This window comes from Ambystoma mexicanum, chromosome 2p (genome assembly GCF_040938575.1).
Source record: "Ambystoma mexicanum isolate Mex_15411 chromosome 2p, UKY_AmexF1_1, whole genome shotgun sequence".
Classification (NCBI taxonomy): Eukaryota; Metazoa; Chordata; class Amphibia; order Caudata; family Ambystomatidae; genus Ambystoma; species Ambystoma mexicanum.
The window spans coordinates 451,860,956-453,014,388 of record NC_090923.1 but is presented as its reverse complement, the minus strand read 5'-3'; the positions used below and the strand labels follow the sequence as shown (position 1 = coordinate 453,014,388).

At 44.9% G+C, this 1,153,433-nt stretch overlaps 1 protein-coding gene across 7 annotated transcripts; it reads right to left on the bottom strand.

Annotated features, from left to right (window-relative positions):
- Window positions 1–191,282: 191,282 nt before the first annotated feature.
- On the bottom strand, window positions 191,283–1,128,472 carry MITF (melanocyte inducing transcription factor). Of its 7 annotated transcripts, none has more exons than XM_069643815.1 (10): window positions 1,128,229–1,128,472; window positions 582,136–582,373; window positions 234,757–234,984; window positions 231,276–231,371; window positions 228,034–228,151; window positions 213,495–213,551; window positions 212,564–212,639; window positions 203,541–203,630; window positions 202,837–202,984; window positions 191,283–199,221 (listed from the first exon to the last, which is right to left on the bottom strand). In XM_069643815.1, the coding sequence occupies exons 1-10, from the start codon at window positions 1,128,330–1,128,332 to the stop codon at window positions 198,823–198,825; spliced, it is 1,554 nt and encodes a 517-aa protein (XP_069499916.1). In that variant the 5' UTR covers window positions 1,128,333–1,128,472; the 3' UTR covers window positions 191,283–198,822. The 7 variants fall into 7 exon arrangements, with proteins under 7 accessions (XP_069499916.1, XP_069499920.1, XP_069499917.1 ...); XM_069643819.1 differs by lacking the exon at window positions 228,034–228,151 and adding an exon at window positions 227,942–227,975 and having other exon boundaries at window positions 1,128,229–1,128,470; XM_069643816.1 differs by lacking the exon at window positions 1,128,229–1,128,472 and adding an exon at window positions 651,456–651,718.
- Between the last annotated feature and the right edge of the window lie 24,961 nt (window positions 1,128,473–1,153,433).

The following is a 1,153,433-nucleotide window of genomic DNA, read 5'->3' as shown; positions in this document are numbered from 1 at the left end:
AACATCCACATGCCTTAACAGAGTGGGACGTTCAACTACAAGAGGGATTGCCTTTTGTTCAAGGAAAACTATTTCTCCCAACCAGCGATGTACGCAATTAGGCACTCGCTTGGTCTCATGATGCTGCAATCAATGGGCACCCGGGGCAAAAACACACTCTAGAACTCCTACAGCGGTGGTGCTGGTGGCCTTCAATGAGGAGGGACATAGAGAATTACGTCAACACCTGTTCAATTTGCGCTCAGTGCAAGTCATCCAGGGGACGGCCTCCGGGGTTGCTCCAACCACTACCAGTCCCACCCAGGCCCTGGCACACGGTCTCTATGGACTTTATCACAGACCTACCCCGCAGACGAGGCTACGACACGATCTGGGTTATCGTTGACTCTTACACAAAAATGGCCCGCTTTATACCTTGTACGGGAATACCCTCAGCACCCACATTGGCCCGTTTGTTCTTTCAGTCAGTTTTCTGTCTGTTTGGTCTCCCGCAGGTCATTGTTTCAGACCGAGGGTCCCAGTTCACGTCTTGTTTCTGGCGTGCCCTCACTGGCCTCTTAGGTATCGACTCCCGCTTCTCCTCTGCCTATCATCCAGAAAGTGACGGGCAGACCGAGAGAGTGAACCAGGCCGTGGAGCAGTATCTGCGCTGTCTTACCCTCCAGTACCAGGATTCTTGGTTTAACCTGCTCCACCTGGCTGAGTTTTCCTACAACAATTCCTGGCACTCGTCTACTGGTTTGTCCCCTTTCTATTCCTTGTACGGCCAGCATCCTCATGCCCTTCCTCTTCCTGATTTTCCCTCCGCCACTCCTGCTGCTGACGCCTGCGCTAGTGACTTGGTCGCGATCCATGCCCAGACCCTGACCCACTTGCGCGAGGCCCAGGTGGTAATGAAAACGAAGGCGGACAGGAGGTGGCTGGCGGCTCCTGAGTATTCAGTGGGTGACCGGGTTTGGCTCTCGACCCGCCATTTGCATATTCCTGGCTATCGCAAGCTGCTGCCCCGCTTTGTTGGTCCCTACAAAATCACTAAGGTCCTGAACCCTGTGGCCTTGCGCCTTTCCGTTCCACCTACCTGGCGGATTCACCCTGTTTTCCACACCTTCCTCCTCAAGCCTTGTCCTGCTCCTACCCGACTCAGTGCCCCTCCTGCCCCTGTTTCTGTGTCCTCTCCTGATGAATATGAGGTCAGTGCCATTTTGGGTTCTTGTTTCCTTAGGGGTCGTCTTCAGTATCTTGTGGACTGGGTGGGTTATGGCCCTGAAGACCGCTCCTGGGTCCCTTCCCGAGATGTGCACGCCCCGACCCTAGTTGCCTGTTTTCATAGGGACTACCCCTCTAGCCCACGGGGTCGTGGGCCTTTGAGGGGGGGCTCTGTCACGTTTTCCCCTGCACACCCTCTCCCTGCTCCCTCCGCACAACCGGCCTCTGCCAAAAACCATCAGGGGATTCCAAACATGCACTCTGGCAGTCGGAGACTGCATCCTCCTACCCGCCATACCAAGACACTGTTTGGACCAGGAGTATACCGGCCATCCCAGCGCTGGAGATTACAATGGAGACTCCCACCGGCAGCCCGCAACAATCCACATCGTTTGCCATGATCACGCATCACGTGAGGGGGCTAGCACCGCCAGGAGTCACGTGGCGACAACGCTTCCGCATCACGTGACACGCATCATGTGATTTCTTTCAAGGATTCAAAAGCGCCCAGGAACACGGAAGCGTTGCTTCACTGCTGAACTCTTTCAGTACTGTACGGCTCTTGTTCCTTGTTTTGAACCTTGCTCCTACGACCTGTCACGACCTCTGATTTTGTCTACTCGATTGCGTTGTCTAACCCTTGGCATTTTGAACTTCGGATTGATCTCCGTCACAACCTCGGAATTGTCTACTAGATTGCTTTGTCTAAACCCCTGGCACTTTTGAACCTTTGCTTGCATTGTTTTACGACCTCGGACTTGGATTTGGACTGCCTCATGGATTTCGTTTTGTTTTGGTACTTTGGCCACCGGCCTCTGCAAGGCGTTCGCCTGGCTGCATAACCTGGATTGCCTCAACCCACGGTGTGCACCCATCCAGAGTATCGCACACCAACCCCTAACCCTCTGCTATCGGAAGTTCACGCCCCGTCCAGGGCCCCGTTATCCTTCAGGGTGACACTTCCTATACACTAGGTAAGCGGTGCTCTCTTTTCTTGCTGGGTATTCTTGTACAAACACGCACATTGTTTGATAACCACTTATTGCCTTACAGTGCCCAGGGGTCCTTCTGGCTGTTCCCGGTTCCAGACCTGATGGCTCACAAAACAACCTGTGGCCTCAAAGACTGCACAGGCACTGAATATCTCGTTGTCTGTGTGGTACTTGGGGACGGAGGCATTACTAATCTACACGACCATCAAGACCAAGTCCATAACAGAATGAGGCAAAGGGGAAACCCAAGACCTCCAGGAAAAAGTCAGACAGCACCCCTTTGATACCAACAAGGACATCACCAAGATTGTCCAAGGTCACTCCTGTGACTACTCCACCTGCTGAGGCAGAGTGTGAGATGCAATCTTGTGTGGTTGAACCAATATCTGAAGAGTCAGATATAGAAGAGGACACTGTCTTAGTTGAAGATCTTGACCCTATTGAACCCCCTGAGCTGCAGTCTTTACTGGCAGAAGGTGGACCCTACAGGGCAGACTTTAGCAAAGGACAGAGAGAGTGTCCTACTTTTGAAGGTCTTCGACAACATGCTGCTAACCAACTTGATGGGCAAGAAGTTGGAAAGCACAGGTTAAGCTGGGAAGATGGCCTCTTCTACAGCAAACCGACTGAGTCTACCCCTGGGGACTGCAAAAGACTTCTAGTGCCCCTTGATAACAGACTGCAGTTCCCTGAGTTAGCCCAAGAGATACCTTTGGCTGGTCACTTGAGTTTCAAGAAGACCAAGGAAAGGCTCTCTCTCTACTTCTATTGGCCTAAAATGGGTTCAGAAGTGCACAAATTCTGTAGGAGCTGTCACACTTGCCAAACCTCTGGCAAGAGTGGAGCCAAGAATGTGGCACCCCTGGTGCCTCTCCCAGTGGTGGGAGTTCCTTTTTAGAGGGTGGGCATTGACATTGTCAGTCCCCTTGACCCTCCCACATCTTCAGGAAACAGTTTTATCCTGGTTATAGTAGATCATGCTACACGATACCCAGAAGCCATACCTGTGAGAACTATTACGGCTCAGGCTGTGGCTAAGGCTCTACTTGGTGTTTTTACCAGAGTAGGGTTTCCTAACGAAGTGATATCCGACAAGAGATCCAACTTTATGTCCCAGTACATGCAAGCCATGTGAAAAAACTGTGGTGTCACTTAAACATTCTCTACAGCCTACCATCTACAGACAAATGGACTGGTAGAGAGGTTTAATCATACTATGAAGAGCATGATAGGTGCTTTAGAGGAACCCCTTAAGAAAAAGTGACACCTTCTGCTGCCATGCCTTCTCTTTGCATATAGAGAGGTTCCTCAGGAGGGAATTGGATACAATCCTTTTGAACTTCACTACGGCCATCCAGTCAGAGGCCCATTGGCCCTGATCAAGGAGGGGTTGGATAGTGCTCCTTCCCGCAAGCCAGTCTGAGTGACTGACTATGTGATAGGTCTCCAGAGGAGATTGTAACACATGATGGCAAAAGAAAGTGATAACTTGAAAGCAGGTCAGGCTCTGGTCAAACATTGGCATGACCAGAAGGCCAACATGGTTGAGTTCTCTCAAGACCAGCTTGTACTAGTTATGGTCCCCACAAGGAGGAGGGCCTAGCAGGACAAATGGATAGAACCCTTCAAGGTTGTGGGCAAACTTGGAGAGGTGAACTATTTGGTGGATTTAGGCAGACCTAAGGAGGCTCCCAGAGTCTTTCACACCAACCTTTTAAAGGATTATGTCTCGAGACCAGAAGTGGGATCTCTGCTTCTAGCTTCAGTCAAAAGGAAGAGGAGAGTGAACCCCTACCAGACCTTGTCAGAGGCCAACCTTTAGATGAACAAATAGAAGGAGTTAATCTCTCTTCTCAGCTGCCTTCTGAACAACAGGAGGAGTGCAAAGTTTTGTTGAATCAGTTTGCCTCCCTGTTTTCACTATCACCAGGCTTGACCCCTTGGGGCAAGCATGATATCCTCACTGGTGACTGTTTACCTGTCAAAAGCAGCGGGTACAGAATGTCAGAACATGTGAGATCCCACATCAAAGGAGAGGTCAACAAGATGCTGGATCTCGGGGTTATAGAGCCCTCTACAATTCCATGGTCTAGTCCAGTTGTTCTAGTACCAAAGGCAGGATCCAAGGAGTTGAGATTATGTGTGGACAGTAGAGCTCTAAATGCAGTCACTAAGACTGATGCCCATCCTTTACCAAGGACTGATGAACTGGTGGATAGACTTGGTTCAGCCAAGTACATCAGTACATTTGACCTAACCTCATGCTATTGTCAAATAGCACTGACAGACTATGCCAAGGAGAAAACTGCATTTTCTACCCCAGCAGGCCTCTACCAGCTTAAGGTAATGCCTTTTGGACTAAAGACTGCACCTGCTACATTTCAAAGGATGGTTAATCAAGTTCTGAATGGAATGGAGGACTTCTGCATGGCATACTTGGATGACATTGCAGTGTTCAGCCCTACATGGAAAGAACATATTGATCACCTGGGATATGTTTTGCAGGCGCTTGCCCAGGCCCATCTGACCATAAAGGCAAGTAAATGTCAAATTGGACAGAGTAAAGTGGTCTACCTTGGTCATGAGGTAGGAGGAGGTGAGATAAGGCCATTGCCCAGCAAAGTACAAACTGTGCAAAACTGGGCCACCCCTACTACTCAAACCCAGGTGAGAGCTTTCATAGGCCTCACTCGGTACTACAGGAACTTCACTGAAAACTATGGGACCATAGCTTCTCCCTTGAATGTGATCTCCTCTCCAAAATTTCCTAAAAAGGTTCGATGGAATGAGGAGTCTCACTCAAGCCTTTGAAAGCCTGAAGAAAGCCCTTTGTCAAGCTCCAGTCCTAAGAGCTCCTGATTATCACCAACCCTTCATTGTGCAGACAGATGCCTCCAATATAGGTATAGGTGCAGTCTTTGGTCAACTGGATGAGAAAGGTAGGGAGCACCCCATTTGCTTCACCAGTAGGAAACTGAAGGAACCAGAAACAAGGTGGGCAACCATAGAGCGTGAATGCTTTGCCATTGTGTGGAGTTTGAAGAAGTTTAGACCATACTTGTATGGATCTACTTTTGTGATTCAAACTGACCACCAGATCTTGAGAGGGTAATGCAAATGAAAGGGGAAAACCCAAAACTTTTGAGATGGTCAATCTGCCTGCAAGGGTTTGATTTTACCATTGAGCACAGAGCAGGATGTCACCACCAAAATGCTGATGGTCTCTCTAGGATGTTTTTAACCGACTAGAGGTAGAGATTCATCCAGGAGTGGATTAAATGAAGAGTCCACCAGCAGCTTTGCTGGATTTCTAGGATTCCTTTCTTTCACCTGGTAAGAGTGTGAGCCTTTTTCCCACTCTTACATGTGTTTTTCGGTGTGTATTTGTACTGTTTGTGTGATCTTGGGCAGTGGAGCCTCACCTACTCCATGTGCACCACGTTTTGTGTGTGTTACACAGCACCTTCAGTGCAGTGACACAGGGTTGTCTTTAAGACTTCCCACTGACTCCATTTTTCTGGGGCTGACTCCTGTCCCCCAGAAACATGTAAAGTTGCCATTAACTTTATATAGTCAATTTAAACTGCAGATCCAGTACACTTACACCCCATCTTACATGGAGTACTGGAAAGGGTTAATTCGTATCCCTTTTTGTCTGTGCCTCTTGGAGCCTTGTTTCGCTCCCTTAACACTAAGACTTGGCTGGTGGCAGTGGTAACTACCCTAACTTTCCTACCGTGATTATATTATATAAACGTGGTATTGTTTTAGGCTATTATATTAGCCTCGAACAAAAACCCGCTTGACCAAATACATTTTATTTTTGCTCCGGCTGGGTTTTTTCACCATTTCTTTTTGTTAAAGTCTTTCTCGTGTTTTACTCTGTGCGCCAAACTGGGGAGGATTCCTTTGTTCGCTGTCTTTCGCAGGCTTCAGAACAGAAGCCCTCCTTAAGGCACCTGATAGTCTAGAGGGGTAGGATGTGAGGGGGGTTCTTTGGACCCCTGCCATGGGTTGCCTTAGAAAACCGAGTCGCACTCTTGTCTGATTGGCTAAGGGGACTGGCCTTGCCAGGCCAGCCACCCTGCTGTGCGATTGACAGCCAAGCTGTATGAATGGGGGAAAACTGCATAATAAGCAGGTCTCTGGGACTGGAAGAGCAGAGTCACCACTGGAAGGAAAGAACCAACGAGGAACCGAATCTCCAAATTCGACGACATAGAAGATCCTCCAGGAAACTTCTTCCCTTGAGCTGGTGGGACCAACCAGTTCGCCCAAACTGCAAGCCAGGACCCCTCCTCTGGTCGAATTTGCTGTACAGAGCTACAGTGGGCTGGATAGCCAGGAAGGTCGGACCCTGCTTGGGTTTTAAGGAGCACACCTTTTATTTGTTGATTTGCTCCGCTGCTGGTTTCTTCCCTGGGTGGCGCAGGACCCTCCAGTCTTCCTACTTCGTGTCAGTCCGACAGTCACTTCAGGAACCGTGAGCCTGCAGGAACCACCTGGAACGTCCGCCTCAACTACAGCTCCCTCTCCGTTTTAAGGTACTGTGCAAATCCGGTTGTCAGTTTCGGTCAGCCGCAGTGAAAGTGTTTGAAATATTTCTCCAATCCGAGGCTTGTCCTTCTCTTCTCTTTGAACTAACTTTTCTACCAACCAACCTCGTCCGGAATCTGTGCCACTAACGTTACCGCAAACTACGTTGAACATATTATCTTGAGCAAAAGACTTTTGAACCATTGACTTTGGCCCTAAGCCTTTTCTATCTGATTTTAACCTTGTAGTCTCTCTTGTTCTACTGCTCTGATTACTTGCCTGTTGGGGTTAACTCATTTCTAATAACTTTATCTTTCCCTCCCTTTTAAATTGCTGGAGTGCCATTTTGCTCCCACTTCATTTGTGAGCTTAACTTGTCTGGAATTTAAGGGAAGTGGTGTGGTGTATTGGTGATTGTGATTTTTGACTTGCTTGGACTAGTGAAATTTTAAACTGTTGAGTAAATAAATATATAGGGCCTCATTACGAGAAGCGCGGTAAAAACAGGTCAATTACCGGCATGGAGGAACTAGCGGGTCCGTGCTCGTATGACGCCGCTAATAGCGGGTGATTACGAGTGCGCGAGCACACGCGAACCCCAATGCCGGTAGTGGCCATACCGCCATGGCGCTAAAGGCTTTCCAACCCCCCCATAGCACCATCACGGGTCCCGCCGATACCGCCTCCACCTAGGAGGCACCCCTTATTACCGACCCGGTAACAACAGCATGCTAATAACGGGCTCTTAATACCGGACCCGGTAGTAACGTCATTGCGTCAGAACGGGAAATGCGCCGGCGGCCATCTTTAAAAACACAATCCATTGCAATCCTCCCAAACCTCCAGTTGTGTTCAGGAGAGACCAGTGCCAATCCCTTCACCATCTCAAAGGCTACCCGGAAAACAACCCCCCGCCTGCGCAAAAAGCGTTTTTTAGATGAAGAACTGAACATGCTGGCAGACACCCTTGCCGCACCTGCAGATGAGATCAACCTGCAGAAGCTGAAGAGGGAGGTGCAGTAGCACAAAAAAGAGATCTGGGAGGAGGTAGCCCACAAGGTCTCGGCAGTCGGCACCACCCCACGGACAGTGAAGGACTACAAAAAGAGGTGGGATGACCTCTGCCTCAGGGTTTGGAATATCCTGGCCAGCAACAGGATTGAGGCCATGGCTACATGTGGGGGTCACCACTCACCTGCCAAACTGTCACGCTGGGAGGAGACAGCAAGCACGTTTATTCAGATGGAGTCCATCGAGATATTTGGGGAGATGGAGACGGGTGCTGCAACATCTACAGACGGAGTTCAATGACCCTGCAAATCCCTGTAGGGGAAACCATGATGATGCACAAGTGATGTGGAAGAGAGTCTAGGCAAGGCAATGCATGTCCCATCACACACATGAACATATCCTTGTTTAGATGGAAGGCCAAACCCTGCCACAGTGAAATGCATGCTGAGTGCCAATCCCATTACACCACACAGCCAACACACACGGACCGTGCGCATGTAATACATCACACAAACCCCAACACAACGGCATGCCACCTGCCATGCACCAAATGCCAAAATACCCCCTTCAAACTTCCCTGTGTGACACACCTGTAAGATATGAATGCATGATAAATGAAATACTCCACAGCACCATATAATGCATCTAGTATGCAACACCATCAATGATGCCCTGCATCTCTTCTACCCCCCAGGCACCGATGGAGAAGATGCCAGCGAGGATCCAACCGCAAGGGCATCCACGTCCCGGCCAAAGACAACGGCCACCAACAACACCACCTCTGGGGCAGCCTCGCAGCCCACACCAACACCCAGGGTGCCTGACACCGTGGACACTGAGCTGGCTACACCAGTGGAAGGCGAGGCGGTAGACCCTCTGACCAACACTGATACCGCAGTGGAGGAGTATGTGGACCAGGATGGACTGACCCATGTGCCATGTCCACACTCCCCAAGCCCCTTGTCCACCCCCCAACCCCACACTCAGCCCTCACCCACCTGCTGCAAGATTCTGACCTCAGCAGCCTCCCTGAGGACAGCACCGCCAATGCAGGCCCGGTCACAGTACCCTCGACCACTACTGCTTCCACCAACAACCTTGAGGCACGGCTAGCGAGGGTGGAGGCCAGACAGGACTCTATGTTGGACCTGCTCAGACAATATGTCACCGATGGGGAGGACAGGAGGCTTGAGATAGCCCAGGCGATAGCGGGGACCACAGCCACCATAGCGGCGAACACTGCCACCGTCAATGCATCGGCATTGTTGATGAGGGACAGTCTGGGGGCCATCACACAAGTCCTCACCTCCATCCTGCTGCACCTGCAGCAGCCACAACACACACCAGCTGTGCAAATCCCCACGGCTCAAACTCCATCCACCACACCCGCTTCCTCTGCCCCCACTTCCTTTGCACCCTCCAGCCCTGTGCGTCTAACAAGACGGAGTGCGAGGCACTCTGAAATGCTATCCCCGGACATCAAGAAGTCCAGGAAATAGTGTTGGAGAACTATGGGAGTGGCTCAGATGGTGTTGGCGGTGAATGGGAGTATTAGGGGGACTTCATTGGAGGGTTTTGGGAGTTCACTGGGGGTTTTGGGAGTTCACTGGGGGTTGGGGAGGGTTGCACTTTCTTCAGTTGATATCAATACACCCGTTGTGTTAAAAAACATTCAATGGCTGGACATTGTTCATTTTGTGTGTATCCATTTAATAAATGATGGTGTACGGTGCCCAAGTCCCCACATTCCCTGTGTGCATGTCCACATGGACACAGTGTACAATGTGTCACTGACACATATCTCTCAACGTCCCTGTGGGTCAGAAGTATTCGTCAATCAGTGATTGGCGTACTTCATGGCCATCCTGTGCATCACGTACTGGCAGGGGTGATGCTTCTCCTCCGTCTTCATCCTCATCATCCTCACCCGGTGCATGCATGTCAATGTCAGGTGGCAGTGGTACATTTCTATGGATGCACATGTTGTGCAGCATGACACAGGCCATGGTGATCTTTGCCACCTTCTCAGGCGCATAAAGGAGAGCTCCACCAGACCTGCTTAGGCAGCGGAACCGCACCTTCAATAGGCCAAAGGTCTGCTCAATTACAACACGGGTACGGGCATGTACCCGGTTGTACTCCTCTCCATGGCTGTTCAGCGGGTTCCGCATAGGGGTAAGTAGCCACGGCTTTAAGGGATATCCTCCATCACCTGCAAGCGAATACAGATAGGTCTATGTGAGTAACTGTGAGCTGACAACTTCAGGATTCACAGTCATGGCCACAGCTATTTGCTGTCGACTTACACATGTCCCTGTACGTATGAACAAATCTTGTTTAGATGCATTCTATACTGCAATATGGTGTGGTAGTCTGGATGGCGTTGTACAGATGATGCAGGGTGAATTAATGAATGCTGATGCGGATGTACTGTGGTTGTAGGACTATGTTTTGCCTCCCATTTTTGCTGTGCATACTACACTGTGCATGGTCACACTAGCCACATTGGCACAGTTGCAATCATGTTTAGTAATGCATTGCTTGACATACCCATGGTGGCCAGGTTGTGCATTTTACATGTTGTCATTGATATACGTAATTGGTCAAATGTGTGCCAGTGATGTGTTATGTTGGGGTTGGGAGGTTCAGGTCAGGAGTGTTTAGCTCTGCGTGCATTCTCCACTGACCGTCCATTCCCACCCAGGTGGAGTATGCATCCTCCCCCCATTCCCACCCAGGTGGAGTATGCATCCTCCCCCCATTCCCACCCAGGTGGGGTATTCATCCCAACACATCACTACCCCGATGCACTGACATGAGCCAGTCAGTCAACTCACCAGGCAGCCAGGCACGTCGTCCAGCATGTCGCTCCATGTGACGGGGTAGCGTGGAGTTACGCAGCACCATGGCATCATGTGTTGATCTGGGAAATCGGGCGCAGCAATGTGTGATGATCTTGCTGGAGTCACATATCATCTGCACATTGATGGAGTGGTATTGCTTGGGATTGCGGTACACCGCCTCTACGGCATGGGGGACTACCAATTCTACATGGGTGCAGTCCAGGGCACCAACACAATTGGGCATGCCTGCCAGTGCATGGAAGCCTACTTTGGGGTCGGCTATCTCCTGGGCAGTCCGTGGTAGGGGTATGTGGGTGCTAGCGTGCTTCAGGAGGGCATCCAGCACTTGTTGCAGCATACGTGAAAATAGTGGTTGTGAAATGCCATGCAGCTGCCCCACTGTGTGCTGGTAGGTGCCTGTGGCCAGGAAGTGGGGCACAGACACCACCTTTAGTAGCGGGGGGATGGCAGTGCGTATTTCTATGAGGCTGGCAATGTTGTTGTCTATCATGTCCACTATGGTGGTGATGGCGTCCCGGTCCAACTGGTACAGGGTGTGGATCTGGTCAGGAGTTAGATTGAATGGACTGGGTCTGATGCGAGGGATTGGTGGCTGCCTACGAGGTACTACTGGCTGCACTGGTGGTAATTGCTGGGCCTGTCTCACCCTCCTTCTCCTCCTGCATCTCCTCTATGCTGCCAGTTGTTGGTGCTGTAGTTGTTGTTGTAGTTGCTGTTGTTGCTGTAGTTGTAGCAGTATAGGCATGTCCTCCAGTGCCATTATTGCAACAGCTAGTGGTATTATTTTGGGGTAGGAAAGGGTGTGGTGTGTGGGTGTACTCTTTTTATACTGGCCCAGGCTCCATTGACTCCACCTGTGGTGATTTTGTGCACATGTGGAAGTTGGCTTGATTGCTGATTGCTGTTTATGGGTGGTCCGCAATGCCTGTATGGCCGCCATCGTGCAGGCCCTAATTACTGCCTTCAGGAAGCCGGTATTTGCATGCCCGCGTGGGTTGTGATGTCCTCCTATTACCGGCATCCCGGGATTTACTCCATGAAGGTGTGCGTGTACGCACACATGCCGGTATGAGGGGGCACGGTACGGGCGGTGGCGGTATTGGCGGATTGTCGGGTCGTAATGCCCCGGACCTGTTAGCAATGCCGGTATTACCATTCCGCCTTCCTTTTTTCATTACCTCCATTCTCGTAATGAGGCCCCTTGAGTCAGTGTTTGCCTGAACCATAGTAATTGCTGTCCCTTTGTGTAACTCCTTGTACTGCTCACTTACTATTGAGATAAGTCTGGCTGCTCCGCTACTGCTACCACTATAACAGTGTAGTACAGGCTTGTACCAAAGGTGAAATTGTACTGTCACTTGTAGTCTTGTGTGTAGTATTCCCAAAGGGTACTGCATATAATTCTGCCTAACAAGAGTGTATCGCCTGATTGAAATACTTAACACACCCTTAGGGCCGACATCTTCTCACTAACATCTGGCGGCCTGCTGCGAAGTAGGAGAACATTGACTGAACTTAACTATGTGCCGTGTTTTTTCCCCATTTGTATGCAACAAGGGTTCTTTTCCCTTAAACTCCTGTTGGACTATGTTTAAAATCCAGATAGCACTGCCGCGCTGGATTGTTCACATCCAGGGCGAATAGCGCTGTCGCCGTGGTTAGAGGGTCTTGGTGACCAACGTCGGTTTTCGTAGGATGCACACATCTTAAACAGTAAGTAGGTCAGCTAGAGTGAGGAGGGAGCATCCGTTTTTGTCAGGGCACCGATAATGGGTGCTGGATGGGGCGCGCACAGATATCTAAAGGCACGCTGCCATGCATTGCATAGTTTATCTGTTTGCAAAAGGCTAAGGATTCTTAGAGCTCCATTAAGCGATTTTAGTCTGGCCCAAAAAACTCACTACTCCCAGCACATATTAGTAACTTGCAGGCATACTGTATGTTGCTTTGCAGACACGCCCACCGAGTGGTGCAGTGCGCAATGAAACCCAACCTTCCATGGCAGCACACATCCACATTGGCAATGGCGTTTTTCAGTAGCGCCTTTTCTTTGCACGCTCATGAACTCCTTTGTGGGTACATATCTGTGTCCGGCGGCCCATGTGTGATGCGCCCTCCTGCAGACAAACAATGCAGGATATTCAAAAGTATTCTGGACACTTCTGATTATTAAAAAAAATACCAGAATTCCCCAAGATACCCAGAAGGCACATGAAAGCACATACCGCCAGAGCAGAGGGTTTCATATTTGACAACTCCAATGCTCAATAAATTGGACGAGCTGGCTCTCTCTCCTCAAGCCCAATACTTGGCTGCGTTTTCCAGCTCTTGCTTCAATGCACCTTTTAACTATCAGCTCCTGTGCAAAATTCTCATTAAATTACTCTGTGTCCATTTTTCGAGCCAGTGCCTTTCATTATGTCGCTCCTCTCGCGTCCCTGTTGTCATGTGAAGGCATGATGCGACATACTCTCATACTCACTCTGCTGGGAACGGTCTGCAGGTGATGCCTGCATGACGGCCTTGTGATTTACCATACACTAATCCTCCCGTTACAGAATGAGCAAGGTTTTAATCCCACTGGGCATCCAATGTTCAAGGAAGCCTCCTGTGAATTGTTAGAAGATTATTAACGTGTTCAAATATACACTCGAGAAAAATTGCTTACCAAAAGATATGTCAAGATAGGTCCAACTAAGCAGACCAGGCTAACTTCAGACAGGATTCGTATCAGAGTTTAAGGTCCAGCAGCCCCCCGTACTGCGCTCTTTGCACTGGCTCTCGGGTGCCAGGCGCGTCCAGTTCAAGTCTCTGTGCATCGTGCACCGCGCTCTCTATGACCAGGGAGCGGAATATTTGCGCACTAAGTTTGTGCGCTATGTTCCCAATTGCCCCCTGTGGTCCGCAGCCTCTGGGCTGCTCTCTGTGCTGTCTTTCCAGCTCACTCGTGTGGTGGGTCAGGCGTTTTCCATTGCTGCCGCCCAGCTCTGGAATACTCTCCCTCACTGAAGTTTTTAACTAACCACCTGTCTTTTTGAAAGGCTCTAAAAACGCTTCTGTTCTGATCCCCGATTTGCTTGTTGTGCTTCTTCTCTGCCTGGTCCTTGGGCTCCTCTTTCTCTAGCGCCATGATGCCTTTGGGCGACCGCGTGCTCTATAAAATTATGTAACATAACATAACATAACAAACAGCAGTTGTTAATATAAAAAAAGAGAAGTGCAGTATGCAGTATATTTTGCCAATGGTTGAAACCTCCTTTTTTTGTTTAAAAACGTTTTATTAGTTTGGTAGAGGTGCGACAGCTAGTTGCAGAACAATATTAGCAGCAGCAGAGATCTCAAACACAGGAGACAGCCCCTCCCAACCTCCTCCCTACTTCTTTAAGGATCGGCAAAGAGACATTTCGCATTAAGACTTACTGATGCATCGAGATGGATAGAGCGCGATCAAACCGAATGCCCTGCACATTTGGAAGCGCCTACATATCCAAAGGTTTCTAATGTTCACATGCATACATCCCTAGTCTGCATTCAATGACCCTGAAATGTCTTTAATAATCCAGCTGTCCGATTGCCCGTAGTATTGTAAAGCATCACAGAATCAAAAGAATTGCTCCATGTAACAAAGAACTTTGAAAGTTCACCACGTAAGGAGAATATCATTTTTGGGGTTTTGGCACTTTGGTGGCATAAGCCATCTAATCACTAAAAAAAGCCATCTAATCACTAAAACATCAGTTCTGTAAATGTAAAAAAAAAACAAAAAAAAGGAGAAAGGGAAGTACAGATGCAGTGTATGGCATTACCACGGCAACACATAGCTCCCAAGTGAAATGACCACCCAGTCCTATTTTTCGCCCTTTCGATTAAGGGCTTGTTTTTTACACCATTTATTCCCCCACCCATCTTATACCACTCTGCCCCCTCTATTCCTCCATCCACATCATCCCTCTCCCTATACACGCTCATCCTACCTCTCACACTCACACTTTATTTTTTGCTCTCTCACCCTTTTCCTCTTGCTCATCATCAATTGAACCCTCTATCAATGGCTTCCTCGCTAACTCTATTCCCCTTCTCATTCTGCAACCCTTATCATATCATCCTTTAAAATAACCTCAGTAAACCCCAAAACTATTAACATTGCCAATACTTGTTTGACCTGGTGTAAAGCGCTATGCAGTATGGTCTCGGGTGACCAATAGATGGCAGTGTGTGAGCAGCGTTCACGGGTGGTTTCACTTAAATTATTGCATGGGCTTGCTCACTTAAACTGACGTAACTGTCCTGTTGCGGTACCTATTGTTCGCGTGAAAGATTTTATATTTCGGCCCAACTTATGGAGACTCGGTAACAGTCAAAAACATACATTTAGGTTGATCAAGAAATTTAGCGCGGTTTCCCACATAACCAGCCGCTTTTGAAAAAGGTCATGGAAATTAGCTCAGACAATGTAATTTTCACAGTATCAACGCAAATACACATATTGAACACTAGAGGGAAGCACCGAATCAGCTAATAGCCAATTGTTTAACCAGAAGAGTTTGCAAAGAACACGGTTGGTATATTTCTGCAATTGGAATAGCTGTGCGCTTTCAGAACGTGCTTTTGTGGAATATCTACTTAACTTTTTAGAAATGTCATTTTTTAATCGAAAATATATTTCATAAACCCGGTACATCGATAATACCTGAGAGAAAAAAAATATACATACAAAGAGGAATCCTCTTCTTTGAGGAAGAGAGTGCTATTCCGCTGATTTAAAGTTATCGATTTTAATTGTTTTAAGTATACATTGCAATTGCCTTTTGAATCAATTGCAGCCCAGCTCAGCACCGCTGACCCTGCTAACATATTTCAACAGCAAGAACCAAAGACCGAGTGATAATGTTGTAATGTATATTCACAGCACATCCAGCGTCTAAACGATGCAGGCTTTATAATCCTCTGAAGTAGTGGTAGTCTAGAAACAAAGGAATCTCTTTTTCACTTCAATACGTTTATCTGCTACAGTTTTGAGCAAATGAAATGATAGAACAGTCCGAAGAGCTGGACATGAGAATAATCCTGCACGTTAGTGGGGCATTTCTTTAGAGTAACGTTGGCGTTCCTTGACCCCACAGAGACGCAAGGCCACTATGCCTTCATAAGGCACTACACTCTGAGGGGCTTTGGAACATCCTTTTAATGTACAGTAGCAGGTACTTGATTCCATATAACACAGGGGCCCCATCCTGCTCCCTACCCAGACGCCTGCTGCCATTTTATTTCCCTTGACTTTTTTCATTTTCTGCAGTGCTCTTTCCTATTTTTTTTTTTTGTTGTTTTTATTGGTTTCATCATAAACAAAAAGGAAACAAGACAAAAAACCAAGGCACGTGTTAAGTGATGCACCATTCATACATAACCTTCAATCGCATAACGAAAAAAGAAAGTCTCAATGTGAGCTCACAGTGTTAAACAATTATCTCAGTTCCCAGGTGAGGTGCATTTCAAGAAACTCAAAAGGAAAAATGTCTCTCTCCCCCCTCACCCCCTCACTTGATTTAGCTCCAATCCATTGATCGTTACTGAAGCGCAGAAAATGTTGATAGGGCAATGTTCAATACTCCGAAGTCTGGTCGCACAGTGATCACTTGTTTCGAGAGTTATTCAGTTACTGTCGCCTGGGTATTGGTTTTTCATTAGGACTCCTCGAGCTCGTCGGATAGGGACTCATCATCCGTTGTTAAGTGTTGACTTTTAAAGTCCATCCATAGAGTTTCACATTGGGCAGCTCTTCCGTTTAGGGCGGCTGTTATGGTTTCCATCAAGTAGATATTCGTGGCTAGAGCAATCCATTCATCCTTTCCAGGCACCGCTCCGGATTTCCATTTAATCGCCAGAAGGGCCCTGGTGGCAAGGAGTAGGTGGGGGGTTACGCCTTTCACTCTGGTCCAGTCGTCTGTGTCCCTTTCTAAGGCAAAAAGCACAAGGTAGGGGTCAGCGTCTCTTTGAATGCTATCAATTTCCTTGATCCACCCCAGCACTTTGTTCCAGAATACTTTGATGCACGGGCAACCCCACCACATGTGCCAGTAATTAGCCGTTTGGCCACATTTCCTCCAGCATGTCGGGCTCATTGTCTGAGACATTTTGGATAGTCTGAGGGGGTCACATTGCCACCTGTGCAGGAGTTTGATGGCATGTAATTTATACTGACAAGATGCTCTTTCCTCTTTTGAGTGTAATTTTGATTCTTTTTCAGACACTCTAACTTTTAGCTATTTTGTCTTTTCTCGTAGCTGTTTTTTGCTAGCTTTTTCATCTTTCACTGCAGTTTTAGTTCTCCAATCCTTTTCTTGTCCTCGCTTTGTAATCTCTCTTTTTGCTCACCTTTTCTGTCTATATGTGCTGTTCATGAATTTTGTGTCTGTAAAGTCCACCATAGAAATTCCAGATTCCGGAAACCGCTTGGAACCAACACCAGACTTCGCGCCAATCCACCCATACTGTGCACTCCCCCTCCTGACGGAATGTGGCGTCTGTCAGGGAAGGGTGCCCCAAAGAGGGTTGATGGCTTGAGTTTATGGTTGACTCTGCTGTGTAATGGGGACACCCCCTGTGTGTTCCTTGGCCTGTGTCCGGTGGACTCCACCCTCGCTCCCTTGCTGACCAGCTCTGCACACAAAATAAAGAGAATCACCACTTGGTACTCCCCAGAGGCCGCCCTGCTACTACCTCCCTGTGAAAACGCTCAAAACCCGGTGTGAGTGTGCTGAATGAAGGGAGAACTGCTCCGCCTCTTTCCATTCTTGACCTGCAACAAATAACTGGGCCCAGAGCAGCAGTGTGCTCTAGAGCCCTCTGCCATTTCTTGATGGAAGTAGCTGAAAGTTATTTTCCTTTCTGAAAGGTTTTTGCACAGGGCCCCTTTGATGTCTTTTTCCTTTGTGTAAATGTGTCTCACTTTGCTCCTTGCTACTGGTTCATATTATAACCGTCTTTCTTTGTGACTTAAAGATCTTTTGTTTCATCTCTCACTTTTCTCCACCAGGTGCGCCCCAAACAAAGTAGGCTACCTTGCCAGGTCAGGTTCAGAGGGTTTGTCAACTAAGTGCACTGACCTGATCTTTTTCTTTTGTGCAGATGCCGATCCAATGCGGCGACCCGCACTGAGGAGTGTGCGGAGCCAGAGCAGAGATTTAGAGTCTTCACAGTAAGTGGCCATTTTCCTAGTATTTCTTTTCCACTGTTTTCTTCTGCCCCTTCCCTACTTCTGGTTTTCTGATTTCTTCTGTTACCTTTCTATGAATCTTCTGTTTGTGTTCCTACTTCTGGATTTCTTGCGTCTTCTTTGGGCTAGAGTCCTGGAGTGTCCGGCACTTGATGCCAGTGAGTGGGGACTTAAATAGGCTTCCCTTCTGTGATCCCACGAGATTTAGAATTCTCACAGGATTTCGCCTCCTAGTACCACAGGGCTCCAGCCCCCCGTCCAGTCTGCCCCTATTTCCCTGCACTTACCTGCAGTCCCTTGCGCTCGGGCCTCCCCTTAGCACTTGCACCTCACCATATCAACCTTCTTCCCTTCCTATCTTATCACTGCGTTTTTGCAACCAGCACATCCCCGCCCGTCACACCTTTATTCTTCAATTGCATGATCCGAATGTCACTAAACCTAGTAGTACCGTTATTGTCTCTTTCTCCCTTGTTCCCCCCCACTTTCTTGTCTTGTGGTGCCTCGAAACACTATGGGACTCATTACAAGTATGGCGGAGCAGAAAAAAATGTCCTGTAACGGAATTACTGCCACTTTTGTTGCACCGCCATACTACGAGTATAGCCCTGGAGGGGGGCTTTACATCCAGCATTATACTGGAGGTAAATCCTCCTGTTTTATGGCAAAAATTGGCAAAATTAGTGGAATTACTGCAGCGGCAATTCAGTCGCTGGTAATTCCACCAGAAATGGGGATTAACTCCATCATTGCCACTTGTAATCCAGCAGTAATTCCACCGAACCAAGTGGCGGTAACAGTAATTCAGTTTGGTGGTATCTGGGTAGATTTACCACCTAGATGCCACCAAACTCGTAATGAGGCCCTATTTGTTGTATAGGCACCTCACAAATATCCAATAAATAAAAAAATGTCAGAATGCATACATAATCCCAGGATAAAAGTATGCTGGGCACAAGCAGCCATTCCACACTAATGCCCATAAATAGTTAATAAGTGGAAGAGTCACTGAGAGGCTATTTGGATACAAATTAGCAACCTCCCGGTGCAGAATGCTATCAAGAGCCCTCATAAATGCCTGACAAATAAGATATATGACAGAGATATTATACAGAGATATTATACAACCATATCCTCTTCATCCTAAAATGCTGCCACCAATTCCATGCTCAGCGGGAAAAGGCAAAGAATAACCAAACAGCCTCACTTTTTCAAATAAAGGGAGACAATGTATTTAAAGGAGTGTACTTTAAATATGGAACTAGGCCGTTGGGTATTAGGGCTGCCTCCCTGCAACACAGGAACAGTATCCCAACCTCCGAACGATGGAGGCATCAAATCGTGCTTATCGCACCAGATTTGAGTACCTAAAAGTATCCCCACACCTTAGAAAGCTCGATCAATATGGAGTGTACTCGGTGGATGCGCCAAGCAGAAATGCCAATAGTTCCTGTTAGGATGATTTAATTTTTATTTTCTATTATTTTTAACGAAAAGGTCATAGATCAGTGTGGTCTCATCAAACAGATAATGGTTAAATTGTTTCTGCCTCCAAGGCCTTTCTCAAAAACCAGGAAATGCCTTGGAGGCAGAAACACGTGTCAAACCTGGAAGGTTGCAACAATTTAGCCGTTATCTGTTTGATGAGACCACACTGATCTATGACTATTCTTTTAAAAGTTCGAAAACATTGAAAATAAAAATTAAATCATCCAAACAGGAACTATTGGCTTTTCTGCTTGGCACATCCACCGCGTACACTCCATATGCATTTAAAAGAGCAGTCTGAATAGATCAGGCCTCCTCTACCTCATCCACCTCTCGTTTTGATGAAGCACAATCTTCTTTGGATCCTGAGAATGAGAAGGTTAACCTCTTAGGGAAATAGCTCACCAAAGGGGAGCTAGACGCAGTCTTCCCCCACAGGCCTCTTGCATATATGTGAATGCAGTGCCTACCCCATAAAAAAACGGTGAGCACAAAGTGAGACAATATGAAATAATGATACGAAAGGAGCCCCATAATCTCCTCCATTGATATGAAAATTCTGAAGCAATGGAGACAGCTGGAGCAAACTACATTCCAATTGTAAATGGATAGAATCTACCCACTAACTAAAGAAGAATGTAAAGACTGGGACGGGGTGTCTGTGGTACTACCCATTTTATGGTTGGGGTATAGGCACAGAGGCATCCCAGCCCAGGCTCTCAAATGGTAGCAATGGACAAGCAACCAAGGCTGAGACACAAGGGGGGTGATGCGGGCTAGTTCTTAGGTACAGTGAATCCCAAAGCCTCCACATTGGAAGGTCCATACACTATGTTATGTGCTAGCACAGTTCTGTTATTAACTAGCTAAGGCTAGGTGAATATTTACAAATAAATAAGACTCACTTTGTTCTATAAAAATCTACTCACATAGTTAGCACAATATATACAGTACTATGGGGATACTAATCAAACTAAGGGTGGAGGATTAGCTTTCATATTTAAGAGCTCGCTTAATCTCAGAGCTGTCAACAGCCTGCGGCTGATATCAGCGGAACTACTCTCTATTAAACTGCCAATCTCACCCAATCACATTATACTTGGCGAACTTAATTTATGCTACCAGGACACGAACAATGCCAAAGCCATCGATTTAGCAAGTGTTCTAGCTGACTTTGTCCTCACCCAACATATCAGAGACGCTACCCATATCAAGTGTCGCACTCTTGACTGGGTCTCAGACATGAACAGTGCGCTCAACGTAACCTCTGTGTCAACTTGCGCTTGGTCTGATTACCACAAAATATTATTTTCCTTTAACTCCAGTCCACCCACGGATAAACCCAACATTGCCCCTCCCACGTACACACGCAACAAGAAGGATATTACGGCGGAGAAACTACTCCCACTTATCCTCCCTCTACTGAACACGGCGACCTTCACTTGCTCGGACCCCACAGTCCTAGTAGATACTTACAACCACGTCATGTTAAAAGCTCTCAATACCATCACCCTTCTCAAATTGCGCAAACAAAAACCTCGCCTCCACCTTAACTCCGGGTTCACCCCTCACTTACGCGATCTGCGTAAAGAAAAAAGAAAAGCTGTGGCCCAGTGGAAAAGCTTACCATCCCGAGCCAACAAAAATAACCTTACCACAACCTCCCTTACCTACAAAGAAGCCATCCTAGCAGCGAAAAAGTGTAGAACAAAAGGATTATACAAGCACAATCCAACACTAAAGAACTCTTTAAGATCCTTAAAGAACTAGAGTCTCCAGTTGCCCCGCTTGATACGTGCACCCCTGACACTCAGTGGTGTTCTAATATCCAAAAGGCTCTGCTAGACAAAATTGTCTTACTCCAAGACAAAATTAATACGAAAAAAAGCCACCTCTGTGACTCAGCGGGTTACCCCCCGTCTTATAAAACCCCCTCACCTAAGCACTCCTTCACACCTTTCAGCTTCACACCCCTTACCATCAAGGAAGTTGAAAATATCATCATGACCTCGCCCCTTTCATTACCTCTTTCATTAATGCTTCCTTCAAATCGGGCACCGTACCAGACAACCTTATGGATGCTTGGGTCATCCCATTAATCAAAAAAACGAATCTCGATCCCAGTAATCCTTCCAACTACAGGCCCATCAGCACAGTGCCTTACCTACTCAAAATTCTGGATCGAGCGGCTTACCTCCAAATCCAGGAATACCTTGATACCAACAACTTATTAGGGCTCAGACAATCTGGTTTCCATCCCAGACATGGCACGGAGACAGCCTTGATTGATCTGAAAAACCAAATCGAGGACCTGAAAGACAAGGGCAAACAAGCACTCCTGCTCATTCTTGATCTTTCAGCAGCCTTTGATTTGGTCAATCATCAAATCCTCTGCCACCACCTCAGGATTGCTGCTCACTTCTCTGACGCAGCTACATCCTGGATTAGCTCCTTCCTGGCGAACAGAACCATGAGGGTCTTCTCCACATTAGCTGCAGCTGACCCAGCACACGTACCGTGCGGTGTCCCACAAGGATCATGTGTATCTCCCACGCTTTACAATGTGTTTACTGAACTGCTCTTTGATAAACTTGACTATCTGGGTGTCTCCTATACTAACTATGCGGATTACACCCAGATACTCATCCCTATCACGCGGGACCATGTAACCGATGTCAAAGCACATAATGCAGTCTACACTGTCATCCAGGCCTGGATGGCTCATCATGGGCTCTGCCTTAATGACAAAAAAACAGAGTTACTCATACTAGGCTCGCATTCCAAACTCACCAAACTGGACCCCAAGTACAAATACTTTATTATCGATGGGAATGGTATTAAAGTCACTAACGTCACTAAAACACTTGGAATCTACCTAGACTCTACTCATTCCCTTAACAGACAAACCAATGCAGTAGTTTCAGCGTCATCCTACACCTGTAAACTTATTACAGTGTGCCGTCCTTTCTTGACAACGAGCAATTGTTTGATCCTCGCCAGAACCCTCATCATGTCCAAAATCGACTATTGCAATGCCCTCTACTTAGGGACCAGTCAAAGAAACATTGATAAACTCCAGGTCACCCAGAACAATGCCATAAGGGCAGCTCTCAACGTTCCCAGGCGTTCTCACATCTCCTCCACTAGACGCAACCTGCACTGGTTACCCATCACATATCGCATATCTCTCAAAGCACTCGTCCTAACTCATATGGCCCAGAACAATGCAGCCCCCGCTTACCTGTCCAAGCGCTTCACACAACATACAGCTACCAGACCTTTGAGATCTGCACAAGCTCACACATCGACTATTCCTAGCTTCAAGCTTCAGACAGCCAGAGGCTCAAGCTTCCCAGTCCTTGCGGCTAAGCTCTGGAACTCCCTTCCCAATGCTCTCAGAAACGTTCCATACATCCACTCCTTCAAAAACAAAAATAAACTGTGGCTACATGAACGGGATGCCCTGGCCACCTCACTTTAATCCATGCAGCTGTCTAATCCAATCATCTGCGAAATGGTTGTACTTTGTCTTATTCTGTATATTTAGGTCTACTCTTCTGTATGCAAATCTTTAACTATGTTGTACATTTTTGTAAATTGTAAATGCATCTATGTCTGTAACCTGTAACTACATTTCTAAACATGCGCCCAGATGCCCCGGGGCAAGGTGCGCACTAAATGCATTGGAATTACTAAAACACTGGTAAACCCCACAGTCATAAATGTAGAAATGCAGGTGATCCTTTAGAACACTGGCAGAATATTTTTCAGAGTAAAAATGCAATTCTGTGTGGAGATCCCCCACCTGGGCAGCCTGTAAGAAAGGGTAAGTTATACTTTGTTTTTAGGTCAATGTCCAGTCCTTATGTGTTCATTAATTGTCTGCTTTTGTTTCTACAGGTCCCATCATCCCAGAGTACCTGAGAAGCAACAGGGGAGCTAGGCCCAAGACGAATCTAAGGCCCTTAAATTGACCCTAATGTAGGAAGGCCATCTTCCTCGTCACAGTACCTTTGGTGCCTTGGAAGGAGAAGTGGTGGAGTCTCTCAGCTTTACTTGACAATGCCCCATGAGGATGAACCCACTCTGGAAGAAGAAGTCACTGGGTTGTTGCTGTCGAATAGGAGAAGGGAAGCAAGCAGTGTCGTAAAGGCATCATTGAAGGTCTGTCGTCGTCGTCTCCTTGCTCGGGTTGTTAGATCGGCTGTGGATGCCCATGAAGATGAACTCAGGTGTTGGTATTTCAGGGTTAGCCCCCACTCTGTTATTTGGTGCAACAGCCACATCATGGATGACAGGATGGCTTCTGGGTGAGTGGACTCAAGCACGGGCCTTCTCTGTCGGCCACCGCCAAATTTGGACTCTTTGGACTCATTCTTCTGTTTGAAATGGCAGGAAACCCACCGGCAAGTACTTCTCTGCAGGCAGCGACACTTTGAACCTGGCAAGCACGGGGCATCAAGCAGCACTATGCCAGGGTACGCCCTCTTCTGGGCGATACACAGCAATCTGGCTTTTTTCTGATTAGAGACAGCCTCCGGACACAGGACAATGCTGGAGCACTTCTTGGGCTCAAGATGTCTAGTCACTCTTTACTGGACCCACAAAGATACCTCTGCAGGACGGCAGACACTCAGGGCTGGCTTCCAGGACACTTCAGTTATGAACAACAGTTGCATGATGTCCCCTCATAGCTAGGTGCCTGTCCAGGTCCTCTCTTGATCAGTCCTTAAATCAGAACAGCAGCCTTTAGATCTTGTGAAGAGTTGCAGCAGCAAAACCTCTTCCTCCACTTGAATTCAGGATATGCCTCCAGGAAACTCCAATTCAATTCCAAGATTCTGACACAGAGGTAAGTGAGGGCCCTTCTGTTATACACAAATCCCCCCATTCACTCAGGCTGAGCTAGGCTCAGTCAGCCAATCACAAACAAGGGCCTTCATCATGCAGCACCCAATCAGGCTTCCCGGAATTCGGGCCATTCACCCAAAACCGGACACTCAAAACAGTGGGTGTGTATTGGGGGCAACGTACAGCTTTTCAGAGCACAAACTGTATTCACTCCAGTTTCAGACAGGGCTGGCTCAGGCAGACCACAGGCATTGTGACACACTACCAAAATAAGAAAACCACAATACAGAATGTGAATTGACTTCCCTTTCCATTCGTTCAGGGCCCACCTCTTGTACCCAAAACAAGAAGTCTCTGGGAAGGCTCCTACCAGTATAGCATGGGAAGTCCCAGAGTCATATATGTTCCTTCAAACCAACATACAATCAGGGGGAGGGAGTCAGAGCCAGCGCTTCTCAGCACTTTGAGAAACACAAAGGCAAAGGCAGGAAACCATCTTGTATTTGTTCAGGAATCCATTGATTCCTGTGGCAGGGCCTTGGTGACCCAAAATGGGGAGACCCAGAGCCACTGCAAAATCATCCTGTAACTGCCACCAGCCCATGCCCTACTCTGCGGGCAACACACAGGTGCACAGAAACACATTCTAGGGTTACCAAGGTTTACCCATACCCATGGTTGCATTAGGGGTATCCCATGGTTCTTGTTCACCAACAATACAAATGAAGAACCCCTCTGGAAGAAAAAAAACAACATGGAAGAAGTGGGACGAGGAAACCCTATGCTCCAAAGCATTTCCAGCATCACATTTGCCCCCTTAGGGTGGACTAATCTCCCACAAGATGGTCACCCTCATGTAGATGGTCAACATACCATTTGGAAAGGAAATCTGCATTATCATGACTCTTCCCTGGTCTATGCTCAATAGTGAAGTCTAGTCCTTGCAGGCTAATGGACCACCTGGGCAGTTTGGGGATTCCATGTTCATCTGCATAAGCCACTTTAAGGGCTGATGGACAGTTTGGTTCTTGAAGGATGCCCCGGTAAGCTCTAAAATGCCTAAAACTCCCATTCCTTTTCAAGAGAGGCCCACCTAGGTTCTCAACTTTTCAGTCACCTACTGATGAAGATTATGGGATGTTCTCTCCCTTTGTCGTCTAAACAAGACATCTCCCATTCCAGTGTCACTGGCATCAGTGTGCACAATAAAGTGTCTACTGTAGTCAGGGGCACAAAACAGAGGTGCCCTACACAGACTTTCCTTCAGGCCATTAAAGGCCCTCTGACAGTCTTCAGTCTACTGAACCTTCCTAGGCTGCTTGGGTGATGTCAGAGCTGTCAGAGGGGCCGCTATGGTGCCATAGTGTGCAATGTGGTTTCTGTAGTACCCAGTGAGGCCCAGAAAAGCTCTCACATGGGTTTCAGTAGTGGGAGTCTCCAGTCCTGTAGAGCATGTACCTTGCTAGGGAGAGGGTGGATTTGACCCCCTCTGACCTCATGACCAAGGTAAGTGACCCTCGCCTGGGCTACCTGGCACTTGGTGGCCTAGATATTGAAGTTGGACTTTTTCATGGCCTGCAACACCTGATCCAAGTGAGTCAAATACTCTTCCCAAGTGGAACTGTAGACAGCAATGTTGTCCAGGTAGGGCACACAGAAGGCCTCCAGTCCAATGAGGCATGATTGACCAACCCTTGGAAGGAGGCAGGGGCCTTCTTGAACCCAAAAGGCATAACCCTATCTAGTAGAGCCCATTAGGGGGACGAGAAAGCAGTTTTCTCCTTGGCCTGGAAAGTCAGAGCCAGTTGCCAATAGCCTGATGTGAGGTCAAAGGTGCTCACAAACTTGGCAGCCTCTATCTTGTCTAAATTGATGTGGCTTAAAAATTGTGTGTCCATAGCAGTCACCATGCCACAACCAGGAGCTGCTTATTTGTGTTGCTTTTACTTTAAGTTGTATACTTACAGTTTATACTATGGTGAGAATGACAGCCTGTCTACTGTCTTTCATGCAATATTCAGGATTTAGATCAGAGATGCAGACAGTTAAAATGCTGCTACCGCCTGCAGGGATTTTGTGTCCTAGCAGCTGTCAGGAATGCAATATGACATTTGAACCTGTTCTCTGCCACAGCATTGCAGGCACTGTAGATGTCAGTAGACTGGCTACAGCAAGGCATATATGTGGACAATCTTTTTGGCATGGCACATTTTAAAATGGGTGTCCGATTAGAAACAGAATTTCCTGTATTATTCCTTGTCAATAAAAATTAAAATCCTCACTAGAAGGCATTCTGTCACAAGTAGTTCCACCAGTAGAAAAGGTAGCGTTGCGTACGGTGTGGGAAAAGGAGGAAGTAGAAGAGCAAAACCTGCACAGCCTGCTCAGTCACTTCTCGACACAGAACCTATGGACCCCTCCCCGGCATGAGTGAAAATGTCTGAGGAGGTTCTGAAGAATATCCCATCAGAGGAACGGCAGCCACTGGATATTGTGGGGGAAAGGTTAGTTGAAGACATAGGCACTTAGGAGGCGTGTGACAAAGCAGGAACTTCTGGATGCTACGCATCACCATTCTAATGACACTGATAGCGATTATGAATATCATCCAGCGGGTATAGCAGAATGAAGTGCAATACCTTGCCATCCACTAGGGTGACTGGGAGAGACGAAGTCAAAGGCCTGGAAAACCTACGTGATGGAGAACATGAGCAAATACTCAAGTACGTCTGGGACATGGAGGATCATCAGGACAAGCAGTAGGAACCTTTTAGTATCTAAAGTCATGAGCCAGTCAGAGATGGCACATTAGGCTTCCTGTTGCAAAGTAGCATGGGCTTTATGCATAAGTATTATACATCAGGCAACCTCTTAAGTTACAAGTACACTGAAGACAGGAGAAGACCAATGGCCACCAAATTCAGTCTATCTCAGCCCAACTGACAAAAGAGCAGTCATTCGAAAGCCACACACCCAACATTCCCTGAGCTCGCATTCACAGTGCAGAAACCAACATTCCATCTCATATTCATATCAACTAGCAGGACAAGTGACAAGACCACAACACACCTCGACATGCAAAGCATCCATCGACACATACACATACAAAAAAGAACGAATGGACAGGATCAACCGATAAAGAACATGCTAGTGCAAAAATGTCAGTTTTTAGTGGCCAAACACAGACCCATCATGTAGAGACTACCCAGAAACACACCAGCTACTTGGCACTAAAGGCTTGTTGAGCTCATGTCATAGACAGACATGTGCCAGGAATAATCTGTTGCAAAAGGTGTCTGAGATACCTCTTGATGGAAAGTACTCAAACAAACAAACCTTGGACGGCCCCACACTACCGAGTGTTAGGGAGAATTCTCCATAATGGCTAATTTCCCTTACCTACTTTGTTCACCGTCGTTTGGCGGGCTTCTGCTCAGAAGCCCTCCTTAGGCGCCTGAGAGTCTAGGTGGGCTGAATGTGAGGGAGGGGAAGGTTTAGGCCCCCTGCACAGGGTCTCCTTGGAGACCCAAGTCGCACTATGGTTTAATTGGCTAGGCGACTGTCCGGCAAGGACAGCCACCCTGCGGTGTGTTTGACAGCCAGGCTGTGTGAATGGGGGAAAACTGCATAAAAAGCACTCTGGGACTGAGAAGGCAGAGTCGCCACTGGATCGAGAGAACTGAAGAGAAGCTGACAGAAGAGGGCCTATACCAAGACTGAACCTCTGGTGAAGCCCTGCTGCGTGTCCGAATCTCCAAACTTCGACGACAGGGAAGATCTGCAAGGAATCTTCTCCCCTTGAGCTGGTGGGACCAACCAGTTTGCCAAACTGCAAGCCAAGCCTACTTCCTCTGGTCGAATTTGCTGTGCACAGCTACAGTGAACCGGGTAGCCAGGAGGACGGGACCCTATTTGGGTTTTAAGGAGCACACCTTTTATTTGTTGCTTTGCTCTGCCGCTGGTTTCTTCCCTGGGCAGTGCAGGACCCTCCAGTCTTCTTACTTCGTGTCAGTCCGACAGTCGCTTCAGGAACTGTGAGCCTGCAGGACCTGCTAGGAACATCTGCCTCAACTACAGCCTTCTTCTTCGTTTAAGGTACTGTTCAAACCCGGTTGTTCGTTCTGTCCGACTTTGGTGAAAGTATTTCAAACCTTTTGCCAATCCGAGGGCTTGTCCTTCTCTATTCTTTAAAGCAACATTTCATCTGATCAACTTTGTTCTGAACTCTTGGCAAAGACTTAACCGTGAACTACTCTGGACTGTGTGGTCCTCTGCAAAGACTTTGGTCTTGATTTGATGTCCTCACTGTAGTTACTTTTCCTAGATTGCCATGCTTACTTACTTGTTGGTGCTGCTCAGCTTTTGTCTAATCTTGTCTTCCCTCCCTTTTAAATTGCTGGGTGCCATTTTGCTCACACTTCATTTTGAGCTTAACTTGTCCAGAATCTATTGGGTAGGGTATAGTATATTAAGAGTGTGATTTTTCTACTGCTTTACTTTGGTGAATTGTTCTACAACTGATGCTGATGTGTAAATAAATATGTTTTCTTTTACTCAGAAACCTTGAGTCAGTGTTGGTTTGAATCATAGCAATTGCTGTCCTTTGTGTAACTATTGATACTGCTCACTTACTCTTGAGATAGGTCTGGCTGCTCACCCATCACTACCACTTTACTGTGTAGTACAGGCTTGTACCAAAGGTGAATTTGTATTGTCACTTGTAGTATTAATAGTGTGTGGTCTTCCCAAAGGGTACTGCATATGATTCTGCCTAACACTGAGACAAGCTGGTACTCACATGTCCATCTATGAGCCTGCCACTCTCAGACCAGGGCCGTCACAGGCCCACAAGACCGGGCTAGACAACCGAGCAACACACATGCTGAGAAGAGGTAATCATCAGAAAGTCCTGTAATATATGGTATGTCTCCTTGCTGTCCACAACTTCAGGACACACCATTGCACCTGAACAATGTCCAAGCCTACCACACCCTAACCAGACTTGCCACACCTGCACCTAATAGTCCCACAGCCCCGAGAGAAGAAGCAAGACAGTAATCTACACCCTGAAGTGAAAGGAAAGATGAGCCATATGCGAAAGTTCCAAAGTTTTAAACTACACACTCACACACTCACACACTTATGACTCAACTGCTTATACATACACTCTCCCACACATAGAGGCCAAAAACCCAACAACATTCTCACCTTAGTATAAACGGTAAGTACACCACTTAAAGTAATAGGTACAACAACATTTCAAGGGAAGCAAAACCCCCACAAATAACAAGAACATAGATTCAAGTGAATTGAAGACAGACCTCATAGTTCTCCCATGCAAACATTTACATATCTCATAACCTATACCGGATGACACTTATGAGGGCAGGAACTCCATGCTGCTGCCAAATGACACCTAAACATGTGCATACATTATATAGCACAAGCGTACAATATGTTGAGACAGGGGTGTTGCTAAGTCTGGAAAAGATCCGGGGCTATGCTAATTCTGGGACTGTCAGGACTGGGGGCTAGATAGCCTTTTTGGTTGTAACCCCTGAGCTTCTAACCGTGGGCTACAACCAAAAGACCCGGGACTATAGCCCCCTCAGGCCCCCTAGCAATGCCTCTGAATTGTGAGAAGCTAATAGGAAAACAGCATTTAACACAAAATGGCATAGTAATGGCATTGTGATGGCCACGTCAGAAAACCAATGGCAGCAATGACAATATACATTTAAATGGAGTCATGAAAACCATTCACCTTCCTAACCTGAAGCGGTTACAGCCATAGCCACAAATATAATCTCAACATCATTTAAACAGTCTAAGCATTGAGGGGCCACAACATAAACACAGAAAAGAAAAAATTGCACAAATTCTTCAACTTCAGCAAAAATGTAGTGTTATCTTAAGGCACAGTGGATTGCACAAACTATTTTATAGGATGGGATGATTAAAAAACAGGTAACCACGAAACAAAGTGGGCCTCATTACGACTTTGGAGGCAGCCATGCCCTTAATAAGGGCAAGGCTGCCTCAAAAATCGTGTCTGGGTCTGGGTTCCCTGAAAGGGGGAATACCGGGCCATTCCGACTTTGGAGTGCAGTCCTCCTTCAGGGAACCCGGACCCGGTCCTTCCCCATTACCATTCGAGCCCCCATAGGGCTCAATGGGAATGGGGAGGGAGCTAACAACGGGCCCGTTAATGACGGGCCCGTTGTTAGCTCCCTGGTCCCCTCGCGGGACCTGCTATGGACGTCTGGTAAAACCAGTGGTAAAACCAGACGTCCAGAGCAGGTCCCGCGAGGGAACCTCGCAATAGGGCGGAATGGGATTAACGGCGCTGTTGATCTGATTCCGCCCACCTCATAATGAGGCCCTGTGACTTAATTATACACAACCGACCACAAATCACACCTCCCAATGTCATAACCTTGTTAACCTAAGCTGCAGCTAAGAGATAACAGGATTCTGCAGGAAAAAGAGCAAAGCAAGATAAGATTGCAAGTAGTTAGGGAATTAAATATACTCGCTCCAACAGACAACGGGCTTCATTACGAGTTTGGAGGTAGTCATGGTACTATTAGCACCATGGCTGCCTCCAAACTCGGTCCGGGTCCGGGTTCCTTGAATGAGGAATTACCGGGCCATTCCAACCTTGGAGGAACCGGTAATTCCTCATTCAAAATACCCATCCCCATTCCCATTGAGCCCCCAATCGGGAGGGAGCTAATAACGGGCCTGTTAATAACGTGCCCGTTATTAGCTCCCTGCTCCTTTAGCGGCTCCCGCTAATGGACCTCATAATGCGGCGGTAACAGGTTAACGGCAACGGCATCCTTACCGGCGCCAGTAACCCCTTACCGCCACACTCGTAATGAGCCCCAATGTTTTTTTTTTTTTTATTAGCAGCATTTGGTTATTTAATAAGCCAACACACCTATGGTTACTCAGAAGTCTCAGACGCAGTGCTTAGTCACTTTAAAATGTTAGCAGCTCCCAGACACGATGTACCTTGTAAATATAATCATGGTTAACCTAATCTTTCTAGTCCAGACTGACTGATGCAGCAACAAATGAGGGTATCAGCAGATTTACATCCCCAATCTACTAATAATCATTGCTTGGAGAGATCATCACAAGACACGAATCTTGTACCATAAAAAAGGAGGAAGACCGTCTTCACGGTGCATGTACAGCCCCTTAGGGTGTAAAAGACGCATGAACATTCAGTCAGACACCCGCCAGAATCCCAGTAACGTCAATTGGTGCAGGCTCCCCAGTCATGCTGAAACGTCATCGTTCAATTGAGTCCGTCAAGGGGAGCGGAGGTCCATGCTCCTCCAACATTGCTTCCAAGGCTCCTTGGGCCAGAGGTTCTCATACTGGTGAAAGCTTCTCTTAAACTTTGATTTTTCCAATTAGAGAACACAATTGCTTGTTCAACTAAGGGGTAGCGTCATTAAATGCAGCTATGGAGCCACAGGACTGCACTGGCTCACTAGAAAATGAGTAAAGGCCATAGGTATGAGTTCCCCAGTCATGCTGAAACGTCATCGTTCAATTGAGTCCGTCAAGGGAAGCGGAGGTCCATGCTCCTCCAACATTGCCTCCAAGGCTCCTTGGGCCAGAGGTTCTCACACTGGTGAAAGCTTCTCTTAAACTTTGATTTTTCCAATTAGAGAACACAATTGCTTGTTCAACTAAGGGGTAGTGTCATTAAATGCAACTATGGGGCCACAGGACTGCACTGGCTCACTAGAAAATGAGTAAAGGCCATAGGTATGAGTTCCAACTTTGGAGGCAGTTTGAACTTCAACTTGGGTCACCTAGGGAGACACTGTGGGCCGGTGGGTTTCTCCTCTCACTGTTTCAGAAGGTTTCTCCTGTCCTCCAAAACTGCGCACATCAGGGTGCCTTTGAAGAAAAACCTGTTACCAAATGGTTGCATCTAAAGTCAGGTGCCTGACAGAGATGGGGTGGGAGACTTTCTAGTACAAGCTAACTTGGTCTTTATTCACAAGTACTGTAAATCTTTTAACTTCCTAATCCGCCGGTGTATACAATACAGGAGACACCGACCAGCCACCTTGCTCAGACTAGCTCACTCCCAACTGGCACACATATAATACATTATTTAAAAAGTCAAAAACCCTTCTTTCTGCAGATACCAACATTCCATTCCACATTCATGATGGCCACCCACCAAGATAAGGGTCAAGCCCACAAACGTGGCCATGGAAGACCATCATGACAAGCAGACAGAACTTGCTACAGGCCTGTTAGTAGTCCTGGAGAGGGCATTGTGAAGGCCATCACAGGCATCAAGAGAAAGATGACCAGCATAGTGATCTGCTCTGCTATTCCAGTTACTACATGGCCAAGGATGTCACTCTGCAGAGCCAAAGAGCCAGGGAGGACATGGAGGTTACAGGTGTTATCTGGAATACGTGAGAATGGAACAATGGTAAACATTTGGCAGCTTGCCGGGGCCAACCCCATCCATATCATAAATGTTCATCGAGAAATCTATGGTCAGTAGCCCTCCATGGTGGTATCACTACTTCCCTTGCCAACTTGGTAGGGGGAACAGGGATCATTGACTGTGATTACTTAAGACCCCTTGTGGCGGAATGACTACTGTTCTGCAGAAATACAAGTATGAGTAGAGGCTAAACTGCCTACTCAGCCCTCGCGCTTCTACAAACCAACAGTGATCAAAATCGTAAAGGTGAAAGAGGCACAGTCAAGAGATATACTTCCTTAACCTTTTGAGGTAATGTGGGCGTAGACAAGGCTGTACTCTTAAGAGGCGTTTCAATGTGATAACACTAGCAGCCCAAACAAAAACAGTAAACAGTCCAATATAAAGAAATGTCCTATCAAGGTTGTACATATATATATATAGAGTATGCATAATGTAAATGTACCAAGCAGTCTGGGTGCTGTAGCAGGGGTGAAACGAACGAATTGACAACAAAGTCACTCAAAAAGGACGTCTTTGTAGGAAAAGGTGCAAAGGTTTTGCTTATCAGTCTCTAGGGTCCCAAAAGTGGACCATGGGAGCTGGACCCCGTAAACGTACCTGAATCTGTTCTTAGGTGATTGGACAGTGTTAAACCAGGCACTATCATGCTGTCATTGCGGGTTGAAACAGATCCAGATGTGTTCAGTTACAATGATGAGCTCGGCATAGACTCGTTTTTAAGTGGAACCTTATGCAATTTGAAGGCGACATTCATGCAATGCAGTTCGGATAATTTACCAGGGTCGGTTGGAAGGTCAAGCCGGTTTGAGGCATTGGTAAATGCTATGTAGGGTCAAAGAGTGACATAATTCTTCCAGTGGTTTGATTTGAGGTCCAGGCCATTTGAAGCTGTGACCTTGATGGTACAAGACGATGTCCGAATGGGAGGCAGTTCTCAATCGTCTGCAGTGGCGAGGTTGAGTTTCGAGTTGAACAGGTAGCATGCTCTACTTGGTACGATGCAGCATAAGGCCGGTTTGATGAATACAGCCACAGAGGTTCAAAGAAGTTCAAAGAAGTGCCAGAAGCAGCACCACAGGTCCTGGTGGATTGAAGGAGTTTGAACACTGCTGACGTGTGCAAAGACGCTTGGAAACTGTAGAATGCAACAATCCAGCTGTTTGGCATCATATGATATTGCATGTCCAAACCAAATAGCTCCAGGACAAGAGTGGTCCTTTTAGAGGCTAGCAGGTACCTGTAGGAGTCTTTTACTGATAGTGAGGAGCCTGGGTACCGGTGCAGCTGGCAGAGAGTGCAGGATTTGGCCTAACAGCAGGTCACCACCAATGTGTTCTGGGGATGGACAGGGAGTAGAACTTGACTCTACCTTGGAACACCTATCTTCACCTCTGGCAGAGGGCTGTGGAAAAGACTGCTCTCTTAACAGGGGCAAAACGAACCCTTCAGTCTTTATGAGTCCAAGATGAATCCAAACGTTCTTTGAAATATCATATCTAAAAAAAGGCATTGCAGACACATTTTCAATACGTACCTGTTAGGAAGCTTACACCCTTTATCCCAGAGCCCATATTATCTGGTGTTCTGCAGGCACTAGTTGTCTCCCAAATTAGAAATTAAGAATGGCATTTATAGGGGAGTTTTTTTAAGTGCTCCTTGGCTCCTTATGTCACCCTGCATTCTGCAGCTGAGTTGATTCTGGGTAGAAGAAAATGTGAGCATATTTCCCCAATTCTGACCAAACTGCACTGGCTCCCTTTCTAAACACACATTAAATGTAGACCTGCATTGCCTATAAGGCTGTAGTGCTTTGCAAACCTCCAAGCTAATTGCCTGATCATCTGAGGTGGCTCTGGAGCTACCCATAGTAAGGACGTTTTTTGGTCTTTCAATCCCAAACGTGAGAAAATTGCTTACATCTTAGGAGGCACTTTCTGTTACTCTGACCCATCTGTGGAACTCATTGCTTGTTTCACTTCGGATTGCTCCCTCCCTGCTTCCTTTTTGCAAAGAGGTGCTAACAACTTTCCGTTTCCAAACATATTTTTTCAGCTTAAAATCATTCATCCTTTTTTGCTTTCGTACACCCTTTTATTCTATTCTGTGTTCCCATGTCTTTTGGTTATGCCTGCTCATTACAAAATTAAACAATAATCAACATTATATTAATAATACAAATAATAATAAATAAGGAAGGAGTGTGCAATACCTTCCTTAGAAGGACAAAAGGCCACCAAGGATAGGAAAAAAGCAAGCCTAGCGTAACAGGTCCAATTCTTGTTAAGATAACAAGTGACATTTAGCTTCTTGCAACATAAACAAAGTGCTTGGTTTTGCAAGAAGTTTCAGAGACAGGAAGGATAGAGAAGCTTCAAAGGCCCTTCGTATGCAACAGCCTGGTGTGAGGCTTGCCCTTTTCCATTTTAAAGCTTGGATACTAGGAAAGCTCCTACTGGGAGCGTCCTGGGCTGGAGAAGTGTTATCCAACCTCCTAAGGGATCACAGGAGACATGGAACCTCATTACCAGATCAGCCGTAACCCTGCCCGTGCTACCGGTGGGTTGCCGCCAGAGCCATAATAATTTCCTGGTGCCTAATTTCCCAATGCCACCGGGCTATTACAATTCCGGGAGCCGGGAAGTCAGGCGTCGGTACATTTGTTAATCCCCAATCCCATAGAGTCCTATTGGACTCTATGGGAGACGGGACATGGGAGCACCGGCACCATTAACAATGGCAGGGTCAGACCTGTCGGGCACAGTGCCTCTGGCAGGCAGACTTGTAGTTTGCCGGTCCGGAAAACGAGGATGCCGGTGAGCTTACCGAGCCTACCGGCACCCTTGTTTCCAGACCGGAAAACATGTAATGAAGCCCATGGTCTTCCTGCCTATTGTCCTTATGGCAAGACAGAGACAGGCAGTCTGGCTAGAATCCACATAGCCTTCCGATGTCTGGCCTAGGCTCACTTGTGTTTGAAACAAAACTGAGGTGGCTTCAATAATTGTTTGACCTACCAGTCACCATACCAAAACCTGGTCATGGCATATTAGTACAGATTACCTGGCCACCAAATCAATAGTCCATCATAATTATTATGGTGTTGGATCAGAGCTGCCGATTTAAATGCAACCTCAGTCTGCAGTAACTTTTCTGTCAAAGCAGCTGTCAAATGGGGCACCTGTCTCCTTTGTAGCCATTCTATGCCTCTGAAGAGCATGTGCTGCAGATCAAGAGACTGGTGCAGCAGGGCACAGGTGTACACTATGTTCTTAGCATGGAGCTGATCAGCAGACCACTCTTTCTGAGATGGGTTACCCACATAATTGTATTAATGATAAAAAATAAATACACCAGCCCCCGTGCCAAATAGCAATCTTTCACACCTCTCTTATGGGGTGTTGGGGCAAATGGCTTTGTGGTGCTTGTTTCCTTTCATTGGGTAGATTGTGGGGAATAGAGAAGTGTTTTATTTTTTTGCTGTGGCTGTCCACTGGCTGTTTGGTCTCTTTTGGGTCACTGGTAGAGGCGGGAAAAAGAGGGCCATGTTGGAGTTGTGTCAGAGGGTGGGGTTGAGAGCTAGATGGTCGTGTTAGGGTTTTTTCAGTGGGTGGCATAATGGGGTGGATCCAGTTAAGTGGTATACATAGATCCTGATACCATGTGCACCAAGAAATGTATTAAAAAAGAAATGTGCAGTCCTCAGTGAATACATTGTTGTTTGCCTCTATTGCATGGCAATCCCGGTATAGTAGGCAACCCATTTCATTTCCAGGACCTGGTCTTTCACATTGGCTGAATATGGACAGAAATAGGTACCCCAATATTGCCTAGACAGGTAAATCACCAATTTGTAGTTTTAGTTGAGGGAGAATCATAAGGTCGCTACAATGTTCACAATGTTCACCCAACCATTCCCTCTCGGTTCAAGCTGGTGTAGGTCCTACACATCTGTGGCTCTTGAACAGCACTCAGCCAGAGTGTTGAATGGCATGTTACTGACCACATTCTCATGTCTGCTTGCGCAGCTATTTTGCTTTATCTTTAGGGTACCTGAGAGATCAGTCAGGAGGCAGCAAGTTGACATGAGCCTCGGCTTTATTCTTCACTTTCAGTATCGGGTGGTCCTGCAAGCTGTAAGTCACTTTGAAAAGAGAGGACCTCCACCGACCACCTCACTTACATCAGCCAAGCCCCCAAACACATGGAACATTAATTGAACACTCACCCAACATTCTCTGAGCTGCACATGCATCACCTCACATCAACATGCTAAACCTCACTCAGAGTGTCCAGTAGGACAATCAGAACTATATAGCACACATTCACCTTAGACTCATTCCCAGTCATACACTCAAGCACAGTCAGCGGTCACTCATACATTCAGTCACAACACATTGCATGCCACTGTCCACATAACAATCCCCATCACCCCAAATGTCACAAATACCATCAAAGGGTGTTTTAGTGAAATTGCCACATTCTCCAACATCATGATTGCCTCAGCCTGCACACATGTCGCACTGATGCAATCTCAGGCGTTAGAGCAGGTGGGCATGACACAGTGCCAACAACACACCTTTGACGTCCAGATGGCCTGTGTGCCCCTGGTGATGCCACTGATCTGCCCTTGCAAGAAGGAGTCTGAAAGAATTGTCCACCAGCTGCAGCCCTGTGATCTGCCCATCGCGCTCTTCCCATTGGGGACCACCTGTATGTATCTCGTCTTCTTCATCCTTGCCTGGAGGCATTTTGACAGGGGTTGGCATGGGTCCATTTCGCTGGATGCACATGTCGTGCATCATGCAGCACACTATTACAACGTGGCCAGCCTTTAATGGCACATACATAAGGCCTATTCATTGTGGACATTGGAATCCAGCCCTCTGAAGTCCAATATTCCTCTCTATGGTATGGGCTTCATTAGAGCACTGCAGCACCTCTGCTCTGGCCTGTGAGGATTGCAGCGTGGCATCAGAAGGCATGGCAGGCGGAGATTCTCTGTATCACCTATTGGAATTAAGTAAAGAATTTAAGTTAGTGGATACATACATTTTCCATTGACATTCAGTTATGGATGGGGTTTTCAGACCAAGGGGAGGTAGGAGGGAGTGAAGGCAGATGTGCAATCTACACCTTCCTTCTGGACAAACCCCTTCCATATCCCTTGACATCTCCCTGAACAACTCCCCTTCCCTTTCATTACACCAGACAGCGCCCCACTTTCCATCTTCCATAGCTCCTTAAATCCTTTTACACTGCCCCCACCCTTCCATATCTCTTTACATTCCTCTGAACAACCCCCTTCCATATCTATTAACTTCCCTTTAGGCACCCCACTTCCATATCCTCCAGATTCCAATTTCCCAATCCCCAAATCCTCCATAAGAGGTTTTGTGACCTACCTCATTGACACATTTCCTACCCATTTGGGTGACCGGGTAGGCTAGCATGGCGCTTTGTGAAGCATAATCACACCATGGGTTGAACCAAAAAACTGGGCACGACCGTGGGTTATGTTGCTCCACCATTTGAGGACTGCTGCAACATGGAATATTATAGGGGGTGCAGTGATGGCTTACTGGAATGCAACTGGAAGGCTTGCATCTCCTTCTTGACTTTAGTATATGCAGTACATGCTAGCCAGTGTTCCCACTGTTCTATGCCCCACTTTCACCAAGTTGCCAACTAAGTGCAAATGTTGGCAGTTCCCTATATCTGGGCACCGGGGAAATTCATAATTGGCTCACCTGACACGTACATTTGTCAAAATGAGTTTAAACACTTGCAGTGGTACTTTCACGAAAGACATGCATCTTTAAATGGCCTCTGACATGGTCCACTAGAGAAAACACTTTCGCAACTAGAAATCTGCACATCAGCAAATGGACATTTGCTGTTGGGATTCTGGACCTAGGGGAGGTAGAAACTTTGAACTAGTACAAGTGCCATTAGAACTAGAACAGAAACAGCATTAAACATATTGTGACGAATCACAAGAATTCATCCCTTCTCCCCAAGGAGTAGCCCCCGTGAGACTAGGGAGGTGAGCCCACTCCGCAACACCCTCCAGAGGGGTAGAGGCAAGCAGGACCTCACTGGGGGAGACTCCACCTTTGGAGACAAGGACTTCAGTTCCTATGGGGAACTCCCTAAACAACTGCCCAACATTACCTCTTTAGGTATACCCTGCAAATACTTATATGAAGAAAGAACAAGAATGTGTTATTGTCTGCAAGAAACTGTGAATATCCTTTTAAATGGAAAATTCAATTCAACTGAGACAAGAATGATGGAGCAATGAGAAGAGAGGCTGCAGCAGGAGGAGAGAGAGAGAGAGAGAGAGAGAGAGAGAGAGAGAGAGAGAGAGAGAGAGAGAGAGAGAGGCACGGAGGTACCCCATGGAAGGCCCATGGCTATGTAACCGTGAGAGGGGAGGAGACTGTGAATTTGGAAAACCTTGCAAGTTGTAAAATTGCTCTTATACCAAAACCTGAGAGCTGGACGTGCAGCGCTCTGTAAATTGGAGAGAGAGGGGAATGAAGAATGGTGGCGTGACCATAAAGATGTCATGGTGGACTGGTGGTCTCAGAAACTATGCTGAAACCACTAAGTTGTTGGAACCGCGTAATGTCCTGGTACATAGTACGAAGCATTGACGGGATAAAGGAAGCCAGACAGGTGGAGAAGACTGATCCTGAATGGAGAGAAAACCCAGTGACGTTATCCCTGAGAGTATCAGGTAACAGGGAAAACAGGAAACCCGGAGGGAGTTAGAGAATCGTTATGGGACTAATCATACTTGTCCCATTCAAGATAACGATATTATGATATGATATGATAGGTTATTTATAACGCGCTTAATACCCAGAGGTTTCTAAGCGCAGACCTAGAGATTGGACCTGTGTTGCTCCGTGTCATCTTGCTTCCAAGGTGAACACATTGTCCCTGAGCTATCCTCCAAAGATTATAACATTGAAAGTAAGAGAAGCGAATGAGAATCGCTATGGGACTACTCATACTCGTCCCAGTCAATATAATATGAGTATAACCCTAAAAGCGAGAGAAGTGAGTGGTGCATCATTATGGGAATACTCCTACTCATCTCAGTCAAATTCAAGAAAGCATAATTCAGAAAGAAAGCAAAGCTATAAGAGAAAAGCCTGAAGAGAAGGAAAAACTGACTTATAGTAATTGGGTTGGATTTGGGTGTCTCCTGCTCTGCCTCCCTTAAATGGGTATTCAGGTAATTAGTATGAAAACAGTTCAAAGGGGTCCTCAAAATGATTCTTCCAATGGATTATTTATTTCCATAGGGTCAGCCAACACGTGTTTCGACCTTAGTCGTCCTCAAGGCTGACAAAGAAATCATAGTACCATTTGTAAATTCATAAAAGTAAAAGAGGTGTGAACCAGTGACATAAGACATTTGTGAAAATATGTGTTACATGACATGGATTTATATAAAGAGCTGGTATTTAGAACAGTTAGCGAGTATTTAGGTCAGATGGTTACAAACCCATGATTATATCATCGTTGGAGGGTGGTGCAGAAGCAAGAAAAACCAAACAAAGACACATTTTCAAAAACATGATTCATTCACTATACTCTTATGGAACATTAGTTGCTAAAATCCTAAATGTTTGATGCACCTCACCTTCATCCAGCCATTGCGTGTCTGAAAAACGTGTGTTGGTCCTACTAAGAACGTGCTCACTATGTATGCCATAATGCCCATTGATTGGTGGTAAAAAGTATTATTCTTTTTTGTATGGTGCTGTATGTCGCCTGGTGCCATGTGGGGTTATCGATATCTGGTCCCTATACTTTATCTTAATTAAATCAGAAATGTTAGCAAACATCACACTGTGTGATCACCCATCAGTATTACTGTGGATCAAAATCAGATGGTAGCTCACCCTTGCACACATGAGCTCGAAATATGAACCTAGTGGAATAGAATAAGTAAATATGTGGAAAACGTTTGCCGCCATTTCATCTTATTATACTGTAAAGATCACATATGCTTGAAATTACAGGATAGTTGTATGGCCTGTATGAACTATGTTATAAGCCTAAGAAAGGTTGGGGAAGGGAGACGTCCTCACAGAAATGAATGATGTGTACCAGAAGCCTGAGGAATGCTGGGGAACATAGAGGATCCTCCAACACTTGAGCTTGAACTTTAAAATTTTATAAACAAGAACTGCCTTCTTGTCCGGGGGAAGGAAGCCATGCCTCACAACTAGGAAGACATCTTTGGTTTAATTTTGTTTTTGTTAGGAACAGAGTTAGGATTCTGACATAGGACTGTGAACTCTCGTGTTTGACATCCTGACTGTGAAACTAGTAATGTTGGTTGTGGCAGGGAAACCCCTCCTAGAATTACAACAAGGTAGGGTTTTCTTTTCATTTTTACCATTGGAATACAAGTTTATACCAACCACAATGACCACTCAGTGTCAGTGTCTTACTTCTGCGCCCTTACACAAGGGAGAAGATATCAATCTAAGGTCAAAGGGAGCTCCTTTTGAGAAGGATAATAAAGTCTTAAAAGAACTGTACAAACTGATCAAATAAGTCACAAGAGAATATTTGAAAATCAGCTATTGAACAGAGGTTTGCCAGGAGCAAAACCCAGGAAAAGGGAGTCATTCCCCTGTCTTTAGTTGTTAAGATAATGGTAGGATCAGGTAGGCTTAGTTTGGACAGTGGACAGATTCTTTTCAGATATTCACTAATGACTGATGAGCACATTATCTAGTTTGTTTGGAAGGGAATACTCCATAGAACTAGGCAGACTAAGGCATTATCCTTTCCTTTAATAAATATACACTTGAAATGTTTTATAAGAGACTGCATCCTTCTTCTGGCCTGTCACAATATTCTTTAAATGTGTTTTTGCATCCAACCAAAGGAATAGGACTAGAGAAAACATTGCCCTGGTGAGGAAAATGCATTTCAAAGAATATGTTTTTAGCATTAGGATAATATATGCCCTAGTGCTAATTGCACTTGCAGCAGTGCAAAGATTCCGTAATACCAGAAAAGGAGAGACACTTATAAAAGTAAGCTGTCTTCATTCCCTGAATGTCACCAACTGGAATGCACATTCTCAAACCAAATTGCTTTGCTTATGTACAATGAGAGCCCTGCCTCTGCTTCAAAGAACCGCCCGGTTGATTGCTACCTTTTCAGTGAAAAAAGCCTTGATTAAGAGTTATGGTAATAAGATTTAACGCAGCAAACCCCCTGAAACTCAGCAATTGCATTTCTAGCAAGTACATACCAGTTGCGCAGGGTATGACCGCAGAGATAACATCAAAGATGATATCACTGATGACATCCCTAATTACATCATACATGAGATCTACATACATGACACTCAAATTTGGCAAATGTGGATCATTTACCGAAGTAGCCATGAAGTAAACATAAACAGTCAGTTGCTGTCATCACCAATTCCTTCTTCTTCTTCCATTTGCAATGTCGATTGGGTCATCTGCTGGATAGCTATGGGGTCCTGAAGCACTATAAGCCAGAGTGCTATGAGTACTTTGCTTGTGGCGTTGAGTCCAGGTTCAGATCCTTTTATAAGTTCCATCAAGTCTCGGCTGAGTCACTGAAGCAATTTGAAGTTGGTGGCTGCCGGCATTACAGGATTGAGCATTGAGACAAAGATCGCCTCGGTTATGGTCATCAAAATAAAATTGAGGTGGCATCTTCTCCAGTGCCTCATCAGCTTCCATTGGATAATATACAATCTTTTCCTTTCTATTCACCCTAGGGGAGTCCAAATGTCCTATATTTGTTGGGGGATGTTCAGGGGCTGTCCACAACCTTGTGGAGCTCTCCCATCCCCTGAACACCCAGTTGCATTGAATAAACAACCAATTTTTCAATAATTGATAAAGCGTATTCGATAATGTAATTTCTGACTAAATTTGTGTTAAAAAAGGATAATTTTACTTCAGTTGTATGTATTCATATGAATTTCAATTTGTTTTCCAAAAAATCATAATATCATATTTGATAAATCATAATCAGTTCCAGATTGCAAATTGGGTCATGTTTTTCTTTTTCTTCAAATAAGCAAACCTTAGTTTCAAGCAACTACTCTTAATGTCTTTTAGTCTGAATTGATCACAGGTAAACAATTCTACCCAAAGGATTCTCATAAATTTTCACATATGGTAAAGTTAACAATCATGTTTTCATATGTGATCTGGCTGATCCTTATGTATTTCACTCTACACATTTCAGGGTGATGAATCCCCTTCTTTGGGAGTTGTTTACCCACTTCTCTGTGTCTTGAATGTATCTACAAGTCATAATTAATAATACAATGTTAGTGCTACAATTCATTTTTAGTAATATTCTGTCATGATTAGATCAGTAACCAATAATTACCTGGATGTAGTGTCCTTCGAGTGTTTCTTCCTTTTAAATAATACATTTCAAATTTACTTGTCCTATCTGATTCCCATGCTCTAAGATGTAGATTTTCCTAAAAAAAAACATACGTAAAAAGCGAATCAACCTCAATAAAAAGCCAATAATCACTTTGTGTCTGTCCCCTGTTAGTTGTCTCAATTGGAGCACATGGTAAGTAAGGTGGGATTCAGAGACCCCTAGCTGGTGGGTGGAAGCCATAACCTGTTTATGGTGCTTCACATCAATTGTTTAGTCCATGCCAAATAGTGATGATAAACAGTTCCAGACTTTATATAGAGGTTAACTTCCTCTTGCGCTGTATCTGTAGATAGAGATGGAACATATTGGCTATAGAGCTCATCCTCAGTTTGAGTGTGTTCCAAATATATTTATAATGAAACAATCTCTCTCCATGGTGAAGTGATCTTACCCCATAGTTTGTAGGTGGAGCTTACGTGGTTCAGCTGGGTTCTAGCATATCCATATGCCTGGGTGGAGTTAAATTAGAGCTCTGTCTGAAAATAGAGCGCTGTATGTAGTGGACCCATTGTCACAATCCCGTTACAGGCCCAGGGGTGGAGGGCTAATAGGAGGAGGGAACACCCCCTCTCATACAATAGGGAAAAGGTGGACAGGGATGGTAGCTGGCTGCCGCGAGTGTGTGGATGGGCGCGATCTGGTTGCGGCCCACAGGAAAGAGTGGAAGATAAGGGCATCGCCCATCACCAGCCAAGAAGCACGGAGCACGTGTGAACCCCGGCACGTGCAGCGGTTCACCTGGCACGTGCATGAAGCCAACGCCCCTACGCATCTGGCACCGGCAGGGTGTGGCACAGGACTATAAATCCTGGCCCCTTCATTACTTGCGCCTGGAACATCTGGAACATTTGAGGAATACCTTACAGACAATTTTTACGACTCAAGAGAATAATTTCATCAACGGATATGTTGAGAGAAGAAAACCTGTTGATGGCTGAGAAATTCAGAAAGAGAGGCTATCTGCAGGAGATCATAGAAAAAGCCAAAGAGAAAGCATAAAAACTGGACAGAAAGGAACTTTCCAGAAACAAATCAAAAGAAATTCTGTTTTTACATGCATTAAGATACTCGGCACAGAGCCATCATATAACAATAATAATAAAGAAGAATTGGCGTATCATCAAACTGGACCCACAACTGAACAAGCTTTTTCCCAAACCCCCTATTACTGCATATAAAAGGTGCCGCAACTTCAAGGACCAGCTAGTCAAGGCAGAGAGATCACACATTGACAAACAACAGACATTTAAAAAGAAGAAAACAAGCACATTTGCTTGCCTAAATTGTTGTAATTGTAACAACATCATGAAAGCGGGATATGTGAGACATCCCAACAACGGAAACAAAATTAAGCTGCATGACTGTGCTACATGTGACTCAAAGTCGGTCATGTATGGGCTCAGTTGCCCTTGCAGTATTTTTTACGTCTGACAAACCCGTAGGAAGGAAAAAGAACGCTGAAACGAACACAAGAGCAACCTCAGGACAAACCATGTGAGATCACCAGTAGCACAGCATTTCACTCAGAGCAAGCATAACATTGCCCAATTGAAAGTTGTGATATTGGAAATAGTTAGAAAATCTATGAGGGGTGGGAACAATCCTAAGCATATGGACCAAAGGGAATTCTTTTGGGTTGAAAAATTGAATCACTTGACACCCAATGGGATGAATGAGGAATACCTCTTGGGGTCCTTCATATGAGCAAATACAAGAAACAACTATACACATTCATTGTTTATGATTCGATTAGTTTGAATTTCTTCCTATTTACTGTACATCATTTGAGTCTTGTTTTGAGTCTTGGGTATTTCAGAACTGCACGTTTTCTAGTACTAAACAGGAGACAGTTATTTATGGTCTTCATAGGGCATAAGACTGTGAGCATGATTTTGACTAGATAAACATCTGGATGTACCTCTGTAGATCACACCTGCGCTTCTGGATTTACCAAATTAAAATCATCAGATTACTGCTAAAGACATATGGTATATTACGTTATTTAAACTGATGTAGAGAGGTATTCTCTGCACAGTATGGGATCCCACGTGTCAACGGGAAATCTTATTTTATCAGATTTCACCATATATTGGGATGATCCGTTATGCGTTTACAATGTTCCACAGGTCTTCTTACTTTTAACAATGAATGCTAAACTCCTAAAGCACAGGGAAATAGCACAGCCTGCGAACTGTTAAGATAATGAGGTTTATATGTACAATGAGAATCATATGCGTGGTATGTATCAATATGTCAGAACCTCAGATTTTCCATACGGAAACTAACACTGTTCTAAATAAGATATTTACATTGAATATTCCTATTGAATCTGGAAGATAAAGTGATCTGGGAGAGTACACAGTGATTGAAAGTTGATATTTTCTCAGTCCAATGAGAGTTGTTTAAATATGATATTTACATTAAATACTCAAATTGAATTTGGAAGATAAAGTGATATGGGACTGTACGCAGTGATTGAAAGTAGATATCTTCTCAGTCCCGCGGGATGACTAAAACTACAACATGACATCATCACGCGGCTGCGTGATGATGTATGTCAACAATATGATGTCATCACTCTACGGCGAGATGACACGCTTCAATAAATGACCACCATTTTGTATAGTCATGTTTTTTGCGGCGAGGAGGGCACAATATCATTACTAATCCTACTACTCAAGGTAAGAACCATCTTTAGTACAAACATATGTTACTAGGGATTAACATTTATTGAGTGAGTGACACATTTTGTCAAATTTTGTTTAATATGGGTGTCACGCTTACCTCTGGTGCCCTGCAGGAGTGCCAGGTCCGGACGGTGTTGCAGAGTGGTCCCCTTGTTGATCCCCTTTTCACCTGGTCGTACGTCCAAATCACGCCTTCCCCCACCTGCCCTGGGAGGAAAAACCTCCAAAGTGGCAGTGAGGGTGGGAGGGGTCTGGATGTTTTTGGGACTTGCATTCCGGTGTCCTGGGGGTTGTGGTGGAACCTAAGGGGCAAAACAAGGGGTAAGTGTACTGTGGGAAAATGCCTGTAGTGTTCACCCACTCCCTCCTCTCTTCCTCTAATTCCCCTTAAACTGCAAGACTGGCTGGCGCATGTGGATGCGGCTCACCTGTGGTTTTGTGTCTGCAATCGTAGCTCTAGAGATGGGTCCCGAAGAGGGGCTGAAGCAAGCAGTAGTCTCTGTCCCAGATGGGCTATCTTTGTTAATTGTCTTATTTTCTTTCTCTCCCTCCAGGTGTGGGAACGTGGTGTTGAACCGGTGGTGGAACCCTACAGGAGACTCGCTCGTTCTGGAATGCAGGTAAATTCTCAAAGTCTGAAGTGGTTCTGATGGGTGACAGACGGAAGGTGAGCGCTAATCCTGTTGTTTGCTTTCAAACAGGGCGTCGGACACCAAGGGGCCAAGGGACCTGGAAGGCCAATGGCGAATAGCAGGTCCATGCATTTGCGAGGAGGTTAGAGCTTGCCGTGCAGCGGCGGTAAACAGGATGCTGAAGGTCGAGATAACGACGGAAGACTAAAGTCCTGAAGATTGCTGAAAAATGCTGAGGCACCTACGGATGCCGAGGACCGAAGGATGCTGAAGAACCGAAGGATGCTGAAGAACCGAAGGATGCCGAAGGACCGTAGGATGTCGAAGGACCGTAGAATGCTGAGGGACCAAAGGATGCTGAAGGTCCGAAGGATGCTGAAGGAGTCCCAACTGGATGCAGAAGAATGTTCATGATTGAGGGGCTCAATGCAAGAATATGCTTGAGCACAGGAGCGGTAAGCGAAACACTGTTCTTGTTAGGAGCAGAAACAACACTAAGCACAGGGTGTTGGTAAGATAAGCAACCATAACTTGCACCACCACCGTGCACTGCTAAGACTAACACCCAGGACATCAAAGATGACATCACTAATGTCATTGATGACATCACTATTGACATCACATGTGAAATTAATGTTGATGAAAAGTCCCTACCTACAAGCTGTTGTTTTTATTATGTTGGTAACAAGATGTCAGGGATGATTGTGTAATGTTAAACATGTAATAACTAGCTAACAATTCAAAACTTACTACACACTTGTGCTAGTACAAACAATACATATGAAGACCCACATGCATATAAATCAGAGGCACATACAGGGAACGTAAAGTACGGAAGAAAGAAACAGCATCATCAGAAAATGTTAATAGCATTAAAGTTTATCTTCCTGTATACAAATTAATTGTGTGTTTGAGGCCTGCTATTGCCCCATGCATGTGCACCATGAGCTGAGACCAAACCCGAAGGAAAGTACTTTAAGAACATACGACAAGGTTAATGTTTTCATATACAGCACCTTTTGAATTTTAATATTCTGATTGTCAGTGAATAAAACCACCTGGCCTAGATTTTTCAGTGAACCAAAATAAGTGAGCCAGATATGTGAAGTCATCAGTGATGTCATTAATGACATTTGTGATGTCACCTTTGATGTCCTGGGTGTTAGTCTTAGCAGTGCACGGTGGTGGTGTGAGTTATGGTTGCTTAGCTTACCATAACTGGCTAATTTCTGGTTTTACCTATAACCATAACATCCCTGTAACAATGTTTTTCCATTGAATTTCATAGGTTTTTATTAGTGCAAATTAAACATAGCGTCCCTTTAACTAAGTTTTTCATTGAATTTCATAGGTTTTTATTAGTGCAACTTAACCATAACGTCCCTTTAACAAAGTTTCATTGAATTTCATAGGTTTTTAGTTGTGCAACTTAACCAGAACGTCCCTTGAACAAAGTTTATTCAGTGACTTTCATGGGTTTTTACCAGTGCATGCTATTCTCTTACAACTTACTAATATCACACTTAGCCAATAAGCAATATTTGTTTCCAATTTACGAAGTTTCACCTTAAAACTCTGCCATTTCCCACCTTGTAGCATCATTTTTAACACATCTATACACCTTTTGCAACTTTTTGAAATAATTTTGCATCCGTAGATGTCCGGGAACGTCTGACTTAATCACAGACCTTCTGGACAGTGCCACGTGACCATACAGTTGCGTGTGGCATGGTGACATGTTTGCGAAGGCGTCTGCAATTTGTGATCGGATCCGTGCTTCGAAGACCGTCCAGAACTGCATTTTCTACTGATCTAGGAACTTTCAACTTCACAATTTCACTTGCACACCTCCTACACCTTTTCGTACTCATTATCCATTACCAATCTAGTACACAGTACATACTTGGAAGAATTTTAGCAAAACTGCTATTTATCTTAAAAATGGCATCAGTTATTGCCATCTCTCCTCCCAAAAAGCCACCACCACCACCAGCTGGAGGACCCACACAACAAAAAAAGCGCAGTACTTTCAAAGACAATGACGAGGAACAAGAAGATGAGGTAGAGGAAGTGCCTACTTCTAGTACCAAGATCGAAGCATAGGTGTTGCAGTTCTTTGATACTGTTGGGAGTGTACCAAAGGCTAAACCTACCAAAGTGAAATGCACTGAGTGTACTCAGTCGCAGACTACCTGGAAAGTACTCCTACCGGACCACTTCATGCACCACCACACCAAATCCAATTACCGCAATGCTCTCAGAAAGGTTGTTCCTTTCTCAGCTAGTAGTAAGCTGTCTTCCTCCACCTCATCTTCCTCAACAAATACTGTAACCACACAGCCTGATGTCTGTGGGCTTTGGCGTGTTATAAATAAATAAATACATAACTGAATAAATAAATGAGGGCTACAGACCATTATTGTGCATTGCAGCCCCAGAAATGGGGGATAAAGGCCATTAGCACCCCTGGTTCCCAAAGCGGGAACCCAGGGTGCTAAAACATAGATTTTTCTTCCTATAGCGGGACACATGCGGCGTCCAGCTGTAAGAAGGAAAATCCTTTTCCAAGACAGCCAACATGGAAAGAGAAGGCGGGGCTCCGTACACAGCCACTCTTCCCTTGCCATGGCAGCCTGCAAAACCCTATGAACATATTACCACAATCACTTTTTTCCCTTTCAATCCTATCCTACCTTCGAATAACTTTACAACATAGCCGGTCCCAGGTAGACATAGCCACTTTAACACCATTTTTCGTCCCTAGAATGTCATGACCAGTAGCCAGATTATACGCATCATAACCTTATGCCATGACCCAGACAATCAGGCTACTGCCCACGGCCACAGGCTGTGCCTCAGTCACCAAAGGTATATGACTATTTTTTGTACCTACATTATGACACTTGTAAAAAATAAAACACTGGCACATTTGCAAAACCATGCTCTAATGTCCTTGCCAGTGATTTTCTTGAAATCCGCCCATGTTTTATTTTTTTAAAAGTATCAAAATGTATGTACATACAATAGTCATATAACTTAGCCCCCACTTGACAAAATCCATTCAGTCTTTACACAAACATTCAAGGTTGGGTTTATAATCTTTCTCAAAACTTTTGTCCACATTCGTCAAATAGCAACAAAGTTATAAGCCATCTTAAAATGTTGAGACCCCCCTGTAATTTCACCCCCTCTTGAGAAAATCCCACCAAACTTTAGAAAAACATTTATATCTAGATCCAAAACAGTTATGCCAAATGTTGTGCAGATTCGTCAAATGACACCACATTTATATGCCTTTACAATATTTTGGGACCCACCCTATAATTTTGCCCCCTCTTGACAGAATCCCACAAAACTTGCAAAACCATTCAGGATTGGTTCTAGAATAAAATTGCGAAATTGCATGCAGTTTCATTGAGTGGCGCAAAAGTTATAAGCCATTCAAAAACTGCTTTTCCCCATCCCTGTAATGCAGAAAAAGAAGTGCCCGCGAAAACCACAGGACTGCCCCAGGACATCTGGGGTGTGCGCGGACTTTCGGGGGGTGAAATAACCATTTTTTTGGCTTATTATGGCCATATGCAATCCAATCCTCATCCCCCCACATCCCACTCACCCCTAATGTAGTACATGTAAAGTCCGCAGACAGTGCGGTAGTCTGGGGACAGAAGGTAGCATCCACAAAGTCCAGATGCACAGGGGACAACAGAAAATGTTTACTTAAACATGTAATTTTTATTTTATTTTTAACACAATATAGTGGAATGCGCCAAGCATGAAGCATAAATGTACACCTCATATTATCAGTTCAGTACAACTGTTTATTGAGACTCACATACACAAAGTGCTTATTCAAAAACAATCTCTCATCAAACAGTAAGTACACTGTATTTAGTTCTTTGTTATTACCATTCATTATGTAGATATTTCTTATAAGCAAATATTACTATTTTTTTTAATTTTAACAGAAATGGTAAACAAACTTGAGAGGTAGGAAAAACACTTTCCAACAGAAGAAATGATTGATGATAACATCTCTAATGATAAACAATACCTCTTTTAATATAAACAAATAATGTAATTTGTAATTTGTACAGACATCAGTGAAATAATAATTTCTTTTTTCTTATAGGTCACAGTTTACATGAAGAAACAACACCCCGATATAATTATGTACAATCCCAACAATCATAAATAGAAGCCCTATCCCCTATCCATAATGAAATCATGATATTGTCTGCAAAACTGGATAAACTTAGTAATGACTTTAAGGAACTTTTAAATTATGGTAAAAGTCATGTTATTAAGCATGTTCGTTATTACGGTCCAACCCCCCCTTGTCCCCAGCAATCATCCCCATCAAATTTCCAAAATTGAAATGAAAGACGCTTTGATGAAACTTCACTCCCTTTCTCCCCTTATAATTATTGTACAGAAATTCCAAATTCTCCCATTTAAGTTTCCCATTCCGATACCCCATCCCTTTCATAAATACATTTATTTTTTACACTGTAAAGATCTTGTATATTGTTCTTTCATATTTCTTTTTAAAGCACCAATTAATAGTCTGCGGGTATACAACTGTCTGGGGTGTCTGTTTGCAAAATGCAGGTGCCCGCGGGCAGCATGTGGTGTTCCAAGATGTCCGTTATCGCATGACGCATTTTAATTAGTCTGCAGACAGTGCGCCAGTTCTATGGACACCTACACGTATGCGCCTTGCATTCCCGCCCAATGGGTGTCCACGGACGGCCATCAGCTCTGTGGACGTCTCGGACGTCATGATGTGACTGCACCTTTGCGGCGTGATGGCCTGACTGCACACACAGACCGTGCTCTTCGGACAGTTTAAAACTGAATTTCTCACCAATCTAGGGTTCTTCAAGTCAAAAGTTCACCCTTCTACAGCTCCTAGACCCATTCATAGTTGATCTGGCAACTTTTGACAATTTTCCAAGGCCTATTTTTGCCTCAGTAGTCCGCGGACAGTTGCGCAGTCTATGGACAATTTCTCTGAAGCGACCCACCCATTACTTTCAGTCAATCTCAATCTGGCTATCCAGGAGAGAGCATCTTCCAGCATCAGTTTTTGAAAAAACTCAATCCAACTCAATCCAATGGCATCTGTCATTGCCATCCCAAGGGCCACCACCACCCCCACCATCACCATCTGGATGGCCTGGAAAAGAAGAACAGGCACGAGAATGTAGTAGAGGATGAAGAGGGAAATGAAGATGAGGTAGAGGAAGTGCCTACCTCCAGCGCCCGGAGTGAGTCCAGAGTGTGGCGGTTTTTCACTACTGTTGGGGGTGTAACAAATGCTAGAACAGCAAAGGTTAGATGCACTGAGTGCAAAATTGTACTCAGTCATGGAAAACCTGGCTTGTACTCCTATGGGACCACCTCCATGTGCTGCCACACCAGATCCAACCCCCCGGGTGCTCTGAAAAAGGCTGTACATTTTCTAGGGAGAAGCAGGTTGACGCCCTCCACCCCATCTTCCTCGACTGCTCCTGTTACCAGACAGACTACTTCTGTGGGGCTGAGGATCCAATTCTGTTGAACCTTAACTTTCGAGGGTCCTAGTATTATGTTTGTACTGGGATGCACCAATCTGCAGGGGGCAGCAGTTTTGTAGTGCTTTTGAGGCCACGGTCAAGGAGCATACATTTAAGGCCGCCCAACATTTGCCTCTGTCCACCTGCCCCTCCATGTCTGTGTTTGGTGCCCCTTCCTTCCCTTATCTCCCTTACCTAACCTCTACTGGAAAAAAAACAGAAAAAAGCAGTTCCAGTAGGAACCACATTTCATGGTTAAAGAATCAAACTGATAAAAAAAAAAATCACAAGCCCCTTTGCGGACAGCACGGTAGTCCGTGGACACCTGGAAAATTCTAGGCATGGGGTGGGAGAAATAAAATCATTTAAATTGTTTTTTGTTAAAAAATGGTAGTTCTTAAAAGAACCTTTTGTTAAGGGCTCTGGGGAGGCCAGGCCCAGCTCAGTCACACAGCACAATGAATGGACACAGAGCCAGCAATGGAGTTCAGGCAACTAGTGCTTGCCCCTTTTGTTAGCCCAACATATGTGATCAAAGCCATCCTCCCAAGCGACATGCTGTGATCATTGAAACCACATCAGATGACTGCACGGTAGTGTGCTTAGTCACAACACCTTTTCTATCTCTTTTTAGCTTCCATATTTATTTTAATTCTTTGGTTTTATGTACTCAACTAACAATTATTCTACTGTACTTAATTATTTATTCTAACTTTCTCAAAAAGTGCTTCTAATTATTTGTTCTGTTTTTCTTTTTCTTTACTTCAACTACTGAAGGATGTTTCAGTGCTTATTCTGTATGTTCACAAAAATTACTTCAATGCATTTAGAATGTTTCCAAGAAAAATAAGATTGACCACATCAGTGAGATCACTCCATCTCTTCAAAAACTTTTGGCAATATCAAATTTAATATTTCCAATATGAAATGATATCATCCCAACATCCTGCAAAAAAGCACATACACATGTATTCACATTGTGCCTTGCTTATTTAATGTGTGGATAAAATAAATTCAAACACATCCACATTGGTCTCTGTTCCATCAACTTTCCAAATGTATCCTTCATTGCAAATTGTAATGAAATTCCGGTAACATAGCCCAAACTGTTGCCTCTTCCGTGGACTACAATAATGTCTGGATGCTTCAAACAAAGCATATTCTCAAAGAACGGGAGAAATTCCGTTCACTTCATTTCTCAAATTCCATACCATGACACTTGAAATTCATCCAATCCAAGACCGTCAGACAAACCAGAGGGCTCACAACACACCTTCAGACAATGGATCCACGAGTCTCCCATAATCCAGACAGTCTGCTTCCTCAAAGCAATTGTCATCTTCACTGCACACAAGAAAGATAACTCTTGCTACCCAGTCTTCCTGCATACCACACCAAGGAAACAGTTTTTTCCACAGAAAAATAACCAGACATTCCAGCTTTATTACTGTATGCAACTAAATAACCATACCAAGTGTAAACAAATACATATTCCACAAGCACTATCCTCAATTTTACTACAATCATAAATACCATATACATTTCAATTAAATATTTCCACCATATGACAAATACTGTATTCTCCCCCTACAGTACCTATAATTACTATACACATATTACTATGGTGTGTGTGGCCAGTGCCATGCCCCCAAGAATCAGCCGACCGGCCACAACCACCACAATATAATTTAACCATACAACAAGTATGTACAAAACACCTTCAAATAACAAAACTTGCCCTGAACCCCATGCAATTCAAATGATGCCCACAGACTCCAAAATTGACAGCAGAGTCAGCGGCACCTGCATGCTCTTTTTCCACCTAAAACAGCATCATATAATCTTTATTACAGCCCCTCATTCGGCCACCAAATAACCACCAAATGTTTTTTTTTCTGTATTTTCCTCGACCCCGCTATTCGTGGACACCGGCGGCTGACATCACGCCGGACCCTAATTGATCCAGGGGGGTGTCCGCAGGGTGAATAGGGAAGTGAGTCCGCAGACCAGACCCGGACATCAAATATGTATCTACTTTTTGGCCATTTAAAAAGAACTACTGGACGGATTTACACCAAATTTAGAAAAGCATGCTATTGGGACCAAGCCGCAGGTCCTGGCATATATTTGGCAGAAATCAGTTGAGTGGTTTGGGCTGTAGGCATCAATGAGAATTTCCGCAGGGCGGCATTTACTTTATTTGCAAAGTTTGGTGTGGATTCGACCATGTGGGGGTTATAAGTCACCTAAAAAGTGCTCTGCCTATGGGTTGTGCAACTTAACCATAACTACAGGGCCGCTACCGCAGATTCTGTAATATATATGTTGTGGGTCCCTTGAATGTGCAAATTACTAAATGTGCTAAGGAATGTGCCTCTAAAGTTGATGCTTCCTGTCATAAGAATACTTTGCGGGTGCCAACCTCATGTAGGATTAACCCATAGGTATAGCAGAATTTGTTTTCCTATGTCCAATTAAACACTTTCATCCCTTGTACCATGTGTTTACATTTTCAGAATAATGCCTATTCAACACTTCACTTGCTCCTGCATTAACTTGTTTTCCAATCATAGCATTATTCCTAGATACACATACAGTTCCTACTTGTATATTATTTTGCTTAGTGCCTTTGCGTTCTAACCTCACTAGTTCTACTTAAAAAATAGAAACAAGAAGAAAGAGAAAGACAGACAGCTTATTCCGAAAACCACATTTCTAACACCTTTTCTTGTACTTTCTCCATGTTGACAGTAGCCCTTTCTTAGTTAAGTTAATAAAGTCTCACTTTCATCGGCTAATACTTTGGTTGTACTCCGCTTCCGCTGCTTATTGCGATGTTAGAGACGGTAGTACATCCAAGTTGAGGTGTTATGATTGTCTTTCCTTGTCGCTGTGTTGTAGCAGACGTGGTACTATGCCGGGCACTTCCTCTGGGAGTACTCTTTAAATGTAAAGAAAGTAACTGTGCACAGATTGACATGCCCTTGTCATACATATCACATTAATTCCCTATTTCTTTATTGCTTTGGCTTCGGGCAATTTTGGTGGGTGATGGAAACAAACCCTCTCTTTTAACATACACATTTTTCCCTTGCTTGGGTTCTTTTCCTCAAATGCAATTATATATTATTTTAATAATTCACTTCTATGCTTTTAGTAACTGTCTCTGTTGGCCTGTAATAAATGGTACTTTTATTTTCTTTCAGAAAGGGCATACAAGCTGTCTGTTTTGTGGCTACGCAGGCAGCTATATTTTCACACAACACTAAGTCTGCTGAGCACTTTTATGATTGTTACATGGGAAGGGCCTTTTAATGCTTCAATTAATCTTGTTAATAAAATTGCATACCAAACTGGGGACTCATCTGCTCTACAATATCCCTTTTTCTTTAATCTCGCTAGACCTAAACGTTTTGTATATTTCATGTATGTAAAATCGCTATATAAGGTAAGATCTTCATATGCTGGCGTATCAACTGCTTCAAAGAGCACAATGAGTTATGATGTTTGTGCTGGATAAGGTGAGGGCGATTTCTACTGTAAGGCGATCTGAACTCCTTCCTCCTGGTCCTTCATAGATTTCACTACTGCTGCGCCCATGTCCCTTTGTTCACTTTCCTTGTCGATGACCCACCTCCATAGACTGCATCTCCTGTATCATCTGTGTCTTCACTAATCCTGCTGAATTCATCTGGCTTTCCAGCATATAGTGCACAATCATGACCTTTGTCATCTGGTCCTATTGGCTTGGCAGTGTGGGTTGCTGAGTTAACTGTGTGGTGTCTCACTATGATGATACCTGTGTGTATTAATACAAACGCCATGCCTCATGTCTACTTACTCTCTGTATGGTGAGTATGGAGTTGTCTCTCTTCATGTTGGAAAATACATCATGCTTTATGTACAACATGAGTGGCCATCCCATGTTAATTGTGGCAGAGTTCTGTACTGTGAATGTTGTTGCTACTACTGCTTGTTCACTTATAAGGTGTTCTTGCAGTAGGGGGCCATATAAATGCTCAACATGTGTTTCTGTGATGATCTTTGTGTCAGTCTGCTATCATTACTTGGCCATTTGTGTGTAAAAGTAGGAGATATTTCTTTCTATAAGCTGATGTTGCTAATACAGTTGTAGTAATGACTGATAATTTTTGAAATCTTCAAAGCTTTCTACTATTTTCTCAGTCTATACAATTGTATCCTTAATCTTCTACATGTCCTTATGTGTCTGCAATAGGGATCTAACATGTGGCAAACAAATGAACCCCTCTTTGCGCAATTATTGTGTACTCCTATGAATTGATGTATCTCTCTCATTGCGTTGCACAGTGGTGTGTTTTCTCATTGCTGTGGCTCTGTCTGTACTTATATTGCTTCCTGTTGCATGTATCATATGTCCTATGCATACAATTCTTTCTGGCAATATTGTAACTTGTCTCTGTCAACCTTCTATCATTGGACTGTTACTATTGTCAGGAGTTGTATTATGTCCTTTCTGCACTGTCCGTCTGTGGTGATGTATGCTAATTAGTCATCTACATATTGCAATAGTGTACTGTCCATGTTGATATTCCCTGGGTACATCTGGAAGATCCTGTTGAGGATACTGGGGGAATCGCAGTACTCCTGGGGTATTCTAGTGTGTTGAAATCTCTTTTCTATGATAGGAAAATGCTGTCAAGCATTCTGAGTCTGGATGTACTAGTATGGTGAAGAATGCATTATTGAAGTCTACTACAGGTAAGTAGACTGCATTTGCATGTATATTTGCTTAGTATTGCTGCAGCGTTTTGGACTACTGTATATTCTGCTTCAACTATGTTTAGAGGGTGGCGATCTGAATTAATCTCCATAATCCCCCCTTCGATGCTTCAATGGGTATATAACTGTGCTGCAATGTGCGTCTGAAGACGCAGTGATGCTTTGATCAAGTAATGCTTTGATAGTGTCATAAAGTCCCTCATCTGCTTCTTTGGAGAATGGGTATTGCTTTTCTGTAGGGAGTATGGCACCTGGCTTGAGTTTTATCATTACTGCACATAAGCTGGTCAGTCACCCTTTATCATGTGGATTGTTTGTACTCAGTCTACTAGGCAGTTGTGCCAAGTCCACATGTGATTGTGTCGATGGAGTGGTTGCTGTCATTACTATCTGTGGGACTTCCTTGTATTGTATTACCAAATGACAAGGTATTCCAATTTCGAAAACTATTTCATCATCTGTGTCCAAATTTGCATATAGCTGTTCATTAATACTTTTCTTTCAGTGGTAGTGTATGGTCTATGCATGATACATTGCTTCACTCCATCCCTTCATCATCTGTGCTTATTACAATGATTGTGATTTTCCACAAAAAAAGATTGTTCCTAGGGCTTCCTTGTGTTGTACTGTTTGTCTAAATAGCAATTTTACTGGCAAGCCAAATATCACAACCAATCAAAATGGTAATGGCATATGCAAATAGATCCTCACATAATTGTAGTGCGCTAATTGTGTTAGCGCTGCAAAGGGCCTGTAGCACCGCGGCTACTCTGTTGTAATGCATGCCTGATGCTAAAAGCACAATTCCTTTGTCAGTGAATGAAGTGTTCTTAGTGAGCTTTTTAAGGAGATCCCCCTAATATATTCACTGGTGTATCAGTAATGTACAATGATGGTGCAACTATTTCCTTATTTCCTATACTGTGGGGTTTATCTTCTGTGAAAGGAACCCTTATAATTTCCCGAGGACTGAGCACATCAATGCCTGCACATCATTGCCTATTGTGTATAGGTGTTGTTTCTTAAAAGAGGGAAATTATCGCTGCTTGTAATACTGCCTCTAATGTAGTGTCCAAGTGTTCCTTGTGGTAGGGTATTCTATTACTATGGTACTGAAGTTGCCTAGCTAGATATTGCTGTTTAATGTCCTGAATTGCAATAAGTGTGGGGTACCAAAACACACACCAACACCTCGCACAATTTAGTTTCCACCCCAATCGTATCCCACATTCAAGGTTCTTAACATCAATTTGTCAATCAGCATTCAACACTTCGTACAAAATTTACAATGCAAAAATTAAGACATAAAAAAAATCACAGTTCTAAAAAATGTCTATTGCTACCTGCCCCACACCTTTTGCCTTAGGTGGAGAGTAATATCCTTGCTCACCACAGCAGGACCTCCCAATTTTTTTTACTATCTGCCTCAGACCCATGAACTCTAGTTGGAGGGTATGGCCATTGTGCACCACTGCAAGAACTCCCATTTTTATTATTACCTGCCTCACATTCTATAGGTGGAGGGTACAGCCCTCGCTCACTACTGCATGATCTCCCACTCATTTCTAAAGCACAGCTGGTGCACACCCTCCTTTAATAAGGGATGTGTACTCTTCACTTACCAATTATTTACTGTGGTACCATGGCTCCCCGCTACAGGAGCCCTCCTCTTATTCTTCTGCTTAAAATAAAAAGAAGAGAAAACTTTGGCCAAACAAACCACATCACACACATCGGCATCCGCTCTTCTTCCCCAATTATACTCCCTCTCTCTCTGCAGTTCTTGTATCCGGTGCACTGGCTTGCTGGGGTTAGCTGAAATCTCCCTGACTGCCTCTCCCCTAAAGAAGACTTACACTCTGCGGGACAGGCCATGGTCCTGGAGTGGACAGGCAGGCCTTTTGCTAAAACCAATGCCTTCTCAAGAACTGTGCAGACTTCTGTCATCTCCAGGTGGGCTTAACTTGTCCCCAAAGTATGGCGGGGGAGTCCGCAGATTTTCCAGGAGGACCTGGTTCCCCGTACAGGCCACCAAAATGTATGGTAACTCCCTTCTTCTGCCAATAAAGGTACTCCAGGAGCCAAACAATGCATTGCATAGGATAGAAGAAAAATAAAGAAAAATGTATTGCAAACTGCTTAAGCAGGGAAATATTCACAGACATTCCACTTGTAATGTTGTGAGTACAGGCTTACATTAAGTTTTACAGAGAGCAAAAAAGCAACAATTTTGAGCACTGTGTCTTCCTGATTGGCTGGTGTAAGTAATAATATACATAATATACATTCTACTCATTATGCATTTTCATTGTCCTATTATAAACACATGGAACAATATCAAATGTACAGGGTAGCTCATCTCTAATGAAGTCATTTTGTTTCACCCAAGTTAGGATTGGTCGAAAAACATTAAACACATTTTGCCCAGTAGATTGCAATTTCCATTGGTTGCCTCAGTGGGCATGAGAGTGAAGTGGTATGAGTGCAGTTGTTAGAAACAATTATCTCTGTGGATGGAATCCATGTGACACATAAAATATAACCTTTTAGTTCCTCTTCGGTTTGGCACCAAAACACTATTCTTCGACATTAAGATCTATGTTACATTTTGTAACTCTGCTCGGTGGAAACTTACTTGCACGTCATTTTCCTATTCCATAAGTCATCTTTTTCCTGTCTCTGACCTTACATGCAGGGCTTAGCTGCCAGTGAATCTAGCTCATTTATACACATACAAATGTGTTAGTGCAGTGGACATAATCACAAAATAGCCTTTATTTCCCTAATACATTCAAGCAATGTGACTTAAATGTGACTTACTGTATTTACCTTAGGCGCCTGATTAATGCTATGGCATACATAATGTTAATTTTGTATGGTGTGACATCACAGGTGGTGTTTTGTTAATTTGGCATTCATGTGGAGATGTCTGTGTCTCCCACTATCTCTTGAAAGCCTGTGCTGTATGCAATGGTTTCTGCATAACAATTTGTTAGGAAAGGAGCTCTTGCACATGCTTATTGAGTCCAGAGAGGGCAGTGTGGCACTGTGCTCATTCTATCTCTATGAACATGTCTGTCTGCTCTCTTTGCCAGTATAAACTAAAGGGTTCCTGGCAATCCCCTCAAATGCCCAGGTTGAAGGGTGAGTATTAAACACAAAATGATCAGGGCAGGCCCGAATACATGAAGACTCCAGAAGAAGAATATTGAATGGGGTTTACTAGTAGATTAGTAAGTGAATAGAAAGACAATCTCATATGTCAAAATGTGTAGGACATATGTTAACAATGCTGTAAACCAATTGTGTCAAAGGGCAAAAGAAATTGATACTAAAAACAGAAATACATTGTGAACATAATACAGTTAAGCATGTAAAGAAAAAAGTTAATCTTATAAACCTATGTTAATATAGGAGGGTCCCATTTCATTCATTGGGAGCCATGGGTCATTGCATTTGCTGAAAAAAAACTTTTTAATGGACAGTATGAAGATTCAATACTGTGTAGAAATGTCAACACGGTTGTGTTTCAGCCACAAAAGGCAGTTGGAAGATGCTGTTGGTAGGGCGGCCTTCATCAGGACAGGTGGACATTGATAGAAGTTCAATTAATTGGGGTTCCTGTGTGTGTCATGCTCGTGTGGCAGGGCACGGTTGTCAGGGGTGTGCCAGTACTTGTTTATAGGAGACCTTTTTCGGTAAGTCTTTGTAGTGGGAGCGTACGCTGTTGAGCTCCCTTATATCAGAGCTGGAATTCGGAGATCACTGGCACACACCCTTAGCCCGAGCGCACACTGTGGTGTTTTGTTTTCTTAATAACATTTCAAATATATAATATATTGGTCCCAAAATATGTAGTTTTAAGGGACCCTTTATAAACTTTATGTTTTGAAAATGTCATCCACATCCATCCTGCAAGTCAAAAGTTAGTAGCCATAGAATTTTGGGGAAAAATTGCTGAGTCCAAGTATATGTAGTCATAGTACCTTGCACTTAGAAAGCGCAAATAGATCTAAAGAAAGATTGCACAAAGTATTTAAGTTGTCTTCTGTGCTTTTCATTGCAATGCATTATAATAAGTACCTTAAATGCCAAAAATTGAAAAAGCCAATTATTTAAATTCTTGTATAGACATTTGAAAAGGAAAGTGTGGTTGAGGTGGTTGTTGTAATGCACTTTCTTCCCGCCTTGTTTGCTTGCCATGAATGTTATTTCACATCAGTTTTGAGAGTCCAATGTAGTGTGAGTGCTGCCTGATGAATGTTCTATATGTGAGAGTTGGAGTGTGAAGATGCAGCAGTCGAAGGAGTATGCCAGGTGAATGGGTCATGAGGTTGTAGTGCTCACACATTAATTGTGTGAGGTTGTAGGAATGCCTTGGAGGTATGTTGTGGCGTCCCCGCAGTTGGTGTTTAAACTGAGGTGCATGGTCAGAGTTAGTGAGTATGGTTCCTGTTGTATGTGAGTTGCTTGCTGTCTTTAGAGTGCTTACGTGACAATGGGCCTCATTACGAGGTGGGTGGTAAGGGTTAACGGGCACCAGTAAGGAGACCGGTGCCGGTAAACCCTTACCCCCCTATTCCGAGGTCCCTTAACGGGCTCCCTGGTGGGGAGGCGCCCTTAGCGGGAGCCGCTAAGGGACCAGGGAGCTCCCTGGTCCCTTATTATGATTATTATTATTATTATTATTATTATTATTATTTATTATTATTATTAGCTCCATCCCCATTCCCATTGAGCCTTATGTGGGCTCGAATGGGAATGGGGAATGGTTCTCGGAAAGGGGATTTACCGCGTCCTCCAAGGTTGGAATGACCCAGTAAGTCCCTATTTTGAGAACCCGGACCCGGAATGCGGTAAGGGGGTAGCCATGGTGCTAATAGCACCATGGCTACCTCCTACCTCGTAATGAGGCCCAGTGAGTTGCATGTTAGGTGGTCCAGGTATGCTTAGAGAGGTGTATGATGTTATCCTTTTTCACAGTTTGGGTGTTGTCACCCTCTCATATTATGATAATTTGAGGGATGGCTGGGTTTGGAGTTGTTGTCCGGCTGTCATATCGACGTGTGCTCCCTGTGACATGCGAGGACGTCCGGAGGGTGATAGTCTTTGGATGGTGTTGCGCCCAGGTTGTGTAGGGCCTCACCCAGAGACAGAGCGATTTGAGAATACCCCTGGTGTAAGTAGTGGTGACCAGTCCACACAATGGAGATAACGTGGGGCCTAGTGTAGTGTGAGTCATAGTTTAATTTTCTAGAGTAATAAACTTTGTTTCTATTTGCTAAATACTTTAGTTTGTCCTAGTCACAGAATGTGGTCCATCTAAAGTAGTACATTCATTCGTGCATTTGAGGGTGGAGTGAACACTGGTGCTTTTCTTATTTGCATTTAAACCTTCAAACATAGAAGACGGACTGCTTATGCCATCACCATAGCTTATAAATGGCGGACATAGGCAATCTATGTGAGATGAAGATAGCTGATGGTTGTTTGTACGACAGGTTGGGCGACATGATCCACTTTACTGCAAAGCTTGACCTTCTATGACACGGCTTCAAATGTCGAATTTTTTACTGGAGCCCTTTACCCTGCACCACACACAGAACTACAAATGGGCACTTCAGTGGCAGAGGACACAGAGCACTACAGTAATGTAAATCGTCGAAGACCTCAGAGTAGCAATAGAGAAAAAGGCAGGGTCTTCAATGGCCGGATCCATGGTGGTAACCCTAAACTAGCATTAGAACATTCATTTAAGGACATCGAAGGCCAGGAAGACTGCGCAATGAGCATACGTGAGCAAGAAAACAATTGGTTAGATTAGGAGCCATGAAGCAGTCCATGTGCAAGGATGGAATGACCCTGTAGCACAACACACATCTATAGGATTGCACACATACTGTTAAGGCACTACTTGTGTGCTGCAACACTGTCTTTTGTTCCTAGGTGTTGCCCACTGTAACCTGCTCCTTTGTGCTCACCACTGGGGGTTGGACCTAGGTACTTTTTTTACTGCGATGGTCTCTGTGGAGTTTCCTGACGTCACTTTGCTCCCAGGAGTGCACTTGATGAGATACTGCAAATGCTCTTCAGGCATCTGCAGACCACCAAATTTTCCCCAAATTTAAGGACACCAAGATAACCACAGATGGCAATTGAACACTCTCTCCCAATACACACATGAAAAGCAGCAGCACTCTAGCTCTCAACCAGCAACCTGTATCAGAACTCCCAAATAGCTCACCATCAGACTATGGGGCTCCCTTTTGGATATAGGTACCTCAAGTGCTGGTGGCTCAAATCACCCAAAAAGCATACCCTCATTCAAACCCCGTCTAACACAATGGCAACACTATCCTGATCTTCCTCTGACTATGCCAACCAAACCCAGCCTGCCTCTCTTGCAGACCCCTTAGTGCCAAGAAACGTGGCAAAGGCAGCAGAGCGCAGTATACAGCCCAGTAATGTAACATAACATTGTTATGCTGATTTAAACTATCAACCGTCAGGAAGCCCCTATCTATCTACCTCGGGGTTGATCTAAGTATAAAGACAGGTATAATAAAACATTGATTTCGCATTTGCTTGAATCGAATATTCGATTACATGCAATCGATTTTAGGATATTGAGTTGTTACATTTAACAGGACGCCATTGGTAGTGCATGTAGGGAGGTTTCTGGTGCTCCTTCCCTGCTAGATGCACAATGGTAGGTTACTGTCTATTTCTTTTTGTGTGTGTCATGACTATAGATTTTCCCAAAATACGGTGTCCAGTCAAATGGTCGACAGACAAATGGTCGACACAATTTGGTCGACAGGTCAAATGGTCGAATTTTTTTTTTATTTATATATATATATATTTTTAGGTATTCGTTTAGGGAAAAAAGGGGGTTTTAGTAAAAAAAAAAGGGGTTGAGGGGGACCCCCCAAAAAAAAAAGTGAAAAAACAAAAAAAAAAAATTCGACCATTTGACCTGTCGACCATTTATTTTCGACCAAATGACCTAGAACCCCAAAATACGATACAGTATGTCACAGTGAGAACCTGGCCAGGTTTTCTGTAGATCCTGCAGTTTAGATGATCCTGTGAAGGCACACAGGCTCACACCTGGCTGCTGTCCTGTGGATCAGAGTTACTGCTGCTCATTCTTCTGAAAGGTACGCCCGCGCTTCCAGCTGCAGCTTAGGTCCTCACAGACTAATTACACATGTCTGCACATGTCTTGTCTAATTATCTTCATCCAGTGCTTCTTTGATGCCCTTTCCAGCTGTGTGTGAAGATGTCCGTGCGCGTTTTCCTCAAACCTGTTCTTTGTTTTGGAGTTTGACCTCCATCCTAGCCTAAACCACGTCTTTCCATTCATGACACGAATGGTCTATTTCTTCATGTATTTAGGGTTACAATATTTCAAACAATGTGCAATACAAAATAAAAGAACGCCAACATGCCTCATAAGAAAGAATATTAAAAAATGAAAATACTATTCAAATTGCATACAATAACCGAAGTTCGATGAAGAGTTCAGAGTAGAGAAACTTGACAATTGAGGACTAAGATCACAATCTACTGAATGAGAGCATGTCCTGTGACAGTAGTGACTGACCATTGCAAATGGTTATGAAACAACTGTTCGGATTTGTTGGTGTGCAATGACAATTAAAATATATTGTTGTTGTTATTGTATTCCTTAGACATACCATCGTTGAGCAGGGTTCTATCGTTTTTTGTTGTTACCAATGATTATCTCACAATGTTAAAATGAACATGTTGGCTTTTTTTAAAGACGCTTCTGAGGCCAATGCAGGTTAGTCTCACTCATATATGCTCCATATTGGACAGTCCACACCATAACCACCACTAGGGCACTGTATCAAGATAGACCAAGGATATCCATTACAGGCAGGTGTAGGCTGCACCGGCTGGTCCCATTCGATATGGTCAGACTCAAAAACTGTCTTCAATGGAAATAGAACCCAAGCTCTTCCCCTCTAAAGCAATGACGCTGTCATGCTCACCTGCTGGACTGACCTCTCAATCAAATCAATCTCCACCACGGAACTGGTACATCATGATCTCTCAACAAGCCCTTGCAAGAGTCAAGGAAAATCTTAACACACACAAACCCCTCCCCAATATCATCATAGGAATAAAACATGGGGGCATCATTGAGTATTATAGCATGAGGACGTAGACAATTCGGCTCCAATAGATCCTGTAAAGAAAATAGGTTTTGCTGTGATTAGATGATGCTTACCAGTGAAGTGTTGTATAATATTCTATGGCACTGGGTGCCTTTTGGCTTGATTCGTGTTGCAGATTGACTTGTGATCGTGGAGATACGGGCAATCTGCTTGGAGGTGTGGCACTTCCAAAATGGTGACGTAAGAACAAACAGAGACTGAGTTGTGCCACACGGCTATAGATAACCCTCTTCGAGCCTCTGGACGTGATCACTGACTACCTGGTGGTGTTATGATACCTTGGGAGAGCTATAACAACAAGGAGGGTGAGGAGAGAGACTCTGCTCAGCGAATCACTGATTGCAGAGACAGCAGTTGGGCAGACTAGCCCGTGAGATGGTGAGCATTGGCAGCATTAGAGGTTAAATCCAGTGGTGTAACTGCACTGCCTTGAGGCGGGATACACCATAAGAAAGATGCCTGGGACAATTCAGACACAGTCTATAACCTAAAGCCAGGGGCGGATAGTGCATTGCCTGCCCAGACTGTATAGGTTGGTCTCCCCTTATTTTTGGGGGGATCTGCATGGCTCCCCGAGCCCCGGAACTGTGCATATGATGGATGTCAGTGCATATTATGGTCCGCTAGGTAGTGAGACCGGGGCCACCCATGGGGGCACTGTGGTTATCTAATTGCCAAAACAAAGAGGTGATGGCTGGAAAGTTTAGAATGAATCTTAACCACTGGCGTTGCTCTGGGCAACCCTCCAGACCATCGTTCTTCGCCTGCCAAGCCATTACAGAAGGGGAAAGACCAAGACCATCAGAGGTGAGGCCTCCCTCACCACCTTCCGCAAAACTCTGAAAACTATCCTCTTCACATAAGGCCCGCCACACCAGCACGAATACCTATCATATTAGTTGTAGTATATGACCAAATGCTATATCTGTAACAACAGTATGAAGTTTTGTAGTAGTCATAATGTGTTTATCATGCCTGTACCCTGTAACCAAGTTATTGCAAGTAACAGCGCCTCCATGCCCCTGGGCTGCTTGCGCACTATATAAATATAAATAAATAAATGAATAAATAAATAAATATGCATGCAAATCAGGCTTGGTCCCACCCCAAAAGGGGCAGTCCAGCCCGAACTGCTAGGTCACATACCTTCTGCACGAGACCACAAACATCCTTGGGGTTGCTTGTGTTTCCGTGCAGAGGTGACCTGGCCTAGCAGTTTGGGCTGGGCTCTTACGATTGGTGGCAGTACCTGATTGATTTGCATATGGCTGGACCCCTTTCTCAATGGCGCAGACGGGCTAAAAAACAGTGGTGTGGAAGGTGGCCCAGAGCAATGCCAGTGGTTCAGATTCATTTAGAACCTTCCACCCATCACTTTTGTGCTTATTGTTTGTCTCACTATGTGAGAGAGGGTATGCCCAGACATGGGTCCCTTGCTCGCTGCGCCATAGGGAACCAAGCTGCAGCTCACTGAGGAGGCCCAACAAGGCCAAAACATGTCTGGGGTTGCTTGTGTTTCCGTGCAGAGGTGACCTGGCCTAGCAGTTCGGGCTGGGCTGCTACCATTGGTGGCAGTACCTGATTGATTTGCATATGGCTGGACCCCTTTTGCAATGGCGCAGACGGGCTAAAGACGGTGGTGTGGAAGGTGGCTCAGAGCAATGCCAGTGGTTCAGATTCATTCAGAACCTTCCACCCATCACTTTTGTGCTTATTGTTTGTCTCACTATGTGAGAGAGGGTATGCCCAGACGTGGGTCCCTTGCTCGCTGCGCCATAGGGAACCAAGCTGCACCTCACTGAGGAGGCCCAACAAGGCCGAAACATGTCTGGGGTTGCTTGTGTTTCCGTGCAGAGGGGACCTGACCTGGCCTAGCAGTTTGGGCTGTGCTGCTACCATTGGTGGCAGTACCTGATTGATTTGCATATGGCTGGACCCTTTTTGCAATGGCGCAGACGGGCTAAAGACGGTGGTGTGGAAGGTGGCTCAGAGCAATGCCAGTGGTTCAGATTCATTCAGAACCTTCCACCCATCACTTTTGTGCTTGTTATCTAATTGCCTACGTTTGGCTACCTGACCACTGTTGGTTGAGAATAGGCGGTGCATAATGCTGACCCATGCCCGACCCAAACCTCACTGGGCCAACAGACTAAAATGAAGGCCTTCATTAACATACAACTGCCAAATCATATGTACCTACCTTAATGGAGCTGACGCAGATGGTGTTGTCTCTAACTATACAGAAGGGAGAACATCAAATCCTGGAGGCTATAGTGGCACAGAGGTATTCTGAGGAATCTAAAATCGATGAAGTTACAATAGAGGTCAACCTTCTCCAACAGGAGGTTACATTGTTTGCTGAAAGGGTGTCACCACTGAAAACAATATATCGGACACCATGACTGCCACAAAATACTGAAAAGCACTGGTGGACGACTTAACCATAAAATCTAAGATACTTGAATTTAAAGTTGAAGACGCCAAAGGAAGATCATGGACAATTAATACCAGAATTGTGAGCCTACCGGAAGTAGAGGGGGAGCCATGGTCTGACTAATTACTTAGAAAATCATCTGCTACAGGAAATTGTACCATGGAAGCTATGACAGGGTTTCACGATTGAGAGCGTGCATAAATCCTTGATGAAGACCTCTGCCTGGTGCCCCTCCAAGACTGCTTATAGTGCAAGTCATTCATTTTAAAGACAGAGAACAGGTTTTCTAATTCTCTTGTAAAGGAGGACATATTGTGAGGAACCTGAGGGCATCCTCCCATCTACTCACCTAGGATCTTCCTCTCAGGTAGCCAGGGAAGGGCCATCGCTTTTGGATCGCAACCCTGGGGGTGGATGTGCGGGGGAGGATCACCTGAGTGGAGGGACCTCAGCGAGTGGACGGAAGGTACCTTTAGGTGAGGCATGGTATCCCTCTTTCCCATGTCAAAATATGTCCTACCATTCCCCAACCTTCATAGGTTATTATCACTCTTCCCCTCTGTTACACATTCCACATATATCCCAATCAGGTCCCTTTAAGACTGGGATGAGGAAGAGGTGACTAGGAGGAATGTACACTTCCACCTATACAAACCACTTTGGTACTGGGACAAGGAGGAGGACTGTAGAATACCATTCTGAAAGTCAGGCATGTCCCAATGAGAGAGATAATTGTGGTCAGGCAATTGACTTATACCTGCAACCCCTTAAGAAGCTGCAGGTGCATATGAAAGGAAGTCACCCACATGAAAGGCGGGAACTGCTTGGGAGTCAGGGCACCGTGGAGCAGGCTGGAGAGGAGAAGCCAGTGAAAAGGATGCCAGTGGCTGCTATTAGAGCAGAAAGGTCGCTGAGGCTGGAGAGAGCCTCAGGAGAGATCAGAGCGCCGCAGAGCTCTGAGCCGTGTGCCCCAGCTGGAGCAGAGGTTCATAGAAGCTTCCACTTCGCTGCAGAAGGCAACATGATCACCAGGAAGAAGAGAGCACAGCACGCCAGTGTAACGAATGTGAGACGGGGCAGCGAGCGAAAGTAGAACAAAATCGCGCAAGCACCCAGACGAGCTGCCACATACCACTGACTGGCTGGGAAGAAAGCACTTGAACCGGTGTGCTCCGAGGGCTATATCTGGGCCAAAGAGAGGGCACAACAAACAAATGAATGTAATGAATGGGTCTGGAGACCTGATGGACATTGTTAAGTGCCGAGAGAATTATCAAGTGTTGAATACCAAACTAAAGAAAAGTTATGCACAAGTGAATTGAAAATACTGCACAGATGGAGAGAAAGTGACGTGTATTTACGAGCAGAGTGAAATTGAGGAAAAAGCATTTTATGAACAATGTGAAAGCAAAGCCAACTGAAAATCAGTAATGAGAATTGCTGAAAAACATGAAAGGCAATTAAGAAGCAGTGCTGATTAGTGTAAAAGCAAGGTGATAACAAGGAGTGAACACAGCGAAGTGAAGTGTGTGAAAGGCATGTGTTGGCAGAGTCAAGAGACTGCCTAGAAGAAACAAGAGTGCAAATGGACTGTCATCAGTGCAGAAAGGAAACATATGGTGGCAAGTAGTCCAATGAGACCGTGTGGTCTAACAACTGTGACTAGACCAATGGAGCCCTCTGAAACACTTGAGTATGAGCGTGATAGAAATAAAATATCAATTCAATTAAATTCTACTTGGATTGAGAAAACCTAACAAAGAGATTGAAGTTGTTCCGTTTCATCAGCCTGCAAGTAACTAAAAGAGAAAGAAGAACCAAGCGAATGCTTAGGATACCTAAAGAATAGCATTCGTACTGAAAGCTAACAAAGTTGAATTGACTGTGAACTGTGTTAAACTTGGGGAAAGGAACCCCAAAGTTGTTTGGAAATTTTTTGGACTTGGGGAAGGTAACTCCAAGACCTTTTTGTAGAACTGTTGTGAGTCTAAGGAAGAAAAAGATGAAAACCTACCAAGACAGGCTCTGGTTGCGCCTTACAAATAAATAAAGAAAAGTACTCTTCCTCCAACTTAAGTTCTTCTCTTTTCTTTGGTGCCTATATGGCCCTGGGCCTCTCTGGTTGCATCTTACAACTAAATAAAGAAGCTCCACACTTGTTTCTTTGGTTGCTGACATCCCTACACAGTGTATAGATTTAGTTGTGAGGGCAAGCATAGGTTTTGGACACAGACTGGCTTATAAGTTGAACTTTACGACACAATCATTTGTTTCTTTAGGTAGGGAAATCACACCTTGTCATAGGGCAAGTTAGGCCTTACTCCATCCCGATATTTGAGAAATAAATATTTTAGAAAAGTGAATCTGTTGTCTGTGCCTTACTTCATGAAACACATTTCTGTTGTATAATGCTCAATAAAATATATAAAGCCTTCACAATACACGGAGAACATCCTCCTCATTGGCTATCTATCCAAACTATAACATGCTGGTCCAGAAGAATAGGAATAGGTTTGTCTCGCCTAAAGAAATGCTGCGCCAACAAGGTCTGAAGTACATTTTGATACTCTCGGCCAAACTGAAGGTGCTTTACAATGGGAAGTCCATTTCTTTGATACACTAGGCGCTTTAAATTAATGGATGGATAGCAACAAAATGAAGGCACTGAATGACCAGAACAAAAGCAAATGTTGAATGGTGTGGTTAATGAAATGCGACCTCAGTGACACAATGTGATATTCGAGAAGAGATTTAAACCCTGGAATAGATGGAAAACCTTGAGCACGATATTTGTTCTCTGGACTGGAATAGCAAGAGCTCATTTGTAGATGTGAGTGTCCTTATGCTTTTGTGTACTATACTACATTTGGACATGTACCACTCGGATGTTCTTCATCGTCTGAGTGTACACTGGACTTCAGTCCGCCAGCACCTGCTGCTTACGTTGTGGGCGCGATGGGACTGGCAGTTTGCTCAAATAGCATTGTACTATTGAGTGTTATGTTAATCATGCTTGGCTTTTTGATACAACTCCTCCCTTGTACGAGCAGGATGTATACTTGTCTGCACTTTTGGAATCAGCATGCGGTTAGATCGCACTGCCGCATGGAAGGGAGAGGGAGTGTACACACATTTAGGAGAGGTGCGAGAGAGCTGATCTTGGCCCATTTGTTTGACTTTTCTCACTTGTATGTGGATGTTCTGATGGTGAATGACAGGAGGATGGCGAGGGAGTTATGTGCAATTGGCAATGGTGAATAACTGGATGTGGTAACGTGGAGTTGCAGGAGGCTGAAAACTGTAGTTTGGACCCCTCACTAGATAGACCAGATAATAAATACACATGAACGCTCCCTCCCGCCCCCCCCCCGGCCCCCCGCAAAGACTCCAGGTACTGTGTCGGTTGATTTAGCTCCTGTGGATGTGTGGAATGTGAATAATTTAAGATGTAAGGAATACTCATATTATTATTTGGTACCAGATAAGGTTCACAATCGCATAGATTATCTGTTAACTGGTACGAAGCACATACACACGTTTTTCAATACAGATTATGTGTGAAGGTCACTATCGGATCAGGCTCAATTGCTTACCACTGGGATGTTATGGGATAGTCTGTCTCCCATACAGATGAGGAAATTGAGAGTGGAGACCTTGATAAATGAGCTGTTTAAAGAACACCTGGACAAGTGATTGATGAATCATTGAGATAAATTAAGGAAGTGTGGATGTTTATGGTACATTGTGGAAATCTTTAAAGGTTTTGGTTAGAGGAGAGGCAATCGTTAAGGCTGGAGTAGTTGGTTGGTAGCTGTTGGAAGAAATGTCTAAAATTGAAATGAAACTGACAGATCAATGAAGAGCTCACCGGGACTGGATAGTATGATGGAAAAGGACCTCACCGTTCTCAGACAACAGTGTATCAGGGCCTGGGAAAGGTTGGGTAAATTTGAATTTGCGGCAGACATGGAGAAGCTTCATGAAAAGGGAGATAAGACAGGTAGGTTGCTTGCCTGGCTATATCAGAAGGAATACCCACAACATATGATCTGCTTGATAATGGACGAATGCAGGGAGGCATGGCGATCGCAGATCATGGTATTTTCCAGAGATTCTTCAAGAGGTTATATGGCGATGGTAGGAAGTGTGATATAAAGGAGATTGAAGATACTCTATCCCAAATCTCATTACCAAGACTGATACAGGAACAGGTGGACTTACCCTTGCTGGACATGGAGCTGTGGACGGATGTGAATTCTGTACAGTCTGGATAAACGCTGGGTGGAGATGGCCTTCCGGGTGAATTTTATAAGACATACATTGGGAATTGTGGCGACAAGTAATGGAGAGATAGACCAAGTGGTACCATAATGGTTGTTATAGAATTTTAATAAGTAATAAACCAAGCCTATCTATCTCTAACTCTTAGGGGATTTCCCTACCTATACTAAATAACAACTCAGGTGCTCGTCAAGAAGGTTATGTGAGTCAAAACAAAAAGGCACTGTCCCAGTTACAAAGGCTCCAGAACTGTACAAAATGAAGAACGGTCTCACATGTGGCCCTACAGGCCAAGCATTCAGTACAATTTTGATTAGTCCAGTTTCTCTTAAAATAGGCCACTTGCAGGGTTCCTGTGCTCAAGTCATAAAATAGCGACCGTGCATAACTGGGAGTAATGACATCCAGGTAACGCTCATAGCCAAAAACGTCCTCAACCTGCAGATACTGCTAGTTACAGGAAAGCCTTGCACATGCTACCTCAAATCATCTTCTGCTGTTCAATCTGAAGGCTATTTCGATCGCTCACTTAGAGTAGAGGGGCATGCTAGATGGATGGTCCCAGTAATGCTCAAGACTAAATTAGTCCATATTTAATATCCATCAACCAAGGAGTTGATCAACTCCCTTCCAGGGCTAGAAAATTAATCAAGATTTCCTTAAACATATGTATCCCAAGTACAGCACATATACGGGCCCAAAAAAGAAGTGGCTTGACTGCTACCGAGTACTCAATTGGGCATAGGTCACATTCAAGATGTTGTATGGCATTAGGCACACTGTTGGGTTGCATCAAAAGGGATTTAAGGAATTTGTTTTTGGCCACTCCTATAGCTACCGATTTAGCAAAGCCCCACATCTCTGCTCCATACACTGTTCCCAGTGTAGCCTGTAGTCTGTACAATTCAAGGGCAGTCGCCAGAGCACCTCTCCTATGTGAATGGTGGAATTTCCTAATACCCCAACTATATCTGCTCAAGATTGTGGTGGCTTTTAATACTTGTTAAGACCAAAAGCCGTTTTCACCAAAGCACAGGCCTAAATAGTTGTAGGTGGTGACCTGCTCCTGTACTACATCTTCTACCTCTATACTGTGTAAGGGACCCACGATGGCAACAGTAAAGACATACCCAAGTGATTACAGTTCAAGAGTGTGTATTGAACTTTATACTGGGTGAGATAAACGCCTAATCAAAACCTAAATATAAAATGGGAGAAAGCTACAACCATCAAATAATAATAAGGCAGTCCTATTGGCGTGTTGTCAATAAAAAAGGGCCTAAACAGCAAAATAAACTATTGGCAATCCTTACCACTAAGTTACAAAAAAAGGGTGGGGTAATGTTCACCAGAAAAGAAAGAAGTGTTCACAAAATGATAAGTCAGGATGGTATGGCTTGGTCTCCCTTCCCCGCGGGACTTCGAGCACAGCACACTCCTGGGCCTCTCCACCACGAGGCTCACAATTCCAATTCAACGACACCAGAACCTTCAGGGGCCAAGTCCCTTCTCTGCAAAGTCTCTTGCCTCCGAAGCCCTGACCGATCAAAACAACAAACAAACAAAAAGTTTATTCTGTAATCTTGTACTTTGGACGATTGCTCTTCGCTGCTTGGATCTCCCTCCGCCAGGCTTGAATCCATTTTGCAACTTGGGCCTCACTCTGTGGGGTTCACTACAGCCTCTCAAATGCAGCTTGCAACTTCCCACTGAGGACAACCCTCGGCCGGGTTCACTCTTGTCTACATAGGTGTATTACTCTTCACCCCAACTCACAGGCATCCCTCAAACCGGGTTCACTTGTGCCAAATATACAGTTCACTTTATGTAATCGCAATGCAGGATTCACTCTCATGAGATTTCCCCTTGGCATCCCTTCATTGGGTTCACGTAGCCAGCTTTACCACAGTTCATGAGTTTCTATCACAGTTCATGGTTTGTCTCAAGTTATCAGAAAGCGTGGGTTCTCTTTCCTTGGCTTTCTTTCAGCATCCCTCTGTTTGGTTCGCACTTGCCTTATTCTTCAATATTCACAATCTTCCCAAAGAGCGGGGGTTTTGCTTCCGCTAGCTTTCCTTTGGCTCACTCGTCAGAGACTTTTGATTTTATAAGGGGTTTGTCGTAACCCTTGTAGGACCACTCTGAAACCTCACATCACCCTTTCCTAGGGCCTTCTGGTCCTTGCCGTTTCAAAGCAAAAGGGGACAGGGAGAGTCCTTCGAATGAGCACTCCTCCAGCACCTGACCACTCTGCAGCTGGCCCTTCTTTGGGCTTCCACCAAAAGTTCAAACACACACAAGTTCTTTGTTCTCGAGTTCTTGTGTTCATCTAATGTTGCCACTTGCAACCTTGGGCTCAATACGATTTAGTTCGCTATCAGCTCCCTCCGACTCACCGATTGTGTCGGGTCTGCTGGCTTGGCGTGCTTCTGGAGTTAAAGACGGTACAATGGTAGCCAACATGCCTCCCCGCCTGTATTATCAATGTGGGAGGCCCCTGTGCACCGTTGACATTTGTCACGCCACATGTCAGCTGTGTTTCCGGTCTTGTAATTCCCTTTTCGGTGGCATTGCAGGACTGAGGTGAAAAGGGTAAGGGCAGTCCCCCTTCACTGTCCCCACAGGTCTCGCTGCCTTTCTTCTCCGTTTAAACTGCTGGTTTGGTGTAGCTGTTTCCTCGTGCGTTTGGCCTCGCTCGTAGTGTACTCTCATGCTCCCCCTTTTATCCCCGTGGGGAATGTAAAGGGCCATCAGGTTTGTGTGATTATTGTCAATTGCCTGACTTTGACTGACCCTTGTGTTGGGACATATCAGATAAACGGGTCTGGTGTTAGTCGGTTGTCTGTTACAGGGTGAGACAGAGGTTGTGTGTGAACAGGGAGGTGTATGGGGTTGGTGAAATGAATAGGGAGGCTGTGGGAACGGTAGAGATTTGTTGCGGCAGACTGGGATTTTGGGGATTAATAACCTGGGAGACGTGGAGAGCAATGGCCAGGAGAAAACAGGAAAGTAGGGATTCTGGGAGATGTGGTCTCTGAATGCAACAGGGTTTGGACTTCTGCGAGATGTATCAGGTGGGGAAGGGCCGTTGGATATAGGTAAGCAAGATCCTTTGGGTGGAAGGTAGGAGGCTGTAGAACAAGCTAAAATGGCCTCAGAGACTTTGTCATCTGCTCTTTCTTCCTCACCTCCATCCTTGTCCCCACCTGGGGTATTCCCTTGAGCATAACCCCAGGCTCCCCTACCCAGGTGATCCTCCCTCGTTCGTCCGCACGGAGGGTTGTGGGTCTGAGGGTGCTAGCCCTTCCCTGGCCACCTCAATAAGGGATTCTCATGGTCTACTTGGGTGAATACCTTCAGGTATCTCCCAACTGACATTGACATGTCTAGCTGTTCTGCTTCTGAAAACAAGAGTTTTGGGTTTTCTTTTATTGATTTCCAGATGACGATCGCCACATAACAGCAATAGTGTGCCATATGCCCATTGGGGTAGACGATAGCATCACAGCATCACCTCAGAAAAAAACTGTGCTGGTAAGCGTAAGCTACACAGCCTTGGGGGGTCCATGCCCTTGGCCACCAGCCCCTCTATTAAGCTGCTGATGTAAATGCAGAAAAGGAGTGGCATCAACACACATACCTGCCTAACCCGATGCTGTAGCTATACTTTTCTGTGCTTTCTCCACTCAACCGCCAGTGAATGGAGGCACTGTTATTTGAGTATAGGGTGTGTATAATGGACAATAGGACTGCAGGAATATTATAGTTATGCAAAAACTGCCACAGCTGGTTCTCAGAAACGGAGTCAAAAGCTGGATTTTAAATCTGCAAACACAGCATACAATTGGTTATTGTTCAAGCTAGTGTATTTTGTTACTATAAGATCTAGCTTCAGGCACTGCTGGAAGGTCCCCATTCCCTTCTGGAATCCCACATGTACGGGGTTTATAGTTCCTCTCAGCTCAACCCATTCTTGAGTCAGCACAGAATAACCTTTCAGTATAATGTCTCTGTCCCATCTGACAAAGAGATGGGGCAGTTGTTTTCTGGAGAGTCTTTTGAGCCCTTCTTGAATGAAGGGATAATCACAGCCTCCCGCTAAGTTTGGGGGGAGGTGGGTAGAGCCCAACTTTTTAAAGATGTCCCATATTACCAGTTAATATTTAAAGAGATCTACATGTATCCAGTCTTGGCCAGGCACTTTCCCACTCCCAAGGGCAGCGATAACTTTTTCAACCTCCTCCACACGTACTGCAAGGTCTAGGACATGCCCAGGAAAGTCCTCATTTTATTCACCCCAGATTGGTGAGTTTCTAAGTTCTTACACAAGTTCTAGAAGTGGGCATGCCAGGTGTCCAGTGTAATACTGCATTGCAAGTCGCAGGAGACATGTGGAGCCATGCCTAATACATGCTTCCAGAAGGTACGCATTTCATTGACTTTGCACACCTCCTGAATGGTTTCCCATCTTTCCTCGGGGAACATGTTTTACTTGTTCCCAATGGTAGATTTGTAGATGGATCTAAGATACCTCAGGTTCCTTACATCTATTTAAGACATGTAAGGATATTCTCCTTGTATAACCGACACTCATCTTCATGCCAGCCTTGGCTGTTTTGTGCATATTTTTCACCTTAGTCCCCGGTTTTGTAAACGACTGGTGTAAGGTAGTGACCATATCAAAATAGCCATCCAGAACTTCTTGCATTCCCTTAGACAAATTACAAATAGTTCCTACAATATAGTCAATGATTGTACAATAAATGCCCTGTAACTAATCTTTATTCAGCACCTCTGCCCACTTCACGACCCTTCTCGAGTGACCACCAATATCTATAGAGGTTGCTCTATGGGATTCATCAGTCCTGGCATAATTTCCAAGTAGCAATGAAATGCCATACAGAATGGGCCTATGATCACTCTCTCTACGGTCCAAAATCCAGAATAACGTGATCAAATCCCAATCTTTGGCTCCAATCATAACATAATCTATTTGGCTTGAGCTGTTATGTCCATAGAAAGTGTTCTTTGGAGGCTGGTCCATTACACAGCGAGCATTAAATGCCCTGAAGTTGAGATCGTTCAGGAGTCGTGCCACATCAACAGCCAAAGAGTGAGATTTTTTGGGATAATCCGCCAATAATGGCGGAATTCCCATGCAGCATCCCGATCGTCCCACATATTGTCTACAAGTCTGTGTGGCTCATACTAGATGTTTAAATCGCCAACTGACAAGGTTACTGTCATGGATCTATCTATTGGCTCCCATCATACAATGAGCTCACTCATCCTTATTAGACTGTGTAGCGGAGCCCCCATAGTTCAATTGTAGATATTAGAAAGTTGTACCCTGATTCCTATTCATTGTGGAATTGATAAATTGTAAATCAGGTGAGTCTGTAGGAACTTGGTCAATAGTGCATTTAAAAAATGTACTTATGCAGGTCAACAGGGCCCCGCATGGGCGGCCTCTTGCACCCTTGGCTGCTGGTATCATATAAGCAGAGTACCCTTGTAGGTCGATGGGCTCAGACGCCCACATCTCCGACAGGCAGATTAGGCTGAATTCCTAAATGAAGTCTCTCCAGCCCGGGTCTACCATATGTTTGGTCACTCCCGCAATGTACTTTGATGTCCTTAAGTGATTAAGTGCTGGTGCTTCTAGTGCTTCTAGTGCATACTCGGGTGATGAGCCTTTTTTTTCCAATATTTATGCTATTGAGGTGGTTGATCGTATTATGAGTTTTGAGCCATTGGGAGGATACGGGCATGTTTCAATAGGTAGGAGCCCATCAGCCATAAATGTGCTCCTCAAGGTTAGCGGGATGTAATCTGGATGCCCTCCGGCATCTGTGCTCTGGTGCATAGAACAATATTGTCTCTAATTAGTGAGACACATCCCTGATTACTTCTGACCCAGTGTATTACTTTGTTGACAAGCAAATTATTGTTTTCAAATTGCCCCTGGATAGTCTGGGGACATTATACAGAAATACCCTACAATCATTGTACATAAATATACTCTTGTCCCTGGTATGCATGTGCGCTAAACTTGCCCCAGCTCTCTCAGGACACATATACAGGGTGGTATGAGATGTTTTGGGCTGTAGAGGTTTCCTGAATGGATTGACTTGCATAAATGTGTTTATTGCTGCAGTTATTGCATGGTCAATCCTGTTCGTTAGGGTCATTTTGTAAGTCTGCTTCTGTTGATTGGGACAATAAGGGCTCTCTATTCATGACACATTATCCTCCCCATTGATTATTCAATGTATCGAAGCAGAAATCTGAGGAACAGAATCTCCCCGGATTGTGCTGGGGCGTGAGCTACATTCTTCTGTGCCTGAGATGACCAAATCAGCTCTCGTTTTACTGTTGGTAGCTGTGGCGGGTTCATGCCCTTCCGCAATAGTTCTTGATGCAGCATTGTAAAAACTGGAGGGGGGTATCTGTACTCCTGCTCCTATATGGCAGAGTCGCGGCATAGAGCACCCCAGAGAAGATTCTCTATTGTTGGTAGCAATGGACGAGCAAGTAAGGCTTAAGCTCCCAGGAGGTGATGCAGGCTGGTTCTTAAGTACAGTATAGTCCCCAAGCAGCCACAAAGGAATGTCCACACACTATGTTAGTGAAAACACAGTCTTTATATAAAAAAGTTGTGAACAGGAACGTGGATTCGCAACTAGATATCTGTGCGCTAGTGATCACTTATGGTAATGTAATCGAATATTATTTAGTAAAGTAGTGCACGCAGCAGGCCCACCCACGCCAGTCAGTCCACCCTGGCTGGTACTGTAAACTAATTAAATGGGAGATGGGGTAGAAATGCGCTTACACCATTACATTAAGGCACAACAAAATTAGTTTGATGCTTTAATTGAATCACCAACAGCCGACACGTGTTTCGACACACAGGTCGTCCTCAAGGCTGGATGATTGGTACAGAATAGTGAACACAAACCATCATTTTTTAAGAAACAGAACAGTAAGCGAAAAAAGTAGAGATGTAAAATTACACATTAGACATAATAAATTATGTAACATGACAATTTCGGAAACAAAAGACAAAGTAATTTAACACATGATAGCAAGTAAACCAGAAATGATTAATACATCCATAAAAAGGCCCAAATATAAGAATGCATTGCATACCACATGTCAGGTTGGGAGGGAAGAACAGGAGTTGCGAAGATGGTAAAAAATAAAAAAGAACAAGCAGAAAACACAATAAGTCCTGGTAAAATAGATGATATGTGCTGTAAAAAATCAAAGAATTATTTATAAAGTAATACCACTTGTGTAATGTGTGCCCTATGTAGGCCACTAAACACCAGAGTCACCTTACATGCAGTACAAGCACCAGTCACCATTAAGAAAATACGGGTTTGCATTATTGCCAAGAAAAAAGTCAAAAGTCAAAAGTAGGACTGAATAGAATGTCAAAAATTAAGAGCTATGTTGACACTGCACCAATTAAGTAAAAAGAAATGTGAAAGATGTGGCTACCCAATAGTTGTGGAGAAAGAGCACACGGGGTGAATAGAAATCAAGAAAAAAAGAGAAAGTATACTAAAATACCTTACCGTGCAACACTAATATTGGTAGAATCCTGAAAATCTTGTGATAAATAAATGAGCAACGTCAGACATCAAAGAAAGGCTGACTGGACAATAAAGCGAGTGAAAAACAGGTAGACACATATCTAAAGGAGAGTTGTGTGATTGCACAAATCACAAAGTTACAGAAGTATCAAGCTGATAGAAAAAACAAGCCATGAAAAGCCGTGTTTGGCCGAAATATATCACCTAAAAATCACAGTAAAAGCAGGGGGACATTTGAGAAACTAACAGCTTGTTATCGTGTGTGTATAGAAAGTTAAGTTGGAAAAAGTAAAAGGATACTTACTCATCAATCGAGTAGGGTGCTAAATTAGAAAGGGAAATCCCAGAAAACATGAACTTGAAATGGCGTGCACATGTTAAATGAAGCCGAAACCGTCACGGAAGTGACATGGGCCGTGTCGCGGCCGGAAACCGTCACTTGAGTGACGCAAAAGGTAAACAAATTGTCATCGAGAAAAACTACAACGGCTGATGCTCGCAAAATAGTGTAAGTAACCAAAAGAAAATGCAAATCCTGCCACATTAGTAAAGAATGTGTATTGAAGAAGGATCAAATCAGTAAAGGAACTGAAATAAGTGGTGCACTAATATACGATGGATGAAATGAAAAATGCGTGAACATAGAAATAAGCTGCAACCACAACGGGCATCAATAAGGAATCCCAGATGTAGATCCACTACCGTGTGGGCCCCCACTGTGTGGGCCCCCACTGGGTAACGTAATATGAATACGCGAGTCCCCAGGTAGGCATAACAAGTTGAGTGTAAGTACTAAGGTAAATTAAGGCTAGCACTAAATGAAATGACCGTGGAGAATGATACTAATCCAATGGCTAATAATGATTGAATAATAAAACAATCAATTACAAGAATGAAGTAACTAGAACCGAAAAGGAAGGAAATGACAAATTGTTAATAAGATATGGAAGTAACCAAGTGCAATTACAAATCCTGCCGTATACGTGGAATGTGTATTAAAAGGAGAATCGCATAGGACGGGGAACTGGAATACGTGGTGCACTTTAGCATATATCAAAAAAGTGTAGAATGCGCAACAATAAAACCGAACTGCAACCAAAACCAGGCTGCGAATGAAGAATCCCAGATGTAAAATCCACTAAGGTGTGTACCAAAATGGGTAAAGTAATGTTGATACGCAAGTACCCAGGTGGGCATAACAAATAGAGTGCAATTACATTGGTGCAAATAAGATGGCACAAACAGAATATCCAGGTGAAATGGAGCTATTCCAGTGGCTGATACTGTTTAAATACTTGGAAAAAAACAATCAATTGAAAGAATGAGATCACTAGAACCGAAAAGGAAAAAGAAAAAAATAACAAAATGGTAAAGAATAAAGAAATTAATGAAATAAAGTCAAAAGTGCTCACAAAGGAAGGATACAAAGATCCAAGGGAGTAGGTGCTGGTGCTTGCATGCATAAAGGGAAAAGCCCTGTTTTATGCCAAACAGTTCCCTACTATACCTAGATCTAAATTGAAGACACAAGACATTGTAGTTGATGTTTGGTATTGCAGGGAGCCGGCACTAAGGTGATAAGTCAAGAAAATGTGCCCTGATATTACAAGAAAACATACATTTAATTATCGGAATTGAGACCTCGAGTTGTACATCTTAGAAGGCAAATAAGTTTAGCTTCCATTTGCCGCAATTTCAATTGGAGATGCCACCCATTTTCCCCTGATGCGCTCTCATTAGTCCAATGAAGCGCAGATCGGAAGTATGATCTAACTGGTGTTCAAGTTGCCAAAGAACGGCTAACGGAGATTTGGGTTCACACATCCTGAGACTGGTCAAGGGCTCCCTTATTTGAACTCTTAGCTGCTGAACAGTACTACCCACGTAGAGTTTGCCACAGATACAAATAATGGCGTACACCACGTAGGTGGTCTTGCAATTAATGAAATCACGAATGAACACTCTCGAGCTGAATTTATCAATGATAGCTTTGCATTTTGAGTGAGCCCAAGGGCATTGGTTACAGTTGCCGCATTTATGAAAAACATCTGGTTGCTGTAGCCATACAGAATTGGCCAATTTGTTTTCAAAGAAAGAGGGACTTACCATAGTTTAAATAGTAGGTACTCTTATGAAAGTGAATTTGGGTTTGGGTGTCAGATATGGTTCAAGGTCCTTATCAAGTCTCAGGATGTGCCAATGTTTTACAACCATTTTATACAATAATGAGGAATCATTGGTAAATGGTGTAACAAGCAAAATGAAATGTGGGGATTCCTTAGGCCTGGTCACATTGGCCAAGAGGTCAAGTTGGGTAACATTGATGAATTTGGTATATGCTTTATTGATGACTGAGCCTTGGTACCCTCTGTCGAGAAACTGCTGATTCAGTATGTTACATTCTTTGTCATAGTCCTTAGAGTGAGAACAATTACATCTGGCTCTATGGAATTCACCCATTGGTATGTTCTCTATAGTAGTACGCTGGTGATTACTCTGAGCAGCCAATATAGAATTAACCTCTGTCGGTTTACTGTAGGTGCTAGTATGGAGGTGTTTACCTTCAGAGAAAATAGGTAGATCCAAAAAATCAATTCGCTAAGAATCACATTTACCTGGGAGACTAATACCAAACATATTGATATTTGCAAAGGTTAAGAAATCCAAAAAGGAATCTTCAGAGCCTCTCCAAATCAGGAAAATATCATCAATGAAACATCGCCACATTACAATATTGGAGATAAATTGAGATTGATTAAGAATGTGGGTTTCTTCATAGAAGGCCATGAGAGGTTAGCCAAGGCGGGTGCAAACTTCGCCCCCATGGCTACTCCCTTCAGTTGGAGATAATACTGGTCATTGAAAATGAACACATTATTGGCTAGTACAAATTGCAGAAAATGTTTTAGCATGAGCACATGATTTAAGTATGATGCTGAGGTGTTCCTGAAGACATACAGGGTAATTCATAGAATTTCGCAGAAAAGTGTCGCAAGCGGCTGGCGCAGAGTGTCCGCGTGCGATTGTCTGCGCCAGGCACGTGCGCTAAAACCGATTTCCGCGCACAGCGTATTCATGGATTTTAGGCTCCCAAACCAGCCGTGGCGCAGAGTATCGCAGCGACCCTGCAGCAGCGCCAGTAACGCCCCCAAGAACGCCCTCGCGCAAGGAAAAGCCATCAAAATCGCTAAATCATCGCAAAGGGCTGCGCTAACCCTGGACCAGTTTACAGGGCTGCCAAACAAGGAACGCAAAGCGGGTAACGTGCATATCAGGGGTACACGTGAAGTTATACACGCGATTAGCCAGGGTGCCAGGGTACGTGTATTTCAGGGGTGCGCGGGAAGTTCAACACGCGATAGTCCAGGGAACGTGTATTACAGGGGTACGCGGGAAGTTCAACACGCGATTGTCCAGGGAACGTGTATTACAGGGGTACGCGGGAAGTTCAACACGAGATTGTCCAGGGAACGTGTATTACAGGGGTACGCGGGAAGTCTTACATGCGATTAGCCAGGGCACGTGTAATACAGGGGTACGCGGGAATTATCACACGCGATTTGGCAGGGTACGTGAATTACAGGGTTGCGTGGGAATTATCACACGCCATTTTGCTGGGTACGTGTATTACAGGGGTGCGTGGGAATTATCACACGCGATTAGGCTGGGTGGGTCCTCACAGGTGTTCCCTGTACACCCTCCACGGCCCCTGCAGGCAGCCCACAAAACAGGGGACTACCCTGGACACCTGCTCATGTCCCCCTGCACCCCCACCCCCCAGCCACCAGGGGCACCCACCACCAGGCCCCCACCCATGTCTCCTACCACCCCCACCCCCCAGCAGTGCAGGGGCAGCCTCCACCAGGCCCCCACTCATGTCTCCCACCACCCCCACCCCCCAGCCACCAGGGGCAGCCTCCACCAGGCCCCCACTCATGCCCGACTCATGTCTCCCACCACCCCCACCCCCCAGCACTGTGGGGCACCTGCCAGCAGGCCCCAACCCATGTCACCCACCACCCCCACCCCCCAGCAGTGCAGGGGCATCCTCCACCAGGCCCACACTCATGTCCCCTATCACCCCCACCCCCCAGCAGTGCAGGGGCAGCCTCCACCAGGCCCCCACTCATGTCTCCCAGCGTGCTACGTGTATTCCAGGGGTGCGTGGGAAGTTCCACTCGCGAATAGCCTGGGCGCGTGTATTTCAGGGGTGCGCGGGAAGTTCCACACGCGAATAGCCTGGGCGCGTGTATTTCAGGGGTGCGCGGGAAGTTCCACACGTGAATAGCCTGGGCGCATGCATTTCAGGGGTGCGCGGGAAGTTTCACACGCGATTTCAGCAGGGTACGTGTATTTCAGGGGTGCGCGGGAATTCTCACACGCGATTTGGCTTGGTACGTGTATTACAGGGGTGCGTGGGAAGTTACACACGCGATTAGGCTGGGTGGGTCCTCACAGGTGTTCCCTGTACACCCTCCACGGCCCCTGCAGGCAGCCCACAAAACAGGGGACTAGCCTGCACACCTGCTCATGTCTCCCACCACCCCCACCCCCCAGCAGTGCAGGGGCAGCCTCCACCAGGCACCCACTCATGTCCCCTATCACCCCCACCCCCCCGCCACCAGGGGCACCCTCCACCAGGCCCCCACTCATGTCTCCCACCACCCCCAGCAGTGCAGGGGCACCCTCCACCAGGCCCCCACTCATGTCCCCTATCACCCCCACCCCCCAGTCACCAGGGGCACCCTCCACCAGGCCCCCACTCATGTCTCCCACCACCCCCACCCCCCAGCAGTGCAGGGGCAGCCCCCACCAGGCCCCCACTCATGTCCCCTATCACTCCCACCCCCCCAGTCACCAGGGGCACCCTCCACCAGGCCCCCACTCATGTCTCCCACCACCCCCACCCCCCCAGTCACCAGGGGCACCCTCCACCAGGCCCCCACCCATGTCTCCCACCACCCCCCCAGTCACCAGGGGCACCCTCCACCAGGCCCCCACTCATGTCTCCCACCACCCCCACCCCCCCAGTCACCAGGAGCACCCTCCACCAGGCCCCCACTCATGTCTCCCACCACCCCCACCCCCCCAGTCACCAGGGGCACCCTCCACCAGGCCCCCACTCATGTCTCCCACCACCCCCACCCCCCCAGTCACCAGGGGCACCCTCCACCAGGCCCCCACCCATGTCTCCCACCACCCCCACCCCCCCAGTCACCAGGGGCACCCTCCACCAGGCCCCCACTCATGTCTCCCACCACCCCCACCCCCCCAGTCACCAGGGGCACCCTCCACCAGGCCCCCACCCATGTCTCCCACCACCCCCACCCCCCCAGTCACCAGGGGCACCCTCCACCAGGCCCCCACTCATGTCTCCCACCACCCCCACCCCCCCAAGTCACCAGGGGCACCCTCCACCAGGCCCCCACCCATGTCTCCCACCACCCCCACCCCCCAGTCACCAGGGGCACCCTCCACCAGGCCCCCACTCATGTCTCCCACCACCCCCACCCCCCCAGTCACCAGGGGCACCCTCCACCAGGCCCCCACCCATGTCTCCCACCACCCCCACCCCCCCAGTCACCAGGGGCACCCTCCACCAGGACCCCACTCATGTCTCCCACCACCCCCACCCCCCAGTCACCAGGGGCACCCTCCACCAGGCCCCCACCCATGTCTCCCACGCCCCCACCCCCCCAGTCACCAGGGGCACCCTCCACCAGGCCCCCACTCATGTCTCCCACCACCCCCACCCCCCAGCAGTGCAGGGGCAGCCTCCACCAGGCACCCACTCATGTCCCCTATCACCCCCACCACCAGGGGCACCCTCCACCAGGCCCCCACTCATGTCTCCCACCACCCCCACCCCCCAGCAGTGCAGGGGCACCCTCCGCCAGGCCCCCACTCATGTCCCCTATCACCCCCACCGCCCCAGTCACCAGGGGCACCCTCCACCAGGCCCCCACTCATGTCTCCCACCACCCCCACCCCCCAGCAGTGCAGGGGCAGCCCCCACCAGGCCCCCACTCATGTCCCCTATCACCCCCACCCCCCAGTCACCAGGGGCACCCTCCACCAGGCCCCCACTCATGTCTCCCACCACCCCCACCCCCCCAGTCACCAGGGGCACCCTCCACCAGGCCCCCACCCATGTCTCCCACCACCCCCACCCCCCCAGTCACCAGGGGCACCCTCCACCAGGCCCCCACTCATGTCTCCCACCACCCCCACCCCCCAAGTCACCAGGGGCACCCTCCACCAGGCCCCCACTCATGTCTCCCACCGCCCCCACCCCCCCAGTCACCAGGGGCACCCTCCACCAGGCCCCCACCCATGTCTCCCACCACCCCCCCAGTCACCAGGGGCACCCTCCACCAGGCCCCCACTCATGTCTCCCACCACCCCCACCCCCCCAGTCACCAGGGGCACCCTCTACCAGGCCCCCACCCATGTCTCCCACCACCCCCACCCCCCAGCAGTGCAGGGGCAGCCTCCACCAGGCACCCACCCATGTCCCCTATCACCCCCACCCCCCCGCCACCAGGGGCACCCTCCACCAGGCCCCCACCCATGTCTCCCACCACCCCCCCCAGTCACCAGGGGCACCCTCCACCAGGCCCCCACCCATGTCTCCCACCACCCCCACCCCCCAGCAGTGCAGGGGCACCCTCCACCAGGCCCCCACTCATGTCCCCTATCACCCCCACCCCCCCAGTCACCAGGGGCACCCTCCACCAGGCCCCCACTCATGTCTCCCACCACCCCCACCACCCCAGTCACCAGGGGCACCCTCCACCAGGCCCCCACTCATGTCTCCCACCACCCCCACCCCCCCAGTCACCAGGGGCACCCTTCACCAGGCCCCCACTCATGTCTCCCACCACCCCCACCCCCCCAGTCACCAGGGGCACCCTCCACCAGGCCCCCACTCATGTCTCCCACCACCCCCACCCCCCAGCAGTGCAGGGGCAGCCTCCACCAGGCACCCACTCATGTCCCCTATCACCCCCACCCCCCTGCCACCAGGGGCACCCTCCACCAGGCCCCCACTCATGTCTCCCACCACCCCCACCCCCCAGCAGTGCAGGGGCACCCTCCACCAGGCCCCCACTCATGTCCCCTATCACCCCCACCCCCCCAGTCACCAGGGGCACCCTCCACCAGGCCCCCACTCATGTCTCCCACCACCCCCACCCCCCCCAGTCAACAGGGGCACCCTCCACCAGGCCCCCACCCATGTCTCCCACCACCCCCACCCCCCCAGTCACCAGGGGCACCCTCCACCAGGCCCCCACTCATGTCTCCCACTACCCCCACCCCCCAGCAGTGCAGGGGCAGCCTCCACCAGGCACCCACCCATGTCACCCACCACCCCCACCCCCCAGCAGTGCAGGGGCAGCAGGCAGTCAGGCAGCAGCAGGTGGGAGCGTGCTCGGGCTCTGGGGGGCAGTAGTTCGGCCTTCCGGGCAGGAGCTTGGTATTCCGTGTGCGTACGCGTGGCCAGCTTGGTACGGAGTGATTTGGCACGTGAAAATCCTGCATGTCAGCGTGAAAACTGAGGAAAGGCCCTCAGCGCGTAAGCGCATCTGTGACGTGACCCGCACAGGTGTTTCCCACACAGCACGTGATGACAGAGCACACGTGGAAAGACTGCACGTCAGAGTGTAGTCGCGTGTGATTGGTGGAAATGGCCCTACACGCAGAAGTGACAAAGCATGTAATTGGTGGAAATGGCCCTAGCGCGTACACGCCGCGTAAGTGACGCTGGACGTGTCGGCCTGTATAAAAGGTACGTGTAGAACACGTTTTCCTTGTACGTGCTTTTCGTGGAGAGCGAGTGGGTGAATTCTGTACTTCTTGTCGTTTCACACGCGATTTACTTCACGGCGTTTCAAGTTCGTATTCCCTGTTACCTATGACAGCTTTTTCTCTTTTTCTCTTTTACTGGTTTACCTGGGCCTGTTCCCTCAAACAGTGTTCCCTTCTACTGTTGTCCTGTCTCCTCAGACAGCGTACAAATCTTCTTTTGGCAGGGGTGTTGCCAACCAAACGTGCTCCTTTTACACGCTCGTTTACCAGGCAGACGGTGAGTCACGCACGTATCTAACATCTGTGCTTGCCCCGTGTGTAGCCTACCCCTTCAGAGGTCATTCTAGGCTGCGTGTGACACGCATACATTCATTCTTGTGTTACTGGGTGCCACAGCGTAGTGCAGGTTTTTCTTTCTGCACACGTGGTCTAGGAGGGGTTGCGTGCACGTCATCTCCCTTTTTTGGGCCTCCTGTGCGTTGCGTGACCCGTCATCTTTCCCCAGGGGTTACAATCAGCCTTGCTAGAGCACTAGGGTACAATTACCATCTGGTACCCAACCCCTTTGACCCCCAATTGCCCAGGACAATAGTCTACATCCACTCCCATACGCACATTAACATCAGTGCCATGGCTGGGAGGCGAGGATTCCGTAAGGGTGGCAAAGGTGGAAGAGCCACAAGTGGTGGCCGTGGTGGATCCGGTAGGGGACGTGGTCTTAACTTGCAGGGTGAGCCTGTCCCCCCATGTGTGGAGGACCAGTCACGGGCACCCATAATCCCCCCCCTCCCCCCCTCCCGTTGAGGCTGATGTGGCTGACACCATCCATGCTCAGCCCTTGTTGGACCAGCCCATTGTGGCACCAGACCTGGCTGACTCCATGGCTGACTTCCAGGTCAGCAGGGCTACGACACGTGCGCTGGTGCACGTTGATGCCAACATGCCACGTGGATCTGGGGCAGCAAGGTCATCTGCTGCACCAAGGAGGCAGGGCGGAGAGGCTGCAGGGGCAGCTGCGGCTCCATCCACCCCAGCCCTCACACACCCAGCCAGGACAGTGTCGGTCCTAGTCCATGCTGCTGACATTCCCCCTGACACCATCACACTAGACCCAATGCCTGCACCAACTCCCATGCTGAGTGTGCAATCCCACACTCCTGATACAGAGTCCACCAGGGCTCCTGCCCCTAGTGTCCAGAGCGGCGCAGGACACTCAGGATCACCACCACCTTCCAAGCGGAAGAGGAAGAGTGCTCGTCCGGCACAGGCTGATGCCCCAGACACGGCTACACAGTCCGGCCCGTCCAGGAAGCCCAGCTTCACGGATGACGAACTGAATGCACTTGTCGAGTATGTGTCCGGACATGACAACGAGATGGTCATTGTTGCAGGATCCAAGACCACACCTGCACAACGCCAGGCACACTGGCAGACCGTTGCGGACATCGTAAGTGCCCTTGGAATCGTGAGGCGCACAGCCAATGATTGCTATAAGCGCTGGAATGACCTAAAGCGCAGGGCAAAGAGTAAGCTGGCCTCAAGTCATGCCGCAACTCTAGTGACTGGAGGTGGGTCTCCAGTAGTAGACATGGAACTCACTCCACATGAGTCAGTCGCTGGGACCTACGTCACGGAGGAACAGATCCAAGGCGTGGGAGATCTGGCTGATTACGAGGCATTGTCCGGTGAGTGCACATGCATGTGTGTGTCATCCATGTGCATGGTGTGTGTGTGAGGGCTTCTGTTTGTGTGCCAGGTGAGAGTGTGTGCGCCTGAGTCGTATGGGTCAGCCATGTGCTTCATGCAATACTTCCTGCGCAGCTGCATTTGGCCATAGCAGTATCCCTTCTGCCAATAGTAGACATCTAGCCCAACTGCACGCCAGTTGCCCTTGAAGTGTCACCTTGCCACAACATTGTTGCTTATTTTTCACTGTTCATTCAGTCAGATTGTTTGCATTCCCCCACTTTTACTAGCCATGTCGCTGTCCACTAGTCACATGTCTGACATGGCAATGGTGAAGTGGAGTGACTTTGTTACCTGGATATCATTTGTACACACATGTCCCTGTGCAATTGGACCATTTCAGACTGGCAGCTCCAGGTGAAAAATCTGACCTGTTAGAATTAGAAAAGCAATTACATGCGGGAACTGGACTGAATGAATAGGTGCTGCCCTCCTCTCCATCTTCACTCAATAGCAATGGTACATGCCATCTGTGTGATGGCATGTGTGTTTCACCTGGCAATCACAGGCCAATGTGTGATGCCACTGCCAGGCAGCATGCAGAAAATGTGTTCATTTTCCATCTTGGTGTCATCAGTGTGTGCCATTTGCCTGCACTTCATACGCAGTGAGGGTGCATGCATGGGAGGGTTTTAGTCATGTGGGACATGTGTCAATCAAGTACTGGTTCTCTTGCTTCTCAGCCCGCATTGTGTGCCATGGTGCTAATGCCTGTTTCCATTTCTTTGTTTTCATGTCTTTGCAGGGGAAGACGCACCTGATACTGCTGGGGTTGTGGAGATGGTGCAGACCCACGAGGGGTCCGAGGGCCGACCAAACACCAGTGAGGGACGTGGTGTGGTGGTGGGGGAGAACCCACAAGTGCTGCAGGTCGTGCTCTCAAGGGGTGTCTCTGGCTGCACCTCCCCCGAGCTGTACTCAGGTGTTGATTCGGATGAGACCTACGTGCTGTCGCAGGTGAGTGTTCCAGGGAGGGATTCTGTTCTGTCTCACCCACCTGCACCAGGGTCAGAACCCTCCATGGGGATGTCAGTGTTGGCAGCTACGCCTTCGGTGGTTACGGATGCAGGGTCACACTCCGCGACATCTGATCCTGTTCCTGGGCCAGCAGATCAGAGGGGGAATGCAGTTCTGCAGCCTCAGGCAGTGCCGGCACAGCAAGGCGCAGTTCGCCTTGCCCCAGACAGGTGTGGTGCCCGCCGACGTGGTGGCCGTACGCCACCCGGCAATACCGCATGGGAGCAATCCATTTACGGTATGGCAACCCAACAGGCTGCATCATCCGAGATGATGGCTCAGGCCATGGATAGGGTGGCCACTTCCATTGTCCCCCCAGAAAGGCTGATGGAGCGACTAGAGCAGGCAACCGACTCCATCTGCCAGTCACACAGGGAGGACATGTTGGGGTCCAACAGGGACAGGCGGGCGGCACTGGCGACTCTGCAGGAGGCCATCTCCATTGAGTCCCAGGGCCACAGGGAAGCCCTGAGGCAGGAGCTCCTTCACCTCAGGACGACTCTTGTTGAGCTTGAGGCTTCAACACACCAAAGGACAGAACAGCAGCTGGAGCGTCTCACCCGTACGCTCTCAGCTGAGATGCAGGCAACGAGGGCGGAGGTCCGGGCATCCCGTGAGTTGTTGCATGGGGACCTCCGCACACTCATCCTCCAGAACCAGACCTACCACACCCGCATGCTTGCAGCCATGGAGGAGCAGACTAGGGCCTTGCGTGGGCTGCCTCCCATAGTGCAACCACCTCCGGATGCAGCTGCACAGGGTGATAATAGCGACAGCAGTGATACTCCCACAACAGGGTAGCCGTGTGGGCCATGAGCCCATGGAGGTGTTTTATTTTCCCAGGATCCACGCAGGTGGGTTCTGGTGTGCATCCTGTCCTCGGACCTCCTGGGTGGCCTCCCCAACCCCCCCGGGCCCATCAATGGCCATTTTTGATTGTTTCTTATTTTTATTTTTATTGTTATTTCTTTTATTCCCTATTTTTTTGGGACGATTTGTTGGCTTCCGTGGTTCCTGTGGGCATACGCTGCATTGTGGCTGGGCACATGCAGGCTTGTAATGTATTTGGTTCAGATGCTTGGGTTTGAGTCACACACACCCCTCCTGCTTCCCGTTTCCATGGGCTTGCAAAGGGTGTGCCCAAGTGACAGTGAATTACACAGTGACGTTGGACTCCCATGAGCTGTGTGGGCAGTCTGTAGTCAATACTGTGTATACATTCCTAGTGAATATTGCTGTTGTGTTGTACACTGCATGTTGCATTGATGTGTAACTCATCTTCTGTGTCTACCTCCCAATTTGCAGGTCCCTTCCTCATGTCTACACAAGGACCTCTAGTCTGGAGATGGGGTCCATGTTGGCAGCAGTGCACCTACAACTCTACATGGCGCCAACACTGCACAGTTGGTAGTGGTGGGAGTGCAGGCATTTCCAGGTGGTGAGACTACTAATATGTAAAATTTGTGATGTCATGTTAATGGTACTACGTGCTCAAGTATGTTGTTGGTCCGGCATTGCTGTGAGCATTTCAGGTGTTGCAGGTTTCTAATAGGGACACTGTACATAGTGAGACTAGTGTCATGTTGTGGGGATTACTTTGTTTACCTGCAATTAGCATGACATGGCATGGTGTGTCGTGTGGCGGTGCTGGGGTTGGGTTGGCTGACATGGCACTGTCCTCTTGTTGCATTTTGCAAGTGGGTAATCATTTTAGCTGCTTGAATGTGTAACTTCACAAAACTGCATTGGTGGTGTCTGTGTGGGTAGGGATGCACACATTGTGACACTTCCAGGTGAACAATCTCAGGCTGGTATGGTATTCACGGTTCATTCTCCAGACATTCAGGATCAGTGTCAGGTTGAGTCATCATTGATTGTCAGATGGAATGTGCCAGGGCAGTGTGCACTCCACAGGGGTGTGATTTCTATGTGAAGTAATTAGCCACTAGCTGTGTACGGGCTGCCTCCCCCCGTGCCCTTTCCCCTCCCATGCGCAGCGGCTGTGCATGTGGTTGGGGATGTGGGGCCACCACCATGTCCACGGCCAGGCCCCGGCGTGTTGCAACGTTGTGCAGGACACATGCTGCCACTATGATCCTGCACACTACTGGGGGAGCGTATAACAGCTGCCCGCCAGAACGGTCAAGGGAGCGAAAGCGTGACTTTAGCACTCCGAATGTGCGCTCCACTATGCCCCGGGTCGTAATGTGGGCTGTGTTATATCTTACCTCGGGTGGCGTGGTGGGGTTCCGAATTGGCGTCATCATGTGGGGGCTGAGAGGGTAGGCACTGTCCCCTGTGGAGGTGGTGATTGGTATCATTGGTGGGGTTGTGACCTTGCTCAGTATCCAACATGCATGCATGTGCAGTGGCATACATACTCACCAAGCAGCCATGTATCGCCATGCCGCCCAGCTTCTAGGTCCCGGCTTAGGGTGGACATTCGGTAAATGAAGCTGTCGTGGGTGGACCCGGGATAGTTGGCATATACTGAGGTGATGATTCCCTTGGCATTACATGCTACCTGCACGTTGATGGAATGCCAGTGCTTGCGGTTCCTATAGATGTGCTCAGATGCCCTGGGGGGACGTAGAGCCACATGGGTGCAGTCGATGGCACCTAGCACTTTGGGGAATCGTGCCACACCGTAAAAATCCAGGGCGGCAGCATGCCTTTCTGCAGGTGTTCTGGGCAGGTATATGTGCCTGCGGACTGATGGGCGTGCAGTCATGATGTTCAAGACCTGGTGTAGGCAGCGTGACTGGGTGGCCTGTGACACCCCACCCACTATGGCACTTGTCCGCTGAAATGATCCAGTGGCTAAGAAGTGCAGTACATTGATGACCTTCTCCAGGGGGCTGAGTGCTTGGGAGCACAGGGTGGGTGATGTGAGGTCATCCTCCCACTCACTCACCAGGTCCAGTATAATGTGTGGTGGAAACCTGTACCTCCCATACACCTGGTCATCAGGCATCCTGAAAAGGCTGGTTCTGGGTGTGAATATTCTGGCCCTGACTATCCTCCTCCTCCTCCTTTGGTAGCCCACTGCCACTGCTGCTAGGAACGGTATGTTCATCCTGGCGTCTGAGCTTGTTATTGTTAAAGAGCGCAAATTTATGCTTTGCGCGTGTTCTAGGTGAGCGTGTGACCCGCGCACCCCTGGAATCCAGTTCCCAGTCCAATAGCGTGTGGAAATTCACACGCACCACGGGATACAGCGTGTGACCCGCGCACCCCTGGAATCCAGTTCCCAGTCCAATAGCGTGTGGAAATTCACACGCACCACGGGATACAGCGTGTGACCCGCGCACCCCTGGAATCCAGTTCCCAGTCCAATAGCGTGTGGAAATTCACACGCACCACGGGATACAGCGTGTGACCCGTGCACCCCTGGAATCCAGTTCCCAGTCCAATAGCGTGTGGAAATTCACACGCACCACGGGATACAGCGTGTGACCCGCGCACCCCTGGAATCCAGTTCCCAGTCCAATAGCGTGTGGAAATTCACACGCACCACGGGATACAGGTTCGCTGACGTACTTGCGTGTGTAAGTGGCTGCGCAGCCATTAAATACACGTACATAGGCCAATCGCATGTACGCGCACTTTTGTCCAATTACACACGATGACACTCTGACGTGCAGTATTTCCACGTGTGCCCCGTCATCACGTGCTGAGTGGGGAACACCCGTGCGGGTCACGTCACAGACGCGCTTACGCGCTGAGGGACTCTGGTCCAATAGAATCGCGTATGCGTGCTGACGCGCTTACGCGCTAAGGGCCTTTCCTCGGATTTCACGCTGACGTGCAGGATTTTCACGTGCCAAATCACTCCGTATCAAGCTGGCCACGCGAAAACAAACGGAAGACCACGCTCCTGCCCAGAAGGCCGAGTTACTGCCCCCCAGTGCCCCGAGCAGCCTCCCACGTGCCATCTGCTGCTGCCTGCCTGCCTGCCTGCCTGCTGCCACCGTGCCCTGCCATTTGGTGCCTGCACATCAGCCATCTGCAGGGGTACAGTTGCTGTGTCCACCCCTGCTGGAACTGAAGACTCCCGACTGGGATTACATCGCTCCACAGCCCAGCCCCAGGACCCAGTTGCCCACCCACACCTGCCTCTGGGGTTGCCATGTCGGGCACTTCCACATCTGGCACCAGTGGCAACCCCAGGCCAGAGGGGCACCAGCTTCACTGACACCGAAGTTGGTGTCCTGGTGGAGCATGTCCTGGGGCAGTATGATGCCCTCTTTGGATCGTCCCGCGCCAGCAAGGAAGGACAGCAGAGGATCTGGGCTGACTGTGTGGTTGCCATCAACGCGGAGGGGGTGGCAACCCGCGACGTCCTGAAGATCAAGAAGCGCTGGGAGGACTTGAGGTCCAGGACCCTTGTGAAGGCCCGGCGCCTCGTGGAGGGGGGCCGGGGCCGCATGAGTTCCATCCAGATGAGGGTCCTGGAACGCGTACGCCCAGCGCTCCACGCCCAGATCCTTGAGAGGGAGGCCCGTCTGGAGTTGAGCGGTAAGTGTCCAAGCATTACTGTGTGAGACAGGGCATGTTGCGGTGTGCTGGTTCTATGATACTTGCCTGTATGTGTGCCATAGGCCATGTATGCATGTATGTGTGCAGGGACATCATGGTAATGCATGTGCGACCAGTGATGTGTGACCCACATGGTTGTTGCATGTGTTCAAATGCCGCATGGGGAGCCCTATGCAGATTTTGAACATGAGAGCATGCCAGTCTCTGTACCTGGACATGGGTGGGGGTGAGGGATGGGTGCTGATGCCAGGTACATATATGGTAGCCATGTCTGTGTGCCTGACCTGCGTGTCTGTGACTTGTGCATGCCATGGATGCATGACACATGTGTGTGACAATGCACAGATTCAGTGAAGCAGCCAAATTACCCTTGTATCCGCTGTGTTTGGTGTGTTTGGGGCCAGATGGATGTGACTGAGGTGAAGTGCGTGCATGTGATAGGCATGAGCCATGATGCATGTGAGTTACATATCATTGAATGTTTCAAGAGTCCATTGGACATGCATGGAAATGTCCATGGCATGCACCATGCCTGTTACTGTGTGTGTTTTGCCTGGACTGACCCATGTGTTGTGGAGGGACATGATGGAAGTGTACTTTGACAGTGGTGCTCATCTGCTATTGCTTCCTGTCTAGGGGACCATTGTACAGTGCCCTGATGCTTGTGTTCTTTGTCTCCCTCTACGCAGCGGCTAGTGAAGAAGAGGGCGGAGACGGCGCTGTGGAGCAAGGCTGCGGGGATGCCCCCACGGCTGCAGCGGAAGGGGTGGGTGAGCCCCCACAGGGGCCTGCTACGGTGGGAGACGGTGAGGAGCCATCCAGGTTGGTGGTTTGCACAGAGGAGGAGGAGGCCGCCACTGGGGCACACATGGGGCCTGGTGGGGGCATCCCTGCTGGTGCAAGTGGTGCAGTCCAGGGCCAGGGGCAGGAGGCAGCACAGGTCACCATGGAGGGGCCTGTGCATGTCGCTGTCCCTGACCCTGTGAGTGCACCACCATGCACCAGCAGGGATGCCCCGTCCCAGGCCCGTCCGCAGGTAGAGGGGATGTCCATGTCACCTGACTCCCCTCCACCTGCGGACGTGGGAACCCCTGGCCGTGCGGAGAAGGTCCTGATTGGGGTCGCGATGCGCACGGCTGTGATTCGTGATGCTGTGCGTGCTTCCCGGGAGGAGCACGCACGTCATCACGAAGTGCACCGTGCCGACGTGGCCCAATTGGGATCGGCCATGTTCGGGGGTTTCCTGCATGTGTTGGCCAATGTGGCGGCCCTCTCCTCCTCTGTGCAGGCTATCCACCAGTCGTTCTCCTTGCCGTCTTCCAGCCCAGATGCCACCAGGGCCCCCTGTGGACCTGCCCCGACCAATGCAGCCAGCTCGGTGGGGATCCCATCCCTGCCACAGTTGGGAGTCGGAGGTCCAGCAGGGGTGGACAACACAGCAACTGGACCCCAGCAGATGGAAGATGTGACAGCATCATCAGGCAGGGCACGTGCACGACGGCGTCGGTGGTTTCCATCAGCCTGGATGCCGTCGTGCTGGCAGAGGCAGTGGCGTCGGAGGCAGCAGCGGGCTCGACGTGGGAGGCATCATGGCTCGGGGCCATCAAGATCAGAGGGGCAGGCATCGGCCGGAGGGCAGGGCAACCCTGGGATGGTGGTGTCTTCCGTGTGGGAGCAGTTGGTCCAGCGGATAGGTGCGGAGCGGCAGGGGGCGGAAGAGGAGCGGCTCGCCATGGTCAGGGCGGAGTTCTCCATGCGTCGGGCGTTGAGGCGGGCTGAGTGCCTCGAGGAAGCTCGCAGGGAGTTTGAGCTGAACATGGGGTTATCCCTGCGAGACCTCGGGGCCAGGACAGAGTCCCGCCTCCAGGACATCGACATGGAGTTCGATGATGCCCTGGCCAGCAACATCAACAAGTGAGCCGCAAGCCTTGCCCGCTGCCTTTGTATATAGTTATATAGTTAGTTAGTGTTAGGTTTCCTTTATTTGTTTTTATTATTTTGGACCGCTCGGACAATGGCCACTTTTTTGTATATATTTATTTCATTAGGTAGTAGTAGGTTTCCTTTATGGTGTTGGGCTCATGGACCCTGGTACATTCCTGTATTTAGTTTGTTTTTTAAGGAACATTTTCTTTTTTTCATTATTGTGTTCACCATGTGGAAATGGTTTTTCATTCTTTTGCTTCTACTTGATATTGCTTTGGTCAACATTTGTTTTTGTATTCCTTTTTCGTTTTTTGATTTTTACTTTGGTTCTCCAACATGGACCATTTATTTTGTTATCCACATAGTTGTATGTTTGATTTGTTTACTTATTTTTAATCTTTAATACATTTTTTATTTTTACTTCCACTTGTGTTATTTTGTCTTTGGTTTCATACATGTCATGATATGGGTTTTGACATTCACTTGCAGCCATTGTGTATGTGTGTGTGACGGACATGTGTTCATTTACATACTTGCCATTGGGGTTGTGTCATGTAATTGCATTCACTATGTGGGTGGATGCAATCCTTGCCTGGGTGTTTGTGCTGGGTATGCTGCCCATTACTGCCATGATTGTGTATCGTCAGGACCTGGGGGCAGGGGGACATGGGTGGGGGCCTGGTGGAGGCTGCCCCTGGTGACTGGGGGGGTGGGGGTGGTGGGAGACATGAGTGGGGGCCTGGTGGAGGGTGCCCCTGGTGACTGGGGGGGTGGGGTGATAGGGGACATGAGTGGGGGCCTGGTGGAGGGTGCCCATGCACTGCTGGGGGGTGGGGGTGGTGGGAGACATGAGTGGGGGCCTGGTGGAGGGTGCCCCTGGTGGCGGGGGGGTGGGGGTGATAGGGGACATGAGTGGGGGCCTGGTGGAGGGTGCCCCTGCACTGCTGGGGGGTGGGGGTGGTGGGAGACATGAGTGGGGGCCTGGTGGAGGGTGCCCCTGGTGACTGGGGGGGTGGGGGTGATAGGGGACATGAGTGGGTGCCTGGTGGAGGCTGCCCCTGCACTGCTGGGGTGTGGGGGTGGTGGGAGACATGAGTGGGGGCCTGGTGGAGGGTGCCCCTGGTGGCGGGGGGGTGGCGGTGATAGGGGACATGGGTGGGGGCCTGGTGGAGGGTGCCCCTGCACTGCTGGGTGGTGGGGGTGGTGGGAGACATGAGTGGGGGCCTGGTGGAGGGTGCCCCTGGTGACTGGGGGGGTGGGGGTGGTGGGAGACATGAGTGGGGGCCTGGTGGAGGGTGCCCCTGGTGACTGGGGGGGTGGGGGTGATAGGGGACATGAGTGGGTGCCTGGTGGAGGCTGCCCCTGCACTGCTGGGGGGTGGGGGTGGTGGGAGACATGAGTGGGGGCCTGGTGGAGGGTGCCCCTGGTGGCGGGGGGGTGGCGGTGATAGGGGACATGAGTGGGGGCCTGGTGGAGGGTGCCCCTGCACTGCTGGGGGGTGGGGGTGGTGGGAGACATGAGTGGGGGCCTGGTGGAGGGTGCCCCTGGTGACTGGGGGGGTGGGGGTGGTGGGAGACATGAGTGGGGGCCTGGTGGAGGGTGGCCCTGGTGACTGGGGGGGTGGGGGTGATAGGGGACATGGGTGGGGGCCTGGTGGAGGGAGCCCCTGGTGATTGGGGGGGTGGGGGTGGTGGGAGACATGAGTGGGGGCCTGGTGGAGGGTGCCCCTGGTGACTGGGGGGGTGGGGGTGATAGGGGACATGCGTGGGGGCCTGGTGGGGGCTGCCCCTGCACTGCTGGGGGGTGGGGGTGGTGGGAGACATGAGTGGGGGCCTGGTGGAGGGTGCCCCTGGTGGCGGGGGGGTGGGGGTGATAGGGGACATGAGTGGGGGCCTGGTGGAGGGTGCCCCTGCACTGCTGGGGGGTGGGGGTGGTGGGAGACATGAGTGGGGGCCTGGTGGAGGGTGCCCCTGGTGACTGGGGGGGGGGGTGATAGGGGACATGAGTGGGTGCCTGGTGGAGGTTGCCCCTGCACTGCTGGGGGGTGGGGGTGGTGGGAGACATGAGTGGGGGCCTGGTGGAGGGTGCCCCTGGTGGTGGGGGGGTGGGGGTGATAGGGGACATGAGTGGGTGCCTGGTGGAGGGTGCCCCTGCACTGCTGCGGGGTGGGGGTGGTGGGAGACATGAGTGGGGGCCTGGTGGAGGGTGCCCCTGGTGACTGGGGGGGTGGGGGTGGTGGGAGACATGAGTGGGGGCCTGGTGGAGGGTGCCCCTGGTGACTGGGGGGGTGGGGGTGATAGGGGACATGAGTGGGTGCCTGGTGGAGGCTGCCCCTGGTGACTGGGGGGTGGGGGGTGGTGGGAGACATGAGTGGGGGCCTGGTGGAGGGTGCCCCTGGTGACTGGGGGGTGGGGGGTGGTGGGAGACATGAGTGGGGGCCTGGTGGAGGGTGCCCCAGGTGACTGGGGGGTGGGGGTGATAGGGGACATGAGTGGGTGCCTGGTGGAGGCTGCCCCTGGTGACTGGGGGGTGGGGGTGGTGGGAGACATGAGTGGGGGCCTGGTGGAGGGTGCCCCTGGTGACTGGGGGGGTGGGGGTGATAGGGGACATGAGTGGGTGCCTGGTGGAGGCTGCCCCTGCACTGCTGGGGGGTGGGGGTGGTGGGAGACATGAGTGGGGGCCTGGTGGAGGGTGCCCCTGGTGACTGGGGGGTGGGGGTGGTGGGAGACATGAGTGGGGGCCTGGTGGAGGGTGCCCCTGGTGGCGGGGGGGTGGCGGTGATAGGGGACATGAGTGGGGGCCTGGTGGAGGGTGCCCCTGCACTGCTGGGGGGTGGGGGTGGTGGGAGACATGAGTGGGGGCCTGGTGGAGGGTGCCCCTGGTGACTGGGGGGTGGGGGTGGTGGGAGACATGAGTGGGGGCCTGGTGGAGGGTGCCCCTGGTGACTGGGGGGGTGGGGGTGATAGGGGACATGAGTGGGTGCCTGGTGGAGGCTGCCCCTGGTGACTGGGGGGTGGGGGTGGTGGGAGACATGAGTGGGGGCCTGGTGGAGGGTGCCCCTGGTGACTGGGGGGGGTGGGGGTGGTGGGAGACATGAGTGGGGGCCTGGTGGAGGGTGCCCCAGGTGACTGGGGGGTGGGGGTGATAGGGGACATGAGTGGGTGCCTGGTGGAGGCTGCCCCTGGTGACTGGGGGGTGGGGGTGGTGGGAGACATGAGTGGGGGCCTGGTGGAGGCTGCCCCTGGTGGCTGGGGGGGTGGGGGTGGTGGGAGACATGAGTGGGGGCCTGGTGGAGGGTGCCCTTGGTGACTGGGGGGGTGGGGGTGGTGGGAAACATGAGTGGGGGCTTGGTGGAGGGTGCCCCTGGTGACTGGGGGGTGGGGGTGATAGGGGACATGAGTGGGTGCCTGGTGGAGGCTGCCCCTGGTGACTGGGGGGTGGGAGACATGAGTGGGGGCCTGGTGGAGGGTGCCCCTGGTGGCGGGGGGGTGGCGGTGATAGGGGACATGAGTGGGTGCCTGGTGGAGGCTGCCCCTGCACTGCTGGGGGGTGGGGGTGGTGGGAGACATGAGCAGGTGTGCAGGGTAGTCCCCTGTATTGTGGGCTGCCTGCAGGGGCCGTGGAGGGTGTACAGGGAACACCTGTGAGGACCCACCCAGCCTAATCGCGTGTGTAACTTCCCACGCACCCCTGTAATACACGTACCAAGCCAAATCGCGTGTGATAATTCCCGCGCACCCCTGAAATACACGCGCCCAGGCTATTCGCGTGTGGAAATTCCCGCGCACCCCTGAAATACACGTACCCTGCTGTAATCGCGTGTGGGACTTCCCGCGCACCCTTGAAATACACGCGCCCAGGCTATTCGCGTGTGGAAATTCCCGCGCACCCCTGAAATACACGTACCCTGCTGTAATCGCGTGTGGGACTTCCCGCGCACCCCTGAAATACACGCGCCCAGGCTATTCCCGTGTGGAACTTCCCGCGCACCCCTGAAATACACGCGCCCAGGCTATTCGCGTGTGGAACTTCCCGCGCACCCCTGAAATACACGCGCCCAGGCTATTCGCGTGTGGAACTTACCGCGCACCCCTGAAATACACGCGCCCAGGCTATTCGCGTGTGGAACTTCCCGCACACCCCTGAAATACACGTACCCTGATGGAATCGCGTGTGGAACTTCCCGCGCACCCCTGAAATACACCTACCCTGATGGAATCGCGTGTGGAAGTTCCCGCGCACCCCTGAAATACACGCGCCCAGTATATTCGCGTGTGGAACTTCCCGCGCACCCCTGAAATACACGTACCCTGGCTAATCGCGTGAAAAACTTCACGCGAACCCCTGAAATACACGTAGCCCGCTCCCCCAGGCCCGATCGCGTGAGAAACTTCACGCGAACCCCTGTAATACACGTAGCCCGCTCCCCCAGGGACGATCGCGTGTAAAACTTCACGCGAACCCCTGTAATACACGTAGCCCGCTCCCCCAGGCCCGATCGCGTGAAAAACTTCACGCGAACCCCTGTAATACACGTAGCCCCCTCCCCCAGGCCCGATCGCGTGAAAAACTTCACGCGAACCCCTGAAATACACGTAGCCTGATCCCCCAGGCCCGATCGCGTGAATTTGTACCCTGCTGAAATCGCGTCTGAGACTTCCCGCGCACCCCGGTATACACGCACACGTATTTTTTGTCAGCGGGTGTCCGTGTTTGTGGGTACCCCTTTGCACGTCATTTGTCCTGGAGGGCCACAGTATAGGACATTCATCATGGCAGTATATAGGTGCTATTTGTTGGCGCACCTTTTGGCGCACATTTCTTACAGCCACAGAGACGCTACCGCCTGCTTTCTTGTGGCGGTCGTGTTTGTGCCTGTGCGCTGGTTTGAGCGTGCGCTTTTTTGCCCTATTCTATTCCATGAATACGTGTTGTAGGCGAGCGTGTGGGCGTTCCGCGCACTTGTGCCCTGTACTTCCCCCGTGACGCCCACGTTTTTGCAAGTTGTTCCCCATTCCGCGTGTTACGCCCGTGTTCCGCCTACTTTTGTTGCGTGCGCCGCGCTATGTGCGAATTTCGCTGTGGCCTGTGCGATTTTCGCTGTGACCTGGCGCACGCTGTTAGATGGCCTGTGCGCCAACGTGCGCGGCGCACTTTTTTATCGCACATCCGCTGGTTTTCTCGCGCACGGCCTTCCATGAATCGACGTGCGCTGCTTTTCGTGCGATTTTCGCACTTGCACTGCGATTTTCGCTATTCCACTGCGATTCGCACGTTTTTGGCCACTTGCGCCGCGCTAATTATTCCATGAATCGGCCTGATAATCTATAGTCTGCAGCGCTAGGTCATGGTTGATATTGGTGTAGAGAGCAACAATATCAATTGTTGCTAGCAAATAATCTGATTCCCAAATGATGGATTGCAGCCCTTGAAGTATATGCCTACTATCTCTGATATATGATGGCATTTGCAGGATGAAAGGTTTGAGTGCCTCATCTAAGTATTTTGACAGGCCTTCTGTGGCCCAATTAATTCCACTCATAATAGGCTGTACTTCAGGCAATACATCAAAAGGTTTGTGAATCTTTGGGAGACAATACAAAGTAGGTAAGGTTGGGTCAGTAATCAATAGAAAATGTTTTTTATCATCAGTTAAGTAACCCTTGCTGTACCAAGTATCAATCAGCTCTATGAGATCTTTTACTATATGTTTGGTTGGATTGGATTTAAATACCTGATGGCAGCCAGGGGTATTAACATGGTTTGAACCCATGGTGATGTAGTCTGATGTATTGAGAATGACAATGTTGCCCCCCTTGTCTGACTCTTTAATGACAATGTCATTCGCTAAACTCAATAAAGCTTTCTTTTGATTGATAGTGAGATTGGATTTCGTGTGGGGTCTGGTCTGCCTGTCTTTCTTGGCAATAATGCAAACCCGTATTTTCTTCATGGTGACTGGTGCTTGTACTGCATGCAAGATGACTCTGGTGTTTAGTGGCCTACACAGGGCACACATTACACAAGTGGTATTACTTTATAAATAATTCTTTGATTATTTACAGCACATATCATCTATTTTAGCAGGACTTATTGTGTTTTCTGCTTGTTCTTTTTTATTTTTTACCACCTTCGCAACTCCTGTTCTTCCCTCCCACCCTGACATGTGGTATGCAATACATTCTTATATTTGGGCCTTTTTATGGATGTTTTAATAATTTCTGGTTTACTTGCTATCATGTGTTAAATTAATTTGTCTTTTGTTTCCGAAATTGTCATGTTACATAATTTATTATGTCTAATGTGCAATTTTACATCTCTACTTTTTTCACTTACTGTTCTGTTTCCTAAAACATTATGGTTTGTGTTCACTATTTTGTACCAGTCATCCAGCCTTGAGGACGACCTGTGTGTCGAAACACGTGTCGGCTGTTGGTGATTCAATTAAAGCATCAAACTAATTTTTTTGTGCCTTAGTGTAATGCTGCTAAGCGCATTTCTACCCCATCTCCCATTCAATTTATATAAAAAAGGTTAATGTTATATACACAATCACAATAACACACTTTGTACTCCGATAATTCTAAAATGGTAAATATATACAGTTTATATATTGCATTTATATATGCATCAACTGTACTCAGTCAAATAGCATACAAATCAATATAGCTAAAGGTATTAACAATAGACATAGGAGGAAAGCAAGGGGTTAGATAATTGGCAGAATACTGGGCTCCTACCATCAGGCACAGTTCTGTGTGAGGATCCCACCTACTGTGCAACCTGTAAATAAGGTATACTACAAACCCAGTCCATATGTTGTCTAACAGAGTCTTATCTCCTTCTATAAAAGTTCTACCGCCCCAAAGTACCTGGTTTAGCAGAGTTCGACAGATCATTCTTGAGGGGCTCCCTTTAAGGCAGGAGCCACGGATCATCGAGATCCCTTGAAGAAATGATGAACAAAGATGTCGAGGCAGCAGCTTCTGTCCTGGCGGTGCTCATCGACGATCAATCGGGGACGTCCTGTGAGGATGAGGCATGCAGTGCACCTCGACGATGAGAGTTTTTTGCAGCAAAGAGTCACTGAAGAACTTTGGCCCAGCAAGGGCATTGAGTCATCGGTGTCTCTGCGGTCTTCGGGTAGCAGAAAACCCATCAGCGGATGCTCCTCAGCGCGTCAGCGGCCTCGACTTTCTCCGGTGGGACAAAGTGGTTGGCGGTGCTGGGGAGAGCATCCTTGAGTTAAAAGTATCTTAATCAATGGAGTGGCACAGCATCAGGAGGTCCCCGCTTCTGGGCAACACGGCTTTGACGGGCTTCCAGCGGTTATAGCAAGCCTGCAAACCCCAGTCGACAATGGCGGATGGCTGTCCGGTGCTTCTCTTCATTCTCCTCGGCGGTCCCCGTCTCCGGTTGACAGTCTTTTGTTTCGAAGGCAAACACTCTGCCATTCAGCACTCCATAGTGCATTCATCCCAGTTTCGGGCGGGGCTGTCTCAGTCATTGTGTCAAATACCAGATACTAGACACCCATAAAATGAAATGCGTATTTGTCAAACACTCTATTCACCCAGGTCCCACCCCACAGGCGTACCCACAAAACACCGTCTTTAGAAAGGCTCCAGCCAGTGTGGCCTGGACTTACCCACACTACCATATATGGAACTTCCACCCAACAGCTAGTCAGGGGGAACAGACAGAGTCAGGGCTTCCCAGGACTTTGGGAATACAATGTTACAGGCAATAGAAAGCAAGAGGCCACAGGGGCTATCTTGTTTCCTATCAGGAAGCAACTGATTCCAATGGCAGGGCCTGGGTATCCCAAAATGGAGGATACTCAGAGCACCTGTCAAATTCAGCATGGAGCTGCCACCAACCCATACCCTGCAGGTGCCCAAAAACATACACTAGGGGTACAGGGGTGTACCCCCACCCATGGGTGCCATAAGGGTATCCTAAGGGTCTGTTCACCACAACCAAAAAGAGGAAGAGCCACACCACTAGGAGCACCGCATGAACTCCTGCGCGGAAAACAAGACAGAACACACATGATAAAGCAATAAAGGACAAGGATATGGAGGCCCTGTCCCTCCAATGCATTTCCAGCATCACAGTTGCCCCCCCCAGACTGAGGTTAGAGTGTCTAATCTACCACGAGATTGACACCCTCATCCAGACGGTCAACATACCTTCTGGAAAGGCCATCTGCATTATCATGACTCTTCCTTGGCCCATGCTCTATGGTGAAGTCTAGCCCTTGCAAGCTAATGGACCACCTGAGCAGTTTCGGGTTTTCACCCCTCATCTGCATAAGCCACTTTAAGGGCTTATGTCCTGTTTGAACCTTGAAGGTAGACCCTTAAGGTGGGGCCTAAAATGCATAAGGCTCCAAACTATACTGAAACATTCCTCTACCCTTGAGTTGTCTACTGATGAATATGATCAGACGTTCCCTCCTTTTGTCATCTAACTGGGACAAGACACCTCCAATTCGGGTGTCGCAGGCATACATCTGGACGATAAAGGGCTTGCTGTAATCAGGTGCACACAACACAGGTGCCCTACAAAGACTTTCTTTCAAGCCAACAAAGGCCCTCTGACAGTCTTCTGTCCAATTAACCTTCCTTGGTTGGTTGGGCGAAGACAGAGCTGTCAGAGGTGCAGCTATGGTTCCATAGTCCGCCATGAAGTTGCGATGATAACCAGTGAGGCCCAAAATATCTCTCACCTGAGTTTGAGTAGTGGGAGTCTCCCAGTCATGTACATCCTGTACTTTACTGGGGAGATGTTGGATTCAACCCCCTCCTACCTCATGACCAAGATACGTGACTTTGCCGTGATCTATCTGGCACTTGGTGGTCTTGATAGTGAGGTTAGCCCTCTTCAAGGTATGCAACACCTTATCTAGGTGAGTCAAATGCTCTACCCAGGTGGTACTGTAGACAGCAATGTTGTCTAAGTAGGCCACACAAAAGACCACCAGCCCACTGAGTGCATGATTGACCAATCTCTGGAAGGTGGCAGGTGCATTTTATAACCCAAAAGGCATGACTCTAAAATGGTAGAGCCCCTCAGAGGTTGAGAATGCAGTCTTTTCCTTGGCATGGTCCGTCAGAGCTATTTGACAATAGCTTGAGGTAAGGTCAAAGGTGCTCAGAAATTTGGCAGCACCTATGGTGTCCACAAGCTCATCAGCCCTGGGAAATGGGTGCGTGTCAGTTTTGGTGATGGCATTGACCCCTCTGTAGTGCACACAAAACCGCCAATCCTTGGTACCTGTCTGGGAACTTGCCTTGGGGACTGGACTATGGACTGGTTGAGGGTTCAATAACACCCAGATCCAACATCTTGGCGACCTCAGCCTGGATGTGGTTTCTAGCAGTGTCTCACATCCTGTAGCATCTGCTTTTGACAGGTACGATGTCATCAGTGTTTTTTTCATGCCTGACCCACGGGGTGAGGCCTGGTGTCAGTGAGCACAGTGGTGAATACTGCTGGAGCAAAACCCTGCAGGCCCTCTGCTGCTCTGGTATCAGATCTGGAGAGAGATGCACTCCCTCCACTGAGCCATCTTGGGGGGTTGCTATGCAGCAAATGAGGAAGGGGCTCACTCTCATCCTCTTCTTCCTCTGACGCCAGCAAGAGACATGAGACTTCTGCTCGCCTATGGAAAGGCTTGAGCCTGTTGACGTGGAATACCTAATGGCTACCCCAGGGACTCCCATGACAACCAGATAATTGACTTCACCCATCTTGGAGATGATCCTGAAGGGTCCAGTCCACTTATCTGCCAGATTTCTAGGCTTGTTAGACTCCATCAAAAGGATCTCCTGTCCTGGAGTCCAATCCACTTGTGATGCTTTAAGGTCATGCCAGTATTTGTCCAATTCCTGGCTTGCCTTAAGGTTCGCTGTTGCCTGACCCATCATCTGTGTCATCCTCCGTCTGAGGCCTAACACATAGTCCCCCACTTGCTTGGCAGGACCTGGAGTGGTGGCTTCAAAACCTTCTCTGATCAAGGCAAAGGGCCCCCTCACGGGATTGGCAAAAAGTAACTTAAAGGGGCTGAAACCAGAACCCTCTTATGGTACCTCTCTGTAAGCAAACAGCAGGCATAGCAGGAGGCATTCCCATTTCCTCCTTAGGGACTCTTCCAAAGCACCCAGCATGCCTTTGACAGTTTTGTTAAATCTCTCAACCAGACCATTGCTCTGGAGGTGGTAAGAGGTGGAGAACTTGTAGGTTACTCTGCACTCTTTCCACATCGTTTTCATGTAAATCGACATGAAGTTGGATTCTCTGTCAGAGACAACATTCTTAGGGTATCCAACTCTGGTAAAAATGCCCAGGAGAGCGCTAGCAATCACCTTGGCAGTAACAGTCCGAAGGGGTATAGCATCAGGGTACCTGGTGGCATGATCTACCAAGACCAGGATGAACCAATGTCCACCTGAAGTGGGAGGGTCAAGGGGACCGACAATGTCAATGCCCACCCTCTCAAATGGTGTGCCAACTACTGGAAACAGATGCAGTGGGGCAATGACACTGCCTCCAGTCTTTGCAGACAACTGACAAGTCGGGCAGGTCCTGCAGTGGGACTCCACTTATACTGCCATCCAGGGTCAGTAGAAATGGGCAGAGTGCCTCTGCATAGTCTTCTTGGTACAAAGATGACCAGCTAAGGGCAGCTCATGCGCCAACTGCAGTAGGAAGGGCCTGTAAACCTGGGGTACCACCAACCTCTTGAGGGAACCAGGTTCAGGCTTAGTGGGCTCACTAACAAGGAGCTCACACTCTCAATATATCCAAAATGACCTAGGCACTTTTCCTTGTGCCTGGGACGGGGCTTGTTTCCTGAGACCCTCGAGAGGGTGGCACTCCCTCTGACCCCTAACAAAGTCACCCCTAGAGGGCCCCTCTTCAGCCAGCAGGCATTGAAGGTCGGGGTGATCTTCTGGGTTGAGCACATCTCCCGCAGGAGGGTCTTCTGCCTCTTCTCCCTAAGGACTTGATTTTGGGTTCACCACTGGACCCAGCCTATCCGGAGCATGAATCCCAGTGGGTGCTGCTGAAGCAGCAGGAAGAGAAGGAGTCCACTTTGCAGAGGTGGCCTTCTTACTCTTCCGTCTTCTTGCCTCGGGTTTCCCCATCGGCGGGGATACCGGACTCACAGCTGGACCCGGTGTCACTGTGATCGGGTGACCGCCGCAGCAGCCATGGTTGGACCACCCGTGATCATCCCCATTTCCACCAAATCATTGCCTAACAAAATGTTAGCAGGCTCGTTGTCCTGAACCAGGACCGGAATCTTTGCTGTCTTGTCTCCAATTGTAATGTTGACTAAGGCTACAGGTGATAATTTGGGAGGCCCACCAGCTAACCTGGTGGTTCTCAGAGAAGCACCTACATAGTCCTCTGGCTTGAGCAGGTTCCTGTCCACCACTGTCATGCTCACCCCAGTGTCTCTCAAACCAGTAGAAGGCAGGCCATTTGGGAGGACACTTCTCAAAAACCTATGGGTGTTCTGTGTGATTGTCGCCAGTACTTCTGCGTACTTGTCCCAGGCCCCAAGGGATACTAGGGAAAGCTCTACAAGAGCACCGAAAATGATCCCTCTAGAGAAGGGGAGGACAGTGGCCTCCACCTTGGGCATGGGGTAAGGGTAGGTCAGGCTGACAGCCTGGACTCCAAGTGCCTTACCTTTACCCTTGGGGTCACCCTTCTTGTTGTCCAGAGCCCCACAGTCCTAACAACTGCCAGGAATGTGGGGTACTGTACTGGAACCCTGCTTTGCAGCAGGTGGACCACTATTCTTACTCCCACCCATGTAGGATTTATCCCCAATAAATTTTGGGGTCTTAGGAGAGGAGGGTTTTGGTTTACCCAACTGTAATTTCTTCTGGGACTCTCAGCCTTCTGAGAGGTCCCGTTTTCTTTGTCCTTGTCCTTCCCACTGCAGCCCTTAGTCAGCCAGCCTGGCAAGCTTAAAGGGATCTAAAATGTTCTGGTCAGCAACTCTGATGAACAGGCTTAAGAAAAATTCAATAAAGGTTTTCACGTGGTATCTATCAATCCACCCCATCATGTTCATATGTGCAGCACTCACCCAGTCAACCCAAGACACATTCTCTCTTTTCTTAAATTCCCTGGACCTTCTAAGGTATTGGGTGGGTGTCTTGCCAAACTTTGCAATCAAAGCAGACTTCATGCACTCATACTGACCCCTTTCTTCCACACTCATATCCAGTCTGAGGCACTCTGCTTAACAAACATTCAGCCCAATCTCTTTCATCGAATATCATGGATTCCACAAACCATCTCAAACGCTTCAATCCATTGGAGGATATCAGAACCCTCCACATACACACCAACTAAATCTTTTATAAACTTGGTGGCAGGTGACCTGACACTCTCAACTGGTTTTGCTGAAGTCTCCACTCTAGCTATCTCTAGCTGGATTTTCTGACATTCAGTGTCCTTGTTTTTGAGTTCAAGATCCTTATCTTTGAGTATCACTTGTTGTGCCAACTACTCATTCTTAAGTTCATCTTCAGTTTCCAACTTTCTATATTCAAATGCCAATTTCATCCTTAATAATTCAAGTTCCAAGGAATTCTCTGAAGAAACATTGCTGGAGGTCGGAACAGAGGCAGCATGAGTGCTGGCATTCCCAGAATCAGATTCAATAACAGCCTCAGGGGCAGGGTCCTCATTGGTTGCATCCCCCCTTTCAGGAGCTTCACCATCAGTTTGGAAGTCCACCAGGGCAGCCATCAGCTCAGCCCTAGACAATAACACACTTTGTGCTCCGATAATTCTAACATTTTAAATATATACAGTTTCTATGTGGTACCACTAGTACTCTGATTCCATTAAAATGCATCAACTGTACTCAGTTCAAATAGCATACAAATCAATACAGCAAAAGGTATTAACCCTAGACATAGGAGGAAAGCAAGGCTTTAGACAATTGGCATAATACTGGGCCCCTACCATCAGGCACAGTTCTGTGTGAGGATCCCCCCACCTGGGCAACCTGTAAATAAATTATACCACAAGCCCAGTCCATATGTTGTCCAACAGAGTCTTATCTCCTTCTATAAAAGTTCTATTGCCCCAAAGTACCTGGTTTAGCATAGTTCGACACATCGAGTCATCAACAATCCTTCTTGAGGGGCTCCCTTTCAGGCAGGAGCCATGGATCGTCGAGATCTCCTGAAGAAATGATGTACAAAGACATTGAGGCAGCAGCTTTGGTCCTGGCGGTGCTCGTCGACGATCAATAGGGGACGACCTGCGAGGATGAGGCATGCGGTGCAGCTCGAAGACGATAGTCAGTTGCCGCAAAGAGTCACTGAAGAACTTTGGCCCAGCAAAGGCATTGAGTCGTCTGCGTCTCTGCTGTCTTCAGGTGGCGGGAAACCCACCAGCGGATGCTCCTCAGTGTGTCGGTGGCCTCGACTTTCTCCGGCAGGACAAAGCAGTTGGCGGTGCTGGCGAGGGCGTCCTTGAATTAAAAGTGTCTTAAACAATGGAGTCTTGCGGCTCCAGTCATCAATGGCACAGCATAAGGAGGTCCCCGCTTCTGGGCAGCACAGCTTCGACGGGCCTCCAGCAGTTATAGCAAACTGAACCCCGGTCGATGACGGTGGATGGCTGTCCGGTGCTTCTCTTCGTTCATTCATTTTGGATGGCACAGCAGCTTTCGGATTGCGGTGAAGGTAACAGCAGTGAACCTTCTTCTTCTGGCTCGGCTTCAAGATTAAGGATCAGTTTCGACTTCAGATTCTGAACAATTTCCATCAGTGAGAGGCCCCCAGATATACTGTTGATCTCCCATTCACTCTGCTGAGTCACACTCAGGCAACCAATCATTCAGAAGGGCATTCAGGCAGTCAGGCAGCCAATCAGGCTCACAGTGCATTCAGGCCATTCTTCTCCATCCAGACACTCACAGCATGGAATGTGGATTTAGACAAGCACTCTGCCATTCAGCACTCCACGCTGCATTCATTCCAGTTTCAGACAGGGTTGTCTCAGTCATTGTGCCAAACACCAGACCCTAGACAACCACACAATGGAATGCGTATTCGTCACACACTCCATTCGCCCAGGTCCCACCCCACAGGCGTTCCCACAACATACAGTCATTGGGAAGGCTCCAGCCAGTCTGGCCTGGACTTGCCCACACTACCATACATGGAACTTCTACCCAACAGCCAGTCAGGGGGAAGGGACAGAGTCAGGGCTTCCCAGGACTTCGGGAATACAAGGTAACGGGCAATAGAAAGCATCTCGACTCTCTCCACCTCAGGGTATTGTGGACTGTCTCGGCATAGCTGTTGGACCCCTTGGTCCCACTGTGACAGGTTATGCCTCCTCCACATTCTCTTGGTCACTCCTGATAGTCACCTAGGTGGCTCTTCTGTAGGCTACGATAGTCCCTGCACCATTGTTGGACCGCACCATCCACTCAGTACCGGTCATGCCACCACATCTGAGTCTCTGCAGGTTTATTGCAGCAGTCTCCAGAATCCCTCTGTCAGCTTTCCAAGCTTGGATGACGTCTCCTCGGTTGCCTGGTTCTCCATCTGGTTGTATCACAGCTTCCAGAACCACACGGGACATTGCCGGATGGGTCAGTGGATGACGAAGAACACAGTCCATCTTTGGTGCTCAGTTTAAATAGCAGGGATTGTCCCAGTGTAACGTCCATCCAATTTACAGCAGAGGTTCCAGCTTTTGACCCCGCTCAAATGTAGCATTTTGGAGCGCTTTTTCGTCTCAGTTCTTTTGTCATCAGATGGTTTCGATATTTCACAATAACACATAGTTTTGGAGATGATCTTATGTCGATAAGATTTGGCTGTTTTTGTCAGCCCATGTGGTGGGATTTCATAGTGTTTGCACCTCCCAGTTGCGTCTTTATCCACAGGAGAGATGTCCTTCACCTTGAGATCCTCTCACATGTTACGACCCAATAAGGGAACTATTGGTTAGTGGCCTCACATCCCTAGCCTCATGGGAAGGCCTTCTCCACTGTGGAGAAGTGACGCCATCTGAAAGATCATCACAGAACATAGCACCGAAATTGTTAAAGGCATACCAATCAGCCTTTGATAGTGGGATCTTGCCCTTGAGTACGCGTAAATCAGTTCAGGTTCTACATTTTAGGGAAGCTGTGACATCTGTGTGATTCGTATAGACCTCTCTCTATGTAATCAATATATCACAATTCATACTGTTTTACCTTCGGGTAATAGGTTCACTTATACATAGAGATCAAATTGGATTTGTACCAGGCAGGAGCACCTCCCGGAACTTGAAATAAGTTATTGATAGGACTACGGCACTAGTATGTGGTTACCTTATTGGATGCGGTTAACGCTTTCAACTCAGTGTGTTGGTATTTGATGTATGCTGCACTACTCTTTAGAATCGCAGAATGTTTCATACGCTGGGTGAAGCTGATTTATATCATGCCTAAAGCTAGAGTGAGAACTGGGTGATTCATATCAGAGCCATGGGAATAGACCAACATCTAGCTGGAGAAGCAATGTACTCATGTAGTTATCAAGCCATAGCTCTATATCCAAGCACCTGACATCTGAACTACTGTGTAGGAAGATCATGTGGAATAGTCTACCCTTCCTGATCTGTTTCCACTGCATCCCTTGTTTATCTAACATCTCTTAAAAAATGCAACTTATATTTATGTGAACCTGAGCCTAGGGTTGGAGGTAACCCGTCTCCAATCATTAGTTGTATGTTTTACAGTCTTCCCTTCCAAATGTGTCATCTGTCCCACTAATGGGTCTGCCAAACGTGTCACTATCACTTTATATGGGCTATCAGGGGGTCTCCATATTACGTAGAACATCAAGATGTTGACTTCCATCTAGGAGAGACCGAAGTCCCCCACTAAATGTGGGCCCAAGGCTTGCCTTGGCTGGAGTCATTTATACCTGCTGCACTTCTTACCTGAAAATGACAACAAGTATCCAAAAGCCCAGATAAAGGGGAAGGGCAACTGCTCATACAGATACAGCACACTCCCAAAATGAGAATCAATGGTGCAAATACCAGAGGTTGACTGAAAGGGCAACTCTGGGGGAGTGGAGGGGTGTGGCAAGTGGGAGAGGGAATGATGATGATGGAAATGGTTGCCATCCACTGTGAATATGAGTTATCCTCTTATGGCTCAATGAGACAGAAACATGAATACCTCTATCCAACAGACACCTTTGCCCTCCTGAGACCTACGCCAAAGGGTGATCAAATTTCCAGAGTCAAGAGGCAATTGAGATGTTTCATTGTATACCTGAGAAAAAAGAACTTAATTTATCAGAGAATTGAAATGGTGCATCGAACCATATGGGAAGACAATCACACCTGCCATGGAAGATTTGGGCAATTTTTAGCACATCCAGGAGTATCTATTCTTCTATCATGGGAGGAAATTGTGCTTATTGATGGAGTATAAACCAGTCAGCTAGCCCCGCTTTGCCCATGTAGCACTAATGAATGCTGATGAGGTGGATGTCAAAGCAGTGTAGATCTAATCAGCAAGAGGAAGGATCTTCTAGCATTCTGTCAGTTTTGTCTCAATCTAATACTTCTTCTATAACACCCAAGAAACCGGTCTCACTCTGCTGGCTGCACTTGCACACGTTGCACCTATTAGCTCTTTAGACAAGCATCGATATCAAGACTCAAAGATGTAAAGATGTATTAAAATAAAGGTCTTCCTTCAATAAGAATAACATTCTACTTGTTCCTGTAATATTCAGCCTCAGGGCTGGGCGATTTCTCCATACGTGGGTGTTCTGTACTTGGATAGCATCCTGACTCCATCTGTTATCTGCAGATATCCCTGACTACTCCAATCTGCCACATAGATTTAACAAAATTGGCTGGATTGGAAGTAGCTCAAAGCCAAACTGACAGATGTACGTGATACCCAAATCCTAATAATCACTAATATTTCTAGTAATCTAACAAAGGCGCACAAGAGGGAAGATGCTGAATGTTTTTCCAATAGGAATCCATCCAGAAACGATGCTAATCAGCTTATCTAAACCAGGAGCCTTCACACTTGCAGCATCTACGTATAGCCCTCTTGCTGGGAGCTTATAAACACTTCTTCCATATCGCCATTCCCCAGCATATGTCCTTGCAGCCTGTGGGTGTGCAGCTGCAGTGCTAGAGGTGGTGGTGTAAGGAGAGGTCATGCTAACCTTACAAACAAGCCATCTGCCCCTTTCAACAAGTAGCAAGTGAAAGAAACCAAGACTGCATCGCCCAGAATTTACTGGCCTAGCAAATGTAAACCAGGCATGGCAATACTTTAATTTCATTTAGAGCTTTACATATGCCTATTACTGTTGTCCAATAACCGATACATACACCCTGTAGGGAATCATCTTGTACAAATGAAAAAAAACTAGACCTCACCCACAATAGTGTTTTGGTAAGTGAAAACAAGGACTGGAACATAGGGCCCTGGTATCAGTTTAGGTATGCCAGCCAAAATCATGTATGTTAATACTTGTACATTCAGACCATGCCCAGGGAAACAAAGTGGATGATACACCTAAATGCTTGATTTGACTCTGAGTACATCCTGCATCCGTTAGGTTCCTGTAATCTGGTCTATGAAGGGAAACCAGCAGCCTATACAAAAACCAAGCCCAGAATTGGCGAGGGCGAGGAGGAAATGTTGCATTTTTAAGCATGCCACAAATTGAAAGGATCCCTGCTTGCCCGACATACAGGGAAGCAAGGCTGCATAGGAACTCGAGCTCAACAGGACCTCCCTACTAAATTGAAACAGAAGAAGCAGTCTATAGCAGGAGACGGTAAATAATTCCCAAGGTTTCCACTGAATGCAGCTACAATTTGAACTTGCATGGGATGGGTGGTGTTGGAACTGAAATAGGTTGAACAATATTTAAAACTGGACAAAGCTCCACGTGTGTCCCAGATGTGACTCTGAACCCTTTGGTGGAATATTTGCTCGTATGTGAATCACCCATGTACAAGTGTATATGCATTTAATCATAGCCTGTGCAATCATCCACATTGATCAGCAAAGTGTCTACTCCCCACCCCCAACATGCTGGCATGTAGTCAAAGAGGTAACAGTAAGTCTCAAAGCTAGAATTTATCAAATGAAGGCAAATTCGCGAACTCTTGTTGGTCATTGCTGCTGCTTCAGGAGTGGGTAAATTGAACCGAAATAGTCATTTTTTTGTGGGCCAAACCAGCGATTCTCATTTAAGCTTTGACTTGATAGTTCTACAAATGATTCGTCAGCAGGTACTCGGGCCACTGAGCAACATAAAAAGAAACCCAGTTTCCACTTTGTGACTTTACCTTTGTTAAAATAAATACATGTTACTAGTGGTGGCTTGCCTATCTGATTGGTGTACGGCTCAAACAGAGGAGAGGGTTCGAAAATCAAATCATTTTGTATTCAGTCAGGCATAGCAACTCTGACCCTTAGAATGGTTCTGGGTAACAGCAAGCCACATGGGGATTTAACACGAGTCTGGCGGTAAATCTGCGCAATTACCGATGGGTGCAAATAGCATTACCGCTGTGTCGTGCAGTGGTATCTGCGCTGCATCATGACCTGCCGTGCACACGCCCCCAACACGACGGTAACACTATTAGTGCCTGGTGGTAATTGTGTCCAAATAAGGGCTACTGCCATAAAACTGGCACTAATAGAGCTACCATCAGAGAAGCAGCGCTAATAGCCCGGGTGCTATCGGCGCCAGTGAAAATTGCATCACCCCCGGAACGTGGAAACATCGCGGTGGCCATTGTGGAAAACATAATCCATTCAAAATCTCAACTTCCAGCAGCCATCCAGCAGAACTGAGAGCAGAAAATGTCACAGGAAAGGCTGAAAGGCAAGGGGCCAGAACATCAGCTCAGAAAGCCCAAGTTCAGCGAGAGTGAGCTTGTGATACTGGCTGAGGAGGTATCTGCTTTGTGTCTAATGCGTCTAGATATGCCAGTTTTCGCAGTGACATCATTTGCTGTTGTCTTTTGGTTCCAACATGTCCATACCTGCCAGAGGTTGCAGATTCATCTCCTCTTTGATCTCTCTGGTGTAAGGTCGATAGGGTTGACTTAATGAGTAACGTCTCTCATATGTGCAGCATAGCAGCGGAGAGGAGGCAGATGCCATGAACGATGCACTCCTCTCATTTCTATAACATCGAGACAGGGTGGGGCCAACAAAATCAATGGCACATTACATTCATTTGCCTCTCAACATTCCCCCTCTGTGTTTTTATTATTATAGTTTTTATTAAAATTCATACAAACCAGTACAGTGAATCTTATTACTCAGTCCTTTGACAAACCATAAAACAATCCATTACTCCCATGTATTAGCATAATTCATTAACACGCAGTTCATTAACATAGTTCATTTACATCCCGGCTCCACTCCAAGTACCCTCCCAGCAGTGGTTCCTAACCCACTGATTCTGCAACAAACAGCCTTGTGTAATCTTTATTCCTTATTCTTGCAATCATCCTCTAAATCCTTCTTCTCCTTATACTCCTATTCCCAGCTCTAAGCCATCAACAAATGGAGTGAAGCATGACAAGCATGACAAGGGGGAACTAAAAAAAATAAACCTGCCCAGCAGTGGGACAGTGTTCCATTAGTATGTTATATATATAATTCTTTGCCAGTAACAATCCCTTACATGTGCCCACCGCCTTCCTCATTGTCCTCCTTCCTCTCCACTGTCACATAATATTGAGACCACCCTTAATCATGGAAGTTCCTTCCCACCCCCCCCAGTCAAGGAGCCCTGCAATACTCGCTTAAGGTTTTTAGCACTGGCCTTACCGAAGACTCAAATAGAGTCACACAAATCCCCCTCTCACCACCTTGTGCCCACAGTGCACCAAGAGCCAGGCCGGGTATAGGAAATATATTTGTATTTATTTTAATAATAGGTCATAGAAATCACACCAAACTACTCACGTCACCTTCTTTGTGGCTCACAATTAACTTCATGTTACACAAGTGAATCACACCAATCGGTTAGGAAAAACACAAATTACAATACATTTCTTTTTACAAATTTCACTTCAAGAAATAATTAAACTGATCAATGAACAAAAAGAAAGCAATTTCTTATGCAATGCTGAGCAATTTGGTTTTCTGGCGCCCTTAATAAACAGTTTCGTTTTAAAAATGTGTGCAAATGCATATGGCAATTCTTATTTCACACACACTTCTGCTTTAAAATAAATCCAGGGGTATTTAGCAGTTTGTTTTGGTCTGTGTTGAGGAAGTCTGACAGAAAAATTAGGCTGATTGAAGAATTTAGGAATTTCAGATCCCCTCCACTTAAAGGTCTGTGGTGGGGAAGCTGGCAGTAAAGGGATTATTTTTAGTTTGGGGAAAAAGACAACCCTCGCGATCAACTGGACAAATAGGAACAGCCAATTAAATTACAGTCTATAGATTTCAGCGCACGACGGGAATGCGCTTTGTTAATTTCAAATTATAACAAAAAACACATGTGGTGTTCCACCAAGGGGAATTAATTAAATGATTATTTTTAGTTAATTAGGCTAAGGATCTACACCGTTAACACCCCCCCACACACTATAAATGGAAAGGATTTAAGGCAAGAAGACTCCCGCACCATTTGGTTTCCCAGTGCTAGGTTCTACTAGCATAGAAAGCCCATCTCTAAAGTTCAGGAAAGCCATCCTCATTTCAGGTCCCTCTTGGAGGATAGGGGAGGGTTCTAATCACTTCACTCTCAAGGATGCCCCCCAGTGCTCCACCATAGGGCACAGTCAGTTTGTAGGCTTTCCCAGAGATATACAGCTCCACCCAAAGTCAATCTCTGAAAAATCTCCTTTTGGTATTTCCTTGCAGCTGTCACATGGTAACTTGCAGGAGCTTTCCCCCTCCTCATAGTGCATTCCACTTTATATAGCAGCGATGGCCCCATCAAGTTTTGATTCTTGAGGGAGTACCCTGCATGAGTTCTCACAAATAGGATTGGACAGTTATCCTTCTCTCTCCTCCCAACACCAGCCCATCTCTAAGGATTGGTTCAGAAGTATGGAGCAGAAATATGGCATCTTTCATCTGCAATCCCCATTTTTTCTCATGTCAGATTTTTGGCAAAAACAAGTTATGTGGCCAAACCTCATAATTGTACAAAAAATATACATATTTTCCGATTCAGCTAATCATGGGGAATTAAATAAGATGACAGCCAGGTCTGCACCATCTTGCATGGCCATGTTGCAATTTTCTGCCATTTTTACAAGAAGCATAATAGTTAGGAACAGGCAATTTAGTATCCATATTACTAATTCTACCCTCCGCCCGTTCACCAACTCTCAACTTTGGAACATTTTCAGATTAACCAGAAACCCATTTTAGGTGGCCATTACAGTTCCCTGAGTCACAGATGAATGGATTGTATATCACCAAAATCTCCTGGAAATTACCTAAAAATGACAAGTCAATCAAGAAAGTATGACCTATGGTTTCTGAGAAAAAGACCAAAGTTATAATAGTCCTTTTAAAATAATAGTAAATCTTCATATTGGACAAATGGTACCACTCCTGCCTCCAGGCCATTTGTCTCTCAGGTCCAGCCTGTAATCAGAGTTTTTTATTGCAGGGCACATTTTATTGCAGTTGTAAACAGTTGGGATACCAGCCAGGCTTTCAGTGGGAGAGTTCTTTGTGAATTTTGCCCAGAGCCCCACCATTTGTCCTGGGCTGAAATGGACTCACAAATAACAGCCTTGATTCTGACATACAATGTGTTTTCATGGTCTACTTTTTTGTTGAAAGTACAGGGCTGTTCTTTCAGTTAGTAATAAAATACACTTTTAATTAGCTGCTGTTCATTTTCCTGCTGAAAAGTGAGTCTGAATTGTCACAGTGTTCGCCCTTTTGATGGGTGACAGTTTTATTAAAAAATTATGCATTTATTTCTCAGAATGCAATGTGATGTTCTTTTCCAATCTGCACTTGGATTACATTTTAGTTTTCTCTGGATTTCCCTTGCAGAAAGAAACCCATATAGTCTGCCTAAATAGGCCCGATTTTGCCTGCAGGTTTCTGAATGCTGGCAGCTCATTTCCCATGGGCCCTTCAGTTCAGCGTGTAAGGACCTTTGATTACACCCCACATGCCCCCCCACCCCAGTTCTTACATAATTCTTTTGTGGGGGAGAGCAGTGCAGAGTGGGATTTTATTCGATGTCCGCATTTTCTTTTTCTTATATTTTTCTTTTTGGTGGAGCCCATCCGGCTCAACTTATTTCACAAGGGAGTGGGCACTCCAGTTTCCCCTTGCATCTCTATGTTGAGGGTGTGGCACAGCACCCCCTTTCTTCCTTCCTTATGGAGTGGGCACTCCAGCCTCCTCTTCCATCTTTGGGTTGGTGGTGTAGCAGGGCACCCTCTTTATTATTTCCTCCCTGGGCCCCTGGGGTTCTCACAGGACTCCCCTCTTGCCTTGAAGTGAATGAAGTTAGTTTCTATCAAATAGAAAGAAAAAGATGTTCAGTACTTTTACACACATATTTCTCTGGAAGATTTACAAAGAATTGACAAAATTAACCTTAGCATAAAATTCTAACACACGACATGTTCACCATTTCACAAAACCTTGTTTATGTATTTTCTTTCTCTTTACAATGAGCACTAAGTAAATTACTCCATATATATATGCGATAGCGGGCGTGTAGTTATGGGTAAGTTGCTCAACTGGGCGACTCCTCACCAAAGTTTGCAAAAAATGTATATCGGTCTCTCTGAATTTATTTGGCAAGTTTTGTGAGGTTTCATCAAGGGGGGACAAAATCATAGGGTGGGTCCTAACATTTCTTTTTTCCTTAGGTGCAATGGAGAAAACATTTTGCTCACGTCTACAGCACAAACCGCTGGACGGATTTTCACCAAATTTGCGGCAGGAGTGGAGGCTTGGTCCCGAAAGCATGCTTTTGTTAATTTGGCATATATTTCTCCAGTAGTTTTCTTTAAAACAGGCAAAATGTAGGTCCCAGAAAATGTGTGGTCTCCGTGGACCCATTTCCCTGTTCGCTCCACAGACAGGACTCCGATTGGTTTGGAGGGCTGTGTGATGTCTGTGGATACTCAACGCACAGGCATGCTTCCTTAGGGAGGGGGAGTGGAATGTAGATGATATGAGGATGTTTGTATAGGCTATATCATGCTGTAGTGGTTGTGGCAAGCCCCTAGACTCTTGGGTGTATTGCCAGTGGCTATGCACCTAAGAGTCTGCCCACTGGTTGCAAGTACTTTAATAGTATGTGTACAGAAATGGACAGGGCCTCTGGCAGCTGGATTTTGTGTGTGAGTTGTGGCCACTGGCCAAAATCTTGGGTGCATGGCTGTATTATGCTGTGGTGGTTGTGGCCAGCCACTAGACTCTTGGGTGCATGACCGGAGCCCATGCACCCAAGAGTCTTCCCACTGACTACAAGTATTGTAATAGTATGTGTATCAAAGTGCACATGGCCTTGGGTGGATGGTCTTATGTGTGTATGGTTGTGGTCTCAGAAGGATAGCTCAGCTGCAACATGTTCGCCATGGAAGCAAGCCGAAGCGGAGCAACACAGGTTCGATCCCCAGGTCTGCGCTCAGAAACCTCTGGGTATTAAGCGTGTTATAAATAACCTATCATAACATATCATAACATAACACTGGCTAGAATGTCAGGTCGATGGCTATATTATGCTGTGGCGGTTGTGGCCAGCCACTGGACTCTTCGGTGCATGGTCAGAGGCCAGGCACCCAAGAGTCTGCCCACTGACTGTAAATACTGTAATAGTATGTGTACAGGTTTTCCGTGGGTGGCTTATCTGTTGAATGCAGGCAGGCTTCATTAGGATAGGGGAGTGGAATGTAGATGACATGATCATGTTTGTATAGGCTGAATTATGCTGTGATGGTTGTGGAAAGCCCCTACACTCTTGGGTGCCTAATCATTGGGTCTGTGGGAAAAATAATCCATGCAGGAACCTATTACATTTATTTAACGGTACATCTCACACTATGTTTGATTGAGGTGTGCAGAATGTTTAAGCTGCACAACTACGTGGTTTTGCTGTCACAATAACTGTTTAAGTAGGAGGAATTGAAATGGTGTATATGTTTTCCTTTTTGGAAGTGGTGGTGGTATGGTTGTAGTTAGATACCACTTGGCGTATTCTAACTGTTTTCCATTTTCAGTTTTTAACACTATTCCTTCATGCACTTTGATTGCTGTTGGTGTATTGCAAGTACTGTACTATTGAAAAGTAATATTGCAGTTTTGTGGGGGCAGTTAGATACCTGTTAGTGTATTCTATTGTTGCTAGTCTCACAGTGCTCAAGGTTATCTTCTGAAGCACTTCCATTCTTGAAGGTGGATTTTAGCAGTTTGAGCACTGGAAGTAATATTGTAGTACTGTGGGTGTACTGAGATACCAGTTGGCGTAGTCAGACTGTGGATACTTTACGAGGGGATGTCTGCAAGAACTTTCATTTTTGCTGGTGGAATTTAACTTTTGTACTAATGGAAAGTAATAGTGCGGTATTATGGGTGCAGTTAGATGCCAGTTGCTGTATTGATTGCAGTGATATGGGTACAGTTATACAGCAGTTTCAAATAGTTGGAGGATTTACAAGTTAGTGAGGATAGTTTGTTGTCACTCATGCTCAGCACTTTTTAATTACTATGAGTGAAATAATATTAGTGCGTGTTTTCCACAGTTGTTCTTCTGTGTCTATAATCATTGGGTTATTGGGGGAGAAGATTTATAGCAACGCAAAAAAATGTATAACAGCGCAACTGATGTACTCATGGGCCATTTGCTGTATGCGAAGTTTGTGCAGTATCACAGGGATGAAGGGTATTTTTCGTTTGCAGTTAGATACCTGTTGGTGGCTATCAGGCAGTAAGTTATGCTACTTTTACAGGTCAGTGACTAAATTTAGGTTTCATGAACATTAAGTCGGCATTTGCTAGATTTGCTGGTAATCTATGTTTCAGAGTAACGGAAGTATCATTGCATTCAAACCACCCACATTTCTTTTTAATGTATGCAGTATAGTGACCAGCACTGGTTGTGGCACCCGTGTGGTATATTATGCCTACTGTTGCGAAGATTTTCTTGCTAAGTGATACTCGCCCGTGTGTGAAGCTAGTAAACTTGCAGTTGTTTTTGGTACCATCTGCGTTGTACCTTAAAAGCATGACTATTACGTACTGGCTATGTAGTTTATGTGTAAGGTGGAACGATTGTCTGAACTGCAAACAGCACATAATATGCCATGATTTGCATTTTGCACCAGCTGCTGAAATGGAATGGATTCACAATTAGGTATAGATATATAGACAAAGTGCTCATTGGGCACTTGATACTGCAGCACATGGTTGCAGAGAGCGCATGTATGTTTCCACATATATGAAATTTGGAAGATTTCATTTATAGGTATGTTTTTGCTTTCGAGAACTTTCAGTAAGTATATTAGAAATTCTTGTGGATATTCGTGTGTGTTTATGGTGAATCTCACCATTCCTGCACAGTAGTCCAATTCCTGCCTTATTCCTGCGACACTGTAAGTGTTGTCAGGATTGGTTGTTGCATTTCTATGAAGGAGGAGCATTTGCAAACACAACTGGTCTCCGCCATTCAAGTAAATGTTTTCAACAATTGGTGGCAATTGGAACAGAACATTTATTGCTACATTTGCATAGCAATTTACACCAGTTGTGTTGGAAAATTTGAATGGACCAGACAGTTCTGTGTTTATGTCATTTGCTGGAGCTCCACTTCTTTTTTTAGAAGACATACTTCTCTTTCTTTGTGCTGTTGGATGTGCATTTCTGTTTGCACTCCATCCTTTTGTTGTTGTGTTACTTGATGGAGTAGCAGCTGCTTTCAATTTCTTTGGTTTTACTGTTGGGAGATCTCTTATAAGTTCTGGTTGCATTACTTTTTTTTCGCAAGTTTACCCTTTTGAGGAACAGTGTACATATCGAGATGGGGTGTGAAGAGTGCACATAGTCTGGTGTAGCCTACAATGCAAGGAATGTCAGCATTGACTTTATTTTATCAAAATTGACTAGAAATACTCCTTCAACTGTACGTAGCCATGACAGTGCTACGTAACTCATACCTTCTTTAAACATTGTGCTGCTAATGTCAATCAATGCCTGACCTTGTGATTTATGAATAGTGACTGCAAATGCAAGAGACAGAGAAAACTCTTCTCTGCGTACATAGATGTCTTTAAAAAGAAGGAATTGGGCTGTTAAGTGTCCTATCATTTTAACTTCTGAAAGATTGTCAAAGTGGATGTTGACAAACTGAATGTTGTTGTCACATGGATATGTCTGGAAGCCAACAACTGTGCCAAGTGCTCCATTAACTAAACATTGTTCCACGTCAAGGTTACGTTTTATGTTTCTCTACAGTTTAAACACAATGTTAACATTTTCTCCAAACCAGCTGTGTTGAACATACAGTTTTCTAAGCTATTTGGTCGTGTTGACACACAGGAAGTGTCATACCGTGCACTTCCAGTGTGCCCATGGAGTTAATTTGTAATATGGGTTGCATTTCTTTTCTTAACATTGTTTCATTGAATTCTGCACAGCTTGCTAGGGTTGGAGTGTGGACATTAAGTAAAGTTCTCTATGTTGAGGATTTTTAAAGGATAGCTTCATATGATTAATCAGGCTGGGTTTGGTAAGTTTAACTAGGCTGCCTTCACAGGTTTTGACTATGTATTTACCTTTTTTTCAACTGGTTTAATATTATTCTTGCATGAGACATTTTGGGCTATGTGGTATAGACACATGGTTTCCAAAGCAGTACTCCTTTTTGGGTGGTATGTATCCAATAAATTGTTTTTCAAAATGTCCTGGTTGTTGGGATCATTTTTGGCTATTGTTTCTATGTCTTGGTACGATTGCAGCACTTTTTTTTTCAGGATGTAGCAGGACTAAGGCTTAGCCAGACTGTTTCCAGATTTCCCATATAAGGCTGTGCCTGGTAAATGGTATGCAATTTCATAGAAACCACATTCTCTATGGGAGAGCATTTTTATGCCAAAACTGCATAATATTTGTGACAGTGTTTTGTCAGATGATATGTCATCCCAGAGGTATTTGAGCTCCGTTTTCTAAGCTTTGGTTAGGTAGGCTGTGACATATCGTGCAACAGCAGTGGAATGGTCTGCAATGTACTGTATATCTATGTTTGCATTCCACAAGAGAGCAATGATTCCATTGTAATTATTGATGTACTTTGAAGCTTTGTTTCTTTTAATGCAGTATGTGTTTTAGGCGATTTGCCTTTCACACTGTGTCTAACAGAAGACATGAAGCTGTTTATTTGTCCTTTTGCTGAAACTGGTCTAGGGAAACCAAAGCGGCATTTGATGTAGTATTTGCCTTTGTTTTTATATCTGCATCGACAGTACTTGCCACATTTATGTATTTGGAACCATAAAAGTAGTATCTTTTATCCACAAAAGCATGTGGATATGTGGTGCTCCTCTGGATTGATATTCTTTTCCCCGAAAGAAGTGTTGCACTTCTCTGAGGGGGGAATTGTTTTATTACAGAGGAAGTGCAGCATGGCAATAAAGCGGTGGTGAAATTACCTTGATACATTTACATGGTCAAGAGAGCAGAATTCTCCTGGTGTTTTTATGTCTATCCCTTCTTTGTTTTGGTTTGCTATGCGTAGGAAATCATGTAAGTCTTCCCATGCACACTTTGCACAACTCAAAGTGACAAACCATGTGGGTGGGCCAAGGGTCTGTAGCATACACCGTACATCTGCATGACGTCAGAACTAGTATTCTTTTGTACCATGCATGTTTGCCAAGAAATTTGTGATAGTTGACTGCAGAACTTCATCTTCGTCTTGTACCTTTTGGAGTAGTTACATAGCAGACATATTAAAAAATTAGAACCTGTTTTCAATATATGTGCAACTCTGTAAGATAGAGTGGCTAGTTCACTTTCAAACAGGAGGTGGAATATGTATTCAACATTTTGTCTGAATGTGGGGTCTTCAGAATACATTCGCAAAGAGCGGTATTCTGATGCTGTTATTTGTGCGAATCTTTCACCATACATTCCCCCTTTCCCAGTAGCAAAGAGCAGAGGAAAGGGTTGTGCTTCTACACTTTTTTCCCCATATGCTGATTGGAGATCCTTTTGCTTGCCACATTTGATATGTTTCTAGTGCATTGTCTATGCTGTCTTTGGAGTGTAGTGGGTGAATTGTGTACTGGTCTAAAATATTGGATGCTTTAATAGGATCTACATGATCAAATTGGAAAGTTGATGAGGAATCCTGAATTATTTCGGTGGTGTCCCTTAGGTTTTATTCAACTCTAACTTTATTTAAGTCTACTAGTTGTTGCCAAATTAGTTTGTCTTTTGTAGGTACACCATTTACTTGGATAATCAAAGACTGATCTATTGGCTGTTTCACTCCCAGATTGTCTACATTTTCTTTAAGATCTAATGGCAAATAAACTACTTTGCCACAAATGCCTTTTAGTAATTCAGAAGGAGGCAACTTGGCTGTTTTAGGCTGAAGGCATATTAAAGCTTGAAATGGGTGTACTGTTTGAATTATAATGCTCTCATGCAAATTGAGCTGTTGGAGTGGTTTTGGAAGTGTGAATATTTCCAAGGTATAAGTGAAAGCCTGTAACGTAACCATATGGTAGTGGAAAATGTCTGAAAAGCTAGTCCCAGATATACCTGTGGGGTTTTGAATGAGTCTCTTGTTTGTTTCTATGCCCACCACGAGGTGGGGGAGGGGAATGGAATAAAGGAGTGTCTAAAATGTAAACAAGATCATGTGACCAAGCTACAAGGCGTAGCGAAACGCGACATCTCTGGAGCGCCTTTGTCAGCCGGGGCATGGGATGGAGGATTTTTGAATGAAATTGTTTTTAAACTGAATTTCTGATAAATAAAGCTCAACATTTTTTACTCCATTTGGATATTGGTGCAGTCTGTGGTTTTGAGCTGGGGGCCTGCATTGGAATCCCACTCTGTGAGTGTGGCTCAATATCACCCCGTGCAGTTGGAGTGAAAGAATTGGAAATATATATATATATATATCTCTTGACTTCCATCTGATTTTTCATCCTTCCGTTTTGTTCCTTAGATGGTTCCTCGTCTTTCATTTGGTTCCTCAATCAGTCGTAAAGCTGGTCTGGGATGACTGCTTTTCAACTGATTCAACTGATTCATGTGGACCAATTTTTCTTCTTTCTGTTCTCCTTTTGGGATGCAGCTCTTGTAGACAACAGTTGATATTTTATGTACAATTTCAAAGGCACCACGCCAAGGTGGGAGAAACATCTCCTTAGTCTGAATTCTTTGAAAATTGTACAAGTGAACTTTTTACCCTACTATATACTCTTTCTTGGTGGTCTTTAGATTATAATAGGTCTTTATTCCTTCAGCTAACATTTCTACATTGTGCTGAGTTTAAGAAAAAGCATGCTGGATGTGCTTCCTTAATTTTCAGTGTACTCATGAGCAGTGGAAACATTTATCAGTGTCTGCTCCCGAGTTCTATAGAGCAGATGCATGGGTGTCATTCAACATCAGGCCTCGGAATGAGATAGGTACCACCCACTGGTCACAGCCAGATAGGGCTCTCCTTACCAACAAACCATATTGGATGCAGAACATCTTGGAACATCTTGGAAAACTTCTTCAACACCCGGAGATCCTTTTGCCAGTATAATCCGACTTTGTTAAAGGAAAGCTCATGGGGTCTTTAATGTGTTGATAACGTTTCCCAATGATCGGGTCCTGTTTCTGTGCAGTGATGAAATCTGCATCTGGGTATCTTTACTCCACTGGGCTGTCGGCAGTTCGCTGTTAGCACCAGTTTGCAACCAATTTGGATTTCACCCAGCAGGGTTTCTGTTTCTATGAAATCCGCCTGCAGAGCACCGCTTTTAGCCAGCTGGTTAGCCAGGCAATACCTAGTGTTTCTTGGCCCCTCTATTTTGGAATGACCTCTTATCTTCTTCCAATAGATGGTCATCCCTTTGGAGGTCACCAGATCAGATTGGGATGGGTCAGAGGGGCTCCTCTAAACAAAGAGTTGTCTGGTGAAGATTTCCCCAGAAATAAAGACGCCAAGGGTGTAGTAAATACTACTGCAAAGTTTATTAATTTGATGCAATCTTGTTGATTACAAATATGATGCTATGAGAGCAAAGAAAATCAAAGTCTTCTTGTTAATAAAAAGTAGATTAATCTCTTTTATTTCTCATTTTTCAGTACTTGTTATGCAGAAGCCCATGCCGATGCATTTCAGACCACTGTCTTTCTTCAGGGCTGGTTCTATAAATATAATATGGTACATTTATTTAGAAGTTGTATACTGTGAATAATCAGCGTAAATGAAGGTTCTAAACAAATGTGTTATAAACATTTGTGTAAATACCTGGTTAAATAGGGGAAACAAAGAGATTCTTATATCTGGTCAACTCAATGCCAATAATGCCAAAATGTAGCTTCTAAAGAAAAAGTTCTGAACTGTCCCCTGTAAGAAAAATATGTGCATAACCTAATGTGCTATACAAATCATGGTGAGAGTCAGTGTAATAAACTGGTCAATTGGTCCTCAGATATACAAATGCATAAAGGCTTACCCTTTCTTCAGTAGTTATGCTGAGCTGTGCAGACGCAAAAAGTTATACACAGTATGTTGCAGTGACAAGCAATTTGATATTGATAGCTCCTCTGCCTTTCATTCAGCTTGTTTGGGCCCCCCTGACTCCACATGCAATGGAGGGGTAGTTTTCACCTCTGCCACATTTGCAGCAGCTGGGGTGTTGAATGCTTTGGGGCTTTTGAGGGTGTTTTTACTCTCATAGGGCTTCTGAACCTCATAGATTCTGGTGGTCTGTTCAATCACCCAATCCAGGGTCCGTTCTCATACAAATCCTGCACCAGCTAACTCATAATGTATTTGGGTGGTGCATGGAAGTAGGTAGTCACAAACTCCCTACTGTTGATGTTCACACGTCAGGAAGTCTGCACAAATGCTCATTTTAAATCCTGTACAAACTCCCGACGCACCTGGTCTTCCCCACATCAGAAGTTATATGCTGCCTTATGGGCCTCTTGTGGGTTTCGGTGGGTGGACATTTTTTTCAATATGGACATCTTATAGGTGGACCATTTGTAGTGATCCTGATCCTCCAGCCCTGCAAAGAAGCTGGAGTATTCAGGGGAGAATGTCCACTTGACAAACTACATAAAATTCACATCATTTTGATTCCAAATGAGGTCATAATTTGCTCATAAAGTTCTAAGTGCTCCCATACCAAATATTTTGCAATCTTGTGGTATGAGTCAAAAAGGCTCTTTCTGGCCTTTTTCTGTCGAAACGGGTCTTTAACAAAACCTTTCTTCTGTGTCCCTGTCTTTTTCTTCTTCTGTACTGGAGTCCATTCCCCTTCTGACTCAGAACGACTACTGGTACTCCCTTCCCTATCGTCCAGGTGTTCCCTTTCTCTATGAGACTGGGAATATCTCCCAGAACCACGGGCTCTGGACTCCTCTCGACTGGGCTAAAGGTCACTTTCCCAGTAGTAACTTTCAGGCCAAGGATTATACTCAGTCTCTTCTTACCTCCTTTCAGGTAGTCTGGGAAAATCCCCCCAAATCCCTGAATGGATGGAGGTTTTTAATATGCTCTTCCTAGGTTGAATTTCTGTATTTTCTCTTCCAGCGAAGCGAGCCAGGTGGTCTCTTTATATCCACTTCTTCTGCAAGTCTAACTCTCTGATCTTGTCATCATAGGAGTTTTCTGGGTCAGAATGACTCACAAGATTCCTTTTCGCCTCCCAGGGTACACTGATCTGACCACCTCCCCTTCCATGTGGTAGAGATGACTAGTCATCAATATCAGACAGGGACTGGCCTTCTGGATCAGTTGTGCTAGTCCTGGGTAAGTCTAATTGCTTCATGTCACCCCGTTTTTGATAGGTGGAATGCATCAGGCTGGACATGGTCACCTCCTCGTCCTGTTGCTCTCTTTTTCTGCATGTGACATGGACATCTAGGTACCCGATTGCCAGATGTGACATAGTTGACGATGATTGCACTGTGACAGGAAGTAGAGATGGCCAGATGCATGTCTGTCTGGTGATGTGTGTGCATGTGAATGGCATGCTCAATGATGCTTGTGATGTCATGCCACCCTTAGGATGTTCATGCAGTTCTATGTGAATGGATGCAGATGCCTGTTGCACGTTCCCTGCTTGTTTGTGCATGTGTGTGGGTTCAATTGACCTGAGTGATGGGGAGTGTGATGCCGTCTGTGAAGTTTGATACTGCCACTCATGTACAATAGTTATGTGTGTAGCAGACCATTGTACGGTGTCCTGATGCCTGTGTTCTGTCTCTTCTGTCTGCAGCGTTGACTGATGAAGAGGGCGGAGACGGCGCTGTGGAGTCCAGCGGCAGGGATGCCACCGCCAGCTGGAGGCGCAAGGCCCTGCCCCCTCCCAGGTAATAATATCTTCTGTGAGAGAGTGGACTGGTGCCAAGTCCATGGCCACAGCTGCTGAAGGGAAGGTCCAAGAGGCCAAGGTTGGATGTGGACTCCTCGGCAGCAGAAAAGGCAGGTGAGCTCACACAGGGGCATACTAGCATGGATGTCTCTGTCCGGGCATGTTCACATGTAGGGGAAGCGTCTATGTCAACTGACCTTCCTCTACCTGCGGACGTGGCAATCATGACAGGTTTGAACCTGTCCTAGTCGGTGTCGTGTTGCGCACACGGGGGATTCGGGATGATGTGCGTTGTTCGAGGAAGGACAACACACATCATTTCAAACACCTGTGTGCCCGCGTTGACTTGCTAGGACAGGTCCGTGGCACAGGGTTGCTCCGTGTGCTGGACGCTCTTGCAACCCCCTCCTCATCTGCACACCCTATGCACCAGTCGTCCTCTGTGCCATCTTGCCGCCCATGTGTCAGGGCTGGAGCTATTGGCAGTGTTGTGGGCGGCCTGGGAGGAGATAGGAAGGCTTTTTGTAGTGCCAACAGCTTGTCCAGGCGTGTTCTCCATCCTTTTTGCAGCAAGAAGGCCCAAGGATGGAGAACCGCCCGGAAACTACATCTCCCAGCAGGCCGTGTGCTTCACGGCCCTGCTGGGAGCAACAGGACCACACGCGCGCTACTGCACATGCGCGAGCCGCGCCCAAGAAGCACCGCTCGCAATCCTGGTCACCGGCAAGAGAGGACGTGTTCTTCCCGAGCTCCAGGAGGAACGCCTACGCGGGGCACCGCCCACTTGCTACATCCCCGGCCCCGCGTACATGAAAAGCTAAGTACACGTTTTATCTAGAGCAAGCTGATTCATTCTGTTGAAGGGAGATGCGCTACTCGCTACAAGACTTAAGTTCCTAGGCTGATTTGAAGCATGAGAAAACCTGATTGCTAGTTGCATGCAGAGCATGAATACTAACCCTAAGTTGGAGTAGGCTAGGCGGTGAAGTAACCGCACCACTTAACAATCTTAAACCCCGCAGGGAACGTTCTTAAGGAACGACTTCTTCGCACGCACGTGCACTGACTTTGTTTTGCTATTCACAGCCTGTTGTTGAATCGGATCCGGTGAGACGTATCACAGCCCGTCAACACAAAAAGGCCAAAGGACCTCAAACTCACGCAGAAGCCAGAGCTAAGTGTTTTAGCACTTTGAGTGCATGTTATTTGTTTGCTGCCTGCACATGGGTTAATGTGGGGTACTTGTGATTTGCATACCATTCACAATTTATTAGGCAAGCATTGTGAAACCAAACATAACACCAGAGCAAATGGTGATTATTGGTTAGAGGCTCCAATACAAAAGCCTTCCAAAAGAATAATCTCTGAGTGTGTGACACTAGGATGTGAATGTGTGAGAGGGCGGTGTACCTTCAAACGATTACCTGTAGATCGGCACAGGAGTCGAGGAGTACGTTACCCTAATTTCCCCCTACCCATCCACTGTTATTTCGTGAACCTCTTTCCGGTCATCCTGAACTCCCTCTACCCATCCACTCAACGGACCCTAACCCTCTTTCCCCAGAGGGTTGCGGAGGCCTGCGGTGTCTATTACCCAGGTGCCAAGACTCAATGGGGAGGGAGGTGTTTGTGCTGCTTCTGCGCCTGTCAAGAGGAGTGAGGACCTGACAGAATTGCGAGCCCACGTATCTTCTGGCGCCCAGGCAGCACAATAATGGCAGACGTAGTAGCCCTTCTCCAAGACTTGAAAGCCGAATTAGCGGCAACCAGGCAGGATTACCAGAATCTAGCAGGCCAAGTTCATACCCTGACTATCCAGACCCAGGCCCAAGCAACGCCTTTGCCTAGACAACCCCCACCAACTCCAGTACAAGTACAGGTAGCCACAGAGCCATCTTTGCCACTTGCTGCCCCTGAGAGGTATCATGGGGACCCAGAGAACTTTGACCAGTTCATCATGCAGTGCCAATTACATTTTTTGACCAAACCCGTAGTGTTCAGAACTGCTCAATCTCGTACCGCATTTGTGATATCCTACCTGACGGGAGATGCAGCTTCATGGGCAACACCTTTGGTTCGCAAGGATGATGCCTTGTTGTACAGCTGGGATACATTTTTAGAAGAGTTTGGTAAAATATTCAACCGCAGGGCTGCGACATTGCTTAAGGATCGGGAGTTGTTGCAGCTTAGACAAGGAAGCAAGGACTTGGTGACGTATGTGACAGCCTTTAATCGGTTAGCAGTAGAGACCGATTGGCCTCAGGAGAAAAGAATGGCCCTGTTCTATCAGGGTCTAAGAGAGGAGCTGAAGGATTTAGTGGCACAAGTCGACCCCCAGCCTGAAGACTGTTCTACCATGATTGATCTGGCAGTACGATTAGACCAGAGACAAAGTGAACGTCGCCAGGACCGTCGTAAATGGGACAATAAACCTATGGTCCGGCTAGATCAACAAAAGCCCAACAAGGTGTCAGAAAAAGGAACCGAAGAACCGATGCAGATCGGAACTGTACGAGGCCCTTTAACTAAAGAGGAGGAGAGAAGAAGAAGAGACAAATTATGTCTCTATTGTGGTAAATCGGGCCACTTTGTCCGAGAATGTACAAATAAACCACCCACCAAAGGAATCTCGTCGGGAAACGTGGCAGCTCGTCTATGAAGGGGGTGAGGGCGAGCAAATCTGAAGATACCCCAAAGATGCTAGCAAACGTACATCACACTCCGTCTGTTCACATAATGCTGGCCGGTCATCTAAATATGCAAGGAAAACGTATACCAGTGTCGCTAATGGTCGACTCCGGGGCCACGGGTAACTTCGTGGATGACCAAGTAGCGAGAAGACTAGGACTTCCATTGAGATCTAAGAAACAGCCAGAACCAGTAAAGTCAGTGGACGGGTCGCCATTGGTTTCAGGCCCAATCACCCAACACACGCAACCCATGGAGCTCGAGTGCGGAAAAAGACATCGAGAGATCATCAAGTTCGATTTGATCACGGCACCTCAATTTGGATTCATCATGGGCTTAGCGTGGCTACGACTCCATAATCCAGTCGTGGATTGGGTCACAGGAACGCTACAGTTCTCCTCGAAGTATTGCCAGGCTAATTGTAGCATGGAGGAAAGTTGTCCCCATTTCATAGGAGGCAGTACTGATGCAGTTCTACCTGAAGAATATGAGGAGTATCGGGATGTCTTCAGTAAGGTGGCCGCCGAGACCCTACCACAACACAGGCCTTTTGACTGTCGCATAGACTTGGAAGCGGGTGCGGTGCTACCTTGTAGTAGGATTTATGCACTCACCGAAGCCGAGAACGAACACCTGAAGGAGTACATAGAAACCAACCTGGCAAACGGTTTCATACGGCATTCAATATCCCCTGTATCCTCTCCTTTGTTCTTCATACCAAAAAGAACCGGAGACCTAAGAACTTGCATTGATTATAGGGCGATCAACCGCATCACCATCAAGAACCGTTACTCGCTGCCTCTGATTCCCGTGTTATTAGACCATGTACGGGGATCCACTAAATACACAAAGTTAGATCTGCAAGGCGCGTATCATTTAGTGCGCGTCAGAGAGGGCGACGAATGGAAAACGGCCTTTCGGACCAAGTTAGGCCTGTACGAATATCAGGTCATGCCCTTTGGGCTGTGTAATGCCCCCGCAGCATTTCAACACTTCTTAGATGAGGTGTTACGGGGTTATCTAGATGTTTTTTTGCCATCGTATACATCGACGACATCCTAATCTATTCTCACAATGCTGCGGAACATCAGGGTCATGTGAAGGCTGTTTTACAGAGGTTACGTGAACATAAGCTGTATGCGAAACTTGAGAAATGCCAATTTCACCAAACCAGTCGAGTTTTTAGGATTTATCTTATCACCTCAAGGTATCACCATGGATCAAAAGAAAGTGCAGGCCATTGCCAACTGGCCCTCCCCAAGTTCCGTGAAAGATGTGCAAACAGTATTGGGATTTGCCAATTTCTACCGCCGGTTTATCAAAGGTTTCGGTAAGAAGGTACAACCCATCACTCAATTGTTGCGAAAAGGTGTTCCTTTCCAGTGGAACGAAAAGGGCGAAGCTAGTTTCCAAGCCTTGAAAGAAGCATTTGTGACAGCGCCTGTCCTGCAGCATCCAGACGCTGCTAAGCCTTATATCATAGAAACTGACGCATCTAGTTATGCGGTGGGTGCTATCCTGTCGCAGCGAGACAGTACTGGACAATTACATCCAGTTGCTTATTATTCACGAACATTACTACCAGCTGAACAAAATTACGTAATTCCAGATAAGGAGTTGTTAGCTATTAAAGTAGCCTTCGACGAGTGGCGTCATTACCTCATGGGAGCTCGTCATCCAATCACCATCTATACTGATCATCGAAATTTACAATTCTTGAAATCCGCCAGAGCCCTTAGTCCGAGACAACTTAGATGGGCTATGCAGTTCTCAGAATATGACTTTGTCGTCACATATCAACCTGGAGTGGAAAATCGGAAGGCGGATATACTATCTCGGTATCCAGAGTCAAATGCAATTCTGTCAAAAAACTTAGAAGAGCCAAAAACAATTGTGGACCCAATCCGCGTAGTGGGAATTGTGGTGGTAGACATCATAGTTGAAAAAATTCGGAAAGCTATGTCTGCACAGGATCTGGTACGATGGGCTAGTGGAGGTCAAGAGCAGACCATCAAGGAAGGATTGCCATTTTACAAGTCTGCACTATACTTGCCTACTATACCACTCCGACAACAAGCTATTAAGTGGTGCCATGACTCCCCTTTCGTGGGTCATCCTGGAACACTGAAAACCAAGGAGCTACTCATGCGCCATTTCTGGTGGCCTAGTTTACAAAAGGACGTGCAATGATACATATCAGGATGTGAAACTTGTTTAAGAAACAAGACCGAACACAGGAAACCTGCGGGTACATTGCAACCCCTTCTTACTCCTCCAGCGCCATGGCATACAGTGTCTTTGGATTTAATTGTTGATCTGCCACCTAGTCAGGAATTTTCAGATATCCTGGTTGTGGTGGACTATTTAACCAAGATGGCTCATTTTATACCATGCAAGGGCACTCCAACCGCCAGCACAATAGCGAACTTATTTCTACAACATGTGGTACAACTCCACGGCCTACCTTATGGGATAGTTTCAGATCGGGGACCCCAGTTCACTTCACGATTCTGGCAAGCGTTTTGCAAATCTGTAGGAATAGAGATTCGGTTGTCTACCAGCTACCACCCAGAAACCGATGGTCAAACCGAGAGACTAAACCAAACTTTGGAACAGTATTTGCGGTGCCTAACACAAGGAAAAGAAAACGAATGGGCAGAAGTGATTTGGCTGGCCGAACTAGCTTACAACAACGCAGTACATGCATCAACCAAGGTTACCCCATTTTATTGTGCCTACGGCTATCATGCCCGATTTCAGCCTGTGCCTCAGGGATCAATACCCGAGGTACCCGCAGTCTGTGAGAGGCAGAAACAGTTGGAGTACGTCTGGCGAACTGCACAGCACAACTTAAATCTCGCCAAAGCAGCTTATAAACATCATGCTGACAAGAAAAGAAGATCGGGTCCACAATATCAGGTGGGGGATCGGGTGTGGCTTTTGACACGCAATTTACATCTACAAGGTTCTCGCAAGTTCTGCCCCCGTTTCATTGGTCCATTCCCAATTGAGGCTCTGGTTGGTCCTGTGGCAGTAAAACTAATCCTACCCTCATCCATGAAGATACACCCAGTGTTTCACATCTCTTTGTTAAAACCAGCCCCAGCCTCCATAAGATCCAAAAGACCCCCACCTGTCTTAATAGATGGCGTCCCAGAATACGAAGTGCACAATATCCTGGATTCACGCCGGAGGCATGGGTCTCTATGGTATTTGGTGGACTGGAAAGGGTACAGCCCAGAAGATCGCTCTTGGGAGCCCGCAGGTAACATTCATGCTCCTCGACTCCTCCGCCAGATTTATCTGTTAAACCCTGCTAAACCAGGGCCTGCTGGAGGGAGGGGGGAGTACTGTCAGGGCTGGAACTATTGGCAGTGTTGTGGGGGCCTGGGAGGAGATAGGAAGGCTTTTTGTAGTGCCAACAGCTTGTCCAGGCGTGTTCTCCATCCTTTTTGCAGGAAGAAGGCCCAAGGATGGAGAACCGCCCGGAAACTACATCTCCCAGCAGGCCGTGTGCTTCACAGCCCTGCTGGGAGCAACAGGAACACACGCGCGCTACTTTGCATGCGCGAGCCGCGCCCAAGAAGCACCGCTCGCAATCCTGGTCACCGGCAAGAGAGGACGTGTTCTTCCCGAGCTCCAGGAGGCACGCCTACGCGGGGCACCGCCCACCTGCTACATCCCCGGCCCCGCGTACATGAAAAGCTAAGTACACGTTTTATCTAGAGCAAGCTGATTCATTCTGTTGGAGGGAGATGCGCTACGCGCTACAAGACTTAAGTTCCTAGGCTGATTTGAAGCACGAGAAAACCTGATTGCTAGTTGCATGCAGAGCATTAATACTAACCCTAAGTTGGAGTAGGCTTGGCGGTGAAGTAACCGCACCACTTAACAATCTTAAACCCCGCAGGGAACATTCTTAAGGAACGACTTTTTAGCACGCACGTGCACTGACTTTGTTTTGCTATTCACAGCCTGTTGTTGAATCGGATCCAGTGAGACGTATCACAGCCCGTCAACACGAAAAGGCCAAAGGACCTCGAACTCACGCAGAAGCCAGAGCTAAGTGTTTTAGCACTGTGAGTGCATGTTATTTGTTTGCTGCCTGCACATGGGTTAATGTGGGGTACTTGTGATTTGCATACCATTCATGATTTATTAGGCAAGCATTGTGAAACCAAACGTAACACCAGAGGAAATGGTGATTATTGGTTAGAGGCTCCAATACAAAAGCCTTCCAAAAGAATAATCTCTGAGTGTGTGACACTAGGATGTGAATGTGTGAGAGGGCGGTGTACCTTCAAACGATTACCTGCAAGATCGGCACAGGAGTCGAGGAGTACGTTACCCTAATTTCCCCCTACCCATCCACTGTTATTTCCTGAACCTCTTTCCGGTCATCCTGAACTCCCTCTACCCATCCACTCAACGGACCCTAACCCTCTTTCCCCAGAGGGTTGCGGAGGCCTGCGGTGTCTATTTCCCAGGTGCCAAGACTCAATGGGGAGGGAGGTGTTTGTGCTGCTTCTGCGCCTGTCAAGAGGAGTGAGGACCTGACACCATGTCTCACATGGGCACCCGGTGGACCTGCGCCATCCACCGCGGCCAGGCTGGTGGAGATCACATCCCTGCCACAGTCTGGAGTCGGAGGACCAGCAGAGGTGGTCACCACAACAACTTGATCCCTGCCAATGGAGGATGTCCAGGCACCTCCGAGCAGTGCACGTGCACGGCAGCACCGGGGATTCCATCGTCCCGGAGGCCGTTGTGGTGGCACAAGCAGATGGCATTGGGGAGCAGCAGGCTCGACGTAGGAGGTGTCAGCACTTGGGCCAACAACATTCCAGGGGCAGGCATCGGCCGACGGGCAGGAGGAGCCGGGACTGAGTGTGTCTTCCGCGTGGCAGTGGTTGGGCCAGCGTATAGATGCAGAGCGGCATCACTGGTGGGGGGACATGAGTCAGGGCCTGCTGGCAGGTTGCCATCACTGATGGTGGTGGTGGGGCTCTGTTGTGGTGTGGGCTGCCTGCTGGCATGCTCACAGGTGTGGGGGCTCCTTTGTGGTGTGGGCTGCTTTCTGGCATGATCACGGGTGATGGGGGCTCCATTGTGGTGTGGGCTACCCGCTGGCATGGTCACGGGTGATGGGGAGCTCCGTTGTGGTGTGGGCTGCATGCTGGCATGCTCACGGGTGTTGGGGGGGCTCCGTTGTGGTGTGGGTTGCCTGCTGGCATGCTCATGGGTGATGGGGTGCTCTGTTGTGGTGTGGGCTGCCTGCTGGCATGCTCACTGGTGATGGGGGCTCTGTTGTGCTGTGGGCTGCCTGCTAGCATACTCACGGGTGATGGGGGCTCTGTTGCGGTGTGGGCTGCCTGCTGGCATGCACACGGGTGATGGGGGGGCTCTGTTGCAGTATGAGCTGCCTGCTGGGATGCTCACGGGTGTTGGGGGGCTCTGTTGCGGTGTGGGCTGCCTGCTGGCATGCACACAGGTGTTGGGGGCTCTGTTGCGGTGTTGGCCGCCTGCTGGCATGCTCACGGGTGATGGGGGCTCCATTGTGGTGTGGGCTGCCTGCTGGCATGCTCACGGGTGTTGGGGGGGCTCTGTTGCGGTGTGGGCTGCCTGCTGGCATGCTCATGGGTGATGGGGGGTCCGTTGTGGTGTGGGCTGCTTGCGAAAAGCGTTTGTGGGTAATCCGAGCACGCGCTGCCTTTTTCACGTGATTTGGCTGGCGCAAGCGGGGTATGCATATCTGAAGGGTGCACAAGGTCTTTTACATGTGATTTGGCTGGCACGAGGGGGGTATGTGTATTTTGAGGGGTGCGTTAGAAGTTTTACCTTCGATTCGGCTGCTGCGAGTGGGATTTGCGTATTCCGAGGGGTGCGCAAGGAGTTTTACAAGCGATTTGGCTGGCGTGAGCAGGGCATGCATAATCCGATTGGTGCACGAGGATTTTTACACGAAAATTGGCTGGCGCTAGCGGGGTATGCATATTCCGATGGGTGCGCGAGGAGTTTTACATGAGATTTTGTAGGCGCGAGTGGGGTATGCATATTCCGAGGGGTGCGCAAGGAGTTTTAAACGTGATTTGTCTGGCACGAGCGGGGTACGCGTATTCCGAGGGGTGCGCAAGGAGTTTTACAAGCGATTTGGCTGGCGCGAGCGGGGTACGCAAGCATTTTTAACGCGATTTTGTTGGTGGGGGCTGTATGCTGGTCCACTGGCCTTTGCGCCATATTGTGGATTTGTGCAGCTGTTTTTGCCACACTGGCAGTGTTAGGGGCATAACTAGCACTGCTGGATGGTTGCTGCGCCACGGCTGGATATGGATGGGAAAATCCATGAATACGCAGTGCATGGAAATGGGATTTAGCGCACGCAGCAGGTGCACGCTGGCGCACGCTCCCTCTCTGCGCCAGCCGCGTGTGCTACTTCTGCACGGGAATCTATGAATTACCCCCAAGAGGCTTTAAGACTCCTTCACAAAGTCTTATCAACAATATTTTTTTCAATTACCAATACTTTCAACACCTCTTCCCAAGCCTCTTGGCTTCAACAACACCAGTTTGAGTGTGCACCACAACCTCTACCCACTTTCTGGGCTCTGCCCCTTGAGTCAAAACCAAAATTCCACATGCTCCTATGATATAAACCAATACTCATCGTCACACTTTAAACCAGCTTCTCACCCTTCCGCTGTTACCCCCCACACCGCTGATAAACCAAACTTCTCATGTAAATTCTCACCAATCTCGTGGCCAGCAGCTGGAGCATGAGCACGTAGCACTCTGAAGCTCCTGGGCCACCTGTCAAGATCCTGCTAATATCCTGCTTCGTTGTGGAGGAAACATGGCCCCGGACCGAGCCTCAGCTGGGGGAACTTTGGAGGAGCAGTTTGCTGGGCTGGGAAAGAGAAATTTGCTGATATAAATTCTCTGCACCAAGTCTTCACTGCTGATGAGATTTGGTACACCAAAATGGGTGCCGGAGCTGACCGAGATTGCCAGGGCTGAGCTGAGGAGCTTGAGCCGTTGACGGCGTGCCCATGAAGAGAAAAGAGATAGGTGCTCTATGCTGGGAATATAAGAGCCGTGGAGTTGGCACCAGCTGAGGTACAAAGTGACGCAGCATCCCAAGGGATGGAAAGAGAGTGCTGAGCACCAAAGGAGTGCAGAAGTGATTACCAACCTGGAGTCACTAGTGGAGGGACACCAGTCAGCAAGACACAGAGACGCAAGACCCGAGTGGAATTCAAAGATATACATCCTTAACTCTAGGGACAAAGTGTGAAAAAGCAGGGTAACCTGCACTGGAGCAGCGTTATAACCTGGACTGAGGCACAGGAGGGGGGAGCTGCCATGATACACACCACACAAAAAGGCATCTACGGATTGAAAGCCCGGACTTAGATGAATGGTGTTGAGCAGATCCTGCAGTGCCCCCCTTCACAACAGTGATTACCAGTGGCCTGGGAGCAGAGACCCCACAAATAGACTTGGCTCATGGCAGGGGTGTTGCTAGGCCTGGAAAAGAAACAAGGCTATTCTCATTTTGGCACAGTCGGGACCGGGGGCTAGCTAGCCTTTTTGGTTGTAGCCTCTGAGCTTCTATCCGGGGCTCCAACCAAAAGACCTGGGGCTATAGCCCCCTCAGCCCCCCCAGCAATGCCTCTGGCTCATGGACAGCATGATTATGTAAGTGTGGTCTGAGCAGCATCTTAATGGGGGTCCCATTCTAGGGGTCAGGGGCCCAGAAGATGACATCAGGCTGTGGGCCATAATCTATCACCCTGATTTCTGACCCCAGTAGTCACTCAATGGAGTTCAGAGGGGTGGTTGAAAATGCAGCCGGAGGCACGGCAATAAGGCATCCCTGAATTCAGAGTCACAGCAAGAGAGCCAAGCCTTCCACCCCATACACTGGAATGGGTAGCCGGAGCAATAGAGGAGGAGCTGCAGCAACTGAGATCATGGGATCCCCAGGGGTGAAATGACTGATCACTCCGAGTGGAGGGAATGGTGGAGGACTTTGCATCTGACACGATCAAGGCAAGATCTTAGCGACATGGAGTGTTACAGTGGAGTGAAGGTCCTTCAGAAGGAGACCGGGGGGAAGGGCTAAAAGCAGCAAAATGATACAGTTCATTAGTGATGGAAACCCTATTGGGGAAAAAAAGTCACCTTGATCCGGTACTGCATAGGGGTTGGGGGACCCTGAGTGAGCATAGATGTAAGCTTTGGGCTGATTTGCTTACTAAGAGCGACAATGGTGAAGGGCCAGCAGAAGATGGGCAAAAATATGGATCCAAAAAATAAACAGAAACATGAGGAGGCATGCCAGGAAAGGGAAGGCGCGGATGTGGGAGGCTCTGGAGGGGTGATCCTGGGAGCCCTGATGGAGGCAATTCAATCTACTAGACCTTCCCTTGAGGAAAGTATTAGGGAGGTGGGGGTGGATGCGTCCCTGGTGAGAGCGGACCTCTGAAAGGCATGCGAGAGAGTCACAGAAGTGGAGCATAAAGTGAGTAATGTGGAGGACGGCCAGTAACATCTCAACAACCAGGTAGTTGGCCTGGTGGTGGCGAGGAGGACATTGGAGTCTAGAGCAGAGGACGGAGAAGGGCGATCTAGACGGTGCAACATCCGCCTGCTGGGAGTCCCAGAGAGAGAGGGGGGACCTAGTGTGGAACTTTTTGTGGAACATCTCATCCTGGACACCTTGGGTGGGAAGGGATGAATGGGTCCACAGGGTGCCAGGCAGGGCTGCACCCCCTGGGGGACCAACAACAGTATTAGTGTCAAATATTTGGAACTTCAGAGACAGAGATACTATTCTACAGGAGTCCAGAAGGGTAGGTTGCTATGAAGTGGGGAATATGAAGCTGCACATTTTCCCAGATTTCACATTGGAGGTGCAACGTCAGCGAAGAACCTATGATGCAGTGAGGCAATGCCTCAGAGACCTTCACATTAAATACATTATGGGCCTCATTACAGGTCTGGCAGTAACTGTGCTGGTAAAACCAGCAGGTTGCCTCCAGACCTGTAATGAATTACGGGCGCCTGACTTCCTGGTAACGCAGGGGTATTCCGACCCCGGCGGCCAGGAAGTCAGGTGCCGGTAATTGTGTCAGTCCCCATTCCCATGAAGTCCCATAGAACTCCATGGGAATGGAGACCACAAAAGCATCGGCACTGTTGCCACTTACAAAATATCTACACTTTGTTAAACTGAGGTTTAGTTGTGTACCAGATAACTACATTACAAGCAATGGAATTTATTGCAAATGGTAAATTAACTAGGATGAGCTTGGAGGCTCTCCAGAGTGCTTGTGAAGCTAGGGAGTTAGACTTTGAGGAGAAGTCTAGGGCTGAGCTGATAGCTGCCCTGGTGGACTACCAGACTGATTGTGGAGCTCTTGAAGGGGGCAATGCAACTAAGTAGGACTCTGCCCCTGGGGTTGTTACTGAATCTGATTCTGGGAATGCCACCACTCCTGCTGCCTCTGTTCCAAACCCCAGCACTGCTCTTCATGGGAAAGCCATCTCTCATCATCCATGCGATCTGTCATGGAGATTGCCTTTGAACTTGGCCTTGCAATGTATTCTCACTCCTGGGAATATATGGGAGTGTGAGCACACAAAATCTTAAGTCTAGAGCTGCATGCCCAACTTCTATTTCCATCCATAGCCTACGTGACCGGAGACTGCAATTTGGCTAATTTTCTAGCTTTAATTGCATTAAATGAATAAAACTTGACACTCAGTGTTCTTTCCTGCACCTTAACAAGTGATGACTCAGTTTCTCAAGTTCACTGTTCTTCAAGAATAGATAACCAGTTATTGGCTGCTCCAGTCTTTGGCACCAGGGCACAAAGCCTTTCTCTGTCCTTCATCGATTCCAGCTGATTTCTTGCTGTGACACAACATTCAGCCATCTTCTCCATGGGCTTCAGCTTACTAAAAGTGTGACACTGAAGTCCATATTCTATATAATGGTGGCACTGTCTGTAGTCCATTCACTACATATAGCCAGCTTCTAAGATTACTTGTTCTACTTGTGTTGATGCATCTGTACTGTTATTAAACGGCTTGCATTTTATGCAGTGCTCTTCACATGTGCAATCTTCACTTTGCACATGAAAGTTTACTTGATTCTTTACTTTGTTTAAGATTCCATAAGGTATATACACCCTCTTCATCAGCCACTCTTTTCAGTGCATCACATTCATTTTGTGTGACATCCCCTACTTCTCTTTCTTTCGTCTTCATATTCCTTTGGGGACCTCTTCCAAAAGATTGTCACCTCTACCAGGATATATCAGATTGGGTTTTCTTAGTGGATACCTTTTCTCAAAGACTCTCCACGGAATAGTCAGAACCACTGGTGTCGTGCATGGCACGGTTTCTGGCTTGCAGCATATAGGTAGGAGGGGGCGGGACTTCCTGCAGAGGCATTCGGCTGCTCCTCTACAGTGCCCCCTCTGATTGATTAATCAACCACACCTTCATTAACCTCCACATTCTGATTTCTTCTCTTGAATAAGTGCTTCTTCAGTGTCCAAATCTGCACTACTCCCTTCAGGGATCCTGCTGACTTTACGTGTTCATCTACACTCCAGGTCATGTAGCTGCACTGTCCTTTCGGATTACAATAGATCCATCATCCTACATACTTCTTGTGATTCCTTGGATGCAGGAACTTTCTTCCCTCGGGTGCTGATATCTTCACCTGTCAACTCCTTGGGCCCAAACCCTGATTCAACATTGATCATGATCTTCATTCCTACTGCCTTCTTTGCTGTGTTCTTGCACTGTGTAATTATTATCTTGATCACACAGAATACAAACATTATCATCACTAATACTGCTCCAAGAAACTTGAAGCTGTTCGCCATCCACTGTGGAACCCATTAGAAAAAGGACGCAAACCAACCGTTATCTGCAATGGCCTCTGTTTCATCGTCCATCTGATTGTGCAGTTTCGTCAGCCACATTATGGCCTCTGTCAATGTCCCATTCTCGCTGTTGTGCAAAGGTGTGAACGTGCAACATGATGGCCCAATTTTGGCACAAACTCCTCCATCCATCGCTGTGATCATGTCAAGGACATACCTATTCTGAAGGGTCGTCAGTCATATGGCTCTCAATTCTTCTTTGATCGCATTGACTCCCTTTATCGTAGTGTTGATCATTTGGAATAGCATCAAAAGCTTCAATTGATTTCACTGAGAAATAGTTCTCACTTTTTGTTCGATTTGAGAAATTCGAGTGCTCTTATCCTGGGCATCCACTTTGGAAATTTACCAATGTTCAGATCAGTCTGTGGAATCACAAATGCTGGAACATGGATAAGCACTATGGAACTCGTTCCTCCCCAATCTGCGGCAGCTTCATGTAGGCTTTGGACCCACAAGCCCAATATCGATCCATCAGGACGGTTGTCCCTGCTCCAATCTTAGTAACATCAACTGTAGTTTTTCAGCCTATTTATTTTCCACATGATTCTTTCCTTCTTTTCTAAAGCATAACATCACATTTGCTAATGGAATCTCAACCACTGAAATTGATTCATCTTTTACACATGTTAGCAGATTGGCATGCTTCGCCCACGACTTCAAACAGTCATCGTTCACTTTCTGTACTTCTCGTATATTCTTCAGTGAGATGTACAGGACATCAGCCCTTCTTCCCATCCCTTCTTGGATTTCACTTGTCCATAGACTAGCAGCTGAGATAATTCCTAGTATCCAGGCATCCAAGCTATTTCTGTTTTATCAGGGCAGTTCAGTCTCTTCATCTCTGCAATTACCTCTTCTTGTCCTGTCGCCGGATATGTAAGCATCTTGCTTCTCCATGCAGGTTCTTTTTCCATCTCTGTAGTCTTAATATAACTATCCTGAAATGGAAATGACCATTTCGCTCCCCATCGCAGAGCGGCCCAACTTCCTCAAAACAGCCCTCTGGTCATACATGCTGCAAGATGAACAAGACATCTGGCATTGTGCTCTGCAATTTATCTAGAGATGAAATTGTGTGTGGTATTCATGACATAGGGCATGAGAGTGCAGACATAGCAACTCTCCTTAAATGTTCACTCTCCCACCTTTTTCATGTGCTGGTACCACATAGTATTACCCCGGTGTGCTGCACTATCTAGATAAGAGTTTATCCCACCATTGTCTTCCTCCATGCTCCTCCTTTGTCTCCCTAACAAAATGGTTGCAGCACATGGAAACAACTCTAAAACAGCTTTCCTACAGGAAGACAACACACAGGGTTTTGGCTCAGTGGTAATGGGCAAATCAACAATACTTCCTGGAGTGGGGAGGATCAAGGGACATCTGTCTTATTTGGACCAATGAAATAGAGAGTGTGAACCAAGAGAAACAGGAAGACAAAGATAGAAATTGAACATGCATATGTTATACACCAGAATATTAACCCACACTGTTTGTGGCATTCTGGACTTTGTTGGGCTTGCTCATTCCCCAAAATCATACCAGCTTCAACATTCCTCATTTCTACTTCAATTGTTAAGGAATAAACACTTCCACTCCGGCATCTGCAATAAATCTGGCAACTGCAGTATTGCTTCTACTATTGCTACAAGCAGCCTTCTGATTACAGGACCATTCTTAGGATCTTTTAAAAAAAAGCAAATATCAACATCTCTTCTGACAAGAGTAGGACAGGTTTGAAGGATAAATATAAAAACAGCAAGAATGAGTCCCTGAACATAGATTCAACCAAATAGAAACTCAGTGAGAAACAAGTCTAGAAATTGTTCGCGTTTCCAATCGGCAAATTCAAATTCTAGATTAGGCATATTTATGACACATCAATAACTTTCTAAAGTTCAATTTGCAAACAATTCCTGTAACTCTTGGCATGGGTTGCACGCCTGATAGAATATCTATAAGGAGTGTTCAAACAAGATACGGTCCAAATGCAAAATGTGCATTTATCAGCTCGTAGTTTTATCGTCCTTCTTCTTTGTGAACGATCGAGTCTGCACACCCTGAAATTCTTCTTCTTTTCTTGCTTCTGGATCGACAGCTGGGGGGGTGCTGGGTCTTGCCGGTGTATAGCTTCACGTCGTTTAAGTGAATCCAGGCTAGTCTGCCTTGGAATTTTACTGCTGAGGGAGTGACATTTTCAATGCAAGAAGGGCCATTAAATCTCTGCTTGTGCCACTTACTAGTGAAGTTTCTGATTAGCACGGTATTGCCAACAAATAGTCTCAGTGATGATAGTAATTCAAGAGCTCCGGGTTGCTGAATGGTTTTCATCTGTGTTCTGAGACCGATCCCCTTGACGCTTGAGTTTATCCAAAATGAGAGAGATGCTAGAGGTCATACATGTCAAATAATTGTGCGGCTCATCACAGAGCAATTTTGCAGTGCTCTGGACATCACTTCTACTCCTCGATGGAGGTGTAAGAGGCATTCTCATTTGCCTCCCTGTTACTAGTTCGTGGAGTGCGAGGTGGGATCCGTCCCAGGCTAATTCCTTAGGGCATGTAAGGGCATATAAAGCTAAGTGCAAGCAATATAGCCAGCCATTTTTCAACGTTATCTTAAGCTAGGCAATCCTTTCTTTAAGGAGGCCATTGAGTCTCTCACATATTCTGTTCACTTGCAGGTGATAAGCAGAAGAAAGCGTATGCTTAATGCTTAACAATAGTCCCATCTGTTTGAACACTTCATTGAAAATGTGGCACATTATCGGATCGCAGCACTTCACACACCCCATCTTGGAAAGACTTTGCGTACTAAAAACTTCACTGTGCAATTGGCATTAGGGTGTGTACACGGACCTGCCTCGATCCACCTAGAGAAGGGACACACCACCACTATCAGATACCTGTATCCATTACACACCTGCAGCATATAAACATAATCGATATGTAAATGCTGAAAAGGACCATTCGGTCTAGGAATAACTCCCCTCATTGTTCTTAGTGTATGCCCAGCTGTACATTTCTGACATACGATGCAACTCACTACATATAATGCAATGTGTTCTAACAGATTTGGAACAAATCAGTATTCCGCAATTGTTCCAGCAAGACTCTCCCGAGTCACGTGCACGGGATAATGCAGTTGATCTAGCGCAATCTTTAATAATGCTACTGGCATTACTGGCTTTAGAGTGCTATCCTTTCACCATAATGCTTATGTGGGGAATAAAGAACACCCCCTTTGTTTCCATAATTCCTGCTCTTCCTACGGTGCGCTTCCCTGAATCTCTATTAATTCGGTCTTTGACAAATGATTAAACCCTCCTTTTCCAATGTGCTAGCCCTGCGTATATGGTTGATGTCACATAGGCGGAGTCACTGTACACCGTCACTTCCTGCCCTTCGTGTTTCCCGAGCGTGACAATGAGCGTCACTTATTCTGCTGCTTGTGCTGAAAAGTTAGCCTTATACTCACTACAACCTCAAATTCCCCATTCGATTAATGCCTCACTACAGATGCACCAGAATATCTTTTTCCACTTGTCTGATCAATTTTCAAAGAACCATCAATAAAGACAATTCCCCCCCACTGTCAATAAGTTCTCTTTTACGTGTGGTATATCATCATAAAAGTCAATATAATTCGCACAGTCATACACATGATCACTCTATGCCACTGGCTCAGCTACAAATGTGACTGGATTCGCTATTTTATAGATGACAATTTTGATTGTTGGATTCAAAATGATTACTTCATAAACTGAAGCTCTTGGCAAACAAAGCATGCTCCACAAAAAGTGTCATAGAGCAACCCATTGCAATACTTCTAGACTTCTCAATTGCGAATGCGGCAGCTGCCAATGACTATTTGCATGGAAAGTGTCCCTTCATAATGGGATCTAAAATCCACCTGTAATACGCTAAAGGTTTGTACCCTAATGTAGTCCTCTGTACAAGCACTGCTGTCATGACTGTCCCATTCGTGTGTGAGAATGAATCAAATTCCTCAGCATAATTGGGAATCCACAAAACAGGAGCTGTGCAAATTGGTTTCTTCAACTCCTCAAATCCTTCCTCCATTTCCTCAATCAATTCTATTGTAACACCATTCACCTGTGCTTTCTTTAAAGCCTGCAAAAGAGGTCTTGTGTATGAACTGTAATCGAACACCCAGGCTCTAACATTATTTCATAGCCCCAAAAATGGTTGCATCTGTTTCACTGTGTGTGGTTTGGTGGTTTTCATAATGGCCTCAGCCCTTTCAGGTGTCACCTTTTTTTATGTAATCTGAAATCAATTGCCCTATGTATAACATTTCTTCGTGACAATACTGTAGCTTCTCTTTTTCTAACTTGTATCCCTTGTCTGCTAGAATAGTCATCAACTGAATCGAGTCCTGTCTGCACTCATCTTCTGTAGTGCTACAAATTAAAATGTCATCTACCTACTGTATCATGGCACATTTCAAATCAATATTGCCTAAGTCCATTAGTAGGACCCCGCCAAAGATCGATGGAGACTCACGGTACCATTGGGACAAACGAGTATGTTTCAGACGAGTCTGGAGGAATGTAAATGAAGCCAATTCTTGTGAGTCCTTGTGCAACGGGATTGAGAAAAACGCATGCTTCAAATCAGTCTCCATGAAATAGCATGCTTCCACTGGGATACTGCATAGTATCATCGCCGGATTAGGAACTAAAGGAAACTCTGTGTCTACAATCCTGTTAATCAGTCTCATGTCCTGTATGAATCTCCACGACCCTCGCTTTGATTTGTTTTCACAGGATACACAGCATTATCGCACGATGATACTGATGGCACCAGAATACCTTGTTTCATCAGAGCTGAAATAGCTTAAATATACCCTCATCGGCCTCTGGAGACATGGGGTACTGTTTTGCTGGAGGTAAAATTGCTCTTGGCTTCAGCTTTATTTTAACTTCCCCAATTCCCTTCAATAGTCCTACATCATAAAGGCCTGAGGTCCATAGGACACTTAGCATCTTCTCCAAGTCTTTGTCAAAAAATGCTGGATGTTCCCGAATGATTGCCATTTGTTGTGGGATTTCCCTTTTCTCTATTCTTATCCAGTATGTGATGCTAATAAATAACACTACTTCGTCTGTTGGGTTATTTCTAAACATATCATCATCAGTAATGTCCGTCAAACTGCATCCTTCTTCGAGAGCTAATACTGTTCTCCATGGTCTACCCTCATCTGCCCCTTCAAACATTGTCATTTCCCTTCGTACTATGGCTGGTTATAATTATAGAGGTATAGTTTGTCCCCCATGTCAGTGGAATGTTCATCCCATAAAGAAAAATCTCTGGCTCTACTGGTACACCTCGCAGAGCTCCTTTCATGTGTATGACAATATCAAATCACCCATATTCATGTAGTGTATTCCAAGAATGGAACACACTATCCCTTTGTCAGTAAAAGAAATCATCATGTTAAGTTTTATCATTAAATCTCTTCCTAAAATGTTAACCGGTGTCTGTAGTGAATACAGTAATGCAACAGACATATCACACTCTCCTATTGAGACTGGTAATTCATCAGTAAAAGGAACTCGACTCGTAGCTCCAGAGAACCCTTGAGCACTCATGGCAATTCCCGACAATAGATATTTTCCCTCTCTTATACATGAATGAGTAGCCACAGTGTCTACTAAAAAAGAAAAAAAAGATTTGCCTCTTATTGTCACATCAACCCTTGGTTCCTCTTGGGGGTCTGGTGTCACTGATAGTACTTACCACATCAAGTCGCCCTGTGAACTGTCCTATTGTGGGTATATACATACCCCTGTGCCTGTGAACGGATTCCCTCCCAAGACAGGGGCACCTCCTATTCTGGGTGTCAGTAATTGTCCCATGTTTGCATACCATTGTGTCTGCATGGGGGTGTGTTGCAACTGACTTTGTGTTGGATTCATTTGCACTTTCTGTGGTTGCTGTGTCTGTTGCATTTGCAGCGCTTGTATCTGATACTGTTAAGACGGATTTCTGAACTCTGTCCTGGTGGCGCAGAAGTTCAGAAGGCCAACCTAATTACTTGGAACAGGGTAACCTCTGGACAAGCCAGACCAATCAGGGTAGCAATCACGGCGGTCAAGACTAGGTATCAAGAGGGGTGAGGGTGACTGAAAGCCCGCAATGAGCACACAAAGCAAGGACACTTACATACTACTCCAAACAGGTGTTATATTAAAAATATATACACATTTATTCCAAGGCCTTTAAAACAATGACCGTAGCGAGAAATCACAATACAACTCTAGTAAACCAACACATACCATACCAATACAATATATATACAAATACAAACAAGTCTGAAGCGTTAGATGCACGAAATGTGTAGTCCACCTAAAAGGGAAGGAAAACAGACAGTGCGAAATAATGCTTAGACCCAGTCCGCCTTCAGAGGCACCTAACTAAAAGGAAGTCTGAGCCCTACGAAGAGTGGAGCCTTGTGTTCAAAAGTACCTGCACACGCTGGTGCCAACAGGCAAAAGGGGGAGTCTCTTCGAGGGAATCAGGCAGTTCAGTTTAGTGCACAAATGAAGAAGAACAGAGTTCCGCGACTCAAGCGCAGCCTCCACTGTGGGCAGAAGCAGAGCGCGAGTACGGAATGGCGTGCTGTTTTGACACAGCGGGGAAAAGCTATGGGCTCCTGCAGGAGGGCGACCAGTTCCTAGCTATGCTACTCACCGGTCCCTGATGCAAGCAGACCCAGGCTTCTCCGCGTCAGTTTCAGTCGCTGGCAGGTTCAGGAGAGCAGCGGACGTCTCGTCGTCGTGTTGATTCTGCAGCAGCAGTGTTGAATAAAAGATGTCCCAAACGAAGTGAACCCGCACAGTTTGTTAACACAGCAGGGCAACGGAGCGGCAGTGTGTATCTCAGTCAAATATACACTACTCACTTCAGACCTGGGAACGCCAAGTGTATGAATTGTGTGAGAGTGACAAGGACTCAAAATACTACACAACCTGGCAGCGATTACAGAGCAAGACTCCTGTGTAGGCTGGTCAGTCTGCTGGATGGTCCAGAGACGCTTCCGAAGGCTTACGAGCAGGAGATGGTGAAGATGCCGAGAATAGCTGTTCCCGCTATTCCAAGGGTCGAAGTACCAGTACAGGCCTTCTGGTTCAATCAAAGGTAAAAAGGGTTTCATAAGGCGACAGCAGTGCAGAGGAGCAGTCCTTCAGTGGGTCACCAGCGATTCCTCGGTTCAGCCTCGTGGTTGCAGGATACTTGGCTCCTGTATTCCTTCGTTCGTGAGAACTCAGGAGATCGACATGGTAGTGGTGTTTCCAGCCCCCTCTTATCCACGGTTCCCTTTGCGCCAAAATGGAGGGGACCCAATGGGAGATCCGCTCATCAACACTCACACCATACATGGACCTATCACGGACCACGGTGGTCCCAGGCATTCACACCACCCTAGACTCTCTGGCACCCAGGATGTGTATTGGGACCAGACATCCCAGCCCACATCCTGGAGGCACACACAAGGCCTGTAGAAGCCTGCGAAAGCATCCGTGTTTCGCGGGAAAGTACATGCCCAAATAAGGAAGGCCCCGGGTCGGCTCGGCCTGGGGAAGGTGAAGGGAGCAAGACGGTCAGCGGACAGGACAAAGGAGCCTCGTGGTCTGGCCATTTTGGGAGCCAGGCCACCATTTTGGGCTAAGCGCGAGAAACGCGCTTAAAACGCCAAAAGGAGCTCAAAACACAAGAAACGATCGCTGCCACCATTACCGTCCGTGAATCACTTGCACCGATCAGTTACAATCCCAAAAGAGTATCTAGGGCCTGTAGAAGGCTAGAGACCCAAGAGAGCAGTAACTTACAGTGCCCTCTTGTGTCATGTTGCACGAAAGCCGCAACATGATAAAAGAAACTACGGAAAACAGCGTTTCCCAGTACTGACTGTCTTAAGGGCATGTCAGTTTCCCTGTAAGAATGGAGCGAAAGCCCAGAGGAGTGCGGCAGAAGGCTGCACTTCTCTGGCAAAGTCGAGAACAAGGTGAAAAACAACAGCAAAAAGTTTAGGGGTTGCCACATGAAAGGAAAATTACCCACAATTACGAAATCTTTCCTAACAGATACACTGTCTGATCTTGGGTAAACCCTTTCCTAGCTTGCGTGGTATATGGTGGAGGATAAGTTGTCCCCCTCTTCAGATTGGCCATTCTGTACATTCCCTAGGCTCCCAGATATGCGTGCAATGGTCCTTATCATCCCATCCCACAGGTCCAACATACAGGGAGAGGCTGCCTGACTTGTCCCCCTTGGTTAAATCCTTCTTGTGCATTCTAATTCTCATTCTGTGCATTGTGAAACCCTTGATTGTTTTGGAATCCACCCCTTCCTCTATAGCCCATGCCTCTGACTCGTGACATGAACCCATTCCCTCCTTGGTCCATTGGGCGCTGATTATTCACCTGCGATTTACCCACTACTTGCTATATTCCCAGCCCTTCTCCACTTGTCAGTAGCGCCCCTTACATGGCATACTTTGACAATTTCTTCTGAACTAATTTAGCTTCCTCAATTTTCCTTGCATCATCTTTCTTCTTGTTTTCCTCCTGCGATAGCCGGCAGTGATGCACTATTATCAGCTGTGTTTCAGCCCATGGCTTCGCTTCCATCCCCACTTGCTTCTTCATTTGCCTCTGTACTTGCTCGGGCAACCCATGACATAAAATATGGTAAAATAATGCATAATTTCTTCCCATGGGTCCCTCGTTTCAAGAGTCCAACACTCTTGAATGTCCTGAATGTAAGCAATAGGGTCTTCATCTTCTTTCATTTTATGTGTCATAATTGCACCCATCTCTGATGTGTCAGGATACTGCACCCTGAGAACCCTGCAAACATCTGCTCTGCAATTATTAAACAGCGCTCCATTGTGCGCTGTGTTCTGTGCTGTCACACTTGAATAGCCTGCTCTCCTTCATATGTCATCAGCTATTACCCCAGGAATGGCTGCCAAGAGACTCTTAATGTCTCCAATGGCCAACGTATTTCCTCCTGTCATTTTTTCTAAATTATAAATCCATTTTCCCGCACCGGATGTCAAACCTGGGAGTTTGCATCTTAAATTATCCTTATCCATCTGTGGCTATGGAATATACTACGGTCGTGCTACCCCTTATTTGAATAAGGGAAACTGCGTGAACCCTAACCCGCAATCGGCTCCTATCATCTGCCTATCCCCGGCAGGGACAATGGACCCTGACTGTCTCCTCACTGGCAGCAACCTTAACCGGCTCACATATGGCGGCGATTCTCCTTTCTCACTAAAAAATCGTCCTCTGGCGTCCTTTCCTTAGCCTGCTCTAGATTGGACCATCTTGCTTCCTTGCCTGCTAGCAGGCTTTCATTATGGGGCACATGTGCTTCTTCCCTCTTCCCCACGGAAGGATTCTCTTTCCTCGTCTGACATGTCTAGTTCCCCAACTAGTGTGACTCTCGTACCCTTCACGCTTATCTAAGTTCAGTCTGCTTAAGGATAAGGCTCTGTGTTCGAGGATGAAAGGATTTTCTCCTTTGTCTCATAATTGAAATACTAGGGATTGATCTCCCTTTTCTCGGCTGATCCGATTTGCTAATTTCCTTAAGTTCTTGATAGGCCTTATCAATCCTGTCCCCGATACTCCCTATAATCAAAGTTCTCTTCGTCTAGCACTACTCTAAATTCCCCGGACCTTGCTCCCTTTAACGGAAGGAACTCTTCCATTCTGTCCCATCGTATTGATGGACTTGGCCCCATTAGCTCCTTTTGAATGAGATTAATATCAAGCTCCTGTTGTCTCCTCTTACATTCTAACTCTTCATCTAATTCTTTTTGCTTTCTTGCCTCACTTCTAATTCTCTCCTCCTCTTGTCTTTGTTCTTCGCTCCCTGCTTCTGCTCTCCTTTCTTACTCTTCTCTTAGTCTCTGGATTCTTTCGTCCCTTAATTCCTGCACTTCCTCCTTTTCTCTTTCTTTCTTCTGCATCTGTATATTCTATTGCTCTTTGCCTGTTGTCCTACTTTCTTTGCTCCTCTGCCATTCTTGTTTATTCTATTGCTCTTCCTGATACATCTGTTCTCGTCGCTCCTTGCTCTCTTATGCTTGTCTTCCTTCAATCTTTTTTCTCGTTCCTTGTCTTTTCTATCCCGTTAGTCCTGATCTTCTCTTTGCCTTTCTTCCTTGATGCTTTTCCCATCTAGCTTGAGTAATATCTGTCCTCCCACCCATCCATTCTGCATGAGCGTTACCTTGTCAGCTTTATCTTTCTCTCCTTTCCATCTCTTAATTTCTCGTTCTATTTATGTCGAGACATTCGATCGCTCACTTTTCTCTTCCTTGTTTTGTATGATCTTAAAGATATCCTCTTTTCTTTTACTCTCCTCTGCACTATCATCACTGCTATAAGCGGGCGGTTCATATATCAGGTTACTATAACCAGTCACCGCTTTCTGTTCCTTTAAAGGATACAACCCTACTTCTTCGGTACTAGTGTATTTTACTTTGGGTGAGGGAAGGGGAGCTGAGGGCTCAACACCTTCCTTCTTACACTGGTTAAGCATCCATTCCTCAAGTGGCGGATCTTCCCTCTCTTCCTGGTACATTTTCCAAAGCTCTAAAATAGCTAGATATTTCTCCAATTTCTTCCCTGTGTACACAGCGTACAAGTATGTGATCATGTGTTGCAGTACTCCTTTTGACAATGATCCCCCTTGCGGCTATGGCATGAACATCTTATCTACTGTGCCTTTCACCCATTCTGCACCATACTGTTTGAGCTTGGGCAGTGTCTTACATAAATGCATCAGAGGAGTGTCTCCCACTGTGATGAGTCTCAATTGACTGCCAATTCTTACCAGACTATATAAAAAATACCTTCACCAAAAACAACAAATATGAGCGCACTCCAACAATCACCACTCAAACCTCAATTTTTTCAATATTCTCTGTCTACTTCTGGATTAGTACCAACCACCTCCCTAGATAGACAATATAACTCCTCGACTTATCTCAATTCTTTCACAATATACGTCACCTTTAGACATCTTTCCTTTACACAAATACACAGACAGACTAGTTGACTTTGCACATAAAAACCTTGGTGGTCACCCTTTTTCCTCTTTGCCTCTAATCAATATTCGGATCACAGAGTTTAGCTCATCCCCTTATATGAACATTTTCATACGTAGCCTAGGGACCCCCACTGGGATGTGATGTGAGATGACCTCTTCCGGAAAACTTGGTTCAGGATTCTCAGGCGCTATAGCTCTCTCTTTACTTTTACACAATATTTCCCATTACTCCCGTTACTTTTAAAATTACCACAACCCTGTTCCCTTAGTTTGCCATTTCCCTCGGTCTACTCACCATTCGTCAGTTTGACACAAGGCATTCGATATAATCTCCTCCTCCAACCGACCACTTTAGCATTCAGTCCGCAAAGCGCATGTGGAAACCACGTAGGGATTTCGTCAAAGAGGGACCCTGCCCACCATCTTGATTCATCTTGCAAGATTTCTATTCAGATGCCCACCACAGGAAACCCAGTGATCTTCTGGCTAAATGGCGGAGGATGTCCGATCGTCCGAAATACTGAAGTTACTTAATCGATGGGTCTAACCATTCTACCACTGCTACCAAGTGATCACTTGGCCCTTAAATAGGTAGCATATTGTGCGGTAGATGGGATTCAGAGTTACTCTTACACCAAATAATGAAACCAACTCAAGAAGGCAAAGTCGTTTCACTGTTTTAGTATCAATTGTCTAAAACATAGAGTTTCAAGGGACATCAATGGATGTCGCGCAGCCTAATCTCATTAAAAGCATTTCATAACAAATTACATTTATTTAGTAAAAACTCATCATACGTGATGTCATACTACATGCCAAATAAGAAAAACCTACACGGAGTTGTAAAGGACTCAAGCTGAACATCTAAGTATACTTTCTATAAGGGATCGGGTTGTGAATGGGTTTCTACAGTTAGGTGGACAGCGTATGCCCACCCCTAGTGCAAGTGATCTTCAGCAGTTATTTGATACACAGCTCATCATTGACTATCAAACTATAAGGCTCTTCCTTATATGGCCTCCTATAATTGGTTTGCACGATCGTACCCTTCCAGAACATTCGGCTCACTAGCAGCACATAAGCTGGTACCCCAGGTGTCAGTGGGTGGACTTTGACCGTGTCTCCCCACCCAATTAACCCAACATCTCTCTTCGCCCATGCCTTCTGCCATGGAGATTGCCTTTGAACTTGGACTTGCAATGTATTCTCGCTCCTGGGAATACATGGGAGTGTGGGCACATGCTATCTTAAGTCTGGGACTGCATGCCCAACTTCTATTTCCATCCGTAGCCCACATGACAGGAGATCGCACTTCAGCTCATTTTCTAACTTTAATTGTATTATATGATATGACATTTATAACGCACCTATAAACAAGTGTTTCAAGGTGCGACGAGGCAAGGTAGGGAGAACAGAGGGAAGACAGAGACAACGATCTTACTAGGCCAGGTGACATTGAGATTGTGCAAGTGCAGGGGAGGGGGCAAAGGGGAAAGTGTGGGGGGAAGGGTGAGGGTACAGTGCAGTACATAGGATCAACAGTAATAAATAAATTGAATAAATAAACAATAGGTAAAAAGTGCAGCAGGCCAAGTTGTGGCAAGTGCAGGGGTAAGTGCAGACATCAAGTGTCAAGAGCTGAATAAAACTTGGCACTCACAGTGTTCTTTCTTGCACCTTAACAAGGGAGGACTCACCTTCTCACATTCACTGTTCTTCTATGATAGATAACCAGTTCTTGGCTGCTCCAGTCGTTGACACCAGGTCAGACAGACTTTCTCAGTCCTACCTCGATTCCAGCTGCTTTTTTGTTGTGACAAAACTTTCAGCCATCTTCTCCATGGGCTTAAGCTTACTAAAATTTTGACACCAAAGTCCAGATTCTATATAATAACGGCCCCGCCTGCAGTCTATTCACTACATATAGCCAGTTTCTAAGATCACTTAGTCTACTTGCACTGTGCATCTGCAGTTACTAAACAGCTTGAATTTTCTGCAGTGCTCTTCACATGTGCAATCTTCACTTCGCATATGAAAGTTTGCTCAGTTCTTTACTTCATCATCATGTTCCATAAGGTCTATACATCCTCTTCTTCAGACACTCTTCTCAGTGTGTCACATTCATTTCTTGTGACATCACCTACTTCTCTTTCTTTCATCTTCATATTCCTTCTGGGACCTCTTCCAAGAGATTGTCATCTCTACGGGGATACATCAGATAATTTTTTTTTAGTTTTAGTGGACAACTTTTCTCAAAGACTCTCCACGGAATGTTCATAACCACTGGTGTTGTGCATGGCACGATTTCTGGCTTCCAGCATATAGGAAGGATGGGGCGGGACTTCCTGCAGAGGCATTCAGCTGCTCCTCTACACTTTTGTTGCTGTATGAACTGGAAGATGGTGGGAAGGGAAACAGGTGCTAAGGTGCGCAGGAGAGTGTTATCCAGTGTACATAGAGGGCCACTCTAGATAAAAGTTATGTGGGGAAAAGATTTAAACTCTTCTATAGAAGATATAGATTGGGATAGTGCATTGACATGTCTACGAAAGGTGTCTAGAAATTCGAAATATAAATGTATTAAATTGAACATTTTTCATAGGACATACTTGACCCCATACAAGATATCTAGATGTTCCTTATCAACATATTCCTGTTGCCCACGCTGCAGTGATGAAATGGCTGATATCTATTTAATACACATATTTGGGTTTTCTTCATTTATACAGCATTTCTGGAGGGCTATCCACCAGAGGTTTGAGGCTGTGAGAATGACTAAATGTAAATGGATACTGTAAGGGTGTAGAAGCAAGAGACCGACACGAGGGAGGCATTTTACTTGTTATAAACTTGTATACAATTTATGGGTTGGGGAAATGCCTCACTAGCCCTAACACTAAAAGGGGTTTCCCTGCCTCAAACGAAACTTGAATGGCTTGGACAGGATGTCCAAAAGCAAATAAGTCCACTGTTGTGTTAAAACCCTCGTCTAACCCTCAAACTAATAAATCAAACTTAAGTGCAGGGGGTTGTTGTTCTTCTTAACAGTTCAATAGTTCCACTGTAGATCAACACACAAAAGTTCTCAAAAGGTGCTAAACAACTCCAGAAAGATAGACAACCTTGGTCCTATAGGCTGTCAGCTCCTGGTGTTGCCAATAATGGGTTTCTTTCCTCTTGGCGGCTGACAATGTCCACTTGCCTTCAAGGGCCTTTTTTTAACAGCACAGTCCAATGGGCTATGTGTCCGTTCCCCTTCCTTCTTCTATTCTCACAGTCAATCCGGTACAATAACATGCCAGACACGGTTTGAGAAGATTAGCATTGGTGCAGGTATTACTGCACAACTCTCCTTACTCAGGATTAGTTTAAATATTCTTGGTTTTATGTGTCTTGCAGTGCCATCCAACATGGTACACTAACCTGCCAATTACTGTGACTAGGAAGATTGTGTTGGATGAAATCTTCATATGGGTGTTGTTCCCAGACTCGCTTTTCTTCTGTCACCCACGTTTCTGGACTACTACTTTGTCCACCATGGTCCCTGACCCTGTATTCGGAGTCTCTCCCCTTCAGGCAATTTTTGCTACTACTTCTCAGTGCCCCATGCATCTATCCAATAGCCTCTGTACTTTGTTTCTTGGTCCGCCATGGCTCTGAGTCTGTCATGATTCCAGCAATCTGCTATGAGGGTTTGTCTGCGCTCCCCGTCCTCCAGCGCTCTTATGCGGACCACCAGAGGTAAGTGAGGTTTTGGGGGCACGGATTCGTTTTCTTGTGCCGCCCATGGCTGGGCACAGTTGGAGCTTCTGCTTTCTGCTCGGAGAGCAGTCTCTCTCCTTAAGGCCGGCTTCTCCCCTTCTCACTCCCTTCACAGTGTGCTGCTCTGCCTGCTTTCCAAACTTCCTCGCACACCACTTGTGACTGCAGTTCTTCCAGGGAGGGATTGACCTTGTGTCAAGTCCTCCTTCCATCTTTATACTGCTATGTATTCACAATCGTCCATATTGACTAGACCGTGCTGGTAGTGCTTGCGCAGTATTCATCATTCTTCCACGCTTCTTCGTCTCAGTAGTTTTGCTTCTTATTTAATGTTCTTCTTCATCTCAGTACATGTTGTGACATTCATGTTGTCTACCCTGCAACATAACATGGGTGAGGTAACTATTACATAACCCTGTGGAGTGTGTAAGGGTATGGGAGTTTGATAAGGGGTATCTACATACTGTGTTCTCCCCTCTTTGCCATTTTTCGTCACATGAGGGACGTCTCTCTCCAGGTGATCCTCACACTGCATTCCACCCCCTGGGGGATTATTGGACTGTGGCCACGCCACCCTGCCACATGAGAAGGCTTCTCTCACATGACATCCATGGATTTGTCACGATGCCTGAGATGTGCTTACTGGGTACGTACCCTCACCCAAAGAATTCGAGACATGTGACTAAACTGCTTGATTTAGCTTGCATACTGGCAAAACATACGATTGCTATGACCTGAAAGAAGGCCTCAGGCCCAAAGTTGGCTGTATGCTGGGCAGATATGAAAAGGTGGCCCATAGCTGAGACTAAGTTGTGGTTTAGGAATGCATGTAGGGGATTGCAAGCTGTGAATGACAATATATTGGCCTGGAATACTCTTGTACATTCTCTGTACCATCCCTCAGATGACATGCCACCCAGAATACTACGTTCATTTGTGTAGAATGCTATTGTTTGTTACCTTTGATAAAGAATGTCAATCCCTCCTCTGGAGTTATCACGATGGGGTGGGGTTCACATATTAAGGTTGGACTGTCAATATGTCACATGGATCTCATATTGTGGAAGGTCGGACAGCATATGTGGTAAATGATGAAGGCAAGCAGTTGGGTTATATGTATGGTTTCTTTTGTGGTTGGTGGCAAAATGTCATTAATTCTGTTCATTGCAATGTTATGTTTGAATTGTTAATAAAAGCAGATCTAAACAAAAAAAGGAATAAAACAATAACGGCGAGGACACCCTGGCCTGATTAGTATCTTGAGCCCGATCCCCCTTCTCCTCTGATCTACTGACCTTCCTTTCTTGTCACTTTACACAATACACAAGTCTTAGTATGCACACTGCAGTCGCACGCCTGCCCATACCCCTTACCCTGATCACACGAAACACAGGAAAACTGTGCATAACTTACTCTGCATACCTCCACAAAACCTCTACCTTACCATTGCACATACACCCCACATCAGCCAGGCCAATTGCACTCAGGGTACACATTTACTGGTAGCAAACTATAAAGTGACAAGCACCGTCGGTCTGCTGCGGGAAACGCACACAAACACACCAAACGCGTTAGCACTAGGAGCCACTTATTAACTCTGCATAGAGGCAATGGGTAATTGCAGGACACACCCATCCCTGCCTCGCCTTCTCCTTCCACCAACCTTCCCAGTTGTCGTCAGGAACCAGCGGCATGAGGCCGAAGAAAATGGCAGCTGTTGCAGCACATAAAACCACTTAACATTTTATTTACATATTTTGCATACTTCATAGATCGGAATGCGTCACAAACACGTATATGTGCCCACCAGACAGCAAGGATGACTGATACCTAAAAAAGGTCACGCTTCCGGTCACGTGATACGAGATCAATGTCAAAAGGGTGCCAGTTTCTCGGTAAAGATACGAAGGCATTCTCAGCCCGACCACAAGAGGTGGAAAGTATGTATTCCACCCACAACCGTATTTACTAAAGTGCATCCCCGAGCAGACAGAACTTGATGTTTCCTCCGAAGGGGGTCTCACTTTTATTTTAGGGGGGACAATACTCCTCTCGAACAGTGAACGTCCACCTGTTGGTGCTGCACATTCAAATCAGTACATTTCCTTCCAGATGTCAGATCACTGAAGCACGTGCCCAGCGAAACAGGCTGCTTGGGAATTTGGCAAGGCACGTTTCACCCAACATCTTGGAAGTGACTCAGAGTGCACCACAGGGCACTCCTTAAGTGGGGGTCCAAGTAAATTGGAGAATGTAATAATGAACTGCACAGGGAGGTCATTTGGGGATTGCGGCCACGACCCCTGCGGTCCCGGCCGCCATCCCTGAGTTCTCTTTTGCGACCTATATATATATATATATATATATATATATATATATAGATAGATAGATAGATAGATAGATAGATAGATAGATAGTCAAAAACAAGCCCCAGTGGACTTACCATTTCAGAAATGATCCAGCACACATCTGGCCGGTCCAATAGCACAGCGCGCAGAGCGCTCGCTTTGACGTCTGTGCAGAACATGCAGGTTCGAATCCTGGCAGGGCCAAACGCAGTCTTTCATCCTTCTGAGGTCGATAAATGAGCAGCGCTCACATACCTGAGGGTTCGTAGCTATTATTATGATTCGGCTAACAGTGCATCTTAGATGGCCTCACCATGAAATGATAAACAAAGCACACTTTTCCATTCCAAGATGACGTCCGTTGAAGCAAGTTTCCCTTTCTAATTTGGTTTCAAGGTCCGGCCTTTCATTCTAGTATTTCTGCCTGTTCGTGGAGCAGGATAGGCTTTGCTCACAAGTCAGCATGTGCATTTAAACTTCCCTTTGCTTTGCAGTACTCTGTGTGCAAGACCGCAAGCATGAGGTTGGAGCTGGGCTGCCTACAAATGCTCGTACTCATGGTAAGTGACCTGTGTTAATGAAGTACCAGGTCATCGCTGTACAATAATCCACATTAGACCTCGCTACACAGAACTGCAACTCTGCAGGCGTAACCCCAGCCCAGGCCAGAAAAAAGGACCAGCGTTTCACCCCCCAGGTCTCTTTCTCTGTGTTTGTTCTCATAGACGCCTCTCTTTCTGCCAATGCACTCTCCCCGGGTCTCTGTATTCTCTCAATGTGCCCCACGATCCCACGTGCTTATATGCACCTTCTCCCATCTCTTGCTCGGAAGCTCTGAGAGCTAAGGGGTCTACCAGAGGACATTCCAGAGGGGTTGGCTGTTGGACAGGTATTTTCCAGATGGTCCAATGAGCATTTTAATATGGGGATAGAAAAGGTCTTGCTCTTTCTTTAGACCTTGTTCCTACAGAACAATTTATGAATTCCCCAGTGCAACTAGTCAGTGCCTGCTGCTGCGGGAAACACTTGCACTGACACCTGTATGTTATAGTGCTGCAAGGTAGGCACGCAGCACTTGGCACGCAGTTTGCCCTACTGCCAATGCTTCCGTACGCCCTCTGTGCCCTGATTATGTTGGTTACTGTGGCTACACACAGCTGTTCACAGTATCTGCGCGGGCACAGTGAAGTCTAGGCATGGTGTGCACAGGCATATTAAATGCATGATTCCGTGCCATGCCAGTGCACTCTCCTCTGCAGGCTGCCAGTGGCTGGTCACCGTCCAGGCCTTGGAGCACAGCTTTGTCCTCGTCACCGAGCATAGGAATGGTGGCCCTGTTACAAAGTGACTAGAGGCCTTTTTTTATTTTGCCGAGACGCTATACAAGTATAGCCAGTCACCAATTCACTGTCTCAAAAACTGCCCAGAAGCAGAGATCAAAAGAGTAGGGGAAAGGTGTAAATCATTCTGCGAACACCAGAGGCTGGTGGTGGTTTGAATCCATTCACTTAAACAGAAAAGACAGGTAGGTTGGGGCGGCAGAAACAATATGCACACATAAAGCAGTGAGAGCGACACCGCGGAAAATCCTCTCCTACTGCCGCACAGCCAATGAAACATGTACGCAGAGTGGCCTCGAAGAAGACGCCTGATGTGCTGCGGGCATATCTGATGTCTGACTGGCACATACCCAGCTCTCCCGGCATTTCTGGGACGTCAGGCTGTAGAAGGAGGCTGCTGTTTCTGGGAGGCTTGTCCGCAGCTCGCGAAGCGATAGGTCTCAACGTTTGGGCACCGTTTACATATGATTATTGGGGAGGTGTATAAGGAGGGCTCCCACCCGGGCTATAGTGGGGGGGCCACACTGTTCCTGTCTCCGGGATACCCTCGCTCAATATCCTCCCGCTTGCAACCTCAGTCTGATCTTACCCACCCTCTCTCTTCTTTTTGCTTGGCTCTTCTTCCACTTGCACCCTCAGTCTCATGCTCACTCTCTTACAGTTGTCCTCTCTTCCAATCCATTATTCGCTTCTTTCGCCACCCCTACCCCAACCCGCACCTTCTTCCACTCTCACCCTTGCTGTCACTCACTCTTAAATGCAACCTGTGTAAAAGGCCAACTACTGCCACTATGCCCCACTCCTGGCTACCTGCAGTCGCTGCTGGCACTGTCTGAGCTGGTAATATGTTTCCAGAGTGCAGACAGCCATGTAAGAACTCGTGGTGGGCAGAGGTGGATACACCACAGGCCCCATCCCTGCAGTTGTGCCCAACTGTGGCACTAGTCCAGTCTATCTACCATATGGGCGCAAGGTGCTTAGTAGTACTCGGGGGTGCACTGCCTTTCCTTGGCACATACATTGGATAGCTCCAGAGGGCCTTACAGAGAAATAGGGTGCTTGCAGTGGGTCCTTATTTACCTAGCTTTTTCATGTCAAGTCTCATTTATGCTGAGAATGTTTTAAGTGCTATAAAATGTGTTTGGCCAGGGGAGGGCTATGGTGGTCACTTGCTTATATTCAGTGCGGAGGTATGGGTATTTCCACCGCTGTAGTTCAAATCAAAAGTTGGCACCCATGCACCCACAACTTAATTTCCTAATATTTGCTGTCAGCACAACAGAAGCATTTATTTTGTGATTAAGCAGTTTGACAAGTATATAACATCTTTATAAATATAACCTGCAATAAAACACAAAGGGAGGGGCACACACTGTGGTGTTGAAGGGGGGGGGGGTACTGGAGACTTACATTGCTAGTTTCCTTGAGGTCGATGATGTTGGAGAATGCTGGAGATTTAAGTTGTTGGAGGGTGGCAATGGGTAAACCTGAAGGTGTTGGAGAAAGGCATTGAAGGTGTAAGATGTTGGAGGGTGGGAGTGGATGCCAGACATATCAAGCTGTTGATGGAGGGCCCTTAGCGACTCACAGTGGATGGTGGGGCCCTGTGGTGAAAATAGTTGGGGGATATTCAGGCTCTGGGTGACTGGCAGGAGTGGGTTGCTGTGCAATGGTTTAAAGTGCACTATTGATAAGAAAATCACTGTGCTTATTGCCCAAGAGTAAATGCATGAAGTGGTACAGCCTCCTATTGCCTTCTGGTTGGACTTGTGTTGGTCAGTTGCTGTTTCCAGTCTGTGGCCAGACACTTGGCAGGCACTGGATGTCTGCGCTTTGGGGTTTGGGCCTCTTCGAGATGCTCTGTCTCTTTTACAGTTTAACTTGAGTGATGTACAATAGTCCAGGTTGCTGTTTTCGATGTCTGCTTACATTCACAGTAATTTGGTAATATGGGCCTATAGACACTGATATTAATGCTACATATGGTGATCCATTCTTGTATGAAATGTATATCATATTACAGTGATATCGTAACCATATGTTCTCAGTGTACTGAGGAACAATGCTATGTGAATCCACTTCTTGTTGTGAAAGGTTTAGTGCCAACGTTTCCCATGATGAGTTATGGGGCAGAGTCAAATGACACCACTTCCTATGATATCATCAGAGGTCAAAGGTGAAATGACATCCCTGGAATTGCACTCTCCCACTTTTTACGGTAGGCCAGACTGTTGACTTGTCCAAATGCTGTCTTTCTGCCTCATTACACGTTTAGCAGTAATTTATTAGTCACTCGGTCCAGGTGGGCTTAGCACAGGATTAAGAGTGATTGGTGTTGTGGTGTAGTTACCCATTTCTGGAGGCATGAGTACTCCATGGGGTATTTGGCAGATTTCTTGTAAGCAGTAATTTGCTGCGGTAAATCCACCAAATTATGGTGGAAAAGTGGATGATTTGCAGTTTTTTGCTGGAGGGGAATCCACCACTTTTCATCCAAACACAGAATTTGGCAGTGTTGTAAAAAATGGCAGTAATTCAGTTACCACCAAAAAAAGGTCGTAACTAAACTGGTCACTTTTTTTTGCCCCACTGACTCGTAATAAGGCCTATTAAGTAGTAACAGTGCTGACTGTGCATGTGTATGCCGTCAGCCTCTTGACACACAGACGTGGCACTCTTGTGCCCTGCCCCTCCCCCAGCATGGGCATGGAGACATGAAAACACAGAGTTGCAGTTTTACTTGCCATTCTGTCAGAGGCGCATCCGCCTAACTTTTTGAATTACACTATACTGCACGTTCGCATTGCTCTGACACTTTTCTGCCTCAGTGAAATATAGCGGTGTTCCATTACATTTTATTGTGCCGCTCATTTAGAAATTGAATTTGCATTTCTAGCATTTTAAATTACTTAAATTGTCACTACCTGCTGATCTATCTAGATTTAAAACATCTTGGTGCCTAATTTCCATTGAGACATGTGCAGCGTTCTTGAAAACGCTGCACATGTTCTGATTACAGCAGATTAATCGAACTACAACTCCCAAGGGCATTGTAGTTCATGTGCATATTTCTTTTCCCACCAGGCGCCACTGCGCTGGCGCAACAGAGACCAGCACGTCTGTGGCATACATAGATTATGCCCTAACCTTTTCTCCTGATACTTCTTGCCGGTAAGCATTTGTATGATAATATGGTTTGGGCCTATTTGACCTAAAACATTTGACCTAATCACATTTGATCTAATTTATTTGACCTTTTCTTCAGTCTAAAATGCGGCGGGAGACCCCCCTCCCACTTCCCCTCAACCTAATCTATACCCTTACCCCACCCCATATGTATATTTAATTAAATTTGACTGAAAACCCCCCCCAAAAAAAACAATCACATGTTTAAGGTCAAATGTTATTAGGTCAATTCCTGTCACTGTGGCTCCATGGTCAGTCCTTACATTTCATTTTAATGATGATATTTTACTCTATTGAGTCCTTGCTCTCTTTTAGAGATACATAGCACGGTACACTCCCACTACATACATTGAACAAAATTAGATTATCTAATATTACTTGTGACAGACCGGTGGGTCAGGTCTTTACTACCACACCCCCACTGACACTAGCCTTGATTAATGCAAGATCTGCTATTAAGAATGTTGTCGCTATAAATGAATCTATTTTCTCAACTAACCTGGATATCCTCTTTATAACTGAATCATGGTTCACTTCAACTTGTGACTTTTTCATCATTTAGTACCAGATAATTCTCAAATTAAATGGCTCAATAGAGAGACACAGAGGGGGCGGGGGGTTCCCATTTTTGCCAGATCCTCTTTAACTTCCACTGCTTGATCTGGGATAGAACACCCCAGATATTTCCATGCACCTATCATTTGTACCCCAATCAATCTTGGCAATTGATTTCATGTTATAGACCCCCAGATCCAGCCAGTTCCTTTTTAGATACTCTTGATGCCTATTTGGGTACAGAGGAACTGTGTCACCCAAAATGATTATTTTAGGCAATTTTACTATATGGTGCAACAAACGTGAACAAGTGCAAATAGCTCAATGATTTTATGCAATCACTTGATCTTCAATTACTATCCAATTTTCCAACCCACACTGGCGGCCACTGTGTGGACCCTATATTGTTCAGATGCATATGTTTATGCCATCATGAAAACATTCCAGTCAGTTGGTCTGACCACTTTATGGGGAGTCTCACTATGTCTATCAATGACATCGCCATGCAGAAAGAATTCGAGAATCAGTTCAGAACTGCTCTGTCGGGTAAAAGGACCTTGACTGTATCCCAGTAAAGAACTACTAGGTCATTTAACTGCAGCACAATCTGACATGAATTGTACAGCATTAGATACTAAATTCATGTAACAGCTGCAAGCTAATTGTGACATCACTACCCCTAACAAAGCTGGTATAAAATGCTCTAAAAGAAATAATCAATGGTCCAGTGACCAATTGAAAACTCTTAAGAGAATTTACCGAAATAAGGAAAAACAGTGGCTCAAGACCAGAAATAAAACCAATCGCCATGAAGTTAAATTAGCTTTCGAGATAGATAAGAAAGAAATTGATTGCAAATCTTTATGTCTTCAAAAGCAAATTAATCTTGCTGGTAATCGACCTAAAGCTTTGTTCAAAGCAATTAGAAATTGTACCAGTCCCACATGCGCTAATGTTAGCCTATCAGCATCACAAAAAATGGTTGATGAATTCAATGTTTTCTTTTTCGAAAAAATGGACCCGATTCCGACCAATATCGATTCTCATTCCATTATTCCACAATCAAATTTGATCAGTGAGGCAGCACTTTTTTGACACAGTCTACATCTCCTAAATTCGTTTTTTTACTGGTAGACCGAGAAAATGTTGCTAAATTGATGGGTAAACTCAAATCTACCAGCTATAGCTACAACACCATTCCTGCCTACTTGGCTAAAAAGCATGCACATGCTCTCAGCTGGATTATTGAGGATTTGGAAAATGCCTCTCTAACCCAGGGCATTGTCCCATTGCAATTGAGAACATCCTATCTTACCCACTTTGTGAAGAAACCAACATTGGATCAAAAAAATACTGTCCAGATATCGTCCAATTGCTGGTCTTCTGTGGCCTGTAAAAACCTCAGAAAGAATTAGGACCATACACCTGCAGAATTTCCTGGTGGAACAAAACATCCTGGACTTATATCATTCAGGATTTACACCCTGCCAAAGCAACGAAACGGCACTTATGGCCATCTGGAATTATCTGCCCAAGGCTGCAGGCGATGGGGATATCAGCATGCTCGTCATGATAGATTTATTAGCGGCTTTCGACACAGTAGATTTTGATATTCTTAAGTCAAAATTATCGCTACTGTCACAGGTGTCCGATGACACCCGTAAATGATTTTCCTCGTTTTTTACAGACAGTTTTCGGCTGGTCAAAGGAGGCTCATTTCTGTCCGGCCCATTACCTGTATGGAGTGCCCCACGGCTCCTCTTTGTCTCCACTGTTGTTTAACTTTTATATCCACCTGTTGCTTAACATCTTCTCCAAGTTGGCTTAGGCTATCATTCATATGCCGATAACACCTGGATCTATGTCCAGCTAAAGCAACCAAAGTAGGCAATGGAGCAAGATCTAACATGTGCAGACAGAATACGAAGGTGAATCCTGGAAAATAAGCTCCAGCTTAATTTATCTAAAACTGAGATTATAGTTTTTGGTTACAAAATAAATTAGCAAATATTTTACACTCTGTGCCTTGTCCAACCTTGTTTGGGATACCAACCAAATATACCCAGACAGTGACAAATCTCACCTGCATTTGGCAGTGCAGCATGAGCTGTAGTTTTCACATTAATCAAACTGTCAGGTCTGTATATTATCAGCTAAAACGTCTTAAACCTCTACAACCTCTTATCTCTGAGAAGGACCGTCCAATTATAGTTGGCACACATTCTAAACTGGAATAATGCCCTTTTGATGGGTATACCAAAATAGCAGCTGGAGCGACTGCAGTTCGCCCAGAACTCTGCAGTGAGGCGGATGTTTGCACTACCTAAGAAATCAGCCATCTCAGTGACAAAAAAGCCTTCATTGGCTCAAAGAACAACAGAGGATTCTGTTTAAAACGTTATGCCTGGTTTTTAAATGTATCCATGGCCTATTTGTCATCAAGGATCGTAACTCATTGCCCTAACCAAACTTTACAATCTACAGGACAAGGTCTGTTGGTGGTCCCCTTTTCCTCAACCTGGGGGGTAGGTAGATGTTTTGATCTTGGAACTCCCTTCCACTGAATCTCTGGAAAACTCAATCATTGCCTCTCTTCAGAAATAAATTGAAAACACACCTTTTTCAGTAATTTTGTAACTCTGTAATTCCTCCTATCTCTCTAAAGCATTTAGTCCATGTCTGTGTGATGCTGGAAATGCATCGGAGGGACAGGGCCTCCGTATCCTTGTCCTTTACTGCTTTTTATCGTGTGTTCTGTCGTGTTTTCCACGCAGGAGTTCATGTGGGACTCCTGGCCGTGCAGCTCTCTTTCTTTTGGTTTGGTGAACGGACCCGTGGGATACCCTTATGGCACCCATGGGTGGGGGGTACAACCCTGTGCCCCTAGTGTATGTTTTTGGGCACCTGTGGGTGGCCCACAGAGCAGGGTATGGGCTGGTGGCAGCTCCATGCTGAATTTGACAGGTGCGCGGAGTATCCTCCATTTTGGGATACCCCGGCCCTGCCATTGGGATCAGTTGATCCCTGATGGAAAAAAAATGGCCCCGGTGGCCTCTTGCTTTCTATTACCCATTACCTTGTTTTCCCAAAGTCCTGGGAAGCCCTGACTCTGTCCCTTCCCCCCGACTGGCTGTTGGATGGAAGTGCCATATATGGTGTTGTTGAGAAGGCCCAGTCAGACTAGCTGGAGCCTTCCCGGTGATGTATGTTGTGGGTACCTCCTGTGGGTGGGACCTGGGTGAATAGAGTGTGTGACGAATATGCATTCTGTGTTGTGGGTGTCTAGTATCTGGTGGTTGACACAATGACTGAGACAACCCTGCCCGAAACCGGTATGAATGCAGCTTGGAGTGTTGAATGGCTCGGAACTTGTCCCAATACACATAAGTTGTTGTGAGTGTCTGGAGAGAAGTGAATGTCCTGAATACCTTGTGTGCCTGATTGGCTGCCTGCCTGCATGAATGCCCGTAGTCGTGATTGGATGCTTGACTGTGACCCAGCGGAATGAATGGGAGATCAACAGTATATCTGGGGACCTCTCACTGCTAGGAATCGTGTTCAGAAGCTGAAGTCCACTACGACGAGTAACTGGATTAACTGACGCTTCACCTTGAAGCCCTGCTGGACGAGAAGAAGTGCTGTTGCTCTCCTTCACAATCTGAAAGCTGCTGTGCCTCCAAAGACTGACCCAGAGAGGACCTGGTAAGGCGCCCTCTTCCCGAGCTACGAGGGACCATCGTGCACAGCTGATCGTTGCCAACGCTCCCTGGTAGACAGACCTACGACAGGCTGCCGACCCGATACGGGGACTGCTGCGGAACTCCAAGGAGAAGCACTCGGACTGTTGTCCGCCACTGTCGACGACCGCCGTCGCCGCCCGGAGCCGCCGTGCTCCCGTTTGCCTAAGAACTTCCATTGATCATCGGACGCTCTCGTCTGCATCGTCACCCGCTTGTCTCCCGCTGGAGAAGGCCCAACCGTCGACGCGCCGAGGAGCATCCACCGGTGGGTTTCCTGCCACCTAAAGACCGCAGAGACGCCGACGACTCGACGCCCTTGCTGGGCCACAGTTCTTCATCATCTCTTTGCGGTCCAGAACTATTGTCACCGAGGTGCCCCGCACGCCTCTTCCTTGCAGGACGCCAACGCTCTGTCGTCGACGAGCACCGCTAGGAACGAAGCGGCCACTTCCCTGCCATAGTTCACCCTGTTCACCGTCAGACGTTCCACGACCCGTGACTCCCACCTGAAAGGGAGGGCACTCAAGAAGGGCCGTCGATTCCCCGACACCGAACGCCAAGTTCCCTGACACCTCTCGACGATCCGTGGCTCCCGCCTGAAAGGGAGGCACTCAAGAAGGATCGGTCGGTGCATCGTAGGAGAACTCTACTCCACCAGGTACATTGGGGGGTAAAACCTTAATAGGAAGAAGTAAGACTATCGAACAATATATGGACTGGGCTTGTGCTATATATCTTTATTTACAGGTTGCCCAGGTGGGGGGATCTCCACTCAGATCTGTGCCTAGCGGTAGGGGTCAGCCATCTGCCTATTGTTTCAACCATCCTACATTCCTTCCTATCTCTATTGCTGGTTTACTCGTTATTGATCTGTGTGACATTTTAACCGTACAGTTGATGCTCTTTAATGAGATTTGATAACATTAGTGGTACCACTCTAGACGTGTATATATTTATCATTATTGACTTCCAAGTACAAAGTGCGTTATTGTGATCGTGTACATATCTTTGAATATTAATTATATAAAGACTGTGTTTTCTGTAATACAGTGTGTGGACATTCCTTTGTGGGGGTTCGGGGACTACACTGTACTTAAGAACCAGCCCGCATCACCTCCTGAGAAGCTAGGCCTTGATTGCTCGTCCATTGCTACCCTATAGAGAATCTTGGCTGGGGTCTTCTGTGCCTCCCCTCTACCATATAGTGAGCGGAAGTACAGACACCCCTACCTGTCTTTACAGTCTGCATGGCTTATGATCTTGACCATCTTTTTTCACCTGTGCCAGTTGCAGTTTCCATCCGCATCCTTCGGTATATGGGCGTTATAAGTTTTAAAATCAAATCAAATCGAGGCTCTCACCCTGTTCACAACCGCTTTTTATTTTAATCCACATTTTCTTTGGTAATGGTGTTCACTGGCCCAGTGTATCCATAACATAATCCATGCAGTGTGTGACTTAATTATACATACGTCATCATTCACAGCACGCATAAAGAAGTTATAAGGGGCAGAGATCAGCTATCTAATCGCGTTCACTATTGATCAAGAGAAAAAAATGAATGGCCTTTCTCTCTGGTTGTGATCAAAATGCATAAGTCTGAATTGATATGAATGGTGTCACTTTTGGTGCAAACCTCTATGCTGCCTCGGACTAAAAGGCCTTTTGTGCTTCAACCATAGCCTCCAATGGAGCAAAATGTGTGTTGGCTGGTGCTAACCTTGAGGTGGTACCTTAGGCTGCAACATGGAATTGCCTTGCTCTAGAAGAGACTGCTTCTCACCCATTATGAGGAGCTTTATTTTAGAAAACATGAGCGACCAGGTTACCACTTAGCTTTTCCTTCCTTCAAGGTCAGTTTACAAGCAATATTTATTGTTTATAACCCACTGTTTACGTTTGCCCACTCTTAAGAAATATTTACACTGCATTAGATGATTCTCTACTATTTAATTTACATTTCCACAATGACATCTTACAGAATGTGAAAGAGGAACACTTGCAATGATCCATAGAAGATCATTTTCCATACCATCTACCATTACAAATACCCTCTTACAGTGTTTGAATTGTAAACCAAAATTCAATTTTGTCTGAGCAACCACTGTATTACCACAGTTAAGGGAACACCTGGTCTGATCAGACAGGGCTTTTACCAATAATTTTAAATGATTAATTGCTGAGAGTGCAATAATGGCAGTTCACTGATCTTATCCTGGAATATTACTGGGATGAATTCTCCAATTAAGAGAAAAAATACCATTTCCAGAATTAGGAGAAAAGAAGCAGAAATTGTCTTGTGAGAGATGCATCCGCTTGATAGATATGAGATTATATTCTAAATAAGACCTCCATTGAGTATCTTGTATATATGTATCTTAGGGATAAAATACTTCTAATTGTTAGAATCAAGGATTTTATTCGAAATAAGAGCTGTATTGAGCATCTTGCAAACAGATGAATAATTGCAAACCTAAATTTGAAGCACTACTAGAGTGCTGTGCATAGGGAATGCACCCAGGAGGTTACACGCAAGGGTGCAAGGGTAGCATAGGTGCTATAGATAGATAGAGAGGGCAGGGGTAATTTTGGATGAGTGAAGCGATCAGAGATTACAGAGACTCTCTTTGAAGTTTAGCATCCAGGTGGAATTGTTATATTGGCAGAGTTTGTATTAGAGGAGATAGTAGCCAATATGTATGCCCCAAACTCTGAGCAGGGGAAATGTATCCAGAATCTGAATTCCAATCTCCACTCAGAGGGAACAATATTATACTAGGGTTGACTTTAATCTGCTACAATAAAACAAGTTCGGTAGATCTATTGGAAGAGAAACCCTCTTTGGCAAAGGTTCCAAAAGAGCAGTGACTACCTTGTAAGAATCCTAGGATTTATTGACCTTTGGAGAGGTCTGCTCCCCTTTACCTTTTATTCCAAATTCTCCTTCAAGTCTTGATGTTTTTCTCTTGTGAAAGCCCCTTTCATATGATCTGTTAAGCAATGAAAATTGTGGAATTATTTCCGATCATGCAGTGACCATGATTGTACTGGACTTCTCTACTAGGACAGGAATGGAAGATGGGGAGACTCAATACTCTTTATTGACAAAAACGGCATGTATCTCGTACTTCCGGGAAGAGATCTGGTAATTCATGGAGGATGATGAGGTTTATGCATCAGATTTATTTTTAGAGGAATTCCTACTGGTTATTGTGTGTTAATATCCCCTGGTTATTCCTACTATGATAATACATTTAGGCAAATGGATCTGACCTTGGGGAGACCGAGTCAAACAATATTAAGAATCAGTCTGAAGAAGGAAATTGAGGTCTGTTGCTTGAATAAGATAAACACATCATCATTTTTGACCCAAGGGTAAGGTGGTATGCATTCTGCAAAATGTATTCCTCTGGCGGTCTCTTAATTTATAGATATAAAGAGTGTTCTGTGTGTACATCGGTACTGAGAGAGGAAGGCTGCATTCTGCAATAGCGAGTCCTCAACAGCCCTTTTGGTGAGTGACTAGAAATAGAACAAAGGGACACACTGGCTCTGTGCTGAGCTAATGTGGATTCTGTGGTAGGTATCTCTTTGTGGTGATAAACCACAGAGAGAACATTCTGCAACATATAGCCAAATGCAGAAATGTAATGAGTCAGCCAATATGCATTTTGTGACATCACAGGTTTTTCGCAGGTATCAATGCTGTAATGGTAATGACCTGCATTATTTAGCGCCATGTAGGCTCACTAATTGTACACCACTTTAAAGTCCCAATGAACTCTATTGTGACGTGTGGTATTACCTCATGTGCTAATACCACATGGGACATACCACCACCATTGCCACGTCTGTATTGCGATCCTTACGTTCACACACACGCAGATGGCTACACTGGGTTTTGGTAATGCCTACACAGTCTTGAGCCGTTGGCAATTTTCAGTCACTTGCTTCCTTTTCTGCCTACCAGTCTTCATTGTGTTTCTAAAACTGTGCCTCCTTAGCATGGTTGCTTGTGGGTCTTTTCTTAGAATGGTGCACTCTTTACTGCTTTTTTCTGTTGTGCTTCTTGTTCCACTGCTCAGTCTATGTGGCTGGCACTTCTCACTTTTGAGAGTATTGCTCCATTTTAAGTCGTGTTAATGTTATCTGTCGTTTGCTTGTGTTCTGCTTTGTAGGGTCTTCAACTTCTACTGTCTAGGTTTTTATTGCTTGTTGTTTATGCTAGTGCTGGTAAACTTTCCAGTCAGTTCTCTAGTGATTTGCCAGTCACCTGCATGGCTTCCTAATACCTTCTTTCATTCATATAGCATTGGTTTGCCTGCTGCCATGCCTGCCTGCTCTCTGCAACGCACTTCGTGGTCTGCTAAGCATACTAATGTGTCTTTATATGTAGATTGGCTTCTCTATACCAGTGGGCAATAGCTGCCCGTATCATTCTTGTGCATGCATTCTAGATGGGCATTCGTTGTGACTGAGACTAATATTGTAGTTTTCTCCAGGATCATGCACGGTTTCCTGCTATGGACCTCTAAGGAGTCCCTGGAGTAAGTAGCTCCTCCAGTCATGTGTCCTTGGATGCTTGGACTTCTAGTTTTTCTTGAATGCAGAGAGTAAGACAGGGCTAGCCATGCCTGAAATAGAACAATGTGGAAGTTCAGATGCTGGACATGAATCCACTACAGTGATGCCCTTTGAACTGGCTTGCAGAGTGGGAAGCCATAAGAGTGTCAATCAGAGTGGTTTTAAGGTTTCTTGTTCTACCCGCATGCACCGAGTGAGGGGAACCTGTAGCGTTACCTATGTGTCTGATGTTATGGCTGCCTTTTTCGCCAGTTAACCAGTCTACTTAATTTCATCCCTTACTTTGTCCTATGCTTTACATTTCTTCTATACTTTCCTGCTGCACGCCAATGCTTTTGTAATCACATCACTTACAAAAGGGATCACATTCTCAACCACCCAGTTCTTTTTTTTTACCTTCACTTGATGCTCTTCTCTAAGCCCTCTGTGAAGTGTAGTCAAAGACGGGTAGTTCTCCACGGATGCCCTCATTGAGATAGACAAAGCGCATTCATGGGAATGTCTTCTGTTTGGACGCCTATAGCGAGTTCCAAAGAGCACATTCTGGATCTAAAAGTCCATTACATGAGAACACATCCGGACAATGCCTAATTTGTGGGGGTGTTTGCCAGGGCTCTTATTTCTCTGGCACAGTTTGATTGCAGTGTGGTGTTTTGGCAACTTTATTATTTTAACTGCCAGTCACGTAATAAACGCCTATAGAATTAGAGCAAAATGTAAATAATGATTGTGTTTAAATACAAACTTAAACATATATTTCATGTCAAGACACAAAGAGTATGTTATTTTATGTGTATGTTGATTGGCATTTGTAAATCACACATCTGCAGTATTGAGTACATCCGTAAACCACAATAAGCCGGGGGGAGTTGCAACTTTAAACCCATATATGTTGACCGCATGGGGCCCATCCGTGGGTGATGGTAACAGTAGGCAGGGAGCTGCCCATCCTGATGTGTCATGGGAATGTTAGAAAATATTTGAGCCTCAGCACTCACTTTTTTCAAATTAAGAACTGCATACAGAGTTCGATACTAATTTGTGTGATATGTCGCCATATTGGAGTATCTCTACTGAGAGCGAATTTTGGAAAATTTAGTATTGCGAGGGCATCTGCAATGGGCTGGACAGAGAGCTCTGATAAACATGCATTTCTTTTGGGGACAACTGTATGAGGTGGTGCCAATTTGATGGGACATGCGTTTTAGCTGGCATGTGGTGCAGTACCAGAGCATAAAAGGATTTTAAAAAAAACACGTGCCCTGGTAATAATTAGGCATTTGAGGCTACACCTGGCCTACGTTGGAGTAGCTGCCAAAATAGTTGTGCCTGTGCATACGATTGTAGTAGCAGGTCATATCAAGGTTCGTCTGACAAATGTGTTGGTTCCTGGCTCTATCAGGCTGCAATTGACATAGGATGGCAGTAATTGGCATGAAATGCTGTACAAAGGCATACGATTTCGGTGGCTATAAATATTAGCCTTACAAAGGCATTACCTATCAGCAATGCTTATTTAAATATGTTAAATGAATTCCACTGACAAATGTGAACTGCAGACAAAATTATGGTGTTTGCCTTTAGGTGAGGCAGTGGGAAGCAATGGCATTTTGAAACCAACTCTGAAAATGCATACTAAACTTAACCAAACGGTGAAGGAAAATAAGTATGTTGTTCTATATTGCTCAGGGTCTATGTAAATAACTTACATGTCATTATTTCGCTCTGTGTTGTTGCATCCTAGCCTTGCCTGCAGTAGGTTTGAGGGTACAAATGGCATCCAAATAGCCTGGGGTTCTCAATCCAAGGAGTAACGCTGCAAACAAAATAGGGGGACAGCTGACACCTACACGTGCCTGGGTTCGTTTAATAATCCAAGGTAGTTGTGATTTGATTGGCTACGGGATGATGGTATGACCAGTTGTGTGACAGGTAAGGGTGATGTGATGTTTACGCTGTCTCTGCCAAACGCGGCCAACATTGACCTAAGTGGAGGGGAATTTGCCACAACGTACCTAAATATAAATGTTGATGAGACATTGCAGCTCAGAGATATCTTTTAGAACTGTGTGCAAGCCCCGCAAAATGTCCTCTGCAACACATTTTCTTGGTGGTCCTAACCAAGGTTAAGGTTTGAGCTATATTATGTTTACAGGCTTTCTCCAAGTTCTTGCCAAGGGTCCATCTTTGTGTGTGGCCTTCAGGAGCTGGTGGCGGAAGCATTCGCATTATACTTTTTCTATGCTGTGTGATGAGTCCTAAGGGTGAAAGCATGTTAAGGATTGAGTATGGTCTCAGGTGAGAGCCAAAGGACCTGGTGAATTAACGTGGTCTGCAGTCTGTAGTTGTGTTAGGCCTGTGTTGGGCAACATTTTCCAATGTTGCTCTACCTCAGAGTTTACACAGTGTTGACTGTAATTCAAGAAGAGGACTACAGAATGGGCAGCCTATGTGACTGGAACAGGGATTTCTAACAGTGGTCAAAGGATCAAACCAATAGGTAGGGTGTCATGCCTCGCCTGCTGAACGTGGAGAGCCTCTGATGAATGAAAGACATGAAGGTTGGTTTGGAGGCAGCATGAAGATTTGGTTGATTGGACTGGATAGTCAAGTCTCTCATGAGGCTTTTATTCATATAGGACGTATGATGTGTTCTTTTTAGTCTCTCACAAGGCTTTGATTTATAGTGGGCATACAGTTCTCTGTTGCCTCCCAGCTATGTTTGCACTTTAAAAATACCATACATACATAAAAAGACACGTTATTTTCAGGAATATTCCATACCACCAAATCCTGATTCATAGTAATTGATCAGTAGGGGTTTGTAGGCAGTAGAATCATAACAGCTATCATCAAGACAAAGTTATTGGTAAGCAGCTTTTACACATATTGTGATCCCTAAGGTGTAGAACAAAGTTATGTAGGTCATTAATGATCGAGCTGGTGTTTACTAGCTAACAGATATGGGCGATTGGATTACATGGCGCAAACTGCGACCTTCGGCAGGTGGAAAGAGGAGCATTGGAGTTCCTGAGCACTCGACAAGGAATGGATTTTGACCAGTATTAAGCACTGTGCAGGGGCGATGCATTTTACTGAGCTGATTGAGCAAGAATGATCCTTCGGGCAGATGTGGCATATTGGTACCCGGCAAGGTAAAGTACTTCGGAACCCAGGCGTTACCAGACGGTAATCCCGTCGCCCTGAGCTACCTCAGGGCTGGCAGCCATCATCTCCCCTCGCAGGGGCATCAGGTAAGTCTTTCCCTCCCTCCTCCCCATTCACAGAATTCCCTCCCACTTACCTTCTTTTCTGTCCATATTAGGAACACTTCTGTCCCCAGCGCATCCACTCCCAATCTGCGACAGGCAGCCTTTTTTGATCCTTTTTTTCCTTTTTTTTTGAATGACCGCCATGGAGATACGGCTATGTGTAGTCCCTTCTCCCTTTCCATGGCAGCCATTTTGTCCATTTACTTTTTTTCACTTATTTTCAATGGCCGCCATGGCAACAGAAAAAACAGAATTTGGTTTCCCTTCCCCGTCAGCCATTATTTAAATATACTTTTTTTCTGTTCCGAAACGCTGGAGCATTTTGGAACAGAAAAAAATGCTTTTAGTATCCCCGTCTTGCGGGCCGGGGTACTAATTGCAATAAGCACCAAGCGCGGGGGGGGGAGTTATTACCACTTCAGTTAATGCCCCGGGTCCTTCGTTAAGGATCTCACTTCACTCGGGCCAGTCTGTTATTAGTGCCTCAGGATCAAAGAGGACTTCATGCTTCGTCTATGAACTACTAAGTGAGGAGGTGGCTGCACAGATGGTCCACCCAATGTAATGATATGCTATACAATTTGTAGGTTTGTGCATTTGTTGTTACCCACTCCATTTTCATGCAGTTCTGTAGAATGTGCTTGACCTACTTTGAGGAGTCCTCCAATTTCATTTTTGATTAACGAGTAGTCCATAAAAGAGTCAAGAATGGACCATGCTAGGAATGGTCTCCTTGATATTCCTTGTTGCAGTACAGCTCTTTTATAGATTTTATTTTCTTGGCTTATCATGTGCAAAGAAGGTTCAATGCTTTGTTACTCTTATTTAAAATGAAAGAAATTCAAGTATTGATACCTTGTTTACACTAACTGAATACAATATGGTAAAATGGTATAGGCATCCATTTTTGAAGTTGGATAGAGTTCATTAGATATTGGTGAGAACATATGATCAAATCTATGGGGCTAAAAGCTAATATCTTTAACCAGTTTACAATATTATTTGGTTTATTTTTGCTTATATAGCACGTCACACTGAACCGCTTTACAATAATTGAGATGGTACATAGAACGATATGTTGAAATAATTTAACAGAACAAGAAAGAATCTAGAAAAACTATACAAAATTAAGGCCTGGCAAAAATGTTAAATTGCTGTACACAGTCAAAAACAACCCATCCCCTAAACTAGAATGCAGTTAGGCAGAACGATAGAGCCTAAACATATTCAATGTCTCCTTAATCCTTCCACACAGAGGAGGTGCTGCTGTTCCTGTGATTTAAATGTAGATCTTATACTACTAGGTCTTTCATCAATTCCATTGGTAACTATTTTATCCCTCAGGTCAATAATGTAAACTAAATGAAAAATGAATGAAAGGAAAGTTTCTATAGCAGCCATTGATTGAAACAAATGGGATCACTATTATATGTGGCAATGTGGCTGCACCAGGAGAGTCATACTGGGGCTGCCATTTAAAGTTAGGCTGTCAGCTGCTTCCCTTAAGTGGTCATCTCCTCCAATTACACTGCACCTTCCATACGTCTCCAAATGGTTTCATATTTTTTTCTTATCGTTCTTCCTGCTTCCAGAATAGACAGTGGCAGACTGTTCTTGCAATACATTCCTGTTACATTAGACCGTTGTCCTTTACCTGAGGCTAACGTCAGAACTTCTGCAGTTCTGAGCTTCATCACTTCACAGATACTATCCCCTGTACATTAAGTAGCAATGACTTTTCACATTCATGATCACCTAGATATGGGGCATGCAGGCCCAGGCAAAATGAACTTTGAATGGAAGAGGGCCACTTTAATGCAGAAATGTTTCTGCCTTAAAAGATTTTGCTTCATGATTTTTTAAAAATTGGGGGGGTCATGGAAGTGTCCTCCAAACAATGGGAGGGGGACAAGTGACTGGTGCCTGGAAGTAAAGGGAGAGGTGGGAGAATGGCAGCATAAAAAAGGGACACATAATGATGACCTGCAAAATAGTGACTACTCCTAACAGTGCACCTCACCTACAAGCAAGCCCTCATAGCACCCTTGGTGAATCTTGGAGGTGTTTAAAAGGTATTACCTGGTTCATGTTGGGCTTCTATAAAACCCGTGAGTTAATACAGTACAGACATGCACAATTTCAGTACAGCAGGACATGTGGCTAATAGTCTAGGAAGTCAGAATTGATGGTTTGGGGTTTGTTTTAATTGTCATACTCTGAGGTTGCTGTTCTGAGTATTTATTCATAAAGCTCTCCTCACCCGCAGGTATCTGGGCTCATTACAAGAATATGCGGTTACTTAGTTACAATACAAAAAATTACAAGTTATAATACAATACAGTATAATGCATAATACGAATGTGAAATATGCAAGTATTGGCATAGTAGGACAAATGGTGAATATACATAAATAATATACATAGATATAGCGATGGCACAATCGTTGTTGGCTGGTCTTTGTTGAGGTTATCTAACTTGGTGGGAGGTCATTAGAGATGAGCCAAAGTTTGGTGTGCTTTCTGAATTTGTAGAAGGATTGGTCAGATCTTAAGGTAATGGGTAGGGAATTACAAAGTTGGGCGGCTATGACAGGAAAGCTACTACCACCTGCTTTTTTCAATTTGAATCTGGGGACTCTTTGGCCATCAGCATTGGTAGTCCTAGTGGGGCGTGAGGAGTTATTCTTAGTGAATTAGGTATTGAGGGGCTGAATTGTTGAGACATTTGTAAGTGAGGGAGGCTGATTTAAGTTGTATTCTGTCCTTAATAGATAATCCATTGTTGTCTCGTCTGAACCCGGAAATGTGTTGTCTTCTGGAGATGCCTAGGGCTGTTCTAAATGCATTATTCTGGAGGATCTGAAGTTTATTAATGGTACATCTCCTGGCACCTAGGTATAGTGCATTGCAGTAGACGATTCTTGAAAAAATTAACGCTCTAGCCAGCGTAATGCAACTTTGGATCCGCCTGCAGTTGTAGGCTGTCGCCGACGCCGTGGCCCTCACTTGTTTGTGCATGCTCAGAGAGGAGTCTAAATAGAAACCCAAGGTTTTGACCTCTTTAGTCACCTTGATGTCATTGCCATCGATTTTGAGAGAGAGATTCTGATTTATCAATTTCTTCTGATTGGAAGGAGTGGCTAAGAGTAGCAGATCAGTCTTCTCATCATTCAGGCACAGACAATGTGTGGCCATCCAGGCCTGAATGATGAGATATATTTTGTTGACCAGGGCTAGATCTTTCTCATAGTCGTCTGTCAGAGGTTAGATGATCTGGGTATCATCTGCATAATTATTGTAGATGACACCCAGATGATGAAGGTCATCAAACAATGGTTTGGTGAACACATTATACATAGTGGGCGATACACAAAAGCCTTGCAGGACTCCACAAGTTATGGGGATAGGATCGGCAGCTGCCGATGATGAGAAAACTCTCATTGATCTGTTTTTTAAGAAAGATTGGATCCATGCTGTTGCTTCTGCCGAGAAATGGGCCACTGATGACAGATGTTTGCAGAGCTCCTTATGGTCGACCATGTCAAAAGCGGCTGACAGATCCAGCAGAAGCAGGAGGGCAGATTTTCCTTTGTCATTTAGGTTGTCAATCTGGATCTTCAGGTCAATCAGGGCTGTTTCTATACCATGTTGGGGTATGAAGCTAGATTATCCAAATAGGTTGTTGGTCCCTAGGCATGATTGTTTCAGGATATAGGCTGCTTTATCGATGATCTTTAATAGGAAGGGGACTGTTGTACGAGGTCTGACGTTTGTTGGGATATTCGGGTCAAGAGAGGGTTTCTTTAGAAGCGGGAGTACCCATGTGTTTTTAAGATCAGTGGAGACGGTACATGTGCGGAAGGATGCGTTGAGAAGCGTGGTGATAAAAGGTGATAGTTCATGGGCAGCTTCTTTAATGGTTGATGCGGGGCAAGAATCTCCTTGACAATTGGAAGGTTTGAGTGAAGCTATGATGTTTTTCACTTTGAGCGTGGAAAGTTCGGTACATTTAAATCGTTGAGGCGTTTTAGGAAGGTTAGGACAGGAATTCGAGCTATTTGCTTGAGTTGGTAGGTTACTTTTTTTGGCAGCTATTTTATGTTGGAGTAGAGCGATCTAATTAGCTAGCGTATCTTGGATCTTGGTGCACCAAGTTTTGTCCTCGATGCAGCTATCTTTTGTAGGTGTGGGAGATTCCAGTTCTTTTAGTATGGTAAAGAATTCCCTGGTACTCGAGGTAGCTTTATCAATCCTAGCGTTGTAGGTATTGCATTTGGCTAGGAGAATTTCTGTTTTATAGTTACCTGTGCTTTTGAGTAGGCTATCTTTGTTGGCTGGGGTGGGATTATTTTTCCAAGTCGATTCCCATTTCCTCTTTTCATTATGTAGGATTTTGGAGATTAGGTGTAATCCAGGTGTTCAGATGTGCTTTCAGTTTGCCATTGCACAATTTAAGGGGTGCAATTTTGGCTAGGGTGATAGTATTATTATAGAGTTCCACTAATTCTGCCGGATCGGAGGAGGCCAGTAGATGATTTAGTAGAGGTTGGAGAAAAGGCTTGAGATTGTCCACTGGGATATTTCTTTCGTTTTTAGTCGGGATAGGTGGAGCAATGAGGTTTTGTTTATTCAGAAGTTTGCAGTCTTGGATAGTAAAGGTGAGTAGGGAGTGGTCGGTCCAGGGGTATGGTTCAATGGATCTTATTGTGGTTTCACAATTAAGGTCAGCTACCCAGTGTAGGGTTCTTCCTTGTTCGTGCATAGGTAGGATTACTCTTTGTGTAAGGCCTAGCTAAGCCAAGGAATTTGCTAGAGTAATGGCAGATTGGTCATTGGGGTCATAAAGACCAAGGTTGAAGTCACCTAATATCAAGATTTGTGAGGAGGGTTTGGTGTTAGTGAAGAGAAGAGTGATGATATCTTCCTCAAAGGAGTCGATGGGTCCAGGGGGTCTGTAAATCAGGTGCATCGTTATGGTGCGCGAGTTGGTAAGAAGACGTTTAATTGTCATCAACTCACATGACTTGGTAGGAGAGTGTGAGACTATTCTAAGACCCAGGGCAGACTTGGCGATGAAGGCAATACCACCGCCTCTAGATGATTCTCTATCGTATTTTAGGACTGTGTAGTTGCATGGAGTGGCAATAAGGAGGGGGGGCACTGGCTGCATGTAACCAGGTCTCCGTTATGGCTAGGAAATCCAACTTTTTATCAATAATTAGGTCAGAAATTTCAGCTGCATGTGCTACCAGGGATCTGGCATTGATCAGTGGGCCACTAATAGTTGTGGAACTGTTGCTTAAGTCATTGATGGCAGGTGTAGAGATAGACGGTCTAGTTTTTCCAGTATTATATTATGTAAGTGATAGTGCATGTTTTTGTTAGCTGAATCACAGAACAGAAGAATCCAGTACTTTAAGTGGGTGGTAATGCCATTGAGGATGCATACTGCCATCCCAAAGAGTGGATCGTAGATCTTTGAAAAGACTAATATAACTAGGGATGATGTACAAGCAAATCATTTAATCAAACACTAATTTCCAGTGGAATCCAATTTGAAGCGTTGCACCAATTTGTAACTTATGAAGACATGTGCCATTAGACCTTACAAGGCAAAGGGAGTTATATGTCACTTTACGATATCCAAGACGTGTAGAACATGCTCTGGCGTCGGTCCACAGCATCAGGTCTTTCAAGGAGTTCAGGGCCATCCAGGCCAGACAAGTGGCTTAGGATATTTGGTGCAGAGTCACTCCATGTGCTCTAGGGTCAACATGAAGCTTGAGTCAGGAGTCCTTGTTGCCAGTCCAGCAGTGACTGGGATATAATTGGGGCACTGCACTGGTGAAGAGTGACTTGCATGTACCAAACGGTCTGTGGTTTGAAGTGGCAGTATGGGAATTGTGGTATGCCTACAGGCTGCTTGGGTACCCCCATGTCAACATGGAATCTATATTAATTGCTTCTCACCTGTCATTGTCTGACAGTTACTATTTAAGTAGGCCGTGACAGGCATAGGATGGGTTACACCTCTCCTGCTCTTGTCATGCTTTTTTCTCCCTAGGAGTTCCTTTGCCATTATGCTTTACCTCCCAGTGATCATATTTATTGTTGAACATGTGTTCATTTCTATTTGTTAACAAGGGGAGATGGGCTGGGTTCAGGCTAGTGGGGTCCTTTTCCACAAAGATGTACGGAAATGAAGAAATCAGAGAACTACAATAGATGGCCCCCACTAAATTAGAGAACTGAAGGCACATTAACGTGTTATCGTGTCTTCAACAATACGAAGAGCAAAGACTGTAGCCATGTCCCAGTAATCAACAACAACTACTCAATGCAGCTTTCCCCAGGTGGCTGTGCTCCCCCTCACCACTGCCTCTGTTCACTGTAGGGTCGAAATGTGGATACCAATTATTGTTTTCTTATACAAATAGAAGACCTATATGCTGTCATGCTTGAGGTTTCTTACGGCTTTCTAATAAACACTAAACATGGCAGACTACCCTGAACCAGCAAGAGAAAGATCTACACAAATTAGGACAAGGTATTTTCTTTTTTAAAGAACCTGTATTCACACCCCTTTTTTCCCTCATGTACGCTAATAATAGTAAGTATGTAGCAGGACTGCGTATGACCTAACAGCACCAGCCACACTGTGTTAAGCACCATTGCTTGTATGTGCCATTACCTTCGCTGGCAGACCAGTCAGCATGCTAGGTTCTTTTTGACTAAGTGACAAATCTTTTTTTTAGGAAATAATGATATCTAAATACGATCCCCTTATTAATACTTGTTGGATCACAATCCATCACCTAGTGCCTTTCTAGTTCCACTATTCCTTCAGAGCATCTTTTCCATTTCAGTTGTGATTTCACTTGTCTTTGAGGTCTGTGCTGAGTATCCAAGGTAGTTGTGGGGAAAAAGTGAACTGGGGCGTGTAGTTAAATCTGACTGTGTAGATTGGGCCCTTGCAGCCATTCCGTCGCTCTAGGAGTAGCTCTTGCAGGGTTAAGATAATGACTTAATCTAGTGGCACTTATGCATCTGTTTCTTTTACTTGAGTGAAAAAATAAATATCTGGTTAGTACTGCGCTGCAAACATGGTGGCACTAGCTTGGTGATGAAAGACTTGCATGTTGGAGATTGACATGGTGATCATTTTCAGAGTTCATGGGCATAAACCCTGAATGTCCTGTTACTGTGTGATACAGTAAACAAGCCCTAATATGACAAATGTGGTCTATTCTTCCCTTCTGCCCAGAGTAGAGCCACCCCCTTTGAAGCTGGGGAGGTGATCTCACTCAGCAAGACCCTCCCTAGGGGTCTGGGCAAGTGGAATCTCACTGGGAGTGAGTCCCCTCTTGGTGACAAGGACTCCCATTATGGTAGGGAACACCCGGTCCAGAACAGGCTGCCTACATGGGAATTGGCAAGACTGTTGAACACATTTTGGATTCACTTAACAGTGGCATTTTTTCCGGTTTATAGTGATAAAATCGAAAAATAAAATCTCGAAAAAAAAGGTCGAAAAAAAGGTAGCATTTTTTTTATGCCGTTTTTTATTCGAAATGGGTATTTCTTTTTTTTGTTAGCCAATTTTTTTCAAAAATCCCAGACCCCAAAATAAATATGTAATTAAAAAAAGAGTAATTCGACTTTATTTGTTTGGAGATTTTTTTTCGACCTTATTGTCATTCGAGATTTTTTTTTCGAGATTTTGACTGACCACCATTTCTTCCATCTCTGGTGTACAGGCGTCGTCCAGCATTACCTGGAGCCACAGTCCAAGAAGAAAGGCGCAACCATTTTGTTTGTGATGACGTACATAAAATCACAACAAACCTTGGAGGAGAGTGAATCCTACACAGAAGCAAGTATCTGACGAGGAGACGTCCTGGAGGGGTGCAGCCACACTCGACTGCAGAACTAGCAGTAACATGGAGAACGAATGAGGTGTTCACAAGATCCCAGAAGGCTGGCGTCCTGACTGGCAGGGAAGCCTGGGTCAAGAAGGAGACAGGGATGGTAAAGTAATCATCTCACCTGGTTGGTATGACCGTACGGAAGCCGTGGTGGGCCTGGGGCCTGTTAACTAACGCATAGATCACACTGTAGCAGAAAGTCCCAGATCTCCTAGAACCGGACAAGAAGTGAATTGACTGCCGAGCAGAGCAGCAGAAGGGAAGCAAACACTCCAGAGGAGGTAACGTTGTGGAGAGGGGCAAATAGTGACATTAAAAGCTGGGAAAGCCAAAAGCTCAAATGGACAGACGCTCAACAAGACCAAGATAAGGTAAGCCTGTCAGAGAGCCAGCGGACTTTGGGAAGTCCAAGGAATATGAATTATAACAAACAGAGGTGGAGAAGTAGATCCTGGAGGGTTCCCGTCATTACATTTTGAAGTGGGAGAATGGGACAACACCCTCCCCGCAATCTCATCCAGACCATGGCCAAGAGGATCATGACCCAGACACCCCCCACAAGACAAGTTTGTCTCTTTACCAGATGACAAAATACCCTGGTTCAGAAACGTACACATAAGAGGAGTATGCCCACCAGCATGCCCCGCACCAGCCCGCCCGGCTCAAGCCGACGCCTGCGACATGGATGAGCTTGACTAAGAACAACAGCCACAAGTATCCACATCGTTAGAGATGCCATAACGACATAGCCAACTGCCAAGAACACATGTGCCACCATGCACAATGGTTACTCACACACCAACCTACACAAAGAACATACACAGTGCTATGACGTAGGTGACTGACACTCCCACTGACGTGCATCGTTGTTATTTTTCACATAGGCCTTTTCACAATACCGCAGAAAGGCAAGACGCCTAAAGAGCTTGTGTATATGCTTGCTGACGCTTCTCCCACCACCCACCCATATGACGACACCATCATGTATATCTAATACTGCTTGTGACGCCCTGTCAACCCGAGACCCCCATACCATGGATTATGTACCGCCACCCATGTACTAGGCCCTGTAAGAGGATTCAATTCAACACTACAGCTAAGTCAATGCCTAGTCTGGGATACTGAATGGAAACCCTTATTGATATATCTTTATGTCCAGTTCATGCGTTCTGGATGACTACCCCTATATAACACCCCTATCTTGGAATCCCCCTGACCCCACTGAGCCAAGAAGTAGTTCTGTTTTGCAAGTTAAAAGGTTTATTTGATAATTTAAACAATAGATATATATATCACACTTTATAATAATGAATAATTGAATATCACACTTAATCTGAGCAGTAATCAATAATGGATAGTCTGGCACTGGCACACTTGTGAATAGGAACAGAAGAATAAGGTGGTAGAGAATGCTTTATATAAGTTCAGATGGATGCAATGTTGAATGAAAATGCAGTACAGAAAATACTCAATATGATTTCACCAAAACAATGTAATCACTTTTCTCTGGCAATCCACTCCCCCCCTTTATGCAATGCAAGGAAATGGAAGGAAAGCACACAGTTCTCAGAAATGCAATCAAATGTAATTCAGTTCACCCCAGCAAGCTTAGACCACAGAAGTTGGAAACACAGGCCCAAAATGCTTTTATATGTGCTGGCAATGAAGTGAAAAATATGCTAAAATGCTTTTAATTCCCTCTAGAGGTTCAGGGGGAGTGGTATCTAGTTAATATTAGTCCAGGCTCACTCTAGCAATGATTCAGGGATGGTTCTTAAGAGGCAAACAAATTTTTAGCAAGGAAAGCAAGGAAGCTGCTGTTTTCACACGTGGAGAAATTTGCAAATCGCGGTAAAATTCGCGAGTGCGTTTTTTGCGATTGCGGCAAAAGTGTAGGGAATAGGAATGCGGTTCTAGGTTCGTTGAAAGGCCAAGATTCCCAGCTTTCAGAGGAAAGTTACTGCAAGTCTCTAAGACAAACGGTCACGGAGATATGAGCGATATGGTAAAGGTCGTTTTTCAGATTTGAAATTTTAAAAGTTCAAAGTGACAAGTGACAGCTTTGCAAATGACAGGTGACAACTTCTAGGAGGCAGTTCTGGTTAGATTAAAATAGATTGAATTATATTATTTTAACCAAGAGATTGGTTCTGCACAGTTCTGCTAAGTACTCACAATATATTTAGAAATAGGCCTCGCCACGGATCTGGTCAGGTTTTCTTCACTCGCCACGGACGGTCTATGCGCACAGCGTCGGGGTCAGCTCTACTCTGCTGGTCTGGTCTGGGTCTCTGGTTCTGATCAGGTCTGTGGGTCCGGATACAGCGGTCTCCGGTTCAGCTGGTCTCTCTCTGGCAAATGGCAAGAGTTCTTGCAAAGAATTCAAACAGCTCGCCTGGCTGTGATAATGGCAATGATTTGAGGCCTGCTAAAGAGGGATTTAGCTTGTAGTTGACCTCTCTGCTACAAATTCTGAAGTAAAGTCTTGGTCTCTGAAGGTGGATAGATTGAAGTCTCTATGTTGGCTCTCTGGAGGTTGATGGAGGTAAAGTATGGATTTTCCCGGCAGAGCGTCCCGCAGCAGATGGAATTGAATGTCCCTATCTGTCCTGACTGTCTGCTTTTATGTGTTTTGAAAGTGGGTGTGTGTGCAGCATCACTAGCCAGCCCCTCTCTCAACTGCCCATTGGCCCAATTCTCCCCTCTCCCATGATTGGGGAAGGAACTGTGAGTCAGAGTGATGCTGTAGGTTTTATGGGTCAGAGGATCCTCCCCTGGTCAGTTTGCCCACAAAATCTATATTTGATCAAAATGCACACTTCATAGATACACAGTGGTTTGAAATTACATGCATCCATCATGCATTTACTGATGGTAGCCCCTGTTCAAACTCTGCTCTTCCTGGGGGCTTGCATTCAGAAATGGCAATATTTTGTGCTTTTGAGTGGTTTTGCAACATCAGATTTTTCTCCAGATTTGTACACATGTAAACGGCCTGTCCATACATACTCCAGTAAATGAACATGTCTCTAGCTTAAACACAGAGTCTGTAGTATACATAAATAGCAGGGTTTTGCCCCAGAACATCACACAAATTGGAGTTTGGGCTTGAATTGAAGGTACATTTTTTAAATTAAGGCTCTCAAAGTTATACATTTCTGTCATTTGATTACAAAGAGTTATCAGTGTTTCTGTAAAATATATATTTTGCTTTCAATTCAGTTCTCAGAGTGTTGGAGTCCGCCTCCAAGACTTGGGTGGGTCAGTCACATGTGTCTTCTGGCAGGCAGGCCTTTGTTGACAGGAAACAGTCAAAATCAACATATCCTATTCAATTGCAAGAGCCTATTGTGTGGTCTCCAGGAGGCTCCCAGCCAGTCTGCCTTCTATCAATCAAGAGGTCATGTGAGATTCTAACTCCTGGTGTGAATCTCTGGAGGTGAGAGGGTTTCCCAGGCTTCAGGCCTCTGGGAACAGCAGGTGGCTAATTTTTAATTAAAATGCAGCCTTTGAAGTCAGCTGAGTCAAATCCCTTTGTCAGCAACTGCACTCAGTTCTCCTGTCAGAGTTTACACCGCTAGCGCCGCCTTGAGGATTTTGTTGGTACTGCATGTAATTTTGGGATCTTTCTTGGATTAATGCATTCCAAACAGGAATGGTTCTTACATGGTAATAAATAATCCTTGCTTAACATTGTTTTGATGGGGCTCCTTACAGTAAGATGGTTATGTGGAACCCCACAAAAGGGTTGAATCTTTAAAGTGGTCCAATGAGTCACGATTTCAGCAACTTTTTGGCATCAGTAACAGTGGATTTTGTTAACAAAGATCTTTCTTTACACTGGTGGGTGGCAAGTTAGGTAACCATTGTGGTGTGCGCACAAACTGCGTGGTTCTCCTGGATTCTGGCGCACTTGTGGGCTTTTTGGCCATCTTGGATTTTCTAAGCCCACAGCACCAAATGTTGCACCATGATAGCTCAAACGTGGGTCAGGACACCCAACAGCCCGGGTAGGCCGCAAGCAAGAGTCACCCAGGCAAGAGCCTCGCCATGAAAATCCTCTCAGAACAAGAGTACAAGTGCTGACCATGCAGAACGAGCCCCCAGCAAGAGCTCACAGCCAAGGCCACGATGTTGCAACTGGCATGCCGTGAGCCCAGCGCCAAGGTTATACCTGTAAAATGCCAAGCCCACAGAAGCGAAATACAAATCTAATGCTCATAATTCTGCTCCAGCTACGGTCTCTCCACACGTGACCAAGCCGAACTGACAAGGTGCCAGGCTCACGAGGCGGGAAGCCGCCTGGGTCCCACGTCTGGGACACAGGTTGCAACAACGAAGCGGCAAGATGGACACCTGCAACGATGGGAACGACCCGTTCACAAGCCTATGAGCAGACATGTCCGTTGCCTGCACAAACACATAGTTGCACATTGTTGCTTATGACAGGTACACCGCGAGCTGGGAACGACGATGGTCCCAGGCTTGGGGGCTCGCGGGAGAACCAATCAGAACACAGGGGGGCTCATCACTAACGCCATTAGTGTTAGCCAATCACCAGGGGTCCCCTTGTAACGATTCTAAAGCAACAACTATTAGGGACAACCCAAGTGTACCACCTGACCCATCCTTACCCACTAATATCCTTCTCCATATGCTACCTATACTAACCCTACCACTCGGGGAACCAATCCACAGTGGCGATAGGTTTTTTGCCAACTTTCCCAGGTGACGTGGATAGCGCGTCATACTGCTGTAAAAAGGGCCTGCGAGCCCCACTAAGAGTGAGAATCTCAGCGGACGCGTACGATCCGAGACCCATCCCTGCCGTTGTTATAATAAACAGCAGAACCACCTTGCTCCTTGTGTGTGTCTCATTCTCCTTTTGGGGACACGGGAGGAGTTGGGGCCTCCCCAGCCCTGAGGCCTGTGGACGGCTCTGCCGGCCCCGGGAAAATCACCCCGACAATTTAAAACAAGAACATTGTCAAACACCAAGTCGGAAATGGTGGAACTGTATCAGGAAAACATTTTCTTCCTTGAAAGAGATCATATGGAATTGAAATTTGACATACAGAACCTGCAGATAAGTTGTCAACTGTCTTTGGCGACATAGATCTATTTTCAAAGGTTTTAAAAGTGTGTCAAAGTGATTGAGCCAGGCAGAAGCCAAAGACAGAGGTAATTGCTCCAGCCTCCATTCCTTTGTTATTGTTTTCTTAAGTGGTAAGGCCAGTTACATGAATAGGATTTGGATGAAGGAATATTTCTTTTAGACCTTGCCGAGCGCCCTTACTTTTAGTTGTTTAGGCAGGGAACTTCCCTCATAGATGTATGGCTAGATAGGCTTTTTATTTTTATTTAAATAAATTTGCCATTAATATGTTCCACTATGTAACCAAAAGCGTGAAACCATACCCAAATTCAGGAAACAATCAAGTGCCTTGGGGAGAGGTGTCTAAACCGAGGCAATGCATAATTTACTCAAGCAGCCCCTCCCTCGTAAAGCCAGAAGAACGTGCTTAAGACTTCCTGCTACTTTCTACTATGCAAGTTAAGTACTGCATGGGATAACGTCTTCTTTGTATCTGGAATGATTGCCATTAACAGATTCCTGGAGGATTCAGGATGTTGAACCCATTTACTGGATTTAGTTTGTGAGAGATTGTCTGGTGATCTGATACTGGAAATTAAAGAGGAGAGGTAAGTGACGTGGTACTGAATGTAAACTCTACAGAGATCAGTCAGCAGACCAGTACTCTTGCTGTAGCCTTGCTCTTTGAGGACAAGTCATTGTGGCTCATACAGACTTCAGACGTACGGCACTGTTTTAGTCGCATGGTAAATTAAAAGCCCTTTTAAGTAGAACCTTGTGCGAGATTGCGGTGCACAAAACTCCAAACATATACATACAGACTTAAACAGAAATGAACTCTTAAAACAAACGGGCACTCAACTACCAATTAACAAATTAAGAAAAAGAGAGACTACAGTGGAAAATGCAAGTGCCACTTCCCACTCTCTCCCTCCATTCCTTATCTATGTCTTAGCTCTTGCACTATCTGAAATGTCGTCAGGCAGAGTACGATAGTTAATTTCACATCCTTACTGTTCATGGCCTGTAAGAATGTCATTGTATTTTATCTTGTTCCCTCCCTTGCCTTGAAGCGCTTTGAAACACATTGTGTATAGGCGCTATATAAATAAACTATCATATCATATCATATATCATATGTGTGGAATTCTAGTGCTAGCAATAAGGTGGAGCTGTTCGCACATGTTAGCATTGGAAGAAGCTAGACCATAGGTTCAGTACATCACATACAGGCTGTTAATGGTCTCTGTAGCAATCCTTCGACTGCTATTGAAAGGTGCAGAAATGTGTCTATAATTTAATATGCACATTTCCTAAATCCTGTAAAATGTATGCACTGCCTAAATGCATGTAAAATGCTGCAACATTAACATCCACAAAGGTTACCTAGGGAAAGGCACACTCTTCAGCTCAGAATTGAAAAACATTTTTATAAGGACAAATTCCAAATACAATTAATAGGCACAAGCTGGTGGAAGCAGATGGAGAGTCGAAAGCCGTGTGGGTGAGGGTGTAGGCTGATCCAGCTATGTCCAATCTTTCTTTCCAGCTGTATGCTGGTGTATTATGCCAAGAATGAAGTTACTGGAATCTGATTCCTATGCCTTCATATGCGGCACAGAAACGAGACAATTGTTTCAGATGCAGCCATGTAGAAACACGTGCCCCTTTTCAAACGAGGTGCATATTTGCAAAAATATAATCAATGAGTCTGCAAAGTTGCGTTTGGCATGCAGGAAAATAGGTTGCAACCAACCCTCTTGCAGAAAAGACAAACCCCTATATACTCTCCACCCCAATACAATGGTATACACCGAACATTTGAAAAACCACAAAGTTTAATCAGTCTATCAAGAGCCACAATTCAAAGTATGTCATGTCATACAACATTATTGATCCATATGCTACAGTTCTACGGACCATGTACACATTATTGCTGTAGGTAGCAGCAAGTGAATACCAAGAGCATTACAGCACCAAGCATCATAGCAAGAGGAAGTATTTTATGTCATCACTAATTCAAGAAATATATGATCATTTAGTATAAACAACATGAACATTTCCTAAGTGCACCAAGTAAAAAAGAAAACAAACAGGTAAGTGCATTACTTTGTGCTTGTCTAGGCTCTCATAAGGTCATTTTAGCGCAGATCGTTGCCACATTTAATGGAAGACAACCTACAATAAATCACTCAAGTACGTAGAACAAATTTTACTTCACAAATTGAAAATACTAAGGTAACATCTCGTCGCACAACAGGTTGCTTGATTTTGGCAAAGTGAGAAAGCTTGGTATTCCATTCCCTTTTCATCGAGGTTTTAAAATTCACCTATCCAAAAGTGACTTAGGAATATCAAGGCCTTTTTGCAAAGCATAACGAAACCTAAAATATGTTTTCTACACCATTACGTTTTTATCAGCAGGTTGGCAAGTGTCTAAACCTGCACATTGTGCAAGACGCCCGGGAAAGAAAGAACTTTGTGAATGAGATACCTAAACCAGAAGTCTAAAGCAGGCATCTACTCTGCAAATTCTAAAGGGGGACAGAGAAGAGGAAGAAACCCACATTTCAGCACTATTGCACTTTCTCTGAGACTGACTAAATCCCATTTTGCGCTTTGCTTTAGAAATTCACCAGTATAATCGTTTTGTTTTATTTTTAAAAAAACACTGTTGAACTATGGTTGTGGAGGAGTGGGAGTGTTTCTATGACGATGATGAAAACACTGTAAGGACTCCTAAGCATGTTTACAAGAGAACAAATACCTCCCATTTTAGAAACATCTTAATATGAGTTGAGACTGCATCAGATATTTATGGCGTAGGGCAAAGATAAGGTACTGCATGGGTTAATTTAGCAGCCCATATTTACTCCACCTGTACTTTCTAGGTGCATCATGCTGTAAGTATCCCATGTCATTTCGACCATAATTCGGTTTCCTTTTAAAAACAAATGCTCTTTAGCATAGCCCATATTTTTACAATTTGCAGCATACTTGAAGCACTAGGAGTGTAAAACTGTGACTTAGTGATCTATAGGTTTTTGAGTTTAGAAGGATAAAGCAAAGGAAAAACGAAATGCATGTTTCCCAGTCTCATCTGGTTCCTTTCAGCGACTAGAGAGGATTACAGGCATAGTTTCTAAAATATGCCCCTTCAGGAAAATGTTCTGCAGCCAGATTCCTGATCAGTGAATTCATTTGAGGATTGCTTATAGTGAATAGCACTTGATACTAATTCCATATCTTGTAATCCTAAACCCCACTGTGAACAATTCATATGTAAAAGGAAGGTCTGATCTAACTGGATATGTGCTAGTTCCCAGTAAGCACTTCAACCTTGAAAGTGGTCGCTGGTCTGGATGTGGGGCCCTTTACTATCCCTCTAGCTTCTTATTGTGTTTGTGGGCAACCAGCTTTATAATGAACATCCATACAAGGCTGCTCCAATCACATTATTGCAAGAGCATGTTCTTTTATTTCATCAGCATATTTGGGGACGCATTTTAAATAGGTTGCGCAGCACGACGACATCTACAATATGACTTTCAGTAATGCTGATCGATTGGCAGAGCGTTTCCTGAAACTCAACATCAAAGAATTTAGAGGGCAAATAGAATAGGGTATTTTTCCAATAGTTTAAAAAAGTACGTTTTATGCAGAAGAGGCACCCAATCAATCAAAGAAAGTACAGTCTGCAATGAACCCAGTAGGGAGACGATTTACAATAGTTGGTTCAGCAAGATCTTCTGCATGTATCATTTGATAACCTGTGTATGAATTACCCTTTGCCACTGCATATCAACTGCGTGGAAAGTTGGGCTATGCGCATACGCCAAGGTTAGGATCTGCCTGAATCACTTAAAAACCAATGTGTGCTAATGAAGGCATACTACACTCCCCCCATCCCATCACAACACCGGAAAAGACAGAACTCCTCCTCTAACTGCCACCTGATGCTTTCCTAGCGTAAACATATTCAGAGAACTTCTAGGCAATGCTTGCAGTGTGTTTATATGTTTACAGATTGTTTTTATATAAGAGGTCCTAGACCAGTTTCAATGAAAGGCATAGCTTCGGTCCTGAATGTGTGGCATATTATTTACGTTTTCAATGATTAGTAAACACATTCTAAATAAGGACTGTACCAACCCATCATGTGTGAATGCCACTACTTGGTTTTTGAATGGCTCAGTTACATTTTCTCTACTTCTTTATGAAAAGGGAATGCTGCAGTGGTCATGCTTCAGCTGGCAAATTTAAGCAAGATAGTAAAACCTTAGTTTTAAACTCTTACGAACACCAGTTAGAAACAATAAAGAGCATGGAAAACATTTTTTTGGGCTGAGTATTTACACTTGAGTTCCAAACCCTAAGACTCAATTGACAACTTCTGAATCTTGAGTTTCAAGTCATCACTATTCTGTTCCAAACCCTCACCCTCGAGATTTCGCCCCTAGAGTTCTAAGACCTTAGCCTCCAGGTCCAAACATCACCTTTCAAATACTAAACCATGATTTTGCAATCCTGACCTAGGCTCTAGATTTAATCCCATATTTGAAGCCCTCAAAGTTGAGTTGAAACACCACAACCCTTAAAAGGCGAACCACAGAATTCAGCGATTAAGCACTCGCCTCGGACATTTGTGTGCAACATGCAAACCGGTTCAGATCCTGGCCATCAGGTCAGATAACACATATAATGGAACCTAGAAGAGGTAGCAATCTATCAAGAAACACTACATAAAAAAATATTTTAATATCTTGGCTGCACAGAACTCAAACCCAAGAAGAAATCAAGCAAACTGATGTAACCCTCAAATTAACATGTAATGTTCATGTATTTTAAACAGATGGAAGAACATGTAACCTCATGTCTGAGCCTGAAGCATAAAACCTGAATGATAATCGAGGAGCAAGGATACTGATAACATGAAACACCCATGGTGAAAATGTGGCAAACGGTGAAAAGGTCTTTGGATTCAAAATATTTTAGTCTTTAATGACCAAAGGCAAACACTCAGATTGATATATTAACGTAAAGATAGGAGCATGTTAAATATCAAAAGTGGGATTTACCTCCAAAATGTGCAACTTCAAGGTGCATTGTGCGTCTATAGGAACACCACATAGGAAAGTCCTGAAATGATTTTTGCAGTTGCATTTTTCTCAGTGATGCATATGCAATCTGAATGTAAATGTTGATCGACAGTACGAGGAAGAGGGCATCTCTTGAGAGTAAAAACGTACTTCAATGATATGAGGCAAAATATGAAAACCCATCCACTATAACAAAAATGTATAAATTGTGCTTTTCCTTCAAAAGTTCATATCTTCACCAGACTGCACTCTGATTCTGATTCTGGGATGAAAACAATAAGAAGGGTTTCATGGGCTCGCATTGGGCAGAAGAATAGTTGAAATGTTTGCTTTTCACTTTAAAATATAGCTTTTTTTCTTATGTGTATCTCACAAAACATGTGTCTACCACACACATGGTTATTCCTGAAAGGATAATTATTGTGGCGAACAGCCACAAGTAGTCGTATATCAATTAAGTGTTTACCCCAGCAGGTGAAATGTGTGAGCTAAACTAGCCACAGAATTCGTCATTTTCCTTCTTAAAATGGTGACTGTTTATGCCAGGTCCACCTCATTAGTATCCATTTCTATTCACCATTTATATTCTTGTAATCAGTTTTGACATCCTGGACAAAACAAAGTGCCCAAGATATCAGGGCTGTCCTTCAATCTCGAAATGCGAGACTACCGACAGTGAGAAGGCAATAGGCTGACATACCTGGAAACACCCATTCCACACGTTGACTTGATCTTGTAATTGGAACTGGTTAAGAGTTTTTCATTGTTCCTGTTTGAAGGGGGACAGTGGGTGGAAAATGGAGGGTGGTGCCACCACGGTTTGGTTTAGGATTTCCATATAGTCAATTGAATTTATACATGTGGGAGGGACTCTCGCAATCTACTATTTTTTATGGATTTGCAGAATTCACTAAATTGCTCTGCTTAGAAGTGACTGTTTCTTTCCATATCTAAAAGCTGCTTGGCGAATTTCTTCTTTCAATACAAATATATCAGATATTTTCTTTAAGGTATTAGCAAAGTTCACTGTGGTCTACTTGTGGAAATGTAGGTTATTATAATAATGCAGACAATGTCAACATAAGAGTCGTCAAACTTCAGCATTGCCATTTTTGGAGGTCTGTTTTTTAGCAGTCGAACTTTATATGCAAACAAAAAAAACAATTGCCACTTCTGCACTAAAATACAGAGAAATTGGTGATTTAAGCATAGGAGTTTGAAAACTGGAAGCTCTTGCTTTTTTCTAATGAGGCACAATGCTACAATCCTGTGCAATAAATACAACCCAAACAGTGTCCTACGTCACACTTCAGTCAGTGCTAGTCTTAAGAAGGCTACTAATAAAGTTTAAGGCACTTCATTCTGAATGAAATCTATATGCACACCCGTCACATACCAGTTAAATGCAGATAGCTACTGGGTACTCCATTCACCTAGCTTGTAACACCATAAAACATCCCTGTAAAGACACCTAGGAATATCATATAATGACTACTTTTTGTTGTTGCATAGGTCTACATTGGATTAGATATTACACTGTAACTAGTTCCACGATACTATACTATAACTACACAGTTATTTGGTTTCCAAGCATATTGCAGTCCTTAATGTACTGCCACACATCAAAATAAATATTAACGAATTCTAAAAAGCGTATAATATTTTTTTATCATATGTAGGTCAACTATATCTTTAAAATAGTTTAAAAACATGTCCAAGTAATATTGCGACAATATACAAAATATTTCATTTTCTTTCCTAAAATAAATCCCAGTTATGCACCTGCTATATTCTGTATCGCTTATTTGACCATTAATCATTTTCAAGTACGTTATAGAATTACTGAAGCATGTGGTTACAAAGTTTAAACATTCCTTACATATTGCCAATCTTCACATTGTGAGGTGAAATATGCAGACTGTCGCACATTAATTCACACAGGCTGTACCCAATACTTTCCATACTCCCAAGAGACGTCAAATATCAGAGTTTTTACCTCAAAGACCTATCAGAAGCACACTGAATGTTGTAATTTGTGATGCACATGTTGATAAAAATATAACCAAAATGGCCAGACATATAGCATGGCAGCTTCTCAAATAGTCTCTGAAAAATTGTCTGAAACGTACTTTAAAATCAATACAGGGTAAGGAACGGTTGCAATTGTTAATCTTCAAATATGCACCTTAGGTCCGGGTTTTATACATTGTTGTGGTTTATAAGCAGATTCGATTACATTCCTACTTCTATTCAAATCAAAATCATTAATATCCCCTGGGGTTTCAGAAGCCAGTCTCTGCAGCCTTTTGGTTCACTGGAAGGCCTTAAAGGGCATTACCTTTTTGGAATGCAAATGAGCGTAGCGTCGTTCCAATAAATATTACATAATTGAATGCCCTTCAAAGTTAGCAGAAGTCACTTCTATGAAAATATAAAAGTGGAGTACTTCTATAAAATGAACAAATTGAATAATCATCTTCACCTGAATATTTAGAAACTGTGCATAGGTCTCCTGTAATTTTAGTTGCAGTTGTTTAATGCTGTGACTGAAATATAAATGCCAATGAAATACATCAACATAAAAGAAATAAAAATGTACCATACAACAATTAAATATAAACAAACAGATACCAAATTTACAAAACAATGGGGCAAGAATGCACAGCATGTTGAGTTTTATGTCTTCAGAACATACACATGCCGAGTTAGGATATATTGACCTATGTGAACATAACCCCATGTCTTTCTACGGATTTAGGTTTTTTTTTAAATAAAAATAGTTGAAATAACAAAGGGTCAAACAATTTAGGACAAAGAATATGTTTGAAAATGTGCCTTTCACCATATGTATTTTTAATCCAACTATTTGTTGGGAAATGAATTCATCAATCTTGCCTCCACAATAGTCTGTGTCTAAATAAAATATCTTACTTTAACTTCAGTCCTCAAAGTTTTGGCTAAGATTATGGCACAAATCCTAGGTTTAGGACCCTTTGCCAGTCATATAACTAAAAATAAGTGTTTATACTTTTTACAACAAACAGTTTTCAAAATAAATACCCAATAGGGTTACAGTATCAGGAGTGACTTCCTTGTGACCTAGAAGTTGTTTGCACTTTTCCGTTTAAATAATTAATTTTTCACCAAAAGCTTTCAAACTGGAAATCGATTTGTAATATTATAAAGACTATCATAATCGTTCACACTAACCTGCGTACGATGGTCCAATTTAGTATGGGAGACAACTAAAACACTGTGTTTCTATTTGGTACTCTGCATACGAAGTACCAAACTAACTAAAGGAATTGCGATGTTTGTATCTTACTACAAAATACTGAAGCCTTTTAGGTTTAATTATCCCATATGTTAGTGGTCCTGCTTTCTTATAGATCCAACAACGTGTCAAACCATTTCTCCTAAAACAAAGCCAAGGGTCAGCTTTGGGATGCTGTGATCGTCTTCCCAAATTCTGCACCCTCAACATAGCGTCTTTGTGCCAAGGTCACCATGTGAACAGCTTTAATGTAAGCAAACCTGCAAGGAGTTGACAAAAAACGTTTCCCCCTTTCGCATCTCATTGATGTTATATTAGGCTCTGAATTGGAAACCACATGGCTCTTTGCAGCAAGTTCATTAATCACGCCAACAATGACGATGCAACAGCCCCATTGCCCAGAGAGATTACCATATAGCTGTGCATATAGTTTGCTAGTTTGGGTTGGGGAAAATAGCAAAATAATCATTACAGATAGCTAAAACATAGAGGTGAAAAATTGCACAACCGCTTTTATCCTGTATCGATTAAGAACTGCGCTTTCCGAGAAGCATCCAGAACACTAGTTGCCAGCTTTTTCTGCATCTTGAAGACAGCGTGTGAATTTAACACATTTTTCCAAGTCAATAGTTTTTTTGGTTTCTTTACATTCACTTCCAAGGATATAACAGTAGGCAACACATCAAGCAGATCTTGCACAGAAGCAAACACCTCGTTTGATTTGCGATGTCATTTCTTCCAACCAACTGTGCTGGATGCTCAAGTTCATCATGAAAGAATTTCACATGTTCACGTTTTATGAAAAATGCTTTGGAGGTACAGAGAGTCCAAAATAGAATACCTGCATCTGTTCATAGCATTTTCATAGATGTATGAACACTGGGCTACAGATGAAAGAAGAGACTTTTCAAGAGATCTGTGAAGTAATTTCATCTACTGATCAAAATATATAGCAGTCTGTACATGGCCATGCCAATATGCCTTTGCTAACACGTATGATCCGTGTCCTCCATGCTCATACTGCTTCTCCTGCTGCTTGCTTTCGAAGCACCAGGGGACAGGGAAGAGAGGAGTGGGTCAGCCACTGTAGGGGAGTGTGTATCGTCCATCAACATGTCTTCCAGTTTAGACCTCATCTTTGCAGGTATGCTGTAGACATTAGTAGAGTCAGTCATGTGCCGGAGGTTGTTACTGAAAGTGATGGTTCCATCTGTGAGATCAAGGGTTGTGGTGCAGGAAAGGTCTGGATGGTGCTGCAAAACCTCTTGGCTGCAACTGTCTAAGATGGACTCCTGCTTAATGACACGGTTCACGAGATCCGAAGATGAAAGGCCGGCGGAAGGCATAACTGAAATCCCGTGTGCTCTGGCTTGCATTTCAAGCTCCTATAAAAAGAAACCAAAGAGACACATGTCAGAATAATAGAATAAGCAAGTTGAATACTTATTAAAAGACTTTGAGGTTTTATTTGAATGTAGATTGAAATGTAATGCCATATCACTGAAGTTGATGTTCTATTGAGGTCTGGAAGATTTAAGATTCACAGACAGTGTCGGTTTCGCTGTACATTTGTCAGATACGAACAGCCGGTCCTTGACACCTGCCATCTTCGTGGCTTGGTAGAAATTGCTGGTTACAGATAGGGTCGACCAATGTAATCCATATACTTTGGGAAGATGTACAGGGGTCTCGGAATTACAACTTCCCTCACCCCATGAGAATGCAAGAACGTGGCCAAATGGCAATTCATAATCACAACATGTTGTGTACATTTACACAATTCGGTGTTACACAAAATAAAAGGTTCTTGGAGTAGTGTTCAGAGCTTTAAAAACACAATGAAAATACATGTGTATTACTTTAAATTGGATGACAGATTAGGTTTATGATAGTTGATCAATATATGATTAGATTAACTGATCTGCTGAACAACAAACTCTTAAGGGCAAGGGTGTGGCAAAAAAGAGGGATGCATATATCAGACTGAATCCACTCTGAATCCCAGTCTATGGTGTGTGCTCTGCTCAATTAACAGGCTTCTAATGAATCAAAGGCAATCAACACTCGTTCCAAAAAAGGAACTGAGGACATTCTGGATGCTGCTTTGTTTGAGTGAGCACAGCCACGGCAGTGCCTATACATGTGTTAACCTCTTCATTTCCCAACATGTTTTAATTAGAACTTGGTGGTCAAGTTGAATCGGCTAATCATATCAGCTATATCCTGGCTATGCTGCCTACTTATGAATAAAGGTGTATTCATAAAGTACAAGACTCTGGGGTATGAAGCAGGGATGCACACTCCTGGGTCAGGCTGAGATGGTGCATCGAAGGTGGTTGTGTAGAATGCAAGTTGGTCCGGTAAGAGCAGTTGTTGATATAATGGTGATGACTCGAGCATGGCCCTAGCAGCTTGGAAGGACACCATGTCTAGATTGTCCCGCTCCTCGGACGCTAAACCCCCCTGAACAAGTCACCCAGCTGACGATTCGACCCACTAAGATGCCGACACCTAGACCACAACACCCCAGATGGGGGCCAGAGAAGAACTCGCCCACTCCCACCAGCCGCCCAACCGCCTGTCTTTTCCAGAAACCTGACAACTGTTACCCCCCCTTTACTATGGAGACAGTTACTGTTAATTTGTTGTTTGTATGTTGTTGTTTGTTTAAGAAGGCACAACTTCTGCGTAAGAGTCGGATAATCTGAGCAAGGATTCCGGCCAATATACTGTATGATGTTGGAAAACGTTAAATGCCAATAAACAAATTTTAAAATAAATAAAATAATGGTGTGGAGGGAGCATGTATACTGTTGCTACTGATGTGGAAAAACGTCCTATATATTGGATGTATTGTTTCATGGCTACAATAAGAGGATTGAATGATGAAGGAAGAATTCAAATTGTATTTACGTATCAAAGTACAGCTGTAATGAGACATTGTTTTCTATTGGTGTTCAAGACACTAAACCATACCAGCACTGGTACTCCATTAAAACACTTCTTGTTTAACTATTGTGCCCTTCTGTTTATTATGCACAATATCTGCTGAAATAGTGTTAAATTCTGGAATGTGGTCCAGCAAAAGGTTGCTGTGCAAGTGTTGGAAGTGTCAAAAGAAGATACCAATTACCAATGCTTGTGGATTCACTGAAGACTGAATGGCAAAGATGAACTGCCATGTTTTATAAAAAAAAAAAAAAAAGAAAGCCTTCTGCACATTTGGGTGGTACTATCAAACCTCCATCTTACCCAGAGGCCCATTAACAGGAATGACGATCCAGGGGAAAGTCTTCAGTCTGTATTTTTAACAGTAATGGTGATATTACATAAACCTTGCACTGGTGGGAGTGTAAATAGCACCAGGGCAGACATTATGCACCAAGACGCAGGACTGGGACAAGGTTCAAAACATTGCCCTGTTGCATAAAATGCATTGAAAGATTTTATTTTGCACTTTGGCACTTTTTTGCCACAGGGCTAATTGACCTTGCATTGATGCAACGTTTTTTGTAATGCTGCCCTCAGGGTTTATTCTGATAGAAAAGCAGACTGAGGAAAGGGTTATACTATGTTTGAAATTGCATAGTGTGATTTTCAGAGCCAACTTAAATTATTGCACAGAAAGATAGTTTATGCGCTGTAAGTACTTTTAATTGACAAAATCATAACTATCGCTGAATCGCTTTTCTTTTCACGATGTGGAATCGCTAAATATAGAAGGACGACTTAACACAATTTCACCTGCTTACCCTCTCAAGCACTTTTAACGTCTTTGGGTGTGCAGGTTTCTCACGAGAAAAACAGTAGGGCCAAATTACAACGGGTCGGGGAAAAGCGAGACAGCAGCACGAATATTTTCCTTTGTGAATCAGACATAATTTACTCGTGTGTAAATTTAAAAAACGTATGTGGCTGCGGGTGGTTTCGGCAACCAACTATTTTTGGATTAGCCCCTTTAATGAGTTGGACACATGCACTCGAGAACACAAACACAGGGGTCAAAGTGTACAAAAAACGTAGTGGAACTATTGTCCTTTCTTCGGTGCCCTCACCCGCCTTTGCCTCCCACCGACCCCATATCCACCCTTACACTCCCCTTCCCCAATACAACCCCATACCTAGGTCCTGCCTCCCCTACACTCCATCCCCAACACTTTGTTTTACAACTGTACTAACAAGACTGAGAGAAACACATTGAAAGAAAATCTATCTTAGACCACATCCATCCCTTTCAGCCATTGTCCACCACAGCATGCAGTTGTATGGACCCTCTCTCATCTAATCGCCCACCATTTGCAACTTTTAAAGGGCACGCCAAGGAGTATACCAACGCCGACACCCACCCACTACATGCGCAAACACATCTCTGCCTGCAGCAAATCCATGTTAATTATGCTTTAACCCAGACGCTGAACGCTGATCACTTGGTGCAGGACTATGTGACGGCTTGGGAATTCGTGCTATGTCCCAAGCAGGTTATTGAAATAAACGTAAATTAGAGCCTGCAAGGTAACTCAGCAAGATGGGACTCTCTCCCAGAAGGGTCCAGGTTACAATCCCCACTAGGGGTAAGCAAAAAACAAATATGCCCTATGCCAGTGTCCCGGGAACAAAGCTCCGGATGACAAAGAAAATGAGGGAACAGTGGCGGATTTTCACTTCGAACTCTTCAAGGCAAATTTATCATGAAAAGTGAGCTAAAATCACAATTATATTATTAGCTTCAGAATCTCTGAAAAGAAACTCCACAGCGGAACCTTTTGTGAAGGCACGCTGTGACTACCATTGGGATGCCACAGAGATTGCGCAATGCCTACCGGCACCAGCTGTGGCCACCGGATACAATCACACCTCTGCACGATGCACACCATATCTCCACCAGGCATGGAAGCTTTATGAACAAATTAACACCCTTTCACTTGGCTTTATTACTAGCAGCAGAAGAGTTATTTATATCACTGCATTTCACACAAAAAAAAATGGATGCATCAGCAAACCTGTATTCGAAGCAGCAGATGCCGGTTTGCGTGCTCCAGTTTCTTCTGTTTGTTCTCAAGCTCTCGTGTGCGTTGCTGTTCTCTTTGCAGTTTACGGATGTAGTCTACGGAAGCCTTCAAAATAGTCCCTTTGTTCCAGCGCATGTCACTGCAAAATTTGAAGAGCGTGCTTAGGTGCCATAGTGCAAAGAACTACACAAACTGAAACAGTCGTATCAACAGCAGATTTCCTGCGATTAAGAAGCGAGTATCACACAATACTTCATGTCCCGGATTAGGGATGCGAGGGGGTCTACGCCGTATCAATTACTACTGTGTAACCAAACGCCCTCATTTACTTGTATTACATCCCCACTTCCTGTGTATACATCTCACAGGTCACACTACCAGTGGTCTTTACGTGTCTTAAAAGATTTTGAGCACTGTTTGGGGTCCCCATGAAACATAAACCAGGAACAAGAGAACTGTATCCTGCTCTACAATGTAGAGGGATTGCCTACCTATTAATTCATTTATCCATACACGTAACTTGCTAGGGCAAGAAATGGATTAAAAGTCTACCTTACCATCACGCTATGACCCTGTACATTGTAGATTAAATGTTTCCCACCCCATGACTTTTCCAAGGTCCCAGCCAGCCATTAGGACATAAACGCCTCTCTCATCCAGTTATGCCTACAATTATCTGAAATCACTGTACTCACTCTCTGCTGTAGGGAATGCCCATGGAGCGGTATGGGCCGGGTCCCACATTCCCCCCATTCTCCCAGTCTGTGGAAGCTGGCTCCACAGTCCTGACGGATAGGAGAATTGAAATCAGTCTTTCATTCCAACAACATGTACAAGCTTAATTTCAAAATATAAATCAATGTATTAACTCTGCAAAACATATCAAATAAAATGCCTTAGTACATTAAAACACTGCATGCATTATCCCTGTGAGCTGACCTTTCAGGATTAGTCGGACCGTGGTCCCCTGCCTTTATATTGTTTAGCTCCCAGTTTTACTCCCTCTTTTCTACTAAAACGGTGGAGATCTGGAGGGGTCACAAGCAAGATATTTTATGGGGGATCAGCAGGGAATTCAGCAGCAATTGCTTTGATTACCAAAACCACTCAACGTGCAGATGCCTTCTCCAGCAATCAGTCCATACAGAGAGGGTGTGTGTCTGTCTGTCGGGGATGTGTGTCTGTCTGTCGTGTGTGCCTGCTGTGTGTGCCTGCTGTGTGTACCTGCTGTGTGTCTGCTGTGCCTCACAAGTAAGGTGATCAGGTGGATTTATGTTACAGGAGGCACTTTATTCCAGTCCTGGTCGTTGATTGTACTTTAATCTTGATTTAGTCAATTTAATTTGATTGAAGGGACCCAAGACTACTACACTCACAGAGCAGAAATAAATGCTCAGGAATAAGACATGATGTTCCCAATGAAACAAGGGAGGGGACCCTACACAGAACAGTATTGACTGTAGGTTTACACATCAGCATCAGGTCACCACTAGCATACCCTTTTCCTCTGGGGAAGGCAGACTGTTCAGGAATCTAACAGAGGACAATTATTCAAAAGGTTGCTAAATAATCTGGTGACAGAACAATTAAAATAACAATAGTGCAAACCAAGGCTTTCTTTGGTGTTTGCACACAATACACAGTGTATTTACCAGTGCCTCATGTCTATGGCATAGAGGGCACTGAGCAAGGTAGGTTTGTGTAAAGGACTACCACCAGGCAGCTCTTCTTTTCAAAGATCCATATTGTAGCATGACACAACTGTATGTAAAGGAACAGTGTCCCCTTCAGAATAAAAAGGCATGCTGGCAGATATAAATAAAAGACTGCTCTATCAGGCAAGAGTGCCATGGCAGTTATCTAATATAAATGAAGGCAGACCGCATCATGCCACAAACTGAGCCACAAACTTAATAACATCAGTTAATAGATAAGTGTTTCTAACTTTGAAAAGTTTTGTTTTGATGAGCAGTCAAATTCGGCTATTAAAGGCCAACTCCACTTTAAGGAAAAACACAAAACTTGTACTCAGAAGCTAGCTTCATATATAGTGGTGTAGGAGGATTGGGAGGTTGTAAGGAACCATTGTGCCTACTGTGCATATGTTGAAATAGCAGGACTTTACTTTCTCCACATTTCAGCTGGCAATGTGTTATTTACCTACTCCACTAGGTTTTCTCTCATGGAATTAGGAACTGAAGAAATCTCTTGCCCCATTTAGCATTTTATTTCCCCTACCGGTCAGTTTATTGCTCCCCAAGCCAATTATTTATCCAGATTCAACAAATCATTGGTGGTTGTTTTAGGAGTGTGAACAGACATATGCCCAGTTAGGCATAACATGGCTACTGGGTATAGGGCTTGGGCCGATTTCACGTAGCTCTCATACATGTTACAGGCCAATATTGAGATTCTGACAAGTAGAACTCCAGATGAAAGGCTTTTAGCATTTTGCCAATTCGCGCTGAGCCACTCCATTTACACTATATAGCAATTCACTGTATGTGGGACCAAAACCATGTCATACGTTATCATTTTTAGACAGATTCTAGGCAATGGATGAGCCAGGCTTCATTGTAACAAATTTGAAGGGAAAATGATGCTTCTTAAGACAGGGCAGAGTGAAGGAAGGGTGAGAGGGATGGGGTTCCTTGCCTTTAAAGGCCCAGGGCCTTGACCTACAAAAGAGCAGCCATTTCATCTTGAAATCAGTCAACCCAATAACATTAGATGGTGGGTCTGGAGCTGTACGTGTGTGTGTGGGTGTTGATTTGCTATGTGCTTGCACTTAGCTATATGCACTGCCCTGTTTTGAAGTGCTGCAATGAATTAGGTTTGGTATGATACACTGTGTTATGTTATGCTACGCCATGTCCTTTTATAAGCTGTAGAAACATGTGTTTTTTTTACCCCCAAAGCTACATGCACATTACCTAGAATGTACCCGAGTGCTACTGCATGTACAGGTGGAGAATATGTCGTCAGTTTCATTTTATACTAGCTGGTTCGGTCATAGAGGTTTCTTTAGAATGTTTTTCTTTAAATGTTTCAAGAACTTTTGAGCAAAAACAAAGAGGTGATGGCTGGAAGGTTTAGATTGAATCTTAACCACTGGCATTGCTCGGGGCAACCCTCCAGACCATCGTTCTTCGCCTGCCAAGCCATTACAGAAGGGGAAAAACCATATGCAAATCAGGCTTGGCCCCACCCCAAAAGGGGAAGTCCAGCCCGAACTGCTAGGTCACATCCCTTCTGCAAGAGACCAAAAGCATCCCCAAACATGTTTCACCCTTGTTGGGGCTCATCAGTGAGGAGTAGCTTGGGTCTCTAGGCCCAGCAGGCACGGGACCCACGTCTGGGCATACCCGTCCCACTCGGGGTGACAAAGCAAAAACAAAGAGGTGATGGCTGGAAGGTTTAGATTGAATCTTAACCACTGGCATTGCTCGGGGCAACCCTCCAGACCATCGTTCTTCGCCTGCCAAGCCATTACAGAAGGGGAAAAACCATATGCAAATCAGGCTTGGCCCCACCCCAAAAGGGGAAGTCCAGCCCGAACTGCTAGGTCACATCCCTTCTGCACGAGACCAAAAGCATCCCCAAACATGTTTCACCCTTGTTGGGGCTCATCAGTGAGGAGTAGCTTGGGTCTCTAGGCCCAGCAGGCACGGGACCCACGTCTGGGCATACCCATCCCACTAGGGGTGACAAAGCAAAAACAAAGAGGTGATGGCTGGAAGGTTTAGATTGAATCTTAACCACTGGCATTGCTCGGGGCAACCCTCCAGACCATCGTTCTTTGCCTGCCAAGCCATTACAGAAGGGGAAAAACCATATGCAAATCAGGCTTGGCCCCACCCCAAAAGGGGAAGTCCAGCCCGAACTGCTAGGTCACATCCCTTCTGCACGAGACCAAAAGCATCCCCAAACATGTTTCACCCTTGTTGGGGTTCATCAGTGAGGAGTAGCTTGGGTCTCTAGGCCCAGCAGGCACGGGACCCACGTCTGGGCATACCCGTCCCACTCGGGGTGACAAAGCAAAAACAAAGAGGTGATGGCTGGAAGGTTTAGATTGAATCTTAACCACTGGCATTGCTCGGGGCAACCCTCCAGACCATCGTTCTTCGCCTGCCAAGCCATTACAGAAGGGGAAAAACCATATGCAAATCAGGCTTGGCCCAACCCCAAAAGGGGAAGTCCAGCCCGAACTGCTAGGTCACATCCCTTCTGCACGAGACCAAAAGCATCCCCAAACATGTTTCACCCTTGTTGGGGCTCATCAGTGAGGAGTAGCTTGGGTCTCTAGGCCCAGCAGGCACGGGACCCACGTCTGGGCATACCCGTCCCACTCGGGTGACAAAGCAAAAACAAAGAGGTGATGGCTGGAAGGTTTAGATTGAATCTTAACCACTGGCATTGCTCGGGGCAACCCTCCAGACCATCGTTCTTCACCTGCCAAGCCATTACAGAAGGGGAAAAACCATATGCAAATCAGGCTTGGCCCCACCCCAAAAGGGGAAGTCCAGCCCGAACTGCTAGGTCACATCCCTTCTGCACGAGACCAAAAGCATCCCCAAACATGATTCACCCTTGTTGGGGCTCATCAGTGAGGAGTAGCTTGGGTCTCTAGGCCCAGCAGGCACGGGACCCACGTCTGGGCATACCCGTCCCACTCGGGGTGACAAAGCAAAAACAAAGAGGTGATGGCTGGAAGGTTTAGATTGAATCTTAACCACTGGCATTGCTCGGGGCAACCCTCCAGACCATCGTCAAGAACTTTTGAAGCAGTCATAAGACAGCAGGTAGCAACCCCTAAAAAACACACACACATACAAAGAAAGTAAACCTGGAAATCTAATCTGGTAACTAGACCATACAACCCTGTTTTTTCCTAACATTCGCATCATGGCCTCTATTAACAGTACAAAGTAACTGCAGCCAAGGTTGAAAAAGCTTGTTAAAGGCTGGATTATGTACATTAACGCCCAAAAGCACCCAGTCTCAGCCCAAAAGGATTTCTGCGTCGCACACCAATATAACCATTACCTTAAAGGAATAGTGAGGTCGAAATGTTTATGGTCTTAAAATATTGGCAATAATAAAAAATATATAATAAAGATCTTTTTAATAACATTTCCTATGTAAAATGTTACACAAATAATGTTTAAACCCCTTTAATACCAAGTACTAGGAGGTGTCAATTTTGTGAAATGGACGAGCCTCTTGTGCTTGAGTTAATCTCTGCCCTCGTGGCACTAATAAAGCAAAAGCCACCTGCTGGTAACTTTTATTACAGCAGCGTGTGCTTCATTAGTGTCAGAGACGCAGAGAGCAGAGAACGACGGCAGGAAGTGCTTCTTTTTTTTACTTTTTCTCTGCAATCCACTGCAATCATAAATAGCACTGTATGTTCTGTTTTCTTTCTAAGTGTCTAACAAGGCGAAGAGGTCTGCCCAGAGACAGGATTTGTGTCCTTCAGCACAAACCTAGGCTTTTGGTAACCATGAGACAAACGAGCAAACCCAAAAAGATGAGCTTATTTTTTTGCTACCTGTGTTTTCCTGGGAATGGCTTCAACATGTCCAGACTCATCATGCAGCGAGTACATTCCAGACGTACCCTCCCACCCCCGGTGCAGCAAACACCTTTTCAAGCCATCTCTACTCTTGGCACTGTCCCCCATAGAATAAAGTCGAGTCCCATGATATATTCGGTACAGTTGTAAACGTGGCTCCATCTCTTCATTCTCATGCCTTGCTGTGCATTTTAACTATCCCTCAGCCGCATCTCAGCTATCTACCCGACTTTGCTTCTCCCTATCACTTCTGCATGGTCCACAATACTCCACATTTGCTTCTCTGACAAGCAAAGCACTTTAACGCCATAAACTTTGGCAGGAGATGCTATACAAAAGCAAGATAACATAACATGCACAGTGATGCTACAGGGACCTGGCACAACCATGCAGACCCTTAGAGCTGAAGTGAGAAATTGTTTCAATCTTAAAATGACTTGTTCAACATTACGTGGTCACAGTATGTAATGGATGCCTGCTCCATATGCAAGAGGGACAAGTGAATGCATAACTCCATTAAGGATAAGAAGAACCCATATTGTCTCTACCACTAGAAAGGCTACAGTGCTATGTGAAAGAATTCCATCCAGCTTCAAGTATTCACAATGATCTTGTGTTTAATAATATAGCCTTGTAAATTCGAATAATTGGTCCAGAAATGTCACTTGCTGGAAGGTAAGTATATTTTTGTTAATTTGCACTGGAAGTCACAAAATCATTAGGCCCTTACCATAGGGTTTCGATTGGTTCACTTTCAGTCAAGCCACCTGAACCAAACCTGACTCCGCATTGCTTTATAAACGAAAAAGCCTGAATGCTGAAAATTAATCTCTCACAGTAATGTTTCTACTTTGGCAACGATGGCCTGACAACAGCACATTAATCAGATAATTGACCAGGATGAGACTAGTACAACTGAAAACTGTGCTGAGGAGGCCGAGCCATATCTAAAGGCAGCCTTGGCAGAACCCTGGAACTGGTCTAATTTAGTAGGTTCTCCAAAAACCAACAATTATTAGTACCTGGCGAGGGACAATCATGTCTCATGCAGCGATATGATTGGCCTTTGCCAGGTTGTTACCTGAAAAAGAAAGACTTTTGCGATGTGGTGCTTGACTCACGTGCAGCACAAATGAGCTATGAGGTTCTTTGATTATGGTCCCCATCCACCATTTTAGGTTTGCAGCATTCTGGAAATATACAGCGCGTTTATTGCTTACGGTTTACCTAACAACCCGCTGTAATTTAATCATGGCTGCTCCCCATATTCCTTCCTTGAAATCCTTTTCTGACCAGAGACAGCTCTGCGCTGCCTGTCAGCTTTCAACCCACAGGGGACTCTTCCGCAGGCTCCAGCGCACTTACTCATAAACCTTTCCATGTAACGCTCCTGATGCCATCAACTAAACCAATCCATAATGGAGGCGGAGTCTATGCCAAGTGACACGACCACAAGCCATTTAAACGAAAGTCTAGAATTTCCCAAAGTCAATTTGCAGCTCATTGGAGCAACGAGTGTAAAGGAGTGGCTTGAAGACAGCCCAGTGAACACAGAAGAAAGAACTTCCTGTGCATCTACAGTTCCAGGTTATAATGAGCAGGGCGCATATTTAAATTCAGCAGACAAGCTAATGTCAATGCAAGTGAATTGGACAAAATAGAATTAAATAAAGCTGAATTAAAAACACAATCTGACACTGAACGGTCTACTGATACTTTTGAAGGTTGGCAAATCCAGAAAAGTTATTCTACATTTTTTGAAAATGGTTCTCTCACAATTCTAGCCACTTATTTGCATCATTTTATGCTGAAGTCCTTTCTGGTGCAGAATATCGGCTCCAAACCTCAATCTCTCTTTGCTCTGGAATACATTGTCAGTTGAATAACTCTCCATACACACGTAAATTCAACATGTGCAATTAACACTTTATCAGCACCTATAATGTTTTCATCAGTATTATCAAACGTCTCTGGCTTGAAGGTAAAGGCTTATTTGCTCATAAATCACATATTACCCCCAATGATACGCACCAACTTAAAATATCTGGTGTTTTCAATATCAATAACCCTATCACTTTGCAGTTCAAACTGTGGTTGGTTTGACATTTAACTTCACTTTGCCCAACTTGGAAGAGAAGGTCAAACTTTATGCCTATAATCTCTCACCCCAAGCAGCCCCATGCAACTTGGTATTCAATTTGATAACAAACCTAGGCACAACATAACATGTGTGTGCCATTATTTAGTAACTACTCAAAATGGATTGTGGGTCGGGTCATGAAAGGAAATGCCCACTTTACACACAACGCATTCTGAATGCAATATGTTCAGCCTTTTTAGAGAACATTAGCATAGAGACTGTGTAAACTGACAGGAAGAGGCCATTATCAATTCAATCATCTGTGCAACTGCCTTAGTTCCTTCTACAAGGAAGCCTTAAAATACAAATAATTTAAACTTGCAGTAATTTCATTATGAACAGGATTTTGATTTCTGGTGCTCACCTCTGCCCACCCAACATATTTTAAATGTCTTGCCTTTGGAATTAGCTGTTTATCACTATCTGAGGGATTTTCACGTTTTTATGTATGGAGCTACATTGGCAACACACTGTCTATTGGACATATTAACAGTGGTTCCTTTTTTAAACGCTACCACATATGATCATCGGGTATACATACCTGCAGTAATGTCTAAGGGTAAGGTTACATACAATTACATTTCTCACACAACACAATGAATTGTGTTTAGCCACATGATGTATCCAAACTCAATGGTACTCCATTTGATTGACCATGAAAAGGATGAAAGGCAGAACAAGACATTTCTGGAGTTAAACCCTGGACTATTCTTCTGACAGGTATGTGTGAATTTAGCTATCTTCCCACCTATAAATATGTGAAGGCATATATTATAGGAATCTTAGAAATATACATGTAACATGCTCTTCCGGCATTTCTGAGAGGGAACGCCTTCTGCTGCCATGGCAGGATCCAACGACAGGAGAATCGGAGGATGCCTCCACATTAGGGAACATTCTGAGCTCTCAATCAGTTGTGTACTATTTGAGGTAGTGTTTTCAGGATATATAATAACATTGAACTTGCTTGTGGACAATATCCTTTCCAACAACCAATCCAAACTTTCTAGAACTTCTACAAAATAACATTGTTAAAATGTTGGCAGGGTTTGTGAAAAACAAACTGAACTTTTGAATTGTTCCCAAATAATAAAACCTTAAACACATGTACACTTTTTTTAATTGTTTTTCGTAAAATAAATTACATTTTCACAAAAAATAATATTTACAATGCTCTAAAAGAATTTTGAAAACTATGGGATTGTTTAGGAACAGTTAGAGATAACATGTATAACCTTTTAACAATCTTCACTTTTAAAGTGCTGTTTATATTCATTTGTAAACAAATTAAAATGTCTTAACAATCCTAAATAAATGCTGTAAATTTGCATTGGAGTAAATGGGGATGCGTCTGTGAGAAACTCCAATGTTCTCCTCGTCACATTATACCGGACTCCCAAAGCCTAAAACTGCAGCAACTCTATGGAGGCCAGACCATCGTTGAGAAGCTCACATGCTAATGTGGTTCACAAGGATTAGCTCAAAGGACATCTCCGAGATGCAGCAGGATTCTAAAGAATTGCTTGTATTTTAGGGTTTGCAAAAGTGATATAAGGTAGCACGTGCACATCAAAGACGCTACTCACTGCACCAGTGCAAAACGTTACGAAACCGGTCTTGTACAACAACAACAAAAAAAAACAGAAAGAATCCCGATTTATGAAAATGGCCAACGTTCATAATTACTGTTACCAGATGGAAATTCTGGGCTACTCCCAGAATTAACTATTGAACAGTTACAAGTAAATGGGTAAAGAGTCATTGTCCAAGAAGGTTGTGAAGGATAGTAAGATAGGGCATCTGAGAGTGATGATGAAGTGCTCTACTCAAATATTGTCAGTGCCATCCTGAGAAAAGATAGATGCATATTTTTTGCAATACTGTGCCCGAATGTGGCAATCAGGATATTCAATCTGCGGGCAGTTAATCATCGACATTATATTTATATGTATATATACAGATCTATTTGGATATGCGTATATAGCTTTTAAAAATGTACTTACGGGTCATTCGATTTAGGTATCAAAGTACCCAATTCTTTAATACGATCATTGATATTAAACCTCCTCCTTCGTTCAACTGGAATAGAGCCAGACAATGACAGATCACATATAAAATCCTGACATTTAATTAAATGTGCAAACACTTAAATACATTAGAAAGCAAACAAAAAAGATTTCAGATACCTAATCAAATGAAATAATACATTTCTCTGTGTGTGATATTCACTGCAGATTATCCACTGAATTAGGAGAACATTAAGCAGCACTGAGGGACAAGGAAATACTTGCAATGTACGCAGAGACATGTACTTGGAATTTGCCACAGCAGTTTTAAATTCATTAAGGCCAATTTCCAAACTCTTAAGGCAGATACTGAGACTGGCCATACCCAAACCCATTGCTGCAAAAGTGTAATATGGTTGCGTGTTTTGATGCTCCCCCACATGCTCCAATCTTACAATATTGAACTAGCATCTTAATCCAACTTTTCATGATATGTGGTGTGTCCCCCAATACAGAATAGAGAACATACGGTACAATTCGACTAAACAAAAAAAGTCCATGTGAATTATTTGAGGATACCTACAATAGTAAACTACTTAACTTTTGGTAGGATTTAATTTCATAAAATGTGATAATCTAGGAGAAAATGGCAATTCACTGGTCAGAATGCATCCATTCAACTCAAGTCCACCACAAAATGCCTCCTGATGCACCATCTCTAAGAGCTCTACGTGTGGGTCGCTTGCCAAATGCCGCTGGAATGAAGGATTTACATGGCTATATAATGAAGACTAAACCAACTTTCACCAGGTCCTTGTACTCATGCATCTTCCTCACAGCACTGTGAACTTAGCAAAGGTACCTAACCTACTGTCGCAGCAAAGATGCACTCATTGTATAGCTGTGAAAACCAACAAAAAACACATACTCAAATTGTGGTTGTCCTTCTTTTGTCGTTCTTTGGCCAGAGCTCGAGCTTCAGACTCTAAAAACAAATGAAGACAGTAATGAAGAAAACTGAAAAGTCAATTTGTTATACAATAAGATTTGTATTTGTCTGTGATTTGAAGTGTTGGATTTGACGCCAACAGCATTTTGTCCAATATGTAGAGCTTTTAAAAGCCCTAGCTGCCCATTGTGCCACCCAATACATTCTCACAAAGACATTAACAGGTTACACCTTAATGCAATGCAGATCAGTGCTGAACTTTACCAAAATGAGTGTCCAATCAGGTTCAAACATACATCCCAGCAATCAACTAGAGAACAAATTAAAGCACACAGTTTGCACATTTCAATCTACACACAATCAAAATTCACAGCCTTTACAAGGGGGGCAGCTTCAGTCTAGTACCGTACAAGTCAGAATTTCAGGTTTCTGTCAACAAATGCACACCCATCCTCTGCCAAATAACGACTAACGATGCTGTCTAAATATTATTCAGGGAAGGTTTTAACAATTTTGTGGTGCAGGTTTGATATTTATCTGAGGCTTTTATCACTTGTAGTAATACTATTTCTTGTGAAGTGTTGTAATGGCCAACAGTGCTATACAATAAGGGATGTGTTGACTTGTAGAGTAGATCTGGAATGCATCAGACACTTCAAAATTGCCAACACTAAGGGCCTGATTCATGGAAGTGTTTTATAATGACGCAATCCCATAGGAAAATGCTCCATGAATCAGGCCCTAAATGTTAACACAGAGTTCAACATAGCACTTTCCCTTCCCCCCTTCCCATGTACTTGCGCGATCTGAATGACACCTGGCCTAGTAAGATCGTTGTCTGTCTTCTCTATGTCCCCCCCCTCCCTGCCTCGTCGCGCCTTGAAACACTTGTGTATAGGCGCGTTATAAATGCCATATCATATCATATCATATCATATCAACATAGCTAAGATTTAAGTGGAATAAAATAAATATGTACATTTCAAATGATCCCCGAAATTTGGTGCCCGTTTTTGAAAACAAATACAGTAGTACTGAGAATGAAAAGTATGCCTGTGCTGCGAGAGCAGAAACCAGTCAAGAACCTGAATATAAGTCAGCAGAGCACAAGGAAAGCTTGGTTGGCAAATTTAAAAAGAAAATACAGAATGGAACACACTGCAATCTTTAACCACACATTCTACATTCATCCCCAGCTTCATTTCTTTCTGATCTATACTGCTGCCCACTTGCAAGCCATGGGATGTGGTCTAGGGTTGATCCTTCCTTATCTGGACTCTATTATATGTAGTTAAATATGGTTGGCAGATGAGTAGCTGTGTCGTTCATTTTAGGGCTATGTTACGAATACTCTACACCCAATCAGAGAATTTGTTTTTTTTGTGTAGCTCCATGCCTCCCTTTTTATGTTTAAATAACTACAGCGCCAACTTAAATATAAACATGCCAGAAGTTGAGCAATCCAATCGAAGGCTCCAAAAAGCAAGAGGGAAAAATTGAAGCCCACACACTGTACAGATCTCAAAAATAAAGTCAATGATAAATGGAGTGCTCCAAGGCATATTTAATAGTGTACTCATAAGAATTAGGACCCGGCCCGAGTTACAACATAGTCAGTGTTTATGCAGTATTGATACAGCACGGACATATAATGCTAGATTAACAGTGAAGCAAATAGTAGGTAGTTTAGGAATCATGAAAGCAAACTAATATCCTGTTTTATTCCTTGATGATTTTGGCAATCATGGAGTTTGATGTCATAAGACTGTTTACCAGGTTTCGGATGTGGCAAATCCTTGGTTTCCCTCTAGGATAAGGAGTAATATGCACCAACACTTTATTTGCTGCTCCATAAAACAGATAGGGAAGAGGTTTCCTGGGACTGGTTGTATTTTGTAGAGTCAATATTGTTATGACTGATGTATCCTATTTTGGTACGTTTTTGGTTTTGCTGCAAGCATTTTAGAATGTATTTACATAGGTGTTTAGATTTCGTCCCAGAAACAGCAGTAATCAAGGTTCATCTGGCCTGATATATATTTCTTGATGGTCTTAGATACATTTTGGGGTCCAGGTAGAAAGGGATAGTTTTATCTCTGAAGTCAACTTCAAAAATGGTTTCCATAGAGATGCCTCGGTCCTAGAGCACCATATCATGCCGTATAGGTGAGAAATAGGCGGCCACAATCCTAACTCCCTGTAAAGTTATTGCTTCATTCAGATTGCTTTCCTTTTGTTGTTTTATTTAACTGAATTGGTTTATATAAAATAAACCTTACATCATTCCATTACAACTGGCAGTCTCTCCTTGAATTAAAAGCTATTTCACAATTCTAACCCAAAATTACATAATAGGATTGATAACAGATACTACTCAGCCAAAATAGCTTATACAATGAGTATGTAAATCCAGGAGCATAGTTACGGCAGTCTGCAAAATACCACCCCAAATTCTAGTAGAAGCAATTTTGCCAAACAGACCAATAACTGATGCGAACATACAATGCAAAGGTAGTACTGAAAGGCATTGTCTGTACCCTTCGATGATTCTCATATACATATTACATTTTTACAGCGAATTTATTTTTAAAATGTGCTTTTACAAAACTCACAAAATGCTGCAGTAAAAAAATGCCTTTTTATGGCATAGTGAAAAACATGTTTTAAAGTAAGGGAGATCAGTGACTGGGGTGTGGTTCCTTCATCTAGACTGTAAAATGAAATAAAAGGTACTGCACTACAAGCTGTAAACTGAACACAAGTAACGCCAGTAGACGTGGTGTTGTGTTACAATGAGGCTTACCCAAAACAATGTCATACTGGCATGTCTGAGGCACATTCCACGTGATTTACAATGGGAACACTGACACATAATGAAGAGGGCTGTTGTAACATCCCTTCGTGGAATATGTTTCCCTTTACAAATAAAGCTGCATGTTAAGTTGTGTTGAGTGGGACCATTGTATTCCGGCCTCATGACTTTTACACCATATCTTTAGAAGGGTACGGTCTAGCTTGGTGCCACGTGACCTGGTTCAACACAATGGCCCCACTCAGAGGCTCTTCTCTGCAAGGCGTTTTTGTACTGCATTTCAGCAGATGTTATCGGTCTTCAAAGACATGTATTTTTCCGGATGAATAACATATGGTTCAGCCAAGAACCATTTCAATAGCTAGTCATGTTTTCTGATTAGTTAAGCTAAGCGGCTCTTATGTTATTTTTGCACAGATGTAGAAAAAAAGATATCTTAATAGGGTTTTTATTAGATTGTTTAGAACAAAATGATGCGTTGTCGCTCAAGTTTAAATCATTGTTTGTAGTAAAGGGAAGATACAGAGTGAAGGCACTACTGTGTCTTGATGGACATTACCCACAGAAATGTGAATTTCTGTGTGACACTGCCCTAGTACCACCGCTAACGACGAGATACGGCAGAGCATAGCAAGGGGACCTTTGTACCTTACAAGAACATCTTGAGGAAACAGAAGAATATGCAGTGACAGCTCTGCCTATGGTTGACTTCCAACCATGACACACCCATGTGGCTCAGTATTCAACGCATTGAGATCACTCTAGGAGAGGTGATTAGACATGTATGTATAGCAATACTCAGGATCTGATAGTAGACAAGAAGCTTCTGCGAAGGCAATGCTGTTCTGGGGGACGGCAACGGTGGGGAAATGGACATCTCAAATAAATTTGTATTACCTTTAAGGGCTGCACACAAAAATGATTTCCTCCCTGGAGCCACATTGCATCTGCTCAGGCGGAAGAAGAACATCGAGACTAGTTCTATGCTGGACCAATAGCCAGCTCAAACCATGTCCTTCCCATTGAAGTTTCTCTCAAGGGCCTGATGCTGGCCAGACACTTGACGCCATTGCCCCGTCAGCCATTTTAAAGGTGAAGAGGAGGCATCACTCGGCTCAAGAACAATCAATGACAAGAGAATTTTAGGGTGCCCAAGGTTGGAACATGGAAGATGCCCACTGCCACACCCAAGATGGCAGAGATTGGGATGCAGTTTTTTTCATGACTGAATTTTAATGAATGTAATCTCAATGAACATGCTTCTGAAAAAGTCCATTTGGGAACAATAATATTTCTGGGAATAGCAGGAGTTTGTCAGGAAAGAGCAAAGGAGGGGGGGGGGGAATGTTGAAAACCTAAAAACGGTAAATTTAATGGATCTACGTGAATTCGTCGCATATAAGTAAATAAGTTGAATAAAAACTCTCTTAAGTCCATTTGCGCAGAAGGAAGACACAGTTTATATCCGCATTCTTGAGATTCCGACCATAATCTCAAGAGAAGTGGACATAATATTGTTCAGAATTTTTATAGAAGCGGGGGACAGCCTTGCAACCCCCAATCCGCTTGATTGCGCCCTGCTAAACCATGGAAAATCCAACTATCAAACGTTAAAATAAATGCTATTATCGCATGTAAACTGCATGGAACTCAGTGTTTTTTGATCATCTGAATTCATTAACCCAGGGTTTGCCTTTACCACCCTGACACTAAACAGATACAAATGAAGATACCTCTTTTTTGGCCATCTAAATTCATTAGCACAGAGCTTGATTTAATCAGCCTGGTCGATAAACAGCCGCAAAGTATATGCAGCTTAATATGGAAATAAATGTGGAGGAGTGACCGGAGCCCGGTCGAAATCAAGAACGAGTGCGAGTAAACGAGGCTGCCTACGGTGCCAAGGCAGTAAAATAGTTTTACAGCTTATTTGCCTAAGATTACGCAGTGATAGTGCATTTGACAAATAACATGCAACTAAGTCTACCTATACCAGTTTCATTCCTTCAGGAATCAAAAAGAAACTGTGGAATCAAGATACACTTTAATAGTTGGTTGCTAGCCTGTTGAAGGAAAATCAAGCCACTTTTTGTTGTGGAAAAAGAATATGTTGTTCCAATTTCCACTCCTGCAATTACATCTTGAAGTGTTGCCCTAGATTCGAGTTTGAAACATTGGTTTCTTATTTAATTCCACAAAAGCTACTTGCTCTGGACAATACAGACATGCAAATCGCCCATCTGCATGGAAAAAGACAACTAGAAGACCAACATAGCTGGCGGACATGAAGAACGCTGCTTTTGCTGGGGTTCTTTGTGCTCCTGTTTTGAGGAGCTTCCATTTTTTTTTAACACACCCCTGTCCTATCCAAGAGATGCTAGTTAACCCCCAAAATAGTTTGAATTAGGTCATTGTTTCTTCTAATTGGAAGAAAGGGAAGGAGGGAAAACCTATACGCTGGTTGTGGGTAAATCTGATTAAGACGGCATGCTGGAGATTTAGATTTCCTACAGATCAGGAGGTTTGTTCTAGTGGACCTGGAGCTCAGGCCCTCATTGATTCATTAAGAGGCTGAGGGAAATCATGATCGGATGGGCGTTTCCATCGGCTTCTGGAAGTAGGGGCCAGGCAGTGTCTGAAAGTTTATTTTGAAAAGCATATAATTGTGGTGATGGGTTTTTCACACAGGAATTTTCCGAGTAGCGATATTAGCCTCTTATTCCAATTTCAAAACTCGAAACCAAAAAGTCTCTGAAAAGAAGGTCAACGTTGCATTAGTGGGCTTCATGAAGAATCAACTATCGAACATGGAGTTGAGATCTATCCAAATTGGAGAGCAATTACCGCCCTCCTACATAGGCCTGCAATGCTCTTGTTAATTCATTTTCAATAATATGTACATCATTTATCCGACCTTTGGCGATTGGCCACTGTCCTTCTACTGGGTGATGTTTCAACCAAGAATGGGGTAAAAAAAGCTGCTTCAGATTCCTAATAGTAAAAGAAGGAAATGCAACCCTATAAAAAGGAAAAATTACCATTCCTTAAACACTGAAACAAATGGACATTTTAATAAGGCATTCATTGTTGGAAAGAACATGATTCCAACTGAAACAGTGAACAGTTGGAGAGGAAGGGACACTGACAAATTGAGAGCTGAAAGACGGACCACAGACCGTTGGTGCGGAAGTTAGCTGGAGATGGCTGGGCCAAAGGGTTGCCCAGAATATCAAAATGGGTGTTAGGATTACAAATCTATGACTTTCAGATGTATTATGTTCCTGACAAGGAGAATGTAGTGGCAGATTGTCTCTCGGGGCTTCCAGTGGAGGGTGACAGGGAAATTGTAGAGAAGGTACAGGAAGAGGGGATGGTTGTTGACAATATTGAGCCAATATTGAGCAAGGTGCCTTGAATGAAGAGGCTTGGTTGGGTAGCGGCGAGGGATGACACAATACTCAGTAAGGTGAAGGAATGGACTGTGGAAGGTTGGCCTTGTAGGAACGAAGTAGAGAAGACTTTTGATCGATTATATGAGTTGAGGAATGAGATGTGTTTTGGTGCCTGGAGGAAGGCACAGTAGGGGGCATAAGGTAATCCCCCCTCACATTATCAGGGACAAACTAATTGATATTGCTCATCAAGGACATGGTGGAATAAATAGTAGCAAAAGGATGTTAAGACAAAGTTACTGGTGACCAGCTATGGATAGCAGAGGGGATAGGAAAATAAGAGAATATAATGTTTGTCTAGCGAGTGATAAGAGCAAAGAAGTTCGGAAGATGCCACTTTGTCCAGTGCAAGTACCTGAAGAGCCATGGCAGAAGGTGGCAGTGGACTTGATGGGTCCCATCAAGTTGGGCTCTATTTGAGGCCCTTTGTCCTGTTAAGGAATCGTACGCTCCAGCAGGGGTTGTGTTTGTACCATGCCTCTTCAAACCATTTGGTTCAGAATTGTCCTGTTGCTCCTCCTCGACGGGCGGGAAATGCCAGCTCTCATTCCTGAATGGAGCAAGGAAGCGGGGAGATGTACCGGACTCCAGTTCAATCCTAACACAATTGCTATCATGGAAATCTCTGGTCATACGTATGGTGGAGGTCCTATTGCAGGACGTTGATCCCATTCCAGTCTTGACTGTAGTGGATTGTAGAGCAATGGGCCTTTTAATGGACACTGATTGGGCAGCCAAAAACTTGGTACCCTGTCAGGCCAAGTCTTCAAAGCAGACACTAGAAGGCAAAGAAGACCAGCCTTTGTCCTCAGGACCCAAAATTGAGGAAACTAAATCCATAGGTTGAAAATTGATCACCATCTTGAACCTTTGTATTTCAACATAAGCAAGGCAGCCCATTACCCACATGTTCCATATATGCCCTGGTTACAATGCCAAACAAAAGAGGCGATGGTTGGAAGGTTTAGAATAAATCTTAACCTCTGCCATTGCTCTGGGCAACCCTTCAGACCATCATTCCATCCCTTCTGCACGAGACCACAAGCACACCCAGACATGTTTCAGCCTTGTTGGGCATCATCAGTGAGGAGTAGCTTGGGCCTTTAGGCCCCGCAGGCACGGGACCCACGTCTGGGCATACCTGTCCCACTCGGGGTGACAAAAGCAAAACAAAAGAAGTGATGGTTGGAAGGTTTAGAATAAATCTTAACCTCTGGCATTGCTCTGGGCAACCCTCCAGACCATCGTTCTTCGCCTGCCAAGGCATTACAAAAGGGGAAAGACCATATGTAAAACAGGCTTGGACCCACCCCCAAAATGCCACCATCCATACATTAATTGGGCTGCTGTGACTTTATTTTTGGGATCAGAATTTTGCATTTCTGACTTCCTGGGAAACTCCACAGCTATAGTGATTAGCACTCCTGTTGATTCCGAAGGACACTCCACAAAGTCTCGATACCATGTACATCAAGTACCTGCAGAATATCTTGATTATCTTGATATGATTTCCTCATCCATAAGAAAAAGTGTTACTGCTGCACCGCCCTGAGGATTGAGCTATCCAGACCAATCCAGATGGCATCATTCGTTTTGGGAGAATGTTTATTTTGTCAGCACCCGAGAAGGCCGCTTTATGGGAATATTTAGACCTCGGCCTTATTACATCATGTCACCTGCCGGGGCTTCTCTATTTTTTGTACCGAAGAAAGAGACCACTGCACTTCTTACCTGCCTAGATTATCATGGATTGAACCAGGTTACTCAAAAGGACAAGTAAATTGGAAGAATATATTTAAATTCAGAGATGAAATAAACTGCAAAAGCACTTTTTAAAATTTCTATACCCTTTTGCCCTGGTGGTTAAAAGCCACTGCCGATTGCCCCTCTCAAACCTATGCATCATCCTCTGAAGCACTGCTCCTTCTACCCTCCAACCACACACGTGCCAGCTTCTCTGCTAAACATGGCCCTACATTCAACCTCCCGGGTGCAGCCCCCATGCCCAGAACCCCATTGGTTCCAGCTTCGGAAATCACATACATAAATGCAACAACTGAGTGTTATAAAATGCAAGGATAACAATTTCCCTGGGGCAGTACACTATAAAGAATCAAATGGTGGCAATTATGAATTTCTGAGACTTGGGAGCAGTGGCGGCTGCTATCATGGGGCGGCCGGGCGCCGCCCCCCCCAGAAAAGAAAAAGGAAGCTAAAAGAGATTCAATCAGAGAACTTCTCCGATTGAATCTCTTTTAGCTTAGAAAATGCCTGCATTTCCTTTGCCAACAGCGCGGGGGCGCTGTGGCAAGGTAATCATGTATCAGGGCCGGGCCCGGCTTTAACAGCGGGGCGCGTCCCAATTTAGTTTATTTTTTTCCATAGTAGAGTGCGTGGAGCTCCTAGCCCCACGCACTCTACGTAGCCCCTTTAATTGGAAGCCTGGCGGGGCGCGTCAGGGCTGGCCCCGCCAGTATAAAATGTGCGTAAACAGCGCACTTAAATTCAGATTCCCTCCCCTGCCATGGATACAGTAATGTCATTGGCTGGCAAACAGCCAATGACATTACTGTATGATGACTCACTGGCGGCGCAGGGTGTGTACGTGCGCCTGCGCCGCCTTCACACGTCTGTTTCTCTTTCTTTTCTTCACGGTGCAGTGGGTGCACATCAAACACGACTACGAGTGCTGCTGCAGCGGCGCCGCGGTAAGTACCATGATCCGGCCGGGCCATCCCCATGTTTGTTTTACTTTTTCTTTCTGTTTGGGACCGGGGACTCGGGAGTGTTACTTACACTCCCCTCCCCGGGCCCAAACTATGTGGTCCACCTCGGCCCCAGGCCCAGTCAACACTGAACGACGTGTAGGCCTTGGCCTACACGTCGTTCAGTGTTGCTGCCGAGCTGCGAGCCTTGGTGGTAGCGGGCCGCCCGGCCCGCTACCACCAAGGCGAGGGCCGCTGCCCTGGGCCTATTTGTTTTAACCCCGGTCCGTGCCCCATGCCGGACCGGTGCGCAAGGCCCAGGGCAGGCACTGGCCGTGCGCTGCTGCTGCCCACTCAGGCAGCCGCGGCCTGCGACCATGCATCTGCTAATTGTGCCGTTTTATATTTTCGCCATTTTCCGAAAATAAATGCTGAAAATATAAAACGGCACAAATAGCAGATACGTGGTGGCGGGCCGCGGCTGGCTACAACACAACTTCCAAGAGAGTCTGGAGAGCAGAGCATTACGTGCCGAGGTTATTTGGTGCATTTAAATGCGATGCTGTACAAGCACCTGGACCTAAGTTACCCCCCTAAGAGCAGTGACCACCGAATTCATGTTACTGTAATGCACAGGTTACCCGACGCACACGATTTTGGATTGTGGTAGTTGTCTTTTAGGCAAGATGGGAGAGAGAGAAGTTACTATAATACTCAGTTTGCTCAACCTATTTCTATGAGGGCTTATAGATATGTCAAATTTGTTTATGATTTGTGTACTTTTTAAGTCATTTCTTTGAAACAGAGTGTATTGCTAAGCCAAACATTACACCACTTCACCATTTAACTAAAGTTTGTTATCCTGGATAAATTGTTTTTATCTCACTGTGACATCACTTATAAGTTTTCACATTTTTCACAGCTTTAAAACATTTTTTATCCCTTTACAAAGGGGGCAGATGTAATTAGCACTTTGGGCCTGTTTCTGTATCCCTACAGTCCCCCCCCCAGCTCTTGACCTCTTATGTCTGCACTCACCCCTGCACTTGCCACTTTTACCTACTGTTTTATTTATCTAATTTATTTTTTACTGTTGATCCTATATGTATCGCACTGCCCCCTACCCCACCACCCCGCACTTTCCCTATCCCACCTCCCCTGCAACTGCGCGATCTTAATGTCACCTGGCCTAGTAAGATCGTTGTCTGTCTTCCCTCTGTTCCCCCTCCCTTGCCTCGTCGCGCTTTGAAACACTTGTGTATAGGCATGTTATAAATGCCATATCATATCATAGGGACAAAATGGTCTGTGAGACCGCCGCTTAGAATTGCGTTATTGTGGCACTGCCACTCCCTCAGTGTCACATCACTTGATTTGATAGGCAGATATAGACCCGCCAGTCGGTGTGCCGCAGATGCTCGTATAGCAGACTGACTGCAGCAGAACTAACATTCACATCCCTTGTTGCTGCCAGTCACAGAAGTTGCTCGGACCCCCCAGAGTCCTGCCACCCAGAAGAATGAGGGAATCACTGTACCATGTCATGCTATGCTATTGAGTCTTCTATAGCACTGCTGCTGTTTATACGGTTTCTTGGAGCTTATGGCTCTGCAATAGGCGGGGTAACCGACTAACATTGGAACATATGTAGCAGATCAAGGTTGCTGTTGCAACGTTGACATGTGCAGAGCTGAAAAGATAGGGCACTCTGTGTTGTGCAGGTGTTAGATATTTTGTGAGTTGTCTGGAGCAGCGGTTTATGCATGCTCCGGGCTGCTAATGTAAATCGTTGGTGTGATTATCTGTCGTATGTCAGTGTGGTGTTTAAGGAGTGTGAACCACCATTAGAATGTAAAACCTAATGCTTTTGTCATATCTCGGTGGGTTTTTGGACAGTAAATTGCACATTTTGGAGCCCATTTTCCCAAAAATGTCCCCCCCTTGGGTGTTGTGGCCTCACGCGCTGCGCGTGCTCGCTCAAAAATTCGCCCAGGGAAATGTACGCCCCACCAGCTTTCAAACTCACCAGCCGCCACTGCTTGGGAGTATGTTGAAGGTTCAGTGCAATCATCCAAGGAGGTTTCGAGGGCATGGGGGAGAGTCTTGTAACAATGGAAGACAACATTATAATCATTTTAGTGTTCAACCAAAGGGCCCGAGTTTGACTGGGGGATCGCCATCTTTTCTTGGCATAACATACAACTGTTCATGCATCAATGGTGCCGGGATAGGGTGGATTTTATTGGTCCATTAGTGAGGATTGATTCACGACTTGGAACAACTGATCTTAACAATGCCAGCATCAAATTCTTACTCTCTGATGCCAAGACTCTTAGGTAGTTTAAGAGAATGCCAGCGTTTTTATAAACACTTACGCCCACTTTGACATTTACCATGCATTACACTGTCATTAAAGATGGAACGTTGAGGCTTCTCTTACTACAAGTTGAATTACAGGTCCATTTCACACCCGTTTTTAAAAAATAAGGAGGTTAAAACACAAGATGTTTTTATGGGCGATTATGTAGAGGTGGTGAACCTTCATCTGCTAGAGGCAAGTTATTGCTTCATGGAATGGCAATAGTGTGTTGAAAGAGCCACCACTAAGTGGTGACTGAATGATGTGCGTGATTGTGCTACAAAGTTCAGTGACTTTCCAACCATACAGCTTCCATCTGTAGTAGCAGACAGCAGCACGGATGGCTACCGCACACCCCTATCATCATACTGGTAATTGATCAATGCTAATACATTGACAATCTGCTTTATAAAGAGAAACATTTGTCAATATGGCAGAAAAGCCAATACTATAAGCATAAGCTTCAAATGTTTCAGAAAATAGTTAGGTCTTTGTATTAAGGAAAAGGGAAATGTGGTTTGTTTCATAAGAAGAGGAATACAACATTCAAAGCAGTGATCTAACCATTTTGCACCACAAAACCTCTGCAGTCCACAATGTATTGAAACGCCCACTAACACACAATCTATGTTTTACCTGGAACCAGCTCCAAAACACCCATGCACGCACATTCAATGATATTTGGCACTGATGGTAAATGCCTGTTGTTGGTGAAGGTCTTCCGGAGGCGAGCCAGGAATAACCGGATGAATGATCACTGGACTGACTTACTGCTGGTTTTTTCTGCACCTGGATTAATTAATTGATGTTTTGAACCCCGCCACATGCAAGACGTTCTCCTCAAGAGATGAGTGGGATTGCAGGTGGTGGGGCGATTTCATGATACATGATAGGACTATGAGGTATGAAAGTACTCTGGTAAATTAAAATAATTGTGTGCCACAGGGTTAGGGCCATGACCCTGTCAATGGAGGGGGGGGGCTTAGGAACAACTCCCAACATGTGGCAGGAGGTTCATCAGGATAAAAGCCAAAGCCAACCTGTCACAGATGTGGAGAGTGGGAGTTGAGTGGGGAGCTTAGTCCCTGAAAACCCCCATGTGTGCCAAAAATGTTGTCACTGGTGCCTCTCAATCATTTAATGGCTCAGAGTACATTTTCGGAGCAGTGGTCTCTCGTCCATTTCAAAACGCCTCCTCTGACAGTGCACCTGGACGGCAGCCAGGTGAACAGAACCAAGAACAAGTAGGAAATGCACTGGGAGTTCCCATGCCAAACAGAAAGGAGACACGTAACACCCGACCTGCCAACACCGAATGGATCCTAGGCAAATGGGGGGGGCACAAAAAACAAGCAAGAACTGAGGAGTGATTGCAGGTGGACAGGAGAGACACAAACCCTTCCCAAACCCAATTGGCAACATAGCTCACTTGCACCTAAGGAAAGCCACAGGGAGAGTGAGCTCCCTGAGCCCTCGACTTCTACCACACTGCAAACTGGAGACAGCAAACGTAAGCATGCTTGAAAAGGGAGAGGGGCTTGCAGTGGGGTTTAAAGACTTTCGCCTGTGTAACTCAGCCCCTGTAGGAAAGACAGGCACAGCGCCTAGAGTTAAGGGGAGTGCTGCACCTAATGATGGGGGTGGGGGAAAAACAGACCCAGTAGGATTACTGTATAAATGGAGACAGCCGTAAAGGCAGAGTGTGGGTTGCAGGGGTGAGGTCAAAAGGCGTGACGGTGGGCCAAGAGACTAGACAGAGGAAGGATGGAGGAGCGGAATGCTGGAGAGTTGGTGGCAGAAGTTGAGTAGAGTGCAGGTGAGGTATTTGTGAGAGAGAGTGGTACCAGTTGTGTGTGTTTGTAGCGTAGTGTAGTGTAAGGAGGGGGGTGGTGTAAAGGTGAGAGAAAGAAAGATAGGGCTAGAGAGGGACTAGTGTATGAGGAATTAGAGAGTGAAAATGAGAGAAGGCGTGCGTCTTGTGTGTGGTGGCGGAGAGTGTGCAAGGCCCTATTGGGGGTAGGCCATAGTGGGTGGTGTGAAACGAGGTTTAGGAAGAGGTAAGAGATAGGCAGAGAGAGTGTACTAAGGCTTGGGTTGAGAAGAGTGGTGTAGTGGGGTTGAGAGAGGAGTGTAGTGACAGGGGCGGATAAGGGTGAGGGAAGGATAGATAGACAATGGGTGAAAAGCAAGTAAGGCGATAGTAAGATCAGGGAGAGGAGTGAAAGGGAGCAACTGAAGGGGAGACTGAACCAGAGCAGATTAGCACTTTTCCCATCAATCCACATTGACAATCCTGGGTAATGTTAGGATGGGGCTTCTCTAGAAAGCCCCCAAAGGGAGTCAGATGGAGAAGGTGGTTGCCTTTAAGCCCTCATTACCAACTAGCCATAGACAGTAGGTGTCATTGATCGCTAGTGGCCAAGTGTAGGATTTAGGCATGACCTCGGCTAGGGAGGAAAAGCCAACAGGAGGAACGGCGGGACAGCCATACCCCCCGCCCCTTACAGCCTGGTGTCCTCCAGACAACAGAGATGCCCGTCTAAAAATGAAACCATCTGCCTGCCTTAGTACTTAACAATCCATCGACACACCTTAAGCAATTTTTTTTAAAAATCAAACCTTTGCATCTTCCTCGAGACTCTGCATATTATTAAGGCCATCTGTGACACGTGCCAGAAAATGTTGGAATGATTTTAGATCATCTAATATTTGAATGTATATATATTGGTGTTGCTAAAAGAAAGATGCATAACATTGTAATATTGTATTGCCGGCTGACTGGACTATCTATTCTCTTAAACTTCATTGTTTTCAACAAACAACTGTACGACATAAATTATGTACAGCCTGTAGTGCAAAGAATGACCCGAGCAGCAGTGCAACTACGCACTGGAGTGTGGGCACTGGGGGAGCTATACGATATGGAACAGAGTGAACCCATCTTTTTGGGAGGAGCTTCATTTTAAAGTATGGAGCTCATCTTTACACCTGAGATAACACAATGTGCTGATTGCTCCTCTTCCACAACAGTCATTCACATAGACACACTAAGCTACCATGTAACATACAACAATGTAATCAAGAAATGTAGGACATACCGTAGTATACCGTAGCGTCCAGGTTATCCTCGTTCTAAATGAAGCAAAAAAGCATTGTCAACACACAGTAAGCAGAGTTCCAAAAGATTTACCTGTGAGCTCCTTTTTTATATTGGGGAGATTAGCTGGACAAGAGTTGCTGACGCTAAGGCCTGAGGGAGGCATGCCTTGGTTGCCATATATATCAATCAAATTACCAGATACAGGTAACTGGAGAGAATAAAAAGAGAGAGAATGACCTCAGCTAGTGCAGCAGGTAACTCCTTTCTTTCCAGCCAGCACTGGAGCAATAGCAACTCTGTATTTCACAATCGATTTGTCAATTTTATGAAACACATTGCAAGTACCCGCCTCACCCTTAGTGTCCCTCAAAGCCAGTGAACATGTATTAACATACGAAATCTAGGCATGCCAGCAGTAAGATCTCAGATCTGAAATTATTATTGAAACATAACGTGCCCATATTTAGGTAAAGCAGAAACGAATCAAATAAGGAGACATATTATAGTGCACCAATTGCCTAGTGCAATAAACACCTTCTTTCAATGCACTGTTTGCACTATAGCAAAGGACTAGGATTATCTTGCCTTGAAACGCTTGTGTATAGGTGCATTATAAATGCCTTATATCATATATCATATCATGGCTAACATTGCCTTGATGGTAGAATGCACTGGAGTTACTTCTTTTGCACTAGTGTTAATTGCAGTTGCACCATTGTAAAGTTTGCGTTTTCCCATCCATTCCGTTAAAAACATGTCTGTGGTTAACATTTTCCAGAGAAATGACTTCAAGGCACTAAACTTTTGGGGCGTGTACAATTCTGAAACTTAGGTCTCCGGCTAATGTCTTTTTTTTATGTTTTTTTTTATTCAAAGCGTGTCTTTTTGGGATCAGGGAATACAACACCCAAGAAGTACAGAGTGGGTGGCATTAAAGTGTACACTCTTAAATTCCCCAAGAAGGCTTTGAAAGCAAAGATCGCTGCTGCATTGAACCAACTGAACACATACAGCACAGGGGCAGTGAGGATAGGCACTAGACACCGACATGCTCAGGCTAGATAGGGTAGCATTGATCCTGCAAAAATAGCATGACTAGTACCCCCGGCCTAGGTGTGGTAGGACTGGCGCGTGTTGGAAACAAAATGGGGCACAAGGAGGAAAGGACCAGGAGACAAAGCATCATGGCGCATCTCAGGGTCAAGAGAAATCAAAGGCATATTAATCACGGGGTACGCTAGATTGCTCAGCTACTCCGTACCCTGCAGCCAGCCTATCACGGGGTACGCTAGATTGCTCAGCTACTCTATACCCTGCAGCCAGCCTATCACTGGGTACGCTAGATTGCTCAGCTACTCTATACCCTGCAGCCAGCCTATCACGGGGTACGCTAGATTGCTCAGCTACTCTGTACCCTGCAGCCAGCCTATCACAGGGTACGCTAGATTGCTCAGCTACTCCGTACCCTGCAGCCAGCCTATCACGGGGTACGCTAGATTGCTCAGCTACTCTGTACCCTGCAGCCAGCCTATCACGGGGTACGCTAGATTGCTCAGCTACTCCGTACCCTGCAGCCAGCCTATCACGGGGTACGCTAGATTGCTCAGCTACTCTGTACCCTGCAGCCAGCCTACATAGTGTCATTTGCTTTTTGTTACTTTGTAACTCTTTTGTGCTGTTCTCATTATCCCTTTTGTGCGGTGCCCTCAATACCTTTCGGCAAGGCTTGCCTTCTATAAAATGCTTTCAATAAAAATATAATATTAGCCTGGAAACTTGAAAGAAACCCCTTTATCACTTACTATATCAGAACCTAAACTTTTTCTTGACTTAGTCACACAGAAGGTCTGGATTTCTTCTATAGGTCATCTAATGAATACATACACATACGTAAGCTTCGATTTAACTAACATTGTTTTCTAGTGTTTATGAAAATGAACACTCGCAACAAGCGGATACTCCTATCACCCCAAATGCTGCTTTTAACTAAAAGACTCCTCATTTGATCTCAAAGGGTAAACCAGATGGGTAGTCTCGAGATAAAAACGGTTTATACAATGAAATCATGAACGGCGCATGCTTGTCTGGTGTCATCTGGAATTCCTTTGATTGTAGCCTTTTTTTAACCTTCCTTATGAACAATTTGCTACTGTCCTCAACTATTTTGTGGCTCTAATTTCCTTCAGGGATTGAATTTAAAGCCTTGATATTTTAGGTTTTCTTTCTTCAATTACAATTATAATTATTTATTTTTTATTATTTCCACCCATCCATCCATCCATCTTAAAACCATAGAAACTCCCTCTGTAAACTACAGATCGAACTTAATTTCGTATTGAGTACATAGGTAACCGCAGCTCTGCCCTCATACACTGTGTTCCTGTCTCCTCCTCAGTACTTAACCCAGCCATCTGGCCTGTCTTAATGCCCAGTATATTTGTATAAACAATGGCAGAAATATTGATTTAGCCCAGTAAATGTACAGCTATAATAGCTGACAATATACACTGAAGGCATTACTATGAGTACAATTATAACAGCACTATTTATCATATTTCAATAATGCTAGGACATCATAAAAGTCTCCTCGTTGCACATTCCTCCCTAATGCAGTGTAATCGAACCTGCGGATACAAAATACATTTTGAGATACACAATTATTTTGTGAATGGAAACGTGCCCCTCTTATTTCATTTTAAAAATGTAGGCAGAAAAATAAGATGGGCGTTTTTGTATTGCCATTGTGTTCTACGCCAACTGATGGTCAGATACACAACGGGAAATGCCAGGTGTCCGTGTGAAAGGTTGGCAGTGCTTTTATTTACAAGCAGGGGTTTGGGGGTGCATGGAGCTGCTTTTAGGCATTAGTCGGACTACTACTATTTAAGTAAGGTCAGGGACGCTCACCCATTACTAGACAATGGACCAAAGACAAAATAAAAATAAAAAAACTTCCTTGTGCTAAATAATGAACAGTCCATTAAAAAAAGAATACACTTGCAAGAGAAAAACAACTGCAAGAAAGATGGACATCAACTCAATAAACTGTGCATGTTATAAAGCTTGGATTGTACAGGGGAGACTAATGATGCAGTGGCTCAGAGTCGCCCACCATCACGTAGGAGCCGTGCTGGGGCTGCTTCTTTCTAGGTTTTGTTCTCACTAATAGGTCGAACGCGATGCCAGGACATGCACACATGTCGCAAATGCCATGTGCTTGTTGGGCCAAGTATACAATTATTTAAGTGCCATGAAATGGTCTATTGTGGTTGTACATTCTTTTAAGTACTATGGCTAGAGCGTAAAAGGAAAACAAGAAAATTGAACTGTACCGTGTTTGCCATGTGCAATCCGGGATCCATCAGGCCTAGGATTTCTTCATTGTAACTGGACTCCAGGCTAATTATGTCATCAATGACATCATCCATCTGTACGGGAAAAAAAACCACACGAAACGCAATGTAAACTTACATTCGATATGATTTTGGATAGACAGAAACGTGAGTCACAGAACTGAGATAAATATGAAAGGACGGGGATTTGGGGAACTTGGTGTCTTTAATTCCATCTGCAGGGCAAGGTTGGGATTCAGGAATGCTGCTCTTGGTAACACTCAGACGCTGCACGATTCGGAACCCCATTTTAGAAAAGCTATTTTATGACAGTGGTTTATGGGAGTGTATTAAAAACTGGCAGTCTGCAACCTGGTCACTAAAGATCAAGCCACAAGCTGCTTCACCCTTTATTCTGCCATTTGACCCGCAGTCCCTGCTGGCTGCAGATGCACTTCACACTAAGGCCGCAGAAGGCTGAATGCCCAACAATTATGCAGAATTGCATTGGGGCGCAGCCATGAAAGAGAAAAATTGTCTATTACTGAGGAGGATAGCTCAGGGGTAAAGTGCTCGCCTTGGAAGCAAGACGACACGGACCAGCACAGGTTCGATCCCTGGGTCTGCGCTTAGAAACCCTTGGCTATTAAGCGCGTTATAAATAACCTATCATATACGACCATGTGAACCACTTCTGAAGCTTGAAAAATAACTAATTTGGAATTGCTCGCGAGACTAACGGGGAATTTCAGAGGGTATTTCCTTAAAATGATACGGTTACCCTTGGTTTTTCCGAAACTCTTTGCAGCCGCCTTTTAGGGCTCACTTTAAAAATGGGCTGATAATGTGGGCATGTTAATGGCCCACTTTTGAAAAGAATTGTGCAAAACCAAACAATAGACGGATCTTTTCACTGCATAGGGCGTGGTGGTGAATGCTTCACCTGTTCATGTGTGCTTTAAATGTTTGCATGCATGAAGAAATTGTTGGGTGGGGGACAGGCACCCATCTACTGCAAATCATGGACCCTCAAAACCTCACACAAACGCTCATGAAGAAATTTTCCGAACATTACAGTAGGACGTATCATCATAGGATGCCATGATTTAAAAGAAGCCCGGCGCACATTGACACGTAGTGTGGGCCATACACATTTTACTGTTCAATGCCCATTCGGAAAATGGCCTCTCTTCTGCGAATGCAAGCTACGGTGTCAATACAGAGATTTGCAACTTCTGCTTTATTTAGGAATACTGGATCAGGATGGACACGAAGCTGTACTAGCCAAGAAAAGTCCAATTGTATAGAGACTAATGCAGGACATAGGCTGCTTAGTTTATCTGCTCCAAAGGAAAACGGCGGAGTTGTGCACAACAAGGCAAAATAGCGTGTAGAGGGGGGGGGGGGCTTATTTCTCAAAGGCCCATTTCCCTCCACGCTTGAAGCCGAGACGAAGATGAAGCGAGTTAAACGCACATCTCGCGAAACGGAACCTTGCAGCGTGACGCCGTTTCCCTGCGTCATCTCGATGCGTGACGCGCCGGAAATGATCACGCCACATTATCACGCTATTCCTAAAATCCGAATCACTGCTTTTTACCGTGTCCCTGATATGCCCATTTACTTCGACATCACTGGCAGCGCATCTTATTATTCCAAAGGAAGGCACCTCCCCCTCACCCCTCAAAAAAAAGTATGTGTGCATGTTTCATCAAGCTTCGCCCCATTTGCGAAGCTGCACACGCACTTTGAAATCACAACTTCCTTGGCACTTTGTTAATGACGAGGTTACAGAACAGATATATAAAGGTTTCACAGATTGTCAAGATCTGTTTTAGCTCTCGCGAATCAAGCCGGTGTATTTTTACTGGTGATATTAACCTCGCAGCCGCACTCCGCCTGCCCGTGGTTCTCCCTTCCGCCGGCTGATCGGCGGGCCCAGAGCCTACTGCTTGCACGCCCTCAGCTGCGGAAAGGAGCAGGAGTGCAAGGCACGCCAAAAGGCTTCCCTCGGAAGCACTGGATTTGGGGTGGCATAATCGAAGAACACTCTGCTGGGTCCGTGCCAATGGTAAAAATCTGGTATGTCAACCTAGGTGGCTAATCAGCATTTGACCCCAGTGGCTCAGGTCAGGGGGACCCCTCTTCCTGCTCAGCACTCTCATTGTCCTAGCAGCAGGACACCTTTCCTGTTCTGCACCTTCATTGTCAATGAGAGTACCCAAAGAGGAAGGTGTCCCTCTGCCAGGACATTGTCAACAGAGCATTACAATATGAGCCATTAGGCATTGATGGGACTGAGGGGGGATATTAGCAGGGACTTGAGAAATGTGAAAGGGGGGACCAAAATGAGAAGGGTGCAAAATACTGCATGCTTTCGGAAATAATGACAATGGCTTTAAAACCCAAGTGGGATTTGCTAGGCTCACAATAATCTGCATGATTCTATTGTGACTTCACATGCAGGATGGGGAGAATACAACTAATGCTCTTATTGCTCAACATATTTCTATAGCAATGTCTCGGGAGGGTAGCTCAGCAGCAACGTGCTCGCCTTGGAAGCATATGCAACTAAGACAACAAAAAAAAGAAAACTATTAGCAACTGAAAATCAAAAACAAAACAATTCCCGTAACAGCGCCTCAATGCCCGCGGGCTGTGTCAGCGCTTTAAAAATACAAATAATAATGCATGTTGCGTAAAGCATATGCATATTAGTAGGTTGCATGTATTTTGTCCCACAAAGCCTGGACGAAACTGTAATCGACGAGTCTATACATCTGTAATAGACCTGCAGTTTTCTTTTTTTGTTATGCCTATTTATTTATTTATTTATAAAGCGCCTATACACAATTTGTTTCAAGGTGCAACAAGACGGGGAGAGGAGGGACAAGGATGACAAACAAAATGGTCCTATTAGGCCTTGTGACATTGAGATAGTGTATGTGCAGTAAACAGAAGTGCTGGGGAGGTGGGGGTGGGGAGTGCCAGGTTGACAGAGCCCATGGAGAAGGCAATGCAGGGGCAGGTGCCAAGTGCGGGGAGGCCAAAAGGGCAAGGCAAGTATGTGTTAAAATGCCATCAGCCACTAATGTTACCAAAAAAGATGATGGGTGGAGAGGGGCGTTTGGGGGTGCAAATGAGACGTATGGAATCGTGCACACTGCATTTGGGGGAAAAGTAGCAGGACTTTTTTCGTGCCCCCCCACCCCCACACTCTTGCAATGCCGGGTACTCCCCTGATGTGACCCAACCTTTCGGCTTGACTTTGGCCACAAGCCGACCTGTAGCACTCTACAGGAGACCTAAAGGAACACAAACTATCACCCCACGGGCTTCATACTAAAGCAGAGAGATGTTAGGCCTTTCTTCAGTTAACAGCCAATCTGGAGCTTTTGATCACAACACGAGTAAATGGAACGGTTCCTGCCAGGTGCAATGACTAAGCCAGTGCAGGGCGCGGGGCGCGTGCTAAGCTTACCTCTTTTTCACAGTGGGAGCTGAGGGTCAGGAGGGCCATGGGGCTGTTGGGGGCGCTGCTTCCTAGCCCCGGTTGCATCATGTGATCGCCGGGCTGGTTGGGACATGGCAGGCTCAGTACCTGGTTGGCGTGCTTGCTCCCTAGCGTGGTGGAGAGGTACTGCTTCACCTGCTGCCGCTGGGCCTGCTGGATGTGGTACTTGGTTGGGTTCTCGAGGTGAGTCTGCACCTGGCGACACAAGAGGGAAAAGGCTCTAATCAGCAGAGCTTCACAGAGGTACACACACACACACACACACACAGCCAGGCTCCTGTCAGAAGTCTGACACTCCACCGGTGGGTCCAATTTACTCCCCCAGTCCTAAAGAAAGATCCGGGGGCACGGACAGTCAGTATATCGAGGTGTGTTAACGCAGGCTCACCCCGGCTGTGTTGTTGCGATTATGCACGGCTATGAACGTCTACATCGAAGTTCCATGATAACTTCTTATACAAGTTACAAGCGCACAGCAAATTACGTGTTAACCCATTGCTACTGTAGAAGGTACACGTATATAAAACTTATAAAATACATTGCCTGCATTCATTTACTCAAAGCGAATTAGTGGTTGTCGCTCAAATACGGACACAGCGTCAGCACCTTGAATCCACAGCTTTGGGCAATTGTTTTACAATAACTAAAACGCCACCATCTTACTGTATTTTAGCATTACATTGGAACGGCATGCAAAACAAAAAGCAAACATTGTAAGGATTAGTACATGAAAATACAAGCACATTCAAGATGCAAAAATGGATAGGGAAATCTCTGTATAAATGCAAGATTTAGCGGAAGAGTCCATTTACTGCAACAGAATGAAACACATTAGCGTCGGTCGCTTTGTCGTGTGCTGCTTAATATTGTGCCCCTTCCTCCTCGCAATGTGTCTTATTAATCAATTAAGTGGTATGAACTGCATCGACCTCGGAAGGTTGTGCAGCTAGGTTTCCCGAGCAAAGAGTCTAAGGCGAGCGCTAAACCCTCTGAGCTATCTTTCCGAGAACACTTGATCAGACAATTCCATTGAAAAGTCCTTTAACTCGCGCGACTATTGTCAAGCCAATGCTTAATGAAGCAGCAAGCCCCACTGCAGGCAAACACCGCAAGGAATTGCTCGATTCGGAGACCGCGGACAGGACATTGTTCCTGCACCCTGCTACAACTGCCCGGGAGAGGGGCAGAAGGTCGCACCGGTCGCGTGTGCATGCCACGGGAAAACCACGGTGCGTGCAGGTTCCTAGGCATTGCTAATAGTTGGCTCAGTGAAGCCAGAGAGCTGTTCGCCGCCGCCTCTGTTGCGGAGGCCCTTCGTGGCTTCTCTCTGCAAGGAGTGAAGTCCACTTTCGGAGCAGTGCCGGCGCCACAGCCGAAGAACAGCCTACCTGGTAGTGATTATAGTCCAGCATCTCCAGCATGGCTCTTGGGGACAGGACCCGGCACTTCCGTTCTCCAAGCCGCACTGGAGAGGAGCGACCCTTCTAAGCTGTGCCGTTCTCAAGATCCGCCCGGGTGACCATCAAGTTGTCTTAACACTGCAAAGGAAACTTTGTCGGCAAGGCTTATAATAACCTAGGCTAATTAGTTACGCGCGTGTAATGAAACGCATCACACAAACAGCCTCCAGGAAAGCATGCAAACTTGGCTCCACGTTTTGATACTGTGTTTTTTTTCTCCCTGCTTTGACGTCAACATTTTTGATAAACATAAAAGGACCCTTTTAGTGATGGGCCATCAAAGTCCCATTGACAGTTCGCTGGAGGCGAAAGGGCCGCTCATCTTTAGTTCCAGTCAGACCGCTGGACAATGCCATGCCTCTTTCACTGTAAGGCTCCGCGCCCTGCACGCCCCTTTAAAAAACAGGCCTTGCACTGAAGTTGCTACTTTTGTACACGTGAAACATGGCACGTCTTGCTTATAATGCTCAATACGTGCACACATTACACGAGCACTGTCTCCGTGCACTATTGTGTCGTTATGGGTAGAGATCACGCAGGGCAATTCGGGGTAAGCAGGTTCATACTTTGACCACGATAATAAAGTAAAAATGATAGGAAAATAATGCATTCACTTCTCTATTGATACATAGCATCATTAAAATAAAAAATAAAAACTAGAATTTCAGGAATGTGAAGAATTGGATTATGGGGTCAATTTGTCACTGAAGCAGTAGAGTGCTGTTGAACAACGGTTTACAGCAGGGGTCTGCAACCTATGGCTCTCCAGATCTTTTGGACTACAAATCCCATTATCCCTTGCCGTAGACCATGCTGGCTGTGGATGATTGGACTTGTAGTCCACAGCATAACAGGGTTGCAAGTATGTGGACACTTTTAGATAGGCTTTTAAGGGTAGTCGCCTTCGCGCCACCAGAAGCCAGAACACATACAGACTAGAAATCTGCCGCTGCAAAAAGTAAAGGACCAGGAAACAAGTTTCCTCTGCCCATCCAAGACTATGGGACCACCTCCCTGACAGCATCAGACACCCCCCCCCACGCTCCCACAATTCAGAAAATAACTCAAGACCCAACTCTTCAAGGAGTCTCTCCTCAACACCTAGGCCATCATGTCGCCCTTCCCGCCATCTGAATAGCTAGTTGCTCCTCTTCTCCCAGCCCCCGGTTCAGCTGTACCCCTCCTCTGCCTCAACCCCCCCCACCCCGCTGTATATCCTTTCTGTTACCTCTGAAAAGTACTCCGTTATGCATCAGTACTGTTGTATACCTCTGTAGAGCCCTCTGTTGCTTCTCAAAGTTAGGTTCACGGTCAATAAATACCATAATGATGGACTTGGTGGAACTGGCTCGTCTGTGCTCGGGAAGCCTGGCTTCATCCAGTCACTGATCTAACCTCAATGTCGAAGATGCAGAAGCTCATGCACAGAGATGGGCAGCCATTAACGGGGCACACAGCCTAAAGTTACAGAGCACAGACATTAGGAGGGGTGGCCACATCTACTCTACAACACACAGCGTGTGACATGTGCTGCTTCTGCCATACTAGCCCACACCTCCAGAGTGTTTGCATGATGGATCATCAACGCAACGGCATCTTACACACAGCCCACCTTTCACCACAATGGAAAGGGATGCACCACAGACGAACACTCATTTGTGAATCTGGGTTCCTTGGTACTTTGCACTACACAATAGCTTTGCATTACCTTTAGGTAGACGAGAGCACACAAAACACCCTCTCTCCCGCAACACCACACAAGGCAGTTCACTTTTAGTGACCTGAGGTAAAATAAGTGGCGACTACCGTCGAACATAAAAGTAGGTTTGAGTGAGTTGGACATGTCGTGTGATCGACAGCCGCATGACACGGCACACCTACAAGAACTGGCATGTATGTATGAGCCATGCCGGCCAGCAAGTGATATGGAGAGACCCCTCGAACGTAAGACCAGGGTTACCAAAGTGAACACGGCAGCCTTGCCTGCGTAACCTTCACGGGCTGAAACGCTATTCACAAACTACAAGTGACAAGATACAGTAACATCTCTTCACGCCACACTGTCGGTAAAGGGTTAGCCACAGTTTACGCTTTAACGCCCATTTCAAATGAGATGTTTTTAACTCACTAAAGCCTCCCTGCCGATGACAGTGGGGTGCTTTGTTAAAGCATGCCCTGTCTAATTGATCCATTAGTAAATACTGCTGGGCCTTTTCCAAGTGTGCAGCGGAGTTAAATGTTATCTTGCACTAATTCAACCTTCCCCAAAGAATGCCGTATGGCAAGAACGTACCATTCATGGAAGGGTTGTAAACCAGACTTCAAATCGTAGCTTAGTATACCCGCAACTAACCCAATTATCCAGCAGCGCAACAATGAGCGTTTACATGACACACTGCTGCTTGATAACATTTGAGCTAGGACATTTCTAGTGTCCAATGAACGCCCTGCCTCCTCACTGCTGCGCCCCCTTCCCATGTCACGTAATGGAAAGTGGGCATATGTGAAAATGCCTTGTCGACAGAATAAGCCATTTCTTTAAATTGTCGGTTTTTTACTATTTCAATATGAGGATCTTCTGCCAATGAAACCCCCGACCCACCCCCGCTCTTATTTACCATCCGTTCTTAAAGTTTATATCTTCTGTTTAACCTTTTACCTCCTAGCCTTTGCTCTATTTGTTTTTAGGTCAATCTTTTTAAAGTCAATATTAGTGGAAAGGATCTTATTGGAAAGGCAGTGTTCTTGTTTGATTCTAAGAGGTCATGGGATTGCCTGGGACACCTACATCCCAGTGGCTGCTCTGGTGCCCAGAAGACTGATGGTGTGACACAACACACGTCACACAAGAAGAAGAGAGCCTATTAGCACCCTGGATCACACTTAAATGACGGATTTCTGTCCTTCCCACATATAAAACAAGAACTCATCTAGAATTGGGATGACCGGCCCATGATGGTGGGAGTTAGGCCCAAACTGTACAGCCTTGATAGGGCACTTAACTTTATTTTCCAGGCCTCTCACCCCTTAACTCGCGTACCTTAAGAATGTTTTCAAGCACATGGAACTTGCACTTTTCCAAGTGTTCATATGTTGGCAAAGGACAGTTTAATTTGTATATGCTAGTACATTACATTTCCCGAAAAACGTGCCTGGCACTGTGTAATGGAGTTGTGAATTTACATAATCACTATTATAAGTCTAAAAGGTTTAAAGAACAACTATAGGTTACATTATGATGTAAAGAGTGCGCCTTAGAATTTTTTGGTGCTTGTTTGCCAATTTTTTCCACACAGTACTTCCAGAAGGAACATAATTAAGATTTGTCAAAGGCAATCTAAGTAACAAGCCGTTCCCGGCATAACCTAGGCAGTTCTAGCATATCTTAATGGTCAATATAGGTTGGTAATTCATAGGGTCACTTCTGTCCCCCTTCTTAAATATCGGAATTACCAAAATCGCTTCCAGGAAGGGGGCGTAGGTCCCTGTGACTTATTAATGATCATTGAAAAGGCTAAACGTAGAACTGTCTTTTGAATTTGAAAGGCATATTTGTATCAGATGGAATGAGAGGTATGTGCAGTTTATAAGTTCCATCGATCACAGAGGCCTCTATGATATGTCTTTGTAGACATGTAATTGTCAACCTTGTTCCATTGCAAAGTCCCTGTGATGGCATAAGATTGCATCGTTACATAACCGTAGCACCTACTTTCAGTTTTAGCTTGTGAGGAGGCATTCGTCCTACAGCGTTTCGCTCTTTAGAGACAAACGTTGAGCCGGAACTTAACTGCTCATTGACACTGGACACACTGTTCCCTGTGTGAAGAGCAGTGGGGGTGGAAATAAGTAACTTAACATTATTTGGAATGTTATTAGGTCAAGATGACCACGTAGAACCATGCTCATTCTGTTTGTTAAAATGACAGCTGTTGTTGAAGAGGAAGACGGAGGTGCACTTTGCAATGTGGACCGCAGTGGGCAACTTATCACTGATAAATTGCATCAACAGAGTAAGGAAACTTACCCAAGTGTTTTGTATATATAGATAGATGTTACGTAAATTGATTGGAAAACATACAGTTATTTTAGGGAGGACTAATACCAAGTTGAGCTAACTAACAACAATATTTAACTTAAAATACTTATTTATAAACAACTTGTTTAATAACGTAGGCAGGCAAACATGGGCCAGAATCTAAGTGCAACAAAAAGCCAAAGGTCATAAGAGAGAAGATCAATTCAACAAAACTGACCACCTGCGCCAAACCTTGCCACACTTATTGAACGTCAAACCAATAAACCAACTGGATTAATAATAAAATGATCAACACTTAGATAGAATAGTGTTTAATGGACAGCCAACAAGCGTTTCGTCGTATATATGGTCTTCCTAAGGGCTGTAACACCATGTGTTTGGTAAGAACATATACCTACAACTGTTGCCTCATGTGGGATGAAATAGCCATGAATGCCATAACTAAAGGCACATGCCCCTCAGTAAAAGGCCTGCACTGGAGTAATGTACAAAATGAAGCCCTTGCCAAACAAAAAAAGAGTGAATTTGGGCCTCAAAACTTGGAGAGGCATAAATATGTAAATTGCCCGGGAAAAGGGAATAACCAAAGAGAAGGGGAAAGAGCCAATAGTCTATTGTGGGCTATATAAAAGGTAGCAGTATGAACGAAAACACTGCTAAAGTTCTGAGGAGACCATGGTCCAGGAAGGCAATGGGTGGCGGGTGAGTAACAATAACAGTTACAATAAAACCTAAAGTTGCAAACTTACAAGCTGGTATCGTCATAGTTCGGGAACCCCAATGGAGATCGGTATTCCATAAGTAGGCCTTGGTAACACATTGCGTTAACCCATCCATGCATCTTTGTCGGAATATCCTTTATCCAGTAACTCCCAGATAGTGCCTGTAGAAATTATCCCAACTGATTGTGTTCAATTTACTTCAAAGCCTTGACATTTTCAGTGTGTTCTGGCGATCCTTCCTCACAACAACTAGAGACTTTCTGGGATTATTCTCATCAACAATTAATGCTTCGCAAGCGAGCCTAACTCCAACTTTTTTAAAACCCAATTCAAATGTTTTACATCCATTGGAGTATTCACATGGGCCCCCATTACATCAACAAAAATATTATATCTTTTTTGTTTCTATAGAATTATCCTGGGAATTACCTTTTTCTTCAAACGTTCTAGAGTGTAGGGAGATGACATTGCTACACTACACTAGTCTGCCTGGGAATGAGGCATCATCTAAATTGCATTTTCTTCCTGTCAAATATGATGTCTTTGCCAGGGTGAAGTCAGCAAGAAAGTCACACCCAATGATTCTTTCCGATATCCTCAAAAACAGAGATTCAGCTGATGTGTGTGCTGATTCCCAAAAGCGTCAGATCTCTATGGATAATGTTTAAACGCCAATCTTTTTTTTAACCAGAGTGGTGCAAAATGCCTTGTTATATTCCACAATGTCACAGTTTTACACAAGTACATAGTCACGTGTAGTTTTGTGTACCTGCCCCTTTCAATTTGTGAGTTTGCAAAAACGTGAAGGTATTTTCTACAAGTTACAGCTTTTTCTGGCGCAAGAGACTCCATTAAGTTCATCATTGTTGGCATGCACAGCATAGCAAGGAGCCATAACTGCATTAGCAGAACATGAAATTGTGAATTGCCAGATAAAACAGAAGATTGAAGCTTTATTTTAAGATAGTATGAACATAAAAGGGGACATCAAAGGTTTGTAATATGCAAAAACACATAGGAGGACACCAAATTCACTCACATAAACAAGGTGTAGTGATACAATTCACAAGTTATTTTGAAGGTTGTCTGCAGATGTCATGAACTTTCAGTCACCAGACGTATTAAAAACGCACAAAAAGAATAAAATGAAGATATGGCTGTCAAAGCGAGTATCAGACTAATTTGATGGCCACTCATGCATTGTGAGCAAAACTGCTCCGTAGACAGAGCTTTGATATAATGAACAAGTTACTTACCCCTGGTAACGTTCTTTCGACTGGACGTTCCTCCAGTGTATTCCTCATCTTTGACATGCAGTGTCTACAACTCGGCTGCTTTGGAAATTTTTCAGCAGAGGGCCCCTTGCGTCAAAGGCGTCGGGTCGATGTCCCTCAAAGGCCTCCATCAAGGGTGATGTCATCGGATGTTATAAGTAGCACGCATGGCGCCCGTAGCCTCAGTTCTTGTTTTTTCCCCCTCCTCGTGTAGCAGATGTGGCCACAAATCAGGACTGACCGTACTCAGCCTTGTTGATACGAACACTGCAATAGCATGGGGAATTCTACAGAGGGATAGATTGGGAGGGCGATGAGGAATATGTTGGAGGTACATCCAGTCGAAAGAAGGTTACCAGGGGTTAAGTAACTTGTTCCTCGAATGGATTGTGTCCTCCAATGTATTCCTCGCTTTGACAGACTCCCAAAGCAGCATCCATAATTGGAGGAGGGTGAAGAATTTAGTAAGATTTGAAATTGAAGGGCAGAACAAAGGACTGCCTTATCAAGCGCCACATCTTGTGCATGGGAAGTATCCAGGGAATAATGCTTGGTAAACGTGTGTATCGAAGACCACGTTGCAGCATCACATATGTTCTTTATATGGACACCCCTTTACAGGGCTGTCGACATAGCCATGCCTCTAGTTGAATGAGCACACAAGCCCTCAGGAGGGAACTTGCCCGCCAAAGTATAGCATTCCGAATTAATGAGGATGTTCCACCTAGACAAGGTCTGTTTAGACACAGCCTGGCATGGTTTTTGCCCGGTATACCCCACAAAGAGCTGGTCATCCACTCTTGCCATGGACATTTGGAAATATAAAAGCTCCAAGTTCTCCTAGGGTCCAACCTATCAAGCCTTTCTTCTTCCTTACTAGGATGCAGAGGAGGTTAGAAGGCAGGTGGCACAATTTTCTGACTCAAATGAAAGTCCGAAACTACCTTAGGTAGAAAGGAGGGTTTGACTCTCAACACAACCCTGTCCTTGTGGAATATAGTAAAGGATTGCTTGGAAGAAAGTGCCTGCAACTCGCTCACTCTACGAGCAGATGTAAGAGCAACCAACATAATGGTCTTAAAGGTTAACAGCCTCAATGGGCATGAGTGCAATGGTTCAAATGGAACACCCATCAGAAACTTTAAAACCAAGTTAAGGTCCCAAACCGGAACCTGAAATGGTGAAGGCGGGAACACATTTGTGAGCCCTTTTAGAAACGGAGTAATCCTAGGAATCTTAAAATAAGAGCATTCCTCGGATGAGCGCTGAAAGATTGAGAGCGCTGCTAGGTAACGTTTAATGTTCCCCACCTGAAGTCCCTTGTGGGCTAAAGAAAGCAAAAAGGATAGAACATCCAGAGTTGAAAACTGAAAAGGATTAACATTCTTTTCTCTGCACCAGTCGCAGAACTTATTCCAAAGGCAACAGTACAGAGACTTTGTTGTCAGCCGCCTGGCCGAAAGCAACACCTCCATTACGTCATCCAAGAGGGCCCAATCCATGTATCTCAACCTTTCTGAAACCATGCGTGAAGGTTGAGAGTCTTGACCTGTGTGGAGAACCAGACTTCCCTCTCATGAGAGAAGATCCTCTCTTTGGAGAAGACACATCAGAGGACAGATGGACATTTTCAGAAGATCCGGGTACCATGATCTTCTAGGCCAGGGGTGCACAACTGATTTTGACAGAGGGCCGAAAGTACCTTACATGAGGGCTATAGTGGGCCGAAAAGTAAAAGTGGGCGGGGCGGTAGGCGGGACATGTCAGGAGGCTTTTTCAACCCCCAATTTGTATTAAACACATGGAAAAAGATGTTTTTGAGGGGTAACGATTTTTATTGCATTTCAAACTCACATTTTGTACTACACATTTTCCATTGCTATCATTTATTTCGATTTAGTTATTGTATATCGTCTGTTTAATTAAATTATATATATTTTATTGACCCTTGATTGGACATTCCGTTATTTTGGACTGCTATAGTTTGCTGTTTGGGTTACCCAAGAGGAGTATGGCCTTCGTTGAGTCAGGTTTCCTCAAAAAAGCAAAGGATGTACATCTCCTAACTGTGCCTGTTTTAGCTTTATTATTGAGTTCACTCTTGGAGTGCAACACTATGCTCCATGGCTCCCATCCCCAACCAAACACTATGCCCCATGGTCCCCTCACCCCCAACCAAACACTATGCCCCATGGCTCCCATCCCCAACCAAACACTATGCCCCATGGGCCCCCTCACCCCCAACCAAACACTATGCCCCATGGGCCCCCTCACCCCCAACCAAACACTATGCCCCATGGGCCCCCTCACCCCCAACCAAACACTATGCCCCATGGCCCCCACCCCCAACCAAACACTATGCCCCCTGCCCCTCACCCCCCAAGCAAACACTATGCCCCCTGTCCCTCACCCCCAACCAAACACTATGCCCCATGGCCCCCTCACCCCCCTAACCCCCAACCAAACACTATGCCCCATGGGCCCCTCACCCCCAACCAAACACTATGCCCCATGGGCCCCTCACCCCCAACCAAACACTATGCCCCATGGCCCCCACCCCAACCAAACACTATGCCCCATGGCCCCCACCCCCAACCAAACACTATGCCCCATGGGCCCCTCACCCCCAACCAAACACTATGCCCCATGGCCCCCACCCCAACCAAACACTATGCCCCATGGCCCCCTCACCCCCAACCAAACACTATGCCCCATGGCTCCCACCCCCAACTTAACACTATGCCCCCTGTCCCTCACCCACCAAACAAACACTATGCCCCCTGTCCCTCACCCACCAAGCAAACACTATGCCCCGTCCCTCACTCACCAAGCAAACACTATGCCCCCTGTCCCTCACCCACCAAGCAAACACTATGCCCCCTGTCCCTCACCCACCAAGCAAACACTATGCCCCCGTCCCTCACCCCCAACCAAACACTATGCCCCCTGTCCCTCACCCCCCAACCAAACACTATGCCCCCTATCCCTCACCCCCAACCAAACACTATGCCCCATGGCCCCCTCACCCAAACCAAACACTATGCCCCATGGGCCCCTCACCCCCAACCAAACACTATGCCCCATGGCCCCCACCCCAACCAAACACTATGCCCCATGGCCCCCACCCCCAACCAAACACTATGCCCCCTGTCCCTCACCCCCAACCAAACACTATGCCCCATGGCCCCTCACCCCCAACCAAACACTATACCCCAAACACACTCTCAAGCATGCACCCATACAGACCCGAACCCCCGCCCCCAACGCAGCACACACATTCTCAAGCATGAACCCATACAGACCCGAACCCCCCGCCCCCAACGCAGCACACACATTCTCAAGCATGCACCCATACAGACCCGAACCCCCCGCCCCCAACGCAGCACACACATTCTCAAGCATGCACCCATACAGACCCGAACCCCCAACTCAGCACACACACATGCACCCTTACAGACCCGAACCCCCCACCCCCCAACTCAGCACACACACATGCACCCATACAGACCCGAACCCCCCACCCCCCAACTCAGCACACACACATGCACCCATACAGACCTGAACCCCCCACCCCCCAACTCAGCACACACACATGCACCCATACAGACCTGAACCCCCCACCCCCCAACTCAGCACACACACATGCACCCTTACAGACCCGAACCCCCCACCCCCAACACAGCGCACACACATGTACCCTTACAGACCCGAACCCCCACCCCCCAACTCAGCACACACACATGCACCCATACAGACCCGAACCCCCCACCCCCCAACTCAGCACACACACATGCACCCATACAGACCTGAACCCCCCACCCCCCAACTCAGCACACACACATGCACCCTTACAGACCCGAACCCCCCACCCCCCAACACAGCGCACACACATGTACCCTTACAGACCCGAACCCCCACCCCCCAACTCAGCACACACACATGCACCCATACAGACCCGAACCCCCACCCCCCAACTCAGCACACACACATGCACCCATACAGACCTGAACCCCCACCCCCCAAATCAGCACACACACAGACCCGAACCCCCCCAACCCCAACTCAGCACACACACAAACATACACCCATACAGACCCGAACCCCCACCCCCCCCAACTCAGCACACAAAAAACATTCAAATCAAAACATTCATACACATCCGACACCCACCCCCACCCCCGCATCTCAACATACACACAAAATACATTCAAATACAAACATTCACACACATCAGACACACCCCCCACCCCCGCATCTCAACATACACATAAAATGCATTCAAATTCCAACATTCATACACATCCGACACCCACCCCCGCATCTCAACACACACACAAAATACATTCAAATTCCAACATTCATACACATCCGACACCCACCCCCGCATCTCAACACGCACACAAAATACATTCAAATTCCAACATTCATACACATCCGACACCCCCCCACCCCCGCATCTCAACATACACATAAAATGCATTCAAATTCCAACATTCATACACATCCGACACCCACCCCCGCATCTCAACACACACACAAAATACATTCAAATTCCAACATTCATACACATCCGACACCCCCCCACCCCCGCATCTCAACATACACATAAAATGCATTAAAATTCCAACATTCATACACATCCGACACCCCCCCACCCCCGCATCTCAACATACACATAAAATGCATTCAAATTCCAACATTCATACACATCCGACACCCACCCCCGCATCTCAACATACACATAAAATGCATTCAAATTCCAACATTCATACACATCCGACACCCACCCCCGCATCTCAACACACACACAAAATACATTCAAATTCCAACATTCATACACATCCGACACCCCCCCACCCCCGCATCTCAACATACACATAAAATGCATTCAAATTCCAACATTCATACACATCCGACACCCACCCCCGCATCTCAACACACACACAAAATACATTCAAATTCCAACATTCATACACATCCGACACCCCCCCACCCCCGCATCTCAACATACACATAAAATGCATTCAAATTCCAACATTCATACACATCCGACACCCCCCACCCCCGCATCTCAACATACACATAAAATGCATTCAAATTCCAACATTCATACACATCCGACACCCACCCCCGCATCTCAGCACACACACAAAATACATTCAAATTCCAACATTCATACACATCCGACACCCCCCCACCCCCGCATCTCAACATACACATAAAATGCATTCAAATTCCAACATTCATACACATCCGACACCCCCCATCCCCCCCATCGCAACATACACACACAAACATAAAGTAAAACAGACCCGACACACAAACGCAAACAGACCACTTACCGGAGACGTGCTGGAAGGCAGGTAAGCGGCAGGTAAGCAGGAACGCTGGAATCGTACTACGGCTGGCGTGGTCCAAGGCTGAAATGCCTTCCGGCATCAAGCCTTATGGACCACGCCAGCCGTAGTGCTGGCCCTCCATTGGGTCAGCACACACACACTACGTGGCTCGTAGGAGCAACGTGGTGCATGTGTGCTGAGCCAATGACGGCCAGTGTTTTGTCCGGCCCGGAAGACAACAAAGACTTTCCTAATGGAGGGCGGCCGCGGGCCGCCCTCCATTAGGAAAGTCTTTGTGCCTCGCGGGCCGGACAAAAGAGCATGGCGGGCCGCAACTGGCCCGCGGGCCGTATGTTGTGCACCCATGTTCTAGGCCAATCCGAAGCAACTAGGATCATGCAGAACCCGCACCGTCTTAACCTCCTGAGAACTTGAGGAATGACAGGGACTAGAGGAAACGTGTACAGTAGCGGGAATACCCAATCCACCACAAAGGTGTCTCCTAGAGCTCCTCTCGGAGGAAATTCCCTTGAGCAGTACCGCTTGCACTTCCAGTTGGCACTGGTCGCAAACAGATTCACCTGCGGGGTTCCCCAAAGGGCGAAGACCTCTTGAAGGACTTCCTGAGCTATTTCCCACTCGTGGAAGACTGCACCCTGCCTGCTCAGAGCGCCCGCTGCCATGTTCTCCTCTCCGGCCAGATTAGCTGCTGCTACGGAGATCCCTTCTTGAATTGCCCTGAACCAGAGCTGCATCGCCTCTCTTCACAGTGGTAGTGACCCTAAACCTCCTCTCTTGTTGAGGTAATGCATGGCCACTGTGTTATCCGTCATTATCAGGACATTCTTCTTCCATACAGACGACAGGAAAGCCTTCAATGCTAGCCTGATTGCTCTCAGCTCCAAAAGACTGATGTGTAGTTTGGACTCCGATGGAGACCAACGACCGCTGATGGACAGATCATTAGCACGAGCACCCCACCCTGTGAGGGAAGCATCTGTCACTACGGTCACCTCTGGCCATGGTTGCCAAACAAAAATGTTCTCCCTTCATTATGTTTTCCTCGCAGGCCCACCACAGAAGATCGTGTGATACCCTGACCGGAACCTGAAGGTGATCGGACATCCTGCCTGAGAATTGGGACCTTTGAGTCCAGAGTGCCCATTGCATGGACCTCATTCTCCGATGGGCCTCTGGCACCAGAAAAATGTAGAATGCCATGAGGCTGAGCAACCTCAAGAATTCGAAGGCCGGAAGACTCTGGGCAGTCTGAAATTTGGTTACCATCTGGAGAATGCTGTGAGCCCTCACCTTGGGTGGCGAGCACTTCCAAGGACATATCTAAGACAGCCCCGGTGTATTGGAGCTGTTGGGAAGGTGTCATATGTGACTTCTTGAAATTGAAGGAGAAGCCCAGTCTGTGAAGGGAGTGACAGGTAATGTCGAGATGATCCAAGGCTTGTTCGGGAGAACGCGCCCTGATCAGCCAATCGTCCATGTAGGGGTAGACGTGAACCCCCCCCTCTCCTGAGATATGCTGCCACTACCACCATCAGTTTGGTGAATACCCTCAGGGCGGAGGTCAACCCGAATGGCAGGACTCAAAACTGATAATGCGAGCTGCCAACGGCGAACCTCGGGTATTTCCTGTGCTTCAGATGAATTGGCACATGAAAATAAGCATCCTGAAGGTCCAATGACACCAACCAATCCTGAAGTTGGATGGCCTGAAGGATCTGAGAAAGAGTGACCATCTTAAATTTGTCCTTCCTGAGGAACTTGTTCAAGTATGTCTAATCCAAGATGGGTCTCAGTCACCCGTCCTTTTTGGGAATAAAAAAATAAGGGGAAAACCCGACTTGCACAACCACACAAATCTGCGTATTACGGTGCTCGTAGCCATGGACCTGCTGACAGTGTCAGAAACATCCAACCCAGACTGAAGGGATTCATACATGGCTTCCTTGCCATCCTTAACAAGAGCTAGGAAGCCCTCCCTTTCTTCCCCTTCAGGAATATGCTCAGCCGCCATAGATATGCAATCCCACAGAGTGTACGAAAATCTTGCCAAGGCACAAGAGGAGTTGGCCGACTTCAACGCCATACTCCCAGCTGAAAACACCTTGCGCGCCCAACCATCCACGCTCTTATCGTCCCTAGCCAAAGGGATGGTAGAGTACGCAGCCTGCTTCGAGGTAGCCGTGGCTGCCTGGATCACCAGACTCTCAGGAGTGCAGTGAGATGACAGATAGCCGGGGTGCTAGTGGAGGCGCGGTATTTTCTTGTAAGAGACTTGTTCACCACAGGATTAGTCTCCGGGGTTTCCAAATTTTTAGCCACCCGGTTCTGCAGAGCCACATGAAATGGCAATATGGGATCTGCAGAAGGAACCTGATCCAAAATGTCCGTAAGATCATCCTGATCATAGTGGGCAGCAGGCCTGGCCCAGCCCAAATACTCCACCACTCTCGACATAAGGCCTCGGTTAGAGGAGCAGACATGCTCACCAGGGTCTGGTCTGCCGAACTCCAGCACAGGAGAAGTGTCTATACCACTTGCAAGGTATCACAAATATCCTGCATCCTACTCTCCTCCGAGATTAGGCATTCTAGCACATTAGGGGTCCCAAACTGATGACCAAAAGGAGCCTCACCTTCATAAGAATGTTCCTCCTCCTCAAAAATGGAGGCGAGGGACTTAGAAAAGTCTTTCTTTGGCAGAGGAGTATACCTTTTCTCAGGAATCACAGCCAGAGGCTTCAAAGTCGACGACTTGGCCTTAGACACTGGGCCTCATTCCAAGTATGGCGGTAGGGGGTTAACGGCACCGGCAAGGAGGCCAGTGCCGTTAACCCCCTACCGCCACATTCCGAGGTACCTTAGCGGGTCCCACAAGGAACGGCTCGTCTAACCAGCCGTTCTTAGCGGGACCTGTTAAGGGACCAGGGAGCAAATAACGGGCCCGTTATTTGCCCCTTCCCCATTCCCATTGAGCCCTATGGGGGCTTGAATGGGAATGGTTTTCTGAATGGGGACTTACCGGGTCCTCCAAGGTCGTTATGACCCGGTAAGTCCCCATTCAGAGAACCGGGACCCGGGTTTGGAGGCAGCCATGGTGCTAATAGCACCATGGCTACCCCCAAACTCGGAATGACTTCCACTGTCTTTTTAGGTGGTTCCGCCGTTGCCAGGGGCTGCGCTGGTAAATTTGGCACCGATGGCTCCGATGATGTCAACAACGGCTACAAAGGCATGAGGGCCTGATCAGGGTGGAAGACCCGACAGGCACTATTGACTGGCGTGGCTTCGATGGCATTGAGGGTTTGCACGGTCTCGATGGAAACGAAGACTGTGACCTCGCTTCACGTCTCGAGCGGTCCTTATGTACCTTGTCTAAACGAGGCCTCGAAGGCTCCCGATGAGGATTTCTCCATTTACCGGGGCTCGAGGGCACGCAAGTATCCGGCCGAGACCGTTCCCTGCCAGCTTCAACAGAAGGCGTGGATGGGGCCTTCCCCTGCTTTTCGAAAATGTCAAGCATTTTCATCCGGAAAGCTTACCACTCAGCGGGCGTCAGATGTTTGGACCCTGTCGTGGGTGCCGCCTGAACAAGACCAAGGGGACCGGTGGTGCCTTCTCCTCGAGCGCTTCGATGAGGACGACGAGTGGCGGGAACCACTCCTGGACCTTGAACGCTTGGCCTTCTTCCTCTGAGGAGAGTCACCTCTCGACTCATCGTTCGAAGGCCCAGCAGGTCGGGACTTAAGGGGCTTGGACTCCTTGCCTACCTTGAGTTTCCCCTTTCGTTCCTGCATGGCTTTTCCAGTCATGGAGCACATATCCGTGTCATGGCCCCCGCTGAGGCATCATAGGCAGACACAATGCATATCTGTGATGGACATCTTGTATCCGCAGTCCCAGCATTTCTTGAACCCAGATCGAGGTGTCGTCAGAGTGGAAGACGAAGCCATATCGAAGAAAATCTTCACAGCAAATACTAGAAAGTATGAGGCGCGCAGAGTTTCACAAAGAAAAAACATTTGCGTAAAAAATGGAACTGAGGCTACGGGTGCCGTGTGTGCTACTTATAACATCAAATGACGTCACCCTCGACAGAGGCCTTTGAGGGACATCGACCCAACGCCATCTACACAGGACCCCCTCTGCTGAAAAATTTCCGAAGCAGCTGAGCTGTGGACACTACATGTCAAAGATGAGGAATACGTTGGAGGACACAATCCATTCGAAAGAGATTTTTTAAATGCTACAATCCCATCTTCTTTCTTGGTAATGCAGAAACTAATGTTTCAAGGTTTCCATTTTTGTATTTCCTGCAAAACCTCTTTAGTTTTGGTATACCCAATCGTGGACCCACAATCTCCAGGCTGTATTAACATACGTAGGCAAAACATTAAAAAATGTATACATTTTTTGTGAGGGAAGTGTAATAGGTATTTTTGTCTTATTCCAAACCGTGGAAGAACATGTTTTATTTTTGTAAAATACGCCTGCTGATCATGGGGGACCAGTTGTTAATCCAGTCCCATTGGGTTGCTATAACCTTTAAGCTATTTACATTAAACTCTAATACAAGTTCACCATTATAAACAAAATCGATGGCTTTGAAGAACATCTTATTTATTTTCTTTAATTTCTTTAGGATGCTTATGTTTCATTTGTATTATAGACATTATACCACCTTCTAAGTTATGCATGGTCTTGATAAAAAAAATCCTTTTGTAATTTCAAGTATCTTGCTCAAAGCCACAAGCCTCATTTCAAGTTGTATTTTAGATATTGAAGTGTTATTACAGCACGTCACCTTAGTTTTTGTTAATGCCTTATCAATATTAGGAGGTCAGAGCCGGTAAGCTGTATGTGATAGCAGGAACACATTTTTGCTTGTACAAAGTAAGCAAAGGCATAAGAGCATAGGGCAGGACAAAGACTGATATGTGGGGATATTTCTTCTCTGTGAAAAGAACAGTGAGCTAAAGACTTGGTTGAGACTCTCCCAGGGGCCATCCAACCAAGAACAAGTTAATGGGCTGTGTTCGTGCTGGTAGAGAGTTTCCCAGACCCCCCCTGGTTTTGCATACCAAGTAACTTTGGGTATCACCCGAAGTTACTACGGGACTCCAGACGTGGACCCCTTGCTCACTGCTTTTAGAGAGACACAGCTTCACCTCACTGAAGATGCTCAACAAGGTTGAAACACGTGTATGGGGTTGCTGTGGTAGTCTTGTTCAGAGGAGAATTGCCTAGCATTTCGGTGCTGGACTGCACCTGGGCAGGACAAAGACTGATATGTGGGGATATTTCTTCTCTGTGAAAAGAACAGTGAGCTAAAGACTTGGTTGAGACTCTCCCAGGGGCCATCCACCCAAGAACAAGTCAATGGGCTGTGTTTGTGCTGTTGGAGAGTTTCCCAGACCCCCCCTGTTTTGCATAAGAGAATAGGCCCCGATTTTGAATCACAAGCTCGCAGATAAGCGCCCAGGGCAATAGCATTTTTTTGTATGTTGGGACAACAGTTTACTGTGTGGTTTTCCTGGGAAGATCACCAAGCCTAAATATTTAAATTTGGTCACAACTTCAAGAGGGGCTTTCTGAAGAAATCATGTATTATTGCTTCCACTATCAATAGTTTTCTTTGGGGTAAATATCAGTCGTTTGGTTTTAGGCTCATTCATCAATAAGCGGTTTCCTGTGGCATATCGATGGAGAGCATTTAATCACTGTAGCCTGATTGGGGTTTGATCATGTAAGACAATGTCATCCGCATAGGAAGAATAGCATAGTTTATCAGACGCCATCTTAGAAGGAAACATGATTCACCCTGCAAGGCCCCCCAAATATTTGCTTAATTAATGGTAAGAAGCATGGGGCCCAGAACACAGCCTTGCTTTAAGACAACATTGGTATTTCGTTTTTTTGTGAAATTCCCTTCAGCATTTAACCAAATTATTACAGTAGTGTTTGAATGTAGGCCTTCAATACACCTCTACAACTGTAGGGGAAGTCAGCCTTTCTGTAATTTAACAAACAGTTGTGACAAACAGTATGAAAGGCCTGCGAAAAGTTAACAAAAATGACACGATTTGTTTTTTTAGTACCTATCCTTAGCAAATACTTTTATTATTATTAAATAGTGTGTCAAGCACATTTTGCGCAAAAGTCTTTTTGTTCCTCATTGAGAATGGGGTAGGTCTTTAACCAGTCCAGAACTCTTTGCAGGATCAGGCTGACTGATCAGTTTACAATCTTTTTTGTAAATTAATTGAAACCAGGACAGCCTCCTCCTTCCAGGATGATGGTATGATGCCAGTTTCAATCATGTTATTTAAAAGTTGGCTAACAAATGTAGCCCATTCTTCTGGTTGCTTAACTAGGGCAACATTGGCAAGCCCATCTTGCCCTGGCACTCGGGATATTTTTTTAATTGCAAAGATTTCGATGTACGCAGAGGAAAACGAAAAGACAAAAGAAGGCTCAATTTTGTCAGTTTCAGCAAGCCTATCTTTTGGAGATAAATTCTTCGGCATAAAGGGTCCATAAAGTTGGCCTTACCAAAAGTGCACAAGATTCTTCTGATATAGGCATATTTGGTTTCTTACTTGCAGTATGATTTAAATTGTTGGTAAGGTGCCAGAAAGCCTGCATATCCTTTAGTAGGAATTTCGATAGCTTGTATCCATTGGTTCTTCGTGCAATTCTGTAATAGCGGAGGCCATTTTTATATTGTTTTGCAATGTTTTTCTTTCTAAATAAGTACTCATCTGACCCAGCACCATGTAATATTGTCTTTATATAATTCTTATGCTATGTGGTTCTGTGTTTAAAGACCGAGTCACAATCTTTAGTGCCCTCTGAGCATATGGGTCTCACTGTTTCTATCACAGTTCTGAAAAAGCTTTGTGTTCTGCTTGAAATTTGGATAGCATAATTTTGGATTGCTCTTGTAGGAGGGGCATCCTCAGGTAAATAGGTAAACTGGAACTTGTGTTGTATCATTTCCATAGAGCAAGAGAAGGCGTTGATGTTATCAGACAGAGTTCTAATGTTAGCCAGGGTATTTAAATTAGTCTTACCCACAACAGGATAAAATCAACATAAGAGTACTTTCAACCCATGAAGATCCACACTTAGTGGTGAAACACGTGTAGAGGTTTTCCTTGAATAACTCACCCTCAAACTTGTGGATGAACTCATTGTACAGAGCATCATACAATCCGCAGAAAATAAAGATATCAATAAATTAATGAATCCTCTTTCTTTGGCGCATGAAATCTAAACATTGAATTCAAATATGTACTGCTTCTGTTTGGCAAACACAGCAGATAATCTTTAGTCAAGCGACAAGAGAACCCTAATCGAGAATCGGGATACTCACCAAGAAAGGGACCAAGAATCAGGATACTCGCCAAGAAACTGAGTGATTGTTTGCAAACCCATTAACACTAAATTACTGCAGTTGCATTATAATTCAGTAATACAAAAATAATCAATTGTGGATTGTGTTTGGTTGCTCAATCGTGTATATTTCCAGAAGATGTCCTGCGTGTTCCTCCATTCAAACTAATCATATTACATTTTCAAAAAAAACTTCCCAATCTATTCCCGAGTTGTTCCCCTTTTTTGTAGCATGATTGATTCAGGTATCGAACCAGCAGTGTCTTCCTACCAGTCACATTTGAGAATGATGCTCCCCGTGCACTTAGCATAATATTAAGGAACTGGGATCTCTCAATGCCCAATCTTCTATAAACCTGTCCACTACATTCATTTGGTTTATTTCATTCATGGTGGTAGGGACATGAATATTAAGAACGAGTCTGCACTACAAACTAAAATTCATATTGTGATATTCGAGCACAATGACCATCAAGTTATTGTCCATAAAAGTTTACGATTTAGGCATATTATTTACACCAGTAACCAGACCCACTTTGGGAAGCTTTAAAAGCCTTTTTATTATGATGTTGGAGTATTTAGTGTAATGATCTAACCTAACCTCAGCGGTGAGCCAAGATCCATGTATAAAAAAATGTCATGATGCAACATAAATCTTAAGGACGTTTTACATAGACGATGGCAGTTGCCTCTTGATTTCCACAATAGGAACATTATGTTTCCACCTCCTGCATCAGGAAGGTTTTGACGCAAAGTAAGGATCTCCAGCAGCCAGCTCCAATACAACGTTGCAATAATGTTTTTCAACGGACAATCCCGTTTCGTTCTCAAAGTAATTTTTCTTTATGTAGGTAGGACAGGTAGTTTGCAGATGTGCAATGCGAAGATATTTGCTTGATGTTTTCTATTCTTTTGGTTATTTTGCTGGCACCAGGTCAAAACCCATCATCCATAAACTATCCAAATTCTCCGTTAGCATGATCATAATGAGAGTGGAAAAATAATTAATTTTGACAATATGCAAGTCACCAGGATATACAAACGACTAAAGTAATGTCTTATGATGATTCATTCGCAGGATATGTATGCATTTTAAAAAAAGCCCAAATACAATGTGTTAATTTCTCCTCAAAAGTGTCCTCCAAGAGCTATTATAGTTTGTTATAATTCTAACAATAAAATTTCCGCTGAGTCTTAGGTTCAAAGTTCCTTGGCAGAGGCATCGCTGTTTGTTTTACCGTTGTTCTAGAAAGATTTTCCATCAATGTAGTTATAGATAATGTGCACAACGATTTTAAGGGCCTTTCATCAAGAGACCTGTCTAATGTGGATAGGTTCTGCAATCGTATCGGCAAGAGACAAAACTGATGGCGCCTTATCCATCGTTTCTTTTGCCTTTCTTCTTATACCCTAAATAGTTCCAAGAACGCCATTCTTGCAGGCCAGGTGTCTTTTTTTTGCTATTTCTCTTTGGGATCAATGTTACAACAGTGACCTCATCAGAGGCTATGTCATTCAAGTTGTCAGAACCGTTGACCGCTAGGATTGCCAGCAGGTTATCTTGCAAAACCAATATTTCGGATTGTTTTATTATTTTTTTGTGTTTTCTCGCTCTTTCTTTTCACACCGATTGCTTGTTATGTCGGGGTTTGCCCTTCTGTTTGTGCTGATAAGCCAGTATTTCTGAGCTATTACTGCACTTGCACTCTGCCAAAGAAGAGGGCAGGTTTGTAGAACTGATCACCTCGTTCAGTGACACCACCATACTTGTGATGGGACTAGAGGATTTACTTCAATAAAAATGGACGGTTTTTATTTTTCTTGGCCATCTTGTATAGGTTTCACTTGGGCTGCGAGAATCGGATTGCAGAGGGCGGTGACAGCATCCTGAGTAACTCTGTGTTATTGTATTTGATGCTTTAGTTACTTGAAAAGCTTTACCAGCGATTTAAGTACTAGTTGTAAGGCCTTTTGAGTCAAAGACACAGGTTTGTTTAGGATAAATGGACTGGTATGGTCATGCGAGTAAGGCAAATACGGTATCCAGAGATGATATTGCATAAAGAAACAAATACATGTTGGGCGATTGTGAAATACTAAAAACGTCATCCATGCGATCAATTTCATCGTGATGCATTCCAGTTGTGAAGTAGTAAGAGTGAGAACATATGCTAGGGCCAGGGACTGTAAGGCATACAAATAATTGTTTAACATTGACAGCCTGAGGCCAGAATTTACAGAATTACAAATTACAACGAGTGGGCCTAGGGCAGAACACAGTAGAGATGGGTTAGGGGACCCGCTTGGCTAGGAGGGTGAAAGAATTTTGAGGGCTTCTTCCATCCCTACTTTGCAAAGTTTAAGGAGTGTTTGTTAGGCAAAGTTTGAATGCAGTACCCTCTGAGAACACTACAAACAACTATGATTACAGGTACAGGCAACCCAACCTTTGGTATAAAGCTTGTACTAAACAGTTTTGGTAGCGTGTTGAGCAGCCTGGCTTAGCTCAAGAGGGGAAATGTGAGCTGTAGTGGAGTTACACAAAGATTCACAGTTACAGGTATTCAAATAGACTCTTACAATAAAGGTTTCTTGCATAAACAATAATTTATCAGTCAGTTATAAAGCCTTCTTCAGAAGGGAGCATTAGGATAGTAACACACAAATATACCTCAATACTGTACACTCTGAGTTTCTGGATCAGACAAGGCCCTTTTGGGATGGCCCACAGACACAACCTACACCCACAGGTGACTTCAGTAACAAGGGTGCTGGGGACATTAATACCTTACTGTTGGCATACAGAATACTCTCAATAGTTTGTAAAAGGCCACTACACAAGAAATTACAAATATTCTTAAGCAGGGCAAATACTTTCAGCTAGCAAGAGAAGAGTCATTCAATTCAATAGGCTAAGCCAAAGTCAATGGGCAGCAGTCTTTGTATAGGATGCAACACTTCAGGTAAGTACATGGAAAAGTCTCAAGTCTCTGCACAAGTTCTTATAAAAAGTCTGATAAAAAGAAAAAACAAATGTAGGGGCCACAAGCTGATTAGACTTGTGAGTTGCAGAAGTTACAAGCACTTCCACAGTAAGAGGTAAGTTCTCTTAGGCTAGTTTTACAGTACCTTAGTAAAGAAGAAACAGATGCAGCTGAAGACTTCTGTTCCTGTACAGCTCTGCAGATCTCTCTGTGCCTGTGCCTCAGTCGTGGGGACAAGAGGGAGGATGTCGGGGGGAATCCTGCACTGTATTGGCACCGTCAAAGCTGGCAACCGGCAAACTTTACTTTCAGTGGCTGTTTCGAGTTTCAGCTCCTTGCAGTACAGTTCCTGGCTGTCAAGGTGGACTTTCCTCACATCTGAGGTCCCGCACTCAGCTGAGGGGGGTCAGGCTTGGTCAGTCCTGCTTTGTGGGAGTGCGGAGGATCTTCCACAATCTTTAGGCCAGCTTACAAGTAACGCACACAATCTGGTGGCCCTCTCCCTGGCTCTACGGTTTCCTGCAGCAACTCTGAGGAAATTCAACCAGCTCTGAGATGGGTGTCCAGGTGGCTTACTTGGGAGTTGATTGGCCTCACCAACTCAAAGGGAGATGTCATCCTTGCAGGGCTTCTCTGTCGATGTGAACTTGGCGATTCAGACCTGCAGCAGGGCTTCACCGGGCAAACCAATGGTCCAGGAGTTACAGTAGCCGTCCTCTTCAAGCTCTTCTTTGGTTCCTTCGTCCAGTGGTCGTCTCTGCCTTCCAAGCCAAGAGACTTGCCTTTTATACAGTTCTCTCCCATTCATTCCAGCCTAGCTGCCACTCAACCAGCAGGGTGGCTGTCCTTGCTGGACATTAAGCCAGCCAATCGTCACAGAGTGCATTTGGGTCTCCTAGGAGACTAAGCACAGGGAGTTTCGGGCACCTTCCTTACTTCCTGCCTACCCCAGACACTCTGGAGTCAGAGGCGGGTTTCACTCCTGAAGCCCGCCAAAGGCGAATGAACAAAGACCAAACCTGGTTTGGCATGCAGAGAAAAACTCTAGAAGGACCTTTCCACAAAGACCTGGCAACAAAAGAAGAACGGGCACCATTTTAACAAGGATGGCTGGATGCCATTTTGAAAAAGATGGCTCCGGCGGTTAACGTTACCGGGTCCGCGAAAGTCATGGTAAATGCAAACCTTGGTAGTTCAAAACGAAACCACTGCCACCTGTCAGTCAATTGAGGAAAGGGTAACATAAAAGATGTTACATGAGCATTTAGACACAGGGGATACGAAGTAACCCCTCCAGCACTCTATTGTAAGCAGGATAAAGGCAAAAAGTGTGAGGAGGGACGTGGCGAGGCACTTCTAGTCTGTGAAGAGCTGAGGAGCGAAGAGCTTGAGAGGGAGGGATCATGGTGATGGTAGGTAGCTGAGAAGGTTGAAAGGGTGTGTGTGTCAAAAAGGTTGGACTTTGTTGAATGGATCATACAAGTAGAGGGGTAGATGAAGAGGTAGGCTTGTACAGTAGTTCAGTTTGCTGAGCTCAAGTGGAAATACAAGTGTTTTAGGTGATTGGTGCGGCAAAAAGCCGCTGATTTTTATATTATTTCGGAGGTTGAGTACTGTTGTGGGTGCAGCTGCCATGATGAAGTGGATGAGTTTAATATCACTGTAAAAGAGTACCCCCCAAAGTTGCGAGCATCAGTGAGGGACTCAGAAAGTCTGATGGGAAAGGGGAAGTGTGGTGTTGGAATTGAAGGAAGGGAAGACAGATTTCCATCTTTGAGGAGTTCAGCATGAGGCACCATAGAGCTATCCAGAAGTGGATGATGGTAAGGCAGTTGGTTATGCAATCAGAGAACAGTGTCCTGGATGGCTGCTCCAAAACAGAGGCTGCATGTACGAGGGGGGCGCAGGCGCAGGCAGGGCAGTGATCGTGGAAGGGAGTGAACAGTGCAGAGATAAAATTCAGTAAAGGCAAGATAATTAGAGTGAGCAAGTGGAGTATAGAAAACTTTGAGCAAGATGTTGACCTGGTAAAGGCATGCAACCATGAATTGTGGCTAGACTTTAGATTTGGTGATAGTTGAGGAAGGATGATAAGAGAGTAAGGGAGCCAAAGAAATTACAAATTGAGTTAAAGTGTTGCCAATTGTGGGAATAGAGGAGACAAGGGTGACAGATTGGAATATGAAATCAAGAGAGTTGCCATAGGTGTGTGTTGAAGGTTATATAGGTTAGTAAGTTGATAGGAAGAGTGGAATCAGGTTGGAGCTCTTGGGCTTTAGACATTTGGAAGAGGTTGAGTTTGCCCATTGTGATGGCAGACACAACAGCTGGAGTGTGGTGAATAACAAGTAAAGATCAGAGAGAGGCTACAGGTGCTTGGTGGGTGGTATATGAGGGTATTACGAGGGGTGGGAGTAAGGCGGTAGAGCAAAATGTGCTCAAAGGAGGTGGGAGTGAAACCAGAGTGGGAAGGTGTGTCAGTGGTGTGCTGTTGCTAATCATGAGCCAGACCCCATCACCTTTTTGGAGAGATTAGGTAAGTGAAAGATATTTGGAGTGAAGGGATGCCATGGTGGAGATGTTGATGGGGGAAATCCAGGTTTCCATGACAGTTATCTCCAAGACTTTGATGTGATAGGAATCACAATGATTAGTGAGAGTGGAGGAAATTGCCACGAAATTGGGAAATTCAAAGGCTCAGTGCAAGGTCGCTAGGGGTCCAGAGGTAGAGGAGGTAAATGCTTTGAATGAGTAGATGGCGGCTAGGGTAGATGAGGTTGGAGATGATGGTATGTGTGAGAGAGGAGTGGCCTAAGTGGCGTTTTGGAAGAAAGTGAAGAATGAGGATGGCAAAACAGATCGAGAGGGGGGCGGGGTTAAAGGGAAAAGAAAGGTTTGTGGGGTGGGGTGAAGCCATGTGAGAGAGAGGGAAAGAACAACAAGGAGAAAAATCTGAATCAGCAGAAGCATTGTGGTTCCAGGGAGGACTACAGTTTCCTAGGAGACCACTAAGGTAATTAAAAAACAAAAGACAAGGGTCTCAGGCAACCACACATGCAATAAACAAATCCCAGAGAACTAAGTGGCCGAAAATTCAATTTAAAAATGTTGATATGTTGACTGTACCACTTTTTAAATCAACCACCGTATTCTTGATCCACCTTAAAACAGTGACTTTGAGAAAACAAGTAGTGCTAATGTAATAAACCAGAGGCACAATAACTGTATCACACTGCTATTACTAGGAAGTCTGAAGTAATAATAGTCAGGCAACAATGACTGCAGTGGCATGCTGTACCTGGTGGTAATAGCCCACCACCTAAGTTAATAGACCTACATGGAGTGAGGGAACTTTAACTCGGGCAGTGCGTCATAACCAGCCAGTATGGCCTATAACTCCAAGCGTTATAATATGAATTCCCCTTTTTTATAAGGGAAAAAAAGGACCACATTACTAGTTTGTGATTTATCGTTATCCACAATGGGCGCTGTAAATTTACAGAAGTGGCTTTAGTACCCATTTTGGGAGTCCATTTTTTTTGAAAAACACATTTTATTGGCATTTGGTTAGGTACACGTTGCAGGTTGTATTTAATAGCAGTTCGTGTTGGCCATATAAAATAACATATAACAAAAAAAAAACAAGATAACAACGACAATGAACTGCACAGTCTTCTTCTATAGTAGTATCGTCCTTCAGCTTGGGTTCCGAAGCAGAAAAGTATAGAGGTAAGAACTCGATGTCCCCTTAGGAGTTCAAGTCGAGGTCCCGAATTGTCTCTTGCCTTATTTTAGGTTAGGTGAGGCGTGTTCTTCAGGGGGGCTTGTGATCTGCAGAAAATGGAATGTCGCGGAGGAGAGCCCTCCATGCTTCAAGGGTGTTGTTCGTGTCGCCCATTCCAGTGACCATTTTGGGAGTCCATAGGACTCAATGGAAATTTCATAGGATAAATCCGCTGTGGTAAATCTCACAATGTTTGGCCTTGGAGTGGTTTAACCTCCAGCATATTACCGGAGATGCATCTTCCACCCCAAAGCCAAAACTGTAATTTGCCGTGCCGGTTTGGTGCACCGCCAAACTTGTAATAAGGCCCTGCATGATCGCACATTAAGTTGTTTCAAAAGTATACTACTGCAAGGTGTCTGCCAAGAAAACGGCAAAGGGAGTTCTTAGAACAACACCTAATACTTCAATGCAGATGTGGATGAGCAGTGGATTAAGCAGCAAACACTTTATTGTGACATTTTAATTTAATTATCAGGAAAGGAAATTGGAATTTGGTGAATCTGTTGTAACCAAGAGCTTGCCCAGGATGCAGGTTTATCCTGCATCTCATACCCCTGCGGCTGCAAATGACATAGTAATCTAGTGATGATTTTCTGCAAGTGTGAGATCACTCGGCCGTCAAATGTATGGCATTAGGTTATTCGAGTCCATGGTGCATAACTTCTCTTCCACAAAAGAGGTCTTCTACTAAGACTCGCATGAAAGAACAAGTACTTTTACACTCCTGATAAAAGGGGGTCTATGAGGCGAGTAAGAAACAGGGGACAGGACCATGCAGATTAGAGCCCAGCATGAATGTATTCTTCCAAGAATTAAAAGGAGAGTAAGAGGCAGCTGTGCAATGAGGGAACAAACACACGAAGTGAAAGAAATCATGCAGTGCCACAAAGGAAACACTGTCATTTTTCATATAAAAAGAGAAAACGAGATAGAGAGATCTGCAACAATGTTAGAGGTTAACAGCCGTGTCCTGGTTTATAACGGAGCCACGATATTTGTGAAGAATGCAGCACACGGGACGATATGCTGCAGCAAACTAAGTGGCTGAAAACGGGTTGACCCCAGGGCCAAATCTTCATAGAAACACGAGGCCACGTGAAACCGCACAGCTCTCATGCGCACGTTCAGCTGTGTTCTGTCAGTGTGCAATTATCAAATTAATCAATGCTGCGCACAATAACTGCGTGGAAGTTAGCACATGACATGGCTAGTGTCAGTCTACACTAGCGGTACCAGTTATGCAAACGTCAGGGAACATAGCGAAATATCGATAACCTTTAAACTGGATGCCCATGAGACAACACGTATCCCTGGCTGACGGAACAGACCCGAGGCTCCGTCGACTTTCATAAGGAGGACAGTTCAAGTGGACATTTGTTCCAAGTTAACAGCCCCAGGACTTCGGAGTTTATCATTTTAAAACAGCTATTTTTCTAGCCCACTTTGCATTTTGAATGGAAACTATTGTTGATTACAATCTGTCTGTGTGTCATGGGATTCTTGAAAAGGGCAGCAATGTAACATCCTTTTCTAAGTTAATTGAAACAAAATCCAGTCATCCACGCACCAATGAAAGCATTGTTTAGGCAGCCGGCACATCTTCAAAATGCACTTGAACCAACAGCAAACGCACAAGTGGATCTCCGAACATAGTGCATTTATTCACAGTGCATTTAAATATGTAATGTAATTATTACACGGTTTGGTACCATATGTGACACCTCCACGCTCCATTTATTTCCCATGAGTGGCTCCGAAAATAACAAAATGGAAGCCACAAATCAATACTGAAAATATAACACCTTAACGTAGAAAGATTGCATGCAGTGTGCAGTGTGCTGGCCGAAAGGTGCGGATGGCAATCATCTGATCAGTTGTATGGTTGACCATTCGCATTATGACCTTTGGAGGTACAAAAACGAGTTTAAAATATGTCAAGTGCTAACAAAACTGTGCTGATACCCTGAAGAGTGCACGTTATGAGCACAGTTGTCAATACTGACAATTTGCTCATGAATGGATCAGCAAATACACACATATATTACATACAGGGAGCAAAATGTGCACGTTGGCTAGTGATATTTGACTCTTGGCGAGTAAGATCTAGTGTGCTGCGTGCATGTATAGAATGGAGGTGGCAATTGACTTTTTTATGGCTGGTTAGTAGCTTGAACCTTACATGTTTGCTCCATGATATATGCACAAAAGGCTACAAACCACCTAGAAATTAAGTCAGTAAGTCTTCACTTAGGTCACTCGCAATGTTGTGCCTTTTAGTGCAGATTATATATTACATTTTAAATTTAAGATCCTATTCTTGAACTGTTCGAACGGCATAGGAGCGGTGTATTTCTCAGCATATATAAGATTCCACCAGAAATCAGACTGCTTTCAGCATATCAAAACATATATTTGCACTTTGCTCGACAGGTTCAGCAGGTGATGGGGTGGAGATTTTACCGTTACTTCAGAAAAACATCGACGTTGCCACTGGGCTCGCTATACTTACCAAAAGATGCCCATACTGGTCTATACACGTATGTTCTTATTTGCTTACTCCGGGTGATATTTGCACGGCATGCAGCTCACTTCACAAGATGCAGTGTCACTAAGGCGACCTTGGTTAGGTGTCCATACATGGAAGGCAGCAGGGCATGCGCAGGCATTTAGAGCACTTACAGTGAAATTCTAGCTAATTCGTAACTTGGTCAAGTTCCTCAACTTAATGTTACTAAAAACGCATTAGAAGAAAGTTTCTACTTTTTGTGGGATATTTTTACCCATGCATCCGAGCCCTACCAAAAAAAAACTGTGCATTTCTGGCATTGAAAACATCATGATGGCCAGAGCTTCCCAGAAAATGCACAGGGAAATGCATGAAGAATAGGCTGCCACCCATTTTTGCCGATGTTATGGACACAGAAGGGCACTGCCTAAAACCACCATGGGCTACCCACACAGTAGCCTGAAACCATAGGGAATGGCAATGCCGATTGCCAAAAGCAACCTAGAACTGTGGGGAATTCATTTTCTTAAATCCCAAAAATGGTTGCATTACCAGTACTCACCACTATCAGAAAGCCGGCGTTTTAAAACAACACCAGACTTTTGTGTAAAACTGAATAAATGAACCCAAAGCAGGCCAAAGAAAGACTTACTGAGAGGTGGATACAATGTAAAGTTATATTCTGAAGTGACTTGAATGTTCATAACAAGACTGGCTGAGCTCTGCAGGTCTGCAGCAGCCTAACTGAAACTGGATTTAAAACTACCAAAAATCGAAAATGTTTAAATTAACTGAGTAACCTACTTTTGAGTGTCACATAGTTTGTCACTGTTGAAATGTCATAGTTTTGAACTTAGAATCAGCATTCTAGCTGCATATGTAAAAATTGTCTCGACTTGAACTGGGGAACAAAAAGTGACATTTTATCTGAAACCTTGCTTAATGAAACTGAATTCTGCCTGACATCTACTCCCACAGGAGTTAAAACCTGCTCAGCCACTCTTCCCCTTGCCAAAAGGAGTTGTCACCTCTCTGATTAGATTAGGGGTGGAGCAGCTACGGGGAGTTGAAACAAAGGCCTGTCCTGGGCCCAGGCAGATGGTTTATTAGGGTGGCCGTAAAATAGCTTCCTCTTGGCAGAAGCTGGGAGGGGCAGGGTCTCTGAGCTTGGCAGAAACTGGATAAACTGGTTTCTACACCATGTGACCTGAAAAGACACACCCCTGTTGGCCAGAATATGATTCTAAGAAAGATGTATAACTCACAGTGCGGACTTGTCAAAATTATTTAAATGATACCATAATTCTTGTGAATTTTCTGTGCACGTTTTAAGACGCGTTGGGAATTTGTGTGATGTTCTGGGGCAAAACCCCGCTATTTATGGATACTACAGACTCTGTGTTTAAGCTAGAGACATGGGAATTTACTGGAGTATGTATGGACAGGCCGTCTATATGTGTATAATTTTTAATGAAGAACCAAGGTTGCATAACCCACTTAAATCGAAAATGTTGCCGTTTCTGAATGCAAGCCCTCAGGAAGAGCAGATTTGGGACAGAGACTACCTCATGTGATATGTGATGGGTGCATGTAATTTCAAACCACTGTGTATCTATGAAATATGTCTTTAGGTCAAATATAGATTGTGTGTAATTTGACAGGGGAGTGTCCTTTCTGCAAGCCATTAAATGACATCGCTCTGACACTCCACTTCTTTTCCCCAATCAAGAGAGAAAGGAAAGCTTGACCAATGGGCAGTTGAGAGAGGGGCTGGCTAGTGATGCTGCACACACACCCACTTTCAAAACACATAAAAAGAGCCACTGGAAGCTAGGGAGGACATTCAAATCCAGTTGCCGCAACGCGCTCTGCCGGACCATACAACATCCAGAAGATCCCAGATTCAACACTTAGACTTTAAAACTCCAAAGAACTTGATTCAGAACTCAAAGCAAGGGCCTAAACCCACAAACTGAGAACTCTCCTCAGTAGGCCTCAGCATCCAGCAAACCTAACAGCGGTAGCAGCATCCAGGAGCCGTGCAGATCAGCGCTGGGTCCAGAGAAAGCTGTGCAGAAAGATCCAGAAGCAGTGCTGTACCCAGAGAAAGCAGAGCAGTATCCAGAACCAGAGGCCAGAGATCCAGAGTGACCCAGACCGCTGTTCGCAGAACCAGAGAGCTGACCCAGATCACTGTGAAGTGCCGAGACCAGAACCAGAGTCCAGTCCAAAACCTGACCAGATCCGTGGGGAGGCCTAATTCAAAAATATATTGTGAGTACCTAGCAGAACTGTGCAGAACCAATCTCTTAGTTAAAATAATATAATTCAATCTATTTTAAATCTAACCAGAACTGCCTCCTAACTGTCACCTGTCATTTGCAAAGCTGTCACCTGTCATTTTCTAGCTGCAAGCTGTAACCTGTCGCTTTGAACTTTTAAAATTTCAAATCCGAAAAACTACCTTTATTTAATCGTCCGTATCTCTGGAACCGACTTGCTACTCCTCATACTTTTGCCGTAATCGTGATTCACGCATTCGCGAATTTTTCCGCGATTCGCGATTTGGTTAAAAATCCAGCCACGTGTGAAAACAGCAGCTTCCTTGCTTTCCTTTGCCAAAAATTCATTTAACCTGCTAGTTACTCCTAGATCCTTGCTAAAGTGAGCCTGAACCCATCCCAAGTATATTTCACTCACCCTGAATCTCCTAAAGGGAATTAAAACCATTTTCAGCATATTCCTCACTTCATTGCCAGCACATATAAAAGCATTTTGGACCTGTTTTTCAAACTTCTGTAGTCTAAGCTTGCTGGGGTGAACTGAATTACATTTGATTGCATTTCTGAGAACTGTGTGCTTTCCTTCCATCTCCTTGCATTGCATAAAGGGGGGGAGTGAATTGCCAGAGAAAAGTGATTACATTGGGCCTCATTCCGAGTATGGCGGTAAGGGATAGCGGCCACCGGTAACGAGACCGGTGGCGGTGATCCCTTACCGCCATACTCCGAGTTCCCTTTGCGCCCTCGCCCTTAACGCCTGCTTTGAGCAGGTGTTAAAGTCGAGGGCGCAAAGGGGCCTCCAAGCCAATAACGGTGACCGTAATGAACGGTCACCGTTATTTGCATCTTCCCCATTCCCATTGAGCCTTATGGGGGCTCATTTGGGAATGGGGAAGAGCCTTGGTGAATGGGGAATTACCGCCCGCCAACCTTGGAATGGGGCGGTAATTCCACCATCCACCAAGGCGCTGCCGGTCCGGGTACGGCGTCAACCAAGGCGTTAATAGCGCCATTGGTTAGCGCCGTACTCGGAATGAGGCCCATTGTCTTTTGCTGAAATCCTATCAAGTTTTTTTTCTGTACTGCATTGTCATTCTACCTTGCATCCATTTGAAACCATAAAAGTATTGTTGCTATCTTATCCATCCTATAACCACTCATCATTGATTATAAAGAAGTGTGCTAGTGCCAGACTATCCATTATTGATTACTGCTCAGATTAAGTGTGATATTCAATTATTAATTTATTATAAAGTGTGATATATATATATTGTTTAAATTCTCAAATAAACCTTTTAACTTGCAAAACAGAACTACTTCTTGGCTCAGTGGGGTCAGGGGGATTCCAAGAGAGGGGTGTTATATAGGGGTAGTCATCCAGAACTCATGAACTGGACATAAAGATATATCAATAAGGGTTTCCATTCAGTATCCCAGACTAGGCATTGACTTAGCTGTAGTGCTGGATTGAATCCTCTTACAAATTTCATATGCTCCAACTAAAGTCTATAGAAATTTTTGTGGCCAATATTTTTTTAAGTTTATTGTGTAAAGCATGGACCTAGCTCGAGAGCAGCAGAGTGCTGTACAAGGTAGGGGTAGCCAGCATTTGGGCTACAATCTTTTAACAGTACCACTGTACTGTGAGTTGCAGTCTTTATGCCAGTATGTGCGTCCATTGGGATTAGCCCTTGGTCAGGTGTTGTTGCAAAGGCCACATGTCAATGCCTGACATAATCTGAAAACACTGTCATTTAATGCGAATCGGCCAACTGAGCCATTTAAATTAAAAGTTATTTCTTAAGGGTGCGGTTGGCAGTGCCTATGCGACGAAATGCTGTCTGCACAGGTGTGCAAACTAAAACATTTTCGATTTGTACTATGTCAAATGATGCTTGTTTTTCTCTCCCAGAAAGTGATCTCTGTTAATCTGGCCTCACTGTCCTAATGCTCCATGATGAAAAAGCATAGTATGTGTTTTCTTTGCTTGACTCGGTCTACGGACATCCCAGCAGCTGGCATGTACTTGGGAAATATGGTAGTGACAGAGTATCATGTTCACTCCTGACAAACAGCCATGAGCTGCCTCAAACAATGGGCTCCTGTGATACAAATTATATATATCACGGTATCACCCGCAGGCATGGTGGCAGTTTAGTTATATATCAATATTAATCTACATCTGATCAGAAATAGTGGCATATGAGGAAATGGTCCTATCTTGTCAAAACCATCTCATGTCATTTGATTATCAACTAGAGTCCTGTGACTCCTGCAGCTTTTAGATCATTGGGGTCTGCCAACATTGAGCTGTGGTTCACAGAGCCCTAGACATTCAGAGCAAGCATAGCCCTGGTGGCTCGTTTATCTGCCTGTGAAGCTTGTAACCTTCTCAGTGGAACAGGGCGTTCCCCCTTCAAAGGAAGTCCTGCCGGCTCAATGGGCGCAGTCATATATGGGGATATTTACTGGCGTCTCATTGATCAGGCAGACACGAGAGGGGGAGGATTATACCTGGGCTTAGGAGTGGACGGTCCCCAAAGCAAGGGTCCCACCATCTTCAGTAAAGCCACTGTGGGAACGGCCATCAGGTCACAAACTCATGTAAAAATAGTAGAGATTGGCCCCTTGCAGAAGGCTTGAAATAGAACAATTTGCTGTGTTTAAATGACTATATAATGCAGTATGAGATGCCTTTAGTAGAATCATCTTTGGACGCAAGAAGGCGGCTTGACTGGACCCTTATAAGGGTATCAGTCTTCACAAAGTTCCATGCCATTGGGGGGAAGAGGAGTATTTTCAAGTAAGGCGTAAGACCTTCCCCCAGCCACCTCAAGGGAACATTTGGAGTGACATGCTGCTGGACAAGGCCTGACTGACTCTAGAAGTTGCATACCTCCAAACCTTCTCTGGCAACCTTCCTGTCTAGGAAGGGAAGAAGAAACAACATTTCTTTCCTTGACGGTGGTTGAGCCACTTTTTGAGCAGCAACACGACTCCCACAGAACTGCCTTTGGAATTCTGCACTTTCATTCAGCTACACATTCCAATTGAGCCACTGGCACGATCTTTAATTTCATCGAGCCAATCACAGCTGCAGAACCACATTGCATTGTTATACCAAATCGAACCGACTCACCAGTGCAGTTGAATTAATGCATTCAAATCACCTGTTTCCAATCTTCGTGCGAGTCTCCAACCAACTGACACTTATTGAAGATCCCCATTTTTTACTCCCGTTGTGCTGACTCAACTGTCTCAACACCAACTTGACCCAAATGAAAGTGCCCGGACGCTCGACTCGGTCAAGCCCAAAGAAGATGAGAAAGGTTTACACCGTAATTCAATTCCCCTGGCCTGGCTTTAAGGGCCAAAGGGAAAATTAAGACCCCATTGCGTACCTTTTCAAAAGATATACTTAAACTGAACAACGCTGCAGAGACTATTGCCTGCACACAGTTGTAATACTGTTTAGACTGTCTCTTTCAACCAAACGTCTGAACATCCTGTGTATTTCATTACAGGGTTAGGTAGGGTAGCAGTTTTATTAGTTGTCCGTCTTTTTAGTTCGGTTAATCATTTTTAAAGACTTATAGATTGAACATTGCTTTTATTTTTGTATTTCAGTTCTACTGTTTTGGAAACATCCTTCTTGGCGCACACCTTTTGTGAAGGTTACAGCTTGCCCTTCGCCCATGCTACCTTAAAAAGGCAAATGAGGTGTACCATTCATGGTGTGTTGGTTTCACCCTTATGATTGAGATCACTGCTGGTTTATTATTTCTGTGGCATGAAGAAAAAGCATAGAAACCACTACTCATCTCTGTTCTCCAGCCGAGTGGTTGTCATTTCCTATCAGCCTAACATTGCACTTTGGTCACCTATAACCTTGCATAATGAGTTTAATTCCATTCCGATTACACAAAGCTCTGCATAACCTTTCGGATTTCATTTTGGGCACCTATGGCTAAGCATAACCTGTATGACTGCATATTATTTACCTAAGGTCCTGCATATTCGATTGCATTGTTGACAAATATGGCCCTACATAACATAATGGCACTTGGGTCACCGTTGGCCATGCATAACCTGCTATACGGACTCCTGGTAGCTTTTAAGCTCTATTGAACCATGGTCCTGTTAGCTTATAGTTAGTTCGACCTGTTGGTAACTACATGTCTCAATCAACTCCCCTCCCTATTGCCAACAGCCTGTCTCTCCACCACCCACTCCTCCCTTCCCCCCTTGTACTCCTCTTCAGATACATTTGCCAACTTTGCAACCCTTACGCTCCATCATGCGATTACTCTTTCTCTCAATCCCTTCTCTCACTCTCTGCATTTAACTCTGGACCATCCATCTCAACCCCTGCACCATACTCTTCTTCAAAGCCCATCATATCCGTGTTTGTCGATCCACATTCAAAAGGCCCACAGACGAACCAGTCTATCTACTATAACACCATATACCGCTCTGTAATCCTACCAGTGCTCCATTTTCCCACCCTCACTTGCAACTACTCCTTTATTCGCGTTCTGTAATGCCCATTCTATCCGGCAAGAAAACCAACTTCTTTCCGATTCCTTTGACTCTACAATAATACTGAGGCATGGATCACAACCAGGACTCTGCCACCACCTGTGCCATGCAAACTGGCTCAGCAACATTTGTGCTCTCCTTACAAAGTTTCAAATGAGGTGGTGAAATAGGCCCAATGAACAATAAAGCTCATCCCTCTGCAGGCTTCAAAAACCTTAAGAATTCTGCTACACCTGCAGGTCGAGTAATATAGTTTATCTACTTAACCTAAGAGAAATTAACTCGACCTATTAACTGGGTGGTATCATATTTTCTGTATTGAAAAACATGGTCGCCCATGAAGAGCATTACTATGTAAGTGAGCCTTTTCAGTATTCTCCTCCTGGACAGCTTGGAATACAACTTCCTATTGACTGCAGTGAGCATGAGATTCCCCACGTACGAAGTACCATTAGATGAGGCTCACATGAGGGTTTGAAGACATGTGGGTGAAAAGCTTTAGAGTTTGCCATAGCTTGTTGGTTCGAGTTAGGGTTAAAGTAAGGCATAAAGTCAGCTTTGAATGTATGGGTTAGCATATGTAATGTAATTATATTTATAAAGCACTGACTACAGCCGTAGGCATCTAGGCATAAATAGTCCCATACACAATTGCCCATCATCTGAGGCCCAGGATAGGTTTAGAGTGCAAATTAGTGTTTGGACTTAATAAACAAAATGAGAAGTAAATAATGCATGTTACCATTAAGAATATGGGTGGCTGCAAATTGATGCAGAATGATATCAATATAAACAACAGTTCAGGCGCTCATTTAAATGGTCACTCCATTGTACCATACAATGCAGCCGCTCACTGATGATGTGTGCCTTATTGCACAACATTATTGGCTTAGGCGAGCAGAAAGGGCTACAGGCTGCTGCCTACTGTTGGCTCAAAATACACTCATGAAAAGGGATGAGAAGTCTGTGGTTTCCAAATTAACTGCACTTGAAGGGCAACAATTTACTTATTGATATTGAGCCTTGACATTTGTTAACTTGACTGGGTGAATTTGGAAACAACAGCCAGGAATAGCACCAGACTCCGCATTTGGCCCCTCTCCCCAGCCTGTAACTTCTCTATCCTGTGAGCAATGTACAAAAAAGAGCACCTATGTCGTCTGAAGTCGGTATCTATGTTGCAATGCCCTTGCCACTTTTTCAGATTTCCTACAATACTTCTATAGAGCAGTACGTCTTGTTGATGCACAGCCAAAGACTGCCCTGGGTCCTCACTGCCCACAATGAACCTGTAGTCCCTGGTCCGGTGCTTGCTGCTGAAGCCATTGAGTTAGGAGAACAGTGAGCTGAGATTGTCACCAGGTCTCACTCAGGATCTGGCAGGTACCATCTATACTGCTGCCAATGGCTGTGTTCAGCAAGCCTTCGCGCTCCATGGACTCATCCAGCCCTACCACCCAGGCCCCTTCTGAGCTTCGCCTCTCCCAGTTCCAAGCCTCACCATAAGAAGGCCAATAAACAACTCTTATGGGCAATATGTTTATTTTTCAAAGCCCTTGCAATGCTTCACTTCCTCTACATCATATAATCGGTAACCAAGCCTGTAACACTCTGGGGCAAGCTTATAAACTCAAAATATACATAAAGTGATAGAGAATCATTTGTCTGAGTATTTAGCAGTGCTATAACGAGATACATTTACACAATCAAATTGATCCCGTGTAGGCCTAAATAGCATAGCTAAAACCTTCATCCAGCCAGGAAATTCCAGTGTGGACATTGGGCGTCAGATTTGGAGTTTATCTTGATGAAATGCAATATCTTAATGAACCACACCTGTTCTAGGCCACATGGATACCTTTTTTCTGCTCATTATTTACAGGTCTCTGTGAACACTCTGCTGTGACCTCTTCTTGGAGAAGGAAAAGCACACCAAGCCCCATGTAGGCTAATTCCTTGGTTCACCTCAGATCTGCTTCAGAGCTCACCCCACCCCCCGCCCAGACTGCCTCAATGCTGGGTAGCAGACTGACACAGATTGTCCTCTACATAATTGGGATTAACTTGGTGCTCTACTGACATCTACAGGGCAGCTGGGAACAATGCAATTAATGAATACAAACATCGCTGAAAGGTCACTCGACCACAGGCTCATTAACCATGAAAATGGGACGCGACCCATAAAAAGTACTCAACTATGCTAGTGGTTCAGTGGATTTCGTGAGCCCTGCTCTGCCACTTTCACCTTCTGACCTATTATTTGAATGCACTGCTTCCCAATTGCTCCCACCCAGCCCCGCACACTATGCACCAGATCTACAAATCCCCAATTCTTCTCAACTCCTTTTCTGACCTTGACCTTCACCTTGACTCCATTCCCACCAAAGTCCTTGTTGTGCTCATCTTTGACCTCCACAAATTATCTCCCATCCCCTTATTTCCCAATCACCTCCATCTCTAAACCAAAATTCAAGCTAGATTTACTGGCCCCTTACCTAGTCCAGGTAATGCCGTCCCTTCTCTTTCTTGCTCCTCCCCAAGCATCTCTTATTGAACAAGCCTTCTACAACTTCAAACTGTCTCTCTGCACACCACCATCTCTCTCGTACCTGCACTCCTACCTCTTTCTACCAAATCTGTATCACTGTTTGCCACCTTAAGATGGACATTTAATGCCACTCCCACAGGTGGCAGGAGGACCATTCCCCTTCTATTGGGTGCCTTCCTCTATATGTCCTTCAAGTCTGCTAAATCCTCCTACGTTGATAATCTATGTTTATGAGTGTATAAAGTCATACATTTATTAAATATATGCTTAAAAGAAGACATATCAATTTCTACTCTTCTTCCCCACCGCTGCAAACTCGTGTCCACACTACAAGCCATGCCGACTCCCCCACACGTGTTATCCCCTCCTACATACCCACTGTTCACTTTGCTAAGTGCTTCTCATCCTTGTTTGCTAAAATCTATGACACCCATATCACTGTCCTTTCCTTTCCCTGTCTATTTCTCCCACTTCATCTATCCCACTTCTTCCCTTCCGCTCCAATAACCTGTAGAGGAGCAGATGTATACATCCGCATGAGATCCCACCCCCCTTCCTCATATGAATTGGAGACACGAGACTGTGCCTTGCCTGACATCAGCTATCGTACCAACACTGCTGCGAGTATTTGGAAGGAGATACCCATTGAGACAACCCTATCATATTAACCTTGAAGTGATGACAATCTCCAGGAGGAACTCCCTGAAGGAATATGAGCGAGAGCAAAGAAAATCAACTGACGTCATAAGACAGAGTAAAGAATCGAGTGTACTATTAACGTGGAAAAGAAGATTAAATGTTCACAAAGTGCTGCAGAAAACTGGAGTCCAATAAATGTACAGACACGGAAACGCAAGGTAGATCAAGTCATCGTATAAGCTAGCTATAAGTAGTGAATAGAATGCAGGTGAAGCCACTATTGTACAGAAACTGGACATTGGTATCATGAAATAAATAGGCCAGAATCCATGAGGGCGGAATAGAAAGCCGTGGTGTTGCAGCAGAACAGCAGGATAGTGAAGCAGCGTGCCAAGGCAGTCTGGCTTGAAGTCAATATCTTAGAAATCGAGGTCAGCCATCTACTCTGAAGAAGAACACGTGTGCAGAGGAAGAATCTTCTCATGTTAAGGTGCAAGAAAGAACACAAAGGATGCCAAGTTTGAAATCATTTAGAGCATTTAAACACTGCAAAATGGACCAGATCCTGGTCTCTTGTCATGTGAGCCAAGCATGGAAATAGAGCTTGAACTTGGAGATCCAGACACAATAGCGAGTTCCCTCACTCCTGTGCATTCCCAAGACAAGAATACTCTGCAAGGCCAAGTACATAGACAATTTCTTGGCAGACGGCATGTGTGATCAGATGCTGGTCTAATTGGGTGGTGAGGTAGCTTCATGTCCCATCTCTCTGCAGCTGGGTTTGGGCTTATGCACTGCTAAATTAACCGAATGTCCAGACATGCCACAAGTGTGCCAACCAATTCTATTAGTCCATATAACAAAGGACCTTATAGTTTTGAAGACCACTGAAACACGATGTCATTAGTGTTTTTGAAATTACATGTTTGAAGAGCTAGGCATACGTTGTCCACCTGATAAAGGACAGCCAATAACACTCCTAGCTCCAATATGATTGTAGATCTAGATGTTTCCCTTAACCATTCCCGACCCTTGATAGGTTTTTCACTATTGCCACGTAGTATGACGGAGAGACTGAGCGTCCGTCCGTTGATATTCGTTGTAACCTCCCTGTTTTAGATAATTGTTAATAAAACAGTAACTTGCCATCGTCTTGAGTTTGTCCGGTTATTTGTTTATCAAACCTACAAACCATCAATCTGTTTCTACCCATTCTCAATTCTAAAATACTTTAAAGACAATTTATTTTTTAAGATCCCCACCTACATTGCATCAATGACCTTTGTAGCCATCTTTAGTCCAGATTCCATAGCCATCATTCGACAAACAGCCATACCCACTTCTCTAACTATATGACCCCCAAACACTTGTAAACTCTCCTTTACGCTAATCTCATCTGCCTTAAATACAGTTGACACCCCTCTCTCCTACAGACTCTTGCTGATCTTAGAATCCAGGACACTGCTTTTAGAATGGGTTGGTGCTTACATTATTATATCTCTCATCACCCCTCCTCCATTGTAAGGAAATCCAACATATTAGACTTGACCATCCTTCCTGTCAAATCTACCAAGTCTCCATCCATAGCCCCTTACCATTCACCTTCTATGCCTCATTCCTTGGGAATCTGGTCACCTCTAAGCAAAGGACACAGGAATCACCTTCTTCTCTATCATCACACCATATCACTCTAGAAGTATTACTGCTGGAATCTCTTACAATCCTCCAATGGGTGACACTTCATTGACTAATGCATAACAAGTATCTCCTTTTTGTCTCTAATGGCCCCACATTCCTCTCACCTATCCCCTTCAAGACGGACATGCTCTTCCCTACAACCAAGGCAGACACCTTTGGTGTCCCTTTTTTAACAGCTATTTCAACCTACATCACTTTATTACAACCTCTACTGTGGCCAGGATTAACTTGCTGAGTGTCCGAAAACTCCACCCACTCCTCACTTACCACTTCATACTATCTCTGGTGCTCAGTCACCTTCACTACTGTGCCAGCCTAAGACTGAGTCCACCCATTACCCTTTCACCCAACTTGAGGAAATACTCTCTTTACCACCAAAACTGTCTATTATAGTGTTCACTCTGTTCCTACTTCATAGCACTGCCTCCATGCTGGCTGGATTTGTGTGAAACTGATTCCTATTCAAATTCCTACAAATACTCTTCAGATCTTTGCATGGGCTTGCACTCCCTCTTACTTGGCTGACACCATCTTCCGCTACCCCTCTCCTAGCTTCCTCGCTCAGAGCCTTCCCCAATCAATCACCACTAATTTCTGCTCATTCTCCCTTTCTTGGCCCACTATACTGGGACTCCTCCCACCCCCTCATCCCCCAGGTCGGTTCCATGTCATTTTATCGCCTGCCTTTTCATCCCCAGGCTTTTAAATGTGCACATTCCATCAAATGTGCTCATTTATTATTATTTTTTTTTGGGGGGTTACCCCCCGAATCCTCCCTCTTACACTGATTTTTTGACATTGCCCACCCGCCCAAACACTTATCTGCCCTTTCCCACCCCCCACCCCTAAAAAATTCAATGAGCACATTCGATGGAATGTGCACTTTGAAAAGCCTTGGGATCAAAAGGCAGACGGTGAAAGGACGTCGTACCCCCCAGGTCATAGACTCCACTACTATCCACTCCTAAAAATAATTGTTGAACATCAACTTCCCGAGATGAGAAGGTGACATCTCTACTTACTTTCACATTACACCTCTCCTCAACAACCCCATAAGATCTTTTTTGTATACAGAATCTGTATATATTCAGGACCTCTCATGACACCGTCTATCGCGTGTCTCGTCTCTCCCCTGGTCTATAACATGTACTCACCTCAACCATAGGTCAATCACCTTTCCCTGTAATGTATGGTACCGGATTAAGGATTGCATCAGTTAATGTTTTGTTTCTTAAAAGTGTTTCTGGGTGAATTCAATTACTCATGTAATAAATACAAATGCAGCATTCAAAAGGTATCTAAGACATAGCAGTATTTGCCCACGCATGAAAAATTCAGTTTGTGAAAGGAAAAGAATTGGTAATAATCAGCACAGACATAATTGAAATGATTTTAGTCACAAATGACTTAGACATTTTGAAATAAATTATTTCGAAAATGAATACGTGATTGAGGTTTGTGGAAATGATTAGTGTATAGAAAGGTTAACGTGTGTAGTAATAGTGGATTATCAATGAACATTTTGTGATGGATTTTGCTGTTCATGAATGCTGTGAATTTTTATCATTTGAATAATAGAGTTTTCAACTGTGTTTACATCTTTGTTGAGTGGGGTATTTAGCCACCTAGACAATAGTTACAAAAAATGCCTGTCGGTTTATCACAATGGGGAGACAAAACATTTTACTTTTTTTTTTATTTAGACATCCATCGACAGACTGTTCCCCAATGAAGAAGCAAGGTGATGCAAAACGTATTGGATGTTATTGTTTGTCTCCGATTGCTTTTAAATAGATGACTACATATTAAAGCTAAAATAGCTGTATACAAGAAACCCACTGACTGGAATAAATACCTGCACAGAGCAAGTTTCAACGCAAGCCACACAAAATGGTCCATTATCTACAGCTAGGCCCACCATCTCTCAATAGTTCTAATCTACATCTGATATACAAACCCTAAAAATAACCTGGGACAAATTGCTATTTCCTAACACAACACTGATTTTGAACATCTATTGGAATCCCGATAAAATCAGAGAAAAGCTTTTATTCAAACAAACAACTATAATTCTTTCTAGCTGGTTTCTGAGCCATCCCTCTGACAGACCGATTGTCTCTGGTGATCTGAATTGTATATATTTCCTGTTGGAGATACTAGGGACAAAGTACATTTTGTTAAGGTTACAATCCTGCAAGAGGGGAAAACATTGCCTAGATTTGATGAATAGCTTGGGTTTGCACTTAATAAACAGAATGTGAGAGCTGATATACCACCCCATACTACATGCTCCAATAAGAAATCAAGTTCCACCATTGACTACTACTTTATGCTCGTACATTAATGGTCAATACACCACTTACAGGCTTTTGCCACTTCTGACCTATGCAGACGATACACTCTTGCTGGCCCATACTCCCGGGCCTTGTAGTGTCTCATTGAGGATTATTCTTCATTCATGGACAAACTGGACCAAATGGTCAATACCAAAAAGCAGCCATCATGGTCTTTAGTAGGGGGGGGGCGTCCACCCAAATTCCAGGCCATGTTTAGCAAGGGTGTGCCGATTTCTGGAGTGTATTTTTTTTAATGCATGTTTGATTGGTTTTACAGCAAATGTGACAAAGACCAAATACGCATATTAAATTCCCTACATTAATCACATGGTATGTCAAACAAAGGATGCTAAGCAGTGACAAAAAACAGATTTTCATTTAACTTTCCACTTCCCTCTTCTTCCCCCTCCACTTCCCTCCCCAAATCATCACGAGGAAGAATAACATAACATGTGGCAATAACTAAAAAGATCCACTTTTATTAACACTTGTATTTTCCATGTATCCACCACATGCTGTTGAAACCTAGTACAGGACCAGCCACTTTCGTTTGACCCCTCATTCACGCCTGAGTGGGTGACATGCGTAAGGACTTGACAAAAACTCGATGCGGCCGGCTCTGAACCCCAGACTGACACTCGCTAAATTGCTTCTTGCAAAGATTCTCGGTATGTTGTATAATGGTCTGTGAAGGGAAACCATATCAGGTCAATGTGTTTACATGACTCATGTAGGGCAGCGGTGAGACTTTCTATCTCATATATGGCATGCGCTTTAGTGAGCCATTCCCTTTTTGATGGTAGGGCATCACACTTCCACTTCATTGTCAGACATATCCTTGCTGCTAAGAATAGGTTGTGGGGCATGTGTGATAGCAGTGTGTACGAATCTTCCCCGTCTGATTCAATGACAAACAGTAACAGTAATGGATCAAGCATCCTGGAGACACACTCCATTACTCGAATCCACCCAAAAACCTACTCCAATAAGTCTGGACATGCACACAGTTTCACCATTGGTGCCAGTAATCACACACCTCACTGCATCTCCTTCAACCGTATGGAGAGGTCCCCGGGATACATCTTAGAGAGCCGCTGGGGAGTGTAGTGCCATCTCAACTACTATTTTACATTATGCATTTTGTATTGCATGGAAATTGACAAACCCCATACTCTGTTGTGTATGGCCTGCTACGCGTTTGGGGAGTCATGGAGCGCAAGGTCTGTGTCCCATTTGGCTTCGGAAGTGGGAAGCGCTAGCTGCCCCTGGTGAGGAGTGCGTTATACAAATCGGCGATCAGTCCCCTCGAGCCTCGATTCATTGCTAGGACTTGCTCAAATGTTGTAAGGGAGTCACCCCATCGAGGGTCACTCCTCAGTTGCAAGTAGAGTAAGGGAGTTCTTGTGATGCCGTGCAGCGCATTTTCTAGCTCCTCTTTCGAGAGGTAAGTCCCCTTCTTCCACATTTGCCCGGCTCGAACTAAATCCTCTTCATATAATGGCTGGAAACGGAGGACTTCACTAAGGTGATTGCGTATAGGGGGGTCCAAATACAGCTCAGGGGGAGGGCCATGTCGTTATTCCCTTCATGGATTGTCAGGGACGCCAAATGGTCCATAGCACAGTCAGTACTGGGTGTTCTCGGATCCTGCGGGGCATAGAGGTGCGCGGCACACACAACCATTCACCCAAGGTGACCGGGTCAAAGAGTGTTTTCTAGGGAGACCCATTGTTTTTCTGGGTTTTCCCAGAGGTGGTCAGAGAGAAATCTAAGTTGGGCGGCTCTGTAATATTCAGAGAAATCTGCAAACCCGTGCTTCCCCTGTACTTTGGTTGGATTAGTGGCTTGTAAGGAATTCTGGGCTTTGTTTACACCCATGAGAAAGCCAATAATGTTCCCTTGACTTCCACTAAGAATGTGTCAGCGACCACGACTGGTAGAGACTGGAAGAGGAATCTGGGGAGAACGTTCATTTTAATTAATACTGCCAGATCGTTCCACTGAATTTGTTCATTAAGACCAATGTTATGGGTACCCAGTGTAAAGATCCAGTCCTGTTCTCTTCTGAGTAACATGTTGTGAAAATTACCACCTTGTCTGGGTGGTTGTATTTTCTCTATTACTGTCCAGTGAAATTCGTCCTTTGGTCTCATGCAGATGACGATGTTCAACTCAATACATGTGCCTGTAGACGTGCTTTATTTGGAGGCCTATATGATTCCTGTACAGAATACTACTGTTAGGCGGAAACCTGTGCAGTTCCCTCTGGGACCACTGCAAAAGATTTAGGACTACAGGTGTTTGGCAGTAAACCCACTTGGTAGCAGTCTGCACCACACAGATTCACTTGGTAGCTGTGGCTGAGCAGTCAGACTTCCCACAAGAACAGTTAAGCAGTATGTGGAGTATACAATATAGGGCAATTCTTCACAGTAAGACAAGCAAACACGCAACGAGGCTCAGTGTAAAGATATTAAGGTATTTATTTATAACGGAACATCTATGGAAAACACTATGGCACTATCATGGCAAACACTTCAATCACAATTATTCTACGAAGAAGAAAATGATCAGTCCCCCTAACAATATTTCGACAAGTCTAGGTTCTACCGGTATCACTTATTTTCAGACAGAGGTGTATACCTCAACCTAGATGGCACTCTAATATCAGTTAGGATGGGAGAGAAAAATAGGCAGGTTACGAAGTCAACACAGTTCAATACTTTACGGGAAAAAATATGCAAGGCAAGAAGACAAGAACCACAATAGATCATAAAGTTCAGAGGCCAGGCCCACTCGGAGAGAGGCAAGGCGATTTGTCCCAAAAAGTCTCTTTGTGGAAATGCGTTCGAGCCCGTATAGCAAATTGTTATTGGAAAGTTTGGAACCAGTTCAGAACCATACGTTAAAGAAAGCTTGGAGGCGACCCAATGGAAAGGCGAGGATTAAGACACCTCACTCGATCCGGCAGAAAGGGAAGCCAGGCGGACACGGTACCTTGTTTGTGGAGAGACAGCTCCGGCGGGGGAAGTTGTTCCTGGTGGTGGATGCAAGTCGGGTCTTTGCCAAGAGTAGAGGTGATCTCGTCATCGAAGAAAAGTGAAGTCCGGTGCACCACCAGTGAAGAGACCAGCCGCGGAAGAGACCAGCCGCGGAGTGCTCTGTCACAAGGCACCACCTTTTGGTCGCGGTACAGGGGTAGTGGCTATCCGGTTGCCAAGGTGCTCTGCACGGGCAATTCGACCACTGCGTCCTGAGGCGAAGAAAAAGGAAAAGGGGACTGGTTGTTCCCACCAGTCAGGGAAAGAGACTCTCCGGCAGGGAGATCTCCTCTGTCGTCCGGAAGTGGTGAGTCAGTTCCGCAGGGCTCCACCGGGAGTGTCGTCGTGCAGGTCGGCTCAGCGTTACCCTCGTCGGATTCTTAGGTCCTGTGGCGACTTCTGAAGATCCAGTCCCAAAAGCCCTGCTTTTATGCAGAAAACCCCCATTCATTCAGCCTAACTGTCAATCAACACACGCTAAGTGGTGAGCGGGGAGGCTCACCACTTGGGCCAATCACACCAGAGTGCGACCGGAGTTGGCAAGGCAACTCGGTCCAGGGTGCCTAAACCCCCTCCCACACCCCTCTGGTAACCCAGACAGAATGGCACCACTTTGGAGGGTCTCTGTCCAGAGGCCCGCCAAAAGTGGAACAAAGGGCTCAACCTTTGGTTTAGGAGTCACAGAGACGAACACAGATGCCATTTTAAAAACCGAGTTCTGGCAGAAAATACCATCCGATAAACTTATTTAAGATAAGTAGACCGGTGGTACGTTAGAGATTAACGAGGAAAAGTATCAATCTCCAACAATGGGACGAATCCCATAGGGTTATGTTCGGGGTCAAGCATAACAAGTAGTTTCCACTGCCACCAGCCAAAACTCGACGAGGGGGGGCGGGACAGTGCCCCCTCGAGTAACAGATCTAGGAGTAATCGAATTACCCCTACTAGCACGTCCATAATAAGATGGTTCGTACTAGTTCTGTTAGTAAATTTAGGTCTAGTAAAGCCAATGGTGACTTTACATGCCCGGGGAGACAGTAGTCAGTCCCCGGGTATGGAGTCTATGGTGGAGGTCCGCTAGGACGCCCCGGTGTTACGGCATGTAGGGTGCGGTGTAACACACATAGAAAAACATATGAGACCCTATGGAGTAAAAGACCCCATAGCCCATAGAACACATTGATATTCAAAGGAATTACACACATTCATGTCCAAGAGTGGGAGAAAAAGAGTCTCACTCTTGGCAGGGTGGAAAAAAACAAACTCCAGAAATCCAGCAAAGCTGCTGGGGGACTCACTAGGTTAGGAAATTCAGCCTAAACAGAGAATTCTCCCTAACACTCGGCCCCCTCCCCCCAGACTAAGGGACAGGAGGATTTAATCCACTCCTGGATGAATCTCATACCTCTAGTCGATGACATACATCCTAGAGAGACCATCAGCATTTTGGTGGTGACATCCTGACCTGTGCTCAATCGTGAAATCAAACCCTTGCAGGCAGATTGACAATCTCAATAGTTTTGGATTTTCCCCTTTCATTTGCATTAACCATCTCAAGGGTTGGTGGTCAGTCTGAATGACAAAAGTAGAACCATACAAGTACGGCCTAAACTTCTTCAGAGCCCACACGATAGCAAAGCACTCTCTTTCGATTGTTGCCCACCTTGTTTCAGGATCCTTCAGCTTGCGGCTGATGAAGCAAACGGGGTGCTCCCTACCTTTCCCATCCAGTTGACTGAGTACGGCACCTATCCCTACATTTGAAGCATCTGTCTGCACAATGAAGTGTTGGCGGTAATCAGGAGCTCTGAGTACTGGGGCTTGGCAAAGAGCCTTTTTCAGGTTTTCAAAAGCCTGATTGCACTCCTCGTTCCATTTAACCTTTTTAGGAAATTTGGGCGAGGAGATGACATTCAGTGGAGAAGCTATGGTCCCATAGTTCTCTATGAAATTCCTGTAATACCCAGTGAGGCCTAGGAAGGCTCTCACTTGGGTTTGAGTAGTAGGTGTTGTCCAATTTTGCACAGCTTCAATCTTACTGAGCAAAGGCCTTATTTCTCCACCTCCTACCTCATGTCCAAGGTAGACTACCTTACTCTGTCCAATTTGGCATTTACTCGCCTTTATGGTCAGATTGGCTCATCCAAGAGCCTGCAAAACATCTCTCAGGTGGGTTACATGTTCTTCCCAGGAATTGCTGAACACTGCGATGTCATCCAAGTATGCCATGCAGAAGTCCTCCATCCCATTCAGAACCTGGTTTACCATCCGTTGAAACTTAGCAGGTGCATTCTTCAATCCGAAAGGCATTACCTTAAACTGGTATAAGCCAAAGGGGGTAGAAAATGCAGTTTTCTCCTTGGCATGGTCTGTCAGGGCTATTTGCCAATAGCCTGACGTCAAGTCAAATGTGCTGAGGAACTTGGCGGCGCCAAGTTTATCCACCAACTCATCTGTTCTTGGCAAAAGGTGGGCATCAGTCTTGGTCACTGCATTCAGAGCTCTATAATCCACGCAGAATCTAAGCTCTTTAGATCCGGCCTTTGGTACTAACACAACTGGGCTAGACCATGGACTAGTAGAGGGCTCTATTACCCCGAGATCAAGCATCTTGCTGACCTCACCTTTGATGTGGGTTTGTACGTTTTCCGACATTCTGTATCCTCTGCTTTTGACTGGCAGACAGTCACCAGTGAGTATGTCGTGCTGGCCCCAAGGGGTCAAGCCTGGCGAAAGCGAGAATAGAGAGGCAAACTGATTCAACATGGATTTGCACTCTTCTTGTTGCTCGGGTGTCAGATTGGAGGAGAGATTTACTCCTTCAATTTTTTTGTCTAAAGGTAAGCCTCTGAGGAGATCCGGAAGAGCTTCACTCTCTTCTTCTTCCTCGGATGATGCTAGAAGCAATGCCCCTACATCGGGTCTTGAGACATACGCTTTGAGTCGGTTGGTGTGAAAGACTGTCGGAGCCTCCTTGGGATTGCCCAAGTCCACCAGATAGTTGACCTCTCCGAGTTTACCCACAACTCTGAAGGGTCCCATCCACTTATCTTGCAAGGCCCTCTGCCTTGTTGGGATCATAACGAGAACGAGCTGGTCTTGAGCGAACTCAACCATGTTAGCCTTTTGATCGTGCCAGTGCTTGACCAATGCTTGTCCAGCTTTCAAGTTATCGCTTGCTTCCGTCATCATGTGCGACATTGTCCTCCGGAGACCTATCACGTAGTCAGTCACTCTGCCTGGCTTGGGGGAAGGAGCACTCTCCAACCCCTCCTTAATCAGGGCCAATGGATCTCTGACGGGATGACCATAGAGAAGTTCGAAGGGAGAATAACCTACTCCCTCCTGAGGGACTTCTCTATAAGCAAAGAGAAGGCATGGCAGTAGAAGGTCCCACTTACGCTTAAGGGGTTCTTCTAAAGCACCTATCATGCTCTTCATGGTTCGGTTGAACCGTTCTACCAACCCATTGGTTTGTGGGTGGTAAGCTGTTGAGAACTTGTAAGTAACTCCACAGGTTTTCCACATGGCTTTCATGTAGTGGGACATAAAGTTTGACCCCCTATCAGAGATTACTTCCTTAGGAAACCCGACCTTAGTAAAAATACCAAGGAGGGCCTTAGCCACAGCCGGAGCTGTAACAGTCCTCATAGGAATTGCCTCAGGATACCTAGTAGCATGGTCTACTACAACAAGTATAAACCTGTTGCCTGAGGAGGTTGGAGGATCAAGGGGACCAACAATGTCAATCCCTACTCTCTCAAACGGGACTCCCACAACTGGGAGAGGCACTAAAGGTGCCACATTCTTGGAGCCAACCTTACCAGAGGTCTGGCAGGTGTGGCAGCTCCTGCAGTGTTTTTCTACTTCGGCCCCCATCTTCGGCCAATAGAAGTAAAGAGAGAGCCTTTCCTTAGTCTTCTTGACACTCAAGTGACCAGCCAAAGGAATCTCGTGGGCTAACTGCAAGAACTGTGGTCTGTTCTCTTGGGGTACTACAAGTCGTTTGTAGTCTCCAGGTGCAGACTCGGTCGGTTCACTGTAGAAGAGGCCATCTTCCCAGAGCAACCTCTATTTCCCAGGCTCTTCCCCTTCAGCCTGAGCTTCTGCCTGGTGGCGAAGACTTTCCAGAGTTGGACATTCTCTCTGTCCCTTACTGAAGTCTGCCCTGCTGGGTCCACCTTCTGCCAGTAAAGACTGCAGCTCAGGATGGTCAACAGGATCCAAATCTCCAATGAGTTCCTGGCCTTCCATTAGCTCTTCCTCAGAGTCTAATTCTACCACACAGGGTTGTACCTCCCTCTCAGCCTCAGCTGGAGGTGGAGTTACGGGTGTAACTTTGGACAACCGCTGGGAAGTCCGTGTTGGCTGCACTGAAATGCTGGCTGCTGGCTTCGGGATCGAAGTCTTAGGTTTCCCTTTCGCTTCTGATTTCTTCGAGACAGCTGCCGACAATTCCAGTGGAGCAGGAGTGATCTCTTTCTTCATCATCTCCTGGAGAGTACCGCACATGGTCCTCTCTCTTGCGGGTCTGGTTAGCTCCTGTAACCGTTTACTAGGAGGTCTGGGAGTATGCGATACAACTCCGAGAGGTTTCAAATCGTTACCCAACAGTACGCGTCCTGGTACCTCACTCTGTATGCTGACAGGTATCTTCACAGTCATGTCGTTACACTGGATGAGAACTGGTAATTGGGGAAGCATCTGCACAGGCCCTCCAGCTAACTTGGTGAGGCGTTTGGGTGCCTTAGCAACATCCTCAGCCTGAAAAAACGATTTATCCACCACAGTTATGCTGGCCCCAGTGTCCCTAATGGCAGGAGTCTCCTGACCATTCACCTGGACACTGTCCTTATAATACTCTTTAGTATTATCGGGGATAGAATTATAGACATCTAAATTTTGTTGTTCCCACAACCCCAGAGATACTAAAGAAACGCTGGCTGAGACTCCAATGGGTTCGTCAGCTAGCAGTAGAAAGTTTCCACTTGCCATTTGGACTTCCTCCTCTGGAGCGAAGGCTAAGGAGACAAGCTGGACCCCTGAAGGTTTACCCTTACATCTGGGATCTCCTTTCACGTGGTCAGTCGAGCCACAAACAAAGCATTTACCGAATGCTTTTTGGAATGGTGGCTTGTTCTGACCTCCTTCCGGTTTGGCACCAGAAGACACACTATGCTGCTGTGGTTTTCCCGGTGGCTTACCCTTCTGGTTTTGTTTGGGGCCCTCTTTGGAATTTGAGTTATTCGAATTCTCTTTTGAGTCTTTTTTAGGCTGTTTTCCCTCATCCTTCTTCTGAGTTACCCCAGAATCCTTGTGAGTAGCCCTGTTGGCAACCCTTAAGTCAGCAGCCTTAGCTAGCGTCCGGGAATCCAATTCCTTCGAATCAGCCAAGTGCTGTCTGAGCTCGGGAGAACAGGCATCATAAATAGACTCCAACATAAAAAGATTCTTCATACCCTCATAAGTGTTCACTTTGTAACCCTTAATCCATCCCTCTAAGTTTTTCAACCCTTCACTCACCCAGGTAGCCCAAGGGGTACCATGATGCTTTTTGAGGGTTCTAAACCTCTTAAGATACTGGGAAGGGGTCTTCCCGAATCCAGCTATCAAAGCTACTTTCACACTTTCGTAATCGGTCTTATCCGCCTCCCCCAACTCCATTACCACATCAGTCGCAACAGGAGGGAGCCTAGAGAACAACCAGGGAAGTAAATCATTCCCGGTGATGTCCTGGAGCCCATGATTGTACTCAAACAGTTTTAACCAATCCAACACATCCAATCTCGGTTCATACATACCCACTAATTCCTTTGGCATCCGGGGTCTTTTGGGACTGGAGCTCCTAGAGGAACATGAGGAGAGAGAAGCATTTTCTATAGACAACTTTTTCATCTCTAACTCGTGATTAAGTTCTATTTCTCTGAGTCTTAACTCAGCTTGCTTCTGCTCAGCCTGGGCATTCATTCGTCTGAACTCGAGCTCTTGGTTTCGTTCAGATTGAGCCAAGAACCGTTTGTATTCTAATTCGAGCTTCATTTTTTCAAGTTGAAAATAAGCAGGGTTACTTGTGGGACCTGGTATGGGCCCCGTAGGCACAGCTGGTAAGGCAGGTAGAGGAGCAGGGGAGACAGTTTCGTTAGTCTCTCCGTCCTCGTCAGCCTCTTCATCGCTATCATCAGAATTACGATTCAGATCAACACCATCACTGTTATCTACAGTTGCTGGAGAAATTGGCTCCCCTGAACCAGTACCCAGACTTTGGTTCGCCAGCAATCTCTCTATTAGTTCTAACTTCTTGCCTCTTACAGAAAGATTCTCTTGCCTACAGAGAGCTCGCAAACTCTCGGTATTTTCACCTGACAAGGATTCTTGACTGTAAGTTTCCATCGTAGACATGTTTTTGAAAGTTGTTTTTTAGTGCTAAGCTTCGTGGTTAGTTATCCTAAAGTGTCGAAAAGCACTCTAAACTGTATACTCGATACAAATCCCACCGCTGTACACCAGTGTTAGGCGGAAACCTGTGCAGTTCCCTCTGGGACCACTGCAAAAGATTTAGTACTACATGTGTTTGGCAGTAAACCCACTTGGTAGCAGTCTGCACCACACAGATTCACTTGGTAGCTGTGGCTGAGCAGTCAGACTTCCCTCAAGAAGAGTTAAGCAGTATGTGGAGTATACAATATAGGGCAATTCTTCACAGTAAGACAAGCAAACACGCAACGAGGCTCAGTGTAAAGATATTAAGGTATTTATTTATAACGGAACATCTATGGAAAACACTATGGCACTATCACGGCAAACACTTCAATCACAATTACTCTACGAAGAAGAAAACGATCAGTCCCCCTAACAATATTTCGACAAGTCTAGGTTCTACCGGTATCACTTATTTTCAGACAGAGGTGTATACCTCAACCTAGATGGCACTCTAATATCAGTTAGGATGTGAGAGAAAAATAGGCAGGTTACGAAGTCAACACAGTTCAATACTTTACGGGAAAAAATATGCAAGGCAAGAAGACAAGAACCACAATAGATCATAAAGTTCAGAGGCCAGGCCCACTCGGAGAGAGGCAAGGCGATTTGTCCCAAAAAGTCTCTTTTTGGAAATGCGTTCGAGCCCGTATAGCAAATTGTTATTGGAAAGTTTGGAACCAGTTCAGAACCATACGTTAAAGAAAGCTTGGAGGCGACCCAATGGAAAGGCGAGGATTAAGACACCTTACTCGATCCGGCAGAAAGGGAAGCCAGGCGGACACGGTACCTTGTTTGTGGAGAGACAGCTCCGGCGGGGGCAGTTGTTCCTGGTGGTGGATGCACGTTGGGTCTTTGCCAAGAGTAGAGGTGATCTCGTCGTCGAAGAAAAGTGAAGTCCGGTGCACCACCAGGGAAGAGACCAGCCGCGGAGTGCTCCGTCACAAGGCACCACCTTTTGGTCGCGGTACAGGGGTATTGGCTATCCGGTTGCCGAGGTGCTCTGCACGGGCAATTCGACCACTGCGTCCTGAGGCGAAGAAAAAGGAAAAGGGGACTGGTTGTTCCCACCAGTCAGGGGAAAAGACTCTCCGGCAGGGAGATCTCCTCTGTCGTCGGGAAGTGGTGAGTCGGTTCCGCAGGGCTCCACCGGGAGTGTCGTCGTGCAGGTCGGCTCAGCGTTACCCTCGTCGGATTCTTAGGTCCTGTGGCGACTTCTGAAGATCTAGTCCCAAAAGCCCTGCTTTTATGCAGAAAACCCCCATTCATTCAACCTAGCTGTCAATCAACACACACTAAGTGGTGAGCGGGGAGGCTCACCACTTGGGCCAATCACACCAGAGTGCGACCGGAGTTGGCAAGGCAACTCGGTTCAGGGTGCCTAAACCCCCTCCCACACCCCTGTGGTAACCCAGACAGAATGGCACCACTTTGGAGGGTCTCTGTCCAGAGGCCCGCCAAAAGTGGAACAAAGGGCTCAACCTTTGGTTTAGGAGTCACAGAGACGAACACAGACGCCATTTTAAAAACCGAGTTCTGGCAGAAAATACCATCCAATAAACTTATTTAAGATAAGTAGACCGGTGGTACGTTAGAGATTAACGAGGAAAAGTATCAATCTCCAACAATGGGACGAATCCCATAGGGTTATGTTCGGGGTCGAGCATAACAAGTAGTTTCCACAGCCACCAGCCAAAACTCGACGAGGGGGGACGGGACAGTGCCCCCTCGAGTAACATATCTAGGAGTAATCGAATTACCCCAACTAGCACGTCCATAATAAGATGGTTTGTACTAGTTCTGTTAGTAAATTTAGGTCTAGTAAAGCCAATGGTGACTTTACATGCCCGGGGAGACAGTAGTCAGTCCCCGGGTATGGAGTCTATGGTGGAGGTCCGCTAGGACGCCCCAGTGTTACGACCCCATAGCCCATAGAACACATTGATATTCAAAGGAATTACACACATTCATGTCCAAGAGTGGGAGAAAAAGAGTCTCACTCTTGGCAGGGTGGAAAAAAACAAACTCCAGAAATCCAGCAAAGCTGCTGGGGGACTCACTAGGTTAGGAAATTCAGCCTAAAGCCCTTTCTTTGTGGTTCCCGAGGCCCATATAGTGTCTCTGATGTCCCTTTCTAGTATCTTGTGCTCTTCCCCTATCCCTCCCCCCCCCAGAGTGTATTTAGTTTCTTGGACGAACAGAATGTCCGACAGTTTGAATTGTCGTGCTAGCATTGAACGTTTGTGGGGTGAATTGAGGCCCTTAACATTGAGGGACCCAATTGATATGCCGTCAAGTCGAGCCATTTTGAAATGTGCGTCGCCCTACTAAGAGAGAGCGCTTGAGGATTTATGGTAGATCTACAGGTGATTAGCCACTGGACTAGTGGTAGGGTGAGCGTGGTGGTGCTAAAATGTGGAGTTGAAAATTCACTTCCTCTCGACAAGAGTCCCCCCCCGTCTGGAAAAGACCAAGTCTGGCATTTTCTGATAACAGAGACACCCTAAAAGTTGAACAAAAGCGCCACGCTACAAGGGCCCCTCCCCAGGCAAACATTTTAAGTAACTAACACCTCAAAAACTTTACGGCAAAGAACATCAAGCAGTAAAATCCTATAACTGTAGCCTACGCCATCTCTCATAGCTCCGGAAGAACCATGATGGCGTGTCTCGAAACACATGTTCAACATCTCTGACAGTCCAACTACTGGTGTGAATCACCTCACACCCTGAGGCGATTGCTCCACGGTATTATTGTGATCTCGCAAGTTTTTTCAAGAAACAGTAGCGCAGCCTTTTACAGGGGGTGTTGAGCCTCTTGTATTTCCACATTCCGGGGGCCCGACCTCTCCTTGGGGACACCGGAAAGTTTCTCGGCAGCGGGTCCGTGACTTTTCTGGATGCTTCCACATTAGAGTTAATTGTGCTTGCATGCAAGTCTTCCAGGGCTCTTCTGGCTTCATCCTCTGAGGTCATCCTAAAATGTTCTCCATCATACTCAAAGCTCAGCGAGAAGGGGTGGCTCCACCGATAATAAATCCCTTGTTCTTGCAGCCAAGCTGCTAAGGCCTGGCAACCCCTTCTTAGGTTTAGTGTGGTGGCGGAGAGATCCTGAAATAGTTTTTATACTATACCCCTCAAAGTCCATGGGTTCCTGTTCACTTGCTCTTTGCACAATCTCCTGTTTATGTTTGTAGTAATGGCATTTCACCAGGATGGACCGCAGGCCTTTCGAACTCCAAGTTGGTGGGTGACATGGCATGAAGAGGGAGGATATCAGTGCTTTTTCTTTGTTCTCCAGGCCTGCTGGTCTCTCTCCCTGTTTCTCTATTAGGCCTATGATGCAAATGTTTGTCCGTCTTTCCCGATTCTCCAAGTCGTCGAGTTTGAGTGCACTCCTTCTGCTCCAGATCTTGGAACCTGGCCTCGTAGGTCATTGCCATTACGCCACTGTACTGTTGGTTGTGCTCCACGGCTTCCATTCGGTCTTCAATCTTGGCCATCCTTGTCTGTAGGTCTGCGACTGTCTGTTAGCCTCATTTAGATGGAAGGAATTTCCCCCAGCAGAAGGCGGATGTCTGATTTGGTGGCACTATCATGATCATTTCCTGGGATTTCGGTGGAGCTTTGAACCTCTTCTTGTTCCATGGTTCCAGGTACGTGGCTGAACGTATGCAGCCTGCTAAGGGTGCGCGGATCCAGGTTCACTCAGAGAGGGGCAGGAACCAGCGTTAGTGCCGGGCTAGAGTTCTTATTGGAAGCGGTAACGCTCGGGAGTGAGGCCACCAAGTCCCGTCCAAGTCTGTTTCACTGTGTCCTGCAGAATGTTCTGGTGTTAACTGTTGCTCATGGGACTTCACAGGTTGTGGATCCTCCGTGTGACACTCCACCTTTTTTGTCCTCCTCTGCTACTTTGAGATTGTCTTCCTCCTTTGGGCTTCCTGTATTTGCACAATTTTCAATCCTGTGTCTGGGCCCACCCACGTAGTTCCTGTAAGGCACTTTTACTTGTGGTGACGTTCTGGTCAAGGCCGCCGGAGCGCGAGGTAGCGTGCTGATCCCAAGTAACCCATTTGCAGTGCTGATGTTTGGTGGTATGCACTCTGTCCCCTTGTGTCCCCTTGTGGTGTTTTGGTGCAACCTGTAACTATGGCTTCACCAGTTCCCAGTGCTCGCAGAGTTTTAGTGACTTAGGCTCCTGGGGTGTAGATCGATTGTGCAGGTTCAGTTGCGCTGATAAGCAAGTAGGGGACAGTAGTATTACTGCTTCCCCCGTGAGTGTCACTAGTGGGGGGGAGGCTGTTCGTATCCACGTTCTTAGTGCAATCAGAAAGCGGGGATAGAGAACAGATGAGTTTGTAAGGGGCCGCTGTTTTGCTGTTCCCACTGTGAGAGTGACCGTTGGAATGACGCTTTTTATGTCTGCGTTCCTGATGAGGTCAGAGAGCAGGGGAGGGATGTTTATACATCCTGTGCAGGCTTAGCACCTACGCCACACCACGCCAAGCGCACCTCTTGCCGCACCGGCACCGCTGTGCAGGCCGCCTCACCGTGCAACCACGTTTTTCGAGCAGAGGTGCAGACCTGCCCGCGGGTCAGAGGAGCGCATATCTTTTACTGTTTGGGGTGGCTGTCAGAGAAGTGCGTCACAGGTTTCCCTCGGAGGGGTTTCAAAAAGGCAGAGCTGTGCGTTGTTGTGCGCCGGTGCTGGAGGGTTCCGGTAGGGAGATTGTGCAATGCGCCTCGGTGCTCAATGCACGCCCTCCTGGAGGTGGTTCCAGACCCATGCCCGCTTCTCACTGTACTCGCTCCCCACGTCCCCGCTGGCCTCTTACCGAGTATGCTGAGCGAGTCAGGTGAAGAACGCCTGCTCCAGCCTGAAGGTCTGCGGAGTACTCGCTCCCTCTGATGCGTTCAGGGTAGATGTTAATGACAAGCTTCTCGGTCACAGCAGTCTCGGCCGGCGTCCACCATTTCGAATGCGCTGCAGCTGCATCTCACGATTTCCCCAGCCAGTCTCGTACGCCCAGTTCAGGACTCCGGTTTCACTCTGCACTTTGCCGCAAGGTGCCTGGTTCTTCTGAAGCAATCACAAGTTGTTTTTATGACATCAAATTATCTTTAAGTGGTGTAATCTGCCGTAATCTTATGCCTGGAGAGAGAGAGAAGACGAAGGCCCAGGAAGTCTCCAGAGTGTATTGTTTTGACTATCTGGGGGTTGGATTCTCTTCGAACTTTAGTGCTGAAACCCGTGTTAATAAGCAGACTGCAAGAATTAAGCAGGCCACCGGGTGGGGGTGGGGGGGTATGGGCAGAGCAATCATGTTTAAAGCAAAACCAATTGAGCTGGTGGTCAACATTTTACAATGGGAAAGCTACCGCTGTTGCTATGTATGGCATGGAGCTGTGGGGCTATAGTAATGCTGAACCCATTCAGGTGGTGGTGAACACCTTCCTTTAAAAGAGTGTTGGGGCTTTTTCAATCAGCCCCAATATTTTCTGTACACCTGAAATTGCACTGTAGGGTTATCAGTGATCTCATTGCAGTTCAGCCTGCCAGTCATTGGCTTAGAGTTTGGAGGAAGAGCAAAGCTTTTCTGAGGTAATTAAATATCTGGTTTCCAGGAACCCTCATCTGAAGATTCCCTGGCTCAGGCATGTAAAAGCTATGCTGGTGGAAGTGGACATGGCTCAATGATTTTATACAACAGATGTTATTCCTGTCTGTGTAAGCCAGGGTACTCCAGTATATCCTGGACAAAAGGGCGTCATCTAAGATCAATGGGCATGCCAATAGGAAGCATACGATCATTGCAGGCTCAGGTCTTCAGAAATATTTGCAATGGCTCAGAATCCTTCTCAGCGCATTGTTATTAAAAGGGCCCATCCCATCGAAAGAACGTTACCAGGTAAGAGAGTAACTTGTTCCTCGAGGGGATTGGGTCTTCCGACGTATTCCACATCTTTGACAGACTCCCAAAGCAGTACCAAAGCAAGGAGGTGGGAAAAGAATTTAGAACACAAATTTAGCATGCCCAATCAAATTGCGGAATAAAGGACTGCTTTGCCAAAGGCCAGATCATGTCCTTGGATGGAATCGAGGGAGTAGTGACGTACAAAAGTATGTACAGAAGCCCAGGTGGCTGTATCACAAATGTTACGAATAGGAACACCCCTCTGTAGGGCAGTAGATGCAGCCATATCCCTGGTAGAATGGGCCCGCAAGCCAGCCGGTGGGTTCTTACCAGCCAAGCGGTAACACTCGGAGATAGCCAAAATAATCGAACGAGACAAAGTCTGTTTCGTCACAGCTTCTCCCAAACGCTTTCCAGCGTAACCAATGAAGAGTTGATCGTCCACTCTGACCCAGGACATGCGTGAAATAGAAAAGCTCAACGCTCTCCTAGGATCAAGCCTATGGAGCCTCTCCTCTTCCTTACCAGGATGCGGAGGAGGATAGAATGCCGGAAGAACAACATTCTGGCCCAAATGAAATTCCGAAACCACCTTCGGAAGAAAGGAAGGATGAACTCAAAGGACAACCCTGTCCTTATGAAACACAGTGAAGGGTGGCTTAACTGAAAGTGCCTGTAACTCACTCACTCTGCGAGCGGAAGTAACCGCAACCAAAAACATAGTTTTAAGAGTTAACAGTCTCATAGGTCAAGAATGCAAAGGCTCAAACGGAGCACCCATAAGAAACTTAAGAACAAGATTCAAATCCCAACCGGGCACCAGAAAAGGTGATGGAGGGAACACATTAGTGAGCCCTTTCAAAAACTGAGAAATTAAAGGAATCTTAAAATAGGAACATTCTTCAGACGAGCGCTTAAATATGGACAGCGCCGCCAGGTAACCTTTAATGGTACCCACTTGCAAGCCTCTGTGGGCCAAAGAAAGCAAAAAAGACAGAACCATGGGAATGTCACATTCAAAAGGATCCACATTCTTAACTCTGCACCAGTCGCAGAATTTACGCCAACGGCAACCGTACAGAGACTTTGTTGCCGGCCATCTGGCCGAGAGCAACACCTCCAACACGTCTTCAGGGAGGTCCCAATCATTACACCTCAACCTTTCAGAAGCCAAGCGTGAAGGTTGAGGGATCTGACCTCTGGATGGAGAACCTGACCCCCCTCCCGTGAGAGCAGATCGTCTCGGTAGGGAAGACGACGTGGAGGGCAGATGGACAAGTCGAGAAGGTCCGGGTACCACGTCCTTCGGGCCCACGCCGGAGCAATGAGGATCATCCGGGAACCGAACCTCCGTAACCTCCGCAGTACTTGCGGGATGACGGGAACTGGAGGAAACGCGTACAGCAGTGGGAATGACCACTCCACCACGAACGCGTCTCCTAAGGCTCCTTTTGGAGGAAATACCCGCGAGCAGAACCTTTCGCACGTCCGGTTGACACTGGAGGCGAAGAGATCCACTTGAGGGGTCCCCCAAAGGGCTAAGATCTCCAGGAGAATCTCCTGAGCCAGCTCCCACTCGTGAGAGATCGTGCTCTGCCTGCTCAGAGCATCCGCTGTCTCGTTATCGTCTCCGGCCAGATAAACAGCCGAGATCGAAACTTCCTGCTGGATGGCCCAGAACTCGGGCTGCATTGCTTCCCTGCACAGAGGAAGTGACCCTGCCCCCCCCCCTTTGTTGAGGTAGTGCATGGCCACCGCGTTGTCCGTCAGGATCAGGACACTCTTTCCTCGCACAGTCGGCAGAAAAGCCTTCAGGGCTAGCCTGACGGCCCTCAGCTCCAACAGATTGATATGGAGCCTGGACTCCGACGGAGACCAACTACTGCTGACTGTCAACTCGTTGGCATGAGCTCCCCATCCCGTGAGGGATGCGTCCGTCATGATCGTCACCTCCAGCCAGGGAAGCCAAAACGGAGCCTCCTTCATCAGATTGCCTTCGACGGCCCACCACAGAAGGACCTGGGCGACCGAGGGCGGCACCTGAACAGGGTCCGACATCCTACCGGAAGGTTGCGACCACTCATCTTGAGTGCAAAGATCTCATCCGCAGACGAGCCTCTGGCACCAGAAGAATGCAGGATGCCATGAGGCCGAGCAACCTCAAGAACTCGAATGCCGGGAGTGTCTGGGCAAGTTGAAACTTGTGCACCATCTGCTGAATGTGAAGAGCCCTCACCTGGGGAGGAAAACACAGCCCCAGGGATGTGTCGAGCACTGCTCCGATGTACTGGAGCCGCTGTGTTGGCGTCAAATGGGACTTCTTTAAATTGAGGGAGAAGCCCAGCCTGTGAAGGGAGTGGCAGGTGACGTACAGATGATCGAGGACTTGCTCGGGAGAGCTCCCCCTGATCAACCAATCGTCCAGGTAGGGGTAGACGTGAATCCCCCCTTTCCTGAGATGCGCTGCCACCACCACCATAAGCTTGGTGAAAACCCTTGGGGCGGAGGTCAATCCGAACGGCAGGATCCGAAACTGAAAGTGCGAGTCGCCAAACGCAAACCTCAGGTACTTCTTGTGCTTGGGATGGATCGGCACATGGAAGTAAGCGTCCTTGAGGTCGAGAGACACCAACCAGTCCTGAAGTTGAAGGGCCTGGCGGACTTGAGAGAGAGTGACCATCTTGAACTTGTCCTTCCGTAGGAGTTTGTTCAAACCGCGCAAGTCCATGATGGGTCTCAATCCCCCGTCTTTCTTCAAAATCAAAAAATAAGGGGAATACATTCCTTGTTCCTCTCCGCTACAGGCACCAGTTCTATGGCGCCTTTCTTCAGCAGGGCTTGAATTTCCTGCGGAAGGAGCGGATCTGGACACTTCAAAGAGAGGTTCCCAGGTGGATTGACAGTAGCCGCGGGTTATGATCTCCAGAACCCACACATCTGAAGTAATGGCACGCCACTCTACAAGATGCTGCGCCAGCCTTCCCCCAGCTGGCGAACCATGGGACATGGCCTCATGACTGAGCTGAAGCGGCTGCAGCTTTGCCATAGGGCAAAGAGGCAACGGCCCGAGCAGCTTTGGAACCTTGAGTACCCTGTTTTCCACCTCTGGTACTCCTACGGTGGCCTCTTTGACTGACAGCTCCTCTCGCTTTACTGAAGGATGAGTAATAACGAAAGGAACCTCCCCTCCAATGTTGTCCCCTAGGACGAAAAGGCGGAGGTTGTCGAACTACAGCACCCAACGACTTTGCTGCAGCTTTGGAGGTCTGCAACCTCTCAAGGCTCTCGTCAGCCTTGCTGCCAAAAAGATGTTCACTGTCAAGGGCATGTTGAGGAGCCGGGACTGTACATCAGGAGCGAACCCAGACTTCTGCAACCACGCAAACCTGCGTATTACGGTGCTCGCCGCCATGGACCGGCTGACACAATCTGCCATGTCCAAACCTGACTGAACGGCCTCACACATGGCATCCTTGCCATCCTGGACCATAGCAAGGAAACCATCCCGTTCGTCCCCTTCTGGAATATGTTCAGCCGCTAATGCAACACAGTTCCACAGAGTGTGTGTGAAATGAGACAAGGCACATATGGAGTTGGCCGCCTGAAGCGCCATACCCCCTGAAGAAAACACTTTCTTCGCCCAGCCATCAAAACGTTTGTCGTCCCTATCCGGAGGGATGGTAGGATACGACGCCTGCTTTGCCGAGTCGTAGCCGCCTGCACCACCAAACTCTCTGGAGTTGGGTGCCTGGACAAGTAGCAGGGGTCGCTACTGGCTGGACGGTATTTTCGCGACAAAGACTTGCCCACTGCCAGGAGACTCTCCGGAGCAGTGTAAGCCACCGCCACCCTTCTCTGCAGAGCCATATGAAACGGCAGTACCTGGTCAGTGGGGGGACCAAGATCGAGGATGTCCGTAAGATCATCCTGAACAAACCACCCTGGGGGAGCCGACCATCCCAAGTACTCGGTGACCCGAGACATAAGGCGCCGGTACGAAGAATCAGCATGAGTGCCAGGCTGAGGCCTACAAAACTCCACCTCCGGAGAGGTGTCCAGTCCACTGGCATCATTCAGTGACTGCCTCAGGTCTTCAAATTGGCTATGGCCCGAGATAAGCTCATCTGGCACCAAGCCCTCATCAGAGCCCTCATCAACCTCTGAAATGTACTCCAGGCAGTGAGAGGAAGGCACCTGGGGACCAAAGCTATGCCTGACCTTAGCCAGAGCCTTTCTAGGGGCTTCCCCTGTGCCACGGGGCCCCTCCGACACCACCGCCTCGAAAGGCGTCGAGGGCGCCGAACGAATCGGCGTCGGCGTCGAGAGAATCGGCATTGACGTTGAGTGAATCGGCATCGACGACAGCCGCAGCGCCGCCAGCATCGACGGCGTCGACACAGGCCTCGAAGCCAAAGCTCTGAGCGTGTCCTTCGACGACCTAGGCGCTGACAGCGTCGACCACCCCCTCGGAGGCAGAGCCTCGAGAGATGCCGTCGACGACCTCGGCGCCACAGGCGTCGACGTCTTCTTCGAAGACTGCACAGGATCACGCGGTCTCGAGCGCGTCGAGGACCAGGTCCTGGAACGGGCATGGCGAGAACGGTTACCCTTGTCCGAGCAGGACCTCTCCCGCAAACCGTGCCGACCACCCAAGCCCAAAGGCGTGCGAGCGGTGTCTCTCGACCGATCACGACCGACCCCACTCGGAGGCGCGGACGGACCGGTGCCCTGCGATTTGAGAATCGCTAACATATTCTTCCCAAAGGAAGCCCATTCCTCCGGTGTCACTTGCATGGTGGGATAAGCGACCCGCCAACGGGCAGAGTCCTCGGAAGAGGACGGGGAAGGCGACCGATGCCGGCGCTTCCGGGAATGCCTCAAAGAGGCAGAGGAGTGGCGAGACAGACTCCTGGAAGGAGACCCACTGGACTTCCGACGATGACGCGGAGAGTCGCCTCTGGAATCATCTGTCGAAAGCCTCGACTTCCGGGGCTTAGACACCCTACCTACCGACAACAACTTCTTGCGCTCCCGCAAGGCCTTGGCCGTGAGCGACTGGCAGTCGACACAGTCGTCCGTGTTATGGGCCTCCCGGAGGCACCAGAGGCAGGCGTCGTGCGAGTCAGTTAACGACATCTTGGACCCACAGTCCCCGCATTTTTTGAAGCACGGACGCGGGGTTGAAGATGAGGTAGACATCGGCACGAACAGGCTTTTCACAAAACCAAACAGGTTAAAAGAACCGAGAAGATAACAACAGAAAACTCCAAAGAGTCAAGGCGTACCGAGATTCACGAAGCGAACACGTTCGCGGAAAAAACGGAATTGAGGCTACGGGCGTCGTACGTCCTACTTATCACATCGGGTGACGTCAGTCGTCGGAGGAGGTCCTCGAGGACGGCGCATCAACGTCATCGACGCAGGACGCAGACGCCGAAAATTTTCCAAAGCAGCACAGCTGTGGTGATTACTGTCAAAGATATGGAATACGTCGGAGGACCCAATCCCCTCGAATGTGTATTTTCTGTGATGCACCCAAGGAAGACCACTATTGCAGGTCAGGGATTCCATCAGTATTAACCTGCTTATCTGTTATGGATGGATTCACCATGTGTGGGCTGGGCTTTACTATTGTTTTTAAAAGATTGTTTTATCTGTCAGGACATTTTTATTTAAATCTGTCTGAACGTTTTTTCTTGCATCTGCAAAATGTTTTATGTGTGTTGACTTGTAATTATGCTGTGTATTGTTTTTATGGAAACGATTTGTGTTCCTGAACTAAGCTTTTTACTACTACTTTGCATCTTTATCAGCATTTGAACATTTTTCTTTACAAATCATTATGAATACTCGGTGATCAGGCCACCCTTCTTCTTACTTGGGAAATTACCAAGACATTTAAACATGAACCTGGTAGGTGGTGATCAATGGTCACCTGAATAGAATTGGCTGAAGGTAAACATGTTCAATGATAATTTAATAATTCACAATGACATTATGCCTTTAAAGAATTGCAATCTGGATGAGTAAAGTAATATACTTTTATAAGTGGGGCAAGGTACAACCAAATATAACATTGGGGCTAATGTCAAAATAAATCTGACCTGAAAGTATGCATTCAATCCAAACTTCCAAAATAAGAAATGGAAGTTAAGGAGAAACGTAAGAGTCTGTAAGAATATATCTACACCCATTTCATTAAAAAAATGACAGGCTCCTCAGCCAACCCTATAAAAATTAGATAGCCTATAAAAGTCACCGTGTGCAAATCTACTCTGAGAGGATGCTGCACTGTCTGTCCACCAAGAAACTCACTATTTTGGACTATAATAATGAGGTGAACCCACAAATAATACACAAGTGTAACCCAATCAATGAATGGAGCACTTTACCGAACTTTACAGTCCTTCGGCAAAAAACAATACCATGCCCAATTACCTCCAACAAGCAGCACAGTGCATATCTTCATAGGGAATTGATTTGTGAAATCATCTTTAAAAGAAAACCTAGTCATGCCCTGGACCGGATGGCCTCTCAAATCCTACCCTAAAGGGAAATCCCCCAAACTGGCCAAATATTCTACAAAATCTCTTTGAAACAATTATAAATACTCAGACCATTCCATCTGCGTAAAAAAAAATCTGATCATGTGGCAGTATTTAAAAAGGGTTACATGCTCTTCCCGGACAACTATTGCCCAATAGCATTACTGGATGTCACTAGCAAAACATTTTCTGCTCCAATCCTTCGTGAACTAGAGCAATGGTCCTATGAGTTGGAGCACATCGACATTTATCAATCAGGATTCTGAAAATCTTTGGGATGATGCTCAATCATGCAATTATTTGTATAATACAGAAGATAGTCCAGTTAAATTTGCACCCAATTTTCCTGGACATTATCAACCTGACCAGTGCGTTTGACAAAGTAAATAGATATATATATTGTGGGCCAAATTAGTTAAATGGGGCTGTCCACTCTCCTTACTTAGCATTTTGGTGTTTTTACACACTAACGAGGATGCAGGTTAGGCTTGCATTAACGTCGAAATGTCAAGGCCAGTTCTTGATTCTAGGGGCCTACGCCAGGGGTGTGTTTTAGCTCCAGCCATTTTCAACATATTTATTTACGATTTGAAGAAAGCATTTCTGAATATTATATAATTTCCCCTGAATCTTGAGTCAAAGAAACTGTAGTACTTTATATGTGCAGACAACCTGGTGCTCCAAGATCAGACCCCCACAGGCCTCCAACAATCTTTGGATGCCTTGTTGACTTACTTACATAAAAATGAACTTGAAAAAACACAGCAAAATCCAATATTTTGACTCTCTGCTTGTATTCCATTGGACAATGAATAAAGGGAAACCTGATGTCCTAAAATTCTTCACCCACCTCGGGTACCCGAATGAGACAGAAATTTCTATTGTTAGAACTTCTAGAAGATTAAAGGCTAAGATGGCAGCATAAGCTGTGAAAGGAAGGTCCATGCAAAATACGGACGCTTCTCGGTTCTTCCAGTATTTAAGTTTTACAAGCAGATGATGGTCCCACGCATTACTTATGGGTCTGAGCTTTTTTGGCTGTTTAATAAACCTGTTTGCAATACAATGTGATCATGTATTCTGTGAAGTCCCTCAAATCTGTGTATTTTAACTAGTCTGATTCAAACATCAAGCATGCATACTATTTTGAAAAATAAGTTTATTGCGAAAGCTATAAGCGTTTTTGCTTGATACTTTTTACATTCAGAACGGCTTGAGTGTCTCTAACATTATATAGTCACACAGCAGCACTCTTCCCTTTTATATCCCAAACATTATTTGCATGTATTTTATTTTTATATATGCACTTGGTTTATTATAAAACCTTACACAATTGTACAAATACAAGTTCATTAAACACAATGCATATAAATTCCCTCAATACAATAAGTAATACTTTTTGAATAAAAATCTTAATTTTCCCAAAAACTTAGTTAAGTACATTAAATATGTCATCTCAATAACGAAGCAATGCTTAAACGAGCAAACCTGAGAGCCCACCAATAAACAAGACCAAAGTAAGTCTACTAAAAACATATGTACAAAATGTTACAAAAAATGCATTCTTATATGCCGCACAAATTAAGCATATAGTACATACATGTCATAATGTTTCAATCTCTATATTGATCTACAAAATTTGCAAGTGTGAGTCATTCCTAAAATTCCTGTTCCAGCTCCTAGAATTTCTTTTCTCAGGTATAAATTTAAATTAAAATCTATATAAAATCTTACATAATGCCGAGCCGGAAGATATTTCATAAATATGGTTGTGTACTAAAAGGTTTTGGATAATAATTAGCATACTTCAAAAACAAATGATTACCTATTAAAGGTGTTAAGTTACAATTCCAAAGACAAAAATGAGTGGGCACCACTTCTTAAAAATCCACTTGGATAAAATAATGCACAATTGTAATGGTAAGCCTTGTTCAAAAAATTGTACAGGAGCTGGCTGTGATGAGTCTGGAGACATCCTGACTCGAAATACATAAGTTACAATTCCAAACCCATCTAAAAACCGTTTTCCTTAAATCACTGAACACAAAGTTCTTGAGATTTTGAAAAGGATGTTCTATAATGAACTCCAAACGGCTGTATGAAACTCTACAATGTATATATTACTATCTGTCTCCGATAAACCATTAATCTGTGTCTGGGTTCGCTGAACAGATCTTAAAAAAACAAAAAGAATCTCAATCTGCAGAGCATAAGCCTCGAATACTGAGACAGTATCCATACTTCCGGTCTAAATGCCTGGATCTGGGGTGACTCGAGTAACCCTAGTAAAGCTTACCATAAACTCAAAATCTGCAGCAAGACTTGATCTCTGTGCCATAAGGTAATATTGGCAATATTGGCATTTATGGCACAAACATGCAGCCTGGAATATTCCTGGTGGCTTACGAGCTATGATCATCCATTTACATTCAAATGAACGGGGTAGGGTCCGACTAGACTCTATGGCTCGAGTAAACAAATGTCTACCCACATCCAGGGTTGTAAATCAAGGCTGTATATTAGCCCCTATGCTTTTTTTATCTATATTTGGTGGTTTCAAAATCAACACTTGCCTTAGCAGCATCACATACCCCTAAATTGGGCACTGACTCAGTGGCTTGGCTTGGGTATGCTGATGATCTGCTTCTTCTTGATTACACTCCTAGAGGTCTTGAGGCGCAGCTGGATGCGCTTAGTGAATCTTCAGTCCAAAATGGCAACAAAATAAACATTGAGAAAACTAACATTATGGTTTTTTACCCTAGCTGAGCAAAGCTTAACAATTATTGCTGGACACTGAATAAAAATAAAATGGAGCAGGTGACGACATAAAAATATTTAGGAGTCATTATTGACAAATTGAAGTGGCCTGCACACCAGGAGGCAGTATGGGCAAAGACTGCACAAAAAATTGGGGCACTTAATATTTTGCGAGAAAGAATGCAGGCATTTGTTAGGTGCAATTAGAACTATATATTGTGAAAATAAAAGTACCCTGCATTTTATATGATCCAGAAATTTGGGTGCAAATTTATAGCTTAGATTTTAATAAGCTTGAAGGTAAATCACTCTGAAAAATTGCTGCACTTACTCAAATCAATATCAATTGATTATATTCGGCTAGAATTCGATCTACAGAATATAAATACCCCAATAACATACAAGAAAATATGTTATATTGGACATGTATCGGGTCCGAATAACCAGGGTAACTGTTCCAAGCTTTCATGAATACAAAAGGAACCAATACAGAATAGCTGGCATTGTGAAAAAGAGTTCCTAAATATTTATGATGAGAATGCTGTCAATTTAGCAATGACAATTAATAGTAGCCTTTTTATAGAATATATACAATTGAGAACCCAAATTCCTGCCTACATACGTGCTGTTCCTACTAGTTATATTACACAAGGGTCTCAAAAAAATAAATGTAACCTTGGGAACTCCCTTGAGATCGTCTGAGTGAGACTGGGTATACCCTATGTTAGTAGGCTATGTAGATTGTGTGGTGAGGAGATGCTTGAAACTACAAAGCATTTTATAGTTGAATGCTTTGAAGTACCTTTTTGAGGGCCTATAACACTAAGGCAGAATTGTTATTGAAAAAATGATCTATTGTAATGGTTCATGAATGTCAATGATGCTAATTTAATTAATTATATATAAAAATGTTGACAATGTGTTGGAGATTTTAAATGTACTCTTCCATTAGCACGATGTATGGTATTTTTAGGTAAGGATGTATATAGACTGATGGCAATTTTAGACTATACTACTTCCGCTCTTATTTTGTTTTGTTTTACATGTATATGTTAAGTATAAAGTTTATTTTATTTAGACTATACATAAATTAAAATAAATAAAAAGACATTGTGAATAAATAAATGTAAATCCCAAACATTGTGATTGGTAATACAAAGCTGTACACCATGTATAAGCGAAGAAAACAACTTAATTGAAGCATGTTTCAAAAATTGCATCATGAAACATGTCTCAGTATTTTTTTGTAACTCATTTTCAACTGCATATCCCATATGCAGTCACACAGAATTCCTATTTGTGTCCAAACCAATAATATTAAATCGTCAGCATAAGCTAACCACAAATATTCTAAGTAGCCCAATCCAGGTGGAAAGTTACAAACTCTTCACAAACGCAATCCCACTTCAGCTAAATAGAAGTTAAAGAAGCGGGGGGCAAGAAAAAAGTCTGTTTAAAAATCAAGAAATGCTACATACATTAGGTCACCAGTATGTGGTGCTGCTTGATACTTACATGTGTTCATAAGAAAACCATTAATCAAGGTGCTGGAACCTTAAATAGAACCATTTTGTTAAATTGGGACAATCTTATTTTCTTTTGACCATTGCTGTCATTTAGTCAACAGTAGGTAGTAAAACCATATGTTGGTAGCATCTAATAAGGCAATTGGTCTAAAATTAGCTGGTGTACTATGAACACCTATTTTGTAGACTGGGATAATGCACAATATAATCATAATCATCCGCATTGTCGGAAATCGAGAAGTTCTTAAAATGTATATAAACACTAAGACTATATATGTGACCAAATTGGTATTTCTGCTTTAAATATCACATTTGATAATCCTTCTGTTCCAGAAGCTCATGTTTTCAATATTCGAACAGCTATAGTAATGTTCTCATGATAGAAGTATCCCTCCAAGTTCATCAATAAAGGGAATTTAACTGTTGGTTACTACCAATTATACCACCAGAATTGCTATGAGAATTGCCCCCTACAAAGCTACTTTCATGTGCAAAAGACCTATCATTCCATTATCACATAACCTACAATGTTGCAATAATGTATTTTCAGAAATAGGATTAGTTTGCAATGCAGACTACAAAGTACCATTATCTGTTAATAAGGTACAAAAACCCTCAAATCCTGCATTGCAATAATATGCAGCATGTTTTGCCATGCATTCAGACTTTTAGTATGTTTATGTGCTATTAACCAGAATTCGCACTGTTAACTTTAAAAGTTGTTTCATATTTAGTTTTCCTTCTAACTGTATCTTTATGATAGATACATTTCTCTAAATGGAGAGATCAATAAACAAGGCTTTTTAGCATCAGTTAAATTCTTCACTATATCATGAAGATTATCAACAGTGAATCTATTTGAAAACGGAATGACTGGATTATACAACTAATTCATGTAGTTGTGTAGTCATAACAAGTACGTTGTTAAGAGTCCAACATATTCTATTACTGACACTATTTCCTGTTACTCATTCGAACAATGATTGCTGTGATTGCAAAACAGTCCTCTTAAAAAATGACAGGAAGGCATGATAATTAATCCAATTGATCAGGATATTAATTTCCATAATAAGAGACACCAGACCACAAGCCAGAAATCTCCCCAACCTTGCTCCCTTTTCATTGATCTTGACCTAAGGGAAAGAGACACTGTGGGATATGAATACAATTATTCATTAAGGAACCATTGAAATCTCCCAAAATAAATATATTAAAATGTTTACTGATATACACGCACTTTGTAAAGATTTCTATTTTCACAGCTTATAATTGATTTATCCAATAGGAACTAGGTGGCCTGTAAACATATACAAGTAAACAATCCTTATGAGAAGAAAGCATCCATTCAATTTGAATACATTCTACATAAACTTCCATGCAATCAATGCTCAAAGAGACAGATGAGGCCTCCCAATGGACCACATCGGACTCTGTTGCAGGTTTAACTAATACTGACTGGTGATTGAAGCCAGATCTCCTGCAGAGCAATTATATAGAAATAGTTCATGTCATTTAAATCTGAGCGACAATACGAAAACCTCTGCACCCACAGGATTTCAATGACAAAAGTTTAAATCCATTTGTAAAGTTGTCAAAAACTGGACTTCGATTCAGACTGCAATGCTAAAAGTAACCAAGCCGATTCATTAAACAAACATTTTTTATAAGACTTATAAGTTCTTACCTTTCAAGTCTGATGCCCATTCATAGTAGAACTACACTCCACTATTCATTTTTCTTTATACACCAAATTCCTCAAGGCAGAAGTTAATCTAGCATTCTGAACTGATAGATGTTGCTCTGTCATTTGAATATTGAAAACCAGACATAGACTTATCATATACCATGACTTGTAAGGAGTCATTATGGGACATTAGTTAAACTACTAGACTAGTTTGCAAAATGTAATATAGCCAAAGATAACTCCTTCTCAAATTCAATCAAATCATTATCTCTGGAGCTGATCCCCTTCAAAGGGGATTTTGTTAAGCATTGATAATACACACTGCCTATTTAGAGGAGAACACACTTCTTAAAATAAATCCTTCATACCAATGGTCAATGGAATAAAACCTGTAACACATTCATGCAATCCTTGTGATACAGAATGCATTTGAACATCATTATTTATTTGACCGGATACCATAAGCGGTTTAACAGGAGATTCACTAAACAAATTCTTTGAAAAGTCTAAATCAACTAGTTATTTGTAGTTCATTGTACATCAATTCCAGCCTTTTCACATATAACCAAATCATTAATATTAAAATATTCCACTAAATATTTGCTATTCCCAATATTGAACTGGCATCATGCCTTTTGTGTTCTGCATTTTTTGGGTAAAATTAAAATCATTTTATTGGAGAATATCATTTGCCCACTTATGAGGCAATGCACTGTTTTTCTTCCCCATTTTAGATTGCCTGGTTAGTCATCACCTCATAATGAGAATTGTAATTTACTACATGGGGGACAGGCTGCTTTACTGAATATATAGCCTTTAGGCTTCCTCTTTAAAAAACCTAGATTGTTTTGCTTAATAATGCTTAGATTTTCTGCTAATAGAGTTTTTCAGTACAACTTTTCCCTTGATAGTTGAATTTTATGCTATATTTCAACCCGGGATCTCCAGAACATCAGGTGTTAAATTTAACCTGGATTTGTCCCCAGAAGAGGTAATGCTGGGGTCACCATTCAAGTTATTAACACTTGATTTTTGACATCCCTCAGTATCTACACCCAAGTGGCTGGCCACCAATACAGATTTCACTGTTAAATCCAAGATAGGATGAGCTATAGATTATATTGGAATCATCTTTTTTATATCAAGTAAAATAGTTGTAAATTCACCAATTATATTATATGGCATTTATAACGCCTTATAGAAGTATCAGTATGAACATCTGATAATAACCCATCATAGAGCATGAACACTGAAGCGTTATGTGTAATGCTTGTAAGGGTGGTGGAACCGGCGTAGAGAAAGGTGACGCAGAACCACCTCGGCCCACATTAGAATAATTAAGATGCAATTAAGGGGCAATGCCAAATTCAGAAGATTCAATGATAGTCTCAATAACGCGATAACGTCAGACTGCGCATCCCTTTGCAAACTCAAAAATGAATCTTTAAAGGCTAAAATCTTCACCATGATCTGTTTTTTCGTTTTTTTATCATATAGGAAGCAGTTGTGGGGACTGGTTATGTGAACACCTTGCGTCTGCATTACAGCAAATGGATGCATCAGAATAATTTTATCTCCGGAAATATGCTGTAATTTTCCTCAGAGAGGTTTGTGACGGACTGTGAAAAACCTGAGGTTTCTCCCAGATTATTCCCGGGGATCCTTTGTTCAGGTAGCCAGGTGAGGGCCATCGCACTTGGATCCCAACCCTGCGGTTGGACGAGCAGGTTAGGATCACCTGGGCAGGGGTCCTTGGAGACTGCAGGAGGAGCACACTTGGGCGAGACGCAGTATCCCATTTTTTCCAATGCACACTTTCCTGATATCCCGGCAGTCTTTATGGGATGTTGTCACCAAAATCCCATCCCCCCAGCACTTTCCCTCACAGAAAAAAACAGGGGAACTACAAATTATCTCTAAACCCCAATATGAATTTTACCTCTCCACAACACTACCATAATCCCAGTCCCCTATTGAAATCGACAATGACTCCGATGAGTAAGAGGCAGATGGGAGTCACAGGGATTACCCATTGGAATCAATGGGAAATCGAATCCTATGGGCAGTCTCCATGTTGTCCCGATAACGAGATCAGGCAGAGTCGCGCAGGGAGGGACAACTATTCACACCTGACTCCAATGAACTCTAGCTGGGAGTGTGAAAGCAGCAACCAAGAACAGCATTGGGAGCAGGTCAGGGATGCTGGAAGGTACCGGAGACCAGGAGAGAGCCCTAGTGAGATGAAGAGACACTGAGCAGTATGGAGGAGGAGAAGAAAACCGCCCAAACACTGGCCCTGCTACCAGAGAGGAGATTGCAGTGTGGAGGAGGAAACTGGCCCTCCAGAAGGCAAGACCAGGGGCAGCTGGGATTGCCTGGTGGTACTGACAGTTAAACTCCTTCCCTGGGCCAAGCAGGCAAATCCAGGTCTCTGGAGAGGCAGAGGGAGAGACCCAGACCTCCTACAGATATCTCCTTTAGGCTCCTGCAGCTCCCAAAGAAATAAAGTGCCATTTCGGAGAGAAAAAATGTGGGAGCAAAATAAGCCCAATGCATTCTGTGACTAGAAGTACCAAAACCTTTTTACATTTTTTTAATTTTTTTTAATAGGGACTTTTGGAAAAGGGGTCCGAGCCCGGCAGAGGGAAAACCTTGAACTTCAAGAAGGTTCCGAACCCGGTAGAGGGAGACCCAGTGGTGAAACTCCCAGACGCAAATAAAACCTTCAAGTCCAGCTACAGAGTGTTCCAGCGCCATGTGGGTGCTCGTGTGAAAGACTGTGGCTGATCCCCCTTTGTTTTGCGTTGAAACCACAAGAACCAGAAGGCTGTGCGAGAGCCGCAAGAAGGTGTTCAAAGTGGTGCTACATAGGTTGAGCAACATCTGCCGTACAGTTAAAACTCTTTGACCAGCAAGTAATTGACAGCTAAAGGAAACAAATCCTCTATGGTGAGAAAGAAGATTGGCAAGAGTGAACACGGCAGAGGGGTGCCATCGAGAGGGGTCTGCGTCCAGAAGAGGGGAACCCAGGGGTGAAGAACCACACCCCAAAATTGGGTAAAAAAAGGGGCAGGGTCTGATGCCTCAATGAATAATAGTGCTGACAAAGGTGAACCCAAGAAAAGGAGGCTTCCCATGAACTGGTTGAAAGGACATTACAAATTGTGAATGTAACAGAGAAGATTGGTTACAGAGCTATCTGGGAATACAAGCCAGACTGAATCCGGTGGAGAGAGGCTGACATCCAAGATGAGTCTAAGCCCAGAAGAGGGAGACCCAGGGGTGACAAAGTACCACCCAGAGTGTAATCGAGATAGGACTTTTTATTTTGTTTTATCAGACCCACAGAACCACAAGATACGTAAACCTCGAAGGTCCTGATACTGTTAGAAACCTTGTGCCCAGAAGAGGGGGACCCAGCGGTGAAGGCATCAACCACCGAACATTGGAAAGGAACTTTTGTTTGTTATTTTTGGAACTCATCAGGTCCCTGGAGGCAAGAGACTTTTTATAGAATATAGACTTACCCTAGGAAGAACCTGATACATGCTGTACACACAAATGCCACCTTATCGTGTGCTCACACTATGGGGAAGGGAGACCCCTGGCTCTAGCCCATCCTGACATATTTGAGAACACTTCTTTCTTTATTGTAAACCCTATCCCGCACTCTTTCTATATTAGTTGTAAGGACTTGAAATGTATATTTTTTTTAGTATAGGACCTTTTACTTTGACCAGACGCCACAAGGACTGCTCTATTTTTCATTTGATGGTCGAAGCTTGCTCCATCTTAGATTTAGGTTAGATTAGGCGTTTTTCCAACCTGCATATTGTTTAAATAAACACCATTGAATCGTGATCACTTGTGTCTGTCTTATGAGTTCCTTACAGGACTCAAATGGTCATTTTGTGAAGATAAAAGTAAAAGCTATTTAGTGTTATTCAAAGATATAGGTGCATTATTTTCCAGCCTTGAAGGTTTTGTTCAAGTCTCTGCTTGATTTACTACGGGGATTATATGGCCTTCAACACTTATAAGGCAGTGAGCCTCTGGGTATTGGTATATTAATAATAAAGTATATGGGTTAAATGACTCTTGACTTTTACGACATGCTGACCTTTTAGTATGTGTTGCATGTTGTGATTGTAGCAGCGTGTATTACTGGTTTTGGTGGTTGAATGAGTTTGCTCGTCTTTTTGGACCACTTGCTCGAGTTTGTGATTGGAGCAATGGTGAATAGTAACCGTTAGGGAGAATTCTCCAGAATGGCTCATTTTTATCTTACATATTGAGTCCCTCAGCAGCTTTGCTGGATTTCTAGGATTTCTTTTTTTCACCTAAGCGTGTGAGCCTTTTTTCCTACTCTTACATGTGTTTTGCTGTGTGTTTTACATTTGTGTGTGCATAGACTGTGGAGTCTCACCTACTCCATAGGCATCATCTTTTTACTGTATCACACAGCACCTTTAGTGCAGTGACACAGGGTTGTCTTTTTCAGACTTCCCACTTTAAACTCCATTTTGAGTTCTGTCTCCCAGAACATGACAATAGCCTTGGTACTGTTTAAGGCTAACTTAGTAGCATCAAACTTTAATCCGCTGGACCCCTTTTAATTTTATTTGGTTCCGGCTGGGTTTATTTGCCATTTCATTTTGTAAAGGTCTTTCCCGTGTTTTACTCTGCGCGCCAAACCAGGTTTGGTTCCTTTGTTCGCTGTCCATTGGTGGGCTTCTGCACAGAAGCCCTCCTTAGGCACCTGGGAGTCTAGGTAGACAGGATGTGAGGGAGGGGTTTTAGGCCCCCTGCACAGGGTCTCCTTGGAGACCCAAGTCACACTCTTGTTTGATTGACTAGGTGACTGTCCTGCCAGGACAGCCACCCTGCTGTGCGATTGACAGCCAGGCTGTGTGAATGGGGGAAAACTGCATAAAAAGCAGGTCTCTGGGACTTGGCAGGCAGAGTCGCCACTGGATCGAGAGAACTGAAGAGAAGCTGAAGGAAGAGGACTACTGCAACTACTGAACCTCCCGGTGAAGCCCTGCTGCGGGTCCGAATCTCCTACACTTCGATGACAGAAGATCTGCAAGGAATCTTCTTCCCTTGAGCTGGTGGGACCAACCAGTTTGCCAAACACCAAGCAAGGCTTCCCTCCCCTGGTCGAGTTTGCTGTGCATCACTGCAGTGAACCGGATAGCCAGGAGGACAGGACCCTATTTGGGTTTTAAGGAGCGCACCTTTTATTCGTCGCTTTGCTCTGCTGCTGGTTTCTTTCCTGGGCAGTGCAGGACCCTCCAGTCTTCCTCCTTCTTGTTAGTCAGACAGTCGCTTCAGGAACCGTGAGCCTGCAGGACCTGCCAGGAATTTCTGCCTCAGCTACAGCATTCTTCTTCTACTAAGGTACTGTTCAAATCCGGTCGTTCGTTCCGTCCAACCGCGGTGATAGTGTTTGAAATCTTTCGCTAATCCGAGGGCTTGTCCTTCTCTACTCTTTTAAATAACTTTTCTTCCGACCAACTTAGTTTCGAACTCTTGCCAAAGACTTAACAGCAAACTTCTCTAACTGTGTGATCCTCTGCAAAGACTCTGAACCTTTGACATCGGCCCAGGCCTATTGATTTGAATCCTAGTGGTTTTAAGTCTTTTCTAGATTGCCCTGCCTACTTACTTGTTGGTGCTGCTTGATTTTGAATAACCTTGTCTTTTAAATTGCTGGTGTGGCATTTTGCTTGCACTTCATTTTGAGCTTAACTTGTCCAGAATTCATCGGGTGGTGTGTAGTGTATTAAGATTGTGATTTTTCGCTGCTTTACATTAGTGAACTGTTTTACAAATGATTGCGTAAATAAATGTATATTCTTTTACTCAGAAACCGTGAGTCAGTGTTTGTTTGAACCATAGCAATTGCTGTCCTTTGTGTAACTTCTGATACTGCTCACTTCACTCTTGAGATATGTCTGGCTGCTCAGCCATCGCTTCCACTTTACTGTGTAGTACAGGCTTGTACCAAAGGTGAATTTGTACTTGCACTTGTAGTCTTAACTGTGTGTGGTGTTCCCAAAGGGTACTGCATATGTTTCTGCCTAACATGAGCTTTTGTGAATAGGATTTCTGGAGCATTTGGTGCCCACTTTCGCTGGCCATTCCCCTCTTGCATGCCTAATTTACTAGGCTTACAGGCTTATTGCCCATGCTTCCATGCACCTTTTGCGCGCTTGAGCATCTGCCCAATTCACAGAAATATGCATCTGTTTTGTGTATATTTATTATGCACATTGAAGTTTGTAGCCAATATGTTCCAACAGGGCAATAAGCTAAAATGTGCCCCTGCCAACAGCCCATCACTCATTCCATATCTCCTCTTGTTTAATTTTAGATGAGCCTATTCCACCTTCATGCTTTCCATGATGTACATAATCCCTTCCCTTCACTTCCTCTTCTTTGTCTGCTTACTGCCTTCTCTTTTCTGGTCCCCCCTACCCTTTATCTCTTATCCTATTCTCTGTCAATTGGCCACTTTTTCTGGCTGCCCCTCTACTTCTGCTCTCCCTCTTTCTTACATCATTTGGATTTCTTTATTACATTCTATTTTCCTTTTCGCGCAATAACCTGATTTCATAGGCTTGTTACCCCCTGCCCCCTTTCTACATGCTCCCTTATGTGACACTTGGTTCAGAATTCCTCGTTATTTGTCTTTTTTCCCCACACACGTTTCTCTTTCTTTGCTTTTGCCCATCTGATCTCATCCCATCCCATTTTATTTGCCCTCTGATTTACAATTACCTCCTCTTGCACTTCAACCCTTACCACTCACACCCGCCCGGCCTCACACTTTCAACTTATTTGGCTACTACCTCTATTGACTACAGCCTCAGTTCCCTTTGCATCTCCGCAGTGCTCCTCACATAGAGGTTAGGAGCTAAGGCCCACACCTTACCCAAGGCTGGCAACTTCCTGAGATAATTAGGCTATTTAGGGTGGCAAAAAGGAGCTAATGTTTGGGATGGTTGAGGAGACCTTCCCCAACAAAGTTAATTCTGCCTGCGGAATAGAGAGGTGAGGCAACATTGCAGGTCAGAGCAGGCTACCGTCCTCTTCCTGCTGTTCGTATAGCGCTGATGTGGATATTAATTGGACAAAGCATCAGTCCTTCTCTGTCTTTTCCGGTTAGTAGGGATTGATTAGCATCTAACCCTGCAGAACCCTATTCCCACGTTGAGCCCTGGGCAGCTGCCCACTTTGCCACCCCTAGTAATGGCCCAGATTTGTGAGAACGCTTTTTTTGGGAGAATCTGCCCTATTGTTTTTTTAGTCATTGGCTTTCACTTAAACTAAAACATCTGGTTAGTAGTAATAGTCACTCAGTTTAACTGTCAATACTAATCAAGTATTGGACTACAAAGCTGTGCAAAAAGCAAAGCCCGGGCCTGGAGTATGGCTCCCCAGCGAGGAGGAATGAAAAGGAAGACGGAAGAAAGAAACAGGGCGGGTTGGGGGGCGTGGAGGTGGGAGGTCTGTTCTACACCCTTATCATTTGTCAGGTACACGAGGGCCCGAATCTTGAAACATCGACGTTGAATTCCCATTGCAAATTGCGATGTACCCAGAATTTACGCCATTTTAATTACTGTGTGGGATTTCCTTTACAGTTGCTGTGAAAATGCACGTTTTACAATATTGTTCACTGATCCATTGTCTTACACAAATGTCAGACTAATGATGTTATGTTACAGGTTCTTGTACCACGCACTTTCGCCGCTTGCATGGTCGCTTGGTACTATGGCGGGTCTGCAATGGGAGGGGGTTGGGGGTTTGGTAGTGGGGCTGAGAGGGGGAAGAGCATGATAGCTTTGATGGGCTCTTGGCAGCTTCAGTTCAGAGAAACCGGTCACGGAGCATTGGCACGTTTTTGGTTGGTAGCTGTCATGCAGTGTTGAGGTCTGGTTCTGTATGATTTAGTTTCATGTTCGGTGTTGTGAAGTATGTGCGGTTTGTGGTGCGGTAGAGGTATGGTTGTGTTTAGTTCAGAGTTTGAGGGTGAGTATACAGTAAGGTGAGCTTTTAGTATGGTTGGGTAGTAACAATAACATTTCCTACCCCCAACCTTCCATCTAAGTGTGACATATTAGTGTTCACAGCAATTAATCCAAGTGAGATGAATTATCCCCAACAATCCATTTAAGTGTGGCACATTAACTCCCACCAACAATCCATCTAAACAAAATAAAATGCAGATGCCCCTTTTCCACCAGGTAGTGACATTTTATAATTCTGTGCCTTAGGGCCAGCTGGTTCCTACCAATAATATGGATGAAGAGCAAAATCTCTAATTTTTCATTAGAATGACATGAGTATAAACAACGAGAACTCAGGGTGGATCTAAATTAAAACAAATATGGTTTAACCTATTTTGAAAGAAAGCTGAATTTGCAATTATTGGGTAGATAAATTACAACAGAAAAGACAAGTTTGTAAGGCAACAAAATGCAGTTGTTAAAAGAAGGTGCCCACCGAGTTTTGGGATTGTTGTTAAACAATGCAGATTGCAATGCAAGAGTGGGTAGCCATCCTGACTGCCAGCGGCAGGGAGCTCTAGATTTTCTTTACATGGGCTGGCGAGGGAGGAAGTAAAATGTCACTTCAACAAGGACATTACACCTCTTTGCCTAAATCTGGTTTTAAAGCACGATCGTGGCTACCAAACTATGACATCACTGTAGCAGAGAAACTCATTTGAATGGTGTATATAATTATCAATTCTCATTTTCAGGCTCTATATGCAAATAGCGATCAACATTCTATTGGAGCAGTAACCTTGTATGACTGAAGGCATGATTTAGCAGAATTAAGCTTGTGTAAATTAGTATCGCATTCACTTCGACTTTTTTAGTTTCTAGTTGAAATAGTTCATTTTGGCCCGGCTGCCAACACATTCCAATTGCCCTTCTAGGATTCTTTTAAAACGCAATGCTCCCACTTAGTGTACTACTGTAATAGCATTGTAACACATTGTAAATTGTAATCGCCCTCTAATCGAAATGTTTATGTTCTTTTTAGAATCGAGTTGGCACATCATATCAATAAGACATCACTCTACAGATCATCGTTCACACTTAGGTCAAATTGTGGTGCCACCATGCCTTCTGGCAACAAAGGCAGCCGGGCAAAGCTATCTTTCACCGAGTGATGGTCAGAGATGAGGCTGTGTTGTCATAAATTTCAACTGCAGAAGGTAAGCTATGGACCTGTGTGTGCGCTCTACACGCCTCAATGTTTCTAATAGTGGTAGAGCTTGAGCTGTGTTGCTTAGGTCAAGTTCTGTGAGTGCCTACCCATAGACAGTAAAATAGAACAAAATGATAATTGATGACCAGCAAATCACGCTCCTCCCTAGTAATAGTACAAATCTTCAGTATTGTAAGAAATACATTAGGACTTTTTTTAATAAAATTCAAGAGCAGTCCATGTGTTAATAATGTTTAATAGCACACTAAATCAGCCGACACGTGTTTCGACAGCAGCGTCATTCTCAAGGCTTTACAATAGCTCTATTGCCAAAGAAAACTGCCGCAGGGATTTAACACGGATATATCGTCACCCAAAATAATGAGACACTATTGAGCATGGAAGCTATTGTACTCAGATCACCTCTACTAATTAACAGCCTGGACATTATAATCGCCAATTGACAATTATCAGGTGAAACAATCCTTTCGGATAAATCACATCAGAAAGCATATTCAGTCAGATTTTGTTTTGGAATTTAGTCCACAGTGACAAACTTGTAAAGCCTAGAGAACGACGCTGCTGTCGAAACACGTGTCGGCTTATTCAGTGTGCTATTAAACATTATAAACACATGGACTGCTCTTGAATTTTATAAAAAAAAGTCCTAATGTATTTCTTACAATACTGAATATTTGTACTATTACTAGGGAGGAGCGCGATTTGCTGGTCATCAATTATCATTTTGTGTTGTCATAAAGGCTTGTTTTTACAGGAGCAGGATAATTAGTAGCTTGGATAAAATATTTTAAAAAAACAAAGACCAGGAAGAAACTAAAACAGAGGATATATTATATAAAATAGTAATGTACGAGAACACAATTAGTAATAAAGATGCACATAAATGGCATTAAAATGAATGAACCAGAAAAGCACACCTGGTGTAGAAAATGAAAAAATAAGTGAAAAGGGACAGCATGATGAAAAAAATATTCAGGAAGATGAATAGGAATGTAGGGAACAAGAAAAATTGCATGGTGCAAGAAATCAAAGCTTGAGGAAAATATCAGAAAATGCAGACAACTAATAAAGTGGAAATACAAAACGGAAAAAGAGGTTGTGGGACTGATGGTCAATTATAGGGAATAAAATATCCTCAGCTGTACCTAAAAGAAAAGAATATTTGAAGGCATGTCCGAGTTTGCTGAACTTATAAAGGCACTTGGGTATGTTCACAGATTTCCTTGGTGGCTTGTCTACAATGTAGTGCTTGGATGAATAATGATCCTCTGCACCATCGGAGGGTCCTTCCTCAAAAACAAAGCTCCCTAGGTCTACAATACCCAGAATCCTGCCTGCATTATAGCTGGAAGTCTGAAAGCTATCTTGACACACTGGCTCCCAGAGGGTCATTTGACAGGCTGCCTCTGGCTATTGACTCTCCCCTGGGTGACAAGTCTGGGCGACTGCTGCTAAGGACCAAAAGTAGCAACGGGCAGCTCACTAGTTGGACCTGTTGAGGCCAGAAAGGACCTAGTGCTAAAGATCCTGGTCATGCCTAGTCTTTCTTTGACCCAGCAACTCTAAATTTACCGTATAATTACTGTTACCTCACAGGCCAGTGGAGAATACCTATTTTGGGGCTATTAACTGCCTTTTGGTTATCTATAGCCCAACTTCGAACCTGCACATGCATGTTCCCAGAAAACATTTCCGCCCCACCTTTCCTCTCACCCTCACTCTCTTAGCTGCACTCTTCCTTCACTTACATATGTCTTCTGCCCTCCATGATGCACCTTGACTTCATTCCATTTATCCTTGCATTCACTCTTCTCCACCTTTTCCTTTGTAACCTTCAGCCCCGCTTTGGTCTAGCTTCTAGCTCATTGCCACCCTGCCCCACACCACTCAATCAAGAGATCCTCCTGTTCTCCCAGGATCTACAACCTCATCTATCCCCCCTCTGTTAGGCCAGTTTTTCTAAAGTCCACGTATGGTAGGACTTTATAACACTATCCACTTGGTGTACAGAGCCCCAACCTCTAGTATTCGTCTCTACTACTCAAGGTTTTGGTAATATGGCAGAGCAGCCAGGCTTATTTTAGGAGGGAGATGTGAGTTGTAAGTAAGTACAACTAATTAAGTAAACACATAGGCCCAAACAAACACTTATACACTTGTAGTTATAGCAAAATAGTTATTTATTTTATATATACAAGGCAAAGATAACTCTTCATATAGGTGTGTACTAGTTTAAAGCTAATAGATAACCAATGCAATAATTCAGGTGCGTAAACCACAATGTAAAGACTTATTGCTGAATGAAATTCACAAGTCAGTAAAACCACTGTTATAGCAACTTAGATTGTTATGTTGTAGAAATAAAAATAGGGATGCAGGCAACTCTGGTCATCTTCTTTGGTTCTTCTGTTCCAGTGGTCGACTAATCTTTTGCCTTAGGATCCTCATCATATATCCAAGAACCCAGCCAATCAACAGTCATCCAATATTCAAACTTTGGGCGGTGGCTGTCCTTTCCCGATAGCTACCCTCCCTGTTGGAACTGGTTCCAGGTATGGATCCCAGGAGACAAAGAACAACAGAGTTTGACTCCTCCCCTGCTTCCTGTCCTCGCAGACACACTGGAGTCTTGGCAGGATCCACAAAGTATTCCTGCAGAAGACAAAAGTCAAACCATGACCTTCTCCACCCAAGATTAAAAACGACAAGCAACACAAGACATGGTGAAAAACTGAAGGGGCCACCATTTTGGGTCAATGGTGATCATTCTACGCATTAACGCGACTGTGAACGAAGCCAGGGTAGGAAAAATGCACAAAAGTCGGTAGAGCACTTCCACTGCCACCAGTCATTCAGGTATGCTTGTCACTGTAACAGAAATGTTACATGAGCAGTGAGAAAGGGGATACTATGTAACCCCTCAGCACTCCACTTAAGGTGATGTGTGCTGATCTCAAAAAAGAAAAAGGTAAGAAGGATAACAACTATCCCTCTATCCTTGGGAACAGTATTTCTCACAAGGAAGATAAGAGAGGATAAAAAGGAAATCCCAAAGGGCTCCCAGCAACACTGCATAAAAGTGAGTGTTTTGCATGTGGGGGTTTATGTGGGAAGCCTTGTATGTTGTAACCGTATGGTTACAAGATTCAGTGCCTCAGGTGTGTGGTAGTGTTTTGAGTTGGTGTTAGTGCGTTGTGTGGGGTTGTGGTGGGTTTGGTTGTGCGCACTGGTTAGATAGTCTCCATAAGGGATACCGAGTCATGGGTGGCTGTAGCTGTAAGATTAAATGGTGTCTTGGTGTGCAAGTGCATTGTTGATGGTTTTATGGACTAAGTGGGTGGTTCACTCTAGGTGTACTTCAGCATCTAGAGATGCTGGGTGTGAACATAGGATTGATTCTTGGTTCATGTGTAGTGTGGCTAGCCCAATGTCTGGTATGGCGCCAGTTATGTTGGAGGAGCAGGAAAGGGAGAATGGATTAGTAAATAAGTGGGTTTGCTGGAGCCTCTGGTGCGGCTATTTGGTTGCTGCTTGATGGTATCTAGCCCGGTTCTTGATTGTGGTTCTTTGCCTAATCTCATCTCCACTCTAGTAGTTTGTCTGTGGAGTTACTGTTGCTGGTGTCTTTTGAGGTTGTCACTGTCTGTTGAACAGCGAGTTCTTCAGCCGTTTCCTAAAGGTGATGTGGTCTTCTGTGGTTCTAATTTCTGTGGGCATGGTATTCCAGATGTTTACAATTAGACATGAGAAGGCTGGGCGATACCGGCTAATCTTGTCTTGGAGGAATTCGGCTCCTAGTCTGTGCAGGGCTTTCTGGGCGATGCAGTGTGCTTTGAATTTGATGCGCTTTTTTACTGGTTACCAGAGTAGGTATTTCAGTGCTGGGGTGATGTGGTCTCTTCCGTTTAGTCTTAATCGGATCCTGGTTGCAGTACTTTGCATCCTTTGAAGTTTCTTCTGGAGTCTTTGCATCATTCCTAGGTAGAGGCGGTTTGCGTAGTCAATTCTTGTGAGTATCAGGGATATGATTGTGATATGATTGGGAGGCTTCTGTGAGGGAATGAAAGGAAAGGTAGGGGAGTAATCCTCTTAGGATGAAGCATTTTTTGGCGATTGCGTGGACTAGCGGTTCCAGGGATAGTCCATTGCCCATGAGTATTCCTAGGTTATTTACTACATCGGTAGTCTCTGGTTGCATTCCCATGCCAGTCGGCCAGTCCAGTTGTGGGCTCCCTCTGTCGGCTCCTGCGGGTGAGAGCATTATTTCTGGGTTCAGTTTAAGGTTGTTGTCATCCAGTTGTAGATGTCTGTGAGGCAGTTGTTGAGGCTGTTATTTTGTTCCGGTGTTCTGTTTGTTTTCGCAATCAGTTGTGTGGTGTGTGCATAATTGTAGGTGGTCGGTCTGTGGGTTCGATGATTTTCATCAGTGGGCGCATGCAGATGTTGAAGAGCAGAGAAGAGAGGCTGAATCCCTTTTGGACTCCACAGGATATACTTTTTGTATTTGGGGTGAAAGGTGGTAGGTATTTTGGTTCGGTTGGTTAGAAATGAGGCAAGCCAATTTAGTGCAGATTCCTGTATGCCACATTGCGTCAATCTTTTTATTAGTGTTGTGTGGCTGATTGTGTCAAATGCTGCTGATATGTCAAATATTATGTGAACTGATTGGGCATCATTGTCTGCATTTATTTTCGGGTTGTCCCATATCGATAGTAGTGTTGATTCTGTTCTTCTCATTGGTCTGAAGCCATCTCTCGAACAGTTGAGAGTTCTGTTTGTTTTGACTCATTTAAGAAAGACTTTGTACAAGTGGTTCTCCAGGATCTTTGTTGGGTAGGACAGGTTGGATATTGGTCTGTAGTTGCTCGGGTCTTCTGAGACGATTCTTTTTTATCAGTGGTTTAATGTATGCAGATTTAAAGGAGGATGGTACTATTCCGCTTTTGAGTAATAGATTGATTAGGTCCCGGAAGTGTGTCGCTGGGGTTCTGTGCTTTACGATTCCTTTGAAGATGTCAGGAGAGTAGGGGTCCGATGGGGATCCCGCAAGGTTGGTGTCCTTGATCTGTGTGGCAAAGATTTCTTCAGTGATTGGTTCCAGGCAGGTGAGTTTTGCCGATGTCTGTGTTTCGCCCGGTGTCTGTGGTCCGGCAGTCATGGTTCTATTTGCCCAGGCTAGGTTGATGGTCTCCTGGATTCTATCTATTTTTGATCTCAGGTGGTTGGTGATGTTTTCAAAGTGCTTGTGGCGGGATGATGGAATTCTTGCAGGAAGAAGTTTTTTTAATCAAATGATTTTGAAGAGTACTTTCTGAGGATTGTTTGCCAATTCTATTCTTGTGGCATTATAGTACTTTTTGCTTTGAGGACTGTTTTGTATAGTATGAGTTGTCTGTATTTTATTTTCTCTTGTCGGGTGTATAGTTCACTCCATTTCTTTTCCATTTTGTGGTTGTTTGTTTGGAGTTCTTTCAGATCTTCTGTGTACCATTTTGCTGCCAGTTTTTTGGTATTGCTTTGAATGGTTTTGCTGGTGCCAGTTGGTCAAGGGCCTTGGTTATCCAACTGTTGAGTGTGTCTTCTGTTGTTTCGGTGGGTTGTGTTTCACTTGGGTGGGTTAAGTCTAGAAGATTTGTTAGAGCCTCCAAGTCTAGTTTCTTCCAGTTTCCTTTCTTGATGATACAGAGAATCTCCTTTCCGGCAGCAGGCACGTTTTGGATGTGATATAGAATGGTATCAAGTAGTGGTTACTCCATATCATTGGGGTAGGTGCCACGGATGCGCATAGTCCTTCCCTATAGAAAATTGCATCCAGGGTGTGTCCTGCGTCATGGGTTGATCCATTTACTATGTGCTTGAAATGCAAAGTTTCCAGGAGTGCGCAGAGTGATTACTGACATCACCATTGTGTTGCTGGGGACTTCAATCGTCCCTTGCCCTCTGCAGCTGCCAGCCTTGATCCCAACTCCCTCCTATCTGACCACCCACTACTCCTTCCATGACCAGCCTACCAACTCTGGTGGGAACTCTCTTGACCTGGTCTTTCTCCCTACTTAGCTCACCTCCTCCGGCCTCTCCATGGAACCCTCTACCTCTGATCATAGCATTGTTAACTTTAACATCTCAATCCCTTCACCCTATAGAACAAGTGGAAATACAAACATACTCTCTTGCCATTTACCCGTTACTCTCCCCTATTCATACCGCTTCCATTTAAGTTTTTTCAGACTTTCACTCTGCACTAATGGCTACCTTTCACTGACACTTTCCTGCTCGCACATTTACACCTTCCCATCCGTGCCCTCATTCTTGGTTCACCTCCAGAATTCAGATACTCAGAACTAACATGAATCATGACCTATGATGCTGGTACAATTCAAGAGTCACACCCTACTCCCAACCTTCAAAAATTCCCTTGTTGACCTCACCTGTGCATTTGACTCTGCCAAAACCTAATCTCCTCAGTTCACAGTCATCACCACAAACTGCTAATGACTTTGCTTACTACTTTTCCTCTAAAATATCAACATTATTCGACAATCTCAGTCTTCCACTCTCTCCTTCGCCTTCTCCTCCTGCCCACTACCTCACCCCTACCCATTCAACTCTCCTCTACTTCTCTCCTACCAAATTAGCAACCATACTTGCAGCCCCAACCCATCAGTTTGATTACCAAATGGACAAAGACGTATTCTCAATCAACTGCTCTCATCTTTCTGTGCTCTGTAATGTTCTCTCTGCCCATTGGACTCATACCAGACTCCTTCAAATCTGAAACTGTACTACCCATTTTGAAGAACTCCTGTGCTGACCCAAACTTCTTGGTGAAATATCACAAAGTGTGCCTCATTCCCAATTATTCAAAGGACCTTTATGGACGCGATCCTCAACTGGAACACTAAGTACCTTGGGGATAATAGACTTGGAGATCAATTTCCATCTGGCTACCATAATAAGCACTCCACTGAGACTACAATCCTTCATTCCTCCAACTCTCTCAGAGATGCCCACAAATTCTTACTCTCTTGTATACTCATCCTATTGGACCACTCTGCCACTTTCAAAACGGTTCTCTCTTCCTCACTCCCCAGGAGCTTGAGTTTGGCAAAGGAGCCATCACTTGGGTCACCTCCTACTTGGAACAAAACTCTCCTGAAACTCGCAAACCTCTGACACCACCCCTCTCCATTTGGGCATCCCTCAAGGATCAGTCCTTGGACCTCTGCCCTTCACCCTCTACACCTCTGCCCTAGAAGATTTCTTATCCTTTGATCTTCACTATTGCTGATGACATTCACCTTTTTCTTCTTTCTACTCTTCACCCCAGCCTTCTTGGAATAGATACCCAACTATCAGACCACTATCTTTACAAATGTACGTTATCTTTCTCCCAGCATCCAATGCCATCCCTACCCCACTCATCTCCTTCCCATCCAAACTTTTTACTCCCTCACCAAAGGCTCACAAACTTGAGGTGCTCTTTGATAGCAACATCTGAATGCACCAATTCATCATTACCACCACTGCTCTGCTGCACTTATGAACCATCTCAACATTCACAAGATGCGTCAATCTTTTACTTCACCACACTATGAAAACTTCAATCTATACCCTCATTCTCAACAAACTGCTACTTGTGCCTACTGCTTGTCCTCTAGTTAAAATCCTCATCTTTGCTTCCTGCATCCTCTACAACCTACCCAGATCCTCCCGTCACATCTACCTACGGACACAATGCTGGTTGGCTCCTCATGCCAAGCTCCTCCCTTTTTTCCACCCCCAAGTTCGTTATCCTACTTTACAAAGCCATCAATAGTCATGCACTTCAGTATCGATCTGATTTTATCTGTCTACTCACCATCTCGTTACTGCCTCTCTCTCCCCCCTCAACCTCACTATCCTATGTCCCTTGGGCCTCCTTTCGCTTCCACTCTTTCTTCCTAATTACCCTGCTCCATTAGAACCTGCTGCCCATCACAATCAAAGCCGGCCCAACTGAGGATCTCTTCTAAAATCAGCATAAAATGTACTTACTTGCCAAAGAAGGAGCTCCCCCTCTTTTCTCTCCCATCCTCACTAATTGACCCTACCACTCCCTCCAGTGTCATGTAATAATGTAATTTTGTTTTGATTGTTTTGTCCCTGGTCTATGCATATTATGTGGAATTATCTACCCTGTAACTTTATCAACGCAGATTGTCACATTTGTTAAAGGTTTCAAAACGCTCCTCATTCTTGAAATGTCTGACCTAAACCCATCGTAATCGTTCATTGATGATCACCCCCTCTCAATGGGACTCTGGCTCTGCCAGGTTGATTGCGCAAGCAAAGCATGCAGGGTTTGGGAACAGGGGGCGACGCCATGAGATACGAGTTCAATATCCTGACTTGTCCCTGCATTCGCCCAATAGATCTATATTGAATTCTGTGAGAGGATAATAACGTGGCTTCTGCCCTGAAGCAATTGTCGGACTGCATGCACAGTCTGAAAAAAACAAGTAAAATACAATCACCTTAAGCACATGCCGCGAGTTTAGGTTGCATGTGTCCCTGTGTTGTGTACTTGATCACTATATACCTAGATTTAGAACAAAAAGCAGCAAGAAGAATAAACAGCATGCAAAGTGCAATTATCTCCATGATGGACACTTGAACTATAAGATGTTGCAACATGAACTGTTATTTTAAAGTTAAAGTAACCTCAATGAAATGGTTCCTATTAAATAATGCACTTCATGAACATTTCGTTTTTATGTTAGGCTCCCTGCACAGACTTGAATGCCTTGAAGCTGCTGTAGTTGTGTTAGCTTAAAAAGTAACTTTATTTTATGTTTCCATTACTCCTCTTTTTTTTTACAATGTATAAAGATTCAGGACCATGAGGATTCATCATCAAGCATGCAGGAAAATGTGGAAGGAAGTTCTTAATGACTTGCAACCTTTAGGGAGCTGGCACCGACCATGGCAGGAAAAATGTGGGGCGAGTTGCTTAATGACAGACCATCTTGGAGGCCTTCTTGGAGGATAAAAGGACCTTTTGCTTGCCTTTCCCTTAGCAGAAGTCAAGGGAGGGAATAGCTAATGCGGACAAAAGGGCTCAACAGTAAAATTAGGAAGCGTGGATTGCATGAAACTAGGAATATAGGTCAAAGGGACCCCGCTTCAAAGCCACCCAAAAAACTCGGTCTGCCTTCAGACGACCTAAACTTGTACCCTTAAGAATACATCCTAACTGTAGCTACATTATTATACCCTATCACTATATGCAGTTTTTTCACAGCGTTTTGTTGGCGGCAGAGCTAGGTTCGGACTATTTAATTACAGCACATACATACATCCACAATGAGACACCAGACGAAAAAAAAAGGGAGCAGACCTCGAATTTGCAGAAACGGACACTGTGAATCCAACCATGCAGGAACTAGAATAACGGCATGCTTCTTAATACGATAACCTTGCCATATTTCTACAGATCACATAAGGCAAAGTTAAGCCATGTTCCTCTAAATGCACACACTTGAGGATTGACTTTTTTCTTTCGTTTTGAGAATTTCAACTATTTCACTGTCTACGTCAGCCAAATTGTTTTTTTTCTCATTTGCAGCTCAATCATTCCAAAAGGTCTTTGTTAAAATTGCGTTTCTTAAAATATACTTAATATTTGCCCTGGGCACCACATCACAAACTGCCCATTGAGAATTAATGCCTTGCTCTTAAGCATTTATCACTAGGGTTGCAACTTGCCTCAGACCACAGCTAGAGAAACGCAAGAGACTTCTGGTCATGGGATCGTCTATAGAGGCAATGTTATCGGCAACAGTTCATTTGAGGTTCCTTCTTTTTTTCCAGAACTCAGACTTTTGCAAAATATTCCAGTTTTTATGCGTACGTGATTATTAATAACAGACAAAGTTCAAGAGTGAGCAAGTTTTTAATTTGACTTCTAAAGTTCAGAGAAATTGTCAGTATGGTTATGCTTAAGTTGTCAAAGTAAATGGAAAATGTGTTGATGTAAATAGATGCAATATTGAAAGTAAACTGCGAACCACTGATGAGCCGAGGATGCAAGCAGCTCTTTTACCAAAATAAGTTACACTTTGCATAGAAATCTACACAGGTAGAGCCAGCAGCCCCTACAGCGTTATTGGTATTATCAACGGTTTATAGTCATTTGGTCCCCCTCCACCCCCCTTTTTTTCTATTTTTTATATTTTACCCCTTTTTTTTACTTACCGAACCCAAAAAATACATATAAATAAAAAAAGAATACATTTGACTTTTTTTTCGATATTTTTTTTTCTACATTTTTGTCATTCAACTTTTTTTTCGACATTTTGACTGACCACCATTATCAACATGTTGCAGTAGTCCTTACAGATCGATTCCCAGAGCACTTTTATTCTGTGGACGGTCATAAATGGGTGTTCCCTGCGTGCCCCTACCAAGTTGGCTTCACCACAATTGGTTTCTACATCGGAATACAGCAATACTGTATTCGTCTGAGACGTAGCAACGAATTTTGAAAATGCATCATATCTGCATAATTAACAAGGGGAAAAGCTGTCTCGAGTTTGGAGTTTGTAGTCTGTATTTCTTATCAGTGCTCTATGAATGTTTCTTCTTGACACATTGTGCAAAGTATGCAGGGCAGTAAACAATACTGTTACTTTGTTCTTTGCTGCATGGTTGAGATAGGTGGCATCCCTGCCCAACCCACCTGCCACTGGACTGTACAGATACTGGAGCCGCACGCGAACCAAGTTGCATTTTCCAGTCCGTGGGTACGTAGGAGGTAGGAGGGGGAGTTTCTTTTTTTGTTACTCTGTCTTAGGTTTATGTCTTAGGTTTGACTTGCGTTGAGGTAAAAATGGAAATCTTACAAACAGTGGCGTATTTAGGCTTCCTGCTGCCGTAGGCCCAACTATGTGCATGCACCCCCCCTCTCCAACTTTGCTCCCCCTCTGCCGGAATCTCTGCACCGTCACCAGGTTCCGACCATTCAACAGACTGTTTGCCTTGGGCAAACTACGTCCCTTCACCGCCATTTTTGCCCCCATTTTGGCCCCATAAACATAAGGACGCTTTTAAGGTTGCAGGGATTGGAAAGTTATTGCTTCCACTCTATTCATTCAAGCCTGTTATCTTCCATGTTATATTAGAGGAGTGTTTTCAGATCTCTGCTGGCCAAGATTTAGAGAAGACTGTGTGATATACAGTTGAGTGCAGTAGTGCTACTTGTGGAGGACAATTGTCTAATTTTTGTTACTTTAGGAATCAATCTTTTTAGAGGCAGCTATCAGAGCATAGCTGTCTACAAACTGGACACAAGTGAGAAAAGGATGGAACGAGGAATTTTAATGTGAATATCTGGTTACTCACAAGTTGCCTGCTGTCACCCCACCAGAAGCACTTATATTGGTTGGTAACTTGAATGTTTAAGGTAACACGAGTACATTTCTGCATGCAGTCTTTTCAAACGTTAAAGTGTTACATGAAACATGTGCAAGTGGTGCAGGCTCATCTTATACACATGTTGAATAAAAATACCTCAACCTCCTTCTCATGGTTACAGCTCTGGTGTTAGCAAGGGGCAAAAAGGAAAAAAAAGGCCAGTAGCCATCTGCTGATGCCCATGTACCTCCACAATCCTTTGGGCTGGGACGCCAGTAAAAGATGGCAAAATCCCTAGGGACATTTCAAAACTCTGCAATGGCATAAGCCACTCAGTAAAGACAGTTGGAGAAGGTTCTTGGAGCCTTTAGCTGCGCACAGTGGAGAAATGGATAAGGGCGATCCCAAACATTCATGGCTGGGAGGCAACAGCATTCCCTGGAGCTGCGCAGTGCAGGCAGCTTTTATAACAAATGAAGTGGTACATGCTCTTTACATCATTGCTGTTTGTGCCATTGTCCAAAATACCCAACACTCCAAGAGTAAAACTGAGGAATGGGTGGGGCATTCCGGCATAACATTACCTTTGCAGGTGAGGTTTAAGCTACGTTCTTGCCAGCTTGCATTTATGGTGATTTAAAATGTTTGCTAAATCCTTACAGTTGGTTGGACTGTACAATACATAGACATTTTGAGATTGTGGGTTACAGATATAGATTTCCTGCTGGCTCTCATTCGAAGTACTGTTTCACAGTAAAAGTCCAACCTTGTATTTAAAAGCTAATTAATGTAAAGGTTACTTATAAACATAACTGTTGTGTGGCATACTTTGCAGTTGGTTCTCCTGGTAGTGCTGAGCATGCAGCTGAATGTCAAAGGCACATGATAAACCGAGCAGGGATGCCATTTGCCTGCTTAGCCCTGGGCAGCTTCTGTAAAGAAGGCTTAATGGACATCTTGATGGGACACAAGAAGCCTTTCTACTTTACAGCTGTGAAACAGTGTTCACCTTTGACACAGTGTTTGCTCTCTCTCATCCTCCTGTAGCTATGGGTATCCTTTCACAGGTTTCTTAATGCTTTTGTGAATTTAGATTTACTTTTTGCCTTTTTATCTTCTGTACAATCTCTTTATGCTTGCACGTTTTGTGGGCCGAGGGAGCGAAAGAAGTGCTTGCTTCTGTTGCTCCTGAACATCATTTTAGTGTTCCCCTGTGGGAACTATGTGCTCCACGTAAGCATAAGCATGCGTTTAATGTTGTAAAATGATGCACCTTTTTTAACCTTTACTTTTCTGGAGGGAAAAGCCTCATTTTTGCAGCAGTTTAAAAATGCATGTGATGTAAGAGATGGCTTAACATAGTGCATTGTGTGTTGATTAGAAATAACTCAAATGATAATGGGGAGTTGCACGAATAAAACCAATGAGGTTCTGGCTGTTTTGCATATTAAAGAGCATTGACAAGAATGACAAAAGAGATTTACATCTGTCATTTATGCCTGTGAGAGTTGTATGACTGAATCACTAAATATCTAATGCAGGCTGGAATTTGGTACACCACATTTTTTTTTTTTTTTTAAAGTCAGCCAAACAATACAGCTTTTGTAAATATCAAGCATGTGTACACGTTGGCAAGCAAAGACTTTAGCTGCCCGAGTAGAATGACGGTCACAGCTCAAAATAACTCACGCATTGTTGTGGCTCAGCCAGACTTTGCGATACAATACGAATGTTATATTTTAAAAATGACTTTGAAAATAAACTGCTATAAAATGCTGCTCCTGTGATAATCTGCCACCCTAGACCAGCCTTATTGTAAACACGCCTCTGCTTATAATTTGCACAGCAAAATGCCTCCCGTGGCTGAAAGTATTAATACCGAGCTATGTATCTCCAAACCGGCTACTCTAAAAGACAAAATGACGGACTATTTTGGCCCGTCAACTACGGTCAATGATAACAATGGAAAGGTGGAGTGTAACAAGGCGCTATCCCGATCTCTTGCAATTGATAACCGACTGTTTGATTTAGGTTATAATCCGCAGATGGAGGCCAACGCCCTGAAAGTGAGATTGCTCACCTTGCATAGTAACAGTATTGTTGATCATCCAATTGGAAGCCAGGTTACGGATAATTTAGAGAATCTTCGTACTTCACCCACCTGAACATTAATGAGAATACCATTAATGCTTCTATTAGAGTTACTCCCACTAACCATGCAACCTCTGGTGATTTGATATCTTAATTTTCATACAATGTAAAAAGAAAGCTCCCAGGAAAAACAAACGTAAGAAAACACAACAACAAAAAAGTAATGCCATTTACAAAAGACGAACATTTAAGCTTAAGGAGACATCCCATGGATATACACTTAAGAAAACGAATAGTAATAAAAAAAAAAAAAAATCAAGCACCTTTTTGAAGTACAAGAATAATTTACTTCTAGGGGTAGTCGACCGATGAATCGATCCTTTATTTTGTCTCAGTTTGCATTGCTATGATACCATGTCTGTAAGTCATTAATAATGAAGATACTGTCTGGGTTGAAGTATAAGGATCCGACTCGCACAGCAGAACTCTAGTTCATTGTGAATTAATGCTTATATTTAGTGAAATCATGCCATTTGTGTCTGGATTTTTGAGAATGGGATTTAACTTTACTACTCATGCAAGTGACAGACGCTTTGATTTGGTTGAACTAAACAATGTAAAGATTGCATGTAATGAGCAGCGAAGGCAGGTCATATGTAAAGAATTTAAAAAAGCTAACTTGTACTTTGATGACATACGTTCAAACTGGGCATGGTTTTACGGTGCACTACAATCCACTTTACTAAGAGAGCCTACCAGAGGGTCTGATGAACTAATTGTCTTCCCATGGAACACTAGAGATCATCTGCACTTTAACACTAACAAGAAGTACATTTAAGCAATAATCCTGTGTCCTGCAGGCTTCACTGGCCGGTAACAGCCTGGGGCCAAAGTTGACGCGGTGCCTGGTGTCGTTACCGTGCGAGTACAGCTTGCAGAACGCCGTTTTATTGCTATTAGCACCCTGAGGCAAACCCTCGAGGTACTAATAGCAATTTAAAAACGAAGAAAACATGGCTGCACTGCTTCTTTCGCAGCAGCAGCCGGGGAAGAGTTTGCCATGGAAATGCAAAACGGGACTCTGCTCAGAGTCCCTCTTCCATTTCCAGGGCAATGACCAGGAAGTTAGGATGACTGATGGCACAGCCCAGATGGAGGAACCAATTTAAGGTAAGAAGATGGTGGGGGCTGGGCGGTGTTGAGGGGATGGATTTGGGGGGGGGACAAAACAGCAGCACCGGGTGCAGCGGGCACTCTAGTTTCTCTGAAACCGGGCTTGCATCCGTAGATTCGTCACAGGTTGGGTGCAACCCGATTGGCTGCTGCACCCATCAAGGGTGGCAATAAGCTTTTTGAGGGATGTGATTTTTTCTAGTCAAGAACGCTGGCTGGTATCCAATTTTCATTTAGAAGGATATTCCATATTTTTCTGCTCTGCCAATAAGGGAAATTGGGTGGTGCCACTTGGGTGACTCATTATTAGGATCACTTGCCATATTGAGACCAATGAGGTAATAATTGTAGCTCTCCCCATGTACTAGCTGTTCAGGTTATTCCTACTACAAGGGAAACTCCCCTGCTGATAAATGTTTATGACCCTCCAGGATTACGTCTCACCATGGAAATAATGGAGGGCATTGATGACATGTTTAATTAATACCAACATGGGACACATATGAACAACTATTGTAGGTGGATATTTCAAATGCACACTGTAGAGCTATCAAGAGGTCATGATAATTTAATAGAAGCAGTTACGAATATATTTTCTAAAGCCATCATGATTTGCCTTGATTGGAATCATCAAGGGCACAGATGGCTGAAATACAGGTCTATCAATGTATTATGCATGTATTATGCATGTTAAATGGTTGCAACAGGGTAATAACCCAGGGGAATCCACTTGAGCAATGGACCCAAAATAGCTATGTTAGGCAACTTTTCCATTGGATTTAAAGATTTTGCATGTTACGTTTGTGTACATTATATATAATGGCCTCAGCAATCTCTCCACGGTCTTGCTTACTTTATTTAGGTTAATATATACATAAATAGGCAACATGTAGAGTATGGGCTCCGACATCCAACACTAAAGGACACAGAATATGTTGGATTAAATCAAAAAATGTAATAACTGCTTTAATGTTAGGATTTATGACATACATAATGTTATTAATAAGAAATCTATTTCTGAAAGGATTTACGATTTTACTAATTTATTTGGTCACTTGGGGGAAACTATTTCCGGCTTGACAAGAAAGCACATTTCATTTAGGATACTGCAATCAGAAGGCATGAAGGAAATTTTACTAAGGACCCTTCCCTTTCCAGAGAAAGGATATTAACTGCAAGAAATACAAAAGGTAATTGCACAAATTGGCTATGAAACTACAAAAAATCTAAGTGGCAGCTCATGATTAGAACTCTGGCTACCAATGACGCAAACCATTTTTGGCACCTGGTTCAAACAAACTTGGCATCACAAAAACAGGTTCTTCCTACTAATGTAGCAGAGTCCACGTGGTGTAGATTCATGACAAAAACATTCTGTGGTGAAAATCGGGAAGCTCCTAGATCAGGCATTGGCTGTGCCACTTTTGATATAAGTAGGTACCACAGAGGAGGATATTTATAACCCTATTCGTAAACTGAATAGTTCCCGTCACCCAGGTCCTGAAGTACTGGCCTAATGTGGTAATAAGAGAACCCCCCATGTGCGGGCTAAGCTTCTCTTTTGTTACTACACCTAGAATAACAAAATTCCTGTTTCTTGCAAATCATCTCTTTTGGTACCTGTGTTCAACGAAAGAGATGGATGATGATCCTTTAAACATCGCCTCCATGACCTTTTAGACGAGCCTAGTAAAGGTTTAAAACAAATCTAATTTTCTTTTTAATTGGGCCAAACAAAACACGCTGCTCTATCATTTACAAACTGTATTCCATAAGGGTGGTAGTACTGTTTTAAACATATTAACAAAGCATGCTTTGCGCAGAGAAGACCACCCATTGTGTGTCTCGTTTATCAACTATAATACAGGATTTGACAGTGTAAATAGAGAAATGGTATGGAATAAGTTGCATGGCTGGGGTATCCCTGTGGGCCTACTCAACATGTCAGTTCAATTATATAGTGACACCAGAGTCTCTGTCACTTGACAAAGTTGGTAATGTCTCCCACTGGATTATCACCAATCATGGCCTTAAACAAGAATGCACCCTAACACCTTTATCATTCAATCTTTATACATCGGATATGCTAATAGTATTAACAATTTTCCACCAAACACGGTTGGCACTCACATTGTAGGAAGGGGTATGCAGGTGATATTATTTTGTTGGTCCATACTCCTATTGGTCTCAAGTGATCTTTAAATGACATTGTAGACTATTCTAAGCACCACAGTCTGAGCATAAACGTTAAAGACCAACATTCTGTACGTGTTTTTCCTTTTATTGGGTTATGGTTTATAGTAATCTTTTCACATATACATACAATTGAACTATGTAAAATCATAAAATCACAAAATCATTGCAAAAAAGAACTAAATGAAGTCAGAAAAGTCGTTGTATACATATAAAAAACAGTTCAATATTTGTACAGTAATAGGGTAGATTTCATTAATAGCAGAAATGAAGGGGATGGAACACAAATACAAGGGTGATACAGTATAGAGGGAAAACCGGTAAGAAATCATGTTACAGCAATTATCCTTGTATTAATCTCCATTATTCAATCAGGTTTCAATGTTTCAGGAAGCGTAGAGCAGCAATTAAAGTCACCCCTCCCCTAAAGAACTTAAGACCAAAATGAATCTATTTCACCGAAAGCAAGATGACAAAAGAATTTCCCAAAACACAGAGTACGAGTTCCCAACAGCAAAGGGCACTCTACAAAGAGATGGGTTCAATCCAGTGTACAATAATGACATGAGGGGTATGTTTAGGATTTATTTCGTTAGCAATTAATCAGGTTAAGATTTAACTTAATGTTATCTCCATTTAGCATTAGAGAACTTAAGTAAATAAGAGGGGAGGGTTCCCTTTTTTTATGTTCCTGTGCCAGATTATAAAAAAGCTTGTACTTGCTCATTTCGGCACATGTGTTTATCCAGTCTTGGTCCCCAATTCTCTACTTTGGAAAGAGGAAAACATGTAATTATGGTATTTATTGAGCGCAAACCTAGCTTCAAGAAGCAAATGAACGCTTTGCACAGGTGTACAACAATACAGATACACAACAGAGCGCTTAACAGAGGTATACAACAGTACAGATGCGTAACAAAGCACTTTTCAGAGGTAAGAACAGATATACAGCAGGGGTGGGATAGAGAGAGGCACAGAAGAGGGATACAGCTATACAGGGTTGCAGAGAGGGGTGGACGGCATCTAGCGAGTCTGGTGGCGCAGGGGTTTGTTTTGGCCTAGATGTTGAGGCGGAGAGACTCATTTAAGAGGTGGGTCTTGAGTTCTTTTCTGAAATGTGGAAGCATTGGGGCGAGTCCGATGCCTATCGGGGAGAGGTTCCATAGTCTTGGGGCATAGGAAGAGGTGGTTAGTTTTCTGTTCTTTTCCTTTTTGCAGCAGTGGATTACAAGTATGCATGTGTCCTGGCTTATGGTGGTGTGCTGTCTGCCGGAGATGCTGAGTTTTTCCACAAGGTACCTGGGTGACTTGAGGTCGACTGCCTTACAGATGATGCAGCAAGACTTGAAGGTAAGTCGTCTGTGCAGTGGGAGCCAGCGAAGGTTGATGAGGGCTGGGGTGATACGCTCATATCTGCACAGACCCTTGACGAGATGTGCGACCGCGTGTAGGACACTTCTCAGGGGCACAAAGGAGGACAACGGGAGGGCTTCGAGGAGTGCATTGTCCCCCATCCATTTGGGACAGGACCAGTGATTTAATGGTGGATCTAAAGCTGTCTGGAGGGAGGAAGGGCTTGAATTTCCAGAGGAAGGAGAGCTGATACCAAGTGGGCTGATATTTCTTAGCTATGTGTGTCTTGAAGGAGAGGTGTTTGTCGATGTGGAATCCGAGGGACTTGGCGCAGGAGGTGAGTGAAGCCCTCAGAGTTCATGGCTGATAGCCAGTTCTGTATGTCTGGGTATTCAGTGTTGTTGATGAGGAGTAGGAATTCGGTCTTGGAGGGGTTGAGCTTCAAGTGTCCACTGGACATCCAAGACTTGTCATGTCCTTGCACTATGTGGGTTATATGTAACATTGTCTTAGAATTAGATTCTTATGTGTATCTTGGTGTTTTGTTCACTAAATGTTATAACAATTTGGCATTCAGAGAGAGATGTGGTAACAAGGCCATGACAACATTAGCTATAACAAGTAATTTTACTAAATCAGATGGAAGATATAGCATTAAGAGTACTGCCAAGGTGGATATATGATATGATATGATACAGCATTTATAACGCGCCTAGACACAAGTGCAAGGGCGGGGGAACAGAGGGAAGACAGACAACGATCTTACTAGGCCAAGTGTCAATCAGATCGCGCAAGTGCATGGGAAGGGGGAGAGGAAAAAGTGTGATGGGGTAGGGAGAATGGAAAGTGCAGTACATGCGAGAGGGGAAAGTGCAGTACATGGGATAGTAGAATAAATAAGATAAATAAACGGCATGATGATGGCAAGTGCAAGGTAATAGCAGACATAAGTGCTGGTGGGGGATTGTAGGGATACAGAATACAGTCCTCAGGTGCGGGGTTGCCAGGGAGGCAGTGCAGGTGTGCAAATGGCAGGGCCTGGGCCCAAGGCCACAAAGGGTGGCCATGTAGCCAGTGCAGTTTAGCATGGAATTCAGCAGGGGAGAGGGGGAGAGAAAGAGGAAGGTTTTGAGGTGCTTCTGGAACCGGAGATGGTTCTCCTCAAGTTTCAGGGAGGCAGGAAGGCTGTTCCAGAGGGAGGCCCCTGCCGAGGCGAGAGATCTACCACCAACTCGTTGCTTGGAGAAGCGACTGCCCTGAGGGAGTTGGAGGCAGATGAGCGAAGAGCTCGAGAAGAAAGATATTTGGGAAGAGAGAGTTGAAGGTATTGCGGCCCCAGGCCCCAGAAGGCCTTGTGGACAATGCAGAGGGTTTTGAACTTAATCCTTGCAGCCACTGGGAGCCAGTGCAGAGATTTCAGTCCTGGAGAGATACGATCCCTTGGCTTGAGGCCAAGGACAAGTCTTGCAGTCATGTTCTGGATAAGTTGCAGAGGGTGAAGAGTAGAGGCAGGCAGATTGAGATAGAGGCTGTTGCAATAGTCCAGCCTAGAGAGAACAAGGGCCCTGGAGACGGTGAGCTTCTGGAGGAAGTAGAGGAAATGAAGAATACCTCTGAGGAGGTGCAGATGGTAGTGTGACTTCTTAGAGACATCAGAGATGTGATTAGAGAAGGAGAGTGTGGAGTCGAAGATGACCCCAAGGGTTTTAACCTTGCAGGTGGGTGTAGGAAGAGGGCCAAGAGAGGCTGGCCAGAGAGCTGCAGGGAAGAAGGGAGTGGGTGTGCCAATGAGTAAAATCTCAGTCTTACTGGCATTAAGGCAGAGGACATTGGTGGCACACCACTCCTGGATAGCAGACAGACAGTCAGATATGAGGAAAGGAGAGGAGGAGGCAGAGGGTAGCCTGAAAATGAGCTGGGTATCATCCTAATAGCACTGAAAGTTGGAACAGAGAGCAGCGATGTGGTGGGCAAGGAGTGCCAGGTATTGGTTGAACAGCCAGGGAGAGAGGTTAGATCCCTGGGGGACACCACAGGAACACAAAAAGATAATCGGAGAGGAAGGACCTGAGTTGGACCTGGGGGGTCGGTTGGAGAGGAAAGAGGTCAGCCACGCCAGAGCCTGACCAGTGATACCCAGGTTATCACGGAGACGGTGAGCAGGATGGCGTGGTTGACAGTGTCAAAGGCAGAAGAGAGATCAAGCAAGATTAGGACACACAGGGTGTTGGAATCGAGGTTAGAGAGCAGGTCTTCACGGATGTTCAGGAGAGCAGTTTCTGTGCCTCTGGCAGCTCTGAAGCCAGACTGATGGTCATGAAGACAACCAACAGATTCCGTGTGGAGATTAAGCTGGGTGATGGCCAGTTTCTCCAGGAGCTTGCCCAGGAAGGGGGTGATGGAGATTGGGCGATAGTTATCCGGGCAGGAGGGGTCGGCAGAGGGTTTCTTAAGAAGAGGATAAACAAGGGAGTGCTTCAGGGGGGATGGGAAGAATCCAGTGGTGAAGTAGTGATTACAGAAATCAGCCAGGGCAGGATCCAGGGAGTCAATGTGGTTCTTGATAGTTTTGGAGGAACAGGGGTGAACCTGTTTCAACGAGACTTTCATAGATAGGACTTGTCTAGAAACCTAGACTGCAGAGAAAAGGGGAAAGGCAGAGAAGGGGGGGGGCTGCACGAGGCTCATAGGAGGAGCAGGGAATGCAGGGAGGGAGGCGATAGGCAATAGGAGGAGAGTGATGTCCTGAGTTTTAGAAATGAAGTGAGAAGCCAGTGCCGTGCAGAGGGCCTGGGAAGGTACATGAGAGGTAGAGACTGTGGCAGGATTTGCCAGTTCCTTGCAGATTTTAAAGAGATCAGCCGAGTTGTTAGATGCCGCAGAGATGCGGGCTTGGATATGAGCTCTCTTCTTGGTGAGGAGGGAGAGCCGCTATTGCCTTTTCAGCAGGCGACAGGCCAGTTTATCAGAGGATGAACATGAAGCACGCCATTTCCTCTCGGCCGCCCCACACATGCGTTTTAGGGTGACGAGATCTGAGTCATACCAGAGGTTACACTTGGCTTTGGGCTTCATGTGGATTCTCATGACAGGGGCAAGGATATCAAGAGTATCAGATATAGAAGAGTGGAGCATGGAAAGGGCTGTGTCCGGGTGAGAGTCTGCCAAAGAGGGAGGAGGGGGTGAGAAGGTGGTGGCGAAAGCCTCAATTGACATGCGCTCCATGGGTCGGATGACTGAGAAGGTGGGTGGCAGTGATGGAGGTGGCTCTGCCTGAGGGGTAGGGAGGGTGAGGTGGGAGGATAGGAGAAAGTGATCACTCCAGGAGAGCGGAGTAGAGAGGGGGACAGAGAGTGGAAAGTCAGAGGAGATCAGAACATCTATAATATATTGACTTGAAACCAGTTTAACATTATCCTTGTCTTTTGTCAATAAGATTGAAGCAAAGATGTAGTGTCGAATACGAGGTCTTGCATGTTTTGTCCCGGTTAAAAGCATTAGGTCGCAACTCAGACCGACAACGCTTAGCACTCGGGCACTTATTTCTAAATCAATGAAACACAGGAGTTGTGAGATTTTGAACGGGTTTTGCTTCAAGGTTGAATGTGTTTATACAACATTTGATTCAATGATCGACTGGCAGTTGGATATTGTTATCCTAAGATCCATGCTGATCAAAAAAGCTAACAATTGGGCTAACAGAAAATATCCAGTGAGGTCCTGTTTCCACCCTCCTAGCCATCTGTTGTTTTCCTGCACATGTGGCGTTTGTGCCTGGCTGCTGACCATTCCATTAGGTAGGTGCACTTTCTGTGCATTACTGCACCTCCAGGGGAATTATTGAACCTGAAATATCGAAATTGGAAAAAAAATAGAAGAAAGAAAAAACGAAATTTGCATGAAATTGTTGGAAAGGACTGTTTTATTTGGCATTTTCATTGTGCTGCCATTTTTGAGCTTTTTAATACCTGGAGCTGCCTTGCTATTTTGAAAGGAGAAGTTTTTCCCACTATTGCCTGCTTATTTGACTGTTTTTTGGCCCTTCCAAGATGGCCACCGTGGTTTTCTTTTTTGTGTGGGCAGGCTCTGCTGAACCACCTTTCCCTGTGCTGCACTCCCATTGGTTGCTGAGTGTTTTCTTCCATCCATTCAGGTACCGGCAGGCTTTAACCGGCCCTCTCAGCTAAGGCCCACTTCTAAGGCCCCTGTCTGTTCCCTGTCCGCTTCCGGAAAGCTGATTGGGGTCCTCCCTGCGCCATAACCACAATGATGCTGCCACTTCACTCCTCTAAGAAATCCGGACTGCCTTGACTTTGCCTCCTCCAGAACTATGGGTTAGTTCCCTCCTTACGGACTCACTCCTACCACCTTTGACTATAACTCTTCTTTCTGCTTGTTACTCCCATGTTGTCATCCTGATGCGCAGTGCTTCCTAAAACCCTTTGCTAACATCTGATTCCAAGATTGAAAAGTCAAATCTTCCTTTTTTTGCTTTGTGCTAAAAAGACAAATCTTGGTGTTTTTGCTTTGTTCTAAAAAGTCAAATCTTGCTGTTTTTTGCTTTGTGCTAAAAAGTCAAATCTTGCTGCCCATTGCAAAATTCTCTGTATTTAGTTTGTATACTGTCGCTTCTCTGTAACATGACAGCCCAGTGACCTCACCATTCTCTTTTGTCCCACACCTACCTGCCTTAGCTCCCCCCAGTATCTCCATACTCTTCTCGCTTCCACCCCCATGGCGCTTTCTGTTTCTCCTATCTTTTCCAACTGCTTCTCCATTGACTATCCTTCCCTTCTCACTAAGTCTGGTAGGAAGAAGCTCAAAAAGGATATCTTGGCCTTTAACCCTGGTCTTCCTATCGCTGACACCTACTTCAATGCTTCCTCCAGACAGACCCTCACTGACATCCTCAAAGTGGTTCCTTTGCCAGATCTATGGACTCATCATATGGTCTCTGTGCTCTGCCCTATCTCCCCTCTTCCATAAATGGTGGCACTAGCTGGGAAGTTCTCAAGGCGTCCTTCGACTCCTCTAAAGTCATCATTAATGTCTACCTAAATGGCACTGTCATGGTCTAAGGCCCTCCGGCCAATTTCCTCCTCTTTGATAGGTGCTTCCCTCACCTCATCAATTTCCTCTCATCTCCTGCTGTGCCCTCCTCTCCCCCCTTGGCTACCTTGCCCTCTCTCTCCTCCTCCTCTGCACCTCCTAGGGGTCTTTCTCCTCCACAGGACGTACCTCTGATCTACACCCCTCCCCGGAAGGTCTTTAATCCTGGCAACCTTCTTCATATTGCCACTCTCAACTCTCGCTCTGCTGTCAAACACTCTTCTGACATCTGCCACCTCCTTGAAGAACTAGACCTTGATGCCCTTGGTCTTACTGAGACATGGTTCATGGCCAGCTCTGTCACGAGCTTCAACACTCTCCTCCCTGATGGCTACAAGATCCTCTCAGCACCCAGATACTCCCAGTAGCCCTGATCTTTCCTGAGTGGATTCCTGCCTCTGTCATTCCCACTCAAACCTACTCCTCTTTTGAATGCCTTGTCTGTAGGCTTTCTCTCTCGCCTACCCATTCTCTTACTGTGGCTACCATCTACTGGCCTCCTGGTCAAACCACCTCATTTCTCTCTTGAGTGGGCGGACCTCTCCTCCTCCCTCCTGGCCTCTACCACTGAACTCCTCCTTCTCGGTGACCTCAAAATACATTTAGACTCTCCTTGCTCCTCCTCTGTACTCTTCCGTGACCTCTGCGGCTCCCTCTCCCTGTCCATCCTCTCTTCTGGCGTGACTCACTCTGCTGGGCACACACTCGATCTCTTCATCTCCTCTGACCTCCCCCTCTCCATCCCTCTAACCACTCATCTCTCCTGGAGCGATCACTCCCGCTCCTCTCCCTCTCTTCCCCACAAGCCAAGCCTATCCAACACTGCCACCTACCTTCTCGGACATCCGGCCCATGAAGCGTGTGTCACTTGAGGCTTTTGCTGCCACTTTCTCTACCCCCCGTCCCAGCTTTGGCTGTCTCACATCCTGACACAGCCCTGTCTCTGCTCTATTCTTCAATTTCTGATACTCTTGATGTCATGAGGATCCGTTTGAAGTCCAAAGCCAAGTGCAATTCCTGGTATGACTCTGACCTAGCTACACTTAAACGTAAGTGTAGGGCGGCTGAGAGGAAATGGAGGACTTCCTGTTCATCCTCTGACAAACTGGCCTGTCGCCTGCTACAAAGGCAATACCGACTCTCTGTCCTCACCAAGAAGAGAGTCCACATTCAAGCTTGTGTCTCTGCGGAATCTAACAACTCGGCTGAACTCTTAAAATCTGCAAGGAGCTGACCAACCCTGTTGCAGACTCTACCCCTCCTGTTGCCTCCCAGGCTCTTTGCAATGCCCTTGCCTCTCACTTCATTTTGAAAACCCAGGACATCCTGCCCACCCTCTCCACCCAGACCCCTCCTCTCCCCTCTCCATCTATGATTGCTGACCCTCCTTTAGCCACCCCCCACCATCCTTCTCGCCCTTTCCTCTTTTCTCCCCTGAAGAGGTCGCTAGACAAGTCTGATCTATGAAAGCCTTGTCAAAACAGGTTCACCCCTGTTCCTCTAAAACCATCAAGGACCACATTTACACCCTTGCTCTGGCCTTTGCTGATTTTTGCAACCACTCCTTTGCCTCAGAATCCCTCCTCTCCCCTCTGAAGCACTCCCTTGTGCATCCTCTTCTCAAGAAACCCACAGCTGATCCTTCTTGTCTAGCTAGCTATCGCCCAATTTCAATTACTCCCTTTCTGGGCAAACTCCTGGAAAAGTTAGCCATATCTGAGCTTAACCTTCATTCCAATTCTGTTGGCTGTCTCCATGACCGCCAGTCAGGCTTCAGAGCTGCCAGAAGCATGGAAACTGCTCTCCTGAACATCTGTGAAGATCTGCTCTCCAAACTTGACTCTAACATTCCCTTTGTCCTCATCCTCCTCGATCTCTCTTCTGCCTTCAACACTGTCAACCATACCCTCCTGCTCAACCGTCTCTGTGAAAACCTGGGTATCATAGATCAGGCTCTGGCCTGGCTGACCTCTTTCCTCTCAGATCGACCCTCTCAGGTCCAACTTGGGACCTTCCTTTCATCTATCTTCCTATCTACCTGTGGTGTTCCCCAGGGGTCTAACTTCTCGCCCTGGCTTTTCAACCAATACCTGGCAACTCTCGCCCACTGCATTTCCACTTTCTGCTCAAATGCCCAGTGCTACGCTGACGACACTCAACTCATTTTCAGGCTGCCCTCTGCCACCTCCTCTCCCTCTCTCATCTCTGATTGCCTAACTGCCATTCAAGATTGGTGTGCCGCCAATGATCTTTGTCTGAATGCCAGCAAGACAGAGATCCTCCTCATCGGCACAACTTCACCATCCTTTTCCCTCACTCTCTGGCCGGCCTCCCTTAGCCCTCCTACAGAACTGACGTAATTTAAATTGTGACAAATAGTGGAATGATGGCTACCACCGTAATAAATAACAGATATTTGATCACCATCAGAGAGCACTACACGACTGGATTAGCTGCAAGCTGGCGACGTATATCTTGAATTCACCTGTATGTAAATGTTGCATTATGGCAACCGCAGTTTCATGCTTGTATATGGCCCGTAACACACAGATATTTCTAGATGTTCGCATCATACACACATATATCTTTACAGAATAGTTACTAATAACATTTGTTAACAATATATAAGAACAGAGGCACCTCTACACTACATTTCCCATTAATCCCTCTAACGAACTACAGACGTTCTATCAGATAATGTGCCGTTCATCACACGGCCGTTTCCTAGCAACCGCTTTACTTTCTCACACTGCCGCGGCAGCAATGTCGGATTTGTTTGTTCTTTGAACACGAACGCTGGATTTCTCTTGCCACACGCAGATGGTGTACTCAGATACTGAGAGGTGGTCCTCTACATCATGAGCTACGAACATCTACAGCACCACAATCAACTAAGGTGTGCATGGCCATGGTTTATTCAATCACCATGTAAGCAATCGCTATAGAGAAGGTCTCCAGCAATAAGCTAATATACACAGCGCAGTATTGAGTTACGCTAATCAGTAAACATTACTAGCACATCTTTAAAGCTAATTCCCAGCATTACAGATTTTTGTCTGCATCCACAGACTACGTCACCATTTTGAAGTACAGCTCCATCTATCTCAGATATTTACCCTATCGCGCTACAGGTAACCTGCTTGAATACACTTCACAAGTATATGTGCACCAACTAATCTCTCCCCCCAAAACTAATATTACATTATCTATATTCATTGCAGGATTCTGCATTTACAACTCGGTAACCATCACTTCACAAGGTGAATGAATGTGACCTGAGAGGCCAAATGTTGATATTAAGATGCTTAAAAGAAATGGTTGTATAAAAGAATTTTAAATGTTCTTCTCTGATCAAGAGATTTAAGCTACAATGCTCCTGAAGAGTTATTCTCTTGAAACGCGTTGAGCTCCCTGTCCAATGTTGCACATTTTATGTTAATTTGAAAATTGAATATGCTGATCAATGGTTACAATCTGCATCCTCGGTATATAATTTTTTTTTATTATTTTTTGAAAAATCTTTCTGAATTTCTAAATCTGTAATCGTGTAGAAATGAGATATGTTTGAACCCTTAAGTTTGCACTTCAATATTGTGCACCCAATACTTTTTTATTTTTCCAAAAGCATAAAAAGACTTGTATGAAATCAATATAACCATTATGCAGAAAAAGCACTGTTTAAAGATGCTTCCTTGAAAATTTCTTGAACATTTCCTATACATTTATACGAAAAGCTATGCAATATGTTCTTATTTTGAAAATCACTAATTTGTATCTAACTAGCAGAAGTACATTAATATTGATTGGTATTATTTACCAGTATAGATAGGTGTGCAGGGGATGGGAGGACTCATGATCTAGGAGTTCACCATTTTTTCTAGTTACCTTTCTCTGACATTTGATACCAGAGTCATCTTTTTCTTCCCCGCACCCTTTACCTTCACTCCCTATTAGGGAGCATTATGTGCTCCAAATGTCAACAGAGTTCACTGATTCTGAAGAGGTTCTAAACATATGGTGTGCATGTACTCTATTACTCAAAAGTTTGTTTGCCGCCTCCTACCCCCACCTGCGAGGCTAAGAACCTCAGGGTCATCTTTGACTCCACCCTTTCCTTCTCTGCCCACATCTCTGAGGTCTCTAAAAAGAGACATTTCCTATTGCACCTCTTTAGAGTGCCTTTCCTCTCCTTCCCCTAGAAGTTCATGGTATCCCAAGCTCTGGTTCTCTCTAGGTTGGACTATTGTAACAGCCTCTTTCTAAATCTACCTGCCTCTACACTCCGCCCTCTGCAACTAATCCGGAACAGGACTGCAAGACTTGTCCTTGGCCTCAAGCCCTGGTATCGTATCTCTCCAGCTCTGAAATCTCTCCACAGGCTCCCAGTGGATGCAAGGATTAAATTCCAAACCCTCTGCATTGTCCACAAGGCTTTCTGGGGCCTGGGTCCAAAATACCTTCAGCTATCCCTCTGCAAATACCTCTCCTCTCAAGCTCTTCACTTCTCTACCTCCAACTCCCTCAGGGTCAGTCGTTTTTCAAAGAAACAAGCCTGAGGTACATCTCTGTCTTCGGCTGGGGCCTCCCTCTGGAACAGCCTCCCTGCCACTCTAAAACTTGAGGAGAACTATCTCCGGTTCCGGAAGCACCTGAAGACCTTCCTCTTTTCTTCTGCCTTTGCTCCCCCTCGCCCCTCCTGATCTGTTCTCTCTTGGCACCGTGCACCTAGCTACCCTATGTCCTGCGGGCCCAGGTACCTGCTCACCCCACCGCCCTCACACACTGCCTACGTGCCACCCCTTGCACTGGGGTCTGTATCTGTACCCATACAGCCCCCCTTTTTCTTACTGCACTTATCAGACCAACCCTGTCTGCTGTCTTAAACCTAGCACTTGCAAATTGCTGGCTGCACTACCACTGTTTGTTGCCTCTATTATTTATTTATTGTTATTTATCTGTTTCTCTTCTGCTTCGCACTTTCCACTTCTCTCCCCTTCCATGCACTTTTCCCCTCCCACTCTCCCATGCACTTGCGCGTTCTCAATGTCACTGGGCCTAGTAAGATCGCTGTTTTGTTCTCCCCTGTTCCCCTCCCTTGCCTTGTCGTGCTCTGAAACACTTGTGTATGAGCGCAATCGAAATAAAATATCAATATCCAGATGATTTTGGGGAAAAAAAATGACACAAGAAGATATGGCATACACATATATTCCTTTATGTCCACAATCATACATTATAAAATGTAATCTCAGTACATGAGGTGGTTGTTTCTATTTTGATTTAACCAACTTTCCTGTCTGCCAGTAACAGAACCATGGAAAGGAGTGCCTTCTAATAAAAGATATTGTTTATTATGCAAATAAAACCAAATGGAAACAGTGAGACATTTGTTAACTCAATGTACAGTATCAGCAAGAGAGCGGTTCTTATTTTTAGGTAAATGTGTATATTCTTCTGATACCTAGAGAACTGATGACTTATGGATTTGCCGTCTTACGGGAAATCAGCAATCATTTGTTTAGCAATAATTAAAGATTTGCTTGTTATCGAATGTAAGATTAAATGCTTATAAATTAGCGAGTTTACATTTTACAAAGATTATGGAATTATTGTTCTTATTAGCTGTGTGTTAACTTTGTGCAAAACCATATCACACTTATAATAAAAACATTGTTAATATCAGTATTATTTAACTATGCACTTCGAATTGTAAACACTAAAAATATGTGATCTGAACTTAAAATCAACTGTAAATAGATATTTTACTCACAATTAAGCAAGTTGAAATCATTACTGATAGGTGTTATGACTCATAGGCTGGCATTGTATGTAGAAATATATGTAGCTCATGCAAAATCAATTGCAACTAAAATACATTATCTGCTAACATTTGTTATTACACCAGATTGACTTCTTGGTATACAGATAGTACTTATCGGATTTAACTCAACCCTTGCTGGCAAGCAATAGAGCACTGTACATACGGAACACACTGAGATAGGGTTAAAAGTAATGATGGGAGTAGCAGAGGAGTTGGAAAGGATACATTGGGAAGGGGGGGGGAGCAGTTCAGGACTACACCTCTCACTAAACTACCCTCCTTTCCCTTCACACCTATCACAACATACACTGATACTCAACCACACTTCAATATACAGCCTGTGTTATGGAGAATGCTCAAACGTGAAGGTTCTGCTTTGGAACCCCATTGGTGTGAGATTCAGAACGTGGCAGTTGGAATAAAATTTGAGCAAGGAGGGTGAGCGGATGGTTCATGAAATAAAGGCATCTGATTTACTTACCAGGCATGCACTTCTAAACAATTTTACAAGTGCTGCTAACTAGATTTCTCCTTGACCATTGCATTCTGCAGATGCCTTGTAACAAAATGTTGTCACAGGTTCCCCCCCTTCTCACCTGTCTGTATTGCTTGTTCGTGATCTTCGAAGATGTCTTCTTTCGCACTGTTCGGGTTTTATATAACCCTGTGCGTGGATCCTCGGGTTCCAGCGTGCGGTTCTTGACCTGACTCCAGGAAGCGTTCACATGTCCAGGAAAAAGTCCAGGAAATGGCGAGGAGTGCACTCGGAGATACAAATGCGCTGGCAATCTAGGAAATGCAAGGTGAGGAAAAAGGGGAAGGATGAAAGAAGAGGAGATTCAGGGGACCGGGAACCAGGAATCAGAAGTAATCGCTGTACGAACTCCAGCCGCACACGTCTGACTACTGCAAGCGGTAGCGTTGAGAAGCGCAGGGCCGCGAGGGCGTGTCTGCTTTGTAGAATGTAGAGCGTACAACGCGAAGACTGGCAAACAGCGTTCAGCGGCCATGTTGGGAGTACTGCTAAATTCAGTCCCATATGGGTCAGGCACTACGAAGTCCAGAAGGGACGCGTACGGTGGTTCATGACAGTTGTGCCCTTGGATGTGGGTCCTTTGTTGGTAATGCATTGGGGATGGGGTTCTTTACTACCACTCTTCACTATAAGCATAGTGAGCAGTCTTTAAGACTCCAATGGCTCTAATAGTATATAATTCAGATGTTGTCACATCACTACTTGATTGTGCTGCTCTAGATTGCAGTTAACGAAGAGCCAGCATTTCTCACAGATACAGGGCCTGATTCATGGAAGTGTTTTATAATGGCACACTCCCATAGGAAAACGTTCCATGAATCAGGCCCACAGTGTTTCTGACTGGCTGCTGGATTTTTTGCGTGCAGTGCGCAGTACAAAACTGTGCTTTTTGAGTTTGGCCCATTGATGCACACAATCGCTGCTTGTTTAAGCATGTGTCTCTCTCATGAAGGTGGTATTCTATCGGAGTAGATTAATTGCTAGGCACATACAATCCATGCTACCTTTTCTTCAATCTGAACCATGAGTTTTTTTAACGCAGTTATCCCTGGGTGATGATGGAATGCATACCCTTTCCGGGGTGCCAGGTATTACTTGCCTCAGGGCTATACATCTACACTGACCACATTATTCACTCTGTATATAAATAACACTACACGTGAAGTTGCAGGAGCTGGGGGTAGAGGTTATCAGCACCATTTCTATGATTTGGGTATACTCTGGTTGCTGATAGTTTTTGCCTTGTATCTATTGTTGTCCTTACATTTGGGGCAGAGATGTGTCATGTGGAACTAGCTGCATTTGAGGGTTCGCCTTTGGAACCTTGTGGGTGGGAGATTGTATGTGACAGAATGCACAGAGTTTGCACACAGAGGCTGAGCGATGGTGTCATGATGTGGCCTGCAGTGCTTAGCAGAATTGTGTGGGGTTTTTAGAACACCAAAGGTGATGCCTGGAAAGTAAGGTTTCGAATCAGCACATAGTTGGTGGTGAGCTGGCTGCTCAGTGAGCTGTCAACAAATAAACCACCCTAACCTTAATGTATTGTTTGAACTGTATTCATAAAAGATGGTTGATGAATTACCTGACTGACTAATCCATTGTCCATACGAAAATAATCTAACCATTCTTAAGAACATCCTGACCAATTTACAACACTTGAATTCAGGAAGTTGCGAACGCTGCGACTTGCTTGTGTTATTCCCAACCAGCAGGTGGAATGGTAATTTTTTTGTTTATTCACACATTTCTATTGGAGTAACATAGTGCATAAACACAACAAGCCTATAGTCAGGAATTAGGTCCGTCCTTGGTAGGGCATGTACCGACTCTTGCGACACTCACCCAAGGGGTTAGCTAGACAGCCTACTATTGCTTTTTGTCTTTAAGCCCGTTTCATCTGATCCTGATGCACACCCTCCTTTACAAGAAGCGAAGTGCAATCCTGGACATCATAATTAGCAAAACCGTCATTAAGGAGGTGTCACACAATGCGTTTAAAAGACAGAGCTAACATTGCTCCTAAAAAGCATTATCATCCTTCTCATAGCTTGTATGCTCAGGTCTATATTTAACAATGTTGAGGGATTCGCATGAACCTTAAGGCCAACTATTAGCTAGGACTTCACCTCATAACTCATGGCATCCAGGATACATGCGCGTAGGAGAGCCATGTGCCGAACCCCACTATTGATCATTTTTCCATGTGTGGTGTCCTGTCATAAGACACATGCACCTTATTGGTTTTTCTTGAATACATTATACTATGTTATATCTCCCCGGCAGCTGTCCTGTCTGTGTCCTTTGATCACCACCTTCACATCAAAATGTTCCAAGGTCACCTTGGGACGGAAGAGTTCTTTGTTATGACAGTGGGTTGGTGACAGTAGCTTGATTATGTCCAAGTCGCACCTGCTGTGTGTGGGGGTCCTTATGTTACTTGTAACCTTTGTGTTTAACACAGATTACCTCTTGTTCACTTAATTCTATGAGTAGTGATGTACAACACCATGACTCAATTATGACATTAGCAAAATACTGTTCAAAAGGCAATGTCCCGTTTTTTTAAAATCTTACCTGTGAGTAATGGCGACTGATTCTCCGTCACTGGTAAAAATGCAACATTAGATTACTGAAGCAGGAACAGCAGTGTCCTCGTGCTTTGAAGTTAACGAAGAAAGACAAACCAGACTTACTGGTGCTGGGTAAAAAATACCCTTTCCACTAAATGCATTTTCCCTAATCTAAAACACCACTGTGGGGCCACTATTTGAAACCGGGCCACTATTTGAAACCGTAGTCAAACCAGATCTTAAAGAAAGCTATGTTTTGAAAACCTATTATTATACACAGTTGAAAGAGCATTGTGTGTTTTAAGCCATGAGGCTTCAGTAATCAAAAGACACTGTGCACTGCTCAATAGGTAATTGGGTAAGGATGGGCGGAAGTGGTTCACTGCTGAAGGACGGGAGTCGATTCCCCCACCAGATGGCTTAACTCTAGGCTCAAAATGACCGACTTGAAAAACCATCAATGAAAAAAAACAGCCAGAGAAAACCTGTCCACAATGAATAGTGTCTAAGGCAGTGGTAGCGCCATCTCATGGATGGAACGTTTTCTTCTCTATCAAACTATTAACTTCACCATCCATCAAATGAGTCCAAGGGCACGGAATTCCCACCTGACCCCCTCTGCAACCTGCTCCCACTTTGGTAGACTGCTTTCCAGAAAAGCTGCCAAGTCTGACAGTAACTTTCAACACTGGGTCCAATTGCCTCGACACACTCACCTTTGTCTTTTGGTAGGCCTGCAAGACCCTTGTCCTCAGGTTAACCAAAAAGAACCATGAAGACACTTTGAAATGTTCTGAACATGTTTTCCCCCTGATACTGTTTAATAAGCATTAGTATAAACCATAATGGGTAGAGGTAGAAGTGTGACAAAAAACGTAGCATTAATAGGAAACAGGGTTAGAGGGGACATATGGCAACACCTTTTAAGAGATTGTGGAGCAGTGGGTAGATGTCCAGGTGGGTTGTAATGGCAAACTACGATCCCCCCGCCCCTTTCCTCCCCGGATTGTTTTGATCATGTTCTCTTTGGTCAAAACACATTTCAGTTTAGTTTTACCAATGATGGGGGCTTTGGAGGTTGTTCTGCTGGCAATTGTAGAACTTCTGGAAAAATTGCATGGAGGAGCCAATTTTAATTTTCTTTTGTAGTGAACAACGATAACATTCTACATTGTTGTTTGGCCATTATACTCGCTTTCAATTTATAATAGTTCTTACAAAGAAAACTAGGGCTACAGTGACAAGTTGAGTCAAAGAAATGAAGAGGAATGTTTTGCCTGTAAAAAGGAAGAGCATTGGAAGTGTGATAATGGTTGTAAAATCTAGTAGAACTACAAAAAACGTAAACAAGCTCACTTAAACGTCTAATATATGACCCTCTTCTAATTCTCTATTAGAAGATGGGCATATAATATATCCTGCCTTTTCCTGTTTTCAGTTCATTGTTTTAGTTGTTTCAAATCGATAGATTTTTAATATTCATTTTAATCTCTTAGTCTGGACTTCAATTCTTTCTTAACTAATCTGTAACCATTGTTCTTGTTGGATTGTCTGCCCCAAGCATAATGTGCATGGCCAAGGCATGATCTGACCACTACTACTTAAAGGTATGCCGTAAGAAACCAAGAGAAACTTTGGCTCACAACTGATTAGACTTAGCAGAGTTTAGGTGTTTTAGATGGTGCACAGTGTAGTATTGATTTATTGGTGATTTGTTGGCACAGACACGTTGCAGCGCATCTTAGGTAAGAAATAAAAAGGTACAGGACGGCTGATATTTCACAATCTTAGAAGAAAATTCTTATCAGGAAAGTGCAGTAATTAGAACATGTACCTAAATGAGTTTTCTCAAATTCATGTGCGAACATAGTATGAAACAAGTGCTTACTAGACATGGCAACTGAATTATCAATTGAGTACTGGGAATAAAAAGTTATTGGTACAGAAAATCGTTTCTTCTGATCTGTGGGCATTATGTCACATCAGGAGATCTGAATGAGGGTGTTAAGGTGAGGAATTGGCCTTTTTCCACAGATAGAGACTGTATTCTTCTGCTCTCAGAGGTTGAGGGAGGTCTACCCAGATGGAATTTCCAATGGAGTACAGTCCTTTCCCTCCAGGTTTTATTATCTGTAAGGGGCATTGAGAGACATGGATAAAGAGCATCTGAGATTACTAAAATGGCTGTTTTTTTTAGTCTGGGAAATCAGGTAATTTGGGTCACAGACACTATGAAATGCAGAGAGTTTTGAATACCACGTGGGAAGTGCCAGTGAAGGGCAATGAGGGCTTCAATGATTTGACTCTGTGGTTGCAGACCTACGTCCATTGTGACAGTCCTGGTTTGGATTATCTGTAGTTGGTGAATTAGGCATTTACGAAGAGCAAAGTAGAGGCTGCTATAGTAACGTCAATGTGAAATGACCATTGCCCTTAAAACTTGTACTCTGCAACATGTTAAAGAGAGGGAGGAAGCATCTGAGAACAAGCTGTTAACTTGCCTTTGTTGAGCCAGAAAAAAAGAGGTGGGACTAAGAGGCAGGTCATGTAAAAGGAAGAGGTGTGATGGAGACTTCAAAATTGAGGATTTCTGTTTTTGAAGTGTTCAAAAGCACAGGCTATTATAAATCATCTAATCTAGAATTCACAGAGGAGAGCTGGAGATGCTACTGGAATTGAAGGATGAGCCAGGAGAGATTGAATGTAGTTTCGGTATTATCTGTGCATGTTTGAAAAGTGGCAGGGAAAGGGGAGATCATGTCAGCTGAAGGTTTCAGGTAGACATTATAGATTCAAGGTGGAAGCAAGAGAAATGAGGTACCACACACTTGAGGATTGTGGCTTCCGTGTGAATGGCTCCTGCACGGGCTTGTGATTCTCTGTCAGCCAAATGTTAGGTAATCCAATTTAGAGCCACACCAATAATGCAAAAAGTGTGCTTGAGGTGATTAAGTAGAATTGTGTGATGAGTGGTGTCGGAAACTGCTGATGAGAAGAGGATGAGGAGGATGGGGGAGGAAATGTTATCCAAACCATGCAAGAGTTCTTCTCTCATGAGGAGAAGTCTTGATTCAGTAAATCTGGAAGGATGGAATCCCAATTGGAAATCATGAAGGATGTTTTTATATTCTTTGCAGTCTTTCAAATCTTGGATGGCTGTTTTTTCTAAGATCTATCCAATGAAGATACATTTACAATTGGGCAGTGATCACCCATGTAACTGGAATCCTTAGCTTTTTTTAGGATCGGGAAATGGTGAAGGTCTCCTTTCGATAGGGAGCCATTAACCAGAGACGTTGAATGGAGTGAACATTTTCTCTTTTGTGGTTATGTTGGTGCAAGGATGGACGCGCTCAGGAGGCTTTTATTTTTTTGGGTAATCTTTGAGATTGCAAGGTGGGACCCAACAGGGAAGGACAGGAAGGAGAACGTTTTTTCCATAATCCATTAACCGGTTGCTTTGAAAAATCCTGAGATTGTGTGATGGATGTCTTTAATCTTTTTGTCTGTTCAAGAAATGCCTGTAAAGGGGGTGCATAGGAAGAACATAGGAGAGAGTATTTGAATAGCTCCACAGAAGGGTTGTTTGAGAGATGCAGTCATGCAGAAAGGCTTTTATTATTGCAGATGATCACTGCAGGTTAGTCTTTGGATGACAAAGCCTATACAACTTGTCATCAGAGTTTGTTTTCTTTCGGTTCCGTTCAAGTGCCCATTTTCTCTTTTTTTAGTAAAACCACTTCTGGGTCCAAGCCAAAAATGTCTCTGGCAGATGGCTTGCGTTTTTTGTAGAAAGCGGGGGCAAGGAGGGACATGTTTTGGATACAGATTTATGAAGGCTGCCTTGGTATAGTGGAATCTCTGAAAGTGATCTCAGGGGACCCGTTTCATAAGGTGTAATTGGATGGCACACAGATCACTAGAGTGAGAAAGAGTTGCAGTGCCTTTTACCAAAGTTAACTAAGAGCAGTTCGTGGAGTTGTGATGTTGTAGTCCAACCCAGAAACCGCGTTTACCTGTCTAGTGCAGAGCTGTGTATGAGAGTAGCGGTTTAAGATCAAAGCTGTGAGCCCTTCTATGGTTGGAAATAGAAGGCTGGACTATTGCAGTGAGTGAGGAAAGCTTTTTGACTCTTTTTAGAAGGACTGTAAAGCCAGTCTAAAATCAACCCAGATAAAAATAGCATTAGCCGTCGGTTGGAGGTTAGAAATATAATCAGCCCACTCAAGCTTGAAAATGGCAGAATCCCAATAATTCTACATGGCAATTACGCATGTTAGGGCAGAGAATGCACTTGCACACAATGCTTTTAACAGACGTTGTGTTGGCATAGAGATTGCGATAATAGTTAAGTGAGCTGCCTAGATTAGTGCTACCTCCACGCCAGAGATTGAATGAAATATTTTATCAAATGGCATACAACTTACACTATATTTTCGCTACAATATTGGAAATTCTCTAAGATCATTTTTCACATGTGCAAAAACAAGAACATGTACATGCCATCGGGAATGGAGATCTGTGATATCCCTTGGCACAGCAATGGAACATTGTCCATGCAGCAATCTGCCAAGAACTTGATAAATGCATGGGATATTCACAGGCCCCCCTGCTTCCTTTTTTCCCCCACTAACTTTTAAATCATTTTTACACTTGGAAAGCGCCACAATTATGCATGCTTTGCAGTGGCGCATCTACAACCGAATGATATGTCTTTTCAATATCTTATTCATCTTTTCCACTGACTTATTTGTACGATATATTGTTTCAAAAGGTCTCCCCTTGCTTTGTGCAAAGAGAAATTAATATGTTTAGAGTAAATAGTCAGCCCTGAAGATCGCCGAACTTCACAGCTTCAAAACACGTGCGGGCCGAGAAAATATGGGAAGATAAAAATAGGTTTGAACTTTATTATGTATTTTGCTTGACACCATTTTATGACTACATTTGCCTATTTGAAAGCATGTTTAGTTTAGTTTCTTTATTTATACCGTGCACTGAACCCTGAGGTAACTGGGTGCCGGAGACTTAGAGGAGGTTACAGCAGAGTATATACATACAAGAGTATAGACATACAGGATAATAACAGTAAGTGCAGTTGACCGGGTTACATGGTGGTCGACGAAGGAAAAGAGTAGATTAATAAGTGTGTCAGACAGTGGTGTAATTCTTGTTGGCGAGCCAGGACTTTGTTTTTGCTCTAAAGGTCCAAAAGAAAGGTTCTGCTCCAAGGTTCAGCAGTATACCGTTCCATTGTTTGGCTGCTAGGACCGGGAAGCTGGATCTGCTTGCTTTTTTAGGGAGAATTTGGGGAAAGATGGGCAGTGTGAGTACAATCTTCTGGTTGGTCTGGTTCAAGTGTGTTTGAAGAACTTGTCTGCCAGGTATTTGGGGGCATCATTGAGGACGATGATGAGGGATCTGAGGGTTATTCTGACTCGAACAGGGAGCCAATGGGCATCTTGTCTGAAGCTGGAGATGTGAGAGTGTAGCGGGGTACTCAAAGCGGCTCTGAGGGCATTATTCTGAAGCACCTGCAGTTTGTTTGAATTGCGTTCTGAGGAGCCGAGAAAGAGTATTGCAGTAGTCCATTTTTGAAAGCACTAGCGCTCTGGCTAGTGTAACGCAGCTGGAGGGCGAAAGGAAGGGTTTGCAGGCATTGATGAGCTTATTTGTATAAGCTGTGGCAGAGGCTGTGGCGTTCACTTGTTTTTTGAGCGATAGTGTGGAATCTAGACAGACCCCTATAGTTTTAATTTCTTTGGCCACAGTGATTAGGTTTCCGTCTATGTTGATAGAAGCATAACAGGGGTCCAGTTTGCTTAGCCGTGGTTGGAAGCCAACAAGAAGGAGCTCAGTTTTCTCGTCGTTGAGGCATAAGTCGTGTTTTGCCATCCAGGCTTGGATCTCCAGGTAAAGGTTGTTAATCTGTGTGGAGTCCTCTTCATAGCAGAGAACCTGAGTATCGTCAGCATAATTTGTGTATGTGATATCCAGGTTATCAAGGCGGTCGAACAATAGCTTTGTGAAGATATTGTATAAGGTCGACGAGACGCACAAGCCTTGTGGAACGCCACAGAGGATGGGGTGGGCTGAAGCCCCCGGAGAGAAGACCGGGTGGTTTGGTCAGCTAGGAAGGATTGTACCATATGTGTTTTGGAGGTTGTATTGGAGCAACGATAGGATACCTGGTTATTGAATTGATATTTTATTTCTATCGTGCACATACACAAGTGTTTCAGAGCACAACAAGGCAAGGGAGTTACATTTATGCAGGTGCCCACACTGTTAGTGCAAACACAGGAGTGACTCATTTATAGCTAATAATTATATTGCCTGAACTTTCGTCCACACCAGCTCGGAAATAGATGTCTTCAAAACATATTGCAATTATAAAATACAGAAGGAAGAAGGATAAGTGTGTGAGGGGCGATTGAAGAAACGCTTAAATTAGACAGCTGAAAGAGGTTTGGGAGAAGAAATATGAACAATTGTAGGGAGACTACAAAGAAACAGGTGTGGGGAATGGGTGGGTGAGAGACCGGTGTACCAACTTTTTCCTTAGAGAAGATAGGCAGCACCTGCTCTCTGAACTGAACCTCCCATTCTCAGAGTACCCCTAAGTTTCAGATTCATGCACCAAGTGAGGCTGCCAGAAATTTGCTGGTCTCCATATGCAAACGTGTTCAATCCTAGACCACAATTTGGTGAAATAAATCGAGCTTTCTTTGGCAAAGAGAAGACAAAATCTGTTTTTAAAAATATGCGAGTATGGTGATGGTGGGCAGCATGGAACAGTTTGTAATGTATTTGATTTTCTAAGACAACAGTAAGCTTCACAAGAATCAAGGGTCAGCAGAGGCAGATCTGGAGACACAGCAGGACCTCAAGGCACAAAGATGAAGAGCAGAGTGCATGGGGCCGGTTCTCTTTACTGATGTTACTTTCAATTAATCTTTGTGAATCAGCAATGCATCTCATTAAAAAAGTTGCACCCCAAAGATAAACTGTTCTCCAAACACTTCTCATGCATGATGCACACAGTTTGAAGTCAGTATCAGTATTTTCGATTTATTTACAAACTTATTTGCAATTGTGCATGTTGTTTTACGATATCTCAAATTGGTCGGAAGCACATTAAATGTAGCATGAACACCTGAATTAAGTGCATATTGGCATACCAATAGGTTGTGGTTACGTATGCTATGTTGGTCTTTTGAAACTTGTGTTCCAGAAATGGGCGGAAATGTAAGGCTTGGAAATATGAATGCACTGATTTACACAATCTTCATAAATAACTAGGTTCATCCACAGACGTAGAAATATGTAAATTCGGTCATTTACTGCACAACCTCTACCACAACCTCTACCATTCTGTGGGCCTCTTAGCGCCATTGTGGGTAGAGTTATAGGTTTTGCTACTGAAACAATGGTGGCACAATGGCCTTTGCAAGCAAAAAGACTACACGTTAATTATGAACATTTTATTTTGTTCAAAGTGACAAAAGATTCAATAAAAAATTATCTGCAAAAAACAAACTCACAGTACTCGTCATCAACATTTAAAATAAATCCCACCCCACATGCAATGAGCCGTTTGCCGCACTGATTCACCTTAAAGAAAACAAACAGCACCTCTCCATACTTTCCCCAATGAGGCACTAGTCACACACTGGACTGCCCACGCACAAGATTTAGACATACCCAAAATGCCACATTGTCTCCACATAATGACGTACCATGCTCTGTTTGAGGTTATACATGTATGTATGAGCTACATAGCCAAAGTACTGGTACTGCAGAAGAATGTAGAAGGAATTTTTTCACATCCTCAAACGCAGCCTGCTCAAGGGGTCCCCACTGCAATGTAGCATCCTTCCTGGTTAACGCCCGCAAAGGTCTGACCGGGACGCAAGATTCCTGATGAACCGGCCACAGTATGTGACTATTCCCAAGAAGCTTCGGACCTCTGATACGTTCTCCGGGTGCTGTGCATCCATGATGTCCTTCACCTTACGAGGATCTGGTGACACACAACCTTCTTTGAACACAAACCCTTAGAGTTTGATGGTCTTCTTGAGGAACTCTCACTTGTCCCTATGCAGCATTACCCCTAGTGCCTGGAGCCATCCAAGGTCTTGACCAGTCTGGCCAGGTGCTCCGCCTCCGTTCTTGCAAACACCAGGATTTCGTCGCTGATGTTCAACATGCCATCCAAGTCAGCGAGGGCCCCACGGATGATGTTGTGAAAGACCTCCGCCACAGACGACACCCCAAAACACAGGTGCTTGTACCTGTAGAGGCCTCATGCATGATGAAAGCTGTGATATATCGAGAGTCTGGGTGTAACACCACCTGATGGTATCTGGCCCGAAAATCAGGTTTGGAGAAGAAGTGCGTCTCTTGTAGTTCTGTGATGATGTCATTAATGGTGGGGGTGATACGACGTTCGCGCTTGATCGCCTTATTTGGGAGCCTCATGTCCACATAGATTCGTACAGTGTCTGGTTGCTTGGGCTTCCTAGCAATGATACGATATGATATTTTATTTGTATCGCGCATGTACACAAGTGTTTCAGAGCACAAAAATGACGATCGGAGACACCGAGGGGGTCAGGCCATCCACCTTCTCGATTATGTCCAACTCTACTAGACTATCCTGCTCCTTGTCCACTAGGTCCCGCAGATGAAAAGGGACACAGCGGTTTTTCAGGGCAATGGGTTGGATCGACTCATCGATATGGAGCCTCACCAGGTCACCCGCCATGCGGCCAATTCCCTCAAAAAGCTGGCTGTATCTGGCCAGCAGCCCCTGCACATACTCAACGTACACTGCCTATGCGAAGCTCACAATGCTGAGTGCCTACGCACAACTCAGAAGGGAGTTGCTGCTGACAAATGTGACGTAGAACTGGGCCTTGATGGACGACCCTCCGTGCTCCACATTGGCTACAAATGCCCAGCCAGCAGGATCGGTTGTTCACCGCCAAATGAAAAGATGCGGCCCTTTGTCTTCTGCAGCTTGGGCGGCACCACCATGGCGTCATGATGCACCCTCGCCATGACGTTGACAGACGCACCTGTGACCACCGGCACCGTGGATTCATTCACCTTCAGATACTGGTTGTCTCCTGTTGGTGGTCCTCAGCGCACTGACACTTGACATGAGGAATAGGTTTTCATCCTTCTCATGAGGGGCTCCGTCGTACCCTTGGTCTAGCTGGGCGACATTGGGTGGGTGCTGTGACCTGAAGAATCCCACTCTCACTGGCCCCCTAGGTAGCACCACCTGCACTGGAGCTCTGCACATACGGGCGTTGTGATCCAACGCCCCACAACGCCCGCACAATGTTCCTTGTGCTGGGCATTCAGTGGGGCGTGGGAGGTCGTACCAACATTTTGTGTACAAATCCAGGGCTCTTGCACCCCTGTCCCGCTGAACTCCCCTTGGACATCTTGCTCCTCTGCCACCTTGCCAATGGCCCACAGCAAACACATCTTCCACTTTCCCTGGGCGCACAGCCGCCTCCATCCATGACGCCCTCACCTCAGACACCTCTTGGCAGTGTGCAAGTTCCAGTATGCGAGGCAGTGTGATTCCAGACTCACGCAGCATCTGCCTGTGCAGTTTGCCAGATGAACATCCCTTTATTAGTTGGTTTATTATCGGATCAGGGTCATCCCAGACAAACGGCAGGGACATGTGGCGCAGCCATCCATAGAAATTGTCCAGGGACTCATCATCCTTTTGCCTGGTGCTGCACATTACAAACCGTTCTTAGTCCCCATTGGCAAGCGGCATGAAATGCTCCCTCAGGGCGTCTTTCACTGCAGCATAGGTCGCATTCGCAGGTTGCAGGGACTGAAGACCTCATGTACCGCTTGTACTGCCGAGGACAGGAGCATAGGCACCTTCCTGTCTTCATCCATTTCCCCAGTGGCCCTGAAGTACATATCAAGCCTATCGATCCACATCCTCCATCTCGGTCCCAGGCTGGATGGGGCCGCCGAGATGTCAAACTCGGGCATTGGTGTAAGTGTCCCTTGCTGTCTCGGCACATGTGCTGCTTGGGCGGCAGTGGCCGCTGCATCAGCCTGGGCAGCGGCATCCATGGCAGTGAGCGCAGGCACCCCACAAAAAAAAAAATAATGGGGCCGCAAATCATTGACGTGCTGCTCCGGGCACAGCTGCGCACAGATGTTGAGTGTGATAATGTTGGTCAAACACCCCTTCGCAGCTACTTCTGATGATCTTCCTCCACCACCACACCGCCAGCACAAAATGCCCTTGAAGGCACTGTCTTCAACTGTCCAAAAATTCATGCATAGATTAACACCCTAGGGCACTAACATGTCAGCCTCCTTCCACCAACATCCAAACAGCCAGGATTAACAGAGAAGGAATTCCTATGTCACAACTAGTGGCTCCAGAAATGTTGTGGGGTAGTCCCAGGGGACAAACAACAAAAGCTAGTAGGCCTCACCCAGCTCCTCACCTCACACTTGATGTGCTAAAAATGTCCAAAACACTTCAAAAGCAAGAAATGCACAGCATCAGCTGTCTCCTCAGCAGGGAATCCAAAAATGTTGCATGGATGGGTGCACAAGCACTCTTAAAAAGAGCTGTGACCCTCTCCAGCACGTGTGTAAAGTGGCGGCCAACCCGGGTGGTCACCGCCGACTCTGCAGCATGCAGGAGACGGAGAACAGAGAAGAAAATTCACTGTTCCCTCACCGCCTATGCCCGGGTTGGTGTCCTGCTTCCTCGCCACTGTTACAACTTTCAGCACGTTTTGTTATAGACATAACACTGCCCATCGCAAACAGAAGCATCACAAACCACACCATGGGCATTTGAACATGAACATATACGAAAGTGAGTATTTGATGTTGGTTGTGGGTTTGTGCCCTCGAAACCCAGCAACCAAAAACTTCTCATGCCAAAAAGGGGTAAAATGCAGGATTCAAATACTGGCAAGTAAAAAAAATATATGAAGTTGTCTTTGACCGACTGAATGCCATGTCGGTCAACCTAAAGATTTTAAAAAGTCGTATGTGAACACCTTCAGCTACATCAATTCAAGCATAATCTATTCATTATATGTTCTGTGAAAAGGAAGGTGTTACGCTCACCTGGCTCCCACAGAGGTGTCGATCTGGACTGGACTGCTGCGGTCTCCACCAATGTGACGCGTAGGGCCGAGATAACTGACTGGACTGGCCCACCTAGCTTCGTTTGCTTGGCCCGTAGGAATATTCTTCTGCAAGTGGAGAAAGGGAATTAACCACCCGTGGAGATGAGCGTAAATCCCCCCACCCCGCTGTTCTCCCCACTGATCACCTTGGATGTTCCCTCTTATGGTTCGTAAGAGTACAAATGCCTGACTTTCACTCTTGTCCGATTCCTTGCAGGTTGCAGCTTGATCCTACTGAAGAGTTCCTCGTGGCAACCGGTAATGTTCTGGTAAGGATTTGTATTATCCAACACAGTTCGATAAAATAATGTCCATATGTAACCTGTTGCCTTCTCCCTTATTCAGGCGCTGAGAGAAAGTATGAAGTCTCGGGGAATAATGCCTCCGGCGGTAAAATCAGGTAAGTCTTTTGTGGTGAGGAGGGTTCCCCTTGTTAGTCCCTTGTTTCACCTTACTGTCCTTTGTTACCCCTTAGGGGCCGGGGTTCGGCTAGGATGCAGTGGAAGCTGCGCCGACCCGTGAAGAAGAATAATATCCCCGGTGGTAAAATCAGATAAGTCTATGGGGGGTATTCCTCTGTGTATTCCCTTGGCTCACTTTGCTGTTCTTGTCTTCTCCTTAGGTGCCGGAGTGCGGCGGTAACATGCAGGAGGATGCAGTGAAATGTGAAGATGCTGCAAAGGCCGGTAAGTTCAGTGCGGCGCTGCAGCAGGCGAGGCGACGCGCATATAATAACTTCTTTCTTCCAGCTCGAAGGTGTGATGGATCGGGAATTCAGGTAAGGATCAAAGGTATTGCTCTTGTTCTAACCTTTTCTCCTTCTTTCTCCCTTTTTCTAGGAGCTCCAAACTCGAGGCGGGCGTGGCAGAAGACTGGATGCAGATTTGCAGGCACGGTGAGCGTTACGCTGCTGAATGCAGAATAACGTGAAGCGTGTGCTGCTCTTCGGGCGTGGTTTAAATAGCCTCCAAAGTAGTCCCAGGTAAGTATTCCTCCCCAGCCCCACCCGAGTAAAAAATAGTCCCTAGGTAAAATAGTCCCTTCCAAGCCTCGTTTGGCTTGGAGCTCTTGCAGCATGGTCTGCATCAGGTAAGTTTGCGGCATGGTCTGCATCAGGTAAGTTTTAATCTATGAGCCTGGCACCTATGGCGCCAGGACTGACTCTCCATATGAGCCTGGCGCCATAGGCGCCAGGACTGCACCCAAATAGCCCCTAGCGGGTGTTGTTGGGCTTGCTTGGACTAACTTGATGCCTGCTTCCGGGGTTGCTGGTCTTGGTCTGGGTCCCCGGGGGTAGGCATCATGACAGAAGGCCAATGTTTGACCTTTTATTTTCATCACGTGTTAGGAATAGGTTTATGCAGGTTTGTTTGGTACAAGATGTACTATTTTTACACATTTCTCTTATAGGTCAACTGGGTACATAATCTCCTGAGTGCTATCAACACAAGTAATGTAATGCTTGTTGTTTGCACTAGTGCTAATATTTGAGCACATGTATTTTGCATGCAGTTTGCCATGGGAGTATGAATCATACTAAATGCTGTTCTTCACTGGAGAAAACAAATGAGCAGACTAATTTTCCACTTCATATTTCTTGCAAAAATGTGGCAAGACATGAGGTTCCTGTTCAACCTTCATGTCATCATTTGAAAACATCTTGTTTTGCAAATTCCTCTATGAGGCGTTCAGTTCATTTTAAGCAGGCTTCCAAGGTGGATGCGGGCCCTCCTGATTGGTCTTGGCTTTTGTCAGCTCAATCAACTACCCAGGTTTCCTCGAGGCCTCAGTTCCGTTCTCTTCAGAAGGCAGTCTCTACTTATTTTATCATGGAGCTCAAGGAGTCACAATAAGCTTGTTTCCAATAATCTTTGCCCTGATCTTACCTCCATCAGTATAATTCTACTCCAAGATGTTTGGTAAACTACCTATCCTCACTATGTGGCTATGCAGCCTCTTTATTGCCTGCGTTAACAGGCCAGAATGGCAGACCTGCTGGAGGACATTTCATTTTAACTAAAAAGAATCTTGTTTCAGAGTCTCCAAAGATTGCAATCCAACAACCCTGTTATTTTGGCTCTTGGTTTCAAATCTACTGCCATTGGTCCATTCCGGGATTTTTCATTAATCAATATCTATTGAAACCCTGCTTGTCAGGAACTGGACTGCTTCTTTCTTAGATGATCTATCCTGTGTCTTGACACTTTGGTTTGAATAGGGAAATCCTGACCAGATTATCTTGGGTGGCGACCTCAATAGAGTATGTCTAAGAGATCAGAAACTCTATGCCCTTTCTATCAAAATGGCAACGGGCGCCTCCAAGATAGCTACTAGGAGAGGACAAAATGGTCTCTCTTCTTGGATTCTTTGGGGCCTATCCAGGCTGATTGGAAACATTCAGGGCGATATCCCACCTGCGCCTACATGGCACAGTTAAAATTCATCATCATATATTGACTATATATGGGCTTCGCCCAGCATTTCTAAACTCTCCTCTTATTTTAAGGTAAATTCCACATCGCTGAGTAATCGCAACTGGCTGTGTGCTTCGATGAACCTGGATTTAGGCCTCATACAGCACCCCTAACTAACCTGGCATCTTCTCTGGGTAATAGGCTGCCATGGAATAATAGGAATGTCAATTTTAATTTTGAGGTGCATTATGCTTTAAAATGTGATCTTGTACCGGTTTTGAAAGCATTGTCACAAGCTTCCCAATTTCACAGTCGCCTTAATGCGATTATTACTTCACAGGCTGGTAACTCACAAAGAAGGGGGGACTGTACATAACTGCAGGAACTAGGAAGCCTCTCTTATGTTTCGGTCTTTGACAACCTAAAATCACTCATGGCACGGATGGCCCCGGCTTTTTTTGTCGCTAAAACTTGCCTGAAACACCAATATAGAAACTGGTTCAAAAGACATTGATACCATCTTTACAACCAAGATAGTCAATGCATGCTCAGTTCATTAAGGATGAATCAGCCATCATAATTCTGAGCCCAAACAAATCTTGAAAGAAACTTGGTGTGAGCACTTTACAGAGCTCTATGGGTCTCCCAGGGGTAATGTGATCATGCTTGAAATTCCACACTGTACGCTTTAGTCTCTGCCATTGGGTGTGGACCTGAGCAAACTTAATTTAAAAAGCTAAAAACTCTCATGCAATTGGACTGATGGAATCCCTAACTGTGTAACGAAGGCTCATTTCTCCATGTGGTCTGATATTTGTTATCACCTATTTAATATTCTCTTAACTAAATAATTCCCTCCATCTTGGGCGGAAGCAGACATTGTGCCTATTTTTTAAAAAGGGAATAGGCTTTCGCCAGTTAATTAGCACTCAGTTGCGCTTTTTAGGCTCCTGCAGTAAGATATTTGCTTCAATAATGTTGTTTGAGTTAGAGGAATGGACAATCAAGCAATATCACACAGGGTTGAGGAAGGCAGTTGGGAGAAAGCTTAATGGATATTTCCTAGCTTGTTTGCAACTTAAAGCTTGAAAGAAGTATAGTACCAACGTATTTCTCACAACAGTAGATCTTTCTGCTGCTTTCAGTTTTGTGAACCGGATAAAGCTTTGGAAAAAATGTGGCTGCGTGGAAGCTACCGTTGGGAACTACATTCCAATTTAGCAGTTGGAGTTAGATTGGAGGGTCTGGGGATCTTGACAAACAGGGTTCCGTCTTTACGAGAAGTCAAACAATGTTGCATATTGGCTCCCTGTCTCTTCGACTCGTATATCTCTTATTTATGACTGGCATTTGCTAACACCAGCACATTTCCTCCTAAAGTAGGAAAGCAGCATATTCAGTGGGTAGCTTACGACGTTGATATTTTATTGTTAGACCCAACTGTCGTTGGTCGCCAAAGAGCTCTTAACTCTTTCCAGGAATACTTGCTTGAAAATGATCTCTTGCTAGATACAGAAAAAACGAAAATAGTGCATTTTCCAAGCAATAGAAAGCATCTGCATTTTAATGCTTCATTCAAAGAAAATAAATTGGAAAAAGTGAACCATTTTAAATATTTGGGTTTGTGAATATTTGCTTATACAAACACCGTTTTACTATTTTCATTGCTTAATAAGGAGCATTAAGTGAGTAGAGACCCAGGTGGTTAGGGAGGCTGACCCAAAGGCAGTGGTTGAATTCTTCGATATGGTTCCAGAGGGAGGGTTTCCCCAGTACGTTACTGATGGATAATGGGGTCCAATTAACATCAAAGGTTGTAGAGGGTTTTCTAAATGGCGTGGGGGTGCCACATCACAAGACCACCTTATACCATTGAGAAACGAATGGTGAAAATTAAAGCTTTGATCTTAAGCTGACTGTCACTTTTCATTATACTGAAATGACATTGCACAGCAGCAGTTGGTTTTCAGGCCTTCACATGTTCTCCCCTTTTGAACTTTGTGATGAAGTCGCATATAGAATGGTCATGGTAAAGGATATGGAGTCTGTGGACCAGCCAACTCCACCCCATATGTTGTGAAACTCCTAGAGAGGTGGTATATGGGGAATCTACAAGATGTCACCTAGACTTGTTCACCCCAAACCCACCATTAACTGGATGCCTCCCCTTAGAGGCAACCACTATATGTGTTGTGTGTGTGTCAAATTTGGGTCTTCTGCACAGCAGTACCAGCTAGAGCACCGTAGCCAGAATAGGCTTGGTTAGAGGAAGACTTTCTCTCTATGAGTTAGAGTTTGGGGAGTTCAGGAAAAAATAACAGATGGGGTAGAAACAGAGGAGTGGTCTTCCAACTTCGCTGGAGAAAGAGCAAGTGGGTCGCAGAGCATGGATATACAGTAATAGTAAAGGAGTATATTTACCGGTAGAGAAGAAAATCGGTCCATGCAGCAGCTCTGCTGTCATGAAAGTTACTCCCAATTACAAAATAGAGGCCAGCAAATTTCGGCCCTCCACCCGTACAGCTTCAATCAAAACATATGTGAACGTGGCAAACAGTGAGATCCACAACACAAAAGTAATGAAGAGGGAGGATGTAAACACATGAAGGGACGTGGGACTACAAAACCCTGACCAATCCTGTAGCCTAGAATTATGATGGAAAATGTCCAACCAACCAGACCATAATCAGGCACTTGACTTTATGGAATAAATGTAAAAGGAGGCAGACAAAGCAGAAGGGGTTAGGACAGAATTCCTGACAGTTGGTGTGCTAGCAAAGACAGTCAGAGAAGTGATTAGCAGGTGGCTGAGTATATAACAGTCACTGAGGTAATCAAGAAGAACTTGGTGCAAGGGGCCTGCTACAGCCTATAGCCGAGAAACTGGCAAGGGCCATAAACCATTAAGGAGAATGAGTGTGAGAAGCTTTTTGAGGGCTCTAACCCAGATGTTGGTGGGGTCTTGTGGCCACCCGAACTTGAAAAAGAGCATCAAAGACCCACTAGTGCTGGATCTTGACAGAACCAATAAAATTAGAAGCAGAAAGCAGTCTGCAGAGGTTCAGGCTAGGATGGCACCCTTGGCTGGTGAGTGACAATAACTTCATTTTCATTTTGAAAAGCATTCAAAATGAAGGAGGCACATTCCTGTCGCTAATTGTTCTCGGTCGCCTCTAAGGCAAGTGGTAATCATAAGTTCTCTCTGGTCATTGTGTTCTTTGTCTACATCTCCAGTTGTCAAGGGTGACTTAGGATCAGAGGACAAGCATATCTGCATGTGGAGCAAACATCCAGGTCAAGAAAGGAGGTGGTCAGGGCACTGTAAAGACCTGCAGGCTGTGAGCGAATGGAAGCCCGGAGTGTGTGGCAACCCTGTGCTTTTGTTTGTACAGAGTAGAAATTTGAACTTGGAATTGCACTCTGCTTTGTTAATCCCCTATCCTGAACCTGTTATGCATAGTTGTAGGGGTTTTATTTTAGGTGCCACCCCTCAATGACCATTTAAGCACTTCCTGAACTCCCTGCCTTTGAATGCAAAATCCAGAGGATTAAGTACACCCACAAGGGACACATTGAGCACCTTGCTAGAGAGGGCCACGTCCAGTCCAGTGAAACGTTCCTGCACTGTTTTGCTCATTACTCTGCGGTTCACAGTGTGTACTCCATGTGTTTTCCTGATAAGCATTAATTCAACGCCTTCAGTTCTAAGATCAAAGCTGTGGAACCCCCTTCTCGTGGTGTGTTGAATGCTCTGCTCCTCCACTGTGACAACTCTTTGAAAATGTGTAACTAATGATTCTGAAAATAAAAGAGGGACTTCAAAGAAACGGGATTGGGTGAATTGATTGTTCTTCTCTTCAAGGTTTTATAGGATAAAGCTGTGTTGAGTATGTTCAGAGGGGATATTCAACGCTCAGGGGTCCCTTCATATGTTGTGGTTGTGCTGAATTGCAATGCAGTTTTATTTTTGGACAGACAGTGCACTCTCCTTGTGAATGGCCGTGTCTTCGCCCATGCAGTGCACGCAATGCTGACACCAAGTGACAGTGGACTAACTAACATTTTGAATTTTACTCCTTTACTCGTACTGCAGTTTCGCTTTCACTGCACATGCCATTATGTTTAAATTGAAACTTTTATCCCAGACTTTTGGTACAAAGTTCCAGAAATTCAGCTCTATGCGGTATGATTTCATATGCTTTTTGTCACTTCTAAAAAGCAAAAATAAACTGAGAAAGGAGCGGTTTGGGAACATTTCTTTGCAGTTCAGTATGGTAGGAAATGCATCACTGCAGGGCCAAATAAGGCACCGTGCTCAAACGTGCCTCCAGCTGGAATTTCACACTGAAACGGAGTTTGCAGCATGTTGCAGCACTTGTGAAATATATAGTGCAGATGTAACACCTTCGGATGGAAATGGGGCATAAAACACGCCACACTATAAAAAGGATCAACATTGCAACTGAAAAGGGCACAATTTCATGGCAGCAGGCTTCAACTAAACTACTCGACAGGACAGGTGAGGGAGGGTCGTAAGATGAGCAGCACAGCTGACAAGAGACACAGCGTGACTTAGACAAGAAGTGTGTAGGTACACTGGGACAGATAATGTTTCTGAAGCAGTGCTATACCAAGCGCTGAAATATTACAACAAAACAGTGTGCGCTGATGAATCCAATGGAGTCATCACAGATTCCCCTGTTGGAACCTCCTCCCATGGAGAAGGCAGCCGCTACCTGATCCTGACCTTGGGGGTGGTTATATGAGGGAGGATCACATGGGAGGAGACAACAACCAGGGAGATGTCGTGACTTAATTTCCCCCTTCCCATGAGGAAAACCCTATGACCTTCAAGACCTTAGTGGCATATTAACTAATGATTGCCCACTGTAGAGGAGATCAAGATATCTTTTCTTTACACTTTTCTCGCCAGGCCTGCACTTTTGAGTCTGACACTCACCCCTCATACACAACCCCTTTTGTTTCTAATATGTCTTCAGGTGAAACCTCTGAGAAAAACCATCCCATGACATCCATGGACTTCAACTCCCATAACCACTCAGATACTGGAACGAGGAGGAGGATGAGGGAGTTTGTGCAAAATGACAGGAGCTTGATGAACAACATTCAGACTAGTTGTGTTCCCAATCCCTCTGTGCGCGGGACATTTAAAAATGGCAACCACACTGTTGGAAGGAGAAGTGCAGGAGAGGACATCAAATCTCATGCTGACGCTCCCGAATGCTGTATGCTGTAAAGCTGCTAGGACAAGGAGAGAGAAGTCATATGCGAACAAGGTGAGCCGTGAAGATGCAGGGAGCCGAATAAGCACTCCTGGAGGGGAAGTCATTCGCAGAAGTAGCGCTCGGCAATCCAGACTGAGCCAGATAGCTGGCGTTTGACTGCGGAGCCGCGTAAGATGATGGGGGAGCACCTGTACACTCGGAAGTGGAAAGTGGCTGCAGGAGCCACAGCTCTAAGGTGCGAGCAGAGTCAGAGACGTTGAACACCAAAAGTCTACCCAAAGCAGCTGGGGTGCCCGAAGTATTCAGACAAGCATGCCACCAAGTACTTGAACAATATGAGATTGCTGGTGTAGGAAATACCAAAGCCTATTTAAATGCAATCAAGACAAAGTACAAAAACAAACTCCAAACAATATAGATGCATGAGATGACAGTGTGGGGGATGTGAGAAACCCAAACGTGTCTCACTTGCTAGTGCCCCCGGGGAGCTGTCATCCAGGTGGCCAGGAATGGCCATCGCCTTTGGATCCAGTTCCTGGGGTTGGACCAGTGCGGTAGGATCACCTGGATGAGGGGTCCTCAGGAAGTTGAAGTGGGACACTGCAGGGTGAGATGCAGTATCCCCTTCCCAATAACACATTTTCCCCATCCTACCAGGTAGGATACCTAGCAACTCAACCACCCCACCTTTCCCAACACAAACACTTTTTCATGGACAGCTCACTGTGAGAGAAAACGGACTAACACCCGAGCTGTCTACCCGAGATGTCCCAACATAAGGGTCAGGCAATTACTGATAACTACACACACCTGACTTCCATCACACTTCCCCACACGGATAAAATGCGGAGCACAAAAGCACACTCTGAGTGAGGAAAAACACCAGAGGAAGCAGCAGTTCTGAGATGACTGTTTAATACGAGGAAAAAGAAGGCGAGACCGGAAAGGGTTGCAAGGAGGGAATTTCCCTGGCCTTTTCAGAGGAAGGAAAACGTTACTTTCACAAGTCCTCGAGGATAAGAAACACAAGACCGGAAATTAAAACTGCAGAAAGGTGCAGTGTATGTTCAAGGTACTTGGGGCTTTCCCGCAGCGATTGCCGCCATGGCAAACTGTCCTTTGCTCCAACAACGAAGCTGCTCCAGTAAAGTCAGCACAACCAGTGAGTCGGGGAGACTGATAGCAGACCGTTCTGTGCTAGACCCAAAGTTGCAAGCTGCAACAATGTATGAATAAATCTGCAAAGGACAGAGTTTATGGCGTATGTGATGAGCAACACTAATATAACTGAATATCCAAGAAGTTAATGAACTTTTGAAATCAAGGTAGATGTCATATACAGACTTGTCCAGCACCACGTGGGTGCTCATTCGAAGGTCTCTGTTAGGTATCCAAGTGAGAATGTAAAATTGTGAACTGAGATTACAAAGGCAAGTGTGAACCCAACAGAGGGATGTCGAGAGAAAGCTAAGGGAAGGGAACCCCCGCTTTCTGATGAGTGTATAATTGTAAACTATGACATTGGATTGGTCCTGCAACGGGTCAAGCCAAATCCTGTGCACATTCGATAGTCTTCGATAGCAAATAAGAACCTTAATTGGTCTGAGCCTGGCTGAGGGAGACTAATTGTCAAAAGGGGATCTGAGCCAGACTGAGGGGGGTCCAGGGTGAAGAGTGAATAACCCTATTTGAATACTTGCAAACAAACTTTGTTTGTTTGATACATCAAGCCCTCTGGATCAACAGACTTTTGATAATTTAAGAGACTTGAGCATAGAAGAGACCTGGGCATAAAAGGCCCTGATGCTTGTAATAGAACTATGCCCTGGTGCCGAAGAAGCCCAAGAGTGTGCTATGCTCGAGTGAACCGCCTTATCCCATGCTGAAAACTTGGGGAACGGAGGCCAACGGCTTGAACATCCTGACTTATTTTGTGAACACTTAACATTTCCCCACACTATTTGGAAATTAGCAGTAAGGACTGGCAATGGGTTTTTTAGTATAGGTCCTTTTTATTTTGACGAGACTACACCAGGACTGCGTTATTATTTGATGGTCGTAGCTTGCTCCCATCTTTAGATTTAGGTTTAGATAGACAGTTATCACACCCTTGATAAAGTTCAATAAACACCCTTGAACTGTGGTCACTTGTGTCCGTCTTACTTTGATACCATGCCTTCCTTACAATATACCAGCGAGACAGCATTGTCCACAGCTTAGATTTTATTACGCTGTCAAATGCTGCTGAATAATCAGAAAACAGAGGTAGAGTGTCATCCCTAGATAACTCGGAGTGTCAGAGATCAGAGTAAGAAGAGTTCAAATCGAATGGGTGGTCACAAAGCCCTTCCTAAAATCCGTCTGCTGATAATTTAACAGGCCCCTTTCCTCAGACCAAGCGGATAGCAGCTCCAACAATAAGTTTGCGAATATCTTGGAGATACAATCCAGCATTGCCAGAAGTCTGTAAATAGCAGGCACATTACGTGGTCCTTTCCTGAAGATGGGGTATAAGGATTGAAGCGTTCCACAGGTCAAGAATACAACCAGATTTGCAAATCTGGTGGTATAGTTGATAAAGAAGATGAGCCCATATTAAGGGGTCTCCTTTTAATACCAGATTACAAAGGCCATCGGGGCCGGTTGCACCGGAGGCCTTAGATTTGACTATACTAGATATAAGGTCTGCCTCTTCTATGATATGATATGTTTATTTACATAGCGCCTATACACAATGTGTTTCAAATCGCTTCACGGCAAGGGAGGGAACAAGGGAAACTACAATGACATTCTTACAGGCCATGAACAACAAGAATGTGAAATTAACTATTGTACTCGGCCTGACTACATTTCAGATTGTGTTTTAGCTCTTGCACTGATAGGAAGAAAATGGGAAACAGACAGGCAACTACAGTACTGGGCCTGACGACAAGCCAGAGATTAGGTCTTGGTAGAGCCGGAGATTAACAAGAGGTGAGGGAGGTGGGGAGGAGAAAGTAGGGAGAGGAACAAGACAAGCGACTATCGTACTAGGGCTGACAACATTTCAGATAGTTCTGGAGGGGTGGGGGGACAAGTAAAGGAAAGGAGGGAGGAGACAAACATTTGTTGCTATCATACTAGGTCCAGGGACAATTCTGATAGAGTAAGTGCATAGAAAAAAGTAAAGGAGGGTGGGAAGAGAGAGGGAGAATGGAGAGGAGGAGAAAACGGAGAATAAAACAGTAAGGAAAAACAAATATATATAAAAATATATATTGCAGGTGCCAACCTTGAAGCTGTATTTCTGTGAGGTTCCAATACATCTGAAATTCAAAACTGCAATGTTCAGCCAGTGGGTCTGCGTCACTGTTCTCATCTGAGGCTTTTCCTGGTATGGGTATTGTGGAAGAAGTGCCCGCCTTTTTGTCTCTTGAATGGCCCTCAATGCACCAAGCCATTAAGTAGCTCCTCCCACATTTTTCCTGCTCTTTTCTGAGGTTGTCCAATAAAGATTTTGAAAGCAGAGCGGTGGTTTACTAGTCAACGTATTGCTTATGGGCTTAAATTATGGAGCCAGGTCAAATTCATACCCTCTATAAAATACTCCAGCTATATGTCGGCCCCATTGTGCCTCTGATATGCCTACAATCGCCTTAGCGTGACTGCTCATCCCATGACCTCTTAAACAGTGCCAACATTTCTTTGAATCATTTGTCCCAATTAGTTGGTTTATGACTTTCCATCCTGCATCTTTCACTGAGAATATATGTCCCTTCAACAAATACCTTACTCTGGACCGGGATATCATCAGCATTTTTTCCATCATAGTTAACCGCCCATCTCTTTGTATTCTGCGGATATCCGCAACTAGATCTTTCTTCTGTTTAGCTATGAAGAGATCACAACAATGGCCGGAATTGGGAATATAGTTCTTTTTAAAGTTATGCCTAGGGTCCAGGGGTCCCAGTAACGCTTGCAACTTACTTAAGTCCCCCTTACAATAATTCATAATTTGGACCTCACTCAAGCCACAGTTTCCCAACAAGGTATTGAATTTTGCAATACTACCCACGGTCCAGCGAAGCCTATTTCCCTGCAGATTCACTGTGGGGTTACAAACCAGTCTCTCTCTGTTTAGATTGGCCCTCGTAAATCATCAGAAGCGTTGCATGATCGCTAGTCTTAGTGGGCTTTATTTCAAATCTCTGGATTGTATCTGGTTAGTCTAGCATTGGTGAAAATAAAATCTATGTGACTACTGTATTGGCCATTGGACCATGTGGGTTGCTTTTTCCCTTCATTGGCATTAGAGGGCTAAGCTCAAACTCGACCAAGGGCCCCCTCCATTCTTTACCCCAGGACTCCTATCATGCCTTTCTTACCACACACATCTTTACTTTGGATTTTTTGGGTGCAGTCAACATTAAAATCTCCCGCTAAAATGATGATACCCTCAGGAACCTCAATGTGCCAACTTGTAAAGGTCTCTATAACAATGTCTATTAACTCGGCCATTAGGGCACCCCCTGATGGGTCGTACAGAGTAGCCAATAAGACCACTTCCTTACCCTTTCCTAAGTTCTTACTGTGGGCCACCAGCCCTATTTGGACAGTACTCAGAAACGTTAATCTTCACCTTCGCTCCAATGCACAGCCCGCCCTTAGGTCGACCCCTTAATGGGCAGAGAGATGGACAAAAAAGAAGCATGTACCCATTCAGCTCAAACATTGAGCTTAGCCAGGTCTCCTGCAGGACATTTCTCATGATTGCCATAGGCCCAGGGTTATTAAAAAAGGAACCATGTCCCCTGGTGTTGCAGGACAGCAATCGGATCGTGCCTAACTCGCCCAAAATAGGAGGTCAATGCTGAAATTGAGTCACCCAGGACCATTGTCCCTTTTGCCTTAGGAATCCATGATCGTCAGACTTTCTTGTCCCCAACCTGGCATTTATAAAATGAGTGGAGGAATTGGGCATTGTGTTTTGAACAGATGGACAAAAGACAGAAATCTCAAACCACAGATCATATAGGGCCCCGACATTGTTACAAATGCGCTCCGCCAGTATAGGGGATATGAAGGTAGCAAAGGCACAATTGACCGCGCTGTCAAACATGGCCAGCTCAACCTTAGAGATGTCCTTGGAAGAAATGGTACAAAGGTCTGGGATTAGGTGCATAAATTCTAGTAGCCCTGTTCGATTCAGGAAAGGGCTGTAGTTCGTTGTGTTTGTCTCCACAAACTTGATATGTAGAAAAACTATGTACCACGTAGAATCAGATTTCACCCACTGATGGTCAACTGATTTGGGCCTTAACTAATCCACCTTATCAAGCCAGGTAACTTGTTTAAGTGGCTCTTGTATGTTTTCCCTCCATTCGGTGTACATACATGTTGGCCCCTCTGAGTCTATCAGTTCCCGGTCTCCACTCGGGCCATCAGGGTCCCTCTGGAAAACCGTTTTGACAACAGCAATGGGCCCTTTGTGACCGCAAATTTCACGGCACTCCCATAACTGTGGGAGAGACAGTAGGGACGAGGGCGATATACTCTTGGTTGTCTGTTGGGGTTAAGGCCTTATGTTTAGAGGGAGGTTTAGGTGTAGGCGGGGTGGGTTTGATCACCTCGTCCAAGATGTCGAAACGAGCGGACAAGTGTTTCCTTAGCTGGAATAATGAATTGACAAGTGCTCTGCCCACCCATACCTCAATGGGGCCCTTGAGGAACGCAAGCCTCACCTCTCCATCCCGGATAGATTGGTCACAATCATCCCCCCTGTTCTTGTTAGGTGTGCCTTGCAATTACCCACTTCTACTTGTTTGGGGTTCCGTTTTTCCGGCTGCTGCCCCATCGTAGCTGAAACCCTTTTCTTACATAGTTTATATTTTTGTGGACAAGGGGAAGAGTTTGCCTCATTCAGAATGGATTGTTCGGCACAAATAGCCTCCAGTTCTGCACTCTCAGATTCGGCCACCACGTAAGCAGAGACTTCCAATGATGCGCTCTGTCTTGAAGAAGACGCAGCCCTTGTAACGTCAATGTCAACGGTTTAGCCTGGTATTTGAGGCGTACAAGGTGTTGGGGTCAGTGGGCTGTCTTCTCCACTTAAAGCAGATATGCGCCCTCTAATCAGATTCGAGGCCATACAGCAATTGCCCAACAGACCCTGCTCCCATCTAGGTCTCTGAATAGATAACATGTTCCAGACCCTCCTTTATACCATGCTGCTCCTCAGCCATATTCGCACACAGTGCAAAGAGTGCATCAATCTTTGCTTCTAGCTCCCCTCTGCTTCTTTCGGCCTTAAGAGAGGGGTTAAAGGTCCCATAGGGAGACCTATCCTCTTCATCGACTGAGTTCTCCTCAGAGTCACTTTCACTAACAAGGGACGCCGATGTAGTTAACAGGTCTTCCAAAATCGAGAATCGGGAAAGATTAGAAGGCAAGATGTTATGAAACTCAAAATCAGCTGGGGCCTTCAAGATCCCTTTTAATGGATGACAAAGTTTCAAGTGAGCCACTATGGTCAATCGATGTATCAAGATATATGGCACCACACTCCATTTCCAACGTTCGTGTCTGATAAAGGGATCCCTTGTGCACCCGTGCTAGAAGTTGGCACTGATTCAAAGAAAGTCTGTATTTCTGTTTGGGACGTGCCAGTGCTGGTCATTAGATGTGATATCTACTTTTTCCTCTGAGGCGCATCCTTATGCGCTACCTTATTCGTTTGGGGGCTGCAAATACGTTTTCCCCTAATTCTCATGTTGCCACGTTAGGACAGGCCTAAAAGGCCTGTGGGTGCGCTTATCCTGCAGCCCAGTGCCCTTTTTGTACAACAAGCTTTCTTGTTGTGATTGGCACTGGGACTACAGGTAACATGAGAGGTCAGTAAGGGCAGGGAGGGGCTACTTGGGGAGTGCAAAGGCTCCAGATGGCTGGCTCTGACCACCAGCCGCTGAATAACACCCCATGCCTTACAATGATACCGGGCTACAATATTTGAGCCCTTAGGTTCTCTCCAAAAGGTGATTAAATGGGAGGACTTTATCGAAAAGCAGTCACTCCTGCCCCTGTTTCCTTTGTTATACGGGGTGAGGTACTGATATATCTAAGTTTCTTCCAACTCTGTGATGCAGCATCCGCAGTCACCCTTATCTCAGTCACACAAGTAGCAAAGATTATCCCAGGATTTGTCACCAAATGCAGCGGGAAGGAACCTTAAGCCTCAATGAGAAGCCATCTTTTATACAGTGCCTCAGTCCTATGGCTCCACGGACCACAGACCACTTTGCCTCACTTCCGCGGGCACTCCGTGCCAGAAGTGCTGTTATTACACTTGCTGGTCCTTGCATGTAGCTTGTCTCTCTTCCGACACAACCTTTAATGGGGCAGTGTTCCCAGTCAAGTTTCCGCCGATAGCCACAGTTGAAACACCAAAAATTACTTCCAAATCAGAAGCTGCCACAGTCAACACAGACCACTTTGTCTCACTTCCATCATGCATCTTTAGTAGGTAGCCTGAGATGTTAAAGTCTAAGAGGATGCAGATGTTGAAGACTATTTGCGTGCCGTCACTGTATGTATGAAAGGCGTTGGTGAACAAAGAAATATTGTTGCCAAGAGGTTTCCAGGGGGCAAGAACACAGTCCTGTGGAACCCCAAGACAGAGAGGAAGGCCTGAGAGGAAAGGGCCCATGCACATCTGGGTCAGTCTGTTGGTAAGAAATGAAAAATATCCAGTGGAGGGTCATGCTGTTAATGCCAAAGGAACGTGGTATGCGATTAAGGAGGACAGGGTGGTTCACTGTATAAAAGGACAACAGGTCAAGGATGAGAACTGCAGGTGAGTTGGTATCAAGGGCGTTCAGGAGTTCTTCCCGCATGAATAGCAAGTAAGGTCGATTCAGCACCTTTCAGGGGCGGGAACCATACTGGTGATGATGGAGGATTTTGTGGGTATTCGTATAAACCATCAGTTAGAGTGCAGCTGATTTATCCACAATCTTGGCTATGAAGGGAATGTTAACAATGGAACGATAGTTTGCCAGGATGTTTGGGTCAGCATTCAAGATTTTGAGTTGAGGTGTTCTGTGGGATGCCTTAAGAGGTGAGGGGAGGGATGCAGAGGAAAGAGGTTGAGATGACTAATAGTTTAACTGGACAAATGGCAACTTGTTTGGCTGCCGCTGTTATGGGTTGTGATAACAGTTATTTTGCAAATACAGAGAGGTTTGAAGGCAGGAAAGGAGACACCCACCTTGGACTGAGAAAGTCAGAGAGATAGATGTGGTCATGATGAGATGTATATTTCCATTTTATATATTTATATAGCGGCGGAGCCCGCAGGCAGGCATCAGGGTGCTTTATATAGACACAAAGACTTTGGAGACGGGACAACAACAAAAATGGTGGAGCTATGGTGTCAGAGTAATGAAGAACAAGGTGTGAATCAAGTGCTTGATGAGCTATTTAAAAAGGAAAGTTTTAAGTTTCTTTCTAAAACTTGAAAAGTTTGATTCTACTCTAAGGTGGCCAGGCAACTCGTTCCATCTAGTGATTGCTTTGGATTAGAATGATACGCCTAGACCCTTGGCTCTTTTAGACTGGCCAACTTTCAGAAGGCCTTGGTTTCTAGATCTGGGGGTGCGACCTGGCTCATACAAAGTGAATTCTTTCATTAGGTATGAGGGAGCGACCTCATACATGTATAGTCTGTCTTTTCAGGGGGAAAAAGGGAAGTAATCTGCAAAGGACTGAAGGAAAACCTGCAGCTCGTAAATCCTGGAATTTTCAGCTGCTGGGTTTTTAGCCTGAGAAATGCAGTGATGTAAGAAAGCTTTTTTTTTTAATGAAAGCTCATAGCTTGGTATCAATTTTAATGTAAAATGCACACATTTGTTATCATCAGGTTCTTTGAATGTTCTCGCTCATGGGTATGGAATCTTTTTTGTAGAACCTGACCCATATCAAACCGCCTGGGACTTGCATTTTTAGCAAGGTGTGCACTAGCACCTGGAGAATTCCAAGTGCCAGATGGGATTACCACAATAATGATCTCAAGCCCAAATAACTGAACAGAGTCAAAGAATATGGCAAATACTACTTTATTATCAGTTCAATAAAAGAGGGAAACCTGGCGAGCAAACAAATCGAAAAACTCACACACTCTCAAATACATTTTGGTTACACAAAGGCTCTCAATGTACGTCGGCTATGATTTAGGGGTGTCACGGTATTGGTTTTATGGCGGTACGATAACCTTCTTGCCAAATGACGGTATATCATGGTTATCGCGGTATAGCAGGTGGAATTAACTAACTCAACAAATATTTTCTTAAAAGGTCATAAATTGCCAGATTTATCATCACAAACAAAAAATCAGGCACCCAGGGCCAGAATTGGGCTTTTCAACATACTTTACACTGAAATGCCACCCCTTGCTTCTACCATACAACACAAACACACGTGTGGCGAGGAGGGGGGGAGGGGCCTGCTGCGACTGGCAAAGCAAACTAAAGAAAAGCTGTCATTTAGGCTTTTAGCTCCCCCACTGGCTACTGGTGAAGATGAGCATGTTGCCATCTTGATAATCTGCATGCCACAGATCAATGGAGGCCGATGGTAGTATGTGCTTGTGCGCGCGCACACACACACACACACATGCATATGCACTCTCTCTTTACGTTGCAGCCTTTAGTTTACTTGCGGGCCAAAAGGTGTTCAGTAATCACGGACATGTTACCCTTTGGTATGGCAGCAGGGAATACCCGCAGAGATTAGTTAATTTCACTGTGTGACTTATGATATGTAAATTCAATGATAGAACCAAGGAATCCCCCAATTTTCATAAGTTTAGAAAACATTATCCTTTGTAAATATATAAACCCCAAAGCCGCCAACCCAAAGTAAATCCTTTTCCTTCTTGGCACTGTATTTACTCTTCCTATTGCTAACATATTGATTTTGTGTGAGGCACGTGTGGTTTACGGAATGGTATTAAAAACTGCTCCAACTGAAACTACTTCTACCAAAAAGAAAATGTTTTTACATTGCCTTTTTGCATTTGAAGTTCTTTAATTTACAGTCAATGCTTTTTAGTTAACTTACGAATACGCAGGCAGGATTTTCCAGCTATAGCAAGGTAGCAATTTGAAACTTGTCTCTGCACATATTTAGCTGATCCTCCAGGAATCTAAGGCAGCTGCGGAATTGGTATTTCATGGCGCTCACTCGTTGATCGCCTTGAATGAAAGAGTGACTAGTGGAAGTGTTATAATGCACATTTTTAGCAATGAGCTTGCTGCTCAGTCACAGGTCATCGCTTTGAAACTTGGCCTCGACTTTCATTTTTTTGGAACCACATGGCATGGGCATCGGTTACAGGTCATTTGGTGGTAAAAAAAAGGTCGACAGGACAAATGGTCGACGCAATTTGGTCGAAAGACAAATTGGCGAATTTTTTTTTTTTCTATTTTCCCTTTTTTTTTGGGGGGGGTCCCCCCCAACCCCCTTTTTTTGCTAAAAAACCCTTTTTTTTCCTAAACGAAAACCTGAAAAATATATATAAAAATAAAAAAAAAATTCGACCATATGTCTTTCGACCAAATTGCGTCAACCATTTGTCCTGTCGACCTTTTTTTTACGACCAAATAACTGGACAGCATGGGCATCATGACCCCTCACTGTGAGAAAAAGTTTGCTTTGACAACTCTTTATCCCATTAAAGGCAGAAAATTCACTCATGTGCGGTCTGAAAGCCCATGTCATTGTTTTTCTTTCGTCAAAATGTCATAGTCAACATAGACACACCGAAACGTTGCATAGTGATCTACCTATTGCTTGTTTACCATCTGCCTGGTGTATTATGAAGGTCTGATGTCTGAGTCGCCACTGACCATGTAATCCTAAAGGTACAGCGTTCAGTGGGCACTGTTGATATCTTTCTCGATTCTTGCAATACATGTTCATTTACCTTCTTAAAGGTAAATGAACACTTTGAAAATGACAAAGTTAAAATATGGCCCAGACCACCACCTCACCACAGCCCCATCATTACCGTTTTCCACAGGAGTGCATCAGGACCCTTGTGATGCGAGTTCAGAGGGAGGAATGCTTTCATGGGTGGTGTCACTAATTGAGAATAGACCTAAGAAATATTGCACCCCCATTGCTCTGGATACTTCAAATTGAATGTAAAATCTGTCCTGCCTGCTTGAGTCCAGTGCCATATGCAGAAGGCAGGTAGGTGAAGGATCAAGCGAAGCAATAACTCTAGTGCCAATGTGCAAATCTACACAGAGGACAGTGGGGGGGGGGGGATTTTATTTACTAGCAGAAAGCATTGATAGGCCCAGTGTTCACACAGTCTACAGCAGGGTAGGACTGGGGCATAAAATTGTCTCGGCCACCAAACATAAAAGTGGCCACAGTAGTAAATGGGAATTCATTCCTTTTGGAACACTGTTTGAATAGAACCCAAGGGAGAGATTTTTGATAAAATGTGATGCATATTGTACATTTAAAAGAATATTCAGCAACAGTGGTCAAAACTATAAGCCGCATAGTGAAGTCACTCATCAAACTGGCCCACTTTGGCCAAAAATGTGCCACACTTTGACCCAAAAAACAGGCCCACACAAGCATTTCACGTTTTGGGTTGGCCATGGGCCTATTGCCCTAAAAGCCAGTCCATGCCTGGTCTACAGTGCTAAAGTTGTTTGTGGACATGCATCAGAAGGGCATCCAGTTCATTTCCCCTTTGAATTCTGGGATGTGTAGTTCCCCATCCTTCAAATTGGTGGGAAAACTACAAATCCCAGAATTCGAAGCTAAAACAGAACTGGATGGCTATCCGATCCATGACCGCTTATGCTCCTTGAATCTAAACATTTGGGAGAGTAATTGGATATGCATGAATTCACTGTCCGTCTTTTTTTTTTTTTTACAATTCGTACAGCCAGAGCAAGAGCTGTTCCAATGTGTGTTTGCTCAGTGCAGTATGAACTAATGGCACATGATGCCGGGCCAGGCTGCATCGATACATTTCTGCTCCTGCTGGCTGAGTGGTTGTTAAGCAAAGTATTCCTGGCTCCACTGTTTTGCAAGTCACTGAACGTTTTATTACATTTGTTTACATACAAACAAAAGGAAAAATAAAATGCTCACTTTCAGTTCAGGCACGTGATGTCCCTGTGGTCTTGCTAATTTGCAAATTGAAAAGCGGGACAATCACCATAGAAAATCTGACCTATAGCGCGGAACAGCATGACTGTGTGAAAACTTTTAAAATATGTATGCTGCCTTTCAAATAAATAATGCCTGAAACAAATAACTTTTTTCTAGTTTGCCCATGAAATCCAGGTCTGGCGGAGTCTATGAACTAGAGTCTCCGGTATGCTTATAGAGCCAGTCAGCTCATAGTTACGAGCTTTGCTTGGGGAACACAAAGGTTCAGGCACTGGGCAGCTTTCAACACAATTTGTGCCAGGTCGGCTGATCTTTGACCTGACTCTACTGATCACAGAGAAAGAGCGGTCACAGCAGCAAAGCTGCATTTACTAATGAGGCCTCACTTTCCCTATGCTCTTGCCTGCCAAACAAGACTCCCTTGGCAGACGGCACATCCAACAGTACAAGACCAAGACTGTGCAGCACTTGCTTACTGCAGTCTTTCCAAATCAGATTGAAAAGCATACTTAACGGTATATCGGTATAAACAATGTGGCGGTTATTATTGTTCAATTAAGTTGTTCACGGTATCTTTGACGGTATACCGTTATAGCCCTAGATGTCATCCTAAATGGCAAATAGTAAAAACCTATCAAGCGGAGGAATTGGTTAGGGGAACATATATACCTATAATTCTTTTAAGTGTTAGTAACATCATTGGCTGCCCTTCATCGAGTAAACACGCTTTGAACTACCGCTAACTACGTATAATATAGGTAACAGCAGAGTAAAACAGCAGCGGATAGGTGTACGCAACCTTGCATTGTCCATCATTACATAGGACCTCCTGATTGGTTGGCATTGCCTTCTGACCATGGTCATTCGACTCGCTAGCAGCACGTAAGCATAACAAAACCCAGGTGTGGAGAGCAACGTCACACAACTGCCCACTTGGCCAATTAGCCTACCATCTCATCAGTTAGGCCATAATCCAATGCCTCTTCTTTGTAGTTGACCTTGCTGACTATTCTCTTCTCCGGACCTTTAAAGGGAGCCAAGGTACATTGCTATCTTCGCCTGGAGCCTTATGAATAGGCCTTGTTTTCTGGTTTGGCACCACGTGTGAGGAGACCATGATTTCCATTTGCCCTTCGATTTAGTGTAATTGGATTCAATTACAACATAGCACAGCAGGTGTATTTGTAAAGCACACATTCACCCCCGAAAGGGCATTTTGGTGCTGATAACCGATGTTTATTGTTACTCAACTTAAATGGTACTCATTTTATTGACCTCTGAAGGATAAAAGGCTGAGTGAACCTGCCGGGATTCGAACCTTTGACCATGAGGTCAAACATAAGCCCCTGTAGTGGATGCATTAGTCCACTGAGCGACAGATCTGGCCCAATTATGTGGGTGCTATTACTCCTCTTGGCCTCTGGCGAGTTGGTTACTCTGTCTTACGTGTGCTTTTCAAGTATTTCATTGTACAATACTTGGCATCCTCAAATGTTCACTCCTCTACTTGATCTAAAAGAAATACCTGCATACATGGCTTATCTTTGACTCCTTTCGTGCCTTGCAGTTGCTTCTTGTTGTGGCATCCTTGATTCTCAGCCAAACAAATATTCTTTCTTCTTGCACACACTTGTATTCCAGCGCCTGTCAGCTCTACAGCCTTGGTTTCACTCCTTCAGGCTTCTCACTTACTATTATACAGAGTCGATGTCCAGTTTCAGCTTCTATATCTCTCATCTACCTTGTGTTTCTGCATATATAAATCGATCACATCTCTTCTTACTTATCTTCTTAGTGTATATTTATTTAAATTCTTGTTATGTGCTGCAAGCCCATGGGCCTCAAAGCACAAAGAAGGAAGAGGTGACAGAATCAGAGGGGTTTTTACTGATTGTTTAAAAGTCATCAGATATGTGGATGCTCTTATGTTCAGTGGGAATGAATTTCATTCCCTGGGTGCCTGAACTTCAAAGTTTCGACCACCAAATGTCTACAAGATGTAGTGTGGTAGGATCTATGAGCGAGTATCATTAGATCGCAAAGACCTAGCAGGTTGTTTCGCGTATATCCTGTCTAAAAGGTACTGGGAAGCCACTCTATGTATACATTTGTATGTCAGGCATATCTTGTGCCTGATTCTCTGTTTTCACAGGGTGCCAATGTAAGGCTTTCCTGAATGAGGATATATGTTCGGTTGAGTCAGAAAATGGCCTTGATGGCACCGTTGTGAGAGGTCTGCATGTGTTGAATGTTAGTCTCGGAAGTGCCGGCAAGAAGGCTGTTGCAATAGTCTAGATGGGAATTGACCAGTGCTGTTGCCAGCAATAACCTATTTTTGATGGACAGATAGGGGTGTATATAATTGATGGGTTTGGTAATATGGCCACACGAGGAGCTAACCTGTGAGACATGTTGCTTCATAGAGACCTTGTGGTCCAGGACAACACCCAATGTTTTTACTGACAGGGATTTTAATTCCAGAGATGACAAAGTGGTCATAAAGGTTGTCAAGATTTTTTCTGCGTTGTTGGAGGCTATTATCAGTAGCTCAGTTTTTTCATTATTTAATGCAAGGAGTTCTGTGCCATCCCCGATTGAATCTCCCGATAAACTTCATTCCGGATTTCGGAGTCTTGTGCATATACCCCATTGAGTTGATCAAAAGCTGCAGAGCAGTCCAATAGAGACAGAATGTCTTTGTATTCGCATATGTTTAATTTGCTTCTTCATTTATCTCTTCAGTATTTAAGTATTCGTATTTCGTTTTAGTGCGTAATTGCGTCTTCACTTCATGATGTCACCTTGCAACTGACAGATTTCAATTACAACTCTTCGATATTCAGTGGTGTCTGCAGACTTCGTTCTACCACTTCAGTTTGAGGGTACATTCAATACAGTTGTCTGGTTGCATAATGTCCCTCATACCTTCGATGCAATATTAGGATGATACCTGGTGTCAGGCTCAGTGTCTTCTTGCTATTATTTCAATATGACAGAGGTGATAGCGCTAACTCTATAGATGACATTTACATCCGCCTCTCTACAAAGGACTGGTGCAATGCTGTCCAGAGTTTTAAACAAATCATCTGAGAGATTAGAGTAAGACTTCCAGGTCACTGCCAGATCCAGTCGAGTTAGAGTAAGTGTTGCAAAACAATTCGTGGGGACTAGTTACATGGGGCATACTCAGATGAAGGCCAATTATCAACTTTGTGAGGAGGAACATTCCTTCAAAAGATGCATGCGAGTGGTTAGCAGTAAGAAGTGGTCTGGCCAAGACAGTGTGGTAATGCCTTTAGTGGCAGTTGGATGTGGCAAGATGAGATGATAGCATCCAGCGTGTGCCCGCCAATGTGAATGGTGCCTGCTAGCCACATCATCAGTGTAATAGAGTCATACAAAGAGAGGAAGTTGTTTGTGCTCTTATTGGTAGGGCAGTCCAATGATAGGTTTCTGTCTCATAAGATCAGAATGGAGTCAGTTGAAGATTGAAGAGAGGAGATGAAGTCAGTCCCATTAAGCATTGAAGAGGATTTCCAGGTGGCCTATATAACTGCATTACAGTTATGTATTTACTGAGACCTATCATACATTAACATGCAATGCTTTTCAAAGAGGTGGAGTACCCATAGAGATCAGTTTTTACAAAAGTGGTTAGGATAGATGAGCGCAATCCCAACACCACGTTTGTTTTGTCAATTTGTTGGTAATCATTTTATAATTAAAGGGGAGGGGTGATTCAAACATATTGTGCGAGGACAGGCCATGTTTCAGATATGACTACGAACACAATCTTCAATTATTCCAGGTCATGAATATTACAGTGGGTTTAATTGTAGAGCAGGTATTTCGAGTTCAAATTGAGCAGAAAGGTTTTAATTCAGGGAGCATGGAAGCAAAGCATCAAAGGCTTCAGAGAAAGGAAGCAGCAGAACTATATCAAGATCTGCAATGGATGGCAGGTTAAAGGAGGGCAGAGGGACAGTGTTGAGAGAAGTAGGATGTGGGAAGGGGAGTAATTGAAGGCAGGCACATTTGATTGACTGGTGTGCATCATTAAGTGCCATCTCCTATATCCATTAATGCCAACAAAGCCTAGAAGAGAGAGGATGGTATGGATAGGTGGTTCACAAGAGTCCAAATTGGAGAACAATTATTATGAAGGAGTGTATTCTTGGTATGCATAGCTTGCATTGCAGGAGTAACATTTGTAACTTTTTTGCAGAAGTAGATTGAGGAAAGGCAATATAGGAGCCGTTTGAAGAAAGTGAATAATGACCATAGTAGGAGATTGAAGAATAGGGAAAGTGAGTGTGAAGGGAGAGTACCAGAAAAAGGTTTTCAGTGGGAGGAAAGAAGAGGGGGAGGGCGGAGAAGTAGCATATGAGGAACAAGAGGAAGTAAATCCCCTAGGGAGAAGGAAGAGGCAATGGGGGAGAAGGGAGAAAATTAAGTTAAAAGAACAAGGGGCAGCACGATAGTGAACAGCAGTGGGGTAGTGGTGAATGTCACCCACAGAAGGGAAGGAAGAGCAAGCTGGGAAGGCCTGACATGAGCAGTAAGAAAGGGGAGTTAAAGAGGTCTAACTAGGAGGAAAAGGAAGATATAGTAAAGGAGGGGAGTGGCTGGTAGAGGCGACCAAGGCAGAGGCAAAGTCATCACGAAGGGAGAGGAGGTGGGAACAAGAGTAACAATACTTTGAGGATGGAGGATGGGGTTATGCAGTTATGAGCTAGAAGTGCTGACCGAGAGGAAAAGCAGGAAAATGGGATAGAGAGGGCGGGTGTAGAGATGATCACAACAGAAGGGAACTAGGGAGCTGGAGGAAGAGAGGCAGAAGATGTAAGAGGGAGCTAAGGGGGAGGGATATTTCCCCAGGTGGGGAAGAATGAAGAGTTAATAATTAGGCTAGTGAATGAGAGAGGTGCAAAAGCAACAGCAGAGTAAGGAGGACAAACTCCACAGAGGTCCCACATGATATGAGGTACAGGAGAGGAAAGGTAAGGGACGTGATGGTGGATCAAGATGGGGGAACGGCAATAGTGAGACTACACAGCTAGGTACTCAAAGGACCTGCTGTGTGGAAACCAAGGGCTACAGGATGCAGTTGAGAAAGGAACAAACAGCAATACCAGCAGCATGGAGGTAGGAGGGGGAAAGATGGGCAGGAAAAGAATACTTAATGGAAAGCAGGAATGAGGGAGATACACAAAAGGCTCAAGAAGGGAGAAGTACAGGGTGCTGATGGGAGGAAGTGGAGTGAGGACCTTTAAGGGAGAGGAGCTGAGAAGGGGACAAGCAGGGAGAGAATGGAACTGGAGCAGTCATTAGGGGAGAGGGAAGGGGCCAAGAGATGGCCAATATACCAATAAAGAGAGGCGGGCACACAGGAAAGGCTAGAAAGCTAGAGGGAACAGAGAAATGTGATGGAGAGGGAGAAGCAAGAAGCAGAAAGATAAACAGTGGAAATACAAAGTATTGAGTGCTGGTACTAAGGTAAAATAGTAATGCCAAGGAGCTTCCGCAGAGGGTCATGTTATCAATAGGGTGAGCTTGGCCAGGAGGCATTACTCTTAGCCAAGCCTTCCTTTACCAAGTAAGCCAGGGTGAGTGTCCTTTGATGCTGAGGATTCCAGCAGAAGTGAGGTCTACCAACATGACCGCCAAAGGCCAATAATTGACTGGATGATCTGGGGAGCAAACAAACCATCCACCACTACTTCTGGCATCAGATGGAGCAGGAGACCACCATTCTTAGAAGGTTCCAGCGACCAAAGGCACAAGCCTAAGATCGGAGATGGTGGTGCATGGGCTTCAAGCGCTGTGTCCCTGCAAATGAAAAAGGTGGGCTAACCAGGCAGAAATGTCAGAGGAACCTTTGCAGAAGGAGTCGCCAAGCTTTTGTTGAATGGTGAGGGCCAAAGGGTCTTTGTCCCACACCCATGAGACCTGAAGTGTGCCACTCACCCGCCATCTTTGTGTAGGGAGCAGGGAATCCATGCACCAAATATCTGCGCCTCAGATGGAGTGGGAGGTTGCCTTGTTGGAAGGTTACCCAGAGGCACAAGCCACAGATAAAAGATAGAAATGCAAGGCCTCTGTGGGGCACATTGACCTACTCAGCAGAATTCCCATACATGATCAAGCTGCACTTCAGCAGTCAGCAGCAAAATGGCTGTGCTGGCTCTTTGGAGCATCATTGCATCAAAACTGCATTTTGCAGCTGCAAAAGGATGGCTGCACCATCTTGCCAAACATCTATTGGGCAAGTTGGAACAGGGAGCACCCCGAGAAAGGTGCCAGTGTGTGTTCTTGTGTGCACCAAAAGAAGTGAATTGGAAAGCAGCGCTGCTCTGCTGCTTACTTCCCATTGAAAAGGGAATATTTTACATGAAAAAGGATGCTGCCCTGATGCTATTTTCATCTGTTCATCATCACACTACTTTTATCAGCGAGGCCCTGCCATGCCCACCCATATGCAGATTGTGCTTCAGCAAAAGAGAGCCTTATCCCTTTATGACAGGCCATGTCAGGCCAAATCTGAGAAATCAAAAGAAGCTTACTTTCAGCCGCACAGGAAAACGCTTGACATTTGAGTTACAAAATGTCAAAAATCAATGCTGCAAGAGACCCTGGCTCTCTGGGCCTATGTCAATTTCAGTGGATCTGTGTCTTAAACAGATTGCTGCAAATAAGAAACTGACTGGGGCTGCAGAACAACGTGGGAAATTCAGATGGAACCTTTTGAAAAGAACATGCCAGCAGGCTTAATTACTTGTTTAAATGTACTTTTGCAAATAAGAAAAATACCTGTTTTAAAAGTGTATGTTGGATAAAGCCCTGTCCTGGCCTAGCAAAGTAAAAGGGATTGTGATGGGAAACACATATGGGATATTTTATTCAACAGGCTTGCTTCTGATGCAACACAAAATAAAATAAAATCAAGCAATAAAGCATTGGCTACAGTGTGGAAATCTGCCCAAACAGGTTTTTCTGCCATGGCTCAAGGGACATTTGGCTGACAACAGGAGTGGCCTAACCCCTGAAAGAAGGAGCCACAATAGATTTTAGGATATATGCATGTGGTTTATAGTCATTCCATCGACAGCCAAAACATCCAATGCCATACCATCGAAAAAAAAACATCGAAGAAAAATCTAATGCATTATTTTCATTTTTTTTTATAATGGGGTCTCCCCCAACCCTACTTTTATAACCTTTAAAACTCATTTTTATTAAACTAAACCTTTTACCATCTAAGAAAATGCATTAGATGCTTTTTTTCGATGCATTTATTTAGATGTTATGGCTGTCGTTGCTTTGGTTGTTGATGTAATGAACGGATACCATGCATGTTAATTGCTACCTTTGGAAAACTTTGAATGGGCCAGAAGGCTGCATATCACAGGCTCATCAGACTTTTGTCTGTGCTCCAGGCTGAGACCATAGATTCTGGGACACCTGTTAAGTGGGGAAGTTGCAATAAACATTCAATCAAACTGGGAAACCCCCGTGGCCACCCTGGACTGAATTGACAGTTGGTGGTAGCTGAGAAAATAACATGGACCGAGTTGAAGAACAAAGGCCAGCCCCATTTGGCTCAAGATACTATTTGATGAATAAACCTTTTACGACTCATAATGCTGTAACCGGACAGCTCAGAAATGTAAAAGTGGTACAGTTTAAATGTGATTTTCATGGCTTTCAAACAAGATATTGTGGCTTTCCATAGCATGTATGGGACACAAACGCCAGAAGAATGTGAATCATGGGGAACATATGATGGAACATTAAAAATTAATGCAAAGATGCCTTATGATAATCTATACACATGTCTAAAGTTGTAGAATTTTAGGTCGAATATTTCTCACAAAAAATTGCGAAAAATTATTAGACAAGCGACACAAAGTCCTACAAACCTGAGAATTGGACTGCCATGCTCTGCGTAAAATATGTAATCTGCCTATGTAATTTGCTAGGTTGTATACTAATTGACCTTTTCACAATTGACCTCGGGAGAATTGACCTAATTTAGAAGGTCAATTAGGACATATATGCGGGGGCAACCCCCTGCAACTCCCCCACCCAATCCAAAAATCCCTGCAACCCCCACCCAATCCCCTTATATTATTTATAATCCAAAACCAACCCAATACATATGTAAAATAACTTATATAATATAAAGGTCAATTGTGCAGAAGGTCAATTAGGACCACTATAATTAGGTCAATTGTGCAAAAGGTCAATTGTAAAAGGTCAATTTGGGTAATACCAATTTGTTAAGATGCCACAACTGTAAAGATGTGCCATTTATGTCAAAACTGGGTTGGGTCAATATTTACTGTGAGAGGTTCTGGACATAATAAACCCACATAATAAAGCTGATGTCATGTCTCTAAAAGTCCAACAAGCTGACAGGAAGGTGGTAACGATCACCGCTGTACAATCCAGTTGCTAGAGGCGTGCCTAGCTTAAGCCTCACCCACCATATAATCCTACGATGTCACATGCATTATAACTAAGGGAGCCTGACAGAACTCGGGACACACTCTTCTGAATTTTCCAGCACCTGCATATACAGATATTCCACCTTCACTCTGCAAGATCCAGACCTCACTGTCAGAAAAGGGATAGTTGACCCAGGCCTTCCTATCCAGGCAGAACCACCCTTCAGCACTTAAACGCATAACAAAATCCCACTAACTTCAGGGAGAAAGGGGAAAGGTGGCTTAGCCCACTTTGGGATTCTCCAGTTCCGCCTGCTTGCCCTGCTTACCTACTCCATCCAGCTGAGGTGTCGCTGTGCCGTGACCAGACCTTTGCCCAGCTGTCTTTTGCCAGGACAGCCCGCTATCTGGTGACCAGAACCTTTTGAGTCCAGAATTCAGTTGGCTGTCCCAAGTTCCAAACTCCAGTGCTGATTGTGAGTATTTCCCCATCCCATAACACATAGCATACCCCATCTTGACCCCTTTGTCTTTGCCCTATTTTCTAAGTAATCCTATCGATACCCTGATAACTTGTCTAAACTGTTCTAATTCTCTGTGCACCCTGTCCTTGTTTTTCTAATGTTAGCGCTATTCTTTCATTCACCCCATCTTGTAACTCCTTAGCAATATTTTGAATAAATAAGTTTTTCCCTAAAGAAAAGGGGTACACTGCGTGAAGGGTTATAACTGCAGCGTAACTTTTATATTCACAGGCGCGTTCCTCTTTTCTAGCCATTACATCTCATGTAAGTTAATCTTTTCCTTTCCTTCCAAACCGATTTTCGTTTTTAACTGCTTTATTTTCCTAAAATCGAACCTCATTCCACCTTGAAAATCTCATTCAGTTCTCCATCTATAGTCATCCTTCCATCCTTTCACTTCTATACTATCCCTGTGATGTGCCTCTATCACCCAGCCCAAAAACTGCATTCCAATTCAGAGTATTACACCCGTTTTTCTGAAAAATCTTTTTTGACATTTAAAACGGCAAACTAGAAAAAATGCAACTTTTCCATGTGTGATTTGACTGCAATGTGTTTTCAATTTCAACCTGCTTTGTGAACTGTATGCCTTTGGTGATACCTTAATTTATAGTTGCTAGTGATATGACATCCCTGAGACCGTGATAAAACATATGTACATCATTATTTAATTACACATATAATTAATTAGTTGATAAAATCTGAGTGTCATTTTAGGCCATTGCAAAGGGTTTTGCCTCTTATTTTGTGTTTGGATTTTGATTCTGTTTGCTGCCACATATCCCCGACTACCTGCTGCTTCTTTCTATCCACTCAGAATTAGATTAATTGTGGGTTGAGAGAACATTGCTGGGGGAAATTGTAACTCTGGTGCTATCTATCCTAATTAAAAAAGTGCTCTTTTTCATTTGTGCTTTTGATATGTTCTTGTAGAAGGTTACCCAAGAGTTTTTCAGTGGTTTTCAATGTAATTATCACCCCATTGGTGATTTCTGCCCAACATAAAAATGGTGTGATTTTCTTTGAAATTAAATATTGTGTTACCACCCACTGGCCTGGTTCATGGTCCATTGTGACCCGGGGTATTTGTAAAAGGGGGCGTGAGACTCAATTCGAATTTGTTGAAATTAAAGAAAAAGCATTCTAATTGCGCGCTACATCTAAGGCTGAGGCCAAAAGTCCTGGTCCGGTGTGTGACACCCGGTTAGAATCCTTCACACCTCGAGTGCATATCACCACGGATGAAGGCAGCCTAATAAGTAGGTGCAGGTGGTCTGGGGAACCTCTGCAGCAGGGAACATCCAAGAGTTTGTGGAGAGGTGCACGCCATAAAAAAGGATCTAGCTCTGGTAGCCGCTCGACTCATGCACGTGACCCATTATGGGACCATCATGGTATTCACATATGGATGGACAGATTCTGTAATCACGCAGATGGGCTAATGAAAGAATGGAATATTATCTGAGCAAAGGGAGTGGTTATGATATTCAAAACTTTGCATCCATCACTTGGTTGGTTTATATCCTCAAATCCCCATCGAATCAGATGCATCAGACTCTACCACTGTCGAGGAACTACAGCTCTTTGAACATGCTTGTGCTAGTCTCAATACCACTCTGTGCTAGAGAGTAGGACATACACTACCTAAAATCTGTGCTGAATCACATGAATCTATCTGTAAACCCTTCATTCATGGGTCTCTTTCTTATGTCATTCTATCATAACACTTAGCAGGGTATCCTGATCGATGCTGCACCATGACCCATCACCTTACATCAAATGGCTGCCAAAATACCTTACCGGGCATAGAACCACCAAAAAACATTACAAGTCTCAGATGGTGTACCAAACCTTCAATCAGCATGTCAATGTATGCTAAGTGGACAGACTCGCAGTGCCTGCATACAGGGCACCAGCAAACAATCTTGCTATATTTCTTGCAATTTGTAGATGGGTGCCCTCACTGGCGTAACAGGGGCCCCCGCAGCCCCCGCGGTGCGGGGGGGGCCCTCTAGGACATGTCCTGGGAAGGGGCCCCACATGAAAAAAAAATGAAAAATATTTTTTCAAAATATTTTTTTTTTACATTTTTGTTTTAAATTACTTTGACCTCATAAAGACATTATTTCTGTAACAGAAATAATGTCTTTATGAAGACACAGGGGCTACAAAAAGAAACTTTATTTTTGAAGTCTGAGGGCTCCCCCTACCCCATGACATGGAAGACCCCAGGCTGGAGCCCTCCATGTCATGGGGTGGGGGAGCCCTATGACTTCAAAAAGAAATAGTTTATTTTTTAAGTCACTCTGCCTTCATAAATAAATGATTTCCGTTATGGTTCAGTCCTTAACAGAAATAATTTCTTTATGAAGTCAGAGTGAATTAAAAAAGAAACAATCAGCCTCATTACAAGTTTGGCAGTAGCCTTGTCGGTAAAACCGGCAGGCTGCCGCCAAACTTGCGCTTTTTTCCAGCACCCACGAATGGGCAATTACCGTGTCATTATGGCCCCGCCGGACCCGGTAACTGCCCATTCACAGGCGCCAGGATAAAATGCTCCCCATTCCCATTTGATCCCCTATAGGGTTCAATAGGAATGGGGAGCTCGGGTGCACTGGCAATATTCAGAATGGTGCCGGTGCATCCAACATGCACTGCTCGCGGGTGCCGGTACGCCCGCCAGGTCAGACCTGGCGGGAGGTAAGGCACCCATGAGCAGAACTCATAGTTTGCCGGTCTGGTAACAACGGTACCGGCAAGCTTACCGATACTGTTGTTACCGGACCAGCAAACTTGTACTGAGGGCCAATTTCTTTTTGAAGTAATAGGCCTCCCCTCAACCCCATGACGTGTGCGTGTGTGAGTGTATTGTGAAAGGGTGTACACTTAAATGTGGAGGTGGCTGCCTGTGTGAGTGTATGGTGAAAGGGTGCACACAAATGTATGGGTGATTGGGTGTGCGTGAACAGTGAAAGGATGCACACTTAAATGTATGGGTGGCTGCCTGGGTATGCCTGTATGGTGAAAGAGTGCACCGTTAAATGTAAGGATGGCTGGGTGGGCATACGTGTATATTGTGAATGGTGTTTGTGCTTGTGTTCAGGGGTGCAACAAAACCAACATTTCGGGGGGGCTGATCCTTCAAATGTCAGGAGAGGCGCTAACTTCACGGCTGGTGGGGGAGGCAAACTTATTTGTGTGGGGGCAACTAACTTCTTTACGCATTTTAATGAGACTATTCTAGTGCAGCTTCAATGTTACAAGCATTTAACTCTCCTTTAAGTGTGAAAGCACCCACTTATGAAATGATGTGAGCATGAACGGTCTCCTGTTTCCTTTCTACCCTTCCAATGACTTCCCTGGCATGAAGGTACCAAAGACACATCACAATTTCAATTGCCTAAAAAATGTGGCATTTGAATGCAGGTACTAACAGTGAAATGCTTTACGTTAATAACTGCAGGGCCCTTGTAACAGCGAAAACCAGGTGCCGTTTAACATCTGTCTCCTGTTCTGTCTGGCAACTGCTCTGAAGGTCAGCCAGGTTGAGTCAACATAGTCCAAAATGTCTGGGGGTGAGTGCTGCAGCCCAGTCAACTGAATATTGTTAAGCCCCTACTTGTGTTTAATGCCTTAATTACTTATTGGTAATCATCATTACTCCTAGCCCTATTCTTCCTTGTCCCTGTACTTGTGTATGGGGCAGAACATGAGGTAGAGGAACTTGGAGGTAATGCCTGACTTAGCTACCTGTATCTTCATTACTCCTAATGTCACTCTTCCTAATCCCAATACTTACCTAGGAAGAAGGGCGTGAAGGTAATTCTGGGCCAAGGAGCTGATTTTCGAGGTTGGGGTAGGGCATAAGAGGGAGAGGGCATGTGTGGGCGGTGGGATTGTGCGATAAATCATAATGGTTGTCCATGTCCAGGCTAGGCAGACATGATATGTGGCATTAGTGGCCAGAGAGACATTTTGGTGCAGCCAGTCTAGTTATTCCTCAGTTTGGTATGACTTTTTTTTAACAGCGCATTTCTGATAAAGCAGTCCTGCTAAGTGTAATTACTTGGCTAGATTGGCATTTGGCTGCTGCCAGTCTAGCCATTTCTTACTGCAGCATTGTATATTTTCTGGAGCATCTGTGATAAAATGATATGATATAAGTCTATTATAACACGCCTGTACATAAGTGTTTCTTGGCGCGACAAGCAATGGAGTGAAGATAGAGGGTGGACAAGACAAATGATCTTACTAGGCCTTGTGTCATTCAAATCGTGCAAGTGCGAGAATGAGAAATGCAAGGGGAAAGGGAGGGGGGACGTGCAAGGAAGAAGGGAGAGGAAAACAAGGCTGTAATGCTCTGAGTAAGTGCAGCCAGGACAGTGCGGCTCTGGGTAGTGCAAGGTGAACAGGGGACTGTAGGATTACAGTTACAGTCCCTAAGTGCGTGGTAGGCTGGAGGCAGTGCAAGGGTGACTGGACTCAGTGAGACTCTGAGGGTAGCCAAGCAACCAGTCGGTACAGCAGATAGGTAGGTCAGGTAGGTCAGCAGGGGAGGGAGAGAGCGAAAGCAGAGGAGAAGAGAAACATTTTGAGCTGCTTCCAGAACATCAGGTGGTCCGCTAAAGTTTGACAGGGGCAGGGAGGCCATTCCAGAGGGAGGCATCTGCAGAGGAGAGGGATCTATCCCCACTCACCCCTTGCCTGAAGAAGCATCTTGCCCTTAGAGAGTTGGAGGTAGCTGGCGGAAGGGCTCGAGAAAAAAGGTATTTTGGAAGAGCGTGTTGGATGTAGTGTGGGCCCGACCCCAGAAAGCCTTGTGGACAATGGAAAAGGTCTTGAACTCGATTCTTGCAACCACCGGGAGCCAGTGGAGAGATTTCAGGGCTGTAGAGATATGATCCCTGGGCTTGTGGCCAAGGATAAGTCTCGCTGTCCTGTTCTGGATTAGTTGCAGAGGGCTGAGAGTAGAGGAAGGCAGCGAGAGAAATAGGATGTTGCAGTAGGCATGCCTAGAGAGAAACAGGGCTCTGGAGACAGTGAGCTTCTGGGGGAAAGTGAGAAATGGAAGAGTCCCTTTGAGGAGGAGCAGCTGGTAGGTAGTGGGACTTCTTGGCGACATCCGAAATGTGAGGAGAGAAAGAGAGAGTGGAGTCGAAGATGACAAAAGGTTTTTTGCCTTGCAGGATGGCGAAGGAAGAGGGCCCAAGGTGGGCGGCCAGAGTGAGAGAGAGAAAGCAGGGGCAGGGGTCCCAAAGAGAAGGATCTCCATCTAAATGGCACTAATGTAGATATCGTTGAAGGCGCACCAATCCTGAATCACGGATAGACAGTCAGGAATGAGCAAGAGATGAGGAGCCTGAAGGAAAGGTTAACACTGAAAGTTAGAGGAGAAGGTAGACATTGTGTGGGCCAAAGGGGCCAAGTAGAGGTTGCAAAACCAGGGTGAGAGGATAGAGCCCTGGGGAATTGCACAGGTAGAGAGAGAGGTGGCAGAGAGAAAGGGACCAAGTTGAACCTGGGAGGGGCAGTCCAAGAGGAAGGAGGTCAGCCACTCCAGGGCCTGATCTGTGATGTCGAGGTTCTCACGTAGTGGATTCATCAGGATGGCGTGGTTGACTGTGTCGAAAGTAGAGGAAAGATCAAGGAGGATTAGGACAGAAGGAATGCTGGAATCAAGGTTAGAGAGCAGATCTTTACTGGTGTTCAGGAGACAAGTTTCTGTGTCTCTGGCAGCTCTGAAGCCTGACTGTCATGGAGACAACCAACAGATTCAATGTGGAGAGTAAGCTGGGAGATGGCCAGCTTTTTTCCAAGAGTTTGCCCAGGAAAGGTGTGATGGCGATTGGCCGATAGTTTGCCGGACAGGTAGGATCGGCAGACGGCTTCTTGAGGAGTGGGTGCATAAGGGAGTGCTTAAGGGGAGAGGGGAACGTTCCATTGGTGAAAGAGTGATTACAGAAATCGGCCAAGGTGCAGCAAAGGTGTCAATATGGTCCTTGATGGTTCTGGAGGAGCAGGGGAGCAGCTGTTTGGACGACACTTTCATGGTTCAGACTTGTCTAGAAACCTTGTCAGGTGTTGTCAGAGAGAAAGAGGAGAAAGGAGGAGGAGAGGTAGAGATGGCCAAAGGGGGGCAGAGAGAGGAAGAGGGAGAGGAAGAGGAGATAGTCAACAGGATGTCCTGAGTTTTAGCGGAGAAGCGAGAGGCCAGAGCCATGCAGAAGGCCTGGGAGGGAACCAGAGAGGTGGAGACCACAATAGGATTGACCAGTTCTGTGCAGATTTTAAATAGTTTGGCCATGTTTTTAGAGGCAGCAGAGACCCGGGCTATAGTGTGTGCTCTCTTCTTGATGAGTGTTATTGCTTCTACTGGCATTTTTGTGCAACCAGTCTAGGTATGTCTAAATGTGGCCTGGCATTCTTTACTGTAATTTTACAACGTGTCTACACTGGTCTCCATTGTGCAGCCAGTGGGACATGTTTTCAATGTGGCATGACAATTTTAATAGCAAAGCATTAATGTTCCTGTGCACTGTTGGTGACTAGCATGTATTGGATTGGTGTTACCCTACAAAACAATTTCAAACACTCTGGCTTTTTAACCAATTATTCTCAGAAAGTGTTCTGTATATTGCATTAAAACACATATTTATATCTTTCTCTTAGTAAAGTGTGCGGCATACCCCTTCAGCAGCACATTCATGCGTATTGTGCAAGCGTGATAATGTAGGCCTACCCAGAGTGTAGCACGACCCGTGATTTGTTGCCGAGTTGGGGGGGGGCCCCCTCAGAATGGCTCGCACGGGGGCCCGCACATTTTGTGTTACGCCACTGGGCGACCTGGCTGTTTATCCTGACCTTTTTATTCATAATGGGTGTAATAAAGTCTCTTGATATAATATGGCAGCCTGCGTATCAACGTTTTATTTAAAAAGCACTTCTCTGCCCCTACTTGCCACCAGTTTTTGTTTTGACTCCATAGGAACAACGGAATGCTCTTTAGATCGTATTGCCGATTTTCATCATTACTACTTGATATACCTCAAACATCTACATGTTCTAGTGCTTAAAACAATGTAAATGTAAATAAATATGTTTTATTCCTAGAGGAATTAGAGTTTCAACATAGGATATGTAGCCTCATATAAATCATATGCTCTTATCAACCTCCCCTAATTGTGTGGTCTGACCCTTTCAAGAGTAAATATTCTGAAGCATTCTATTCATCATAAACTGATCACCTTAGCCTCCTGCACATACACGTTTAAACACTCTCAGGTAGCGATGCAAAGTTCTCAATCAGGGTAATTAATTGCGGTACAAGACCATCTTCAGGAGCTTTCAGGTAAAGGAACAATCAACTTGCATAATCTGTAAAATTGCCATGATCGATGGACAGTCTAGCCTCATTCCGGAAAAACAAGGGCATTTGAAACTAGAGACAACCTTTTATTGTGGAGCTAAACCACATCTGTGAAATCTACTGGAACAATTCTGTACATAATTGTTTTAGATCCCCTATAGGCATCACCATCTATTTTGTCAACCAATATCTGTTCAAACAATATACCAACTTACAAATTATGAGGCATCCGCCTCGGGTACTACCTTGTCACTATGTTCTTTGTACAGAAGCTCTTCGGCAATAAATACAAAAAACACAAAAACAGTACAGAAGAGATGTAGAAAGATGGGTTAAACAAGAAAACATGGGCTAGATCACTATGTTTAAGTCTTACATAAAAATAATAAAAAATGGACTGGTAATTAGCAAAAACTTTATTTTGAGGGGGTCAGACTTACGACATTCTCTTTGTGGCATTCAAAACATAATGATATTGCTTCCATATCTTTCACTCAAGGTGATGCAGGAATCGCCTTGAGTTCAGCAGCTTGTGAAGAACAAAACGCCCCTTTGAAATACAGCAGCATGAATAAAGAGACAAGGAAGCTTGAATGGAGGAAAATGAGGGGGAACGCTAGAATGCAGAGCCAGTGGTAGCGTGAAAGAGCAGAGGAGATGGAGAGAGACACTAATGGCCAGCGCTGAGCGCAGTGATACTGCCGTGAAGGAGATGGGCACAGACTAACTGGCTCACCTGATGTCGTGGCCACGCTGAAGCCATGATGGGCTTGGGGCCTGCACATAAATGCTGAGACCAGAAGAATGAATCCTCTATTCCAGTACGAGGCCCGACTAAGCGGCTGTGACAGGCAGAATCCGAGAAGCGAATGCTTCTATAGCAGAGACATTGAAAAGAGGAATGAGCAGTAACGTCCATACTGTAACACCATCCAGCTAGAGCACACCGGAGCCAAGAAGGTACTAGGATTGCCCCAGGAGGAAGGAGGCTAGTGGGACACAACAAGAAGAAGCCCAATGAGGAGGGTCATGGGAGCCAGAGAATCCTGAGCTATGAATATTGGCAGAGGCCAACAATCGCACCACACACACTAACACAGCCTAAAACCCAGAGGGTATGGAGGGCCCTGGGGAAACAAGGAATCTTATACAACTGATACAGAGAAGAAAACCTGGAAGGTACAATTAGTCTGGTCAAGACTACGACATAGGCAAAGAGGGAAACGTGCCAAATTGGTGGATAACAAGGAAGGGAATCCTCCCTCACCTTAAAGGACAAGAGACCTTTGGTTTATACAGAGAATTGCAACTCTTTATGATGAGCCTAAAGAAAGAGCTAAGGAGTTTGCTTTGGTGAAGGGTCAAGAATATTTCTTTCAGAACCGTGAACACTGCCCTGGGAGAGATCCGGGAGGATAGCTCTGGGGCAACGTGCTTGCCTTGGAAGCAAGATGACACAGAGCAACAAAGGTTCGATCCCCTGGTCCGCGCTTAGAAACCTCTGGGTATTAAGCCTGTTATGAATAACCTATCATATCATATCACATCTCAACAACATTGGCAGGATAAAGCCTAAACTTAGAGACTGGCATAAGTTTTGTTAAAGTTGTAGGGCCAGATATTGGATAGGTTTTGGATTGCGGACTATCTTGTCTTATTTTGAAATTAGAGAAGCAACCTTAGTTTTAGTTCAAAGGTAGGGAAATCCTCCTTAGCAGTAGGGATAAGCAGGCATTTTTGTGTTAAATATAACTGTCTAAATATGACATAAATATGACATCCCTGAGTCTGCCGCCTCCTGGTCGCCATAGACGTTATTAACCCTATTTCACAAATCCTCAATCAGTTTTGAGAAAACAAAGTCATCTTTTCTGCATTATCAATGAGTTCTACTCACTTGCATACCGGGCAAGATGTTTTCACTGGAGGCTTTCAATTTCTTTTCTATGGCAATGTCCACAGTAATTGGGACAACATTTCCTTCTTCAGCACTATCCCACTGCCTGCCTTTCTCCACCTACTTGGGTTCTTTTTTTCCATTCCTATCTCCTTTAAATCCTTATGCACTGATTTATTAAAACTTAAATTTGAATGCTCTTTGGACCAATGCACGTTCGGCTACTAAATAAGATTACTCGATTATTCTTTGCCTCACAACTTATCCATCCACTCTCCTACAGAATGTTAATGGTCTCCTTCAAGAGCGGGAGCAGTGGTACTTGTCAAGAATAGACTGATGAAAGCTTTGGATCTAGCAGGTCCCACTTCCCAGATCCTAAAAATGGTCTAGAGAAATGTGTTACCAGTCAGCTTCAAACCGTTATTAAACCTTCTAGCTGCCTAGATGTACACTAGGCTAAACAGTGCATTATGATTTTTGATTTTGGCAGGTTTTGCCATTCATTGCAAGCTGCACATCTAGAATAAGATGGCCGTCACACTCGGACCATTCCCCACCATACACCCAACTGTTTAGCAAGGTTGCTAAGCAACCGTCGTGACAACGCCTACAATTGCCTATCGCGTCCTCCGGCAGGCGGAGGCCTGCCCCCACCGTTGAAGGCCTGCCCCCACCGTTGAAGGCCCGCCTTTAAAGGCCCTGTACCGAGCCTGTCAGGAGCTGGGCGACCGTGGACCTGTGCTGCACAGCATCTCTGCATTTACACTCCCATTCACAGTGGACGCCCGAGTCATTGGTAAGCTCCCCTACCTATAACAGAACCAACGTGCTGAAACTAGCGACCATCGTCTCAATCATCGCTAAACCTGCGCCCACGAATTACATTCAGCGGTCTGAGCTCGAGCCCCGCCACCCGCAGTGAAAGCACGGCTATTTCACAGCCCACTGAACAGCTCTAATTATGCAAACAGGTGCTCCCACCACGCCCAGCACACCTACCACTCCAGCCTCTTGAACACCAGCATCTGTTATTATCTGGCTCAAGCCTCACGCCGCAGAAAACCAGCACCCGTTCCCCTGATAGATCAGCAAACATTCACGAAACAATCATGCCAAACACCAGCCGACTCGCCCCTGTGCGCAACGGCTCTGCAGTGCTTGCTGGCGAACACGGACTGAATCATTTTGTAATAAGTGCCTCATATAACGCACTGTGCACCGATTTTAAAATGTTGGCTCTATACTGCCACAGTTGTCTGCTCCATAGCCCATGCTACCTAGATTAACACTGCCCAAAACATATCGACATAAATGTCTCCTATTGCATATTGCGCATTTACTGAACAATGTTTGTATTGTACACTGCACGCTACCATTGAAGCCCGTTCCATAATCTATACTGCCTACACCGCCTAACAGACGCTGTTTAAAATACCTGCCTTTAACGTCCCCCAAGGCACATTGCTTGCGACTATCAATGCTAGCATTATACTGCCCGAGAGGTTTGTTACATAATCTTTGCTGCCTAGTTAACTCTACCTAAACACATTAGTGTATCCAATTACACACTGTACGCTGATGTGACAATGTGGATAATACACCGCTCAGGGGCTACACAGTCTATGATGTCTAGCTCTACAATACCTGAATTGTACTGTTTTAAGTGTTACCTATCCTTTTAGGGCCCTGACTAGCTCTGGTCAAAATATATGACTGCAGGCACTGCACACTATGTGCTGGCCCGCACACCACTGCTCGCTGTGTACCTCTAGCTAGCCTTATACCCAAAGCACCTCCCTTAGATGTTATTGAACACCTTCTACACATTAGCATAAAGAGTTCAGCGACCATTAATTCTAACTATCTGGAAATACATAGCCTAGCTCAACTATTCTACTAGATCTGTCAGAGGCCTTCGACACTGTTGACCACCCCATCCTGTTGTCCCGTCTTGCCCAGATGGGTATAACTAGTCAAGTACTGGCATGGTTCACCTCGTTCCTGGCGGATCGCACTCTCACTCTCTCCATGCCTCCTTTTCTATCTACTCCTTGCGTTCTTAGCTGTGGAGTGCCGCAGGGCTCCTCCTTATCCCGGATTCTTTTTAACATCTATATTTGGGCATTAGTCGATCTCATCTGCTCCTTCGGCGTCGGGTGTTATTCGTATGCCGACACTCAGATTCTGATTCGTTTAGATCTAGATCAGGCTGAGATGGCGTTGTGCTTGCGAGAATGCCTGACGGTCGTGGGTAAGTGAATGAACCACAACTGGCTCAAATTGAATGGAGATAAGACTGAGGTTCTGGTGGTGGGTGTCCCCCTGACCCGTCACTTTTGGTGTCCTCTTTCTGACCTGCATCCTTGGGTAACCTTCCCACTCCTACTGGGAAGGTAAAGAACCTAGGTGTTACACTAACAGCTTCTCTTTCTATTGAGAGTCAGGTTGCTACTGTATGTCAAACCGGTCAGCTACAGCTGAAAGTTCTAAAAAAAAGTGCTGCCTTTAATCTCTGAACATCTTCGTTCCCTGGTTGTAGCTGCCCTTATTCTATCGTGGTTGGATTATTGTAATTCTCTATATTTAGCCTAACCGAGTGGCCTTATCCAGAGACTTCAGCGTCTACAAAATCTGGCAACCCGAGTAGCTACTGGCTCTCCCCATGGAGCACATATCTCCCCTGTTTTGCGCTCCCTCCACTGGCTGCCAGTGTATCAGCATATTAGATTCAAAGCTCTGTGCATCGTCCATCGGCACCCAAGCCACAGCCCTAGCCAACACCATAGAACCGAAATGTTTCACCCTTCACACAGTAGGGCCCACTCACACCAAATGCCACACTTTGGACTGCCTGGTCGATCACAACTGCATCACTAATATCACCAATAATGACCCCTGCCTGTGGTCATATCACAACACAATACTGTTCTCCATCAACACGTCCTCACAATCAAGTGCATCTACTATCATTGCACTTGCAACACAAGCCTGCAATCACCGCAATATCACACCAGCCAACATGCTTCCTCTGCTCTCAACGCACACAATGAAAAGATCACCAACCCTACTTCCCCAGTAGCCACCTATAATCAGACCATGGAGACAGCCATTAATGTAGTGACACCCCTTGGCAAAGCTAAACCCAAAGCTTACATCACCACTGGTTCACTTCTGATCTAAAGACTTACGCAATAGGAAAAGAAATGCAGAAAGCAACTGGAAAGAAACCCTGAGCCACAGCAACAAACTTCAATTTACTACCCTAGCTTCAGAATACAAAGAAGCCACTCTCCAAGCCAAAAGCAATGCGTACAACATATGTATCAAGAACGCCAATTCTGGCACCAAAGAGCTCTTTTCGGTCCTTCGGGAACTAGAATCACGTTCCCAGACGCCTGATAATTGTATTAAAGACCAAGCTGGTGCGAAAGCATGCGAAAAGCACTCATGGACAAGATTGCATCCTTACAACACAAAATGAACCTAAAAAAACTAAAGCTCACCTCACACATCCAGCCTACTACCGCAAAATCTAACTCTCCAAAACACACCCTAGATTTGAATTCTCACCTATCATTATAGATGAAAATATCAAAATCATCAAGGGGCTAAAACTCTCAAAATGTCAACGGAGACATCTGCCCTGCCACTCTGATCAAAGAATGCACCAACAACCTAGCCCCTATTATCAAATCATTCTTTAATAACTCCTTTGCCTCCAACAAGGTACCAGAAAATCTGAAGGAATCGTGGGTACTTCCCCTACTGAAGAAACCCACATTGGACCCCAAAGTGCCAACCAACTAAATGCCCATTACTGCAGTAGCCTATGTACAAATCCAGAACTATCTCGAAACTCGGCAGCACCCCTCACCCCAGTCACTAGCGGAGTCCCACAAGGATCTTGTATCTCCCCTACCTTATACAATGCGTTCACAAAACTGCTCTTTGACCGGCAAGACAAATTGGGTGTCACATATACAAATTATGCTGGCGACACCCAAATACTCATACCTATCACGAACGACTATGTCATAGACTCCAAAGCCCTGAATTCCATCTGCCTCGCTATCCAACCAACACGAACTCTGCCTTAAAGATGATGAAACAAAGATCCTGATCATAGGCAGCCCTACCTGGACCAAAAACCTCTCACCCACCTAGAAATCCTTTGACATCAATGGAAACAGTATCTTGGTAGCCAAAGAAATCAAAACACTAGGCGTATACCTAGATTCAGCATTAACAATTCACCCGACAAGTTAATAGTTGATGCCATCACCTCAGCCTCTGCATACAAAGCAAAACTCATCACTGCATGCAGACATCTCTTAACCGTAGAGAATCGCATCACATTGGCCAGAGAGCTGATCCTCTCCAGGATCGACTACTGTAACGCCGTCTTCGCAGGCTCCTTGGAAAAAAAACATCAAGTCCAGATCGTCCAAAATAATATGATCAGAGCGGCACCTCAGCAACCCCAAGTCAGACCACATAATCCCAACCAGAAGAAATATCCACTGGCTCCCAGTCAGGGACTGCATTAAATTCAAAACACTCTCACTCACACACAAATGCCTGTCCAACACCGCCCCACGCTACCACTCCAAGCAAATCTCCAAAGCCCAACCATCCAGACCAACCAGATATGCCTATCTTGGGCAGATAACCACACAGAGATACAAAAGACAAAAAGCAGGAGGCTCCAACTCCCCTGTTATTGCTGCCAAGTATTGGAGCACCATGCCCCCGGAGCTAAGGAGCGACCCGTCACTCTGGTCCTTCTGCAGAAAACTCAAAACCTGGCTCTTCAACCAAAATATCAAGAATCACCCCTACTCCACCACCAAACTCTAGTCCCTGCTGACAAGGCACACTCAACGGAACTAAGAAAAGTATTACGCAAAATGTATAACTGCAATGACATGGACTAAAAGACTGAAACTTAACTGTAGTACAATGCAACTGTATTTGCATGCCAGCATTTGTATTTCCATGTATGAACTATCAAGTGAAATGATAGGACAATGACTAAGCCGGAAAATTAATTGTATGTAACCATTATCCTAAGCACAAGTTATAACTTGGACTATGCCTGAAATGTAACTGGTTGTAACCGTAGTCCTAAGCACAAGTGACCAGATGCCCAAGGGTTAGGTGCGCTATATAAACGTACAAAATAAATAAATGGTGGCTCTCATTATGATTGGCTTGTCTGATCACAAGTGTGAAGCAAGCATCACCTGCACAGTGCTCAAATGGCTGTAATCTTTTCTTGCACACCTCCTTCAACCTGACGGTGGATATTTAGTTTTGTGATTCCATCCCTTGTAGGTTTCTGTAGGTCCATGGGTGTCCCCAGTTGCTTTTGACATTTGTGTTTGCCTGCCAAACTCATACAACCTAATGGCTTGCTTAATACCTGTGAGGAAATCAACCATCCACATTGTAGGTGTGCACTTACCTGGGTGTTTTTGAAAGTTTTTATGAAATTGAATGGTAGATCAACCTCTGGAAAATGTGTGGGGCTAATCTGCACACATTTTCCTATGCTCACCGCATGACATACACACAGATCTGTGTACTCTGGGTGGACACAGCCTAGAGGTGCAGTCCTCTTGTCATATTTAGTCCGGATCTGACAGGTGAAATACAAAATGCATCTCTGAAGGGGGATGGCTAAAATCTTCTTTGTGCCATGGCCTACCTAATTAACTATCAAAGGCTCCATCGATCTGCTCTGTCCGTTTGTTTACCCTCTGCAGATCGTGGCAGCAATTAACATAATTAACATTCTAGTAGTTTATACTTCAGACAGGCCCACATGGGGCCTTGTTTCAGAGGCTAAAACAAAGGAGACAGGAAACCGCAGCACCCCTTTGATATGCACTGTGCCTCCTGAAGCCAGCTCCCACCTCTCAGTATCAAGGGCAGTTCCTGTCATGTCTGGGACTATGTATTTACAGCTGTCACCCCGGCAGGGGGACCCAATTTTATGTGGATTGATGGTGACAAAGTCTGTTCTTGCTGCAGCTTCACGGGAGGCTTGCCGCTTTAATCAGGAACCGTAAAGAGCCCAATTGACCAGAGAGACCCTTTGATCCACAATAGCCAAGAAGATGGGTGGGACTTAGTATTACTTGTTTTCACGCCTTTACCTTTTCTGTTGCAAAGCACTCTGGTTATGACGTCATGCATACGGGAGATTGGTGGTGGGGACCCAGTTTGGCTTACACCAATCACTGTGGGCCATTTGGCTTTAATAGAGGACCGAGCCCCTCTTTTGGGCCAATCACCTGAAGGCTTTGCAAGGAGTAACAAGAACAACTCATTTGGATCCTGGCTGAAGGTACAGTCTGCCTTACAGCTTCCGCCAGTGAAGGAAGGCTAGGATTGCCGAAGGGGGGAGCAAAATCCCTCCCCTAAACAACTCTCGGGGAACAGAGGGAGATCCTGAATCCAGAGGAACCTGCAGCCGCTCCAGAAGCGGTACCCAGCCAAATCACAGCATGTCATGCTAGGCTCTGCAAGCAAGCTTCCTAGGCGGCAAGTGCCAGAAAGTTGATGAACCAAACCCAGGGCAAGGCTGGTGCCAGCAACACACTACTCAGTTTTGGGATGTCCGTCTTAAAGGACAAGATCAGTGAAGAAGCTAGGTGGAGTGCATAAACAAGCGCCCGCCTTAAAGTTACATTTTCGAGCCAGTCTACCTGCAATCGACTGCACCACTGACTGTTGTCATACCGCAGTCACTAACGTCGGCCGAGATGCCTCGACCAGTGCTTCATACCCGCCAGCCAGCACTGCTAAAATGATTCCTGACCCTGAGACGCCGTGTAGGCCAGTCTGCAGACGTCCATCCAGCCTCGCTCGCCGCACTGCCTGCCGCCTGATACCCGCAACGGTCTACCATGTTGCAGAAGCTGCAAAGTGCCCTGAAACCAACTTGACCCTGTCGAGCAACAAGTACTTCTACAAGCACAAGGTACATTGTGGTTCTGTCTCCCTGGTCCTTCACTGAAGGCCCTTAGTGACATTTTACAACCCATTGCTCTCTTTGTGCTAAAACCAATTATCATTTAACAATTGCCATTAATTACTTTATCAACTACCCCGCTGCCAGTATCCAGAGTGCACCCCCTTTCCTTATTGAAACGGTTTGTCCTCTGCATTCCTTTACAGGGTGGGTTGTATGTTGTAGTGTGCTAGAACTGCCTGTTGTGATCATAATAAAGTAGATACTTGCATACAACCTTGACTGGACAATCCCTTTTATCATTGGGAAATAATTGCATTTTCGCTATTTAGCAACTAACCAACGATCCACGATCTTGCAGAAACAAGCCTACAATTCCGTCCACCTTACCAAAATTGGACAAGGAGGTTTATAATTTGATTGTGTTTCCAATCTGTTCAGATCCCTTCTGATGTACGGTGTGGGGCTGATTGCTGGTTTAGAAAACGATATTCATCCCTGGACCACTGGTGGCCCGGAAGTTGATTCATCACAGTACCATTAATGCCTTTGCCACAAACATGTTGCACTGTAGTGGGGAGGGGCATGCTAGTATATTTCCTATTTAAGCCTATATTGGATCAAAATACACTGCTTTTGAATCAATACAGATACTCCTTTGAGCCCTGGAGATTGAAGCAGTGGCCACGGGTCAGATTTTCACCTTAAGGTTCTTATGATTACTGTTTGCCATATGGATTACAGCAACTAAATCCATTACCTAGCCCCATCTAGCTTAAAGGAAAGACCTTCATCTGGGGTTACCCTGATTATTCAACTCGAATTGCGGTATCCCTCAAAGAGCTAGTCTCTCGCCACTTCTCTTTAATCTAGATCTACGCCTCCTTTGCCAACTACGCTGATGACACTCAGCTGGTTGTGGAATTGAGTGGGGACTACACGAAAGACAACAAAATCGTAAATGAACTCTATAACATCATTGAACAGTGGATGGATCATAACTGGGTGTGTTTGAACGGAAAAAAAATGAGCTGATGGTTTTCGGGTCCAAGCAAGCCAGGGCAAAACTTCCATCCAGTTACGAGTCATTCACGATAAAAGATTCTTATATCCAAGTGGTGAGCAACGTCAAAACCTTGGGCATGACTCTGGAACCTTCCTTGAGCTCAGATGCTCAAGCCTCTTATGTTAGTAAAAATTGCTCTTACTTCCTAAGATTGTTAAAAGCTATCGGCTCAATGAATCAAACTGCGCTACCATAGCCAGAGCGACTATACTCTCTCGACTGGACTATGGCAATGCCCTGTTATTGGGTGCCAGTAAACAATGCCTGACAAAATACCAGCATATTCAGAACCATGCTGTTTGAATAATCAAGCAAAAGGCAAAATCTGATCATATCAGTGAGGCAACGAGGGAACTACACTGGCTAAGGGTTGAAGACTGTGTGATGTTGAAATCCATGACACTCACACACAAGTGTTTATATGGAAAAGCTCCTGCCTACCTTAAGTCCGAAATTATGGGCTACATTCCAACCCGCACTCCAAGATCTGAGGCTCAAGGGCTCATTGCAACTAACCTCCACAGGAAGGCAAATGGTTTGGGCAGAGCCTTCCCAAATCAGTCTGCCTCCCACTGGAATAAACTGCCACTGAACCTGAGAACTGAGTCCAACCTCCTTAGATTCAGAAAGCAATTGAAAACTCTCTTATTTAAATGATCAACGCAATCCAGAGTAGTATCTGTTCCTCTCTGTGACTTGGCATGCCAAGCGTCCTGTGCCTCTGTGCCTGTTAGTCCATGTGTTTTGTACGAGTGTCTGTCTTCATGTGGTGCTCTGATGGCTGCGGGCATTCGGTGCCTTATAAACAAATAAATAATTTATTATAAATTAAGCAACTGGGCTATTTTGTAATTCCTCCATGGGTGGTCCACGTGGGGTGGAAATATACTCTCCCCAATTTAAAACATCTCAGCATTTTGTCTAATCCGGCTCCCTAACCTAACGAAGTAAACTAAAGTTGCAGTCTGCAGTTTTTCAATTTTTAGGCTCTACATGTAGACATTTCGCAAATGGATGAATTCTTAACATCATATACTCTGTTGCACATGTGTAAAGGGTTTGGTGTGCACTTCAGTGCTTCACCAACAGTGATACAGTACAGCGCATTAGGCCATGGAGCCTGGGGTTGCTGACTGTCCTACTACCTGCCTCTCAGTGCCTAATCAGGGAATGGAGTTCCATTTCAACTCAATGACTCCATCCCGATCCTGAGACAAATGAATGGAGATGGCGGGGTCAAGGATGGTTCTTAGTCCCGAGTGCCAAGGAGTAGAGTTGTTCAGTAGGGTATGACCGCCCCACCCTATCTAAAAGGGGATGAGGGCAGTGTTCTGTTGACAATATGGAAGTGCAAAGAGGTGGCATTCTGGAGACACTCAAAGTGGTATGGGGTAATATTCTAGGAGCGGATTGAAAGTGGCATTGGGCAATATGAAAATGTTAATGCACAATGTTCTTGAACAATTTAATAGTTCAATTGGACAATTCTAGGGCAATGTGAACGATGCATGTAGAAATGTTCTTGTGCCTATGCGAAGGGTGGAAAGGCGTTCTTGAAACTGGCATGGCAGTTTTCTTAAGGCAAGATGAAAATGGCATGGCAATGTGTTATGGTTTGAAGAAGCGCCACTCTTTCATCCTAGCGGGGCCAGATAGAGTTCTTCTTCTTTTCTCCCTTGAGAATATTCAGCGCAGGTGCATATCCCCCTCATGTTGGCAAGTTCACCAGCTTCCATTGATTGCTTTGTCCTCCTGTGCTCTCGATACAGCCGACTCGAGTGCCCACTGTAAACTGCTCTAAATCAAGTACACTGGGTCTTTTACAAGACTGTCCTAAACATCCTTAATTCGAACATCATTTTCTTCTCACCGGAAGAAACTGAGCCCACACTTTCTCCATGAGGCTCTAGGTCTTAAAGCAAACAAGCATTAGAGAATCAATAATTATGTTGTGCTGGTATTCTTTACCTTTTCCCAGTGGTAGAAGTGTACCGAAAAAAGTAGTGGAACTGTGATCTCAGCCAGGAAGAGGGTAGGCAGAAGCATTGTACAACATGTAGCAAGGTGGTGCGGCCGGGGCATTGAAATAGTCTAAGGGACTAGTAACCAAGGCTCCTATCACAACTTTACACTTGCACAGGGACATGAATGGACAAATCCTGTATATAGAATGGTGGGAATGGTCATTAAAAGTAGAGGAATGGTAAACAGAAAAAAAGAAAGTAGTGGAACACCGTTCCCGACTGTTCCTGCTCACTTCAATCACTGCTTTTACCCCTTTGCAATACAGATAGGAGGCCATTTTTAAGTCCCTGTAATTATACTGAAGGACAGGCTGCCCTGCCCTTCCACACAGCGTGGCAGGATACCAAGCTACAACCAAAACAGAGTATAAATTCCCCCCTATGTATGATCAGTAATCAATCCAATTCATTAAAACAAAATGTATTCACAATTGATATCAAACAAAACATATTCCAAATGTCAACATGTCTAAAATAACGCATGATAATCCATATAATAACACAGCTCATACTCTGGGTATGGATCTCAGACTCTGACATATTCATATTTACAGGAAAAATCAGTGCACTACGTTATTTTAGACATGTTGGCATTTGGAATATATGTTTTGTTTGATATCAATTGTGAATACATTTTATTTTAGTGAATTAGACATACGGGTGAAATTATACTACGTTTTGGTTGTAGCTTGGTATCCAGCCACTCTGTGTGGAACGGCGGGGTAGCCTGTGCTTTATTGTACATATGTGATAATTCTGTGGACCCTCATGAGCAAGGCCCCCACAGTAACAAACAAGAGGACTCTACCCAAGACTTTTTGACGAATTATGTTGAGGGTACAGCAAACAGGTTCTCCTCTGTGAACACAGCCCCATATATGCAATTTTAATTGCAGCGTGGAGTGCATACAAACAGTGCACGCTGTACACATGTCTCTGTGCATTTTTATTCCGTGTAATGCAAACAAGACTTGCAAATGCACGGTGGGAAGCATCTGCCTGGATTCCTATGAGCAGCTGTGGAAAGCAGGTGCATTCTACAGGATCCAAAGCACCTTTGCTTGGATACCACCACAAGGGGGCAGAGATGCTGTCGGATTTGTATCGCTGATCGAGGAGGAGTAACGTCAGAGATTTGGATACACGCCACCTGCGCTGCCAAACCATTCAAAATCATATGGTATTTTAAAAAGCATGCGTAAAACCTTTATTCATGCTTGTTACAACATATTTCACAGATCTGGATTAAAGACAACGACCCAAATAATCTTAGTATTTAATATCAATTGTACTTTTTTCCTCCCAGTGCCAAAACATAATGGAGAAAGGCCGCATCTCCCCAGGAATTTCCAATATTTAGCACCCCACCCCCCATTTTTTTTTTATTTAAAATAGATTCCCAGCCAATGTACTGTTGTATGCATGTTATACCACCCTGTATCTGTAGGTAGCTCAGGAGTCTGAATTCTCCCAGCCCATAGTTGGATGTCGACTGACACCCAAGTCTGGACACTGCCCCGCTGTCTTCAGCTAAAGGCTGTGCAAACCGTTTAGCCACAGTTTGACAATTAAAAGTGTGTTGGTCTAACGCACGTACGTGTGGTGCCAAAACGTTTAGTCCGTTAACTACTCATCACCAGTAAGAATGCTAGGCATTTCAAGATCAGTTTCAGTGGGCCCTATTTAGGAGATGCATGACTATGCCTAGTGTTCAACGTGGATTACTGCAGTCCTCTATATTGTGGGTTTCCAGCCAAATCCATTTTTAAAGTACAGATGTCCTGAAATCCGGAAGTTGTGAGTATTAACGCTGTAAGATTTTGTTACTCAAACACTCAAAGCATTTCACGAGCAATGAAAGGAAGCAAAGTTTAAAATGTAGCTATGGCATCTGTACTGTAGAATCAGCAGAACACAATAGAGAACCAGTTAATGTACAGCAGGGGTCTGAAACATTTGCTTCTCCAGATGTTTGGGACTATAGCTACCATGAGCCCTACCATAGTCAATGTCGAGGGATCTTGTAAGGCACAGTCCAAATGTATTGATATTTTTTATTTGTTTGCATTTTTAAAGTGCTCACACAGCCCGGGGGCATCGAGGCGCTTTTACGGGTATATATGTCTCTTAGTTGCCTATTTATAACACGCTTAATACCCGGAGGTTTCTAAGCATGGACCCGGGGATAGAACCTGTGTTGCTTCGTGTTGTCTTGTTTCCAAAGCTGGCATGTTGTCCCTGCCTATCTGTCCAGGACGCCAGAGGTTACAGAACACTGATCTACAGAATAAAATAAATCCCCTACAATCCACCAAGATCAATGTAGTTGATTCATGGCCGTGTGAATGTTATTCCAGAACAAACTAAAGTCACGATCCCCATGCATTTTATTATAAAAATGCTGTGACAAAGTCACATTATGGGACCATCTGGTAGGACCAAGGTGGGTTCTGGGGACCAAGGATGGCTACCCACCATGTGCAATGCTACTCTGAGGAGATTCTCTAGAGCCACTCCTGGGGCCATGGACTGCTAATATCAGGGGTGAATACTTTGCCGACTATACTACACAGCTGAGGGGTGATGCAAAAAAGGAATATTTCCATCATTGTTACTCTGGTCAAATTCACCATTTGGCAGCCCAACACCCACCTCTGACCTGGATAACATCCTAGCATAAACCCTAACTGAGCAGGTTGCCATAATGGTACTACATTAGTTAAAATTATTTTGGAGTGGTAGCAGTGACCATTATATGCACTCACTAGCATAGCCAAATTGCCTTCCCTGCGCCTCCGCTTCTGTTATCTCCCACTCCCTTGTATTGATCCCTTGCAATCTGCTTCCCTCGTCGTGCACTTCTCCTAAGACTTGTAAAGCACTACGTTGCTTCCCAAAGCCAGCCCCTTGCTCAAATATAATTATTACAATAATAGGTGATACTCTCTATGCCAAATCTGTACCTTAAGTAAAGGGGATGGGAAAGAAATTGCGGCTAAGTTTCAGAGATGGCACAAGAATCACTTAGTTTTGAGTATGGGTCAATGCTTTTTTATTCTAAGTGTTGTGGGCCCTAGGTCAGTCCTCCTCTCTTGTCTCCCTTGGTACCTCCTTCCTAAACCAGACATCCATAAGCCCTGATTAGTGCTACCGAACAGTAAACCCTACAGTCAAAACACTGTCTTTGGCTAGACGTTTCTCCCTAAATCCCTAAAGGCAAGCTATTTAAATTCCCTCAGTTAATTCCTAACTGTCCCTACACCAACCAGTTGCTAGTGTTCTTAGAGACATGAATAATGCCTTTCACTTGCTCAGTTGAATTCTGGCTGGTTCAGTCGTGCCCATGCTCACCTCTCTGTCTCCCTCTAATAAACCCCCTCCTCTTGCTCCTCCCAACACTCCGCTGCCCCTCAGATGTTTCACTCCTTGCTTGCCCCTACCCTTGAATCTTACCTCTCCTCTCGCACCACTATAATAACACCATCCTTTCACTTGGCACCATTTGATTCACAAACACTCCTTACACTAATCCTCCTACCACACTCGACACACAATCATGCACACTCACACTGCAGTACCCCTACACTCACTAAGCCAATACCTCACCTCCAATAAATGCATCCACACTCTGTCGCTCCCGTTACTTCCTCCTGTTGGTCTCTTGGTCCACCTCCTCGGACCGCACCCAGACAACCCACCCTTCCTATTTACTGCCCTCTACTTAAATCTCCCTCCCAATCTGGCTTCTTCCTGGCCAATCTGGCCGTAGATCATCTCCCTGGGGTATGTGGGAGGAATAGACATCAAAAGGGTGCTAAACCCTACCCACTTTATCCACGTGGGCTCACCTTGCATCATTGAGGGTGGTCAGATGGTCAAAGCTTGTAGTGGAGTTCTGGGGCCCTTTGCAAGGTCCTTCACAGTAAGTATGTCGAGGGAGAGTGGATGTCGATCCCATGCCATTTCCTGGTGGTCTCTGGGCTTTTTTGGTTGCATTTTAGGCGAGCGGTGTTGCTCGCTGGCTCTGCAAATTTACTGAGTCTGCCACATATTGGGCAGATTCCCTGTGTGTCATTCTCCCTTCTCTTTGCCAAATCTTACAGCTACTGATGGCGACTTCTCTGCATGGCTCTCCCAGTCTCTACTGCAGCGAACCACAGTTACTGGAGGGTATTTCATTGTGCGGCTCTGTTCCACTGATTATTGCTGGATATCTGACAATTTGGTCGCAGTCTGGGTTTGTCCTTCAGTTAATCTGTGTACTGGTTTCACACAGTGTTCTAATTTGGAGGTTTTATTCCTGCAGTCAACAAAAAGACACTGGCGAGTTTTGCCTTTTGAAGTAAGGCTGGAGATAAAAGTATGCATAGATAGATATCGGCACAAGGGAAGGAGCTAGGATTTTGCACCTTTTCTTTCTTTCCGTGGGTAAACATGGAGGGGTCTCACCCTCTCTTCACAAGTCCAGGGTATAGTCCTTAACACATACCTCCACTCTTATTTTGATGGCTGTCCCAGAAGGCTACCTGTCTTTTTCCCCTGAATGGGTTGAGTGTTACGGCCCCTCGAATTGTCCGGAAGCATTGATCAAAAAGGTGAAGTCTGAGCCAAGTAGGACTTTTTCCCGGGATTCGGGGCATTACACTCATTGGCATCTGCGCTGTGTGATCAATTATTCGCTTGGTTAGAGTGGCTTGGTGATATAGAGCGACATCTCCATATACAGAGACGATCTGGATGGAATTGCTGGTGTTCAGTTCGTCCAGAGTATTTATACTGGCTCGTACTGCCGTCATTTTTCTTACGCAATCTATAACAGAGCTCTGTTTCGACTCATTTCTGTGACAATTTGTCAGAAGTAGTCTGGGGTTGCCCTTCAGTTCGTCAATGAGCTGGTTTCCCCAATCTTCTGCTTTGAATGCTGTATTCCTGTTGGCAACAAAAAGACACGGGCAAGCATTTGGCTTCTGAGGTAAAGCTGGGGAGATGAGGGTCTCTGCCGACTCATTTCTGCACAGGGGAGGGGGTTAGGATTTTGCACCTTCTCTTCCTGTCTCACCAGCCTTTCTTCCCTGCTTAATAGGGTGGGGCTCTCGCCCCCTCTTAGTAAGGGGCCAGGGAACTGTCCTTGTCAGAAAGGTGTGCAGAAATGCCATCACCATCAGCCCAGAAGGATAAACCACAGATAGCTCTATGCCAGATGAGTACCCTAAATACCCTAAAGGAAGAGGGGAGGCAAGTGTCATTGTCCCTGGTTCATGCTTCTACCTCCCCTGCATCATCTGGTCTTATATTCACATTCTCTCATCCAGTGTTAAGGACACTGATCCTAGGCTCTGTAAGTCAATGTAAAAAGGATTTCCTTGTAATTTTCATTAAATGAATAAATACGTGCTGGTAGGGGAGGTAAAGAGGCAAACTCAGCGATATAAGGCAGAGATTGATTGAAGAAGCTTGCATGGCGCTATATTTCTGCGACTGCAAGTTGTAAACAAGAAACATACTGGGTGTTTGTAGCATTGTGCTCATGCAAGAACAAAGTGAGAACTGGAATGTGTCCCCCTGACCATTCTCTTTACTTGAGGGCGAGCTGTGGATTGATACAACATCATATGGAAGTTGGAACGCGAGTTGAAGAAAAACATCTGTGGAGCTGGGAAGGCTGTTTGACACTGCTCCCTCCTATTTCATGTATATATATACTTATTGTTAATTAATAAATATAAGTGTTAACTCCACATAGAGATTCCGTAATGACTTTCTGCTCTTTGAGCCCATACATTAAATGTTGGCGACGAGGATGGGATCTACCTGATACGGCGCCGTGTCCACTGTTCATCGGCCGTTGAGGCCGCTCCGCTCATGCCCGAGCGTTTTAGCGGCCCCATGTCCTGTGAATCCTGAAGGTACGTGGATAAGACCGCTATGCTCTGACCGGAGCGTTGCAGCGGCCCCGGACGCGGTGCATGTGGGAGAAGTACTTCTTCTGCTGCAGTGGACCGCCGTTACACATGGCTGATATTCATCCTCCATTTCTCCGTGTGCGCACATGCGCATTTCATTTTATTTCTCAAACGAGCACTTCCCTGTCTGCAGCAAGTGACTCCCATTAAAGCCACACGCACGTTATTTACATTACGTCCTGGTCAACGTTTCAGTGATGGCCAATATTAACCATTGACTGTCATTGAAGTGAACGCATGGATCCCCATTAAAGTTATCACTCATGTTGACATTACGCCTCAAAGTGAACGCATGCATTCATCATTGAAGTTATCACATATGTTGACGTTGTGCCTCAATCTATGCTTCGGCGACAGGCAGATTTAATTATAAAGCCACTGCCACTGAAGTTAACACGTGCATTCCAAGCAATAGTCTCTGGACTTCTGTTAGACTACTGCGTTATATGTTCAGAGGAAATTACATACAGGCCATATTAACACATATTGCTTTCACTGAATGAACTTTTCCTTTTCGAAGAAAGTGAAAGTAAAGAGAAGTAAGAAAAGTGAAAGTAAGGAGAATTGTGTATAAAAATGTTCTGTCATTACAATAATGACATTCAGCAGTGTTCCTCCACCGATGTTTTTCATGTCTGATACCAATGAGCCCAGCATACCATGGAAGAGGTGGATCAGGTCTTTTGAACACTACACAGGTGTGGTTTGTGGCCCGAATTGCAGCGCAGAGAAGAGGAAATTGTTATTGTTGCACTGTTTAGGTCGTGCTGGTCAGGAAAAGTATGAAACCTTACCAGAACTTCCGGCTGACGAAGATGTTGATATTAATGAATATGAACGCGCTGTCAGAAAAATTGATAAGCATTACGAGAAGAAACTGAGCATAATATTAGAAAGATAAATTTGGCAAGAGAACACAATAGGAGGAGGAGAGTGTTGAGAAATGTATCACTGCACTAAGAAAACTTGCTAAGACACACAACTTTAATGAACAACTGGATGAAAGGTTGAGAGACCAGTTTATGTTTGAGTGCAGGAGTGCGAAAAAAAGGGAGAAACTGTGGTCAGAAAATGATCCATCATTGGACACTGTACTGTGAGTGGCAAAGGAAGTTGAACACACGGAAGAGTGTGCGAAGGAAATGGAAAACAAGTTTAAATCAATTCAAGTTGTCAATAATAAAATGAAACCCACAAAGATTCCGTGCAACTCTGCAGATGATAATGCGTCAGTGTCCATGGTAAGCAATGTTTCTGTCAGGCGGAATGTTTCCGTTAGACCATACAAGTCATCGCAGAGTGATAAAGGAAGGTATAGAAGTAATCAAAAAGGAAATTCCAATAATTACTCCAGGAGAAACAGTCCAGATAAGCAAACTGGGAATTCAAGGAAGAAATGTCAAGGGAAGTGCTATAGGTGTGATAGCAGCAGTCATTGGGCGGATGACCCAGATTGCCCTGCTTTGAAGATTATATGCAACAGATGTAAAGGAAATGGTCACTACTCCAAGTGCTGTAGATTTCGCAGAACGTCTACTAATTGGATAGGGGACAACGATGACGGCACTCACAGTGATGAAGAAGAAGGTGAAGAATGTGTGTTTGTCATAATGGATGACAAAGACGAAAAAGTTCTGGAAAGTCCCAAAGCTGCAGTTTATATTGATGGAGTTGAGATGAATATGATGATAGACTCTGGTGCTAAATACAAGCTGATACCACGACAATTGTGGAATGAAGAGAAGCATGAATACTTACATGAAACAGACATCAACCCCAGGGCATATGGTGGTGTGAAGATTGACACAATAGGATGTTTCTGGGGCAAGTTAAAATTCAAGGACAGAAAGGCTAAAGGAAAGTTATATGTCACCAGTTCGGGCAGAACGCCTCTATAAGTTGGATGCATCAGAGTAAATTGCAAGTAAAACTAGACTCTACTGCAGAAGGTTCTGTCCTGGCCATTAACAATAATACATATCAGCCTAATGACACTAGCGATGTTGTAAAAGGTAACACAAGTAATGTCATGGAAGCTGTATTTCGTGAAGGGATAGGATGTCTTCGTGGTTATGTACATGAGATACAATTAAAGTCTGTTCATAATCCAGTGGCACAGACGTTGAGGAATATACCGTTATCAATGCGTGATGAAGTGAGGAAGGAAATCAAGATGATGGAAGAACAGGGAATCATCGAAAGCATTGAGGCCAGTGAGTAGTTCTTAGAAAAAAGTTGGGAAAACTTTGCATATGTGTCGACATGCGGAAATTAAACATGTGTGTTGTTCCTGATAGACATCCTCTCCCTAACATTCAAGAGTTGATTTCCACAATTGGGCCATCAAGTTTCTTTTCCACACTTGACTTAACGTCGGCGTATCGCCAGGTGAAATTACACAAGCGTTCCAGCCATCTCACCGCTTTTGTCACACCGGATGGCTTATATCAATTCAAGAGGATGCCATTCGGACTCCTGTCCGCTGCATCGGTAGTCCAGAAAATAATGCACTCCAGTACCTGGAGTGTTATGTTTTCAAGATGACATCCTGTTATATGCTGACAATCAAGAGACACATGATAAAAGACTCAGGTTTGTGTGCAGGAGACTATATGAAGCTGGAATGACCCTCAGCAAGGACAAATGCAAAATTAATTGTCCAGAAATTGAATATTTAGGACACAAAATATATGCAGATGGTATATCGCCTAAGACACAGTTAGTGGACATTATAAAAAGAATGCCAAGACCATCCAGCAAAGATGATGTACTTACATTCATCGGAATGGCGGAATACTATTCCAAATTTGTTAAGGATTTCGCTGTGCACACAGTGCCCATGAGAGAATTGCTCAAAAAGAAAACATTTGAATGGGACAATGAATGCGAGGAAGAATAAGAATTTATAAAATCTGCGATAGACCGAGCTCCTGCGCTAAAAAATTTCAGTTGTGATAGGAAAACCATCATTACCACTGATGCTAGCAATGTAGGCTTGGGAGCTGTTGTAACACAAGAACATGAAGGCCGAGAAGTATTAATTGCATTTGCCTCACGTCTCCTCAAGGGTGCTGAAAAATCGTATTCCGCCATTGAGAAGGAAGCGCTAGTGATAAAGTGGACAGCAGAGAAATTTAGAAGTTTCATCTGGGGTGGTGAAGTAGAGTTCCATATGGATCACAAGCCCTTGGTTCATGTTATCATGTCTAAAGGGTTGGAAAAGGTGTCCAATCGAATCAGGAGGTGGGTGATGCTTCTACAAGAATACAATTGCACTGTACGTTATGTACCTGGAGTCAAGAACGTCTCTGCTGATTGTTTGTCTCGCCACACCAATATTTCAGAAGTGGTAGATGAGGATGAAGATATGGAAGTTGTTTTGAACTGTGAATCGGCATCCATCTCACGGAAAGAATGGTTTGATGCCGAAAAGGAAGACAAAATACTAGGAAGTTTGAAGGAACAAATTAGCAGTCAAACTCCATGGGGGAAAGTTAAATTTGAAGAAGCAGGCCTCGTAGACTATTGGTCTATTGCAGACGAATTACATGTATACAACAATATCGTCATGAGAGGAGATAAAATGATTCCGCCCTCAGGATTACGTCGAAGAGTGATTGAACTGGGTCATGAAGGTCACCAGGGAATAGTAAAAACTAAACAGAGGATAAGGAATGACTTCTGGTGGCCTGGGTGCGATCTACAGCTTGAACGTTGCATTTGAGATTGTATCCTTTGCAATAGTAGTGAAAAGGGCTGTGTGGGTGTCAAACAACCTATGGTAGTTACAGAGATTCCCAATAAAGCGGGGAAAGATTTGGGTATGGATGTATTAGGCCCCGTGAATAGTAATGGTGTACAAAAATGTTGTTTATTGTAATTGATCTCTTGACCAGATGGGTAGCAGTATTAGTTGCACCAAGTATAAGTACCGAGAATTGTAGTTGATTTCCTGACAGAAATGTATGCCAGAGAAGGGTTTCCAGGCAGCATCATGACAGACAATGGTACACAATTTAGATCTAAGGAGATGGTAGATTTCTGCTGCAGGTATTCCATAGTACACAAAAAGAGCTCCATATACATCCACAAACCAATGGGACAGTAGAACGCTTTAACAAGGTATTGAAAGACACCATTAGATGGGCATGGTCCAATGGAATTGACTGGGAGCAAGCTATAAGGGAGAAGATTATAGCTCATAGTTTCACCCCCCATTCCACCACAGGTCTTTCTCCCTTTGAATTAAGCAGAGGGAAAAAAGCAAACACTAAATTGGTACCATCATGGTTACACAACAAAAGTGATAGAGTAGGAAAGGATTTTAGTTCAGTATGTGGTAAGATTAGGAAAGTTCAATTGAGAAATTAGTCTGCTTATGATAAGAGACTACCTGTGAACAGGCACGATAAAAATATTGCTGTAGGCAATAGGGTGAGAATCAATCTTCCTCCTGCTCTTGGGGAAGGTCTGTGTAAATGGTCTAGGCCAGTCAGAGTTGTGGAAACATTCAAGCATGCTGTCAAAATGGAGGACGGAAGGATATGGAATGTTGAAAGAGTTTGGGTTGTGACTTCACAAGATAAGTATGTCTGTGGTGACAGCAGAGGTGAGAATGAGGGTAGATGTTTCAGAGGAGTTAATGTGGGCACAAGTCATCAGAGTGGGGTTTTGAGAGTGTAGGATGTGCAAAGAGTTTGTCCCAACAAGTCTCAAGTTTGTTTCTTGCCATCTTCTATCAGTAATACGTCATGCAAGTCCAGGTGGGGAAGAGTCTACCGCAAGCCAAAACACATGGCGGATTATGTGTGAATTCTTCTACCGCAAGCCATAAAATATTATGGCTGTATATGAGCGTATCAGAAGACTAGAGTTTTCTTTTTTGTTTTTATTTATTTTTCTTTGTTTCATTTCTTTTGCTAACAGTTTTATAGTTCTTTTAGTTATGTAGTTTCTTCTGGTTGGACATTATAAAGGAAGGGAGATGTGTAGCATTGTGCTCATGCAAGAACACAGTGAGAACTGGAATGTGTCCCCCTGACCATTCTCTTTACTTGAGGGCGAGCTGTGGATTGATACGACATCATATGGAAGTTGGAACGCGAGTTGAAGAAAAACATCTGTGAAGCTGGGAAGACTGTATGACCCTGCTCCCTCCTATTTCATGTATATATATATATATATATATATATATATATATATAAGTGTTAACTCCACATAGAGATCCCGTTATTACTTTCTCCTCTTTGAGCCCATACATTACAGTGTTTTATACACGGGGGACTGTGTGTTACGGAATATTAGGGGAAACCAGCGTCGCCATTGAAAGGTCGTTGATTCGCATACAGTTAATGATTGCAGACAATTTGCCCCACTATAGTTCATTGATTCAAGACTGCGAGCCCTGCCCTGATAAGAGCTAACCTGATGCATCCTATTTTAATCCCGTTACGCCTCGCTAACGTATTCAGTGTTCCCTGGATCCTTTGGGCCAGTCCCCCATAGTATAGTGTGCAATCCCGAGAAGAGATATGGTAGTAGTGTGTTTCTGTGATTAGTATTAGACAACACTTGAAGGCGAGGCGTTTTTAAAATGGAAGATTTTGCAATTCCCAGAAGGACTGGAAATGTGTAAAATATTAAGTAAGCAAACGTGTATTGATATAACTATTCAAGTAACGAATCACTGATCTAAAGAAACACAAACACTGTAACTGTACATCTAGAAGGCTCGGTTGTTGTTATATGGAGCATCAAGGACACACGTATTGTGCCCCGCAGTGCCACAAGCTTGAATAGGTGGTGTAGCTCTATCTGTCAGAGGAACAACCCTGTGGCACACAATCTCTTTTGCCAACCTGCTTTTGACTTATTCTGTAGATTTTGTTATAACCATTGGGCATACCCGTGCTTTCTTACATTGGAATGGTGAGGATTTGGAATAATCGTTAGGAGAATACCCAAGGTGCAGGTACACATCCTAAAAATGTTTATGCATTTGAGGATGTCTGCTGTTTTGCAGTGTATAAGCAACATTAATTTTAATGTAATTATAGAAGTGATACACTTATACCCGTACAATTTTAAAATATTAGCTCCGGTTATATCTGCCAACCTTGACCATCTGCAATCAGGTGTAATATTTGTCAAAGAAAAAGAAGTCTATCAAAGACATAAGCGGGGAACAGATGACAATGACAATGTTGATCCCAGAAATGAAACCACATGGCCTTTGAGCCTTTAGGGGTGGGCAGATACTCGGCTACATGCGAGGCCCACTGGCCAAAAGGACAATTGCAGGCACAAGCCTTGTGTCCTTGTGATGGGTGACAGAACATGGCGCAGACAAAGGGCACGGATCATTTGCAGTTTCTCTCTTCATGTCATTGCTAGGCTGATGTTCTCTTGAAAATAGTCCTTGTTACAACACATGTGCAAATTAGATCGGGAATTGACAGATTACTACAGGTACAAATAACAAGACGAAATGCACACTTTTATATTATGGGCCTGTTTCACAGAGCTTTTTGCTATGTGTTTGCCCCATTATAAAATGCTTCTGTGAATCGGGCCCTATATGTACCAGGCCCTGCCGAAGAGGTATTGTTTTAGCTAGAAGTGTAAAGGAGTATTAATCTGTGCTATGTAGTTGGCTGGATATTCCTAGGACCAGACGGGCACACATTTAAAACAATTCGGGAATTCTCTGTGTGTTGACCTCTGAGTGGCACATTCCCTTTCTATGTTCCTATGTAGTTACAAACCTTTCAATGCAATTAAGTACCCAGGATTTAAATGGTGAGTAAATGGGGGGAGCATGAAACTGACAGGGGTGTACTAGATTTTATAAATGAACACTCCTCTGACTTGGGTCTAGGTTTGAGCTTTAATTAATGTTTTAAAAATAATAATTGGAATGCATGATGCTAGGGGAGATCGAGGAGAACCAAGGACAGTCCCTTTGGAGCAGATTTCAGCAGCAAAGGAGCAGCGCAGTTCAGGGCTTCCCAATAAGCAACTAGTGGAGGGTCCTAGTTTGCAAGTGATGTGATGGCCAGCACGAGTATGCCCAAAGTGGGGCTGATGGATGGAAGCATACGTTTCTGGGAGTGCTGTTTGTGCTAGTAGTTCATGAATTGTGGGACTGAGTGAGTGAGTGATCAGCAGGAATTGCTCCATAGTCTGGGGAAGGAGCAAATCAGATGGTTTTTCTATTGATAACATTTTTGAATCCCAAGTCTAGCCAGGATTTGGGTCTGAATGAAGTCAGACCCTCCAAAGAGGCCTACTTTCCAAACACAAATGCATTGGAATCAAAGAGATGTCCAAGTAACTTAATGGCCTAAGTCAAACTGGTCGCACTGAGTAATAACGGAGTAATAAAAAGCGGAATCGTACAAGAATGTCTACCTGGGAATTGCGATGGCCGAAAATGCCGACTTTTTTTAAAACCCCCGTACACCACATATATATGTGGGGGGCGGTTTAGAGTATAATAATTATTATATGGGGGTGCTGCGGGGTTCTCCCCCCGCATATATATGTGGTGAAAAGGATTTTTAAAAAGTCGGCATTTTCGGCCATCGCAATATCACAGATCCATAAAAAGCATGCATTCCATTGTTAAATGTACATCAAAGATTGTAGGATCCTTAAAGCTAATTGTAGCGTGGAGAAATGGGGCGAGAATGTAATTAAGGAACACTAAACTACAGAGTGAAATGATTGCATTTTACATAGCTAGCTGGAAATGATCTTAGATGTGCGAAATGGCACTTTTCTATACGTTAACAGTGGTTCAAAGTGTTACATTTGATGGCTTAGCAATTTGCAAGTTTTCACAAACCCTCTGACTGAATACCTTGCTTGGCAATAACTCAAGAGACCATTTTATGCAGGTAAAGCTGTGGTCAGTGCTGGAAATGTAAATTATTAACTGTTGGAACCCACACCCCTTGAGCGGTGTGCGGGGGGGGGGGTAGCTCGAGGGAGGGGATCGCACTAGATTTTTCTCAGACATCCCCACCCTCCATAAACATTTAAATTTCAGGATATTCATTAGTAAATTAATAAAAACCCAAGAAACAAATAGCGTTTTATACGATGTTGCAAGAAAACTATAAAAAAGGTGCACACCCTTGAAGACCACAACTCTTTTCTTCGGAGTACAAGCCTAACAAGTATTTTCACAAGTACCCTGATCAGATTGGTTTAGTAGGCAAGTCTCTCGACTTTGCTCCGGACGACCTGGGTTCGAATCCCGGCCGCAACCAAAGATCAAAAACATGAAAGCACTGGCAGGGTGCAAAAGGATTTCCCGGATTGGTGCAGAAATGACCAGCGGTGGCTGTGCGCGCATGCGCAACATGATGCAATCGGTCACTACAAATGAAGCATGTCTGTACACCCTCCAAAAATCAACAGAAACTCCTCCCCTAGTTTTTCGTTCACAGCCTCTACCACATCCTATGCATTTTAAGTGGCTGAATGGCGGGAGCGCCCAAGAAGCTGTGAACAACATCAAACACTCACTACAAAAGAACTGCAAACTCCCCGGCTGCCCAAGGACAGCAGTAAAAGTGACTCTGACCAATTTGTAACAATTATTAGTCTGCGTGTCCCTTTGTTCGCCAGACCTCTATAATCAGGGGTACACATACTCCCTGGCTTTCTTGGGAATCTTGTGTTTGTCACGGGTCAAAGGTTAACAAGATACCTTTTCAGCAACCGATACCGCACTCCCTTAGGGCTGCTGTAATGGGTTTGAAAAGCGGGGACCCTAAATCCTCGACACACACGGCTACAGAAAAGCTCTTCTCTGGGTGCCCCCCTTAAACACGCGCAGCCCTCGGAAGCAAGGGGCATCGTTTTAGGTTTGTAAGCATTGATAAAGCACTCGGCGTAGTGCCCGCAAGTTGCACCAGAGCATCGCAAACATTAGTGCTGCCCACGGAACAATATGGTGCAAGAGCTTGGTTCGATACCGATTTAAAGAAACAAGGATGCATTTATTTGTGTATGTATTTATTTGCATTTGTAAAGCGCACAACTGCCCTCGGGCATCGCGGCGGTATTAAGAAGGCTTACTTAGTTGCATAAGGTCAGTATGGGTGGCATTAACATGAAGGCCAGCCCCAGGTGGCAAAAGGCGGCAGCAGCATACAATGCAAAAAGTCAGTATAGGATGCATTTGGAAAGGGTGGTGCTGAGACGGTACTAGGCAAGACAGTGAACAATTCTTAGTGTTCTTGTCCAAATTGACGTTATGCATATATTATGTTTTCTTACGAAGCACAAGGCGATGCAGCGATTTGACAAAATCACTCATGTGCCAAAGCCAGGAAAAGAAACTGGAGCAAAGTTCAGCAGTTGGACCAAATATCCGTCTAGTGTGTACTTGCACACACATGAGAACGTGTGGCGCGTGCCGTAGAACCCAACACAGGTGGCAACAGCATCGCCATACTAATCTCTTCATTCCAACATTTACCTTTGTTTGGAAACTCGAACGTTTAGATCAATAAATAAAATCATGCCATGTATTTAAAACATGATTTCCATGTAACAATGTTAGGCCCTTTTCCAGAGTGCTACTTCGGCTTTGAAGCCACTTCAGATAGGTTTAGTGGACACGCGATGGCCAGGGAGTGCTCCCACAGGCATGGAGGGGTCCAGAACAGAGACCATTCTTCTATTAACAAAACCACTAGAAACTGGGTTCACTTGCTTGCTTCAGAATGTAGTGCTCGCTGGGATTCAGTAGAGATCTTGGCATTAAACAAGTCTAAATATAGTTTGGCATTACATCCAGGCTTTTTTCCTTGGCTGAATACATACACTACCTTACAAGAGAACAAGTCCTTCTGCCTCTTTCTCAAGATAGATGTTTGTGTTCTCAAGTTTGTAAAATATGATATTTTAGAAAATCTATATGCAAAGAAGTGGCTGTCGTTTTGGTCATGAATCTAAACCTCGTGCATAGGCTAGTCTTTTGGACCAAGAGAAAGGAAACATTCAGATTATTATGTACTGTAGATCCCACACCTTCCGATGTCACTGAGAGTGCCACAGGAGAGAGGCCCGAGGCAAGGTTTTACACTTGCGCTTCATGGACTTCTACCTCGACCGCGGCCAGGATTAACCCATTTAAGATAAATCCTCCACCTTCTCACTCACCGCTCCTCCAGGAATCTTACTATGACCCTGCTGTGAGAGCCTTTTCGTCGGCCTTCTTCTCTCAGATTTCTCTCCATTTGACACAGAACTCAACTTCATCAGATGTACATGTTGGTTGGATTTCCATGAAGAATCGGTGCCGCTTCAAGTTTCCACTGCTCGTTTCCCAATCCCTGCATGAGCTTGCACCCCTCTTCCCAGCTAACACGATTTCCTGCTACTCTTATCCTCACATTCCCTGCTCTCGTACAGTTCTGCATCTCTCCATGCCCTGTTCCTGCGCTTCTTCCCTAGTCTTGCACCAGAGCACTGGCCCTCCCTGGCTTCCCATGTTGATAATGCTACTAACCATACACCTTTTTTGAAATCCACACTAAAGCTTCACTTCTAAAACCAAAGAGCATCCCCTACGTATTCTCACATCACTCCCTCTGTGTCTCACCGTGTCCTGCCATGTCCTAATGTGTCCTTCTCACTTATCCACGGTTTATGTACCAGATATTCCCCATCACTCACCGGTCTGTTGCTCACGACACTTCCCGCTAACGTACAGCACCCGAGCCAGGATGCTCTGTTGATCATGGTTAATCTTTGTGTTTCTGGGAGAAGCTCCCTACTTCCCTAAATAAATACTAATACAAATAAAAGACATATAAAAATTAAATGCGACCACAAATTAAATAATACAATTTGAAAGGGTTGACGGAATTAATAACAGCGGGTTTATTGATAGCAACTTCTTTTCAATTCAATTTATCTTTATTTTCGCAACAAAGCTTCCATAAAAGTAAATATTTTAACTGCAGAGCACAAATGTTTGCCATTCAGCAACAATAAAAACATAAGTGCCAGATGACATAAGGTAAACAGATAATTTTTTAACAGAGGTGGGGAAACAGATCTATCAAGGTAGGATTGCAAGTACACAACTGGTCCTCAATTCGGTTACCATGCCAGCTGCATGCAACAGCATTGGGTAGGGAGTTCAATCTAAATGTGCTCGAAAGTGTGCGTGAACAAGTAGGTCTGACTCAATGCAGAGCTCCATACGCCAAGACGTTTTCAGAGGGTAATACCTTCTCACCATCTGCTTCTGTACTTCTAGGGCTTCCCCACCAACAGTCCATTCATCCAAGCAACGTGATTGAATGATGTGTTTAGAATTTCCGTGCAGACTTTCCAGATTTGTGAAATATGATTCCAAGGCCATTCTATCAAACTCTTTAACATAGTTTGCACAAGCAATACTACCAAAGATATTGCACTTGAGTTGCTCCTCCAGAAGTGCCCTTCAGCGATTGGAGCCTTAACAATGACTCTACTCTACGTAGGGCACAACCTGCTTTTGAATGCAGCATAAAAGTCGGTGTTGAATGGGGAACCTACAACATTTTCCAGAGAAGGTCATTTTATCAATGGTGCCCTAGTGCTGCAGGTTTATATCGCCCCAGACCTGCATTTAAACCTACCCTTTATCTAGTTAATGACCAGGTGTAATCTAGCTCCGGATTCGCTCATCCCTTAATCTACACTTGCAACAGAAGCGCCACACAGTGTTTTTTTTAAAAGTTGTTTTTACTTTTCTTCACAGTTTTCTTTTTGATTCTGTACCTCTATGTCATGTATTGATTCATTGTTTACTATGTATGACTTTATGTAATAGCGCCATGTGCTACTACAGAATAAACAGATTTGCTTGTAAAAACTAAAAAAAAACTTTATGTACAACATCTTGATGAACAAGAATGCGTTCCCCGATATATTGAAAAAAGAAAAAACCAAACAAACAAAAAACAAAATACTGCTCTCTTGTTTATGGTTCTCTTTATGCATCTTGAGTTTTTGGAAATTATGTTTTGTTTACATATGCCAATTCATGTTGGGAACCCACCCATGTTATTTGTATCGCCCCAAATGCCTGCACCATAAGGTGTCCTGCCCATTGTTTTGGCGGGATAGGCCTAAATAGCCACCTCTACCGGCACGCCTCCTGTAGTTCCGGCCAAATGAAAAATGCCTCCGTTTATCTGGTTTACGCGTACAGTTACTTTTGTAAACCTGTCTTGCCCATCTCAGATTATTGGTGAAGGCGATACTGAAATATTTCTAGGTTCCTGCCCAAACCTATGTATCCCACTTGCAGGTGAATGATCTACATGGCAGTTTAAGGCCAACTGCCCTCACTTTTGATTCTGCTTAATTTATTGATGAGCCCCATCTATATATACATTGAAAAATCGCCAATCATGGCTTGTAGAGCCCTGAGCATACAGGCCAGCAACACAGCGTCATCTGCATAGAGCAGTCGTTGTATGCATGCCTTTCCCCCTCTTGCCCTCCTCCTCCTTCACTCCACCCCCAACCTGTCCCTTCTCCCTTTTCCCCCCTCCCCTTTCAGTTAATTGCTCTTTCCATTGTTTGGTTGTTTGTTTGATTCATATTGTTATGCTTCAACAGTTTATCGTTCATGTTTTATGTATCATGTTGTTCTTTGTACAGCGCTTTGGCGTAAGGTGCTTTATAAATCAATAAAATACAAATACAAATACACGGGATTGCTCACAGCACAAAAGAAAACATGATGGGTGGGGTATAAGTGCCCTTTAGTCGGTGGGAGGGAGGAGACACATCTGAAGAGGACTTCTCATTCAATATGGTAACCAGAGGAGTAACTGTGAATGAAAGGATGATTGTATTGGCAGGAGGTGGGATGCTTCTGCTGGAAGGCCTAGTGACAATTTCCAGAATGTTCTTAGGTTTCTAATCTGTCTAGTAACTAGTGACCTATAAATGTGAGTGGTCTGCTGGGAGGTTCAGGGGAGAGAGAAACGTCAGTTCCCCATAGCTATAGAATGATGTTTACTTGTCTTGCAAGACAAAGATGTCTCTGCTTGTCATCTCCCTAGAATTGATGTGCAGGTCTGGTTTCCGATACAGAGACATCCAGCATGGAGATTGGTCAATAGCATGATGGATTCTGTGTGCCCCACTTTATGAAAATTGGCATTGGTATAGCAGACTTCCAGGTGGAAATTAAAACAAAGTACTTCCTATAGGAGACTACATCCACAGGCTCAAGACCTGCCTCACATTGATCCAGGCCTGGATGTCCAATGCTTAACTGAAGCCAAACCCCTCCAAGACTGAATTCCTACTGCTGATCAACAACAACGAACACCCCGACATATGATCCCCAAGCGCTTCACACCCCAGCTAACCACCTGTGCCAAGTCCCTAACGTTCAGATCGACAGACACCTCTCCTTTAAGCAGCATAATGCAACATTCTCTCCTGCAGATCATCAAGCCCTTCATACCAGAAAAGAAATACAGATCTGCTTTTTAAGGCTTGGTCCTCTCTCAACTAGGTGCTGGCAATGCCCTTCTGGAAGATGTTCCGGCGACTAACCTTTCACCCCAGAGATGTGTCAGACATTTATTCAATTATTGAGCGTTTGTTAGGTGCCTCTACAACTAATAGTGTTTCAAGGCACCACAAGGCAAGGTGGGGTGGGAACAAGGGTAGGAAAATACATAATAGCAAAAGACAGAAAATATACAATCATGGTCCTACTCGGCCTTGTGGCATTTGGACATGCAAGTGCTGTGAAAATAAGTGCAGGGGAAGGGAGGAAGGTATGGGCAAGTGCAGGTGGCACCCAGGAGGGAACTGCTGAGGGTGCCATGGGAGGTACCACCACCTAAGTGTTAGGGTGGGGGAATCCCATGGGTGGGATGCACAGTCACCAGTTAGGGGTCCCACAGGGGCAGTGCTGGCGGGAGGCGGTTGTAATCGACTGGGTAGGGGCCTGGTTACTTGTGAGATTTACGAAGGTCCAGGATGTCAGTCTCGGAGGCAGTGGGGCGATTAGTAGGGAAGGTAAAGAGGTAAGAAGGTAGAAAAAAAGCAGGTTTTTAAGAAGGTCCGGCTCAAGTCTGAGAGGGGCAGGGAGGCTGTTCCAAAGATGGACCAGCCCAATAGAGAGACATGATTCCCACTCTCTGCTGAGACAAGCGTTTGACAAGCAGAAAGTTAGAGGAGCGGAGGGCTCTAGCAGGGAACTATTTAGGCTGAGAAAGTTGGAGATGGTGTGGTCCCAGGTCCCAGAGAGCCTTGTGAATGATGCAGAGGGTCTTGAATTTGATCCGTGCAGCCAGTGGAGAGATTTTTAGGGCTGGAGAGATATGGTCCTTGGGCTTGAAGCCAACAATAACTCTGGCAGCCCTATTCTGGATTAGCTGCAGGGGGCGTAGGGATGAAGGGGGGGTAATAGGGGAAGATGCTATTGCAGAAGTCCAGCCTTGAGACAACCATAGCCCTGAAAATAGTGAGCCTCTGGGGGAAGGTGATGAAAGGGAGAATGCCTCCAAGGAGGTGAAGCTGGAAGTGTGCCTTCTTGGCAAGGTCTGAGATGTGAGGGATGAAGGAGAGGGAGGAGTCTAAGATGGCCGAGGTTTTTTGCCTCAAGGGAAGGTAAAGGTCAAGGGCCAAAGGAAGGCAGCCAGAGGGTAGGAGGTTAACAGGGTGCAAGTGTCCCAATAAGAAGGATCTCTGTCTTACTGGCATTAAGAAATAGGTTGTTAGCCACACACCATGCCTGCATAGTGGTCAGACAATCTGGGATGAGGGAGGAGGAAGAGGAAGTGGGAGAGGGAAGTTTGAAGGAAATCTGTGTTTCATCAGCGTAACACTGGAAATGAGGAGACAAGAGAGAGATCAGGTGAGCAAGAGGGGCAAGATAGATATTGCGGAGCCATGGTAATAAGATAAGAGCCCTCCGGACACCACAGGTAGAGAGTGAAGTGGTAAAGGATTAAGGGCCCAGCAGCAACTGGGAGGGTCGGTTGGTGAGCAAAGGGGTCAGCCAGTCCAGTGCCCAATCAGTGATGCCGAGAGTATCACAGAGCTGTTTTACGAGGATAGAATGGTTGACCGTGTCAAAGGCAGAGGAGAGATCAAGGAGAATGAGAACAGCAGGGAAGCTAGTGTCAAGATTTGGGAGCATGTCTTCACAGGTGTTCAGGAGAGCAGTTTCTGTGCCTCTGGATGCCTGGAATCCATATTGATTGGCATGGAGGCAAGCAGTGAATTCAGTATGAAGGATCAGTTGGGGAGGACTAACTTCTCCAGGAGTTTACCCAGGAAGGGGGTAGTAGCCAGGTAGGAAGACTTGGCAGACAGCTTTTTTAGGAGAGGGTGCACAAAGGAGTGCTTAAGGGATAGAGGGAAAGAGCCAGTGGCGAAGGAATGGTTACAGAAATCAGCATGCTGCAGCATGACTCAAAGAGTTCTGCAAATACAAACACATTACACCATTTCTGATGAAACTGAACTGGCTCCTGGTTCAAGCACATATCTTAAAATCCTACTGCATTATCTAGGAGGCTGTCGCCCTGAGTTCCCCAAGCTACCTTGCTGAGGAAGTCAGCATCTCCGGAGGTCTATGATCCACCACAAGACAAGCAAGCACAAGTGCAGACTAGAACTATTTCCTTTCAGGATGGAAAGAACCAGAAGACGGGCCTTCCACTTCTACGCTCTCACAATCTGGAACCTCCTCCAACACCAAACTTGCCTCTTTGCTTCTACATTTCAGCAATGAGCTCAGAACCCTCCTCTTCAAGGAATGGTTCCTCCGTAACAACTAGGCCCACACACCCTCCACTTCAAGTTGAAACTGTGATCTTCTCCCCACCCCCATTTCCTCCACTGGTTACTTGTAGATCCCTTGCTGCCAAATTGCTTGCCATCCCTGTGAGGAATTGTCATCTGGCAAGGGTTCAAAGCCCTGGCTTTAAAAAATACATGTTTAGTACATAAAATGATACGGGTGATTCCTTCTCCAAAGGGGTATTCTGCTAACCAGACCCCTTTTTGTCGCAACTCCATACCAAAAGCATAGTGCACTTGTGCCCTGCTGCAACAGTAGCCTGATCTGCAGCACCGGCTCTGCTTGTGACGCAGAGAGGGTTCAAAGATCACAAGATGACCATTTGAAGCTACAGTGACAACAAAGTCACTGCAGCACAGGGGCTACATTTAAGATATGCCCCCTGCGCCCAAACTATGATAAACAGGAGTACCCCATGCTGGTGGCAGGGTAATCTCTTAGAATAAGCTATGCCTGAGTTAAGGCATAGTGCATGGCAATACTTATGATCATGGTCGCCACATCGCAATTGGCACTGCACATGTCTCAGCTCTGCTGTGGAAGGGAATGTGTGTTCGGGCCAGATGGGCCAATACTGCCACATGGCAGGACAGAAACCCAGAGGACCGATCCTCTTTGGTTCTCTTTGGGATTGCTGGTTATCCCTACACACCCCCTGGCCCCCCACCCAGAGACAGCCACGCAGCAGGTAGCTGTCCTGGGCCCAAGTATCAAAAGGAGCACACCCATCTGGAGTAGCCGCCTCACACCCGGGTGCTGCATATACAGCAGTCTTCGTTTTCCATAAGAGGGAAGGGGGCAGGAGTAGGATAAGCAGGAGTTGTCTGGACACTGGAAGAGGCATGCCACCATCTTGTTTCTCATGGTCTCTTTCCCTTTCCAGTCTGCTCCACTTCTTCTGGAGTGAAGCACTTTGGGTGCAATGTCCACAAGGCAAAGTGCACTCCAGCCAGAAGCTGGGTTTGGTCCCCTAAAGTAGGTTAGCTTCAGGCCAATCACCAGAGGACGTTTGCCCTTAAAAGAAGCAGTCTTGCGCCCCTTCAGGAGGATTCCCTCAATTCATCAAGGCTCCTTTAAGGCCAAAGTGATGTTCTGAACATTCTTAGCTGGACTTCCTTTAAAACAGTTGCACTGTCCGCGGAGGTGAAGGAGGAGCCATCCAATACAAAAGGAAGATCTGTCCCCTAATCACTCCCAGGAAACATTGAAAGAGAGCAGTGCTGTGGACCAGGACTAACTATTCTGCAGTGGACCACCGGTGCCAGCATAGCAGACTCTAAACTGGAGTATCCTGTCCTTGAGTCCTTTGCGAATGCCTCACAGCAACCGGAGGGCCCGACCAACCAAAGATCCCCGTTCTCTCACACAGAACCAGTTGCTCTGTGTTCCCGGCACCCTGAACAATAGAGAAGGCACTGGTGCTGTTGTCTGCAATGCTCCAACAACCCAAACTATTGCACTACATCTAAACCAGCTCAACACTGCATCGTGTCCTAGCGAAGTACGTCACTTGCTAGGCCTGAAGTGTTTGCTCAAGGCCAGAACCTGAAACGAATCTCTGGAGGCTCACTCGCTGACTCTAACCGGGGATCACAACCATGGCTCAGCCCAGCTAGCCCGAGAACCGCCACCTCATTGACTGCACATTGACGCACCCTTGATCGCCACTTCAATGATCGTCACCTGACTCGAATCATTGGAGCGTCATTAGCTGACCTCTCCCAGCAGCCAAAGCCAAACTCAGACTGGCCAAATGAAGGATTCTTGGGACCACCCAGACCTGCATCATTGAACTGCTGCCGTTCAACCACAGAGAGCACTCGCATTCAACCCTACTCAATGCTTGCTTGCCATCAGGGGCTCCACAAATCTACATCCCCAATTGAGATGCATCACTGCACTAAGAACTGAATCTAGGTACTGTGACACTGATCTGCCTCCATTGTCCACTTGGGCCCTAAACACTGGCTAGGCCACGATCGTTCCTGTTTTCAACCCAATATCCTTTTAACGGTAGTACCTTACCTACCACCCCTGGAACTACGCTCACATCGCTACTTTCTCAGGTCTGCTGCACCTTCCTTGTTCTTTCCTTTGTGGTGGGTTTTGTATAGTAATCCCTTTTTCGATCTACTTGCAAATGGTTTTATTAAAGTATTCATATTTTATAGAAACCTTGATTGGACATTTCCTTTATTTTGGACTGTGATACTGTGTTGTTTGGGTCACTACTGCTTCACCTTCACACCACTCTTATAAGCACAGCCTTCCTTCAGCCTGCATTACCACAAAAGACAAAGGAGGTATAGCTCTTGATTGTTCCCATTTTACCTTTATAATTGCATTGTGTTTTGGTTTGTAGAAGTGTGAGGGCTGAGTGGGCCATTTTACCCCACTCATCCTTGTACTCTGGCGAGGCAGCATCCAATTCATCACATTCCCCTTCTTTTGTTAGCTCCTACTCCCTTGTACCTCTGCTTCGCTCACCGTGTTCTACCTCCTATGACTTGTAAAGCACTCCATTGCTTCCTTAACCCTTGTCACTCTCAACAAAAAATAAATATTGTTTAAAGTGCTAACCTAGCTCAAGAGCAGTAGAGAGCTATATGGAGTGTGGGTAGCCTGCATTTGGGCTGCCATCTTTTAAACTTAGCACAGTACTGAGAGGTCTGTGTGTCAGTATGTGAATCCATTGGAATTAGGTATTGGTCAGGTGTTATTGAAAGAGTCATGTTTTGTGAGATATGCGAAATTGGAAAAATGTGGGGGCATTCTGAGCCAACACCGTGATCAGGTTCCAGAGGGAGGGTGCATGACAAGAGAATGATTGTTTACTCTCTCTTTGCGGACGAGTTGTGAACCAAGCCGGTTGGTCGATTTTCTGCAGGAGGAGCGTGTGCCACCAGATATGTGGGGCTTAGCTGCCAGGTACGTTGGTACATTACTGCTTTGTAGATGATACATGCAGTCTTGAAGACAAAGCCAATGTAGTTTGTGTATGATGGGGGTCATTTGGTCAAATCTCTGTGCTCCTGTAATAAGACGTACTGTAGCGTGGTTGACTGTGTTTAGGGGAGCCAAGTGAGCAGCTGGGAGCCCTTTCATGAGAGAATTTCCACCATTGATGCCCAAGACCATAAAGGGCCTGCACTATGGTCCGGAAGTCCTGAGGGTAGAGATTCTGAGCCAGGCTATTTGGGCCTTCTTGGGTATGCGTTTCTGGAAGGACAGGCTGCTGTGAATGGTGAAGCCCAAGGATGCTGCCGAGTCAGAGTTGTGGATCAAATCCTTCAAAGCGCATATCATTGAACCATTCTTGAACACGTTTTTTTAGCTGGAGGACCGATGAGGATTCAGTCTTGGTTGAGTTTAATTTGACAACATCCAGGACTGGATGATGGCTAGGTAATCGCGGAGATGAATGATGTCCTACGCGCTATTCACTCATTTACAACCTACTATCATCCGTGTATTGGTGGATGGTTCTATTGATATCTTTGTGGCGAGTGCCTAAAGGCTCCATGTACAGGTTAAAAGGGATTGGTGAGAGGATGGACCATTGGGGGACTCCACGGTTAGAACGCAACCCATTCATTTGAACAGCCTGTCTACCTGCCTGAAAGGTAGGCAGTAAACCAATTCAGGACCGTGCCATAGAATCCCATCCTGTCAGCAAAGAGGGAGAGAAGGATGCAGTGGTCTATGGTTTTGAATGCAGCCAAGAGGTCAAGGAGGACTAGAAGGTATGAGGAGCCCTTGTCTATGATTTGGAGGGCATCATCCACAAACTGAATGGTGGCTGTCTCAATGCTACACTTGGGGCGGATCACTACATGGTAGTCATTTACAAAGTGGAATTTTTCAATTCTGGCGAGTAGTTGTGTAGCAACTACTTTTTCCAAGATTTTGCCAATAAACGGGAGGCTCGTAATGGGCCAGTAGTTGACTAGGTCGTCTGGATCTAGGGTTGTTTTTGTCACATGAGGTTGTATGAGAACAGTTTTAAGGGTGTCCGAGAATGATCCTTCTGCAAGGGAGGTATTTATGAAGTTGTGGAGCACCTCGAGCGCCGGGCCCGATAATTGTTTAATGATGGAGGCCGGAATGATATCAGAGTAAGAAGTAGGTTTGAGGGAGGCAATCATTTTTAGGAGATCTGGGGAAAGAGGAGAGAATTCTGTCTAGAGGGGCAGTGTGTGTGCCAGGGTGCAGGGGATGCTAATGCTGTGAGAGGTTGATTTGATGGTCTCTTGGAGTTTGTCTATTTTTTCAATAACAAATGTGTTGCTTCCATTGCATTTTTCATGAGTTGCTGATTCCTCTGGGTCGGGGGAGGGTTTGGTACAATGCTTTACTACTACAAAAGGGCTTTGCTCCTGTTGAAGGCTGCCACAATGGTGGTGGAGTAGTAAGCAGCTTTGGCCTCGGTTATCAGAATCCTACAGTTTACGATGAAAGATTTAAGGTTGTTGAGGTCTCTAGAGCTGTGGCTTTTGTGCCAACATTTCTCTAGGGCTCTTATTGAGTGTTTGTTGGTGGCTAGCTCAGGGGTGTACCGTGTAGCGGATGGATTGGTCTTTGGCCGGCTGGATTTTAGGAGGGCATGAGTGTCCACCAGTTCCATAGCAGAGTTGCTGAATAATTCCAGGAGGCCTGAGGCATTACCTGTGGTGGGGAATTCTGCAAAGTTTGCTTCCATCTCATTGACACAGAAGGCTTTGAATGAGCAGCATTTAGTGAGGGGCATTTAGCCTGATCTTTGTGAGCCATAGCTAAGTGGGTGACTGATAATGGAATGGCGGCATAGTCAGACCAGTCATGTGGGATATGGCCTGCACAGGTGATGCAAGGGGATGATGGGAAGACCAAGTCTAGGTTGTTGCCTTTTTTGTGTGTGGGGAGAGCACAATTTGCTTAAGGTCCATGGAAGCGGTCAGTGTGAAAAGCATGCTTTGAGTGTGGTTATCAGCCTGTGACTCAGGGACATTAAAATCACCAAAGACATTCCTAGAATGTGCTAATTTGGCTGGGGAGAGTAAGCTGGAGATGTCTACAATGAAAGAGTCACTCCTTTGAGGTGGTCTGTAGATGAGGGCGATGGTGATGGGTTCCTTGTGGGATAGAGGGAACCGGCTAGCGAGTGATTCAAATGAGCTTGTTCTGGGATGATGGAGCATGGCCAATCGCTTCTGTGAATGATTGCCAGTCCACCTCCTGCCCTTCCTTGCTGGTCAGCATTTCAGATGCAGTAGCCTTGGGGTAGCACAACATCGGAAACATGTCGGGAGGATGGGGTAAACCATGTTTCAGTGATGAATAGGGCATCAAGGTTGTTGTACGAGATGAGGTCAGTGATCTCTGCAGGGTGAGCAACTGCTGAGCGAGCACTGATCAACATTAGAGGGTGTGTGCATGTGGTCCATGGGTGTTGGATGGGGGCAAGCACAATATTGATGAGGTTCACTAGGGTAGCTTGCCAGGGCTACCCAGGGCACTTGGCCATTCAAACCCTAGTGAGAGTGGGGATTAGCCGTGGAGGGAGGAGACACATTGTGATGTATTTTGGTAAGTTGCAGTAGTAGCGATTAGTTTGTATGTGTAATGCAGTCTAGCAGGGCAGGACCTTGGCCCTATCAGGCCTGAAAAGGCACAAACAGGTGAGGTCCTTGTCTTTTCCCACCCTTTGATGAGGACGCTTAAGGCAGACTGATCTTGGTAGTGGGTGGAGCAACTGACTGGCAGGGCCTGGTCACGTGACCAGCAGCCTACTCAATGCGGTCTGCCTGCAGCTCCATATAGTCTTTAAGTCAGAGCTTGGAAGGCACAAAAACTGGAGGTGGGTGGAGCAATTCAGTGGCAGGGCCTGGTCAAGGTAGCAGCAGCCTACTCAATACCCTAGTAATAATAACATAATGCAAGGAAGATGGTGATTCAAAAGTGACCATACTTGAATATCTACCATGCAGTAGTCTGGCCTGAATTTTTACCACGCACTGCTTCCTCAATAGATGTTTTTACCGCTATTGCACTGAAAACTGGGTTTCCCCTCCCAGTTGGTTCTTTTCCACATATTCCTATATCAGCTGGGTCTAAAAGATGAAGCTTGGTGCCATACAATGCAGAAACCTGTTTCACCCACGTGTACTCTAGAATATTTTCAGCAAGGCCCTTTACAGCATTAAGTTCCCTGCATCTGTCCGCTATCATTGCCCAGGATATTCCAGTGTCTTTTTCACAAATGACTTCGTTTAGACCCTCCCATGAACTCGACTTCACATTATGATTAGTGTGACGAATCTGGCTATGTTGTCACTACTTTCCCGGGGAAACTCTTCCCTCATGTGGCCAGGGTGAGGCAGCTGCTACCTGATCCTCGGCCTGGGGGCGGCTATATGAGGGAGAATAACATGAGGGGAGGTGATCCTGGTGGGAGTGGGGTAGACTCGCCAGATGAGACATGGCATCCCCATTCAGTTTCACCTCCTTGTTCTCCCTCTTCGCTTATGACCAAGAATCCTCCTCCTCCTGCTATTCATATACATTTTCTCAAACCTTCCCCTTCCTCGTTTCTAAAATGTACTGGTACAAAGAAGGTGATTACCTACCATCAAGAGGAGTACCTTCATTCCAGTGACACAAGGAAGACGACGACCTGCCTTCATGAAGATTACCTTGTAAATACTGACACGAGGGAATAACAGAGGTATGAAGATTACCTCCAGGAACCACTCCAAGCATTCTAGTGGTTGCCGGCTTCCTATTGGTTGCCTCCAAAAGGAAATAGAGGGAGGGAACCAGGAAGTGTAGTCAGTCACTCCCTAGAGGAGTCTGGCGCACGAGGGACATGCTGCTAATTATGCTTGAGGGGAAACCCTGAAGCAGAAAACAGGAGAACCCTTAAAGGACCAACAGGGGTCCTTACCTCCTTGGGAGCTCCAGGAAAGACTGCACCGACACCCAGCTAAGAAGGAAAGCTGGGGCCCTCGGTCCACAGCAGAGGGCAGACCCAGGGAGAGTCAGTCCCTCCCCAGAGGAATTGCAAGGAAGCTGCTGACCAGGGACACCCGCAGTGAGCGGTTGTGTGGTTCCTTAGTGTCCTCAAGTCGGCTTGGCACTCACACGGCAGAGACCTGCTGGGCCGTGTGGAAGATTGCTGCTTCCTACTGCAGAGACTGAAAGATCAGTGTGACGAGGCTGCGGCAAAAAGAAGAGAAGCAGGGCTGAATGCTGCCACCAAGGGTCAGGGACCCACCATTACCCAGGGAAAGCTTGGGAGCAAGGGAAACGGGGCAGAGTACCCCCCAAAAAGGGTCTGGAATCCACCATTACCACAGCAAAGCCGGAAACTGAGGAAATCAGGGAAAAGGCCACCACCTACCCAAGGAAGACGGGGACAGATTAAACCAAGGATCTGGGACCCATAATTATCCCCAGAAGGCCCGGGCAACCAGAATTGAAGAAACTGAGAAAGGGAAAACCCAGGGCAAGAGAGCCCAACCCAGTAGAAAGTGATCTGGGAGATAGAACCTGTGAGATTGATGCAGAAGAACACACTAGGGGAAGAGAGGCCCCAGTGTGGGTGAGCGAACAAGTAGGAATACAACCCCTTGTGGAGATGCTTCTGGAATACACCAGGGGAAAGGGATCAACCTGGGTTCCACACAAGGTAACACCCTGCCAAGTTCTCTTTCCATCTGCAGTTAAACATTCTAGAGGAAGGGACCACTCTAGACTCTTACAAATTCGTAGAACCGTGTCAAGTATTCCTTTGAACTGTTTGTAAACATTCTAGGGAAAGGGAAGACAGACTTGGAATATACGAGCCAGTTGAACTGTAACATTACTATTTTTAACATTTGTTGGTATACTGTTTGGACTTTTCTGTTTAACATTGCAACAGTCGAAAGAAGACAAAACCCTATGCTACTTTTGTTTCTTCTTATAAAGGGGCTCTATAAATAACACATCATTATCATAAGGGACAGAGATATGTTAGACAAGACGGTGGACTTTCATGTTGGACTTCCGACCATCCTTAGTTTTTAGTTTTGGCAGGTAGGGTAAACCCTCTTAGTGGTTAGGTACAGTACAGCCTTTCCCCAACCCCTTTTCCTTTCATTGTTGTCTAAATAAAAGTCATTAGCCCAAACAAATATTCCACCCTTGTCTCGTCTCACTGCTACAGAAGCCTCAGAAATATTTTTTTATATAACCACATAGAATGTTTACAACACCCCTACACGGAATATCGTGTTTTACCTTTGCCAGTAAGTTTGCTTCGCTTCTTCTTCAATCATAATTGTCAACTTTGTCACCAAGTTAAATATATAGTCTAAATCTACTCTGTCAGCGAGGTGGTGATAGCATGAAATGAATGGGGTAGGTGGATTTAGCTGGTGATTTGTGCAAGCCTAAACAGTTGGATACATATTGGAGAGTATATTTTTGTTGGGTTTTTAGGTATTGTTATCAATGGAATGGATAGCTAAGTTTAAATTAGCACCCAAGGCAGAGCATCTGGTGGCGGGTAACACGGCTGGAATCCTGCAGTATTCATCCATGTTCCATGCATGCCTCCTGCTCCTCTTCCCAGGGTACCATCTCTTGGACATCTCGCTGGTGCCGGTGCTACTCACATGTCCTCCTCAACCCCCAAAAATGTTAGTGCTCTCATGGACACCACACGCCAACCGTGCTCCCTCTGACTGGTGAGTCCTTGTCATGGAAACAGTAAAGGGACAGTGTCACTTAACTATTTCCATTCATGGCATCTTGGTTTGTAGTTTGGTTTAAGGGAAGTAGGCATGCACAAGTCGAGTGAAGCTGGCTTCTATCAAAAACAAACATTTGGTCAAAAAATCTATTAGCCCACCCTCCCCCAAGGCTGCCTCAATACTGACCACGTTTGGGGGCTACGAGGGCCTGTAACATCCCCGTGCCCTGCATTTGGCTTGAGCTGCGCCATTATCACCCCCACTAAGCTACTGAACACGGGGGATATCGCTGTATTGAATTGTGATCAATTGAATGCATGTATTTTGTTTCTTCCAATACATAAAGAACTTTGATTTGGAACATGTGTCCTTCCCTTCCACCACCCCGTGCCACTATTTTTTGAAAGTTATGCTTTTCCATTGTGACTTTCTGCTACCATATTCTTTATATATCAACCACCTCACCCACGTATTGGCAAAGTACCGAGTTTAGATTTTTGCATAGAGAAAATATTTGCTGTGTTGCCAGGTATTGCCATTAGATGACCAGGCATGCATGTTATTTGTGACATATGCCCATAAACTGCAAAGTGCTGAGGTGGTCACAGTATATGCAGACACTGCCTATAGACAGGTATTCGCATCATTTGTAGATCAAGAACAACAGGTAGTCGCACCATAGAACCAGGTTCTCACACCTCAGAGCAGGTACTGAAATGTATTCCCAGAGTAGCAGCTGACTGCCTGGCACATGTATGGGGACTGCTTCTATTGCAATTAATAAAACGTTCTGAATTAAGTAATACATTATCATGATCTTCCCTTGGGACTAGCAACATTGTGTGTCTTGATTTCCGGTGGATGGAGTTGGAGCTTCAACCTGGCCTGGTTATAGAACTTCAGTTACTTTGTAGTTCACCTTTCGGTTGTGTGTTGCAATGTCACTGTGAAACATGAGTGGAATTAAAAGAACGCCAACAAGTTTGGATTTTATCCAGACTGGGTTGTTGGTTATTGAACTTGTGAGGAGTGGTTTCAAAATCGTTCCATTAAAACTGAAGACTTGAGTAAACAAAATATACCTATTGCTTATCCTTCCCTGGACAATCTGATTAGCATACTAGAAGTTACTACCAAACCATGGCGAGATAACTCACGCCTTTCTTCATGATATAACTTATTCACAGACCCTGGCAGCTGACCTTCACAAGAACAACTATGAAAGGGAGACTGGAGCACAATCAATTTTGGAAGCCGTCATAATGAGCAGGCATGGGTTTATTTTGACATTAGGCTATTAATATTTTAGACTCTTTTCCCAATGTTTTGCAAAGCGTCTTACTCCTTGTATTATGTATTCTCTTCTAGTTAAGACAGGAAACATTAACCTTACACCTCGCATACGTGTGGAAGGACCACTAATATAGGAAGCAAGAGTCCCACTGTAGCTCTATAGGTTAATTATGCTGGGGAGCGGTCTAACACTAGTTGGAGTGTTGAATTCTTTTACAGTAGTGACCTTCATACCAGGCTGTGATGCAAAGGTTTTGGTTGCATTGCGGGACTGGCTTATGTGGTGGGGGGATATGATGGAAGTGGTGGTAGTATGGCTATCAGGCCGATATGGAGCTGGGAAGGAATCAGGCTAAAGTGTAGGTTGAAGGGAAGCTGGCAGAAGATATGGTTGGGCCATCTGGTTAAAGTGGTGGTGTGGGGGAGGAGATCAGCTTGAAGTGATCTGGCTGAAGTTATAGTGGTCTTGGGATCTGGCTGGAATGCGTGTGTGTGGGGAATGGCCAGGCTATGATTTTAGAGTGTGGGTGTGCATGTCATTGACCATTGTGTGCACTGGCTGTTATTGGGGGATTTGGGGATCCTACCAGGTGTAATGGTCTGGCATCTTTTAGAGCAGTGGGCTTTACCCCATGGGTGGGTGTCATTCTGCCATATCGGATGGTGTGGTTCTGCCTGTGGTCAGGGCGTAGGGACATATATATGGTTGCAGTTGATGAAGGCTGCAACTATACCTAATGCATCATTCATGCCTCCATCTCTTGCTGCTCTAGGTTTCTATTTATGTCACTTTAAAGAGCACTGACCTCGCCCTGAAGACGTACGATCCTTGCGTATGAGTTGTCCGATTTAAATTTACAGTGAAGACAGGAGACCTATGAACAAACAGACAAAAAATGCATACCGTGTGAGCAATAATACTCACACTCATGTGAGATAAGGAGTTCAGGTATTACAATTTCAGATGGGTTAAAAGGTGAGGAGACGTCACAAATCATTTTTGGGCTTAAGGGAAGGTGAAAGGGACATTGTTCACAGTAAATTCAGGAGTTGGAGAGTGGAATGAAGAACACGGAAAATGATGGAGGGAGATGGTGCCAGAGAGGAGTCGTCACGTAAGCAGAGAAGTTAACAGAAGCGTTGGCAGGGTGGAGTTAGAAGTGATCACGGAAAAATAGAGGAGTGGAGGCAATTGCTAGAAGAGCCGTGTGGTAGCTATGACTGAAGCGCTGACCATCGAACATTTACTGCAACCAGAGGTAAGCCCTCAAGTCTTCAGCCATCTTAGAGGGGTGAACATTCTCAATCCATTAGTATCCAGCGTGACGGAACACTGGCTAGTGAGCGAGAGGCGGATGTACGCTTCCTTCTATGGTTGATATGGTAGAAGGAAAGAAGGCTGGCAGGAGAAGACGTGGAAGTGAATCCAAGGGAGAAAAGGGGTCAATAGTTTGGTGAAACAGAGATCATGTCATCTGAAGATGGTCAGCGGTAAAGGCGAGCTCTGCAGATTTTATTAAAAACGGATTTGTCCGAACAAGTGAGTGAGATAGTTCTTGAGCAGCTAGGTAGGTCTTCGGTTCTTTCCAGAAGAGGACCAGGGCTGATTTGGGACAGAAGAAGCTGAACCCTGTGGAAAACAGTCGAGGAGCGAGCACCAAAGAACGTGCAGCAAACTGCCTTCACCATAATGCACTGCTCACTGAAAGGTCTTGCAGTCCCTTTGTGGAGCCTCTGATCACACTGGAAGCTGACAGATGGGGACGGGATGTAGACGTCTTAGTTCATTAAATAGGAAGCAAACCTAAACTTGTATTGCTGAGGATATCGGTTTTGGCTTTTATCTCATGACTCTTCCCTTGTCCCAAGCACAATGAATGAGAACGTGGTCTTAAACAAAACACAAAATTGTTGCAAGCTACGGGACAGCAATGGAATTTATCTGCATTCCCTGGCTCTGCCACCTGCCCGGACCTTCTGAGGTGCCCAACGTCCAAGCCTTGCTGAGTATGGCAGCAGGAAGGAGGGTGGTGGGTGGATGGACGGCGTGACAAAGCCACAAGCATGTGGTGGGATCCAAAGAATCCAACCAGCAGCCAACCTCAACCAGTCCACCGCCCTGAATACGTTGTTAAGGACTACTGCACGGGTGGAAACCTAGGTCCTCTGCACCGGATCTCTGGTGAATACACTGCCCCAGGGATCAGAGAAACAGACAAGAGGTCAAGAGGTGCAAAGTTCAGCAGGCACAATGTTATTCAGACAGCAAAGATTTTGCGAGCCTGCTTGAATAGTGAGGAATACTTCCATTGTAACAGAGGCCAGGAATTCAGGGGGCCGCCACAGACACGTAGTTAGATGGGACAGGTTTCCAGCGGGAGTGGAAGATAGAGTGGGTGGCCTGTGAACCACATGAATATAGAGAAACTGTGGGGATATATGGTACTAGCAGGAAGGGGAGCCGACCCATGGAGCTGCACTGACATGATAACACTTTGACCTGATTCCAAGACTGTTGCTAGACTATTTAAGCCGGTAGCCTGTGGTACCTATATCAATCAAGCAGTTACTGATCACAGGGAGCAAAGAGATCTACAACACCACAAAGCAATGAGTAGACGATAGAAAAAAAAGTGTGGAGGTGGAGCAATTAAGTCCTGACCAATCCTCTACCCCAGAGTTAAGGTGGAATGGGTTCAACTGATCCAGGACCCTATCAAGGTACTTAAAACAGCTGAAGCGCTGTCAAAGGAGGCAGAAGAGCATGAGCAATGAGAGATTTCAGACAGCATTCCAGAGAGTTGCTGTGGTGGGACAATGTGGTGGGAAAATGAGGAGACTGGCAGATTTCCCAGTTTAAGGTCAAATAGACAGCAATGGGAAATTGTTTCAATTACCCTGCTGGTAGCTACAGCCCACAGCGTGGCAGTGGAACGCATTAATAAGGAGGACTTCTGCTATTGGGCTACTAGCCTGCTTGGGGCTGTAGCCTAGAACGAGGCAGAAGCTGGAAACCACCACACCTTAAGTATTGTTAGAGCGAATTGTTATAGTTTCCACTCATTCGGCGCGTGTGCAATTTCTTATGCTGGGATTTACCCCATTGTCTTTTGCTGCGTTTGAAAAATGTAGTTCCACAAGGGTTCAGTCCGCCCAGTGCCTGGTTTAGCAGAGGTCAATACCTCTCGTGTTGCATCTTTTCTGACTCCGGGTTCAGGTAAGTATTGTTAGCCTGCTGGGACTCATACTCAGACCCTGGTGGAAGCCAGTACCCTCAGAAAATTAGTACCACCATCATTCGCGTGCTTTGAGCTGGAACCTACTGTGAGGTAGGAGCCAGAGAACTAGAATGCAGATTTGGTACTATAGTGGGCTCAGGCCGAGGAACAGGCCCGGCGGGTGCCATTTTGCTGCTGTGTGAGAATAACTTCAGTCTGACAAGAATCCAACAGATGGGGGAAATTCAGGCTGGGAATAGTCATGTATATCCCGTAAGGGCAGGGGGAGTCATACGTTCTGACTGGTAGACATTTGAGGTTTCTATATCTAAGGAGCGGAGTATGGTGACAACACAAGACCATAGAACCGCCACATCCGCACCCGGCAACAACCACAGAATCAAAAGGTTGCAAATAAACGTGCTCAGGTACATTAAACACCCTGTAACTGAGTGAACGGAAGGAAGCCTGCAAGACGTGGCAACCCAGGACTTGTTTGTTACTAGAGAGAAATGGACTCTGATTGGGACACTAGGTCCTATTACTATAGACCCTTGCACTTATTTTGGAAACCCTTAACCAGATCTCTCCTTGCGTTATCGGTTGCCGGTCCTGTAGGAGGTCACCCAGCTCCTATACCTAAGTGTTGGAATAGCCTATAGAGGGGAGCATTCGACTTCCAGGTAGGTAGAACTGGGTTCAGTTCAAGAAACATTCCCCAATAATAGTACTTTGTTTTATCACCACTTGGCTTGACATAGAAGGCAGTTATATTTTGGTACAGCCCTTTACTTCCCTCGCCCTGTAGGCCTTCAGACACTATCCCCAAAAGAAAACTAGAAGTGTTGCACTAAATTCCTGTGTCTCCGGTCTTCTGTTGTTCCAACATTGTGCCAGAAGGCCCCAGGGGCGCCATATGACTGTGCAGGGGCCTCGCGCATTGGTCGTTGCATCTGGCCTGGCTCACTCTGCTGAACTATTCTGCTCGGCGAGGCCGTTCTTGTTCTCACTGCCCTCATCAGGTCACGTGGCAAACAGAAAGCGTGTGAAAAAGCAAGCGGAACGACATAAACACAAAGTAAAGATTGCCCTGCCCTTCATTGTGCTAACCTTTAAAGTGCTTGCCAGAGGCCAAAACTAAAAATTGCCTCGTGAGAACGTATCCATGGTAAAATGCGCACGCATGTATATAATGTGCTCAAACATCGACCGCATGCCAGATTATCTGAAACATATACATGCATGTAGCGCTGTTTCGTGAGCCAGCTCTTGTATAGCACTACTGATCATCAAGCATTCAAGTTCTTAGAAAGGAGGTGACAAAACGACATCAGCTCCTGGATACGCCATTCCAGACGGGACCCTCCACATTGTAGCGTATTCCTCCATAGTAGGACACCTGCGTGCGATGAGCCCTTACATCAAGAAATAGATTTACAAACGATTCCATTTCTCGCAAGCACGTGGAATGTAGGTAACAGCATGCCACGTAGCCCAGCAGCATTTGGGAGCCAAGTGTAACTTCACTAATAACGAAATACTTCAGAAGTAGGCTCAAATGCGCCCAGCTCTCGGCTGACCTCTGATCTTGGCAAGCTTGCCGCCTTCACATTGACAAGCATCAAAGAGTCAGCAGGGGTCCGAGAATTATAAACTCTCCGAAGAAAAGAGCCGATTTCAAATGAATTCATGTCAGTTGAATGGTCCCTGTACAAGACAGTATAATTAAAGAAGCAAAAGTATGAAGAAATATAAGCGTGTTTCTTTAACTACATATAACCGAGTCTAAAATACAGACGAAAATGACCGGCTTAATAAGGACAACCTCACGACGGGACCGAGTAGACTTGCAAGAAGCGACCTATTGCACACAAGGTAACCCGTGAAAATGGGCATTTATGCTGCATAGGATACCATGAAAAACAGTTGTTTTATTAAAACAATGTATATTGAAAATCAACTAAATTTTCTCCATCATTCAGGCATGGATGGCCACAAATGGCTTTGCCTTAATAATGAGAAAACTGAGCTTCTCCTTGTTGGCACACCTAATAAAATGCTGAAACGTAGCCCCAACTACAACAGCTTCATAATCGATGGTAACATCATCCCTATTGTGAAAAGTGTGAAAACCCTTGGTTTCTACCTTGACGCCAACACTAACCTTTCCAAACAAATTAACATGAATGCCTCTGCCACTGCCTACACGGGTAAGCTGATCAGGGCATGCAGACCGTTCCTGTCCACTAATAGCTGCCTTACGTTTGCCACGGCTCTTATACAATCCAAACTGGACTACTGTAACAGTCTATACCTAGGCGCAAACCAATCCATTATCAATAAACGTCAGGTGCTCCAAAATAACACGCTGCGAGCAACCCTAAACATATCCAGGCGTGAGCATATCTCCACCCCCAGAAAATCATGCAAATGGATTTCTATCCAAAATAACACCGTAGATCCCTTACTGCTATGTATCAAAATCAACATGATTAAATTGTTCAAAAAAGTACCAAACTCTGGTATCATGCATTTTTATGAAATTCTCTGAAAACAAAAAGGGCAAATTTCTAGAAAGTTATTTGAAAAGTTTATTATTTAGACAAAAAAAATCCTGATGAGCATAAAGGTTGTAATAACAAAGAAGTATAACAGAAATTGTTAAAACACTCACAGTTGTAATTCACAATTTTGTTTAAAGAACAGAAAACAATCAATTATTCTTTTTTTGAGAAGCAGAAAAAAATATTTTTTAAAATAGGTTCTTCTTTGTTGTAAAGTGACAAAGAAGAAGTAAAAAAGGAATGGAGTACTAGTGGAGAGAAGATATATGGACGGTTCTTAAGGTAAACAGTTCTTCCTTCTCTACACAGAACAACCGTATCCTCTCAAACTCTAACTCCAATATTCCTAATGACAGGTCTGCCTACGTGTAGGTGTCAAAAAAATATTTCAAGAAAAATCAAGGTTGACATCATCACAACAACGTTTCGGCTGAAATGCCGCCTGTCTGGCCATAGTTTCTTTACATAGTTGAAAGTTGCCTTCCTCAGGGCGAAAGAACCTCACAACAGTTTAACCCTCAATTTTGTAGGCTGTGGATAAGTTAGAAAAACAGGCGTGAAAACGGGCTCAGGGGCCCACAACAGTAATGCCTGAAGAGTGGAACCAACAGGGCCCTTGGTGTAACTGCATCGAGTTAGGACTCACATTGGAAAAAAAACAACAAATGTGGATTAAATCCTGTAACTAGATAGCATGCACAGTTGAAAGGTGCAGTCTGTGGAGTATATAGTGCGGAGAGCACATGCGTCGGGTAGCCTAGTGTGGTCCCATATCACTGGCATAGAAGGTGTACAGCCTCTCAATTTTGTAGGCTGTGGATAAGTTAGAAAAACAGGCGTGAAAACGGGCTCAGGGGCCCACAACAGTAATGCCTGAAGAGTGGAACCAACAGGGCCCTTGGTGTAACTGCATCGAGTTAGGACTCACATTGGAAAAAAACAACAAATGTGGATTAAATCCTGTAACTAGATAGCATGCACAGTTGAAAGGTGCAGTCTGTGGAGTATATAGTGCGGAGAGCACATGCGTCGGGTAGCCTAGTGTGGTCCCATATCACTGGCATAGAAGGTGTACAGCCTCAGTCGCGTTAGTTACGAAGCCGGGTGTTGCAGGCAGCTACGTGGGCTGTGCATCCGTTCCCCAGGCTTGGTCCCAGCAATATTCATGTCAGTCAGGCCGCATTTTGGGATTTTTCTTGGACATATTTCAGTTCGGTCAGCTCTTCAGACCACCCTAGGTCACTTAAGGCCACAAGCAGAGTCCCTCAGCAGTCGGCTGACTGGCAATCGACTGGGCTCGGCTTGGGTCTCTGCGCTAGAGCTGGGACCAAGCCTGGGGAACGGATGCACAGCCCACGTAGCTGCCTGCAACACCCGGCTTCGTAACTAACGCGACTGAGGCTGTACACCTTCTATGCCAGTGATATGGGACCACACTAGGCTACCCGACGCATGTGCTCTCCGCACTATATACTCCACAGACTGCACCTTTCAACTGTGCATGCTATCTAGTTACAGGATTTAATCCACATTTGTTGTTTTTTTCCAATGTGAGTCCTAACTCGATGCAGTTACACCAAGGGCCCTGTTGGTTCCACTCTTCAGGCATTACTGTTGTGGGCCCCTGAGCCCGTTTTCACGCCTGTTTTTCTAACTTATCCACAGCCTACAAAATTGAGAGGCTGTACACCTTCTATGCCAGTGATATGGGACCACACTAGGCTACCCGACGCATGTGCTCTCCGCACTATATACTCCACAGACTGCACCTTTCAACTGTGCATGCTATCTAGTTACAGGATTTAATCCACATTTGTTGTTTTTTTCCAATGTGAGTCCTAACTCGATGCAGTTACACCAAGGGCCCTGTTGGTTCCACTCTTCAGGCATTACTGTTGTGGGCCCCTGAGCCCGTTTTCACGCCTGTTTTTCTAACTTATCCACAGCCTACAAAATTGAGGGTTAAACTGTTGTGAGGTTCTTTCGCCCTGAGGAAGGCAACTTTCAACTATGTAAAGAAACTATGGCCAGACAGGCGGCATTTCAGCCGAAACGTTGTTGTGATGATGTCAACCTTGATTTTTCTTGAAATATTTTTTTGACACCTACACGTAGGCAGACCTGTCATTAGGAATATTGGAGTTAGAGTTTGAGAGGATACGGTTGTTCTGTGTAGAGAAGGAAGAACTGTTTACCTTAAGAACCGTCCATATATCTTCTCTCCACTAGTACTCCATTCCTTTTTTACTTCTTCTTTGTGACTTTACAACAAAGAAGAACCTATTTTAAAAAAAATTTTTTCTGCTTCTCAAAAAAAGAATAATTGATTGTTTTCTGTTCTTTAAACAAAATTGTGAATTACAACTGTGAGTGTTTTAACAATTTCTGTTATACTTCTTTGTTATTACAACCTTTATGCTCATCAGGATTTTTTTTGTCTAAATAATAAACTTTTCAAATAACTTTCTAGAAATTTGCCCTTTTTGTTTTCAGAGAATTTCATAAAAATGCATGATACCAGAGTTTGGTACTTTTTTGAACAATTTAATCATGTTGATTTTGATACATAGCAGTAAGGGATCTACGGTGTTATTTTGGTCTTTTGTCCCCTCCTTTTCTGCTCATGGGGCAAACCCCCCCCCTCTTTCTTTGTTTGTAATGGATTTCTATCCAACAAAAAATTAACTTAAAGACCATCTGTCTTACATACAAAGCCTTAAACCACCTAGCCCCACCCTATCTCACCAACAAATTCACCTTGAACTCCACTACCAGAATCACTAGATGCACTCACACATTGTGCCTAACAGTGCCCAGATTCTCCCTAAAAAGAGCTGGAGGATCCAGCTTCACGGTCCTTGCCTCCCTACTCTGGAACACCTTACCATTCATCATCAAGTCCATCGAATAATTACAATCCTTCAGAAAACAGGTTATTAGTTGGTTACTGGATAAAAACTAGCATTTTCCATCCCTCTTCCCATGCCTGACACAGCCTTTTCTTTAATGATGCTCCTTACCTGTATACCATAGAACGTATATCTGTAATCTGTAAATTGTATATATTGTACTATGTAAACTGCATATAATGTACTATGTAAACTGCATATAATGTACTTGTAACCGTGCCTTTAAGCACCCTTTTACCTCTGGGTCTGGAGCGTTATATAAGTAAATGAAACAAACAAACAAAATAATGGCCAGTAGGTATAACTGCAATATGAACCTTTCAAGGAATTTTCGTGCTCCTCGTCCTGGTTTCTTTGCAGTTCATCCGCGAGAGCCTGTGCCAACAGACGACAAACAGAATGCTACACCTCTAAAACAAGCATACAGATCACAGTCCTGGCCAATGTATTCCAGCGCCCTAGGCATGCACTCTTTCCCTCTGGACACATGTGTCCCTATGCTCTGAAAACTGGACACCTAGAAACAGATCTGCAGACATAGCTCAGGGTACTTCCGATCTGCACAAATCAACGCAAAAGCAAAGCTCAGTGCATGTTCCCTCACGGGCCACTAACCTTACCACCACTAACCTTTCCACAGTCTTTCAGATCCCTCAAAGCACATTTAGACCATGCAAATGGTAGAAGTATGGGGTATAAATCCCAGTTACGATTAGAGTCGTGCGAGCCCTGCGGCTCGGACAGGTGGGTAAAAAATGGGGCACTGGCCTGACCAGACTCTCGGACCAGCCCCTGACCAAAACAGGGGCCAGCCACGAGCCCCAGAGGCTACCCGCAAGAACATGGAAAAGCAACAGGTTTTTTTTAAACCGCTTCCCTGATGTGGTTGGAATGTACAGTTGTTCAACCTCTGTCCAACTTCCTGGACAAGGAGTATATCTTGCTTTCCACTACCCCCAAGCCTGACCCAAACAGAGCTGTCAACACCCATCTTCCTCCATTACCCATGTACCACCATGAATAATTCCCCCACCACACTGAGCGTGCTGCCAGACCCATTTCTCTTCTGGGCCACCATCCCCAATTCCAACTCCCACCTCGCCTGAATGCTTAAATGTATGTGGGTAATTCCACCTCAAACAGCGACCTGCAAATGAGGTTTCCCTTTCCCAAAGCTCCATGCCAAAAGCATAGTGTACACCTGTTTCTGTGGTGCCTGTTCTCCAATGGCACAGAGCAGGTTCGGGGTTCACAGGTGCTCTCTGGACAGCTGAACTAACAGGCAAGTATTTGAAACACTAGGGCTGAATTTAAGACATGCAGCCCTATTTCAAAAACTACATAACTATGAGAATGCTGTCCAGATGGCACACTAAAATATAAATATAAGCCATATGAGAGTTTAGGGTATGGTAGCAAGCATCTCTCATACTTATCCAAGCAACATCAATTTGATATCACACGTGCCAGCCTGTGAGCCAGTTCAGCTGTGTAAGGGAGAGGTGCATTCTCCCCAGACAGGCTGTCCTTGTTTCTGCTAGCAATATTGTAGCCATGGGGGCTGCTTCTATGTGTTCCTTTGTGACAGCAGGTAACACCCCTCCCAAGACAGACAAACACTCCAGAGGAAGCAGCCCTGGGAACAGGAATCAAAGGGCACACTGAGTAACAAAAGGTGTAGCCTCACACCAGTGTGCTGCATACCAAAAGGCCTTTGATTCTATTGAGAAGTGAAGGGGACGGGGTTAGTGTACAGAGAGGGAGATCTTTACAACTGGAGGATGGTTGCACCATCTTGTTTCTCTCTGCCTTTATCTTTTCTCCTGTCCCCTTCACATGCTGTAGCTCAAAGCACTTTGAGTGTGATGTCAAAAGGCAAAGTCCACTTATTCCAAGATAAGGGATTGGACCCTGAATCAGGCTTGCTTCCAATCAATCACCTATACACTTTTGCCTTTCAAAGAAGTGGTCTCCCACCAATTATTGGAGTAATCTCTGGTCAAAAAGATTTTGTTAGACCCTGTTGGGAAAGCAGTCATTTCCAAGGTGCTCCTGTGGCGAGGTGAAAGCAGGTGTTCCAAGGCAGAGGCAAGCTCTCTGCCCTAACAATCCCCAGGGATTATTTTGGCTGAATCTGCTGTCAGTTTAAGACCTGCATCCAGGACCTCACCGCGCTGAAGGATCGCAGAAAGTATGTGCCAGTCTTCTCTGTTTGGGATAGCGAGAAAATGCCCCATCTGGTCTTGAAGTGGAACTCGAGCCAAGACAGACAGGATTCCTGCCATTTCGCAGTTAAACCACTGCAAGACAGGGTGCAGGCATATTTGACCCCGTTAGACTGTCCAGAGATGCCTTTGGCACATTCGTACAACATTTCCTCAGTTTCTAAACAGTTTGTTGCTGCACACTCGGCTCAAACCAATAAGTACCACTCGTGAGAAACCTGAAGGTGTCTCACCTGTTAGTCCCCAGGGATCTGCAGGGTCAGATTGGCCCATCTGCCACGCGGCCCGTGGCCGGGCCAAAATAGTCCCTGGGGGCTGGTTTCTGCCCACACCTGGGCCGGTTTGAAGAAAGAAAAAAAAAATGTTTACTTTTTTTTTTTTTAAAACAAAAAGCCCTCGCAACGGCATAATTCATCAAAGCAAGGTAACAGGTGTTACCTTGCTTTGCTGATTGATTGCATGCATGATGTGTGCATCATAAATTATGATGCATGCATCATTCACATGCTGCTGCAGCATGCGGCCAGCTTTGCACCAGACCTGCAGATGAACTTAACTGGTCTGTTATATCTCAGTTACCAATTTAATAGTATCCACTACAGAGTAATTGCTCATTTTACTATAGCCGATATGATAGCTCAGTGGGTTGAGCGTTCGCTGCTGTGATGTGCGTGTGATCTGCAGGTTCGAATCCCAGCAAGGCCATTCAGCCTTTCATCCTTCTGAGGTTGATAAATGAGTACCAACACAGGTTGGCTGATATTGTGTGGATATTTGTTCTATAAAAAAGAGCTTAAGCATAAGTGCTATACAATAACATATCATTTGGTCTTGGACGTCTGCTTGCATTCACAGTAATTAGACAATATGGATCTATACACAGACATTAATGATACATATGGTGATACATTCTTATATGAAATTTAGATCACATTAGTGAAATCATAACCATATTTTTCGTAGTGTACTTCGAAACAATGCTATTTGATGTTACTTCCTATTTTGTCAAGGGGTGAAAGGTCGTGTTTCATCGCTTCCTGGGATGTCATTTTCGGGTGGGGTCAAACGACATCACTTCCAGAGATGTCAGAGGTCAAGGGTCGTGAGGCGATGGGTGGGCCACTTTTTTGAGGTGAGGGGTGTGCCACATTTTCTTGGGTGTCCGGGCCTATTTCTTGTCCCATTCCAACCCTGGGGATCTGTCATCCAGGTGGCCAGTACATGGCCATCGCTATTGGAGAATGGAAGTGGGACATCGAAGGGTGAGACACGGTATCCCCTTCCCTGTAACACCTTTACCCCACAATCTACCACTCACCCCACTTTCCCAACACAAACACTTTCCCATGGGCAGTTCATCATGAGCAACAACCGACTAACACCAGAGCCACATACCCAACATGTCCCAACACAAGGGTCAGGTAAAGTCAGGTAATTACTGATAATTACACACACCTGACTCTCATCAGACTTCCCCACACGGATGAAAGGCAGAGCATGAAAGCACACTCTGAGCAAGGCAAAACACACGAGGAAGCAGCAATTCTGAGGTGGCAGTTTAAACTGAGGAGTAAGGTGGCGAGACCAGAGATGTCTGCAAGGAGGGAACTACCCATGACCTTTTCAGAGAAGAACCGCCACTTTCAAGAGGCCTCTAGGAAAAGAAACATAAGACTGTGAATTGCAGCTGAAGAACAGTGCAGTGTTTGTCAAAGGGACACAGGGCTCTCCCACATGGATAGTCAAGGTGCGGAGAAGCGTTTGCTGCCGTGGTACTGTCCTTGGCTCCGACAACAAAGCAGTGCCAGTGCATTCAGCACAGCCGGTGAGTCGGAGAAACTGATAGCAGTCCGGACTGGGTTGCGATCAAGGTTGCAACATTGTACGAAGAAAGGTACCATATACAGAGTGGTCTGGTGCCACGTGGGTCCTCACTCGAAGGTCCCTGTTTGGTATCCAACCGAGCATGTGAGAATTACTGAACTGTGAAATCGAAGTAGTCGTGGAAACGGGTCAAGCTAAATCCTGTGCTCATTTGAAAGTCTTTGATAGCCAATATGAAGTGAAATTGGTCTGCGCCCGGCTGAAAGAGACTAATTGTATAACAGGGGATCTGAGCCAAGAAGGGGTGAAACGGGGTGAACTGTGAGTCACCCGAGAGGATGTTGCTGTAACAAATGTGAACCCGACTGAGGGATGTGTATGAACTAAAATTGTTCTGAGCCCGGCTGAGAGATGCAAATAGCATAAAAAGGATTTGAGCCCAGCTGAGAGGGATCCAGGGTGAAGAGTGACCCAGCTGACCTGAATATATGGAAAGTACATTTTTTGTTGTTTTTGGTACATCACACCCTCTGAATGAAGAGACTTTGAATGTAAGAGACCTGGGCACAGAAGGCCCTGATGTTGGTAAAAGGAACTCTGTCTTTGTGCCGAAGAAGCCCAAGAGTGTGCTATGCTCGAGTGAACCGCCTTGTCCCGTGCTAAAAAACATGGAGAAGGGTAACACACGGCCTGAATATCCTGGCTTATTTTTTTTAACGCTTTTTTTCATGAACATTTCCCCACACTATTTTCAGACCTTTGCGTCTCTGTGACTCTTATTACCATAGCTCATCTAGGTGGAAAACAAGCATCATGTGGAGACTGTCTGTAGATTCACTTTACACCAAGATGTGTCCAAAACTGTTAAGGTGGCATACATTTGTTTAGCTAAGCTGTATCCCTCTTTAAATGCCATAATGTATACATGCGAGTCAAAGTCTAAGTGCTGTGTCAGTACAATGTGTCCCACTTCATAAGGTTCCATGTATGGTGATAGTTGGTCTGAAAATAATGAAAAGCAATTTGAAACTTTGCTCTGGATCATTAATTGAATTAACTTATGACACATGACGTGTTTTTCTCTACCTGTATGTTACTGCTTGTTGGTCTGTCTACTGTGGGCGCCCTGCAATTAATTTGAATTCATAAATGTGCATCTATGATTGTGATGATGCTTACGTTACAATTGTTTGCAAACATGTCGTTAAAAATTGCTCGTTTCTAAACAGCGTTCAAGGATAGAGATTGTTTTTGATAAAAGAGCCAGGACATGTGGCCCCGAAGAAGAACGGCTGTCCGAAATGCATACGCCAAATGCACGACCCTTTTGCCTCGGATGTACGCACCAAGGATTTGGTGTACTGTGACCAAGTTAATTAAAAAGAATCTATACTTTCACAGCAAAGAACTTGCAAGAAAAATTGTATTCAACTTTACCTTGAGAAGTGTGTAAATAGTAAACACGTTGACAAACAGTTTGACCCTCCTTGGGCAAAAAGGGTGTGCGGTCCACACTGATGGCTCATAAGCCTTGGTCTTCTCTCTGCACTTAAGTACCCAGCACGACAGTGCCTACTCACCACCATAGACAATACCTCTTAACTGTGCCAGTTTTACCTTTATTATTGGGTTCACTCTTGGTTTGTGTAAGTGTGACGGTTGAGTCGGAGCTTTAACCTCTGCTCATCCTTGTACTGCTGCAGGGCAGAAGTCCATTCATTACATGCCCTCAGCACTTTTGTGTTTCCCTTTTAGCCTCGTTTCCTGCCCCAGGATCCTTTTTTTGTCCCCTTTAGCCCATGTTCTCACTCTAGCCACTTTTAGAACCTTTTGTTGCTGCAGTCCCTTTTAACCCCTTTTCTTGCCCCAATCCGCTTTAGCCCCTTTTTGTTCCCAGACCCTTTTGGTCCTTGTTCCTGCCCCCCGTAGCCCTTTTTGTTGCCCTAGTACCTTTTAGCCCCATTATTTGCCCCATTTAGCCATTATTCTTGCCCCTCACTCATTTTGAACTGTCACTTTGGCGGATCAGCGTGTGCTGGCGCTGAGAGTGAGGCTAGACCCCAGGCTCGGCCCTACTGCCCACCCATCCACTTGCTAGCCTAGCCACGATCAGAGGTGGTTCATTAGGGTGGTGTCCTATTTACCTATGGTTGTGCATCGCAGTTATGCCCAAGCAGCAAGGCCCCTAGTTGCGAATGCCTGCGGATCAAAAAGACAACGTTGTAATTATTATGAATAGCAGAACATCTAACTGGGCTATTACACAATGTTGTAAGAAGTGTTGCTCGCGAGACTAAAGAACTTTGTAACTAATTATTATTAAATACTATGCCAGTGGTGCACTGACGGCCCCAACGCCGGGAAAAGGGGCATTTCAATGGTTATGCATCGTTGCACAGCAATTACATCGGGAGGATAGCTCAGGGGCTACGTGCTCGCCTGGAAGCAATACAACACGGAGCAACACAGGTTCTATCCCCGGGGTCCGTGCTTAGAAACCTCTGGGTATTAAGCACGTTGACCTATCATATCATATCATGAGGAACGTCCCACCAAATACGGCTGCTTTACGCATCTGTCAAATGCACGTACAGCGTATGTATGAGTTCCAGCATGGTGTCCTGAGGAAGACAATTCTATTTCGACATAACGATTTGAAGATTTGCAGTGGATGGCACGCAGACTGCTAATTATTGCATTTCATTTGCTCAGGATTAATTATTGGTCTCGTGTTTATTGGGGGGGGCTGAATGGGGGCACGGAGCACAACGTGAAATGCATATTTCTGTGAGCGGGCACATGATTGTCGGAGAAGAGGCGTCCACAGACTCCTGGGAAATTTTAACAAAGAATGGAGATTGTGTTAATTCGGGCAAAGGGGCGTGCTGGAGAAGTCCCGCGAGCTACAGACGTCACAGGCAATAAAAGAGTAATCGGAATGTTCACTAGTTGCCTAAAGGCTATGGTTGCTTTAATGGCATTCTGGATAGAGAAAGGTTGAGAAACCGCAACGCAACCACACATACAAGTAAAAGACATGTCCTTTTTTTAATCATCACACTGTTAACATGAAGATAAGACCGAGCACGTGGCTAGACCGTGGCATGACGCCGTTCGCTTGAGGAGTTTGATTTTCGCTTTCTGAAGTTTAATGGCGTGTGTTGTCCGTCCTTTAGGTCTATGTCGGGGCCTTCACGTCTGGTGCTCGAGAGCGGTTTTCGGGATAACCACTGAGTAAATACTGGCAATCTCGACGCACTATATATAAATGCTTTTTGTTTGGCTGTTCTGAAGACATATAGTGGATTCCATTCACCCAGTGTGCGGGGATCCAATATAATAGGCTGAGTGGGTCAGTGTAGGAGAATTATCAGGCGTCTCCAGTCTACACAAGCCCCCTTGAGCTCCCAGCATGCAGGCTGGAAAGTCTGCCCTCAAGACATTGGGCGCTGGGAATATACACGTTGGGCAAAGGAAGGCAGGGCAGGGTTTAATATCGGCTCCGCGGATCAATGAGAACACTCACACTCTTGCTTTGAGTTGCGAAATTATTACGTTGGTAACGTTTTTAATTAACGGATGAAAAGCAAGTCGCCCCAAGGTCTCGGGGTGTGAAGACGAGTGCTATCTAGGCCACTTAAATATGAATGCCTCAGACATCCTGTGCTGCGATGCCGCGACGGCTTCGCCTGGGCTGCTCCGGGTTCCCGCTGGTCCTGTGATCCCAGGAGTGCAGCGGTCATTTTTGCAGATCAAGTTATAAATAGATGGTCTACAGAGAGGGCATTTACTCTGGGAACAAAGGCTGCTATTTTCGAAACGCAGGGAGTGGTCGACACGCAGGGGCCATCTTAAGAGTGTGCACTTTAACAAGGGTGAATAATGAGATGTTTTTAGCACCAGAGTCCACTCTGCCCCAAATTGCCCTGCCCATCTTCCCAGGGAGTTCATGTTCAAACTGGAAGGCGTGGCCCGCTTTCATACCATCAACTACTTATTAGGTCAAAATAGCACATTTCTAGAGGCCTTCTTCACATTTCTAGAGTTCGATTGGTCATACTGGTATTTTGTCGGCCACACTCTCTGTATACTTATTCACCAAAGTGTGAACAATTATACCGGGATAGCCTAGGACCAAACATTACATTTAGAAGGAAGTATCTAACCGCATCACCCCTTTCCCAAAATGCGTGAGGGGGGGGGGGTCAAAACCAGTAACGCATTCAAAGAATTTGCAGCTAGCAACATTGTGGCATGCATGCTAGTAAAGGTGTCAGTCGTGTGTGGCGACTTATTCAGAGACGACTTTTGCACGTCAGTGACACCAAGTCACAGTGCACCTGAATGGCAGCCGACTTGAATAGATTTGTCAATTAAAAACGGAGCAGTTCTGAATTGACTGGGTTAGCAGCTGTCTTGCTGACCGGAAAAAGGGCTCCACAACATACACAGAGCACAAGTTAAAAATAAATAAAATATACGGGCCGGAGGACTTCTCAGCGACTCTGTGTCCGCATCTTGCCTACCTCACCCATGATGCTCACTGGCACTCTGTGCAGTTTTAAGATGACTGGTGCATCCAATCTGCTAGATATGGAGGTATTGTTCACCTCACTTCACTTGGTTGTGGAAGACTCCGATTTTTTTCCCCAAAACAATGACTTCCAGGTATACGGGAAATCGTGAAAAAACATTCCTCTCCATACCACATAATCTATTCAAATGTAGGCTTAAGGGTCCAATGGTAGTGCTCGATGATATGAGGGCATTTAATTCCTTCTGGATGTCTGTAAACAATACAATCCGGTCGATAGAAGAGACAAACAAATTACTGACCCCTCGTAATGCTCTTTCGACTGGATGTTCCTCCTACGTATTCCTCATCTTGATATATTCCATCCAGCGTCAGCTTCTTTGGAAATGTTTTCACAGCATAGAGTGCTGTGCATCATCGTGCTGTGGTTATGTCCCTCAACGGCCTCAGTCCACTCTCGAGTATGACGTCAGTATATATAGCACGTACCATGCCTGTTACCTCAGTTCTTAGTTTTTCCGATATGACATATGATAGTTTATTTATATAGCACCTATACACAATGTGTTTCAAAGCGCTTCAAGGCAAGGGAGGGAACAAGGGAAAATGCAGCCACATTCTTACAGGCCATGAACAGTAAGGATGTGAAACTATCGTACTCGGCCTGATGACATTTCAGATAGTGCAAGAGGTAAGACATAGATAAGGAAGGGAGGGGAAGAGTGGGATGGAAATGGAAACCGACAGGCGACTACCGTACTAGGCCTGATGACATTTCTGGTAGAGCCGGAGAAAAACAAAAGGTGAGGGAGAGGGGTGCAGAAACGGAGGGGAGGAACAAAACAAGCAACTATCATACTAGGCCTGACGACATTTCAGATAGTGCTGAAGGGGTGGTGGGGAGGAAAAAAACAGTAATGGGAGGGTGCACAGACGTCTCAAAGGCCAGAATATGACCCGACATTGGAAAAGAGGAAGGTGTAAAAACACATAAATTCTCCCAAATGTAGAAGGGCAGGTTGGTAGTGCAATGAGGAATACGTGGGAGGAACATCCTACCATGGGCAAGTAGTTCTTCGAATGGACTGTGTCCTCCCACTTATTTCTCATCTTTGATAGACTCCCATAGTCGTGTGTTGTAGGAGGTGGGAACAGAGATTTTACCTTTCATTAATACTGTGCAAAACAGCATTCCCAAACTTTGCCTCCTGACCCAATGCAGAATCCAGACAATAATGCTTTGTGCAGGTATGAAGAGAAGACCAAGTTGCAGCACTACATAGGTCCTGCACTGGTACCCCCTGTTGCAAAGCCAAAGAAGTAGCCACACCCCTGGGAGAGTGAACCTTTAGGCCAACAGGGACATCCATGCCCACAATGTTTTAGCATTCATATAAAATAATCAAACAGAATACCATTTGCTTGGTTACAGCTTGACCCAGCTTGTGCCCAGCATATCCCACACAAAGCTGATCATCCTGTCTGAGTTTGGCCAGCCTATTGATGTAGAAACATAATGCCCTCTTTGGAAGGATGCATACTCAGGTAAAAAGTAGGAAGCACAATCTTTTGTGCCAAATGAAATTCAGTAAGCACCTTCCGTAAAAAGGCAGGGTGTACCCTCAATACAACCCTTACCTTGTAAGAGGTGGCAAGCTGAGGATTACAAGATAAGGCTTGCAACTCGCTGACTCTACGAGCTGAGGTAATAGCTGACAAAAAGACAGTCTTGAAGGTCAGCATCCTTAAAGGACATGAATGGAGATACTCAAATGGAGCTCCCATAAAATTTAGCACCAGGTTTAGATCCCAGACTGGTACAATGAATGGGACCAGGGGGGAAACATTTTAGTGAACCCCTTTAGAAACAGAATCACGGTACAATCCCTACTCTGGTGAGTGCTTAAAGATAGACAACGCTGCCTAATATCCACTGATGGGCAAAATGAAGCAAAAAGGACAATACCACCGGTGTGTCACAAGAGAAAGGGTCAATATTCTTAGCTCTGCACCACCTGCAAAACGTATTCCAATGGCAGCGGTAAAGAGACTTTGTAGCTGGTTTTCTGGCTGAAAGCAGCACCTCCATTACGTGTTCCAGGAGGTCCCAATCTTTGTATCTTAACCTCTCAGAAAACAGGCGTGAAGAGTCAGGATCCTGTTTTCTGGGTGAAGAATGAACCTCCCTCTTACGAGAGCAGATACTCTCTTTGAGGAAGACGAATTGGAGAACAGATAGACATGTCCAGAAAGTCCAGGTACCACATTCTTCTCGACCAATCCGGGGCAATGAGGATCATGGGCTTCCCAAACTCTGCCTGTTCAGTGCATCCGCTGCCGTGTTCTTCTCTCTGGCAAGGTTAACAGCTGATGGAGAGATTCCTTCTTGCAGTGCCCAAAACCAGAGCTGCATTGCCTCTCTGCACAGTGGTAGTGACCCTAAACCTCCTCTCTTGTTGAGGTAATGCATGGCCCCTATGCTGTACGTCATTAACAGGACATTCCTTCCCCGTACATGGGGTATAAAGGCCATCAGCACTAGTCTGATTACCCTCAGCTCCAATAGATTGATGTGTAGTTTGGACTCCGATGACGACCATCGACCGCTGATTGCCAGATGTTAGCATGAGCCCCCAAAACCTTTGAGGGAGGCGTCCATAACTGCAGTTATCTCCGGCAATGGTCAACACATTCTCCTTATTTGCCCAACGCAGGAGATCCTGAGCGACCTTGCTCGGGACCTGAAGTAGACCCATCATTCTGCTGGATAATTGTGACCACGGGGTTGCTGAGGGCCCACTAAAGGGATCTCATCCTGAGATGGGCCTTTGGCACCAGAAAAATGCAGTATGCCATGTGACCGAGCAACCTCAGAAAATCGAAGGCTGGTAGACATTGGGCATTTTGAAACTTGATGACAATCTTCTGAATATGTTGAGGCCTCACCTCGAGTTGCGAGGCTTTCTCAGAGGACAGCTCCAATGAATTGAGGCTTCTGAGAAGGTATTATGCAGAACTTCCTGAAATTGAGGGAAAAGCCCAGTTTGTAGAGAGAGTGGCAGGTGATGCTGAGATGCTGCAGGGCCTGTTCGCGAGAACAGGCCCTGATCAGTCAATCGTGCAAGTAGGGGTGGATGTGAATCCCCTTCCGCCCCCAGATTTGCTGCCACCTCCACCATCAACTTGGTGAAACTCTCAGAGCCGAGGTGAGTCTGAAAGGCAGAAACCGAAATTGAAAAGTACCAATGACAAACTTCAGCTACTTCCTGTGCTTGTGATGAATAGGCACATGAAAGTAAGTATCCTGAAGGTCCAATGATAACATCCAATCCTGGAGCTGGAGGGCCTTTAGGAACTGAGAAAGAGTGACCATCTTTAACTTGCCTTTCTTGAGGAACTTGTTCAAGCATCTTGAGTCCAAGATGGGTCTCAATCCTCTGTCTGTCCTTTGGTACTAAGAAATAAGGGGAAAACCATCCCTGGTTTCTCTCCACTACAGGCACTACCTCAATGGTGACATTCTCCAGCAGGGTGCGAATCTCCTGCAAAAGGAGTAGATCTGGTACCCTGAAGGACTGACTCCCTGGTGAACAATAGGGAGGCCTTATAAAAAATGGGAGACAGTAACCTTGGGCTACAGTCTGTAGGGTCAAGCATGGGAAGTAATCCCCCGCCATTCTTCCAGATGCTGAGACAGCCTACCCCCCCCACCACAGTTGTGTGGACTAAGCCTCAGAGAGGTTTTGGTGTCGCAAGGGCAGTTGACGATGGCAAGGAAGTTGCAGCAGCCTGGGTGTACTTTCCACCACAAGGAAATATCCTCTGACCCCTTTGTGTGCACTCTGACCCCTTGTCTTTCCAACTGATGAAAAATAGCAAAAAGGACCGGCCCTTCCAGCCTTGAGAAACTGCATGGGTCTGTTGAGGCTGTCGAATTGCAGTGCGCCCAGTGAATTCGTAGCTGCTTTTGAGGACTGATGTTATTCCAAACTTTCATCAGTCTTGGAGCCAAACAAATGGGAGCCGTCAAAAGGTATGTTCAAAAGCCTTCCTTGGACATCTGGTGCAAAACCAGACTTATACTGCAAGGCAAACCTGCACGGCAGACACTTTACATCTGTGTCTCGAAGGTGAGTCTAGTGCTTTTCCAGGCCTCTAGTTGCTTTAAAAATGTAATTTGCCATTTTTAGAATTCACCACGCTCTTCTGTGCCTTGGTTTCAGGGTTTTGAACCCTGTTTCGGGCTCTGTTCCAGTTTCCTGGTCCTCCCCCTCCTCCCAGCATCCCTCAACCCCTGACTGGCCTCCCAATCCAGCCTCCCAAGCTCGCCATTTCCATCCAGGCTTGAGCAGGTGAGTCTGGCGTGTTCCTGCCCCGCCCCACCCCCCAAGACTTGACCAGTGCTTTTGCAGCCTTTCTGGTGCCCCCATGCCATTGTGTTCTCATTCCTCCAGTGCTCCTCCCACCTCCTGCCTCTCAGCCTGCCCTCTACCCTGATTGGTCCCATCTTGGTCTTCACGGATCCTCTCAGGGCAGCCCTCTGCCCGACAGCCCCTGCAGCAAAGAGCCCCGAGGCAAAGGGCGGCTCGAACAAAGGCAGCTCCAGAAAGTGTCAGCAGGTGTCTGCAGGGGAAGCCAGTAAAGCCAGCGACAAACCGTCAACCAGCAGCAACAAAAAGTAAGTTTGGCATGGGCGGGGAGTAGAGCAATTATTCTACTCTGGAAAACCCTACACCTCAACATTACCCTAACTCAGAATTGTGAATGTTAACAGTGCAGCACTCAGTTAGAATTGTGAATATTAGCCTGTGCCAGACCCAGACAGGATTGTGAATGTTAGCAATACCATGCCTAGTTAGAATTGTGAGCATTAGCCTTCGCCAGACCCTGACAGGATTGTGAATGTTAGTAGTGCCGCAATTAGCTACAATTGTAAACATTAGCTTGCCCCAGACCCTGACATTCACTATATATTATCTCATCAAGACCAATACTGAGATGAGCTTCCTGAGTCATGCTTCTACTACTGTGGGACAGTCTGCATCTGATCTAATATCTTCCTTTCCAGGTGCTTGAGCCATTGCACTTCATTCACACTTAGATGAAATCATGAGCCCGAGTCACATCTGGATAGAAATGTGAATGTTAGCATGTCCCACACCTAGACGGAATTGTGAATGTCGGCATGCCCCACACATGGATGGAATTGTGTGTGTCAGCATGCACTACACCTAGATGAAATCGCGAACATTAACCTGAATCGCATCTAGACAGAAATGCGAAAGTAAATGTTAACATGCCCCACACGTGTATCACTGTGTACCTTTTTTCCTGTTTCCCATGCTGTTGATATATATCCGCATCCACCTCTCCCGTCGCTGTAAACCCAGCCCCTGTCTATGTGTCAGTGTGTCCCCTGCCATCCTGTTCACGTGCCTGGTCTCGGGCGCTTTAAAGATAACCATCCTATCACAACACTACGCTTACTCTCTACTATACACCATCATACAACTAGAACACAGCTATACCCCTGATAAACTCGGGCTAGCTGTTTACATACAAATACGACCCCATGAACATCATCACCCTAATAAAACACAGCTAGCCAAGCACATTCCGGCCTAGTTGCAAACATATGCGTCATTCAGGCCTAACGCAGCCACAGCCCAGTCTGGGTGTCCACCCACCAGACTGCACATATCCAACTGATATCTTCAGCACCACACCTAACGCTGAGATGCAGCTACCATCCAGCAATTACATCAGCTGCACACACCTGGTGCGCCCACGCACCCTACGACATTATCTCTCTCGAATGACCAGAACTACGGTTCCTGAGGGCGTTCAACCTACCAGTGCTTTGAGGTCATACCAATGATATATAGAGCGCTATATAAAAATGCCAAGTAACATAACATTGCTCCACTACTGCTGTCAGCTGAATCTTACTCTAACTGAAGTGACTGACGCATTGCATCCTTGCTATCATGTGTGATGCTTAAACATGCTTCCCTTCCTCCCCTTCTCTGGGATGTGGTCAGCATCCATAGCCACCACTTACAACTAAGTGTGAGAAAATTCGGCCAATGCACACGTGACATTGATGGGTTTTAATGCCATACTGCTGGCTGAGAAAACCCTCTTAGCTAGGGAATAAAACTTCCTATTGTCCCCATACTGGGGAATTGTAGGGTATGCAGCTGCTCTCGAAGAAGTGGCAACCTGTACCAGCAGACAGATGTCTGGATTTGAACTAAGAATCTATACTGGAAGGCCTGCTTTTTCTAGTGAATTCTTTATTCACTGCCAGATTGGTTATCCAGGCTTTCCCAATTAGCCATTACCCTGCTCTTCAAAGCAGTGTGGAAAGGGAGAACAGGGTCCCACGGGGGGGGGGGCATTTGTCAAGAATATCTGTGAGATCATCTTGTTCAAAAACAGCACCTGGCCTTCCCAAACCCAGATAACTCAACCACTTTCTTCATGAAGGCCCTATATGAGGCATCTGCATGTGCAGAATGTTCTGATCTGATAAATTCCACCTCTGGAGAGGTATCCAATTCACTGGCATCTCTCAACTTGTCAAACAGATGCAGCATCCTGCACTCTTCACAAATGAATGCCTCTGGAACATTAGGAGCTCCAAATTCTAGGCCAAAAGGAGAGTGTCCCGATCAGCGACCTCTTCTTCCTCAAATAGATGACAGCCCTAAAGAAGTCTCTTTTAACCAAAGGTTTGAAAACCTTTGCCACTTCCCTCAAAGATTTTGATGGTGTCAACATCAACGTCGATGTTTTTGACATCGAGGAACTTGAAGCAAATCCTGTCGAGGGAGTGGAGGTTTGAGGCAAAGGCTTGAGTTTGTCTCGAGACTTCAAAGTCTGACGCTTCCTGAGGAAGCTTTGAATGTTTCACCAGACTCTCTGGAGACGGATGTTTCGGTTGGAACTCTGAAATTATACTGGAAGGCCTGTATTTTCTAGTGAATTCTTTATTCACCGCTAGATTAGTCTCCAAGCTTCCCCAATTAGCCATTACCCTGCTCTTAAAAGCAGTGTGGAAAGGGAGAACAGGGTCCTTAGGGGGGACTTTATCATTGGCTGCCTCTTCTCTAGTAGGCACGCCTTAAACTATCTCTAATTATTTTAATACAGATTATAACAGAATGCAGTCACGGATTAGCCTGTGCAACTTTGTATAGCAGGTTGCTACATGGACACATATGATTGGTTGGCATTCTCTCCCAACCTTGGACTTTTTTCTTGTTAGCAGCACGTAAGCAAAAATGAAACCCAGGTGCAGAGAACAACGTCAGACAAGTACCCACTTGATCCAATTAGTCCATCTCTCATCGGTCAGTCCCTTAGCCAAAGGTTCTCCTTTTTAGTTAACCCTGCAGCCGGTTCTTTGCCCTGGGATTTTGTAGGGAGTGTGGGTACACCCTTATCTTCATCCGGAGCTTAATGAATGGCACTTGTTTTCACCCTCTGAGTCACGTGTGAGGAGACCATGAATTTGTCCATTTTGACCTTGTATTATCTATGTAAGCCTTTTGATTTCATAAATGCTGGACCAAATCCCTTTCTTAGCAGTCCCAAACATGTATGCTTCCTCGTATTTTCTGCAACGTACCCCGTTCACGAAAAAACAAACTGTTTTTATCGGACAAATATAATACACTAATGAGTCTTCTCTAATTTTAGATGAGAAGCGCGTCTAACATCTTCAGTCTTTGTTTAGAAGACTAATTGGGCTGTAGTTCCCACATTGTGTTGGTGATTTGTGGTAGTTGACGAGTATACTTTGATCAGGAGGTGGGCACAATGAAGGGGTACCACTACTGAATGATTCTTGAAACATCTATGGAATTATGTCAAAGGGCATAGAATTCCTCTGAAGTCTGTCAATCCCAGGAGTCATTTTTGAGTAAAAGAAAAAAGCCTTTTTTGAGGCTGCAGATAGGTCATCTTCTGAGAGGGCAGAATCCAGCTTCTACAATGCAACTCACGTCAGCTACCGAAAGTTCACTTGGTCAAAAAAATCCTCGACATGGCTCTTAATGTGGAGTTCTCAGAAGTAAAATAATTAATAAGATATTATCATTTTCTAACTGTTGAATTCATCTGGGACAATTGTAATCATGTTTAAAGTCACTTTTCAGCATAGTGATGACTCTGTCACTGTGTAAGTGTCTGTGTCAGAAGTCGCTGCTCTTATCGCCTTTTTCAAAGAAGTTCTGGGTCATATGAAGATGGACTATTCGACCTTTCCGATAGCAGTGTGATGTTTATATTTTCTTTTCTTCATTTCGGACCACACACTAGGTGTCTATTGTTTCAGCATATTGAGTTTCAGTGCTCTTGCTCTGCATGTACAGTCTACTTACTTGTTTGTGTTGTATTGGTTTGCATAGGAATGGCTTTGTAAGTGTGTTCAAGCGCCAATGACAGTCTGGATAGCATATTCTGACTGATCAAAAATAAAAATGTTCCAAAATTGGGGTTGTAGTTCGAGAGTATAGCAACCAGATAAGACTTATTTGGGTGTTCTTAACTCCAGACATCGGCCAACTGGAACTCTCTGATCAGGGCCAGAAGAGACACCAACAGGATTCTGGCAGACTGGAACTGCTCAGCATTGGGTCATGGACATAATATTTAATCCTGCTAATAATTCCCAGGTCAGTATTCCTCATGTGCAGCCTGTTAATCTCTTCCTTCACCTCTGTGATATAATCAGTTGGTCATTTTGGTGGGCGGTAGTACCCAGGTCAAACTGTTGCTCTGTGGGTGGACAAGCTGGAATGTCAGGAGACTTAGGTCCAACTGGAATCACTTTAAACTAATGGTATATCCAAGTAGTTAAGATGGCAGATGTGTGCATTTATTGCTGGAGCAAGAGGACCCCCTTGCATGGACCCACAGCGTGGGCCTACTCCACCCAAGGGAAATGCAAACACGTGCAGTGTGCAGCCTCAAAAAGGCCACTGGAGTGAGCATGTGCCCCTTGCAAAGCATTTAGCATTGCTGAAGACCTGTAGCCTGATGCTACTTACATCACCTTCACGGCAGTCGCTCCTAGCATATTCGGCCTCTGCTTACGCATTGACTGGCCCCTCTTATCCTCATCTCAGTGCTTAGAGTAATGACAGCCACTCCTGGCATATGTGGCCGCAACTCAATTTTTTAATTGTTCGCTTCCTCACCCACCTGTTATGCTAAAGTGGCGTCACTCCTGGTGTACACAGTCATTCTCTGATTTCTCTTTTGTGTCACCCCTCCACTTACCAATGGCTGATACTGGCATATGCAGACACCACTTTTCTTTCCTTTTGGTTCCTTTCTTATCCAGCTTTGTGGGCTTATTGCCTGCTGCCTAATGGGGTGCTAGGACATCTAATTAAAATTGGCTAACAAGCCACTAGCGTCTTGTCTGATTAATCGATTTCAAAGTCTCTTTCAAACAGGGCATTTCTCTAAAATCTAAGGTTCATTTAAAATTAACTGTGTACATCCCAATTCTGTAGGTAAATTGGATGCCTGGATCCACAAGCTTTGACAAAGAGCTAATTTACTATCACACAAAAAACACAAAAAAAATCAAAATCATTCCAGAGCACCTGGACCTGATGATGTGTCTAACAGTGTAATCGGGACTTCACGAGAATCCTGGATGGAGATATAGAACTTGTTCTCACAATTCTTGGAGATCCATACCTTTCTCGCAAATTTGCACGTGGCACACATTGTGCCTTTTTTAAAAAAAGGCAACGTCAGCTACCTGCTACTTACCACCCAATAGCACTAATTGATGCAAATAGCAAGAGTTTTGCTTCTATTGTATTGAGCGAATTGAAGAATTGGATTAGGGAAACAGGCCGTATCTCCCAGTACCAAACTGGTTTTAGGAAGAGGTTGGGCACATGCCTCAATGGTTATATCTTGTCCTGCATACTGTGAAGAATCCTGCAGATCCCTCACTGAAACCCTGCCTACAGTCTCCTCATAGGTGGCCACGGGAAGGCAGAGGTTTCCTGATCCCAACCCCAGGGCGTGGTGTATTGCAGGAGGATCACCTAGGAGGAGGCAAGACCTGGGCTAGTGAGGAGATTCCGTGGGATGAGAGAGAGTATTTTTCCTCCGACAGGAAGATTCTTCACAATGTACCTAAAGAAGTTAAGGCATATTGTCATTTTAATATCTCTCAACCTCATATTAAATCTAAGGCTGTAAACTCTAAGGTTATAAAATGAAAGCATGCTATACCCAGTGAAAGATTATTTTTGGCATCCTAAACTAAATACCCTCCTCAATCCCAAGGGTGTAATGGAAAGGATTATGGAAAGGTCTTATTTAACCAGATCTATGTGGGTATTGTGATGGCCGAAAATGCATACTTTTTTTTAACCCTTTACACCACATATATATGCGGGGGGAGACCCCCCACAACCCCTCATATTAATATTAGACTCTAACCCCCCCCTCATATATATGTGTTATAAGGGGGAAAAAAAATCGTAATTTTCTGCCGTCACAATTTCTAGGTCGACATTTTTGTACCCATTTAAACCAACTTCCTCTGAAAAAGATGAATTGTACATCCCCTCCGTTAAAAACCTTAGGGGAATTAAATCTACCCTTCCAAGTAATTCAGAATTAGAAAATACTAACTTTGTTATAAAAGAAGTACATGTTCCAGAAACCTAGAAGTACTGAGACGAGGAAGAAGGCGGAAGAGGCATGCAGATGAAGTAGTCGGGCATTTAAGCCCTGTAGCCATTGTAGCAGTCAGGCAATTAAGGCTAACAAGCTGCACCTGAAGCCTGTTGACAAACCAGTGAGGCATAAAAGGTCCCAGCATGAAAGCAGGAGTAGGAGGAGCTGGAACAGGAGTTGAAGGCTGGCAGTAGGAGTAGCAGAGGAAAAGCACAGGGATGGCAAGTCACGAGGTAGTGGGAGTACAGAAGGGATGCCAGAATGTGAAGACAGCAGATTTCACCTCCAAGTTCTGAGAGGGTCATGTTCTCCCAAAACCTGTATTGAAGAGGCTTTGCAGCCAAAGACGTGCTGAAAGCTGAATTTTCCTTATGTGAGCTGAGTTGCTGTGATTGTAGAGCCGTGACCGTGCCGAAGCCCAAGGCCAGAAGTAGAAGGCAAGCCAAAGGTTTAGGTAGAAAAGGAAATGCCCAATTGAAGCAGCCGGACGGAAACACCTGCGTCGGAGAAGGGTGTGGGTCCCAAGTGAGCCAGAAGTAGTAACATTGCTCAATGAAGTTGGGAAAGCAGAGCAACCTGCAAAAGCAGTGAAGCTGGTGAGTGAAGCACAGCAGATACACTTCACAAGCTTTACTCGTAACTGTAGCCAGCTCCTAATGGACTTGCGTTATGTTTAAAACGAGCAAAAGCTGTTCGATATACTTGAAGTTTGGTTAACAATGGAATTGTAACACTCGTGATTTTAGTGAAAACCTTAACACTCGGGGGGGAAACCAAGTGTTTAAACCCATTACTGAACCTTGTAAAATCTGTTGCAGACTAAATGAGTGGTCGTGTGTCCTTAATGAAGAGGGAGGAATGCTTGTCAGATCATTACCGAATACCGAACATTGAAGTTTTACATATTACAAGTAACTAAGAGTGAAAGCTACGTCAAAGGAAGGTTGCAAGTGCCCAATTGTGTTTCCCGAAGAAAGTCAGAGCTGCATCCTTTAACGTTGCATGGGAATACTATTCTCTTCACATCTTTAAACTTACAAATCTACCTTAAAGAGTGGTTGCATCTGCCCAATTGTACTTTCACTCAGAAGACTGAATCCTATACTGTATCCAGAATTGGCATTCTTTCTAAATCCAAGAATTAAAGAGTATAAAATACTGATGAGAAGAACAAGCATTACAACTGTGGCATTGTTACCTGAAGCTGAAAGAGTGGCACTATGTCTCTGGGTAACTACTTGGGCAGAAATGGTGTCAGTAAAGCAGGGGAAGGGGACCTAAATGCTTGTGTTGTATACTTGGAAGTAGATTACAACCTGTGGTGCAAAAGACGGCTGAAGCTGAAAAGTAGTGAGTCTTGTGGGCAGAAGCCGGTTGTACTTGTAGCAGTTAGACGGAAGAGGCAAAGAGGCTGCCCTTTTTTAGGAAGTCATTAAATGGAAGAGTGTGTTGCTTACCGGAAGAGGTCGGAGAGTCTTGTCAATACCTGTATATTAACGTAAAAGTATGAAGCAGTGGTAATAGTACCTGAACTGTGGTGGTATACTAAGTTGCCAGCGGATGTCACACTGAAGTGATTTGAAGTAGCAGTGTGCTGTGGGAAAAAGGTGACTGCTTGCATTGTGGAAAGGGACGCAGCATCCCAAATGAAAATCATCAGGACAAATGTACCAAATGTACTGAAGAAGTCCTACCAAATGTAAAGTTGTAGCAGAAGAAATCCTAAAGAATGGCGAATTATTGCTGAAATTAGTGAGGAAATATTGCACTTTCTTTTGGAACCGTGACAAACTATCTTTAAGAAGAGACAGTTTATTAGTATAACCAGGATTACCATTGGTGGTATTTTCTTTGCTGGACATTGAAAGGGGATCTTTTCATTCAGGAACAAAGAATTGATAATAGTGGATTTTTGTTTGATGAACATTTTGCTTTAATTTGGAACTGACAAGAACTGGTTCAACACTTTTCTTTTCCTTTGAACATGTGAGATTTGAAGACCTGGGGAATTGAACTCACCCAGGGCAGGTGAAGGACAATCAGATATTGTTTAATATTGTTGATTGCATTATGTTGTTACATCATTTCCTTTGAATGCTTTGTTTATTATAGGGAGGGCCAGTGTACCCATGCCAGAGATTGCTCCCTTAGTCTTTAGACTAAGGCAGAGTAGTGCATTATTGACCACTCACAATACAAAGTCAGGCATGGACCAAGACAGCCCTGAATAGCTTTGCCGCGAGTATCGATGCATCCTCAGTGTTTGTCAACCGCGGCAGGCTGTGTTCCAAATTGGCTGCATGGGGAATTCCAATTGGTTTGTCAAAGATCCTACTCCATCTTCATTCGAATACTGTTCGAAAAATCAAGTTAAATCAACAGGGCTGACTCACAATGAAGATTCCAACATCAACAGGCTTGAGGCAGGATTGTGTGTTAGCACTCTGCCTTTTTAACCTCTATGTCTCTGACTTACAGCAGGCTTCTGATAGCCCCTGCCAATTTCCACCAGAAATTGGCCAATTATTTATTGGTCATTTGTTAGGCGAATAAATAGGTGTCCAGTTTTTGGTGGAAAGAGACATAGAGGTTAAAAAGGGTACAGTGACTTCTCCAGCAAATATTGTTATATTTGACTATACCCCAATTGGCCCCCAGAGAGCTGCACAAGACTTAAAGACAAATGAGTTGGAATTAAACGTATCCAAAACTAAGATAATACACTTTGCTAGTGTGACTAAACCAAATCAATTCAAATAGTATGTAGAGGTACTACAGATTTCCCAAATTACTTGTCTAACCTACCTAGGCTTTCCCATTCTGTGTACTAAGAAAAAGCACCATCTTGCTTTGGAATTCAAAAAGAAGATGCACATTTTAGGTACTCAAATGAATAGTTAGAAAGAGATTTTGGCACCACTGAATCTTACGTTTCGTGATGTTCTAGAACAGCAAAGTTGTGCCAAGCTTAATATATGGTCTTGATCTATGGCACGAGCCAGACTGGAAGGTCCGCTATGTCAGTTGGCCCCACATCTGTCCATTTGTGTCCCAATTTCGGCTATATGCTTTGAATTAGGCCAGTCCTCCTTAATGGCACGCAGTTAGTGGAACATGATTTTGTTACTTAGATGATGATACCAAAAGAAAAACGTTATATTGTGATTTAAATACTTGTTGGAAATCTGGAAATAAAGTGTGGTTGAACGCACTAGTGACCCAAGTTCTTGCCATGCTTAATGATATAAACACTGACTGTCAGAATGTTATTGACAGACCCCAATCCGTTAAAAGTAAGCTTTGTGACACAAAAGAAAGGCTAACAAAATCTAAGCTATACAAACTATTAAATGAGGAAGAGATGGACTATATCTCACTATATTTAAGGGAATTCCCCAGCCAACATCACAGATTTATTTTTAAGAGCCCACTTAACATTTAAAAAAATAAGGAAATAAAAAATATATGGGTAGGCCTTCATAGCTCAAGATCAATATGCTCTTTTTCTAAGGAAGAGAAAGTTGAATTATGGTTTTGTTAAATGAAAGAATGTGTGGGTACTCTTTTCTCTCTCCTTACATTAATTCAGTAGACTCCTTACAATGTGCTTGGTTTTAGCAAAGAATTGCGTCTGGTGAAAATACTCTATTGACGCAATTGGTTGCCAGATTCAGATAAAGAATTTTCGACTAAACTATCATATTGAAAAACAACTGAAGGTGGCTTGAGCACAATAATACTGTTGTCTCCCTATCTGTAAATGAAATGTTTGGTTTACTTTAATATTGTCAGAAAGTGAATCGAATGTATGTGAATAACTGTATTATTTCCGTGTTCTTTCAATCTATCCTTTCATTAAAACCTTTTTTAATGCATTTTATAAAGGTTTATTTTAAACCATATAAACAAATACAATAAACATTCCAGGGTTGTAGGACTGTTGCACGCATTCATGAACCATTGGATAACTTATCTTTATTTCTGCTAGCCTAATCCTGCTCTAGTACTTGCCTGACTCTACGCCATCCCGTGGCTCTAGAACCTCTGTGCTACTCCTCCTTAGGACCCTTGTGCCTTCTTTCTGTTCCCCTTCCTGGATTCCAGGCTTTTCAGTTTTCCTACTCCTGGAAGGAACCCCTTCTAGAATGCAATTAGCAATCTGCCTGTAAACTTGCTCATCTCTCAGTTAGTGGTGCCGCCCTGTGGAATTTTCCTATCTAGGCAGATGCTGGGGTTTAGGGATCCTCCGGGTCCGGGGAGAAAGAGGGCATTGCACTGGTTTAGGACTCTATACTAAGAGTGTTCGCTTTCCACCACAGTGTCATGTGTGACTTCTGCCACTGCTAGCTGCATAAACTCCTGTTCAAAGACAATTCTGGACCTTTGGTAAGAATCCCTCCTCTTCAGCAGCAAACCCCATGTGACTGCTGGCGAGTCTGCTTGTAACTCTTAGTGCATGCCAGTGAGATTAAAGGTTAAAGACTGTTTGACATCTAGTTTTTCAGTGAACGCATTAGCCTAGGGGATCTGTAATCAACCCAGAAATACAGTTCTGTTCCTAACACCCTAGTAAAAAGCAACACAGGGTAAGTTAAGAGATTGAGGAGCCCTCCATGACTCTTTAATTCTGAAGTTGGCTAATACATCGTCATCATTGTCTGTGCTACCTCATGGGTACTCCAATCTACAGGATCTGAATTCATGAAGTAAAAGCCAGCGTTCATCTGGAATAATCTCCAGCACACATTGTGATGTTAAGGTGCAAGTGCACGGGTGAGTTCACTGCCTTGTACTTTGAAAACATTGTCTTAATTTCTGGGAAAGCAATGGGAGAGATGCAAATTCTCAATTTATTCATATATTGCCAAGAGATTAATTCCACATTAGCATAACTACAGATGATTGCACCTACTTTTTCAAAACCAAAAAAGTTATTTCTCTGGATGCAATCAGGTGATGAACACATAGTGACAATTTTAAAAATGATTCTGTAAGGTGTTTTCTCTGTCTCCTTGTAAGAAGTCGGTTTTTCACAGGAATGCCAATCTAGACCTCCAGGCCAGAGGTGTTTCCAATCTCAATGGCTGTGACAAATTGTCTTCTGCCCTGCACGAGTACAAACCAAGAACCAACACAATCATCAAAGGTACAACAGGGACACCTCCTTCATCTTTTGTGGTAACGTGGGCCGAGGCAAGGCTATAGCTATACTCTCACATGGGTGTGAATGTGGGTCAGTAACAACAACCCAAACAGCAACGAATAACTTAAAATAAAGGAATGTCCAAACAAGGTTCTATAAAAATATATACTTTAATTAGACATCCCATGTACAATATTAACCAGCTATGAATCCTTGTAAAAAATCTCCCCTGTAGAAGAAAACACAGAATATGCACAGATAGAATAGATGCAGCACTATGTGTGATGAGACAAGTGGAGACAGTAGTTCAAAAGACCACAATGTTCAAAAGGATATTTCTTCAAGTTGCAAGAAGGGATATAAATGACCTAGCCAGTCTCTAAGCCCGAAAGATGAAGCAGTGGAGCAGATATTAGTAAAATACCTTCCACGAATGTCTTATGTCTTGGGGGTTCAACAGCGTCAAACTAACTTTTTTTCATGTCTGCCACATTATTGTGCAGGTTTCAAGACGTGGCAGTTGTGATGGTCCAGTGGCAAGCTGGTGTCAACGCGTGGTCGAACAGAAGGGACTCTGTGGCCTCGAAGCGTTTACTTGAGCTTTGCAGATCCGGCGGTTACCAGTCCAGGTTAAGCGGATGAGGATCAACGGTGGTCGAGCTGGTACCAAGATGCATAGTTGATCAGTTCGATGCAACAGCTCAGAGGTAGCGGTTCAGGGAACACCCGGGTCGGTCAACTCACAGGAGTGGCAATGAAGAAGTTAGTGTTTTTCAGTCAGCGACACGAGCAAGGCAAAGCAGCAGTACTTTGTAGTTTGAGCCGAGGCAACCACGCACTTGTGGGGGTGCAGAAGTCGAACAGCGGGCATCGGATTGTAGAACAATGGAAGCATGTGAGCAGGATCGACAGGTCCTGGGTCACTCTGCATCGAGTCATGGTCGAATCATGGCTCGGTGCAGGTGGTTGTCGACAACAGGGATCTTGGCTGTTCTGACTTCCAGGTTCTGCAAGTCCCACTTCAGGGGCTCGAGGACTAAGGTCAGTCCGTTCTTGGGCCCCAAATACAGGGAAGGCTGGCACACACTTTCAGAGGGGACCTGCAGCACAGTGAGGTCCTAGGCACGGTGTGGCACGTAGAGAGTCAGGTTTATGGTCCAGCAGCAGTGATCACCCCCAATGGTCCCTGGGGATGTTTAGAGAGCAGATCTTGCGTCTTCCTTTGGAACCTCTGCCTTCACTCCACAACTGGGAGGACTTTAAAAGGATTGCCCTCCCTCCCAATAGGGTCCAGCGATATCTTCAGGATGTGTCCATATGATTCAAAGACGTGGTGGGGAACGCCTTATTTGATAAGCAAACATCCCAAGGCTGCTTCAGGGGTCCAATCTGTGCTCTTGAAATGAGTGAACGTTTGCTCTTATGATGTCAGACCCAAAATGCTTTTCGCCAGGTGAAGTGGAGGGGACAAGAAAGAGCAAACTTCGAAATACTGTTCCAAACCCTCTGGCTATCCGAGCTTCGCCTAGCCCTTTCTCAATAGAATCAAAGGGCCTTTAGAAATTCAGCACCCTGACTCTCTGTGAATGAGTGTGCCTCTTTCTTTCAGCTCGCAGTCCAGCGTCCTGTGGAGTGGCTGTCCTGGGGGAAAGGGTGTTACCTACCTTTACAAAAGAACAAAGATAAGCAATCACCCCAAGGCTATTCCTGTCAGTGGACATGGGTGGGCCTTGTCTGGGAGGAATGCACATTATCCTTCCACAGCTGAACCGGGTCAACAGGGCTGACAAATGTGTGAAATCAATTTAATGGGGCTCGGATAACTGACAGTTTTATGTCCCACCAGGACAGCATCTTCACGATTATGTTGTTTTATTTGTACCAGGGGTGCATAGTTTAAAGGTAGCCTCTTTGCTGCAGAGACCTGGGTGTTACTGCAGCTGTCAAGAGGGCACCTGTGGTCTCTGAACCTCTTCTGTGCCAATGGTAGCGCAAGCGCTGCGAATCAGGTTACTGGTCAGGAAGGCATAAGTACACACTGTGCTTATGGCATGGAGCTTATGAAGGGAGAATCCGATTAGCAGATTTCCCTTTCAGAGACGGAATTACCAGCATCATTTTTACAGGGCTTTCACACCCTTGCTAGATGGCAATTCATCACAACGGCTTTGGAATTATAAAAGTACTTCATGAACTCTTGCCTTTTGTTAGGCAGAATCCTGTGCAGTACCGTTGGGGAACACTGCAAGAAGATTAAGACTACAGGAGTAAGCAGTAAACCCAACTGGTAGCAGTCTGCACCACCCAGATTTGCCTGGTAGCTGTGGCTGAGCAGTCAGACTTCTCTCAAGATGAGTAGGGCAGTGTACAGAGGATACACAATACGGCTAAAAACACAGTAGCACAAGCAAACACTGACCAGAGCTTGGTATCAAAAGTATATAATTATTTATTTACCACACACTTTAGGCAATACACTAAGCACTCTACATCAAAGCAAGTTCAAACACAGTCCGATAAAGCAAACACACCTCCCTTAATAATTATTAGACAAGTCTAGGTTAAAACACTACTATTTGTAAAAACAGATGTGAGCGTGTAACTTAGATGGCACTCCAATAATTAAGTTAAAGGGAGAGAAAAAGGCAGGTCATGAAAATAAAACAGTTCCCAACACTTTTATTTGACCACAGCAAGTTAGTGAAGGCAGAGTCTAGTGTAGAGCCAAAGTTCATAGGCCAGATCCACTTTAAATGGAGCAAGGCGAAATGTGCCCAAGATCACACAGTTTAAAAAGCATTCAAGTCTTTGCAGAAATGTTCAAAGGAGGTTGTCTTGATGCAAAAGGTAACGTTAGAAGTTCTGGGGCCAACCCAGTTGGAAAGCAAAGGATTTAAGGGTCACCTTTAGCAATCCGCAGAAAGGGAGGCCAGGCGGAACACAGTACCTTAAAAAGTGAGGAAGCTCCAGCGGTGGCAGTTGTTCCTGGCAGCGGGTGGAGTTCATGGTTTCGACCAGGGGAAGAGAAGATCTCGTCGAGGAGGAAACTTGGAGTTGTTGCACTGCCCAGGGAAGAGACCAGCCGCAGAGTTCATCGGTTAAAAGGCGCGTTCCTTTTATTCGCTGTCACAGTGGTGCAGCTTGGCTATCCGGCCGCCGGGGTGCTTGGCTATTGTAATTCCAGGCCTGTCCCTTCCTCAAGTTCACACATATCCCTTATCCCTGGAAGCTATGAATTGAGCTGATTATGCAAGCATCCAAGGAAGATAGGTGGAGAAGGAATGACGGTCCTTCAGGATCTCTGCAAGTTGAAATTACCCACTCTCACTTGAAGGGCCACATCAAGACTAAACAAAAGATCTGCCAGAGTCAAAAATCACTTCTCAAATTTCAGATGCCTATCTGAAACCAGAGGGCAAATGGAGGCAAATGCTCTGGACTTTCATGCCAAAGCAGAGTGCATTCTACTAGGAACATACTTGTTTGGCCATTTCCCAATTCCCATCTATGTGCATAAACCGGGTACACCCAATAAAAACACTCTTGTTGTGCAATGACCTAATACTGAAAGTTGTGCCACTTATTTGTGACACACGATACTTGCAAATAAAGAAATCACATCACACTACACGGAGGGTGAGGCTATAGTCGCGATTTGGGAGCAGACTAAAGTGTTTATTGTAGAAAAAAGTCTCAGTCTCCCAGGAAGTGTCTGTAACTACATCCTACCTTTCTTGTACTCCTTGACCCCGTTGGTTGCTGTTTAATCTGGTCTGTGACCTGTACCAATCCGTTTTCCCTCACAGCAATGAAGTCAGGGTAAAGAGGAAGGGTGACAGGCAGAAAAAGAGATACAAGTAGTTCAGAAAGGATGGAGGATAAAGAACATGTATTTTCTTTCAATGTTCAGTTATATGCTGCTTTAAGTGAAAGAAAGAGTTTCTCTTTTTAAAACAAATCATTTGTACAATGTATGCACCTGTAATATAGTACGTTAAATAAAAATGCCTATTGTTAAACATGCCTTTTGAATCAGAATGTTGAACTTTCAATTGCTAGTCTGTAAATATGGAGAATGGTTATCACATCTTGTTGATTTGTAGCTATGGTGCACATAGGAACTGGAAATATTGCTCAATGAGCCAAGCAACGCCTGCAAGATGTGTGCAACCTGCAAGAAACAAGTGTGAATGTTGGCAGATCCGCACAGCTGTTCATTCTTCCGAGGCTGATAGATTGAAAAGCACCCACTTGGTGAATCACAGTGCCTTTTATCAGTTTGAAAAGCAGGCAATGCTCAAGGTATTATTAAACTAATTATTATTAATGTTACACATATTTAATTATATCATATCTTAGTGCTATTATTCAAGTATCCTTACTAATGATTGCAGGTGTTGGGACATTCAGTCTGTGTTTAAGAAGAATTCCATCTTGTGGTGGGTTTTTAGAACTGTGCATATTGCCCGAGGGCATTTTGGCACCGAGTGGTGAAAATTGATGGCGATGTGACAATCACTCCTGGCAAAACATCGTTTTCAACCTGTTGCTTAAGGAAGGAAATCCTGTTCCTTCACGTTAGTAGATCTGCAGTTAACTTTCTTGGAAGCCACGACAGAAAAGCATCAATGCTCCTTCCTGGCTCTACGGAATATAAGCACTACCAGCGATGGATTCTGTTGGGAACAAAGTGTTCTGGCGGGCCTGTGTACTTTCGATCTGCTATTAAGAATGGAGGGTATGCAAATGTTAAAAGTTGGGTGAATGAGGTACAATGATTTGAATGTCACTCATTCAGATACTGGAAGCCAGAGAGGTGAGGTAAAAACGATGAAGGCCAGGCAGCAGTCTGGCAGATGAAACTTGAATACTCTGCAGACCGGTCATTAATTACATGGGCAGCCCTAAGTATTTGTCCAGTCTATAAGTGAGAAAAGTGTTCACCGCTATTACCTTATGAGGGAAGGATAACAGAGATAGAACGCATATAAGATATAACAACTGTTGAGACCTGAGGTGATCGATGGATCCGAATGCATGAAGATTCAGACATTGCAAACTAAACCTAGCAGGGCTGGACAGGACCTGAAAGAATCTGGCCAGAAAGTACAATTCCACAGAGCAGAGATCTGGTATTGCATTTATTTCAGCCTTATTCTATATTATTTTGAATGCATTTGTCAACATCCCACTTGTATAGAGGACAGACAGTCCCTTGACTTGCTTGATACTTCCTCTTGTTTCACCACAAAAACTATCGGCAGCACAGTCCATCGGATCAGGTCAGCCAAGCAATGTAAAAGATTGAACACGAGAGGTGACAAGGAAAGAGGCCTGCAACACCCCACGACCCAGTGGCTTGGGGACAGAACTAAATGCATACATTTCTACTTGTTCCATACCTGAGAGGAAGGTCAGTCTTTAGACAATACCTCCCAGTCCCAGCTAGTTAAGATGAGGCGGGTGGTCCACAGTGTGGAACGCCACCGACAAGTCAAGAATAAACAGAGCACTGACCTGTGTAAGATACAGTTTGGCTAAGGCATGGCTTCTTCATTAACCAGGCACCCCTGGTCGAATGCCTCCCAATATACTGTCCCAACCCACAACTCTGTGCTAGAAACAGGTGGTTTCATCAGAACTCGCATTTATTTAAAGAAATGAATTAAAGAATTATTTAAAGAAAAACATTATGTAGGGTGAAGTCACCACAATATTACACAAGAACAGGCAACTTGACCACAAAAACCGAAAATAATCTATTTCTCACACACAATCAAATCTATATAGGTTGAATTCTGAATAACAACAGGCATGCTGGTTGTAATTCTGCTGCGTATCGGCCAGTAAGTTAACATTCTTTCAATTCAAAACATTTCCATGAAGTGATATTTACAAATGATACAAATGTTGGGAGGGATCGAGTCTTCCCACCACCCTCGGCGATACCGAATGAGAAGCAAACGATAGAGGGCACATCCAGGGAGCAGGGGGGGGTGCACATGGAGGAGTGTGCATGATGACCTTGGTGCATGCATTAGAGGCAATGTTGTAGATGCAGATGTGAATGCCATCTTAGCTAATGGCAGCCATCTTGGAATTTAGGCCCAAGCGCAGCGAACAGCATTATGTGTGTTAGTATTAGATCCCTTGCACGAGTGCAGACATCACCCCCACCCTGGCCAAGTGTCAGGGCCCCATAAAATCATCCATTGGCCAAGAGGTTACAGGCCCTCACGCTCTGGGAAGGATGCGCTTTGCAAAGTCATGAGAGGGAGAAGAGCCCTCTTGGCAGTACCATCCCATGGAATAGATAGCAAAGCCCTCCTGCCCCCAACGATCCCCATATGAGAAATACGGCTTCGCAATTCTTTCATCCTGAGACCCCCGCATGCCACATTACCATCCAAAGCCAGACCACCGACCATAGAACGTTTACACCCCTCGATCGATCACTAAGATCAGAAGGCAAGGCTATTGCACCTAAAGAAATTGGCCATTTGATTTGTGCTGCGAGGTGCAGGGTGGCGTCAAAATATAGCCTAAAACTGAGGTTGCGGACCTTTGGAGTTGCTAATGTGTCTGGGAATGACTGGAGCATTTCAGTTAGTGTGACCTTGGCTCTCCCCCATATCCGCCATGTGCATTGTTACAACAATAAAATAAAATTGTTTTTGCAAAGCAGCTTGTTAGGCCAGCCTCACTGTGGATGATGAGTCCAGTAAGGCCCGCGTGGATCAAGCTTGACAGATGAAACCGGACCAATGGCCTGGTCTTCCATATGGAGCAGGCACTACATGTATAGGACTCCTCCAATTAGTATTGTAGAATTGTACTGTGTATGATCAAGTCATCAGTGACGTTGTTTGTGCTTATAATATGCCGCACATGTCAACGGAGCTCAGAACGTTCGGCGGCAGCAGAGGTCTTTGCTGATGCATCCCTCTTTTGTAGAAATACTTTTTATCCTTGCAAGCGGTGTCTTGGGCCTTGTTCCCTAGCAGGTTGCATTTTTCTGGTGTGAGCATGCATGGGAGTGCCTTGACAAAATAACTTTGCTTTCCCTAATAACACCAACAATTTATGGAATCGGAAAACTGTTACAGGTCTCTGATTTCCTAGGTTAATATTGTGCTGTGAGTTATGTATGTGGACTTTATAGGGAGTGTATTATGAGTTGTGTCAAAAGTCTGCAAGTTTTGACGAGGGAAGCAATATTATTGTTTCAGAATGCACCAAGATTTTGTTAAACAGTAGACGTTTCTGTCCCCTCTCACTTTGCTAAGAGTGCCACTGTGCAGTTTCAAGAATGAGAGGTATATGTGATTTACATTTGCATAATTTTATTTGTATGGGAGTAGAAATTAAAGTTGCTCTCATTTCCCATTCCTTATTAAATAGCTATGGCCTTCACAGTAACACATTATCAACCAGATCTTCATTTGGCTATGTTATGCACATCCTGTTACAGCTTAATGTTAACTATTTCCGTGAAAACACTTTGGGTATAATTTTATGAGATTATCATTTAAAAAGAACTGTATGCAAACTACATACAATATCTGTAATATTGAAAACACAGATCAGAAATGTCTTTTGGGCTTGAGTGAAAGGACATCTCACTTGTTTTAAATGCAGTGACATTGCTCTGTACATTTCCATTTAATCAATGTATTTTGGTATCACCTTCCCAAATACCTCCTGCCCTTTTGTGGTATTTAACAGGAAAAATATAAATGGTGGCTAGAGAGCAGATATTTCATTTGGGGAATTCTCATTCTCATATTGGACTAAACATTAAAGGTGCTGAGTCAGTAGAAACCATCAAGTGTTCCAGCACACCATCTTGGTCTGCTTCCATGAAGTTAGGACTGCCTCAGGTTACGTTCTCTTCCGATACCTGTGTGGACAGGAAGCATCTCCTTGAAACAGCAATCCTCCCTTCTGCAACCTTAAGTTGGTCTCCCTATAGGGAGAGGTGGTTTTACTTCCTGCAGCTTTTTCCAGAGTCCAAACCCTATCCCCTGGGTGCTTCCACGTTTTAAAGTGTAAAATATTCCTATGCTTGGGTCATAATTATGTCACACTACGCAACTGGCCATATTGTTCCATTGGTCTGCCTCATAGTCAGACATCCCTAGTGAATACACCCCCCCCCAGAAGTTATTGGATATTCATAATTCTACATTTTTGATTAAATACAAGAAATGGGGCCATATCGTCTCCTCATACTTTTTACAGCAAATGTTTTATTCCATAATTGCCTAAAGTAACCTGCCACCTCAATGAGAAAGATTACTGTAATCTTATTGCAAATGCACACCTGCAAGATTCATTTTTATGATAAATATTAAAAGCACTATGATTAACCATTTTACTAATTTGTAATCGTAGGAAATGCAAATTTGTCAGATTGGAGAGAATACACTCCGCTTTGAAATGCACCCCTGTTTGTAACTGGTATGGTTTCAGAGATAGGAGTCAAATTCTTTTTTATGCATAATGTAATATTTTAATCATGCTCTGCATTTGCCCTATGGACACCATCTTGTGCTTGAGCACAAAAGAATATAAAAACAATCCCATGTAACAGGTTCAGTAAATGACTGATTCGAAAGAAGATGACAGGCTCGCCTTCATCTCCTGCATTAAATTAACAGAAGAACAGTTTCATTGCTATGTAGAGTCCAAGGTTCCACTGTTAAATAAAAGAATGTCCCTTTGAAGTTATGTTATGTTAAAGTTTCTTATACCACACACTGTTGCAACCGTGGGGTTTCTTGGCCCTCTGGCAGATCTGTAAAGCAAGGGAGGAGATTGAGTAAGTTAGAAAGACTGAGCGGGAGAAAAGAGCAAGAGGACTGTGATGTGCTGTTGGCAGCTTCCATTCAGTTGACACCGTTCACTGAGCATAGGTGTGTTTTGGCTGGTAGATGGCATGTGCTGATGGGCGAGGCTATGCATGGTTTGTTTCGTTGTTGTGGTGCAGTGAAGTGTGTGTGGGTTGTTTTGCTGCAGAGTTATCGGTTGTGTTTAGCTCAGAGTTTTAGAGGTACGTTTTTAGTAGGGTTGGTTAATAAAACAGAAATGTTCAGACCAACAGATGCATATCTCTATCCACACTGCAAACCTCGAAGTATAGGTATTGTACGTTATTTTTTAAGAATCTGTTGGAAAACACTCCCAAATATGGGGGCCAATTTGCTTTTAGGAGAAACTCTGGTCCACTTTAAGTCAGCACAATATTGAGTTGCATTTAACAAAAGTATTATTCAAACCAATACAAAAGAAAAAATGTTTTTCCACATATGTACACTAGAAGAGATGTACAATCCATCATGTTTGTATACACTTTGAAAAATAATCCTAAAGTGGGTGGGAAAATAAATAAAACCATTAGAAAGACTGTGAATTAAAGGATTAAGTCATTTATTTTCTTCACTTGATGTGCAGTAGGGAAACTGCATTAGTGTGTCATTCAGAACACTTTACAACATGCAACCACTTGACTTTTACCATTTTAAAACATATTTCTGTAACAGTCTGTGTTCCCAAGTTGGCAGATTAACATTCTTTTGCACATTTGGGACCTTTATATTTCCCCATTTATAGTTCCATTGCGGCAGGCACAGTTCTAAATGTATACATAGAGTATTTTATCTTGGAGCTTTTCAGCATTTCCTACTGTCAACTTAGTTATTCAGGCAGTCTTCATTTGCCTTTGATTCTCCCCACATCCCGCCCTAAGCCCCCACCTCTCAAAGTTGGCTAAAGATAGACATGGTGACCAGTTTGTTGTGTCTGCTCGACCTAACACACATCTGGTCATGATCCAGAATATTGTGCTGAATAATTGCCCAGCGACTCTTGTTCAGATTTAGGCCTTTTGAGCAAACAGTATTCTTCCAATCCAGAATTATTAATCTGGAGACAGTTGTTAAATAAAGGTAGGGTTCTTTTAGTAAATACAAACTGAAGCAATTTACATGTAATTATTGTGAAGTTATTCATTTCCATACTATATTATTAAAGTGAGCATGATGGAAGGATGCAGTGCCTTGCACTTTTTGCCACACACTGAACAACTGAGTTCTAGTTACAAATTCATTAAGAAAAGCTGTAAGAGCAATTTATTTTATGAGGTTAAAGGCTGAGTGCAGGGGTATTAAAACAAATGATCAATTCATTTCATGTTGAGGTTTGCCTATAGGGGACATCATGCCTAGCTAGTACCAATCATTACGAGTCCAGAAAGGGACATTGATCCAAAGTGGCTATAAGCCAACACGTAGGCCCTTTCTTAAACAGAAAAAAGGATATAGTAACATATTCTTGTATATGTGCACTGAAAGTACTTTTGAATGTTAATGTGCATGAAATCATTTCATTATTGTGCATTTCATAATTTGGTTGAAAAACTGATTAGACAATGGCAGTTTACATTTCTGATGTAGCGTTCTAATGATAAATACTTGAAGAAGGACCTAAGCAACATTAGCACCTGTGTGGGCCACCTTGGCCAAACAGACTTCTTGGAATGTGCACAATGAATACTGGTATTGGATTGTGGTGGGTTTGGCACAACTCACATTTATTTGGTTACCTTTCCGCCTTGGCAGTACTGCTTCTTCGATACCTGCCATCACAGGCTTGGATGACGCCACTGTTGCACGCCTCTGCCGCAATGTGTCTGGCATTTTATAGAAAAACATGAGGCCTAACATGAGAAAGGTCTTCCTGGCAAGAGCAAGAGAAATAAGATGTACTGACTTTGACGCTTATTAGGGACTTCTGCCTCTTGCTTGCTGTCACATTGCAGAGTGCACTGACATATTGGAAAATGACAGTTGAAGTAATTTTTTGTTCAAAGCCAGACTTCATAATACCAATGTACAATGACAATTTCTTTCAGCCATTGTGCAACCCACAGCAATTGTATAAAACATGTATTTCTATCAATGCCCATCATCAAAACGTGTTGTGGAGTACCCAAACTGTTATCTTAGAACTGAACTGCCTTTTATTTCCAAGAAGGAACTATGCTACATGTGAAAGGAAGGCGCACAACTAAAGTAGCCATTTAATTAAAAGCATATCATTGGATTTCCTCATGTGTCTTTACAATGTGAATAGCACATGTAAAGAGGATTACAGCAAAAGATGGATATGTATTTTCACATTAGTAATTTATTTCAAACTATATTGTTTGAAACTCAAGGAAGATGAAATGAAAGAACAGAATCAAAATCCGTTTTAAGTTCTGTTCCCACTTGTAGGCATACTGAATAGAAAATAGATTACCAGTCTAGTGGATATTAGATAGAAAATAATTACAGCTTATGGTCAGGATGAATGATTTGTAAAACCACCCTCAGATGTTCCCTCATTGTATTCAATGGAGACTTTAAAAGCATGTACACACTATACATTTTCTTCAGGTATTGACTCATGACACCAGGCTTTGCCTTCAAAGATTCTATTTCACATCAACTCATAGAACAACTGTATTAGCCCATGAAAGGTTAACAGATAGGGTACTGGCATTTAGATGCATGGCACCACCCGTCTGCCTTGGATTAGTCAAGGTTAAAGGTCACTGAATGTATGCACAGCTAGAGAAAAAAATCACTTTGGATAGGATAGGAAATATTTAGGTGCAATGTCGTCTCTGCCCTAAGGCTGGGAACTGCTGTAGCAGAACATCAAAGAAATACCAATGCCTTTTATAAAAACTACAATCTCACTTAAAATAATTAAGCCTCGCATCGCCATGCAAGCTCCGATTATATGTTTTAGATCAGAGCAGTCTCGGAATATTGGAAATTGCTTAAAAAAGGTAAAGTAGCAGAAAGTTCAAGTATCACTCTCTCCTTTTTCATCATGTGAAAAACAAACCACTGCTCTGTGACAAATCTGGGGTAGGATTCAAGGGTGATATGATGGGATGCCAGTAGAACAGAAAGATGGATTATTGAATATTGGGTGTGGAAGGGACAGGAAGCGAACAAATTGGAGATGGCAGAGCAAGAAAACAGACTCTTAGCAGATGGCAAACCAGTTCATGAGACCCATCTATTCAGAGAAGGAAACAAGAGCAGCCATAAAGGGATGACCAGTCAGCGCATGCGATGGATTCCAAAAAGACCACCCAGACTGAGGGTTTGCTCAGGATGATGTATGGCTGACTGGGTCCCCAGTGGGCTATCCCCAAACCTAAAGTTAACACTAACAAGGTAAATCGCCTCAACCTCCACATTGTCCAATTTGAAAACTTTGTAGAATCTGGGAAGATAAAAATGACTAGGAATGCAAATGGGGTACACTTTAATAAACAGGAATATAGAGGATAGATATGCGTTCCCTGTGTTTCCCCATGTATCTATTGAATACAAAATGAGAGCTTGTCATTTAAAGGACTAATTGAATTTGTATTGAAACACGAAATTCAAAACTGAATACATTGTGGTTGCCACTTTAAAGCAGGACTGTCTGTTTAAAGTTAAGTATTATTTGCAAATGTATATAGTGGTTTGAATCAGTGCAGAGCCACATCGGATAATACTATAAATGCATGGTACTATTGCACGGAGTGACATCACGCAGTTAATGCCACCAAGGAGAGCCATAGCATAGTCTGGATGTTTGCACAGTAAAAAACATGTTGCAAGAATGAATTCTTTTCATTAAGAAATGTGCAGAGTGCAAATCCTCTACATTCTCCTGTCATTCAATGCCTAGGCAAAGTCAGGGGTAATGGGCGAGGGATGGGAATTTGCAACCAAGTATCTGTTACTGGAGAACAGTACATCGCCAGCCCCAAAATGTAAACACATTGAAAGCCTTAAATGTAGGCCCTTTTAAAACTGTGCCTTTATCTGGACAAAAAGGAATACATTCATGAAAGAGCAAAACCACGTTCAAAAGTAGTTGCATACACATGTCTATAAAGAACTGCAACCACACATGCAGGAAACATGGTGTACATGTGGGCCCAGAACAGAAAAGGTTCCTGAGGACAGTATCGGTAAATGCAAACTTAAATGAGCCAATGCAATACATGTGCCTTTTTCATATAAATGGCATAACACACAGCCCTATGTTTTCCGGCCCTTGCCTATTTGTTAAGGGGCCTCTACATAGTTAAAACATTCACTACCATCCACCATAGTAAGGGAGTTGGTGCATAGATATATTTGAATGTAAGTGATGTCAATTTCTTCAGCAACATTCTTGTCTTGTTTTCTCTGAGAAAATCAAATGCTTTGACCATACTTGCATTATGTGAAATGTTCAATTGCAATGTTATTAATTTACATAGAGAAGCCCATGTTATGTAGAATGGTAGTGTGTTTATTATAATACAGCATATTTATACGGACATGGATGGAATTGAAAGTGAATGCCTTTGTGGACTTAAAGTGAGATTTATGTAGGAAGGTACAATTTCGGTTTGTATAGTTTTATATAAATATCATATTGTAGTGGGCTCCAACGTAAAGGTGGAGATTGACTTGGTTTAAGTTGCTTCCATTTATTTAAATACATTTTGATATTTGACTACCGCACTGTCTGTTCTTTGCCTTAAATTATGGGGTGGAATTGTTAATGGGGAGCGTGAGAAAGACATGCCACATGTATGTGAACCACTAGCCATAATTAAATAAAATACACTAAAAATGGAATTGGGGCACTAACTTAAGAATATGTTAGCAGTATTTATAAAGTGCAGTATTTACCCGGAGGCATCTTGGCACTAAAAAGGAACAAGTTACTTACCTGTAACTGTTGTTCTCCAGCATGGGTCTGGCATGGATTCACATGCTCATGGATTCACATGCTCATGAATATTCCCCGTCGTCAGGCTGGGAATCCTCGGTAAAGAAAAAACCAGTATCAGTTTCGTTTCTGATCTGTCTTTCGTAGTAATAACCAATCACTGGTCTCTGCATCATACTGACCACAGCCAATGACTGCCCTCTACCTAAGCACCGCCTCTGGCAGCCATCTTCAGATTTGGAAGCACGTGAAGTGGCAGTATGACCAAGTGAAGAGCCGCAGAGGGGTAGGCGGGAGGGTTCGCATGTGAATCCATGCCAGACCTATGCTGGAGAACAACAGTTACAGGTAAGTAACTTGTTCCTTCTCCAGCATGGGGTCTGGCATGGATTCACATGCTCATGAATAAAGAATACATAGCAGTACACACATGCACAACCACGGGAGGTGGCAACGGCTCAACATTAAGCAGTACATCAAACTCAACATTAAGCATCTTACCTCCTCACCAGGCTCACCTCAGGCGAACAGGTTGCGCAGCACTGCTTGGCCGACCCTGGACTCCTCCCTGGAATCCCGATCGACGCAGTAGAATTTCGTGAAGGTGTGCGTCGACCTCCACGTAGCAGCCCTGCATATGTCCAGCAGGAGCACACCAGAAAGGAACGCCGTGGTAGCTGCGATCGCTCTGGTGGAATGGGCTCTCGGACGGCCAGGCAGCGGTCGGTTTGCCAACCGATGACAGTACATGATACAGCCGGAGAGCCATCTGGAAATGGAAGCCTTCGAGAGAGCCTTCCCCTGATTGACAGGTCCAAAGTTCACAAAGAGTTGTGACGTCTTCCGAAAACACTTTGTGCGGTCCACGTAGAACTTCAGCACTCTAGCTACATCCAGCGAGTGCAAAGTCCGCTCAGCCGGCGACGAAGGCGACAGGAAGAACACAGGCAACACCAAGGGTTCGTTGAGATGGAAGTCCAACGGTACCTTGGGCATGAAGGAGGGGTGCGTCCTGAGCACTACCCTCGTGTCGTGAAAAGTCAAGTACGGGGCCTTGCATGAAAGGGCCTGGATCTCTCCCACCCGTCGTGCGGAGGTGATGGCCACAAGAAACGCTGTTTTCCACGACAGAAACTTCAACGGGGCCGAGTGCAGAGGCTCGAACGGAGGTCCCATGAGCTTGGTCAGCACCACGTTGAGCTCCCACGCCGGGGCCGGAGCCTTCACCGGCGGGAACAATCTGAACAGTCCCTTCATGAACTCTTTCACCAGACGATGAGACCACAGGGACGACCGGCCCGTGGTTCTGGTGTATCGGGAGATCGCAGCAAGATGAATCTTGATGGACGCGTGTGCCAGTCCAGCTTTGGCCAGCGTCAGCAGGTACGGCAGTACCTGGGGAGCCGTAATCCCTAGAGAGTTAATCTTCTGTGCGTGGCACCAGACAGAGAACCTCTTCCATTTGTGTCCGTAGCATTTAAGAGTCGAGGACGCCCTGGCCTTTGCAAGAACCTCTCTGCAGTCGGCCGGTATGTCGTATCCTCCAAACTCTAGCGCTGCAGGAGCCAGGCCTGCAAGTTCAGCGATTTCGGGTCGTGGTGGAGGATGGCGCCTCCTTCCCTGGAGAGTAGATCCGCGTCCACCGGCAGCTTGATTGGCGGGGACGCTGACAAGTCCAGAAGGTCCGGGAAGCATATCTGCCTCGGCCAAGCAGGTGCGACGAGGATCATCCTGCACCGTGACCTCTTGAGCTGGTTGACGAGCCGGATTAGCAGTGGCAAAGGAGGGAACGCGTAGAGGAACAGGCCCTCCCAGGGGAACGAGAAGGCATCGCCCATGCTCCTCGCCTGGGGAAACCTGCTGGCGAACCTCCGGCACTTGGAGTTCGTCGCCGTCGCGAACAGGTCGATCTGGGGTGTGCCCCACCGTCGGAAGAGGCGATCCACTAGATCCTGCCGTAGTTCCCACTCGTGGCACGAGCGCAGCTCCCTGCTGAGTGAGTCGGCGATGGTGTTTTTTATCCCTGCCAGATGAAACGGCACCAGAAACATCCTTTGGGCGACGGCCCAATGCCACAGGTCCTGCGCCTCCTTGGACAGCGCTGGGGACCTGGTTCCGCCCTGTTTCCTGATGTAAAACATGGTGGTGGTGTTGTCGGTGAAGATCCTCACCACCTTGCCCTTGAGGGACGGAAGGAAGGACCTGAGGGCCCAGAACACTGCACGGAGCTCCAGGACGTTGATATGGAGGGACTTCTCCGTCGGGAGCCAAAGGCCTCTCGCGTGCAGATTTTCGGTGTGCGCTCCCCACCCTTCCAGGGAGGCATCGGTGGTCACTGTCTCCTGGTGGTCTGGGGTCTGGAAGTCCATGCCCGCCGTCAGATGCGTGCGGTTGCCCCACCACCGGACCGCTCGGCGGAAACTCTCGTCGAGTGTGATCCTCTACTCGAAGCTGCCCGTCGTTTGGATCCAGCGCGCGTCCAGGAACTCCTGCAACGGGCGCATCCGGAGCCTGCACATGGGAATGAGGTAGATGCAGGAAGACATCATTCCGAGGAGGGACTTGATGGACCTCACCTTGGCCGCGTCGGAAACCAACATCCGCTGTACCTTGCCCAGGATGGACCTGGTCCTTTCCTCCGACGGGGAGGCCAGAAGAGACACTGTGTCGAGCTTCGCTCCCAGAAACAGTGCGTTTTGCGCGGGTACCAGGTGAGACTTGGCGTAGTTCACGGAGAATCCCAGGTCCGTGAGAAGTCGGACGGTCCTTGCCGTGTGATCCACGGCGAGCTCCCTCGTCTTGGCTCGGATGAGCCAGTCGTCCAGGTAGGGGTAGACGTGGATCCCCTCGCGGCGCAGCTGCGCCGCCACCGGTGCAAGGCACTTGGTGAATACCCTGGGTGCCGACCGTAGTCCGAAGGGGAGGGCTTTGAACTGGTAGTGACGCCCTTGGACCACAAACCTGAGGAATTTTCGGTGCCCCTTTAGGATGGGAATATGGAAGTAGGCATCCTCCAGATCCAACGACGACAGGAAGTCTCCTTCCTCCAGCTGACCCAGGACGTGCTGGAGGGTGACCATCCGGAACTTTTGCGCCTTGATGAACTTGTTCAGACGTCGCAGGTCCAGGATGGGGCGCCATCCCCCCGTCTTCTTCTTCACGAGGAAGTATCTCGAGTAAACTCCGGAGCCCCGAAGCCTCTTTGGGACGAGTTCGATGGCGCCCTTCCTGAGCATCGCCTTTACCTCCAGGAGAAGTTGAGGGACGTGAAGTTCTTTCCTGGCCACGGGGGGGACGCGCGGACACCTTCTTTGAAACTCGAGCGCGTGGCCCCGGGCCAAGGCGTCCAGCACCCAACGGTTGGTGGAGATGGACTCCCACACGCTGACGAAGCTCGCCCGCCGGCCTCCCACCGAGGTGCTTCGTTGGGGGCCCGACCCCACGGTCGGTTCAATCCTGCTTCGACGAGGCTTTGCCGCCTTGACCTCCTTGGCGACGACGGCGGGGTCCGCCAGACTTGCCTCGTCCTCTGTAGGCCTCCTGAGCCGACGAGCGGGCCGCTTGACGGTAGGTGGAGAAACCGCCGCCGGAACCTTTGGAGGCGCCCTTGCCTCCGCTGCTCCGAAAGGGCGTCCGTCGTTGTTGCAGAACTCCAAGGGCCCGGGCCGTCTCGGTGTCCGCTTTAATGGCCTGAAGGGAATCGTCCACTGTTTTCCCAAACAGGTTGTTCCCATCGAAGGGCATGTCCAGGACTCTGGTCTGAACGTCTTGACGGAAGTCCGTAGCCTTGAGCCATCCATGCCGCCTAAGGCAAACGCCGTTGCCCAACTGGCGGAACCCAGTGTCGGCGATGTCCGTCGCAACGGTAATGGCGTGGTCCGAAGCCACCTCACCTTCCTGCAGGATCTCCAGGGCCTCTGCCCTCTTGTCGTCCGGCAAGAAGTCCAGTAGGGGAGCCAGTTTGTACCAGAGCTCCCTGTCGTAGCGGGCCACGATAGCCAAGGCGTTGGCCGCTTTAATCGTCGTCGCCGCAGACGAGATGACTCTGCGTCCCATAGCGTCCAATTTCTTTCCCTCGCCGTCCGGTGGGGAAGTCGAACGGAGGCCGCACCCCCCCCGCTTTTTTCCTGGCCGCCGCGGAGATGACGGAATCCGGGGTAGGCTGCGCCCGGAGGCACAGGGGGGCCGTGTCCGGGACCCGGTACTTCTTCTCGTACCGGTCTCTTCTAGCTGGCGTCGTGGAAGGGTTCTTGAGGAGGGTGAGGCCCTCATCCCAAATGTCGTCCAATAGAGGCACTGAGAGGACCGTCTTCCTCTTGGCCTCGCGCCGCTGATAAAGGAAACCTTCCTTCTTCTTCTCCTCAGGGCAGAGTTGGAAAAGCTCGGATGCCCTGTTGATCATGGAGTGGAACGATCCAATCTCGTCGGGCGGAGAAGCCCTGGTGGGAGGCGACAACGGTACATCCTCGTCGTATACCTCGTCGTCCGTACCCGTCGCTGCCGTGTCAGTCCCCGTATCATCCCCTCGGGTGGACGGGGAGGAGGGCTGGAAGGGGCGCGACGGCTGAAAAGGAGGCGGAGGGTGGATCCTTCTTTTCTTGGTAGGGGGAACACCAGAAGGTCCCGGTTCTGCGTCCGCCGACGGGAGAGGTTCCGTCGGCAACGGTAGTCTCGTCCTTATCTCTGAGCATAAGGACTGTATAGCCAACAAAATGGCCGCCGAGTTGTCTCGCGGCGCTGGCAGAGGGGAATCCGACGGGCGATCAGGGGCCCCGTCGATACCCTCGACGATGTTGTCGTCACCTGCGTCGGGATCCATCCCGACGGGCCGGTCTTCTTCCACACCGAGGCCGTGGCTTAAGACTTCGACCAGCTCCTCCTCCGAGGTTGAGGCCGAATCTACGAAGACGCCCTGCCCCCCCTTTTTCTTCCCCACGGGGGATTTCACGGGGGTCCTATCGATGGGCACAAAAGAGGACTCCCTCCGAGGTGGCAGGGAGACTCTGAGCCCCGAGGACGCCACCACTGGTGTAGCCTCCACAGGCTGAGCCAGGGCCGCTGCGACAGTATCGATAGAGGGCTTGGCCGGATGGATTAAGGCCTTCACCACCCTAGGTGCGCTCACCGCCTTATCCTTGAGGGGGGGGACACTGCCTCGCTCCCCCTCCGCCTTCGAGCTCGACCGGGGCCTCTCCAGGAGCTTCGCCGGGTGCTCGGCCTTCCTCTTACCCGACCCAGAGCGTTGGCTCGTGGATGATGGTGCCGGGGAGGGTGCGCCCTGCCTGGCGCCCGTAGAGCCCGACCGTTCGGCGCTCCCGGTGCCAGCGGACTCGCGGTGCTTGGCCTTATGTTGGACCCCTGTCGCCGGGGCGTCCTCAAAGGTCTTAGAAGACCGCTCGGCCTTCCTCTTCTTCTCGCCGGACGGGCTCTTCCCTTCCAGCCAGTTGGCGAGACGTTGATGGCGGTCCTTCATGGTCCGCTCCGACATGTTGCCGCAAAACGCACAGTCCTTCTCCACGTGCGTCTTGTCCTCATGTAGGCAGTAAAGACAAAAGGAGTGTTCGTCCTCCTTGAAGACGTTCTGCAGCTGGCATCCAGGGCAGACCCTGAACAGCTTTCCGGGCGTCGAGCTTCCCTTCTCCTGGGCCATGACCGGGCCTGAGAAACTTCTGGAGTCCTCCAAAAGCGTAGCTCGACGAAATCTTCACCCTTGAGGGGCGCAGACGAATCCGACACGGGTCCCCGTTGATCGGATGGAGAATCGGTGGAGCTCGAGGCTCTTTTGACCGAAAAAACGAAGTTTTTGAGAAAAAACGTGAAAAAATAGCACTAACGCTCGAGAGCAATAGCACGAGGATCCCAACACATGAACGTGCGGTAAAAATCTGAAGATGGCTGCCAGAGGCGGTGCTTAGGTAGAGGGCAGTCATTGGCTGTGGTCAGTATGACGCAGAGACCAGTGATTGGTTATTACTACGAAAGACAGATCAGAAACGAAACTGATACTGGTTTTTTCTTTACCGAGGATTCCCAGCCTGACGACGGGGAATATTCATGAGCATGTGAATCCATGAGCATGTGAATCCATGCCAGACCCCATGCTGGAGAACCCCTCAGACAGCAGGCCGTGCAGCCCGAAATCACTAAAAAAGATAGATGTTGAGAGAACATCTAAACCCAAGATGGTTCTCAGTATCCCTAAGTGAAGGGGGCAGTGAATTCCAAAGCCTGATAACAGCCACTGAAAAAGCTCGGCCTCCAGACCTAGACAGTCTAAAACATGGAACTGGAATGAGAAAAGCTTCCTGAGAGCACAGTACGCGCCCACGGATGTAAAGTCGAAACTTGGATTGCAGATATTCTGTACCATGGCCATAGAAGGCTCGATGAACTATACAAAGGAAGTTGCATTCAATTTGCTTTGACACAGCGAGCAAATTCAGGGAGCAGGGAACAAGGGAAACATGAGATCCAAAATGGGGCCAGTAGCAACTGGAGCTGCTAAATTCTGAACAAGTTGTAAGCGGCAGGTAAGTTACAGAGGCTGAGCTAAGAAGAGAGAATTTCAGTAGTCAATGCTACTCGAAACAAGTGAGGCAACAACAGGGGCACATACTGAAGGGAGAAAATGCAGAGCCCTACCAAGCATCTTCAGTTGGAAGTGAGCGGTTTAGCAGATTGCACTAACCTGACCTTCTGTAGACAAGGTAGAGGACATTTTATCAACCCTGATCATTCACAACAGACTTGTTTCAGAAAAGGGCCAAGAACATGGGGCCAGAACATAGGGGTCCACAAGGCAGTGGGGGGCAACCACCAGCACCTCTGTCTTGTCTCCATGCAGCTTGAGCCACTCACCACTCGTTCCAACAGCCCACAGCCTCCATGCAGTCCCTAAACTGAGATGCCGTCTCAGGCTGGATCAAATTAAGCCGAATTATGACCTGGATATCGTCAGCATAAGAGTAGCACTGGAGGCCATGGAGCGGATGAGCTCGACAAGTGGCTGGATATAGATGTTTAATAAAGTAGGGGACAAGGCAGAGCCCGCAGGGATCCCACAAGAAAAAGGCACAGGCTGAGAATGAAAAGAAGAGAGTGAAAGATTGCTCTCCATCAGGGAGGAAAGACTTGAACTAGGCCAGTATCAGAACAGAATGGCCAGCCCCGGCCAAACAATCCAACAGGAGTGAGTGGTTGACAGTGTCAAACACCGCTGAGAGATCCAACACGATAAGCCCATCCAATCTGCCCTGGCCAGACATTAGCTCCATTTCAACTTCCATGTCAGAGATTAGTTTATCTGAATAAGGGGATGTTGCTTGTTTTCTGAGTATGTTGTGTTAAGTGCACATATAACTTTCCGTCATTTAGAAAAGAAGCACCTGGGTTTACGGCCCAGACCCTACAAAGTTTTGAGCGAACATAGTCTTTGGACCTTTATGGTTTGGAATGGCCTGCTACAAGGCTGTATTAAAAGCTAGATGACATGCCATCTCTTTAAAGTAAATCTTTACTTTTGAGCCAATGCAGTATCCTCCCTCTACAATTCATGATAGGATGACCCAAAGAAGCTTGGAATTGATCAAACCTAAATTGTTTCTCAAAAATGCTGAAACCGAGACAAGTAAAATACCCCAAGTGAACCTGGCAGCTATTGTCCTTTCTGATGTCATTCCTCATTCTGTTAAGGTCATTTGTGTTATGTGCTGCAAACATGAGGCAAAATCATTCACCACTTGGGGGGTTCAATTCACCAAATAGAGAGGCACCCAGGTCCAGACACTGTATAAACTGCAGCACTGACACACGAGCACTCTGCAAGTTGTGTGTTCAGCACTCCTGCTTACAGCAGCCCAAGCCCAATATGTTATCTGTTCTGGAGAAGGTAAGTGAAACAGTGTCCTGTTTTTCTATTCCCAAAAAACACTACTTTGATAGTTGGGCTATTACATACAGAATGAGCAGTTCAAAGTAGAAGTCAAAACTATTTAAATTTTAGTTCCTTTAAAAGCAAATACCTGCACGTGATGCAACGGTGTGCATTCACTGTGTAATATTGGCTTTGCCCGACAGCCCGAGTGTAGCAGTTAAACTGGCTGATAATGAAGCACACGCATTATTGTAGATAAACCGTGTTTTATAAATTGGGCCAAGAAAGAAAAGTAGTCCGACTAATTACCAGCATTCCTCGATGAATTACCTAGTGGTGTGTGGTTAATCTGTGCGCGCTTTTGTCTTGATCTCTAAATGTATCCTTTACTTGTTTTTCCAAAGGTTAAAGTTCATTCTGCTAATTAAGAGCCCAATGAGCCTACAGAAAGAACCATTCAATGTTTTTGTAACTTTCACGGTTTGCATCTCAGCCTGGTACATTTTAATCTAATTGTACTACGGAAGGGAGCCGCTAACGAGAATCTAAACTTGTCACAGTCAGACAAGTTGAAAATACTATGCAGGGCTGAACAAAAAAAAACGAAATATTTGCAACGTAGCCAATAAGAAATTCCTTAATCCTCTAACGAATGGCAGGAATGCTGGTTGCTTGTCACGTTCAATTTAGTCACTTCCTAGGCGCAGCTTTTAAGAAATTCCATGCAAATAAATCAGTCCACAACCCGTTTTAAAGGCGATACGTGGATGATAGATAGCTCTATGCTAGCGCTATTCATTACATGCTCAGAAAAAAGACTAGCAAAACTGCAGTATGTATAACGCAACTCTTTGAGAGAAATGTAATGGCCCCAAGGCAGTCTGGATGCAAGACTCCTTTTTTTGTGTTTGGTGCATTTTGTAATTTATAGATTGATTCGTTATTTGCATCAACGTTTCTGAACTCTATCAGCTTCAGGCACACAAGGTGTCTGGGACTCAATCCGCAAACGCTTCCTATACAATCAAGGAACACTGCCAAAGTATGCAAGCCTGTAAATGTTACATGGGTGTTACAAGGTGCCATTTACTGAGGATTCAGCAATCCCACAAAACTGTCTAACGATGTGGACAATAGATGGAGGTGACCAAAGATGACGGAAGGAGCACCTGAAGAGGAGTGTGAGAAGTGGTAGCCCACCATAGGCAAAGCCAGGTCTTACACGCAGCAGCCCATCTTCGAAGCAATCCTACAACAATTCAGGAAAGAATCTGAGGAATAGACAGGAATGGAATGAACAGTGCCTCCCCAGATATGCACATCTACTCAGGGGCTAGACCAAGCCAGCTCTTCAATCATACACCAGGTAGACAAAGGTAGACAAAGGTTTTGTCGGCCGTTCAAATAGGCTGACTCTAAAACCACCAAACACTCAGGCCCGCGGACACAGGACTGGCTGGAGCAGAAACCCAGGGTAACCTAGTTTAAACCCCTTTAGAGGGGTCCACACAGACAAATGAATAGGCCAAAACAAAATGGCAGAGAGTAGAAAATGTCATTAGTACACCAAATGGCTACCATATTGATGCATTGGTCTACTAATGCATTAAAAGAAGACTGCACTCCTGTTGAAGCCAAAAACTAATTTACAGCTGCTGCCATCTTTTTCCACATCAGAATGGCAGGGTGATAGGATCATACTGGGACCAAAATGGCAACCTTAGCGGTTGTTAGGGCAACAAAAAGGGTTGCACTGTAAGACGTCTGAAGGCAGAACAAAAGTAATGGCAAAAACAGTAAAACCTGCAAAAAGGAAGCAAAAGGTTTAGGGGACCCACTAAGTGGGTCCAAAGAATTCCAAAAATTATATTTTGCTTTGTGAATGAAGTTTCCCTGATAACTATGACCAGATTTGAAATCTTAGAGCGCCCATACTTTCCTCTGTTGTGTACTTGATAAAGATGTGTATTACTAAATCCTTCAGATCTGTCACAATGGCATTGTATGTTCTCTCTTTAGACAGCTTGATTCATAGATCACAGCAACTTCAGACGCGTGTGGCTTTAAATGCGATTCCATTTTTAAGGGTGATCGGAAATGGTGCTTCATTCCGGGGAAATGTCAAGGGTCTTATATTCTGGCTCTTGGCCACCTGAGGTGTCAATTGATGTAGAGTGGACGCGGACAGTGACCTGATGGAGCGCGCAGCACTCTGCAAGCACCCATGGCTTCCACAGGGCCATTCCCACTGTGGAAGCAGCTTATGCGCCAAATCTTTTTATTTTTCAAGAAATTGTTGAAGCTCCTTTTTGGCACCTGGATATCGAGCTCATGTATAGTTGCTTCTTCGTCCCAAGTTACACACTATTTTTCGGCCGCTTTTGGTCTATAGGATTATCACCATGTGTGCTCTTAGTACACACCCCTTGATGAAACATGTGCTGGCTTGTTGTTATTCAACAAGAGTTCTTTGAGTAAGTCTCGAGTCCCAGTAATGAAACAATATTTGGTTAATAAACTATGACAACAGATGACCTCCTTATTTGCTAGAAGGGAAAGGAGCGCTGATGGCTGTGCACGGGTGAGCAAGAGATAACCTGTGACGTATACTTCCAGCTCATTTGAACACTACCAGGTTTACAATATTTGTTAATGCAACATGGTGTCTGCGTGGTAGAGAGCTGGCCATTGCTTCACAGAGATTATGCTATAGTTAAGAGATGTAATCCAAAAACCTATCATACATGTAATTGGGTAGACGGTAGGAGGAGGTTTTTGTGCATCCTGGCAAAAATAGCTACAGGCCTTTAACACCTGATCTGCAATTCAATTCTGATCCATGGCATATAGGTCTACAGCATGTCAATGTTTTTTTTTCCACCGATTAATTTTGATGGTCATGCATACCGGTATACCTGCAGGTCTACTGGTGCAAGCCCAGTAAATTCATATACCATACAAGTATTGGTCTGCACATCAGTCCTCTTGATATATGCCAAAAAGTGCAAAAGATGTTTGATATGCAAGGAGTGTGGCAGGATATGCTGATGGAATAGCGGGTCATACGTTCCAAACATTGTAATTGATTGTATGAATGCATTCATCAAGTGTGCAGTTACATCCAGGAGTTAATTTGGTCTAAAATGAGTAGCCATTTCCTCCAATACATCATTGTAATCTAGTGTCCTAAATGTGAAACCAAAGAACTAAGGAATGACAAAGGAAAACATACCAAAGCTGTAAAAAGGAAAAGAAAAAAGGAGACTGCAAGAGGCAGATGGGCTGCTTAGGGAAGCAGAAAGATAGGCAAAAAGAAACCTTGGAATGGTAGCCGAAGAGCGAAACAGAATAGCAGTAAGGTTTAAGTCTATGGTAAAGAATACAAGGAGGGACAAAATAAAAATAAAATAAACGGATGGGTAGAATCCAATGAAATACTCAATACTGGCATTGTTCTGGGAAGCCGCCAATATCATTACGTTTACCCTACCTTCCCCAGTGCAGAAGACAAGCCAAATGCAAATCAGTCTTGGTCCCGCCAAAGGGACTAGACCAGCCTTAACTGCTAGTTCTTATCTACTGGACACGTGACCTCAAGTAATCTGATATATGTAGCAATAAATGGATGCACCAGTATGCAAGCAGAGGCTACTCCAAGGAGGCATTCATGAAAGGCTGTTCAAGAGGGCTTGACGTCACATTGTTGTGACACCATCACACCGAAATAATAATATATCTTCAAATAGATCATATTGGAAAATAAGCCACACACACATTCACCAGAGCCTTTTAGGACTGTATCGAAAAAGGCAAAACTAAGACGAACCTATTTTTCACATCTGCTATAATGACATGGAGTGAAACCTCTGAAACCTATCTTGCAAAAGGCAGGACCATAGTGAATATAAGAAATGCACAATAAACAGCGAACAATACAGTACGACTGGTCCCGGAAAGTGACAGAAATCTTTGAAGAGTTTTCACAAACGTCACAAGGATAAAGATAAAAATTAAGTGCATTCACCCCAAAACCTCCCTGCTACAGCACAAGAAATCCTTGATGTCCCCTAATCACTTAAGGACTGAGGAACCTAGTAAGCAAGGAGAGTACCTGTGCATAGTGTAATACAAAGGTATTCAGGGTTAGTCATTCGATGGAAAGACAAGTAGACAAACCTAGCCAAGGGGAATCGCATAGGGTCCTACATCCTTAGTGCAGGGCAGGCTGGAGGTAACCAGTGGAATAATAGTAAAACCACATCAGCACACAGTGAGCAGCATCGTACTAAAATATAGACTCTTTCTGAATGATAGGTAACTGTCAAAACCAGGTACATTGTCTCATCAATAATCACATGGGGATACGAATCCCACAAACACAGATGGACCAATCACAGACCCCAGATCTATTACCCAAGTTGTTGAAATGCAGTGCCCCCAAAAGACAATATCCAAAAATGCCTTGGGTGGTCCAAGTCTAGCACATGCCACACACACTCAACCAAGAACCAACACCATTCAAGTGAGCACCCCCTTTCAACAACCGGAGCAGAACCGAGCACAGAATCTCTAATGCATCACCCCCTATTCATGAGGAGCCACGAGCTGAAGCACAACTTCTCTTTACATGTGTTTGATGTACAGCCATTCGGCACACACTAGTGACACCCACAATAAAATGATTACAATAAAGTCATATGCTCTAACTAAAAGAAGTATTTGCTGATAATTCAACTACAGTGTCCAATAACATGCTCAAGGGAGGAGAAAGCGTATTGCTAGTTCATCCTATAATCCTACGTATGAGACAACAGCTACTTTATCTAAAATACAATATTAGTCAATGCAACAGCATTCGATACCTATGGGAGCTAAGTGTGTCCTCCTTGTTGCTTAGAATTGATTTACTTAAGACCGGCTCCTGGGGCTCATTTTGACTCCAGGACCCCTGTGTTGGCCATTTGGGATTCTTGAAAAGGAATAGGCTACTTAGCTGTAACTCCTGTTCTCCAGTATTGGTATCTTTCATAGATTCACATGCTGTTTGAATATTCCCTGTTGACAGGCTGGGAAACCTCCAACATTAAAGTAGTTTACCATTAAATGTTAAACTGCTTGTCACTCTCGATTAGAGTCATCTCGGGTCATAGTGTCCAACAGCCAATATGCAGGCTTCCCTTACCTCCACCCCTGGAGGGTATCTTCATATTTGGCACAGCGCACATACAGTATCAATATGAGCCAAGAAGAGCCATGCAGGGTGGGTGGGAGGGTCGCATGTCAATCTATGAAAGATATCAGTTACAGGCAAACAACTTATTCCTTCTCCAGCATTGGATCTTTCATAGATTTATATGCCGTTTGAATAATATTGTAAAGAGGTGCATGCATTAAAACCACAGGGGCAGAGTTTAGCTCAACTGAAGGAAAGGATGTATACAAATTGCTCTAATCAAAATTGATTGCGAGTGAACTGCTTGTGGGAAAACGGATCTAATTTATTAGGTCAATTAGGACATATATGCGGGTGAAACCCCCTTCAACCCTCCAACCAATCCAAAAAACCCCAGTCTCCTTACATTATTTATTATCCCAACCCTACCCCACACATATATAAAAGAACTAAGATACAGGTAAAGGTCAATTGTGCAGAAGGTTAATTAGAACCATTTTTAGGTGAATTAGGACAAAAGGTCTATTTGGGTAATACTGAAGGAAACATTCCCCTCAGAAAACACTCCCCTCACCCAAACATGTTGCGTAGCACTGTCGGGCCAACCCGGGACTCCTCCCTCGAATCCCTATCGACAAAGTAGAACCTCAAAGGTATGAACAAACCTCCACGTTGCTGCTGTGCAAATATCCATCAGAGGAACAGTTGAGAGGAAACCTATAGTAGCAGCAACAGCTGACACCGAGTGTGCCCAAGACCAGTCAGGAAGGAGCCTTTTAGCCAGCTGATGACAGTGTGAAATAAACACAATCATCTTGAGATAGATTTCAAAAAGGTGGTGCATTCGCCGGATGGACCAAAAACCACAAACTGGGATAACTTGCAAAGTCCTTCGAGCAAGCCACATGAAACTCTAGGGCCCAGACCGCATCTAGTGAATGCAGGGAGAATTCTGCTGTATGATATCATATGGCATTTATAACGTGCCTATATACAAGAGTTTCAAGGCGCGAAAGATCAAATGAAATAAAAAAAACCACAGGCAAATTACAGCGGCTCATTAAGGTGGAAAAAAGATGGGACCTTAGGCATGAAAAAAGGGTTAATGCGAAGAAACACCTTGGATTGACGAAAAGTCAAGTAGGGAGGCATACAGCAAACCTGGGTTTCTCCCACCCACCTGGCAGAAGGGACGGCAACCAGAAAGACGATTTTCCAGGACATACATCTCAAAAATGCTTTGTGTAGAGGCTTCAGCTTGGAGAGGACCACATTCAACTCCGAGGCTGGAGCAGGGGCTCTGAAGGAAGCAAAGAAGTCTCTTGAGGAATTCCTTGACCAATATGTGAGACCACAGTAAAGGCATACCTGGGCAAGGTGTCACAAGGTGCACTGATGGAAAAATGCGCCAACCCGGATCGGGCCAAAGACAAGAGGTACGGACTTGTGGGGGCCTGTAAGCGGAAGGGGGTCAAGGTGTTGATCAGCACACCAGATTTTGAAATGCTTCCACTTGCTTTTGTAACCGGACACCATAGAGGACGCGTGGGCCATTGCTAGGACATCCCGGCAGTCCGGAGGGATAGGCACATTCCCAAACTCTAACAATGCCAGAGCCAGGCCAGATCGTGGTGTTGGATGGACCCACCGTCTCTGAAGAGAAGGTTAAGAGTGAAGGCAGCATGATGGAAGGGGCCGTCTAGAGATGAACGAGATCAGAGTACACGATTTGCTTGGGCTAGGCAGGTGCCACCAGGATGATCATGCACTGATGCGGTCTCAACACAATGAGCACTTGAGGGTCAAGCGGGATCGGAAGAAAGGTGTAGAGGAACATTCCTTCTCATTGGAATGAGAAGGAGTCTCAAGACTCCCCTTCTGATGAAATCCGTTCGCAAAGGCCTTGCACTTATTGTTCTCTGCGGTTGTGAAGAAATCGATGTCCGGAAACCCCCACTTAAAGAAGATGCAGAGAACCTGGAATTGGAGATGTACCCACTTGTGGCAGGATCGAGTTAGCCGCTGAGGGAATCTGCCATTGTTGTGGATCCCCAGTAGGTGAAAGGGGATAAGGAACATTTTGTGTGTCGGAGCTCATGACCAAATGCCTGGGCCTCTGTTGACAGAACAGGTGAGCCGGTGCCACTCTGTTTGCAGATATAAAACATGGTGGTTGTGTTGTCGGTAAAGGCCCAAACCACCCAGCCCTGCAGTTGAGGCCTGTAGGACTTCAGGGACCAGAACAAAGGATGTAGCTCCAGGACATTGGTTATCTGACGAGAAGAAGCTTCGCATCAGAGACCTCTGGCATGAAACAGATCCATGTAAGCTCCCCAGCCCTCTAGCGAAGTGTCGGTTATGACAGTGATTTGGTGGTGTGGAAGGTGAAAAAGGCACTCCTTGAGTGAGATGGAGACGAAGGCTCTACCAATGTAGAGAGTCACAGAAGGGAAAGGGTCCAACTAATCTGATCGTCGCAGGACTCTGATATTTTTTGCCAATGGACATCCACACATTCTTGGAGGAGACTCATTTGGCGCCTGCAGTGTGGAATCAACAAGATGCAAGAGGACATCATCCTAGCATGGAGTGAGACTGAAGCAACAGACAGCTGTGAAAACAGGAGGACTTCGCTAGAATGGGCTTCATTCCGTTTTCGGATGGAGTGACGACACAAGACATTGTGTTCAGACCGGACCCTACGAACAGACGTTGTGAGATGGAGTCAAGCAAGACTTTGCATAGTTCAACAAGAATCCTAGTGATGCCGAGCAAGGGATAACTGCCTCGGTAAGCTGAACTGCCAGTGGAAGCAACGTAGCCCTCACCACCAGTCATCGTGGTAAGGACCGATGTGGATCCCTGAACGACGGAAGTGATTTTAGGCCAAAGGGCAAATATTTGACTTGGAGTCTCTTCCCGTCGCTATGAAGCGAAAAATTCCTGTGTCGCTGATGTATTGGATATGAACTTTTGCATCCTCCAGGTTCAGTGAGGAGCAGAAGTTTACTTCCTGCAGCTGGCTCAGGATGTGCTGGACCTCACCATGCAGAAGGTCTGGGAACGAAGGAAGAGGAATACCCCTGTGCCTGCAGATGAACTGGAACGGGCTCCATCACTCATTTGGTAAGGATGGCGTGTGCTTCGTGCAGGAGCAACGGTAGATGTTTTTCGACCTTTGGAACAGGATGAATAGAGGACTAATGGCCGTGCAGAATGAGGGACAACACCGGTTTGTCTGTGGTGATGGAATTCCACTGTCTGACAAAGCTGGAAAGTCACCCTCCCACTGGGGTGTGGAATTAAGGGGCTGAGGCCTGGTCAGGCTTGTTTTGGTACCTGGGTTTTGGTGGAGGAACCGCAGTGACACGGATTGCCCAGATAGGTCTGGGATCTCGCTTTGCACCCTCTAGGGTGGTGCCAGAACAAGATGCCTGGGATTTATAGAAGGATCTGTAGTCCCACAAGGTCGTGAGAAAGTGGGCCTTGCTGGATGGAGCGAAAGGACTGGTGCTGTTGCTATGGAGTCCCAAGAGAACTAGCAGTGTTTGTGCCAGCCTTGGAGTGTCTCATCCACCTTGTTGCCAAACAGGTCTACACTGTCGAACGGCATGTCCACTATCTAAGTTGGTCAATTTAGGCCAGTGGTATTCAAACTTTTCTACCCCAAGCCCTCCCTAGCGGAAACGTTTTCAAGCTTGGGCCTCCCCCGTCCACAGGGGCATTGAGGTCATTGGCAGCATAACATTTCTTTTTTACCTATTATGGGTGGGAATCGCACAGTATAACTTAGCAGCAGACTCCCTACCATCCTTATCACTTTTTAAAAATTCCTTGTTACTACCTCCTTCTCTGTTAATCCCTTCTGCAACACACTTCTTCCTTACGGTTTCTCCCATCGTTAACTCTCTGATGTTTTCTCGTTCTTTCTTTACTGCACCTGTTCTGTCTCCCTTCTTTGGGCTTGACTGCTATTCTTTTGTTCTCTCACCTTAGCACTCTCAATATCACTTCGCACTCCCCATTCTAGCCCCCCTTAAACCCTTATTCAGTCTTTCCTCTTCCTCTAGATATGTCTCTTATTTCTCTAGCCCTGCACCGATTTGGTCTGCTGCCTCTCTAAACCTCTAAAACTGGCTTCATATCATTTTTGATTTGTGTCCTCTTTCTCCCCTTCTGCTGTTTCTGTTCCCTACCAAATCTCTTTTCCCCCCACTGTCTGTCTCTTGGTTTTATTTTGCTAGTTTATTTTCCTGTTCGGTCCCTTCTCTTACTGTTCCATCTTCAGTTCTCATTTACATATTCTCTGATCTTTCAATCCTCTACCCGCTATCATTACTTTTAGTTATCTCTCCGTTCTCTCTCGCTCTCCTCCTCTTTCAGTCTTTCCCCTTCAATCTGCATTCTTTCCTTTGCCATTCTAGCACATTGCCTCCTCCCTCTACTGTTCTCTCTCACTCTGTCTCCCTCATCTACTCCTGCTCCGTCTTCCTCCTCCACTCCTGCTCCATCTCCCTCCCTTCACACCAAAGGACTGCCTTGTGGCAAACACTTCCTTTGCATTCTGCCTTTCAATCAGGTGCTTCTTTCTTGATGTGAACACAGCATGGGAAAGTCCACGCAGACTTTTCTTCTTGAAAGTAGCATCTTACTACCGAAGCAGCTGTGTTGTGGCTAGCGCTGACTCTGCATTTTGCCTTTCAATCAGGTGCTCCTTTCATGAAGCAAATAGCACGGAAGTGTCTACACAGAGATTACTTCTTGAAAGTAACACCCTCACTGAAAGGTAGCGCTTCCCACAACAGTCGCTTAAAAGGCGATCAGTGTTTATTGGCTGCGTTGTGGCAAGTGCTGCCTTTGCATTCTGCCTTTGTCAGATGATCCATTCAAGAAGTGAACACAACATACTGCTGTGTATACTTCTTGAAAGAAGCATCTTACTGAAAGGCTGAATGCAAAGGCAGCACCGACCTTTGTATTGCGGCGCCACTCGCGATAAACTGTGATCAACTCGTAATTGCTCTTCAAGCTGTGGGATTTGCACTGCCCACTAGACAAGGTGCCATGACGCATTAGGTGGACGCGCCCCACAGGTCGAACGACACAGTTTTAAGCCAACCCTGACAGCGCAACACAGCCCCATTGCCCATCTGCCTGTGTATTAGATATCCACAGCCACAGAAATAGCATGCTCCAATGGCGCTTGCCTTCAGCAAGAGAAGCAGCTCCTCATCCCACTTGCATCAGGCAGAAAGCCCAGGATAGGGCCCAACTTATACCAGAGCTCAAGGTGATATTGGGCAAGGATAGCCATGGAGATGGCTGCCTTGACACTGCTAGCAGCAGTGGACATGACACCCTTTCCGAATGCAAAGCATGTTTGGGCGGATGCAGAGAGACGACTGAATCCGGGCTAGGTTGTGTACAGACACATTTGGGAGCAGACTCAGGAGGTTTATACTTTCTCTAAACTGTAGTTTTTGGGTGGTGCAATCAGATTTCTCATAACCAGAAGTCTGTCCTCCAAAATGTCTTCCTGGACTGGTATGGCCACCACTGACTTTCTAGTGGAATTTCGTCATTGATAAAGGAAACCTTCCTTTTTGTGCTCTTCAAGATGCAGAGTAAATTGTTTCACTGCCCGAGACATGAAGGCATGTAAAGAGACAATTTCATCAGGGGGGAATCCCTGGAGGGCAGATGCACTGGTGAGCCATCCCCTGGAACCAGGTCAAAGTCAGCATCCATATCAGTGTGAGGAGAGCCATCAGTAGGAGAGGCGTCCTCCGTGACAGTATCTGTGAGGTTGGCTGGTGGAGGAAGAAGCAGAAGCAGAACACAGGAGGGGTGTGGGGATGGTGGCAGTGGAACCAGTAGGAGTAGGGGATTGCCAAGAACTTAAAGGGGCTCCAAATGATCAAAAGCCTGTTGTAGCGAAGGTGTGGAACTTGCAAGACTAGGAACAGGTTTGTACATTAGCCCTGTTCATGCAAAGTGTGCACATGGGGGCAGCATGACAATTGTCGGTAATACCCAGTTGTCGATTCCTTCCTGACCACTCAAGTCTGAGTCGAACCCATGTTGCAAAAGGTCCTCAGGGGCACCCATAGATGGACATGAAACAGCAGGTGGCACATACATGCTAGTGAGAAGAGCAGCTGTTTACTAGTTAGCCTGGGAAGGAACGATCGTGCATACGGGTCTTAAGCCTGAGCAACCCCTCTCAAAGACATTGATGGCGAGACATAAGCCTTGGTGTCAGACAAGGTATTTGGGGTAGAAAATGCAGACTTCTGCACCATTGGCAGTGTCGACATGGTAGTCGTCGGCTTGGTCGTTGACAAGGTTGCGGTCAGATGCGGTAGTGGTTGTCGACAATGTGGATTGGCTCGTCCGTGGGTCATGTATGAGGAGGGCATGGATGGAGGAGCCATCGTTGTCATGAACAAGCATTGTTTTTCTGAAGCAGAGTGTTTTTGTCGAGGACGACTTGGTTGATGGAGCCATCACTGATGGGACTGTAGCCGATGGAGTCATAGACGAGGATGTCAACACAGCATTCGACGATTGAGCAACCCAAGAATGCAAACTATCTACCTTCTTGGCTCTCTTCCTTCAGGGAGAATCATCATGGGACCTCAACCTCTTTGACGAGGGAGTACGCTCAAGGGATCTGCTCTGCCATTCACAAGCAGGACATTTTTCAACCATAATCTATACAAGCAGGACAGAGAACATTACGGCCAATACAAGGACACCACCCCTGCGGTAATTGTGTGGCATGCCAATTCACAAGTAAAATGAAAACCTTTAAAATTGGCAATAGGGAATGGGTCTTGAAAGACTTTACAAACTGCAAGAGCTCTCAAGTCATTTACTGCATAGAATGCCCATGCGGTTTGAGGTACGTAGGGCAGACAATGAGATCAATACACCTAAGGATCTCGGAACAAAGATCTAAAATTCGTTGCAAAACATTGTCAGCACCTCTGGTGTCGCATTTTGTGGAAGCGAGACACTCACCTAATGATATTAAATGGTGGGTACTAGAAAAAGTTAAGGGTGGTGCTGATTTAACACATAGTCTACTACACAAAGAATCCAGGTGGATTCACTGATTAGACTCCTACCATCAGGGATTAAACGACATTTTTCAGCCAGTAGTGCACTAAAATGTCCTCCTCTCCAACAGGGTACGGATTTCACAGTGCAGTATACGTACTCCAGTTTCTACCGACTGAGAGGAGGTTTGTCGACACAGGCACGAGATATACCCGCATGAGACTGACATGTAACACATTGACAAGGGAGTGCGCACACCCCAGATGCACGCCTCACAGGCAGCAATTGTTTTGAGACCCCCTGCACGGGGTTAGCACATCATGACCCTTCCTTTCTGTCTCCCTTTTCTTCTTTCTCCCCGTTCTTCATTACAGACAGGCACTAGCCAGCGCTAATCTATTCAGTTGCACACATATGCGAACTGAACTGAGAGGTGGCGTGTAGATACGGGGGCGAGAGAGAGAGATATTAATACCTAGATGAGACTGGCAGGTAACACATTGATAAGGGAATGCAGACTCCAGATGCATGGCTAACATGCAGCATCTGCTTTGAGACCCTCTGCACGGGATAGCACATCACGACCCTGCCTCTTTGTTTGTCTTTCTTTCTAGCAGCCAGCGCTGACCAAATAAGCTGCACACATATGCCCACGGCGTGTAATAGGGCATCTCACAACCCACATGACAAGTGTATACATTTGTGCATGCTCGACACACAGGTGGTACCTCTTTATAACCTCATAGTGTTTACATTTTAATAAATTGTCAGAACGTTACTTCTTTTACTAATTACATTTCTTGACTCACGAACGCATATACTCTATGTGGCTGGTTACAGATATGTCCTCTAACACAAACAGAGGGTTCCATTGCTTACGAGAAAACTCGAAGTAAATGGACAAACGGCAGCAGTCTTGTCGGCATGACAACAATAAACAGGGCACGTAGACCTTCCCGTCACAAGTCTTCTGGGGTCACGTGCTCCAATCAGGTCGCAGCACACAAGCGGGCAACTCCATAGTAACGAGTCACTCGACTCGGAGAGGACCCCGCAATAATTTAACACAGACACACAGACGAGTGCATCTGCATTGAAGGGCTGAACAAGGTAAGCGGAGCATAAGCACACAGCCCCTCATAGCCCATAACGGGATACACCCTGAGTCACCAGCTGTGGAAAACACTCATATTCACACACAGCAAACGTTTAAAGTAGTATTCTGCACTTTTTAGAACAAGGTAAGCAGAGCGTAATCACATAGCCCCTCACAGCCCATAACGGGATACACCTTGAGTCATCTGCCGTGGTAAACACTTGTATCCACACACAGCAAATGTATAGAGTAGCATTCTGCACTTTTTAGATAAAACATGCGTGGCTTTACACACGCACCAAATGTACTTCCAACAAATTGTCAGTAATGAGGGTCATATATTTTATAGGCTCGCAGACTGCAGGGGACCACACCAGAACGACCACGACAGTGCGGAGGTAACGTGCCCAGACAGCTATTCATAGGCAGGTACAGTTTTGACCTGCCTTTTTGCTTACCTCGGAAATATGCTCTATACTAGCAGCTGTATGTAACACAATGACACATGGGTTTTCTTGTAGACCTGCAGGAGTACACCTCTGGACCTTTTTCCAAGTAGGAGACGACACCTTGCAATACCTGGGACATCTTTCCAGCAACCTCTCCTGACCTCTACCCGGGAGGGTCTTTTGAAGCCGGGAGCCACTGCCAGGTAACTCACCAGGGCCCACAATTTCCAAAATGGCGCCACCTCTTTTCCTAAACCCCTTCGTTATCACTAACCAGAGCCCTTTCTGTCTCACCACTATAGGGATAGGAGTCACAAGAATTAGGACAAGGGACTCTGGATCACCCATTTGAGAACTTTGGGAGCACAAAAGTGTAACGGCAGCCGCATACTAGGCAGCCGCATACTAGGCTGAGGGACGGCCCAGGACGCCAGACCAGATACGACCCAAGACTTGGGTTTAAGCTATCGGCAGGTAAAAAGACACTACCGATACATTAGAGGTTCTTTATTTTTATTTTTACATCATGGAGTCAGACATACACTGACTTACGTTGAGAGAGGGAATCTCAAAATCTTTTTTCTTTTATATCCATACAGGGTCTTCAAATAAGACTCCCTGATGAAGGCGGACGAACAATAAAGTAGATTGACTGCCGAAACGTGGAAGGTTTGGTTGAAAACCAAGCCCCACGTAGGCAAAGAATTCTTTTACCAGATAAGACCCAGATACGTGGCTAAATCAAAGCCCCAGAACAATTCTTAGAACCCTCACTAACCCCTGCCTCGTCTTCCACAACAGAATAATTATAAGGAAATGAAATAGGGAGCTCTTTTTCGAGATATCTACTACAGGGGGTCAAATTAGGGAACTAAATTCAAGTTTTTTCCCTTTCTAAACTCACTCTGAATGTCAAATTCTGAAATTTTAATTTTGTTTGTCAGATTGTGTAATGTTTTTTTAGTGATGAATCATGAAGATAAATGTTTTTTTCTTTTTGATCAAGATATGTCCACTATAGAATTCATCAAGGATATCTATGTTGAGCACTAAGTATTTTTGTATTAATGTTCGCTATTTTTATTTACATGAATTAAAAAAGCACGTTATTTAAAATGTTTTCTCTCTCCAACCAGCTCAATTATTCTAAAATGTTTATAAACAATTCTACTAGATGATTGATGCAACCTTAAGGTCACCTGTAAAGCAATAATTGAGGGATCACCTCAAATTTGCTTTTTCTACTGAGACAATAGGGTGGGATATATCTTTATGTATATATTTGGGACATTGGACAGAGGTCAAGATTCAGAGGCACCAGCACAGTTGTCCAACGATGCGACTAACCTCCCGTAGCGATCCTTACAAGTCTTGGAGGAAAACGACTGGCAAATGGATCATCCATTTAGGTCATGGTCCAGATACGGCAGTACAGACATCTGTTGTGAAGATCCTCAACGTCCACTATTTTTATGGAAGTCGAGCAGTCCCTAAATATGCTTTTTTTCCGTGCATCTGCCATGGTGCCTCAGTCAACTGACTAACAAGGGCCTCCATGGTAAGAAGCAAGAGAGCAACCCCGGAGGCAATGGAATGGACCAGAATTCCACAAGAGCAGACAAAGGAACAATCTGGTACCAAACAGTGAAGATGTTGATCACAAAAAAGAATATATGCAAAATCATTTAAAGATTGAAGAGATTTTTCGAGGACTACCAACACTGAACTAACTGTGAAAAATATGAAGATGGCCTCCAGGGGTGGAGCTAAGGGAGGCCTGTCTATAGGCTGTGGGGCAATTCGACCAAAAATGACTAATAGAGCACTAAAGTGACAAGCAGTGGTAAACGGCTTGAATGTTACTGAGGATTTCAAGCCTGTCGATGGGGAATATTCAGAGACCATGTGATATTTGAACGATTCAATGCTGGTGAATTTGTCACGTTGTTTAATTTTTGTCTGCGTGTGTACATGTTTCAGCGCCCAGATGCCTGCAGGCTTTCGGCGCTCTAGAAATAATACATAATACATAAATAAAGATACATCTTTGTCCCATTACTAATTGTGACTTCAATTATGATTAAAAAATCAGTTTGTGTACTTTCTGAAACTTACAATATCTAAAGTCAATTAAATCAACTTTATTTTGGATAAAAATACATTTATCCATAAAAACTTAAATGAACAATAAATAAATAAACACGTGCTGGCAGCAGCTGTAAAGCAAATAGCAATGTTTCATTAACCAACTTTGGTTGAAAAAATAAAAAGTTATTTGTGAGAGGATTATAGATCTGGTGTTTGGCGCATTGGGAAGATATATATATTTGAATGATGTGGCAGATAACCCTACTCCCCAGAAATCAAAAGCAGAAATGGACCCCCTGGAACCAATGATATCTATGCCCTTTTGCTGAAGGTAGCACAGGATGTTGGAGAAATGAAGTCTACGCTGGCAGACCGCTCTTTCAAAGTATCTACTCTGGAAGGCAGAGTGGACAAGGTTCAGCTGGAGACAAGGGGTCTGGTCTCTGAGCTTTTGGGCAGTTAGCGCACCTATAACGACATGAAGCTGGAGCTGGGGAAGTTACAAGCCAAAGGTCTGGATTTAGATCTGAAGGCCAGATCTCACATTTTGCAGCTGGTGGGCCTGGAAGAAAAGTCAATCTGACAAGTCTCTGGTGATTTATGTTGTTAATGTCTGGCTGGAGGTATATGGCCCAGGGACATTGCATATTAAAGATGTAGGCTATGCCTATTGTGAAATAATCATGAATTAAGACACAGACAACATATTCAAAGTTTAAAGCAAAACGGTTCATTAAATTAAATGTCAGAATGGTTGAAGTCCTAACTTGCCCTATGCCGAGGTGGGATTTTCCTACCTGAACCAAACTAAGGAAAGTCTGAGTCCAAATATTCAACGTAAAAGTCTGTGTCCAAAACCTAGCCTTGCCCTCACAACTACAGCTAAAAAATGCATAGGTATGTTAATCTAACATATGCGCCCCCAGTTTATAACAGCAAGGATAATGCAGAAGAGAGCAAGAAAAGAGAACGCAAAAATATAGTAACACGCGATGAAAGCAAATAGCGTAATAAGAGAATTGACAGACAGGACATATAGATGAAGAAGCGAAGAAGCAGAAAGAAATAAAGGCTAAAGCTAAACGTTAGTACAGAATGAATGGAGGGAAGGACAAATATTACTTAAGTTAGAGGATAAAGGCCTTGACGGGGTTCGAGAAAGAGGAAAGAGAAGAGCGGGAAAAGAAGAAGGAAGAGGAAAGAGCATACAAAGAAGAAAGGGATAAAGAATGCAAGCGAAGAAGATATGAGGCATGGAAAGAAAAGGAGTGGTTAGAAGAGACGAGAAGGAAGCCCAAAGAATGAAAGTACATAGGTTGCAAAGAAGGCGAGAGTAAGATGAATTGAGGGAAATGAGGAGAAAATAAGAAATGAGCAGGAGTAGGGGATTTAATGCTGCAAGATAGAATATGTATGTCCTAGGATCATAATGCCGAATGATGCATGAGAAAGATTAAAGAAAGAGAGGGTCACAACAGCCCCATAGGGAGCTAAAGTAATTGTGACTACAAAGAAGATGAAGTTACTTATTGATCAATAACTGTAAATACGCAGTAATGCAAGGTAGAAAGGAAACATACAGAAGCATGCTATCATTGCATACATTTTAAACAAAAATGTAAGCAGCTAAAATAGTTCCTTTTGAGATTATAAACAGTGATTACTGGTGCTTGCTCCAATTGATAAACATAGTTTATTTGATAAAATAAAGAACCGGATAAAACATCGGGTAAGTATCGGGAGTCGAGATCGACTCGCCCTTATAGGGAACACTCCTCTTTTACATGTGTGTAGGCCACTGCCAAGATATACAGCGACGATAACGAAGTATCATTCGGAATGGGTTTGAGGCCCAACTAATAAGACACTCATGCCATGCCCTCAGGGGTCATTGTCGAAAACCATATTGCAGCATATGACAACTTATCTACATTAGCGGTAGTTCAAGGGTTGTCTTACAGATGGGAGACAGCCAATGAAGTACTAACCTGCACACCTTCTATAAGTAGATCTGTTCTCCTATTCCAATCCCTACCGCTAATAGGTTTTATGGTTTTGCCAAGTATTATGAAGTCACAGAGGACGCATATTGGGGTATAAGACCCCTGTGTAATCAAGAGTGTGCAAACATATGTCTGATGGTTGTCAGTTGACCCAGCTTTATCAACCTGGGAATAAAGTAGTACTTTGCCATACTCCTTGAGTCTGTCCAGTTATTTGATCCGAGTTCTGTAATTCCATCTAGCACAAAGAGACGCTAAAGGTGTTAAGAGCACACTTTACATCACTGATCATGAGGCTTTATTTTGGAGATGGTGCTGATGCAGGCAGCCGCCTCATGGCACACCACCACCAACTGCAGGTGCAGAAGGAACACCTCATGGTACAGCTGGGGGCCTTGACCCCTATTGCTAACCTCAATCACAGTTGGAGAGGATCTGCATTATAGAAACTCAAGGGATTCAGGCCTTTGACAGTGGCAGAGATCTAGGTCCTCTGAAAGGTAGTAGGGTACACTTAAAGAAAGCAGGGACAGGCAGTAGCTAAACAGTGCATGGCACAGTGAGAAGCAACAGTGACGCAAACCCTGTGCCAGAGCATGGGTAAAATTTAGAAGCTATACAAAATGGATTTTCTGACACTGGTATCTTGTAGAGGCTGGAACAGTCCCATACTAAGCAGGCCCTGCTAATGTACACTCCCTCATTGCCCAGCACAGGCTACAATCATCAATCCCATCACCTCACAATATCCTTGCAGACTGAAGGTCCATGCCAAACTCCTCCTGTTGGAGATAAACGGCCACAAAGGCAACACTTTTGTAACAACTTGAGACATGTTCGACTCTTGGGTACAGGGTACAGGGTGGGTGGTGTTCTTTGAAGAATTATTTTGTAGATTAGTAGTGTGTTGGGGATTGGAGAGGTGGGAGATATTTGTTGGCGTTTGGGACAATGGGAGGTGTGTGTGTTGGAGAGACAGAAGGTAGTGTGGTGGGCCAGAAGAACGCCAACTCTGTATTTCCATCTTCTTGAAGATTTTATTAACAAAGCCTTTCCCTATACTAAGGGGTTTGCATACCTAACAAAACTAAAGGTGCTCTTTCATCGTCAGTGGGAGTTTACATCAGAATCTGTCCAGTGTCCAAACTAACCTATTATAAAGCTTACCTCTATTAGAACCAACAAAAGCACCCTCCTCATGAAGAATGTTTTTTCACCACAATCAGTTCAGTAAACTGTCCCTAAATAGTTCCTGGTGGGTGATTGATCAATCATACAGTTCTGTTACAGGATTGTTCAATTCCTGGTTCTTCTTTCTTAGTTAATTATTCTCTATTTCTTTCTTGTTCTTTTTTGTTATTCTTCGCTTTGTCCAAAGTAGTTTTGTCCAACACTTTGAACTTTCTCCTGGGCTACTCTGGTGGCCGCCAATACATAACTCATGGTCTGTGGTTTCTCTTTAGCTTTTGCCCTTGTTCTCCATTTCCACACATTGTTCAGGCTTTCTTTTTCCATGATATTCATTTTTTCTGGTTATCAATCTCAATCTGAACATTCCAATCTTGAGGTTTGTTCCTTCTATTATTTTTAGTACATCAAGACTTTCCCCTTGACTGGGACGAATACAAACACTTCCGTAATAATCCTCATTCACTTCATAAGTACGAGAGTTCCAGGAATAATTATTTTTCACTGCACTCAATGTCAATGCTTTATCTCAACTGGAACGAGTACGAGCGTTCCAGTAATGATTCTCTTTCACTTCACTCAATTTCAATGCTTTATCTCGACTTGGAGCATTCCAATAATCACTGCACTCAATGTCAGTGCTTTATCTCAACTGGAACGAGTACGAGCGTTCCAGTAATGATTCTCTTTCACCTCACTCAATTTCAATGCTTTATCTCGACTTGGAGCATTCCAATAATGATTCTCGTCTGTCCCCCTCACGGGTCTCCTGTTTTCCCTGTTACCTGCCATATTCAGGGATAGCGTCACTGCATCTGCTCTTCGACTGGACCTTCTCTCCAGTTTGTAAGAGTGGCCTCTTGTGACTCCTGTGTTGTTCCTCCATGTCGCTGTACAGACGGAGTCCCTGGTTACTCATCTGCAGGTAGCTTCTGCATCGGATATGGCAGAGTGGCATCAGCGTCGTTCAAGGGACCTCTGGTCCACCAGGACTCGGTTGTGCTCATACCACCACTCAACCCTCGTTTAGGGTAAGGACGCCTTGCGTACGCTTTGGCTTCTCTCTTCCTTTTGGTTTCTCAATGCTGTACATCAAACGTTATAGTTAGCTTCCTTTCAATCACTGGACGCTGTCCATCCAGTCTTGTCTTCACATAAGCCGGTAAGCAAGTTTGTAACTTGTGGGCTTCGTCACTCCTTTCTCTCCAATCTCCTCCCCTTCTCTCCAATCTCCTCCCCTTTCTTTTGTTCTGTTCCCTGGCAGAATTTTGTATTCCTTTATTTGTGTTTGTTCTGTCTTCTTTATTCCATCACTGATCTTCTTTGTCTCAGTAGTAGATTATTCTTGCAAATGAGTTACTTGATGGCAATAACACATGTTAGCGTTTTCTTCATTCCTTTCTTTGCTGGAGGTATTTGAAGAGCAATGGTTGGAAGGTGTATTAGGGAGTTCCTCACAGGAACAGGAGTCCTTATCCCCAAAGGGGAGTCTCCCCTTGAAACAGGCTGCTATTTGTAAACTCCACTGATTGCAATATCTCCCAAGCAAGAAGACAGAACCAGATTGACCAGGCCCAGTAATCCAACAGAGAAGACGGGTAAGGATAAGAGGGGCAACAGGAAACAGCAAGGTGTGGGTTTGAATGAGTTCAGAGGAAGAGGTAGCAGACCAACAGACGCGAAGGAGGAAGAACAGTGGGTTGGAGTGTGTAGGCAACTTCTGGAACATGTGAGGTATTGATTAGTGAGAGTAAGTGAGGTGAAGTGCATTTAAGGTGGTTGAGTGAGTATATTAGAAGGAGCATAGAGGAAGAGCCTAGAGGAGAGTGAAAGAAGGGTAACTGGATAGAAGGTGGGTTGGAGTGGTTGTAATAGTACAAAGTTGTAACAGTAGTATGGAGGAGTGGGTAGAATTGTGGAGGAGGGAGTAGCAATAGCAAAGGGTGGAGGCAGGTAGAAGGAGAAAGAAATTGGAGGGACAGAGGAGGAAGATGTAGGAAGAAGTAGAGAAGGTGGCTGGGGTAGATGCTCGAGAGTAGTGAGAAGAGAATAGCAGTCAGAGATAGGGAGAGGAATAGCAGGCCATGAGAGAAAAGAGATAGGGGTTGGCAGTGTTTCTGGAAGGTATAACCCTATAATCTCTTTCGTTACTAACATCAATAGTTTAGGACCAGCTACGAAAGTCCCAGAGGGAGCTTAGATAAAGAAGGCGATTGCCTCAAGGTCTTTCTTGACAGCTATTTATAGATTAGGCAGTAGGATTAATTAGATATATAGACTAATTTAGAGGGCGAAGGATGCCTGGGCTCGAGTGGAAAACGCTGCATTTTTAAAATAATGTGAGGGAAGGCCCTAGCGCCTTGCCAAATAACTTGTTAAAAACCCTTGAAACCTTATCTGGGAGTTAGAGTATTTTCTAGGCCATATTTGACACCTCATATATGCAAACGTAACAAAAGACACAGTACAGAGTTGAAGTTTCTAAAAAATAGGAAAGGGAAACGAGGAAGAATGTTACTTACAAAATAAAATTAGCCATCCTGAAATTCAATCATCAATGGTAATGATCCACGGCTGAGAAAGACATCAAGACATCAAAACCACCATCAACATATAGTCGACCCCAAAACTCCATTCATTACACTTTGAACTGAACCATACCCTTTCCCAGCAACATATTTGTAAATACTCTTCTTTGGTATCACATTCATATGTCCTCTATATCCATTTTATGTCGTACCCTTCAACTACCATCACCCAATTCACTGTCCATTGATTACCTTTCGATTGGAAGGCATCCGGTTTTGGGATTGCTCTGGTCACTGTAACTCTGCAGGTATATCTTGTTCAAATACCATATATACAAATAAAAAAGCATTTTGTATTCCAATGCAGATTTGTATTATTTTTAATACGATCGACAAATAAGACACCAGTGAAAACCTCAGCATTTTCCATGCGGTTATGAAAACAGTCCTCTAAATAAACACCCCTTAGTATAAACATTGTGAGGATTTCTTAGGAGACTTTCTTTGTAGAAAAATTGCGAAAATCAGAGTAGCCACAGTGAGCAAATTAAACACCCCCATTATGTTTATAGTTCGATCCCAGCCTAGTAAACACCATCACTGCTAAAACTATTAGCAGAAGAAATAAGGCTAGCTTACATGACCATAGCATCCAATCTATCACTTGACCCTTTTCCAGATCCAGGTTGTGATGAAATGACTACTGCTGTGCTATAAAAGAAGAAGGAGTAGTTGTGAATCCGCCTGCCCAGCCCCATACTAATAAACCAACAGTGATCCTATTCATAAAGCTAAAACAGGCACAGTCTAACGGGTATACCTCCCTCGCCTTTTTTGGTAATTAGGGCAGGCTATATTCTCAGGAGGGGTGTGAGATGATAACAGTAGCAACCCAAAAACTAATATTACAAAGACTTTAAAAAGAAAGAAAGTCGAATCAAGGTTTTATAACATATACATATACTTTAAATAAACAATCACAATCCACCCCTGTAAGGAAAAGCAGAGAAGATTCCTAATTGGTATAGAATAGCACTCTGGGTACTTGAGCAAGGGTGATCAGGTAAGCAATTTAATCGACATCACTGTTCAAAGAATAATGTCTTTCAAGAAAACAATATAAACGTGGGCTTATAAGACATAATGGTCCCACAGTGAATGAGGGGGGACAGGGACTATTGAAATTACTGTTTTCTCGGTCTTAAATGGTTCAACAGCAAACTGGCGTACCTGAGCTTTTCATGATGTTGAACCAGGTGTGAGATGTAGATATCCAGGTTGATCCAGCGGCTAATCGCCCTTGAGGTGGGGAGCTGCATGGTTAAGGATGGTGTTCGAGGCGAGGTGCTTTAAGGGTCTAACAGGTCCAGATAAGAGGTCAAGCTGGTTTGAGACGATGTTACCACTTATTTAAGTCAGCGTGTGACACAATGGCTTCTAGCAGTAAGTAGGTGTTAGAGTCAAGTCAAGGTGAGGTCCTGTTGGTCCGATGAAGTGCTTGAAGATGCGGCTTCTGCAGTGTGAGTCAGTGCTTTCCAACAAGGCGGGAAAGCACTACTGGCGCAAAATGGTGTCGAGGTGGTTCAAAGATGCAGGCGAGCAGTTCAAAGTCGTAAAATGTCAAAAGCCGAATCATGGGAGCTGTGTCGGCACAAAGGGTGTTGGGCACTGTTTGAATTTGGTTACAAAAGCACTGCAAACAGGTTTCTGTTGCTCTTGTGCTTTCTGGGAGTCCCAATCCAGGGTTCCAGGAAGGGATAGTCCTTTTGCAATTCGCTCTCCCTCCTGGGACATTGACCGACACCTACAGGGGAACATTCACCTCCAGTGAAGAGCCTTGTTACAATGCAGCTGGCAGGACTTTGATCCAAACAGAAGTCACTTCCACTGTTCCCTGGGAATGGTAAGGGGACAAGATCTCTTCTCCCTGGGATGCCTTCAATCTTTACCTCACTGTTTGCAATTGACTGCCCTCCAAATAGGTGTCCAGTATAATCTTCTTAAAAATCCAGAAATTAGTGGGAGATCCTGTTTTATAGAAGGCTTTGGATTGGACAAAAGTAAGCCTACTGTACGGGATCCATCCCTGATGCTGCAACAAGTGATCCTTTCCCTATTACAGCATACCATAGGTGCTTTGTCCTGCAGGAAATGGAGGGGAAAAGGAGGAAAAGAGCTCCAAAGGAAACGCAAGATTGTGGAAACCCTGCTCAGGTCTATGCTTGGTTTTCAGGCTACTCCAATTGTGTCCATTCCCCATGCTAGTGGACCTTAAAGGCCACCTGTAGTACAGCACCCTGGTCTGAGGCTGGCCTTTGTAATGCCAGTGAGAGCTCATGCGTCTGAAGGGAGGCGTTACTGTTCCTCTCATGTATCATGGGAAGGAGGCATCCGGTCTACGGTCTCACTGGGATCAAAGGAGACAACCAGGCTAGCCATGAATATACATTGCCTTGTCATCACTGACCTGGGCTCAAAGGGTAGATACTTGCAAAATCAAATTGGTGTGGCTTTAATAATAGTGTACCCTTATCAGTCACCATATGATAACCAGGGATGGCTTATTTTTAAGAGGGTACCCTGCAATCAGACTGATAAGGAAACCACAATTATGATATTTTGAAGTAGTGGTTGAAAGGTTAAAATGCCACCTATGGCTTTGGGTCACAGCAACTATGAGTAATGCATCTATGACCTTTGGAACTGCCCTTTGTCACTGAAGTGTAGGAGTTGCACCTTGAAGATCCTGGTGCAGCAAGGGAACATGTATGCAATGCTTATGGTATGGAGCTTTCTTATGAAAGTGTGTGTGGGGGTCTGTTCAGCAGTCCTCGCTTTCAGAAATATTAACAGCATCTTATTTAGTTTTTTTCATGTGTAAAGCACACGTGAGCACGCAGGCAACTGGGTGCTAGTTACATGAGGTACAGTTGATAAACACGAGGGTAGCAAGTATCAATGAAATATCAAGTTGTGACGTTGTGCAGAGTCATCGAAGTGTCATGGCAAGTGGAGGAATAGTCAGTTGAAAAGCCACGTCTTAAATTGTTTCCCGAAGGATTTTTAAGATGATTCTGCTCTGAGAGCATGTGGTAGGGTGTTCCAGAGGAGGGGGGCAGTGCCAGGGAAGGTTGATCTACAAGCTCTTGCTCTTTTGAATTTGAGGACAAGCAGGTTGTGACTGTTGCAGGAGTGTGGGCCAGATATGTTTAGTCAAGGCCAGTCTTTGTGAGAGGTAGGAAGGTGCAGATTTGGTGTGGCACTGATGGCCAGAATCTTGAATTTAATATGGTCTCGAATTGGAAGCCAGTGGATGTTTTTCCTGTGAGCAGTGATGTAAATCATATTTTGAAAGGTCAAGGGCAACGTGAGGGCATTGTTCTGGTTAACCTGTAATTTGTTCAGGTTACGTTCACTGGTGCCAGCAGGAAGAGTGTTGCAATAAACCAGTTTGCACTGCTGATGGCTCGTGCAATAGCAAGACGGTTTTCAGAAGTGAGGAAGGATTTGCCAGCATTCAAGAGTTTTGGGGTGTGGGCAGCATAAGCGGCTATGGCATTTACATGTTGTGTCATGCGGGAGGTAGTAATGAGGTAGACAACTAGTGTGTTGATGACTGGGGATAGAGGGATAGTGTTCCTGTCAATCAGGAATGAGTGGTAGGCTGGGTAGAGTTTGGAGAGGGTGGTTTGACCGCGGACGAACAGGATTTCTTCTTTAGCGTCGTTCAAGCAGAGACTGTGGGATGTCATCCAAGTCGGTATCATCTGGTAAATGCGATGGAGATCGGTCGTTATCTTCTATATAGGTACCAGAAAGGGGTTTAAGGATCTGGGTATCATCAGCATTTTGTTATTTACTAAATTCTTTTTTTTATTTTTTAAACAGGGCTTTCACAACCTCACTTGATGGCATCCCATCACATATACATATACACATTCTGTCTCATATTTTTCTACAATATTGAAGTCATAGTAAAGGCATGGTATCACAAGTACGACACAGACACAATGGATACAATTTGTAAAAACTTTATTGAAAATGTGGGGACGGAGAAACTCCTACTTTACCCTATAAGTAGATGGGAGTAGTCTCGACCATCAAACGATACACAAAACAGTCCTAGTGGAGTCCGTAAAATCAAAATGGCCTATGCTAACAATAAGCTAATGCCTGCTCCATCTCTTGTACAAAAAAGTGTAAAAAGGAGAAATGTATGCAAAGGAAAAATGAGTGTTCAAAAGACTAAGGGGGTAATTCATAGAATTCAGCGCACAAGTGGCGCATGCAGCTGGCGCACAGTGTGCGCGTGCGAATCCCTGCGCCAGCCGCGTGCGCAAGAATCCATTTCCGCGCACAGCGTATTCATGGATTCCAGCCACCAAAACCAGCCGTGGCGCACAGTGGCGCAGCGACCCTGCAGCAGCGCCAGTTACACCCCCAAGAACGCCTCTCGTGCAGGGAAAAGCCATCAATATACCCAATCCAGCGCAAAGGGCTGCGCTAACCCTGTACCAGCACAGCAAGCGGGCTACATGTATCACTGGGGTGCGCGGGAAGTACCTCACGCGATTGGCCCCGTGCGAGCAGGGTACGCGTATTTCAGGGGTGCGCGGGAAGTTCCACATGCGATTTCATCATGGTACGTGTATTTCAGGGGTGCGCGGGAATTTCCACACGCGATTGGGCCCGTGCGAGCAGGGTACGCGTATATCAGGGGTGCGCGGGAAGTTCCACACGCGATTCCATCAGGGTACGTGTATTTCGGGGTGTGCGTGAAGTTCCACATGCGATATCAGCAGGGTACTTGTATTTCAGGGTGCAGGGGAAGTTACACACGCGATTCCAGCAGGGTACGTGTATTTCAGGGGTGTGCAGGAATTTCCACACGCGATTGGGCCCGTGCGAGCAGGGTACGCGTATCTCAGGGGTGCGTGGGAAGTTCCACACGCGATTCCATCAGGGTACGTGTATTTCAGGGTGCAGGGGAAGTTGCACACGCAATTTCAGCAGGGTACGTGTATTCCAGGGGTGCGCGGGAAGTTCCACACGCGATTCCATCAGGGTACCTGTATTTCAGGGTGCAGGGGAAGTTCCACACACGATTTCAGCAGGGTACGTGTATTTCAGGGGTGCGCGTGAAGTTACACACGCGATATCAGCAGGGTACATGTATTTCAGGGTGCAGGGGAAGTTCCACACGCGATTCCAGCAGGGTACGTGTATTCCAGGGGTGCGCGGGAAGTTCCACACGCGATTCCATCAGGGTACGTGTATTTCAGGGTGCAGGGGAAGTTGCACACGCGATTTCAGCAGGGTACGTGTATTCCAGGGGTGCGCGGGAAGTTCCACACGCGATTCCATCAGGGTACTTGTATTTCAGGGTGCAGGGGAAGTTCCACATGCGATTTCAGCAGGGTACGTGTATTCCAGGGGTGCGCGGGAAGTTCCACACACGATTCCATCAGGGTACGTGTATTTCAGGGTGCAGGGGAAGTTCCACACGCGATTTCAGCAGGGTACGTGTATTTCAGGGGTGCGCGTGAAGTTACACACGCGATATCAGCAGGGTACGTGTATTTCAGGGTGCAGGGGAAGTTCCACACGCAATTTCAGCAGGGTACGTGTATTCCAGGGGTGCGCGGAAGTTCCACACACGATTCCATCAGGGTACGTGTACTTCAGGGTGCAGGGGAAGTTCCAGACGCGATTTCAGCAGGGTACGTGTATTTCAGGGGTGCGCGTGAAGTTCCACACGCGATATCAGCAGGGTACGTGTATTTCAGGGTGCAGGGGAAGTTACACACGCGAAATCAGCAGGGTACGTGTATTCCAGGGGTGCGCAGGAATTTCCACACGCGATTGGGCCCGTGCGAGCAGGGTACGCGTATCTCAGGGGTGCGTGGGAAGTTCCACACGCGATTCCATCAGGGTACGTGTATTTCAGGGTGCATTGGAAGTTGCACACGCGATTTCAGCAGGCTGCGTGTATTCCAGGGGTGCGCAGGAAGTTCCACACGCGATTCCATCAGGGTATGTGTATTTCGGGGTGCGGGGGAAGTTCGACACGTGATTCCATCAGGGTACGTGTATTACAGGGGTGCGCGGGGAGCACCACACGTGAATTGCACGTGTGGGCCCTCCCAGGTGTTCCCTCTACACCCTCCACGGCACCTGCAGGTGGCTCACACCACAGGGGCCTACCCTGCACATGTCCTGCAGGCACCCCATCCACCATGGCCATGCCCCCCAGCCAACCCACATGTCAACTTGCACTACTGCCCACCAACGCATGTCCCCCTGCACCCCCAGCCACCAGGGGCACCAACCACCAGGCCCCCACCCATGTCTCCCACCACCCCCACCCCCCCAGTCACCAGGGGCAGCCTCCACCAGGCCCCCACCCATGTCTCACACCACCCCACCCCCCAGCCTACCAGGGGCAGCCTCCACCAGGCCCCCACTCATGTCCCCTATCACCCCCACCCCCAGCCACCATGGGCAGCCTCCACCAGGTCCTCACAATCCCCAATCATGTGCGTTATGGTCAGCCTCCACAGCCAAAAAGCCCTCCCAAGTAACCCATTCACCCACATGGAAATGGAAATTACATGTTACACCCCCAATGTTCATAAAGCTAATGAACCCATGTCCGTCACACACAATGGTTGCAATTGAATGGGAAAACACCCAACATGACATGCATGAAACCAATGAGATGATACCACACAGTGAAGTATGAAAACAAAATTGTATTAAAAAAAAAAGAATGCAAAAGAAATGAAACAAACTACAATGGCAATGAAAAAAAGATAAGCTGCATGTCCGTTTAAAAAAATAAAAACACCAAATCCTAATCCAAAAAAATGTTGTCCAAAGTCAAATGAAAAATAAAATCAATCCAATGAAGAACTATATACAAAACATCCAAGGGTCCATGAGCCCAACTGAACAAAGGAAACCTACAAAAAACCCTAACTAAAATGCAACTATATACAAAAAGTGGAGCAGTGTCCGTCGACTCCAAATCATAAGAACAAACAAAGGAAACCTAAAACTAAAGAACTATAAACAAAGGCGGCGGGCAAGTCCAGCGGCTCACTCCGTGGTCTTCCGGGCCAGGGCATCATCGAACTCCTGTTCGATGTCCCGGAGGCGGTCCTGTTCCATGGCCCCGAGGGTCCGCAGGGACGACGCCGTGTCCTCCTCCAACCCCCTGCGGATTGCCTCGAGGCACTCGGCCCGCCTCAGGGCCCTCCGCATGGAGTTCTCCGCCCTGACCATTGTGAGCCGCGCCTCTTCCGCCCGCCGCCGCTCCGCACCTATCTGCTGGCCCAACCGCTGCCACACAGAAGACACACCCTGTCCTGGGTCAACCTGCCCTCCTGCCGATGCCTGCCCCTCCGATGTTAAAGGCCCCGAGCCTTCATGGCTCCCACCACGTTGCTGCTGCTGCTGTGCCTCTGCCCGTGCACTGCCTCCTGCTGCCTGCACATCCTCCGCCGGCTGGGGTGCAGTTGTTGATGTGGCCACCCCTGCTGGACGTCCGACTCCCGACTGTGGCAGGGATGCCTCCTCCACCAGCCTGGCCTCACCGTCAGAGGCAGCTCCACAGGGCACCCAGGTGACTGATAGGTGGGAAGATGGCACAGAGGACGACTGGCGCGTAGGGGGTCCAGTTGAGGAGGGGGTCGGAGCAAGCCCCATCAGACGGAGGAATCCGGCCTGGGTGACCTGTCCCAGCAGGCTGACGTGGTCAACGAGCCATTCGAGATGACGTGCAGTCTCTCCATGAAAAGACTGCAGGTCACCTCGCATGGCCCGTTGACGCAACGCCACACCAGCCAGGACAGGCTCAACCCGGACCTGGATAGCCACGTCCGCAGGCAGAGGAAGGCCAGTTGACGTCAGCTCATCCCCTGCCTGAAAACGGGTCTGGACGTAGGCATCCCTGCTGGTGCAAGATGATGCAGGGACAGGATCGGGGACAGGATTGCACACAGGCACCTCCGCGGCGGCCTGTGCTGCCTCCTGTCCCTGGTCCTGCACTGCACCACTAGCACCAGTGGGATCCCCACCTCCAGACCCCGTATCTGGTGCTTGCACGGCCTCCTCCTCCACCAAACCCCCCACCAACCTGGATGACTCCGTGCCATCTTCCCCTGTTGGGCCCTGTGGGGTCCCAGCTGCCCCTTCTGCTGCCGAGGAGTCCAACTCCAACCTCCGCCTCTTGGACCTCCCCCCGGCAGCTGCGGCCTGGGACGCGGCACCAGACTCCTCACTCCCCGACGAGATGACAACAATGGAGGGGAGCCGGGCCTTGCGTCTCCGGCTGGTGGTGGGATCCACGCCGCTGTGCTCCACAGCACCTTCTCCGCCCTCTTCATCAGTTGACGCTGCAGACAGGGAGAAACAAAACACAGGCATCAGGGCACTGTACAATGGACACATACACACATGACAGTTGCACATGAGTGGCATTGGCAAACCTCAGACATGTCATCACAATCCCCAACACACATGTCATTACAACTCGCACACATGAGCCATACCACAGCCATATCGCAACTGCCACCACCATCCATACACATACAACAGCATGAGCAGCCAAAGGTGAGCCAGACATCACATGCAACACAGGAAGTGCACCACACATGTACACACACCACCACACTTGCATGCATGTGTACACCTCTGCCAAGTGTCGCACTGTTCAGACGGGCATCCATGTCACATCTGCCAATCAGGCTTCCACATACCGCTGTCACATGCACCCATGTTGCATCACTGTTGCACCCTTGTCAAATACACACACATGCACATGTACACAGTGCTGATACATGCAGCCGAAAACAACATACATGCGTGACATCACGGACATGTCTACTTACATACACATTCATCCAAACATGTGTGCCCACACAACTGCATTTGGCATGCAAGCCTACACACACAAGCACCATCCATGTCTCACACATTACAGCCCTCGCATGTGTCAGCCCCACGGCCCTGTACACCCCCACCCATACTCGACCCCATACAAACAGGTGTGCAACCTGCACACTACCGAATAATCACCACACGCACTGCTCACAATCAGGATGCATGTACACTCACCGCTCGACTCCAGACGGGTCTGCTTCTCTAGGACCTGGACGTGGAGCGCTGGGGATATGCGTTCCAGGACCCTCATCTGTTCTTCCGACAAGTGGCCCCGGCGCCCCTTGGCATCCGCTGCCTTCAAGAGGCGCCGGGCCTTTTTCAGGGTCCTGGACCTGAAGTCCTCCCAGCGCTTCCTGACATGTTGTAAGTCGCGGACTGCCACCCCCTCCGCGTTGATGGCAGTCACAATGTCAGTCCAGATCCGAGTCCGTCCTTCCTTGTCGGCGCGGGAACTTCCGAAGAGGGCATCATACTGCCCTAGGACTTGCTCCACCAGGACACCAACTTCGGTGGCACTGAAGCTGGTGCCCCTCTGCCTCTCTGGCCGGGGGTTGTCAGTGGTCACAGATGGTGTTTGTCCCGACATGACAACCCCAGAGGCAGGAGTGGGTGGGCAACTGGGTCCTGGGGCTGGGCTGTGGAGCGATGGAATCCCAGTCGGGAGTCTTCGTTTCCAGCAGGGGATGTCACAGCAACAGCACCCCTGGCTGATGTGCAGGCAGCAAATGGCAGTGCACGTGGGCAGCAGGCAGTCAGGCAGCAGCAGATGGCAGGTGGGAGCGTGCTCGGGGCTCTGGGGGGCAGTAGTTCGGCCTTCTGGGCAGGAGCGTGGTCTTCCGTGTGCTTACGCGTGGCCAGCTTGATACGGAGTGATTTGGCACGTGAAAAATCTGCACGTCAGCGTGTAATTCGAGGAAAGGCCCTTAGCGCGTAAGCGCGTCTGCACGCATATGCATTTTCATTGGACAGAAGGCCCCTCAAACGCAAGCGCCCCTGTGACGTGACGTGTACAGACGTGTATGGGCATTTCAGCGCGCGTGAAAAACTGCACGTCCGCGTGTAATACGAGGAAAGGGCCCATGCGCGTAAGCGTGTGTGGAAACTGCACATCCGCGTGTAATACGTGGAAAGGGCCCATGCGCGTCTGTACGCGTCACGTCACAGGGGCGCTTGCGCTTGAGGGGCCTTCTGTCCAATGAAAATGCGTATGCGTGCAGACGCGCTTACGCGCTAAGGGCCTTTCCTCGAATTACACGCTGACGAAGCACACGGAAGACCACGCTCCTGCCCAGAAGGCCGAACTACTGCCCCCCAGAGCCCCGAGCACGCTCCCACCTGCCATCTGCTGCTGCCTGACTGCCTGCTGCCCACGTGCACTGCCATTTGCTGCCTGCACATCAGCCAGGGGTGCTGTTGCTGTGACCACCCCTGCTGGAACCGAAGACTCCCGACTGGGATTCCATCGCTCCACAGCCCAGCCCCAGGACCCAGTTGCCCACCCACTCCTGCCTCTGGGGTTGTCATGTCGGGGCAAACACCATCTGTGACCACTGACAACCCCCGGCCAGAGAGGCAGAGGGGCACCAGCTTCAGTGCCACCGAAGTTGGTGTCCTGGTGGAGCAAGTCCTGGGGCAGTATGATGCCCTCTTCAGAAGTTCCCGCGCCGACAAGGAAGGACGGACTCGGATCTGGACTGACATCGGGACTGCCATCAACACGGAGGGGGTGGCAGTCCGCGACTTACAACATGTCAGGAAGTGCTGGGAGGACTTCAGGTCTAGGACCCTGAACAAGGCCCGGCGCCTCTTGAAGGCAGCGGATGCCAAGGGGCACAGGGGCCACTTGTCGGAAGAACAGATGAGGGTCCTGGAACGCATATCCCCAGCGCTCCACGTCCAGGTCCTAGAGAAGCAGACCCGTCTGGAGTCGAGCGGTGAGTGTACATGCATCCTGATTGTGAGCAGTGCGTGTGGTGATTATTCGGTAGTGTGCAGGTTGCACATCTGTTTGTATGGGGTCGAGTATGGGTGGGGGTGTACAGGGCCGTGGGGCTGACACATGCGAGGGTTGTAATGTGTGAGACATGGATGGTGCTTGTGTGTGTAGGCTTGCATGCCAAATGCAGTTGTGTGGGCACACATGTTTGGATGAATGTGTATGTAAGTAGACATGTCCGTGATGTCACGCATGTATGTTGTTTTCGGCTGCATGTATCAGCACTGTGTACATGTGCATGTGTGTGTATTTGACAAGGGTGCAACAGTGATGCTACATGGATGCATGTGACAGCGGTATGTGGAAGCCTGATTGGCAGATGTGACATGGATGCCCGTCTGAACAGTGCGACACTTGGCAGAGGTGTACACATGCATGCAATTGTGGTGGTGTGTGTACATGTGTAGTGCACTTCCTGTGTTGCATGTGATGTCTGGCTCACCTTTGGCTGCTCATGCTGTTGTATGTGTATGGATGGCGGTGGCAGTTGCGATATGGCTGTGGTATGGCTCATGTGTGCGAGTTGTAATGACATGTGTGTTGGGGATTGTGATGACATGTCTGAGGTTTGCCAATGCCTCTCATGTGCAACTGTCATGTGTGTATGTGTCCATTGTACAGTGCCCTGATGCCTGTGTTTTGTTTCTCCCTGTCTGCAGCGTCAACTGATGAAGAGGGCGGAGAAGGTGCTGTGGAGCACAGCGGCGGGGATCCCACCGCCAGCCGGAGACGCAAGGCCCGGCTCCCCTCCCGTGTTGTCATCTCGTCGGGGAGTGAGGAGTCCGGTGCCGTGTCCCAGGCCGCAGCTGCCGGGGGGAGGTCCAAGAGGCGGAGGATGGAGTTGGACTCCTCGGCAGCAGAAGGGGCAGCTGGGACCCCACAGGACCCAACAGGGGAAGATGGCACGGAGTCATCCATGTTGGTGGGGGGTTTGGTGGAGGAGGAGGCCGTGCAAGCACCAGAGACGGGGTCTGGAGGTGGGGATCCCACTGGTGCTAGTGGTGCAGTGCAGGACCAGGGACAGGAGGCAGCACAGGCTGCCGCGGAGGTGCCTGTGTGCAATCCTGTCCCCGATCCTGTCCCTGCATCATCTTGCACCAGCAGGGATGCCTACGTCCAGACCCGTTTTCAGGCAGGGGATGAGCTGACGTCAACTGGCCTTCCTCTGCCTGCGGACGTGGCTATCCAGGTCCGGGTTGAGCCTGTCCTGGCTGGTGTGGCGTTGCGTCAACGGGCCATGCGAGGTGATCTGCAGTCCTTTCATGGAGAGACTGCATGTCATCTCGAATGGCTCGCTGACCACGTCAGCCTGCTGGGACAGGTCACCCAGGCCGGATTCCTCCGTCTGATGGGGCTTGCTCCGACCCCCTCCTCAACTGGACCCCCTACGCGCCAGTCGTCCTCTGTGCCATCTTCCCACCCATCAGTCACCTGGGTGCCCTGTGGAGCTGCCTCTGACGGTGCGGCCAGGCTGGTGGAGGAGGCATCCCTGCCACAGTCGGGAGTCGGACGTCCAGCAGGGGTGGCCACATCAACAACTGCACCCCAGCCGGCGGAGGATGTGCAGGCAGCAGGAGGCAGTGCACGGGCAGAGGCACAGCAGCAGCAGCAACGTGGTGGGAGCCATGAAGGCTCGGGGCCTTCAACATTGGAGGGGCAGGCATCGGCCGGAGGGCAGGTTGACCCAGGATGGGATGTGTCTTCTGTGTGGCAGCGGTTGGGCCAGCAGATAGGTGCGGAGCGGCGGCGGGCGGAAGAGGCGCGGCTCACAATGGTCAGGGCGGAGAACTCCATGCGGAGGGCCCTGAGGCGGGCCGAGTGCCTCGAGGCAATCCGCAGGGGGTTGGAGGAGGACACGGCGTCGTCTCTGCAGACCCTCGGGGCCATGGAACAGGACCGCCTCTGGGACATCGAACAGGAGTTCGATGATGCCCTGGCCCGGAACACCACGGAGTGAGCCGCTGGACTTGCCCGCCGCCTTTGTATATAGTTCTTTAGTTTTAGGTTTCCTTTGTTTGTTCTTATGATTTGGAGTCGACGGACACTGCTCCACTTTTTGTATATAGTTGCATTTTAGTTAGGGTTTTTTGTAGGTTTCCTTTGTTCAGTTGGGCTCATGGACCCTTGGATGTTTTGTACATAGTTCTTCATTGGATTGATTTTATTTTTCATTTGACTTTGGACAACATTTTTTTGGATTAGGATTTGGTGTTTTTATTTTTTTAAACGGACATGCAGCTTATCTTTTTTTCATTGCCATTGTAGTTTGTTTCATTTCTTTTGCATTCTTTTTTTTTTAATACAATTTTGTTTTCATACTTCACTGTGTGGTATCATCTCATTGGTTTCATGCATGTCATGTTGGGTGTTTTCCCATTCAATTGCAACCATTGTGTGTGACGGACATGGGTTCATTAGCTTTATGAACATTGGGGGTGTAACATGTAATTTCCATTTCCATGTGGGTGAATGGGTTACTTGGTAGGGTTTTTTGGCTGTGGAGGCTGACCATAACGCACATGATTGGGGATTGTGAGGACCTGGTGGAGGCTGCCCCTGGTGGCTGGGGGGTGGGGGTGCTGGGAGACATGGGTGGGGGCCTGGTGGAGGCTGCCCCTGGTGACTGGGGTGGTGGGGGTGGTGGGAGACATGGGTGGGGGCCTGGTGGTTGGTGCCCCTGGTGGCTGGGGGGTGGGGGTGGTGGGAGACATGGGTGGGGGCCTGGTGGTGGGTGCCCCTGCACTGCTGGGGGGTGGGGGTGGTGGGAGACATGGGTGGGGACCTGGTGGAGGCTGCCCCTGGTGACTGGGGGGGTGGGGGTGGTGGGAGACATGGGTGGGGGCCTGGTGGAGGGTGCCCCTGGTGGCTGGGGGGTGGGGGTGCTGGGAGACATGGGTGGGGGCCTGGTGGTGGGTGCCCCTGCACTGCTGGGGGGTGGGGGTGCTGGGAGACATGGGTGGGGGCCTGGTGGAGGCTGCCCCTGGTGACTGGGGGGGTGGGTGTGGTGGGAGACATGGGTGGGGGCCTGGTGGAGGCTGCCTCTGGTGACTGGGGGGTTGGGGTGGTGGGAGACATGGGTGGGGGCCTGGTGGTTGGTGCCCCTGGTGGCTGGGGGGTGGGGGTGCTGGGAGACATGGGTGGTGGCCTGGTGGTGGGTGCCCCTGCACTTCTGGGGGGTAGGGGTGGTGGGAGACATGAGTGGGGGCCTGGTGGAGGCTGCCCCTGGTGACTGGGGGGGTGGGGGTGGTGGGAGACATGGGTGGGGGCCTGGTGGAGGCTGCCCCTGGTGACTGGGGGGTGGGGGTGGTGGGAGACATGGGTGGGGGCCTGGTGGTTGGTGCCCCTGGTGGCTGGGGGGTGGGGGTGCTGGGAGACATGGGTGGGGGCCTGGTGGTGGGTGCCCCTGCACTGCTGGGGGGTGGGGTAGTGGGAGACATGGGTGGGGGCCTGGTGGAGGCTGCCCCTGGTGACTGGGGGGGTGGGGGTGGTGGGAGACATGGGTGGGGGCCTGCTGGCAGGTGCCCCACAGTGCTGGGGGGTCGGGGTGGTGGGGAACATGAGTTGGACATGGGTGGGGGCCTGCTGGCAGGTGCCCCACAGTGGTGGGGGGTGGGGGTGGTGGGGAACATGAGTTGGACATGGGTGGGGGCCTGCTGGCAGGTGCCCCACAGTGCTGGGGGGTGGGTGTGCAGGGGTACATGAGTTGCACATGGGTGGGGGCCTGCTGGCAGGTGCCCCACAGTGCTGGGGGGTGGGGGTGGTGGGGAACATGAGTTGGACATGGGTGGGGGCCTGCTGGCAGGTGCCCCACAGTGCTGGGGGGTGGGGGTGCAGGGGTACATGAGTTGCACATGGGTGGGGGCCTGCTGGCAGGTGCCCCACAGTGCTGGGGGGTGGGGGTGCTGGGAGACATGGGTGGGGGCCTGGTGGAGGCTGCCCCTGGTGACTGGGGGGGTGGGGGTGGTGGGAGACATGGGTGGGGGCCTGGTGGTTGGTGCCCCTGGTGGCTGGGGGGTGGGGGTTCTGGGAGACATGGGTGGGGGCCTGGTGGTGGGTGCCCCTGCACTGCTGGGGATGGGGGTGGTGGGAGACATGGGTGGGGGCCTGGTGGAGGCTGCCCCTGGTGACTGGGGGGGTGGGGGTGGTGGGAGACATGGGTGGGGGCCTGGTGGAGGGTGCCCCTGGTGGCTGGGGGGTGGGGGTGCTGGGAGACATGGGTGGGGGCCTGGTGGAGGCTGCCCCTGGTGACTGGGGGGGTGGGGGTGGTGGGAGACATGGGTGGGGGCCTGGTGGTTGGTGCCCCTGGTGGCTGGGGGGTGGGGGGAGACATGGGTGGGGGCCTGGTGGTGGGTGCCCCTGCACTGCTGGGGGGTGGGGGTGGTGGGAGACATGGGTGGGGGCCTGGTGGAGGCTGCCCCTGGTGACTGGGGGGTGGTGGGAGACATGGGTGGGGGCCTGGTGGAGGGTGCCCCTGGTGGCTGGGGGGTGGGGGTGCTGGGAGACATGGGTGGGGGCCTGGTGGTGGGTGTCCCTGCACTGCTGGGGGGTTGGGGTGGTGGGAGACATGGGTGGGGGCCTGGTGGAGGCTGCCCCTGGTGACTGGGGGGGGTGGGGGTGGTGGGAGACATGGGTGGGGGCTTGGTGGAGGCTGCCCCTGGTGACTGGGGGGGTGGGGGTGGTGGGAGACGTGGGTGGGGGCCTGGTGGTTAGTGCCCCTGGTGGCTGGGGGGTGGGGGTGCTGGGAGACATGGGTGGGGGCCTGGTGGTGGGTGCCCCTGCACTGCTGGGGGGTGGGGGTGGTGGGAGACATGGGTGGGGGCCTGGTGGAGGCTGCCCCTGGTGACTGAGGGGGTGGGGTGGTGGGAGACATGGGTGGGGGCCTGGTGGAGGGTGCCCCTGGTGGCTGGGGGGTGGGGGTGCTGGGAGACATGGGTGGGGGCCTGGTGGTGGGTGCCCCTGCACTGCTGGGGGGTGGGGGTGGTGGGAGACATGGGTGGGGGCCTGGTGGAGGCTGCCCCTGGTGACTGGGGGGGGTGGGGGTGGTGGGAGACATGGGTGGGGGCCTGGTGGAGGCAGCCCCTGGTGACTGGGGGGGTGGGGGTGGTGGGAGACATGGGTGGGGGCCTGGTGGTTGGTGCCCCTGGTGGCTGGGGGTGCTGGGAGACATGGGTGGGGGCCTGGTGGTGGGTGCCCCTGCACTGCTGGGGGGTGGGGGTGGTGGGAGACATGGGTGGGGGCCTGGTGGAGGCTGCCCCTGGTGACTGGGGGGGTGGGGGTGGTGGGTGACATGGGTGGGGGCCTGGTGGAGGCTGCCCCTGGTGACTGGGGGGTAGGGGTGGTGGGAGACATGGGTGGGGGCCTGGTGGCTGGTGCCCCTGGTGGGTGGGGGGTGGGGGTGCTGGGAGACATGGGTGGGGGCCTGGTGGTGGGTGCCCCTGCACTGCTGGGGGGTGGGGTTGTGGGAGACATGGGTGGGGGCCTGGTGGAGGCTGCCCCTGGTGACTGGGGGGGTGAGGGTGGTGGGAGACATGGGTGGGGGCCTGCTGGCAGGTGCCCCACAGTGCTGGGGGGTGGATGTGGTGGGGAACATGAGTTGGACATGGGTGGGGACCTGCTGGCAGGTGCCCCCACAGTGCTGGGGGGTGGGAGTGGTGGGGAACATGAGTTGGACATGGGTGGGGGCCTGCTGGCAGGTGCCCCACAGTGCTGGGGGTTGGGGGTGCAGGGGTACATGAGTTGCACATGGGTGGGGGCCTGCTGGCAGGTGCCCCACAGTGCTGGGGGGTTTGGGTGGTGGGGAACATGAGTTGGACATGGGTGGGGGCCTGCTGGCAGGTGCCCCACAGTGCTGGGGGGTGGGGGTGCAGGGGTACATGAGTTGCACATGGGTGGGGGCCTGCTGGCAGGTGCCCCACAGTGCTGGGGGATGGGGGTGCTGGGAGACATGGGTGGGGGCCTGGTGGTGGCTGCCCCTGGTGACTGGGGGGGTGGGGGTGGTGGGAGACATGGGTGGGGGCCTGGTGGTTGGTGCCCCTGGTGACTGGGGGGGTGGGGGTGGTGGGAGACATGGTTGGGGGCCTGGTGGTTGGTGCCCCTGGTGGCTGGGGGGTGGGGTGGTGGGAGACATGGGTGGGGGCCTGGTGGAGGCTGCCCCTGGTGGCTGGGGGGTGGGGGTGGTGGGAGACATGGGTGTGGGCCTGGTGGAGGCTGCCCCTGGTGACTGGGGGGTGGGGGTGGTGGGAGACATGGGTGGGGGCCTGGTGGAGGGTGCCCCTGGTGGCTGGGGGGTGGGGGTGCTGGGAGACATGGGTGGGGGCCTGGTGGAGGCTGCCCCTGGTGACTGGGGGGGTGGGGGTGGTGGGAGACATGGGTGGGGGCCTGGTGGTTGGTGCCCCTGGTGGCTGGGGGGTGCGGGTGCTGGGAGACATGGGTGGGGGCCTGGTGGTGGGTGCCCCTGCACTGCTGGGGGGTGGGGGTGGTGGGAGACATGGGTGGGGGCCTGGTGGAGGCTGCCCCTGGTGACTGGGGGGGTGGGGGTGGTGGGAACATGGGTGGGGCCTGGTGGAGGCTGCCCCTGGTGACTGGGGGGGGGGTGACACAACACTTCTCAACATTTAAAATCTTGCTTTGTACTAAAATCATGTAATCTTATGAAGCATTGCGAACATACAAAGTCCTAAATGTGAAGAGCAAAACATTTCTTCAGAAAAACTGATTGTCTGTAAACTGACAGCCCCTGTCAAAATCTGTGTGCAGTACCCTGGGCTACCTTTGAATGACAGCTGTCAGATGAGCTCCTGATGAAACTTAAAAAGTATTTATACTAAAAGTCTCCAGGATTAGCAAACATAAAAGGATTATTGCTAAAAGGAATATAGGTCTTTGTTGTGTTTTTTATCCCACAGATTTAAAGCTAAAAGAGTAATGCATTTATGTGATTTGATGCAACAAGTTTGGTTTTTGCTGGATTTTTAATTAAGAAGAAATTAGCCTGGCTGAGCTACAACCCTTTGGAAGTGGAAAAACAGCTCTCTTCCAAGGGGAGGGGAAATCCTCTCAGTAGAAACTCACAGGTAGATGATAATTGTGGGTTAGACCAGACTCTGGTCTACAGAAAGAGAATGAACAATAGCAGAGCCTTCATCCCAGGAAACGGAGGTGTGAAAGGGGTCGTAAACTGCTCCTGCAAGGAAGTTCCCAAGGGATGGGGCTGCTCCTGGACTGCAAGGAGAGACAAAAGGGCAGGACCATTTGCTGTTAAGAATGAACAATGAACAATTTTTCAAGATTCATAACTTGTGATTCAAAGTGGTGAAAAATATACAAAGGACAGATCTATTTTTGTCTCCACGTTTCAAGAGGTGGTAGAACTGTGTCACATGTTCTGGACAGGAATGGCAGTATATGTGGTTTTATGTGAACTGTATTAATCCTAAAATTGTGAAACTTACACACACACATCTCTATGGTAAACACAAACATTTGTGGCAAGTTGCAGAAAGTTTGGAAATTGTGTTCATGGCAAAAAGGACACAATTCTGTAGAAAGATGAAACAAGATCCCACAACTGTGGGATTTTGAGGAACAGCTACTACATAAAACATGGAATCTTTGTGTGTGATTTGTGTAGTGGTGACCAATGTAGAAATATGTATTTAGGATGAAATCCGATTTTGAGCCCAGTGGCTAAAGGGAGGTTTCTAAAGACTGTAAAGCAAACCATAAAATGTGGCATCATCCAGCCTTGATCCAATCACTCAGATGCAAGGCGGAGACGAGGTCTTAATCCAATCCCAGCTCAAAGGGGCAGGCTTAGTTAAGCCGGCCCATACACCTCTTTTGTGATGTCCTTTGTAAGGAAAAATAGAGACAGCTGACAACACATAGGGACTCACTGATTCACTCACTTTCCTGATTCCGACGAAGCACTCTGATCCAGCATTCTACATCCAGTTTTAACATCCTTCAAGATCCAGATGCCAAGACTCTTGCCAGCAGTAGAGAACTATTGACTTCCAGCAAGGCCTAAAATCTCAAACTTATTCTCACAACCCAATAAAGCGCTGTGGTGTGGGAAGGCCTGTTTGAACCAGTATCCTGAAACTCTCTGGCTTGCTACCACAAGGCTTGCCTGAGGAACCCACTATCCAGTGGATTGAAATACCCACAAACAAGAAGGGCAGATCCTGTGCAAATCCAACGACTGGCCTAGCTGTTTCAGTCCCGTGCCTCATGTGCTGTCCTTCCTTGACAGATCCAATCCAGGACCAGATCTGACGGTCCAATTTAATAACTTATTCTGTGAGTATTAATCAGAAGAACCGTGACCCATAATATATCTGCATTGTACGATCCCAATCTCAAACCCATCCCATCTTTAATTCAGAACCATAGTGTTGCTAGAACTATCTTTGTGCTGACTCGTTTCTTATCTGTGTTATTAAACCCTAACTTCTTATTGATTTGATTAAGAAAAGTAAATTCCAGGAAGAAGTAGAGTATCCACAAAAGGCGGGTTACGCTGATCACATGACTGTAAGATCCATCTGTGGCATTCGCTTTTTCATAGTCATAATCTAGTGTAATCAAACCCATCTGTCCATTTCAAAAGTGCATTTCTGTTTTCCATTCTCGCGCCTATTTTGCAAAAACGACTCTTACTAAAACCTCTATAACTCCCTCAGTTTTTATGATAGAAGCAAAATCAACTCCTGCTTGTACCTAACATCCTTGGCTATCCATAGAACCCAAAACCGCAGTGCAAAACAGTGCGGTTCACCCGTTATAGCGCAAGGAAAAGTTTGCCGAGAATTTAAATTCTGAAAGGTTTTACATGTGTGAAATCGCAGTAAACTGCTTCCCACTTGAACTTTGAGATTTCAAATGTTTTCTTTTGACTAAACTATTGTTTGTGATTGTGTGCAACTGTTCAAAGCGGCTCCCATGGGAATTTATAATAATTTAAGTATTTTTACCACATTTGGGGTTTTTGCTCAGTCAATCCCAAAGATAATTTCAAAGCCATTCTGACAGCTGAAAAGTCAATTCCGTGTTTCTCTTGTGTTTGAAGGGAGAAGGTGGGAGTGATATTCTGTTTGATTTGTGCTGTTCCTGAATACCTGCTCTCTCCTCACATCTATTTAATTGCCTATTGGGTTGAGGGGTGTTGCAGGGGGAACCTCTAACCATAGCGCTATCTGTTCCAAACCAACACAACAGTATTCTTTTCTGTGCTGCATATGTTTTTGTGCTCATTACTTGATTCCTAGTGTATTATTATTCAGTGTTCTGTCACCCCATTGGTGATTGTTACCTATTAAAATATATTGTGATTTAAATTCTAAATACATAAATAAATATTTACCTTTGCAAACCAGCCCGATTCCTGGTTCAGTGTGACCGGGGCAGTGGGGGGTCTCCACAGAAGGGTGTGATGTATGGTACATCATTCAGAATATTGAACTCATAGATAAAAATAAATAAGGGTTTCATTTCTGCACTGCATGCTGGGCGTGACTTGGGTGTGTGCCAGATTGAAATCACTTACAACACTCTGGCTCGGTTCTAACACTCTAAGCAGTTCCAAACCCTGGATTGAGGCCTGCCTGGCCCTCCACATTAAAGTCTCTTTCTTGAATTCCAAAATTGTATTCCAACGTAAAGTACACAAAGGTCCCCCTACACTGGGCTCAGACCTTAGAGCACACAGTTCACGTATGTTCGCCTCCGTCAGGCTCAGACCTCTCACGTCACAGTTCAACACAGAGTTTCCAGGTGGCTCCCTTCCTCAAGCTTACTGTACTTCAGGTCTCCCTCAATCGGGCGCAGACCCCTTCCGGATATCGAAGACTTTCGAATGTGCATGGCTCTCTTCACAGACCGCTGCAGGACCACTCGACTCAATAGTTCACGCTTACTCTCACTTAATTCACTTTTACAGTTCGTTTGCATTATAGCTTCAAACAATGTACCTTTCATGGAGGCTTTTGAATGGGCTACTTTCTTTTGCGGACCACTCCATTATCACTGATCAAGCAGCTGCCTTTTACTTCAAAGTTCATTCACAAGTCTGCCTTTCTTCTCGTCTAATCCAAACATGTGCAGCCTTCACTTGTAATATAATGTTGCTACTTTATTTGCTTTAACACACAACAATCTCTCAGGTTGCTTGCCAATTCACCGGCTGTGTGCGCTTCATTATTATTTTGCTTTTTCCAATTAACGACTCAAGGCTAGTACCAGAGTCGTGGCCTCACCTCCCCAACACTGCTGTTCACCCAGAAGGGTGCTGGCATCCTTGAAACACAATGCAATCTTCACTTGTGGGATATGGCATTCTCCACATGTCTTTCGCGGTCTGTCAGAGGCAATGACCTTCAGTAGGGAACCCGTGGGGTTCTCGGCCAGCTGCTCTTGTCCCTTGGTCCGTTGCTCTGCTCCAGTAGGTGTGCTCTCGTCCCTTGGTCCGTTGCTCTGCTCCAGTAGGTGTGCCTTCATCCCGGAATGCCTGCTCGTACTCGTGTTCTGCCTTGCTCAGATTGTGTTCCTAGGTGTTGCCTTTTATTCATGTGAGGAGAGCTAACTGGTATCAGGTATATGCACTTAGTGTAAAGTGCCTGACCCGATGAACAGGACCTGTCTAGTACGATGTGAGAGAGTTAGTCTGGTTACTCTCAGTCACCCTCTTCCTTGGCCTAGTGTTTGTGAGAAAAGAAAGGCTGGGGGGGGGGGGGGTTGGGGTGTAGTTGGTACTTTGGAAAATCCTAGAAAACTGGATGGGGTAGATAAAAAAAGAGGGGGAACGCGTCTCACCATCAGCTGTCTCAACCCCACTCCCCGAAGACCCCTCAACCAGGTGATCCTCCTGCACTGGTCCACCCCCAGGGTCTGGATCCAAAGGTGATGGCTGTGCCCTGGCCACCTAAGAGAGAGATTCCTGGGGAATAGCAGGTGAGACACCCTCTGGTTTCTCACAAAACTCCTACATAAAAATACAGATGATGGCAGATGGTGGCAAATTTCATGGATGTCCATATTTTAGATAAGGAAAATTGTACAATGCTGATACTTAGGAATCTTTCCACTGCTCATGGCAATGCATGATTTGGTTTGCATTGAGGCAGGTAAGGGAAGCAATGGAAGGAGGTACTGTGCTCATCTTATGCACATTGATCTAGTGAGAGCATTGGCAAAGGAAAGCAGAGTGTACGCTCTCCACCTGTTCCACCCAGATCCTGCAAAGGCAGATGCGCTGGACAGGAAAGAAGGCAGGAAGAGAGCCTAGGGACTCACACTACTCTCCTGCTGCTCACCATGGGCAGCAGAAAAAAATCAGGGCATCCCTTATTTTATGCTTCCCACATACCTTGCCCATGGCAGTGGGACATGGTAGCAATGTATGCTGAAGTCAGTGTCAGGGTAACCAGCAAGGAGAGAGCACAGATCTGCTACAGGTGGCAGTGGAGCCAGGCATCGTCGATTATCCCGTTCTTTCTGGCTGTTCATTAATGCACAAGGATTCACAGAGGCAATACTGGGACTGCCTGAATATCTACAAGTGTCTATTGATTCCCAGCAGTGAGCGATATATAGCACAGGACTGCACTGCTCCGACAATCCATGTGAGCCAGCCTACAACAATAGCTTTCCATTAAACAGCACAAGTGCTATGAAGACGACAACATTTTAAAAAGTTCAAAACATTAAAATCATCTCTTGTGCTAGATGGAATTTAAAAAAGAAATCACAGACCAAATAACAAGACAGACTCAAAGAATATGGCAAAGTACTACTTTATTCTCAATTTAATAAAGCAGGGTCAACTGGCAGACATCGGATGGATGTTTGCACACTTGCACACAAACTTAATTACACAGATGTCTTATACCCCAATATGCGTCATCTAGGACATAATCCTACATGGCAAACCATAAGGCTTATAAGCGGGAAGGATTGATAAGGGGAACATATCTACTTATAGAATGTATATGGGTTAGTACTTTATTGGCTGTCTCTTATTTGTAAAATACAACTCTAACTACCTCTAAATACGTATAATACTGATCACAACGAACAAAAGGGCAACGGATTGCTCTGTACAACTTTGTTTAGCAGGTTGCCCCTGTAAGCGATATTCAATCAACACTACAGCTAAGTCAATGCCTAGTCTGGGATGCTGAGGGAAACCCTTATTGATGTATTTTTAGGTCCAGTTCATGTACTCTGGATGACAACCCTTATATAACACCCCCCTCTTAGAATCCCTCTGATCCCACTGAGCCAAGAAGTAGGTCTGTTTTGCAAATTTAAAAGGTTTATTTGAAAAATTAAACAATATATATATATATCACGCTTTTATAATAAATTAATATCTGATAGTACACTTAGACATATGATGTGGATCCACAATGGGTAATGTTACAGTGGTACACTTGATTACTTAGGAGTAGTATAGAGGATGAGGTAGCTGAAAATGCTTGATGGTTTCAAGGAAATGCAAGGTGGAATAAAATGCAGTACAGCAAATAAACTTGATATGATTTCAACCAACAACAATGTAATCACCTTTCTCTGGCAATTCACCACCCCCCATGCAATGTATATGGAAAGAGGAGCACACAGTTCTCAGGAATGCAATCAAATACAATACGGAATTCAGTTACCCCCCCAGCAAGCTTAGAGGAAACAGGCAGAAGTTTGAAACACAGGCCCAAAATGCTTTTAAATGTGATGGCAATGGATGGGAAAATGTGTTAACTGATTTTAATTCCCTCTAGAGATTCAGGGTGAGTGAGAGATGCTTGTTGGTATTAGTTCAGGCTCACTTTAGCAATGCTCTATGAGTTATTACCAGGTTGCAAACGGATTTTTAACAAAGGAAAGAATGGAGCTGCTATTTTGACAAGCGGAGAAATTGAGCCAAAATCGCAAATCGCGGTAAATTTCGCAAGTGCATAAATCGCAATTGCGGGAAAAGTATAGGGAGTAGGAAGTCGGTTCTAGGTGCGTTGGAAAGCCTAGAATCACAGCTTTAAAATGAAAGTTAAATTCAAGTAAAACTCAAAATGACAGGTGACAGCTTGCAGCTGCAGAATTGACAGGTGACAGTTGTGTAGCTTTAAAAATGACAGATGACACGATTTCTAGGAGGCAGTTCTACTTAGGTTAAAATAGCTTGAATTAGATTATTTTAACTAAGAGATTGGTTCTGCACAGTTCTGATAGGTACTCACAATATAAATTTGAACTAGGCCTCGTCACGGATCTGGTCAACACGTCCGGCGGCGGTTCTGTCTGCTCGGCGGGTCAATCAGGCACCGGTTCTGCTCACAGCGATCCGGATCTCTGGTTCTGCGCACAGCGGTCCGGGTCAGCTCTGCTCTGCTGGTCGAGCCTCTCTGGATACAGCGGCCTCTGGTTCTGGATACTGCTCTGCTTTCCGGTCCGGATCAAGTGGATTCTGGATGTAACACTGCTTTCTGGGTACTGGCAAAAGTTCTTGGCAAAAGAATTCAGACAGCTCGCCCGGCTGTGGAATAGTTTGCAATTGATTTTAAGGATGCTGAGGCCTGCTGAGAAGAGTTCTCAGTTTGTGGGTTTAGGCCCTTGCTTTAAGTTCTGAAGTAAATTTCTTGTCTCTGAAGGATGTGAAGTCTGGCGTCTCCCGGCAGAGCGTCCCGCAGAAAATGGAATTGAATGTCTCTACCTGGCCCAGCAGTCTCTTTTTATGTGTTTTAAAAAGTGGATGGGGAGGCTAGCATCACTAAGCCTGCCCCTAACTTGATTTGATAGGTCAATAGATTCTTTGGTCCCTGATTTGGGAAGGGATAGTGTGTCAGAGTGATGTCATTTTTATGACCTGCAGAAATGACACTCCCCTGGTCAATGTGCACACAAATCTATATTTGATTCAAATACATATTTCCCAGATACACAATTTGTTGAAATTACATGTACACATTATATATTCCTTATGGTCCATGCTTGTCCGCCTCTGATGTTCCTGGGGGCTTGCATTCAAAAATGACAACATTTTGCGCTTTTTGACTGGTTTACCAATATCGGACATTTACCAAGAATTACACACATGTGCGCAAGGAGTATGGACATTAACTGATGAAGTGTCAGATTTTTAACATGCAGACATTTGGAGTAAGACCCTATTTTCAGCTAGCAACCCCCCAGCATACACCACAGGGTCCTAACACCTCTTAAAACGTGCACAGAAAAATCACAAGAATAATGATATTACTTAGATAACTCATAGTGTGGACTTGTCAGAATTATATATCTTTTTAAAATTATGCTCTGGCCCAGATGGGTGTGGTTTAGGTTCTAAAGCACATGGGGGAAGCTTCTGTCTGCCCCCGCCTCCAGCTCGGGTGGCTCCCAGAGGCACTTCTCCTCCCACTTCTCCCAAGAGGAAGCCACTTTACGGCCCCCCCAATATAACATTTGACTGAGTCCAGGACAAGGCTTTGTGCAACCTGCTGCAGTGCCCCTACCCTAATCTAATCAGAGAGGTGTCAACTCCTTTTGGTGGGGAAGCAGGATGCAGCTAGGCCTGGGAAGAGTGGCTGAGCAGGTTTCTCCTGTCAGGGGTTGTTGTCAGGCAGAATTCAGCTAAATGTCACTTTAGTTCCCAGTTTAAATTAAACTTACACTTTTTTTTACCTATACATTAAATAATTACTTCCTTCAAGTCATTTCAGGATATAGTTTTACATTGTATCCACCTCTTAGCAAGTCTTTCCTTGGTCTGGTTTGGGTTCCTCTGTTCAGTTTTACACAAAAGTCTGGTGGCTTTAAAACGTCGGCTTTCTGATAGTGGTGAGTACCGGTATTGCAACCATTTTTGGGATTAAAAAAATGAATTACCCACAGTTCTGAGTTGCTTTTTGGCAATCAGCATTGCCATTCCCAATGGTTTCAGGCTACTGTGTGTGTAGCCCAATGGCGGTTTTAGGCAGTGCCCTCCTGTGCTCACAACATAGGCAAAAATGGGTGGCAGCCTATTCTTCATGTTTTCCCTGTGCACTCTCTGGGGAGTTCTGGCCATCATGATGTTTTCCATGCCAGTACTGCACAGTTTTATGGTAGGGCTTGGATGCATGGGTAAAAACATCCCACACCCCATATGATACATGATATGGCATTTACAACGCGCCTCTACATGAGTAGGTGCCACAAGACAACGGAGGGAAGACATAGGGAGGACAAGACAAACAAACCTACTAGGCCTTGTGTCATTCGGATCATGCAAGTGCGACAATAGAAGTGCAAGGGGAGGGACAGGGGGGTTGTGCAAGGGAAGTGCAATCAGGGCGGCATGGCTCTGAAAAGTGTAGCCAGGCAGCGCGACTTAGGTAAGTGCAAGGAGGCAGGGGGCTGTAGGGGTTATATTCACAGCTACTTAGAGCAAGGTAGGCCAGGAGGCTGTGTGGAGGAACGTGGTACCCAGTGAGACTCTGAGGGAACCAAGCTACCAGTCGACACAGCAGACGGGTAAGTTAGCAAGGGAGTGAGAGAGAGAAGGCAGTGGAAAAAAGGAGGGTCTAGAGTTGCTTACGGAACTTCAGGTGGTCCTGCTAAAGTCCGAGAGGGGCAGGGAGGCTGTTTCAGAGGGAGGCACCTGCAGAGGAGAACGATCTACACCCACTCTCTCCTTGGAGAAGCATCTGACCCTCAGAGTTGGAGGTAGCTGAGCGAAGGGCTCTAGCAGGAAGGTATTTCGGAAGAGAGAATTGGATGTAGACCCACTGATTGGTTGGCATTCTCAGCCAACCTTGGACTTTCGACTCTGCTAGCAGCACGTAAGCGAAATGAAACCCAGGTGCCTGAATCATGTCAGATTACTCCCCACTTTCCCAATGAATCCATCATCTCTCATGAGCCAAAGTTTCCCATCTCTAGTTGACCTTGTAGCCTGCTCTCTGTTCTGGGACATTCAAGGGAGTATAAGCACATCACTATTTTCATCTGAGGCTTAATGAATAACCCTTGTTTTCGACTTCTCAGTCACATTTAAAAGACCACGAATGTGTCCATTTCAGCCTCGTATTTACTGCTATTTGATTTAATTATACTGAGTGTCATTGCTCTTCTTGGCCTCTAGAGACTTGCTACTCTACCTTGTATAGACTTTATACACTTTTAATTGTCCTATACTTGGCCCTTGCAGAGGGTTTCTTCTTTAAATTAAGACAAATGGGTCTCGTCCATGGCATATCCATCTGCCTCCTGTATGGGAGCGAGAGGCCCTTAGGCCCCTCTCATCGTATACTTCTCAGATCAAAACTTGGACCACTTGCCTCCAGTAGTGGGTTTGCCCCTTGCCCTTATGTAATGTTAACTGCGGTTGACGTTTACATAGATGGGACCACTGAGCAGGACATGGGGCATCCATCTTTTGTGCCCCCTTTTGACTCCATCTTGGTAACTAGGCCTCACTGCAATAGTACAACAAGGCTCGGATCCCTTCACTCGTAGCAGCCAGGCGCACGGGCACACAAGGCATGCAGGCACATGGCCCCCACCCTCGTTCCCACTCCGTGAAGGAAAGTTCTGCGATCCCATTCTCACGCTGAAGCCGGAGATGCTTGTAACAAATAATAGATGTAACACATCTCTTTTCCTCTGAGATCACTGTCATGCATGTGAACCAACATGAGCTAAGCGCATAGCTCATCCATCTCCACAAAAGTGTCCTTGCCCTCTTACCCTCGCCAGTTGAAACTTATTGCCACTCTAACCCTGTGTCCCCGCAAGGTATCCCTTTCATGTGCCAGACCACTGCCTGCACTGCGATGCCCACCCAGCACATCCACGACTAACACTAGACCCCTGCTGCAGTAATTATTGCCTATACTAACAAATGTCACATGCCTGAGATTCTTGTGAACACAGCCCTAAACCTTCAATCTGTGTGTTATAGTGGTCAAGACCCCCAACCTAAGCCATAAATGACCCAAGTGTATTGATAGTAGAGACATACGTGTGATTTGTATAGAGACATGATAACCTGCAGAAACCTTTTATATACTTTGTTATTTAGTGCATGCAATGTATCATATTATCTTAGATAGTGACCACCCGGCCTCACCATGACCTGACCTTCACCCGCGTGGAGCACAGATGTCTGACGTCAATCCTCCCGCCAACCAAGCAACCAACCTGGAGGAAGAAATGATGCCCACACCTAAGACACCACCCTGGCTGACCAATCCGGGTCCAACATAGCTTCATATGTTAGATATACCAATGTCCTATATAAATGTGTTGTAACCTTGATGTGGTCAGAGTGCTCTCAGAGTCCTGATAAACATTTCCTTGAACTCTCGCAGCCTGCTCTTTTGTGCCTTATTTCCTGTCCAGGGAGTGTCTGTTTTATTCATTTTTACACGTATAAGACAGGGTGGGCACAAACATTTGGTGACCCCCTGCGACGTGATTTGGAGAGGTGCCTCGAGGCCTGCACCGTACGGCAGCGAGATCCAGGACGCCCCCAGCAAAACCATCGCCTCCACGGCCGACCAGTCTGTGCACACTAAGAAGAAAGGGTCAAGGGTTCCCGGTTGACGAATACCCGATCGAAAAAGCTGCTCACCGAGGCGGGCCACGGCTTGGTTGGGGGGCGGACCTGAGCGGGGTCCGGCCGTGAGCGGTGACCCTCAGAGTACCTGACTGAACACGTGAGTGCTGGTTGCGAAGGTTCCCAAGGAAAGGTAAGGGGGAATATAAGGGAAGAAGGGAACAAGTAACAGTGGGGTTTAGCCGAGCATAGGGTATGTGTGAGTGATGATGAGGCTTTTCTGATCTATCCTTTAAATGGCCATTAGGTTTTGTTAAAAGTGAGAAGAAGTAGAGAAGTGGTATCCTAGCCCTAACGGGGTAGAAGGCGGCGCTGCGTAGCATTGTCCCGACCAGTGCAGAATAAATAAGTGAGAATAAAGAGAAAATAGTAGGAGTCTCGTATATTGAGTAGACTCGGAGTAGTTTTAGAATATTCTTTTTACGTGTAGGTAAGAAATCTTGGGAAGAGTAAAAGGATGTAAGAGGTGGGGAGTGAATGAGAAGAGTAGGTAGAGTGGGGAAATGGTTGGTAACAAAGAGGAAGTAAAAGCACGCAGATAGTGCATGTGCATGTTACCTGTTATATGTTTTTCCATGTCCTGTCTATTGTTTAGGTCAAGAGTAGCAAAGTATTGTAATTGATTTATTGGTAAAGTGGTACACATGAGAAAGTGAACTGTTGAGTTTGGACCTGCAATACTTACAAAAGTAACCGTGAATGTCGATACATAAAAATTACTAGCCATTGAGAAACATTTGATATATTGTTGGTCTAAAGGAGAGGACAAGCGGGTGGAACAGGGATTAGGGGGAGAAAAACAAACATTGTCATGGGGGGAATAACACCACTAGCTCATATTTGTCAACACCTTCCATTATACAGTGAAAAGATACAAAAGTACCATGATCAATAGTTGACAGAGATAAAAGGAGACAGTGTAACACCAATTTGGCCAGAAGGAGTGTCATTTGATAAGAGAGTGTTAGATTTAGTGTCTACGCACTTGCTAGCAAGATACAAGGGGAAACAGCTGCAGAACAGAAGGGAAGTATTGGATCTATGGCGAATGTTCGAGGAAATTACCCCTACGGCAGAGGTAGGTACAGACAGAACTGTAGAAAAACAGAGAACGTTGGAAGAGATAAGTGGGACACCAAAGGGCTCAACAACCACAGCTGAGAGTGACACAACCAAAATATACCCCTTAATGACAAGGCCAGCAGTGGGGTATAGCGAGCCTTTGTACATACCAGCGTGCACTACTCCCACTCCCCCACACGAAGCAATAGCCACAGCACCCCCACCGTATGACAAAGGGGGCCTGTATGGCCCAACTAGCGCGCCCCTTGTAAATTTAGCACAATTAACAGGAAATTTAGACCGCCAGCTAGCACACACGCAACTAGAAATAACACGGTTAAGAGCACTATGCGACAAAGGTCAAATGCTGCCGAGGGGAGGTACCCCCGTTGTCAATAGCAGATCTCACACCCCCGATAGGAACAACAGGAGACATAGCCCCAGCAACTTCAGAGTCAGGACAATCTATATCGTCCCAAGGGACGCGAGCACAGCAAGGACGGGAAAGGAAATGGCAGTCGGGATAGTTCCTGTTCCATCTGAATGACAAACCGGTGAGAATTATACGCCCAGACACCCCAGAGAGTCAGCGAGGCGGAGGACAGGACAGTGAGCACGGGGGAGAACAGGAGGAAAATAACGAGCAAGAAGCGGAAGTAGAAGAAGTATGGAGCGACCTAGATGAGTACGAAGAAGGGGCAGCAGCTGCAGGGCTGCAGCTACCATTTCACTTTGATAATATGAATCCACAGTCACCACCACAATGGCATGGCAGATTAAGGCAACAAGCAGGGAATATGCTGGTAAGTAAGACAAAGAAAGGGACAGCAAGTAAAGCGGGAAGGAAACAGAAGTTGCAGATGCCACTGATACATAAGGGAGCAGGCAGGCCACACTATATTCCGTGGGCCCAAAAGGACAAAAACAATCTACTAAAGCTCCTCCCCCCACTTGCGGGAGGGGTGGAAAAATGGATACATGCATTTGAGAAGAACACAGCAGGAGTGCCATTAGCGATAGGTGATGTAAAGAGCTTGTTAGTATCCGCGGTTGGGGACCAAGCAGACGCAGTGTGGGAAAGGGCGGGGTTCCCATGGGTGACGATGAGCTGTGACCGCCACGATGGATCACCAATCAACAATGTTCGAGCGCAAGTATGGGACGCATTACGGCGTACATTTCCAGACATCCCAGATCTGCATTTAGTAATGCAATGTACGATGGAGGAGAACGAAGATCCTGCGCAGTTCATACTGCGGGTGCAGGATTTGTGGAGAAGCGAAACTGGTACGGCGTGGAACCAATCCACTGCCTTGTTCTATTTTATCATCAAAAAGGGGCTCCCGAAGGAGGTACAGAAGACCTTGTATAAAATAGCTGGGATAGAAGCCAAAGGCTGGCCTGAAATACAGAGCATAATTGTGCACCACTATAGGAGGATCAAAGAGAAGGAAAAGGAGATTGCACAAAAAAGGCTGGCAGATGAGGCGAAGCTGGTGCAGAACAAGTTAGTGAAGGTCGCCGCCATAAATGCCAGCGTAACCGCAGACAGAGAGAACGAAGGAGAGGAAAGATCAGGAAATAGACCAGCAACAATAGCGGCACTACGGGCCACAGGAGGACAAGGACTGTGGAACGGAGAAGAGCAGTTCGGTGGACAACAGTGGCAAGAAAGACCAGCAAGAGGAAGAGGTGGGTACCGTGGCCAGAGAGGGGGGTTTGGAGGTATGGGGAATAGAGGATTTGGTGGTCAAGGAATGAGAGGCAGACCACAAGGGTAATGCCGGAATTGTGGGAGATGGGGACATTATTCCAGAGATTGTAGAATGCGGACTTCAGGGTATTTCCAGGGGCAGCAGCCCATGGAGAACGAACAAGGTTGGGGGTGCCCACACCCAGGTAGCCCCTATGGGCTACCAATGGGAGGAGGGATACAGCAGGACCAATGCTATAACGAACAGCAGATGCAACCAGGACAGCAACCACCGCCACAACCTATGGCAAGACAAAACGCAGTAGGAAACGTAAACAATAATTGTTTCGCAACAGCAGCAAACGGTGCGCCAGCACCATACCGTGGCGTGACCGTGGTTGGAGACAATGTCTTTTCAGTGCCATGGCAAGAAAGGCATTCAGATTAGGACAGCCCACAGGGAACACTTGTGTGTCCAGTCCTATCCACCACCCTACGTGCAGAAGAGGAACCACTAGTGGGGGCAGAGATAGGAAACAAGCAGTTTATCTTTATGGTAGACTCTGGAGCGGAGAAATCATGTCTTATGGAAGGGCGGTTTCCGCTCTCAGGCAGGAAGTTAGAGACGCAGGGGTTCTCTGGGGCTATTTTAAAAGTTCCTTACACTAAAGATCTTGATATAACGATGGGGGGGAAACCGTGCGCGCACCCTTACTGTACCACGAAGACGCGCCAATCAATTTGCTGGGGAGAGATTTGTTAAGCAAATTAAATATAACTATCTCGTTTACAGAATGAGGAATAGTGTGTTCAACCCCAGGAGTATGCCCAGTATGAGCCATGTTGATGATCAGCACAGTGATGAATGAAGTTGTGGTACGAGGGATACCTATTGATATAAGCATGTTTATTCATGGCATCAAGGTATTAGCATGAGTGGTACCAGAGATAACGAGAAAAGAATGGAGAACACCATCAGATTTCATATTCCGCCCAATTGCACACACAGATGTCGTGCCAGGCACGATAATGTCCATAGACATCGAGGCAGTTCAGGTATCCAGCAAACGTATTGCGGTCATAGGACTGGACGCGCATGGGTGTGAGTGGAGAACTGTGTTATACATAGACCCAAACATAATGCTAGGAGACATAACAGACGAGGAATTATTCACTGATGGTGAAGATGACGGAGAAATAATAATGGAAATAAGCATACCATGTGATATTATGATCCAGTACAGGGAGGTACACAACCCACTGATGGCTAGCATTAATGCCCCACTTACTATATTTGAGGAAGACATGGCAAAGGTAGCACCTGAACTTTGGACCACAGGGCCCCACGATGTAGGGCTACTGCGTGAGGTGACACCAATAAAAATAAAACTCAAGCCAGGAGCAATACCGCCAAGGGTAAAACAATATCCCATATCTAAAGAAGCAGAGGAAGGTATCAGAGAAACAATAAATGCACTTCTGAGCCAAGGTATCATAGTACCATCAACTTCCCCGTGTAACACAGCTATTTTCCCAATCAAAAAAGCAAAAGGATGGGCGTGGAGGATGATCCAAGATCTCCGCCCACTCAATGACGTCATTCAAAAAGAGTTCCCATTAGTGCCTAACCCGGCATCAACATTGTGCAGCATACCCAAGGAGGCAACATGTTTTACTGTAATAGATCTGAAGAACGCCTTTTTCTCTGTACCGCTTGACCCAGAGTCGCAGTACCTTACAGCCTTCAGATTAGGAAACAACAGATACGAACACTGCAGACTCCCACAGGGGTATTGCGAAAGCCCAAGTATTTTCAACAGAGTGTTACGAGAAGATATTGGTAACATAGATGTAGTGAGCACCATTATACCGTATGTAGACGATTTACTCGCCTGCAGCAAAACAGAAGAAGAATGCAGGGAAGGCTCGATAACACTGCTTAACGTGTTGTCTGCCAAGGGATACAAGGTGGATAAAGGAAAATTACAATACTGCCTTGCAGACGTTGTGTACCTCGGCAAAGTAATATCAAAAGATGGAAAAAGAATACTCCCAGACAGGGCAGCCGCCATTCGACACCTTATCATACCAAAAACAGTAAAGGACATGCAAAAATTCCTTGGCATATGTAACTATTGTCGGGCCTGGATCCTTGATTACGCAGCATACACACAACCGTTGCTCCAGGCATTAAAAGAAGCACAGAAGAGCAGGGCCCCAATAAAATGTACACATGATATGATGGCTCAGTATTTCAGATTAAAAGACCTCATTGCAGACGCCCCAGTCCTTGCGAACCCAGATTATGAGAGGGAATTTTTCTTGTTCACCCACTGCAACGGAACAATGATGACAGCAGTACTGACACAAAAGACATCTTTAGGTCACAAACCATTGGCTTTTTACAGTGGGACACTAGACCCAGTAATGCAAGGCCATTTTGCATGCGAACCAAGCTCTGCCAGCTGCGGCCTTCGCGATTGAAAAGAGCGCCACCATTGTCACGCTATATGCGGAGCATTCCCTATTCGCCATTCTTGAGCGATCAAAATCCACACTAACGACGCAGAGAGCAACAGCGTATGAAATAATAATTTCAAGTCCCAACGTACACGTTGTAAGGTGCAAAACAGTAAACCCAGCAACATTTATTACAGAGCCATGCACGACATAGGACATACAGGAACACGATTGTGCCACAGATGAGGGGGAAGGTGATGACATCCCAAAAGCAAGTGAAAATGCCCTAAAGGAGGGAGAAATATATTTCATAGATGGGTCAGCATCAATAAACCCCGAAACAGGGGAAAAACACATAGGGATGGCGGTAGTGCGCATGGAAGGTGACTATGAGATGATTGTGCAAAAGCGCCTCCCATCCCATTACTCTGCACAGGCAGCCGAGCTAACTGCATTAATTGAAGCATTGCACACAGTCAAAGGGTGCACAGTAACAATATATTCAGACTCAGCATACGCAACCACCAAAGTCCATTCAGGGCTATCACGGTGGCGTAGAGGAGGATTCAGGAGGGCAGACGGGTCTCCAGTACAGCATGCCACATTGTTGAATGAGTTAATAGATGCATTAGCAGTACCATCGATAGTGGCAGTGGTGAAATGCCAAGCCCATACCAACAACACAGATGCAATCTCATCGGGAAACGTGGCAGCCGACGCAGCAGCGAAGGAGGCCTTGTATTTCAATGTAACACCAACACTCGAATGCATTGTAAAAACAACCACCACAGATCCACTAGAATAAGTGTACAGTAATACCCCAATAGCGCAGATAATAGAATTACAAAGAAGAGCACCATAGGAGGAGCAAGAACTATGGAGCAAACGGGGATGTAAACAATCAGCCACAGATCTCATTTGGAGACAGGAGACAACAGGAAAGGTTGTAATGCCCATAGAGTTACTAGAAATAGCATTCCAACAGCTGCATTTCCCCGGCCACGTAGCAAAACAACACATTGCCACAGACATCCAGGAACACTGGTTCATCCCCAATTTGCAAGAGCACCTGTCAAAATTCATTGTAGAATGCATAACATGCCAAACATATAATTCAGGAATGACATTGAGAACAGTGCGCGGTACCCTGCCCCGACCAACGGGACCATTTAGAGAGCTCAATATAGACTATGCTGATATGGGAGAGCGGTGTAATGGAGCAAGGTATTTGATTGTGGTAGTGTGTCCCTTTTCAAGATGGGTCGAAGCAGGCCCATGTCCCCACCCAGACGCGAAGTGTGCGGCCAAATTCCTTGTTCGGGAAGTGTTTTCCCGATGGGGAATATGCGATGTGATAAGATCAGACAACGGTACGCACTTCGTGAATGACCTCTTCAAGGAAGTGACATCACTCTTGGGGGTAAAACACAAACTATGCTCAATTTATCATCCGATGGCGAATGGAGTGGAAGAAAAGATCAACGGATTGCTGAAGAGTAAGTTATCTAAGTTGCTTGCCCCTAGCACTGTTCCAACTCAGGACACAACCATGTAAAGACCACCATCTGAGCCCCCACGAAATTGTAACTGGGAGGCGAATACACACGCCAGTATCCCCGATTAGAAGAGCATCGGATGCACACAGGGCTGCCACAGTGCTGGGGGAAGAGTTCAAGGAATACCTGACCCAGTTAACACGCGCAGTACGCAGTATAGCGTGACAAATAGTACCGCCTTTTACTGAAAATCTGGCGACTGATACTATCACACCGGCCACAGATAGTTCAAGCGAGCCACTGATGCCAGGAGCACACGTGTACGTCCACAGCTTTGTGAGGAGGTGGAATTCACCCAGGTTTCATGGCCCTTATGAGGTAATATATAGTACAGCCACTGCGGTGAAGGTGAAAGGATTGAAGTATTGGGTGCACTTATCAGACGTGAGGAGGGCACAAGATAGTACAATTGTTACGCTCACCTGGACCCCACAGGGGTGTCGATCGGACCCGGACAGCTGCGGTCTCCGTCAACGTGATGCGTAGTGCAGAGATGACTGTCTGGACTGGCCCGCCTAGTCTTGTCTGCTGGACCCGAAGAAGTATTTTCCTGCAAGTGGAGACAGGGATTAGCCACCTGTGGGTTTTAGTGATGGCCTCCCAACTGTTCTCGCTCTCCCCCACTAATCACCTCCGATATCCCCTTAGTAACCTCACCTTATGTTTGTAAAAGATGAGCTCTCCATCCTGCGTGTCTTGCAGGGGCGCGTAGATACCAGTTACTTCACTGGTTTGAAGGCGTTGGGAGAGTTCCGGTAAGCATTGACTCTGAAGTCCCAGGCGGGATTGGTAAGTATCAAGTTCAAAGAGTTCAATGTGCCCAATGTTCACTCTTGTCCCCTTCCTTCCTTAAGTTGCAACTGAGTTCGTGAGAAGAAGGTCTCGTAGCTGCTGCTGGCGTTCAGGTAAGAGTCTGTGTTACCCAACGCTGTCTGGTAACTATTGCATGCGTTAATGTGTTGTTTTTCTCCCTCTTTACAGATGCGGCATATGAGGATATGGAGAATAATACCGCCGGTGGTAAATCAGGTAGTCTATGGTGGTAAGAGGTATTTGTTGATTCCCTTGGCTCACCTTGTTATTCTTGTGCCCCTAGGTGCCGGAGTTCGCCGAAGAAATGATGGAGAAAGATGCTGTGAGAACTGGTGAGTATGGCGCTGTGCTGGAGCTGGCGAAGCGACGCGTGCAGGACTGATGTACTTTCCAGGTCGGGAGATTAAATGGATCCGGAATCAGGTGAGGAATTTGAAATAAGTTTGTTTTCTAACCTTGTCCTTTTCTTCCTCTTTATTCTAGGAGCTCTGGATTCGAGGCGGGCGTGGCAGAAGACTGGATGCTGGCTGCAGGCACGCGGGCATGGCAGAAGACTGGATGCTGGCTGCAGGCACGGTGAGAGTCACGCTGCTGGATGCAGAATAGCACGAAGCATGTGCTGCTGTTCGGGCGTGGTTTAAATAGGCTTCAAAGTAGTCCCAGGAAAGAAGTTCCCCAGGACCACACCAGAGTAAAAAATAGTCCCTGTAGTAAAATAGTCCCATCCAGGCCTCACGTTGGCTTGGATTTATTTGCAGCATGGTCTGCATGAGGTAAGTAATGTCTATGAGCCTAGCGCCTATGGCGCCAGGACTGATTTTTATTATGAGCCTGGTGCCTATGGCACCAGGACTGAACCCAGACAGCCCCTAGCCGGGGCTGCTGGGGTTTTTGTAAATGTCTGGATGCCTGCTCCCGGGGCTGATGGGCTTGATCCGGATGCCCGGGGATAGGCATCATGACAACAATCCCCCAGGAGGAACAAGATGGTGCCACAGGTACCACAAATGAGGTTGAAAAATGATAACCAAATTGTCAGTAAAGAGAACATGCAGAGATAAAAGTTATGATATGTATTTTGTTCTGCACGACTTATCTCCTACTTCCTCCTTTTCTATTTTTTCCTTCTTTCCTTCCTGATTGATCGATGTCCTCTCCCTACACCTCATCTCTCTCTATCTCCTACCTTCGTTTCGATTAAAAGGTTCAGTAACGTTGAATGTGTTTTGAAACGTGCTGCAATTTTGATGTCAGTAATGTTTTTCGCAGCGTGGTATCATACCCTTTTATCGTTTGTTAATGACATGCACAGGGGAGGAAGCGGGGCTAACATGATACGAGAAGGATCGCACTTGATATGGACTGGGGTAAAGACTATATGGAAGGAGTCACATGAGACTAACGTGAACAATACAGATGTGATGCAACCCTCAGAATACATCACTGTAGGATCTACAAGTGTGTCAGTGTTACGTTTCAATATAAATATGAGTAATGCTTATGGATATAACGAATATGATGGAGATTATTATTGGCCGAATGATTTAACTAACACTAGTACACATGCACAGACAACCATATACCCTACCTCACACAACATTGCTGCTACTGATGACGATACACATACCGTATTGAATAGCAATGATACAACCTGGACTGGAATGTTTCCAATACATTACAAATGGGTGACAATCAATAACAAAGAAGGGAGAAGGAGGAGAAAAGGGGTGCGGGAGGGAAAAGATACAACATTTATCATGACCTGGGGTTAGACGAAATAGAAGATCCCCGCCACCCTGATCAATCAAATAAATGGTATTCCGACATGCGTGCCACGGCGAAGCAAGCAACAAATGAAAGCTGCTACGTCTGTTCACTCATTCCGCACGCATCAGGAACACCGAAAATGTTAGTACTGCAGGAAGTGCCCTTGTCGGAGGCCCATTGTTTAATTCATCTAGTTTTATGCAGAATAAAGAGCACGTTCCAAACGCACACCGTCACATTGAAAACACTGGAAAATGAGAGAACGTGCACAAGCAGACGCCAAGGAGTAATTTGCCTCAAGGAACCATTTCTTGTCATCAAGGGGAAGCGATATGCAGAAAATAAGTGGCACGAAGAAACTATCGAATGCAAAGCAGAAGCACTTCGAGGCGTATTCAATGATACTTTCTAATGGATAAAGGATTTATGTGACCCCATCTCGTCGCAACATGTCACAAAGCTAACGTGGGTCACAGCGTTGGAAAAGCCTTTCAAAATACAGAAAGAGGTGCCACATGAACTGTGTTTCCATGGGGAAGGAAGAGTGAACATGGGGGAGACAAAGAAATGTAACAAGACGGTAATAATACCTGATATGAAGAAAGGCACCGCTGCACTAATGGATATGTACTAGGTTTGCGGCAAACAAGCCTACCTGCACATCCCCGCATCGTGGAAAGGGACATGTGCTCTAGCCACCCTCCACACAGCCCTGATCGTAATACCTGAGAGCCACATCCAAGGGTCAGCAGAGCAATCGGCTGGCATATCGGCAGCAGGGCAATCAGCTGAACCATCGACAGCGCCCCAACTAATAATAACAGAAGCTCCTGCGTATGAACTATTGTCAGAATATGAACTAAAGAAAAAATTGACACGAAGTTAAAGATCCTCCAATTACATCTCATCCGAATCATCAAAACTCCTCGCTGAGATCCTGCAGAAATACAAGCTCTTTTCACATCAGCAGAGACATTTTTCACCTCACTTCTTGTCCCGGGACTGCAAGCATGAACAAACGCCAAATGGTTGCAGATAGTGCGCTGGGAGCTCATCCAACTGGCTAACGACACTGAAGAAGGGTTCAAAGTGATAAAAATAGAGCTCCGTGCACTGCGCCTAATGACAATGCAAAACAGATATGTCCTAGATCTCCTCACGGCGATGGACGGTGGCGTTTGCCGAAAAATTGGGGGGGCGTGTTGCACATTCGTGCCAACTGAAGATGCTGATAACGGGACACTCTCACATGTGATAACAGCAGTACACAATCTAGGGGAAAGGATGAGAACAGAAGGAGGCATAGAAGAAAGCACATGGTTCGACAATTTGTTCAGTTGGATACCATCATGGGTAAATGTGGCAATAAAAATACTGGTCCCCATCATCGTCTTCGTGCTCCTGTTCTTCTGTGTGCCAACTGGGACTACAGTGTTGTGAGAAAAGCATGCCAACCTCAGCTATGATGATGGTAACAATGGGCCGACAGACAATGGTAGCTACTATGATACATGCACAAATGCAAACTGGGGAATACACCACACAACAATACAGAATGACCGCCATCTACAGGCAGTATGGGGATAGGGTCAACAATTTACATCACACTACAATTAAAGAGCCAAGGGAATTGCAATGGTATAACGAAGTATGGATAGACCTAGATGGGGATGGTGGGATATACTTAATGTGCACACCAGATGAATATGCAAGAAGAGGGAACAGATTGAGAAGTGTGTGTGTAGAGCATGGATGCGAATAAAAGGTACCCCAACGTGGGATGAGACAGTTGCTGAAGCAGAGTACTACCGGAGGAAGAACGAAAAGAATAAGGTAAAATAATTTGTTACTTTAGATGTAACGAAAGGGGGGAATGTATGGGAGCGAGGGGCCCTCAGGCCCCTCGCATCGTATACTTCTCAGTACAAAACTTGGACCACGTGCCTCCAGTAGTGGGTTCGCCCCTTGCCCTTATGTAATGTTAACTGCGGTTGACGATTACATAGATGAGACCACTGAGCAGGACATGGGGCATCCATCTTTTGTGCCCCCTTTCGACTCCATCTTGGTAACTAGGCCTCACTGCGATAGTACAAGGCTCGGCTCCCTTCACTCGTAGCAGCCAGGCGCACGGGCACACAAGGCACGCAGGCACATGGCCCCCACCCTCGTTCCCAGTCCATGAGGGAAAGTTCTGCGATTCCATTTTCACGCTGAAGCCGGAGATGCTTGTAACAAATAATGGATGTAACACATCTCTTTTCCTCTGAGATCACTGTCCTGCATGTGAACCAACATGAGCCAAGCACATAGCTCATCCATCTCCACAAAAGTGTCCTTGCCCTCTTACCCTCGCCAGTTGAAACTTATTGCCACTCTAACCCTGTGTCCCCGCAAGGGATCCCTTTCATGTGCCAGACCACTGCCTGCGCTGCGATGCCCACCCAGCACATCCACGACTAACACTAGACCCCTGCTGCAGTATATTATTGCCTATAATAACAAATGTCACATGCCTGAGATTCTTGTGAACACAGCCCTAAACCTTCAATCTGTGTGTTATAGTGGTCAAGACCCCCAACCTAAGCCATGAATGACCCAAGTGTATTGATAGTAGAGACATACGTGTGATTTGTATAGAGACATGATAACCTGTAGAAACCCTTTATATACTTTGTTATTTAGTGCATGCAATATATCATGTTAGCTTAGATAGTGACCACCCGGCCTCACCACGACCTGACCTTCACCCGCGTGGAGCACAGATGTCTGACGTCAATCCTCCCGCCAACCAAGCAACCAACCCGGAGGAAGAAATGATGCCCACACCTAAGACACCGCCCTGGCTGACCAATCCGGGTCCAACGTAGCATCATATGTTAGATATACCAATGTCCTATATAAATGTGTTGTAACATTGATGTGGTCAGAGCGCTCTCAGAGATCTAGATAAACTTTTCCTTGAACTCTCGCAGCCTGCTCTTTTGTGCCTTATTCCCTCTCCAGAGAGTGTCCGTTTTATTCATTTTTGCACGTATAAGACAGGGTGGGCACAAACACTCCCTTCGTGCTTTGCAGCTATTCCATGCAAATAGCATCCTTGATCCCAAGCCAACATATCTTTGTTTTACACACAAAGCTGTTCTTCCAGCGTCTCCTGACACTGCACCCCTGATCTGTTTTAGAGATAGTTGAATTGAATCTTAACACAAGCTGGTGTCCATTTTCCAACTATGGGCGTCCCAGATACATTATATATTCCTTTATAGCAAGCTTCTATGTATCTCATCTACCTTGTATTGCTGCGTATTTACAATTATGATCAGCAAGTTATTTTGTCTTCTTTGCATTCATGATTACTTTATGATTACGTACATGTTTCTCTTGTCACTTCAGTTACATCGTCTCTCTAGTATTTTCATATCGTTTCAGTATGGCTTTGTATATTTCTTTATGACATCACTCTGCCCTCATCAGGTTTCACTCAGCGCTCCATGATGTCCAATGGTGCATGCTGACATCCTCCCACTTTTTCAGTGCGAGGGTACATTTGATACGGTTGTTGAGTGCATAAAGTCTCTCGTACACTCAATGCAGTATAGGCATAATACATGGAGTGCCATATAGGGCCCTTCTCCTGTTGTTCCAGTATGATGGTGGTGAGGGGGTGGAAGCTAGGAAAAATGCATCCAACTGCTACTCTACAATATCTCACAAGGCTACTGACCACATCATATAACCTATTCACTCAGTACATGAAGTCACTTTCAGCTACAGGAAATGCAAATGCTTCAAATCCTACATTCTACTTTAACTTCCACTGGGGGAAATAGAAGGTTTTCGGTGGCCAGCCCTCGGGCATGGAACACCCTACCGCTTCACTTACGGAAGATAGAATCCCTGATTATATTCAGAAAACAGCTCCAATATGTCTGCATGCCGTTCTGTTTAGTTTTAGAAGCGGCTGTGTTCCAGCATTTAATGTATCAACTTTTTGGAGATGAGCAAGTAATCATTTGCTTCCAAGACGATGTGTTGGTGTCGGGGAGAACATTGGATGAGCATAATGAGAGACCGTTGAGAGCATTGGATGTCCTTGATGCAGCTGGCATGACTTTAAGCAAACAATAATGCAAGTTTCATAAGGAGTCCATACAATATCTGGGGCATGAAATTTCAAAGCAAGCTATTCGGCCCAATAATCGAGTTAGCTAATATCGTTAGTAGCTTCCTGAACCCCCAGGACAATGAACAATTATAGTTTCTAGGGATGGCCGAATGCTATGCCAAGTTTATTCCGGCTTTTGCCAGCAAGACGCATTCCATGAGACGGTTGGTAAAGAGGGGAATCAATTTCAGGTGGGATGCACAATGTGAGTCGAAATTCCATGAAATCAAGTATGCACTTAATCGAGGAATGTTGTTAAAGACAGATGCCATTAACAAAGGTTTGGGTGCAGTACTACCACAGAGAGAAGGGAAACGAGAGTTTACTGTTGCTTTGGCATATAGAGCATTAAAGCAGCCTGAACTGAACTATTCCACTATAGAGAAGGACATGCTGACCATTGAATGGGTTTTGGAAAAGTTCAGACCGTTTTTTGTGGGGAACACATTTCATACTGTGATCAGATCACTAGCTTATGAAGGAGGTTTTAACGTCCAAGGGTTTGGACAAGGTATCATTCCACATTTGAAAATGGTTTGCCAATCTACAAGAACATACATGGGATGTAGAGTATGTTCAGATCAAGGCAGCAAACTCTTTATCGAGACTGGCTAATGTAGTAGAGGATTTGTAAGATGGGCAACAGGTCTGCAGTATAGAAGAGAGTACAGTTTCGAAGGAAGAGTGGGATGAGGCAATGGTCTCAGATGAGATGTTAAAAAGATTAAAGAGAACATTAGAGGAAGGAAGTATGAATTAAATAACGTGTCAGAATTTCAAACGTTAGGCAATTAAGGTAGTGCAGAATGCACTACCTACATGTTGAGGATGGATTTGTGTTAAGAGGTGATCAAATCATTCCGCAGGAAGGAGTGAAAGTAATTATTAGCTGTGGTGCACAAGGTCCATCAAGGTATGTCACGCCTTGAAAAACTTGTGTATAGGTGCGTTATACATGCCATATCATATCGTGTTATAAATGCCATATCATAGCTAAACAGGTGGTCAGGCAGGATTAATGGTAGTCGGATGGACGTGCAGGTCAAACGGATGAGGAATTGTGGTACATGTGACAATTCTATTAAGGGCTGCATCAGTAGATTGACTTCCATGACCATGCAAAGTAAAGGGTCGGATTTGATATTGGCAGCCCTCTGAGGAGTCAAGGGAAACGAGAATATTGCATGGTACTGACCGACTTTTTGTCAAGGTAGGTTGAAGTACAGTGGGTGCATAATGTATGTACCAGCGACATCATTTTGTTTTTGAATACTGTTTCCCAGAGGGAAGGGTATCCCACAATGTTGATGACTGATCGTGGGGTACAATTAGTGTCTATGGAAATGGAAAGCTTCTTTAAAGGAAATGGTATAGAACATTGCACAAGTTCCATTTACCATCCTGAAACAAATGGGTCAGTCGAGGGGTTTAACCGAGTCATAAAGCAGAGCATCCACAGTGCCACTGCAGAGAAGGAAGTCTGGAAAAAGGCAATATATGGCACTGTTTTGGCGTCTCATTCCACAACCAGGGAGTCTCAGTTTGAAGTTCAGGGGTTGGAAAACCAACTTGAGAGTATGTGCAGCATGGTTAGGGAGCACGCATTTCAGTACAATTCCATTAGAGACGTTCAGGAAAAAAATAAAGTTAAAGGCAGGAAAAGAACAAAGCTGCACGTTATGCACGTAAAGCATCTGAAATGTGTGATGTTTCAGAGTGGGAGTTGGTGCGGATTAAGCAAACAGAAGCAAAGCTTAACATGGTCGAGGCCCCTAAAGGTAACAAATATGATGCATGGAGCTGTAAAGACTACTGATGAGAGTGTGGGGAATATGAGTAGGATAGGTAGGTGCCAGGGATCTGAGCGCTGTGAGGAGGCGGTAGGAACAGGTTGCATGCATTGCCAAGGTGGGGCAAGAGATAATTAGAAGGAAGGGTTGAGTGGTCATAATTCAATCGTCATTGGTGGACATTGTTCAAAAAGTGGGGAGACGAACAACCTAGATGCGATAGGAGAAGGTTGATGTGTCTTGATCAATATGTGGATTAGGTCCAGTTTTATGTAGGAGTATTTCACGTAATTACCGATGATGTGTTTGTTTGGAAATGCTGCCGTTTGTGTTATGCTGCTGATATATTTGTCTTTGTTAGTTTTCACTAGAATCTGCTCCTGTAGGTCGCATTGTATTGCAGTGGATTGGTTGCATGAAGTAAAATATATATTATATTAGGGATATAAACTGTTGGAACATGCTACCTCATTGATTCAGTAGTCCAATGCAATAAGGAGCGGCAGTTGAAACGGAGCCAGTGGGGCAAATGGAGGCAGGATAAATTCCTCAAGGTACTTACTCACTGCGTGAAGTTTATCATTTAAGAAACCAACATGAAAGCCAGATAAATAAACAGTCATGATTAGTAAAAACCAATGTAGCAAAATTGCAAATATCTTAAGAACTAATTTGCTAGTTGAAATACGAAAAATGACAATTTCAAACAGGGGGAATGGAGGAGAAACAAAGGTGGGAATACTATTCGGGCATCCAAATGTGCCATTTGGATAAATACATATTTTATGTAAGAGACTAGAAAGTACATTCTATTTGCACACTGAAAGCACATTTCAACAGAACATCGACAGAAATAATAGCTCAGGTTCTAAGTAGATCTGAAGCATTTTATGGCCTGCCTGTACCTGTAAAACGTTTATTTAGAAGACTGCACAAAACCTATTGGGAGAAAATAATAATAAATCATGGCTGGGTTTGTTTTTATTTTTCTTGATCTGTGGAAGGAAACACTTGTGAATGAGAAATGATGGCAATATCTAGATACAACTCACTATCTAAGAGGGAAAGCCTGACAGGCAACAACTCGTGGAACGTGTCTCACTGCAGTCAAATTCAGGCATAATTGGTCAGAAACGGAGATCCTGCTCAAGATTCCTGGCAACCCCATCTGCTTAAAACCTAACTGCCCTTTTCTCCTATCCCAACACAGCTGGTTTGCAACCTGGACATCTTATCTGGTGCTAGTCTACTCTTCGAAACACATCAATAAATGAAGGGATGAACCAGGAAATGTAAACATCTAAAATACGTTTACTCTTAAAAAGATAGGAAAATCTGCCATTCCTTTAACTTCTACGTGTGCTGAAATCATCTGCTTGAATCATACACTTACTGTTTGGTGCCCTGCGTAAACTACCAATTTTCTGAACAGAGTATATTCATGCCGCAATGCCCTGATGCTATAGCATGTCATTACGGCATGTTCAATTAGGGTCCATTTTCAACCAAGATTTGCAGAGTATGGACTGACTAGACACCCCTGCACTAATAAATCTCGAGAGACACATTTGGAGATCACTACAGTCAGGTCTACTACAAAGCCATTTCTGCCATTTTTCTAAGATGCCTTGCAATCTGAAGTGTTGTTTAGGCCCCTGGCACTCATTCAGTACCACACTGAGCTCAAATATGTTGCAACATTTTCTCACTCATTCCTCTTTAGTGTCTGGATTCCTGTGACAGGACAGCCTCTGAGGGTGGGTGCCTGCCACATGAGGCTTCAGAGACCCGTTTCAGGGAACCCAAAGCCCCACATGCCAGGAAACAAGGGAAGTACGCAGCTCATTAGGTTTACGGAAGCTGGAAACTGCTATAACGTGGCTTGGGTGGATTGCCAACATGTCATATAGAGTTTTCTTTCTGATGCTGTCAGAGTGTTCTTGTTTTCTTTTTTAAGATTCCAGGATGTGCCAGTTGGAGAAGTGCAGAGTTCCCTGTAGCTGCACTGGTATTTCTGGGGGTCTTTGTGTCTGTTAGCTTACAAATAAATGCATACTGAAAGACTATAAGCCTCCTGGTCCTCAGCATAACAGAAACGTACCCTATCCAGACCCGATTTTAAGCTGAGAGCATATGAAAAATGTTTGCTTTTGGTAAAAAAGAGGAAACTAACAACCCAAGCAATGGGGAATGGGGTTGTTGCCTTGTTTCTTCTGGTACTGCTGGTGAGGAAAATGAATTTAAACCCTCACCCTATCCACGCAATTGCAATTAATCTCTCCAATTATCTGGGAAAGAAAGAAAAAAAAATGTGCATCTCCAGCATGAGTGGATAAAGTATCGAGGTCGAGGGGATAGGAGTTAAAATGTGGTTTCCTCACAAAAAAAGTACTGCACACAATATATAATTTAGGAATTACATTCCCCAATGTACCAGAAGGTTTCTGTAGGAATAACACACATTAGGATTGCAGGGATTTAGAGGAAAGTGTAGATAGCCTCAGAGGAACGGGTGGGAAACCGCATGCAGCCCAAGCCAGCATAAAATCCAAACTGTTGGATGGGTCTTATATTACTTTGGGCCAAGCTCGTTAGGGGGGGGAGGGGCGGGGGAATCACCTAACCCCAATCACATTGACCAATCAGAGAGTGGCACCTGTAAGTGTGTCAAAGAAGGTAGTCAACACAAAGGTGGCATAGTGGTTGTTATAGACTTTTTTTAGTACCCAAAAACTCTTATTTCCCTGCCTCAAAACTAATACTTCAAGGGTTGTCAGAATGTCAGTCAAAGTAAATTAACGGTCCTGTGTCTCAACCTACTTCTACCCCTTCCACTATAATTTAAGGATAAACTAACAGAAAGTTCCTTCTTCAAGAGAATGGCTCCCTTCTCCTGTTGCCTGGATAGCGTCCAAAAGAAAGTTCTCTGAAAATGAAAATTCCAGGGGGAATGCTTCCCTTCCTCTGGATTTCTGGTTTCACACAGCCCTTATGCAAAGTTTGACGCCAAGCGTAGCTCTATACGGTTTCCAATAAAGCCAGTAAGAATGACTCCCTTCCCCTGGCGTCTCTAGCACACCTCCTACTTCAGGACTAGGAGAATGCCCCTTTCTCCTGGTAATGCTTGGATTGCTTGGCACAATTCACAACAAGGCAAGAGGGAATGACTCCCTTCCCCTGGCATCTTTATCACAACTCCTAGCTTGTTACCAGGAGAATGACTCCCTTCGCCTGGTATTGTTTGGAACCGTTCTTTCTTACTGCTTTCAGCTTGATGTACACTGCCACTCTGGTTTGTTTTTATCAAAGTCCCAGGTCTTCGTGGGGTCCAAGATCATTCTCTGGTGGTCAGTGGTTTTCTCTTTTTCACTGCGATGAGAATGATTTCCTCTTATGCTTCCGGTATATGATTTCCGGTCACAGACTCTTCTCTCGTTATACCAAGTAGCGGGCTTCCCACTATAGAGGGGCCAGAGCTTTGTGAACCAGCCTCCCTTCTATCCTTGCGTCCCCCTCCGGGTCTCCTGTACTTCCCGTTACCTTGTGTGGGGTTGTGGTAAGTCACCGGGACTTCCTGGGACCGCGTGCTTTTTTCTCCAGCTCTGCTGTTTCACTGCTGTGGCTCCATCAGCTGTGCAGTGGTACTTGTTTCACGGCTCCACTGTCTCGCTTGGTCTGCTGCCGGGTTCGTTCCTGCAGAAACGGAGGACTCCCCCCCCCCCCCATGGCACATCACCAGCACCCTCTTCCCTCCGGTCATTCGGCAGTGCCTGGATCTCCTGTACCTGTACAAGCACAGTCAATGATCTTTATGTCTGCTGTGTTGTTCTTTGTCCTAGTACTTTTGACTTTAGGTTTATCTCCAGTAAGGCAACAGTACTTGTGTTGACTTTCAATAAAGTGTTTCTATACAATAGGAAGGGCTAGGGAATGTTGGAGAGTGGCCCAATTCAATGGGCTGTACCCCAGGGGATCATCCTTGTCCCCAGAGGGGGGGTGAGTACCTCCTAATGAGGTCCTTTGGCATTAAGCCATCCCTGGAGGGACTGTTGGGTAGCGGCCGCACCTCCCTAGACTCATAGGAAAAGGCTCCTCTTTGGGGAGAAGTGACAACACCTTGTGAATCATCACACACCTCCCACACAACACAAGTGAAACCCAATCACTCAGGATCACATAAAGGAGAGGAGAAGCATGTTAAAACAGAGCCAGCCCAGTTTGTGATGGTCAGCCCTGGGAAGAGTTTAGAGGAGACTTGGCTACAGAGTGACAGACCTGTGGAGAGCTGACCAATTCAGAGCAGCAGACCCTGGGACACCTGGACCAAGGAATGTCCACAATAAGAAAGAAGCGTAACGGTAAAGTGCTGCAGGGAGGAAGCCATGGTGAAAGGTGAGATTGGAGAAGTGTTGGGAAGTGTAGAAGATAAGGAACTGTCTCCCTAGTAGTCCCCAGAGGAGAAGGCAAACATTTTTGAGGGAAATAAAGGGAATCATAAGGGCAGTAAGAGAGGAAGCAAACCAGAGGCGTTTAAAAGGAAAGGAAACACTGGTTTAAGTAGAATGTGCACCAGTTTGGAGATGGAACCACCTGAGAAGTAGGATAGAGTGAAGCAGAATTGTTATGAGAGAGAGGAATGGATAGTCTGGGATGAAAGACAGGTACTGGGGGGCTTGGAAACAAGGGGTATCATTTGGGAAGTAGAGGATATGGTAAAGAAGGTAACACTACAGCAAACAGTGAGGTTTGGAAAGGTGTCAGAGGAAGATAGTCTATGGTATAAGGAAGAAGTAAAGACTGTGGTGAAGTCTCAAAATGAGAGATACCAGAGAAAGAAAGAGGGGTTGCAATAGGAATACAGATCAGACCATCGAAGGCCTGGAAAGCAACAGAGGAGGAATAAGAGGACAACTAGGATCAGGACCCTAATTTTTCCATCCCACCTGTGTGCTCTAGAGGCATGAAACTGCAGCAGAGGACTACCTGTGAAATGGGGAGAGCCAATAGAAAATGCCACCACTTTACGAGTACAAGATAAGGTAAGATGACCTCCTTGAAAGACTTGAGTAAAATACCTGTGTTTGGACATCAGAGTAAACTTTGTTGAGTTTTGTGGATTGTTTTGTTGGACTTCTGGCAACCTGCACATTACAGTGAAGAAACCACTTGGAGGGATAGAGGACGTGGTATTCTTTTTGAAGCTTTATTAGTAAGCTATTGGCCCGAGATCCTCACTTTGGAGATGGACTTTTGAAACAATTAATCAACTGTCTACTTTAAATCACCCTCATCATCTAGTATTTAATTTCAACAGTATCCTGACAAAATATGTTTTGTTAACCCATGTTTCTGTCTGTCTCCAATTGCAGTACTACAAGTTACTAGCTGGTGAGAACCTGCAGCCTTGCCACATTTGCACCTTTACGGTGATCTTCTCTGCGGGTCCTAGCTCTTTGGATGTCTGAAACTATTCATCTTGTATTTGGATTCTGGTTCATGTTCCCCTGTAGAATGCTGAACTTTGCTACAGATACTTCCTTGGCTCTAGCAGGAGCTGGAGGTTAACTGCTTCGCTGGATATGGTGTGCTTGCATTTGTCCCAACTGATTTTTATTTGTTGACAGCATTCCTATTTCTTTTCTCTTTACTGTGGTACTTAATCGGATCTTGTGTGTATTTCTTTGCACACTGAGAAGAGAGCAAGTAGCTTTTATCGAACCAGCAAGACTCTTGTAATTCTAGCAGCGCAACAGGTGCCATTTGCCATGACAAACGAGGGATAGCAAAAAAGGATTCAAGCTTTAACTAAAGCACCCAATGGGGACATGTTTTGTCAATTGTTTTTAGAAATATTTTACAAAACCGTGCCTATTTAACAACCATAAAATACAATGACCTTGAAACCTTCAATCTCCCATTGAATGCTTAAAAGAATACATTGTTCTAATGAAATATCAGTAATTAACGTTCCTCACAATGCTTAGGGGCTTTGTAGTTTTCTTCAGCTGATAATTTGTATTCATTGAAAGTTGGGGCTTTATTTCACACAGAAATGATGCACAAAGTAGGCAACGCATTAAACATAGTCCTTGGGTAGTGCGCCATCACAAAAGTTTGTCGATAGTGGAATCCAAACTGGATGATGAGGTTGTAGTGTAGCGAGACATCATACTTGGATGTAGACTAGGGAACAGGCCCAAATCTCACATAGAATATGGGCCCTGTGCCACAACATTAGGGAGAACCAACATTTATAAATGGCGCATACAGTGGGGCCTAGTAGGAAAGGCACAACTGTGACTGGTTTGAAAGCAAATAGAAGAATCCCCCCAACAGTAAGGTGGAGCTGGCGTCTGGTCTTAAACAGTTCCACAGATGAGAGGACTTTCATATCTGGGGGGACGAGGAGCCATTTCTGTGAAGGGGGTAAGTAGGGAGAACGAGTTTAGGTGGTAGTAGGCAAAGGAGGGAAGGGGACAGAAGTTGAGGAAAGATGACGAACATGGAGTTTGAGTGGGAGAATACAAGGAGATGCTGTTAGCAAGATGGGGGTGACAAAATAGATGGAGACAAGTGACAGGAATTTGAAGAGTGGGTGATTTTGCATAGAGAACCATAGAGCATGGTGGCAGAGTGCAGAAGTGAGAGAAGATCACGCTAAATTGTAGAGGGTGTGCATCACAAAGCTCAGGGGTTCTTTGTTAGGGGATAAAAAGAATAAATGTGGAGACAGAACAGTAGGCTTGAGCAACTATCAGATTTGGAGAGCACAAGAGACTATTTTATCCAAATAGTGCAAGTGGTGTGAGTGGATTCTCCTAATAGTAAGAAGGTTGGGTCTCATGGCTGTGGAGGAAGCATTTAGAGTCTAAAGACACTGTTGAAGAGGGCCCCAAAACTACAAGCCCTGGGTCAGGAAGTGAAGATATCCAGAGGAAAGAGATGGTAGAGTAGGACTGGATTCAGAGGCAGGGAGAAAAAGGACTTCGTTTTTGGAGGAGTTCAGCTTAAGGCAGGGTAGTGTCATTCAGTGACGGATGGGTCTGAGGGGCTACTGATGCATTGAGAGATGTGGGTGAAAGAGGCAGCAGTGAAAGTGAAAATGAGGAGGTACGCTTTCTTATGGTGGTGGTGTAAAGCCTGGGGAGAAGTGGACCAAGCACCAAATCTTGGTGGACACCCACAGGAAGGGGTGTGGGTAGAGGTGTTGGAGCTCCATGGGCTGGAGAAGATCAGAGAGCTAATCATTACAGGATTACATTCGGTTTGGGGAGTCAATAATGCTGGAGGATCTAGACACAATGTTGCAGAAATAGCCATGCTTTTGTATTTATTTAATAACAGGGTGAGATTTCAAACAGAAATGTCCCAGAAAGCAGGCAATAACAGCGAAAGCCAGTCCTAAGGGAAGGTGCCTTTGTTATAAGACCATTGTTGCATTGAATGACCCCTATTGGTTGGTGAAGGGATAAGAGTAGTCTCAGGGAAGATTGCAAGCAATGTGTTGAGCGTTTAGTTTGGACAGAAGAGTGAATGCTTTTTGGAGGAATACTTTCATCCTCAGAAGGTGGAGTTTGTGTCTCGTTTTGAAGAGATCGACTGAAGAGGTGGCTTTGATGGCTAAGGTGAGAGCATTCCAGGTCAAGTAGGTAAAGAGGAGTGAAATCGAGTGATATCGAAAAACGTCACAGGGGGCAATAAAACTGAATGTTCAAGGAGTGGAGAGGGGGGGAGAGTACAGTGACGAGCATTCAGTGAGGTATTGGGAGGGGGTGAGACAATGGGTAGATTTATAGACTAGTGCCAGGAATGTAAAGAGGGATTTGCATGGAGAGGCATCCAGCATGGATACAGTGGATACATGTGGGGTGAGGAACTGAGAGGGTTGAAAAGGATACATATCGAAGATGTGTAGACTTTGTTGAGGACAGCAAAAGAGAAGAGGGGTGGACCAAGAAGGTTTAAATTACTTACCTGTAACTATTGTTCTCCATCATTGGTAGGGCATGGATTCACATGCTCATGAATATTACCCGTCATCAGGCTGAGAATACTTGGTAAAAAAAAAAACTTTAAAACGGTATTTCTCCTCTAAACCAATCACTGTCCTCTGGGTCATACTGCCCACATCCAATGACAGTCCTCGCCCTCAGCTCTGCCCTTTGTGGGATGTATTGACCCACTTTTGCTCTGCAATGCTGCATCACTCTGTTGTTATGGTGGTGCCAGAAACAGCAAAATGGCCGCAAAACCCTTGTGCGCGCCAAAACCCCTGAAAATCGCGCTTTTCAACACACAGAAAGATGGCTGCCCAATCCGCCATGCATGTTGTCAGTGGTGGAACAGAGCTCTCACTACTGAAATGTGTCACTGGGCTCCACAACAATTGAAAGTGGAGTGCAGAAGGAAAAAGCAGTGCTTTGCTAAATGAAACTCCAATTTTGCTTTAAATCACCTTTTCTTTGCTGCTGAAACTTCAGAATGCCGGTACAGAACACCTTCCAAATATTCAAAATTCTTGTTGGGTGCTGCAATTCACTTAGTTTAAGGAATCACTGTGAACTTAAAAGGCCTGAAAGGCTAAGAGCATAAAGAGATCTCCACAGCAAAAGTGATCTGCCTGTGGATCTGTAAAAAAATCTCTGTGCAGCACAGGGCCACCTGTGATGACAGCTGTCAGGGGGCCTTCCTGATTAAACTTCAACATGTTATAGACTAAAAGTCAAATGTTTGCAATATAAGAGGCCTGTTACTGATAGTAACCCATCTTGTAGTTGTTTTTGATCCCATAGGTTAAAATCTTGAATGAGAATTCTATCTGTTATTTGATACAAGAAGTTTGTTTTGTGCTAAGGAAAAGCCAAACGAATTTAACAATTAAATTAAACCTGGCTGAGCTGCAAGTATTGCAAAGGCAGGTTTCTCCCAGAAAGAGGGCCTCCCTCTCAGCTGAAGCTCACGGGGAGGTGCTAATTGCTGGTTATCCCAGGACTAAACAATGGACATCCTCCAACTCAGGAAACTGGAGGTGTGAAGGTGATCATAAATGGCTCTAAGCAGGAACATGCCCCAAGAAGGGGGTGTTCCTGGACTCCAGGGAGAGACCAAGGGGTGAAGCCAAGCAACCATCTGTTGCTGAACCTGAACAAAGAACACATTTAAAAAAAAGTATAACTTGCGTTCCAAAATGGTGAAAAATATGTTAATTTAATTTCCGGCTGCAAGTGTGAAGAGGCGGCAGAACTTTGTGACATGTTCTGGACAGGAATGGCAAGATATGTGATTTTACGCAAAATGTATGACGGTTAGAATTGTGAAAATGTACACACATGTTCCCATGTTAAACACGCATATTTGTGGAATTTGCAGAAAAATCGGAAAGTGTGTTCATAGTGAAAAGGGCAACATTCTGTAGAAAGGGGAGACAAGATCCAACCACTCTGGCGTTTTGAGGAATAGCTGTGATGTAAAATATGGCATCTTTATGTGTGATTTGTATAAAAGGTGACCAATGTAGAAATGTACATTTAATATAAAATCAGACTTTGGGACCAACGGCTAAAGGGAGACCAATCACTCAAATTGCAAGGCGGAGATGAATTATTGACCCTATCCCAGCTCAAAGGGGCAAGCTTAGCTAAACCACCCCACAAACCCCCTTCGTGATGTCATTTCATAGCATAAATAGAGACAGCTCACCACACATAGGGACGGACAGACCCACTCACCCTCCTGATGCTGGTGGAGCACCCTGCTGCTGAAATCTACATTTTCCTTGCTCCAGACTCCAGAAACTTGCCAAAGCAAAGGCTCATTGCATAGCTGAACCATCCTCAACTAGGCCTCAAATTCTAGAACGGAACCCCAAAAGCCTAGGGGAAGCATCATAATACAGCCGGGCTGTGCTATTACTACTTGCTTGCGGAATTGAAAGATCCTCAGAACCAAGAAGGGCAGATCCCATCCAGTCCTGTACTGTGCTGTGACCAGAGCGCCTTGCTGACCCCGTCCAGTCCGATGTGCCCAGCCTTCAGTCCCTGATAGATCCAATCCTGATGGTCCAGAATCCTGACGGTCCAAAATCTTAAATCCATTTTGTTTTGTGAGTATTAACAGAAAGCTGGAAATTGTTGATTCCCATGCAGTACCTTGTCCCCTCCTAACCTCTGAACTATCCTTACTTCCAAAATCAGTCACACTGCCTAAATCTGTAGTGAAATCTTATTCTATCTGCAAAAGCATCTTTTTCCTTGTCATTTGTCAACTTGATCTATTAATTTAATTCAAGTGACCAGCCAAGCGCTCCAAGGTGGACAGCGAGGAACCAGGACTGAGTCGCGAATCACTTCTGACTCTTACCTGTGCCGTCCTGGTGGCTTAGCTTGGATGCTCTAGTCCATAGCCAATATTTTCTGATTTTAAAACTAAAGCCTCTTTCCATTCTCGTGCCTATCTCGCAAAAACGACCTTTACTAAAATCGCTATAACTCCCTCAGTTTTTGTGATAGAAACGAAATTTCAACTCCTACTTGTAGCTAACAAAACAGTGCGGTTCTCCCGTTATCGCGAATACAGCGCATGGAAAAGTTGGCCGCAAATTTTCATTTTGAGAAATTTTTACATGTGTAAAATAGATTGAAACTGCTTCAGACTTGGATTTTAAGATTGCAAATGTTTTCTGCTGACTAAATCATTGCTTATGCTTTGTGTGCAACTGTTCAAAGCGGCTCCCATATGAATTTACAACAATTTAAGCATTTCTTCACACATTTAGAGTTCTTGCTCAGCCACTTTAAAAGTCATTCTGACAGTTGAAAAGCCAACTTCGTTTTTCTCTTTCTGTGTAAGGGAGGAAGGGGGAAGTGAGACACTGTTTGACCTGTACTATTCCTGAATACCTGCTCTCTCCTTCCATCTCTTTGCATTGCCTACTGGGGGGTTGAGAAGTGTTGCAGGGGAACTTCTAACCATTGTGCTATCAGATCTGAAACCAACACAAAAGTATTATTTTCTGTGCTGGATTTGTTTGCTCATAACTTATTCCCAGTGTATTAAAGACAACATTCTGTGTTCTGTCACCCCATTGGTGATTGTTATTTATCTATTAATATATATTGTGTTTTTGATCTTATCTAAAGGAAATAAATAATACCTTTTACAAACCAGCCTGATTTGTGGTCCAGCGTGACCAGGGTTATTCTTAAATTAGGGGTGTGATACGAGTGGTACATCTTTCAAATAATTGAATCTATATATCAAATACGTTTTTCCACTGCGTTGTACACTAGGCCGGAAGCAGAGTGTATCGCCTGATTGAAATCCTTAACACCTTGATGACCATCTTCAGATTTGTACTGCACGCTTCAGTTTTGGGAGTCCTCAAGTACACTTGCATAGTGAAATTCATGAGGACCGCACTGGGTGATTCCAGACAATACACCTGTTCTCTAATTAGTATTCAAACCATTTGGGTCTGGACAAATTTATTGATTGGCCATGGCAAAAGAGCCTTTGGAATAAGAGCTCAAGACAATAATCACAAATAATATATTATACGGTCACATCGAATGAGAAGTATAGCCTTGAGAAAGAAGGAAAGTAAAAACACATGTTGGCTGTTCTACCCATGTTGAATGGATAGAATTGACATATCAAGAATATTATGAACTCAAATAATTCTTCCATAATTAATTTGTAACTGCAATTATGTACATAACGTGGGGCTATCAATAGAGATTGTTACTAGAACATTTGAATTTTAGGCTAAGCGAGAAGAGCAAGCAGTATACACACACTATGTATGCTCTATGGTTTAGGGTTTGCCAAAGACTACAAGCCACACAGCAGACCACATCATATTTTGGAATTTACATCTCAGCGCAATTGGACACGGTTTACCCCCGCTTTTTCCTTCTAAACCAAGAAGCAGATGCAAGCTGTGTTCCAGTTTGAGGAGCACAAGAGAGGAGATGATGGTTTTAGATGAGTGGTGTGTAAGGTGTGAGTGGATCTTAGTAAAGTTGAGGAGGTAGACTCTGTCTGCTCTGGAAGCAATGGCCATGATTACCTAGTAGTGTTTTACACTGCTGTCAAAGAGGACTCAAATCTTGCGAACCAAGGGTGAGGTGGTGAACCGATTGGGGGAGGGAGGGGACCAGAAAGGGGACAGTGGGGTTGGCATTGGCAGCTGAGAGAAAGAGAACTGTCTTCTTTGAAAAGTTTAACATGAGGTAAATGAGGTAATTTAGAGTGGTGGTTACTCAGTTACTCAGTTGGTTATGCATTTGGCAATGCAGAGCTGGCGGAGGGGGAAGTCGAATAATATCAGTATATCCTCAGTGAGGTGGTGACAGTAACAAAACAAAACAAAAAGAAGGCAGTGTATAGGGTGAAGAGCAATGCACCTTGGTCTGATTTTTGAGGAACAACTACTGAAAAATATGATGGGGAGGAGGTGCTGGAGTCTCATTGAATAGACATGGTGAAGAGCGATAGGAGCAGACTCGGTCGACAATGCGGTCCTTGAAGCCAAGGAGGGAAATAGCTTGGGGGAAGCAGGGATGAGCCACAGTGTCAAAAACAAAGACAACAGGACGGTCTACAAGGATGGGGATAGAGAAGAGGTGAGAGTGACGGGCAGTGGTAAGAGAATTGGTAACATGGATGAATGCAGTCTCTGTGGAGTGTTTGGACTGGAATCCAGATTGGAGGGAACCGACAAGTGAGTACCTCAAAATAGTGGTCTACAAAGTTGAAGACAACCCCCTCAAGGATATTAGAGCTGTTGGGAAGAAGAGAAACAGATATGTAGAATGAGGGGTTGTTGGGGTTAATACTTGGTTTCCTAGGAGAGATATGACAAAGGCTGTTCTGTAACAGACAGGAAAATACCAGTTAAAATGGGTTAAATAGGGTGAGTGGATGTGACGAAGGATTAAAAATTGAGCTGGGAGTTATTTAGCTCCTTCATGAAGCTTAGAAGAGCCTGGTTAGCTTTAAACCAATAGCTAACAGGAGCTACTTTTGGCTCCCCAGGCCAAGTGATGCCGAATAACCTTTCCCATTTGAATTTTATTCTATGCTTTTTGGATGATCTATAAATACATTTGAGGACACAAACAACATTTAAAACATTTAAAACATAAGAAGTTTAAATAATGTAAAAAATTATAAACTTTGTATGAAAGTTAGATTTGCCGAACATTATGTAGTAGCTTCTTGGTTGTCATGACCAAATGCTGGAGCCTTTGGAGACGCTGGCGGCAAGGCAAATGTTCCGTCAGGCTTTTTACGAACCGAATTCGGCATCTAGTGTTTTCCCAAGATGGCCGCTGTGTGCATTTCTCCCTGCCAGACCTCTGCTTGGCACACTGCAACCCTCGCTCTCTGGGTAAGACGCTGCCGAGTATCGCTTTTGTGTCTTCTTTCCCTGCTAACCATGGCTGCTTGGTTTCCTTTTGGTCCCTCTTCCGTCTGGCGGTTCTGCCGCATTGCTGTTCCATCTGCCTGGTTTCCTCCTTCTCGTATCCCTCCATGCTCGCTTGTTCCTTCTCCTTGCTTGCCTCCCATTTGGTCTTAATTTCTATCCTTCCCGCTTGCCAGAGCTAAAATCTGCCTGCAAATTCAGTCAGGCTGACGTTCTGTGGACCTGGAGCTTTTCTACATCCTTCAGAACTGCAACATCGGAAACACTTTCCGAGTTTTTTACACCGTACAGTTTTTTTCCCTGTTGGGGGTTGGCTCCACGGAGTCGCTTCTGCCTGGCTTGTTACCTCCGGAGGAGCTCGCTCTTATCTCTTCATTAAGAAAAAGAAGAAACGCAGCCCTATAAGAAGAAAGAAGGGCGAGCTTCAAGAAGAATCACCTGACGATACAGGTGAGGAGTTCGAAGAGGAATAGTTGCCCGATTCCGAGATTGATCCCCAACGATAGCTCTTGATCACTGTTTAATGCTAGATACCCAGGAGATGCCTTTAGCTTCCGATTACTGAATCTCAATTTTGATCCCTGTGATGGGTGCAAGTTCCTTAATTTGTGGTGCAAATGAGTCAACTGGAAGCATGACAAATGGGGAGAAATTCAGTGGAAGGTGTGAGAGAGAAGCGAGATATGAAGGAGAGTGTGGGGAATGTGAGAAGAGCTGAGAATGATGGCGGGGGCATGAGAGAGAACAGTGGACAAGACATCCCATGTTTTGGTGGTTTTAGTAGAGAAGACATTGGTGGAGAGAGAAGCAAATGAAGCATTTCTTCAGGGAGTGAGTGGGGTGAAGCATGGGCTCGGGGGTCCTGGATAGTTTCAGAGTGCAAGCCGGGGAAACAAGATTGGTGTACTAAGAACATTTGTCTCCGTCAAGAGCTGTGGTCAGTGTCAAGTAGTGTGGCTGTGTAGGCTATACGAATATTAAAGTCATTGCATCAGCAGCATTAGCAGTGTCGCATTGTTGTCCGCAGTCGCTGAACAGCAGAGAAGATCCATGGTTGATGACACAGGTGGGTGGTGGTCGAGGGGGGCACGGGCAGGGTAGTTGTCATTTAAGAGGGTACACAGTGTAGTGTAAAGGTAAGTTCAGCAGAGTGAGAAAATGGAAGAGAGAGAGGTTGGAGCACAATGTTGACTTGTTAGAGGACCATTGAGTCAGGTTGGAATTTGCATTTGGTAATAGATGAGGGAGTGGGATGGGAGTAGTAGTGGAACAGAGATGATGACATAAAAGTAGTCTGAGGCACAGGGTTCAATTGTGGGTATACAAATAGGGTGAAAACAAAGGAATATGGTATTGAGAGGATTGCCTTGGGTTGGAAGGTTATGTGGGTTGACTAGTGAGTTGTCAGTGAGTGGATTGAATTTGGCACTGTTGGGCTTTCGTCACATTGTAGACACAGTTGGGATGCCTTGGTTAATGGGCCTATGAAATTAATTAATTGTGGCTGTTCAACCACCGCCAAATGGACCGCATACTATGGAACACCTTATGTTTTTGTTCATAAGTACTTCGTATTTGGAGACTTGTATTCTCACCCTTATGTTTACTAATATGTATCCCATTCTTAAAAAATATGGCTGGTCGCAAGTGATGTACACGAAAAGGGGTCAAATGTCAGCTATTGAACGTATATTCATAAAAATGATTTGTGTACACTCTTTTAGAATATAAAACAAATGTAAACCTGTATTGATGAGGATTTATTTATGGGAGTTCATTTCCTTTCTCTTTCAGAATTTCAAATCGTGTCAAGGGAAACTAGGCCAACCAGTCTTCATTTTATTCTGCGATTCCTGGAACTTTTATTTTTCCATTACATTTGAGGGACTACAATTTCAAAAACAGGCTTGCATGTCTTACTGTTCAAATATTTAAGCCACAAATGCCCCAATGAGATCCGTTTTGGTGTTTCATTTAGCCGTCTTTTATTATTTTCTTTCTTTGTAGCTTAAAATAAGTTGTGTAACCATTCATAGAACCGTGAAGTATAGCTTGCTGTACGTTTACGCACACCCATTAAACAGTAGTGCATTGAGGCAATGGTTTTGTTGACTTTCTAATACACACACATGCGTGCATCAAAAATGTCTTCTGTCGGGGTCCTGCCTTGCAAGACCAGCTGTTTACCAGGAAGGGGTTTGTTTTTTCCACAGTACGAAAACTGGTAGTTTTCAAAATTACAGGTCCTAGAGATCTTTCAAATAACACTCATTGTGCGAGGCAAATATTGGCCAAGAGACTGGTGGAAATGCCAGTTGGGCAGTCACTAGTTCCACAGTCTATGTCATGGGGGCGCATAACGGATTTCTGTGGAAGTCGGAATGTATAACATAAGTATCATACAGTGGAACGAACTATCCATGGGAAAGAGCTGGTGTGCAAATTTGGATTTAAAAAAGCATGGGCTTTAAAAAGGTGCACTTACTTATTACTTTTTTACTGTAGCATGTGGTATATTGAAATGTAATGACATCAGCAGTTTGATTTATATGTATTGTGCAACTGAAATCATGTTTTTAAATAGTATTAAAACTGCACGTCATCATGATGCAAAGAAAAAAACTGGAACACAGAGGCTTCGCAAACCCGACATGACAGACTTAGTGACTGGCCTTGGGCCAGGCAATTTAAAAAAACACTTGTGATTTGGAGGGCCATAAACAATGCCCCAAAGGGCCCTATTCAGCCCAGAGGCCACACGTTGTCCACCGCTGGTGTAAGGTTTGAGGTAAGGACATTGCATACCCAGTGGAAAGAAGTGAACAAATTCTACAGGTAAACGGCAATGGCCAAATCAAAACAAATACCAATAGACCACAGAAGCATTTCAGAAATGCAGCTGAAATGTCCTCCAGAGCAGTTCGAGGTGGCGCTCTGTGTGTGTAATAGATGTCAGAAACCAATCGACCATCAACGTTTAAAAAGTAGAAACAATTTGTATTTGGTCACCTTTAATTGTCACGAGGTGAGGGGCAGCTTCAAACTGGATACTTGCTATTAGAGCAGACATACGGTCTTTCTTTTTCAATTGGAACAGATTTCCCTTTTAAGTTTCGATTTCTAGAGTCACTTCAACTCCAGAGGCAGGAATTTGCTTTTATCATGTTGCACTGTTTTGGGCACTTTCCCGGTTGCAGACAACCATACAAGGCACAGCTTTCTTTAGAGGTGCATCTCACACAGTTGTTTATCCTCTTTCTATTGTTGTGGGCAGGAACACATGGATTAACAGTTATGGAAAGAAAGGACAGACTAAGTACATCTCCAAAAGAATCCATCAACACAAGACGACTACACAGTCCAGTGTTATAGTGGAGGGAGTCCTGCCTAACTGGGCTCCCAGACAAACTGACCTGCTTTGACTGGACAAGCCTACACAGGCCTGACCAATCGCAAACCATTTTGAATAAACTGCTTTGTTAGAGAAGAGATCTGAGGTATGGCCAGCGGCCTCAGACCTTTCTGAAGATTCCACACTTCAGTACAGAACATCAGTGGAGAGGACATCTTAAAGCACTGCTCATCCTGCCTGTGTTTGCCCTTTCTGCTGTCCATATAATGGCATCACCTAGCAAATGTTGCAATTGCTTGCATAGAGAATAGCAATAAAAGGCAAATGGTGTGTGAACCTGGGCATATCTGGCATATGGTGCGAGTCATTGAGTAGATGATAGCAAAACTCCCATATTAGTGATGTAAGGTACTAATGGTGGGAACAGTAAAGACAGACACAAGCGATCACAGTTCAAGGGTGTTTATTAAACTGCATAGGTAGGTTGGAAAAACGCCTATTCTAAACCTTAATCTAGGATGGGAGCAAGCTTTGACCATCAAACAATAATAAGGCTGTCCGAGTGGCATAAAAGGCCCTATACTAAAAAACCTATTAGCAATCCTTACGCGCAATACAAAAAGAAGTGTGGTACAGTGAAAGAAGGAAGTGTTCACAAATAAGTCAGGATGCGGTAGTCGGAGTCTCACTTCACTACATTTTCAGCACAGGAAAAGGTAGGATTCTGGAGCACAGCACATGCTTGAGCTATCCCAGCACGAGGCAACAGTTCTGCTCTCAGCATTCAGGGCCTTCGATGGTCAAGTCTGTTTTCTACAAAAAGTTGCTTGCCTCTGACACCGGACGTGTTTCCAAATATAAACAAACATTGCTTTCCGTTTACACAGCGGGTGATGACCTTTCATCCCTGGATCCCTCTCTTCCGGGGTCAGAGCTACAAAAAGTTTGTAATGATATTAGGACCTTTGGTAGCTATGTTTTCTCATTTCCGAGGGCCTGATAGGTTCACTGTGTCAAAATAAAAGTTAAACAGTGTTTTTCTGATTGTACTTTGGATGATGCTTCTTCAGCCGGGGATCCCCCCTCTCCCGGGCTCAAACCCCTTTCAAATGTCAGCGTCCCTCCGTCAGGTTTATTATGGCTTGGTGGCGATTTTCCACCCCTGGGTCCCCCTCTTCCGAGCTCAGACCCTTCTCACTTTTTAGCCTCTCTCAGCCGGGTTCACAACAGCTTCTCAACACAATTTCATCTGTGACACTCACAAATCTTTATGTCCTTTTAAACAGTTCACTGTGGACATACCTCTGCCGGGTTCACTCTTGTGAACACACTGTATATCAGGACTTTAGACTTCTCCTCTTGTTTATCGGCATCCTTTCTTCTGGTTCACTCTTGCCATCTTTTTTCATTTGTACATTTTCTCAATCAGTTCTTGCGATGCAGGATTCACTTCCCTTAGCTTCACAATCACCTGTCGATCAAAGACTTTCGACTGTACAGAGGATTCTACTGGACCCCTGTATGACCACTTTGACCCTCTTCTTGCCTTTCCTAAGGCTAACAGTAGTTTCTACAATTGGGTATTCGCCCAGAGTTTCCTGAGTGAGCATCCATGTGGTGCCCGACTCCTCTGTTGCTGGTTTTAGCCCCTTCTATTATCAACAGTCCTTTGTATTCTTTCACAATTCAATTAGTCGTTTGCTACTTTCGTTCAACACTGTTCGGTTTCTTATCGGCTCCCCCCTCGACTCACTGGCTGTGATGAACTGCTTGGCTTTTCTTTTCTCTGGAGTCAAGGTTGATATCACGGAGCCAAGCATTGCTTCCCGGCTTGGTTATTAGCGGACGAGTGCCCCGTGTACTGTTGACATTGGCTGCAACACAAGCTGGCTATCGTTTGCGGTCTTACGATTCCTTCTGCTGAGGTTTCACGGGCCTTGTTAGGAAAGGGCAAGGTCACTTCTCTCATTGTCACCCTCTCGGTTCGTGCAGTCTTTCTCCTCTTTTTGAACTGCTGTGCTGAGTTAGCTCTCTCGTCGTGCAGTCTTCCTTGCTCGTCTTGTGCTTTCCTGCCCCACCTTTTATCCCTGTGGGGAAGGGAAAGGGCAGTCAGGTGTGTGCAGTTTTGGTCAATTGCCTGACTTTGCCTGACCCTTGGGTAAACGGATCCAGTGTTAGTCCGACGTCCTTCGTGATATGCCAAAGTGTTTGTGTTAGAAAAGGGAGGGGGTAGAGTGTTTGTGTATCCTACGTGGTAAGAACGGGAAACGGGTCATAAGAAGGGGAACACCGCGTCTCACCTATCGGTGACACACTTCCACTCCACGAAGGCCACCCATCCAGGTGTTCCTCCCTCACTGGTCCACCCCCAGGATGTGGATCCAATAGCTATGGCTGTGTCCTGGCCACCTAGATGGCAGATCCCCGGGGACTAGTCAGGGAGAAACCTTCAGGTTTCTCACAGTAGTTGGGTACATGTTAAGAGGGCTTTATACTGCGGAAATCACCTGGTCTTTTAGGAACCAGCCTTGTCCGGAAATTGGCACATTGCACCTCTGCCAGGGGTAAAAGCAGACATTGGTGCAGTGGAAATGGAAAGGGGAGCAGTTGATAGGGAAGAAGCATGAGTTGGAAATAGAAGAAAAACGGACAAATGCCAAGGTGCAAGGGCAGTACTTATTTAAAATTTAATTTTCAAGAACAGCACCTTGAAATTGTTGCGAGTATAGGGCCTATAATACAAATATCTACCAAATGGTGGTGGAACCAGTACATCTAATGTAAATATCTGCCAAATGGCGGGAGTAATGCTGCATAGTAGGTGCAATCTGCCAATTTGAGTTCCTGGGATGTGGTGGCAATATGCTTAAGCGTCCAGACATCCCACATCCCATTCTACGTGTGTGAATTCAATAGAACATACAAAACTATTGGCTTTATCCGATGCTTGTTTGGATTGCACGTGTAGCTTGTACATGTACATTCTGTACTAAGAGGCCTCCACTGTCAGTCGATTTGAGATCTGCCAGTGAAATGGGGCTGCTTGCCAATGTGAAAAACAAAAACATTTGAACAGCATGAAAAAAAAAACGGAGGCATGAACTATACTAGCATATGTTGATTACTTCGCATACACAGGGCCACCCTCATTTCCTTCGCTCATCATCACTGTGTGCTGGAGACAAGAAGGTGCGATGGGCTAGAAGTTGGAGGTCGAGAGAAACAAGGATGAAGATCTGGGGGGAACGCAAGGCACTGGAGATTAGGCAGGAAGGGGGTGTGGTACAAGAAGACTAAACATTGGTAAGTGGGAAACCAATGAACAAGATCAACAAGAAAACGCAATGCCAAAAACTAACTTTAAAAATGTATTTTTATAAATTAGCGGCACTCCTGCAGAGCCTCAACCGCCACAACATGAAGGCACAGTTGACCTGTCTCTGCATTTACAGTTAGGAAGATTGGCTTCAAAAGCCTTTTACTTTCGATGAGAAACGTTAGTGCTTGGACATCTCAAAATATGGACAGGTCCCAGCGTCGGCTCAAGATGTGTTCAGGGGGTGTGGCAGCCCAAGGGCACCCGATATCCCCCCCACAGAGCAGAAAATAAAGGGTACCTTGCCCAATTATTGGTCTGACCCAGTGGTTATTAAAGAATCACAACGCCCTTAAACAAACTTTACAAGAACAGCTGAGGCTCAGTTCTGTTGTTTGGCTGATACTTGTTCTTATATCAGCCGAACAACAGAACTGAGCCCCCTGCTGTTATGCATTTGTAGAGGGGTGGCACGATTATAACCAAGAAGCCTGTGCTTTGTCGCGTCGCTCCTCTTAATGTGCGTTCGACAGGTTACCTGTCCCCCACCAGTGATGTCAGAATGTTGGGAAGAGTGTGGGGGAGGGGGGAGGCCTTGTTTGCTGACCTGGGTCTGGCACTGTCAGGCACAGCAAACCACATCACAGGCTTAGTACGTTTTTTAAACTGTGAATGTGTGTTGATGCACTTATGTAGGAAAGGAAAAAACAGATTTCCCAAAGTTTTCATCAAAAAAATTCATAGTTCTCAGAATCGGACTTTTGAAAGGTCGCTAGTTTCTTTTCCATTTGTAGTTCGTACCCCATCACCAGATCGCACCAGCACTAGACCCCCGTTCCCATGCTCATGCTTGGACATGGTCTTTTGACCCTACCGTATGAATGCACAATACATAATCAATTGTGTTAAACAAAACTTGATATTATATAGTGTTTACATACAGTCCCAAGAAGGCCTTAGCTGCCAATGGCTTTGGAACCACAATCGCGCAACATCTAAGACAGTGGCGGGCCATTATGGGCTGGATGCTGCTCAGCAGTATGCAGTGGAGGGAGGCAACGAAGGCTGTGGCTTCCTTCCCACAGAGGTGCTCCCCATGCTAGTTCAGACTCTGCCTGCCATGATGGGCACAGACTCCCTTCACTCCAGACTTCCCTTCTAAGAACACCTACGAGCAACAATGCGCTCTCCCACCCACTCCACCTGTGCGGGAACGAAAAGTTTAGGAGAGTGAGGAGAGTGGTCAAAACCATGCTCTTGGCATCAACATTCCTAGGCAGATCATTCTTCTCCAAGAGTGTTACCTCCCATATCACCCACCCAGGGGCCTCCGATCCATGGTGAAACAGTGTGGCATGAGCTTCCGTGAGTTACTATGGCCAAGCAGATGTGCAGGAAAAGTGAAACTCCTAGGCACCCCTGACAACTTGAACCACACCAGATAAGTCCTAGGGAGCACAGTCAATGATTAGGGATCATGAGAGACAAAGCCCAAAACATCTGGAGAGTCATAGGATGCAGACCCATGTGTGATAATCCATTCAGTTCTGAACCCCACGCTGCCTATCTAACAGGATACCAAAATGGCACCTTGACCAGTGTATGCAGTACTAAAAAACACATGTGTCCACTTTGACGACATGGAAGCGCTAGTATTTCATATATATATATATATATATATATATATATATATATATAAGTGATTTATTTGGTGCCATAGGCAGGCCACTACAGAGTTAGGGGCTGTACCCCCAAAATACAGAGATTTTCCTCAAACAAAGGAAACTTTTCACGCCAGGATTTTAACCGGAAATCACAGCTTCAATCAGATTTGCCTTGCTTGACAAAGTTACACACATCTGAAAGAGAACGCCTGTGACGAGCGTCATCCTGAATATAACTATAGCTGAGCTCGCACGTCGAGTCATGCGTCCCATTAAAAACCTGATTGGACGCCCACAAGAGATGTCACCTCTCCGCAGCTGGCAGAGGCAATTGCTTTCATCGCGCTGAATCGACTTAAAATTGAATCTGAAATCTTGACAAGGGGATTTGAGAACCTGGAAAGTCCCAAACTAAAATCTGTAACAATTTACAAAGGCCTCAGAATAGTCACACACAGAATTTTGTTGTCACGCTTTATAATCATTTTGCACATCATTTTATCAGCAGGCCAGACACAGCATAGGATAGAATCTGAAATCACAGTGAATAACCATAAACATATGCTTGCATTTTCTCCGCTACGATTGTGTACCCATCCTTGACAATGTCTCTGCTATATTTAATTAAAACATATTGTGCTGTCCAGCCTTATCTCGGTTAAGTAACATAGTGTGAAATCAGGTCTATTCGTAAGCTGGTTACGATTTTCCAGTAATTAGGGCGCTACATGTCCCCCGGTAGCGCGCCACTAACAAGCTCCCACACTTCCCAGACTAACAAGGACTCGAAACTAGTAAAAGCAATGAACTCATTTGAGCAAAAAAAAGGGATTACACCGGCCATTTGCAAAAGGCTGGGAACTCAAGTTAAGGCTTTCTGAGGTGACCGACTATGCAACGGTCAACACAAACAGGTTTATTTATGAATGTTGCACATTTCAAAAACGGCGGCAGTACTTCAGCAGTAATCAACCACAATGTAATCGGTCGTGTGCCCATCTACACAGACACACGTTTACAAACTGCTGACTTTGAGGCTCAGACTACAATGTACAAACCATATGAAAATGTTCCATATAGAACCAGCGCTTCTTCAGAGTGCTCACCTGGGCCATGCCATTTAAGTGAAGCTAAATGTACACTAACATAGGATCAGAACTGCTCAAAAAGTAACGACAGCCACTGAAAGCGAAGGAAGACGAATGCACAGGCTGCAGAGGCGCGCGCTCACATACCTTGAGGACTTCCATTGGCACCTGGGCGGAAGGGGGGAGGCTGACGTTAATGGCCGGAGTCTGGCCGCCTGGTACCCTCTGTTGCATGAACTGAGCCGCTTGCTGCTTCTGTTGCTGCTCTCGGCGCTCCTGCTGCTGCATCTGTTCACGCATGAGCTGCTGCCGTAGCAAGATCCGTGATGTCATACTGGAGGAGCTTAGTGGAGGCTTGGCAGCGCCTGGATGCTCGGCTGAGCTGCTGTGGGAAGGTAAGTGGCAAAGGCTCAGTTCCTTAATTAGCCAGAAACAGTGATAATGCAGACATAGTCAGGAACTCGGCTCGCTTCTAACGAGAGTGCAGAATTATGAGGAGATGTGAAAAACCGTTCACAAATAAGCAGCATAATTAGCAGGGCAAAGTGTTTGCTAACATTTCTTGCTTCAGACTGCCTCTAGTTTTTGGTCATTACTGCCCTGACATAAACACATAGGAATTGGAATATATTTGTACATTTCATATACATAAAACATTGTACTTTCAGCAATTAGACGCTTCCATTTAATAAAATGGAATGCAGAAATGCATGTGCTTTTCAATAAAGTAGCGTGCGTTTACCAAAATCCCTTCACAAACATAGGAGATGAAAACGATATTCTGATCAAATGCAATGATTCAGATGCAACAGAGGAGTGTTAACACATATTGGGACAGTAATGGGAGCAGATCCCAAAAGAGTAGGAACAAATAGAGAAAATCAGGAACAATAAAGGATGGTGAATTTAGGATAGTTATGCAGGCTTATCCAGACCCAAAGAAAGTATAATTCCAGACGAGGCCTGGGATGCAGTCACAGGCTGGTAAATTCTGCAGCCATTAAATGCAAAGAGTGCGTCTTGGTGGCAAGACTGGAGAGTATTGAGTTTTGCAGTTAATATTGTTTTTAGATAGAAAAGGGTCCACGAATGAAGGCGAATAATGAACCTTTATAGCACCTCAAACAGGTTTGAAATAATTACATTTATTTATAAGATATTGCCATGCATATTTTGTGACGTGCAACCAGGTTTGAGATGAAGCACATTTCCTGCATGAGAGAAGAAGGTTAGAGGTTGTGTGCTGCAGCCCTGAAAAAAGGCAGGGCATGAAAACTGGTGGACATTGGTTAATGTTTACTATACTAAATATATATGTTTTTTTGTAGTTGTATATGGGTCCACGTGTACTGTTATCTCTTTAGAGCACATTGCCCTGAAGGCTGCAAGATGGAAGCAGTCTTTAGTTGATCCTTCATTTGCAGAGTAGGCTGAAACATGTTGGTCAAATCACAATGCAACTGGATGAAGACAAAGAGCCCACATAAGTCTGCGCACTGCCTGCGTCTAAGGGCCCCATGTAAGGTTGGTTTCCCATCTGAGGGCAGGCAAAACTAGAGGAAATGGAAGCAGTTGAATCCCTGGAACTATGGCAGGGGTACCTACTTGGTCAAGGCAAATTAGGGGGATAGGTGGGGGTCGGTGGTACAATGACATCCAGGTCTAATGGGGAGAAGCCGCAATATGTGGAAGTGGGGGCTTGAGGCCAGAGGGTGTGGAGGGATAGTCCCTGCACTCCCATGATCAGGACACCATTGCATGGTGTAGCATACCAAGGACAATGCACAGGGGGAGTGGCTACTTGTAACAAGGACATTACAGGCATTCTGATTTGGAGAGATGGGCTGTTCAGCAACATTAGAATTGGACAGTGAGGTTTGCAAAGTGAGAAACTCGCACAAAAGCATTTGGTGAGGAAATAAATATGCAAAACATTGTGTCCAATTGGATCATGTAATGTCCCTGCCTTGTTGCACAGGTGACGGGCATCGATTGGCATCTGGTGTGCCGAGGATGTGGCAGGGTTAAAACAACAAAATGGCCTGAGAAGACTATTCCATAATAATGTTGTACAGTGGCGAACATAGTGTCCTCCTACAAATTACAGGCAAGGATAACGTATGGCTCGGACAGTATGAGGGTACACATTAATCTCCATTAATTCATAGGAATTTCAAATAAAAACATATATACACACACTGATAATAGAGAGCAAAACGTTCCCCAGGATAGGTTCTGACTGAAACTGGCGATACGTTCCTCACAGATCTCAGTTGTTAAATTGTTCAACTCCATTAATTATTTCCCTGGAAAAAGTTACATCACATTTTCTGTAAATCGTATTATACACAATCGCATGCTTTTTGTGTACTACTTTTTAGATTAAAAATACATAAGATGTCAAAGTTTATACTTTAATACAAGGCAGGAAAATGATTTGTCAAAAATGTACACAAATACAGGGATACTCTTACCTATATGTATATAAAAGTCAAAATGCATTTGTTTGTGGGTTTGTTTGTTCCTCATACAATTCCACATCATTCCACCAATCTGCAGTAACCGGTTAGGACCCTCCCGACTTCACTGTAGACACCCCACCCAGTTATGCGGATTTCAGCCCCTGCACACATGAGACAGTTTCCTAGAAGTGGCAGAACATCAAGGTCGGCATCATTTTAAGCATTTCGATGCGAGGAACAAAAATATGGGACCTCAAGAACCACGTTTAAAGGCCCAAGGATGAACCGTTTCCGAGATATTTGCACCGCAAGGCACGAAATCAGCAAGACATAAATGCGGCCATAAAAGGACCGGACAACGCTCATTTTAAGCATCACAACGCCGAGAACAAAAACTCTTAGGTCCTCAGGGGACCGTGGAAACCACGTTTCAAAGCCCTAGGATGCACCGCTTGAGACATTTGCACCGCACTACACAGCGCCAGGGTGAGGTGACGGGTGGGGTGAGTGCACAGAAGTTCAACGTATGCTGCAGCACGCCAACTCCCTCTTCCGCTCCACGATTGCTCTGGGGTATGTAAGCCAGCCAAACGCACCCATTCTGAGTGCACTTTACATTAGAGTGCAAAGCACAGCAAACAATAAGCGACTCGAAACAGGGACCTAAAGAATCATTGATTTTTAAAAATGTATGTGTGTTATCATGTCTGTCAACAGAACCCATGCACAGTATGGGTACTTTTTGCCGTTTATATTTTCCTTACACGATTGCTTCCATATTTCACATGAAACCTTATCTTAATTCAGATTTCACTCATCTCTGGATGTTATGTTATTATGCCATTCAAAGAATGCCTTACAATACTAGAACATGTACATCTAAAGGTAATTATTTTCATATGCATTACTAGGGGATTTATTGAGCATGGAGCTAGTTTTGGGAAGCAATGGCGTGCTTTACAAGTCATAGGGGGAAGGACACAGTGAGGATAGCCGAGATACAAGGGAGCGCGAAGCGAACTGTGGGGGACCGGAAGGTCAGACAATTTGGCAGCAAGGGATCTACAAGCAAGTACGGGGGGAAACAGGGTTGATCAGATCAGCCAGTCTTTGGTTATTGTGGGAAGTGGAGGGCGTGTGGACCTAGTTGTTAGTGAGGAGCCATTCCTTGAACAGCAGAGTCTTGAGCTTATATGTGTATTACTAAATACTTAACAACTATAGGGATAAGACAATATTCAGCAAGTAGCCCTGTGAGATACCAGTTAAATTGCTGTGCTTTTTATTTTTGTATGCTGTTCCATTTCCTATGCATTTATATTTCACAAAAATAACACTTTTTTTCTATCTTTTTGAAAATTGTTTCATCGAATGCACTTTTGATATAATAAAATGGGTCATTCGCAAAAGACATACAAATGGTATATAATCTTATTTACAGGAAGCGGGCTTGCAAGCTTGATTAGTACTAATCCCGTAAAATAACCAGGATCCTCCATTTCCACTTACGGTAACAATACAAATACCAATATTGTACAGCAAAGTTAAGTGGTACGATAACAAAAAAGTGGGATGACGTATGTTAGAATGGCTGTGATGTAGAAGAAGGTTTGCATTATAAGTATTACAAAATCAACGTGAAGTGGATAACCTCTGTGTTTGAGAGTTAAAACCGGAGATCAGACGAGGAAGGTAGAATCTGTTAACTCAGGAAAGAAAAACCTTTGTACTTGCTGAATAATCTTTTACGGGGCAAGTAGAAATGGTGGATTGAGAGCCATTTTCATCTATATTGCCTTTCGGCTCCATAATTCTGCTGCGCTAACCAAACTGGTAGCCAAAGTGAGTCTCATCTGAAGGACGAGATGTGACTAGAACGTGGTATGTTCAAGGCACAACGAAGGGCGTTGTTCTGGTGAACTTGTAATCTGTTCAGGTTATGCTCAGTAGCGCCTAGAAATAGGGTATTACAGTAATCCAGTTTGAACAAAATCAAGGCCCTGGCTAGCGTGAGGCAGCTGTTTGTGGATAGAAAGGGTTTGCAGGTGTTGATTAATTTGTTAGTATATGCTGTGGAGTTTACTTTTGTTTTTTAGGGAGGGGCTGGAATCTAGGTAGACGCCAAGGGTTTTCATCTTTTTGGCGACTTTGATGATATTGCCATCAATGTTAAAGGATTTGTACCGAGGGTCGAGTTTATTTAGACGGACTTCGGTGCCAACAATCAGAAGTTTCGTCTTGTCGTCATTTAGGCAGAGGCTGTGTGTATGCAACCAGGCCTGTATTTCAAGATAAAGTTTGTTTAGTGTTTCGGAATCTCTTTCATAGCAACCAGTGAGTGTAATGAAGACCTGAGTGTCAACTGCATAATTGGTGTAGGTGACACCCAGGTTATCAAGACTATCAAAGAAGAGCTTAGTAAATATGTTATAAAGCATGGGTGAAACGCAGGATCCTTGAGGGACTCCACAGTGGATGGGAACTGGTTTAGCAGCCGCGGTAGGAGCCAAAACTCTAGTAGTTCTATTTGTGGTGAAGGATTGGTTCCAGTTGGTGGCGTTTTGTGAAAACGCTGCAGCAGTGGATAGGTGTTTGGTCACAATTTGATGGTCGACAAGGTCGAATGCTGCTGATAAATCCAAAAGGAGCAGGATTGCCAAGTTCCCCTTGTCTTTGGCTTTATCCATTTGAATTTTTAAATCTAGAAGGGCTGTTTCCGTTCCATGCCTAGGTCTGAAACTGGATTGTTGTAAGCCAAGAAGGTTATTAACTTCTAAGTGTTTTTGAATTTGGAGATAGGCTACTCTATCTAGTATCTTTAAGAAGAATGGGACTGTTGTTATGGATATGTAATTTGTCGGTATATTTGGGTCTAGGTTGGGTTTTTTGAGGAGAGGCATGACCCATGCCTCTTTAAGATTGTTGGGTACTAGGCAGTTTTTAAAGGAAGAATTAATCAAGGCGGTGATGAAGGGTGCTAATTCTTTAGCCCCTTCCTTGATGACTGGACCTGGGCAAGTTTCACCCTGGCAGTTAGAGGGTTTTAGGCCCGATATTATGTTTGCCACTTCTTCAGTATTTAATGGGGAAAAGTGGAAAGGCAGGCATGAGGGCAGATGTGGGTAGGTGGGTTACGTTAGTAGGCACTGAGAGCGAGGCTATTCTTTTTTGTCTCAATTTTGTTTTGAAGTAAGGCTATTTTGTCTGATAAAGATTTCTGGATGTTAGCACACCAACCTTCGTCTTTAGTGCAATCTTCAGTGGGCGGCCCAGTTCTCTTAGGATAGAGAAAAGCCATTTACTACCAGATTACAAAATCTGAATTAGGCTGTTATAGATCTCTCTTTTTTTGGTGATGGCAGCTTTGTTAGAAGCCACAGCAATAGAGAAACTTTCCTTGTTAAGGGTTGAAGGGGATTTTCTCCAGTTGGCTTCGGATGATCTTTTAGCATTGCAAAGTGCTTTTAGTTCAGCGGAGCACCATTTATTTAAATGGGAAGCCGGTTTAGCCTTTCTCAATTTTAGTGGTGCAATTTGATTTAGGGCTTGTTCTATGGTATTGTTGTACAGGTCAACCAAAGAGGAGGGGCCCCAAGTCTGAATGGTGGGGAAGATCGGTGATGGGTTGTAGCAGTGGTAAAAGGTTTTCTAGAGATAGGTTCCATTTGTTCCTGGACAAGGATTGTGGGGCCAGGCGGTATGGGTGATAGGGTGGGTACCTTTCAGTATAGAGAAGGTGATGCAATAGTGATCCGACCAAGCACAAGGTGCATTGTTGAGGATTGTGGAGGAGCAGTTAAAGTCAGCCAGCCAATCCAGCATTCTACCTTTGGAGTGGGTAGGCTCATTAATACGCTGTTTAAACCCACATTGTGTGATGGCGTTGTCTAGAGTAGTGGTGTTAGTATCATTTGGATCATGAAGACCTAAATTAAGGTCACCCAATAGGATGATTTGCAAACCCGGTTTGGTGTTTTGGGTGAGGAGGTGGGTAATGTCTTCATCAAAGGAGGAGATGGCACCTGGGGGACAATAGATGTGGTGAAATAGGAGGGTGCTAGTGTCAGAGAGCGGGAGTTTCACTGAAAGGAGTTCTGCTGATGGAAAGCCTGCGTTTGGGAATTCTCTGAGGTTCAGGTGGGATTTGGCTAATCAGGCTACTCCACCACCTTTACCGATGCTTCTATCTGAACGGATGATTCTATAGTTGATAGGGAAGGTCCTGCCGCAGGGTTTAGCCAAGTTTCTGTTACGGCAAGGAAATCCAGTTGGTTAGATGTAATGAGGTCAGCAATGTCAAGTGCATGGGCGACCAAGGAACGTGTATTGATTAGGGCTCCCTTGAGAGTTGGGATGTCGATGACTGGGGGCTCCCCGAGGTGGACTACATAGAGCAGGAGAGCAGACATCTCTGCAAGGCTAACTCGGCATGATCGGGAGGGTTGTAGTTGGAGAACTGAGGGTCCTATTGAGGTCAAGAGGGGCAGGCACTCTATGGGCAATCTTACTGCCGGGGAAGCGAGAGCCTAGTCTTGTGTTCCTGAACCTTAGCCGGCATGGGATCCAGGGTGCAGGTGGCGAGGCGAAACAGGTGATCCATTCTACTGGTGAGATGGAGTCTGCACTGGTGAAAGTTGCTGTTTGCAGGTTAGCTGTAGGGCTTTTATGTAGAGGCCGGATGGCTGGTAAGAATCTAGTGGGGGCTATTGAGTGAAATAGTGGTAGGAGGGACGCCATGGTAAGCGTTACTCGCCGTAGGGTTGCCATATAAATAGTGCTGGGGGCTGGCTAGGGATTCAGTAGTTTGGAGAGGCGCAGGAGCACAGAGCTGCTGAGGATAGAGCAAGGGGCTAAGTACAGGCAGCGTGATGCTCATGAGCACCGGTAGGTTGGTTTCGGTCGCTTAGCCGAATGTAATCTGGAGTTAGGCTTAAGAGTATTGGGCAACACAGATCTGCTAGCAATAATGCAGAGGCCTAAGTATAGCCAGTTTGATATATAAGTAAACTGGTCAACACACTATGCTACATATGGGCAGGCAGTGAATACAAGTCACATAGGTATGCTTGCAATAATGCAATGGGCCGAATACAGGCAGCGTGGTGCGAAAGTGAAACTGGTGTAACACGCTTAATGCCGCCTACAGGCTTAAGGTACTGGACAGGTAGGCTTGCAATAATAATATGGGTTAATTACAGGCAGCACTGATATGCTCGGCATAATACAGCGAGGTAGGTGCCGGCAACACAAGAATGCTAGTAAATAATACATTGACCTATGTGCAGGTTGAAAGCAGAGAAATGCTAGGGCGCACAGGCTACTAAGTGAGGCCGCGGTAATGCTTAGATAACTTAATGCGGTGCTAATTTGGAAGACGAAAGTAGCAGCATTATGGCATTATGCGTAGTGGTATTTTATTTTGGGAAAATGTCGAGGTGGGACCACATAAGGGTTGGGCGTGGACTCGTATTAGCATTTGTAAAATGACGCGCATTTCAAAAGGTACTGCTTATCACTGCTGCAGTGAGTGACTAAAGCATGTTGGCCTCTACATACCTTTAGCGTGGACTTTCTCCCATCGTCAAAAAGCTGTAAGTTAACCATATAGCAGGTGTGTTTCTTGCTGTAGAAAAGATCACTCAACTTACATTTTCTTTCAAGTGATTTGATCACAACCACTTTGGGCAGACTGATCTCCTAACGTATGGGAAAAGGACACAGATTACACTGCTATTGAGAGAGGGCGGGTCTTGCTATTATTTTTGGGAAGATCAAACAGAGCTCCTGACCGTAACATGTATTTTAAAAAACACTGTCCTGCTCTTTAAGACCTGTCAAGTCGAAACATTCCCCAACAGGCTGATCCTTTTGATAGTACAAGAGAACCCCTTTGTGCAGCCACTAATGCAGCTGTGGAATAATCGCACTAATTAGCCGCCCAGGACCAGCGACTGACTGCGATACATAAAAATAAACCTCTCTCACAATTAGCAGACCAATATTTTCACATCTTGAACTGAAAGCGCCGCTTGTTCCGTTATCTTTTTTCAAACTTCATCCTATCGGCAATGAAGACAAAACATTTTAAAATAACTGTTCTGTGTGGATTCAGCAAAATAAATTACAATGTGGTAATTCACTTCATAGTAGGTTTCTTAGTTCTTTTCTTTTAATGGGAGCACCACATACCCCCTTACCCACACCCTAATCCTCCCCCGTACCGCTCTGCATATACCCATCTATTTAATCTTCACGAAGGAACCTACTATGGAGTAAATTACCACATAACATTTATTTCGATGAAACCACGGTACACAAAACACTGCAGCAACTTACTTCTGACAAGAATGCCAGAACATTTTTGTTGTTTAAGCTCTTAACTTCCTAATTGATTTAATATAACATTTCTAAAATGGCTCCAAACGTTTTATTTAATGTACAAATGTTTAGTGATATAATGCTCTGAATAACGCCTGTTTCAACAAAATGATATCTCCCATATTGTTGCGTCTTCCTTTTCGCTTCTGCTTTCTCCCTCTCTCCTGCTGATGTACTTGTCTTCTGCGCTAACTGGGTACCTGGCCACCCTCTGAACATTAATAGGCACTGGGATCCTTGACGACCAGTTGCCCCATGCACTGCTTCAGAACCTACCGCACACTTAGGGACCGTCTCTGCAACCCTACTGTCCCCTGCCTCCTTGCACTTACTTAAAGCCGGCCACCCTGGCGGCACTTACCTGCGCTTTGCCTACTGCACTCTTGCCCCCTCCCCCTGCACGCTATGAACGACACAGAGCCTAGTAAGATTGTTTGTGTTGCCCTCCCTTTTTCCCCCCTTCCTTGTCATATCATATCTGATCAACGATATAAGAACCCACACACCCCAGTTCCCCCCATCCACCACACCCACCCCATTTTATTTCTTGACACTCGGAGACAAATACACTTGGGAGTCAATTTTAAGTTCCCAATCAACCCAAATTTATGTTTGCACTTTGGTGGGTATGAAAGCTCACACCACATACACGCGGGAAGAAAGCTTTGAAATCCTGGGATCAAAGGCCAGTTAAGGAGTCTGACCCCAGTCACGAGACCCAAGGCTGCAGGCATAATGGTGTCAGGAAGCTCAAATTTCAGGCAGACCAACGTGGCATCCTGAACAACTCAAGTCAAGAAGACTCCAAGTGTCAAGAAAGGAGGACACGCCACTTAAATCTCCAAAGACTGCGAGGGGCTGACTGTTTTTCTGCTGTGAAGTTGGGGTTCTTTAGGAGAAAAAGGGCTGGCAGGGGTCGAAATTGGAACACACGAAGCAGGAGCTGGAAGTAGCTAGGATTTTCATCTGACCAGGAGTGACCAAGGAGCTATTCAAGTCCATCCTCGCGAACCAATTACCTGAAAGATGGCAGAACTTGTATCAAATTGGGAGATGCCCCTAAAAATGCCACATTGCTCAACCCTCTCTTACTATTGCTGTGTTATCCGTTGCTGTACTCTATTGCTGTCTCTTTCTGCTGAATCCGGTCTCTTGCCATGTTGCTTCACATACGTTCTCTGTGTTCTTTTTGCACTGCTTTCCCTTTTGTTTCCTACACAGTTCTTCCTCCTTGCTCCTACCTCTCATTTAAGTCTTGACCTAAGTTTACTGCTGCTTCATAACTCTCCCACTCCATGTTACTGCCACAACATTTTCTAACTCTACTGCCACCACCTTTTCTGTGATGTGACCTTGCTCACTCTCTTTCTCTCTGCTGCAGAATGAGTTTCTAATAGGTACGATGTGACACATCTAACTTCCAAATGATAAACAACTATAACGTCTTGCCCAGTAACATATGACCATTCGTGCTTTTAATGTCTTCTAGAGGTTTACTATTGCACCTTTTTCGCAAATTCTAAGACACAGTTAATGTCAGATATGTATATTTGCATGTCACCCGTTAGCTTGTTGAGCCAAAAGCAGCTACTGGTAGCTTTTGGTGTCAAGACACCCAGGTTCTACTAGGCCCTGTCCAGGATCTAAATAGCTCCCAGGTCCCATAGATTTCGAACCCTGGGGTGGGCTATGGGACACAGCAGTGACAATGGCGGTTTTCTTTAAACCTACTCCAGAACCCCACCCCATGGGCTCTGTAAAACTTAATCCAGTTTCTCGGTTTATGTGGAACCTTCATGAGTAATATTCCTTTATTGAGGTTTCTTTACCAGTGTGGAAAAGGGTCCCCCTATTAAGTCCCCCTATAAAGGTTAAATACCAATTGCCTTGCAATTTTCGCTTTGTCCCAGATGTTTCTCTTGAATATTCTAAAATCCCAAGGCTGAAGTGGGATTGCATTGACATTATGTGGGCAATCTCCAGGTTGACATATTCAAAAGCTGCAGGACCGGATGGTCTTCCCCCATGTCTTTATAAGGCGGATCCCGTGCTGTGGGCTGGCATTATAAACCATAAGTTCGACTCTATCATTAGGTCTGGGGAGGTTCCACCCTCATGGCTAACTGCTAATATAGTACCCATATTTAAAAAGGGTGATCCGTCTCTCCCAGAAAATTATCGTCCAATATCTTTAATTGATACTGAGGCTAAGATTTTCTCTATCCTTCTCTTAAAAGAATTGGAGAAAGTAATTGAGGCGAATGACATGTACTCGAAATACCAAACTGGATTTAGGAAGAGCATGAGTACAACCTTAAATGCTTTTATCATGTCGCATGTCATTGCGGGAGCAAAAGAAAAGAATTCTAATCCTGTTTATATAGCAATGATCGATATGAGTTCAGCGTTCGACACGGTGGTCCGCAATTTATTGTGGAAGAAAATGACGAAGATAGGGATTCCAACTGTGCTGATGTATTGGATCATTACGTTGCACACGAATACTTCGTATAGAATAAGAATCTCTCCGGAAGGTGGAACCACTGCCCCCATATGTACAACAATTGGTGTGAAACAGGGTTGTAATCTGGCGGCTACCTTATTTAATTTATACCTATCTGATCTGGGTGAAAATTGGGAAAAAGAGAATTTGTTTTCTGTTAAAGTGGGGAGTATTCACCTGAAATGGATTGCATTCGCTGATGATATCATCTTGTTTGACCCTACTCCGGTAGGACTTCAAACTAAACTCTCATTATTTGAGACTTTTGCAAAAGCTAATAATTTGACACCTAACCCAGCGAAAACTGCCATTATGACCTTTGGAGTTAAATCAAAAGGAGGGAACTTTAGATGGCAAATGTTGAATACACAAATTTGTCGTGTGAATAATGCTATCTATCTAGGGTATTATATATCAGCCCTCAACTCCATTAACGCTTGGTCAATTATAATAAGAAACAAAACACGACCACTATTGTCCCAAATGAAAAGGATCTATACCCAATATTGCAAATTCTCTTTAATCCCGCTAATAGATTTTATGACATTAAAAATTGAAAGTGTTATATTGTATACATTAGATATTTGTCTATGTGATATGACAAGCACGCTGGACAGCTTACAGGGCTCTCTTTTGAAATCTGCAATGTCTCTCCCTATGTCAATTCCAAATGCCATTATTCGGCATGAATTGGGGCTGGTTGCACTATCATCTCGTTGGAAATGGAGACAGCTGTCCAACTATGTCAAGATTCATTATCCTCCAACTAACTCATTGTATATCGATCTAAACAAAATGTTGGGTTTTCAAACTCCAAAATCCTTTTCTAACTATCAATTGAAAATTCAACAAATTTTGGACAATGCAAATATTACTGTTGAGGATATTCAATATCGTCCTGGTTTTGCTAAGAAAAAACTCTTTGAAATGGATTGGTGTATAACAATTGATTCAATTAAGACCTATGGGCTATATAAAGAATATGGTATACATGTAAAACAGCGCATTCCACGTTACGATCATGTCTTGTTATTCCCCTGTGAAAATATCCGAAAGGTATATATTCGATTTAGACTAAACCTATACCATACTAGGGAAAGAACTAAGAACTGGGAAATGAATAAATCAAATAATTGTGTGGGATGTCGATTTGTTGAATGTAATGAATCTTATGAAACATTGAAACATCTTATATTGTATTGTCCGCATTTTAAGAATTTAAGGACACTTAAATTGAGGAAATTTGTAGAAATTGAATTTGAGGACTGCCTTGAAGTTTTGTGGTCCAGAATGATGCAGGGATCATATAAACCCTTAATATATGAAGTGGCAAATTTTTGTAAGCACATTGAAAATGAATTAGAGTTATTTTCTAAACTGTAATGATTGATTAAATGATTATCTGTAAGATTTTAAACTTTGTAAAGGTTCTACATGAATTGTCATGTATTTTGAACCAAATGCAAATAAAAAAAAAAAAGAAGAGCAGGAAACCTACATTTCAGATGCCACTCAGGGCAGACCAAGCCATCAAACTTCTCCATCACTACCAGTTTGCCTGCGTCCTTTACCAAGATACGTGTTCATTATGTACCCTACTAAGAAAATCAGAATATCACGCCCAATTACTTCACCCAATATCTCACCTGTTATGTTATGTTACCTGCATTTCTAAAGTGCAGCATCCACACAAAAGGTATCTTTGTGCAAAAAAAACAGAGAACAGGACAACTGACAAGCAAAGAATTAAGATCGCACACAAAATATGGTTTCAGATAACGTCTAAAAAAAGGAACGTCCTCTGCGGCCCGCAGGGGGCATGGAAGCTGATTAACCTCGACAAACCAGCCTTACCTGACCAGTGGGTTCGTTTGTCCAGTATCCACTGAAAATCCCAACATAGAAAATGTCACCAAGGGGTGATATTTACTTAATTTTAAACCCCGAGTAAAATCAAGCACTTTCCCCAAATATTATATGACTGGAGTTCAGAAGAGTGAATATCCCCATTCCTAGGATATTAGGGGAAAGCATTTTAAGAGAGAGGGGAAAAAGAAACTCCTCAAGTGACATTTTGCAGGCGAGATTATCACATTAAAATGTTTGTCCTGTGTATAGACAAGTGGAATCTTCTCCGGCAAGCACAAACAAGGTAAATTGGCAGTCCAGAAGGCATGTCCACCAAGGCCAACTCAATTCTACTGATTCCAAAAACTTTGGACGAGTTCGAGGCTCAAGCCGTCCAGGTACCCATGATGTTGATGGAAAGACTTCTCCAGGACCTGGTCAGCAAGGCGATGAGGGAGATAAAAGGACTTTGCATGTTTGCATAGTGAAGAAGGACTGTGCTACAATACCATATCTACCACAACACATCCACAAATCTAAGAGTCGATCTGGCACGTTTAGAAGCCCTTTTTCCTGCACTGCTGAAAGTTCACGAGAGCCCGGACAAATACTTCCACCTAGAGGAAGAGAAAGACCATTCATCAATTGCTGTGGTCTGCTGGAAGCTCAGCCCCATCACTTGTGCATGCTCCGTCAACTCCCAAGAGTAAGAAACCCATAGACAAATTTCCTGCTTTGGAGTTCAAAGTGACCCAAACTCTTTTTCATCCTAAGAGGCTGGATCAGAATGAAAGTTCTCATCCTTCTTGCCTCTACAGTCGTTAATACCAAAAGGTTGATTTTGGTCCATCGGGCTCGCAGACAGGAACTTGTAAGGGTGCACTGGCACTGACCGACACCTACACTTAGAAAGGTTGCCTCATGACACTCAACTTCTTCTCACTATTTTGGTGGTGCTGGCATGTTGACGCCTTTACTCACAAACTGATATCATCGGCCACCCCAAATGTCCACTGCCCCCCCCCACAAATAAAACCAGAGAATATGCCTTTCCCACAACCAATATTCATGCCTCATCCACTCACCTCCAGAGTGGAAAGGTGGGTACAAAGCCCAATTTGCCATTTCTTCCTCCCACCAAAATAATGCATGTGTTACTCTCCCACAAACTACCCCCAGGAAAGAGTCACATGCTTGTCTCTCCGATCGTCACCCAAGCTGCACTGCCTTGCAGGGATTCCCTCTCCATAAACTCGCACTACATGAAACTGGTGTGTTCACCCACTTCAAATCACTGAATGATCACACGGCTCTGCATAAACAAATGTACTCTAAATCTAAATGTATTAGTGCCGAGTCCCACACTACCCTTCTTACTACTCACCCAGTCCAATTTCAGTATAATTTAGCCTCTCCTCTCTAAATTTCCAAAACCTTGTTCCAGAAGAGACTGCCTACATCTCTGAAAGCAGGTTACAACAGAAAAGTAGCTGAAACCATTTATCCCCTTCAAGCCATGGGGTTAAACTTCAGAATAACCTTTTTAGAAAGTTATTTTGAAGTTCAAAGTGGTTGATTCATCTAAAATTCAGGCGCTTCATCGTTCTCAAAGAAGTTAGTTCAGATCTATGCTTTTAAAAATGCCAAATAAAAAACCAACCCCATGTTTACTTTCTACACCAATCTCTTTTCCAATACATGTGGCTCAACATGGATCCGTGTTTCTTTGCAGCAATTTCCCGGAGGCCCATTTGTTTGAACTATTTTTACCACATGTCACTGCACAAAATGAGGGGGAGGCTCCCTGCAATTACTCCACCCACACCCACCACCTTTTTAAATACATAAAACCAACAACCTCCCTGTCATGGTTCACCCTTGATGCTCAGCGCTGTATTGGTCTCTATGGAAACATTGGTGCTGTGCTCGTCCATTCCAACATTAGTGCTGCGACACCAGAAACCCGTAACTCTGGAAGCTGTCTCAACACTTTATGATGTCTACCAGCCTAGCAGACCTCGCATTGCAATATCGCTCTTCTTTATAGAACGCTGGTTTCCTTCGGGAAGCCTCCCACCTTGATTCCTGCCATTGCTTAATCATCCCTGATCTGCTCCTCTTCTTGTATGAACTCTGGTTGCTCCTCAACTCTATCCTCTGGAATTCATATCTTGCCACCCTCTACTAAGGACATCCTACTGTTGCTGATATTCTACTAGGTTTTTCCCCTATGGGGGTGTTCCCGCTGATTTGGCTCCGCATTCCCTGGGCAGAGCCAATTCTCTAGTTTCATCTCCTGGGTCATGGTGGCTGCCCAGGGGACAGGACACCACAAACAACTCACCAATCCGCTTGCTGATCACAAGGTAAGACGTGATCTTGCTACTCCCAATCCCTCTACATTTTGAGTGAAAATTGGTAAAAAAAACTCACAAACAAATGGGCCTCGAACAAAGTGGTCTGCAAGGAAATGTGCTTGTTCCGCTAATCGTCACCCATCATCTGCCAAAACTATAATATACTTCCAATGAGAAATTTAAAATGGGTTGATCTTGTATACAACTGATTTTCCTCTAAACAAGCAAGAGCATATGCTATTTCTGTCAGCAAGTTCAACCATTTTCAAGTGCTTGTCTTTCACTCCTAATTGTATATGTTTACAGCCCTGATTCTATTGTTAGTTTTGCCTGAACAGATTATTTGTACTTAACATTAAAATATGTGGGCATACCATAATTTTCACTAAAATCAATGCTTGCAGAACATGGCCCTTTTTCAGAATTCTAAATTTGCTAGCCGCTGACTCCGACACATCAAGTGTCATGCAGTTTTGCCAAATGAGCAAATCTCGCGTTTTGCTGATTGTTCTCCTTTAAAATGGAAAAGACCACTAGTATTGTACTTCAATTATTGCGGTTTACAGCAGCCATTTAGCTCCTGTAAACACAGCATTATTGTCACTCATGAAATAAGATATGTTTCATGTGAATAACAGAAGGATGAGCCTTAGGCACCCGTGCTTGCATTGATACGAATAATAATCCAGACATCGGAGGTTGGTGAGAACATATCATTCAGACATAAATAACATACTCGACTGGGTGGTATCCCAAAACCTGGAAACCATCATCAATAACACTGTGCCCTGTGCTTGGTTCGACCACTGCCGCATTGACTTCCATGTTTCTCTACAGGACCTGCTACCACAGACTCCTAATAACCCTCAAAAAGTACTAATTAGGAATTATAATAAGATCCTTCCTGCTTATATTTATATTAGAACACAGAGGGCCTCATTATGACTGCGGCGGTAGCCCTGCCGGTAAAAACGGGAGGCTGCCGCCGGAGTCTTTTTTTTCCTGGTGCCTGGCAATGGGGAATCACAGGGGCATTACAGCCCTGGCAGTCCCTACGGTCAGGCTCCGGGAAAAAACTCCCCATTTGAGTCCCATTGTACTCAATGGGAATGGTGAGGACAGATGCACCAACACTGTGTGCAACAGTGCCGGTGTATCCGTCAAAGTCTGCAGGCGGGTGCAGTTCCGGCCGCCAGGATACACCTGGCGGCCGGGAGGGCATCCCGCTTGCCAACTTGTGCTCTGCCAGTCCGGTAACAACGGTGCCGGTAGCTCACAGGCCCCGCTGTTCCCGCAACCGGCAGGCTTATAATGAGGCCCAGAGTCTTATGGCCCAGACATTGGATGAGGAGTTGTGCGATTCCTTAGTGTCCGCTTTTTTATCTACCTTTCAGGTCTCTGGTAGATATAGCACCCATTTGTTCACAATTGGTCAGAGCAAACACAGGCCACCAAAAATGGTTCACACTATCACTTAAACTCCTGATAAAAGCAAGCTGGAGAACATTTGGCTAAAATCTGCATCGAAGATAAAAATAATTGGAAGACAGCAGAAAAAATATAGAAACTAAACATCTTAAACGCCCAAAAATATTTTTATTACAATCAAATTAATTGTGCACAAAAAAAGGGAAACTCTTTAAAAAATCCTTAGATTACTCGAGAAGCCAAAGGCCCTGGCCATTACCATCCAGCCCACGCGGCTGCAGATTGCACTTCTGCACAAAGTGCATTTGAAGCTAAAATGCTGAAAGCCAGAGAAAATATTTGCCAGCCAATGATGCGATTTTAGGACCTCTGACAAACTATATTGAGCTACCAGAACAGGACTTGCATTCATTCCAGTCACAAATTCGGATATGAGAGTTCACTTGACTACAATGCAACGGACCTCATGCGTCGAAAATATCCCCCCACCCCCCTAGTATCATATTGGCACAACAAGAACTGTTCTTTCCGTTCTTCACCCACATGGTCAACGCCTCTTTAGAGACCGTTACATCTAAGAAGCCATTAAAGTTGCGACGGTCACCCTTTGCGTAAAAAAAAAATAATAATAATCATCTTGAACCCCAAAGATCGAAGTAACCTCAGACCAATCACAAACTGACATTTGCATTTTCATCATTGTCCCCCCATCAGCTGTGGAGTACCACCGGGCGCCAGTTTGTCACCTGTGCTCTTCAACCTTTACCTTTGTCCTCTATGCGCCCTGTTGGAAGACACTGGTTATTTCTTTACTAACTACGCCAAGGACACTCCGCTGGTCCTAGAGCCGAGTGGCAGTTACTCCAAGGACTCCAGTAAAATCTCAGGCGTCTATGCAATAATTGAGGCATGGATGACTATGAACTGGATGTTCCAAAATAGCAATACAACCAAATTTTCAGCTCTTGGCAGGCTCCCGCTAAGTTGAGCACAGACTTCACAACCTTTCAAATCAAGAATAGTGCTATCCCGGTTCTAGGCAAAGTAAAAACCCTAGGCATCACTTTGGAATCCTCATTTAGCGCTGAAGCCCATGACAATCATATAAACAAAAACTGTCAGTATTATCTACGCCTGCTTAGACACATCAGGCCTCTGATCAATTAAGAGAACTGCACCACTATTGCCCGAGCGACCATACTTTCCAGGCTGGGCTACGGCAATGTGCTACTAATCGGGGCAAACACTGCCTGTTTGACAAACGTCAGACAATTCAGAATAGTGCTGTGCGCATTATTAAAAACATACCAAGACACAAATACATCTCGGCAAGTAGAAGGGATCTACACTGGCTGAAGGTGGAAGATTGGATTGCTTTAAAATCTAGCACACTGGTAACACTGCTGCCTTTTTGGCACAGCTCCTCTCTATTTGAAATCATTGATCTGCCCATATGTTGCTAGTAGATCCCTGCATTAAGGAAATCAGGGTCAGATCCATTGCATAACTCACAAACGGACCAATGGGTTGGGTAGATCCTTCCACGTAAAAGCTGGCAAGATCTGGAACGCACTCAATTGCATTAACACTGGAACGAAACAACTAAAAGTTCTGTTGTGCACTGAAGACGGTCCCTATTTAAGTAATCATTAGCACAGACTGTCGTATTATCATCTATCTGTGTCCCGTTTATTTTTGTTTGTCTTCTGTCTTCACGTTGGTGCACTGATGCCTGCGGGCTTCGGCGCCTTATACATTTATAAATAAACAAATATACAGTTGCTTGCAATAAACTAAAGCTAGTGGATAGTCAAGGCTCAAGCACTGAGTGAATACTCAATGAGCAAACTAGAAAGTTGTCCTCTTTTTTTGTATAACAGTATTAGCCCTTTTACTCTAATCAAACATGACCTGTATCGCTTAAAGTCACCCATCTGCTACTAACACCACTTGATCTGTAGTGCATTTTGTGATACAATATTAGAGTAAAAGGACAATACGGTTATATAACCAACTATTGCTTTGTGAAAAAGTGTGTTTTATGTTGTTTTGATTTGCAAACGTGACCTTTGGGTCAAAATATTTTTTTTAATGATGTGTTATAGAATAAACCTTGATATATTTTTTGTAAATCCGACCACTCCATCTTTTTATATATGTTAAAAAAGACGTATGTTTAAACTTACTCTGGCTTTGATCAAGTTTCCCAACCTCTAGTGCTGACATCGAAAGGTAGCTCGCTGGGTCAACCCCCTGTTCCTTCAAGCACTGTGAGGCAAGTCTGCACTTCACAATCTCAATTGCTAAGCTGGACCACTTCTTGACTTCCTCCCGTCCGAGGTTGATAAATGGAGTACCATTATATTGGATAATAAAAGCCATTATCACATCGAATACTGGGAGAATTCGGCATAAAGAACTATTTTTTAAAAAATTGTTTTTAGGAGTGTGAGCAAGGTTTTGGACCACATTCCCTTATCAGAATTGGCAGAGATATTTATATGGAGCTAAAAATCAGAGAGTTCAGAGAGCAGTTAAATAACTACTTGTATTGACTGCATTCTAAGCATGATCCTTTCTCAAAGCAGACAGTGAAATAATGACATTTCGGGGCAAGATAGTTTTCAAAACTATTTGTTTCATTGCAACATTCAAGTTAGCACTCCAAAGATAAAGCTAAAACATGGGAGCATGCTTTCACATGTTTTAAGATAAATCATTTGCTTTTATGTTACCCTAATGAATGCTCATGTTAAACCTTTTCCAGTTTAACCACACTTGTCATTAAAATGTTTAACTTATAAAGGCAACCTTGTATTGAAATAACACAAAATAAAACTACAAATAAATGTACTATCACATTATGAGGTACAAACTTGTTATACTTCTCCACTGAAACTCCTAAACATGTAGTGCGATTACCACTTTTTGCTAAAGGCCATATAGACTGCGGGAGGGATCATTATTGCTTGGGATAATTACCCTTCCCCAACTTATGGCCATCAGCTTTGCCTCGGGCTATAATTTGTGGGGGGGGGGGTCATTAACCAGCGATTACAACCCCTCTGCCACTATACAAGGCTAAATTAGCACATGAATATCATTATTGACCTCCTCTGAGCAAATCAGGCTATTCAGAGTGCAGTCAGTAACTACTGGTATTGACTGCTTTCTGAACATTCAGTCTCCAAAAGCAAACAGGGAAACAATGTAATTTCCAGGCAATATTTTTTCAACAAGACAATTGCTTTCTGGGAGGAGCTCTTTTTTGCTATAATATCCCATTTAACACAACAAAGACAAAGCTAAAAAATTGGAAAATGCCCTTTCTTTTTTTAATAGATATTGTCTACTTTTACACGTCTCCTAATACATGCTCATGTTAAACCTGTTCCATTATAAACAAGCTTTCAAATTAAACGCTCGACTTATGAGAACAACTTCATTTAAATACTACAAAATAAAAACACATTTATTCCTCACTATAAAGTAACGTTTTTACATCTCCACAAAAACGTGTTGCTATTGCCACTATGTGGTAATAGCCTTACAGACCTTGGGAGGAGGTCATTATCCCATCGGATAATGACCCGCCATCAAGGTATGGCCAACTGACCCCTCCCTCGTCTATAAGGCTAAAACACGAAGCAGGCAGGAACGAAGCAGTGAGCAAACTGCTCGCTAAATCCTGCGGTCACCAATAATTGCACTCGGATATCCCTATTAACAGAAAGGAGCAGTATGCCGAAGATCAGCAGGCTGGAAGGAATATATATATCTGTTTTGCCATTCAGCGCTCATATGGGTTGTGCTCGTCATAATACATTTCAGGTGTAAATACCGTCCACCATCTGAAATGCCTTCTTTACATTTGCACATCAATTCAGGAGGGGTGCCGCAAAAAAATATAGTGCTGTGCATAAGCTTGTCTATATAAGTAGGTACTAAAGGCAGGGAGTTCTGAACATACCCCCACCTGCCTTGCACATTAACCAGTAATAGGGCAGCAGTAGGCAAAAAGGTCCCGGCCTGGGATCGAACCCCTTGAACGAACATAGGGAGGTGCTCTGCGATTCCCTTCCCACAACTACAACACAGACTTTGCACGAAAGCATTTCATCCTGCGGTTTTCCTCTGGTGAACTGGTCCTCAAGCAAAACGTGGTCATTTTCTTAACTCAAGTGTGCACTTGTCACATGCAAGTATGAAACGCGTATTGTAAATTCGTCCATTCTCTTTAATTTAGAAATCAGGTTTCCAATTATTTATAGACATGGATCCTCCTGCCTCACTTCTTTGCTTCGCCATCAAATGGCAATCTGGATCATAGTAATAGAGGCTTTTGGTTTTGTCCAAGGTTTACTCGTTAGATATGCTTTGTTTATAGTGAATATGACACAATCTAAGGATTCAATAATACAGTTTGCATAGACTTAATGGGTTTTGAGAACAAAACCTGAACTAATACCCTGAACTAATCGAAATGTCTATAAATGCTTCTGTGGTTTTGTGTAGGATGTTGCATCTGTGTGTATAATTCTGAGCCATTGGCTCGTTAACAAGCATCCCAACGTATACAGCGTGTACTTTTCTGTGAGTTATTTTAGCTTATAACAAGATATGCCAGGGTAGACAGCCAAAATACATGTAAACATGTGCCACCAAGATCCTGTTATCGCTAAACCACAACAACACAGGGTGATAACCCTGCATCATGTTGCCAACGAACACAGCAATGAGGAACATCTACGATGTGTCAGTATCTTTAGCATTACTCAGCATGTGTAAGTGTCACAAGAAATGAACCCCACGCCGAAAGACAACGTTGTGACGATACTAAAATCATCTTGTGAAAATATACTTTTTGTGTTGAATTGATCTTGAATATAATGAACATTAACAAGATAGGTAGAGTACTGGCCATTCAAAGGAGGCCACATTTCAACAACACCATTTCACTTCAAAGGCGCAGGTTGAAAGAAATCACGATTATCATCTTAAAATTCATCAAGATGATAATGTAGGCCTTTCACATACACACATTGGTTGCCATGTATGCCCACTTATTGCACACTAGAGTGATCAATGAGCACAGTCTCCAGAGAGCATGCCAACTGTTCTGCCTGCGTGAAAAAGTTGATTAGCTGTTGCTCGTAGTGCGATAAATCCATTACAAATGCTTTTAAACCTCTGTGGTTTCAACATCATGCGGTACATTGCAAAACACCATTTTGTTAAAGTTAATGTTTTATTATAATAATTCCAAATAAGTAAACAATATGTTGGAGTGTGATTACATAGACGTTCTAAACATGTACATCATAGGACCATTTGATGGCCACAATTTCTAAATTATATTACTCTCCCATTCTCATTGAGATAACCTTTTTGGTAGCAGTGTCACTAATTAATACATTATCCTCATCAAGACACTATCACTCATTCCGCTATAGATATTCGGTTCTATGTTCATTCATTTTTTTTTTTCACTGCATCTTTTGCTGAATGTTTTTTGCTGAAAAAGATCAAATTATTTTTTTATTTGGGAAGGTGCCCCCTCCCAATTATTTATTCCCTATACACCACCCCACCCTACCCTACCCCTTACATACACCTCACCCCCCCAAATCTCCCCATGTTCTTTTACGGCAAAACATTTTCGGCAAAAAAAGCAGCGCAAATTTTCAGGGGCAAATGAATGAACTTCGTGCCAGATATTCATGCTCTTTTCATACGGAATACAACAAAAATAGCCTCATTTGCTCAATCCCCCAAAGAGGGTAATCTTGGGGTACATATCCCCTACACATCCCCGGCACAAACCTGATAACAAGAGTCGCAGCAGCAACCCCAGTCCTCATCCATACAATTAATAGACACACAGACCGAGCCCCACTTCCAGAGCTCGCGTCACCCTTACAATTGCCAGCACAACGGAGACAATCACCTACATCTGCAGCCTCCATTAATAGCAAGGGAAAGGATACCAACACTGCACCCAAAAAAAAGGAGAAACGTTTTGCCAAACTCCCCAACCGCAAGAGTAATGCTTAATAAATACCCCAAGCTGTTTGGCAGAGGAAATCACCAAAACAAATTAATTGACAGGAAACTCACATGGAACAAACCAGCAGCTCTTTCCCTGTCGACATCAAACACAGACTCAAGAGGGGTCCAAGATTTCCAGGAATACAGAAAAGGAAGGAGATTGAAATGGAGACCAAACGGCAGGTGAGGAGAGGCTGTGCCACTGCCGTAGTCAGGAAAAGGGCAGAGGAAGCAAAGACGGAGACTCTGATGAGGGAGACAGTGTAGGTGAAGACAAAAGGAACTGGCCAAGGGAAAGGCAGAGCAGGAAAGGTCAGAGGCCTTGACTGAAGGGGGAAAAAAAGGTGGAAGCCCGGAACCGAGAAGGCCCCAAAGGAAGAACAGTATGGAAGTGTATAGACCCTGGCCTAAGAGACAGAGAGACGGTCCGTCAAGAATAACTCAGGAAAGAAGAACCTACAGGGTTCTTGTGAAGTGTCAGGGGACAGTATAGCAAACTTTTGGGGAGCAGGGGCGAAAGTCAAAGGCCCTGCAGCGATTTAGAAGGAAGCTTAGCAGGAGAGTTAGGAGATCGAAAGACGGAGGGGGACCCACTCAAAGGAGTTAGATTATACTGGAAACCTTAGAACCTCCTGTGTAACAAAACCCCATTTTAAGAAGATAGATGCCATTTTGAAATTGAGGCCCAGTGCCATGGCTATGCTAGTATGCGTGTGTTCTTTACTGGGAAAGGAGCAAGGGTTTGTGTTCTGAGGAGTTATCGTGACCTCTAAAGTAGCCGTCTCCCTCATGTCCTTGGTACCAGGTGCACTGTAGAACTGTGAAATAATGAGTTGTGTGTGTAACTCAATTGTCAATTAATGCTTTATACTTCGCTGACGAAAGAAGAAGATCCCCATGTGGAAGAAGATGGACAGGAGAGGCTGGGACCAGCTACCTGGATTTGTAATCCATGTGATGTATGTCACTTGTGATACTGTGTATCCTTAAAAACTACTGCTCATGTTGTTTCTCTTCAGAGCGCTCCATGGCAGCAGAATCCTTTGTGGACATGTACTTATATTTGAATGAGATTAAACTTGTACTCCCTGCAAGAGGTGTGCTGAGCCTTTTTCCCCTAGTGGGTCGTATTTTTTCTGGTGTGAGCGTTGAGTTGCTCTACATTTTTGGTGTCCCCGACGTGATCCCAGATTTTCCACACAGACGGAGGATTCCAGGATGCACATCTGGAGGGGCCGCGCACACCTGCAACAACCAGTCCCATGCACGCAACCCGTAGTGGTGTACAGAAGAGTTTGACAAAATTACTGTGTGCTCTTTGGAGCAGGGCAAGGCTCCTAGGAGGTTGTAGGCTGTTAATGAGACCGTGTGACGGAGGAGCTCTGGTGAACACACAAATGTAAGTACACCTCTTGCAGGCGAAAACAATGGGGACAGCCGCTTAGAGGGGAATTGGGGAAACGAGATAAAGGGTGTGTCCGTTTTTGTGAGGTGAAGAGGAAGTGGTTGAATGGAAGGATGGTGGGCGACTGAGTTGAGTAGTGTGTAAAAACCACTTGGTGGTTAAATATATATATTTTATAATATTATTATTATTATGAGTATATAAAAGAGAAACAGAAATGGGATCCTTTCTGAGGCAGGAGAAAAGATGGCGCCATATTTTGAAATGTGATAAGGGTACAAAAGTAGGGGCTCTGTATTATTATTGGAGAGCTCAAATTCCTGTGCCCAATAATCAGGAGGGGGTAATACTGAGAAGTAGTGGTTATTTCAGTTTATTGTTTTAGTTTTAGTGTAGGACATTTATATTTTGCAAGGAGCGGGGGCCAAGGGAGGGCCTGTGGTAAAAGTTAGTGTGGGTATTGCGTGTAGGGAGAGTGCACGTATGTGTGTAGGTGTAGTGATTAAGGGAGTGTGGGTAGGGGAGGACAGGGTTGCAGGAGTGACGGACTGATAGGAATGCGCAAGACAAACTATATCTTGTATATGGTGTGACATTATTGCATATAAAGTATTTTATCATGGGGTAATTACGCAGTTGGAGTACATGTGTAGTGCATTGACATTGTATAAAGATAACATTGAAAAATATCATAAGCAGTGGTTGTCGGTAGTACAGGGGGAAATGTACCATCCATTGCCAGAGCTGGGGACAAACAAAAGAGGGATACTGGAAGACATGTCCACATTTCTGGCAGCTAAATATATATAGGTAAAAAGCTCCAAAGGAGAAAAGAGATTCTAGAATTATGGAAGATGGTGGAGGACAGAGGATAATAAGTGCAAATCTCAGTGTGATAACAGCGTACCCCCAAGTGTAGTTAAAGTTGGAGAAGCAGGCACCCCAGACAATTGTAGGGTGTTACCCAAACCTTCCCACCACATGCTATACTAATCCAACATATGCGCCTTCACCCGCAACAGCACCACCCCCATCTCTGCCACAACCCCCATACCAAACAAATACTAACACTGCGTTACCACGGGATAGCAAACCACAGAAAGAGCTACTAGAGGCTTTAGAGGCACGGTTGAAGGCCCTGAGGGAAGAAAGGAGCAAATCAGGTTGTGGACTAGATTAAAGGAAGACAGGGAATATCTTGCTCAGATTAGACAGCACTGCAATCAAGGATGTTCATATTGAAAAAGGGTAAAAGTGGTGAATGAGGAGCGGGGAGTGTAGACTATGGGACAGTGAGGTCGGCTGGGGGTACAAACAGTTGCGAGAGGATGAATGGGACTCCATGGACGAATTGGAGGATAAGGAGGAGGCACCGTCAGTTAACCCATGGATAGAGAGCTTGCGGAGTCCACAGTTAAGGGAACAGATTTGGGCGGGCAGCAATAGCAAGGAAAAGGTCAAGTGACAGTGTAGAGGAGCGGTTGGGTGCATTTTCACTAACTCCCGCCCCCTCACCGCCGTCATACTGGAACAGCAGGAGAAGGGCCCTCTATGGGACTCCATGTGTTATGCATATACCACATTGAGTGTCCGAGAGACGATATGCACTCAGACAACCATACTGAATGTATCCTCACACTGAAGGAGTGGAAGGATGCTGTGTGGAAAGATCTCAGCATGCACCATTTGATATCATGTAGTGCTGAGTGAAATATGACATGAGCAGAGTGATGTCATAAAGAAGCTATACTGGGACATACTGAAACGATATGAAAATACTGAAGAGTAACGATGTAACTGAAGTGATAAGAGAAACATGTACTAAATGATAAAGTATCATGAATGCAAAAGAAGACAAAGTAACTTGCTGACCAATAAGTGTAAATACGCAGTAACGCAAGGAAGATGATACATAGAAGCTTGCTATTGAGGAATACATAACGTGGCTAGGACAGTCATAATTGGAAAATGGACGCCGGCTCGTGGTAAGATTCAATTCAACTACCTCAGAAACAGATCAGCTTTGCAGTGTCAGTAGACGCTGGCAGAACAGCTTTGTGTGCAAAACAAAGAGGAGTCTATTTTGGCTTGGGATTTTTAAGGAATACCTACATAGCAACAAGGGAGGCAGACGGATAAGCCATGGATGAGACATATTTCTCTTAGATTAAAGAAGGAAACCTCTGCAAGAGCCAGGTATTGGCCAATTAAAAGTATATAAAGTCTATACAAGGTAGGGTGAGCAAGTCTCTAGAGGCCAAGAAGAGCAATGACACTCAGCATAATTAAATTGAATAGCAGTAAATAAGCAGCCGAAATTGACACATTTGTGGTCTCTTCACATGTGGCTCAGAATTTGAAAACAAGGTCTATTAATTAAGTCTCAGATAAAGATAGTGATGTACTTACACTCACTTGAATGTCCCAGAACAAAGAGCAGGCTACAAGGTCAACCACAAACGGGAAACTTTGGCTCACGGCTGGACTAATGAGAGATGGACTAATCGGAAAAGTGGGGAGTAATTTGATGTGATTCAAGCACCTAGGTTTTGTTTCGCTTATGTGCTGCTAGCTGAGCCGAAAGGCTAAGGTTCGGTGGGAATGACAACCAATCAGTGGGTCTATAGGGGCAACCTGCTATACAATGTTGCACAAACAAATCCGCTGCCATTTTTTTCGCTATAATCAGTATTATACATATTTAGAGGTAGTTCGAGGCGTGCCTCACAGATAAGAGACAGCCAATGGTGTACTAACCCCTACGTATTCTATAAGTAGACATGTTCCCCTAACCAAACCCTCCCGCTAATGAGTTTTATAGGAGGTTGTCATAGATGACGCAATTGGGGTATAAGATCTCTATGCAATCAAGTTTGTGTGTGAGTGTGCAAGCATCAATCCGAAGTCTGCCAGTTTACCCGGTTTTATTAAATTGAGAATAAAGCGGTGCACTGCCATATTCTTTGAGCCTGTCCAATTATTTGGTCTGAGATCTTTATTGGTAATTCCATCTAGCACAAGAGACGTTTCAAGGTGCTAGAGTGGGCACACAGTTGCCATTATTGCATAAAGGCCCCGGGAGGGCACTATACCCTGGGTCCAGAGGGAGAAACATAATTTGATTAAAATGCTCCCACCCACCCCTGCCGGGGCTGGGAAATGGATATAAGCTTTTGAAAAGCAAACAGCTCGAATCCCTTTAGCAGTGGGAGATCTGAAAAGCATCCGCGTAGCAATTTTGGGAGATCAGGCAGGGGATGTTTGGGTTAAAGCTGGATACCCATGAGTGAAAATAGATGATGATATGGGGCACGCTTTAAACACATAAGAGCGCAGGGGTGGGCTGCACTCCGGCAGGCATACCCCAATACACTAGATTTGCAATCCATAATGCAGTACACAATGATGGATGATGAAGACTCTGCTCAATATATTCTGAACGTGCAGGAGATGTGGAAGGCAGATACGGGGGAACAGTGGGACCGATTAGTTCCACTTTTCTATTTTGTTATCAAAATGGGATGGATTGCTGTAGTGAAAGGTTTGACCGAAATACAAACTATAATTATGCATCACTGTAAGAAGATCAAAGAAAGGGAAAAGGCACAAAGTTTTCAGATTGAGGAAGTGAAACTGGTACATAACAAATTGGCAAAAATAGCAGATGAAGGGGCAGTAGCAGCATTCACTCAAACAGATTCGGCAGACAGCAGCAAGAACAGACACATGAATAGCAGCGTTTTAGCCCGGCAGAGGGCAATGCAATGGTGGATCGCAACCACAGTACCCAGAGTAGAACTAAGTAGGTCGGCAGCGTGGTGGTACAGTCATGTCAAACAAACAGCGCCCCAATGCCCGGGAGAATTGCCGTTCCAAATGGAACAGTGACACAGTTTCAGGCATAAGTGTTCTGGGAGGCAGCCCTTTCACGTCCCCAGATACCAATACATATCCTGACTAGGACAGCCCACAGAAAGCTCTTGCGTGCCCACTCCTGTCCGAGACTACCCACCCTGATGAGGAACCCTTGGTGGGCCACTGAGATAGGAAATAAACAACTCATCTTTATGATTGACACGGGTGCTACTAAATCATGCATTAGTGAAGGAAACCTCCCGTTATCAGGAGAAACTCAATGCAAGGCTTTTTTGGGGCTGTGGCAACAGTTCCATTTACTGAAGATGTAGCCATCAAAATAGGAGGAAAAGTGGTGTGTGCAACTCTATTGTATTCGGAAACCTCACCAGTAATTTTGTTAAGGTGTGACCTCCTAAGCAAGTGAAACATGACCATCTCTTTTACAGACCGGGGAATAATATGTGCTACCCCAGGAATGTGTGCTGTGAGAGCAACAGTGATCATACATACTAGAGGAGGTGAGGTGGTAGTTTGCAGCATTCCTGTTGATCCCGATACGTTTGTATGCAGTGCCCAAGATTGGGAAGGCATGTTGGCGGATACCATCTGATTTTATTTTCAGACCCGTTGTCCCCCCAGAGCTTGCGGCAGGGACAATACTCTCACTGGACTTGCAAGCATTTGTGGGGTCAGAGAAAAGGATTGTTGTAGTTGGGACCGATTCAGACAGGTGCGAGTGGTGCACTGTATTGTGCATTGAACCAACATTACCCCTAAAAGAATGCAGAATTGTTTGAGGACTGGGTTGATGATGAAGAGATAGTGTTGGCTATTTGCATACCATGTGCGATAATGATCCAATATCGAAAAGTACAGTGTTCTCCGATGGATCTTGTGACAGCGTCCTCTTTCACTGAAACCGATCCACAACACATTTCACTGTAGTGGACTTGCAAAAATGTTCCATACCCCTGTACCCAGATTCTCACTACCTCACGCATTTACGCATGGCGGAAAGCGGATCAAGCATACAAGATTACCTTAGGGGTACTGTGAGTCTCCTCGCATTTTTAACAGAATAGAACATGCAGATTTGTGGAACGTACAGGTGCCTAACACCATCATTCAATATTTGGGCGATTTGCTAGTATGCAGTGATAATTAGCAACAGTGTTGGAAGGAGTATTTCACACTCTTACAGTTGCTAGCATATAAAGGGAACAAAGTAGACAGTGTTAACTTACAATATTGCCTACAAGAAGTTCTCTATTTAGTACAATTGATATCTGTCTATGGAAGGAAATCAATGCCAGAGCGCGTCGCATCCATGTGCAGTGCCCCTAGCTAAAAACTGTCAAGGAAATGCAGAAAATCCTTGGATTGTAGGCCCCTGCTGCAGGGCCTCAAAGAAGCACAAAAGACAGACAGAAAGATAACTTGAACAGAGGACATGCTTACAAGCTTTAATGAACTGAAAGAGGTAGTCTCGGCTGCCCTAGTGGTAGCAAGCCCTGACTACACAAGAGTTTTACTTATTTTCCCATTCCAATGGTCAAATGAGGACTGCGGTACTCGTGCAGAAAAGCACTATGGACCACAAGCCATTGGCGTATTACAGTGAAGTGATAGATTCAGTAATGCAGGGCCAGTTTCTTTGCAAACAGGCGCTTACTGCTGCTGCATTTGCAATTGAGAAGAGCTCCACAATTAACATGGGTTGTTCCATAACACTGTATGTGGAGCATGCATCCTTGAACGATCTAAATCAACTCTGACCATGCAGCGGGAATCTGCAAATGAAGCTATTTTATCCATCCCAAACATCCACTGTGGTGCAAGACAGCAAATCCTGCTGCTTTCTTGACAGAACTGTGCACAGAGGAAGACCTCATTAGACAAGACTAATGTTTGAAGGAAGACACACTAAAAGCAAGAGATCGCACTTCTCCCCCCCTCGAGAGGACTATTTGTTGACGGGTTAGCAACTATTGACCATGGGACAGGCCTGAGACATACTGTTGCAGCAGTTGTCCGCCTAGCGGACGGAGAGTATGAGGTGCTGGTGGTGGTGGTGCAAAGAAAGATTACCCATGCACTAATCCGCTCAAGCAGCAGAGCTCATAGCACTTGTTGAAGCACTTGTCGCGTCCCAGGGTGCCTCATGACTATCTATTCTTACTAATTTCCGAATATTCACTAACACCACAGGGATGAGAGCAGTTGCCAGCACCGTACGCTTCACTTCCGATAGCACAAATAATTGAATTGAAATAAGGTCGAGCACCACAAGAAGAGAAAGATTGGTGGCAGAAAAGAGGGTGCACGCAGTCCCCTACTGATTTATTATGGCGACAAAGTACGGGCAAAGCTGTCATGTCACATAAATTGTTGCTGGTCGTCTTCGAACAGCTGCACTATCCTTCTCATTTGTCAAAGCAGCAGATAGCTGAAGATACACAGGACGCTTGGTTTGTTCCCAATCTCCAGGAAATTCTTACTAAATTGGTGATAAACTGCATCATATGTCAAACATACAGTACTGGTCATACCCTGAGAACAATACAAAGCACATTGCCTCACCCTACTGGACCATATCGGGAACTGTACACTGACATGGGAGAATGGTGCAATGGGAGTAGGTACTTAATTGTTGTTGTATGTCCTTTTTCCAGTGGGTTGAGGTGGATCCTTGTTCAGCTCCAGACACTAAACGTTTGTCAAATGTTTGGTGGGAGAGGTGTTTCCTCATTGGGGTGTCTGCGATCAGATAATGGCACTCATATCTTTAATTAACTCTTTAAGAAGTGACCGCGTTGCTAGGTATCAAGCATTGGTTGTGCACGATTTACCATTCACAGGCCAATGGGGATGTGGAGAGGATTGATGGCCTTTGAAAGTCAAACTCTGAAAGTTATGTGCCACCCTACATAGAAACTGGGTGCACCGTCTCCCCCTTCCATTATTCAGCGCGCACACGCAGCCTTGTAAGGATCATCATTTATCACCACATGAGGTGGTAACAGGCAGGCAAATGCATACGCCTCTATCTCCTGGAAGGAGGGCTTCTGATTCTCACAGGGGAGCATTCATTTTGGGTGAGGAATTCAGAAGCTAACTGACTGCGTTAACTAGATCAATAAAACGTCATAGTGGGCTGTCCACACCATCAGTTCATGTGATTTGTGCTGTGAGGTGCCAAGGGAGAAGGTAACAAATATATGCCTTGGGTGGGAAAGTTGGGGAGATGCTGAAGTGTATGGGAATGGAGCCGGGGTACATGTAGTTCTCAAGAGTTCTAGCAACCTCTAAAGTAGCCGCCTCGCTCATGTCCTTGGTACCAGGTGCACTGTAGAACTGTAAAATAATGAGTGGTGTGTGTAAAAAAATTACCAATTAATGCTTTGTACTTCGCTGACAAAAGAAGAGGATCCCCACGTGGAAGAAGATGGACAGAAGACCTGGATTTGTAACCTTGTGATGTACGTCACCCATGGCCCATGCATCCTTAAAAACTACTGCTCATACTGTTTTTCTTCATAGCGCTCTGTGGCAACAGAGTCCTTTGTTGACACAACATTTTTATTAGATTAAACCTTGTTCCATTTGAAAGAGGTGTGATGGGCCTTTTCCCTATTGGGCCATATTTTTTCTGGTGCAAGGGTTGAGGGTTTACTCTACAAAACCCCAAACATCCGTACCTTAAATTAAAAAAAAATTCAAAAAAATTCAAAAAGGGTAAAGGTGAATATACTGACACAATGTAAATATTACTTTCATCATCCCTTTAATTTAGGCATATATCAACTCGTTTTTATGGAATTTAGTAATCTGCCAGGTAATGTTCTAATCTGATTCGGATTTCTAAGAAAGCCAATTTGCTAAAAATTATTCCACAGTCCCATGCACCCCAAAATACCTATTGCTTATAGTTCCATGGGAGTGCTACTAATATGTAAAAATGAAAAATAAAGCAGCAACTGCTAAATGGTATGGTAATTTCACATAAAGGTAGACATGCCTAAGCACTTGCATAATGGCATTTTAAATTAAGCTAACGCTGGCAAACAGAGGAATAAGAAAAAGCATTGATCTCTCTGAACTATAAGGAGGTTTGACAAAGTTGTTATGTGAAGTCCTGCTTTGGCTGCGATCAGATGGAGCAGATTGAACAAACAAAAGGGACCCGGGTCACCACTTTTCCAGCTCTTTGCTAGTGTTTGACTGTTTCACTAAGGAGAACATATATTCTTAAGTGACCACTTTCTGAGCACCGAAAAAAAAGATGGGATCATACACAGGAATGGCTGGTTGTTGAGCTGGATATCAGTTCCTTTGAATGCAGTCTCTTTGAATGCCTGAGAGAAAGGGGCCAGTGTTTTAGTACCATTTTCCAAGGCTGCATTGTTGGTAGGCATGCTCCCAGGGGGTGGAATGAAAAATGGCATTTGGGTTTATAGGAGGACAATTTAGAATTTTTCCTTCTCTGTAAGTATAATAAAGTTAAAGGGTGATTCCATTATAGTTAGTTTACATTTTTCACTTTAGAGGCTAGAAATCGAACCAATGAGGCTTATCAAACTTCACCTTCCTAAAGCCAAGCTTTTATCCACTGACTTTAAACATCTTTAGTCAGAAAGTATCCTTTACGTAGTGACAAGGCTAGTTCATTGGCGTGGTCAGGAGGGAATCCAACGCTAGTCCTAACCCTTAGGGAGGAAGGGACGCCAGAGAGGAACCTCATTCATGTAGGATGATTAATCGGGCAACATCTAGTTTAATTTCTACCCACCACAAATCAAGCGTGCACAAGCTGCATTTAACAAAAGGTTTGTTTATAAACCTGGGACATGCCAGTTTAACAGTATTGATCCCCTACAACTTCCCTCCCCATTCGGGGCACGAAACACGCAGGGTTGCACAGAAGTTCTATTTATTTAAAAAATTGAAATAATCAAATCAACATAAAATAATAAACAAATTATACATCTTTAATATATCATATGAAATTCTGATGTCAATGATTACAACAACAATAATGAATGATCAATACACTGGTCAATACAATTGCCCAGGAGTGCACATTCACCATTGCTTAAAAAAATGAATGAGAACAAATCTTTCATTTTATAGAAAACAAAATTAAATCAGAGCATCCTTGCCAACCAAAATCTGCAAATTTTTAATAAATCAAAAGTAGAGAAATATATTTAGTGTTCCCCAGAATTTTATTTTCTTAAAGGTACTATTTGTTAGAAATACCTTAAGATCCTGAGTTACTTATGACTTGATGCACTTTACACTCTGAAGTAAACTCCACTGAGACAGGGCACGTGTGGCTGGCAGGCATACCCTGGAGCAGATGTGGAGGGGAGGTGAGAGTAGGCGTGCTGCAGCATACTAGAACCTTCTGTGCGCTCTCCCGAATTGCCGCCTCACACTGGCACGGTGCAGTGCATTGCAGTGTAAATGTCTCAGAAACTGTGCATCCTGGGCCTTTGAAATGTGGTTTTCAAGGTCCAGTGAGGACCTTGAGTTTTGTTTCTCACAGGCAGATGCTTGCAATGAGCTCTGTCCAGTCCTCCTACGACGACCCTGATGTTCCACCACTACCAGACAACCGTCTCATGTGTGCAGGTGCAAAATCCGAGGAACAGGGTGGGGTGTCCACATGTAATGTAGCAAGTGATGTCCGGAGGGTCCCAATAGGTAACTGCTGAATTTGGTGTGGAATTGTATGCGGAACATACAAGCCCACAAATACATTTCAACTTTTATAAATATTGATAGATAAATGCCTCTTTTTTCTCTTCAATGTATATGTTCAAAAAGTACATTTGACAACTCAATTTAAAGACAGCCTACTTAAAATACCTGTGTGTACATCGCTTGCAAAATGAAAAATCTCCATTTAACATGCATGTTTGCTATAGTCCCTTCCATGGTGCTTCTATTGCACTAATGTCTGCAAAGTTGCACATTTGTCATTTTTTAATGGGAAATTTAAAGTGGGAAAAATGGGCGCTAGTTAAAACCTCTTTCCCTTTTTCCTTGAATGGTTCAGAGCCAGTAACAGGACTCTGCTTGGTGATATAACCAGGGAATGACTTCAGTTACATCAATTTCTTCGGCATGTGCAGATTGAGATATGTGTTGCCACGTTGGTACTTGGCCATTGCACACAAAGTCAGGCATCTCCGAATATGCACACCATTTGGGTGTATTCTATCAAATCCAAAGTTTCCAGAAGCCCTTACACTTCTGAAATATTTACCAATTTCCCCAACATGTACAGTCAATTGATAAACCCCACTCAGTACTTTCCCAAATAAGGGGGCTGGTATTTAATCTATTCCTCTTCCCCTTACCATTATACTTAGATAAGAATGTATTTTCTTTGGCTGACTCAAAGACAGGTGGGTCATTTACCCTGTAAAGGACTGGTTCAATTCTCCCGTCCTGCTCGTAAAGGTGGAATCCAGTCAGCAAGATGTATCAGCTTCCCTCCACAGCTTGGTTGTTCTTCTGTATAGGGCCCGTCTGCTTCCTTTTGCACGGAGGAAGGCCTGGGGTTGAACTCAAGGAATACAGACTATTTCACTCTTCTGTTGTCAATTCTTCTTACTATATACTTTTGCGGGTCAGACTCTTCTCCAGTCAGTCCGCCAGTCCTCTGAAATCTGGGGTTTGGACTTTAACAGGTTAAAGAAAACATCTTTTAGAGGTGTGTATCATTGCTCCAATGTACATTATAACCCAGTTCCCCTCCCATTTCATGTGATGTCAACTCGGACATTTTACGTTAAGCAATTGTGATTTTCTAAAACATGTTCCAAACATGTGATTAGGTTGCTCATTAATTTGCCAGATTGCGCTCTCAGGTGAATCAAATCATGCTAATATCATCTTGGCATAACATGCGTGTGACAGATTTCTGCATTTTACTCTAAATACCTTGGTACAAACATTGGCACGGGCGGTACGATATATGAATAACTGACATGCAATGCAGCTACATACATATCATTTGCATAATTAAAACAATTCCAGACTCTGAAGGCTGTGCTGTCCTAATCCTACCCAACCTCTCAGCAGCCTTCAACACCATTGACCACCCTATTGTCACAGACAGGCTTGACACTCTCAGCATCAGCGACACAGCTCTGAAATGGATGTCCCCCTTCCTCCTCAAAAGATCACAAAATAGTACACTGGACTCCTTGATCCTCAATGCCCCCGGCCTCGTCTCCGAGAGAGTGCTGCAGGGTGCCTCTCTCTCTTCCCACTGCTCTTTAACCTCTACTTGAGCCCCCTGCCTGCACTCATTTGATCCCATGGCCCAACCTGCTATAGTTACGCAGACAACAACCAAATCGTCTTCAAAATCCCAAAGGACCCTTCCGCCACCTCCCACGATCTCGCAACATGCCTCTCGGAAATAGAGCACTGGATGACCATCAACCACCTCATATTCAACCCAGGCAAAATGAAGATCATGCTCTGCGGGAAGACATCCTTCTTTCCCCAACCCACCCCATGGCCACTCTCTCTAGGCCCACTGCCCAAATCCTCCAATCCAGTAAAAGACCTTGGATGCATTATGGATGCAGACCTGACCACATTACATCACCTCTGTGACAAAAAGCTGCTACATACATATTTGTGAATTTCCAACACCTTTTCCCCTACCTGACCTTCCCACTCAGTCTCCGCAATCACGGCTACCATCTTTTCATGCTCATACTATGCCAACGCCCTATACCTGGGAGCCACTGCAATACAACTAAGAAAACTCTGACGTGTACAAAACAAAGCCACAAGGATCCTCCTAGCCCTAGGCCCAAGACAACACATTTCACTGGGTCCTTCACTGGATTCCGATTGGGCAACGATCCACTTTTAAGGCAATGGACCTCATAACTCCAGTGGTCGCCATGGGAATGGGGAGGACGGGTGCACCAGCACTGTGTGCAACAGTGAGGGTGCATCCTCCGAAGTCTGCGGGCGGGTGCCGTTCCGCCCGCCAGATCAGACCTGGCGGGCGGGAGGGCATCCCGGCCCCAACTTTGTACTTTGCCGGCCCAGTAACAACAGTGCCAGTAAGGCTACTGGCACCGGTGTTACCGGACCGGCAATGTTATGAGGCCCAATGTGCATCAGCCACCAAGCACTCCACAACACAGGACCGGAATACCTGCAGCATAAAACGTACACGATACAGGCACAACAGAAACTTCAGATCAGGTGCAGCACTTTGCCTTATCATTCCAGTGACAAAATCAACAAGAATAGGGGGCTCCACTTTCTCAGTCCAAGGACCCACCATCTGAAACTTGATCCCTTTAACCATCAGTCGCATAGTAGATCACCTCACCTTCAGGAATCACTCAAAACCTGCCTCTTGCCTTTGAGAGTCTGACTAACTGGATGAATAAATCACAAAGAAAAAGAACAAAATAGGACACAAACAAAAGAGTTGGAAAAGGTTTTCAGAACTTTGCAGTGAGCACTGACTGTTGAACGTGGGTTTAGGGTGACACTAAGGAACGAGGCACAATCTTGGGAGAAAAACGAAGCTTTGTAACGGAGCTTAAAGCCCTTTGTTAACTCACTGTTTATAAGGCCCCACCAACATTCCAATGTCACAATGTAAAGGAAGAATCTATTATGTAACAATCTGAGCCCTTAGACAGAATATGGGATGCTGCCATAAGCTAAGGCACGACACTGGTTCCCACTCATCCGCAGCCAAAATTGGCAGAATCAACTAGTATGTAATGACAACAATCTTTCTTGGCTCCCTTTGAGGCGTTACCCTTCTAATCCACAAAGGAGCAGAGAATGCTAAATCAGAAGTCAGCAACACTGGCTGAAAACACACTAGAACATCCTCATTCGAGCATTGAGTGAGAAATATTTGGAATGCAGACTCAAGCTCCTGGAAACCTATTGCTTCCGCAAAGATCACACTATTTAGGACCTCAAGCGCAACAGGAAGTAGAAAGGCTTCTTTCATTGCTATTGTACGGAGATCCAAAGAAGAGCGGGGGGCTTCACTATGGGATTATGGAAGGCCTTACATACTCCCCATTTTCTTACACCGCCTACTTGAGCAATTTCGGAAAGTCTTCGGCATCTCAGAGGTGATGCTACAGACACTCTTAAAAAAGGTACCCACAAGCAGCACCAGTCAGACTTTGAATCTGTGCCGGTTCATGAAATGGGAACCATCTGGGAGACAGCCCCAATTTTGGTGTCTGTGGCATGCTGTGATTAATCTCTATACATCCTCCAATAAACCTCAGACTATGATTAGTTGGGGAAGGAAGTCACTTTTTGTTGGAAAAACAGAGCCAGTATGACCAATCTTGAAAAAGTGCATCTCAAGCAGCTGCAGACATACAAACCCCTGACAAAAATGACTTCACAGGAAAATATTGGTGATGAGCAGGACTGCCCCAGTATCTGAAGTAATTCTGGGTACGTCTGTAGTCCAAATCACTATATGTAGATCAGATGGGGATTGACTGTCAACCATCCACAGACATTCGCCTTAAAGTTAAACCAGACTGCATTTGCAAAGGCAGGTGGGCAGGGCATGTTGAGGTAGTATGTGCCGAACGCCCCCCCCCAACATTCAAAGTATATAGTTCCACCTCAGAGATTCTTTGCTCTTCAAAGGCACAGCCAGCTGTAGAAGACATATCAGCTCCATGCATGATCACAGAAATATTAGGTCAGACAAAGTCATGCGGGAGCCCTAGACCCCACATCACTCGGAGGGAAGACTTGTGGTTTAATATGGCCTTTATTTAACGGTTTTCAAAGCTGTAGGGCCTGCAGTGGATATCTACACTTTATCACATGCCTATACATTTAAGTTGAAGCCTGTGCTATTCACTTGGTGATCCAGGACTGCTTATCTTTGGCCATATGTAGACAAGGGATTGACATATAGCAAAACACTGAAGGATCAACCTGATGTCTTTCTATAGGATAATACTGAAACATCTTCACTAGTGGAACAGCAGACTCGAGTGCTACAAGAAGCGAGGCCATGCATTTCTGGTGGTGGACAGCAGCCAACGCAAGGAACATGGTTCCAAAAGTAGATCCTCTGGTGTGTGTGCGGTGCTCCTCCAACCCCTCCCAGCTCCTCTACTACCCCCTGCACTCTGCTTGTAACTCCTTGGTATATCCCCTTGGACAGTGCCCTTTCACTTCCCAGCTAAGTTTCCTCTTTCTAAATCACATATATACATTTATGTGCCTGCTACACGTGTTGGGCCATAAGGCAACTATAAGAGGTGCGCGGAACACCATAGCAAACATTCTTTCTACTGCAGTACCAAAATGTAATTACAATAGGGACTCCCTTTTACTAATCAGAGGAAGAACAAGAGCAATTGACTAACAGCAAGTACACAAGAGTGAGAAGCAGAGAAGAAATGACTAAGGTGTAAGAACTTTGCAGCATGGTACTTGTGTGCTTGAGATTGTGTACACACTGATTATCCAACATATTGTTTAATGCCTTTTTCAAAGGACTTCTGAGCCCTGCCATAGGAGGGAATCATGATTATCCAACATATTATTTACTGCCTCAGCAACCGGCCCAACTGGGCCATCGTAAAATACTTACAGACCACAGTAGAAAGACGTGGCATATAGACAAGCTCACCCTAGCCTTGAAAAGGACCCTGAGGGGTCCAAACACGTGTCGGCTGACCACTTTTGATACAAAATAAACCCCACGGAACTAAACCAAGTGTGTAGATATGAAATCTTTCTAAAACAAGCTCAAGGTATCAGGGTACAAACAAACTGTAGTACAAACGAGAGGTGGGGCCACTTCTACAAACCCATGATTGTGCAGCTAATAAATCTAACAAGTAAAAGGCAACACAGAAACTAATAGAGCGAAGCGCATGTGGAGACTATGATCAAGTGCCCAAAACTGTCCCATATATATTTTATACATTTGGCAATAAGTCTCTCGAAAGGTATTCATACACATTTTAAATACAATAGAAATATATAACACTTGTGTAAAGGTGCATTACACATGTCATATATTAAGCGCGTGAATACACTATATTCTAAATTATAATGCACAATTAAATACGTCTTGCATAATGCACAAGTTCCCTGTGGCCATGCATGAGAAAGCCCTCCCAGCCCTATTTTTTCCCTTTGGATATTGGGACTTGTAGTTTCTTCTTAACCCATTTGAAACTTAGGAAAACTACAAGTCGCAGAAGTCAAAGCAAAAACAGGACTGGATGGCCTTACCACATATGGCCATGGAAAACTTGAAAGCTCTGAATAATGGGACCTTGACTTGACCATCTCTCAGATTGCTCAAAGAAAAGTGCCAAGAGGCCATTCCACTGGTGAAAGCCACAAGTTCTCATAACAATGTCCCATAAAGTGCAGTCTTGAATTTTTAGAAATTAACACTTTGCATGCTGGGTCTTGAACGCCCAAACTTGCCGTATAATGTGAAAAAGCAAACTTCAAGTACCATGATACAAACTGCGGTTCGTCAAAAAACCAGGACTGGCTGAAGTATCACGCGTAACAGGGGGCTACTATTTGTGATCAATTTTATAATGAAACACTGCATGGTCACACACATCATGATGGACTAATGACATTTTTTTTTTATTAAGTTAAGCGAAAGTCACATTAAAATGTTATTTTTTAACGCATGTATTTGATAAATCTATTTTATGGCAGCTCTTTACCATTCAATTAAAATAAAAAAAAAAGTAGGCATCACCAAAATTTGCACTGCCGAGGACAGAGGACTAAACTCGATCACAATATTCTCGACACATTGCACTGCGCCACCCCGACTCCTGGAGCCCGCGAGCACATTTCAGAGGAGCCCAGAGCTTTCCCTGCTTAGAAAATCTGCAGATGCCTGCGAACGTGCGGCCTGTTGCTGCGTGGCCCAAACGGCGTTATTTACCCTGATTAGCAGAACAATTTGTTACTCATTTTTCCAGTACTGCTAATCAGTATAATCCCCGCCACGGCTGAAATGAAACACAGCGTGCCGCCACCGAAGTAAAAAGAACTGTTAAACGGCATTTGATTTCAGATTTAACCCCTCAAGTGGCATCAAACTTGACGGACGCAGAAAAACGCACATGGCACTAAAAATAGATTCGCCTGGCCATCGTTGTTAAAGGTTACTTTTGGTTCACGAGCAACGACCATTCTAACAAAATAAAGTTTACAAATCTACGTGGACTTGGTGCTACTAAGGACTGCGTGCGTGAAGTACTGACAAAAGAAACACGAGTAGAAAGAGCCATTTCAGTTGATGAGTCACAGAGCGCCACCTAGCAGCCATTCTAGGAAGTTCCCCTCCATGGCAGAGCCACGCAGCAAAGCACGATGGGTATGCAACTATGATATTATGGTGCTTGCTTTACAAACATGGGCAGTGTTTCACATTTACAAACGGGGCTAGTGCTTTACTATGCTGGGCTGAGGCAGAACTGCCAGCTGATCCCAAAAAGCAGGAGAACTCTGCAACCGTTGGGTATCCAGAATCAGATGCTTCGGATTATGACTCCCATGCTCCCAGTCATTGCCTAGGCTGGCTAGGGATGACGGGAGTTGTAGTTCAACATATTTGGAAAACCAAAGGTTGTAGATCTTTTCACTAAAGACAGGACCGAGGAACTTGTTATTAGAAGAGTGGCCAAGTGCATGAACAATAGGCCTCATTCTGTTTGGGAGATGGTAATACAGTACTGTTTTTATCATTTAAATGTTATGTCTAGTCCTGGATTGCCCCATTATAAATCCAAGACTACAAGTCCCAGAATGCAAAGACAAAAGAAGACTGGCGGACCATCTCTCGAATAGAATGCAGCATAGTGGTATGAATGCAACTTGCTGAACATGTTAGCAACACGGTTATAGTCCTGGCCTTAGTACTTAACCATAAGTTTGCAGGCAGCCTGTGGCAGGAAGCGGTTCCAGCGGGTCCCCCCCATACTCCGCGAGTATATGGGAGACAAGCTCTATACACAAGACTTTCGGGAGGGTCGACCTCCACAGCTTACAATGACATCTAACGACGTGTGCCAGTTGCGAGCATCAGAAGTGAGTGGGGCAGGAGATGGAGAAGATCCCTCCAAAGCTTCACCCCCTGCCCCTCACACCATTTGCACTGTGCAAACTTCTGATGACTGACATTCACTCCCTGAAGTCAGTGCTCCCCGGCCCTCACTCTTGCCCTTTTGATGATGCTGTGATGATTACAGCCAGCACGGCTCGTTTTTGGGATGGTTTGGAAACTGATATCCCCAGGGAGCCAACAGGGGACCAAGAAGAAAATGGTGATGAAACAATTATGCCTTGGCCCCATACCAGCACAATCCCCGAAGCAAGTGGGATGAAGGCTTGTGCGGTTCAGGCAGAGGGGGTGGAGTCGGGGGAGCCGGCAGATCTCCCGCAAAAAGTAGTGGGATTCATAGCAAATCCAGATACAAATCAAAACACTGGGGGGATTTGACCTGCCCCGTGGCCCCTCGGGTCAGGGTAGCCCCTCAGGAAGCAGAGAATTTAGAGGGTGGTAAACCCATTCAACAATGCACGAAGATTGCAAACTATTTCCTGGCGTCGGCCCTCCCACATGGTGGAGGAAGGAGACAGGTGGCTGTTTTTGTGTTCCTGAATAGGGCAGAGGGGTCATCAAGGCTGGGGCACTGGACAATTCTCAATCTAGCCCTCCCAACAAGCCCGGGGTTGTTTCCAAATGAGACACTGATTGAGGAGGTCATTAATATGCAAACAAGCGATAAAAGCCCAGAATTAACAACGAAGGACAAGTCCAGAAAAACCTTGCACATTTTGAACAAAACCAGGGCTACCCCAGGAAACCCTAGCATCTGCACTGGGGGGGCAAGCCCCGGGACATTGGCCCCTTGTTCTACCCCCTCGCCTGTTTTCAATTCAAACAAATGACTTGACAACCCCATCTAAAGGGTTGCTTCCAGAAATCAATCTGGAACCTGACAGGGTTAACCTCTGGAGCTTTACTGAGCAAGCAGACCTTTCATTACTAGAAGAAGCCCTCAAATTGAGATCCGAATGCCACAAATGTTACCTTCACAGCCTCAAACCAGCCACCCGCCCAAACGAGGTCTAGGGGGAAATACCGGACGCTGAGCTTCTTGAAAATGTGGGGAACCTAGAAGCTGGTTTTCCGGCCCAAACTGAGCGACAGCAAAATGACTATTTGCCGAGTTTATCATTGCAAAAAGAAAAGGGGCAGATGACACACTAAAGTAGCATGGATGCTGCTTTTTCATTATGTCTGATTAAAGAAAAACAGAAAGCCACTTTGAAGTCAAACATGCAGAACACAAGTGAATTGCAGCATGCTCAGAGCAAGCTTTTGCCTAATAAAAACCCTGCTTGTCTTCTTCGTTTGATACTGATTGGCTGGATGTAACAGAGAGACAAACTGGAGAGTGCAAATAAATCCACATCAGTCGAACCAGAAGGAATTAGCCTCCTAAATGAGGTTAGTAATAACACCATGAGAGGAAGCAAGCAAGGAATTGATAGCAACATGATAGCTATTCTGTCCCTTACCTTGGCAGCATTCATGAAACTTAATGAGACCTTGAATGACCAAATAAAGGACAACACCACAGTCCTGGCGATGTAGCATGCCAAAGTTCTATTTGTGGAGGGTTTCGTGTCAGCGTTACATTAGAACCTGGAGACAAGCGCAATGCAAACCACAAAAATCCTCCACAGTATTTTAGATTTTTATAGTTGAGCAAAAGGACAAACGACGTATAGAAAAATAAACACTTCAGGCCAGTACTTACCAGAATTCTGATAGAACCAGGAATCACGACCTTTCAAAAAGACAGAGCTCTGACTGGGCCATGCGTACTGATGGTCATAACACCGTAGAAAGAAACATGATGAAGAGCCCTGCAAAAACGGTTTCCCCACCCACAAAAAATAACAAGGTTGAGGTGGTAGACAAACAACTGGGGCAGGGGCGTACACTTGAATGAGAAATCATCCCTTTGAAGATGAGGACAGGACAAGTGAAAAGGAGCCAGAAGACCCAAACACAAGATGTATAGTACAGAAGTTAGAAAACCCTGCTACTTCTCACCCTGCCCCGGGGCCAAGGAAAGAGGGCTCGACTTCCAATAAAGTCTACCACATATTCTCTAAGAAACCAGCACAAGGGTCAGAAGAAGAAAACATCCTATCATCTAAGCCGGAAACAACAGGGGCTATAGAATAAGCTACGAAGGGCAGGAAAGCAAGCCAATTACGTACAATACAAAAAAAATCTAAGAACATGAAACCCCCAAATAAAGCATGATCGAACGAGAGCAAATCATTTGTGAAACAGCTAGCTTTACCTTCCCCACAAGGAAAGGCAGAACGGAATAAAGTACCCTTAACACACTCTGCTAAAGCAAGGCATGATACAGCAACATGCACTAGCTGAGAGAAGGCGGCAACCTGCCTCTCGTCCCCAGCATATAGCATAGAATCAACAGAGGACTTAAAGAATCTGACAATTTACAGCTTGTCGGATGATGAAATTGCAATACAGAGGGAAAGGGACATAACTGCCGCGATCAAAGTGGATGTTAACAATTCCTTTGTCACTAACTCAGAACCAGAGGACGAGTATCTGGAGGTCTCCAGTGAATCTCGTCTGATGCCTGGTGAAAAAACACGCAAGGTCTTAGTACAGTGAAAGGCCTTAGGCAGGAGTTGGTAGTGGACGAGGTTTTGATGGAGTTAGACAACTATAGAAGTAGAAAACCTTACAGGAATATTACTGAAAAGCAAATGGGAGTTGAGGACGTCTCACCTCCAATGAGAGCTTCAAAAAGAAAAATATGTCAAACAAGTGCCACAGACGCTGATGAAAGGATTACGAGCAACCAGTTAATGGCGATCGAGGTGTGTGATATTGAAATACTTTCTGAAATGGAGAAACTAGATTTCACATCCCACTATGGCGATAAATCATGCCCGCACAAAAGACAGAAGTCACCGGATAGAGTGAGTAGCAGAATTGTTATCACCTGCAAATCGCGGAAAAAAACGATTTAAGAGACAAAGTTAGGGACAGCACTCAGAAATGTATGACTATGGAAGAGAGAAGAACCAAACAGCATAAATTAAAACATCAGAGGAAAGCTAAAATTTCTAGCAAAAGTCAGCCTCCTGGTTTGAAGATCCTTAATAGCAATCTAAATGAGGGTAACCTAGAAGATCCTACATTACTTCTCAAGCAGATTTTGCAAATCAAAGATGTCTTAATAATGAACAGAGCGAATGTGCTTAGACTATTACATCATCTATCATCACTGAAGTCAATAACAACTAATGACGTCAAAATTCAAAATCTTAGTCGTCCCTGAAGAAGGCAGATTTATATGGTCATATTGCACCTTGCATGGATCTAGTGAAAAAGCTACTGTTCAACAAGGCCCCACAGCTTTCGAGGATGGGATTTGACCTTATAGAGCTAACCAGTTCGGAAGTACAAAAAAAAGAAGAAAGAAGTCAGAAAAGAGCAGCCTAAATGCTGGGCATTGATAAAAGAAGACCTAATGTTGGAAGCCAAAAATATCTAAAGAGCAATCATAGAGTCTGCAAGGAAAGGCTATCCATAACTGTTATGACAATACATCCAGCGAAATCCTCGGTCGATGTGGAAACCACAAGTGTACTACAAACGGACAAACAAAATTGCCATTGGTTGGTGGAGGCTCTAGTGCTAGAGACTAAAAGATCATAACAACGAGGAAAAATTGAAGAAAAGAATCTTCTAATAGGCAGCTAGAACACACTTGGCTTCATCTGTTTTCTGAGAAGTTCCTGGCCTGAGAACATTTTTATCTTATTTGTATGGCAGAAACCTGGTTTGGAAGTGCATCGTTCTTACCTGGCTATTCGGGCGACCTCAATCCAACGATAAAGGGTCTAAAGGGACGGCCGATGTCAGGCCTTGTAGCACCCCTTAAACTTTCACTGAATTGGCACATATTATCAGTGGAGAATCCCAATCCATACATATAGATTCTCATGATTGAGATTAGTAATCAAGGTATAATCGAGCCCAAAAAGATGCTCCTGTGTAATCTCTACTGGAACACAGCCTTACCTGAGGCTGTCAGTTTGCCCGCAAAAGTTTTAAACTTCATTGACAGAGCAAGAGAAAGTTGGTTCGACCCTTACATAATAATCTGTGGGGACCTTAAAATTCATTGCTTTACCTCTAACTGATACGGAGTCCAGAGGTCTCATATGGAGACAAGATCTGCCCCTCAGAGACATTCACATCCTTAACGGGACTACAAAAAGTGATCCCCCACCAAATATTACCTGGTGAAACACAAATGGAGGAAAAATCTTAGATTATGTGTGCCGGTCCGGTAACAACGGTGCTGGTAAGCCTAACGGCACCATTGTTACCGGACCGGCACACTATGGGTTTGCGGGTGGGTATCATCACGCCCGCAGACTATTATGGAAGCACTGACATCGTTACTAACGGTGCCGGTGCTTCCATCATCCCCATTCCCATTGAGTCCTATAGGACTGAAATGGAAAATGGGGATTAACAATTTACCGGTGCTTGACTTCCCGGATCGCCGGGGTCGTAATCCCCCAGTTATTCCAGCAAGCCATGCGCCGTTAAATATTGCAAGTCTGGCGGCAACCCGCAGGCAGCACAGGTAGGGTTACTGCCAGACTTGGAATGAGGCCCAATATCTTTGTCTCCAAAAATATGCAAAAGTACGTGAAAGATCTGGAGGTAATAGAATCCCCACAAAGTGATCATAACATCTTAAAACTTGAATGTTCCTGCTTGAATGTAGGACTAAAAGAAATTCCCTCAGTGAGACTGGAAGTATGCCCTGGAAGAAATTGATTACGTCTTAACCCAGGGAGAGTCAAGAGATTGACTGATAGACTTACCAAACAACTCAAGGAAACTGAGCCAGACTCAATGGATAAAGGTTTAGACTATTCCTCTCTCTCTCATCGAATGCAAGGAACTCTTCCAGTCCAAGACACACATACGATAAATTGTGGATTATCAAGAAAAATACTCTAAATGCCAAGCTTAGACACTTAAAAAAATGAATTGTCCAACTGTAGCCGCAAGAGGCAAGAAATTAAAACAAAAGTACTGTAACTGGCTAAAGGTTCACAAGTCTGAGATGCTACGTCATGACTCAGAAACAATGTTAAGGAACATCACTACGAAAAACACGGGCAATATTTGTCAGGTAATAAACAGAAACAATGCCCTCCAAGAAGCCCTTCTCATAAACACTGTCATCAAGCGCCTGGAATGAACACTTCACATCTCTGCTCCAAGACCCAGAAATATCCTTCTCAAACATCTACAAATAGGAGCTCCGCTGGATGGACTTTCAATACCAGCGGAGAATACATTTTAGGCTTGATTCTTAAGGCTAGCAACTCAAGGGCAACATGACCTGACGGGATGTTGAACGCGACACTCAAAGAAAACCTCGAGCTGTTGGCCTCCTTTCTTTGGATTTTGTTCAACCATATCAAAAAGGTGAAGAAGGTACTCTTGTCATGGAAGAAGGCAATAATAGTCCCCATTTTCAAAAAAGGGGACCAAACGCTGCCCACAAATTATAGGCCAATGGCGCTACTTGATGTAGCTGGAAAAATATCTGTGGCCCTAATTCTGTGGGCGCTTACAAAGTGAAGTGCCGATGACAAGATCGACGACATTAGACAGGCCGGATTCGTAAAAGATGTGGTCACTAACCTAAATGTTTTCCTGGTAAACATTCTCAAGGGCCGGGTGCAAAAAAAAAGAGAACTAACATAAAAATCTATCTAGCCTTCATAGACCTGTCCCAAGCTTTTGACACGGTGAACAGAACAAAGCTATGGACAAAACTGGAGCAATGGAAATGCCCAGGCGAGCTAATAGAGGCTATTAAAGATCTCGACAAAGGAACATCAATTAGAGTCAGACTTGACATCAGTGGGACCCTGTCTGACCTGAATTCAGACTTTAAAGGGCTAAAATAAATCAAGGTTGTGTGTTAGCTTCTGCATTGTTTAACCTGTTTCTATCAGACGTGCACCAGGCATTAGGTATCACAAGGTGTTTCCCTCCTAAAATCACAGGGGAAAACCTTAGGCAGATTGCTCTATGCGGATGACTTGGTTCTGGTGGACCAGACACCTTTTGGCTACAACACCAACTGGAGGCGCTAGAAATGAATGTAAAGGACAATGGCTTGAAGATAAATGCAAAAAGAGAGTTTTGATAATTGCAGCATTTCCAAAAAAGGGTAAAAACAAAACTGGTTGGCACTTGAATGGAGATAAAATCCTCAAGTTGAACTCGATGATATATATCTAGGGATGGGCATAAATACAAATACCGTCAATGCCCCCAGGTTGGTCATTCTACGAAGTGAAGTGGTGAATTAATCCACACAGGCAAGGATTCTGCTAAAAAGGTTCTGTAAATTTACAATATCTCCCATTCTGATATTTTATCGAAAGAAGGTGGTCCCTATCCTTCCCTACAGAGCTGAACCTTTCTTTTCCCTCCCAACGACGGTATGGCCCTTATTGAAGGGATTGTTTTGGAAGAAAGTTCTCAGCCTTCCAAAAGGAACACCAATCCAGGCAATCAGAATGGAATTAGGCTTAGTATCCCTTTATGCCACGGTTGTCTGGAAGTCTTTGAGTCTGTACTGAAAATGTGTCTCATAACGTCCCCTATTAGGCTTTAAAATGGTGCAAGCAGCATTGACAGAAGGGAAAGAGGCTACCCTAGTTGAATGGAAACCAATATGCCTAGGCATTTTGAGGAGCCTGGAATCCTCTGAAGAACTTTAGCTAACTTACCCCATGAAAGTGAAGAGGCAACTGTTTGAGCAAGACCGGATAAAGACACAGGAGGAAAGAATATAATATAAAGGTTATGGGAAACAGTGGCTGGAAAGTCGTTCCCGAAACCTGCCCCAAAGTATCTTCACAAATTCCCAAATCCACACTATTGGAAGCAATTCTGGTGTTTAAGACTCAATCTATTCCCCACGAGAGAGATCCTGGGAGTTAGACCAACGGCTCTATTAATGGGCCTCAATTGTAGACTTTGCATGAAAGAGAATTGCAGGGAGACATTGAAACATTTGGTACTTTTCAGCAGTGGTCAAAACAGGACTACGTGGCTGGGAGCAATTCTCAACAAGCACCCGTTGATTGGGGCTGAACAGTGGTGGATTATTCTGTTGCAGGGAGAGCGAATCTCATTGACACTAGGCTTGATACACGTTATACAAGAAATATTCGCCTTGTTGGAGCGATTGCAAAATCAAGTCTCGCAAGGTTAAACTTGAAAATGGGTTGGATGACTTTTCCCACATCTTTTGATCAACTTTAGTGTTTGAGTGTACATGTTTGGAATTTTTACATACTTGTTTTTTATTTACTTGGAAACTGGTAAAAGGTTTTAATTGTAAACCATATACCTTATATTAATTTAAAAAATACTAATAAATAATAGTTTGAATCTGGCCGAATCATTTTGGCTTCCTCCTACTCAAACTTTGAATCTGTGCACTGTAAACAAACAACATCTCTACTGTCCCAATTACACATTCCCACCCAATCACATCATAGTTTCTGTAATTTGCTGTTAATGGGTCCTCACACGCCATGCTATTCTACTCATTTAGAGGTTTTATATAGAGCACATGTGTTCTGCTGTAGACCTAGTCACTGCACAGTTCATTCTTGTGAGTGTTCATAGTGGCATTCCTCTGCTGCCATCTGTCCAGTTGGTTCGCCGAAACGTGGTGCACTCTTGAGGGGGGTTGTTTGGTAGGTTGACAGCAGGCTGCTGAGTATGTCTCCACTGTTTGTGCACCAAAGGGGTTATTGGACCAACTGACGTGTGGATTATGTGAGAGGGGTTGGGGGACCACGAGTAATAGGTGGGCTTACTATGAAAAGAGCTAGTATCAGGTTTCTTTGACGGGCTGATGTCTACGAATGAATTTTGGTTGTGGGTGCGCTCTTGTTCGAGATACCTCTGCTATAGAAATATGCTTTCCAGAAAACAAACTTGGAGCTAAAACATGAGATAACAAACCTAATATAAAACATTTATATGTCAGACGTGAACCAAGAATACATGTGTGGAGATGTATTTTGACAGATGTGCACTAACAAGCTATTTTGATTTTAAAATGCTCATCTGCAATAGCCAAGATCCATGTAACACATATATGAATCTGACATTACATACGTGATGCACATTGTTTTTACGTAAAGGATCAACGACAACAAATATTGCGCAAATATGCGTTTGACCAATGTGTGACTTTTTGCACTCTGCATGCAAGAATGTGACATATGTTTTGAATACTATTCCAAAATACATCTTTGCTAGGTCACCTGATTGCTGATTGGTGGGGGAGACCCGAGGATGCTGCACTTATTCCTTGGCCTGTGAAAACGCTGCCTTGTTGATAGCCCATCAAATGATCTGACCTACTGTGGCATTGACTCCTTCAGCGGAAGTCGATGTTTCACTTAGGAGTGGTCATGCTTAGTAGCCAGATGGGATCCCAGCATGAACAAATTAAGATGGATTGATTCACACAGGGCAACCAGCCACAGAAGAAATCCTCGCCAATACAGAGACGAATGTCTTAGGTGAATTCATCTGACTCGACACAATATGGGGTGGAGCGGGTTGTACTGGAAGTGATAGCAGCCTTAAGGACGTCACTAAAACATAGTTGAAGGGCGTAAGAGTGGAAGACCTCCATAATCTGTTGGACAAAGTAAATGACCAGGGCAGAAATATTGCTGACATAACAGTTATGACTGCTACGATACAAGAACAGATGAAGGAGTTTCAGGACTGTATCAAATTTCTGTAGAGTGGAGGATCCAAAAGCCAGAGGGGGGCAAAATACTATACATATCATTGTCCTACAAGGGTGAAGAAGGAGAGAATGGCACAAACTATGTGAAAAACATACTGTTACAGTCGGTGGGCCCTGAGAAATATTCGGATGGATTTGTAGTGGCGAGAGCACATTGAGCTCTGATCAGAAGAACTCTGATTGGCGCACGCCCTTGTGCTATTATTGCAATGAACTACAAAGAAAAAGAATTGGAACTTTGGTATGCACTGATTTACGGGGGCAACACGTCTCTGGCAGTTTTGCAGGATTATAAGTGGCAGGTCCAGACGCAATGTAGAGCCTTCAAAAAGGTCATATCGATCATGAGGCAGACACACATTAATTATATGCTTTTATTCCGAGCCAACCTAAAAAATAAAATATTGAGGCAAGTCTATATTTTTTGGAAACAACATAGGAGTCTTTGCTTTGGTTACAGCAACAAGAATTTGAATGATGGATCAGGAGCAAAGTAAGGAGCGGTCTTTAAAGCGTATGCAGCAGCCCAGAGGAACTGACTCGAATCGCAGGGGTCAGTACATGGTCTGCGATGGAGAAACGTGCTATGCATGTGAATGATATGTGAATGGATTTTAATCATTTGTATTGCGCAGCAACCGGGCAGACTTAACTCCATCTGGGTGCAATGTAACCCCAAAAGACTCTGCTGTAGCAAACAAGAACCGGACAGTTATCACCTAATGTCTGTGTTATTTGAACAGATAAGTCTTGAGAGATTTGCGCAATTGCATCAGCGTTTTCTTTGTCCTAAGTTCACATGGCAAGCTGTTCCATAGTCTGGACCCACACACTGCCAAGCGTATGTCTCCTCTTGCCATGCAGTAAGATGGGGGAACCACCAACAACAGTGTGTCAGTGGACCGCAGTGCTCAGCTAGGATGATATCTGATAAAGAATTTTCCTAAGTAGTCAGGGTGCAGGTCATTTATACATTTACAAATCAAGCAAAGAATGTTTAGATCAATTATTTCACTGACTGAAAGACAGTGAAGTGAACAGCGCATCAAAGAGATTGGGGTTAACTTGTGTGATGAATCTGATGATGTTGCCACTCCTTTCCCATAGGTAGCCTCTCCTCATGTGGCCAGAGGATGGCAGTTTCTACCTGATCCTGACCCTGCGGATGGCTATTTGAGGGAGGATCATTTGAGGGGAAGCCGCCCTCAGGGTGAGGACCCGGCATCATCAGATGAAACATGGTATCCCCCTTTCCCTTTTAGGAACATCCCTTCCGTTCCTCATGTCTTGATGGCACACTGTGATCATCCTCTTCAGCAACCCGTAAAGCCTGCTGACAGTATCCCTCAATATTCTCTAACAAACAGAATGATAAAGACTGAGACGAGCAAGAGGAGCCAAATAATGCAGAATACTCAGCAGAACCAGAAGGATAAGTCTAGGGCTTGGGAAAGCTGATTGGCTACAAGAAACTCCCTTCCTTGAAGCAGGAGTTTAAAGATGGAACAGCTGAAAGTAACAGACTAGTCACTGCTGGGGAAGCCAAGCTGTCAGGATGACAGGCGAGCAAGGAGACGTGAGAGGACCCTGACAAAGACTTTCCAGCTCGGCCTGGGAATCCAGGAGACGGTGTCTAAAGTGCTATGGTCTCAGTGATGGCTGAGGGGCCACAGAGCCAAAGAAAATACTTTAGCAGAAGGAGGCTCTGGGAGACGAGGACGAGAGAGGAAGGACTCCAGCAGCTGGTTCGCCATGCTGGGATATCAACAGGAAGAAAAGAGGACTCTTCCTGCTAAACGCGGGAACTGAGAAGCAGTACCAATGCCGCCCAAACACGGAGAAGAGCTCAGGAGCAAAGCAGGATAGTTTTATCCGTGAAGAACGCAGTAAATGCATTTGCTTGCTTTAACGATGGTTCTATGACACGGGAGACACAACTTGTGTGTAAAAAACTAGAAATACTGCTTTATATTCTTTTAAGGAGATTTTAGTATTGAAAGCCGCTAATGGCCTCCTAGTCTTTCTCCACTTTCTCTCCATCATACAATATTTTTTCCTTAATAATTTAATGTTATCGAATACCCGGGATTAGACTTTTTCTTAGGCCGTCACAGTTCCAGACAAGCATGGTCCCTACAAAGAGAGTTCATAATGGCCAAAGCCTGCAAAAGAAAACATCTTCACAGTACAGTAAACGGCCAATGGATTCTAGGGCATTCTGAAGTTTTGGGCCAAGAATTTCCAAAAGATTTTTGGTTTTGCGGCCCATTATGGGTGGGTTTTGGTCCAGTGTCCATTGCATTGTTAAGCTTCAGCTAAGGTTTAAAAGTCTAACAAAATGATCAGACCATGGGACAGGAATCATATTAATCATAGTAATTCCAGGGCAACGTACGAAAATAGGACCCAGACAGTGACCCTCCCATATAAATGGTAAAACAAATTACCCTATCTCCTGCAACCAAAGGTTGAATTTGGATCTCCCTTGAGTAGGTCTGCTGGGCTCAAAATTGGGGAGTAAAAGTGATTTCGCACCATAACCTTTTGTCGGAATGGTATACTTTGTGCTGTGGATGATAGTTCGCACATGCAGAGCAGACAGCGGAAATAATGTCTAGGTATCAGAGTCGGCTGACTAGCCATGTTTCCTAGGAACAGTTAATGCCCTAAGGGCAGTTTCAAACTATTGGTGCATATTACATATGACAAACAGTGCACGCTCAACTACCGGACAGCATTCCTGGTTGCAGGGCCCTCCAGGCAGTGCCTGAAGTCCACATGAGCCTGTAAGTCAGGGACTCTCAGATGGCTGATTGCTGTCGAGAACACTTTTTTAATGCTTATTGTTATGCAGTTTTTGTAGGTTTGGTATACAGGTAAATTCGTTTGGTGGGGAGAGGAAGGGGTGGTTTATAGGGCATGGGTGCGATTTAGCTTATAAGACATTATGCATAATGCTGGACTTAATTATGCATGCGAGACAACACAAAACAAGTTGCAGAATCGTGATTACCTTGGGAGAGAGCTAACACATACACATTTCGATACTGGTTTAGTGTATGTCATGGTAAGTATGTGGACTAAATAATTTTACCAAAAAATGTGGGGTATGAATTTAAATGAAAAAGTCCGGATTAGGCACAGATTTCATTCAAGAGACACACATTTTTTCTGATAAACTTTGTAATTTGATTAACAAATGGGGCTCCTCTTATTCCGCTTTGCTAGAGGATTGATAATCTTGATAGCAGATGATGGTCCATTATTGGTAAGAATGGTGCATTTTGATCCAGAATGAAGATATGTGATTGTGCAGGGTACCTTGGCAAGCAGAGAAGTATGCCTCATTAACTCTTATGCACCAGTTATGGATGCTGGAGAGTTATTTCCTATGTTACTGAGCAAATGCGTCAAATATATCAAGACTATTTGGATAGGGGGAAGTGATTCTAATTGCACACTTGACCCAGATCTGGACAGATCTGGGATGTCAAATGTTAAAATCAAGAGCTTTACGTGCATTCTGTGAAAGCCTAAACAACTTGAGTTTACTTAAAGTGTAGAGGGCTAGAAATGTGTACAGACAAAACATTTTACTCAAACTCTCATGATGCCTATTCTGGAATAGGCCACTTCTTCTTGAGCAAAGAACACTTGCACATGTGTGGTGGGATAAGTTAGCTAGGGAGAACATTAACTGACCATTGACCCTTACTGATGTGGGTTCAAACTCATGGTGGCAGAACGAGTATCACAATGTGGAGACTTAATGTTGAAGTAATGTGGTAATTAATAATTGCACAGAGCAGAAATAGATAAGCATTTTGAGGTTAATGAAGGTTCGGTTGGGGATGTGATTATGGAATGAGGAGCTTTCAAAGTCGTGATAGGAGGTACATACTTGCCTGCCACGTGCAGAGTGAGGCCTTTCTTGGAAAGGACTCTCAAGAAAACTGAGAAGGACACATATATGTTTATGGAAGAGAATGAATGCACAATGGGGAAAGAGATGGAGTTTCGTAAATTCAGTGTATGGAAGACTGGGAGACTTTGGGAAATCATGATTACAATATATATGTGAGTAACGCACATAGTGAAGGTGATAAGGCCTTTGGTCTGGCTAAAAATGAACATCTGAGTACAATTTTCATGTCGGTACGCAATCAGGAAGGGCTGGAAGTGCACCACCAATCGGACATCAGTAAGGCCTCGTCTGACTATTAGGGTTCATTGTATGCAGAAGACACCCTGTGGAAGAAGTTAGATGTAGAAGCCACACTTGAATTTATAGATTTGGCCAAACTTAGCTCAACGCAGGCTGCCGAACAAGATGAATTTGGAACGCTTCAAATAATTTAGGGAATAATACGGAATCTCCCACAAGGGAAGACATGAGGAACAGATGGTGTGTTCTTTATGCCCTCTGGCCACTGGTGTGCGGTACAAATGTATAAACTAAACTAAGCATGGTCTACCATCAGAGTTCTTTAAATCTCATAGTACAGAGCTTGGCGGTAGACTGTTACAGGTATTTCAGCATGCTTCTGAAAGTGGGATTTTACCCCGGTCAGTGAGGGTAGCCTTAATAGTCACAATTCCCAAACCGGCCAAAAATCCCAAAGAAATGGGCCCCACCATTCTCTGCGCTTGTTGAATACAGATATAAAGATCATTTGTGCTTTGATTGCTACCCGATTATTACATGTTGTGACAGGCTTGACACATCCGGATCAGGCTGGATTCATGCCTGGTAGGAACACATCACACAATCTGAGACGCCTTCATCATGCTATTGCACAGACACAAGACATACCTTTTTTGTTTGCTTTAGCCTTGGAGTCACGTGCATATATGCCCTGTTGTGATACGGTGGAGGCAGGGATAATGATAAACTGTGGGACACGCATAAAATCGTTGTATGCTGATGACATGTTACGTAATAACCAAAACCCGGCATTGAAAGTGCCAGTATTGATGGAAATACTCGAAAATGTTGGTTATGTATCTGGAGTCTGGATAGATAATTATACATCTTGCATTTTGCTGTTGGCATCCCTTGCATAGGTGTACCTGTCTCTGACTAGCTGTGCCTCCCAATTAATTGAGAACCTGACATGTTCACATACCTTGGTATCACAATACGGCAAAACTTTCAGGATACACATTGTGATAACACCCAAAAAGACATGAAGGGAATAGAAAAGTCGGCCGAGTTCTGTAATAAATTACCTCTATCGCTAATGGCCAGAGTGGCATCAACCAAAATGGTAATTCACCCTAGACTGTTGAATTATTTTACTAATGTACCATATGATAACACAAAGGGTACTTTCAAAAAAATGGATACCATCATAAGGGAAATACTTTGAGTAAAAAGTCGAGGAAGAGTGGCTTTAACGTCTTTGCGGGAATCATATCAGTCGGGTGGCCTTACTGGTCCCAAAATAATAGATTGGTCGAGTGATTTTCTTAAATGGGCAAGAGCCGAGCTAGCAACATTAATTCGAATTGAGTCCATGTGCATTACAGTGGATGTTACGAATAGAATGAAATGAGAGGTATTATTGGATGAATTGATATATCCCTCCGATGAAAGACACCCATCAGGACTCAGCCTATAAGCTGACTTAATAACATTACTAGAATGGAACAGTAGTAATGTGGTAGTAATGTGATGAATGGAATGTCAATCCTGTAGAGGAATGTGAGCATTTTGTATACATGGATTGGGTGTTGGGGACTAAAGAACTGCTGGGAGGGTGTTTAGTATATATGATATCTCTGTAATGTCTTTCTTTTCTGGAGGAACAGTGCATTATTTGATGTAGGCAATATTATTATTGATGTTAAATTGTTAAAACTCAATAAAGAAATAAGAAATATATGTATTATCCCAAAAAAAAAAGATGTGTGTTCTGGAGTTGCACAAATGCATATTGGATATGCATGTCTGCATGTGGTTGTTTCATCTAGCCATTGTGAGTTCGATGGATATACTGTAGGTAGTTCTGGCACTATAAATAAACTGCTATACCTTTGTAACTAGAGGATGCCTCCCTATTTTCATGTTTTCACAATTCTGACAATGTTTTCATGAGAAAATTTAAACACATCAGGCCATCTCAGTATTTTTACATTTCTATTCTTGTCTGTATTCACACCTGAACAAGCTAATGAACATAATGCTTTTCCAACCTAATCAAAACCTGTGCCATGGATCAAGAACAGTGAGCAAATAATGAATGCCTTCAAGCATTGGCTTTTGCCCAGCTCTTCACTGAACAAAATGCAATACGACAATCTTCCTGAATGCCTGTTCCTTTGAGAATATGGCTTACTCATCTCATTGGTATACTTTCTAGTTGCTGATGAAGTTGAGACTTGCATGAGCAAAGGGTGTGGCCAAGGCTGTATTGCACCAAACACAATGGCCCTCTTACAGATTTTCCAGTGTCCTGCTGGTAATTCCAGCAGGATACCGGCAAACTGAAATGCCATTTCCGCTGCATGGTATCCCACAATTACCGGGATATCACAGGCGGGTTGGTGGAGAGCCGTAAATCCCCATTCCAAAGAGTCCCATAGGACACCATGGAGGGTACCTCTGGTATTTCTAGCACCGGTAATACCAGTGCCGGAAATACAGGCTGTTTTTTGCCTGTGGGGTCCTGATTTACCTCCAGTTCTTTGCTGGAGGTAAATCACTGGACCCCCATCGGCAAACCTGAAGTTTGCTGGTGCAGGAAAAGTGCCAGTCATGGAATTACAGGCAGTTTTACCTGCATTTTTCACGGACTGGCAAACTTGTAATGAAATGGCTACTCCTCTGCAGGAGTACGGGCATGAGCACTGTCTAAACCCCCACTCAGCCCTGCACTACTACTAAACAAGCAGTGATCACAATCTCATAAAAGTACAATAGAGATAGCCTGACGGGTAAAACTCCTTCGCATTTTGTGGTAACATGGGCCAAGGGCAGGCTATAGTCTCAGGGGGGGTGTGAAGTAATAACAGTAGCAACCTGTGACAAATTGAATTCTGCCTTGCCCTGCGCTCTTAAGATGGGTGTGAATGTGGTTCAGTAGAAAACCAAACATCGAAGTATAATAGTCCCAAATAAAGGAATGTCGAATCAAGGTTCTATAAAAATGTATACTTTACTCAGACACAGCATATACAATATTAACTAACCAGAAAACAATGTAAAGACCCACCCCTGGAGAGGAAACACAGAATATGCACAGATAGAATAGATGCAGATCTCTGGGTGATGAGACAAGGGGCGAAAGGCAATTAAAAGCCCAAAATGTTCAAAATTATATTTATTCGAGTTGCAAAAAGGGATTAAAATTATCTATCCACTCTAGGGCCCAAAGATCGACCAGCATGGCACATATCCATCAAATATCTTTGCAAATATCTTGGTGGTCCAATAATGTCGAACCAAGCTCCTCAGCGTCGCTTGAGGTGTTGGCTTGCGGATGCAGCAGTCGTGATAACCCAACAGGAAGCTGGCGTAGAGTCGGGGTTGAATGGAAGGTGGTTGCAGTGTCGAATCGTCTACTCGCACTGTGCAGGTCGGGCAGTCCCCAAGTTCACCCAGCATTCGCAGTTTGGCTGTGGTGAGCTGGTACCAGGATGCACAGCCGAGTGGATTCTATGCAGAGCCTCGGAGGTCGCTGTTCATGGAACACCAGTGCCGGTCCTATCGACTTACTTACAGTAGCAGCGATGAATAAGCTGGTGTTTCGGATGGCCACTCGAACAAGGCAAGGCAGAGGTACTTAAAAATGGTGGATGTCTTCTTCCCTCGAACAGAGTTCCCCTGACTACTCTAACTCTGCCCCCTTCCCTTCTCTCTAAGAGCAAAGGCCTTTAGAAATGCAGGCCCCTGGTGTGAGGACTGGATCTCTGAATGGGTGTGCCTTTTGGTTTCTGTTCAAAGGCCAGCGTCCTTTGGAGTTGCTGTCCTGGGGTAACAGGTGTTACTTGCCCATACAGAGGAACAAAGAGAAGCAGTACTGCAAGGCTGCATTCACGTCAGTGGAGATTTGGAAGTTACTGCAGCTGTCAAGGGGGGCCCATGTGACCTCTAAACCTACTCTGGGCTAATAGTGGAGCAGGTGCTGTGAATCAGGATAATGATGGAGCAGAGCAAAAGTACACACTATGCTTTTGGCATGGAGCTTACGAAAGGAGAATCTGATTAGTAGATTTCCCTTTCAAGGATGGAATTACCTGCATAATTGTATTATTTAATAAAAATCCACAAAGCCAAGGCTTTCACACCCTTGCCAAATGGCAATTCATCACACAATGCAAACAGCAACAGTACAAAAACGCAAAAATAAAAATGTGTGTTTTAATTAAACAATCAAAGATGTCATCAACTAACTAAAAAACACGAACAGAACCCCAGCCCCATAGAGAGAATACAGAAAATACAGAACTGGTTCAGAAGAGCACTTTGGGTACTTGAGCAGGGTTGATCAGGCAAGCAATTTCATCAATGTCACTGTTGAAAGGATATGTCTTTCAAACAAAGAATTGAAAATGGGGCTTAGAAAGGCATGATGGTCCCAAAAAGGGACCGGTGGGACATGTCCTTTTGACGGTACCCTATTGATGGTCGTAGGTTGTTCAACAGCATCAAACAGGTCTTATCTGTGCTTTCCTTGCTGTTGGACCAGATTTGCGAAGCAGTGAGTCATGTTTTTCCTGCGTGGAGTTCATGTTGAGATTGGTCTAAGCCATGTGGTTTGAAAGGTCCAATAGGCTTGGATCAGCAGTGGAGTCGGTTCAAGCTGAGGTTATTGTTGAGTCGAGTCAGTGCTTGATACAATGGCTTTCAGCAGTTTGAGTCGGATGCTCGAAGATGCAGCGGATCCAAGGTTTCCGTAGCGGTCAGCCAATTTTCAAGTTGAAGTGGTGATGATCACTACTGGTGCTAAGATGCAGGCAAGTAGTTCAAAGTCAAGAAGAGTAGAACAATTAGCACTGCACGCCCAGTTTCAGTTCGAAGGGTGATGAACGCAGTCAAAGTCACTCAAAGATGGTCTGAAGTGGCTAGACAGGATTCCTGCTGTTCTTCGATCTCATGGGTTCTGTGAGTCCCATGAAAGGGCTCTAGTTCAAGAGGAGTCCTTCTTGTTGCGCACACCCAGTCGTGGAAGCTTGGCTGGCACATGCAGGTGTTCCTTCGCCGCCAATTAGGAGTGTGGTTCCAGGGCAGCTGGCAGAGTGGCAGCCCTTGGTCTACACCAGTTCACCCCTTCTGTTCCCAGGATATGGTTAGTGGACAGAGCTCACCTCAGCATTTGATGCTTTCTTCCTTCACCTGCATGTCAGAGGACTTTGAAATGGACTGCACTCCCAGCAGAGCTCAAGGGAATTATTTCTGTCTTCTGAAAGAAAATGAATCCAGGAAGAAGTGGGAAATATCTTCTGTATAAAGGCAAACTGTCTCTGGGGATTGGGCAAAAGTAAGGCTGCTGTGAGAGATCCAATCTATTTTACTGTAACAAGTGAACCTTGCCTTATTACATCATAACCAGAGTGCCTTGCACTGGAGGCAATGGAGGGGGCAAGAAGATGGTGGAATCCCTTCTTAGGTCCACCTTTCCCTCTCTAGCTACTTTACCTCCGCCCATTTTCACATGTCTGCTGACTTCAAAAGCCCTCAGTTGTGCAGCATCCGGATATGAGGCTCGCCTCAATTATGTGAGGGCAACTTTGAAATAGGTTTCCCAGGATATCCCCTTGTGAAAACTCCTGTGGCCAGAGTGTAGGTGTTACCCTCCCTTCCTGGGAATCAAAGGAAGACAGCATATTTTCTATTGTCTCACTGGGAGCAGTGGAGACTGCTAGGCTAGCCGTGAATATTAATCGCAACATCACTGACCCAGCCTCACCATGTTGAAACTTGAATAAAATCAAATTGGTGCGATTTTAATAATTGTGTTCTCTTATTAGTCACAATAGCATAACTGGGTTTGGCTTATTCTCAGACATTACCCCACCACCAGAGATGCAAAAAGTAAAATTATAATTCTGTTTGCAGGTATGTTGTGTCCCATCAGGTGTCAGAAATGCACATGTGGATTTTGAACCTGTCCTGTGCCACTGGAGAGGCCAGTGTCTCACCCATCTCAGTCTTACAGGAGTCTATTAGTTCGACCTCCACTCCTGGAGCCATCCCTACTAGATAGTTTTCTACTCCCAAAACCACTTTTTCAATTGTCCCTTGCACAGTAGCGGAGGTTAAAAAGATCATCATGGATATGAAACCCACCACATGTAGGGATGATGCTTGTCCTTCCAGACTTTTGGTTGGGTCCATCAATGCTATATGTCCCTGCATTACCAAACTTGTAAACAAATCTTTTGCCGAGGGACAGGTACCCACCGGCCTCAAGGAAGCGTGGATCACCTCATTGCTCAAAAAAGAAAATCTCGACCATCTCCAGCCCAAGCACTATTGACCCATCACCAATGTTCCTTTCTTTCTTAAAGTGATGGATCGTTGGCTAATCTTCAGTTCCAAAAATATATTGAGGATAATTTAATTTTAGGGCCCCCCACAAATCCCCATACAATTCAACATGATGTTTGGAGGCCTCCCTTGCCTTACAGCTGGGAAAGCAATGCTAGTACTTAAATTATAATGAAGTTAAAAGAATGCTGTGAGGTGGTTAGTAGCTTCAGATTATCATGGGACAGGCAGCCAACAGGGAGCTGAAGCACCAAATGTAAACTGAAAAGCTATTAATCATTATCTGACCATAGGGTGCTAATGTCTGGGGAACGGGAGTAAAGGCAAAGAGGGGATAATACCGTTCCTGGCACGATGGGATGACGTGCCGGAGGGAGCCCACAAAGGAGCCTGTAATGTGTGTGTTGCACCCGTTTACTGTTCTTATTAAAGGGGCATATTTCTGTGCCATAAGAATGTCAACATGCTGCTGAGCCCTCCAGAGCCCTGGTGCCCATTTTAACTGAAAAGGCTGAAAGGCCCTGATGCCATCCCTTGGTGTTCCTTGCATATGTGATTGAAGTCTTCATTGGTGCTTTGAGCGTTAGGGTGGTGTCGGTAGACTGGAACTGAGCCTAGTGCCTTTGTTTAAGGTGTGTGCTTGTATGGTGATCTGTATCAAAACATCTAGATCTGGTCTCTGGTTCTGATCGTTGTGTTGGATGTTGGGTGTTAAGTGGTTTGGAGAGATGTAAGGTATGGTGGGAAAAAGAACGGGGACACAGGTACTGAAAGTATGGAGTGGAAATAAATAAAGCTGCTGTTTTCGTGTATCCATAAACAGTATGGGGCAGTATGCAGTACCTGCAAGAGAAACACCCGTGAAGTTCTGCAATGCAGATGCATGAAGCCTGTGATATTCACCTCTGTTTAAAACTAAATAATACTGGGTCCGATGTTTGAAAACTAAAGTGTCACTGCGCAAAAAGAGACAGGAATGTATTGGAAAATGTGTTTAATATATACTTCTGAAAAGAAATTGAAGGATGATACATGTTTAGGAAAATGGCAGGTAACTCCATATTCGTAATATTGTTCGGCCCGGCCCCTTTACCTCCTGGCTCACAACCTTTCCTTTCAGTTATTTTCTAACTGCAGAACTCCCCTTCACAAATTCTACATTCCACATGACATGGTATTGGAATGCTACACACTTCCTTTCCTGATAATAAATGCAGAACAATCTAACATTGACTCCCTAAACATCTCCTAAATAACTGATTAACACAGGTAATGAATTTTATTTTGATACCAGGAACATACATTAGAACCAACAACATTGCATGCTGACACTCAGCAGTACTATGCATTTACAACTGTAACTATATACAAAACGATTACCACTATCCTACTGGATATTAACCACAGATGTAACAGCAAACCAACCAGTCAATTTACATGCACTCGCCCTGCAACCACTTTCCACACAGGACCCTGTACTCACTTCATTCAAATTCCACACTCTACCATCGGGCATCTTGAATACTCCATGCAAACTCTTTGTTACTTTAACCGGTTTGGACTAGTTCTGTCCCACATCATTTTTTCCCAACAGAAGGTTAAGACGCACCCACTCACATTCTTCAAATCTTTTCTTTTTTTTCGCCTTGCGCATGTTAAATCTATCTTCATTTCCTTCCTGCCTCCGTTTGATCTTTTTTTGCACTGCATCCATATCTACCTTACTCCAACCAGATCTACCAATCCAGGGGTGAAATACCCTAGTTTTGGGGTTCCTCCATCTGAGCATCTGTAATGGTGATACACCAGTGCTGATAGGAGGTGTAAACCTATGCGCTATCACAGTCTTCTCCACAGCTCTCTTCCAATCTCCACCCTGTGATATTGATCCACGTTTACTGTCCTTGATTATCCGACTGAACCTTTGCAATATACCTTTTGTTTTCGGATGATATTTGGAACTGGTGCAGTGTCCAATGCCATATGTACCAAACGAGGGTCCACAACATCCATCTACAAATTACAAAACATTCTATAAAGTCAAACCAAACAATAAGGTTGAGGTGTACTAAGCCATTCATTTTTAAACAAAATTCCATTTCTTTGGACACTAATTGCACGCCATTGTCTGTTATTATCAAAGAAGGATATCCGTCTCTTTGAAAAATAGTCCATAATGTCCTTGGTACATAATTTCTGAACCCAATCTATCTCTCCCCACCTGGACAACATATCCACCAAAACAATCCACAAATTCAAACCTCCTTGACTTCTAACTGGGGCCACTATATCCAGCCCTACATGATCCCATGCTATAGTGGGAATAGTCCTTAAAGTCGTGGGTTGAGTCCTGCTGACACACCCCTTCCCTGATCCCTCAAATGCATTGCACTCGCTAATCATCCTCTCCACATGCATATCCATTCCTTGCCACCAATAATCTTCACGTACTAATTAGTTTGTCTTAGACATCCCTTGATGCCCTTCATGCACTACCTTCAACATCTTACTTCTCACACCTTCAGGGGGAACAATCGTACCTCCTCTCAACAATAATCCGTCTTCCACATGCAACTTGTTGCAAACCATCTTAAATGCTTCACATATTTTTTCACTATTCATTCCGCTTTCCAACCTCTCCTTCACACCCATCAATGTGACATCCGCCACCATGGCTGGTGATAGATTATGGGGCAAAGCATAGGTTGATGACCAGCAAGATCTTTGAAATTCGAGTTTGTAATAAAGTATTGTTAAACAAATTGATATCAGCCCAATAACTCATAGAGGGAAACGAATAGAACTGATAGGATGGTTTTGGACCTTGTTGCATTTCAAGGACAGGAAGGCACAAGGAAAGGTTTCTGTGTCAGTGAAGGGAAACTATCCACTTCTCAGTTGGTTGCACCAAAAGAGGCTGAACATAAAGTTTGATCCTAATGTGGATGAGACAGTATACTTTGTGATGGACAACCAACTAAAGACAGTGGTGAAAGAGGGATAAGACATGAGATGTTCAGATATGTGATGGGGTGTGTGAAGAGTTATGTGCACCACATCAAGATGAGAGCAAATGCTGTTCCTGTTGTGTACAAAGTGACAAATGTGGCAATCTCTCTGAGAGATGAAGTGAAGGCTTTGTTAGAAGAGATGGAGAGACAACAGGTGATTGAAAGAGTGCAATCATTGGAATGGGTGTCACCTTTAGTTGTGGTGTGTAAACCCAATGGGAGGCTGTGATTATGTATAGACGTGGAAGACCATCCTAGTCACCAATGAAGGATGATACACACTTTGTTGATAATATTGTTCTGCCCCACCGGCTAAAAGCGTTTCCTTTCAGTTATGTCCTAGCTCCAAAACTCTGCTTCATGCATTTTACATTCCACATGACATAGTATTGAAATGCTACAAAACTCTTCTAGGAGTACAAAGACTTACAGTGTATTTGGATTTAACATTGCATAGCTCTACACGTTAAAGACACCATCCCGTGTAAACAATCAATGAAACAAACAGTGCTCCTGGTTCACCAATAATAAGGTCTCCAGATATTCACTTTGTTAGATGATTGAGGATTTGGTATGAGACTTTTAATGGCATTTATCACTGGATGGACCTTTTAAAGGGCCTCTCTGGTGAATGATAGCCGAGGGGATCCAGTATCAAACCCGTCATCATCAAACAGATGGGCATTCTGGAATCCTAACTGTTGCAGATATGCTGACGAGGGTGAAGCGATGTAAAAGTGTTGCTTTCTGGCAGATATCCCCTTTAAAAGTTGTAATGAAGACCACTTGATATTTTACTTGTAGTATAACTACATCTTTTTATCCATATGCATTGGCTTCCTTAGATATTTAAGCAATATGTACCGAGCTGGGGGGCTTTATTGGCTGGAAACAACACGTAACAGTGACCCCAGCCGTTATGATCAGGTCATACCCCCTATTAGCGATCCAGTTCATGAAGGCCGGGATGCTTAGTGCATTTTTTAAAGAGAATGTGGCTTTATGCAAATCACACATTTCAATTTACAGTAAAAATAACTACAAAGAGGAGCACCATACACTTAGAAAAGTAGTTCCTTTTCTATGTTTATGGCAGAGAGGAAAGACCGGTGCAATATAGTGGGGGCTGGGAAGAGCATGGTAGATTGGCGTTGGAAGGTTCAGGGTTGAGTGGAGAATGGGCAGCAGATATGTGCAGTGGCCAGTGCAGAGCACAGTGCTGGGTGGAGTAAACGGCAACATGAGGATGGGGTGCAGAGGGCCTGCCTGGAACACAGGTTTTCCCATAGGTTATGTTATGCTATCATGTATTTGTTTAGCGCATCCTGCCATAGTTTATGGAGTCGAGGCGCTTTGCCTGACAGTAAGGCAAATGACGAATATGATACAACATGCAGAAGTGGAAGGCAGGAGCAAGGTCGGGTAGATAGTTAGGAAGAGGACAGAGGATAGATAATATGTTCAACAAGGCATGAGAAGGAAAAGGTGGAGGAGCTATGTGTCCTATTAGACCAAATGTATCGCGAGACTCAACTGTACTCTATGGGGGCAGCGCTGAGTGGAGTGATAGCTGGGGAGAGGTACTTGCCATGCCAAGGACTAAGTCGCAATATATAGGAATTAGCTTGAGCATGGGCAGCCATTGGGTGGGTAAATAGCCAAACTACAACTATAAGCTTTGTCTGATCAGAACACGATAATTACAGCTCCACCTTTAGAACTCACAGGAACAACCACGAGATTAAGACTTAGCTTAAAACATCAACTCTTCTTGCCGCGGACATTCTGTCAAACCAACATGTCAGATGAAGAAAAGTTAAATTATGATTTGATGTTGATCCCCTTCCGGATCAATGCCACTCCAGCAGAAAAACCTGTTCATCGACATTATTATAATCCTGAGCTAGCAAATAAAAAGAAAATCCTTCGTCAACACCTCCGTAAATGGAGAAAGAATCTCACGTCTGAAAATCTGCAAAATATGAAAAAAGCAAAACAAGCTTTCAGAAATTGGAAAAAAAACCTATGAGATGTTCATGCAACAAGCAGCTGTCGAAGCTATGCTTCTAACGCTCAAAAACAGGAACTTGAGGAATCTGTGGAATTTGATAAATTATGACCCCAATCACCAACATCTGATGGTTTCCAATGTCTCGGAACAAAAATGGATTTCACACTTCACTAATTTGTATAAATTTGGACGCCAAGAAGAAACCTCAGCAGAACTATCCATCTCGAATCAATGGACAATATTTTGGGATAAACATCATTTCCAACAGATGATAAAAAACTCAATCCCTCTCGCGCCCCTGGGCCCGATGGCCTGTCGATACCAGCAGCTTGGTCTAGAGCAGTGCTGATCCCGATCTATAAACAAGGAGACAGAGATAATACATCTAATTTTAGACTTATTGCTCTCCTAGATCCACTGGAAAAATTGTTTGCGACATTCCTCCTTCAAAAACTGACTGCATGGGCTAAAGAAACACACCGCTTTGATGCTCGACAAACAGGCTTTATGCCAAATGTGGGCACAAATGTGAATCTTTTGATTCTAAATTTAATAAAGCATTAGGCCCTAAGAAACAACTCCCAAGTGTTTGCCGCCTTCATATACCCTCATATGGCATTTGACGCCATGAATAGGAACAAACTTTGGCAAAAACTTGCAAAATGGAAATGTCCACTAGAGATCATCAAGCTACTCTACTCCAATACATCTGTTACCGTCAGACTAACAAAACAAGGACTCACTACAGGTGAAATAAGAACACACAATGGCCTAAAGCAGGGATGTCCTCTTGCTGCAGCTTTGTACAATCTATACACCGCTGATTATTTCACCCACATCAAATCTGACTCACTTCATCTGCCAAAAATCAATTCCTTTCCGATTGCATATCTCATGTATGCTGACGACATTGTACTGCTGGATAAAATCCCATCAGGCTTACAAGAGAATCTGCTGATGACAGAAACATACATGAACACCGAGTTGCAAATCAATGTAAAAAAAACTAAAATAATGACATTAAGTAAACATCAAACTACAAACACCCGACTTAGACTCACAAATTTCAACATGGAGAACAAACCACTTGAAGTAGTTACAACTTTCAAATACCTTGGTGTACTAATTAATCAGCAGAAGGCTGAAACATCTTGGGTGACTTCGATGGAAGGTAAGATCCAAAGGCTAGCCAGACAAGGAGTGATGTTACAAAGACGCTATTGCAGATTCTCCTTAAAACCCATCCTGGCGTTCTACCGGCAAAAGGTAATTCCCATCATTACCTACGGAAGTGATGCCATGATTATAGCAACAGAGGTAAACTGGCAAACCTGAGAAGCAGCTTTCTGGCGAAAGATTCTGAACCTGCCAAAAAGTTTCCCCATGGTCAGAATACGGTTTGAACTGGCCCTACAATCCCTCTCCTCGATTGTATGGTGGAAGCAGATGGACCTCTCGCGTAAACTGTTAAATGAAAACGAAAATCCAATCCCAGCACTTCAAATCCTACGAGAGACCCCGCATGCCATGAATAACACAATGTTGAAAACATGGAGAGCCGCCTTAGTCCAACAAATGGCGAAAGAAGACATTACACTAGAAATGCTTACTCCCGCATTACTTGGCACTTTTCCCAGATCCAATTGTCCATACTGATTTCATGAAAATCCGTCTGAACACCTAACTAACCAGACAAAGACTAGCTAATATTCGCCAAATACCCATGAAGGAACAATTCTGCCGCTTTTGCTTGGACAAAAATATACCCGAAACCTTGAAACATCTCATTATGATCTGCCCAGCCCTTGCCGACAAGAGAATTCTATTTGGCAATCTATTCAAGATTTCTGACCAACAAGAAGAAGGAGACTCCAGATGGTTGAAGATCCTAAAAGGCCAAGACAAGAATTTGATCTATACATTTGTCCAATTTCTTGCGGACATTCTTGACTATCCAAAAGAACCAAATTCATAAATTGGACATTGTAGAAACTCGGTCTTACAATAATTTCATGTTATACTAATACTAAGATGTGATATATTTTAACGAAACCAAATGAAAAGTTTATGATTAAACTAAACCATTTTAAATAAAAAAAATTAAAAATAATCTTTGTGTCCCTCCTCGTATGCCATTTCTGCAATAGTTTCGACTTATAGGTGGCTCGCCACCCAATAGCAAAACTAAAAATGTGAAGCAGAGAAAACCTCTTTGGTTCAAACATTATGAAAAAGAAAAACCGATTAAATTAATCCATTTGATAAAAGTTAGTGTGATAGGAAATGTGGGACTTCTAGGCTTAAACAATGTTCAGATTTATTACATAAAAACGCTGCTTTTAAAAACGTAAACATTTTCCTTAAACAAACCTACATTAACAAAAATGCAGTTCTATGCTTCAATTGCATAACTATGTGGTAGGATAGACTATTTCCAAATTAAGGTTGATTTGTCACGCCAAATATGATTTATCTGTTTTAATGCAAGTGGGGTGAAAAGTATGCAGTAATCCCCCTTTGGTTCCTTATTGAATATCTACCTTTTCAATTAGTAAATAAAGTCCACATTACTGGCCACCTGATTGTTTGGCACCCCTCCGCTAGATGAGGTGCTCATTCAGAGAAACAGTACGGGATTAGGACTTTTTCTTTTTTTTAAAAAGAAAAAAGAGAATCATATTTCCCCATTGAGGCTCTCTCTAGCTATGGAGTATTATGTAATAATTATGTCACATTCATATCTGCTGAACAATGGAAGAAGAATAACAATAGATTTCTAGCAGCTCTCACAGTAAGAACTTGATTATACCAGCTCAGCACTACACAGAACGTGAATATGTTACAGGCACCACTAGTCTTTGCAGCACAATAACATTCTAAGCCGAGCTGTACTCCCCACAGCCCTACTACACTCATGCATATTTATTTTATTTGCATTTTTGAAGTGCTCACACAGCCTGGGGGCATCGAGGCGCTGTTACGGGAATATGTCTCTTAGTTGGACCCGGGGATTGAACCTGTGTTGCTTGCCACTGAGCTATCCTCCTGGCAAACCACTAACGTATCACATTTGAGAAACACACATCCCTACTTCAACCATATCCCCTACCACTCCCCCCAATAGTTTTTCCTCTCTGATTTTGTTCATTCTATTGTATAGTTTCCCGTTCCTATGCCTCCTCCCCAAACCTCCCATCCCTTTCCACAGACTAAGGTCTGGCGACGCCCTGGCATGGTCGCAACATGACACTTTTCGGACAAGGCCAGACACTACTGTGGTGACGGGCGCAGTATATTGCATAACATAACATGCACGATCGTTATTTATTTGCTCTCGTCTTGCAAGGCTGAGCTGTGCAACATTCTTTAATGTCCAGCATGCAAAGGTCACCAGACCCAGGCGCTCATTTTATTCCCCACAATTGCTCGGTGTGTAAGGTTCTCTGCAACATGGTACACGGCATGCAGGAAAGGGACACTCTGGAGCACAAAACACACAAAGTTATTTTATGTTCCTCGTTTCCCGATAATCAACGGCTATACTGTGACTACTTTAGTGTACAGTGTATGTGTAGTGCTGCTCGGGAGACGCGGACCCATGGCTCAGCACACAACACACATTCTCTCCCGACGAATCGCTGACACAAATAGTTCCGCATGCCACATATCTGCAAGTCAGCGCTACTTACAGATAGAAGCTTTCAAAGGCGCATGGCATCTGGACCCCGAGAGTCTCCATCTTTTTTTTCCTTTAAGGTGCTCCGCAAGCCCTTGGCGAAGAGTGAAAGTCAAACTGAGCCTTGGCACTGGATGTGTCACTGGGGGTGGCTCCTGATAAGGCCTTGGCAACGCCAATCCCAGCACAGCTCTGTGCTGAGCGGTGTCCCGCTCTATGCCCGCAGCGGCAGACCTGTTCAATCCAGCCCCTACCTTGCGTACTGCACACACAGCACTGTTTAATGGGCACCGCGCTGCTCTAAGACACACGCTGCCCGCAGTTATCAGTAACGTAACCAGTGCACGCTGCACAGGCACAGCGGCGCTTACAGACACAGAGTTAAATTGTAACTTATTACAATGAAGGCCCACTCATGCAGGTGAAATGCGGGCTCTCCCGAATCAAAAGTGAAAGGAGGAGGAGCGCTGCGGGGAGAAGAGGTAGCAATGCTCCCATTCAGATAGTTCACACTGATTTTAAGCCACACTGCTACACAGTACAACAACTTCACCCTTTACTCTTGGGGCGGTGTAGGGGCCATTTCCTACTGTTACACAGATCATTCATTCTATGTGGGACGGCTGATGTTGTAACGAGTCAACTTCCCAGGCACCAATGGACCAGGGATGAATATCGGTTTTTAAACCATCAATCAGCCCCACACCTCTAGTACACCAGAAGGTATCCAAACAGATTGGAAACCCAAGTCAGTTATAAACCTCCTTGTCCAATTTTGGTAACGTGGACGGAACGGCAGGCTTACCTCTGCAAGGTTGGGGATCGTTGGTTAATTGCAACATAGCGAAAATACAATTATTACCCAGTGATAAAAGGGACTGTCCAGTCAAGGTTGTATACAAATATCTACTTTATTATTATCAGAGCAGACAGTTCTAGCACACTACAAAATACAACCCACACTGTAAAGGAATGCAGAGGACAGAGTTTCAAGAAGGAAAAGGGATGCACTCTGGACACTGACAGGAGAGTAGTCCGTAAAGTAATTAATTTCAATAGTTCAAGGATACTTGCTTTCAACACAAAGGGAGCAATGGGTTGTAAAATGTCACTAGGGGCTTTCCTAGAAGGACCTCAGGGACAGAACCACAATGTAACCTTGTGCTTGTAGACGTTCTTGGTGCTCGACATGGCCAAGTCAGTTTCAGGGCGTTTTGCAGCTCCTGCGACAGAGTTCAAGATGGGAGACAGCTGTTGGGTACCAGTTCTGGAGCTGCTGGAGGGTCCTCTGGATTCAGTATCTCCCTCTGTTACCTGGGAGATGATTATGGGAGGGATCTTGCTTCCCTCTTTGGAAATCCTGGCCTTCCTTCACTGGCAGAAGCTGTACGACAGACTGTACCTTCAGCCAGGGTCCAAATGACTTCTTCTTGTTACTCCTTGCAAAGTCTTCAGATGATCTGACCAAAAGAGGGGCTCAACCCGCTTTTAAAGCCAAATCGGCCCCAGTAATTGCTGTAGGCTAAGCCTACCTAATGAACTAATCCTGGGTCCCCACCAATGATATTCTCTATGCGTGAGCTCATAACCAGAGTGCTTTGCAACAGAAAAGGTAAAGCCTTCCCGTGGGCCTGCTTGAATTAAATCGGATTTGTATGTGATGCTTAGCAGCTAACAAAAGGACAGAGCGGATCCATGCAACCTTTGTTAGTTAATTAGGCTGGCCATGGCAGGAGGAAGGTTTTGCCTTCCCCCTTCTGTGATGCCTTGATGTACTCTTGGCTGTCATATTCCAACTAAATATAAGAGGGGGGACGGCACCTGTAGGCTGTGTCCACCCAGAGTACACCGGTCTATGTGTATGTCATGCAGTGTGCATAGGAACATTTGTGCAGATTAGACCCACACATTTTCTGGAGGTTCATCTTCCATCATTCAATTTTATTTAAAATGTCAAATCATTGAGGCGAAAGTACCAGCTGAGGCAATATGCATTTCCATGCTGGGAGCCTGGCTTGTGTTGGATGTCCATATTTAATCCCTGTAGGGATATGGCCCAACGCAGAAGCTTAGCGTTCTCCCCTTGCATGGCCATTAACCATCAAAGAGGCTGGTGGTCTGTCTGGATTATAAAGTGCAACCCAAAGATGTACGGTAACAGCTTCTTTATGGCCCACATGACTACGTAAGCCTCTTCTTCAGCAACAGTCCAGTGCCTTTCCCTTTTTGTCAATCAGCTGCTAATGTAGGTGACAGGATGCTCTACCTCTTGAGAGTTCATCTGTGCTAACACTGCTCCAATCCCAAAATCACAGGCGTCTGTCTGGATAATGAACACCTGACCATAGTTTTAGAACTGGGATCCTGCACAATCCATCCTTTAAATCCTGAAAGGAGGTTTGACAGGCGGGGGTCCAAGTTACCTTCTTCAGCATCTTCTTGGAAGTTACACAGCATGGCAATGGTCCAATACCCCTTGATGAATTACCAGTTGTACCTGGTGAGACATAGAAAGGCTATCACCTGCATCGGTGTGGTGGGCATGTCCCAATCCTTCACAGCTTGTACCTTTGTTTCGAGAAGTTGTTTATTACCTCCACCGACCAGGTGGCCTATATAATTCACTGTGCCCTACGTTTTCTAGCCCTTTGTGGACTTGATAGTAAGACCTGCATTCTGCAGCGCCTGAAGCACTTGTTTCATTTGGGATAAGCGATCCTGCCAGGTGTGGCTAAACACAGCAATGTCATCTAAATAGGCGACACTGAAGTTTTTCCAGACCAGACAAAACCTGGTTTACCATCCGCTGAAAAGTGGCAAGGGCATTCTTCAATCTGAAGGGCATCACATTGAACTGATCATGTCCTCCTGTGGTTGAGAATGCTGACCTCTCTCACTCCATCTATCAAGCCAACCAGCCAGTACCCCGTCGTGAGGTCCAAGCTTGTCAATGAGGACATTTGCCCAAGGAATGGGGTGAGCATCTATCTTCATGACGTAAGTGAGCCCCCTGTAGTCCACACAAAAGCTTCAATCTTCCCACCACTGGTCCTTTTAGGGACCAGTACCACTGGGCTAGCCGAGGGGCTGTGGGATGGCTCTTTCACTCCTAGGGACAACATCTTGGAAACATCCTCCTTGATGGTGTCCCTAACCTTATCGGACATCCGGTGAATCCTTCTCTTCACTGGCTTACTGTCTCCAGTATCCACATCATGGATGCACCAATCTGTGCGACCTGGAGTCAATGTAAATAGAACAGCAACCTGTCCCAGTAACCAGTGACAGTCGTTCAGTTGCTGTTCTGAGAGGTCCTTTGCAAGGTTAACAACTTCAACTGACCCATCTGTGGCTTCAGTGTGTAGGAGGTGTGGGAGGGGATCGATCTCCTCCTCAGTCTCTCAATCAGTCACTAATGCCATGATCAAGTCATCCCGGCTATAATAGGGTTTTAGTGACTTCAGTGGTGTGAAAGACCCTGCACATCTGTTTAGGTCCTTTCATGTCAATGAGGTAATTCACCTCACTGATTTTTCCAGCACACAGTAAGGCCCAGTGCCCTTGTTCTGAAGGGCTCTGGGTTTGACAGGCTCCATAATCCACACCCACTGGCCTGGAGAATAGACTGTCACTGTAGCCTTAAGGTCGGGCCAGTGCTTCATCAGCTCCTGACTGGCCTTAAGGTTTCTCGTTGACTGTTCCATGTTCTTTGCCATTCTAGACCAAAGACCAAGTACATAGTCCATCACATCTCGTGTAGGGTATGAGGGGTTGCTCTCCTATCCCTCTTTCACTAGACTTAGGGGACCTCATACAGGGTGTCCAAACAGAAGCGATAAAGGGCTAAACCCTACTCTGTTCTGTGGCACCTCCCTGTAGGAGACAGGAGGCATGATAGGAGAATATCCAATTTTCTACTTAGGTGATTTTCCAAGCCACCTACCATGCCTTTCAGGGTCTTGTTGAAGCACTCAACAAGTCCATTTGTTTGTGGTTGGAAGGATGTAGAGAACCAGTAGGAGACTCCACACTCTTCCCACATAGCCTTCATATGTGCTGATATGAAGTTTGATCCCTTGTCAGAAATGACTTCTTTGAGGATCCAACATGGGAGAATATCCCAATCAGAGCCTTCACAACCACAGGGGCTGCTTTGATGGTCCTTAGAGGCACAGCTTCAGGGTACTTTGTATTGTGGCCTACCACCACCAAGATGTACTTTGTTCCCTGAGCTCATTTGAGAATCCAAAGGACCCACAATATCCATGCCTATTCTCTTGAAAGGCCGCCCAACCACGGGTAGTGGAATACAGGGGGATTTGTGTCACCACCTGACTTGCCAGAAGCTTGACGAGTCGGACAGGACCGGACACATTCCTTAACCTTTACGCAGGACTGCAATCAGTAAAAGTGCGCAGACAGCCGTTCCGATTTCTTAGTCACCACAAGTGACCCGCTAAAGGAATTTGATGAGCCAAATCCAATAGGAACTTTCTCTGGCATTGGGAAATCATCAAGATTCTGGTGCCCTCACCCTCAGAGTCTGTTGGCTCACTGTAAAGGTCCATCCTCCCAGTATCATTTCAACAGTGCAGGGGCCTCGCCCTTAGCTTGCTTCTCTGCATGCTTCCGCAGACCAGGCAGAGTGGGACACTCTCTCTGGGCTATGAGGAAGTCAGTCTGATCTGGGCCCTCAGCTGATGCAAACTCATCCAGCATGGGCAAGCCCTGCAGATCTGCGCCCACCTAGTCCTCCACCTCAGGTTACTGCGCTGCGCCAGGCAACTCTGAATTCACTGAGTCCCCTGCTACCGAAGTAGGGTCCTCGGACTCTCTTCCGCAGGCGAGTAGGCGACTCAGCAGTCTGTGGAACTGGACTAGGGCCTACCAGCCATGTCGGTCCTTCCAACAAGCCCAATGGAAGCACTCCAGGCCCTAAGGATCTGAGCGTGTTGAAACTGGCGATCACTTTGGCCCTCGATCAGGTAGCGGCTGCGACTCTCTCGGGATCAGGAAGACAATTACCCAAAGACATGGGACAGGGATGGAGTCTTTTCACCTCGCCAGCTGAACTCTACTATCACCAAAGGGCACTTACTCTTTCCATCAAACTCACTGACGCTGGTGCTACAATCAGGCCTATCCATATATTGGCCTGACTGTACCCACTGCCGGTTGACAGCAGTGACGCTAGCCGCGGTGTCTCGACCACAGGCGTTTTGTGCCCATTGATTTACACATGTTCTAAATCAAGGGTGCCCAACATACGGCCCGTGGGCCAGATGCGGCCCTTCACATCATGATTTATGGCCCTCCAGGCCATTGGAATTCAAGAATAATGCGCAGCCCTTTTTTGGTCATTTTCTTTCTTCACATTAGAGAGTTCTGAAGCAACACATAAGTGGCACAGAAGAAAATCACCAAACCAAGTGTTTCATCAATGAAGGCATTGCTTAAATTATACCATGAAAAAGAAATTAGGCCTTGAATTTTGGACAAACAGAGAATGCAAATTGTTTGCCAAATGGACTTATGCTGCAGAGGATTTTTCCGAACATTTTTAAAATCTCCTAAAGCACACAACACTTGCATTTCAAAGAGACAGAATTTCAAACTCTGCATGCATAAAAATGTTTATTCTTCAGATGATAGTATTTCGTTTTTGGTATTATAGTTATGATAAACTTTACAGTTAACATTGGACATGGCATTGGAATAGTGAAACTAATTTATTTTCATTAAAAAGCTGGCCAAAATAAAACACAATCAGTTAGCTCAGTACATCTTAGCAGTAATTATGTCAGCATCCTAGTTTTGTTAATCACAGGCCTCAAGTGCTTTCCTCTAGCAAACATTCATGTTTTCAATAGGTTCCTATGAAACACTTCAAGATTTTCTATGAAAATTAAGAAATAGAGCAATGAAGTCAATAAATGCATTTCAGAATGCGCCTTTCCTCTCGCCTCATTTGGACATCTTTCTGGCGTAGAAAGCCTGCAGGTCCCCCTTAGGTAGTTCGACCCACCAATGAATGCTTGCAAATTACATCCCGCCCTCCAGCAAGGCCATGAGTTATGCACCTCTGTTCTAAATAGAGTTGGGTATTACTGGGAACTGGGATCTCTTCTGGAGACCTAGTACCGTTACATACTCAGAGTAACCAATCCACATTCGGCCACTCCTTGGCCTTGTGGGTAGTCCTCCTCTAGGAGGCCCACAATAATGATGGCCTCTTCCATGAGTTTAACATTCACTTTGGCTTGCTTGGGTAAGTCCTTGCAAGCAGGTTCCCCTTTCCTATTGCCCATATCCTTACACACGAAACAACCTTTGGGTGGTGAGGACGCAGGTGTCCCAGTGTTAGGGGTGCCTGCGCGCTTCGTTTCAGTGTGTACAGCTGAACTGAAGTTTTGGCATTTCCCTTCATTCTTTTGGGGACCTGACTTTGAAGATGATTGGGTTGGACCTTTGTCCTTCCCACCCTTGTTTACATTTTTGTCTGAAGATTTCTCTTCCGGTTTGGGTGTGCTCACCTGAGCCTTTTTATGGACTCAAGTACTCACAAAACTGTCATCAGCCTTTGCAAGCTAGGGTCTGTGATAGTCTTTTCCACAAGATGCTGGTGTAGGTCAACCTCACAATTGTTCAATACATGCTCACACGCAATCAAATTGTACATCTCTTTGAATATGTTACTTTGTTACCAGCCACACACCCGCTCAGATATTTCAACGACAAGTGTGTGGACGCTTCAAATGTCTGCCCACTTTTCTTTCTGAAACTCTCTGAAGCTCTTGAAATACTGTTCTGGGTTTTTACAGAACATCCTGAAGCGGGCCGCCTTCATGCTTTCATAAATAGGCCTTTCCTCAGGAGTTAACTGAAGAATTGCATCAGTACCGGGTGTCAGTAAGTGACTCATCAGGGCTGCACCCCGCAGTACATCGTCCACCTCCTGTAACTGAAAAGCCAGCTTGAGTGCATCAAACCAGTCAAAAATATCCTTCCCCACTTCGTAAGCCTGCACTAAGATGGAGATGTGCTGCCAGGGCTTATCCTGGGCACTCTGGTTTGAGCCACTATTAATGCTTTCTCTAGAGGTGGATCTGTTGGCTTCCTTCTTCTCTTCAAGCACCAGCATGCACAGCTCTATGGCAGCCCTGTCCCGCTATATGGTGACCGTGTCCTGCTGTTTCTGTTCCTCTAGTGCTAGTCTCCTCTTCTCCTGTAGCCGCTACCTCATTAACAGCCTGAACAATTACTGGACCACTTAGAGACTGTGCTGAGGCTTGGGACGTGCGGGATGCCGCACTATGCCCTAACTTCACTGACACTCTAGAGAGTTGAGAAACCATGCTTGCCCACCAGCAGGATGGCTGGCGAGAAGCACTGCTCATGCTGTTTTCCACATCATCTTCCACTTCCCCCTCCGGAATGACTTTTCCGTTTGGGTACAGTGCTGTGGGGAAGTCCTCTCTCTTGACATAGGACATGCAGGACTTCCTTGCTCATGCCTTTCACAGTCTCTATGTCAAGATCCATGATTATTACAAACACCTAGCAGTGTCTAAATGTTGCCTATAGCACTACTTTTATAGTTGGGTGACTAAGCTGTGCGCAAGGCTCCAACTAGATTCGACCGCCTGCCACCAATGTGACAAATCAACTTCTGCTGCCCCAGTGGTCCTGGGATGAATATCGATTTCTAAACCATCAATCAGCCCACACCTCTAGTACACTACAGGAGATCCAAACAGATTGGAAACACAAGAAAATTATAAACCTCCTTGTCTAATTTTGGTAACATGGACAGAACGGCAGGCTTATCTCTGCACGGTGATGGATCGCTGGTTAGTTGCAACACAACGAAAATACAATTATTACCAAATGATAAAAGGGATTGTCTAGTCAGGGTGCTATAAAAATATCTACTTTATTATTATCACAACAGACTGTTCTAGCACACTACAAAATACAACCCACCCTGTAAAAGATTGTAGAGGAAGGACAGTTTCAAGAAGGAAAAGGGATGCACTCTGGATACTGACAGGAGGGTAGTCAGAAATGTAATTAATCTCAATAGCTCAAGGATACTTGGTTTCAATACAAAGGGAGAAATGGGTCATAAAATGTCACTAGGGGCCTTCAGGGAAGGACGAGAGGGCAGAACCACAATGTGCCTTATGCTTGTTGAAGTTCTAGGTGCTCGAAAGGGTCGATTTGGTTTCAGGGCACTTTGCAGCTCCTGCAACAGAGTTCAAGACGGGAAACAGCTGCAGGAATCAGGAGGCAGGCAGTTCGGCAAGCAGGCCTGGACAGACAGCTGCAGGCTGGCCTACACGGTAGCTCAGTGTCAGGAATCGTTGTCTCAGTGCTGGTTGGCGGTTCTGAAGCAGATTGCGGCGTCTTGGATGACATTTCTAGCAAACTACAAAATACAACACACCCTGTAAAGGGTTGCAGAGGACAGACCATTTCAGAGAAGGAAAAGGGATGCACTCTGGATACTGACAGGAGGGTAGTCGGTAAAGTAATGCATCACAATAGTTCAAGGATACTTGGTTTCAGCACAAAGGGAGAAATGGGTCATAAAAAGTCACTAGGGGTCTTCGGAGAAGGACCAGGGGGACAGAACCACAATGTGCCATGTGCTTGTAGAACCTCTTGGTGCTCGACAGTGTACAGCTGGTTTCAGGGCACTTTGCAGCTTCAGTGACAGAGTTCAAGACGGGAGACAGCTGCGGGTATCAGACAGAAGGCAGTTTGGTGAGCGAGGCTAAATGGATGGCTGCAGGCTGGCCTGCACAGCGGCTCGGGGTCACGAATCATTGTCTCAGTGCTGGTGGCGGGTCTGAGGAACTCGTTACTCTATTCCACAAGCTCACACCCACGTAATCTAAGGGACAATTTACCATACGGGCAATTCCTCCGTATAAGGAGGAACTGCATGGAAAAGAATGATTTCCGCCACCATGGATCTGAACTTAAGGGACGATTAATGGATCGAGGGTATCCCAAGAAACTGATCCGGAACAACTACAAGAGGGCTCTGAACACTCCTCGCGAGGTTCTACTACATCCCAAACCAAGGATGGAAGAAGAAGAAAAAATGACTGGTGTCACTACATTCTGCCAAGCCACTACGCAGTTAAAACAGATCATTAAAAAGTTCTGGCCTTTAGTGCAACTAAACATGGAGAACAAACCATACCCACGCATGTCTCTCAAGCGTTCTAAGAACCTTAATGAACATCTTACCACTGCCAGGAGACCCCTGCATCCTCCTCATCCAGGCGCAGATCCCTAGAAAGTTCCTTGATGATCTTGATGATAACAGGACCTCAAATAGCTATGTCATCTTGCTTTTGAGGGCCTGTCTGGTTCAAAGTATCGAAACAAAAGTTCAATCAAGAAGTTCTCTTTATTTGGGTGATAGTTCTTCACCCCAGGGTTCCCCCTCTTCTGAGCCCAGAGCCCTCTCGGACATCAGCCCCCCTCTGCCGGGTACCCTAGGGCTTTCAAACAAAAGTTCTCTTTGGCTTGTACTTGAGGTGTTAATTCTTCACCCTGGGTGCCCCTCTTCCGAGCGCAGACCCCTCTCGAATCTCAGCCTCCCTACGCCGGGTTCTCTATAGCTTTCATAGCATTCTTGAGTCTCAATGTCTTTTGAAACAATACACAGTGGACATCCCTTTGTTAGGCTCACCTTTGTCAACACACTGTTTCCTGGGACTTTAGACTTTGCCCAACGTTGTCAGTATCTCTCTGCCGGGGTCACTCTCACCAACTTCATCAATTATACCTTTCGTAATCACCTGTCGGTCAAAGTCTTTTGAATGTACAGATGATTTTGCAAGACCCCTGTATGGCCACTGTAACCGTTTCTTTACAGCCTTCCCAAGGCCTTCTGGTATTTGCAGTTTCAACAAACACGGGATAGACCAGAGTATCTCGAGTGAGCATCCATGTGGTGCCGAATCCCTCTGCAGCTGGTCTCCCCTTTAGTCTTACCAGTTCTTTGAATTCACTTAATTTGTTACTTTGCATCTTTTATTCAACACAGCTATTTTTTTATCAGTTCTCCCCTTAACTCACCGACTGATGAACCGCTTGGCTTTTCAGCATATCTGGAGTCAAGGCCGGTACCACGGTAGCAGACGCCTGCCTCGGTCCTGCTCATCAGTGTGAGCACACTCCATGTACCGCTGACATCTGCTCCAACACACTTGAGCTATTGTCCGCGGTTTTATGATCCCTTCTGCGGAGGCTTCGCAGGTCTAGTTCGAAAAGGGCATGGACGCAACTCTCCTTGTCAGCCACTCGTTTTCCGCCGCCTTTCTCCTCCTCTTGAACTGCCGTGCCTGGATAGCTGTCTCATCTTGCGGTCTGCCTTGCTCATAGTGTGCTTTCGTGCTCCACCTTTTATCCCTGTGGGGAAGGGCAAGGGCCAACAGGTGTGTGTGATTCTGGTCAATTGCCTGACCATGCCTGACCCTTGTATTGGGACAAGTTAGGTAAACAGCTCGGGAGTTAGTTTGTTGTTTGTGGTGTGTAAAAATGTTTGTGTTGGAAAAGGGCAGGCAGTGTTTTGGAATATCCCACGTGGTAGGATGAGGAAAAGGTGTTTAAGGAAGGGGGATACCACGCCTCACCCATTGGTGTCCCACAACCACTCCCAGAGGACCCCCCATCCAGTTGATCCTCCCTCACTGTTCCACCCCCAGGAACTGGATCGAATGGCGATGGCCGTATCCTGGCCACCTGGACAACAAATCCCAGAGGGACTTGCCAGGGAGTCTACTGCAGGTTTCCCAAAGCCCCAGTGAAACGTATTGGTGCAACATGTACAGTGGCCATGGCCAAACGCCATGGCTAGTGGGCTCCAGAGAAACCCATTGGTGCGACATGTACAGTTGACACAGCCAAAGGCCATAGCTAGTGGGCCCTGAAGAAACCTAATGGTACAACTACAGTGGCCACGGCTGAAGACCACTGCATGTGGGCTCCAAATAAACCTGTTGGGGCAACATGTACAGTTGCCAAGCATAAAGGCTCAGCTCGGCACGTTCCCATTGATCTCCCCTATAATACTATATCCCCCATAATGCCATTTTCGATGGCACTGTGAATCCCTTCCCTTCTAATAATTATGTCCTTTTGGGCTTTGCAACAGAAACGCATCGAGTTAAGCCGGTACTGAGTTCCCCAATGCCTTGAATATTAGGGGTTTTGTTGCAATACATTTCTTACCTTAACTGATCATTAACTAAATGTTTTTCATTGAATTTCAAGGGTTTTGTTATTCCATAGCTTTTTTCCACACCACTGACCATGGCCTTTGGCCGTGCCCACTGTATATTTTTACATCTGCATTTCCCAAAATCATACATAGTGCTCCTATAAATGCACATATACATTGTGCAGTGAGAGAACTCCATAAATAGAAGAGGCAGTATGTATGGACAAGTGCTCATTCGAGCCCAGAAGGAAAGTGCCAGGGAATGCCAAGGTGGGAGACCATTATCTAAATGCTGGGGCACAGGAGTCCCAAGGGTGGGGTGAATCTTAACTGTAGCATCCATTTAACAAAGTTTTTTCTGTCAATTGAATAGGTTTTTATAAGTGAAATTGTTTCCTAATGTTACCTCACTATATATACGTTGTTAATAATTCCTCTTTCAACATGTATTAAACAACAATAAACCTCCTTTAACGAACATACTTTTTGCAATGAAAGCATGTGTGTATCGTTATCAGCAGCGCATGCTGGGGAAGCAAGTCATTGTTTAGGGCATAAGGATAGACCATGGCCCCAGTCACACAAAATCATCCCTGTTATCTACTGCACCTGCCCAGCATCCTAGTTCAGTGTCTGTTATACCCTCATAATGTAACCAATGGGCAGTGCTCATGGTTTGCATGGCCAGTCTGCAAAATCCATGGGGCATGGGCTTCGGCCATGCTGCATACCCCCAGAGGCAGATCAGAGTAGACATTTGTCCTTGCCGAGGGCCAGGTCCACTGCCCACAGCAGAAAAGGTATATCACTATTTTTCTACTTAGGTTTCGACGCTTTCAAAAAAGTAAAATACAGGACAGATTTGCAAAGCATCCTTTCAGGTCCTTGCTCATGCTCCTCGTGCAAGTTTTCTGCAATCCCATCCAGCACTCCGGGCTACAGCTTCAAGCAGAATTCTTTTTCCCAGTTAGACCTAGAGCTTCGGCCATGCCGCATGCAGGGACGTCATTGAGGTCTCCCTTGTTACCCCTGTGGTCTTTTTGAGTTGTTTGTCATTCTGGAATTCCATTCAATAATTACTAGACTCATTAAAGGTTTATTTCAGGCACACTCCACGGGTTGAGTCACCGATTTAGTCTGTTCTTAAACACCTCAAATTCACAATGCAGACAAAATAGTCCAAAAAGCATTTAGAGAAGTATAAGCATCAATTTCCGACGATGTATTTAACTTTTCGCATGTTGCATTTATAGCATGTTTTTTTCAGCCAATATAAATATGGTGATCCATTCTTGTATGAAATGTATATCACGTTATAGTAATATTGTAAAGAGAAATTTCGTAGTGTACTTCCTGTGATGTTACTTTGGGGTGGGGACAAATTACATCACTTCCTGTGATGTCATTAGAGGTCAAGGCTCTTCTGATGTCACTACCGCTACCCCTGGCATTTTTGTGAAATGACATCCCTGGCCGCATGCCCGAATAAGTAAATCAGAGAAGGCATTCGTCCTTGCCAAGGGCTAGGCCCATTGTCCATGCATCAAACTTATATCACTATTTTATGTGCTTACATTTGGACACTTTGGAAAAATAAAACACAAATACAGATTTGCAAAAGCATGCTTTCAGGTCCTTACTGATGCTGCTGGAGCAGGTTTGTTGTAATTCAGTACAGCACTTTAGGCTGTAGCCGCAAGCAAATTATGTTTTCCCATTCAAACCTCGGGCTTTGGCCATGCTGCATGCCCCAATAATCAATATCAATAATCAAATCAGGGTAGAATGGGAAGATCACTGCACTTCATCTAGTACTTTAGACAGATTACCCTGCTGCTGGTGATGGGGTTCTTTTGTGAATGTGCCCTTCCTGCTTCAAGTGTTATATTTCGAATAGGAAAGCGAGTCCCATTCATTTTAGCGCTGGGTTATTCAATAAGAAACTATTGTCATAATAAAGCAGTCTTGAAAACCATTGTTGGTGCTATATTTATTGTTAGAAGTCAGCCATGTGTTTTGACTCTCTAGGGTCTTTCTCTATGTATGTGAATTGTGGGCCAGGCATTGATGTGAGGTTGTGGAAATGAGTCTGGCATGCAATCCCAATATCTTGTCCCGGTATGGTCTCAAATAAAGGTGGTTAATGATTTGAAGGGATGGCCTGGTGACCACGTGGGCACCTCATTCGGTGTCCTCAGTAATTATCTGCTGATTAGCATTGTCTTGGAGTGTATGCAGCGGTAGTCACAGCGATCTGTTGATGTAATCCTGTGCATCAATTCAAGCTGTAGCCACTGGCAGAATTTTAGCCACAGGCAAAAATAATTTCCCATTCAAACCTATCCCGATGTTGAAAAACATTACCAGGTGGCCATGCTCACTTTAACCTCATTGCCAGTCCCTCGTGGTCATGGCCAATAGCCAGTGGCCTTTGGCCATGACTCAGACAATCTTGCCGGTGCTGATAGCCACAGTCCATGATTCGTACAATCTGGGCAATGCCCATGGCCATAGGCTATACCTCAGTCACCAAAAGTATACCACTATTTTGTTTACCTACATTATGACACTTTTCAAAAAATAAAATACGGACACATTTGGAAAACCATGTTTTCAGGTCCTTGTCAATGCTCCTTGCACAACTTTGCTGCAAATCCGTCCATGCTTTATTTTTTTAAAAGTGTCAATATGTACGTGCATAAAATAGTATTATAACTTAGCTTCCACTTGACAAAATCCATTCAGACCTTGCACAAAAACTGAAGGGTGGGTCTACAATCTTTCTAAAATCTTTTGTACACATTCGTCAAACGGCAACAAAGTTATAAGCCATCTAATAATGTTCAAAGCCTCCCTCTAATTTTGACCTCTCTTCACAAAATCCCACCAAACTTTGCAAAAACATTAAAATCTGGGTCTTAAATCTTTTTGCAAACCTTTGTGCAGATTCGTGAAATGGCACCAAATTTCTAAGCCTTACAAATATTTTGAGAACCCCCTCTAATTTTGTTCCCTCTTGGCAAAACAGCACCAAACTTTGAAGACCATTCAAGGTAAGATCTAGAATGACATCACAATATTTCATGCAGTTTCAATCAGTGGCTTCAAAATTATAAGCCATCCAAAAACTGCTTTTCACCAACCATGTACTGCATAACTATGTATGGATGCCCCCGAACATCTGAAATGTTTGGAAGCATTACATGGCTGTCCAGAACTGTTCGCAAACTCAGTAGGTGGAAAACCACCTGTTTTCTGGCTTTTTTAGGCCATATCTCATCCTATCCTCATCACCCCTCACATCCCCAGAGATTCTTTCGTTAGTTTGAGAAAGTGCAATGTTGACTTTTTTAATATGTTATTACCGCGATGTCTGCAGACAATGGCGGCTGTCCACGAATACAACATGGCGACCATGTCCAAATATCTGATGTAGCTCACTTTTTTTCACCATCCAATCAGCGGGCGTGTCTGATGTCTGCGGACATCACGCCAGGCCCTGATTGGTCCAGGAGGATGCCCGCAGACTGAATAAGGAAGTGAGTCAGCGACCAAACCAATATATTGCACATTTCTTTTTACCTTCTTCTTGGCCGTTTAAAAAAAACAAATTGATGGATTTACGCCAAATTTACAAAAGCATGCTTTTGGGACCAAGCTGCCAATCCTGCCGCAAATTTGGTGAAAATCCGTCCAGCGGTTTGGGCTGTAGGCATGAGCAAACGTTTTTTCCATTCCATCTATGAGGAAAACCACACATTTTGGGAGACCCCCCATAACTTTGCCCCCCCCCCAGACGAAACCTCACCAAACTTCACAAAATGAATCCGAGGGGGCATATACCTGTTTTGCAAAATTTGTTGAAGATTCGTCCAGGGGGAACACAGTTATAAGCCACCCAAATAGTGCTCTTCCTATGGGTTGAGCAGCTTAACAATGACTACACGCCCGCTATCGCTGGGCGTGTGAGATATATATACACATATATCTTTATTTATTTGTGTATTTGTATAGCAAACCAAACCCATAGGCATCAGGGCGCTGTTACAGACAGGCATAAATTACAGTAGGAACATCACATTGCAGGGTCAAGGGCGAGGTACAGTTTCAGTTACAGAGGTGGAAAAACAAACATGTTACTATATCCCAGTGCTATACTCTGTGTGGGGGTGGGGGAGAGGGTATACTAATATTCATTTGTCTAGTGAGAACAGCCAGGTTTTAAGTTTTTTTCAGAAGGACCATTAGGAGGTGTCAGCTCTAAGTTGGGCAGGTAGGGCATTCCAGTGTTTGGCTCTACTAGAGGAAAGTTGCGTTCTCCTGATTTTTGTAGTTTGAATGTGGGTGTTAGGAGCATGTTAGACTGGGCGGTCCTAGTTGGTCTATTTGCTTGAGTTTTCTTGAATTTCTTGGTGAGGTATTTGGGGTCAATATTGGCTAAGCATTTATGTGTGATGGTGAGACTTTTGAAGTGGATTCTCTCACGGATAGGGAGCCAGTGGGCATTCCTTCTGCCGATAGAGATGTGGTCTTTTTTCTGTATACTCAGTGCTGCTCTAAGAGCGCTATTTTGTATAACTTGGAGATTCTTTAAGTTACTGGTGGAGGTTCCGGCAAAGAGGGCATTGCAATAGTCAAGTCTTGACAGGATAAAGGCTCTGGCTAGGGTAAGGCAGCTGTCAGTGGACAGGAAGCGTCTGCTTGCGTTGATTAATTGTGTGGTGTAGACTGAGGAAGAGGCTATTGCGTTGATCTGCTTTGTTAGTGTAGCATCCAGGTATATTCCCAGAGTTTTTACTGTTTTAGAGAGGTTCCATGTAATAATGTCGTCGCCACAAAAATATTGCCATGCAAAAATATTGCTGAAAAATTGTCGTTTTTTGTGGCGACATTATTGCATGGAACATGCGGGGGACACCCCCGCAACCCCCAATTTTTTTACATTTTTTTTGTTGCCCCTGTCGCCATATATATGGTCACCCAAATAATATCGCCACAACATTTTCCCGGCTATATTATTTACGGCGACCATATATGTGGCGATATTATTACCTGATACCTTTAGAGATTGAGTGGAACATCCATCTATTGTGAAAGAAGCGTTAGATTTGTCACGTTTATTTAGTCGGTTGTGAGATCCAATGAGCAGGAGCTCTGTTTTACCGTCATTAAGGCCCAGAGCCTGCGTGGCCATCCAAGCCTGGATGCTGTGGTAGACAGAGTTCGGAGCTCTAGAGTCAGTGTCATAGTTGCCAGTGATGGGAATGAGGATTTGGGTATCGTCTACATAATTTGTGTAGGAGATACCCATGGAGTCAAGGTGGTTGAAAAGAGGCTTATTAAAAATATTGTAAAGGGTGGGTGGGATGCAGGAGGCTTGGGGGACACCGCAAGTGACTAAAGCAGGGCCAAGAGTTGTTTTTTGTAAAAGAGGGAGGACCCATGCATCTTTGAGGTTAGTGGGGACCGTGCTAGTGGTGAAAGAAGAATTTACAATGTGTGTGATAAACGGGGTTAACTCGGCGACGCAGTCTTTGATGACCGAGGCCGGACATATGTCACCTTGGCTCTGGATGGTTTGAGACAGCTAATGATTTTCTTAACTTCCAAATCAGAGACTTGAGCAAAGTCAAACGGTTTGAGCGTGCAGTTTTGAGGCGCTCGTGTAGAGGGTAGTGGCATATCCGATGGCATAAGTTTATCTTTTTCAAATTTGATTTTCATTTGGAGTGTCGCTAATTTGTCCAAGAGTGCATTTTGGATACTAGTGCACCAAGTATAGTCCTTAAAACAGTTGGTCGGTGGGGCAATTGGTGTCTCCAGTTTGCGTAGTATAGTGAAAAGCTTTCTAGAGCTTGATTTAGCATTATCAATTCTGTCATTGTAGCAATCGTTTTTAGCTTTGAAAATGGCTAGTTTGTATGAATTGGATAAGGAAGTGAATAAGACTTTGTTGCAGTCTGATGGATCCTTTCTCCAGGATGTTTCGGCCACTCGCTTCGGGGAGCGTATCATTCTCAGGTTTGCTGTAAACCAGGTGTTGAGCTATGGGTTTGGGCTTGCGGTCAAATAGTGGAGTAATTTTGTCAATGGCTTGGAGGAAGGTGTGATTGTAAAGGTTGACCAAGTCTCTAAGATCAAGGGATAGGAGTTTAGGAGTGCTGAGAGGCTCCAATAGAGAGACAATAGTGGCATGGGTAATGTTGCAAGTCTTTCTAGTTAGAGGAGCTGGGTGGATTAGGGGATCTTGTATCTGGGGATTATGCACGGGGATGCCAAAAGAGAGAACGTTATTGTCTGACCAAGGGCATGGAAGGTTGGTTAATATCTTGATATTGTTGGTACATTCCGCAAGCCAGTCAAGTGTCCGACCTTTGGTGGGCGTTAGTCCGCAGATTCATTGTTTGAAAACCAAGGTGTTTAGGGACTTTGAAAGGGACAGATCATGGAAGTCCACTGGGTCGTTCAGACCAAGGCTGAAATCACCAAGGACTGCAGTTCATTATAAAGGTTTGGTATCTAAAGACAGGAGGGATACTATGTCTTCCTAAAAAGAGAGAGAAGGCCCTGACGGTCTGTATGTAAGGTGTAGGTTCAGTGTGGCAGTAGGGGAGAGGGTTAATTTGATGGATAGTGGTTCACCTGATTGGATGGCTAGGTTACTTATTTCATAAATGGCTAGTGTTTCCTTCACAATGAATGCTAACCCACCCCCTTTAGAGGTTAGTCTGTCTTTTGTGTAGATAGTATAACTTTCAGGGGTTGCCAATGATAGCACCGGCCCCGCCGCTGGGTGTAGCCAAGTTTCTGTGATGGCCAAAATATCCAGGTGGTTAGTTAAGATGAGGTCATGTATATCGAGTGCGTGTGCGGGTAGTGATCTAGTGTTAATTAATGCTCATTTAAATTCTACTGGGGCGAAAGATGCATCAGTTCCACCCTTGGTGGTTATGGTTGTGGGGGAATTCTCTCTACTACTTGCGGGCTTAGTCAGAGATGGTATTGCGGTCTTGAGGCTCGAGCATGCCGCTAGGTTTTTCTAGTCATGGGCTGACATCTGTGTACTAGTCTGGGAAGCTTTGTTTCTGCTTGCACAGGTTAGGTTGGCCCCTCAAACATTTGTAGCAGCAGAAGGCAATGCATTGGCAATAGGCACGTCAACTTTAACCAGATTAGCAGAAGGCAGGGTGTCCCCTAAAACATTGATATCAGCAGAAGCCAATTAATTGGCATGAGGCACGTCATCTTTAACCAGATTAGCAAAAGGCAGGGTAGCCCCTAAAACATTGGTAGCAGAAGAAGGCAATACATTGGCATGAGGGAGGTCAGGCATTACATTGGCAACTTTAACCTGAATAGCAGAGGGCAAGGTGGCCCCTAGAACAGTAGTAACAGCAGGAGGCAATACACTGGCATGAGGCACATCAGCTATAACTAAGCTTGCCAGAGGCCAGGAAGGCCCTGAGGCATTGGTTGCGTGAGTGCCTGGTAACAAGTTATCATCAATGTCAGGACGATGAATGGTATTGATTTTCAATGCGAGGGGATAAGATGTGATCAGTGGTGACAGTCTGAAGAGGCATGAAGACTTTGAGTGCCCAGCGACAAGCCGGGAGCCTAATCGTTCATCTCTGGTGAGCGTTGGCATAGGTAGTGCGTGTGCACGGTTATGCTTACAGAAACGCGTAAGCAGGTGCATGTTTCTGGCGTATGTGGGGCAGGTTTCCTACTCCCAGTTTAGTGTGGTGGTCCTGGTGTGGAGACGTAGGGAGGGCACAACAAACTCAGACTACCCTAGGAAAGAAGATGGACGGCGGGATAACGAAAGAGTCAGGGAGTGAGCTTGACAAGGAGAGTCTTGAAGGAATAGTGCGCTCAAAAATATTATTGTCCCAACAGATGGTCAATAATAAAAAACATGCATTAAAAATAATTTTAATGAAAGTTCCTATGTAAACTTTTTAGCAAACGAGGCTCAAAGTGTTTACATGGGAGCATCCATTTTGCCATTTCAGGCAGCCTCCTCAGCTCATGTTAAGCTCTACCCTGGCGGCACTAAACAAGCAGTAAAAGCCTCTTATTTCGAGCTTTTCCTTACTGCAGCCAGAGCAGATGCGTACATGAGCTTGGAAGGCTGCCTTCACTTTCATTTTACGTTTTCGGTGCTCCCCAAGGCCATGGAAGCACAGAAAACGTAAAATGAAAGGCAAAAAGCAAAGGCACGGCCGATATAAATACAACTTTGTTGTATTTGTGATTGCCGTGGTTGGAAAACCACGGCCACCACAAATACAACAAAGTTGTATTTCTGACTGCGGCGGCTTTCGCTTTGATTCTCCTGGGCTCCACCGTTTCGGGGGAGTCCAGGAGACTCAAAGTGAAAGCTGCGCAGTCAGAAACACAACATTGTTGTATTTGTAAATGCCTCAGTATTTACATATACAACAACGTTGTATTTCTGACTGCAGCAGTTTTCACTTTGAGTCTCCTGGACTCCCCCATTGTTGTATTCGTAAATGCTGCTGTGTATTTCTGACTGCGGCGGCTTTCGCTTTGAGTCTCCTGGGCTCCCCCGACCCGGGTCGGTTGAGCCCAGGAGACTCAAAGCTGAAGCCACAGCAAACATAAATACAACGTTATAAATGCTGCGGTTTTCTTTCTAAGTTAGAAAGAAAACAGCAGCATTTATTTTGCAGTGCTTTTAAAAAAGAAGGACATTTAAAGCTTGTGTTAATCTCTGCTCTCCGGCAATACTGAAATAAAAGCCACCTGCTGGTAGCTTTTGTTTATTATAGCTGGCTGGCTTTTGCTTCATTGGTGCCGCAAGGGCAGAAATTAACACAAGCATAGGAGGCTCACCCATTTCACAAAATGGATGCCTCCTAGTGCTTTAAATCGGTGACTTTGAGCCTCACTTGCTCAAAAGTTTACATACGAACTTTCTTAATGAATGTTTTTTATATATATTTTTGATGATGGCCCATCTTTTGAGCCGATCAAATTGATGCCACAATTCCTTTAAATGTGGTTGGTACGTTGGATTTACCGCCGACGATATGATGTTTCGCTGTGGGGCAGATATGTATGAGGAAGTACAGGATGTACGGTGGTGGTGGATCGTGCTGTTTGAGGCAGGGGGGCGGCAAATGGGAGGCATATTGCTGCCTTTGCCGCTACAGGATGGTTTAACCAACTCGTGGATGTGAGGAATCGAGAAGGTGGTGGCAGGGGAATGAAGGGGGCAATGCATTTTGGGAGGGGGCATAGCACACGTATAGGGCACAGTGCTTACCTTCCAGGAGTATGGAGATGACTCTGGGCTTGAGTAAGTCACAAAGAGGGGTTGGGAGTGTAGCACACTTGCCACATTCCTGGTAGAGACCAGCAGAGACTGTTTCCCTTGACCTTTGCTTCTGGCCTTAGATTGTGGCCCGTTCCGCCTCCGGGCTCGGGAGCAAGGCCATGGTTGATGGATGGAGCAGCCAATCAGCTGGGCTCGTGTGCGGAGCAGGCTTGGCAAACTACCTTTGGGAGTTTGAGTAGTTGAAGCGGCATCTCATTGCTGCAGGGGTCACATGTGGTGTAGTCTCCCATGTATCATGGAGACCGGCAGAGACTGTTTCCCTTGGCCATCATATATGAATATGAAACAAAAGGTTATTCTAGTTTGCCTCGCATGTGCAAGCTGGATTTGCAATTCTCCATGTATTAGCAGCTCCTTACCCAGAGATAGCTGCTCTTTACATGTGGGCCTCATGACAGCTTGACCTTTAGAGTGAAATATTTTCGAGGACTGACTGTAGCACAGTTTAAAAAATATTATGCATATGCTGTGCGTTTTCTTAATGTGTTATGGCATATGTAAACTAAGAGAATGCAGGGCATCCAGGACTGTGCACTGACTCCCATCCATGCAGTAACCAGGAATTACCCTGCTTAGCTTCAAAGCAAGGAAGGCCTCCTCCGGCCATGTTGCTCTAAGTGGTTGGGTAACTTATTAGGCAACATGGTCGGAGAGGGTCAGCCCCACAGGGTTGGTCCTGGTTACAGCATGGAAGAGAGTCCTGGATCCCCATCGTGTCACTGTACATGGCCTTGGCAGCAACCACATGAAAATATTAAACATAGTGAAGAGGAGAGGCCGCACAGCCATATAGGGCCTACTGAAGAGACTCTGTGGCCCATTTCAACACAACAGTTCAGGGCCCCGCATGCTTAGAGCATAGAACAAACATCTGAGCCACCCGTGGGGTGCATACATTTTAATTGAGACAAGGGCGTTAATAGCCATTGATTATAATGAGATGGGGAGCCAGCATGGAACTGAAAAACTAAACGTCTCCGGCCCTACCACAGAGGTTCAAGGGAATTCCCTGAAAAACTCCAACAAATGCAGCTTGTAATGTGCATGCTGCAAAACACACGTTTTAAAGTTCCAAATGAAAGGCAAACATTGCTGTATCATAAGACTGCTGACTGCCAACAATGGGGGAGTTGCTCCAGTCCTCCAGAGTCTTGAGCCCCTTTTCATCTGGGATGGTGGAAAGGCACTGACGCTACCACTAGAGCCAGACACAGTTGCTAGCTGCCAGATCACTCCTGTCTTACCACTTGTCTCTGACGCTCTGCACTTATCACCCCAGCTATGGGACAGCAATAATATGTATGGTGAGTCAGGATAGTTCACTAGGTGCATCCTGCATTTCCCTGTGCCACTCCAAAACATTTTAAATGAATAGACACAGGATTGGGGATTGAATTGTACACTGAAAAACCACACATCATTTTAAATACAAATTTGAGAGATGGGACTGCTGCCTGAAAACATGTTGCAACCAAACAATTGCTTTTGTTTTTGCCGGTAAAAGAGCCATCACGGCTCCTGCTGACTTCACACTACATAGTCAAATACAATGCAAATCACTCTGGTTGTTTCCACCCGACAAAATGTGCGGTAAGTGTGTGCTGTAAAGCAACCTCTCCTCTGCTTTCAAATGCACATCACAGTGTGGCATTATGTTGGCAGGTTGCACACAGCAGGTTTCAGACAGCATCTAAAATAGTCCCACATTTTGTACTGCACCAAAAGCAACAATATGTAAATTAGTTTTCCATCCATTGGAATCAATGGTTCCATTGGAACATCAAACCAAAAAGGGTGCATTACACAGAACATTTGTCAACAGAAAGCCAGACAAACTATGAAGACGATATGTTGGCAATGTTTTATGCAATATTCACATCCTCCTCATCACATCTTCTTGGTCCAAGGTTTCAGCATAGCCATGGAAAATAATGGACATGATAGAAGGCTGAGAATAATACTGATACATTTCCTTACACATGTAAATACAGAAGAAAATCTGGGGATGTCTGGAGCACCTTTGAGATGCACATGTGCAAATGTGATTCATAAAGATTTGCTCAATAGCACCTGGGGATGATAGCTCAGGGGCAACGTGCTCGCCTTGGAAGCAAGATGACACGGATCAACACAGGTTCGGTCCCCGGGTCTGCGCCTAGAATCCTCTGGATATTAAACGTGTTGTAAATAACCTATCATATCATAATATCACCAGATGTGCATCAGTTTTAGACTTTGTGAATCAGGTACTAGGTGTAAATCCCAGAGTGCCACAAGCAACTCCAGATGTGCACTAGTGTGTATCTCTGTGCATCAGGCCCGTTATGTCAAATATATTGCATAGTACAATTCTTATATATATGAAGAACATGCCATTTTTTACAAACCCGTTTTATGTATATATGTATGGGGCTGATTTGCTAAGCTAAATAAGCAGCTTAAGTAAGAACTTAAATCATTGTTTGGTGTAAGTATTACCCTATATTTCTGAGGTTAGTACATTTAGTTTAACTTACACTATCTTTGTATCTCAGACAATCAGCCCCATACATATACACATGTATTGGACTGATTTACCCAACCCATCTTACATTAAAATATGGATTACTTACACTATTTATTTTAGCTTAGTAAATATTTTCTTACTTAAGCTACTTATTTAGTTTCGTAAATCAGCACAGTACATGTATTACTGCGCATAATAGTTGAGCTATAATAAGGTACAAATTGAACAGTACATTCTTTAAACATGTGCCCAGTTAGTACTAACATAGACAATGCATGTATTTTTTAAAAAAAGGCGATCCTATCAATAGAGTACGTAGACAAAAGAAACTACACAATCATTTAACAGTAATATTCTGTTATTCTCCATTTGCAGATAGGGCAACCAGTAAAACATAAATGAGGTGTTCAAAAATGATTCACAATATACTTATACAGTGCTCAATCATCCGTCTGCATGGACTTTTCCCATCTACATGGGCTTATCTATTACTAATAAGATTTGCCTGGCTGAAAACTTCCAGTAAACATGTCTGGCAAGGGCTTCCGGCAACTGAACATTCTGAGGAATTATTGTTAATCGGTTGAAAAGTTATCAAGAGTATCAGCCTAGTCCAATTCATTTTCCCATAGAGAAAGGTGTGCTTCCACTGAACAACTGCAGCGTGAAAAACGCTGGCCGTATTTGCACCACAAAAGAAACAACTTGGGAACAAAGCACTGTAGATATTCAGTTTTTTTAAAATTCGACACAAAGGGAGGTTACCTCTGGTGCCAGAAAATATTTCTATATCTCCCATGGTGCATTGCGAGCAATTACTGCATTCATTCCCTGGGAAGCGGAAAAAGAAAAGGGCACAAAGCAATATTTGGAGGAGCCAAAGGGGTGATTTCACATCAGGGTACAGGTGGGGAGGGTGAAAGAGGACCACATTGGAATATTTATGAATTCGAGCCAACCATGATTTGTACATATGCTGTCAGCATTTGTTTATACTATTCAGACATGTTTATGGTTAGCCAAGTAAATAAAGCACACCAGTGACACCTTTGGTCGTCATATTTGTGTGGCACACAGGTACGGTGCATTGTTTGTAATCAACCATGTGGATCAGGTTCTGCTGCCTGTTTTGAATAGGTGGAGGGACATGTATCAAACCATTAGTACTCTCCCCTGAGGGTCTATATTAACCATCCTGCTGGGGCGATAGCGAATAGACTCTGCTCCAACCCCATTTTACTCTGGTGTCAGGTAGTGCCAAAGCTCTGTGCTGCACCCAGTTGGAGGACACCCCCCGGAAAATATTTATATATATATATTTCACTGAACAAACTTTAGTTAAGATGCAGTAAAGTTGAAGAGATGTAACGCAACAAAATCCATGAAATTCAGCGGATGTGGGAATTCATGACCAGCTTAACTCGGCGCAATCCGGTGGATGCCACCTACAATGCCATGTCCCCAATGATGCCATTGTGTATCTCATTGTGAATCCCTTAACTTATAATATGCATGTGCACATGGGCTTTGCAACGGGTACAGGCCGAGTTCCACTGAATTGCAAGGGTTTTGTTGCGTTAAATCTGCTCAAATTAACTGCACCTTAACTAAAGTTTCTTCAAGGGTTTTGTTATACCATGGTTTTATTTACAGGCCACAAGTCATAGCCTTCACCCATGTCAAGCGGCCACAGTCCTCAGCCCTGTCCACTGTACATGTTCCCCCAATATGTTTCTTTTGGATCAACTAGGTGGCCATGACCTTTGCCAGTGGCACTATACATGTCTTTCGGGCCTACTAGCCACGGCCTTCGGGCAGGGCGAATGAGCACAACCTTCAACCGTGCCCACTGTATATTATTCAACAATGTACACAATACATGTTCCCCGAATAGGTTTCGTGTGGGCCCACTAGGCGGCCACAGCTTTAGAAAGTGGCCACTATACATGCCTTCCATGCCACTAACCATGGCCTTTGGCCGAGAGCACTGTACATGTTCCCCCACTGTTTCTTTTGGACCCAATAGGTGACCACAACCTTTGGCTGTGGCCAGTATACTTTTAAAACACCACCGGGCCACTAGATATGTTCCCCCAATATGTTTCTTTTGGACCCGAAGGCCGGGCCACTACACATGTCTTTCATGCCCATTGTGTATTTTAAGAACTACCAGGCCACTAGCCATGGCCTTCAGACGGGTCCACTGTATATGTTCCCCCAAAATGTTTCTTTTGGACCCACTAGGGCGCCACAGCCTTTGGTCTTTGGCCGTGGCCACTATACATTTTCCCTCAATATGTTTCTTTTGGACCTGAAGACTGGGGCCACTATACATATCCTTCGGCCCTGGCCAGTGAGCACAGCCTACGGCCAAGCCCACTGTGTATGTTAAAAATGAATAGGCCACTTGCCATGGCCTTCGGCCGTGTACGCTTTACATGTTCCCACAATATGTTTCTTTTGGACCCACTAGGGCGCCACAGCCTTTGGTCTTTGGCCGTGGCCACTATACATTTTCCCTCAATATGTTTCTTTTGGACCTGAAGACTGGGGCCACTATACATATCCTTCGGCCCTGGCCAGTGAGCACAGCATACGGCCAAGCCAACTGTGTATGTTAAAAACTGTTACATGTTCCCCCAATATGTTTCTTTTGGCCTCACTTGGGGGCCACAGTCTTTGGCTGTGGCCACTATGCAAGTCTTTTGGGCACGCTTGCCAGGGCCTTCAACCCTGACCACTGAGCATGGCCTTCACATGAGCCCACTGTATATTGAAAAACACTACCAGGCCACTAGCCATGGTTTCTAGCAATGGTCAGTGGCCACAGGCCTTTGCTGTGTCTACTGTACATGGTCCCACAATATGTTTCTTTTTGTACCCACTAGGTGACCATGGCCTTTGGCTGTGGTCAGTATACATATCTTTCGGACCCACTAATTAGGGCCTTTGGTCGTGCCCACTGTATATTTTAAAACACTACCAGCCACTGGCCAGTGGCCATGGCTTTCATCCGTGTCCACTATAGATGCTCCCCCAATATGGTTTTTTCGACCCACTATTAACTTAATATTTTTAACTCTCTCTCATTTTATTTATGTGGCACAATTCTTTCCCCTAGATCCTATAGCCGCGGTTATTCACAGAATAGCTGTGGCTATGATAAAAAACACGCGCTCTGAACTTGGTCCCCAGCCCCCCTCAACTCCCCAATATCACATTGTGTCCTCTTTCCTCCTTCCCACCTCAAGTCGGATGCCATTGCATTGTTTTTCCACCTCAAAATAGCATTGTTTTTACTTGTTGGCTTTGGCTCGCATCGAACAAAAAAAACAAATGGGGGCTTTTTCTTTTCTGAAAAGCCTCTCTACTGCAAAGCATGATGGGAGATATAGCTATAATTCTGGGAGAAGGGGCACCCCTCTTCTCCATTAAATAAAAAAAACGACGTAGTAACCCCAGACCCCTCCCGGAAAACGCTTCATTCCCAAGTTGTTTCATACCAGGTCCAATTCCGTCCAGCAGTTTTGGCTGTGCGCTGGAGCAAAAGCTTGACTTTTTCTCTCTGGGAAATTAAATGGTGACTAGGCCGAAACAGCGTTTATTTACTTTCTTAATCAAATTTTTATTTTTTAACAGATCTTTCCCAAAATTCCCAGTCTGGGGTTTCCGTGACAAATGTTTTGTTTGCAAGATTTCAAATATATTCAATGTTTCAAATATTTTAGCCAAATCCTTCATGCACGTCAAATGTTATTAGCAATTCATTTTTCGGGTTTCTATCTCGATACTCAACTATAGTGTGGAGACCTCCACACTATAATATATACACACACATACATTATTAGATTTAATTTGACATCACAGCACGAAGACCAGCTGAGTGTTGAAACACAAGGCAACCATTACAAGCTAAAGCAGAGCAAGGCCGTTCCCAAAGAAGAGATACAATGACATGTGATGGCATGTGAACTACAATTTTTAAAATTACACACTATTTTTACAAAATTACAAATCTCCTGCAACACCTCCTGCAGAACAGACAATGTGCCGCAGTAACCAAAGAATTCAAAGATTAAACCCAGAGAATACATGCTTTGCTTTAAACGAAGTTAAAACATCGTTAATGTGCACACACAAAGAGAAATGCATAATAGAAATGGTGAGCAGAGTTCAAAGTAACTACGAGCCCTGCTTCAAAAAATGTCCTGGGAATTCCTCTTAAACACGAGCTGGTTTAAGAGCCAATCCACAGACCTCATGATCGCCATTTCGTCGGCTGCTTCGCTCCAGGGCAATATAAATTGTCATGAATACAAAGCAGCCTAACATGCATTCCGCACCTTCCCTTTTCTTCTGACTCATGCAGAGTGTGTATATTTCTTCACAGTCGTCTGTTGTCAGCATGGCTCTACTGGGGTCTAGACTCAAGCAGGCTTTGTTATGGGACTTAACGTTTGCTGCGAGAATCCTAAAGCCAATACATCCGACATCTTTATGTCTGGCTAGGCAGAGTTGTAGCTATCTGCTGGAGGTCGCTCGGCAGTATTGCGGGGTGCCTTAGCATCGCTCAGCTGCAACATGAAGCATAAACAGTTAGAGGTTTCTACTTGTGAATACATCTTACAGAGACAGGGGAGACTTCAACTAAAACCTAACAACCCCTGGCCTCAGCCTGCTAGACACTGCTCTTCAGTGCAAGGCCATACTTCCAGAATGCCCTCAATGGCTGCAAGCATTCTATAATAGACTTTCTTGTTTACAACCTTTTATTGCAGTTACAAAGAAAGTACAAAGCACACTGGGACTCCTTATAAGTTCCCCGATATGCCACCGGTAAATCTGGCGGGATACCGGCAAGCAGTATTACCATTCCCGGCACCTGATATAAAGGTATTACCGGCATAATACAGGTGGAGGGAATGCCGGTAAATGCTGATTTGCCGGTCGCGAAAAAGTGGCAGTAAACTTTATTACTGGAACCTATTTCCAGACCGACATACTTATAATGATCCCCAATAATTCCACCCTCATCAACACGTCTTCCCAGCTCCACTCACTCCAACACCAACCGGTCACCTCACAATTCCCTAGCCTTACCCTAAGGGATGGAAAACTCATTCTACACCTCCTGCCACATTACTATTATTTTTATTATTACTATTATAGTACTTATTGAGGGTAGATCTAGCTTCGGGAAGCAATGGAGCACTTTACGATCAAAGGGGAATTTAAAGACAGGGGAGGGAAGGCAATTTCCAGCAATGGACCTACAAGTAACCACAGGATGAAACAGTGGGTATCAGATCACCCAGTGTCAGGTATGGTGGGGAGCGTATGGTGTATGGACCTAGGTATTGGGGAGGAGCCATTCCTTGAAGAGGAGGGTCTTGCGCTCCTTCCTGAACTGTAGACGTGATACAGTCCCACATCATCAAGACAAGCACATCGACCCAATTAGGCACATACATAATTCCCATAATTCATCGTTTTAGTGGATTATTTGATTTGATCCCATGAGCTCTTATTTTCACTGGGACCTAGAAGCATACATTCACTATATGTATAAATATAGGTGTCAGAACCATAACTGTTTTTTTCCAAATCTCCTAAATGTCTGTATTGTTGTTTTCTTCATCCACAGTACATCGTGCTTGGTTAGTTTTTTAGTATATCCCCGCTGCAAAAAGGAGCAGCAAGGCAACCATTCGGATGTTTGTGTGAAATACAATTTATGAATGCCTGAGGTTGGGTGTTTCGAATGCTCAGGGTGTGCACAGTAAATCTCTCCACAAAGCACGACCAATAACTTACTCACAGGGAATAAGAGTCACAGCAACACATCCCACGGAATTCAAGACACCTTTCTGCCACAGGTAACGCCAAGGACGTTTCTCCTAATGTCTAATGACACAGGGATGAGATAATTATCTCAGATATGTGAGCAACCAAAGGGTGTATCACTTACTAGTCCCCGGGGATCTCTCTCTCTCTCTCTCAGGTGGCCAGTCCACGGCCTTTGCCTTTGGATCCAGACCCTAGGGTGGACCAGTGCGGGAGGATCACCTGGATAGGGGATCTTCAGGGAGTGGGGGGGGGAGGCAACGGATGATGAGACATGGTATGCCCGCTTTCCCATGGCCAGACCCCATCCTATTTTATAGGATTCTCCAACGTCCCAACCCCCGACCCCTTCTACACAAACAATGGGCAGAGCAAGAGGACGACTGAGAGTAAAGAGGCTAACACATATCTCATTGGACCTGACCCGTTAGTCAGGTCAGGCAATGTCAAGCTCTTGACCTTAATCACATACATCTGATAACCATTAGCTCCCGCCAAATGGATAGAAGCGGAACACAGATACACACGCTGTGCCAGGAGATACACAAGAAGGAGCATATCTTCTGGGGCAAAGGCGAACCCACTGGAGCAGGACGACTGATCGAGGGACCACAGTGAATGGTAGGGAAACACAGACGGTCCTGCAGGAGGTTGTTGCCTGCGGGAAACCGTAAAGGATAAACAGAGAAAGCCGAAACCCAGACAAAAAGAAGCCTGCAATGTGTGTCAAGGATGCCAGCAACCTTCCAGGGTGAACAATAGAGTTGGAGGGGTGGCGAGGCCAAGCCTGTGGTATCAACCTTGGCTCGTGAATCAAAGCCGCACAGACAAGAATAGAAGGCACACACTCTGTGAGTGAGTGAAAGACATGAAAGGCCGGTTTGTGTCAAGGAAAGATTGAAGCCGCAACAGTATATCTCACAATTGAAGGTTGCGCGCATGCTGATGAGATGCAAAAGAAAGCAAACCAGTAGTAAACTTTAAAGTTACCAATAACTGTGAAGCCAGTGATACAGAGTATCAGAGTGGTCCGGTGAAAGGAAGTGGCCCACTCAAAATTTTCTGTGTAATGTTCGATGTCTTGTCATAAAGCGGCAAGTGAACAAACTCTGAACTGCACAATGGTCAAGATTAATCCTGTCGAAAGGGGAAGTTAAAAAGGTTATTGCTTTAAGAGAAAGATCTCTGAACTTTGCCCCAGTGTCTCTTGGCCTTGGTAGTTCCATAACACAATCAGCAAATACCATAAGGAAGAGATAATGTGAAAGTCGAAGTGGTCTTGCGGAGGTCTATGGAAAAAGCTTTGCACATTCTAAAGTCTTCGACATAATTGGAAGGTCCGAGTCCAACCAAGGGAGACCTGGAATATGAAATAAGTTAGGGGAAGGGAACCCCTAACGAATGTGAATTAAGCTTGGGGAAGGAAAGCCCTGCAAGTACTGTGATTGCGAGGTCCAAGCCTGACTAAAGAAGACCTATGTGGTGTTCAATCGGGTACTTTTTGAGTTGAGAGGTCCAAGCCAGACAGAGGGAGATCTACGTGAACTTTTTTTGCACTGTGAAAGAACTTTTGGAAAACAGTAATAAGTGACTTTAACGTGGAAGGCCAGGCGGGCCTCGACCCACGTTTTTAACTGCCTTTTTTTGATAACCTGAGCCAGAATGTGTCATCCTGTTTCCAGGGCTCCACCTTACAGTGTGCTGTCCAACGTGGGGAAAGGAGCTAACTCAGCTACCTTGATCCTTTATGTTATAACACTGACTTTCCTTTGCATACACATTCCCCTTTACACATTTCTTGCATAAGAGATAGGGCAGGTATTAGGTTTTGTTAGTATAGGACATTTTGATTTGACACAGACTGACTAGGACTGCGTTTTCTTTATTATTTGATGGTAGAGACTACTCCCATCATATGTATAAGGTAAACCCCACGAATTTAATAAATGTTTTGAAACATTTAGCTCGTGTGTCAGTGTCATACTTGTGATACCATGATCCCTTACAGATGTAGTAGCAGTAACAGAATTAGATAACTCCATACTTCCATTCAACCACCCAATATTGTTTCAAATTTGAAAGAGAGGCAGGAGAAGTATCTCAGTGACTGCCCCATTGATAGAATCCCACCTCTCCCTTCAACACATAGGGCAAAATCTGGCTAGGTCTACTCGCATATGCTACAAAACAAAGGGTGCTATCAAGAATCAGTCATTATCCTGGCAGTAATCAGCTGGGATACCGGCAAAACAAATCGCGTTACCACAACTCAGTCCTGCGCTATTAGTGCCAGATCCCTAGTTGCGAGGGGGCGGTAAATCCCCATTCCCATTGGGTCAATTGGACCCAATGGGACATTCTGGGCAATATTAGCGCAGTGCTAACAGCGCCAAAAATGGATGGAAAGGGGAGAATTTTAGCTCCAGCATAAAGCTGGAGGTAAACCTCCAACTTTCCACGGAAACTCAGGTTTGGGCGGAGCGGTAATCCTGCAGTAATAATGTTACTGCTGCATTTGTAAAGCTCCGCCCAACTCCTGATGACCCTCCAAAGTCACTGTCAGGAAAAACAATAAAGATTATCGCACTTCAATGTACGCATGCTAGATACTCTGTGTGACAATCTGAGTAGACTGACCTTGTCAAGAGAGGGAGGACCCCCTCACAGACTGGAATGGGAGGCCTACCAGGGTGGAAGCTAGAGCAATTCCTACCCCAGAGGGAGAAGGTGGCCGATGGAAGGGCCCCAGTTCCTGTCCCCTCCTTAAGTGCCGACATGTGCTTGAGCAGTGCCACGGTAATCACCCCATGCCTCTTCATGAATATGCTGGCCAGTTTCTTTCTTTTCATTGCAGGCCACAACATTCATCAATTGTCTGGGACCACCACCCTCATTATGACATCCCACCAGAGTCTACTGACAGAAAGCTCCAATCACCAGATCTTCTCATATACTGGGTAGAGAGAGGACATTATGCAGAGCAGCAGCAAACATTGAATGCTTTGTGGCACCAGATGACACCAGGGAAGGCTGCAATCAAGCAGCCATGGCATCAGTTCCTAACACAGACTTTTTCAAACCTGACACTCCAATGCTTACCTTTGACTCAGTCGCGGCACGGCTCCCTGACATGAGAGGGAACATTTTTCAGTGTGGGCCACCATTAACCCAGCACAGTGAACCGTCGAGACAAAAAGGGGTGGGATTAGACCCCTTTTTATGTATTGTAATATATGTAATCCCTCCCGATTGGGGAAGAAACTGAGATTAGTCAGGGGAGATGACCAATAGGAGAAGAGGGGGAAGATAACGCTGGGGTCAAAAAGGTATGGGTGGTTCGAGTGAGGTCAGAGAAGTAGGAAGTGGCAGACCAAGAGACCAGTAGGAGGAAGGACAGTGGACAAGAGTGTGAATGTTATTTTTAGAGGTGTTGGTTGGTGAGAGAAAGTGGCATTGTGTTATGAGTGTGCGCGTAAGGCACAGGAGTGAGGAGTAAGTAGTAAGGAGTGAGTGGAAGGTTACTGAGGAAGTGCAAGGGGTGAATGAGTAGATGGAGGGGTGATGTAGTCGAGTGGAGAGTGCAGTATGAAGAGAGGTAGTGGACAGGAGAGGGGAGAGTAGTAGCAGAGTGGAGAGGCGAGAACAGTAGTCGCGTGGAGAGGGAAGAGTATGTGTTGAGTCCTATGGAGTCCTCATACTCACATTACCTAAAGTCTCCTCCCAGGTGGCCACGGGAAGTTAGCCGCTATCTGATTCCGACCCTGGTGGTGGTATTTGCCGGGAGGATCACCTGGGAGTAGTAAGTCCCCAAGGGAATGGGAGGACTACGTTAGGAGAGACACATTATTTTTCTTCCTCAGAGGAGGAAGAGTCAGTAATGCTGGAATTTGTAATGGCTTGCTGTCAGAGGGAGCTGTTCTTTCACAAAGCTATTTCTCATGAGAACAGTAAAACAGTAAAAACTGCTCTCACCAATCATGTATTGGGGTGGAAATCTTCCTCCCAAAGTTAGGCCCAAGTATAAAGGTGAAAGCTTCTATGCTCAACAAGGGAATGGTAAAGATTAATCTTTGCATATTAATTAACCTATTAGATTCTGGAAGACTTAATTTTCTAAGAAAACAAATCCATTCAGTAGAATCTCACAAAACTCCTTTAAAAAAGTTAATTAATCTCATTATTATTAAATTAATTATTAATTATTACATTTCTTATTAATTAACACATTTGGTAATAATTATCCCATTAAAAGGAGCAAGTTGGACATTGGAGACTTCAAGTCCCATAATGTCAAGAGTACTGGGATGAAAAAGAGGGATCCAGAGGCCCCAGGTTACAGGTTGCCGGTTAATAGTGTTAATGATGTATACCTGAAGGAGACTGGGAGGAATAAAAGGCATAAAAGTCCCCCTCCGGTGCAGGGTATAGAGAAGAGTAGCAGTGAGAGGTGCAGTGGTTGCAGTAGCTCCACATTGCAGTTGCAGCTGAAGGAGAGTAGAGATGTCGGAATCACTGTTGTTTGCAGTACAGATGCCAGATCTTTCTGAGAGGGACTCTCCCATCAGAGACCTGATGTACAGAGGTTGCACAGCAGGAAGCGCTATCAGTAAAGGTTTTTCCCCTGAAGATCGTGGCTGCACAGGTCATGCAGCAGAAAGCGTTTTTTGTAAAAGCTTTCCCCCAGAATATTGTGATTGCAGGGGTAACACATCGGAAAGCGTGAAGTTAAGAAGCCTTCCCCCCAATGAGGCAGGCTCTGGTGGCAGGCGAGCACTACAGAGCCTTAGGAGCACAGAGTGTTCCTGTTTCGAGCAACGAAGGCCAAGGAAAATCGAGTGAAGCAGTTTTCCACGTTGCCCAGAGCAGAGGAAGCAGACAACCTGAAGGCAGCAAGGTGAGCGTACGCGCACCGCAAACCAGGTGAATTCACTTGTGCATTGTGATTCCGGAGCACTCCGTGGACAGGGTACTTTGAGTATTGAACTAATGAGAAAAAAGCAACGCGGCAAAAACATACGTTTTATGTATGTCAAACTGATTATTATTGTGCAGACCAGGTGAGCACAAAGTGGAGAAAGTGGCAATATAACAACTTGGCAAGTAGGACTGTGGAATATCATTGTGGTTTTAAAGGTCAGAACCATTGCCAACAACACATGGGGCCAATATTACTAGAAGCAAAAATAAACAACCTTTGCCCAAGCCAAAAACAGACAATAACATATCCTTTTAAAAATAACCAAAATTGCCAACGTCAAGATGGGGCAATTAAGAAGAACGTTGTTCATAAAACCTATTATTACTGAAAGGAAGAAGCAATAGGGGGAATGGACCTGATTAAGCATTGCCTAAACCAAAGAAGAACAGGAGTAAGAGAAATCCATTGTCAACACTTGGGTAATGCAGAAAGGGAAAACGTGAGTGGTAGGAAGTCTGTCCTTCTGTCAGAAGGAGTTGTGAGAAACCTGAGGGTATTCTCATCCCTACTCCCCTTGGATCCTCTGCACAGGTGGCCAGGGAAAGGCCATCGTTCTTGGATCCTTGGTCTGGAGAAGCGAGGGACGATCACCTGGGTCGAGGGTCCTTGAGGATTGCGAGTGAGGTACCCTGGGGTGAGACATGGTATCCCCCTTCTCCCATTGACAACCAACCTAACCCTCCCCCGACGTTTATGGGCTATTATAAGCCAGCTCCCCTCATTTCCCCACATGTGACACTTGACAGTAATGAGACGAGGAAGAGACCGAGAGTAATGCACACTAGACCATGTCACCACTTCAGTCCGGGGATGAGGACAATGCCTGTAAAGTGTAGTGAAGGTCAGGCAAGTCCTCTTAATCATGGGGCCTCATTCTGAGATTGGAGGTAGCCATGGCAATATTTGCCCCATGGCTGCCTACAATACCGGGTCCGGCACCTGTCTTGTTCAATGGGGACTTACCGGTGCATTCCGATCCTGGAGGGACCGGTAAATCCTCATTGAACAAACCATTCCCCATTCCCATTTGAGCCCACCTAGGGCTCAATGGGAATGGGGAACTAGCTAATAACAGTACCGCAATTTGCGGTACCGTTATTAGCGTCCTGGTCCTTTAGCGGGACCCGTAAAGGACGTGTGGTCAGACCACACATTCTTTGAGGCTCCCGCTAAGGGACCTCGGAATTGGGCAGTAAGAGATTACCGGCACTGGTCTCCTTACCGGTGCCCGGTATGCCTTACTGCCCAACTTGTAACGACCCCTATGGTCAGGCAAATCCAACTGGAAGTATGCACCTGCAACCTGTTAAAAGGTTACAGGTGTACAGAAGTAGACAGAATGAGCAGCAAGAGGAGAGGCAGGGAGACCTGTGGGAAGAAGACCAGCAGTAGACCCGTGTTTGGAAGAGGCAGCAGTGGTGGGACCTTTGGAATAGCCAGGCTGCCGGCCGAAGCCCAGAAAGCCTATTAAGCCCAAGGCCTGTTGTGCCGTTAGGCGTGTGCAGGAGCAGGAGGTTCTACAGCAAGACTTGTGCAGCAAGAGCTGCGGAAGCATCAGAGGGAGTGGGACGCTGTCTGCACCCAGTCGGAGGCAGCGGAGCAGACAGTGGGGCACAGAAAAGCCCCTGAATGCGAGCGGGGCTCGTAGCAGCAGACCCGCCGACCTGCATTGCAAGAAGAGTGCGAGAGCCGCCGGGGAACATCGCTGCAGACCTGTGAGTGTTAGGAGATGCACTCGACAGCCGGGGAGGCATTCTTAGTGGGGGGCAAAACACTAATACATTACCGAACCAAAGGAAAACATATAATTAAAACTGCTAGATGCATATTGAATACCGAACCAAATGGGGATTTGAAGCATATTGAAAATTAATTAAACAATAAACTGATTGAAACTACAATTAACGCTGCTAGATGCATATTGAATACTGAACCAAATGGGAATTTGAAATTAAACATATTGAACATTTATTAAACAATGCACTGAACCATTGAGCACATTGCATATCTGGTAAAGACCAAGCAGTATGAAATCATGCAATTCAGCTTATGGAATATCAAACTAAGTGCAGCTTTATGGGCAAAGCAAGTGATAAATGACCACCAAAGAGAAAGTCCCTAAGTAACAACAACATATATGAAACTAAACCAGTATGAAAGAGTGCCGTAAAAGGCGGAACAGAAGTAAGACCACCACAAAGTAAACTTCATGAACAGTTGCAGAGCGGCCAGGCCAAAGACTGGCAAGAGGAGTGTGACTTACTTTGGCAGAGCCAGGGGTCTACCAAGGAGAAGCCAAAGAAGTGTAAATATTATTCTTAAAGCAAAGAGGCCACAAGGAGGGGGATCATGGCTGCACGAACTGTGGTGGGTGGACTGTGTTGTCAGACAACTGCACCTAGATCAGTGAGCCCTGAACTGCAAAAACCAAAAGAAATTGTGGAATGAAACTAAGAAGGGACACTGCCAGTGAATGCATGAGGCAATCCAAGAATATGGTCAAGCTGACCTTAAGTTTTGTTAACCTATTTGTTTGAAAGATTGAAATATCTATAACCGGCAGAGTTGAAGTCTCGGGGAAGGGAGCCCTGGGATGTCTGACATTACATCTGGTGTCTTGGGGCAAAGCTTCAAGACCATTTTTATTTTAACTATATTGCTTGGAGCCTGAGGAAGAGAACCCTTAGGATTTTGTGGAACTTTATTACCTTGAGTGGAAGAAAGGCTCCTAAGGCCCATCGGCTGTCTTGTCCGCAGATAGAGGCAGATTTGTAAGTACTCTATATAATCAGCTACATCTCCATGCACATACCAATGACTTTAACATCACGCCTTTGATTTCTAAAGTCCTTCGTAAATACAGCGGATGCAAGGACCTGGTACACATCCCTGCGTTGGCTACGACTGCATTAGTCTTGCTTTGTGTGCTTGCCGAACAGTTACCCTCGTGGTATACGCGTATAGCGTCCAATTAAATATCATAACGTGTGTTCCACATATCTGAAGCATATTGAGAATCAATGTACTTTCTTTCGGAAACACATAGTCAATACGATCTATATTATTTGCATTGTTAGATAAAACAACCTTGAAATCAGCAATTCGGATATGCATCGAGCCACCATTTACTTTACTACCTCTGACTAATCTACTATGAGGTTGCTCCCACCTTCCTCCTCCTCTGTAATCTTAACTTCGATCTGACCTACTGTTACTGTTAATATTCGCTACTCGCTGGGACCAGCCATTAGTCTATGTGACTAGCCTACCTACTAGCCAGTTCTGTCTATACCATGTGACTAGCCTACCCTCCGGACCACTACTAGACTACCCACCTCAATGCGGCATTCTGACTAGTATGTTAATGCAACCTAACTATAGTGGCACTATATCATGAAATCGCCTATTGGGATACCACTGCTATATTGCCTGACAGCCTCTACCTCTCTAATACTGTATCCTGAATATACAAATTATACTACTATGTTTGAGCAATGTCCTCATCTTAGGGCACTATATTAGACTGAATTGAGACACTCTAATGACCTAGCATCCTTACCATTAGAAGGGTCCTCTACTTTTGCCTTATTTGTAGGTCATAATATATATGTTACCAGTAAATAAAATGACCTCGCAATCTATATCATTCTTAGGCATCCTTAGCTTCATTAACAGCCTGACCTTTATCGCCTCAACCCTCATGACAACCTTTCCACACTTAAACATGAACTCCCATCCACGCCAAAACACACCTACCTTCAACCTAGCAATGACAACTAATCTGCCTTCCTCAACGGACATTCAGTCAACTAAATTCCTAAAACTCTGCGTTAACATACAACATCATGTTACTCCTAAACTCCCTTCATTGTGTACTAACCAAGACTACTATGCACATACTGCTAAAATCAGTCCCCAAATTTCCAAAATTAAGGCTTGCCTTCTACATGATCTGGCTCCTAAATGTCCACTTACAAACACCACCACTAGACCCTGCCTTACGCCACAGAGAAACGGGAGTCTTAGTTCCAGAACCAAACATTACTTGAAATCTGAGTACACCATTAACAAGATAGGCACTATAAAAAAACTTTGCCTTAGACAAACTCCCCAAAATTACAAACAAATGTAATTCGGCAGCACTGTCTAATAATATCTCAGCTAATATCATCAAAGTTGGGCTTATCAAGGCAAGGTCTATCCAAGCACACTCCTTGGACATATTCGACATCCTAACAGACCAGGACCTTGACATCATGGCTATAACAGAAACCTGGTTGAATCCCACCCCAGGCCCTGCGCTAGCGCTAACCTTACCTGACAACTATTCCATCCTACGCGCAGACAGAGATTCTAATTTGGGCAAAGGAGGTGGTATTGCACTTATCTATAAAATGGTCCTAGAATTAAGAATGATCAACAAACACCACCTAACCTCTGCTGAAATACTGTCAAATTAGCTACATCTGCCACATCTACTATTACCATGCACCTAATCTACCGTCCCCCTGGCGGCGGCACCACTTTTGAAAATGATATATCTCAACTATTGTCCAACAATACGAAATGTAAGTCCCAAGTCATAATCTTAGGTGACTTTAACCTAGGCCTAGACGATCCAAAAGATGTGAAAGCCTCCTCCCTTAAGGACACTCTGTCTGAGCTTGGGTTTACACATCGTATAACCAACCCAACCCAACACACAACAAAGGCTTCACCTTAGATTGGTTAGCAGACTTTAACTGCACAATTAAGGTATTGGGAAATACACCATGTGTCTGGACTGACCATCTTATTACCTTCACCAAGGCTGTATCTATCAATACTCCTACCAAAGCCCCAGCTTTAATTACAAGAAGCAAACGTAACCGACCTCAGAAAACCTGTTACCGCTACTACGCCCCATAACTCATCCTGATACTACCTTCTCGAACCCTTCTGATTTAGTGAACCGGTACAATAAAACGATGCTTAAAGCTATCAATACGATAGCCCCTCTTAAATTACAGAAATCTAAACCTCAAGCACATAACAACAAATGGTATACACCGCACCTAAAGTCTCTTAGGAAAGAGAAACGCACAGCAGAAAACAGCTGGAAAAACTCCCCGACTGCACCAAATAAAGATACCCTTATTGCAGCCTCCTTCAACTATAAAACAGCCATTGGCCAAGCTAAAAAAGATAACTTCAATGACTGTATAGTCAAAGCCAACTGAAGTACTAAAGAATTATTCAATATTCTAAAAGAACTCGAGTCACCCGCCCCTATACCTGGCCCCTATATTAAGGACGCCCAACGGTGCACCAATATACAAAACGCGCTTCAGGACAAAATCACCAGGCTACTGAATAAAAAACCTCATCAATAATACATCACCTCAGAATCCGCCATCTCCCCCCACCATTACATTGCCACAATTCAATTTTCAACCCTTATCTATCAAAGAAGTACAGCTGATTTTACACAAGCTTAAACCATCCAATTGCAACGGTAATGTTTGCCCGGCTACGCTAATTAAAGAAGCAGCAACCCTGCTAGCTCCTTTTATTACTGCTTTCATCAATGCCTCATTTGCCTCTAGCACCGTACCCACTAGTTTGAAAGATGCCTGGGGTCTCCCCCTCCTAAACAAAAACCTATGTTGGAACCTAATAACCCATCTAACTACTGTCCAATCACTACCGTCCCGTTCCTGCTGAAAATTCTGGATCGAGCAGCTGATCTCCAAATTCAGCAATATTTGGAAACAAACAACTTACTAGGTCTAAGACAGTCAGGATTTAGACCCAGACACAGGACTGAGACAGCCCTTATTGACCTAAAGAACCAGATCCAGGCCCTAAAAGATGAAGGTAAATCTGTATTGCTTCTACTACTCGACTTATCTGCAGTATTTGACCTGGTGAATCACGATACACTATGCAAGCACCTTTCATCTGCTGCACACTTTTCCGACCAAGCCAACTCTTGGATCAAATCTTTCCTCAGCAATAGATCTATGAGGTTCTTTGCACCATCTGCCTCATCCCCACCATCGCCAGTCTCGTGTGGTGTCTCACAAGGATCATGCGTGTCACTGACGCTTTACAATGTTTTTACTAAGCTATTATTTGATATACTTGACTATCTGGGTGTTACATACACGAATTATGCGGATGACACCCAGATACTCATACCCATCACTAGTGATTACGCTGGAGACAGCAATACATTGAATGACATCTATAGCATCGTACAAATCTGGATGGCCAAACACGGTTTATATCTTAACAACAACACTGGACTACTCCTACTCGGCTCCCCAACTAAATTGAATAAACTAGAAGTCTCCTTTAAAACTTTTATCATTGACGGAAACACAATAAATGTAGCAAATGACATGAAAACATTAGGTGTACACATTGACTCCTCACTATCACTTACGAGACAAACTAATGCCCTAGCATCAGCTACAGCTTACACATGTAAGCTTATTACAGCTTGTCACCCCTACCTATCCACAACTAATTGTATATCAGTAGGTAGAGCCTTAGTGTTATCTAAGCTAAACTACTGTAACACGCTTTACTTAGGAACATCCCAACAGAATATAAACAAACTACAAGTCTTGCAAAATAATGCAGTTAGATCTGCCTGCAACATCCCGAGGAAACACCATGGCCCTCATTACGACCCTGGCGGAGGTCCATGGTGCAATTTGCACCATGGACCATGGCGCAGAGCTGCGAACACCGCCATGGGGGTTGGCGGACTTACCGCCCCATTCCGAGGTTGGCGGGGCGGTAAGTCCCCAATCCCCATTTACCCTTCCCCATTCCCATTTTTGCCCCATAGGGTATAATGGGAGTGGGGAAGGCGTTAATTACGCCACCGTAAATTACGGTGGCGTAATTAACAACAAGTCCCGTAGCGCCATGGATTTTTCCGCCTGCAAAAAGCAGGCGTAAAAATCTCCATGGCGCTACGGAATGTCGTAGTCTGGCGGAGAGGTACGCCATGCATTACGCTGGCGTAAACCCCTCTCCGCCAGGGTCGTAATGAGGGCCCATATGTCTACAGCTAGACAAAATTAAACTGGCTAAATATCAAGCAAAGAATTGAACTCAAAACACTTTCACTAACTCACAAGTGCCTATACAATCAGGCACCCTTATACCTCTGACACATTTACACGCCATATGTCACTACGACCTAGCAGATCAGCTCAAACGCATTGTGTCATCATACTGCGTTTCAACCAACATCATTCGGGCGGAGTTAGTTTCCCTGTCCTTGCTGCTAAAAAATGGAACGCCCTTTCCTTATCCATTAGAGCGGAGCCTTCCTTCATGATATTCCAGAACAAGGCTAAAGCGTGGCTCCAAGACCAGGACCATAACTAAGATTATGTATCTACCAACTGTTAGGTTACCACTTACATACCTCTGCATTTCTACATATGTTTACTCTATGCTTTTTATGTTTTATGTATCTTCTTTGTACAATACTGTATAATGTGCCTTAATTCATATATTTGTCTGTAACCTGTGTACCAATAACATGTAAGAGAAGCGCTCAGATACCTCAGGGTCTTGACGCGCTATACAAATAAATAAATACAAATACAAAGGTCATTCTAAGAATTGTGTGAAACTTTCTTGAACTTGGGGAAGGGAGCTGAAGAAATAGCTGAGAGCTGGAAGCAGCTCAGAAATGTGGGTGAACACTATTTCTTTTGACTTTAACATCCCTACACATTGGTTAGCTTTAGTTGTGAGGGCAAGGATAGGTTTTGGACACAGACAGACTTTTAAGTTGAGCTCGTTGACTCAGACTTTCCTTAGTTTTGTTCAGATAGAGAAATCCTACCTTAGCATAGGGCATGTTAGACCTTCAACCACCCTGACATATAAGTTAATAAATATCTTTCGTTTGAATTTTGAGTCTGTTGTCTGTGTCTTACTTCATGATGCCTTCACAGAGGTGTAATACTGTGAAGAGTCAAACAACTTTATAAGTAGTGGGAAGTAGAACTGTGCCACAGAAGTACTTGTAATAGTGTTGAAAGCTTTAGTAGTCCTGGCAGGAGAGCACACCAGGACAAAAGAACCTTGTAGTTTAAAGCGTTAGTAGCCCTGGCAGGGGAGTTTACCAGGCAGAAGTCTTTGAAAGACTGTGGCATGGTTAAAAACATTAAAGAAGAGGTGGTAAAACCACCCAAAGCTCATGGTGAATTATTGTGAAATCATCCTGACAAATTAACATTATAGATACAAGTATTTTGTGAACCGTTGCAGAGTTATCCTTGCTGATGGAATGTTGTTGATACTGAGGAACTGTGTATATTTCTTTTCTGAGAAGCAGTTGTGTGGAATTCTCTTCCACCAGAGGAGAGAGCAAAAACTTGCTGAACATTTTGAACTGTTAAGTGCAAGTGGGAAGCTTACTGGAGTAAGAAGAACTTTTATTAGGACTTATGCTGCAAGACGGGATTTCCTTATTCCTTTGAACTGTTGATTGAAATCCTGATTGAATCTGGGAAAGGGTAATTCACCCAGGTTATAACAAGAAACAGTTATTAGGCTTTGAATATAACTTGATTTTTTACATCTTAATTGCCATCTATTATCCTGTTGAGTTTGTTGTATGTACAAGTGTGAGGGACAGAATCCTTTTGTTAGAGTGTTTCCTTTAGTTGTTTTGATAGATAGGGAAATCCTTGCATAGTGAGGCATTTATCAAACCTTTGGAGTTTAATAAAATGACATCTTTTGGAAAACCTTCACAAAGTTGTCCGCCTCACATTTCAGACCCCTCACAAGTAGCAGGGTAGAGAGTAGGAAGCAGTAACATCAGTGGGTGGAGGTAGGTTTGTAGACCGAGAGAGATGGAGACATCGAAGGGACAGAGGAGGAAGACACAGGAAGTGAGTGGATAACTGGTGGGTGCAGTTGTAGAGAGGAGAGTAGAGGAATAGGGAGTCACAGGTAAGGGGAACATCATTGTGTAAAAAGATGGAAAAAGAGTGGGGTTTGAGTGTCAGCAAGGCACAATGCCCGCTACCCAATTTATGGCATCACTCATTGTGGAAGCAAGAAATTCAACCCACTGTCCAATACACGAAAGAAGCTGCACTAACTCCCCATCCCAGTCAGAATACTCTGTGTTGCGCTCCTCCAGTAACCAGGCCATCGCTAAGCTAGAAACGAATCTGGCAGGCAATGAAAAAAGAGGAAACATGCCTTCTCTTGCTACAATCCTGCTTACGGGACCACCATTCTGGTGTTAATTCAGACCGTGCCAATGCTCTTTAAGTTCAGGAAGGAATTCAAGACCATACTCTTCTGTGAACACCTAGATGCCACCTAGGCTCCTTGTGTTTCTGCATCACAACCCATCCTCATTAACAGAACATCTAAAGCCACATATTGTAAGCGCCTATCCTTTCCTCATCTTATCCTCAATGGTATGTACAGTGCTTCATTATGTTCTAGTTATGTTCACACTAGATAAAACCCAAAAAGAACTTTAAAGAAATATAAATAATATTTGGGGTTTTAAATAGCACCAAATATTGGAAATTACAGTTTCAGAGCACTTGGTAACAGGTGCTATTAATTACCATAATTATGACCCACATTTGTGGTACTCAATTTACAACCTCTGAAGTGGGAAGGCATCAGTCGGCCCAGAGGAGTATCCAACTTTTTTCTGAGTGGCAGCTCACCCTCATCTGAGATGTGTGTGTTATGTGTACAGCTATCCGCTACTACAATCTCAACAGGGCCCTTACCACATAAGTATTGACTGCAGACATTTGAATGGAGGTACATGGATAGAGTGAATGTGAGAGGGAATCTGATTCACACCAAGAACGGAAAATGGATGCTGTACAAGGGGAGAAGAGAATATATGTCTCACGGAAAAGCTTAACACCAGGAAGTTTCATATTCCAAATGGTAAAGAATTTGTAAGTGGAAACATATTTATCAGTTACATTAGCTTTTCCCACTCCATAGAAAATGCTATCACAGTGCATTTGGTGCATTCTTCCTTCAGACATGGACTACATCAGTGGACCATGAGAGTAACTTTACCTTTATATGTGTATTGAACAAGGCAGGCACCCGCCACTGACTGAATACAATTCTGAATTGCAAAAGAATCAGAGGTCCTCTGGCCTTAGAGGAAAGATGCAGAATAATACTCACTGTAGTAGTCATAAGAAATGAAGAGCGTAAGCAGAATAATACATATTTATTAAAGCAAGATCTATTAACTATAAGCTTTACCTACTGTGAAGGAATCATGAATAAGGACACAGACAACAGATTCAGAATTTAAAACAAATAGTTTTATTAACATAAATATCAGGATGATAAAATGCCCAACTTGCCCTATGCTGAGGTGGGATTTGCCAACCTAAATTAAACTAAGGAAAGTCTGAGTCAAAGGGTTCAACTGAAGAATCGGTCTGTGTCCAAACCCTATACTTGCCCTCACAACTAATCTATACAATGTGTAGGGGTATCAGCAACCAAAATAAAATAGTGTCCAGTCAAAGGTTTCGAGCCTCTCCCAGATAGCAGCTTCATTTCAGCTCCCTTCCTCATGTATGAAACAGTTTTTAGCAAAAGTCTCAAAGTTACCTCTCTTTAATTTAGACAAATGTAGCTTTCATCAATGTTTGGGGTTCCCTTCCCCAAGTTCCAAGTAACACACATCCAAGTACCAATGATTCTTGAGACTTTGTCCTCAAGTCAATAAACGATTCAAGTCTTAGGGTTCCCTTCCCCAAGACTTAAGTCAGCATAAGAAATAGAAATAGTTCCAGTCTCAGGGTTCTCTTCCCAAGACCTAAGTTCAGCACAAAAAGTAGAAATAGTTTCAGCCTCGGGGTTCCCTTCCCAGGAATTAAGTTCAGTAACACCAACATTGTCTTTTGTCTCTATAAAGGTCTTTGCCACTCGTGAGCCATCTCTTTATATTTGATGGATCGGGTATAAATTGTGATTATACTCAAAAACAACTTCAAAGACTTAATTAGTTCTGCTTCATATGTAATTTTCTGTGATATGCAGCTTTTGGCTCCACTTGGAATTTTGAATTCAATATAAAGTTCAACATTTTAGAGTTCACTCAGTTCGGTATTCAATATATGTTAAATTGTACTTCTCAAGTATCGTTCAGTTTAGGATTCACTGGACACGGGTTGCATTTAGAACACAAATTAACAAGGGGGTCCTGGGAGTCCCTCTGCCAGACATTAGTCCTGGTTATGAGAGACTTAGCCAGAGTCTTTAGCTCACTATCTTTCACAGAGAAGAACTATCCCAAACATATCAGTCTTTGTCTTGCCCTGGGGCAGTCCAGCACCGAAATGCTAGGCAATTCTCCTCTGAACAAGAGTACCAACAGCATCCCCAGACACGTGTTTCGGTCTGGTTGGACCTCATCAGTAGGGAGGAGCTGTGCCTCTCTAAGAGTGTCTCCCAGGACCCCCTTGTTAATTTGCATATTTAAGTACCTTTGGGTCTCACCCTAAGTTACTAGGGGAATCCAGACGTGGACCCCTTGCTCACAATTCTTCGAGAGGCACAGATCCACCCTACTGATGAGGTCCCAGGATAGGATATGTTTGGGATATATGCCTCATCTACAGACCACCCAGGCTCAATACCTTTTCATTGAAGACTTCACCACCTTGTCACTCACACAAGCCAACATCTTCCTCAGTGCCTTCAACACCCCTGCCAAAAGAATATCTCCACTTCATACTCAACATTCTGAACCTCACGCAGCACTTGAAAGGCCCAACTCACAGGAATGGTAATATCCTCAACCTTATCATCACTTTCCTGCCCAACCTCCATCAAAGCTCTCCAATCCAGCTCAACTGTCAGTCAATCTGGCAATCCCCTTTGACATTAGTCTCACCACACCAGTCAAGCAAACCCATCAGAAACCCTGCACACAAGCCTTATGATCATTCAAGAACTTCCCTGTCGAGGCTCTCATGGAAGACCTCACCAAACCTTCACATGCGCTGATTTACCTTTGACTAACCAAGACTGCAACTAGCTCCTCTAAGAACTCAACACCACCCGCCATCTCCCAGAGAAACAATTCACACTCAAGCCTAAACCTTCCACACCCTGGTACACTCAAGAACTCAAATTCAACAAACCAACCATCAGAAAACAAGAGAAGACGTGGCGAAAATACTGCAGCACATCTGACCTCACCCTGCACAAGGAACTCTGTGCTACACAGAGATGACTAATATTCACTGCCATGGCCAACTATTACCAAAACACCATAGCCAAGGCCAACAATGAAAACAGAGCCCTCTACAAAGCCATCAAGCACTGCATCAAACCTCTGCCTTAACCACCCATAATGCACTACATTGAGAAAGCCAGCGCCATCAACACTTTATTCATCAATAAGATCAGTATGATCCGCCAACACATCAACACCAACGCTACAACTGATATCACCTGGACAACTTTCAAGACACTCACTATGGAAGACCTTACTGGCATTCTAGCATCCCTCAAGGCCACATCATATGCAGACGACATCCTCCCTGCCTCTGTACTCAAGACACTTCCAATTGAAGCACTCCTCCCTTACCTGACAATCACCAACAGCTCCCTTACTCAAGGCATCTTCCACTCGACCCTCGCAACCGGACAAATCCTCCTGCTTCTAAAGACACCAACACATCACCCATCTTCCCTTCCTAGGTAAGATCCTTGTGAAAGCAGTAGCCACACAACTCCTCAAACACATCAAAGCCAACAACTTCCTTCAGTCCTACAAATCTGCCTTTAGACCCAGGTGCAGCACAGAAGCAGCTACCATCAAGGTGATCGACAATGCCCTTAAAATCCTTGATGGTCATCCTTGCTTCCTGGTTCTCCTTGAGCTCTGAGCAGAATTGGCACAGTAAAGCACCAGACAGAAAACTCACCCACAATCTACGTAGCTGCATGGGGATCAGAGAAAACATCCTCAAATTGTTCAAATTGTACCTTGCTAATCGCCACCAGTTTGTACTTATGCATTTCACCCGATCACCAACTCTACCCATCTCCCGTGGAGTCCCCCAAGGATCCATCCTCTCCCCTGTGATCTTCAATCTTTACATGGAACCGTTTGGAACCCTTCTTGCTCCATTTAGCATCCACATCCACCAATACACAGATGACACACAGCTCTACCTCCAGATATCCTTCATCGAAGACATCCACAGGCTCAAGGCTTGACTCTCATTGATCCAGTCGTGGATGTCCAGTGCTTACCTGAAGCTCAACCCCTTCAAGACTGAATTCCTAATGCCGGCCAACAACACCAAAAACCTGGACATCCAGACCTGGATCTCTGCTATGCACCTCGAGGGCTTCACACCCCAGCTGGCCACCTGCACCAGGTTCCTTGGGTTTGACATAGACACCTCTCTTTCAACAGCACATAGCAAAGAAGACACAAACAGTGTGGTACCAACCTTTTCTCCTGTGGAAAATCTCAATTTAGAAAACAACTTCAGAAATCTGTCCAAGCCTTGCTCCTCTCCCATCTGGATGGCGGCAATGCCCATTTGGAAGGCCTTCCAGCAACTACCCTGGCTCCCCTGAGATGTGTCCAGCATGCTGCAGCACGACTCATCAAAGGACTCTGCAAATTCAACCACATCACATGACCCTCAATGAACTTCACTGGCTCCTCCTGCAAGCCTGTATCATTTTCAAATCCTGCTGCATCATGTACAAGGCTGTCACCTTGAAGTCCCCAAGCTACCTAACTGATAAAAAGAAGCATTTCCAGAGGCCTTCGATCCACAAGAAGTAAAGACACATGCAGACTTGAACTATGCCGGAGCAGGAAGGAAAAAAAAACGAAGATAGGCCTTCTGTGTCTATGCCCCAAGACTCTGGAACCTCTTCCCCATTAAGGTCTGACTCGCCGCCTCGCTTCTACAGTTCAGGAAGGAGCTCTCTAACCCTATTCTTCCCACTATTTGTATTTGTATTTATTTGATTGTAAAGCACTCTGTTGCTTCCCGAAAGTAGATCTGGCTAAATAAACACCCTAATAATAATAATAATAATAATAATAATAATAATAATAATAATAATAATAATAATAATTTTAATAATAATAATAATAATAATAATATAAAGCAGTCAGTTTTCCTTCATGCTGCATGGAGTGGATGGAGGACGAAACGGATGGAGTGGATGAAGGACGAAACGGATGGAGTGGATGAAGGATGAAATGGATGGAATAGATGAAGCGGATGGAGTGGAAAAAACGGATGAAGGATGGAAAGGATGAGGGGATAGAACCAATGAAGTGAATGGAACAGATGGACGGATGAAATAGATGGAATAAATGAAGAGAATTGAACGGATGAAGTGGATGAATCAGACGAAGCAGATGGAAATGACAGAATAGATGGAACAAATAGAATGGACGGAACAGAGGAAGTGAACTGAACAGATGTAATGGATGGAATAGATGAAGTGGATGGAGTGGACAAAGTGGATGGAATGGACGAAGTGGATGGAACGGACGAAGTGGATGGAACGGACGAAGTGGATGGAACGGACGAAGTGGATGAAACGGATGAAAGGGAGTGGATGAAACGGATGAAGTGGATGAAACAGACGAAGTGGATGGAGCAGACAAAGTGGATGGAGCAGACAAAGTGGATGGAGCAGACAAAGTGGATGGAGCAGACAAAGTGGATGGAGCAGACGAAGTGGATGGAGCAGACGAAGTGGATGGAACAGACGAAATGGATGGAACAGACGAAATGGATGGAACAGACGAAATGGATGGAACAGACGAAATGGATGGAACAGATGAGAGGATAGAATGGATGAAGTGTATGGAATGGAGGGAGTGGATTGAACGGACAGAGTGGATTGAACGGACAGAGTGGATAGAGTGGATGGAACAGATAGAGTGGACGGAACTGATCGAGTGGACTGAACGGACAGAGTGGATAGAACGGACAGAGTGGATAGAGTGGACGAAGTGGACTGAACAGAGGAAGTGGACGGAACGGAGGAAGTGGACGGAATGGATGAAGTGTATAGAACTGATGAAGGATAGTGTGGATGGAAAAAGATAGATGGAGTGGATGGAAAAGATGGAAAAGGAAGGGAAAAGATGGAAATGATCGAAAAGATCGAAAGCATGGAGCAGAAGGAATGGATGGAACGGATGAAGTGGGCGGAACTGATGAAGTGGGTGGAACTGATGAAGTGGGCGGAACAGATGAAGTGGATGGAATAGATGAAGCGGATGGAACGGACGGAGTGGATGGAACGGACAAAGATGATAGAACGGATGAAGTGGATGGAACGGATGAAGGATAGTGTGGAGTGAGTGGACTGAAAAAGAAGGGAAAGGATGGAACAGACAGAAAGGATGGAAAAGATCGAAAGGATAGAACGGATGAAGCGGATAGAACTGATGGAATGGATGGAACGGATACATTCTCTGTATATCGCTCTATCTCCTAATCATGCTATGTATATGCTATGTACCTGTATCCCCACGTTATCTGTATCACATGTTTACCCTGTCCATCCTGTCGCTTTATATACGTATGCCGCTATGTATGGCCCCTGTCCCGCTCACGTGCTTGGTCGCAGGTGCTTGACTGATAACCACCATATCACACTACTATGCTTACTCTCTCCTATACACCATCATTCAACTAGAACACAGCTATGCTATGACACATTCGGCCTGGTTTTTCTCATACTAACATGACTCCATGAACACCTCATCATCCTTATTAAAACACAGCTAGCTGAGCACATAGGCGCCTCCTCGGGCCTAACGCAGCCAAACTCAGTCTAGGTGTCCACCCTCCAGACTGAACACATACAACTGATTCCCTCAGCACCACACCTACCGCTAAGAAGCAGCTATCAAGCAACAACCACACCGGCTGCACACATATCCGGTGCGGCCACGCACCATATGACATTCTCTCTCTCTACTGACTTGAACTGCGGTTCCCGAGGCCGTTCAACCTAACAGCGCTTTGAGGTCACACCAATGATACATAAGGCGCTATATAAATGCCAATTAACATAACATAAGATATCAGCTGATATGTACCATTTTGAGCGCTCTCGTGAATTTGAGATGATGGATACACGAGGTAGACTGCAATGGAATAATCTAGGCATGAATATACTGCAGAGCCTACTAAAAGGTAAACCTTTGAAAAAGAAAGGACATTATATTTATTAGAAAAAACTTAAACAATCTATTAATAGCTACATCCCTAATGCTAGGCAGTCGAATCAAGAATGCATCCACCAAAAGCCTTACCAATGTACATTTGGGATTAGCAGCAAAGGACTCTCCCCAGACCTGAGCGGCTGGATGCAAGTAAATGAGGTCTTTCTTTTTAAATCAAAAAAATGGTTACGATTTTGCTCCCCTTTACCTGCAACTAATTTGTTTCTATTCAGTGCAGGCAGACAGAAGAAAGTCTATTTACTCAGTTTTAAATCTTGAATACATGCATGCGTTATCATAATATGACCTACATACCAAAATGTATTTTTAAAGTGTGATCAGAAAGTATTTTAAAAGTGTACCCGAGTCAATGTCGCTCTGCGGAACCCATGTTGCCCCGATTTCGGTGCGTACACCGTCGCCAAAGTGAATGTGTCAGTGTTGATTTGAAAGCGCCCCCGTTTATCTCCCCCAGAGGCTAGGATCACCAGTTTAGGAATATTCTTGAAGCCGATCAGGACTACCACTGTTTTGTCCGTCTCATTAGCATGGAAGATATGTGGATATGTAGGAAGTAGAATCTCGGTTTATGGCTCTTTTTGATGTGGGTTTCTTGGAGCGTTAGAAAGGCCGGTTTCTCCCGCCTCAAGGACTGGTCCACCCTGAGCCGTTTTACCGAGGAATTAAATCCCCTGTTATATGTGAGGACTTTGAACACAACACACGGACATTTCGCCCCTTCCTCCGCCCACGACTGGGAGCCCACCAATGTATACCTGGCACCCACATATGCCCAACGTGGTGCATGGACGCTGCCCCGCCGGCACTTCTCCCCCACCTTTCACAGCATCTCCCCTTCACTGGTACCCACCCAGGGTGCAGTGCAGCTCCCCTCCCAGCACCCCCTGATCCCTAAAAACCCCCATACCCCCTGCAACAACCACCCAGGCTGGTCCAGGGGTCCTAGAGAAGATACATTTTTTTTTTTAACAAAACCAGGAACTTGATGGGCTTTGAAACATTTCACTAAGCATTTTACCAAAACTGCTATGGAGTGTAACTCACATCCCAAAAATGATAAGCCAATCAGCAACACCAATTGTCTGGTTGATTGTGGCAGTGTCGGAGCCGTCCCGTTATTAGACCTTTCGGCGGCTTTCGACACAGTTAATCATATTACCCTGATCTCCCGGCTATCTGCTGCCGGTCTATCTGTCCAAGTACTTAACTGGTTCTCTGCCTTTCTGGCTACCCAGTCCCAATCGATATCTCTTCCCCCTTTTCGCTCAGCCTGTGTTCCTATAGTATGTGGGGTCCCTCAGGGCTCGGCTCTGTCCCCAATCCTCTTCAATGTATATAATAGGCTGCAGCTGGTTTTGCTCCAATCCCATGTGTTCCGTTTTTATTCCTATGCAGACGACACCCAGATTCTGGTACGTCTGGATCTCTCACAGGCTGAGACAGCACCCTGCCTTAGGAAATGTTTGGAAGAGCTGGGAGGATGGATGAATTCTAACTGGCTTACACTTAATGCCAGCAAGACCAAGGTCCTGTTTGTGGGTACCACCTCCCCCCATCTGTTCTGGACAAATGAGTTCTGGCCCACTTCTTTGGGCCCTCTCCCCATCCCAGTTTCATCTGCAAGAAACTTGGGGATAAAAATCTCTTCATCCCTTACGATGGAAGGTCAAGTAGACGCAGTGTGTAAGACCGGTCATTTCAAGCTTCGGGTGTTAAAGAAGGTCTTTCCTTACATCCCCTCTGTGTCTTAGGATCAGGGCAGCTTCCAAAGGTGCCTAAGTGGAATTGATTATTGTAGCTCACTCTACTTGGGTGAACCCTTGTACGTACTTCTGTGGCTTCCTGTGGCAGCTCGTGCGAAATTTAAATCGATGTGTATAGTTCATTGTGCCTTCTATGGCGCTGGAGCTGAGTACTTGCAAGCAAATTTTCGTGCATTATGTCCCGGCCCGTATTCTTCGCTCATGCTCCGCTCTCCTGATAGTTATCCCTCGGTTTAGGCACATCCGAACCGGGGGCAGCCAGGACATGGAATGAACTCCCCATCGAGTGGTTTACCATCTTTCTTTCCGATGAAAATTGAAGACTCTTCTTTTTTAGCTACCTCCCTTTTTTTCTTCTCTTCACTGATTAAACTTGTTTCAGAGCTCCCCAGCGCCATGATGCCTTTGGGCGAGCCTGCGATATACAGGTTTCTATAACATAACATAACACTTGTTGATGGCGTCTTGTGCCAGAGACCTCTAACCTAAGATGGCTGGATAATAACAACAGCAGAAGTGTGATAATATATCTTTGGAGTGTCATTTTAACATGTATTGCTAGAGAGATCTGCCAAGGGTTGGGTCCGGTAAACAAAGGCGATTTGGCCTGTCTGTCTACAGCGCAGTTTGAGCCGAGTCTAAAATCCTTAAATCCTGAAGGTTGTGCAGCATTCGCATGTTATGAAACTGGATATTATCAGCCTTTTAACCATGTAAACTCGACAACCAGATTTCTAATTCCTAATAGAAGACACACTGAAACGGAATAAGGGTTCCCACAGCTTCAGATCTGCAGTCTTCTCAGAAGTTCTATATTTATATCCCCCCAACCTCCACCTTCCCAGACAAGGGAGGTGGGACAAGGGGTTATATCTGCCAAAAACATTGAATGGATAGAGCCCAGTGATTGGGACTTAGCCACCCCAGCTCTTGTCCCAATTAGTTATGAATGTACGAATACTTGTTGATATATGTGAGGAAATGTCAACCTGGGGAAGGAAGAAGCACTTCTCAAGACGTTACAAGAATTGCGAAGTTGCTGAGGCACTGCACAGTGCCTCTGGGAACCAGTCTTCCTACCTATCAGGAAGAGGCCAAGTTTAAGTGACCTTTAACCAGCCCAGATGCTTCACATAACCTCTTTGTCTCCTCCACACTGGTGGACGCTCCTTAGGATCCCTCCAAAATTGAAGCTTGAAAACACAAGAGCTCTTAGAACAAGTACCTGATCCCGGAAGTGACAGAGATTTGAAAGCTGAAACTGACACCTGCCAGAGAGTTTCGGCAGTAAGCTACTGCCCATTCTTTTGAGTTACTTTTCAGCCCAACTAGGCTTTTGATGCCCATATTTATTTTTTTGGCATCCATTTCAAATGTGGGGGATGGATCGTGAGCTATGAGTCCTGTGGATCTTTCGGGCACTACATGTAATTAATGAGGATTCTTAGGAGGCTCGGAGAGAAAATGGAGGTGCAACTGGGCGGCGGAACGGGAAGACGCTTGTAGCAGGGTCTTTAATTGAATAAACGTACCTGCTGCCAAGCCATTTAGTCCCTTTAATTGTGTACAGTCCTCATACAATTTGGTGATGAGGGGCCAACCCACACCATTACCTCTTGACCCCGTGTACAACCCATTAAAACTGAGTTGCAGACACAAAGCAAGGAAAGACTGAAACAGGCGAGACACATAGAGATCGGCCTATGAAGAGGTGAGGGCAAGCCGCGAAGCATCAAAGCATGGATGAAGCCCAACATTTAGGAGGATAACAGTGTGTACGCTGAAAAGAGCAAAAGAGGGACATGTGTGCGACATACCATTCCAAACGTCTCAAGTGGAATTACTAGAGTAAAGCACCTTATGGTGAGGCATGCCGCTTGTGGAGAGAACCTTGCCTGGCTCAATGATAAGCAATGGTCAGGTGGACAGAATTGTACAAACCCCTCCATCAAGCATAGAACGAGAAGACAATGCTACGAACCCTGCAACCATTTGTTTTGGTTTTCTTCTAGTAGACAATCGGAAGTGCAGTGGCAAGTGGAAACTGTGCACACAAAAAAAAGGAACAATAATAGGTGAGGGATATTTACTGCACACCTTGTTTACCACTACCGTCACCCTCACAGAGTAATGACAATCAGTGTAACCTTGCCAAGCACTCCTACCCAAACCCAGGGAACTAGTGATACCATGGTTGGATTGGAAACGATACACAGTGAACTATTTAAACGGTGTTGAAGAAGACAGCATCATGCCAGATAAGAAACAAATCACTATTATTACATACCAAGAAGGGCAACAGAAGTACAGAGACATTCTGCAATTTCCAGCTTAACTTGGGGGAAGCGGTATGAACTGTTATGAAGTGCCCAAAACAAATATTGCAATCAATAATTAACATTTGTATATGATGAAGCACACATCAAACAAAAGCGTGGAAGAGAATGTTCAGCATTACACACATTGTCCATATCTTGCATATTTGAAACAGGAATGAGTTTACAGAAGAACTAATCATACACCAGATCATAATTCATACAAATAACGTCACCACACAAGAAAGAGTATAGATATGCAGAATCTCTACACTAGAGTAAACGATAGCAATAGGAGAAAAAGGTGGCGCAGACCCCATTATCTCTAATCAGAGATAAGAAACCCAGAAGCAGACAGGTAAATGTAATAAAAAAAGAAATATGAATCCGGAGAGAAGAAGCATTTCGAACCGGACAAGTACAAATACTGCATATGCGGGAGACAAGTACATTTTGCTCACTCAAAGAATGGTGTTCCAACTTTGGTATTACAGGTCATTCCTATGCATTATACACGTGAACCATATTACCATCAGGGCAATGGTGCACAGCTGCTCACCATACTCCATAATCTCCAAATAAATATCAGAGGACTTACAGAAGGAAGGCTTAATTGAAAAATTAAAGAAGTCAAACATCAAAGACCGGGGGTTGAAGGTTTGTGAATAAAGATTGCAGGGATATTCCAAGCACTCATCGAATTCAAGGATAGGATGACACATATAGGTTGCGACGAAGTACGGAGAACAAACAGCATAGGATCACATCTTAAAGGAAACAGTGCTATATATATTGACGATTGACAAACAGAAGAACACATTTTAAAACAAAATGTTTTATTTATTTATTTAACATTTATATTCATTGTTGTTGGCTAAGAAACCTTAACCTTTAACAAGTACTTTAACCAATACTAACTTACACAACAATACAAAGATAAAATACATATGTCAACCCACATAGAATCAGAATAAACAATTAGCAGGAAGAAGAAAAACGTGAGAAACAAAGAAAACCTAAATACAATATAACTGAATGCATATGACTAAGCATAGAGATTGGCAGATTTAACAAAGGAAAAAAAACATTGTTTCCATAAGAGTTCCATAAGAAGATTGGGTGTATAACATGATACACCCATAAGATAATGTTGAAACCTAATGCCAAACCAACACGCTACAAAAGTAAGGAGCATTCCGATATGGGTGAGAGCTGAGGTTGAGAAGGAACGGGGCGGCCTGGTAAGGGAGGGAATCATTGAACCCATTGAGTCAGCCAAATGTGGTGAGGAGTTTGCATGCTCTATGAAACAACACCTTTCCATGTACTCCACCAAGTAAAACTTAAACGTTTTTGTATAAAGTTTAAAGTTATGTTCAGGAACATTTATAGTTGACAAGTTTAGTTGTGTAAACACATCATGCTCTACGTGTTGTCTCTTTCCATAGAGCGCAAAAGCCCCTCACCACTGTATGAGGTAAAATGGGTGAGAGAGACTATTAGAAATAGAGACAATTGGGAGACTTTTAAAACTACAACTTGTTAAGCTGTTGTTTTGCCTTCTTGGTGAGGGGAAATTAAAATAAGCTGCTACTCATCCAAACAGGAAAAACAGCTAGAGCAACGCAAATGGTTGCATTGTGGTCGAAAGTATTAGACACAGCAGTACCACCCAGGTAGATTATTGAATATCAAACCCGGGAACCCTTAGGGTAAGGGATTTTAGTGCTAGGTCTAGTTATAAGACCATATAAGTATATTTCTATTGTGTCTTTACCCCTAGAGGGATACCCAGGAAGACCAGGGAGATAGAGAAGTGGAATCTATCAGAAGCCATTCCATCCTACACAGATGTTCTGCCCCTGGTGAATGTCCGGCAGAGTCAAGCCATATAGGACAGAGACTTATATAAGTTGGGCTAAAACAAACAGCATGACAAATGGATCTAGTGGACCGACGCTATTGGAAACCAGGTCACAGTGACTTGTAATTAATGTGTTCAATGCATAATTGTTTATCAGTTTTATCCAAATTGATGTAATGAATTGATGTATGGACTTTTTAATAATTTCTATATTGAAGTGTTGTGTCGAATACCATTGTTTTTATTAATTGTATAATAACATTGCGATTTTGGTTTTGTACGAGATTGTCAACACTTGGGAGGGCTATTATTTGTTTCAAAGCTCACCCTACAGATAGATGAGGATACTATTAGGGACACTTGCCTTTGGACCTTTTTTTGGTTTATCTAATACACGTATTCCCACTTAGTAGGAAGGTCTATTACACCTTAGTGGGCAGAGCCGTTGTGAGAATAGTGGTTCATTGTTTATATACCATAAGTATTTAAAACCTACTCTTGTTTGAACATTCATATTATTCGTTTTGATCATGTTTTCCTCTTTCTGAGACCACTCAACTCCACTGCTGACAGCTAAACCAACTGCTTCACAACTGCTACCAACAGGTACAAATGAGCAGCTGAGCGAGCACTGTTGACCTATGTCAGAAATGCTACACTGCCTCTACTCTACAGTGTGGTGAAAAATACTGACAATACAACATGGAGCAGAACTAGGGAAAAAGAATAACAGCAGAGCACCTCACCCCATTGTGTTCTATATTAAAAGAGGTAACTCAAAAAGATTTATGGAAATGAGGTACACAAGGTTAATGAGCGATGAACTCCTGACAATTGCTTTATAATAATACCACATCGATCCCTTTCCTTATCCATGTATATCTATCAGCCACATTTGACAGCGTAATCGTGCTACCCTGTTAAACCATCTGAACTGAAAGGTTTCATAGGCATTGATGGCTGCATCCCAGAGCGGACCACATCTTTTCTGCTTGACAAAGAACTGCAAGTAATTACTGGACCTTTCCTATAAATGTCTTGGGGGAGTGTCCAAAAATGGTCAGTTCGGTCTTGCTGGCTGTTCAATATCCATCTGAAACATCTTGGTGACCTCATTAATCCTTCATATTTAATTTATTTATTAAGTCCGTTTTTTATAACACGTCTCATACCATACCTGAGTTTGGTTTCTAAGCACGGATACGGGATTCAAGACCACCGCGTTGCCCCTGTGCTATCCTCCATTTACAGTTTTTGTATGCGCTTTCCAAACCTACTCTGGTGACACTTAGATTGCATCCAGACTGGGTGGTGCAATGCTGGACCCATATCATATTTCAACCTGCCTATCACACATCAAAGACTGGTGATAGACAACAGTTTATGTCTTGATAACTCAAAAACAAAGCTGATTCGCCTGGATTCTTATATCGCACCTTGTCTCCCATTATCTGGGCCTACTACTGCAGGATCTCCACCTAACCTTTTTTCAACAGCAAAAAACCTGCCCTCATTTTTGATGGACCTTTTCCTTTCACATTAGGTTAAGAGCTCACAAAAATAAATCAGACTTAATGCATATGCTTAAGCACATCATTACTCTCCTCAAAATGGCACTTAAAGTGGATGCGACCTGAGCTCTGGTACTCTCCAGGTTAGGTTACTGCAAAAGCCTCTACATGGGCCTCCCTAAATGCCTTACCTACCAAATTCAACTCATCCAGAATACGGTTGTCACGTTGATCATGAATCTGATTCCTAGGAAATTACATTATTGTAATTTTGAATTTCATAAAACTGTAGTAACTACTGTAACAGTCCTACCCTCTTGCCTCACTCCTATTCCCCTCCTCACCCCCTCATCCTCTCCCTCCCCCATCCCCTAGCCCCAAGTAATCCACGCCTTGATCCCTGCTAGTTTTGCACGTTCTACAAATGTGAAAATAAATAAATAAATAAAGTACCCCAGTTTTCAAATCTCTGCACTTGCCGTCCTGTGGACATCCATTTCAGGTTTAAAAATCTCTGCATTTGTACCAGGCTTATTGAAGCACTGGCTCAGGCATTCCTCTCCTTTCCCAGACTACGTCCAACCCTACCGTCAACCCCCGGCTGGCCCGGAAATCCATTACCTGTTCCCTCAATTCCTTGTTAGGGGCACATTGCGCACCACTCCACTGCTCTTCTTTTTGCGGTGCTATCTTCTCTGGGTGTGCGTTTACTGGGAGGTCTCGGTAAGGGGCGGCTTGTAGTAGCATGGTATGTCAAGGGGGTTCAATAACAGTACCCCCTTGACATACCATCATCAGGCTTTGCAAATTCTTAAAAATCTCACTAGACCTGCAGGGCGAGTTCCTCATTTTACATACTCGACCTATGAGAAATGCACTTGCCCCAAGGTGGCTAGTGACAAAATATTTACCAGTGCTTTTTGGAAAATGGTGCATATTGCCATTAGCACACTTCATATTTGCTGCAATGCTGTCAAGCATGCATACTGAAACCTGTATTTGCCATTTACTGAAAAGTGTGTTTGCAGTAAATGAAAAATAAGTTTCTAACATCCCCATACTCACCAGCAAGGTCGAGTATCATGCAAATAGTACTCACCCTGCATAAAAACTACTCGCCAATGTAAGTGGGCTAGTAGATTTTGCGAGCCCTGGACCATGCTGTTTAACAGTGTCACTTACTGGAAATTAGCCAAGGAAGAATGCCAATGAACATCAAGCATAGACTGTCATTAAAAAATATATTGGGTTTCAATGATTTTGGCAAATAGTCTAGAACTGTCTAGCTGTAAACAACGAAACAATATTAGTGTTAACATCTTTAAAGGCAGAAAGAATGTGAGCATAAAAGAGGAAGTACACGAAGAATAAAAATCATATCATGAGGACAGGACAGGCATTGCCACCATACCAGTGCCACCATAGACATAGCCCCTGTGTTGTCCAAGGAGCAAGTGGAGCAGCATGCTCCTGTGGCAGTTCGAAGGCAGGTGGTAATGCTTGCCCCCTTTTGCCTACCGTATCCCTTTCTTCTCCTTAGACCATGTCAGAACATTGTTTTATACTCTCAACTGATTTCTTGTAAATGGGATGAGGAGAGTGTCGGACCCATAGCTGGAACTAATTAAGGAAGAGACTTGTATAGCATAGCTTTCCAAACTGAATCTCATTGCTTTATAGCTGAAAGAGTGAGCTCAGGGAGTCTTTCTGGAGGGCTTGTTTTGAGGGTTTTTTAGTGGAGGGGTGGCTTGAGTCACTATGTTGCCTACAGGGAATATGTTCTGCAATTTGGGTCCTTGGACTCAGTGCTAGGAATGGGTAGTGGGCCTTTACGTATTTTAGGATATTCCCATGGGATCATCTGTAGGAGTGCACTGGGTGTTGACTGGCCTCTGAGCACTGACAGTTTGATAAGTGGATTCAGGGTAAATCAGTATTTCCCAAGGATATGGTCATGGTGCCTACCCTAGCTGGATTCATTTGGATCACATGGCGGAGGCAGAATGGAGAAGGTGGGTATCACTGAGGCGGGACTTGATCGTTGTAACCAGTACTACCCGATAGCTTTGACAAGCATAGCTGGAAAGACAATTATTTGTCGGCAAACAGGGCCTGCACTCACAAAAAACGTTCAAGGATGATGGATCACAGTGGACAGTCTCAATGAAAAACTAGGCTGTGTGATTCGTTTCGCTTTTCAGCATCTAAGGAAAACATTGACAGCCTTTGTGAATAGATCAGACTAAGTGTGGGCACAGGAAACCTAAGCTAGTTATATCAAGCATTGCCTATCTCTAACTACTTGGGAAAACCTTTCTGAAATTCTACCAACAAAACCCAACTGCATCATGGGATTTGTATATAGCGGAGTATCAATCCGTCTGCTCGCTGTAAAATATCTGTTCTCATATTCGGGAAAACAAGTGGTTTAAAGCACTTTACTGTCTTTGGCTCCAAAAAATATGTGGATTAATATGGCACATTCTCCCATGATAGGAAACTACCTGTATCTCTTGGTGTAGGTGGTCTTGCAGTGTGAATGCCCGTAGAATGTTTTTTTGTGTATGCAATGCCGAGCTAAGGGCAGGGCCATCTGGGCGACTGTCCGGGGCACCCTGCCATTAGCCACCTGCCAGGCCAGCTGGTAACAGTCCTTCAAGAGCTCCCTTGAGCTGGCGCGGTGAGTGAAGGTACGGCAGGCACCGTATTGAACCGAAATGTGCCCCGCTCTCAGCACAGAGTGGGGAGTTAATCACTTAATGAAATACAGCGCAGCTGCTAGTTTTGCTGCAGTGCGCTATTTAATTTGGCATCCCCTCCTTCCCCTGAGGGGGGGTGCAAGGGGAGGAGAGTGGGGGGTGCCAAATTTAGCTGACTCGTCCCAGGCGCTGGCAGTGCTAAGGCTGGCCCTTAGTGTATGAATGTAAGTGTGTCCTGTTGTGAGTAGCTGTGAATGGGTGTACATTAGAAGGTGAATGCACTGATAGTGGAAGAGAATATGGTGAGTAGGTTGGGAGAGCATAACGCAGCACAGAGACATGGCTGGTGCAATCAGAGAACGTACACAATTACAGGAGTAGGGAAAAGCCCAATGTGCTTAGAGGGGGAAGCTGATTAGTGAAGTCAGTGAGCAGTGCACACAGGTAAGTGGTAAACAGGCAGCATGAAACTAGATGAGGGATAGGTAGCGGCCGTTCTTGAGTCTGTATTGGAATCTAAGGAGGAGAGATGCATGGGCACTCAGCAGTCCTATGCAATGGTAGGTAAAGCAAAGTTTTCCCTCGTGTGCAAAAGAAGTCTTATAAAAGATTTTTTTTTATTTCAGTTGTTTTAGTTGAAATACAACTTTTCCAACATTAAATACATTATTCACAAGATTTGCAAGTTCATTGCATAAGATTGACAGTTAATCATAAAACATAAAACCTCAATTTAAGCACGTTTTCATTAACATACATGTTCATGAACTTTTCCAACAACATGTATGTTAATGTAAACATAAATGATTTCCTTGCAGCAGGCTGTGTCGAATAGGATGTCGTGCTGCACAATTTATAGTAATTTTAGGTTAAACTGCATTAAGAAACGTGGCCTTGTCCCACATACTAAATTACTACTAGCTTGCCTGACCCAGCCATCTAACCGCATATTAGTCCTGACCTCTGCACCCTCCTTTCGAGAACCAATAGATCTTGGGCCATACCACTCCCCAGTTCCCACAGGGGTCAACGGGGCTGCAGTTTAGCCATGAATGATTACTTGATACCTCAAATAGAGTGCTGGGGCACACATCTATCTGACAGTCAAGGATAATATTTAGTGCAAACGCGTGCCTCGCGTTCTTAGGTCTCAGGGAGCTGCTGTGCCCTTCAGTTAAGGTGTTGGTCCCACAGGCTGGTATAAACTTCAGCTATTGATGCTCTGGAAGGACCATACATCCGCCCATGCGAGCGTGCGGGCAGAGCAGTAAAGCTTGCTCGGCCCAGGGCGAGATTGGTAGATTCGCGGTGGTGTCGTCACTGCGTTCCCAGGGCACACGAGCCATTCTTGTCACATGGCGCGAGCGCATTCCGCAGCCATGTTCCCCCTCTGAGGTAGGCCAGCGGCGGACTGCAATACACCATACGCAAGACAGCGCTGGCCACAGACGCGGCTTTCATGGGCCGTCTTCGGCTCGGGTATTTGAAGTTAACTACCCTTGAAATTGCGCTGCCATTAACCCGTCTCACAAAGAAACAGGCCGATGCGTTGGCTCCTGAAAATACACCCGCCACGAGGAATAGCATCTCTTCATAACTATGCCCATATTTGTGTGCAAAAGTTGCAACACTGTATAGCGGGTGCATCTCATTACCGGAGGTGTCATGCCGAGTGCATCAGTATTCACATTAAAGAAGGGGCACGAAAGGAATGTCGACAGCGCGGCATATGCGCGCCGATTTCACCTTATTTTATTTACAGCATCTTAACATGTCAAATGTTTTATCGAATCATTTTCACACACATTCCAGGAAAAGAAAAAAAAAGAGCCGAGTTAGACAATTATTAATCATGTTTGTACAGAGTGCTTGTTCTCACATTCTCTTTTGTGTTTGAAATCCTTTAGTTATACTTTGGCGCTGGCTTTGGTGATATTAGGTTTCCTAATGTCAACTTCTCCGGTTTCTTTTATAAATGAGATTCCTCACCTTGTTAGTGTTTACATTAGTTTCTGGTTTTATTCATGTAACAGATATGTGGTTGCCATTGTTTGTCACTCATGTGACTTACATCTTGGTTTGTACATTTCTCTTGGAGCTTGTCTTCTAGCAACGTGCTTGGAATTTTTATAATTTTTTGTACCGACACGTGTTTCAACCTCTAGATTTTTCTCCAGGCGTTCAGTTTGATTAGTATAGTCCCAGTTGGGTTCTCTGGTGGTTGATAGTAAGTAGGTGTACTGGATAGCATTCAAGCCCAGATGGGTTGTTGCTCCTTTGACGGTCTCGCGGTGATCTGCTAGGTTTACCACAGTTTTCACATTTAAATAACTGATGTTACTGTTATCCGACTTAGTGCTGCTCGATTATTTGACCGCTCAAAAATTAAAACTGGGTTATTCTATTTTATTCAAATTTTTGTTCAGCACTGGCCCTGCCCAGAGGGTGTCGGAGAGCCTTACAAGGTTGAAAGGTTCAAAAGGGGGGAGGTGAAACAAAAGATAACAGGGTAGGAAGATTAGGATAGACAAGGAGTAGCAGTGGAGAGGCTGGATTGCGTGTGGAGAACTAGCTAAGTTTAGTGGCTCTTTTGGAAAGTGGTGATGGAGGGTGTAGTGCGGATGTGAATTATTAGGGTATTCCATGCTCTGGGTGCCCACTGGTTAAATGCTCGTTCTGGTGCTCGGTGCTTTGCAGAGTGGAATGTGTAGACTATGCTGGCTCGCTTGTTTGGTGTTTGTGTGGGTGATGGGTTTGTGGTGAACGTAAGTTGGGTGTTTTAGGTGGATGGCTTTAAATACAAATAGGTGCGCATTTGCAGAGTGCAAGCGAGTGCTGTCTTGTCAGAATATTGCTCACTGCTAACAGAGTTTCAAATACCATTTACTGACTTGGATTTCCATTGGCTAGTTGGCAAGCAGCTGATCCGTTGCACAGGAAGTGGATAAAGGAGGCCAACATGCGCATTTGCAGATTCCAAACGAGTGTTGTCTCGCTGTGAACGTCTGTACTTTTACAGTTTTCCCTTTTCCAAGGTACCAATTATTTTTTCTTATTTTCTTAAATACAATGCAGAGTCCTTTGCAGGCAATTCTCTGGGGAGCAGGGAGCCAGTGGAGGTGAGCCGAGGGGAGCCTGGCTTTTACGTTTTGTATGGCTTGCAAGGGTGCTTTTTGGGTGTCCTGTGAGGAGCACATTCTAGTAATCCAGCTTGGACAAATCCAATCCTTGTAGAGCAGTGCGGAAGTCGTAAGGGGGAATGATGTGTCTGATCTTGCATAGGAGGTGAAGTTGTAGATTGCATGTTTGGTGACAGCAGCAATGGGGTATGTGAAGGAATGGTGAGAGGGTTGATGGTGAAGCCGAGGGTTTTGACAAGTAATGAGAGGGATATGTGTAGGTTGTCAATGGCAAGTTCTTTGATCCAGGGGGTGAGGTCAGGTTTGCGCCTCGTGGAGCAGACAAGGGGGTATTCTGTTTAGGAAGGGTTTCGCTTCAGGGTGTGGGTGGCCACCCAGGTGGGGATGGCAGAAAGAGAAAGCTTTTGGGGGTGTGTAGTTGTAAGGGGAATGAGATTTGGAAGAATATTTCTGTGGTGTCTGCATATTAGCGGAACTGAGATTTGTGTTTGATAAGGGTCTGCCTAAGGGATTTAACATATAGGTTTAAGAGAATATTCAAATCTGTGACCATTTGGATGCACACATTTCTCAGCAGGTGGCCCTGAACTCACTAAGCTATCTTACCAGCTAAAGCATGGACCACAAGAACTTTTCGGTCCAGAGATGACAGTAGGGGTAAAAAATACCCACTCAGCCCTTTACAAACCAAAATCCAATGCAATCAGAAAGGTAAAACAGGGACAGTTAAGAGATATACTTCTGTCACCTTTTGTGGTAATGTGGGCCAAGGGAATTCTATGCTCCTAAGAGGGATGTGAATGTGATTCAGTAGTGACCTAAACAACACATGAACACAGTCCAAAATAAAGGCAATGTCCAATCAAGATTCTATAAAAAATATATAATTTAATTAAACAAACCATCTGCAATAAAACTAATAGAAAACACTACAAAAACATCCTTTGCGGAAGAAGAGAGAAGATGCAACAGACTGAAGAAAGGAGCACTCTAAGCGTGAATACAGGGGTAGTAGGCAAGTACCAACCTCGAAAAAGTATATGTCTACGGAGAGATAAGCTGCTAAAATGGCCTGCTCAGTCTCTAGGGTCCCAGTGGACCCTGGGGGCCGTTTGTGGTCAACAGTACCTAGTTTTGATTTTTTGGTAGGTTGATGGTGTTGAACTCTGTGTCGAATGTGGATTCAAGCGAATCGAGCTCGGTTTCGGTATGGTGGAACGTGTGGGCCCAAGCAGCAAGTGGGCATGAAGCAAGGCCGAATGCGGCTGCTCTCTGCATTCAAAGCGGGGGCTTTCAGCAATGCAGGTTGGGGTGTTCCCCAGGATCCCATGGAGGAGGGGCCAGGCAGAAGCTGGATTTAGCTGCTGTGAGGGGTCAATGCGTGATGCTTCAGCGGTTTGACTCAACGGGCGACAGCCTTCAGATTGGTGATCTGAGTGCTTCGATGTCAACGTCGGTGAAGCCACCCTTCGAGAGCTAGTCAGATCGAGCTGTGGTTGTAATCCCTGATCAGAGTCAACGTGTGACTCTCCAGCGGTTTGGATCGGGTCCCGGCAAAGAGCAGTTGATTTCTACCTAGCAGGTGACAGCCCAGCTAGGGCAAGATGCAGCGTCAAACTGTTTCGAGATGCAAGCAATATAGTTCAGATGGGTGGAGGAGAGCAAAAGACAGCACCAGCATATTCCCCCTAGTTCTATGGCATTGAACACAGTGTGACTAGTTAGGCACAGCAGTACCGTGAGCTTCAGCTCGTCTGCTCCTCTGGATGCTGTGAGGCCCACTGAGGGTGACTTGAGGGCAGGATGGTTCCATTGGGGGTCTGAACTCCTTTGCTTTAGGAGATGCTGGTGCAGAGTGACAGGTCCTGGTCCAAAGCAAGTCACTCCCAATGTGCCTTGGGAGGGGGTGGGGGCATAGCTCTACTCAGCTTAAGAAAGTGCAACTTTCCCAACGGAGGTCCAGTGAGTCCTTCTCAGGTGTGGTTCAACAGAGAATCTTTAGAAAGGGGTGGGAGACTCCTTCTTTTAAAGGCATACATCCACAGCTAATTAGACTAAAGCTAGCCTGCCTTAGTGGTCTAATCCCTGCTCTTGAAAGAAGTGGACTTTTCCCATCTGACATCACACCCAAAGTTCTTTGCTCCAGAGGAAATGCAGGGGACAGAAAGGAGATCGAGAGAAACAAAATGAAAAAAAGTCTCCTTTCATTGAACATAGCCCTCTTGTCTACTCTAATCCCACCCCTTTCCTTTCTCACAGAGAACACAGATCCTTAAGGGTGCAACACTCTGGTGTGCGGTTACTTCTATTGACTGGGTGTGCTCCTTTGATGCCTGGGCCCAGGACAGCTGCCTGTTGTGTGGCTGTCTCTGGCAGAGAGTGTTACCTGCCCACACAAAGAGTTCAAAGAAGAGGAATGGCCATTCAGATTACTGACTTGCCATTAGGCAGTCTCCACCCATCTGGACACAATACACATCACCTTCCACAGCAGAGCTCAATAACAGGAGATGACACATTTGCAATATCAATTGGGATGTGGTGGACATGATGACAAGTTGTGCCATGTACTATGTCATGTGCAGCATCAAATACATTAATAACGCCTTAATGTTCCTGACATGTTCAGCATATGTAGGGTAGAGCCCCTTTTCATTGTGAGTCTGCTTGGTGAAGGGAAATAAACATTCAAGGCATGAACAATAAACAGCTAATTTCTCACAAAGTTAATTGACACATAGGTTCTCAGCTTGAGTTTTCTTTTGTTTTAAAGAATAGAAAAATGTATGTTGAGGCCACTAGTAAGGTTTATTTGACAAAATGACTGGATCATTTTCCTCTAGCCATCCAAGGCATACATTAAGTGGTATCTCCTCTTGATGTGCCATGCAACAGATTGGCATAGAAATTATGTACACTTGTTTAGCATTGGTGGAGATTAAAGTCTACTCTTCAAGACTACTCTTGAAATAAAGTGCACTACAGTGCCATCTCCTTTTCATCCTCCTGCTCTACAGGTACTCACAATGTTGATCATAGATAAAAACAAATAATTTTCGAACTAACATTTTTTAAAAATGTTCACCGCGCAATTGTAGATGGGGGTTAGAGGGGGTGTATTTAGGCATATAGAAAGTGGGGCAGCATTAGGTGAGGATGGAGTGGGGGGATTCTGTGGTTAATAGTACAGTTAAAAAAGGCGTTTTTCCTGCGACCAAAAATTAAGAAAACCACTCTGCCTACTTCTCACCTAAGGTATCCTTCTGCCACCCTTTTCTAAGGTTACAATTTCTGCCGGGTGGAAGTTAGAGGGAGGTGAAGAGAACAACATTAATCGTTGCCCTTTCAATGAGGTAGAGCACATTAATAGACAAGTACTTTTGTTAGATTAAATCATTAACTATCTTTCCAACACAAATGGAAGGTCTTGGACTGTCTAGACCTGTTGCAAAATTCACATATTACTAATTAGGCTGAGGCTTGGTTGATTTCTCTTGTTGTCTACAGAATCGGAATCTGGTATAGACCAGCAGTGGAGGAAACATTTAAAAGTGTCCATGGGATTGCATATTCTACTCATGCTGCTTGCTTGAGGTATGAGGTACATTTATGAACTCCCCCAGAAGCAAGAAACACACTGCCAACATTCAACCAAGTTCCAAAGGAGGCCAAAAGAGCTCTGAGAAGATGAAGCAAATGTGCTCAGTCCCCCTGGCTCCAGATATCCAACAGGCTTCAATAAAAACAATGTCCTCAATGACACAGGCATGGGTGTTGGTGGTCCACCAATCTATGTTTTCTCGAAGTCCACACTGAATGAAGGAAACATACACTCGGCTAGCGTAGCTCTGCAAAGTGGTTTGCTCCAAGGTGCTACCTTGTTAGAGGTAGTCAGTGCAGAGGATTTTTTTAAGGTGGGGTTATTGACTTGGCTAAGAATAGTCTTTGCAAGTGGGGTCTCTAGAGTGCTGGGAGAGTCAAAGGCGTCAATTTTTACTACTAGTGATAACGTTTTTTTTTTCGGGTGAAAGTCCATTAACATCGTATACATACATAGAAAAAGCAACACAATGGAAACAAACAAGCATAACATCAAATACAAAGCATACAATTTGTAGAACATAAACAAGTGATATCATAAGTCTGTCACAGTGACAATTACTTGTGTTAGTTTGATAACATCGAACACGCTACGCCATTCGAGAGTAAAGTGCTTGCAAGCATAACACCTCCCTCACATCAAACCAAAGAGAATAATGGAGTACTTCTTAAAAACGGATCTCCGAGGGTTTTCAGGTATGTCAGCTGTCTCACATATAATAATGTGGGCAGTCTGTAATAACTGTTACTAATGTGCAACATCCAAATGTTTTGCTCACTTCCTCAAGAAAATATGTACATAATTTGCTACTGTAAAGACTGTTGATCTCTTAATGGTGCATTTGCAGAAGTGAATAGCTTTTCTTGTACTTGTACCCCTGGCAGGATTAAGCACTTTCTCCTTATGTTGCCATATAGCGGATATTAACACTGTAACTGAAGAGGACTGGGTGACCCACTTTAAAATTCTGTATGGGGGAGTCAAAGCCTGACCTGAATGTAAATGGGCTCAAAAGGTCAGATGTGGCTGGACTGGCAGGGGCCATTACTTATGAATTGGTGATGAGGTGTTGGGAGTCATTAAGAAAGCAAGTGACTTGAGAGCCCTGGGACCTAACGAGACATTGAACAGGTTATTTAAGGGAGTCTTATTCAGTTATCCACTTGGTGGCATTGGCCCTGTCTAAGGTCTTTGACACGGTCACAAGAGCTAGACTGTGGGATAGACTATCACAGTGGGGTATGCCAGGTGGCTTATTAAACCTAATCATGAAACTACATGAAGACTCTAATGTCAGAGTTTGACTGAACCAGGAGGGCTCACTGTCAAAAAAGATATCTACGTGTAACGGTTTGCTACACTTGTGCACCTTGGCCCCCTGTCTCTTTAACCTATACATGGCAGACGTGGGCATTAAATTGGAAGCCGCGTCTCTTGCTTCCCTAGATTTGGGAACTTGACGATTTGCTGATGGCTTACACCAATTATTTTATATTGATTGATTGCATCCAAACGGGGTTGCAACGGCTCTTAGAGGCATTTGAGGTTTTTGCTACTGACAATAATCCAGTGATTAATCCGAAAAAAAACACAGATTATGTCTCTGGTAATGAAAAAGAAAATGAAAGACCTCATTGCGCTGTTCCCTTAATGGCATTGCTCTGGATAGGGTAGACTCCATCATATATCTTGGGTTCCTGTTCACTTGCTCTATGGATAGACTCTATCTCAAGAGGTTTTTGAGAGCGAAGGCCGATTTCTATTTAGCATAAATGAGGCGAATTAAGATACAATATTGTAAATTCTCGTTGGCCCCCATAATACAATTCTTTGAAGGAAGGATTAGCCCAAAACCGATGTACGGCATCAAGCTATTTTACGACTGGGCATTGGATAATCCTGTGCTGATTGAAGGCGTGATCTGGCATAAGGTACTGGGTGTCTAAAACTCAGTTCCAATAGACGCTATCAGACATGAATTTGGTCTAGTTTTCCTGAACGCAAGAGGCCAATGGTGAATTTTGGCCTTATATGGGAAATTCCTTCAGTCCTGCGAAAAATCTGTGTACCAAGTAATTGCTGAGGTTATGGAGTCTGGACAAGAATCTACTTTTAGTGCATTTACTGAGCGCTGTGCGACAATACTGAAACAAATAGATCTCACTAAAGAAGACTTGGTGACCAATCCAGTCAGGACTTAACGAAAACTGTTTGAATATGACTGGTGTTCCAATACTAAATAACTGCATGGTTAGGTGTCCCTCGGGCAGCTTTAAAATTATCCTAGAAGTAGAGGAGCCATGGCTCCATATCTTCTAAGGTTTCCTAGTGAGAAAATCAGAAATGATTTCTTACGATTTGGTTGCAACCTATCTCTATCTAAAGAAGTTTTGCTTAGATGGAAAATGGTTAATCTTAATGAGATCCAATGAAGGTTTTGCAACAAGGACGGAATAGTTGAAACACTGGAGCATTTATTAGCAGAATGTCCAGAGCTTAGAACTAGGAGGTACTTATTTTTCCAGATATTTTTTTGATTTATTTAAGTGTATTTATCAGGAATCGTTCTGGGAAAAATGCATTTCAGGTCAGCAAACAACTTTAGTGGTTTGGTGGTAGACTTTCTGCGCAGCTTGAATTTGAATGACTACCCTCGTTCTGTCTTAAGTTCGAACAGCTCCATATCGATTTAGTGAATAGGGTCGTGGTTACCAGTGAACATGTTTTACCTATGGAATTAGTGCTGATTTTATCTGATTAATTGTTGATTGTAAATTAATAATATTTTTATGTCATGTGTACATGAATTGCATTATTCCTGATTTTGATCGTTTTAAGTTCTTTTTGTTAAGGTTGAATTTATTTTAACCAATAAACAAATTTTAAAAAAATACGTAGTGGGCACATAAGTAAAAAGTGGACTTTGTCTTCTCTTATAAGAGCTTCCTGTTCACCATTTTATGGTGAAGTAAACTAGGGGCAATACATTTATGGGGGTGTTTCAGGTAAGGTTTCTACTAAGGGCAACACTCAACTGTAAGTAACCTTTCCGTGCCAAACTAGCTTCATGCACCAAATTGTTTTCAGACATGGTTTGCTCAACCATGTATTCAGTAATGGGTTTTTGGAGCGGGTCTCCAAATTTTGGTGGTTGATGGGGAGCCAATGTAGAAAATGTTAGGTTTGGTGAGATGGAATTTCCCGTCTTCTTAAAAGCTGGCTGAGGTAGATTGAGTAAGTGAAATTTAGAGAGAGTTGACTGTGGTTCCTTCTGCAACTAACTGCTCTTTGGGGAGAAAAGGGAAGATGGATCGGATTTGGTGGATGTTGTGGTGGAATATACTGGTCTGGGAGTCGACAGTCATTTTTCGGTCAAGTGCATCTCTTTTGTTCATGAGAATGATATGGAGAATAACTGACACAGAATGAGTAGCACATTTGATTAAATGGTTTGTGCATTTGCCACAGGGGACCACAGTTCAATAAAATTGTTTTTGCTCATTGATGATGCATAGAAACAGATTAGTGTTATCAACTTAGAAGAGCTCTGACAGGGTGTGGTGACATATCATCTTCAGGAGGGGGTGCAGATAGATGATGAATAGTAAGTACCATGTGGTACCTGTGGGATTCCACAGGCGACTGTTGGGGATATTAAGGGAGATAGAGAGGAAAGGTCCAGTCTGCTTAGGGAAGATCAGTCAAAGATTAAGCCTTCGAAAAAGGCATGATAATATCCCAAAAAAAACATTGTCTCTTCCAGATGGCTCCTAAAGGCTGTACTGGAAAAGGCTGCTCACCCAATGGCAGATCCCAGACTTTCTGTGCACACATTTTCTATCTTAGCATGATTACAAATGGTTACTTCTGTGAGCCAGAATTATGTCATAGGTTTCTTGATTGGTCTATAATTTAATTTGCGTTTGGTGCTCTAACTTACCTTGAAAAAGTATGTTTGACTCAAACAGTTTGAACTTCTCATGTTCTCATGCTTTGCTTGGGTGGTTAACTTGGGCTGCCAGGCTTTTACCCCCTGTTCCAGACTTGGGACAGGGTGTTAACGCCACAATTTAATGGACTTCCGCCGACAATGGAAACTACACACTGCAATGTCTGCTGATATTCACCACTAATAAGCTTCCCATTTAATTAAGACAGAGAAAGATTTTAAAATGGTATTTGCAAGATCCAAATGCCGGGTTCTGTGGGATGTCTTATCCCACTTTTGCTCTGTCATGCGGCATCACTGTGTTCTGATGGTGCCAACAATAGTAAAATGGCTGCAAAACTCTTGTGCGTGCCAAAACCTCCGAAAATAGCGCTTTGCAAAGCACAAAAAGATGGCTGCCAATCTGCCATGCATGTTGTCAGTGGTGGAACAGAAATCTCACTCCGAAAATATGTCACTGGGCTCCACAACAATTGAAAATGGAGTCCAGAAGGAAAAGGCAATGCTTTGCTAGCTGAAACCCCAAAATCTTGCTTTAAATCCTTTTTCTTTGTTGCTGAAACTGCAGAATGTCAGTACATAACCCCCTCAAACATCCAAAATTCTTGTGAGGTGCTACAATTCACTTAGTGCAAGAAACCATTGTGAACTTACAATGTCCTGAAAAGTTAAAAGCATCAAGTGATTTCCACAGCAAAAGTGGCTCTGTGAATCTGTCAAAATCCGGGCGCAATACCCTCAGCCGCCTGAATGAAAGCTGTCAGGGGCCTGCAGGATTAAAACTTTAAAAATATATAAACTAAAATCAAATGTTTGCAAGCTAAGAGGCCTTTACTGATGGTAACCTAGGTTGTAATTGTTTTGATTCAAAATCTTGAAGAAGTATTTAGCCGTGATTTGATCCCACAAGTTTGTTGTATGCTAAGGGAAAATTCAACAGAATTAAGAGTTAAAATAAGATGGCTAAAGCTACCAAACCGGAATAACAGCTTTCCTCACAGAGGCAAGGCCTCCCCCTTCCAGCTCCTTCCATCAGGAAATCATACCTAAGTGATAAACATAGGGTGTGGGCAGAACCTGAGCTGCACTGGGGAAGGAAACAATGAACAACTGCCAAGCAGGAAAGGCTCGGTGTGAGGACTATCGTAATATGGCCTCTGCCAAGAGAATAGGGAGGAGACTGCTCCTGAACTGAAAGGAGACAAGAAGAGGCGGAGAAAAACAGCCATCCGTGGCTAAACTTTCACAAAGAACAGTTTGTTTAAATAAATATAACTTGCCACTGAAAATTGTCAAAAACACAAAAATAACAGAATTGTAAATCTAATTTTTGGCTGCACATTTCAATAGGTGGCAAGATCATGTGACATATTGTGGAAGGAAACGGCAGAAAATGTGATTTTACACCAAATGTAGTTCTGCTAGAAGAATGAAACTTTACACATGTATGCCCATATTATACGCGCACACTTGTAGAAATTTGCTGATAAATGGGACATTGTGATCCTGATGAAAAGGGAGAAATTCTGGGAAAAGTAGACACAAGATCCATCAACTATGGGGTTTGTAGGAGTAGCTGCTGTACAAAATATGTAATCTATATATGTGGTTGTTATAGAGGTTGCATATGTGTAAATATGTATTGTGTTCAAGAAGCTAGGGGTGGACTCTAAGCCTCACAAACCCACACCATAAAGGTGACACCGTGTTTTTCTCCTCCTATCAAGGCAGAGAGGAGATTCTGACCAATCCTTGTCAAAGGGGGGAGCTTAGGCTAAACCAGCACACACACACCCCCTTTAGCATAGCATAAATAGAGACAGCAGAGGGCAGAAAATAGACACAGACAGATTCACCCACTATCCGAATGCTGGTGTAGCACCCTGTTGCAGAACTCTCCATCTTCCTTGCTCCAGACTTCAGAAACTTGGCAAAGCAGAACCCATTGCATAGCTGAACCACTTTCAGCTAGGCCTCAATTTCCAGAACCAGAACCCCACAGACCTAAGGGGAACTAAAATACAGCCGGGCTGTGCTGTACTGCTTGCCTGCTGAAATAATTATCATCAGAACCAAAAAGGGCAGATCCAATCCAGTCCTGTGCCGTGCTGGGACCAGAGTGCATTGCTGATCAGATCCAGCCCAGTGCCATGCGGTGTCTAGAGCGCCTTGACGCTACCCAAATCCAATGTTCCCAGCAGTCTGTCCTGACCAGAATCCTTGACCAGACTCCCTGACCAGAATCCCTGACTAGAATCCTGACGGGTCCGTTTAAAAACATATCTAGTGAGTATCTATAGATAGAACTGTGTCACTAGCATATGTACTGTCCATTGTCAATCCCTATCTAAATCATCCTATCTTGTCTTCAGAACCTGCATTGTTAGAAATATTTTTGAATTGTCTGAACTTTATATCCTATCCCTCCTATCTTCCTCATTCGCTAGTGTTGCTAAAACTGTCTTTGCGCTGATCTTTTCTCATCTGCAGAAGGCGAGTCCCGGGCAGGCAGTCGCCCTGATCAAGTGACTGGTTCTTGTGGGGATTTGTTTTATTCATAGTCATCCTATCGTGTTAGAAATCCCATTTGTCACTTTAAAAGCGCATTCCCGTTTTTCCATTCTTGCACCTACCTCGAAAAAAATGACCACTAAAACGTCCATAACTTCCTCGTTTTTGTGCTAGAAACACAATTTCAACTTCTGCTTGGAGCTAACGTCCACAGCCTCGCATCTAATACCGCATCCCACATGCTTACAGTTATTCCGTTATCGCGATTATTGCGCAGTGAAAGGTTTGCCGCGAATTTCGTTTTAGGGAAATTCTTACACGTGTAAAACTGCTTATGATTCCTCCCGACCTTAATTTTAAGATTTCAAATTGTTTCTTGGTATTGAATCATTGCTAGTGTTTGTGTGCAACCATCCAAAGTGGCTCACATAAGAATTATAACAATTTCAGTAATTTAAACCATATTTAGTGTTTTTGCCCAATACATTTTCAAGATAAATTTCAAAGCCATTCAGACAGCTTGACAGTCGATTCTGTTTTCTCTTGTGTTTGCTGGGGAAAGTGGGATTGTTGTTGTGTTTGAATTCTGACATTCCTGAAAACCTGTTCTCTCCTCCTATCTCTTTACATTGCCCATTGGGAGGGTTGAGGGGTGTGCAGGGGGAACCTTTAACCACCGTGCTATCTGTTCTGAACACACACACAAAAGTATTATTTCTGTGCTGAATTGCTTTGCTCACTATTACTCCTCGTGTATTAAAGAGATTATTCTGTGTTATATCACCCCATTGGTGATTATTGTATACCCGTTAAAACATAGTCTGATTAAATTGTACATACATAAATAAATATTTTTACTTTGCAAACCAACCTGATTCCTGATTCAGTGTGACCGGGGAGGTTCCAGGAGAGGGGCGTGATATGAGTGGTACATCGTTCAGAATAAAAGAACTTTTAGACAAAAATAGATAAGGATTTCAGTTGTGCATTACACGCTAGGCAAACAACTTGGGTGTGTGCCGGATTGAAATCACTTACAGTTCGGCAGAAAGGGTTCCAGGCCATAACATCATCTGACCTAGGACATCATCATCATCATCGACATCATGGTTCTGCTGGCGATCACTGTTCTAGAATTAATGGAGACGAGTGGGATATGTGAGGCCTCCATGACTGTGAGTCCTGTGCTGCTACAGAAGAGATGCATGCCTTGCGCCGGTTAGTTTAGCTTCCCCGGCAGAAAGTATTCTCAACAACCAGAGAGGGCCTCATTTACAGAAGCGTTTTACAATGGCCAATCTAAAAATTATAGGGGCGGTGCTCTAGCACCTCCTAGAGGCTCACCACTGACTGCTCCTAACCAGTGGAGTCGCCTAGGAGGAGGAATTTGGATGTTTTTGGTGGGAAATTTGATTGAAGTCACTGGAGATTAACTTTTTTCGAAAGTTCAAGAAAAGCATGAAGCTTGCTGTTAAGAATTACTCAAGGTTAGTTTCAAGCATGTAATGAGAAGTCATCTATGCAGAAAAATATTTGTGACATAAAGAAATAAAAAATAATGCATTTCTATAAATATAAATGCTGCATGAATGCGGCACATTTTGTCCCGCATATTTGCCTTTCTGACACCGCAAAATGTTCAAATGTATGCACGGATTTTCATGGGTGGTCGCATAAACGTCATGTATTTGTATTTGTATTTTTGAATTTATAATTAGCACAGAACGGACCGAACTGTATAATGGCGCAGATGGAACGTTATGCAAGCAGAACATAGCTAGACCCAAACATAAAACAGCAGAGAATAGAAGGGCCTATCTGAACAGGAAAGTTTTCAATGCTCTACGGAATTGATATAGAGAGGTAAGAGTTCTCAACTCCAACGGTAGAGAGTTCCAAAGTTTTGGGCCGAATACTGAGAATCTTCTGTCTCCCCCGGTCTTGTACAGATAGAAGATGAAGGTCACTAGAACGCAGCTGTCTAGCAGGACAGTATGGATGGATCAAATCTCTCAGATTTAGAGGGGCAGTGCCATTAACACATTTGAAAACAAGGCAAGCTGGCTTGAATCTTATGCGGTCCTCTATAGACAACCAAGGCAAATCACGGCAGGAAGATGACACACAAGCAGTTCTGCCCAATACATCTATGATAAGCCCCAATTATTGCATCACTCAACCAACAAATACCATCTTCTAAATACAAAATAAAGTGTGACATGTCTAACACCAGTGACTAACAAGTTCACTGTGAAATGCCCGTTTATTTTATTATTAGTTGTTGCGGCTGGATAAATCCAAACTTTCAACATAAAATTGTACATACTAACAAAAATGTATCAATTTCAAGTACAAACAAATCACACACTTCATACAATCCAAAATGATTTCGTTCAATTCTGGTATAGAATAATAAAATATAATATTAAAACTGGGATCAAGTGGTGACTACTATCGACCAGATGTAACTTTACCAGCCACACATCGCAATCGCAAAGGACATTATCTAGCTATAACTCATTACTTCCATGTGTAGGAGGAGTTTTATCGGATGTTAAACAACAATATTCAGATTTAGACTATGCCAATACTGGCATAGTAAATGGATTTTCTGGTTGCATGAAACAGGTATTTCCATAGAAATTGCGGTGTTGGATTTCTGAAATCTTCAAGGTAACATCTAAAGTACAAAATTCTACGAGCGGTCAGTTCACGACACGATGATAACAAGTGCTTCAATGTTTCAGTTTCCAACAGGCAAAATCTGCATAGATTTTCTGACCTAGGTAATATCCGTCGTCTGCATAAAAGTTCTTCAGCGGGCCACAAGTTAAGTCGAAAACGCAAGATGTCTGCATGATGATTGGAACTTAGAGATTTTACTAAATATGCAGGTGTCACATTGAATTTTTTCAACGCAAATGGATTTTTAGCAAATTGTTTATAGGTGTTGCATTGTTCTCTCGAACATACCCTCGAACATACCCAATCATTTTTGCCTTGCCTGGATTAGACAACAGAAGAGTTGTTGATATATCTGCATCGTGCAGGACTGCAGGACTTCCAAGGCTTTATATCTCCATTCACTAGGAAATTCATCCTCAGATGCTTGCAAATAAGAGGGTAATATCAAGAACAGGCCATTGTTAGCTTCTTTCATTAGGCATTTGCGATATAATGCACAAACTTTCCAGTTATACATGGCAGCGAGTGAAATCAGGCCTAGTTCGTGTCGCACTATAGAGATGGGTTCCGACATCGGCAAAAGTAAGACTTTCTTCCAATATTGACTCTCAATCTTAGTCCAATAAGAGTCTGGTTTCCACTTTCTTGTTTCTGCTCCATAGAACAGAACAGTGGTCACCTTCTGCTTATAATAAGTAATAATTGGACTGATTGAGAATTTACAGTATTTCATTTTAATATTTTTTGTTTGGGAGATGGCTGCCACTCATTTATTCCTTATGCTCTCATCATATGGTTTGTCGTGTATGTGGTTATTGACCAACACGCCCGTTTAATGCATTTCATTGTGGCTGGCCTGCTTGTACTTGACTTGGGGAATCAGAAACATGGAGGCAGGGTAAAAGGATGCTTCCCCTCTGCGAGCCTGCTAATTTTATGCATATACATTCAGAGTGCCTACATTCGAAAGGGCTGGCTACTTCAACGACAGGAATTGCACACTCTCGGTTTTGTTGCACTTGTATTACTGCTGCGTGGGCACTCTCTTTATTTGTAAATTATTAAGCTTAGCAGACCTTATGTTTGCATATTTCTCAAGCTAAGCAAAGCGTGTAATGTGCACTGTGTCTCGCTGATAGTGTTACTTGGACCTCCACTAGTATACATTTAAAACAGATGGATTCTCTTTGTCAACATTCTCATTTTGTCCACCAGAGGGAGCATTACTTCATAACTTGGCGACATGTACACACGCTGTCCAGACGGTACACAGACCTGGCTAGGCTAACGGGTTGACTGGGTGCACGTGATTTCAAAGCACATTTTAATTTGGTTTGCGGCGAGCCAAACCTACTGCAGTGTCCTTAGGTTTAAGCGAGCACTCATCAAAAGTCCCAGCATCTTGTGTATTTCATGACTGATTGGCGTTATGCAGTGCATTAAAGAATGAACCGGAACTACAACCCAAGAACGGCCACATGCAGTGTAGAGGACCATTCGAGCGGGTTAGGACTCATTGGTGATGTAATAGTCTAGGTTATTTGAACACGATTTAAAGAAATGTAGTGTTAACTAGGGCTCGTATAGCGCACATTCATCACGTTATCAAGGCGAGTCGAATTGGGGTTTATAACACGTTGTAATAGCAAAAATCCCATCATGTCATGGACGATAGCTCAATGGGTTGAGTGGCTGCTGGATGCGGTTGAACGTTTTGAATCGGGTCAGGGACCACTGGATTGGTTACCAACATATATTATTTCAGCTCTTGAGTTTATTTTTTGGCAGACATTATTTTATTACCTAATTCACGGAATAGCTAATGATTAAAGCAGGTGTGAATAGAAAGACAAATGCCTAACATGGCAACATCAGTGCTGGAAATGGGAAAGATGTACTGGGGAACCCTCTCATCCTTAAAGGGGCGGGGCCATAGGGAGGAGGGGCCGTGGCTCAAGGCTGTGGTCCCAGGCCAGGTCAAGCAATACAGTATCTTTTCACAGTACCCAAACCTGGTGATTTGCATAAAAGTACCCCAAACACAGACTCGTACAGTTTGCTTCCCAGGCACTGTTGGCGCACCGTGGCTTGCCCATGTGGAGAAAGTGGGTGGGGCTTAGCCCCTCATTTAATGTTTTCACTAACGGTAGCAACTCTGTTGTGCGTAAAGTACAGGTAGGTTGGACAGGGAAAATAGACCAATGGAAAAAGGAGAGGGGACATACAAAGAAGGACAAGAAGAAGGAAGCAGTGGGTTGTTTGAGTGAGATTAGAGGAGGTGGAGGTGATGGACCAAGAGATCAGCAGGAGGAAGGAAGGAGCAGCAGAGTGTGGCGGCAATTTCTGGACAAGTTGCGTCATTGGTTAGTAGGTGCAAGTTGTACTGCAGTGTGTGGGGGTGTGGCAAGTGTGATTAGGTGAGCTAGAGTATGGAGTACATGTGAAGTGTATGTGACTGAGAGAAAGTAAAAGCGTGACAGTATTTTTAGTGTGGAGGAGGAGTTGTGGTGTTGTGTGGGACTTGGCTGAAATGGCTAATTCTGCTTTCACATTTCAGATCGAAGAGACAATTATTTTTCCAAGTCTTTTAAACCGACGATATCTTTGCTAGTGAAACATTGTTAAAGGGATGTTATGTTTAAGTTGCACTAATAAAAACCTATGAAATGTATTGAAAAAATCTGTGATGTCATCAATGATGTCATCAGTGATGCCATTTGTGATGTCATCTTTGATGTCCTGGGTGTTAGTTTAGCAGTGCATGGTTGTGACCCGAGTTATGACTGCATAGCTTTCCATAACTGGTGAATTTCTTTGTTTTTTGCTTTTAACCTTGCAAACAAAATGTCCCTTTAACATCGTTTTTTTCAATTAATTTTCATAGGTTTTTATTACTGTAATTTAAACATAAGGTCCCTTAAAAAAGTTTTTTTAGTGAATTTCATAAATATAGGTTTTTTATTAGTGCAAATTAACCACAAGGTCCCTTTAGCAAAGTTTTTTCAGTGAATTTCATAGGTTTTATTAGTGAAAATGTTTCATGATGTTACAACACTGTATATAAGTTATTAATAATTCCTCTTTTAACCTATATGAAATAACTACAAACCTCCTTCAACAAACATGTTTTTGCAGCGCATACTGACGTGTGTCATTTTCATGCAAGTCATAGTTGAATTGCCTAGGGCATGAGGCTCAACCATGACCCCAGCCGTACAAAACCACCTCCGTTATCCACTGCACATGGCCTACTTCCTAGTCCAGTTTCCACTATACCCTCATAATGTGACCAAGGGCCAGTGCTCAGGGCTTCAGCCATGGCCGGTATCCACATCCATGGGGCATGGGCTTCGGCCACATGGGCGTAGGACATGGAGGGGATAGGGGGGACAAATCCCCCCACAATTTTAAGTGGTGGGGATAAAATGGCATTTATCCCCCAGAATAAAAGTGTTTGTTGGGTCAGGTCGGGCACAAAGCCAGTGCAGTGCACTGCACTGTCTGCAGTTGCAAACGTCTGCAGGCTGCTGCAGCCATCACTGCATGCATGCAAAAGTAAAAGATCTTCTTCAGACTGCCTGAAGGCTAAAGGTACATTTATTTGCTCACAGCTCGCTCATGCGTGCTGCGTGCCTGCGCATTTGGAACGTGCCCACGCCACCGGGCAACAAACTGCACGTGCCCCTGCACAGTGCACTGCTGTGCAGTCTCAGTCTGCATTTTATTCCACAACGAAGGGAGCAGCCTGAGCCAGACAGCGACGCATGCTCTCGTCGTGCTGACTGAGAACTTGAAGGCTGGGCCGGCCTCCGCTGACAGCGTTATTGAGGAGGGAGAGAGAGACAGAGATTCTACTCGACAGCTATGAGCTACCTAAGGTAAGTCTAGATCTCCCTTTACCCATTGCTCCCCCAGTCCCACTGTGCCCTCAAGCAACGTTGCTTCTCCTATTCCACCACTGTGCTCCTTGCTTCCAGTGTTTCTTGTGTACCCAGTGCCCTGGTACCCCAGTATCGTTTGCACCTCCAGTACCTGTTGCATTATTATGGGAACGCCATGTGCTCTCCAGTGCCCCATCAGCTTTGCCAGGGCTCTAGGTAGCCCTCCCATTGCCCATGTTCACCAGGGTTCCTTGTTCCCCCAGTGCTCCTTCCACGCTCTTTGGTCCCCAGTGGTCTGTATTCTCCCCAGTGCTTCTTGCTCCCACGAACGACTCCTTCCATTCCACAATGCTCCTTTAGCTCACTCCCACTGTTTCGTCTGTCGGGAATTATTCAGCACCCGTAACCTCTGCACCTTCCATGACATTATATCACTGTGAATCACCAACATACACATTCAGAAAGTCAGACCAACTGGCTTTGCTAATGCTTGTTTCATCACTCGCTAGCTCCTCTGCATTTTCAAAGAGAATGTCCAATGAAAGTAAGCAGCCCTTCACTTGTAGCAGGTCTTGGCTGCTGGGGCTGGCAGAGAGCACTGTGGCAGATGCTGGCTGCTGTTACTGCCACTGGGCACTGTGGCAGATGATTGCTGCTATTGCTGCCACGGGGCACTGTGGCAGGTCATGGCAGCTGAAGCTGCTGGGGGCACTGTGGCAGGTCTTGGCTGCTGGAGCTGCCAGGGGGCACTGTGGCAGGCCTAGGCTGCTGAGCTGCCAGGGGGCACTGTGGCAGGTTTTGGCTACTGGAGCTGCTAGGGTTACTCTGTCAGGTGCTAACTGCTGTTGCTCCCAGGGGGCACTGTGGCAGGTGCTGGCTCCTGGAGAATACCAGGGGACACTGACAGATGCTAGCTCCTGGAGCTGCCATAGAACACTGTGGCAGGTGCTGGTGGTTGGAGCTGCCAGGGGGACTGTGACAGGTGCTGGCTGCTGTAGCTGACAGGGGGCACTGTGTCAGGCAATGGATGCTGGACATGCAAGGAGCACTGTGGCAGGTGCTGGCTGCTGGATCTGCCAGAGAGCACTGTGGCAGTTTCTGGAGGATGGAGCTTCCAGGGGCACTGTGATGGGTGATGGCTGCTGAAGCTGCCAGGGGGGCACTGTGACAGGTGCTACTGAGGCTGTTGGTGCCAGGGGCACTGTGACAGGTGCTGGCTGCTGGGGCTAGCAGGGGATACTGTGAGAGGTGCCTGATGCTGGGGCTAGCAGGGGGCACTGTTGCAGGTCTTGGCTGCTGTTGCTTCCAGGGGGCGCTGTGGCAGGTGCTCGCTCCAGGAGCTGCCAGAGGGAATTTTGCCATTTGTGCCCATCTAACGTCCTCATCGACTGATTTGTTAAAACACTTATGGTAAGTGTCATGTTAACACACACACAGCACTAAAAAGGCTGTGGAAGCAATGTGCATACAGGGCACAGACCGGTTACATTCCTAACCATGACTGATCCGGGGATCTCCAAGGCCTGCACGGCAAAGTAAACATAAACGTCCGAATTTAGATATTGACATCACAGAAAAGGCTACTTAAAGGAGTGTCTCCAGTCTATCATACTTAAGAGTACCACAGGAAGTGACATAACAAGTAGTTGCCATGAGGAAGCAAAGAAACAATGTCACTATTATTACATGTGGTGCAACTTCATGGTTAAGTAAATCATGAGTGGGGCTTTGTGACAAGATAAACAATAGCATAAGTTGTGAACCGAATATATTGCAGGGACTGTAGATAAGGCAAAGATTAGGTAATTTGCCCAAGATCACACACGTTGGTTAAGTGTTGAAACCTTGCCCAAGATCACACATGTTGGTTAAGTGGTGAAACTGATTTGTTGGTGCTTTACGCAATTGTCCCTTAATATTATTAAAGCTGTAAATATTTGTTTAGGTTTCATGTGTTTAAATAATATTTTGTTTTATTGTCATGCTTTGAAAAGTACACAAATTGGAAAGTACAGCATCAAAAAAAGTATGGTTTTAGCTTTATTTTCCCGATCGCAATAGACAGTCACAGTGGATCTGCCTAAATAATTCTCTCTTGGGTTTTACAATTGTTGTGATTATTTCACACAGCATGCAGCATTATGCACCCCTCCCATTTCTTATCACCCGCCATTCACACCTCCAAAGGGACAAGAGTCCTTACCAATAGCCTCTTCACTGCTTTGTCAGCTTCAGTTAGCCTCCAATTGCACTAAGAAGAGATGTTTCACATATCGCTGAGCCGCTCTGCTGCCCTGGTCTTCAAATGTCACACGAAAGTGTGAGTGCGCGGGAAGGCTTTGTTCCTGATGGCACAAGCCGGGACATTTGCGGGATGTCGGACACAACATATTAAATCGGGGCAGTCATGCAAAATATGGGATGGTTGGCCACCCTAGTTACCCTAGTTAAGGCAAAATTGGTAAAAACACAACACCATTGCCTCCACATGAAAAAAGTTGATTTATGTGACCGCCACAGCATGCAGATCATGCCCCTTTGCTAGGGGGTATTCAATGTTGGCATTCAATGTTCAAAGTTAAACTCATTTCCATTTGCTCGGGCAAATAAATTATAATCTATTATCCCATACATTTTCTGTACGGTTGGATTGTCGACTAATTTCTCCCTATGGCACGCCCTGATATAACATTCAAAATAAAGCAAGCTGGTGAAGGGTGCCCCGTTCATTGCTTCTGGGCACTGGGGTTGTCGTTGATGCTTGGAATATTACCTTTCATGATCAGCTAGCGAGCATTAAATGATATTTGTGTTGCATATTTGCCCTTACCCTTAAAATGCAGCCTGTTGCATGCAATGTTTTTAGTTGGGGAAAAAGAAAAGCTGACCAAAACATGCATGTGGTTTGTGTCTGCAGCAAAGTCCCTGTTAAGAGGGTTGTAAAGTTTGTGAGATTTGTGGACAAGGAATGTTGGGTGGACACCCAATCTTTTTTGGGACCAGCTATGCTCAGGCCATGAAAGACATTTGACCTGGGAAGTGGTAACATTTTTACGTGAACTGAGCCTTCTGAAGTGAGACGCCAAATTGAAGGATTTTATACTCTGAACTGCTTTTCTTTTTCTTAATTTTCTTGTTTTCTTTTCTTCTTTTCTCTTGTTTTAAACAGTGATGATATATGTAATTTAATACGTACTGTTATTTTAATTTTGTGAAAAGTCTAGTTTTTTGACTAAAACACAATAAATAAATGAAAAAGCAAAGTCCCCAAGGTGTCACCCGTCCCCCCCAGATTTTGTGTGTCTCCTACGCCCCTGTTTGGCCATGCCGCATGCCACAATAAGCAAGTCAGAGTAGAAATTTGTCCTTAAAGAGGGCCAAGCAAACTGCCCAGGCACCACATTTGTATCACTATTTTTTGTACCTACATTATGACACCTTTCAAAAATAAAACACAGACACATTTACAAAACCATGCTTTCAAATCCTTGCTGATGCTCCTTGCGCAAGTATTCTGCAATCCTATTCAGCACTCCCTCTGTAGCCACAAGTAGCATTTATTTCCCCATTCAAACCTATCCCGATTTCGAAGAACTTTACCACATATCTGGTCCCTGGTGGCCATGGCCAGTGGCCAGAATTTCCGGGCATTTTCTGCCATGCCCGGACAATCTGGTCACTCGTCATGGCTACAGGCTTTACCTTTGTCAACAAGGTATATCACTGTTTTTTGTACCTACATTATGACAATTTTCCAAAAATAAAGAACAGACACATTTACGAAACCATGCTTTTGGGTCCCTTCTAATCCTCCTCTCAAGTTTGCTACACATTTGTCTGTGTTTTATTTTTTGAAAAGTATCAAAATGTAGGTTATGTTATTTTAATTGAGACTTATAAAGCGTACGGTTGCGGCAAAGGCTTCTTAGCGCTAGAAAGTGAGATATGGACAAGGAGAGCTAGTAGTGATAGGTTTTCAGTTATCAATCAAATATAAGGTGCTCCTTAACAGATCTAAGTGTAAAAAAAATGAAATTCCAGAGCTGGATTGCCGCCCCTATCAATCGGGAGGCCTTAAAACAGAGAGGCTACAAAGCAGATGAAGTAGAACGAGCTATAAAAAAGCAGAAAAAATACCAAGAACAGAATTGTAAAAAGACTGACAAAAAAACAAGAACTACACAAACAAAAGTAGATTTTAACACAACTTACAATAGTGAAGCAACACTAGAAGATTTTACAAAGTGATGATATATGAGACAAAATATAGAAGTCAAACCAAGGATTATTTATCGTAGAGCTCCCACATTGAAACAAAAAATTAGTCCTAGTCATTTGAAAGAAGACAGAATGGAAATCCTCAGTCAATTCCTAAAAGTGCCGGCACCAATAGGAACTCACAGTTGTGGAAATTGTATTATTTGCAATCAAATAGAAAATGGAACAAAGGAAATCAAGTTGCCTAATGGAAAATTACAAAAGATCAAGCATTACATTAACTGTGATACAAAATATGTAATCTATGCTATTACTTGTATCTGTGGGAAAAGATACGTTGGAAGTAGCATCCGACCATTAAAAATTAGACTCCAGGAACATTTAAGAGCCATCAAAACTAATGATACCAGATATCCAATGGCAATACATTTCAACCAAGAACACCAACTGAATGAAATCAAAAACATTAAATTCCTTGGCCTAGAAAGAGTTGACACACCAGAGAGAGGAGGAAACAGAGAACTTTTGTTAAGAAAGAGAGAGACAAAATGGATATGCACTCTGGATACGTGCCAATCAGGCCTGAATTCGGAAAATGAAATGGCCTACTGGCTATGAACACTACACTTTCTGCATTCATCACTATATAATGTTAATTTCTTGCATATATTTGGTGTTTATATTTATTGTTTATAATGTGCAACACATCAATTTGTTGTTTCTTTTGTATGTCATACTCTGTGAATCATCATTATGTATGCGGGCTGAATTAATTTCTATTTGGTCATGCTAGGCAACTTGAATTTTCCTTTTCCTTTTTCTTTTTCTTTTCTTTTCTTTCTTTGGATTTAAATTATTCCCCTTTTTTTCTTCCTCTAAATATTTTAAATATCTTTGATTTACATCATTTTATTATTTCCCCCAAAAAATCCTCTTTTTAAAAAATTCTTTTCAACAAAAATCCGTTCATGCTTAAACTCACCTTCCACTTTTAGGTACAACATGCTAGAAAAAATAGTCCTTCCATAAGAAAGGTCTAGTTACGCGATCCTCAGTAGTGGAAAATGGCCGCCTGACGTTTTTAGCGTGACGCGTGACGTCATTGCGTAACGCAACGCGGTAACGTCATACGTCACGCAATTGCGGGCTTTAAAAGAGAAAAGAAAGCCAAACAATCCACCAGCGTGGATCCTGGCGACTGGTGGCAATCGATCCTGAGGAACAGCAGAAACAAAAAGGTAATTAACTTATAGAGGAAGTAGCCGTAGCCTCCCAAATAGAAATAGAAAAAGATTATGATAAAATACATGATTAATATATGGTCTAAAAAATTGATTTTATATTATTATTAGGCAAAAAAATAATTTTGAAGAATTGCTCTGAAAACAAAAATAAATACTGTTGATGACAAAATATATATGGGATATTTATAATTCCTAAATGTAATACATGATTAATATATGGTCTAAATAATTGACTTTCTATTATTCTTAGGCAAAAAAATATTTTGGAAGGAATTGTTTTGAAAATAGGAATAAATACTGCTGATGACAATACAGATATGAACATTTAGAGAGAATGTTGGTTGACATATAAAGAATAAGAAAATTAGGTGAGTATCAAATAAATCATATAATTTAAATAGATTATTCTTTCTCCCTACCATTTCGATTAAATATTTTCTGATTCAAATTCTGACTATTATTCTATTCTATTTTTTTTTCTTCAATACCTTCCTTTTAGTATCTCTCCTGAAGAACCACGGATAATCACCGTGGGGAAACACATGTTGAGAGCAAAAAAATGTGAATGGAAAAAAGGAAAAAAAGTATGTGTATATGGACATTTACATACATGAAGGAAATTTAAAGTTGCATGAAAATGAATGCAAGTTTAAAAACTAAAATTGGAACAGCAATCAAAGAATGACCTATATTATTTTTACCAGAAGCGCAACCCACTATGGTGCTTTTACAATAAGAAAATTGTTTTAGGATATTGCTGCAGTCGCAATATAAGCACTTAGGGTGCAGAATCTGGGTCAACAAATAAATTCTTTTTAAGCACATTATTGATATCGCCAAAGTAGGAAAATAAAGCTGAAAAGGACTGCAAAATAGTTAAACAAAGACTCTGTAGCAGAATAACCACACCGCCTTGAAAGGGGAGACTTTGTACCACAATACAACCTCCCCTTGAAAGCATAGGCACTTTATCAGAATGAACCCTTCCACATGAAGGTTCTGACTCTTAAGAATGAAGCAGGTATCTATTTATTCAAATTGATCCCTTACCCTCTTGAAATGTAGACTTTGTAGCAGAATAAAATCTCACTCATATAGCAGGATACTCTATATTCACCTAAAACACCCCCTTTTAAAGGGGAGACAGTAAAGAATGCACCCCTCCTCTGAACAGAAAGGGGTCTGTAGCAGAAGCAACAACCTGTCTCCATATGTATTTCTCTTCATAACTTCATTGATGGCAGTGGGCTATTTGTCCCATGGGAACATTCAACAATTCAGTATAAATATCTATAGTATGGAATGCATTCCGGCATCATTAAGGGCTTCTCAAACTGGTGGTTTCTGATTCTATTTAAGCTCTTCAATTCAATTTGCCACTCTAGGGTCGTACCTTGTTCATGGGTGCAGAGTATCATAGTCCCCATTTTCAAGAAAGAGCACACCAATGACCCTAACTGCTACCGACCAATCTCCCTGCTTGACATACTGGGAAAAATCTTTTCCAAGTGTCTGTTATCCAGATTAGAAGAATAGGCCGCTTGTTTGAACCTGTTAAAATCATCCCAAGCAGGATTTAGAAGATCATATTCCATGATTGACAACTGCTAGCTGTCAAACACGTGGATAAACAAATATTGTGCAATCAACGGTGGGAAGTTATATGTGGCTTTCATTGATTTAGAAAAAGCCTTTGACTCAATGCCATGGCACAAGTGATGGGGAAAGGGATTTGCATTAAAGATACTGGCAGGGTCCTTGAAGCTATTATAACTTTGCTACAAGGACACACACCCATGCGTCAGTGCGGTGCATGTGTACAGGAAGGCTGTGGCGATTCTTTCGAACAAATAAAGGGGTAAAGAAGGGCTGTGCTCTAGCCCTGCTGTTATTTGTCCTATTTCTTTCCGATTTTAATACTGAGGCATTGGGATCTAGGGCTAACCACCCCTCACTCACTCCATGGCACATCCTTTGGAGCTCTCCTGTATGCTGATGATACAACTCTGTGATTTGATGCCATGGGGGTTGCAATGCAGCCTTTCTTATACCGAGGAGTATATTTCTGCCCACAGACTGAAACTGAACAGGTCTAAGACCAAGGTCCTGATCTTTGGAAAAGGATTAAACCAATCATGATGGCAAACAAATTGAATTAGTTGAGTAATACTGCTACCTTGGTTGATTTTTTACCAAAAATGGGGAGTGGTCAAGACATATAATGGTCACTGCCACAAAGGCAGCCGTAAGGTTAGGGGGGCCGCTCAGGGTATACCATATGTATGGCGATCGTATGTTGGACAAATGTCTCGTGTCTGCAAAGCCAAGGTACACATTCTGCTGTTATATGGGAGCAGGATTTGGGGATATTCCAATTGTTCTGCTCTGGAGATGATTCAGAATAGAACTATTAAATAATTAGTAGGGCTCCATAAAGGTGCCCCCAACAGCCAGTTTGGGTTAGACCTAGGGATTTCCAGTATTGAAATACAAGCAAAACGTAGATTTGCCTGTTACTTCTTGAAGGCTTGCCTGGGCCACTCGAAACACACTAACGTGAAGGAGGTGGTCGTGAGGGGTCCTTGCATCCACTTAATATGTTTGGTTTAGGGAGGGGCTCAAACCTTTGGATACCTCTGGGAATTTCATATATGGATCCCTCGTATCACTCCCGTCTTATCTGGAGACCATGGTGAACCAGAGAGCAATAGGGGTGGACTAGGAGCGGACTTTGAGGGGTATCAGGTATTAACATCGCCACATATATGGTCGCCGTAAATAATATCACCGGGAAAATGTTGTGACGATATTATTTGGGTGACCATATATATGTCGACATGGGGCAACAAAAAAAAATGTTTAAAAAATAAACAATTTGGGAGTTGCGGGGGTGACCACCGCACGACCATTTTTCAGTGATATTTTTGCATGGCGATATTTTTGTGGCGACATTATTACATGGAAACGTTTGAGGACAGCAAGTACATTCCCGTTGCTTGCCCTTCAAGGAGGTCTACACGTCAATCCATTTCGTGGTGGTGAAATGTACGAGGTTGGTGTTGATGTCCAGATTGAACTTGCTTCCCTAAAAGACAGCAGATGGGCAGGAATTGTCACTGTAATGCCGCAGTGGTGGAGAATTTGTGTCATTTTGTACTGGTTTGCACATGCTATTCTGAAAAATGTATGGAATTTGAAAGCAGTATTTTAAGGACTGTAGTATCAGGTTATGTCGGGGTGCACTCATTGTGATAATGAATTGTAATGATACTGCTTTTTCTTACAGTCTATATCATTTAGTATCAAGACCTCTTTTAGGCAGGCTATTGCCCAGCATAGCGTGCAATCTTAAAATTCCTTTTAAATTTAGTGGTTTTCACATGTGTTATTCAATTTATTATTGTTTTTTTACATGTTAATGGATAATCCGAAGCCAATAAAGAGTTAACAGACTATAGTTTGGATGTGTGAGTCAATTTCTAAATTGTCAATAGCACCTAAGATAAACCAAAAAACCACCAATAAGACTTTTACAGAGAATATTTTTTACAGAAATTCTAAGCATTTGCTCTCAGCATTTTTAAGAATGAATGCTATAATGGAAATTCAGTTAAAACATTTCTTTTTAGAAGATTTAACTTATGTGCGCTATATCACATGAAGGCAATTCTTAAGCTTTTGTGTAGAAGATATTTTGTAAATAGTGCAATTGTACACTAGGTAAAATCCTGTAAATTATATGTAGCAATAAGACACATTCACACTGTGTTGTTGAATTGACACATATGTGATTAACTTTGCCATACATATAATTAGATGCATTCAAATGAATCACTTCCAATAGGGGAACATACATGAACACCAGTTTAGAGATCCCACTGTGATGTAGTCTAAAAGAATTGTTTAATGTGACTTCATGCACGCTATAGTTTTCAAATACAAAAATTACAAGGTAACATTTAATTAAGTGTTAATGGTTGCTGAAAGGTGCTGACACAGATGGGTTGGACTGGTAGCCTAAGGTAAAAGACCGGAGTAGGGTATCAATGGCTTAAAGTAATTACCGACTGTGTTAGCTGCCTGCAATAGCCATTAATGCATTTTCTGGAGCCCAGGGCATCGGCCTGTGGTGCTAATGGCCAAATGCACTTTATGAGGAAGCACAGGCCATGGCTAGCATGCAATCCGTGTTTGCTCACCAAAAATATAAAACTAAGATGTGCCCCTCATTCATTTCAATGGTGTTGACAAAGAGCAGTGTGGAGCTGAAAGTCGGAATTGAGGAGGCTGGTATGGAGGAGACAGCATCCACGAAGATACATGATTACAATAGTTTGAGATGCAGGTGGACATGGGATTGCACAGAAGGAACACAAGGTTGGGGAGGTGGATGCAAGCATCCAACAGCTTGTGCCAGATGTGGCTTATATCTGCAGGTAAAGTCCACATTTGGAACAACCAGATTGATTGTTTACATGTTACGCTCACCTGGTATCCACAGGGACGCCACCCAGCCGTATGGACACTAGTATCCTTCTTTGCGGTTCCCAGATGTGGCCAGTGGGGGAGGTTCTGCCTGTAATACAGGAGGGCTATGTTCAAGACTGGCTAACTGGGGTAATTAGCCTCCCACCACCCCTGTATGCCTTCAGACCCTCTGGGGCCTCTCCTTACCTTATTGTTGATTCAGGTGTGCTCTCCTTTCTGCCTTCTTGGCAGGGGCGCGTTGTCCTTTGTGTGCGGATGCGATCTATTTACTTCACTGATGCAGGCCCGTTTAAAGTCTTTCAGGTAGGTCTTATTGCTGTTGTATACTGTTGTTATTCCTGCATGCCTTTCTTGGTTTAATAATGTCTCTTTCTCTACCTTAGATGTGCGGAAGTCCAGTATGGTGCATTGGCTGAATTGGGTCTCGCCAGTAAATGATGGCGTGTGATGAGCTCTATGATGCGGTAAGTAGACGCTATGCGCAGCACAGTGATGCCCTGCCTTTGCTAACCTGTTTTCTTTTCTTTACCCATAGATCGCGGTGTTCACCCAGGGTGTGGAATTCCGAGGCGATGCTGGTCGAAGGGTGACCGGCTAGGTAAGCCTTTTGGCACAGTTCATTATGTTGTAATGTCTCTAATACCTTGTTTCTTTCCTTTTTGCAGATCCGTCGGTCCGGGAGACGTGCTGATCCTAGGAAGCTGTTCGCAGGAGCTGTGGGCAGCTAAAGATGAACATTGCAGGTAAGATGCTGCGGCTAACAATGTTCCTTTTGTCTCCTTACAGGTGCTGTTTCTCCGAGGTTCGCGGGTATAGCTGGACACGGTGAACGTCACGTTGATGGATTGCAAAGTAACGCGAAGCGTGTTATCCAAGTCGGATGTGGTTTAAATAGTTTCAAGAAAGTAGTCCAGGTAAAGTAGTTCCTAGGCTACCACACCCAAAACACTATACCGCATAGCTTGGTTCCTAGAAGCCAAGCTATGTGGATGCCTCCATGTTGGCTGGCAGCTTCAAAATAAAGTAGTTCCCCAAACACATGTCTTCACTATGTATGAGCCTGGTGCCATAGGCGCCAGGACTGGCTCCAAGAGGGCCAAGGCAGTGGATGCCTAGGTTTATTGGAGACCCGTGCCAAGACCTCTCCTGGCCCATGGGCTTGCCAGAGGGGTTTTTGGATGTGCGTCGTGACATTACATCTTGCCAGGTGCTAATAACAAATACATTATTTTTGGTCCTGATTTCCACCACTTATTGTTTTAATGTTTTTAATGTGCACTCACCACTCTGTTGCGATTCAAAGCAACATGGCATGGCTTGAATGAAGTGTATAGAACTCTATAAAGACCAATTAAAGAAATTAAAGAATTTACATTTAGATTCGAATAATATATTTTTATTTTTTAACGATAAAGACTAAACAGGTGAACAATTAAGCATTTTTGTAGCCTGGATATTTGGATAGAAAACTTCAACCTAATCGAGATCAAATCATCACTGTTCTAATTTTCTCTTTTCGCCCTGTTGCCTACTTTTAAGAATGTCAAAGCAAATGTGATAACAAGCATCTGCATCAAGGTGGTGAGATAGTTCAAATGCATTTTCAGCAGAAAAAAATTCCACAGTCAGACCAGACCCATTACATTGTCATTGGCGAGGGATGTTAGTCACATTTAGCTTTTGCTTTGAATCTAATTGGGAAGCATACAACTGTTTCATCTGTGCTTGAACATATTCTGAAATTGGCTGCCGAAGGCTGTCTGAATCATTGAGAAATGCTGTTATCCAATGGTCAGAATCATGAAGAATCTGTACAGTGTGGGCTGTCACTGGGCTGAAACCTTTGGATGACAGGCAAAGGAGAGCCGATTGACTGCGTGCATGACCTATATGCAAGCTGACAATTTTCTTCACTGCATCGATTAATCGATAATTGAGTCAGTCCCCTGACAAAGGTTTCTCTGTATCAGAGTTTAAAAGATGTAGCTTAACTAGCCAGACTTCCTCACTTTCGTCTTCATTTTCAGTATAGCTAGAAATTACTGTCATTTCCACATGCACAGTTGACTTGGTGTCCACCTCCTTTTAACTTTCTTCTGGAATCCATCTTTTCAAGCATTACACTTCTAGTGCAGAATGGTTCAGCTTTTCTCTCTAAGACACTATAAACAAGTTCCAAGATTTATGGCAAAGGTATATGGACCTAGGAAACGGTTTGAAAGTTTGTCTCCCACACGCGTGTCTTTTCCTCTGCTCACTCATAAAACTTTATCTCCAACCAGTACCTAAAAAATTATGAGGGTTAGGATTTTTGACACTTTTCTTGACACTATTTGTCTTATGGGCTAAATCTCACCACGTAGAGTCTGGTTGATAGGGCAACGGTTTAAAATGGAATAAACTTGATTAGTGACTTAATAAAAATTGCTTACTGGATGTGACTGCAGAGATAATCACAAGACCTGGCTAATACTGAGAGGGGGGAGCTATATCGCTAAATACATAGTCAGAAGGGAACTATATCTCTGGAAGTGAGCTGGGCATCAAATTCCTGGAAGTGGGCTCTTTACCTCTGACAGATCAAATAAGCATTCCAGGTGCTTTAGCCCTAAGGCAGGGAGGAAGCGTATAGCCTAAGAAGAAAAGGGAAAGTAGGCAGAAGTGCAAATTGACACCAGTTGGTCTGATAAAGAAATCCTGACTCCCTGTAGTGTACACATTTTCCTTAATCTTTCCAGAGTGGGCAATCCCCTTTTCATTTGTGAGGAAATCCCTAGGACCAGTAGGCTTTATCCTATCACCCATGCTGATATTATTTTAATCTTAACGTAGTGTCATGTATACTGCTGAATACACCACAAAGGTAAAACCTAGTGCATGTTGATTTGAATATAGTGCTTCTGTTATTCTAATACTGTACAAATGTCTACCTGGCAACTTTATGTGCATACAGGCAAACAGTAAAAGAAAAAGAGGAGAAGGACTCGCTGTGGCATACAAAGAACATCTAAAAATAAGAACAGCGGATCTGCTGAACACCACGAACTGTGAATCCCTTGTTCTACACCTGACACCAGACCCGCAAACTAACCTCACATTTACACTCATATATAGACCTACGACCCAAACTTCGTAGACACTTTCGTAGAAACTGTCATTAACATGGCCCTTAAACATTATCAACTGATCATTCTTCGGCGTCTTCAACATATGGATTGGAGAAGAGAACACAAACTCACAGAAAACACTAACTAAACAGCTTGAGACAATGCAACTATGACAAGTGGCGAAAGGAGACAAGTGGTGAAAGGAGCCACGCACACAGTGGGCAACACTCTAGATGCAATCTTCGCCAATAACAATCTAATCACCACGGTTCCTCCTGATTGAAATATTTTGGATCAACCACCTCATCATATCCTTCGTAGTCCAAATACCATCAAAAGCATTCAACGAGTCCAAAATAACCCCCCGATCAGGAAAGAAACTGGAGAACCGTCAAAAGCAGTGACCTGGTGGAAAAAATATACTCCTAAATGCAACTGACATAGACAAAAGAGCAGACATAATCCTGAACTGGATCATGACAGCAATAGATAAGATCTCACCGGAAAAACCTGTGATCCCATTGCAAGGAAAATCAGGGGCTAGATGGTTCACACCCCGCCTCAAAGAAATAAAAAGAAAACAGAAACTAGAACAAGAATGGAGGAAAGAGGATGACCAAGACAAAAGAATAGCATATCAAAGACAGATCTGATCATATAAAGCAGAAATTCTAAAAACAAAAAAGAAATACTGCAACGAACAGATCACGAAAGCCAACAATACTCAGAAAGAATTGTTCAGCATCATAAACGAGATGAGAAATTCTCCTGGGTGCAATAACAAACCAGTCCCCTCGCACAAACTATGTGATGATCTCACAGATCACTTTAAGAATAAAATCAACAACATACATGGATCAGACAAAGTAGACCGACGCACCCGAACATTCAACTTAACCAACCCCCGGACCACAGACCAGGCTGAACCTCTTTCCCCAAATACTAAGAGAAAAATTCATCATCCTGGTGAACAAAAGCAACAAGGCAGGCTCCCCAGCCTATCCCTGTCCACCAGGCATCGACAATTCAATCATTGCACAGGGAAAACCATCAGAATACTACCTAAACCTCTTCAATCTTTCACTCTCAATGTGAAGAGTATCATAAGCCGTCAAATCAGCCTATATAAAAATACTCCTTAAAGATACAATGCAGTGAATTGGAAGACCTCTCAAACTACAGCCCTATCTCAAACATTCCAGACACGGCCTCCAATTCTACAATTACACAGACAATCCCCAAATCATCTACAAAATCAATGGCAATGAAGGGCAGAACCCCAAATGAACAGGCTGTCTCAAAGAACTCTAGCAATGGATAAACACTAATAACCTTAAAATTAACCCAGACAAAATGGAAATCATGTTTTCACCCAACAACCAAGGAAACAACCATCCAAAGTATTCAAAAACTTTTGAATCCTAATGGACAATGAGCAAACACTAGAGCCAATGCGATGACTCAGAAATGCTTCTTCCATCTGCACACTATCAAAAAGATACTACCCTTCTTTTCCTTCACGCACAGAACACTTGCCATCATCTCCCTCATCATGCCCAGGGTAGACTACACCAATAGCATATACCTTGAAATGCCAAAATACTTGATGAGAACACTACAACGAATAAAGAATGCAGCTGCCATACGTCTCCTCAAACTGTCGCAAAGAGACTACCAGCGCTAAGGATAAATGGTTATAGCTCACAATGGGAATTTAAACTTTGGAAGGCAATCAGCAAATTTTTTTGCACATGTTTTATAAATCAGTTGTTCGAAGAAATTGCTGAGATATGTATATGTTATCAATTTTAACAAAATTTACTATTGAATGTATTTTATAGGCGTGTCAAGGTTTTTTATTCTATTTCATTTCATTTTACAATTCATGATGTATAATTGAGTTGTTTTGTATTCTTGTGCTTTAAGACCTATATTGAATTAAGGCTAAACAAACAAATGCTAAGGATACTCCATTGGCTCTCTATGGAAAAAAGAATCGCCTTCAAAACAATGTGCATAAGACACAGAGCAATCCACAGCCAGGGAGTGGAATTGATACAAAAGAAAATAACTATCTACAAACTAGCAAGAACACTTGGATCCAGCAAGGACATCCACCTAGAACCTAAACTCTATGCGAGAGAAAAAACGTGGAGGATCAGCTTTGTCTTGCATAGCCGTAAAACTCCCCGAGCGTGAATACACGCACTCTTCAAACAGTGCATGGGGTCCCACGCAAACAGGCCTTCATTTCGGAAACCTTGCACAGGGTCCCTCGTAACCGGATCTGGCACCACGACAACACGCGTATGAAAAATTGGAACTCGGTTGAAATCAGGAAAAATCTGCGTGTAAACTCCCGTAAAAACATCCCTGTACCCCGCTACACTGTGTACGCGCACCTCTACGTTTGATCAGAACCCCGGTTGCATACACGCACCCCAACATGCAAACCCACCTCCACCCTGCCATTCCTATGCACAATTGTACTTATGCCTGCCTTCGGCTGGCGGATAGTATGAAGGACTTGCGTAGAAATTTCCCGGCCATGAGGTTGCATGATCAAATCCATGAATACGTCTCGTGCTGCGAAATTGTGGGCGTGGGAGAGCCTTGTAACGCCCACTTTTTCGCAAGATCTTCCCCATTTTTGATGTTCTGCCCCCTTCCTAGCCCTCTGAGCAAGCCACGCCCATGCTCTGTGTGGCATCTCGTGCAAGGCCCTCGATGGTTCGCAGAGACGTGCCAAGCCTGCGCAAACTCCACACAAGTCCAGTAAAAGTACTGCGCATTTGATTCCATGAATCGATGATCACAGATTTGCACGCAGTTTGGCACCCAAGTACCCTATTTTCCACACAAATAATTCCATGAATTGGGCCCACACACAGCAATGAGGAATGTAAGAGTCCTTTGGGTCTGACAGTTCACATGTCATCACCTTCTGTGAAACACTTAGTCAAAGGGTATGTGAAGTAATTTCTTGAGACGTTGATCAGCTGTATGATGTCATTTCGTCTACCCCTGGATGTTTGGTGAATTGAGATCCCTGAGCATGTACCATTTTTGCATATTTTATAAAGGCATCATTATTTGTAAGTGGAGGTTTGTGGAGACAGTGCAGGCTTAAGTGGTACACTTATGATCTTCCATTTAAGCAATGAGGGCATGGCAAACTGTTCCCACACTAACACATATACTCAAGCTTTCTCATATTGGGATTCAAAGGTATACATCACCCATACAACAATTTGTGATCATTGCAGTAAGTGCAACACAGTCTTTCCACCAACACATGCGGTATGTAGGTCTCCTTGAGTTGTAAAAGTGTATATAAACCCATTAATTTAAAGTGTTAGTAAAGGAGCTCCATCTGCTCTCTGCTGAATTGCAGAATGTTTCATTTTTTCCCTGTGAGCCATTTTGACTTTTGCACGCTGCCATAGACAGAATGCCATGTTTCCCGTTTAAAAGCACACTCCACCTGGCTTTTTACTTCTATCCCTGTAAAGAGAGGTGGAAGGCCTGAGTGCGCGCGCAGGCCCTGACACAATAAGAAATATAATGAAAAATGTTGTTTGCTTCAGACCTGCAAAATCACAGCTCAAAACCAATCGTTCACACGATAAACGCGCCTTTGCAGCACGTAGAGAGGCGGAGAATTAATTTTGCAGGGGGAGCGAAAGTATTCCTTCCCCCCCGGAGATTCTATTTCAGAATAAAGTCTCTGGGGGAGATTTCATTCAGAAATAAAATCTCCAGGGGAGAGTTTATATGGGGGAGGGTTTATATGGGGGAGGGTTTATTTCGAGACACCTGCACCCATAGAACAGCAGCATAAGCACAACCAGAAAATATAGCCCATCACACAAAGCTTCTCACGGACCAGAAAGTGTTGGAATACGACTACATGTGAAGCACTAGCGGGTACTAGCACCAGCAGGAAGCAGAGCTAATGGAGACGCATTTACCACAGCAAACTGCATGCGGTGCTGCAGATGCACTGAATGGTATGTTCACTGGAGTGCTGCTCTGAATAGCAGGAAAGTAGTACACTGTGTCTGCTTCCCCAGCAGTAGATGCAAAGGAAGCCCTCAATTAGTTCAAGACAAGTGTACTCTAAAACTGGTGTGGTTTTGGTTGCAATTGTTGTGGGTAGCCCTTCTGTCAAATGGCGCGTGGAAGCCTTCCAATCCCCACAGGTAAGAGTCTGACAGAGGCAATGTAAGAAAGTGAAATGGGATCGGTTGGCAAGAGGCTAAAGATAGGGACAGGGCGCAGACACGAGGTTGTACAGCCTTTTCCAGGTGTTTCTAGGACTTAAAATTCATTGTAATGACATTCATGCCTCTTTGTATCCTTGCTATGTCATGTTATGTAATGGTCTGCTATATGAGCTTTCATGTTTGTCTGCCCTTTAAGGTCTCTGACTACCTTAACGCGCTCAAATTCTACGTTGCAGCACAAAAAATACACTAAACAACTAAGCAACCCTCACATGGAGATTGAACACCCCTCACAGCAGACATCAAATATCAGTACACTACATACCTCTACAACAAAGGTACACACCACCCCAAGCCAATGCTTTCTAACACAATGGACACACAAGGCTCCCTTTTGAACACAAATGTCTCTATGCTCTTGACAAAGTACACTAGGAAACATACTCCCCACGCAGAGCTCACGGTACTTGAGGTCTGCAACCATTAACACAACAGCAAAGCTATTGTGCATTCCCACTCTCTCCCCGCTAACCTCATCCACCCACCTCTTTTTCAGAGCCACCAGAGCAGTTGGACACCATGCAGATGGCAGCAGAGTTTGGTATACATCCCAATAACATAACATAGTGTTCATCAAAGTTATTCTTCGATTAAGTTCATATCCTTTCCCCTGATGTATTTGTGATCTACTGGTATCAGGAAAAAAAAAGAATACACATTGAGTAACATTCCAAAACCTACACTTTAAACGCCTTTTAATGTACACCACTTAAGGGATAACTATGCAGTTGTCATTTTTGGTTATGTTGCATATCAAACATCTGTATTAGTTGGGCCAGTGACACTCTTTTATTAAAAAAAAGTTAAAGATAACCCAGATAAAATCTGATATTGTGTTGCTCTTAAACCTGGGCTACATTTGACTGACCCTCTATGTATAACTATTATGTTCTCAATTTTCTAACACCAACAACAACAAAAATGAGTTTTAGATCCGTGTTCCACAAATGGCTCAAGCAACATTACAAGTTATGTGTGATTGAGTCTAAATTTTGCTGTCACAGGCAACACCTCTTTTTCATTTTCAGAATGTTTGAAAAAAGTGACATTTCTATGCAGAACTTGTACCTGTGAAAGTCTAAAATGGAATTACAAAAATGTATCTCATAATGTTTGAGAACTAACTGAGGTGTCAACGTTTCACCAATAACAAGTGCATATCTCTTCCGTTGGCCCTCCAGAATGATGCACGTTTTGCATTGTGACACATAAGGTCACTTTTTCCATTTGTAGGTTTTTAAAGCCAGGGTTGTCTAGCAATGTCCATCAAAGAGTGTTTCTTCAAATTTAGGAAAAAGGGGTGTGTTGATCCAGTTTTACTAATGAGATTGAATTGGCATTCACCCACTGGCAGGTGGTGCCAGCCAATCAGATGGCTCGGAAACGCAGACTTGAACCAACGGTTCAAGCCGGCGTTGTATACCACCTGACAGCCGGCTCACCACGCCACCATCTTTCCCCCACCCTCCGTTTCCTTTCCCCCCCTTTTCGCACCGCCACTTAACTATTTTGTTGTGGCGGCACAGGGCGCTACTGCAGCCGCTTCCCCGCTTTTCCGGCCACCATGGAAAGGGAAGAGCCCTGCCATCCCTTTCCCTGCCGGCCATCTTAAAAAAGGATTTCGCGCATCCCGTCCAATGAATGAAATCCTTTTTTTCTTCTATTTTTAGCACCCCCATTTACAACATTGGTGACCCGCGGTGCTAATGGCATTATGCCAATAGAGTTGTATTTCCAGAAATATCTTATTGATGAATTACCAATCAAAACCGTTTGGGATGCACCGAAGCCCACGTTACTCAGAGAGCTTATTAGTTTGGCTTCCGCTAGGAAACGGCTCCTGGTGTCCAAGAGGGAGGAAATAGAGAGGAGCGTATTGCAGCTGGAAACACTGTATAAAAGGGATGGAGCTTGTAGGGTTTACAGACATCTTCAAGTAGCTAAGGCTGAGCTTAAGGCTCTATGGGTATTATATATTTCACACAAACTGCTCCTCCAGACCAAACATTTATTTTAGCACCTCTAATAAGGCCTCATGTCTCCTGGCATATAAATGAAAGGGCCGAAAGGCTAGAAATACTATTGCTAAGCAGCAAGACACTTTGGGGCAGCTGAAGGCTGATTAGGACTCTAAAATGTGCAACCGGGTGGAATATTATAAGTCTCTTTTTGGCACTGATAGGTGGGATGAGGAGGCCCTGAAACTGTTCATTAGGGATGCATGGCTACCTTCTATCTCATCCGAAAGACTGACAGGCATTGAGAATCCGATCACGTTGGAAGAGGTGACCCGGGTAATGCGGTCCCTCCCGAGCAATAAGGCCCCAGGGCTGCATGGATATTTGGCCCTGTTTTACAAGAGGTTAGTCTTGCTTTTCAATAGCTTTGCCGATACAGCGGCATCTACGCCCAAAATGGGTGAATCCTTGCTCTTGTTTATGGGCAAACCAGATAAGGATCCCACCCTTATATCGCCCTATCGCGGTTCTAAATTATGATGCTCTTACCTATTCCACGGTTCTCGCAGGCCGCGGCTGTCCTTCCAATTATAGTTCAGGTGGCCCAAGCTGGTTTTGTCCGGGGCGTCAAACGTTTGTCAATGTTAGAAGGACCCTGAATGTAATTGAATACATGAAAAGGCATGACCAGGAAGTGGCAGTACTTTCTATAGATGCTGGAAAAGCATTTGACCATATGGACTGGTTGTATCTTTTTGAGGTGCTCGGTCGGTTTGGATTCAGACAACTTTTTATTAAGAGAATACATGCCAATTTTCCTCATCTGACCACTCGTATAAAATTAAATGGCGCTTTGTCTGAGCCATTGGCTTTCACTAGGGGAACTCAACATGGGTGTCCATTGTCCCCACTGTTATTTACGTTATCAATGGAGCCCTTGGCGAGTAAGGTTACGGCGTTGGATAACATTTGTGGTATCACCATAGCTGGTCATCAGCAAAATGTTGTGCTTTACGCGGATTACCTTTTTTATATATGCATCATCCTCAGACTACTTTACTCACATAGCTTCTTTGCTAGAATCGTTGCACAGGATCTCTGGTTTTAAGATTAATTATTCTAAATCCTATTATTCTAAACGTCTCGGTTAGTCCTGTGATGAAACAAGGTCTTCAGAGGGGGTCTGATTTCCAAGTATACAGTATTGTTCATGTTGCATTCAACTTATACATTGGTTATGTTAGTGTTCTTCATGTTTTGCGAATGCTATGTCAATATTCTTCATGTATAAATGCATATATTACCTATTGTACGCTTCTTCATGTGGAGTGCATATGTGCTTTGTGTCTAATGCATGCGCTTGTTACTATTACAATGTTAGTTCAACTGCTTTTGCCTTTTTCAGCTTAAATTGTCTCTATGTCATGATGCACCTGCCAGGGATAAGAGCGGCACGGTTGCCTCACTGAGTAACGTTTCCCACCTGTGCAGTATTGGGCCGTGGGAGTATTGGGCCGTGGGAGTATTGGGCCGTTTCCCACCTGTGCAGTATTGGGCCGTGGGAGTATTGGGCCATTTCCCACCTGTGCAGTATTGGGCCGTGGGAGTATTGGGCCGTTTCCCACCAATGCAGTATTGGGCCGTGGGAGTATTGGGCCGTTTCCCACCTGTGCAGTATTGGGCCGTGGGAGTATTGGGCCGTTTCCCACCTGTGCAGTATTGGGCCATGGGAGTATTGGGCCGTTTCCCACCTGTGCAGTATTGGGCCGTGGGAGGGGCAAAAGCCATAGATGATGATCTGACTCCCAGCAACCATGACGAGTGCTCATTTCCGCTGGCTTGCAGGGACATGCCAGGATGATGTCTCAACTGTCACTTCATCCTTTGCTTGCCAGGCCTGGTCAAACCGTGGCCAAACTGTTGGGAGAGAGGACCTCATAAATCCAAGATATATCTGACGCTGAGTCTGAAAATTGCAGATGTAAATGCACATCTGTGTTGCATCTGTGAGAACACCAGTGTGTGTGGCTCACCCCTGCAGTCCAAGAAGCATGTGTTACCCAATGTTTTCTTCCCTATAGTTCCCTACACTTCTCCAGAGCACCATCATACCTGCAGTCGAGAGATAGGCGCTGTCCATACATCTAGGTTAGAAAGCGTGCACCATACCATACCCCATTGAGGCTGATCAGTTCTCTGTGAAACCTGATCCACTTCAGTCTCCTGACAAACTTTGTGCAGGTACAGAATCCTAAGGCTCTGCAACGAAGTGGGGCCCAGCTGCAGGCCTTTAGTCTGTGAATATGAAAGTGGCTGACCCTAAACATTAAACAGTTCCAAGCCAAACACAGGCAAAAGATCTTGACCACAAAAAAGCAAACCCAAGTGTTTGGCAGACGACGGAATCCTATCCAGCACCTTATTTCCGGACCAGCATACTCGTAATGACCCCCTTTTTATCTGTTTATTTTCCACATTCTTCAGGGAGCTGCCCACATGTTGCGTGCCTGAATGATTGTGGGACTTTGGTAGACATGCAGGAAAACAGCATACATATCTGCATATTAGGTAGATGGCCCACATGGTAGGTAGGTGCCTCGTCTCAGACAGGAGGCCAGCCTGCCCTTGCAAGTTTCAAGCCGGCGATAGGGCTGACTCAACCTTTCAACCTTCTGCCATTGAAAAATTCCACAATATTTTAGCATTATTGCAAGCAGCAGCGAACAACATGGCCCCTTGTGTGCCCAGAAGCCTGACTTATGTTGCCAATCGAAACAAGGGTATTTAAAAAAAAAAGTCTGTGGGACAAATAAGAGATTGTATTTCCTGCAGCTGCAAGATGCATGGCTATTAGCAGCAGAATTGCTTTGGGGAGGGAGTACGAAAAAAAGAAAACGCCTTGTCTATATGGCCGACGAGCAAAGGACACTCGGTGGACCTAAGAGGAGCTATCCCCTTCTATTTTCATGTAAGACGGAGGAGGCGCATGCCCCAAACTTTGTGCGGTTCCGAGGATGGCAAGTTGAGGCCAGGAGCAGAGTAGCAATGGCAGCAGCATGGAGGCGTGAGGATGTTAGTAAGGGAAGGAACAGGAGAGGCAGAGGGAGGGTGCACGAGGAGAGCAGCGCAGCACCCATAGTGGCAAATTAAATCCGGATCCGGGGCACACTGGCGCATATTTCCAATAAGCTCTTGATCCTGATTGGGTGCAATGATTCCAGGGTTCAACCAAGGGTGCTAATAATACATTCTGTCATTATAGCACTTAGAAACAAGAGGAATCATGCATGAAACACAGTAGAAAAGCATACATTATACTAATAACTATTATTATTGAATCAGATTCTGATGATAGGAGAACCAGCATGAATGCGTGGTAAACCCAGGGAGAGTCTGGGCCACCTTTTAAGTAGTGACATGAATATTACATTGAAAAATGATAAGTGCTATAAGAGTCAACTCGCTAACATGTATAGTCAAGCCCCATGGTTTATAGCTGGGATACTTAATAACCAATGGAAATGAATAGGCATCATTGTGGAAATGGGCAGTAGGGGAGCATCCAACAGTAGCCCAGTTATCGCTGGGCAGTCCACTACTGCTCATTACAGAAGCCAGGCGGTACCACCTGGAGCTGTACAAATACTGTGGTGGGTACCGTTGCCTAGCAGCACTGGCGGGAGTGCAGTGGATAGAGCCACGTTCATGTGGGAGCGTTCTCCTTAGTACTTTGGTCCCAGCTTCCAGTACTGCTGGTTCTGAATGCCAGTGCGGTGTTACGGAACCCGCTGTAAATGGAGCCCATCTGCCACACTTTACACCCACTAGTACTTGGCCTAAAATGAGCTGGTTTAGCGTAGGGCACCCATGTGTCTGGAGGAGACTCAGAGCATGTGTGTGGGACCAGTGGGACCCTTCCAGATGATGGAGTGGGCAGACAATTCTCCCTCCACATTGCACTATTCACCTAGCAGGCACTATTCACCTAGCTGACACTATTCACCTAGCCGGAAGAACATCTGCCCAGCGGTCCCTGCGACTACCACGTAGAAATGCCCAGAGTAAGGGTAAATCGGGCCACTCTGCCCGTTTTTCCGCACACTGGATTGGCGGGTGGTAATTATTTTGTAATAAGGTCCATAGTGTTTTACGTGGGATTCCAGCTCTTACTACCTGCAATCGAGTATTGGCAACAGCACCGTCCAGAAGGAGGGTAGAGGCAAACCTTAGGGGAAAAAATTGCGATTATTGAATAAATAAATAAACAATTGCTAGTTTGGCTAAATATTTTAGGGGGCAAAGTGCCCGTAGGAAACAAATAAATGGACGTTTTAACCTTCACATATGAAAACCCCTGTGCTTGCATGATGCTGCATCCTGCTCAGGATACCTATGGAAGACTGCGAACAGACACTGGCAAGCAGAAGAATTCATAACATTTCCTGTAAGGTTAAAGACACAGGGCCCGATTTACAAAAGCGTATTTCAATGGGGAAAAAACCCTGTTGGAAAACGCTCTGTTAATTAGGCCCAGCATCTCTGAAGCCAAAGGTGGCTTAACGAACCAACTGGCGTGGGAATTGTTCGTTTCATTCAGAAACATTCTTTTAACAAATGAATATCCTGTTCTTTATTCAAACTGCCACTTTCTTGCCTTAATAAAATAAACACAACCTAACGCAACAGTTTTCCCAAAGTAGGTGGCTGGGCCAAAACCATGTTTGCTCCCCCACCACTCATAGCTGAAATAAATGCAAAATCGCTTTTCAGATATGTCCTCAGAGATGTTTCTGGGCGAGTATGGGAGCCTTCTAAACGTGTTGGCTTTTACACATGAATTATCCATTATTATTCATCGCAGCAATGGTGAAAATGCTGTGGTTGTGTAAAACAGCCATTTGCCAGAATCCTTCCTTTGATCTCAACCACGTTTCAGGAAAAAGGGTCCCAGTTACATTTTTGCTTTTTTCAGGATAGGAACATGTCTGCCACAATGAAATAAAGGAGAGAGGTGGCTCGGGTACTGAGTTAAAAACACATGAGTGTATTCAAATATATATATTTATATTTAGTCCCTTTTTTGGGGGAATTTTACAAAGAATCTCCCCCCCCTACCCTTCACATTAGTTGCCAGTGATTGTGCACACAATTGCAAAAAACAATGCACTCTAGAGCATAGCGTGAAGAAGGTTCAGCCGGCTGAGAAAGAGGAGGCCTGCCAACTGGTCGCGGCCCACCCGTCGAAGACCTATGTAGTGACATCATCTGTCTTTTCAGTACTCCTGTAGAATGTGCGAGATGTGGGGGAGAGCGAGAGGGAGGGATTAGCTGGTCGGTGCAACCCGGGAATAAAACAGGATCCTCATCCCAAGCACCCCACGACACCCTACTCTCTCAACTGACCTGGACTACGGTCCCCGAGGGTGTTCAACCTACCAGTGCTTTGAGGTCATACCAATGATATATAGAGCGCTATATAAATGCCAAATAACATAACATAACATATAGTCAACGTGATGTTTGCAGGGATTATCCACTAGATGTGAGGGGGTTCACCCATGCAGCATTTCTCAAGAAATGTAGTCTGGCTGTTTTTTTTGGTTTCTTGCATGAGAAAATCAGGGTAAGAAACATCTGTATTATCTATGACTGAACTGCATACTTGAAGCAAAGCAGAGGATACTCAATGATTTCTAGTACGCAATGTGTGCCAATAACTGACAGGACAAAGGTCAAGCGGATTTCTAGGGAACTCTGTATACTGCCTCATCCATACAAAGCCCCCCGTCCGGTCCTGGATTTGTCATGACTTTTGCAACTGTATGATTTGTTTCAATAAAGAGAAATCGATCTCTTACCTTTTTCTCGGTTCCAGGCTCATCTTTTCCATGGCTGCCAGTTACCTATCATATGATCTAGGCTTCTCCTTTACATGCCCTGCCTTAGTTCCAATGATTAAACACGCAATCAAATGCCACTTGGAATAGATTTGGTTGTGGATCATCCAAAGCCCACGACCTTAGACGCCTAGGGCTATGCTGGTGGGGTTTGCCCCCATCTTAATGAGATTTGGCAAATTGGGCGAACGCTTTGGCAACTATCCAGGGCTTTAAATTCAACAGACGCCAGTGTGTGGGTTTCAGGACAGGTTTAACACGGTCCTAGTTCTTCATGTTCAAGCCCAGTTTGGCTGCTTTTATCTTGGAATCTTCCTGTTCCTTGAAAGGAGAAATGTCTGTATTGAAAATAATCACATCACAGCTCTTTCAAATAACGTAAGGGGCATCAATGGGTTCCTTCCACGATCGCTAACCTGCGCAGCCAAAACCTTGCGGTGTGCACTTCTGCCGTCATTGTAGCAGTGCATCGGTTGATCTTAGGGTGTGGCATCCTCTGGATCAGGCCTGTTTTCATGGGCATTCATCCTTTTTACTTTCCTTTACCTGAGCAACACTCCATCACTCCAAAACCTTTTTTTCGTGTGGTGTCTCCCCACCTACTCACTCGCTGACCCATCTCTCCTCAGGACTCAATCATGGCACGCGCTTCTCTCCACACCTCCTCTATTAACCACCCTCCTTATGTCGGCTTCCCCATTCTAAATCGCTCCCAGCATACAACCCCCACGCTGCCCCTGCAACAACACCTGCACCATATCAGTGTGTCAATATTCTGTTTGGTGACAGCACGACATGGGCAAATCAATGTTCTGCTCCTCCACCCTGTGACATTGTTTTGCTTTATATGCCGATGTTGAGATTTTAGTCCTTAGTCTTCAAGTTTGGTTTCTGCATGGTAAAGGAGGAGCAGAATCCCAGATGAAAGGAGGAGCAGTCTATTAGTGAGTGCTCAAAAGAAAGCCGCTGAAAGATAGCGAGTACGAGGGAACCAGCACTGGGGTCCGACCCTGGGAAGGGACAGAGAAGGCGAGATCAAGAAGCAATAATCTGAGACTTAAATCCAAGATTCAGCAACACAGAGGAGAGTCAGAACATGCAAGTCCTGGAAAAGAATCCAGGAGTTGAAAGACAAGGAATGCTGCACTGTGGCATGTGGAGGCAAATTATTCCATATTCACTGAGAGGAAACATTCTGACTGGCAGAGTATCATCCCATTACAGAATAAAAGTAGGAGAAAGAAACCAGATGCAAAAGTGCATAATATAAAGTAGAGTACAATCCCAGGGATAACCAGTAAGAAATGGAAATAAAGTGAAACATGGAATGCTGGATGATGGCTTGCATCTCAAAGTGATAGAAGGAAAGCAAGTGAAATAATGTATTCGGGGAGACAGGGCATGCTCCAAGGCAATAAGCAAAGTAAGACAAAGAAAACAATTGAAAAGCTGTAGTGTGAGCTGAAATCTACAACAGCTGATAAGTGTTTTGAAACATTTCATAATGTGTGAAAGCAAGGGTAAAGGCTGGATGAGCTAGCCCCAAGCTTTGACAGCAACTATACTCGACCATTTATAAACATAACTAAACTAGTGACTGGCATTGACTGCCATATATCAAAAGCTGAAGACTGCAAGAGGGGTGAAGAATAGAGGGAAGAGCATATTTTTAAAATTGACATCTTTTTTCGTCTTTTTCTTCTCTTCCTACATCTTCCTCATCCTCATCTTGGTCCCATTCACTTTCCTCCTCTTTCTCTTCCATTGACCCCTACAGTGAGTCGGAGATGGATGTCCTTTTGCAAATGGCTAATCCTATCGCCCCCTCCCTCCCCATGACTCCCTTCCATCAGCACTCATTCTCGCAGTCTATGGCTTTAGTTTTCCTTATCTTTTGTCTCATTTTAATGCTTGTGTTTGTTTTAGTGCATTTTCCTCTGCATTTAAAGCATGATTCGATCCTTCCCATGTTTAAATAAACCATCCTTTGACTCATACATTTCCTCATACTACTGCCCTATTTCTCTTTTTCTTTTTTATTTAAACATTTGAAACATGCAGTTTATACTCAACTATATTGCTGTCTTAATACACACCCACTCCTACAGTCTTATCTCTACGGCTCAGTTATAGAGCCTCATTATTTTCTCTTTACACTCGTTTTCATCCTTCTACTACCTCTTCTTACGGCGTTGTCACTTCTACAAAATCAAATTCTCAACTCTTTTGTTCTTTTCCTTCATTCTTCAGGTCACAATTTCCGGCCATCTTTCTGCTGTTCAGCATTGGATGCTTCCCATCAAAAATTGAAGTCTTTTTCTTTCCTGCCCTTTCTTCCTAAGCTTGTTTTCCACTTTCATACATTCTCTTTCTTACCCCACCTCGCTTCCCCTTTCTTCCTATCCCCATAATTATGGGGGTTATTAATGTTCTTTTTGGTTCTTTTTCCCTGTCTGTATTGCACCTATCACTTTGAATTCAACAACTTATGTACAATTCATTCCTTTCTAAATGTTCAAGTTACTGAAATGTTTATTTGTTCATGTTTATGTTTTCTTGCTAATTGTACTAATCGTTACTTTAATTTGTAACTGTTGTTTAACTTTGTACAGTACTTTGGTGAAAGTGCTTTATAAATTCAAATAAAAGAATGAAGAGTTTCAATAAATAAGCCTATAACCCCCAGACAAATGAAATTCCAAAAATAATACAAATTACAAGGTGTTCGTTCCGGATTTTGTTGTGCGAGGTGAGCTGGGTTAATTAACCTCTCATTGGGCATTTATTAACATCAGTGATGTTGCCCTCGAGTCGCAGTTCTGCATTTGTTACATTCAATACAACAAACCTGGATCCTGTAGAATATCAATGTGTCTCATACTTTAAAGAAACACCTAAAGAAGACATAGTAGTGAATATCTCATCACATCCGCTCTCGCGCATGGAATTACAGGTACTCACCAAAGGACTTTCTTTTGTGCCTCAGAGTAACAGCACATTGTTAAAGGAGAAAATAGATATTTTCAGGCTAATGCGTGAATTGAAACTTAAGGTCTTTTTCGATGAAGATCTACCATTGGACCACTCTACAGACTTTTTAGAGGTCAAGCCCAAGAGCACCTTCAATCCACCAGTGCACAATCACATTTTGTCAGTATTTGAGAAAACAGTTCTTAAAGAACTAGGGAAGATGCGCTTTACGAACAAAGGACAGGGTAATTTCTGTGCGAGAGACAAGCAGATGATCAGGAACCTATTGGACAACACCAACATTATCTTTAAGCCAGCTGATAAAGGTGGTGCCCTTGTCTTGATGGACAAACAAGACTACCTGAATGAAATCGATCGCCAACTTGCGGACACGGAAACCTATAAGGAGATTCCCTTTGATCCTACCACACAAGTAAGGGAATTGATAGGTGAAGTGCTCGATGAGGCTGAGGAGAGAGGGGTTATATCAGAAAAAACCCAGAGATTCCTGCAGAACACCCACCCTTTAACACCTGTGATGTATATTCTTCCAAAGATCCATAAAAGCCTTGTCAACCCACCGGGATGGCCCATCATTGAGGCCACTGGCAGCTTGCTTGAGCCCCTGCGCAATATTTGGATAAGACTCTGTAGCCCCTCATACATGAAACACCCACTTACCTAAGGGACACTATGCAATTTTTACAAAAATTGAAGGAGGTGCAATTTATAGCAGGACGTGACATCCTCTTTACAATGGATGTCACTTTGTTGTATACTAATACAGTCCACGAAGTGGGCCTTGAAGCTGTGGAATGGCTTCTCTGAAGGTCTCAGAATTGCCTCAGTGATCGTCTTTTGGTATTGACCCTATTGAAACTGATCCTCAACAACAACTTCAAGTTTGGGGAGAGAATCTTGCTTCAGATATCTGGCACTAGCTTGGCTGCGGCCATGGCACCATGCTATGCGAACATTTACATGTATTACTTAGAACAACAACATGTGCTTTCTACCAACATGTGGCAACGCCATCTGCCACTCTACGTCAGATATATCGATGACGTATTTGGGATCTGGTCGGGACCATCCGATGAATTACAGGACTTTTTTGCAATGATGAACCAAATCCATCCCAGGATTCGCTTCACAGTCGAAACTAGTTAATCTGCTATTCATTTTCTTGACATTGAGGTCTATGTGAAAGAACAGCTGCTGGAGACACGCATCTTCACCAAAGCCACTGACAGAAACAGTCTGCATTTAGCCACCAGTTTTCATCCCCAAAGAACGATAGATAGTGTACCAATGAGTCAGTTCTTGAGGTACAGACGTAATATATCGGAACCAGCAGAGTACATGCGCCAATCATCAAACTTTGAGGGAAAGTTTAAAGCATGCGGGTATGATTCTGCTCTTATTGGAACGATTGCAGCAAAAGTCAGTACTATCGAGAGGGACACACTCCTTACCCCCCAAGCCACCTAGTGATGGGGATTCCATGAAATATGTGACAACATACTCTACCGAGAGTGGTCGGATTAGGAGAATAATCCAAAAGAATTGGGCAATGCTACGGTTGGATCTGAGACTGCATAACCTCTTTCCTCATGCCCCATGGTTTGCTTACAGGAATCACAAGGCACTTCGCTCAAGTCTGGTGAAAGCAGAAATACAGGCCCCTGTGACCAGAAGCACACTCAAAGGTACGTTTCCTTGTTTTAACTGTGCACACTGCGCCAATATTATCAAAGGGAACAGTGTGACACATCCACACACGGGGAAACCGATCTGGTTGAAAAACTCTTGCACATGTGATGCTATGAATGTGATCTATGGTTTGAAATGCCCCTGCGGGTATTACTAAGTAGGGATGTCCACCAGGAAGGTGAAGACACGGTGGGCCGAACATAAATCCAATATCTGGAATAACAACAAGAAGTCACCCGTTGCAGCTCATTTCTACCAGGCAAGACACACTGTGGCACAACTCAAGTGTGTCATACTTGAACAAGTGCAATTGGGTGGCCGAGAGGGGGGGACCTACATAGGAAACTCCTCCAAAGGGAAATTATATGGATCAATTTGCTGGACACACTGAGCCCTAGAGGGATGAATGTTGATTTTGATTTGTTGTGTTTCATAAAAGGAGGGGGCACCACCTTTTGGTTGTGCCTATCTATGTGACATGGCATGAATTATAGTGTGGGCCGACCTAGTTGGTGGATGGTTTCCTGTAAACATTTTAAGAACTTTGTATAACCTATTAATGTTGCATTTGAAATTTTGTTTCGCTTAAGTACTAGATTGTAAGCGGGTTTCTCCATGAGTTTGTTTGACAAGCCTTGGCCTCTATCCAAGAAAGTAAACAGATTGTAAGCGGACACTTCCGTGAGGCTGAATGATATTTGGCCTACATCTAAAAATATAGAAGGATGCATTTGTTGTCTTCCACTTCCATCCAAGCGGTCGGGGGATGGTTGAATTATCAGGGGGCAATGGTGTGTTGATAGGGTGCTTTATACCCCTGATTATCAACTGTATGTGTAGTTAAGGGTCCTGAACAGGCACTATGTATCATTCAATACACAGATACGCTTACCCCCTCAAATGGGCTTCCTGCTCAGTTTTCTACCAGAGTGACACTGTACAGTTAAGGTTTTCGCGCCTTAGGGCCGTATGATAATACAAATGCTCAGGTCGCTGTGATTCAGGCTGGAGGCAGAAAGAGGGCGTGATGTGAGATTTTACTCGGTTGATGGCCGCCTGTGGTTAAATATCCAGACGGATATGACGCTGTGTGACGTTGGGTATACAGAGATAGAAGGTTTTGTGGTAGATACATGAGTAACATCGGTGATACAAGGCATTTTTGTGGGCACTGCCTGTGGTTTGGGACGGTGTGATTGAGGGTTAGCCCCGCCACCCTCCGTCAATAGTTTCACCCAGTGTGATGTTTACTTAGTACTCTGGCAGAAGCAGGGGGCTGGGGCAGAGCTTTTTCTGCACTACCCCCTGCTCTGCCTACATGAATATACTGACTCTATGGGTATTGGTTGGCACCAAAGACGCAGGATGTGGATTGGTAAGGGTTTTTTGACTGTACCATCCGCATTCTAACCTTTCCGAATATCGCTCTGCATTAACTTGGTATAGCAGATTGAGATGCCCATGGCAAGATGGAGGCTAGAGTCTCGCGGCCTGTGCGTGCATGTGCGAGGTAGTCATGACAACGGTATTTGTTGCCAGACACTCGCGGGTGCGCGTATGAGTCCGGCGGACTGGCAACGCTTCATCCTGCTCAGTGGTCTCGCTCAGGTAAACACGTATGTGGCTACTGTTTGAACACCAGCATTTGAATAAGTGTAACGCGTCTCGATCGTTCGAGGTGCACAACGCTTTATGTAGCGGGCGCGTTAGTCACTATGGAGCGCTGTGGGGTATTGAACGTGCATTTGCACCAGAGGCAGTTGATAGGGGCGGGAATGTTAATGTTACCTCGTAGGATGTCTGGGGGGCCTTCTCAGTTTCTGATTAGGGTTGGGAGTAACAAGCAGCACACTATATGCGGGTTGGGACCCGTATATGTGCACTTGAGACCTGTTTACATTCTTCTTGTCTCTTTGGACAGCTTGGTATGATTCAAGGACTGCATATTGATTTGCGGAACTAGGATGGACATAGGTCATTACTTGTTTTTGGTTGTTTCCCTCATCTTGCAGTGTATGCAAACCGCCTGACCAGCTCTGCTGTCTAGCCTCGCAGTGACAGTGTATTAATTTAGAGTGAGTACCCTTTTACACTTGGAAGTGTTGTATGATGGTCTCACTTTAGAACTGTTGATGTGTAGTGAGGATGATGGTGGATATAGCCCTTATTAGTCTTCTTTTTCCCATTTTTTCTGGTATGACATATAGGTCTTCACCCTATTTTTGGAGAGATGACATTATATTGAAGGTCGGTGCACTTTACTTTTTGATTTAATCATTTAGATGTACATTTGGATACCTTTCACATCGGCAATTGGAATTATTTATGATTTTCCTGGACTAAACGTTTTCATCGGAACAAATAGCCCTTTTAGCTCTGAAGATGGATTCACCATAATCCGAAACGCCTTGGCACTTTTCCAACTTATGTGGTGCTATTTTGGACTCTTATTCAAAATACTTTGTGGATCACAGGAGTTATGAGCTACGAAACAGTACGCTTCACAATGTACTCTTGCTAAGAGCAGTTACATTATATACTTGTCTGAGATTCTATCAACCTGTACTTGCTTGTATATGTTACATGATTCTTGACAGTTTTTACGGATGTTTATTCATACGGTTGTATCTACGTTATATTTACATGCCTGACTTTTGAAATCTTTGGTGATGATGTTTATGTTATAAAATTGGACTACAACGATATACAGTGTGTTGATTGACACTAGCATTTGTTTGAATTTGTTGTTCACCAACGCTTTTTGATGTTGCTTTTATTCTTATTTTGAATACTGATCTTTTGAATTATATGATTTCATATGGGGTGTTGCTGTGTGTTAGGCTGAAGGACCGACGCTCTGTCGACTGTTTGGCCTGCACAGCGAATTTATTGAGTCGAGTTGGGAAATGTATCCCTTAGGAGAGTGCATTGGAGGGCTACCATACGGCAACGTATGGTTTTGGCTTTTGTTGTCTCATACTTTAATTCCCATTTGAAAATCAATTTTGAAGTGCTTAGAAAGTGTCAAACAAGGTTTGAACATATCTTGCCAAGTTTAACACAATCACATTAGGTCTAGGAACACACTGAATTATTAACAATAGGAGAGACATTTTCGGATCAGGCATTTCATCAAATTGTTTCAGCATAAATTGGGCCCGAGATTCCTATCAGGGAATTATATTGGTTAATGTATCACATTTGGATGAAAATATGTTTTCCTGATATCTTGACAAGTAGGCTCAGCGGGTACAGGATTGCCTTAGGCAAGAGAACCAAATGTGATTAGAAAATATGTATCTATCGAGTCCGGGAAAAGGGCGTGACAGCTATTAATAGATTTTTGTAAGATTCTGCTTAATTATGTTCTTTGTGGCATCAAAGGCAGTGGCATTCCACACCCACCATGTGGCATAATGTATTCTAACCAGTTGCGTATGTTCTTTAGTCAGTGGGAGAGTTCTAGGAGAGGCAAATGCCAGCAGCTTAGTTCGCTTGATATCAGCAATATTTCTTAAAATCTAATAGTCTGTACATGCTGAATAATTGCTACTGTTAAAGACATGTAACAGGTTCTGATCTATCTTCTAATGTCCAGGCTGGCCCTACCTCCAAATTCTAGCAGAGTTTCTGCTTTCATTGGAGTCAATGGGTTCAATGGACGGCAACACCTATTTATTAAGAGCAAAGAATTGACACTTTGTGTTGCTTTTTTATACATGTTTTTATAAATACTGGCAAAGACATCAAATACAGTGTTTTGCTTTAAAGTAGAATTATGGATAAATACTAGAATGTTTTGTCACTAGGATGTAGTTTTTCCATGATCACAAATAATCTTGCAAGCTAATGTCATGGCTTAACAACTTTTTCAAGTTTATAGAATCCTTACTTTTACAAACGTTCAAAAAGAGTACACATCAATATTCAACATCTAAATAGATTCAGGGAAGTCTATCTCAATCACAACGGGCATATGCCCTTCACACTAAAAGGCAATGGAAGCAAGCATTACAATCCCTGTTTAATATTATGCTCATGGCACCTCCCAGGACCAGTGATATTCAAGGTGGGAAGGAGTTCAAAGTCCCCCAAATTGTAATAGCCCTTCATGCCAAAGCACCAATTATTCTAGGGGCAAAGCACGGGAAGGCCGTGTGGAGGGGGGATAGATGGCCATAGTAGAGCACTTCTACATTTACACATCCAAGTAACTAGAGGATCACTAGCAGTACATTACATTTGAGATCCTCTGTCCCTCAGACAGCAGCTAGACAATGTCTACGTCTCCTCTGGCTTGCAGTAAGCAGATGAGCACTCAGAGTGTTCTAGGATATTAAAGCACCATGCAACAAAGTCCAAATCTTTCATAGAAGACAATTGATTCTAGGTCTGGCAGCTAGCGTTGAACTGTTTCAAAGCAAGCTTACAATGCACCCTTGTTTTACATGGAGAATACCTGAGCATGTACAATCATGAGATGTGTCAACTGAAACCTCTCTCTCTCTCTCTCTCTCTCTCTCTCTCTCCTGATGCTCTGTGCATCCAACCACTAGTCCATTTGTTTTGTGTGCAAGTCATACACCTAGCATTAGAAATAACTGCTAATGACCAAACACCATCCCACAATCCTGCACACGAGGATATGCATCATAACTATGCTGCGAAGTACCGGTAATGGGATAGACGTCTACATTGTTACAATGTTATGCACTATCTTCATGAGGTTGTAGTCTAAAACAAGCCCAATAAAACCTGATAGTTATCTGCCACACCTTTTCTCATGCAATGTTAGACTATGTCCACTAGAAACTCAGGACCGTGCAGCAATGCACTACCCAGAGAGCCCAAAGTGCTACACGCTCAGATAACCACTCTTCAATTGACGCTTTACTGTAACATACTTGTATTCCTGAACACGTGTGTAATACCATTGAATTAAGGTACATACTTGTGAGTTTACTAACACAAGTGCATGTGCAGTAATAACTACATGCGCAGTAACATAATTGTGTGCAACCTTATGCATAAGCATACAAGTGTGATCAATGCCTAACAATGGCGTCTACAGGAATTGGCAACAAGGGAATAAGGCACCAAGAGTACAATTAAACACCTACAATTTGAACGTTTGTTTCAGTGAAACCCTAATTCAATTTTTGAGCAAATCCCAGTAGAATATATATATTTTTTTTCCTCCAAATATATAATAATTTAAGATAATCGTGCAGTAGATGTATAGGAACGCTACAAATTTAAGTTATTAAGGGTAGTGAAATAAGTGAACTGCCATGCAAATCTCGTAGTTTACTGCTGTGAAATGTGCACATTTCAATTGCCCAACTGTGAATTTCAATATTTTTTTATTCTTTTTAAGTTCAATGTTCAAAAGGTCCAAAGTGGAGTGAAATTTGAAGTTTAACTTAGAAATGAAATGTTTGGTGTCTTAAAAAGGTTCCAAAATTGTTGAGACCATTTCCTAAGTTGAAAAAAACCCATAACACGTAACTTGTTGCTTTGCAGCAGCTGGTGCTGTTTTGCAGGACTCTTTTGCATTTTAGGCAGGCAGGAATGACTGCAACAGAGCCTGCCATGTACAGTGGTTTCATCAAAATAAATTACTATGTGGTAATTTACTATGTAGTAGCTAACTTCAGAGGAGTAAAATAAATAGGTATATGTAGAGAGGTATGCGCTATAGTAGAGTGGGAAAGGGTAGAGGTGGCGGTGGGTAGAGGCATGGCGGAGTGGATGGGGGAACCCCCCATTAGAAGAACAAATAAACCTACCACAAAGTGCATTTCTGTCTCGTTTCTTATTCTCTATCGCCCTCTGGTTCTCTGTTCTCATTTCTCAATGATCTTGACTGTCTCCTATCATCTATTCTCCCCTCCTACTCCACTTGTCATACTTTGCAACGTCAACATTCACACCCCTGCTTCTTCACATTGCCCCGTTCTTTCTCTTCTTGATTCATATTATCTTTGTGAAATCCCTAGACCTTCTTCCCACAGCTCTGATACCTCCTTAGATCTTATTTGATTCCTCATTTAGCACTGATGCTACAGTCTGTGCCTATCCTCCATCTATCTCTATGACCACTTCTTACTTTTCTTTTCCTCTCTTACCAGCTCAAACCCAAACTACCTTCTTGCAACGTGATCTACGTTCCTTTAACTGCTCTACCTTTGTATCCACTCTTAACTCTTCGTTCCCATCTATTGATTCTTTCTTCACCCTCTTCACTGACCAAGCTGGTACTACTCTCCTTCTAAATCGCCTGTCTACTTTTGACTCTCCGTCACATCCCTTTCGACCTTCACGCAAGCCCCTCAACCGTGGATATCGCCCTCTCTTCTCTCTCGGGGATCCACTCTATGCAGGGTCGAAAGGCTCTGGAAAATATGTCATTCTTTCACCGACCTTTCTGCTCTTCACTCTTCCGATGGCACCCTGCTATTGAATGCCAAATAATATTTTGTCCTCTCCTACAGCTTCTTTTCCCCTTTCACCCTCATCATTTTAACTACTTACTCAAATCCTTTCTCCTAAACCACCCAATTCGTCTCTTTCTCCCTCACTTTCAGCAACTCAGTTCTCAGAGTTTTAGATCTCTAAAATTGACAATCTCCTTTCCTCAATGTCTATTCCTATCCCTCCTCACCATCATTATCTTACCAATTAAGGATAACATTTCTCCCCCTTGTGCTGCTTCCCACCTTGCTTCTCAGACTCACTGGTCTTCACACCTACTATCTGACTCTGATACTGCCTCCTATCTGCAGCGCACCTACCCTACCTCCATTGTGAACAGAGGATAGCACAGGGGCAAAGTGCTGGTCTTGGAAGCAAAAGCAAGCAGAGCAACAGAGGTTTGAATCCCAGATCCGAACTTAAAAACCGAACTCAGGTACAGTATCAGGCGTGTATAAAAAAACAATTAAATAAATTCCTTATCTTACTTGCCGCTTCAATCTTTCTCTTTCCTCAGCTACTTTTCCTTCCTACTTTAAACACACTACTATTATCCCTAGTCTTAAAAGGCCTTCCCTCAACCCTTCCTATTGTACTAACAATCAACCTATTTCTCTTCTTCCTTTTTTGTCTTGAATAGTCTATGCCCTGGTTTCTTCTTACCACCACCTACACTCCTTACTCTCCTCTTTACAATCTGGTTTCCGCCCTGGCCATTCTACCAAAGCCGCCCTCCCTCGTGTTAACAACTTTCTTTACTCTGACCGGCACAATAAACATTCTTCTGTTCTTATACTTCTTCACCTCTCACCGGCCTTCCATACAGTCGGTCACCCTATTGTCCTGTCTTTTCTTGCTGCACTTGGCCTTTCAGGTATTTTCCTTTCCTGGTTCTCTTCTTATTTTTTATTGCCTTTTTTTATCTTTTGGCCCAGCGCTACCTCAGACTCTCACCCCATTCAATTTGGTGTTCCTCGGGGCTCTGTCCTAGGCCCCCTCCTATTTTCCCTGTATACTATTCCTGTTTCCCAACTTATATCCTATTTTGTTCTCGTCCCCCACTTTCACGCTGATGACACCCAATTGTTCTTCTCCTCTTTGTCCAAGTCTCTTCGAGCCAGTGACTTTTCGTCATCTACCACTGTATGCATTCCCACTTCTTCAAGGCTAAACTTCTGTTATTTCCTGCTCCAACTCTTTCTCACTCTGCCTATCCTACAGGTATTTCCTTCCCACCTGCTTTACTCCCTTTCTCGACTACTGCTCGTGATCTCGGTGTCACCTTTGATCCCTCACTCTCCTTCTCTACCCACATCTCCACTACTGCCCGCACCTGTCGCTATCACTTATGTAACATCTGACGCTCCAGTTATTTTTTCATCCCCCTACACTATTAAACTTCTTATCTTTTCTCTTCTCTTTTTTGACTGGACTACTGTTCCTCCCCCTCTTCTTGTCCTTCTAACTTCACATCTTACTCCCTCTTTGCTCTTTTGTCTCAAGTTTTCTCTCGCTGCTTGTGCGTCTATATCATCTCAGCGTCGATCTGCCTCCCTTTTTTCCTTCGAAAATCAACTATTATTTAATTTCCTTTCTATAGTCTATAAAGGCCGTTCAGGGTATTATCCCTTTTTTTTATGTCACTTCCTTATCTTCTTCCATACCGACTCATGCTCTGTGCACTCCTAGCACATCTACATTCTTTTCCCCCCCAAAGCCCCAGTGCTTCATCCCGTTTCCACTCCTTTTCATTTCCTGTGTTTGTACAGCCCTTTTACCTCATGTTCAGCGCTTCGTGAAAGTGCTGTACAAATTCAATAAAATACTAATACAAATTACCACGTAGTCATTTGAGCAGGTAGAACCGAGCCAGTATATGGCATGTAGGCAGGGTGGAGGCAGGAGAGAAGATAGGGGAGTAGGATCGTTTAGTGTCTGTTGAATAGAGGACAGTGCGACAAAGGGGTGTGAAGCTAAGAAGGGTGAGGGAATGAGAGCTTTTGAAGCAATTGATGTGACATTACACCATGTTTTTTTTTTACTTGGTGTATTTTCGCACACAGGTTTTTATCAAACGAATAACCGATATCTGGGTGAGGGGTATGCCCTAGAGTGTTATAGTGCGTCATTTGCCATGAAACAGGTTTTCATCACATTTTGCTTTTAAATTGCTTGTGTACGATCTCCAGATTCATTTTTCATAGCAAAGGTTGCATTCAGCACCCTGGAATACAGTAAAATCCCTGATGTGTGTGCTTGCTGAATGGTAAGGGCAGCGCTGGTCATTGGGCCGGCTCTCACCGGATCCAAGCTCCGGCACCAGATATGTAGCCGGATCTCGGGATCCAGCCACAGTCAGCCGCCCCAAACCCCTGCTCTGCGCTGGGGAGAAGAAAAAATAAAAATAAAAAAGCGCCCGTGAGCAATCTAACTTCCTCTGGTGACCCCATGCAAGAGGTCACAAGAGGAAGTTACAGTCCTCAGCCATGACCCGGTTTATTTATTTATGCAATGTTTGTCAGATACATGGACCCGGATTATTTATTTATTCATGCAATGTTTGTCAGATACATGGACCCAGATTATTTATGCAATGTTTGTTGGATATCCGACAAACATTCCATAAATAAATAAATACACAGGTATCCGACAAACATTGTCCCCCTTAACCCTGCCTCCTCAGGCACCGCCCCCCAAACTCCGCCCCCACCCTGGTCCTTGTGGGAACCCCCACCAATTTGTTTCCATTTCCACCACTGGGTAAGGGTAAGTATTACAGACATTTGGCGTGTGTTTGGAAGCTTGTGTTCATTTCTCACATACTAGGTTTGATGTGTCTTTAAACTTGTTACTCGTAACGTAAAATCTGGTTTTAGTTGGGCCAAAAACTGGCGTAAATGCCGCCATGTTTCTACCTCTGCGAGTAGTGCTAAGTGCATCACTTCCTCGCACATGCCTGAACATGTTACGGAATAGACTGCTCTCTTGGGATGAGTTTTAGTAGATGTCATAATTGATTGCATTTTCGGCAATTATTTACACTCAGCAAATGATTGTTGACTTTTCTCACGAGCGTAGCTCTTGTTGCCTTCTCAAATAAACGGTGTTGGTAGAAGGTATTATGGCATACTGCAAGGAAGGGGGCTGAGAAAATGATTAAATAAAACTACGAGCCATGCATATAACAGGACATAGCGAGTCCAGTGATTGAAGTGAGCGGGAACGGTCGGGAGCGGTGTTCCGCTACTTTAATTTTTTTCTGTTTACCATTCCTCTACTTTTTACGACCATATTCACCATTCCATACAGAGGTTTTGTCCATTCATGTCCCTGTGAAAGTGTAAAGTTGTAATAGGAGCCTAATTACTAGTTACTTAGACTATTGCAATGCCCCGGCCGCACCACCTTGTTACATGTTGCACTATGCTTCCACCTACCCTCTCCCTTGCCGAGATCATAGTTCCACTACTTTTTTGGGTACACTTCTACCACTGGGCCAGTCACAGCTCTGGGTATTCTGGCACTTCAACGAGTATGTTGTATAGACTTGGGAGTGTGTCACAGAAGCTCACAGCGTTCAATCGATACTGGCAGGGCACATCTGCCTTCCACCTTTTTAAGGTTGATAAACTGGGTACCTTTGCAGGGTTGCAAATCACTGGCAGCTGGGCATGACTTGGCTGCTGCTTGTAGCTTATGTGCTTTGAAACACATTGTGTATAGGCGCTATATAAATAAACTATCATATCATATAAAATGATTAGTAGTGACACTGTGCACTGATGCCAGTTGTCTTATCTCCAGGAGCTTTGGAGGATATGAGAGTGTGTGGGTTTGATTAGAGGAGGATGAGGGACGTCCAAGATACCTTTGCTTTTGTGTTGATACTTGCAGACCAAAGGTACGCGTATGCGTACTAAACGGGTACTTTTTTTAAATCTAGATCATTAAGGCATTTGTGTCTGGAAAGAAACTCCTTGTGTGCCAATGGTGCTAGGATGCATTGGCGGCGACTGTGATATGTACGTCCATCACAGAGCTATAGGGCATGACTTCCAAAGTGGTTTCAAATGGGATTTTCGCTTTTAAAGCGCTTTTGTAAATCAGGCCCATGCCGTTGTGTTGTTTTCAGTCTAGTGGGAGGGGGGTATTAAGAAGCGGCTTGTGAGTGGCTTAGCTCGATTGCATGTACTGTATTTGAGCGTGGTGGCTGAAAGGTTAGTGAGTCGGGTAAATAAAGGCTGCCGGTGAACCTCAGAGAGCAAGTATACTTTCCTTTCCCATGTTGTTTAGGTGCCCGGGCTGCCAATCACAGCATGATGAGGCATATGGTGTGGCACTTGGGTGAGGTGCATGTGCGACACAGATAGGGCGGGCCATGCTGCGGAGTGACTGCAAATCGGGTATTCGGGCAGACAACTGAGGACAGAAGTCCTATCGTGGCATGATTTGTGATGTGGTCGAGAGGAGCCGGCATGTCAATCCCTGGTTGTTTGATAAAGGCTCAAAAGGTAAGCAAATGCCATAGGCTCGGGTCCAAGTTGCTGGCTAGTGTGAAATGCCAAAGAGCTTCTGGTGGATGGTATCTTGGCCGGTTAGACATTGGAGAGCCATATCTTTGGCGTTTTCCTGAAGCAAAGGAGATCCTGGATTGTGTGAAGACCCTTTGATAGAGAGTTCCAGACTGTGGCCACCTTGCTGGATAAAGCGGATCCTCTGTGTCCATCTCTGGTCTACTGTGTGATCCCTAGTAGTTCATTGTCACTCAATCGTACTGTTCTTCTTGGAAGGTATTGGATTTCTTTTCCTTGGATCAATTCAGCTCCAGGGCCCTGATGGGGTCTTTGGCAGTGCAGTTTGCTTTGAAGTGTATTTCATTTTTACCAGTACCCCAGTGATAGCTCTTAGGGCTGGTTTTATGTGTTATCTCCTGTTGACGATCAGCAGTAATGTTGATCCTGTGATCTGGATTTGTTGATGTTTCTTGGACAGGTAATCTGGCATGGTGATATATTTTTGACTTGATTTGATTTATTGTTTAAAGGAGCCCCCAATGGGCGTCAGAGCACTTGAAGAGGATGACCAGAATGTACAAATTTCCACAAAATCAAGAAACAGGAATGAAGGTCATGCAGGTAAACAATAAATGAGCTAGAGGGAAAGCTGTGCCTACGAAATGTTGCAATTGAATTCCAAGGTGAAAATGACTGTGTGGGAGCCAGTTGAAGTGGGACATGGGGACCATGTCAAGTCAGAGTGGAAATGCCACAGTCACAGAACAAAGCAGATGCAGGCTCACTCCAAAGTCCTGAAAGTCGGGTACCTGATGGTAACCGATGTCTCCAAACAGTTCCGAGTATGTCCATTCTGCAACGTTCTCCTCCCATTGACTCAATCAACTTAGCCTCTACACAGCCCGCCGGACCACCCGCTACTAGACCCTCAAACCTGGTCTAAAGAGGTTCAATAAAATGATCCACAAAATGTTCATTTTGATGCTGATGAATTGCCCCTCAGAGGCATTAAATGACGAAAGGCGTGCGTCAGTATTACATTGTATTTTAGTAATAGTAACGGGTGATGTTGCAGCCAACATCTACATCAGTCTCCCACCCATGCCATTTTCAACAGCCGGTCCATTTCCATTGTTTCAAGGCCAACCAATCATTGGTAATCCTCTCCTTGCATCCAGACTCCAGAGCACCTCGCTCCATCCTCCACAGCACTGCCTTCCCAAGGCTTGCGTGTCAGCAGCAACGGAAGACTGGTCCACCTTGTTGGGGCTCTGTGCTCCGCACACCATGTACAATCTGCTCTGGAAGTCGGTTGACCAAGCCTCTCCTGATGCTGACACAATCAGTGGCTTAGTTGATATGCCATTATTACACCGAATATATGATGGGGCGGGTTCTACATATGAAGGTTAGCAATGGCAATATGCTTCTGATATAGTGAAGGTAGTGGAAGCATTTTTATCTAAAGCATTGATTTGTAGTTAGAAGAGCGTGGTTAGCTTAACACCTACTACTACTTGGAGGTACCTCTGACTTCAGAACAACAGGGGTCTGTTGGGGAAAATAAACATAAAATGAACACTATGTGAATCTAAAGAGCCACCACAATAATGACTCAATTCATTCAAGTGTTTACATTTACTTAAATTACACCGAAAAGGATGCACCTGGGAGGCAGGTAGTTAGTTACCTGCTCACCTGAGGGATAGCCCTGACATACAGTGCAGATGTTATCACACAGAAAAAGCATTTTATTTAACTGGCCCAACGACTGTCTGGTAAAAGAAAAACTGTACACTCACTGCAAGAAAAGCTGAAAACCCTATTTGTGAAATAAAACGTTGTGCAGCCAAATATAATTGTGCCTTGCTACACGAAATCTGTGTGCTGAAAGTCAGAGGACTGGTACCAGTTCACATGCTATGTGAAAGATATTGACAAGTACAAACGAAAATCCAGTGCCAAGAGCTTAATGTATTCGCCTGTAATTCTATAAACCAAATGTTGGTATGTGTATCAAAATGAAGCATCACAGTGCATGATCTTTTAATTTCCTAACGTTCTGCAATGTAACTACAAATGAAGCCTCATATTGTACCAGGCAAGTCAACGTGCAGTGCAATTTCCTTCACGAATATATGCCTGATATAAAAGGGTTCCCTTTAAAGATGCAAGTAGAGGTCTATTGTGATTACACTATGAGTAAAGTGTATGCAAAACGTTAATATAGGAAATACATTACCGTTTAAATGTATAGGAAGTTATTGGGGTTTTGTTATAGCTTTACCAGTGCTGATTTTCCAGGAAACCTGACAAGTTAATTTTAATTCTATGACCTGCATACATGGTTGAATGGGAGTAGGGTTTAAATTCCAGAACTTACCTTGGCCATCAGGAGAAATCAGACCTACATGATTAAAGTCCTCAAATACCCATTACAATTTCCATGACAAAGACCATCTGTTTAGGGCCCTTGGTTAATGAGATTCCTTCCACTCATATGGATTCATCTCGAGGGACATATGTTCAAGGAAAAATGCATTTACATGACATTGCTGAATCCACAGTTTTCAGCAGAAATGTAAATCTGAACTGGCCACATAGAGCCGCCCTGTTTGCCAAACTCCCCAGTTTCAAATAAAGATGATTTGCTTAAGGTCTAACCTTTTGACATCAGTCAAGTAATGAAGTTCCCCATGTGCCCTATAAAAGGAGTTCAAACCAAGGGGCATCTGAGGACTATCTGCATGACTCATGATGCTGGTGCAAGGGATTCCTAATTTAAGAAAATGAAACTTAAATATGTAACCGGCTTCAGAAATGCATTTGAAAAATGATTTTTGACATAAAGCCACAACCGTATGACCTAGAAACAAAATCAAAGGTGAATTACGACTGCGAAATTCCCCATTACAAAATGATTAGAAACACTATTTGTTGGATTATTTACAATTAATAAAAGTTTTAATATGTATAAACTGTTTATTTTATCGCACATATTCATGTTGGGTATCTCTGAATGAGTTGGTACTATAAAAATCGAGGAATCCATATTTCATCTATGTGCTATTTTGTAACAATGAGATATGTAAAAAAAAACATCATTTTCAATTCAAAAGTGTCCGGACATACAGCCCCACCTTTTCAAATGTGATCAAACTATGGCAATTGAGGGGTTTTATTCTCGGAGTGTCTCCCTATTACGCAAGCCAAAGGGAGGGTTTAACTAATCAAAAAATGTCAGGTAAGGATAGTGTCAGAATAATTTGCATTATAAAAGTAGAAACACTCAGGGAATGGGAGAGAGCTGAATTATTGAAAAATGCAGAGAAGGGGTACACTTGTTCCAAATGGATGAGTGCTGATCTTGGATAATATCTGGAGGTGAAAAGACCTTGTCCATGAGGGAGTATGAAACAGGTTTACACGAGACAGACATGTTTTTCTATAAGAAAGAAAGAGATCAGAAGGGACCGGCTGATTGTGAATACCCAGGGGAACACTTGACGGTCTCTGCTGGCTCTGCATAAAGAAATATTCAAAAGGTGAGTATGACAATCCCCCAATTTAATTGGATACAGGCCCTCCAGAACCCTTTCTCCATTAAGTCCCAGGAGAGGGGTGACTTCCACTACGGTGAGCTTATGCCAAATAGAATGCTTGAGCATGCAAAATACTTTGTTTTCTCACTGTATTCAACCCCAAGCCATAGTTCTTTTATATGGGAAAAGATAAGATATATGTACAGGTAAAATGCAGCTCTTTGTAAATCCAAAGTCAACCAAATAAAACCCTGCAGATTTTCACAGGTGTAGTTTGACAACGAACTTGTGGAAGGGTGCACATTTCCACATCTCCAGGATTGATTGATAATTTGTGATCTGTGAAAACCATGTTTAAAATGAGAGATTGTGGTTGAAAATGAGCTAAGCTGTATCACTGACAAAGACAATTATGCCAAAATAAATGACATTGACTTCTCATGCATAACATTGCACAGTGGGGGAAGAACTCTGCACTATTGGGCCCCGACCTGTAAAGAAAAGTGGAAGGGATATTTGTTCCTTTATTAGAAATTCATTAAACTATATTCCAATGTTGAATGCATGTACCACTGCAATGGGCATTCTATGTTAACAGTGCAGTGTCCCTAAACACATGCAACCTACCATTGATTATATTTTATTTCCATGCATTTGCTAGAAATCTGCAGCACCACATCCATACAGGAGGGAATTAATTTAAATGTGTTCTAAATAAATGTTGCTTTTCTATGCAACCCTTCTCTGATACTTATACGTGCAATGTTGTCATAGAATTAAGTGTGGTGCTTAGAGGTCGCATTGTATTAGTTAGTATTTGAAATGTTAGCAACATAATCCTTTAATATAATGGAGTGACGGGATGGGTGTACGGTTTAGTACCGAGAATCGCACATTCTTATAATTATTATAAATGTATTCAAATTTTGTTGTGGTGACATCCCAGGCATAAAGTTAGGGGTCCAACTTTTAGGTGATTTTAATAGAATAAAACAAAAAGTTGATTCGTAATACAGTCCATTTCTTGGACCAGAATTGTGGCGTGGCATTGTATATCAGGGGGCATTAAATTAGGGGATGCACGTTAATAATATCTATAATTCAATCCACAAAAGATCAGACAGGCCGTACTGCAGAAACTTTGAACTGACACACTACGGAAAAAAATGCCCTTGTGCAAAAAATGTATTCTTGCAATGCATGTTTGCACCAGGGAAAAGCTTGGCCTAGTTCTACTACCACTAAGCAAACTTTGCCCTGATGCAAAAATGAATTTAAAGGGTCGCTTTTTTCACTAGGGTAATTTTTCTAGGGCCATTTTGTGGGTAACTGAGCTCTTACTGTGCCTGGTGATTGTCTTGTATTTGTGGCTCAGTTATCAACTTTGTAGGTGACTTGTGTCATCTGTCACCTCAACGTGTCCCCCTTTCCATGAGTTCCAATACCAGCTTCATTGCAGAGTGTTTGGAAACAGGCTGTACACCAGAATGAATAATATTGTTATTGGTCGTAATACCAATACCTTGTTTTAATATTGCGCGTACTACCACTGTGTTGCTGTCTGGTAGCACTGTTAATAACAGTGTTAGTCACCTAAACCTGGGTTTTATTATATGTCTGGTGGTAACAGTAAAAATAAGCGGTTTTGAAATACCACCAAATTTAAAATACCACCAGTTTACAGGTTGGTATTGCTAGGGATATTTACGTCAGGGTGTACATAGAGTGTACTGAATGGTGTTACTGCACGAGGTATTTACTATGGATCCCATGTCACAAATACAACAAACAATCCCAACCTGTATTTAAATGGTATTTTGAAATTAGGGTGCATTTAAAATGACACTTCTTTTTACAGTTCGCACTATGTCTGAAATGACACTGTTCAGGGCACCCAGAACAATGCAAGGTTGAATTGTGACCTATGTGATCACTGCAACCCCCATAATTCCGACGTCGGAAATGCCGACCTTTTTTTTACCACCATTACACAACATATATATATTCTGGGGGAGACCCCTGCAACCCCTCCATATTACTGTAATATTGCATACCCCCCCACGATATATATGTGGTTTAAGGGGATATTAAAAAAAAAAGTTGGAATTTCGGCCGTCGGAATTATGAGGGCGACATTTTGGGCCATTACCCTAAATTGGACCCACAAGGGTTAAACACTGTGACATGCAGGCTGAATCTACAGCTCTACAATGAAGCTCTATTCACAGCTATAAAGTGCTAGGTTGAAGATTGAAGATGACCCTTCTTCTTAACCTGGAAACACCTTAAGACGTTTCAGTTCATGGCGTTGTAGCGGTCTATAGATGTTCTCGTTCCCTCACATCATTAGTTTAGCTCCAAGGTGGCACTTTGGCATTGCTAAAAGTTGCAAACATTTTTTGTTTAGAACATGTAGAGAGAGATGCGACAGTGCGGAGACAAAACAACTTAGCAGGTGCTCTTGGGCAGCCTCGTTTTCACTCAGGTGGCACTTTAGTACCACAATTCATTTTAGATTACAGGTGGTGCATTAGCACTGCAATAAGCTTTTCCTCCCACGTGACCTTTGAGTGTCACCTAGAAAGGTCACAGGGTTTTCACTCACAGGTGGAGTTTTTGCACCATTCGTTTTGGCTCATAGTTTGTGCTTTCTTGCTACTATTAGGCCGCTTTACTGATGGTGTTTTTGTGCCACCTATATAACATAGTTGTTACTTATATTTGGGGTGCCAGCTTTAGCACCAGCGTTAGCTGGGTGTCTCCTTAGCATGAAATGGAGAAATCCAAGGACGCAGATATTAGCAATAAGAAAAATATTGATAATGATATCCTGGTTTTATATGGCACATAAGGTTGCTTCCCTTTTACTTGTAAGCGCTGCAATAGTAGTTATTACCCAATGTAATGGTACTCAAATTTGCAACCTCAGAAAGGGTGAAGGGCTGAATCGGCCCTGCTGGGATTAAAACTTGGAAAATGCAGCCTCCGGTTCAGAGGCTAGTGCTTACCCCCCTGAGCTATCCTCGTGGTCTATAGATATCTGGGATGTGTAGTGACGCTGCTCTCCTCTCTTGGTGACAGTGCTCCGTCGTGCGGGCAGGCTGTCCCGCTGCCGTCCCTGGCTGGAATCTGGGGAAGTTTTCTGCTGCTCCCGAAGAAGCTCACTTGAGCAGTCGAAACTTTTGGCTCGGACAATGTTTGTTTCTTACTGTTTGGAATGAGATGCCTGTTCCCATAGAAATGATTATGGGTTGTTTTTAATATATGTCAAGTAGGCATGCATTCGGTCTTGAGCATGGGTCTGCAACCTTTGGCTCTGCAGATGTTTTGGACCACAACTCCAATCATGCCTAGGCAGAATAGCCACTGGTGAAGTATCACAGGAGTTGTAGTCCAAACCATCTGAAGAAAAACAGGTACAGGCCCTCGGCCTAGACGGACAACCCCAAGCATAACAAAAGTTAAGCTCGATTTTCTACTTCCTGGACTATAAATAGTTGTAGACTGACATGTTAAATAAATTAAACTGGAGCAAGAAACGCTGAAACGTTTAGCAATTGTAAAGTGACAATTAATGCAACTCAGTTATATAGATGGGAAGAGAGGGTGTGAAGGAAGAAACAATATGGCCACCAGCGCAGGTTAGGAACTGCAGACGATGACATAGTTTGTGACTGTTAACTTGCAAACAAGCCCATGGAAATGCAGTCTGATACATGCCACATGTGCAATGGTGTGATTTCACAGAGATCCATAGGACTGGCAAGAACACTGGCAGGAAGGCACCGTAGCGTTCGAGGCCACCCTGTACACATCTATTGGGTAACTTTGTTGACCCCATGTAGCTACGACAACGTCCACAACATCCACAGCGTCTCATGGTATTTACAACACAAGGTTCAGACTTGTCACATGCTAACATCTTGCGCGGCATGGAAGGATTAATATAAGAGTGGGTATGGGAGTTATGTAAGCTCCGTAACCAACATAAGTGGGGACCAATTTTGGCCCACATTTATGGGGGGCCCAATCTCTTGTGATTAATGCAGCTGCACTTGCAATTTGGAATCTAGTTACACATGAAATAGAGTCTTGATGATGTATAGTTCAGCCCGATAGCACAGCGAGCACTCGCTTTGACATCTGTGCAGAGCCTACAGGCGCAGGTTCGAATCCTGGCAGGGCCAAACTCAGCCTTTCATCCTTCCGAGGTCGATAAATGTAAATGAGCACCACACACCGTGGGTAATGATAAGCAGCTCTCAGATGCCTGAGGGTTCGTAGCACTGTATAAATGGTAAATTAATATTATTATTATATATGATCAATTATTGTGTCTATACGAAGATTAAATGTTTTATTCAACTGGACGAGTTAATTCTACTCGAAGATGAAATTGTATATTTGACTGCATGCTATATTTTAGGGTTTAATTTGGTGACTGATTTGTTAAGGAGAAAAAACAAATGATGCTCCTTTTTTATTTTTATTTATATAAATGTGCTTAAAGTGTTTGCAATAAAACTAATGCAGAATAACAAAAAGAAATGTAGTACAACAATTCATTTTGTGTTGTAAAAAATTACAACATGTACAATTTAGCACTCAAACAAAATATGTCACGAGTTGGAACCATTTTTAAGGTCTCAAGGGGCAAGGATGAATGCAAACACGACTAGCTCCAGCACAGGCTGATAAATGCCAACTGGTTACTGCAAGGTCATATGCCACCCACGACAGAATGCGGATTCTAAATGAGATGACTCGGCAGATTCACCGCGCGCACGGTGCACCGAGGGAACACGCGGTCTTCACCAAGTGGCGACCACTTGCTGACGGTAAAAACGGGAGCGAATGAAGACACCACTGATTTTCCTAGAAATTAAACTGAGCTCACCATAAAACCCGTATAAAGTAGACACACTGAACGCATCAAAAACCAAAGTGTGGCGTCTCCTTATGGCAAACTAAAAATTCAAAGTGTTATATTTATGTATTGATGTATTTATTTTATTTACACATTCATAACGCGCCTTAGGACCGGAGATAGATAGTAAGACAGGACTGACGAAGTCCTGGCCTTCTCACATGTCCATCAAAGAACATTCAGAGAAGGTCGTGGTTAACGGCGGTCCGGCGCTACCCACGTGACTCGAGCGCTCACTGCTCACCTGGCATCCCGCACTCCGCGCAGAGCAACACGGACGTGCGCAGGCGCAATACTCGCACGCAATCCCAACGTTAGAATGCACGCAGGCACGTTATTTAGGAGCATATCAGTGCTACACTGCTGATTGGGGAGAACCTTAAATCGATGGTTTGCCCAATAACTGTGGGTTAGAGTTTATTCAAACTTTCCACAATTCCAAAATGTGCCTAATTGGTGATTGTATAGGCACAACTGCCAACAATGTAATGTTTTTTAACATATAGTTTAAAAAAGGTAACCACAAAAACGATGCTAACATTTCTAAAATCGGAAATTAAAATCCATATTTGTATCATTCACATAAAACGATCTCCATTGTGTTAAGAATGTAATATCTAATCACCACTATTATATCGTACATTCACAACTGCAAGTCGCCAACATTATGTGAACTATACATCACGTTCTTTTAAATGCACCTCATACCCCAATTATGGCTGTAGCACATCAAGACCAGCCATGCCACCGTACCCACTAAACTGTAGCATCAACTGGCCATGGACTTCTGGCACAACGTTGTATTAACATATACTACCAATATACATACTCCACGAAATTGGACTAAAGTGACAAAACATTTATACCAAATGGAGCAATTTAGTGTTTGCAACTACATATGCATCACCTGTGAATCTATTTAATGTCTATTTCACTGCGCAGGACTGCCATCATCAGGAGCAGGTACTATGCCACTTGCCAGTCAAACATCACCCACCAGAGCGATGCAAAACATGTGTTGCTCACACCAAATATTACAACATATCATAAAGAAACTATCACACAAGTGCTGGGTAAATGCAATGAAGTGCACGCCTTTATGAATTCACCACAAGGGGCAGTGTGGTCACCATTATGTCCCCAGAATTAGCTATTATGATACATCTTAACTGGAGTGCAGTGGCACGTTTCAAGTATGCTATATCTATGTTACGTTATGTTATCAATTTCTTGTAAAGCGCAGCACGCCCGAAGGCCTCGGTTACGCCTATGCATTGTTAGATCAGCTACATACTACCGTGTATTGCAATAGAACGACTTGCACATAGCAGAAGATCCCTTGGATCCAGGAGATCACTTGGATCAGACGAGGAAAGGATTCTTATACATTCACTAAGGTGTTAAAACCCCTGTAAACCCTTCGCACTATATGCGCGTCTGAGCAGGCAACGCAATCCTTGCTGATGCACAATGCCCCGAAATGTTTGCCACACATCAGATGAAAGGTCTGGCCACGTGACTAACATTATGCAGGTTCGGTTGTTTACCTAAAAAACAAAAAGACAACCTACAAAACAAAAAGCGAGTGCTTACCCCATCATGATGTCATGAATCCGTTTCTGACCGAGCAAACAGAGCGTATTCATGCTGGCCAGAGAGAGGTGTGACCCGGCCACAGAGGTGGAGTTCCGCCGAAAGGTCTATCTAAGCACAGGCTTCCAGAAAGCGGCTTGCCGTGTCCTCCTGCTGCCCCCCTCCAAACAATGCCGGCCGAGCTACGCGCGACTCGCTGCGAGAACTTCTGTAAATGAAAATGGTGACTAACGATGAGTTGCTAGGAACTTGCCAAACCCTGTAGCGAAAACGCTCTAACTGGAACAAGGGCTCATATGTTAATCGTCGTGTTTGTTAATGCAAAATCGGAGTACATATTTGCTCACCGAAAATCCGGTCAAGTTTTCCTGTTTGATAAATGTTTGTGTACTAAAAAGCCAACGTTATTGGCTTAAATAGTGCTGTAAAATACATTTCTCATTTTTTTAATTATTCCAATTTCAGTTTTCAAACGTGTCAGGAAAGTCCCAGCAACACCGTCTCTTACTCAATAAGAACTGTAAAGAGATACTGTGTAATGCGTACTAAAACAAGGGCTGTATAAAGTCCAACGAATGTGTATTATAGCTTTAATGAAAAAATGCTGCATTGGGGAGTGGGTCGGGGGGTCGGGGGGGGGGTTCATTTCTAAAGCAGCCTCAGAAACTAAATTGTCACGAAGCACTGATCTTCAAATGTGCTTAATGATTGTTGACAGACACTGCAGCACAACAGAATGTACCAGAAAAGGTAGGACTGTAGTCATCTCCAGAAATTTGCCAGGAATGGACATTTCCACTGCACTGCAGTGTTAGTTTTACAAAACCTTGGTCCCCATATGGCAGTCCGCCTCGCCCCTTTTTTCCCGATCTAGTTACTGGAATTGAGAGACAGGTTTCTGTTTCTCAGCTCTACTGCCTGGAGTGGCGATCGGCAGATGACTTGAATTGAGACTCTTGTGAGGGTTAAACAAAACATTATTTCTGTTAAAACAGCAAGGGGGGTTTGAGTGATGGTAATCAAATATGGTTAAGTGCGAGGGTTCATGGATAACCAAAGTAGGTGAGTGGGATGTTCACACATAGTCCCAAAGAAAGCTTTATGTTTGTCTGTGGCAGGTGTTTCTCTCTGTTGACCCAATTTCTCATCCTTCTTGAGTTCAGTTTCCTTGGGGTCCCTGGTGGGCCCTGGCTCTCTCACCCAACAAGCGTCTGGATTATGGCTTCGGGCGAACATGGCAGTTATTCATCACATGGTAGATCTCTTGTCTGCCTTGCTTCTGGTCCTCCTCCCTGACTGTTTTTCTCATGCAACTATTTTTTATTTTCTGTAGCTATTGAGTAACTGGATTCCAGCTTCCAGCTAGCCATTGACTATTGTAACCTCTAATTCACAGATTTGCTTGCGTCATTAGGCTTAGTCCATACTAGTCTTGTAGGCCAGGTCCATAAGATTCTCAACTCTCGTAACCTTTATAGATTGCTTGTCCCCAAATCTGGACAAGATGCCTTATTTATCTCAAAACCCTTATCAGCCTTGCTCATTTTGGATTTGACAATGCTGATAACTTTCACTTGATCTCAATGTCCACCTAATCCACCTTCCTCCATCTTCAAACCTCAGCTGATTACTTCCTCCTTCGCTTTCTCTCCTCTTTCCTCACCTTCAGCTCCTCTGTCCTTCCTCCAACACCTTCTTTCCCTTCGACTCCATCTTGGCACCAAAATCCCAATAGCATTAATCGATCCATATGTATTCAGTACCCTTCTTCAGCAGTCGACTCAAAGGTTCTGTTTTATTAGAGAAATATTTTTTACCAAATCTGCATACAATTCTGGTAGCCAAGTAAATGATTCACTCTCCTCACTGACTCTACATGATTCAGTGTTTCTAACCTGTCTTCAAACTCCCACACTCTGGCTCAGCTACGGACCATTTTATACATCAGTGCTGTCTGTAATTGGGTCTCTAAGGGCTTTATTGTGATGAGGGCACGTCCCAACCCCTCCCCTTGTTTAGTCACTAGTGTTTGCATTGTAACAGATTTTAAGGCACAGCACACCCCAGCCAGAGACTTCTTCCCCTGACACTGAAGGTGGCGCACAATAAAACACCTTTTTTATTTTTTTATTATTTGAACCCTGGGTTCTTTTTTGAAGAGGCACCCAACCCGTCTCACATCCACCTTACCAAACACCCCGTGTTGTAATGGCCCATGAACTAGGCCGATGTATAACAAAGAAATATTTATTTATTTAAAAATTCAAAGGAAAAATCGGAAGGAAACAAATTTTAGGGCCGCAATCACCAGTGTGGTGACAATATAATGCAAAATGTTATAATACAATTAATTCAACTTTCTGACTTCATCTATATAAACCTTACATAGAAATGGAAGCAAAATTACTTTTGTTCACACTTATAGATGACACTTATGTTATGCACTCCCCCTGCAACCCTCCCCCAAACCCCGGCTAACTAAATTCTGTGATTCTGTGTGGATGGAGAGCGGTGAGTGGCAAGAAGTCAGCAAGAAGGGAAGAAACAGTTTTCAAATTCAACGCACATCCCAAAAAAGGAGGTCAAAAACGAAAAATGAAAACCTTCAAATTGAGCAAAATAGCATGCGCAGATTGCACGTGTTACTTAGAGATCAGTTTAAGTTTGCGGTTGGATAGATAGGACTGAATTTCATGTGGCTGTGCTAAAGAGACAAGGAAGCTTGCAGACTACTGATCAGAGCACTAAGGCAACGTGAACACAGGTGAGAGAATCGATTTGGGGAGGAAAACAATGCAGCAAAAATCACACGTGGCAAAATTGCAATTTCTTATTTCACACAGGCTTTAAATTGGCAAACAGCTAAGAAAATGGGCTTAGCAGACAAAATCAGAAATCGGTTTTTGGGATGGGAAACAAAGACGCAGAACAGATAGGATAATGAGGGTAAGGGATGATTCTTGTGGGATGAGGATATAGGCTTTTTTATGGGAAAAGCAAATCGGATTTTAAAAGGAAAACAAATAAACTGGCACAAATCAGTTTTGTTAACACAATGATTAGTTTCACTGAGACTATAATTGTTAAAGAAAGGCACTTGTCATGAAGAGGTTGAGTTCGAGTTACAACCAAATCACAGTGAATCTCTTCATAGGGGAATTAATTTGAGTTATTCCAAATGAAACTAGGGACGTAATTACACAGGTAACTGTAGGAAATAAAGAACAAATATGCTAACAGATATGGACATACACATATTCCTCTAGAGAAAAGGGTGAACAGAGAATACTGGCAATTTGAAAAATGGCTAGGGTTTTTATGGGATTTTAATGTGGGGTTTGAACAGGATGCAAGGTAAAATAGCGGGATAGGCAGTTTTTGGGGTACTGTGTGATGGGATAATTAAAAGGCAAGCCTGGGTTTTGTAATTTGGACAGCCAGCAGGGTCGCTAGGCGACAGGGTCAAGATCTGATCACAGGCAGCGGAGTCAAGAGATCTGTGTACTGGGTCTGCTGGGCTCTCCTTGTGGGGTACATACAGCTGGGCAAAGTCAGGTCACTGTGGACAGCAGGATGGGTCAGCTGGGCAAAAAAAGTCTGGTCACTGGATTCCCCTAAAGGGATCAGCAGCCTTTCCTCCTTTCTCACTAAATTATTGGGATGAAGGTGGTTCTGGATAGGTTGTTCTGGATAGGTGGTTCTGTCTGGATCTGGGTTAGCTACCTCTGGACCTGGTTCTGAAGTCTTGGAATCTTGCAGGGTAAATTTTGAATCTCCCTGTGCCTCCCCGTCTACCCTTTAAATAGCCAGAGTGGCATCATAGAATTTTTACAGAAATATGGGCGGAGGCATCCTGCACTTACCCCTTACGGGCTGATTGGTTCAAGGGAATATGTGTGTGTGTTTTATGACTTGCTTTGTCTCACTACAGTTACTCTTTACCAAAACAAGTTATGGAACAAAACCCTCATATTTACAATAGTCATCATCATAAAATTCAGATAGGCAGATCCCATATCATACAAGGAATATGCCGGTTTGAACACCAATTCTGTGCGAGGTTGCCTCGTCCCTGGGTACAATTTTGCCGTTTTTAGGAAGAACATTTAATCTAAAATTCTACAAATAGCTACACATAAGCATAATATGATTTGGTATATTTCCCCCAAGTTTCATTTCTGCGCCATTTATGATTCACACCGAAAAAATGTTTTTCTGACATTCCAGTTCAGCATGGGCTAGAAAGACACACCTAGTCTCTTTCTGTGTGTTTCAAATTCACATACAATACTGGCATAATATTGAATTGTTGATTATTTAGGGTGCTGAAACAAATGTCATAATGTACAGAAGTTCCTTCCAGTCACTGGGCGCATTTTTCACAGATGTGGGCAGTCCATCAAATCGAAAGGGAAGAAAGCATGGAGTGGGAGGCATAACAAAAGGTAATGAAAGTAATGCTTCATGTGGTAAATGCAAAATTGGATTCTCGCTCCAACAGATTCAATTCGGTAATTAATTAATTAAATTTCAGGTGCAGCAGGGTAAACCTCGAGGCCACTCGAGATCCAAAATAGAAGAACACAGAACACACATCGGGTGTTGCCAACCAATAGCCCTATGCTGCACTCCTAATGGGATTCAATTCCCAATATGTTTTAGTAGCCAGTTGTGACATGGAGTCTCCAAACAAATGGAAGACACCTTTCGCAGTGGTGTGTGTGAGACTCTTAGAGAAAAGGGGTAATGCATGTTAATTTGCGTTCATTATGTACACTAGCTGTGTCCTTAAATAAAGGGATGTCCACCTGGTACAGTATAATCCAGAGCCACCAAGATCAATTACAATACAGGTGCACAACATATATTCTTTATATAGCAAAAGATGTTCAAACAACTTAGAAAAATAGATGAATGGTAAATCAATTCAAATCCAAGTCTCATAAATACAGTTGGATAAGGTATCGTAATCAAAGCTATAGAATCACATCAAAAAACAACTTAATGATCACTTAGATTCATATATTCAGCAAAACCCTTAGTTCAATGCAAATGTACAAAACATACAACAATTCAGATACAGAATTCACAGACAATGTGTATGTGCTACAGCAGTATGGGTAGTCGAATCCGTTCTGCTCTGTCTTTTATCCTAAACACTCCTAGATGTAATAAAGTGCCAACGTGTTTCGGATTTCGATGAATCCATCTTCAGGGCAGGAAATGAAAATAGACTAATTAGCTCTTGGAGGATTGTAGATAATTTGGGATGGTTTGGGATGGTGCTTAACAAACAAAGGCACTAACCTTGGAGTTGAAGTTATGGGTCAATCGCTTCAACCTGTGTAGCAAGCGAAAAAAGGACATTTCAGCTAAAATGAATCTGGAATGTTACACTCTGAGCAGTTAGTAAAGAGAAAATATTAATATCACTCACCCCGTCCAGAGGCGAAAAAAACCAACAGGTATGAGTAGACTGTTGGAAGGTCGGTTGCACTGTGTTTAGCGGCATATTGCCGCCGTTCACGGGTGGTGGCTCTAATGCATGTTACATAGTTGTAAGATACATAACTTATCTGGTCAAGACCAGTCTGTAGAGAAAACTCAATTACCTTCTCTCTTGGATCGAACGCAGCTCGCGAGATGCCCGTCAGTCAGACACGTGGCCTGTGACTGAGATCTGTTATGTGGTAACCATGGCAGCGCTACGGTCAGCGCCATGTTGGTAGGGGCATTCATGTTGAGATCAGTAGAATAACACTGATCTCAACAGTAAATTCACGCCTCATAGGTGTGAATAATAAGAGGTTCTACTAGAAATGCCCATAACTGCAAACTAGTTCTATATATAAAGACTCGTAGATCACATGACTAACTCGCATATTGAGCAGGTTGCTATGGCAACCACGCTGCCGAACAAGACGCTGCAGCAAGTACCATTGATTTTTTAGAAAAAGACCAACCCGACGAGGACAGAGGAAGAAAAAAATCAGAGAGAAAGAAACCAGTGGGGAAGAAGATATAGTAGTTAACATTTCATCATATATAAAGTCACGCATGGAATTACAAGTCCTACGTAAGGGCCTATTCTTTGTGCCCCAATATAACACCAGCCTGCTGAGAGAGAAAATGGACTTTTTTAAACTCATGCGTAAACTTAAGCTGAAGATATTCTTTAATTCCCTTGAAGAAGGAGAAAACATGAGTGAACCTGCAGAATTCTTGGAACTTTCACCAAAGAGTACTTTTAACCCGCCCGTGAACAATCATGTATTGACTGTGTTTGAAAGGACAGTTCTGGATCAATTTAAGAAGATCCCATATAGATCAAAGGGTCATGGGAACTTCACGGCTAATGAGCGACAAACCCTGAAGAGATTACTAGATAATAAAGATATTATCTTCAAACCAGCCGATAAGGGTGGAGCTCTGGTCCTAATGGACAAGATCAAATACATCAGGGAGGTGGAGCGACAACTTGCGGATCAAGAAACCTACAAAGAGATCAACCACAATCCAACGGAGGAAGTAATGAAGTTGATTAAGAAAACACTCAGTCAGGCAGAAGACAGAGAGGTCATTTCTGAAAAAACCCGCAAATTCCTGGAAAAGACACATCCCATCACACCTGTGATATATATTCTTCCTAAGATACACAAGAGATTACTGGACCCACCAGGACAACCGATTATAGCGGCTACAGACAGTCTATTAGAACCACTGGCCAGGTATCTTGACAAGATTCTCCAACCCCTCATACAAGAAACCCCTACGTACATAAAGGACACAACACACTTTCTTCAGAAACTCAAAGAAGTACTTTTTGTGGATGGAAGAGACATTCTGTTTACGATGGATGTCACCTCTTTGTATACTAACATTGTACATGAGGCGGGACTTGAGGCAGTGGAATGGCTCCTTTTGAGGTCAGACAACTGCCAAGGGGATAAGATCTTCGTCCTAACACTGCTCAAACTGGTGCTTATGAATAATTTTTTCAGATTTCAAGATAAATATTATTTACAACTTTCAGGCACCAGTATGGGGGCGGCTATGGCCCCGGCATAAGATAATACATATATGTATTACTTGGAAAATGAGCATGTATTGACTTCGGCAAGGTGGCTGCGCCACCTCACTATCTTTGTAAGATACATTGATAATGTATTCGGTATATGGTCCGGCCCGGAGGACGAACTGGTGGAATTCTTTCTAATGATGAACAAAATGCATCCACGCATTCAATTTACCACCCAGACCAGCAAATCCAAGATTAACTTCCTGGATGTGGAAATTTATGTGAAAGACGCTAATCTCGAAACCAGGATATTTACTAAGTCAACTGACAGAAACAGCTTCTTACTGGCAACTAGCTTCCATCCTCAGAGGACAATTGAGAGTGTTCCGCTAAGCCAGTTCCTACGTTATCGCAGGAACATTTCAGAGGAGTCAGAATACGTGAGACAATCGGTGACTTTACGTCACAAATTCAGGGAGAGGGGATACAAACCGGCCTCCATCTGAAGAAAAGGTGGCAAATATTCAGAGGGATACTTTGCTCACGCCCAAAGTAAAGAACAATGATGACTGCTTGGTATATGTGACTACACATTCCAACCAAAGCAGAAAAATCAGGAAAATCATTCATAAGAACTGGCCAATGTTGCAAGTGGACCCTGACACACAATCTCTCTTTCAACAACCTCCCATATTTGCATATAGAAACAGTAGGGTTCTCAGGAACAGCCTAATTCGGGCCGAGACAAGAGTGGACAGCCAATGACCACACGCCAGAAAGGCACACAACCTTGTTACAACTGCCAGCACTGCAGCAACATTCTCCCGGGCAACACAATCTCACATCCACATACAGGCAAACCCATCACACTCAAACATTCTTGTACCTGTGACTCAACCAATGTTGTGTATGCTCTCAAATGTCCCTGTGGGTTTTATTATGTGGGGATTACTACGAGGAAAGCTAAGCTGAGATGGACCGAACATAAATTGAACATTCAAACTAAAGGCTTGAGATCACCAGTGTCAATGCACTTCATAGAAGCAAGGCATTCGATTGCCCAATTGAGATGCATTATTTTGGAACAAGTACAAGTAGGCCCAAGAGGGGGTGATGTGCATAAACGTTTATTACAAAGGGAAATTTCTGGATTGATCTATTGGATTGCCTGACTCCAAGGGGCATGAACTGTGAATTTGATCTAAAGTGCTTTGTCTAATGTGCTTTGTCTGATGTCATATGAATGCATTTGCTTTGTATGTTTTAATTTCCACTTACGAATGGATTTACACATGTTCTTCCACCAAGTTTTTACTGCTCTGACAATGGCTATGTACAACATCATAGCCACTGACCAATTTTGATGCTGAACTTGAATTTGTGTACATCATTGAGCCTCCATATTACCTTGCTACACCCAGACGGTCAGGACACAGGAATGCTCCTGGATTGGTTCCTGGACCAGTCGGGTTGGGCACAATGAATCATTTGTGTGAGGGGGGCACCACGCAGCTCCCTGGCTGCGGTGGTGCCCCTCCTCACACACTTTAGCTGATTATCTACAATCCCTTGGGCCGATCCTCATTCTAAGAAACACAAGTATATCCGAGGTACAGAAGCTTATGCCATTTACACTGTTCTGTGCATCGGCAGCAGGCAGAATCAGACATGTACAGCAGCTAGGGTGAGGCATGGTGTGTCCATAAGGCACGTTAGTGCTGCTTACCACAGTTAGGACTGATCTCTTGTGGCACGTATGCATTCTGCAAGACGCTGCACACAGCAGCGTCTTGTTCGGCAGCGTGGTTGCCATAGCAACCTACTCAATCTGTAAGTTACTCATGCGATCTACGAGTCTTTATATATAGAACTAGTTTGTAGTTATGGGCATTTCTAGTAGAACCTCTTATTATTCACACCTATGAGGCGTGAATTTAATGTTGAGATCGGTATTATTCTACCGATCTCAACACGAATGCCCCTACCAACATGGCGCTGACCGTAGCGGTGCGCATGCGTGCCGCTGCCATGGTTACCACATAACAGATCTCAGTCACGGGCCGCGCGTCTGACTGACGGGCGTCTCGCAAGCTGCGTTCGATCCAAGAGAGAAGGTAATTGAGTTTTCTCTACAGACTGGTCTTGAACATATAAGTTATGTATCTTACAACTATGTAACACGCATTAGAGCCACCACCCGTGAACGGCACCAATATGCTGCTAAACATCTGGTTGCGGTTATGTTTACTGGACCTGTACACGTGTCTTGAGTTGAATTATGTCTACTGATGAGACGTGAACTTTCGTTCTAACTTACTGCTAAATAGTATTCCTCTATCTTTATATTCTGCAGTACGCACACAGTGCAACCAACCTTCCAACAGTCTACTAATACCCGGGGTGATTTTTTCGCCTCTGGACCGGGTGAGTGATATTAATATTTTCTCTTTACTAACTGCTCAGAGTGTAACATTCCAGATTCATTTTAGCTGAAATGTCCTTTTTTCGCTTGCTATACAGGTTGAAGCGATTGACCTATAACTTCAACTCCAAGGTTAGTGCCTTTGTTTGTTAAGCACCATCCCAAACCATCCCAAATTATCTACAATCCTCCAAGAGCTAATTAGTCTATTTACATTTCCCTAGGAAAATCCTTATTCACCTGAAGGAACTTTGCATATCCTGCCCTGAAGATGGATTCATCGGAATCCGAAACGCGTTGGCACTTTATTACATCTAGGAGTGTTTAGGATAAAAGACAGAGCGGAAGGGATTCGACTACCCATACTGCTGTAGCACATACATATTGTGTGTGAATTCTGTATCTGAATTGTTGTATGTTTTGTACATTTGCATTGAACTAAGGGTTTTGCTGAATATATGAATCTAAGTGATCATTAAGTTGTTTTTTGATGTGATTCTATAGCTTTGATTACAATACCTTCTCCAACTGTATTTATGAGACTTGGTTTTGAATTGATTCACCATTCATCTATTTTTGTAAGTTGTTTGAACATCTTTTGCTATATAAAGAATATATGTTGTGCACCTGTATTGTAATTGATCTTGGTGGCTCTGGATTATACTGTACCAGGTGGACATCCCTTTATTTAAGGACACAGCTAGTGTACATAATGAATGCAAATTAACATTGCATTACCCCTTTTCTCTAAGAGTCTCACACACACCACTGCGAAAGGTGTCTTCCGTTTGTTTGGAGACTCCATTTCACAACTGGCTGCTAAAACATATTGGGGATTGAATCCCATTAGCAGTGCAGCATAGGGCTATCGGTTGGCAACACCCGATGTGTGTTCTGCAGTCCATCAAATCCCCACAGCCAACCTGCCCACTCTGTGCCAGTCTGAACAACAGGGTTTCCATGGCGCCCTTTGATACCAGGTAGTTGGGGCTAAGGAGGGGTGTGAAAGGAAATCACACCCCTTGATGACAATGCTCGGTCCCCTTGGGTCCATTGTCCCCTGCTGCAGGCATGCGGGCCAGTTTGACGAGGTCACAAACTTCCACACTTTGGCCCATTCATATGCTTATGGGGGCTGGTCCATTTGTGGAGGGAATTCTTTTCCCATGGGTGCAGAGCACCTTTAAAGTGCATGCCTAGGCCAAACCTGTTCTGCTGGTTTCGAATGTTTTTTTTTTCTTTCCTTCTTTCAACAGAAACCAAGTCTTTTTGGGAATAAATATAATATACAGAGCCAAACCCCATCCCCGCATATATAATAATGTATCTGTGCGAGTAATGGTATTATTTCACATTTAGTTTTCAACATGTCATTTCCCTGCTTTGCAAAAATCAGGATTTACACGCATTCTTTTTTTCTCCTGTTACTGTCATAAAATACGGTTTCTTTTGCATTAATATTCTGAAAGGCTCTTCAAAGATCTGGTCAGTTTCTGCACACAAAGATATGTTTGAAAATGGTTTCATGGTAAATGACACAAGGCAAGAGAGAGCCACGCTGTAGCTTGTGGGATATATTTACTCACTCAGATATACTCCACATCTCTCTGCTGCATATTCGCAAGAAACAGGAAAATGGCTGCGCTGACTCCTGTGCGCACCAGGATCTCAAAATTGCATTTTTGCAACCAACAAAATAATGGCTGCACCACCCTGTCACACACATTTCAGATGGGGTAGAACAGAGTACACACTGCAGGAATGTGCCAGTGTGCTCTGCAACATTTAATATGGAATTAAATGAAATAGGCAACATTGCCTTGCTGAAAACCCCCCAAATTCCCTTTAAAATGACACCTTTTTCAAACTTTAAAAGTGCTCCTTGACGCTAAACTCATCTATTCCTTGTGAAACCACTGTGATTTAAAAGGCCCTGCAATGCCCAGGATCATCCATTGCGTCTCAGCAAAACTGGGCCTAATTCCTGAATGACAGCCCCTGTCAAAAGTAACTTTGAAAAATTAACCAAAGACTTTGCTTTCACTTGCACGGGAAAGCGCGCATATTTTTCCACAATGTGTCAAACACCAGCTGTCTTCAAAATAACTTCAACTATCTGAACCTGGTCAGTTTCACATATCATTGTTCAGATAAAACACATGCTTCCAGGAAAATGACTTTGGCTGCAAGGCAGTATTGCAAAGGCAGATGGGGCTGCCAATTTGAAATGAATGAAAGAAATGTTAGCAGTTTTTATCACATGTGGTAAAATGGGTTTTGCTGACTGAAGAAAAAATGGCCTATTTAAAAGTAAATTGTTAATGAAAGCCTACTTACTTAGCCATGTAAAAGGATTATGTGGCTGGTGATAATATACACATAGGCTATTTTTATTCCACAGGTTTGTTAAACCAAGACTCAAAAATCAGGAAATTAAAGACTTTTAAATCAACTGGGCTGAGTTGGCAAGCTCTAAAAAACCTGCTCTGCAAGTTGTTAGCCCTATAACTTCCTTTTGAATTGCAGGCACACCATAAACTTCCAGCAAAGGAAAGGGCTAATTGCCAGCTTTGAAAACTTTGAATAGGCCAGGACAAAGGGAGTTCACAAGCTCATCAGACATTCGTCTGTGCTCCAGGCTGGGACAATAGCAGTCCTGGGACACTGCCCTGTCAAGTGTGAAGGGACCATAAAACCTTCAATTAACACTAGAAACCCCCTTGCCTGAAAGGAAATGCCAGTTGGTGTCAGCTGGGAAGAAAGAAATGACAAACAATGACTCCCATTTGTTCTTAAGACTATTTTATAAAGAACTTTAAAAGACTTGTATCTCAGCTGCCAAAATTAGTAAAAATGTGGAATTTTCACAGCGTAAAAGTGGAATTCCGGCCTGTATTTTAAAACTTGGTAGAATGTCTTGACGCATGTACAGAAATGGTGATATATGTTGTATTACAAAGAAAAGCATCCATGTTCCAAACATAACATTTTGTACATGCATCCCTGGGAACAATTTGCATCTGTGTACAAAGTTGGGGAATTTTAGGCCAAATTTTCATGTTTAAAATTACCAAAATTTATCAGAAAGGCAAAACCAGGTCCCACAGACTTGAGGATTGGACTGAAATGTGACGCACATAATATGTAACCTGTTTGTATAATTTGCCAAGAGATTGCAAGTAAAGAAATGTAGGTTTTTGGCAAAATCGGATTTTAAGTAAAGTATTTTAAGTAAAGTAAATGTGGGAGTGTTGGGACATTGTAAACTTCACCTCATAAACCTGACATCATTCCCTTTGAAATCCAACCAGCAGAGCGCAAGGCGGAGATTACTACCCTTGCCCAATCCTATTGTTAGGTGCGTATGTAGTAAAGCCTGCCCCTGTCATATACTGTGATGATGTCACCTTGCATTATAAATAAGAGCCCCTGACAACACACAGGGACACACTCATTCCTGACTGATTCCTGATTTCTTGCCCCGCGTCCTGTCTGTTCCTGTCTTCTTGCAATTATCCATCTAGAATCCAGATCCCAACCACAAGGCCAAACCTTGCTGATCCTGCTTCAGCTAGGCCTCAATTTTCAATTATCCCAATAACCAAAGGGAAGCTGTGGTGTTTTGGGAAAGCATCCTGAATTTAACCTGGCTTGCTGCTCACTAAAAGTAAACCTGCCATCCAGCTCATCTGTAGTATCCAGTAACCAGAAGTGCTACCCGGTATCGAGTCCATGCCCGCGGATTTTGTCCGGCTATCCTGTGTTAGGCCAGATCTGTGTGGTGATCCAGAGCACTGACTGTCCAAAATCCAAACTAAAAGTGGACTGTGAGTATCAATAGGAATCATAGAAAACCATAACATAGAAAAGCCTAACTTGCCTTGCCCTTAGTTCCACTCTCTAGGTCATCCTAGCCTCATCCTGATAACTGTAATATTGTCAAAAATCATTCTCGAAACACTGCCTTTGATTCCTTGTGCTAGCGCTACCATTTTTAGTAATTTTGTCTTGTGTAAATCCTAAGCTATCAATCCTATTTCGAGTGATCGGACTGGTTCTGCCAGGGCGGGCGCTGGGGAAATGGGGTTGAACTCATGAATCAACCCTGGAGCTTGGTATTCTAGCCTGAATGCTCTAGTATAGAGTAAAACTGTTCTTGTCCAAACTGAATTTCTTTTTCGTTTTCACTACCCAATTTTTCTAAAAACACCTCTTATTCTACATTGCATATCTCCCTCAGTTTAAGAGGTAGAGTCTTCATTTCACTTTCAGATTGTACCTAAGATCCATAGCTACCCAAAACAGTGAATTTCACCCATTTTTATCAAAAACCGTTTGATTAATTTCATGCCGGAATGAGCATTTTTGCAAAGTTTTACATGTTTTATTCTTGCTATCAATTGTTTTAAACCTTCCATTCATTTTCAAATTGTATGCTTTTGCTCAATCTATTGCTTATGATTGCTTGTAACTTTCGAGTGTTGCTCCCGTAGAGAATTGTACTTATTTAAGGATTTTTGCACACATTCAATGTTTTATTCAGCCATTTCCAGGTGTCATTTTAACATTGCAAGGGTTTCAAATCCATTTTTCTGTCTTGTTTGGGGAGGGAAGGTTGGATTCGAATTTTGCTTCTTATTCCTCATTCCTGATGACCTGCTGCTTCCTTATATCTATTTGGAATTGATTATTTGTGGGTTGCGGAATATTGCAGGGGGAGATCCTAACTTGAGTGCCATCTTTCTAAAAATTAAAAAGTGTCTCTATTCTCTGGCATTTTCTATCTGTGTTGCTAAAGGGTTACTTTAATTGCATTGCCTACATTCCTATTGTCACCACATTGGTAATTGCTGCCCCATATATTAAAAAGTGTATGATTTTTTATTACTTTTACCAACCAGCCTGGTTCCTGGTCCACCGTGACCCGGGGTATTTGAAAAAGGGGTGTGATATGAGTAGTGTATCTCTCAAATATTAAACCTACATATATAACAAAATAAGCATTTCAGTTGTGCGCTGCATACTAGGCTGAGACCAGGGTGTATTGCCGGATTGAAATACGTAACAAGCTTTTCTTTGAAATACTTTCCGTGTGTTGATTTATCTCAAAAGTAAATCCTAGCTGTGCAGATTTGAACAAGATTCTCTGCTCTTTATGGACTTTATTTGATGAAAACAATGCCGTTCAACAGGGCTCGTCTTATTTAATGGCATTCAAATGCGATACACAGACAGGGCTGTGTTGAATAGAACAAATTGTGTGTTGTTTAAAATAAAAAGAGGCACCTGTGTGATGCCAATCCGGAATGTAGGTCATTTTCTTGTGCAGCACTGAGATTTTAAATGACATAAGGAAAATGCAGAGCCATTCTGCATTTAAGTTATTTTCTCTGGATTCACGTGAAGGAAAACAAAATGCAGCCATTCCTGGGGTGGCTTTGTTCAAATCTCGCCCCATATGTGCTAAGCAGACAAAAGCACAGCCAATTCTGGATGACTGCTGAAATGCAGTTTTCATTGTAGGGGGGTTTCCGTTGGGGCTGGTAAATGTACCCCAGAGCATTACTGATTGTCGGTCCACGGTTACGCAGGTCAAATATTGTAAAGTGGGGATCGGCAATCTTGGAATCAGGTTTCCCTCTCCTGGCAGCCACCTGAATCTACCATGGTGATTAATTTCCCCAGACTGCTGGCAGTGTGCATTAAAGGATTTCTTTCTGATTTGGCTTGCCACGAAGAACAGATGAGTTTGCAGCCTCACTGCAGATCGTGATCTGTGATCTCCGACCACTGACTACAGGCACCCATGCCAATCTGAGTTAGTCAAGATTGTCATAATCACAGTATTTGGGGGGGTTATGAGTGGCACTGAAAATGAGGCAGAGAATTGAGTGTCTGTGGTATCCCCTATAGACCTTAATTGGGGTTGGCAACACATAGCAGGGGTTCCATGTATTTTTACTACAAATGTTTCCATGCACATTTTTTATTGTTAGTTTTTTTTACCATTTTTAAATTAAGTGCATCAGCAACATGCAGACCCCCAACAACTCATGAACTAACCACCTCTATCCATGCCCCAAATAGACTTACTGGCTCTGAAGGCAGTGACTGCAGGACACGTTCCCCTTGGCTGGCACATGACCAAAAGGTGTCAAAATGGAGGCAACCAACTTCAAAGAGCAAGTTGCAAACACAAAGAGAATAATAAAAACCCTGGTCACAGACTGGCCCAGGGAGACATATGACTGAGCTGGATCTCCCATTTGCTGAACATACAGATTTAAAATTAATTGAAAGGGACTATTATAATTTAGACCTTTTTCCCCAGAAACCATAAGGTAGATTTTCTTCATTTATGTACCATTTTTTAGCAATTTACAGGTGATTTTGTAGATATAAAATTCATGCACCTATGAGTGAGGGAACTGTAATGGCCAGTTAGACTAGGTTTCCGGCAATATGAAAATGTCCCAAATGTGAGAGTTGGTGAACTGGTGGAGGATACAACTGAGAATATGGGTAAAAAGGTACATATTTGGAACTGTTACACACATTGTGAAAAGGGCAGAAAAGTGCCACATGGCCATGCAAAATGGCGCGTACCTGGCTGTCATTTTATTAAATTCCCATGATTAGCGGAATGAGAAAATATGAATATTATGGCAAGTTTTACCACATAACTAGATTTTTGCAAAAATGACATGACAACAAATGGGGCTTGTAAATCGAGCTGCCATAATGCTCCTGACCCCTAAACCAATCCTGAATATGAGGCTGGGTTTGGGAGAGAAAAGGGTAACTGTCCAATCTTAGTTGTGTGACCTCTTGCAGGGTACTCCCCCAAGATGGTAAAATTGGTGAGGTCATTGCTGCTATATAAGGGGGTTGTACTAGGAGGAAGAGACAGAGCTGCTGAAATTTACCATCAAAGAGCGCTGATGAAATTTAACATCTGACAGCTGCCAGGAAACACTAGAGGAGATTGCTGAGAGTGCATCTGTGTGGAGCTGTCTATTTCTAGGAAGGCCTTAGAGCTGACTGGGTCCTATGGTGGAGAGAGCTAGGCCGTCCTTGAGAGTGGAGTGACCAGACCCCTGCCCTATCTTTCCAGAGGGTCCTGACATGCAGCTAGCTGTACTGAACTTTAAACAGAGGCTTGCTATGTAATTAGGACTGAGCCCTGGGAAACCAAAAGGTGGGGGAATCTGCTTACCTTAAATCCTTTCCCTTTACAGTGGGGGTGGGGGGAGTATAGATCCTTACCCTATCTAACTAAAAATATTAATTTAATTCATTTCCCGTTTGTCAGAACACTGCAGGGTGAATTTTGTTAAAATTTGAAATTAACAAAGATCACTTCCCAGTGCGCACTGAAAACTATAGCCTATAATTTAATTGGGTAATCCTTTTTGTCCTGCTTACTCTGACTTCTTTATGGAAGAGGGGTGTCTTTGTTCTTAAATCGGTCCAAACCTTTTATCCATCTTCCCCAACACAGGCCTTTCAGTGGAGGGGGTCTGAAATCCATAATTTCCCAAATCATTCCAATTATTCTGTCTGACTTCCCCAACATAGACCAAAGTAGGGGGGTGCTGAAAAACAAGCCGCTAAATCCCAGTGTTTATTTTAAACCAAAAGTGTGGGCAAAATCATAATTGTATATGTATTTGTACCCATCTTAAAATCCTACTGCTAGCCTTTTAAGGCCGCAGGAAAATCAAAATTGCATAGGACTACATTCATAATTGTTTTGGTTATTGATCAGTTTAATTATTTCTTGAAGTGAAATTTGTAGAAAGTAAATCATTCTGATTTGTGTTATTTTCAGCTCACATTTGTGATTTTTTTCTGTTGCGAGAAGTTGATTGTGTTGTGACACGGACAAAGTGGTGTTTGACTTTTACATACACATTATTTTGAATGTAAAAAAATACAAATTTATTTCCTGTACACTGACCTGGTTCTTGGCTTAATTGTAGCTCATGGGGAGGGATCCAAGGGGCATGATATAAGTCAGAGATAGGGCTGAATAAAAGAATCTGTTAAACAGTTTGTTGCGAGACACTGAGTGGGGAGGGAAGGAACTCCATTTGAAATGTTATCTTGATAATACGGCACATGGACAATGTCTTTGAGCATATGGTTGATCGTTCTCTGGAAGAATGCTGCCGCTGAGGACCTGCCGAACTGCATTCGGGTGTAGCGGAATACTCCAAAAGGTGTAACACATTATGCTAGCCATTTATACTGTTAAAGTGGATCTGATGATATGCATTCTTTATGCCCAGTTTTGTAATTTAAGCAGCTTTAATAACCATCAAAACTAGTTCAGATATGCTTGGAGTTAGACCATTATCAGTTATAATGTCACTATTCAGGCTTCGACAGTCAACAAAATCTCAATTTTGTCAAGTCCCATTTTTGAATGGAGACTACTGGGCTCATTGTTTCCGTCATGTTGGTCAATTTCCTTCAGTTAGTCATGGGCTGTGGAAAGTGTGGGTCTTACTCTGTGCTTTACAGGCAAGGTTCCTTTGTGTTACTGTTTCCTGAGTATGTACCATTGTATGCATTTAGCTTCTTCAACTAATTGAATTTTATGTTTTGCTACTACCTCATTCCACATAGGATCAGTGACTGTCACCGATCGCTTAGTGACTTCATCTTCCCAACCCAGAACTGTGATTCCTTTTTAGCAATGCCGTTTTTCGCTTTGGCAGACCTGCCTTTGAAGGTGATCAGCCATGTCCTATATCCCAGAGGGTTGATTTTAGCTTGTCCCTATGCTCCTGGGTCAATGTCTGGCTTTTTATTTTTAACTGTTGTCATTTGTCTATAATTGCCAGCAGGTATTATGATGTAATCTGATCCTGAATCTGCCATGATCCCCCTGCCTTTTCCCTCTATTTGTATGTTGCAGTGCAGCTTTCTGCTCTTCCTAGACTTTTCAGACTGTTCTGCTAAAACCACACCTTCGCCCTATGAGTCACTTCTCCGAGATGCCCCATTGATGGCTGCAACTTGTTTTTTGAAAATTCAAACAAGTTCTATCCTTTGCTGGGCACCAAACATAGTGTGGCAGATGGGAGTGGCTGTTACCTACATCTAAAATACACTCTTGCGTTGCCTGTTTTTAAATGGGGTTTGTGATATTCTTACTTCTCACTTTACGTATTCATTTCTTTTATTTGGCGTCTTATTTACTTAGTTCTTTTCAATATGCTACAAGTGTTTTTCAGTGTCTGTGCACCTGCATACAGTTTCTTCTGGCACCATCTAGGCTTCAGTCTTTACCCTGAAACACATTTCCCAATTCTTCGAATTGTTACTGTATAGTATGGCTACATCACAAACCACGGTATCGGTAGTTTCTTCAAATCTGCATCGAACAGTAAGTTCTTTGAAGACTAATCATCAGTGGGTTCGTGATTGGCTAGTTTTCAGGTTAGCTTTGCATTCAAACCTTTCTCCAGCCTCTATTTGCTTATGGAAATACATCATTTTAATCTGCTGGTAATTCATAAATTAGCGAATTTTCAGATATGTGCTATCCATCAATGCGCAATTCATTTAATACAATTGCTTGCTGTTTAATCGGCTGAGCATAGTTCACTATATAAATGCTGTACAGCCATCAAGCAACGAAATGTGTTGTGTTGTCTATATCTGACACTGTCCAGCACTGCATTTCATTTCAGACAGGGGCTGAAGTAGCCAGCAACTGGGAGCTATTTCGCTCCTGGTGAAAGCCTACCAAGAGCTACGTTTGAATCTCCAGGGCAAGGGGTGCCATACAAACTTAGCTATGTGTGAATGTTTTGCAATGTGTATAAAGAGGAATAAAGAGCACAACTAGGGGACATTTAAAGCATAAAGTGCAAGGTTGCATCTTGCTCATGAGTTAGATTTGTGGCTTTCTTTGTACTAGCTCCTTTTACCCCAAAGGTAGGTCCTGTCTAACAGGTGATGCATGATAACCAGCAGCTGTTTTTAGCTCCTGTTTTACAAATCCTAATTTCAAGCCCTGCACCATTTGGGGAGTTTGGTTTTGCTGTGTAGGGCTTGTCACTGGCTGTATCATAGTGATGGGTATGGCTTGATACTGGTGCAGTAGTGCTCCCTTGTGGTCTTCTCTGGGACATCCTTGCTCCTCTTTCACTGATCCTGTATTACAGGGGATAACTGCATCCCAAGGGTGTGTCCGTTTGAGTGTGAGGTTTCATTGAATGTTGGTGAGACTCACTCAGATAGGTTTCCAGCCTTGCCTTAGGGAACTCAGCATAGGCCTGTATTAAATTTAATGCCACCTCAAAATACAACATATGTACTGTTTCATGCCATTTTTAGTTTTGGCTCTTAGGTGGCACATGTGCCATCTCTAAGCCAAAACTATTGCATTAGAGTACAGATAGAGAGAAACGGCATGTGAGGAGGGACACACAGCTTGTAGGTGCTGTTTGGTTATTTGCCCACCCACTGACTGCCAATGGCCAAACTAATCCCTATGGCCATTGCCACTCACTTCCCCCCGCTCCCTAAAGAAGTTTATTTAAAAAAACGAACCCTCTGTGCCGGTTTCCATCCACAGAAGTGAAGGGAAGAGGCGTTGCAGGGAGACAGGGAGTTGGCAGCACACAGCGAAGTGGGCTGTCAAAGGGTAAGTAAATGGGTGCAGTCGAGCGGGTAGGCAGAAATGTCCGGGGGGTGAAAAAAACGAAACTCATTTGCATTTTTCCCCACTCTGACATTTCGTATTCGATTTTTTCATGGACATCCGTTAAAAACAAGCATTGGCAAACCCAACAGTTTTGGCTTGGGTATACGTATTAGTAATTTTGGCAGGTGCTGCTATTAGAAGCACAGGTATTTACACCATTTTGCACCTGCTACCATCAAAGGCCAGTTAATACTACTGTGGCAATGCCTGGCAAGTGCCTTCCCCATGTCTAAACTAAAGTCCAAACTGTTTACATTCTGGTTTGTTCTCTTTGTTCAATACATGTTTTTTCTATCGAATTACACTCTGTTACTTTGCACCATGTTTTTCCTTCCAATCTTGGTAAATAGTTTATAGGATTGTGGTCATCTTAACATTGCATAACATCATGGTGTAACAAAATATTGCATGGCTAGATGTTTCGGAGAAGTCACTTTCGACAGATAGTATTGAAACGGGTTAGTCGTGGTAGCCTTTGTGGCACCCTTATCGGACTCACGCTTATTAGGAAGTAGCTGCATGTCTAGGCTTGTATCCCATAAGGCTGTACTGTAAATGCTACGTTTGCAGGCCGCTACAAAAGGAATCCCTGCACACAAGTGAAGAGAAACGCAGAAGTTCGTGTATTTGCAAACAGTATAAATTACCACGTATCATTGTGTTTACAGATCATAAAACAGCATTATTAGTGCTGACTAGCTGGATGCAGTTTTTGACAGCACTATCGGTTATAAAGGAGATGATTAATAACAAGGTGCTTCGAAAATTAAAAGAAGAACACCCCCTGACAAGTAAGATTTATTATGAAACAGTAACATTACAGAATGGCACCTTCAGGTGTGCAGAGAAATAAAAATACTCTTGTGTTATAAATCAGACCCCATCGGTATTTACGAGGCAACCTTACTGGCAGCAGCAACTCTGCGAACAGAAGAGAGGGAATCTACATCCAGGAGTGCGTTCCAGCTCTTAACAAAGATGGCCGCCAAGGCTGCTCCTTTATGGCAAGGTCATTCTGATGGTTTGTTTGATCGTTTCTAAGGGTACACACGGTTAAAAACATTATTTAATGAATCGACTGATGCCTGCTACTCATCTACGCAATGATAAGAAGACGCACAATCCTCAGTCTCCTTTCCTTTCATTTCCCCTTTCATTTTCCCGCTTCCTCTTTCGAAGTGTACCTTGCTTGTCTTTGCCCTTTTCTTGTTTTTGTGATTTTGTGAGAGATTTTTTTTCGAGGGAGATGAGTCGGGGGGCTGAATTTGGGGTTTTGGTAGTTAGGGGGGGAACTTGGTATTCAGTTAGTTGGGAGTTACACCATGAACATTTTTTCGGGAGTTGTTTGGCTCCATGTTAATTTATGTTACTTGATATTTGTAAAGTGCCTACTGCTATTGTTATGGCCATGAAGCACTGAGTGGATGAAAGGCCCTTTGACACAGCGTAGCTTAAAGACATTATACTAACTATGCAAAGCAGCGTCTTCAGGTGTAAGAAGGATTGCTATGTCAGTGTCTATATGACAGTTGAAACACATATTTTTGTGGGACTCAGTCGTCCTCTATGAGTTGAAGTGTTAAGGGAGGAACTAGCTATTATAAATTAGTTTATCAACCCCAAGAGCAACTGTATACAGTTTAGATCTCTGCTACATTTTACACACAGACCACACGCCAGAGGTGTTGCTGGGGGGTGGAGGGGCTTAGGGGGCTATAGCCCCGGGCCTTTTGGTTGTAGCCCCGGATAGAATCTCAGGGGCTACAACCAAAAGGCTACCTAGTCCCGAGTCCCGACAGTCCCGACATTAGAGTAGCCCCAGACCTAGCAACACGCCTGCCACAAGCACCCTGAATAACATACAGTCACATGAAAATGACATGCTCATTTTTTAGATATGTCAAATAGATATTCAACACATGCCGGCTTGTTTGTAACATTGAGTTAATGCAGTAGAAATGTTTTATATTGGCTACAAACATAGTGTTGCACTTTTGAATGTAGTGAAAAGGCCATCTTTATTATTTGCAGTACTACATAGCCTTCTATGGAGAGAAAATATAGTCTGAGCTACACCTACAGATTGAGTTTATTAGACTGTGTGAAAGACATAGGCGGATGTTGGACAAACAGAAGTGCCAGATGTCTTTCTTTACGTAATTGTGACGAATCGTGGCTTTCTGTCACTTCTCCCCAGGGGAAAGCCTTTCCCTGTGAGGCTAGGGAGGTGAGCTACACAATAACCCCTTAGAGGCAAGCAGGACTTCACCAGGAGAGACTCCCCCTCTGGGGACAAGGACTCCCTTTCTCGGAGGGAACTCCCTAAGCTCTATGGCTCTAACAATCATTCAATTACCCCTTTTCAAGAAAGGGATGAAGAATCAATCAAAGTCTGCTATTGGCAAAAAAATGCATTGATAAAACTTACAATAGCAAACCCATGTGGTACTGGGACGAAGAAACACATTGGAGCAATACAGAATAGGCATCTAGAGACAGAACGGAGTTGTGGCGTGACCGCTACCAGAAGAACATGGACCAGGAGGTCCAGACACAAAAATGATACTCCCGCGAAACAACAAATAAGGATGCAGCAGCGGAACGATCAGAAGAAAGGTTCATAGTGACGTGTGAGACGGGGAAAAGCCAACCTAACAAGAGAAGGTCTGCAACGCTTGCAAGCCCCGGTGATGTTATCCCTGCATGCTCCAGGTAGCAGGGAAAGCAAAGGCCCAGGAAGGAGAACTATAATCATCATTGGAATACTAATACTTGTCCAAATGAAGAGAAAATATTAAAAGTATTTGAAGGAATTTGGAAATGTTACCGGAACGTTCACACCTGTCCCAGAGAAAATAAAGTATTAAGATTATGGGAAGATATAGAGATTCTTTACTCGAATGTTCATACTCGTCCTGGTGAAGAGAATAAACTGAGAGTATCTGAAGGAAGTCAGAATCACTACTGGAACGCCCATAGTCATCCCATTGAGACTTAAGCTATTGAGAATCATTACTGGAACACTAAAACCCGTCCCAGTGAAAAATAAAGATATAGAGAATCATTGCTGGAAAAACACGTACTCGTCCCAGTGAAGAGAAAATATTGATAGTACCAATCTGATAGCTATACCAACCATATGTGGAACAGACCACCCACATTGCTCCCAGCATCCAGAGAGCCCACAACAATTGCCTTTAGGGCAAGAGGTGATGCATAAGAAAACACCTTTTGAAATGCCCTCAGTGAGAAAAAATACCACGCGAAAGAAGAATTTGGGAGAAGGAACTGGAGGCCTCATGGACTGTTCCAGCCCATCCAAGACCCTGTCGCATAGAGCAACTGCCATGGAAGCTATGAAATTCTCACTAGGTTCAACTGTGAAAGTCCTGTTTGCTGCTGTGCTTGAGGGAAAAGTGAGAATTTTGTCTGCCGTTGTCACTCTGTTCCGGGACCGGAGCAGATGGACACCACTTATGTCCCGGCAGGAGAAGAACCAGAAACGGGCAAGGACTGGGGAAATGAACAACCCTAGGTTCAGAACATTTAAGAGAGCTAGTAGATGTTGGCTCAGGATGTGAATCGCAGACGATAATATCTACCAATGGAGACAGAGGGGAAACTCACTCAGGTCTTCTTGGATTCCGGAAGCAGACAATCAGTGAAACAGGTTGTACTGGTCTATCTACAAGAACTTCTCCCAAACGCATATATATATATGGATCACCTGAATCCATTGAGGCTGCAGAATCTACCAGAAATCCTACGTCCATCTGAAGGTCTGTGGAGAAGCAGTCTGGGCAAACACATCCTTATTGCAAGGACTGTATCTGTGCTTCTCAGGACTTCTTTACTACAGCTTTATTTCAGTATTTGCAACAATAAATATGTTTATCTTTATTGAATTTATATAGCGCTTTAAGCCAAAGCGCTTTACAACATAACAGATACAAAGTGAGAGAGCATATTTACAAACATGAACAGGTCATAAAACAATTAGTAGAACTATTTACAAGGGGGGGATAGGGTAGAGGAGGGGGTAGGTGAAGGAGTGACAGTGTAGGATTTGAGGTAGTGGGGGGGAAGGAGGAGGGGAGGGGAAGGGGGAGTGGTCTGGTGTCCTCGTTGCCTTTAAGTAGTATTTGTTACTAATTTAAGGTTTGAGGAGGAGGGGAGAGGATGGGGGAGAGGCGGGGGCAAAGGTAGGAGAGGAGGGGTAGGGAAGGGAAGTCAGGGGGGGAGTGTAGAAGATGAGCTTTCAGGGAGTGGCGGAAGGATGAGTAGGTAGGGGTGGAGCGGATGGAGAGCGGGAGGGAGTTCCAGTGTAGGGGGGCCAAAAGTTGGAAGGAGCGGAAGCGTGAGGAGGCACATGGGCTGGGGGTACAGTGAGGAGGTAGAGGTTTGCTGAGCGGAGAGAGCGGGATGGGGAGTAAAATGAGAGGAGGGAGGAAAGGTAGGGGGGCGCCAAGTCATGGAGAGATTTAAAGATGAGACAGAGGAATTGAAATTTCAGTTATGAGAGGAAGGGAAGCCAGCCAAGTTGAGAGAGAGAGGAAGAAACAGTCTTGAGTGCCGAGGAGGCATAGAGTACGGATAGAGGAGTGGTAGATGGATTTTAGGGGAGTTAGGTGAGAGACAGGGAGTCCAAAGAGGAGAGAGGAGAAGTAGAAGAGGCGGGAGAAAATGAGGGAGGAGATTAGGAGTTTGGAAGCATGGAATGTGAGAGAGGTGCGGATCTTGCAGATGTTATAGAGGTGGTACTGACAAGCTCGAGAGGTTAGAGAGATGTGGTTGGAGAAGGAGGGAGAGGAGTCGAGGTGGAGGCTGAGATTGCGGGCATGGGAAGATATGGGGAGGTAGGAAGGTGGAAAGTGGATGAAGGGAGGGGGAAAAGTGGAGAGTATTAGGAGGGAAGAAAAGCACCTCAGTCTTGTCAGTGTTTAGGGAAAGAAAGTGGGATGACATCCAATCTTTTATGGCCGTGAGGCAGGAAGCAAGAGTGAGGTGGAGGTCAGATGTGAAGGAAGAGAAGGAAAGAAAGAGTTGGGTGTCTTTAGCATAGAAGTGGTGGGAAATGCCGAAAAAAGAAATGACTGGAGAGAGAAGGGAGGTATAGAGAGAGAAAAGAAAGGGTCCCAACACGGAACCCTGAGTGACGACATAGTTGAGGGGGAGGCTGGAGGAGGTGAGGCCGCCCCAGGAGACAGTGAAGATCGATTGGAGAAGTAAGAGGTGAGCCAGGAGAGAACAAAGTCTTCGAAGTCGAAGGAGGACAGAGTGCTAAGAAGTAAGGGGTGATCTACGGTATCAAAAGCTGCAGAAAGATCAAGGTGGATGAGAATTGAAGATTGCTTAGCATAGCGAGCAGTGAGGAGAGAGTTGAGGACATAGGTGAGGGCTGTCTCAGTGGAGTGTTTTAGGGCGGAAACCAGATGGAGAGGCAGGGAGGAGGGAGTGGGGTGAGACGAAAGCAGAAAGTTGAGAGTAGGCAAGGCGCTCGAGGAGCTTGGAAATAAAGGGGAAAAGGGAGATTGGCCGGAAGGTGGAGGCAACGAGGGGGTTAGCAGAAGGTTTCTTCAGGATAGGGATTATGGTAGCATGTTTGAAAGCTGAAGGAAAGGTGGCGGAGGAGAGACAGACGTTGAAAAAGGTGGTTAAGTAGGGAATAAGAAGGGGGTACATTTTGGGGATGAGGGAGGTAGGGATGGGGTCAGAGGGGGCAGCAGCAGGGTGAGTTTTGGACAGGAGGTGGGAGACGCATGCAGGGGTGATGGGAGAAAAGGTGGACACGCTGGCAGAGCTGGAGGAGGGGGAGGGAGGTGGGGGGAGAAGGAAGAGGAGGAGAGGATGTTCTGGCGAAGAGAGAGGATTTTGGATGAGAAGAAGTTGGCGAAGTCAGAGGGAGAGAGGGGAGAGTTCGTGGAAGGGTCAGAAGTGGGAGGGGAGAGAAGCCGAGAGAGGGTCTGGAAGATACGGCGAGGATGAGAGGCTTGTGAGTGGAGGAGGCTAGAGTAGTAGGAGTGTTTGGCAGCTGAGAGGCAGGAGTCGTAGAGAGAATGATATGAGAAGTAAGAGGATTGATTAGTCAGAGAAGGGGATTTGATCCAGCGTCGTTCGAGGCATCGGAGGAGGCGGCACATGGACAGAAGGTGTGAAGAGAGCCAGGGTTGGGAAGGTTTGTGAGAAGGGGAGAAGGGAGTGAGAGGATAGAGCTGGTCAAGACTGGAGGTTAAAGAGGAGGACAGTGAGGAGAAGGCATCATCATCTGAGAGGGAAGCAAAATAAGAGTGGGGGAAGGAAGGAAGGACATGAGTCGTGGAAGAGAGTAGGGTTAAAGTTGCGGAGGTCGTGACGCGAGAAAGAGGGAGAGGAGGGAGAGGAGGGGGAAGAGGGGGAGAGGAGTGAGGGAGAAGGAGAGCAAGGCGTGGTCAGAGCGCTAGCTGGGAAGAGACGATACAGGGAGGAAGAGTAGGAAGAGAGAAAGATGAGATCAAGTGTGGAGCCAGAGGAGTGGGTAAGGGGGTAGGAAGGGGAGAGAGTAGGTAGGAGTCAAGTAATGAGAGAATAGGAGAAGAAGGAGATGTGGGTGAGAGAGGGAAGTTGAAGTCGCAGAGGACAGAGAGAGGAGTAGGAGAAGGAGAGATGAGAGAGAGAAGATGGTCAAGGTCTTCATAGAAGGAAGAGAGGGGGCCTGGAGGTCTGTAAATAATTAAGGAGATTGCTTGAGGAAAGGTGGAGGAGCCCCTATCGGATCAAAGGTGTGACATTCAATGGTACCTGGGAAAACGCAAGGGATTTTGAGACAAAATATACCAATTCCTCCCTGTTCAAACTATTTAACATAGTAAGACTGGATATGGGTTGGGATCAAGTTAATATAGCAACAGAGATAATAAACTCGCTGGGCAATGACACCATGAAATCCTCTTGTGAGAAACTCAATTGAAAGGGGAGTTGTATATGATGATAGTCACTGACTTACCGTTAGAGTTTTGTGGAGGTGACTCAGGGATCCAGGTACCATCCCCAGCAGTATATATGGGGATGGAGCACTGCGGATCTGAGGCTGGGGATCACCACATTAATAATACTACCACTAATAGCCCTTTAATGATTTCAAACCAAGATCCACAGACTGGAGTCATTGATATTGGTTATGCAGAACTTACATACAGAAAGCATACAGATAGAGCTTACTGACCTTGATCTTTCACCAGGAACAGTGATCTGCCAATAGGACCAGGAAAACCTGCTTGTCATGCAAGCTTCACTCTGGGAATTCCGTGAGCACATTCCCACACAAATGTGTCAAAGTGAAGGGTCCATGATGGCAGATTAGCTCGGTACATGTAGTGGGTCCTGAAGTAAGAAAGTTATTAAGCACACCTGATAGCCCCAAACTCCTACATGCCAGCTAACATCAGATACAGAGTCATTAGCACACCCAGGAGAAACTCATAGGAAGAGAGCCAGTCCAGAGGCAGGGAACACATCTGTTTAAAAGCCCAGTTAGAGAATGAGAGAATGAGAGGGTGTGAGTGCTTGGAGTAGCAGAATAACAAACAGTGGAGCAACAGAGTTGAAGATGGAGGTGGCGGTGCAGAAGGTGTTGAAACTACAGGAGGTGATGGAAGTGCAGAAGGAGTTGATGGAAGATGTGGAGGTGAAGTTGGGGACGAAGGTACAGGAGGGAAGAAAAGAAGTAGAGAGGTTGGAGGAGGTGAACAACAAGTTGGGTGAGATTTAGCAAGAGAGGTAGGAGGAGGTGCATATCAAGGAGGGGAGAGCAAGAGTGTTTGGTGGAAGTTGAACATCAATGAGAATGAGAAATCGGGAGAGGTCGGAGAGGTGAAGACGTGGAGAGAAAGAGGGGGAAGTCCTCTGAGAAGAGGAAGGCAGAGATATTGGGAGGAGGAAGGAACCATAGTTGGTGGGGAGGAGAGAAAGCAGGAAGGAAGAAAGAATGACAGTCGGAAGTCTGTTGAACACAGAAGGAGAGTGACAACAAGAAAGTTTGCCAGTGCTAACCTATATATTGTCTGGGAAAAGTGGGAGGATGAACAAGCCGATGGCGCAGAACATTGAGAAAGATTGACTGCAGCCAGCTCAAGGGCTGGCATCAAGGTCCATCTGAATGGGTACACACATGCGAGAGCATCGACTTGGCAAGGAGGGCAGTGAGAAAGAGTTGGGAGATAGATTCAGGGCCCTCAGACAGGGAGGTAAACCAGGAACCCACCCAGCACCATGAAGATTTCTGGACCTACTTCACCTCTGAGAGTCTCTGTGGACACTACTCACCCAATTTCTAGAGATCCAACAAGAGTGCCTGAAATAATTTGATGGTGAGACACAACCACCAGTGGCCTAACAGAAAAGGCAACCCATGCAGCAGGACTCTTTTCAGTTCAGCAGCGCTGCCGAAGACAGATACACTCCGGGCATAGACTAGTCCTATCAGGACATTGATTTTTCGAGGAGGGGAAATAATGCATTTTTAAATTGCATCTTTGGATCCATTCTCACTGGAACCCATTGACTGATGGAGAGGTCATAATAGAGGACCCAATCACCCTGCTGTCAGAGGGTGCTAATACAAAGGGCTCCAGGGAAACCTTTGAGAACATGACCTGTGAGAAACAAGCGGTCCAGGAGGGGAATCCCGAAAGAGACTTTTTTTGATAAGCCAACCTGACTCGAGCTTAACTTGCAAAGGAGAGCACAGCTCACCAGCAGGCTATCTATTGAGGGAGACTGGAGTTCACTGGAAGGCTTATCCCCGTCACTATTTTAGTTTGTTTAAATCGCTGCCTCTAACATAAGGCCTTTTCCCTACACTTCCCGTGTCTCCGTTTCTGTGAACATAAACCATAGCTTTAGCGCTGTTTTGCATGTGTTTGATGGCGTTTTCCCAATGTCTTTGTGGCAATGTCGTTGACAGTTATTCAAACAAATTCTGACAAGCTATAAAGAAACCTGCGTCGAAATGACCCCTGCCCTATCCAGTGCAAATACTTATAAATGCATGTTTTTCCACAATTTGGGTTTGGTGACGAATCCAAGTTCTATATCAATCACTTCCCTGAACTATGCATCACTCTACTATGAATGTAAGACAGCTAAAATCTTCCAGCGCAGATGGCAATATGCGGCTATGTGGGGTGCAGAGAATCACAACTTTCTATTTATAGCCGAGGGCAGTCCATGTGAAAACCATTGTTGCTTATGCATTTCGGAGGAATCAGCTCTACATTATCTGAACTCCACCAATCAGACGCCTGAAGGCAAAGTTTTGTTTTGTGCTTGTGCAAGTACATTACAATCATGCATTTTAGATTCCAAAACCACAGTTAACAAAAACAACATTCCTTTGACATGCCAATCATGCAGTCTTCTCACTACGTTAACAAAGCTTCTGAATAACAAGATGAGTAACATATTAAGCAATCAAAAGCCATAGCTTTAGATTCAGAGAAACCTTTCTAAAGACAATTATTTCTTTTCTTTTTTTTTTTAATAGTGCCCCCTTCATCTTCTTGCAATTTGTCCTCGTGGGTATGTTTTAGCAGGTGGATAGATAATATATGGATGTGAGAGGAATAGTGTATATATAGATGATGGGTAGGGAATTTGGAGATGACAAAATAGATGTGTAAGTTTCATTATATCTCTTATGCTTAAACACATAGGGCCCGATTCATGGAATATTTGCCCGGTTCAGCTGTCAACACAAACCCTGATTCATGGAACCATGCAAAGTGTATTCAGCATGGCAAAAATACACTTTGCACAGTTCCATGAATCAGAGTTTGTGTCGGCAGTGCAAAGTCACTTTTCAGCAGTGTAAATTCACTTTGACCGGGCAAATATTCCATGAATCTGGCCCTTTGTATGAGAAAAGCAAGCATTCTTTGCTTTTTATTAAAGAAACAATGCATTCTGTGATGAATCCCTAGTTATTGTCACTGGTTTAGATGGCGGAGCCCTTTCCCATGAGCCCACCGAGATGAGGCCGCTACCCGATAGTCCCTCAGAGAGTGGTACTTAGCGGGAGGAGCTCATGGAGAGGGAGCACTCCATTTAGAGTAGTGACGACTTCGGGAGAACACAGTATTCCTTTGACCCACAAAGCTTCTTTCAAAACCCTTTTCTTACCCCACCCCCCAGATGTTCCAATGTACTGTTGCTCTACATCACAGGTGGAAATCACTGGAGAGGAAAGCTACCATCAGGTACCCAATGGTAGTACTGGGAAAACTTAGTACTTAGAAAAGGTGTCCAGGCCATGCTTCCTTGTCGCAGGGCCTGAGAGGCAGTTCTGCCAAACATAGATGAGGACATCTCTTGAGCATTGAAGAGACAGAAATCACTTTGGACAACACTGTAAAGACTCCGGGAAAAGGGAATCAACTCATTGAGCTTTGTGGAACTTTTGTTTGCTTTTCTACACCTTTTTTAGAATTTTTGGTTTGAACTGCAAAGATGGCATGCAGGTTAGCAGCCAAAACGACATTTCCCTTGGCACATTATATCAGGTTTTGTGAGGGATAGGTTAGGATTTGGACACAGGACGGCAAACGTTACTTTGGAGATTCTGACACAGACTGTTTCATTAGCTAGCTTTGTTGAGGCAGGGAAACCCCTCTTAGAGGTAGGGCTAGTTAGAATTTCCTCCAATTTCCCCCATTTGTTTGTTGTTAATAAACGTCTTTGCCAATTATCATGCCGCCCTTGTGTCCGCCTCTTACTCCTTGACCCTCACAACTCCTATAACAGTGTTTTCTATTACATTTTATTTACTAAACACTCACTGTTCCTAAATGCTGCCATCCCTCTAGGGGTGAGTTACAATTTCCGCAGGCAAAGCGGATTTGGTGAATTTCCCCCACAATTTTGCTTCCCCATACGGAGGAAAAAAATTATTGATTCCGAGTGCAGAGGCCATGAAACATGAAATCTTCATTGAATCTATGAGAATTCTCCTGTCCTCTCTCCCCTCTGCGTGGTGTCTGACCATTACATAGGAGAGCACAGGTTTGAAAGATGGAGTTCAGGCTGACACTGAGTGGAAAGGCTATTCAGTTGGTATTGGGCTACCTATGTTTTCTATCAACCAACAATTAGAGAAGTCCTCTACAGTGTAAGCAATACAATTGGTCTTGAACAGCACCTTCTTCCATTTGTTGCCCCCCCGCCCACGCATGTAAAGTTGTAGAGTTGTTGTTAGTGGGATAGCAGAAGAGGCTGATTAGAAAGCTATTGTATTGATGGAAGACGAACCAAAGAACATGAGTCAGGTGTGTCGAATATTTCTAATGGTTAGGTGAAGATCCCCAGGGATATGTTATCAGAAGGGAGAGGCCAAGGTCCAAGATGCTAAAACGTGCTTTGGTTAAAGTTCTGTGCTAATTTGGCTGAGCAAGATAGGATTAAAGAGGGGAGTTTAGTCTTGACTCTAAAATGTTCATGTGGTACCGGCTAGGCCTGTGGAGGTCGTTTGTTGGAGGGGCGGTGCATGTGTGGAAAAGAGATTCTAGAGGGGCGATAGATATTGACAGGGTTATTCATAGAATTTCACACAAAAGTGGCGAATGTCTGCGCCAGCCGCGTGCGCTAAAATCGATTTCAGCGCACAGCATATTCATGGATTTTCGCCTCCAAAACCAGCCGTGGCGCAGAGTGGCGCAGCGACCCTGCAGCAGCGCCAGTTACGCCCCCAAGAACGCCCCTAGCGCAAGGAAAAGCCATCAAAATCCCCAATCCAGCGCAAAGGGCTGCGCTAACCCTGGACCAGTTTACAGGGCTGCCAAACAGCAAACGCCAAGCGGGGAACGTGTATTACTGGGGTTTGCATGAAGTTTCACACGCGAAAGGGCCTGTGCGAGTGGGGTATGTGTATAACTGGGGTTCGCGGGAAGTTTCACACGCGAAAAGGGCCTGTGAGAGTGGGGTATGTGTATAACTGGGGTTTGCGTGAATTTTCACACGCGAAAGGGCCTGTGCGAGTGGGGTACGTGTATAACTGGGTTTCGCGTGATGTTTCACACATGAAATGGCCTGTGTGAGTGGGGTACATGTATAACTGGGGTTCGCGGGAAGTTTCACACGCGAAATGGCCTGTGTGAGTGGGGTACGTGTATAACTGGGGTTCGCGTGAAGTTTCACATGCGAAAGGGCCTGTGCGAGTGGGGTACGTTTATAACTGGGGTTCGCGGGAAGTTTCACACGCGAAAGGGCCCGTGCGAGTGGGGTACGTGTATAACTGGAGTTTGCAGGAAGTTTCACACACGAAAGGGCCTGTGCGAGTGGGGTACGTGTATAACTGGGGTTTGCGGGAAGTTTCACACGCGAAAGGGCCTGTGCGAGTAGGGTACGTGTATAACTGGGGTTCGCGGGAAGTTTCACATGCGATTTCAGCAGGGTGCGTGTATTTCGGGGGTTTGCGGGAAGTTTCACACGCCAAATGGCCTGTGCGAGTGGGGTACGTGTACAACTGGGGTTCGCGGGAAGTTTCACATGCGATTTCAGCAGGGTACGTCTATTTCTGGGGTTTGCGGGAAGTTTCACACGCGATTTTGCTGTCAGAGCGGGGTACGTGAATTTCAGGGGTGCGCAGTGAGTCCTAAACGTGAATTGGCAGTGTGGGTCCTCCCAGGTGTTCCCTCTACACCCCCCACAGCACCTGCAGGCAGCCCACACCACAGGGGACTACCCCCCACCCCTGGTCATGTCCCGCAGGCAGCCCATCCACCATGGGCATGCCCCCCAGCCAAGCCACATGTCAGCTTGCACCCCCACCCCCCAGCAGTCAGGGGCACCTGCCAGCAGGCCCCCACTCATGTCCCACACATGTCCCCCTGCACCCCACCCCCCAGCAGTCAGGGGCACCTGCCAGCAGGCCCCCACACATGTCCCCCTGCACCCCCACCACCAAGCAGTCAGGGGCACCTGCCAGCAGGCCCCACCACATGTCCCCCTGCACCCCCACCCCCAGCAGTCGGGGGCACCTGCCAGCAGGCCCCCACTCATGTCCCACACATGTCCCCCTGGACCCCCACCCCCCAGCAGTCAGGGGCACCTGCCAGCAGGCCCCCACTCATGTCCCCCTGCACCCTCACCCCCAGCAGTCAGGGGCACCTGCCAGCAGGCCCCCACTCATGTCCCCCTGCACCCCCACACCTCAGCAGTCAGGGGCACCTGCCAGCAGGCCCCCACTCATGTCCCACACATGTCCCCCTGCACCCCCACCCCCCAGCAGTCAGGGGCACCTGCCAGCAGGCCCCCACACATGTCCCCCTGCACCCCCACCCCCCAGCAGTCAGGGGCACCTGCCAGCAGGCCCCCACTCATGTCCCACACATGTCCCCTCACCCCCAACCCCCAGCAGTCAGGGGCACCTGCCAGCAGGCCCCCCACACATGTCCCCCCCGACAGGTCATCACATTCCAGACCCATGCCCCTCATGGCCACCCAAATCCCACCCCAGCCAAACACCCCACATTGAATTCCCAAAGTCATGATAGAAAATACATAACCAGCATGGCCATGAATCAATGTCCCTCAGACCCACGCAATGGTGACACATGACTGTGAAAAGATCAACATTGTCACAATCACAAAACAAATGATATAAGACCACATCAGTAAAGTATATAATAAATGTGTATTCAATAATTAACCAAATGAATAAAACAAAATCACACAAAACAGAATCACACATGCACGCAATTCCATTGGACCAAAGGCCCTCAAGAGGGGCAGGCATCGGCCGGAGGGCAGGAGGACCCAGGACGGGAAGTGTCTTCCGTGTGGCAGCGGTTAGGCCATGCTATAGATGCGGAGCGGCAGCGGGTGGAAGAGGCACGGCTCACGATGGTCAGGGCAGAGAACTCCATGCGGAGAGCCCTGAGGCGGGCCGAGTGCCTCGAAGCAATTCGCAGGGAGTTGGAGGAGAACATGTCATCGTCCCTCCGTACCCTCAGGGCCATGGAAGAGGACCCCCAATTGCCCAGGACAATAGTTTACTGCAACTCCCATACACACAACAACATCAGTGCCATGGCTGGGAGGCGACCAAGCGGTAAGGGAGGCAAAGGTGACTGACCCTCACAAGGTGGGCGTGGTGGGCGCGGTAGGGGACGTGGCCGGGATTTGTAGGGTGCCCCTATGCCCCCATGTGTGGAGGAACAATCAGGGACGCCCATGCCCCCCCATGGTTGAGGGAAACGTGGCTGACACCATCCAAGTGGTGGACCAGCCCATTGTGGCACCTGACCTGGCACAGGATGACTCCCTGGCTGACTTCCAGGTCAGCAAGTCTAGGCCACGTGTGGCGGTGCAAGTTGTCACCAATCCACGTGGATCTGGGGCAGCTATGTCATCTGCTGCCCCAAGTATGCAGGATGTGGAGGCTGCAGGGGCAGCTGCAGCTCCATCCGCCCCAGCTCTGACTCTCCCAGCCAGGACAGTGTCAGTCCCAGTCCATCAAACTGACGTTCCCCCTGCCAACATTACCCTGCAACCAATGCCTGCATCAAGACCTATGGTCATTGTGCATTCCCACACTCCTACTACCCAGTCCACCCGTGATTCTGCCCCTACTGACCAGAGCGGCGTAAGCCACTCTGGCTCTGCTCCACCTTTAAAGAAGAGGAAGAAGGGTGCTCTGGCACGACAGGCTGAGACCCCAGACACGGCTACACACTCCGGTACCTCAAGGAAGCCTTGCTACAATGATCCAGAACTTGATGCACTTGTGCGCTATGTGTCGGCACATAGCCACGAAATGTTGGTGACTGCAGGGTGCAAGAGCACACCTGGTCAACGTAAGGCGCACTGGCTGACCATCGCCGACCGCATAAGGGCCCTTGGATTTGTGAGGCGCTCAGCTGATGATTGCTACAAGCGGTGGAATGACCTGAAACACAGAGCAAAGAAGAAGCTGGCCTCAAATCATGCCGCTACTCTGGTGACTGGCGGTGGGTCTCCACAAGAGGACAACGAACTCACTGAACATGAGTCTGTTGCTGGGGTCTTCATCACAGAGGAACAGATCCAAGGTGTGGGAGGACTACCGGATTATGAAGCATTGTCCGGTGAGTGCCCATGCATGTGTGTGTAATGCATGTGTATGTTATTTGGGTGACGGGTTCTGATTGAGTGCCAGGTGAGGGTGTGTGTGCCTGAGTGGTATGGGTCACCCATGTGCTTCATCCAAAACATTCAGCGGCCTTGGATTTGTTGTGTGACAGTATCCCTTCTGCCGACATTAGTAATTTGGCTCAACATTACGGCAGTTGCCCTTGAAGTGGCATCTTGCAACAACATTGTTTGTACTTTTCAGTGTTCGTTCAGGCTGATTGTTTCAATTCTCCCAGTTTTGCTACGCATTCCACAGCCCTATTGTCACACATGTGACATGCTTCTGTCATTGATGAACCCCACATTGGACCACATGTGTTACCTTTTTAGATGAATGATTTGACCATTCAGGCTAATTGAGTATTGGCCTGATCACAGGAATTTTTGGAGCCTGTGTGAATGTGGAAAATGATAGTTGTTTCCTGTCCTGTTGAAGTGACAAACCATTGATGTGTACATCGGCCTGCAATCACTGTACTTCTGTACACTGGATGTGTTGCAGTGTGTGGCACATGCCTATTTTGTCACACTATGTAGCATTTTTCATCTCATCATGTCCATCTCACATGGATGGCTGACAGTATTCATTCACTGACATATGGATGTACTTGTGGAATGTACCATGGCTATGGTACATGCCATCTGTGTGATGGCATGTGTCATGTATGTGTATTGGACATGCCACTCACAGCCCAATGTGTGATGGCAGTGCTACCCAGCATGCAGCAAATGTGTTGCTCTTCCATGTAGGTGTCATCAGTGTCTGCCTTTTGAGTCCCCTTCAAACTCAGTGACAGTGCATGCATGGGAGGGTTATAGTCATGTGGGACATGTGTAAATCATGTACTGGTTATGTAGCTTGTCAGGCCTATTTGTGTGCTATGGTGCTAATGCCTGTTTCCATTTTTTGTCTTTCATGTTTTTTGCAGGGGATGATGCACTTGATTTTGTTGAGTTTGAGGAGATGGTGCAGACCCAGGAGGAATCTCAGGCACGACCAGGCACCAGTGGGGGACGTGGTGTGGTGGTGGGTGAGAACCCAATCTTGCTGCAGAACATTCTGTCGAGGGGTGCCTCTGGGTGCACCTCCCCAGACCTCTATTCAGGTGCTGATTCGGATGATGAGACCTATGTGGCATCACAGGTAAGTGTTTTTGGCAGGGATTCTGTTCTGTCCAACCCACCTGTACCAGGGGTAGAACCCTCTATGGGGATGTCAGTGTTGGTAAGTCTGCCTTTGGCGGTTACAGATGCAGGGTCACACTCCACAACATCTGATCCTGTTCCTGGGCCAGCAGATCAGAGGGGGAATGCAGTCCTGCAGCCTCAGGCAGTGCCAACACAGCAAGGCGCAGATCGCCTTGCCCCAAACAGGTGTGGTGCCCGCCGACGCGGTGGCCGTACGCCACCAGGCAATACCGCATGGGTACAAGCCATTTACGGTATAGCAACCCAACAGGCAGCATCAGTTGAGATGATGGCTCAAGCAATGGAGAGGGTGGCCACTTCCATTGTCCCCCCTGAAAGGCAGATGGAGCTACTACAGCAGGCAACAGACTCCATTTGCCAATCACACAGGGAGGACATGTTGGCATCCAACAGGCACAGACGGGCGGCACTGGAGACTCTACGCCAATCAATATCAATAGAATCCCAGGGCCACAGGGAAGCCCTGAGGGTAGAACCCCATCACCTCAGGGAGACTCTTGTTGACCTTGAGGCTTCCACTAACTTGAGGACAGAACAGCAGCTGGAGTGGCTCACACGTTCGCTCTCAGCTGAGATGCAGGCAACTCGGGAGGAGATCCGTGCATCACGTCAGGTCCTGCATGGGGATCTCCGCACTATAATCCTCCAAAACGAGACCTTCCACACCCGCATGCTTGCTGCCATGGAGGACCATACCAGGGCCTTGCGTGGGCTGCCTCCCATAGCACCACCACCTCCTGTGGCAGCACCACCTCCTGTGGCAGCAGCAGAAGGTGATGATAGCGACAGCAGCAGTTCTCTCACATTGGCATAGCCGTGCAGGCCATGAGCCCATGGAGGTGTTTTTTTTCCCAACATCCACACAGGTGGGTGTTGGTGCGCACCCTGTTCTCAGACCTCCTGAGTGCCCCGCCCCCTGGCCCCACATGGCCATTTTTGATTTTTGGTTTTTATTTTTTATTTTTTTGCAGTGTGTTGCCTTGTGTGGCTCCTGTGGGCATCCACTGTATTCCGGCTGGGCACATGCAGGCTTGTCCTGAGTTTGGGTTAGATGCTTGGGTTCATGAGACACACACCCCTCCTGCTTCCCGTTTCCATGGGCTTGCAAAGGGTGTGCCCAAGTGACATGGACTTACACAGTGACGTAGGATTCCCATGAACTGTGTGGGCAGTCTGTAGTCAATACTGTGTATATCTTCCTAGTGGATATTGTTGTTGAATTGTACACTGCATGGTGTATTGCTATGTGCTTGTGCATCCATGTCATTCGCCTAATTTGCAGGTTAATTCCTCATGTCTTCACAAGGCCGTCTACTTTGGAGATGGAGTTCATGTTGTAAGCAGTGCACTTGGACATTTGCGTGGCAGCAGCACTGTACAGTTGGAAGTGGCCGATGTGCTGGCATGATCAGGTTGTAAGACTACCACTACTTTAACTTAGTACTGTCATGTTTATGCTATGTTTGAGGTTGTTTAGCTGCATTGTATTGTTGGTAAGTATTTGGTCATGTGTGTTGTTGGTTCTACATTACTGGGAGCATATTGTGTGTGGGCACTTTCCATTAAGGACACTGTACTTTGACACTTGTGTCATGTTTTGGGGATTGCTTTGTTTGCTCTCACATAGCATGACATGCCATGGTGTGTTGGGTGGCGGTGCTGGGGAGGGGTTGGGTGGCACTGTTGTCATGTTGTATTTTGCAAGGGGGTAATGATTTTTGCAGCATAGAATTGTGTCTTTTGATGACACAGCACTGGTGGTGTTTGTGTAGGTAGGGATGCACACAATGTAACACTTCCAGGTGACCAATCTCAGGCTGGTATGGTTGTGACAGTTGACTGTCCATTATGTCATCATCATTGATTGTCAGCTGGTATGTGCCAGGGCTGTGTGCACTCCACAGGGGTGTGATTTTAGGTGAAGTAATTAGCCACCAGCTGCCTACGGGCTGCCTCACCCCGTGCCCTTTCCCCTCCCATGCGCAGCGGGCGTGCATGTGGTTGGGGATGTGGGGGCACCACCATGTCCACGGGCAGGCCCCGGCGTGTTGCAACGTTGTGCAGGACACATGCTGCCATTATGATCCTGCACATTACTGGGGGAGCGTATAACAGCTGCCCGCCAGAACGGTCAAGGGAGCGAAAACGTGACTTGAGCACTCCGAATGTGCGCTCCACTATGCCCCGGGTTGCAATGTGGGCTATGTTGTATCTTACCTCGGGTGGCGTGGTGGAGTTCCGAATTGGCGTCATCATGTGGGTGCTCAGAGGGTAGGCACTGTCCCCTGGGGAGGTGGTGATCATTAGTGGGGTTGTGACATTGCTCAGTATCTGACATGCATGCATGTGCTGTGGCATTTATACTCACCAAGCAGCCATGTATCGCCATGCCGCCCAGCTTCTAGGTCCCGGTTTAGGGTTGACATTCTGTAAATGAAACTGTCGTGGGTGGACCCTGGATAGTTGGCATATACTGAGGTGATGATTCCCTTGGCATCACATACTACCTGTACGTTGATGGAATGCCAGTGCTTGTGGTTTCTATAGATGTGCTTTGATGCCCTGGGGGGACGTAGAGCCACATCGGTGCAGTCAATGGCACCTAGACTTTGGGGAAGTGTGCCACCCGTAAAAATCCTGGACGACAGCCTGCCTTTCTGCAGGTGTTCTGGGCAGGTATATGTGCCTGCGGATTGACGGGCGTGCAGTCATGATGGCCAAGAACTGGTGTAGGCAGCCTGACTGCGTGGCCTGTGACACCACCCACCCACTATAGCAGTTGTCCGTTGAAATGATCCAGTGGCCAAGAAGTGCAGTACCTTATGCAGGGGGCTGAGTGCTTGGGAGCACAGGGTGGGTGATGTGAGGTCATCCTCCCACTCACTGACCAGGTTGAGTATTATGTGAGGTGGAAACCTGTACCTCCCATACACCTGGTCATCAGACATCCCAAAAAGGCTGGTTCTGGGTGTAAAAATTCTGGGTCTGACTATCCTCCTCCTCCTCCTGCGGTATCCCACGACCACTGCTGCTAGGAACGGTATATTCATCCTGGCGTCTGTGCTTGTTTGTTGTTTGCGTGCACTTTTATGCTGCGCGGGTCCATGTACGCCTGCTTCCTGCTGGCGTACGTGTTTCCTGATTAGCGCGTCTTTTTTGGCGCACGCGTTAGCCCCGTTCGATTCCATGAATACGTGTTTTGAACATGCGTGTGGGCGTTCCGCACACTTGCCTCCTGTACTTCCCCCGTGACGCCCACATTTTCACGAGTTGTTCCCCATTCCACGTGTCACGCCCCCTGTTCATCCTACTTTTGTTGTGTGCACCGCGCTTTGTGTGATTTCGCTGTGCGCTTAGCGCACGCTGTTTGGAGACGTGTGCGCCAGCGTGCGCCATGCAGAAATTTGGCACACATCCTGGGATTTCCACGCGCAGGACTTCCATGAATCGCTGTGCCGGGTTTCGCTGCGATTTTTGCACTGGCACTGTGATTCGCACGCATTTGCACGCTTGCGCTGAAAATTTCAGCGCACATTAATTCCATGAATCGGCTTCTGAATGGTTAGATACGAGTGGTCGTGGAGGATGTAAAAATTGGGCAAGCTCCAGGATTGAGGTAGTATGCGCCTGCTGGTGGATTGAATAGGCAATTGTCTAGATTTTGCAATGATAACTGTTTCATTTTGTGTACTTTGTGCAGAGTATGACCACCATGAGCATGGTTGTGATATGTTTGTCTCCAGGATGCATAAAGGTTTCTCGTCATTTCTATAGTTTAAAGGATGCCTTCCATTTGGCGACATTGAGGTGAGTAGTTGGATGGGTTCTGATTCTGGTGTCATAATATTGTTTGTCAAGAAGACCGTTTTTTAGCTATTTTCCAAATGTTACATGGTCTTGAGTGTTAGTGGCAGAGAGGTTTATAGGCAGGGAATTGGACCCTTTGTGTCAGTTCCATTTGTGAGTAGGAGGTAGGAGTTGAATAGTGGCATATTCAAAAAAGGAAGAGATGATGTCAGGGGGGCAGTGTTGAAGACCATATTGATAAGTAACCCCACACCGCTACCCTTCCCAACAGGTTGTGGAGAGTGAGAAAAGGTAGCAGAGTTAGTGTGAAGAGCTGCTAGTGTAGTAGTGACATGAAGGGAGATCAAACTTTATGTGATAGCAAGAAGTAAACGTTGGGGCCGATAAAAGTGAAAGTGGTCAGTGATGTTAGAAGCAAAGTGAACGAGTTATAGGAGATGGGGGAGAGAAGCAGATGGTGTGTGGTAGACAAGGAGTATAGTTGAGTTTGAGATGCTGGGAGAAGGTTGTGTTTGTAAGGTGCAGGTGCAAGAGGGAAGGAGGGATAAGGGGAGGAGGAACCGTAATGCAGAAGTTAGACAGAGCTGAAACTGAAGGCTGCAAGAGAAGGGAAGGAGAAGAGTAAGTACAAGGAGAAATGGAGCAAAATCAAGCTGCATGATGCAGAGTGGAAGAAATAGGAAAGCAAAGACAGAGAAAAATGGGTGCATCCGAAGAGAGAGAGAAAGAGGGAGAGGGGGAATGTCAGTGAGTGGAAAGACAAGTGGGGAATGGTTGGCTAAGAATCTGTATGCCTTGAATTTGGGCCAGGCAAAGAGCGAGCTCTGTGAAATTCTGTCATGAGAAGATGTTCTGTCCTTAGGCCCATTCCAGCCCTAACAGCCCCAAACCGGGGTTTCCCTTTCCTGCATTCCTCCCTGGATGCAGAAGCATGGGCTGGATGCCCAGGAGACACCCAATAAGGGAGGCAGTATGCCACATGACCCTCTGGGAGGCAATTGCAGTGCTCCAGGTGGCTTCCAGACCTGCAAGGATGCAGACCGGTTCCTTGGTGTTGTAGGCCCAAAGGGCTTCACTTTGCAGAAAGGACCAACAGATGGTGAACAGGATCCCATGGGAGAGGGGAATTTTGAGGGGTCAGGGGGAGGCAGGATGTGGCAAAAAACATTTCTCAGCTTAGAAGAGCTATGCTCCATTTTGTCTATTTTGTGTGTTTTTGCATGCCCCTTGAGCAATGTGAATGTTAGGTCATTATAAATGAGAGGGCCATAAAGCTTCATTCTGTGTGAAAAAGGACTATCATATGTATTTTCTTTCATTGTGTTTTTTTATCTCTTGATCACTCAGTTGTAAAACCGAGAGGAATCACATAATCTTGCATACTGGTAATTATAGGCTTACATCAAGATGAGAAGAATAAAGCAATCATACCCTGTTTGATCAACATGTTACTATAAAGATTATTTCCTGGTTGGTTTGTTTATTATGTGATTTGGGCATGTTTCAAGTCCTCTAAATTCAACAGATTGTTATTTAGGTCCGGTGTTTTTCCACCTTTTCCCCTTGCCTGCCATGACTTCACCCATAGCCTTGTCCTCTTCGTTCTGGACACTTCCCATCTCCACCAGAAGTGGGTTCCCAGAGTAATGTGTTTCTATGTCCAGCATAAGAATTGGGCCTGGGGGAGAGGATGGGTATTAGCAAGATTATTTGGGTTTGTCACTATGTATAATTTCCTTAGACAGCTCTGATCAGACTTTCTTTGGTGTGATTTACTTGTATTGCCACTAGGGTCCAGGCATTAAACTGAACATCAATACATTGTCTGCAAATGTAAGTTGTGGGCTCTTATTTTTTATTTTATTTTATTTATTTATTTGTATCGCGCTGGTCGCCCGCAGGTATCAGGGCGCAACATGAAGACACATCAGATAACAAGGTGGCTAACATGGAGACAGGACAATAAAAGGACGGTGACATTGTTTTTTTTTTTTAATAGTTATTTAAAGAGGAGGGTTTTCAGCTTTTTCCTGAAGCTCAGAAGGTTGGTTTCTAGTCTTAGATCTACAGGTAGACTGTTCCATTTGACAGCTGCAGATATGGGGAAGGCTTTACCCATTCCGATGGATTTTTTGTGAGAGGCTTCTGTGATTTGGCCTCTGTTTTCTGATCTTAATGAACGGCCTGGAACCTATCTAGAGATGTTTGATTTGAGATGTGCTGGAGCTTTCCCATAAAGGCATTTGTGAACCAGCGTCATGACCTTGACAAGACCCGTTTCTCAACTTTGAGCCAATGCAGTTCCCTTCTGTCATTACTAATGTGTTCAGTCTTGGGTTTCTGCTCGATAATCCTGATGGCATTATTTTGTATGTGCTGGAGTTTTGTGATGCACTGTTTATTTGCACTAAGCATTAGTGAGCTTCCGTAGTCCAGCCGCAATATTATAATTGCTCTGGCTAATGTGGGACCTTATAGCTCTTAATAGTCTAAGATGATACATGCAGTTTTTTGTAACATACGCTGTTTGAGCATCCGCACTACTAGATGCCTCCATGATCATACCCAGTGTCTTGACCTTTCCTACAACCGGTATTGGGAATTCCTTGATGTGGAAATATTCATATTGAGTGGTTAGTTTGGCTTGCGCTTGATGGGATCCAAAGATCATTAGCTCTGTTTTCTTGCTGTCGAGGCATAACCAGCTTTGATACATCCATGATTCAATGTGGTTGTATACTGATGTAACTGAAATGCTGTCCTCTGCGTAGTTCCCACTTATTTCAAATACCAGATGGGTGTCGTCAGCATAGTTGGCGAAAAAGACCTTGATGTTGTCCAGGACTTCATAGAGTAATCTTAGGTGAAGGTTGAACAGTAGGGGCGATATGCTGGCTCCCTGTGGGACTCTGCAAAGAATGTCAATTGCGTAGGAGAATTTATCACCCCAATGAACTTTAGATTTCCTAACGGAGAGAAAGGTTAAGATCCATCCTACGGCATCCTCTGAGCAGTTTGTGACTTTTTCCAGCGCGCGTTGGATAAGACTGGTCAAGGAGGTCAAAAGCGGCGCTCATATCAAGTAGTATAAGAAGACAAGTCTTCCCTTTGTCGATGATATTTAGCATGTGGGTCTGAAGGTCCAACATCGTAGTTTCCGTGCTGTGTGCACCACAGAAACCGGATTGTTGGTGGTGTAATATGTTGTTGGTCTCCACGTAGGCTTGTAGTTGGATGGTTACGATCTTGTCTAGCACCTTCAAATGGAAATTGCAATTGGTGATGGGTCTTAGGTTGGTAGGATCTCGATGATCGAGGTTGGGCTTCTTTACTAGAGGGGTGACTGTGGCTGTCTTTATACTTATAGGCACAACCATGTCCCGGAATGATGTGTTGACGATTCTCATAAGTAGCGGTGCAAATAGATCTGTATTCTCTAGTATTAATTTGGGCAGTAGGATTTTTTTGCGCATGTGGTGGGCTTCATGGTGGCTAAGATTTTCTGTATGTCTTCTAAAGATGTTTTTTGGAACCTGAAGGGTTCAGTGGGGTTCGATGTGGTCCTTGTAGATGGTTGTACTGGAGTGGTCTGGTCAGTTTGAGCTCTTGATATCAGGTCCCTGACCTTTTTGATTTTATCGGAGAAAGCTGTTTGAACTCTGTCGCAATCTTCCTGTGAGGGCGAAGAAGTGGGTATTGTGTTGTTAGGTTTTTCTATGGAATTCAGGATTTTGAATAATTTGCCAGAGGCATTGTCGGTGGACTTTATTTGATTGTTATACACATTTTTCTTTGCCTGCCAGATACTTTCTCTGTAGGTTTTTTCTGATGATTTCCAGCTATCCTTGTTTCTGGAGGTTGGTTCTTTCAGCCATTTCCTTTTCACTATTCCTTTTTTCTTTCTTTAAGGGACCTGAGGGTAGATTTGAACCAATATTGCTGGTTATTTTTTTCGGTCAAATGAGTTTGTATGTTAATGGTGCTTTCTGGTCGACTAGCACCTTTGCGTGTTGCATGAAGGTGTCCAGGATGACCTTGCAGCTGTCTTCCTCTGTGCTGTCTGTTAGGGTATCTTTGATAAGTTGATCTAGGTGCGTTCTCTCGATTTTCTTAAAGTCTTCTTAGGCACATTGGGGATTTTCTGTATAGTAGACCACAGTAAAGTTCAATTTTATTGGTCAAATGTTTTTTCAAGCCTTCCCTCCATTCCTGCTCTCTACCACACAAATATTTAAAAATACATTCATAAAAACTTAATCCATCACAGTAAGGTCGTTAAGGTCAAGACTTTCAATGTTTCACTTGAGCAAAGGTGCCACAAGGAACTGCAATCCCAGTCGAGAAAAGATAGATGAAAATATTTGTGAAATCTCAGAAGAGTACCCAGAAAACTATGATCAGTCTAAAGCACTTGGTTGAAGGTGATTGATCACCCTCAGGCAAGGCATGATTTCACAACAAGGGAATAGAGAAGTAGATGTTGAGGAAAAGAGGCGGGGGGCATATTGTCCTCAACTAAATTGCATCAAAATGGCACTTTTACATTTTCAGGTAGTAGTAGTTAGTCCAGAGGAGTATTGCTTTCCATTGGAGATATTTGTATTTTTTTAACAACAGAGTGTCATTTTCAACAGAAACGACTTACAAAAGGCAATAACAGAGCACAAAGACAGTCCTATGGTAAGATGACTGTGCATAGAAGCCTTTTATGATTGAATGACATTTGCCAATTGGTGAAGGGGTAAGAATAGAAACATAAACCAGGGACTAGGATTGGGGGCATTGCAATACTTTTAACATGGAAAACTTGAGGTCAGTGTTTACATATTGTGACGATTCACAGGGTGTCATTACTTCTGCCCAAGGGGGATCCCTGTTCCATGCGGCTGAGAGGTGCTGCCTGTACCATATAGTCCCCTGAGGGGTGCTTTAATGCAGGAGGACCTCATTGGGAGGGACTCCCCCAATGTGAATAAGGAACATCACTTGGGGTACAGCCTATTAAATGTTGGTAATCCATGACATTCCTTAGCCCTCCCATATGTCCAGAACCACTAAATTGAAAGAAAACCTATGTATTATTGTAACATAGGGCCCAAAGAAAAAAGTACCAGGATGAGGAAGAACACAAGAGACATAAAGATTGTTGACTGTAAGAATACTGGTACGAGGTGGCCCCACAGAGGCATGAGGATCAAGTCAGGAAAAATGAAGAGGGACTTGTTCAATTCGCATGGGAGGAACTGGATACAATGTATAAATAGGAACAAAGGACAATTAGATGGGACGAGCCCAGCCACAGAGCCAAAGGCAGCCGTAACGAGAAGCACAGTGGTGGCAGGAACCGCAGTACCCAGTCCTGTTGGGCAAAGCAACCAGCGTCCAAATTCTCCAGCGTGGGAGATTCAAACACCAACTGACAGCTGCAGAAAAACAGAGAGCAGCAAAAGGACACTGAAGAGGTTCTTCGCTACAAAGGGGTGGCGGACCAAATCCTGAAACAAGGAAGACGCTGCAAAGCAAACAGTGCAGAGGAGAGAAGCCCACAGAAGTGTGCCCTGGTCCCAGGATGTCCCGGTAACATACCAGCGCCCCATAAGAAGTAAGGGGAGGTACACGAGAACCAGATGGGACCCACGGTTTGACACAGAGGCTAAGGTGGCGTTTCCCCAGTCCAGTATTAGCAAGGACATTAATGGACTTAAGGAGAGAAGGGTCTGGGACTGAGCTGTCTGCGTGAAATGCAGGGGTTGCAGCGGAGCTGGGATCGGAAGGGAGTGCTAGGATCCAGGTGGGGGTGCCTTCCGATGGGGAGAAAGAGTTGCATGAAGCGATCAGCAATTGGAGAGATTTTCTTTGAAAAGCCAGTTATTTCCTGTTTTTCCCTCTTGCAGTCCTTAGACATCTCCTAAGCTTCAAGGCACTTTGTTGTTTCGAGGCTTAGGCCTCATTATCCTTGTTCAATATGTTTTCCTACAGCACATAATAATCCAACAGGCTGTTTGTGTTTGTTAAACTAATCGATCAATCGGGACCGCATGATCCATTGTCAGGCCCTCCGGCCTTCTGAAGGTCAAGAACTTCCACCAGAAAAGTTCCACATCAGTTTTATACAAAAGAAAAAGTGCAACACCACGACTTTGAGAGATAAAAAACTAAAAATAAAATAATTACTATGAATAATGTGAATTCCCGAGGACAATGAGATAGGCGTAAAATAAAAAAAGTTATTCAATGTGAAACGTGGAGGCAGAAGCATTGCATGCAGAATTATTTTTGGAAAGCTCATTAAGAAAAGTAACCTTCAAAATTCTATCTGAAAGATGATTCAGTCGTTAGTAATGTGCTTGCATGGGCCGGTCTCCAAGGTTTTGCTTTGGGCCCACCTGCTAATGCCAGTCAAAGGATCCGCTGCAGTGATGCAACTTTGAGAGAGCAGAGCAGGGGTCTACTACATTGCAAGCAGCCTTTCTCTGGCAGCAGGACAAAGAGGCCAAGCCCGTTCACCTGACTGCTGCTGACACAGTGTCCCAGGGCTTCATTGTCTCTGACCACCTGGCCCACTTTTACTCATACAAAAACACGCACGCTTTCTAAATAACTCTTTACTCCACATTTCTGCTGACTAGAAGAGAAAGCATGGCGCTGAACTGTGCCGAACGCAGTCCTAGTCATTGGTAAACAAACAAGGCGATAATGCACTGGATCATCACTTTTAAAATTAGCATGTTACTTCCTGTAAGAAATCATAGGTTTGAGAATTTAAATTAAAACGCTTCTTTCCACACAATCGAGCCGTTATTGTCACCAGTTCTAAACAAACCCTAATATTATACCATTGAAAAAAAAGTCTAATTTTATCCGGAATACTGCGCCAAAGTCTTAACCAAGCTGATTCGTTCAATGGCTGCGCCCAATTCACCACCAAAAAGCCACACTGCTTGCCCAGTATTTAGCTTCATCCATCCATCGGCGGACATCCTGCCCTCCACTTCAAAGGCAGCATAGCTTTCCTTTGAAAAAGTGAAAATATTAATATCAGATTTCTATGCAGCGCATAGCCGGTAAAATAGCTCAGCGGGTTGAGCGCTCGATGCTGCGATCTGAACGTGATTTGCAGTTCCAGGTTTGAAACCCGGCAAGGCCAACTCAGTCTTTCATTCTTCCCAGGTCGATAAATGAGTACCAATTTCGGTTGGGTGACATTGTATGTAAATATGTGCTCTGTAAAGCGCTTTGGATTAAGGCCCTATGTAAATAACACATCATTATCATGCTGGATTCCTCCATCCTCTAAGCACTGTTACAATAGCAGTTCTTATCATCCATTTTACTGGCACTGAATGTATTGGCCATGGAACAGTGAAGGGCGGAGTCACCCCTGCAGGGATTCAAATTCAGGACTACATAAATGCCCTATGCCAGAGGTGATGCCAGAGGCAAGCGCTTAACATATGTGTATCCTACCAGACTAATATGATAATACTGTGCGCCTTTCTTAGCATGAGGACCAGGTTTATGCAGTACCAACTACACAAGACATTGAGGCTTCACCACACAGATTACAGCAAAGAATTAGTGGTATAATCAGTATTAATTACAACAGGGTGCGAGTAACTTTGGAACGCCTCAGAAATAAAACATTAGTGGAATCATGAATATAAATTACAGCATAGTGCGTGGATTGTTGGAACGTGGTGGACTTTGGGGACTGCAGAAGGCAGACGAGGTAGGGATGGGGAAACAACAAACCATGGACTAGAAGATCTTTTGAGTTGAGATCTCTGCCACTCAATCCTTCAGAAGTGAGGGACATCCAGGTAAACCTCTGGACTAACAATTAGCACAAACTGCGCAGTATGTTTAATCAGAGGCTGCTGAAAGTTTGACATTTACATCATGGGTGGTTTATGAGCTCTTGGAAGTATTCGGACATGTAAAGTGCAGAAGACAGTGGCGATACATGTATAAGTGGCAAATTGGGAGTTACGTTTGGCTAATCCATAAAGGGCAACAGGATGGCGACCCAACTATTTTGAACAAGACGCAGCCATTCCAGTCTAGTAAACAAGCAGCTGAGGGAGCGCTCCTGGGTTGTCTTGAACTGTTCCAAGTGAAGAGGTTTCCCTTTGACAGTTGGCACCCCTGCGTGCATGTGCAATGGGCCATGCAAGGCTGGGGCGTTTGCTTCCCCAGTCTTGCATGGTGCATTGGGGACGCAGGGTGGGGTACTGCAGCTCTGAATGTAAGAAGGGGCGCACCTGCACCTCCTGTCACATTCAGAGCTGCTGGGGTGTACTCCAGGGGCAAGCATGTGCAGGCACCAGTAAGTTCTCCCTGCTTCCTGTTTCCCATTCTTATTGCACAGAGCCGGCTGTCACATCAAGGGATTTGGAGCAGTGGATTCTAAAGGCTGCCTGCAGGTAAACAAATGTGAATGTTTACATGGCTCCATGTGTGTGTGATTGAGAGTGTATGTGTATGAGTGCATGAATGAATGTGTGAAAAAAATACAACCCCTACTCCATGTACCCCCAAATCAGAGCCCGCTCTAACTTTGGGTTGCGGGGGGAGGTGGTGCTCCCAAATCAGAGGCCCGCTCACCGTAATGGTGATCAGGACTTTGGTTTAATGAATCCAAGCAGATATCCACTCACCAGCACGTTGATACACGCTCACCATGCTGGTAAGCATGTCGTTGATTTAATGAACCAAAGCAGAAACCCGGATCTCTGCTTTGATTCATAAAATCAAAGGCCCCCTGCTTTGATTCATTACATCGTGGTGGGGAACGGGCCTCTGATTCTGAGGCACCCCATTTCCCTGCACCCCCAAATCAGAGGCCCACACACCTGAGCGGGCCTTCGATTTGAGGGTGTCGAGGAAGGTGGAAATTTGTTACTGGGTAATGTTGACGCAAACACAAAATCATGTTTGCATGATAAGTGTTGTTATGTAGCTAGACCAGACTACACTGCTGCAGCCAGTCTGGTTATGATTGCTGCCTCTAACATGGCATTCGTAAGTGGGCCTTTATGATAAAGCAAGCATGTTCATTGTTATTACGTGGCTAGACTGGCATTTTGGTGCAGCCAGTTCAGCCATTTCTTACTGTGGCATGGCATTTTTCCTGGGCATCTATGATAAAGCAAACATAAGTGTTGCTATGTGTCGGACATGATATCTTATTGTGGCATGGCATTTTTAATGACAAAGCCAACAGGAGTATGTTCTTATGTAAAGGTACTGGCTTATATTGGCAGAGCAAGCTTGGCCATGTTTTCTTATCATAGGATTATTGTCTTATGCAGAGAGCATGAAGAAATAACAGGAATGCACACCTACTTTAGTTTGAATATGCGTCTTAGTGGAGACTAATTTAGAGAATTTCACAGGTGGAGGGGAGAAAATACAACGCTGGCACAACAAGTCTCCAATAAACAAGAGAGAAAAAGTGTCCTAAACTAGTTTAGGAAGCTTTTTCTCTCTTGTATTATGCAGAAAGCAAACATGAGTTTTTGCTTATATCAGAATACTGGCATGTATAGTTTAAACCAGCATGAAAATATATGGGCATAGCCAGAGTGAACATGCTTTTTTTTTATATATTGGCTTACATTTTGTGAAAAATTGCTCTGTGAAAATGTTTTGGGAAATGCTCCTGTGCACTGTTGGTGACTTGCATCTCTTAGATTCTTTCATGCTCTACCCTACAAAACATAATGCAAACTGTGGCTTTCTAATACATTTTTCACAGAAAGCCTGCTGTATATTGCCAGTTTAACTGGGTTTCTTGGGGGGAGAAGCCCCTTTGGAGGTTTTGGGCTCACTCGTTGTGCTCGGTCCCACACGCATATTTGTGTCAAATATTTACGGCCCTCCAATTAAAAAATTCACTGGCCGCAACTGGTCACAGAGATAAGATAACATTGCATAGTCTTAGTAAGCTGCATTATTACTATATGAGTAGAAGCACTCTTCCAATGTATGTTGAATTTCGTGAAAATTATTCTTCTGAAGAGATATGAAAGATCCATGATTTCAATCAACATATCAATCAATCAATGAGTGCTTATATTGATCACTATCACCAAAGGCCTCATGGTGCACGAAAAAGATACCGGAGAGATGAGAGAACAGAGAATCAAGTGAACAGGTGAGTTTAAAAAGTCCGTGGTATGCCGTAGCACAGGCAGAAATGAATTCCAGAGTCTAAACCCTGCAATGGAGAAAGCTCTACCCCCGCTTTGCTCCTGTCGATATTTAGAGATACTTAGGAACGCTGCGCCGGTAGATCTGAGGGGGCGGCCTGGGCTATAGCCCTGTAGTTTATCGTGAATGGCCCAACAACCTTTCCCACTCAGAGCTCGATGGATTATACAGGAGGCTTTAAGATTAACTCAAGCTGCAACCGGCAGCCAGTGTAGAGATTGGCGCGCCTTAGAGACATGCTGACCAAAAGGGATCCGTTTCACTAATCAAATTGCCGCGTTTTGCCACACTTGAAGACTTTGAGTGAGATACGATGCTTGCGCCAGATAAATGGCATTACAGTAATCGATGCTGCCATTAAGGCAAGCTGTGACTACCTGGGCATGAAATTCCCCAGGGATAAAAGGAAGAACTTTCTTCAACTGCTTCAATTTGAGGAAGCTGAGTCCACTGAACAAATGTATCTGGCTCTCCACAGTAAGCGAAGTGGGTATTTTGATGCCCAAATTCCAGACCAGCTTAGCATGTTCTGGCAAAGGGCCTTGTGAAGGCGGGCAGAATTCAGAAGTCCAACCCGCAGGGGCATCAGTCGAGCCCACAATCAAGACATCAGTCATTCCGCCTTTCAATTTTAGCCAGTTGGATTCTATCCACCTTGGATGGTGTCAAGACATCATTTTAGCCTTGCTCCTGAACTCAATTGATCCAGGCCTGACCTAAACATAACTTGGTTATCGTCTGTGTAGGAAAAGACCCAGACCCCAAATGACCGGATAAGTGTCATTAAGGGCCAGATATACATATTGAACAGCAGCAGGGATAAGGTCAAAGACAGAAGCATCTAGAGGTGTTTTTCTCAGCAGGGAATCACGAATGCTTCTTTTAACTTTGTGGGAATTTGACCGAAAGCCAGAGAGGAGTTTATGGCTTTGACAAGAATCTCCCAAAAATTCTCTGTGGCCTGGTTTAGTAGATACAAGGGAATGTCGTCCAGGGGGGATGCTGACTTGAGGCCGGCTACCACCCTGCTCATCTAAGCCCGTTGGTAGATGAAAAGCAATTAAATGCGATAGCAACCACTTTTACAGGTGATAACTGGGGACAACAAATCTTGCAGGGCACAACAATGGCAAGCTTGACTGTCCCTTTGTCTATGATCTATTTCCTAATCCCCCTAATTTTGACAATGAAAAAGCTTGAGAGATTATCACACAATAGCTGTGAACTGGACGAGCCAAGACTTGAAGACTTTGAGTGAGATACGATGCTTGCGCCAGATAAATGGCATTACAGTAATCGATGCTGCCATTAAGGCAAGCTGTGACTACTTGGGCATGAAATTCCCCAGGGATAAAAGGAAGAACTTTCCTTTTCAAAGAGTTTTTGAGGGAATTTACAGCTGATTCAATAGCGCTAGCAAAATAAGCAAGTTTGGCTACTTTCAAAGCCTTGTGGAGGGTCTCCAGACGAAGCAAACACTGTGTACCAAGGGGCAGAATGGGAAGGGGGCTGGGAAGACCACTGAAAAGGGGCTAGCTCATTTGCCACTGTCTTCATGACTGTGGCCAAACTAGATATGGGAGAAGGTGCTGGGATCTCCTTGCGGCCTGGATCGGAAAGGGAACCACCCAGTGATCAGACCAGGTTAAAGGATTATTAGGGAAAGCACTCAATAATAAGGGTGAAGCAAATATAGGATCTAGGGTGTGGCCTTTGACATGAGATGGGCCCACAACATGTTGCATTAACCGCACCTGTTCAATAGCGTTCAGAAAAGCGTTACTAGCTTGTGCTGACACAGCCACGGCCCATAGGTTAAAATCCCCTAGGGTGATTAGGTTCTTATGTTGCAGCACTAGATCAGAGACATCATTCACAAAAACCTTCTGGAAGGCCACTAAGTTGGAAGAGAGGGCCAGGGGGATACCCCAAAAGAAAAAGGCAAACCTGTGATGCATTGATTATAACTCTTGCTAATAAGTGCTCCATGTCCGCCTTTATTGATCTAGGCAACAGCAAGCATTTATACTCTACCTTGAAAATCAGGGCCACTCCTCCCCCTCGGTGCTTAAAGGCTCTGTCCACCTGAAGCATGGCGCAGCCCAGGGCAAGGCTTGTACAATATTGTGCCTGGACGATTCTGCCAGCCATGTCTTGGTTATGAACACAAGTTCTGGCAAGTCGTGTTCCAAAAAAGTATACATTTGCATTCTATGTGCCATTAGTGACCCTGCAGTAATTAAAAATGCGTAAAGCAGAGGGGGCCCAGAGGCGTGGATAACGGCTGGACTTGTAATCTGTTCCACCCCGCTGGGAGCTGCATAGTTGATGGTGCGAGTGCAAGCAACACGGCACACGAATAGCCCTTACCAGCAGCATGCTTCGTCCAGAGCCCGGACTCAGCGCAGACGAGCGCAGAAGGGCCGGACTTTGGCCTGACTTCGGGCTGTGCTCGGTCTCTGTGCTCCTGACGACGTCTACCAAATACAGTGTTCATAGTATTGCAGAGGCTAATCCCGGAGAAGTCAGGTGTCATAATGAGGGAAAGCGAGAAGGTACTCACTCGCCCTCAGCTATGCATGTGTTTGAGAAAACAAGGATAGCTGGGAAGTGTAGTCACGGCAAGAGCACCTGTCTCCCACAAGTCCTGGCAAATATAACACTGCTGGTGTTAGCGGAATAAAGGGAAATTAAATAAACCAAATTTAGAAGAAGCAGAAATTCTAAATAAAAAGTAAATAAATGAAACCTTTTGTTAAAAATAATGTGTGCTTCTATAACCAAAGGCATCCTGTCTGCCGCCTGGCGCTCTAGCGTCTAAAAGGAAAGAAATATAAAAACACAATGAAAAAATTGATAATACACAGAAAGAAAACAAACCCACAGTTTCAATTGTGTGTCCGGGTTGCCGCGGTATCTAATGTAAGTCTTGCAGGGATTGATGTTTATTATGGCTGCTGCTGGAGTAGATGTAAAGGCCTGAACATCAGATATGGCAATTTGCTTAATAGCTATACGTATTAAAATTGGTTTAATGCTTGTTGAAAATGAATCACTATTGATGAATAAATTGAACAAGCAAGTGAAAATGTTGCAGTTAATGTTTAAGGAAGTTGCATTTCTTTTGTTTTTACATCAAAGCTCATTGGGAGCTATTTAAGTTCACTGTATTAGTAATCAATCTACACAGACTGCAAGGATGCAGCAAGAACGTTCAGGCTCCTGTACAGATGTTCAACAGAGGAATGCTTAATGCATAAATGCTACTTTACAAAGACAGTAATGAGGCCTGGCCATAATAAATAACCACCTAGATACCCAGAGGGAAAAGACCACCTTAGTTGATGCAGGTCGCCCAGATCTTGAAACAAGGTGATAACTCAAATGTTTTTGGCTTCTGTCAAGTATTTAGATCTAAATTGGGCAGTGGCATTGTGTCTTTTTCATAAAACATCATCTGCCAGAAATGTTGTTTGTTTGTTTTTCGGGAATTCATTTGAACACTACAAGGAGAACATGCATGCTATGCCTTCTATTAGAGAAGGTGGAGCTGCTCTGAAAGTCAAATAACCAGACGCGTGGGCGAATAAAGGGAAACTTGAAGGAAAGGCCCTCTCAATTTTTGACAGAGCCAAACACACTGCTCTGTTGTAATCTAATTTAAGAAAGCGGCATACTCTTCTGATGGCCAGTAATTCAAACTGTCGATTAAAGCAGAAGATCTACTTTCACCTAAAAAAAAAACCACCATACCCTGGAACATATCCGATGCATGAGCACTGACAGAAAGCCGACAGTGATCTGGATAAAGCCTTTCATGAATGTTCTGGATCTCTTTAGGAGTGTAAATATCGCTACCCCACTCCTACTCCCCACAATGACTCCTCCTTCCGCTTTCTCCTGTTTTTGACGCTGCCAAATTTACTTAGCCCAAAAATCTAATAAGGTTTCTCAGCTTGCACCCTCACAAGCTATCCATGACTTTAGAGACCATGCACCTCCTACCCTAAAACAAACTTGTATTCTCATCTGTCTCTTTGTGTATGACTTTCTACTACTCCTCTTACAAAATCATAAAAATGTGACACATCCCACCCACCTCTCATCACCCCTCACTTAGACCTCTGTTTCCCACTTCTCGTTCACCTCATCTACTGACCCTTTACTGATTCTCCACTTAGCAAATTCATCTTATGGTACTAGTGATCATTGTGCACACCAAACAATCCGTTTATAACCTCTCTGTCACATCACCGATCTCCCCAGCTGGCTACACAATAGCTACTGGCATACCCAAACTAAAGAAGTCCACTGCAGAGCCCAACAACCCTTCAATCTACAGAACTTCTACCACATTCCTCCAAAATTCGTTTTTGACTACCTTCAGGTAAACGCACTATGCAATCCCCTCTAATCAAGACACCAGACTAAACACTCTACTGTAACTGTTTCCAGCCATGTCTCCAATTTTCTCACCACTGTGACTTCTTTTCCAGCCTAAATGTACGTGATCTCTCAAAAGCCTAACCGGAGGCCTTTCCCAAGACAGAACCAGATTACCTGAGAGAATCTTGGGACCAGGTAGACAAGACTAAAAGGAAGACTTTATCTGACAGTGCTGTCTGAAGCTGGTTGAGATCTCTTTCCGTCTTGGCTCTTAGAAAGACAAATCCAAAGTGAATACAATGATCCGAGAGTATTTGGACAAATGTTCCAAGAATTAATTCAATCCCAGATAGCAATTAAAAGAATTTTGGGAGTACCGTGTTTACAAACTATGGCACTGAAAGAGGGAATATTACATAAGGTGTATGTGCTTTTTCATTAGCTAAAATGAAAATCTGCTGTACTTTCATCATAATAAGGCTTTTCTCCAGCAATGTAGAACTATGTTGAATTGAAACATTGAATGGAAAGCCTTTCTGACTGATGTTCACCATAGTTAATAAAGTAATTGAAATCTACTCCTTAGTGTACATGTGGAACAATGTTGTTAGGGTAACAATGATTGCTTGAGAATAGTAAAAGAGTTAGGAACTGCAGTACCCGCAATCCTGTCAAAAAGCTTTACAATATTTTCAACCCTTTCAATACCATAAATATATTCAATTGTATATATGTCCAAGCTTAGAAACAAGCCTTTATCACAGGTAATCTAAGATCTTAGTTTAGAATTAGCCGTGAAGCAGATCATCGTCTGTTAGAACAAATATGTTTCTCTGATGCCAATACATGCCAATGACTTGAGAGAAAACCAAGTTACTTTTTCTGTTGTGAACGTTATTAGAAGAACTGTTTTACCTTTTGGAATCAAACAATTTCCATTTGTATGTCTATAAAGTGGAATATTTTAGTATCTTGCCTAGTCATTCATATTTATTTTTTTATGTTAGCATGTTTGTGCAATTTGAAATTAAAACATTAGTTTTAATACAGCAGGCAAGTTGTGTTTTCCTTTCTGTAAACAAGATACTTGTATTTGTTTTAAATATTGTGGGTGACTTCCCGATCATTGAAAGTTAGAACATCACTTTAATTCCTTGATTAATTTGAAATAAAATAAAGTATTCACATTAAAACAGCCTGTTTTGTGCCCCAGATTGTGGGGTGGGGGTAGTTGCATTGTGGGGAGTATTGAACTGGTATTATTAGTCAAAAAACATAATCCTTCGAAACCCACAATATCTTCGATAGATAGATGTCATTACAAGACGACAATAGAATTCATCTCGTTTAGAGCCAAACTCGGCAAGCACATTTGCAGTAACATTATGTGGAAGAACAGCTAATCCAGCAGCTGTTTCGAACTGCTCTAATAGTTTCATAATAGATTATGTTGGGGTGGATACCAGAGACAATTCTATAAGCAGGCAACCTGGCATTCTTAGTACGGTACCAAAATGTACCTTGCTCTACCAGCAGTTCAGGCCCATAGGCCACATCTGCTATCTCTCGGGAGATTAACAACTAGCTACCAAGTCTTAAGATTTATGATGTTATCTTTAAACTTTTTTCCATCAGAATACTGAGGAAACAGTAGCAGTGACTAATCATAGTGAAAAGTGTGGGCCCTTAGTTACCATGCTTGATGTAATGCAGAACTAGGTTCTGAACTAGAATATCTTTCTCAAGCAAATTTCCACTTCCCATCCCAAAACAATTTGGTAGCCAAAAGTCTTATCTCTCAGTTTTGACCATACTACGAGCATGCAGGTTTATTAGATATGATGCTGCATAGAGTCTCTGTTCACGACTGGAGAAATCTATGGGCCTGGTTTACAAAGCCTTTTTCAATGGAATTGCACCATTGTAAAATGCTTCTGTAAATCAGGCCCTATATATCAAATGTTTATTTGTGATGAACGATTACTTTGAGGTAAAATTTTAAGAGGGTATGTAGTTATCAGAGTCGATATCCTTACTTGTATGTTGAATTACCTCAATTTCATGTACGTAGGAGAAACCCATTGGTACTAAGAATAAACAATCCATGTATTTACTAAAGCAAGCTTCACATTTAGAGAAGCATCCAGCTTTTCAGTTATACAGATAATATTGCACACTCTGCAAATTCGAAATCTAGCACTACAATCTGAAAGACTAACATTACTGACGGCTCAAACCACGGTAAACGTGCTTTGAAGTCACACTAGCATGGATTGCGCAGGTTGAACAGTCCATTCAACGATCAGCGTTCTGCCTCTATCGTCAAAAGGACACCATCAGACTGGAAACGAAAGCAAGACTGGAATAAATAGCCCACGCCTGCCCGGCGGAACCATGAATCACCTTACTCAGGAAATGCTGCATTATCATCGAGAATCTTCACCTGTTCAATGAATTCTCCAAACAAAGGAACCAACGTTGTCCTACCACTGCCCTTGTGCCGCAGGCAAAACAGGACTCCTGGTCTTGGAGCTCAGGAGCCATCTTGTCTTATTGGTGCCTATAGTAGCACCTTCACTTATAGCTGTATGGTATGTGTTAGTGTTCTGAAATGAGTGGCCCTTGTGCCATGGCTCATCCAGTTTAATATGGGGGCAATATATCAGTGAAGAAGTTCAATAGAAAACGAACAATTACCACAATCAAAATCAATGTTAGCGTTGAAATAAGTACTTGGCATTAAAAATTAACTTGTAAAATGATTAAAAAATGTAAAACTAAATGATGCAATTCAACATCGAATAATAGAAAATAGAGAATAATAAAACAACAATATTAGGCACAAATTATGTAAGTATCAACAGGAAAAATAAAAGCATAAACATATGGTTCTATGCATAAAAAATATACATCAATATGTACATCTAGCACAGCGCCTCCCCCTTTTACATCTAACCTGATGTTGTCTAAACCACTGGAAGGATGAGTCAGAGTCTGCTATGCCTGTGGCTGTTTAAGCATATCTGTAGAATTGTTGAACGTACGGCGGTTGTTCGGTTTGAGACAGTTAAAATCAAGATTGTCACTTACAACTGTTGTTACATTTGGCATCAACTGTTATTGCCCCATGACTATTGGATACGTTTTCACAAAGTCACTCATGCGTTGTCAAACATTGCTAAAGCTCGCCTCGCCACGTCCGAAGCTATTTATTATGAAACAATCTGCCTGGTAATAAACGGTAGGACTTGGGGTGTCGTGGACCTGGAGAGCAGAAACATTCTGTAATCATAGGCAAAACACTTCGTAACCCTGTGCCTCATATTGTAAATCTGTGACGGTTCGTTTCACGGTGTGCCCTCCAGCATTCCCCAGAGTAAGCACACACCGCCCCTTCACACTCTCGTTTCTGTAGCCACCAGATGTTGTTGTTGTTGTATGTAAAGCAACACGTTTGAAATGGTCCTGCGACAGTACACGCTCTCGGCAAATTCTCCACTTGTCCTTAGAGCTAGGACCAGGGGAGTTGCTAGGTCTGGAAAAGACCCGGGGCTAAGCTGATGTCGGAACTGTTGGGACTGGGGGCTAGCTAGTCTTTTGGCTGTAGCTCCTGAGATTCTATCCGGGCTACAACCAAAAGATCAGGGGCTATAGCCCCCTTAGCCCCACCCTAGCAACGCTCCGGGCTAGGACCACGCTGGAGCAAATGTGAAAACATGCACCACTTTGTCGCTTGGCAGAATTACTGAGCCATTCTCTAACAATTGAGTAAATATTCCAACCACGTGCATCTAACATAGTGTGCAATTAAGCAGTAAGCACAGCCTGCCACCAAAGAACAGCCAGTTGCAGTGTTTCCTGAAAGTCAACTGTTAGAACTGACAAGTGTTGCCTTAATTAGTAAAGATCATACATCGCCAGTTGCCGAATCTGCTCAAACAATATCTGCATCACATCTTTCCTGTTTAAAGCCCTCAATTAGTTGACAAGGTTCTCAACGTTTAAACGGTAGCTGTGTGTCAGCTACTCCACTAGTGTCCGAGGAGGCTGATATTGTCTACAAGTATGTGCAATTACTAGAGGTAGGATACTGTTCATATTTTGTTGTATAGAATTGTTAGTTTGCATTCCATATCCTCCTGTCTGGGACAACCTTTAAGCATGTTTATGGTACACTGCACATGCGCGAAAGGCAGTTTGCACATATGCAACAATCTGCACATGCCCAATCGCATTAGTACCAGTATAGTACAAATAAGCTTGCGCTGATCCTAATGCAGTGGTCTTCAAACTTTTTTGGCCTGGCCCTCTGCACTCTGAGCAAAATGTGGGCAGGCTGGGCCCTTCCCCCAAAAATGCCAAATGGACAGTAAGTCCAAATGGCTATGAACTATCATGGGCCATCACAGCACCCTACTACCAGTATAGACCCTGGGCTCCCCCACCTGTACCCATCAGTCTCTGGGCTCCCTCCTTCCACTCCTAGCCCTGTCCATGAGCTCTCCCCACCACAGGCCCTGGGCCCTCCGCACCCCTCCCCACCCTGCTCCCACCAATGTCTCTGGGCTCCCCCACCTGCCCCCAGCACATTTCCAGGGCCATGGGCGGCCGTGGAGGGGCATAAATAGTTCTCCCAGATATGCCATAGCGACGGAGCGTAGCGTGGGAGCCCTATGGTATATTTCTAATGGGCATCTATGATAGATGTCCAGTAAAAAGATATCCCTGTCCCCTGGGCCCAACAGCACCTAACACACTCACACAATTAACGTGATTATGTGTGTATGCAAGGTGCTGGGGGGGCTGAAGGGGCAGGCAGGGTATTTTCCACTGGCCATCTATGGTAGATATGCAGAAAAAAGATACCATCCCTGTCCCCTGGGCCTCACAGTGAAGTGCATATTCAAATGCTCTATCACACTGCCAAGCCACACAACAAACTCCCTAGTCCATGCTACACTCCCAATCGTGCTCAACTCACATCATACGCTATCCAGTTCCTCCTGCAGTCTACAGTCCTTCATTCTTTCTCATTCCTTCTCCATTTTGCAACTTTTCTCCCAGCCTACCATGCTTTCCCCATCCTTTCTCTTAATCTGCAGCTTGCTCCCTTCTTCTGGCCCGCCACTTCCTCTCTTTTTGGCCCAACGGCCCACCTCTAGCCTACCACTCCCCCTGTGGCATATTTTTCGCTCTCTGGTTTCTGACCCACCGCTCCCCATCTGGCCCACCACTCCCTCTCTTTCGAGACCAACGCACACCCTTTACCCCACCACTTCCCCTCTGGCACATTGTTTGCTGTCTACTTTCTGACCCACCGCTCCCTGTCTAGACCGCTGCTACCTCTCTGACCCATTGTTTGTCAAAGAATATCTTTCACGGATTTCACAGTATTTTAAACGATTTCCAAATTGCTAAAAGCTGGGGTTCTGATTATGGTGTAAGGGAGCAAGATATCTCTAATATTGTATGATATGATGAACAAGTGCAACACTAGGCCAGTCTCTGTGCAAGGCTAGGAGGAACTGGCAGAAGTCACATATAAGTCAGTAAAGCCGGCTCAGCCTCTTATATCACCTGACAAAACGAATATTGATCTGGCGAAAAATATTTTCTGGCTGGATGTTATGATTGGCCACTGCCTTTACAAAGTTGGGAGGGATTGGGAAGAGCCATCTTAATGGAAGATGCGCCTAAACGAAATTTTAAACTTTCATGCTCATATCAACTTAATTTGCATGGGTGATAATGGAAAACGTTCTTAAAAATTGCACCAGACCATTCTGTTATTGGTGTGCGCTTTAAAAAATTTATCAAGAAGCACTCTAACCCTTATCAACCTGTGCGATTCTTTGGGAATGTTGGCCTGGTGGGTTAATGTACCTGCTGCAGTGATTTGTGTAAAGCCTGACCCTAGAGTTCTGCATCAGGTTCTTAACTCACTGAGCTATTCCAAGGATTTGCTGGCTTTCAAAGTGTAAAACACTTCTTATAGGAATGTATTTACAGCTGCTTTTAAAATAAATAACATTTTCCAAAATTAAATGATCAGTGTTTTCTATTGATCTGGCAAAATGGTCAAGTGGTTTAATGCACATTTTGTACACATTTGAACAGCTTCACAGTCACTGAATCAAATTTTATCAGAACCAGCTCAGTTTTTCATCTTAAGAAAAAAGTGTATGGTATAGATTTCAGTGAAATGTCATTCTGGCCTTACTTAATAATGTATGTTATTGACATCTAAAAAGGGCAATAGATTTTTTGTATACGTGCCCGTTATTGTGAAATGCTAAAAAGCTCACATGTGAGTAATACACTGGTGTTACATTTCTTATGTGATACCATCCCTCATTGTTGGAATTCCCTTATTCCATCGAAACCGGTCGACCTTATTGGTCATGGGTGGTCCCATGACCATTTTCAGATATCCCCAACAATGAGGGGTGGTATCCCATAAGAAATGTAACACCAGTGTATTACTCACATGTTGTGAGCTTTTTAGCATTTCACTATAACAGGCATGTATACAAAAAATCTATTGCCCTTTTTAGATGTCAATAACATCCACTACTCCAGCATGAGGTCAAAATAAATATCCTTAGGGTGAATAAAATACAGACAGAAAATCCCATAGTTATTCAAATGCTCTTGCAAGCTATTTAGCTGGGTTTGACAGTGATCTAATAGTTGTGTGGTGTCTTTTGCTGGTTGCTCTATTTTCGAAAGGTTTTTCATTGCCAAAACAAGCCTTAATGCAGGTTGGGGTATCCACACATTTGGGGAACTGAGGGACAGTTTCTCTCCAATCCTATCCCTATTAGATAGGTGTTGCACCATACTCTGCCTAGGGATAGGCACCCCCGTTTAGGGACATGGTGTTCTTCCAACAGGGTTGCACAGCAACACGTTGTTGTCCTCACCTGCATTTACCCAAGCCACTGCTTTATGACATGAGCTTGTAATATTATTTATCTTAAAAAAAGGAAATCATGATTTTACTGATGACAGTGTTGCTTCCTCTATAATAATTGTGAACATTGTACATTGCACAACACATACACTTGTTTCTTTGCTCTCTAATGGCAACACTACTTGAAAACCCTGCCCTTCTTCTAATGTCAGTCTGTCTGGATCTTCCTGGTAGCTTCTAATTTTCATTATCTATGCTATGGTATGTGTTAATTTTTTCATTGCTTCCAATTGATCTCCTGCATGCTGAGAGGCAGCTAATCTGAGTCCTCTGTCTATTCTGAATTCTGTGTGCCTTTTTCATACGATCTGTCCTGCAGTTATACTATGGCATATATACCTTCTGCATGGCTGCTATTGATGAAAAGTGTACTGTACCTATGCAAGAACACATTTACTCTTGTTGAGGACTGCTTGAAAATGCTACTTGTTTATCATTCTGATTACAGCCACACTAAATAGTGCAAGTGGACTAAAATGGAGTGCACATTCTTATTTTGATCTCCGAGAGGCAGTATATCAAGCTATGGGTTGTGATCGCGATGAAGCGGAGGGGGGGGATCCCTCAATTAATTTGTGTCGGTGGACGGAGCCCCAAAGATGTACGTGTCCTGGTCCCCAAAAGTGCTTAAGATAGCCCTTGTCAATACCTCCACGTATAAGATTGCTTGGAACTCAGCTTTCAGCAAACTTTATCAACACGTCTTTTGAGTAAGCGGATTGCTGCATGCAGCAGCCTTGTGTCTCCCAGGCTACCCTCTACCCACAGCCCAATCCACCTGCCTCTAAATCCCCGCCCCTCCCAACAACAAAAACAATGCACACTCCATCCCTAGACTTCCATGGCACAGGCTTAGCCTCACGTGCCTCCAGAGCCATGAAAATGGAAAAAGGGCTCCTCAACGGTGGTGGGTTTTCTGGATTGTGTACGAAAGCACAAGGGGCGCTTTCGCTCTCTGCCTTTTTTTTTTACACCAAAAATTCACCATTAGCCAGACGGACATTAGCAACTTGTCATTTTAAGAATGAGGCCACATTCAACAGTCCGTTCGGGTGCTAACGACCAGCTTCGGCTCTGACCCATTCCCCAGAGCAAACACACAGTGCCACCCAACCCCGTTCCCCTTCTCATTCTGATTTCTGGTGATCTCGTGTAAGCCAGAACCCGCTCACCCCGCCTTCCCCAACACTTCACACTGTTCTTGTTGCAGCACATCGTGTTGGTGATCAGAGACATTGCTAGGAGGGGGCTATAACCGCAGGTCCATTATTGTAGCCGTGGATAGAAGGTCAGGGGCTACAACCAAAAGGTTAGCAAGCGACAGTCCCGACATTAGCTTAACCCTGGATCTTTTCCAGACCTAGCAACACCCCCGTGTGAAGCCCTCCCACGCTACATTTAAATCCTTCATTAGGAAACCTTTAAAGAATTCAAAAAAGTTAAAGGTGCATAGTAAAATGTCAGTAACGTCGCAGGTGTGGAAAACCACAGGGATTTTCTGAAATGGACGGCCGATATTTCTTCCTTTGAAAACAAAATGTCGAGAACAGAAACCGGAAATTGTAAAAAGCTAAAATTGGGAATGACGTTTAAAAGAGTTATGAGAAAAAGCGCGTCTAATGGTGAATAAAGCAGCTTTTAGAAAACTTCCTTTGGTTCCAAGAGCAGACCGGACGTCTTCCAGTCATGGCTGAATTTCGTAAAACCGATCCTTGCAAGTTTCTTTCTGCACTTTCTCCGCAGGAATGCATGCATTCATTTCGATAGCGTGCAGTGCCCGCATGTAACTGATTATCAATATGTGAAATGAAGGCTTGTCTCGCTGTAGGCGTGGCTTGTTGGAGAGACTTTTCCGAGACAAATTGAACTTGTTTATAATGTTCTTTGGGAGATGACATAATGATGTAACGCAAGTGCCTTTTAGGTATGGCATCATCTATATGCCGATTAGGGTGCTATTAGGCTTATGCAGTATGTAGCTAAACGTGTTCCTAAATGCACCAAAGCTATAAAGCAGCCCAGGTATGTATTCCCCTAATTCATATTATTGTACTATGCAGAAATGTTAGTCAGGGGTTTCATCAGTGCGGCCTAGTTGTTCACTCTTTAGGCTCACAACAAGTTTTCACAATTCTACAAGGTGAGACTTTGAAACCACAGTGAGCTGGTGTGGGGAGGACGCTCAAAGGGCTGTCATCGCAAGTGCACAGACCAAGAAGTGGGGCTCATTACGAGTTTGTTAGTAACTCGGCAGTAAATCTCCCGAGATACCACCAAATTGTAATACCCTTACTGCCACTTGGTCCAACGGTATTGGCACCATATTGCAAGTGTTGCTAGCGATGTCAGACACAATTTAATTGGAGTCCATAGGACGCACCTGCGGGATTTAGGCGGAATTAACACAGCAGTAATTCTGTTGAAATATGGTGGAGCGGTGAATGGATTTACCTCCAGCTCTGAGCTGGAGTTCAATCATCCAATTTCCAGTCAAACTCATAGTCGGGCGGTGCGGTAACGCGGCTGTAACAGTATTACTGCTGCATTTCACCTGCACCGCCCAACTCATAATGAGGTCCAGTCTGGGAGCGTGACCAAGATCGAGGCTTCAGCACTGCAGAAAGGATGCGCTGCACTATAAAATACAATTTAAAAAGGTTAAAGAGATATAGAACTAACAGTGCAGATTAAGAAATTTAATGCAACCTTCAATATCGCAAGTGCGATCCAATATACCCAAACAGCACTTAAACCTGCCACATCATTCCACCCATGAAGCATGAATAGCTGAAGTAACAGGCCAATCAAAATGTTGAATCTCATTGTAGTAAAAGTAGGAGGACAGTGATGAGAAGTGAATAAAAATCCTACTCACCCCCACGACACTGCTAAACCAGCAGCGATCCCAATCATATAGGTGAAACAGGCAAATCCTGACTGGTACAGCTCCTTCACCTCTTAGGTTAACACAGGCTGAGAGCAGCCTATACATTTCAGAAGGGATGCGAGCTATTACAGAAACAGACCTAACAATAGTAAATGGGTGACAAAATAATAAAATGTCCGACCAAGGTCCTACAAAAATAGGGTACTTTAAGTGAGCTAACAATACAAATCAATCAATCAAAAACACTATAATAAACCCATTTAAAGAAGAACAGATAGAAAGCAGACATTGAAATGAAAGGAGCACTCTGGGTTTCAAGATGGAGGTGCAAAGGCAATGATTTCCGCAGCAATTGCCAAACTTAGTGAAGATGTCTTAATAAAGGTAGATTATTGTCTTACAAGTCACTTGGACCCTTTAAAGTGGGTCACAGGGGCAGGACCTGTGCAAATACCTTTTAATGCTTTTATTTAGGGCCCAACAGCATAATGCCAGGCTTCCAGGGGCTCTACAAATTGGTTGAGTTGGCATTGACACGATTTCAGTCGGTTGTTTCCTGTGGATTACAGACATTGAGACAATAGACTTGGCTTGAGATTGTCCAATGATGTGGTGGAGTCCTTTAGCAGTGATCGTCTTGAATCAGGCGAAGAAACGAAGTGGTGAGTCTGTGTCTCGAAAAGGACCAACAGAGTGATATGATTCTTCAATGGCGATCGGCTCAAAGGTGGGCTGCAGGCATGTGATGGGTCATGTCAGCAGCTGGAAAGCTAGACAGCAGATCAGCAAATTGGCATTTTTCCAAGGCAGCTTTGGATGATTTCAGCAGCTTAAAAAGCATCTCAATGCAGTCAAGCTGGCTTTAAAACAGATCAAATCTCTAAAACAGAACCCAGAGCTGGTGCTTGACTTCTTTGTGAAAGGTGTCGCCATCAAGGTCCTTCAGACACAAGTTAAGTCCTTACTTCTGCCCTCCCCAACCAGGAAGTTTTGGAGAGAGCATTTACAGGATCCTCTCACCTCCAGTGAGCAGAACCTGGGTATCAAAGGTATAAACTGCAGTTGGTGTTGCCAGCCAGCAGTCACCCAAAATATTCCGTTGGGTTGGTTAAGGCGATGGGCTTGCCTCTTACTTGGAGATCTTGGTCTTAACCTTTATGGCAGAGGACCTTGCACCATACTGTACTCCCAATCAGGTTCCAGATGAATCCTTCTTCAAATGTTCGTTTTTGCACGTGTGAATCATAGGCAGACTACATCTGCTGCCTTGACACACACTCCGGTGTGTCCCAAATGACCGTGTGTGCAGGACAGCATTGGTTGTTGGGTGAATGCAATTTGCGAGCATGGAAATCGTGGGCACTTCAAGGCCCTCCAACGTGGCCGCCAGCTCCTAACCCTTCACAACCAGGTACCCACCCAAGGCCAGTGATCAGCCTCCTGCATCTGATTGGGCAGGGCAGCCTTCTTTTGCCCATTCAGGACACTGGCAGGATTTAGCCGGCCCCTAGTCAAAGGCCCACATCAAAACCCTGTCTACTCCTGTCCGGACCTGGCTGGTCGTTGTGGGCCCCACTACCTTTGCAAGCCCCTCATTATGCTGGGGACGTTATCCAGGCACTCTTGGGTTATGAAATCACCCCCTCAGCTATCACGTAAGTGTGGACTTTTTCTATGTTGCCTGCTTCATCCTCTGGACTTTGTGCTTCCCTGACAATCTCTATAACTATCTTCAGAAAGCACCTTTATCTTCTCTTTTGGTTTTAAAGCAACACACCATAATATCCACTTCCTTCCTGGACCTTCACCTCCACTGCCTACACCCCTGTACTGCTGTGCTGCTATACCTGTTGACATAAAAAAACAAAATAAATCGCATTTAATTGTGTGCACATCCTGATTGTCTTGCTGCTGTTTAAACTAGAATTTAGCTAAGCATGTCCTGATTGTCTTGCTGCAGTTTCAATTTGAATTTAGCTGTGTGCACATCCTGATTGTCTTGCTGCTGTATAGATTCGAATTTAGCTGTGTGTACATCCTGATCGTCTTGCTGCTGTTCAAAATCGTTTTAGATGTGCTAACATCCTGCTTTTCATGAGAATGGGTTGAGAGGCCCCCAATCCGTTCTCTGTCTGGTCTGCTATCTGTTCCCTTACCCTCGTCATCCCCCGTTGTCTCTTCCCTATCCTGCCTGTGTCTCCCTGTGTGCTTGCTCACTTCTTGCCTACCTCCTCCTCAATTGCTCTGCCTGGTTAAGTGGACCACACCTTGTGCCCCTCACTAAGGCACTTTGTATCATCCCCATCTACTCTGTTTCTCCATCTCCTATCTCTCACTAAGTCTGGCAGGAAGAAACTCAAGAAGGACATACTTGCCTCCAACCCAGGCCTTCCCATTGCTGACACCTACATCAGTGCTTCCGCCACAGAAACTCTCACTGACATCCTCTTTGTCGTTCCTTCTCCCGACCTATGGATTCCACATATGGCCACTTTTCTCTCTCCTTACACTTTCTTACACATAAATGGTGGCACCCGCTGGGAGGCCCTTCTTGCCTCCACTTCCACAGGGCCAGCATAAATGTCTATCAAAACGGTACCATCCTAGTACAAGGGCCTCACCCCAACTTCTTACTTTTTGATAGGCTCCTTCCTCGCCTTATCAACTGTCCTCTTTTCTCTTCACGGGCTCCCTTGCCACCTGACTCTATGGCCGCCCAGGCTCCCTTGCCAATTATGCCCACCCTGGCTACCTTGCCTCCTACCAAGCTCACAACTCGCCCATTGTCGTTCTCAACTGTACAGGCTCCCTTGCCTACTCACACCACACTAACAACCTTGTCAGCCCACTCCACCCTACAGCCCTGGCCACCCACGGCCACAGCATCTGGAGCTCCCATGCCTCCTCCTCCCTCTATCCCTCAGGCACTCTTGCCGCTTGCGGGCGAACCTCTATCCCCTGCATCCCCCCATGTAAGTCCTTAAAAAGTGGCAGCCTGCTCCATGTAGCCACACACAACTCTTGCTCTGCTGGCAAGCACTTCTCTGACATCTGCCACCTCCTGGAACTCCTGGTACTTGATGATCTTGATCTTACTGAGACATGGCTTAAGGACAGCTCTGTCACAAGTTTTGACACACTACTCCCTGAAGGTTACACGATCCTCTCCGTGCCCAGTCCCAATAGGACATGAGGTGGAGTAGGCTTGATCATTCCTGAATGGATCCCCGTTTCCATTATTCCCACTCAGGTCGACTCCTCTGTTGAATGCCTGCTCTGCAGGCTCTCTTTCTCACCTGTCACCTCTCTTACTCTGGCCACCTTCTATCGCTCGCCGGGCCAGTCCACCCTCTTCCTCTCGGAATGGGCTGACCTGGCTTCTTCTCTCCTCTCCTCCTCTTCCCAACTCCTCCTGTTGGGGGATCCTAACATCCACCTTGACTCTTCAGACTCTTCAGGACCTTTCTGCATCCTGTGTGACTACTTTTCTCTTTCCTTTCTACCCTCTGGTCCAACACACACTGCTGACCACACCTAGGATGCTCTCATCTCCACAGGCATCCCACTATCTACTCCCCTCACTACCTCACTCTTATGGATGGAACATTCTCTTCTTTCTTCTCACTTGAAGCTCTCATCTTCTTTAGCAATGGCACACCCTATAACAGCTCCTGCCTTCAAGGTCATCCGACCCATGAAAAGAGTGTCAGTGGCTTCCTTTGCCTCCAACTAATCTCCTCCTTCTACTCCTGCCGCTGACTCCCACCCTGATACAGCCCTCTCTAACTTTCCTCTTTCCATCTCCAACAATGACCATCAGTCTGGCTTTAGATATTGTTGACTCATTTTGTACAATACTCTCTGCAGCTGGTATCCATCCACTTATTTGTTGAAGGGTGGGGTAGCCTGGGCTCACCTGTTTTTTTGCTCTGGCTTTAGAGCATCCAGAAGAACAGAAACTGCTCTTCTGAACACCTGTGAAGACCCACTCATAAATCTTGATTCCAACTCTCCCTCTGTCCTCATTCTTCTGGACCTCTCTTCTGCCTTCGATACGGTAAACCACAGCCAGCATCCTGATCACCCGTCTCTGTGATACACTAGGCATCAATGATCAGGCCCTGGCGTGGCTCGCTTCCTTTCTATCTGACCAGCTCCCCAAGGTGGAACTTCGGCCCTTTCTCTCCTCTACCCCTCTCTCTACTTGTGGTGTCCCCAAGGGATCTTACCTTTCACCCTGGTTCTGCATTATCTACATGGCCACCTTGGCCGACCTGATCTCTATCTTTACCTTTAACTTTCAGTGTTGTGCGGATGACACACAGTTTTCACAGTTTACAGGCTACCCCCTGCCTCCTCCTCGTCCTGGCTCATCACTGACGGTCTATCCGCAATTCAGGCTTGGTGTGCTGCTAACGATCTATGCCTGAATGCCAGTAAGACAGAGATCATCCTCATTGAGACCCCTGCTCCCGCTTTGCCACTTTCTCACTCGCCTGCCTCCCCTGGCCCTGCGTCCTCACCTACCAATGAGGAAATAAATCTTGGGGTAATCTTCGACTCCACTCTCTCCTTCTCTGCTCACACCTTAGACATCTCCAAAATGTCCAACTACCAATTGCACGTTCTGACAGGTATTCTACCTTTTCTCACTTTCCTCCAGAGGCTCATCACCTCAAGAGACCTGGTTCTCTCTAGGCTGGACTATTGCAACAGCCTCTTTCTCAATCTTCCTACTTGTACTCTCTGTCCTCTACAACTCATCTAGAACAGAACCGTGAGCCTTTTCCTTGCCCTCAGTCCCTGGGACTGCATCTATCTGGCACTGAAATCCCTCTACTGACTTCCGGTGGCTGCAAGTATCAAGTTCAAGACCCTCTGCATAATCCACAAGGCTTTCTGGGGCCAGAGCCTGCACTATCTACAACGCTCTCTTCCTAAATCCTCTTCCTCTAGAGGCCTCTGCTTGTTCTCCGGTATCTCTCTGCGGGTGAGCCGCTTTCACAAACAGAGATTTGGGGTAGATCTTTATCCTCTGCAGGTGCTTCCCTCTGGAACAGCCTCCCTGCCTCTTTCCATCTTGAGTAGGAGCACCTTAAGTTCCAGAAACTCCTCAAGACCTTCCTTTTCTTTTCCTCCTTCTCTCTTCCTCTCCCCTGCGAACCTCCTTTATTTTCTCTCCACCTTCCTTGTCCTCCCTAACTCTGTTCAGTTTTTGCTGACTGGTTGCCTGGTTCACCTCCAGAGCCTACAGGTGCCAGGCTCCCCCACCAGTTTTTGCACTTGCCTCCGGGACGCTGCAGTTGTTTAACATTACTGCACTTTCAGTTTACGCTCCTTCAGCGGGGCAACCTCATTGTACTTAACCCAGGGCCCTGGTGGCCGGACTCTCTTTTACCCCCCTATCGGCCCCCTCCATTTCTTCACTTCCGTCTGTATGTATGCATGACCTAAATGAATGTACTAGGACCAGTTAGTTTGTCAGTCCTGTCCCCCCCACGGTTTTCCGTGCCCCCCTCCCGAGCTTGGTCTCAACTGTAACACTTCATGCACTTACAGTAGAAGAAATGTTGTCAGGCCTAGGCCTACTATGCTAGTTTTTCTGTTTAGATCATTCGGAATCGTCAAGGCGTAAGAATGATTACTGTATTCCCTTGATCCCTTCCCGCCTGGAAGCGCTTTGAAGCACTTCACCTGTGTATACGTGCTATACAATAAATAAATGAATATGAATCGGAAGATTAATCAACTGTGAGGCCTCTTCTAGCCTTCTGCAAGTGATCCAATCATTAGTGCTGTTTAAAAATCTTCTTCTCTAAGGATGTCATGCCCAGAGTGTATTGCTTGCAAGAAATGATGAATGCAACAGGAAGTGTGTAAGATCTTGGAAAATCCAAGATGGTGGAATACCGATCTAAATGGAAAGTCCTCTCCTGGGTTATTCTACTCTGCCTTCTCCCCTGTTCGTCCACATAAAACAGTATCTGTATGGCTTTTAATGCACTGGATAACCTCACTTGCCACCAACGACCTACGCAAAATTGCTAAATCCTCCTTTGGATTCCCTGTATGAAAAATGGGGTGAAGTACAAACACGTACCTCGGGAACCTCAATTAACGTATTGAAGTCCGAGATGAGTAAAATATTAAGTGAAATCGGCTCTTCAAGTGAGGAGTTGACAATAAATCAAGCCAAAGTAAAGAGAAAGCTGTTTCAATACGATTGGGGGAAAACATCTGAAGAATTAGCAAAGTACAGCTTGTACTGGGAATATTCAAAATTGGTGTACAGAAGGGAACAGATTTCAAAATATCTGCTTATTTTCCCGTGCCCAAGAAGGAGATTACTATATCTCCGTTTTCGACTAAATCAGATGCCCACTCCTGAGAGAGTGGGAAACTGAAATGGGGGTATTGAAAACAGAAGCTGCAGGCTATGTGGCATTGCTGAGCTCAAAGACACAACAAAACATCTGGTCAAGGGCTGCGTTGCCTTAAGGGAAGAAAGGTTAAGATATCTAGATACATCGCACGGGAGTGAGGCCCTGTGGGTTAGTTTGATGGGTGGACAAGCACATAGTCTCAAATAAGCACTGTAAGACCATCTATATAAAATCTTTGAGAAGATAGGAAAAGTAGTAGCTGAAGAAGAAACCCCTAAAATGACTTAGCTTGAAATACTGCATGTCGAAATGCATGCTTTCTCCAGTGTTTTTTTTCTGCCTGCTCTCCTTTGCTTTTTTATCTTTCCTTTCTCTGAATGTTTATTTTTAAGCGTAAATGTAAAAGAACAGTTATATTTCTTAATAATTTTAAAAAAATCTTTATATATATACTTGTGTTTGTATTGATTAAGTGTGAAATAATCTCTTCAGTTTTATATATTCTGTTATGTAAACAGTTGGGATTCAAAACACAAAAACATTTTTTTTTAAAAAGCACGCGATTTCTCCCAGCCCCCAGTGGGGCAGTTCCTGTCGTACTGGGAAGTGACAACCCTTTCCCATAGAAGACAAGGACCTTTGCTGGGACCAAGCTCATATGGTTTGTTTTGGGTGAAACTTAGTCCCAGACAGTGAATTATCTGGACCTTGACCAGAGAGACCACAGTAACTAAGCTGATAGAGAAATTATATCCATAGGTTTTGGCCCATATAATTGTGGAGTCCCAGAGGTCATGTCATAACCAGACATGGCTTCTATTTAGATATTTCATCTGCCACCAGCTCCTGGGGACCACAACATATAATTGAAGTTTGGCTCAGGATTGCCCAAAGTTCAATTCAGATCCTGACATTATGGCCTTTAGGTTCCCACAGTTTCTCGCTAGAATGTAAATACCACTTAGTGACATTATGTTGGCAAACCACAAGCCAGCTGCTGGTAGGTGCCAGTAGCCATCCCAGTAAAGTCCCATATGTGCACTATGTTTTTCTAGCATGGAACATTTTGAAAGGGGGTCTGATTAGCAGAAAGAGCTACATGTATAGGTTTATTAATACAACTCAGAAAAGCTCAAGATATTCCATCCACACAGCTGGCATTCTGTTACACTCAACCATCACATTTACTCTGATCATATTGTAAAGTAAATACCATTGTATTTTAAGAGAACATTTGCTGCAACAGCTTTGAAATGCGGGAATTGGTACTGAATTGGTACCGTCGCTGCTTAGTGTAACAGGATTCCTTGAGGCGTGGGTAGAAGAATTTGTGAAAGTGTGTGGTTATGTGAAGACTTGCAATACATCTTTTCTCCTCAACTTGTGTTGGAAGCCATTTCAGATGTAATTCCAGTTAGCTCCACAAGTTTTGCTGTCTAGAGGTTTCAAATTGAGGTGTGGCTGTCATGAACTCTAGGGTACAGAACAAATATTCAGCCTTGCTATCCACTTACAGAGAAATGAGGCTTAGCACATAGAGTACATTGCAAGGTCAATAGTGGGGTTTTGGTGTGAACTACAGTCTCATAGACTCCTCACAATCAGAAACATGTCGAGCAGTTCTTTAATCACAAAGTTATTTAGCAAGCAGTGTGTTGGCAAACATCCTTTGGGGAATGAACGAACAGGAGGCGGATAACTAATGTCCACTCCAGATGTGTACTTGCTGGTTATTGCATCAACCAGAATGACCACAATCCTTGTATGTCGGGAAAATGTGTAGGGTGAATATAGAAGCAATATCATTTAAGAAAAGGTTTGTCTGGAATGCAAGCAACAAATACGGGGAATATGCTGGTTACAGTGTGAACTACAACGAAGAATCATTGTACCAGGCATCACTTTTGCTTTGTCTGTGCATACACATTTGAAACATTAGCAACATAACTATCGGTAAACACTCACATTATTGCGTCTCAATGCATTAACGCCACAATGATGCAAGCTTTTTACTGCCGATGGGTTAAAGGACACAGTTAACACATTCAAAATATAGTATGTGCATTGTGTAGCGGGATGCATGCATTCATTAGGGAAGAATGTAAAATTGTTGCCTCTTGTTAAACAGCCAGGACAAGTACTATACGTCTGCTTCCCAGACCGGAATTTAGGTTAGCCAAAACGCCATGGCGTCTGCATTGGCTTTCCAGAAATTTGGAATGAACAACCCCATTGTTTTCCACTCTTTGTAGAGGCCTGAGAATCTACATGTCAAATGCAAACTGGGTTGTATGGGGTATTTCTAAATTCTGCTCATAATTGTCAACATGCTGGGTTTTGCATTTGCTATTTTTGTAAATTTGAATGTTAGGTCTGGCCGTATCGAGTTTGCTCTCAAGCCAAATCTAAAACATAGCACATCTCTCAGGGGCACAGCGATAATCAGCAAACCTGTGAAGCACAAAGTGCTTCTGAATGCTCCACTGCATTTCAGCTTCTACACCTTTGCCAAATGGCAATCCATCACAGTAACAGATGTGCAAATCTATATCTTTTGAAGTAACTAACAAACAGGGTTGTCATTTTGTTTGCCATTTTAATTTAAAATCTTACATCATATGATAAAAATAAAGAGTATTGAATGTCAAAGTTCTACAGGCACAAAACGCCATCAGAAAACTGTATGAAGAATACTCACTGTGGGTATTGTTTCGCCCCCCAAAGTTGGCAAGTGCCTTTTAGATGAGTTATATCATGCATACATCTCCAGAAACAACTCCCAAACATTTTCAAAAGTGTTCAGATTATTCCTGCTGCATAGGTTATACTTTCAGTTGTGGCAAATTTACTCAAGTCTTCCGGCTGTTCCTCCACTCTTTATGCTACTCTTCCAATGTCTGTAGACCAGAGACTTTCAAACACTCAGCGACTATTTTATCCTACTCCTGCTGGCTGGGCGTTTCTTGGGAATGTACATAGGATTATTAGTTCTGCAGCGAGTCAAAAACTTGAGGATCAACATACATTTATTCTTTCCACTACTTCTTCCAGTCGGAGCCTGTGAGCATGTGTGAAGGACCCCTTTACTTCTGTCACATTTCCAACAGATGTCATTACACAGAGAACAGGTCTTCTTTATTGATGGACACTGCTAAAAGTGAAAGCAGTTTTTGCTGGCTAAAGTCCATGGCGATATTAATTTATGGAGTGGAAAAGATGATTCACTCCAACATTTAATGGGGTTCTTTATCCGTAGCTGGTTTTCCCAATCTGTTCTGCATTTGCTTCATTCGTCCTTATCATGGAATCTTATTTGTTTTCTGATTGCACTGTTTTTGGCATTCTTTGGAATCCCTTTTTAATATTTAATATTTGGTCTGGAGGAGTATTATAACAGGCAGCACTGTTTTGGATCCTTTCCCAGAAGCCCACCATGCAATGCAAATGTGGTCCCATAGTTAATTGTCTGGTAGGTTGTACTCTTCTATAAAAGTAGAACATGCTTTAGTTTCTGAGTATTGGTACATGAATCACCTTTATAATACCTCGAATTCGCCATATTTCCCAATCATCTGCTCTGCAACAACTCTGATCATAGAATGTTCTCATATCAGATTATTCACCTTTACACACTGTAGCAAATGCCTTGTCATGAGGTAGCTATGAGGGTAATTGTTTCATTGTGATTAACATTTCATAGCATTCACATGAGCCACTCTCATCAATGACTACCAAGTTTACTGTTGACAATCATGTTATTTGGAAGATTGATCCTGCCTGGTACATGCTGAGCTGTTGATGTACAATTGGGGGATGCCAAAGCCAAGTTTGTCTATGGTTGATTCAATATGGTTTTAGAGGAACATTGTTTTTCCCCATAGTAATTTCTTTTGTAGCTTCCCTTATGCCAAGAATAAACCCTGGCTGATCGATGTAAATATTTTGCTCAAGACATACATTACTTTTGTCAGGATGTCAATTTTCACAAGACTGACACTAACACACCAACCCAGCTTCCCACATTTCTATACCCTCGTTGATCTCTTTATACAGAGGGTCAAAGATACCCCTCATGATCCGGGTAACATCAATACTCAAGCATATGGTCATGCAGGCTGTTGGGTAAGGGCATGACCTTGGTTTTATCCCAATTTACTTAGTTTCTGCTTAGCGGACTATATAACTTTATATCTTCCAGGATGGGTTTTCCTGAGCTCTCTCCGGATTTGTGATGATCAGCAGAGGATTATCAGCATCTAACATTGTGCACTCCTTCAGGCCAACCTTCAGACCTATCTTCTGGTTCTGCATGGAGTGCTCAGACCAGAATCTCAATTTAGAGGATGTACAGAAGAGTTGACAATGGGCAGTTGTGCTACACCCCACTTTGCACTTTTTGTTTAACTGAAAGGGGGCCATTTGCACTAAGTCTGGCCCTTCAACCACTGCACAGTGCATATGATCCATTCTGAAACTTTGGGCCAAACCCCATACTGTCCAAGATTGCTTTCTGGACATCTAGTCTCATGAGAATTGTTGCCACTCGTGTGTTCTTTGCTACCTCAATTATATCTTGTAGCTGTCTTGTTCTGTCACTCGCATGCCTGTTCTTAGAGAACACTGTCTGCTCTGTGTGTATTAGATTGTCAGCTATTCATTGTAAACTATTAGCCCAAAGTTTTGTAATCAACTTCTTGTCGACATTCATCAGTGAAACTAGGCAGCAGCTTGCACATTTTTGTATGTCTTTCCCTGGTTTTGTATACAGAGAAATGAATGAGGATTTGAAGCCACAATGAAAACTCACATTTTGAATGTTCGTGTTGTAAGTTTTGTTGTAGGACTGGATGGAGGATGTTCTTGTAGCATTTGTAAAATTCTGACAGTATCCTGTCTGGGCTGGTAGATTTGCCCTCTATCCCCCCGCCCCACAAATCATCTGTGGCGCTTCTGATGTCACTAAGCTTAAAGCCCCTTTTTAGATGGAGTATATCACCTATTTACAGCCCACCTGGATTAAGTTTCTAAAGGTAGTTTTGAACTTGCAGGATGGGCCTGTCTGTGCCTGTGTACAGGTCTGTGAAGAACCTTGGGAATTCGCCTTCCTCTTTGTTCTATGTTGACTTGACACATTTATGTTGTGTAAGAAGGAATAGGGCAAGTTCAGCTTTATTATGGTAATGTGTATTAACTGTATCTTTCACTGAATTCCAACCTGTGTATCAGGGCAAGATCAGCACGATTTCTGAGCTTTACAGTGCTAGGATTTGTTGCTCCTTTTCCAGCTCTTGTAGCAGTTTCAGCTGCACTCTTCTTGTTGCAGACCAGTGCAATCAGCCTTTCTCTGATGAAGGACTTCACACTTAGCCCCACTAATTTGCAGTTGGCGACGGATGTCTCATTGTCTCGCATAAAGATTTCTCTATTGATTTATGCTAGCAGATCCCTGTCTCTAAGCAAAAACACACTGAGCCTCCAAGGGTTAGTCCCTTTCTCACCCATGTGTAAAACAAGCAATAGGTATACTAGGATGTAGTCTGAAATGTGTATATTCCCTATGTCAGCGACAATAGTGTTGGTTAGCCTGTTTTGTTTATTTTGCCTGTATAGCGCTTCACATAAGTGCTTTACAATAAATGAATGAGATGGTACAATTTATAGATATGATGACATAATTTAACAAAGCAGAATAATAATAATAATAATGTGTATAATAATTTAATAATAATTTGTTTTTTTATATAGCGCTTTAATCTAAAGCGCTTATATAGGACATATTGAAATACATTACTAGAAGGAAGATAGAAAGAAGAGAAATCAAAAAGAGTGAAATGCAAAGATGAACCAAATAACAGAGTAAATGAAGTCCAACACTAATGCGAACATTGCGGGACAAAAAAAAACCTTAATCTTCAAAAACAGGTAAAAGCCTACAATACAGAGTTAATGTTCCCTTTGAAATGTTACTGCACCAAGTAGCTGCTCCTATTCTCGTACACACAGTTTTACCTCTACAGTGCACCTCCCATGCCGGACAGAAGGGCTCCTCAACCTGCTTACCCATTCAGTAAAAACCGTCTCCCAAAGGATCCTCACGTTCTCCAGTCACCCACGATGTGTGTCCAGACCCCCTCCGCCTGCAACTCACCCGGTAATGCACCAACAGCACATCAGAACAGGGGTGGGCTGGCCGCCAAACATGTCCATGGAGAAAAGTTGCCAGAGGGCTGCCGGCGACGGATGCAAAGAAGGAGGCGACAGGAAGACCGAAGGCATCAAAAGCCGCACCGCATTAAGTCACTAACTCTTTGCTTATGAAGAGGTAGTCCTCCATTGAGTAGCTATTATGGGGCTTTGGGTAAGTATAATCATGATTTGTTGTGGGGATGAATACCAGAGGTCTACTAGGCCTTTATCCCTCAGCAAGGTGTGCCTCTTGCGTCATTACTTTTGTTATTTATGTTCCTGTCCAGAAAAGGGTCATTGGTGAGATTCAGGGGTCCAGCCAAGGATTGCACTCTCATACATGTGTGGTGTTATTTTTGCTGCAAGCAAATGTATATTCTGTCTTCAGTAGCAGTTTGATAAGTATACATTAGCAAGCAGGATTTCCTTATTATGGATGGTTCTGTGGAGCAAGGGGTTTGTACATGTTTAATTTCTTTTCCATTTTCCGTTTTCGGTGAAAGTATAGCACATCGATCAACCAGATTAAATTAAAAAAGTGTATTGACCTCTTTAGCACGAGAGCAATATCCTGAAAGTCTGGATGTGCTATGAATGGGATGATGACGTGAACTGTCACGCCCTTGCCAATGCAGAGAAAGAAAAGGAATCAAATGCTCATATGCTCACGGGGCACCACCCCCTCTGGGATTAGGCAGGTGAGCCAGTTGCATAATATACTCCCTAGGGGACAGGGGAAATGGGATCCATCTAGGGGTGCTCCCCTCCTCTGGGGACAAGGAATACCCAAGTAAGGATTACCTTTCCTCTCCCCCTTACTGTAAAAGTCCCGAGTATGTATGGGTTATATGGGAACTGCACAGGGATATCCGGTACAGGGCTCCTTTAAGGTGGATGGCTTGGTTTATGACCTTTATCTGTTACCGCCTCTTCCTGAAACTCAGGGCTAATGGAATTTTTCCATCCATTCCAGGGAGAGTCCTGAATGCACTTGTCGGGCAAGAGACTAGGAGAGAATTGGCCAGAGAGCGAAAAATGCCAGCTGGTGCCAAGGCGCATATGAGGGTGCCTCTCCCTTGCAGCATAAGCTGAAATGGAAAGCCACCAAGTCGGCGTGGTGGTTGGAATACCCAGGCAGCTCATGAAATGTTGCCGCTTTGACGAAGGCAAAAGTCCCAACAAAACTGGAACGGCTGAAAGAGGAAGAACCATGAAGCAACCTGAAACGCCGAAGGGAGGAACCGGAGCGAAGAAGCCAAATATGCAATCCACAGCCAGGACGAATACAGGGTTTCACAAAAGCCACCGAGACTGCCTCACTAGCCGAGCACCTCAGCTTGAAAAGAAGGTATGCAGCGTTACACGAGTGGCAAGCGGAGGGCGGTGAGGCCACACCGTAGCTCACGCTGGGCTGATAAATAGAAGAACCCAGGTAGGGGCGAAAGAAACTGCAACCCAAGTAGGGTTGAACAGGCCGACAGCCACGCCAGGCTGAACAACTGAAGACCCCTAGAGGGGATGAAAGAAACAGCAAGGAAACCCGGACTGAGCAGGCTCATAACCCACGGCAGACTGATAACCAGAAGACCCCAGGAGGGGATGAGAGAAACCGCAACCAAAGAAGGGCTGAGCAGGCCCATAGCCCATGCCTGCCTGATCAACCCAGGACCCCAGAAGGTCCTTCGAGAAACTGTAAGGAAAGCAGGGTTAAGAAGGCCCAGAGCCCATGCAGGACTGATAAACGGCAGGCCCAGGGGGCAGGGGGATGAAACAAACCGCAACCAAAGCAGTGCTGAGCAGTTATGTAACTGGTGTCGGGCTTATAACCAATAGACCCTAGGAGAATGTGAGAGAAACTGCAAGGAAACCAGGGCTGAGCAGGCCCATAACCCATACCGGGCTGATAACCGCAAGCCCTCATAAGGGCGCAAAAGAAACTGGAAATCAAGCTATCTGACCAGGAATAAGAGGAAAACTGTGTCTTTATTAACATTGACTGATACAAATCAGAGGAACTTGTTATGCTTAATAAGCCCCGATGGGTGGATAAAAGTAGAAACTGTCTTATCTAACTGACAAAGAAACTGTTTTGATGAAAGAACATTGATAGAGACTTTTTTTTAATGTGGAAGCACCAGGCCCAGAGGTGCAAAAGACTCTTGAGAACTCTTGGATGGGGGTAGAAAAAAACAACTGATTTCACAAAGGGGAAAATAATTCCATTCTAAGTCAAACCCTGATTGTCTTTCTATGTTGTTGCAGTGGTAGGGCAGACTTTAGGTTAGCATAGGTTTGACATAGGGCCGACTTGATTTATTGGCTATCCCTACAAGCACACTTTTGTTGTTTTTTCTACAACAGGGTACTCATTTTAGCAGTAGGGGTTGGAGGAGAGAAAGCATCTGGTTTAAACATGCCCTCTTGTACATCGCCTATATCTGACTTACCACAAGGGTTACTAAGCAATGGTACTCTTGTTTAATAACACACTGTGAAGCAGCTCAGGGACGTACTGTAAAGTACGATATTGCTCTTAGATTTTTTTTGGGTTTTTCAAGGGCTTTAAGGATCTCAAATAACTTGCCCCTTGATCTGGGCATTATAGAAGTTCTTCATCTCCATGATGAGTGCTCTATATAATTTGTCCTGCTGTTTCCACTCCTTTTGGGTGGCATCCGATGGGCACTTTAGCAATTGTTGTTCTAGCGTTCTTTTCCTCTTTTGTAGTGCCTCTAGCTCGGGGGTGTACCATTTCTGCTGTCTTGGATTATCTCTGCCTAGTTTGGATTTCTCAGGGGCGATGTTATCAAGCATCTTGCTGAAGATGTCATTGAAACTTGACACCATTTTGTCCACATGATCCTCGGGTGGTGAGTGGGACATGATGGTATCCAGGCAATGCTTCAAGTTGGAGGGGAGAACTTTTTTAAAGTTATGTCCAGTGACGGATTTCACAGGTTTGGAGGGTCTGATCAGAGGGGTGGGGAGTACTAGCGAGAAACTAACATCAAAATGGTCAGACCAAATGCACGATGAAGTGAGAATACTGTCAATTTTGAGGTGCCTGGTCACTACCCAATATAGGATGTGGTTGTTAGTCATAGTGGGATCAGAGTTGTTAACCTTGTGGTTGCTGTGTAATAGCACTGTTTCCAGGGCAATTGTCTCTTTGTCCCCATGGTCGCCTCTCCAGCGGCTTAGGTCCCCCAAAAATAGTGTGGCTGAATTGGGGTGAATGACATAGTTAAGTAGGGTGTTTATTTCTTTGTTAAAATTGGGCATAGTACAGGGAGGCGATAAGGGTGATGTTGATGCAGAAGTGTGGGGAGGTGGTCATTTTAAGATGCAATACTTCACCGTCCGAGCAAGAAGTGGTTACTGGAAAAAGTCTAAATTGGATTTGGTAATGATGGCCACTCCACGCCCCCTTCCCTCGGCACGATAGGCACAGAAAAAGGTATACCCGGGCAGCGGGGCCAGGGTAATGGTGAGGCCGCTGGTATCCTGAATCCACGTTTCTGTGACGCAGAGGATATCTGCCTCACTGCTCAGGATAAGGAAATGTTAAGTCCTGTTCGTGCTTTACTAATGACCGTGTGTTGAGGAGGATCATTTTGAGCGTGCTGGTCTTAGTCTCGGCCTGTGTTCAGGTATCATGGCTTAGGAGCTGAGGGACAGGTTGGCTGGGCGGTGATATTGAGAAAAGGGGATCTGGACATAGCGAGGGGCCAGTAGGGACGGTTGCTGATTTCAGGGAATCCAGTATTTCCCAGTCCAATGCTTTCTTAGGTCCTGCATGGATCGTGCTGTCTGCTGGTATGGTTCCTAATGGGCCTAGACCTACGCTGGGCATGCTAGAGCTGCCTCGTGTGGTGTTTTTAAGTCTGTCAATAAAGGCCAGTCTTTTTAAACCGAGTGCTGCCAAAGAAATGGGTTCACTCTTTAGGAAGGACATGTTGTTGTTACCTTAGGTTTCGTAGGTGGGAAGAGGATTGAGGTTTCGGTCTCGCAGTCGAGTCCGGACGAGGACCGGTGAAGACCGGCTTGCCCCAGAAGGGCCGGCGCTGAAGCACCTGGCGTTTTCTAAAGTAGCGGGCTGGTGTACCTGGGTGATGTAGTTCCCTTAAGAAGAGTAAGCTCTCCTAGTGAAATGACAGGCTTTAAAAGCAAAACCTGAAACCGTGAGTGCTTCTGCTCGCTGCAGTATTTCAAAACAGGTTATGCACAGTGTTCAGAAACCAAAAACTTTGGTGCAAGATAGTAAAGTAAACAATTACAGCAAATAAATGTGCCGCTTGTCAGAAACAAGTGCTTCCTGGGTATAGCTTGCTAAAGCTCAATAGAAGCCTAACAGTAATAGAATTCGACTTTCTTTAGATAGATCGGATAGAACTATACGTATGAGCAGCACCACATTCCACAGATAGCCCATATATTTAAGGCATCTGCTAGCTACATAGAATGCTTGGAATACAATTTCTACTTTTCCCCAAACAATTTACTATATGTTTATTTGAGTACAAATATGCCATTGCGGATTGAGAACTATATTTTTAATTACTAAAAAGAAACTTTATTTCCATCGAAGGATGGGCAAAACCTTTGCAAGTGTAGTTAACTTGGTGTATTCCACCTATAGTTTCCTTTTCCAGAAGAGTAAAATTCCTAGGTTTTTTAATAGATTTTTGTTGATGATTGCACCATGCACTTGGACACTAATCAATTTGGGAGCATACCATTTGTGTGGCAATTAGAGGTTTAGGAGCTTGGGGGAACTGTGGAACACCGCGCTAATCTGTTTCTGTCTCCCTCTATCTGGTTTATTTCCTGTAACCTGTAGTTGGGGTTCCAGTGGGACGATGCTCCTGACGTCCCAGGGGTTTGGTGATTGGAAGTTTTGGTTGTGGAACCCCGGTTACCTTGGCGCTGGATAAGGCAGATGCCAGATGGTATGTTAGTACCCTAGATAGAGACTCCAATATTTCAGGACACCATTGTAGGCATGAGCTTGGTCGATTTTAATAGTTTGTTGGTTAAGTTACGATACTTGCCATGGATTGGTAGACATGGTTCTACACATTAGGATATATACGTTATGCTGTTTGCATGTCTAGAGTGCCAATACATGTTTCAACCTATGGTCTTTCTCAAGGTGTGAATCAGGGGCCTGATAGGTCCTGGGTGTGAATAGCTGGTTAGCCTCGTGCTGCAGGGCCCTGGTAGATCCCGATTGAGAATGTCTGGTTAGCCTCGTGAAGCAGGGGCGTGGTAGGTCCTGAGTATGGAGGGCTGGTTAGCCTTTTCGAGCCCGGCTGGGCTGTGTGTGGCGGTCTGGCGTGGCTCGCGGCGATCGTCTGAATAGCGATCCATGGCAAGTATCGTAACTTAACCAACAAACCATTAAAATCGATCAAGCTCAAGTCTACAACGGTGTCCTGAACATTAAAAAAGCCATACCAGATGTATGTCCGAAGAGATGACAATCTCTCGGAAGAGGTCCCCTAAGTAATATGTAAAACAAGAAAAAGAGAAGCTGGTGACGTCACAAGAAGTGAGAGTGACACACTAAGAAAGAGAAGAAGAAGGTGTATGGACCTTATTGAAACTGATGACGAAATAAGGAATCGAGTGAACGTTCCTATGCGAAAAAGAAGATGGCATGTGTGTATGATGCACTGCAGAAAATGCAAGCCGTTCAATGAATGTACAGACGTAGCAACTCAAGTAGACTAAGTGATCAAAGAAGCTAGCTATAGGTAGTGAATAGACTGCAGGCGAGGCCGCAATTGTATAGTGTGTGTAGTGTCTGGACATCGGTGTCACAAATTTGAGTTTGTTCAAACCCACGGAGACAGAAGGATCGAAAACTGTGTCACAGTAAAGAATTAGCTGGGAGCATGGAAGAAGCAAGAAGGGCTGTCTGGCCTGGTGTAAAGACTGAAGGCAGCCAACAACTGGTTATCTATCCTTGAAGAACAGAAACGCTGAATTATCCCTTGTTAAAGTGCAAGAAAGGAACACCATTGAGTGCCACATTTATTAATTTACGACAATTAAATGCTATAAAATGGGCCGAATTGCGGTCTCCTGTCACGTGAGTTGGACATGCAAACCAGAACTTTGATAAGCATGTACCCATACTCCCTTATATTCCCAGAGAAGAGAATACATTGCAAGGCCAAGTTCAAAGGCAAATCTTCATGGCAGAAGGCATGGGCGATGAGAGAAGTTGGGCTAATTGGGTGGAAAAGCAAAGTCATGTCCACCTCCCGGCACCTGGGTATGAGCTTACATGCTGCTAAGGAGCTGAATATTCTAGACATGGCACAAGTGTGCCAACCAATTGTAGAGGGCCATATAATGAAGGGCCTTATAGTTTAAGAACCAATAGTATTCTGTGGACTTAATAAGTGTTGAGGATGACTTGCACTAGAGGCAGGCTTAGGTTGTCAGCCTGACAGTAGATGTCCTATCACAACCTGACCCTATATAGAAAAAATATTTATGATGTTCCCCTTGAGCCAACCACAATCCCTCATAGGTTTTTCTCATTTGCTACGTAGTATGACGTCACTTATGAAGAATCTTTAGAATATAAGTGTGTTTTTATGTAAAATGTATTGAGAGCTCGATCGAACGTCCGTCGATGTCAGTTGTAACTCCCTGTTTTAGACAACTGATATTAAAACAGTCAAATTGGACATTGCCAACTTCCTGAGTCGGTCTGATTATTTGGTGTAACAGTTACTCTACATCCCATCGTTTGCATGACATGTTACTGATTAAGGACCTTATGTTCACCTAGTACCAGCAAGCTATCCATTTGAGCCCCTAAATTCAAACCACGTTAACTGTTTTTAAAACTGAACAGCGAGTCAAAAATAATGACGGTCTTCATGAAAACATGCGTGTTTGGCTTAATTTTCAGGGGGCACAGGTGTGTCCCCCCAACTTGTGTGGCACACCATTTTGTCCCACTAGTTTTGGAGGGCCCCTTTCATTTAGATGTCATGTCCCCCCCCAACGTGTTCAGCAAAATTACTCCACTGCATGCATGTGGCCAAAAATGACTTGAAAACATTGCCATTATTTTCCCCAGTAGGCAATCAAATCCACAAGCGTTTTTCTTAGGGAGAAATGTTCTATGAAATTCAGTGACTTGAGAAACGCCTGGCTCTATTGGTTTCACTTTTCGTATGCTTGGGGGTTGTATATTGCATCTAGGCGCATTCACACAAGAAAATCAAGGCACAGTAGAGATTATTTGTAGATCACGCAGTGCTTAATGGTTATATGTGGTCTTACCGACCACAAAAACAGATTAGACAAAACACAGATTTATTTTTTTTATTTCACACCCCCAAACACCACTTTTTTCCACATCTTTAAAGCCACCCTAACCCCATCCTGACCCATTTTAACCCCTTGCCCCACTATCTTTTATATATTTACTTAATCTTTTTGGTGTTTGTCTGTGTTATTGTCCGCTCTGTTATGTACCACTCTGTTTTGTTTTCAATAAAATCACTGGATACCTGCTTCATTTGTGAGGGAGTTTGCAAGGGCACTTATTTCTGAGCGCTGGCCATTATTGTCTCAGACACAGTTTGATTGTGATGCTTTTTTGGCAATTTCATTATTTTAACTGTCAGTCATAGTCACACACAACAAGCAGGGTCTCTACATCCTGTGCTGCCTCATTCTTTTTTATGAACCTAATGACCCAAGTGGGCAGGGCAGAGCTCGTTATTTATTTTCAGGGATGACAATGAGTCAAAAGGATGTCAATACTGGTTCCTCACGCTGACCATTCATGCACACTGCTCCGGTCAGCCTGCATGACATTGGTGCAGCAACACGATTACAACCACAGTGGGGTGGATTGATAACATGGCAGTCACTAGCCAGCAGCGACCAGCAGATGGACAAGGCCAGGGACAAGCTTAAGGCCACTGTCAAAGAGGAGTGCTTGTCCTGAGTGTCAACCTATACAAGATCTTGCTGCTGTGGTTGTCAGGTAAGGTCATGAATTCAGTAATTATTTGTCCAGCATTTGGCCATCAGTTTACCATGGGTGACATGTTGGCCACCTATAGTATCAGAGCAAAATGTTAACGATGATGTGGATAAACAAACACCTAAACTTGTCTAATTTCAAGACACAACTAGTATGTTATATTATGTTTCCGTTATGTTGATTGCCATCAATAAATTGCACATCTGCCATGGATAATGCATCCATCACTCCCAATCCGCCCTGGGGAGTTGCAGCATGAACCCAAACATGCTGACACTGTGAGAAGCAGCTGTGTGTGGTGGCAACAGTGAGCGGAGAGCTGCCTGCCACATGTGTCAGAGGTGTGCTCGGAAATATGTGGGCCCCAGCACTTTTTATGTTGCACATTCATCACGGAGGTCACCGTACCAGATTAATCTTGGGTAGCGTTCCAAAATTCCGGAAGCCGATAGTGAGTTTTTGGAATAAACATCCAGTGCAAGCGGTCAGAGTGCACCTGCCACCCCTGGCCCCCACACTGTCGAGTGGGCGGTTGCTGGAAGGCCTCTATCTTCCAAGCCTGAAAGAACTTTCTTCTTGCGCTGCAGTTTCATCGGTGCAAATGATGGTCTTTAAAAGCCGATTGTTACAATTTGACCCTGGAATACGTTCCAGTCGAAGCCTGCCTGGGCTGCTGACTCACATCTTCCCCATCTAAACTCTGGCCTATATTTAGACCTCCACCCCGCCCCCCCATTCCTGCACGGTTTGTCCAGGCATGAACTGAAACCAGATACACTGAATTAAAGGGCACGTCATCCTTAATCGTGACTTTCCCACAGGTGAGTCCAGCCATGATTTAACGGGCAAGGAAAAGCTCGTCTCACAATGTGAAGTGGCGTATTCCCATGGACACTATTCACAGAATACGACATTTGGTTTGAGCACCATTGCATACTTCAGAACTCAGCGCCCGAGCGTTTGACAGGGAAAGTCAACAGCAGGTTGTCTCGACTTTTTCATTCACTTCCACAGACAAGCTTCAAGGGGCACATTTCGACAATTGTGCATTGCGACGAGAAACAATGACATGGCAAAAAGCTTAGTAGAAAAGAATGAGAAACAGTTTCCCCCAAAGGAATACTATCTTGGAAATGATAGGGTCCCTGACAAGGATGGGAGTTCTTGAATAGAGCCGCAATTGGCATGTACACTGGTCCACCATCTATAACTATTATAACACATTGCTGATTTAAATTCAGTTCCTCTGTCTGTATCCCTCACGGGACCTGCGTGGATTATGTGCTGCATTCCCTGCCGCGCAATGCATCTGTAGAAAGCAGAGGAATGGCCTATACGTGTTTAGGCTCGTGTCGATTTCTTCAAATACTGGCCCGTTTTTAATTTTGCTCCACGGCCTCCTTCAATACTAGCGGCTATACCTTACTATGTCCTCTTTTCGCTTTGCCCCCTCGGTTGTTCCTCACTTGCCATATACAGTCGGCAGTATTTCCGTTTGGTAGGATTGGCTCATTCACAACTCCATTTAATTCACTTCTGCAAACTTGAGCCTATTGTGTCTTCTGTGGCATCACCCTGCACTTAGTCTTTCTTTATGCTCGGAATTTATAGCTCTCTTGTCTTTAAAATAGAGTGCAACAAATATTCTGCAATACATAGGGGCTCATTACAAGTTTGGCGGTATTCCGGCAGTAAATCAGCTAGAATACCGCCAAACGGATTTACCTTTACCACCACTTGGTCCCACGGATTTACCGGGGGATTACAAGTGGTGATGGTGGTGTTAGTCCCTATTTTGTGGCGTCCAGAGGACTCCATGGGGAATTTGGCAGAATAACCACCGGCGGTAATTCTGCCAGCAGTAATTATGCTGATTTCTTGGCAGTAAAATGGTGGATCTCCCACCATCTTTTTGCTGGAGGAAAATCCTCCACCTCACCGCCAAACCTGTACTACAGTGGTGCATTAATACAGTGGTAACGGAATTACCACCCCACTACCACTGTTCTTTACTGCATCGCCGTACTTGTAATGAGGCCCATCAAATGTTCTTATTTAGGCACCTGGATTATGCTGAATCAGTATCATGTGTCTGCAAAATGCTTGGAACTCATGGGGTGGGAGACACTTTTGGAACTCTTTGGATAGCAGTACCATCTCTCCCTAGGCTAGAATGTGACTCCTGCCGCACACTGTTATATTCAGTAGGTACTTTAGAGCAGGTGTTTCAACAACCTCACCCCATGCACATTCCCTGCATTAGGCCTGGCACACAGAGGAGAGATGTCTCGCCTTGATCATGCCCTTGCACCTTTTGCATGTCAGTGATTCTCCTTTGTTTGGTTTTACTAAGTCCTTGTGGCATCACCTTTGGGGTTGGTCTGTCATTAGTTGACAGTCTACCATCTTTCAATCTCTGACATCTTTCATCATTCCGCTGTTCTACCATAAAGGTTACCTTGCAGGTTGTCCATAGTCTACACCCCCAGGTCTTCCTCAATGTTTTCTCAACAATAGAAGTAAAAAAGCAACACAAAGGCCTAGCACTCGCAAATAGTGATACAAAATTGTCATCAATGGGGTGGTTGTCAAACATCTAAAAGATTAAATGTTAGGCCTATCACTTCTTTCCAGATGTTCGGGCTGCAGCTCAATGGTAATTGCTTGGTCGGTTTTCAAAACATGTACAATTATAAAAGGACAGTCTTACCAAGTCATAAATCACTGTCAGCAGGCATTGATAGGAACTTCTGCCAACCAATAGCTTCCCACCTGGATGACCAAGGCTCCATGGCCATAAAGATATAACAGGGGCCAGCTGGCTACTATTAGGTACACAAAGTGTGTGCAATTGTCTCCCACCACTCTACGTACGTGTCAAACTTCTTCCAAGACTCCTGAGGAACTACCAGACAATTGGTGCACAGTACCAAACAACATTTCACATGCACAGCCTGGCTGCCATAGTAGACATGCTCCGTCATTTTCCCAGGTCTGGAAATCCATCGACGCAAATGCTAAAAGCTAGGCGCTCCCTCTCCACCCATTAGTGGCACAGCAAGCTAAACCGCACCAGTTTCCACCAGACCGATGCCCGCTCCTGTTTCACACACATTCATATGGAGGTGCAGGGGAGAAACTCTTCCCTTGCTCTCAAGAGCCAGGATGATTGCGGCACTGGTTTGAGAAATCAAGGAGGGTCCATGCAGAAACAGCGTATGCTTTGGTTGGGAGGTGTTTATGAGCGGGTTCACCAAACTCAGTGTTCCTCTTTTAATCAACAAAAAATGTAAGTCTGAGTGGACCTCCTGGGATTCGACCCTGTGGCTAGCAGGCTAATCACTGATCTCTGTATCAGAATTCCCAAGATGTCTGATACCAGGGTTCGAAATTGAAGGGAGCTCAGCGCTATTTAGCTCCTGCTTGCAGCCTAGAATAGCCTAGTTAGCTTGACAACAACATTTACGGGGGCTACCTTTGGCTCCCCAAGCCAAATAATGCCAATCAAACACAAATATGTATTTAACGCTGAGCATTTGGAACAATCTATAAATAAACATCAGGAGCCCTTCTATTCTGCATTTAAAGCATAAGGGGTCATAAATAACATCCACAATTATATGTTTGCATCTTATGTGGAAGTTAGATTTGCAGAACCATATGTACTAGCTCCTCGTTCCCCAGTATTCGCTCCATGTCACTGGTTAATACTGGACACAGAGGAGCTGGTTTTAGGTCCTGAGTTTCAAATTTTAATTCGAGCCCTGTGATACATGTAGAGTCTTTGGGCCTCATTATAAGCATAGCGGTCCAGGAACTACAGTACCGGTAAGCATGCCGGTACCATAGTTCCCGGACCGTCATACTACGAGCTGTGCTCGCGGGCGGATGCACCGGCACCGTTGCAGGAATTAACCGGTAATTCCTCATTGACGGGTGCCGGACAAAATACAACTCCAAAGGCCTAGCTTTGAAAAAATGCAACTCCAAAGGCCTAGCTTTGAAAAAATGCAACTCCAAAGGCCAACTCTGAAACACTTGTGTACGAGCGCGATACAAATAAAATATCAATCAATCGTGACTGCTTTACAGGCACGGCTACCGCCAGGGTTATAATGAAGCCCTATATGTAAAAATAATAACCAAGCATTTTTTTCTTTGTCTAGCCCACCCCTGACCCAGCATGCACACACTTAGCTTTTTTGCATCCAAATCCATAGTACAATTACTTAGGTATTTTTAATTATTGCCTTTTACTATAGCACCGAACATTTCATGCAGTTCCACGTGCCTTTGCATTAACTCTTAGCGCCTGAATAACAATAATGTTTTAACATGGGAAAGTCCCATTGAAAACATTTCTGTAAATCAGGACCTTCGTGCATTTCGGCAGAGTGTTTTTTTTTCTGGGTGAAGTTTCATTTTTAGGATTCGTGCAAACAAAGCCGCAATATTCAGAGTGTTGGCTTCTGCAGTACAGTGGAACTCTCTTAATTCTCGTGAAAGGCGAGCTGTTAATAGTGCGTGTCTAGCAGCGGTGGTGGGGAGGATAACGTGGTGTGTCGCAGGAAGTTGGATTTCATCTAGTCGAGGAGCAAAAACCGTTTTTTTTATACCGCGAATAAACGTTTAACCAATATTTACTGCATGCTGCGTTCCTATGCCAAAGTGATTGTGTATTTAACATAAGCAAAAAAGTGTGAATTTGGTTTGCAGATTAGAATCTGGGTGCCAAAATAATACACATGTTCCCACAGCCAACCGCTAAATGCGTTTGGGGAAAATTAAGCTCTGCCAGCAATGATACCAAAGAGGTATCATGACTCCAGAAGACTTTAGATCACAATCCCTCACCTCAAGCGTGTCTGCTGCGTTTCTCTATATAACATGCTCACCATATGTATCTCACCTTGCGGAACATTGATTTCAAGTACTCCTCCAGCTCAATTTGTGCCCATGAGAATTACTTTACTCTGTCAAAAAGGATCATCTTTAAATAATTTAAATGAAAGGGTATCAGCAACGTGAATAGCCCAAGGTAACCAAAGTATGCTCAAACATGGAAAGGTGGAGAGGGTGCTTCTGCTAAAGAGACCGTGGTGGGCAGTGTCGGCGGGCGTGGGGCCAGTCCAAGTAGTACAATTAGGTGTTGGAAAGCAGTTGAAAAAATAATCCTTTTTTTCTGAACATCTTCAGGAATTCCAGTGCACAGATTTACACATACAGTTCTTGTGGTAGTCAGATGGACACGCCGGTCCAGAGTCAGGAAAGGATAAACTATAAGGTGTCAATGCTTTCAATCTACTAGGATTACAGATCTCCCCTTGGCTCAGTGGTCCCCTCTCCATCCTCAGGGAATGATACCTTGTAGGGTGTACAATGCTTCTATTTTGATCCGGAGCGGAATGGGAATAACTCCTACTGGGCCCACGAGTTCCTCTACAGCAGTAAAGAAGGTTCTGATCCGGGAACAATTCAAATGAAAGGTGTCAACAGGGATTACACTTTACCTGACTATTCCATCTCACAGGAATTCTGGTCCTATGCTTCTTTGACTTGTTCACAGTCTCCAGGGTAATGGATATGCTGCCCATTTTGTTGATTTGCCACAATGCCTGTCGCAGGGACATACACTGCCCACTCAGTTCTTTGCCACAATCTTAGACCCAGGGATATAACAACCCGCTTTCGTCTTTACCACAGTAAAAGTCACAGGTTCGTTTCCACGAGTCACACACAGTCTTGCATATAAGAGGCATATCATCCACTTGTGTTTACTAAAACAAATGCTGCCAACAAAAGAAAATATGAAGTAAAAGTGCCCCCAACCAAACATAGGAAAAACATCCCAATGTGTCACAGTTATGTTCTGGTCAATATTAGCAGCAGAGCAAAGCCATAGGAATGAGCTCTATTATTATTACTGTCAGATCTGAAAAGGAACTTTAAGGAAACAATGCATCATTTCATAAATTACTGAGTTAAAATATATTCCCACCTGCCAAAGAAATACCCATTTGGGAACAGGATTTATTTTTGTGCTCCCTAAAAAATGATTTTAAACTCAACTTCAAAATAAATAGGGAGTAAAATAGGCCTACTTCAAAATCTTATCAGGAGCCATGGTTACTGGGGTCCAGCAGCCAGCCTGCTTCCTTGACACTATCAATGACAGGGATATAGGTCTCAGCTCCCATCATTGCCACAAGCATAGCCACAGGCATATAGTGCCCAGTTCACTATGTGTAATCCATCAAGGGAGATATTACCTGACTCACAGCTTCCTTTGGTCAAAATCGACCTTTTCCACTCAACTTCGGAATTATGTGGGGCATACTCTCAAACAGTGTGGTTGCCATCAGCCTTTGTTGTTGCCGAGTCTAGGACTGCTGAATGTGCTTGTTGCGGAGCTCGTTGGTGCCCGCAGCATGACTGAAAGAGACTGAACTCTCTGCTGGACTAACGCGCCAGCGCTACACTCCCTATTCTGTTTATAGGTGGAGCCAAGTAATTAAAGTGGTAGTAGTCACTTTCCACACTCCAGAACAAGAAACAGCAGGATGAGATCATGCAAAAATCAACCGGGGACTGGAGAGAGACAGGATTCTCTGCTGGACTCACATATGCTGACCTAACGTGATTTATGCTGTGCGAGGCCCAAGATGGCAGAAGGGCGGGGTCCCAGCAAACAGGCGGCTGACAGTGCTTAATCTTCAGAGGCAAAAGATGCGGGCACATCTGGGAGCCAGCGGGATGTGACCAGCGGTAACATTCACGGTGCAGGCGGATGGATGCCGGCTGACAAAGGAGCCACTACAGTGTGGGGAGCAGCGCCACAATGCCTAAAGAGGTGAAAAAAGAAGATTGCGGCAGAACACACAGGCAAGCAGCGTAGCCGGCCAGACCATGATATCAAAAAAGGATCGCTGCAGTCTCCCTCCTCCTCTACTTAAATACGGGACATTGTGGGAGGAAGTGGCCTGTGGGTCGGCCTGCTGGGCAATGGTTGTCTGTGCAGGACACCCGTGGGCTCTGGTATATAGGGGTAGCTAGTACGACCCCTCACATACTCCCCTGTGGAACTTTGGGGACAGACAGCTGGTACATCACACTGGGTGCACACCAATTGGCCCACCAGGGGTCGGCTCATGTGGGCCTCTTGCACAACCTTATCCCCCTGTGATGAAAAGAAGGTGTGAAGAATGTGGGTGTGCAGTACAAGCAGGACCAGAAGGTGCAAAGAAGGTGAGAGTTGCGCAGAAGCAGGGGGAATGGCGAGAGAGAAACATTACAATGTTAATCTACAGGCCATAACGGACTCCTACACGGTCTCCCACAGGGCTCAGAGACTGGTAAATTCACGGAGCAAGGAGGAGGTCGGCCGATATCATCTATACACGATACTTCATGCGATTAGAGACTCCAAGACTTCGATGGAAAAGCAGATTGATGTGGTCTGTACCGGCGTGGGACTCTTAAAACAGGTCCTGCACAAGGTCTCGGCGAGACTGGGGGAAGCAGAAACAAGGATATCAGACATAGAAGACACGTTACACCCCATTAAGAAAGATATTTCAGAGTTCAAGAGGAGAACCAAGACCGTGGAAGATAAGGTGGATGATGCCGAAGGTAGGGTCCATCGGAATAGCATAAGAATCTTGGGTCTTCTGGAGAAAACCTAGGGACAGTTTATGGAACTCTACTTGGAGGGCTGGCTAAAAGAATGGATGGGGCCGCACGGGCTATCAAATTTTTTCTCTGTGCAAAGGGCCAACAGGATTCCAACCAGAGGAGTGCCCCAAGGGGCTCAGCCAAAGCCCATTATCGCAAATCCGCTTAATTACATAGACCGTGATGGTATTCTTCAAACGGCAAGGAAGAAAGGTACCATCCAAGTCAATAGAGCAAAGGTGGCCATATACCCTGACTTTACGAGGGCCGTATAGAAAGCACACCAATCATTTGAAGCAGTGAAGGAATGACTGCGGATGGGGAATTTAAATATGCAATGTTTTTCCCAACTACTCTCCGTGTGGTTGGACCCAGGGGAGTGAGGTTCTTTTCGGACCCTGTAGATGTTTGGGACTGGCTGGAAAGTGAAGGCCACAGGGTAGGAAGGAATGTAAGGGAAGTTGAAGAAAACCTGAGTTGAACATAATTCCCCTGAAAGGATTTCAGAAGGCTTACTGCGGGCTGAAATACCATTGGCTGTAATCCCATGGTCAAGACAAGCACCGGAAAAGTTAATCAGTGAAAATTGACTTGTTGGAGCGGACCGAGTACCTGTTTTAAGGCACCCCCAGAACGTTCAAGTTATTGTTATTTATTTCCTATATTGCGCAACACGCCCGTAGGCCTCAGTGTACAAATGACATACAAACAATGAGGCATCAGAAACCACACACAAGGGTCAGACATAGCCTGGTCGTTAAATAATCTAATCATTTGTGTTGAAGAGTAAAGTTTTAACAGCTTTTTTAAAGCTCGTCAAGGACGGCATGTTGTGGAATCTGACAGGAAGAGAATTCCACAAGGTAGGGGCAAAAACATCAAAACTGCTACCACCAAAGTTTTTCAACTTATATCTGGGCACGACAAGTTTAGATCCATCATTGAACCGCAAACAATGGGTATTGGAAGCTTTCTGTAACCTGTTTTAAGTTAGGTTTCTGATTGGTAAAACTTTTATATGTAAGGGACAGAATCTTATGAGAGATATACTGGGAAAAAAGGTAACCAGTGGAGCAATCTTCTATGCTGAATAACATGGTAACGCGCCAGGATATCAAAGACAGCCCTAATAGCTCAATTTTGCGCTACTTGAAGGGCTTTGATGTTACGTCTAGATATACCAGCAAGCAGGCTATTATAATAATCGAGATGTGAATTTACAAGAACAATAGCAATAGAGGGTAGATTTTGAATGGAAAAGTAGGGTTTCATTTGTCAAAGCAACTTATTTATGTAGGTATAAACATTGAATAAGGGGGGGATGTACGACATGCACTTTGGGGCACCCCGTAGGTAAGTACACCTGCAGAAGACTTGAAATCCCAATTGCAACCCTGCCAGTTCTAGAGCCCAAAAAGGAGGTAAACCAGGCAACCGAGGTGTCTGAACCGTTGACTAAGGACTTCATCCTTCCAAGGAGGATGGAGTGGCAATCTAAATAGAAAGCAGCTAACAGATCCAATAATATTAGAAGTGCCAGCTTGCCTCTGTCTATGATCTCTGAGAGATTAACACACAGGTCTAACATAGCAGTCTCAGTCCCATGTAAAGCTCAGAAACCAGATTGCAGAGTGCTAAGAATGTTACAATGTTCTATTTGTTTTTGCAACTGTAATTAAGCCACTTTATCTAGAATCTTTAGTAAAACGGGAGCATTAGCTATCGAGCAATAGTTTTTTACGTCAGTAGGATCCAAGGTGGGTTTATTCAGAATAGGAGTGATCCAAACCTCTTTACGGGCATTCAGAATGTATGAAGTGAGAAATGATAATCTCACAATGTTATTCAGGAGAGGAGCACAGACATTAATAGAACCTTGAATAACAGAAGCTGGGCATGTATCCGAGGCACAAGAGGTGGGTTTCAGTCCTTGAGTGATGGTTACAAGGGTTTCTTCAGATGGTGAAGTTGTCAACTTGTGCTGAGAAGGCCGTTGGTGAAGCCTTTTTTAAATTTTGCCTATTAGTTCGTCTGGTAGATGAAGTTTGAAGTGAATAATACAATGGTCAGATCAAGGACAAGGTTCAACCACCAGGGAACAAACGACAAGGTTGTGGGATAAAACTCAATCTAGAATGTGACCCTCCCTGTGTGTCGGTTGAGTAACCAAGTGGAGATGCCACGTAATTTGTAAAGCAGATTTTTCAGATGAGACCGAATGATCAGGATCCCACAAGTTGAAGTGCCCTAAAATTAATGAATGAGATGTAGGCTTAATAAAGTTGTTGATTAAAGCAATCAGTTGTTCTTCAAATAAAGGGGTGCTGATGGGTGGCTGATAAATAGTAAGAAAATGAACAGTAGTGTTATAATCAATACACAATTTAAGAGAAGAAGTCCACTGTTATCCATGGTAGGGGTAGTGTATAAAGGTTATTTCTCTAGAACGTTGATTGATTGATTACAGGCAAATTCTAGAGTGATAGATGCTTCATGTTGAGGGATGCGTCGGGAGGTGGAGTTCATAGTTGGGTATGTTTAGGTTATAGGTTTTATCGGTACAAGCCAGGAACGGCCTAAGGGGAGTTGTATCAGGGACACAGTAGATGCCACTAGTGCTAGAAACCCTGCACAGCTCCAGGAACAGGAGCAACTTTCTAAACACTCACAAAACAGACATAGTACTTCTACAGGGGATACATATGCTGGGAACAGTGTGCACCTTTCTGGGAAGGGCAAAATATGCTGTACTGGAACGTGCAGGTACATCAGGGGCTCGAGGGGATTGGCAATACTGGTTAGGAGGTTGCACCCATTGTGCTTCTCATTAGTGGAAAGGGATAGAGACGTAGATACGTACTACTCAAGGTGGGGAAACAATATGTATAATTAATGTTTATGCCCCACCGACCCACCAACTTGATACGCTTCTAGTGGTACAGTCACTAAGTCCAAACAGAGGGAGGACATTACAATCATAAGGGGAACTTCAATGACACTGCCTCTCCGGAGAAAGACAGATCAGCATATGTTGGGGAACTGGGCTGACCTCACACAAAACTAAATATATTTATTGAAGCCAAAGGAATTAAGGATATTTGGCATGAGCTACATCCTACAACCAGGGTTTCTCGTTCTACTCTAATGCCCATAAAGGATAGATTGCTTACTTGTCCTGGAAATGATAGCGGATAGAGTAGAGTCAACTGACTTCTTGCACCGAGGCATCTTGGACCATGCCCTCCTCGTTATGAAAATATCTGGGAAAGGCAGCAGACAGTTAGGGGGCTGGAGACTGAATGTGTTTTACCTGCATAATCCCACTATCCTAGACCAACTCACCACAGAGACAGAAGCCTATTTCCGCTATAATGAGGATTCAGTAGAAAGCCAGATTACGATATGGGAGGCATATAAGTCAGTGTTGAGGGGGAGAGCAATTTCCACTATTGGAAACCACAAGAAGGAAAGGCATTCCAAAATGATTACATTGAAAATAAAGGTCCAGGAGGCAGAGGCGAAACACATTGAACAAAAGTCAGAAAGTAGTAAGAGGGAAGGGATGAAATCTCTGTGAAACTATATAGAAAATGATCAAGGGAAAAGGCTAAGGCAGTGTTCTGGGGGAAAAAAGGCCAGGCAGTATGAGATCGGGGACAAATGTGGGAGGATGCTTGCCTGGTTAGAAAAGGGAACGGAAAGGACCAGGTGGGTGCGGGAAATAAAAAAGGATAGAAACGAAGTGGCAAATGAGGAGAACCGAAGCATTCACCCAATACTACCAAAACCTTTATAAAGAAAGGGAAGGTACCAGGACGTTACAGATCAGAGAGTATTTGGAAGACATAGCATTAGCTTGCATGGAGGTGTAAGCTCAGCAAAACTGGAGGCGGATTCTACGCCAGAGGAAATTTAGGGGGTGATAGGCCAGTTGCAATCAGGGAAAATCCCAGTGCCCAAAGGATTCCCACTTAAATATTGGAAAAGGGCCGGGCTGAAGGTAGTAGCCGCAATGGGGGTGATGTTTACTTAAAGCCTGCAAAAGGGTGCACTACTCAAAGACCTATATCTGGCCCAATAGTGGTCAGTAAACTATGAACAATTGATCAGGATCCCAAAGGAGGATAGACTTGGGTGCAGTACTGAAATTATATACCACCCACACTCCCAATTACAAAAAAAAATGTATAGTCTTTTAATATACTGCAATCGCTAAAACATAATCAAATGTGTGTAACATATAGTCTCACACCCTGTGAACCAGGATGCCAACAAACATAATTATAGTTCCACAATTAGACAAAAAATACAAGTATCTACACAGACATGAACATACCCCCATACATATCAATAACATGAAATCACACACTGTGATAGTTTTGCGACCTAATACAACAATCATGGGTAAGTACTTTTTGTTTCTTATTTTTTGTCACTATACATTTTATGCATTTCTTCAAAACCAGATTTTGTAGTCGACACGCTATGTTTCGGCCACAAAAAGCAGTTTGTGTGCGCCCACTATAATCAGCCTTCCTCAGGACAATAAAGCAGTAGTTTGAATGGGCAAATCCTGTGTTGGTGGATCCCTTGTGTGGGCAGTCTTCCAAATATGCTCACTCTACTTGGAAGTGGGCGGGACTGGGATGCACATAGGTCATCCCAGGATTGCTTTCATTGAGTTCATCAGAATAAATATGATACGTAGGAACCTCTTTATCAGAAATGTAGGTGACGTTGGTCATCCCAGACTTGCTTTCCTTGAGATCCTCAGGATAGATGTAACCAAAAGGAACCTCTTTTTCTGAAATGTAGGTGGTGTCAAATAAAAGACCCTTGCAGGTAGCGTCTTAGTAGCTGTTGATAATACAATCGCGTCAATGCAGTGTCTTACAACAGGTACCATACTGGCGAACAAGTTTTAAACTTTCATTACCGCCTGGGTGATCAGGGCTGTTACCAGGTACTCTTTCTAGTTGAACACAATAGAAATGGAAACCCCCAGAGCATGTAACACCTACAGACCCATCTGGTCACTAAACAGGGAATCTAAGCTCCTAGCAAACGTTCTAGCAAATAGGATGCCAACTCTGATAGATAAGATGGTTGATCACGACCAGTGTGTCTTCCTGCTTGGTAGGGGCCACCAGAATGAATCTCAAGGAGAGTGAATAATGACCTGGGCATGACTGAACGAATAACCGCCCGCATGCATTTATGGTCCCTGACTCAGAGAAAACCTTCAACTCTGTGAGGTGGGATTACCTATGGGCAGTAATGGAAATACAGGGATTCAGTACAAGGTTTATGAGATGGGTGAAATTACTATATGCCAGTCCAATTGCCAGGGTAAAGGTAAATGGTCACACATTTAGAATATGTGTGTGTTTTCTTAACACTTAACAACTCGTTTGTGTCCATTTTGCAAAATCTAATCCTGGTGCGTTTTCTTAACATGCTGCACCCCTTTATGCATTGTATTTTGGGTCCTTTTGCAAATTCAAATCCGGTGTTTTTTCTTACTATCCTTACACCCCTTTATGAATTGCATTTTGTGTCCTTTAGCAAATTCGAATCCCTGTGTTTTTTCTTAACATCCTTGCACCCCTTTATGAATTGCATTTTGTGTCCTTTAGCAAATTCGAATCCTAGTGATTTTTCTTAACATCCTTGCACCTATCTCTAGTAGTAAAGTATTCCTAGTGCATCTGCTCTCTTGTTTGCCTTGGCTACTAGGCCGCCTGGTGAGTTGTGCAGCCCCTCTTTCTTCCATCTATCCTCCACTGCCACTATGGCACTGACCGTCTCCCCTATCTTCTCTAACTGCTACACTATCTCCTATCCTCCCTCTCTCACAAAGTCTGGAAGAAAAAAGCTTTAAAAAGACATGCTGACCACTAACCCTGGCCTTCATATCACAGACACCTGCAACAACTCAACTTCCATACAGGTCTTCACTGATATCCTCTTTTCTGTCCCCTATCCTGATCTATGGACTCCCTATTTCATCTCTACTCTCGCTCCTCTCACATACTCACCCATTAATCGTGGCACTAAATGGGAAGTACTCTTGGCTGACTTTGCATCATCCAGGTGTATCATTAATGTCTATCACACTGGCACTATCTTGGATAAGGGTCCTCAACCCAACCGCCTCCTCTCTGACTGGCACCTACCATCCCTCATTAACTTCCTTCCCACACCTGCTACTCTTTCTTCCACTCTCTCTGCCCCTGACTGGTGTACCATTCCCATGTAACCCTCCTTGAAAACCTTCAAAGGTGGAGACCTCTTGCATCTAGCCATGCTTAATGCTTGTTCTGCCATCAAACACTCTGCTGACATCTGCCTCCTCCTTGAAGACATTGACCTTGATATGCTTCCTCTTACCGAGACGTGGTTCAATGCCAGTTCAGTCACTGCTTTTGACTCCCTTCTCCCTGATGGCTATAAAATCATCTCCAAGCCTCGCCCTAATGGTTCTGGTGGTGGGGTTGTTCTGATCGTCCCTGAGTGGGTCCCTTCTTCCAACATACCCATCCAGCCTTACTCTTTCTTGGAGAGCCTGGTTTGCAAGCTGGTCATCTCTCCCACATCCTCACTGACCGTTGCCACCATCTACAGGCCACCTGGCTCTATCACCCTGCTCCTCTGTGAATGGGCCGATTTCTTCTCCTCTCTCCTCACAAGCACATCCTTCTTGTGGGCGATTTCAACATCCACATTGACTACTCAATCACAGCATCCACTCTCTTCCATGATCTTTGCTCCTCACTCTCCCTCTCCATTCTCCCTTTCTGTCCTACCCACATGGCTGGACACACCCTTGATGCCTTCATCCATTCTGATCTTTCACTCTCCTCCACACTGATCACCCCTCTCTCCTGGTCAGACCACTCTCTCCTCTCCTCTCACATGGGTCCTCTCGGCCCTCTGACCACATCTCCCCCAGCGCTGCCAATCTCGTTCACGAACATCTGTCCGAAGAAATGAGTGTCAGCTTTTGCCTTTGCATCTACATTCATCCCCCCATCTCTCCCCACTACAGACTCTACATCTGACTCTGCTCTCAGCAACCTTCATCTTACCATTACTAATACCCTTGGCATTCTTGCCCCATTCATGAGGATCAGCCTGAAACATGCCTCAGAGCGTAACACCTGGTACGACTCAGAACTTGCAGCCCTAAAATGCAAATGCAGAGCTGCAAAATGGAAGTGGCAGACCTCAAGCTCACCCTCTGACAAGCTGGCATGTCGCCTGCACCAAAGGCAATACTGACTTTCCATCTGTACCAAGAAAAGGGTCCACATCCAGGCTTCTGTCTCTTGTGCATCCAACAACATGGCTGAACCCTTTAAAATCTGCCAACCCTTCTGCAGTCTCCTACTTCACTTCACAACGCATTGGCCACACACTTCACTACAAAATCTCAGGACATCCGGAGCACCCTTGCGTCCTCTACTCCCTTCTCCAACCCCCTACCTCCTATAGCCTCCCATCCTCCCTCCGCCTTTCTCTCCTCCTTCTCACCAATCACACCTGATGCGGTCACCAGATTTGTCCGCTCCATGAAGGTCTCCCCTAAACAGGTTTCGCCCTGCTCCTCCAGAACCATTAAGGACAACTCTGGCCCTCTTGCCCCTGCACTTGCTGATTTCTGAAACCACTCTTTTGCTACTGAATCTTTCCCCTCCTCCCTTAAGAAATCCCTTGTGCGCCACCTCCTGAAAAAACCTTCCGCAGACCCTTCTTGTCCAGCCAACTACCGCCCCATAACCCCCTTCCTTGGGAAACACTTGGAGAAGTTGGTCTTCCCCCAACTGAACCAGCACACTGAACGTGTTGGTTGCCTCCACAACCATCAATCTGGATTCCGAGCATCCAGAGGCATGAAAAATGCTCTTCTGAACACCCGTGAGGAACTGGTTGAATCTCTTGATTCCAACTCTCCAGCTGTTCTCATTCTACTTGACCTCTCGTCTGCATTTGATACGCTCAACAAGATTGGACACTACTGCTGCTTCCAGTGTAAATTATATGGTAAATTATATAGTGCACTCCTGCGTCACAGTCCCGTTTCTAGCTTGACTTATCATACATAGATGTTTATGTAAACAATGTTCTGTAAATATTGTTGTAACTATGTCTATCTGTGTTGCTAGATATCCAGATATTTGACGTTGCTACCACAAATGTGTTTTCTTTTTTCTATGCAGCAATCCCACAAGTTGGACAGGTCAGCACTACATAACTATATGAATAAATTCAATTAGTGTCTACATCCCTGAAATCATTTTTTTTTCCTCGTCCTCATCATGGACCATAAGAGCCAAGTATCTATGGTATATGGCCAGGATCGTAAGGCTGCACTGCAATAACTCTCTTGATTTTTAAGTGCCGATTGCTTCCGATACATCTACAGTAATAGAAGAACTATTATTATTATTATTATTATTTGGTTTTTTATAATGCACAACACGCCCTTATTCCTCAGTGCAACCACATAACAGGAGACACGCGATGAAAATAACATAACGAAAAGGGATGCCCCGGTCAAGGTGTGGTCGATATAAAAAGTTACATATATAGTCCTTAGAGTTAAACAGGAAGGTTTTTAAGGCTTTTTGAAAGGTGGTGAAATTAGAGAGATTTTCTAGGTCTAGGTGCATTGTGTTTCAAAGATTTGCCACACATGTCAAAGCAGCCGGTTCCGATTATTTAATTTCTTAACGGGGCACTTTCAAGTTTCCCAATGTATTAGATCGAAGAAGACGTGAATTCATTTTCTTCTTCAAGCACTGTAGGTAGTCAGGTGCAATGCCGTGTATGCACTTGTATATAAATGAAAGAACTTTTTGACTCACCTGGTGATGTACAGGCAGCTAGTGCAGAGATGTTCTTGCCTGTGTCACATGCTCAGTCCTGGCCAGTCCACAGATAGCTCTAGCAGCTACTTGCTGTGCTGTTTGGAGAATTCTGATGTTACCTTTCGACGTTTTGGCTAGTAGACTGTTAGAATAATCAAGTTTTAAGTTTACAAGTGTTGTTGCTTCTGAAGATATGTTTTTGGGAGTCAAGGTGGGTTTAATTTGTCTTATTAACGTTGTGCTGCATGCACATGCAGCTTTAGTTTGTAGTGCGTGCTTTGTTATGGTGAGTCCTGAGTCTAAACAGACTCCCAAGGTCTTCACCCATGAACTAACTTTGATGATATGTTGAATTGAGCATATCTGTCTTCCAATTTTTTTAGTCTCTGATTTGTTGCCACAATCAATATCTCGGTCTTACCTTTATTCTGGGCCAATGAATTCACAGTCATCTACTATTGAACTAGACTGTATATTTCATTTATCCTGGCAGCATCGTCCTCATAGTTCCCAGTAAGTTCCAAGACCACCTGGGAAGCGTCGGCACAGTTTGTATAACCAATGCAAACGCTATCCAGGAGGTCAAAAAGGGGCCTTATAGACACATTTAGTAATGTGGGGGAGAGGCATGCATCTTGGGGCACACCACATGTAATAAATCTGGGGGTGCCTGAAAACCCTCTACTATCACTCTAGCTGTTCGTGGGCCCAGAAAAGAAGCAATCAATGACACTGTGGAGTCTGCACAATTCACCAGGTCCTTTAACATCTCGAGCAGCAATTTATGATCTATAAGATCAAATACTGCTGAGACGCCAAGAAGCATCAGCAGTGCAATTCTGCCATCATCAACAATTTTTGAAACACTTGTTTTCAGTTCAACCATAGCAGTTTGTGTCCTGTGAGAAGCTCGGAAACCAGACTGTCGAACACTCAACAGATTTTATTTTTCAATGTGTCTACGACTGCAGATAGGCCGCCCTATCCAACATCTTTAATAGAAATGGAACCTTCGTAAAAGGGCGGTAACTATCTGCTTTCTCTGGATCATCAGTATCTTCTTTAGGGATGGAGGAATCCACACTTCCTTTGTGCATGATGTTAGAGAGGAAGTATTAAATGAGGAGTTTACTATCTCTGTTACAAATGTTGCAAGACATTTAATAGAGGATTTCATTACACTGGCTGGATATAGGTCTACAGTACAGGTTGGTGGTTTCAAACTTTTCCAGAATTTCCATCAATTCAACCTCAGAGACTGTTTTGAGCTGGAATTCAGGAGTGAAAGATGAATGATTATTCTGTGACTTAGTATACACTATTTTATTGGAAATAGATTGTGACAAAATCGGTCTACATTGCTCAATAGTTGCAAGATGCAACTTGATTTTCTTGTTAAACCCATTCTTACCCTCCAATTCTCTCAGAATACTAAATAATTATTTTTGGTCTGCCTTAGCATTCTTTAGTCTATTTTCATAATTGTCTTTTTTGGCTTTGAGAATATCACTTGTGTAACTACCTGCAGTCTTTTGATATGCTTCTACGCTGGCTCCACGTCCTCTCACTTAATCATTTGACTTTCCTACTTTCTATAATTTCTGTTGAAAACCAGCTTTTACCTGATGTTTCACTTTTTATTCCCTTCGTCTTCAGGGGTGCGAGCGTATCAATCACTGTAGAAGTGTTATTCTGAAACTGATCAACAAAATGTCTGTCTCCCCTGATGATGTCCATTTGACTAACATCTGATCAGCTAATTAAGAGAAGGCCTCTGGAGTTACTTTACGTAGATTTCTAACCTTTGAGATTAGCCTCGGATAAGTATTAGCTTTGTTGCATCGAGCTGGAAGTTGTAAAAAGAAGGAAACACCATGATGACCTGTCCAAGGGCTAGCATCAATAACAGGAGAAGAGGTTAATAGATTTCCTGTTAGAACCCCGTCAAGAATGTTGCTCTCTTTGTGAGTCGGAATTCTAACAATTTAGGTAAATCCCAAAGCTTCTAAAGTAGATAAAAGAGAGGAGGCCTCACTGTCCTGAGCATCAAAGGCAAAGAGATTGATGCCACCCAATAGAATGGCATGCGCATCAACTTTTACAGCATCTCCCGACAAAGTGAGAAGTTGTTCCTCAAAAAGTGGAATCTTGATGGGTGGCAGATATAATATTAGTAGATTAATGGCAATATTTGCATTAACACTAAATTTAACAAGTGTATGCTCACAGCCATTTAAGAGTGAAGAATTATTGCTATGGATATATGATATGCCCAAGATCACAAGTTGGTACTTGCTATAGTTAAGATCAACCCACCCTTTTCAACAGCATCTTAATGTAATGCCTGTCATACCCAATAGACACGTTTTGTAGTAAAACCAGTTGTGAAATCTGAGTACTATTCTCCTGGTGTGAAAAGTTGTATTCTGCTCTTAAAGCAGTACAAGGATGAGTAGGGGTAAAATTGCCCACTCAGCCGAGATACTTCTCCCAACCAAAACTGAACGCAATCGTAAAGGTAATACAGGGACAGTTAAGAGATACACCTCCTTTGCCTTTTGTGGTAAATTGGGCCAAGGGAAGGCTATTCTCGAATGTGGGGTGTGAAGGTGAACCAGTAGTGACACAAACAAGAGAGTAACACAGTCAAAACTAAAGGGAATCTCCCAAAAAATGTACTATGAAATATATACAGTTTAAATGTACATACCATCAGCAAGTAGAACAAATATTTATTTATTTATTTTTATTTTTATTTAGCACTGGCCCAACCCAGATGGTTTTGGAGCACCTTGCATGGTTCAAATATTCAAAATGTGGGAGTAGAAAAAAAAGAAGTTACAAAATGTTTTCAGAAAAGGATAGGAAGATTAGGATAGACAAGTGATAGCAGTGCAGGGTTATGTGTAAGGAAATAGTTATGTTTTGAGGAATATTCTGAAAGTGGTGATGGAGGTTGCAGTGTGTATGTGAAGAAGTAGGGTGTTGCATGTCTTAGGTGCCCAGTATGTAAATGCTTGTTTTTGTGTGCATGTGAGTTTGCATAGTGGGATGTGTAGAAGATGTTGGCTGGCTTGTCTGCTGTGTGTGGGTAATGGGTGTGAGTTTGTCATGAAGGTAAGATGGAATTTTGAGGTGGATGGCTTTGAATAAAATGCAGAGTCCGTTGAAGGGAATTCTCTGGGGTATGGGGAGCCAGTGGAGCTGCGCATGAGTGGGGGTTGTTGGGAAGAACTCCCAGGTATGCCAGAGGTACACTCAAAGTCCTCGGACTTGGAGCGCCCAACTCCGTCCTTCCAAGACACACAGAGGACTCAGTCAACGACAAGTCCAAACTGTGGTTTATTACAGGCAAAATCAAAAGGGATCAGCACAGGAACAGGAGAAATCCATGGACGTCTCGTTTGTTCTCAGCTCACAGGCCGATTTTACTCTAACATGGCTTCAGAGCCACGTCACACCTTGGGCCCTTCTCCAGAAAACCTATTGGCCCTCCTAATTGGGTACTGAGTACCTTACCACCCATAGTGGACACTATATTTGTTATTCAACTGGTCCTTGCATGTCAGGTGGCTGGCCTGGTCCATCCCTAAGGCACTATCTATAACAATGTTGCAGTGTGGTGGACTTACCATTGGTTATTGCCAGTTGCTACCCACCCCATGGATACTAAACTGTGGTTGGCTAGAGCTGAAAGTCTCCAAGCTTGGGATCTGCAAAGATTGTCAGCTCTCGGTGTACCTCTTAAAGGTAATAAGAACGACTATCTGCCTGATTCATTGAATTATTAGCGCCGAAATCGCAGATTTGCGCACCTTTCTGCCCGAAAATCCCAATACTTTAAACAGGGATTTTCGGCCAGAAAGGTGCACAAATCTGCGATTTCGGCGCTAATAATTCCATGAATCAGGCACAGTGTGTCTGCATTGTAACTTGAGTGTATCATCTTTGTCTATGAGAGTGCTGTTTTGCTCGGTGTATGTATGATGTATGATCATTTATTTATATTGCGCACGTACACAAGTGTTTCAGAGCGCGACGAGGCAAGGGAGAGAAACAGGGGAGAACAAAAACAACAATCTTACTATGCCCAGTGACATTGAGAATGCACAAGTGCATGGGAAAGGGAAAGGGGAAAACGTGCATAGAAGTGGGAGAGAGGAAAGTGCAGAGCAGAGGAGAGACATATAAATAATAATAAATAAAAATAAATAGATAATAGAGGCAATAAACAGTGGTAGTGCAGCCAGCAAGTGGCAAGTGCTGTGTTTAAGGCAGCAGACTGGGTAGGTCTGATAAGTGCAAAAAGAAATAGAAAAAAAGGGTGTGGGGGGCTGTATTTGTACGGATACAGTCCCCAGTGCAGGGGGTGGCCAGGAGACAGTGCAGGAGGGTGGCAGGGTGAGCAGGTACCTGGGCCCAGGAGACAGAGGGTAGCCAGGAGCATGGTGCCAAAAGAGCCGATCAGCAGGTGAGAGGGGGAGCGAAGGCAGAAGCAAAGAGGAAGGTCTTGAGGTGCTTCCGGAACCGGAGATGGTTCTCTTCAAGTTTTAGTGTGGCAGGGAGGCTGTTGCAGAGGGATGCCCCAGCCGAAGGCAGAGATCTACCCCCAGCTCGTTTCTTTGAAAAACAACTGACTCTGAGGGAGTTAGAGGTAGAGGAGCGAAGAGCGCGAGAGGGGAGGTATTTGGGGAGGGATAGCTGAAGGTATTTTGGATCCAGGCCCCAAAAAGCCTTGCGGACAATGCAGAGAGTTTTGAATTTAATCCTTGCATCCACTGGGAGCCAGTGGAGAGATTTCAGAGCTAGATTCTGTTGGGAATAGTTGTAATTGTGCAATTCTTTCTCAGAGCTTGTCTCTTTCTGCAACAATCTCGTCTTTTGCCCCCCCCTATGTTTATATCCATCAGGATCTGCAGTCCTATAGCCTCTTCTGCTGTTTTCCTGCATTTGGCCATGCAGATTTTCATCCCACACATTGATGCTACTGCCAACACGATGGCATCCATGACCATAGGTACGCTAGCCAGCTCTTCTCTTTCCCTGTTCCCTGCGCTTCATTTTCCATCTTGGCATGCATCCTCACCAGTTGTGCCACTGCATCTGATAGGGTCCCGTTATCTTCGTCGTTGGCAGGTAGGAATGTGCAACCGGAACTCCCTATTTTTGCACAACTCCTCCTTCTATAGCCGTTAGGAGATCCTGAACATGCCGATTCTGGAGCGCCATCAACCTTATTGCTCTGAGCTCTTCCTTTATCGTGTTGAACATATTCACAGTTGAATTAATCGTTACCATTAGCTCCCACCGAGTGATCTGTAACCACTTTGCATTGGTGTACGTCTGCACATAGGGTATTATCGATGCAAAGAACATTTGTGTCTTGCTGAACAGCCTGTGTTCGGCTGGAATCTCGTCTACTGTTGATTTATGCCACACATTGTATATTCTCTTTTGATTTACCTGTTCCATCTATTTAGCATTGTAACCTTAGCTGTACTTAACCTTGTATACCGTGTAACCTAAGTAACCTAAGCTTAACAACCCTCTTATGCTTTCGCTCCCGAATACCCCTGGGTCTGGTGCGCAATATAAATAATAAAACAAACAAACAAACAAACTGCTGCTTCTGATGCCTCTGAGCAGTAACTTCCTCCTCTTTTTACTCTGCTCAATCCTGCTTGTTTCTCCACTTTCTCTGTCTTGGCAGTGGGTGCCAGCTCAATCTCTTCTTTTGTTTGTTGTGGTCCATCTTCGGGAACTCATCGAGCTTCAAATCCTTTCTGGACATGACCAACGAAGGCATGTTGATGTGCACCAATGAGCAAACTCCTCCCCAGTCAGGTGGCAGCTTCTCATATGCTTTCGATCCGCAAGCCCAATAGTTATCAATCAGCACTGCTGTTCCCGACTTCATAGCTGCAAGTTGTTCAATTGTTTTGCACCCAACATTCTCGCCAACTACAACTTCTGCGTTATTCTGATAGCAGAGTGCTGATGTCTTCAGAGGTATTATCGGCATTGGAACAGCTTTGTTCTCCACCCATGTCAGTAACTTCGCACTTCCTTCAGGCACTTATCATTCACGTCCTGCACCTTGTTCAATGATGACTGTGCTAGTGTCAGTGCTTTGCTTCCCACCAATCCATCCTGCCGTTCATTTTTTGTGTATACTTGACCATACACTAGTAGCTGTGTTCTCTCCCAATATCCTGGTTCTCCTCCTGTCTCCCTTAATCTTGGCCAGGTATATGGCAGTTCCTTCAAGGTGATAGTCTTAGTTTCTCTCTTCTCAGGTCCGTCAGTAATGTACTGTAACCCCTCAACAAGCTGCCAGCAATTTTTCATCATGCCCAGTGTCTTTATGTAATTATCTTCATACAGGAATGTCCCCTTGGACATCCATTTCAGAGTGGCTGTCTTCCCTTGAAATCTTCCTTAGGTTTGCACCATCGAGAGACACATCAGGCATTGTGCTCTTGCTGCAGGTATTTCAGTTACTATGAACGTTCTGGAGGCACTCATTCCGTAGGGGATTAACAAGCAGACATAACAGCTCTCCCCGGAGGTTTCCTTACCGACTTTTGTCATGTGTTTGATCCACATGTTATTAGACACTCGAGCAGTGTTGGTGAGATACATGTCAACTCTATTCATGTCTGTGTCAACACTGCGCTTACCTCTCTTTAACTTATCAGCAGCGTTCTCTCATCCACCTGACATGGTCGTTCATCCTGCTTAGGTCGGGGAATGCTAGTATAGGGCACAGTGGTAGCAGTAACAACAATATATAATTGCCACAATATGAATCCCATCAACCCACTGAGAAGTAATCAACACAACATAATGCTAATGTTCTTTATTGTTTCCCTCATTTACACTTACACTGCTGGATCCTGGCAGCCTGAAGATACAGTTGCCCGAGTGAAATGCGGGAAGAAACGCGTTATTGTATTAGCATTGTATTACACTCTTAAGCACCATGGACCAAAGAGTTACTGATGGCGAAGGCAAACACCTCTTCCCACAGCCTTCTTACTGGTGGGTCTCTTAGAGTGGCAAGTACTGGGGGATCACTGTGCTCAAGCTGAGGTTATGTTCGGGCCAAATAGTCTATGAAGGTAAGGTAATATACTACAGGGGATTGGGCACGGAATCTGCTAGGTCTTCTAACAGCGTAGATAAACTGGTTGGAGAACGTTTCTGGGTGACGAGTAGAAGGCAACATGAATATACACAAACAGTACAGTCTCCCTGGCTTTCGTGTAGACTCTGTGTGCGGAAGAGAAAAATAACAAACCAACGCTGTATCCTTAATTGATGCCTACACGTGTTTCAGTCGCCACTTGTGCCGCTTGAGAGCGTGTTACCATCGGATGTTCTGGTCCGCCTAAACGTGTAAGCTGAGAACGCCCTTGTAGCGCTCCTGGGTCCTAAACGTTGGCCCTGTCAGTCACGGATACTTTTTTGCCAGACAAGGCTACTGCTTTGTAGGGCTTGACGTCTTGCAGGTGGTTGCAGAACGTCTTACTACTAACTTGACAGCATCGTCTGCCACGTGTTGGACCATGTGTGGGCTGGTAAACCGGGGCGCGTTCCAACACCTAATGAAATTTACGCAAGAGGACAATGTCCCCAACCTTCACAGTGTTTTTAAGTTCACAGTCTTGTGGTGCATTGTCACAGTCAATCTCCTCGCTATCTTCTGGGCCCCCCTGGATCCGCTGTATGTGGTGAGAGGTAAAAGAAGCGGTAGCCATCAGAGAAGTGTGTATTCGTACATTTCCTGTCCTAAAACATCTGCACTATTCTCACAGTCTTTCAGTGTCCTTGTGGGAGGAGCTAGGGGACGATGCATGCACAGTCCTGTCACCACCGCATGGTGCGTTAAATGGTGGTCCGACCCTGGCTTATTGCGCAATGCAAACAAGGCAAGGGGCAAACAATTTTTGTTGGTGCTTTGCTGTGTCTTGGCTTGTAAGCGGTTTCAACCCAGCACTCCACGTAAGTCAATGCCTAGTATGGGATGCCCAATGGAAACCCTAAAGTTCTTTTATTTCTGGATGATGTACCCTTATATAACGCCCCTCTCTTTGAATCTCCCCAGCCTCACTGAGCCAAGAAGTAGGTTTGTTTTGCAAATTAAAAGATTTATTTGAAGAATTGAACAATATATATATCACACTTTTATAAATATGAATATTATCTGAATATCACACTTATGAATATTTATGCAATGATCAGCAATGGGTAATATTACAATATCAACAATCTCTTTAATCAATTAGGAGTAGGATTAGGAATAGGATGAATAATGTAGCAGAGAATCTTTGTATGGTTCAAGGAAATGCAATGATAGGAAAGAATGCAACGCAGAAATAAAACTTGATATGACTTCAATCAAAAGACAATATGATCACTCTTTCCGCCTGTCACTACTCACTCCCCCCAATATGCAATATGAAGAGATGGAATGAGGGCACACAGGTTTCAGGAATAACAATCAACAATTGCAGTTTCAATCCCGATTCCCCCCCAGCAAGCAGAGAGAAACCGGGCTGATTTTAAACAGAGAAAAGGAGTTGGCAGAGGGGGGGAAGAAGCGAGGTTCAGCGCAAGGACCTGTAATTTTAGGTGTAGTGAGGAGTGCTGCAGGTGAGTGCAGAGGGCGGGATTTGCCAATTCTGCCGCCAGGTAAGTAGAACGAGTTACAGGTTCTGCAAGCACACTGCACACAGACATTAGTTAAAACCAAAATGGTGTAATGATTTTTAATTGACACTAGGGTAGCCTGACACGTGTTTCAAGCACTTGCCCTTCCACTGAGGCTGCAAGATTTTTGTACATGCGAGGTAATGTAGTACAAATAAATTAAGCAAAGTCATATATAAGACCCAAGGTAACAGGGCAAAGAAAGAGAAAGGCCACATAGCAGTTTCATTGATCATATATGGCACATCATTGCAATGTTTCAATCCATAGTGCCAAGAGCCAAAAGATGATATATAATTTAAAAAACAAGACCAAAGTAAAGAAACATTCATATACAATGTAATTGTGAAAAAATCCATACCATTTGTGTATTTGAAAATCATCAGATCAGAAAGAGAGAAGGGAGTGGTAAAATAAACAGATTTTCATTACCTTTGGAGTTCTTGGTGTGCCATACAAATTTTAAGAGCTGAAAGAAAAGTTTAGGTCTTTTACCTGAAGTCAGGTGTAAATTGAATGTGAACTGAGAGAAAAACAAACAAGTCCGATTAGGGCAATTCCATTTAAAGGACATCACCAATTAAAAAATGCTAGTGCTGCGATTCAACCCAAGAAATTAAAAGGTTACACACTTATCCAGGTTTAAGGTAAGTGATTGATTATTGATTTCTCACGGGCTCCACTGTAAATTTAAATTTATAAGCGATGTATTAGACATGTGTGCTATTGCAAAAGTAGGACGGTTAATCATTGATTATAAAAAGGCAAGTGCCATAAGAGTACCTGTCACTTGCAGTTGCAACTACTTATAATAATGCGTTTCCGCGTTACAGCTTGGAGAACAATGATGATAGAAGGGACGAGCATGCGGCGCGAGCCCAGCAATGAGGTGAAGGGAAGGAAAAGGACAAAAAGGAGACAACGGAATTAGTGACAGCTGCGTGTCTGGCTTGGTAATTGATACACGCGTAGACCCTCACGGCTCTAGGGGTCTGCGTGCAAGTATGATACTTACCAGCATCTCCGCTGCAGAACGAAACTGCAGCCTGCCGTCCGCGACTCGCGCTGCCCAAGTTATTGGCAGTAGTGTGTGCACATCAACGTGCGCGGCCGTACGTTTGGAGATGTACGGCCGCCATCTTAGGTGTGTATGCGCGGCGGAAGGCCAATTCAAGTTAAGAGTTGGTTTGAGTTAACAGTAACCCGCCTAGTATTAGATTAGGAAACTATGCATGGATAACAAGGATGTGAGATGCAAGAAATAGTTCACTTGTAATTAGGTCACTTACATAACGGTAATAATAGAAAAGCCGTATTTTGGCTAACAGAGAGAGGGGTCATTTAAGGGGTGGCCCAATAATAGGAACGGTAACAAATATATATGACAAGCAGAGAAGAGAGGGCATGGGTTGCCTCGAGAGCCGGCCCTTCCTATTAAACCTCATGTGGGCTGAAAGGGGTATCGAGAGTTATTGAAGGTTAAGTCTGTGAGCAAGCTCGTTGTATGGCAAAGGAAGACCCACAAGCATAGAGGAGAAAGGAAGTGTGGAGAGCACTGTAAAGTTTAGACAATACAGTTATACATTGCACTTTGCTCATAAGAATACAGAAAGTTTGTGGTCTGTATTGAGGCCATGTGTGACAGTGCGATAATGGCAAATAAGCCGCGCTTCTAATTGTCGCAATTTGAGAACCAGATTCCCACCTCGTTGTGGTAGCGTAACCTTGGCCATCCCAGTGAATTTAATTTCTGCTTTGTTATCCAGTTGGTGGGCTTGTTGCCAATGCACTGATAATGGATATTTGGAATCTACCTGGGAGATGGATGCCAAGTGTTCTCTGATTCTGATTTTTAGAGGTCGGATTGTGCTGCCAATGTAACACTGTCCACATACACAAAGGATACAATATACACAAAATTTGGTATTGCAGTTTATAAATGAGGTAATTGTATGTGTACCCAAATGGCCAAATTCAAGCTTACTTGTTTTATATGCAAAGGCGCACATGGAACATCCCCCACATTTGTGAAAACCACTGGTACTTGCTAACTGTAACCAAGTTGGTTTGTGTTGTGGATTAGGCATGAATGAAGGTGAGAGAATGTTCTTGAGGTTATTTGCCTTGGTGTAGATGAAATTTGGCGAATCATCTACCCAAGGGGTAATGTCTCTGTCCAGTTGGAGGATGTGCCAATGTCTCTTGACTATACGGTACAGGCTGGAACTTTCTGTATTATATTTGGTAATACATTTCAGTTTATTACTGTGAGTACTCTGCGGGCGTACTTTAGGAGTGAGTAAATCCTCTCTCTTTAAAAAGGTTACCTCACGTTGTGCTTTGTCAAGGAGGCGACTGTCGTATCCTCTTGCCAAAAAGCGGTTACGAATAAGTCTGCATTCTGTAAGAAAATCTTCATCTGAGGAACAATTACGCCTGGCACAAATGAATTCTCCTTTAGGGATATTACGCGAGACCGATTTCTTATGGCAACAGCTCGCGTGGAGTAATGAGTTGACTGAGGTGGATTTGCGATAAGTCTTAGTTACTAGTTTGTTCTCTGAAATAGTAATAGTTAAATCCAAAAAGTTAATACTACTGTGGCTGACAGTCTGTGTAAATTGAATTCCCCATGTATTGGAGTTGAGGTAGTTCACAAAATCATTAAGTGTATCACAAGAAGAAAGTCAGATTCCAAATACCATTAGCAACAAGTACCACAACCCCAGACCCAAGCCTCGGGGCACAAGGGGCGGCCAATCCCATAGGCGCAAACGCCCCCCCCTCCGCAACGCAGAGTAACTCAGTCACTGTACCAACAAAATCTCAGGAATCAGACAAGATAGATCTGATTACTAATTTGAGTGACTACCCTCTCTCTCTCAAGACGTACGTTCACTCCTGAACAAAGGACTCTCGTTCGCTCCAACTAACCGCAATGATTATGTTCAGATTCAGATTGACCTGTTTAAATTCATCCGTAAAATAAAACTGAAAAAATACTTCGCAACACAAGTCAAGTATTTCAAATCTAAATCACATCAGCCTGCCCCCTCAGATGTCACATTACAGACAATGTTAAGTACACATGTTCTCATGTCTCTGAATGAATGTGAACATGATTCTACTGTTAATGTGATGGATTTACTGCAAGATCTCAGTATACAACAACAAAATCTGAAAACAAAGGAATTATCAAGCAATTCAAAATGTGTGCCTACTTTCCCGAAAGATAACTTAATTGACACATTTCACCAAGCGGTCATCAATGACATACACAAATTGCAAGACACCATCAACACGAAACAAGGGTGCAAACGCAATTTATCTCATCAACAACAAATAGCTTTGCAAAAGTTGGCTTCTAACGACAATTTGATTTTAAAGAGGCAGATAAAGGTGGCAATGTGTCAATAATGAACAAGAAGGACTACATTGCCATGGGCCTTGAACACTTAAATTCACCTGGCTGTTATGAGACTTTGCTCTCAAATCCAATTGGCATATTACGGGCAACAGTTAGCCAACTTGTGGCCAGATGGCACACCAGAGGCCTTCTAACAGATGTTGAAAAACGCTTCCTTATCGTGGATGGCCCAGTCATGCCTACAGCTTACTTCCTACCCAAGATTCACAAAGCCTATACCACAATACCAGAAGGGAGACCCATCTTGAGTGGGGGCAGTGGCATTTTTGAGCCAATCTCCATGTATATTAATGAATGCCTTGCACCCTTGGTGACCTCCATTCCTACATTTATCCGAGATACCATGCACATTCTACATATATTGGATGAATTACCTGTACTACCCAATATGTTACTAGTGACGCTTGATGTTAAAGCACTCTATACTTCTATCGACCATGTCAAGGCAGTTACCAGTGTTGATTATATTTTCCGTGAGCACTCTGCCTCGTTTTCCGAACACATTGAACTGATCAAAGAGCTTCTTTCCTGTGCACTTTCTAATAATGTATTTCTGTTCAATAACACCTATTACCGTCAACTCATTGGCATAGCAATGGGAGCAAACTATGCCCCTGCTCTTGCAAATATATTCATGCATCACTTTGAACAACTAGTTGTGTTTACAAATGTTATGTTCTTACCGTATATCCACATTTGGAAGAGATATATAGATGATGTGATTCTGATCTGGACAGGTTCTTGTGATACACTTAATGATTTTGTGAACTACCTCAACTCCAATACATGGGGAATTCAATTTACACAGACTGTCAGCCACAGTAGTATTAACTTTTTGGATTTAACTATTACTATTTCAGAGAACAAACTAGTAACTAAGACTTATCGCAAATACACCTCAGTCAACTCATTACTCCACGCGAGCAGTTGCCATAAGAAATCGGTCTTGCGTAATATCCGTAAAGGAGAATTCATTCGTGCCAGGCGTAATTGTTCCTCAGATGAAGATTTTCTTATAGAATGCAGACTTATTCATAACCGCTTTTTGGCAAGAGGGTACGACAGTCGCCTCCTTGACAATGCACAACGTGAGGTAAAATTTTGAAAGAGAGAGGATTTACTCACTCCTAAGGTACGCCCTCAGAGTACTCACAGTAATAAACTGAAATTTATTACCAAATGTAATACAGAAAGTTCCAGCCTGTATCGTATAGTCAAGAGACATTGGCACATCCTCCAACTGGACAGAGACATTACCCCTTGGGTTAGATGATTCGCCAAATTTCATCTACATCAAGGCAAATAACCTCACGAACATCCTCTCACCTTCATTCATGCCTAATCCACAACACAAACCAACTTGGTTACAGTTAGCAAGTACCAGTGGTTTTCGCAAATGTGGGGGATGTTCCATGTGCGCCTTTGCATATGAAATAAGTAAGCTTGAATTTGGCCATTTGGGTACACATACAATTACCTCGTTTATAAACTGCAATACCAAATTTTGTGTATATTGTATCCTTTGTTTATGTGGACAGTGTTACATTAGCAGCACAATCCGACCTCTAAAAATCAGAATCAGAGAATACTTGGCATCCATCTCCCAGGTAGATTCCAAATATCCATTATCAGTACATTGGCAACACGCCCACCAAATGGATAACAAAGCAGAAATTAAATTCACTGGGATGGCCAAGGTTACGCTACCACAACGAGGTGGGAATCTGGTTCTCAAATTGCGACAATTAGAAGCGCGGCTTATTTGCCATTATCGCACTGTCACACATGGCCTCAATACAGACCACGAACTTTCTGTATTCTTATGAGCAAAGTGCAATGTATAAATGTATTGTCTAAACTTTACAGTGCTCTCCACACTTCCTTTCTCCTATATGCTTGTGGGTCTTCGTTTGCCATACAACGAGCTTGCTCACAGACTTAACCTTCAATAACTCTCGATACCCCTTTCAGCCCACATGAGGTGTAATAGGAAGGGCCGGCTCTCAAGGCAACCCATGCCCTCTCTTCTCTGCTTGTCATATATATTTGTTACCGTTCCTATTATTGGGCCACCCCTTAAATGACCCCTCTCTCTGTTAGCCAAAATACGGCTTTTCTATTATTACCGTTATGTAAGTGACCTAATTACAAGTGAACTATTTCTTGCATCTCACATCCTTGTTATCCATGCATAGTTTCCTAATCTAATACTAGGCGGGTTACTGTTAACTCAAACCAACTCTTAACTTGAATTGGCCTTCCGCCGCGCATACACACCTAAGATGGCGGCCGTACATCCCCAAACGTACGGCCGCGCCTGTTGATGTGCACACGCTACTGCCAATAACTTGGGCAGCGCGAGGCGCGGACGGCAGGCTCCAGTTTCGTTCTGCAGCGGAGACGCTGGTAAGTATCATACTTGCACGCAGACCCCTAGAGCCGTGAGGGTCTACGCGCGTATCAATTACCAAGCCAGACACGCAGCTGTCACTAATTGCGTTATCTCCTTTTTGCCCTTTTCCTTCCCTTCACCTCATTGCTGGGCTCGCGCCGCATGCTCGTCCCTTCTATCAACATTGTTCTCCAAGCTGAAACGCAGAAACACATTATTATAAGTTGTTGCAGCTGCAAGTGACAGGTACTCTTATGGCACTTGCCTTTTTATAATCAATGATTAACCGTCCTACTTTTGCAATAGCACACATGTCTAATACATCGCTTATAAATTTAAATTTACAGTGAAGCCCGTGAGAAATCAATAATCAATCACTTACCTTAAACCTGGGTAAGCGTGTAACCTTTTAATTTCTTGGGTTGAATCGCAGCACTAACTTTTTTTAATTGGTGATGTCCTTTAAATGGAATTGCCCTAATCAGACTCGTTTGTTTTTCTCTCAGTTCACATTCAATTTACACCTGACTTCAGGTAAAAGACCTAAACTTTTCTATCAGCTCTTAAAATTTGTATGGCACACCAAGAACTCCAAAGCTAATGAAAATCTGTTTATTTTTCCACTCCCTTCTCTCTTTCTGATCTGATGATTTTCAAATACACAAATGGTATGGATTTTTTCACAATTACGTTGTATATGAATGTTTCTTTACTTTTGTCTTGTTTTTTAAATTATATATCATCTTTTGGCTCTCGGCACTATGGATTGAAACATTGCAATGATGTGCCATATATGATCAATGAAACTGCTATGTGGCCTTTCTCTTTCTTTGCCCTGTTACCTTGGGTCTTATATATGACTTTGCTTAATTTATTTGTACTACATTACCTCGCATGTACAAAAATCTTGCAGCCTCAGTGGAAGGGCAAGTGCTCGAAACACGTGTCAGGCTACCCTAGTGTCAATTAAAAATCATTACACCATTTTGGTTTTAACTAGTGTCTGTGCGCAGTGTGCTTGCAAAACCTGTAACTCATTCTGATTTTAAACAGGTCAAATGCTTTGAATGTAATATGAAGTGATGGAAAAAAAGGCTAAAAATTATTTGAATTCGCTAAATAGGATTCAGAACTAGTGAGAGTTGCTTTGGATAGGTTCAGGGAAAGACTAGCAAGGATTGTTGAATGGTTGGCAGATGGAAAACGAAATTCAGAAGTTGAAAGCAAGAAATAGGGGTTTTTACATGTGTTGAAATTGAGCCAAATGCGAAATAGCTGCAAACTTTTCAGCGCACGAAAAACGCGATTACAGCAGAACTATCGGAGTTGGAATGCGTTCTTAGTCCGTTTGAAAGCTGAGGATGTTAGCTTCAAAATGATGTTTAAATTCTGTTCCGAACAGGTACGGTTCAAAAGTTACAGAGGTTTTAGTGAAGGTAGATTTTTCTCAAAAAGGTCAAGATTTCAAATGAAAAGATTCGCTGTTGAAGATTTGGAACAAAGCTTTCTTAACACTAGGGAGTCTATGGAGCCGCAAACTACACGGACAGCAGAGCCACCTATCCAGAGGCGCCTCCGGATGGTTTCTATCTGCCTGAGACGATTGCCTTTCTCCAGAAAATATATATTAGTGCCAAGATGATTATCACTACAATTATCATTGATTATGTGGATGAGAGAAGAATTTAGGATAGACAAAAGAGATTCAATAATACAGTCTGGATATGTTGGAATAGTCTGGATTGAGTTACTTAATACTAAGAGATTGGTGACGGACAGTTCTACACTAAATACTTACAACTATGGCTTTGGAATGGAATGGGCACGTCAAAGTTCTGGTCAAAGGTTTGGCTGGGCTTTGCTCGCCACCGGACAGGTTTCAGGACACCTGGACTGCGCTCAGCAAGGCACTCTGGTCTGCACTGCCTCTTGGACTGGATCTGATGGGTTCTGGTTTACAGCTCTGCTGGACTGATCTGGATCTTGGGTTCTAGCAAGGGTTCTTGGCCAGAAGTAGCCAACACAGCACAGCCAGGCTGTTAAATTGATTAGGCCCCATGGAAGTTTAGCGGTTAAAATCAGGTTGCTAGATTTTTAAAGGCCTGCTGAAAAGGGTTCAGCTTTTTGGGTTAGGCCTCTGCTTCATGGTTCTGGAGTCTGGATCTTCCTTCAGAGTGCTTCGCCGGTAGATCAGTGATGAGTGAATGTGTGTCTATGGGTCCTCAACAGTCCCTATTTATCCATCTTCCAAAGGGGTGGGGAGGCTGATTATACAATGCCCAACCCTTTAAGGATCTGATAGGTTAAAGAATTCCCCCCTCTCCTGATTTGAGAAAGGAACAGTGTGTTATGATGTGTCATCATGTGTCAGAGTGACACCGTGTTTATGGTCCAGAAAAAATCCCTCCCCTTTGCTTTTATCCAGAAAATCTATTTTTCCCAAAAACATATTTCCAATATGCACAACTTGTTAATAATACATAATTACATGACAGATTGACTTAGGTACGTTTCTGTCCAAATCTCATCTTCCTACAAGTTTTGGTTCACAAATGACAGTTTTTTGCGCTTTTGGGCAGTTACTCAGTGTCAGTTCTGTACCAATTTTTACACATGCATGCACATACCATCTGGGCATATTCCTGTAATTTTTCATGTTCCTAGTATAATCACAATAGCTAGAATATGAACCTTTTTGTGGTTCAGTCTCTGAATGTCGCACAGATTCCAAATTAGTTTTAAACTGTGAGCGAATTTTTCATTTTAATAACCTATAAATCCCATATTCTTACCAGTTCAGTACAATTTGCTATAAGACTTTTTCTTAAACATACAGTTTCTTCAATTTCAAATCCATATTTTTAGTCTGGCCCGCCTCCAAGGCTTGGCTGAGCCAGAAAGTCACATGGGCTTGTCTTCCTGGGCAGTTGGTGTCAGTCACACCCGAATTAGCATTTTCATTCAGCTCAAGGGAGTCCTTTGTCTTCACTCAGAGCAACATGCCAGAGTGCTCCTCCCATTTCCTTTCACACTTGCCTGTCAGATACTCAGCAGAGCACAGGGAAAAAGATTCCTTTGTTTAGGGGTAAGGGGTGGAATGTGTTTGAATCTCAGTGTGGGAAACCTCTTGGAGTTTAGCTGAATCAGGTTACCTTATGGTCAATTGTGACATTGTTCCTTGTGAAAAATTACAGTTACAAATTTAAAATAAGCAAACATATCTTCAATTCCAGTCTTTTTCAACATGAAAATCAATGTGTGGCACCCTATGTTGCATTTGATGGAGGTCCCTCCTTTGGCATATTTAGCTTTTGAGACACAAGTTTCACCTGTCAGATTTAGAGATCGCCAGCGTCTGACGGAGGCGAGTAACGGTATTGCACCCATTTTTGACATATTTCTTTCCAGCAACCATCTTCAAAAGTGAATTTTGTTCTTATCATATACTTCTGCTGACATTATATTTATGTGGATTATTGAAGTAGAATGATGTCCAGCACCCAACAAGGAGGTTGGATCTTTTGGGTGGTTTGTGAACCATGATTTTTGCAAATTTTGACAACCAAGAAAAATGGATTTTCACACAGCTCTGCGTTTCTTTTGAAATCATTTTGCTCTGTGGGTAGCCAAATGATGGATTTTGGCAGTGGTCTTCTGTGTTACCACTGACATGGGCAAAAGTGGATGGCGGCCTAATTTTCTGATTTTTCCTGCGCACTTCTGGGTGATTTTAGCGAGCAGAATGCTTTCCGGCGGCCATTCTGATGTTCCCGATGCAAGCAGTGCACAGGAATGTTGCAGGGCCTGGACGAGTGGTGTAAAAACATCCCATAGGCTATGCACTCCTTCAGGAGTCCATTCAGGCATTCACACATCCCATTTGCTTGTGGGTGGTACGCACAGGCAAACTTATGCTGAATGCCTAGCAGGGTTGTGATGTGCTGAAACATTTTGTTGGTGAAGTGTGGGCCGTTGTCGGAACGCAAGACCTCACACACGCCCCATCTCGGGAAAACCTCCCTAACCAAGAACTTGGCTGCTCTAAGGGAGTCAGCCTGCGAACAGGGGCCTGCCTGAATCCACCTGGAGAATGGGCAGACAACCACTATCATGTAGTGGTATTCTTGGCAGACTTAGACCCTATCCACATAATCCATGTGTAAATGCAGAAATGGGCCGATTGGTTTTGGTATGGCTCCTCTCACAGCTCTCAAAGTGTGCCCTGCTGTAAACTGTTGGCAAGTCAAGTAATTACTTACAAATTCGGCTTCATGTTCATTTTAATTGGAAACAAAGAACCACATTCCTCCAATGCGTATAGCAATGACCTCCTTCCCTGTGTGCGTTGGATAGTGCAATTGTGCTAATGCTGTCTTCAATAGTGTTACTCGCATGACCACCTTTCCTGTGTTGTTCTGTCACCATAAGGTGTCTGTTGGAGACATTGAGCACCTCACCCATAGCTCTTTCTCCTCCTTGGGCGCAGCTCGCTGGAGCTCTTAAATCTGTGTCTCTGGTAATACATTGTAACCCTCCTTCAGCACCATGTTTCTCGCCCCTCCTTGTGTGCTGTGTCTCTCTCTTAGTTCCCGTAGTTTCCCGAAGTATGCTACGCATTTGGCCTCGAAATCTGCTGCTTCATTTGCTCTTGAGATAGGGTCTTCCCTTTTTGTGTGTGCTTGTCACTTCACTATTGCTACCTTTGTTGGATAAGCAATCACCTCGATCAATCTGTGCCATCGTGAGTCCTGAGTATGTTGCTGATGTCACATAGGCGGAGTCAGAATAGATTGTCACTTCTCCCTCTACTCTGTTTTCTAGTGCTAGTAAAAGGGCCAATAGTTCTGCTGCTTGTGCTGAATAATGGGATGATAGTCGTGCACTTGCAACCACCCCACATGTCCCATCTTCCTTCAGTTTTACCACTGCAGTCCCAGTATGTCTGACCCCATTAGTTTGATCAATTTTTGAAGAACCGTCAATGTAGAGCATATCTCCCCCCTCAAGAGCGTCCTCCTCTACCTTGCATGTATCACTGAACATCTCTATGTTTTTTGTGCAGTCGTGTGCATAGTCTCCTGCCTGGAGGATATCTACTAAAAATGTTGCTGGGTTTACAGTCTCGCATTTCACTATCTGCAAGCCTACATTCGATAGTATCACCTTGTACCCTGACGGTCTCTGTGTAGTCAGCGTGCTCTTTGGCTTATGCATTATCGCAAAGAGGCAGTGCTTCACGTAAAGAGTGGTGGTGCACCCCATTGTTATTGCTGCTTACTTCTCCACTAGGAATGCCAAAGCTTGTTCGCACAGATAATGTCCTCTCATTATTGAATCGAGTTGCCCACTGTAGTAAGCTATTGGCTTATGGCCCATGCTTGTCCTTTGTGTCTGCACTGCCTTCATCACTACACCATCAGTATGGGAGAAAAGGAAACATTCCTTCTTGTAGTCGGGGATCCCCAACACTAGTGCTGAGCTTATTGCCTCCTTCAATTCCTCAAAGTCCTTAGTCATCTCTGTGGTCCATGTCAGTGTCTTTGTTCCTTTCTGTGCTTCTTTCAGTGCGCATAATAATGGCCTTTATATGTGCTGTAATCAATGACCCATACTCTGCAGTATTTGCACAACCCTAGGAACTGCTGCATCTACCTCACTGTTGTGGGCTTGGGTGTCTTGCGTATTGTCTCTGCTCTCTGTGGTGTGATCTGTCAGCCATTTCGGGATATCGTCTGTCCAATGTATAGCACTTCATTCTGACAGTACTGTAACTTGGCCTTGTCCACCTTGTACCCTTTGTCAGCTAGCACGGTCAGCATGTGAACTGAGTCCTCTCTACATTGGTCCTCTGTCGTGCTGCAGATCAAAATGTCATCTACATATTGTAAAACTGTGCTCTCCATCTGTATGTTGCTCAAGTCCATCTGTCTCACTCTGTTAAAGATAGATGGTGACTCGTAGTAGCCTTGTGGTAAACAAGTGTGTTTCCACTTCTGATTTCTATACATAAAGCTGGTCAAGTCTTGTGGGTCTGGATGTAGTGGCACTGAGAAGAATGCATTCTTCAAATCAATGACTGTGAAACAGGCAGCTTAGCCGGAATGCTGCACAAACATTTCATTGGGTTTGCAACTAAAGGATTCTCTGCTTTTACAATGTAGTTAAGAGGCCTTAGATCCTGGATGAAACACCATGACTCACCTGTTGCCTTGCGCACTGTGTAGACCACAGTGTTACATGGAGAGTCTGATGGTACAAGAATGCCTCTATCAATCCGTGCTGTGCTTGTCTCATAAATGCCGTCATCTGCCTCTTTGGGTAGGGAATACTGCTTTATTCTTGGTAGAATTGCTCCTGGTTTCAGCTTGATCTTCACTCCCCCTGTGCTCTTTATGCAACCCACGTCATGTGGACTTGTGGTCCATATGCTGCTAGGTACCTTGGCCATGTCCTCCTCCCAAAATGCTGGTTGTGCCTCCAGCGCCAGTGCCATTCTATGTGGCACCTCTCTATAGTGAATCTGTAACCAGTAGCTAACACTCATTTCGAACACCATTTCAATTTCCAGCCTCTCTTCACTGAAAAGTTTGTGTCACTGTTGTCAGCCTGCATACCTCTGCCACTGCAATCACTGCTTTCCATGACCGGCCTGTGTCATCCATCCCGTGCACTGCAATTCAATCCTCTCTTGTAACCACTGCCTCTATTTCTATTGGCACTATTGTTCCCTCTGGCTCACCCATTGGTGTTTCTGGCCTGAATAGGTACTCGTTTGGAACTCAACACATTTTCCCTGCAATGCCTGGAAGCCATGACAGTTCCATGCTGGAACATCTCTGGGTCCAATGGCACCCCCCCCCCTCAGTACCATGTGTCCATGATATGCTTGGAAATTTGTCTTACATTTAACATTTGAATTCCTGGTGTGGAGCATATTATTCCATTATCTGTAAATGAGATTGACATGTTCAGTCTGCTCATAATGTCTTGTCCCAGAATGTTTACTGGTGTCTGTCGAGAATAAAGCAAAGGCAGTGATAGATTGTGATCTCCTATAGATAGTGAGATATTGTCTGTAAATGGAACCACTTTCTGAGCCCTAGAGAGTCTTGAGTGATCATGGCATCGCTTGAGAATGTAAATGCTCTTTCCTAATGCAGGACCTAGTCGCCCTGTGTCTACAAGAAAGGGACATGTTTTGTCACCTATCGCCACCCCTATGCAAGGTTCGTCCGCAGGGTTGGGTGTGATCGACAGGATGGGACAAATTAAGTTTGTCTGTGGGCTGTCCTATTGAGGGTACAAGGACGTCCCATTTCATGTAAAGGGGTTGTTCCCCCACCATGATCACTCCTCTCAGTTGTCTGATGAGTACTGTTGCAACTGTGTCCACATGTGCTGGCGCATCCGCGTTCTGTATCTGTGCTAGTTGTTGTGTGTTCCCTCGAATCTGTGGTGCTTGCACATACTGTGGTACTGGCATCTGTGGTACCTGTACCTGGGCTGGCGGTGCTTGTGTTTGTGCCTGTGGCATTTGTTGATATGTGTCTTGCATCTGTCCTTGTTGTTGCTGGTCCTGTGCATACCAATTCTGGTCTCCCACCTAGGGCTGCTGGCCCTGCCCTCCTCAATTCAGCTGCATCCCCCTGTATCTGCAAACTCTTGAAATGTGTCCTGTCTGCCCACATGTCCAACACTTTGGTGGCTCCCTCCCTTGCCCTTGAAAACCGCCTGAAAATTCCCCTGGGTTCCGCTGCATCTGTTTCCTATATCCTCAACCCTCCCCAGGAAACCTCATTGGTTGTGATGCATCTGTGGCCCAAAACAAAAACCCTCTCTTTTGGCCTCCCCTTCCTCTGAACCCTTGCTATGGGCCGCCCAGCCCCATTTACCCTCCTTTGATAGTTTTTTCTGTACTAGTTTCACTTCATCTGCCTTACTGTCCTCTTCCTTTTTCTTAACCTTCTCCTGCCACAGCCTACAATGGTGAACTATCGTGAGGCTGTATCTCTGGCCATCCTTCCACCTCCATCCCTACTAAATTCCTTAGACTCTTCTGCACTGCCCTTGTTGTAGTATATGATATAATATTGCTACGCGTTTATTCCAAAGCTCTCAAGTTTCGAGGCGTCAAAGCTCTTGAATCTCCTGAATATACTGCACAGGGTCTTCATCTTCCCTCATTTTGTGTGACGTAATGGCCCGATGTCTGACATGACTGGTTATTGTGTCCTAAATACTTGCCATACTGCCACCCTGCTGTTTGCAATCGGTCATGGACTGTGTTAGGTGTCGTCACCCCTGGGAACCCACCCTCTTCCATACGTCATCAGCTGCATCTCCTAAAATCGATACTAATAGTCCCTTTATGTCACCCACTGCTAGCCTATGGCCAGCTGTCATTATCTCCATCTCCATAAATCCACTTCCCAGCTCCTGCACTCAACAATGGTAACCTACACATTACTTTCTCCTTGTCTGTGTTTCCATGGCGCATAATGAGGTTGCACCCCTCCTCTCTCTGATAAGGGCATCTGTGTGAATGCTGCCTCCTCCTCACGTGTCCTGCTGGTCAGTCTCACTTGGCGGGCCCCTCTCTCACTCTCAATTCCTGTGCATACATCTATTGGTTCTAATATGGGCACTCTACTGTTATCGTCATACACTCTAGTCAATTGTCCCATTGAACAAGCTATGGCTGTCTCCCCTCACCTTCGTCCTGGGAGATCCCTTAGTCTGTTGATATAGATGCTGTGTGAGGTGCAAAAGTAATTTGCCTGCTTTGCCTGCTCATCCGAGGAATTGAAACTGCCCCCCCCTCCCATCCCAATGTACTTGTCCTCATTTTCAGATCCTATGTCCATATTGCTACAAAAATCTTCTGCAAAACTCAGTCTCCTCGACGTTAAGTCTGTTTTGGGCTTCATGCTGAGATCAATTTCTCTTAAAACATACCTACTTCCTCCCACCCAGGCCCCTAGGTCTGTCCCTCCTTCTGTTTTGCTCCTGCCCCAAGAGTTTGTGCTGTCTGGCTCTGTCCGCCTGTCCTCCTCAAATCTATCCTTTCCCCTATCTAGTGTTACTTGTGTCTTTACAGCCCTTTTGCTCGCTCATCCTCCTCCCTATACGTTTGTTCCCTTGCCAGTCTGTCCAACTGTAACTTCCTCTGCTACCTGTCAGCTAACTTGTGCTTTTCTTGCTCTGCCATCTCTCTCTCCGTCTTTCTACCTTCTCCAGCTCCCTCTACCCTTTCTTCCTCATCTCCCTTCCGCTCTCCTCCTTTCTTTGAGTTCTCTCTCGATCCTTTCTTCCCGCGCTCTTTCCATGCGTTCCTTCTCCTCCTCCATCCGTTGTTCCCTATCCACCCTTTCCAACTTCTCTTCACTCCCTCGTTCTCTCCCCGTCCTCACGATCTAATCTCACTTCCTATCCTTTTCCCTCCTATTTTCCTCATCCATTATTTCTGACAATCTGTTTCGCAGCTCCTCTTCAGGCATTCTATCGCTTCGGTCACCCCTTCTGCCTCTCCATTTGTCTTCCCTTGAAGTTTCAAGAGTGCCTGTGCTGCTGTCCATTTGTTCATAGTTATGCCCTTGAGCCCCTCCTTCGCGCCCTCTGTGCCTCACTGCTCGCCTCTGGGTCAATAGTTGGCTGCCCTGCTGGCTGAGCATCCACTGACGCCTCGCGGCATCCCTCTCTCCTTCCTGAAACATGCGTCATAGCTCGAATATAGCCATGCACTTGGTCAGTTTCTTCCCCTTATAGGCACCCTGTACATGTATCAGTAATGATTGCTACACGTATTTGGAGAAACTTCCAAAAGTGGCCATGGTTTGGTTAAATTCCCCTCTGTATGTTTGGACGACTCTATGCTATATTTACAAATGTTCTCTCAGTAAGGCGGTAATGTGGTATGGGACTATCCAGACACAGCGAACAAATGGGAAGTGAAACTACTGGGGCTCCCAGATTAACAATACATCATAGAATCCTGGGATTGTACACAATAACAGTGGCTCCATGGGTACATACAAAAGATTACCTAGAATATATTAAAACTACAGAACAGGGAAACGGGCACACCGAGATTAAATTATGTGTAAGTGAGTATTCAACAACTTAATACTTAAGAGAGCTGCTTTCATTTACAGCCTAAAGGCACCTATTATGTGCTATAACCAACACAGGAAAAGAGGATCTGCATGAAGGATGATATCCATTTAATACAAAATAAAGAAAACTAAGACTAATTGGGAGACGTTCAGCCTTTTAATGGGTACGTTTATAAATATACTTACTATATATATCTAGAGGGAGGCGAGAGTAAGCAATTAAAATGGGCCCAATCCGGAAAAAGAAAAAATGGTCTCTTGTTTTCAGGGGATGTGAATTGAATTAAATCTACACGCCTTACTATCATAATAAGTTCACTGGCCCATGGAAGAAATACAGCAGGACCCAAGACCTGGCAATCCATGATAAAAGTGAGAGTAAGTACTTAACCTGTGTACCTATAACCAATAATAATAACAATGTTTTGTGGTCAAGGTTGAGTGACTCCGGTTTAGAACTAATGGGTAATAACCGGGTTTCTCTGATCTTACAGACCAAGATATAAATGTATATCCAAACATAAGAGCCTGTGAGGGATTTACTCCACAACATCTGCACGCCCTCCAACAACCATATGTGGAGGTGAGTGAGATGAGTGTAACTACTAGGAGAGTTACTATGACACAATAATACTGAATTAAATTAATGAGGATGACAAGAAGAGAAATGACAATAGGTTTTATTATATGTTTTTTAGATGGTGTGGCTCACTCTAGCCTTTTTTAAGCAAGATACAATGAGTTCTTCGCGTTGCATCCGGATGAAGGTTGAAACAACAAAGGGGCGAGATTGTTAGTGCCCATTGTAGACAACCGAAACAAGTGTCGACCCAGAATACTGTTTGTAATATCAATGAACAGACATTTACACCTCTATTGAAGAAATGGTTGGAATATTGTGCTAATTGATTGTCTTTGAGATGGTGATATATGAGGTCTCACATTCAGAAAAAGTTTAGATACCATGTGTACATGAGTGTGTGAGTATGAATGTGTGATGGGAGAAATGATTGTGAGCCAGGATTATATTTAAATTGATTGAAATGTGTTGCAGAATAATTGTGTAGAGTATATATATTTTTGTATTTGTGAAATAAAATTGTGTGTAGAATTAATAAGAGAATAAGTGAATTGTGTCATCCTCAATCTTCTGGTACATTTTCTGTTATATTTCCTGTATATGGGTCTGACCTCTAACTATATAACTTCACGCTCGTGTTCTTCATGTATTCAAGTGCGTGTTTGTGTCCCAAAGTGCAGATGGCACGTGTGCTTTATGTCTAATACTGCTATGTCATGGTGTTACTAATGACGTCAGCAACACGGCTTTTGGTGCTTTCTCCAGGCTGTCAATAGAGGTGTCTTTGATCAGGGCCTGTGGCTCTTTGTTCAAGCTGGGGTAAATTCACACTGTACCTGATCTGTAAGGCTGTTTGAGGGAGTATGGTTGGCTGATGGCATATCTCTTGATATACTTCTTAATCATGGGACCACTGGGAATCAGTGTTTCCTGGCCTTCTTCCGTGTCATGAATTTCATAGGAGGTGGATGAGAGGGTAGGCTTCCCCATCCCTCTTCAGGGTGATGTGTGAATGTTTGGGTAAATGGAGGATGAGTCTGGCTGCTGTATTTTGGATGGCTTGCAGGGGGGCAAGGGTGTTGCTGAGCAGTCCAGTGAGGAGAGCATTTACATAGTTCAGAGGGAACTGAGTGCATGGACTGCAGTGTGGAAGTCGCCGGGAGGAAAGATGTCTGATTATGCGTAGGAGGGGCAGTTGTAGATTGCATGTTCTGGTGACAGCGGTTATGTAGTGTGTGAAGGAAACATGGGGGTCAATGGTGAAGCCACAGGATTTAACATGTGTGGAGAGGGATATGTGTGGGTTGTCTGTGGCAAGTTCTTGGATCCAGGATGTGAGGACGGGTTTGTGCCTTGGGGAGCAAATGAGGAGGTATTCTGTTTTGGTAGGGTTGAGTTAGAGGAAGTGTGTGGCCATCCAGTTGGTGATGGTGGAGGGACAGGTTTTGAGGGAGTGGAGTTGTGAAGGGGACGACATTTGGAGGTATATATGTGTGTCATCTGCTCATTGGTGGAAATGTATGGTGTGTTTGCTAAGGGTATGTCCAAGTGATTCAACATATAGGTTGAATAGGAGTGGAAATCATGAGGAGCCTTGCAGGACCCCATACTTGACATGGGTGGGGCCTGATCGATAAGGGGACATGGAGCTAAAGTGTGTTCTGTCAGTGAGAAAGGAGGTGAACCATTTCAGTAAGGTGCCAGAAAGACTCATTCTGTGGGCTTTGATGTCTAGTAAAATGGTGTATACGAAGGTGTTGAAGGCTGCAGCGAGGTTGAGGAGTACGAGTAGTGCTGCGTGTCATTTGTCTGTGATGCTGTGGAGGATCATTGAGGATGTGAAGAGTAGCAGTCTCAGTGCTGTATCCAGGCTGAAAAAAGCCAGACTGGGATGGGTTGAGTAGGTTGTTTGTGGTGATATGTTGTTGCAGTTGGGTAATTACAAAGAGTTCCATGATTATGGTGAGGTATGGTAGGATAGTAATGGAGCAGTAGTTTTCATGGAGCTTGGGGTCGAGAGATATTTTTTTGAGGAGGGGTGAGATTTGTCCCATTTTGAGTGAAGTGGGGATACTACCATGTGAGAGACAGGAGTTGATTATGTTGAGCCACTGGGGATCTAGGGTGGTGATGCTTGAAGTGGGCATGCATCATCCAGGAAGTGTGCAGATTTTATTTTGGCAGTGATGCTGAAAAGGGTGTTGGTGTTGATGGGGTGGAAGGTGTTCTATGTATAGAATGTTTGGGAGTCAGGTGTGTGAGTGGGAGGGCTCTCCTGATGCTCTGTATTTTGGAATTGAAGTCAATCATGAGGGAGTTGTATACTGCAGTGGATGGGGTGCAGAAGGTGTGGATGGTGGTTTAGAGAGGGACATGATGATGTTGAATAGTTTCTGGGTACGATTGGTGGTAGATTGGAGTTCTTGGCAGTAATGGTTTGCTTTGGCATTGAGTTTGGCTGATTTAGATTTGTGGCTGCAGTGTTTGAGGGGTGTCCTGGTTATGGGGCATGGGTTCTTTTGCCAGGATCTTTCTAGGCATCTGGCTTCCTGTTTGATAGTGAGGAGGTAACTGTTGAACCATGGCTTGTGGTGGTTGTTGTAGGGTTTTTTAATTTGAGGGGTGCAATTCTGTTGAGTGCCTTTGTGATGATGGCATTGTATTGGGACAGTAGGATGAAGGGATGTGTGTGTGTGTAGAGGGGGGAATGGTATGAGTGGTGCTAAGGCTATGTCTGTAATGTGTTTGGTTTGTCTGTCTGAGGTCTGAGGGGGATGTGTGGCAGGTGGTGGGACTTTGTGTGGTAGTGTGACCGTGAAGGGGATAGCAAAGTGGTCAGACCACAATACTCATTTTTGATTATCTACAAAGACATGATTTTCACTTGCGATCAAAAGGTCCAGGGTGTTGCCAGCAATGTGTGTGGGGTAGGTGATGAGTTATGTGCGGTCATAAGGGATGAGTGGAGGTAGGATAGTCTTTAGTATGGGATTGATGTCTGGAAGGGAACTACCAGGGTCGCCAAGGTAGATGTTATTGCACCAGGAGGTGTGTTTGTTAGTAGTAAAGTCAGTCCAGTCGGTGTGGAGGTTGGGATTGTTTGTAGGAGAGGGTAAGAGAGAGAGAGTGTGCTTCAAAGGATGGGTGTGGGGGGTGTCGGATTACTAAGTGTGAGCATGGCTTAATATATGATGACAATGCCACCACTGTGTTTATTTGGACAGTCTCTTTGGTGAATGAGGTAATGTGGGGGAAGCATATCAGGGATAATTGGTGTGGTGTGGGGTGTGAGCTATGTTTCTGTAAGGAAGCGTATATCTGTGTAGTGTGTTCTAATGAGTTCATTATTGCCATGTGAGTGATCAGGTGTAATATGGCAGTTGTGAAGAATTCAGGTGTATGCAATTATTTGTTTTAATGGAGTGTTGTGTTTGAATTTGATTTGAATGTTGTTTATGTGCTGTATTTGAGGCATTTTTGGCAAACAGGGGCTAACAGTAGTGTTGGAAATTGATTTTATTTATTGGGGGATCCCAGAAGTGACCGAGTATACCAATGGGGTCTGGCTAAGAGGGCATGACTAAGGATATGCGGCCAATGGGGTGTGGCTAAGGGGGGAGTTGGGTGCCGCACTAAGAAAACATTTAAAATTGTTTGAGATGGTACAATCTTAGAGCCAAACCATAACTCATCTCCACTTTAAATCCCTTCCATGGCAATGGTGCCCCTGGTCTTTGTCATTGACAATTAAATCACTTTGGGAGCCAATAATCTGGTAGGATGTGGGGGCATGCTGCAAGTGCTAGGAGGCAGGCATAGACGGAGTGCAGTCATAGTGGAAGCAGACTGAATGTATTTGTTGAGCACCTTGGTGTAAGCTCATGTAAACGCATTAAAGAGACCCTCTCTGTCCCTCTTTGTCCCAAGCTAACTTGGCGAATGGTGTAGCTCAGACTTACTTTATTGGTCACAGACTACATTTTCAGTGTCCAACCTGTACATTATCCTGTATTTACCCACATGACTACTACACAAACATTGCACTTGTCAGTATGAAGATGCACCTGTCACTTCCCATAAAAATGGGTAACACGTTCAGCAACCCTGATCATAATACATTAGGAACAATTGATTGCTCACAACAACTAACAGATTGGACCTTAAAACAGTGTTATTTCAGTGTACATATGATATGATATGATTGGTTATTTATAATGCGCTTAATACCCAGAGGTTTCTAAGCACGGACCCGGGGATCGAACCTGTGCTGCTTCATGTCGTCTTGCTTCCAAGGCGAGCACATTGCTGCTGAGGTATCCTCTCAGGACTCTATATGGCATAGGATTATAGTTTGCATAAATGCTTGTTGAGAATAACAGTTGCTGCAGATAGTTTACTTAGTTAATTGTGTTTTACATCTGCTGCAATTAAGATGGGCTTTATCTTCATTCTTTGATTTAGAATCAATAAAGAAGGTAATGTAAGATATGTGGTCACATTCTGATGCCAGCTTTCTCATTATGAATTTAATGTGTAATCCTGTGAAAATCACAACTTCATGTGTACCTGTTCCCTTTTTCGCCCCCCAAGAAAATCCAGTCTTTAAACATGTGCAAAATGCAGGACAGGTTCTATCAATATGATTCTAGACAAGTATAAATGAATGTGAAGGATGAAAGCAGTTGACAAGTGCGTCTGGAAGACGGTTGGGTCTGGAGACCCGATGAATAATACGAGCAAAATCAATGGGGGTGACGGATGAGTGTGTAAACCAATTGACTGTAGAAAGCGGTCCGAGTATGGAGAGCGGCTATGTGTAGAAAGTGACTGTGGAGGGCGGATGACTGTGGAGGATGAATGACTGTAGAGAGCGGACGGCTGTGGAGAGCAGATGACTGGGCAGGGCGGATGACTGGACAGGGCTGTAGAGGGCGTATGCCTGTGGAGGGTGTATGCCTGTGGAACATGACTGTGGAGCGCGGATGACTGTGGAGGGCGGACGACTAAGCAGGGCGGATGAATGTGGAAGGTGGATGCCTGTGGTAGATGACTGTGGAGGGCGGATGTCTGTGGAGGGCGGATGTCTGTGGAGAGCAGATGTCTGTGGAGAGCGGATGTCTGTGGAGAGCGGATGTCTGTGGAGAGCGGATGTCTGTGGAGAGCGGATGTCTGTGGAGAGCGGATGACGGCGGAGGGCGGATGACGGCGGAGGGCGGATGACGGCGGAGGGCGGATGACGGCGGAGGGCGGATGACGGCGGAGGGCGGATGACGATGAAGGGCGGATGACCGTGGAGGGCAGATGACCGTGGAGGGCAGATGACCGTGGAGGGCAGATGACCGTGGAAGGCAGATGACCGTGGAGGGCAGATGACCGTGGAGGGCAGATGACCGTGGAAGGCAGATAACTGTGGAGGGCGGACGACTGTGGAGGGCGGACGACTGTGGAGGGCGAATGCCTGTGGAAGATGGGTGTGGATGGCGGAAGACTGTGGAGGGCGGATGCCTGTGGAAGATGAGTGTGGAGGGCGGATGACCGGGGAAGGCGGATGACCGTGGAGGGCGGATGACCGTGGAGGGCGGATGACCGTGGAGGACGGATGACCGTGGAGGGCGGATGACTGTGGAAGGCAGATAACTGTGGAGGGCGGACGACTGTGGAGGGCGAATACCTGTGGAAGATGGGTGTGGATGGCGGAAGACTGTGGAGGGCGGATGCCTGTGGAAGATGAGTGTGGAGGGCGGATGCCTGTGGATGATGACCGGGGAAGGCGGATGACCGTGGAGGGCGGATGACCGTGGAGGGCGGATGACCGTGGAGGACGGATGACCGTGGAGGGCGGATGACTGTGGAGGGCGGATAACTGTGGAGGGCCGATGACTGTGGAGGGCGGATGACTGTGGAAGGCGGATGACTGTGGAGGGCGGATGACTGTGGAGGGGCGGATGCCTTTGGAAGATGAGTGTGGATGGCGGATGACCGTGGAAGACGGATGACTATGGAGGGCGGATGACTGTGGAGGGCGGATGACTGTAGAGGGCGGATGACTGTAGAGGGCGGATGACTGTAGAGGGCGGATGACTGTGGAGGGCGGTTGACTGCGGAGGGCGGATGACTGCCGAGGGCGGATGACTGCCGAGGGCGGATGACTGCCGAGGGCGGATGACTGCGGAGGGCGGATGACTGCGGAGGGCGGATGACTGCGGAGGGCGCATGACTGCGGAGGGCGGATGACTGCGGAAGGCGGATGACTGTGAAGGGCGGTGAGCGTACAGAGCGAAAGAATATGAAGAGCCAATAAATGTGGTGGACAGATGAATGTGGAGAACACACGAGTGTAGAATGCGGCTGAACGAATATGGAGCGCACATGAATGTAGAAAACGGTTGAGTGTAATGAGGGGAAGAACACAAAACAGTTAAGTACATTGTACGGAAGAGTGAACGGAGCTGATGAATGCAGAACTGACAAGTGGCGGATGAGCATCTGATGCGATTGAGTGCGTAACAGATCAGCCTGGGGAGCGGGTGAACGCACGAAACAAATGAATGAATGGACCAGAGCGCATGATTAGATGGAGGAGTACGCTATACGGATGAATTCGCCGAACCGATGAATAGTGCATAAGAGCAGATGAGAAACAAAACACATCGCACGGACCGGACCGGTCTGCGTAATGTGCAGACTTTGATGTGGAACGCAAGAAACCGTTGTAAGAGCATACTTCATATCACACCCCACGCTTACTCTCTCCTTACACCACCACTCAAGTAGAACACAGAGATACTATGACACCATTCGGTATATCTGTTCTCATATCAACATTCCGCCGCTCACTCCCCATCACTCTAAGTAAACATTGCTGGTTTCTCACCCCCAGCTAAGCGTTCTCGTCAGGCCTAACGCTGCCTCACTCGGTCTGGATAATTCTGCCAGACCGAACACATACTCCTGATTCCTCAACCACCACACCTATCGCTAGGAAGCAGCTACCACAGAAATTCCGCACCAGCTGCACACATACCTGGTGCGCACACGCACCCTTGACCCTCTCTAATCTCTCCACTGACCCGAACCTCGGTTCCCAAGGGCGTTCAACCTACCAGCGCCTTCAGACCATACCAATGGTATATAAGGCGCTATATAAATGCAAAATAACAATAACAATAACAATAACAATACCCAATTTGCCTCCAGTATCAACAGTAGATATAAGAACCTTCACAGGAATTTTGGCAGATAAAGTAAAAAGATAAGTGTTAGACAACATAAGCATTTTAGGTATGCTTCTGGGCATTTTAGCTCAGTTAATGATAAAAAAACTTTGTTTCATGAGCAATTAAAACAAGAAGTGTGAAAAATGAATAAATGCTCGTAAGGCTGAAGCAAAAGTTTACAGTAATGACCAAACATTCTTTTTTTTCCCCCATCTTCATCAACTTTGTGCTTTAGTGCCCGGGAAGCTGTGTGATGTGCTTTCTGCCAACCCTGAAACAGCAATTCATTTACGTAAATCAATCACTGGGGGGCCATTGCGGTGCCCAAATAACAGATTGCTCACTTTGTTAATGCCTAGTGAGTTTCTAATTGATGTGATAGTATTGTTCCTGTGACTGAGCACACGTTCACATTCTGCATTAGATATAGCTATAATGTTAGTGTTTTAATGAGTAGGAGCATTTCCTTTGGTACAAGCTTCCTACCATTGTCCTTATATTCTCAAAAACAACTCACTATTTATTTATTTTTGCATTTGTTACATTGCGAGACAAAAAATACAGAATACAGAGAATACGAGAGACAAATGCAAATTTAACTATATCTCTTGCTGGTTGATGACATCTTTTGTAAAGTGCCAGCACTTCAGTTTCCCCAGACAGCATATCATAGTCATGTGGCCACTACCTGGGGTAAAGAACCTTGCACGCCAATATTGAATTCTCATACTCTGAAAACATTTTGTCCCCTGAAGTACCTGGAACATGTGATGAGGATGTAGTTAGGAGTCTATTTTGCATGGCATTTGCTAGAGTTCAGAAGAATTGCTGTCTCTCGATTTCTATATCAACCATTTCTCCTCCATGCAATGTCACCCATCAAGTATGGATATATTCTGTGGTTAGTTTGGTAAACCATGCTTGCCTGCCCCCTGCCAGTGCCTCAGAAACTTTGAGTTGACGCAAATTAAAATATGGGCCTCTGGGAGAGTGATGCAGTCGGCTTGTAACTTTAAAGACAATTCAGCCAGCTTGCATAGAGCATCTCTCATCAGTCCCAGGTTCTTCACAAACTCGACACTTGCCAGCCTTTCCCGAATGCCTCAATATTTCGCACTTTCAGGGCCTCAACGTTTTATATCAGAAGCTGCTGATTGACAGTCAGCTGCAAGGGCTGAACCAACTTTCACAGTGTGAAAACCAGGATGACAACCATCTGATATCAAGAACCCTTTCTATTACACGTGAAAGGAGCGCTAACTGATCGACACGCATGTGCAATTCCCTTCGATTTTAGGGTGAGCTGTGATAAAGGGCATGAAGTGCATCCATAAAAGATTTAAAGTTGTTTGTTCCAGAGACCTCTTACAAGGCATCCCTCACAGCGAGCTCTAGCCGATGGTTGCAGCAGTGCCAGACAATAAGATCTGGATAGTTTTCGGTTTTCTTCAATTGTGCTGCAACACCCGGCACCTGTCCCATCATCACAGATGCACCATCTGCAGTGAAGAAGATTAGGTTTCTTTTTATTAAATCTTGGGGAAAATACTTGAGAAGGCAAGACTGCAGTTGTCTTGCTATAGCTTCTGCAGTGCTATGCTCCAGTTCAAGAAAAATGGTTGTGAGGTAACTTATGAATACTGTTCGGATACAGACTAACAATACTGACAAGTGACTTACAGTTGTGCAGTCATCAATCAATATGGAACATTTCAGATCACTTTCAACAATGACAATATAATAACAAACGTCTGCACAACTGTTCCTGGACTGCAGAACTCTACCCATTGATACCCCATTAGAGAGCTGCAACTACACAAGAATGGGCATGTCTGCGAATTGCCAGTCTTGTTTACTTATTATATGTGCAGTCTGGAAAATGTGACTTTTTACTTCCTCTGGACATTTAGCACTTTGACACTTAGCAGTTAAACGTTTTCTTGATGATAATCAGCACTTTATAGATGCGCAGAGGACAATCTACATGTCCCATATGATAAACAAGGAAAATATGGGAAACAGTTGCCTCTGCTAGACCGTGCTACTTTAGCAATACAATGCATTTGTGTAAATGACAAAACGAACATTGGTTATGTTTTATGATTCTATGTCACTCAAATGAATAAGATTATGAAACGTATTGATTGTGATGCTTCCTGTCCTAGCACACTCTCCTCTTTGCTAGTGTGAGTCCTTTTTTTACATATTATATATTTCTGCTGGACCATGAGACATCACCCAGTGTTTGTTGTTACTTCCTCTTGCCATGCATGTTGTTTTTCTATGTTTTTTGCAATCACTCCTGCTTTTGGTTGGAGATAGATCTTGTGTGCTTGCTGGTGGCTATGGCTGTATCTGTGCCCATATATCTTCTTGCATATATTTTGTTGCCCTTTTTGTGTTGTTGAGGCCATGGGAACAAGTACCTGAACCCATTGAGCCAGAGCGGGCGGATCCAGTGTCCCATATCTCGCACCCACACACTGGAATGCCTTACCTCCCACAATTTGAGGTGAGGCTCCCTCATCGCTTTCCGTAAAGCAATGAAAACCATCCTATTCTCATAAGGTCCCTCGTAACAGCTTGAATGCTAAACATATGACCCACTGCATAAGTTGTAATACAAATTGCATAAGTTTGTAATGAGGAAACTTTTTCTGTATTGATTTCTGTATTGATTTATAAGGTGCCAACGACTGCTACCATGCCTGTACCTCTGTAACTAAGCTCTTACAAGTAACAGCGCCTCAATGCCCCCGGGCTGCTTGCGCGCTATGCAAATTTAAATAAATAAATAAATTCTTTAGACAATCGTACTCCTCTGGTCTGTGTGTGTATTAAACTCTGGCTACCAACCTTAGCACACACGCTGCATCCTAACTTCCCCTTCCTAATTATTAGCCAGTGATATTGTGGATTGAAATATGCAGCCTGCTCGTCAGTCCAACCAATTGGTAGCTCAGATACAAGCCCAATGTTATAGGGGGAAATTGTACCATCATTGCCTCTGAGGTATCATCCTCTTCACCGTACATATTGACAGTGGCCTTGTTGTCTTCCCTATCTGCCGCTACATTTGTATCTAAAGAAGACTGATCATCAGCAGCTATCCCAAGACAGTATTTCTTGCTGGAAACGGATTCTGCGCGGCACGTGGCTCTGTATTGGACGCGCCTTCCCGTGTAAGGGGTCATGTGCAATAGAGACGTTTTAGACGTCCGATTTGATACGCCCATTGGCGTATTTAACCTCGGATACACGCCAACACAGGAAGTTCGCTTGCCGACTTCCTGGTGTGGTGTTGACGGCGTTTGCCTCTGAGGTAAGTAACTTTCAGCAGGTAGCCAGATGGAATCCCTCACGATTTCGGCTTCTTTTCACCTTTCTATTCTAGATTAGGTTAAATATCTATGGTGGAGGTATTTATGTTTACGAATTAGACTTGCGTATATGTTGAGACCTTTCAGTACCGTTATTTAGGTTACACAATAGACATATAGATCCTGCTGTGCATGGACTTGTGTAAGTTCAGCCTTTTACGAACTTTCAGATTATGCTTTCTGCCTTTACCTCATACAGTGCAGTGATGTATTCTATGTACGTTATATTTTGGGGTAATAACAGATGATTTATCAGCTTTTTGTACCTTCTATTGCTCCATAGACTCTGTCTATCCTTGAATGATACTTGGAGGTTCACCCTTCTGGGGAACCCACTGAAATCCCGAACTGGCTATGAACTTGAGGCCGTACCACAGATAAAGGAATCACCTATTGATGGTACTTGATTGATAGATCTGGACTTGATCAATGGTGAGCATAATTACAAATTAGGATGTTGCCCTTATCCCTTTTCCCCGGGTGCAGGATCTTCTTTTTTATCATTACTATTGTATCACTTTTTCGGCTTTTCCATCTCTTATTTTTCAATTAATCTTTGACACATGGGAGGTCCCATTGTTGGGTTTTCCTTTACATTTTTATATGTCTACTTTATTTAGAATGGAATTTATTTATTTCTTTACTTTTGGTTTTCCTCTTTGGCTGCTTGCATCTCACTCGAGTATTTTTTACCAGAGAAATTTTATGACCACATTGTGGCTTTTTTCATTTTTATCCATTACAGATCTAATTTATTTGAGATTTGTTTCGGTGTGGCCGGATCGCTACTTCCTGGACTCTTTTGCCAGGCTCCTGGGCCCACCCCAAAAGGGTCTGAGATTATGGTAATTAGATTTTCTCTAATTAGATTTTCTCCCCTACTAGTCACTTTGCACGTTCCAACCCAATGTTGGGGGATTGGTCCTTCTTTGGGATCCTCAGATCACTTGTTTTTATGTACGGATATTATGTATGAACTATTGTGCTGTTTACATATATGGTTGTTCTGATGTTATATCTTTTTATTATTATTTTCTGTTTGGAGAACATACATTTTAGTGTCTCTCTGTAATTTGTAACATTTGTGTAGGTAAATCCAAGACACAGATGAATTTTCAAGAAAGTTTATACGGGAATGCTACGTCCTGATGAAGATGGACATCATCTGTAATTCAGCTAGATGTGTTTTCTATCGAAACTACCTGTTCTAAGGCGCCATGCTCACTATACTGTTTTTATGTATTTGTGGTTTATTTCGCATGTCACCTCAGTAGTTGACGTATAGCATCCCATGTTAGATTTTTTGGAGTATGGGTTTATTATTATTACTTTTGTGAAGATTCTTCAGTTTCTCGTTTTATGAAATATTTGAACTGCTACATTTGGAAACAACAATTTTTCTTCTCTGTCACTTTCAGGATTCAATCCATCTTTGAATTCATTTCTAAACCATCCTGACTTTGTTCGGTTGACCAGGATTTTTCCTACCCGAGGGATTCCCTTCTCTCGAGTGGGTTTAATCCACCGACACTGACTTAGACCAATTTGGGGACGATGGTGATCATTCCCCAGCTTGTGATCTGGCAGCAAGCTCTTAGCAGTCCTATTGGGAAATTAGTATTTTCTTCACATTATGCACTTTATTCGTGCTGTATAGTTGTATGTTCTATATTTGCATTTACTCTTATTCATGTATGAGCTCTGACTTATTTAATAATCATTTTAATGTTTCTAATTAAATAAAGGAAAACCAATTTTTCATAAATGTTTTTGTGAATTATGTGCAGTGATCTGAGGAGTTTATAGAGGGACCGCTCCCGACTGCTGGTGGGATTGCGCTTCTTTCAGTAGACTTATTTACATATCCGCTGGCTTGATTTTTGTGCTTTGTTGCTGGTTGCTTCCCCTTTTGCCAGCGACGTAGGGGGTACCCATCTATTGCATTGTTGGATACGGATTCTGAAGCTGCATTTTCTGATGCACAAATTCACTCTTCTTTTTTCTGTTTACTGAAAAATGCATATAAGGATGGCTGCTTCTGCATCTCTCTATGGAACATAGTACTGCTTTCTAGACTGTAGGCGATGAGCTATGGCTAGGACACGATGCAGCATCAAGCTGTTTTGAAGACAAGTATGAGTATGGATTGGTGGAGGCGCACCAAAAGCCAGCGCTGGGGCCTTCCCTCTCATTCAAGGTCCGGTGAACACAGAGCGATCGGTCCGGTGTGGTAGAACAGGGAGCTTCGGCTGGTCTGGCCGTATGGTTGCTGTGAGACCCACTCAGGGGGACTCGAGGACAAGATGAATCCATTCAGGGCCGGCTCTCCCAGCTCTAGGAGATTCCAGTGCAGAGTAGTAGGTCCTAGCCTACGGCCAAGGTTACTCTGATGTGCCCAGGGAGTGGGTAGGGGACAGATCTTCCTGCTGCCTTGAACGGCTACTTATTCACTCGAGACTGAGGGCTTTGGAAAGTACAACTTTCCCAAAGTAAAATCAGTGAGATCTTCAGAGTAAATCTGTGGCCTTAAAGGATCCGTGAGTATCTGAGAGAATCTGAAAAAAGGGTGCAAGACTCCTTCTTTTAAGGGCACCAGTCCTCAGGTGATTAGTCTAAAGCTAGCCTGCTTTAATAGTCTAATCCCTGCTCTTGTATAGGGTGGACTTTGCCCTTCTGATTTCACACACAAACCGCTTTAATTCAGAGGAAGTGGAGGGGACAGGACAGGAAAGAGAGACAGAGAGAAACAAAATGGAAGTCTTCTTCCATTGACCAGAGCACTCCTGCCTACCATAATCCTGTCCCCTTCCCACCGCACTCAGAACAAAGGCCTTCAGAGATGCAGCACCCTAGTGTGAGGCTATTCCTTGTGAATGGGTGTGCACCTTTGATGCCCGGACCCAGGACATCTGCCTGCTGTGTGGCTGTCTCTGGCAGGGGGAGTTACCTGACCTCACAGAGCTCACACAAATTACTTACAATAACAGTCCCAAGCATATCCTATCATTCCAAGATGGAGCTTGTAAAAACACTGCTTTAATACATTTGTCTACTCTAACTCGCTACTCCACTCTGCCATCTTGGACTAGGGGACTGCAAAAATTAGGTGATTCAGCAGCGACACAGACATGCCAAGACTCTGAGTAAACAAATCCCACCATTGGTAATATTCCTTTTATGTAAGCCTGTGCTTGTTTTCTATTCCTATTGCATTTTACATTATTTGATGTGTACTTATTTTCTGTGATTAAGAGCCAAAGGAGGTCTCATAATGCGAGAAGAAACATCAAAGCTGAACGCAATTTTGCCTTGCTGAAAGTCTGGTGCAATGTGGCGAAAGGCATTTCTCACACTCCACTCAGCTCTGCCATTTTGAAAGAAAGTGTTCGGGAAACACTGATGCAGCACAGTCACATGCTGCATGCTCAACAGAGGCACCCTAAAGGTAGGACTGTCTGCCAGAAGATGCTGCCAGATGCTAGATCTATTCTCAACAGACTGGACATTAAAATGAAGGAAACGATAAAAATGTACAATCTCTTCTACCCAAAACCAATAACATATGTCTGGTATCCTCAGACATAGCCCATGTACGAAAAAGATCAAATACATGGAGATTAATTCACATCAAAATGCTAAAGGCATCCATGATCTTATTTCAGATGTGAGTTTATATCAGAAACCTGGCAGCAACATTATTGTGCGCCTCCAGATTCTGATGTAGTAAATTATAAAGTGTTATCACATACAGATGAACACGAGTAAGAGGTGTAAGTCGTGCACCTGGCCTCAGTCCTGATCTAAGGTTCAGTCCACCCCTACCATTTTACTCCTTTGTTCATGGGCTGCTGCACTCAACCCCAACAAATCCTTTACAGCAGACAGGAACGAGGGCCCTCTGGCAACTACCCTGAATCTGTTCTTGTTCTCAAAGCATTGAATTCTCGCACCAGACAGTGCTAGACTACAATTATTGGCATCCCGCTTTATTGGATGGCTGGAATACAAACATCCAGTGTACATAGATACACATGCAACAATAACCTATACATCTGTGTTTCTACCAAATATATTCCTCATCATTACCCACACGTAAAGCATGTTTCATATCGCTACTGATACGTTGCAATCTAAAATGCGCACACATAATTGTTGCAGACCTGACTGGGATGATTTGTTAGCCTGTCATGTCACCTATGTATTAGTAAACTGCACAACATGAATTTCCATGTTGTATTGTTAATTGACACCTGCAATAAACTTTGCGTATGCCCCCGAACGACGTCTGACACCTTAATGACGCGTCTTCACTTGTTCCCGGGCTTCCTACCCGATTTCGACTCCATCCTTCAGTGAATCCTGCGGTGCACGAATCCCCCAAAGGCTCCAAACAGTGCTGTAACACACAATGTGGGGCCCACTGCAAGCCCTGCTGAGGGGGCCCCCCACCACAACAGGGCCTCCCAGCTTGGCATGGGAAGCATGGGGCCACCTGCACCAGGGAGGTATGCGGGGGCCCCGTTATGCCAGTGGCTCTAAATACCCCTCAGAATCCTACCCTCCACAGACGTCTACCCCACCACAGATTCCTATCATTCCACAGGTTCTTGTGCACCACACGGGCCCCTGCCAACGCCATAAACACTTTCTCCCCAATACCGCCTGTCACACTCTTCTATCCACTGACCTTTGCACCAACTGGCCCTGGTCTTCCCTGATACATGCAGGTTTCACGCCATGAAGTGCCAGATCCAATTTCACAAATCATACTGTGTTTTTCTCTTTCCCTTATGGGTCCTCCTTCTGCTGCCATATTTTTTGATACCTCAAGCTTAGCCTCTACAGAACCCTATAGTCTTCTCACAGTCGGCCTATTTTAGTAAAATGTTTTATTAAAAAATGTAATATTCAGGAATGTGTGTTTTAAAAATACAGTTTGTTATTATTTGTTCATTAAATCTATGTCATCCTACTCTGCCCACCTACTCCAACAATGCCGGTGATACCTATCCCTTATGGTATCAATTTACTGCTACCATAAAAATCCTCCCCCTGGCTGCTTTTGCTACTTTGAATATACATCTCTTCTCCCCTCTCCGATATCAAAGCTATCAAGTTGGGCAGCGGTGTGAGCGAAGCTGTGAGTTACACATAATCATTACAGTGATTGAATTGAGTGGCAAATGCTCATTTCCTTTTGTTGTTTTAAAATGTTCTTTAAAAAAGCAATTGAAAATAACAAATAGGAGCATGATAAAACAACAAAAGAAAAAAGAGGAAAAAAGCAAATTGAAAAAAGCTTTAGCTGTCTGGGGGACTGAACTTCTGTATACATTTTGACCAATAAAAGGACTACTTGTATGTAGCACTCTGAGCAGCTATGCCCCCAGGCTACCAAAGACACAGTCATATTAAGAATAATTTTTAGTGATAGGCAGAAAAAGATTCATTTTATCAACCGACAAATGCTTAAAATATTGTAGAAGGTGCTTATTGGCTCTGTTGGAGAAGTGACATTTTACATAATATTCAAAATACAGCCAATACCTGAAGCCTGTGGGAGTTGGCAATGGTTAATGTGGAGACTTGATTAAGAGTTATTATTATTAATGAGTGGGGTAAAAAGGATCAAAACCCTTTCATAAATGGAATTAATGATGGCACCCAGCACATGCTAATGTATTGTGCTATGTTTCTTAGTTCATATTGTCGTGTACGTGTTCCCTAATTAGAGCATGTTTAGTTTAGAGGTTTGAACATTTGGTTTGTAACACCCAAGCCACTACATACAAGAGTGGTTGTTTTTGTGTAATGGGGAGGTCAGATGCATCATCTGGGCACACAGATAAGCTAATCGCTTAAAATAAAAAAAGAGCAGTGGCTGACTTGGGTGAAAAGTACCTTGTCTTTTTGGAAGGGGGCATTTTGACAGGTGCTGTGACGACGTTGCCCGCTTTTGCCAATTCCTCTACTAGCAAAGTTCTCAAAGGAGAGATGGAACTAGGTAACGGTATAGATTTAGGCTGATGATGACATTCAATGGCCTCAAACAGTTACCCTAAACTAATGATGCCCTTCTCAAAATCAGCATGTCCGTTTTTATGTCCCTACGGAATGGCATTAGCTCATCACTGCAATGGAACCCTCATATGGCTTGATAGATTCTCCCTAAAGGCATGGATCACCATCTTGCTTGGGTGCCATTCATGTCTACTTTGGGCACCCTTTAAGTACAAGAGATGCTGTGAGGGAGGGCCAGGGCGGAGCAGAATTCTGAAACACTACTGTCAGGCAGCATTGGCAAGCAAATGGTACAGTAACGGAAGACACCAAATCACAATAATGGCACCACAGCAAGCTGAAAGAATTTACTTTGGCAGACAATAATTTGCTTCATACAGCTCTGAAATCCAAGCGTTACGAGCAAGTAGATTCATTAGTGCAAAAACATGCATCCTTCCAATAAAAAAATAACTACAAATTAGCCTCTGGCAAATTGAGTGGGGCCTTGGTACAACTCAATGCTTCTTTATAGGGACATCCTAGGGAAGTGTCTGGTCTGGCTAAAGTCACTCATGAGGTTGGTCAATTCATCGGACTTGAACACATTTGGGACGCTTTGACAAAAATTTGGAAAAAGGATCGCCCAAGATTTATTTAGGCTGCTAGGGACAATGGTAATAAATGGAGCCCAACACTGTTTCCCTAAAGCAAACTGAAACTGAAGAATTGCCAACGGTGCAGCTTCTTTCAAGTGTGAGGCAGCTGGCTGAGTGATGGAAGAATGACAGCTTAGTGAGAGATTTTCAATTTGAGTGAGAGAGGCGCTAGGGAAAGGTAGTATTATATTTTATGATTTCTGCCTCTTACTAGCTACCACGATAAGGGTGCACCTCCAAGTAATGACTTGCACAGCTGAGATATAGCACTCGACAAATGGGAAAAGTGCCACAAACTATAGCCATCCCAAAGACTTTGGAGTACATTACATCCCAAGACTGTTTTTTTACCCATGCCAGATAAAACTCGGAAATGCAAATGCACCAGTTTAAAACGGAACCCCATCTCTAAAAGTGCAAAGAGTCTCAAATGTGTAAAGAATCTGTTTCAGCTAACTGGAGAACACAGCCAGTGTTCCAAGAAATAAACTGAAAAGGGTGAAGATTTTAATGAATCATCATGTCATTTGCTAGGAAGTTGCTGGGCCTGATTCATGGAAGTGTTTCATAATGGTGCAATCCCATAGGAAAACGTTCCATGAATCAGGCCCGCTATGTTTTCGGAGGACATACAAAGAACACAAATGCACCTATGATCCTCTAAACTAACATGTTATTTGCTTTCAAATTAGACACAGCTTTTTGCTCTGTGGATGTATTTCGATTTACATGTACTTTGTTATGTACGTGGCAAAATATGGCATTTTTGTATTAAAAGTGAATAACATTGGTGCTAGAAATGCAACTTGAAATGTTGCAGATTTTCAAAGCTGACCTACATTTAAAGTCTGAGCCAACGGCCCCCACTTCTGAGAATATTTTTGAAACAAATCTTTGAAACAAAGGCAACACTATCCAAAAGTACCTTTTGTGGAGTAATGAAATGAAGGAACGATGTTTGATTAAAAGAGAAAGAGCTAATGAATTACCACTAAGGGCTGTAATTCCTCTATGATCGAATCAGGGGGATGCTACCTGTTCACTATGTGAGACATTGAGCGAAGATCTTCTAAGTTTCTTTCTATTATGCCAAATTGACTCGAGAAACATTTTACTGCCCATCCTTAAGAGAGTCTGGGATTCGACAATGCAGATCAGCTGTATGTTATCTATTGATGGTGGAGACACAGCGTAAAGGATGGGTTGTATTGTCATACGCGCGCCAAACTCTGGGTTTGAGGTTAATATTATTTTTTATGTTTAAACATTTTATTAAGATCATTAAGAATACAAGAGTTAAACGATAAGTAGAACATCATAGTAAGGTCAATATAAGCATTACAAAAGCATTAGAACAAGATGTTCATCTACAATATGATTGTTACAATATATAAACCTTGTATAACAAATATAAGACAGTATGCACAAATGCAATAAACTGCAAATTAGCATGAACTAGTAGTTGTATAAGACAATTATGGTGAAAAACATTAAATACGAATGCCAACACACAGGTCTAACATGAAAATAAGGCGGGGTCGTGGAGGAACAGTGATTATTAAGATAAGTAGTACCAGTGATGTAATCTTTCTCATTAGCTGGGCATTACATTATGTAAGAAATCTAGAAATGGTTGCCATTTTAATCCATGTTTGTGCAGTAATCGTGGGGAAGAAGCATTACATGTTTTCATTATATGGATGTTGCATACTGAATTCCAACATAATTTAAAATTAACATTTTTGAGATCCTTCCAATTAGAAGTCATAGGGCCTCATTACGACCGTGGCGCTGACGGAATGAAGGGGGACGGTATGGGACCGGCCTCCTTCATTCCGTCAGGACCGATTACGAGGTTCTCTTTGCGGGACCCGGATCAGACATCTGGTAAAACCAGACGTCTTTTCCGGGTCCCGTGAGGGGAAGAGGGAGATAGCAATGGGACACTTGGAATGTGCTCATTGTTACTTCCATCCCCATTCCCATTGAGCCCTATGGGGGCTCAAATGGGAATGGGGAATGGTTCCTGCAAGGAGGAATTACCGGGTCCCCCTATGTCAGAATGACCCGGTTATTCCTCATTGCAGGAACCCGGTAATGGAGCCCAGTTAGCTCCATGGCTGCCTCCAAACACGTAATGAGGCCCATAGTCTGAATTGCCATCACCACAAATAGATCAAACAGGTAACATGTATTCTTATCAATGGCGGGTTGGATAGCTTTACTTCCATGAAATAGAACAGTTAGGGAAAAAACTAGCTGAGTCTGAAAAATGCGCTCAAGAGTTTCCCACACCTTCTTCCAAAAACCTTCAACATGCATACATTCAAAAATAATATGTTTAAACATTCATTGACTTGTCATCTTGGGAAAAATCATTAATGGTGTGATATATGCCCTATGATGGAAGAAAAACATTGTTTGAAGCAGACTTGCTGAGACAATCGCCTTGGAAATATTGGTCCACATATAGGGCCGACTCCTTTGGGGGTCATTTAGAAATCAGTCTCGATTCCAAGCTTTCTAAGTAGGACTCCATCAGTTGACGAAGATTAACTAGTTTTGACCAACATAGCCGCTGTGACGTTAGGGTTGGATAGATGAAGAAGTCTTTGAGCTGAATAGTTGTTAGCATTACAAATGAGCATATTAAAAAAGTTCCATAATAGCATCTAATAAACAAGCATATTGCTTTAAAAATATATTGGTGCATGAAATGTGGTTATGAACTCATCAAAGGTAAGGGGAATACCCTGAATGAACAGCTGCCCCACATATTTAAGGCAAACGATAGCCATGGTCTCCAACAAACAGTTATTTTGTTAATTTTTATTAGAGGGTTCATCCAAATATATTGTGATATGAACTGGGATCTTTTTGAGCTCAGTGAAAACAAATATGATCGAAGATACATAATAGAGACATAAATAATAGTATTATTGAAACATTTATTATTATTTTTGATGTATGGGCAGTCCATAAGAATATCGGGGAAGACCATTGCTTTCTCTATAATATACCAGTTAGGCACCTTAGCATTAGTTGGGATAAACCACAACTAAACCTGTCGCAAAATAAATACTAAGTGGTATTTTTTATAACTAGGTAACCTATTCCTCCGTCTATTCTGGTCTTCTTAAGCTTACATAGTGATATTCTTTGTTTCTTTTTCCCCTAGAGAAATTTAAGGATACAAGAGTCTAATGGTCTGAAAAAAGAAGCTGCGATATGGGTAGGGAAAATATATAAGTAATAGAGTATGACAGGAGTGATCATAATTTTAATAGTCTCAAGTCTACCCCACCAAGATAAGAAGAGGGGGGACCATGTATTTGTGAATTCCTTCACCCTATTTGGAATATTGACTGTATTTTGCTTAATAGTATTTTTAATTGAGGGCGCTATGTGGATAACTAAGTACTCAATACCTGCTGGACACCATTTCATTCCAAACCTTGCAGTGTGATGATTGGTGCAATGTATATTGAGTGGTAGAATCTCTGATTTGTCCGTATTGAGGTTATAGCCTAATGCCAGAGAGAATCGTGTAATGATATGAGTCAGATAGTGTAAACAAGTATCCGATATATTCAAAAAAAGTAAAACATCATCTGCATAGGCTGCCGTTTTAATTTTGATACATTTGTATTGAATACCACGTATGTTGTCATCCTGTCATATTGCTTCCAGGAAGGGTTCCAATGCTAAAATGAATAAAATGGGAGAAAGAGTACAACCATGGCGAGTACCTCTATAGAGAGGAAAAAAGGGAAGATACATGATTATTTATAAACACTGATGTAGTGGGATTGTAGTGAAGTACTTTAATCATGGATATACATGGATTGGGAATACCGTGCCAAGTAAGGGTTTCAAACATGAAGTTCCATTCTACTCTGTCAAAAGCTTTTTCAGCATCAAGCGCTATTGCCGCATATAGATTTGGGGAGTTTTGAATGATGTTAAGAATATTGGTAAGGAGTCTAATATTGTCAGAGGATGATCTACCTTTGACATAGCCCACCTGATCACTTAAAATTAAGTATGGAAGAAGGGGAATAAGTCTATAAGCTAGGAGTTTGGCAAATATTTTACAGTCAGTATTAATTAAAGAAATGGGCCTAAAACTTTGAACTAATTCGGGGTCTTTTTTGGGTTTGGGGAATACAATAAGCATTGCTTCAGAGAAAGATCCAACAGCTTTGTCATGCGCAATAAAGGAGGTATAAAGTTAATTAAGTTTAGGGACCAGTATGTCTTTAAAATGGGCAAAGTAATCAATTGAGAAACCATCTGGGCCTGGAGCTTTACCCTTTCTAAGGTCATTAATAGCTCTATGTACTTCATTAGAGGATATAGGAGAATCTAAAGATTGTAGGTTAGACTTTGCATAGGAATTACGATGTATATGCTTAAGTAACTCAGTAGCATTAGTATTATTGGGCAATACTTCAGAGGAGTATAACTTTTGATAAATGTTCAAGAAAACGTGCAGAATGTCCTTATTGTTCATAACTCTATGACCATTATGATCTGTAATAACAGTAATCTTTGCTTTGTCTTTTTTTAATTTGGGATAAGACGCTAATGATTTCCCAGTTTTGTTTGAAAAATGAAAAATCTTTGATTTATACTTTAAAAGATTTGCGCAGGAGTATTCAGTCGCTAAGTTATTATACTGTAGTCTAAGCTTAATAATCTTTTGAAGAATAGGGGTGGAGTTTGTCCGAATGTGTTCTAGTTGTAGGGACTTGATAAGTTTAAGAATATCTTTGGATTCTTTTTTGAGTTTTTTCTTTTTGGCAGTGGTGTATGATATAATGTTACCTCGTAATATTGCTTTATAGTCCCAGTTGTTAAGTACAGATATGTCTGCTGAAGAGTTCTCAGCAAAGAAGTGAATATGTTGTTAATGGATACATTTCACAAATTGCTCATCTTTCAAAAGAGCTGAGTTGAATCTCCATCTGGTATGATGATATACAGTGTGTGCATTGGATAATTTGATGTGAACAGAAGCATGATCAGACAGCGTAATACTCTCTATTTTGGCATCTAGCAGACGATTAGTCAGAGATTTAGAAATTAAGACATAATTGATTCTCGAAAAGGAGTTATGGAGAGGTGAATAAAAGGTATAATCTATATCTGATGGATGGGTAATACGCCAAGTATCAATGAGACCTAATTCAGAGATGAAATTGCTAAATTGTATATGAGATTTTGTAGATTTACAGCACACATTGGATATAAAGGAGAGGGTCTATAATCTCATTGCGGTCACCACATACAATAGGATTATTACAGTGGGATTTGAGATTTAGCTGAGTGCAGAATGTAGGGTCTGAATTAGTGGGACCATAAACATTTAAAATAGAATATTCTATGGAATCAACAAGGAGTTTAACTAAAATCCATCTTCCTATGTCATCTGATTCTGTAAATAAGACTTTGCATTGGAGATGTTTATTGATGAGAGTAATGACCCCATTCTCCTTCCCATCTGCTGCACTCAAGAACACTTGACCTACCCATAAATGTTTCAACTTGTTAGCTTCCGCTTGTGAGAGGTGGGATTCTTGTTGACATGCAATAGATGGCTTAGTTCTATTAAGGTGTGAGAGAATTCTCTGCCGTTTAACAGGATTGTGTAGCCCTTTGACATCCCATGTGCCAATGTTAAGTGTCATGGATAATGGTAATAGCAATATAAGCAAATTTATATTCTGTAACAAAGCACTGGCAATATGAGACATAAATGGGAAAGAAACACAAGGAAAAGGGGATGACGAACAAAAAGAACATGGAATTTTGCAATTTCCACATAAACCAAAAGGTTTACCACCAAGTGGTGTCTAGCGGGATACAGCCACTCAAATCCATGTTCATGAGAAGTCAAGCAGTGGTAGAGTTGGAGAACCAGATCCAGACTGGTCCCTCCCTCGCCACATCCCAGCGAGAAAATCAAGTTAGGTAAAATATGTTGTGCATATATTTACTTTATATAGGTGGTGGTCTAGTGGTATCCATCTCATCTCTACTATGGCTCTGGATAAAACTGTGCAAGTCACTTGGGTTTTGTAAAGTATATGTGTTACCATTTAGGGTAACCTTTAGGGATGCTGGGTGGATAATCCCATATCTAGTATTGAGTTGCCTTAACGCTGGTCTAAACGCCAATAATTCCTTTCGTCTTGCTGGCGTGGCATTGGAAACATCTTGAGTAATAAAGATGTTAGTGCCTTCCCATGTGGTAACCTTTTCTCTTTTACCTGAATCGCGGATGGACAGGAATTAACGAGAGAGAAGAGGAGGCAATGGGGAGCCTGAAAGAGAGCTGCATGTCATCTGCATAACGCTGAAAGTTACAGGAGAAGGTAGAGATCAGGTGAGCCAAAGGGGCCCAGTAGACATTGAAGAGCCAGGGTGAGAGGTTAGAACCCTGGGAAAACACCACACATGGCCAGGGAGGTGGTGGAGAGAAAGTACCGAAGTTGGACCTGGGAAGGTCGGACCAAGAGGAAGGAGATATTTGCACCTTCTGATCATCCAATCTACCTCCTGTACCAGTTTGAAAAAGCATAGGGAAACAACGAGCTTCTAATGTCTTTTCCCAGATACTGATTGGTGCACCTTTCCATGCATTCATTTGATACATTTCTTAACTGTTGCCAATGACTTCACGTGAGTGTAAAGGATGAATAGTATAATGTTCATACAAACTATTCCCTTCTGCAACTGATAGACGCAAAACTGACCTTCACTGCTTTTGTTTGTTGACTCAACATCAAGCATAGACAAGTCTGATGCAGTCAGACTGCCTTTGTATAAATCATTGTGCTCCAATAGAAGCGAAAATGCATTTTTCTCTTTTCCAATATCTATAAGCTATTGCCAAATGCTCTTATCTTTAGTGGGAGCACCATTTACTAAAATAAACCAACAATCTCCAATGTCATGCTTCATTCCTAGAGTATTTACATTTTCTTCCAAATTGAGAGGAAAATACACACCTTTGCCTGTCACACTTTCCACTAATGATTTCTTAGGCAGATTTGGCATATTTGTTTGGAAGCTAACAATAACTTGGAAAGGATGTCCAGGTTCTCACAGAGTCGATTGATCAGGATGGCATGATTGACCGTGCCAAAAGCAGAGGAAAGATCAAGGAGGATGAGGACAGAAGGAAGGCTCTAGTCAGAATTAGCAAGCAGATCTTCATGGGTGTTCAGGAGAGCAGTTTCCGTGCCTCTGCTGCTCTGAAGCGAGATTGATGGTCATGGAGACAGCCAACAGATTCAGTGTGGAGAGTAAGCTGGTTGATGGGCAGCTTTTCCAAGAGTCTGCACAGGAAAGGAGTGACGGAGATCGGGCGATAGTTTGCTGGACAGGTGGGTTCAGCAGAAGGCTTTTCAAGTAGGGAGTGCACAAGGGAGTGCTTGAAGAGAGAGGGGAAAGATCCAGTGGCAAAACAGTGAAGAAATCAGCCAAGGCTGGAGCAAGGGTGCCAATGTGGTCCTTGATAGTTCTGGAGGGGCAGGTAGCACCTGTTTGGACGACACTTTCACTTGTCTGTGGAGGATAGCTCAGGGGCAACATGCTCGCCTTGGAAGCAAGAAGACATGGAGCAACACAGGTTCAATCCCGGGGTCTGTGCTTGGAAACCTCTGGGTATTAAGCGTGTTATAAATAACCTATCAAATCATATCATACCATAGATCGGACTTGTCTAGAAACATTGTTAGGTGTTGCCGGAAAGAAAGAGGAGAAGGGAGGAGGAGAGGGAGAAGCAGCCAGAGGGGAGCCGATAGAAGTAGAGGGAGAGGAAGAGGAGAAATAGGACAGGATGTCCTGAGTTTTAGTGGTGAAGTGAGAAGTCAGTACCATACAGAGGGTCTGGGAGGGAATAGGAGAGGTGCAGGCTGCAGCAGGATTGGTAAGCTCTTTGCAGATTTTAAAGAGTTCAACCATTTTATTAGAGGCCATGGAGATGCAGGCTTGGGTGCTGGCTCTCTTCTTGGATAGTACAAAGATTCTGTATTGCCTTTGGAGCAGGCGACAGATCAGTTTGTCAGAGGATACACCCGAAGCCCTCTACTTCCTCTCAGCCACCCTACACTTGCGTTTCAGGGCGGCGAGGTCCGAGTCATACCAAGAGTTGCACTTGGAGGTAGGCATCAGAGGGATTCTCATGACAGGGGCAAGGACATCCAGAGTGTTGGAGATAGAAAGATGCAGGTTAGAGAGCGCTACGTCAGAGTGGGAGTCAGCTGCAGGCATAGGAGGAGCAGAGAAAGTAGTGGCAAAGGCATCCACTGACACGCTTCATGGGCCCAATGATCGAGAAGGTAGGTGGCAGTGCTGGGGTATGCTTAGGTTTCAGGTAAGAAGAGAGCAAAAATTGATCAGGCCAAGAGAGAGGAGTGGTGAGAGGGTTAGAGAGGGTTAGAGAGGGGGATGTCTAAGGAGATGAGAAAATCCAAGGTGTGTCCAGCAGAGTGTCAGACCAGAGGGTAGAATGGCAACATAGAGAGTGTCGCAGAGGTTGCAGAAGGAGGATTAGAAGCATCTAGGTGGATGTTGAGGTCTCCGAGGAGGACAAGTTAAAAGGGAGAGAAAAGGAGAGAAGAGGAGAGGTCAGCCCACTCAGAAAGGAAGAGGGCGACCTGGCCAGGTGGCCTGTACATGGTGGGCACAGTTAGATAGAGGCCAGGAGAGATAGAGAAGCTGCAGACCAGGCATTCAAAGGAGGAGTAGGTGTGCGTAGGAATGACAGAAGCAGGGACTCACTACAAAAAGATCAGAGCTACTCCACCTTCGGGTTTGTTGGTTCCGGGTCCGGAGAGGATCTTGTAGCCATCAGGGAGGAGAGTGTCAAAACTCATGACACAGCTGTCCGTGAACCATTTCTCGGTGAGAGCAAGGACATCCAGGTCAAGTTCTTCAAGGAGGTGACAGATGTCCAAGGAGTGTTAGACAGCAAAGCGGGAGTTCAGAGTAGCCACGTGGAGCAGGTTGCCACATTTGACAGACTTCCGGGGTGGGATACATGCAAGTGGTACAGCCAGCGGAGGTGGTAGAGGGGCCAGAGAGTGGGCAGAGATGATAACAGTAGCTGGCAAAGTAGCCAAGGAGGAGGTGGAAGGTGCCAGATAGGGGGAAGAAGATGGAGGTGGCACAGGAGACAGAGAGGTGCTGGAAGGAGTAGGAGGAGAAAAGAGGAAGTTGATAAGATGCTGAAGACACCTATCAAAAAGGAGGAGATTGGGCTGGGGGCCCTGGACCAAGTCGGTGCCATTCAGATAGACATTAATGATGATCTTGGAGGAGTCAAAGGAGGCCAACAGGGCTTCCCGACGAGTGCCACCATCAATGGGAGAGTAGGAAAAAGGAGAGGAAGCCGAGACCATATGAGGGGTCCATAGGTCTGGTGAGGGAATGACAAAGAGGATGTCAGTGAGAGTTTGTCTGGAGGAAGCACTGATGTAGGTATCAGTGATAGGGAGACCTGGGTTGGATACCAGGATGTCCCACTTGAACTTTCTGACTTAGTGAGAGGGATTTGGTAGGAGATAGAGTAGCAGTTTGAGAAGATGGGCGAGATGGAAAGCACCATAGAGGGTGCAAGGAGGAAGTAGTAGGAGGAGGGAGCGAAGAGAGAGGAGGGATGCACAGCCCAGCGCTGCGCAGAACAGGATGCGAGGGGGGGGGTCACACAGTAGGGAACATGCAGAAGGAGCAAACAGGTACACTCAGCAGTAAAAGGTACTCCCATTGGGTGGTGACCCAGTGAGGGGGATAGAGACTAATGAGACACAGTTCACAGTACCACAGTTACCATAATGCAAACCAGATTTGACTTTCCTAAATGTAGTGAAAAAGGGCCTGGTTTTTTAAACATGGCAGTAATGCAAAACACCCAGATTCAACATTCCTAGAAGAGGGGAATAATGCCTAGTTTTAAACACATCAGTAATGTAAAACACCCAGATTCAACTTTTATAGAAAAGGGGAAAAGGCCTAGTTTTAAACACAGCAGCAATTCAAAATGTGTCTTTATTGGGGAGATGTGAGGGAAGGTTTGCAAAACGATTTACTGGGGTGCCTATGTGTGGCGTGGGAACGACATAGGAATGATTGAGGGGGGGGTCCGTTTGTTGTGGTGCAGTGATTACTCCCCCTTGACCGCAACTACCTTATCAGTCGCAGCAGGTTGACGGCTGCCGGCTTCCTGCTTCCCCAGCGGACAACGGCTGACACCACTGGAGCTGTCCTTTACCTCAGGGTCCTTCGCCAAGGGGCCTGCCAAGGTAGGGGCTGCCACAGCAGAGGTTGCCTAGTGTGAATGAATGTAAAGGCCGGATAGCCAATGGGAGCATGCTGGGCAGGAAGGGGTTGGGGAAGGAGAGACCAGGAAGTGGGGTTGGGGGCAGGAGAGCGACATGCTGTGGCGCAGGAGCGGGGCATCACTTTTTTAAATGAAGGTTCACAAAGGCACTAATCACCCCGGCACCTCAGAATGGAAATCTGCACAACTATCGCTCCATCTCACGGCGCCCACTTAAATTCAGTTTTCTCCATAGCTGCACCCCTACTATCGACAGCCATGGACAAAGAAAGGGGTGACTGTTTCTATGTCTCCAGTGCCCATCTTGGTTCGTAGTTTTATAAAGCAAATGTGGGACCCTTAATTTGCACAAAGCCAAGCTCCTTAAAAAATAGATATTAGCACCACAAATAGCATGCCCAGGTTGCTAATAGCTGTATGCACCTTGGCGAGGGGGCTGTGCTGCCTGGCAACAGCCCTTGGGCCCACTTTAGCGGATGAGTAAAGGGAGGACTTAATGTGGGCCGAGAACCATTGCTAGCCAGCAAAACCCCTCTCCGAGGTGTATATAGATTGCGTAATGACTGTAAAGACTGGAGGGGGGGTGTCTGTACTTCTGCTCTCTAAATGGTAGAGGAGAGGCACAGAGGACCCCCGCCAAGATTCTCTATTCGGTACCTATGGTGGAGCAATCAAGGCCTAGCATCTCAGGAGGTGATGCAGGCTGGTTCTTAAGTACAGTGTAGTCCCCAGGCCCCCACAAAGGAATGTCCACACACTGTATTAGTTAAAACACAGTCTTTATATAATTAATATTCAAGGTTATGTACACTATTACAATAACTCACTTTGTGCTCAGAAATCAATAATGGTAAATATATACAGTTCTAAATTGGTACCACAATTATTATCAGATTTCATTAAAGTGCATCAACTATACTGTCAAAATGCCACACAGATCAATAAAGAGGAAACCAGCAGTAGAGAGAGGAAGAAAAGCAAGATGGTTGAACAATTGGCAGAATACTGACCCCTACCAACTAGGCACAGTTCTGTGTGGAGGTCTCCCCACCTGGACAACCTGTAAAGCAAAGATGTATCACAAGCCCAGTCCATATATTGTTCTATGAGTCTTATTTCCGTCTACAATAGTTCTACAGCCCCAATGTACCTGGAATTGTAGCGTTCGTCGACGGGAAATCGAGTGCCCTTCTTGAGTGCCCTCCCTTTAAGGCAGGAGTCACGGGTCGTCGAACGTCTGACGGAGAACAGGGTGAACTACGGCGGTGAAGTGGCAGCTTCGTTCCTAGCGGTGCTCGTCGATGACAGAGCGTTGGCGTCCTGCAAGGAAGAGGCGTGTGGGGCACCTCGTTGGTGGTAGTTCTGGCCCGCAAAGAGATGTTGAGAACTGTGGCCCAGCAAGGGCGTTGAGTCGTCGGCGTCTCTGTGATCTTTAGGAAACCCACCGGCAGATGCACCTTGACTCGTCGACGGTCTGGCCTTCTCCAGCGGGATAAAGCGGGCGGCGATGCAGACGAGAGCGTCCTTGGCTCAAATAAAATTCTTAGGCAAATGGGAGCACGGCGGCTCTAGTCGGCAACGGCGGTCGTCGACAGTGGCAGACAACAGTCCGGGCGCTTCTCTTTGGGATTCCGCGGCAGTCCCCATCTCCGGTCGGCAGCCTGTCATAGGTCTGTCTACCAGGGAGCTTTGGCAAAGATCAGCTGGTGCTCGATGGTCCCTCGTAGCTCGGGAAGAGGGCGCCTTACCAGGTCCTCTCTGGGTCAGTTCTTGGAGACACAGCAGCTTTCTGATTGTGAAGGAGAGCAACAGCAATTCTTCTCTTCCAGCAGGGCTTCAAGGTTAAGCTTCAATTTCACTCCAGTTACTCTTCAGCTTCTGAACACGAATTCTAGCAGTGAGAGGCCCCCAGATATACTAGTTGATCTCCCATTCATTCGGCTGGGTCACACTCAGGCAACCAATCGGTCAGAAGGGCATTCATGCAGGCAGGCATCCAATCAGGTGCATAGTGCATTCAGGCCATTCACTCCTCGCCAGACACTCACAACAAGTTATGTGTATTGGGACAAGTACCCAGCCATTCAACACTCCACACTGCATTCATACCAGTTTCGGGCAGGGCTGTCTCAGTCATTGTGTCAAATACCAGATACTAGACACCCACAACACAGAATGCATATTCATCACACACTCCATTCACACAGGTCCCACCCACAGGGTGTACCCACAACATACAGTCACTGGGAAGGCTCCAGCCAGTCTGTCCTGGACTTCACAACAACACCATATATGGAACTTCCACCAGCCGGTCAGGGGGAAGGGACAGAGAAAACAAGGTAACAGGCGATAGAAAGCAAGAGGCCACGGGGGCCATCTTGTTTCCTATCAGGCATCAACTGATCCCAATGGCAGGGCGTGGGTATCCCAAAATGGAGGATACTCAGAGCACCTGTCAAATTCAGCATGGAGCTGCCACCAGCCCATACCCTGCTCTGTGGGCCACCCACAGGAGCCCAAAAACATACACTAGGGGCACAGGGTTGTACCCCCACCCATGGGTGCCATAAGGGAATCCCATGGGGCTGTTCTCCAAACCAAAAGAGAGCTGCACTGCCAGGAGTCCCATATGAACTCCTGCGCGGAAAACACGACAGAACACACAATAAAAAGCAATAACGGACAAGGTTATGGAGGCCCTGTCCCTCCGATGCATTTCCAGCATCACAATGACCTCGCCATTTTAGCGGGACTACTCCAGAATTGGGTTGCAACAATAAATGAGAAGTTATCTTTAATGATAACCCAACACATGTAGTTAGTGTATTTATGTCTAAGGTACAGTGGGTAGGTCTAAAAAGAATTTGATAGTTACTGTTACTTAAACTCACATACCTGTATCTGGAAAATGGGGTTTAAAACTTTTACCAAATTATTTGTTGCTAACTAGTTAAAGTCTCGGGGCACACACAGACTCTGAAACTGCAGCCGTGCATTACTGCTGTGTTTTCTCTCGAGATTGACAGGTAATAAATACATACGAGCATGACTGTGCTGTGCATGCCCAAACTCCAGTGGCCATTACTACCTATGATATTGAAGCCTAGGAACGTTGGCAATGGCAAAACTAAGTTGCAAAGACTTTGTCCAAAAGTAACACAATGGAAAGTCTAAAATCGTTTGGAATGCCAAACCTAAGGTATAGTCATTCTGAATGAAGTATTTGTGTAATGCAAAAAAAGGCCATCACCCCTTAAGATAAACCTTAATTCACAATACACAACTACTTCACAACAGTACATAACAGGTAGCTTGCACAGGTAAACGAGTGGTAGTATTGTGACTCAGCAGTGAGTTAAGTTTCAATTTGTAGAGTAACTGACTTTGTATTAGGAAAATCCATATTTTGAGCAAGCGTTTCACACGGTTGTAGGGTTAACATTTTGTCACCTTTCCACTGGGCGTTTTACCACTCACAAGGAGCGTAATGTTGGCCTTTTAATAGGTAGAAAGTTTAGGCTTACCTCTTTTTCCCCCGCGATATAGATTTCAAAATCCCACTCAAAGAGGGTTTTGGAAAACAGAACCTTGGTCCGCCACTATGGGAAAGTATCTTTCTTACGCAGAAGGCAAGCCAGAGATAAAAATCACAGTGTCGCTAGCAAGAGACAACAGAGGAACAGAGATGCATTTTGGCGGCCGCAGATAGCGACTGCCTGCGCGGCTGGGCAGCTGCCAAAGTGCAGAAACACAGCGCGAGCCCCAAGCCATCATTAATGTGCTGCTAAAGACATTATTCAGCGTGCTCTCGCGCACAGTCCTAGCTTTGTTGTTTCATACTTATTCACACTAAAGTAAACAACAAATATGTACTTATGATAAATACCAAAAACATTTGTTTACATTTAGACGCATAGTATAATCTGTTGTGGGTGTCTAAGGAGACCCATCGGCAGTGAGCTTCAAAAGTTCTGAGTAACTTTTCCCACACTACTAACACCCCCAGAAAAGGCCAATTGTGTGAAAGTCCCCACACGTTACAATGGGACTTTTTTTTTTGTCCCCACCGGGAAAACCAAAAGTCTACGCTCCTGCTAGCGAGGTCTCGAAGAAAGGACCCACGCCGCAAACCAATTCTGCTAAATGCTAAAAACTATGGGAGAATATGGAACCTACTGACTATACACACTGTGGTAAATCCTGGTACTCAGTAGCTCACTGTGCAGCTTCACACCGTATTATCCTATTGCCTCACATGCAGCCTTCCTGGCCGCAGATTACGTAGTAACCACGGACAAGTGGGCAAGAGCTGAGTCTGCAATGCTATAACAGGCGCCTCATAACTCACACTGCTTGTAGACATCTGCACGCGACTCTTGCAGACCCCCCTAGAAACACAGTCCTCTCCTTCTCGTACATTCTGCAATAAAGGCTGCCAGCCACCTGCACGGGAATGCTGTGGGCCAATGTCACGAAAGGAGAGCTTGCAGCAAGAGCACTCACTCCCGCTTCATTTGCATCTGAGTGACTCAATGCGAGCATCACTGCCATCTATCAGACCAGCTTAGGGCGAAGTATGATTATTTTCAATTGCATTTGCTCTTGTGAATTGCCACCTGCCAGTGAATGCATGCCCTGGGCCTGTGAAGACCTAGGCAGACATGAGAGAACATGTGATTCGTCCAAAACTATGACCACATCCATCCCTAGGAGAAGAGAAGCTTCCCCTTCAAATCCCTTCCAGCATGGCTGCCTTCCACTAACCTAAGCTTCTTACGTTTGAGCATCAGCATGAGTAGTTTCATTAGAATACGCACTGTCATTCTAGAATTCACCAGGTCATCGAAGAGAACTTCGTAGGGAAGAAAAAGCATTGAAACAGTTACAGACAAGTCATTGATGTTAAACAATATGAAACAATGCAATGGAGCTGGCAGACTGACATTACCTCAACATCTTAGTTGCAGTGGCATTGCATTGGGAGGTCACCATACATGCAAGCATGCTCCCTTACATTCGTCAGATGGGAACCTAGCCAATTATCAAATATAATTCCAGGATTACAAATCCCAGACTTCAAACTGAAAAACAACAATGGGCTCCGCTCCCACGAATGGAATGAGATATTTTGGCATGTATGGGTGAAGGGAAGCAGAAGATTAATGTATAAAAGACTGCACTAGAATCTGAGCTCACACCCTCACCTAGTGCACACAGACCTCGAACAGAACAACACCACCAGGTACTGTGGAGGTGACAAGGTGAATTGTGTGACACATGCAGATTATTTAAAACATTTTCCTGAAACATGAACATTTGCAGGCCGCTTTGTACTAAAACAAAAACACATAAAAACCTGCTGTCTGGGTTGCTCCACACAAAACCTTGATGGACTGCAATATGATCAAGATACAGATATGCAAAAGGCTGTTAAACTCCGAAAGGGACGTCAAGTATGCATGTTGCGAGTTATCTACCTTACACAGTGAAAGCTTCAGTTTCTTTTAGCTACTTGTGTTCTGATAGAGAATACTGATCATCATGTGTTAATTCCGCACATGTTGTTTTTGGAAATATAATTGACTTTTTAAGAAACAAATAAATGTCAGAGATTGTAAAGGTTTGCTCCCATTGTTTAATTCCTTGTAATAGGCCGACCGAAAATTAATTTTGGAACATATCAGGAAAACAACACGTGTAAAATCCTAAAGACCCAACATGCTCGTAAAGGCTTGTGAAGAGATACAAATGTCCAGCCCTAAAGAGAACAGGGGCAGATTAACTGATGAAGAAAGCTATAATCTAAATATTCGCCCAGTCATATGTTGGTATTGTACTATAGCTGCATGCATATACAATGACAAATAAAGTACACACATGTTATCTTCGCTAGCAAGTCATTGTCCTGGCGGCACAGGGATTGCAAAGTAACGGATATGTCGAGAGGCAGAAATAAAAAAGTGTAGCTGGAATCTACATTTTAAAATGATAGCAATCAATAGCTGTGACAGATACTTCAGTGAAAGCTTGGAGCTTTAAATAGTCACATCCTGTTGATAGCTCCGAAATAATACGACAGGTCGATGACAGAAAGCACGTTACTGTCTAAACACTAGGACACATCAGAAAAGACAGGCAACATTCGGGTAGTCCCCAACTTTAGCTTGCATCACAGTGCAATGTTTCAAGAATTGCCCTTTTGCACCGAGTGCTGTTAAATGATAACTTTCTTTTGAACGTGCAACACTTTTTTTTTGCTTGTTACTTTATCCTTTTGTCCGTTTTTATTGAGATCAATTTTTAAAATGTGTACTTTCACCTCTATAAACACTAAAACATCAACATAACACTTTTCAATCAATAGATTGATTACTATAAATCCTAATAACTCTAATTACTCAAATATTCAAATTAATTCCTATAACCATCAATTGCTCTGTGTTTGTGTCAAACAATAACAATATAATTCATTTTCAATCAGTTGATTAATAAGCATTTGCAAGAACCAGGTCATCAAATTGACTTTTGATCATTATACAATACATTTTTCAAAGCAATTTTGTTATGCCTGTTCTGCTGGTGCAGTCTTCTAGAACAACCAATTTGTGTGTCTCTCTTCTGGGAACAGCTTACTAACACAACATGCTAGAACAGCCTACACGTCCCCAAATGCAGCAGAAGGATTAAAAGATATCAGTAATCAAACCTTTTTATATTTAAAATATTGGCGCATCAAGGATCAGAATAGGCATCTCTGTCACAAAACTGGTGCATGATCGAAAGAAAGTTATAAGTAAACAGCATTCGACGCAAAAGGGCAATTCGTGATATATTGTAATTTATATTTAGGAAACATATACAGGTGTAGTGTTAGTGTTCGTGAATTTGCCTAAATGCAGCAGTGATTAAAAGACATCAGTAATCAAACCTTTTTATTTAAAATATTGGTGCATTAAGGATCAACATAAGGTGCCTGTGTGAGTAGAAGCTCACTTTTCAAGTAATCAACGTCCGAGTAGAACCCACCCAGATGTCCTGTCCGACACAGGACGCTACTTCTTGCTGCAAGTGAAGTGAAAAAGGGAGCAGTCCTAGAAATGTGTATGTTTGTCATAGTATCCCCCTATAGTGATATCAAGAAAGGGCTGGCGCAGGGCACGGCAGCCACCATTAAACAGTTCCATGGATGTTGGCAAAAGGATCTATTTAAACAGCTGGAAAATATGCAAAACATAGGGAAGACCACACCTCACCTGCCTAGAAATATGTGCTCCGGCTCCCAGCTGAGCAAGGGGGTCATATTGAAGATGATCTATTTTAGGATACATCTTTAAACTGGAACCTCTATAAAGACCAAAGTGTAACCATATAGATTAGCCAGAGATGGATATTCTGGCTGATGACACATGTACACGTTGGCAAATTCCTGGACCCCAGGGAATTGAGCTTGTAATAGCCTGAAGCCAACGATGGGAATCATAAAGAGCACCTTGAAAAAGTATTATGAACTAAGAATGACTCTACTCTGTCAAACATTTACACAGCAAGTACGCAATGATACCTGCACGGTCAGTTATTTTACCTCCATCGGTTGCCTTTCCCCTTTAGGGTCTAAATGACTCACCTGTACATTGTTTTTGGTGCCCAGGAATGACTTTTGACAGCAAGCAGTGCAGTACAATACAATAACTAAATCCACTGGGCAATAAATCCAGTGTGGCAGGTATTTCCCAGGTCCCTTCTGCTCTCCTGACAGAAGAACCACAGGACATTTCAGAAATCTCTTTTCAGTGCAGAACATTTGCATTAAGAAGCAAGGTTGTTTTTCTAAGTAAAGGAAGCTACATTAAAACACACTTTGTCCAGTTGTAATGTCACCGCAGAGCAGTATTTAGTGAACTGACTGTGGACATACACTGACGCAAATCAACAGCAATATATTGCACCTTTTGGAGCATATGAACAGCAGTGCATCAAAAGGGGGGAATTGTATAAGGTGCATGCCTCCTTTATGTTTTTTAAGAGAAGGGCAATTCAAATTAAATCGCATTAGTCCTGTTTCCTAATAACATTTTCATACTTACTTAAACATTATTATGTTGAACACCAATAATCCCATAGTTAATGTAATTGACCATCCATTGCAAAACAGAAGGCCAACACGAGTAGCAAACAACTACTATCACAAAGCACTCAAGACGGCATCTGTTTTCTAAATTCCAAGTATATCTTGATTGATCTCCCCATAAACAGCCGGAAATAACAATCCTTAGAAAGGCTTCCGATAAGATGCCTGCATCGTGTTACTCACAACGAACCTAATATGGATTACAGCAGATGATTGGGCCTTCCTGCGAACAGAATCCATCCACGGCTGGCTGCGCTACAAACACAGCCACTAGAAATGGCGCCCGTGCTGCCCAATACACAGAAGTGAACACCTTCATGATGAATACAAAGTGCTTGCTAATCCATTACAGATCAACATGGAAACAAGTCGAGTCCTATTGTACGTGTATGACCCCCCTCCTCCCGCTATTGTGGCTTGATTAGATTTGCACCCCAGACAGGATTTGTTAGCATTTGCTGATCTTAGCTACGAGCAGGAAGCATTTACTGCGGATGGCTCCACAGTGAAGTTAATACTGCTCTGCAAGGATGCACAAACTGATAGTGACAGTGTGCAGCTGCCACCGTTGCTCCATCTTTAAAGTGAACGCAGCACCATTTGCTCAGTGCCCCAATATTTACTATTGGCTATGGCTTAACATCGAAGCAAATGCTAAACTATGTTGGCTGTTAACATAGCCACTCTGAATACCTTCTTGCCGTTTAAAAATTGCAATATGGGCATTTGAAAACAGCTAACCGCATTTAATTTCAGTTAATGTTGCTGCCCTGGGCAGTCACTTACGTTGATGTGCATGTAATAATTTGTATTGTGTGGCTCAGATTCATGGATGACATTAAAGCAATAATGCAACATTTCAAGGGCATTACCAGGTGGTAATGGGGTTGGTCCAAATTAATGGTCCAGGCCCTGGCGTAAGACAAAGAAATTGGCCACGCAAACCCAGCCTTCTCCTACTGAAATGACCCTCACAAGAAGAAGATATTCAAATTCTATGCCCGGCAAGTCCTCTCAAGTCTGCCAACAAGCTAATACTCAAAGCCTCTTGGGTCGACAAATCATGTGTCAGAGGAAAAGGGCTTACTTCAATGTATATAAGCTCCTGAATGTCATCCCCTTCCATGTAAGACGAAATCAGAATCTGAGGAACTATAACTATGGATGCATGCACATTCAGCCATTGAAAGCACCAATGTCAACAGATATTGTCAAGAAATCGCCCACAACACATTTCTGTAATGCTTATTATTGTGTATGATGTCCCTGAAAACCACCTGCTAGTGCACACTGATCAGTATAAAACACCTCAGCTTGCCACTCCTCTTTCACTCCTCCCCAGCACTTGCGCTTTTTAGTCACTTGCTCACAATATAGCATGTTAGAAAACTGGAAAAAAAACTACATAATTACTATAGATGACTGTGATGCTTTTGCAGATAACTCATGCTATATTGTACAGATATATTTCTTTCTTATGTAAATATTGTTCCGAATGACAAAATAGAAAAGAAAGCTCCCCATACCTTTGACCAACTGTGGTGGTTCACAATGGCGTGAATCAATGAGTGTTATAAACCCTGGTCCCATAGGATCTCATGCCAAGGAAAATGTTGACAAGCAGTATTACTGTGGCCACCAAGGGACAAAACACGTAGAAACACAGAAAAGAGTAAAAGATTGTCAATGTTTTCCCAGATTATGGGGGTGCCCCATTGCAAAGTTCCATTCCTCAAGATAATCCAATAATGTACATAAGGCATCCGAAGTTTTGAGCACATCCATTTAAACATTTGCCTTAAGAAGCCCATCCAAAACAAATCTTAGCAAAAAATATATTCACTATGTTTCTAATTTGCATAAAAGCACATTGCCATCATTTAATACATTTAATACATCTATGATACATTCCTCACTAAATTTCAGGGATTTTCAAATACTACAACACTCAGGAGGAATCAACAACACAGTAATAGAGGAGCTGTGGACATGGGTATCGAATGAGTGAAGGCAATTGGCTTAAGGCTTTAGGAAGTGTTGATAACTCTGAAGATGCTGTATCTATGAGTATATGTCTCCAATGTGACAGACTTCATCAAAGATTGACACCACAGATGGTTCCAGTTGGCTCGAGATTGCAGGCATCTTAATTCGAAAGATTCTCAGTCTTGGACTGTGGTACAGAATCCCTTTCCGAGGCTGCAATGGTTTGATCATATGAGAGTTCAGTTCATTTCTCAGATTGAAGACTTCCTCTCCCAGCCTATAATGTTGTAAACATATAATAGTTGTTTGGATACAAGGAACATTTTGGGCAATATCAATTTAATGTACCTCCGCGATCAGAGTCAAATTTATAATTTTTGAGTGTGTCGCATTGGTGGATGAGAACAACCTCAGACCTTGAGTTCCTGTACGCCGATGAAAAAGTATTTTGCAAAAGTGTATTCCATCCACCCTTTGCTGCGCCACATGCATAATGCAGTTTGATACAAAGTGTAACCACTATTTAATGAATTAAAATAACATTTCAATCTGATGGTTGTCCAAATTGTTTTATTAATTGCCCTCTTTGATGACACGTGTTTTGGCACTTGGGCTAATCTGTAACATTACATATATTCACAAATTAAAATTATGGACCAAAGTAAATTGAACATACACGTCAAAAACAATTGATTCATTGTATAAGAAATGATACATTCAGAAAACACAAACTGATATAGAACAAATTTACACATCAAAAGAAAAATAATGATGTAGATCGAGATTTCGGAGGGGGAAGGGGAAGGTATCTATTGGGTGAGAGAAAAAACAACAAAACATTGTTTTGTTATATATATGAGGAAGAAAGATATTATGACCAGGCATGTTCATGCGTACTCAAAGGAACTGAACATAATGTGGCAAATTAAGAGTATTACCTAATGTGTGTTCGTTATATCTTAATATGCGGTCACCCTCCCGGGAATCCATTCATATCCCATGCACCGTGAGGCAATAATGATTCTCTATGCAAAACATGTGTGATATGGCTATCGTGAAACACCTAGGTCCTCCTAGTGTTTAACGTTAATAAAGATCTTACCCTTTATTTTGGTCTTTCCGTCACCTGCATAGTTGCAGTATGATTCAAGTCACGGGATTAATCACTCCTAAATACAAAAATATAATAATGCAAAATGATGCGTGTTCCCGCCCAATAGAGAACAGTCTCAGCAAACAATTGAATTGTTCTATTTTTAAAGCGCTTGTGCGGGTTATTTAGTAATTGTTGCACTGGAAAAATAATTCTTGATTGCCTTTACTAAACCGAAGTGCCGGCAAGTGTCAGTCTGCGACTGCGAGGAGGCGCTGCTGGTTCGTTTGGGTAACACTGAACTCACGTACACATTGCTTTGGGATACGGTGTGGTTATTCCACAAACCAAAATGCAACCTATAACTTTAAGCCAGAGGCTGGGCAGAGGTGTGGCCGGGGACGCTGTGTCGAATAATCAGGAGCTCCACCACCCGAGGCTCAACAAAACTCTTACAGGGCCACAAAATGCCGGCAAGTGTCAGTCTGCGACTGTTAGGAGACACTGCTGGTTCATTTGGATAATGCTGAACTCATACACACATTGCGTTAGGATACGGCGTGGATATTGCACTAACCAAATTGGAACCTACACCTTAAGCCAGAGGCTGGGCAGAGGTGTGGCCGGGGATGTTGTGTCAAGCAACCAGGAGCTCCACCCACCGAGACTAAACAAAACTCTCGCAGCACCGCAAAGGGTCTGCAAAATGCTGGCACATGTCAGTCTGCGACTGTGAGGAGACGCTGCTGGTTCGTTTGGATAACGCTGAACTGATATACACATGGGATACAGCATTGTTATTGCACTGACCAAATTGCAAACGACACCTTTAAGGCAGAGGTGTGGTGGGGGACGCTGTGTCGAGCAACCAGGAGCTCCATCCCACGAGGCTCAACAAAACTCTCGTGGGTCCACGAAGCGGCCGCAAAGTACCGGCAAGCGTCAGTCTGCAGTCCGCAGTACTGCTGGACAGCCATGCCGCGCCGTTATCAGTGGCCTGCAATTGTAAGTACTTTACATTGAGACTGGTTTGAGCACCTGTGTGCAGCGAACGGGCGGCAGCGGTCTGGGCTGCTTCGCCCGAATTTGTGAGCAAGGGTAGGGTGTGACAAGGCAGGCCTCGGCCCGTCTCGTAGAGGAGGCTCCACCCAGTGCCCTCCCTGTTCCCTCTATTTGAATGCAGCAAGAATCAGCATTGCATCTTCATTTGGGCTGTTACCAGGTGTGCGCGGATAAGAGTGATGCTGCCCTAGTCATTGAGTCCGGGGGTTGACACATATGGCTCTTTCGAGATTTCCCAAGAGGGACATCCCCTCAAATTGAATCCTGAAAACTTGGAGGGCATGAACATTAAGGAATGAGACGCTCTTGAAATGGAAGCTTCGTCCGAGATGGTGCCCAGGAAAGCAAATGGACTTCCCTTGGAAGTACAAGTCCACATCACTGCGAAAACTGTTTCGGCTTTGAACATTTTAGAGATGACAGATCCACCGCCAGAACCCCTACACCCTGAGGCCTCCCACTTCACTGGGAATACGCAGGGGGGAGGGGCAGACTAGGCTTACCTTCTCCGACACCTCAAGTAGAAGACAAGTGGGTGGAGTCTCCCAAAAAGAGTGCACCGGCAGAGCAGGTGGAGGGTCTCCCGCCTACGGACTTCAGACCACCTTCGTTAAAAATCCAGTCTAGTACCCAGGTTGAGGGTAGGGCATTAACTGATGTACCACCAGGGGACCTAGCAATGACGCAATGGAAAGGTGCAGATCCGGTGCCCCCTAGAATATATAGATTTGCTAAGACTCTGGGCAATACATTTGAGAAGACTCAGGCCCAGCTTCCAACGAAAACATACTGGCAGCCGCGAGGGCTGTTGCCAGAAACCACCTTGTCAATCTCACAATTTGCTTATAGGAAAAGAGAGTGTGAACCCACCCATGTCAAAGGGCGTACTCTTGATTGGATTAGCCATCACAACTGCTCCATCCAAATCACGGCCAACTCTCCCATCCCTTGGTCCGACCACCACTATCTTCAATACAACCTCGACACCAAAAAAGAGCCCTTCAGGCCCAACACCCTATGTCCAACTTTTCTCGCAAGAAGCTCACGTCAATTGACAGCTGAAAATATAGCACCCTTCCTATGTGTGCCTGCCCTGCAGGCCCCACTTTCCAAAAACCCGGAAGCCCTAGCCAACACCTTTAAACAGATCGTTGCCCAAGCCGTCGACGCCATTGCCCCCCTAGCCCTTAAAAAAAGCAATAAAAACCAAACATTCTAACGCCTGGTTCTCCAAAGAACTTCTTGACCAACGTTCTCAGAAGAGGCTTGCCCTCTCAGCATGGAAAGCCAACCCCTCTGAAGCCACTAGAAGCTCCTTCAAAGCCATTTCCATAGCTTACAAAGCCAACATCACGAGAGCGAAAGCAATGTCCTTCAACTTAAGGATTAATGACGCCAAATCAGGATCCAAAGAAATCTTCTCCATCTTTAGAGAGCTAGAAAAACCCTCCAACCCCCCCCCCACCCTCTCTCCTCAAGGATGAAAGCTGGTGCAACAGTATTCAGTCTGCCATGCTAGACAAGCTTAATTCTCTACAAACCAAAATCCTCAGCCATCAAAATTGGCTGAACCTTCTCATAGAGAACCTGAACAAGAAAAAGCCTATGCCCACTAAAGCGAAGTCCTCCCCATCCTTTCACTTCAAAGATATGACAGTCCTGGAAGTAATCGCCCTGCTCAAATCCATTAAACCTTCTAATTGCAAGGGGGATGCCTGCCCAGCCCAACTCATCAAAGACTCGGCACACATCCTAGCACCCTTCATAACTGCCTTTATCAACTCTTCATTCCAGGCGGCCCATGTCCCTACTGGCCTTAAGGAAGCTTGGGTACGCCCACTCCTAAAAAAACGATCCCTCGACCCAACGGTCCCAGGGAACTATAGGTCCATCACTACCGTCCCATTCTTACTCAAAATCTTGGACAAAGCAGCTTACCTGCAAGTCCAAAAATACCTTGAAGAGAACCGTCTCCTCGGCCTGCGGCAATCTGGCTTCCGCCCACGACATGGCACTGAAACAGCTCTCCTAGACTTAAAAAACCAAATGGATGATCTTAGAGACATAGGCTAACCTGCGCTCCTATTGCTTCTGGACCTTTCTGCTGCCATTGACCTGGTGGATCACAACACCCTGAGCCGCCACCTAGCAACTGAGGCCAATTTCTCCCCTAAAGCGTGTGATTGGATTACCTCCTTTCTCCAAGACAGGGTCATGAAAGTCTTCTCTGACTCTGCCAGTGCAACCCCGAGCCATATCAAATGTGGTGTTCCACAGGGATCTTGCATAGCACCCACGCTGTACAGCCTCTTCACGAGGCCTCTGTTCAGCATCCTTGATTCCATGGGCATCTCGTATACCAATTACACAGATGACACACAGGTGCTTATCCCACTCACGGGCGACTATGTAGTAGATTTGAACATGCTCACCACCATCTACTCTACCATCCAATCCTGGATGGCAGACAATTGGCTCTGCCTCAATAGCGAAAAAACGGAACTCTTGCTCATTGGGTCACCCACCACCCTTGGAAACCTCGATCAACAGTATTCATCTTTTACAATCGACAACATCCCCATCAAGGTCTCCAACTACGTCAAGACACTTGGTGTCTACCTTGACTCTGACCTAACCTTGGACAGACAGGTGAATGCCATCGCCTCGTCGTCAGCATATTACTCTAAGGTTCTGAATGCTGCCAGACCCTTTCTATCGCGCCAGAATTGCCTCACCATTTGCTAGGGCAATAATTGGTTCAAGATTGGATTATTGCAATGCCCTTTTCACTGGGACCTCTTGGAAAAATCTGGCCAAACTCCAACTGGTTCAAAACAACGCCCTTCGGGCAGCCACCGGAACCTCCAGAAAAGATCATATATGTCGGAAATTAGAAGGCAGGCCCACTGGCTCCTGGTCAAAGAGAGAATTGTGTTCAAAACCCTTGCACTCACCCACAAATGCCTCCATGACCTGGCACCCCCTTACCTGGCTCAAAGAATCACCATGCACACTGCCACAAGACCTCTGAGGAAGGGATACTGCAACATGATTCTCACCCCCAGGACTCGTAAAGTCTGCGTGGGGTGCTCCAGCTTTCCCACACTGGCCGCTACCCATTGGAATGTGCTACCCAGTCAACTAAGAATGATAGAGTCTCACCAAGCATTGCGTAAAGCAATCAAAATGAAGCTTTTTGTCTGAAAGTAAAATGTCAATGACTGCCTTACTATGATGTAACTGTATTAACTCTATGTATGTAACCCTTACCATTCCCGTACTGCATACAGTGTACACCTGTAACCATGAGACCTCTGGTCGCCCATCTTTCAAATGAATCACAACTTCTTACAATTTCTTGTAACAGCACCTCGATGCCTCCAGGCTCTATACAAATGCGAATAAATAAGAGTTGTTGACCCCTAATGTCTCTGTAGGGCCGTCACACAAACCACCTGTGTCGGTCCCTAGGGTTCCACTAACCAGTAGTATGACCCCTGGGTAGCGCTGTGGGGGACATGTTATTGAAAGGTTCTTGGGGGGATGGACTGGTGAAGCCGGCGAGGAGTCACTCCTATGCAACTACGGCGGGGACAACGAGCTCCCAAGAGGTGCAAAAGGAGGGGAGTCCGCATCTCAAAAGGAGAAGATGCTAGACCTTGCTCCACAAAGAGACCAAAGTTGAATTCAGGGGGACCGCACGCAAGCAAATCTCGAACAAAGGCCCACTTACACCAGTGCGATCTATGGTGGGAGGCCCTTTTAGCCAAAAAAGGATGGTCCTCAAATGGGACAAAGATCTCAGCTTCTCCCCGGGTCCTTTCAATTACTGATGAAGATCTCCTCTTGGACCTGGCGGCAGCGCAGGTCAAAAATCAGGCCCTGTGCCCCTCTTATTGATGCAGGCTTGATAGCGGCCATGACACTGACCCTAGCACCTTTTATGGAAGTACATGAAACGATGAGTGAACATATCAGGGATCAGTCTAGCCTGATTGCAATGCTCCACACAAAACTGATATTTTTGAGAGGGCTTTGTCAACAGTATTGAACCTGGAAAAAAATAAGGATGAAATTACTAATATTCTCCACTAAATCATTAGAGCAGCAACGAAAGTTTAGAACAAAAGGAGGAGGGAAGTTTTCCAGAGGTCCCCTACTAAGTCACTGATCATTAACTTAACAGCACTGTCTACTTCACCACAGGCTGCTACAAATGTTACTGTTAGTAAGGATCAGAGTCAAAAGGACCAGGCAGTTGGACCAGTTCCAGTGTCATTAGCAATGACCTTGCAAGAGGCTAGACAAGCCCCAGGCAAGCCAGTGTTGGCCCTACCCACGACAGCTCATCAGTCCCCGAACATGGAGAGTCAAGCTACACCTATTGGAGAGTGTGCAGAGGGCATGGAGGACATAGTTATTTTGGGGGTCTCGGCCCCAACACCCGCACCCAAAAAATAAGATATTTTCTCAAAATTATCGGCGGCGGAAAGGGCAAACACCTTCTTTCTGCAGACAAAGATTGGCATTAAAGAAGAGACTAGCCAAGGAAAAGAATGTGACAAAGCTGGGGGCTCTGAAGCAAGGCATCCGAGGACAACCATACAGGGGAAGAGGGAGGGTCACAGTAATTAATTAGTAATTTACTACCAGTTGTGACTCAGGAGCAAAACGACTCATTGGGCCTCAGGTGCTCAACCCCAGTGGCAAAACAGCCAGAAGGCTCCTGTGATGACTCATCCATAGACTTAATAAATCTCTCTATGTACTCCATGGAGGAGGGCCAGTCCTCAAGCCCTGAGACTGACTGTCGCGTAAGTAATGGCCTTCGAGGTCAGGACCCGATGGGGGTCGCTCATAGTTGTTCAGAGGCTTCACCTGAGAGGAGCGGTCGGCAGGTCAAGCACCAAAAGGGAAAGGCTAGCCCTCCCCCTTTAAAATGGCCATCAAGAATGACCTTTTCTGTAAAAGGCCTGGAGGACTATTTAGACACCTCCCAAGACAAGTCGGTTAGCAATGACAACCCTAACTTGGCCAAAATCCAGAACGAACACCCAGTGCCTCCCTCAACTTTCAAAACACTGGAAGAGAAAAGATCCTTGTCTATGATTCCTACACAATTTGGGTTCCTTGCCAAAAACCAACCATTACTCAGTCAAGTCAAATTTCACCTTCCGGTAGTAAAGGTCGACCGTCTTGCTCCTCCCTCTTAAAAAGGCATAATCAAGAGATATAAGACTTTTGTTGGAGAGAACATTATTGATCAAGGACAATCTGACCCTGAACAGATCCAATGTTATGCGGCTGATAAACACTATCCCAGCCCTTAACCATATAAAATCTATTATTGTTGGTGAAATTCCCGGAAGAACATCGCCTAGATAAAATCTTGCTCCACCTTTCATCAGTGAGCAAGAAAGACATTCTATTGAGGCACTGGGCGAAGCTGCTACCATTAGGTTTTAGGCTATTGGATTATGATGGAAGTACTCTTGATCTCACCCACCGCCCCAATATTCAACCACGTGAAGACTCTCAAGGGGATTGGGCCATCCAAAACACTGAAACACGCCTGCGCCATATAAGAAAGAGGGTTGTTGATGAAAGATCCTATTCCAGGACTAGCGCACAGATGTTGCCCCCGCGTCCATCGACTTCCGCCCAGGACTATAATGCCATGGCTTACAAAGGGTATGGATGATTGGAGTTGGTTGGCGGGTGCACTGGCTGGGGGGAACACCTGTCCATTGCTTGGCGGCCTCGGGGGGGCTGAGCAGTTAGAGGCTATGAGTCGACTGGTGAGAATATGTAGCTGGAACATACGGGAGTTCCTTCACCTGTTGGTGAGGGTATCCCTAACCTCCAAGAGCTAGATATAATTTGCCTTCAAGAGACGTGGCTGAGGGCTCCCCCTCTCTTGGATGGATTCTCAATATCATTCAACCCGGCGGAAAAAGGCCAGAATGGTAGACCAATGGCGGGCCTGCTAAAAGCCCTACGTCTAGAAAGGGGTTATGAGATAATTTCCCAACATCAACCCTCCCCCTTGATTCAGGCTGTTATAATACAGACGGGATCGACACCAGCTAGAACCATCAAGAAGGTATTGGTGGTAAATTTGTATTGGAATGTGGCATCCAAATGGAGTGAGAAGTTTTCCGGAACCGTGCTCACACTTATCGACGAAGCTAGGGCCACTCATACAAACCTTGAGGTCCTAGTGTGCAGAGACTTGAACATCCATTGTTCTGACAGCATGCAAACCCTTATTGAAGACATGTTTCCTTCGGCCCCACAGCAAGTGGTGAGAGGGCTACTTTGGAGGAGAAAACTGTCTGAAAGAAACATACACTTGGTGAATGGGCACATTCCAGGTGACTGTCCCCCAAGGTAAACTTGGAATAGGGGAGAGGAAGCAAAAGTCTTAGCCTATGTTTTCGCTTACGAAATACTATCCCGTGATATAGTTGGCATCGTGGTTAGGGGAACTACCAAGAGCGACCACAATATGTAGTTATAACAATGACCAACTGGCGGCAAAGATCCATAAGCAGCAAATACTTAACCAGGAAATTGAACCGGGAAGAAACAGGCTGAGGACGCGACCACTTCAATCGGCCGCTCTTGCCAACCCTGATACCAGCCAACACTCATCGAAAGAATTATTTAAAGCCTATGATTCTATGGACTCAGCATCGAGCAAAGTCGGCTTTACTATACGTCACAAGTACGATTTCGAAGTGGCCAAGAAAAAAAAAAGCTTTGAATAAAGAAATAAGACTAAACTCTCAAGGTCATACGGCAGAGGACAGGGAACATATGAGATGGCTCAAACAAGCCTTCAAGAATTGGTTTAAATCATGTAAGGCACAGATGCTGCAACGAGAGGCGGAAAATATGTTGCATCAAATATCCTCGAAAAATACAGCTGAGATGTGGAGACTCTTGGACCACTTGTTGCCCCCCCGCCTCCCCAAGGTGCTCTTCTGCTTAATCTGATTTCGGAGGAAAGTTGGAAGTCCCATTTTGAGTATGTTTTTGCTGGCCACAAAGAAAGTCACTTACTAGTAAACCAGGGCTCGGAGGGCCTTTGGACTTTTTCAACAACCCCGAGTGAAATATACGACTGGATTCTCAGGGTTAGCAATTCAAAAGCGACTGGCCTGGATGGGATGCCTAATTGCCATCTGAAAGAAGACCCGAATTATTGGTCCACTAAACTGGGGCTCTGGTTTGAGCAAATTAAAAAGGACAAAATAATTCCGTCATCACGGACATGCTCATCCATTGTCCCGATCTATAAAAATGGCGATAGGGCGGTTCAGAGTAATTACTGGCCCATCGCCCTTTTAGACATTAGTGGCAAAATCTTTGGGTCATTGCTTCTCAAAGCCCTTTCCAACTGGGCCACATCAACAGAATAGACATCAATAGAAGTGTGCCCAATAGCCTCTCTGTGAATTAAGAAGTATGCCCAATAGCCTCTCTGTGAAAAGTTTAATATAGAAGTGTACCCAATAGCCTATCTGTGAATTTTTAGAGGCGTGCCCAATAGCCTCTCTGTGAATTTAGAAGTGTCTGAAAGGGCATGTAACCCATCATATCTCACCAACATGCTTACTCTCTCCTTACATCACCACTCAACTAGAACACAGAGATACTATGACACTATTCGGTATAACTGTTCTCATATCAACATTCGCCGCTCACTCCACATCATTCTAAGTAATCACTGCTGGTTAAACACCCCCCAGCCAGGCGTTTTCCTCAGGCCTAACGCAGCCACATCCGATCTGGATAATTCCCGCCAGAACGAACACATACTCCTGACCTCACACCTACCGCTAGAAAGCAGCTATCACACAGATACCGCACGAGCTGTACACATACCCGGTGCTCACACGCACCTTTTGACTCTCTCTACTCTCTCTACTGATATGAACTTCAGTTCCCAAGGGCGTTCAACCTACCAGCGCCTTCAGACCATACCAATGGTATATAAGGCACTATATAAATGCAAAATAACAATAACAATAACAAGACTATAATACCTGGCAAACGGGTTTCATAAGTGGTATGGGGACGTCTGTAAATCTTTTCATCTTAAACATCTTTAAGTGAAACGCAAAGGCGAAAAAGGGCCAAGAATTGTACGTGGCTTCTATTGACTATGCACAGGCTTTTGAAACTATAGATCATCAATCCCTGTGGAAAAAATTGGAAAAGTGGGGATGTCCACCAGATATAGGAGAAGCCTTGAAATTGCTACATTCCCAAACTTAACTACGTGTGAAACTAGATCGAAAGGGCCATATGAGTCATCCAATTAAAACCTTTAATGGATTACAACAAGGATGCCCTTTGGCGCCAGCCATCTTTAATCTGTTCATATCGGATATAGAGTGGCTTTTGATCTGGTCAGATGTTTTCCACCTTCTCTGGCTGGGGTCACCCTTGGAAGACTGATTTAAGCCGATGATCTAATCTTGCTTGATCAAACTAAAGAGGGCCTTCAAAGACAGCTAGACGCCTTAAAAAAGTATGTGGAGTTGAATGGATTAAAAATCAATGCTAAAAATTCAACAATATTAATCTTCGTCACAAAAAGAAGAAAAAAGGCAGTGTTAGTAAAGCATGGTTTATTAAAGGGGAAACAATTCTAAAAGTGTCGGCACTTACTTAATTGGGACTCTGCCTAAATGACAGCACCGCGGACATCCAGTGGGAATCTTTCCTCCGGAGCAAGACACAGACCATAGCTGCGCAAGCCAGTATTTTTATGAATAGATACTGCAAGGTTTCTTTGATCCCTGTGATCACATTTTTCTACCTAAAAGTGACTCTGATCCTGATTTATGGGGTGGAAACCTCCTTCTCACTATGGGCACTAGTGTGGGGGGAAACTGGAAGGGCTATTTTTTGGAGGAAGGTGCTACGCTTACCAAACTGTGTGCCTATCCAGGTTATTAGGGTGGAATTGGGGCTGACATCCCTCTATTCCTTAACAGTCTGGAAAACCCTCTCTCTTTACAGAAAATGCTGTGCCAAAGGAACGGACGCAGGCCTTGCAGCAATTGGTTTTGCGATGATAAGCCCTTCCGAGGCCCTACTGACCGCGTAGAGCTCAATATGTAAAGACATTCTGGTCGACTTGGGGAAACAGTGGACTCAATATGGTTACACTCAGCCCGAGTAAAAAGGAAGCTGTACAATCTCGAGCGGATCCAAGCACTGGAGGCCACAGCAAAGTCAAAGATTTATCGTAATAACCTCAAGGACACCAGAGCGAGAGGTTCATTACCATCATACATCTCTAAATTCCCTTGTAAATACAAGCATGATAACTTCTTGCTGGTGAGGATGAACTTATACCCTACTAAGGAAGTTACCGAGGTCAGGAAACTATCTGAATTGCGCGACTTCCACTGTAGGTTGTGTGACTGTGATCGTGAAACACTAATCCATCTTATTTTAAATTGTCCAGGGGATAGAGATCTCTGGTCAAAATGGCTGGCTAAGCATTTTAGTAAATGTATAACTCTTTCAGACGAGGATTGGTGGGGAAGATGTATGTCGAGCGCACAAACCTAGTTGACTTTAGTTTTGCTGGCCTTTTTGAAAGAACATTTTGATTTAATGGTAAAGAAATAGGGTCGTCCACTAAAGCGAAAGAGCATTAATCCTAAACGTTGGTTTAAAATTGAAATGGTTATGTTTTGGCTAGATGACTCTTATGAGTATGACTTTGCCCAAATTTGGTCTTCCCAAGATGAGTGATGGAGATCTTGAACCTGTATGAACACGTTTTTTTAAAAGTTAAAGTTTCGATTGATTGTCTAAATGCTTTTTATGTGGCTAAGATTTAAGATTGAAACCAATTGCTAAAAAAAACAAAATGTAAAACAGTGGGGTTTGCCTGGTGGTCACGGTGCTGGGAACCTTGTTGAAGACCTTACTCTTGACCCCCAGGGTGGCAGTGCCAAGTAAAGCCCTCCATTCAGAGGTCACCATGCCGTTACTGACCAGGCATTTATGATCTGTGTGGAAAACTTAAATTTGAGTGCATGCCACAGAGGTGATGAACATAGCTACATAATCAGTCGGACATTGCTTTCGATGAACAGAACATGTTCCCAGCGGAGAGGTGATAAAAACAAACAAGTCCTTACAATCCTAATGTTGCAATGTAAGTGCAACTGTAAATGTTGATAGCAAATGCTACCCAGCGGATATCCCCAGCATAAAAGAAAATTGCCCAATCTGCAATTTCACTTTTCAGCCTATCATATTCGAGTATATTACCGCCCCATAGAGCAAGAAAGCTGTGAAAGGGTAGTTTGGAGGTGTACGCACCTTTAACTAAAAGCCATCTGTATTGCCCCAGTTTAGCATCTCCACAGACTTTATTTCGCAATTCTGTTTAACTGCACGCTTTTTCTGCTTCACATACCACAAATGCAGATGCTAAGACTAAATAAACAAGACCAGAAAAATAAAATTATCTACACAAGAACATTTGAAGGCGAAAGGAGACTTTGCATACTTCGAAAGCTAAATAATTAAGAGCAAATACATAAATGTATTCAGCAAACTCTATAAAGCGTACACTCTACTGCAATGCACTGTTTAATTTGGATATCCAATATTGACATGAGTTATTTGAGAGGCAAGATGAAATTGAGAATTTACTAAGTTCCCTGCATGTTTTTTCTAATGACAACATCAGGTCTTAATTGTAAATGATGCACAATGTAAATTATGGGGGGCAATAGTATGGACAGACTGAAACATAACAGCATCACCAATTGAGAGCCAACGTTGATCTGTTTATATCTGACATATCATTCTAAAATGTTTGCCCTTGAAAAAGTCCAGCCGGGCACTTTTACTACGAGCTAACATAAGGGGCGTGTGATGAATGTCCATCTATTAGAGCTTTAGCAATGATTTACGCCATGAAAGCCACTGTTAAACATTCCCCCTTTCAGACAGCGCTCTGTATTTTCCAAACGGCGTTTGTAGCTTTGTACTCAGATGGGCCTCCAGGTCGTTGGGTGTATTTTTGAACAACATCCACATAAAACACACTTGTTTATAGTCACTGCATCGAATGCAATAGCATTGAATGCCATACCAGAGGAAAAAAAGCATTAAAAAAACATCAAATGCATTTAAAAAAAAATCTTTTTAATGGGGGATCCCCCACCAAACCCCTTTGACCTTTAAAACCCATTTTAATTCAACTAAACCCTTTAGCTTTTAACAAAAAGCATTCAATGCTTTTTTTCCGCTGCTTTTATTTCTCTGGTATGGCATTCGATGCTATTGCATTCAATGCAATGACCAGATACCAAGACACCTCATGTATACTTGCTGTATACCTGCTGCTGGGCTGAGCAAATGAGCAATAGGAAGTCAGCAGCATGTAAAGCTGCAAGGGGGTTGTACTTACAGAAAGTGCAAAGCCAATTTTGTCTTCTAAAAAGTGTAAACCCGATTTTGATTGCCAAATCTGCTACAAAGGTGGTAGATCAATGATGGGGAGCATTAATGATTACATCAGTAATATGACATCCACATGATTTCTAGCTAGTTTGTATAAAACTTAAGTTATTCTAATTTTCGGATCAGCTTTTTTTGTTTTTTTGCAATGAAAACCTTTGGAAGTGAACAAGCCGTTTTAAATGTATATAATTGTTTGAGTAAAGACGTCTGGTGGCATACAACCATAAGCCATCTAGCTTTGAGATGGTGACTACATATTATATGGCCACAGTATATCATATTATTGTCCATTTGGTGGCCAGTGGCTCATTCATGACAGGGTCTGGGGTGTATTAAGAGGGCTGAGCTGGCTATATCCACAGCAAACATGTTGGGTCCAGCCAAAGAAGCCCTCTCTTTGACCCCCCCACCCCCTGAGAAAGGTTGTCACCGTCCTCCAGGGAACAGGAACACTCTTTTGGTGGTTCCATGAACCACGGCGCTTCAAATGGTCACCTCCCACCAGCATGCAGATGACTGGAGTCCTTTTCAAGTAGGCAACCAGAGGAAGCAAGCACAGCTAGAATAACCAAGGTATGAGCTTCAGTCCAGAGAGGGGCCCCAACATCATGGATTTTGCTAGGGCTCAAAAACTTCCTGTCACCCTCCCCACTTCCTGCAGACAAAGCAATCTCAGTGTGGTATCAATATGCAAAGGACACTTGTTACAGCAGGTTCAGACACTTAACGAAAAGCTTGCTGTAGACCAATCTGCTGAAGCATTTTGCCTCAATAAGAAGAACGGCGGGCAGACTAACTTAAGAAAAAGGATTCACCTGGAACACTACTGTGGATACAGTTTGCTCCAAAGTACCCATTGAGGTGAAGATAGAGTTCCAAGAAGTAGGCAATCTCCTTCCCCAAACCATCCAAGGGGCATATTGGGGTGAAGCTGCTTTGTGGACCAAGGCCTTACCTGCTGCCTGAACACTGGATGCAGTATGATGCTCAATTGTAGTAGCTGTTCCTGCAGGTGCTCTCTGGTAACCGTCCTGGTGTGGATGTTCAGAACAAGGACTAACCTTGCCCTTGGAGATCCTTAACAAAGCCACCCAGTAACCCAGAAGTCAAGGAACAGCGCTGGGCCCTCATTCCCTCCTCAAATGGCGTGTAAGCTACACTTACCTGGACATCACCAGCCTGTCCCAAGCTTCTTCCTGCCTCGTATCATAGCTGTTCCTGCAGGTGCTCTCTGGTAACCGTCCTGTCGTGGATGTTCAGAACAAGGACTAACCTTGCCCTTGTAGATCCTTAAAAAAGCCACCCAGTAACCCAGAAGTCAAGGAACAGCGCTGGGCCCTCATTCCCTCCTGAAATGGCATAAGCTACACTTACCTGGACATCACCTGCCTGTCCCAAGCTTCTTCCTGCCTCGTATCATTGCTGCTTGGATCACATCGCATGTTGGACCCAGTCGACCAGCTCACTACCCAGACACTGAATCACTCCCACAGAGAGCTTCTAGAGTTCTGGCTCAAAGTTGTTCAGTCTCCAGAACAGAAGCTACAGGTATTAAAAGTGGTCCTGTCCCCGAGGCCTGCCCTAAATGGCCTTAGTGATTTTTAAGACCCCATTATCTACCCTTTAAAAGACATCTTTATTGAACTTGAGCATTTGCTGCTGAAATAATTGTTGCCTGCCTGCTCTCTGTCTTCAGACCCAGGGTGCATCTTTAAAGTTACACAGAAAAAATAAAATTACTCAAAGGCCTCCGGTCGTACTCCATCATGCACTTGAGAAGTGTCCTACATGCCTCATCAAGGGTCTACGCAGATACAACCACATCACCCTGGCCCTCAACGACCTTCACTGGCTCCCACTGCACACATGAATCACATTCAAGTCCTGCTGCATCATCTACAAGGTAGTCACCCTCAAGATACCCAGCTACCTTGCGGAGAAACTCAGCATCTCCATTGGATAGTGCACCACTAGAAGCAGAACACATGCAGACTTGTAATCTGCCGCTACAGAAAGTAAAGGACCAGAAAACAAGCCTTCTCTGCCTACGCCCCAAGACTATGGAACTTCCTCCCCGTCGGATCAGACTTGCTCCCACGCTCCTACAATTCAGAAAAGAACTCAAGATCCACCTCTTCAAGAAATCTCTCCTTCTGAACACCTAGGCCATCACGTCACCCCTCGCACCACCTGACTCGCTAGACGACGCCTGTCCCTCTGTCAGCCACCCGGTACAATAGTACCCCTCCTCTGTGCTCCTCTGAATCCTAACCCGAACGTATACCTGTTTTGTTGTTATCTCTGAAAAGCGTTCCGTTATGCATCTGTATTGTTGTATACCTCTGTAAAGCGCTCCGTTGCTTCCCGAAGCTAGGTTCGCACTTAATAATAATAATAATAGTAATAATAATAATAATAATAATAATAATAATAATAATAATAATAATAATATTAACAAACCCTTGTAAAGGAAAACATTAGGAATGCACAGCTTGGAATAGTTTAATGAAGGTTTATTTTTTGTCGATTGGACCTTTCTAATATTTTGGTGCACCAGTCCGATTGGTGTTTTGAATGCTTCTTTGCTACCTCACATCCCTTAAGAAGAGTATAGCCTTCCCTCGGTCTGCACTACCCTAAGAAGTGAGAGAGTTATACCATGTATGTTGTGCCTTGTTTCAGCTTCATGTTTTGGATCACTGCCGGATTAGTAATAGAATGGGGCCGAGCAGGCACTTTAGCCACTACTAATTCCTGTATTCATGCACAGCAGTAGAATAGTTTTGTCACAAAGCTCTGTCACCATTTTTATTTAATATTTATATACACCTACTAACGAAACAGTTGCACACGTTTGACATACGTTTTCACACTTATGGAGATGACACACATTGTTTCAAAATTAGGTTGGCAAATTGTATGTCAGCTATCGGCACACAGGAACGACATTTCACCGAAAAGCCAGGGGTAGCAGAAATGACATCACCTAACCCTTGACCCCTGATTACATCACATGAAGTGATGTCATTTGACCAAGTCCTAAGTGTCATCACAGGAAGTGATGGCAAACGACCTTCAGATTTTTTAGATGTAGCTAGCATCCGTGTTTCGAGGTGCTCTCATTTCAGCCAGATATAAGAATAGAGGCACAGAAGGAGTCATGATTTGCCCATGATTACACATTTGGGGAATGCCATTTTCCAGATTCGATGTGGGGTCTATGTGTAAAATATACATAATGCAGTATTTCGAACAGGGTAACCAAAATCTGTAATGCAGGCTACAGCTATAGTATGAAACATCTATAGATCAATGAACACAGAAGTACGTGTTATCTGTGGCGTTGCTGTGTTGAACAAGCCAAAAAAATCACTGACCTGGGGAGGCACGCACTGCTGTTTAACCAGGAGAAAAATGATGCACGAGCAAGGCATGAAAATTAAATCATTGAAAAGGATTTAGTGTCAACAAAATTCCCTGGTTATAAATGTATATATGATTCAACTACCACTATGATAGAAGAAACCTGTTAGACTGGTCTGCGTGCACAGAGTGGAGTGCACCTAATAATGTTATCTTTGCTGGAGTATAATACCTGGGAAAGTTTCTTTCAATATACCCAAGACACCCCCATAGTTTTTATTATCTAAGCATACTACTTGGTGCATATCATTGCTGCACACATATATTCATAGCACCACACCGTTATTGAAAAGTGAAAAACCCCCACCCCCCTGCTCCCACCAAGCTCCTTAACAAAGCACAGGGCACCCCACACCCCGGGCCAGTCCGGACCGCCACGTGTGCGGAATGTCCATGATAATTATGCCGCTGCAGGGGCATGCACTACTACTGCAAGTGAAAAAAGTAAATATATTTTTCAATCAAAGCTTAAATGTTTAACGTAACATAGAGAGAAGGGGGCGGTGCATTGCCCACAAATATACCAGCCACCAGTGGCTAGTGAGTTGTTTTTTTGGAGAGTGTAAATATTTGCCACAAGTATGTAATTGCGACTGAGCATAGCGAGGGAGCCCGAAACTAATGAAAATGGGTTGGGATTCCGGGGGATTCACCTCCCTCCCCAGAGTAAATGTTTTGAATAATGGGTTAAAATGGTGCATTACAAAGCACACTTTTTGGGAAGATGTGGGTAATAGGCCAACAATGTGGGTAAAAGGACAACAATCAGTTTTCAAGGGTAAACCACTAAAAAAAGTACAATAGATGCAAGTCACAAAAAGTGCACAGGGCATTTCCCAGTGCATTGTCATTCCGACCCCTGAAATATATGGCAGTATAAAAAACATGTGTATGCTGGCTGTGCCCATACAATTCCATGCTGGCTCCACCAACATATGCTAGCATTCCCATATAAGACCATACTTAGGTTCGCTTCAAGACTTTTTCTATAGTATCATTACTGGCACTGGGCACAAAACTGGCTCTGCCAATATATGTCAGTACTCCTATGTAAGAACATACTCCTGTTGGTTTGGCCATAAAAAGTGAAATGTCACAATAGGAAAACCTGTCCAAACTGGCTCCAATGTAAGTTAGTCTAGACCCATACGGACACTTATCTTGCTTGATTCATCATAGATGCTCAGTTAATAAGAGTCATGCTACAGTGAAGAATATACAGTCCTCTAGACCAAAACATCAGTCTAGCAAGGTAACACTACTTATCATGCTTTCTTTTTTAAAGATGCTGAGTAATAAATGTCATGCCACAGTAAGCAATGGCTAGACTGACTGTACCAAAATGTCAGTCTAGCCAGCGAATGGCACACATGAACTTCCATTTGCCCAAAAATACCAGTAAAATATGCAAAGTCAATAAAGGATGTGGCAGAAAGGCTCCAGTGATCCCCAATCTCCCAGGCCTGTACACACACATGCATCCCCTTTCAACCACCGGTCACTCACCCGTACATCTTCTCTCGCAGTGGATTCACCATACAGGCACACACCAAACCCCACCCAGAACATTCAAACACACTACCAACATGTATGCAATTCGCCCACCAGTCACTCACTCACACCTTCTCTTACATGCACTCATTGCATTCTCTACACAGGCACACACCCACCCAGAACATTCAAAACACACCATCACATTCATACTCGGTCACCCACCAGACACTCACACACACATTCTCTTACATCCACTCATTGCATTCTTTACACAGGCACACGCCCATCCACTCATTGCATTCTCTACACAGGCACACACCCACCCAGAACATTCAAAAACACACATGACATAACTTCTCATTCACTCACCAGTCACTCACTCCTTCTCTTACATCCACTCATTGCATTCTCTACAAAGGCACACAAACACCCACTCACCCAACCAGTACATTCAAAAACACACATCACATCACTTCTCATTCACCCAACAGTCACTCACACTTCCGCTCACATACACTCATTACAGGCTCTGCGCTGAGGCACACACCAACCCACCCAGAACATTCAAAAACTCACATCACATCACTTCTCATTCACCCACCGGTCACAGGCACCTTCTCTTACATCCCCTCATTGCATTCGCTACACAGGCACACACCCATCCACCCAGAACATTCAAAAACACACATCACAACACTTCTCATTCACCCACCATTGACATACATGCATCTGACACGCACTTCACACATGCAAAACGCACATCATATTCCCCCCCCAAAAAAATTCTTACCTTTTTCTTGCAGCTGCGGCCCGTCACTCCAGGCCCCCTCGGCTCCTCCATGCTGCCACAAACAGGAACCAGGAAGCTGCGAGATGTTCCTGATTCCTATATGTGAGCTGCAAGGAAGCCGAGGAAGAAGGGGTTGGAGCTGAACGTGACATGCGACATGTGCCACATGTCACGGTCAGCTCCAACCCCTACTGAGTGCCTCCCCGGCCCAGCCTTCATTCGGATGGGTGAAGACTGGGCTGGGGACCCACCAGACCTAGTGTGGCGGGAGCCCCCATGCCGCGGGAGGGCCCGCTACACCAGGAGCACCCATTTTTTGGGGGGGGGCAATATTTTTTATTTTTCGAATTTCTGTCTTTTTCATTTTATTTGGGGTCACAAGGGAGTTCCAGTGGTTGCAACTGTGACCCCCACGGGTCGCTCTTGCGACCGCTGGTGACGCCCAAACGACGTACCTGTCGGCGCACAGATTGGACACTAACAGAATCATGTGCAATGCCGCAAAAACTGGGGTTATGGCATGTTTCACCATCCTAAACATATCGTTAGGAATATGGATTGATAAAATGTTCAAGTAATCACCTCAGATTAATCCAGTATCGTAATCTTGTTTTGGCCTGTTGTGTCATATTAAAATATAAAATATACACACGTTTCCTTTTCACATGGTGTGGCATTAATAAATACTTCTTTCTCAGGAAGAACAGCCTACTGCTGTCACATAGTTTATCTTTGACTTTCTAATTGCCGATGGAAAGCAAAAGAATTGCCAATATAGCCACTACTATTGAAACTACAGTGGAGAGCCCATGTGTCTCACACGACTAAACTGCATCACTGAAAGACTGAGCAGATTAAGTTTAAAACTGCATTCAGGACTTAAAAGGCCTTCTAGTTGTAGGGACACATGCATTATTTGGCTAGTTTATGTGGCAGACCGACAAAACATAACTCAAAAGATAGGTTTCCAGCACTTTATTTAAATTCATGTGGAATACACACCTGCAGGTTTACCCATCAAGGTTATTTCCATTGTGGAACTGTCTCAGCAAAAGCTGCGAGGAAAGGTGAACGTATAATGGGGTCAGGGTTGTTAATCTACGGTGGTACATGGAACCTGTGGTTGTCCTTCAGTTCTTTGGGAATACATAACACCAAGGTTTCCTCAGCATTGCTGTTCTGGTTAGGAGGGGGGTGAGGAAAAAGGCCCACAGGACCTATGATTTATCAACTCCTACAGAAGAGGTTCCTCCCTTGGAACTAGCATTGCTGAAAGCGTGAGGATGGGTGAAATAAGAAAGCGGTAGGATTGTCTACCTAATCACTCAAATATGGATGCTGGCCTCATCTGACTTCTACTCAGAAACAGTTTCAGGAATATAGAGCCAAGCCACTTCTTTGGCCAAATCAGTTGCAGTCGCAGGGGTAGACCCCCTAGGCTTGCCATTTGTCATCTACCTAATTCTACATACGGTGCCCATTCATCTGTCAGGGACATGGTGCCCAACCTGGCACTCAGGGATCGCTGTGACTCACAACCTCCTGTGATGATGTGACTCTGGAAACTGCCTTTCTTCCTCGCTTTTCTCCATTTGCTGGATTGATTGGTCAGCATTGATTGGTCAGCGAGGGCCCCTTCAGGGACACAGGCCTCGCAGCACTTTGGCAGGCTGAGCCTGGGTTCCCACTCCCCTCTGCCTGATTGTTAGCCAGGGGAGCCCACGTGAGTGCTCCCGTGCCCGGGTCGCTCTGTGTCCTGGAGTTGCAATGGCCTCCCCCTTATTAAAATGGGTCAGGGGGACTAGGGAGGTGGCAGGGGTTCATAGGAGGCACCTTCAGCTTCCATGCTGTTTTCATGCACTGTAATGTCCCCTTCAGCCTCTGGGACAAGGCCGGGCATCTGCCTTGCTCACACTTAGCAATCCTGTATTTCACTTCTCTCATCAAAGACTTTTTGATATCCCACGGGTTTTCCTAAAAACCGGGTGTTGATTAATTTTTCCATTAAGTGCAGTATTTTAGGACATTCTTTAGCACAATTTCTCAGGAACACGAATGAGTTTATTGACATTTTAGAAGTGCTTTTAAAGCTTTTCTGTTTGAGGAATATGACACTATAGGAGAGTATGTCATCACCCCTATTTATCTTCATCAGGCACTTCAGCACCATCTTATTAGTTATGTTGTATTGTGCAAATCACCACCTTAGTGCCCTAAAAGCATCATTGCTTGCCCTGGAGAGTGGCGTATTGTGTCCTCGCCAGGGGTAGTCTGCAAAGGAGTGGGAAAGGGCATCAAAGGGGAGAAAGGAACATGAAAGATGTTCACAGGTAAGTCCTTTCGATACAGTGTATCATGGTTCTACATGTTTTCATAAACTTCTTTTTTTGAAGTCTGCACTTTGTTCATCCACTTTTGGGAAACATGAATTCGACCCATTTTTTGTTTTGTTTTATTAGTTGGTATCCCCCCCATATGCCCACCTTCTAGCCCACACCCTCACTCAGCGCCCCCCCTCCACGTACACATGAACAGGTATATTACCCCTGGGCCCCAGAGGTGGAAGGCTAAGGAACATAAGCAAGAGGGGACCATGTAAGTAGAAAGTGCCTCCTTCCTCCCACCAACAAACGGGGAGAGGAGGGTCCGCAGGAAGCCAAAAGGCCCATCTCCACTTCACACAAGTGTATGCAGGCAGAGGGCCTGACACACAACAATGGAGTTACTAGATTCACGGGCGCCTTTGCCGGGTGCAAGACGGGTGCCAAATTAAAGCAGGTGCGTGATGTTTCTGGCACCCGGGCAGCAAAGACCAAAGGTCGGCAACCCCCCCCCTCCCAGGACGAGTGTGGGGACCAGGGTGCGCCAAGAAAGACAACGAGGCGCTAATATGCCCGTAGGCCGCTTCTGGCCCAGAAGAGGAGGAGGAATAGTGAGCTCCCTCACATTTTCTCCTCAGCGTAACGGTGGCACAAGCCACACACCAGTTGCATAGAAGAAACCCGCCTTCACACCCGAAAAAGATTAAAAGGGGCAAGAAGCAAAATACACAATCATAAGGAAAGAGATAGGAAAAGTGAATAGCACTGGGCATATTTCGTGATAAAAGTAGGTCTTAACATAAATGAGAAACACACAGCAAGAACGCTGGGGCTTAGTTTGAAGAGCACAGCAGGAACGCTGGGCATGGTCTACAATAAAGGAGAATTAATAGCATAAAAGAGAAGAGCACAGCAGGAACGCTAGGCATGGTAGTTTTGTCTACAATAAAGGAGAATTAATAGCATAAAAGAGAAGAGCACGGCAGGAACGCTAGGCATGGTAGTTTTGTCTACAATAAAGGAGAATTAATAGCATAAAAGAGAAGAGCACAGCAGGAACGCTAGGCATGGTAGTTTTGTCTACAATAAAGGAGAATTAATAGCATAAAAGAGAAGAGCACGGCAGGAACGCTAGGCATGGTAGTTTTGTCTACAATAAAGGAGAATTAATAGCATAAAAGAGAAGAGCACAGCAGGAACGCTGGGCATGGTCTACAATAAAGGAGAATTAATAGCATAAAAGAGAAGAGCACGGCAGGAACGCTGGGCATGGTCTACAATAAAGGAGAATTAATAGCATAAAAGAGAAGAGCACAGCAGGAACGCTGGGCATGGTCTACAATAAAGGAGAATTAATAGCATAAAAGAGAAGAGCACAGCAGGAACGCTGGGCATGGTCTACAATAAAGGAGAATTAATAGCATAAAAGAGAAGAGCACAGCAGGAACGCTGGGCATGGTCTACAATAAAGGAGAATTAATAGCATAAAAAAGAAGAGCACGGCAGGAACGCTGGGCATGGTAGTTTTGTCTACAATAAAGGAGAATTAATAGCATAATAGAGAAGAGCACAGCAGGAACGATGGCCATGGTAGTTTGGTCTACCATAAAATGAAAATGCATGGTAGTTTGGTCTACCATAAAATGAAAATGCATGGTAGTTTGGTCTACAATATAAGAAAATTAATGACATAAAAGAGAAGAGCACAGCAGGAACGCTGGGCATGGTTTGTCGTAAGCTGCTAAAGGTGGGAAGGGATCAGCCTCGAGTTGGCCCTACGATGGACCAGGGCCCCCGCACACCTGATCCCTGGTCCCCCAAACCATTTCTTTCTGTTTGTGTTATGTATCTTGGTTATGAATAATGGTTTTGTGCAATGGTTTTGATACAGCCTTATCTTTTCCACCTTACCTGGTTTCCCGTTGCGATTATTCCGATGCATGTTATGTCAGGGGTGGGATGGATTGGTCTCCAGCTACACCTACCTGCTCATAATGTCGCTTCCCCACACTTTGCCTCTTCCAGGCTTATGTAATTGGTAGATTTTGACCAGAATTGCACAATGTGCAGACTTTTATTTTGCTCCTTAAGCATATGGTGTCAGTGCAGAACTGCCATAGTATACCACTGATCAGGATAGCGCTACTACATATAAATCCTCAGAACAAGCACCTAACCCATGACAGCAGTTTCAGGTGCTTTAAAGGAGTACTCAAGTACTTCACTTAGTTGTTGTATGATGGCCTTGAGTTGTGCTACATTGCATTCTTGAAGTACGGAGGCTTGCTTGTCCGTTAGGCGTTAGCCTAATCTGTCAGACCCCAGACCAAACAATCTGGAATTTCCCTGCCACTGTCAGAGGTCACAGACCCTTATTTATTTATTTATATTTATTTATTTATTTATTTATAATAATTTATATAGCGCTGCCACTGACCCAGGGACTTAAGGGGGCTAAACATATACAACAAAGACAACAGGCGGCTTATATGCTGACAGAGCAGTATGCAGGCTTTTCAGTCCCTTTCTAAATAACCTGATAGAGGATTCTTCTCTCAGGTTGATGGGAAGTTCATTCCACAGAATAGGAGATGCATAGAAGAAGTCTTCTGTTTTGGCCTGTCAGCCAGCAGACGGGAGTCTTAAGGAGGGAGCAGTTGCTGGATCTCAAGTTATAATTACTGGATTTGGGAACCAGATCATCCGTAAAATAGATTGGGCCCGCATTTTTCAGATAGTTAAAGGTGATTACCAATAACAAAAACCGATTCTCTCCCTGATTGGGAGCCAGTGTAGATCTCTTTTTGCTTCTGAAATATGATCCCTTCTGTTCCGGTTTACAACGACTCTGACAGCATTATTCTGCATCACTTGGAGTCTATTGATCTGGCAGTTGGGTAAACAATCAGGAGGCTACTACAGTAGTCCATTCTTGAATTAATTAGAGCATGCGCTAATGCTTCCCTGCTTGTTCTAGATAGAAACGGGTGGGCATGAGAAAATAGTTTGATATAGTAAGCTGTGGAAGCAACAAGACTGCAGACCTGCGCCTCCATATTCAAACCATAGTCCAAATAGACCCCTAAAGGTTTGATCTTTTTAGTTTCAATAATACAGCCACCGATTACTAATTGGGTATACTGTCCCTCCAGCTTGAACATTTTCTTTTCTGTTCATACAAGCATTAACTCCATCTTGCTCATATTGAGCGAGAGGCCGTTAGTACTCATCCAGTTTTAGATAAGACAATAGATATTGATGTTTGCTTCATCCTCAGCGAAGACATCAGTGAGTGGGATGACACAATGGATGCCATCGGCATAGTTGGTAAACTCAATGCCGTTAAGATCCAGGAAATCCAGGAACGGCACAGTAAAAAAGTGATAGAAGATAGGGGAGTGGAACTCCTTGTTCTAACTCTATATGGGTGTCATTCGCTAGGTCACTACTCACTCTCCAGTAACGCCCCCCAAGGAATGATCTAACACATTGTGCTGTGGCAGGCGTAAAGCCTGTTACCTCGTCCAACCTGGCAACCAAAGCTGCATGGTCCACCAGGTCGAAGGAGGCAGACGGGTCCAGCAGCATAAGCATGCTAGCATTTCCCTGGTCCATGTGCCGAAGAAGTCTGGACTTTAAATCTAGAAGAGCTGTCTCTGTACTGTGCTTTTCTCTGAAGCCGGATTGTCTTAGGTTCAGGATGTCAACGGTTCTCATATGGGCGAGCACTTGTGTATATGCCACCCTGTCCAGAATCTTCATCATAAACGGGGAGTTAGAGAAGGGTCTATAGTTTAGCGGGTCGCTGGGTGAGAGGTTAGGCTTCTTTCACAGCGGTGTGACCCAGGATTGTTTAATGCAGGCTGGTACAGAGCAGTCTCTAAAAGACACATTCACAAAACTGCAAAGAGTGGAAATCAGAGCAGCAGAGCATGTTTTAATAGCTAGTGCAGGACAAATGTCCCCCTTACCATATGAATGCTTAGGTTTCTCTAATAGGACCGTGCACAGTGATTGTGGTGGAGACACAAGAGACTGTCCCTCAGTCACCATTCCTGCATGGGGCCTTCGCTTAGCATTTTGGACCTCCCACATGACAAATAAATGCCATTTGGGTGATTTACCTCTGCCCCTGTCATGGAAGGTGATTATGGTTTGGGTATTCCGACTCAGTATTAAACTGTCAATAAGAATATAATTTATAGATGTTATGTTATTCAGTTTTTAAAATGCTTCAATCACCACTTATGATATTTTGAATTTTACAGTTTTTTACATTGCGCCCGTCACCACCATTGTGATTTAAGTCAATGTTCTGTTAAATGCTTTCATCATGGCCTACAATCACTTTAGGTTGGTTGAGAGTTCCGCAGACCAGAGTCTGACCATAAATGATAAAATGTTAAATGCATTACATGAGAAGGACATTGCACGATATGTTTACTTCGGCATATAAAGGCCAATGTTTTGGGCAGGGAAAACTCGTACTATAACATTATAGTCAGCCGAGATATTTATTCGATGATGAGTGCTGTGTGATTTGGTATGTTGGTGAATATGTGATCGCTTGCATGAACTAAATTTAGCATGAGACTCATGTCTCTAACAGGGCGATGTGGCACTATAGGACAGCAGCGTTTACAAAGAGCAAGGGATTGCAGTTGACTGTTCTTCAATAATATATGTGCAAATTGCAGGCATGCTGTATGCACACATGTACTTATTGTAAACGTTGCATAGGTGCTTATCTGGTCAATCATTACAAGTTGGCCCGTGCAGAAATAACGTGCCATTATTTATGTATACCGGTACATTACCGCACTGGCCAACTACGAGTTTGCCGGTGAGGTGGTGGAATGACCTCCAGCTAAGAGTTGGAGGTTATTCTGCCTTCTTACCGGCATAAATCACTGGTATTACAGGCGCCGGAAATACCGGCACCTGTAATACTGGCGCCTAAAATACCGGCAAAATCCTGCAATGGTACTCCATGAAATTGGGAGTTACACCGGCTACCGCCACTCGTAATGAGTGGCAGTATTGGTAAATCCGTTTGCTGGTATTCTGGTGGATTTAACACCATAATACTGGCAAACTTGCAATGTCACATGTTTAAACCACGTGTTGCTATGGTCTGAACATACATGATAAATGGTACATGGCCTTGCAGACAGATGACATTGTAAGTTATTGTGCATTTACTACTGCATGAAAATGACTATATTGGCAGACAAGAAATTCATTGGGGGTCATTATGGGTTTGGAGGCAGCCATGGTGCTGCTAGAACCATGGCTGCCTCCAAACCCGGGTCTGGGTCCGGTGTCTCTGAATGGGCTCATTCCAACCTTGGAGGACCCGGTAAGTCCCCATTCAGAAAACCATTCCCCATTCCCATTTCAGCCCCCATAGGGCTCAATGGGAATGGGGAAGGAGCTAATAACGGGCCCGCTCATTATTAGCTCCATGGTCCCTTAACGGGTCCCGCTAAGAACGGCTGGTCAGACCAGCTGTTCCTGGTGGGACCCGCTAAGGGACCTCAGAATATGGCAGTAGGGGGTTAACGGCACAGGCATCCTTACTGGTGCCGTTAACCCCCTAACGCCATACTCGGAATGAGGCCCAATATCTTATTTATTTGCCTTATATGCAGATGCTATATCACTGTATATTCCACATAACCAGAGAAAGGGGAAAGACAACCACCTGAAGGAAGGGATGGACCGGTGTAATGGTTTCTTGATGTCAATTGATATTACGACTGATTTGCTACTAACCAACCCCACGAAAGCAAAGAAGATCTTGCAGGAAAAGGACTGAATTGAAACCTTGGAGTTGGTACATAAGAACAAGCAAGATCAAGTCATTACCTGGGAGCCAAAGAAATTAAATCAACCTCTGAAATACTTAAAACGATTTCCATCATCTCACTATCGCAATCTACTTATGAGATGCAGACTGAATATACTACCAACTAAAGAGATCTTTCTGTGCAGAAAGCAGATCACATCACAGGAGGCTCCATGTAGCTTTTGTAAAAAGGACAGGATATCTAAACCATAAAACATCTGGTAGTTATCTGCTCTGGATTGAGTGGACGTAGAGCATCCTTTTTGGGTGCATATGTAGAGACATATGAATCGATGACTGACTATGAATGGTGGGAGGCCTTGATAACTGCTAAAAAAACTTGAGTATCAACCGCAGCACTAAAGTTCGTGGAAACAATTCTAAAAGAACAACTAGGTGACTTTAATTATGGAAATTATTAAAACTTTGAAAGAACCTAACGTGAATTAAACTTTGAACTTATTGTATGATATGGTTTAACAAGTGCTTCTTTGAATACTGCGATGTATAATTTGGGATAATGATAAATGGTTCAAACGTGTTAACCAATAAAAAAATAAATATACCACGTATGTCCATTTCTACTTCCAATATTACGTATCTTAAGGAGAAAGCACAATTCAAACAGTGTGTAAAAACATGTCATTGTCTGCAATATCCAAGGGCCTAAAATGCTTGTATGGAGAGTAGGAGAACTATCATGTAAGTAACACTGCCGCCCAAAGGCAAAGATAAAAACAAGAGACAGTGTGGGAACCTAAGTGAAGGCACACACTATTTCAGATTTACCCTTATCTTTCTGCCTGTGCTTTAAAGTACCACTGTAGAATTAGACATATTTTATAGAACACCTGCAAGTACTTGAAAATAGCAACCATGACGGCTTTGAATGGGCTGTTAGGCTACCAAGACTGATGTGCCTCGAATTCATGGGTTCCAAAATAGCATTTGGCACTAGAAAGTTAAAAGATGTAGTTCATTGACTTCTTAGAAACCTCAACAGTTAATATTCCAGGGCTTCACAGTCTCTAGCCAATTCTTTAGTGGCAGTGTCTCTGCTCCGCTGCGTGGTATTTGAGAGGGACAGCTTGGTGCTGAAAGCAGAGGCACCCCGGGAGGCTGTGTTTACACTGGAAGGATAGAAGAGAGCCAGGTCTATGAGATCTGTGCAGTGGAATCAGTAGACCACAGATCAATTCCCTCGATGGATGCAGGCTTGCACAACTCTCCATTCAAACACATACAGTGTGGGTGGGCCACCATGGAGCCACTGTTAGGTGAGTAGTTGTGACAGTTCCAGGTAGGGAGTGTGGTGATAGTGGAACAGATGCAGGGGTCGTGTGTAGAAAGATGATCTCCAAAATGGCAAAAGGATCTGCAGGCAGGCATACCTATATATTCAACTAATATCCTTGTTTCCTTGGTCCATGGTGCTCACCTGGGCCACAGTCTAAGCAGAACTAGTCAGTGGAGCTTAGATGGGAAAAGACTTGGCTCATACCCGATGCTATATGAAATCCCAATGTTTTCACATGAAAAGAAGCAATCTACTGACTAAAAGGCAGGGTTGACCAATGAAATCCAAGAACAGAAGGAATGTCAAAGAAGAGTGGTTAGGGGCATAATAGCTGGAATGGCTATCTGTGTGTGTCCCAGGGAGAGGTCTGAAATACTCACTACCTTGTGTTTGTTTCCAGCTCCGCTGTACCCATGAAGAGTCACAGTCGGGGGTGACTTTTCAAACAGCCCTACCTCCACAATTACCAAAGCTGGGAAGAGACAAACAGAATGGTCCCATAATTCCTCCTGTGAAAACAATACCAGGTCGGTGTTCCAAGTCTAAAATAAAAGAAGCCACCCTGCTCAGAAATAGTCTACTACTCGGTAGGAAATATCTCAGTGGTTATATTTGTGAATTGAATAAACACTGCAATCTCATTTATTGGTGTAGGATTGCAACAATCTTATGATTGGGAAATGTAAACGTGGCACTCATTATTAGGCATAGGAATATTTACTGGGGTCTATTAACAAAGTGAACTATTAAACAGGGCTTATCTCTGTCAGCAGGTCCACCTGAGGATAGCGTAACTATGTCTCCTTGGTCAGTTGGGCACCAGGAGGAGCCTAAAAGACACTATTTGAGAATGTGTTTGCTTAACAACTTCAGATTGGCATTCTCTAAAGGATTACTCTGAAATCTAAGTCCAATGGCCCGCATAGTGAGTTCAGGCATGCAATAAAAAAGTGGCTGCAATTCCGGTACTGCCACTTTTTTAGAGGTAATGAAATTGCTGCCACTTTCACCTCAACACTGAATTGCCCTTGTAGTGGGTGATTTAGCTTCACAAAATATTAGCAGATTTACCGTGCAGTGTTTCTGCTTGCGGTAAATCAGCCAAAAACCCAATGGAGTCCTACTGACTCAAAAATGGAGAATCACACCATCCTACCACCACATGTAATCCCGTGGTACTGCCAGGGGATCGAGTGGCATTAACAGAGAACAGTTTGGTGGTAAATCACTGGATGCAGTTTACCAAGACTCGGAATGAGTCCCAATGTCTGCCAAGGATTACATTGAAATATGCCCTTTATTTTGCATTTTGCATAGTTGTAGCCTGCCAATGGGGTTTGCAGATTGGTGAAACGTTGTAGGCAAATAACTGAAAACTGTTTCAAAGTTCAAGAAACTTGGGTAACAGCTAATTTATTGAGTAAGAACTGGTATGAAGCAATGTGTTGGCTCAAGTGCATACTGTTTATAATAAAGTGTGGACTCTTTCTACCACTGTGCTTAAGGGCCTTGTGAAATCATTGAAGTATTCTCGGGGAGTTTCTAGACACGAATAACTAGGATATCATGAGGGTCACTTGCTTCATTGTCCTGTGAGGTAGTGCACAAACACGTTCCTCTATGACACTGCCTGGACTTTGGCTCAGTGGGCTCTTGAATCCACTGCAGGGGCATGTGTTTGACCTCATGGCCACAGGTTTGAATCACGGCACTTCCACTTGGCTATTCATCCTTCCGAGGCCGATAAAACGAGTACAATTAAGTTGGGTAACAATAAACTTCTTTTATCTGTCAAAAGCACCAAGATACCGCTCTGGGAGAGAACGTGCGCTCTACAAACACAGCTGTTATGTTATGTCTTGAACCATGCAATGAAATCCACAAAAGTCAGCTCTTTACACAGGAGCAATAGTGTTTTCAACAAATAGTGACGTCAAGAGATCACACAATTAGTTGGCAAGACATCACAAGTCATGCAAAGATGTGTTATACAACCTTTAGAGTTATGTCTTCGCTAGAACCCGCCCTGCTAAATTAAACAGAGCCACCCTCGCTAATTTTCTTCAAAACCGTCCTCTTAGGGCCTCATTACGTATGTGGCGGAAAGGCAACAACGGCGCCGGTAGTGCTAACGGCGCCGTTGGTACCTCTCCGCCACATTACGAGTTCTGCTTGCCGGTGCCAGACTGCACGCGTGGTCTGACCAGGCGTGCAGACCGGCACCCGTGAGCAGAAATCGTAATTGCACCGGCACCGTTATTAACGGTGCCAGTGCAACCATGCTCCCGACCACCATTCTGCCATATGGGGCAGAAAGGGGATCGGGAGGCCGGCCATACCGGCGCCAGTGAATGGGCAATTACCGGCCTATTCATCTTGTAATGGGCCGGTAATGGCCCATTCGTGGGTGCCGGGGCCGGTAGCGTGTTTGGCGGTAGCCATGCCTGCTGCCAAACTCGTAATGAGGCCCATAGTCTATTTAAATCGCTCCTTTGACAAAAACCTTATAGACATGCTTGTAGCACACATTACGGCTCTGAATATATTAAAATGAACAGAAAAGGGTACCTCCTTAACTATTCATAGGTCTCACATGATGATCATATGTTTCAATGCTGAGATAACAATTTTAAAAACCACATTGACTGGCTTGAAACAGACGAACAAGTTACTTTCTTACCTGGTAACTTCTTTCGATGGGATGGTCCGACGACGTATTCCATATCTATGGCATGTAATCACCACAGCTGTGCTGCTTCGGAAACTTTTTTCGGCGTCTGCGTCCTGCGTCGATGACGTCGATGCGCCGTCGTCGAGGACCTCCTCCGACGTCTGACGTCATCCGATGTGATAAGTAGGACGCACGACGCCCGTAGCCTCAGTTGTAGTTTTTTCCCCCAGAACGTGTGACACTAGTCAACTGCCAGTCAGACACAAAGCCTTGCGGAACGTAAGCTGCAATCACAAAAGAAATTCTGCAGCGGGGAAGCCAGGGCGGGAGCGATATGCAATACGTCGTCGGACCATCCCATCGAAAGAACGTTACCAGGTAAGAAAGTAACTTGTTCTTCGAGGGGATTGGGTCCTCCGACGTATTCCATATCTATGACAGACTCCCAAAGCAGTACCAGAGCAAGGAGGAGGGAAAGAATTTAGAATCAAAATTTAGAATAGCCAATCAAATAGCAGAGCAAAGGACCGCCTTGCCAAAGGCCAGATCCTGTGCTCGGATGGAATCGAGGGAATAGTGACGTACAAATGTATGTACTGAAGCCCAGGTGGCTGCATCACAGATGTTACGAATAGGAACACCCCTCTGCAGGGCAGTAGACGCAGCCATACCCCTGGTAGAATGGGCCCGCAAGCCAGCCGGTGGGTCCTTACCCGCCAAGCGGTAGCACTCCGAAATGGCCAAAATAATCCAGCGAGACAAAGTCTGTTTCGTCACAGCTTGCCCCAAACGCTTTCCAGCGAAACCAATAAAGGGTTGATCGTCCACTCTGACCCGGGACATGCGTGAAACATAAAAGCTTAAAGCTCTCCTAGGATCAAGCCTATGGAGCCTCTCCTCTTCCTTACCAGGATGCGGAGGAGGATAGAATGCCGGAAGGACAACCTTCTGGGCCAAATGAAATTCCGTCACTACCTTCGGAAGAAAAGAAGGACGAACTCTAAGGACAACCCTGTCCTTGTGAAATACAGTGAAGGGTGGCTTAACTGAAAGTGCCTGTAACTCACTCACTCTGCGAGCGGAAGTAACCGCAACTAAAAACACAGTTTTCAGAGTTAACAGCCTCAAAGGGCAAGAATGTAAAGGCTCAAACGGAGCACCCATAAGAAACTTAAGAACAAGGTTTAAATCCCAACCGGGCACCAGGAAAGGTGACGGAGGGAACACATTAGTGAGCCCTTTCAGAAACTGTGAAATTAAAGGGATTTTAAAGTAAGAACACTCTTCAGACGAGCGCTTAAAGATGGACAGCGCCGCCAGGTAACCTTTAATGGTACCCACTTGCAAGCCCCTGTGGGCCAAAGAAAGTAAAAAGGACAGTACCATGGGGATGTCACATGCAAAAGGATCCACATTCTGAACTCTGCACCAGTCGCAGAACTTACGCCAACGGCAACGGTACAGAGACTTTGTTGCTGGCCTTCGGGCCGAAAGCAACACCTCCATCACGTCTTCAGGGTGGTCCCAATCCCTATACCTCAACCTTTCAGAAGTCAAGCGTGAAGGTTGAGGGATCTGGCCTCTGGATGGAGAACCTGACCCCCCTCCCGTGAGAGCAGATCGTCTCGGTAGGGAAGACGACGCGGAGGGCAGATGGACAAGTCGAGAAGGTCCGGGTACCACGTCCTCCGAGCCCACGCCTGGAGCAATGACGATCATCCCGGATCCGAACTTCCGTAACCTCCGCAGCACTTGCGGGATGACGGTTACTGGAGGAAACGCGTACAGCAGCGGGAATGACCACTCCACCACAAACTCGTCTCCTAAGGCTCCTTTTGGAGGAAATTCCCGCGAGCAAAACCTTTCGCACTTCCTGTTGACACTGGAGGCGAAGAGATCCACTTGAGGGGTCCCCCAAAGGGCAAAGATCTCCAGGAGAATCTCCTGTGCCAACTCCCACTCGTGAGAGATCGTGCTCTGCCTGCTCAGAGCGTCCGCCGTCACGTTTTCGTCTCCGGCCAGATGAACTGCCGAGATCGAAACTTCCTGCTGGATGGCCCAGAACTCGAGCTGCATCGCCTCCCTGCACAGAGGAAGTGACCCTGCCCCCCCCTTTTTGTTGAGGTAGTGCATGGCCACTGTGTTGTCCGTCAGGATCAGGACACTCTTTCCTCGCACAGTCGGCAGAAAAGCCTTCAGGGCTAGCCTGACGGCCCTCAGCTCCAACAGATTGATATGGAGTCTGGACTCCGACGGAGACCAACGACCGCTGACTGTCAGCCCGTTGGCATGAGCTCCCCAACCCGTGAGGGATGCATCCGTCACGATCGTCACCTCCGGCCAGGGAAGCCAAAATGGAGCCCCCTTCATCAAGTTGCCTTCGACGGCCCACCACAGAAGGTCCCGGGCGACCGAGGGCGGCACCTGAACCGGGTCCGACATCCTGCCGGAGGACTGCGACCATTGCGTCTTGAGCGCCCACTGCAAAGATCTCATCCGCAGGCGAGCCTTTGACACCAGAAGAATGCAGGATGCCATGAGGCCGAGCAACCTCAAGAACTCGAACGCTGGGAGCGTCTGGGCATGCTGAAACTTGTGCACCATCTGCTGAATGTGAAGAGCCCTCACCTGGGGAGGAAAACACTGCCCCAGGGAAGTGTCGAGCACTGCTCCAATGTACTGGAGCCGCTGTGTTGGCGTCAAATGGGAGTTCTTTAAATTGAGGGAGAAGCCCAGCCTGTGAAGGGAGTGGCAGGTGATGGACAGATGATCCAGGACTTGCTCGGGAGAGCTCCCCCTGATCAACCAATCGTCCAGGTAGGGGTAGACGTGAATCCCCCCTTGCCTGAGATGCGCTGCCACCACCATCATGAGCTTGGTGAAAACCCTCGGGGTGGAGGTCAATCCGAACGGCAGGACCGGAAACTGAAAGTGCGAGTCGCCAACCGCGAACCTCAGGTACTTCTTGTGCTTGGGATGGATCGGCACATGGAAGTAAGCATCCTTGAGGTCGAGTGACACCAACCAGTCCTGAAGCTGAAGGGCCTGGAGGACTTGAGAGAGAGTAACCATCTTGAACTTGTCCTTCCTGAGGAGTTTGTTCAAACCGCGCAAGTCCATGATGGGTCTCAATCCCCCGACTTTCTTCGAAATCAAAAAATAAGGGCAATACCATCCCTTGTTCCTCTCCGCAACAGGCACCAGTTCTATGGCGCCTTTCTCCAGCAGGGCTTGAAGTTCCTGCGCAAGGAGCGGATCCGGACTCTGCAAAGAGAGGTTCCCCGGTGGATTGTCGCGAGGCCTGTGCCGAAAGGGAAGACAGTAGCCATGGGTTATGATCTCCAGAACCCACACATCTGAAGTAATGGCTTGCCACTCTACAAGATGCTGCGCCAGCCTTCCCCCAACCGGCGAACCATGGGACATGGCCTCATGACTGAATGGGAGTGGCTGCGGCGTTACCTGAGGGCAAAGAGGCAACCGCCCGAGCGGCCTTGGCACCACGGGTACCCTGTCATCCACCTCTGGTACCCCTGCGTTGGCCTCTTTGACTGCCAGCTCCTCTCGCTTTACTGAAGGAGTAATAGCGAAAGGAACCACCCCTCCACTACTGTCCCCTAGGACGAAAAGGCGGAGGTTGGCGAACTGCAGCGCCCAACGACTTTGCTGCAGCTTTTGAGGTCTGCAACCTCTCAAGGCTCTCGTCAGCCTTGCTGCCAAAAAGGTGTTCACCGTCAAAGGGCATGTTGAGGAGCCGGGACTGCACATCAGGAGCAAACCCCGACTTCCGCAACCAGGCAAACCTGCGTATTACGGTGCTCGCCGCCATGGACCTACTGACGCATTCAGCTAAGTCCAAACCCGACTGAACGGACTCACACATGGCATCCTTACCATCCTGGACCATAGCAAGGAAACCATCCCGTTCGTCCCCTTCGGGAATATGTTCAGCCGCTAAGGCAACACAGTTCCACAGAGTGTGTGTGAAACGAGACAAGGCACAAATGGAGTTGGCCGCCTGAAGCGCCATACCACCAGAAGAAAACACTTTCTTCACCCAGCCATCAAAACGTTTTTCGTCCCTATCAGGAGGGATGGTAGGGTACGACGCCTGCTTTGCCGGGGCCGTGGCCGCCTGCACCACCAAACTCTCCGGAGTGGGGTGCCTGGTCAAGTAGCAGGGGTCGCTACTGGCTGGACGGTATTTTCGCGACAAGGATCTGCCCACCGCCGGGAGACTCTCCGGAGCAGTCCAAGCCGCCGCCACCCTTCTCTGTAAAGCCATATGGAACGGCAGTACCGGATCAGTTGGGGGACCAACATCAAGGATGTCCGTCAGATCATCCTGCACAAACTCCCCTGGGGGAGCAGACCATCCCAAGTACTCAGAAACCCTAGCCATAAGGCGCCGGTACGAGGAATCGGCATGAGAGCCAGGCTCAGGCCTACAAAACTCCACCTCCGGAGAGGTGTCCAGTCCACTGGCATCATGCAGTGACTGTCTCAAATCGTCAAACTGACTATGGCCCGAGACAATTTCATCTGGAACCTGACTAGGAACCAGGCCATCAGAATCCTCATCCGCCTCTGAAATATAGTCCAGGTGGCGAAAAGAAGGCACCCGAGAGTGCTTGCTCTTAACCAGAGCCTTCCTAGGGGGTTCTCCCGTGCCACCGGGAACCTCCGACACGAAAGGCGTCGATGGCGTCGAGCGAATCGGCGCCGGCGTCGAGAGAACCGGCATCGGCGCCGAGAGGATCGGCGTCGAGGAAATCGGTGTCGACGTCAGATGCAGCGCCCCCAGCATCGGCGGCGTCGACACAGCCCTCGAAGCCGGAGCCCCGAGCGTGTCCCTCGACGACCCGAGCGTCGACGGCTTCGACGACTTCCTCGGAGCCAGAGCCTCGAGAAAGCCTGTCGACGCCCTCGACGCCTCAGACGTTGATGTCTTCCTCGAAAACCTCACAGGTGCATGCGGTATCGAACGCGTCGAGGATCGGGACCTGGAACGGGTACGCCGAGAACGAGTCTCCTTGTCCGAACGGGACCTCTCCCGTGACTCGTGCCGACCACTCTTGCAAGCGGTGTCTCTCGACCTCTCACGACCGACCCCACTCGGGGGCGCGGACGGCTTAGTACCCTGCGACTCAAGAATCGCCAGCATTTTCTTCCCGAAGGAAGCCCATTTCTCCGGCGTCGCACGGCTGGTGGGGTAAGCGACGTGCCGGGCAGAGTCCTCTGAAGAGGACCTGGAAGACGACCGGTGTCGGCGCTTCCGAGAATGCCTCCAAGAGGCTGAGGAGTGGAGAGACCGACTCCTAGAAGGAGACCCACGAGACTTCCGACGATGACGCGGAGAGTCACCCCTCGAATCATCCGTCGAAAGCCCCGCAGACTTCAACTTCCTGGGCTTGGACACCCTTGGACTGGCAGTCGATACAGTCATTTGTGTCGTGGGCCTACCCGAGGCACCAGAGGCAGGCGTCGTGCGAGTCCGTCACCGACATCTTGGACCCACATTCCCTGCACTTCTTGAAACCCGGACGCGGGGTTGAAGACGAAGTAGAAGACATCTTCACACAAAGGATTTTCACAAAACGAACAGGTTCGAAGAACCAAGAAGAACAGAACTCCAAAGAGTCAAGGCGTTAACCGAGAATCACGAAGCAACACGTTCGCGAAAAAAACGGAACTGAGGCTACGGGCGTCGTGCGTCCTACTTATCACATCGGATGACGTCGGACGTCGGAGGAGGCCCTCGACGACGGCGCATCGACGTCATCGACGCAGGACGCAGACGCCGAAAAAAGTTTCCGAAGCAGCACAGCTGTGGTGATTACATGTCATAGATATGGAATACGTCGGAGGACCCAATCCCCTCGAAATAATGCTTTGGGCAATGCTAACATGTACATACACTAAACTGGTGCATCGCAATTCAGACTTCATTCAAAATCAAAGTACATTTTTATAGGTGTTTTCAAGTATTTGTATTCATATTTATTAAACAAAGAGAGAGACAGAGAGAAAAGTCTGCGCTCAATAACACTCTGCAAAAAAGATCAATTTGGCAAAAGCACACTGATAGATGCTTTAAAAAGTGACACAGTATCGGCCACCAGGGGGCGCACGGATGGTGTCCTCCTCCGTGTGAGCTCCGTCCCCGTTGTTCTGCGAGGTGACCTAAGCCCCCACCCCGCGACCCCCCCTGGGTGAAAACAGCAGAGAATCATACATCGGAATACACCTGCACCATCCTGGAGAAAAACCGATCGAAATCGGACCTGTGAAGCCCAAGTAAACTTCGAGTGAAGTTCTTCGCCGGAGATGGCATGAAATCGAAAGCAAACTGGCCATACCAGCGAGCGGGCCTCAGCGGGAGAGCGACGCGCACCCCGTGAGGCGCTGACCAGCAAGCCTCCCCTCGGCCCTCAGAGCTACCCCCCTGATGTGCCCCCGAACGATCCGATCCATGGCATGGACCCCCCAGTCACGCACCCCGGCCCGCGGATCATCAGAAAATAAGGAAGGCCCAGCCGAGAGGTAAGCTGCGCCTTCCACTTTACGCAGCCCACACTGTCCGCCGCGACTGCGGTACACTCGAACACCGCGGCCTACATACAGGGCCCCCGGCCCTCAAAGGGACTAACTGGGAGGCGCGCAATAGGGCTACCATAACTTCTTTGAACACCTACAACGCACGTTACCACATGCAAAATGGAGAAGCACGGGGCGAGGTGAATCCCAACAACGTACAGTCCTCTACCGGCAAGGATCCTTCGGACTGAGGGTAGGGCCCCCGAAACAGGGGCGTGTGCCTCCTCGGAACCCTGGTATTGATTGGAATTGAGACCAAGGAGACATCTTCCAACCTTGCCCCTACGCCAGGGACCCTGCATATTACGAAGGTTATCTGCTGGAGCGTGTCGCCAACTTGTCCCTCCTTCAGGGCGAGCACATCACCGCTAACAGGCGACTAAGAACCATGTGGGGTTGCAGCACAGTCTGAGGGGTAAGCCCTCACGTCCTATCCTCGCCTGTCCGAACCCGAGACTTTGAGGTGAGGCACCCAAGTATATGCAGGCCAAAATAAAACTGACTAGTTACGCTTACGCTCCCTCCACCCACACACTCATCACCCCCAAGATGGCGACGGAACCCGTGGCACACGGAGAGACAGCAGCCACGAAAGGTGACATAGCGGCCCTCCTGACGGAGATAAAGAATATGGGGGCCAACATAGGCGGCAAGATTGACAAAATCACCCAACGCATAGATAAGATTGAGGACAGGTTGGAGGGGGTAGAATACAATCAAGCCTCCATAGATACTTTGGAAACACAACTTGAACACAGGATCACGGATCTCGAACAGCAGGAAGAGGAATACGGACTTAAGATGGATGATCTGGAAAATCGGGAAAGGTGGAACAATTTATGCTTTTTTGGGATCCCGGAACAGGATGGGGAGAAGGAGGAGAGCCTGAAAGCAACACTTCATGATATCATCAAAATCTTGGCGGCAGATGATGAGATTGATGAACCAAGAACAGAACGGATCCACAGAGCGGGTGGCCCACCTTGAGGCCCGAGATCGGCCCTCGCCCGCTTCCACAGCTACCAGGACAAAGCAAAGATTCTCGAGAAGGCAAGGCGTGGAGGTGTGATCACTCTGAATGGTGCCCAGGTCACCATATATCAAGACTTATCTGCCATGACATTGGCGCTGAGAAGGATGTGTGGCCCCCTGACGAAATGGTTGAAAGAGCGGGATACCCGATATCGGTGGGGATACCCCTTCTCGCTCTCTTTTGAACATGATGGCACGAGAATCAGACTACAGTCGGAGAGGGAAATAAAGGCCTGCATCTCCGATCTTGTCGATCCCCGTGAACGAAGGGAGGATGAAAACACTCCAAGAAACGAAGGACGAGATTGGAAACTCCGGGGACCTAAGAGGCAGAGAGTCAAAGGGTCAAGAAAGTTTCGGAGAGGTAACAACACCCCGGAGGGGGACAAGTGAGCTAGATCAGCGGCAGCTACCTTGAAACTATGAATATGTTTGAGATAAGGGCCGCTTTCGGCCCAACACTAAAGTTATTTTCGATGGTTGTAAGTTGGGGTGAAAGAGGGTTTGGGGTGGGGGCTCAGATTTATGTGGTGTTTATTGTTAATTAAAGGACCGCGCGACAATGGTCCCTACTGGTGGTTCGCTGCTAGTTCAGTGAATCCAACTGGACCTGCTTGGAAGCCGACGTATGGGGGGGGGTGCGTGGGAGGGAGAGGGAGGGATCTGCAAGACAAGGGGGAGGGTTCAACTATTACAGAACCTTTACTCACTGCTGGGATGGGAAAGACACTAAGATTGGTTGAAGGTACGGAGCACAAGATATGGCAAGCCATTGTTGTGAATATCGCATTGTCATATACTGATGGCCACTTCTGATGCAAGCATACGAGGCCCCTTGAAAGTCGAGACGCTTAAGGTCAAATGCCTTAACTCACCTACTAAGAGGTCGTTAGTCCTACGGGAATTCCGAAGGGCTAACATTGATATCCTACTCTTACAAGAAACAAAGTATATGAAGGGGGAGGGGAGGTCTATTCTGGGGAAACGTTTCGGCATGGAGTTTTGGGACTCGGGAGAATTGCGAAGAGGGGGGAGTGGGAATCCTTATCAGAAAGGGACTTGATTTCCATGTCTACAAAACCTGGTCAGATGCGGAAGGGCGAGCTTTGCTAGTTGTGGGAACTATTGGGAGGGTGGACGTTACGATTGCCACAATCTACTCTCCCAATGTAGGACAGCTCCAATTCCTCTCTAAAACTGTCCCCAAAATAATGTTGGAAGCCACTGGCCATATTATACTAGGCGGAGACTTCAACCTATGGGCAGATCACGACTTAGACCGGAAAGCAGGACGCCCAGACGTCGATGTTTCTCTGAGAGGAGAACGCAGTGATTTTGCAAACATGATGGAGGTCTAGGCGCTAGTAGACGCATGGAGGATGATGCATCCTGATGAAAGGGGGTATACATTTTATTCACCTCCACACAGTACTTTCACCCGAATAGATTACATCTACCTTTCACGAGAACTGAACACCACCACCTCACACTCAGGGCTTACCCCGATAACATGGTCCGACCACGACATGGTCACAGTCCATATACAGTGGGAACATCTACCAGTTAAGGGCGGGAAGTGGAGATGTAATGAGGCCCTATGGAGAGATCCTGTCTTCAAAGAGGAACTCGAAAGAGAGATCAAAGAATACTTTAAAGCCAACGATACCGGGGAGGTCTCTAAACAGAATGTGTGGGAGGCAGCCAAGGCAACCTGGAGAGGGATCCTCATACGGGAGGGGGCTCGGAAGAAAAGGGAAAGAACCTTTATTGAGAATAAGCTCCGGAGTGAAATATGTCATCTTGATAGAGAAGCTAGGGTGGGGGACACCACGGACCCTGATAAGATCCAAGAGGCCAGGAAAAAACGGGAAGAACTCTGCCACCTAGAACATGGTCAGATAGCACGTAGGCTACACCTACTGAAGCAGAAATTTTATGAAAAGGGAGATAAGGCTGATGCGCGGCTAGACCCAGGATGCAGCGGGCAGAACGTAGGGTGAAAGATTACAGACCCAACCCCTGACCAGGCACAACTTATGCCCCCATCCCAGAATTGTTCGCAAATTTCTATGAGTCCCTATACACTTCAGAAGTAGACCCAGACTCACAAGAGATAGACAACTACCTCGCTAGCATTGCTCTTCCGAAAGTTGCAAGCGCTGACTCGGCCCATCTTGAATCCCCCATAACTGAAGACGAATTACACGAGGCGATCAAACGACTTACACTGGGCAAATCCCCTGGCGAAGACGGATTCACTGCCGGCTTCTATAAAACCTCTGTACCCTCCTGGCTCCATTCCTGACCACCCTATTTAATGAAATCCTTGACACAGGGATTGTCCCTGACTCATTCGCCCGAGCACTCATATCAATCATTCCCAAGGAAGGCAGAGACCCCAAATGTTGTGGATCATACCGCCCCATATCCTTGCTCAACCTTGATGCCAAACTTTACACAAGAGTCCTGGCAGCCAGGCTAGAGGTCCACATGCCCCATCTCGTCCATCCCAACCAGGTAGGGTTCATAATTGGACGACAGGGTGCAGACACCATGAGAAAGACTCTCCATTTGGTTGAAGCCTCCCAAACTATGTGCAACGATCCTGCCTTACTCTCCATTGATGCTGAAAAAGCCTTCGATCAAGTGGAATGGGGCTTCCTTGCCGCAGTCCTCCGTGCTGTGGGAATAGGGCCGAAATTTAGAAGGGGGATAAAAGCAGTCTAAACAGCTCCTAAAGCCTCAGTGTCTGTCAATGGGGAATACTCAAGATGGTTCAAGCTGAAACGTGGTACCCGGCAGGGATGCCCCCTATCAGCCATCCTCTTCACCCTCTCCGTGGAACCCCTGGCCCAAAAAATGCGACAGGATACTCAAGTAACGGGCATGCGTCTAGGGGACGGGGAATACAAAGTAGCGCTATATGCCCATGACCTACTCCTTCATGTGACAAACCCCACTACACCCATTCCCAGGGCTTTGTACCGCTTAGACGAATACGGCCAAGTATCCGGGTTCAAGGTTAACAAATCTAAGTCCATCCTTTTCCCCTTACAGGGATCAATGGATACAAACACGGAAAAATACCAGTCCCTGGACCTTATGATTGAACACGAAAAAATGAAGTACTTAGGCATGCATGTCACAAGATCACTAAAAGATTTATATGAAGCCAATTCCCTGCGCTCCTCCAAAAATTTCACGCAGACCTTACCCGATGAGATAACCTAACCATATCCTGGTTGGGGCATTTGAATGCGATAAAAATGACCTGTCTCCCGAGATTCTTAAACCCCTTTCAAATGCTCCCCATTCAGATGCCACGTCAATTCTTTGCAGAAGTCACAAAGGCGATATTAAAATTCCTATGGCAAGGGAAAAAGCCCAGAATTGCGTACTCCAATTTTACATTACCAAACGACAAGAGTGGAGTGGGTCTCCCAGACATCCAAAAATATTACGAGGCAGCCCAATTACGTATTCTTATTCCCCATCTTCGTAACTAAAAAACGCCCCAGTGGATTGCTATGGACAATCACTACCTGTCCCCGGCAACAATCTCCGAATGGCTATGGTCCCCTAGGAAGAGGGTACTGAAAAGATCTAAGACACACCCGATGTTTGTAACCATATGGGATATATGGCGAGAGAGTAGGGATATGGAAAAGATTACCACATGGCCATCGCCATTAAGTCACCTCTGGTCACCGGGCATGAATGACCAGATCCCCAATGTGGAAAGGTTTCAAGCTTGGTATGAGGCAGGCCTGGAGAGGGTGGGACAACTCCTAAAGAAGGACTCCTTCATTGCACTCCCTGAACTAGAGGAGGCACTCGGAATAGGCACACTGTCTGCATTCCACTTTCTGCAGATCAAGGGTGTATTGTCAAAACCAGAATGGAAGGAAAAGCTGAGCAGGGAACTTACCCCGTTTGAAACCATACTCGACTCCAGGACAGAAATGAAAGGGTTAATATCTGCCTTGTATAAAACACTAATGGAAGCGGGAAAGGGCTCAACAGAACCGCTTAGGTTAAAATGGGAAAGGGACATTGGCGAAGACATCGACCCAGAGATATGGGATAAAATATGTAGGACAGCACCCAAGGCCTCGATATCATGCCAATATAAGTTGCACTCGATTACGTTATTGAATAGGTGGCAATATGACCTGCACAGGCTCTCCAAGATGTATCAGTCATCTAGTCCAATGTGTTGGCGGGGATGTGGGTCTGCGGCAGATTACTGGCACATGTGGTGGGGCTGTCCTCAGGTCAAAATATACTGGAATGAAGTCCTAGGTTGGATTAAGGATCTAGATGGGATCCAACAAACAGCGGACCCCTACTTGATCTTATTTGGTCTCGAGAGGATCGAGGATGAATTGAGAAGAGTCACAGACATAGCTGCACCACTGTTAATAGCCGCAAGAGCTCTATTGACCTCGAAATGGAAATCCCCTGTAACCCCCACAGAAAAAGAATGGGTTAATGTGACCTCCAATATGTGTATCATGGAAAAAATCACGGAATTTATACACGGGAAAGCCACGCAATGCGACATCTTATGGTTAGAGTTTGTCAACAAATATATGCCCGGAACAGCCCACTAACGCCTAGCGAATGACCAATGCCATGAGTAGTGAAACATCATGATAACCTCCCGAACAAGGTAGGCCTCAAGGTCTGACAAACCTATCAACCAATCCGCCAAACGCTAGACAGCACATCCCATGGCGGCAGATTATAAAGTCTTGTGGGGTGGAGGGAGGGAGGGGGGGGGAATGGGAGAAGAGCGACCAATGCTTATTGACATTGCAAAGAGGAGTTAACTGTTGATGGAACGAAATGCAAGAATTTCGCTGATATATGAAACTAAATCTCAACTGCGCTTTCTATTTGACTGTAATACCTGCGTTATTGTTATGATTGTTAACTTTGGTTGTATAACCTGTAATCTGTTTGATATAAACTCCAATAAAATTAAGTTTAAACAAAAAAAGTGACAGTATAATGAATGATACACAAACCGCTTGATGGAATACAAGGGATGCGGACGATTAACACTTACTACCCAGTACGGACGTGGCCGTTCACGTCCTGGGCTAGTCCTCTCTGTTGCCCAGGACAAGGTCGGCCATTACCTTGGCCGCTGATGAAATAGAGAAGCTGCAGCAGTCGGCTTTTATTTTTCAATATTGATATGGAACAAGCTACTTACCTGTAACTATTTATCTCCAGAATGGGTCTGGCATGGATTCACATGCTCATGAATATTCCCCATCGTCAGGCTCATTAAAAAAAATGCATTTTCACTTTCATTTACAAACTGTATTTCTCCTCTAAACCAATCACTGTCCTCTGAGTCATACTGCCCCCATCAAATGACAGTCCCCTCCCTAAGCCCATCCTCTGCCAGCCATTTTCAGATTTGGTAAGCACGTAAAGTGGCAGTATGACCAAGAAGAGCCGCAGAGGGGAAGGAGAGAGGGTTCGCATGTGAAGCCATGCCCGACCCATGCTGAAGAACAATAGTTACAGGTAAGTACAACATTGGACAACCACGGGCGGTGGCAAGGCTCAACAGAAGCAGTCAACTATTACCTCTAGAACAGACTCACCTCAAGCGAACAGGTCACGTCGCACTGCTTGGCCGACTCTGGACTTCTCCCTGGAATCCCTGTCGATGCAGTAGAACTTTGTGAAGGTTTGCATGGACCTCCACATAGCAGCCCTGCAGTTGTCCAGCAGGGGCACGCCAGCTAGGAATGCCGTCGTCGCATCAATCGCTCTGGTGGAGTGGGCTCTCCAACGGCCGGGCAGTGGTCGGTTCGCCAACCAATGGCAGTGCATGATGCAGCCTGAGAGCCACCTTGAGATGGAAGCCTTTGACAAAACCTTCCCATAGTTCACAGGACCAAAGTTCACAAACAGCTGTGAAGTATTTCAAAAACTCTTTGTGCGTGCCACGTAGAACTTCAGGGCACGAGCAACATCCAGCGAGAGCAAGGCCCTCTCAGCCGGTGATGAAGTTTAAGGAAACAAACAGGTAACCTCAAAGGTTTGCTGCAGTGGAATTCCAATGGAACCTTTGGCATGAAAGAGGGTTGCGCCGACAGCACCACCCTCGATTCATGGAAAGTCAGGTATGGCTGTTTGCAGGATAGGAACTGTATCTCACCCACCCTCCTAGAGGAGGTGATGGCCACAAGGAAATCCATTTTCCACAAAAGGAACTTGAGAGGGGCCTGGTGCATCGGCTCAAAGGGGGCCCCTATGAGCCTCGTCAGAACCACGTTGAGTTCCCACACTGGGCAGGAGCCTTCACCGGTGGGAAAGAACGAAAAAGGCTTTTGAGGAATTCATTGACGAGTCAATGAGGCCAAAGTGAAGACCATCCTGGAGACGTGGTGTAGCGGGAGATAGCCGCCAGATGTACCTTGATCGAGGCGTGCATGCGTCTTGTCTTGACCAAGGATAGCAAATGTGGAAGAATCTGCGGGTCATGACCATGGGCGTAATTATAGGGGGAACAGGGGGCTTTGTCCCCCCCAACTTTAGTGACATGCCTTTTGTCCCCCCCAAAGTTTTGGAAGGAGGGCAGGGCGGGCTACTATCATCAATTATGTAATTGGACAGTGCGAGCCCGGCTGGGATGCCAAGCAAGGCTTGCGCTGTCTTATTACATGATGCTGAGATGCCTGGCAGCCGCACTGCAACACATACAGGGCTGGGATGCCCTGCATGGCTCAGTCCCTCACTCTGGCTGGCCTGACTCAAAGTCAGCAGCCAGGGTGCTGAACTGTGTGTTGCAGGACCTGGCGCCTGTGCTGCCACGCTAGCAGCAGCACTTCCAGGGGCTGCAGCGCAGAGAATCGCTTTCCGTCTTTGTATTCATGCGACACACAGACAGGAACTAGGAAGCTCATTCTGTCTGGAAGTGCGTGAGTGCGAAGAGGTTAGGTCGGTGTAACATGAGACGTGCCCTCGGCGGCATTTTAAAGCAGAGCAGAGGTATTTTTATTTTTTTATTTTTTTTCATTGTGTTTGTGTATGTTGGTTGGGGGGCCGGGATATGGGCTGACCCTAGTGAGGGACGTGTCACATTTGGACAATGTGACCAGAGCTCACAGTACACATTAAGGAATAAAGACACACTAGCAATAACACATGCATTCTCTGGTGAAAGCCACAGCTCTGCAACGCCTCTAAAATTAGTCTTGCCACTTTTCAGATGCTACTAAAGCACAACCATCCTAATTTCAAAAAGAAGTTGGCTGAAGGTGCCCCCTCCCCAAGTAGAGTGGATACAGTCAAGCTGAGAAAACATGTGACCCAAAACCGTCATACTCTACAAATTCTGTGAAATGAATTTGAGTGCTATACGCATTCCAAACATGGTGAACTTTTGTTAAGCAGTTTTTGCTCTAGGTGCGCAGAAAGAACCGTATGGAATTTTGTGTTAAAAGCACACTTTTATGAGCCCTGCATAACTTTTCCCCCTGCTACCAAAAATAATCTTCACCAAACTGGCAAATAGGATTTCGAGTTTTGCAGACACTTTTTTAGGACGGTTTGGTGCAAATTAGAAAATGGGTGGGTGTCATGATTCAGGTTACAGGCCACCAGAAACTGCTTTACTTAAGTAGGGGAGTATCTGGAATTGTAAAAGTGGGTGGGGGATGAACAACGAAATGCAGTATGTGGAATTCCACATGGTCTTATTGGCGCCCCCAAAACCGCCCACCCCTGCCCCATTCTACTTTTTTTGGTAACATTAGTGGAAGATGGCATTTTTACACACAACAACAAAAGTAAAACCGCAGGATCATTCCAGAAGCAGGAAACTCATCTATTAGAGCTCTGTCCAAGCCCTCTGAGGCAAAATACATGCAAACGTACTCATTATTATATGAACTGCACAAACAGAAGTGACTTCACAGAAAAGGACATTTCAAGGCGCTTCATCAGTCCTTGATACTTAAAGGGACAACGGAAGTGACTTTAGAAAAAGCGGCCATGAATAAGCCAAGTGACAAATAACTTTGTGGTGCAAACTACCTAAACTGCACTTTTGTTATATGTGGAGCTACTCTTTAGTCATTAGACTTTTCCATTATAATACTCCTGAACCATCGGCGCACCCATGATACATTAACATAAGCTTTGAAGTGATTCAGAGTCACTTTCAGAGCTGCAGATAAGGCAAAATGTGATTAAATGATTTGCTCAGGGTCACACACTTGGTTAAATGGTAAAACTGGGATGTGGACAATTTAAGCGACCGTGCACATCTTTCCAGGTTTAGTTGATATAGATATTTATTAAGGTTTTGCTTTACATTTCATGTGCTTAAATCATTATTTATAGCAACGCTTTGGAAGCAAATCACATTACATAATAAACTAGCCTTTCATAGTAAACTAACCATACACTATATACATTGTCATAGAAATATGTTGACCAATGGAAGTAGGAGTTTAGTTTTATTCTCCCCATACTACATGCAAAGTCACAATACCATCAGATAGATTAACGTGAGCGTAACAAATCCCCCTTGGGTTTTAAAGTCATAGTCATTATTTCATAAAGCATGCAACATTATGAACCCTTCTCACTTCTGATCACTCCCTCCCATTCACATTTCAAAAGTCAAAAGTCCCTGCTAATAGTACCCCCCCCACATCAGTGCCTAATCGCTCACATTGTAATGCTCTGTTGATACAGAGCAATGTGAGAACCCTCTGCTGGCCGGAGCTCCTTGGGACATTGTCCTGGCAGCAGGACACCTCTACCATTTGGAACGGGTATTGCTGCTAGGACAATGAGCGTGCTGAGCAGGAATTGCTCAGCACACATTGTCCTGCCAGCAACACCTTTGCCGTTGAGCACCCTATTTGATGTGCCGAATGGGAGAGGTGTCCCAATGACAAATGTCCCGGTCTGGCTCTTAAAAGATCCACGGGGGCAGCTTCCCTCTCCCCCTGCCTCTCCCGCTTGGTACTCCACTGCTTGGAGCCATTTGAACACAGGAAAACATACCTTAATTTGAATCTGTCAGAATCTTGTAGAAAAAATCTATCAGCACATACACATATAAGGTGCTGTGCAGAACTCAAGTTTGGAGATATATGGCATTTAAAAATTGATACCAAGTATAATTGGTCACCCACTGCACTGCTTTAACCGATGGCTTCTGCCTTTGAATGAAAGGACAAATCAAGGGAATTGCTGACATTACAGTGAATCTGTTCCTTTCGGCCATGGCTTTATAATTCAGCTAAGACAAGTCAACTTAGCCCTAAATGTCAGGGATCAGGGGGTGATAAAGTCTGGTCTGCTCAATGAACATTGCGCCTCTGTTTCCATGTGTTATTGTATATGTACATATAAAGGTTCTGTGCACACAGTGTATGTCAATGGAGGTGCTGGGTGCATTTGTGTCTGAGTGAGAGTGTATGCAAGCATATGTTGTTGACTTTTGTGTCTGAATGCATTGTTTGTATGTTCTATTGGAATTAAGTTTGTGAATGTTATGTTGTGTCTCTGCATGCATGGCAGGCAAGCTGGAGAAGTGTGAGGGCCCAATTGATTCTTAAAAATAGGTCACCAATCTTATGAAAGTTATATCAGAGCGTCAGCAATGAACTCTTGTGGTTTAGTAGTCTAGTGTTATACCTCAGGGATTTAGGTTGTTTGACCGAGGTACAAAATCACAGCAAAATTGACCATAGTCATTTTCGCTGCAAATACGATTTTACCTCGGTACAAAAAAAAAAAACATGTCCCTCCAAACCACCAGTACACCCATAAACCCCCTACTTACCTTTTCGCCATCCACCTCTACTGTACCCTGCAGCGTCCGATCCTAACGCAGGTCAGATCTGATGCTGCAAGGTCCCTTTTTCTTCTTTTTTTTTGTTGGGTCCCCTGCCACCAATGCTGAGAAAGCGGGGGACACCCCCGTAGCCCCCAAAGTAAAAAATACTGACCATGAGGGGTGGGGGATAGCCCCGCAACCCCAGCTCTTCATGTTCTGTATCTTCGACTTCAAACTAATTGTGGTGACCGAATTTAGTCAAATCTATCATTCAACCAAATTTATTCGAACAATTTGGCCAAAACCATCCCTAAAAGCCAGCACCCGCCCTCCCTCCATCCCACCCCTGTCCCCCCCAACATTTTCAGCAAAGTTACTCCACTGGCCGTGACTCTCAGAGGGGTAATCTTCGGCAACTGGCACCACATAGCGAAACGCTTCCATTTGTGACCATAGCACTTCAAAGTCGACAATGCCTTGGCCTTGGCGAGGACCTCCCTGCAGTCCGCAAGCAACTCATATCCTCCAAACTCTAGGCTGCAGAAGTCAAGCGCCCAGGTTGAGCGATCCTGGGTCATGATGCAGGACCGCACCCCGTTTTCTGCCGAAAAGATCCGGGACTCCGTGGGAATGGGAACTTACTGTTCTGTCGCCGTGCATAATATCCCGGTATTACCAGGATATCAGGCAGCAGAAACAGTAAGCCGGCGGTCTACCGAAAACCTCGTAATGAGGGCCTAAGACTTATAATAATAGGAATAATAAAATGCACAATATTTACACAGTTACAATTTGGGTAGTCCAACTGTGTCCGTGTTGATGATACTACGGGTGTGAGGGCTTGATTCTGAGAAGAGTAGATACCTATTGAGGGGGATTTTGAAAACCGCTACTGTGGATATGTTTTTTATCTCTGGAGGATATGGAGTTGCCATGGTGACGAGATAAGAAGGAGAAGGTTAAATAGGGTTTAGGACTTAAGGGTACGAGACAAAGAGTTACGTGAGAGAGAGTCAGGTAGGAGAGACCAAGTCCATGGCTAGATTTCAATATCAGATTAAGGAGTTTGAGAAAGAAGCAATTGTGCATGTAGAGCCAGGCTGCATAGATGTGTGTTGAACAGTTACATTTGAGCATCGTGGGAGATTATAGACAGTGCAGGTGGAAAGGTTAAGAACTGTCAGGAGAGAGTGTTGACTCAAGGGAATTCGTCCCTTCTCTCGAAGGGGGAACTCTCCCCCTATGAGGATAGGGAGGTGAGCACGCTTCACAAAACCCTCCCTAGAGGTTGAGGCAAGTGGGACCTCACCGGGAGAGACTCCTCCTGTTAGGACAAGGACTCCTGTTCCTCTGAGGAACTCCCAAATTGTTTATGGCCTACTTGGGAATATGAGAACACTTGAAGGAAATACATTGTAAAGACTGGGAAGAAGAAGATGTTACCATTTGTCATTTCCAACTAGAAGATGAATGTCTCCCACTTAAAGTGGACGAAGAAGCTGAAGTGGTGAGAGTCGTCGCAGTCAGCTGAGGTAGAGGGACACATACGTCAGCCAGGGAAGCCCCCAGGCAGACATAACACCTGAGAGGGGAGAAGACTCTACAGCCAGCAAAGCATGCACATTTGAAAACTGCTGGGAAGCCGCATGAGGAACACGGGACATGGAGCGTCCAGCGAGAATCAAGATGAGAGAAGGCAATTGTGGTGGCGTTACACAGAGATCCCTCAAAGGGCGCCAAAACAATTCAGCGGGTCTGACCGGCTACCAGCCAGTTGTCCGAGGAACTAGTGAGCCGTATCGAGAAAGGATACGGATATTGAGACCCTGAAGCGAAGCGAGACTACGAGAGAACAAGAAAGAAGCATATCCCGAGCAGATGAAGGCCCAGGTGAAGTTACCCCAGGCAAACACAGGTAACAGGGAAAACAGAGACCCGGTAGGCCTAAGAGTAATCGTTACAGGACCATTCATACTCTTCCCAGCAATATAAACAAAAGAACAATAAAACAGAATGATCATGACAAGAGAAATATGAGTAATTGTTATGGGACCATTCATACTCTTCCCAGTAATGTAACTAGAAGAGTAAGGAATTGCAATGATGACAAAAGAAACCTGAATAAATATATGAAAAGATACCACATTTAAAATACAAACACCTGAGGAAAGAACCAAAGTGTTTAGTGAGAGAAATACAAATGAAATAGGGACTGTAATACCCATACGGAGTGAGAGAAACACACCTGGGGAAAAGGGTGACCACAAATATCTATCAAAGGCTGGAGAAGCTAAATCGATAGCATATTATAACCTGGGGAAGAGCGAATGAGCTATCAAGAGAGAGAAAAACAGAGACTGGGTATCAATACCTTGGGAAGAGGGAAAGTCACCCTATACAAGTATTTATTCAGCAATCAAGAAACCAATTTCCGGGAAAGGACAGAATTGTAATACAGTCTTGAAGGAACTTTAAGAACTGATTAAAGAAGTCACAAGGGACGACTTAGAAATATCATATTGAAGAGTCGGTGTCCTCCTTCTGATCTGCCACAGGAGACAAATGAATAGGGGTGAGACCCAGAAGGAGGCTGGAGCAGTAGCTCAGTTTGCTGAGGACAACACTGGTGATTCAAGATTAGAACAGTTGAAAGTGTGATAAAGGTGAATTTGTCCAGTTTTGAGAAGATTTAGAGGTGATGAACTGATGGATTTTGATGTCGCTCTCAAATGGGACCCCTCTCTTACCAGCCCCGGTGAGAAAGGTGAAAAGGTCAGGGGAAAAGAAATGACATGTAGAAGGTGATGGGCATGGCGGGTGGGAAGAAAGATCACGTCAATGTCTGAAGATTAACTCCTCACACACAGGTGTTCCATTCAGTGAAGAATGACAGAGAGATGTGAGATGAGAGTTCAGGAGTGAAAAAGCAAAAAAGCAAAAGGAGCATCAACAAAGAAATTGTAAGATAATTATCAGAGAATCCACGGAATCCAAGGATTGACACAAGTTTCCCAAGAGAAAATTTGACCAGTGTCAATTGAAGAGCACCAAGAACAGAACACTTGACACTTCCATACTGGGGCTGCAATGCCGTGAAGGTGCCAGTGTTCCAAGAGATGGAGAAGGAGTGTTCAGCCAGGTGGTAGGCCATCCAACTGAGGGCCTCGCCCTGAAAGTCAAAATTAGAGACAGTGCGTGGACAATAAAATGGAGAACAGTGGCAATGGCAGTGGAGATGTCTAGAAGAATGAGAATAGATGGGAAAGAACAATGATGAGCAGTGGTGAACCAACACAGTGCAATAGTTAGCTTGATTAGTGGGGTCGGCAGTGAGCTTCATAAGGATGTGCATGATAGGAGCCACCTAGCCACATGCCAGAAAGATATGTTTCAAAATAAGCTCTTGTTATTTTTGTTTAAGGCAGTAATTCAATATTTCCTCCAAACGTGCAAAGATCGTATTTAATGTAGGAGCATGTACAGGGACGGCATTGATTACCCAAAATTGTAAAATAGCGTGGGATTCCCTTTGCAATGTGAACGGCTTTAGTCAGTGGTATGACATACAATACATAGAGAAGAAGGGACATTTGGCTGTCCTTCTTAGTTTTATGCAATATCACAAAAGAAGAAGCTCAAGAAGCTTTAATGGTATGTTAGGTTATTTAATATTTCTGTTGTGCTCATCACCAGCGTAGCCAGTGTCATATGGCACCTGAACCCAGTTCGATAGGTAGCATATAGTGATCTCACTAGGATGTCATCAGACCTTAGTCTTTGGATAATAATGAGGGTTGTGGTGGAAGTAAGATAAGAAAGGAGTTTTAGCCATGAGATGATCAAATACAGAAGTGCAAAAGATATGTGGTATGAAGGAGGGTAGTGAGGTTGTGGTGGTAAGGATGCATGTTTATTAACTGTACTTAGTTATTGGTAAGCACGAGATGAAATTTCAGGAATGTAAAAAAAGGATTTACTGTGATGGCAATATTCAGATTAGACGATTCATGTTACTAGATGCAGTTGGTGTGTGGTTGCTTGATGGACTTGAGATGTGCTTGTGCGATATGGCAATTCTGGCAAGGGTGCAAAACTCTGGCTTTTTTGATTTTTATTAACAAATAGAATCATGAGGTTAATTATATATCAAAAAGGGGTTATCTGTCAAAAAGATGACCTTTTTACGCCGACTCCATGACAAAAGCATAGTCCACTCCTGCCCTGCTGCTTTAGTAGCCTAATCCGTGGTACCTGATCAATCTTAGACCCTACACTCTGCAAGGAAAGCAAGGATTTGAAAGCAGATGGGAGACAATACTGAACAAATGTTCTCTAGACCTCATCTTATTAACAATACAAGAACTCGCTAAGAATGTAGCAAGGCTTAGCAGTAAGATACAAGATGTTGAGAAAGACCTTAAGGAGCTACTGGGACAAAAAGAACTGGATGCTATCCTTCTCAACATTAATCTGAAACTGGAAACATACAAATCTGAATTATAAGCGAAAAAAGTAAGGTAGTTCAGACGTGACACCTATGACTATTTAAACAAGGAAGTTTACACGTGGATGGACAGGTTTGGGTCACCACAGAGGAGACCTCACCCAGGGAGTTCAGGCAACTCATCTAGCATGGAGTCAGAGACCACGAATGAACAAGAAAAACTGAATGGAGAGAGAATAGATGCTGGCAAAGAGAATGAAAACAAACCTACAACATCGACTGACTTTTTTAGGACGCAAGCCAGCAGAAAATGAACCAGGAGGGGGAAGAGGAACCCCAAGAGGAGAAGGAAGAGAGACGAGACAGCAAAAGAAAACTTAGTGATCAATCTATCCAATAGACCACTGAATATAGCTGAGACTGGCATACTACAAAAAGGTCTCAACTTCGTACCAACATACAGCACCACTCTGTTTGACACTCAAATTGAATTGTTTCGGTTCATTAGGAAACTAAAGCTGAAAGCATTTTTCAATGAGTTGGAGGACGAGGCGGACCAGAGGAAAATAGATGAGGGTGATGACTATCAAGAATTTAGTAACAAAAGCACATTCATGCCCCCTATCAGCATACCGTCCATAGACATTTTTCATAAACAGAGTCTCAAAGATTTGAAGAAAATCTCCTATAAACGCCCCAAATACAGCAACCTGAAACCTTCTAAACTTACCTTACTGAAGAATTTGTATGGTGATAAAGACATCACTATCCGTCCCACAGACAAAGGGGGAGCCCTGGTCATTAAGAACAGCACGGACTATGAAAGTGAATGCAAAAGACAACTCAGTGATCTCACTGTATATGCTAAATTCGAATCAGACCCTACTACCAAAATCATGTCCAACCTGGCAAATAGTCTTAAAAAAGCAGAAGACCTTGAGTGCATTAACCAACATACTAACAAATTCTTACAGAAGGTTCAACCAAGGATACCCAACTTCTACCTACTACCAAAGATACATAAACACTGTACTTCACCACCAAGGAAACCGATAGTATCAGGAATGAACAGCGTACTCCAGCCCTTAGGCAAATACATCAATTTCATCACCATCACAAATATCAAGGACACGTCACACTTTTTGCAACACCTCAAGAATACCACATTCACTGAAGATTCCATCATGTTCACTAAAGACGTAAAGATTATTTACACATCTATCCCACCTGATTTGGGTATGGAGGCTATTGAATGGATGCTTCTCAATGAAGGTGAGATCAGAGCATCCAAAGAATCCATCCTTATATAGTTACAATTCATCTCAGAGAATTCCTATTTCCAATATAAGAACAACTTCTACTTTCAAGTATCTGGCACTTCCATGGGCGCAAGGATGGGCCTTTCCTACGCGAATTGCTTCATGCACAAGTTTGAAAACGTAAACATTCTCGAACATGGTTTGTGGTGGAATTACTTAACCTTATGGATAGGATACATTGATGACATGTTTGGAATATGGAAGAGAACACAAGAGAACCTCGAAGGATTTTTTGCTCACATAAACACAATTGATCCAAGGATCTCATTGTTTCTTACGTTGACACAGTCCTAGCGTATTTTACTGTACTTTTCATGTCTTCATGTTTGTATGTTCTGTCAGCAATCTGAGGCCTGGGGGCGAGTTGGCGCTTTACAAAAATTTTATAGAATAGAATAGAATAGGGTCCAATTCACCAATGAATTGTCAAAGGAATACATCTATTTCCTTGAAGTAGCAATTAGCGTACAAGATGGCAAACATGTCACCAATATTTATCGGAAGGAAACAGATCGGAACAACCTACTGCACAGGCTTGGCTTTCACCAACCCAGTCCTATCAAGAAGCTACCTTTTAGCCAGATGCTACGTCTCAAGAGGATCGTCAGTAATCTCAATGAATATGTGAAGGAAATTAATAAAATGGGGGAGAAAATTCCTAGCTCGAGGATACAAAGCAGAGGAGATCAAAACTGCTACTAATCAACTCATTAATCTACAACAAGAAGAACCCCTCGTTGGGAGAAGGAAAGAGAAAACCAACCCATCTCTGGTGTATGTTTCAAAATACTCCATACAGAACACCCAGATTAAATCAGTGATCAAAAGAAACATTCCAAGATTTGCCCACATTTGCATACCAAAGGAGCACTAATCTTAGAGACCATCTAGTAAAAATGAGACCATAGAGCAAACAACCACAGACAGCAAGAAAGGGGACCTTCCCATGTCTACACTGCAGCAATTGTGGCTTTGTAACCAAAGGGAACACAATCAACCACCCAAGAATAGGATAGAGAATAAAGATTAACAGTTTTGCAACTTGTGACACTGCTAACAACATTTACACAATCAAGTGCCCATACGGTCTATATTATGTTGGACAATCAAAACGTCAAGGTAAGCTAAGGTGGAACGAGCACAGGTCCTGTATTAGAAACTGCGACATGAACTCAGCAGTGGCTCGCCATTGGGTGGAGAAAAAACACAACATCACACAAATCTGATTCCAAATTGAAGAGATAATTACAAAGCGAAATGTGCATGAGGATGTGGCCACAAAACCTGACCAGAGAGAAACCTATTGGATAGAGGGACACGAATGAAGGGAAATTGATACTTCGAGATATTTCCTGACACATTAATGTATCTGTGTTTTTCTGCCAATCACAATTGAATTTATTGAGGATTGTTATGATAATTGATCCACAGATAAGCTGTCAGACAGATGATATGCACATACATAGTTCACAGAACTGGAACAGATACGTTGAGATACTTCATGACACATTAATAGATCTGTGAACATTACCATCCTTGTTATGACAACTTGCCCACCAACAAGCTGTAACGCAGATGACATGCACATACATAGTTTAACTGCTACATTCACATGGTTGCATCAAGTTATTGTACAATTAGTTTTTTGTTTATTTTGTGTTGTTTTGTTTCATCTAGTTCACCTATCCCACAATGAGTTGAGATACTGAAATATGCGAAGGTTATCCAAACCTCTGTAAACACATTAATCCTATGCAGAATTGAGCGACTGCAGAGAACAGAGCATTCTATTAAATGAAGTGAGGCCTGATACATTACACGCAGCAAGGTTGGATTATATGTGCCCTCCCTAGGCACTCACTGACTAACACTGAAAAATACTGTATTCTTTCTATGATCGCTGAAACAAGTTAATCGGTCGATGCCATCCGTAAAATAGCTGCTTTTCCGGGCTCGCTACCCACCAGGGTGCACGGGGCACGAGGAGCATGCAACGTCATTGCGTATGAGTACACAGGTGGAGATGAATCTACCAAGACAGTCAGCGGGATGACTGCACTTTTCCAGGTAACTCACCAATTATGACACATATGCATTCCTTTCACACACTTGAACATATATCAACTCTCCAATATAGAGACACGCTGCCAATAGTCATTAGTTATCGTTGTGTTTCATTTTAGACACCTAAAGGCTTGTCCATAGTCAGGTAAACAGCACTTTTCCACAATTTTATTATGATTTCATTTTCTCACCTAAGATGGTTTGAGCTTTTAGGGATGATATATCCTGATATTGATTATTCTTTCTCTTTTTTTTAATTCTTTAGGTGACTCATACATGTGGGGTATGTATTGATTTTTTGATTGTTTGATTCATATTAATTTCATGTTCTGTATATTGATATTATATGTTGATGTTATGATAATGATAATGATGTGTTATTTATATAGCGCCTCAACCCAAAGTGCTTTACAGAGCACATATTTACATACAATATCACCCAACCGAAATTGGTACTCATTTATCGACCTCGGAAGGATGAAAGGCTGTGTTGGCCTTGCTGGGATTCAAACCTGCCACTTGCAGATCACGCTCAGATCGCAGCAGCGAGTGCTGAACCCATTGAGCTATCTTACCGGCTTACGGTATGGTATGGCGTGCGTATGGTAATACCATATGCACAGTGTCCAGCCCTGAAGATAGACCCTGTTCCGAAATGCATTGGCAAAACTTTCAGACACTCATTTCTTCGATGCAGATTGCCTTTTTTGTAAATTAAAAATTGGGAAATTTTACCAAAGGAATTTTGGGCTATAATTTCTGAAAAAGTAGAGGCATTACATGAACAATCTAATTATAACTGCAACTTACTTCAAGGGCAGGACGAGAGCATACTACGAACCAGGGATTCTTTCCTAGTTCTTCTCTCTTTTGGAACCTGCTCTACTTGTGGCATAGATCAGGTTTTATGTCACAAGATGCCCACTTGGCAGCTGACTGATTCAGACAAGTACCTGTGTCGCAAAGGCAGCATTTACGATACATGCCCCTGTACCCGTAACTATGATGATCATGAGTTGCCAATGCTGGTGGCAGTGTAAACTCTAAATAAAAGTTATTCCAACATTTAGGCATAATGAATGGTGCCACTTATGATCAGGACCACCACATTCCAATTGATTTCACACATGAGTCAGCTCCAGTATGGAAGGAGTCATTTATTCTGGTCAGATGAGTGTAGTCTGCCAATTGGCAGGATGAGAAACTGGAGGTCCCAGCCTCCTCTTTGATCTCTTTGTGAGGGCAGGTAACACCCTCAGCCTGAGACAGTTGATGTCCTGGGACTGGGCATCAAGGGAGCACACCCATTCAAAAGAAGGAGCCACACCAAGGCTCTGCATCTCTAAAGGCCTTTGTTCTCAATGTAATGTAATGTAACAATATTTAAAGAGCGCTGAATAAAGGCCCAAAGGCATCTAGGCACTAAGAACATCAGATGAGAAAGAGCCACTATAGTCATGAAGAAGAAACGGAGATCAATTCAAAAATATATGTTTTCAGGGCTTTGCGAAGACCGGAATGGTCGCTAACCTCTCATAGCTGGTTAGGGAGAGAGTTCCACATGGCAGGGGTGAGAGAGGAGAAAGACCGGCACCCAGCTCGAGCTCTCCAAAATGTGAGGACTATCAAGAGTTTCTGAGAGGCAGATCGAATCAACCTGGCTGGAATGTAGGGAATCAACTTGGCCTAAAACACTTTGCACCAGAGTGATGATGGTGGGCAATGCAAAGAATTTTAAACTTAATGAGACTATGAATCGGGAGCAAGTGAAGTTTCTGAAGGAAACTCTTTTAATGGGAGAAACAATTAGCTCCAAGTGCCAGCCCAGCTACAGCATTTTGAAGCAACTGCAGTCGTTGAATTAGTAAAAGTGGTTGGCCCCACTAGATACCATTACAGAAGTGTACGGCCCCCAGAATCGATGCAGCTACTACATTAGCTCCTGGATTTAGGAGGCAAAAACTGTATTGTTTTTCAAGATTTTAAGCTTCAAAAAGCCAAAGTTGCAAACTAACGAAATTTGAAGCCCTCGATACCCGGAAGGAAGAATTCAAACCCCAAGACTTTTCACTGATTTGCTAGGTGAAGGACATGGGCCCAAAGAGTCCAGCCAAAAGTCTTTTGGTCCAAGCTTCCCCGTCCCAGAAGGGATGGGGTGGTATTATGATAGGCAGGAGGGCTCTAGTCAAATGAAGGAGGCTTCCACCATCTTGATATTCTCATTTTTCATTCTCTCTCTCTCTCTCTCTCTCCCTCTCTCTCTCCCTCCCTCCCTCCCTCCCCCCCTCCCCTTCTTGGGCCCACCCTGCCTTGCTTTGTATTCCATTAGGCAGGCACTGTGGCCACTGGTAGGAAAAGACCTTGTCTCTTCGGGGCGTAACACTCGTCGATAGGAAGATGAACAAAGAGAGAATCCCTGCTAGAAAAATATTCACAAGAAAAGGGTGAGCCCATAGATGGTATTCATGACAGTTCCTCTCAGATCCTTTAAGACTGTAGACTCATTCTGTAGATATTGTACTCTACAAAGCCCTCCGCATGAGGTGAATAAGAAATCATCCAAGACAGAAGCAAGATCTGTTCCCCATCACTTCCAGAGCACATTGAAAGTAACACCCGCTGTAGATCATGATCCACCACTCTGCACCGGAATCTCCTGAGCTAGGAAAGCGGACCCTGAATGGAACCATCCTATCCTTGAGTGGGCTTTTCAGCAACCGGAGGACAAGACCAGCCAAAGATCTCTGTTCACGGCACCAAACCAGTCACTCTGTGTTCACCACACCTGGAACAAGAGGGAAGTCATTGGTGCTGGTTGCTGTGCTACTCCACCACATTGAACGTTGTTTGCACCTCACCACTGCATCGTGTCCCAGATAAAGCTTGTCACATTGTAGACCCGAAGCAACTACTCAACGCCAGGACCCAAACCGAATCACTGGAGAGTCACACGCCGACTCTAACCAGGTGTTACAATCATGGCTCGGCCCAGTTAGCCCTTGAACTGTCACCTCATTGATCGCACATCGACACATCCATGATCGCCACTTTGATAACTGTCGCTCCGACTCAATCGCTGGAGTGTCAGGCCAACTGCGAAGCATTCTTGGGGCTGTCTGGACCTGCATCCTTGAAGAGTCGTAGTTCTACTGAGCACCTGCATTTGCCCGTACTCGACACCCACTTGCTGGTGGGGCCTCCATGGTCCTGCGTGTCAGAACTGCGCCCGATCACCTTGCCTCTACGTTCAACCCCGGGTCTGACTGCATCAGCCCACCAAGAACTGAATTCAGGTACTGTTGACTCTGAACTGCCCCATTTTTGTCCGCTTTGACCCTAGGGACTGGTTAGGTCACAATTGCTCTGGTTGTCACCAAGATATCCTTTTTGTGGATAGTATGTTACCTACCACACCAAGAACTACGCTCAGAGAGCTACTTTTTAGCGTAGCCTTGCAAAAGCACAGCTTCCTATTCTAAATGATCTAAGAGGCACAAAACCCTAACAAATCCTTGCAGAAAGAGAAATAAAGAACCCAAATTGACAGAAATCACTATAATTTAGAAAGTGTGGTCACTCACCTATGGTAATGAGGCCCTAGACTTCAGTGTGAGTGATTTGAATGGACAGTTTGTACAAGCAAAATTACAGAAATGTTTCATTCAGAAAAATAGCAATCCCGACTTTTCGTCAGCTAGTTGAGAAACTATATTTACTGCAGTGATAGCATCAAGTAGATCTAAAATATGGTGCATTTTGTCACATCTTTCAATTCACAAGTCCGTTTGGCTTTAACATTGTTAATTATGAGGCCAGCGCATGAGATATTTTTGAACAGTTAATATGATCAAGGAAGTAAATGGATTCCTCTTGGTAATTAGGTTCCTCACTAGAATCAACCCACAAAATAGGTTTAGCAGTTTGTTGGTTTCAGCTATCAGCTATTGTTTCAATTATCGTATTAATACTGCTTTAAGCTTCCAGTTTCTAAGGTAAACAAGCCAAAATAGCCCCTTGTGTAGTTGGGCTTTGCTTGATGGCATATTGTGAGCTTTCGTAACCTGTTCCACTAAATTCCTTCCTTTAATTGATGCCCCAAAATACCTGAGAGTTTAGAAAACACAGAGATAAACAAATGTACGTATTCTACCCTGTTGTTTTGTGATGATTTTCTGTATGTGCATGCAAGAGCATATTTCATGGTACAGTCAAATTAAAATGTCAATATTCTGCTCACAGACAACACGTATGAGCCCATATGGAAAGTGGTCAGTTATGTGGCTGTCAACATACTAGAAATTGTTGACACCTCCAAACTAACGTATACTGGATGTTGTAAAGGCCATAAGTTCTACATAACATTTTGGTACATACAGGACGACAGTGGCTCCAAACCTTGTATATGCCGAGTACCCTTCAATAATAGTAATGTCGGTGAGGCAATACTAGAACGGGTTATCTTTTCAGAAAAAGGAGTCATCCTCTTCCCTTTTAAGAGAGTCCTGCGCCCCCGGGTATCTCCAGGGCCATAGGGCCCTCTAGCAGGGCCAGACCCACAGTTTGAAGCCCATTGCAGTAGGAGAGAGGATAGGAAAATCATGTCACAAGTGGCTACAAAAGACGCAACACGGGCCATACTATTGAACATTTTTAGTTTGCTTGTCAGGATGGCTGGGGTCTTTTAAGTGTCCCCGACACCATACACAAAGTTCTGCAGAGGTTCTTGCCTCCTTCCAGGATTAGTCCGCTAGTGCCCCTTCTGGCTTTTATGGGTTCTAGATAGTCCCCAGGTGACTCCTTTGGCTTGCTTTCTCTCTTTCTCCTTATTCAGCGCCACAACCTTTCCTTTCTCTCCAATATGCACAGGCAATTTCTCTTTCTCGTTAAAACTGCCAATGCCCCAATCTGGTGTAGTTTTATTTACATTTTCTTTCACTGACCTACAGCTGCTGTGCCATCTGTGCATTTGGATCTAGGCCTGGTAGTTTCATCCACAGCAAATGGTGGCAAGACATTCTGGGAGCCAACATTATGAAAATAACCCTGGTTAAAAGAGCAAGGATGGATTGTCTCTGTACAGAACGCTTGGAAGGAACAAGTCTGATGTAAAATAAAATGGACTATATGAAGGGCTGAGAGCCCTCCTTGATATAATCTTCTTTGATTAATCTTCATGGAAACACTAGAATCTACCCCCTCCCTCTTCCCTTCTCTTTCTCTGCACTTGCACGCTCTGAATGCTCACAAGGCCTAGTAGGACCACCTCTTTCTTTCTCTTCATTGCCATTATATTTGCTTTCCATTCCCATGTTCCCTCCCCATTGCCCTGTCGGCGCTTTGAAACACAATTTACTTAATGTATAAGCACCTTACAAATGCACAATAAATAAAATAAACATCTTCTTGAAAATTCTCATAAGACTTCACAGATACCATTTTGGGGTAAAGGCTTCCCAAAGTCGTCAGCCATTTGGGTGAGGATAAGGCTCTGCGAGGAAAGTGAAAACTTTTCCCTAAACCACTCCAGGGGAACATTTAAAGCGTCCCGCTGTTGAAAAGGCATAACTGCTGCTGGGCACTATTACTCAGGACTCTTCCTGCGGAAGTGGAAAACCTGCACATGTCTCCAGTCTGCACCTAAATCAGTCACCAATGCAATTGCTTTTCTGAAAAGGCTGCTAAATTATTTAAGTAAATTAGTAGGCCTAGTAAAAAAACGTCAGCCCATTGGAATAACATCTATTACCAATGACAAGTGAGCAAATATTCACTTGCACACATTTTAAATCTTTGAAAAGTTATCACTAGACATGTTCGACATATTTAGGTACTTATGATGGTGAGATGGTGAAGTGCCCAAAACTCATTGTAAGCCTTGAAATAGGCCCAGCATATCTAATCATTATGTGTGAAACTGAGAATTTAACCACTGTTCTTTAAATGACGAAAATTGTAAGAACACTTACTTTCACTGCGGTGGACAGATGTCCTTTAATCAGTCTATTACTAATGAAAAGTGAGCAAATACTTGTATACATTTTTGAGCGCCGAAAAATATTTACTAGACATGCTGCCTATCAGTATTCGCACACCTTCAGATTTTTTACTATGTCTATAGCCAATGACAAGAGAGCACATTCACACTTGCCCACCTTTTTACGCTTTCCAGTGTAACGACTAGACATACATATTTAGGAAAATGAACAGTTCATTTTGAAATGGTGAATCGTCCATTTCAAAAATGAACTGGACATTCATTATAATCATCTAAATAGGTCTGGCATAATCTAGTAATTACTTATCAAAGCTTAAAAACATGATCAAGTATTTACACATAGTCCTTCCTTGTAGACCTAATAAAAAGACTTCTGTCCACACAGTGGTTGGGACAAATGTTACTATGGACCTCATCACAAGTCCGGCGGTAACCCTTAAAAGCGGCAGTAACGTAATTAGTGCCACCAATACTGCTCCGTCGGATCATGAGCCAGCGCAAATATCGCAGACTGTAAAATCAGCTGGCGCAATTACAGCCGGCGCTAACACAGCCAGCGCTATTACAGCCAGCCACACGAGGTGCAAACACAGCCGCATCACAAGTCCATGTACAGCGGTATTACCAGCTGGAGGTAAATGAACCCAGGTGCATGAAATGAAGCCACGGGTGATCCCAATCCACCCCAGAGGCCAACATAAAACACAATCTTACGCCAAACACTGTTTCCAACACCATGCTGACACTAGCCAACGTGAGCTGGGACAGGCAGCAGCTCGTGCTGTGCTTGGAATTCGTGAGGCTGGACAACCAGGCCCGGGCATAGGGAGTACAGTGGGGGGTAGGCAGGAGGAGGAGGAGAGCACAAACAAGGCATACCCCGGTCCCCAGGGTGGAGCCCTCACCTTGGGCCCTACTAACAGCCATTTGGTCACCATGTACCGCCTCAACAGGGAGACCATAACTGAGCCGCTCACCACAATAAAGGACGGCATAGGGAGCAGGATTAACATCTGGACTGATGTGCCCCCACTGCTGAAGCTAGTGTCTGTCCTACAAATCCTCAGAATTGGCACCTTCCAGCACTCAGTGGCCAAGATGCACAGCATGGCACAGCCCACATTCTGTGCAGTGCTGGCACAGGTGCCTGAAGCCCTCCTGCAGCAAGTTCAATGCCGCATCTCACTGCCTACCACCCCAGCCCAGGTCAATGCCATGAAGGCACAGTTCTATGCCATTGAAGAAATGACAAATGTGATTGCGGCCCTGGACTGTATCCATGTTGCGCTGGTCGCCCCCCAGGCCCACAAAGCAGTGTACCAAAACCACAAGCACTACCACTCCCTGAATGTGCAGGTAATCTGTGACTCCAACCTCACCATCACCCACTGCTGTGCCCGCTACCGTGGTTACACCCACGATGCCATGGTACTACAGAACATCATACTACCAGGATACATGGAGAGACACAGAGGACAATAGACCTGGAAAGTGGGTGAGTAGAAAAGCCAATACAGATGCGCTGTGGATCACATGCCCAAAAGGGGGGGGGAGTGCAAATGACCACATAAAGGAGGGCATGACAAGCAAATGCAAAATCCAGACTTAACCACCTCCCACACCAACGTCACAGTGCAGATCAGGGAGCATGCACATGTTGGACTCACCTGCATGGAAACGCAGTAGTGCACATACAGTATCAACAAAATCCACCAACATGACTACAGGTACCACAATGCAATATGCACCCACCAAAGCAATGCAGACCAATGTCCAAATTGGCACACAAACAACCCTGCCAGTGCCACGGCCATGCACCCATGAGTGGCCAGCCCACAATGGCCCCCCCGTTGCCTCCAGATGCCCAGGGAGGGTCCATGGGTAACCCAGCATCATTCCCCATGCACGTCCATTGTACATGTCACCGACAGACACCCTACGTAACATATGCTGCACGGGAATCAGATGCCTGTGAAGCACAAACAATGCATGACATGAGTGACTCTGCGTGAATAGACACATGCCATGAAATGATGGCCCATCTGCATGCACAAGTAGTCCATTGATCTGATATTGATTAAGTCCACTTCCACAACCTACTCGCTGCCCTGGCGAATGACCCCTGTGTGTGATCCACAAACACTGCAAATAATGCCTACAACCATGCTCACAGCAGCACCCGAGTCTGCATTGAGCGTACCTTCAGCCTCCTGAAGGCAAGTTTCTGATGCCTTGACCGTTCCACAAGAGGCAAATGCACGTATTGACAAAGACGACGCAAGGGATAGGAGAATGGCACGCCAGGGACTGAAAGACAATTTCTTTTGACACTTACACATGGCACGAGCCATGTCAATAAACACGTGTGACACCCCCAGTCAATAAACACAACATGACACAATCAGGAATGTCCTTGCATTGATGGATTTTAACGGTTTTTATAGAATGAAGTGCGCCAATTATCCCCCCTTGCCCCTTCCCCCACACAAACTTCCCATCACACTATCCCCTGCAACCCTTCCACCACCAACTCCCCATCACACTATCCCCCTCCCACCACCAATTCCCCATCACACTATCCGCCCTATCCCCTGCAACCACCAACTGCTCATTACACTTATCCCCATGCCACCACCAACTCCACAGCATGGTTACTCAATGAAATCAGCGTCCCAGAGTCTATCACAGCTGTGGCCTACTCCCACCCCTGCCGGCCCCTGGTGATCCTGGGCGTAGAAGGCATGCTGACTGTTGTCGCGGGGAGCACTGCTGTGAACCCTCTGTGGGTGTGGATTATGTGGATAGGATGCAGCTTGACCCCAGGTTTTGCTGCCGTTGCACCTCTGTTATCTGGCGTATGGCCTCTGCCAGTGCAGAGACGCCCTCTGTCATTTCCCTGACACGCTGGGCGTAGAGTGTTAAGTTGGACGTGTTTGCTGTCGCCTCGGCCCTGTTCTGCGCCATGCATGCACAAACCAGTGGGTAGCCCCCGGTGCTGTCTGATTGTCTGAAGGTGTGCAGTGTGGGTGCGGCCAATCTCTTCCATCTCCCCATGTATGTGCTCCATGTCCTCGAGCCTCAGCATAAGCATGCTAGGCGTCGAAGTGTGCTGTGGTGTTGAGGGGTTCTGCACTGGCCCAGGACTGAATACAGGGGAGCCATATAGGGGTGTATCAACATCCAGCTAGGGTGTACGTGTGCATTGGCGGCATGGAGGGCTCTCTGGGGAGTGTAGCCCTTTGCAGATGATGTCACCGGGCTGGTGTCCCCTGTAGCTCCTCAGTCCCCCTGGCAGCAGGAGTGGCCTCAGTGTCAGAGCCTCCAGCTGCGGGAGTCGGTGCAGTGTGCCCTGCAATGCTCCTGGTGGCCTGTGGTGTGGGCATTGCCTTGGCCCTACTCTAATGCAGCGTTACGCGCCGGGACATACACTTTGGTGTGGCCTGTGTTGACTTTTGCGGGTGGTGATGGCAGACATTGAGGGCCTGCTAGCAGTGCTCTCTGATTTAATATTTAATTTTATGTTGTATTATTACACGCCAATAACTCAAAAAGCATGAGGACGTCATACACAGAACATGAAGAAAAACACATCAAACAATGCGCCTATCCAAGTTAGTGTGATAATGCAAATGAGTTTGAAGGGTATTTGAATAGAACAGTTTTCAAACTCAAAAGAGCAAACAATTGCTTTGTAGATGCAGATCTTGTGGAAGAGTAGTCCACACCCGATAGGCCCTAAACGCAAATGATTTTCCATTTCCTTTCATCGTTTTTGGGCGTGGAACAGTTAGTGAACACATATGACTTGATCTTAAGTTCCTCTTTGGCTTGTAAAGAATGATACTTTACTTGAGATATTTTGGAAGGTTACCATAAATTGCCTTGTGTGTAAGGGCCAAGATTTTGCGTACAATTATGTCTTTGACTGGTAACCAGTGGAGTGCTCATCTGTGTTCAGAGATATGTTCTCCACGAGACACATTATTATGCGAACAGCATGGTTTTGTATTGTTTGCATAATCCGTAAATCCTTCTTAGAGGCACCACCAATCAAGGCGCTGTAATAATCTATCCTAGATAGGATGGTGGCTCTGACTAGGGTGTCACTTTATTCCTCTGAATTCAATGCCCTACTTTTTCTTAAAAGTTTTAGATGGTATTGGGTGTTATGTACTATAACATTTACTTGGACCTCAGAACTAACTGAACTGTACATAAACGTGCCTAAGGTTTTTGCTTTTTATTGCGCTCCTATGATGCTATCATCTAAGCAAAACTTAGCATATTTTCGAGTAAATTTTAGTTCTTTGTTGTGTGGGGCCAAACATCATCAGCTCTGTTTTCGCTACATTTCAACACATCTAGTGTTTTTGCATCCATTCCTTTATTGCGTTAAAGAAGGCATTTTAAGATTTGTGCAATCTTGTTGGTAAACCTGTGATAGCTCAAACACCATTTGGGTATCATCTGCGTAATGTTCAAATGTGACGTTAGAATATTACAGAGAGGTTTCATGTAAAGATTGAAAAGTGTTGGCGACAGACAGGCTCCCTGAGGAACACCACATGTTATAGGCAGGTAGCTCGATATCTTATCACCCCAATGAATAGCAGATACCCTATCCATCAAAAATGAAAGAATCCACTGTGTTGCATTAGGGGAGCAATTCCTGACTTCCTGTCTCATGGTCTAATAAATCAAAATCCACAGAGAGATCTAACAGAATTAGCAAGCCACATTTATCAAAATCCATCAGGTCAATCATGTTGGATTGCAAATCTAGTAAGGTGCTTTCTCTGCTATGTTGTTGTCTAAAACCTAATTGTTTATTATGAAGAATGTTATTATCTTTCAGAAAGTCTTGTAGTTGACCTGTAGCAACTTAATCTAAAACCTTCAATAGAAATTGGGTATTTGTTATTATTTTTCAACTTTTTTTTTAACTAGAGGGGTTACTGTTACTTTTTTAATACTTTTTGGAATTTTGTTATGCCTAAATGAGGCATTTACAAGTTAGACAAGGAATGGGCCAAAAAATGTTTTCATGATTAAGAATAGGTTTAGAAGGAGACCATCTCCTACGAATGATGGCGGATGCATGGTATTCATGCATTCTAACAAATCTGAAATATTTATGTTTTTAAAAGAGAAGGATTGTACTTCCTTCTGTAACATATTCTGTACACTATATGTATGTTTTTCGGGTATGGAAACAGAAGCAGATGTTTTCACCTTGTCACATGCTTTTGAGATTTTCTCTGCAAAAGTCTTTTGAACTCTGGTACAGTCCTCTGATGAAGGTGAGAATGAACTTTACCATTTACTGCACTTGCTATTTGCTGCTCAAAGATTTATTTCTTTGTTTCTAGAACGCTATGGGCCGGCATCATCATCCTCCTCCTCCTCCTCCTCTGATGCCTCTGGCAATGCGCGAGTGCCTGTAGAGGACATAGAAAATGTTGTCAGGAACGTCCAACAATGTGTGTTGGCATGCAAGGCACAATTGCTATGATACATAGTGTGAACCCACACATATGGGCAAATGGGCATGGTTTGTCATGGGAAGATGCATGTGAGCCCAGCGTAATGGGATTGCTTGTATCGATGGGTGTGTGACCCATGACTGGTTGGTCTTTGACCGGTCTGTAGGTAGACCAGGGTACCCATTCTGTGGCAGTCTATGTCTGGTATGCATGCTTGGGTTCCTTGATGGTCCTGCATCCCCTACCTGGATGGCACGCACATGGGGGGTTGGCTTAGTCCATGGTAGTGTCATGGCTCTATGGGGCACTGCTGTGCCGCCAGCAGGACTGCACTGTGGTGCACAGTGATTGGCTGCCTGTGCGCATGTCGGTGTGTGTGGGACGCGTACTTCGCTACTCCTGGTTTGCCATGCCGTCATGGGGCAGGCCTCCTGGGGCCGCAAAGTACTGGTGTGACTGCTGAACGTTGTTGTGGTCGCTCATGCACCTCAATCTCATTGGCACAGGGTGCACAAGTAGGAGTGTGGTGGCCACTGTATTAGTTTGGTTCACTTTCTTGACCTTCCCGCTGCTGTGTGGCTCAGGGGTTCCTTGGTGACCTGAGCCATTACTGATGTGGAGGGTGACTTGTGTCCCTGTCCACTTGGGCATCTTATGCTGCTGTCGAGGAGGAGCCAAATGCCTCTACAGGAAATCCTGCCCCTATTTTGCCTATATGTTGGAAGCCAAAAATTGCGACATGCACAACACCGATAATGATCCCAATATCGCAAAAGTTCTTCGAAACAAGGTATCCATTGAGAAGGCCCTATAAGATGTACCCGGAGAGAGATGACAGCCTCTTGAGGCAGGTCCCTGAAGAAGTGTGAAGCAATGAATGCAAGAGGTTGGTGACGTCACAAGAGAGTGACGCACTGAGAAGGAAGATCAAGAGAATGCATATTTGATGACAAGATAAAGAATCGAGTGACAGTGTATTTGCGAAATAAAGATTGCACGTACAAAGAACACTAAAGAAAATATAAGTCGCTTTATAACTGTAGAGATGCTGCAACGCAAGTAGATTAAGAAATCATGAAGGCTGGCTATACGTAGTGAATAGACTTCAGGCGGTGCCGCCAATATAAATATATATGGATATTCAATGTCTTAACGTTAGCAAGCCAGGACCCGTGAAAGAGAAGGGCTGAAAGTGTGGTGTAGTAGAGAAAAACAGCTAAACATTATGGAAGGATCGAGCAGGCTGTCTGGTCCAGTGTCAAGGGTTGGGGCATTCAAGAACTGGGTATCTATTCAAGGAGCTACAAAGAACGTGAGAAACACGGCCAGCTCCTGTTAAGGAGCGACGGAAACACTGAGTGCCAAGTTTTATTAATCTAATATCATTAAATGCGAAGATAGGAGCTCAAATGCAGTCCACTGTCACGTGGGGTGGAAGGAAATAGAAAATGGGCAAGCCGCATCAAGACTTGAAGATAAGAACGTGCTTGCACTCCCTTCTATTCCCAGGAGCAGTGATACTTTGCATACCAGAGTGGTACATGCATGCCAACCAATTATAGACGGCTATGTATTAAAGAGCCCTATAGTTTGAGAGCCAATGGTGTGTCGTGTATCTAACAAATATTGAGGATGACTTGCACAAGGGGTGGACATAATCTGTCCACCTGACTGAAGAATACAATCACAATCCAATCCCCTGTAGAAAGTATACTTAGATGTTCCCCATAGACCTATCTCAATCCCGAATACATTTTCTTAGTTTGCCACGTAGTAGGACGTCACTTATGACAAATTCTTGTTATATAAGGATGTTTTTTCACGGGTTGCGTCGAGATTATGCTGTGAGATGTCCGTTGATATCCGTTGTACTCCCTGTGTTAGACAACTGACAATGAAACAGCTTTTGTTTGCCAACTTCCTGAGTTGGTTTGGTTATTGGTGTAAGAGTTATTCTGCACCCCATCCATGTAGTGACGCTCTTCCTCATGTAAAAAGGACCTAATAGTTCACTGGGATGCCATTTGTGCATGCATTTGGGGGGTTGACTCACCTCCTGCCTCCTGGCTGCTGGCACCCACCTCTGCACTGCCTCTACCCTCTGTCCCTTCAAGTTCCACACCATGCTATGTTTCTCCTCCCAGCGTTATGAACTCTGTCCCTCCGTCTACTGTTGTCCCTGTTGCACACAAACCCACACATACTTAAAGTCCCTCTTCAGGGCGGCAGCAGTTTGGTGTCCGTTGGCCTTGTTCACGGAATAGTGACAGCCATCATCTGGGGAAACCACTTTTGCATCACGCAGGACATTTACGTCTGTTTCTTTACTGGCAACTTCCCTGGCCTATTGGTTCAGGCATCCTGTTGTTAAGCAGCCACGTTCAATTTCGGATCACGTCACACGGAAAGTCCGCTCATGTGAAGTCGTTCCCATGGCGACAGGTTAAAAGCCCTGATCCCGCGCTCAACCGTGCTTCACAGCTGTTCCTGTTAGCACTGTTTGGCGTATCTCTCGAACCTTGACTGCTGTTTTTTTCGATCATGGATTACGAACTACGGACTTCCTTTTGCCTTACCCTTCGAATGGTTGCCTCATGAACTGATCTCATGTTACCTCGACCCACGGATTGAATTTGGACTTGGATTACCCGTTACTCTGTTCCTCGGATTTGGTGTTGTCTTCTGCCTTACCCGGATTAACCCAATTTCGGATCTGTTGCACAGACTTCTACTGGCTCCTCCCTTTTACCACAACACTTCAAGATCCTGCTTCCTCCTCTCCCTGATTGCAATTCAAAACATCTACAGGCATTTCCAGTGTTTGGTACGTTCAAAACCGGAGCGGTGACCAGTCACCTACATCCTTCTGCTGTAGCTCTTACCATACACCGAGGGTACTACCATAATGCCCACCACAGTTCTAGCCCCTGAGGTCCTGGTATTGTCTAAGTTGCACCCCTCCCACAACTAGGCAAGCAGTTTCATATTGGCCTGTATACAGTTGCCCCTATTGGTATTCCCTTGCATTGGTGTGCTGTATTAATTGCTTGTTTGCCTTACAGCGGCCTGGGGTTTCCAGCATTCCGGGGTTTCCGGCGTTCCAGTACCTATCAGCTGTGGCCTCAAAGATTGCACAGGGGGTTGCTTGATACCTTCCTGTATGGTACTTGGGGACAGAGGCCTTTATAATCTACGCAACTATCAAGTCTTAACACCCAGGCGGTGAAGATCAGTGCCTCTAGGTTGCCTCCTACAGTCGCCAGGGACTCCAGGCGGTGTTGGGACAGCAGTCCCCACACCCTGACCCTCAGGTTGTTCCACTGCTTGTGGCAGTCCTCTCTGTCATGGGATATGCTGGATACTGCTGTCACCTTGTGGGAGATGGTAGTCCATATGGCTGCCCTGCACTGCAGGAAGTGGAGATATTTAATGGATTGTGTTTTTCAAAATAGCCAACACGATGCTTCCCATTCCGGTGGTGACGCAATTTCCGTTGGCGCTATTAGTGCAGGGATTACCGGCGGTAGCGCTGTTAGCACCACTTTCTCTGCGGAAGCCCTTGTTTTGTCGCTGTTACCGCTGTGCCCTAATAGCGTTTACCGCCGGGTTCAGGGGCACTAATTCCGCCGCACAACCCAGCGGTAACACTATTACTGCCCAGCAGTAATTGCGCTGGATTACCGCCGGACTTGTGATGAGGCTCTCTGTCTTTCACTAGCAACAAGTGTTGCTTGAACACATCGTTAAGTTTTGTAAAGTAATTACTAGATGTGTGGGTCATGTTTAGGTAAATAAGTTGAATTTGAAGCTCGTTTTAAAATGGGGATATGACAAGTTGAAAAGTACTTAAATATGCCCAAACTATTTAGTAATTACTTTTCAAAGTTTAAAAATGTCTTCAAGTTTGTATTTGCAAGTTGGTAATTAGGAATAGACATTGGGCCTCATTATGAGCCTGGCTCTCTAAAATAAGGGTGCCGGTAGCAACGTACCAGCACCCTTTCCGGACCGCCAGACTACAAGTATGCCTGCGGGGGGCATTGGTCCCTACAGACATGGTTTTTATGGAAGCTCTGGCACCGCTAGCAATGCCATTTCTTCTGTGTCCCCATTCCAGGAATGGGGTCTTACACTTTCCGCTGCCTGAAATCCCGCGGCGGTTGCACCGGGATATCAGGCGGCAGAAGAGTGTTACGAGTTCAGTGGCAACTCGCCAGTCAAGGTACCACCAAACTCATAGCGAGGCTCATTGTAAAAAGACATATGGGCGTAAATATTTTATTATGTCTATTATTAGTCACAAGTGCGCAAATACTGACTTGTCCACATTTTTTAGCTTTAAAAAGCAGTTCATAGGTATTTAGGGCATATTTCCTAATTGATGGTGAATATAGGATGGATTTAAAGATTTAACATTTTAGAAGCCAAATCAAATAAAGGCAACAAAAAATAGTAAATGATATGCTTATGTTTTTTATTACATCATAGAGGACATTAGTTTTCTTGTATTCTAGCATGATCATTCAAATTTGAAATCATTTAAAAAATGTGGTTCCTAAGCATTTGTATTGGCTCCAAATATGTATGCTTTGGTAGCAAGTAGATCCTTAGGTAACATGGTAGCTTGGAGCCTTGCTGCAACTGTTGCTAGCAACCTTCCTGGCTGGAAAGGGAAAAAGACAAACAAACTTCCCTCAGAGACCCAGTGGAGCGCAACCCAAGGAACAAAATAAGCTGCCTCAGGCTTTCTTTGCCATTTCAAGTGAATTCAAGATGCTGTGAGTTCTCTGGGCATCTTCGAGACACTGATAAGACCCAAACAGAGCTGCCTTTGATACTCTACACTGTGAAACACTTTCAGCACATCCCAAGCTGTGCCGATCTTATCATGACCTGTCTTTCCCAAGCTAATTCGAGTCTAAAACCACTGCTGCTTGTCGAATCACATCATGTGTATTGGACCTACTCAAGTTAGATTACCACCGAAGTTGAATCAATGCTTTTCTGCATCTACACTCAGCAAACAACGGACTGCTCAACGGACTGCTCAATGGGACAGAGGCCTTTATAATTTATATAATAGATATAATCTTAACGCAGGAATGGGGAGATCCTTTTCAGTGCGTGCCGCGCAACAGTGGAATAAACTACTGCCCACTATGCGGTTGGAAGAGAATTATCAAACGTTTAGAAGACATTCCTTTTCAAGTGATAGTACCATTTTAGGAAATAGAGTGTCCGTCTGGATGCTTAAAACGTGTCCTAATGTATGTCTAGTATTGTTATAAGTTACCAGCGCCATGATGCCTGTGGGCTACTGGCGTGATACAAGCACACATAACATAACAACCTGAAAATACTTTTTTGTGAAAACATTTGTGAAGCAAAACGACTTTTCTTTGATCAACCATCTTCACCCTACATTTCTTTCTGACGCTGTCTAAATAAAACCCCTTTAAACAACATCCATGAGTTGCGTCCTTTGTTAAGTCCACTTGGCTTTGTGGCAGATGCTGTCAGAAATGGGTTCCATAGAGGCCCACCTAGAGCCTTCAGAAGCAATTTTTAAAGTAGAAAAGGTCACCTCGATGGCCCATTTACCCTTAGGTGCTACCCCAGAAACTGCCGGTTTTGACCTCTACAGCATTCAAGATGTGGAAATCCCTCCTAGAGGTTGAACTATATAACATACAGGGATGAATATACAGTTTCTGAGGAAGCCTATGGAAGTGCTGTGACTACGTCAGGGCTTGCTCCTAAGTATGGTATTGATGCTGGGACAGGCCTACTAGAAAGCGACTAATGGTGGGAGGTTAAGGTGTTGTTCATAGTTACTTAAATAGTGCATGAGGGAAACCGAATAGCCCCACTTATTTTTGAACAGTACCTTCCAAGTATGGTAGAGGAAACTACAGGTATCACCTCTTCCAAATGGAGGAATCCGGTTTGAGTGATCCTCTCAGTCACTACAAACCCTGAGTAAAAATCAGTAATCCCTTCCCATGAGGTCAGTGGGGGTCGGAACCCCCTTAAACTTTAAAGCAAGACAGTGGCCAGATTCCCCTTGGCCCTGTCTTTGCAACAGCTCATCAAAACGGCCCATCTGTGCGGTCAGCCCTTGATGATGTGAAATCAAAAGAGGATTTGATAGTTCAGAACACAGAGTTTCTACTTATATGAATTTGATGCCCTTGGACCTACTTCTTCTAGAATCTTGGGCAAATTTGAGGGAGGCTTTGTCAAGGGCTTTATATTTGGAGATATCTGAAGATGATTGGGACGGTTTGCTCAGAGTTGGTTCCAAAGCTAAGATGGATATGAGCTTGAGGTTGATACATCAAAAAATTATAGGACGTCTTTACTGGACTCCGGTAAGAATGCATAAATTAAACTTGATGGACAATGAACTATGTGGGGTTTGTGGTAATTATAGAGGTACATTAATACATTTGTTTTGGAATTGGCCACGTGTATGTGGACAATTGTGGAGGGAAGTTCTAGACAGACTTGATACAATACTGAATATTACATTTCCTAGATCACCTGCACAAGTGATATAAGTACTACGTAACGTCAGATGATCGATTGCAAGAGATTTCAATGAATGGATAGATAAGGCGCTGGTAGTTGCAGTGACGGTAATATCAAGAGTTTGGAAGACTAGGAAAAAGCCTACTGCAGACGACTGAATAGTAGAGATGCAGATACTATTTAAATTTGAGAAAGTGTTAATGTTAAATAAGGACCGTGAAGATTTGTACTTCACGCTGAGGAGCATATTTAACACTTTATAAAAATGATTACTTTATTGTTGATTGCAAAGCAGGAGTGCTTTATTTTTCATTGTTTACATTGGATGAGTTTTCATTTGTAATGTGTTTGTCCATAGATCAAATCTTCCTCCCAAAATCTTTTTGTATATAACTGATTTTAATATATTATAACTTCAAAATGTTATATAACATTAGTAATGTTGAATTTAAAATGCTCCAGATATTTGACTCTAGTATTGATGTTGATTTTACACCTGTGCTAGATATATAATTTGCTATAAATAATAAATTCCAAAAATTACAAACATTTGAAAATCGGGGGACATACTTCGTGGAAAGTATGGTGCTTCTTTATAAGGTAGAATAAAACCTTACTTAGAGTTGGCAAAGGTGCTACAAACCGATGGTCCTATCCCCTTTTAGAAAAGCAGTTCTGGATCTTGCCCATTCCCATTTAACAGCAGGGCACCAAGGAAAAGTCAAGGCAAGGATCATGTACTAAGCTGCTTTTCTTTCCATGGATTTATAACCAGATCAAGCATGATTGCAAAACCTGTCCTATCTGACAGAAGAGCACTTGCAGTGATCTGGGGTCAGTCCCTCTGAAACACTGCTATGCCCTTCTCTAGGAGAGGGATGGATACCATGTGACCTATGCCCTTCTCTAGGAGAGGGATGGATACCATGTGACCTATCAGTCCTCTTTATTGTACGATTAGGCCATTAGATATCCTTATGTTTTTCCACTCATGAGTAACACTATACAAATCTTGACAGATCAGGTAAAATCTTCTGTCTGACCTCATGAACCTCTGCCATATAGACACCCTATGTATTTCTACTATTTCCCACTCCCCAAACACATAGCTCAGTTCAGAGATTTAACCAAACCCTCAAGAATCTTCCACTGAGGCTCATCGACGAAGACAACAGAATATGGGATGATTTGATACTGTATGTCCTCTTTGCTGTGTGAAAGACCCCACACTCTTTCACATTATCTCCTTTTGAGCTGGTGTATGTCAGAGAACCTCAAGACATCTTAGATAGGGTGTAGGAGGACTGAGAGAGCCAAGAAGAAACAGGGCAGAATGTGTACGCAATGTGTAAGATATGCATCTTGTAAGGTTCCAAGGGGACAATATCATAGTTATTCTACTGACATCCAAAAACAAGCTACTAGGTAGGTGTCATGGACTGCACACATTGGTGTACGTCCTCCATGACCTCGATTGTTGAGTCAGCAATAATCTAGAAGAGAGGGAGAAACATGAACTCCATGCTGGTAAAAATGGTCCCAACACCTAGTGACAATCCAAGAGAGTAATGACTGATGCTGTAAGGGATTTCATTGGGAGGAAATCAAATTGCAATGTGGGTTTTTCCATTTCCATGGAGGCCCTTAACAACTGGATGCCAGGAGCAGACAGAGTTTCAAATGCAGTTGCAGTTCTTAAGGAAAGTTAACATTGTTTGAAAGACTAAAGAGACAAGAAGGGGGTGGCAGGAAGCAGGAGCAGCTAATAGCTTGCTCGGACACTGAGCGTATACCTCCTTGGCTGCTAAGGTCTAATAAAGTATTCAGAGTCTAACAGCAAAGATGAGACAAATTGAAAATGTATATGCTTCATAAACGCCCTGTTCCCAACTCTGTAATATTATAATTGACATGATCATTCGAAGCCAACTGGTGACTTTTATGCTGAAGATTGAACAGAAAAAAAATTGCTGAATGTTAAGGATCTGTTCGGTATGAACAATTTTAGTTGGAAATGAAGGGTTGGTAAAGTTAATTTATGCATTAACCTTAGCGTGCTCTTTCGCAGCACATAATAACTCAAGCAAATAATAAAAAGATTTAATTTGAATCCAATTTTGGGCGAAAGGCAATAGTAAAGCAAAACTGTCAATACATGAATGTACTTTATAACTTAAAAGGCATCATGAAATGGTAGACAGATCAATGAACCAAAGTATTCACAAACCAAGCACTACCTAATATTCCAACCATACATATGATTTATGCTGCAAAGTTAGTAGTTACTTTATGAATAAGGATACTTATTTATTTTATTTGATATCCCGCTTGGCTTGTGTTTACTATAAACAATTAAGCAGTATTTCACGTTGGGCATTTGAGCAACTTAATTTTATCTACAGACGGTTATGTTATGATAATGATGCATGATATTAATGGTTTCATTTAAATAACGAAGCGAGGAGGAAGCCTTCTCCTGCCATCCACACCATGTATAAAGCAAATGGCTGTCATGTTGCATCGTTCACGTCACAGATCGCGCCTAGAAACACTTGTGTACAGGCGCATTATAAATCATATCAATACACAACAAGCTAGAATAGCTTTGGGAATCACAGGTTTATCCATAAGTTCAGGATGGGAAAATGTGAAGGGTTTCCACATCAATAGTCCCAATCTGTAAGAGTACTTTTTTTTTTACTCCCTCAACGCTATCTGGCAAGCATGGTACAAACAGACAGGTCCCCTAGGATTCCTTAGCACCAGGAATTGAGAGGACCGGCAATGCCCATTTACTGCTAAAAGAGATTTGCAATACCACCTGGTAGTATTGACCCTCAGCACAATGTTACAGTTACCTGCAGTATGTACTGCATAGCTAAAATGCTCTGATCACTGCTCTGATCACATTCTGTCATCCTTCTCTTCTGACAACAGATTTCCTCTCTGTAACTCTAACATAGTTATTACAATCTACCCACCTTGCCCCCTTCTAAAACTCTCCCAAAGCATCATCATTTTCCCTCTGTTCTGCTCCCTTGTCACCACAGCCTCATAATTTCTTCCCTCACCCTTCCCTTTTCATCGTTCCCCACTCAGCCTCCCTTATCCATAAATCCATCTCCACACTCCTCCCCTTTCCTATATGCCTACATCCCAACCGCTCTCCTACTCCCCATTTCATACCTCTTAGTCAGTTATCTACCTTCCTTCCCATCTCCGAACACATGTATCAGATGCATCTGTTCCTGCTCAACCCTTCTCTCATCTGTTCCTCGTGTTCGTCCCACACTCATTGCCTCTCTTGACCCCTCTTTCCTTTTTATAATACCTCCTCACTCCCTCACCATGCCTCGTCAAAAGGCTCCATTCCTATATTCCTCACTCACTTCTTCATCGCAGACTCACCTCTCTCCCTCATTATTCCCCCTACATCTAGAATTTAGTGTTGTTTCTGCAGACCTGTAAACTTCTGAAAGCCACAGGGAACCCTCCACTCTGGGCTAGGGTATTAGTATTACTAATTCACTCAGAAAAGAAGTCCAGAGGATACAATTGTTTAAAGACAAAGTATCAAAGGGAATTTATTATACCTGATACATTATTTCAATATATGAATTTAATCATGATTTAATCAGCACTACAAATATTATTTACATATCAGGAAAATTAAGAGTATACAAATTAAATACAATTCATACAATTCATCCAAGTAGCATTCAATTGTTTACTCATTCGTCCACATGCAACCATCATGCATCCATACACTGATACCAAACAACAATATATGTGAGATTAAAAACTATAAAAAGTCATAGTAAACAATTCATAGTTTTGATTTTATAAACAGATGTGCAATCAATGTACATGACCACAAAAAATTGTACAAGTGATCTAATCTTGGGATGGATCAAACAAATGTCCACAATGACCTCATCCCAAATTTCTCAACTGGTTTCGACGTGTTAACATCATTTAAGTAACGTCTTCGTCAGGAGACAAATATACACTCTAAAAGAGAGGGCGACTTAAAACTCATGAGACCCTGACTTTCAGATAACAATATTAAGGGGGAGAAAACCCCAGTCGACGGTGATTACACCATTATTAAAATTCTAGGTATAGACAGAAACCTGCTAGCACCCCGATAACATATCTCTAAGGTGAACCATAGGTATCAGACAAAAAGTGCTACCATCTAAAATTGGTGCCCTGGAGTGCAGTGAAAGAACAGGTCAAGGCCATCAGAGATCTGAATTAAAAAGTGCAAGTGCATTACATTCATGGAGCCACAACAACCACAGTGCACAACAGCCCCAATTGAGCCATGTAATGAGGCACTGTCTTGGATAATGGCGTAGTCAAAAGGTACAAAATTCAGGGAGGCAACAAGTAGACACAAAGCCATATTCAAAGCCGAGGTTCTTAAAACTGACCTTAAAATGGAAATCAGTAGCCAGTCTGTAATATATTAGAAAATATTTAAAGTCCCGTATGTGCCGAAAACGAGAATTAACATATTGCAATATCTAAAACTGGTTTTACCCAATAGCGTCAAATTGATGACACGATAAGCACAATAAGTTGTGGGTCCCACGGGTGTCTTGTACCCCAACGTGATGATCCAAGAAAGGTCTCAAAACGGCATAGGTATGGCGAGCATCTGTATAGCCAAAAAAGGGGGAATGGAAAACCAGTGAATCTACACTATAAGACATAGACTATAACAGGATATCCTGTATCCCGAATTAAGGATCCGAGCAAGGTCTCAGAACCGCATAAGCGATGCAGGCATCAGTCTAGCCAGAAATGCAACAAATCTCTATTATAGCATATTAGCTCACTCATGCTATTCAGAGAGCTCTCCTCGAGCAGTAGAAAGAGGGATTTCAAGAGGGGGAAACGGGGGAGAAAACAAATATATGTAAAGATCATAGATTCATGTAACCATCTCTATTTCACAATACATGTGTAATGATTGGCCCAAAGCGACACGTGACTGCCAAAACAGAGAATAGAATATTTATGACCAGTTATATCAGTTAACTATTATGCAAAAGCAACTCAATGCTAATAAGTCAGCCACACCGCATGTGTGCCCTACCGCGTTACGCCGTACCCGTGTGTTTTTACTTCCTACGTTAGACTATATAACACATGCAGCACCTTCGCAGTCTGAAATAATTGCTTGCCGTGAAGCACTAGTAAGTGCTGCTCGACAGGGACAGCCAGCTACTTGAATAACAGCGGTCTGCAACCTTACAACGGATGTGGGGGCACGTCTGATCGTTGCCAGCAAGCAATTTCTCAACAGCGCCATTACGGCATCTCTTGGGAGTAAATAGCATTCGGTCTGGTCACATGACAGCCTAGCTCCACGTTACCACACCTGACCAGTTGCGTACAACTAGTTGGTAAAATTGAAAAGGACAGCTCACAGCGTGGCCGAATTACTGCACAAGGGATCACATAATTCCATGAACGAAAAAATTATATTTGTGGCAACACGTGTCATGATGCCTACCCCCGGGGAACCAGACCAGGTCCAGCAGCCCCGGGAGCAGGCATCACGTTCCCGGAAAAGGCCCAGCGACCCCTGTTAGGGGCCATCTGCACACAGTCCTGGTACCTTTGGCGCCAGGCTCATATGAGACTTCAGTCCTGGCGCCATAGGCGCCAGGCTCATAAGGGGAAAACTTACCTGGACTTACCTGATGCAGACCATGCTGTAAGGGATCCAAGCCCTCAAGAGGCCTAGAAGGGACTACTTTACCTAGGAACTCTTTTGCCACTCGGGTGTGGCGGTGGAGGAATACTTACCTGGAACTACTTTGGAGGCTATTTAAACCACGCCCGAAGAGCAGCACACGCTTTGCGTTATTCTGCATCCAGCAGCGTAACGCTCACCGTGCCTGCAGCAGCATCCAGACTTCAGCCACGCCCGCCTCGAACCCGGAGCACCTAGAAACAAGGGAAAGAAAGAGAAAGGTTAGAACCAGAACATTTACCAGCTTCTTACCTGATTCCAGAGCCATCGCATCGTCGAACCAAAGGAAAGACTTTATTTGCACACATGTTGCATCGCCAGCAGCAGCGCCGCGCTGCACTCACTGTTCCTCGCAGCATCTTCACGTTTCACCGCGGCCTCCTGCATGTTCCCGCCGCATTCCGGCACGTAGGGGGAGATAAAGACAATAAGGTGAGCCAAGGGAACATATAGAGGAATACTGGTTACCACCCTAAGACCTACCTGATTTACCACCGGGGGAACCATTCCTCTCCTCGGGTCGGCGCAGCTCCCACTGCACCATCGCCGTACCCCGCCCCCTAAGGGGAAACAAAAGCACAACAGGGTGCAAATAAACCTACCTGGAAATAGTCTGTTAGCTCCACCCGAATGCTTTGCTGGAGATCCCAAAAGGTTTGCCGTATTTATGAAACAATGCCGCTTGCACTTTTTGTGCAGACCTGGAGCCTTCCCAAACGATCAAGCCAAGGTAGCTTTTGTATTGTCATATCTCAGCGGCAGTGCAGTCGATTGGTCTATCCCACTGGTTACTCAGGATAACCCAATGCTCCGGGATTTTCAGGGCTTTTAAACTAGCATGGAAAGACTATTTGCCCAGCACTCTCAAGGACAGGCCCTGGATAACGAACTTTTGTCCCTAGGGCAGGCTAACCAGGATCTCCTATCCTACATCGCGACCTTTAATAGGTTGATTGTAGAAACTGGGTGGCCTGAGGAAAAAAGGATCACGTTATTTCATCGAGGACTTCGAGGAGAACTAAAAGATGTCTTGGCTCAAGTCGTGAATCCACCTCAAGACTGCGCTGAATATATAGACTTAGTGGTCCAGTTAGATCATAGACTTCAGAACAGAAAAGCAGATCGAACCAGGTTTGAGAACCAGGTGTTGGTCAAAACCCCTGCTAACCCCAAAGGAGCCGATGCTTCAGAACCCATGCAAATCGGAGGAGTTAAAGGACCCTTAACCCAGAAGGAAAGAGAAAGGAGACGGCACATGCAATTGTGCCTTTATTGTGGGACGTCTGGGCATTTTCTACGGGATTGCCCTCTAAAACCGCCCAAGAAGGCGGTAGGAGCCGCTGATACAAGCTATATGGAGTGAGACTCGGGAAACGACCACGCCCGACAAGCGTAGAGGTCCGCTTGCCGAGCTTGAAGAACGACACTCATACCTCGCATTTCATCATGCCAATGGTCCTCGTAGATCCTGAGCAACCATCACGTATGCATGCCGTAAAAGCATACATCGATAGCGGAGCCATAGGAAACTATGTGGACTACGAATTGGCTTCCAGGATGAATCTGCCTCTCTGCCGTAAAACCACCTCAGATGTCATCTCCACAGTCGATGGAACCGTAATCGCCTCTGGGCCTGTAATTCATTCCACCGCAGAGATGACACTAGTGGGTCAGGATGGGCATCGAGAGACTATTGTGTTTGATGTAATCAAAGCCCCACAGTTCCAGATAATACTGGGGATACCTTGGTTGGAAACACATAATCCTAGTATTGATTGGCGAGAAAAGAGAATAACCTTCCCGGGTTGTGCACAAACCTGTTATCCAAAGAAAAATCTGAACGCAGACCTGGCTACAGTAACCACAGCAGTCATGCAACTACCTCCAGAGTATCAAGAATTCCAGGACGCCTTACAAAAGGAACAGGCTAACACCTTACCTCCTCACAGATCGTACGATTGTCAAATCAATCTCATACCTGGTGCACAACCCCCTTGTAGCAGAATCTATGCCCTTTCAGAACCTGAGAACCTCCACCTACGACAATATTTAGACCAGTACCTTGCCAATGGTTTTATTTGCCCATCCAAGTCCCCTGCATCTTCAGCTTTGTTCTTCGTGCCCAAAAAGGAAGGTGACCTTAGAACGTGCACAGACCACCGCTCATTGAACCAGATAAAAAAATGATACCCATTGCCTCTGATCCCTGAACTACTAGACCAGGTGAAGGACGCTTGCATATATACCAAACTAGATCTCCGGGGGGCATACCATCTGGTACGAGTAAAAGAAGGCGACGAATGGAAGACTGCCTTCCATACCAAATATGGATTATTCGAATACCAGGTGATGCCTTTCGGGCTGTGCAACGCACCAGCAGCCTTCCAATACTTCATGAATGATGTCCTTCGTGAACTCATTGACGTTTGTGTTGTCGTATATATCGATGACATTCTGGTATACTCCTCTTCGGAATCTGATCATGTGAGACACGTCCGAGCAGTCCTTGAGAAATTGCGCCAGCACAATCTATATGGTAAACTAGAAAAATGCGTTTTCCATGCCACAGAAGTTGAATTCCTTGGGTTTATCCTGACACCGAAGGGAGTCCGAATGGACTCACGAAAAGTAGACGCAATCCTTAAGTGGCCATCACCAAGTTCAGTTAAAGGAGTTCAAAGCATGCTCGGCTTTGCCAATTTCTACCGCAGATTCATCCCGGGTTTTTCACATGTTGTACATCCCATCACAGCACTCTTGCGGAAAAATAAATGCTTTATGTGGACTGAAGAAGCCGAAAAGGCCTTCCAAGAACTGAAAGCGAAATTCACGTCTGCACCTGCTGAACTTCCATACATAGTGGAAACTGATGCATCCAGTCTAACCATGGGAGCTGTCCTGTCTCAAAGGGACCCTGAAACTGGCCAGCTTCACCCAGTAGCGTTTTGGTCCAGAAAATTCTTGGCACCTGAGTTAAATTATGCAGTTACTGACAAGGAGCTATTAGCCATTAAGTATGCTTTCAAGGCTTGGCGGCACTATATTCTCTGTGCCAGGCATATAATCACTGTGATCACCGATCATCGGAACTTATAATATTTAAAAACAGCCAAGGCTCAATCATCACGTCAACTCTGATGGGCATTGTTCTTTGCCGAGTTCGATTTCGTAATCACCTACCGCCCAGGTTGTAAGAACGGTAAAGCTGACGCTCTATCCCGAATAGGGATGGGAGAGACTGAAGTGAACTCAGAACCAGTACCTATAATTTACGAACAAAGGATTCTTGGCATGACCACTCTACAAACCCTAGAGGACATTCAGAGTAAAATCCAGCAACTCTTTGATCCTACAGCCTTGCAGGACTGGGTAAAGAGAGGCCCGAACTTTTCAGTCAGCAATGACCTACCTTATTACCAAGGCCGCCTGTTTCTGCCACACAAGGAACTACAAGAGCTAGTCATTTCCCGTTATCATGATACCCTGATGGAGGGGCACCCAGGTATTGCAAAAACCGAAGCAAAAATCAAAAGACAATTCTGGTGGCCCACCTGTCGAAAGGACATTAAGTCATTTGTCATGTCTTGCGGCGTTTGCGCCCAAATCAAAAGTCAGAAGAAAAAGCCAGCTGGACTCTTACAACCATTAGACATTCTGCCTGCACCATGGCATACCTTATCATTTGACTTTATTATTGACCTACCTTCTTGCAATGGGTTTAACACCATTCTTGTTATTGTGGATCTTTTTTCCAAAATGGCCCACTTTATTCCTTTAAAGGGGCTACCTTCAGCTTCAATCCCAGCCAAGGAATTTCTTGAAAACATTGTTCGTATACATGGATTTCCATCCTACTGGTCTCTGACCGGGGCAGTCAATTCATTTCTCATTTTTGGAGAAAATGTCAACTGCCGCAAATCGACGTGAGGTTATCAACCAACCAGTCACAACCTCCCAACCGATGGTCAAACGGAGAGAACCAACCAGACTCTTGAACAATACCTGCGTTGCATGTTGCATCAGACTGAGAGTAATTGGAAGGACATTCTTTGGATCGCTGAATATGCATACAATAATTCAGCTCATTCTGGAACTCGGCAAAGCCCTTTTTATACCCTATACGGGCACCACCCTCGAACCTCAGACCTTGACTCACCCCAACACCTAGAAATGCCTGCAGTGGACCATTTACACTTCACGATTACACAAGCCTTTAAGGAAGCAACAGCACATTTGAAGCAAGCGAAGGAGAAATACAAGAAGGATGCGGATCGGCATAGAAGTGATGCTCCACAATACCAGATAGGAGACCAAGTATGGTTGGCCACAAAACACATACCGCTCAAGGGAACACGGACCTTTAACCCGAGATATTTGGGACCTTACTCTATTAAGGCCATTATCAACCCAGTGACCGTCAAGTTGGACTTACCGGCTAATATGCGGATTCACCCCATCTTTCATGTGTCACTTTTGAAGCCAGTGCAACCAGGGACAAGACTAACCAAGCCACCCGACCCCATCCTTATAGACGGGGAACTCGAATTTGAGGTTAAAAACATCCTGGACTCCAAGATGGTGAAATCAAAACTTTTTTATTTGATTGACTGGAAAGGTTATGGACCACAGGAAAGGTCTTGGGAATCTAGTGACCACGTACATGCACCTCGGTTGGAGAAAAGATTCCACCGAAATTTCCCGGACAAACCTAAACCACCGGAAAGAACGACTTTAGGAGGGGCCTTGGGGGGGGGGAGGGTTCTGTCATGATGCCTACCCCCGGGGATCCAGACCAGGTCCAGCAGCCCCGGGAGCAGGCATCACGTTCCCGGGGAAAGGCCCAGCGACCCCTGTTAGGGGCCATCTGGACATAGTCCTGGCGCCTTTGGCGCCAGGCTCATATGAGACTTCAGTCCTGGCGCCATAGGCGCCAGGCTCATAAGGGGAAAACTTACCTGGACTTACCTGATGCAGACCATGCTGCAAGGGAGCCAAGCCCTCAAGAGGCCTAGAAGGGACTACTTTACCTAGGAACTCTTTTGCCACTCGGGTGTGGCGGTGGAGGAATACGTACCTGGAACTACTTTGGAGGCTATTTAAACCACGCCCGAAGAGCAGCACACGCTTCGCCTTATTCTGCATCCAGCAGCATCTTCACGTTTCACCGCAGCCTCCTGCATGTTCCCGCCGCATTCCGGCACCTAGGGGGAGATAAAGACAATAAGGTGAGCCAAGGGAACATATAGAGGAATACTGGTTACCACCCTAAGACCTACCTGATTTACCACCGGGGGAACCATTCCTCTCCTCGGGTCAGCGCAGCACCCACTGCACCATCGCCGTACCCCGGCCCCTAAGGGGAAACAAAAGCACAACAGGGTGAATCAAAAAGACAATCAAGAGTAGCCACCTCCCGCCATAGACTTACCTAATTTTATCGCCGGAGGTATAACTCCTCCACTCAGGTTTTCTCTCAGCACCTGAATAAAGGAGAAGACCACAGATTACGGGATTGGATAGGAGTGATGGTCAAGCATTTGAACTCTTACGAACTGCATACTTACGGCGTCTTGCCGGGAGAGTCAAAATAGCCCTGGAACTCACCAATTCCTTTGACCAGTGGAGCAACTGGTCCATCACGCGCCCCTGCGCTCGAAGCAGGATGGAGAGCTCACCCTTTCGAACCATAAGGTAAGACTTTAGAGGGGACATCGGAGGTGGTCAGTGGGGAGAACAACGGTGGTGGGGGGATTTATGCTCAACTCCACGGGTGGTTAATTCCCCTTTCTCCATTCACAGAAGAGTACTCCTACCGGCCAGACAAACGACACATCTCGGCCCTACGCATTACGCTGGAGCAGGCCGCAGCAGCCCAGATCAGACCGGCGCCTCTGTGGGAGTCAGGTGAGCGTAACAACACACCTTTTAGAAAAATTGGCTAATAAAATCGCACATAAAATAATATTAGCAGCCTGATCACAGAAATACAAAATTTCCCACCCAGATGTCAGAGCAGTAGTAGGCCAGCATATTACGTGACAAAACGTTTGTAAGGGATTTAGAATTAATCTGTTACATCCCACCTAATTTTAGTGCTGAAAAACATCCCAATAACCATAGGAACATATTTGGGTGTACAAAATGCAAGCAGCTGAAGCTGCTTAGAAATTCGGATGCCAGGTTTCTAATGTGTTAAGACCCTTCGTTAACGTCTTTAAATTGAAAGTCCATAGTTGTTCCTTGTAAGCCAGATTTCTGCCTATAACTAGAATTTTAATAATGGTGTAATCACTGTCGACTGGGGGTTTTCTCCCCCTTAATAATGTTATCTGAAAGTTAGGGTCTCATGAGTTTTATGTCTACCTCTCTTTTAGAGTGTATATTTGTCTCCTGACGAAGACGTTACTTAACACGTCGAAACCGGTCGAGAAATTTGGGATGAGGTCATTGTGGACATTTGTTTGATCCATCCCAAGATTAGATCACTTGTACAATTTATTGTGGTCATGTACATTGATTGCGCATCTTTTTATAAAATCAAAATTATAAATTGTTTACTATGACTTTTTATAGTTTTTATCCCACATATATTTTTGTGTGGTATCAGTGTATGGATGCATGATGGTTGCATGTGGACGAATGAGTAAAAGATTGAATGGTACTTGGATGAATTGAATGAATTGTATTTAATTTGTATACTCTTACTTTTCCTGCTATGTAAATTATATGTGTAGTGCTGATTAAATCATGATTAAATTCATATATTGAAATAATGTATCAGGTATAATAAATTCCCTTTGATACTTTGTCTTGAAAGAAATTGTATCCTGTGTTTCTGTAGACCTGAACATACAGCTAGAACCTCTAAAAGAAACCTCAGAACTATGGGATGATCAGAATATAGATAAGTAAGGGGGGTTTGGGGAGTTTCTCTCTACTGGCCTATATCCCGGTTTTGGGTCTCAACCAGATTCTTTAGCTCACCATCCTTTCACAGAAGAGATATTTCCACTACATATCAGTCTTTGTCCTGCACAAGGGCAGTCGAAATGCCCGGCAATTCCTTTCTGAACAAGAGTACCAACAGCAACTCCAGATGTTTCGGCCTGGTTGGGCCTCGATCATGATATAGCCTGGTCTATCCCCATTCTTGTGGCTGCTCCCCCAAAAAGGGTTCATAAGCAAGCAGTAGAATCAGCATGTGCTATTGCCAACCTGAATCTTAGGGCCTGTAATAGCAAATTGCCATCTGACCAGCCAGCGAAGATAACATTTAATGACTGCAATGGTATGTCATGTATCAACTACATATTTATTACAGCCAGCAGCTGGTCTAAGGTCCTAGAGTTCAAAGTGGCTGAAAGAAGCAAGAACGACCATTTTCCCCTCATGCTTAAACTACGCACAGAGGGAGGCAATCATAGTTCCCATCTACAAGAAAGGGCAGAGGGGTCTCCCAGAGAATTATCGCTCAATTTCATTACTAGACTGTGTTGGGATGATATTTGGCAAGATCATACTGATTAGATTGCAAAAATTGGTAGACGAAGCAGGATCATTACCGAATCACAAGCCAGCATCTGTGCTGGAGAGGTACAGTGGACCACTGCTTCTTCCTGACTCTATTAATCCAAAAATATGTATTCCTAGCAAAATCAAAATTGTATGTTATTTTTTTAGATTTAAAGTCAGCATTTGACCACTTCTCAAGGAATACATTCTGGTGGTATTAGGTGAACAGAATGTCCCCACCCGCTGGTTGACTCCATTAAACTGCTATATTCAGAAACCGAGTTCTCTACGCTATGGAACCAGAGGGGAGCAATCAAGCCTGTTTGCCGTTAACAGAGGGGTGCGCCAGGTTTGCGCTGTGGCACCCCCGCTTTTCCTAATTCACATACTGGGTATAAGAGACACACTAGAAAAGGGTGTCCTTGACCCACCAAGAATTGCAACAACGAGATGGCCTACTCTGTTTTATGCTGACAAGGCAATTATTTTGGCTACTTACCCAAAAGGTTTAGAGACAGGATTGGCTATCTTCACGAGTGAATGCAGTGAGCTTGGCCTTCAACTAAATGCTAAAAAATGAAAACCTTGTATTTTAAACCTCCCTTTGTGAAAGTCTCCACCCTGAGCATTATGGTGGACAATATAATGTTGCAACAAGTTAAATCTTTGGATTATTTGGGTGTTAGGTTTCATGAATCAGTGGGGGTGGTCTGACAATATGGCCAAGGCTAAGACGAGCTTGGAAAAATACAGTGGTGGAGGTCATTCTTTTTTTAAAAAGCTACAGCAGTGGGGCAATTTCCCAGCTCTGGAGCTTTATGCTAAGCAAGCTCTGCCTGCAGCCTTATACGGGTCGGAACTGTGGGGCCACGTTAAACTGTCTGCTCTGTCCTGTACTGAGAACACGTTTTTGAAAAACGTCTTCTGCTCCCGATAAGTGCTCCAACTTCATCGGTGTTAATGTATTTAGGTGTTTTTTTTCCATAGCTGATAAGATCGCATTGAAACTTGTGCTTTATTGGGTGAGACTGGGGACCTCCCCAGGTCTAGCAACATATCAGGAAACCCTAACATGTTTTACCTCTGGTGGGGGAACAGTGTTGTGGCTGGCTGGTTCATGTAAAAAAGATACTGCACCACTGGGATATGGGAATTCTTTGGGACAACCCCTGCACTGTTCGAAGTTCTCCAAAGCAGACCTCAAAGCAAATGCCAAAAGGAAATCTCAGGATCAGCTGGAAACTAAACGAGTTTCCCTGAAGAATGCACCAGAGTGTTTGTCCGGTGCAACAATGGGGAACTTAATGACCCTTTTGGATGACATCCACCCTGCCTACGAGCGCACTTTGTCCGCATGAGACTGGGGATTTTGCACACTGCTTGGGTCACTCGATCATGGTCAATTACAGGATCTGGACTTTGCCCACTGTGTAGTTCTGCTTATGAAACCTTAATACATTTTGTGCTAATCTGCCCTATTATGCTTAATTTAAGGGGCTTGTATTTGAAACCACTATTTATAAAATGAAGTGTTCATACCACCACCGTAGCTATGCAACTGCGCTCTACAGAAAGGAAAGTTGTCTTTGCATCCGCAAGGTATGGGTTTTTCACCCCACATTTCTACTAGAATCTATGTTGCCTCCTCCTTGCTTTTCAGGTGAGCAGCCTAATAGGGAGATCTCAAAGCGGGCCACTTCATTGGCAACCTCTTCGTCGCTGCAGTTATAGTTAAGTTGTCCCTCCAAGTCAAAGCAGGATTGGGCAGGAGACTATCCTGCTGTAGCTCTTCTGCCACATATGCCATTACTGCTAGTGAGGGCACGTTAGCAAAGAGCTGGCCTGTTCCTTTCTCTCCTACTGGCAGTTGGTCCCCAGGTGGGGTCCCAGTAAGTGGGCTACTTATTTTATTATTTGGTTCCATGGTGTTTGCCAAGAGAAATTCCACAGCTTTCCTGATATGTTTCAGTTCTTCATGTTCTGCTGCAAAGTTTGCACAAAGTAAAAACAGAGCCTCAACTTTGGAAAGGGTGAAATTAAGCTGGGAAGATAGGGAAGCATGGGACTCCATTTCCACTATGGAGACATTGTTTGGCACAATAGTGGCAACTTCCGCACATGAGCCTTCTTCACCCAGAAACTTTAGACCTGAGGCCAGAACTGCAGGGTTGGGACTGGCATAAAGGTGTGTCTCTATTGTACCGTTGCCACTATTGCTATTGAAATGAGAGTTGGCTGGTTTTTACCCCAATAAATTGTTCTTGAAATTGAGACATAGTTTATTTAGTGAGCAATCGTTGTGAATCATAAAAAAATGGGAAGCAGATGCAGTGTCGGGCTCAGGGTTAGTTATAGGATCGATAGGATCAGTAGAGGGCAGAGCTGTTCTATTTCCAGCAGTTGACAAACAAAGGGGAAGCACTGGGGCAGTTGGAAGGAAGCTAGTAAGCTTCAGCTGTTTTCCAGGAATGCTGCCAATAGGGACCAGAGTCCCCTTTACCTTGTTGGTGTGTGGCTGGCCCTTTAAGGACGTGCTTCGCTTGTCAGGGCTTTGGGGATACTTACCCAACTATTGCCCGAATTATCGGGCCCACTGCCCTTTGTGTGTCCTTACGCCTTTCATTTTTCCCAAGATACCAGAAGTACCATACAACCTTCTGTAGCCTCTGCAGACAGAAACGTCTCTTTATGGTGTAAGCATAAAACACAAGACACAGAGACACGAAGGCGATACAGGGAGGGGGCAAAGGCGAAGAGAGGCACAAAAGCACAGCGCTTTAATCACCTTCACACGACCTCAATGCCTCACAATACCTCCTCACACTTGCAGGCCCCCCCAAAAAAACACTCAAATGCAAGTGTAGCATAGATGCAGGGAAATGCCAGTGTATGCAGATATGCGGAATATACACGGATTATCGTGCAGGTATTTGCAGGAAATGCTTTATAAGGGGGAAATAAGGAGCGGACATGCACTGGTATGGAGGGTACAGGTGTAGCCGTAGGCAAGAGGTGCACAAACAAAAAACCATGTTCCCTTTTCACAAATGCTCGTGTCCTGCAGGGTGCTGATTGCACTCGCTGCACTGAAACAGCCGATGCAAAGATTTGGGAAACACTTATTCCCAGGGTAACATGTACCAACAAGTTCGACGAGCACTGCTTACCCTGCTTACTGACCCGGGTATGTGGAAGCAAGAGGCACGTCAAGCCCAAGCATTATGTGGGTAGAGCCATTGGACTGACACTGGACGTTTTACGAGTCAGAATTCAGTGTGCCTCGTTATTTGGGGCAGAGATCTGGGGTTACAGTAATCTTCAATCATTATAGGGAAAACAATCTAAACTTTTGAAATCTATGCTTGCACTTCCAGCAAACACACCAATGTTACCCCTATGCTTGGAGTGGTATTCATGGGGCTGTATATGAGGCACATCTTAAACCTCTGTTGTATTGTCATAAACTTGTGACCAATGAGTGCCTTGCGTTTCATAGGATTTTAATTGATGTGTTAGCTCAAAATGGTGCAACCTAGCTATGTTGGTCTAAGTCAACTGGTGACTTAGATCTAACTAACCTTTGGGATTGTGCTCAAGTGTCAGCAAGAGGCACATTCCCTCTCCAATTTAGTCATTAAACTGCCCTTTGAAGTGAGGTACTGGTTCATCTCAAAATATCTGGAGAAAAGGGGTTCATTAGGGTGTGAACCAAATTTAATGAAGAGCATAGATAATGAAGCTAATGTATTAAATTTGAAATTTTGATTGGGGATTTTGTCAGCAGTTGCCTTCACATGTAAATGGAAAAACAGTTCAAGCAAAAAGTGTAACTTTTGTCATACTGTTTGTGAAGACATAGCCCATCCTTTAATAGTATATCCTTGTTAGGCAGAATTACATGCAGTACCGTTTGGGAACACTACACACAATTAAGACTACAGGTGTAAGCGCAATCTCACCTTTGGCACAAGCCTTTACTACAGAGTTATGTGGTAGCAGTGGCTGAGCAGCCAGACTTATCTCAAGAGTAATGTGAGCAGTACAAGATGTTACACAAAGGACTTGCAATCACAGTAGTTCAAACAAATACTATTCAAGGTTTCTTGGTAAAAGAATATACATTTATTTACACAGTCAGTTGGAAAACATTCCACTAATAAGAAAGCAGCTCAATATCACACTCTAATACACTACAGTACACAACCAATACGTTTCTGAACAAGTTAAGCTCCCCTGAAGTGGGAGCAAAATGGCACTTCCGTTATTTTCAAAAGGGGTAGAAAGACAAGGTTAAACGAAGTTAAAGCACAATTACTTGCAAAGGCATGGGAAATAGTTTCAGTTCACTACAACCAGCAATTCAATTCAATAGGCCTGGGCCAAAGTCAATGGTTAAGAGTCTTGGATAGGATAGTTCTGGTATTAAACAGTTAAGTCTTTGCCAATGTTTGAGGAAGTAGTTTGCCAGAAAAAGAGTTAGATGTCATTTTAGGAGCGAACAAGACCCCAAAGATGGGAAGAAAGGATTTCCACACTGCGTTTGCACAGTACCTTAAGCATGAAGAAAAGCTGTAGCTGAGGCAGTTATTCCCTGCAGATCTCGCTGTTCCTGAGCTGCAGTCGTGCGGACAAGAAGGAGGATGTCGGGAGGTTCCGCACTGCCCAGGGAAGAGGCCACCAGCTTGGCTAAGCGTTGGTTTTAAGGTGTGAGTGCCTTAAAGTCCACAAACTAGTATCCTTCTCACTGGCTATCCGGTTTTCAACAGCACTCTGAAGAAAATTCGACCAGTATGGAGACAATGGGCCTCATTACAAGTACTCCGGTCCGGAATTAACACTGCCGGTAAAACCATACCGGCACCGTTTGCATGTCCGCGCAATCATGACCCGCGGCCCCGGTAATAGCACCACCCTAAACCGCCACCGCGGAAATAGGGTTCCCCTTAATTCCGCCTGCACGGAAACCCCTCCGTTACCGGCAACACGAAACACTGTGAGCATCACAACTAGCGCGGACACGGAAATACCGGGAAAAAAATGGCGGAAATACCGTGATCACGGTGGCGGAACCGCCGCCACCGCGAACATGGCGTTATACACTGCCGGCTGAACTGAATCAGGGCACAGGTGCACCAAATCAGCCCAGCTGGACCTAGCAGGCCACTGGGAACCTACAAAAGGGCCACACCCAGCCCAACACAACACAGAACCATGCAGGCAGCAGGGCTAGTAGCACTGGGACTGGGCCTTCTCAACCAACAGGCAGTACTGCACATGGTGGCAGCAATGGCGCAGAGGAGGAGGCGTAGGCGGAGGAGGCGCAGGCGGCAACCAGCCAACCCTGCAGCTATGGCAAACCCCATTGCCCAGCCAGCCCGACCCCGCCGCCAGCCACCAATACCACGCATCAGGGCCTCACCCTGGAACCTCACCCCAGGACAGATCCACACCCTATACCGGCTGGACCGTGCAACAATCATGCACATCACCACCATGATTGAGGACAACATCAGCAGCCTAATTGACACCCCCACCGCCACCCCCCCCCTCTTGAAGGTTGTCTCAGTTCTGCATTTCCTTGGCACTGGCACCTATCAACACACGGTTGGTGAGCTGCACGGCATATCACAACCGTGTTTCTCAAAAGTCCTGGTACAGGTACTGGATGCCCTGTTGCGCCATGTGTCGGAACACATAGCCCTACCCCGCACCCTCCCCGAGGTCATTGCCACCAAGTTGGCCTTCCATGCCATAGCAGGCATGCCAAATTGCATAGGCGCAGTTGACTGCACCCACGTCGAGCTGACAGTACCACATGCAATTGAGGCGGTGTTCCGCAATAGGAAACAGTATCACTCTTTGAATGTCCAGATGGTTTGTGATGCCATGCAACTGATTACACACTGCTGCGCACGTTTCCCAGGCTCATCACATGACTCAATGGTACTGCGGAATTCCACGTTGCCACGGTACATGGAACGCTATGCCGGACAAAGCACATGGCTATTGGGTGAGTACAGCTGACGATGCTACAACCCTGTCGGAGTGGTGTGTGTGTGTCCAGGCCAATGAGCATTGTGAGTGTGCCGCTGTGACCGCACATGCATCACCCCCCTTCCATCTACCAAATACACAGCGGATGCCAAACATCATGAAGGAAGACATGACAGGGCACCACAATGTGCCCGTGCACACGCTGCCACAGCCAATCCCGTCACTGTCCCATGAACCCTGTGCCACTGCAGACACCCACCCTCAATTGAACCCCTGCCCCAAAAAGCACGAGAGGCGTGTAAATGATACGACGAGTATTTACTACTTCCGTACAGTGGAGTCACTCTGCCATGTGTGGACAGCACTGCACCATGACATGCACACAATCAAATGTCCCCCGCAGGGCACAGCAAACATGCAAGTTGATGTGTAGGCCCATACGCAGTCAGCGACATTCCTCGTGATGGCCAAAACATACCTCCAGACACTGCATGGTTCATATGCATGAATGAATGATGATACAAGAATGCACAGCAGCAGATGAGGACATGATGCCACAAACACTGACATGTTCCCCCATCTACATCCCATGTAGGTGATGCGGGATATGCACTCACGCCATGGATGATGACACCTGTACGGAGACCAAGGAACAGGCATGAAGAGGCATACAATAGGGCACATATCCGCACACGTGGAATGATTGAGAGGACATTTGGACTGCTGAAGGCCCGTTTCCGCTGTCTGAGCAGATCTGGCGGATCACTGCTGTACAGCCCAGTGAAGACGGGCAAAATCACGCTGGTATGTGCCATGCTGCACAATATATGCCTGCGCAGGAACATCCCATTGCCACCAGACGCAGATGAGGAAGATGGGGATGGGGATGGGGATGGAGATGGAGATGGGGATGGAGATGGAGATGGGGATGGGGATGGGATGGCACCGCCTCCCCCTGGGGGTGCACATGATGGCCAGAGAGCACGGGATGCCCTGATTCGCATTTACTTTTGAGTCACAGCACATTCACAGTAATGCACAAACATGGTGACGACAATGAATTGATAGTTGCACTGCAAAATAAATGATCAATGTCCACACATGTATGTCTTGATTTGAAATGGTGATGTAATAACAACAGGGAAGAAGGTGCATTGGTTAGGGAAGCTGTACACCCGGGGCCACCCACCACCCAAACGTGCCCACCCCCACCCAGAGCCCATTGTCCAAACCCCCAAAACTACCTACCCCACCACCCAAACGTGCCCACCCCCACCCAGAGCCCATTGTCCAAACCCCCAAAACTACCTACCCCACCACCCAAACGTGCCCACCCCCACCCAGAGCCCATTGTCCAAACCCCCAAAACTACCTACCCCACCACCCAAACGTGCCCACCCCCACCCAGAGCCCATTGTCCAAACCCCCAAAACTACCTACCACACCACCACCCAAACGTGACCACCCCTCTCACACCCTTGTAGTCCACATGTGTCCTGCACTGCCCCACACACATGCCATCACTTCCGTGTGCGCTTCTGTGCAACCTTGCCCAAGGGACCCGTTAGCCTACTCGAGCGCCTCCTTGGACTGGCAGTAGTGGAGCTGGATGGGGTGGTAGTGTTTGATTGGCCAGAATCAGGGATTGAGGGCATCCGTGCCAGATTTGCCTGTTGGCCAACCAACATGGCCTCCACAAGCCTGGAGGTGTGGTCATTGCCCTCCCGCACATGGCGTGCAAGGGTCACTATGGTGGTCGCAAAGCGTCCAATGGACCTCGACAGGCGACGCACTGAGGCGCTGTAGCTCTCCCTCTGCAGCCTGGATTCCTCTAGCTGCCTCTCCACCAGCTGGGTGAGGGTAGCCTGCTGGTCCTCCATCCGCTGCATGCGGGCATTCAGTTCGGCCATGGATGGGGTGGGCGACCTCATGGGACTCCCCAGTGAAGTGGGGCTGAACCCCAGCTCATGGAAGGAGCCCAGGTCTTCCAATGTGGCCATCTCCCCCTGTGGCCCCGTTTCCGAGTGCTCTTGCGGGGCACTGTTATCACTGCAGGCCGCCCCCTCTGGAGTGCTGCTGCCTTCGGTGTTGTGTTGGGTGGCCATGATAGGTTCCTGTGGCACCTGTCTGGACTCAGCCAGTGTGGAGATGGTGGGGATGTTGGTGGTGGTGGTGGTGTGCTGCACATCTGTAGTGGCTGGTAATGTGGCCAGAGGTGCAGAACTGCCGGCAGCCTCCTCCTGTGTGGTGGCGGTGGCTAGTGTACTTGCCGATGCTGATTGGCTGGCCTGTTGTGCAGTATCACTGTCACTTGAAACGGCTGTGGGGACACAAAGGGCATGCAATTAGTGTTGTTGTGGTGGCAGATGGGTGCATCACATGCGTCATTAGGATTGTACATTGAATAGTGTTAGTCACATGCATCTGATTGCTGGTGTCTGCATTAAGTGATATTGGTTGCCATACGGATCATTATGGGTCCTTTGGCCCACACATGCACTGCCTGGGGGGGGGGATTGTTAATGGGTCCTTTGGCCCACACATGCACTGCCTGGGGGGGGGGATTGTTAATGGGTCCTTTGGCCCACACATGCACTGCCTGGGGGGGGGGATTGTTAATGGGTCCTTTGGCCCACACATGCACTGCCTGGGGGGGGGGATTGTTAATGGGTCCTTTGGCCCACACATGCACTGCCTGGGGGGGGGGATTGTTAATGGGTCCTTTGGCCCACACATGCACTACCTGGGGGGGGGATTGTTAATGGGTCCTTTGGCCCACACATGCACTGCCTGGTGGGGGGGATTGTTAATGGGTCCTTTGGCCCACACATGCACTGCCTGGGGGGGGGGGATTGTTAATGGGTCCTTTGGCCCACACATGCACTGCCTGGGGGCGGGGATTGTTAATGGGTCCTTTGGCCCACACATGCACTGCCTGGGGGGGGGGATTGTTAATGGGTCCTTTGGCCCAGTACTCACAACTGCATATTTACATGTGCCATTCATGTTTGGGCACTTACCGGCATCTGCAGGTGGGCTCACTCCTGCCTCAGCCTGCCCAATCCCATGGATTCCCTCTAGGTGGAGGACGCTGCTGCAACGCTCCTCCCATGCTTGCAGCCTCAGTGGGGAAGGGGGTCCTCCGCCTGTCCCACTGCTGCGTTGGCGGTGCGTGGAAATGAGGTTGCGTACCCTCAGCCTCAGGTCGTCCCAACGCTTGTGGCAGTCCTTCACGCTCCTCACTGCCACGCCCACAGCGGTGCACTTGCGTGCAGCTTCGGCCCACACCTCCTTCCTCCGCTGCTGTGTGGCACGCCGTTGGTCGGCGCTGAACAGCATCTCAGCATTGTCCACAATGTGCTCCACCAAGACGGTTAGCTCCGCCTCGCTGAAGCGCTGTTTGCGCTGCCTCTGAGCAGGAATCCTGGCAGACATGTTGGTGGTCCCTTTTGGCTTCTCAGAGTCAGGATTGTGCTTGTGCTGGCTCTGGATGGCAATGGATTGTGCTTTTATATGATGGCCGCCTCTCTGTTTCCTGTTTTGGCGATCATGGTATTTCCGGTTCCGTGTCCGTGGCGGCGGAGGCGGAAACGGGTTTTGCGCCACTTGTGGCTTCGTTATTTCCATTTCCGTGGGGTATTCCGTGACGGCGGTCACAACGTTTCCGAGTCCGTGTGGTGCGCGCGACCGACAGCGTGTAATCGGGCGGTTTTTCCGCACCCTTGCGGACACGGAAACGTTTTTACCGCCATCACGGATTTTGCACGGTCCCGGACTGGCAGGTTGTAATGAGGCCCAATGTCTAAGTAACTTACAAGTTGGTGTTTCCCACCAGCTCAAGGGAAGAAGTCGTCCTTGAAGGAGCTTCTCTGTCGATGGAATTTAAGGCAATTCGGACCTGCAGCAGGGCTTCACCAGGCAAACCAACGGTCCAGGAGTTGCAGCAGTCGTCTTCCTTCAGCTCGTCTTCGGTTCATTCGTTCCAGTGGTTGACTCTGCTTTCCAAGTCCCAGAGACCTGCTTTTAAACAGTTTCCTCCCATTCATTCCAGCCTAGCTGTCACTCACCCAGCAGGGTGGCTGTCCTTGCCAGACAGTCAGCCAGCCAATCACTGGGGAGTGCATTCTGTTCTTCTAAGAGACTAAGCACAGGGTGTTTCGGGCACCTCCCTCACATCCTGTCCACCCCAGATACTCGGGTGTCAGAGGAGCACTTCAGCACTGAAGCCCGCCCAAAGGGCATTGAACAAAGGGACCAAACCTGGCTTGGCGCGCAGAGTTAAATACAAGAAGGACCTTTCCTAAAAGAAAAGGTGAAAAAAGATGACCGGAGTCTGTTTTTACAGAGGGGTCATGGGCGCCATATTGAAAAACAATGGTAGTGTGTTCTACATCCACTGCCACCAGCCATTTCAAGAGGAAAGGGTAACATTTGACTGTTACATGAGTATTTAGACATAGGGGATGCTAAGCAACCCCTCCAGCACTCTATAGGAAGATAGAGTGTGCCGGGTCTATGAATTTAAAAGGACTAGTAAAGTCAATTTAACTTCATATTCTCTGGGAGACAGTAGTCAGTCCCAGAGACGGTATTTAAACCTTGGGGAGTCTGAAAGACACCCCTGTGCCACTGCACTAAAAGGTGCTGTGTGACACACAAGAAAAAGGTGATGCTTATGGAGTTGTTTTTAAAACTCCATATCCAAAGAACACAAAAGTAAACCACATTGAAAATGAAAGGTTCAAAGTCCCAAAATATAGCAAAAGAGCTCGAGGGCTCTAAGGTAGAGGCAATTTAGCACTTGGGTGAGAATTCTCCCTAACAGTCCTTATTATGTAACGTTAAGTAGAAGGTGGCATTCTCCTAAGAACAACAATATTCAGACAGTACGGCAAGCTTTTTCTTTCTGTTTGCAATGTCAAGATGATCTGCCTTTATGGAGTACGTCCTCATTTTTGAAGGAATCCTGGAGACTAAGAAGGAGAATTGAGCACTCCAAGGGGGCAATTCTGTAATTATATCGGCTTTTGCAATGATTTAGTAATGAATATTGCTGCTGTTCTAGTTTGATAGTTCCAGTATGCAACTATTAACGTATTCTAATCAGTCTAGTCTTATTGGTGCTACCTATTGTACGTTAATAATTTAGCGAATATTGTTTGTTTTACTTAGTAATTGTTTTTAAAATGTGTTTTTATTATACCTTTGTAGATATATGACTGTGCAGTTTAAGAGATGTGTTATGTGTGTTTTGTATAGCACCAGCAGTTTGCCAGCACAAGGGGGCAATATAAACAGGGTCGTGCGTTCAACTATTCCAGGTACAGTAGAGAGAAGGCCAGTGATCGAAGTGAGCGGGAACGGTCGAGAGCAGTGTTCCACTACTTTCATTTTTTTCTGCTTACCATTCCTCTACTTTTTACGACCATATTCACCATTCCATACAGAGGTTTTGTCCATTCATGTCCCTGTGCAAGTGTAAAGTTGTAATAGGAGCCTAATTACTAGTTACTTAGACTATTGCAATGCCCCGGCCGCACCACCTTGTTACATGTTGCACTATGCTTCCACCTACCCTCTCCCTTGCCGAGATCATAGTTCCACTACTTTTTTCAGTACACTTCTACCACTGGAGAAGGGTACATTTCTGCCTGAGAAAACATTTAGGACACTTAACAAAACACGAATTAAAAAAAAACACACACTGTAAGTACATTGCAATGGCCTAGATTCAAGTCTGCGAGGGTACCTGTAGGTGGAGCTCTCAAGCTAGGTCAAAGGTCAGGTAGAGGTGACCCAATCGAGGGCTCAGGCTGGGTTGCTCGGGAAGTTTGGTGTAGGTGTTGAGGGAAGGCTGCCTTGTACCTTTTATGTGCTCACCTTTCAGTTCTTATACCTTTCTCATGATATATATTACGAAGACTCAGTCATGTTGTGTAATAAAAGTGCTTGTTTTTCGATCTGGGAATAAAGAAAGGGGGACCGGATAGGGCATGCTAGGGCAGACCGACCGGAGGTAATACACAGCCAATTATAGACCTTGTTTCCAATATTGCGTGTCATCTATAATTTAATCTGTAAGTATGTTTAAACATTAAAGCAACCATAAGGTATGCAAAAAGTATTAGGAGCAAAGTTAGTTGATAAAACAGCCAAACAACGGCCACCTATATACTGTACATACTGTTCTGAAGGTTTGTCCTGGCTACTTAAAAAATTCTTTGTAGGTATTTTTTTCATATTCAAGAATATTTCATCACGCCGGTATTATTTTTAAATAGTTGGCATATTTTACATTTGCCAGTTGCTCATTTTAATATGTTTTTATTTTTTGTGGTTACCAGTCACCTTGATCAGTTTTGAACTAAGCAAACAGCCTTCTACTAACTAGGTTTCATGAAAAACCAGCACTCCAGATTGGAGTTGTTCTCAGCAGCACTGGATATTCATATACCGCCAGGGCAGAGCAGTTGTTCTGCTGGTGCAGACTAGCTGGATTTCTATTGTGTGATGCTCTGCTACTTGGTGCCGACACTTGAGTGTTTGCTTCTTCCATCTATCCATTTCTTCTTCTCATCCATGCAGCCATATCACTCTTTTCCGTTATGTTTATCTTCCTTTCTAATTTTCACTCTCTCTCTCTGTTCTGCTTGATTTTACTTTGGCTCTCTTTCGCCCCACTGTGTACCCCCGACCCAACGCTCTCTGGCTGCAGGTACCCTTATGAAAATACTCTACAACTAGAGACTTGTCATGCCGAAGCCAAAGATAAAGGACCCACACCAAGTACTTCCAACGCTCTTAGTGGTAGAGGCGCTGCATTCTTGGATGCACTGAGTTGTTTGTTTGATTTTGCAATTCTGTTGTCCTTTAGCTTTTGCATCCCTACGATGTCTGAGTGTGGTTGATTAAAGGGCCACGCTGCTTCTACTCATGGCCAACACAGGGTTATGGTGTTTCTACAGCTGTGTAGCACATTTAAAGATTCCATCCGCACATACAGCTCCAACACCACTCCATAGAGCCTTTGGTAAATCGTCTGAAGGATACACCCAGGCCTGCCTGAAGAAAGTGACATGTCTCACTATGTGAAATAATGGGCAGTTCATGGAGGAGAGCAAAGAAATGTCTGTAGGAGCCGCTTGGAAGATGAGCCGGCATCAAGGCTCATGGCCCGTTTGACCTGATTGGTTAAACGTGTTGTATCTCCAATCTATACAGTTGAGCATGACAAGCCTTTGTGGGATGGCCATGCTTGGATTTCCTTGCAGAGATGTGATGATATAGTTGTGGAAAAATGCAATGTAGATACATGTGTGAGACACACTTCTATATGAGCTTGAAAGGTAAGGGAAGTCAAAGCAGTGCACTCATGGATAGAATCCTTCTATTAGAGGTATCCAGACCTAGCATGTTGATGCTAATGTATCTATCTTCCTTTAATCCTTCAACCTTCATGCACGACATTGGATGAGGGAAGGCACAGATAGGAATACACCGAAAATTGGGTTCTGCTTATTTAACCTGTCTGCGGTGGTGGAAAGAGGATCTGTTGGGACCGTCTCTCCTAGTTCAATTCTAGAGTCTAAACCTTCCGGTTATCCAATAATCTGCGAAGAGCTAGTGCCCGGGCATTGAATAAATGATGGCAGTGACCTGCTTACAGGGAGCAAGGATGTACCAGGGCAGGATATCTAAGGTGATACAATGGTTGTAGTGTCTTGGACATGGGCGGGGGGTCATGAAATAGAGTAACAACATATGGGAAGAAACCTGTGCACTCTGGTGGTGGGCTCACTTGTTAATGCCAGGTTGGACTATTGTAATGGCCTCTTGGCAGGATGTCCTAAATATCAGCTGCAACATCGTGCAGTAGCACAGAATGCTGCAGTACGCGTAGTGTTCTCATTACCTTGGAAAAAAATCAGTTTCCGAATCCAGGAAGAAATTACATTGGTTCCAGTACACTGAAAAATCCAATTTAAGTTACTGTGCCTGGTCTTTAAGTGCATACACAGCCTCACACCTTCCTATTTAGTGCCCAAGATTCAAATCTACCCCCCAGCAGATCTTTGAGATCTATGGCCCTAAATCAATTGGTAGTTCCTACCTCTAGATTTGTCCATTTGGGGGGACACAGGGTTTTCAGGGGCTGGTGCCCATGGATGGAATGTTCTCCCACACTAGCTAAAAAACATAGAATCCCTGACAGCCTTCAGAAAACATCTAAAAACATATGTGTTTGAATAACGCCATGTGAGTGGAGACGGGCGTCTCACCTAACTGTACATGAGATCTGCTCCTAGATACGGCTTGCCGCTTGGTTTCCATTGGGGATGTGCGCTTTATAAATTCCAAATCAAATGTGACTGCAAGAGGAGTGTCCATCCTCTTTACGAACTTAGCTGTCCTTATAGCATACTGAACTATAGGTGAGCCTGTAACCCGAAGAACCCCACCTGCACTTAGAAGGGACTCTTTTCTCTTCCCAATGTCAGTTAGATTCAGGGGCTGTTCAGAGTAATAATTAGTATTACTCATCGAAAGATGGAACATACCATGCTGTTGCCAATTAGAAATAATGTTTTTAGCTCAGTAAAGCACTTTTGGAATCCTGTGACAAAAGAAAAATTATCCACTCACAAGGTGAATTTTAATTATAGATCAATGCTTCTTCATTGATGTTGTCCCATACATTGCTCCAAATATTTCTATTCGGAATTCCTCTTTTTATGGGTAGGATTTTTCCATTTGATGCACCTAGCTTTGAGACAATCGTATTTTTGGTGTGTGCTTCAGAACATTATATAAACCTCCCAACTGCGTTAAAAGAACAAACATAGAAGCTCTGAAAGTCATTTAGGTTCTCCTTGCAAGGAAAACTGATGCTCTTGGCAATATCATGCCTAGGATAATGAGATATGAACGGTTCAGGAGCAAATAAAACAAACTGTGCAATCTGTGCTCGGAGTGGCTTTTGGTTCATTCCCTGAAGTTGGATTAGAAATGTAAATGCCCAGACGACTACAAACGTATGGCACTTTGTCAGCTTTGCCCCCTGAATGCATGTACCTGCAGATGGAGGTCTTGATCTAGACTAACCCAGTGCTGCATCATTTTCATGTCTAGAGCTGGAGTATGGAATTTGATAGACAATACACTTAAAGTCTGTATAGCAAAAATGCTATATCCTTTAGCTATCATCCCGGGACTATAGCACAGTGGCAACATGCTCGCCTTGGAAGCATGGACACAGAGTCACACAGGTTCGATCCCCGTTATTAAGCGCGTTATAAATAACCTAACATGTCATATTTATTTTCAATAAATATTGAATAGTAGTGGGAGGGTATTGTGAGAGATACCGTAGAACATATATATCTAAATTCTGCAGCAATGTCTGTGAAGCCTCACTCCTCAATAACACACTGAGTTCTTCTGCCCATCTGGATATTTTGCACATTATCCTATTTTAAGCTTTCATCAGGATACGCTAGGCCTTCTTTCTGTAACTGTTACTGGCACAATTGACTATTTTTGCGTTTCTGTGATTTCCCTTATTGTATCTATCATTGATCAATATTGAAGGTCATCATAATTTGTTTATTACAGAGTCATGTTCAGCCAATGGATCCTTTCCGTCCCCGTGAATGAAGCATGTAGGATGTGAGTGAACGAAGCAAATAGGATGTGATTTTAAATTTGCAATTTTGCAATTACAGTGTTTGGAATTGAAACCAGTAAGAATTCACAAGCTACTGCTTTAGAGCATGGGCAAAGATTGCTTCTTTTAATGGATAACTCCTGCATATAGATACTGATAGTAATGATGTGCCGCATTGAGCAGCACAAAAAGTAGTCCAAGTGAAACCAAACACTTGAGACTTCTTCGGATAACATACGGCACCCATGTTTGCAGCACCTTTATGCAGATTCTCATTAGCCAGCCAATCATGTTGTTAGGAATGCGGGCTTGAACCGCCGGTGTAAGCACATGTTCCAAGCCATCTGACGGCCGGCTCTGCCCTGCCGCCATCTTCTCCCCACCCTGTCCCCTTTTTTATTTTTATCCCCCCCAAACTTACCTTATGCAGCTGTGGTGGCACTCCCCGCTGCAGCCGCACCCGCACCCTCCTCTATGCTCAGAATGGCTGCCATGGAAAGGGAAAAGGGGCTCCGTAGGCAGCCCCGTCTTCCCTTTCCATGGCAGCCATGTTGGTAAAGGATTTTCCCCTCGTACAACTGGATGCCGTGGACGTCCCGTTGTAGGAAGGAAAAACCTTTTTTTTTTTAGCACCCCAGTTTGCTGCTTTGGTTACCTGCGGTGCTAATGGCCTTAACACCCGATCCAGCTGATCGGATCGGGTGTTAACGCCACATCATGTAATAGGTTTGGTTGCAGCACTCAAAGCCCTCTGGAGGCCTCCGAACAACAATAGTACTGCGGTAACAAAATAAAATGAGCGTCAGAAAAAGGGGTCTTACAAAATATTGATACTAACACCTGTAAAGAAAATACACAGGTCAAGGAAAAGCTTATATACATATGTGTTCATGCCTCTGGGTAGAATGACAGGAGGGAGGAAAGACAAGTAGAAGTGCAGCAATTCAAAATTATTACTTTCAGAGTGTCTTTTAAGGTAGGGAATAGTGCCCAAACACTTTCTAGGCTGCAAGATATAAGGCCAGAGAGGCAGAATGTAGTAAAGCGTTTTAGGAGCCTCCAGTCCATTTACAACTCTCCCTTTGTCTTTTGTAGTGGATTACAGTGTCAAGCTGCTCTCATGGTGTTTTTCCAATGGCGCAAGTCGTGGTTAGACGCATCGAGTGGCTTCACTGGATTAGAGCACTGTTGTTTTTAGCCCTGTTCATAGGGGCCTTGAAGAGCTTGACGGATCCAGTTTCAGACAGTGATGATCCCATTTGTAATAGTTCATTCTCTCGACAGGTGACTCAAAGTTGAAGAGAAGCAGGTGATTTTGTCTTGATGGTCTCGATGAGGTTAGTCTGCCCCGAACATGCAAGATCAGCAGTGAGTGGCACGCGCTTCATGGCTGGCTCTACTGGATTGAAGCACAGGCAATGGGGAAGTCAGTTTGCCTCAACACCTTTACGGTAGAATGATGCTGCCACAATTGGCTCAATGTGGTTCAAATCAGGAGATGCTGGATTTTACAAACAGCAATGCCAAAGGCAGCACTGTTGGACTTGCAGTGTTCTGGGTCCTTTCACCAGGCCCCTTGAAGAAAAGGGATGCTTGATTGCCTTTTCCAGTCCCAGGAAATAGTTCAGAGCTGCTTGATGGGCTTGCCACAATCCTTAGTAGGCTCGATGTGTACCAGCAGTCTTCAGTGGCAGGCAACCCTTCATTCCAGCAGTCATTTCTCTTTTACCTCAGACATGATTTGGGAGGGAGCTGCCAGCTCCCCTGGAAATCTTGTCTTCACCCTATGAAAAATACATTGAGCAGTTGCAGCTTCTGCAAGAGTTCTGATAAATTTGTGTTCTCTTGCAGTGGAACCCAAAAGAGATTAGCAAAAGAGAGGTTTCACCACTACGCTTACTGAAATCCTAACAGAGGATTGCTCCTTTTCAAGCATCCTGTTTAAGGCCAATCCGTCTTGCTGTTACAGATTTTCATTTTCTTTGTCATACCAATAGTTTTTGATTTGCAGGAAGTAGGAGGGAGATTAAGAAGGAAGTGATGTGCAATCAGAACGAGATGGTCAAAGTCTTCTTGCTGTAGCTTTCCGCCATCTTGTCCTCCCCTCAATGGACCTCGCCTCACCCCTGCCTGTCCCATATCAAAGAGTCTCCTATGTTAACCATCGCCTTTCATGCCTTTGTTTTTTTCTGGCAGCTTCACCTGAAGTGCCTACTTCCATGATTACTATTAGCGTAGACATTGAGCGCAGACCTAGCTTCAGGAAGCAACAGAACGCTTTACAATCATAGGGAGAAGAACATGGTGAGGAATGCCGAACCAAGGATGCAGGGAGCTAATTGGAGAGGGGGAGGGTGGGCAGTTTGGTAGCATGGGATCTACAAGCAATCATGTGTGGAAACAGTGGGAAGCTGATCACACAGTCTCGGTAAGGGGTGAGGGTGGAGGGTGTTAGGACCTAGCTGTTAGGAAGGAGACATTAATTGAAGAGGGTGTCTTGAACTCCTTCCCAAACTGGCGAAGCGACGGCGTGAGTCTGAAGTAGACAGGGAGGTGCTTCCAAAGTCATGGGGAATAGACAGAGAAGGCCCGTCTTCTGGTTTTTTCCTTCCTGCACAGGCAGAGTTCAAGACTGCACATGTCCTTACTTCTGGTGGATCATAGGCCTCCGGAGATGCTGAGTTTCTCAGTGAGGTAGCTTGGGGACTTCGGGGTGACATCCTTGTAGATCATGCTGCAAGATTACAAGATAACACAGGCTTGCATTGGGAGCCAGTGCAGTTCGATGAGGGTTGAGATGATGTGGTTCAATTTGCGGAGTCCTTTGATGAGATGTGTTGTAGCATGCAGGACACATCTCAGCAGTGCCAGAGTAGTTACCGGAAAAATGTCCAAAAGGGAATTGCCATCATGCAGGTGGGAGAGGACTGATGCTTGGATAACCAATCTGAAGTTGTTTTATGGGATGAAGGGCTTGATTTTCCACAGCAGAGAAAGTTGATACTAAGCCATTTATGTCTTTCTTGCTATCTACTCTTGAAGGAGAGATGTCTGTCGATGTCGAACCCAAGGGAATTGGCTCAGGTGGCTATCTGGGGTACCAAGCCCTCGAGGTTCACACCAGCGAGCGAGGTATGGATGTCAGGTTGTTCGTTGTTGTTGGTCAGCAGTAGGAATTCAGTCTTGAAGGGATTGAGCTTCATTTCAGCACTGGACATCCACAACTGGATCAATGTGAGGCAGGCCTTGAGCCTGTGGATGTCTTCAATGGAGGATATCTTGAAGTAGAGTTGCGTGCCAAATGTGTATTGGAGGATGTGGATGTTGTGTCGAGTAAGGAGGGTTCCAAGCAGTTCCATGAAACTATTGAAGATGACTGGGAAAAGGATTGATCCTTGCGGGACTACACAAGTGATAGGTAGAGTTGGAGATCTGGAGGAATTAAATTGTACAAACTGGTGGAGATTAGCAAGGTATGATTTCAACCAGCTGAGGACAATATTGCTTCCCTTGATAATCGACATCCCCCGTTTCTCACTCCTTGTCACCCCTCTTTCCCTCGCCTGCTGGTTCCAATACCAAAAAGACATGATTGCTTTTTAAGTGTAGAGAGCAGTAAATGCATTCCCAAATTAACTACAAAACTTTGTTTCTGCATTTTATGAAACACTTGACCACCTTACTTGGGTAAAAAAACTATGGAGCAATATCAAAGAAACATTTTCTAGCAGCACTATCTTGTTGGATGTGTGTAAATTAGAAGAGGTGGATGGGATAGACAGTGTGACATAATGTGTTTCTTTTTTTTCCACAAATTTACATTTGGAGAGGTTATTTCACATTCCATAAATGCAAGCCTCCAAATATCCCAGCAATGGAGTATACCTAGCAAAGGAGTCGTGGATGTCACATTGTACACTTAGCCATTAGGCCAGGCCTTGTTCCAGCCTTTCCTGCACTTTCCATCTGTGCGTCTCTTCCTTATTCAAGGGAGAAGAATAGATGGAAAGAAAAGAAGGAAGGAAACAAAGGGGTTGGAGCGAAAGTGATACAAATGAATTATGCAAAGAGAAGGTTGATAAAGACTGAAGAAAGTCAAAGATGGCACAAACTCAGCCCTGAGCTAAGTCCATAGTACAGGCTCCAGGCACGTATTGAAATAAGCAATGCCAAAGCCAAGAGTTCTGATTGTCTGATTTCCTGTGAGTATAATGTTCTTTGTAAAGCCCCCACAATACAACAAATGCTTCCCTTTACATTTGAAAAGCCAGCGGTATTGGATTTTACAATACTTGATATTATATATTTACCATTGAAGGTAATCCCCAGTGCTTCCATTTCATAATGTCTGCCAAAACACAAAGCCTTCTGTTCATTCTGCAGCCTACTTGTGTTTTGATTGCCTTGATCTGCACCTAATATGCATGCTCCAGAAATCAGACAGGTCGCATTTGCATCCCCATGAAGAAGCACAATTGGGTGCATTGTTCGCTGCTGTTTACACATCACACAGTTAAGCCAGAAGTATATTATCCTAATGCTGTTGAATGTTTGCACCTCGCATTTGCTGACGCGTTTCGGATCAAATGTCTGTTTTCAAGGCTGTTTAACTGTTTTTTAGAAAATTCTTGAATCATAGATGGCATGTTGACCCATAATTAGTATCTAGAAACCTCATCAACGATAATATCAACTCTTGACACACTCATCTCGATCACTACCCTTTCGGTTGGAACTCCCATCAAGCGGGTTAAGGCCTAAAGCCAAAAACTTATAAAAGACTTATAGGAAACATAGTGAGAACCCTACCACCTTGACCAAAAACAGCGAGGATGCACTTACCCACATCTGTAAGCTGTCATGTTGCGATAATGCTAATACGAAATTTCAATGAAACGTGCCCAATACACTGTAAACAACATATGTAAATCGGTCAGTTTCCCCGCTGCGACATCATACCCAAAAGATCCCCCAGGTGACAGCACTTAGCCATGTTTCCACAAAGAATATGAGACTTATTGCGATGAAACAAACCGTGTTATAAAGAAAAGTAGCCAACCACACCTATGTATGGGTGCGCAGGGCAGTGTGGTCACACACAGTGGCCATCTTGGACAGTCTAGTTAACTCAGTCAAGCCCTCAAACCTGTACAAACCTTTTAGAAAACCACCATTACGTGAGTTAACTAATAATAGTAGTATAATAAGTTGTCCTTCCATGTTTTGGAATCCTTCCAGCCTGGGAACCTAATTTTGGTCAGAAAATACAATTGCTAGCCGTTGCAATCTTCGTTGGATGCCCATACCACGTGACCTAACATGGTGGGTTCTTGTAAAGATGGCTACTTAGCTGCTGTGAAACCCTTAATTCCATGTTACTTATCAGGTTCCATATGCATTTATGGGTTCAGGATAAAAGGTATATCAAGCATCAAACTATTTTACATCATTTGATGCTATTCGGTATATCATTACATCGTATGCCAACAGGGAAGTGTGGGGGAACTGAAGTTGTGATGTTGCAGGTGCTGAGAAGAGAGTCAAGAGGTTGTTTGAGTGACAAAGAGAGTATATAACGTCGCAGATTTTTTTGTTCAGAGTTGTTTATAGGACCTAATCGATTTTAGTTAGATTTGGGTTGGCTGATGATGTTGAATCTTGGGAGGAGATAGTAAATGGGATGTTGAAGAGGTGGGTGAGTTAAGAAGGATGAGGTAAAGGCATAGTGTGTCTGTGCGAAATGTTGAGGTCTAAATAATTCCTTTTGTGCTGCATAGGTGCAATTATGAATTGAGTGGGATTTAGGTGCGTCCGTGAGATAGATAGGAGTGATTTTGGTGTTCTATGCTCCAGGGAGACAAATGTCTCCTGGTAAATTGTTCAGTGTGTCTGCACTGGACATCGAGGAGATAAGTTCTGTGTTTTTCTCAGTAAAGCCCTTGTTGTGGGTGACAGGGAAGTATATCAGGTCTGTGGTTTTAGTTTTTATAGGTAGCAAAAGAACACTAAGGAGGTGTGTTTGTGACCCGGTGAAAGGTGTAGGGCCAGGAGTATCCACGGACTGTAGCAAGACTACAAACCTACTTTGTGGTTCTTTGCAGATAGACTTCTAGGACAAGTTCAGACGGATGGTTGTACAGGGTGAGAAAGAGATCTCTGTCACAGAGAGGGAATCTAAATTGCTGTGTGGGATGAGTTCCGTCATGTATGAAATGTAGAACTGTGGTTATATCATTGATAGGCACGAGTGTTGAATTCTGTGGTATTTCCTGGTGGATACAGTGAGTGGGATTAGGATAAAAGTGATGTACTTGATAATATGTTGGTGGTGTGGGTGTTTTGCAGATTATCGTGTAGTGTAAGATTGGGATGTGAATAGTAGCATGATGATTGATGGAGATTTGATCGTACCTTTTTGGGAGTGGGGTTCCCTTGCAGCATACTGATACAACTACATCGATTAAGGGAAGACCAGACTTTATCTAGCTGCAGCAGGATTTCACACTTAAATGGTCATCTTATTTCAAATTCTTGCAATTATGCATTAAAATCTTAACTTTTTTATATGAAAGTTACATACCAGGCATGTGTATTTTGTTCTCCACTTTAAAATGGTGGACATTATGGCATGCAGTACTTGCAATCACTGTTAACAATATCGGACAAAAGACATTGATGGGTAGGATCAGGTAGGTGGCACTAAACCTAAATTGTACCAGCTGGCATAGTGTAAAGGCACAAGCCCCATGATGTATGGTGCATACAGCTGAACGTCACATGCACACACTCCTCGTGTGCATGTGCTCTTTACGGTCTTGGGCACAGCTACAGGGGACAACAGTGGGGTGATGTGCAGCCCCAACTAGGGTATGTCCAGTCCCCGAGTGCACCAAACCTCGTAACAGACCTATGGCCACTTTTCAAAAGCCACGATTACAGTGTATTGTGAAACATACAGAAAGCCAAGCTGCTCTGTGTTGGACCCCCAGTGGGGCCCCCCATGGCTTTCACACACACGACGCAGGAGTCTCGGTCCACTTTACCTTCTCTTTTCCTCCATTTACAGAATTCCCTCCTCTTCCCCTGGCCTTCCCCTTATTCCTGCTCCCTCCCATTGTTCTGTGTCCTCCGCTTAAAGGGGCTCTGCCCTTTATTCACTCGCAACACCTCCCCACCACTTAACATGAGACTTCCCGGGCTGCATTTGTTCAATGAGCCGTTGGGGTCTCTTTGTGGTTCGATGGAACCTGCTTGGCTGCTTTCGGGTCTCCCTTGCAATGTCTCGTTGCAGCGTTTCATGAGTCTCTGAACTTTTCTGTTTTCGATCGCTCCCTCTTTCGTTGGTTCATGTTCCTCAAAGTATAACTCGTGAAGGAGGGAGGCCTTCTGTGTCATTTTAATGTGGTCCTTTGTCGTGGTTGTCACTGGTTCTTTGTCCCTTGTCACTAGGATGAGATCTGCACAGTCCATCCTTTCTTTGGCTTTGCTTGCTTCTCCCGTATCTTGCTCCGGCATGTGGTCCTTCGTCTGGGTTACTTTGAATTATCTATAGTGGATGTTGATGAGGGCGTGCTGTAGTGCTGTCTAATGGTGAGACGGCTGTGCCCTATGGCGGGACTCGGTACCATGTGGATGGTGGCAGGTACTTTCCGGTGTCCTTGGGTTGGGTCACAGCGTGACTGTCCTTTTGGCTGTACCAGGTGTGCTGTTCTCCACTGGACTGCGTGGGCTTGGGATTTGTCCAGGGGGTGTGCTTCTGCCCTTGTCTGGTACCGTTGCCCTGTACCGACGTTTACTGTGGCCTCCACATTCCTCCCCTGGTACGACATCTCAAATGGTACTGGGTGGTTGCGTGGCTCACATTCGTCTTGCCTGACGGGTGGGGTTTGAGTGCTGTGTGCCGGTCCCGGTCCGTATCCCTTTGGTGGACTTAATTCTGGGTAGAGGGAGTGTTCATGGCTGTGTAGTCTGGGTGGGTTGGTGTCCATGTCCTCGATGTCTTTCCTGATGTCTAGCCGTGTTATCAGCGGACTTGGGTGTCTTACTTGGGGCAGTGGTAACCAGGTCACTCAGTGCATTGGCCGGTCGTGGGGGCCTCCTGACCGTCCAGGTTGCCTGGTCATGCGTGGAGGTGGCATGGGTTGGCATGCAGAGTTTGTATGCGGTCCCAATCTGCACCCCGCCCGAAGGTGGTTTTCCTGGCCACAGCGCCAGCATCTCCGTCCGATGGCCGGGCATGGTCGTCTGTGTGGTGTCTCCCACCCACACCTGTGGCATAGCGCTTTGCTCAGGCTTTGTTGCTGGTGGCTTCTAAGTTTTCGCCTCCTCCAGGGTCCTGTGGGCCTGGAGTATTTCGGCTGCTCTACCGTGAGGGCTGCAATGGAGGCATGTTTGTTTTTGCTTTCAATCGCGGCTGCCTGTGCGTCAATCCTCTCATACGTTTTTGCAAGATTGAGTATTTTCGTTACGGGCAGGGGCTTTTTGAGAAGGTGCTTTCTGACAGTTGACGAGGTGCACCCTTCTATGATCCTCAGCCGTATAGCTTCCTCATCATTGCAGATGGCGAAGTTGCAATTCAGAATTTTCTGCTGGAGACGGATGACAAACTGTCCGATGGACTCATGCAGACGCTGCACGTGTTGATTGAATGCGAAGCGGAGCCTACCATCAGCCTGTCGTTGACCGCGGTGAGAAGGCATTTGTACGCGGCCCTTTCTTGTGTTGGAATTGTCTTAATTATGCTTTTGATTTCTTTTCCTGCCAGGTTGGTGAAGGTGTTCATTTTGTTGTGTAGGTCTTGTCCCCCGATTGCTCCTAGGAAGTCCTCGAACTCCTCTACCCAGTCTTCCCATCTTTGTCCCTGGTCGTGATGCGGGTTCAATGTGAATGGGTTGGGCCGTCGCATAAGGGTGGCGTATGATGGGGGTCCTAGGTTGACATGGGCAGGTGCTCCTCCTTCTGCAGCCACATGTGCTTGGTCGACCATGCTGGCTGCTGATTGAAGCGGTGGTCCCCCTGAGGTCGTGGGAGCTCGGCGTGGATTTTAGACTGTGGGGACGTGGTGTGGTGGCGTTTCATTCTCCCTCTCCTTTTTGCAGGAGTTTGGTGTGATCCTGGTGTTGGCGGGCTGGTGGCGTACAGATCACAAGTCGTGGGCCACAGTGCTCTTCCACGTGGTCCTTGATGGCGTTCTGGTGTACATCGGTCTGATGGCCTGTGTGACTATGCTACTTCCCTTTCCATTATCTGTGGTGGAGGGGCTCTGGTTTGATCCTCGTTGTGTTGCCTCTGCTCCCCTTGGTATAGGGTCCTTTGTGTTGTTGCCGCATGGAGGCAGCTGCTTACGGTGCTGTGTTGTAGTGCGGGCAGCTGGCTTGTGGCATAGTTACTCGTGGACACCCGGGCCTCCGCAGTGGTGTGACAGGCATGTTGGTCTCTGTGCCCTTCCACCTCGTGGATGCCCTTGTGGCGTTGGTCAATTGTGTGTATTTGTGCAGCGGGGCTGAATAAGGGTGCTCTTCACAATCTGTTTCCTATTGTCCTTCTGTGGACCTGGTAGTTTGCAGCACCGGTGGTCAGTGTGGTGTAGCCCACTCATGTGTCCCTTCGTTTTTGTTGTGCTTCGTGAGGGGTCTTAGTTAAGTAAGCTCACAGGGCGGGTAGGTCTGGGGGTGGCGGGATGTCGGTGTCCCGGTTGGTGTTCACATTTTGTTATTTCCTGATTTCCCTTCCATTTTCTTTTTATCTTCACGCTCGCGCAAGCGTTTTGGCACGCTTTTGCGAGGCTGCTCGCTTCTTGTGCCTTCTGCTCAGCATGCGGCGGTGGGGAGGGGCATGTACTCCTTACCGGAACCTGGTGCCTCCCCTTCTGGGCCGCTGCGGTCCTCTTCTGATGGTCGGGCTCCTCCGTTTCTTCTCCCGTCTGCTGGGCTTGCTGCTATCTCTTCCCTTCTCACTCTGCTGGGCATACACGGCCCTCCGCTTCCCACTTCCCCAGTCGCTGGGCTCATCGGGCGTAGGCTCGGCAGCCCCTTCACCTGCACGCTGCGCGGCTCACCGGTCCCTCCTCATCCACGCTGGTGGACTCTTCTCGGGCTGCTGGGCACTTCCCTCTTTTCTCTGCTCCCTCTGTCCCGGCGTGGCCCTCCGGGTGCCGCACTGCTGGGTCCATCACCTCCCAGCTACTCACTGCTGGGCATAACATCCCTCCATTACTGCTGGCCGCGAAGACCTCCTCGCTGCCGCTCTACTGCTGGGCACGCCCGTGTCTCATGTCCCATCTTGCGGAAGCTGGGCTCATGGGTTGATGCCCGTCCTCTTCCTTGGCCCTCTTACATGGCACTCCTCCTCTGGCTGGGGCCTTCCGTTCCCTGCTGCGGTCTCACTGCACTCCAGCTGCTCTGCTCCCTGTTGCAGAGTGCTTCTTCGTGGTACTGCTGGCTTTTGTTTTGCCTCGTCGCCAGTTGTTGGACCCCCAGCAGGGCCCCCCCCATGGCTTTCACACACACATGACGCAGGAGTCTCGGGTCCGCTTTACCTTCTCTTTTCCTCCATTTCCAGAATGCCCTCCTCCTCCCCTGGCCCTCCCCTTCCTCCTTCTTCCTGTTCCCTCCCATTGTTCTGTGTCCTCCCCTTAAAGCGGCTCTTCCCTTTATTCACTCGCAACACTCCGGTCTCAGTTTTCACCATCCTTACCGTGGGCTGTTTTTGGCAGAATGCCACTACGCTCTTCACCACAGGTGAATAGCCTGTGACTGTGCCATCTGCCCTTCTGAGACGTCACAGGGACTGTGGTACTCTCTCACACACACATGCTACTGCCTTGGGTAAGGCAGAGCATGTTGTAGAGCTCACTGTGCGATAGTCTACAATGAGTATGTCCTTTGTATTTGTATTTATTATTGTTTTATATAGCGCCTTGGAAAGTAATGGCCTCCTTTATTGTTGTGTAGGGCTGCTGGTGCATTTTAAGCTGAAGAGTCGGGGTGCAGGAGACCGGTCTATGCACATTAACTATTAAGGACTGATGTAATCACATAGTCGCATGCAAAGTTGATCATGTTATGGTTGATTTGTGTAGCACTTATCAGCTTTCCAGAGGCTGCCTTGCTTTAGGTTTAAACATTGTTTTAAAATGCCTGATATTTTTTTAGCGGCCACTCCCAGGAACAAATGTATCTTTACCTTGTTTCTAGACAACAAGTGGGTCTAATAGCTGTTGTAAAACCAAAAACATCAAAATAGAAACATCAACCTTACTCTAAAAGTCTTAGCTAACAATCACTAACATCGTCCAGATGGTTTCAATTCCACTGAAAATGCAAAGGCAGCAGTTTGCATAATGTGCGCTTTCTAAATGCAAACAATAGAAGGAAGACAGACTTCTGTGGGAAGTGCAACTGCTGAGTCCATTGTATTTGAGTTCTAAATGGACCACAGATTGCTTCGGGCAGAGAAGTCCGGCTCAAATGTGGTGCACATGTCCTCTTTTATACTGTATATTCGTGACTAAGTGGCGAGCCCCGCTTCCTTGGTATTTAATATAGCGAGCATAATGATTTCGTTTCACTGCGCCAGGCACTTCTCCGTTGCATCCAAACCAAAACCACAATAATCATTCCCAGATCAATGAATGCTGTTAGTAGATTCTGCGCATTTCTACTAATACGCATGTGGAAGCTTTGTTTTTGCTGTACATGTATGTGCAATTACTTACATGCTTTCTTTGCTTGTGCCACTCTAAAGGCCTTCAATTAGACGGAATGGATGAAGCAGAGGAGACACAGCGTGAAAAAGAACACGATATTAAAACCTTTTCATACACGTACCTTACACAAATTACTCCCCACCCATGCACTTTAGCCTACTTTCTTGACTAACGATCCTTGAAGAAGGTCCTACATTTACATGACGAGGACTGAAACATACCAGGCTTTCTGCACACTATTCTTTGGAGATAGTGTACATGTTACCATATTGAAAAGAAACACGTGTTCGTGTAATTTCTTTTCTGTAATGATTTATGTGGTGGACATGTATTCCTCCATGAATAGAATACATGGACTAAATGTTGTTCATGATGTTTGAGTATTAGAGATGTAATTTGATGTTGTCATGAGTTCACCTCTAATGTAAGTTTTGTTTCAGACTGTTCCTAGGAAGTCTATTCTTAAATTGAGTTTCTTGGAGGCACAAGTCACGTAGGTTTTTTGGCACAACCAAGGTTGCCTACAGCAAAATGCTATTGGAGTACTGAACGGCCCGCGTATAGTGGCTGAAGCCAAGTTACATAAGGTCTTAGGAACTACAAAAAGGAAAATGTCAAGGTAAACAAGGCTTCTACATCTTTGCATGGTATTCGATTATAAGAAATCTCACTGAGATAAGAGCTTGCCTCAGATATCTGTTTGCATCCTGCAATTACACAATGCTTGAATCTCAAAGACTCAAATGTTGGTCCTTCCGAGGTCACTGAATTGAATTTCATAAAATTGCCCAATAATAATATGGTTTTATTGACTGAGGGTGGGATCATCATTGCAGGATAATGACCCACCGCCAAGTTATAGCCCGAGTCGAAGCCGAGGCAGGTCACAATATCCTGTGCACACTAGAAACTAAGGGACAAAGGCGTGGGAAAGGCAAATGAAGGGACACAGAAACTTTCAAAATACTCCAGCAATGTCTAAATGCGTCCTGTCATCACACGGTTGAAACCATGAGTCCTAGACAGAAGAAAGAGGACTTACACATGAACAAGTTTAAGTACATTGCTACAAATAATACTATTTTACGAGCAAGCATACCATTATCCCAGGTGTTGGTCTGTGGATACATTTAGACATAGGCAGAGGTGCAGTAACAAATAAAAGCATTTTGGGACATGTTCCCAACTCCAGTACATAGCCTGGGAATCTTCAATGTAAGAACATACTTGCGCTTTCGATTTTGTGTAACATAATCAAAGGAATGTAGTAGGAGTGGTTTACTCTTTAATCTGGCAAACCACAAGTGTGTTGTATGTATTTAGTAAATATTTGTTTAGAAAAATATCACAAATTAAACATCAGATTAAATACAGGAATAATTGCTGGAACGAAAATAAGGTCAAATGGCACATATTTCACCAAGGCCTTGATAGAAACATTTTCTGTTGTTATCAGGCACTACACATTACATAATACGAAATGTAATCTGCATTTTATGTCAACATTAGGTGAGGCTGGGTTTATCAGCAGCACTTGAAAAGTAAACAATCATGATTTCTGCTTCTCACACAATGCCACTTGTTCATGTAGATTGCAGCAATTGTGATGCAATCATTCTGCTACATGAGGGGTACTTCCATTCATCCTCAACCTATTAGATATTACTGTACTCAGCAACTATCCTGAGCATTTCAGGAACATGACTAATTTCACCAAATTGTTTTTGATAACTTGTGTCCTTTCCCCCCACATAATAGGCAAAGACAAACCTAGTAGCTTTATATGGTGTAAAACAGTCATTGGATCACTCCGACACTGGACACTAGATCACACCCCTTCCGGGAATGCCCCAGAGCAGGCCTTGAGGTTGAAAGTCACAAACTACATCTCTGTTGAGAGGCCCCTGAATGTATGTGTCTGTCTTATTGGCCTACCCTGCTGTTTCCTTGACCAGTCCTCATCCAAGATATCATCAAGGATGCAGATTCTGCATGTGCTCCAAAGTGATACTGAGCCGCTCAGGGTGAGGGTGCCCTAAAGTCACCATGCTGTCTGAGTCTCCTCACACAGTGGGCTATGTGGGATCCACTAGTTGGTGGCAGATGTACAATCCTACTGTAGTACAGCCTGATGAACCCAGGTGGTGTCCCTACCAGAACTATTGGAGGAAAATCCAGTAACCAGTCCAACAGCCTGCCATTATTTCATGCAAGAGAATAAGGATACTGACATATATGTACTGTCTACCTCAGACTGCAAGGGCTCAATTACGGCTGGATGCTTGAATGGTGTCTGAAATCAAAATCGAATGGCTGCAGCCCTGCGATTAGGAGTGGAATTATAACAATTTGGAACCTGGGCATAGGTTCTGAAGAACGAAGAAGAAGCCAATCCAAGACAAAGCACACAGAAACTCCACTGGACCTGCACATCTTCAAAGACTCCTCTCCGAGATAATGTCACATCAGCCTCCTTCTAGCGACCACCGGAGGAACAACCCAGTGCGTTCTACCCTACATTCATCAAGACCAGGTAAGTCGCAAACAGTCAACACTGCCTTCAGATGCTTGGTTGTGGCCCATTTGCAGATTGTGACCCACTGAAGGCATGGGCAATGGTCGATAGAGTGACTACTGAAGCATCCACAGAATGTGGGTGTGCTTCCTCCATCTACCGCTGCAAGTCTGTGGCCAGTTTTAACACTGTTCTTTTGACCTGGGGCTTTGTAGACAATTGCACTTGCCACTGGGACTGCAAGAAACACATTAAAGTAATTGCCAATATCTCTCTGCCACTGTGCTGACAAGAACTGTTTGAAAGCCGGAACCTGGTTTGAACATCTGAAGAAAATCCTAACTCAGAGTCTCCAAAGTATTGCACTTGACCATTGCAAAAGACATGGCCCACATACTGAATGGTGGTACCCAGAATGCATTAGAGCAGTGAGCCGCTACAGTTGGACTTGCATCAAAGTGGTAAACGGCAGTGAAAACCAGAGTGAACGTTTTCTGAAGCTAACATTGGGCTATTCGGTGAATAGGACCACCTGTAGAATTGTAGAACCAAATAAACAAATGACTGTTGCTAAATTTGGACACTGAGGCGAATAGAAAGACTTTGGTTGCTGCAGAGTTAACTCGAGATTAGCTTGGATCTGACTACTTTGAACAGGAACTATGTTTGTCAACAGTTTGTCATCACGCCACCTGACTCGCTAGACACCAACCACCCGTCTCCTCCCTGCCGCCCAGTACAGCTTACCCCTCCTCTGTGTATCCTACACTTGCTGTTTATTTGTTCTGTTATCTCTGTAAAGCGCGCTGTTATGTATCTGTAGTGTTGTATATCTCTGAAAAGCACTCTGTTATGTATCTATAATGTTGTATACCTCTGTAAAGCGCTCTGTTGCTTCTCAAAACTAGGTACGCGCTCAATAAATACAATAATAATAATAATAATAGCAGTATATACTTTTCCATTTTCAACTTTACCCCTGAAAAGTATTCTACGTTTAGTAATCCAGTATGGGCAATCTCTTATTCAATGTGATAAATGGTATACTATTTGCTGAACATCCACTGACTTCCCTAACAGTTGTAGTGCCTTGGCTGCTCGACCTAAGCAATCCTAGGTGAGATGAGGACATTTAATTGAGACCGAAACATGCTTAGATTGGAGAGGACTCTCCTCAGGAAATGAACACAGTCTTCAGAGAGATTCCTTCCAACACACGCAAATCGTTGAGAGCTCCGAGGATGGATGCTCCTCAGCGACACACATACCATTTAGCAGTAATGGTGGTCCTTACATGCGATTAGGAGGGAAGTGAATAAAACAACTAACTGATCCACCATGCACACCAACTATTCATTCATCCTTTAATTCTACCTGCAAGCAAATATTTTGATTGGTTGCAGGTTTATCACAGAACACACACAAGTCAATGACAAGCACACAGATGTCTCTATCTGTTGCATCACTGAGAGATGACAGCCACTGCAAACCTTCTCACTTGCAATCTCGTTGGACACAACAGTCAGGAAACCCATAAGTAAACCATGGCTGTGTCAGGTTTGCCTAAATAACGCATCTTCAATGGTTTAAACTAGCCTAGTTTCCTCATTCATCTACTTCCTTGCATCATGATCCATAAACCCTCTTCACCACACTCTTGCATGGTATGAGCCTTTAATATACTGGATATGACAAGGCGATGACTCTAAAGCAAAATACTGTTTCAAAGTCTAATACATCTGAAATCAAAATCCCCACATGCCCAACTATTGTCTTGTCAGTAATCGCTGTAAATAATCCCAATGTAATAATACATGCTTTTTTGGGCTGTGTTTATGCAACCTTGCTTCTTGAAAGCCTTCCCGAACGTGCCCTCCAGATATCATTGAAACTATCTTTATGAATCTCTGCCTCCTTCAGACGGACAAAGGATTGCATTTGATACAATGAATAGCAGTACAGAATTCCAACATCAAAACAATGGTACTGCAAGAATAATAATATTCCAACTGTAGTGGATTACATTAGCACCTTCAATTATGCTCCATTTCTGAGACACCTCTAGGGGTGTTAAATTGGTCTATGTGATGGGACTTACAAAACATGATGGATTGCACCCAGCACACTCAAAAGCACACAAAGGACGATCATAATATTCACATAACCGTAGCTTTGCACCCGTGGCGAGCAACAAAGCACATGAGACAAAAGAACGTATGTTTTGAGAGACACTGTTTATTATCATGATGGCTTCAAATGTCCTATTTAGGGGGTCTTGGGAAGTGCCATACAACATTAGGGGTCTAACCACACTAAGTATGGCCTTTGCTTTACTCTCAATCCCAGGACCGTATCACCCAGCATACATTGTCGATTACTTCTCAATCTCAGGGCTATAAAGCACAGCAGACTTTTCTCAGTCTCTGGGATAGATGGCCCATCATGCGTCTTTTCTCAGTCTCTGGGATATGCCACCCAGCATGCTTCTTTACCTGTGGATCACAATTGGCTTCCATCCATGCCCCTCAGCTTTTTTTTTAAAAAGTGGAAATGTCATACTTTGTCCAACTAAAACGAAATCTTTTTAATATGGTCAATCACCAACCTTCATTATTAAACATGTCATCAACAGCCACACACAATAAACAGTCTACAATAAACAATTGGCTGCATCTGTGCAAAAGTCTACATGGAGAGCATGATCTGTCCACTAATGCATATTATCCTTTTGCAATGCTTTGGCAGGCCTGCCAATCAAATTTGCAAACAACTCAAATAAGATGGATGGGGTTCCGTCAGACTAAAATGCCAAACCAAGGTGAAAACGGATCACTAGAGAAAAGGCAAAAATAAGCACAATATATATCTAGAAAAGTACGAACAAAGGAAACAAGACAGAACTAGAATACATACATGTGTGTTTTTATTGGACACCACCTGAATTATGGTCCTTTACTTTCTATGCTTTGATTACAATTCAAACTAAGGCAGAAGTTTGATTTGATTGACTAGCTGAATTATGCCCCCTTTCATGGATCAGGTAATTCCTTGTCTACTCTCGTTCGTCTGAAATAAGCATTTGACTCTCAAAATGCAAGATGTTATTAGATCATTTCTCTGTTCATGTTATGGAGAATGGATATGCTCAATATTATGGTCATGTAAATTCCAGCTATCAGATATTTTGCATCCAAAATAACAGGATCTATTATTGCACCATTTGGAAGTCATGAAAATATACGGCTTATTTACCTTCCTTAATTAAATAGAACAGATATAAATGATTGGACATCACTCTACCATATTTTAGAAATAAGTATACCAACTTACATTCAAATATCTTATTTAGTTGATTTTTATTGTGGATTATGCAGCATAATGGTCATAACACTTGCCGGTTGACAGTAATAGTAAAACTGATTTAGTACTTCCTTTATCTTTAGGATGTGAACACCATTGACAGATCACTGTTCTTTATAAACTGTTTGTATTGTGGTGAACCAGCAAAAGGACTCAGATGATTAGGGGTCATGTTCAAAGAGTTTTATTAAAATGAAAGAGAAAAAAGCCTGACTAGCCCTATCACTTTGAGGGATGATCCCTACCTAGCAAAACACAAAGCTAAGGGTGCATGTTGAAGTCCAAAATAATGTTCTTAAGTCTGAATCCTTTTCATCTAACTGGCATTACCACTTAGAAAAAAAACATCTAACTAAGAAGGAAAAGGGGAGGCTTTGTACAATAGCCTCAGCAGGGCTTCTGTCTGGCCCAACTTAGACTTGACTTTTTCTCAGTCATCAAGGTTCCTTTTCCACAGCAGGATATTATTCACAGTCTTTGTATCAAGTTATCAAAGTTCCTTTTAAAAAAGAAAACTATCTCTTGGTGTGAACATTTACATTACTCCAGCATTGCTTGGAAGTAATATCACTTTCGAGGATCTAGGACCCTCCAAAAGACCTGTAATCCTTAGACCAGTTTTTTTTCTTTCACCCAAGTATTTTCACATAGGATGGCTGTCTACCCTGGTTTGTCAGACTTTTGTAACTTCAGTGTCTTTCTCAATGATTGTATCACTCTCAATCCCCCTTTCATAAAATGTTTGCACACTCAGGTTTCTCATTCTCCTGTAACCTTGATAGATTTCACTGCAGTTATTCACAATATCTGTACCTTGTAACGATATGTTTTCTGTTGGGTTTCTCAAGCTCCTGTAACCTCATCGCCCTGTCTAGGCTTTCCTCAATGTGTTTGTACCTCTCAGCGGTATACTCTGCGTCGGGTTTCTTAGACTCCCATAACCTTGTCAGCTATCCTCATGGGTACTGGTCTCTATTGCTACGCTCCAACTTGTGCTGGGCTCCGTCATATGATCTGCTACCAGCCTACCGGCCCACCACAGCTTCTTCGTGGTCGAGCCACCAGACGAAACGGTTCTGTTTCCGTCTTCGCCTATTCTCCGACCTCGGCTCCTCGGTTAGGTAGAACGCCAACTTTCAAGCATTCAGCTAACGTTGCACTTGCCCTCCTCTCTGTCACAGACTCTGCGTCCCAGCGTGGCTCTGCCCCTTCAGAACATCGATGCTGCAGAGGCTTGCCATTGTGTAGCCGTTCTGCTATCCCTGTAGGAGCCTCTTTGTGCTTTACAATCCGTTCTCCTCCTATACACGTCACAGGCATGAACAGAATGGTGTTCTTCTTCATTGACCATGGCACTCAGTTTGTGTTCAGCATTACCTGTAGCCAACAGGTGTAATGAAGGATCTTTGTTGAATATAGTCATTACAGATGATTTCAAAGTCTTTTCCACATCCAAATATGCAGACAAGGTGGTTTCGACTGGGTGTTCTACTCTGGAATGGAGTCCTTGTCGCCAAGAGTGTAGTCACTCCCAGCGAGGCCCCACTTGTCTAGATCCCGAGGGAGGGTCTTACCTAGTGGGTTCACCTCCCTAGCCTCAAAGGGGCTGGCTCGCCTCTGGGGAGAAGAGATCAATTGTTCAGATTTGTCACAGTACACAGTTGCTCCTTTACCACAATCCTAACTTAACCATGGATTGACCTGTATTTCCCACTCCCTTTATTTTTGTGCACATCTTTGACGTCTTTCAATGTTCATTATGTGTTTCATTATGGTATCCCTCTTCAGCTGTATATGTTTTTTTTCATTAAACCTTTTTTTTTGCGGTCTCGCCCTGCCCACTTTGATTCTTTTCTTGGTTTCCATGTTTGGGGACCACCCGCCACTGCAGTTCTTTTTCCCACTCCCTCTACATTCTCACTTTGAGTTTCTGTTCCTTCTTTCTTGCTAAACATGCCGGGACAAACCCCACCTCGCTGCCTTCCTCTTCTTTCCCGTGTACTGTATCCCTTAGTCACCTCCCACCTTCCTCATTTCTATGGCTGGCCGGGTGAGCCACTGCCACCTCCTTCTCTTACTCTCTCCTTACCTCCCACTTCCTCAATGGCATTCTTTCCCTTTTCAGTGGCCCTACTTCCTTTCCTGGTTTCATCCTTCACCCCAACACATGCCATGCTCTAGCACCCATGTGATGTCTTGGTACATGTTTAAATATGCTCAATGCTCAACAGTCCACTGTGCAGTATTTCACATTTTAAGTGGTGGCGTTATAACCACATTGACCATTTATCTTCATAGATAGATGTCTCTTTAGGAGATATTCTTTCACATTTAAACTTCATTGCTTAACATGAGATCTGCATATTTACAGTCAGCATTAACAGGGATCATCTCACCATCCATACTAACCAGTAAGGTTGTCTTGGCTTTCTGCCCAATCACCAACAGCATCCGCCCCCCCTTGCACTTGCATTCGGGACCACACTGGCCTGTGGAGTTGTCTCAAGTCTGCACTTACTGGTTTTGCAGCAGACCTCCCTCTCACTAGGGTGTCACTGCCTTCGCATTTACCTGTTGCCACTGCAGTCTGGCACTCTGGCACTTCCCGCCCTGGGAGACCTTCCAGCACTTACCCCTAACCCCCATCCTCTCTCTTGCTCTGCACTTGCACGCTCCGAATGTCATAAGACCTAGTAGGACCGATGTTGTCTTTTGTTCTTCTATTGTCATTTCATTCATTGTCTTACTATGTTCCCTTGCTCCCTTCCCTTTTGCCTTGTGGCGCTTTGAAACACTATTCTAGATGTATAAGTGCCTTATAAATGTCCGCTCTCTGATGTGATACATACATGGATCCTTATCTGTTTATTTTAATATTTATATTTGTTGCACATTTAACAGTATAGACGTCTACCCTGATATGGGTTTTCTCCATCTGTTGCTATCTTTCAATCCTGCCATGACAGTCAACACATTTTTGGCCACTGACAGAGAGAATTCCCAAGGTGCACTCCTATTATTGTTAACAAGTTTCTGGTAAGATGATGTCTATACTCTTTCTGAAGCTTTTTAATAATCCATTTGTAAAAAGCAATGTACTGTTACTTTCATTTTATTTTCACAACTTAACATTTGACCTAATTTATAGACACACTGGAAGCAACCACATATTACACCAATTCTAAGGCATGCCACAGTGGCTAATAAATGGACAAAGGTACCCAATTCTAGGTCCCCGGGCGATAGGTCTAGAGCCGAATTACTGGCCCTTTTAGCATACATCTGGTCCTCCTCCAGGTCTTAGGGTCTAGTAATTGCTTGCAATTCCAGCATGGACGATCTCATGGTCATCCTTGCGATAGGGCACCATGGTGGTTGCTCTGTTCCAGATACCTCTCGGACTGGACCCTAACCCCCCTCATTGTCTGCCCCCGCCCCTAGGGATTGGCAATCCTGGGCCTTGCTGGGAATTCCTGAGGCTAATGCCTTGGCCACAGAGGACTGAATAGTCTGGGAAAGGGAAGAAATATTTTGGTAATGAGCCTTATACAGAGTCAGAGAGTGAGGTGTTAACACAAAAAAATGAACTGGCCATGCCAAAGCTCATTTTCCAAGAAAGCCTCCTTCACTCCCTCACCTTCAGACAGAAGGTCCTCCAAAGGGATACTCTGTATTCCCCACCTGAGCCATAACTGCTCTATACAAAACAATAACAAGCCACCCACCTGCTTGTGTCAGGTACACACTGCGAAACAAACAAATGCAAGCGATACGTGGCAGGATCTTCATTGCGTGATCACTACGGAGTACTAACAAGCCTGTCTGCTCCATGAACTTTAATGGGCAACTCACAGGGAGCTAGTAGGCCATCCCGGCCCCCTTGCAAGGCCCACTCAGAAGGCCTGTGAACCCTGTCTGGGAGTTACTGCAGACTGCAACTTTTGCCATGGAACCAACACCACCAGCGTGCTCCAATCATCATTGCAACGGGACCAGATGAATGAGGCTGCTGCATTAAAGGTGAGCACTGCAGGCTAGCCTACACATTATCTGGAACAGCCGCTCCATTAAAAAATGGCGTCCTCAAACACCTTCACCCTGAAACGACTTACATCAGACCATATCCCGCCTTTGCCCGCAGCAGATTGGCAGCCGACGCACTCAATATGCCACACACAGGGAGCTGGCAGGCCATGCCGGCCCCCTCGCAAAGGCCCACTCAGAAGGCCTTTGACCCCTGTCTGGGCCAGTCCGTGCGCCGGAAGGGCCAGCAGGAGGTTCCCCTCCAGGCTCAAAGGTACATGCGCGAACTGAAAAACTCAAAGAGAGCAACCCCCTTTTTGCATTGTTTCTTGCCCCACCACTCAGCAAGCCTACCAACCCATTTTCTCCCTCTAGGTGCTTTCGAACTTGAGGCCTTGCATGTCTTATACTGTCTTCGGTTTCACCATGCCAATTTGCTACCATGTGTGGGACTCCTGACTCCGCCAAACGTAACTATGCGCCCTGCGGAAACTGTTCCCCCATTCCCATACAGGACTTGCCACGAATGTGTAATCTGTCACATAACCGAATAGACCCACTGGGTGGGACTTTTCCAGAGTGTGCCCTCGTGCCACTGCTCTACTGTTCTCATATATGCTCTGCTACAAACTATAAACTGTCACATAGCCGAAATAGCCCTCAGCCCCACTGGGTGTAGCTTTTCCAGAGTGTGCCCACTGTTCCACTGTTCCCTATATGTGTGTCGCTGTGATCTGCCGCTCCCACTGTTATTTCTCTGCACCGCACCTAAATGTCCTGTATTTATGTAACTTGTAACCGTCTCATCCCTGTGTATCATGTATCCGTTTTGTAATGGTAACTAGCGCCTAAAAGACCAAGGGCTATGTGCACTGCTATAAATTTAAAAAATAATAATAACATAACACGGAAATAGGCAGCAAGGGATTTTCGTATGTACAGCTGTGGGAAAAGTAGGAAAAAGAGGAAGGAGTTCAAACATTCAGGTGATTTATATGACCGGAATGGAGAGATAGGCGAAGGGTCACATGGTTTGACGGGCGATGGAATATATAGTTTTCTTATTATGTAAGATTCTTACTGCTATGAATAATAATAAAGCGTTTGATGTGTTGTGCAATTAAAAATCCGGACCCTCCGTCAGACGCTAGGAGGAAATTACATTGGTGTTCCCTATTGTCCAAACAAAGGCAAGTGAACACTTTTGTTTTTTATTTGATGAGGTTAATTTCAAATACCAATTCATGAAAACAGATTCAAAACTTTTTGTGACATTTTGTTTTTGTTTTGAAATATTAGTTCTTCCCCAACAATAAGGCTGAAAATTATAAACGTGTTTCAATTAATCGGAATCACTGGTTTGTGAAGATAATTGTTAATTTGCCTTTAGGACATAAGTGAAATAGCAACTCCTAATGAACAAGCATTCATTTGGATCATTGCCTCTATTGGAATTGTAAAATAACTAAGACAAGTAAAATCATGGAATAATTGTCCTTGGAAAGTATGGTCAAGCTCTGTGTCTGAAATAATGTTAAGTAACTAACAATCGCTCAAGTGCCAAAAAAATTAGCACTTAACGCCATTATCATCTCCTCCACATGACAATGCCTCTCAGAAGAGCCGCTCTATATGCACTACTTGATTGGTAATTACCTGATACTGATTGCTCCGCATGTGTCTCGGTGGCTACAAAAGACCCGTCGGCCATTTTAAAGTCGGAGGCTTCAAAAGACCCGTCGGCCATTTTGAAGTCGGAGGCTTCAAAAGACCCGTCGGCCATTTTAAAGTCGGGTGACAATCCAAACCTATCCCCCACTCGCCTGGGGCCAACCCCCAGTTGCTTGTTTGTGGACCACACTGTTTTGAGGTATACCAATCCCTGCATCTAAACAGACACCAACTCGGGGCTTTAGCTGGCTCAATTAACCAGCTTCCTAATTCTGTCAATGATACATGCTGTACAGGGGGTTATCACAAGTTGATGAAGAGGGGCCATTTGCTAGGGTTCTATCACAGTGCTAAAATAGAGGTGAGGTTATTACAGTCTCTGATCGCTCTTTTCCATGTGTTCAATATGCCGACACACCAACCTTATCAGGGCAGCTATCCCGATCTGTAGCACCTTGACACGCCTCTTTTTGAAGACGGGCAACTGACCATCCCACACCAAATCAGGGCACTAAAAAGAAAACACAAAGCTTCTTTCTGGTGGGTATTCATTCATGCTTCTTAGAACTTTCTGTATCGCCAACAGATGTATGGGAACATGGGAATATGGGTTTACCATACCATTTAGCAGAGCACACGTTTTCCACAGTCTTTCTTCACTATTTTACATCTCCACCTTTTGAGATACGTTCAAATAATAACAAGAAGTGTGTTCTTACCTAACTGCCGTTCACTGAAACAAACAACTGGATTTGATTTTTGTCAGGGTGGGCTGCAGTTATACACACACACACACACACACACACACACACACACTGTTTTATTAAATGAGCACAGGGCTTTAATGCTCACAAGTTATTATCCTAAATAATTCTCACTGCTTATGCATATGTATAGTGGACTACAGCATGGCACAAAGCTGGAATTCATTAAAGGAACAATGATTCCAGATAAGGAATGAAATATGTCATAGTTCAGTAACTTCAATCTGTATATAACCAATTGCCAATAATTCCAATATGGACCACAGACTGGCTTGAAAACATGTTTAAACAAAATAAGTCTAACGCCTGCCAGGGAACCACTAAACATCTGTCCTGAAGAACCAGCAACCCATGCAGGTCTGCAGCTGACATGGTCTACACCACGGCAACTACGTTGGATCTGGGTAGATCATATCATTGTGATCATACAACAATGTGAATCATGGCCAATACATGCCTAACCGTGTTACTTGCTCCTCTCTCCTATGCCACCCTGAAGAATGTTTCAACTACTGGCCCGTGCCCGGCGGTGAAGATCATGCACATGGGCACCCTTTGTTTCTGGCTAGCCACCCCATCACCCAACAGGAAGATAAACATCTAGCTCTTGGAGCTCACCCCAAAACCCTCCCATGTCTCCAAGCATTTGCCAGGAGGAGGATGGTGGATTGGTTACTTGCCGCCCTACGTGCCAGGGGTGAACAATGCTATCCATGCTAGACCTGAAAAATCGACTATGAAAGCTCTTTGTGTGCCTCACTGCATTGCCAACTCTTGTCCCTTACACCACCCTGCACACAGGCCCAAATGCTAGCCTGTGCCGTTTGTTCCCTGAGGTCAAGATGAGGGCAGCTACCCTTTCATCATGGTGGCCATCAAGCAGAGACCCATCTAAAACCTGGGCCCCCTCCCCAACACCCTGCCATATCTCCTAACAGTATCCCAGGAAGAGGATGGAGGCTTGGCAGCTTCCCACCCGGAGGTACCCAGACGAGCAATGCCATATACCTGATAAAAAGACACAAAATATTTGTACCGTCTGCTCCTGTCTCCTAATCTCCCCTGTGCAATATCACAATCGCTGGCCTGTGCCCCACAATGAATGTCATGCAGTTCGGGACCCCGCACCCATTCATTATGCCATCATTCCATATTTGAAGCAATGAACTAGAGGTCCATCTGCCACGTGACCCTCAAGAAGAGGACTGTGGATTGGCTGCTTACCATCCCACATTACTGACCCTAGCACTCCCCTCTTAATATTTGGACTAGGGTGACTCCACCTGGGCAGACTGACAATGGGCACCTGGAAAATGATATCACCCATTAGCCAATTTGCAGGCTCACTGTACCTACCTTTCATCAGGACTCAAGGCAAGATGGCACTATATTGCACATTCCTCAACTTTTCTGGTGGGAGACTTGTTAATATGATACTCTTTGAGCCCCATCCAAACATTTGTACCAAATTGCAGGTCTAAGCTCCCGAATCAGATTGTCGCTAATGCCTCCTGTGACAAATCCTTCGATGTCTTCACTTTTCCGCAAGGGGGAGCCCCTTCCCATGATGCCAGGTACATGAGGTCGCTACCCGACAGTACCCTTGGGAGTGGCACTCAGTGGAAGTATCTCATGGGGATGGATCCCCCTGTGGGAGCAGGGACGGCTATCCAAGGAGAACGCGGTATACTCCACTCCAATCCACCTCGCCTACCCCAGCCTTGCCTGGTCACCCCATGTACATGTGTCATGTAGCCAGCCTCATAAGTACTGAGCATAGGAAGAGTCTAGTCTACCCAAGGGCGGACTACAGGACAGGTACTGAGATGAGGAGACAATGTGGAAGCATGAGAGCACTCCTAATGAACGTTATAGTGGTTCCTGAATTCCTATTGGTCAAGTCACATTCAAAATAGAAGAGGGAAAACAAGAAAGGAAGTCCAGCCCTCCCCGGAGGAGCCGCAAGCAAGTCAGCGGTGCAGCGTAGAGAAGCAAGCCGAATGGGGATGCAAGGTGAGAAGACGAAGCGTCTCTTGAGGGTCGGAAATGGAGAGACCCTTCTCCCTACTGGAAAGCAGCTGACTTTTACCTAATGGAGGAAGAGGGATCGCATGGTCCATGTCGGTAGAGCAGCCTAGAGGGTACCAGCAGCTGCAGAGCCACTGTAGCTGGAAGGAAGCAGGCGGAAGGCACGCCAGGAACAAAGCCTAGTCCCAGGACCAAACAAAGCCCACAGCAACGCTCCATGAAGGTAGGGGCCAAGACGGGTCGGCCGGTGAGGACAGAAGAGAGGCTAGTGGTCTAGATAAGAAGATAGATATCCTGGGCAGAAGGGCTAAGAAAATAGCCCGGGAAAAAGACTGTAGGAAAGTAATATGTGAAGCAAAATGAGTCCGGGACCCGCACCCACACGAAGGAAAGTTCAGTCATCTTCATAGTCGCAGTACCTGGCAGGTTAATGAACCACGTCTGCCACACTACCAGCAGAGAATCCTATGGGTCTGGGACCCGTACCCACAAGACTGGAAGCCAAGTCTATGTTGGGGAGAAGTGTACAAATATTAGAAAGAGACCAGGGGAAAGGAGTCATTCCCCCTGGTATTGTGAACTGTGCCAATATTGTAAAGAGGCCTGGGGAAGGGAGATATTCCCCCTGGTGTTGTGAATTGTGAAAGTAAATCCAAGAAAGGGCACATGGTCATCATGAACTTCATTATTGGCCAGCACAGGGGTGATGTCTACACAGGATTCACTGTATTTCTGCATGCTTGCACACACTTACTTGCAACTTATGATTCACACTCTGGAACTCTTACTTCGGATGATCTGTTCACCAATATGAATAAGTCCACTGGTACTTTATATTATAGGAGCCATTTTAGTTCATTTACTTATCATAACTTGAATTTCGCATACAGTTGCCAATAGTACTTTTTGTTGATGCATGTAACCTATTTTCATATGATTAATTGCTGTAACTGTGATATATCAACTCTAAATGATTATGATCTGACATGAAGTGTATCATATTCATTATTCTATAGACTCTTTCAATTGCACCTAATGAAGGGAATTTTGCATCCCAAATCGCATTGTGCATTCTACTTTGAACCATAAAAGAAGATGTATCGTGTTAGCAATAGGGTGTGCAGCGGACGGGAGTATCTGATACTCTTCGGACACCATCTTGTTTGTTTGTATTTTTTCCAGCTCTGTGTCAGGGTTGGATTACCTCCCCTACACCAAAGTTTGCCATTACTATATTTACATTCCTTCAAAATAATCATCCAAGAGGTGTGATACTATACACATTGGATACATAATAAAACTTTATGCCAACAACCATGCCTCCTGTGCGACAGTCCCATCCTTCAGCACCCTTACACTCCCTGCAACATAGATCTGAAAAACATCTGTACACAGAATTAATTGCTCATCAATTTAATGGCAAATTGTGTACATAAGCATTGATTAGTTTTACTCGCAGAGTTCCTTCTATGGATAATAAACCCTACCTAATCACTATGAAATTTCTCGCTTGATGGAAAAACCAGTGATGGAATCTACATATCCTGCTACAGTGAATAGATACTTTGGTGAAAAAGACCTAAATTAGCCTTCCTGTGCATGGAGTGCCCTTTTTCGACTAGCACCAATACTATCTCTAGAAACGTTTTAATCTCCAGGATATAACGAACAGAAAGAGGGTTCCTCAAATGACCTGTTCTAAATAAAGGATGTGTTCCACCGCTTGAACAACAGGAACAGATATAAACACTAGCGTGAATAAACGGTATCCCAGAAACTGAAACATGCAGAAAACATTATAAGCCTTAAACTACAAAAACACAGTTCAGCACAACCAAGTATCTAAATGTAATCATGTTTTAATCTCCTCATGGTGGTTTCAAATTGAATCTTACTTTTTGCAAGAATCATTGTGGCAGAAGGGCTAAAAAAGAAATCTTGAACACATGCTATCAATTTACCACTTTTTTCAATTTAGCAGTAAAGCTAATACGGATGTGCTGACCCTTTATGCAGAAAATAAGCCTTGATTTCCGTTGTCTGTTAAGATCTGAAAATGTTATTATGTACCCTTAAGCATATACTCAATAAATGAACCACCAAAAGATGCGACGCTGCACCCTTTTCCTGCCTTTCTGAATTCTACAGCAGTATACATTTCAAATGTCAAGCTCAGGGTTCCAAATTGCCAGGAGCTGGGAGCTATTTAACTCCTGGTTAGTCAAGTAGAGCCTGGTTAGCATGAAACAAGAGCTACCAGGAGCTACTTCTGACTCGCCAGGCAAGTGGTGCCATACAAACATAGCTATCTAATATTAACTGCAACGGTTTAGTAATGTGTATAAAAGAGCATGAAAGGACACACTTTGAGACATTTAAAGCAGAAGCATATTGGATAATATATAAATGGACAAAAAGTTAGTTTGCTTCTTACGCCGAGTTACATTTGCAGTGCACTATGTACTAGCTCCTAGTTCCCCCGACGTAGCTCCTGCTTAACAGATAATTCCTGATACCCAGAAGTGGCATTTTGCTCCTGGTCAACAAATCCTAATTTCGACCCCTGTAAAATACTTGCCAAGTATCAGAAATACTTTGCTCCCTCAATTCACCACATGCATTGGCTAAGAGCCAATTATCACTCCTGTGACTAGTGAGTGACATGCACATTTTTTAGGCCTAATCGCAGTAAACAAAAAATCTATACCCGCCAACTTTGAATCGTTTTTATACTGGCTGAGATCGCAATAAGATAGACTCACCTTTGAATATGAAGGTACAAATGGCTACAGACTCATATCACCATTATGGAGCTGTGCGGAAAGACACAAGTCTGTAACTTCTGCACAGACCATTTTCCCCAGCTCCAGCTTTGGCATTGTGAGGCATCACTTTTTGCTGTACTGAACCTCCTCTTGTGTGGGGACATCCATGCAATCACTGTAGGGCCCCCATCCCCACCCTTCTCGTGTGTGGGCGACTCCTCAAAGGGCCTGCTCCTTACCCTCCTGCTATGCAGACCTCTACCTCTTGTTCCCCAGGCCCCACCACATTGTCACTATTCCTTAGGCCTACCCCGATCCCCTGCTTCTTCACATGTCTGCCCACCAGCCTACAGCCGCTTCCTAGTTTGCATATGCATGTGCAAATTCAGGCATGTACCATTACCGACAGGCCACCTTTTACACACTTGTTAAAGCGGGCAGTTTGGGACATTAGTGGCAGGCAGAGTTGGATGGGGAAGTGCGCTCCTCTACTGCTCTAGTCTGCCCAGAGCAATGGATCTCTGACATTCTCATGACTAACAGACACTGTTGCTAAGCGGCATCGTAAAGGAGAGTTCAACCGCCCCCCCCCCCCGCGTAGTCTTATAGGTAGTGGAAGGGAAGGTTTGTTTTTTGGTTTGTTATTCTGGAACTTTCCTTTAAGAGACAACTTGGTTACTTCTCCTCAGACAGACATCTCGGTGACAGTTCATCAACAAAGAGAAGAGATCACCCTACTTATACAGCAGACTTGCACAATGCAGCGCCCCCGCTCCCCACTCCTGCATTTTCCAGCGTCCTTCATTAACACTTCAGCAGATCACATCAAGCCACCTGTATGCATCTGTTCACCAAGAATATGCCTCCTTGCCATTGTGATTGCTTATCTGAACCATCCCCAGATTCACCCAAATGTATCAGGCTACTGCATGTAACCAGTACTTTGAAGTGGCATTCCCGCGAGTTGGCACATTATAAAACAATACATATAATAATTACAATACAATACAGATCTGCCATTATTGGTCAATGAAATCTTTCACATCTGAGACAGCATTAAGGAAGAAAAGTTGAAAACCATGGGACAGATTCTCAAAAAATAGGGCAAAGCAAAGGAGCACAGAAAATGCGCTCTTTCATTTCCTCTATTTTTAGAAACTTGCAGGTCACCTTATTCTTAAAGTTCACCTACGCATTTTGCGGAGGAGCTGGACAGTGGCGCAAAGATGTGATGCCCAACCCCTTTGCATAGATTAGTGTCGGGAGCACGCCCTGACTCCACTGCAAAAACCATAGCTGGGCGCTGCAGTAATTCAGCAGCCACAAAGTTTAACCCCACCGCCCAACTTGTAACGAGGCTCATTAAGTGCTGGCAATTCCATGATCTTCTGGTGTATCGAAAGTCCCTTACATGTTTTATCTGTAACAGTTTTCTTTCACAAAAGTATAACTTATTGTCCAAAATGTACAGAATTAGGGCGTGTATGCTCACTGACCAAGTGTTATCATGTCCCCAGTGAAAACTCGAGAATATTTGCAAACTGTACACGCTTTACATCACACAATTTAATTCCAAAAGTTCAAGTGACCAATAACAGAATTCCTAGGTTTGCTGGAGTGACTGCACCGGCTTTTTCTGGGGTTTCTGATAAATAAAGGGGATGAGGGCGAAGTTATGAAGCTAATGTGCAACGGTGAGGTAACTGACACATCTGGGACAGCAGTCCCTGCCTTGCAAAATGTTACATTTTTATGTCACGCTGCCAAAAACACATCCCACCGCAAGCTCTGCTCCTCAGTTGTGTGGAGGAACACACACCAGAGCAGAAATGGAAAACCCATCAGGCACTATAAATAGGACTGCTGTATCAACAGACATGATGAAACTCTTTGCAAAAGAAACAGAATACATGGAAATACATAATTTACTTTGGGAGCCCACCAGCGATTGGTGGAGGAAGGTGGGTTTGTGGGGTGTGGGGTGATTGTTTTCACCCCTCTCACAGACACATTTGTGCCTCTAGGAAGATTAATCATGAGCACCTGCAAAATAACCAAGGATAATGTTATTTCCAATCCAAATAAGTGATTTCAGAGGCACGTGATCAGACCTTCATGTGATCTTATGGGTAAATGGCTCCCGCCTGGTCCTAACGACCTGGGTTCGAGCCCTGGCTTCGGGACTATTTAGAACGGTCTGAAACACTAACACTGAAGGTACATATGATCTTTAATGGACAAGGGCTATGCGGTTTTTCAGATCCAGGTTGACATTTTTTTGCCAGATCGCAGGTGCAGGCAAAGCAGGTCCAACTCCAAGTATCGGGAGGATAGCTCAGGGGCAATGCACTCACCTTGGAAGCAAGATGACATGGAGCAACACAGGTTCGATCCCCGGGTCCGCGCTTAGAAACCTCTGGATATTAAGTACGTTATAAATAACCAATTTCAATTACTTTGGATATTTCCAACTTGAAATGTTCAAGTTGGAAATATCCAAAGTAATGGGAAATGGGAAACTTCTATAATTGTATCTAAACTAAGTAATTATTTAAATAACTCAGAATTAAGAATTGAAAGAGTTATAGACGGAACACGTTTATGTCCTTAATTATGTGATTAAAAACCAAATGCCACAGGTTTCAACGCAAAATATTCAAACTGCACCTTTTAAGTCATGTTTACAGCGCAGTTAGGGTTTTGTGTGCTTATTCACCTGCAAAGACCTATGACGCAGGCGGCAGCAGGGAGTGCTTTTCAAGTTATCAGTGATCGTCCCCAGCATGCCTTACTTACTATTCACTCAATAAGTAGGCACATCTATCCAGGATCTAGAGCCACCTAGGAGGTCAAGAGGGTAGTCTATGTATACTTCTTTATACCAGCAATTGGGATAGTAAACTTCACAGGGGCTTGGGCCGTTGAAGGCTGCTCTGTTGCTCTGGCAGCCAGCTTGGCCTCCGTCTCTGAAGTGACAGAAGCTCCAGTATAATCTGGGATTCCGACCTTTCAGTGCAGTCTGGTGATAGCCAAGCGACAATGAATGCTTGTACTGAAAGCAGGTGCAGCTGGCAATCAGACACATTCTTCTGGGGCTGCGGCTAATTGCCCCCCACCTCGAATCTGCACAGATGGGATCATGGCTAAGAAACGGTGTGTGAAGTTTTAGTTGCATTAGGCTGCCCAACTGTGTGGGTTTCCATACAACAGTACTGAATCCAAGAACCAAACCTGCTGACAATCAACTAGCACATCAATTTAGTTTTAAGATTTAATGTATCAATGTCATGAGATCACAAGCAGCCTTGACTAAACGTCAGGGCACGTTTTAGATAATGTTCACCATTGGTGTTTTCTGTGACCTGCCGTATAGCTCTGCTACAAACTAGTGAACAATATGTGAAATGGCATCTTCAAGAGAATGCCCCTATGAGAAACATGTACAGAAGCAGTGTAACGAATCAACTTCCAGAGCACCAAAGGTCCAGGGATGAATATTGGGTTCTAAACCACCAATCAGCCCCACACCTGTACTACACCAGAATGTGTCCAAACAGATTGGAAGCACAATCAAATGTATACACCTCCTTGTCCAAATTTGGTAACGTGGACGGAACGGCAGGCTTATCTCCGAAACGTTGTGTATGGTTAATTAGTTGCAACGAAGCGAAAATACAATTATTACCCGATGATGCAAGGGACTGTCCAGTCGAGGTTATTCCAATCTGTTCAGATCCATTCTGGTGTATTAGAGGTGTGTGGCTGACTGATGGTTTAGAAACCGATATTCACCCCTGGACCACTGGTACCCTGGAAGTTGATGTGTCACAATGTTCCAGAACACATAAAAGCAGACAAGGTGCTATAGCAAGGAGAGAACTAAACTAAGGAAATAATTCTACCTTATTAATTTCAGGACAGATCGTTTTTGATGATGGTTGTATGAACAATGTGAGATTTCAGAAAGCAGGGACATGTGTGGAAGACCTGGAAGGATATTTATATTGTGCACAGATTGTTAGGCTGGTTAGCATTTAAATAATGTAAAGGTAACTAAGAGAGATGAATGGAAAACTGAATAATCCAATGACACGTCTATTAAACTATGTTATAGTTACTTGGCATTATGCTGATGGTTTACATTCACGCAGGAAACTACAACCTGCGGCTCTCCTGGTGTTTTGGACTACGACTACCATCATCCCTCACCATTGACTATGTTGGGTGATGCTTAGAAGTTGTAGTCCAAAACATCTGCCGACCCCCATGTTAAATGCAACAAAATCCTTGAAAAGTTCTGGAATGTATGCCACCTTCCATCTGAGACCCCATTGTGCAGGCCAAGTCCACACTAATGACATCTCTTATTACATGATCAATAACATCATTGAAAACTAGCACACTGATGACAGCCAATGCCTGTTGCCACATTGCCAAAGCTTCGTGGCAGTGTGCCCAGTGACCAATGTACCCCTATAGTGGAACTGTGGGTAACTGTATCCATGGCCAATGATATCATATGATAGGTTATTTATAACTCGCTTAATACCCAGAGGTTTCTAAGCGCGGACCCGGGGATCAAACCTGTGGTGCTCCATGTCTTCTTGCTTCTAAGGTTTTTTGGACTACGACTTCCATCATCCCTCACTACTGACGATGCCGGGTGATGCTTAGGACTAATATTTCAAAATATCCAGAAGCCAAAGATTCCAGACCTCTGGTTAACTGCAACAAAACCCTTGAAATGCTGCAAGTGCTGGAAGGTATGCCGACCCACTGAGTCTTAAACACATGCTAGTATTTGACTGCGAGTGGCGCACAGTAAGCGAGGCAGATCGGCACCCAGCACAGAGAAGACAACAGCAGGACAGTCACCAGCCAGCAGCCCTACCGCAGGAACAAGTGAATGCGAGGTACCCCTGATATGTGACACTGGTACGCGGTCATTTGTTCATGTTATCGAACACCGGAACCTAACAGGACAGTTATTCAATCTCATGGAGTAGTGACCCTGCCATAGCAACTCCAAATGTGCGGGACTCCACACTTGCCTTGGCAGCGTCATGGCACCATGACGTCAGATACTGTTCATGGTTGAAAACATGGCAACGTGCCCATGTCCAATTTCAGCAGTATCTCACGTTTGCTGTGGCCGGGTCAGAGCTCCATGAGGTCAGACATATGGTCCCGGACCTCCACGACTAAAACACAATGTAAAAATAAATGGCTGATTTTCCTTTCTGAACATCATGGAGAAAAATGGCAGAGAAGGACGAGGCTCAGGAAATGTGCTTGCTAGATTGTTCACCTTCATGTGTCTGGTATTTGTGGGGTCTGAGAATCATCCAGGGTGGTGGGAGGTACTCAGGATATCTTACCTACAAGCCACCTTGTCGCTCCTCTCAGCCCTGCTGGATGTGTCATCTCCACAACTCTTGCATCTCTCCCTAGCCATGCCTCCTCTCACCAGTCCCCTATGCAGGTGGCTGCTTCTGTCCCTCAATCAGACATCCTGGCTTGCTCCCCTCTCCCAGGCAACTATTGCTATATTCCAGGATGCTCTGGAGGGTGAGGGCTCTGATCCATGCATTCTTCCATTACTGTCTGACTACAGTGCGTTGAGCCTGACACTGGCATATTTATTTATCAAACGCATTGCTCTTAACTTCCTTAGTCGCGGTGAAATATGTGATACAACATGAAGAGACATTTGAAAACAGAAAAGAGAAAGGCGGGAGAAAAACAGAATTTGGCATCTAGGGCCAGAACTGCAGTGACTGATGGAAAGCCTCTCTCCACAGCTATGTAATGATAGTGGAGCCTTTGTAGATCTCATTAACTACCTGCCGCCACCTGCAATGTAAAAGAATTCCATGACTGGAGAGAAGTCACTTTTACAGAGGACTATGATATGATATGAAATTATATGATATGATATGGCATTTATAACACGCCACTACACAAGTGTTTCAAGGCGCGACAAGGAACAGTGGGAAGACGAAGACAACGATCCTACTAGGCCAGATGTCATTCAGATCGTGCAAGTGCATGGGAAGGGGGAAGGGGAAAGTGCGGGGCTAAGGGGCAGGGGACAGTGCAGTACATGGGATAGTAGTTTCAGTTCCAGCCAGGAATTCAGCAGGGGAGAGGAGGGGAAAAAGCAGAAGTAAAGAGAAAGGCTTTGATGTGCTTCCGGAACCAGAGACGATTCTCCTCCAGTTTCAGGGAGGCAGGGAGGCTGTTTGAGAGGGAGGCCCCAGCCAAAGAAAGAGATCTACCACCAACTTGTTGCTTGGAGATGCGACTACCCCAAAGGAGTTGGAGGTGGATGAGCGAAGAGCTTGAGAAGGAAGATATTTAGGAAGAGAGAGTTGAAGGTATAGAGGCCCCATGCCCCAGAAGGCCTTGTAGACAATGCAGAGGGTTTTGAACTTAATCCTCGCAGCCACTGGGAGCCAGCGCAGAGATTTCAGTGCTGGAGAGATACGATCCCTGGGTTGAGGCCAAGGACAAGTCTTGCAGTCCTGTTCTGGATGAGTTGCAGAGGGCGAAGAGTAGAAGCAGCCAGATTTAGGAAGAGGCTTTTGCAGTACTCCAGCCTAGAGAGAACCAGAGCTCTGGAGACAGTGAGCTTCTGGGGGAAGGAGAGGAAAGGAAAGGAAGAATACCTCTGAGTAGGTGCAGCTGGTAGTGTGACTTCTTAGAGACATCGGAGAAATGAGGAGAGAAGGAGAGTGCGGGGTCGAAGATGACCCCAAGGTTTTTAGCCTCACAGGTGGGAGCAGGAAGAGGGCCAAGAGAGGCCGGCCAGAGAGTGACAGGAAAGGAGGGAGCGGGTGTGCCGATGAGGAGAATCTCAGTCTTACTGGCATTAAGGCAGAGATCATTGGTGGCACACCACTCCTGGATGGCGGACAGGCAGTCAGAGATGAGAGAGGGAGAAGAGGTGGCTGAGGGTAGCCTGAAAATGAGCTGAGTGTCATCCGCATAGCACTGGAAGTTGGGACAGAGCGCTGCAATGCGGTGGGCAAGCAGTGCCAGGTATTGGTTGAACAGCCAGGGAGAGAGGTTAGACCTTTGGGGAACACCACAGGCAGAGATAGAGGAGAGGAAGGACCCAAGTTGGACCTCCGAGGACACGGAGGCTGCAGTTCAACATTACCACCACTTAAAATGCAAATGTGGTTACACAGTGTACGGGGAGGCTGATCACTTACCCAAATATTGTGTAAAAGAGCTTTGGTTGATTGACAAGTACACCCGATCAGCAGCGTACCAGGAGCATGCTCTTCTGCCCCTCTCCCACAGCAACCGAGAGTTTGGAGGAGATAATGTAGATGAACCCCATTGTATAATTGAGCAAAATATCAGTTTAGATATTATCCAAGTGATATGAATCATGAAATTAGCAAAGTTACTGTACAGGGGGCCAGTAGAATTGACCTTACCGCACCTTTTAACTTACAGTCACACACAAAAACACCATTGCTGAGTCACTGATGTTGCTGTTAAAAACTCTCCTCAATTGAAATGCTAATGCAGGAGGGGGGACAGATGAGAAGTGGCTAGCCCACACGTTTAAGGAGTGAGCTTATAGTTAAGCAACTTGCAGAACTACAGAGAACCATAACATACCGTCACCATCAGCTGGAGGGGTGTATGCAAAAAAGTATTTCGCTTATACAGACTAATTGGTTACAATATGTCCAAAACAAATAATAGGTAAAAGAGCAGTGGTTGAGCTAAGTCGATCAACTGGAGGAAAGATCTATGAATTCCGACACATGATGATGATTTTCTAAAACAAATCACCTGCAAGCACTCGTCATCTAGGAGGGATTGAACTGGGAAACATGCTTACAATCCAAGTAATGATAACATTGTGGCACTCAACAAGTTCCCCCAAGATCAACCATGCTCAGGTTGAACGTGCACACCTGGTTTCACGCACCTATTGCAGAAGGATGTGTTATTCATGATAACAAGACTTAGGGGCTAATCCATGGAATTATTTGTGCCGAAAAATGGCGATTTGTGCACCATTCTGCCCGCAAATCCCTATTTAACAAATGGGTATTTGCGGGTAGAATGGCGCACAAATCCCGTTTTTTTCGGCGCAAATAATCCATGAATCAGGGCCTTTATGTCAGCAGAACTGGTTAATGGACAAGACATTTCTTTTTACATGAGAGCAATGGTGATGTATTTTCAAATACCCCATTATTCCATATTAAGATGTACTACTACCAATGATCAGAGTAAAGAAATATATTAGGAGCAATGATTGGGCTAATATTACTTTAGAGTGCCAATGGAAGGGGCCCACAACTACAAGTGTGATAATGCATTTGGTTGAGAATTGAAAAACCTGATGATTGTAGCACATGCGTCGGGGAGAGAGGACAGATGAGCAGAGACCAGTCACACGAGCAACTGCCAAATAATTTTGCATATGTATTCAATAGACCATTGTGAAATGATGTCCTCCAATGATACTGTTAATCGGCCAGAGAACATTTTTTTTTAAAGCAGAGCATCAGTGATGATGAGTTTGATCATGCAAAAGAACATTTAAAAATAGTCCTGTATTTCTTCAATCTATACACATTAAAGGTGAGTGTTTGGGACTCTTGGCTGCTTGTTTACGCCAGGTGAGCGTTCCAACATCTAGCCCACCAATGCTCTAGATATGATGCATGTATGAATGCTCATGTGCCTGAGAATGGTACACCCCTGTGTCTTGAGAGCTGGGCACAATGAAGTGTATGTTATGTGGTGAAGCGTTACCTGTAGGGTAACAACTCCTACTCGTTGTTTCATAGGGGTATGTATTTTCTTGCTGGCATTTGTAAAACTTTATACTTTATGACTGGCAGTATTTATGTATGGTGGTAATGGCATATCACTGGCATTAATATGGATTACTAATACTGCCTCCATGACTACCTATCAGAGCTTTAGCGACAGCAAGCAGACATTTAGCTGTTGCTGTATTGCATGCGGAATACGTCCCTATTGTTAGCACTGCTACAGTCAGAGGAGGAGCTGTCAGACATCCTGTGTCGCTCTTCATCGGTGCCAGCTTAGTTCGTCTCTCTACTCCTTGCTCTCCCCAGGCCAGCGTTATTAGGACCTCTCCATGCAGCTCCTCGTTCTCAGTCACCATGCTGCACTATTCAGATTCCTCTACCTCAACTGCAGTAATCTGCTCGGGCTTCCGATGAAACATTTGAAAAGCTATGAATCTGGCACGTGCCCTTTGCTAGACAAACACACATATTACAGTAGATACAGACCTGTTATATAGTGGTTATGCATAACTGTGTATGTTATGATGCTGCTGAGCTTGGAATGTTAGATGCTTGCAAGACCAAAAGATAGTCCACAGGAGCCCTCTGCAAGAACGAACACAGCCCATTGACCTGTCCCTTGGGAAGGTACCCACTCGAGAGTCCGCAACCACACTTTATCTCACTGTACCTTTCACAGATGGGAAATATCCATTTGCATATCAGTCTTTGTCCCTTCCACATGGGCAGTCCAGCAGCGAAATGCTATGCCAATTCCCTACTGGACAAGAGTACCAACAGCAACCCCATACACGTGTTTCGGCCTTGTTGGGCTTCATCAGTGAGGTGGAGCTGTGCCTCTCTGAGGACAGTGAGCAAAAGACCAGCCCTGCATGGAAATTAGTGCGTGAAACTGAGAATGCTGGAAGGAGGGATCTGGAATGTGGGAGAGTCAGTTGATGCTAAGGGGCTGAAGCAGAAGGACATAACTGCATTCGGCTAAGCATGGAACCTTGATGAATAAAGAAGAAGCATACACCTTACCTAGAGGAGATGGTGTCATTATTTCACATACCAATTACGTTTTGTGTGCTAAAACTGCTCATTTGAAACATACTAAAATGATGATGTGTATTTTGGCCAGCGAAGCTCCGTGTGTTCTGGCCAGCGAAGCTCCGTGTGTTCTAATCACATATTAGAAAAATATTGCACAAAATCCATCTTTTAGTTATTTTAGAAAAAGGTTTTCCATTTCAACAGACAGCTTTCATGACTCTTGGCTCTCTGCACATTTTCACTGTTAACCCTACCTTAGGATCACCTTTATCGGCAAGTTTCTTGCATTCTTACATATTTTGGCTTGTTTTTGGCATGGCCATGTATGTCATTTTGTTCCATAAGTCAAGATAGGCTTGCATTGTTCTTGCTCCCTCTTGATCAACCAACCACGAAACTGTAGCTGTGATCTCATTCAATCTACAAAAAGCACTCTATTAAACCGTGAACAAAATCCCTAGACTTCAACACAATGAAGATTGTTGTCGGATTCGATGTTTTGTTTAAATCCTTTACAAAAAAAAAATACAGAATGCTTAGCATCAAAAAGGTAGATTCGCTAAACATCTACCTACACCATGCAACATTTTACTTTCAATTCACTTTGTGATGTTTACTGAGTACCAATCTAGCTTGCAAAAAGAAATTGGGAACTGGAAAGCTAGGGTGTGTGTACAGTAGAACACTAATATCAGGGGCATGGTGCGGCTGGCTGGCCTTTTATTCAACTGTGGTATGAGCGCTTGCCCAAGATGTTGAGATGAAGTCCCTTCTGAAGAGGAAAAGTAGCCTGACACTGGAGACTAAGTGAAACCACCAGCAACTTGATGAGACCCCTGGAGTATGAGGTTCCCCCAGTCGCCCCTCAACTACCACACCACACCACACAGCCTGCAGTCACTCTACATAGAATCCCTTCCAGTATGGCCCGCCATGAAATGTACTATATGACAAGGAAAGAGCCCTGCAATGATACACTGCAAGTGGAAGTGTGTTAGTAGGCAGAAACCAAGACTATCAGGACCAGTAATGGTTTGTAAAAATACTGTACATGTTGTTAGCGGGCCTCTTTGCCAGGACGCAGTCTGCAAGTTCACACATGGCACATGAGTCCTCTCTGGGCGCACTTTGGGCATGGTGGCACTGAGGAGATACAGATTGTAGCTTGCAAGGTGTACAGAGCATACCTGTGAAGTGCAAGCCAGACCTTAGTGAGTATTGCTGGCCAGCTGCGTGAGACACCTGAGGGCGTTCTCACATCTACTCCCTTGGGATCTTCTGCTTGGGTGGTCAGTGAAGGGCCATCGCTTTTGGATCCCAACCGTGGGGGTGGACTAGTGAGGGAGGATCACCTGAGTGGAGGGTCATTGGGGAGGGGCACCCGAAGTTGAGACATAGCATTTACCACTTTCTGATTCTGATCTACTCTCTACTATCTCAGCCTTTATGGGCTATTGTCAACCCTACCAGATATCCCCTACTTCAATCCTACGAAATACTGCAGCTAGAAAGAGGAAGCTTGGAAGACTATCTACTTAGTTTAGTTTAGTTTCTTTATTTGTACCATGCACTGAACCCTGAGGTAACTGGGTGCCAAAAACCGGAGCGATTGTTACAGACAATTTACAACAACAACAATAAGTGCAGGTCGACCATGGTTACAAGGCGGTTGAAAGTTAAGAGATTCAGTTACAATACCATGCTGCTAGTGTTACAACATGACAAACAAAAAGATAAAGCAGGCATGGTAGTTTGAAGGTAAGTTAGCCGATCATTAGCGTTTCTTACTGAAGAGCCAGCTCTTTACTTTGGCTCTAAATGTCCCGAATGAAGGTTCCATCTTGAAGCCGGGGGATAAGGCATTCCACTGTTTGGCGGCTAACACAGGGAAGCTCGCTCCACCAGCTATTTTTAGGTGGAATCTGGGGATGGTAAGGCAATGTGAGTACAAGGCTCTAGTCGGTCTAGCTGGTTGGTGTTTGTTGAATTTATCTGCCAGGTACTTGGGGACAGAATTAGATAGGCATTTGTGGGTGATGACAAGAGTGCAGAGGGAGATTTTATCCCATACTGGGAGCCAGTAGGCGTTCTGTCTGAAGCTGGTGATGTGGGTAGATATAAGGATGCTCAATGCAGATCTTAAGGCATTGTTTTGAAGGACCCAGAGTTTGTTGAGGTTCCTTTCAGAAGTGCCTAATTAGAGGGTATTGCAATAGTCAATTTTGGACAACAATAGTGCCCTGGCCAAAGTGTTGCAGCTGCTAGGCGAGAGGAATGCCTTGCAGGCATTAATCACCTTATTAGTGTAGGCAGTTGTAGAAGCAGTGGCATTCACTTGCTTCTTGAGAGAGAGGGTGGAGTCTAAATATACCCCCAAGGATTTGATTTCTTTGGCCACTTTGATCAGCTTTCCATCGATGTTGATGGATGCATAGCATGGGTCTAATTTGTTAAGGCGTGCATGGGAGCGTACAATGAGGAGCTCAGTCTTTTCATAGTTGAGGCATAAACTGTGGTCTGCCATCCACGCCTGGATTTCCAAGTATATCTCGTTAATCCATTTGAAGTCATCTTCATAGCACCCTGATAGTGTAATGAGAACCTGGGTGTCATCTGAGTAATTCGTATATGTGACAGGTTGTCAAGACGGTCAAAGAGGAGCTTAGTGAAGATGTTGTAAAGCGTTGGCGAGACGCACAAGCCTTGCGGTTCGCCGCAATAGATGGGGATTGGGTCAGCTGAGGCAGAAGGTGCGAAGACCCCAGTGGTGCGATTGGACAGGAATGATTTTATCCAGGTAGAGGCATTGCTGGAGAAGGCAGCTGCTGTGGACAGGTGATCAGTGAGGATCTGGTGATCGACAAGATCGAATGCTGCTGATAGGTCTAACAGCAGGAGCGTGGCCAGCTTAACATTGTCCTTAGCCTCATCCATTTGGATTTTTAGGTCCAAGAGGGCTGTTTCCGTTCCATGTCTTGGCCTAAATCCCAATTGTCTGAGGCCCAGTAAATTATTTTCCTCCAGATGTTTCTGGATTTCAAGATAGGCCACTCTATCTAGAATCTTTAGGATGTAGAGAACGGTGGTGATGGGCCTCTAGTTGGTGGGGGTATTAGGGTTTAGGTTCATTTTTTTAAGAGAGGCATAACCCATGCCTCCTTGACGTTGTTGGGTACCGAGCTAGTCTCGAAGGAAGAGTTAATTATAGTATTAATGAAAGGGGCCATGTCCTTTGTGCCTTCCTGAAGGATTGCGGCTGGGCAGATATCTCATTGGCATCTAGAGGCTTTGAGGCCTTTAATGATATTTTCCACTTCTTTATCAGAAACAGGTGAGAAGGAGAAGGGTGGGCATACGATGGCACAGTTGTTACAAGGTTGGGTAGAGTTGGCGTTCTTGGCCAAGCTGTTCTTTCCAATTTTAGATTGGAGCAGAGCAATCTTGTCTGAGAGTGCATTTTGAATTTTAGTGCACCAGTCTGCGTCTTTCACACAGGCTTCCGATGGTGGGGCTGGGGTCTCAGGTCCCCTGAGAATACTGAAGAGCTCCTTGGTCTTGGATTTGGCATTGAGGATTCTGTTGTCATAAGTTTCCTTTTTGCGCGGAGGATGGCAGATTTGTAGGAGGAAGCGGCCGAGGTGAATAACGCCTTGTTAGAGGAGTTGGGCATTTTTCTCCATGTGGATTCTGCTGCTCTTTTGGCGTTCGAGGATTTTTAGTTCAGGGGTTAACCATTTGTTAAGGTGGGCAATTGGTTTAGCTTTGGTTACTTTAATGGGGCGATACTATTCACAGCTGCCTCAAGTGTGTTATTGTCGAGGTCAACTAGCTTGTTTGAATCCAAGTCCTTGTAGCTGGCTGGGTCTAGGAGGTTCTGTATCAGAGGGCATAAACTTTGGAGCGTTATGTTTCGGTTGTTTTTGGCGAGGACTTGCAGAGCGATGAGGGATTTGGAGTTGAAGGTGCATTCCCCTGGATGGTGAAGGAGATATAGTGATGGACAGACCAGGCGGTAGGCTCATTTTGAAGGATGGTGGTAGAGCAGTTGAGATCTGCCAGCCATTCCAGAGTTCTTCCTTTATTATGCCTCGGTGCCATGATGCGGTGGTTGAAACCGAGCTGGGAGATTTAATTGTCCAGTGATGAGGTAGTGGGGTCATTAGGATCAAGGAGGCCTAGGTTAAAGTCACCAAGAAAGATGATTTCTGATCCTGGTTTGGTATTATTGGTCAGTAGGTCAGTGATATCTTCATCGAAGGATGAGATGTGACCTGGAGGGCGGTAGATAAGATGCATAAGGATTGTTTGGGACGCTGAGAGGGGAATCTTGACTGACAATAGTTCCGTGAAGGGAGGTTGGCAGTGGGGGCCACTCTAAGGCCTAAGGATGTTTTAGCAATGAATGCTACTCCGCCTCCTTTGCTGGCATCTTTGTCTTTCATTATTATTGAGTAGCCACCTGAGATAGCTAGAGATAATGCTGGGCCTGCTGCTTGGTGCAGCCATGTCTCAGTAATTGCCAGGAAGTGCAGGTCATTAGTGGAGATGAGGTCTGCAATGTCTAGCGCATGGGCGACCAGGGATCAAGCATTAATGAGAGCGCCTCTAATACTAGGACATTTAGCTAGGCAAGGAATTTCAGGTGCTTCTGAGGTTATAAGAGGGTGAGGAGTTGGGCTGGTGAGTATAGGATTTGGTGGCAGGATTTCTCTCATGGGAGGCATCCCACAGTGAGGGATCCGGGAGCAAAGTCTTAGGTTCCCGACCTTCAATGGACATGGAGTCCAAGGTGTGGGCTGTGATGCAAAGAGATGGATCCATTCAGTGGGACTGAGAGATGAGATATGTGGGGAGTCCACTATGTAATTGTTGCGAACTGCGGTCTCTGCATGTGAGAGGGGTGATTGCAGTGGGGGTAAGAAATAAGACGGGGTGATTGAATTAAGTAGTAGGAGGATGGTTGCCATGATTAGGGTGACACTGCAGAAGGCGGCGATATCGGCGGGGGCATCTCAGTGTAAAGGGCGAGTAGGCTAGTAGTGCTGGTTCAACAGAAGTACAGAAGGCTAGCTAGTTCAGTTCTTATTGTAGAGTACTTAAATATACTAGGAAGGTTTGCAATCGATGCAGAAGGCTGGTTACGCACATATGCTATGGGCTTAGTTCAATTTAAATACAGTAGGCTAGTTCAACAACACATGAGCAATGGGCTAGTTTTCTCAAAAGCAGTAGGCAGGCTGACTAAAATACAATAGGCTGGTTCAACTTGAGTACGGTAGGCAGGTTCAACACATGAGCAATGGGCTAGTTCGCTTTAAAGCTGTGGGCAGGCTCACAAAATACAATAGGCCAGTTCAACTTGAGTAGGGTAGGGAGGTTCAACACATGGGCAGTCGGCAGGAACATTTTAAATGCATGGTATTAGATCAGCAAGAATGTGGTGGTCGAAATCAGTGGTCTGACTCAAAGACAGTAGGTAAGGCAGTAAGTAAGTAAGGCTTTGCATCAGTAGGCATAGACAGTTAGGCGTAGACAGTGAGCATATGTTTGCAGCAACAGTCATAAATGCAGCAGCTCTGCAACTGCGAAGAAACGTGTAGCGATTGTAGCGAGGGTAATCAGATTCAGGTGCAGTATTAGCAAGAGAGTCAAGTCTTAATCACGCCGAGACCGAAGTGGCGACGCGTTGTGTGGATATATAGTGAGCTGATGGGTTGTGGGAAGATAAAGGTGGTTAGGACTCACCCAGTCAGAAGGCAAACCCGTGGCTCGCAGCGGCGAACAGGGGCAAACAGGGCCTTTTTCTGGCATTGTTCACTGGCCGGCGCTTCCGCATGCCAGCGGAACTTGGTTATTATTATGCGGCCTGGTTGCTGGATTGCGCCCAACATTTGCAAAGCAGGCAACAAAGGACAAGCATGCTTCGGATCAATGCGGGAACACAGGATATGCATGCACGAAGCCAGCAGGCTTCAGGGAACAATAAAATGGACAAAAATGATTAGGTTGGGCACACCAGCAAGAAAGACGGTATGATCACGAGGAAGTCAGCGTGGGTAGCAGGCAGGGAGCAAGGATTAAACGGATCTGCTGCAAATGACGATGCTGGCACTCCTGAGGGGTCGGGGGGGTTCCTGCCCTCTCCACCCTGCGATGAAGGTGATCCTGCGGGACCCTATCATAAATCCCATTGTGATACTGGGACAAGAACCAGACAAACCGAAATACCACCTATTTCCCCCTCTAACCCTCATTCTAACAGGAGAATAAAGAAAGAGCAAACAGGGTCAAAATGGACTTTCTCTAATAAAGTTGTTCTTCCTCCATACCTACAAAGTACTGAGAAAAGTGTAATGCAGACTACCTAAAGGAAACATACTGGGACAAAGAAGAGGGATTATGAAGACTGCACAGCTGAAGGTTAGGCATGTTCTAGTAATTGATCTAATTTGAATCAGGCAAACCAGGCAAGTGAAGCACATCTGAAACCCCTTCATGGGACGCAGGTGTATAAAAAGGGGCAGCAGTAGAGAGAAGAGGGAAAGCAGCAGGGAAGCCAAGCTGGACGCTTGAGAACTGGAGGAGAGCGAAATGCGAGAAAGCTGGAAACCTGCAGAGACTGTTCCAGACTTTATGTTGAAAACTACTGAGTTACAATAACCCTACAGTACATTTCTGTATCAGACGTGAGGGCAAGTATAGGTTTTGACACAAACAGACCTTTGATTTGGACATATGGACATAGACTTTCCTTACCTTCTTTAGGTAGGGAAATCCCCATAATAGCTTTAGGGAAAGTTAGGCTTACATACTTCCTGATATCTAATAAATATTATATTATTGAATTCACAATATGTTGTCTGTGTCATCTCTTGTTACCAAGCTGATCTATCTGAACCCAAATTGAATGGCAGCTTATCTGAGCCCTTAATCAGTAACAAACACACAACACCTGATTAAACTGTCCAAAAGACAGAACCCACATCGGAAGGGAGTGGAACCTCAAAGACCACCCAATCTCAAGACTCATGGCAAATAAGGAAATCAGCTAACCAAAAAAAGGATCGTATTGGGAAAGACTCACATTATAAGCAGAGGCACAGACCACTAATCTTTTTAGCGGTAGGAGGAGCAAGAGAAGTGAATAGAAAATGAAATGGCTAAACAAAATAGGCCACACTGTGCGAGAGAAGACTTATGAGACAGAGCAGAGCCAGAAGCCTCCTGGGAGCTTTGACCATGCAGCTGGTAGAATCCAAACGATCAGTGGGAGCAGCCTGCTGTTGGCTATGGCCCAGATCATGGCGGTAGCTTCAAGGCCGCAACAGCTAAAGGAAGAGAGTTTGTGTGATCCTGCAGTGGGTTGACCAGGCAGGTGCTTGTCAACCAGAGAACCTGATAGGATCTGGTAGCAAGCTCATGCCCAGGACAGGGACCCTTGACTATAAGGGTTATAATTAGGACTGAGGTAGGTGAATAATCGCTTTCTCTATGAGACACTTAGGCAAGGGTGAAAACGGATGCCCCATTTGGCTTGTGTGACTTGCCCCAGTAAGAGTGTGTCATATGGCCACAGATTCCTAGAGGGCAGCTTACCTTTCAGACCATCTTCCAAGGCCAAGTAAAGAAGCATGCTGAGGCACTTCAAATACCCTGATGGTGTGAGTGTAAGGAAGGACACTTTTCTAGGATCAGCAGCCCTGGGACGTTATGGATTAGATTAGGGATTTGGACATTCACATAAAGACATTAGATCCTCTTAGCTTAGGCCCTTGTCACTTGGTGTGATGTAATCCTCCATGTAGACATTGTCATCTGAGAAGCCCCTATTTTTTTTAATCCATGCCTAGAAGGGCATCTCACCTGGCACCGATACACGATTCGGGGTCAAGATAATCTCTGCAATAAATTTAGGGGTTTGAGCAAGGAGGGATCACCCCAGCCTATGTGACAGAGCCAGGAGAGGGAAATAGCCTCTACAATTTTAGATCATTTCTTCTGAAATCCTAGTCCACCATGTACTGCCAAGTAGAGCAGAGTGTTCTTTGCTTCTTGTATATACCTTTTCCCTATCACCTTTTCTCCCATCTTAAAATGTAAAATAGTGAAGATAAACCAAGTGATGCATGTGTTAAGTGTTCTGTCTCTCCTCCTTCATGACAATGCTTAAAACAGATTGCAACTATTGACATTTCCAACAGACTTGAAATGAAACAGAAACAAACAACTTTTTATGAAGTGACCATAATACATGTCCTAAAAGGGAGTTTTGTTATAAATGAGTTTTTCTTGTCCCAATAGAAAAATAGAATTTCAACAGGTCCATCAGAAGTCATGAGTGGAGGTAGGTTGTTTTGTAAGAGTGCCACATTAAGAAACCGGTGAGCCACGGAAGTAGGCAGGTACAACATTCTAAGACTTTGGCATTTGCCTTTGGGTGTTGGCTTCACCTATATTTGACTGCAGGAGGCCCCAGCATGTAAAGGTTATTTGCCCCATTGTTACAGAACTATAAAAGCATGTGGAAAACCAGGATATTTTTGCAAATGACATTTAATCGGAAGAGTTGGGTAAATGAGTTGCTGCCATTGCAGCTACTTCTTAGCACGGAATGATGGGGCACACAATAGTCAAGCTTTGATGATCGAACAATGAAAACAAGACGGTTAATAAGGGAGCCAAAGGGTTCAATATAATGACTGCTGATCAGTCGATTTGATAGCTTAAAATACTATAGAGGTGAAAAAGCCTTGAAGAGTAAATAGCCATAGTTCATGCACTAGTCAAAGCATAGCGCTGTTCTTTATCTTCCGATTGGGCATTAACGGTGCAAGGTTATTGGCGTTTAGGCATTTAACCAGATTTGTGCATCCAGTCTATGCTTCTAGACTTTCCTTTCACCACTCTATGACTTTTGGTGATAATTTGCATGGGTGCAAGGTGCCTCCAAGGGATTTGTCTTCTGTAAATTTAAATGCAGCTCATTAAGTACTTATTTTCTAAAGGCCATCATAACATTGCACATGTGTCATATTTGTATGGTTTGGGTTTCCTTCTCTATAGCCTGCCAGCACCTTTTCTGCGACTGATGATTCATTACTACTCAAGTTGTGGTAAGATTCAGTGTTACTACTATTGTTGTGGAAACAATCCCCTATACTGGGAGTGTGCACACCTTGTATATGTTAGATATCAAGTCCAGAATAATTTGAAAAGAGGCTGCAGCCGTGTGGTAAATTAGGTGATCTTCCACTCTCACCTATAATGAATGCATAAATTAGGGGTTATTGACCTCACTGACTGCGCTCAAACAGACTTCTCAGGAGTTTATTTCATCGTATTGGTAATTGATAGATATTTGTCTGGTTCAATGATTAAGAGAGAAAAAGGATCATAAGAAAACAAAACTAGGTTTATTCCTATTTTATATTCAAACAGGTGTATAATTATATACACATTTATGGTTTTGATACCACATGAAGTTCAAACATAAGTCAAGGGAATGTTTCCTAAACCACCTTTATACATCAGTATTACTTCATACTTCGTATAATTAGTGAAATTTCAAGCAACAACATGTCAAAGTTCAAACATAAGTCAAGGGAATGTTGCCGAACACTCCTACAACAGTATTAATCCATACTTCGTAAATGTTCTGACTATGAGTCATTATTTCAAACAACAACACCAATTACCAATACGATGAAATAAACTCATGGGAAGTCTGTTTGAGCGCAGTCAGTGAGGTTAATACCCCCTAATTTATTCAGTGTTACTACTGTCAGTGGGTTATGCTCAAAAATTTAAGCAATTCAAATAGCATTTTTGGAAATCAGGTGATAAACATTACCTAAATTACCTAACATAATACCTAAATTGAATTAAAATATATAACCAATGTAATGTTTTTGTGGTGGTCTATTTTCCTACGGCAATAGGTCATTCACATTTAATTCTTCAATTCTGAATTCACCCAGCCTTTTCCCAATTACCCCTCAACAAAACCCCTGCCTCGTTTCACTGAGGGTAATTGGCACTATGCTGCCATGTTTCCAGAAATAAGAGCTTAAATATGCAGGTTCAGTCCCACAAGTTTCCTGTGGCCATGCGTAAGAAGGCTATCAATTCGTGTTTTAGTTTGCTATTCTGTAACTTGTACTTTTCCTAAATTTCAAAAGGGGAAACAAGAAACTACACGACCAAGAATGCATAGGGAAAAAACAGGACGGCGTGGCTGTCTCACACATGGCCACAGGAAACTCTGACTAAGTGGCCATCATCAATGGAACTTACATGAAAAGTGGGCCATGCCCTTGGTAGGTGGCTTATTGAACTTTTGAAATGACAAAGATGAGCTAATAAAACGATAGAGGTGCTTCATTGACATTTTCCAATACGTTAGAAGCTTAATTCCAAGTTTTTCTTTCACATTTTGTTGTACATTCAGTCTTCTGAAGTTCATTTTCCTTGACCAATCATGCACCCCTTTCTCACTACAGACTCATGCTGCGCCTAAAAGGAAAGGCCCAATGAGGTCACAATACATCTGCTGTTTCTTGAAATCGCATGAAAAATAGACATGGGCATCAGTTCAGGCCAGACTGTTAATTGTGTGGAAGATTTACTTGCATCTGTTTAAGCGCCTACTCTAGTTGCAAAGACAAGTTAATTCATGATTTGGCAAAGCTGATAGGTCAGTCTTTATAAATGTAGAAGGTGAAATTCTGTTAAGCCCCACCACGCCACAAATGAAATTGTCCTCAGGTCTATTGGCTTTGTCAATGATTATAATTATAGATTTGCTGTTAAGAGATTTCCCAATTCATCCACTCGACAGTGTCTGCAAGATTTCCAAGCTCCCTGTTGAATCTGCTGCCTTATTTGTTTTTATTTCTCAGGGGAGCATCTAGCATGCAAGCTCCATAAAACAGACATGCCTCATTTACTTACGAATGAATCCTTGTTTGCCTACCAGAAGATCAAACATCAAACATTTTAGGGTTAATCGTTAGTGGTATGAGGTGCCAAACTGTGGAACACCCTCAACACAGAATTGAGAAATCACCCGATCCACATCACCCTCAAAAGAATACTGAAGATAGAACTGTTCACAGGTTCCTTTGATAACGCATTGGTTGTTTTGGTGAAGTAAAGCTGTCCTTGGCCAGACTGTAGTGACCAGCACCTAATCTTCCCTTCAATTTCACACTTTCCTTCTCCATAGCTTGATCATTTGCATGCACCCAAATGGTTCATTAACCCTGTATAAGACTGCACTTAGTCCTTTGATTCCACCTTCGCACTGCCAATTGAGCAGTAACAGATTATTACACTTCCACCAAAACTTCATCAAAAAAATAACTGCATTTTTGGTTTCATACTCATGTATCACCTTGCTTTATGTACAGAAGTGCTTCTAAATTGCCAAACAGTGACAAAGACGCACTATGTAAAACCTTTCATCAACTGAATAATAGTGTTATAGACATAGGATGCTTTACAAAGGGTACCTTGCTTGAGTCTAAAGGGTGTGGTGTGTGGGATGTTTTTACCCATGCATACAAGCCCTACCATAAAGCTGTGCAGTACTGGCATGGAAAACATCAGGATGCCCAGAACTCCCTAGAGAGTGCACAGGGAAAACATGAAGAATAGACTGCCCCCCATTTTTGCCTATGTTGTGAGTACAGGAGGGCACTGCCTAAAACCACCATTGGGCTACACACACAGTAGCCTGAAACCATTGGGAATGGCAATGCTGATTGCCAAAAAAGCAACTCAGAACTGTGGGGAATTCATTTTCTTAATCCCAAAAATGGTTGCATTACCAGTACTCACCACTATCAGAAAGCCGGCGTTTTAAAACCACCAGACTTTTGTGTAAAACTGAACAAATGAAACAAAACCAGACCAAGGAAAGACTTGCTAAGAGGTGGATACAATGTAAAACTATATTCTGAAATGACTTGAAGGAAGTAATTATTTAATGTATATGTAAAAAATGTAAGTGATTTAAACTGGGAACAAAAAGTGACATTTAGCTGAAGCCTGGCTTAATGAAACTGGATTCTGCCTGACAACTACCCCCGACAGGAGTTGAAACCTGCTCAGCCACTCTTCCCCTTGCCAAAAGGAGAGGTCACCTCTCTGATTAGATTAGGGGTGGAGCAGCTGGGGACTACAGGGAGTTGAACAAAGGCCTGTCCTGGACTCAGGCAAATGTTATATTGGGGGCGTCGTAAAATAGCTTCCTCTTGGGAGAAACTGGGGGGCAGCTGTGCCTCTGAACAAGCTGGCTTGGGGGAAGTGGATAAACCAGTTATTCCACCCTGTGATGTGGGAAGCCACATCCCTTTTTGACCAGAGCATCATTTTAAAAAGATAGATAACTCATAGTGCGGTCTTGTCAGAATTATATAAGTAATATCATTATTTTTGTGATTTTTCTGTGAACATTTTAAGAGGCGTTAGGACCCTGTGGTGTATTCTGGGGGGTTGCTAGCAGAAAATAGGGTCTCACTCCAAATGTATGCATGTTAAAAATCTGACACTTTATCATCTGTAACCCATATCCCTGGTGCACATTTGTGTAAAATCTGGAAAGGTTTAGAGGTCGTTATCTGGATGAAAAGGGGATAATTCTGTCATCAGTGGACACAACATCGTACAAAGACAGGGATCGGATGGTTTGGTGCTACAGAAAATATGTTAACTGGAGCTATAATATTAGAAAAATGGTACATAGATAAATATGTATTTGGGTCACAAATAGATTTGTGTGCAATCTGACAAGGGGAGGTTCCTCTGACCATAAAACCTACAGCATCACTCTGACTCACATTTCCTTCCCCCAATCAAGGGACAGAGGAGGAATTGGCCAATGATAAGTGAGAGGGGCAGGTTTAGTTATGACCAACACACACACCCACTTTCCAAAACACATAAAAAGAGACTGCTGGGACAGGTAGAGACATTCAATTCCATTTGCTGCGGAGCATGCTGACCGACGAATTCACATCCAGAGATCCAGACTTCAAATCCATCAATCTCCAGAACCTGTAGCAGAAATTAACTCCAGAATTTGTAGCAGAGAGGCCTGAATCCACCAGCTGAATCCTCTTCAGCAGGCCTCAAAACTAACCAAACTATTCAACAGCTGGGCGAGCTGTTTGAAGTTTTCCCGAGAATTTTTGCAAGAACCTGTAGCAGTACCCAGAAAGCAGTGTTACATCCAGAACCCAGAGAGGCTAGACCAGCAGAGCAGAGCTGACCCAGAACGCTGTGAGCAGAACCGGTGCCTGATTGACCCGCCGAGCAGACAGAACCGCAGCCGGACGTGTTGACCAGATCCGTGACGAGGCCTAGTCCAAATTTATATTGTGAGTACCTAGCAGAACTGTGCAGAACCAATCTCTTAGTTAAAATAATCTAATCCAAACTATTTTAACCTAAGTAGAACTGCCTCCTAGTAATCCTGTCATCTGTCATTCTAAAGCTGCAAGCTGTCACCTGTCATTTTGAGTTTACTTTAAATCCGAAAAACTACCTTTATTTAATCGTCCGTATCTCTGGAACCGTTTGGGCTAGGAACGAAATTTAACTTTCCGAAAGCTTAGAATCTAGGCTTTCCAACGAACCTAGAACCGACTTCCTACTCCTTATACGTTCCCTGCAATCACGATTTACGCACTCGTGAAATTTACAGTGATTTGCAATTTTGGCTCAATTTCTCCACTTGTCAAAATAGCAGCTCCATTCTTTCTTTTGTTAAAATCCGTTTGCAACTTGGTAATAACTCATAGAGCACCGTTAAAGTGAGCCCGAACTAATACCAACACGCATCTCTCACTCACCCTGAATCTCAAGAGGGAGTTAAAATCAGTTGGCATTGCCATCACATTTAAAAAGCATTTTGGGCCTGTGTTTCAAACTCCTACCTGTTTCCTCTAAACTTGCTGGGGGGAACTGAATTTCATATCGTATTTGATTGCATTCCTGAGAACTGTGTGCTCCTCTTTCTATCTCCTTCCATTTCTTACATTGCATAGGGGAGGGGGGTGAATTGCCAGAGAAAAAGTGATTATCTTATCTTTTGCTAAAATCATATCAAGTATTTCTGTACTGCATTTTATTCCTCATTGCATTTCCTTGAAACCATAAAGCATTCTCAGCTACCTCATCCTCTATACTACTCCTAAGTAATCAAGTGTACCACTGTAACATTACCCATTGTGGATCCACATCATATGTCTCAGTGTACTATCAGATATTAATATATTTTAAAAGTGTGATAGATATATATTGTTGAATTGTCCAAATAAACCTTTTAATTTGCAAAACAAACCTACTTCTTGGCTCAGTGAGGTCAGGGGGATTCTAAGAGGGGGGTGTTATACAAGGGTTGTCATCCAGAGTACTGAACTGGATATAAAAATACATCAATAAGGGTTTTCCTCAGCATCCCAGACTAGGCATTGACTTAGCTGTGGTGTTGATTGAATATCGCTTACAGGTGGGAATGAGCACTAGGTGCCACCACCTGCTCTATGATCGTGGACACAGGGGGTGGTGTACCGAGAACCTGTGGCCCGCCCCAAGTCTCGTCACATTGTTCTGTAACAAGGCCGCCAAAACTTTAAGGAAGCGTCAAGCGTGAGTAAAGTCACCAACCTGAATGTAGCCCTCTGGCACCATAGCCCCCAACAATCTGACCTCAATCCCCAAGTGGCAGCAGGACACCACCCTCCCGCTAGTCATGTATTGTTAAATGCACCAGGGAAGGAGCTTCAACTACATACTAACCACCAAAATAATATTACCAAAAAGAACAATAGACTCTAGAAAACACATTGTATTTGTCCAAGATGACAAGGCTGCACTGCAATGAATAGTCCCATCGCGAAGTACTGGTTGGTTACTTCTCTTCCCCATGAATACAAGAGCTCTAATTATGCTATTCGCCCGAGATCAAGTTGCAACATTGCACAGTTCAGAAGAACCCACCGTCTCTAACACTGTATTATTGTAACACCTTGTCTGATGTTTTATATGGAACGCCAACTTAATTTACAATTGATATCAACCTTGAGGCATTCAGTTTCATAACAACAACAACAATACATTCTAATATGTTAAATGTTGCTTATATGCAGGGAAGTGGTTGGTGTCTGTTCATGCACAGTTATTGCTGTTAGCATGTTACTATATACGTACTGAGTGCTTTGAAAGAAAGGTGTCATGCCTTTTCAGTTTGGTGATTTTGTTCCTCTTTCAAATGTGGAAATAAACACGTTACCGAATGTATATTTTCAAACCTATTTTAATTCCCATCTTGCTTTATTAGCTCGGTAAGGCTTAGAAATCAAACAACTAGAAGCAGGCTGCACTCCATTGTACAACTACATTGACTGGGAGGTCCATGAACCACACCCTGTATGGATTCTTCTGCAGACACACTGATCTGTAAGCAAACACTGTTACCACTGTTAATTTAGATACTCATGGGCTATATCAATACATTACATTTGGCAGTTCAATTTGAACACTCATAGAGAATAATGTTCTCCTATAGCATAATGCAGTGACTCAATCAATGCAATGTATCATTGCATGGAACAGCTTTTAGTTGTCATAAAAAGGGATGTAAACATTATCGTGGGGCTGACATGCAGTAGTAACAATTACATTGTCATGTGCGTCACATACAATTCCAGGATTGTGCAAATGAAAATGCTGCTTTATTACTTCATGGGAGGCTATTTGGAGGAGGGCCTCTAGAGGATCTACATGTACAACTGTATTAGAAAATACCTATAAGATTCTCTACCCTTGGTATCTCACACCTGATTGTCTGCATATTATGTACCTGCTCGTTTCCCCTCATTGTTAGAGAGGGTGTGTGGAGGTCGGATCCATGGCTCATATCTGGTGGCATTGCCCTATTATTAAACCCTACCGGTCATCATCTTAATCCAGACCTTTAAAATTCTTACAAATCCCACTAGACCTGCAGGGCGAGTTCCTTAGTTTACATACTCAACCTAAGAGAAATGCACTCACCGCAAGGTGACTGGTGACAACATATTTATCAGTGCTTTTTGTAAAATGGTGCATGTCGCCATAAGCACAATTCCTATTTGGTGCAATGCTGCCAAGCATGCACAATGAAACTTGCATTTGCCATTAACTGCAAACAAAATGTGTTTGCAGTAAATGGAAAATAAGTTTCCCACAATCCTGAACTCGCTAGCAAGGTTGAGTATCATGCAAATGGTACTCACCAATCATAAAAACTACTTGTCAATGCTAGTGGGTTAGTAGATTTTGCAAGCCTTGTAACCCATCAAATTGTGGGTATCCAGCTTCCCTTGGATCCCTTATTGGTTCTGTTGGGGGACGTAGATGACCAAGAGGTCTTCACCATTGGGGCCCCCCATTCAGTGCTATCCACTCATATGATTACAGCAGGTAAGCTATTGCCTAATATTGGAGAAAGATCGAGGCTCCCTCAATATGTGGTGGGCAAACATCTGGTATATGTGTGACAGATAAACTGCTAAATTAAATATGTGGTTAAGAAAAGAAAAACAAATGCTGCTTTAGATACACCTCAATAACCCACTCTAGACCCTACTATCCATACCAGCTAGCGCCCCATCACCACCATTCCATACCTCCTCAAAATCCTGGACTGCACTGCCTACTCGCAACTGCAATTACATTTGTAAAGAAACGATCTTCTACATACCCGCCAATCAGGCTTCAGATCTACAGCACTGAATCTACCCTCCTTGACCTCATGATCCAGCTGGACCACATTAGGGATAATGGCGAGCTCGTCATCCTCCTGCTGCTAGACCTCTATGCAGCTTTCGACCTTGAAGATGACAAAATCCTTTATAAACACCTCACCACCACCTTCTGACGCGCCCCTGAAGCCACCCTATGGATCCAATCCTTTTTATCTTGCCGATCCACTAGGGTCTTTGCGAGCCATGCATCTGCTGACCCCATAGCTGTCTCCTACCGTGTCCCTTAGGGCTCCTGCCTCTCCCCCACCCTCTATAACATGTATAGCAAACCCCTCTTTGACCACCTTGACAGCCTCAAAATCCCATATACCAACTTTGCGGATAATACACAGGTCCTCCTCGAAATTACCGCCAACCATGATCGAGACTCCACCAACATCAATCACGGCTTCAGCATCATAGAGGCCTGGATGGCTACCCATCATCTCTGCCTGAATGATGGTAAAACAGAGCTCCTTATAGTGGGCTCCCCAATACCGCCTCAAACTCCTCAGCCCAGCCTACTCTTCCTTTTGGGTAGATGGCAACACCATCCCCGTCTCCGCCCATGTAAAAACACTAGGCGTTTACCTGGACGCTGAATCAAACATGCGAAAACATTTTAAAGCTATTGCCTCCTCTCCAGCCTATTCCACCAAACTTATAAAACTTTCCAGGAAATTCCTCACCTCTAACAACTGTCTCACCCTAGCGAGAGCCATCATAGGTAGCAAACTAGACTACTATAATGCTATCCTAGCATGGACCTCCACCAAAAACATCAATAAACTTCAACTACTCCAAAACTATGCCCTAAGAGCAGATTGGGGCCTGAAGCGCTCCAACCACATCTCACATCAGACGGGTTGCACACTGGCTTCCCATCAAAGCCTGCATCGAATTCAAACACCTTGCCATCACCTACCGCTGCCCATGCCTTAGCTCACCGACCGTATCACCAGGAAATACAAATGCGCAATCTCTGCTCCTCCACCACATCAGCTCGTAACATACCCAGATTCGCTAGAAAGAGAGCTGTGGGCTCCTGCTTCACCATCATCGCTCCCGCAATCTGGAACGCCCTCAGTCAGCAGATCCAAGATGAACCTGCTTATGCCCTCTTCCGTAAGAAAGTAAAAACAACAAATATCTGTAAATAAGATGGACTGCCCTACCTTCCCTTAACCTGACTCACTATCTATGATGTAACGCAACTATCATATCCTGTAGGACTCCCCTTCTATGATGTGTGCATTTACTATACTGCGACCATCAACTCCTAACATTGTACATTTAGCGCTGTGATACCTCCGGGTCTGGGTGCTACCAACAAATATATTAATTAATAAACCCTATTTAAGACACTCTCTGCATTGCAGAGTATCTGCTTGTTATGGATTGGGATCCTTTTAATATATTTATTTAAATCACACTGTAATGCAGCAGAAATGTGAAGTAAAAACAAACAGGGAATCAAGCAACATAAAAACAAGTTAAGTTCTTTAAAGAAACACATGATAACTCTTACGAATTCCACAGTGGCACCAGCTTCTACAAATACGCCACCACTGTAATATATCTTTCACTTGAATCACAGAGCAAGTGGTTGACACCGGGACCCTGATAAACACTCCTGCAACAGCCCTGTGAGAAATCTAAATCTTTCTATTGACAGAAATACAACTAGTGGAATAGCTGCTTGAGATATTCACCGATGTTAAGAGGCATTAGCACAATGATTTCTACAACAGTTATTTCTTCTAAATAGTGAACATACCATGTAAGATGCTCTACATTTGCAATAGCAAACTATAAGAACATCCAGAAAAATGTTTTACAGGGAATATAACAAATGTTATGCATGTATTCTATCTGTATAGAATATGTCTGCTAGGCAGTGTGCTGTTACTCTGATGCAATAGGTCACATGTGTGCAACGCGTTCATCTCACATTTACTTCGTGTGTCTTTCGTTGAGCTGCCAGCATCCTAGTAAAATAGAAACAACCCCACTGCAAGTCATGAATCTATAACAGTTGTATCCCTTTCAGCATGTCAACACATTTGAATCAGATTTAAGATGGTTTGTTTCTCTGGCACAACAAACTCCATGAAATGCCCGTACAGACCTATCAAGCAGGCCACACAATATGCACTTGCCACTAGTCACTGGTGCGTAATAGCGAAATCTCGGTGATCCATAACCGGTGTGTTGTATACATGTGGAGATCTGGCATTCGTGTAGGAGGGGCGCATTATTGCCACCTGAACATGTTACTGTCTTGCATATTGAGTTAATGCTGATAGACTGTCAGCCGAATACACAGATGGCATCACAGCCCCTGAACGCAGTGACTCAGGGGACACGAATTCACATTTCAGGCTGTCAGCCATAAAATGTCACACGTCACCTCAATTCTAAACATACACCCAGTGAACCATTTCTTACTCGCCAAGAGTCAAATATAGTGGCAAGTGTAAATGTTGCACCCTGCGTGACTGCCACTCTTGTCCTTAAAACAGACCGTCCTTTATTTTCCTAATACAGAGACCATGCCATTAGTCTATAACACAGACTCTGCCAGCTCTCAGATCTTGGTAATCTATGCATTTTACTTTTTAACAGTAGTATATGCAATACATATTTTGTGAGGTAAGACATGCACTGAGTGCAAGGAGAGGTTTGAAGTGCAAGGTGCTAAGGCAGGGTCTCCTGTTGTTACCACACCTATACCCAGCCAATGAATGCCACCCTGAGGATCCAAACAGACTTCCTTTCTTTGGCAAGGGTACCTAAACTGTAGCCCCACACCCCCTCCCAAATATACACTCCCATACTAACTAGTGGACCCAGTCATATGTCTCTGTGTGCATTGTTTGCATGATGAGACCCTCCCTTGCCTATGTATGTAAAGGAGGACCGAGCTAGGACAGCCACAGGTATGTTAAAAAGGGTGCAGAGTTCTGGCACTGAACAAGGGCTTCAGTGGGTGGCATTCAGTGAACTATCTACCAGCCCTGCATTCTATCTCCATACAGAATATCCAGGAATACTGGTATCAGATTTATTTAAATTGTCATATACTTGTGATATGTAGGATTCCTTTGCAGTGCTCCTACAATCGTGCAGGAACAAATCATGCAGACGCATCACACCCAAGAGAAAATGTAGAGAACATCTGTAGGGGTGGTCTTATTCTCTGGAATTGAAAAGAATACACACTTTAGCCAAAGATTTCAGCTAGTTACTTGACATCTCATCCCAAAATGAATAATAACTAGAGCATTTAAAGGAAGACTAGAAGTATGGGAACAACACTACATTGGGAAATTGCAGCCTCAACATTACATTTTTGGATTACATGGCACACCATTGAAATTGGAAACAAAGCCGCTGCTAGCCACTCGGCTGTTCAAGACTATTCACTTACACATATCCAAGGTTTCAGGATTCTCTGAAAGTACCTCTGTGCTGCTATCAATCCCCATTCCTGCACAAACCCTGAAGAAGCATGAGCATTACTAAGACCCTCAATTGGCCGTGAATCCACGGAAAGAGCAACACGCATCTACAATCGGCCTCCGTGTGGGAGGGGATTACCCTAAACAATCATGACCCACTTAATGAGAAATTCTGCCCAACATCTTTAACAAAAATGGCCTTGGAAATATTCTAAACTGCCTAATCTACATTTTAATGATGATGATGCAGTTGAAAGGAAATGCATAGATTAACAAAAGATTTGATTCGACTGACAAACAACATGGTGCATTTTTGACTTTCACAATTGTTGGAGGAAAGGTTTTATTTATTGGGGATTACTTTTTTGCTGTACCCCGCTTGCTGGACGCTTCTGGTTTATGAATCATGCCGTGAGCCATACAGTACCCCAGAATGCTTCTTGCCAATGCTCATTCATAGCTGCAATATACTCTCACCTGTGATTAAACTAGTACTATGTTTTCTAACATTTCTGTAGTTCTCAAAAAGACATATGAAGCACATTAGAGGTTTAAGGGATGTTCTGAGAGTAGTCAATTAACAGAAATAAACATGGTTTTATATTAAATGTTCTTTTAATTCAACACTGCTCTCGTGTTTCGCAAATCTTCATAAATGTACACACCCTTATAACACAGGATTTAAGCAATGTAGAATTGTAGATAAAAATACAGAATTAACTTGCCTTCTCTGCAAAAATCAGACATGTGTTAGTGTTTCACAGACCCTTTCTAACAAAGAAGGTTAATACCAGAGGCTGTTTTGCTTTTATCTGAAAGTTATGACAGGAGCTAAGCAGATGTCAATGAAAACATATTTTACGCAAAGATTTAGACAGACAAACCGACAAGAACACATACAATAACATATCCTCAAGAGGTAAGTCTATATAAAAGGGAACACTGAATTCCATGGAGCCTGCAGGATGACAGATTGAAACTTCGGGTTAAAAAATATTTTTGTTTATATAAGTATTCAAAAACCTTCAAGAATTAGAAAACAAAAAGTCATAGGTATAGTAGTACAGTATTTCGTTAAGCAGTGGAACTTCAGAAGAAATGTTTAAATAAACATTCTTCCTTATCTCATTCTATTTCGACATCTCTTTCTGCCTTATCTTGTCTCTTTTGTTGTCAAGATCACAAAATGTTATTCTGTGGATTCACACCTTGTGGCTCCAAAGTGGGCAACACAGCCCAATGGTTCATCCATACTGATTGTTTGGAAAACCAGGCTGACAGTTCAGTGTAGAGTAGTAGCAGAGACAGAGACAGCTTTATTTGTCTTGCAAGGCAAAGAACAGATGATAGATCTACATTGACCCGGACCAAACAACAACACGCAGATCCATCCTCTAGACCTTTTCACTTTTAAAGGTCAGGGTATGTGAGCAAGTAAAAATCTAAGAAGAACCTTCTGGATCTGTAGTGCATTTTACTAAATCTATATTTGATCAAACATTAATTTAGCAATAGCTATAGCTAAAATGATCAAACACAATTCTGTGCTATTTCGTGATAAGTTACTATTGATCAGGCATTTTCACAAGTGGTTTGCTTCAGATCTTTTTCCTCCTAAGAGGAGGTAGAATGTATCCATTTGAAACCAAGTGTGTGGGGGATCTGCCTGCCTTAATATCTTCCCTTCATAGTGGGGGGTGGGGACAATTGTGTAAACCCTTTGCTTTTTTGACTGTATATTAATTTAACTCCCAAATAGAGAGGGGAGCTTGGAAGAGTTTGAAACTTATTCCCTCTCTCCTGGCGAGAATAATGTTATAGTCACATAAAGTAGTTGGGGTGTCTTGGCCACAAAAACGAAATTTTAAATTGTTTCCATTCCCAAACCTTGCCTTTAAAACAAAAAGGTCCTGGTTCCTAAAATGATATTCCCAACCTGTACCCCTTCCCAAAATGTGCTTTTAATCAAAAGGTATACTTATCCTAAAATGAAAATCCCAATTTTCACCACTTCTTAAACATTGTATTTAAAAAAAAGGGGCGTCCTTGGCCAAAACGAAATTCCTAAACTGTCCCCACTCCCTAGACCTGTTCTTTAAACGGAGGGGTGCTGCATATCACTGATGCCTGGGTCTTTGGTGCTGGGGGGAGAAGTGCTTTGCAAAAAGAAATTAGTGTAATTTCCCTTGAACAATATACACTCTCTCCTGAAAGTGACTGTGACGAATCAAGTTCCGAGGCACCAGTGGTCCAGGGATGAATATCAGTTTCTAATCCATCAATCAGCCCCACACCTGTAGTACACCAGAAGGGATCTGAACAGATTGGAAACACAAGTCAATTATAAACCTCCTTGTCCAATTTTGGTAACGTGGATGGAATGGCAGGCTTATCTCCGCAAGGTCATGGATCGTTGGTTAGTTGCAAAACAGTGAAAATACAATTATTAACCAATGATAAAAGGAACTGTCCAGTCAAGGTTGTATAAACATATCAGTTTTATTATTATTACTACAAATGGTTCTAGCACACTACAAACAAAAGCCCACCCTGTAAAGGAACACTGAGGACAGACGGTTTCACAAAAGAAAGGGATGCACTCTGACAGGAAGGTAGTAGGTAAAAGAATCAGTCTTAACTGTTCAAGGTTATTTGGTTTCATCTTTGCTAGGGAGAATTCTCAAAAATGTACTAATTCCCTCCACCATAGAGACCCCCAGCAACTTTGCTAGATTTTGAGGACTTGATTTTTTTTAACCTGAAGAGAGTGTGACCCTTTTTCCCACTCTCTCATGTATTTTACTGTGAATTTTACCTCTGTGTTTCTTCTGGTTGTGGAGTCTGACAAACTCCATAGGCATTATCTTTTACACTGTGTCACACAGCACCTTCAGTGCAGTGACACAGAGAAGTCTTCCAGATTTCCCAAAGGTTTAACTACCTTCTCTGGGATAAGCTACTATTTCCCAGAGCAGTGAAGTGAAATTGACTTTACTTACCATTGTAACTTGCTAGACCCAGCACACACTATCTTACAGTAGAGCGATGGAGGGGATACTTAGTATCCCCTTTGTCTAGCTTCTAATGTAACATTTTTATGTTACACTTTTCTCATAGATAGCTGGTGGCAGTGGTTTTGTTTGAACTACCATGGTTTGCATTTACCGCGGGCTGTGTTCAAAGCTGCTGTAAAGCAACCACGGGAGCCATCTTTATCAAAATGGAGCCCAGTCTTTTTCTTTTGCCATTTCTTTGTGGAAAGGTTCTTCTAGAAATCTTCTCTGCACGCCAAACCAGGTTTGGACTCTTTATTCATTTCGCCTTTGGCTGGGTTTCCAAGTGAAACCCGCCTCTGGCTCCAGAGTGTCTGGGGTAGGCAGGATGTGAGGGAGGTGCCCGAAACTCCCTATGCTTAGTCTCCTAGGAGACCCAAATATACTATGTGGTGATTAGCTGGCTGACTGTCCGGCAAGGACAGCCACCCTGCTGGGTGATTGACAGCTAGGCTGGAATGAATGGGTGACAACTGAATAAAAGGCGAGTCTTTTGGCTTGGAGGGCAGCGTCGACCACTGGACGAAAGAAACCGAAGAAGAACTTGAAGAAGACGCCTGCTGCAACTCCTGGACCGTTGGTTTGCCCGGTGAAGCCCTGCTGCAGTGCCAAAACGCCAAGTTCGCATCAACAGAGAAGCCCCTGCAAGGATGACTTTTCCCTTTGAGTTGGTGGGCCCAATCATCTCCAAAGTAAGCCACCTGGACATCCATCTCAGAGCTGGTTGAATTTCCACAGAGTTACTGCTGGAAACCGTATAACCAGGGAGAGGAACACCAGACTGTGTGTGTTGCATTTAAGCTGGCCTAGAGCTTTTGGAAGATCCTCCGGACTCCCAAGGAGCAGGACTGACCAAGCCAGAGCCCCTCAACGGAGTGCAGGACCCCAGAAAAGAGGAAAGTCCATCTCAACAGCTAGGAACCGTGGTGTTGCTATTTGTAGTAAACGCGAGGAGCTGAAACACTGAAAAGCCACTGAAAGTGAAGTTTGCCGGTTGCAAGTTTTGAACTTCCCAGTGCATTGCAGGAGTCCCCCGGTGTGCTCCCTCTTGTCCCCACGACTGAGGCCGATAAACAGTGAGATCTGCAGAGCTGCACAGGAACAGAATTCATCAGCTGCATCTTTTCTTCATTTCTAAGGTACTGTAAAACAAATTCTTACTGTAGAATTGCTTGAAACTTCTACAACTCACAAGTCTAATCAGCGTGTGGCCCTACATTTGATTCTTCTTTTCATCAAAGACTCCTAAGAACTTGTGCAAAGACTTTTCCATTTACTTACCAGAAGTGCTTCATCCTATAGAAGACTTTTGCCCATTGACATTGGCTTAGACAATTGAATTGTATGACTCTTCTTGGAGGATCCAAAAGTATTTGCCTGCTTAAGAATATTTGTGGTCTCTTGTGTTCTAATAACCTTTGCCTTTTACTAACTTTTAAGAGTGTTCTGAATGCCAACAGGAAGATATTAATGTCCCCAGCACGCTAGTTATTGAAGTCACCTGTGGATGTAGGTTGTGTCTGTGGGCCATCTTAAAAGGGTATTTTCTGATTCAGAAACTCAGAGTGTACAGTATTGAAGAATATTTGTGTGTTACTATTCTATTGCTCCCTTCTGAAGAAGGCTTTATAACGGACTGATAAATAAATTCATAATTGTTTATGCAAGAAACCTTGAGTGTAAGAGTTTATTTGAATACCTGTAACTGTGTATCTTTGTGTACCTCCACTACAGCTCACATTTAGCCCTCTTGAGATAAGCTTGGCTGCTCATCACGCTGCCAAAACTGTTTAGTACAAGCTTATACCAAAGGATGGGTTGCCTATACCTGTAGTCAGAGCTGTGTGTAGTGGTCCCAGAGGGTACTGCAACAAACTTTGCCTAAAAATCACCAAGAGAGCAAGGGGTCCTAAATGTCACTAGGGGCCTTCAGAGAAGGGTCATAGGAACAGAACCACAATGTACCTGGTGCTTGAGACGTTCCTGATGCTCGAAAGCATTGAGTTTGTTCCAGGACGCTTTGCAGCTCCTGCAACAGAGTTCAAGACAGGAGACTGCTGTGGGTATCAGCGGCAGGCAGTTTTGCAAGCGTGGCTGGACGGACGACTGCAGACTGGCCTACACGGTGGTTCTGGATCAAGAATTCTTGTCTCTGTGCTGGTTGATGAATTTGGAAGGCTGGTCGAGGCATCTCACGCGGCTTTAGTGACTGCAACGTGACAACAGTCAGTGGTGCAGCCGGTCGCAGTTCGAGGGCTCGACTGCCTTGAAAATCTCCTTAAAACATGGACGCTGGTTGATGCTTGTGTGCCACTCCTCCTAGCAACTTCACAGGGCTTGTGGCGTCCTTTCAAGGTGGACAGCCCAAAGCTGAGGAGAGTGTTTGCAGGCAACAGCATTGTCCTTTGTTCAGAGACTTTCGGGCACTTCCCACCTAAGAAGCTTGCTGGCAGAACCTAGCAGGGCACGCTGTGTGATGGCTGGGTACCGGTTTTGGAGCTGCTGGACGGGTCCTCTGGGTCCGGTATCTCTCTCTGTTCCCTGGGAGATGTTTAGGGGAGGGATCTTGCTCTTGGAAATCCTGGCCTTCCTTCACTGGCGGATGATGTAAGGCAGTCTGTACCTCTAGCCAGGGTCCAAATGAGTCCTTTTCGTACTCCTTTCGAAGTCGTCAGGTGATCTGGCTAGTGAGGGGCTCAGCCCTCTTTAAAAGCCAAATGGACCCCAGTGATTGGCGCAGGCTAAGCCTACCGTAAGGAACCAAACCAGGTCCCCACCAACAATCTTCTCTTATGTGTGAGATCAGGGGCAGAGTCCTTGCAACAGGAAGGTAAGGGCTAACATCATGTACTCCTTAGTCCCACCCATCTTCCTGTCTGTTGTAGATCAAAGTGTCTCACTGGTTAACTGGGCCCTCTGTCACTCTTGATCAAAGCGCAGGTCTCCCTTGAAGTTTGTGACGAGAGCAGAGTTTCTGTCTCCCTTAAATCACATACTTCTACCTCTGAAAGGGGTGCGCTCTGCAGGGGTTGCCTACGGTAAATAGTTGACCCAGACATGCCATTCACTGTCCTTCATACAGGGGGGGTGGGAACTAGCTTCAAGTTGACACATTGCATATCAAAGAGATGTTAGCCCTACCTTCCTTTTATCTGTTCTGCGAACAAGCCCCTTTCGCAGGCTTGCCTCAATTAACTCTCAGCAGTTGAGACAATAGGAAGGCAGATCCATGGAGCATTTGATATTTTAATTAGTCTGTCCATGGCCGGAGGAGGGTGTCGCCTTCCCCCTTTGAGACGTTTTTGATGTAACTGTGGCTGTCACAGTCCAGCTGAACATGACAAGGGAGGATGGCACATGTAGGCTGTGTCCTTCTGGAGTACATGTGACTATTTTTTTTTCTTATGTTTGGTTTGCGCTTTAAACCTTTCATCTGACTTTCATTGTATTTATTGCTCAAATTGCAGAGTGTGGGCTATTAAAATGTTATCCTTATTCTTATTCTTGCTTCATGTTTTGATCCCGCGTGCTTATATTTTACTCTGTTCCTTTATTGTTCATGATGTTGTTCCAGAACGATGTTAGGGCGAATACTACTTTTTTTTTGTTTCCAGAGAGCATTCTTGCCCAACGATCTTCTTCTGGTGTTAGAACAGTTTGTGTGTTCATGAACCATTCTCTTGATTGTTGTCGTTTTTCATTCAGTGCCGGGCATATCATAATTATATGATGAAGGCTCTCGGTCATCTGGGGGTTCTTGCAAAATCAGCAGTATTGTTTGCAATTGGGTATTTGTTTTCTGGCTGCCATTATTTCTCGGGTCGGGAAGATATTTAGCTGCAATCTCATAAATGTGTCTCTTGTTTTAGACGATGGAAATATTTGTAAGTATGAAGGAAGTTGATTGAGTCTTCTGTTGTCAGATGGATTTTGTATGTTGTGCCGGTATTTGTTTTTCTCTCGGTTGGTTTTCATCCAATCATTTTTTTTTAGTTTTGTTTTCGCTTTTTCTGGTCTCTCTGTTAGCATTTCCATCGATATTTCTTGCTCTTTTCTTTTCACTTCTGTCGCTGTTTTTCATTTTTCCAAGACATGATCGCAGTTGCAGCTGTTTTCTGTTCTGAATATTTCCAAAGGTGTGGTGTTGGTTTTAGTCATTATTTTCCTGTATATGTCAAGTTGTTTCCATAAAACAATGGACTCAAGCGATTGAAGTGCAAATTCAGCTCGGATTCGTATGGTAGGTAGGGAAGCTGGCAAATTTAGCACTTTTTTCCAGAAACACCCTTCTAGTTTATCCCAGATGTCATTGTTGATGTTTATCATGCTTTCTGCTCCATATGTTAAGATGGCCGTGACTTTTTGTTTGTAGAATGTAACTACTGGGGTCATGGAGAATTTTCCATACTTTCGATGTATTGTTTTTGCTTGTCGGGCTAGGGACAAGGTTTTTTCTTTAAGATGTGCTGCCCATTCTTCTTCTGTTGTTGATTGGGATATCCATATTCCAAGATATTTTATGGTTTTTACTGTTTCCATTTTTTCCTTGCCTATATAAAAGGAGATGAGCTGGCGATTGATATTGTTTTCTTTTTTAGAGTCATGATTTTAGTTTTTTTCATATTTATTTTCAGTTTGTTCTTTGTCATGTATATTTCAAATTTTTCAAGTGCAATCTGTAATCCTCTCGGAGTTTTGGCCAGGAGTACTATGTCGTCAGCATATATAAAGCAAGGTATCGCTGTGTTATTGATTTTTGGGGGGTTTGTTTGAGGTGTATAGATGTTTCGTTCGAGATCTGCCATATAAGGATGAAATAAAGTGGCTGCCAATGGGCATCCTTGTTTTAGTCCATTCCATGGTCTGATTTGATCCGTGAGTGCTCCTTCTTTCGATAATCTGACTCTAACGCTGGTGTCCGCGTATAAGAGTTTAATCGGTTCGATGATGTCTTTTGGACACTTCCAAGCGGTCAGTTTATCCCATAGAATGTCTCTGTTGACAGAGTCAAATGCTAGCCGTAAGTCGACAAAAGCGGCATAGATTTGGATTTTGTTTCTTATGGCTTCATGCTTTAATATGTTTAGTAGAAATAGGTTGATATTGGTGCCCAGTGTTTTAATGAAACCAGTTTGTCTTGTAGCATATTTTTTTTCTTTTTTTGCCCATCTGTCAAGTTTATCTAGTAATATTTTAGCAAAAATTTTTCCCAAAGGGTCTAGGAGCGCCAGCGGTCCGTAGTTTCGTGGATCTTTTGTGTCACCCTGCTTAAATATGGGTACAATGGTGGCCTGCTACCATGTATTCGGGATTGTTTTTGTGTTTTGTATCATTTGGAAGATGCTTTTGCATATTTCTGTCCATACTGCTGCATTCTGCTTGATTATCATGTTGGACAGGCCATCCGGGTCTGGGGCTCTAGAAGCGTTTAGAGTATTAATCGCCCTTTTTAGATCTTCATGGTCCCATTCCCATTGCCATATGTGTTGCTGTATATTGTTTGCTTCTTTCATTGTGGATTTGCCCCCGTAGATCTCTGTGAAATTGCCGTCCAACTTGCTTCTGGTACATCAGTTACCATGCTGTTTTGTGTGTGGGTTTTGTCATGTAGTAACGCCCATAGTTGTTTTGTGTTTCTGTTCTTTAGTATCAGCAGCATCTTTTCTGCATCCTCTTGTAATATCAAGGCTTTGTTGTTCTTTCGCCAATTTCTGTAATGTTGTTTTGCTGTTTTGATTTCTTTATATTTATCCGGTAAATTTTGTTTCATTAGTAATTTTATTTTTGTTCTCAATTCTCTTTTTTTGTTCATTATATTGTTGTTGTATGCATGGCTGTGTTTCTTAGCTGTTGACTTTCCATTTTGTATATTATTGCATCTGTAAGGAGACAGTAACCATCCATAGTTGCTCTTTTCTAGATCATCTAGTGTTGAGTTATTCATTATTTTTGGCAATTCTTCCATTCTTTTCCCCCCAATTCTTAATCTGTTGTTGCTGATATTTATTTCGATTTTTGTTGAATCTGCTTTATCTTTCACCATTTTTCCAGTATTCAGCATTCTTTCCAGTATATAATGATCACTTTCTTCCGTTTTGATGTTTCTGGATTCCCGCAAATCTTTATGTACATTTTCGGCCATGTATATGTAATCAATTATGGCGGTAGATTTGCCTCTTGCCCAGGTTTCCTTTTGATTTCCAGTGGTTATGTCGAGACTGTCAGATCTCCTAATATTTCTGCAATATAATTCTTTAATCCAGCATTTAGCTCGGGGTGATAGGTTAGATTTTTCTATTTCTTCCCCTTTTGCATTGAATATATGGATGTTTAAATCGCTGCATAATATAAATTCTATCTCGTTATATTTTCCTTTGGTGTTATCTATTGCTGATGTTACTGTGTCTATAAATTTCTCGTACGTTATTCCTGCTGGGTTCCAATATAGGTTCATTAGGGCCCATAAGCATTCCTTCTTATGATCCTTAACTGTAGATTATTTCTCTTTATTGTCTGTTCGTTGCTTGAGTATGGTAATTTGAGTCCATGGGTTTAAGTTGTTGTGTTCTAGTATGTCAATGTTTTGTCCATTTTTGATTAAAGTTAGGAGTCCGGAAGACAGTCTGCCTTTTTGCTTTTGGATTGCAGAATTCATTAGTATGGTGTATCCATCTGCTATTGGTTGTTGCGTTATCCATGACTCTTGGATGCAGATTATGTCAGCCATTATAAGATTTGAATTTGTTGTATTGAATAAATGGCTGTGTCCCTGCGTGTTCCATGAGCAGATCCTGGTTGGATGTAGACTTTCTTCCTTTTTTTTTAATTTAAAATGTTGTTTTTGATGCAAACGCATCTTTACAAAATATCAATACAATACTTATGCAGTTCCTTACTTTACAACATTATATAAAAGAACTTTCATAATTGCAAATGTTAAAAAAAAACAAGTGAATATATACCTATCCTTGCAACATGTATCTACAAAAAATAAGGGCTATGCAGAAGAAATAATGAATACGATTTGATTGCAAGATTCACTAATATAGAAGTTATAACATGTAAATTAGAATGAAAAGTAAATGTATCGACTTATAAACTTTAAGTCACACTACACAAATTTAAAGCTGAATCAATAATTTTCACTAGACGAACAGTTGCAAGAATGATGGAGTTACAAGATCCCCACATGCAACGAGACCATATTAATTCTCTCCCAACTTGTGAATGTGTATTGGTGAAAGCATAGAAATTAGATATTCTGTCTGTTTCAAAGAAAGGACATATAAGAAATAGATGTTTTAAGGTTTCAGGGATATTCGTATATTTACAGAATCTGCACAAAGTATTTTCCACACTCTTAGCATCTTTTACCCAATGTTGTGTGCGTACATTTGTGTGAAGAAGATCTAAACGGAAACGCATATATATTGCATTCGAATTTCCGCACTCGGGCATAGCAAAAGATAGGGTAGGCGTGGAATTTGATTGTGTCTAAAGGAAGAATATTCAGAGAATGAAGAATACGATGCAATTTGATCACAGGTATTTGCCCAATAATTCCAAAAAAGACGTTTGTGTGCAGTGATTATTTGATGTTCTAAATCTTGAGAGGCGATATTTATCCCAGAAAGAATCGAGAATATCCGCTTTTGAAAATTCTTTATCGACCTTGGATGTAAAGTATGTAACATGAAATAGAGGTCTTCATAAAGTGAATTTTCAATTGGAAAATTCATCATGGCAAATATTTTAAGAATACACCAATTATACCGTGCAGACAGCGAATTGAGGCCTAGTTCGTGGCGAAGGATGGCATTGGGAAGATATGAGGGGAATCCCAAAGTAGCCTTCCATAATTTTGCTTGATGTTTATTAAAAAAAGTGGATAGATCTAAGAGACAAATATCAAGACCATATAAAATAATTGCTTCCACAGGTACCAAGGAAAAACTACAATATTTTCAAAAAATTATTTTCATTTGATTCTGTAAAGGTATGATTTTTCCACATAAAGCTTTATGCCAGAAAAAAGCAGAGGAATTATTAGCGAGATTGTAACCAAGATAAATAGTCTGGTCAACAATTTGTATACGATTTTGATTGATATGCCAACAAAATCTGCGCACCTTTTTCTTAGATGATAGAACTAGGATGTTGGATTTAGCAAAATGTATTGTGAGGTTGTTTATTACACAGAATTGATAGAAGATTTCGAGTTTTTTCTGGAGACCTGAGTGTGTGCTATCAAAAAGTAGCACATCGTCCGCATACGCTAGCCACGAATGTTTAAGCTTGCCAAGTTGAACCGCGTTAATTAGTGGAGAATCCCAGAGGTCTTCAATATCCGACAGATAGAGGTTGAAAAGCACTGCCGCGAGGTTACAACCTTGTTTCACACCAATTGATGTAGGGATAGCCTCAGTCAGTAGGCCGTTGTTAGAGATACGAACTCTGAAGGAGGTCTGGTAGTGCAGCAAAGCTATAAGTGCAACTAGGGGAGTCGGAAATTTTAGTTTTAACATTTTTTCCCAGAGTTTACTGCGAATAACGCAATCAAATGCGGACAACAGGTCTAGAGAAGCAATAAAGACAGGTCCAGTAAGGGAATTGTGTACCCCCGCAGTAAGATGGGCTAAAATAGTTGCATTTAATTGGGTTCCCAGATGTTTTCCGAAACCTGTCTGTGCTTTGTTTAATATGTGTTTTTCTACTATATGTTTTTCAAAATCTTGTAAAAGAAGTAGTGTGAAAACCTTAGCTGCGACATCAATCAATGCTATGGGCCTGAAATTTAAAGGATTGTTTAACGGCCCTTGCTTATGTAAGGGGATAATAATGGAAGATGTCCATGAAGCTGGAAGCCTTTTTGCAACAAAGATGGACTGAAAAATCCTTAAAAGTGTATCAGCCCAGAATAGCGGGTCGTCTTTGATGACACAGGGTGGGAGACCATCAGGGCCTGCACATTTTGAGCTTTTCAATTTAGATATAGCAAAGAGGACATCTTCTAAAGACCAAGGACAAAGCAGAGGAATCTGTGAAAGTAACACCTTGATATCAACTTCTTTAAAGCAACTTGGTAAAAGATATTTTTGTTTAAAGAAAACAGCCAAGAGTTGCCATCCAGGGCGGTTTCAAAAGAGGGTTGAATATAATTGTTAGAACCCCTAAGAATTTTCCATATTTCCCTGATATTTCTTTCTTCCTTTAATTGTTATCTTCTTTGGTTGTGTCTATCTTCTGCATTTGGGGTAAGTTCTCTGATTGCCTCCATATTCCATATTTTCTATAAAGGTCATGACGACTTTGGTAATCTTTGTTGTCATTTGCTCTACTCTCATACATGTCGCCATCGTTCTTGTGTTCCGGTGATGTATTCCTATAGACATCGTCCAGTTCGTATTTGCTTTGGTTCATTTCAGGCTGGGTCCAGCTTACTGTTTTTTGTTTTTTTCTCCCCTCTCTGTGTTGTGTATTTCTTCGATCAGGGTCACTTCGAAGCCTAGCTGCTTACAAATATTTTTATTGTCTATCATTTTGTTCAGTGTTTTTTCAGAGTCAAAAAGTATCTTCACTTGGGCCAATGTTATTTCATCACAGAATTCGACTGTTCTTATATCTTTTGTTATAATTTCTTTCATGTTAGGAATGACTTGTATCAATCTTAGTACATTTGAGCGGTCCATGATTAGGTTATCATTTTTTGTTGTTATTCTTGATAATTTTATTTTCATGACTTTTATTTCTGTCTGCTGTTTTTGTGTAAGCACAAAAATTGGCAGTTTTATTATTTTTTCTGTTTCTCCATCGGTTGTTTTATCATCATCGCTGTTGCTTTGGGACTCCCTTATGGGTGAGGGATGGTTATTCGCATCCGATGCTGTTTCATCGTTGTTTTCCCATTCTATTTTGGATATTTCATCGAGTGTCATTTCATATCCTGATTCTTCGAGGTTTTGATCTTCTTCTGGCTTCTCACCTTCATACTCATCTACCGTAATCAATGATGCCTCTGCCATTTCGATTTGGGCTTCTTCAGATTGATCAATTTCGTCCTCCGTATAGGTTGATTAGTTCATCTAATTCTGTGTCTACTTCATTGTTGTCTGGGTTTTTCTTTTTTGCTTTGGGTTCAAGTTTATTTTGTTTATTCTGCTGTGTTGCTTTGTTCATCTTGGGATGTAATTCTTTTGGAGGATTTGTTAGATTTCTCAAGAATGCTCGTGAGCCCCTTTGCTTTTTTTGTTTATTGGGTATTGTTCCTTTTTTTTCTTGCTCTCTGTTGGGCTGTATCTTGTTTCCTTTGGAGAAGATTTCATACGTCACTTTCCCTTTTGAATGGTGTATAAGTCCCTCATCGTCAATTGGTTTGTTAATCTCTTTTCCTTTGTCTGTATCTGTATAGGTGTGTACCTTCCTTTCCTTGGAGGGTTCACCTGTAAGGTCAATAAGATTTATTTCTGCAGCAGTAAGGTTCCTATTTGCTTCATGTTTTTCCACTAAATAAGAGGGTTTGTTGTTCTCAGTCCATTCTTGCTGTTTTTTCATATTACTATGACTTTGGTATATTGGATGAAACATCTGCTTTGATTTCACTTGGTTAGTTTCTGTCATCATTTTAATTAGTGCGTGAGTGAGGTCTGTTTTTTCAGCTCTGTCGCTACGGGCGATGTCAAATAGCCTTCTTTGCCATAAGTGGCTATTTTGTGCTTCGATGTCTAGTCGCTCCAATATTTTATTCATGCGTTGCTATAGATAACTTTGTTTGGAGTGTATCAAAGCCATGAGTGTTGTTTGGTCTTTTATTGAGTCTACTAGTGCCTCTTGTAGCTTCATGTACGGTAATAAAGATTGCGTTGTAGTTGTTATCAACATATTTTGTAAGTCTAGCTTTGAAGTTGGTATTGATGCTAGCTCGTGGTCCGAGCGGAGGTCGCAGCTGCATTTATCTGATGTTTCTAAGTTTGGAATTTGTGTTTTTTTCCCCCTTCTATATTCGTGTTGTTTGGGTTTGGTGCTCTTTTATCTCTGCTATAGAAATCTTGTTCTTTTGATGTTGGTACTTTCCCTTTTAGTGGCTTTTGTATCCATAGACCTGTGTCTGTTTTCTTTGTCAGTAATGATGAATTACCGAAGACTTCTTTTCTTCTTTCATGATTCATCATTAGGTTTTCGATTTCTGTTATGTCAAGTGATAATCTTGCAGCTTTAGGATGTGTATTCTCATTTTTCTTTGGGTCAAGTTGTTGCAAGTGTCTGCGACTTTCATACAGGGCCTGCCATTTCTTTTGGGCTTTGGCAGCTTTTTCTTGTTGGGTTATAAGTTTTCTTTCTTTGTCTTCTCTTCGTTCTTGTAGTGCCAGTGGATTGGGTGTCTTCTCGTTACCCTTTGTCTCACCCTCCAAAGTTATTTTTGTTTTATCTTTTGGGCTGGTGGGAGTTCTGTTGTTTTGTTCCACCTTTATGGCCTCTATTTCCCCAGATGCTAAGTGGCCGGTTACAGGCTTCGCGTTTATTTCAAGTGCGTTTAGTAACTCTTTGGTCGAGGGGTTTTCTGTTGTGTCTTCTTTCATGTTTGGAGATGGAGAATTGCTGGTATTTCTCTCATTTTCATTGTGTGTATGGGTTGTTGAATTCATTTCTGTTTCTCCACATTTGTTGATGTCACTTTCCATGCAGGTGTTTGGGGCTTCGGTATTGCATTCCCTTAGGGAGGTGTCTCTGTAAATGGCGCCTAATTTGATTATTGCGTGTTGTGTTTCAGGCGTCTCCATTGACTTTCCTCTAAGATTCATATGCAGCGGTGTTAAGTTAGCGGTTTTTCCGTGCTTTGTTGTCCAAATCATTGGGTAGTTGTTTCCTTGGGTTCCGTTTGCAGGGCCCTTGTCTGGATGTGTCTGTCAGACCGTTGTATCTTGCAGTGGATCAAAGGCTATATGCCCGCAGTCTCCACTGTCAATTCTTGCCCAGTCCCTATTTGCTTTGTGAGGATTTTCTGCGCCAGGTTCTGTTTTAATTTCAACTGCCTTGCACCATCGCCACCAAACAGCCACACAACAGCCTCGGGGCTTTACACCTGTCGGGCTTAACGCTGCAAGGGTGGTAGCCTCCGGTCTTTGAATGATCGCAGGATCACGTGAAGGAGTCACGTGTCACGATGTTGCCCCGCCTCCTCCAGGAAGCGCGATGGAACGGCAGTTGCCGGCAAGAGCGTAGATGAGCTCGCAGTGCCGGATTAATATGCACAAGTAAGTTCAGTCCGGGTCCAATGCACTCTAGCTACTGGGTAGCACACCTGTGACTATACGTTTGTTGTGGCGTGAGCAGAGAAATGTGTGCGGCATAGCCCCACACATTTTCGTAGGCTGATCTCCCATCATCCATTTTCATTTGTAAAAATCAAAAAATCCCATGCAGGTACACACTCCCCATGCGGATGGTCGCATTCCTCACAGTGACTCTGAGAGCAAAACGATTTTTGCATTGCTTTTTGGTGAAAAGGAAACCGGATGCTATTTACCACATGCATTTTTACGAATCTGTGTTTTCAAAACAGCAAGCATTTAGCAAGTGTGCAGAGAAACCCCATGTATCAAGCAGTGTACATGTAATGTGTGACCTGTTTAAAAAATCGTAACGGTGCTTTGTTGTTCATATAAATTTTATGAAGTACTATTTATCTGTTTATTGTTGGAGTTTTGTTTGGTGCCAAAGAGAAAGTGGCATGTGTAACCAGTCAAAAGAAATTATTCCTTGAACACATACTTTAAAAAAATATCTATTCTCTTTATACCCCGGCCTGGTACTTGGCTCATTGTTGGCACGGGGGCAGGTGCCTACTTGGCTCTATACGAGTCATAGTTAATGCGTACGAATCCAAAGAAATTAATGGTCTTTTGTGGGCTCTGGGCTCTCTCTTCATTGGGAAGGGGGAAAGGACCTTCCTATGTTGAGTGGGGTCTCCCAAAATATCGCTAAAATTCATCAGAAATGAATAGGAATGGCACAATGGCGGGTTAAGTGGATGACCGCTTAGTAGAGTGAAATATATTTTGGAAGAGCAAGCAAAGACAGGAGAGAGTTGTCCCTGAACTATACAAGATCTATTCCATTATATTAAATTGCATGATAGCAATGGGAGACCAGAACATTTCGGTAGAAGAGAGACAAACTTGGGCTATTTCAGGAACAGGAGAGTCAAAATGATTCTATGGGAAGCAATCATGTGGTGGAAGTAAAAAAAAGACAATGACAAAAACCATCTTCAATAAGATATAACGGACCCATGTGCAGCAATTATGTCGCTCATGAATCAACACCAATATATGCTTAAACAACTTTGTTAGTTCTTTTTTTTATTAATAACAAAATCAAAAGCATTGACCCATCAGTCAGAACTTTACCAAACAACAGCGTAGACGGGGGGAGGGGAGCAAACAGTAGGCAGTCAGGTTACGTCTCTTAATAAAGCTCTCCTCATTGCTTATTATTTTTTCTTAATGTATTACTGAAAAGAAATCACTGCATAAGCAAATACATTTTTTTAAAAAAGGTTGAATTGGCTTAGCCTAAACTTTACTCTGAGTTATGTGCTGATTGTCCAGCAAAGCTTTAACTAAATGGCCCATCTGACCAGCGTCCAACTCTAAATTGGCCCTGTTAATGATCCCACATGCTTTGCATTATGTGATGCTCTGCACGTGAAGCTAGCAATGCTGTGACAGTATCTGCTGCGCACGAAAAAACACTACAAGAAATGTTTTAAAAAGGCACGCAGCACTTTTCGAAGTTCCTCTCAACGTCGCAAAGCCCTTCCCCGTAACCACCCCCCCGCCCGGCCCCCCTCCCCCGACACACACACACACACACACACACAGGCAGTGGAAGAAAGGCATCTGTTTTGAACAAAGTACACATGTAGACATAGGTGCGAGCGGCTATGCGTTACCTTAACTGAGGAAACGTGAACCACTTTGGTACAGAGACTGCTTACTTGTAGCCGCTGGATCGATGCCTTACAAGATTATTAATGACAGCAAAGATTCAAATAATAAATGCATGCTCTACAGCTATACACTCAGACGGATTGCAGTACTCTTCACCCTGCGACTGTTCATTTATTTATCTTGCGTTTGTGCAAAACAAAGTCGCCCAGGGGCCCAAGTGCTGACCCATTTCTTTTATTGCGCTGTCTTTCTCTTCACGGGCGCCCGGATTTTTTTGCAATAATACAGAACACCACGTAGAAGGCAGCCACTCCTACTTCCTACGTTTGGATCATATTGGTTCATGGTGGCACAACCCGTGATACTACTGGCATCACATTTGCATGTATGCTGGGGGCCCCTCGTAGTCCCTTAATAGAGTCTAACAGTTATTTCCGATGGTGGTGTACATTTTAGGGAAATTTGGGGTTGATATTAAACTCACCATGGTTATCCAATGTATCATATAGACAGTGTAATTGTGGGGGACGTGACTATGCAAAATTCAAAACCTCACAAGCCAGTTGTGTACATAGAAACTGCTTTGATTTGTGTAACAGTGTGCACACAAAAAACGGATACCAATCACTTTAAACGTTAAAAAAAAAGCACCTTTCTATGTATCCACTGGTGGTTTCGCCAGTGTTCCCGCTCTGAAAATAGTACTCGGCTACACGCGCGTCACTCAGAGCACATTTAATGCTGACGCTTGAAGCTGCCAAAAACATCTCTAAGCAAATACGCAGACTGCGCGCTGACACCATCTCCCAACTACAGTACCCATCACACAGGCATAGTCACTGGTTTGAAGTGCATCTGGTACTCGCAAAACTAAAAAGCACAATCTGCCACAGTGCATTGATAGTGGAGCTGCAGGGCTATCGCTGACTGTAAACCTTCCAACTCTGCAGGCATGAAACTTGTCCCAGTTACTCAGGAGTGGAGACACCTCTGTGGGCCACTTCTGCAAGTTGGCCGTAAGAGGCATCTTCCACTAAATGAAATCAAGGAACTTGGGCAAGTGGCAAAATGTGCCCCGCGCAGCGTTGCTAATTTTCTTTAACATTGCAACATAGCGGTGCAACGATCAAGGGTGTATTAAAATATCAATATCACTTGTCCTGGGAAATCCGGCTCCTGCCATCCAGGTCCATGCCAAGTTGCAAGCGCATCTCGAGCTCGCAGCTGTCACTAACCTGCATTTGATGGGCTGGCTTTTCAGCTCGTAGTACGTCTTGGGCTCTTCGTGAAATTCATCACTGACCTCGAAATCCGCCACTATGCCAGATTCAGAATGCATGGCGGCCAGTGTCACTGGGGCAAAACGACAAACGAGTGGACATAGGCAGCACGCAGGGCTGTCAGTGCCAGCTGGCTGTGCTCGCAGTGCCAGCCACAGTCCACTCCCCTGCCCCCCCACGCCGCCTGCACACTTTCAGCTGCGCTGCGCGGCTGGCTGACGGGGGTTGTAGTTTTCATGTTTAGAGGCTCAGAGCTAGTGTATGGGAAACGGAGGTGTATCTAACTATGTGGCCCATCATGCATATCGGCACTGGGAAAAAATAACACGTAATGACAGCGGACCATGCGAGCTCAATTGTATTTACTTCGATTGTTAATGTTCAGATGCTGACCGCGCGTAGCCCGGGAGCAGTAGACACAGAAATAGGACCATAGAAAGATCCAGACTCCCCTCCTTGAACAACTTCAAGGCCAAGAGCGTGCGCTTATGCGGTCGGATCTGCATGGGTCGGGGTTACCGCTCCGGCGCTCATCCCACTCGCGGGCTTCACTCTCAACTCTTAACACCAACGGCTGTCAGATTAGGATGCTTGTTCCGGGTACTGCGATATTCTTTTTTTGTGCTCGCCTAGTACCAAGATTTTTTTCTTTTACTTTTTCGCACGAGCTGAAGGTTTGAAAGAGACATGTGTAGATGTTGACACTTCTTGAAAAATATGTTCATAGCTTTTATTGAAATAGTTCATTACCACACAAAGTTTAAAAAGGTGTAGACGTATTTATACTTGGCAACATTCTGGGACCAAAAAGATGTAGGATTTTTGAAGTTTCAAAAATAATAATTCAAATGACAATGACATCACGGGAAAATACAAAACATGCATTGTTGGCACCATTGAAGCATTCTAAAACACACAATCCATCAAACAGCACAATATGGAAAGATGTTAAAATGCAAAAAAATGTATAATTCTGAATGGTAGCAACACCAAATTCAATTACCTAACTTCACAAAAGTAAATCACACAGAGCTGGTAGGCAACGTTTGCCACTGCTCTGTAGCAGCAGCCCAGGCAGTGCATACTTATTGCAAGTTGAACACTGAATGACATGGTGACTGATTACCCCCTGAGTCTGATAGGCAGATGCTGTGTGATGGTGTTACACTCTGCCACGTGACTTCACTGGTGGTTCACCTAAGGGTTGTCCCAGCAAGAGTGCAGGACGGAGTCAAGTAGCTGTCAGGCCAGTGGATTGGTCTGAGCCCATTCAAAGTAATCACCTACCAGTCCGCTGTACAGACAGACTAATTCATGTGTTGCATGCTTTTTGGCTTACTGCACAAAAACCCAGACTCATTTAAAAGTGGAAAAGGTCGCTTTAATGTGACTGGGCCAAAGCTTACAATCAAAACGCTTAACTGGCTCCATGGCCTAACAAACTAAAGAGATATTTGAACAATCAATTAAATAACTTAAACATTTTCATTTTCATTTTCCCCCAACAATTAAATAATTAAATAACCAATTTCCTCCCTAATGATCCCTTTTATCCTACCGTCTCCTTGCCCCTTTTCCAGGCGTCCCACTTTCTCCCAGGGGCCATGCCCCTCCAGGCTCAATACCTGTTCCCCCGGGGTGACCTGCTTGTGCAAACAGCGCCACCCCCTCCTTTCCTGTGTCATTCCCCCATTGTGCTTCCCTCCCCCCACATCAAAAGGGGCCATGCCCCCGGCGCCCCGACCCACTTCAACCCCTTTTAAACTCCCCTCTACACCAAACTCCCCCTTCCTATGACCTGCAGCCAGCCTGACCTGCCACATCAGCAACATATATTACACACAAACTTTCACAATGCCCTGACCTGTCACACGAAACTACCAAACCCTACCCTCATAACAGACCCCAAAAAACCATAAAAAACTCCCCATGACATCTAGAAAAACCCCCGCATAATCCCATGAACAATGGACCCCCCCTATTCCATAACTGACATTACCCTAAAACCAAAATGAAGGGGTGGGAGGGCGGGACAATCACCAAGTCCTAACCGTCGCCTGCCTCCCGAACCTTCCCTGAGCCCTTAAGTACCCCCCAGGGAGGCGCTCTGCACCCCCACGGCCACTCGCTGGCCGTGTGCAGCGCCAAAAAACTCCCCGGGGGGAAACGCTTCGCGTTCCCCCGGGGCCCCCTTTTGGCTTACTGCACAAAAACCCAGACTCATTTAAAAGTGGAAAAGGTCGCTTTAATGTGACAGGCCAAAGCTTACAATCAAAACGCTTAACTGGCTCCATGGCCTAACAAACTAAAGAGATATTTGAACAATCAATTAAATAGCTTAAACATTTTCATTTTCATTTTCCCCCAACAATTAAATAATTAAATAACCAATTTCCTCCCTAATGATGCCTTGGATTCTACCGTCTCCTTGCCCCTTTTCCAGGCGTCCCGCTTTCTCCCAGGGGCCATGCCCCTCCAGGCTCAATACCTGTTCCCCCGGGGTGCCCTGCTTGTGCAAACAGCGCCACCCCCTCCTTTCCCGTGTCATTCCCCCATTGTGCTTCCCTCCCCCTACATCAAAAGGGGCCATGCCCCCGCCACCAGAAAAACCCTCTACCGAGGAGTTCTTTCTGCCCCAAACCCCCCCCCAAATTTTTCTACCTCAAACTTTTTACCCAGTCTCCCAGCCAAGAACCCAAGTCTGCCAGGTAGTGATTATTCCCATACACGGACAAGTGTACCCCATCCTCTCTAAAGATAAGAAAACCCTCATATGTTATTTCCTTATGGTCCATGACCTGCACCGCCACCGAGGCACAAAATTTTACCATTTCCCTGTTTATCCCCTTCCTGGCCAGCTCTATTGCTCCCTCACTTCTTGCTCCCCTCCAAACTCTTCGCGGCAACAACTTAGTCCACACCACCACCGCTTGAGGCCACATATCCCGAACCCACACTAAGTCCCTCTTCATTTTCTTTAGCAGAGCCACCCCCGTATCTCTCACCAGGTCATTCTCCCCAGCATGCAGCATCACCACCCTTGGAACCCCATAGCGTTCCCTCATCCCTGCCAATATGGGCAGCAGCTGATCCCACCGCAGGCCCCCAAACCGTGCCATCTCACCACCACTTCCTTGTAACTGCACCCCAACTGCCTTCCAAACACCCTTTTCTCCGCCTCTTTCCCAGCCCACTTCACAATTGAATGGCCAACAATCCAAACTTGCGCCAATTCCCCCTTCTTTTGCGCAGCATCTGAAACAGAAAATTACAAAATTACTGACAAGTCAAAAATATTACAACAACAACATCTTGCCCACAAAGTCCTACTCCACCTTTCTTCAACAATCTCCTTTTCCAAAATCCCTGACGTACCCCTTGTATTTCCCCAACCTCCAACGCCCCAATCTTTTCACTTTGTCTTCCGAAAAACCCAGTCTGGTACCCTCAGATGCTGCGCCCATCCTAAAAGAATGAGTCCCGAACTCCTCAGCCTTTTCTCCCACCGACACCAGCGCCTTCCGCAATACCCCTAGCACCTGTGCCGCTGAAATCGGCGATCCATCCGCATGCTGAAAAACCAAGCCTGACTTACCCCCACAGCGCTCCTTCCACACCTTGCCTGCCTGAACTGGCCATAAAACCTCGCTCCCTCGACCCAGCAAAACCCAAGCGCCCGTTCCCTTCTGATCCGTTTTGGGCCTTTTAATCTTGATGTCTAAACCTTCTTCTGTAATTTGAACATCTTCCCATTGCAGCCCCCCTACCCCCTTTTCCCCCCGACCAACTCAGAAACCCTGAAGGCCCCAAAGAATAACAAGCCGCAAACAGTTCCCCTTCCCATACCGACCAGCAAACTCCCCCCACCACTTCAATCAACCTCTGCAGCAATTCCGCCGATATCGGCCTCCTCTTATCCTTGTCCCTCTTACTCTCCCTTGCCCATCCTTCCAACATCCTACTCGCCATCCCCCCCCACTTGGTTGAAAACCCCAAAACCATTTCCCGTAAAAGGCAATCCCTGCTAGCTTTCCTGCTATCGTTGCCCTTGACCAGCCCCTTTCCATGCACCTCAGAAGGAAATTCGTGACATCATCCCTCCTCCGTTCTTCCGCATCCCATCTACCCTTCCAACTACAAGCTCCTCCTCTAATAAAATCCTCCCAGGCCCTCCTGTATGACTTCTTAGATGTCGCGGCCAATGAACCCTCCACCAGAGCAAGCGCTCTCAGCTTCCTATCTTCCACAGCTCCTCCGGAATCTGCTGCCCCTCCTGATCTGCATCTGGAGCCAATCCACGGAATCTCTGCCATTGAAAACGAGATAATGCATCAGCGATGCCATTATCCTTCCCCGGCACATGTGTTGCCTTAAACACCACATTCCATTCCATGCAACGCAGGACACATTCTCTCATCAGTCTTGCCACCCTCTGATCCCTAGCTGACTGTCTGTTCACCACATGGACCACGCATTTGTTGTCGACATTGAAGTTCACCTTCTTGTTTTGCAACTCCTTCCTCCACAACTCCAATGCCACTAGTAATGGAAAAAATTCAAGAAATGCTATACTCCTCCCTTCCTTCAACCACCTCGCTGGCCACTTTTCCGCACACCATTTTCCCCCCCAAAACACTCCAAAACCACCGGCCCCCGCTGCATCCGAGAGTATCTGAACATCCCATGTCACCGGGTCTCCCTGCAACCACATTGACACTCCATTGAAACTCTCCAAGAAGCGCAGCCAAATTCTGCAATCCTCCCTCACTGCCCCCGATACTCTTATCCGATGATGTGGGCACTTTGCTCCCGCCATGGCCCTTGCCATGTTCCTGCAAAACGTCCTCCCTGGGGCCACCACCTTACATGCAAAATTCAGATGCCCAACCAATCTCTGCATCTCCACCAGCATAATTTTCTTGGCCCCCACCGCTTTCTCCAACAGTACCACCAATTTGCTCACCTTGTCGTGCGGCAAGCGTGAGGTCATGGCCACTGAATTCAGTTCAATTCCTAGAAATGTTAACACCACTGCCGGCCCTTCTGTTTTGTCTTCGGCTAATGGTACACCCAGCTCCTCCATCAATTCCTGAAACAACTTTAGCATTTCTCTGCAATCCTCCTCTCTTTTTGCCCCGCTAATGAACAGAAAATCATCCAGATAGCGCAGCACACTCTCCCACCCCGAGCTGAATGAGAAAACCCACTGTAGAAAAGAGCTGAACCGTTCAAACAAAGCACAGGAAATTGCGCACCCCATTGGCAATGCTTTGTCTATGTATATGCGGTCCTCAAACTGCAAACCCAACAACCAAAAATCCTCCGGTTGCACCGGCAGTAACCTAAAAGCTGCCTTGATAACGCACTTGGCCATGAAGGCCCCTCGCCCTTCCTTCCTTATCAGCTCAACCGCCTGGTCAACACTTGCATACACAACCCCACATTCTTCCAGGGCAATGAAATCATTAACTGACATACCCTCCGGCCATGACAAATGATGAATCAGTCTGAACTCCCCCGGAGCTTTCTTGGGCACCACCCCCAATGGGGATATCACTAAGTCACCCGGCACGTCATCAAATGGGCCCGCTATCCTTCCTGCCGCTATTTCCTTGTTCAATTTTTGTCTTACCACCTCAACATTCTCTCTCGCCGACTTCAAATTTTCTGCCCACCGACGCACCCTTGGCCCTCGGTAACCTAATCTGAACCCCTGACAAAACCCCTCACTCAAAATCTTAGCCCCTTCCCTATCCGGATAAAATTGCAACCATTTTTCCAACAACACCACTTTAATTGGAGTAAAAGCTTTTCCCCCCAACCCCTTTTCCTGAACCTCTCCCCCTCCCCCTGTCTCCCTGTTGGAAACACTGCGTGAGAGGGTGTTTCCCACCACACTTGCTACACTTGTGCCTGAACCTACACAGGGTCCTTGAGCAGCTATCCTTATTGCACCCCCAGCACGCTGCTGAGGACTGACCCCAGCCTCCTCCCCCCACCCCCTCATGGGCGGGGCGACCAAGAAAGGGCCGGAAAGGCACAGGCAGCCCACTTGCTGTGTGTAATGTCGGGGCAGGCCTCGTTGGGGCCATCCATTGCAGCCAGAAATCCATATCTATCTCCCCCCAGACCGCCTGACTGTCCTCTGCCATTCTCGCTCTAAATTCCTCATCATACCTTACCCAGGCAAAGCCCCCAAAGCTCGTGAAAGCCTTACTTATTACATCCATATATTTAAGCAGGGCCACGCAACGCTCCGGGAATTTTTCGCAATACACACTGGCATAAATGATAAATGCCGACGTCCAATTCTCAATGGTCACCGGGACCCTCGGGCGTGAAGTCAGTTCCCTCTCTTCCTCCTTAGACCCCTCCTTCGCTCTCACTTCCCTATGGAGCAATTTGAAGACATCCACAAATTCCCCCGCCTGAATCTTCTCCCTGGTCGCTGCCATCAAGTGCGCCCCCAATGGTTTTGTTATCCCCATGTATGGCAATTTTTTCTCCTTTCCTTTCACTTCCACCTCCTTATCTTTACCAGCTTGCACTTCGAGCCCCAATGGCTCCACCACTTTGTCCGTTTGGACCTCCACTGAGCAAATGCTCTTCTCAACCCCCTCGGCTCCAATGGCCTGCACACCAACTTCTTTCCTTACACCTTGGAGACCAGCCCGTTCATCCCCTGTCCACCTATTTGTAACCCCTCTCTGCCATGCAGATGACCATTCCCTTTCCCGCTCACCTCTTTCCACACCTGCCACCTGCGGTCTGGCATCCACACCGATGCTCCTCCTCTCCTTTCTTAGAGGGCTCCTACTGCGGGGACAAAACATGTCAGCACACTCACCCAGCCAATAGTTCCCTTGACCCCTTTCACCCCGTCCACCCTGCACTTCCCTTTCCATATCCCACCTCGAACTTCTTCTCTCCTCCCCCTTTCCCTTTCCGCCCTGTAATCTTCCAATTCCCATTGCCCCACATATTCCTCCAATCCAACTTCATCACCCCTTAAATACCATTGCGGATGCAAGCTCATGCCCGAGTTGAGTTGATGATCTTCTTGCGAGCCCGGGGCGTCCGCCCCGCCACTCCTTTGACGTCTTCTCGGCGGGGTTGTGGAAACCCCTGCCTGGTCCTCTTCTCTCGGGCGAGGCGTTCCGACCTCCACCCTGGAAGCCTCATTGCTAGGGGCTGTGCTGCGCCCTCTAGGCTCTCCTTGCGTTGACCGAGGAGGGGCTGTACTGAAACCCTCAACCTCCACCTGACCAGCGGGGGCTGCACAGCGCCCTCCGCCCTCACTCCTCCTACCCAGGGGGGCCGTTCCGCGCCTCACTCTACCCTCCTCAATTGATGGGGACCTCTCCCTCCTTCTCCCACCTGCACTCTTCTGCAGGTATTTACCCCCTCTTCCCCTCTGCCCTGACGCCCCCTTCTGTGCCCCATCCCTGCCCCTACTGTTGTTCCCTCGAGCCCCTCCCTCTTGAGCATTCCCATCTTCCCTAGGGCTATCCCTTCCTCCCTCCCTGGCTGCCCACCCAACATCATTTCTCCCCCGCCTGCCCTCCTGTCTATCTCCCTCCTCATTTTCCTGCCCCTGGATTCCCACACCTCCCCCCTCCCCGCCGTAGGGGTGCAAGCCACCACTGCCGCGAGAGCCCCGTCAGCTGCAGCTCTACGCTGCGGTCTACCCCCCTTATCTCCCCCTCGCCCGTGACCTCCCCCACCGCCCCCTCCAGCTGGGCCTTCGATGCCCTGCTGATGATTTCCAGGGCCTCCCTCAGAGCCCTAGCATCAACCAGCCCCTTCTTGCTAACTCCTTGGCCCACCATCGTGCACCACTAATCTGATAGCGCACTAAACTTTGCCCTTTGACGCTCACTAGCTAAATACGCCCCCGAGCCGGTACCTACCCGTGGAAAAAATACACCTAGCAGAGGGAAAACCAGAAGAAATTGCGCTATAACACTAATAACCCAAAGGGGTTAAATAACCCCAAATTAACAATTATCCTTTTCTTTTTTATTCAAAATTTCTTTATTTATTTTTTTTTATTTGCCCCCCACCTCAAAAATACCCCTCTCCCAAAGAAAACCCCCCTCTCCTAACTCTACTTCTTCCCACGATAAATGCACACCACCCAGGAGCCCCCACTACTGCTGCTGACAATCACCACTATTTCCCTTCCTCTTATTTTTTTTTTTTAAACCCTGTCAATCAAGTTCACTTAGCACCGCCCGCCCTGCCCCCTGGTGCCACACGAGATGCACCGCCCTACCAGCGGCACCAGCAAAATAGCGCGGCCCCTTTAAGGTGCCTGCCCCCTCTGACAGAAGGCTGCCACCATACCGGGACACTCAACAAGACAGGGCCACCTGGGCTCTGCTAACCACCCCCGCCGACACCCCCGAAAACCAAGAGGACCCGGACAGCGAGGAACCGGTGCCGTGGGAAGAGGGAAAAGGAAGTGTCCCAAGATCCCGTACGGAACCGCTGAATATGCAGCCCAGCCCGGCCTGCGCTCCCCGACTCCCGAGCGGCGGAGGACGAAACAAGAGATGGGCCCGGCGAGGAAATCCCCGCTCCCACGCAGCGACCCGGGTCCCCAGAAGACCGAAGGCTGGGAAGGAAAAACCCATCCCCACAATCCCACCGCCCCACCGTGCACGGAAAAGCCGACGGCAGCTCAGGTAAGGAGGGGGGGGGTAACTTATTTACGCTACTCCCCACTGGCGAAAATCGCCGACACAAAATTGTTTTATTTTATTTTTTTATATAACTTTATCTTAAATAACTCCTAATATATCAACCGCCCCCAGTTCCTAACTAACCCTCTCACCTACTCTACCCTGCAGAACCGATGGCCCAGCTATTTCAGGGAAGGCTCGGGAGCGGGCGACAGGACTGATACAATCACCAAGTCCTAACCGTCGCCTGCCTCCCGAACCTTCCCTGAGCCCTTAAGTACCCCCCAGGGAGGCGCTCTGCACCCCCACGGCCACTCGCTGGCCGTGTGCAGCGCCAAAAAACTCCCCGGGGGGAAACGCTTTGCGTTCCCCCCGGGGCTCCCCTTGTGCTGGAGCTTGCCTTAGAGTCACATAAATTATTTGCCACTGTAAAAAGCGGTAGGATCTGTCACTGAAATCTGTAGGCGATAGAACTGCTTAAAAAGCAGTAGCCTACTGCCTAAATCTGTAGGGTTGGCAAGTATAGGTATTTACTTCAACAGCAATGTTGGTATGTTTGGAGGGTCATTGTTGCAGCATACCTCTCAACCTTGTCCGTCATCTGGGTGGGTGAAAAAAGAGAGATTTGTCTTTGGCGGGTAAGAGCTCATTGAGGTCTATGGATGTGCAAAGGACTTGGAGGGTGAGTAACCTGACTCCAAAGCGCGTGTCACCTGCCAAAATCGGGCAAGTTGAGAGGTATATATTCAACATGAAGTACAACACATTTTTTCAAACACACCTCTTAATAGGGTATTATCTATTTGTTAGAACTGTATTTTTGTCATTTTCTTTTTTATTTACCCCTTGGCCCTTACAGCATCCATTCTGCTCAATGAATTTGAATGGACAGTCCGTGTGCCCACAACAGGGTAGTAAGGATGAACTCCTCCAAGTTCACCTACAACTCAAATGGGATAGGTGTACCAGGACGATAAAACAGGAGAATCCCCTATGGTCACTGTTATGTCCCTATGCGGACCCCTTCACGCTCCACACTCTGTCGACCTCTACACATGCAAGGAGAGACAGACACGAGAGCTGGGATGCAACACAACTTTAATCAATCACAACTTGTCAGGAACTGACGTTCTCCCTTTCTTGCTTGCTCCTCCCCTTCCCGCTGCCCAATGGTCCTTCCCACGTGACATGAGGGCGGTGACGACACCACCTTCACCTGTCCTTGGGAATCATTGTCTTGAAGAAAATAAAACTATGAATACGTGTGTCAGAAGAGCCTAATTAAGGGAATACTAATCGCCACTGAAAGTCCCTGGCATATAGTGCCCAGATCTTCTCTTGACTTCACAGTCCCGAAGATATATACTGTCTATTACGTTTCTTGGTAACCTAGGGATATAACACCCTTTTCTATTCACATACCTAGCAACTTTTTCGTTATCCGTGGTGGGTGAAACCATGAGATTTACTTTTAGGAGAGTGAGAGCCCATTGATTTGAATAGACAGATTAATGGTTTAGCGGATGAGTGACACCCACCAAAAACTGTGAAGGTAGAGAAATGCCTTTTTTTCTTTTTTTAATTTTCTCTCCGGGTTTTCGCAATCTAAGAACAGACGACATTAGTAAACACATCAACCAGGAAACACCCCCTTTCCTCTGTCCCCTGCCTCCTCTTCCCCCAAGTAATGGAGTCTTCTCAATTTAAAGAAACATTGACAGGAAAGTCTTCGGTTGTCTGACATGGGGCAGAAATACAGTACTTAGTTACACACATGTCCATGGCCGCTTCCCGTGCCTTTTCATAGTTCTTTGGCCATAGTCCAATGTACTGGGATGTCCCATAAGTGGTCGCTAAACACTTTACATCCTTTGAGTATAACACAATCCCTCTTTCCTCGATCCCTATATTAAAACCCTGGTGCTTTAATCAATCAAATGTTTGGCCATGAAATCCCTCCACATGGTCTCATGAGATGCTGACCTCCCATGAAGTGCCGCCGTGATCCTTTCCATGATTCAAATATTCAGTGACACATTGACCAATTCCCTCTTACCTGGTGTCTGGGCACATTTCCATTTCATCACCAGGCAGGCTTGCGCCACAAGCAGCAGGGGTGCTACCATCCCCCCAATCCTGCCCAGATACCCTCCAGTTTCTTCCATCCCGAACAGGGTCAGGAATGGCGTTTTAGTTTGTTGAACGCCATCAATTTCCTTTATCCAGCCCAACATTTTGTCCCAAAACATCTCTACCCGTGGGCATCCCCACCACATATGACAGTAGTCAGCCCTTGCCCCACGCCAGCACTCCAGACTAGCATTCTGAAACATCTTAGAAAGCCTGACTGGCTCATATTGCCACCCATGTAGGAGCTTAATGACATGCAGCTTATAATGGCTGGAAATTGGTGTCTGAGAGGCTCCTCTACACAATTTCAGCCACAACCCAGGCTCTATCTCCCTCTCAAGGCAATTTTCACATTTCCGTCTCAGTTTTTCAGTTGACCCCTTCCCCGCAATCACCAGTTCTCTGTACATGACCGAAATCAGGCCCTTTGTTTCCGTTCTCTTATCTAAGAGCTGCTTGAAAGCAGTCCGCATCACAAAAAAGGCACACGCAAGGGGGAATGACTCCCTTACCCTGACTTTCAATTGAGTGCTATATTACTTCAGCTTTCAGGTTCTTTACCAGGCACATGCCTCACTTCTTCTGGTGTCTATAGATGTATCACAGTGTCCTCACACTTTGGACCAGGGGTAATAACTCCCCTCCCTGGTTCTCAACATATAACTTGTAATGTTCTTAACTCCCGCCAGCTGAGCAATTCCTTGGGCCTCTGTTCCCAGGCTCTTACAGTATCCCAACTCTTTCTATCAGTTTCAGTAACGTCCTTCTGATCACTGAATTGGGAACGTTTTTCTTATGCTGGATTGCACTTTGCTTTGTGTTCCTGACCCTTATCCAGTATTCAGTGGTCTTCCTGTAGCCAATGGGTTGAAGACGTTCTCCTCTGTTGCTTCTTTCAACTATTGGAAAATATTTCTTATGCTGGATTGCACTTTTCTTTGTGTTCCCGACCCTCATCCAGTATTCAGTGGTCTTCCCGTAGCCACTGGTTTGAGGACGTTCTCCTTTGTTGCTTCTTTCAACTATTTTAGGGTCCCGGCCCCTTCTCTGGTGGTCAGTCATTTCTTTCTCTCCACTGAGACGAGGAAGTATTCCTCGGATGCACTCTCTATTCATTATAGGATCCCTGATCTTTCTCTGGTGGTCAGTGATTTTACTGTCTCCAATGGGACGAGGAAGTATTCCTCAGATGCACTCTCTATTCATTATAGAGTCCCCAACCCTTCTCTGGTGGTCAGGGGTTTCTATCCACTGAGACGAGGAAGTATTCCTCGGAGGCACTCTCTATTCGTTATAGTATCCCTGACCCTTCTATGATGGTCAGTGGTTTTACTGTCTCCAATGGGACAAGGAAGTACTCCTTGGATGCACTCTCTATTCGTTATAGGGTCCCTGCCCCTTCTTGGCCCACTTCAAACTCCGCCACGTTGATGGCTGGAAACAGAGCCACCTGGACTCTTCCCTTATCCCCACCGGTCTTTCCATGCTGCCCTTTACCGGTTGGGAGCTGCTTTCGCAGTGCCAGTTTTTCCAGGGACTGACGTTGGTCTCTTCCTGGCTTCCCTCAGTCGCTGGTGGTTTCACAGCGTTTCCACGTCCGTCGGCTCCCTACAGTCTCTGCATCGTTGTGGAACCACACAGTCTACCTTCTGCTGGAGGTCACACCACTGCCTCGCCTGCTTCCACTGATCCTTGGATCCGCTGCTGTGATGCCCGCTGGAGATGCTCTCTGCTTCCCGCATATGTCCTCCAGTTTTTTCACTGATTCTGGACTCCTGCGTTTGGTAGCTTACCCTCCTCTTGCTACTCCGGTGATGGCTTGACCCATCTCGGCTTGACAGTTTGTATAGTCCTTTGTCTCTTTTTATACATTGTTGCCAGCTCCTCCCTGTCAGAAAATCCTTTGTTCCTTTTGATATTTATCTTTATGCCTCCTCGGGGCCACCTCATACCAGTACTTGCCTGACCAGTAGTTTTTACATCTTCTGTGATCTTACTCAACCTAGTATTTTGTACCTGGGCTGTACTGAAGGTATTAAAATATCCTCAAGAAAGGGGTTTGTGATGGAAGGGGTGGGCCAGAGAATGTTAGGGTTTGATGTCAACTGAGGGCCTATACCATAGGTGGTCTTACTTGTCCCCAGGTGCGGAGATCCTTCCCATGAGGTACTACCGCATTAAACCATCCCTAGGGGGACTATTGAGTAGCAGCCTTAACACCCTAGCCTCATAGGTAGGGACTCCACTGTCGGCAAAAGTGACAACATCTAATGAACCATTACATACCCTTCCCTGAATGACGCTGTCTTCCCCATCTAGGATTCCATAGAGGTTTTGGTTATTCTGAACTTGCTCAGGATTACCTCTGGAGTTTTTATACCAAGCACAGATAGGAGTATCATTCTTAAACCCTTCCTTTTCCCAAGTGTGAAAGGGTGAATATCTAGTTGGGACCTTATTAATTTCCACAACTAAACCTACAAACCGAGGAAAGTCATGGTCTTCTTGGGTAGTCCGGGTATCACAGCTGAATTCGTAAGGGTTTCTTCACATCTGATCTTGATGACCACCAGAGTCCTGTGGTATACCTTCTGGTGTCCGTGAACATATGTGATCCTAACCGGTTTCCCTTTCTGTAACTCATCAGTATTGACCAAGTCTTCCCTCACTGCTGTCTGCTTACTTCCATAATCTACCAGAGCTGATGCTGGAGCCCCATTTACCATGACTGGTTCATGGGCTTTAATTGGGGTGGACAGACAGAGACAGTTTCTGATAGTCTCTATATCTGTGTCTTCCTGTTGTTCTAGGGTTTCACATTCTTGCCCAGCTGTCCAGCCTATCTCGATAGGTTCCTCTTTTTGATTTTTGGGGCACAGTCTAACCATGTGTCCCTTCTCCCCAGAGGGGAAGCAGGTTATTATGAGTGCCTCCAGACCTTTGATTTCTTCAGATTTTTCCGCCCCCCTTCTTTCACTCGAGGGTGTTTTATTTAATCTCTTTTCTCTGTTTCCCTTGGCCCATGTTCTAAAAGTCCTAAATGGGTTCTCTGGAAGATGTTCTCTGAAATTCCCCCTGAATTCTTTTGGAGGAGGGTTTTGGATATTTATGTTCAGGCTCTTACGCTCTTCGTTGTCTTTATGCTGTTTTACTGCTTCAGCATGGACTTCAGCAGTCTCTATTGCACAGTTCAGGGTTGGTTTACTTAGCTGTAAAACTGCTCGTTTTAAAGACATAGGCAGTCATAAATTAATTGTTTGAGGGCTAAGGGCCCCATAATCTTCTATAAGGTCTTTTTTTCCTAACAACTGAGATAACATATTTCTATCCGGGCCCCTAATTTTAACAGAGTCTCATTGGGGTCCCAGAACCTATGTCAATAAAAACTCTCAGTCTGTCATATCCAATGCAATAACCCTTGTGTGATTTTATCAATGGAAATAGTCGCTAATGGGCTCAGGGTTTTGAATGAGACTTGCAATTCCCCTCTCAATCAAGGTGTGATATAGAAGGTCTTGATCTCGTCTCTCCAATGAAATTGCTGGGGAAGCCTTTTGAAATAAAAATAAATCCAGAGGTCTTCTCCCTCTTGATAGAGCTGCAAAATACTGTGTGGAAGGATAGGTGTAGATGTAATTCTACCCAGTCCCTCCTGTAATCTCACCTGCCTGGATATGGTGGATGACCAGGCGATCTAATAAAATCTCCATTCGATTCATCTTAAAGGCTTTAGGGGAGGTAATAGATGAACTGGAACATTTTCCCTTCTCCCTAATTTCCTTATCTAAGGCTACCATGTCTTCCCAGTCTCCTGAACCTCCTTTTTCTTGCCTCGCTACTTCGGACCCTTCCAATAACTTTACTGCAGGTAAAGGAAGAGATGTGAATGATTTGCTAGAGGACGTTGGGCCCTGACAAGGGGATTCAGGTCTCCCTATTGGAGAAAGTTACTCCTGGTCTTCCTCGGATTTGTCTGTGGCACGCTGCCTCGGTGGTTTGGGGATGGGGCTGGTTACCTCTTCTGGGAATTACCCTTCTCTGGTTATCCCTGGTGTTCATGTGATACCTTCCTCTGGATCCTCTCTACTCCCTGAACTATCGGACAAAGATTACGGCAAGGGAGTTTTCAAGGGAACTGAAGTAGGTGGTTGCTTCAAGCTCGGTTTTATGCCCAACGATACAATAAGTAGTAAATCTTTTCCAGATCTAGCCATATAATTTTTGGGGTTCCTCCACTATTTTTCAGGTGGACAACAATCCCACCCTGACACCATATGTAAGGGTGTAGTTGTATGAGAAGGACCAAGAGGTGGCGTGGCAACTTTTATGTTTAAATACCACAAAGAAACCTATCCATCCCTAGCTCTATGAGGGGATTGTCTGCCTCAACCTAAAACATAGGAAGTGTCAGAATGTCCATCAAATAATATTCACTGTCCAAAACCCTACTTCTATGCCTTATACTTAAACCTACGAATGCTAAATAAAGTAAAGTCTTCCACCAGGAGAATTACTTTCTTCTCCTGGTATGCTTAGTTAAAAGTTCAAGAGAATGTCTCCCTTCTCCTAGCACTGTTCAAACACAAACAATCTTTAACCAGGTGAATGCCTCCCTTCTCCTGGTACACTCAGAAAAGTTATCTTTACAAAATGGCCCAAGCCAGGGGCTATGAGTCCCTTTCCCTGACGTTCTGTTGACTTATTTTTGTTCGGCTTTCAGATTCCTCTTCACAAAATGGCAAGAACCAGGCAGAATGACTCCCTTCCCCTGATGTTCTATTGACTTTTATATTAGTTCAACTTTCAGATTCGTTAGCAGAACAATGCCTACCTTCTCCTGGTGTCCATCAATGTATCACAGTGTCCACACACTTTGGACTAGAGGGAATGACTTCCTTTCCCTGGTTCTTGACATATAACGTGTGATGTTCTTAACTCTTGCCAGCTCAGAAATTCCGTTGGCCTCTGTTTCCAGGGTCTTACAGTGTCCCAACTCTTTCTATGAGCTATGACCTCCCTGGAACGTTTTCCTTATTCTGTATTGCACTTTGCTTTGGGTTCCTGGCCCGTATCCAGTATTCAGTGGTCTTCCACAGGACTATTTTTGGGTCCCGGACTCATCAAAGGGGTTTGTGATGGAAGGGGGGGCAGAGAATGTTGATATGTGTTGATATGTGATATGTCAACTGAGGGCTTATACCCTAGGTATGAAATGATACGATATGATGAGTCATTTATAACGCACATGTACGCAAGTGTTTCTAGGCACGACAAGACAATGGAGGGAAGACAGAGGGAGGACAAAACAAATGATCTTACTAGGCCTTGTGTCATTCGGAATGTGCACGTTCAGTAACTCAAAGTGCAGGGGGGAGGGAGAAGGGGGAAGTACCAGGGAGAGGCAAAGGGGAAGTGCAATCAGGGCGGCATTGCTTTGAGTATGTGCAGCCAGGGCAGCGTGGCTCTGGGTGAGTGCAAGGAGGCTGGGGACCGTAGGGTTACAGTTACAGCCCCTAAGTGCATAGTAGGCCCAGAGGCAGCTCAGGGGCGACTGGTCATGGAGGAGTCTGGTAACCAGTGAGACTCTGAGGGTGGCCAGTCAACCAGTCAGCTCAGCAGACAGGGGGCGAGAGAGAGAAAGCAGAGGCAAAAAGTAAGGTCTTGAGCTGATTCCCGAATTTCAGTTGGTCTGGCTTAAGTATGATAGGGTCAGGGAGGCAATTCCAGAGGGAGGCACCTGCAGAGGAGAGAGATCTACCCCTCACTCTCTGCCGGGAAAAGCATCTGACCCTCAGAGAGTTTGAGGTGGCTGAGCAAAGGGCTCGAGACAGAAGGTGATTTGGAAGAAATATTTGGATGTAGTGTGGGCCCTGGCCCCTGGCCTCAGAAAGCCTTGTGGACGATGCAGAGGGTCTTGAACTTGATCCTTGCAGCTACCGGGGGCCAGTGGAGGGATTTTAGGGCTGGAGAGATTGGACTTGATGCCAAGGACAAGTCTCGCAGTCCTGTTCTGGATTAGTTGCAGAGGGCGGAGAGTAGAGGCAGGCAGGTTGAGCAAGTAGCTGTTGCAGTGGTGCAGCCTAGCGAGAACCATGGCTCTGGAGACAGTGAGCTTCTGGGGGAAAGTGAGAAAAGGAAGTATATCGCTGAGGCTGTGCAGCTGGTAGTGGGCCTTCTTGGACAGATCTGTGATGTGAGGCGAGAAGGAGAGAGTGGAGTCGAAGATGACACCAAGGTTTGTTGCCTCACAGGAAGGCGAAGGAGGTAGGCCCAAGGAGGGCAGCCAGAGTGAGAGAGGGAAAGCGGGAGCGGGGGTCCTAATGAGAAGGATCTCAGTCTTACTGGAATTAAGGCAGAGGTCGTTGGAGGTGCACCAATGCATCATGGATAGACAGTCGGGAATGAGCGAGAGAGGAGAGAAGGCTGAGGGGAGCCTGAAAGAGAGCTGAGTGTCACAACCCTAACACTGAAAGTTGGAGGAGAATGTAGAGATCAGGTGGGCCAAAGGGGCCAAGTAAACATTAAAGGGGAAGGGGTTAGAGCCCTGGGGAACACACAATGTCGAGAGAGAAGTGGTGGAGAGAAAGGACCCAAGTTGGACCTGGGAGGGTTGGTCCCAGAGAAAGGAGGTCAACCACTCCACGGCCTGATCCGTGATGCTCAGGTTCTCACAGAGTCCATTGATCAGGCGTGATTGACTGTCAAAAGCAAAGGAAAGGTCAAGGAGGATTAGGACAGAAAGAAGGTTTGATTCGAGATTAGTGAGCAGATGTCCACAGGTGATCAGGAGTGCAGTTTCGGTGCCTATGGCTGCTCTGAAGCCAGACGATTGGTCATGGTGACAACCAACAGATTTAGTGTGGAAAGTAAGCTGAGAGCTTGCCAGCTTTTCCAGGAGTTTGCCCAGGAAAGGTGTGATAGAAATCTGACAATAGTTTGCTGGACAGCTAGAATCGGCAGATGGCTTTTTAAGGAGGGAGTGCACAAAGGAGTGCTTGAGGAGAGAGGGGAAAATTCCAGTGGCAAAAGAGTGTTTGCAGAAATCGGCCAGGGCTGGAGCAAGGGTGTCAATGTGGTCTTTGATGGTTCTGTAGGAGCAGGGGAGCACCTGTTTGGATGACACCTATATAGATCAGACTTGTCTAGAACCATCGTCAAGTGTAGTCGGAGAGAAAGTGGAGAAAGAGGAGGAGCAGGAGAGGCGGCCAGAGAGAGTCCAATAGAGTTACAGGGAGAGGAGGAGGAGAGAGAGGACAGGATGTCCTGAGTTTTTGTGGTGAAGTGAGAAGCCAGAGCCGTACAGAGGGCCTGGGAGGGAACAGGAGAGTTGAAGACTGCAGAAGGATTAGCCAGCTCCTTGCTGTTTTGAAAGAGTTCAGCCGTGTTGTTAGAGGCCGCTGAGATGCAAGCTTGGATGTGGGCTCTCTTCTTTGACAGGACAGAGGGTCTGTATTGCCTTTGGAGCAGGCGGCAGGCCAGTTTGTCAGAGAATGCACCCGATTCCCTCCACTTCCTCTCAGCCACCCTACACTTGCGTTTCTGGGCAGCGAGGTCGGAGTCATACCAAGAGTTGCACTTGAAGGCACAGGCTTCAGATGGATTCTCATGGTAGGGGTAAGGACGTCCAGAGTGTTGGAGATAGACAGGCACAGTTTAGAGAGGGCTATGTCAGAGTGTGAGTCAGCCGCAGGCATAGCAGGAGCAGTGACAGTAGCAGCAAAGGCATCAACTGACACACGATTCATGGGCCAAAAGACTGAGAAGGTAGGTGGCAGTGTTGGGGTGGGCTTAGTCTGTGGGTCAGAGAGCTTCAGGTGAGAGGAGAGCAGAAAGTGGTCAGTCCAAGAGAGAGGAGTGGTAAGAGGATTTGAGAGGGGAATGTCTGAGGAGGCAAGAGCATCCAAGGTCTGCCCAGCAGAGTGTGTCGCACCAGAGGATAGAATGGAAAGATCATGGTGATCGCACTTGTCCCCAAGTGGGCAGTTCCTCCCCATGAGGTCCTCCTGCATTAATCCACCCCTAGGGGGCTATTGGGTAGCGGCCTCACCTGCCTAGCCTCATGAGAAGCACCCGCCTGGGGAGAAGTGATAACAAGTAGTGAATCGTCATAAGCACCCTTGCCAATTGTTAACTATCTGTTCTTAGAGAGGTGCATCCTACTCTCTTTTTTGCAACCTAGGCATTTAGTGTCCTGTATGCTTATTGATAAAACTACTTTCCCCATTGCTTAAAGCTACATCTCTTTTTCAGATAATATCACTTGTTGGGATGCATGTTTCAAATCACAGCCCCTGCCATATGATTTAGATTGCAGAAAATATACTAACATGTGGTGAATTTGTGGAGGACGGTGCAGGGAGGAGAGGGGAATCTTGTGGGTGAAAGTAAATGGCGGGAGATGCGCATATTTTGGAAACCTATTCCGGAGGAAACTAACCATTTGCTTTGTGATAGTGGTATACGGAATACATTGCATGCGCGTAACATTTATAACATAAACTAACACTGCATTTAAAAGCAGGCCTTGATCCTTGCAGCCCGTGCTAGAGACACAGATCAACAAGGCCATCTCTTGCTTGATTATCACATACCACTCCCAAGCATGGTAGGGAACATGCACATACACCCACGTATGAATGTACCTAGTTAGACCTTTGAACAGTTAGGTAGGAATATGCACAGCTAAATTGGAGAAGGGCTGCAGCTCAGTATGAAGGCCATACTCCTGGGAGTCGGGGTAGAAGTCTTGGTTTTCCAAAATTTGTATTTATTGTATTTATATAGCGCCTTAATCCAAGGCGCTTATGAACTGAGATTTAGACAGTAGCACCGCCCCCATAATAATGGTCATTCTTTTTGAACCACCAGATGTGCCAGAGTAAGACTCTTAAATCCTTTGTGAAATTGATTAATTAGTGAGACACCAGGTCCTTTTTACGTTTAACCAATTTCTTAGTATGTAAATAGGTGGTAGCCAATGTGGGTGGAGGATCAATACAGTATATCGAATGCGTCTTGAATGACGATCTTCATGTTTATAAGATGAAATTCATTTTGATGACGAGAGAGAGCTCTGCGGCAGTGGACCTATAATAAATACTCTGTTGTCATTTCCTTTTTGTATACAAAATAAAGCTCTTGTGCTCTCGAAAAAGGGTGCACCTAGCCTTTTTCCCTAGCAGGTTGTTTTTTCTATGTCTAGTTGTTGTGGAGTTACCCTAAATTATTGGGGACCCCCCCACCTGATCCCAGACTCCCCCGCTAAAATCGAGGATTCCTTGCTGTACATCCGGAGGGGCCGTGCCCACATGCAGAGACCTGTCCCCTTTGTGCTCACCTTTCAGAAGTGTACAGGAGCCGTGTTATCAGTATTCCTGTCTGTTCTTTGGAGCAGGACGCTGTCCCCAGATTTTGAATGCTGTTAATGGGACCCCATGACAGAGGACAGCAGGTCAACACGTAGAGTGTACCTTCTTCGCACAAAAACAAGTGGGGTACGAGAAGGGAACGTGAGTATTTCAGAGTGTGAAGAGCGGTGTGTATTGGTATGAGAGAGAAAAATTGCATTGATTGGTTGGAAAACCAATTGGTGTTGTATATAAGTTAAATTGATTGTCTTTTTTATAAAGAGGCTTGTGGTGTAACGGGACCCTGTCCTATGGTATTAGGGAAGAGGACAGCACTGTGTGACGAAGGAAAAAAGGATGCGGATAGAGGCCTCGTATATTTAGTGGGTCTGGGATCTCTCCGGCCAGTATAGAGGCAACTTGAGAACGAGAAGTAGTTGTGGTAGAGGCCTGGGATCTCCTCACCCGATGTAAAGGGGGTGTTAGAATGAGACGTAGATTTTATTGTGACTTTCTGTTTTAATTGTGTTGTGATTAGTAGAGGGTGAGGGAGGGCCTCTAGGTGGAGAAAGGTGTTGTGTGAAAATAGGGTTGTGAGGAGTGAGTGGATGTGAGTGTGAGGGAAGTATTTAAGGGTGTAAGTATTGAGGGAGGAGGGAGCATTAATAGTGGGAGAGTGGAAAAGGGGAAAGAGGTATTTGCAGAGGATACAGTTTGTTGGGTTTGGGCAAGGGTGTTGACAATATAGTATAACAGTCATATAGGGGCGGCTACAATGGAGCCGACAACCCCATTGGAATACATGTGCAAAGCCCTTCCTTTGTATCAAGAACAAATTCTCAAATATCATAAGGAATGTTTAGCTGAAACAAAAGGAGGGATGTATAAGCCATGGCCGGAATAGGGGACAAATACCAGAGAAATACTAAGTCATATGTACACATTTCTGGCAGCCAAATATAAGGGGAAAATATTGAAAAATAGAAAGGAGGTCTTGGAGTTATGGAAAATGCTGGAGGATTTGGATGATGATGCTACAGAATCCTTTGAAGACAATGAGCGAGGGGGTCACTCCTTGCGCCCTAATAACCACAACTGTTATTGTCCTGAGTGCGCCTGCTCCACCACTAAGGTAGTTTAGTGTCCTCCGTTAGGATGTTATCCTATCCGTACAGCATCTGGATATACAAACCCCACGTATGTTCCCTTGCCTACCACAGCTTCCCCGCCACCCACGCCAGCCCAATATCATATTCTCCTTAGCCCCACAGCATCTGCTGCTGAGAGGGGAAAGGCACTGGAAGAAACTGATACGAAACCACAGAAGGAGTTGGTAGGTGAATTAAGGAAGGTGGAAGGCGAAGTAGCGCAATTAAAATTAGATAGGAGAGAGGAACATTGCGTGCATGTAGAAAAAGATGAGTGGAGAGCGGGAGACATTTGGTTTCGGATAGACAGCACAGCTATCAAAGATGTGCATATAGAGAAGGAGAGACAGGAGGAGGCAAGATAGCATGGATTACGGTACGGTCGGATGACAAATATGACCATATGTGAGGGTAAGAAGAGGAGGGGACACTGTAGATGAGTTGGAAGAAGAGGAGCAGCCACCTATTATCTCCCCAGGAGTAGAAAGCTTGTGGGGGCCTAGGTTATAAAACAAATACAGGCTGGGTACCCGGGTGTGAAGTTGGGCAAAGACAATCTTGATGGGGCACACTTTAATGACATTAGGCCCCAACTATGGGCGGTGCTATGGTGCACATATTCGGATATGCAGAGCACGATGCGAGATGATGAGGATCCCGTTCAGTACATTTCACACATACAGGAAAGGTGGAAGGCAGAAATGGGAGATTCTTGGGTTCGAGTGATTCCATTCTTTTATTTTGTTGTAAAAGGGTTCTTCTGAAGAAGGTACAGAAAGTCCTTTACAAGATAGTGGGTATCAAAGTAAAAGAGTGGGTGAAAATCCAGGCTATTATTATTCACCACTTTAAACAGTTGAAAGAAAAGGAGAAGGAAGCAGTGCAATGAGCGCAAGTGGAAAAAGCAAAACTGGTTCAGAAGAAGTTAGCGAACGTAGTGTTGGAAGGAGGCGAGGGGAAGAAGAGGAGGGGACACTGTAGATGAGTTTGAAGAAGAGGAGCAGCCACCTATTATCTCCCCAGGAGTAGAAAGCTTGTGGGGGCATAGGTTATAAAACAAATACAGGCTGAGTACCCGGGTGTGAAGTTGGGCAATGACAATCTTGATGGGGCACACTTTAATGACATTAGGCCCCAAGTATGGGTGGTGCTATGGTGCACATATTCGGATATGCAGAGCACGATGCGAGATGATGAGGATCCCGTTCAGTACATTTCACACATACAGGAAAGGTGGAAGGCAGAAATGGTAGATTCTTGGGTTCGAGTGATTCCATTCTTTTATTTTGTTGTAAAAGGGTTCTTCTGAAGAAGGTACAGAAAGTCCTTTACAAGATAGTGGGGATCAAAGTAAAAGGGTGGGTGAAAAGCCAGGCTATTATTATTCACCACTTTAAACAGTTGAAAGAAAAGGAGAAGGAAGCAGTGCAGTGAGCGCAAGTGGAAAAAGCAAAACTGGTTCAGAAGAAGTTAGCGAACGTAGTGTTGGAAGAAGCTGCTACAACAGTGAGGCAGAATCAGCAGAGTTCAGGGTGGTTTCAGCTGACGTGTGACGGGCACCTGTGTGGGGAGGTGAAAACGATTTAGCAGGTGGGTTCCAGCCTCAGTATCAAGGAAGATTTCCAGGAGGGTTTCAGTGGGAAAGTGGGACATTTTGGGGGTCTCAGAGCAGATGAGGAGGTTCCAGAGGAATGACACCACAAGAAGGAGGAGCAGGTCAGTGTTGGACATTCGGGCGAATGGGCAATTTTTCAAGAGAATGCAGAAGCAGACAATCGTTTGCATATCCCCAGCAACAGATGTATCCTTATCCCCAAGGAGGTCCATCGCCGTACCCCCAACCATGCGGACAGCTGCCTTTGGCAGTTTCCTATTTCGCAGTAAGTGCTCATTTTCCCACCCGCTCCCCCAACACGTCTTCTACAGTTATCAACTCCAGGCTCCAGTAACCTGCCACTGTATGCAGTGCATGAAGGACAACAGCACAGCCCTCAGATACTGAAGAGCAACACTGTGCCTTGCGGCACAGTGATACATTATCAGGGGCCCAGGGGTCAGAGGAAATCCATTCGTCTTCCCAGGGACAAACACATATCCAGATTAGGACAGCCCACAGAGAGCCTTGGTGTACCCAGTCCCATCTGTCACTGCCGACCCATAAGAGGAACCCTTGGTGGGTGTGGAAATGGGCAATTATTCATTCATTTTTATGGTGGGCACAGGTGCGACTAAATCATGCATTGGTGAGAGAGGATTCCCTTTGTCAGGCGAGGTAATGGATACGCAGGACTTCTCTGGGTCAATTCAATAAGTTATTTTTACGAAGAAATGACCCATTAAGTTAGGGGGCAGAGAGGTGTCAGCCCCCTTGTTGTACTCTACTGCGATCCGGATCAATTTGTTGGGAAAGGACATTGAGTAAGCACAACATGACCATCTCATTCACTGAAAAGGGTGTGGTATGTTTTAGGCTTGGCATATTTACTGTGAGGGTGATGTTGACCTTATATGCATTGGGCATTGAATCTGCAGGAAGAAGAATACCAGTGCCCCCCGATTTGTTCTTATATGGTATAGAAATATTACTTCGTGCAGTAGTATTGGCGGCTAACAAATACTGGCAAGTACCTTCAGAGTTTTTGTTTAGACCTGCCCAACCTCAAGAAGTAGGGACGCTTATCATGCTTGACATAGAAGGAGTTCTAGTGTTGAAGGACAGAATCGTGTTGATAGCAGTCGATTCTGATAATGGGTTGTAGCGAACAGTTTTGTGTATTGATCCAACCATACCAATGAAAGATGTTTCAGATGAGGACCTTTTTGAGAATAAAGGTATTGAGGGGGAGATAATATTAGAAGTGTGTGTCCCTTGTGAGGTAGTGATAAAATATAAGAATGTAGCCTGTTCCATGTTACTAGTAGGTACTCCTCCTTTGCTTCAGAAGACTTGTCTCAGGTACCTGACAAGTTGTGGACGAGTAATCTGCATGATGTAGGACTCCTGCAGAGTGGTGCACCAGTACGTATCACATTGAAATCTAGCACAGTGTTACCGAGAGTTAAACAGTATCCCTTATCAGGCAGCAGATGAGGGGGTCTATGACACCATAATGCCCTCTTGCATCAGGGTATCATTGTACCATCTAACTCTCTGTGTAACACAGCTATTTACCCTGCGAAACGTTTAAAGGGTGCTAGTTGGAGGATGATTCAGCATTTGCGCCCTCTTAATGATGTAGTACTGGCAGAGTTCCCTGTTGTTCCAAACCACGCTACAATATCATGCAATATACCCATTGAGGCAACCCACTTTACTGTGTTGGACTTGGAAAAACGCCTTTTTCTCAGTACCCTTACATCCAGACTCACAATATTTCCCAGCGTTTACTTTTGCCGGGAGCCAGTTTAAACATACTAGGCTTTCTCAAGGGTACTGTGAGTCACCAAGCATCTTTAACAGTATTTATGAAATACTGATGTCCCTTGCACCATTATTCAATGTGTGGGCGATTGGTTGGTGTGTAGTACTACTGAACAACAGTGTAGCGAGGACTCCATTGCATTATTACAATTGTTGGCTGGCAAAAGATATAAGGCAGACAGAGAAAAGTTGCAGTAATGCCAGCATGAGGTGCTGTACCTAGGTCAGTTGATTTCAGTGAATGGTAAAAAAAGTAACTGCAGTATGCGCTGCAGCAGTGTGCACTACTCCCCAGCCTGTGACAGTTAAAGATATTCAAACATTTCTCGGTGTTTGTAATTGCAGAGCATGGATCTTTGACTACACGTGTTGTGTGGGACTACCAGGTATGCCAGAGCGAGTCTGAGGGTCCGTGGAATAGGAGGGCGCA

Coding starts and splice junctions, on each gene's coding strand:
- MITF (XM_069643815.1), bottom strand. CDS start 1,128,332: ATGCATTCTGAATCTGGCATAGTGGCGGATTTCGAGGTCAGTGATGAA. Junction 228,152..231,275: donor GATTGCACATGGCAAACACG/GTACAGTTCAAT, acceptor TATTCTCTCCAG/TTACCTGTATCTGGTAATTT. Junction 199,222..202,836: donor ATCTGCTGCTTCGAATACAG/GTTTGCTGATGC, acceptor TTCTTTTTATAG/GAGCTTGAAATGCAAGCCAG.